This window comes from Diceros bicornis, chromosome 3 (assembly GCF_020826845.1).
Source record: "Diceros bicornis minor isolate mBicDic1 chromosome 3, mDicBic1.mat.cur, whole genome shotgun sequence".
Taxonomy (NCBI): domain Eukaryota; kingdom Metazoa; phylum Chordata; class Mammalia; order Perissodactyla; family Rhinocerotidae; genus Diceros; species Diceros bicornis.
In genome coordinates this window covers 99,078,295-100,231,727 of record NC_080742.1, presented here as the reverse complement: position 1 = coordinate 100,231,727, position 1,153,433 = coordinate 99,078,295, and the positions used below count along the sequence as shown (strand labels likewise).

At 45.3% G+C, this 1,153,433-nt stretch overlaps 4 protein-coding genes across 10 annotated transcripts; 1 reads left to right on the top strand and 3 right to left on the bottom strand.

Moving 5' to 3' along the window:
• Positions 1–79,776: 79,776 nt before the first annotated feature.
• Positions 79,777–94,857, bottom strand: INSIG1 (insulin induced gene 1). 2 transcript variants are annotated; one of them, XM_058533943.1, is made up of 6 exons: positions 94,785–94,857; positions 93,667–94,104; positions 90,773–90,897; positions 89,403–89,569; positions 88,945–89,044; positions 79,777–81,760 (listed from the first exon to the last, which is right to left on the bottom strand). In XM_058533943.1, exons 2-6 carry the CDS (start codon positions 94,076–94,078, stop codon positions 81,731–81,733), a joined length of 834 nt encoding a protein of 277 aa, XP_058389926.1. In that variant the 5' UTR covers positions 94,079–94,104; positions 94,785–94,857; the 3' UTR covers positions 79,777–81,730. The 2 variants fall into 2 exon arrangements, with proteins under 2 accessions (XP_058389926.1, XP_058389918.1); XM_058533935.1 differs by lacking the exon at positions 94,785–94,857 and adding an exon at positions 94,207–94,512.
• Positions 94,858–229,991: 135,134 nt separating this feature from the next.
• On the bottom strand, positions 229,992–244,584 carry HTR5A (5-hydroxytryptamine receptor 5A). Its single transcript, XM_058533925.1, has 2 exons — positions 243,668–244,584; positions 229,992–231,890 (listed from the first exon to the last, which is right to left on the bottom strand). The coding sequence occupies exons 1-2, from the start codon at positions 244,571–244,573 to the stop codon at positions 231,558–231,560; spliced, it is 1,239 nt and encodes a 412-aa protein (XP_058389908.1). The 5' UTR covers positions 244,574–244,584; the 3' UTR covers positions 229,992–231,557.
• Positions 244,585–280,802: 36,218 nt separating this feature from the next.
• Positions 280,803–336,098, top strand: PAXIP1 (PAX interacting protein 1). Of its 4 annotated transcripts, none has more exons than XM_058533897.1 (21): positions 280,803–280,932; positions 284,625–284,759; positions 289,201–289,244; positions 291,839–291,902; positions 299,593–299,706; positions 304,416–305,051; positions 311,051–311,714; positions 312,209–312,303; positions 316,629–316,724; positions 317,695–317,832; positions 318,501–318,622; positions 319,079–319,263; positions 320,401–320,444; positions 322,760–322,830; positions 324,514–324,616; positions 325,759–325,927; positions 333,166–333,266; positions 334,442–334,576; positions 334,669–334,744; positions 334,838–334,898; positions 335,634–336,098. In XM_058533897.1, exons 1-21 carry the CDS (start codon positions 280,852–280,854, stop codon positions 335,647–335,649), a joined length of 3,150 nt encoding a protein of 1,049 aa, XP_058389880.1. In that variant the 5' UTR covers positions 280,803–280,851; the 3' UTR covers positions 335,650–336,098. The 4 variants fall into 4 exon arrangements, with proteins under 4 accessions (XP_058389880.1, XP_058389888.1, XP_058389896.1 ...); XM_058533913.1 differs by lacking the exon at positions 280,803–280,932 and adding an exon at positions 284,843–284,936 and having other exon boundaries at positions 284,707–284,759; XM_058533905.1 differs by lacking the exons at positions 289,201–289,244; positions 291,839–291,902.
• Positions 336,099–363,460: 27,362 nt separating this feature from the next.
• On the bottom strand, positions 363,461–880,738 carry DPP6 (dipeptidyl peptidase like 6). 3 transcript variants are annotated; one of them, XM_058533884.1, is made up of 26 exons: positions 879,647–880,738; positions 749,756–749,870; positions 727,506–727,604; positions 670,584–670,678; positions 649,712–649,786; positions 584,866–584,918; positions 550,647–550,728; positions 505,073–505,193; positions 472,633–472,787; positions 469,906–470,003; positions 450,425–450,548; positions 448,561–448,599; positions 442,743–442,850; positions 440,493–440,584; positions 439,851–439,898; positions 437,859–437,977; positions 401,179–401,226; positions 389,730–389,828; positions 385,002–385,071; positions 382,103–382,297; positions 375,150–375,204; positions 370,691–370,802; positions 368,750–368,808; positions 367,817–367,889; positions 367,642–367,715; positions 363,461–365,358 (listed from the first exon to the last, which is right to left on the bottom strand). In XM_058533884.1, the coding sequence occupies exons 1-26, from the start codon at positions 879,701–879,703 to the stop codon at positions 365,212–365,214; spliced, it is 2,412 nt and encodes an 803-aa protein (XP_058389867.1). In that variant the 5' UTR covers positions 879,704–880,738; the 3' UTR covers positions 363,461–365,211. The 3 variants fall into 3 exon arrangements, with proteins under 3 accessions (XP_058389867.1, XP_058389874.1, XP_058389878.1); XM_058533891.1 differs by lacking the exons at positions 363,461–365,358; positions 367,642–367,715; positions 367,817–367,889; ... (13 more) ...; positions 469,906–470,003; positions 584,866–584,918 and having other exon boundaries at positions 472,731–472,787; XM_058533895.1 differs by lacking the exons at positions 363,461–365,358; positions 367,642–367,715; positions 367,817–367,889; ... (16 more) ...; positions 550,647–550,728; positions 584,866–584,918 and adding an exon at positions 640,864–641,118.
• Between the last annotated feature and the right edge of the window lie 272,695 nt (positions 880,739–1,153,433).

The window sequence follows — 1,153,433 nt, the reverse complement described above, 5'->3', positions numbered from 1 at the left end:
CATCTCGGGCAAGTGGGAAGAGGACATGTACAGACTTCATAACAGCCCCTCCCAGAGGGCGAGCTGAGGGGCTCCAGGCAACTCTCCCCGGCACCCAAAGTCAGAGGGACTGCATCAGCCCCAGACTTGCCACCTGGAAGACGAAAGAGCTGAGCACAGTTCACAAAATGGCCCGGGCCCAAGAGAAGCTGAGGCAGGATGGCAGTACTGACCGCTGGGGAGAATGTGCTGGTCGGTGGGGCTTCCAAAGACGCCAAGGGCCCAGTCAGGCCTTGGCGTACCCCAGGCCTGGGTATGCTGAGCAAGGAGATGCCCCGTCCAGACCCCCTTCAAGGAAGGGCCTGCTGCCCAGCTGCTGGGGGGGCAGCTGGCACACACTCCCAGTCGTCACCTCTCCCGGGGTTGGCCTCAGCTGTATATCCTTCCCAAGGTGACGGATGGTGGCAGGGTACGGAAGCCCACCCCGTGGCACCTCTGACTGGACACACAGCCCCAGAGCCCCCCACGGGGCAGCTGGGCTCGGTCAGGCTGCTTCAGCTCAGTGCCCGCCTCCCAGTCCTGCTTCCAGGCCTGTCCCCAGGCTGGAGCCATAATGAGTACCCCACCCTGCAAACTCCGTCTCAGCGCCACAGCCCCGGGGCCACGGCTCTGGCCGTAAAGAAGAGGCTGGTTGATGAAGGCAAATGCTGGTGGGAGGGTGGACAGGGTCAGGGGATGTGTAGCAGAGAGCAGAGACGGAAAATGCCCGGGGGTGTGGGGTGGGCAGGCTGGCCTGAGCAGCAGGGCTGGTCCTCAGCAGCAGGGAGTAGGGCGGGGGTCAGCACCTAGGGAGCCTGGCAGACCGAGGGGCTTGTTTCTAAACAGAACAACGATAAGCAGGGAGGGGGTGGGTCAGGGGTTAAGGGAGGGGCCAGAGGCAGCAGGAACAGTTAACTTCAGGAGAGGACTTTCTGACTTAGAGAAACTCAGCTCTGTAATAGGCCCAATAAGCGATTGATAATAAAAACATGTTCTTTTGCCACCAGGGCACCTGTCAACAGCATTGACAGATGGGTACTATCTGTTTAGCCCACGTTGGTTCATAGAAGGAGGCTGGGAGCAGGGAGGAGAGTCCTGAGTGGGGGCTGGAGGAAGGACTGCCAGAAGCCTTTCCTCTCCTGAGCATGCATATAAGTATCTTAATGAGCCTTCATATGCAAAGAGAATCTATGTATCAATAAGAGGAAAACAGACAACTGATAGAAAAGTCTGAGGAAAGGAAAGGATATGCACAGGTAATTTCACACAAGAGGAAGTAGAACCCAAGCCAACATGTGGAAAGATGACTCCTCTCTGCCACAGTAATCACGGACACACGATGAGGAGACGTTGTTTTTCATCCAACTGACCGATAATCGCTGAGGAGAGCCACAGTGCATTTGCTGATAGGAAGGCATTGATGTTAGTTTGTTAGACGTGGTAACAGGATAGTAGTTACGTTGCTAAAAAGTCTTTCTCTATTAGAAATGCATACAGACGTACATACGTAAAACGCCTCAATGTCTGAGGTTTGTACTAAAGATATTCCAACCAAAACAATGGCGGAGGAGAGAGACGGAATGCAATTAGTAAAAAGGTGAAAATGGGTAAAGCTGGTGATGAGCATATTTTGGTTCATTGTTCTATTCTCTGGACTTTGGTGTATATTTGAGATTTTCCTTAATAAGAGTTTAAAAAAAGAAAAAGGAACCCCACGCGCGTCTGGTGAGAATGTGGGCACCAGGTTCTCTCATACAGTCTGGGGCATGGGACTCGTGGTTTTGGGAGAGTGATCTGGCGATTTTAACAATCTAAGTAAAAACATAGGTCCCCTTCGAGACAGAACCCCACTACAGATAGCTTATCCAGTAGAAACAGAGGCACCGGTACCTGAGGATACGCCCACAAGGAGGTTCAGTGGATGCTGCAAAGATGCAGTGTTGCACACTCGGTGGTGTGTCCACAGACACGTGAAGGACGGATGGGCTGGATGTGGCTGACCTGGAGGGATGGTGGCGTGTGGCTCACTCAGATGGCAGCTGTAATGTGAACACTCAGCTGTCATGGGCTGAACTGTCCCCCCAAATCCATACATGAGAGTCCTGACCCCCAGCACCTCAGAATGTGACTGTATTTGGAAGTAGGGCCTTTAAAGACATAATTAAGTTACAATGGGGTCTTTAGGGTGGGCCCTAATCCGCTATGATTGGTGTCTTTATACTAAGAGACCAGGACGCAGACTCACACAGAGGGACGACCGCGTGAGCACATGGGGAGAAGACAACGTCTGCAAGGCAAAGAGAGAGGCGTCCGAGGACACCAACCCCGCCCGCCCCTGGATCTGAGACTTCCAGCCTCCAGCCTGTGAGAGGATACTCTGTTGTTTAAGGCGGCCATTTGTGATACTTTGTTACAGCAACCCTACCAAACTGGTACACTAGCCCCATTTTATTACAAATAAACGACAGCAAAAGTCCCCTCCCGTGTGTGCAGACACACGTGTGTATCATGTGTGTCAGTGGAGAGCGGGCAGCAGCTACAAACCAGGTTCCTGCTGCTGGGCACCCTGGAGGGGAGGGGTCTTATGGGACAGTCACCTCTCCTTACATTTTGTGCACTGCCTCACACTGAGCACGTGTTACCTCTGTCATTGAAAAAACAAATGACGATTGTCTGAGGATCAAAAAGAAAAAAAATTGAGAGAGACAGAGACATAAAAGAAAAAGGTTCTGGACCACATGTCAGGAGACTGGGTTCAACTGAGGTTGCAAATTCCCAGGAATTCTGCACAAAACTGCCTTTAAAAAATACCATTTAGTGGGTATAGGCAGTGGCAATTTGGAGGAGAAGGTGAAATGTCCTGTTTCTTCTGTTGATGCTTCTTTCAGACACAGAGTGAATCTCCGCCGGTCGCTGTGGGACCACGACCACGTTCTTCATAAGCTGGTTTGCTCACAAAATCACCATCTTTTGTCTTTCAGTAAAGAAGGACATTTTCTGGTAGTTTGATAGAGAATCTCAAGGTCGCAGACTTCAGAGGAATGCGGTTCTAACTCAGACCTTGGGACAGATTCGCACTCCTCTTGGTCTTGAAGCCCTGTGCACCAACCGCATCTGGAAGTTTCTGGGTTCCCCTCCTGCTGGCAGGAATCCTAACCCGCCATGTTCCCAGCCCGTCCAGAGGGGCCCGCAGGCAGAGGAGGGCTGGGCACCCTCTCCTCCCTGGGAGGAGTGACAGGGCCCGAAGGCAAACACCTCCGTCCTTTGTGTGGTATCCGCTGCCCACTTCCCTCTGCTCACGCGCCTTAATAGGACACCATGACTCTTCGTTATGAAATGCTCCCAGTGCACAATTGTTTGAAATCATTCTATGAGACTAGAGACCCAGACACAATACAAAGCCACCATGTGCTAAACACTGACATAAAAGTTTTATTAATCAAAATGTTTCAGTGTCTTTAGAAACACAAACATTTTGGGGGTGGGTAGGGAGAAGATGCTGTATTTTCCTTTATTTCTAAGCCTTTCTATCTAGTTTTGGACTCAGCTGCACCCGTGATTGATTGGTTATTCTCCAGAACTAATTAGGCAGTTGATTTGGCCTCAGTTTTGTCATTTCCAAGTCAGGCATAGATTAGTACCCGTGGTTGCTGTGAAAAGGAACGTCAGGAGAAGGCTGGTTACTGTCATCCTCGTGATCACAGGAATGCAAGCTCCAGGTAGACTTGTCTGTCTTCTTCACTGCTGTATTCCCCGTGCCCGGAGTAGAGAAGGTCCCTGGAACGTTTGTCTTTTGAATGAATGAATGAATACTGAATACGCTAACCAGACTGAGTTCTTTAGAAAGTGTATGTGCTGTATTGTTCATCTGCTCATCTATTCAGTCAGTGAGGGGAGAGACTGCCCCCAGCACCCAGCACGGTGCCGGCACACGGTAGACAACATCTGTTGAATGAACGAACATGGTAAATCAAAGTTAGACCCCTGCCTTCAGCTGGCCCCTGCCCCGGTGGGTGCCCCGGCATCCTGACGACGACACAGAGGGACACGTGTGCTCGGGGCCACACCTGAGGCTTCCTTCTTACAACCTTGCTTGGAGATGAGGCTGCCTCGGGAGGCAGACCAGCTCCTGATGCCCATGCCCTCTCGCCCTCAGGGACTTCTCATGGGCACCGCCCTCTGGCCCAAACACCCCCCTCTCACCTTCTCTGACTTGACTCACACGCCCTCCCCTGGGGGCTCTCCTGTGCCTCCAGACCAGCGGCCTGGGGTGCGCACGGGTCACAGCCTTCGATCCCTTGGTGCGCGTGCACATCGGGGTCTGCCATGGGTGCTGAGGTTCTCAGTGTGGGGACAGTGCCTGGGCCAGCTCGGGCCCAGCCCTCGCAGCACGCTTTCGCAAGGGCGGAGCATCCCTCTCTGCAGACACCATATCTTCCAGGGACAATGTGTGACAGCGAACTGAGGATTGGATATGGCCCGGGAAGGCCTGGCTTTCCGCTGGCAGCCCCTCCGCCTGCCAGCCGCGGTCTCCACAGGGCCACACGATGAACTTCTCCTGGTGTCCAGGAGAGGATGAAGGATGCACTGGGGGATTCCAGGCTGTGAGGACCTAAGAAGCGTGCGTGCGTCCATCTGCCTTGTTCCAGAAACTTCTCACGTCTGTGCAGTCGCAACCCACTTGTAGCTTTCCAAAACCTGATTGCGGGTCTCACCCAAGTCCTGCAACACCGACGGGTATTATCACCCTACTTGATGGGCGAGGAGGGTCCAGAAGGGACAAATGACTTGGTCAAGTCCCAAAACTTGCTGGTGGTAAAGTCAGACTTGGACCCCAGCTCCTCTTTCCTCATCTGGGGCCTTTGATCTCTGGGGAAGGTCCCTGGGGGCGCCCGTTCTTGTGGTAACACTCATGACCACGGTGATAATAATAGTCACAGGGCTAACTTTTACTGATCCCGGAGCTACTTCTGCTGCTTGTATTATCTCATTTAATCCTCACAGCAGCCTCATAAGGTTGGTACTGTTATTATCACACTCCCATTTCACAGACGAGAAACTGAGACTTAGAGAGGTCGAGCAGCTCACGTGTGTCGCCCTGTCTGCGAGAGGGTGTGTCGCCCTGTCTGCGAGAGGCAGGTCAGCCCCCACCCCCTGGGCTCCAGCACCGCGGTTCAGACGGGCAGGGGTGATCATGGGGCTGACGGTTGGGTTTTAGGGCATGTGTTTAAGACTGTGGAATAAGGGAGAGGGACCAAAGCACCCCCTAACATCTGCATGGAGGTGCCCGTGGTGGGGGATATGGAGGGTCTTGGCAGCGGTGGGCAGATAGGCCCCACTTTGGGGTTGAAGGCTGTTCAGGGTCCCTGATGGCCTTCTTCACCGCCCTTCTCGGGGCAGCTAGTCCGAGTCTCCATGGGAGTCTTGGGCTTCGAGAAGGCGGGGAAGCAGGGTCACAGCAGGGCCCTGACAGGAGTCACACTGAGAGAAGCTGGGGCCGGCAGGCCCAAGGCGGCGCTGGGGGCTCCTGTGCAGGGAGGAGATGGAGACCCAGGACACCCAGCTGACTTCTTGGTCTTGACTGAAGAGGCAGAGAGCTAATGGGGACTCCTGGCTGGGGACATGGGGGCGACTCAGGGGTCTCTGGGGAATCCAGGATTTGATGTGGCCGGCAGAACAGTGCCCCCAAGATGTCTACAGCCTGATCCCCAGAACCTGTGGACATGTTACCTTACATGGCAAAGGGGACTTTGCAGGAGTGACTAAGGACTTTGGAAGGGGGAGTGCCCTGGATTATCGGGGCACATCTAGTCACAAGGGTCCTCGGAGGTGCAGAGACTTTCCCGGCTGGAGTCAGAGGGAGATGTGACCATGGAAGAAGGTCAGAGGGATGCAGCGTTGCTGGCTTTGAAGATGGAGGAAGGGCCACTAGCCAAGGAGAGTGGGCGCCTCTAGAAGCTGGACAAGGCAAGGCAAGGAACAGGGTCTCCCCTGGAGCCTCCAGAAGGAGCCAGCACTTGACTTTAGTCCAGGCAGACCCATGTCGGACTCCTGACCTGCAGAACTGTAAGATAATAAATGTGTGTTGTTTCAAGCCACTGAGTTTGTGGTGATTTGTCACAGCAGGAACAGGAAACTATATAATATGGAACAGAGAGTAAAGCCCGGATCTGTTTCCTCTGCGCCTTCCCCCAGTTGCCATGGTTTGGAGAAGCCGAGGTTGCATCACTAATCACTGCATCACTAATCACCTAAGAGAGGAAGGGAATCAGGTGAGAAATCTCACCTCTCCTAAGGCAACATAACTTGGAAAAATGACTAGCCTTCCTCCGGAACAGGGGAGCACAGGCAGCTGGTTACGCATCCAAGTCTCTCCAGCCCATAGATCCAGGCGTGGGTTCAAGGAGAGATGCTATGTGAGCAATTTCCCCTATGTGGGCAGTTCTGGGGACTCACTGGCCCAGGTGACGGGGGGTTGAGGGACACTCAGTGCTCTGTGACTTCCAGCAAGTTGTGCATTCTCTCTGGGCCTCTAGAGTGGGAAACCAACTTCACACGGCTGTAGGGGCGCAAGTGCAGCCACTGGGGTCCCCGGGAAGGCCCGCAGGGTGGGTTGAGTGCAGTTGGGATGTCAGAGCCCCATCTGTTTCTGAGGGGGCCCGGGCATCCAACCAAGGCTGAGCAAACACAGGTGCGGGATCTGAAATTGTGGCCGAATCAAAGGAGCCTGACACACCTCATCCAGGTCCAAGATCTGGAGATTTGGAGCCCAGAGACGAGCAGAGCAGAGCAAATCTCAGCGGCTGTGAGAATCCTTCCAACGCTTGTGGAGCCCTCTGGTTTCTCCAAAAGACCAGCTCTCAAGAGCACCAGGCTTATGGGATTCGACTGGGAGACAAGAAATCCTTGTTAGAGGAGGCTGTTTCCAAGACAAAGAATCACCCACACACACGTGTGCACACACACTTACACACACACAAACACAGACACACACACTCCCACCATCCTGACACCATCTCGAACCACCAAGCTGCCAGAACCTTGGCTCGCTCAGGAGCTGTGACCCCAAGGCTGCGAGCAGCAGAGTTTCTTTCTTGATCTTTTCAAATTAAGCACCTGTGTTCTTAGGAGTCTGATTTCCCACTCGGCTCCTGGCGCCCTGGGTTAGGCGCAGAGCACACCCAAGTCAGGTCAGAGTCTGGGAGGGAGGGACGATGTGATACAACACTGAACACAGCCCAGATGCACAGCTTGGCAGACTCCTGCCTGTGCGCCACGTACCCTCCACGGGTCAAGATGTGCTTGTTCCCAGCAGTGCTGCGGAGTGCCCTGCCCTCTGCAGTCAGTGCCCACCCAGCAGAGCCAGTGCTCTGACTTCTGCCCCCTAGATCATTTTTGGGTCGGGCTGTCCTCAGACGCGGCAGTAGGCAGTCTTCCGGGGTTTGAGTGCAGGGAAATGGGGAAATCCTTCCCCCACCCCAAATAATTTCCTACATGGTGCCACTATGCCTGGAGGTTCACTGTTAGAGGCTCATTCCTTTGGGATGAGCTTTCCTTTACTCCTAGGAGGTTCAGCAGATCCAGAGCACGTACCCTAAGTGTACACAGCTGTGGGGTCCTGTGGGGAGCTGGGTCCACGCACGGAGAAGGGAGGGAGCTGAAGGAGCCAGGAGAGCCACCGGGAGGGGAGGTGGAGAGCCAGAAGCAAACCTCTCCCACTCCAGACTGACCACCTCCACCCTGTGGGCCAGAGTCCCCGCCCCCAGCCCCCAGCCCTTCTCTGCTGCGCTGGGGCTCCACGCAGAGGCCTCCGCTGCTCTGGTCCCCGCCTCTCCCTGGATCAGTTCTGGGCCTGATTCCTCAACTGCCTGCTGGAGAAAACAGCAGCTGCTTTCGCGGATTGTTCTGGGGAAGCCTGGAGAGGCGAGGCTCCGGCAGGCCCTGTGGGTGGTGTCTCAGCGCCCCAACCAGGCGCCTGGGGCCGGGGACAGAGGGTGCGGGGGCATCTGTCTGACCAGCCATCCTAGAGTGCCCAGAGAATTCCGTAAGAGGTCAGGTTCCCCTGCCCCCTGGGCACCGACCCCTCCTCCCTCCTCTGCTCCCTCCCCGCCGCCTCCAGTCCGGAGCCAGGAGCCAGCCAGAGCCAGCGTGCTCGCCTGACTGCCTGCTCTCCGCCCTGGTCCCTGCGCCAGGGAGCTCTGAGACCGTATGAAGTTATGTGCTTGAGGAGCTGACAGCAGCCTCTGGGCTCAACTTTTGATCCGCCTGTATGCCGACAGCTTCAAAACAGAGCGGGCTCCGATCTCCTGTTCCCCTAGTTGGTGGTGGCAGCTCTCCTGCAGGGGTGTGGCAGGGGTGTAAACGCAGACATGTAAGCAGAGAAGAACCAGGCTGGTGCTGTCTGTCACGTCCAGTGCCGTTCCACCCGCGGGAGGCGGCCTCCTCTCCCCTCAGCCCCTCCTTCCCTCTGCCTCCCCTCTCCTAGGCCCCCACCCATCCCTTTCTGGATGCTAGTGACTCAGGCTCAGGGAGGGGGTGTCTGTCGGGCATAAGTGTAGGTGAGGGGCTCCTTAGGGACTCCTGTAGGTGGGCATTCAGTGGTGGCCTCTGGGGCCTGCGATGGTCGGAGGGCCGCGCCCTTTGATTTCAGGGCAAGTACTCGTTGTGTCCACAATTTAGGGGTTTCTCCCGTGTCCTCGGTAGTACGAAGGAGGACAAGGACTGCCATCTACAGTCTGCTGGTCTCCTGAAGGGCCTGAGGAGGGTCTCGGCTGAGCCTGTAGTGGGAGTGAGGAGGAAAGACGGACCGCGACAGACGGAGGTTGGAAGTCTGAGATCAAGGTGTCAGCAGGGTGGTTTCCTCTCTTCTTGGCTTATGGACAGCAGTCGTCTCCCTGTGTCCTCACATGGTCGTCCCTCTGTGCGCGTCTGTGTCCTCATCTCCTCTTCTCATAAGGACACCGGTCAGATTGGGTCGGGGCCCACCCACATAACCTCACTCTACCTTAAGCGCCTCTTTAAAGGCCCCATCTTCAGATAAGGTCACATTCCGAGGTCCTGGGGGTTAGGGTTCAACATACGAATTTGGGGGGCACAATTCAACCCATAACACATCCCTCTTAGGTGCTTTTTCCAACCCGTAGAGACTACTAGATTATGTCCATGGTATCAGGCAGGAGAAGATACAAAAATGACTACAACACAATCTTTCTCTTTAAGGGACTTACAATCTATTATGCAATCACATGTGTTTCCGGAACACTGACAGGAAGTCACAGGAGAGGTAAAAACAGTGCTATCTTTGGTTGTGTCCATGGAGAAGGGAGCAATTAATTAGATTTTGTGACTGGGGAAGTAGGCAGTCTTCTCAGAAGAAGTGCATTCGTTCTGGACCTTGAGGAGAGCAAGTTTGTGCAGGTGGGGGCATCGGGGAGGATATTTTGATCGAGGGGAACTGCTTCAGTGAAGGTACAAGTTTGAAAATCTCCTGGTGGCCAGGGAATCATGGGTGAGGAGAGCCAGGGAGGGGGCTCAGAGGGTTTTGTTCAAGGTGGGTCTCAGAGGGCTGTGAGCATTGGACCAGGACTGAATTCTCCAGGCCACGGGGGCACAAGCAGAGGAATTCATGATTTAGCTGATCACCATGCTGGGACCCCGGTAGCAGATTTGGGGAGCGGGAAGTAAGCCAAAACAGCCCCTCCTGGGTTGGAGAATGTGACCAGTGGTCAACTGTCCTTCAAGGACACTGGCTGGGGCCCAGGATGCAGGCTGGTGTCCCCATCTGACGGATGGACCCCAGCTGAAGCTGCCATGCTCGAGCCCAATGCCCGTCCCGGAGAAGGAAGTGGCACAGGACAGAGCAGGAGCCCACAGGCCTGGAACCATAACCATCATTATTAGCTTAAAAAATGTTTTGTTTCTTTGAGGAAGAAAAGAAGGAAGAACAGAGCAAAGGCATTTGGACTTTATTCTGCAGGCAATGGGAACAGTTGAAATTTTGAGCAGGAGGTTATATCATGAAATTCTGGGGAAATTTCTCCCAGGGCTCCGTAAGCTGGATGGATATGAAAAAAAATGGAGGCAGAAAAACCTCGTCACAGGTTTTTATTATTTCTCTTAAATTCAGTTTTGCTTCATCTCTTCGAAGAATTCTCCTCTTCTGTTTTAACACTGTGCTTAAAACACGACTTGAATAACCCTCCGTCCTCAGAGCTGTCATTTTCAGCCGTGAGAGGCTGGGATTCTCTGCTTGTGGGCAGCAGGGGGCGGGCAGGAGGGGTGGACAGTGAGGCTGCAGAACCAGGCAGGCCCAGCCTCCACCCCGTCTCGGGGTGTGTTAATCTGGCTCCCAGCATGGTGCCAACTTTTCCCTGAGACTTCCCGTCCCTCCTCCTCTCACTCCAGGGGGAGTGAGGCCTGATTTAGACTTCTGAAGTCATGCAAAGAATTCCTGAATGCGGGAGGCTACTCCAGGCTGGATTAAAAACCCACTTTCATGCCAGCTGGGTTTCTGACAGAAATGCCACAAGCTGGCACCTGGCAGTGCTACTGAGCTGGCCAAGTCGGAAAACTTTGATTTTTCACAGCTCACACAGTGGAGCCTTCAGCGTTTCACAGACTTCCCACGTGACCTGCATTTTTGAAAGGGGATCGTGGGGAAAGTCATACTACCTCTCGTATGACTAGGAACTAATGGTGTCATTTCAAGTCCCAGGGATGTTTGAAGTGAGCAGCATCGAGTCTTCCTAAAAGTCTCAGCTCAAGTTGAGTTGAGCCAGGCTCATTTCCCTTAAATCAGTCAATTGTGTTAATGCGGATTCTTACGCATAAAGCACACACTCGAGGGGGCGGGCAGCCCATGGCAGGGGTTGGGGGGTGGGGAGAGCATGGGGCTGGAGTCAGGCCTGCGTTCAAATCCCGCTCCAGAGACTCGGCCTGTGTGACCGTAAACAAACAAATCACTCCCCACTGTGAGACTCATCCAGAAGATGGGGTGATCTCAGGGCCTCCCTGGGGTTTGTGGGCACTGAAGGAAGAGCATGCAGACATCCAGCCACGGCTGTCTGTGACAGACGCATCAACCCATGAAGGGACACGGCTTAGGAGATGAATTCTCAGTAGGAAATGCGTCACGGTCACGTGATGGGCACCGACTGGTGGGCGGGAGGCGGACGGAGCCCCCACCTTCCTTCAGCTCTGCTCCATCAGCAAGGTGAGCCATGCTCTCTAGACAATGAAGTTTCTGTGCGTCCCACTCTGTGGCCGAGTCGGCTAACCGTCCCCAGCATCCAGTCTCCCTTTCTTCCGTTTAGCGATGGAACCTTGCAGACAAGTGTCATCTGGACACTTGACCAGACAGATGCTGCAGCCAGGGGGCCGGTGTGGGAGCTCTGCCAGCGAGAAGAGCAGACACCGTCACCTCCAGGGCCCGTCTTCACAAAGGCAGCTGCTGGCCCCAGACTGTCCTGCTCCTCCTTCCCCTACCTGGAGCAAGGACGAGTGCCCGCACGTGTGGACGACACCCCAGGGCACAGCACGCAGAGAACCAGGCAGAGGCGCCTAGACCCCACAACCTCCGGGGCACAGCTGCTGCTCCCCGTGGACCCCATGCCCCTGGGCTGCTGGGCGGGAGGGAGGTGCGCCTGCACCCGAGCGCACAGCCTGGACAAACACACCCAGTCAGGAAGGCTCCACTGCTCAGCATTTATCTCCGTAATGCACAGTGACGTGGTGCGTCCCGTGTCCCAGGCACTTGGCAAACGTTACTCCTTTCCCTCTCACAGCAAACACTTGAGCTCAGTACCATCCCCATCCCCCGCGCAGGAGGAAACTGAGGCACACGTGGATGAAACAGTTTGTCTAAGGACACAGCTGGAAGTGGCTAAAGCAGGACGCGAACCCAGGCCGCCGGGCTCCTGACCAGCAGGCAGATCTTCCCTGAGCGCCTGTCGGGGGCCAGGCACCCCGCGAGGCTCTCATAGCACAAGTGACGTCCTCTAGCATCACCACTGGGGAGAGCCGGGCTGCCCGGGTGACAGCAGGAGAGGATGTGCCCTCGGAGGGAGAGCTGGGACATCACGGAGGAAGAGGAAGACTTGCCAGCCATCCAGAGGGGCCTCCTCCGGAATTCCCGCCCTCAGATGTGCGCTGTCACCTGTCTCGGCCGTCACTCTGCCCCATCTCAGCCCTTCTGGTAGCCGCCTGGGCTCTACTGCCTAAGGGGGAAATTGTCAGATGTTAGCAAGAAGTGTAACATTGAGACTTCTTCCTCGGTGTAAGAGAACTGAACATAGAGAGCTGTGGAGAGAAAGGCATTTGCAACAAGGAGAAAAAATTATGTTTATCTCCTCTTGGAAAACTCTAGAGCCCTCAGGCCCCAACTGCAAGGAGTCAAAGAGCTCAAGGGGTGTGCTGGGGTCTCTGGCAGGCAGGTAAGGTGGGGACAGAGGATTTGGGAGCAGTGGGAGAAACGCTGCGACACACGATTAGGAGGGCAGCTGGGACTCAGGACGGAGCAACCTCGAGGCAGGGTCCCGGTGATCAGAGTGCGACACGGTGAGTCTGGAGTCCTAAGACCCAGTCCTGGCCCAGGTCCACCAGCCACGTGACACTTGGTGGGTCACAGCCTCCCTAAGCTTCAGTTTTGGCATCTGTAAACGAAGGGGCTGGATCATATGCTCCTGCAGGTCCCCCGGAGTTCTCACTTGTGATTCTGTCTCCTCAAGCTCGTGTGACACAAGGGCTTGTCCCTTCCTGCCCTCTCCTCACCTCCCGGCCCCTTTGGATGGCTTCACAGTCTCCCAACTTCTCCAATGCTCAGTGTATTCGGTTCCCAGGTAACAAAGTGCCACAAACTGGATGGCTTAAAACCACAGACATTTATTGTCTCAACTATAGAGACTTGGAAGGAGAATCTGTCCCAGGCCTCCCTCCCAGCTTCGGAGTTGCCAGCATTCCTTAGCTCGTTCTGCACCTCTCTAATCTCTGTCTCTGTCACCACGTGGCCTGCTCCCTGAGGGTCTGTGTCCCAAATTCTCTCTTTTAAAAGGACACCAATCATATTGGATAAGGGCCCAGCCTACTCCAGTGTGAGCTCATCTTAGGTAACCACATCTGCAATGACCCTATTTCTAGATAAGGGCACGTTCTGAGGTCCTGGCGGTTTGGGCAGCAGCATATCATTTTGGGGACACAATTCAGCTCATAACACTCAGTTTCATCACATTTAAAGTGTGAGAACTATAGGAGCCGGCCCGGTGGCGCAGTGGTTAAGTGCGTGCGCTCCGCTTGGGCAGCCTGGGGTTCGAAGGTTCGGATCCCAGGCGCACACTGACGCACCGCTTGTCAAGCCATGCGGTGGTGGCATCCCATATAAAGTGGAAGAAGATGGGCACGGATGTTAGCCCAGGGCCAATCTTCCTCAGCAAAAAGGGGAGGATTGGCATCAGATGTTAGTTCAGGGCTAGTCTTCCTCACAAAAAAAAAAAAGAAAGAAAAAGAAAACTACCAGTTCAATGAGTTGTGCAGATCTTTCAAATGCTAACACATTTCATACAATATCAAAAAAAAAAAAAAAGTGAGAACTATTCTCTGCCTCACAGGGTTTTGGAGAGGATTAAATGAAGTCCTCTGCCCCAGGGTCCGGCATATAGTAACTGCTGAATAAACACTGTCTATTAGTACTGGCTTCTTGTGCAAAGTTTTATGAGGTTCTTCACTGAATTAACAGGGGGGTCAGGGCTACAGACACGGCTGGATCAGGCCGTGGAGACCAAGATTTCCTGCTTAAATTTGGACTAAGTCCTGGTCAGGTGCCAGGGTTAAAAAAGAACTAACCCTCAAAACCCGTGTTGACTCCATTTCCAGTAACCCCCCAGGGAGGCACACGCAGTGGAGACAGAGCGAGTTCTCAGCAGGGCTTGCGGCGAAGGTCTGCAGCTTGCTCAGAGGCGACCTGATTCCTGCTGTTGGCTGGTTCCCTGGTGCACATGCTCCCATCCTGGCCAACTTCCAGCCACAACACTGAAGGCTCGGAACAAGGAGCTACAAAGAAACATGCGCAGAAGGAATCTCCCAGCTCCTGCTCCGTCCCTGGGTACTCTCACCACCTGGCTCCTTCTGGGCCCCAACTTCACGATCAGCAACTGCACCGCTGTGATGTTTCCCTCTGTGGTTCCGCCAAGCCCCTTCCTGTGCCTTCAGGGTGCATGAGTGCAGTCGAGGGCGTCTGGCTTAAAGAAACTGCCCTGGGGATGCTGATTCGCCTCCCTTCGCCCACCTCCTCCCTCGGCGGGTGAGCCCCACTCTGGTGTTGACTGAGCTACTCCTCCGGCTGAGGCACACACTGTGGGAGCAGAGAATGATAGCAGCAACGACAGGTCACAAGGCCCAGGCCTCCAGAGTGTCCACTGGCCAGAAAAGCCAGGTAACAACCCCGGCCGTGCAGGCAGAGGGCGGTTAAGTGTTGACTCCAGGGTAACAAGCTCAGAGGGGCAGGGAGGGGCCCCCAGGGTGGCAAGGGCAGGACTCGGGGAACAGAGGCATCCTTTCACCATTAGACCCCCATCTAAAGGTATTTCCCAAGCTGGTGTTCGTTGTTGAGACAGTTCATCTAACACAGAGACTGCATCATTTAAATGAAATGACTTCTCCCCAATTTTCACCACCAACATCAATGGGAGCTTCTGGGCAGCCCGAGAACACCAGTGTTACCACAGTGAGGTGATGTTGTTTTAGCCAGAAGCAAGGACGCCTGCTCTTTGTGGGCCCGTCGGAGCAGCGCGAGTGCAGGACCCCCAGGCCCGGCATCCTGAAGGAGGAGCTGTGAGTGCACGAGGCGCGCCAGCGGACCAATCAGTCCCAACGGAGGCCTAGCTCGGTGCCCTGGGTGTCCGGGAGACAGAGGAAGGTGGTCCCAAAGGAGTGGGTGGGGACACATTTCCTGCATCTCGTGTGTGAAGTCTCCGGGGTCCTGGGAAGCAGACATGGAGGACTTGAAACACCGCAGACTTGGAGTCGGAGGCCTCTTCCCTGTCTCAGCGCCTGCTAGCCACGTGATCTTGGACAAATTGCTCAATTTGTCCACGCCTCGGCTGCCACATCTGTAAAACAGGTCTAATAACAATTGACCAGCTGATCCCACAGGGCTGCTGTGATGAGGCAGGAATGGCAAAGTACTTTGAAAACAATGGAATAGAAACGTGCCGTCTTGGTCCAGTCTTGGTCCAAGGCACCACTTAGTCTCCTCAGCCCCACAGCTTGGGGCCAGTCGCTGTGGCCCGCCCTCCTCCCTCACCCGCACCCTCAGCTCTGCCTCTCCCATCTGGCCTGCAGCCTCCCTGTGCTCCTCGCCCCAGCTCCTTCCCGCCCTCTTCTGGATTATTTCAGGAGCTGCCTTCCACCAGGCTGTCCTCCACCTCCATCCACGCAATCATTCTTGGCAGAATTTTCTTCCTAAAACAAAACGTGGACAGTATAATTTCCCTAATCAGAAACCTCTCTGGTGTCCTCTTGCTCAGAGCATAGGATCCCAGCCCATGGCAAGCTGTCCACAAACTACCTCTGAGCCTCGTACGCCCTGCCCGCCCTCTGGCCTCCTCGCAGCTCCGTGAACGTGCTGGGATCTCCATGACCCTGTGCCTGTGTAACTGCTGTTCCTTCTCACCAATGCCCTTCCTTACCTTATCCACCTCTCCAAGCTCCAACTCAGCCCTAAAGATCCGGCGGGAAAGGCAGGTCCTCGACGTAGCCTTCCCACCCACCTCGGGCACCACGCCCTCTGCCAGCACTTGTCCAACGGCCTCGTGACCTGCCTGTCTCTACCTCCGTGTGATCTGTGAGCTCCTCCAGGGCAAAGCCATGTGTGGCTCCTCTCCCTATTGCCGCCAGCACTCAGCACTCAGCACTCACGCACGGCAGGTGCGCAGTAGACGAGCTGCCGCGGGAGTGAGAGCCCAAAGCCGGAGCCTGATACACAACTGGCAGATGGGGCCACAGGGAAACTGCGCTCCCCGAGTGTGCCCGCCATGTTGTGAGTGCTCGAGACCCACGATCTTGTCTCACACCACAACATCCCGTTGTGCATAACCACAGTTTGCAGATAAGGAAGCGGAAGCTCAGGAACACGAACAAGGCTGCCTGCCTCACGGCTGGCGGGGGCAGGACTCACACTTGGCGAACTCCACAGCCCGTGCACGTTCCTCTCACGGGGCTGGTGCAGCTTGCCCTGGGCTCTCCTAGAAGTTGCAGGTTCCCTTATAGAGCAGATTCCCTGGTTTGAAGAAAGTGTAAGAATGAAGTAAATGAGAACTCTCAATCACAGCTCAACATCCCTGTCCCTAGTGGAAGGACTGGCTTTTTTTTAATGGTAGGGATGAAGTGAGGTGTCAGAGGGTTAGGTAAGAGGTCTGTTTCTCCCCTCGTTCTGCATCTGACAATGTCCCTAAGCGGCTCACTGAACACCTAACGTGTGTGCGGAGAGTCGCATTATGATAACACCCTGTTGGCCTTTTGGCAGCCAGGTGACCTACAGTTACGGACGAAGCCAGGAAGCGTTCACCCCAGTGCTCACCTACATGTTAAGACGGATATTAAAAGCACAGCCACGGGGGACCCCCTTACAGAAGGGTTTGCATCAATCTCACCTGCCCCGGGGGCAGCAGGGCCCCTCAGCGGGGGCCCCAGGCCCTCTGCCAGGCGAGCTATTGCACAGGCCCCCTCGCTGCCTCACTGCAGCCAGCTCCGTGCACGACACTGCCACAACGTTCCTAAGCAAGGATCATTTTCCTCCTCAAGCTCAAACCAAATATTGTCAATTCGGAACGGTGGTGGGAGGAACAAAGGAGTCAGGGAAGCGGCCGCACCGTGTCTGGGGAGCAAGGAGAGACGATGCCATCTTGACCCCTTTGTCCACACCGCAGATGAGCCCTCTCCGGAGCTGGCTTTCTGAGGTGGGAACAGGAGGCACTCGCGAGCTGATTTCCTGGAGCCAAACCACTCTCAGCAGAAAATAGCATTTGCCGAGGGTAATGCCAGCTCCCGGAGCCCACCCGAGCCTCCCCGCCAGACAGTGCCATTCCCAGCCACATGGAAAAGAAACCCTGCGTCATTGTTTCCAGAAGACGACTTCAGAAAGACGACCTGCCTGTGAGCGCCACAGAAAGGGTGGGCGAGAAATCGTGCCCGCCAGGCCCGCATCGGCCCCCGGAGACTCTGGGCAGGAGGCAGACCCTCTGCTGCTCCTTGGCTTCTCCATTCTCTCCCCATTTTCTCTCCTCCCCTGTGTTCCTTGAGAAGATGACAGTTGACACAGAGACCAGACACAGTCTTGATGCTGGTGTGTCGAGCGGGAGGTGAGACTTGGCCTGTTGATCCTCCGGCGTGGTCCATCACGAGGGAACGAGAAAGAGGCCGCCACCCTCAAGGGCTGCCAGGACTTCCGTCCCTGAGAGAAGCCACCGGGGACTTCTTCAGGGGGATGATCCCAGGATGACCTGGAGAGCATCTGAAGATGGACTGTGCCTCCCCAAAAGCAAGTCTGGAGGTATATTTCAAACTCAGTCCGTACAAAAATTGTGTTTCCCTCATTGTCACAGATACACTGCAAAATGGCTGCCTCCTGCTAGAAACATCAGCCCTCACTGTCGCTGGTGAAGTGTGACGAGGAGGCCCCTGGGTGGCTCCGTGGGTGACTTCTGAGTTTCTGAGTAAAGCAGTTCATTTGATGTCTAAGGAAATGTGATCCTGTGCTGCCAGGGTGATGGGCACAAAGTGGAGATTCTAGAGAAAGCATCATTAATTTAAAATTGAATTTTAAATTACTTTTCCAAGCTTCCAAAGTCCAGCCCATTTCCTGAAGCAACCCAGAACTGTTTTTTTTCATACTTTTTATGGAAAACAAATGCATTTATTTTATACTCTTCCTTCTGAATAGGGCTGGATGGTTCTTTCTTTTCTTTTTTTTTTTTTTCAACTTTCTACATTTGTTTATTTAAAATTTTTTTTTTTTATTTTTACACTTGTTTCCAATGTTTAGGACAGAAATTCCAAAAACCTTACAGAATTACGGAGTGCCCCAATATCCTATTTTGAGAGCATTTAGACAGAGGGCTGACTTTCCAAACCCATCATCCACAGCTCCATTTCTGAGCTCCTCTTCACCCCTGGAGAACCCCACACGCGGCCCACTCTTCCCTCTGGAGAACCCCTGCCCTCCCTCACACTGGCCTCATCTTCATCACCTGGACCCCCCCAGAGACTTCGAGGAGGAGGGCTCCCTTCCCCACAGGAACTGGTTCCCAGTGGCGCCATTTCAGCCGTCATTCAGCGAAGGGTTTGGGGACGGGCCCCGGGGCTTCCTAGATGTCACCATGTTAACAACTGTTTCGGTCCTGCCTAAAACATCATGGTTCTTTAACGACATCCATTTGCCACCAGGTTTAGTTTGAAAATGGCGCCGCAGAGAGCCATGTGGGTTTCCGAATGACTTGCAGATTTTCCCGAGGCCCCACTCCTCCTGCTTTGCCCCCCTGCATGTCTGACTCTAGGCTGTTGGCATGCTGGTTTCTTGGGCCTCACTGGCTCTGTTTTCTCTGTTATATTTTCTGCAGCTTTGGAACCTGTGGCTGTGAAGGAGGAGGCATTATTAATCCTGTGTCCCAGGCTGTGCATATTGGAAGTCGCTCTCCGACATTTTAAAGGCTCCAGCGGCCGTGGGCCCTTCACAGAGGCAGGACTGTGAGCGCTGGGCCGGGACAGGAACTCTCAGCCCAGCCAGCAGTAAGTCGCACACTGCTCCCTCACACAGAGATGTCACACTCGTTTTTTAATGAAATTGGAAAATATAAGCTTTATGCTTTTCACTTTGCAATATTTTCCAAGAGCTACCGTTCCGTCAGTTTTTATATTTAAGGGTTTTCCCACTCAAACATACACAATTTGTGAGGATACTCTCACTGTTCTCAAGAAACGATGTTGAATTCATTTTAATTTGAATGTCACTACCATTTAGTCACTTCCATTGATTAGAGGACCCCCGCCCCACTGCACACCGTGCACAGAGCTGTGTTCCGATTTTAGTGAGAAGTTCGTCGGTCTCTGTCTGCATCTCTGTCTGTATCCTGAAGCCAGTTCACGCTGAGGATGCTGCACACTCCACAACTGGATCCCTAAGCTTGCGGCCAAGGTGTTTCTGCGGGGTTTCCTTCTTATTTCACGGCAGAAACAGAACTGAAGGAGCTTCGCAGAGAGAAATGAGGGCTTGGGTCTCCCTCACTCAGCTCAGAGAGCAGGTCGCTCCAGCTGCTAACGTGGTAGGGGTGACAGCCTCACATGTGACAATCCCAGGACACATGTGCTGCCTTCTACGTGACGTATGGCACCTTGACTTGCAGCACGCACCCCCTGACCACCAAAGAAAGAAGCTGAGCACCACACCTGGACTCTTCCAGACCTGGTGGAAGGTGCTCTGCGGCTCCGGGTGAAATGCCCCCACAGGCTGGGCCCCCCAGCACTCCCGTGTGAGCATCTGCCTGTCTGCTGGCTCCCAGGAATGGGGGGAACCAGAGCAGTGACAACACACGAGTGGAAGACAGGGGTGGACAGAGGCCCCTCCACGTGGGCAGGGCTCCTGGATTATTTGTTCTCTTTGAATAAGTCACAGCCAGTAGGTGGCCTCCAGGACGTATCTCTACTCACATAAGGAGGATCAAGCCAAGGTAAGGTGCAGGGGCCCCCCCCATCATGGAGGGGGCCCTCGCCCTGCAGCCTCTGGGCTGTCATTCCCACTTGCCCCGCCCATGCACTCCTGCCCTTCTCCACCTGCTCTGTGCAAGGGAGGAATTATTTGGACACAACCAATGGGCACCTTTGACCTTTGGCTCTAGTTGGGTTTTGGCAGTGGGGAGGACCGATGGGCAGCCAGAGGTGGGGAGGAGAGGGAGGCAGGCATTGTCCTGCTCCTTGCCTGCAGGGTCACTGTGGGCTGGCTGCCTAGGCCACATGGTCTCTCCCTCCAGGTTCACATGGCTGTCCCTTCCTTAGACCACGGGGTGGTGACCACTCCGTGTCATTACCAGCTCAGGAGTCTATATTTCACCTAGGTTCCCTGTACCATGTCCACACCTGCACAGCCTCCTCCAATCGCCCGTGTTATTCGCCATCTCTCTCCCCTTGGGAACATGATGATACTTCTGATCACTAACTTAAAGTCCTTCATAGGCGACTCACTGTCTTTAGGATGAAGCCCCGCATCTTTCACGGGTGTTCTTCCTGCTTTTCTAAGTGGTCCTCACTGAGGCCAGTCCACTCCATCCACAAGTCAGGATGCACTTCCTGGCGGTGTGCCCACAGGCTGAGCCCTGTCTCCTCCCAGCCTTCCCCAGGCTGCTCCTCTGCTGGAACTGCCCTGTCCCCACCCTGGATCACCCTAGGTAGCTCCTTTGGTGACCTGAGTCTCGGCTCACACGTCCCATTCAGGTGGAATCCTGCCCTGATCTCAGATCAGGCGGCTGCTCGCGGAGTCCTCCCGGCTTCCACCTAGCGTCTGAAGTTCACATTCCTGGAAGCAAGCCTCCTCCCCATCCCCACAGCGCAGACAGCTCAGGGCTACCCTGCTGCAGAGGGTACCCAGTGCATGAGCTCGCTTCTGGAAACGCTCTACGTGTGTGGGCTGGCTTGTTCCACTAAGGAGAAGCGGTGTCACAGCAGGTCCCCTCTGCCAGGGTGACATCTGGACTCAAGGTGCTCTCGGCATAGAAGCGGATGTTGGCAGGCTTTGGCATCAAGAAACCGGATTTAAATTCTGGCTCCAGACCTTTCTGTCTGGTGACCTTCAACCAATGATCTGACCTCTTGGGCTTCAGTTTCTTCGCTGTAAAATGGGGAAGGGGTTACCCTGAAGTGTTGGGGGGCACCCTGATGCTCGCACCCGGCTCCCACCTGGCCCAGCAAGGAGGCAGCGTGGCCTCAAGGCCCTGGAGTGTGGCTCACTGCCACTCACTCCGCAACCTGGGCCACTCCTGATCCTGGTCCTCCCTGGGGCTTAGCGCATCCCGTCCGCGGGAGGAGGGCCGCTACAGCAGCCTGCTCAGCTGCCGCTGGCAAGTACTGAATACAACACGAGGCAATCTGTAACCAGGAAGAACTGGGGACACTGGTTAATGGGCGTCACCCCCTCAGACCCTGGCTGCAGGCCATCTTTGGCCTCCTCAAGTCACCAAGACAGGGAGCAGCCGAATGGCTGGTTCAGGGGAACCACCAAGACACTGATGCTGGAGATCATGTGAGGGGCGATGGCGGGCTTGGAGGAAGGGGGAACAGGTGAGCCTGAATACAGTCTTCACAGTGTGCCATTCGGGAGGAGGTTTTCCCTGGTGAACGCCCGGCCTCTCGCAAGCCCTTGGAAGGACCCTGCCCCTACGAAGCTTTCCTGGCCTTCCTGGAACTCCTCCTGCACCAGCCCGGGACCGCAATATTCACAGCTATGCACCAACCTGAACCATCTTTCATTGTCTCCTGTGGGTAGGTTGTTTTCGTAACTAGACCATCAAATTTGCACGCAGGACTCACTGCACAAACTTGTGGGTTGGTGAAATCTATAAGAGTGAGAGACAAACTGAGGGGAATAGTCCCGAGTATCAGAGAACTCACTAGACCACTGAGACCCTCAGTTTCTTCTTTTGAGACTAAGAGGTTGGAGGAATGTATAATTTTTTATTGCCAAGGCAGTGTAGGGGGCACGCCCTAGTGCTGGACCTTATGCTCCCCTCTGATCTGAATTTCCCCCCACTAGGGCTGGTCATCATTTCTTATGTTGTTCAATCTTACAGTTCAGATAGGCTCCACCTAGCATCCCTCACCCAACCACGGCCCCAGGAGCCTCAGACCACAGGCTTCTCCATGGCCACAACTGTATCCCCAACAAGGACACCTTGCTCTGTAGACACCGGGCGACTGAAGGAAAGAGAGCAGATGGACCAGAATTTAACTGACTACTCCAGCACCACAACCCCAGAGAACCTGCACTCCAATGAAGGCGTATCCGTAGCCCATCTTCACATACAAATGTCAAATATTTTGAGCTAAAAGGGACCTTAAAATAAGCTAATTTAAAACACCCGTTGACAAACCAGAAAACTTAACAGGCTTTGACTGACTACAGCCCAATGGTCTGCCCCCAGTCCAGCCCTCTTTTCTCCATGCCTGATGAAAGTCTGTGTGTTCTGGTCTAAGCGACGAGAACCTTCCGCCCCAGGTTGCATGCTTTTGCGCGAGTATGCCTTGAAGCGAGCTCAATTTAATGACAACAAACAGCTGCCTTGTACACTGCTTAAGACTGTTTAAAGCACCTTCCATTTCTCCATTGGGACTGTCTCAGTCACCCCCTGGAGCTGGCGGTAGCAGCCTCCTTCTATGGACGAGAAAACAGCCTGCCTACAAGAGCACATGGAGAGAGGCGAATTGCCCCCAGCCTTCCATACCTCCGTATTGGCAGAGTCAGGACTCCAACCAGATGCCCCTCGCCCAATCCTGGGCTCCTCCTGACACAGCACCCCGAGTTCTACAGGACACCCCTGTGCTGGTGGTGTTGGATTAACCTTGATCCACGCACGACATGCAGCTTGTCCCCCAAAAGACCCACAGTGTGCAGTCTCATAGGATGGAAGGTAGGGGAGAGAGGGCTGCTAGAGTCAAGATGAGTGGCCCCCCAGCCTCAAAGCCTTGGCCTCGGCTCGTGGTAGCCGCTGGTCCCCAACAGTAGAGCCAACACTCCCATCGACCATGACCTGATCCTACCCAACCCCTCCATACATCTGCTTCCTCCTCTAGAAAGTGGGGACAACGAAACCCACCCTCCTCATAGATTCGTCATGAGGATTAAATGAGTTAATACATGTAACATGTAAGAACAGTGCCGGGGCCACCATACCCGCTGCCGGAATAAATTATCATGGCATCACATCATTTCTTCAGACATGCATTCATTCGGCATTTATGCTGTGCACATCAAGCCTCATCTTTCCTACAATTCAGTTGATGCTAAAGTCGATGCTCAGGGAGTCATGAGCATGAAGGTGCTGGCAGAAAAGAGAAGAGCATCTGCCCTCCCGAGGCTGGAGGCCGCAGCAAACTCCTCGGGAGGCAGCAGCCTGTGGTTTGGGGCTGGCTCCCAGGTGAACTCCAGGCCCTGACTCCATGGGTCACTTACGGGGATGCAAAAGTGCAGTGCCCACGCGGGTGGGTCTACGTGGTGGGTCTGCCTGCTTCCCATCCGCAACCCCCACCCCCCATGGCAGCACACAGAGGCTGGAATCCTGAGTTTTCTGGGTTGGGGGTCACCTGTCCATGTTCTAATCCACATCTCTTCCCTCCATATGGCAACGAAGCTTCTTTTTTCCCCCCGTTTATGGAGTTTCAGGTGGGAAAAAGATGTTTTGAATCGATGCTACTGTAAGTCATGTCTTCTTGGGACACAACTTCCAGGCAAAGGGGTTTAAATCAGTAAAGAGCCCCCTTTCTCCCCATCGAGGGAGAGGTGGCCAGAGATGCATTCACTGCACTCATTAAGCACCTACTGCACGCAGGCCTGTGGAAGGCCCTTCTGCGTGGGCATACAGAAACAAAGGCACAGCCTCAGGATGTCACCTTTGCAGGGAGAGGCCAGGAAACACAATCTCCTGGCACAGTGGGGTTCATGTTGTGACAGGCCTCAGTTCTGGGTGCTACGGGAATCCAGAGGAGGGACACCCTTCCCATTCCGGAACCAGGAGGAGATTGGGGAACAGTGCCAGGAAGGGCTTCCTCGGCGGGCAGGCAAGCTTTGGTTTATAATACAGACTCCGAGAGTCTTCGAGCTTTGGGGGAAGCTGGTCACCTAGGTCCTCCTGGCAGGAACTAGCTAGCAGGGGCAGGTGGCAGAGACCCCAAAGCTAAGGTCTCACCCTCTGGTGAGAACCACCCAAAGAGCTTTCAAACACTCCTAGGTGGCCCGCACGCACAGCTAGGGTTGAGAGCCATTGAGCCTTGTCCACAGAGCTGTGCATCCCGGGTCTTGTTTGAGCTGCAGCCCTGCTGGGTGCATGGGGTAGAGGATGGTTTTCCCACTTCGTAGAGGAGGAAGCCGATTCGGGGAGGCCAAGTGGCTTGCCAAACGTCACAGACGTGACAAGAGAGGCATGGAGTCAAGTTTGCAGGCCCAGGGCCTGCCCCTCTGCTGGCCCAGGGCCCAGCCGTGTGCTGACCCACTCACAGCCAGAGCCTCAGCGGGGCTGTGCCAAGTGTGTGGTAGTCGGGTTCTCCGGAACCCCTCACTTTCCAGGGGGTCACAGAGCCCTGAGTCACAACCCCCCCGTGGGAACTGCAAGTGTCTGAGCTGCTGTGCTCAGTCCAGCTCCATATGGATTCCAGCTCAAAACGGCCCAGGCGGGGGGGTGGCGGGTGATGTCAAGTGGGGCAAAGGCCCTGAGGGTGTGGGGGCACATCGGGACCTGCCGAGGAAGAAGGAAGCCACAAAGAGCCCCCCTGCTCCTACACCCTTGCTCCTCAGGAGCACCAAAACCCCCGTGCCGGGTTGCTGTTCTGCTTCTGCTGTCCCCTGGTGGCCTCGTGGTCCTCTCTCAGAGCCGCCCAGGGCCATCGTGAGGCCTGAGAGGAGCAGAGGCGCAGAGCCACTGAGGAGACATGATGCAAGCAGAATCCCGGGGAGGAGGCGGCCGTGTGATGACAAGCGGGTCCTGGAACACTGCGTCCCCAAGCCGAGGAATGCCCAGGGTGCACGGCTGCCACCAGAAGCTAGGAAGAGGCAGGGAAGGCCCTGCCCACACCCTGACTCTGAGCGTCCAGCTTCCAGACCTGCGAGGGAATAAATTCCTGCTGTCTTAAGCCCCCCAGTTTGTGGGACTTTGTTACAGCAGCCCCAGGAGACTGAGGGAGACAGGTAAAGTGACAACTGGATGGCACACCGGCCCAGAAAGAAGGCAGGGCTCTAGGACGGGGGGAAGACTGTCCAGTCCCCCTCCAGCAACCCCACAGCGTGTGAGGAGGCTGTGCATGAAGATAGAAGGGTGGGGGAGACCCTTAGAGGTGAGCTAGTCCACGCCCCGCTCCACAGACAGGACACAGCCCAGAGAGCGGATCAGGACAGAAGGGGGCTGGGCCACAGCCCACAGCTAGGGGTTTCTTCCTGGGAAGCAGGGGGGTGTGTGCCCCTCAGAAGAGAGGCCTGGTCATCTTGGACCTCCCAGCCCCAGTTGGTGTCTGGGACACAGAAGGGCTCGGGATAATTTGGTGGCTGTTTACCGTCCCTAGACTGGCCAGCACTCACGCGATGCCCCTTCCTACCTCCAACCTGGGCAAGAGGCACCTTCAGCCTCTTAGGAACATTCTGGAGGCCAGCCAGAGCTTTTAGCACAGCGCCAGGGTGCTCCCTCCTGGAGTGAAACCAACTTCTCAGCCAAATGGAGGGAAGGCCTCTGCCTCTGCGGTGGGGCAGGTGCAGCTCAGGACAAAATACGCTTTTATTTTCATGAAGCCTCACAACTTGTCCGCTGAGTCTGGCCCAGCCAAGAGCACCCCACAGCATGGCTCAGAAAGCCACACTCGCCACCTGCCCCCTAAGCCTGCCCACTTGCTGTTTCAGTCTCACCCGCCCTGGTTTGTTTCAACTGCAGAAACGCCTCTGTTTTAATTTGGCTCCATTTGGTCATTACTTAAATAAGTTGCTCCCCTCACATAAAGTCATTTTCTAGGCAGCCCATCCCCCACATAAGGGCTAAGTCGGAACAGGCAGGGTCTCCACGCAGGCCAAGCAGTGGGGCTGAAACAAAATGAGTTTGCACCATGAGAGAGTGGGGTGAACTCGGCAGGACCAGCCAGAAGCCACTGGAGACGTGGTCCTCCACTTCACAGAGGAGGCCACTGAGGCCTAAAGAGCTACAAAGACTTGCTCAAGGTCACACTGAAGGTCACAAGGTAGTGACAGAGCCCGTGTCAGGGGTCAGCGTGTCCCGCTCCCTCGGTCCCGCTCTTCTTCCCTTCCTCCTCCAGCAACTTCACGGCCTACCCCCTCTCGCCTCATCAGGTTCATCCGGTTCGGGGCCCAGCCTCCAGCGCTAGCCCTGAGGACCTCCACATCGCTCCGGGCACCCCAGGATGGAAAACAGGCCTCCCAAGGCCCCGGGGCCGGGTCCCAACGCCGCCCCGCTAGTCGCGGCTGCCTGTGCGCCCCTGTCTCCCTCCCGGACTGCGGATTACGAGCTACAGACTCCGCGACTCTGCTGTTGAAAGCGATCCCAGGATGCGGGGGGCGGGAGAGGGAGGTATTCTTAGCTCACCGCTTCTTCCTGCCTTCAGCCCGCCCCCTCCATCCCGGAAACTCAATTCCAAGGTGGAGGAGGGAGGAAAAAGATCACATCCTCGCCTCAGGACACTGTCCTCTGAGGCCTGCCGCCTGAGGTTCCCGCCCGATCACCCGGCGAGAGCCCGGAGGCGCGCCCCGTACCCCCACCCACTCCGCGCCCCGCACACTCCACTCGGCCGCCCTTGACCATGAACTGGGACCAGGAGCAGCTCTCAGCCACCTAGAGCTCCTGTCTCTGCGGTCGGGTGGGTGGGGCGGGGGCGCCCAGCGGAGGGAGGCCTGGCGCGCTCGGGGATGGGGGAGGGGCTGGCCGGCAGCAGCAGCCCAGCCCCCACCCTCCACGCCACCCCCGCCCCGGGACCGGCAGGCCCTGTGGCAGCGGAGGCACTGGGCGGGGCTGTGAGAGAGAAACGACCCCAGACGCTCACCGGCGCGGCGCTCAGGGCGCGCCACAGTGCTGACTGCAGTCTTTCTGGAACCGGAGCAATCTTCTTTTTTCCTCTGAGAGCCAGGCTCGCCGCCCGCTCCTTGCACACACACACACACACACACACACACCCGTAAACACACGTGCACACAGAGACGCACTTGCACACACTCACGCGCCCCTCCGCACTGCACAGGGCCCGCGGAGATCCGGCACAGGACGCAGGGAGGGTGGGTCTGCAGGTCTGGGGGCAACTCAGAGGCCAGAGGGGCCGGGGGCCGCCGAGAGCAGGGCCAGAGCCATTTCCAATTACGCGAAGGGACCCGAAGGAATAGACCCGGGCTGAAGACTGTGGAGCTGAGGAGGTGGCAGCAAGGAGGCCATCCCGGAGCCGCGGGGAGGGGGCGGGAAAAGAGGGTGCCCTCGGGGACAAGGGGGCCGTAGGACCGGCCAGGCTGGCCTTTGCCCGCCTGGCGTCAGGGTGAGGGCAGCCGGGCGCAGGGCGCGGGCGGGCGGGGTCCCCAGGGCGGCGGACCGCGCCTCTGCTCCCCACCCCCTCCGTGGGGCTGCGCGCTACTGTATGTACGCCCGGCTTTGCCCAGATCCCCTCGGAGGCGGAAGATGGAAGTCGGCTTTTGTCTGACCCGGTCAGACAGAGCCGTTTTGTGGGATAAAGGCTTAACGCTCGGTGAACACGCAGAAAAAGCGCAGCGCTGGCCCTCTGACAAGCCCATTGTCTGGGGCCCGAGCCCGGCAGTTTGGTCTGAAAGCTCCAAGTTCATGACATTTCAAAGAGAAATGATACTGGGGGCGGGAGGGGGGGGGGAAAGGGTGGGCAAGAGAATCAAAATCCGAAAACATGGAGATAACAGTATTTGACTCCTTCGCCAGGGTGCTCCTCAGCTCCCCTGCACACCCGTTCAGAGCAGTCTCCTTCCTCGGGACATAGGGGATGGGGGGCCAGGCTGACATAGTCGGGATCACCAGGGGCTGCCGTTCGCAGGTGAAGGTGTGGAAAGATGCCCAAATAAGCAATGTGGAAGCTTCCAGGACTCTTAGCAGAGTACCAGCAGCCATCAGCACAAGCCCCCATTGTCTGTGCTGCCCTGCAAGATAAGAATTTGCCAAAAGGACTGTGGGTGACAAAATGAGTTTATTTTAAAGAGCTAGAGGTTTTTGCTTTCTTTCATTTTTATTATTGTTATTACCATATCCTTAAAAAAATATTTTCTGAGCCAGGGAGCAAAGGGGCTTCCATTTTTAGTGTTTAATTTGTTTGATGTGCCTCTGCAAAAGCAAATAATTCAGGAGAGAAAGCCGAGGAGTCAGGAAATGGAATGTGTTTTGTCTCCAGGAAGTTTCCCTTGAGTGATTTCGTTTGCTTTCTGTCTGGCAGAGCAGGCTCTGCGCTTGGACCTCCAGCATGCTGGGCTAGGCTGGCAGCCCGCGGTCCGCTCCCCACCTTAGGGCACCGGGCCTCTGTACCCCTCAGCCCGCTGGCCGGGTAAACCATCCTGCCGAAGAACAAACCAGGGCCTTGCAGAATCATCCTAATGCGGGGAGAAAATAGGATTAGGCCAAAGTGTCAGCAAGGTAAGTCGGATTAACGGCAAGGTTCAATACGTTTTGGCATTCTTTGCAATTTTTAATTGTACAAAGGTATAAGTTTCCCTTCCCTGGTTTTATTTAAAGAGGCTGTTTGTTTGTGCCCAAGAGGTAAATGATGAGCGATAAGGCTCTGTGTGGAATTGGAAATGTATAACCTTGCAGAGTGACATTCCGCCCTGTGAAGTGTGACTCGCTGGGGCAGATGCAGGCAGAGCGCCGGTGTGTTCTTTGTTAACGGCTCTTGCCCCCTGGCGTCCCTTTGACGGAAAGACACCCCACGTGCCGCTGCAGAGGCGTCTGCCAACCGGCTCCTTCCCCCCAGGCAACCAGGGAGATGACTGCAAGGAGATTCATTTTTTAAATACACAAAGTCGGTGTTTAAAAACTTATGAACAGGGACCATAGATCATTAAACCACGGAAGGAAAGAATTTGATGGCAAAAACCTGTTGTTTATACCGTTGAACAAAATACATATCTGTATAGCATTTTGCCACAAGCCAATTTAGATTTGTTAGTCAGATTTGTTAATCAGGCTCACGGGTGTCATAAATTAACAAAACTTCTTTGGGGTGAGGCGAGGGAGCATTTACACTTGTTTAAGCTTGCAAATCGTTTAGCAATGAACTTGGGGGGCAGAGGGCTGCGATTCCCTGGACAGCCAAAGCCGGTTCAGGGGCCATTGGGAAGGTATTGAACCTGACTGTCTGGCATTTCTGAAGGTCCTTTCCAGGATGAGCTACAGACAGAAAGCCAGAGGGGACAGAATCAATCCAAAAGATTGTTGAGGTTCTGGCTGAGAGTGAAACGTGTGTTTGCAGAAGCTCAAGGCCAAAGGAAAAGAAAGTTATGCTCCATCAAAGTTTCCCGCTTTGGGGGAGGGCTGGGAGAGAGGACGGCCGGGATTTCAGCTTCCGTTGCAGGCTCTGCAGGTAGTAAGGTGGTAGGGCACGGACTTGGAATGTCATTTCCGTAGATGGAGACAGGTGTCCCCAAAAGAACTGTGCAGTCAGGACTCTGGGCAAGTTGTGACAGGTGTATGTCCGAGAGGCTTCTGTCAGCTAACAGAGGTAGATTGTTGTCTTCCTCTTGCAGGAATGGAAAGAGAAGCTTGCCCCATCTGAGTGCTGGCTCTGCCCACATTGTTTGACTGCTCTCTGAGAGCTCCCGCAGCTAAGCTGGAGAATTCCTGGGTGGTGTCTTTCTATGGTGTTCTCTGGGTGATGCATTTGAGTAAACTCAAGAAGAAGTCTATAATTCCATTTTGATTAATCTGGTGAAAGGAGAGTCAGGGTTTTGTTTACTTTTAAAATTTCTTCCTCTTTCCTTATTTAACATAGATATGTGTGTATATAAGAAGTAATGGACTTTTGCCAGACCAAATCTCGCTGATTCCATGTTTTAATGGCTTGGTTTGCGAATTCATGCACGAGTGCCTCTTTAAAAACTAATCAATAATCTAGCTCACTGCTCAGGCTGCAGAGTTCTGGAACCTGCTATTTTCTCTTAGGTGGGATAAGACCCGTCAACTCTTTGGTCTAAACTCTGCTCTGGTTACTCAGTACATACACTTTTAAAGTTATTTATTTCCATTAGACGGCTGACAGTTGTAAAGGCCTGTAAAGTTCTCCTCCTCTCTCCATCTTTAAGCTACAGAATATTAGAGGAGTTTTCCTTTACTCAAGCCCATGTCTATTCACGAGGTTCTCGTTTTCCCAGGTGTCGGCATCAGTACCTGAAGCTTGGACAGATGCTGTGTGCCAGGAGAGGGTGGGACCGAGCACACCTGGTTCCTGTCCACCTGCACCCCACCCTGCTCCTCTGGCTCATTTTGCTGGAACCCTGGGCTTAATGTGATGTGGAGGGGTCCCCAGACTGGGGCGCACTGAACAAATGTCCCAATAGAAGAGAAGGACGGAAGACACGACCGTGGGGAGGGGAGTTGACCAAATGTGTAGAAAACATCAAGATGGACATTCATCCGCACGCCTTTATTTGGGCCTGGGATGTATGTCCCTGTGCTGATGTCCCCAGGCTTGTTCAAGACTAGCAGATGTATTTATTAAAGGGACACTGTCCTTGTCTCTATTAATAGCGTTGTTTGTTTAGCTTGAAATTAAAGGTAAAGGTGAACCAGCCTCTGAGGCGAGAGAGGATACACTGAAAGTCATTGAACAGAAGCAGACCGAGCGGCAACTCTCTTCTCCCCGTGTAGGCGGGCGGCAGCGGGAGGAAGGGAGTGGGCTTTTCTTCAGTAAATCCAGGGGACCCTGGAGAAACCCAGGGGCCAGGCCTTTTCCTTCAGGCCATTTAGTCTGCACCCGCTACCTCCCCATCTCCAACCCCCAGACACTGCAAATAATAACCACCTCCACAGAGGCGGGTGGGCCCTCAACCACTGTATCTGTGCCTCTATTGGCCTTGCGACTGGAAGCCTCCGGCTGGCAGGGTGGTGGTCTGTGCCCCCGGACCCAAGCTCGAATGATCCGGGGCTTGGGGTCTGGACATGACCTGGGCGGCGGCTGCACCAAGGGGCAGGGGAAGCTGAGCTCTTCCGGGAGCTGAGCGCTGGCTGATTACCGAGGGGCCGGGGGTTCCAGGCGGCAAGTCAGCCCTCATCTGCAAAGGCCCTCTCGGGGCTGCCCTCCTCCCATGCCCTGAGTCAGGCCTGAGCCTGCGCTCCTGGCCCTAGGGTGGTTCTGCTTTTTTGAGGGGGAGAAGGGGAGGTTTGGAGACATACAGTGCACTGGCAGAGCGTTCGGGAAATATTAGGAGACGCTGATACACGCGTCTCGGCAAGAATTCAGCCCCAGAGCCAAGGAGGCCAGTTAAGCCAAATTTTAGGGAAGCCCAGCCAGGTGCATGCTGAGACAAGAAAGGACATCTTGTTAGGTCTGTGGGGCTGGCACTTTGGGGTGGCCCCCACATTAGACACCTCCTTCCTTTGCAAGCTTGAAGGATGGGCATTGAGCACACAAGAGGCTCAGGCCGTCCAATGAGCCATGTGATTCCAGTTCCTGCTCCCCACTGCCAGCATGTTGAGAGGAAATGAGATAAAATCCCCACTCAATCCCAAACCCCTTTATCAGGTGGGGGACCCCAATTAGAAAGGGAGAATTGGGAAGCCCTGGAAACCCACTTTAGTGATGAGAGATGGAGGTGGGCAAATTCGTTTCCAATTGACTGCTGTAAAAATAGGTTTGGAGGAGAACAAAGCGAAAACTGCCAATAAATGTATGTATTTATGTAATGTCTGTCTTTTCTACACACAGCTTTATTAGACATCTTAAAACCCCTGAATTGATCAGAGTCCAAAAGCTGTCTCTTGGCCAAGTTCACACACATCGGTTCCCTCCCTAGGCATCTCCATGCATTTTATTTATCCTTCAGTTTATTCAAACTTATTTTTGAACCACATGAAGGCGGTTTTATTTGGCTAATAAAGATTGTGTTTAACTCATTGAGTATGCATTGTAAAAGTTTCGCAGTCAAATGCCAGCCCGAATTCCAAATTGGGAAGTTAAATATTTGTTTTTAATTTTCTGGCTAAAAAATGTTAACTAACAGAAATGATTCTTTCTGCTCTAATGTGCTTGCATAAACGGGGTTGTTATTAGACCGTTCCCCTAAAACAACATTTGCTTCCTGTCCTGACAGATTGTGTTCGGAAACTCCACCCTTAGAAGAAATGTTAATATGTATAAATAAAAAACAAGTGCTCGACCTTCGAGTGTTCGTGTCGAAAGGCTCGTAGGAGGCAGGACAATGAGAACATAGCATTCAGGTTATAGTTTGAGTAGCTTCATTATAGACAAGTTTAAGCGAAAGAATGTATTTTTGTGGGAAATTGTAAAAGAGCTTGCTTTACAGAAAATATTGGCAGGAAAGGCCCCTTAATGGTTGTCCTTTTCAATATGATAATTGAAGACTGAATAAATTATTTAAAATTTGGAATTTTGTAAAGAATTGCAAGGTTTAGTTTGCCAAATATTTTAGTTTTGTTGCATGACTTTGCATTTACCTATTTATACAGGCCACTTTCTTAAATTCAGCAAATTGCTCTTTTCTTCACGGAGTGCAACTAAATGACAGAGAATACGAATAAGTTTGGAAATCACCTCACACGTAACCCCCACATCATTGGGAATGGAACCAGAGAAAACCATGCCTTCTCTGGGGAGGTGTATTTCCAGGTAAATCAAATCCAGTTCAAACTAAGACTCTCGTAGGATGGTGAAAATGAACCTCCTGAGCATACACCAAGTTGGGGTCCATTACAAAGAATCAGTATTCCAACAGTCCTCACATCTGACTTTTTAAAAAAGTGTGCTTTTTTGGGAATAAAAACTTGGGGAGATGAGAAACACATAACAACCAAGTAATAATTGTTTCTTAACTAATATGCCATTTCCTTCCTCTGTGCTTTATCCTCTAGTATCTATAGGGAGCAAAGATGCCTCCTGCCTTCGTTTGGATCTCCAACAGCGACCAGCACCAGAGAACAACGGAAGCTCACTTCCGTTTCTTGTGGAATGCACACTGCGGACCCTCTCTTCCCCTAAACTTGGTGTTAATTCCCACAAGGAAATGCCCGCTGCACCTCCTAGAGAGGCTTGAACCGCCTACATCTCTCTTCAGCTAGGTGGGGTTTGTATGAGGTCTGCCCTTTATGGCATCCACACGCCTCCTGCATGAGACATGTGCATAGAAGTCGGCCATATATAATCAGAGCTACACAGGTTTTAGTGGGTCAAACACAACCATCCAATGTCCCTTGGCAGCCTGACTCCACAAACCCTGTTCTGCCTCCTCCTCCTTCCTGTGGGAACCCTAGAAGAAAAGGAAAGAGAGACACAGCTTTCTGGTTTCTGAGGTGGGCAGGGAGGGAGGGATTCTAGGGGGCAAGTCATTTCCTTTCACCAAACTCAGGCATTTAGCAGGACACCAGGTAATTTGTTCAACCACATAATCTGTAGCCAACACCATCTTAAGTCTATCAGAAGAAACTTCTCGATGCGTTTCCCACCTCCTTACCTGTCTCTGAGCTCCAGAACAGAGTGGGGAGCCCTCACTGCCACACTGCTAAGGCAGGCTTCCCTCTCCCGGCATTGAGTTTCCTGGATCATTTTGCGTCTCCTCCCGGATCTGCGGGATGCTTCCCTGGAGACTCAGCAAGTCCTCCCTACTCCCACTCCTGTCCCGGTGGGGATGAACACAGAAAGACATGGCCCAGCAGGAAGGGATAAGGGGGTATTTTCCTTTTAAAAATTTTACTTAATGCTTCCTCTTAAAAACAGCGAGAGGGTGGGCAGCGATCTTACCTATTAGCTCTCCACTCCAGTAGCCATCCCCTTAGCTAGAAGAGCCCCTGTATTTTAAAAGGTGACCTTACCGCCCCCCCCCCCACCTTCCCACACTGTCTGAGCTGCTGAGAGAATTGGCTGAAGCAAGCTGCGTTTGCCGCCAGCACGCGGACCTGGGTGTGCGCCTGCTGGTGTGTGCGCGGGGACGGTGTGCTGCATCTCCGGACTGAGACCCATTTCTCCGTTCGCAGCAGCCCCGGCGGACTGCTGAGGGTGGAGGAGGTCGAAGGGGAACCTGGTCCAAGGGAAAGAAGAGAGACAATTAGGACTTGTCGGGGTGCCTGCTCTTTCCCACCTTCCCTAAGTGACCTTTACGCCGGTCGCGGCGAACAAGTAAACAATATTGATTAGGTTCTTCACTCGGTTCCACGGAGCCGCGCTCGGCTGTGCAAAATGAACCATTAGTGGACGCTCTTGACCGAGCGCGCTGGCGGCCTCTCCCCATTCACACGTCCCCGCGTAATGAATTCGTCCATTTAGAAACATTACAAGGAATATTGGAGATTGACTGCCAGAGGAAGTGACACTTGACCCTTGCATCCTGCGCCCTGGAGGGGACAGCCGCCAGATTTCAAAATAGCAGTCCCTAAGCAGCGCTGCCCTCAGAGCCTCTCCGGGTCCCGTTCCCTCTCCAGGTCCCCTTTCTCGCCCCTCCCGCCTTGCACGCCGCGTTCCCTGCGCGACACCTTCTCGCAGCCGCGTTTCAATCAAACTCACTGGGATGGCACCGAGCAGGCGCCAGGGACAAGAAACACGGCGCGGACGACAATGAGCGAACAAGCCGAGCCGCGCGCTCCAGCGCCCCTACTCACACGCACTCTGCTCACCGGGACTCCCACCCGGCTCGCGCCGGCCGCGAAAAAAGCTGAGGCCACAGGGTCGCCCCCAGGAAGCAGGGACGCCCCCGCTCCCGTGCCCCTTGCTCCAGTCTGGGTGGCTCTGGGGCCCTTTCTCTTGGGAAGCCGGGGGTTGGGGGCCTGGGAGGGGACAGAAGGGACGTCGCTCCCTAACCGCCACATTCCCGGGTTCGATTCCGGTGGGGCCTGGCGCGAATAGGACACCGAGAGGGAGGGAGGGAAGAGAGAAAGGGAAGGAGAGAGGAGACAGGGAGGGAAGAAGGGCCTCGGCGCCCCAGACGCCCTGCGCCCTGGGCGAGGCCGGGGAGGCTCTACGCGGATTTGGGGCACCTGGGACAATCACAACCATAATCAGGGTGCCAAACTGGGCTTCTTAATTTTGGGGTCGGAGCGGGCGGGTGTGGCTGAAGCGCGGAGCCCCGGACTCGGGATCGGTTGCTCTCGCGCAGGCAGCGTGGACGCGCCAAGGTCGCTCGGCACGGAAGTCCGGCTGCGCCTTTTGTTCTGGCCAGTGGCCATAATTTAACATAAAATGCTTATTAGAATTACTGCTGCTGCAACACGAGTTTCTCCTTGTTTTGCCACCAACTAACAGGATTAGCCAACAGGAGCGAGATTTCAAATTAACCATAAAAATTACAAATTGCAATTCATTTAGCTGCCCATTTACTACATTAAAAAAACATAAATAAATGAATTTGTGTATTCGGAGGGTTGAAATGCCGGCGAGGAGGCGTGAGCAATTGAACTCAGGCCTCCGGACCTGAGAGTCAGGGCTCTGGCACCAGGACAGGCCGACCGGGAATGTGGATGGTCCTCCGAGGGACAACGAGGCAGTTTGGGCTCACGAGGTCATTCAGGGGACTTAGGACGAGGAAGGACGCCACTGAGCCCGAGCGTTTTTAGCATCTGAGTTGTTCTCTAGGAAGGGGCTGTGTGGGGAAGGGGTGAGGGGCGCAGAGGGGTGGTCCAGGGGAGAGGGCTGGGCCCAAACTGAGCTCTTCAGAAGCAAAGTTAGGGAAAACCAGCAAACGTGATTTGCAAAATTCCAGGGTGGGAGTGATTCTCATTTGGTGCCTGAGTGTAAGGAATGAGATGCTAGTGAACTTTGTACTGCGTGCGTTCGGAAGTGGACATGCCCTGGCCAAATTGTTAATTCCTGTCCGTTTGCACCTCGGGCCTTTTTCAGGGAGCAGGCCATTCCTCTGGCGTTGCCGGGTAGATGTGTGGAGCCGAGGTGGCCTTTAAAATCCAATTTCTGCTTTAGCTATTACTGAAGTTTTTCTCATTACAGATGCTCAGAATGCTAAAGTTTTGTCTGAGCGGTACACTCGGCAGGAGGTCTGATTTATCGGGGACACGATGGGTCGGGTGGGTGAGCACAGAGGGATTCTGTCTTTGCCGGGGGAGGCGGACCGGACAGGAGTTCTCCGTCTTTCCCCCTTGGCCAAACGACTCTCAGAGGGAAACCCTCACCACGCCTCGCTCCCGCCTGGTTGTTTTTCTGTTTAGTTCGGGAGATTTCGTTCCTAAACCAAATAGTCCTCGGTAGGGGACGCAGCTTTCCCCCTGCAGCAGGGACCAGGCCTCCCCAGGGGAGGGCGTTGCCCCCACCGAGGCAGAGGGCGCGCTGGGAGGTCGGCCCTGCGGGCTGCGCTGGGTGGGGAACCCGGAGCTTCCGTGCCCAGGAAGAAGGGACCCCGAAAGTTGGCCTGCGCCCGATGGCCTTCTTCTCGACCACGTGGGCACTTGCCCATCCGGGCACTTCCCGGAATAAGGGGCGTGCGCGCCCCGGGCGCCCGGGAGAGGAGGACGGGTCAGGGACCACCGGCTGCGCGGGCCTACTCGAGTCGCCGGTCGGACCTGGGGGCGTCGGGACCCGAGCTGGAACGCGTTCAGTGGGGTCCCCACTCCAGTGCCCCTGTTGTCCCAAGATCGAAGAAAGAGCGCTAGATTCCCCTGGTCGCCTGCAAGACGCGCACCCTAGTTCTTTCTGGACGCACATTCTCGGGCACCTTCCCACCCCTGCCGCCACTCCTGCCCTAAACTCTTGGCCGAGTCCAGGGGCGGACGTGCCTTCTCCCTAGAATGTTCTCGAATAAATCGGAACAAGTAGTCAGATTCCACCCGAGCCCAGGCCTTCCACGAGTAACGCTGGAGTAAGGAAGGCCGAGGGAGGGGGACGAGAGGCGAGGCTGACGCTTGGGGGTGCCCAGGGGACCCTGCGTGAGGCTGGCGCCGCTGTTCCACCCTATCTGACCTTTCTCCCTCTCCTGAACCTGCTCAAGGGTTGGGTGGGCCCGCAGAGAGGGTTCCACCAGCGCGAGGAGGCCGAGAAGCAGGAGCGCAGGCTTTTCCAGAAGCTCCGCGGAGCTGTGGGGCGGTTGGCATTGCGGCGGTCGAGGCCTTGGCGCCTTTGATGGCTCCCAGGAAAACGTGGACCGGGCGCCGGGGTGGTGCGCCCCGCATCGGGCGGAGCGATGCGCCCTCGTCCCGTAGGTTCCCCAGCTGTCCCCCGTCTGCCGACCTCCACGTCCCAGGAGAGAGGGACGCGCCCAGCCTGAACCGCGCCCAGTGCCCTGCGCTCGCTCTGGAAAAGGGAGCGAGGCGGCCGAGCGGGCCACGAAATTGTTTTCCTGTTCTCCTGGCGCGCGTTATCATCCTCGCACACCGAGCCAGAAGACACAAGTGGGAGTCTGCTCTTTAACTCTCTGCAAACAACCGCCGACCAGATTCTGTTTCCTTTTCCTGCCCTTCGCCTCCGCTGGCTATGACCCACTTCCCTGGTGCAGGAAGCAGGCAGACGCCTTTGTTCGGCTGACAAAGGCAGGAAAGCGTGCCAAGCAGGATCGTCGCAGGTTGGATGGGGCCCCCCTCCCCTCCGCAGGTTTCGGGGCTGCTGGGCTGAACCCTCGCGGATGGGTTGGGGGCAACTCCTCAGATCCTGACAGAGTTCTTTTGGCGCCTCCAACTGTTCTCTTGAGCCTGCCAGGATCCCTGCAGAATCCTAGCAAAAATACCTCACCCGTGCAAAACAGGGCCTTCAGCCGGGGCTGAGGGGTCTGAGAATCGCTGCTGTGGCCACAGGAGGAGTGGGCTTCCCAGCCACCAGGCGGAGGGGGGGCAGTGGTTGGGGACAGTGGAACCACCGCCGCGTGTATAACAATGACCAACGTTCACGGAGGGCTTGGGGGCCAGGTGGCACTTGAGCATTCCACGTGGATTCTTGTATCTAATCCTTCCAAGCACTCAATAAAATAAGTACATTCGTTATCTCCATTGGACCTATGAGGAAACAGAGGCAAAAGAGGTTTCATAACTTTTCCAAGGTCACACAACTAGTGAGTGGCAGGAATATGACCAAGATCTGCCTCTAGAACTGCTACACCCTAAAGACCCCCATGTGGAGCCTGCTCTGTGCCCACCCTGCAGACACCCACATGGGCCTGCTCTGTGCCCACCCTGCAGACCCCCACATGGGCCTGCTCTGTGCCCACCCTGCAGACCCCCACATGGAGCTTGCTCTGCCCCCCCTGCAGAGCCCCACATGGGCCTGCTCTGTGCCCACCCTGCAGACCCCCACATGGGCCTGCTCTGTGCCCACCCTGCAGACCCCCACATGGGCCTGCTCTGTGCCCGCCCTGCCGACTCCCACATGGAGCTTGCTCTGCCCCCCCTGCAGAGCCCCACATGGGCCTGCTCTGTGCCCACTCTGCAGACCCCCACATGGGCCTGCTCTGTGCCCACCCTGCAGACCCCCACAGGGGCCTGCTCTGTGCCCACCCTGCAGACTCCCACATGGAGCTTGTTCTGCCCCCCCTGCAGAGTCCCACATGGGCCTGCTCTGTGCCCACCCTGCAGACCCCCACAGGGGCCTGCTCTGTGCCCACCCTGCAGACCCCCCACATGGAGCTTGCTCTGCCCCCCCTGCAGACCCCCACATGGAGCTTGCTCTGCCCCCCCTGCAGACTCCCACAGGGGCCTGCTCTGTGCCTTTGGTCTCAAGTTACTTGCCTGTAAAATGAAGAAGATCAGCTGCCTCTACTTACTTCATCCTGGAGTGCAGCCCGGACTAAAGGGGCTGAGTGAGGACTCTAAAGAGCATCAGTGTCTTAACCTCCGAGATCTGCCCGCAGTGGGCTCAAAGGGTGTGTTTTGCCTCCTTGCTTGTCATGCGACCTGAATGACCGAGTACGTGCTGGGCTCCTATGGCTGTGGTTGCTGTGGTTCACCCCTCGGAGCCATGGGACCGCTGCCAGGAGAACTTGGTACTGTGATGAATTTGAAACTGTCGAAGTGATCAAAGAATGTCTGCCAGCGTTTCACAACTATTCGGTGAGTCACGGAGCCGAGAGGAAGAGAGGGACGGAGACAGAGTCCCACGGGAGAACGACACTGGAATCACAGGGGTTTCTGCGTGTCAGCAATCAACACATCTTATGAAGCACCTGCTCTGGGCCGTGTCTTGCACTCGGTGCTCTGGGGGACATGTGATGTGTTGGCTCTGTGGCCCCCAAAGCTGCTCCAGAGTTTGTTCTTTACTCAGAGAAGGGGCCCCCGAGCATAGCTTTCTAGTCACAGCTTAACACAAACGCAGCTCCAACAGGCCTTTCTAGAACTTTCCACACTACATAAAAGAGCCCACTTATGTCTCCCTACCCCCTTGGACTGTCAACATGGCCTGGACGGCTTCCCTCATCTCCACATCTGGATCACTGCCACGTGTGCTGGGCTGGGCTGCACCTCTTGGGCTGCAGTGTGTCCCACACGAGTGAGTGAACCCCAAGGGAGAGACACATGGACAAAACAGTCACCCTCTGGAACGTTCTGTGGAAGACTGATCCTTTACAAACCTGGGGGGTTCTGAGCACAGCACCGCCCAGTGCAGCTCCTCTGGTCCCCCCACCTGCCCTACCTCAGTCCTGACCCCTTGGGACCACACCCACTGTCACTGGTCTGAGGCACAAGAATCTCCCCACCTCCCACCACTCCAACGGTGCCGTGCATCCTCTATGGAAGCAAAAAGTCTCGCCCCGGTGGATGTCATGGAGAAGAGGTGGGCTGTCAAGAAATGAGTGCAGAGCAGAAGTGGAGGCAATGCTTTCCCGGGCCTCACTTTGGGCCAGAAGTGGCTGTACACACATCTCCATTTTCTAGATTGGGAAGTGAGATCCTAGAAAGGTTAAATGATCAACTCTCAGGATGCCAACCCAGGGCCTGGAAGAGGGGCCCATTAGCTTGTCCTCATAACTGCCACTGGGACGGCACCCCTCCGAGCCAGGCATCACACTCGACCCTTCATGAAGGCAGCCCACCCGAGCCTGGAATATCTGTCCTCTTCCCATTCTGCCCATTTTACAGGTAGGAACACCGAGGCATCATGAGGTCTGCGGACTTGCCCAAGGTCACACTGCCTGGTAAGTGGTGGAGCCTTGATTTGTCACCGGACCGTCTGGCCCTGCACACTGCCACCTCTCACAAAGATGCCTGTCCTGAGGAGGAGCCACCATCCAACATGGACAGATGGGGAGACACTAGGGAAGGGGGGAAGGAAGGTCCAGCCACGCACCTGGCTGCTAGGACCCGGCCTTTAATCCTCAGAGCCTCCCGGTGTGGTCCCTGAGGGTGGATGTGATGAAGGACACCTCGAATCTTCCCAGATGAAAGGGCGCAGCTGGCCCGCTCCACATGCTTCCCGCCCAGGAGCCTCTACCGGGAGGGAGTCCAGATGCTGACCCTGCTCCTGCTCCCCCTCGTCCAAAGCTTTGATCTAATGAGTCTTAATCCCTGCTGGTGACCTGGCCTCCATCCATCTGCTTCTGTCCACTATCCGGGCAGCACACCAGCCTCTTTGGGATTCTTTTGCCTAAACACCTGTTCCCACCAGCGGCTCTTGTTCTCTGGCCTTCCCACAGAGTGGCATAGACACAGCTGGAATGAGGCTGTCACTGCCCGCTAAGTAAACGTCCCCAAACCATCAAGGAAAAGTATCTTTAAGACACTGCAATGAAAAGCCAGGAGGTGGGTTTAATAAGAGAGAAGATGATTTCCTCCAAAGTGGGTGAAATAATATTAAAAGTTGAGGTGCTTTCTCATTAGACGTCTAGAAAACATAGCTCTCTAAGAAAACAAAGGGTTTTGCTGTAGTTCATTCCAAGATGTTGCAACCCAAACAACCACCAGCGAAGACTCAGGAGCCTGCCTGGGCCGTGGCTTTGCTGCCCTGCGGATCTGGTCTAGAGCCCTGCCCTTCTGCTCACTAGCTGTGCGGCCTTGCGCAAGTCTCGCAACCTCTCTTAGCCTGTTCTCCAGCCTTCAAGTTGGGGCAGTAATCGTCATCAGAGGGTTGCTGTGACGAAACATGAGATAACGTAAATGAAATGCTTAGGATGCGACACCTGTCGCTGCCGCTTTCCTCCTGGCCGCTCTTTGGGCTCAGGAAAGCCCACGCACCAACAGATCAACAGATCGGGGTGCCGGGCGGGGTGTAGGGAGGGGAGGAGAGGAAGCGCCGGGGAGGAGAAGCCGCAGGACGCTGGTTGGGAGAAATGCGCGCCCTGGCCTCACTGAGCTCTCCCTCAGGCAGACACTCGGTCCGGTGTCCACTCCTGTCGGCCTCCCCGGATGTTGACGGAGCCCGGGGACGTCTCGCCGCCTCGGGAGCCCCGCTTCCGCGCCCCCACCCCCGCCCGCCCCGCGCGTGCCTCTGCTCTCCCCGCCAGCCCGGGGGGCGGGGCGCGCGCCCTGGCGCCTCCGCTCAGAGGCCGGCGGCTCCGCGTTCTCGTCGCCTGGGCTGAGCACAGCCTCCCGCCGTCCCGGGGACGAGCCCCGGGCGCCCGCCCCACCCGCCCGGCTTGACGACGGCACCCCCCGTCGCCTGTGCAACAAAACTGCACTTACGTTCGGGTTCCAGGTTCCAAAGCTTCCGAGACTGCAGGGGATGGAGAAACCGTGATGAGGTTCGGGGTAATCACGGGCTTCAAATGAGTCCTCCTTTACCCAGAACCGCGTACACGGGCGAGTCCTGCTTTACCCAGAACCGCGTACACGGGCGAGTCCTCCTTTACCCAGAACCGCCTACACGGGCGCGTCTTCCTTTACCCAGAACCGCGGAGATGGGCGAGTCCTGCTTTACCCAGAACCGCGTACACGGGCGAGTCCTCCTTTACCCAGAACCGCGTACACGGGCGAGTCCTCCTTTACCCAGAACCGCGTACACGGGCGAGTCCTCCTTTACCCAGAACCGCCTACACGGGCGCGTCTTCCTTTACCCAGAACCGCGGAGATGGGCGAGTCCTGCTTTACCCAGAACCGCCTACACGGGCGCGTCTTCCTTTACCCAGAACCGCGGAGATGGGCGAGTCCTGCTTTACCCAGAACCGCGTACACGGGCGAGTCCTCCTTTACCCAGAACCGCGTACACGGGCGAGTCCTCCTTTACCCAGAACCGCGTACACGGGCGAGTCCTCCTTTACCCAGAACCGCCTACACGGGCGCGTCTTCCTTTACCCAGAACCGCGGAGATGGGCGAGTCCTGCTTTACCCAGAACCGCGTACACGGGCGAGTCCTCCTTTACCCAGAACCGCGTACACGGGCGAGTCCTCCTTTACCCAGAACCGCGTACACGGGCGAGTCCTCCTTTACCCAGAACCGCGTACACGGGCGAGTCCTCCTTTACCCAGAACCGCGTACACGGGCGAGTCCTGCTTTACCCAGAACCGCGTACACGGGCGAGTCCTCCTTTACCCAGAACCGCCTACACGGGCGCGTCTTCCTTTACCCAGAACCGCGGAGATGGGCGAGTTCTCCTTTATCCAGAACCGCGTAGATGGGCGAGTTCTCTTTTATTCAGAACCACGTAGACGGATGCAGCGGGTTTCTGAACTGGCCCGTCTGACTGGCGGAGAGACGGGCAGGTGTGAAAGTCCCTCTCAAGCGCCTTCTCAGCGGACCCTCTGGAGGCGACGTCTCCGTGGGCGAGGCAGAGGTGGGGGGCCTCTAATCCCAGGGTCACACGCCCCCCCCCCCCCCGTCAGCTCTGACTCGCCTGTTCCCTGCCTGTGGACCCCGTGCAGTCTGACTATCCCCTAAAAGAAACGAGAACCCACTGGCGTGTCCCTGGCCTTCCTGCTTCTGGGGTCACACTCACCGAGTCTCCAACCGCCCTTCCTGGAAACTCCAACCACCCTTCCTGGAAAAAAACCCTCTCGACGTTGACTCCATCTAGAGTTGTGAGATTAGAGTTTAAGTTAAAAAGGGCCCAGCTGGCTGCAGGGGAAGCACCGGCAGGGCTGGGTCCCCAGAGCAAGGAACCTTTGAAGCATGTGGCCAGCACCTTATCACCTTGCGGGTGGCAAATGGATTTTCATTCAGAGAAAATCGAGCCCCTTGAGAGGGTACCTAATGCAAGAAGACGGGGGACAGAGTGCTGAAGTCTGGTCTGTGTGTGACACGTGGAGCAGCTTCCTAGTTAGGGGTGTCCTCCTGAGGCACAGGAGACGAGAGCAGTGGTGGTCAGAGCCCACCTAGGGCCTCCTCCCCTCCTGTCCCTCTCCTCCAGGGAGCGTCCCCACAACAGAAGGCAAGTGGACAGCTGCTAACTCTTCGTTCCGTTCAACATCCCATGAGGTTGTTTGAGTAGAAACATGGTCTATAAATGCAGTGTTTCTTGAGGTCCCTGGAGGTGCCCCTCGGGGTCTCCCTGGCACCTGGGGGCTGTGTGCCCAGCAGGCCTCCCACACACAGCTGGTCCACTTCTGATGATTCTCCGGGAGCGTGTGCTTCCTGAGGGCAGGGCTGCCTCTCAGTCATGTCTGGTGAGAGACCGAATGAGGCGTGGATTGGAGAAGCATCCAAGACCCTGGAAGAAGCACATCTGATTTCTGTGATCACCTGTGCCATCCACGCGTGCATCCTTTGTTTTTTGACTTGGGACAGCTCAGATGGACTCTGGGTGACCGCTGTTTCTGCTCCTTCCTTGAGGGGCCTGCAGTCTTTCCTGGAGACCATCAGCACTGCCTTGCTCATTTCAGCATCCGGAACTATCTGAAGTTCTGCAAGAAGACTGTGCTCTGCAGGACTCATCACATGTCTGATTTATAGGGGCATGCCCGGTGGATGCTTTAATAATTAACAATAACCCAGCTCTCGCCGATTTAAGTCATGAATCCATTCAGAGTCGCTTGGAGAAGACGGACAAGCAAAGACTAAGGAAGAGAGGAGGGTGGGGTAGAAACGGGGGAGAGGCGGGGCAGGGTGAGCTGCTCAGCGCTGGGCAGCTTGAATGCTCCTGTGGGCTCTCAGCTGTAGGGCACTCCCCGGGCTGCCTGGCCCTGGCCCTGGGGTGGTGAAGGCAGAGGACTGTTGCCCCTGGGTGCTGGGCAGATGGAGGAGGCCTGGCTCTGGGTTGGCTGGTTCACATCTCGGAGGCTGCTCCCGCAGGGCCCTTTGCATCTTTAAGAAATGGCTAGCCCCAGACGGGCTGTCTCTCCCCAGCCAGAAAGGTTTCTAAGATGTCACACATCATAATATACAGAAGAAAAAAAATACACACACACACACACACACACACACTACACACAGTTCTGGAACGTCCATTATTACTCTTGTCGAGACCTGCTTCTGGGCAGGGCTGCAGAGCCACCGCGTCGCTATTGTTGCAGACTGTGCCTGTGGACTCGAGAGCTCTGCCCACCCCGTGGAGGGAGGGCACGCAGGGCCCAGGAGAGCTGCTGCCAGGGGATCGAGGGCAGGCCAGGGCCGGGAGTGAGAGCTGTGTTGGTGGCTTTTGCCTTATTTGCAAAGCTCTGCTCACACGTGAGTGTCCCAGCTTCACGGAAGTGCTCCATGTCCACAGTTCAGAGACCACGGGGGTCCTTGCATGTCACCCTGGTGCCCGAGGACATGACATTGCTACCCATCTGCTGCTGCCCACTGCTCGGCCCCTCCTCCTGGCGCTGGCTTAGAGCAGGGAAGAGCGGGAGCCGCGTGACCTTGAAGGGGAACGCAGCTTCGAGATGTGCCAGGCTCCCTTCCGGGGGGCAGCAGGGTCTGGCTGCACATCTGTCTTGAAATATGTGGATGAAAGGAGTGGCTGTCCATTCAGTGACAGCACAGCCTTGAGGCCGGGAGGAGGGGACCAGGCACGCCATGTCTCCCAGCCCTGGTCCCTCCGCGACCTGACTGTGGTGGGCTTCAGAAGGGACAGGAACCCAAGGGTGGGAGAGGACGAGGGGGGTGCAGAGAGGGGTGCAGGATGGCCCCACCCCACCCAGCCTCTTCCTGGCCACTCTCCCTTCCTTCCTTTTCCTTCTTCCTGACTCGCCGTCTCCTCCCTCCTTTCTCCTTCCCTTTAGACGGCAGGAGCTATGGGCAGAGGTGAGTTTGGCAAGGTGTGCATTTCTTTGTCTTTTGTACATCTCAGGGCCTGCAGATCTTTATGAAAATGATTGAAGTTGTCACTCAAGCCAACATGCACGTAGGTCTCCCTGTGCCCAATTACTCCTCCCCCCCGAAGTGAAGTGCCTCTTCAGAGTACCAAGGAGCTTTCCACTTGTACAAACCTCAGTGTCAGTGTTTCCCAAATGCTGTTCCTCGGAATATTAATTTCTCTAGATCTTAATGTTGTATGTCCTGCAGAAAGAAAAGGGCAAGTTTCCATGGTGGAAGTAGTTGGGGCATACCACCATCGATGGCCTCCTCCTGGAGGTTGAGATGCTCACGTACACGTATTAAAGGCTCTGAGAAGTCCTGCAGTAAATAAACCTGTGTGGTTTCATTTACCCAGGCATTTTCCCTGGAATACTCCCCCTGTAGCACCTGCTGATACCTTAGCATCTGGTGTTCTGGAACACTTTGGGAGAATGCTGTTTACAACATGGAGCGGAAGTGGTCTGGGAGCAAGTCAACAGTGCGTATGGTTCCCACTTTTGTGACCTAATAACCGAGCAGGGAAAGGTTTGAAAAGCTGTAATCAGGGCCAACTTCTGGGGGATAAAGAAGTGGAGACAGTTTGTCTTCAACGCCACAGCCTTCCCTTTCGTCCACTTCTTCTCTGTCAGTGTCCCCTCTCCCTGACCTCCTCAGATACCCCGTGTTCTGATTCTGCCCAGCTTTCCTCTCCTTCAAATTATCTTTCACGACTGGGATGAAAATCTTGTTTATACTAATGTGTGAATGACTAACCAGCTGGTATCATTTAAACTTGGTGTGAGCAGGAGGCTTGTGCAGACTGCCCACAGGGCCTGGGATGTCTGCCTTTCAGCAGAGAACCATCCTCCTATTTGCCTCAAGTCAAAGCTATGCTCTCTAATGATAGAATTTCAGACACTAGAAAGTTGGTTAGAAGTGTTATCTATTTGTGGAGGCATGCATTCATTCAGCAAGTGTGATTAAGATCCTACTCTGAGGGGACCAGGTCCTCTTCCAGGTGAAGAATGTACACTGGTGAGCAAGACAGACAAGGCCCCTGGGGCTTAATTTCCAGTGGAGGAGACAAAGAAAACCAAGATAAAGAAGTGAAGTACGTTTAATCTCAGCAGAGGGTGGTTCTAGGCTAAGAGAGAAATGAACTCCAGGAAAACAGCGGCCCCTAGAGTGTGAAGAATGTTGGAGAGAGAGAGACCAGGGATGCTCAGGTCAGGGCTCGGCAGGCGTTTTCTGCAAAGGGCCAGATGGTAGTCAGCGTGCCTTTGTGGCCACAGACGGCCTCCGCCTGCACGTTCCTCTCTGTTTTCTGACAGCCCTCTAGATGGGCGCACCGTAGTCGCTGGCCCTGGGTCACCCTTGGCCCAGATCCCCCGCTCAATGATGGAGGTTTGTCCACTGAGGTTACTGTTTTTAGAGAAAGCTTCTGCTTTCCTTCAAAAAGAAACAAAATAAAAATGTAAAAAGTCTACTCAAGCCCAGCGGTGCTGGCCCGCTGGGTTGAGGGGATGGAGGAGGGAGGTTCCTAGTGGCAGTTGTGATGGTGAATGTTATGTGTCCACTAGGCCAGGCTCTCATCCCCAGTCAAACACCAGGCTGGATGTTGCCGTGGGGGTATTCTGTAGATGTGATTAATATTTAGTTGGTAGACTTTGAGGAAGCAGATTGCTCTCTTTCCATAATGTGGGTGGGCCTCATCCAATCAGTTGAAGGCCTTAAAAGCAAAAATTGAGGTTTCCAGATAGGAAGGAATTCTGCCTCAAGACTATAACGTAGACGTCCTGCCTCAATTTCCAGCCTGTTGCCCCGTGGAACTTGGACTCAAGACTGCAACACCAACTCAACTCGAATTTCCAGCCTGCCGGCCTCATGACTTCGGATTTGCCAGCCCCCACAGTCGAGTGTGACAAGTCCTTAAATTTTTCTCTCCCTCCCTCTCCCTCCCTCCCTCCCTCCTTCCCTCTCCCTCTCTCTCACGCACACACACCCCCCTTATGGTTCTGTGTCTCTGGAGAACCCTGACTAACATAGCAGTTTAGAACACAGTTATTAACCCAAGTTACCTATTCATGCATCGTCTGGGCAGCTGGACCTTCCCCAGGATGGCTGGAACGCTGTGTGGTGTCTCTCTGGCTCTGATCTCCCGGGAGAGAGGAAAGAGGACGCTCCTCTGGGAGGGAGCGGGGCCAGGCAGCTGCGGCATCCTGGGCAGGGTTTCTCCCGTGCTTCCAGGACCTCTGTTGAAAAACCAGCATCCAGTGAAGACCTCTCCCCTCCGTTCTCTCCCCTGCCCCCGACCCACAGGGCCACAGGAGGTTGTCCGGCCCAGCCGAGGCCCACAGCCACCTGCACCCCAGGGCCTCCTGCCTCAGCTGTCAGGATGAGGGGCATGGGGACAGGGCTCCTGTGTGTCCCCCTGCAAGATCCTTTCCCTCTCTCCTGGGCCTCCTTGTGGTCTGTGCGCAGCTCCCGACTCCAATCCTGACCCCATAGTCTGTTGTATGGGGAACCTGAAGGCTGCTCCTCTGAGCCCCAAGTTCGAGTGCAGACAGGCCTGAGTCCACTTTTCTGAACTGTGTCCTCTGGCAGTGGAGAAGTAGAATCACGAAGGAGGCCTGCGGAGGCTCCTGTCCAGTGTGGCAGAGACAGTAGTTGTCCCTCTGGACACAGTCTCCTTCCCTTTAACCACAGACCTGCTGTCGTGTTGTTGGGGACGTGGCTGCTTCGCCGATCTCTGCAATTAGCTGAGGTTGGGGGGCTGAGTGTGGGACGCTGGGTAGTGAGTGGAGGGATGGCCCTCTTCCCATCCTCCTGTGGCTGGTGGTGGGCCTCTTGCACTGTGGGACAAAGGTGACACCTAGGACAAGCCGGGTGGCATGTGGGACGTGCCTGGGCACCGGGCAGCCTGGGGAGCAGGTGCGCCTGGCCCCATCACCACCAGCCTCGACTTCTACGTGAGAGACAGACACGTCTTGCGTTAAACTCTTCTGCATTCTGGGCACTCGCCTGGGGAACCCTGCCCGAATGGGCACCAGCTGATGTCCAGGTGTCTGCGCGCGCTGGGCAGGGACGCGGTGCTGGCCCGCTGGGTTGAGGCAGGATCTGGGGCAGCGGAGGTGTGCGGGGCAGCGAGGACACAGGAAGAGCTCATCAGGAGGGGGCCTGCCGGGGGTGTCCATGTATTCCCATAGCCCCCATCTTTCCTTTTGTGGCCTGGTAGCCGTGGCTGGTAGATAAAGGGGCTTCAGAGGCCCTGCCTTCCCAGCAGGTGAGAGGAAGCTGGGGGCTGCTCTGGGTCCCCACACGGGGCCTCTGACCAGGAGCAAATGTCCCTTGGGATTCTTGCCTCTCTGCCCTACCCTCAGTGTCCTAGGAGGCAGCATGGGTGCAAGAGGAAGCTGAGTGTGAGAGGAGAGTGTGCCTGTGTGTGCGTGTGCGTGGATGTGTGCACGTGTGTGGATGTGTGCGTGTGTGTGTGCACATGTGTGCATACGTGTGTGTGTGCATGTGTGTGCTTTGACCGGGCCTTCCTGCACCAAAAGAGAGAGTCTGTTGAATTCAGCAAGAGAACCAATCCATTTGGTGGGGATACAAGAAGTCAGACCCTTTCTCTGCATGGCCTCACTAGTCAGATGGTATTAGTTTATGTCCACAGAGCTGGGACTGGCGCCTGGCACGGTGGTCCTGGGGCCGAGAGGGACAGAGTAATTGACCACGTGAAAAACACTTGTGATTGGTTCTCCTCATAGCTGAGCAGCAGTGAGCGCCTCGTGGAATTATTATATAGAGGGAATGAATTTTAAAAATTGATGCTTCCCCATGTTCTTCTCTTCATCACATGCGTTCTTGAAAAAATATCACCCTCAAAAGGCAATCTTAAATATTTAACAGGATCATTCTTGATTAAAATCTCATAAAAGGTGGGGGTTGCCTTCCACATAAAATACACGCCACTTAACCCCAGGAGGGAAAGTTCCAGAGGGTGTTTGAGCGCTCCCACGTGGGCCCTCCTTTTGTTCATCTTCTCCGGGTGTTCCACCCCCACCTCCATCCCACAAGTTCAAGACACTTCTGTCATTTCCCTTCCCTTGGGAGGTCCACACTCGACTCCAAGGAGGGGGATCCGTCTCCTGGGGTGCCAGAGTTTCACCCCGTCTCCCCTGTGAGCAGCTGACGAGATCGCATTTACCAAATGGTTTGGTTAGGATGAGGGGTACAGCCAATTGTCCCCCAGTTCCACTGTTCCCAGCCCCTGTGCAGGCCCAGCGTCTGGCCAGCCAAGCAGAAACACGGTGGGGGCCTCCCCGGGGGGGCGAACATGCTACTCAGCTCCTGGTCATTTCCAAAGGTGAGGACTCAGAGGTATGCTGGACGTCTGAGCACCTCTGGGCAAGATCGCATTTGCTCTGAGAAAATCCCTTTTGAGACAGAATCTGCATTTGAGTCTAAATAAAGCACTATTTACATAGTATTCAGTGATGTCTTGTCCAGTAGGTTAATTGCATCAATGTTTGGGTGGTGGGGTGTTTCTGCTAGTTTCATTGCTTTTAAATTGTTAAAAGCATTGAAATGACTGGGGCCTCCAACGCTTTAAACCAGTTCCTCCCAGGGCCCAGGAGAGCCCTTGCAGCTTAAAAAATGGAACAGAGACAAATTAAATGATAATATTGCACCTGCTCCGATCTGTCGTTTAGACTCTTTTAATGAAAAAACGATGAACAACTTCGCCTTTCTGCTGTGTTGGAAGCTGGAACAAACCTCACAGTTGTTCAGGTTAAAAATAAAAAGCCGTAAGTCCCCTGCCAGCAGAGGCTTCCTTCCACCCCAAGGGGGTGGTTGGGCCCCCTTCCAGGCAGGGCTGCCCCTGCTCCCCCGGACACTGGAAGGCTCCCGGCCTCCGCAGTGTGGCTGCCCTTTCAAAGGCTCCTCCGTGCTCAGGGTGATGACATCGCGTGCGCGGTGGGGGTCTATCCCACGAGGTCAGTCGTGTCTGTGTCCCTGCAGAGGGCAGAGGAGCAGGCTGCAGCTGCCTCACTATAAGAACACACCCAGAAGCTTCGCGTGTCACCCCAGTGGCCCTCGTATGCTTGCATGATTCTGCTTGGCTGCAAGGGAGGCTGAGGGTGAGGTCCTTCACAGGGTGTCCCAGGTGCAACCCAGTGTTCTAGAAGGTTCTAAGAGGAAGAAAGTCTTCTGGGGGGTAAGGAGTGGTCTCTGCCACAGCCACTGGGGTGTCAGGCAGTGACACTGAACAGGGCAGGCACAGAGAGGAGCCCCTCTGAGGGACGTCTCTGCCTCTCAGCCACACCCCAACCTCGGGTCAAGGCCCGGGCAGTGGGACCCTTTGCCAGTGCGGAGGGGAGGTCCCCATGACAGGCTGCGCCAGCCCGAGGCTGCAGGATACCCTCCGGGCCCAGGCTCTCCCTCTGGTGTCTCAACCCGGCCTCCCTCGGGCTGGCCTTCCAGGAGGTCTCTACCAGCCCTTCCTTCATCTGTCACCGTCCTGCCACACCTCCGGGGACCAACTCCGAGCCTGGAGTCCATGGGCCAGTGATGAAGGCCTTGAACAGGGCAGGGTGCCTCGGCTGCCTGGGGCTGCGCACCGAGCTGGTAAACAATGGAAATCCCTCGTCTCCCGTTCTGGAGGCCAGAAATCTGGGGTCAGGTGTGGGCAGGGCCAGGCCCCCCCCCGACCGAAGGCTCCAGGGAGGGATCTGTTCCCACTTCTCTCCCGGCGTCCTGTGGTCCCTTGATGTGGCAGCGGAGCTCCAAACTTCGCATGGCGTTCTCCTGTGAGTGTCGGGGGCCGCAGCTCCCATTTTTCTGAGGACACCGGTCCCACTGGATTAGGGGCCCACCTACTCCAGTGTGACCTCCTCCGAACCTGACTAATCACATTGCAGCGACCGTATTTGCAAATAAGGTCACATTCTGAGGTTCGGGGGTTAGGACAGCAGCCCATCATTTTTGGGGGAGGAAATTCAAGCCACAACAAGGGCTATATCCAGGTTGGGGTGAGAGGTGAGCAGGAGGGGAACCCACGGGGCTTAACTGTGTTGCAAGGCTTCATTTCTCAATAGGGTGGGGACAACTCGAGTCTGTATGTATTATTTATTAAGACAATCAGGTAAACAACAGAAAAGGTATAAGCCCCCAAGGACAGACCAGAAGAAAGAATCGTCCCCAGAGTGGCAGGGGGCCGCCCCGCCCTGGAGCCCAGGTAAGCCAGCGCGGAGACAGACTCAGGACGCGGAGGACACCGGCACCTGAGCCCCTAGAGGAAGCGGCGGGCAGGAGGCCAGGGGCGAGGGTCTGCCCAGGCCGGGCAGGAGTCAGGCCGGGATGAGGGGGCAGGAGAGGAGCTCGCAGGCAGAGGACAGGCCGAGAAAGATGACCCTGTGCATCCTCTGACCCGCGTGTTCGGGATCTGGGTTCAGACCAGAAGTGGGTGCCAGTGAAACCAAGCAGTTCTGACGTCAGGAAGGCGAGTGTCACCGTCGGGAGAAGCAAAAGGCTGCGCAGGAAAATAGATGTTTTTATAACACACGAAGTGCTCGGCTCCAAGCAGTATTCACACAGTCGTAATCTTGTAAACACTCAACACCAGGTTAAGAAAAATTATCATGACACGTTGGAAGGAAGGGGAGACAAAATGTGTGGAAGGAGAGAGAATGAGAGAGCTAAACCTCTGGTTTCCACGGGAGGAGCCCAGAAATGGTGGTTTATTCACATTATTTATCAACATGAGGAAGACTCTAGGAACAGCAGCTAACAGAGCTGTGAATGGCGCCTGAGAGCAGAAATACCAAATGGGGTTTGAGGGGTGGCGGCCTGCTACTATGCATTTTAAGCCAGCTGAACTGTGTTACTTTTAAAATTATTCTTTTTTTTTTAATTTTTTTTATTGTGAAATTTTTGTTGTAGATTATTGTTTGTAAGTCACCATATAAATGCCTCCCTTCACCCCTTGTGCCCACCCCCCACCCCCATTGCCCCTGGTAACCACCAAACAGTTTTCTCTGTCCATGTGTTGATTTATCTTCCACATATGAGTGAAATCATGCAGTGCTTGTCTTTCTCTTTCTGGCTTATTTCGCTTAACATAATACCCGTCAGGTCCATCCATGTTGTTGCAAATGGGCTGATTTTGTCTTTTTTTATGGCTGAGTAGTATTCCATGGTATATATGTACCACATCTTCTTTATCCAGTCATCAGTCGAGGGACACTTGAGTTGCTTGCATGTCTTGGCTATAGTGAATAATGCTGCGATGAACATAGGGGTGTGTAAGCCTCTTTGGATTGTTGATTTCGGGTTTGTTGGGTAGATACCCAGTAGTGGGATAGCCGGATCATAAGGTATTTCTATTTTTAATTTTTTGAGGAATCTCCATACTGTTTTCCATAGAGGCTGCACCAGTTTGCATTCCCACCAGCAGTGGATTAGGGTTCCCATTTCTCCACAGCCTCTCCAGCATTGGTTGCTTTTTGTCTTGGTGATTATAGCCATTCTAATGGGTGTAAGATAATATCTTAGTGTGGTTTTGATTTGCATTTCCCTGATGATTAGTGATGTTGAACATCTTTTCATGTGCCTATTGGCCATCTGTATATCTTCTTTGGAGAAGTGTCTGTTCATTTCCTCCACCCATTTTTTGATCGGGTTTTTTTGTGTGTGTGAGGAGATCAGCCCTGTGCTAACATCTGCCAATCCTGCTCTTTTTTTTTTTGCTGAGGAAGACTGGCCCTGGGCTAACATCCATGCCCATCCTCCTCTACTTTATATGGGATGCTGCCACAGCATGGCTTGCCAAGCAGTGTGTCAGTGTGCACCTGGGATTCGAACCGACGAACCCCGGGCCCACACAGCGGAACACGCACACCTAACCTCTTGCACCACCGGGCCGCCCCCGGGTTGTTTGTTTTTTTGTTGTTCAGTTGTGTGAGTTCTTTATATATTATGGCGATTAATCCCTTGTCAGATATATGGTTTGCAAATATTTTTTCCCAGCTGGTGAGTTGCCTGTTCATTTTTGATCCTGGTTTCATTTGCCTTGTAGAAGCTCTTTAATCTGATGAAGTCCCACTTGTTTATTTTTTCTTTTAAAACTATTACTATTTTGATAAAATAAAACATAAAATCCTTGGGTCCTTTGACAGTTTTAAAAAGGTGGATGTATCAGACCGGGCGCCCGTTGTGCAGCTTGGGGTGGGAGCCTGAGGACCCAGACACGGAGGGCTGGAGCAGGACCCTGCTGCGTAATGCCATTTGGGGCTGATTCATCCTTTATGGTGGGGACTGTCCAGTGCATTGTGGGAGCCTGTGCCACCAGGTGCCAACAGCATGTGCCTGGTCGGGTCGCCCTAGGCCCACGCAGGCCCCTCACCCACGCTTGAGACCCCAACCAGATGCCTGGCTCAGCGGCACTGTGTTCCCGAGGGTCCCCTCTTGGGGAAGGGGGGGGCGTTGGCCACCCTGGTGGGGCAGGAAGGGGAGATGTCTGGGGCGAGGAGATGCCCCAAAAGCACACCCTGCGATCACCTCTCCCGTCTCCGCGGCTTAGCTCTGGTCTTCATTTTGCCACAAACGCCAGGGTGCTGGGCCTTGAGGGGCTGCCCACACAGCCGCGCCTATGGCCAGAAACCCACTCTGGACACCTTGGGATCTATACTTGGAGTGATGTCTCTCTGACACCGGTTATGCCTGCGGCGAGGGGCGTGGCAGCCAGCAAGGCCTGCCTGGGGCAACATGGCCTGCAGAGGCCTCGAGGGGCGCCTGTGCCCTGCGGCCTGCAGGCAGGGTTTGGGGACTCTTGTTCCTTTTCTCCGAGAGCTCTTTCTGCTCTCAGCAGCTTCTACGGCCCCTGCATGGCTGAGACCACCCTTTCGTGTCAGGCTCGGCCAGGCTCTGTCGCTCTCTCCAGCACGCGGGTCTGTCCTTGGCTAGGAAGGGCAGAGCCTGGATTGACAGGGCGGCCACGGGAGGGGAACGCCATCACATCTGAGGGCTGGAGCGGGCGGCGTCACTCCCCTCAGGCATCGAGCTCAGGGCTCCGCCCCCCCCCCCCCCCCCCCCGTTGTTTGCATTCGGGACGAATTCCAGCCTTTTCTCTGTTTTCCCCTTACTAATATGATTTCCAGCTGTTTACCCCATGAATGAAAAAAAAAAGTGTCTTTTTCTTCACCAATGTGTCTGCTCCAAAGCGACTCATTTAAGAATTCCTCTGGCAGAGGCCGCAGCATCTGTTCTCGGCTCTACCTGGGCCCCGAGGGCAAAGCTCTTACCTCGCTGGCCTCAGATCATCAAGCAGAAGCGTCTTCTTTCCCTTCCCAGGTTTCGACAGCAGGCAGGAGCAGCTGGGAATTAATAGAGGCCTCCTTTCCCCACCAGGTCAAACAGATGAATCTGGCAGCCGGGGAAACCTGAAGGCAGGTGTGCCCACCTGGCCAGAGCCCTGGCCCACCTCCCCTTGTACCTGAGCGCCCCCGAATTGACTCAGCCGGGTCAAGTTCCTCAATGTAAGCAGGAATCCACTTTCCTCCTGCAACGCTGGGGGTTGGGGAGGGGCAGGGGCGGGGGGGGGGCTGAGTCCTCTCTCTCCCCAGGTCTGGAGCCCCTGGAAACCCACCCAGGGAGAGGCGATGGGTTCTACACGGGTATGAGAGGCCACTTAAAAAAACAACAGACTGTAAGGTGGCTGGGGATGGGGTCTGGGTGGATCCGGTGGCTATTTCTACTGCATTATTAACGCGACCTTCTGGTGGCTTACATTTTGGCCACTTATGTGTCATCCCTTTCTCAAACCTTCATTTTCAGAAATCTGGAAAACAGGCCCCGAGTCCCAGTCCCCATAACCTCAGTGAATAAAGTGCCAAAAGCTCTATCCAGTTTATATGCAGCTTAAGAAAGAGAACAGATTACGTACAACATTTTTCCAGCATCAAAATTCCCACTGAGATTTGCCTTTTGAAAACCATCTATGGACCCCAATGTCTCTCTAAGGAGGGAGTGGCGGGGGAGTACGCAGGTCCTGCAGTGGCCACCAGGGGGCGCGGGCGCTATTCAGGGAAAACATCACACAAAGGCCTGCGCCCCGGTCCCAGGTCCAGCAGGAGATGTCCAGTATTCTCTCGACGCGCGGCGCGCCCTGGGCTCGGGGGACGTGCGTCTGCGGGAGGTGTGGGCCTGGTTCAGCCCTGTTCACTCCAGGCGGGGGCGCAGGGGCGGGGAGTAATGGGGAGTCCTGGACAGCAGCATCCTTCTCCAGTACAGCCACGTGGTGTCACGGGACGCACAAAACACACTGACCAAAAACCTCAGTCAGGGGAGAATTTCCGGCGGCCTTGGGAATGTTTTAGAAACAAGGTCAGGCCCCTCTGCGACCGGGTCCCCGCAGTAGTGAGAAGCAGTTTTCAGAGAAGTGACACCGAGGTGGTTCCTGTGGTGGGCCTGTGTCCTCAAAGCTCTACGTCTGCTCAGGGGAAGGTAGGAGAAAGGCTCAGCCTCCAGCGGCGTGGATCTTTCTGGAACACCGGATCTGAGGAGTCCTTGGTCAAGCAGGCTCCCCTCCCCTTCCCCAGGTGTCTGGTGGGGGTGGGGGAGGCAGCTGGTGAGGCCTAGCCTGGGGGGCACTGGCTGTGGAGTGGGCTTTGCCAGGCAGATATGGTGGAGAGGCCGGGGCCCTGTTCTCCAGTCCCTGTGACTTTGCCCCCAGGGACGTTGGGCATGTCTCGGGACATTTTGGTTGGGGGAGAGGAGGTGCTGCTGGCATCTAGTGAGGAGAGGCCAGGGATGCTGCCAAACACCCCTCAGCACAGAGGGCAGCCCACAGCAGTTATCCGTCCAAATGTCACTAGTGCTGAGGTTCGGAGGCCCCGATCTAGAGGGACACAGACAGGTGACGAGGAAATGTGCTGACAGTGGGTCCCCAGGGGCTGGGGAGCACAGAGGACACATTTTAGATGTGTCTCCCTCCCCCCTTGGCTCTGGGACACTGGATTTGCGGTTTTCTCTCACCATCTGGACTCTGGAATAGTATCAGCCTTACAAAGGAAGGGAATTCTGAGACGTGCTACAACATGGAGAAACCTTGAAGACATTGTGCTGTGTGAAATGAGCCAGTCACAAAAGGACAAACGCTGTGTGATTCCACCAATGTGAGGACCTGAGGTAATCAAATCCATAGAGAGAGAGAGTAGGGTGGTGGGAGCCAGGGGCTGGGGGAGAGATATGGGGAGTTCGTATTGAATGGGGCAGAGTTTCAGTTGGGAAGATGAAAACGTTGTGGAGATGGTGGTGGTGGCGGCTGCACAACAGTGTGAATGTACTTAATGCCACTGAACTGTGCACTTAGAGATGGTTAAAATGGCAAATTTTATTCTACCACAATAAAAAAGAAACAGTAAAGAAAGTGCTGGTGAGAGAGCGCTACTTGCCAGAGCGTCTGACGACAGAACGGCCACCATGGAGGGCAGTGGGTCTCCGTCCCTGTCAGGAAGCTGAAGGAGACTCTGCACAGTTGTGGTGTTGGACACAAACCTCCAAAGTTCCCGTCTCTGACGCTCACTGGTTCTGCGCTCCTGGGTCTTCACACAGGACCTCGAGCCGAGCTGGTCAAACGAGCCAGCCACAGGCCTGGGCCAGTCTGTATGGCCATCAGGCTCAGGGGAGACAGCCCGAGGCCCAGGACTGTCAAGTTTGCCTTGGTGCACCCCAGGGCCCTGGAAGTGGACGGGGTTCTGAGTGGGAGCCGAACTCAGGCTTTGGGACAGGGTCTGGCCGGGCCTCTCTCCTCCTAACCTAGAAACCACTGTGCCTGCTCCTGCCCTGGTCCCAGTCTCCACTCCACCTCTGCCCCCTCCCACCATGCCTCGTCCTGCCCTCACCCCTGATGGAAAGGGCTATGGGCAGTCCCCTCTCTGGGGACAAGGATTTCCAGGCAGACGAGATGTTTTTAAGGTGCCCTTCTCTGGCCCCGCATATTGTCTCCTAAATGGGTTGAAGTCGTTAGGCATTTGGTTTAAAACTGCCTGGTGCAGTAGATTAGAACAGAGCAGTATGAGTGTCAGCCCCATGGCAGTGTTGACATCCGGGCATGGGACAGGGTCTGAGCGGTGGGTTCTGAAAGGCAGTGGGGGGCTCGCTTGAACTTGGACAGCCTAGCCCCGAATGTCTGGCCCCCCAACGGCACAGGCTGGCTGGCCCCGCTGCTGGCCCCACTCAGAGTGAGTTAGGGCTTCCAGCAGCTCCCATGGGAAGTGGGGTCTGGAGAGGGCCTCTCGGGGTCAGCCCGGGAAAGACTCACGAGGTCTCAGCTGAGGAAAGGCCTCCTCTTCTCCAGGACCCGAAGGCTGTTGGAACCTCTCACATCTCGCCCGCCGTGGGAGACAGCACAGTCTTCACCTCCGCTTCACACACGCAGCCCCTTCTCCCCCCTGCATCTTGGAAGGCGGAGGGTGATGCTCAAGTTCGAGGGTTCTTTTCCACAGGGACATCTCCATAAAGAAAGGTCTGCTCAGTAGAGGAAAAAGAACTTCCTTCCAGCTCTACCTCTGAAATTCAAATTTAAAAAAACTCAGATGAATAAAACGCCCATGCATATCTGACAGCACCAGGACTTCCAGAGCACAACCTTAGCAGGTTCTGTTCTCTCAGTGAGATAAGCCTTTCCTTGACAGCCTACAGGGGTCGGAAGCCACGCTGAACCCGCAACACTCCGTTACTGAGCCAACAAAGCCACAGCCCCCTGGGCCGGATGGCAGGGGCCACGTGATATGACTGCGGAGCCACTGAGTCCCCAGAACCACAGAGGGGACTGGGTAGCCCTAGACATGAGTTCCCTTGGCTGTTGTAATTTAGCCATAAATATACTTCCTGGAGAGAGAGAGGGAGAGTGAGGGAGACAGAGAGAGGCCGAGAGGGGGAGAGAGAGAGAGGGAGAGGAGGAGGAGAGGAAGAAGAGGAGAGAAAAGAGAGAGAGAGAAACAGACGAGAAAGGGAGAAGAGAGAGAATTTGTAAAAGAAGAAGAAAAAAAACAGAATGGGAAGGTGTATTGGCTTCCCAGGGCTGCCATGGCCAATTACAACCACAAACTGGTGGCTTAAAACAACAGGAGTATTCTTTCACAGTTCTGGAAGCCAGAAGTAAAAAATGCAGATATCGGCAGGGTTGGTTCCTTCTCGGGGGCTCAGAGGAAGAGCTTGTTCCAGCCTCTCTCAGCTTCTGTGCTGCAGCCGTCCTGGGTGCTCCGTGGCCTGCAGCTGCCTCCCTCTAGTCTCCAACCCGCCGTCACACGGCCATCTCCTCAGCGTGTCTGTCTCTTCATGTGGCATTCCCCTGTCTGTGTGTCTCTCTCCTCTTCTTATCAGGTCACCAGTCATGTTGCGTTAAGGACCCCCCTACTCTGGATGACCTCATCTTAACTAACTCCATCTGCAATGACCCTGTTTCCACATAAGGTCACTTTCTGAGGTACCAGGGGTCAGGACTTCAACATATCTTTAGGGGAAAGTAATTCAACCCACAATAGGAGAGAGAGGAAGAGAAGGAGCATGGGAAGGAAAGGAAAGACGATCACGGGAGGAAGAGGGATGCTTCAGGTGTGCATGTCAGGGAAGGACTTTCCAGGGTGTATCCGGGAGATATGGCCCAGTTCCGGGGCCCTGCCCTCTGGGGAGCCCAGCCAGTTGCTGAGTGAGCAGGACTGGCAGCTGGTGGGGCCCATCCCGACTCCCCTCGTGCCCGGCCAGCCCACCTGGGGCTCCCTGGGAGCCACACACGTGTCCAAACACAGCCCAGGCCAAGCAAGATGAGAAACATTGCAGATTGGCTTCCACCACCCATGCCCTTACGTCACCTCTGCCACCACAAACAAACAGGAGCCAGATGGCCCTGAGGCCAAACGCGTGGCTCTGTCCTGTCCAAATACGACACCGCAGCATGAGGAGCGTGGAGCAGCCAGCAGACGCTCCCGCGCTCCTCTTCCTGAGCACGCCCCCAGCGCTAACACACAGGACACACTTTCAGGTCTCCTCCTCTGCCCTGTGCAGCTTGCTGGTCAGACGCCCGGCTCATGGGTTTAACCCAGTTGTGCCGCTTGCTAGCAGTGCGACCTGGCTCTGGTTGAGCTTCCTTCCTCGGCGAGGTGGGGAAAGAATACCACACCCTCGGGCAGTGTGGAGAATTCCAAGGGAGAGTGTGGGCAGCATGCCAGCCTCACCGCCTCGGAGCTGTCCCCCCACCGCCCTCGTCAAGGCAGCGCTCACCACGCTGGCCTTCCCGTTGCCTGAGTGGACGTGCGGCGGCAGAGGGGCTTGGGAAGGGCGGCAGGCCCTCTGCTGCAGTTTGATGACTGCTTTGGAAACAGGCAGCGGTTGCTCCTGTATGCCCCAGTCTTCCTGGAGCTCTGGTGGTTTGCTCAGCTCTGCGGTGGATGACAGATAGGGAGAGGCAGTTGGCCCCGGGCGGTGTCCATTTGTAGGAACGTTATGGGCCTCCAGCTCCTTTAAGCACATTGTAACTCCTGCTTGTATTATTTGTCTGTTTTTAAAAAAATTTTTACTTTTTAAATTTAAAATTTTATTTTAAAATTTTATAAATTTAAAAAAATGATTTGAAAATTTTAGAAATGTGTCCAGAACTGTGAAGGGTCTGAGATTTTATTTTACTTGCAAGCTCACAAGTTACCCTGCCCCAGTTCCACGGATGCAGGCAAAGATACGAGACTCCCGGGTCAGAGACAAAGGACAGTTGATTACTCACAACAGTAGCAGTAACCAGAGTATCTAAATTTTTCTTGTCTAAGATCTCCAAGCACCAGTTCCCACAGGACGACACCTGTGCTCACACTGAGTTGCGTTACAGGAGAACCTTGAGCTTAGGGAGCCTGAAGCCTTTCTCCGGAGGGGGACCCTTTCTCTCTGTCCCAAAGCTGTTGTGTACACAGACATCCTTGACAAGTTATCCTGGGACAAAAGCAGTGTCTCTGCTCTCAAGATGTGCAGACACTTGAGAGACCCACAGGGAATTGTCTCTCAACAAAATATTAACTCATTTGCTGCTGTTATTACTTACAAACCAACCACCTGGTGAAGGGGTGATGCCATTTGTCAACATTCAGAGACGAGTGAAGACTGGGAAAATGCAGGCATTGAGAGCCGGGCTTTGCAGAGGAGGATGCATCACAACCCCACTTTAAGATGACAGTCCAGTGGAGATTTCCTGAAGCCGGCTGCATATGGAATCAGGAGGCCTCCACAGAATATTCCTTGTCTCTCGCAGACCCCTGGAATCTGCCATGTGCTACCCACCACTCTCACGATCTGCCCATCCCCTGCCTCCAGCCAGACGCCCACCTGCTCAGGCTCAGATCACCCAAAGGAGGAGGCTCTGGTCCTGCACAGGCTGCTTCTCAGGAGGCCGTGTGGTGAGACGATGTGGGCCAGCGTCAACTTCCATTCCTTCTGCTAGTGCCGGCCCGAATGATCTCAGCAGCCACAGCCCTGCTCCATGTCCTCGGTATGTACCCCCTGGACTTGTGCTGGAGCACCTGACTGCTGTTGTAAACATTTTCCAGTGAAAGCAAACATCCATCTCCGATGTAATAGTTAACGTTCAATACAGTATTCCAACACATGATAATTCCTCTCTTGGCTTCTGCGGGGCTGTGTTCTGGATCTCTCCTTGCCTCTCTGGTGTTCTTCTATGTCTCCTTAGAACTCACCTTTTCCTCTCCCCTGTCTGCTGCGGGTCTTACCCAGTGCCTTCCTTTGTCCCTTCATCGGAGTTCTCGCTCTCAGAGATCCAGCCACGTGCGTCTCGTGGGTTAGCAGGCCAGCCCTGACCTCGCTCTGCTCTCCAGCCCCATCATCACCATCTGTCATCTTCTCTCCCTCGACCCTCCTGCTACTGAGCTCTATTTCCACTCTAAACCCAGCACTGCTGGCAGTGGCACCCCCTTTCCTCCCAGCTTCCAGGCTGAAACTTAACGGGTGGAGCAATGTTTGACAGCAGTAGTAAGCGTTTAGTAAACATGCATGGACTAAGTGAAACCCCCAACTCAAGTTGGAGTTTGGAATTGTGCTGTGTGAAATCTGTTCTTGAGGATCTCTATGCGTCTGCTGCCCTCTGAAGCCCAGGGCAGTGCCTGGTCCTCACCTGTCTCGAACATGCGTCCCCAGGCAGGGTGAGCAGATATCTTTTGTAGCCAGGAGTCTTGGTCGCAAACAAAGGAAACCACCCTGCTTAGCTTAAGCAGAAAATGAATGCACTGGAAGGGTGAGGGGGTCAGGAAGACTGGAGAACCAGGCCAAGAAAACACGTGGGACCTAGGGAGTCAGTGCCAGATCCCAGAGGAACAGGGAAGGGAGTCCAGGTGCCAGGCACATCGCTGGTCCCCACTGCACGCCGTCATTGGTGTTGTGTCCCTTTTCGCCTCTCTATCCCAGTGGTTGAAGTCACGTGGGTCCAGCGACCTCTGCCTTCCGCCGCGGCCTCCCCCAGCACTCGGTCTTTGCCTCTTTCTCCTCTAATTCCCGTCGCACCTACAGGCAGAGCCACGAGTGTGCTCTGATTGCCCATTGGGTTGTTTCTTTACATAAAGCATCAATTTCTTAAGACAGATCTTACAGTTCCTAGTATTCCTACCCCAGGCTGGGCAGATGCTGCTGCTCCCGTCCCTGTTAAAGGTGTTCATTAACCGCACTGTGATGGTGTGGTTGACACTGGGAGCCTGTCTCTAGGTGAGGCAACGATGGCTCACTACCCACTGAAATCCGTCTTCCCTTCCTCCGTAATAGTAAAAGTGCAGCTGGGTCAGGCCGCCCCATTTCCCAGCCTCACTTACAGCTGGTCTGGCACGTCTAAATTCTGCCTGGACTCTGAGTAGAAGCATTCAGCAGTCAGCTCAGGGGCCATAACAAAGCACCCCCTGGGAGGCTTCAATAACAGAAACTTACTTTCTCACACTTCTAGAAGCAGGAGGTCCAGGATCAAGGTGTCGTCAGCAGGGTTTGTTTCCCCTGAGGCCTCTCTCCTTGGCATGTAGATGGCGTCTTCTCCCTGTGTCCTCACACGGTCGTCCCTCTGTGCATGTCTGTGTCCTCATCTCGTCTTCTTATAAGGACATCAGTCAGATTGGATCAAGGCCCACTCACATGACTGCATTTTATCTTAATTACTTTTTTTAAGGCCCCCTTCTGCAAATACAATCCCATTCTGAGGTCCTAGGGGTCAGGACTTCAATACGTGACTTTAGGGAGGACATAATTTAGCCCACCACAAAGCAATATGTGCAATTTCCATTTGCCTTGCTTAAGAGGAAATCTTTTGTCCTGGATTCCACTTGTGGCCCCTTCCCACTGGCTAGAATGGCAATGACTGGGCAGCCTCAGATGCCACGTGGCCAAGGTGGCAGAGGCTCCATCCACTGGCCCCTGAGTGACCGCATGGGCCGCACCGTCCACCAGCTGGGCAGCTGCCTCACCTCTGCCTGTTGCATGAGCGAGAAGTCTCTTCTTTGCTCTCTGACCCACATTTTTACCGAGATCTCTCGTTGGAGGGGCTCTTCCTACCCTAATGAAAACACCAGGTGCAGATTAAATGGGGGAAAATGTTACCAGACAAAGGCAGTCCAGGGTAACTGAATTCATTACCCGCTCCTCTCTGTATACGTTGGGAAAGGTAGATGATAAGGTAATGGCGATGATGTCCCCAAACCATCTCAGTGTCCAGTGAAGCCGGGACATAAATGGAAGTGGCAGGAGAACATCAGACAGGAGGAGATGGGTGACAGCAGCAATTCCTAGAACATTGCGAGCCTCTTGAGAAATGGGCTCCACGTGAAGTTTTGTTTTCTCTTTTGCCACTTATTATGACTTCAAAATATGTTAATACATAAAAATATATGCAACATACAAGCAATAAAACACAATCAAATGAGGGAACCCCTGGACACCAACTTCTCAAGCTAAGAAATAAAGCATTGCCAGTAGCTTGCATAAATCTGCATCCCAGCCCTACACTCTCCCCAGAGGTACCCATTACCATTACAGTGGAGTTATTTGATCCACTGTACATCCGGATTATGAGGGCCGACTGTTCCTGAAGACCATCAGTATAACAAAGTTAATTTGTAGCAGGGACAATTTTAGATTAACAACGTAGCTATTAAAAATGCTCACCCAAGACTTTGGTGAGTGCTGGGGGGTGGGGGTGGAGATACACAAAGGTTTTGAATCAGAAGTTTGTGCATCTTTATTTATGAACTTTTGGCTTCTAGGAAAGTTTATTCATTGTGCCTAAATTACTTCTCTAATACTTCTAATTACTTCTGTTGTTTTTCTGCAGTGCTGTCAAATCTTTTCTCTTTTCTTCTTGGTGCTACTCTAGAGAGATAAAAGGTGAAGATGAATTCTTGTTTCTATACTACTGCTACTGATATTAATGATTATAATTATAATTTTAGAGATGCAAAAAGTGAGTAACTCTATTATTATAATCTTTGAAATTTAATGTCAACTAAGGGGAAAACAGAATTCTCTTTGGACTTGGCTTACCTTCTCTGATTGTGTGTCCGTTAATATCTGCAAGTGCTTTACAGTTGTGAACAATTTAAAATCCATCACCATAACAGATTCTCACAACCGCCTCTGTCGTAAGTAGTGTGAATATTTGTTGTTCTCTTAGTTTTACACATGAAGAAACTAAACTCTGAGAAATTAGATGGTGGGTCCTAACGTGGTGAGAATGAGAGATTGGACTCAAAATCAAGTCTTCTGAATAAATATAATGTGCTCTTTTTCTGTGATTTCCCCATGGCTTTGATCCTTGCAAGCAGTTGGTCAGTAACCAGCATTCTGATATTCTGGAGGGGATCGTAGTTACAACCGTGTATTGGTGTCTTGTGGCTGCTGTAACAAATTGCCACAAACTTAGTGGTTTAAAAACAACAGAAGTGGGCTGGCCCAGTGGTGTAGTGGTTAAGTTCTCGCACTCTGCTTCGGCGGCCTGGGGTTCACGGGTTTGGATCCTGGGCGTGGACCTACACGCTGTTCATCAAGCCATGCTCTCGTGGCGTCCCGCATACAAAATAGAGGAAGATGGGCACAGATCTTGGCTCAGGGGCACTCTTCCTCACCAAAAAGAGGAAGATTGGCAACAGATGTGAGCTAAGGGCCAATCTTCCTTACAAAAACACACAGCAGTTTATTCTTTCATAGTTCCAAGGCCAAAAGTCTGAAATCCATATCACTGGATGGAATTCAGGGTGTCGGCAGGACTGTGCTCCCTCCAGAGGCTTTGGGAGAATCTGTTCCTTGTCTCTTCCAGTTTCTGGTGGCTGCCGCCATTCCTGGCTTGTGGCCGCATCACTCCAGTCTTCGGGACCAGCGTCTTCCAATCTCTCTCTGCCGTCTTCACAGTGCTTCTCCTCTGTGTGTGTCTGTATGAGATCTCCCTCTGTGTCCTTCTTATAAGGATACATGTGATTGCATTTGGGCCTGCCCAGGATAGTCTCTCCATTGGAAGATCCTTAACTTAATCACATTTGCAAAGACCCTTTTTTTGCCATATCGGGTAACACACACGGGTTCTAGAGATTAAGATGTGGATAACTTTTGGGGTGGCATTTTTTCAGCCTAACACATGGTGAATCAATTTTTTAAAACAAATTATAAATTTTTAATGACAGTAATAACCCTTAACATCTGTTTTGAAAGTTTGGATTATTTAAAAATTCACATTCCATATTGGGGAGATAAAAGAATACTTTATTTAAATTACAAGCCAACCAACGCAAGGACTCTGAAAGAAAGTACTTCTGGATTGGCCTTTGCCAGGGCACAGCCTGGAGAGCCGTGAGAGCGGTGCTCACTGCCACGTCGTTACGGGCGTTAGTGCTTTGCCGCTGGCCCAGCTTCCTCGCTACTATCCCTAGAGCCGCTCTCGGCTGAGGGCCGCACACCTGTACAGGTGCGGCACGTGCCTGGAGCCCCAGCTCCCAGCCTAGACGCGCTTCCGGGTGTGGTCTGGGTGGGCGTCTGCTCCTCTGGGCCTGGTCAGCCCCGGCATCCTGTCTCTGGCAAAGGATCCGGAACACGCGCTCAGAGGAATCATGCAATGATTCCTCCTCACCTGGCTTGGGCCCGCCCTGGCTATCCAGGGCAGAGGAGGTTGGCCTATGGGCTCGGAACCAAAACGGGTCCAGGAGGCGGGGAGGGGGCTGGGAGGCGGGACCAAGAGTGAATGATTGGAAGGTGGGGTTAGGGGCGGGGCTGGGGCAGGGCTAGGAGGAGTGGCCGGGGGCGGGACCAGATGTGGGGCTGGGGGTATGGTTAGGGAATGGGGGCGTGTCTTGGAGGCGGGGCTAAGAGGCTGGTCCAAGGCATGATTGGGCGTTTGGGACTGGGAGGCAGGTGCGGGGTCCTCGGTCAGGTTGGGTGAAGGTCTGGTGGGGGTCGGGGGAGGGGCTGGGGTTTGTTCCACAGTTTTCCACCCTCACTAGCACAGGCAATGTTTTGTGGTCATTAGCAGGTTTCCAGAGTCCCCGTCTCTGGCGCCACCGCTGTGAGACCACTGCCCCTCCACGTCCGGGTCGCGCGGTTGCCCCTACTTGTGATGACCTGGGCCAGTTTTTAGCTTCTGCCCAGTAAAATGGGGAAGAGAGGAACTTTGGGCTCTAACTCTACAGAGTAAGTCAGAAATAAAATATTTAATTCTATAGGAACGTAAATATGTGTAACAAAGACTCCAGAAATAACAGGACGAATTATCGTTGAAATATGAACATTCTTTTACAAACATGAAATGTGCATGCTTTCCACCTTATTGTGATGTTTGCAACCCTCCCAGTCTGAGGGCCTGCGTGCACCTGCTGTGTTGGCACCCGTGTCATGAGAGAAGATGCAACATCTCTTCTGAAAGGGCCCAGAGACCCCACTAGGGGCTCAACTTTCTTGGGCGGGGAGCGGGGTACAGGAGGGCAGTATGGCCGTACCCCTACCGTACCCCTAGGAAGGCGGAACTCTTGACCGGGTCCCCTGTCTCCTCCCCACTCCATCCCCCAGATGTTTAATGGCCCCTTCACTCCACACACAAGACAGAGAGGGTTTCTGGGGAGGAAGTTCCCTGTGGGCAGGCGCAGTTATGGTCCTGGAATAAGAGAGATGAGTCTTCCTAACCCTCTGCTCACGTTTGCCGTCATGTTTCTGCACCCACCCTCAAAAGCGGGACAGAAGTGGATGAGTGTAGGCGGGAGCAGGGCACCAATATTCCTGGGGAGATGCCCCGAGGTGGCTTCTTGCGGGCTCCTGTGTTTGATAGGCTTATTCGAGGAGCTACGAAGATATAACAACTGCAGGAACCCTCTGTGGAAGACCCTCCCAATAGGGCCTGATCTTGAATTTGTTTCCGAGTAGCTTGGAGGGCTTTGCTTAGATTTGGTCTAAGGACGTATTAGCCTGAGCCGAGCTAACTGGCCCCCAGCAGACTGGGGTGCAGGCGCCCCAGGGGAGAAAGTGGCTCGTTGTGTCACCAGGGCTGTGTCATTAGAACCCAGCCGTAACTCGGTTCCAGCTCGTTCAACATGTCCATCCCCGTCCAGTTCTCAGGAACTTGACCTTCGAGGTTTTCAAAGCAAGGACAGAACTCATCTTATGATGATGTACCTAAATAAAAAAACAAAAAAACAGGGGCTGGCCTGATGGCACAGTGGTTAAGTGTGCGCACTCTGCTTTGGTGGCCCAGGGTTCGCAGGTTCGGATCCTGGGCGTTCACCGACCCACCGCTTGTCAAGCCACGCTGTGGCGGCGTCCCATATAAAGGAGAGGAGGATGGGCACAGATGTTAGCACAGGGCCAATCTTCCTCGGCAAAAAAGGGGAGGATTGGCATTGGATGTTAGCTCAGGGCTGATCTTCCTTACACACACACACACACACACACACACACACACACAAACAAGACACACTAACCACCCCTGGATATAATTCTGAGTGAATCAGGGATTACGGGGTTGATTTCAATTCTTTGACAGTAGCCAAGTAACTGGAAATCACCCAGGCTCTGAGGCCAGAGGGCGCAGCTCTGGGTAGAGTCCCAAATCTGGCACAGGCAGCTGACCAGTGCTCTTATTTTCTACACGTCTTTTCTCTGTTAATATAAACAGTGAAGTCGACCAGGCATTAAATCTCGATTATTGGTCCCTGAACCTCAGGGCACAGGGATCCCTTCACTTGGGTTGGTCTAGGTCCTGAAAGGCTGTTTTTAAGAGAATATGATTTAGAGAGAAAATGCAGTCCCAAGAGGCATTTCCATCACATTGGAGTGTGAGTGGGTCCTTTAAAGCATCTAAACCAGATACTCCCTTGTTCTCTTTGCTCAGTTTGTTCTATAGGGGCCCCCAAATTTCATCTATGTTGAAAATCTGTTGAGACACATAACTACTCTTTTTTTCAACCTGTGGTTAAGACTCGGACGGCCTGGATCCCAGCGCTGCCATTTGATGTGTTACCTTGAGCAAGTTACTTAACCTCTCTGTGCCCTGTTTCCTCATCTTAGAATGGGAATAGTCCCCACTTCATCGGGTTATTATGATGATTAAATGAGATAATATAGACAAAGTGCTAACACAGGGGCCAGCACACGTGCAGGCCTCGGTAAAGGACTGCTCTGGTTGAGCTGATTACCATCATCTTCAGTGAGTAGGGACACCTGGGTGGCTCTGGCTTCCGTGCTGGCCACCTCTGCCATCACTTGGAATGATCTGTGGCTTTGGATAAGGCTTTCATCATCAGTACCTTCAACATGCTTATCTATTAGGTTCTAGAACAAGCACCACTCTTCGCTGGGCAAGGTTGATTCCGTAACAGCACATGGCTGAGAATCTACAGCACAGTGTATGGATAAGGCTCCATTCTTCAGAACAGTCAGGGGAAGGTGCCCCAGGAGGGCAGATGAGAGGGTGCTTCCTCCTGCTTAATTCCAAGCTCTCGGTTCAGATCCAGTTTTTCTTTGGTCTGTTTACGCCATTTCACCTTCAACTAAAAACTTAAGCCAACAGAAACATCCTACTGCTTCGTGCCTCCACTCACTTGTCCACTGATTCAGCAAACGTTTATAAATTGTTTATGTTAAGTAATATTAAAAAATAATAATGATGTATTTATATGGCTGAAAGGCCCACCCTAGTGATTCTTCTTAAAACTAAGAACAGTCTCCTCCAAAGGAGAATGGAAATGTCTACCTCCAGAGACAGACAGCTTCACGCAACTTTTAAGCGGTCTATTTTGTATTATCTTTCTTATAATTGGCTTCTGTAAACAAGGCTCAGGAACCCAGAGAGAGCCATCCGTAACCAGGGTGCTACATTAGCCGTCGTTTATCACTCCAGCACAGGTGCTTTAGAGGGTGAAGGGGGAGCTATTAATAATTGTGCTAAGATAACAGGCACAAACTGGCCGGCCCAGGCGAGCCAGGATGGATGGTTGCCGTGTGCAGAAAAGACAGACTTAACATTAGCGATGTACGCATAGGCTCTTGAAGTGAGAAATAGTAACAACTGAAGCACAAACAACCTGCAGAAAAATGGGCCAAGGAGATGATGAGAAAATTCACAAGAGAAATAGAAGTGGTTAATAAACAAACTGAAAGATTCTCAGTCTTACTAGTGATCAGAGAAATGCAAGATAAAGACGAGGAACCGTTTTCATCCATTAATTGACAAATATTTTCAAGGTAAAGCTGTTCGGCGTCCGCCTGGGTGGGAGATGTTCAATCGCGGGAGTGTAAATGGGTACAATGTATTCCAGGGGAGATTTCACAGGACACGCATATGCTATAAATCCAGAAGTGTTACTTCTCCAGCTCTAGCAATAGAAATAGTCAGGCGGATAGACAAGGATGAATGGACGAGTGTGTCTGCCTGACCACTGTTTATGATGGTGAACAGCCGGAGACAACCCGAGTGCTCTCTAGGAGGGACGTTTAAACAGTTTAAAGTCTATTGTATGAAAGAGTATGCAGCTATTAAAAAGACCCAGGTTGCCCCGGGAGGAATGCAGGAAATGGTCTGCACCAGACACACTTCAGGTGCCTCTCTCAGGTCTCTCCGCCTCACCTTCTCTCAGACCCGTGGCCGTGAGCCCGGCTCCCGCCACTTGGAGGCTGAGTCCCACTGGCCCGGGAGGCCCCGTTGCCCGAGGCTGGCCAGCCACGCCTGGAGTCTCCGGCTCCTCCTGCCTTTTCTGGGCTCAGACAAACCGCCAAGTCAGAGGACACGGGCTCCGGTTCCCGCAGCCAGAGTGCCCAGGTGACACAGCGCAGAGTGTGGGGCTGTAACTCCCTCGCAGCAGACTGCGGTTCATGGAGGAGCCGAGAGCAGGCAGCGAGGTTTCTTCCCTCCTGCTCTCCAATGGACTGTCCCCAGACATGGCTTTTCCACCCAGCTGGCCCGGAGGTGTCCCACGTGGCTGAACGCCACAGCCTGTGGTGAAGCCTGGTCAGCCCTGCGTCGGCTCCATTGGCTCTACCGGCTTCCGCGCGTCCTCGCTCCTGCTGCCCTGGGGTTGCCCTTCCCAGGGCAGCATTAGCACCCATGTCTCCCTCGGGCTTTGTTTTCTTGGGAATGCAGACTAAACCACCTTCTCAATGAGATTTCTATTCCAACCCTCCTCCTTAAAATTGCAACCCACCTTCCCTCCCACACTCTTAACTCTCCTGACTCGGCTCTCCTTTTCTGTCCTGTAGCGCCTATCATCTCCTGATCTACTATACCATTCATCTGTTTATTAGTCCAGCATCTCCCTCTAGAAAAGCTAGAAAAAGTGCTTTGAGAAGGCAGGGATCTTTGTTTTGCTCACCAATATATCTGAAGTTCCTACAACAGTTTCTGGAAACATGCTAGGCACTTAAATAGTCTTGGAATAAATGGATGAATAAATTTCTATGATTGACACGAAAGATATTCATGACAGGTTATTGAGTAAAAAGCATAGTTTTCAACATCCTACATTCATGGATTGGAAGACTTAATATTGTTAAGATGTCAATACTACTCAAAGTAATTTACAAATTCAACTCAATCTCTATCAAAATCCCAATGGTGTTTTTTGCAGAAATTGAAAAAAAAATCATCCTAAAATCTAAATGGAATCTCAAGGGACCCCAAATAGCCAAAAAATGTTTGAAAAAGAACCAAGTCGGAGGACTCACACCTCCTGATTTCAAAACATATTACAAAGCAATGGTAATCAAAACAATCTGGTATTGGCATAAGGACAGATAAATAGATCAATGGAATAGAAGCGAGAGCCCAGAAATAAACCCTTGTGTATATGGTCAAATGATCTTCACAAGGGTGCCAAGACCACTCATGGGGAAAGGACCATCTCTTCAACAAATGGTGCTGGGAAAACTAGATATCCACATGCAAAAGAATGAAGCTGGACCATTATCTCACGCCATATACAAAAAATTAACTCAAAATGGGTTAAATATCTAAGCATAAGACCCAACACTGTAAAACTCCTAGAAGAAAACATAAGGGAAAAGCTTCATGACATTGGACTTGGCAATGATTTCTTGGATATGACACTAAAAACACAGGCAACAAAAGCAAAAATAGACAAATAGGACTACGTCAAACTTAAAAACTTTTGTACGTGAAAGAACGCAGACTGAAAAGGCAACCTAAGAATGGGAAAAATATTTGCAAATCATATATTAGATAAGGGGATAAAATCCAGAATATATAAAAACTCCTACAATTCAACCACAAAAAATTAACCAGATTGAACAACAGGCAAAGGATGTAAACAGACATTTTTCCAAAGATGGTATGCAAATGGCCAATGAGCAAATGGAAAGATGCTCAACATCACTAAAATCAGAGAAATGCAAATCAAAACCACAGTGAGATATCACCTCACGCTGATTAGGGTGGCTCCTATCAAAAAAACAGAAAATAACAAGAGTTGGCAAGAATGTGGAGAAGTTGGAACCTTTGTGCACTGTTGGTAGAAATGTAAAATGGTGCAACTGCTGTGGAAAACAGGATGGTGGTGCCTCAAAAAAATTAAAAGTAGAACTATCATATGATCTAGTAGTTCCACTTCTAGGTATGTACTCAAAAGAATTGAAAGCAGGGTCTCAAAGAGATTTTTGCACACCATGTTCATAGCAGCATTGTTCACAATGGCCAAGAGGTGGAAGGAACCCAAGTGTCCGTTGGTGGATGAATGGATAAACAAAATGTGGTACATACATACAATGGAATATTATTCAGCCTTAAAAAGGAAGGAAATCCTGTCACAAGCTACAATGTGGATGAACCTTGATGACATTATGCTGAGTGAAATAAGCCAGTCACAAGGACAAATACTGCATGATTCCACTTATATGAGATTCCTAGAATCATCAAATTCATCAAGACAGAAAGTCAAATGGTAGTTGTCTGGGGCTGTGGAGGGGAATGAGAGTTAGTGTTTAATGGGACAGAGCTTCAGTTTGGGAAGACAGAAAAGTTCTGGGGATGGATAGTGGTGATGGCTGCACAACAATGTGAATGTACTTAAACTACTGAACTGTACACTTAAAAATGGTTAAGATGGTAAATTTTATAAGTGGCTTTTACCATAATAACATAAAGCATAGTTTTTGACATTTTTTACCATTTTATTGTATATATTATTCTGACTTTCTGTGTGTATCACAAAAGACCTGGGGGCCAGCCCCATGGCCTAGCAGTTAAGTTCGGTGCGCTCCGCTTCACCAGCCCAGGTTCATGGGTTTGGATCTCAGGTGTGGACCTACACCACCCATCAGCCATGTTGTGGCGGCAACCCACATACAAAATAGAGAAAGATGGGCACAGATGTTGGCTCAGTGTGAATCTTCCTCAAGCAAAAAGAGGAAGCTTTGTAACAGATGTTAGCTCAGTCAGGGTGAATCTTCCTGAGGAAAAAAAGAAAACAACTGTAAGTATACACATCACATTGCATTTACTCCTGGAAAGTGGGAGGAGAGAATTCCAATTTTTATTTTATTCATTTCTATACTATGTGGCATTTTTGGAAGGAATGGATATTACTGTTGAACTTTTAAAAACCACGAAAATAAGGTTAAATATTTTAACAGTTTACATAGGTAGTTAGGAAGATAGATGATAGCCGGTTAGCTAAGCAGTTAAAGATAAGTGCGTGCTCACAATGCTGAAGCTCAGTCCACTTCTTCATCTTAAGAAGAATAGTTATTTTTACTTCTCCAAGTACTCAATCTTTGTGCTTATGTTTCAGGTGTGTAATCCCAAAAATCAGAAGTAGGGTCCTGTAAAGTGAGCTATAAAATTCTCCTTGTGGGCTCCTATGTGGAAGCAAAGCAGGGTAGAGCAAGTAAAAAGAGTAAAGAGATGATGATGATGATGATGATGATGATGATGATGATGATGATGATGGTGATGATGATGTGATGATGATGATGATGATGATGGTGATGGTGATGGTGATGGTGATGACGATGGTGATGATGTTGGTGGTGGTGGTGATAATGATGACGGTGATTATGATGGTGACGATCATGTTGATGATGGTGATGATGATGACGATGGCGATGATGATGGCGATGATGATGGTGGTGATGATGATGGTGATGATGGCAATGATGGTGATGATGATGATGGTGATGGTGACGATGATTATAATTAACATTTGTTGAGCTTATATTCTTGCCAGGCAATCACATCCCCATGAGGTAGGTACTATTATTATCCCCATTTTACAGGTAAGGGAGGTGGGACACTGAGAAGTCACCAGCTATGCAGAGGCAGAGCTCTGGACTTGAGCCTGGTCTTAGGAACCAATGTCCCAGTTCTGCCTTTCCCTGCAGGATCTGCTGTGGAGAAAGCAGAAGTCAGCTGGGCACAGCAGAGCAGAGCTTATGGGACATGAACACCTTCAGGCAGAGGGAACAGACCTCATGGGCCTGTACCAGGGGGCAGGCTTGGGCTTATAGCACCAGGAAGCTCCAGGAGAAGTCCTCAGAACCCAGGAGGGCGGTGGGAAGTGCAAGGGCCTCCCCACAATCATAGGTTCCTTGCCATCAGTAAAGTCAGCACTTTAGTTCCTGGGGTGGGGAACATGCTGGCGAGAGGGGCAGTGCTGTCCTCCAGGAGGGCATGGGCTGCTGGGGGAGGCCCAGTGATGTGAATTGGGGCACACGGTGCTCACAACAGGAGCACAACAAGGATAGTCCCTCCCTTTTTATCACAACAGGGTGCCCCAGTGCAGGGGAAGGAGAGCAATGGGGAGTCCAGGAGACAGCACAGTACCTGCACGCTTGGCCACACTGGCTGCCAGGGGTCACCAGGAGCAGTGCCTGGCCCAGAGGTCAGTGCTGGGGTTCACCAGTGGGAGGAATGGGTTGGGCACCTGGAGGTGCTTAAACTGGACACAGGAGTTGGGAGTGGCTGGAGAGGTGGACCCAGGGCTGCAGTGGACGCAGGCTTGGCACATCCAGTCTCCCCTCTGCGATCAGCAACTCAGCTGTGAAGTGGAGATGGGGAAGGGAAGGCCATGAATTCCAGCCCTGTATTTCTGTGTGCAGAGCGTCTTTGGGACCCCTGGGAAGGGAAAGCTGTAGGGTCACAGGACAGGTGATGTGCCTACCAAACCTGGGTTGATCCTGGGGTGAGGTCCCCCAGGGGAGGCCTCCTCTGTCGGGGGCTTGCACTGTTCTGTTTTCTGGAGTCAGTTGCCCTGAGAATCAGCTGCAGATAAGAGATTAACTGACCTTCACAGCAGGAGAATTTGACACTGGGTGTTGAAATTCTACCCGGTTACTGCTGATTTTAATCTGAGACAATTATGTTTACTCGAAGACTTGAAAAATGTCCCCAGTTAAGCAGAGCCTTTCAGTATCTGGCTTCCCCGCCCTGGCTCTTTGTTCCCTGTGATCTGCAGGGCACCACCTTCCATCCACTTCTCATACAGAGCAACACTGCATCTCTCCCCCTGCCAGAGAAATGAGGTGGTTCCACATAAGAGAATTTCCCAAATAACAGAAATCTAGAATAATGAATGCTACAGCAAATATTCATTTTCAACTACCTAGAATATAGCATGGATGTCCTACCCTAGGAGAGCACGGATAATTTGGATTAGATTTCAATATACTTGTACAGGAAAGAAAGGAGTTTGGCCATAGCTTTAAAAACTCCAGAAGTTCAGATGAAATGGGGGAATAAGTAGAATATTCTCTTATGTTCCTGGAGAAGTAAAGTTGTAGGAAACAAACAACCACAGAGATTTATTGTCCCCCGGCGCTGGAGGCCAGAGTCTGCAGTCAGGGGAGGCAGGACCGCGCTCCCTCTGAAGGGGAGGGCAGGATGTGCCCCAGGCCCCCATCCTGCTTCTGGCAGCCTCGGACGTTCCCGTTGCTTGGTGTGCAGACCCATCATCCGGTCCTCGTCTTCACGGCATCCTCCTTGTGCATCTCCACACTGTCTGCCCTCTGCATGTGTGTCCACGTGTCCCCTCTGACAAGGACGCCAGTCCCATCCGATCAGGGCCCACCCTAATGACCTCATCTTAACTTGGTTAAATCTGCAAAGAGCCTTTTTCTGGAAAAAGTCACATTCTGAGGTGTTGGGGCTAGGGCTCCCACAGATCTGCTTTTGGGGACACAATTTAGCCCATAATACAGGGTGAAGAACAGTGAGATCCCCGGAGAAACAGCTCCATGTGGAAGGAGCCTTTGGAGTAAAAACAGGAGGCAACACTATTTGGAAAAAAGAAGGCTTTCTCTATTTCTCTTCCTTCTCACTTCATGGAGAGCAAGGCCCTCAGATAGATAGTCATCATCTGGTGCTCTTACCTGACAAGCCAGTCCCAAGTTCAGCTGCTAGATTTAAACTACAGGCTATTTTGAGTTAGAAATTGGTTTCATAATGCCTGGCCCCTGAATGTTGGACAACCTACCTACCTGTCTTCTTTCCTTTCTTTCTAAATTTTGTTTGAATACCTATTATGGAGAAGGATTGGGGTTACTTCAATGAAACAGAAACCGTGTCCCAAAACAGCTGTAAGTCTCCAGAAGCATTGCCCAGAGCCCCTGGGGGAGCTGGTGGACTTGGACACACGCCATCAGGGCAGGAATCTATTTCGCTCCTCGTGCACACAGCATAATTTCTGGCACACTTTGAGCATTCAGTAATGTTTTTTCTAATCTTTTAAACAACCAATTTTACAATTGGGAATATAGTCATGTGTTGCTTAACGATGGGGATATGTTCTGAGAAATTCCTTGTTAGGCGATTTCGTCATTGTGCAAACATCATAGCGTGTCCTTACACAAACCTAGATGGTATGGCCTACTATGTACCTGGGCTCTGTGGTACTAATCTTACAGGACCACCGTCGTATATGTGGTCCGTCGTTGACCGAAATGTCGTTATGCAGTGCATGACTGTAGTTGTAGACGGATCTCAGGAAACGCAATAATTTCATTTCCGAAACATCTTTGGATAGGGGTCTTCCATGCGCCCAGATTTCTGAAAGGACTAGAAGCTTGTTTCTAATCCTGTGAGGTGTAATATGTGCAGAGTCTCTGGCCTTTGGATTTGGGAAGCTTTGAAATGATCTTTCCAATGATTTGTTGGCACGTTGACCTTTCTTCGGACGGCTTCGCAGCCAGCTGGGTGTTTGAGGAAGACATGAATAGTGATGTGTGATAGAACAGGAGAAGGTAAGGCCCAGAACTGGTACCACAGGTCGGTCATGTGGAGGGCTGTTGATTGGACACAGCATCTCTGAACGCGGGCTCACACCCTCTCCGGGGCTGGCAAGAACCTGGAGTCGGGAAGCAATTCATTAGGAGCACAGGCTGACTCGAGAGGGTCCTGTCAAGCTGCTCTCCTCACCTTGGACTCTTTCTCAGAGCTATCGTTCGCACTTGCCCTGCCCTCGATGGGTCTGCAACTAACGTGACTGACGTGAAGTTAGGGGAAAGGACGATGCCAGCTGTTCACACTGGCATGGGTCAGTAGGCCCCTGGGCGTGAGAGGAAACGAGGATGAAAGAGTCAGATGGCAAATGAGCAGTCTGAAGGGCAGCACTGATCCGTCACGTGTCAAAGTAAGCAGCACTCGACCCTGAAGACCGAGGCTCTGCGGGCACAGACGTGCACCCGAGAAGGGCAGTGGGCACTTAGGGGCTGGCCCAGGGCTCTAACGACAGTACTGAGTCAGCGACCAGTGCCACCCCGGGGGCTGATCCCTACAGCCCTGCCAGGCTTGGCGAGCAGATGCTGGCACCAGGGCCACGAGGCCAGCGGGGGTGCACGGCCCAGTGCCATCCACCTCGTGCCTGGGAAAAGCAGTGCAAAGGGCCGGAGCAGCCCACTTACATGGAGGCTGTGCGCAGCGACAGGACACTCTGGGACAGGGAAGCTCGTTCGGGGGCGGTCAGGAAGACCAACTCTGCACCAAGAGCGTCCGCTCCGCCTGAAGGAGCCCTCCCTGAACCTCTCCTTGGACCTCTCATCGTACGAGTGAGTCTCCAACCGGAGCTTCTTGTTCCCAGCAGACTGGCTCACACGTGGGAAGGGCCCAAGGGCCAGGCAGCAAATGTGGCGGTGGAGAGTCCGTGAGCCTGAGTCTGTGTGCCCACCGCCCGTCAGGGAACAGGCGCTCAGAACGTTTGTTGAACGGCTGACGCACGCCTGGGTGAAGGAATTCATTTATTCAACGTTCCTCCCACAGGCTTGTGGAGTGTGAGCCAGAGCCCAAGGTGCCAGACAGGGTGACAGGCCCAGGGATGACTCCGCCCCTCTCGGGCTCACCGCTGAAGGACAAGTGCAGTCACAACTGAAATGGCCGCGGGGACAGGGCTTGCGGCCCTAGGAACTTCACGGAGGTTCCACGTGATGGGGAAAGCAAGAAAATGACCCTTTGGCTGAGGTCTGAAAGATGAATAAGAATAAACTGTACAATTTTAAATGGAAAACTTGCCTGAGAGAAGCCACGAAAGAGAAGAGCTAGATTCCAACAAGAAAATCGCCTCCGGGGACTGAGTTGTGTGGGGTTTTAACTTCGTCTTCCTTATGTTCCCGAACTTGAGAATGTGCATCTCAACGGAACAAAACAAGAACCAGCAAAAAGGGTGTCGCAGCCCTGAGAAAAATTCGGTGTCCCTTAAATGAGACGAGCAACGGAATAGTGCTTTTCATGTTACACCACCACCTGTCTTCAGAATCACAAATCCAGACCCACGGCCACGCCCGTGCACGACCTCGGCACAGTCACTCTCTCCAGAGTAGGCAGGGGGGGCAGCAGAGGCGCTGCGCCAGGCACTCCTGGGTGTGTTGATAAATGCTCTTCAGGTGTGAGTCTTACCAAGCTTTACACAGAAAATCCACAGAGGGGATTTTAGGGGAATTAGGGGAATTAGGGGAATTAGGACCTAGATATATTTCATGCATCTTTCATTGCATATTTTGGCTGCATTCAGGGATCCATGAAGTCTCTCTTGTGGCTAATTTCTTGCTTCTCGGCCCGCCTCCTCTCCATGAGCAAGCATGACAGTAGGTTGGCGGGGAGTGGGCCAGCTTCTTATTGTATAAGATATATGTTGAAGCTGAATTTTAATATCTTTATTAATATTTTACAATTTTAACACTTTTTAAAGAGTATACCCATACTCTAAGGCTTTATCTGCTAAATAGTTACATTATTACAGAGATCATCTGAAACCTTCAGAAAGTGAACCTTCTTAGCAAAAAGTCTATTTTAACACATTTAGTAGAAAAGGCAGGTTTAGATCTAAATTGATTCCCTTCTCTTGTCTCTTTATCACCAAGACAAAGGAAATGTCTATAATTCAAGGGTAGGATAGCACCAGGGCACCAAATAATGTGATTATATCTGATTCAAGCCTTTAGACTAAGATGGCAGGTGACTTTGAAAATTGGCTAAATCAACACGGCACCCTTGTCCACTGGATTCCCTATTTACTGCGCCTGGTCCACACACGTGAAAGGAGGCAGTGAGGAAATGTCTTGTGGATTACATACCTTAGCTTTCATGAAATGGGACAATTCAGTTACTTGCTCACCGACCAGAAAAATTCCGGGAAACATTCCACTCCCCAAGCGTATTCTGAAACCCAGATGTAGACTAGTTCAAGGTGGGCATTACTCTGTTAGATCCACATGAATTGGATTAACCTCAGGCAAAATCTTCGTCTCTGTGGTGAGGGAAAGGTTTGCATCATCAGCTCCACCAGTTTTTCCACACATGGCCAGTTTTATCTTAAATGAAGTAGATATTACTCCTATCAGCTTGGAGTGTGTTGTAAAATGTATTGCGCTGCGGGTGAGGCCTTTCTCTACTGTCACTGAAATGCTATTTCACAAGGAAAATGACATTTTACAAAAGCTGTGTTCAACGCGGCAGAAGTGTGGGGGAGCTCTGGGCACCTTTCCGATTCGAGGGGCTTTGGGCTGCTTTCTGGGAGACCTGCACGCGGGGCGCAGCGAGTGCACGGGACAGGGGACCAGAGCCGGAACCCGGCTGGGCCAGGCTGCTCTCGCTGCGTCCCCGAGGAAGAGGCCGCCCTCCTTCCCGGTCAGTATCGCCCAGAGAGGTGGGGGGCCCGCCGGGGGGCGACCCCACAGCGCTTCCAGAGCAACTCTGCAGGCATTTCAGGAGGGCGACCCTGGGCCTCGGGCTAGGTGGCGTGGCCAAAATCCCTACACTCCAGAGTGACCGGTACTCCAAGTCGGGCAGGGAGGCTACTCGAGGTGCCAAATTACGCAGCGCAAGTTACTTCTTAGAAAGAATTAAGTCCCTTCCCGCTTTCTTGGCTGCTCCCTTCACACGTTCTTATCTCAGCCCAGCACTGTTCGCCGGGGCTGCTGTCTGACCCAGGATGAGAGCCTCTGAGGCCGCTTGGGACCCTTGTCCACGACCTTGAACCCAGCATCCAGCCCTGGGCAAGGTGCGTGGAGTGACCAGACGCAGCAGGCGGCATGCTGGAGGCAGAGACGACGCCTTTCCGGAGTCACCGGGGGCCACCTTCCATCCAGCAGGCCCCGAGGAAGGGACGCCCCGGGGAAGGGGCGCCCCGGCGAGGCCGCTGCTCTGCCAGGGTGGTCACTCGGGGCCCCGCCCACACCCTGAAACTTACTCGGGGCCCCGCCCCCAGGCCGGCCGTTACTCGGGGCCCCTCTCCCAGGGCCCCGCCCCCAGGCCGGCTGTTACTCCGGGCCCCTCCCCCAGGCCGGCTGTTACTCGGGGCCCCTCCCCCAGGCCGGCTGTTACTCCGGGCCCCTCAGCTATGCTTTCTGTTACTCAGGGCCCCTCCCCCAGGCTGGTTGTGACATGGCCAGGATGCTCTACCCTTCTCCTGGGCTCTGTTTGCAGGGAGCAAGGCTCCCGCTTATCTTAGACCGGAGAGAAGGGGAGCTACCTCACTCCAAGACAGAGGACCGCATTCCCGGGAAGACACAGCGACACCCCCCTCCCAGTGTCAGTGGGGAGGGAAGGGTGGGAGGTTAAACGTGGCTTCTCCTACACTTCATTTGCCACTATAAGGAAAAAATATACTCAAGTGATATTTTCCCAAGAGGTTGTATTGAAATGCAGTAAAATTTGAAGAGCTATAAAATATTTTTCCATTCCAAATTCTAACATCATACATAGAGAAGCCCCCATTTTAAAAAATAAAAACCCATAAATTCAATGGTTGGTTTTGAACCTTTAATAAAAGTAAAAAAATGAATGCAAAAAGAACACAATGTTGAAAACTTGGTATGAATGTGAATCTCACTACATGTTCAAATCTGGTATAGGGCAAATTTGTTCATACTATTTTACATTTTTACAAACTCGAATCACTTTGGTTCATGTACTTGCTATAAAGTATTGGCAAAAAAATTCTTCAGATTCACATTTTTTGGCTACATTACTTCTAACAGATACAGATTTACTTCCAGTTTAAGAGAAAAAATACTTATTGTTTGTGCATGATCAAGTATATTTTAAAGATTCAATTACTGCTTTCATCTAATAACTTCTGGCTTTTCATAAAATGCTGACATCATTGAAAAATCTTTTCACAAAGCTAGTCATTTGTTTTCATTTTCAGAAAATGTGTAAAGGATCATTGCAAAATTCAGAATGATCCCATTTTCTTTTGAACAAAACTCCTCTAAAACAAATTAGTTACAGTAACCTAAAATTTACTCCAAGATATTTTCCTCAAAACAAAATAAAACCACCGCAACGAGGATCATCACAGGGACGCAGGCGAGTGCACGTCCACAGCTACAGGCCACTCAGTCCAAGGTCCTGTCCTGCCAGCAGCTGACTGGGACTCAAAGGAGTCTTTTCGTCAAGACACTTTCACAGAATTTAAAACAAACCAAAAATATTTAAATTGCAAAATACAAAAAGGTAAATTTGTAAGTAAAAATTACAAGTTTACTAAACCCACAAAACTGGAGTATTTCAAAGGACCAGGGCTCAGTGGAGGGCATGACAACAAAGTAACTTCACAACAGAAGGAAATTATTGCTGACTTTTGCCTCCTCCATGCAGCGCTGAAATGAATGGTAACCCTCTCTTAACATCTCATACGTTAAAAAAAAATAAATATTTAAGAGAATACAAGGCTCAGATTGGTTTTCATATACATTGCACTTGAAGTTTAAGACCCAATACTTGCAAATTAGGTCCAGTATGGTCTATGCCATTAAATGACTACATTGTGCTCACCAATATCTTTGAGTATTTAGAAACACCAAATGTTTAGTGTAGTGACATACGCACTCATCTTTTTACAAGGCAATCACAGATTGCAAATTCCATAGGGCTGTGGAAAAAAAAGTCATCTCTCTTCTTTGGAGTATCAAAGGAATGACACAGTTTGGCTCACTAAGACTGAAACACGGCAGACAGGTAGCCACTCTTAGATGATTATGGATCTGGGTAAAACTTCATAAATACTGAGGTGAAAATGCCAATACACCACAGCTCAGCACTATGACTTTTCATTGCCTTTGCCGTCAGTAAGATTGTCTACACAAAATCCCCCGGGAGGAGTGAAGAGCGCAGTTGCGCACCAGGAGACGCGCGTGTAGCCGCGTGAGTGTGAAGCACCTTGGTGCTGCACCCGCATGAGCACAGCCTCCTCATGCTCCCACCACAGCTGCTGCTTTTCTTTCACACAACCCTATTTTTAAAAATGTTTTGGATAAATATTCTTCCTATTTTACCACACTTCATCTTTGTTAAGCACCATCAACCTATCCCCTGTGGGCACTGATACAAAACCAAGAGCTGGTAATTAGGCTTTAGTTCAAGGCTTTGAAATATGGCAACTTGCTTTAATAACATAAATGAAATTGAATACTCGGGAAACTGGCCCCTGCCTGAGCTCTGCCGCCTGGGGCCCGTGTCTCCAGAGCAGACGCAGGCACGGTGCAGTCGAGCGGGGTAACGGTCAGGATAAGCAGTCACTCTTTCCCTTGGCTCTTCTAAAACAGGTGAATTTTTTTTCCGGGTGTCACTTGTACAGTCAGCCCAATCTAAATAGATTACTGAGGAAAAAAAATAATCTTTGTCACAATCCAATATCACAGAGTTTCTTCCCAAATCTTGTTATTCTTCAGAATCGGTGGGTCTGAAGACTCAATCACTATGCGGCTTTTCAGGAACTCCCTATGTGTAGAGAGAGAAAAAGAGCGAGAAAATCAGCACCAGAGATGTGTACACATTTTAATCAGCAATTAAGTGGACCCTAAAAGGTGAAAGATGAAAACTTCCTTTGACGGGGTCAGGTGATGGAGACAAGGCCTGTGGAACACGCTGGGGCAGAAGACAAGCTCTGCCAACCCACTGGGATCTCCTCAACCCGGACCAGGAGCCAGACGGGTCACCTAGAAAACCAGGGTCCCCCTCTCTCCAGCCCGACATAAAAGCTGCTCTGTAAGTGGGGGCTGCTGCTGGGTGCGGCTGCACCAGCATCTAGAGAAAGGACACGCTTGGTTGTATCGAGCACAGTGATGCCGACGGGGGGACGGGTGCTCCAAAAGGCTCTCACTGACTGCAATGTAGGGACATGCACTCTTCGGTGCAAAAATCAGTCTGTTTATCTGAGAAGGGGAGGTTTCTGCCATAAACCTTTATTCACGTCTGGTTTCTCCATCATAACTTCCCCTACCAGCAGTTTGGTGAGACAGGTATTTGAAAGAGGTCACACTTCCCAATGCTGAGTAACAACTCTGCCTTAAATTGTCTGGAAACCCTTTCTCAATGCTTCCTCACGGGACCCTCACAGAAACCCTGAGGCGGGTCCTGCAGCTCTTGCTGCTCTGCAGGTGCCGCCTGGTAAATTCTCAACACAGGATGGATGTTTCATTGAAGAACGAGCAGAGAGAAGATCAAATGACTTTCCCGAGGTCGCAAAGCTCCTGGAGGGCAGAAGAGGGACCTCAGTGAACATTTCCTACCCTGGAACCCAGTCTCTTTCCACTTATTTCCCCCATTTAGGCAACTGTGCTTTAAGATGAAGAAACTGAACTGAAGAGCTATCACCCACAAAACCACAGACCATCTCCGGTAACCAGGTGTGTAAGCAGCACTGAGAGGCGGGAGGCACCTGGGAGCCCGGGTGTGCTAACTCCTCCCCGGGACACAGTCTCGTAAAACTTGGTAACATGAAAGCGTTACGAACCGTCCAGTATGAGCCAGAGGAAGACACCAAACAAACCTCAACTAGAGAAAGTGGAGAGCCCTCGCCCCACACCTAGGAGTACGGTGGGCTCACTGAGGTGCCAATAAACTCGGAGAAAACGGAGCCCTGGAGCCCAGGGGAGCCTAATGAGGTCTGGCATCCATGCAAGAACACAAGTGACCACAGGCCCAGCGGCATAGTGGTTAGGTTCGTGTGCTCTGCTTCAGCAGCCCAGGCTCAGACCTACATGCCACTCATCAAGCCATGCTGTGGTGGCATCCCACAAACAAAATAGAGGAATATGGGCACAGATGTTAGCTCAGGTCCGATCTTTCTCACCAAAAGAAAAAAAAAAAGAAAAGAAAACAAGGGACCACAGCCCTGAGGAACAATAGCCTGAGACGGACACAACATCTGGTGTATTGATAGCCACTAGAGCTTCCCGAGAGCAGCATAGTTTACGTGGCAAGACAGTGTCCTGCAGCAAATCCAGGACAGCAGCACAAATTTATCAAAATCTACTTAGAGGCTGATGGACAGATGTGAGCTCTGTGTCAAGGGCAGGCTGGCACACTCACGAGAAGCACGGTTCACATTCCTCTCCGCACCCACCCTGGCAGCTTGTTCCCCTGTCCAAGCTCCAATTCCCCCTCTTTACAATGGGCTATTAACTTCTTACTCCCAACTGTGGTTATGAGGACTAAATCAGCTAACAATGAGAATGTTTACACAATACCTTGTGTATGGCAAGTGCTAATTAAGGACAGTCCTCAAACACATTCATATTGTTGTTGTGCTCATTAGTAGCTGAACTGGGTCAATCACACACAGGAACAGCAAATCCCATTCTACAACCAGGCCTTGGGGGCCGGGCTGTGGGGGGGGGGGGGTGAGGAGGGGTTGGGGGAGGGCAGAGCCACGCCCGTCGCTGCAGCAGTTGAAACTACTTTTTTTGATAAAAGACTTTACCCAACAAATAGCAACAAATACAAATTCTGTAAAATGAAGCTGTGGACTCGTTACTTTCTTTTAAAGCTCCAGGCTGACCACAAAGACCACCTGGAAAAAGCTACTTGAATCATTTAACCGTGAGCAAAGCCAACACGCAGCTTCCGGCACAGCCATCCTTGCAAGTAATTACATTCTTGTTAGGAGAGGGAACCCTGGGAAACAGCAGAAGAGGCGTTTCAGGAGACCTGAGACGCAGCGTGGGAGACTGAGGCAGGAGGAGGATTCGAGGGTGCTGGGAAAACATCTGCAGTGTGGGACGCGAACCTCGGGTGACAGTGGACTCAGCCAGACGTGGTCACAGTGCTAACTGAGCACCCCACCTCGGCTCTCTGCACCTTCAGATTTCCATCTTCTTCACTCTAGTCACATCCTGTCACAAAGGCTTACTTGGTGAAGGTGTCAACGGTAAACCATGAGTTGGTTCTTAGACTCGGCCCCTAGAATACCAAGCCCATGCCTTTTGCACCTGAGCAGCACGCATGCAAGGACCGTGGGGAAGGTTGCTCTGGCAGGCAAGACAGCCCAGGAACACAAGCTTCAGTGGGCACAGCCTGAGAATGGAACAGGCAGGAGTGACTAACCCCTTGCTAAGAGACTGAGCAACTTCCTGGGTTTTAAGGATAGAAATGAGTTTTTGAATTTTGAACTGAGTAAGCCTGTTTTTACAAATAAGAAAGCTGTTAAGTTTTTTTCATTTCTTTGAGGAAAGAAAATAATTAAGGATACAGGCTTAAGTATTTAACTCCCTCTATGAAAAAGAAAATGTTTAACTTTCTCTTTTTAAAGAAGCCATTGTAGTTATCTCTCTTCGACAGAAACAGAAAGATACGACTTTATGTCACAGCCTAAACTGTCAAGACTCCACAAAGCCTGCTAAGAGAATCAACGCTTCCTAAAGTTGCCGATTCTGGGTCACAAACACTTGCAGCAGAGGGCACACTTTCCCATCTGTTACGATGCATGGAGCCCAGTGCTCCCCTGGCTGCAGGCTCTCTGGCTCACTTGGCAGTTTCCACAGCCCTGGGCCCTGGGCCCTGCTCTGCAGAATCCGGGGTTTGAGCAAGGGTGGCCAAGGGCCTTGATCTGGTGGGTAGATGGGGCCGCCGGCCGCGCCTGCAGATCCATTCACTGCATGGCTCGCTGCCGCCCACTATGACTATTTCCTGCTGCTGCTTACGGGGGCGGGGGGGAAGCCCCCAAAACAAAAGGTCCCCTGAAAAACTAAAGTTAGGCAGGGACAGTCAATGTTATTTATGGAGAGACAGTTTTGTAAAACAAACCTTATTACAAACGTATTTTTCATTCTTCAGCCCTAACCTAATCTGAAGCAAATATAATTTCCTAAACTTTCAATTCTAGTCTCATGAAAAATACCATTTTGGCTTCACGAACTTATCTTTTTGCTGCTGTAGAAGCAAGTGTTTTAGAACCTACGGAAACGGCATGAAGGGCAGCATCCCTACTCCAGGCCCACGTGGAGGGAGCACTGCCAGGGGGAGGAGTGGGCTGCAAGGTTCTGAAGTGACCTGAATTGGACAGAGTTGGAGAATGGTGGACTTTCCCACGATGCACTACTTTTACAAGACTCGACTGCTTTCAGGAGAGATTCATTTACAGATACTTTGAGGGATGGAAGACAAGAGGAACAAAAGCAAAGAGACCAGCTGGACAGACCCAAGGAGGGGAGGGGGGACGGAGGGACGAGGGTCTGCGAGCTCTTGGAGGACCTGATCCCACTTCCCTCGTCATCCGCAGTGGAACGCCAGTTTTGCTCCCAGTAAGCTGACAGCGTTGTTCAGAGAACAGGGAGGTCAGAAGCAGAGCCAGGTTCCTAGCTGTGGCGAAGGCAGAGGGGGAAGGATGGGAGACCCCCAGGGACCTCCAGGAGAACAGTCTCAGAACACCTGCAGGGTGAGTCTTCCTACCGATGGCACACACATCATCCGCTACACGTGACCACTAGCAAGTTCCCACACACAGCTGGTGTGTTTTGATGACAGAAGTAATGTTTTTATTATAAAAAATTTTTCTTAAATGCAGAGCAGAAAAAAAACCCTAAAAACCACCTGCAGTTCTACTTCCCAGAAACAGCCACTTTTAATTCCTTTCCACATCCCACTCGCCTCCATTTCCCAGCACATGTTAAGTTCTTACTACAGAGGAGTGAGTGCTACACGCCCACTTCTCTCTGCCAATCAGATTGACCTCTCCTTTAAAACTATTTAAAACATGGTTTGTCGCTCTCAGGCCTTTGCAAACTCACTCACGTTATTATAATAGAAGCTACACTCCATTCAGTCACTCGCCTGACTTCTCAGGGCAGAAATACAGCTATGGACAGAACTGACAATAGTTTCACACGTATTCACACATGTCACTGCGCTCTCTACTGGGCTGGCAAGTCTTGAGGACAGGGACCACACTTTCTTCTTCCCTTGGAGCAGCTTGCAGCCACTTGCTACCACCAGTCCATTCCGTGAACACACACTGGGGACGCAGGGGAGGTGGAACTGCTGGAACCAGCTGTGACTGTTGCTTGGGCCGTGGAGGGAATGCCTGCTTCAAGTGAACTAAGCTTCACACCCCTGAGAAGTCTGCTGATTCTCCCTCTAGCTGGGATCCAGGGGTTAAGGATTCAAATTCTCATGGATGGAAAATACAGGAGGTGGGGCTGGGCTTAGAGACCTGAGAAGGTGTTTCATTTGGACGACCTCAGAGGGAAGGTGATGACCCTCTCCTCCAGTTCCCTGGTACAACGAAAATGTCCAAATATAAGTTTTCCCCCAATTTTAAAGAGTAAAAAGGAAGAAAAGAAAGTTGAAGTAAGGATAATTACAATTATGCCAACCGTCCTGTTTTAAGTTATCTTTAAAATTTTTACTATAAGGATCTAAGGAGCACAGCAAGAATTATACAATAAAACTATCTGCAAGAGGTATTATTTTCAAAAGGTATGATTTGTGCAACTCTTTTAAAATAAGTTTCCTCCAACTATTTCTAGATGTTTAGAACTTGTGCACACTGTGAAGTTTCTACTTCTGCTAAATAAAAAGTGTTTCCTAACACTGGTTCAAAAAAACCATCAACGTGAACGCATAACAGCATCAGTCCATCATCCCCAAAATTAACTAACGCACTCAATGTTGTTCAAATTTTAATTTTATGAATAGTCACCCTGGTTGAGGAAAATTTTTTCCCAAAAGCTTTCTTAGGAATTCTCACCTAAAGGGTACTGAAATAAAAGTCTCAAAGCAATCGTGGGGTTGCTTGGTTCTCCCTGGAAAAGTGAGGAGGTGGGTAGAGGGGAGGAGCCATGTGGGAGGAAGCAGCCCCGAGTTCTGTGTGCGACTGCCTGAGCAGACTGTTAGTATGAAAAAGCACAGTCCTCGGGTTCTCGTTAGGGGACATGAGAAGCCAAGTTTTCTCAGTAGAGTCTTGTTGTTTTGGATGGAGGCAGATCCACAGAGAATTACAAAGCGGTGAAGAGAAGGATGACAGACTCAGGAACCACTGGAACACGTTCTAAATTCTATTTTTCTGAAACTACTTCTATTTTTGTGAGACAGCCAAGCAGCCTTGAAATTCTGCTCTCACAAGTAAGCATCACCTAGCACAAGTAATGTCCTGTTTTAAAAATAGCATGAGGAGGGCCGGCCCCGTGGCTTGGCAGTCAAGTGCGCGCATTCCGCTGCTGGCGGCCCGGGTTCACATCCCAGGCGCGCACTGATGCACCGCTTCTCCAGCCATGCTGAGGCCGCGTGCCACATACAGCAACTAGAAGGATGTGCAGCTATGACATACAACTATCTACTGGGGATAAGGGGGAAAAAAATAAATAAATAAAATTATTAAAAAAAAAAATAGCATGAGGGACCAAGATAAGTTTTCTGAGAAAGCCCCTGAGTTTATCTGAGAGCAATGAACGGCCCTTGTAAGACTCCAATTTCCTTTTTTTTTTTTTTTTTTTTGTGAGATCAGCCCTGAGCTAACATCTGCCAATCCTCCTCTTTTTTTTTTTTTTTTGCTGAGGAAGACGGCCCTGGGCTAACATCGGTGCCCATCTTCCTCCACTTTATATGGGACGCCGCCACAGCATGGCTTACCAAGCAGTGCGTCGGTGCGCGCCCGGGATCCGAACCAGCAAACCCCGGGCCGCCGCAGCGGAGCGCGCGCACTTAACCGCTTGCGCCACCGGGCCGGCCCCAAGACTCCAATTTCCTTTTTGTAGCTCATTTTATTTAAGCCCTCAAGTCAAAGCCAACTCGAAATAACATTTAAATGTCCACATTTAATTTTCTTTTTATTATTATTATTATTTTTTTTGTGAGGAAGATGGGCCCTGGGCTAACATCCATGCCCATCCTCCTTCACTTTATATGGGACGCCGCCACAGCATGGCTTGCCAAGTGGTGCGTCAGTGCGCGCCCGGGAACTGAACCAGCGAACCCCAGCAAACCCCTGGCTGCCGCAGCGGAGCACGCACACTTAACCGCTTGTGCCACCGGGCCAGCCCCTAATTTTCTTTTATTAAAGTGCTCAAATTTAACTACTGAAAAGAACTGCTCAAACTATCCTTGACTGCGTCTGCTCTCTGGCTCCCGGGAACCAGCTCCACGCTGTGGGAGTGCACACTTCTCTCTCTTTCAGAGAGGACAGGGCAGTGCTCAGTCCCTCACCCAGCGGTGCTGAGCGGCCTGCCCTGCGCCAGGTCCCCCTGCCCTGCAAGGGCTGTGCCCCTCCACCAGGCGCAAGCTCCATTTACCTCTCCCACATCGCCTGCACCCCCGTGAAAGAGGGAAGAGACTCACTGTAAACCACTCATTTTCGCTATCTCAGGAACCCTTTCTCCACCAGTGACCACAGCAGCATGTGAGTTCGGAGAAGCCACTGAGCGCGTCTGTGGCCCGAGTGGCTGCACAGAGCTCTAGCTAATTCCTGTCCAGCTCTGACACGGAGTTTACAAATCTCTAAATCTTTATAACTTAGCAAAGAACTACCTGGGTACTGTCACCTACTTTTTTTAATGTACACTTTTCTCAATAATGGTTGCTCGTGAGCCTCAACTAGACAGACAGCAACACAAATTACAACATATTATGTAAAGCGATTCTCTCAGGCTGATAACCACAGCATCAGGAGTGAAGATGCCGTCACGTACCATAGCCAGCTGGCGTCCTATGTTTCCCACTGTCACACCTCCTGAGAAGAATATGCACGGGAGCCAGGAGCGGATGTAGAGGAAATCTGGGGACGTATACCTAGAGAAAGAGAGAAGGAAGGAAACTCGTGGCTGAGAGTCAGCCTCCCCGAGTCCAGTTCCCCTCTGGGCGAGATCTGCAGTGGGATACAGGATGTACGCTGAGCGCTGGGGGGTTAACAGCTGAGGGCGATGTTTGACTGCTGCTGCGTGGTCTTCCTCTACGTTAAATCACGGCTGGTGCGTTTTTAACATGTAAATCAACGATAAGCAGCATTTTTGAGAATCTCATGCCTGCATCTACGCCATGCGTATATGAAGGCCAAAGAAAACATGACATCTCAGCTCAGGGGGTGTTTTTTTAATGAAAGTTAAGCAACAGCTTCTGGATGGAGCCGATATTTGAGAGACATGCTTACTGATAGACACCATTGTAGACCAGCAGCTGAGTGATCAGAGTGGCGAGGAAGGCGATGGTGATCCCAAGTCCGAGGCCACTTCTGGAACGGTCAAACGTCCACCACAGGCCCAAAGAGAGGGCTGCTAAAGTCAAGGAGAGCTGAACATTATTGGCAAAATCCAATTTCTGGTGATGCAAAAGTTAAGGAAAAGTTTAACGATTTTTTAATATGATCAAAAACAAAAAAAAAAAACGCCCAGGGGCTGCAGTGTGTTACTCTTACGCACCACATAATTCTCCATGCACAACCCACACCCAGGGAGCTGCAGACAGGAGTGGCTGGAGACAAGGTCTCTGTATCCAGAGTTTCAAGAGGATCTGAAACTTCCCTGATCATGGGGTCAAAAACAACTTTACGAGCGAACTTTCTAAAAGCCATCCATAAAATTCTGCTGGTATTTCGACCAAAAAACAACATATTTTGGTAGTGAGTCATCTACGGTCTTGCTCTTATTTCTTGTTTTCATTCGTAATGTGAACTGAGCAAGCATACTCCTTCCCACGTCTGCATGAAGACACCTCGTCAGAATGGCATTCGCCATGACATACTATCACAGTTTGTGCAGACACAGCCGGCTTTCATCACAACACTGCTTATCAACCGGTGACAAAATGAACTTGTTAGAGCTGAGAGATCTTCTGATACCCTTTCTGACATTCTTATCACTAAACAGGAGTAGAACAGACTCAACAATCAGTAACTCTAGAAACATCTTTCTGTCAGATTTTAAAATATGATTTCATTGTGCTAAAGAAACTTACTCTTTTGAGACTTTATAAACTATGGCCCATCTTCCTGAAAAATGCACTTCTGCACAGACACACAACACATCCAGTGCAATGCATTCCACCCGTGGACACCAGAGGTCCAGGGAGCTTCTGTCAAGAACCTGTGCGAGAGGACACCACTTTGGACTGACCCTTCTAGGAGAAGCAGCTCCAAGAAGAGCGACCCTCTCACCTCTCACCACTTCTGGGCCACAGGAACCAGGTCTTCCCAATGGAAGGATGTAAGGTAGAAAGAGAAAAGGGAATTTACAAGGTGAACTCTGAGGAATCAAAACGATCCTCTCTGACAAAGAAGAGACTAAATGAGTGCACTGTGCTTCTGGTATTATTCTGTTTCCTGAAATGAACTGGAAGGACTCTAGGAACCATTTCAAAAACTCCCACTACATGTAAACTAAGCAATGCACTTTAAAATAAAATACACGGAAGAAGATTGCTCAAGGAACCTATGAGATAACATTTACTCATTAAAAGGAACGAAACACCTCAACACATAACCTAAGACAACGCTTTGGACACAGCGCATTCAGCGAAGGATACAGCACTGGCGTGGTTGATACCCACAAACACGGCTACACAGCGCATGACACTGGCCCACTCCCTCTTGAACTTGTGGGGCTCTCCGAGGTGACTGTCGATGCAGGGGTAGAGTAAGCCGACGACAGCTGTTAAGGAAAGAAAAGATGACAGTATTCGAATATACCAGCTTAAACTGATAGGATTTCTATACAGCAATTATTAGTATCATGCTCAAACCAGTCCTTTTCCTAGAATATTTATCTGCTATAGCATAATATCTAAATTGAGACTAATTTTATATTTTTGTTTTCCTTGAGTAATAAACAAAAAAATCACACTGTTTTGAGAAGATTAAAATAAAATTGCTGTTCCTCGGTTTAGTTAAACATAGAAGTGGACTGAGCAAGAGGTTAATTGCCCACACAGGCCTCAAGTGCAGGACACAAAAAGGCCTGCAGAGTTGGCCTTCTACTCCCTCAGTGTTATTTCCATTTCACCATGAACAGGTAACTTCCGAGAATACCCCTGAGGCCACAAGTCCCATCACAAGGTCTGACATTCCTCCCACCGACCTGCACCGGACGTTGGGCATGTTTATGTTGATCTGACTTTGATGTCTGGGTCATAAGGGCCACACACTCAGAGGTACAGCACCGTGTAGACCCTGAGCATGCGTTCTGCATCATCCCTGGGGGCGGGTGCTTCCAACAGACCACCACACTGCTTCTGTTCTTCTTCACCTGTTCCTGGGAGCCCAGGCCCTGAACTGTGGGGAGACCAGGGGACCAGGCACAGAACACAGGGCCTCTGCTCCCTGCCGGCCCTGATGGGATCCAACTCCTCATGTTTGTTTCCTCATGTGTAAAGTGATGAGGATTATGTAACTACAAGCCAGAGGAGCAGCTCCCTGTGGTCTGGAACACAGGAACACAGTTAGGAAGTTTTCACAAACACAGGGGGGAAGGTGTGGCATTTCAGGAGAGAAGAAAATGGAAAAGGAACAGGCAGGAAGAACAGGGCATGTGGTGACTAGTGGGGATACAGACCCACAGTACCGACCCCGGGACCCAAGGTTCACCACATAAAGTCCCCAGGTACCGAGGCTGGAAAGCCACACAGTTGTCCCACCCGGGTGTTCTATGAAAGACGTCACCATTTTAGGTTCTTGAACAGAGAAACAAGAAACACAGTTTTAGCTAAACATTCAAATGAAAGATTTTCAGTTTCAATTTCATATTACATTTTATCAAGTTCTAACTCTAAAATGGAACCCAAACAGCTCTATAATTTACTTCACTATAACTTAATCTTACCTTTTAAGGTGAAAAGCTAAATAGGTGAAAAGGCACTATGGAATTTTTCCCTTATGCTCTTGGCTGATGGTAAAAAAAAAAAAAAAAAAAAGAGTAGGGTACGAAAAATTGTGTTTCAGATATTCCTGGAATTCCTTGAAGCTTCAATTACAAATAAAGCCTAAACTGTTCCATTTTTAAGATCAAGTTTTTGATTCAAAGAAAGAAACTACTGCGCCAAATGTGTATGAAAAATGGAATTTTGCATCTAGATCTATTTCTCAAAAAGGATTTTTAATAGTATAGCCAGATATTTAAAGTGTTTAAAAGAACAAAGTAGGACCCTATCTTTCTGAGAACAAAGATGAAAAGTCTACCCACTGCTTCCTAACTACAGTATGGCTCTGATGACTGTCCTAGCTGGAACCAGGCTCTCCATCACAAGCCTCACGCCTTCCTGCTGTTTTAAGTGAGTCTGCCGAGAAGGTGACGTGTTTCCACAGTATAGGGGAGACACCCAGACTCCAGGGAGGCTGTGTGCAGAGCTATGAACAGTGGCCCTGCCACTTACTGGCTGCGGCCCCTTGGACACAGGCACTCAGTCTCCCTGTGATCCCCATCTGTAAAATGGAGCTGTAGCAGAGCAGTGCTGCAAGGACGAAAGGAAGCAAAGCACATAAAATGCGACGTGGGCATCACAGTGCACACGTGTCAGCTACAGAGCCAACGGCAGGGCACTCCTGCGACCCTGCCATCACCCACACACGCCTGTTCTGCCCTCTGTCCCACTCCCCCTGCGCTTCAGCAGCTGGTGGACTTGGAGGCTGCAGGAGCAGTGGACACGTTTGTTAATCCGTGAATGACGTGTGACTAGAGCAGCACTAAGTGATCTTCTAGGCCAAGAGCAATTCAGCGTTTTAATAAAACCAGCTAAATAACCAAGAAATTCTACTAAAAACAGGCAGTCCACCTGCCCACAGTTTAGACTGACCCAGAGTCATGTTTTGCGGCATCTCCGTGACTAGTTACGGGAACTCACACCTAAACCCTGAACGAGGGGTAAACCCTGAACGAGGGGTTACTGTTTCCTCAGCAGCTCTGGGGGAAAGGTCTGGCTTTGGCCACGTCCACTTGGCCATCCTGCAAAAGGAAGTGGGAGAGGCTGCTCCCTGGCAACGCCTCTGCCCACTGTGCCCACGTGACAGGTTTGTTTTCAGTCACCCAGCAGCGTAGCATGTTCTCGCGGGCAACCAATAGCAGTGCAGTCCCGCGGCTCACCAGTTCTGCAGGTGGCCAATCCGGGGGCCACTCGCTCGGGATGACAGCTGTGGGGCTCCCCTAACACTGTCCCCACTGCCAGGTCAGTAAGGGGGAAGGGCCTCGGCAGCCTGGCACAAGCCCGGAACAGCCAATTATCTCCCCACCTCATCTCCATCACTGAGCTTTCTCCAAGCTCCAGAGACTAGCATCCGGGGGTTCAATATCCTCTCCACCCCCTTCCCCACTAAATACAAGGACTGGAGACGCACACTTGTCCTCTGTGGATGTTCCATTTTCAAACAAATGTTTCTCATAGGCTGAAGAGCGTTTTTAACCAAACAGCCATCTTTTCTTTCTACTCACCAGCTGCTGTGCCACAACAGGGAGGAACCCACCAGGCTGAGGAGAAGATGGTGGCAATCACTTCCTCAGGGAATAGGGTGACATTCCTCTGGACCTGCAGCAGGTTGAGCACCAGGGCTAGGACCACCCCGACCGAGAAAAGCACCAGGCTCCTCTGCACCAAGTGGTGATGCCAGCTGTTAGTGTGGCCGCTGCTGCCACCACGGCCCCCCACACCAGGGCTCCGCAGCCCACGAGAGGCGTCAGTGTCCAGGGCACGGGGGGCCATCAGCCGAGAAGGGCCGGACGCGGAGGAGTTGATCATTTCCCCCACTTTGGCCGCCAGCCCTCCGGCACCGGCTCTCGGGTGGCTTCTGTGCCTCAGGCGGTCAGCACAGGAACAGCTCCAGAAGTTCTCGTCCAATCTGGGCATCAGTCACCAGAGTCAGGCAGACTTTCCTAGAAGAAAAAAGGGGTCGGAGAGGAGGAATCGCCATCAAGTTCATTTCCAAGCGACACGGCAGGTCTGGAAGAGCCCGTCAGAAGGAAGGCTATGCTCACATCCATCACCAGCTCGTGCAGGAAAACTCCCTAGTCCCTTGGGGATTCAGCCGGACAGGGCAGCCCACACCGCAGTACCACGGGGATGGACTGGCAAGGGCACCCACGGAGGAAGCGAGGGCTGCGATCAGGGACAGCCAGGTGTTAGGTCGCCCGAGCGTTGCAGAGCCCTCTGAGCTCCCCACCCGCCAAGTGCTCCTCCGCATAAACCCTGAAGTGCTGGTCCCGTCCAGTCCAAAAGTTTTGCAGACTCCGCCCGTTCGCAGGAAGCAGAGGCTAGCGGGGCGGCAGGACAAGTTACTGGGCTCCTACCGGATGGAGGGAACCACAGACGAGCCCACTGGGGTCAGGGGTGCCGGCCCCGGCCCGGGGCTGGGGTCGGGGAGTACGCCGAGGCCCGAGGGTCGGGGTGGGAGCCGCAGCTCGCGATCAAGGCCGTCTGCCCCACTTCCGGGAGGGGAGGCTGCGGGGTGGGGGGCGCCCGGCCCTCGACATCCCACCCTCGACACTCCCGGCCGCACCCTGGCCGCTGCCCCTTCCACCTCGGCCCCCCGGCCGCTCCGCCGCGCCGCACGCACCTATCCAGGGGCGCCCGCCCGCGGGCTCGCCGGGAGAGGAGGTCGCGGATAAGGGTCGCAGCCCGCGGCGCCCAGTGCGCGGAGAGACTTATAAAGCGGGCGGCGGGGCGCAGGGTCACGTGACCCCGGCCCGTCCGCCCGCCCCGCCCACGCGCCCGGGGGCGTGGCCTCCGCGCGCCCCGCCCCGCCCGCGCGCCCGTGCGCTCGCTGTCTGGTGAGGCGGCCGCGGCCAATCGGGGGCGGGCGGCCCATATGACGTCAGCACACGCCACCGCCGCCCCGCGCCCGGCGCCGGCTCGGGAGCGCGGACGGACGGACGGCGGGCGGACGGGGCCGCGGGGAGCGAGGGCGCCCCGGGCGCGGGGTCGGGGGCGGACGGGGTTTGGGGGGCGGACCCGGGGACAGGGCTGGAGGCACGGACCGGGCTGGGGAGGGAAGAGCGGGCGCTCCGGGCCTCCCCGCTCCGCGGCCCCGGTGCGGCCTCCTGCCGGCTCCCCGCTGCCCGGCCCGATGCATCGCGCGCCGATTCCGACGGGAAGGCGGGAGAGCCGTTTTCAGATCCACGCAGCCGCCGGCCGCTGGGCATCCCTCGCGTGAACAAACTGGACTCTAGATCCTCGCCCACACCTGGCCGATTGATAAGCCTCCCTCCTAACCTGCTGCCCTCCGCGCGTCGTCGTCGGGTGACCGCGCTCTGCACCTGCCGAGTCCCCTCGTGATGCTCTGACCTCCATTCAGTGTCCGGCTTCCTGACGCTCCCGGTGGTCACCCCCCCTGCTAATTGAAAGCGAGTTCATGCACGCGGTGACCAGGAGGCACCCGGCAGGCAGTAAGGGCGCAGAGATAGTAGTTTATTGTGTGAGTGCAAGGATGTTCAAGGTACTTCTTTGTTTACCAGCTACCAAAGTGATTCAGAAACCTTTTTGACACAAAATCCTTTGTGGAAATATAAGTGATGAAAATTTCATTCACATGATAATTTCTTCCTGTCCCTAATTGTCTTTCCTCACATTTGGAAAGCAAATCATCAAAACCACTCGGGAAAAAATAAAATATTGTTTTACCTTGTTGAGGAGTAATGTATTCATATCGTGTTTGCCATATCACACCACCTAAATAGGAGGACAGGCCTCGTGCCAATTGAAAACCCACGTCTTATTGAGCAAGATGGTGTTATTTAACACGTTCCTCAACAACGGAGAAAGAGGTTGTGGTCTTTTGTACTGTCTGCTGATGCGTGGAGATTGAGAGAGGAAGTTTGTGCTCTAAATAGCAAATCTCATGGCCAAGAGACCCTACAGGCTTGGGCACCGTGAAATACCATTGTGGGTGGCATCTTCAACATCAAGCTTTGTGGCTATATGCCAGAAAGTTAAAAAAAAAGAAAACCTCAAACATCTGCCTGAGGTATCAGTATTTCTCAAAGTTCATTTATTTGGGGGGATTCACGTGAGTTTGTGATAATAGCACAGGAGAGTTCAGGGAAAAGTAGGCTGACAGTGGCTGTGTTCATACTCCTTGACTGTCAGAAGTGGTTCACTGGGAAACTTGAGAGGCACTGTGTAAAGACATTGCCGTTTGTTAGCTTGTTGCTGCTGCCCCAGGGTGAGTACTGGTTTCTCTTTTCTGCCACCGCTTACTTACGGGCCACACAGCCTGTTTGTGGTGTGGATCGTACACCCAGCCATGATGCCAACCTGGCTCTAACTTAACCTAATCTTTTTTACTTCTATGAGAGGATAAATTTTAAAAAGTGTCATCATTGTGGATTAAAACTGAAAATTGCTCTCAAACGCTTCTGTTCAATCAAGACAGCATTTGCTAATGATGTGACTTATTTTCCTTTCTTGAGCATGACCCAGACAACGTGGGAGTGGATGGGATGGAGGGGTTCCCTCTGTACCTCTCCCTGTGGGTCGGGCAGAGTCAGGCTCTCACGCTCTGTACAGGCCTCTATGAGCCCTGTTCTCTGTATGCTTTGTTCCCAAAGGCTCAAAGCAGTTCTGATTTCAAGAAATATCGTAATCTGGGTCTTGGCCCTTAGCTCCACTCCACCTTGCCTAAGTGCATGAAGATATATGTATTTATACCATCACAGTAACACTGGAACTTTGTAATAGCAAAAAAATAAAAAACTGCCCAACTGTCAACCAATGGAAAACTCATTAGATAAATGATGGCACCTCTGTACCATGGGATGCTGTATAATTGAGTTATTGCTTTTTCAACCATCAGAAGCCTGTGCTGTGTCTTCCCAACCCCACCATCAGCCTCAAGTCCCATACACACAGGTTGAGAAGCATTGGTATAAATCAAGCTTTAACCTCATGGAGATGCACCTACATCATAGCCTTGACCCTGAAATGTAGGCGTGTCGTGGATTGAATTAGGAAACGCCAGCAAATGCAGGAAGCTTCTGTTTAGCACATCAGCTTTCAAAAACTGGTTTATTCAGGTGGGTGAGGCCCAGCAAGCAGAGTGGCAGCTCTTCGCTTATCTGCCTGGCCGCTGTGCACAGAGATTCCTTACAGCACAGAAATCAGTACATCTGCCTGCTGGGATCTAAGATGGTTTTCTTTACCTTTTTTCTCCTGCCATTCTGCCTAGCCATGCAGACTATCCCAGTATCTCTTTCAGCTGTAGTACCCTTTATGTACAAGCACAGACCTTACAAAAATATTTTATGAGTTCCTGTCTTGTCTCTCCTGCGTGAAAGGGGGCTGTCAATTCTGTTAGCTAATTGGTGTGGTAAGGTCTGTTCATTTGGTTACTCTGTTCTCTCTACCCAAGCCGAGACTAACACAGCCCAGCCTCTCTGACTCTGTCCCCTCTCGCATCTGTACTGAGACTGAACCGGGGGGAGCACAGAAGCCCTGTGGACCTGTGGGAAGGTGGGAGGGATGCCTGTGGGCTGCGTTCTGTCCATCCAGGGTACCATTTAGTTCTTAATTGTGCCACTTTATATTAATCGTTATAGATGTTCTATTATGCAAGGAAAGCTTGCTATTGCTTACAAACTAAACACAGTGCTATCCCTTCTCCCCAAAGCACTGAGTAAGGACACGACACCTCTGTAGTTCTTCTGGACCAGAAGAATCATGGGATGGTGGGGTATCCTAAGGACTTTGAGACGTCATGTAGTGAGCAATCTACTGCCTTTAGTCTGTATTCCTAGTACGCTTTTTATTATAACATTAACAACCATTGATAATAAATATTTTAAAAAATAGGATAGAACGCTAAGCCTATTATTTTTAATAGAAAAATATCACATGCTCATTGTAAAACAGTCAGGAAATATGGAAAAATATATTTTAAAACAAATCCATAATGCCACCACCTAGAGATACTGTAACATTTTAGGGTGTGTATTTCCAGATATTTTTCCTATACATAAATGTGCATTTTAAAAAAAGCACAAGTAGGATCCTACTTCACATGGAGTGAAACCAGGTCTTCAGAGATCATAAATATCTTTCAAAGTCAGTCAGTATAGACTACATCACCATTTTTTAACAGCTTTTTTGAGATATAATTCACAAACACTGCAATTACCCCATTTAAAGTGTACAATTCAAGGGCTTTTAATATATTCACAGAGTTGCCCAACTATCACCACAGTCAATTTTAGAACATTTTCATCAGCCCAAAAAGAAACCCGGGGTGCTTTAGCGGTCATCCTCCTTACCCACCCGGCACCCCACCCTCCAGGCCTCTACTCCTCAGCCCAGGCAACCACTGATCTACTTGGTGTCTCTATACATTTTCCTGTCCCGGAGTTTCATGTGAATGGGATTATATACTATGTGGTCTTTTGTGATTGGCTTCTCTCACTTAGCATAATGTTTCAAAGTTCATCCACCTTGTTTCGTGTATCAGTACTTCATTCCTTTTTATGGCTGATTGATATCCCATTATATGGAAATACCACGTTTCGTTTATCCATTCACCTGTTGATGGACAATTGCGTTGTTTTCACTTTTTGGCTGTGCTGAATCATGCTGCAATAAGCTCTTGAGTGTTTGTGTGTGAGCAAAGGTTTTGACTTCTCTTGGGTGGGACTGCTGCTCACATGGTAACTCTGTGTCTACTTGCTTGTGGAACTGCTGGACTCTTTTCCGAAGCAGCTGCTCCGTTTTATGTTCCCATCAGCAGTGTGTGAGGGTTCTGATGTCTCCACAGCCTTGCCAACGCTTGTTGCTATCTGACTTTTTGGTTCCAGTCATGCCAGTTTATGTGAACTGGTTATGTCGCTGTTTTGATAGCAGGGTGATATTGATACCGGCTCAACGCAAGGTTGACATAAGGGAAGCCATATTGTAAGAAAGAAACCCTATTGTAACGTTGAATGACCTCCGATTAGCCCAGACATGCTCTGTGGATTTTATGGCCCCTGCCAGCTACAACAAGTCAATAACTTTGTTCTTTTGAGTTCCTTAGGAATGTGATGACCCCAGGCACAGAGTCTTTGCTGATAGCCCTCATCAATGACAACTGACAGATCAGGGTAGAGGGCGTTGCTCTGCTCTCTGATGCATATCCAGTAAAACAAAAGACTATCAGGAACTAAGACTAGATATCTGCCCCAACCCGGAGATCAGATTGATGCCCCCACCAGGAGACTAGCTGCCTCCCCCACCCAGAGACCAGCCCCCTTTATAACTGGCCTGTGGTCTTTGTTCTGTAAGATGGTTGTTTCGGACATTAGACGGCCATCTTCCCTCTTGTTAGCAAGCTGTAATGAAAAGTCCTTTCTTTCCTACCACCTTGCCTCTTGACTATTGGCGTGTCTTGCGGTGGGCAGACAAACCCCTCTTTGGGCAGTAACATTATTCCTGTACATTGGGGAGTCTTAGCTCACTTGCTGGGACTTCCCTGCTAAGTGTCATCCCAATGAGAGTGAGGGAGAGAGGTGAGTGAGCCATGAAGGAGGAGATGTAAGGCAGTGCCTAGTCGACCTGGCTGCGGCCATGCAAGGAAACATGTCACACAAGATGTCTTCCTTGCAGGCTGTGGAGACCCACCATGTCTTGTGTTAAAAAAGAAATAACAAGCCCCAAAACTTGCGCCCCACCACAACAGCAAACCAAGACTTAAGTAAGGTTTCTTCCAGGAACGTGAACTTTAAGCAGTCAATCGGAAACATCCTGAGTCGCCCTAGTGAGGTAATCTGAATGATAATGAAGCCAAGTCCCTGAGCGTTACCGTAAATATTCAATAAGATTACCTTTCCACTTTGTTATGAAAAGAAGTTAATCTTGTCAATTTGCTATTTTCTTGTTTAACCTGAGGAGTGACTCAAGGGTCACAAGGATTTGTGGGCTTGTTTTACAGGAGAAAGAGAATGCCTTCAAGGATCACCAAATGACCTGCGCCCAACTGTGTTGACCCCAGAAGTCAGGTTGCCCGAGGGCTTATCTGGAGTGAAAGAAACATGGATTACTCCTTTGTTTCTCTGAAACTCCTGCCAAGCCCCTTAGCTCTATAAAACCCCCTGCTTTCTTCTCTTGTGAAGGTGGATTTGAGAGAACCTATCGTCTGCCTTCTCGTTTTGGCCAATTTGAATAAACCTTTCTCCATCTCCAAGCACCAAGAAGTCTCAGTGATTGGCTTATTGCGATTGGGCACACAAACTTGAGATTAAGAGGTTTCAGTATCAGTAAAACCCCTGCTGTTTCCTTCACCCCAAAAGGAGAGGACCTGGCCTGAAACAATTCTTTCTTTTCTTTTGCTAGTAGATCCCTTGCCCCGCCCTCCTTCCTATAAAATCTTCCATTTTACAACCCCTCAGAGCGTCCTTTTAGTTCCTAGATGGGATGCTGCCCCATTCATGAATCATCTAATAAAGCCAATTATATCTTCAAATTTACTCCGCTGAATTTTTTTTAACATTTACAAGAACAGCCCTTTGGGAGAAAGAAAAAAAATGTATCTTTGGACTCTCTGTCTCCCTTCTCTAGTTGGTCAAGTTTGCTCCATGGTCATTGCTCCTCTGCTGTCCTGGTTCTATTCCTCAGCCCTTCAGTGCTGCTGCTGGACAGCTGAATTCCACAGCCAACAGCGAGCACAGCCTCAGATTCTGAAGTGGTAGGAAGAGCCCAGAGCTGCTTCTGTAGGTCCAGTTGGGTCAGATTGTCCATTCCTGTGTCAGTCACTCAAAAGGGGAGTAGAAGAGTCATGAAGAGCTGAGAGACCAACCCTTTGATGTGGAAGGTTATTGGTGAATCAGACACAAAGACCCCTGCAAATGGCGGCTGGAGCCATTGAAGAATGGGCCAAAGCCAAGTGCAGAGGATGATAAATCGATGAGCCTTGGACAGCCCTGGGAGTGGAGAGGAGGAAGAGAGGCTGCAAAGGGCACTGGAATGGAAGGTCCAAAAAATAGGAAGAAGGAATGCAGTCAAGAAATCCAGGGAGATGTGCTCCAGGATGGAGAGTCAGCAGCAGCCAAAGAGACAAACTCATATCTGAAGGCCATAGTGATGTGGGGCCAGTGGGAATCTCAGGGAGAGTTGGGGCAGCATGGAGGAGTCAGGCTGCTGTAACACAAGGAGACATGGAGGCAAGGAAAGTGATGCCGCAGGTGTAGACAGGAGGGAAGAGATCATGGAGGCTGGAGAAGAACATGATATGGAGGGAGTTTTCTCTTGTTTTACAACTGGGAGACACACAGAACAAATTTAATGCTGATGGAAGATTCCAGGAGAAAGAGATTGAAAAAGAGGAAGAAAGTGTGGATAATTCCCTGAAGAGCAATTCCCTGCGGAGGCTGGGCAGGTGTTTGGGATGAGAGGCTGAGTAAGGATTGCCTGTAATGACCAGGAGGGCCGCCTCTCCTGAGGAAATGATGGAAGGCAGATAGATGGGTGAGTGGGGGTGGGCTGGAGGGCGTTGCCCTTAGGTTTCAGTTTTTGCTGAAGAAGGAGGAGAGGCATCAGTTCAGAGTGAGGGAGGAGCTGATGAGAATCACAGCAGTGTGCGTTTTCATGTGGAGAACCTGGTTGAGGTTTGTGATGTGACTCCACAAGGGGCTGCAGGGGGTGTGATTTTTCCTTTGTACCACCATTTGGGAGCATCCAGAACTGGGTTTTTCCAGATGGAACAAAGAAAGAACAATGGGGCAAGGAAAGTTAGGCTATTGACTGGTGGTTGATGGGGCCATGGAATCCCAGCAGGGTGAGAAGGAAGTAGAAGCAGGAGGATGCAACAGGGAGGGGACAGCCAGTGCCTCCTGGAGTTCTCTTGGGGAAGAAGAACTGGTGTACAGAGAGCACTGTGAACTCTAGGTGTTAGCTCCACCATGGCAGGGGTCTTTGTCTTGTTCACTGACACAAGCCAAGCACCCCCCAATTGGTTACTGGACACACAATCAGGAGCAGAAGAGACTGGTCACACAGGAAGATTTATGAATGCATAGTTTCAGAGGGACTGCAGCCGCAGGTGATGACAACGTCCATGGGGTGCCCCTAGGATTGGGTGGCTGAAGTGGTGTGGAGCGAGTCATCAAGGCTATGGAAGTCAGGGGACAGAGAGGCTGGGGTTTGGATGGGTCATTCTAGTGTAGGACAAAGTTGCTTAGGCTGATGGCAGGTTGGGGATGTGGAGGTGGACTGTATACCAGGTGCCTGAGTGAAGACAGTGACTGGAGGATGATAGATGGGTGTGGCAAAGAGGGTGTACTGGGTTGGGAAATGTCCCCCCAGATCCGTGTCTATTCTGGAACCTCAGAATACAACCTTATTTGGAAATTGGGTCAGTGCCGATGTGATTAGTCAAGATGAGATCATACTGGAGTAGGATGGCCCTTAATCCAGGATGACTGGTGTCCTTACAAGAAGAGGGAGAGACACAGGAGAAGGCCATGTGACAACGGAGGCAGAGATTGGAGTGATGCAGCTGTAAGCCAAGGGATGCCAAGGATGGCCAGCAGCCACCAGAAGCTGCAAGGGGAGAGGAAGGTTCTCCCCGAGAGCCTTCAGAGGGAGCATGGCCCTGCCGACACCTTGATTTCAGACTCCTGGCCTCCAAAGCTGTGAGACAATAAATGTCTATTGTTTTAAGCCACCCAGCTTGCGGTGCTTTGTTATGGCAGCCACAGGAAACTGATACAGAGGGATAGACGCCGGGGTCTGTGGGACAATGAGGCGTTCCCACTGCAGAGGACCACAGGGCAGGTGTCCATGGAGAGCCAGATTTTGTCAAGGCCTGGAGGTGTGAGAGAGTGTGGGGAAGAGGGCGAGACTGTCTGCGTTACTGAGAATGGGATTCCTAGAAGGGAGAATAGCCAGGAGGGAGGATGCAGAGTCAGAGAAGATGAGGGAGGGAGGGGAGTAGACAGGATCTGAAGCCCGGGGGCTGTTTTCTCGGGTGAACTGGTGGCACCTCAAAGCCCTGTTTTCCTTGGTTATCACTGAATATCTCCTCTGTTAAATCTTCACAAACACCTGAAAGATAAGGGTCATCTGTTATCTAGCAAGTGAAGAAATTGAGTCCTGAGTTAAGAAATTTGCTCAAAGCTGTTGCACGCAACGAGTGCCAGAGCAGGGATTCGAATCCAGGTTTGTCTTGAGTCTGAAGCTGCTGCCCTCCCTCCTCATTCCTGGCCCCTTCCCTCCATTGCTTTCAAACCCTCATTGAGCATCTGCTGTATACACTGTGCGAGCCACACAGAGGCAGCCCAAGCTTCCCCATATGTCCTGTAGGAGCTCGCAGCTGGGAGAGAATGTCATTGTGTGAGTTTCCTAGGGCCATAGTTAGCAAATTGTCACAAGCTTAGAGGCTTAAAACAACACAGATTTCTTATCTTCGTGTTCTGGAGGTCAGAAGTCTGAAATGGTTTTCCCTGAGTTAACATCAAGGTGTCAGCAGGCTGCATTCCTTCTGGAGGCTCCAGGGGAGAATCCACTTCCCTGCCTTTCCAGGCTTGCACAGACCACCCATATTCCTTGGCTCATGGCCCCTCCCGAGTATCAGTCCGACCTCTGCTTCTGTCCTCACATTTCCTTCCCTGACTCGGCTGCCTCATCTCTCACTTCTAAGGACCCTTGTGGTTGCACAGGACCCACCTGGATAATCCAGGATAATCCTCCCATCTCAAGATCCCTGACTTAATCCCACGTGCAAAGTCCCGTTGCCGTGTCAGGCGATGTGTTCACAGGTTCCCCGGGACTAGGATGCGGACAAATGTGGGGAGGGCTGTTGTTCTGCCCACCAGAGTCGTGAAGACATCACTCCAGTGCGTCCTGGGAGGTTTCTCACAGAAGCTCTACCGAATGCTGTGGACCAGCTAAACTTCTATCTAAGATCGGTTATCTTTCACCTCCCCCGTATAGCAGCTTCAGTTGTTCCTGATAAATATAATGTGTTCAAGTTCATGTTTAATTTCAAGCTTTTTGTTGTTGTTTGTTTTTGGTTTTTTTGTGAGGAAGATTAGCCCTGAGCTAACATCTGTGCCCATCCTCCTCTACTTCATATGGGATGCCGCCACAGCCCCGCTTGACAAGCGGTACATCGGTACGCACCTGGGGTCCAAACTTGTGAACCCTCAGGCTGCTGAAGCAGAGTGCGCACACTTAACTGCTATGCCACCAGGCCGGCCCCTGTTGTTGTTGGATTTTTTTTACATTTTGCCATGAGATAGACAACAAGGCTCTGCATGGATAAAATATTTTCATGGTCACTTGCCATCTCCTAACAGAGAATTATAAAGATTTTATTATAACTATATACACTATAAGAAAGATTATAAAGGAACATTTAAGTTACGATGACCTATAAGCCACCTCAGGAGCTGCAGTGCTCTAGCCGTGGACTGAAATAGAGTGCGCATGGGAGGGTGCTGTGTCACGCTCATGGTGGTGTGACCCATGTGCCTGCATGCTGCACATTTGGGCAGTGGTCTACAGCTGATGGTCTGGCTGAGCGGAGGTGCTGCTGTCAACCTGTATGCTAAATGTTAGCAGAACTGAGTTTCTTTTCTAGAAACATTTTGCACAGCCCTGGGGTGCCTCGTGCTACAGGCATGGGGCATCCCATGAGCTCAGGGGCCCCAGGCTTGGAGCGTCCCGTGAGCTCAGGGGCCCCAGATGCGGAGGGTCCCATGAGCTCAAGAGTCACGCTCACACTGCTTGCTTTGGAAGATAACCAGACTGGCCCCAGCTTAGAAATCTGGATGGGCTGTGACCAGGGACCAGCACTACCTGTGCTGGGAGCCAGGCTGCAGTGTGATGGTGGCTCCTGTCGGTAGGATTGGAGGAGGGCCTTGATTTGGGAGCTGTGGTTGGCCATGCCTCCCCTCACCTCAGTCCCCACGACAAAGGGGGCCAGCTGGTGGGGGCTGTGACCTACCAGGATGAGCCACACCACCTGGAAAGTCTCAGAGAGCACAGAGCCAATGTGCCCTGCCTCAAGGCCCTTCAGGTTCAGGATCTGGGAAGGAGAAACAGGTCATGGTGTCTTCTACTTGGCTGAGCACAGGAGACAGGGATGGGGGCAGAGAACCCAATCCTCAGAACTGAAGGTGGAAAGATCTGGCTTCCACCTATCACCTCAGAAGTGAGCCAAGGGTCGTAAGCTGGAAACCGTGGTCTGAGAATCTTGTAGGACTGTAGAATGTTTGTAATTTCCCTTTGTTTGGTGATGTTTTTAATCCCTTGTCCGTTTCCCTGTGGTTATTGGCACCGAAGTCTTTACAACAAAAAAGGGGCATTCATTGTGTGCTCCTGCTCAAGATTAACGAGAGAGGGAAAGTGGAAAAACCACATTCTGTTTTACAGCCAGGCTCAGGGTGAGGTGGGGGGACAGGGGACAGGACTCTGAGAGATAAAGTAGGTGATGGCAGCAATGCAAAGAGAGATAGAGACTGCCTGGGACACCAGACTGCCCCGTGGCGTGACAGTGGAAGGTGCCTGCAGTTCCTCAGGGAGGCAGAAGGGGCAGGTGAGGTTCCCAGCGGGGTCTGGGTGGATGGTGCAGCCATTGAGCTCCTGATGGTGGATCCTGAAGGGAGAGCAGGAGGGGCTGTGGGATGGGGGTTGGGGGGGAGAAGCAATGAGTTTCTGTTAGACACGCACGTGTGAGGTGCTGTGGAACACCAAGTGGGTAATGGTGGGAAGGGTGTTGGATAACGAGGAGTCAGGACCATAGCAGATTTCAACAACAGCAGGCACGCAAGATGGAGGCAGCAAAGAAGACAGACCAATGGCCAACAAGCACAGGAAAAGAGGGTCAGCATCACCGATCATTAGGGAAGTGCAAGTCAAACACTGTGAGATGCCACCTCACACCCAGTAGGGTGGGTGAAGATGTCGAGAAATTGGAACACTGTGCTCCGTTGGTGGGACTGTAAATGGTGCAGCCACTATGGGAAACAGAAGAGCAATTCGTCAAAAAGTTAAATGTAGAATTACAATACAGTTCAGCAACTCCCCTTCCAGGTATGTATCTGAAAGAAGTGAAAGCAGGGATTTGAACAGATATTTGTACACTCATGTTCACGGCAGCACTATTCACAACAGCCAAAAGGTGGAAGCAACCTGAGTGTCCATCGGCGGATGAATAGGTAAACAAAACGTGGTATGTACGTCAAGAGAATATTTATTCAGCCTTAAAAGGGAAGGAAATTCTGACGTGCTACGACGCGGATGAAACTTGAGGACATTGTGGAATAAGCCAGTCACAAAAAGACCAATACTGTGTGATTCCACTCTGTGGGACGCTGCTAGAGGAATAAGATTTATAGAGACAGGAAGTAGGACAGTGGGTGCCAGGGGAGGGGAAGGGGAGTCAGTATTTAATGGGGACAGAGCTTCAGTTTGGGAAGATGAAAAAGTTCTGGAGATGGACGGTGGTGATGGTTGTACAACAATATGAATGTGCTTAATACCACTGAACTGTACACTTAAAATGGTTAAAATAGTAAATTTTATGTTATGTATATTTTACCACAATAAAGAAATCTGGAAAAAACAAGATGGAAGAAGGCAGAAATGACTGTGGCCTGGTTCTTCTGTTTGCATTTGATTACCCTCGGGCCTGTATTCCTTAGCCCCTGGGGTTACAGTGAAGGAGAGAGAAATAAAGGAGGAGGGGCCCATCACCCTAGATCCTTAGCACAATGCGCCGCAGCATTGTCAGTGAGAGTGTGGCCTTTACTACGTTTCTTTTCCTCTTTTGTTCCTTTTCTTAATCTTCGTGGGCCTGTCTCCCACACTCTCCCAATGCTTGACTTCTGGACTTGAATTATCTCTGCGCACCGATTATTGCCATCTGCTGAAAGGTCAGCTGTGCTACAGGAATGCTCTCAGGGCACCTGGGGACTGCACAACTTCTCAGGCCATCCTCTGGGCTGGGTTCTCTAAGGACAGTTCCTGGAATCCATTATCACCTGTGCTGCCCATTTGCTCTCACCCTTCCGAGCAACCGTTCTCTGCCCTTCCCTGCCCTGTCTGGTCCCCGCATGCTGCCCCCAGCCCATGCATCTCCCCGACACCCTCTGTAGCTGACTGCAGGTGGGGTGTGGCCAGTGGGGGCGCTGGCAGAGATGGAGGGTGAGGGGAGGGAGGCTGGGGTGCCTGTTCCTGCTCCCTCCTTGCCCACAACTGCTGCCCTCAGGTGGCCCCTCCAGCTCCATGGGCCCGGAGGTGGGAATGACATCCCTCTGCTGCTGCCATTGGATGCCTCACCGTCCCTTGTTTGTACCCGTCACCCTGGCCACTCCTCAAAGAATCTTTTCATCAAAATTTCTTTCTTTAAAGGATCCAGGGGAACTTTGTTTCCTGTTGGGGCCTGATGGAATCACCATCACCTCTTCTTGTCGTACTCCCAGCAAGAGGCTTCCAGAAATTTCTGAGAGGACACCAAGCTCGGTTGGCATCAGTTCAGGTTATCAGTGATGACATCAAAGCTCCTGAAAACTGTCCCCAAGGCCTAACTGATACCACTGTGGGTGCACAGGCTTCCCAGAAGAAGTTGTGACGTGGCCACTTGAATCAGGATCCCTAGTGGGCCATTACTGTGCACCGTGAGTTAGGGGGCTAGGATACACAGAAGCTGAGCCTTCCAATAATATTAAGAAAGCCCCAGGCACGATAACAACTTGTCTTTTTACTGTGATTGTATTAGTAACTACCATGGGATTATCGAGAGTAGGCTTAGTAGAAATCAAGGTGTCAGCAGGGCCAGCTACCTCTGAAAGTCTAGTGGAGAGTCCTTCCTGCCTCTTCCAGCTGCTGGTGGCGGCCGGCATCCTCTGCTTGTAGCTGCATCGCCCCAGTCTCTGCCCTGTTGTCACACGGCCATCTTCCTTCTGTGTGTCTGCATCCTCACCTGGAGTTCTTTCCGCACGTCTCTCTTCTCCTCTTCTTGTAAGGACGCCAGTCATGTTGGATTCAGGGCCCACCCTACTCCGGTAGGACCTCATCTTAAGTAATTAGACCTACCACAACCCTATTTCCAAATACGTCCACATCATGGGTATGTGAGTTAGGACTTCAACGCACCCTCGGGAGAACACAATTCCACCGACAAGAGCACCCCTCTGTTGACAGCAGGTGAGACTGCAGGTGGGCGGTGGCGGGGGTTCTCCAGCTGTCATCGCAAGAGCGTCTTTTCCAGCTGAGGCCGGATGTCGGATTTGTCCAGAGCGGGCATTTTAGCCACACTCTAAAGACATTGTGAACGATCGGGCTTGAGTGTACCTAATTTAGAGAGTGTATTTATTAATAGTCTTAAAAACACTCTAGGAATTTCATTGGAATAAAGAATTTAATAAAGAATTTAAGGATATGAGAAGTAGAAAACGCCCCAGCAGGTTGTCTTACGATTGTTCGTGAGTTTTTAATTCCATAAGTAACTCATGTTCACAGAGGAAAGTCAGGGAAGTGAAAACAAAAAGTGAAAATCACCTATAATCCCAAAGTCAGGGATCATTGTGGTTAGCATTTTGGTGTATACACAACCAGATCCTTTTCTGTGTATAATTACGCATGTAAATTATGGACACATTTTTACAATTACGACTATCCTATACATAATATTTGGCATCCTGTTTCTCAGCTTACCCCTGCCCCTAAGAATCCAGGGTAAACATCCTTCCCGGATAAGAAACATACCTTCACAGCAACATGATTACCAGCTACATAGGGGTGTGTGTGTTCGTGTGTGTGTGTGTGTGTGTGTGTGTGTGTGTGTGTCTGACAGATTTCCTAGCCTATCCTATCCTTGGACATTTATAGATAGCCTCATATTTTTCAACATCATAAACAAAGCTTCAACTAATATCTTCATAGCTCAATACTTATACACATCTTTATTCTTTTTCCTTAGGATAAATTCCAGCATTGTGCTCTGATAAAATAATTCAAGTACACACTCAGCCCAATGTGTGCAGTTCCTGATCACGGGTTACCCTTCAGTCAGATTCCTGACTCTGGAATTACTATTCCTGTCAGCCCATGTCCCCGGCGCAGCGCTCCTCCGGCTCCTTGGAGGTGAGCATGCTGTAATTAGTGATAATCTCACCACTCATCTTCATCTGCTGTCCGTCACTCCGGGGACAAATGGCTACTGTTCTGCTTTTCATTCACAATGATTTCCTGCTTCCCTGTATTTTTTATAAATCGGAGCCGAGCTTAAATCAAACTGCGGTTTAACAAGAAACACTTGCCCTGCTTATACTTTTCAATATTTAGTTGCAGTTTAAAACAAGACCATGTATAAAGCTCATGGCTGTTAATGAACGGGACAGGTGCACTTCACTGGTGTTAGACTTAGTTTGCTTGTGCTCCGTATTTAATTTTATTGAATAACAAACAACTAAAGCCAGCTAATGGAATGCTTCTTTGCAATGAGTAAAATCTTTGGAATTGTAATTTCGCCATTATAATTGCTATTGGACTAATTTCCTCCTCAGATGCGGGGGTGTTGGGTATAAAGTCTCTACACCTTAATAGTTGAGAAAAGAGATGAGCCTTCACCTTCCCCATACTGTTCTCCATTGCTGCTCTCTGACCAGAGGGAAAAGAACCACGAGGAGTCTGGGTGTGTGGACGCCCTGTGACCTCACGGAGGGAGCAGATGGCCTAAGCAGGAGCGGACCACCTCCGGAGTGACCTGTGGCTGTGCCTGTGGTCTATGTCAGCTTACCTAAGCCACCCATTCAGCAGCGGAAAACAATGAAACCTTTTACGACTGCTAAGCTGCCTGCAAAGTTTTCTTGCTGGTGAGAAGAACACGGATTGGGAGGAGAGGAGAACTTCCCCTGATTGGCCGAGTTCACCTGATCCGGCCCGGATCTCTGACCACAAGAGGCGAAAGGGTTTTTCTCTTGATTTCTGGAGGATTCAGTACAGAATGTGCACGGCCAGCTGCTGATGCGAGCTCTATGCTTCTGTGCACATCATGCACACACGTGGGCGCCTGTGCATCTGTCCACTGCTCCCTGCGTTCTGTGGGTCTCGCGGAGTGTATTTTGAAGCTCTGTTAAGAGGCTCATACACATGTATGATTGTTAGGACTTTGTGATAAATTGACCCTTTTATTATTATGAAATGTCCCTCTTTATTTCTGGTAATTCTTTGTCTTCTGTTGTCTTTGATCTGATGTTAATACAGCGACTACAGCCTCCATAAACCGCTTGCGTGGTGTGCCTTCTCCATCTTTTGCTTGTCTGTGTATTTTTATTTAAAGTGTGTCTCTTGTAGACAGAATATCATTGGGGCTCATATTTTTAAATCCGCTCTGAATATCTCTGCCTTTTCTTTGGAGAGTTTAATCCTCTACATTTATTGTAATTGTTGACATGATTTGAGGTCTTTCGTTTTGCTATTTGACTTCTGTTTGTCTCTGTTTGTGTGTGTATTGTTCCTCTTTTCTTCCTTTCCTGTCATTAGAATTGGTTGGTTTTTAGAATTCCATTTTAATTTATTGATTGTCTTTTGAAACTCTATCTTTTTTGCATTTTTTTCAGCGGTTGCTCTAGGGATTGCAATATACATCCTTCACTTGTCAGTGTCTATTTAGAGCTAATATTGTATCATTTCACATAAATGTAAAAACTTTGCAACTGTAAAAAATCTGTGTACCACCCGACCTATTTATGCTACGGTTTTCATGTGTGTTACATCTACATAGATATAAAGCCCATAATATGTTGTAACTTTTTAGTTTAATGGCCACACATGTTATAAAGAAGAGGAAGCTCGCACGCCTATGGCCTATGAGCAAACGCAAAGCCCTGTCCTGGATTTTGCCTTGCTGCCTTGCCCTGTGGCCCCTCGGCCCCTCTCACCTCGAGTCCGCCACAGCAGTTTGTACCTGGTACCCTGAGAGCTGTGGTCAGGGCTGGGGGACCTGTTACAGAGCCTGTGATGCCCACACTGTCGGGGCTCAGTCGAGAGCTGCAAAGAGGGGCCCTGCCTCCCCATCGATCTGCATTTGTGAAGCTGAAAGTGATGTGGTTGATCCAAACTCGTTCTGAAATGTGTGCTGTAGGAAAAGCATCTGAAACGGAGCATTGTTTATAAGGCCGGAGAATGATTTTACATTCCCGCAGTCAATAAATTTTGTTCTCAAACCAGGGTCACACGTGCCTTTGATTCTCCAGCAAGGTGCTAAGGATGCCACTCGCTCTACGAGTCATGTCAGAAGACAAAGCCCAGCAACCTGAAAGCAAATGGAAAGATGAAGTGTTAGAGGCCTGGGAGGAATAGGCCAGCCCCGAGGACAGCCCTTAATAATGTAGCAGATGGTGAGGGCATTTTTCTCACTGAAGAGAACAGCAGAGATGCCTTTACTGTGAAGTGGGGTACAGCCCTCCCAACAGAGAAGCCAGGCTGCTCAGCAGGGCTCCTCGAGTCGTTTCGACATAAAACGTTCATTTGTATCTCTGCAAAGCTGTCAGCTTGCTGAGCTCCGTTCTGCGCGTAACTAAGCAGTGCCGGGAGAGGCGTGGGGCTACGCTAAGGGTTTCTCCAGATTCCCGCTCTTGGGCAGCTCAGCCCCACCGCTGGGGGCACTCCCTCCCAGCCCCAGGGTGGGGGTGCGGGGGCTCTGCTGAATTGACCACAGCTGTCGCTTCCTGTTTCCTGGGCAGACGATCAAGCCTTGCCTGGATCCCACTGAGGCGTCTGACACAGGAGAGCTGCCTCAATGCTCTGACTTCCCTACTCAGCTTTTTTCCACACCCCCTGTTCTTCGTGAAGAGGCCCGTGAGGGACTCCGTCCCACCTCTCCTGAGAGACCAGGTTTTTCCAGCAACGTCTCTCTCTCTTGCACCTTCAAAGTCTTAAGGAAATTTAGTGAAGTCTTCTTCCTTCAAGAGGCTTTTCAAAGTCTCCTTCTTATGTATCGATAAGTGACCAGTTGTTATTTTAATTTAAATCAGCCTATTTAGGAAGGATAACATGAGTTCCTCTTTTTAAAAAAATGCCTACACCAATGCCATTCTTAGAGAATCATTTAATAGTTGCTCAATTTTGTTTTTGTGCATAACAATATACCTCTTTTGATGGCAGTTGATTTTTCATTGCATGATAAAGGCACAGGAGTAGGACACCCAGCATCTGCACCAACTCTTTATCAAGTCCCATCTGATGCACTGCTTCTCAAACTCACGTGCATACAGATCCCAGGGGATCCTGTGAAAATGCAGACTCTGGTGCTTGGGTCTGGGTGGGCCCGAGACTATGCCTAGCAAGCCCCCAGGTGATGCTGACAGGCAGCCCCAGACCACACTGCAGCCACCTGGGAGCAGTGTCCAGGAACTGGCGCCTTCAACCACTCCCCATCCACTTGGGGACACTGAGGATTTTCTAAGTGTTTTTTTCTTATTAGAGTCTTAATATGGAGTGGTATGGAGTGACTCTTGGTATGGAGTGAGGCAACATGTCATGACTATATTTGTTATATACTTGATTGTTTTCTCAATACATAACACCAATGCTAACAGATCATGCTGATAGAAAAGTATTTCAGCTTGATTTTGTTACTAACGATCCAGTCTCTGACCTGCACAGCAATGATCTTAACCAACAAGAAGTCTGTGGTTTTCATGGGGGTGAAAACGGTTGATTATAAACGGCAGTGAAAAGGACATCATCCAACCACGTGTATGTAAATAGACGTTTGGCGCGAGCAATGTTTCTGTGAGACCTACCAGATCTCAAACTTGAGCCTGCAATGGAATACCACAGTGGGGTGGAGGATAGGGGGTGGGGAGGGAGTGTGAAAATGCAGATTGCAGGGCCCCACCCTCAGCCTGTCCAATCAGGGGTCTGCAGCGAGATTCTGGAATTTGCATTTCTAAAAGTCCCAGAAGGTGCTAAAACGCTTGCCTGGATCACACCCTGAGAACCCCATCTTAGACCATTCATTCCGGCACATTATCTTGTGTGGCGCTTTGCGTAATTATTCTGTAATCTCCCACGCATAGGCTCTAGGTGCTATTTTGGATAGTGAATATTGTATTATGGCTTGTATTGCTAGTTTATTTAAAATATTCCTATTTCCATAGGATTTCTCAAAAAGATCTCTATATTTTTATTAATGGGTTTCAGACATGAGATCCTCGCAGAGGGAGTAGAATGGCACGTTTAACTTAGCAAACCCCTCATTTCCCCCTTTTAGCAGAGCAGGAACTTGGAAGAGCAAGACTTATCTCTACTCAGCTGCTCCCTTGAATATGTCCAAGAGCCATCTGTAGTGTGTTATTCTTACTTACTAGAACACTCTACGTGTCCATAACTAAGGAAGCGTGTGTGAGTTTGACTGTACAGGCGGTGTGGTGTTGGGGCAGTTCAGCGTCTGAATAGGAGGTTCGGAGTCCCGGTTCTGACTCAGCCACTCCTCGTGTGCCCTGGAATAAGTCATCAACCCCTTCTTTGAACTTCTGTTTCCTCAAACACAGGAAGACAATAAAAAAATCACCAGACGATGTTGAAGACCATTCCCAGCTCCAAGAGTCTGATTCTCTTACTCCCATTCCTGGCTTTGGCTGTTTTAAGCATTTTTGCATAAACTCCTAGAAAAAAGATATAAGACTATATATAAATATAAATGAATAAATATATAATTAAAACACTGAAAAATTTAAATAAAGTTAGAAACATTTTTATAACCTTGTGCTTGAGCAATAGACATACCGTTTAAGTCCTCACGTGCTGAATTTGAAGTCTGCGGAGGCCGGATTCCCAGGCTGTATTATCCACTCCCCAGTCTTTCCATGGAATTGTTTTGACCACATTAGACAGATCAGGTGCAGATACTGGCTCCCACACTCCCCCGTGTGTACTGTGCACTCACGCGCTTTGGGCAAGGGAGTTCATCTGGCAGCCTCCAAGTTCTCATGAGAACTCATCTCTGTCTCAGAAGGGTCCTGCGCCCAGGGAGGGGCAGTGCAGACTGTACGGACAGCCTGGGGAGCCTGGCGAAAGATCGGTGCCCCCTAAACCCTGCAGTGGCCTGCTGCAGCCCCCACTCTCCACTCTGCCTTCTCTCAAAGTAAAAACGGAGCTGCAGAAATAAAAGCTGGTCTACGCAAAAAAGCAGATTCACTGTATCAAATTCGACTGCTTCATAGGCATCTGATGGTTCAAAGCAAAGCCAGAGGGCAGCATCTTGTGTGTGTCCGGCAGGAGGTACCTCTCCTACCCTCTCTCTGGTCATGACCTGCGGCTACTGCGTCAAAGCGTTTGTTTGGTTCCATGTTATCAATTGACTTTGTGTGTCTCTTTCCCAAGGTGGGAGAGCTTCGACACATCCAGTTACAGAAAGGATGCCTTCCTGGAGTTTGGCCACAGAGTCCTCTCCTTGGCGATTCCAGTGTGCTGCTGAAAGGTGGTCTGCACCGTGATGCCTTTGAATGTCCAGGGGGGAATTCATCTGGGGGTAGACATGGATGTCTGCACTTCCCACAGCTTCTTATTTCTTTTTGTAAAGATAAGGTAGTAAATCTTTTAAGTTGAAGCTCTTTAAACCAGTGACATTCAAACTTCATTGTTCCTTCACATCACCCGGGGACCTTGTCAACCTGCAGACTCTCATCAGGCAGATCCGGGGTGGGCCCAGATTCTGCATTCTAGCAAGCTCCCGGGCAATGCTGGTGCTGCTGGTCCGTGGACCACACTTTGAGTAGCAAGGCTTTAAGAGAAAGCTCATCATAATCTTTTGCATTTTCTTTTTAATTATCTTCTGCTGTGTGAATCTGAGAACTATTTTGGTAGGGATAAACTCTTGAATAAAAGTATTCATCCAAAAATATACATTATGCTGTTTTCCCTCAGCCTCGTCTTTTCCCTGGATCTCTTCCCTTCAGACCTTAGAAAAACAAGTTGGGAGAGGATAAAAAAAATCCTTATCTGCAATTTATTTCCTTGTGAATTAGGATGTGAGGAGAGCCCGTGAATCACATATCATGTTTACATATTGAATGTAATCAAATAACAAATCAACGAATAATCAGGAACCTCCTTCAGGCCGGGTTCTGTCAGGTGTTCAGGGTGCAGACACATCCCAGCTCCTGCTCTTAATGAGCTCCTTTAGTGGAAGCACATTAGGAAACAGATAATTGTCACAAGGTATTAAACATTATGGTAGAGGTGTGCCCAGTTTGCTATGTGCTGTAATATATTCCTAGGTAAAAATTAAGATTTAATTTGTATTTATTTATTTATTTTGCTGAGGAAGATTCACCCTGAGCTTACATCTGTTGCCAATCTTCCTCTATTTTATATGTGGGTCACCGCTACAGCATGGCTGACGAGTGATGTAGGTCCATGCCCAGGATCCAAACCCATGAACCTGGGCTGCTGAAGCAGAGCGAGCCAAGCTCAACCACTACGCCATGGCGCCAGCCCCTAATTTGTGTTTACCAAAGTTGTCTTTCTAGAAGTGAGACTAGGAGAATTGTGCCACGATCGAAGGCTCAGCTCAGCTGTCATACCGTGGTCCTCTCAGAAGAGATGGTGTTTCTCTCTCCTTGATGTCCTGCCACACTTCTCTGATTCTTGTGCACTTATTGACTAGCGCTAGTGGTATGTGGGTCCCTCCCTATTAAACTATAAACCCTGTGAAAGCAGCGTTTGTGTCTCAGCCATCTGTGGGCTCCCCACAAAACATGGCACGAGGAGGTGCTCAAAAGTCCCCATTGGTGACGGCTACGACGCCTGGAGCTTGGAGTCGCCTTGCTCTGAACCAGTGTCAAGTGGGACCAGTTGGACCACAAGAAGGAGGAGTTTCCCTCCTCCTCTTTCCTTGTGGTCTTTGGGCCCAGGGTTCAAGACCCAAGGACGTGTTCATGGAGAGACACCTCAGAATTAAGTGCCTTCTGGGTGGAGAGGGCTTTGGCTGGGGGTGATGCGTTGTTGGCAGGGAAGAGTTGGCTGAATTCTCGGGATGGAAACTTCTGGGGACTGCTGGGGTGATGTCTGATGTCAATGGCTGAGTTGCAACACTGATGTTATTGACATTTTAAAGAAGTGGACTCTCTTCTTAACTTTCATTGAGTAAAACAAAATATTGATTGATTTCCAAAAGCTTTAGCTGTTCCAGAACCTACTGTTCTGAACCTGGCTGTTCCAGGTGTTGGCACAAGATCAGCTTACGTCGTCTCAATTCTACACTGACTTTCACAAATTTCAAAGCCCGTTTTTACTGAGAGGAGAAGAGAGAGAAATCAAAGTGGAAAACAGTCACTGTTAAACTTGAAATGGTCTGTTTGGGAAAGAAAAAAAGCTTTCTCAAACTTCCTGGTGCCGGTTTTTAGGTTTCAAGTTTTTTTTTTTTTTTTTTTTTTCACTTCCAGCCAACTAAAGGTTCTTTCCAGGGCTGAATTCATTAATTTTCTTTGAGAAATATCTCAGCCAAGGGTTTAGATTTTTTTAAGTACATTCAGGAAACATTTCTTCAGTGAAATACTACACTGAAGCCTGTTACCTAAGTCACCCGCGTATCCAGGTTCTCCAGCCTGGTCCTGTTACCTAAGTCACCCGCGTATCCAGGCTCTCCAGCCTGGTCCTGTTACCTAAGTCACCCGCGTATCCAGGCTCTCCAGCCTGGTCCTGTTTTCTTCACTTGGCCAATAGCTAATCCAGACCTTACATGAATGCAGGAGATGCCGCCTGCTATCAGGGACCCCTCCCCAAAGTTTCTGTCCATTCCCGAGGAAGACGCACTTGTCCTAGGAGCCCTCCTGCGGGGCTTGTCCCCCTAGAAAGGCCTCGGGCTCCGGCCCACGGCACCCCGCCGCTGCACTCGGTGCCCGTGCCTGACCTCTCCCGTTTCCCCTGTAGAGGAAGAAGAGAATTCCTCTGTCCTCTGGGCCCTTCTGGCTGGGCTACAAATTAAATTGATGTGACACAGAATAACAGGAGAAAGTCAAACAAAGCTTTATAACACGTACACCTGGGAGAAACCCAGGAAAACTGAGCCACTCACCAGAATGGCTGAGGTCACCACCTTAAATACCACCTCTGACTAAAGACAAAGGAGGGTGTTGGGGGTAGTGGTTTGGGGAGGAAGGGAGAGGAAGGCAATCACATGGAGATGGAAGCACAAATGGGCCGACTATAGACAATGTGACCTGAGAGACACATTTCACATTACATTACAGTTATCATATGGCATTAGCTCCTTCCTGGAACAGGCCCTTCTATTTTAAGTTCTTTTAGGCAGTTGCAGGGGAGGTCAAAGTTTCTTTCAGAGTCTTTTGTTCTTAAAAATAATCAAGCCAAAGAGATACCTTTTGGGGTGGCCAATCTGATCCCCCCCACGCCCAAACACCACTGACTCAGGCTGTACGAGGTAGGACGTTTTTACGGAAGGTGTGTGGGAAGCCCGCCCGCCTCCTGGCTTCGTCTCCACTTGTGCTCACGCATGCTCACTTGGGTCTCTCTGCTCTCCCAGCCGGCTGACTGGCAGTGCCCCTCTGCTGAGACACACTCAGATTTGGCAGCTCTTCTGCGACGTCTCTCTCCTCGGCATCCTCCACAGCATCTGTCATTTAGCTCTCCAACAGAAGCATTATAAAAAATGGCTTTATTTCTTATCAATACTGTATATCTACACATTCCCACCCCCAATAGGCTGTCCCCTTGAGGACGGAAATTCCATCCTATTAATCTGTTGGTGGACTAGTTGGGAATGAATTCAGTGGCAAGTGGGAGTGCGCCACACTCTAGTGATAGAAATCAATACGATTTATTGATTGATTTATCACATGACATGAGGTCCGCAGGCAGGGGGTCCAGGATCCGTCAGTCCAGCTGCTCAACAACGCTGTCGGGGGCCCAGCGCTTCCTTTCTGAGCTGCCCTCGGGGTCCCAGCGTGAACAGGATGGCGCCTGATACTGCGGGGCACACTCAAGTGGGTGGTTGAGGAGAATTAAACAAAGGGGTGATTTATTATTTAAAAAGGGTGGGAGGGGTTCAGGGAAACCAATCCGGGCTGGAGAAACATTCCGGGAGCTGTTCGCACCCCCAGCCCGAGGGGGCAAAGTGAGGGGTGATAGGCAGAATTTGGAGAGAGCTGTAGCTGAGGCTGCAGCTGTTGGAGGCCCCCCGAAAAGGAGCTGTGTTTTCAGAAGAGAAACACAGCTCCTGCTGGCACAGACAGGAAGGAGCCAGAGACTAACCTCATTTTCCTCCCTCTGCCCTCCCGTTGGTGTCTCCCACCTTCCTCTTTGAATGAACTCGACTGGAAACCAGAGGATGAGGAAGCCCACTGATGCGATAATCCATAAAGGCCAGTGTCTTAGGGCACAGAGCCAAGTGGAGGCGAGTGGACAGTGGATCTATAGTGGCAATGGAGTACACCCAGCCTTCTGCTGTCCTTAGAGTGTGAACTTTCTGACTGATACTTGTCAGTCACCTCATGGTTTCAAAGAGGCTGCAGAACTCTGGGCATCACGCACATGTTCCAGGCAGTGATAATTGGGAAAAGCAAAGAGACAAAGGCCTATGTCAACTACGTTTGGCCCCTTGTACCAGGACAGCAAAAGATTTCCTGGAAACCCCACCAGCATGCTTCCACTTACATCATAAGAGCCAGAAATAGGTCCATAGCTTTTCCTCTTAAGGCTATAACATGGGAGGCCATCAATTCCCAGAGAAGTTCCCAATGTTAGGCCATCTATCAAGGGGCTAAGAATTGGAAAATCTATCAAGTGTGCTTGAGGAAGTGGGTCATAAACAAACTATAAATCAATAAACACAAGATACAGTGTTGTGTTTGTGGTACTGAATTAGACACCACAAAGATTTCCAAAATGAAAAACAGAAACAATTTATGATCTTAAAATAACAATCTAAACTGGATTTTACAGAGAGAAAGTTGTAGTATATCATCCTTATTATTCCATATAATCTGGTGGGGAGACAATTTGCAGATTTGAGCAGATTTTACTCTAGAACAGAAGGACTGGGAGCAGAAACCTGTGCACGGCCTCTCCCTCTTCATCGGTTAAGTCAGCAAGGGCCTGCGCCTGCCTCTTTGGGCTGCTGCCACGGGGAAGCGAGCACGGAACAGGCGGCTGCCGTGGCCGGCAGGGAGCTCACACCTTGTTTCACACAAACGCTGAGCTGGTTCCACGACGGGGCGTGAGGAGCAGCAGTAAACCCACAGGTGCGCAGGAGGGTGGAGAAGGGGCCGTCACTGGAGGAGGAGCGAGGGGCTGTGCCCGAGGTTCTCCGTGGGACTCGAGAGCAGCGGAGAAGAGAGGGTGCCCGACACCGCGGGGAGCCAGGACAACGGCCTGGCGGCCGAGGCACAGGCTGCCTTGCATTTGCACGAGGCCTTGTGAGCACCGGGATTGCATGCAGGGTGAACGGGGTGGTGGTGAGGACACCCCAGCTCGGTCATTGTCAGTTCCTTATTCCTGAGCTTGAACTGTCTTTTCCTGGCCAACCACAGACTACTGGTCAGGCGGGAGTCCTTGACTCTTTCTCTGCCTCATTTACATGCACAACATCACTCCCCAAGTTAGCAACTTCTCTCACCAAATCAGCAACCTCTTGCTTCCGCGGTGAGTCCTAAGGGGTGTGTGTGTGCGTGTGCATGTGTGTGTGCATATAGGTATGTGCACGTGTGGATGTATGTTGTGTGTGTGTGCACGTATCTGTGTTCACACATGTATATGCGTATGTTGCATGTGTACACGTGAGTGTATGTACACGTGTACACACACATGTATATGTGTGCGCATGTGTATATGTGTACCCACACAGGTAGTATATATGTATGTGTACACACATGCGTAGATGCATCGCACACATGCACACATGTGGGCACGTGTGTATGCATGTACACATGTGTATATGTGTGGGAGCACAACGTGCGTGTAAGTGTACGTGTCCCTGGAGGGAGACTGTCTGGGTTAGGAATTGTACCCAAGTGTAGAGTGGCTAGAAATGAGTGATTTCTAGGATCTCTGTGGCACCCTGATTTTCTTGTGACACTGACACTAATCCGCTCAGTCCAGGGGAGCAGGACCCCCGATCAGCCTCCCCTCACCCTGCACCGCAGCACCCCCATTGTGCTCGAGGCCGCTTCTCCATCCTCCCAGCTTCGCAGTGTTCCTTGTCTTACCCGTGACCTGCCGCTTCACCCTGCTGGCAAGTCCTCTGGGCTGCGCACAGCTGTGTCTCTCGAGTTGGGTCCAGGCACGGCCAACATGTTTCTTGAATAACTCAAGAGCACTGATCACCGTGTTCAGCCCTTCTAGCATACTTTCTCCTTTAAACCACTCCCTGACCTTAGGAAACAGGCAGATGTAGTTGAGGATACAGGCTCAGCAAGGTTAAGTGATTTGCCCTAGGCCACACAGCAGGCCTTGAATCGAGATTTTCTGACTCCAAATTCAGAGCTCATTCCATTACACTCCGCTAGTTTTACTGATCGCAGTACAAGCAAGACTTTAGGACAGCTTGGTCACCCTTCATGATGTCAACTTCAGAGGATGGGCACGGCTCCCAAACACAGCCCTGACAGCCACAGAGGCTGGATCCGTGTGCCCCGCTGAGTTAGGCTTACAGCAACGTTGAGACCATGTTGCTGGCTGCTCCACAGCCAGGCGGCCAGTCAGCACCACCAGCTTCACGAGGCGGGAACCGGGTGCGGAGCCCCTTGCAAAGTTCGTCATCCTCTTCCCTCTGCTAGCTTGGCTTTGATCCTCAGATTGGGGTAGGTCGGCGACAGTGCCTTCCTACCCCTCCTCCCATGTCTTTACACTGAACTCACTTCAATAAGGAAAACAGCTGTGGGAAATTAGCAGACGACAGGCACACGACCCCCCAAGGGTGTGTTCCCACACACAGGCCGGCAGCCCGAGAACAGTGAGGCAAAGACAGGGCAGCCAACAAAGGATGCTGAGGGGGGGCAGACACTCCGCCTGTGTGCACACCCGGGGCGGGGGCGGGTGGCAGGGTGTCGGGGGTGCCTCAGATGAGACACCACGGGATTTACCATCTCCCTCATCCAGAAGCCCACAGAGAAGGGAGGCTAACAGTAAACTGTTTTAAATATAAGGAAATTTGTTTAAGTTTGAGATGTTTCCTAAAGTTAGTGGTTTGGGGAGGTGATCTGGGCTGAGGCTGAGGGAAGGCGGGGACAGATGAGCACATCTGTGGGCAAAATGGTGCTGGCAGGCGGGTTCGTGGGTCTTCCGGTCTCTGCCTATCACTCACAGACGTGAGAATCAGCATGTTTCCTCTTTTTTGTGGGAGGAGGGAGTTGCATCCAATTCGTTAGGATGTGCAGAAAAATGTCTACACTGAGAAGGTCACATGAAAACGGAGCACTTCTTTTCCTCCTGAGGGAGGAAAGATTTGCCAATTAAAGTTCTTAGTCATAAGCAGCAGAAAACAACCCTGGTTAATCGAGGCAGAAAAGGAGTTTCTTAAGGGCTGTGTCTGGCTCACAGAATGCAGGTGGTGAGGGGCGGAGGAGCAGCCTCAGAGGCTTCCCGGGCGGGAATGATGCTGGGGAAAGAGACACCTTAGGATCCACCCAGGGCATCTGCACTGCTAACACAGACGGGACCTCCAACTGGACCTCCACTGCCGCCACCGGCCCTGCCACCGCCTCTGCCCGTGGAGAGTGGGTGTTACCGTCTGTCACTAGGACATCTGAGCTGTCCCCATTTCTGGGAGTCGCTGGCTTCAAGTGGGTGGGCATGCAGCTTGGCTCATGCTGTGCACTCTGCCAGCACCGGGCTGGGAAGGGAGTGTTGGGCGCCCTAGTCTTCCGCAGCTGTGTTTTGAAACTGTCTCACAAGTGGGGAGATTTCCCAAACACTGGGAAGCATTTCAGATTTCAGGCCAAAAAAGAGTGACAAATGTCCATGATGGCAGCAAAGCTCTCTGATAGTCCAGGAGAAGCTGAGAAATGCTGGTGCTCAGGAGCCAGGACAACTCACGAAGGAGGTCATCCGTATTTTCCTGGAAGTGACACAGGAGTAGGCAGTTAGGGAACACAACTTGACCCCAGCAACGGTCCGGGGAAGCACTTCATAATCAAGTTTTCCCACGTTATCGTCCTCGTGAAGCAAAGGGAAACCCCGTGTAATACTGAGGAATACGCACTGAACGCAGAGCGCACCAGACTGCAATACTGTAGGCGGGTGCTGTGGGAGTTGTCCAGGGCCGCGTAACAAATACCACAAACCTGTGGTTGAAGACAGCACAATGTCCTCTCGCACAGCTCTGGAAGCCAGAAGTCTGAAGTCGAGGCCTCGGCAGGGCTGGGTCCTTCTGAGGCTCTGAGGGAGGACCAGGCCAGGCCTCTCTCCTGGCTCCCGGTGTGGCTGCCGTCCTTGGCCTGTAGCTGTGTCCATCTAATCTCCGCCTCCACCGTGACGGGCCCCTCCCTATGCGCCTGTGTCTTCGTATGGCGTGCTCCCGTCTCTGCGTGGAAAACAGGTTCTCTGCTTCCAAAATACAATGATGGGACCGGCAGAGGCGAGACATTCCCATCCCAAAAGGCAGAAGTTGAAAAAAATCAAGTGGTCACAGGTCTTGAGAAAAGCCGAAACCCCACAGGGCGAGTTCCGTTAGGTTTCAGGGCCTGAGGATGATGAAGGCTCTCTGCTCTGTCCCATGTCCTCTGGACCCCTGCTGGCAGCTACAGCCCCCAGCCTCTGAGCCACCCTTGGGGTCATTCTTCCCTTTTCTTGAAGGACGACATGTGTTTGCAGCCGAGTAGCTTGCAGCCCATTTCCTGCCTATAGGATCCCAGAAGTGAAGTGTTCTCATTTTGCAACAGAATCGTTAGATGTTGTCTAACAGAGCAGAATACGATCAGCTCCTACTGGCGGTTCAAGAATCAGCTCACGTCGTATGTCCAGTCAGGCCTTCGTGGATGGCGCACTGTGTGCCCCTCCTTCTCAGTGCATGTTAGGAGAGGGGCTGTCAGGCGGTAACAGTCGTCTGGAACAGAGCAAGCCCAGCACACGTGATCCTCTCCTGACTGTGGCTCACACTGGCTGGAGTGTCACTTGCCTTTCTTGCCTTCTCAGCTGGTGTGTGAGTCCCCACGGCAAAGCTCTCACCTTCTTTCTAGTCTGTGTGCCGGGTGTGGTGCCTTTCTCCTGGGGGGCCCAAACCACACACTTGATTTGAGCAAGATGCTCGTGAGCACCATGGAAGCCTGAAGTTTCATGAGCACCATGGAAGCCAGGACGTGGTTTCCCAGGGCTCAATTTCAGAGAACTGCAGAAGGGGCACAGTCTGAGGGGCGACAGAGCTTCCTGTGTGGACACATTATAAACAGGAGATTGGCGGGGTCTCTCCTCTGGTGAGGAAGGACTGTAGGCTCCTGACTAGGAAGAGGGAGAGATGTCAGTGAGGAAAGGAGGTTTTCGTCACACAGACTCCTAATATTTTACGGTCACACCCCCTGACTGCTGGCAGTGACTCGGTCATCCTCAGGAAAAGATGAGGATAATCTCAATTCAGGCTCTGAGCAAGAGGGTACATGTCCTTCTGATTTCCCTCCTGTAGATATGTGTCTCTAAGACTTAGGACGGAGTGGACAGTGGAGGGGAAGGATGGCTGACATCTGTCCTGAGTGTGCTGTATTGGTCAGGGCGAGGCAGAGTTGCTGAAAAAAGAGAGCAGGGTGGTGTTTCTGTCTCACACAACAGCATCCGGGGGAGTGGTCCAGGTCGGGGGGCTCTGGTCCTCACCGTCTTTCAGGAACTCAGTTTCCTTCCAGGCCACTGATCTGCCCCCAGCAGTGCTACAGTGCTCTGTGTGTGCCAAGCTGGGCCTCGGCCACACTGGAATCCAGCCCGCCAGAAGGGGGAAGACGGCGCAGCAAGCCCGATGTCCTAGGGGTGTGGGTGGACGGTTTGGGGCTCACTCACGTGCTGAGACCCTCCTGGCTGCCTTGCTGGTCATGCAGTAGGTGCAACACTTGATTGTTCCTCTATCAAAACAGAGCCAATGCCAACCCTCAACAATACAGAGCCGGCAGTCTCCTCCAGACAGACGCTCTCCAAGTAGGAGCCGCCTCCACCAGTGACTCTGAGGCTCCCTGCACGCTCTCTTGGGCAGCAGTGGCAGTCGTGACCCACCCTTGCCCTGCTGTACACCTGAACAGCAGAGGTTTGAGCCGGGAGGGACATGGGGAGAATGCAGGGGACCTGGGAGTGAGCTGCAGACAGGGGTCACTGGGTGATTCCATTCACCCTACACACACTTCAGCGACGCTTCCTTTAGGTCAGAGAAGGGTCCTTGGGACCAGGAGGGGTTTACGGGAAAACTCCTATGTCAGTGAGTCTGCACTAGAACTGAAGGCGGTGCTTTTGGTACAAGGAACGCAAACAAAGTTATGGATGGACAAGGGAGCTGCAGGGTCCCCCCGCGGCCCTAGCCTGACAGTCTAGACGAGCTCTTTGGCTCGGATGTTTCAGCTCACCACCCTCTAATAAGATTAATGGTGTGGGAACAGATGCCATATACCCTGAGAAAAGATTATGATCACTCTGATGAGAGCCGGGTCCACCTGTATCACCAAGTGAGAGACCTCTTTGCTGTGCGGGGAATCTGGCACCTGCTATAGCCCCATGACACCTTGGGCAACAGAAGGACATCTGTCTCCATTTGTCCCCAAGCGACCCCATCCATCCCTCTGCCTCCAGCACAGGTGGGATGCCCTGGTTGGCATTGACACAGTGAAGGAAAATAGAATAGTGACCTGGAAAACTGGGACTTGGGACATTTTCCTTATAATTATACATATATGTAACATATTCTGTATATATGTCTATATCCATCTATCTGCCCATCCATCTGTAAGTGTGTGTATACATATATGGGTAGACACACACGCGCAGAGAAAGGTCTAGAAGAATATTAATATAAATTCAGGCTGTATTTCTTGGAGTGAATTTAAAGAACACTTCCACAAACTTTTTAAAAATATATAACAAGTGTTTCAACTGCTTACAATGTCGTTGCATTACTTTTGTAATCAGAAAAAAACACTTATGGTATAAACAAAAGTTTAAGATGAAATATTCACGTAATTGACATGAACATTTTTCAGCTTGAATTATCCAAATTCTTTGCTCAACTGGATCTATACCCTGGGCAGGGCCAGTCTTATACTGAGACTTGAAGGAATCAAAGGAGTCTACTTATTCGAAAGTAGTTTCCACCACTGGACCTGTTACCTGCCTGAAATTCACAGCATTAGGGACCATCTTTTGGATTAAGGCACAGTGTCTCTAAAAGATCCCTAATAAAAAGGAAAACTGTTGCCTGCCATAAAGGATGGCTCTCTAGTGAAGCCTCTGGGGAGACTTGAGGCAAGTCAGTGTGATCAAGTCAGAGCAGGGGTGTGCTCATGCCATGGGAGGGACGTGTGGAGGGAGGGGACAGGCCCGGGGACAGCCACAGAAGCACATGATGGCCACGGGGCCTCAGGCAGAGAGAAGACGCTTTAAGGGTGAGGATCCAGAAAGAGGCCTCAAGGGGCACCAGACGGACAAGCCTCACGAGCTGGCCCACACGTAGATGGCCCAGTCCCAAGGCTGCAGACCCAATGTTGAGACAGTCGGGCTGGACCCCGTTGAGTCAAATCTACACAGCCTGGGTGGATCCTTGCTAGGACCTACTGGGGAAGACGGTAGAGCTTTTCTTGAACAGCACAGCTGGATTATTCTGCGCCCACGCAGTTGCTGGATGGCTCAACTTGTTCTTCCAGCCTCGCCCAGGCCCTGTGGCCAGATTCTTTTTCTGTGGTTTAGCCTCTTGGCAGCTCCTCCTGGATTGCTTTCAGATCAGTGGTGCTATTCCCTGCCTCATGGCTGGTCAAGTCTCCAGGAGAACTTTGGCACAATTTATAATATTTTTGCTCTTCTAAACTTACTCTTGTCTACTCTGCTCAGATTGGCTTATGCCTGCTTCCTCCAAAGTTTCAGGGGTGGTTTTAAGTCCTGTCGGGGTATTAAGGGTTAGCCTGGATGTACTGGCTTTTACTCTGTCATCATTGCCACGGAGGCATGTTCAAGTTCTCAGTCTCCCGTGCCAATGAAAACACAGAGACTGTACATTAGATATTTCAGAGTGTGCTCAGATTAATCCCAGGGTCCTATCTTTTTACCCCAGGACTTTTTCTGTACCTTTTCCTGCATTTCCAATTATTTTGGTTAATCATTTTCTTTTATTTGTACGAATCCAGAAGCGTGGGAGTCCCTTGGCATGGCTTAACCTGGTCTGTAGAAGCCACTGGTGCAATGGCTGAGGATGATAATTTGAGGCAAGTGTTTTCTAAATTCGCCAGGTTTCCTTTTTTACACTTAAAATCCTAAGCTTGAGGAAGTTTGGGACTTTTCTGTCACTTAGGTCAAAACTAAGCAATTAATTTTTCAGTGGTTCCAGGGCCTTGCATCTTTGTTTTTTCCTTTAATTCTTTGATGTTTTATCAGTAGGAAAAGGTAGCATCTGGAAACATATGGAGCACATTAACATGCGACCCAGGGACCCCCTGAAACAGTGGGTAGTGGCGAAGCCACAAGAGAAGCAACATCAGACGCCAGACCGACCCCTGCCTGCAGACACAAGTCTTGCCTGTGTTGGTAGACGGCCTTTCAACAACAACAACAACAACAACAAAATCTAACCTTCTAGGTTGTCAGCAGCAGAGAGAGAAGCAGTGAGTCCCCTCTGCCTGACCCTGAATGATTCCGCTTCCACCTGGACGTCTCAGCGCTCGTTTCCGCCTCTCGGTTACACACGTACTTCTCTGTAGAGCTCTTGTCACTTTTTACCCAAACGTGCGGTGGGTTGGATAGTGAAACAAGATGCAAAGGAGGGTTACTATCCTGTCTTCCCCACTAAACGGCAAGCCGCGCAACGCTGAGCACAGTTGCTTACCTGGAGCATCGTGACGCCCAGGCGGATGACCAGTGCAGGTCTCCATGGCCCTCAGCCTCGTCGCCCTTGCTCCTGCTGCTTTCAGCCCCGGCCCTCTAGGGAGAGTTCTTTTTTGCTGACCATTCAGGGACTTTTGTCCTGGAGAACCAGTGTCTCAGTCAGCTTGGGCTGCCCTAACAGAAAGCACTGAACAGGAGGCTTACAGAACAGATATTTATTCCTCACTGTTCTGGAGGCTGGAAGTCTGAGATCAGGGTGCCAGCATGTCCAGGTTCTGGTGAGAACCCTCTTCCTGACTTGTAGATGGCCACCTTCTCACTGTATCCTCACATGGCAGAGACAGAGAGAGAGAGATGTGGGGTGAATGGGGAGGGCCCATCCTTGTGACCTCATCTAACCTTGATCACCTCCCAAAGGCCCATCTCCATATACCATCACATTGGGTTGTGGCTTCAACAGACAAACACAAACATTCAGTCCATAACAACCAGGCAAATGGACTAGAGCTGCATGTCTAATATGGCAGCTGCATGTGGCTTTTGGGTGCTTGAAATGTGGCCAGTCCAAACTGAGATGAGCGTAGAGTGTAAAATGTACACGGGATTTCAAGGACCTAGTGTGAAAAAAAATAATATAAAATCATGTAAGTAATCTAAATGTTTTTTATTATACAGTGAGAGAATATTTTGGATCTATTGGGTAAATAGCACATAATACTAAAATTGATTTCACCTATTTCTTTTTACTTTTTTAAACATGTCTATGAGAAAATTGAAACTTCCCCATGCAGCTGGTGATGTATTTCTGTTGGACGGTGCTGGGAAAGTGGGAGAGGCAGAGAGAGTGAAGAGAGGGGTCTAGGTCTGGACAGGGGGAGCTGTGGGCTCCACTGTGACCTGCTCAAGGGCACGGCAGTGGGCACAGTCGAGTCATGAAGGCCTGCTGCTGTAGGTTAGAAAGAAATCTAACTTCCGAGAGCTGTAAAGAAGAGATTGGAATTCCTTTTACATTATGTTTGGGTTCTGGACTTCGGGTTTTTCAATGCGACTTTAGGCAGAGAATGGGCCATCTGGACCCCACATTTTATCTGGTTTATGTAGAGTGCCTTTAAGGCCTCAGTCAAAACAGTATCCACGTGGTTGTTTATGCCCGATCACAGGTGCAGGTGTCATGGAACTTAGCAGGAAAACAGAAGACATCATGAAAGTGAAGACACAACACAATGGAGAATAAATAGTCCCTCTAGGCATAGAATTCTCTCAATTAGTTAATTGACGCTTCCTGTAGATCCTATTACAGAAATAAAGGGAAGGAACTCAAAGTGAGATACAACCACATGGATGGGTTTTGTGCTAATGCTGTGGACAGTTGGACTTCTGTCTAAATGTCTCTGAGCCTTCGCTGCGCCTGGGCCGTTCGGACAGATTGCAAACAGTTAGACACAGTTGTGCCTGGGGGCTAGGAAGGAGATCAGGGGTCATGAATGTGCCGCTGCAGCCCATTTCATCGCCCTTCACATGTGAGCGGTTGCAAACTCTTCCAGAACACCTGACTTCATCTCGCTTCTTTTCTTCCTTCCCCTCCCTCCCCTCCTCCTCCCCCTTCTCCTCCTGCTCCTTCCTCTTCTTCTTCTTCTTTTAAGATGAGGAAGATGGAAAACTGAGGAATAGTGATTAGGCAGAGAGAATGCAAAACAGAAATGAGCGAGTAGGGGAAGCAGTCTTACAATGCTATTCCACCATAAGTTCGGTTCCAGTTCAGTAAACAAGGCTGAAATAAAACCACTTGAGATATTATTTCTTATGAATTAAAAACCCCTCCTAATCGGTAGTAGTTTTTCATCATCTGAGGCGAGCAGGTGGAGAGCAGAGGAAGGGGACTGTCCTTTGGGGTGAAAGGGAGGCCCACACGGGTTGAGTATCCACTGAGCACAGCCCTGTGCAAGGAGCTCAGGCCCCGAGGTCAAGCAAGCTCCTATCAACCCTAAGGGGAAGGTACTGCTGTCCTCACATCCAGACGAGGAACTGAGAGTTCGAGAGGGTCAGTAGCTTCCCGAAGAACTAAGAGTTCAAGAGGGTCAGTAGCTTCCCGAGGCCACCCTGCTGCTTGGTGGTGAGGCCGGGCTTCCCACTGGCCTCTGTCCAACTTCCCAGACCTCTGCCTGCCTGCGCCCAGGCTGCCGTGGGCTCACTTGCTCTTGGGAGCTGCTGGTGGTGTTGTGCTGGTGCCACAATGTTGCCACATTGTTGCTAGTAAACGGTAACAAGGGTTAAATCAGCCAGGGCCACAAACCACTGCCAGAGGCTGCGTGAGGCTCGCTCTGGGTAGAGGAGGTGGTGGGGCTCCCACTCAGGCCGACCTTCTGACAGGACTAGGGAGGGTAATGAGGAACAATGGGGACTGGGGGAAAAAAGGCACAGTCAGGAGGCACCTGGCGTGGCTGGGTGGATGCAGGAGATGTGCCTGGAAAGTTAGGGGGCAGGTTGTGAGGACCTTGAATCGTGTCAGGAGGCAATTTTTGGTAAGCAGGGGAGAGCCAGCGAAAGTTTGGAACGATGGTAAATATGAACAGAGCATGTGGGTCAGTTATTTGTCAGGACACAGAATGTGGACCCCAGGGATCAGCTAATCCAATCCCCCTATGCCTCAAAGAAATCCAGAGGCTAAATGCATCGCTCGAGGTCACACAGCCAGGAAAGGGCTGAGGGACCCTCCACGGCCTTCATTTCTAGTGCAGGAATGGCCCTCTGGGTCCTGTCCGGGACAACGGCCGCCAGCCACATGGGCTCTTTAGATTTACACTAATTAAAGGGTAATGAAATAGACAATTCAGTTCCTGAATCACCCTAGCCACATTTCAAGTGCTCAGTCCACATGTGGCTCGTCAGTGGCTGCTGCCCTGGACATGGTAGATCTACTACATTCCTGTCATTGCAGAAATTCTGTTGGACAGGCCTCCCTCCACCATGGCCGCTCCGCCTTCCAGCATTTCAGGCTGTTGTCTGCACCCAGGACCCTCGTATGAATTTCTCCCCAGCTCCCAGCCCTGCCCCTGGCACTGGGCCAGTGTCCACGAAGGGTCTGGCCCGCACGTCTGAGGCCATTTTAGGGTCCTTTCAGTTCCATCCTCCCCTCTTCCCTGCAGTGGCTTGTGACCTTGGCAACAGTCTCGCCCCCAGTTCTGGCCAGAAATCTCTGAGGCTTGCCGCTGGAGGGAGGAGTGGGCCCGGGCTGATGGGGGCACCACTTTGGCCTGGCATGTTCCACCCCATAGCCTGCGGCCCGCACGGGAAGGAGGGCCAGGTGAGGAAGGAGCCCAGCGAGCAGGCAGGAGTTGGACTTGTCTGGGATTTTTGAAATTGTCCTATGGCAACCCTCCAGAGTTGTGACTACCCCAGAGCTCATCCTCCATGGAAACGTCTGGAATGCTTGTCTCCGCATTCCTCAACCCGTTGTCCCAGTAATGGTGATATTTCAAGCATTTCGAACATTGTTTTAGGGAAATACAGCATTTCCTGCTCGTTTAGCTGTGTCAAGTCTTTTATTTGTCTTATTCTCTTTGCTCAGCAGGTGGCATTTTTGTTCAGTGATTTTATTCGTACCTGTCTGTGTTTATCGACTACGACATATTAATCACGCAAATTAGGGTATTACTAATGAAGGAAAAATTAATTCTGCTACTGCTCTGGGTTCGCTGTGACAGCTTTGTTACCGCCTCTCATCCCTGTCCTGTCAGTGGCTTACCAGCAGCCACAGCGAACGGACACGTTACTGCTCGTGCAGGGTAAAGGCTGGGGATCGAAGCACAACGGTGACACTCCTGCCCAAGGCTGCTGGTGAAAGCGTTATTGGAGAGCGCACACCTTTAGATCTTTAGGACGGTATTGCCAAAACCTCTCTTCCTCCCACTGTGTTAACAGTTCGTCGTTGGAGGGAACTTCCTCCATCTTTCAGTGTCTCCTAGTGAAGCCCACTCAGTACAAACGCAAGCCCACTGCACCAGTGCGTGTTCGCCTTCTAGGATTTCCGAGTCCCAGCCTTGTTTTCCAAACGCTATTTGCAGAGCGAACATGTGACTCATTCTTCCTCCGCAAGGGCTCCTTTGCCTCCCGGCTCTGCTCTTGATGCAGGAGCTGGGCGCAACCAGCCTTCTGAGCTGTGGGTGTTTGTCCTCCTGACCCTGGAGATCTGCAGATAATTTTTAAATGTGCCCAATGCCCGTGTTCCCTCATTGCCCCTTTGTTAGCCCCGATTTCCAGGGCTGAGAGTGAGTGGCTTATTCCTATTTGCTTTCAGTTGTGTAATGCTCCCCTACTCTGGTGAGCCAAGTGTGGAAACAGAATGTTTTTTGGAAACTTGGCTGTCACCGGGTGCAAAGGAGGAACACCCCCTCCGGAAGGTTGTGCCATTCTGGAAAGTCACACCATCTTTTGTCATGAGACTTGGCTGACCCTGAGAAAAGCAATGGTCGGCTCTGCTCTCCCCGCCCTGCAAATCCACAGTGAATTGGGAACACCGAGTGCCAGTGCTGAGTGCCGAGTGCCCAGGGTGCCGTGGGGGAGGGCATAGACGCTGGGGAGACCTTGGAACAGTGGTGTGTTTGCTGCAGGTTGTCTCTTGGTTTGGGGGCAGGATTAGCGCCTGGGCTTCTCTGAGCCTGCAGCTGGGTCACCCTGGCTCCACCCTGAGGCCACAGAAGGAAGGAGAATAAGACAGGCTACGCCTCCCAGACTGGAATCCCTCCCTCTCTCTCCTTTCGATATTTTTCATGACTTCTACTACCCTTCCCTCTAAGGCAGCCAGAGCCCTCGTCCTCACCGCGATGTCCCACCTGCACAGTCTCATGATCCTTCCTTTCCTGTGGGCACCCCACCCACTCTCCTCTAAAACTACTTGTCCTGTGCCGCTTCCCTCCAGGTGCACAGTGGCGGGGGAGAGACTTCTTCCAGCCTCCTAGATCCTATCACGAATGAGACCCTTGACCCCAGACCTGGGGCACTTGACATGGGAGCTGCACTAGTTGGCCAGGGCGACCTTAACAAATTACCACCTACAGAGCGGCTGAAACCCCATAAACTACCGCTTCACAGCTCTGGAGGCTGGAAGTCCAAGATCAAGGGGTCATCGGGGCTGGTTCCTTCCGAGGCTGAGAGGGACAATCTGTTCCAGGCCTCTCCACCAGCTGCTGGTGGCTGCTGGCAATCTTGGCTGTTCCTTGGCTGGTAGATGGCATTTCCCTGAGTCTACACGTTGTCTTCCCTCTGTGCACATCCCTTCCTCTTCACATGACAGTCTTTTTATGAGGACAGCAGTTGTATTGGATTAGGAATCTACGTGACTTGACTCTCTTGACTCTCTTCTTGACTAAATACATCTTCAATGACCCTATTTCCAGATAAGGTCACATTCTGAGGTTCTGGGAGTTTGGACTTCAACGTAGGAACTCTGAGGGGGGACACAATTCAACTCATAACAGGAGGAAAGACCATACTCGGTAGAAGAACCCAGTGCTGGGAAGCCCAGAGTCTCTAACCATGACTGCCCACAACCCAGCCCATAACCGACACCTGGAGTGGACTCCCTTGAACGTGGGTTGTGTATCCAGGTCCTACATCTCTCAAGATGACTCTGCCTCCTGTTGGCGAACATGGTGGTCGTCGGGGTCTGCAGACACCGAGTGCCCGCCTCCCCACCGCACTCTGATGACCTGGCGGCAGGTCTGGAGGCCTGGGCAAAGGGCGCCCCTTGCAGCTTAGCTTCCCGGGAGGGCTTTGAGGAACATAAGAGACCCTGAAGGACACAGCGAGGTACAGCACCACCTAAAAAAATCATACACAATCATTTTACCTCTGGTTGTACCTGGGGGAAGACATGTATTCATGAGAATTTTTTCAGGTGTAAATAAAAGAACTCCAACTCAAATAATGTTGGTTGGAGGGGAAATTTCTTGGAAGATTAATGTAACTCCAGGAAAGGCAGGGCTACAACTGCCCTCAGAGACAGCAGGAATAACGTCCCAGAGGCCAGAGCTCTCTTCCCGCTGTGTCTACTCCTCCATCCACCTGTCTCCCATGCTTGGCCTGACTCTCTGACTGCCTTTTCTACATGGCAGGAAACAAGGCCACTCACGTCTCCCTGCTTTGCCATGAAGAAGGGGACAAAACCGGCTCTCTGTGACAAGTTCTAACACTTGGGGAGGGCTCTGATTGGTCCAGCTTGTGTCTGGTCAACCCTGGACCAGGGAATTTTTCCTGAGGGAGGAGGTACTACCACTGGCCAGCCATGACAGATGCCCAGCCTTGGCCGGCCAGCGATTGCCAGAGCTGGAGTGGGGTCTTTCAGCTCCTTGGAGCCAAGTGGTTGACTTGTTTCCAGGGAGAAGAGGTGTGTGCTTCAGGGGAGACGGGGGAGCAGTGCTTTCACTGGCCCCCAAGTGTTAGATCACTCCCAGCAACAAGGCAAGGCCCAAGGGGAGGGGCCATTCCCGGGTTGTTTGTATTCTCCTTAGCACCTCGCAAGGCACTGAGCACACGGAACCCGATAAGCATCTTACTCAGCAGGTTTTGGACTTCTGCCAGGACATGGCCTTTGGGTGCTCTGGACTTGTGGGGAAGAGGTGTCTTCGGGAACCCTGGCTCTGTCACTTCTGGCTGTAGGGATTTGGGCACTAGAGAATCAAGCTTGAAGGCTTTACAGGGTTTCTGGGCAGATTAAAATGATATAACACCTGTTAGGGGCTGAACTGTGCCCCCCCACCCCAAATTCACATGTTGAAGTCCTGACCCCAGGACCTTAGATGTGACTGTATTTGGAACTGGGGCCTTTAAAGAGGTGATTAAAGTTAAAAGAGGCCATATGGCTGGGCCCTGATCCAATCTGACTGGTGTCTTTATAAGAAGAGAAGACAAGGCCACAGACACTCACAGAGGGATGATCATGTGAGGACACAGGGAGAAGGTGGCCATCTGCAAACCAAGGAGAGAGGCCTCAGGAGGAACCAGCCCTGCTGACACCTTGATCTCGGACTTCCAGCCTCCAGGACTGTGAGGAAATAAGTGTCTGCTGTTGAAGCCTCCCGCCAGGGAACGTGGTGACGACCACCCCAGCAAACAAATGCGCCACTCGAAGGCCCAGCCTGACGTCTGCACACAGTAGGCATTGGTTGATCTTCACGAATGTGCCAGCATCTCAGGGCGCTTGTGTCCCGGCGTCATCCTTGCACACGAACATTTCAGAGATAAGCTGTCAGCTCCGTGAGAGCAGCAGCTCCGCGGAGGCCTCCTCCAGCCCTACCTCTCACCACTCCTTCAAACTGGGGCTAGAGTGCATTTATTACCCTCTGGTTCCCAGACTGGATTTTGTCCTCTCAGGGAAGCTGTCCCGCCCCACGGCAGCCCCAGAAGCCGGGGTTAGTTATCCTCGGTGGCCTCTTGTCCTCATGGCCTCACTGGTCTGCGGCCTCTCTTTTCTGGTCTGTCTCCCCACGAGGTGATAAGGCGCTGCCTCGCTGACCTCTGCACCTTCAGGGCCCCGCACACAAGAGGCTTGGAACGCACTCATGGAGTGGACGAAGGGATGGCGCCCCCCACCAGATAGCAGAGGAGCCCGCATCAGACGAGCCCAGAATCCGCCACTGGGAAGGAGTGGGACCCTGGGCCCATCAGCCGCCCTGCGGGCCTCAGAGTCCTCCACCTAGACCAGGTGTTAGAGGAGGGCTTCTGGAGCGCCCAAGAAACTCTGAGGCGTTGTGATCCTAAAGCTCCAGCACCCCGACCAGACGAGGGGAGAGCTGATAAACAAGTGCTAAGCGGGGAGCAGCCCGATGAAAGGTTCCTGGTGGCTGGGGAAAGTTCGGCATGAGGGGCAGGACTTGAAGGAGCTCCTCCAGGCCGGGGCAGGGGTGGGGCAGCCACGTGGGTTTCCCAGCTAGCCTCTCCTAGGGCCTGACGCTACTGTCATGAGGATCGTAGCATCCCAGAATATGACATCTGGAAGGGACACACAGCTGGGGAGACGGGCCAGAGGGGAGAAATGGCCTTTGATACACAGGGACAGAAGCCAGGCCTCCCTCCTTGCCACCTGCCCGTGGGATCTTGGGCGGTGCGGAGGTTGGGCCCACGGGGCTGGGCTTTGGTGTCCCCTCACTCAGGGCCCCTCCCCAAGCGGGTGCTGTCCTGCAGTGGCTCCATCCTCCCATCCTCCTCTGCGCTCCTTCCCCATTTCCTGAATCCCGGCGCTGGCTCACACAGGTGGACAGACTCGAGTGTGTGCAGGCTTTAGTGGGCTGGTAAAAACCATTACCTGTGCATCACGGCTGCAGCAGTTGTCAGAGACTGAAGAGCTGGGCCTCTCCGGGAGGCATCAGAGTGACACCTGTATTCTATTCCCGTGATTGGCCCCTCGCCTCCTGCCTTCCTTTCCAGGTGGCACCTCAGAGTATGCGCAGCGGTAAAGGACGACCCGTTTGCTAAGTGTGCCTGGGTGGCCTCAGGCTGGGCCAGGTAGCTGCGAAGTCATGAGGAGATTCATCATCTTCCATCTTGAGTGGCAGGAAGGAGAGAGGCCCGGGCTGGGAAGGAGGTGGACAGGCAGGGCTGCGGGGCTCCTTCTAGCCCCTTCCCTGCCTGTGGTAATCAAATCCCCCGTCGGGGCTGAAAAACTCGTGCAGGTGAAAAGCCTGCGTTTGACTTTCAGAGCCCTGACTTGGAAGAGCACGATTCTTTTGTTGTTTGCCCTTGAGGTCCTCAAATTTTTTGACGTGCTTCTCGTTAAAATTCTTGACATAGGTTGAACCGCACATCATGACACCTCTTGAATAAGAATAGTTAATGGACGGTCACACCCACCGGCATCACCCCGTTCTTCACAAAGTATCGCCAAGATGCTGCACGCCCCTTCCAGGCGGAGACCTCGCCCGCTTCCTCCGGCGCCGTCTTGGCACCGCATGCGGGGGCGGGCAGGCGGATGGATGGAAACTTCCTAGATCGAGAGGCATCGGCCCGTGACTTGTCAATCCATTGTTCCGGTCTGCCAAAACAAAAGCAGTTCTCGAAGAGCAGACTCCGAGCGCCAAGGTTCCCGTCCTGGGGTGGACGGGAGCCCAAAGCTGAATGGGGCCGGGTGTTGACCAGCCCTCACAGGCCCGTGAGGGAGGCTGTTACCCCGTTTACAGAGGAGAGTCTGAAGCACGGTGTGGGTGAGGAACTGGACCCACGTCACGTGGCAGTGCTGACACTTGACCCGGGCCCGGAGTCTGGCCTGTGACGCACACCCATGGGAATAGCACGGGTGCTCCTTTACATAGCACATCTCGAGAATTTACAAGTATGTCGCAGCTTCTGGCGGGGTGTGTCTGTGTGTCTGTATGCATTGATCTTTGAGTTTTCAAGAGTCAAACACAGAACCAGAGATCTTTGAATAAGAAGGTAACAAATCCACCGTTTTCTTGGATCTGTTAAAAAGCAAAAAGCAGAGACTTTGCTGGCTCCGCCGCCTGTGGAAGCAATCCCTTCACGTCCGGCCTCAGGTCTTCCCGGCCTTCCTCCTCCTCGCCTGCCCCCATCCCAGGCCTGCTAAACCTGCAAGTGTTTTTATACCATGGCGGGTACTTTTCCATCTTCCTGTCTCAGCTCGTGGTCAGTCCTCCATCGCCTGGAATGCCTTGTCCTTCCTTCACTTGTTAAAAATCTCGTGCGTCCTTTTGACAGAATCCAAATGCCACTCATCTGTATTTCTGACTGCCAGCGGCCCGTGCTCCTGCCCTGTGTGCCGGCCCCTCACCGCCAGGCCCACGGTCAGCTGCCACGCTCCTCGCCGTGGTCTCGTCTCTTCTGAGGCTTTACTGCCATCTTCACACTGTCCCCAGCCCCCACCTCTGCCCAGAGCTCCAGCCTTGAGTATCTCACTAGCCGCTGGGCGTCTCAGCCCCATGTGCAGTACGCACGCCTCTCGCACTTTACACGTGCACAACGGAATGTGGATTTTTCCCCATATTGTGCCTTCCCTGGGTTTTCACATCCGAATAAATGGCACCCCACTTTGCCCAGTCGTCACCTGGAAAGCGTCCTTGATTCTTCCATGCCCCTCACCCCGCATATCCAAACCAATCAGCAAGGCTGTCTCTTTCCTCAAACACATTCCAGATCAGCTGCTTCTCCTGACCTGAACCCACACTCCCTCCGCCTCTCGCCTGGAGCTGTGGCAGCCTCTCAGGGGCTCCCTCTTTAGCTCTTTTCTGACCCTCAGTTTTGCACAGAGCAGCCAGGGTGAGCTTTTCAAACATAAGTCAGATGCTGACATGGCCCTGCCCTAAGCCCTCTGACATCCTGCCCCCCAGGATAAATCCCAAAGCCCTCAGCGTGGTAGACAGCCCCTCAGACTCGGGAAGGTCAGTGCTGCCTTTCTCCTGCCTCTGGCCGTGTTTTCCCCCGTCATTTAGTTCTCGCTCAGAGGTCCTTTCCTCCAATGGCCTTCTCTTCCCCTCTCTGCTCACTAGCCTGATTCACATCACTAATTACCGCCTGCAACTGTGCTGCATGATTTATCTAACCTCATTTTAACTGTCTTACTTCCTCCATGAATGTAAACTCTTGGATAGCGAGGACTCTGTTGTCATCGCTGGAGTATTCCCGGATTCCGGAAGGATGTGTGGGACACAGAGGCCTGTAGCAGACATCTACAGAAGGATGAAGGCCGTTTCCCTTCGTGGAGGCGCCATCAGTGCCCTGAGTCAGGAGCCTGCCCTCAGTCTCCTCTGCCCCGGCATCAACAATGCTTGTTAAGTACACGAGAACAGATCAATAAGAGTATCCCCTTTAACGTTTTTCAAAGGAGCATTGCACAGAGATCTTTTTAATTAGATTCTTGTTGTCCAAGCCACTCCCTTTGGCTTTATAAATTAATGTGCTTTCTTAATGCTCAATATCAAGATTGGCTTTTAAGTTTTAAGAGCACATTAGGTCTTTGAAGCTAGTAAATTTCAGTCACGTGAGAAAGATCCGTATTTGTGAGGAAGCTCCTGGCCCACTGCACGGCCTCAGGTGTGCAGACCTGGCTGGGACTTCCCAAACGAGAAAAGAGCAATGATGGTGTGCAATCACTGGCATTCCCCCCTCCCTCCTCTCTCACTTCTTCAACCAGCAGGTGTCAGAGGCCCCTGTGTACCTCCCAGGTGGTAGGAACATGGGAGGCAAGACTCAGCCCCTGCCTCCAAGGCCTTGCTCTGCAGAGACCGGCGATGACTGTATGCTGATGGAGGCAGGCCGAGGAAGCTGTGGGCGCGGGCCAGGGCTGGCCTATCCTCTTGGGAGGGTGTCGGGGAGCTCCAGGACTTTCTGGATCAGCGATGCTTTCAGGGATCAAGGAGTTGACGTGAGAGAGAAATGGCATTCTGGGCAGAAGGCAGAGCAGGTGCCAGACACAAAGACGGGGGATGGGGGCGCTTTCTGGGAGGGGAGAGCAGCGATAGGCTGAGCTGCAGGGCGCCCGGCAGGCGGCGGCAGGATTTTCAGCAGGAGGGAAAATGGTAACATTAGCAAGTTCTAGAGAGGACTTCGTGGCAAATAGCCTGCAGGCGGCAGACGGGGCCAGCTGGGCTCTTGTGTAGTCTGGGTGAGGAGGGGAGGAAGCTGTACCACGCACGGAGGGGACAGCATGGCAGCTCCCGGGAGGCTGGACGTGACGTGGGGACCTGGTGACCAGCTGGATATGGGTGAGTGAGGGGGCAGGTCTGGGATAACCGACCCCTGGGCTGAGGAACCAGGGGCAGGGTGGTGCCGTCCAGTGAGGTCAGCAGCGTAGGCAAGGATCATGTCTGGAGGGGAGAGAGATTAGTTTAAGGTTTTTTTTTTAAATTGTGGTAAAATATACATAATATAAAATTTACCAACTTAACTACTTTTAAGGGTCCAGTCCAGTGGTATTAAGTACATTCACACTGTTGTGCAGCCATTACCACCATCCATCTCCAGAACTTTCTCATCTTCCCAAACTGAAACTCTGTCACCGTTGAACACTAGCTCCCCATCTCCCTCTCTGTCCCCTGGCACCCACCATCCTTTCTGTTTCTTTGAATTTGACTGCTCTAGGGACCTCATATGTGTGGAATTATACAGTATTTGGCTTATTTCACTTAGCATAATGTCCTCAAGTTCCATCCATGTTGTAGTGTGTGTCAGGATTGCTTCCTTTTTAAGGCTGAATATTATTCCACTGTATGTATGTACCACATTTTGTCTATCCATTCATCCATCAATGGGCACTTGGGTTGTTACCACCTCTTGGCTGTTATGACTAATGCTGCCAGGAACGTGGGTGTACAAATATCTGCTTGAGACCTCGCTTTCAATTCTTCTGTGTACGTACCCAGAAGTGGGAATGCAGGATCATATGGTAGTTCTATTTTTAATTTTTTGAGGAGCAATATTGAGTGAGATGCTGGGGTGGGGGTGGCTAAGCTGAGAGGTGGTGTGGGGGCCACTAGGGTGAGAGGTGGGTGGGCCGCTGGGAGCCTATAAATAGAGAAGTGGCTCTGATGAGGTGAAAGTCAGAATTGGTGTCTTCAGGGATAGGGGAGTTCGAGGGGATGACAAGGCTGGGTGTGACCACACCTGTAGCAGACACGGCCATAGTCGCACATCGCTGCAGGTGGGGCAGAAACAGACGCCGGAGATTGTTTGTCTCCTTCAAATGGTGCGTCTCTCGTGTTCTCCAGATGGATGGCGTGACGTTGAGTGTGCAGAAACCGCGTAGTGCTGAGCAAGTCACTTCTCTCTGTTCTCCTTTTCTTACCCATTTGTGGGTTCACAGTAACTGCCATGCCCACCCCACAAAGCCATTGAGAGAAACAAATGAGATATATTTGAAAAAGCTTTACGTTTGTAAAGTGCTTTCATCTCAAGTTATCCTACTTATATAAAAGATGCCAAATAAATAACTGATGAATCGAATCAAGAGGAAATATACAAGGAAATTCTAAGGAACTGCCACCAGTGGATCTCCTCCCCTAACTACTTCCAGATTTCCCTATACCCCCAGCATCACCCCTGATTTTCTGTCCTTCTCCCCATAATTGACTGAGAGAGGAGGGAAAGGCAAAATTCTAAATCTGTTAGAATAAGCTATGCTTGTGTGGGAGATCAAGATTTGGCCACCCTGAAATATATCTCTTTACCTTGATTGTTTTCTCTGATGGACATTTGACCTCCCCCACCAACTGCCTAAAGAATTTGACATAATAAATCCTTCCTGGAACAGATCTTCTATCTGATGGCTGTAACATAATGTAAAATAGATGTTACAATAGAAAAGACACCAACAAGCCCATCTTATCCGAAGTTCTGCCTCTCTGGCCACATTCTCTGGATGGCCCTGCGAGGAGCTGCCAGACAAACATTTACATTTATAAGGGAAATCTCCATTTGTAAAGGTATCTCCCTCTCTGTATTGGGAAGAGGGAGGGGATGGCCTCATTTCTAGAAACTTATCCTTGTGGAAGGTGAGGCCTTAAATCTGCGTAATAACCTTACTCTTGTTTACAGTGCTTTAGTGGTAATCTCCTGTAACTGACTCCCCCGCGACCCTCAACTTCCTCCTTTCTCATTGGCTGAACATGGTATTTAAGACGAGAATTTCTGCTATTGTGTTGAGAAACGCAGTGTCCCTGCTTTCTCCCATGTATACATGTTATTAAACTTGGTATTATTTTCTCCTGCTAACCTGTCTTGTTAATTATTTGGCCAGTCATAAGAACCTTAAGGGAAGGGGCAGAGGGTGATTCTCACTCTTCCCCCACACTTGCAAGCAAAGAACTCCAACTAGCAGCAGCAGCATGAGAAAGATAGAAGATGGTCTCTCTCACAGTCGAGAAGCCTGGAAACATAAGGTCCACAGCTGGAATAGTGTCTCTCAGCTCAGGGAACTTGGTTCCTTCTTAGTCCACTGTTCCACCGTGCTTGGCTTCCACTCCCAAGTTTACTTCATGGTCCAATAGAGCTGCCAGAGTGCCAGCTGTTAGGTTCACGTTCCAGCCAGGAGGAAGATAGGACAAGGAAGAGTATGCCTTTAAGAACATTTCCTGGGAGGTTTGCAGGCCACTTCTACTTTCATCTAATTGGCCCGAACTTGGACATAGCCACAATTCACTGCAGGAGAGGCTGGGAGAGGAAATCTTTATTCCAGGTGGCCACAGAAAGAGCTGAAAATCATGTCTTTCCTTATGGAGGAAGACAGGCAGAATAGATATTAGAGACTGTTGCCCAAAAGAGAGACTGGAAGAATGGCATCCTAGAATGATAAACGGTGCTGGCCGGCCCTATGGCTTAGCGGTTAAGTGCATGCGCTCCACTGTTGGCGGCCCGGGTTCGGATCCCGGGCCCGCACCGACGCACCGCTTGTCCAGCCAAGCTGAGGCCGTGTCCCACATACAGCAACTAGAAGGATGTGCAGCTATGACATACAACTATCTACTGAGGCTTTGGGTGAAAAAAATAAAATAAATAAAATAAAAAAAAATGATAAACGGTGACTGAAATTTGCTGTTGCTTCAAATTCCTTTTGGAAAGAGATGGGGTGATAAGGATAGTGATGGACCATGAGCCCTAAAAGGATTAGCCTGTCTGAGCTAATTCATGCCCTGGAAAATCACTCCCATGCGTGGGAAAGAAGGGCAATACTCTGATGCCTGGTCTCTGCATTTTAATCCATAGCCAAGCACAAAGCCTCCTCTGATGTTTGTGATGGGCGTGAGTCAGTCCCAAGGGTCAGCCAGAGCCATTCCTCCAGTGACGCTCCTAAGAATGTTCCCCGAGTGTGTTCCGCCACAGCACGACCTGCCGGCTCATCCTGCACACGTCAGTCCCGTGTAAGCTATCGTCCCGGCTTAATGATTAATCTCGTCACATTTGTTCTCCAAAGTGTCCTGGTGTAGACAGGAACCGCCTGCACCAGCAGTGCCTGCAAGTCCCGCTGAAGACGTAGATGTCTGGTTCCATCTCAGATGCAGTCATCAGAACCTCTGGGTGCAGGGTCTGGAATGTTGTATGTTAAACAGACAGGCGATCAAGTTTGAGAGCCAATGATCTACCGCCACGTCTGCTGTAGACACATAACTCAAATCAGACGTGTATTTGACGGTGGGAAGGAGCGAAGTCTAGAGGTTGAGGGACAGAAGTGGCATCTCCTGCCTTTTATTCCGGTGTTTCCTCCTTACAGCTACGTTTCTGGAGAGATTTGGGCTTGAGCCCAGTTTCAGAGCCATCCAGGGCCGTCAGGCGGAGCTGAGGATGCCCACTCCACAGCCACCCGTGGGGTCGTTGTAAAAGTCAAATGAGGGACCAGCTGCAAAGGATTTCGTGATTAAAAGGCAGTTCAGGCCGATGGCTCGTTTTCCATGATTACCATTTCCGTGCTCTTGAGTGTGGCTGTGCTTTTGCATATTTAATTTTTTCTTTAAGGATCTAATTTAGACAAGGAAATCACCCAGGCATTCCCGTGGGTGTGTAGTGGTGCTGCGTTTGGTTTAATATGCATTTCTCTGATGAGTAAGACAGGGAGCACCTGGTACAGGTAGAGGCCTATTACTCCAGGTTCAGTGACAGGCTCCGGGGTCTCGGGGCTGAGAAACCAATCCACCCGACACCTGGCCTTTCCTGGCTTCGTTACTGGGTCGGACGTTCTCTCTAATTATTCTCCATCTAACACTGCCAAGACTCTTCGAGGGAGCCGATCTGGACACGGGGTTTGCACCTGAGAGACCTGTGCGGGCTGTGGTTGTGTAAACTGGGTTTGGGGCTCTGTCTGTGGCCAGAAACCTGCCCTGCTCACCTGCTGAGCAGAGTCCCTGCCAACATCTCACGTTTTCTTGTTGTAGAAAGAGCATAGATGTTACTGGGGACTCAGTCACGTGAAGCGGTGACATTGTGAGGCTGTTTTAGCAGCAGAAGCCAACGAACATGGATCTGTCTGGTGTCCAGTTGAAAGCTGCTTGAAGAAAGCTTTTTTTCTCCCCCCATTTAGTGAAATGTCCAGGAAGTGTTTGGTTGACAGGCCAGAAAGTTCTAGTAGGAAATCACTTGTGTCAGAGAACAGCCAGGGCCTTTCCTAGACGAGCCTTCTGGTTACACATCTGGAAGGATTTCCATCAGGCCCGTCGCCTTACACCGAATTCGTGAAGATTCAGACACCAATTGATCTGAAGTTGTCTTTATCACTTTTGATGACGTAAGATTTGCCGAGGAAGAGTCTAAATTACCCGGCAGACAATGTTTTTTCAAGTCCTTTAACAGCACTTTTTAAAGCACTGAACTGAAATGTTAGTTGATTAAAGGCCCAGGGCCTTGGACGTGGCCTGACGACAGGGCCTGGGAACTGTGGGCGGGGCCTGAGTCTTCACCCAGGCTCTGCCACTTGCCGGCACTCGGTCTCTTGATCCCCTAGAGCTGTTTGCTCACCTGTGGGGGAGGGGGGGCAGTTACTTCAAAGGCGTCCTCAGGACTGAACTGTGTAAAGGGCCGTGATCAACGTTTAAAGATACTGCCTCTGCTTCCCTCCCAGGCCTGTTTGTCTGCTCTGGGGAAGCGTGGAAGGACATTATGGATTTCTGCCATCAATGATTTAAATGGTATTATTGTGCTGAGTTGATAAAGAAGTGGCAAGAAACAAATATGTCTTCAACAGACAAGAGCTTCAAGGCAAACATTGCCCTAAATCATTGAGACTGCCAAGGATAGGAATGAACGCAGAGCACCCAAATGTGGGGCATGACACAGAATGATCCACCGAGGGCGGCCTCTTGTCCTCACCCACGTTCCTCTCTGTCTCAGGAGCCCAATTGTGCTGAGTTACCTCACATGCACTATACTCCATTTTGTCTAGGAGAGAATGTTCTAGACTGAAGTTGTTTAGGATGTGTGCCATGTAGGATTGCCAAGATAGCCAGAGTTGAACTGCTTTCATGAAAATTGATGGCGTTGACCCTCACAGGGGATTCCTCCACGATCAGACAGACAGCATATGGGTGGCTGCGTTACTCAGCTGGTAGGCTCATCCTGAGGAGAGCGAGGGGGCTGCATGTGTTGTCTTTTGCTGCCTTAATGAAATACTACACATTTAATGCCTTCAAACAACAGAAGTTAATTATCTTCCAGTTCTGTAGTTCAGAAGTCCAATGCAGGCCTCGCTGGGCTAAAGCTAAGGTGTTGGCTTGGTGGGCTCCTTCTGGGGACCCTAGTGGAGAATCCACTTGCTGGCCTTTTCCACCCACATTCTTTGTCTCGTGGTCTCTTCCATCTTCAAAGCCAGGGTAGCATCTCCTGACCCTGCTTCTATCATCGTACTTCTTCTGCCTTTCTCTTGTGCTTTTAAGGACCCTTTCAGTTCTCCCTACTTGAGGTCGTCTGATTGGCAACCTTAATTCCATGTATGTCATTAATTCCTCTTTACCATATAACCTAAGATATTCACAGGTGCAGGAGTCAGGACGTGGACGACTCGAGGCCATTATTCTGCCAACCACAGGGAACAACTTTTTTTGTGATGCCATTTGGGTTTCTGCTGGTCAAGACGATGCAACCCCAGTGGCCAGCCAGGAACGACGGTGTATGTCCTTCTCTTTGAGGCTCTGGTCAAGCATTGCATTCCTTGCTCTGGAGATACCCCCAGTGATTCGCCTATTGTTAAATCTCAGGAATTCCACACTTCGCAGTGGATGAGGTCACTTTTCTTTGCTGAGGGCCTCGTCTGAGCAAATGACCCCAGTATCAGTGATGGATACCCAAGGCCAGGCTGTGGTTTCCCCAGAAGATTGACCTTAAGGGTAGAAATGCACACAGATTGAGCCGCATCCAGATTGCAATCTGGGAACACGCTGTTCAGTCTGTCAGCGTGTCTCGTGGTGTGCGAGCTAGGCCACTAGCATCTGAATCCCCAGGGGTGCTTGGTCAACAGACAGAGCCCTGCTCCCTGTCCCAGCCCTGCAGAGTCAGAGTCTCTGATTGGTGGGGCTGGGGAAGCTGCAATTTTTCACCATCTTCCCTCCTGATTCTTTTGCATGATGGAGTTTAAGAGCCACCAGCATATGGACAGAGCCACAGCCAGTCAGCAAGGCAGACGGCTTGTTCAATAGTGAGCAGAAGACACCTCGGAAGCCATATTGGTCTGTGTCCTTCAGAAAGCTCTTCCAGATATGATGTTATCTCCACTTCTCCTGGCACAACATTGACTTGACATGAGGGTGACACCTCACAAATTCCTGAACTTTGGATTGAGGTTAATATGGAACCAATTTAAAAGCAACGATGTGTAGTAATCTACGGTGTATAACAAACAATGGGCTCACAATGTGGTTTTTATAATGAGGGCTTGGGATGGAATTAGCTGTTCTTGGAGCCACTAAGGGATTGACCACATGCAAGAAGTCCCTTCTTCTTCCTAAATATCCTTGCAGAGACTTCGTATTTTCTTTCTTTTGTTTGGAGATATGATTTTTTCTAACCTTTATCACTCAAGATTCACAGGCATTTCCCATGTCAATGAAAACCTGTCCTCAACGTAATTCATGACACATAGTATAGCATCATATGAGTGCACCATAATTGACCTAACATCCCCCTTTCCTTGGGTCTTTAGGTAAAACTACATATTCTTCCTGACCAAGGCTTTTTGGTAACCACACATGGAACAAGGTCTGTAGTCAATTATGCTGAGTTATCTCACGTGCACTATACTCCATTTTGTCTAGGAGAGAATGTTCTAGACTGACATTGTTTAGGATGTGTGCCATGTAGGATTGCCAAGATAGCCAGTTGACCTGTTTTCATGAAGATCGGTGGCACTGACCCTCATAGGGGATTCCTCCACGATCAGACAGACAAGCATGTGTGGCTGCGTTACTCAGGTCGTAGGTTGAACAGAACTCCCACATCCGATCACCATGAGATTCCCTCACGTGAGGAGCAGAATCGAGAGGGCCTACGAGGAGAGGTGGCGTCGTGGAATCTGAGGGCTGAGTGGAAATGGTTTGTAGCAGAGGTGGGCAAACTTCTGGAAAGGGCCTAGTCAATATCTTAGGCTCTTCTCTGCTTTTTCGTCAGTACGGGGTCGGAGCTGCAGGGCCACCTGAGTGGGAGATCTGCAGTCCACCTCAAGGTGATGCTCACTGTTCTTTCTTTATTATTTTTTATTTTTTAATTTAAAAAATTAAGATATAATTGACATGTAACATTGTATTTGTTTTAGGTGTGCAACATAATGATTTGATATATATATATATTGTGAAATGATCACCACAGTAAATCTAGTTAACATCCATCACCACACAGTTATGAATTTTATTTCTCTTGTGATGAGGACTTTTAGGATCTACTCTCTTAGCAACTTTCAAATATACAACACGGTATTGTTAACTACAGTCGCCATGCTGTAGATAGCATCCCCAGGACCTATTTATCTTGTAAGTGGAAGTTTGTACCTTTTGACTCCTTCACCCATTTTGCACCCCCGCCCCACCCCAGCATCCCCGCTGTGCTCAGTTGCTGGTTGGGAGAAGCCGTGGGAAGCGTGGGCCGGCACACGTGGCGGTGGATTTTTCCAGACTGCAGCACGGGGCACTGGGATTAGGCTCCTGTAGTTGGAGGTGTGCGAGGGTCAATTTTTGGCCTCCAGGCTCGCTGTTCAGAGCAGAACCCGAATCCCTCTCCTGGGTGCCTGGGTTTTCCACGGTCTCATCACCTGAGCTTCCACCACACAGAGGCTGGGCGACCCCAGCCCTCACATCCCTCCACCTGTGCTCAGAACACTGTCGCTGGCTCCCTTTCCCCCACACGGTCAACTTCCTCAGTTCTAACTTTGGGTTGGATCTAGGTACCTTTGGTTAAAAGAAACTCTCTCCCCAGATAGCTCAAGTACACAGAACCTGGTACGAGGAAGGGGATTCTCTAGGAACCCAAGGCGGGAGGCTGGCCTTGTTCTGGGTGGGGCCTAGCGCCTGGGACACTCTGAGGGAGATCAGGGCAGCTCCCCTTCGTTCCCCGAGTCTCTCCCTCCCTCTCTCTCTGACTCTCTCTGTCTCTTTGTTTCTGTCTATGTCTCTCTGTCTCCATCTCTCTCTGTCTCTGACTCTCTCTGTCTCCATCTCTCTCTGTGTCTGTCTTTCTCTGTCTCTGCTCTCCTCTGTGTCTGTGTTTGACTCCCTTCAAGCTCTGCAGACCCATTCCCTCTGGTCAGCTGCCAGCTGCCACATGGTGGCTTCCCCAGGACGGGGCACTCAGAGCCTGAACCTGCCCCCTTCCCGAATGATCTTCCAGGCAATGCCCGGCCTGCAGCAGGTGTCCACGCTGGGCCAGATCAGTTGGTCTGCCCGGCACAGCTCCCAGTGCCTATGCAGCAGACATGGCCTTTCCATCACCCTCGAGCACAGGCCAGCCCCTCCTCATGAAGCCTTCAGTGAGAAAGTACCTGCTTCTGAAACCCCACACCTCTTCTTTCTCCCCCCGCCTTAGCTGCTCATTAGCTCATGTATTAAAAAGCATGGCGAAAAATAAATAAATAAATAAAATTATAAAGGGCCGGCCCCATGGCTTAGCGGTTAAGTGCGCGCACTCTGCTGCTGGCGGCCCAGGTTCGGATCCCGGGCACGCACCGACGTACCGCTTCTCCAGCCATGCTGAGGCCGCGTCCCACATACAGCAACTAGAAGCATGTGCAGCTATGACATACAACTATCTACTGGGGCTTTGGAGGAAAAGATAAATAAATAAATAAAAAGCATAGCGATGGGGTTCCGGCCTGGGTGTCCCTCACAGCCCCTGGCTGTGCAGCCCAGCGTCCTTCCTCATCCATGCAGTGATGGGGCCAGCCAGCCCGGAGGCCGGGACTCGGCACTTCTTTCCTCCTTGGAGTTTCCCTGCTGCGGAAGCAGTGTTCAACTCTGGAACCTTCTATGCACTCCACCCCCGTCCCCAGTGGCGGTTCAGTGGGAAGATTAAGTTAGTCTGGTTTGTTCTGTAGCCTGTAAATATTGACTGGTCCTTCTGTTTCAGAAAGTCTTCTTTTTTAAAAAAAGGAAATGCATAACACTTTTTTATTGAAAAAAAAATGCCACAAGAAAATAGAGGTGGGCCTTGAGGGCCCCCCTGCAGTGCCTTCAGCTTATTGCTGCAGAAAAGCGGCAAGTCAGCATCTCTCGCTGAATTAAAACAGAAGATGAGGTGTTTTATTAAACATTCAAGAACTGTTTCTCCATAGGTCGTATGTACGTGCTCGTGGACAGCGTGGGAAAGGCACGCAGAAAACACAGCGAGAGGAGGTCCCCTGTCCTCCCAGCCACCGGTCCCCTCCCCAGCGGTACTTCTGCTCCTAATTTCCGGAATATTCTTCCAGAGGTGGAATGAGGTCTTCCTAACATTTTTCAGGTGATGTTTATCCATGGCCACGCTTGATTTCTTCTGGGCTTATTTCTGCACACCCTTCCAGGGTTGTTAGAGAGCATCTGAGGGGCGGCTTGGCCCTGGGCTTTGATCCGACTGTCTAATTGCCTTTACTAATCATGCCAAGATCAAGGGATAAAAATAGCCTCTAGGGTCGGGGGTGAGTGAGCCCCCTGACGCAGGGGGGGAGGCGGGGAGGGCTGAGGTCTCACCGACTCCTAGTGGCAACCTGAAACCATCGCTCTAATTAAATAAACCAGCCTTAGCCACTAGAGCTATGCAAACATCTTGACATAGGGCTTAGATTATTTACTTAGAGAGCAGTGGAGAGAAAATAGGAAGACACTTCCTGGAAAAAATTTCAAACTGTTTTCCCAAGTGCTCTGTTCCCAGGCAAAATGAAAAGTCTCACTCTCTCCCGCCTCCCCTCGGGTCTCTCTGTCTCTGTCTCTCTGTCTCCCTCCTCCCCTCTCCCTCCCCTCTCTCAGTGTTTCTCTTAAAACAAAATGTGTGTGTGAATTGATTTTTTTATTGTGGTAACATTGGTTTATAACACTATATAAACTTCAGGTGTACATCATTATACTTCTATTTCTGCGTACATTACATCATGGTCACCACCCAAAGACTAATTACAATCCATCACCACACACATGCGCCTAATCATCCCTTTCTCTCTCCTTCCTCCCCCATTCCCCTCTGGTAACCACCAATCCAATCTCTGTCTCTATGTGTGTGTTTGTTATTGTTTTTATCTTCTACTTATGAGTGAGATCATACAGTATTTGACTTTCTCCCTCTGAGTTATTTCGCTTAACATAATACCCTCAATGTCCATCCATGTTGTCACAAATGGCTGGATTTCATCGTTTCTTATGGCTGAGTAGTATTCCACTATGTATATATACCACATCTTTATCCATTCATCCCTTGATGGGCACTTAGGTTGCTTCCGAGTCTTGGCTATTGTGAATAATGCTGTAGTGAACACAGGGGTGCATGTATCTTTACGCACTGGTGTTTTCATGTTCTTTGGATCAATATCCAGCAGTGGAATAGCTGGATCATGTGGTAGTTCTATTCTTAATTTTTTGAGGACTCTCCATACTGTTTTCCATAGTGGCTGCACCAGTTTGCACTCCCACCAGCAGTGTATGAGAGTTCCCTTCTCTCCACATCCTCTCCAACACTTGTTGTTTCCTGTCTTGTTAATTATAGCCATTCTGACGGGCGTGAGGTGATATGTCGTTGTACTTTTCATTTGCATTTCCCTGATAGTTAATGATGAACATGTTTTCATGTGCCTGTTGGCCATCTGTATATCTTCTTTGGAGAAAGGTCTGTTCAGGTCTTTGGCCCATTTTTTATTTTTTATTTTTATTTTATTTATTTATTTATTTTTTATAATTTTATTTATTTATTTATTTTTACCCCAAAGCCCCAGTAGATAGTTGTATGTCATGGCTGCACATCCTTCTAGTTGCTGTATGTGGGACGCGGACTCAGCATGGCGGGAGAAGCAGTGCGACAGTGCGCGCCCGGGATCTGAACCTGGGCCGCCAGCAGCAGAGCGCGCACTTAACCGCTAAGCCACGGGGCCGGCCCTGGCCCATTTTTTAAATTGGGCTGTTAGTTTTTTTGTTGTTGAGATGTATGAGTTCTTTATGTATTTTGGAGATTCACCCCTTATCTGATATATGGTTTGCAAATATCTTCTCCCAATTGTTAGGTTGTCTTTTTGTTTTGCTGAATGACAAGCTTCTGGTTTGATTATTGGCCAGAGCTTCTCTTCATTTTGGAATACTCTCCTGGTCACCAATCCATGTCCTGTAAAACCTGGCTTGAGGCTCACCCCCTGCAGGAAGGCTTTCAGGATTATTCTCGTGTCTTTCAGATGAATTTGTCATTGTTTCTCTCAGCCCTTAGGCAGTCAGTCTGGAATATGTTATTTTGTACTTGCAGATAAATCTCTTTATGACTCATTTTAGATGAGTTCATATGTGTATATTTCAGCTTTCCAAGTAGATTGTGTGTTATATCAGGTCAGAAATGATGTCTTCCATTTCTTTCCTATTTCCTCAAACTGAGCTTATGATGCTACCTGTCAGATAGGCACCTTCCCCAGCAACCTGTGCAGGTAAACGGTGTCATCATCTCCCAGCCTCCCAGGCTTAAAACTCGCGAGCTAGAAGCACCGAGTTATCCCTACTAGGATAACTTGTCTTCTTTGTCCCCGACATCCAGTCAAATCCTGCAGTCAGAAATCTTCTCCATCCAGCCGCCCCTGGTCCCCCTCTTTCCTTGGTCCAGGTTGCTAGACAACAACAACCCCTGGCCCGAGGCCCTGGGCTGGGCCGACTGATGTGGAGAAATGTTTGTCAGGTGGATGCCTTCCTCCCTTACATCCAGCCCTGCGAGAACCTCAGTGAAGCTTGCTGACTGCTGTAAGAGTGAGCGTCTGCTCACGTGTTTTCTGGAGCATCCCCCTACTCCGAGGTGCAGAGGGTGGCTCTTCTCAACCCGCACGGATTTGCAAATACTCTGGCCACTCCATTCAAACTTTGTCCCCTGCCATTCTGTGGAGGCATTCCAGAGCCTAGCTCCCCTGCCTGTGAGCTTTCCAGATTCCCAAATCCGAGGCAGGTTCCAATGGTGGTCTCTGTGTGAACAGCAGAATGTGCAAATGTGCATGAGTGGTCCCCGGGATGTGGAGACCTGAAGGTCCCAGGATGGAGCGGAAACCCTTGCCTGAGGATGTGATCGCTTCCTTCACTCCGAGGGTGTGCCATCTCCATTGGGATGCTGGTCGTGCCTTGAATGTTCTACATTGGAGGTGAGGTGGGGGCTGGAGTGGGGAGAGCGGCTGTGCCCCCACCTCCTCCCAGGGGACGGTGGGGCGGTTCTGATTTATGTTGCTAATCACCTACTCATCTGTCTGGATTCTTCACAATGTTCTTCCTCCTCTAGACATTGTGTGTCTAGGAATATATAGGCAAATTGTTTATTTTGGTATTTGGATGGATTTTGCAAAAAAGTTTCCAGAAATCTTTAGGGTCTACAGTTGAATTCAGTAAATATTTACTCACCACCTGCTGCATGACGGGGGTTGTGAGAGGTGTCCAGGAAACAAACATGAGTAAGAGAATGGCCTGCTTCAAAGTGTCCGGGTTCAGCAAGGAGAAGGAACAACCTCGTTTGTCCACAAAGATGGATTTATTATCAATATTTATTTTGCCAATATTTAGCGAAGCTTGTTGTAAATATGAACTAACTGTATTCAGATGATAACATGCCGCACAGAAAGAAGCCAAGCAACAGGCCAACACCACCGCGGCCAAAGGAATTAACCCGAGTCGCTTTGAACACAGGACCTCGACCACACCCTTCAGCCACAGATGGAAACTGCAAACAAGCCTTGAACTCGCCATGTCGGGGGGTGTGCACGGTGGCAGATGGGCAGCAATTCTGAAGGCATTTTCTGTGTATTGCAGGACTGAGCAAATGAGAATGTTTATCAGCGCTGCTGGAAGCCAGTGCTCTCTCTCTCAGAGAAAGGAAACACCGTGCTTTACTTTCTCATGTTCTCCAAGGCACTCACAGTCTTCTCATCTACACGTCATTTACTCAGTTATCCTCTTTGCCGTTTGTCTGTCTGCCCACCAGGGACAGGGAGCTTTGCCTCCTTTCTTCATGAGGAGTTCACTGATGATATCCGAGAGCGGGTTGGTAGGTGTGTGCATATGTGATGAATAATGGGAGGTAGTGGGAGACCTGTAGATCAGGACCAGATCATGGAGAGCGTTTGTTGGAGAGATGTAAAACACCAGGATTTCAGCCTGGAGGCAACGAGACGCCACTGGAAATTTTGAAGGGGCTGCGAGGGTGCACGGAGGTTTGCATGAAGCAGTGCATGGAGGGTTGATGCGGTTGAGGCCGGGTCTGTCTGCGAGGGGCCTGAGGCAGAGGTCAGGCTGAGGGACTCGGTAATCCAGGGAACCTGTTACAAGTGACAGGAACCCCATTCTAAGCAATAAAGGCAGTAAAATGTCCAGGACGTCCTTGGCTTCGGGCGTGGCTATGCCCAGGGCCGGCTCACCTGGCAGCTGGGTGGATAGGGTCACACGAAAGCGAGTGGGCATGTGCAAGGCCTCTTGAGGCCCATGCTTGGACAGAACTAGATCACGGTCACTTCTGTCACATTCTGTTGACCAAGGCAAACCACAAAACCAGCCCAGATCCACGGGGTGGGGAAACAGACTCACCTGGTGATGGAGGAGCCGTGGAGGCCACCACACAGGCTGAGGGCAGAGGGCAGGGAGGTGGGAGGTCATTCTTGCAAACTCCTGGGTTTGAGGCCCGCTTGGGTCTGAGCAGTGCAGTCACAGCAGGACGTGTCACCAACCGAGGCCAGCCCTCCCATCTCTCTCGTGGTCTCTTCCTCCCAGCCTCCCTCGGGGGAGGAGACAGCGCAGCTTCCTGAACTGGTCGGAGGCTGTTTCTGTAATTAGGTTGGGTACGCTCACAGGCATATCACAGACGTGATTTTTTTTTTTTTTGAGGTCCCCTGGAAAGCCTGCCCACCTGCAAAAATCTCTCCCTTTCTTTACGAATGGGGGTCACTGGCGCCCTGAATTCTGCCATCACAATCCAGGACGAACTTTCCCATTTGCAGGAGGTCCATGAGGACTAGGGCATTTACGCCACTTGGCCAAGCTTACCCAGCCTTGGAGTGACATGACTCGCTGTGGACTGAGGAGGTGTTGAGAAGCAGGCCCTGGAGGAAGCACACACACCACGGAGGAGGGTGGGGGGCCCCATTCTGGTCCATTCCTGCCCTTGCTAGTTAGAAGCGGTGGTCAGAGTTAGAAGAAGCCGGTGTAGCACTGTGAAGCGTCCTAGCCCCTGGGCATGCTGCCGTTTAATGCTCCGGGCACTACAGGCCTGCAGAGTAACAGGATTCACACCCCTGAAATCTGCAGGGAAACACCGCGACTAGAAGTTTCAGAAAAGGTGAGGAAGGCTGTGAACTCACGGTTTGGAGCTGATATCGTCCCCTTCGGCTCTCGGGGAGGAAGACAGGCTGGGGCGGCTGGTCGGAAAGCCACCCTTGATCTCCCAGGACTGGGCGTAGGGGGCTCGAGCCTGGCTCTGCAATCCTTGGCGTTCCTTGGCTTGGGGCTTCCTAACTCCAATCTCTGTGTGTCTTCACATGGCCTTCTTCTCTCTGTGTCTCAAATTTCCCTCTCTCTTCTCTTATAAGGACACCAGGCATTGGACTTGGGGCCCCCCTAAACCCAGATCCTTAACTTGATGACACCTGCAAAGACTCTATTCTCAAATAAGGTCACATTCACAGGGGCTGGGGTGAGGAGTTGGACATAGCTTTTAGACGGCACTACGGGCACACTTCAGAGATGTTGCGGGTTCGGTTCCAGACCACCACAATACAGTGAATATAGCAATAAAGAGAGTCACATGAATTTCCTGGTGCACATAAAAGTTATGTTTACATTATACTGTAATCTATAAAGTGCGCACTAGCCTTATGTCTGAAAAAACAATGTACATACCTTGGTTAAAAATACTTTATTGCTAGAAAAATGCTAACCATCTTCTGAGCCTTCAGCAAGTCGTAATCTTTTTGCTGGTGGAGGGTCTTGTAAAAAACGCGGCCTGTAAAGCGAAGCGCAATCAAACGCCGTGTGCCTGTGTTCCACCCCTGCCCCGGTCTTGGGCGCATGGTCTTGATTATCCAGCCCTTCGGGGGAGGTAAATGGGGCTGAGTCTATTCTTTGACTCGAGCTGTTTGGGCCTCATGGATGAAAAGACCCCAGTCCTGCCTTCAGGGGGCTTTCAGTCTTTCTGCCTCACTGCCCCCCCCCAAGCCTGAGGGTCCGGGGAGGGACGTTCAGTGTGTGCGAGGAGAGGGAGGAGCATGTACAGCGGCCTGAATCTGTGTGGACTCCTGCAAATGAAAACAACACTGAGTTGCCTTCAGGTGGACCAACACGTATTATTAAGGACCTACTGTGTGCATCAAGTTCAGGGCTTTTCCTACCCCAGTGAACTAAGACCAGGCGGGGAACTGGCATTTGAGCAAACTTCACATGTGGAAGTGTTACCGGAGGCCCTCGTGCTGTGTGTAGAATGTTTTATGCACTAAACAGGTAGACTGAGGGCGCCTCTGGAACGGAATAGCTAGGAAAGCTTAGAATAGACTAAAATTTTGAAAATTTAAGCTCATTTTAATATTTTGCCTAGAGTAGAAACCCTCTTAGAGAGTTTTTGGCTGGTTGGTTAATTGAAAAAGTTGAAAGCTAGAAATGATTTTTAAAAAGATATATAAACATCTTGTTTAAATTTCAAACATAAAAATGGACATTTTCACCTTTATTTTTTTTAGTGTAGGGCTGAGGGCTTTTCTTGGAATATGGGTCCCCTGATGGGAATTCTCAGCCCTTCCCGTACGAACCACACCTGTGTACGCAGCCTGGGGTTTCCAGTTGTTTCTCTCTAATGGGATGACTGTCCTGAGAGGAGTATAAGGACTAAATCCTGGGGGAGGGACAAAAGATGCTCACTGACAAAGGCACAAGGGAGCTTTCTAAGATTCTGGAATGTTCTCTGTCTTAAACCACATGGTAGTTACAGGATCAGAATTCATCAAGCTGTACAATTAAGATTAGTTTTATGCATTTTATACCTCAATAAGAAATTTTTAGAGATAAAGTGGATTGAAAATTAAAGACATGATGTAATCTTAGGGTGGAATTCTAAATTTTTGTGATTTTTCCCATCTTTTACAAGTGTCTTTCCTGCACCTAATACAATGGCATTTTTTTCCTTAGGCATGCTCTTTATGGACTTTTTCCAAAGTAGTTCAACTTAGTTTCCATAGAAACGAAACTCTTTTTCTTTTTGTGTTCCAATTGCATCTGTTACCGTGTCGTTTAATTAAATTACATATTGCAATAAGTTTCAGGAACAAACACGACTAACTCTGGGGAAGTGTGTCAGGAGCAGAGTGAAGGGACATGCCAGCCCGGACCCTGGTACCCAGCATCCCACTGGCCCCAGTCAGCAGGCTCTGCGGGAAGAGAAGGTTGTGAACTCTGCCAGTCAAGAGAAGCTCAACGGAAAATGAAGAACCACTTAGGGAAGGCTTCAGACTGCAAATAATCAACCCCGAACTTCTCAATTCTGTTAATCTGGATCGTTATTTTATTTTATTTTAATTTTGCAAAGCAGCGTTTGTGGAAGGCACCAATTTTTCATCCTGTGTGGACCGAGAACACAGAGGCTGCCCACCCCATCTGGGCCTTCCTGTTAAGCCGGCATACGGCATCCTCTGAGTCACCTCCTTTACTCACTTGTTAAGTGGGAATGAGAGCACTGCCACCACAGGGGGCCGTGGTGAGGATTCGGTAATAAAACAGACTTCACCTGCGGCACGGGCTCAGCGTCGCCCTGAGAAACCTCGTTGGCCTCAGGGAGGTCACCACTCCTCCGGCAGCCTGTGGGGAGGACGAGGGACTCCGTATCATGTCACTGCCCTCCCCCCCTCCTGTGGCCTTGGTACCGAGGATTTTCCCAGGATTGCGCTTCAAGCCACCCATGTGACAAACCAGATTGGAGAAGGATGAGAGGGAATGAAGACCATCGCAGAGCAGACCAGGGGCAAGGCAGGCACTGAGCGCGGCTCCCGAGCCGGCGGCCGGAGTGGTTCACCTTCCAGAGGCTTCTCCACAGGCCCAAAGAGAGGCTGTCCCAGTGCCGTCAATGATGCCTTCACTAAAAATATATATGGAGAGACACAGCTATGGTATAAGGTATGTTAGGGGCTGAATTACGTCTCCCCCAAAGTCATACGTTGACGTCCTAACCCCTAACCCCTCGGAATGCAACCTTATTAGAAATAAGGTCATTGCAGATGTAATTAGTTAAGCTGGGTCATACCGGTGTGGTGGCCCTCAACCCATCATTTCCGGCGTCCTTATGTAAGGGGAAGTTTGGACACAGACACGCACACAGGGAGAACGCCACGTGAAGATGAACATGGCCGTCTACACCCCAAGGAGAGAGGCCCCAGGAGGACCCTCCCTGCCCACACCCTGATCTCGGGGCTTCCCGCCTTCAGGCTGTGATACCACTGGTTCCTGTCCTCTGGGACCCCAGGGTGCCATGCTTAGTGGAGGCAGCCCCAGCCGACCAACAGAGGTGTGGTCCACCTTGAAAGACTAAAGAGCGGTCCCTGCCCGTCCCTTAATCAGTGAATCCAGAAAGTGAGCTGGTCATTTGCCCGAAGGACACTCGAGAGGGAAAAAGAAACAGTCCATCCACAAGGAGACCTGCAGCTTCTGTGTTCCGCAGGAGGCGAAGACGAGGGCACTTAGCCCACTGGGAAAATCATCTGATTACACCGAGGTTTTAAATCAAGTGAGAATTTCACAGTATTTCTCATATCAAGGGCCTGGGGATGTGACTGTGGAGACGGGGCCTTTAAAGAGGTGTTGAAGGTAAAGTGAGGTCATGTGGGTGGGCCTGACCCAACGTGACTGGTGTCCTTATCAGAAGAGGAGATGAGGACACAGACGTGCACAGAGGGACGACCATGTGAAGACACAGGAGATACGGCTGGCCGCACCCCATGAGAGAGGCCTCAGGAGGAACCAGCCCTGCCCACACCTTTATCTCAGGCTTCCAGCCTCCACGACTGTGAGGAAGTAAATTTCTGTCATTTAAGCTGCCCAGTCTGTGGTGTTTTAGCAGCCCCAGCAGACACACACACACACACACACACACACACACACACACCCCACAGCCCGTATGTGGAGGTAGAACCACCTGTGACAGAAAATCACTGGACCAGGACATCAAAGACTGCTGTTAAAATGCAAATGTGGCTTGAGAGGATGTGAGCTAGTGAGTGTCAGTAACCAGTAATCTGGCAGCGCAGCTCAGAGAGTAAGAGCCTGGACTCTGGAGCCAGACTGCCTGTGTGACCATGAGCAAATGTCTTAACCTCTCTGTGCTTCCTCTGTAAACGGGGGGAAATAATAGTGCGTACTTTGTGGTGTTATGGGGATCAAATGAGTTAATATTTGTAAAGGGTTTAGAATAGTGCCTGGAAAGTGGAAAGTATGATGTGTTTGCTGTTTTCTCTCTCACCTGAGGGGCCCAGGTGACAGGTGACAAGGAACACAGGATACTGGTTTGCTGGAGGGGACACAGAGCAACGATCCTGAGCACAGTACTCTCGGGACCGCATGCTCTCAGAAGTTACTGAGGACCCAATAAGCATTTGCTCATGTGGCTGTACCTGTTGATATTTGCCATGTTAGCAATTGCCAATCAGAAATTTACCATATTAGAAAACAAAGCCAAAAGCATTTAAAAATATTTATTAATTCATTTAAAAATAAATAGTAATAATAAACTCTTTATATTTTAACACAAATATCATATAACCAATAGCTGTATTTTCCGAAACAAAAAGAAAATCTACTCTAGATTAGAGAAGAGAAGCACTGTTTCTAGGGAAAAGTGGCATTATTTTACATTTTTGCAAATCTCTTTACTGTCTGGCTTAATAGAGGATACTGGATTTTCCTATCCGCTTCAGCCATCCATCTGTTGTGATGTGTAGTTTTGGTTGAAGACAGTAAAGGAACTCTTGTTGCACACAGACCTGTAGCCGGGCAGGAAGGACCTTGTGGGTCCCCGTGAGGGTCTCGGGGGCTCCGGGGAGATACTTTTCAAGGTGCTCAGGCAGAGCCCCGGGGGGTGGGGGTGACGGCCGCTGGCTGAGGAGGTGGGCTCCCCATCCTTCAACCATAAGGGCTCTGTCTCTGTGAGGCTCACCCCTTGGGCTTCCAGGCTGTGTGATGTAGGGCAGGGGCTGATGCAGCGAAGTTAAGGCCTGGGCGGGGCTCCCTAGGGGAGCCACTAGGGCCCTGGGAGTTGAGGGGCGCAGGGCCCCCAGGTGTTCCCAGGTCAGCAAGGCAGGCTGCTGCCACCCGGTTGGTGGAGTGCCATGTCAGCCAAGGTGCCCCCACACCCAGACTCTGGGAGACACCACTGGCAGCAGCACGGAGGCCCATGGGACAAAGGCAGCTGGCGGCCAGTGCATCCAGGGGGCAGCTGGCCCCAGGGACACGGCACACCTGCTCCCCCAGGGGCCTCCAAGCCACTACACCTGAGCAAACCCACCCCTTGGAGCCAGGCCCACACTCCGAAGTCAGGGGGTCCCACGGCAGGAGCGTGGCCAGCAGGGAGGCTCTGATGGGGCAGGCTGGTGGCTCTTGGCCAAGCAGAGAGCAGGTGGGAGAAGGAGACCTGGGGAGATGTGAGAACCTGCCTCTTGGGCCCGTGGTCTTGGTGGGAGCAGACCATCTACGGTGAGATTGAGATTCACACCCTGGCCATTCCGGCGCCTCTCCATCTGGCATTCCCAAGCCAGCTCCCACCTCAGAGCCTTTGCCCTGGCCGGGGCCCCGGCTGGACACCTTCCCTGGACCACCCGCCAGCCCCGTCCTTCCTCAGGGGCCGTCCTGAGTCCCACGGAGCCACCCTACCTCCAGCGTCTGCATCGTCCATGGACACTGCCCTATTTGACTGACCTGTGCTCACTTCTTGTTTACTTGCTGTCTGTCCACCCCAAGGCCGTGGGTTCAGTTCCCTGCAGTGTCCTCGGGCCCAGACAAAGCTGCCAGGGGGAGGCGCAGCGTGCCTGTGTCCACGGCGAAGCCCCCCTCTCCCTGGAGCCCTCTGCTGGTCTCGGCCACCTGGGCCTGGGCGCTGCCTTTGCACAAACGCGGGTGCCCGAGACGGTTGCAATCCACATCTCCTCTGTGTCCATGCAGATCTGATTCTGAGCACCCCTCCTCCACCAATACACACGCTCCCACAGGGCTCTGGAAAATTCCGTCTCAGCCCTCACGGGGCTCTCTCCAGGCCGCTGCAGCTGTGGGCCTGATTTAGGAAGCCTCTCCCTTGTTCTTCAGGCCTGAGCGCTCACTGCCTTCACCCACCTTCACCCACTGACCCTGACCCCTGACTCCCTTCCTCCTCTTTCTCCTCCCTCCCCTAGAAGCCTCTCCTTACTCCAAGCAGCTTCTGTCAGGCCCGCTGAGCCCCCTAAGTCTGGACCCGATGGCTGTCACGGTTCTTGAGGCCGAGCGTTGGAACTAGTGCAAACAGTAGGTGCCACTCCTCAGGGAGCGTAGGGGCTGCACCTGCGCTGTGCTATGTCCTCACACCCCCCCACCGCATCCGCACACCCGTCCTGAGGGCTGTGTGCTGGTATCCCAGGGGCCCTGAGGGGTGGGCGCTCACGCAGCGTCCCGGCTATCAAGGAGCGAGCAGGGATTTGATCCAGGCTGACCCAACTCCCACCCTGGGCTCTTCACCTCGACCCGCAGCCCTACCAGGTCCCTTGCGTGCCCGGTCGGCAGTGAGAGCCTGATGCGCCCGACTCCCGGTGCACACGGGGCCTTGGGCTGGTCTCCCAGGCAGCTTTGAGTCCCGTGCACCAACATCCGGTGCTCACGGCTGAAGACCAAACGCTGTGGAAAGTTCGAGGTCTATGTCAGACCCCTCGATGCGGTTCAGCCATCTGAGAACCCTGAAGCTCAGGCTGATCAATCCTTTGGAGGCCAGGAGATGTCTCAGGGGCACCTTCTGCAGAGCCAGGGTCAGAGGCCGTGTAAGCTGAGGGCTTCAGACCAGTGAGCCCAGCAACAGCTCCTGGGGCTGCTGCCTCGCCTTGCGCATCAGGCAGGGCTCCCCTGAGAACCAGGACCGTGGGATATAAATATATATGTGCACTGAAGGAACTGGCCCACACAATTACCGAGGCTAACGAGTCCCACGATCTGACGTCTGCAGGCTGGAGACCCAGGGAGCCGACGGTGTGAGATCCAATCCGAGTGCCAAGAAGACCGGTGTCCCAGCTCCAAGAGAGTCGGGGGGACAGAATTCTCCCTCACCGCCTTCCATTCTGTTCAGGCCTCCAACAGATTAGATGAGGCCCACCCACCCTGGGGAGGGCAGTCAGCTCTGCTCAGTCCACAGATTCAAATGTTAATCTCATCTGGAAACACCCTCTCAGACACACCCAGAATGATGTCTGACCAAGCGTCTTGGCGCTTATGGCCCATCCGGGTTGACACATAAATTAACAGTTTCACCTGGGAGAGCTGCCCAGGTGTCTCCCTTCCCTGCTCAGGGCAGAGCGTGCTCAGCGTCTGTGGCTATTTCAGCGCAGCACGAGGGAAACACGGCCGTCCTGGGCAGCGGCAGCCCGCTCCCAGCCCCGCTCTGTCCTCAGTGTAAGTGATGGGTTTGGACCGGCCGCCTTCCAGCTCCCCACCCCCAAGGCAGCCCCTCCGGCCCCTCCAAGTGTTGCACCGCACCGGCAGCGCTGGCCCCGGGGCAGTGCCTGGGCGGGTGTTGGGTCTGATCTCCTTCAGGCTGAGAGGCATTGCAGGGACCATCCACTCGCTCTAGCAGGCCCCATGGGAACCAGAACCCTTGTCTCCTTGGTCCCAATTTTAAAGTCATCTGATTGTTTTCATAATGTTTGCCAGAAATTTCTTCCAAGCAGCACTGGCTGAAATCAGTGTGAACATTTTTTTGGTCCATCCAAATGGAAAAACCGTGCTTTAGCTTCCAGGTTTCAGCACTCACAAGCCTTAGGCAACTGGCCTACACTGTCCTTCTAACTATGCAACAACAGAGCCATCACATGTCAGGGCTGAAGGGACCTCGGACCACGCAGGAAACCGAGGCCCAAGGAGGAGAACTGAAACTGTGAAGACCCATTCCAAGCCAGAGCGCAGATGAATTATTCCCTCCGACCAAACCCACTCTTTCCTAGGCTGCGGGATAAAGGTCGGAAGAGAGATAAACTCTGAGCAGATACCAATGTTAGTCGAGGTAAACATCAAGCTTTATTGACTTAAGAGGCAAATATTGATGGAACTTAAATACCAAATCAATATTTACCTCAAGGGACAAAATAGCCTGAAATTGAAGTTGGGATATGTGTGCTTAAACACCTCTGCAAGTTCCCTGTGTCTTCATCAGGAATGTCTGGCCATTTCAGTAACTCACTCAAACTGGAGGACATGGCGATGCTAGATTCCAAGAGGCTCCAAGACCGAGTGCTGGCGGGAAGTTCCAAGTCACGAGGGAGATCATTAACAGGACCGTAGGGTCAGCATGTGAAAACTGCACAGTCATCACAGCCATGTAGTTAGCTATGAACAGTTACACAAACGAATTGCTTATGCCCTTTGCTGAGAGTTCACTTGAGAGAAAATAAAATTGCAGCCAGAAATGCACCAAGTGCATACTTGCTGGCCTGGTCTTGTCAGGGACAACCGGGTGCGTGTGTTCAGTGTGCAAAGCATCGCCTGGCCCTTCAGCATGCGTGGTTCTCCTGGCAGCGCTGCGGACTGGGGGAGACGAGGCCCGGCAGCATGTCACTCGCTCCCCAGGCTTCTAGACCATGGAGAAGTGACCTCCGCTGGGACAAGCGATGTTGATTGCTTAGGAAGAGGCGCTGCAGCAGGTGTCAAGGTTTAGGAAAAGATTATCAGGGAGAAGAAGCCAAAGTTAAATTTGGGCAATTCTACCCACTAACGCTCCCCTGCTGTGATTTGGGGAAAAGGAGGCATTTTTCAGTTTTGAAGGGATGGGCCCGTCTGCCAGCACCCCCTGGGAGTGTATCTGCCAACCCCCTTCCTGGGGCAGATAAAGACCCTGCAGCCCAGGAAGCTGTCTTCAAGGTCACGGGCAGTTTTCTGCTCTAAGTGTAGCGTGTTTCTCCCAGACTGGTGATTTCCAACCTGGCTCCACATTCGTCAGCTGGACACCGTCAAAGAATCCTGAGGCTGCCGTCCGCCCCGGTCCCTTCTATCTGAAAATCAGCCCGTGGGTTCTGGGCACCAGCATCAGCATCTCAGCACTCCCCGGGTGCTACGGTGCGGCCTCGGTCGAGAATGAGGCCCCACGCTCAGTCTCTGTTATTATGGGACTGGCTGGGGCAGGGGCGATTTTTCAGTGCCCATTAGCTTTATTTGTGAAGTGTTTTGTTGAAGGTCCTGAAATTCAAAGGGTCTTGAGCTACAACCTGTCAGACTGAGAGTTGTCTGGAGACTTCTGGAAGGTTCCTGGGATCAGGACTTGGGTTCCTTTCAGGGTGCTGGGGTGTGAGGCTGCTCCTCACGGGGGGTCACCCCGAGCCATGTGCCGTTCCGGGCAGACCAGGTTAAAGTGAGCGTGTTGGAAGCCACGTCTGCCTTGGTTGTGCTTTTCAGCTCCGCGCTCACCAAGAGCCGAACCCATTAAGTTCGGTTACAAAACCTCTGCCCTAGAGTGGGCTTCCCAGGAGCCTGACCAGAGACGGTCACCGTGGGAGACAAGAGATGCAGAGGGCATCTCTGGGGCAGCGACAGGGAACGGGGTGGCTGAGAGTCGGCCATCCCTTCAGACAGTACGTTTCTGAGATCAGGAACCATATTCCTCCGGGGCACAGTGGTGCTTAACTGACTTTTTTATTTATTTTTTTTGTGAGGAAGATCAGCCCTGTGCTAACATCTGCCAATCCTCCTCTTTTTGCTGAGGAAGACTGGCCCTGAGCTAACATCTGTGGCCATCTTCCTCTACTTTATATGGGACGCTGCCACAGCATGGCTTGCCAAGCAGTGCGTCCGTGCGTGCCCGTGATCCAAACCTGCGAACCCCGGGCCGCCGCAGCAGAGCTCGTACACATAACCTCTTGCGCCACTGGGTGGGCCCTGAGGGGCTTTTTAGTTTTTTAAGCTGTTTAGTGCTTTTCCACTTTTCTACACTTTCCTAGTAGTGTGACGAGAAAGCCGGAGTCCGACAGCACAACAGGGACCCAGGAGAACTGCAAGAGACTGCAGGAAGAGGTGTGGTGGTGGGAAGGGGCTGGGAGCCACGGACCCCCCCCCCACCCCGCCAAGGGGCATTCCCACTCAGAGAATGACGACAAAGAAGAGCTAGGGAGAGGTGACCAAAGACGCACGAAGAGGGGATCAACACACAGGAAAATGTCATGGGCTGATTTTCTGAGAGAGATCGCATTGCATCAGTCAGAGTGCTTCCTAGGGTTCAGCACCTGGACCCTGCGCCTCAGGCACGTGTGTCCCCGTCTCAGAAGAAGAGAGAAGATGCAGGCTCTTTGGGGTCAGGGGCCAAAGTGTGGTGTCTGTGTGTAGGGTGTGTGTGTATGTGATGTGTTCGTGCACGTACATGTGTGTATATGGTGTGTGTATGGTATATGTGCATGTGTGGTATGTGTCTGTGGTACGTGTGTGTCTATATGTGGTGTGCACATGTGTGTTTGGTATGTGTGCATGTGTGTGTGGGGGGGTGTGCGTGTGTGCACATGTGGTAAGTGTCTATGTGGTACGTGTGTGTGGTGTGAGTATGTGGGGCGCACACGTGTGTGTGGTGTGTGTGTGTGTGATACGTGTGTGCACAATAGGAAAGTGCACACCGAGGGAAGCTTTAGGCCCAGGACGCCGGCCTCCGCGAATCCCTCCATCTGACGCTGCACAGACACTGCCGGCGCCCCGCACGGGCAGGGCAGGGTTTTAGGCGGGTTGGGAGGTGGATAAGTCTGGTCCCCACCCTGTCCAGGGAGGGTGAGGAAGCTCTGACTGTGACCGGCAGCGTACAGTGACGGCTGCTCGGTGCCCCCAGCCTGGCCGAGTGGCCCAGACTGCAGGGACCCCGGGGCTGTTTGGTCGTGAGCGGAGCCCCAGGCAGCACGTTGCTGTGGGAGGGCGACAGGTGGCTTTAGTTCTGCTCTTCAGCGTGTGTGGCTGTGAGAGCCCTGGTGCCCAATCATCCAGGCCTGCATTAAAACCCCATCTCCACCACGCACCAGCAGTTAGATCTTGCGCAAGCACCTTCATTTTCTCACCCACAAAGTGGGACTAGCGAGAGAGGGTGCCCCTGGGGGTGGGGATGAAGATGAGCTGCACATGCAGCCCTGCTGTGCTGTGAGGACTCAGGCAACGCGGGCCACGCGTGCTGTCGTCAGCACTGATGATCAGCGACAGAGAACTGCTGCCAGCTTCCGTTGCCCTGTTTGAAGGATCGGGGTAGTACCCGTGACCTCTCAGGTTTTCCTGCTCCCCTGTACTGTGACTACCAACTGGTCAGACCCGTTTCCAGTTGCCATGGTGATGAGGTTGCTATGGGGACACTGCAAGTAAAGCTACTTAGATGTCTTTTCTGGGGGTGGGCCAGGCCCCTCCTGCCCATGTGTGTGCATGCGCTCACAGAGGAGCGCTCACAGAATTAGGGCTTACTCCTGGAGGAGGAGGATGGGGGGGGGGCTCTTCGCTCTTCTCCCCACACCTGAGCTCAGGCTTTCTGGTCTGTGAGCGAGCTCTGATGCAGCCTGCCTTCAGAAGTTCGTTATAGAGTCAACGAGACGACATATTTGAGGCCCTCGGTTCAAGGCTTGTTCAGAGGCGTTCCATAAACGTGATGCGGTTACCGTCGTCGTGGCAGAAGGCGGCTTCCCCCAGGGCTGTCCTGTGCCCGTCTTCTGCTTCCTCCACGGCTGGGGGCGTCCCAAGACCCTCACCATGCCCAAGCTCTCAGAGCTTAGTGCACAGCAGGTGCCCTTGCAGCTGCCAACTACTAACTACGGATGCAGGCCCCCGACCTACCGGCTCAGCGTCTGCAGGGTGCAGCCTGGCACCTGTACCACAGACTAAAACTGAAAATACATTAATTCATTTAAAAATGAAAATAAACCCATTACATGTTAATGTAAATAACACACTTGTATGAAAAATAACAATATTCCAAAACAAAAAAAAACCAGCAAGAAGAGTAGTATTGTTTATATTGCTCAAGTCTCCTTAACGTCTGGATTCCCCGTCTGCGGCCGCGCTCTGTCTGCTGCAATACCACTCGTCATGTAGCCGCTGGAAATCCACTCACGAGAAAATGAGGGCGAAAAGGGCACATGTCTTCATCTTATGAAAATAGCTTTGACCCCACAGCCCTCTGAGAAGGCCTTGCAGCCCCGAAGGGGCCCGGACCACACTATGAGAGCTGTTCAATAGTAAGGCTTTCACGTGTGTTGAATAAGATCTGTTTATAAATATTTGCTTCACTTGCAACATTTGGCTCTTGATGAACTTACCTGACATTTGTTGAGCTCTGACTGTGTCCCAGGCAGCGAGGCACAGTGGGGGCAGCGTCCTCACAGAGCCTCCATCTGGTGGAGGCCGGACGTCGAGGAGGCCAACAGAGCGAACATATAATGCAGTATTAGGCAGTGAGAAATCCTATGGAGAAAAACACAAGGCAGAAAGTAGAAACTGAGGGGTGCGTGTTATTTTTAGATGGAGTGTTGAAGGAGGCCTGTCTGCGGAAGCGATGCTGGAGGAGTCGGGGGAAGAGCCTGACGCAGGAACCAGCCTGGCCCGTGTGGGGACCACCAGGAGCTGAGTCGGGGACGCACATCTGAGGAGGCGACCGCAGAGAAGCCTTTGGATGTTACTCCAGGCGAGATAGAAGCTGTGTTAGTCAGCTCGGGCTGCATAACAACATACCACAGACAGGGCAGCTTAAATGACAGAAATGCATCTTCTCGAAGTTCTAGAGGCCGGAAGTCCAACATCAGGGTTCTGGCTGATTAGGTTTCTGGTGAGGACTCTCTTCCTGGCTTGCAGACAGTCACCTTCTCGCTGTGCCCTCACATGCCTTTCCTCAGTGCATGTGCATGGAAAGAAAGAGACAGCAGCCTCTCTGGGGTGTCTTCTACAAGGACATTAATCCTATCAGATCAGGCCCACTCTGATGACCTTGTTAACCTCGGCTACTTCCTTACTCCAAATACAGCCACACTGGGGATGTGAATTTCAGGGGGACACATACATTCAGTCCATGACAGAAGCCAAAGAAGAGTTTGGGGCTAGAGAATGATATAATCTGATTTGTATTTTTAAAAATGATCCTTCCGGACATGGGAACCTATGGGAAGTAGGAGACAGGAGCGGAGGCAGGGGGACCAGTCAGGAGGGTTTGCTACAGACCAGGCCAGAGGTGTCAGATCCAGGACGAGGATGGTGACAGTGGAGGAAGGGAAATTAGTTGGTTTTGAAATTAGTGCTGATGGGACTTGCTAATGCATCAGATATGGAGGGTGAAGGAGAGAGGACAAAGCAAAATGGCTCCTCGGTTTGAGTCTGAGCAACTGGTTAAATGGTGATGCTTTTATTTTTTTTATTTTTTATTTATTTTTTTTGTGAGGAAGATCAGCCCTGAGCTAACCTCCATGCTAATCCTCCTCTTTTTGCTGAGGAAGACCGGCTCTGAGCTAACATCTATTGCCAATCCTCCTCCTTTTTCTCCCCAAAGCCCCAGTAGATAGTTGTATGTCATAGTTGCACATCCTTCTAGTTGCTGTATGTGGGACGCGGCCTCAGCATGGCCAGAGAAGCGGTGCGTCGGTGCGAGCCCGGGATCGGAACCCGGGACGCCAGTAGCGGAGCGCGCGCACTTAACCGCTAAGCCACGGGGCCGGCCACGGTGATGCTTTTATTTTTATTTTTATTTATTTATTTATTTATTTTTGTGAGGAAGATCAGCCTTGAGCTAACATCTATTGCCAATCCTCCTCCTTTTTCTCCCCAAATCCCCAGTAGATAGTTGTACGTCATAGTTGCAAATCCTTCTAGTTGCTGTATGTGGGACATGGCCACAGCATGGCTGGACAAGCAGTGCATCAGTGTGTGCCCGGGATCCGAACCCGGGCCACCAGCAGCAGAGCACGTGCACTTAACCGCTAAGCCACAGGGCTGGCCCCTATGATGATGCTTTTACAAACAGGGCTGCCCCATGTGTTCCTATGTTCTTAGACATGTGGTCCAGTGTGTTCGTCGGATAGATACATATTTATAGGAAGATCATAGGACTAGAGTATGCACATTGAAAACAGAGAGGCATTGCTAAGTTGCTGTACTGAGTTAATAGTGTACCCTCAAAATTCATGTCCACCTGAGGCCTCTGAACGTGACCTTATTTGGAAATAGGGTCTTTGCAGATGTAATCAAGTTAAAACGAGGTCATACTGGATTAGGGTGGGCCCTGAATCCAATGACTTGTGTCCTTATAAGGAGAGAGACACAGAGATACACAGGGAAGGAGGCTGTGTGAGGATGGAGGCAGGGAATGGGGAGAGGCTTCTGCAAGCCAAGGAACGCCAACGATTGCCAGCTACCAGGCGCTGGAAGAGGCAGAAAGGATCCTTCCCAGAACCTTCAGCAGCATGACCCTGCAACATCTTGATCTTGGGCTTCTGGCCTCTAGAACTATGAGGGAACAAATTCCTGTGCTTTAAGCACCCCCATTTTGGCACTTTGTCACAGCAGCCCCAGGAGGCTAATGCAGTGGTCCTCCCCAAAGCCAGGGTACGAATCCCACAGGCTTCCCTGCCAATACTAGCTAGAGGCACTTTAAACCGCTGCTAATATAGTTTGCATCCACTGATTATGAGTGAGATTGAGCAACTTTTCCTATATTTATTCGACAAAAGTTTTATTATTTTCTTCTGGAAATTTCCTGTTCATATCTTTTGCCCATTTTTCTTTTGGGTTGTTTGTTTATTAATTTGTAAGCACTTCTTATATATTCATCCTCACTCCACGATTACAATATACTTTCCTCTACAGGATTTTAACCTTTGTAGTTTGTAATTTATGTTTAGCTTTAATCAATCTGGAACTGATTTTTGGGCATGGTGTGAAATAGTTCTCTATTTTATTTTCTGAATGGATAACCAGTGTTTCTAATACCATTTATTGAAATGGTGGATCATAATCTCATTGGGTGACTGGCAACAAAAATCAAAGGGCATTAATGTATTTAATTTTTTCTAGACCACGGATTCCTCTTCTCTATCCTGATCAACTAAGTAAAAACTGGTCTAAGAACATACTATATCATGTCCTTCTTTTGGGCCTCCTTCTGGCAAAACACTGTACTGCGCGAGAAAGAAGCAGAGCTGTGTATCCGGAACGGTGAAAGACAAGTAGGTGTCTTCCACCCGATGCTTGTAAACACTCTTAGGTTAAAGAGCTCCTGGTCCCAGAAAGTGGGAAATGCTGAGCTGATCTCACTAAGAGACAGGCCCAACCCCAGTTCTGAATGGTCTGGCGTCGACACCTACCCCCAATCCATCACCATGAGGGGATGGGAGAGTAGCCTCACGGCATCGTGGTGTCAGCTGGACGTCAGCTCGTGCTCCCGTTCCACCCCTGACCAGCTGGAGACCTACGTGGGTCACAGGTCTCTTTGGGCCTAGTTGTCTCGCTTGTAAAGTGGGGACAAGTATAACAATAATAACACCAACAGCTACTATTATGGGATTGTTGTCAGAGTCAGTGTGACAGCACGTGGAAGCACTTAGCACAGTGTCTGGGGTTACTTCACTCTTGTCGTTTCTTGTTTTGTGTTTTTAAATTTTCTCCTTTTTTCTTTGATTAGGAATTAATCAGCTTTTTATTATAAATTCAGCTGTTATTCTATTTTATAACTCATTTTTTCTATTATTTTTATTGCTTCTTTTTTCTGCTTTACTTCAGTATATTGTTCTTTTTCCCACTTTTTGAGCAAGAGGATGAATTTATTTTTTGCTGATGTAAATATTTAAGTCAATGAGCATGCTTTGTTTGTATTCTGTAAATTCTATCTAGTATTTTCATTATTATTGTTTCCCAGAAATTCTGTAATTTCACTTTGTACTTCCCTCTGACTCAAAAATTGATTAACAGGGAATTGTAAAATTTCTAGGTGAAAGCCTTTTTTGGTTTTGTGATTTTATCAACTTCTAATTTTATTACACTGGGGTTAGAAAATATTTTCTACACTTTTCTCCTTTTTGAAATTATTGGAAGTTATTTGGTGGTTTATAACTTGGACAGTTTTTGTGAATGACGCTAAAGCAACAGGAATGGTAAGTGTCTGGGTTAATATAATAGACTCTTTCTGCTCCTAAATTCTGTAAAATACGTGGGACCGTTGAAAGCAAATATTCTATCGTTTCTGGCTTTATTCACTAGGCAGATGTACACATGGGACAGCTGTAACATAACCACGGGACAATGAAGGGCCGAGGTGGTTGTAAGGCTTCTACGGTTTCCTGAGACAGTAAACTAGGAACTGTGAGAGGATGTGCAGTGTTCGGTAAGTATATTGTAATCCCTTGAGGAACCAATAAAATAAAACACTAAGATATAACCAAGAAGACAATAGATCGTTTAAAATGCAATACACACTAAAAATGTATTTCAATAACCCAGAGAAGGCAGGAAAGACTCACACACCAGGAGGGAGCAAACAGAATCTCCCCTAAATCACACGTATCTGCCTATTTTCCTTGTATCTTCTGTAATTTCTGCTTCTTGAAAGTTTCTTCTACAACATGTAGTGTATTCATATTCAGAACATTGCATCTTTGTTGTAAATTATAATGCTAAAGGGCTCAAAGTGCCTTAGTGTTATCTCATTTAATGTTCTTTGCCTGAAAAACTACCTTGTCTCATATTAAGACTGAGACTTCTGCCTTTTTTTTTTTTGATATGCCTTTGCCGACACTTTGATTTTTAGCCTTTTTAAGTAACTGTTTTGGCTACAATCATAGAGTTGGATTTGCCTCCTGATGGTAGTAGCCAGCCCCCAAGATGGCCTCAGGGATCCTCATCTCTTGGTCTTCTCCCCCTTGTGTCCCCTCCTACATCACCCCAGAGCTGGTCTGCGCAACCAGTAGAAGATGGCGGAAATGATGGCGTATGCCTCCCAAGGCCAGGTTATAAAATCACTGCAGCTGCTGCCCTGGGCTCTGGATTGCTCATTCTGGGGCAAGCGAGATGCCACGTCAGTGAAGACACTCCAGTAAAGCTGTGGAGTGGCTCACAGGGAGGGAAGCCCCCTTGCCAACCAAGTTGGGCGCCACCTTGAAAGTCAGTGCTCCAGGCCCAGCTGAGCCTTCAGATGAGACTTTATACCAGCCAGCACTTGACTGCAGCCTCACAGAGAGCCTGAGCAGAACCATCCAACCAACCCTCTCCTGAACACCTGACCCTCAGAAGCCATGAGATGTAATACATAGTTATTGCTGGGCTCAGCCACTAAGTTTGGAGGTGATTTGTTACACAACAATAAATATTTAATATGAATCCAATTTGAAAAATCTTTTTTATTTTAATAGATGAGTTAAGTCTTTTAACATTTATTGGTATGATGAATGTGTTTGATCCTAATTCTAATATGTTATCTTTCCTACTATGAACAACAGGAGTGGGCTTCTCTCCTCCTCCTTCTTCCTTCCTGCTTCTCCATACCCTAGTATTAATCAAAGCTATCTTCCTTAGTAGTTGTTACTTTGTAATAATGTAATATTGAATATTTAAATTATTGTATATACTATTATAATAGTCATATTGAATTATTATATTTGCCTACTTAATTCTTTAGTTGGTTCATCGGCCTAAACATTATCTTTTGCCTCCCAGCCATTCCGATGGAGGACTAGGGAGTGGTTTTGTGTTTCACGTTAGTTTAGGTTCCCTTCTCCCCTTGATTTCCGTTGGCTCCGTGGTTCCTGCATGGTCAAGGCAGAAAACACTTACATTCCACTCTTTCACTGTCCCCCTCTCTGTTTCTGGCTCAGACATGCAGTTAAATATGTTCCATTTGCTCAAACGTGTTCGTCACTGATCCTTTGCCCACTTTCCCAGCTCTCTCTGGGTTGGTTACAGCTCCTTCTCTAACAGTTTCCTCAAGAAGGATTCATGTGCAAATATTCCCTGAAGCTCTTCATATGCAAAATGATTTGCCTGTAAACTTTATATGTCAAGACAGCCGGACTGGATGGGAAACCCCTCACCCCGCTGCACTCTGCTGTTGGAGTGACGAAGACTGATTTCTTTTTTTTTTTTTGTGGGGAAGATCAGCCCTGTGCTAACATCTGCCAATCCTCTTCTTTTGCTGAGGAAGACTGCCCCTGGGCTAACATCCGTGCCCATCTTCCTCCACTTTATATGGGACACCACCACAGCATGGCTTGCCAAGCAGTGCATTGGTGCGCACCCGGGACCCAAACTGGCGAACCCCGGGCCGCCGCAGCGGAGCGCGTGGACTTAATTGCTTGCGCCACCAGGCCGGCCCCCTGATTTCTTTTCTTTATCTTTTTGTCTGGATGCCTAAAGGACTTTTCCCTTGTATTTAAACCCCACAAGCACATGGTCTGCGTGAGCACTGGGCTAGGGTGCTGGGGAGAGCTTTTCTGCAGACACAGTATCATTGCAGCATCTTCTTTCTTTTCCTTCTCCGGAAATTAATAACATTTGTATATGAAAAGAAAAAAACCCTGAAAAAACGGAATTTTACATATTTGTTAATCAACCCACTAGGCTTACAGCTTGCTCCATACATTTGTGTTCCTGAAAGGTCCCGGCATTTAGAACTCAGCCTGTAGTTTTAAAGTCGAGGACGAGAAGATGTGGTCTGCTGGCTGGAAGGCTGGAGGAGGGCATGATGTGATCGCCGGTGTCGGCCGGCCTGCAGCCAGAGAGTGGCCACACAGAACCTTTCTGGTGGACCCTTTGCCCTCGACCCCTGGAGAGCAAGAGCTATTTCCCCCCGCTTGTGTCTGGGCTGGTCCTGAAACCTTCTCTGGGGTGGGAAGGGCTCTGTGTGACTTCCTCCTTCAATGACCAGAGCTGTTTTCCCACACTGGGAACCTCCTCTTGGAGGCCAGCACCTCTGTGCAGTCTGACTACCCGAGACCACCATGTTGGGAGGGCGCCCAAGTCAGCCAAAGGGAAAGAGGGGTGTGTCCAGCCACTCCCCCAAGGTTCCAACCCACCTGCTGAGGCCCCAGGTACGTGAGTGAGCATATTAGTGTGCTGTGGCCATGGAAACAAACTGCCACAAACAAGGCTCCAGTGTGATGTTGAAGGACATGTCGCCTCCATTTGCCTTATTGCTGAGCCAAGATCCTAAGGCTTGTTTAATTATCCAGGGGAAAGCACCTTAATTTGACTTGCTATTTACTATTGATTAGGACCCAGACTTTGTGAAGTTACATGTTAATTTGCAGATTTTTTTGTCAGTAGAGATGCAAATGATTTCTGTCTGCTTGAGAAGATGACCCTAAAGGTTGCAGTTTTATTTCCCGGTAGGACAGTGGCCACTTATGCATCCAACTTAGAAGACATCTTAGCATGCCTGCTGAGCCTCACCACATATAACTCTGTCCCTCCGTTGCTCTTTGAACCAACTTTACCGTTTTACTGGTTCCCAGGCGAATGACTTCAACAATCTTTGACATGTGTTCATTCCATATTTGTATTAGAATCTTGATTTTTGACTTTTTAAGATTGTACTTGGCCATGTAGACTGGGTGTGTATTTTACCATTACAGCACATCTCAATTCAGATGCTAAACTTTCAACCACTAAGGGACATGCAGTCCTTCCGGAACAAGAAAGGCGCATTTAAAGCAAAAATAGCTTACGCTGCTTCCGTCTTTCAAGTTGAGTTGATAGAAATGAAGAATTCGGTTCAGCCTTGCTGGCCGCCTTCAGGTGCTGGCTCCCGCGCACAGAGGGACCGAGCCGTGTGCGGGTGTGACACCCAGTGGCCACGCCTGGTAGTGCAGAGTCCTGCCCAGGATGTGAAACCTTCCTGAAACCAGGGTGTGAACAGTTGTTGCTTGAATTTCTGTGAACATTTTTAGGGAGGAGGGAAGAGATGCCCATAGAAGAAGAGCGGGAGAAAGTAGGGGTGTTGTGTGTGTTCACTCCAGTTCCGGTTCTCCAAATCACTGTAGAGACTGCTGGTGGGCGGTGTTTGCAAGGATATCTCGTACTCTTAGCCACCTGCTTACGGGTGACCTGCTGGACCCCCGGAAGGCAATGAGCAACACCCAAGCGTAACAGTAGGATTGTGGAGATGGGGGTCGTCTTAGTATGCTCGGGCTGCCCTAACAAAACACCACAGTCCGAGTGGCTGAAACAACAGAAAAGCACCTTCTCACAGTTCTGGAGGCTGGAAGTCCAGGATCCAGGTGCCGGCAGGGTTGGTCCTGGGGAGACCTGCCTTCCTGGGTTGCAGATGGTGTCTTCCCGCTGTGTGTTCACATGGCCTTCTCTCCGTGTGGTTCGGGGAGAACGTGCTCTGATGTCTCTTCTTATGAGGGTCCCCCCTTAGGACCTCATTTTACCTTATTACCTCTTTAAAGGCCCATCTCCAAATACAGCCACACTGGGGGTCAGGGCTTCAACATATGAATTTGGGGGGACAGAGTTCAGTCCCTCACAGTGGCAGTTCCCCAGTTCACAGCTAGCTACTGAGATTCTGACTTGCTCCGGCTCACACAGAGCCGGGGACGGCCCAGGCCGCTGGCCCCCAGCCCTGTTCTCCAGGGACTCTCAGCCCTTTTCCTCAGTCCCCGCCCCCGACACATGCTTTCAGTGGCCCCGCTCCCCATCTCTGCTTCTCCAAATCTGTCCCCTTTCTCTTTTCAAGCTTGGGTTTCTTCTCCCTCAGTCTGGGGAGCAAAATGTCACATTTATTACTGACTTTAACTAGTCCTGCCTTTTACAAACCCAGTTCATGATCACAATACGAGACGATAAAGAAAGGGGACAGCAAGTTGCTTACTTTTCGGTTATATTTACTTGTCTCGCAATAAAATAAAATCTTAAAACAATCGGAGCAGAACTCGTTCAAAATGCAGATTTTCAGAGCCCACCCCAGAACTACTGAGTCAGAACCTGGGAGGGGGCCCAGTAATCAGGTTTGAACAAACCCCCAGGGGATACTGAGGCACACTCAAGTTTGTGAACTCAGCCTCCCTAGAGATCAAACTCATACCCCCAGCTGAACTGCCACCAGGGTCTTTACCTTCAATGGCCTCTTCGGGAGGTAACTGGACACTGAGAAATAGGTGAGGCACGCCCAGTAGCCACTCGTTGGCTTCCTGTCTTGGCTGCAGCACTGCAATGTCAGGAAGCGCAGAGCCGGTGTGGGGCCTCCTGGCAAGCCCCTGACTCCCCGGGAAACTGTCCTGGTCAGGCCAGACCCAGAGCCTCGCGTGTCCAGAAACATGGTTATGTCGGCACTGGTGGGGGCTCTGTCTCTCGGACACAACTCAGGTGAGCCAAGCATAGGAGACAGATGGACAACAGGTAATGCCAGTGAGTGTCTTATGCTGCAGTGAGAAATAGCAGAAACTCAAAGTCCTTAGAAAAACCAGCCCGCCCTAAGGGCAGGCCAGGGCATCGGGAAGCAGTCGAGGGCGGCTGGAGTCAGGGCGTGGGAGTTACGTGAATTGAACGGGGCAGATATGCCCAGGCTCGGGGAGAAGCCGAGAGGAGGAAAGTTGGGGGTCTGAGGAAGAAGGATGACTCTGTGTCTGTTTGGACACTTTATCCTTTTCAGAGACGTGGGTTTTAAAGCCAAAGTCACATTTCCCTTTGCTCTAGAAAAGTGCATAAGTAACTGAGTTTACGTTAAGAAAACAAGCAAGCGCTTCACCTGACACTGTTTGTGGCCGGCAGCAGCATTGCTCTGCTCCAGGAATGTCCGTGGCGGACTGGTGCCAAGACCCAGCGCAGACATCCCCTAAATCAACCCCGTCCTCTCAAGGCTTCAGAAGGACGTCAGTGGGTCGGGACGCCTGGCAGAGAAGGGCCATGTGCTCCAATGAGTAAGAGAGAGACATGAGCTCCTGGCCCAAAAGGGACACCAAGGTGGGGAGTACATGTGAGCAGGGGTTCCCCCAGACCTTCTGGAAGCTGAAGGAAGGCCCCGCGCCCAGCCTGGCACCCGGCTGAGCATTCTGTGTGGCTGGTCTGGGAAGGTGCTGGGCCCCGGAGCATGCAGCTCCTGAGAGGCAGGGGGCACAGTGCGGGGCGATGGACGCAGTCCTATCCATCACCCTCAGGCTCCCCGAGGTGTCAGGACGGTGGAGCCTCTCTCAGGTGGGCAGCACTGTGATCAGGAAGCGCTTGGACCAGCCAGGCGGGCCCTCCCAGCCCACAGTCCCATTACACAGGGTTGGCCCAATGGGGTTCAAATTCTTGGGGTCCAATTAGCACTTGGGCAGTGATGGATGTGCTTGTCTCTACAGCCCCTCATTGTTATGCCCCAGAACCGCCCCTTCTGGTCCGAGCACTCCCTCCTCCCGAGGCACGCCGTGGCCTGGACGAGGGACCTGTGCTGGGGCAATGGTGGGCAGGAGGGCGGCAGGGGCAGCTCTGGCCTGCCTCAGAGGCCCAACTGTCGGCTCCTTCCCAATACGCCACAACTGGTGATCTGAGCAATGCGCCTGGTCCAACAGAGTGACCGTCTGTGGGGTTTCTCAGGAGCGCTGGGAGGGAGGTCTCCTCTGGATGACTGGACTCGCTGCTGGTAAAGTGGGCGGGGGCTTGGGCCATTCTAATCAGCACCAGAAGAAATGCGGTACCACCGCTTGGTCCCAGGCTGGGCCCTGATGAGCAAGCAGAGGCCACAGGGGCCTAGCGTCCAGGCCCAGGCGTGGAAGGGAGGCGGAGGGAGGGAGCAGGCCCGGGCTCCTGGGCCCCTCGCCCAGCATCATCTCCTAGGTCTCTTCTGGGCTCCTCCTTTTCTCTGCGTTCCAATTTAGGGCGGAATAATCGGGAGAGGCCTTTCCATTATGCATGGAGGACAGGCCGCTCGTGGAACCCTGCAACACGCTGCTTCCCGAGGAAAAGCCGGAGCACACGCTTCCTCGACCGGAGGTGGCCTCCGCTGCGGGCTCCTGTGTGGGACGGTCCAGCCAGACCCCTCCTCAAGGGTCCTGGCTTGGAAAGTTGCTGTCCCCCCAGTGGTTGATCTGCGGCCTCTGGTTTCAGAGGGTGGAGCACACCTCCCACTCCCACGTCGGCGGGGCCGCTCACGGGAGAGCACGATGCTGGCGGGAAATGTGGCTGGGTTTTCAGGACAACTGATGTTTACTGAGGACCTGCCACCCCCAACGAAGAGGAGCATGTGGCCCAGCTTGGCCTCGGTCTGAAGATACTGATTTTAGTGACACAGAGTGTGAAATAAGGGGTTTCAGAGCTGCATGGAGTCAGGTAGGAACCTGTCTGCAGACTGCTGGGGCCGGCGGGCCAGCCGCTTCTGTCTCCTTCTCCACCCTGCAGGGCAGTGGGGTGGGCGGCAGGGTCGGGAAGGTTCCTGCAGCAGGATGCACTGGAACTTTTGGGCAGACCGAGCAGGGACAAAGGCTCGAGTGTGATCATGGACAGACCAGGATGCTAGCTGCCGTTTACAAAGCTCTATACAAGTGTCTCAGCCTAGTGAGGGGAGGGGAGGGGACACGGGGCTGGCTGGGGGGGTCCAGAGTCCCAGCTGTTAACCATTATATCAAGAACCACACAGGTAAAGATAGTCATTATGGAAAATGTAGAAAAGCACAAAGAAAATTAAAATCATATATCCTCTTAATTCTTCTATGGGAAATGGAGGCTAAATGGGGAATGAAGAACTCGCCCTACCTGAAGAGAGTCTGGCCTACACCCTGGGCCCCTGGGAGGTGGCCTCCAGGCCGGGAGTGTCCTGCCTGATAGGAGCGTCTTTGTTGGCCTGGGGGTTTGGCCATCGGGCAGTCTATGGATGAGATTTGCCATGGGGGCTCGCAGGGCCATGGCCCTGAAACTGAGCCCCAGGCCTTCAGGCTCAGGTCTTTGGTCATTTCCACCCTCACACACGTCTGCCTTCCTCCAGCCAGTCTGTCCTAAACTTCCCTGATCATAAGAAGTGACACCATCCTATTTATCACCCTGGAAGTAGGGGCTGACACGTGGGGCTCACCCCAGGCGGTGTGATCTAGTTGGTGTGGACGGAGCATGGACGTCAAAATTTGAAATTCTCCCCGGGTGATTCTAACGCATAGATTTGAGAACTCCTGGCCTCCGGTACACCCAACTCTGCAGTAAGGTCGTCCCCAAATCAACCGAGGCCCTGGAATAGTCCCTGAAGGCCTTGTTGATGTTGCTCGGCAGGCAGACGCCCCCTCCCCCTCCCCAACCTGGGCTGCTTCGTTGACAAGCGCGGCTGCTGTCACGGCCCTGGCGCAGACCCTGGGCCTCTGGCCTGGACGCCTGCCACAGCGTCTCCGCCGATCTGCCGCAAACCTCATTGTCTCATCCTTCTCTCAAAGTTCTTCAGTGACTTCCCACCCTCTACAGGACAGAAAGTTCTCGCTTCCCAGTGGGTGACAATCAGCAATCTCCATGTCAACCTCTGACCCCTCGCTGGCTTCATGGCAATGGCTACAATACTAACACTCGTTAAACGTTACCATATGGCAGACACAGAGAGAAATGCCTCGCCTTTGTACTGTCCCTGAGTCTCTACTGAGGTTGGTAGGTCAGCATGACATATTACAGATGAGGAAGGCAAAGCTCAGAGAGGTTGAGCATCGTGCTCAAAGTCACACAGCAAGTGGCAGGACTAGGTGCAACCCCCAGCTGCCTCACCCAGAACTTGAGTAGTCACCCACGATGCTTGCGCTCTCCCCCATTCTGAATCCTAAGCTCTGGCCATATCGAACCCTGGTCTTGCATGCCTCTCTGTTTTTATTTTGCTTCCTGTGTGTGTTTTCGCACTTGCTGCTTCCTCTGTTTCTATGGGCCTCGCCGTCTTGATGACCTGGAGAGCTCCTCCTTGAACTTCAATGCTCAACCTTGTGTTACCTCCTGGATGAGCCTTCCTTGCCTCAGACCACTGACCCTCTGTCCTTCCCCCGCCCCCATACAAACTGCCACTGCAGAGTCACGGCTCTCACTGCCTCTCCTGTTCCCTGAGCTCCCTTCTTTACCCTTGTGAAGCCCATGCCCTACCACGGTGCCCGGCGCAAAAGAGGAGGAGGGAAGAGTGCTCCAACAGGCCCGCTTGACTAAAGACTGGACACTGCTGCTCACCCGCCGGCTCTCATCCCACACCCTTTGTCACCGCAGTATATTTGATTACAAATCTACAACTCCTAGAAGTGCCCAGAGTTTACAGCCGTCAGGTTGAGTTAACCTGCACACCTGGGTGAGTTGGTATAACTTCATAGCCCAGTAGCAGAGGTAACCCCAAAGCGGTTCTAGACCCTGCAGGGGGCTAACCAGTCATATCCAACTGAGCAGTCTTGCCAGGCATCCCTTTCTTGGTTGATATATGAATCTCTATTCCTTAAATACGACTTGGACCAGCTCTTTTATCTTCCTGCTAGTTCTCTCTTTACAGTATTGACCTTTTTTTGACCCATGCTATCAAGTCTATTTGAGAATTTCGAATTAATAGCAATTCCTTAATTCATGTTTGTTAACTGTGATGAAAATATGAATGGATGTGTTATTTCTGGCCAGTGTGGTTACATCCGCCCCCAGGGCTGAGGAGAGACTACAGTAGTGACAGGACCCCCTGCACTGAGAACCACGCTGGGACGAGTCACTCTCAGGAGTCTGACTGGAGTTCCCCGTGGCCTCAGAAAACCATGCAGACAGTTTCTTTTCTAGAACACTCAAGAGACGACACGGCCACAGACCACCCGCCTCCTGCTCCAGGGGGCCGTGTGGGGGCTCCTGACACATCCCTCGTGGCTCCTTGACGTGCTGAGAGGTGAGGGGAAGTCTTTTCCCGTGGGGGGCATGGGATCAAGACCAAAAACTAGAAGAGAGAGATGGCTGTCACAAGATGCCATGAGCCCATGCTCCTCCAAGGAGCCCTTCTAGATGTTTCCCTCACTCAGCTCTGCTCTGATGCTGTGTTGGGGGTGTTAGTCTACCTTTGTGGAAAGGGGGCTGCTTTGAGTATGTCTCCCCTACCTGGGCACAGGTACCGACTTCGTCCCATTTTCAGATCAGCCCCTTTGCCAGATGTTTGCCAGTCGGGCCCTCTCTCCCCCAGGGAGGCTGGGCTTGCATTAGCGCCCAAAGTCCACGACCCCTCCACTTCAGTACCCCAACTCCCACACTGATCTTCTTTGGGGTTCCTCCGCAAAGTGGGAAGTGAACATTTACTGCTGCACCTTCCCGCCAGGAGCCCCTTCTGCCAGGCTCCTGGGGGTCATTGACTGAACAAGCATACGCATCTCCCAAGAACTAACAAATTTCATGCACAGTGCACTATAAACCCATTTTTTAAATAAAGACACGTTTTTCTGAAGGAAATAGCATTTTCCTAAAGGAAACAGTCTGCAGAGATGTGAACAGGCCCACAGCACAGACACCCCTGGCTAATTATGCAGAGCTACTTGGCAACTCCATAGGGTCTTTATTTCCGGAGAAAAATAAAGTCCATGAAAGTGATTTTCCCAAAGGCAAGGTCTGAACTCAAAGATAAACTAAAGACTCCACATCTGGATGGAAAAGTACTGGCAGCTATCAAAGAGCAACATTCCAGCCCCACCTCGCCTCTGGTTGTCAGCTGTCAAGATTTTAGGAGCAATCTCGGGGTTTGGCCTCAGCCAGCTCGTGGCCTCTATAAGCTTTAATAAACATACTAAGTGTGTTCCTGGCTCTGTTCTCAGCTCAGGGCACACGACAGCGGGCTGTAAAGGCACAGCCCTTTCCTTGGCAGAGCAAATACACAGCACAGTGACTAAACTAGGGATGATCCGCCTCACAGAGGGAAGCCCAGCCTGTGAGGAAGCTGGGTTCTCACGTCAGCACAGGAAGCAATGATCACGAGGGCCGGGGTCGCCCTGTGCTGTGGGCTGGATGTCTGTGTCCTCAGAATTCATATGTGGGAACCCAGCCCCACTGTGAGGTAGGCCTTGGGGAGGTGACTAGGTCATGAGGGTGGGGCCCCCATGAATGGGATTAGTGCCCTTATAAAAGGGACCCCAGAGAGCTCCCTCACTGCTTCCACCATGTGAGGACAAGGCAGAAAACCAGCCTTCTAGGAAGCAGGTCCTCACCAGATGCTGAATCTGCCAGAGCCACGGTCTTGGATCTCCCCACCTCCAGAACTGTGAGAAATAAATGTTTGCTGTTCATAAGCCACCCAGTCTGTGGTATTTTGTTATGCAGCCCACATGAACTAAGACACCCTGGAAAACCTCTGAACTCGTCCATGCAGTACTGTCCAGTAGAGTCCCCCATTAGCCCACCAGGCAGTTCTTATTATTTTTTTTTTTTGAGGAAGACCAGCCCTGAGCTAACATCCAATGCCAATCCTCCTCTTTTTTGCTGAGGAAGATTGGCCCTGAGCTAACATCCGTGCCCATCTTCCTCTACTTTATATGGGACGCTGCCACAGCATAGCTTGACAATCGGTACATTGGTGCGCACCCGGGATCCGAACCTGCAAACCCCGGACCGCCAAAGTGGAGCGCACGCACTTAACTGCTGTGCCACCGGGCCGGTCCCCCACCAGGCAGTTCCTTACTCCCCTGCAGTGACTGAGTGGTATTTAAACAGCCCCTGTTGCTGAACGTATATGCTGTTTTTAGCCCTCAGAATTTAACCAATGTTTCCCTTAGGGTATGAATAGAAGATCTTTAATCCGTTATCAACCAGGTCCTACCTAAAAAGTCAGTGTAACCTATTGAAGAGCCCAGTTTAGCGAAGTGGTAATTCATTGATTTATACAGATGGGGAAGAATTCCCTATGGCTCCCTTTTAATTGATGTGCTATAGGCCAGGGACTTGAACATATATTGTGTGTCAGTACAGGTCATCATCCTTCAACTCTGACGGCCAGTAGTAGCCTGTATGACTTAGGGAACAGCTTGTGTAACAAAGGGAAGATGACAGTGTTTTCATGATTTCTTCCAGGTGAGAGTTGGGCACAAGCCACCCAAGGCTGAGGCGGGATCCCAGGCTGGGCCTCAGATTCGTGCGTCTGGTGGCTTTGCTCCTTTTCATGTGCACGCACAGTCTGAGAGGGCCGCACCCTCACGCCATCCAGGGATGGCGATTATCTGACACTCCTGACAGTCTTCCATCCTTTGCCCATTGAAGACATCGCCACTGCATAACGTCTGTCGTCCCACTCGCCCAGATGGGGCTAAGGATTCCTTCTCCGTGGGAGACACCCCTACCGGCTGAGGGGAATGGCCCCAAGGCTGAAATCTAGTTGTCCCTCCTGGGCTAACGATCCCTGAAGCTCCCTTAGGCGACCATTATCCAGTATATTAGTTTTCCCAGAGTTGCTGTAACAATGTACCACAAACTGAGGGGCTTAAAACAGAAACCTACTCTCTCACAGTTCTGGAATCCAAAAGTCCAAAATCCAGGTGTTGGCAGGCTTGGCTCCTTCTGGAGGCCCAAGAGAGAGCTTGGTCCCTGCCTCTCTCCCGACTTCCGGTGGCTCCCAGCAATCCTTGGTGTTGGTTGGCTGTGGGTGCATCGCTCCAGTCTGCCTCCATCGTCACACGGCCTTCTTCTCTGTGTGCCTTCTTCCTTTCTCTTCTCTTACAAAGACTTGTCATTGGATTCAGGGGTCATCCTAATCCAGGATGATCTTATCTAGAGATCTTTAACTTACAGGTCTGCAAAGACCCTTTTTCTAAATAAGGTCATTTTCCCAGGTTCTGGGTGGGCACCATCCAACCTACTACACCCAGTCAGTGCAGATGATGCTACAGTGACTCCCTTGTCCTTGCCTCCCTGTGGATCAGATATTGCTGCAATTGTCCTATGTAACAGGCCCCCCTTAAACACAGTGCTACCCCGACAAGAACTTAATTTTCTTTCTTACAGGTGTGCAGTCAGAGGGGGATCTGCTGGGTGTGGCTGGATTGGTGGGCTTGGCTCTGGGCTGTGGGTTGGGTTCAGGTCTGCCCCACATATCTGTTCACTTTCCTTGGATCAGTGTCTATGCAGGCCATGTTCTTCTTCTAATGAATGGTTGGAGCATAAGTGGTGAAGATGGAATACACAAGCACATTTGAGGCCTCTGCTTTTGTCCTGTTTTCCATGTTCCATGGGCCACCGGCAAGTCACCTGGATGAGCCCAACATCGATGGGGTGGGGAAGTACACTCCATCCACAATGGAAGGGAGCAGCCAGGCTACATGGAACAGGGCGTGGATATAGAATTCTATTGCAGGGGAGTGAAGAATGGGACTGGCCATCCAGCCTACCAGAGGGTACACTCATGAGTGTCTCTGCCAGGTCAGAGGGTATGTGCAGCCCTAGTCGGACTAGAAGTGCCAAACTATGCTCCAGAATGACGTCCCCAGCCACACTTCCACCAGCACTTCAGGGGAGCCCGATATCGCCGCAGGCCAACCAACACTTGGCATTTCCGGATCTCTAGCTTTTGCCAATTAAATGAGTGTAAAGTGATATCACAATGTTTTAGTTTGTGTTTCTCTGATTACTAGTGGCCTGCAGCTTTCTTTATTTGCTCGATGCCTCTTTGGCTGTCCCCCTTTTCATATTAGCCTGGTCAGACCCTTCACCCGTTTTTCTGTTGGGATTGCCATCCTTTCCTTGTTGGTGCAGGAATTCTTTTTAATCATTGGTCAGTTGTGGAAATATCTTCCTCCGTTCTTTCTGTCTGCTGTGACTGTGCCCATGGTGTCCTTCGTTGAAGAGAGACCCCTACTTTTGATGTAATCAAATGCACATTCTGTGTGTGTGTGTACCTTACGGTTTTTGATTTAGCAGTTTTGTTTAAGAAGGCCTTCCCTACCTTCAGGGTCCCAGAAATATTCTCCTGAACTTTCTGCTATGAGCTTTATCGTCTTACCTCCACATGTAGCTCTTTCATTCATCTAGTCCACCTTCATATGTCGGCTGAGGTAGGGATCCAGTTTTAATTTTTCTCTGGGAGTGTCAATTTTAATTCATGACGTTACTTACACTTTAATTTCTCAATTTATTTCAAGGGAGGGATTTTTTTCTTCTAGTAAGATGCAGTTATTATTTTTCTCTGGAAAAAGACTTGTACAGTTTGCACAGAAAATCAGAGCTCTCATAGCTGGTAGCTGCAATTTCTTGCAAAAATATAAGAGTGTCTACTGGTGACCTGGCTATGACACAATAAATGAGTTTAAAAAATTGATTTCTAGCTTAGTAGTTGGAGGAATCATTAAACTTGACATTTTGCTCTCTTTGAAGTTGGAGCCTTCATAACAACTAAAAATAACTCCAATTTACTTTCTATCCTGGGTCCTGGAAGGGTGATTTCATGGCCTATATACAAAACATATTGGGAATGACACATTCCCAACTCTAACTGTTTTTGCACAGCTAGAGTTTTATCACAATAACAAGTGGGGATGTAGAATTACTTCCTTTTCCTTTTGTGTCTTAGTTTCACTGCTTTCAGTAAAAACACTGATTTCTATTTTTTTCTCTGCCTCTCTTCTCTCTTGGACTCACACACCAACCTCCTCCATTTTCTCTCTCATAATTTGCAGCTAATTGTGAAAAATGGAGAAATTTGAGTAAGCAAATATCTGAGTAAGTAGACTTTTCTCTTTTATTTTACTGAATTTAATTGGAGTATAACACAGGAGCAGAAAAATATGAATCAAAAGTTTACAGTTCAATGAATTTCACAAAGTGAACACATCATATAACCAGCTCCCAGAACAAGAAACAAAAATTGCTGACATCTCAGAAGCTGCCTCGGCCTCTTTCTGTAATTCCCTCCCCAGGGGTACTGCTGTCCCGACTTTCAGCAGCACAATTAGCGCTGCCTGATTTGTGAACTTCATCTAAGTAGAGTCATAGAATGGGCACCTTGTTGTACTCGGCTCCTTTTGCATAACATGCTTGTGGCAGTCATCCCTGTTGTGTTGTGTATCAGTATTTCATCCATTTGCATTGCTGTATAGTTGTCCATTTCATAGATATACCACAATTTATTTATCCATCCTATTGTTACAAATATTGATTCATTTCCTGTTTGGGGCTCTTGGGATGGTGCTGCTGTGAAATTCTTGTGTGTGTGTTTTGTTGAATTTGTGTGCATTTTTCTGTTGGGAAGATACCTAGGAGTGGAAATGCTGGGAGAGAGGGTATGTGTATGTCCTGCTAAACAATTTTCCAAAGGGATTGAACCAGTTTACACCCGCCAGCAGTGTATCTGTGTTCTAAATTCTCCACGTCTTTGCTGATACTGGTTTTGTCTGTCTTTTTCATTTTGTCATTCGACTTGGTGTGAAATGGTATCTCACTGTGGTTTTAATTTGCATTTCTCTGATAACTAATGAAGTCGAGCACTTTTTCATAGTGTATTGGCCATTTGGATATACTCTTCTGCGACATTCCTATTTTCCTATTATTTATTGGTTCATCTGTCATTTCCTTATTGATTTATAGGTTGTTAAAAAATTTTTTTTTTCTGTATCAGCCCTTTATGTCTCACAAATATCTCCCCTCACTCTGTGGCTTGCCTTCATTATCTCCTAATGGTATCTTTTATGACTAGACGTTCCTAATTTTAATGTAGTTAAAGTCATCATCTTTTGTCTTGATGGTTAGTACTTTGTGGGTCTTGTTTAAGGAACATACGCCTAGTCCAACAACATAAAGGTGTTCTCCTAGGTTTTCTTCTAAAAACCTTACTATTTCACCTGTCATATTTAGATCTACAATCCTTCTAGAGTTGATTTTTTAAGTGTGTGTTGTGTAAAGTAGGTGTCAGGATTGATTTTGGTTTTTTGGTTGGATGTCTATTTGACCCAGCATCATTTATTGAAAAGACCATCTTTTCTCCACTGCACTGTAGTGTCACCTTTGTCACAAACAAGTGACCATATATGTCTACATCTGTGGCAGATAGTCTTCCAAGATGGTCACTCTGTATGTCACGATGCTCCACCTATCGAGAGGTGGAGATTATCTCCCCGATTCCCTCTCTGTGAATCAGAGCAGGCCTTATGACCCATCTTGACAATAGAACATGGTGGGTGTAGCCGTGCCAGTTCTGGGCCCTGCCCTGAGACACCTGGCAGCTTCCACGTTCATGCTAGGAGAGGCCAGCTGCTGTGCGAGGAGTCTGAATACAGAGTCCAGAAGCAGATGGCTTCAGCGGTCTGTCACTGCATGGCAAATTTCCCCACTAGTCATTTGGGTCAGGAATTCAATCCACTCCAAAGGAAGGATCCACTGGGAGTGACACACCCACAGGGACTGCACTAAGTGCACCACATGCATCTTTCCCATTTATCCTCTCAACCACCTTCCGAAGAAAAAGCTTTTATTTCTAGTACTTTACAGAGGAAGAATCAAGTCTCAGAGGAGATAAATGGCTTGCTCAAGGTCACCCAGAGAGCGAGGGGAAGTCCGGGATTGGAAGCAGGCTGTCTCTGACGTGTGATGAACGACTTGAGGGCCCCAGGCCCCGGGAGGGTCACGTCATCCCTGGAGTCTGGTTCTGTTTTTCCTTTTTCCATCTGCTGGCTCCAGCAGCTTTGGCCATATGGTGACGTCAACTCCTGTGCAGGTTCATTTTCTTCTCAGGAAGGGGTGTTAAAACGCTGGTTGTTGCAAACCACAGGGGCAAAGGGAAGGGAGACACCTGAGGCAACAGGGGCCGGCGCAGAAGCTCAGAGAAAGGGCACGTGGCGAGCTCTCCGCAGATACACAGTGTGCTGAAGAGAATGAAGGTGAAAGTCTTCTCAGTCCGGAGACAACTAGATCATGCGGCTGATTAGGGTGTGACAGAATTAGGAGTAAGGACCCAGGCTCACGACCCTTTAGTCCAGGCTCTTTTCGCTGCTCATGGAGGCTGTCTGCAATCGCCAAGACCCCCAAGAGCCAGTCTGGAACGAGATTGCCCGGCCTGCAAGGGGAACAGCACAGCCCGCCAGCCATGCTCCTAACAAGGAAGCCAGTCCAGCCTGGGTCCTTCCAGCTGCTCAGCACTGGCAGCCACAGGGGTGAAAATTGTGCCATCACCCTGTGTGCAGATTTCGTCCTTTAAGATCCATCTTCCAGGACTCTTGACCTGGGAATCCAAGGGTCTGGGATATATTTGGAAAACTGCCATATTTTAATTATTTGTTTGAACCTTATGAAATTTTGTAGGTCAAATGGTTAAATGTCAGGAATTTCATTTGGTTCAAATTAATGCTAAGAACATTAGTGGTGGCAAGGGTGCCTGCAAGGCATGAGACGGGTGGCAGAGAGTGAGCAAGCAAGTGGGTTGACAGGTCAATGGTCTCAGCGGGCTTGATGGATGGCTGGAGTGTAGTGCCTGGGCAAGTGGGTGGGAAGGAAAAAGATGGTGTCAGAGCTGCGAAGCTGGAGCTGGGACTTCAGAGAGAGTGGGCTGGCGCCAACGGGATGGAGGGCCTGAACTGAGCATCGGTGGTGAGGTGGGAGGAGAGGGGACAGGGAGACGTCCCCCAAACACGCTTGTGCTGGCTTCAACCAGTGGGACTTGGTGGTTTTTAAATACACACGAGGTGGATACTGTTAACATCCCCATTGTACTGAGCCTGAGGAAGCAGGTTTGTGGAGGTTTAAGAAGCTTGCCTAAGTGGACAAAATCAGATTTAAAATCAGGTCCATATGCCTCAAAAATGCATGCTTCTCCCACTATGCTATCTTGTCAAAAGAATGTGAAAAGTTAATACAAATTTAAGCTAATGTGATTTACACTGCTGTCTAGAAGCTATTTTTACCTTTCCACATTCTGTATTTCCTTCACAATTGGGCTCAAACAAGACTTGCCTCATGGAGGGCGCCCTCGACTGACCTTCCCTGCCTGAAAATATTGAGGCAAGTAAATACGGCACTGCCTTTCCAGGAACTTTCCGTTGTTAGCTTCAACTCTCTCTGAAGGCACCGCCTTGCTCCTTCCTTGTATTTCCCATCGTACTCAGGGCAGGGCTGAGCTACAACCAAGCACTGGGTTAAACTCCGAGGTCGGTGGAGGTGCAAACATGAGACCCAGCTTGACCAAGAGGGAGGAGCCCCATTCAGAGCTCAGAGCTCAGCCCTCCAGGGTCTTGAGTGAAGGCAGGAAGAAGCCCAGAGGGCTTGTCCTGGCCCCGAGGTCTCCTTGCCCAGGGCGGTCATGCTGGCTGCAGGCCCACCCCCGCCGCCTCTGGAGGAAGAGTGGAGCTGGTCTGTGCCGTGGCTGGGCGCTGGCTCCTGAGGAGGGGATCTCCTCAGAGGCCTGCGCGTTTCTGCCTGGGAGGGACAGGTACTGACCCTGACGAGAGGCATCTCCACCGTCACTGGCGGTTTGCTTCTCACGCCTCCAGGAAGGCCAAGTGTGTCATCTTCTGATTCTTTGGCACCTGTTGAGCGATGACCCTTTCGGACACCTTGGCCCTGAGAGCTCTCAGCATTCTGCGTGTCTCGGGATCTTTGGGGGCTGGTGTGTGGATCTCTTGATTTTTACTTCAAGCTGCAGGTGGGAGAGCAGGCAGGATGAGCTTAAGAAGGGGCGGCTCAGAGAGGGAGCAGCCCACACTTGTCTCCTCCCCTAGAAGGGCCAGTCAATTTTAGGGTCAAGTCCTCATTATGGATCCCTCCTCGGTGTCCGTGGTTACGCTGCGACGCTCCTGAAGGATGCCCATTCTCCGTAAAGAACATATGCTCAATGGTGTGTGAAAATGCCCCAGAATGCAGTTGGGAAGCCAATTCTTAGAATCCCATGGACTGGATTCCCAATTCCCAAGCGTGGTTTTCCAGACCGGCCACTTGTCCCTTCTAGGGACCCTCCTCCCCCTGACGCGTGGAACGTTGAGAGATTGTCCACACCGTGCCCTCTCCGTCCTCCCTCCTGCCTCCCCTCAGCCCGCCCCAGGCGACAGCAGCACGAGGACCACCACACGGTCCTGTGGGGAAACCCAACCCCTGCTTCACGTGAGCTCTCCACAGGTGGGCAGCTACTCCTCCCAAAACTCAGGGTGGCAAATGTTTCATATATTCTACAGCATAATGGATCTGGACTGCCACTTCTATCTTTCTATAATATAAAGCATCACATTGCTACACTTCAAGGATAAATGTTATAGTTAGTTATTCAGTCGTGACTGAATTAGTTTGAAAAGATGTGTAGATGTTCACTAAATATCAATGAAAGTTGCCATTAGATTTTAAATATCAGTGATTTCTTTAGTTATCAATTACTTATCCTTTTTTGTTTTGTAAAGAGAACATATTTAGAATCTTTAATAGTACTTTGTTACCTTCCATTCTTAAACTATTCATACATTTTACACGATTTTGAAACTAAAAATGTCCCGGAACATGTATAAATGTTACAATGTCAAACCCCCCCTCACAGCCACTTCCAGTCTACTTATCCTGCTCTCCATGTTGTCCTCATGGCTCTCCTTGGTGGGGACCTCCTCCTCTGGTTTTGTTAGTAAAGTTTTCTTGGCACACAGCCCGTCCATTTGTCCCACTTGTCTGTAACCCACGGAATTCCAACCTGAGCCACCAGCTGGCTGGCTGCTTCTCGCCTATACAGAAGTCTTACTGGTTATGTCTTGAATCTTTTAAAGTCTCTTTCTTTCATGTTTGTTTCATTTATTTATTTTGAGACTTTAGTACATTCTCAAGAATGTACTAAAAAAAAATCTTTTTTTAATGACCGGGCTTACTTGACCACTGCTCTGTGTTTGGCTATATTAGCATTTACAGGAAAACTTACCTAGCTTCTTCTTGTGGCTAGCAGGGATATCTAAAGTTCCACCTCTTGTGAAGTGAGGTTGGTCCTCCTCTTTGGCTAATTGATCATTTGGAGCCCCCTATGGAACCTTCTTTACCTGATTATTTTATGTGACATCCAGTGCTCGTCTGTCCCCCTCTCCTAGGCTAGTTATTGCCTTCTATGGGAGTAACTCACAGTTTCTTGTGTGTATTTGCTGCTTAAACAGATGGAAACATATAGATGCCTATACTTCATAAATTGACATATAATAGAAAAAACAAAACACTCACATAAATAAACTTGCTCCCCTCACTAACATCAACACAGACTTACTACATGCACCCTACAGCACCACCCGGTTCCTTACTCTGCACCGCTTCAACGTGTGGTGGACCTTTAAGTCACTATAACTAACTGACATGTCTGTTTGTTGTATTATTTATTGTTTGTCACCTTATTTATTGTTTGTCTGCCCTAGACCAGATGTCAGCCCTGTGAGAGCACCTCAGCACCATGTCCCGGGGCCAGGAGAAGTGACTGGCACAAGATTGGGTTCTGTAAGTATTTCTTAAATAAGTAAGTGAATAGGAAATCCAGGTGGAGACCCGGAGAAGTCTAGACGTGTTCTGGGTGCTTGTGGGTGGAGGTGCAATGCCCTGGAGGTGCAGGAAGGTGAACTTGTGAGGCCCGTGGGCACAGCATGCACAGGTGCTCAGGTTACCCACTCACCGGACACTCAATCCGGTGTCCCATGTGCTGTGGGACATCAGGGAGGCTCTCACCCAGGCCAGGCCCCAGACACAGAGCAAGAGGAGCAGCCTGGGGCACACAGGGAGGACAGCCACGACAAGGGAAGGCCAATGTGGGAGTCTAGGCTTCAGGCCGGGGAGGTGGCTGCCCTGCCTACATGGAAATTCTCCACACCTGAAAATCAGAGAAATATGCATGGGGTTTCCCCACCAAGGGCATGCGAGTTCAGGACTATAGTGGCTCTGGGAGGCCAAGCTGGCTCCTTCCTGACTCTTGTTCTCACTGCTTTGGGGTTGCAGCAGGCCAAGTCCTATGGAACCCCAGAGCGCCGGTACTTTGCTTTTCTGTTCTCTTTCTGTGTTGTCTGTCTCACCTGGCCCTGCCCAGGACTTCGGAGTTGGCGCCCAGGAACCAGACCTCTCCTGTCTTTCTTGGTGACATGCCTCTAGGGGAGTTCAGTGGGAACCTCTGGTTATAAGCATCTGCCTTAATTATCGTGGGCCTCTACCTGTGCCAGGGGCTGCGGCTTGCATGATGTACAAGTCTGGAAATGACAGGGAAATAAGAGGTCTTATGGGGATGAGGGCTGGTCCAGACAGGGCTGGAAGCATCGCCACCTGCCCTTTGTCCACTCTACACGCCGCCTGAAGTTGGTGCAATTACTGTGCATTAGATTATAACCCGCAGGGATTTATGGGCGGGTCAGGGAGACGCACTCCAAATGACACCTGGTCTAATCAACTCTTTTGCTTTATGTTATTTCAAATCGGGCTCTGGTTCCAAATCTCGATATGACCCACAGGCAGGAATTACAACTCCCCACCCTTCACAGCGGCATGGGCCAATGTCGACATGTAATTGCTTGCCTCTTGCCCATTATTTCCAATAATAGATTGAGGGCTGGTGGCTCTCCAGCCTGGACATTTCTGATGATGTCAGGGGTGCCTAGGAGTTGATGACTTAATTTTCTCAGAAACTGCAACATCATCTGTCACTGCCCAAGACAATGAAAATCACAGCGGCAGCGCTGTCACTTCCGATTTGGGGAAGGCGGGTGAGGCCGGATGCCTCCGGGTCGGTCTGGATCAGTGTGAGGGGAGGGGAGAAAGACAGGACAGTGCCTGAGACCTGGGAACTGTCCCACATCCCGGTGAAAAGTCTCCTTGTCGGAACGTGGCGCAAACCCCTGCAGCGTCCACCCCAGGAGGAGAAACGGCACTGCTGGGCACTACTGTGCTCTAGGAAGAAAAGAGTGATGGTTTAAAGTCTATTCCCTCACTAGAATACACTCTCCAAGAGGGCAGGGCCGCGGGAGGCTTGGACCCAGAAAGCAGAGAAGAACTTACCGAGTCATGAATCCTCCTAGGACGTTGTTGCAGCCTCTGAAGCAGGAAAGAGGAATCCCAGGGAAGGGCGAGGCCCGGGGCTGGGGCGGAGTCCATGAGAGCTGCGAGCTGGACTCCTGGTGGCTGTGGCCAGCTGAGCGCATCATCAGGTGCCTGAGGCCTGGATGCTGGGGCCACCCTTCGTCAGTGATCCAGGATGCCGAGGGAAGTCGTCGTAGCCCTGGACAGGCGGACTAGGAAGCGGAACTACGGATACCATGAGAACCTCAGGTGGGACATGAGACAGTTCTCAGTGGCTGGGCGGTGTCATCTGGTCTACACCATCCACACACGGATGCAACAATCTCCTGTAAGGTTGGGTGGTGTAGCCGGTTGAAGTGTTTCCCCTGATATGTAAGTTGAGACTATTTAGATGGCAAATGACAGCAACTGAACTCAAACCCACAAGTGGAAAGACCCTGTGGCTCACACCTGGAGGGTCCGAGGGCGGGGCTGGCTTCAGGCAGGTGTGGCTCCACGGGCTTACATCATGTCCTAGATGCATCTCGTTTTTTGGCCCTGCTGCCTCCTTGTGTTAGCTTCACTCCTGGGCAGACTTGCTCCCCAGGGCGGGGAAGTTGGCCACTGGGAGAGCCAAGCCTAAATCCTTCTACCTTGGGATCCAAGAGGGAGAGAGTCCCTCCCCGTCCCAGGAGCCACACTTACACAGCAAGCGAGACTCTGTGGGCCATCTTGGATCACATGCCACCTCTGGGCCAGTCACGTGCTGGGGGTGGGGCGCTGATTGCCATCCCGGGTGACAAATGCTGAGGGGACCTGAGAGCTTGCTCTCCCAGGACCGTATCATGTGGAGAAGAAACGATACCCCTGTCCCTCAGGGTCCCTGCAGCAGCAACAGCACACTTCAAAAGAAGACATTCAAGAAAACTTAACAAGCACAGTCTTTGCAAAGTGAGGGCTGGGTTGAGGGGGCCCAAAAGGGGCAGGAAATACCCCAGGATGGACAACAGCAGGAAGCTGGCTCACCTTAGGCCTGATGGTCAGGGGCAAGGAGTGGCGCCAGACCCCAGCAGGACCGAGGCCAGCCCCTGCCACGCAGAGACCCAGAAGGATGGGCCACCTTTCTTGTCCCTTTAGGGTCCATCATCATCGCCCACCGGCCGCACTAACGGGAACGCAGAGGGAGAGGGGGCCCAGGTTACACCCCAGCCAGCCTGCCTGTCAGGTGCAGCTCAGACACTAACGTCTGTGTGATGCGAGGAGCCGGGGCAGCGGGCAGACAGCGGGCCTGGGGGCAGATGGAGACGGCTCTGCAGAGCGCCCCAAAAGAAGTGGGGCTGGGAGGACAAGACACACCTGTTCAGGGTGACTGGCTGCTCTGGGTGGAGTCTGGAGAGCATAGCTCTTACAAGAGTCTACGATTCCAGGAACTGAGAGGGGTGGGAGTTAGGAACAGGTTAGACAGATGAACTCAGTAAAAGCCAAAGACAAGGAATTTCCAAAATGAGCTAAAGATGAGAATAGTCTCGTCACAAATCAGACGGGTTAAGAGCTGATGCGTGAGGACTGAAGTTCACTCATTCCAAGCCAGGCCTTCCAACAGAAACCAAAGAGAAGTGAAGTCTTGCTCCAGGTGTGTTGTGTTGAGGGACCAAAGCCGGGCAGGATAAAAGGAGGGGCTCCGGGGTATCTCAGACGAATTGTGAATTCATACAAGGAAAATGACCAAAATGCCTAGTAATTCAGATTGTGAGAATTACAATATAGCTTCCTAAATTTTAATTTAACTATTTTAACTATAAAATATAGTTTTACACTTGTTAGATTGCATAAATAAAAAAATTATACCACCAAAAGTTGGTGAGTTATGGCAGAACTGGCACGCTTAAGTATAATGTGTATAGTAATATATTTTGGGAGGAAAACAATTTATTATATAATAGTCCATGAAATGTCCAAATAATTTGACATAATAATCCCTCTCCTGGAACTTTAGACCAAGGAAACAATTCAAAGTGATAATTACAATGATGGCAGAAAAATATTTGGTATATTACGTATGAAAAAAGCAAATAGAAATTTTATTTTGTACTGGGAATACAACTAGGAAAAAGGAAATGTATGCAGTAGGCTTAACTTACTAATTTGAGAGATTATAGTAATACATTTCTTCATAATGTACGATCCTTTTCTTCTTGGAATAAACCCCACTTTGTCGTGGTGTGTTATCCTTTCAATGCAGTACAGGATTTTACTTCCTAATATTCTACTCAGTACTTCCGTATCCTCATTACCAACTGAGATTAATCACTAGTTTTCCTTTTTAAAAAAGTCTCTGTCACGTTTGGCAGTAATATTAAGCTTCAAAAGAAGAATTAAGATATTTCCCATCTCTCTCTATTGTCTGGAACAATTTGAAAGGCAAAAGAGTTCCGTATTCTTCAAAGATTTGAAATAATTTGCCCATTAAATTATCAGGGCCTGGTGTTTCCTTGGAGGGGTCCATCCGGTGGAGGATGCATTAGGGGCCCAGAGGCCCCATTCCATTGCTGGCGGGCGGGGCATATTGGGATGGCAGTTCCAACTCTTAATAATCTATTTCTGTGTGAGACTCAAGAAATTTCATGAAAAATAGTACTTAAGGCTGGTTGCTAAAGTGTAAACCCTTTAAAAAAGAGTTACAGCTTTAAAAAATCATCCATTTGGTTTTTATCTACCATGTGCGTTAGCGAACTTGAAGGAAGAGAACTGAAGGATCACTGCGGCCCTGTGGCCCAGAGCAGCCCAGCAGACAGAGGGGGAGTCCCATCTCCTGGGCACAGAGGACTCACTCGCCTGCACATAATTCACTGCATTGGGTCTTCCTTCAGTGTCTCAACTCACCCAGTAGCTACTCCTAGTCATCTTCTGACGGCCACTGTAAATGTTCAGTCTCCCACACTTGGCTCTCCTCTGTGTACAGCGCGATATTGCACCACTGCTCCTTGTTATTGGAGATTTTAAGCTAAATTGTGCTCCTCAGTGGAACACCGTGTTCCTGTCTTTCCCCGCCTGGCCGTCTGTGCCCTTTTCTCCTGCAATAATTAAATCATAACAGAACTGAACAAATGAGTTCGGGCCCTGGGCGTAATGTGCAGACAACAGAATGACAATAATGTAAGAGCTTTCTTGTGAGGCTGAGGGGCAGCAAGAGGTCCACGGTCCCCAGACTGAGCCTTCCACTCGGTTCCCGTTGCCTCGTCCCACTGGCTCTTTGCAGAACCACACGAGGGCCATAGCGCGTTAGCTGAGACAGACGGTCACACGAGGCAGACTCTACATCCTCTCAGCCTGCTCCTGTTTCCAGGTAGCTTTCACTTTATGTGCTCATTTCCTGGGATGTTAGAGCACGAAGAGAGGGCATGCTTCTGAGATGTTCTCACACCCATCCACCATTCGTTCAGGGTTCTTTTCATTAATATCTGTGGAGCCCTTTGCGTCAGGCCTCAGGCTAGGCACTGAGAATTAAAGGTGACTAAAGCACTGCTATGCCTTCAGGTGGGGACCCAGACAAATAAAGAGACAAATACAGACACTGGGGCACAGCTCTGTGCAGGGGACCTGACCAGACCCAAGAGGGACGCGTGTCTGTGCATGCGTGTGTGCATGTGCACGTGTGCTTGTGTGTGAGGGCATGCACATGTATGTGAGAGTGTGCATGTGTGAGAGTGCGTGTGTGCATGTGCTTGTGTATGAATGTGCGTGTGTGTGTGAGGGCATGTGTGCACATCTGTGAGAGACAGAAGCCTACCCAGAGGGGATTATGTCTGAGCTGAGTTCTCCAGGAGAACTGAGACTCTCCAACAGAGGAAAGGGCATTCCGGGCACAGGCAGAGGGCTGTGGAGACCTGACAGGAGAGAAGGAACGGCACTTTGGGGAGCCACCTGGAGATCTGTAGATCTGGAGCTTCGCCTTCCAGGTGCGGATGTGAGCCCTGGTCACAAGGATGGACCTTGAGGGCATTATGCCAAGTGAAATAAGTCAGACAGAGAAAGACAAATACTGTAATATTGTATGATGATACTTATATCTGGAAGACTCAACATCTGTGCGTGTACTGCTCAAATCTCCCTGTCAGGACCAAGGCACTTACTTCCTAAGCTGCTAGGAGTGTTGCCTGCTGCTCCTGTCCTCAGAAATTGCACTTGGCATAAGGAAGTTGCTTCACCCAAGAGTAACCCTCTCCCTGAGGACAGCCCCTCACCGATGACTGGTCGGTACGGGGGTACAAAGGCTCTGCCTGCTTGCCTCAACTGGTCACATCTGTGAAGGGCCATCCCAGTTTCAGAGCTCTCCATGGACTGGCTGAGGTCTCGACTCCAGTTTAATCCTCCCTCTGCCAGTCCGGTTGTGTTCTGTTGATCTCTTCCATTGACTGATAGCAGTCCCTCACCCTCTCAAAAGTTTTGATCCCAAGAGCACACTCTAATAAATTTTCTGCATGCAAATCTTCATCTCAGAATGTTTCCAGGGGAACCTGGTCTACAATACCATCATAAAGTGTCATTTCTCCCTAACTTAATTTATAAAGTTAGGGTAATTCCAATAATCATAATGATATAATTTTTGAGATTAGCTTAATGAAGGACAGTAGGCAGCATTTGCCCTACCAGACGTTAAAACTTAAGATAAAGTTTCCATGATTAAATTAGATCCATGGAATAGCTCAATAGAACATAACAGAAAATGCAGAAGCAGATCCATGTTCATACAGTAGTTTAGTATAGAAGAGGCGGCTCCTCAAATTAGTGGGAAAAATAGATTGTCCAATAAATGGTTGTTAAATGTGTTAGTTATCTCTTGCTGCATAACAACTAATCCCAAAAGTTAGCATCTTAAATCCACAATGTTTACTTATTATCTCCCACAGTTTCTGTGGGTCAGGAGTCCACCAACGACTTCCCCGAGTGGTTCGGACTCAGTTCTCTCGTGAGGCTGGGTCAAGCTCCGGGCCGGGGCTACAGCTATCTGAGAGCAGGCCTGGAGGACCTGCTTCCAGGTGCTCACTCACATGCGCGCCGATCTGAAGGCTGCTGCCGGCAGGAGGCCTCAGTTCCTCGCCACGTGACCTCTCCACAGGCTACTGGAGTGTCCTCACAACATGGCGGCTGGTGTCCCCCAGAACATTGATCCCAGAGAGCCGGGCAGAAGCTGCATCTCTCTAATGACCTGGTCTCAGAAGTGACACACCATTCTTTCCGCCAATTAGAAGTGAGTCACTCAGTCTGACCTACAGTGAAGAGGACAGGAGTTATAGCCTCCACCTTTTGAAGGGGGGAGTGGTAAAGAATTTGTGGAGATATTTTCAAGCAACCACAATGGAGAAATGGGTAGATATCTGCAAAACAATTAAGTCAGGTTTGCATCTCACACCTGATTCCAGGATAAATTCCAAATGGATTAAAACCTAAGTGCAAAAATAAAATCTTTAAGTACTAGAAGAATCAGCAATATTAATATGCATCAATAGAATAAATAACCTTATAGATTAGAATACCCCACCCTGCACACACACATGCATGCACACACACAAAGACGGAATTCTTTATGTGCTGATGTGGAAAGAGCACCACAGTATATTAAGAAGAGGAAAAAAAAGTTAAGGTGCACACTAGTATAAATTATATGCTACTAATTTTGTAATGTGGTAGAGAGAGGATATATATGACAGCTGAGGGCATAAAACCTGAGGGATGTGTTCATTTACAAAGTTAGCTTGGTTTTATCAAGAGTGAGACGTGTCTCTGTCCACTTCGTCTGTCAATCACTACTTGTGTCCTATGTCACTTTTATTTCTGGACAAGCAGATTGACATTAGAATTATTTCTCTTTAAGAGGCATTTCGCCTCCCCCTTGAGACCCTCCCAGCTATCTCCAGAATGAAGGGTTAATTAAGAAATGTGTTCATATCTGTGTCTCTGGAGTTCAGACATTGCTGCAATGCCAAATGCCATGGGCTCAACAGAAGCAGTTAGATTATATTTGTGTGGAGCAGATGTTCCTGAATAAAGGAAAGGGCAGAAAATGAAGGAACAGTGACGCAGACAAACAGGTGGCTCCTGAATTGTGCTGGGGGAGGTTTACCAGCCATCACCCCCGCCCCAAATAAAGCCCCAGCAGGTGCTGCTGTCTGCCTCGGCCTGGTCTCGTCCCACCTTGGCAGATGTGAGCAAACCGTGCACAGACGCTGGACCCCACACTGCCGGGCCGGGAGCCGCAGCCTCTGCCTCTCTCCCCTGGCAGGGCTGACGGTCAGCTTCACGTTGTCGCTGGACCCACATAAACATCTCTTCATGGAGCCCTGAGAGCACGGGCTCAGGTTCAGAGCTGTCATTAAAGGTGGGAACAGGCACGTCGTCCCGGGACCTGCGATTCGAGTCTGATGTTGGTGAAATCATGAAAAGTTGGCTTGAGGACTTTCTTTCCCGGTGCCGTGATGGAGCACAAGTCGATACAAAGACAGACCCGTGACTCAATAGAAAATGGGGAAAGGATAAGGAAAATTCACAGACAGGCAAATGAAAAGGCCCTAATTCCAGTGCTGGTCTTTGGGCTGTGACTCGAGCTTGCTGTCAGTGTACCGGCTCTCAGCTGCACAGCTTCAGGGTCAACAGTGGGGGCCTTGAGGTGTTTCCCCTTTAAAGTGAGCACGAGGTTAAACTCTCTCAGCAGAGGGTGCTGGAGGCACACTGTGGGACGAAGCAGCTCGGCAGCAGTGCTGGGCGTGGTCCAGGGTTGGCTGTGCGGGTTTGAGGAACTCTGGGGAGCTGGACCCCACCGTGGTCTGAACCACGGTCCTTCTGCAACGTGGCAGGCTTGGTCTGGTGATAACCTTTCCACAGCCCTCTCCACAGAAAACCTGTGTGCCACCCCTACTCCACCAGCGCCCCCGCACACCCATACCATGCTCACTGCTGCCTGCTCCCACCTGCCCTCTGGAGGGTGGCCTACTGCATGCCCAGCCGCTCAGACCAGACTGGAGGCAGTGGGTCTTCACGTAACAGGACAGCTCCCAGGGGGCTGTGTGGGTGGTGCCCAGGAGCTGGGCCCCAGGGCTCACCAAAGAACCCTGCAGCCTCAGAGAGACGCAGCGCAGAGGAGCCAGTGCCAAGATGTGAGCCTCTCAGGGGGCAAGATATGTGGACACGTGGCAGAGCAGCCTCTAATGCTTTGGAACTACATAAGATGCCTGGACTTTAAGCCAAAAAAATTAGTAATAAACAATTAACAGTAATAACAGTAAAACAAGCATCCATATGCCATGCAGGACTTTTAGCTACCCAGATTGAAGAAATGTTAACATTATACCATATTTGCTTCAGGTATTTGTAATAAACACGTGTGTTCTATTAACATAAGGTATAGTTTTGGGTTTAATAGTTCGCAAAAATACCAGCACAACGAGAGTAACTTCCTGTGACTTGTTTGCCTCCCTCTCCACATTGGGTTTAAGGTTTAGTCATATTCTCCAACATAGAGCAAGTTCATGCATTTTAATCTCTATGATGTGTTCTCTTCTATGACTATCCCACAATTTATTTATCCATTCCCCCACTGACAGAGTTTTCCAGTTTTTCACTATTACCAGATGATGTTACATTCTCGTACCCAAGGAACACTCTTATCTGTGTTCTCACACACAAGTAGAAGAGTTTCTTTATGAAATCCATGTCGTGGGTGCCAGCCACAGCTGGAGATCTCTGGGAACAGACTCTGAGGTGGAGAGGAGTGTGCAAGTGTTCATGGGCTGTGCCCACGGAATCAATCCTTGTAGGAGAGCGAGGGAAGCGGGGGTGGACAGAGGGACAAGGGGGCTGCAAGGAAGTCTCCACAAAGGGTCAGCAGAAGTGGCCGTGCCCTAGAGTTGGTAGCATTTTTACAAAGGGACCGTACTTCTGGCGTTAGAGAATTCTCAATAAAGACTGTTGAGTTGAGCCTATTCTGGGCCATCTGGCCAGATCCCAAGGCATACGCTTCCTCCCCCACCCTCACCTGGTGGACGATGGCACCTTCTCCTAGGAGAGTGGGGACAAGTCTGTTTTAGTTTCCCCAGCACCACGTAGATGCCCTCTAGAATTTTAATTGCTCCCTCAGGATTGAGCAGCAGCTCCCAGAAATGTCACTGAGTCCTGAATAGCCAAAAAATTTAGGGATGTTGTCAATTTACTTTCCAGTGGTGAGAAAAGCCCTCTACTCTTTAGGGGAAAGCAAAAATAGACTGGTTTCATAGGGTAAGCAAGCCCAAAGAGAAGGCAGACCAAGGATGGGACAATAATAGACACAGTCTGCAGTCTCTCACTAAATACAGCACTGAATCAAGAACATGGAATTTGAGTCTAGAACTCTCTAGTTACTGCTTTATATAAACGCCAAGGCATCCTGGACCGGGCAGTGCTCCTGCTGAGTTGTCGGAGCCGTAGGTCACGCATAGTGAGAGGACAAGGCAGTCGGTGAGGCACTCGCACAGCTGCGAAATGAGGAGAGCTTTTTAGACTGGAGTCTCTATCTGCGCGTGGAATAAAGCAATTGCTCCATTAACAGGGGTTACTGTCAAAGGTAACCCGAGGTACCAGGCACAGCCCACCTGGTCGCTGCCCACGCTGCTTTTATAGGGCGGAGCCTCCTTTGCGTAGAGATGTGTCCCTGCCCTTTCAGCCTGATCCTCTCACCCGAGGTGCTCACCCTCCTCCAGACCTAGTAAGAGATAGACTCAGATCAGTGTGTCCTTTGGACCCAAAGCTCTGTCGCCGGCTTCCTGTGCTTACTACCAATCACAAAGCAGGAAGACCGCAAGGCTGGAACCCAGGTCTAACTGGTCATCAGAACCCCATTTTCCTTCCGCAAAATGGAACCAGCGCTGCCACCCCTACCTCACAAGTTCTGCTGAAATGAGAGTGTAGAAGGGAAGTGTAATGTACTTTGAAACCATAAAACATCTTGTAAATACCCTACAATGGTCTTATAAATCAATTCTTTGCTAATTCAGACTGGGGGCTTGGAGCGTGGTCAACAAGGGGAACTCATTCACAGGGAAGTGGAGGAAGCCCATCCGGATGGTGAAACTCACACGCTGTGACCAGAGAACACAGGAACCGATGCCAGACGATGGCCCAGGTGAGTAGCCACGGCTTAGGGGTCCAGCGAAGAAGGTGTCCAGCAAACGACGGCCTCAGAGCCAGCAGGATCCTGAGCCAAACTCATGCCCACTGCCTCTGGGAAAAATGTGTTTAAGCTGAAAGTGGAGCGAGCCCTTCCTAGAGAGCCAGTCTTCCTGGGTTGTTTCCAAAAGCCAAAATTCCTCAGGAATTGGGTGTGAACAGGTGGTCTTGGCCAGAAGCTGAGCCCGGAACTTCCCTACCCCCAGACTAGAAAAATTCTTCCCTGACAGAGGGAGAAACTCCAAGAAGAGGGGGTAGAAATAGGAGGAATGCACCTCGCAGATTCCTGCCTGAGCCCCAGGACGCAGACAGGTAGCAGGCATGGCTGGTGGTGCAGCTAGTCATTGAGGCTTTCGTCTGGCTGCGTATTAGAATCACCTGGGAGGAGCTATATAAAAATCAGTGTCCAAGCTGCTGGGACAATGGGATATCCACACGCAAAAATAAGCGGGACCCGTACATACCTCACAACATTACAAAAATTAACTACAAATGGATCAATGACCTAAAAACAAGCTAAAACTATGAAACTCTTAGAAGAAAACAGGGGTAAATCTTCATGACCTTGGATTTGATAACAGATTCTTAGATATGACACCAAAAGCACAAATGATGAAAGAAAAAAAAAAGATAAATTGGATGTCATCAAAATTTAAAACTTTTGTGTAGCAAAGGACATTATCAAGAAAGTGAAAAGACAACCTACAGAATGGGAGAAAATATTTGCAAATTGTATATCTGAAAAGGGCCTAATATGCAGAATATATAAAGAACTTGATAAATAAATGGCAAGCAATATGATATATAGGAGCATATGAGGAAGCCATTTGGTATAAAACTAATTTGGCCCAACTTTGTTTTTCCAAAAGGGCCTGTGGCCTTTGAACATGCATTGTATATCTGCTTTAAGCAATTAACATGTCCTAAAGACAAGAACAAATGCCATTAAGATAAGGATGCAACTTCCCACACATTGGCATTTCCTTAAGGATAAGCATTTCTCCCTGGGCTAGGATTTGATTGCTGCACTCATCCTGTGACCAACCAACTCGAGACAACAGACCTGCTACCTGCTGTGCCCATCAAGACAGCAGACCTGCTACCTACTGTGTCCATCAATTGCTGTGCTGACAGGGCAATCTTGTGACTATTGTAAAAGGGACATTGCAATCATATGTGATACATGCTCCTTGACAGTATATAACCACTCTGCACACCCCACTTCTTTGGTGCCCTTCCTTCCTTGGGGAAGGAAGGCCCCAGGCTATATGGTCCTCAAATTTGGCTCATAATAAACTCACCCCAATTTTGACTTATAGATTGGTTATGGATTATTTGCATCAACAAACACTTACAACTCAACAACAAAAAAGACAAACAACCCCCTTAAAAAATGGACAAAGGGCTTCAAGAGACATTTCTCCAAAGAAGATATACAAATGGCCAATAAGCAAATGAAAGGATGCTCCACAACCTGAGTCATTAGGGAAATGCAAATCAAAACCACAATGAGATACCACTTCTCACTGGGATGGTTGGAATTAAAAAAAAGGAAAGAAAGAAAAAAACTAGAAAATAACAAATATTGATGAGGATGTGGAGAAATAGGAATACTTGCACATTGCTGGTGGGAATGTAAAATGGTTCCTCCTTGTGGAAACAGTTTGACTGTTCCTCAAAAAGTTAAACGTAAGATTACCACATGACCTAGCAATTCCACTCCTGGGTATATGCCCCAAAGAACTGAAAACAGGGACTCAAGCAAATACTTGTAACCAAATCATCATAGCAACACCATTCACAATGGCCAAAAGATGGAAACAACCCAAGTGTCCATCAACAGACAAATGGGTAAACAAATTACAGTATGCACATACTCTGGAATATTATTCAGCCATAAAAAGGAATGAAGTACTGACACATGCTACATCCTGGATGAACGTCAAAAACAGGATGCTAAGTGAAAGAACTAAACACAAAAGGTCACATAGTGTCTGATTCCATTTGTATGAGACGTGCAGGATAGCTAAATCCACAGTAGCAAGAAGAAGATTGGTTTCTAGGGGCTGGAGGGAGGAGAAATGGGGATTAACCACTTAATGGGCACAGGGTTTTATTTTGGGGATGATAAATAAGTGGCAAGCAATAGGGCATATTGGAGTATATGAGGAAGCCATTTGGTGTAAAACTAATTTGGCCTAAGCTTGTTTTTCCAAAAGGTCCTGACTGTGGCATTTGAACATGCAATGTATATCTGCTTTAAGTATTTACTATGTCACAAAGACAAGAATAAATGCCCTTAAGATAAGGATGCAACTTCCCCCACATTGGCATTTCCTTAAGGATGAGCATTTCTCCCTAGGCTAGGATTTGATTGCTGTACTTACCCTGTGACCACCCAGCTCGAGACAACAGACCTGCTACCTCCTGTTTCTATCAATCGCTGTGCTCACAGAACAATCTCGTGACTATTGTAAAAGGGACATGCAATCATGTGTGATACATGCTCTTTGAAGGTATATAACCACTCTGTACACCCCACTTTGGTGCCCTTCCTTCCTTGGGGAAGGAAGGTCCTGGGCTATATGGTCCTCAAATTTGGCTCACCCCAATTTTGATCTATAGATTGATTATGGATTATTTGCGTCAACGGGGAGATGAAAATGTTTTGGAACTAGATGAGGGTGTTGCTTGCACTAGGTGTTGCTAAGTTGTTTGCTTCAAAACGGTTAATTTTATGTTATGCGAATTTCACCTCAATAAAAAGAAATCAACACCCAAGACCAGATGAATTCAGACAGAGAAGCAAGACCAGGCACCAGTATTTTTTAAAAAGTCCTCTAGGTGAGGTGAAATTGTAGCTACAGCTGAGAGCTGCAGATCCAGGTAGAAAGGAACGTGGATTCCGTGCCCCAAGTGTGTCACAGGAGGAGGAAGAGCTGCTGCTCACCCAGGATACAGTGTCTCACCCATCACCACCTGGACCCTGGTGAGGCCCAGTGGGCAGGCTCATGCCCCACCCTAAGGTGCTGGGTAAGATTCCAGAATCATACTGTAGCTTGGCAGTCGAAGGGAGCTACCAACCCAGAGGAAGGAGGATTTGAAATGTAATTAAAGTGATATTTCTAGTGTATCTGAGTGCGTGGCCTGGGCTTAAATGCTATATGTCCTCGCACATTTTAATTCTATACATGCTCAGTCATACCATAAAACTACCGCAGGGTGCTGCGAGGGGAGGAGGAGTCTGGCTCCCATTTATTCATTCAACATGTACTGATTGAGCGTCTATTAAGCGCCTGGCCCTGCTCTGAGCTCTGGAGCTACCACAGTGAACCAGCAGGTCACAGCCCTGTGCGCACTCTAGGGGGAGCACCACTCCACCTTTGTCCGTCTTCTGCCCCCAGCCCACGTGACCAGGGCGCCTGTGTTTAGCTTAAGGAGCCTCTTGCTATCTTTGTTTCCCTCCCATAGATGAGATAACCCCAGACAGATCATTACGGTTTCGTTGCCCCAGGCCGGAACCAGGTTTCAGCAATCCTCTGTTTGCATTTCTAGTCTCACAGGGTAATCCTAGTTCTTCAAATCCTTTCTAAACCAGCTTTCTTGGTTCTCTGCTGGTTCATTCGCTAGAGTTAAATAAAAATGTGACATACTTATTTTACGTGATATTTATTTAAACAATTTAACAATTGTGCTTTTACAGTCTGGTCACCTTAAGTGAGAAATCTTACCATAACCAATTAACATCTGTAAGAAGCTTCTCCTCAGTGAATGAGTCAACACCATTCTTAATATCATCCCATTATTCTCAACACAAAAAGAGGCCAAATTTTAAGAGTCTTTAAAAACTTAGTTCTTGTTGCCAAAGGAACAGCTACATTGAAATGCAATTGAAAATTTAACTTTAATTAAGCCCCTTTCTCCCAGCACCGTTTCTGTCGTGTTCAGTGACCATTTTCAGCCACCTGAGGAATAAATTAACTGAGAGTTAGTAGCAGGTACTGTCAATCACCCACCCCACGGGGGGCCTTGCTTCCTCTTCCCTACAGGTCCCGTTTGATCAGGAATCCAGCTTCGGCCTCGGAAGAGGCCCATCTCAGCACCCCTGGGAGGGGCAGCTGGCTAGTCTAAGAGTAAGTCCTCCCACAGGCTAGATCGTCAGGATGGGCGTTTGATGGATTTCAGCCAACAACAAGGGATGACAGGCTTGTAGAGGAAATTTCATTCTTCTCTGTTTCCTTGGAAATTCCTCTCTTTCCAAAAAAACTACCATACCTTAAAGACAAAAAAAAAAAAAGTGGTTTTTCCATTGTACACAAAAGACTCTGAAACCACATTAATGTCGAACTTACTCTATGTTTGTAGTAGTTGCATAATACAAAAAAGTTACCATGCTCATCCCATAATGCCCAGACATTAACTTGAACCCTACTGTTGATAGTTTCCAGATTTCTGGCGTCACTTCCAGTTAAACAGTTCAGGGATTTAAGGGCGGTCAGAGAGCTCTAGTTCCTGATCTTCACGTGCACCCACGTGTCATCATTTCACTGCATGTTCTTCTCCCAGAAGCCACGATCTTTCTGTCAAATGACTGCATATTCACAGAAACAGTCCCTGACTCTAGAAGATCAGATGCCATGGTAGGCACTCCCACAGGTTCCCAGCCGTCCGTATGTGTACCAGAGAATGTTTTAAACCACCGCTTCACAAAACAGAGTTTCAAGGTTGCCTTTCATCCTTTTCTTCTGAAGGAGGCTGTCTGGTTTGTTGCTGTTCTTACTGCAGAGCCCGCCCTCAGCAGCGGCTCCTCAGTGAGCGCGATCCAGGCGGTTTCTGCTGCTGTGATGGCCCACAGTCCTGCCGTCTAGGGAGACGATGTTTCCAGGTGGGGCTATCCCTGCCTCTCCTGTGAGCTCAAGTTGGTACAAAGCCCTTCCTTTCTGCTACCTGCTGGCTTGAGTCTACACCTCATCCCACAGCCTGGTCCCAGCACCCAGCCTGAGTAAGCAGCATTGAGGATTGTCCCTTGTCTCAGACTTCACTTCCTAAGGACCAGTGAACTCACCCGGCTGCCTATGGACCTGCTGGCTCTTCCAGGATGGCCCCATTCTCCATTTCCTAGGGAAGGTCACCCTCCAGAGGCCACCACAGCAAAGAACGCATTTGAGGGCTCGCGGACATTAACTACGCGTTCACTGTCTTCAAGTTCACTGTGGATTCTGATGACCCTGCAGCTCAGGTGAGAAATGACTTGCCAGAGGCCATGAGTCAGCCCAGAGCTGAGATTCCAGGCCCTGCCTGTCTGCCCTCAAGCCTGTACCATCTCTGACACATTTGTATCTCTAAGACAGCCCTCTAGAACAGGGGCTGGCAAATTTTTTCTAAAGGGCCAGATAGTAAATATTTAAGGTTTTGTGGACCAAGGGGCAAAACTGAGGCTAGGGGAGGTACCCAGGGAACCATTTAAAATGTGAATGTTTACAAACATAAAAGCCGTTCTTGGCTCATAGCCCAGTGACGAGCTGCATGCTCCGGAGGGTCCCCTTCAGATAGTGGGTGTGACAGATCTGATCACTGTCTCCAGGCCCCCTCTAACCTTTGGTCTTGGGGTTAGGTAGTTACCAGGGGCTGGGGGTGGGGGAAATGGGGAGATGTTGATCAAAGGTACAAACTTCCAATTGTAAGATTAATAAGTTCTGGGGGTCTAATGCACAGCATGGTGAATCCGGCTAATAATACTGTATTATATACTTGAAAGTTGCCAAGAGAGTATATCTTAAATGTTCTCACCACAAAAAAGAAATGGTAATTATGCGACAGGATGGAGCTGTTAGCTAACCTATGGTGGTAATCACTTATGACATTTAAGTCATCCACAACATATAAGTATATCAAATCAACATGTTGTACACCTTAAACTTACACAACATAACATGCCAACTGTATCTCAATAAAGCTGGGAAAAAATTTAAAAAGAATAGTAGTCATGGTCACTCTTATAATTCAAAAAATATAAGAGTTACTGGTTTATACATCAGATGTTAAATTGAAATCTTATCTTTAAAACAGTATTGAAGGGCAGGCCCCATGGCTTAGCGGTTAAGTGCGCACATTCTGCTGCTAGCGGCCTGGGTTCGGATCCTGGGTGTGCCCCGATGCACTGCTTCTTTGGCCATGCTGAGGCTGCGTCCCACATACAGCAACTAGAAGGATGTGCAACTATGACATACAACTACCTACTGGGGCTTTGGGGGGAAAAATAAATAAATAAAATTATAAAAAAAAACAGTATTGAAACATTCAAGAGACCATATTTATAATTTAATAAATTTATAGGAATAAATTTCCCAAATTTATTCCTATATTATTCCTTTCCTTTGCATTTGGGAAAAGGATACCAAATATGAAATTTACAAATGTGGTTTGCAACATTTAAAGGGGTTAACTAAGATTGTAAATGAGATTAGTGTTATTCAAAAGCCTATTAAACAATTGCTAAAATTTGCTAGACTCATGTAGAGAACAAACATTTATAAGCTGCTCTAAAAGGAAGAGCTAGATTTAATTCATTAACTTAATAAGTGGAATATTAATTGTTTTTTAAAAGGTAAACTTCTGAACAGCATTATTAGGGCACAAATGTTGCCCTAGAGAGCACGCCGAAACTCACCTTTAAACTGGTGGTGTCACTAACCCCATCCTACAAGCGGGGGACAGAGCCAGAGGTCTCTCAGACCAGGGTCAGGGACCTGCTGGCGGCAGAGCCAGAATGCAAACCCGGACCCGCAAACTCCAAAACCTCTGCTCTCCCCAACGCGCCGCCGTAGTGCTGTGCCAGACTGCTGCTGGTGGCCCTGGACATCCCCGGAAGTGTAAGGTCAGCAGGGAAACTGGGACAATGCTGAAAGAAGAGCGACAGAGTAGGTGGAAATAGTCCCCAGCTCCAGACAGCCACTCCTTCAGCGGGGCCTGGCGCTCAGCCGGTCCTGTCTTCTCTAAAAGCGCCCAGCAGGCACACGGCAACAGAAAGCGGAGAAAACTACTGCTGTAAACAGCAAGGAAAGGCTGAGGATGCTTTTCCTGAATGGGTGGAGTAATGCCCCAGGTACACTGTGAAGTGAATGTGGAGGATGAGGGAGGGAGAGCATCTCTATGCCTGTTGGCTAGAAAACACATGAAGGGTCTCTAGACAGACACAAGCCATTCAGCGTTAGTTGCCTCTGGGAAGAGAAACTGGGGGATTTTTAAAAATCAGATACGCTTTTATATCCCATGAATTTTAAACCATTCAAAAGTATTAGCAATTCTAATGACAATAAATAAAATGTAAACCTGCAATGCTGAAATAAAGGGTACATAGGTCAGAAGTGGAGGGAATGCAAGGAAAAGACAGATCCCCTCAGCCCCTCCAGCCCAACAGTCTCTGAATCATCACTGGGCACCCGGCTGGCTGGTGTGGGGGGAAGAAATGTGACGGGAGCCTGTGCGGGAGCTCGTCACAGAGGAAGGGCTGGGCAGGCAGCTGCTGGGTACGGGGTCTCCCTCCTGCCTTCCAATAAGCAGAATAAGACCAAATCAACAATTCCTAAGAGTTCAGGAGAAAAAAGTCTTTAACTTCTTATATCTAATCAATAGCAAAGTCATATGTCTCCCATGCACCCTTGGTTTGTGTGTGTTATGAGGAATAACTCCAATCTCCCTTTCAGGGGAAAGGCTGTCTGGTTACAAGAGCAGGGTGCTGTTGTTGATAAAATCATTCATAGTATCGATTAGGTAAAGGGAAAAACCTATTTCCAGAATGCACTTGCACCCAACGTTCTCAGTCCTCATACTAGACTGTCAATCCTGGGTAAAATGTTTCTGAGAGTTTGTCCACTGGCCCCCACCTGCCAAATGTAGAGCCTCTGTCCTTCCTCTGACCGTCTCTCATGCTTTCTGGGCATCCAAAAAAGGGATGATGTGCTTGGCCTCTGCAGAGGTTGCTCCTCAGCCGTTTCTCCTGCCGCCTTACCATTTCCTGACTGTCCTTGTAGCTGTCGTGGACACGTGGACTCTCCTCGAGGCTGGCCTGGCTGCCACAGGGCTGCCACAGTTATTGGGCCTTGAGCTCTGGCTCCCCTTGAGGCATCAGGTCTCTCCACCATTGATTTAATGTGGACGGCCGTCATTATCCGCATCTGTATTACCAACATTTCATTGATGACTGCCCAAGGCTCTGTCTAAGACACGGTGAGATTTGCTATCCTAGACCCCAAAAGAAAGAGACCAAGAGAGAGGGAGGAGGGGGGGGAGGGGGAGGGAGAGCGGAGGAGGAGGAGGAGGTGGAGGAGGAGGAGAGAGGGAAGAAGGAAGGAAGGAAGGAAAGAAAAAGGAAGGAAGGAAAAGCATTAAACGTAACTGGGATTGTATCATATGACTTAGCGAGTTGATCAAAATTAATACTTTGTCATTTGGTTATCATTCATTAATAAGTTTTCTTCATCAACGGGGCAGTTCAGTAGCTGCCTTTAAACATTTTTGTCCTGTCAATGCAAATAATCAATAACCCATCTGTAGATAAGAAAGATAGAGTGATATTTATGGAGATGAGGAGTAGCCCTGAAGCTCTCTCTGTCACAGGGAAGAAAGCACTCTGGGGAAGCATGGTTATATACTGTTTCAGGACAAAGAACATACATTAAGCATGACAGGAATACAATTTTTTCCCAAAGTCACAAGGAGATGTTTTGCCAAAATTTAACATGTACACCGCAGGTCAATTTGACCTTGGTTCTCTGGGAAGAAAAGCTTATCTTCCAAGAACTACTGGTATCAGCGTCGAGCGAAGGAGACATCCACCCCTGTCTTTAAAGAGGGCGTTCTCTGCTTCGGGAAGGTGTCTAGAGCAGATGGACAGCGCATGTTCGGTGGGCCGTTAAGTCAGGCTGCTCTGGGAAAAACAAGTTTTAGGCCAAATCAGATTTAAACCAGAATGGCTTCCCCGTATACCTCAATATGCGAAGACTTCTTATTATTCTTATTATGTTCATGAGTCCTATAACAAAACTTTCATTTTTGGGTAACTTTAATAACATTTGTTAGCATGTTTTCCCCCAGGACTTTAAAATACGTGAAAACTTTGCCCAAAGATCATTCACTGTACGTGAATTAAAGTTTAAAGTTGTGTCTCTGACTTCAAATGAATCAACTGAAGACAGATTAGATGAGTTAAAAAGGAAGACATTAAAAAGGTTTAAAATGAAGGTTTCAAACTCAACTGAATTATCGAGTATAAACTCCAGCACCACTTGACGGCAGGGCAAACGGCTGCCTTCTTAGAATCTTGGTGTAATTTTGTATTTCTATAATTAATCAGCTTCAAAATAACCTGGGATAGAAACAAAGTGTTAAAACACCATGATCCAGTATTTATATTCATGAATTCGAGACTATTCCAAAGGACAGGTCCCGTCTTGTAAATGGAAGTCCTGTTAACACTTTTTTTACTCTGAAGTCATGAATATTACAGTGCTTTTAAAAAAAAGTCTTGGCCAAAAGTAATTTGCAACCAACTAGAGCTAAATAATTGTCTTTCCCCCCAGTTTTATCTACTAAGACTCCTCTATAACATGAGTCCTTCCCGCCCACGGCTGGTTTGCAGGCTCCCTGGCTGCTCTGTACTGCAGGCCAGTCCTCCGCACACCCTCCGTCTGGACGCCCTCTGCCTCCCTCACTCTGGGAGCCTGGCACAAATCTGTCTTCATCCTCTCTGTTTCTATCTCTCCACCCATAGAAATCACTCCTTCCTCAATTGCCATCCTTTTCCTCCTGGCTGGGTTTATTTTATTTTATTTTTTTGAGGGTGGGGGGCATTGATTTATAAGCTCTTGTGTTCCACAACCAATGATACCTGCTTAAGCACTTGTTAGATTTAACTAGAATTCATTGCTATGCCTTTTCCAGGTGATTCCAGGCTCATATCCTCATTCAAATATTTGGAGATGAACGATGCGCTGGATGTGAGCGAGATGGAGGGAGCAGAGGCCACCTCTTTTAGAGAACTCACTGTCTACTGGGATTAGCATTATGAGAGAGAGAGAGAGGCGCAGAGGAGGAGCCCCGAGGGGGCCTGCACTGGTGTGCTGTGGTCATCTCTGAGCAGGTGACTCCCCAGCGGTCTGGGGGACGCAAACCCTTTATAAGGCCTCGCGTGCAGCCTGGCGTGTTCTCATCGCTGTAGAGCGGAGGACCAGAGAGCATTTCCTCACCCGTGTGTCCCAGATGCTGACTGGTCCACAGACAGGCTTGGGGGAGGGGCGGGGTGGGCTGGGAGGTCCTGTGTCAGCGCATTTAGGCCAGGGTTTCTCAACCTCAGCACTGTGGACCTTTTGGGCCCAGTACTCCCCCGTTGTGGGGCGTCTTGTGCATTGCAGGGTGTCAGCAGCAGCCCTGACCACTCCCCATTAGATGTCAGTAGCACCCCTGCCCCTCGTGGCACCGACTTTAACAATAAAAACTCTCCAGACATTCCAAATGTCCCCTGGGGGTGGGAGGCTGGCATTCCCCTAGAGAGTCTTAGAGATTCACAATTTTGGCTTCTCAGAGTCTTAACAAGGTCCTTTTGCTCAGCGTCTCCGAAACTTATTTAGCTATAAACCCTTAACGTTCAGATAACATCTATTCACATTCCTTGGAATTAGGGTTTTATGAAACACATCTTGAAAAAGCTTGGCTTGAGAAATATTCCACCCGTAAGGGTCATGATGGAGGCTCATGCTGATGGACAGTCTTGTGAAGTGTTACATGGAGAACGTCAATCAGAGACTCTGCTGAAGCACACGTGACCAGGAGCATGGCTCGTCTATCTAAGCTTGTTTTCCTTCAAACGCTGTTTCTTCCAATCGCTTTCTGCTTCTGGAGGTGAATGTTAAAGCAGAGATACACCCTAGAGACCAAAGACATGGGCATCCAGGCGATTTTCCTTATCTCCTTCGGGTGGACACTGTGGGAGGAAGAATTCTTGCAAAGTCCTAGTGGGACCCAATCCCGCACCCTACACCCCGATGCTCCCCTCTGACTGCAAACTGCCTTGGGGCACTTCCTTCTCCTTTTTCCTCTTCTAAGGCTTCAACTCGCGCCTTAAAGGCTGTATTCCAAGTAGATAAAAATGTCCTGGGGAGACTCCCCTCCCCACCTCAACCCTGCAAACAGCCTCGTGTCTGCTAAGGGGAGCATGGCTGAAATTATTTGTTAACATTATCTTTCTTTTCTGGGCAAAATCCTCCACATGTCCTCACACCAGTGAGTCTCAGCTGGACTTTTATGTGAAGTGTCAGAAGACTCTCTTTTCTCCTTGTGGAGCTCACGCCCAGGCAAGAAGAGATTTGGGGTTGACAAGTTGTTCTATGCAGTAAAATGTACTTTTTCTGCCCTAAACAAAGCATCAGGGAAACCAGACGTATCTGCTTGAATATTTATGGTCTCACAGCCTCTTCCATTAATAATTCATCATGCATAGTAACATCTACCCATCAACAATTCTGCACAGGCAAGGAGGGGGACAGAAAAGCCCCCTCCCCTCGCCCTGGAAGTCCCTGGACCCGAAGCAGACAGATGGGGAGCCACATGCCTTGTTTGGATCGCTCTGTGAAAGATAATAAAACACACTCTGTTGGAATTTTCTACAACCAGCCTTTATTACTTTAATAAATCACAGAGGGCAATCATCAGGAAAAAAGCATTGCTGTTCCAGCCAAACGTCTAAGAGGAACATTTGGCTTCTTTTGTCATTATGGGGCCAAATATTGTCGCTAAATTAGTCTATTTTAAATACATGAGGAAGCTTTCTGCCTCATGCAAGTTAGCTTTGTCTCCAGCTCCTATAGGTCTCAAAATTACAAACATCTTTGTTTCTGATTATAAATTATATTCATTGTAAGAGTGTCAGAAAATATTTTAAAAGTTAAGGGAAAAACTCACCTGTAATCCTAACACGGAGAGAAAAGCACCGTTTATGTCTTGCTTTATAACCGCTAGGATATACAAACCTATACCTATTGTGGGAGATCAAGATTTGGCCACCCTGAAATATATCTCTTCACCTTGATTGTTTTCTCTGAGGGCCATTTGACCTCCCCCACTACCTGCCTAAAGAATTTGACATAGTAACTCCTTCCTGGAACAGATCTTCTATCTGATGGCTGTAATATAATGTAAAATAGATGTTACAATAGAAAAGGCATCAACAAGCCCATCTTATGTCTCTCTGGCCACATTCTCTGGATGGCCCTGCAAGGAGTTGTCAGAAAAACATTTACATTTATAAGGGAAATCTCCATTTGTAAAGGTATCTCCCTCTCTGTATTGGGAAGAGGGGAGATGGCCTCATTTCTAGAGACTTATCAATGTGGAAGGTGAGGCCTTAAATCTGCATAATAACCTTACTCTTGTTTACTGTGCTTTAGTCGTAATCTCCTGTAACTGACCTCCCCCCCCAACATCCTCCTTTGTCATTGGCTGAACATGGTATTTAAGACAAGAATTTTCGCTATTGTGTTGAGAAACGCAGTGTCCCTGCTTTCTCCCATGTATACATGTTATTAAACTTGGTATTATTTTCTCCTGCTAACCTGTCTTGTTAATTATTTGGCCAGCCATAAGAACCTTAAGGGAAAGGGCAGAGGGAGATTCTCCCTCTCTCCCGACACTATAAACATGTACCTAAAGACAAAAGTAGTATTGGACTCTAAGTTCTTGTAAATGTCTTCCAGTAGAAATACATTGTAACCCTCATTTCCCATAATTTACACACACACAATGTAATGGCCTCATGACCTTCCATGGTACATATTATTCTGTAACATCTTACCAAATTCCCTACTGATTAATATTAATGCTGCTTCTACTTTTTTCTATTATCAGGAAAACACTGTGATGAGCACTCCTGTGTTGCCATGTCTTGTGACTGATTTCCTTTTCCTTTTCTTCCTCCATCCTCCATCCTGATAGGAGACATCTGTGTCCACAGACCTGACCTTCTTGTCACACCGCTTCACTCCAGTGAGTGCAGAGCAGTAGGTGATGGTATCTTTGATCATTCTACCTGGAGTTCATGGGTTTTCCTCCAGCGTGAGGACACAGGGGCAGAGGCAGTAAGAATGGACAGCAGGAGAGCTATGCCCAGACCCACTCCCTGTGGGGCTGGTGTCCTGCTCAAAGAAACAGTTGAGAAATTAGTCAGAGTCACCCTGCAGGAAACTCTGGGGAGGCATTTTTTGAATTGAGGATTTGAGGGCTTTGGAGCCTAGCCCATAAGCATTGGATCTTGATGTTATAATAAAATAGGTTTTCCTGAAGTTGATGGCTATCCAGATTGTTTTCTCAGGGACTTACAACAAAGAGAGCGTCAGAGCATTCCGTAACAGAAGTGAACAGCACAGGGTCACGTGAGCCTGAGAAAAGCCTCCAAACACGGGCGTCGCCCGCACTCCCGCCGGCCAGCACTGCCTCTTCCCGCGGCTGCCGCGCTGGGTGCGTCTGCCGTCCCCCAACGGACGCTGACCTCCCTTGACTCCTCAGTCACAACCAACTCCAGCCTGTGGGGTCACCAACACTTGTTTGAAGGCTTTACTTTCTTCCAATGTAATTCTCTTAAAAACTAGATCATACTACTGCTTCTGGAGTCCACCAGCCATGTACCTTCAGACATGGGACTCCTAAGGCAGACACATCCTGGCTTGTTATCACATTCAGGGGCTTGATCTGACCTTTGCAAAATGGGCGTCTCATTCAGCAAGTCTCCTCCCCCTCTTCCCTTCTCTCCCCAGCCCTCAACATGGGAAGCAAACAAGGCAGTTAGAATCTTAATCTCTGCATCTTAGAAATAAACGATCCTGCATTATGATGTAAAATAGTTTAAACTCCTAGGAATTAACTTCACTTGAGAACATGATTTTACTTTTCGATGCACAGCCAGACTCTTTCCAGAGAAAACATCCCACCCCGCAAAGTGAAATCCAGTCTCCGCCTCAGCAGTACTAAAAACAAATGAACAAACAAGGAAGCCAAGAAATGACTGCTTAAAGTCTTCAACCCTTCCAGGTCAGGCAAGATCAAAGTACTCAAATACAACTATCGCCTTCTCAAAAATGTCTTCTTTTTTGAATGGAAAGCTTATTTTCTGCGCTTCTGGGGACTCATCTCTAATGTAGGGTAGGAAGAGCAAGCAGAAGCTTTCCATGTTATATACATATTCAAGGCATTTGTTAAATAGCGTCAAATGGAACTCTAAAAGTATTCAGGCACTTTTCACCCCCACCAGCTGGGACTGTGGGTGCTCATAACCATCCCCTGCACTGGGCACAGTTCATTGTTGCCAGTGTGTTACAATTTTAACCTTGCTGATTCTTTTCTTAACTAAAAGATTGAATAATATTTTAATAATACAGTTATTATTATTTATAATAAATGACAGCTATGTTATTATTGGTGATATGTAACTTTTTTGAGCTGCCTAGATTCTCAGCTCAGTTTTCTCTTTGGATATTTCTCTTGTATAAGACATTTAACTAACACAGATGAAAACCATGACAATCTAATGTAAATTATATATTATTAAATGAAAAAATAAGATCACCATGAATCAAAAACTCAAACTCAGAAACTCAGAAGAGAAATAGAGAAATATTAAGGCATGAAGTAGGGACTAATCAAACTCAGGGAAGAAATAGAAGCAAAAGACAAAGTCAACTCAAAAATGAACACTAAATTGCAAAAATAAACAATGGAGAGGAGATATGACCAAAAGCACAATAAGGAACGTGAAGGAGAGACATGAGAAATGCCAAGGGAAAAAAGAAAATAAAAATGATCAAAGAGTTCATGATACAGAATATTAGCAAAGAAGATCCAACATACAAACAAATGGACTCCCTTAAGAAAAATAAAACCTTAGAACAGATTATTTAGAATTTAATTCAAGGAAGTTTTTCTGAAACAAAAGATGGACTGAATTTATGTATTGAAATGTCCCACTACTAGGTGCCTGGGAAAATTGATAAGTCCACTCTGAAATATAACCTAGTAAAACAAATGTTGAAGGTCAGGACACTCACAGAAGAAAGAAAATTAGGTTGGCATCAGACTTCAACAGCAACATACACAGGAATGAGCAATAGAACGACATTTCAAGAAAGTTCAGGAAAGAATACAAGTCTTTATTAAAATGTTGCAACAAGAGAACAGTTCAAGATGGCTGTTCCTCAGGAAGAAAGAAGCTTAAAGATTTTAAAGATTTAGATCAGGGTTCAGAGAATTAGTCTGTGGGCCATGTCCACCACTGATTTTTATGTGATGTACCAACTAAGAAGAGTTTTCACATTTTTAAGTGGATGGAAAAAAATCAAAAGAATACTACTTCGTGACATGTGAAAATTATGTGAAATCTAAATTTCAGTGTCCATAAGTAAAGTTTTATTAGAAGACAGCCACTCATTGATTTTTGTTCTGTCTGTGGCTGCTTCCCTGCTGTAACGGCAGAGTTAATAGTTACGACAGAGACCTTATGGCCCTCAAAGCCTAACCTATTTGCTGTCTGGCTCTTCAAAGAAAAAATATACCAACACCTGATTTAAACTGGGGAAAGTCAGTCAAAGTTCAGTTTTGTTCTGAGATTGTTCACTGTACAAATTCTCAAAAGGTAAGGGGAAACTGAGGTTCCCCGTACCTGGATGGGCTCAGATGTAGGAGGCAACCTCTGGATCCACAAGCATCTCTGCTGTGGAACAGCTAGTCTGGCTGTCTTCCGGGACAAGACTGGTCCCATCTTTCCCTTTGAGATTGTCTGCTGGAACCTGGTGCTGACCCCGTGGGCCTGCCACCCCAGTCATTTGTGTCTCAGTTTATAACCCCACCTACGGCCTCTGTCAGTTCATTTTCCTTATCAGCATTTGTGTGTTGTCTCAAAACACAACACAAAGACGCCCCCTATACCCCCGTCCAGGTCACATTCTGCCCACCCAGCACTGTCGCTCTGGCTCCACATCAGACACAGTGCTGAGCCAGTACCCGACACTGCGGCACAAAGACGCTCATGACACAGCTGTTCTCAGTTGTTACATTTTAGCTGAATATTTCTAAAGCATCCCAGACAGGGTGGGAAAACAAGGACCGTGGTGCCTGTCCTCATCGCTCCACCTCTATGTCCATTCTTCTCAATTCCCCAGTGGGAAAGGCAGGGTACAGCCTTTCTAACTTCATGCAAAAAATGTTGACTTTTGAGAGCTTTCTATGTTCCAGGCACTGAGTACATCACTAACATCATTGTGGAAGAGGAATCAGTGATACACATCTCCTCCACTGTCAGGCAGCAAGGCTCATAGCTTAGCTACATAGGCAGGAGAGTTAGCCTCTCTGACAGTGAATGGTATGTGTCTACTTGGTTAGGCCACAGTACCCAGATAATTGGCCAAATATCATACTAGATGTTTCTGTGAAGGTATTTTTTAGATGAGATTAACATTTAAATCAGTAGACTTTGAGTAAAGCAGATTACTCGCCATAATGTGGGTGGGCCTCATCCAACCAATTGAGGGCCTTAATAGAAAGAACTGACCTCTCCTGAGGAGGAAGTTCTGTCAGCAGACGGCTTTGGACTCCAGCTGCAACATCAGCTCTTCCCTGGATTTGCAGCCTGCCGGCCTGCTCTGCAGATTTTAGACTTGCTGGCCTCCACACCACATGAGCCAGTTCATTAGACTCTCTCTCTCTCGCACATGCACACGTACACGCACACACCCTATTGGTTCTGTTTCTCCGGAGAACCTTGACTAATATCCTCTCCACACAAGTGAAGAATTCAGAGTCTCCTGAGCTCTCTAGAAAGACTGAGAGGAATTTAGGAACTCGTTCCTCTCAAAGCCTTCAACACTGATAATGTCTTCTCAAAACTCCTATTCAGAGCTGAAAGGATCTATCCATTCCTACTCTTAGCAGTCTTACCTTCCAATCCTGCAGATGGATACCTCTGGTAACCGGGGAGAAGTCTGTTTGCCTAGAAACGCATGAGAATAAGACACACAAATATGTTCTTTTAAAAAGTATACCAATGACTCGTGAATTTGCATTTTGAGTAAGTAATCCTGGGTGTATTAGTCAGCTCAGGCTGCCATAACAAGTACCGCGGACTTGGTGGCTTACACAACAGAAATTTATTTTCTCACAGGTCTGGAAACCAGGGGTCTAACATCAAGGTTCCAGCTGAATCTGTTTCTGATGAGAGGTGTCTTCCTGGTTTGCAGATGGCCGCCATCCCGCTGTGTGCTCACCTGCCCTCTTCTCTGTGCACAGGGCAGACAGAACATGCTCTCCAGAGTCTCGTTTTATAAGGGCACTAATCCCATCCTGAGGGCCCCACACTTGTGACCTCATCTAACCCTAATCACCCCCAAAGGTCCCATCTCCAAACACCATCACATTGGGGGTTAGGGCTTCAACATATAAATTTGTGGTGTCCATAACACCTGAGTTTGCACCTTAGGAGAAAAGTTTGAAAGCAAAATTCATGTGGACTAGAGGATGTACATATAGATGAAGTGGAGGAAAAGGTTTACTTGGGTGAAATTTGATTTTATCTTTCCCTTGAACCAGCTCTAATAACCACTACAGAAAGTAGTTTTCAATTCATTGTTGAAATATCAGAGATTAAGTTTTTTTAACCCTTTTTTAAAGTCGGTTTATCTTGTTTTAAAGAATGTGCAGATGTGACTAGTTCAAAAACAACAAACCCATCATTTTTAAAACAAAGATTCTGTGTGCTAAAAATCTCTAGTTAATTAAGAGTCCCATGAGTTCTGCACACTCTGTGAATAGGACCCGTGGGAAGCTGTTTGGTAGAAGAATAGGCCCATGAGCCATGTCATAATCTCTAATTAGGACCTCAGCTAGCACGTATGCCTTCCATTTTTGGAGAAAATTATCTAAGGTCCAGTGCTTTGGGCATAAACAACATTGGTTGTTGCCCTTGGACCTGCAGGAGACTCAGAAAATAGGAGAAATTTGGCTCCAACAGCCACCAAGCAGTAGGAGTTTAGCTCACTTTATCTTATCCCAGGACTGAACTGGCTTCCCGTAGCCATGAGGAATATAAAATTATAGTTCCTTGAGACCAAAATGAATTTCTAGACTCATTCATACTGGTGTTGGCACAGTCTGAGGGCAAACACTCGCATTTTATTAACGATGGCAACAGCAGGGCTCTCATGGTGACTTGGTCGGAAGGGACGCTGGCTGTTTGCAGGATCTGCTTCTACGCCTCTAACTTTGTTCCTTCTGTACTTGGCAACGTGGGGATGAGTTATCAGGCTACTCAGAATATGTGAAGAGAAGTAACTATGATGGCAAGCACCCTTTATACTTTCGGAAAAGCAATTACTCCTCCTAGACATTCTTATAAGTCTTCTGAAGCACTTTCAGGTTTTATTACAACAATTATTTTATTATCTGGTTTTCCTATAAGCTGCCTCAAAATTTTCCAAGGAGCAAGGAAGGAAATGATTTTGTTGCAAACTGAACACTTCAATTAAAGCACAGAGGCACAGCTAGGATGGGAAGCGGTGACCAAAATATGGTTATTATTTTTTAAAGTAGTCGGTTTACACCAGGGAGAAAATACCAGTTCATGCTAGTTCTTCTCTTCCCAAGGCATTTAGATCAGAAAGCTACTTTATTTTGTATACGGAGAGAGGAGATATGCAATTTTCAGAACCTCAGCACCTCAGAAATGTTCCCACTGGGGTTTTGGCCACACGGAGCAGAGAACAATCCCAGTATTTGTGAGGCGATAACTAAACCAGCCAGCTTGAGGGCCCCTTGTTAGCCCGGGAGGGAGGAGGTAGAAAACCATCTGAACCACACAGTGTCTAGTTTCTGCTATTAAGTCTTCTAGAGAATGTTTGCACTTGATGAAAGGGTCCTATTGTTACATAAGTTTGAAAGCCAGTCATTTCAGCTATTGATCTTCTGTGTTGCAGAGTCACACCAAAATCATCTCCGAAAAACAAGTCCCCCGCCCTAGGAAAGGGGACCCCCTCACTTGATCATCCTGCTACTCAGCCTGGACTTTAAGAAAAAGCCAGGTTGGGGACTGTGGGTCAGATAAAACTTTGTATTAAGTGTATTCTTCGCTTCATGCTCCCCTCAAATTCATCCACAGTTGACTTCAGGGTGAAATTGTGGGGTTTTTTAATGGCTTCTCTTTTTCTATTTGGATAAACAAGCAAAGCTCTGGCTTCCTTTCCCAATCCAAGCCTTTGGGGGAAGTTCTCTCTAAGCATCGAGGCTTCATTATCTTCCAAGGCCAGAGTCAAAATTCCCTCAAGCTGTCCCCAAAGGATGAATTCTCAACATTTCGGCTTCTTCCGCCCCTGATGGAAGCCCTCAGGCCCAGCGGCCCAGCGTGGTCAGTGCAGAGGGGTCACGACCAGTGGCAAGGAGGATTTACATCATCACATTTCAGGTAATCCAGGCACTCTCCATCACACTGGGAGATGCTACAGCCAGCACCTCCTGAGCAGAAATTACCCCGTTGACGTCTAAAGGAATCCAGTCTGGCCTCTCTGTCCACTAAGCCACGTGTTAAATCCCACATTCTGCTCCTTGGACATTGACCATGACGGCTTTGGGACTGTAAAGTGCTTTCCAGAAGTGGTCCCAGGAGTAGACATTGATCCTAGGCAGGTTTGCTTGGCCTGAGGCCAGACCGTCCTTTACCGGCACTTCAGGTGACTGGGCTAGTGCCCTGCCCACGTCCCTGCCCACCTGCGTCCACCTCAAGCTGCAGTCCACAGTCCAGGGGCACACCTGCAGCTTCCCCGCTGAAGTCTGCATCTCTCACTGCTCTGCCTGCTTTCATCCCCCAGGGGAGGGGTCAGCATATAATGCTCAGGTTGCCGTGAACCCTGAGGGACAGTCATGGACAATGATCCCAACTTCCCTGTCTCGTATTGGGTTTAATTTTGAGGCACATTCTGCCACAGTTCCCCAGAGGGTCCCCAGAGAAACAAATCCGTTTGCCCACATGGGTAACCTGCTCATTAATGTACCCTTTTTAGGGCTGTCTCCCTGCCCAGTCTCATTTCTCCTCCATCAATTGTGGCTCCTGGGATCACGTCCCAAAAATTCATGGCAGCCAAGCTCTTGTCTCAGTGTGGGAGATGATTGGTCAAGCCAGGCATGATAACCATAGTTCTTGTGATAGTAGTTGGCTTAGTGATAGGCACGCGATCGCCATCTGGCCAATCAAGGGAAGTGGGCTGGGCAGTGGGAGGAGCCTTGGGGAAAGTTTTTCTCACTTCCAAAGGTGCTATGATGTGATGTGACTCTTGGGGTTGCTGCAGCCATCTTGGCATCTCAAGGGGAAGCAGTTTCAGGGTTAAGCACAGACTGAGAATGTGTAAAAGAACCAAGTTCAACTTTGTATCCCAGCCTTAGAGAAGGGCCGAAGCTTGCTTACTTAACCACTGAGGAGGGGAGACAGCAGAATCACCACTATTTCAAACACCAGAAGTCACAGAAACTGGTACAGTGTTGGAGAATGGAAAGATTCAGGTTGAGGAAGAGGGGATAACACTTGGTAAATTTGCTTCAAGTTCCATTACATCTGGAGTGGGCAAGTACTTTTATAAATCCTCATGATTTTCCACAATTATTTAAAACATATCTCACAAATCTCGATGTCTTCACAAGTAAAGATTTGCAGTTGAGTGGATAAATGTGGTAGGCAGAATAATGGTCTCCCAAAGATGTGCAGCTCCTGATCTCCAGAACCTGTGAATATGCTCCGTATACAGCGAGGGAAAAGTAAGGTTGTGGATGGAATTAAGGTCGTCAATCAGCAGGTGGGGAGCTCATCCTGGATTCTCTGTTTGGGCCCAGTGTAATCAGTGGATCCTTAACTGTGGAAGAGGGAGGCAGAAGAAGAGAGTCAGAGGGAGATGTGACTAGGGAAGGTCAGACAGATGTCCATTGCTGGCTTTGGAGATGGAGGAAGGGCCGAGGAATGTGGGTGGCTTCTAGAAGCTGGAAAATGCCAGAAAGGGATTGTCCCCTAGAGCCTGCAGAAAGGAATGCAGCCTGCAGAAACCTTGATTTTCCTCTAGTGAGGCCCATGCTGGCCTTCTGACCTCCAGAACTGTAAAATCATACATTTGTGGGGTTTTTTAAATTGAGGTATAACTGACAGATAACATTATATTCGTTTCAGGTATACAGCACAATAATTTGATATTTGTGTATATTGTGAAACGATCCCCACAATAAATCTAGTTAACATCCTTACCACACACATGTACAAAATTTTTTTTTCTTGCTATGAGAACTTTTAAGACCAACTCTCTTAGCAACTTTCAAATATTCAATACAGTATTAACTATATCACCATGCTGCATATCACATCCCCAGGACCTGTTTATTTTATAACTGGAAGTTTGTAGTTTCTTACCCCCTTCACCCATTATGCACACACACACACCCCGCCCCCCCCATCCCCACCCCCGCCTCTGGTAACCACATAAATTTGTATTGTTTTAAGCCACCGAGTTTGTTGTAATTTGTTACGGCAGCAATAGAAAACTAAACAGTACATGTGTTCCATAGTAAAATAACCGGAAATCCTGTTTTTACATCAAATAGAGGAAACCAGAAAAGCCGTCTGGTGGCACAGACTGGACTGTCGCTGCATTAATACGTCTTGAGGCCTTTGTCCCAAACTGAGTGGTCATCTCTCCAGAGTTTTGTTTGGTTCACTGGGTTGTAAATTTAGCCTCTTCCACAGCGTAAACACAGACTCCAAATACTTCCAGGGCCGAGTTACTTGCCTCACCGCCTCACCTTAACTGAAGGCGACCCCTCCTCAAGGAAGGGCTGTGTTTCTGAGTCATGCTCTCCTTTCTCAAAGAGGGGCTGATTTTCTTCTCTCTCCGTGGATGGAAGGAATGAAACCGGGATTCTCGTGCCCGAGGCCCAACCTCCTTTCACATTTGTGTTGAGAGATCCTATACTTTCCTCAGTATTAAGTCAACGTTTGAGTGTTGTTATTTGTAGCCAAAAGCATGGTTACTGAAGTGCCCCTTTCACAGCTCCTGGCTCAACAGAGCTCCAGCTTTCTCGGGCCATGATTCACTTTCCTTTCAGCAGTCACTTTCTTTTGCCATGAATTCTTATGCAGTTCACATAAGCATAGGAAACTTTTAACTGTCCCGTAGATAAACCCAGGAGAAAGTCACGGCACCAGCCATAGACGCCAGAATAGCCCAGGCCCTCTCCTGGTGGGTCTGCCTCCATCGGGACCTCCTTTGAGCAGAGGGCCTCTGCGAGGGTCTCGTTTTCAGCTGTTACTGGTGGCCCTCTGACTCCTTGCTCAGCACCCACGTTCCACAGCAAGCCAGCCCCTGGCTGCTGTGGACACAGCCGCAGACCCCCTCAAGGAGGACTCACTGCCCAGCAGCCAGGAACGCAGTCAGAGCAAGTCCAGGGCCCTCCTTAGCTCCTGAGGTCGCAGTCAACCCTGGGCAGCCTGCGTCAGCTGACTGGGCCAGGTTCAGGAATAAAGGCTGAGCCATGTTGGCCCAACGGGGCAGCTGTCATCCCTTCTTGCAAAACCGAGATGACGCGGGGCGTGCCGGTCGTCCTGCAAACACGCTGTCCCTGTTCCATCAAGAAGGACGGCTGGGCTCCCTCCTTGTTACAGGCCAGGTCTGCACTGACCACCCACCAACCCTAGTCTCACAGGGACCCCGGGCCAGAGTCACAGGGCCTTCATGGGTCAGAGTCACAGGGCCTTCATGGGCCAGAGTCACAGGGCCTTCATGGGCCAGAGTCACAGGGCCTTCATGGGCCAGAGTCACAGGGCCTTCATGGGCCAGAGTCACAGGGCCTTCATGGGTCAGGTGTCCAGCTGTAACAAGAACTCAGTAGCAGCCGAACGGCCATCCCCCCTTTAAAGAGGAGTGTACTTAGGACTTCAATACGTCTTTTGAGGGGACGTGACTGAACTCACAACACTGCTCGTCAGGGAACTCGCCACATTTGAAAGAGAAGTGCCCATTTTGAAAGGCTCACCCTGTGTGAGGGCATGAGGAGGCAGGGCCGCGCGGCGGGGAGTTAGGGACCTGCCGCAGCCCTGCTCCTTCCACGCCTAGTTCTTGGACAGCACAGCTCACCCCAGGCCCATTGGGGCAGCCTTTGCCTTCCTGGCCCACATGTGGAGCACTGATGGAACTTGGTGTGGCCCTTTATGCCCTCTGTGGTTCCCTTTGCAAGCACTAAGTATTGAAATACCTGCCACCACCAGGGGAGCACTGCCTCCTAACTGATGGGATGGAGACAAACTTCAGAGGCTCCCTTTAACAGTAAGCTGCAATAACGAGAGATCTTTTGGGAGTGAAGCAAAGTCTCACTCCTTGATAGAGACATCTGCGGTGCGTAGCCATTGGGTTTGTTTTAAGATGTCACACTAGCTCCAGCTGCTCGGGTTCTTCAGCTCACAGTTACTGAAGGCTCAGCTCTGAAGTCAGACTAGTTCTGCCTCAAAGAGATTCATCAATTGTAATCATGACTCAGGATTCACAAGCCCTCCAAGTGTTTTTAAAAGTCCCTGCCACCTCAAGTGAGGGTGTGGCTGCGTAATGTCACTGTAGAAAGAAAAGCAAAGATCATCAGAATGTAGGGGGAGAAAAAGACATCAGCCAGGGCTCCAGAAAGGTGAGCTTAAGGTTCGTCAGAGCCTGAAAGTCACTGGCTTCATAGAAATGAGAGACTTGACCACTTGACAGCATCAAGCAAGGGAAGAATAAGGACACTGGAAAGTCTGCACTGGTCCAGTTCCTGGGAAGGAGTTAGGAGACTTTTCCTGATCAGCTCTCTGACTGGAGGGTATTCGTCTCTAATCCAGTAGAGGAGCGGGCGCAGAGGAAGGAGCGGGCGCAGAGGGAGGAGCGGGCGCAGAGGGAGGAGCGGGCGCAGAGGGAGGAGCGCGGGGAGCAGATGCAAGCATGCTGCAGCTCCCTAGGGCTTAGCTCAGACTGCTTCTGCCAGCCTTCCCTGCCTGTCACAGCTCTTGAAATAACTGCTAAGTGTGAAAGGCAGTTGAGATTCACAGCTGCTGTACAGGACATTCAGGAACGATTTGAGAATTTTTTATGTTATTAACACCTATCATTGCAATAACTCACAAAACTGGTGGTAGAACTTTCTTTCTGTCTACTAAAAAGCTAAACCTTAATTCCTAAAAGCTTTTGCCTCTGAAAATCGCCTTCCCCTTCAGCACCTTCAGCACGAGTTTTCTCAGACACCTAATCTCTTGCAATGAACAGACTAGAGTGAGTGTGGCTTCATGTACATCGGTTCTGATTATTAAATACAAAAAGTCACATGATCGGGGTCAGGCATGAATCAGGTGACGTGAGTGAAAACGTTTCTAGGTTCTGATTGGCTCCAGTGTGTTCACATGACCCTCAACGAGGGACCGTGTGAGCAAAACAAAGGACAATGGTGGTATTTACTAAATTTAGGAAGCCTTTAACTGGATCATTGAATGCAGCTGCCTGACTTACATTAAAGAGTGAAAAACCATAACCTTTTTGTCAATATATTCTGTTTCTAGGATCCGGCCTGGTGGCACAGTGGTTAAGTTGGTGTGCTCTGCTTTGGCAGCCCGGGTTCTCAGGTTTGGATCCCAGGCACAGATACACCATTCATCAGCCACGCTGTGGCCGTGACCCACACAGAAAACGGGAAGATTGGCCACAGATGTTAGCTTAGGGCCAATCTTCCTCAGAAGAAAGGAAGGAAGGAAGGAAGGAAGGAAGGGAGGGAGGAAAGGGAAGAGAACGGAAGGGAAGGGAAGGAGGGAGGGAGGGAGGGAGAGAGAGAGAAAGAGAGAAAGAGGAAGGAAGGAAGGAAGGGAGGAAGGAGAAAAAATTCTGTCTCTAAACCGATCTGAAATTCCTCAAATATTATTAAAGTACAGTGAATGTCATTTAATAACCATGGGCCGCGGGATCCTGTCTCTCAACTTCGTGAGCAACAAAATTCTCTTCATTTGTAGCTACATCCAGTTTCTAGGAAATCATCTAAGTGGAAATGAAAAACGTGGTTTATTTTCATGTGACTTATAAGCAAAAATAAACTCTAAGTTATAAAAGTGGGTGCCTTTACCATTTGAACATTCTTTTCTAAGGTGACTGATACATTTGGCCCTCAAATTAAAGAAGGAATACATACATATTCTTAGACAGGAAATGATATTTAATTCACCCAATAGGATTTGTGTCTTTATCTTTTGGGGCAAAAAACAGAAGTTTCTACAGTGGGTGTTTGGGGCAAGGAGCCACTCAGAGAGACAGGCGTCTGTCTTATACTGTGTCACTCTGGGAAAGCCTAGAATGACTGGTGTTTGCGTGATGCTCCTTAAAGCAGTAAGGGAAAGTGACAAGGACACCAAATTATTTGGGAAAGTGCTGGTCACAGAAAAGAAAACTCTGAAGAAAAACCTTGACTTCTAGTTCCTACTGTGAGAGCTGCCCAAGATGGGGACCCTGTCATCTCTTGGGCATTCTAAATAAAGGGAAGGTGGCTACAGGTTTGCTTGGTTTTAGATCCTGTGTTTCTTCCTCTGCTTCTTCTAGGAAAGATTTAAGGCAGAGGATGAAAACCTGTGTTAATTAAGAAAGCTCCGCCCAGGAGAGAGATGCTCGCTGGAGGATTTGTGCAGCACCATAGCCAGAACTCTGTCCTGAGGCCAGAAGACCAGTGAGCAGCCCAGCTGAAGGTTTTGGGCTCTGACTCTGCAGAGGCGGTGAGACAAGGTGGCTAGGTTAGGGAGTGGTGCGGAATGAACGGATTAAAATCCAATAAAAGGCATCCCCTGTTCTAGGATAGGATGACTCAGCATCATAAAGATGACAGTCTTCAAGTTAATTTAGGCATTTAATGCAATCCTAATAAAAAGGCCGACAACATTTTATCTGGAGCTAGACAAGTTGATAGTAAAGTTCAACGGGAAAGTAGCGTTTCACAAGATTAGGAAAGCTGTGACAATGAACAGTACTGCAATACCCACCAGGTATCGTAACAGATCGAAAGCCTCCATGGGTAAAACATCAGTGCACGAAGGGACAAACAGCCAAGCAGAAGAGCGTGCAAAAACCCAGAAGAGAGAGCAGTACGTGTTAGAGAGCAGAGTTAGAGACCAGGGTTGTGGGTATTGAAGCTACTGCTGTAAAGACAGCTCCTGTGCGTTCTGCTTCCTGGTTGGTTTCAGGCTCACACAGCCTGGGGCCCTCTAGCTGTCTGTTAAATTGTGCAGCCTCGTACATTCTCTGTAAATCACACATACACACACACACATAGACAGGGTCATTTCCAAACTCCTGTTTTTTACCGTATTACCAGAGACACTAAGAACCCACTGGCCCACCTCTCTCTCATATTCACCTGTTGGCCTTCTTCAAAACCATGACTAATGGGATGGGGGAGCTGGGCTCTTGCTTTTGTCCCTCGAATGTGGCTGTCAGCTACCTGCCAGGTCTTCCTCCAGCGCGCTTGAGACATATCCCGAGGCACAGCTGAGTCATTACCCAGATCCTTCCCATCTTTGACCTTATCAGAACATTGGACTGGTCCCAAAATAGAGAAAGAAATTTAAGCTCATGAGACAAACTGTACACTGTCAAAAAGATTCTAAAAGACTATATATTTGGTGACATCAAAAGGCAGCCCCTTTTGTTGTAAAATAGTAAGGGAATGTGTTTATTAACGGTGTGGTTCTTGCTGATGCTAGACCAGCAGGGTGGTCATCAGCGTGGTCTGTCCTCGTTCCTGCCTGCGCCTACAGTCCAGCTGTAGGAATAAATGCGTGTCTGGGGGGAAACTCCCCCAGTCGAGGAGCAGGGAGGAGGAGAAAAGCCAAGTGGGACTGGCCGTCTTGCTCCTCTGCCCCCCACCCTTTTCAGCCTGCCTTCTCCAATCCAGGGCCAGGACCTCCATCCCTGCTTAAGGTGCCTGGTCAAGACAAAGCCGCCCGCTGCAGAGAGACAGGTAGCCTGTCTGATGCCAAAAAGGAGGCTTCAGGTTGTCTGCCTTTGTGAAGCAGACCCCTTCTCCTTTGTGAAGCAGCCCTCCTTCTCCTTCAGCTCACACTGAAACTCTGACTTGTTGCACATCGGGAATGTCGCTTGTAGGATCTGACCTGCCACTCTCGCCAGTAAGGCTAAACCGCTGGATTACTGTGCTCGGGCTGCCGTAACAAAGCACCGCAGATGGGTAGTGTAAACAAAAGAAATTTATTCTCTCACAGTCCTGGAGGCTGGAAGTCTGAGATCAAGCTGTTAGCAAGGTCGGTTCCTTCTGAGGCCTCTCTCCTTGGAATGTAGATGGCCGTCTTCTCCCTGTGTCCTCACGTGGTCACCCCTCTGTGAGTGTCTGTGTCCTCATCTCTTCTCATAAGGACATCAGTCAGATTGAATTAGGGCCCACCCTCATGACCTCACTTTATCACCTTTATAAAAGCCCTATCCCCCAGACAGGTCACATTCCGAGGCACTAGATGTTAGAACTTCAACACATGAATTCTGGGGGGACCCAACTCAGCCTGTAACACCTCCCAAGTTCAGTTTCCAGCAGAGAATATGGAAATTGGAAGACTGAAGTGACCTGTGTTAAATGCCACCACTCTCAAGGTCTGCTTGTCTGGGCATGGGGCACTTGATACTCTTCATTCCTGTTCACAGAAACATCCAGTATATGGCCAGAGGCCCCATCTCTGTGCACAAAATATGACTAGGTAAGTGTGTGGGGTGTGAGGTCTAGAAGTTAGGTGGGTTTGGGGTCTCAGCAGCTGTGGTGAGGGTCCTTCTTACCATGTGATAGGTCAAGAGGTGTAAAAGGCCTTGTAATGAGTTGTGCCTTCTCTCTGGGCCCCCCAAGGGCAGAGCCTGAGAGACAGGAAGGAGCTGATAAAGCAGAACTGGTCTGCACTCTCAGCTCCAGCCTCGTGCAGCAGAGGACCATCTTTCCTCCAGCGGCACGTCTGCAGAATGAACGATAATTTAGAGAAGCTTATTATGAGGTATCGGAGAGAATCTCAAGCCCGTCATTTCCAGAAGACGGGAAGGGCAGCACAGCACACTTCGCCAAAAGTTATGTGATCGATGTGTTAGTGGAATAGAAGTTAATCTCAAGTGTCTCCCGTTTATCAGCACTAGTGGGTGGAGTCACTTTACTGACATGTTCCACAGAAGCTGAAATAGAGGGCGTAGGAGAGGTTACCCTAGGTAGACGACTTGCTAGAAATCCTCCCACCTTCTCTAAGTGCTCCTTCTAATGAAGGTGGTTATGACAACAGGGCACAAGGAATAGGGGCTGATGTTTTTAACAGTTACTTTCTGTTTATGGTTCACGTTAATTGCTTACCTGATAAAATACTAGCAGACAAAAGTAAATGAAAGCGTTTCACAAATATTTGAATTGCACGCTAGACAGCCAAGCTTAATCAACATTTGCATCTTGTAATATTTCTTATCACATCATAAAAAACGTGGTATTGAAATGAAAGCAAAATAATTCATTAATTACCACTTCTTCCTTCTTGCAGACAGTGTTTCTTGCTGTCAGTAGCATATGTAGAGTGTCTTTTATACAATGTATATTTTAAGTGTCATCTGGGAGGTGTTAAATACATATTGAATAAAAACAGTAAAGAGATTTATTTATCTAAGGAAAATATTAATAATAACCTCAGTAGACTGAAATTAGTATTATAATAACATCTTTCTCCAACAGGTGTACAGCATCCAGGGAGAGTCAAGAAGTATTTCAAGCCACTAGACACATGTGGCGCATCTTCCTAAAACCTCACAGCACTGAAAGTTTGAAGGAAATAAACCTTTTCTTTGTTTTTAACCATAAGACAAACACTGAACGTATGGAGTAGAATGAACGTTTTCACATGGACTTTCCAATAGAACAGACTTTTAAAAACTCTACCCTTGACTCAGACGTCATACCTCCAGGTCCCCATGTCCTAGTCTCTCCTTCTCTGTGGTGGGCACTTCACGAGGTTTTGGAAGCACTTCTCTTATTATGACACTGGATGTGGTAGCATTGGGCGGTCTCTCTGGTTGCAAATTAACAATATGGGAGGTAACTTGAGTAAGTGAACAGTCTGTATTTTAAAATATTTGTGGGTTTGGCGCTTCAAGTGATATATACAGAAAGAAGGAAAATCTAAGGCTGTTTCCAAGTAAATTCCTCCATGAATCTGCTCCAATGCCTCAAGGAGAAGTCTGCATTTAGTGCATCAGTCATGACGTCACAAGCTGTGTAACATTTCCTCGTCTGCTCGCGTTCTTTGAATAAAGACCATCTTTGCAGTAAATGCAAGACTAAACTTCAAACCAAGACCTCAAGTGAACACAAATCTCCTTTTTGAAATCTTAATTGATACAATTTATTGTATACAATATAATACAGATTTTTTTGTGTATTATAACAATTCAAAGATTATTATAATACATAATTTTTTAATTCGTGCACTCAGAGAGTCAGGGACATAGCCGACCACAGGCAGTTATATTGCCCAAGATCTTTCTAAAGTTTGTATAATGGCCTGGGTTTTATATGATTGTTTAAAGGTTGCACCATCACTTAATTGTCTTTCCTCAGCAATTATATAGGGGTATACATTTGTAGAGGACGAGGTCACATTTGACCATATTTCTGCCTTTCTCATTAGTTACCAGTGTTGGCTTAATAGCAGGCATTCACATACCAATAAAAAAATAGCAATTAGCAAATTAGTCAACGATCTCCTAAAAGTGCATGTGTTCGGTGAATGTGCCTTCATAGTCCTTGGTTATGAAACTATATTTAAGAAGTCACCAACTTCATGACAATTGTTTTACTCCAATTTCATGATTCAAGGATAAAGGTCCTTGTCCAACAATATTTGAATAAATTCCATACAAATGAAACTCACAGCAAATAAGCAAGTTGGACAGATTCCACAAAACTAGTAAATTTTTCTATCGTTTGTGAACAGTTGCTTCAAAATGGAAGGAGGGGGGCCAGCCCAGTGGCATAACAGTTAAGTTCTCGTGCTCTGCTTCAGTGGCCTGGGGTCCACAGGTTCGGATCCGGGCACGGACCGCCGCACCACTCATCAAGCCATGCTCTGGCGGCATCCCATATGCAAAAATAGAGGAAGATGGGCACAGATGTTAGCTCAGGGCCACTCTTCCTCAGCAAAAAGAGGAAGATTGGCAATGGATGGTAGCTCACGGCCAAGCTTCCTCACAAAAAAAAAAAAAAAAAAGGAAGGAGTTATTTGATTTGACTTTTAGTTCCTGTTTCCAAGCTGATGGGTTGCATTTGAGAATCAACCAGCCAATGGGAACATTTGCCTCCTCTATAGTTCCGTGTGTGTGTTTGCCATAAATAAAACCAGAAAGCCAATATTCACTGATGTTGCAGATGTGGCTACGTACTTTAATATGTTTGGAGACAATATTTTGTGGCCAAATACTATTAGGGTGTACTTACCAGGACCAAAGAATGGAATATTTTAAACAGGGATTATCCCAGGAAACCTGGAATGATGGTTTCCTACCCCTGGATGATCCTTTATGAGTTCCTATTCATTCTTTTCTATCCATTCTCAACCTGCCCATGTTGGTCTTCTCCTCTCTCTCATCTGCCTGTTGACTTCTCTGGGACAAGGATGATAACCGTGTTAGAGTGCATTTTGGAGAGGAAAGGGCACTATGTAGGCAAAATCCGTGGCTGTTAGGTGCAGAGTGAGGAATAGTAGATAAATGAGGTCACCAAAACTGCCTGTGGACTCACATTCCTACCTAGGAGTGAGGCTAGTTAGTTCTGCAGAAGACCCTGGATAACTTTAAGGGTTTGTCTCTCCCACGTGGCTGCTGGGTGGGGATGGGGAACAGATTAAATTGGAAACTCCACTGAGTTATAGGAATAACTCCTTCTTATCCCGGGCCTTGTGCTCAGTGTTGCCTAGAAAAGAAGTTCTTGAAGGCGCTGTTGTAGTTCTTGTTGAAAGCTGTATAGATCAGGGGGTTGAAGAAGGAGTTGGAGTAGCCAAGCCAGAGGAAGATGCTCTTCCAGATGGCGGGGATGTCGCAAGAGAAGAGGGGGCTGATGAGTTCCGTGGTAAAGAAGGGGATCCAGCAGAGCACAAACACGCCAATGAGGATGCCCACCATTAGGGCGGCTTTCTGCTCTTTCTGTTCCCTCCATGTGTCCCCTTCCGTCTGGAAGGTGACAGTGGCATGGCGGACGGTGAAGACCATCTGGGGCTGCTGATCAGAGGGCTTCACCTGGAAAAGATGAGCAGAAGCTTCACGAAGAGCCACATCTTTATGCCTGCCAGCTATATTAAGCTGAACCTGAACACTGATGCCTGGATCCCACACATCCACTTAAGAGAAAGTCCTTGTCTGTGGGGTGCTGGCACCTGGCAGCCTGTGGGGCCCATCCTCGGCTACGAAAACGTGGTGACAGAACTGGAGGTCTGCTTACATCTTAGAAATGGAAGGAAAACAGGAGTATCCATAATAAACGTGATGAAGAGGGATTCTCAATTGCTGTCTGTTCAACAGGGAACAACGGATATAAGCAGGTTATGCAGTATATGCAACTGAGTGACAAAGATACACCAGCACTCCACAGTGTGCTAAATCCTTATTAAATACCTGTATACTCAGGACCTGACTTTCCAAAATCTTTATAACTTTCTGAGTTCATGTGAATCCTCTCCAAAATCCTCTCTAGAATTTTCTAGAACTTTTCTTCTGGTGTACGGTTCCTACTGCTGTGCTTCCAGAACATATGTTACTGTTTGGGACAGTTCCCTCCCCAGCACGTTTATCTCTTTCTGGGTTTATTCCGACTTCCTCCCCTCCTCCCACATTTTGGAAAACAGAGACTCCAAATCTTAGGTTCTCTCTACAGGGGGGCTCCCAAGTCCGCCGTAGGGCAGGTTCCCACAGAATCGGGCTCTCCGGTTTCAGGTCACTTCTCTAAGGAAGTGGAATTCCTTGGAAAGGAGGCTCTTCCCTCCGTTCGAGTCCTCTTTTAGATTCTTGGGGACTGAAATAAGGATTGTCTGACGATGAGACCGCCTAAACACGAAGAAATCGCAATGGGCATATTTACTAAGTTAGCAAATTAATTGATCCAATCAACATGCAGGAGAGTTTCCGGGTCGTTCAGTCATTCACTGGTGGGTAAGACTACGTTGACATTAAATATTATTATTCTCCACTCTAGCCTTCTGTGACCCCAGTGCCTTTGAAAAGGAGAATCACACAGCTCGCTCTCAAGTAGAAAACAAGCTTTTAGGCAATGGACTAGGTCAGAAAGCCTGTCTCGTTAATCTAACCTACTTAACCAGGTCGTGGCTACATCTATAGATTGGAGTCAAAAGGAACCGACTTATCTGTGGTACAGAATAACTGACTGTAAATAGGAACACTACCGTTAAGATAATGTTAGTTGATGTAAGAATTATCAAAGTTGTATGATAGCTTTCCTGTCATTTATTTGAAAAACCATGAAATATCAAGTATTGTACAATTAAAAAGAAGATCATAAATATTGAAACAAACAGTCCATAAAACTACAACCCTTAAAATAAGAAGGGACAACCTCTCCTTCTGTACCCCAGTCTCACTCCAGATGGAGCCACAGTGACCTTTCTTATTTTATTAGTGCACATCTGGGAACGCATTGCAGGGAATTCATTTATAGAAATACGAACACAATATTTAGCTTCATTTTTCAGCATAACGAAAACCTACCAATTTCCTTAATAAAACTCAATCCCAAAATGCCATCAGGGAAGCCATTTCCCCTCATTTTCCAAAGATGGCAATGGAAGGGGAATTCTGGTCCTGACTCTTAAATCCCCCAGAAATTCTCCTTCTTCTTAGCTCTTCTTCACTGGTAACACTGGCCAGTTAGGGTTGTGACTCCCTTGTGACCACCTCTTAATTCTCTATAGCACAGCTGGAAAGGTGGAACATTTAAACTAGACGTTAACCAAGTCACTGGGATAACAGTAGAAATAAATATGGCAATAGACAACTAGATATTCTGCCTTTTGAGATATGGCTTATTCTTGGGTACCAGCCAATCCCTCCCATGCTCACTCCCTGTCTGCCTTCCTTGTGGTCAATAGCCTTTTCAGATGGATTCCAGAAGCCCATGCTTAGTCCTTTATATACTCAAATTCCAGCTGCAAGACACGATGAGCCCCACAACAGGACTATCAACATAAGGCCAGCCTTCTATAAAGGATGAGATATACCCCCCAATATTGCACATTCTATCTATTTGTATGAGTTTTCTATTGCATAATGGAAACAGTTACAAGGTTTCCATTCTGGGGAGCCATCTTCTTTCCCAATGATTGACACTGAGAATATCCGCCTCTTTTGAGACTCTGCTGTACACTCAGATCCAGGCCTGACCTGTATCCAAAGGGGCTGCCATGTTAGAGTGGAGCACAGTAACTCCTCATTCATCTGAGAGACACAGGATCACTGTGGTTGTTTTGTTATCAGGTGTGTGACCTACATTTAACTGTAGGATTTGAATATTTCTATAAAACTTAGTCTTAGGAAAGGGAGCCCAAGCATTATAAGACAGTTTTATGGAAACCCATCACTCCAAATTGTGGTCCCTCTAAAGGAATGTTTAGTGCCCTAAGTGAAGGCCTGCTTGTGTGGGCATTTGGCAGTTGTACTATAAAACCTTGGATTCTTTCAGTATAATTTTGCTAGGTTCTTATGAAGGATGAGCTATACCCAAATATAGCACACATTCACTGTATCTGCAAGAATTTTCCACCGTGTGATAGTTCTAACATTGAGTAAAGTGTACTCTTAAAGATTTCTCCTTTATTTTATTCATAAGTTTATCCTGAGGATGATTTCTCTCACATGAATGGGGTGTTGCAGCTAAATGTGCACCTACAAGCATTGTATTCACTGGGTTCTCAGTGTGGCCGCTGGGGAGCCCGCATCCATAGGGCTCCTTTCCACCAAAGATTCTAAATTCATTTTTTAACAATTCTTTTAATGTTCTATGTGGTCTTCTTCCACCTCTCAGGATTCTACTTTGAATTCAAATTAAATGTTTTTTTCTTTTTTTAATATATTTTTTTGTGTGAGGAAGATCAGCCCTGCGCTAACATCCAATGCCAATTCTACCCTTTTTTTGCTGAGGAAGACTGGCCCTGGCCTAACATCCATGCCCATCTTCCTCTACTTTATATGGGATGCCGCCACAGCATGGCTTGATAAGCAGTGCGTAGGTGCGTGCCTGGGATCCGAACCTGTGAACCCCGGGCCACCGAAGTGGAGCGTGCGCACTTAACTGCTGCACCATGGGGTGGCCCCAAATATGTTTTTTCTAAATACTTTCTTTTTGTGGTTTGCTTTGAGTCAGGAATTTCTTATAGGTTAGTCATGAAACTCCTTGCTTCTCAGAAAATCACATTTTCTATGACCTTAATGCGAAATGTTGATCATTCTACTGCGCCCTTTTTTGGTGGGGCATTCAACACCAACTCGCTTTACAGAAGAAAGAGCATCATTGATTTACAGTGGCTCCTCTGGGACAGCAGAGGCTCCAGCTGGGAGGGGATCTTTGTTGTTTGAGGAGTTTCCAGTTTCTCATGTTTTTAAATGGTAGATTTGGTCGCTCGCCCTGTGGTTGTCTGACTTATGGACTGCTTAGCTCTTTGCACTCTGCTAATCAATGATTGCAATAAACCACTTAATCAAGTCTGGAGAATACACTCTATTAACTACTCTATCAATTACTCAACATGCTTATTAGTAGATTCACAGACAGAGAGGTAGTAGGGTAAAAAAAAGTGCACATCCAAGCCAAATTAGACTTTTCCTAATATTCTTTGTAATGCTATATCATTTATAGCACATACCTCACTATTTAAGATTCACATATAAACATTTTCTAAGTGACCAATTAGCATTATCTCTCCTAATAAATGAGTTCTTTGGGGGACATGTACCTATGTGTTAGACTTCTCATTCTTCTAAAATGGTTTCGTGCTAAATAACTATTTACTAGTTAATCATAAATCTGGCATGTTCTTTTATTTCCTCTAACCATTCTGCTTCACCTCCCTATTAATACCACAAATAAGCGATAGATTACCATCACTTGTGGGTACCGAAGTTAAGGGATGAAGACTTTTACCTTGGAAACGTTGTTTCAGGCAATTTGCAGGTTAGACCAGGCCATTGTCAGAATGGGAGATGGATGGATGAATCAGGATGTTCAAGCTAGAAATGGCCTTACACATTAAGAAAGAAGAATAAAAATGTTCCTGCAAACTTAAGAAAAGACTGATTGTTCTGTAACTCTGGTAACAGGAGCCTTGTTACTTGTTTAAACCTCTTCAGTTGATCAAGGACAATGCAGCTCTGTGAATATACACTCACAAACCAACGAATTGGTGTCAGCCCTCACTTCTGACAGTCAGCCAATTAGGTAGGACTCGGCCCAACAAACACACCTCTGAGCACCAATCAACTGATAGCAGTCTCACCGAGTAACCCCACTTTATGAGGGATGTCACCTCACTGCTCCTCTGAATGTCCTCCAGTCCCTGAACTCCATGCTGTCCTCAATCCCCATGGATGATCAGTGTTCTCCTCTGCTCGGGGAGACGGTGCCTGACAAGTGTACAGATTTCTCTTACTATAGTAAGCAGTACATTTGGCTTTATCTTTTTATTTCAGATGCTATGTGTGGTTGTATCATCCTTGGACAGTTCTGGAGAGTCCACTGAGATCACTTTGAAGACCTATCCCAGGATGCTTGGACCACAGGTGCCTTCACTGGGCCCCTAACTCGAGTTCCCTTTGGATCTGAAGCCAAGTGCATGAGTCTCAACAACTATTTGAGTTCCGACCAGCTCTGCTGGGCTCTTCTTGCTTTATGTATTCTGTTATCCTAGGATTTGTAACAGAGAGTGTCTTGTATAAGGTCATTAGGCTTAGGCCTTTGTATCAAGTAACTAGACCTTTGACTGAGAGGCACAAAATTTGGTAACTGACTCAGATCTCTGGGTAAGGCTACTAGACCATGTGGTAAATATTTCTCTGTCATTAACCTACTAATTCTACTGCTGCTTGCTTTGCTTTTGCTGTTGTTGGCAAAGTCTTGTTTCATAGGTTTTGTTTTGTCTTGGACAGCCTTTTTCCCGTTGAATGTAAAAAGGATTTTTCTATAAGGCATAGGCTTGATAAGTTTCTAATCCATCCCAAGCCAGACCTAAGGGCTAATTATCTGAGGACTGTCAGACTGGTGCCCCATTTGTGAAACAACAATTGATCAAACTTTGCTTTGGGTCCTTTACAAAAATTATGTGAGGATGCTCCCTGTCTTGTCAATTTGTGGAAGAATGTCACCTGGTTTAGTTCGTCTTCCAGCTCAGTGGTTGTTGGGTTGGTGATCACATCACCCCTTCTTAGCCTCTGGTTGGGAGTCCTGAGACATTGTTCACAGGCGCAAACTGTTGGCCAGACGGGGTGGCCTCTTCTTGTGTATCATGGTTTGTCTACATCAATCTCAACCTTTTCGTTTAGGAATTTCTATTTCCTGTTTTAAATTGCACTGTAATCCTAACTCTTGCTCTTTTCTTGACAAATGCCAAAAATTTTTTTTTTACTTAATGAGGAACTTCTGACAAGTCAAAATCAATAAATTAACAAATTTAAGAGAAGATCTAGAAAAATTAGGATATAAGCCTCAAACAGTTAGCAGTCAGCTTCTTTAACTGGTATGCTAATGCCTTAAAATTCTAACTCTAAGATAGTCTCAAAGATTTTGTAACCTTTCAAAAGCTACCGACTTGCATAGCTATAGCTTGCATATTTCTGTTCAGCTTGACCTGACCTCCTACATGAATTATCCTGTCTTCAGGGTTGTCTCGGGAAAAACAAAATTATATGGTAAAATTACCAGACAAGAAGGCAAATATCTAGAATTCATTTAAACTCTGGTCTAGAGCTAAGTTAAAGGCCATAATTAAGAATTTTCCTAAACTTCAGGGAGAAGGGCAAAAAATGGTTACAGAATTTAGAATTTTGTTAGAGTATTAAACAAAATTCTCTTGTCCTGGGATGCATATCTGTACCAACTAGTTAAATTAATTGAAATTTCCATCGGATGGGGAAAAATGTTTAAAAGTATAAGGATAAAAAAGAGAAGAGTTACATAAACCAGATGTGAAAATTTAAAATATAAAAACATAGAATATGTTACATAAAGCAATTTCAGAAGCCTTTACGTAAAGAAGAGATTGAGTAGATTCAAAATTGTAAACTAAATGAAGGTAGAAAACAGATTTCAGAAAACTTTCCAACAGTATTCTGGTGTAAACTCAATGGCTAAGTATAGAGGCTTGTCCTGTCTTTCTGTAAATGGGCTTAAACCTGAATTAGGGAATTTAATAAGAAAAAATAAAATGAAATGTGAAATTGCCAATTTAGAAAATAGCCAGTATGAGGCTAGACAGTTCCAGATATCCTTAGAAAGTAAATAAGCCAGAAATCAATACAAGATATAGCTCTCTAGATAAAACATCCCAAAGGACCTCTGTTTTCAAAGATTTGGGAGCCTAGATAAGGACCCCTGTAAATATTGCCAGCAGAAGAATCCTTGAAAGAATCAATGTCAACTCAAAATGACAACTATCTAAAATCTGTCCAGTGAAGTCACTCCAAGCGAGATACTATCACCCAACAATTTCCGTCCTTCTAAACTTCCAAGGGGAATTGTCTATAATCATAGAAGTGCAACAGTATAGCTTTCTTGCTTATACTGGTATCACTACAACTACCATCATCCCCACCATTAGAGAACAACAGATCCTTCAGCCTAAAACTGTAAAATTGTCTGAAAATGAAACAAGCTAATTGACTTTTAACAAATTTAAAAAAATTAAAAACAGAGAAAAAAGTTTCTTTAAAAAAGTGATTGGTTATAGCAGATGGTGAAAGATCATGAGACAAATCCTTGGCTACATAGGAAATTTTAAAAGGCTTGAGGGAAAGTAAACTTTAACAGAAAAATTCAAGCAGTGAAAATCTTTAACAATCCTGTGTGCCAACTTGTAACTGGTATTTCAGGATCATTACCAGAAGAATACTTCTTTAGTTTCTGTAACATACCTACAAATTTAACAGGTAGGATCTGCTTCCAGATGAAATATACTGCAGCCCTTATACATAATTGGATTATAGCTTATCTGCACAGGAAAATACCTACACTGTATATAATTCAAGGCATTACTAAAGAAATAGCAATGGTCCCAGAGTCCTCATGGACAAAAGATAACACAGACGGAAAGATTAATTGGAGTAGAATGCATAAGAGTCCAGATTGATTCTTCCTATGTTATCATGAATCTGCCTTTTTGTACAAATTTGAAAATTCTGGCTGTGTTCCAGGTGGGTTAACTAGAAAACATGGCACCAATCATAGCTCTTGCCTATTGAAGCCCACCTCTTAATTCAGTAATCAAGGCTTTACTTCCTTGCTTTGGAGAAATTACAGACATCAGTTAAATTAGCTAACACATCTTCAGAGCTTATATTAAGCCTTTAAATCTTATGTTACCATAAATAGTAAATTCTCGTTGCTAACCAAAACCACCCAACATTTTTCAACTAGTTGATTAATTATAATTCATTGTCATTTTCTCCTTCTCCTATTACTACCCGCTAGTCTGACACTCCTAATCTAGCACTGTATATTCCTTAGCCAATGAAGGAAAATCTTATGATTGTGTTTCTGAAATTGAAGAAGTGTCTTTGCACCAAACAGAACTTTATGCCCTAGTACCAAATTCCAACTTACTATTGTTTGTTGATGGGTATTATATTAAAAATAAAAAGGACAATAGAAGATTTGATTTACAATATATGCAAGAAGTAGTCCAGTCCCTCTTATAAAATCCAATTTCTTAACAAAAGCCAAATTGTTCAATGACTGAACTGTGGCCCTTTCTAGGGCATATAAAATTGCTACAATAGACAAGAAGGCATATAAACTACTAATTGGTATGTTTCCAAGTAATTTATTTCTTTAACTTTCTATCGAAACATCTTCTTCAGGTATTCTTTAAAACTGAACAACAAATATGAATTACTTGATGCCTTGATGCTATCTGAAATAATCCTAAATTGAGGTGCTACAGAGAAATGTCCAGAAGCAGAAGCATGGATGTTGAATGCTAAATCAAGAATCTTGGAACAAGATGACCACATGAAGGAGTGACCATCCTGACAATACTCCCAGACAATATACCTACAACTTTGCTGAAGTTGATCACAGCTCTTGTACAGCTCCTGGGTTCTTTATCCTGTGCTTAAATCAGGCTTTCTAATGTCATTCCAGAACCAAAGTTGACTATTCAGTAGGGCCATTAGTTAGGCCATTCCAAGGACTAAATATCTCTTTACAAAGAGTCCAAAGGGGTAAACCTCTTTCAGGAGAGATTCCTGAGGCCAGTGATCCCATCGATAGGAGTTAGACAACTCAAGGTATTCATTTTTTAAAAAATGGTTGACATAGTAAATAATGGCTACCTTGGCTGACATAGTAAATTATACAGCCTAAGTGCTGGGGGCACAACAAACCAGTTTAAATATAGTAACCCAAGCAGTCCTGCCTAATAGAATCACCTTAGGTTTTCTCTTGGCCAACGTGGGAGGTGTCTCCCCCATAGCTTACACTTTCTGTTGCACCTGGATTAACAATACAGGTAAGGCAAAACAATCTGTTTTTAAGCTAAAAGAAAAGGCAACCTCGTCATTTCAGATAGACACAGGGAATATTTGGGACCTGCTTTCTTGATCAGGACTGAAAAATCTTGGGTCATAACTGGGGAGACCTTCCAGTCTCTTATTATAATGCTTCTAGTTATACTTGTTTGTCTCAGAGTTGTTCAATGTCTGTGGTCCAGAACTTTAAATGCTTCTGCACAGTACTGTCACAACAAATGATTTAAAATCATATTGATTGAAGTGAATCTGAACATCAGACCTCCACAGGTGAAATTTCATCTTCAAGGAGAACCAACAACAGTGGTGAAGACCTGGACAATCCTTGATGGTCTCTCTTGAAGCTTTGGCTGAATGAGGACCAAGAGTGGGGGCTGAGAGCTAAGTGTTCCCACAAACTTAGCACAAGCTGAGTGTCTGTACCCAAGAACCAGTCTTAAACTTACTCTGTTGATGAGGGACAATTCATCTCGATGGACTTGCTTTTGCAAACCAACCTATCAGTGTCAGTCCCTCACTGCTGAAAGTCAGGCAACCAGGGATGGACTCATTCTAACAAACTCCCATTGGAGTGGCGACCAATCAACAGAGCTGCTCATACAGGTGATGTCAACCCACCTACACTGCAGAGAGGCTACCGTCCCTGAACTCCAGGCTTCACTAAAATGCCATCTAAGAGCAGCATTCTGCTCTGCTCAGAGAGATTGTGCCTGACTAGCATGGCTCTCCCGCACTCCAGTAAGCAATAAATGCAGCTTTGTCTTTTTACTTCAGATCTTTAGTAGTGGTCTCGTCATCCTCTAACAAGGTTAAGTCCTCTCTCTCTTGTGTTGCAGTTCCCATCTCAGCATCTGACATAGGTTAGGCTTTCAGTATACATTTGAATAAAACTCAGCAGATAAAGAAACCGGGAAGAAGTGTTGTGTTTCCCTAGGTAACACAGCTAGCTGGCAGTAGAACTGTATTTAGAAACTTTGACACCTGCTACCATGGAGAAATCAGGAAATCAGGTTTGTAATTAACCCTTCACAGTAACATGAGGACATAGACAGTCTCATATTACATGCAGACCCCTGGATCACTTAGAGGCCTTGCAAAGCCAAGGGACTATTTTCGAAAGTTATCTGGCAGAAAAAGAGAGAGAAAATGAAATAGTGCAAAAAAATATATAAAAGCACAAAGATGTCACAATGCTTTGCTTCTGCTACCTCCAAATCAGAACAGTGAGAGCCCCTCAGAGACAGAACTGTAATTGCTTTTCCCTTTTTTTTTTAAGTTTTTTGTTTTTTATTTTATTTATTTTTTCCCCCAAAGCCCCAGTAGATAGTTGTATGTCATAGCTGCACATCCTTCTAGTTGCTGTATGTGGGACGCGGCCTCAGCATGGCTGGAGAAGCGGTGTGTCGGTGTACGCCCGGGATCCGAACCCAGGCCTCCAGCAGTGGAGCGCACACACCTAACCGCTAAGCCAGGGGCCGGCCCTGCTTTTCCCTTTTAAAGTGTGTTTGGTATTGACCGTGAAGTGCATTTACCTGGATAAGCAACCTGGCAGAACGGGATCCATGGAAGGTGGGCCCTTGAAGGTGGCAGGTCCTCTGGTTCCTGACCTGGAACTGGGGCAATGCTCGCACATGTGGAAGCTCCAGGCACTTTGGTGGCACTCTTACCCATCAGCACTTGTTGCTCAGTTTAGAAATCTAACAATCAGAGCTTCCCAAATTTGGCACTATTGACATTTTGGTCTGAATAATTCTTTGCTGTGGGGGGCTGTCCTGTGCATTGTACAATGTTTAGCAGCATCCCAGGACTCTGCAAGCTAGATGCCATTAGCACCCTCCCTGCAATTCTTGATAATCAGACATGTCTCCAGACATTCCGAATGTTCCCTGGGGGACAAAATCACCCCTAGTTGAGACCATTGTTCTAGATAAAAGGACAGGTACTCTCTGACCCCCTTTCCCTTCTTTCTTCTAGAATGATGCCCTCCCCTTCCTCCCCTACCTACACCCCAGGTCCCTTTAAATTTGTCTGGTTTGGATTGTCTGGTTATGGTTGGCATTAGGTACCAACTCTAGAAAACACAGTCTTATACAGAGCTCACAGTAGGTGTCTATCTCCCTCACTAGGCAAAGGTGATGTCTTTTTCACCCCTTGCACAAGCCCATAGTATGTGCTCAGTATGCTGAATTGAATTTACTTTGTTGTCTCAGAGCCAATAACAGAAAAGGGTGGCTGTGTAGGTTTCTGATCTAACTTACATATGTGAATTAAGTTCAAGGGATCATCCTTGGCAATGAATTGGGGGAGTGCAGTCTACACAGCCAATGGATTCAGTTCTCATATAGTTCCCGAATCTTGAATCGCAGGGTCAGATATTAAGAGCTAACAAAAAGCAGGAGCGTCTGGGAGAGAGAAGAGGAGAAAAAAGCCCTCACTTTCGCTGAAGCGGTTGTCGTACGCTAAATGCCACGTGTAAAGAGCTGCGGAATTGTCTACCTTAGATTTTTAATTTCCTCCTGTAGCTTTACTCACGTTCAGGAAGGCAAACAAGTGGACATACAGCTGCACATACAGCCTGATGAGGCTGTGGGGCTAGACCCAGAAAGTAGCACAAGGCAATGGAAGCAGATAACACGTGCAGGCTCTGAGACAGGTGTAAACAACATCTTTAATCTTGCATCAGAACAGGAGGATGCTGCAAAACAGCAGTTAGTAAGCCAGGAGATACCATATTTTGCAAAAGTAGTTGCTTTAATTTGCAAGGAAAAAAATAGACTGGGTTTGAAACATTAACCTGCTTTGCCTGATGGATGGCGGTCTTCCTGCCAAGCCACATTACCATCCCTCCCTTCCCTCCTCCTTGAACACCCCCACTCTGAGTGCAGGAAGCTGCAAGTTTATCTAGTGCAGCCCAGACACCAACATCTTCAGACATTCTAAAGGATGTTATAGAGCCACAGAATTTTCCAGCCAAGTGGGACTGTGTGGAATTATGCAGTCCGAACCCATCGTTTTGTGTATAAGGAAATAATCCATCAGAGATGGTAAAGGATATTACTAGCTCTGTGATACTGAGCATGTCAGAGCAAAGTAAGTCTCTGATTCTCTGATGCTTTCTTTCTGTCTCTCAGTCTACCCCTTTACTCCCCACCACAGCCCCCCACCCCAAAACGTAAAAGTTCCCCTTTCTACAAATTTGGGGGGAGGTGTGCTGGGAATAAAGCCTGCACAAATGCCAGTAAAGTATTTTTAAGGATCGCTGTAACACCCACCTCCACAGCTTCGGATAAGGGTGAGACGCTGTTGGTCTTCCTGGAGCCCACGCGGAACTTGGCGGCCTTGTAGATCTTCCAGTACACGAAGAGCACCACGCAGAGTGGCAGGTAGAAGGCGCCCACGGTGGAGAACACTGTGTAGGAGGGCTCGCGGCTCACCTGGCACTCCTCGCTGCCCTCAGAATAGGTCTCCCCCCAGCCGAAGAGCAGCGGGGTTAGAGAGATGACCGCGGAGAGAGCCCAGGTGAGCGCGATCATCGCGTTGGAGACGCGCTTGCGGGTGTGCAGCGTGTATTCCAGGTGGCGGGTGATGGACCAGTAGCGGTCCAGCGCGATGGCCGTCACGTTCCAGATGCTGGCCGTGCAGCAGAGCACGTCGCAGGCGATCCACAGTTGGCACAGCCGCCGGCCCAGCTGCCAGCGGCGCCCCGACAGCTCATGCACCAGGCTCAGTGGCATGACCAGAGCGGCCACCAGCACGTCCGAGATGGCCATGGACGCCACCAGGTTGTGCGGAACGCGGTGGAAGGTGCGCACACGGAGAATGGTCGCCAGCACCAGCAGGTTCCAGGCGAACGTCGCTGCTACCAGAAAGCCCAGCAAGGTCAGAATGAGCACGCCGAAGACGGAGAGGAGGGGAGGGCTGGGGCGCGGGTCTTCTGTGCCGAGGCTGCGGTTGGACTCCAAAGGGGCGGGTGTGGAGAGGGAAGAGTAGGTGAGGTTCACAGGTGAATCCATCTCTGGTAAGGAGACCGGACCAGGCTGCGCGCCGAGGGGGCGTTCAGAAGGACCTAGCGTGGCCGCTGCGCCCAGAGCCACTCCGGATGTTTGCAGCCTCTGGCCAGTGGAGGGGTTTCTGGGGAGTGCCTGTGAACCTGGCCCCAACCTCCTGCCAGTGAGCATCCGTGGGAGATGGTGTAGCGGGGAGGAAGGCGCTGGGCTGCAAGCCGAGACAAGTCTGAAAACCTCAGAGGCTGGGAAAGCCAAGGCAGGCGCTGCGTCTGGCAGCCAGGGCCCGCCTAAGCTGTCATATGCCTAGGCTCTTCGCCTGGCGGAGACGGCAGTCTGGTCACCCAGAGCCGAGCATCTCCCAAGTCGGGGAGAAGCTGGGCGGCCCCAGAGCGTGTGGGTGCCAGGAGAGGGGCTGGGGCGTCAGAGTAGTTCTCTCCGCGTTGCCTGTCTCCAGACAGCGGGCTGCAGCGTCAACTCCTTGCTGGGCAAGCCAAGCAGGGACTTGCTTTCTGGGACCTGCCTTCTGCTATTCCCCCTCCTCCGCCCCACGCCGTCTGGGGCTGCGGCTCCGAAGACCGAATGCTGGCGCGCCCACCCAGACCTGTCTTATCAAACTGGGGATCCAGCCTACGTAAGGCATCAGCTGACAAGGCCGCCTCTCCCCGCCTCCCGGCTGCGAGCGCGCGGCGCTGGCGCTGTCCCTGGTGCTGCTGCCTCCCCGCCGGAGCGCGGCGCTACGCTTGGTGCTGTCCATGGTGCTGAAAAGAGTTCCTCGCGTGGAACAAGATTACCAATGAACTTTCCTTGAAATGTTCCTCTAGCTACCCCCTACCACGTCTTTCTAGCGGTAATCGGGATGCCTTGAGCGGGTTCTTAGCTTCCCATGGGTCTTGCCTTTCGTACATGTGTGCCTAGTTAAGAGTTAAAGATGATTTCTCTGGCTTTTCTTCTCCAGAAGGCTGGTTTCCTTCTTACACAACACCCAGCGCTTCCCTTAAAGGGCTGTTTTCTTTTAAGGAGAAAAGGCAAGAGAGCAGTTGCTGCTGTTCCGAGAGGTGGCTGAGATATTGGAGCTAGGACGTTTAAACTCTTTCCTCGGAATCACAGAGAAGCTGCACAGCTTCTTCAGTGGGCTATACTAAATTTGCTTCTTGTGAGGGGAAAAGTTGGATAGAAGATATTATAAAAGCTCCATCTCACATGAAAAGAGGGGTACATTTAACTCTTTCCCCACACGTATTTAACTATGCACACATCCATAGTAATTGAGAAAATATCAAAAGCTCCTACCCGGAAGTTATGATTTAAAGCACTTCACAAAGAGACACATAATATAGCAAGATAAAATAAATTAATGAAAATGAGATGACAGAAAGGAAAATAATTTGGCATTAAGCTTTTTTTTTTTTTAAAGTGCATAAAATGGGTATCATGAAATCCTGTACATTTGCAAGTGGTTGGCCACAGATTTGGTCAGAAGCTTTTTAGCTATTTTAAAATGAGAAATATGTTTTGTTGTAAGATTCAGTTTCTAACAGAGTAAAACAAGCATCAGGAGAATGCACTGTGAAGAGAGAAACTCCTCTACTGGACCCAGAGGAGAAGATGCTGTTAGGAAATCTTGATGAGAAGTTTATTCGTTAAATACAAGATTATCTACAGAGCTGCTTCACCAAACTCTCCTTAAAAACAGCTGATGGTGGCTGCCTATGTGCAGTGCTGCTCTGTGTGGCTCTAGTCAAGGGGAAGAATTGTGCTTATTTAGAGCACATCACCTTTTTGGAGTCATGGAACCAATTGGAATGAGATGTAAACTATGAATCCTCTTTCACTGGGAAAAAAAATGCTCTGAACAATCCGGCATTCAGTTTCAGGGGCCCACGACTTGGAGGAGTGGATGAGCTGCATAACCACGAGGCAGCATTGATGGTGGTATCTCTTGATACAGACCTTGAAAGGCATCCTGGGCTTACAATTGTGTCCCCCATGGCACTGCATGGCACAGCTGTCTGTACTGATAGTTAAGTGAGCAGCTGTCTATAAGGAACCAAGCCAGGGATAACTGAGGATATTTTGTGGAAATTGGAGTGTCATAAAGTTAAAAACTGAACAGAATGCTCTCACAAAGAAGAGATCCGATGGAGTATTTCCAGGAGAACCAAATTCTGTTGAGATATTCTGGCTTGTCTCTCACACAGACACGAAGGAAAAATCAGAACATTTCAGTTTTTTTATCTTAAAGCATGGCCATAATATTAGTTTGAAAAAAATATAAACAGGTATAAAACTCCCACCTTCCATAAAGCGCCTCTGAGATGCCAGCTTTGAGGACTAGAATTTCCTGGTCTGTCACCTATGGGCTGAACTGTGTTCCTCTCTCCCTGGAAAATCATATGCTGAAGTCCAAACCCCTAGTACCTCAGAATGTGACTGTATTTGGAAATAGGGTCTTTAAAGAGATGATTGAGTTAAAATCAAATCTGACTGGTGTCCTTATAGGAAGGGGAAATTGGGACACACAAAGAGACACCAGGGATTTGTGTGCACAGAAGGACGACCACATGAGGTCACAGCAAAAAGCCAACCATCTGTGAGCCAAGGAGAGAGGCCTCAGAAGAAACCAAACCTGTTGACACCTTGATCTAGGTCTTCCAGGCTCCAGAACTGTGAAATATAAAGGACATTTCTGTTGCTTAAGCCACTCAGTTTGCAGTATTTTGTTATGGCAGCCCTAGCAAACTAACACACCACTGAACAAAACATCCCTGGAAAGATACAATCAGATAACTGAATAATGTAATATGCTCTGTGGGGGTTTTACAGACATATTAACAAATTATGAGACATTTACTAAAACATGTCTTTTTAAACTGTAGTTTGTGGCCACTCTAGCAATAATTAGATGGCAGGCTCAGTTGTCTATTGAGGTTACTTACAGTTTGTGATTAAGCCCTATCATTGGCATGTAGAAAAATGTTTATTTTACATTTTCTGTAGTGGGAAGGTATGCATCTGTTTCATTCAAATAGGAGCTGATTCTTAACTACAAATTTGAAAGTAAGAAAAAATGGGAAATGCAGAGCATAACCTTATTGTACCCCACTTGCAAGGATCTGATGGGTAAGATTTTTACTACCCACCCTGACCATCACGATTTTATGAAAGCAATAAGTCATTGTCTTTCTTACTATATAAAATCTATATTATGAAACAGGCATTAAATAAGTGTCTCTATATGATCATACCTCAAAAAATGTTGTAAGGTATTGTTATCTCTATTTTATAATTGAGGAAACTGAGTATTGCAGATGAAGTAACTTGCCCCAAATCAGATGGGATTTGAAGCTGAGTGTGTCTCCAAGCCTGTGCTCATAATCAGTATGTTTTACTGTGCTAATAATGAGGATTTCATAATAGTTGCAAGCAAAGCCCTTGTCTTAATCAGCCTGGGCTGCTATAACAAAATACCATAGACAGGGTGGCTTAAACAAAAGAAATTTATTTGCTCACTGTTCTGGAGTCTGGAAGTCTGAGATCAGAGCGCCAGCATGGTCAGGTTCCGACGAGGGCTCTCTTCTTGGGTTGCAGATGGCTGCCTCCTCGCTGTGTCCTCACATGGAGCGGGGAGAGAGAGAGAGACAGAGAGAGAGAGACAGAGAGAGAGACAGAGAGAGAGAGAGGGAGAGAGACCACAGTCCTATGGGATAAGGGCCCCACTCTCTTAACTTTCATAAGATTTTGTCTCCAGATACAGTCACAGTGGGGGCTAGGGCTGCAACATATGAATTTTGGTGAGGAGGGAACACAATTCAGTCCACTGCAGCCCTAAAAGACCAATTATTGATAAGAGAAAGAGCACAACAATTCACAGAACTCAAGGTTATTCCTAACCAATTTTCCCAAAGGTGGTAGAATATAAGAATATCCAGAAGGGCCATTCCCAATGTTTACCTTCTCTATATGCTTCATGATGGCCATAAAAATCCAGGCTTGCTGTTTTGTCAAGAAGAAAACAGAAATGTATTATAGACAGAATGACTAGTATGCATTCAGGTTACAAATTAAGGGATAGTTGTCCTTACACTTTTTAAAAATTGCTTACTCCTATTGGTATATAGAAAGTCTATTTTCTTTTCCATTTAGTTTACATAAAAATAGAAAATAACCATATATCACAATATACTGAAAGCTAAAGAATGAGGGTGCTGTCAGCTGGTGGAAATCCTGCTCTTATTCAGGCTATTTTAGCTTCACACACATCATAGGACTAACACAGAATAAATGTGCTAGTCACAATCTAGATTAAATATGATGAAGTGTATTTTTTTCCTTTTTTAAAGGATGAAAAGATACAAATAGAAGTTATTTCCAGCCGAAACCCCCATGATTGCCTTACACACACCTCTGAACGTGCACCTAGTTTGGAGACCACTAACTGTGGGTTATTCTCTGGGTCCTGCGGTGTAGAACAGTGCACATGGACTTGTTTAGAGTGAGCATGTAGCAATAGTCATTGCTCCATGCATTGGGGCTCCAGGGGCAATAAATCACATGCTGCCCTCTCTCAGCTGAAGTATACCATCTTGGCCCCCAACTCCATATCTTCCTGAACCTGCAGAACTGTTCTGTGACTACAGGAACTGGTTAAACTATCCCAGCCATAGGCAGTTCATTAGGCTGAATAATTAATTTCTCAGGTCAGAAAACTTTTCTTAATTATTGTTTTCCTATCACACTCAGCAAAGAGCCTTAAATATATTAGACTCCAAAAATATTTGCTGAAAAAGCAAAATCAGAAAAAAATTTATCTGCCGAGTAAACTACTGATTTTGGTGCTTAATGTCGGCACAACTAAGGATATCTGAGTGGGAGCATTGCAATATAGAAATTAAGTTAACCTCTCTTGTGGGAACCTCAGAGCAATGGTGCTATACTTTTTTAAAGCATAGTTATTATAAAGATGGTGAAATGTTAGGAATGAATGGATGCTAACTTTTTATTGAAATCCTATAAAATAAGATTAGGACATGGTTACGGAAATTGCAGCTCTGGATAATATGGTGCTGCTCCCATAATTATTGCAACAAGGGACAAGATCAGAGTGGCGGCCAGGAGAGGCCAATTCACAGGGAGCTATGGAGATGGTTAAAAGAACACAGTGACCCTAGAGACTAGACAGATGGGCAGTTGGCAAGAGCATTGCTTAACGAATGCACTCAAAACAAATCAAGCACGGATGATGAGGAGGCTGATAGTAGGTAGTCGAATAAAAAAGCCACAATCCCCTGCCCCGTTATCAGATCTGAACCACTTCTCAGGCCCAGAACCCAGTGAATGAAGGAGAGCCAATTGTCTATGATGAACGACACTGCAACGCAGTAACAGGTGTACTCAGTAGGAATATCCTCAGTCCTTCCTCCAAAGAACCTAGAGCTATACTCACAAGGAACTGCCCATTGAGGAAAGATCCAGGCCTTTTGAGGACTGTTGGACACAAGACTCTGAACTGACGTTGATATCCAGGACTCCAAAGTGCCACTACGGTCTCCTTGTTAGAGTGTGGTGATTGGAGGCCAGCTGATAAACGGAGGCTGGTCAAAGTCCAGCTCCGAGTGGATGCACTGGGTCAGTGGACCCCCCAGTGGTTATCTGTCCAGTTCCCAAGTATATAATTGGAATGCACTTAATGGCAGTTGGCAGAACCCCATATTGGTTCCTTGACCTGTGGGGTAAAGGCTGTTATAATAGGGAAGGCCAAGAGGAAACCTCCAAAACTTGTCCCCCAACTTGGTGGCCAAGACAGAAAATAATAAAAACAATAATAATAACAGCGACCCAGCTGAGGGGAAATGGCCGAGATTATCACTTCCCTGTCTTTTCCGCATGCAATTCACCTGTTGGTCCTTATGATCCCAGCTGGATCCTGGCAGACAGCAGTGATCTACCACAAACTTAATCAAGTATTAGCACAGTTGCACAGGCTGTGCAGGACAGCTGAACTGGCATATTTGCTAGAGTGAATTAACACAGGCTCCAGTACTTGGTATGCAGCCACTGATCTGCCAACTGAGCTCTTTTCCATTCCTAGCAGACAAGACAATCAAAGCTGTTGGAATTCACATGCGACAGCCAACGGCAAACGTGTATGTTCTTGCTCCAGGGCTGTTAATTTTCCCTCTCTCTGTCATAAAATGGTCCGAAGGACCCTGGATCATCTAGATTAACGGTTTTCAAAGTGTAGTCCATAGACCCCGAGGAGCCCCTCAGACCCTTTTAGTGGGTCTGCAAGGGCAAAACTATTTTCACAATAATATTAAGAGATTGTTTGCCTTATCACTGTTGACATTTTCACTGAGGGTGCAATAGCGATGGGGAGTAAACCTGTAGGGTCCTGAGCACAAATCGGAGCAGTGGTGTGAAATCGTAGAGTGATGATTGGCATTCCTCACTGCCACGCACTCACAGGAAGAAAAGAAACACTTGCCAGTTCCACTTAAGAATGTCCTAAGGAAGCGGTAAAGTTATTAGTTATATTAAAGCTTGACCTTTGAACACACATCTTTTTTTTTTTTTTAAAGATTTTATTTATTTATTATTTTTTCCCCCAAAGCCCCAGTAGATAGTTGTATGTCATAGCTGCACATCCTTCTAGTTGCTGTATGTGGGACGTGGCCTCAGCATGGCCAGAGAAGCGGTGCGTCGGTGCGCGCCCAGGATCTGAACCCGGGCCGCCAGCAGCGGAGCGCGCGCACTTAACCGCTAAGCCACGGGGCCGGCCCTGAACACACATCTTTTTAATTCTCGTTGTAACAAATTGGAAGGTGTGCATACAGCATTTCCAATATGCACTGAAAGAAGATGGTTGTCTCGAGGAAAGGCACTTGTGTGATTGTTTAGGTTTGAGTTAAACTAGCAGCTTTTTAAAAATAAAACACCATTTTCACTTGAAAGAACACCAACAGATAAACTAGCATTATTCAGTCTTGAATATTTGGCAGATATTTTCTCAAAAATGATTAAAGTAAGCCTTCATTTCAAGGAAAACAGCTGTCAATAAGTGTTGCCCATAATAAAATTTGAACTTTCAAGTAAAAATTAGAATTTTGGAAAACTCATACCTGCCACTGTGAACTTGACAGCTTCCCAATACTTAAAGACCTTTCTGATGAGATTGGTGGTGATATTAACGAATGTGACTTTTTGATACGAATAATGAAGTGTGTCAACACCTGGAAGATCTGTATAACTCAGTGAGCTGATATTATCCTAATGATCAGTGTGTGATGCTACAAAATCACAAGTGGATAAAAGATCCATTTCACAGAGCAAAATTTTAATTTTAATCTAAAAGAGTACAAAAAGTGCATGATATGGCTTCAGATTTCACAATGCAATAAACCTTTAAGAAACTACCACTTAATTGAGTTTTGATAAACCATCACAGAAAACATCCATAATTATCTATTAAAATACTCCTCCATTTAATTATCTATTAAAGGACTCTTCCATTTTTCAGCCATATGTCATTGTGAGGCTGGATGTTCTGCATAAACTTAAACCAAAATAGCATATCACAACAGATGGAATGCAGAAACATATATGAGATTCCAGCTGTCTTGGAGAGATTTGCAAAAATATTAAACAATGCCACTCACAATTTTTTTGTTTTGGAAAATATTGTTATTTTTCATAAAGACATCATTTACATAAACATGTAATGGATTTATTCTTTTATTTTTAATGGATTAATACACAAAACTTTCTAAAATTTCTCCATTTAAACTTATATTCAAGTAATATAAATAGGTATAACCCATGTCAACAAAAGCTCCTTGGGGTATTCAATAATTTCAGAGAATATAAAGGCATTCTGAGAACAAAATGTTTGAAAACTGCTGCTCTACGTATTCCTCAGAACATCAGGTTGGTCCCCTGTGTTGATACAGAATGTCAATAGGACTGGATAAGCAATTTGTTCGTCCTTGGCAATACGTGTGTGCTGCAAAGGGTGGGAAATGAGCCCTTTGAAGATTCAGGCACCTGCTATATCAGGGAAGATGTTGGGGTCCAGTGGTCTGGGGCACCACAGGACATTCCTTCCAATGTAAAAGAAAAATAACTGCATCCGGGACTTCCCACCACTAAAAGGGAAGTATAATGCGTGGTAGGCACTTCAGATGCCACTGACAGCATATTCCACACTTGAGAATACTGCTCTGATTCACACACCTGGTGACATGGAAAGGCTGCCAGGTTTGGTTGGGGCTAAGAGCAGGAAAGTGATCTAGCAGAGGCCCTGGCTGTGGTGAAAGCAACCCTTCAGTTTGGGCCTCGAGACTTGGCAAACCTTATGGTGCTAGATGTACCTGGAATGGGAAAAGACTCCATGTAGATTTTATGGTGAACACCAGTAAAAGAGTCTCAGTATAGACTCCTAGCATTCTGGTGTAAAGTCATGCCAGCTGCACAGAAAGCATTACACCATTGGAAAGGCAGCTCGTGGCATGCCAGGGCTCCAGTGGAGGTAGAGCCCCTGAGCATGAGACATTACGTGACAATGGAACAAGATACAGCTATCGTGATCTGGATTCTTGAGACTCTTTCATGAGATTGGGTGGGGCCAGCAGCAAAACAGCATAAAATGGAAGAAGTCCCAAGCAGAGCCAGGGATGCAAGAACGCTCCACAGGCAAGTAGCCTAAACCACCCCATCATCCGTCACTGCTGTGTGAGCACCTGCCCCTCAGCTCACAGCTATGGCTGCATGACTAGCTGATGGGGTATGAGGAAAGCTGAGAGTGGTCCACAGCCGGGTCAGCTTGGTGTGTTAGTGCAAGCTGGAGGCAAGACTGCTGGTGCCTATGGACCTGCTCTGGGGTGGCCTTGAAAGAGAGTGCATCCCAATGGGCAGAGCTCTGGGTGGTGCCCCTGATCATCCATTTTGTGTGGAAAGAGAAACGGCCTGAAGTAAGAATATATAAAGACTCATGAGCAGTGTCTAAAGGCCTGGAAGGTGGAAGAGTGGGAAGAAGGAGGTCTCTGAGAGACATGTGGATGAACCAAAGGGAATATGCATTAAACGTGAACATCTTTTTTATCACTTTTAAAGTGCTCCATAGAACCAAATAGAGACACTGATGATAGAATGGCCCCGCCAGCTGGTGACAGTCAGCCTCTGTCACTGGCCACCCTGGTGCAGTACAAGAGTTGCATGGAGAAGCCATGGTGGAAGGGATGGAAGCTATGTATGGGTGAGACAGCACAGGGCCCCTCTCACCAAGCTTGATTTAGTTACTGCTGTGGCCTAATACCAACCTTCCAATAACAGAGCCCAATGCTGAACCCCCAAATTGGTACCATCCCCTGAGGAGATCAACCAACCACTTGCATAGCGTCCCAAACTGACTACATTGGAATCAGCCACCTGTGAAGGGCAGCCATTCATCTGCAAGTATGGGTGTGCCTTTCCTGCCTGCAGGGTCTCAGCCAGCACCACGATCCAAGGACTTCCAGAAGTTTTGATCCTCTGATATAGGGTTCCACACAACACCCTAAGGAACCAATGGCCCACGTTACAGTAATGGGGTATACAACCTTGGGTCCTGTCACAAACCACTTGTTTTGGGTTGAGTTCTATCTCCCTCCTCCCTTACAAAAAAGATATATTGAAGTCCTAACCCCTGGTATACATGAATGTGACCTTATTTGGAAACAGGGTCTTTGCAGATATAATCAAGTTAAGATGAGCTCATACTGGATTAAGGTGGGCCCTAAATCCAATGACTGGTGACCTCATAGAGAGAGGGAGTCTTGGAGACACAGACGCAGAGGAAAGGCAGCCACGTGGAGGCAGAGGCTGAGAGTGAGGAGATGCAGCTGTAAGCCAAGAACACCAAGGGTGGCCAGCAGCTGCAAAAGGCGAGGAAGGTTCTCCCCGAGAGCCTTCAGAGGGAGCATGGCCCTGCCAACACCTTGATTTCAGACTCCCGGACTCCAGAACTGTAAGAGGATACATTCCTGTAGTTGTAAGCCACCCAGTTTGTGGTAATTTGGTACAGCAGCCCTAGGAAACTAACACACTCCTTTACCCAGAAACTGCCGGCCTGGCAGAGTGGTGGAACAGCCTCTGAAATATGCCATGCAGATGCTGCATGCGAGATAATACTCTGCAACACTATTCTTCTACAGAGAATAGATACCATAAATCAATGGCCATTTTATGGGGCTGTGCCCTTAAGGCAGACTATATATAGGTCCAGGAACCAAGGAATGGAAGCAAGAGTGGTGGCGCATCTGGGAGATTTGTCATTGTCATGCAGCTTTAGGCTCTGTGGGTCTAGAAGTCCTGGTGCCCAGAGAGACAAACTTCCATCAGACGCCAAGCAATAGTCTCATTTAACCCATTCATGCTCCCGCCAAGAGACTAGTAGGCAAGGACCGGAGTCATCAAACTGACAAGGGTAACTTGATCATGAGGAGGTGGAGGGGCCTCTGCTATGCAGGGGGACGGAGAAGGATCAGTTTGGCAGCTAGATGATCCACTTGGGCAGCTCTTGGATCTCCCATGTCTGGCTTTAAGTGTAAAGGGATAGAGGCAGGCGCCATGGCTTGAAAAGAGCTTGGTAACCAGTGGATCGTATCCCTCAGGGGTGAGGGGCTTACCTGGTGGGGTAACCCTGACATCAAGATCGACAGAGATGTGAGCAGAGGTTCAGGGGACTAGATAGGTAGCAGAGGAGGGAGATGATAAGCATCTATAAAGTCTTGAGGCCAGCTGCCACGGGAGGGCTGTGGTTTGTCCCACCAACCAGAACCTGGATGGGAAGAACTTACGACAAGAAGCAAGTAGGGGGGCCCGGTCCCATGGGGTAGCGGTTAAGTGCACGCACTCTGCTGCTGGCAGCCCGGGTTCGGATCCTGAGTGCGCATCGACGCACCATTTGTAGAGCCATGCTGTGGCAGCGTCCCATATAGAGGAAGATGGGCACGGATGTTAGCCCAGGGCCAGTCTTCCTCAGCAAAAAGAGGAGGAGTGGCATGGATGTTAGCTCAGGGCTGATCTTCCTCACACACACACACAAAAAAAGCAGCAAGTAGGTTTGAGGGGCATAAGGAGTGGGCTGGGTGGACACTGTGGTGTTTCTCCAGCTTCCTTCCTCTGCTCCTACGTTGCCTTCCCCATATGCTGGGGTGTCTGCTGCTGACAGCTCACAGCTACATCCCTCACTGGGAATTGGGATCTGTTACAGGAAACTTCCCTGACTAAGGTCACGTCCCATCCCAGTGGGTGGCCCGCAACCAATGACTGACGGATGTGGGGAAACAGAGTCCCAGCCCCCTGCCTCAATTTGGGACAACTCCCACAAGCGACTCCTGCTCCAGAGCTCCTCACGGGGTTGGCTGAGGCCTCATTACAACACAGAGTGGTCAGCTCTTCCTCCCCAGCCCTGCTGCCCTCACTTCCCTGTGGGGGTATCCTCTAAGAGTACGTCCCAACAAACTTGCACAGGAGCCTGTCTCAAAATCTGTTCCCAGGGAACACAATCTAAGAGCAACACTTCACCCCACATTCCTTCGAGGAAAAGTATTATGTTTTTAAAGATGGGTCCTAACATCGTTGACATCTGTCACTCACTTGGCAGGTGCACATGCTCAGATGAACGGGAAGCCCAGGGTGGCCAATTTTCTGAAGCAGAAAAATCATGCTACTTATTTTTTTTTTTCTGCTGGATGCAGTTACTCACTGGCCTAAAGCTAATGGATGACTGATTGTGATGAGACTTGAAATATCTTATGCAAGAAGAGTAGAACAATTCTTACTTGTTTCAGCTTTGAAGTTTCCTGTGATGTAAGAGGCTACACATGAGTGCTCAGATTGTCATTACATTTGCAAAATTAGATCACTATCTTGGGAGACCTCTAACTGTGGGATGAGTAACATTTCCTGTAAATGAGCAAGTACCTTTTACTCAGAACAGGTGCAGAAAACACAGTTATTCTTAGTTTGCCTTTTTTCCCCTGTGCGTTCCTCAAGTTATATGAACAAAAGTGAAAGAAAACAGCAGCACATGGGGAGAGAGTGGGGAATAACCCACGTCCGTTTTCTCCTGCCTATAACAGGCAATAAACCGGTTCACCGGTTGACTGGGCATATTTCAGAAAGCTACTTTTAAAATAGGCACTTTCCCCTGTTTGGCAGTGGGGGGAAAAGCACAATGACTATGGCATTTCCTGAGGTCAAATCTGTTTTCAGTTACCAGAGCCATTAGGCTTTTTGGAGGATGGCCCTGAAACTCAAATGGCGAGTATACTGTTGAGAAGCCACGCAGAGGAACAAATTCTTCAACACAGTCCTCCTTTGCACAAATAAGGACGTTGGTTCTTGAGAACTCCCTGAAGCCCAGAGTGTACAGATGTCACCTTCTCCAAGCTTCAGGCCACTAACCACTGCAATCCCCTGGATGTGGCGGGGCGAGCAGTGTCACAGGCTTTCACTGGGCCATTCCCTCCCATCCTGGTTCCACTTCATGGATCAGGGAGTTGATGTGGATATTCTGCAACTTAGTCTCTCTTCGGACTGAGAATTCACAAACTGGGGAATAACCAGCTTGTGTCTGCATCCTCACTGGACCCAGGGTATGATGAATTGGGCTAGGATTTTATCACTTGACCTCCATAATCCCCATCTGGTGGACCACAGTGGTGTGTGGAGGCCCCAGAGATCCACATCGATGCAGATACAGTTTTGTATTAGTCAGCTCCCCCCAGCAAAGCTGAGGCAGGGACTTGGGTACAAGTAGTTTATTTGGGAGGCGATCTCAGAAAGCACATGCAGGGGAGCAGGGAGAAGGAGACAGCGAGGGAGGAAGAGCCAATACAAAGTACTTTAAGGAGCTGGCTCCCTGCACACAGCCAGGGCTCCGCCCACCTGGAGCCTCAGGGAAAATGCCCTTCGACGGCTCACCGAATGACAGCAGGCTAAACAGTCATCACTGACTCATACCCCATTGGTTGAAGTTTGCCCCAGGGGTGTCAACTTCACCCCGCCCCCCCCACTTCTGGGCAGGCTTCTGTGTGCAGACTAAGTCAGTCAGTGAAGAAAGCCCCACGGCAGAAGGTGGAGAGGCCATCAGTCAGTGTGCACGGGCTCTGTCCACCGTGCTGCGGCTGAAATCAGAACTGGATCCAAGAGCCTCTCAACAGCCAGACCTAACACTTCCTGTAGGGTCTGGTGGTTTTTCTTGCACCCTGGTGAAGGGCCATAGGGCCCTCTGAAGAGGCTGGAAGGAAGGTTTATAGTACACACGTGCGGCCACGTTGCAGGGAACTTCCTCAAAGAGGCCTACCCTGCTCCTCCATCAAAAGGCTCCAGGTCCATGAGCAGACTTGGGTCTGGGAACTGGATGAGGGGCTCTGAAACGTCACTATGGCAATTTGAGTCAAATCTCTGCCCACCAGACCTAGATGTTTTTTTCTGATGAAAGTAACACCTTACTAGGTTGCCCTTGTATTTATTCCTAAGGACCCATGACTGATTAGTCACCACCTGGGATCCCATGGGTCAAAACACTTTGATGGGCTCTCTGTCCTCATGGTCTAGTATATACATTTTGTCAACCATGTCTCTGACAAGTATTTCCCTTCTGGGGTCCTATTTTTTCAATTCAAAGCAGGGAGCCCAATTCAATCTGTCATTTTCCATTCATCTTCTCTATCTCACAGAGGACAGTCTGCAGCTTCCACAGAACTTCTTAAGGACGTCTATGCTCCCTTTAACAATGCATTTCTGATTTTTTAAAACTTTTCTATTATGGTAAATTTCAAACATACATAAAACTAAAGAGTTTAGTATAACAAACTCCCACATACCCATCATTCAACTTCAACACATTGATTCATGGCCAATCTTGCCCCTCTCTACCCCATCTGCTTTCTCTCCTCTACCCAACACACTCAGTGAGTTATTTTGAAGCAAACCCCATCATATTATTATATCCATAAGAATTTTAGCATGTATCTGTAAGATAAAAACTCTTTAAAAAACAACCACATGTGTTATCACACCTAAAAAGATTAACTCTAATTCCTTAATATCATCAAATCTCCAAGCAGTGTTCAAATTTGGCAACTCTTTAATAGTTGGGTTGTTGAAATCAGGATCCAAACAGGTCCACATATTACATCTGGTTGATATGTCTCTTGAATCTTTTTACTATACACCTCTTTAATCTAACCCCATCCCTCTTTTTTCACTCTTACATTTATTGAAGAAGCTTGGTCACGTGTCCTATACGTCAGTGCATCTCAAACTTTAAAGTTTAGGAGAATTATCTAGTAATCTTTCAAAAATACAGATTCTGACTGAGTAGGTTTGGGGCGAGCCTGAGAGTCAGCATTTCTAGCTAACTCCCATGGGCTGTCTATGCTGCTAGTCACACTTTAAATAGGAAGGCTGAAAAATCCCACATTCTTGATTCAGCTCATTGCATCTTGAATTGTATCCTTCAACACGTTCCTCTGTCACATGTATTTCTTGTAAATTATTAATTATATCTAGACGCTTGATCAGATTTGAGTTCAGATTTTTGGTAAGAATACTTTCTGGATTGTGTAATAGGAGACACACAGTAAATTGTGATAAAATTGATCAGGGTGCAGGTGTTGTTAGCCTGATCAATCCATTATAATGGTCCCCATCAGCTGTTCACTTGATAGTTTTTTTTAGTCATTAATAATCATTGCCTAGATCTATTATTTCACTTTAGTTTGCAAAATGGTGATATTCTGTCATTTCTTCTTCAATTAGTGGCTGGAATATTTTTATAAAAATATTTTTCCCTATCAGCTATTTAGTTACCTTGAAGTACAGTTAATATAGTAAAAGCAGGATAGATGTTTCATTCTTTCTCTTTATTTATTAACTAATTTCTGGCTATTGAGCACTTGAAATGTGGCTAGTCCTAATCGAGATGTCCTATATGTGTGAAATACACATCAGATTTCAAAGACTTAGTGTGAAAAAAAGAATGCAAAATATCCCATTAATTATTTTTCATGCTGACTAGAAGTTGAAGTGATAATATTTTAGATATATTGGGTTTAATTTCACCTGCTTCTTTGTACTTTTTAAAAAAAAGTAGCTACTAGAAAATTTCAAATTACATAGTGGCTCACAGGCTATTTCAGAAGACAGCTCACTTCAGAGGGTGTCAGGGAAGGTCCAACATCACCTCACTGACCCAGTCAAGGGAACTTGGGAGCCACTTCCCAGGGCCCCAGCGAGTCCTGAATCCTGGGAGGGTACACTCGCGTCAATAAATTCAGCCCAGTCCAGTCATATATTTTATCTTTCTTAGTCGGGCACCTAGAATACATTTCCACAATTCTTGTCCTCATTCCTGCCGATACAAATTACCTAGATCCTGAAACTCTGTCCCCATAAAAGTGTCTTCTCCAAGAGCAGAATTGGAGTTCTATAGAAGATCTTGTTTAAAAATAATTGAAAACCTTTTTCCTTGATAATCTCTTGGGTCTTTTCTAGATTCAAAGTCCTCCAGTCCCTAATTGACTTGGCCTTACTGGCACCAAGCTTTCCCTAACCATGCTAACTGGCAGGGACCACAGGCCTGATGCTGATTGTGTAGTAACAACCTTGAGCTGCCATCATCAATTTGGATGATGATGAAGGATTGTTCTGCAAAACTGAAGACCTAACCATAAACCAGAAGGCATGGGAACAGGCTCCTCAGACAGCGAAAACCAGCGTTTGCTGCACGCACCAACAGAGGCCCAGCCAGTGGTCGCTCTTTTGAACTGGTTTGAAAAAACTGATTAAAACCAGAAAGAAAATAAATATAGTCAGTGTCATGGCTACCACAGGCAATGTTTGAAAATTCTACCCCACCAAAATTTGGCCCACACACAGGCAAGAGGGTGGCTAAAGATCCATCTAGCAGAGTGCTTCTCAACATGCAACTCATGCCTCTTCTGATTAAAAAGGAAAGACTCATGTCCACTTCCGTTTCCCATTCTCATCCAAATACGAGCACCCTGCCCCCTTCATCAGTAAATGCGGGAGACGTGAGTTCCCGACTCTCGGACCAAAGAAAGAAGTTGGGTCTGTATCTAATGTTCTGGCCTTACTCTTGTCTCTTTTAATCTTATCCCATCTTCTCACTGTCCCACTAACTAAGACTCCCATCCTCTGAGTCAGAACAAGTAATATGCCACAATCTTAATGATCTCCTCATTTTCAGCCACAGAAGGTCCCCTTCTCTTCTAGCACGTCCAGGAGGAAACAAGCTATGTGTACATTCTTTGAGGCACATGGACCAGTGGCTAATGCTCATCTGAATAGAAAATGAAGTGAAACCATGAAAATGGGTCAAGATCTTATATTCTACCTATGAGATTTATGAGATTTCTCCAAGGTTAAGCTCAGTCATTCGGGAAAAGGATTTATTGGTATAGCTAAATAAATGCTGTATATGTTTTAAATATATTCACATATATACACGGTCTGTGCAAATATGCATAAAATATTTAAGAAATTAAACTTCAAGGTATTTCAGTTCAGTCAACAAAACTCATGTATTTCTCTCTCACATTAGCATTACAGAAATCAATTTTCACAGGGAAAACATTTGAGGTTTCCATAATTCCTTTATAGTAAGGAATTCAATGTTCTTCACCCAGAAAAAGAAATCTACGTAAATTAAAGAGATAGCATTACTATTTAGAACATAATGTCTCAAAGTTTTAAATTCCAAATGCTTCATGTTTTCCCTATTTTATACTGCGATTAATTGTAAAAGGAGGGAAATACTTTGCATAAAAAGTGTAATTTTCAGCAAAATTATATTTGATCAGAAAGCAGTACAGATACAGTCATGCATCACTTAACGATGGCGATACATTCGGGAGAAATGCATCATTAGGCGATTTCATCATTGTGTGAACATCATAAAGTATACTTCCACAAAACTAGATGGTATAGCCTACTACACACCTAGGCTGTATGATACTAATCTTATGGGACCACCATTGTATATGCAGTCCGTTGTTTTGTTTTTGTTTTTGTTTTTTTTTTTGGTGAGGAAGATCAGCCCTGAGCTAACATCCATGCTAATCCTCCTCTTTTTGCTGAGGAAGACCGGCTCTGAGCTAACATCTATTACCAATCCTCCACCTTTTTTTTTTTTATTTTTCCCCCCAAAGCCCCAGTGGATAGGTGTATGTCATAGTTGCACATCCTTCTAGTTGCTGTATGTGGGACGCGGCCTCAGCATGGCCAGAGAAGTGGTGCGTCGGTGCGCGCCCGGGATCCGAACCTGGGCCGCCAGTAGCGGAGCGCGCGCACTTAACCGCTAAGCCACGGGGCCGGCCCTGCAGTCCGTTGTTGACTGAAACATTGCTATGCAGTGCATGACTGTATATCTAAAACTAAGTTTAACAACTTTAACCAAAATGTTGTATTGGGGATAATAGTTCTGAAACAACTCCTGATGTATTTCCCTTCTCAGTAATTAAGGCTAAGCACCTTAGAGTCCCGAAATAGACAGGGGCATTCTAAGAGATCTTGTGGGTCACAATAAGGATTCCACAGAAAATGGCAGAGACTAGGGACTTCAGCAGCAGTGGCCAGAACAGGATTCCCAGGGATATGGCCAGGATAGTCATGAGGAAAGACAAGTTCCATCCCAATGCCGTGAAGCTACAAAAAAAAAAAATAATAATAAGAGACAATTGTTTTAAAATAAGTGAAAATACAACAGACACTTCGTATATGAAAATATCCAAATGGCCAATAAACATACAACAAAGTCCTCAACCTCATTAATCAAGAAAATGCAAATTAAAACTACAATGCAATACCACTACTCATCCACCAGAATGGCTAAAATGAAAAAGACTGACCATACAGCCTCTGGCAGGAGGATAAATGCCACAGCCACGTTGGAGAACTGTTTAGCAGTATCTACCAAAACTGAACATGAGGGGGCCAGCCCCATGGCATAGTGGTTAAGTTCGTGCACTCTGCTTTGGCGGCCCAGGTTCACAGATTGAGATCCCGGGCATGGACCTACACCAGTCATCAGCCATGCTGTGGCAATGACCCACATGAAAAATAGAGGAAGATTGGCACAGATGGTAGCTCAGGGCTAATCTTCCTCAAGCAAAAAAAAGAGGAAGATTAGCAACAGATGTTAGCTCAGGGCTAATCTTCCTCAGGGAGGGAGGAAAGGGGAGGAAAGGGGAGGAAGGAAAGGGGAGGAAGGAAAGGGGAGGAAGGAAAGGGGAGGAAGGAAGGGAGGAAGGGAGGAAGGAAGGAAGGAAGGAAGGAAAGAAGAAAGAAAGAAAGAAAACTGGCCAAGTGCTTACCCTACAAAGCAGCAAGTCCACTGCCAGATTATACATATACCCAATGGAAATGCGTACATCTATCCCCTAAATGAGACGTATGGAAATGCTTATAGTAGCATGTTCATAATAATGAAATACTGAAAACTGCCTAAATGCCCATCAATAATTACATGGATAAACAAACTGTGGTACATTCATCACGGAATACTATCCAGCAATATGGATGAAGAAATTGCAGCCACGTGCATAATATGAATGGATCTTGCAGACGTAATTCTGAGCAAAAGATGACAGACACAAAATACTACCTAATATGTGATTCCATTTATATAAATTTAATAACAGGAAAATGATTCTAAGGTATCAAGAATCAGGATTGTTAGCTACGCTTTGGGGGGGACAGTGACTAGAAAGGGGTGAGAGGCTGGCCATGTTCCAGTTCTTGCTGGTTACACAGGGGTGTCCACCTTGTGAAAGTCCTGGAGCTGTACACTTAGGCCTTGTGCTCATTACTAAATATCATGCTTCCTATACATAATATGCCTTACATAATACATGCTTTAACATAAATGTCGACAGTAAGAGTAGCTCAGTATCTTCTAGTTTAAAATGGTCTCTTTCAGATTAATTACCCCTCCAGCAACAACTACCTTTAGTAGAATGAAGAACTCATGATTCGTATGAAACTGTCTATTTAAAAATATTAAGAATGTCACATATTGCACCCCTTAGCAGTATTAAATTTTACCCTACTTCAACAGGTTATAATAAAAAATTTTACAAGCTTAATGCCATGTGCCTATGACAACCATCTGCTGCTTTACACATTATTTTGCAGTCATTTTTAAGTTATCATAGGGGAGGGGCTGGCCCGCTGGCATAGTGGTTGAGTTCACCCACTCCACTTCAGCAGCCCGGGGTTTGCGGCTTTGGATCCCCGGCACGGACATACACACCGCTTATCAAGCCACACTGTGGCAGGCGTCCCACATATAGAGTGGAAGAAGATGGGCATGGATGTTAGCCTAGGGCCAATCTTCCTCGGCAAAAAGAGGAGGACTGGCAATGGATGTTAGCTCAGGACTAATTTTCCTGACCAAAAAAAATATATATATATAGGGGAATCAAGAATGCAGTTGTCTACAAGTAACAGAATGCCCAATGAGCAGTGATTCCAAATGGGGATCATCACATGACAGTGGTCCAGGGTTAGAGCAGGGACATTAGATATCATCAGGGACTCAGCTCTTTCCACCTTTGCACCCCACTGTCATCTGCAGGCTGGCTTGCCACCTCATAGATGCATGTTGACTGCTACATGTCCAAGCACCTCATCCATTCACAGGAAGAAAGAAAAGGTGATAAAAGAGGGCGATATTCTGCCCAGCTCTCCCTCCTTACTTAAAATCAGGAACGCAAGTTTTCCCCCAGAACATCTCTTCAGGAGTCTTCTACTTACATTTTATTGGCAAGAATTTTATTACATGGCCAATGCTTGCCACAAAAGAAGCTATGAGATTAATATTTAGCTTTCTGATCTGTAGAGAAAGGAGAGGGCAAAGGGGATTGAGAATGACAGTTAAGCGAGCCAACTTACAATGATCACCACTATACAGGAGTGATTTTTTCCTGCTTTTAAAAAACGTAACATTATATTACGTCTTTTACTGTACCCTAGCACTCATCAATTCTAGAACTCTTGAAATCTTGACCCCTAAGAACCAAAAAGTGGTCCTGGCAAGGTGGGCTCTGTATGTCAGGGGACAGCAGCCCCCACTCACACTCATCAAAGGAGCATTTCCGTTTGCTTTTCACAGGCATGGCATCCATCCTGCAGATAAGCCCAAGGGCCTGTCCCCCAAAAGCTGAAGATGGAACCGCAGATTCATCAGCTTCAGGCAGGTGCTTCTAACCAGTCTGTTCTCAATAGATAATTAGTGTCTTTTGTTCAGGAGTCAAGAACCAACGGCATACTGGAACTCTACATTGGCTGCCACTGCCTTTGTCATTGTTGCCTTGGCTTCCCAGCCCTTTCTGCACCTAATTAAGCTTTATGTGCTGAAGGAGTTTGTAACCAATCAATACATTAAACCTGACTCTACTGTGGTTCCCAGCATTCATTGCTGCTAACCACAGCTCTTTGTCAGACTCTAAAGCTATCTCCCTGGACCAGTATGTATTTAGTTATGTTAATCTCCAGTTAGTTACTACAATGACAGCTTCCAAAGAATAGCTACTGAGCTTCTTAAGGTAAAATAAAAGTAGGGATTTCTGTAAAAAGCATTTTTTGGGGTCTTATAATGAAGTTATGAGTAAAATTATTGTTTTAAGTATTTTCCTTAGGACATAAAACTACTCTCTTTGAATGGCCCTTCCCCTAGATGTGTAAATGTCCTTTTGAAGATCGATCTGAAGCCCATTTTGGTTAATTAACGTGTTCACGGAAACCACTTCCTAACATTTTATCCAGACTGTGACATCTGGTGGCTTTAATGCAAGGCTAGCCGTGGTTCTGTTCTGGGCTCTGCTGTTGGACTGCCACGAAAACCTGGAGTCATCACTACAAGTTTTGGGCCTTGGTGACACGTATACAATAACCCTAGTAGGCTAAATGGTTAAAAGTTTTAAGAAAAATGGGTTAACCACACTGTAAAGTCTTCAATGAACTACCCTCTAGCTCAATTAGAGCTAGTTGTGGGGCAGCAGTGACTGGCTTTTCTCTCCCCAGTCTTGGCACTGTGGGAGCTGCTGACGCAAATAATCCATAATCAATCTATAAATGAAAATTGGGGTGAGTTTATTATGAGCCTTATTTGAGGACCATATAGCCCGGAGCCTTCCTTCCCCAAGGAAGGAAGGGCACCAAAGAAGTGGGATATACAGAGCAGTTGTATACCGTCAAAGAGCACGTATCACATATGATTGCAATGTCCCTTTTACAATAGTCACGAGATCGCCCTGTCGGCACAGCGAATGATGGAAACAGTAGGTAGCAGGTCTGCTGTCTCTGATGGGCACAGCAGATAGCAGGGCTGTTGTCTTGAGTTGGGTGGTCACAGGGTGAGCACAGCAATCAAATCCTAGCCTAGGGAGAAATGCTCATCCTTAAGGAAATGCCAATGTGTGGGAAGTTGCATCCTTATCTTAAGGGCATTTGTTCTTGTCTTTGGGACATGCTAAATGCTTAAAGCAGATATACAATGCATGTTCAAAGGCCACAGGCCCTTTTGGAAAAACAAGCTTATGCCAAATTAGTTTTATACCAAATGGCTTCCTCATATGCTCCAATATATCCTATTGCTTGCTATTTATTTATCACAGTTGACTGTCCCACTCTGAAACGACAATCTCATTTTAGGATAGCCGTAACAATCCTTGGGCCATCTATTCAGTTATAAACTTTGATTGGCTGCTCCTTCAGCAACATGGAGGTGACAGAGACTCTCCTCTTTACAAGCTTTAGTCCGGCTCCTCTGAGCCCTCTTTCTGACTAGTCCTGTCTTTGGCCTGCCCAGCCCAGTCTTAGCAAGATTCCTGCTAAGTCATCCCCCTACCCTTGATATCTGATCAAATTCCTCATCCCCCACCTTTGATGTCTAAGTCCTTGACCTGTCTTTAGCAAGAATCCTGCTAGGCCAGTTTAGCAAGAGTCCCCTACCCTTGACACCTCCTCTTAGTCATTTTCCATCCACTGACCCCTCACTCTGCTCATAGGCTACAAATCCCCAGCTGTCTTTGCTGTATTTGGTATCGAGCCCAATCTCTCTGTCCTATTGCAATAGTCTGAAATAAACTCTTCCTTACTGCTTTAACAACCAGCAGAGTAATTTTTTCTTTAACAGAGGTTGACTTGGCAGTTGTTAGGGTGACCAACCATCTCAAGTTTGCTCTGGCCTGAAGGGGTTCCTCAGGATGCAGGATTTTCAGTACTAAAACAAGGACGGCAAACCCGGACTGTTGGTCACCCTGGAGTTTATAACTGTAACCTATACTTGATGCCACTTTGCCCAACTCTCCCAAGCAAGTCATAAAGAGAGGTTCAGCTACAGGGAAGACATGCTAAGCTTTGGACACCTGCTTGAATTTAGCTCATGGGGAGCACTGGAAGACAAGGGTGAATACCAAGGGCTGAAGCACTCCACGTGATGTGGGGCTGCTGAGTCGTGAGTTGAAAAAGAATTTTCAGACATGAGCTGCTAGTTTGTTTGTGCACCTTTATTTTGTGTTCAGCATGGGGACAGGACCCATGGGCAGTAAAGAGCTGCAGTGTAAATGTCAGTGTGGGGCCATTATATACAATCTTAGCTATTTTAGTACTCTAAAGAAATGTCAAAGGAAAAAGTATTAGGTGATCTGGTCAAGTGAGTCCATGGGTTCTGGTTAGTCTCAAAGATTAGGGCATGGGGGCAGATGAATGAGATGTGTCCTTGCATTCCAAGGTACATATGCCTCAAGTACACGTAGGCTGGAGATTAAAGTCATTGATCACCTCCTGAGGTAAATCCCTTCGCTCCTAGCCAGAGGCGATTGAGTAAGTAGGGGTGAGACTGAGTGGAGTCTCATAAAAAAATTGTAAAAGGAGTCATAAACAAGGTTTTGACTACATCATATGGATCAGGCCCAGGAAGGCAGGAAGCTGAAAACCAGGGGACACATATGGTGATGAACAAAGAAGTTGGGCAACCTATGTCTGAGTCTTGGAAAACCCAGAGGCACAAGAGATACCACACTTGCAACTGGAGATGTTACTGCACAAAGGGCGCAATTTGCTTGCCACGAGACAAAAGCCAATAGTCAAGAAGCAAGATAGTGCCAAAGAAAGGGCAGTATATTACAGCTTGCTAGCAAGGGGGAAGATGGCCGACTGATGTCCAAAAGAACCATCTTACAGAATAAAGACTACAGGCCAGTTATATACAGGGCTGGTCTCCGGGTTGGGGAGGCATCTGGTCTTTGGGTGGGGGCAGACACCTATTCTTAGTTCCTGATAGTCTTTTCTTTTACTGGATATGCATCAGAGATCAGAGCAACGCCCTATACCCTGATCTTTCAGTTGTCATTGATGATGGCTATCAGCATAGACTTTCTGCCTGGGGGTCATCACATTCCCAAGGAACTCAAGAGAACAAAGTTACCAATTTATAGCAGCTGGGAGGGGCCATAAAATCCACAGAGCATGTCTGAGTTAGTTAATCAGAGGTCAGTCAAAGTTACAATATGGTTTCTTTTCTACAATATGGTTTCCCTTACGTCAACCTTGTGTGGAGCCAGTATCAGAGAGACTGCCTTTCTCCCACAATTTATTTTAAAAAATGTTCAAGTTTCCAGAAAAGTTGAAATAATAAAATGAGAATGTGTATATCTTAACCTAGACTCAGCAATTGTAAACAATTTTGCTACACTGTCTTTCAATACACATGTATATGTGTATGTTATATGTGATATGTATATGTATGTATATATATTTCACTCTCTCATACACACAAACACACACACTTGCCACTTAAGATATTTTAAGAGTGTTGACTTCGCAAGGCATTCCTGATATAGGACACGAATTAAAAATTAGCATAACTGTTGTGCTGAAAGAAAATTAAGACATGAAAAGGTGCTCAACATCACTTGCAAATAAGGAAATGCTATAGTTTTTTATTTTTTTATTTTCATTTTTTTGTGAGGAAGATCAGCCCTGAGCTAACATCCATGCCAATCCTCCTCTTTTTGCTGAGGAAGACTGGCCCTCAGCTAACATCCGTGCCAATCTTCCTCCACCTTATGTGGGAGGCGCCAGAGCATGGCCTGACAAGCAGAGCGTCGGTGCGTGCCCGGGATCCGAACCCGGGTTGCCAGCAGTGGAGCGCGTGCACTTAACAGCTATGCCACGGGGCCAGTCCCTAGAATGAATATCTTAACAAATGCTTAATTATGAACCAAATTATTATTGCAAGATGCAAGGTGAATACAGTCCTGTATCCACATCAAATTCTCCTGATTTAAACCTTCTTTTAGCATATTTTACTTTACTAGCTCCAACTTTTCAAAGTCTCCCATCTTAGCACTAAAGAAATGAAGAGGAAGAATAACACTGAGTCAAGCGAGACAGAAGAGAGGATTAGAAAAAGAGAGTCAAGGAAAAAAAATTGGGAAGAGAGTATGGAGAAGGAGAAAAAAGGAAAATCTTGACATGGATCAGCTGAAGACCCTGACAAACTGGATCCTCATTTAGCATTAAGAAGATATCTGATTCAGGATATAAGTAATTGTTCCTAGGATGGGTTCCAAGAAAGAACTGCCTAAAATAATATACTGGGGCAAACTGGCAAACATCGATGGATAGAGCTTCAAGTATGCTAATCTCTTATGAATCTTTATGTAAATACCACTGCTAAAGAAAGGATAAATGAAGCTGCTGCTTCTGATTCTAATGAACATGTTGTCGATAAATGGATGACACACATATATTACAAAGCCTAAAATAAAACGTAAAAGTTCAGCTTTTATGATGTTACTATACACATATCCTCCAATACACTGAAAATTTTCTGTAGGAATAGAACACGGAACTCAACACTATCTGCATATTCCTCTGATTGTTTATACTTCTATGAGAGTTCTCATCGCCAGGGCACATAGGCAAATATAGTAAGTAAATTCTCCCACTTAGAAGCATATTAGAATTATCCAGAACTCTATCAAATCATTTAATCACTGAAATGGTTGCCTGGGCAAAGTGTTCTAAAAATAAATTGCTTTTGTGTTCATTGAGGTTGTTCTTTGTTTTTTATAGTCTTATTTTCCTTTCCCATCACAGGTATGGAGTGAGTATGTGAGTAACACAGAAGCAAGATGAACACCAAAATCCTTGACATTCACCGTGATGAGTTTTTCTTACATTACAATAGAAATAGCAGAAAGTCAACACCATCCAACCAAAGCATTCTGGCTGCTGCTTTCCTGCAACTTTCTGTTTGATTCACCCTATAGCCTCCATAGTTCCTACCAGTATTACTCTTAATATTGTCTTTATCTTTCCAAGGAGTAGTGTGTTTTTAAGTGAAGAAAATGAACTGATTCACAACTGAGGAAAGAACTGCTTGTGAACCCTACTCAGGAAAGAGAGCACGCTATTAGAACTTCTACAGTTGGGTTTTTAATATCGCAAAAAGCGTGTCTTCAGAATTGACTGGGAATATAATGTTCACAAAGAGTGACAACTTAGAGTCACAGTCCCTAAATTTGTCCTAAGCTTCAAGCTCAAAATACTTGTTCATGTTATAAGACAAAAAAAAAAAAAAAGGTATTTTAACTCATTTAAGGAGCCACATACCTAATTTTTTCTTTTTCTTTGTGAGGACCACCAGCCCTGAGCTAACATCCATGCTAATCCTCCTCTTTTTACTGAGGAAGACCGGCCCTGAGCTAACACCTATTGGCAATCCTCCTCTTCCGGCCCCCCACCAAAGCCCCAGTAGATGGTTGTATGTCATAGCTGCACCTCCTTCTAGTTGCTGTTATGTGGGACACGGCCTCAGCATGGCCAGAGACGCAGTGCGGTGGTGCGCGCCCGAGATCCCAACCCGGGCCGCCAGTAGTTGAGCACGCGCACTTAACTGCTAAGCCACGGGGCCAGCCCCACATATCTAATTTTGAGACCATTTTCTCTTTGTGAACATGTTGTTTATAAAAACAGTTATCATATGTTGAAATGTCTGCCATTTTTGTAATAAAAATGGTTTTTATTAATATCGGGAAAATGTCCCTAAAATCCCTATATTTATCTTGATAGACACTGAGTTATTTTACCTTCTTTTAGATTAGTACTATTCTTTTTTTCCACGAGCTTCACTACACAATAGGCATTTATATCGGAGATACTATGAACAAATTTCACTAAGACTTTATTCATTTTCACCTGTGCTGTGCTAATAAGTCTCAAATTAAACAGCTCCATCAAGGCTCAGCAGCTGGCACTATGCCCCACTGAGTACCATACACTGAAAAATGATTATTTGGGGAGGCTTTATAATTATACTAAGATGAAAATGTTGGCAGCCAGGAGATAACATATTTTTCAAGATTTGAGAGAAAATTTAATGAAAGTGCCACAAATATATTACTTAGGATGATGGTTTGCACTTAATATGAGGCCCTTTTCTCTCTGGATTTCAAAGTCTGGACTAATTAATTAGCCCTAATTCCCCTGTTTTCCTGGTGGTCAAGCACTCAGACAGACCTCCTGAGATCATAGTTATCACAGTGAAGTAGAAAGAGTGCTGACGGGGGTCAGGAGACCTGTGAGTTAGTTAACACCTGTTGGGTGTGAGTCTTTGTTTCTTCCACTTGCGAGTTTGCGACCCTGGAAGCCCCAACCCAGAGTTGGCAAACCAAGGCCCACGGGCTGAATCTGGCCCATTGCCTGTTTTTGTAAATAAAGTCTATTTTGTAAATAAAGTTTTGTAAATAAAGCCTTGCTCTTTGGTATACATATTGTCTATGGCTGCTTTCATGCTGCAGCAGCCCAGTTAAGAAGTCAAAACAGACTTTATGGACCATAGTGCCTGAAATATTTTCTATCTGGCCTTTTACAGAAAAAGTTTGCTGACCCATGACCTAACCTCTCTGAACTTGTTTCTCCATCTATAAAATAAAAAGCAATAGCCAATAACGTAGCAACTTCATTAGAAGAGGTAAGTTTTAAATTTGCACAATGATGACTGTCTTTGATGGTGCCTTAAAACCAAAGTGAAAAATCCCTAGCAGTGATATCAATTCATTCAAAATGCATCCATCTACTCTAAATATTTATCTATCAACCACTTGACATCAGGAGTCATATTAAACAGCAAGGGGGGAATACACAGTAAGGGAGAGAAGACGTTTCAGTTAGTGGAGGGATTATGCAGGGGTGGGGTGGGGATGGGGTTTGAGATGGAGAAGTATTTTAAAATAAAGTCTTTCTGGCATTTTAAATGTAAGTATTGGGATAAAGGAAGCTCCTACATTTTGGGTTCCCTGCCCTGTTTGTACTCGTTGCCCTGAAAATGGTTCAGATGTATCATAGCAGCCATTATATCGAGTTGAGATGAACTCTCTCATACTTGGTTGGTTTAGTCATCCTTGACCCATGACAAACAGCCTCCGGTTATATAATTCATTCATAGTCATAAATAGAAGGGACCAAAGAAATTCTATCTCAAGGCATCACAGATGTTTCACGAAAGGGGGCATTTGAGCTTGGCCATAGAAGATGAGGTAAGATCTGCATAGGCATCTGTGTGGAGAGGGTCATTTCAGACGGAGAGGTCGACAGTCTGTACAAAGCCATGGAGGTGAGCAAGTTCTGGATGTGTTTAAAGCAAGTCCAGTAGTCCAGTTTGCTGGGAAGAGAGCATGAATAAAGGGGAGTGGCTGGAGATAAGCCTAGGGTGCTCCGGTTCTGGAGTATATAGGTGGGGTGTATGTCGGAGACTAATAGGAGATCATGGAGTTCTCTGATGCAAGGCTAACTGGATTGAATTTAGCTCTGTAAGCCGTGAGAAGCTACTGGAAGCTTTGGGACCAGAGCAGTAAGCATTGCCTGGCTAGCACTCTTCCGAGTATTGTGGAACTAGCAGAACTACTTTGCCTGCTATAAATGGAGCAGGGGCAGATATTTTTCAAATGGGATCAAAGGAAAGACCAGCTTCTGTTGTCTCAGTTTCAGCCTATAAATTTTTTGATAGGAATTTATAATAGATGGATTCTAATCTGTGAGAAATATTAGCGTTTTTTTCTTCATACATAGCTTTTCCTCGAAGGTCTTCAACTTACTTCTTTGTAGTGTCTTCCAAGGCTCTACTCCGTATCAACTTCCTCCGGTCAGGAATCTATTCTTAGTCCTGCTGCCCCGCCATGTTCGTTCCAGGCCCAGGTCTCTGCTCAAGCTGCGCCTCCAAATGGGAATGGGTCTCCTCTTTCTCTTCCTCTTTCTTCTGTTACCCTTCAGAGCCCTCTCAAGACTCACCTCCTCAAAGAGGCCCTCCCTAATCACCCTAGTTCCCAGGGTATCTCCCCACTCTGAATTCCATTACCCTATACTACTCACATTGGCATTTAACACGCTGCCTATAGAACGGAACTCAGTCATTCCATGGGTGCGTCTTGACTGCTAAGCAAGGCCTATTTGCGGGGCACCTAAGTGCTCAATAAATATTTGTTCAACTGAACTGAATTTCCTACAATCAGACCACTTCATTTTATTAAATATGTTAGGTTTGTGTTTAAAATTGTACCACCCAGCTTTCCTGATGTAACCTCTCGGTGGACCTGGGCTTCTCTCAGGTAGTAGTGGTCCTTTGGACTAGTGGCAATGCAGAGACACGGATAAGTGAGCTACTGTGTCCTGTTTCTGTTAGTCTCTGTCCTGAAGAGGACTGATTGCTTAAATCTATATTAGCAGGTACTTCAAAAGTGGGAAAAAGAAAAATTCAGCCATTTTGAAGATATAACCTCATTTCTGTTCACTAAAAAGTAATTAATCTTTTCTGTATATCACTACATTAAAACATAGTTATCTACAAATTGTTTATATTTATACATATATAAATACGAAAGAACAAGGCTCATTTGATTTCCACAAGCCATACAGATATTAGCCTGTGATTTTACCATGTCTTCCCCAAATGTCATCCATTTAGCCCATTGACAAGTCTGAGGAAAAACTGAATATTTTAGTAGGCCATTTATACCAGGTGATAATTTCAGAAAATCTCCTTTTCATTACAATTATTTAGCATCATTCAATACTTCATGGTTATTTTATTGTCTATAAGATCATGTGGTGGGGATGTTTCTTATAAAATCCTATGTTCTAGGATATCTTTTAATCTTAAATAAAGGATATATCCATTGAGTTATAATCTGATAGAAATTATTGAATCCCAACCCAAATCCAGTTTTTACATGTACCATGTTTTAAGACAAGTACGTTTCTGATATCTCACCTAAAATCCCTTCAATCTGTCCTATTCCTGCTACTGATCGTAAAGCAATAAGTGTAAAACTTTGAAATATTCCCTCTTGTCATAAGCTTTCCAATTATTGAAAATTAAGTAACTCCCTATAGAGGAGAAATCATTAAATATATAGTAAATAATGAGGTTAATTAATTTAACCCCTTCTAATTAGGAAACTAATTAAATCAGAAAATTAAAACTGACACAAGGTATTAAAATTGAGAAGTTCTGAACTTAGATTTAACCATCATCTCTTCATCTTCAACCAATTCCGAAAGAGGGATAGGTACTAGCTACAAAAATATAAATCAGTGGACTATTTTCAACCTATATAAAGTTAAATTTTCCATACCCTAAATATTATTTTTACAGAGTTTACCTTTTTTCTACTTCTATTATATAGGAAATTAAATCTTGTTCCTTTTAATGTTTTTTTTTAATTTTTTTAATTTATTTACTTTTCCTCCAAAGCCCCAGTAGATAGTCGTATGTCATAGTTGCACATCCTTCTAGTTGCTGTATGTGGGACGCGGCCTCAGCATGGCCGGAGAAATGGTGTGTCGGTGCGCGCCCGGGATCCGAACCTGGGCCGCCAGCAGCAGAGCGCGCGTACTTAACCACTAAGCCACGGGGCCGGCCCTCCTTTTAATTTTTTTAAAGAAAGAATTAGAGTAAGTCCAGAAAGATGGATTTAGCCCCAATTCTGCTAGTAACTGTCATCACGAGCAAGGCACTTAACAGTCTTTGGGCCTCAGTTCTCTCATTCTCAGTATATTTTATGAAAGAAGGGAGACTGACTCATGATGTCTTGGAGATGGAAACAGATCTAAACAGGAGTAATAGATCAAGAAGCCAGAATTGGGCAAGATTGTTAAAATCTTTGTCAGTGGGATGTACTGCAGAACCAGGTCCTAGCTTAGGGTCTTCATGAGTTGGTGAACTGTGTGAGATAAAACTAAGGATATATTTTGCAAAGACACCCAACTTTCTCTACAACCCTCAACTGTTGTGCCTGTCGACATTATCTCTGGATATAAATTTCCAACCTCTGGGAAAAGTCTCCAAGTAACAAGAGAATGGAGAATAAGGTTTGGCGCTTCGTGCCACTGGCAATGGTGTTTCTAAGCTTAAAATATCTAAGTAGGTATCCTGTAGAAGTTTTTGGACTCTCCATCCTTTTTACACTGTTCTCACTCTACATGCAGTTGACCAGGGCATGAGGCACTGTGGTCAAGGCCCTCCTGTGGGATCCACTCTGGGAAGGTGAACTAACATAGATTCCCAAAAGCCAGCACCAACTATCATTTTGACAAAGAGGAGATCTTTGATAGACACTTGGTCTCACCTACAGGAAAGTGAGCAGCTCAGATCTGTAGGGAGCCTCGCAGATTTCAGGGCTCTCTTGCTGGTGAGTGGAGTAGGTCAATGCCCAGGACCTGAACCCAAGAACCCTGGGCTGCCGAAGCAGAGTGTGTGGAACTTTAACCACTGGGCCATGGGGCCCAAGCCCTAAAATGTGCAACTTTTTATTTGGCAATCCCAGTATCCTCACCTCACACCTCTTATTTGTGGTTTACCTGCCTCCAAGAATTATCCCCTGCTTATCTACTCCAGCAAAAGTTTCCCCAGCCATCCTGGCACATGGGCACCTCCTCTCCAAATCTCTGTTACATTTATGATTAATTCCACTGGTGTTAGGCTTGTGCATCCAAGTATGTGTTAGTTTTTTGAGGGCAGACATATCATCTTGTTTGAAAGAAAACGTTTCTCAACGTCCCTATCAGGTTTTCATGTCCAATGTATCAGTGAGGGCTCCAACCGAAGCAGCACACTCAAACTGGATCATCTGAGGAAGCTGATTCATCTAGGGACTACTTACAAAGGCATAGGCAGGATGTATGTCTAGTGAAGGAACCTAGGCCAAAAGGAACCAGAGGAAGGAAAGATGACCAGAACCTGGAAGGAGAGAGTGTATAGAACAGGTTACTTTGCCAGCTCAAGGAAACCTGACTAGGGACCTGGGAAATAAACACTCTAAGCCCACTCTTCTCCCTCCCCACTCTGCTGGGGTTCCCCATTCACTAAATCAACTGGAAGCCAGAGTACGAGGGAGACTATTTATATAATCCAGTCAGATCAGCGTACTGGGGCAGAGAACAAGGCGAAGGATGGCGTGCAGATCTGAGGGTGGGAGTAAGATGAATGAAAGATATCCAGCATGTCCATTACAAGCCTTCAATAAATACCTGACTGCTTTTAAAAACACTATTAATCCTTTCCATGGAAAGTCAATAACCCCAAATTCAACAAATACCTGTTGAGTAGCTATGTGCAAGCACGCTACTTTGTTCTTTTTTTGGTGAGAAAGATTAGCCTTGAGCTAACATCTGTTGCCAATCCCCCTTTTTGCTGAGGAAGATTGGCCCTGGGATAACATCCGTGCCCACCTTCCTCTACTTTATATGTGGGACGCCTGCCACAGCATGGCTTGATAAGCGGTGCATAGGTCCACACCCGGGATCTGAACCTGTGATCCCCAGGCCGCCAAAGCGGTGCATGTGAACTTAACCACTATGCCACTGGGCCAGCGCCTCAAGCATGGTTTTTTAAAAATAATCTTTAAGAATTTTTTATGTTATATTGCATTCTCTAATCTTCATGTGTAGATTTTTTTTGAAAACTAAAAATGGCAGAAATTGGCAAGATGCCATCAATCCCATTTCCTTTTCCTGGATACACAGAAGACTACATTTCCCAGCCTCCCTTGCAGTTTAGGTTGGGGTCACGGGACTAGGTTCTGGCCAATGGAAGTGGTTGGACATGGAAGTATGCTGCTCTTTCTATGCCTGGCCACAGAATCTCCTGCATGATATTCTACTTGCTTTCTCCCCATCTGTATAGCTGGAAGCAAATGGCTCTCAGGTAGCAAAGCCACACAATGACAGAAGACCTGAGTGCCCACTTGGAGGAAAGCTAGCCACCAACTTGTGTACAAAAAACTTTCAATGTCTTAATCCAGGGAAATGTAGTTTTTACATCATCTTAAACCAGGTCTGTCAACAGCAGTACTACTGACATTTTGCACAGGCCACTTCTCTGTTGTGGGGACCATCCTGTGCATCGCAGGATGTTTAGCAGCAACCTGGCCTCCACCACTAGATGCCAGTAGTACCCCCTCCCTCTAGTCATGACAACCCAAGTGTCTCTAGACTTTAGGCAGTTTTGCCCCCAACGGAGCATTTGGCATAGTTGAGAACCACTGATCTAAGTCTCATGACTAATATGCTCACTGTGTGCTATGCACTGTGCTCAGAGTGAAGGGAGACAGGTATGGGACCTAGTTTCTGACCTTAAGAACATGGAACAGTATAATACATCACACACAGAGGCGTATTTTAAGATGACTGCTTCATTGCAGCATTGTAATTGTTACACTGGCAACAAATGTGTAACAAAACAGAACTGATTAACTTAAGGCATATTAAAAAACAGAGTATTATGTATCATCCATTAAATGATGTAGATCTATTATTTACTGACATGGAAGGACATTCTTATTTTGTTTAAGCGGCAACAGAAGAGTGTGTGTGGTACAATTTTTTAAGGAAAAAATATTTTTGTACGGGAAAATGTCTGGAAGGATTTCAATAGTGCTGCTTCTGGGGATAGGATTTGGGGTAATTTACTCGTGTTCCTTACTCGTGTTTTTTAGTTTTACTACATTGAATAGCTAGATGACTACTGGGGGACTACTACTGCCCTGTGGGTCAGCTGATGAAATCTTTCCCATAAAGACACAATGCCATTTGGGTTCCCAGGTTCGCCTGCGTTAAAACTCTGGCCTGTTTGTCCCTGTAATTTAAGTAGTCTCTTTCAGGAAAAGGTTAAATGTAGTCTATAATCTCAAACTAAAGGTTTATTGAACATTGATAATATCTACCTTTAGGGGGTGCATGACTAGCTGAACTGAACAGAACATGAGAACAAGACTGAGATTGTTGTGTGCAACATAAAGAGATGTGGTTTTAAAAAAGCCATTTGGAAATACTTATTTAGATAACTGCCTCGAGTTCCCACCAGCAGGTACAATTTGAGTTAAACATTCCCAATTCTACTTTTGCTTTTTCTAATTTCACACTTAATTTTATTCTAGTCTCAGGTTATCTACTTTTGCAAAATAGATAATCAGAAATGTATTACTGTATTTACCAAATTAGCATTAAACAGGCCGTTCATTCTGTGAAGGTTGATTATCAACAAAACAACTATGTTTTGAACTTACTTGTGTAGGGGAGGAAGGGCCACTCCTCTACCCGCTAGGTCCTGCTGGCTGGTTTAAGATTTAAATTGACATGAGACACTAACAGGAGAAGATCAAAGTTTAATAACGTGTATACATGGGAGAAACCCAGGAAAACTGAGTAACCTGCAAAAGTGGCTGAAGCTGCCACCTTAAATACTATCTGCAGCTAAAGACAAAGGAGGATGTTTGGGCAGTGGTTTGGGACTTCAAAGGGGAGGAAAGCAATCACATGGACATGGAAAAGCAAATAGCTGGTAAATGAATGTTTGCTGGGCCAGCTGTAGAGAATGCGACCAGAGAGAGAGAGAACTTTAATAAAAATGGGCTTAGCAAGGATCCTCCCAATCTATCATACCCAGAGTTATCTATGATGATGGCCTGTCAGGCCTTATTCTTCTTTTAGGCAGTTAGCAGGAAGGTCAAGTATCTTTCATAGTCTTTTGTCCTTAAAAATAAGCCAAAGAAACACATTTTGGGGTGGCCAATTCTGATCCCCCATAGTTGGAAGAAGTGTAAAATATTAATGCTCAGAGTGTCATATTTGGGGGTAGTACATGCATCAAAGTTAAAGAAATGCAAAGCTTCTGTTTAATGAACTGATACTGTTACTATCCTAAAGTGAGCCATCTTTCTAAGTGCCACAAAAATCAATGATAAGAAATACCTATTTATTTGTGAATAAAATACAGCAGTCTCAACATGGTATTTTTTCCTGTAATTTTGCATATGGATATCTTATAGAAATGGACCTTTGTGGAAATCATTTTTATGAGTTTTAGTGCTAATTTCTAAAAGTTGATGGCCGTCTTTAAGTCTTCTGGTGGATGGTTATTCTTCATGACTTCGGGATGTCAGTTTTGCAGACTTCCTCAGGACATCCACTATCCACATGAAATTAGACTTCATCTAAAGATGTTTACTTCTCCTTCTGGCAAAGCGGCAGTGCTGGATACACTCTCCGGAATGTTCTCTCCGTGTGCTGACCCGGCCTTCCCGATGCTGGTGCTGATGGCCCGCACGCGTCCCACACCGACCGCACAGTCCACACGTGATGGCTCACGCTTTCTGCCAGGTTGAGGAGATTTTAACCAGCAGATTTCTTAGTTCCCTAATCTGCCTTATTGACTCTCAGAAGTCACAGCAGGGTCAACTTGTCCTGCGGAATGTTACGAGTTATTTTTTAACTTATAAAACGCCCGGTTGGGGTACGCTTTGTTTTTTAACATAAAATTACATGCTTAGTTTGTATGCAACCCAGGAAGAAAAGTGCTAAACAAGTTATCTCACACAGGTCAACCAAAGGGCATGCTGACTCTGGTTCCATTCAGATCTAATTTACGACACTGACGTTTTCCTCACCCCGAAGGGAACACGATACAACGGTTAACGCTAACTACAGTGCTGGAAGTTCCCACCCCTTCAGGCAAGCTCTCCACGCCTTGACTATCTGTAAGAGAAACCTGTGGGCTTTACAATAGGGCTGGTCCACACCGTTCACGGCACAAAAGAGGGAGAAGAGAACAGGGAAAGACACGGCAGAAGCACGCCCGACAGGCTCCCGGAGCGCCTCCTTCCTCCCCGCAGGCCCTCACCGCACCTACACGCGCGCACAGACCCCACACCGGAGCCCCCGGCGCGGCCGCGCCCCGCGCGCCCCTCCACGTCCGGAGCCCGTGTGCCGTCGCAGAGCGACATGTGACAAAGGCCCGCGCAGACACGCGCCGCAGGGAGCACCGACGCGTCAGGGCGCCGCGCTGCCAGGCTTCTCTCTCTGCCCGCCCAGTTTCCGCTCACGCTCCCTGCCCAGCGGCCTCTGCCTCCCGGAGGGGCAGCCGCGGGGAGGACGCGGCCGGCCCAGACCCTTCCCCGCCCCCAGGGTCAGGTGGCGGCCGTGCTCCGGGAGAGCCGCGCCGTCGGAAGTGAACGCTGCGCGGGCCACACGGCCTCGCCTCCCGCCCCCGGGGTGACGTCAGAGGCGGGACATGTCACGGCGCGCTGTCGTCAGGGCTCTGGGGGCGGGCTCGCCCCGCCGCCCCGGCAGAAGCCGGGTCCGGGCGAGCCCCGCGAAGCCTGCCGGCCGGCGCGCGGCGTCGGTCCCGAGGCGGCCCAGCGCCCCGCCCCTCGGCCGGGACTGGGACCTGAGCTCCTCCGGCCGCCGGGCTGAGGCGTTACCTTGGGTCCCATCGGGCAGCAGCCGGCGACGCTCCGCTCCTCTGTGCCCGCGGCCCTGAGGCCCGAGACCCCCCAGCCGAAGCCCCGGAGACCCTGAGCCCCGCTCCCGCTCCCGCCGCCATCGCCTCAGCGGCTCGCCCCGCAGGCCCCGCCCCCGCCGCGCGCATGCGCCGCCCGAGCGGCCGCGCGTGGTGACGGGAGGGGCCTCGCGTTCCCTCTTTCCCGGGGCCGACCCACTGCGGCCCCGTCGAGGGGGGGGCGCGTGTCCCCGCGTCCCCGGGGGCCCCCCGTAAGGGAGCGGCGGCCCCGGGACACCCGTCTCCGCAGCGGGCTGGGCGGTGCCCGTGCCCTGGGGGCGGCGGGCCGCAGCAGAGGCGCTGGGCGGCGCCCGCGGGCGGCCGGCTCCTGGGCGCTCCCCCTCGGCGCCGGGCGGGATGGTGCGTCCCGCGGGGCGCGCGCGTCTCCCGCGCTCGGGCCGCTCGGCGCGGGCGGGGGCGCGGAGGGCGGGGGAGCGGCCCGCCTCGCAGGACCGGGCCGGGGCCGCGGGCCGCGCGGTTGGGGAGCGGGCCCTGCGGGGCGGGGCGGGCGCCGCCGCGGAGCCTTCCGGCCGCCGCGACCATGTCGGACCCGGCGCCCAGAGTTCCCGAGGAGATGTTCAAGGAGGTCAAGTACTACGCGGTGGGCGACATCGACCCGCAGGTACCGCGCCGCCCCCGCCCGCCGCGTCCCCAGCCCGGCCCCGCTCCCGCCGCGGGCGCGCGCCGGACGCAGGACGTCGGGCCCGCCGCCCGGTCCCCCCGGCCTGGCTGCGCGGAGGTTGGGCCGCCCGGCGCGGAGCAGGCCCGCGGCCGGGGCCCAAGGAGAGGCAGGGGACCGGGGCTCTGCGGGACCCGCGGCCCGGGGGGTGGGGACCTCGGGGGCCGGGGGGAGGGCCGGAGACCTGGGGGACGCTCTGCGGGACCCGCGGCGGGAGGGGGCCTGGGGGTGCGCTCAGACCCGAGAAGAGGGGCCGGCACGTGGGTGGGGGCTGCGCCCGGGCCCCTGTGGTGCACGGCGCCCCCGCGAGCCCGAGCTTGAGCCTAGCGCCGATTGTCGCCGTCCCCCGCCTGCTGGGGACCGGCGTCCTGTCGCATGGCCGTAAGCCCGCGAGCCGCCTCGGCCTGACTCCTGTCCTTCCTACTGCCCGCTCCGCTTTCGGGGCTCCCAGGACGGTAGGTCGGGGAGGTGGAGGGTGACCGGTAGGAACGGGAGCCTTGGCGGTGGAGCTCGCGTGAGGACCCCGGGTTGTGGGCTGCCGAGGGCACGGTTAGCCGGGCCCCTGGCGTGGCCGCCGCGAGGGTTCGCGTGTCTGAGCCGCGCAGCCGAGGTCCTCTTGTGTTCGGCTGAGCTTCGTATTCCTTGATCTTCCTGATTGGGAAAATTATACAGTAAATATGGAAAATGCCCTGGTAATACCGGCACACTAAATATTTAATTTTTTGTAGTTTGGGCGCGCGCCAGAGAATGTTGTGGATTTTCCTAAGCTTTTTCTGAATAATAAAGTGTTTAAATGTCAGAATGTTATCCTTCCATGGTGGGAAGGAATCTTAGTTGACTGTCTTTTTCAGGTTAATCTTCACAATATTCTCTTTCTTGACGTTGATTTGTGCAGTTCTGTCGCCTTGAGTGTCATTAGCAGTGAGGTCTGACTTTGGAGGAGAGGGCACATGGAGTGGGTGACCAGACCTGAGGCCTGGAAGAGTGGGGACTGATATTTAACAAACTTGGTTGGCATAAAAGATATTGTGGAAGTCTGGTTGGTCTTGGCCTTCTAGAAGCTTGTGCAGTGGTATTTTAGTAACTAAACTCTCTTGGATGACCCCAGGGCAATCCTTTCTCTACTATAACTTTAGGATGAAAAGACTTTTAGCTTTGAATTTGAAAATAAGTAGATGCTGAACCCAGAGTGGTAAATGAGTGCCTGTAACAGTGGTGGATTTTTCCAGCGTTGTCTTGACAGTTTCCTTTTCTGTCCCTACCTGCCATTCTTCTTTTTCCTCTGTTTCCCACGCTCCCTATTTCATTTTAGGACTTTGGCTCTTGCAGGGGTCTTGAACCAAATGTTACTTAAAACCTAGAACAAGCTGAACTGGAACCATATTTGGCCATCTATGAATCAAATCTAAGTGCTTAAAAATGTACTTGGCAAACCACTTTGATCTAAAACAGTATATTTTCTAAAAAGTTTAGAGCCAGATCATCTGATTCTCTGAATCTTATGGTTTAAGGAAGCTCACGTGGGTTTCAACATCTGCTACATGTCAGGCATTGAACTAGGTACTAGGTATAATATAAAGATAAGACCTGGGTATTATCCTTGAGGGGAGAGGGGGGACATTTTATGTATATATATATATCTATATATACACACGCACACATATATATATAGAAGACGTTATAGCACAGTGTGGCAGGTGCTGGAAGAATGAGTTTCCCTGCTGGTGTGCATAGGAGGAGGCCCCACTGAAATGTTTCAAAGTGGGTATCGTCTAAGTTGGGTCTTGAGATGAGCAGAAGTTAAGAAGAGAGTGATCCTTCAGGTGGAATGTGTGTGCTCAGGAGTGAAGGCGTTAATGTCCATTGGGATACATCAGGATGATCCAGTTTATCTGAAGCAGAGTGACATGAGATAAATCTAGTAAAATAGAGATTCAGTAGTGGAGGTTAAAAAGAAGCTAGTGGTTTTGGCATCCTCAAGTCCATGAAAACTCTCTTTTCAGTAGAGTGTAGGTAGAAGAGGCTGGGGAGCAGTGAGTTGAAGAGCGAATAGGAAGTGAAGACAGAAAGGCTGGACTGTTGTTTCAAGAAATTTGTCATTAAAAGGAAGCAGAGAAGGTGGCCTGAGAAAAGGCCAGGTCCTGGGTCTGTGTGCGCATGTACGTACATGTTACACAAGAGTAGAACACTTCATTGTTTATAGACGGAGGGAGAGAGATTGAAATCTCAAGACTCATGAAAGCAATAAGATGAGAAACACAGACTGGAAGGTAGATACAGGAAAGGGTGCCTTTTTCTGTGAGACAGGTTGAATGGATGTGTGAAGTTAAAGATGCTTGGAGGTGATTTGTGGCCAATTGTTTTTCTCATTTATTAAATGAATACTTAGCATCTCCTCCAATTCACATGTATCATTGGTCAATAAAATATTCTAAATAAAATATTCTAAAAAGGTCATCCAACTTGTGGGTAGATTTAGCTGTGTGGGTACTGCGTCACCTTCATACATGTGCTCACTCAGCTCCTCTGAGCACACACCACTCTTCTCGGGTTCTGCCCTTCCCTCCACCTGCCCCTGAAGTCTCTGTTGTGGGCATTTACCCTCCAGCTCTCTCCCACCCTGCACTCGGGGGATCTCATTCACTCTAAGAGCTTTGGCTCCCATTTCTGATAGCTGGTGACTCCCTCCATGAAGTGGGACCTGAGTCTTTTCCTAGATACCCCTGGCTGTCTCTTCCTAGGCCCTCCGTGTGGCACCCCCAGAAGGGCTCCCCGCCCTCCGCTTCTGTGTCACGTTCCTCGATGAGCAGTACTCTCGTTCCCCCAGCACATTTCGTTCCTTGCTTGTGTGCCTGCACCCCTTCCAGTCACCAGTCTGGCTGATTCTCTCACGTCTTTCTTGCTGTCCCTAGGGATATTCCTTTAGTTGGTCTCCTGTCTCCTTCACCTGGATTATTGCAGTTGTTTCTTAATAGGTCTCCTGGCTCCAGTCACGCAGCCAACCCAACCCATTCTTCTCACACTGACAGTAATCTTCCTGTAAAATCTCATCATGCCACTCTCCTGCTTAAAGCCCTCGAGTGTCTCTCCAGAAGACACTTCTGTATTTTATTTCACAATAAAATACAAACATGTTTTCATGGCACACGAGAGAGACCATCTATGGTCTGATGTGTATTTACCTGCCCAGAGTGTTGAACGTTGCTCTCTCCCCACAATACACATATTTTTGCCTGGCTAACTCCTTTAAATTCGTGAGGATTCTGCTCATATATCTCATCTTCCAGAACCTTTCCCATCCCCAAACCTTTAAGTTTGAAGCCTGGGAATGTCGTGTGTGGAGCCCAGTCTGCGCACTCGGGGTTCTGCATTCTCAGTCCTTCTGTCTTCAGGACAGAGACGCTACTGAGTACCTGGCGCACAGTAGCCGGCATACTTAACTTGGTCAGTGAACCAAGACTTGCTGCTTTTTTTGGTCCACAAATGTTTCACTGCATATGACTCAGTGTAAGGTTGTTAATTCTATGTGGAGAACATGGTGTGTTTTTATTAGAATTTTCATTGTTCACAATAATTTGTGTAAACCAAGAATGAAATGCAGTATTTTCCATTGTAATTTGTGTGCTTTTTTAAAGGTTATTCAGCTTCTCAAAGCTGGGAAAGCTAAGGAAGTGTCCTATAATGCCCTAGCCTCACACATAATTTCAGAAGACGGGGACAATCCAGAGGTTGGAGAAGCTCGGGAAGTCTTTGATTTGCCTGTCGTAAAGGTTGGTGGAAATCTAATAATTTTATGCATTTCATCATGTATCTTGAAAGCCGTTCATTGAAGTGTGAAGATAACTCTTTTCAGCCTGTTTGCTGAAGTACTGCTTTGTGTGGGGAGTGTCCAGATGAATAAAGCCCTTGGACATCTCAGTAACCTGCCTCAGCTTCCGGCCCTTGAGGTTAGATACCCCTGTAGCGAGGGTTCTGTACGTTACCAGTAACTCCAGGTCGATCATCTTACACACCTGCTAAAGGGTGACCCCATTGTATCACTGTCTGGAAGCTCTCTCAGCTGAGGACACGTGTCGTAGGAAGTGGGTGGGTTGTCTTGAAGCAGATGGGCAGTGGTGAATTCTTATAAGAAAGTGTATTTGATTCCAAAAGCAGGCTAAGTCCTGTCGAGAGGTAAGTCCTGGAACAGGGTTACTGTCCCTCCCCGTTGTGATAAGTGGTCCTCATTTCCAGCTAGACAAGTTGAAGGGAGTCCGGTCCCCCATCTGCTGTGCTATTTAACTGCTCTCTGACAAGGGCCACAGTGACCATTTATAACACTGTCCACCTGGTGGCCATCTGTATCGGTATCCAACTTGACCTGTGGGTAGTTTATTCTAGACAGTGGGGGCCTCCGCTGGTGGCTGAATTGTTCAGAGTCTGTTGATCTACATACCATGCTGCTTTGTTGTGGCTGATAGTTGAGTTGACTGCTGATAAATGTATGATTTTAAGATTTAATTTTGATCCTTTAACTTTTTCTAATCTTCTGTATTATATATTTGTTTTAAAATAGTTCTGTTCCACTACCGTTGTTTTCTCCTCTTCATGCTATTAAATGCTTTGCCTTAAAAAAAAGATCAGTATGAAAGTTATTGTGGTTTAGTAACAACAGAGGTAGGAGTTAGGAAAGATTGCCGTTAAGTCAGGCTGGGAAGCAGAGAAGCTGGCTGGCTGCTGGGAACTGTGAACTACACACCAGTATTCAGGGTCTGAACCTCTGTCTTACAGGCTTACAAACTTGATTTTTGAAAATAAACCTGAAAGCAGATCTGTCTCACGAGAAGATTCTCATAAACCAAACTCTCCAGAGACTGCTGTGTAGGTCAGAATGGCTATTAATTTGCAGCAATGAAGTGCAGTGGTCACGTTCCTGCACTAGAGTGCCAGTTTCGGCGTGGCCGGCTCGGGCTCCCTCTGCAGCAGATCCTTTGTGAAGACTAGGTATCAGCAGGCTTCCTGGCCGGTTCACCTGATGCCGTTTTGTAAGCGAGACAGGCTTGACGGGCCACAGGCTGTGGGCTTGGGCACTGCTCTCTTGGACTCTCAGTTTGCTTCTATTCTTCCTTAGCTGTAGGGGCTGGGCTCAGTCCCTTCTCCTGTCTACAAACTCTTTCTCTCAGACAATAGCCTGGAGCCTATTGTCTCATCAAAATGACTTCACATATATTGTGTAGATTTCATAGTGAACCTTAAAAAGGCAGTCTTACTACCAGATTTTGGGGGCCTAGGTCATTGTTGCCAGACTGCCTACAGCAGTGGTTCTTACATCTGGTGGCCCCAAACCCCTTTTTGTAACAAATATTTTGTAATATCCCTTTTATTATACTGAAATGACATTCGTACGTAAGATAACATCATATAATTTAAAATATATATGTATGTGTGTATGTATGTTTATATATAAATTGCCAAAACTGAAATGTAAAGGAGAAAAAAAGGAAAGTACATAATAAGTATGCATTTCAGTGTGTAAATATTTGGGCACAGCCACACCAGAGGGTCGAATAACGAAGTCAGATGCTGCTGTAGATGGAATCACGGTGAACGTGGCTGCCACACGTGCACACTGAGCCTGCTATCCCACAGGTGGAGTCACCAGCTGTGAGGTGACATTTCAGAACAGTAATCAACCCTGAAATTCTGAGCTAAACAAAGCAGTCTTCTTCCTTTTACACAGAAGTTGTATACTGGGAAAGTCAAGCTATAATAAGGCTGCATAAAAGTACCTATTACCTGGCATCTACCTACCACCATTTTGCCAGTCTAGCTTAATACATCCCATCCTGTTTTTACCCCTTTGGCTGTAGTATTCAAAACAAATCCCAGGCATACTGTTATTTCATCTGTTTCGGCGTTCCAGCCTGCCTGTAATTGCTGGAAGCACCTGTGTTGTCTGAGGCCTCAGCGTTGCCTTACTGGATGGTGAAACTGGTCCAGCAGTTTGCTTTCACTCCCGGATAGTGCTGGTAGACCCTAATGTTCTTGGTCTGAACCTGATAGTCCATAGGGGGCTGCTGCTCCTGGGAGTCTGAGCTCAGCTGATGGAGGCGGCCACCTGGTTCCCTAAGCACCTACCCCTTGGCCTTTACCTTGATATTAAATTTGACAAATGCGTATTAAAAATAAAGTATTTTTATGCATGGTGACAGTTTTTCTATCTTTTACATATTCGAATTTTATAGATGTTTAAAACTTGCTTCTTTAGGCACCAAAACCTTTAAAGTAATTTTTTTAGTGGATGTATTTTCCTCAGCGGCCTTGGGGCGTCACTGGAAATGTTAATTGTGCTCACTTGCAGTGGGTTTATTTTTATATATTGTTATTGGCCTTTGGGATAAATAGCTCCTTATATTACTGTGGTTTTCTGGTTCTCCATTTCTGCTTTATTGTTATTAGTGTGTCTTTGCTTCTCTTAACTTTGCATTATTTTATCTAGACGTATCTGAATGAGGGCTCAGGGTGATTCTGCCCTGTGTGGACTTTGATAGCTGGCCCAGCGGTCTTTCAGCGGGGATACCCATACTCACCCCTCCCCCAAGCCCCAGAGAGACGACTTCCCAGGGTGTATGCTGCATGGATGCTTGTAGAGGGTACCTTTCCCGAGAGTGTGCACGCGTCCTTACATGGCCCTTCCAAAGAACACTGCCTGAGAACACTGCTCTGGTCACAGTAGCCGCTCTCCCACAGCAGATGAGAAAAGTCATACCTGCACCCTTCCAAATGGTATTACAGTGCATCGCCCCAGGCCCTGAAAATCTGCCTGTTCGCTAGACAAAGGGAAACTAGAAATACTGGTTTCAGGAAAGCCGCCTAGTGCTCGCCTAGTGCTCAACCATGCAACCGAGGAATTCCGAGGGGCTCTGAGTGTCACTGTTGAGAATAAAGCTGCCCACGGGAAGATGTTCTGAATGCAGAAGAGTCAGAGCCAGTGTAGGTTACTGATGTGGCCAATTTCCTGAAATTTAACTGGCATTTTCCCAGGACTGTCAAAAAAATGTGAAGGTTACATTGGATAAAGTGCATGGATAGAAACACGAAGTGCTTTCTTTCAGCTTGGTGCACTTTATCCAATAAATTAGTTAAAACGTGATAAAATTATCAAATCATCATGAAATAATTATCCCAAGTAAAGCCAATCTTTATCTTGTAAGATGTTTAATATTCCTATGCTCCATTCGCAGATGATACACTTATGTAAACTTATGCTTCAAAATTGTTGATGTCACTTAAAAAATGAGGTATTTCGTTTTCTTTGGTTCTTTTAAGGTGTACATGACAAAAATAGTTTGAAGGTAGTTAGCTTGGAATGTAAGTTGCGTGAGAGCAAAGACTGCATTTCTAGTGTTCGTTGTATCCCCAGGGACGAACCATCTCTGCCACAGAATAGATTCTCAATAAATATTTGATGTATGAATTGAAGCCTTAGTAATGAGTATGTGTCTATGTTTCAGTTGGCTGAAGTTTCTGGAATTCAGCTGGCTAAATGAGGCATTGCTATATTTTTACATAGTAATTTTGTGAAGCAGAGCTATCAAGATAATGATTAATGTAATTTTCAAATTTAAATATAGAAATATAAGATAGGGTAATTTTTCAAAAATATAAATTACCCAAAAGGTAGTAATTAATCTAAGGTTTTGTAATTAATCTGAGTTTTGGAATGCATAAAAAGACTACCAGACAGTTAGAAATACTTTTTGTGGTTTATAAACAGTGTGTATCTACTTGGCATCACTGAAAAAAACTCACGAATTTAAACTTGATTGGATTCAGGATTCAAGGAAGGAACTTAGGAGGGGCTGATATACCTTGGATGAGGAGGGGGCGGGCATGGCTGTCAGATCCCTGTCCATTCAACTGTGAGACAGAATTCTAGCCAGCCTACAGGTGTAAGCAGTAATGAGTGTGTAAACCTAGAATTTAAATTTCTATACATACGAATTTTTTAAAGATCTGGTAGTGTTTCATTCTGTAATTGGGCTTTTCACCTTGGATATTAATAACTAATCTTCAACTCTTGATATTTCTGCTACTTGAAAACTCATAATTGTAGTCTGGATGCTTTATAACAGAGCCTTTGATTTTTAGGAACAACACTAGTAAAATAATGTCATTTTGATTATAAATTGAAAAAAGTTTTTTGATTTGAGTTAATGTTTTCTATTTCAGCCTTCTTGGGTGATTTTGTCCGTTCAGTGTGGAGCTCTTCTGCCGTATCCTTTTTGGGGGAAAGGAGGAGGGAAAGGATGATTCTGGGATTCAGACTGAAATGATCATTAATGAGTGAAAAGTGTGTTGTGTATATTCTCTATCCCTACTGTTTTCCATCCTGTATCAGATTTTATGTACCTGATCCTTGTCATCACCCGTGGAAGGGGGAGACCAGCTGTGTTGAATAGCTCCAGGCTCGGACCTGGAGGCACGAGTTCTGATTCTTCTGAGACTTGGCTTTATGATCTGGGGCAGTTGGCTTCTCTGGACCTCAGTGTTCTTGTCCCTGAAACAGATCATTTTTGTGTTGTCTAGTTAGATGGAATATTTCTAAAATTCTAATTCTGTATGAACCAAATCATGAACTATTTGAAGAACAGATTGGGGAAGAGACTGTCAGAACATTTTTAATTTTGTAACATGCATTGTTGTTCTTTTTGATTATGTTGGATGGGAGATTTATTAGTTCAGGGGCCGGCCCCGTGGCGTAGCGGTTAAGTGCGCACGCTCCGCTGCTGGTGGTCTGGGTTTGGAACCCCGGGCGTGCACTGATGCACCGATTGTCAGGCCATGCTGTGGCGGCGTCCCATATAAAGTGGAGGAAGATGGGCACAGATGTTAGCCCAGGACTAGTCTTCCTCAGCAAAAAAAGAGGAAGATTGGCATGGATGTTAGCTCAGGGCTCATTTTCTTCACACACAAAAAAATTTTCTTAGTTCAGTCCACATGTTGAGCACCTGCTTTGAGCTGGGTACTGAAAATAGAGGAGTTGACAAGACCTCACTTCTGCCCTCCAGGAGCTCCCTCACATGCACGTGTTCTTCGACGTTTCTTGAGTGTGACTTTAGAACCCAGGCCCACCCCTGCGCTGTGGTAGACGTCAGGTCATGAGACACTGCAGCTGCTGTTTAGTGTTCTGGGCCGCGTGGCTCCTGTTTCACCCTGCAAGTATGAAGCTTCCCTGCAGAGTCCCTCTACGCATAACTGATTTTGGAAATCACTTCTTGTTAAGGGTACCTGATACCATACAGTTATGATGTTAAAATTTTAGACCTGGGCGAGAGATGAGGTCATTCGCCCTGTTTTGTTTTGCAGCTCTGCCAGGTGGTGCCTGCAAATGCCTGTATATTACTTACAGGGAATCGATATGGATGGAGGAATCCTGTGTGAAATATTTATAGGGGATCTCAAATAAACAGAACATATCCCTTTATAAGCAGTTCTTGGAGGATGTGCAGAACTTTAGCAGCTCTAACTCAGAAGTTCTAAGATTTCTCCTCCAAAATCTAAAGAGTTAAAGGAAATTGGTTCCTGTTTTGTTTTTTTCGGAGGTTTTTTTTTTTAAAATAAGCACAGGTATAAAAGACTGGGGGTGGGAGGGGTGTTTTTGAAGATAAGAGGCTAGCGTTCCTGTTCTGGATCCTGTACTCCCCACATAAGAATTCCGTAAGAAGCTCTCTTCTTAAGCTCTTGCCAATCCCAAAGAAGCTTACAGGAACAGAAAAAGGTGCCCCCCAGACTCTGTTAGACAGCACAGTCTAGATATGCCCTTGTTATGTTTACCCAAGTCTTCGGACGTAGAAAGTCCCTAAGCTAAGATAGGAGGATGGAAACAGATCTTGGATAACGGGGCTGCAGGCGTGATGCTGGGGTCTGCAGAGCCTGCTGCAGTCAGGCGGGCTCATATCTTGATGAGGTTTCTCAGCAGGCCTGAATAGGAGACTTCCAAATTGCAATGGAATTTTCAATCTGATTCATTTTTCTTAATTTACCTATCTCAGTAGGTATACTTCTTTCCTGTAGGGAAACAGAAGTAATACTTTAACCCATGTTGAATTCTAGACACTACAAATTCTTCAAAAAAGTCATTGTTTGCTTTGCGTGGACCCTAAAGCACAGGCTCCTGGAGGTCACGTGTGCTTGTGTGGACCCACATGCCCAGAGTCTGCATGCAGTAAGCTTGCAGTAAACATTCTGAATGAGTTCTAAAAATCAGAGCTTTAGAACCGGGAAGGATCCTGAGAATTATATATTTTAACTCTTATTTTAACAAAGGAGATACTAAAGCTGAGTTGTCTTGCCAAAGTTCACAAAGTTAGTGATGGTAATAAGACTAGAACTCAAGTTCTTTTATGAAGGATTCTCTCTACTATGCAACAAAAGTAGTCACGTTAATGTTTCCTTCTAAAATAAACTTAAGACTTTTAATTTGCTTTTAATTATTTTTAATAATTGCTCTCCTGTATGAGTATGTATGTATGTGCTTATATATTTGTATATGGTTAGCTACCTCAGAGGCCCAGTATTTTCCCCTGTGAATATGTTATGCCCATTTTATTGATGATATAAATGGAGAGATTGGATTTGAAAATGTACTTTACAGAAACCCTCTCAGTTCTTTCTGTGCTATCAGCTTCTCTTTTTTCCAGTCTGCCCTTCACTCTTCTTGGGTCAGCTTAAGTCTGTCTCTTTCCTAAATGGACTGAGTGGGAAGGAGGGGGTGGGTAATGTCCAAGTGGGCAAACAGGTTATGTCTGTTAGTGAACACAGGTTGCACTAATCTTATTTCATTGGAATCTTAATAACTATAAAACAGAGTAAATGGTTTTTCTCCAGAGTCGTGTCAGATTTTTTTTGGAATCACCGCCTGCCTCTCCCAGGTAAGCATGGTTAGTTAGTCTGGGTTACTTACACATAACAGTTCTGAGTTTTCATATGATTGGATTTGTGACCTATTTGTAAACCAGTTTTAGAGAAGCTGTTTACTAAAGTGCATATTCAATATGACCTTATGACACACTTAGCATTATTTAAATATTCATGCTTATTTTTAAGATTTAAAGTTTTAATGGCTGAAAATGGTCTTTGTAATCTAAAGAATTACAAAGATTTAAAACTTGAATATGAAAAAATAGTAAAAATGAAATTAAAAGATGACAAGGAAAATTCAGTCAGAAATAAAGGCACAGAATTTTCTTAATAAATAAAAGGCTCGTACAGATCAATAAGAAAAAATAAGACCTCAGTAGATAAGGCAGAAAAATGAATTTGCAAGTTTTTGTAAAGAGGAATTACGAACAATAAGTATAACAAAACATTTGGTACACTTTATAATCAAAGACGTGGATATTTTAATAGCACTGAGATAAGAATTTTGGCTTATTGAATTTGTAACTGTGTGTCCAGTGCTGGTGGGGCTGCAGACAGGCTGCTGCTCGCTGGCAGGAGTGCACGTCAGTGCAGCACTTTTCTAGAAAACGGGAGCAGTGCCAGCAGCCTCAAAATGCTTATTCTCTTTCCCCTGCAGTTCTCTTTTTTAGAAATTTATCCCAAATTGATAGAAATAAGAGCAGATTGATGCCTAGATGTGTTCAGCACAGCATTGTTTATAAGACGGCAAAATTGAAAGATTTTGCCAATCACCCACTGTCTGAATGGTCAAGAAACCTGTTCTGTACATTTATGCAGTAGTCTGGCTACATAGCCATTTTTGAGTTCTGTTTTATGAAAATATGTAAAGACATGGGGAAGGTTTTAAGTGGAAAAGGCAGGATATGAAATATATAAGAAATACTTGAAAGGAGGGACCAAAATGTTAACAGTGGTTAATTCTGGGTAGTGAGAGAAGTGAATATTTAATATTTTTTTATCGTATTCTGTCGTCTCAACTCCCAGCTAAGAAAATTCTTAAACTATAAAAAACTATTATAAAAAATCAAGTTGGGGGCCGGCCCGGTGGCGCAAGCGGTTAAGTGCGCGCGCTCCGCTGCGGCGGCCCGGGGTTCGCTGGTTCGGATCCCGGGCGCGCACCGAAGTACTGCTTGGTAAGCCATGCTGTGGCGGCGTCCCATATAAAGTGGAGGAAGATAGGCACCGATGTTAGCCCAGGGCCGTCTTCCTCAGCAAAAAAAAAAAAAAAAGAGGAGGATTGGCGGATGTTAGCTCAGGGCTGATCTCCTCACAAAAAAAAAAAAAAAATCAAGTTGGTATTGTTTAAACTCATTTTTAAATTACCTAGAACATTTTGTTTAAAATTAGTGGTCACTGGGGGGAAACAATGCAATTTAGAGTTTACCATTTTATTTGACCTCACAGGCCTAGTCCCTTTCTGTAATTTTGGTGCTCTTGAGATGATATTTGTGAGAAAGTCTTTAGTCCCCTGTCTCTGGAAGCCTTTGAGAAAGGGGCCTCTCGAGGACATTAGGTGAGATGAAGAGGAGTTGGAGGCTAGGCCTGCTTTTTTTCTCATGCGTTTGTGATAGAGGCTTATGGAGCCAGGTAATATTTAGGTTAACATAGTTAGATTATTAGCCAGACTCAGCTTTTCATACAGATGGTATCACCAGCCTGAATTTGATCCCTTCTCTGTTCCAGCAATCAGTAAGTTGAATTATTGTTACTATGTTTTTGTTTGTGTCTCTTCTAAATTCTGGAAGTTCTTTAACGTTGTAAAATCCTCTCTTTTTGTTTTTACTACATCAATTTAATAGCCATCCTTGAAAAATTGGCTTTTTTCCCCCTCTTAAGATCAGGAATTTTGTTAATATTTGTATTTTTCAGTGTTTTTTACATCTGTGTTATAAATGTATATTTACTTGATGAGAATCTTTAAAGTTGGCTAAAATGAAAACCTTTTAATGATGGGTACTGCTGTCACATGTAATTTTTATTGTTTTCTTTATACTTCTCTGTATGTTCCAAATTTACAATAAAACATCAGAAAAGTTTTAAAAAGTAATTACTACTACTCCTTATGGATAAAGACAGTGTACTTTGGCTAAAACGTGAATTTTGCGTTTAATTATATTTGAATTGATTGGATTTCTGGGTTCAGAGATTCAGAGCCCGCCATCGAGAGGGTTCAAATTGACTGAGAAAGGGAGAGAGGAAGAGGCTGAGGGCAGGGAGTCCTGTGGATATTTTCAGGGATCAAGGTCACAGTGACATGGTGTTTAGCATACCTGACTTGAGAAAATAAATAAGAAAATCAAAAGTCTGTGAGTATAAGATGATTACAGGGTTTTAAATTAGGTAAGTAGATGTTATTAAATATTAACTATGAGTTTAGCATGAGAGAACACTTTCAGTTTTGGAGAGAAATAACTAACGGTTATATTTAACAAAGGTTATAATATATGTAATAAATTATTATGTAATACACCTAATACATAAGGTTATAGTATGCATAATACGTACTACATGATTTCTAAATCGGGTGGCACATGTATTGATGTATAAGTCAGAAAAGAAGGCTGCAGTGTGGACTGCAGGGTTAGGAAAGCCTTGATGGAGGATGTAAGATTTGAGTGGGCCTGAAAGAATGGGCAGAATTGGAGTAAAAATGGGGAAGGGAGAGAGTGTTCCAAATAGAGCAAGATGGAAGGAGAAATCAGGCAGGCCCTGAGGCTAGTTATGAGGACACTGGCATCAGAACAAGGTTGTGTATGGGGTGTAGAGGAAAAGAATGATTGGGTAGGTGGGTGGCAGAGAATAAGGAAAAGCATGAAACTTGGATGAGTTGGAACTTGATAAAGTAGCCAGCAGGATGCTTGCTTACCTTTTTTTGTTATATATTTAATTTTGGATTACAAATGTTTGCATTAGAACATTTGGAAAACACAGAAAAAAGCAAACAATTAAAATCACTTGCGATGCTGCAGGTAAAACTGGTCTGGGAGCTGTGAGCGTGACATACAGGGCAGGGTAGAAATGCGAGTTCCGACAGGAGGGAAAGTCACAATCTTGTAGACTTGGGGTGAAGCTTTGGATTTGGGTTAGCACTGTGTAAGTGAAGGTGCAACATGGCCCCTAGGAACAGATGGGAATCAGTAGGTCTCGGTGACGTGGGAATGTTGTGGTGTGGAGAAAGAGAAGCCAGCACTCACAGTGCTCCTTTGCATGCCAGGTCCTGGGGTAGGTGCTTTCACGTTGGAATCATTAGTCAAAGATGATTTCCTTGTATCAAACTAGAAGCAGTGGTAAAGTGATAGCATCCAGCATCATTGCTGGAGATGGGAAACAGAGGGGACCCTGATTTCTGGTGGAAGATGATGAAGTTGATTTGAAACACGTTGAGTTTGCGATGTTGATCAGCTGTCCAAATGTAGGGCCTTGGAGATGTGGTATAAAGGCCTGAGAATGATTAACTTCTTGCAGAGAGAGGAGCACATGGCCGGAAATAGAGCCTTGAGTAATACCATGCATACTTAAGGAGATTTGGGAAGAAAGGGAACTTGAAAATAAATAGAGATGATATTGGAGGAGTAGGATATCAGTTTTAGAAACCAAGGATGAAGTCAGACTTAGCAGTTTTGTTTTTATTGCTGGGAAGTGGCAGCGTCCCAGGTAAAGGTGTAGCGCATTAGTTTGTACCAGGTAGTTGCACGTAGCTGTGTGTGTTCCTTCAGTCCTGTTCTGTGCCCTACGAGAAGGAGGAGAACCAGGATGTGGACAGTGACACGGGACTGTTGATTGGCTCGGTGGCCATCATACAGGCTTAGGGGTCTAAGTAGGGCTCGGGTTCTGGGCTGAGAAGACACAAGCATGGCAGCAGAGGGTCGGGCAGGGGGAGAGTGGAGAGCCCATGAAAAAATCGAGGTGAGGAAGCTGTGGTAGAGACTAGCCGTCTGAATTCTCAGGGGTGGACGCGAGTCACTTGAGGATGTGGTCTGGGGGGTGGCCCAGCTGGTAGTTTTATCCAGGTGTGAAACTCATCATGGGGAGGGGTTGGAGCTGTGATCAAAAAGGTGAATTTGGCAAGACCTGTGGTGCTATTTTAAATCCTTTTAGCAAATTCATTAGGTAAAAAAATGAGGATCCAGAATCAGTGTGATTTTTATGGATCACTTAACTATGCATTATTCTCACAGTTCATCACTTATGATGATGAATTGAAATCCCCAGTGTGTAATGGGGTAAAATAAGAAAAAGCCCTGCTTTTAAGTTCCGAAAGATTATTCGAATAAGGGTGGGGAAGGTTTTACTTGATAGCAGTTCATATGAAGAAACCTTGGTTAAGAAACGTACACTGAGAGCACTGATATTTTGTTGTTGCTAAAAAATCTTAATTCAGTTTTAAGATTAACAAACATATATACAGTGTGCAGCTAAGGGACTTTGGTTCAGCTAATACCTGATGAGTATTTCCTTTGTGACAGAAACAATGCCAAAGGGTACAAATAAATTAAGATAGGATTTCTCCTCCTAGTAAATGTACAGTCTAGAAGGGGGACAGACGTGTGAACAAACGCAGTGTGTTGTAACGGCCACAAAGATAAAAGTGGGTACAAGGTGTGGAGATAATACTGGGAGGGAGCGATCACCAGTTGCGTCTCCACCTACTGGAGACTCTGGGTGTCTGCATCTCTTTCTGAACGCTGGCACACCTGCACACGCATGCACAGGCACACACCGGGCAGAACTCCACCTTTCGTAGGACTGTTTGCTTGGTGGTTCTCAGTGACCTTCTGTCTTTTCCCCGTCAGGGTGTTGATACAAGCTGGAGCTCTTTGTTGGAGTCTTCCAGAGCTGTCCCAGGGAGAGGTAGGGAAGGGAGCTTGTGCCAGCTGAAGTTGGGAAGCACAGACATCATCTGCCTTCTTCTGACCCGGTATTGATGCAGGCCGAGGCCTCTGTTGTAATGTGCTGGGTAGGTTTTGGGGAATAGGTCAAGAGTCTGATGGAGAGCCTGGCCAGGGTCATAATTTAAATCTGGAAGACTAAAAATAAAAGCCCTTGCCATTCTGTATCTCAATCAACAAATATTTCTTGACTGCCTACCCATGTGCCTTGCACTGTACTAGGTACCAGGAAAGATACTAAAGAAGCTTAAGATGTAATTCTTATGTAAGACTCTGGTCTTTAATAAGTAGGATTATAGTTCGTAATCAAGACTGGACAAGGAGAAATTCATGTGAGCTAGAACCAAGGACTGTCTTATTGGGGATGTGAGACCTCAAGGAGAAGGGCGGGCGTTTCTGATTGGTATAAAGGGAAGCATTTATTCAGTGGGGACGTAAATGCAATTGTGGTCCTCTGCTCCAAGTTCCTAGAGAATAGTGGGGGAAAAGACCAGTGAGCACACAGATACGGAGTGATGAGCATTTAGATTTTGTGCAGCATTTAGATTTTTTTGTAGAGTGGCAGCGGTAGCTGAGCTGCATCTTAGAGCCGTGGTCATTGAGGGCAGGGAAGGCCTGGAGGCAGAGAAAGCATAGCGTGGTTAGCAGGGTTGAGGAGTGTCCTTAAATATGGTGATAGGGTTAGGTGCACAGTGCGAGTGGTGCTAGTGAGCAGGAGGAGGTGGCCAGCAGCCAGATGGGCCAGGAAGGGCCTGAGACACCATTCTGAAGTTTCTGGATCATAGCCTTAAGGCATTGAGGAGACAGCCAAGCTTTACTAGCTGAGAGGATAGACTTGTAGATTAGAAAGATTGCTTTAAAAAAAAGAAAAGCACTTTCCCCCAGTTATAAAATTAATGCTCTTAAAAATTTGGAAAATACAGAAAAGTATAAAAATGAAAATAAAAATATCCCCATAATCCTGTCACCACTAGGTAGCAATTGTTAGCATTTTGGTGTGGAAAGAGCATTCTTAACTATTGATTATGCTGACACAGATTTGTTATGTTTGAAGTCATTTAACCCAAACATACATCAGTGAAGAATCTGGTTCGTGGAAGTTTTCCAAGTTGATGGGAGCTCGTTTTTTGGAGATCCTGTGTCAATTCTGGGGCTCCCCTCCTCCCTCTCTGATGGTCTTTCCACAGCAGTATGCGGCACCCTCTCGAGACCCACGTCTGTGATGCAGGCCAGATAGGGTATAGGACTGCAGTGACTGTCGTCAGTAAAGCAAAAATAATACTCAACTGACGTGTGGCCAAACCTTTGTAACAAGGGCATATCTAGATTCTGTTTTTTAATTTCATTTTTAATAAAGATTATATAATGATTCATTGGAATAATCTGAATTATCATATAATTAAATCACTCCTCTCCAAATGCTGCAGGATATAAATGTTTTTGTGAAAGCCTGTAATAAAAATAACAGTCTTCTGATACAATCTTCTGAAATGTGACGTGGACTTACTAAATTAAAGAGATATAAAATAATGATTTTTAAAGGTGATTTTATAAAATTAACGTGTTCCTGTTAGTATTCATAGAGTAATGTGGAGCGCAAAATAATTTCTAGAAATGTTTATAAAATGGATGAGAGTAGATGTGGAATGTTAGATTTTTAGCAAGCTGAATAATGGCAATTAAAAAGAAAAAAGCATGCTGTTTATCAATACTTTTAAAAAATTAACTTGAGACGAAGTCCAGAATTCTTCACTGTAATTCTCAGTAAATTATCCAGAAAAAAATTGAGTTGGTCAAATGATTTTCTTAGAATGCACACTCACACCTTTATTTTTCTCAAGCGTTTCGTCTTTCAGACTAAAATTTTATTTTTTAGACCTTATTTTTGGTAGTAACTACCCTTAGAGAAGCAGTATAGAACAGTGGGAAAATACAGTTTGGAATTAGACCTGGGTTTTAAAAGTCTGCTTTTCTGATTATTAGCTGCAGTTTTTCTGAGTTTGTTTCCTGGTCTGTAAAATGGGGCTTCAGATTCCTGCTCCACATCGCGGTCGTGAGGATTCAGAGCAGACAGAGCACTTGGCACAGTTCCTGGCACATAGTAGGCAGGCAATAAATGGTAGCTGTGTGTTATAGTGACATCAGCCATTGTATCTGGAGCCTTTATCACCTAGGCAAGCATTACATTTATTCCTTTTATGCTTGCCTTATTTCTTTTCTGTGTCAAATAATGTTTACATTTTCTCCTGAGCTTACAAACCACTGTATTTTTATCTTTTCATTTTATGCATTTCATAATTAGAATTTATTTGTTATCCATTAATGATTAAGGAGCTCCTTAAGTATGATTTTGATACTGCTGATGTATTTAAGCATTTTCAAAAATGATGCAATTGGAAGCTGGAATGGTATACTAGTTCTTTCTGCTTTTTTCCCCCTATCATTTTTGTTATAGAATGAAACAATCCTCCAATCAGTCTTTGGAGTGAGGATCTAAGTATTTTTCCTGTTCATTTGGTGACGAGGCAAAAAAAGTTATGTCTATAAAACTATTATGATAGGAATAAAAGTTTTTATTGTAATAAGCAAATAGCTACAAGCTTATCTATTCTTCCCACTAATACCCTTAGGTTATTTCATTTAATAAGGGAGAAAAGTAGATAAAGCAAAAGTGTTATTCTGTCACAATGCATTTTAATAATCAAGTAAACAAGTAGACATGCCTAGATTGAAGTGTATGATGAAAGCCTGATTTCTGATCTTCTGTCAGGTGTCATCTGGAGACAGAAGTGCCCTGTGGGCTTTGCTTACTTTCTATGGAGGGGATTGCCAGCTGAACCTCAACAAGAAATGCACACACTTGGTTGTTCCAGAACCGAAGGGGGTAAGCATTTCATGTACGTTCTCCTTTTTATATGTCATTTAACTATTTCCGATAATCAACTGTCTTTTTTGAACTTCTTTTAAACTAATTATTAGATTCCATTTACAAAAGCCGATTATATTAGTTTATATTATTTATACCCAGCTTCATTCCACAAAAGATGTGAGATAATTATAAATTTTATTTTGAGCCAGATGTGACTTATAAATACAAAGAAATAGGGGTTTATTTCATGGAGAAAATCGGAAAGTTTTTTGAATTTCTAGAGTTTCTTTTTAAGTCCAGTGCAACTTCGGGTCATTTTTATTTGTGAAAATATGTATTTTCAGTCCTCTTCACAATTTTTAAAAAGGCCTTGTACTGAGCATAATTATAAACATGCATTTGGTGAAGTTTTCAAAATAATTTCCTTCTTAATAATCTGGAATATATAAAACTACATTTATCTTGATAAGCACAGGGCTCTGTATCTCTAAGCACTGGTGGGGCCATAGGGATTTGGTTCCCCAAGCGGGGTCCCCAGGTCAGCAGCGTCAGCCTCCCCTGGGGACTTGTTAGAAGTGCAGACTGTCCAGCCTGCCCAGACCTAGTAAATCAGAACCTGATGAGGAGAGCAGGGAGCCCAGTCATCCATGTCAAGGCCTCCCAGCGATTCTGACACACAGTAATGTTTGGGAACTACTGTTCTATGGAAATCACACTTTTTTCCTCCCATGAGCAATTATTTATAACTTTAAGAATTAGGTATAGTATATTTACGATAGAAAAGTCTTTTTTTTTTTCTTTTTTTGTGAGGGAGATCAGTCCTGAGCTGACATCTGCCAATCCTCCTCTTTTTGCTGAGGAAGACAGGCCCTGGGCTAACAGCCGTGCCCATCTTCCTCCACTTTATATGGGACGCTGCCACAGCATGGCCTGACAAGTGGTGCCTTGGTGCACGCCCAGGATCTGAACCCTGGCCGCCAGCAGCGGAGCGCGTGCACTTAACTGCTACGCCACGGGGCCGGCCCCTAGAAAAGTCTTTTGACTAGTTAATTTTCCCACATATCAGTCATTACCTCTATTTTTTCTTATTGCCTTTAGTCTGAATGTACGTTGTCATTCCATTATTTCATCTGAGTGCACCGCCTCACAGCAGGGGGAGAAAGGAGTCTGCTGTGCATGGCCAAGGCCCTGGCGGGGTGGAGAGTGGAGGGCTGACACAGACCCAGCCTGCCCGAGGGTCCCCTCTGTAGACTTGTGGACACTGGGCAGAGGCAGCCTGGAAATGTGTGCTCCTGCTCATGCCCATCTCCTCACGGGAGGGTAAATTTTGAGCTGATGAGTTTGATTGTAACTTAGTAAACCACTCAATCCAAGAAGAAACTTTTCTGTGAAAATTTAAGAAGTGAATCTTGAAATCTGTATAAGTAAAAAATTACATTTTTCATAACAATTTAAGAGAGAAATAGTATGCTTTGGTTAAATAGTGTAGGGGTTCTTTTTATATCAATATTGATGTGTGGCTAAAAATAAATCATTTGATTTTAGATAGCTAGTTTGAAGGGAAATGGAATCCTGTATAACTCTTGTAACTATGAGTGAATACTTAAGAGTCAAGTGGTAATTTCAGAGGTGTTACATGAATAGAGTGGATTTGTCAAACAGACTAGCTGACTATACACAAAAATAAATGGCATCTCTTTTAATTATTTTTTTGATGAATTCCTAGAGAAAATGTGTAAATGGCATAATGAAACTACCTTTTGTGTTCTTGAATTTTAAACAAGTTTTTGTTTAAATTGAGAAGAATGGAGGAGTTTTATAACTAAATCAACAGAAAAACGAAGTATGTTTCTTAGTCATTGGGGGAAAGGGGCTGGTTTGTAGCGCTTGCGGATTTCCGGGTGTAAATACTCCCATGGGGCTGAGGGCAAAGTTGGGAAGAGATGCACGAGATCAACCAGCCCTGCTGCTGAGTACACCCCGACCCCGCCTGACTTCGCTGTTGGCTCCTGAGCTCTGTGACACTGAGTAATTTATAGTTTTGAGGATTTCAGAATTAGAATAACATAGCTGGTAAATTAGCTCAGGCAAAGGCATTTGACATTGCTTTGCTCTTAAGTCACCTTGTTTAAGCAGTAATTGTCTTTCAGTGACAAAAACTACTTATTGGTGAGAGAAAACTTGAGTGAAATATAAGGCAGTTTACTTAAGTGCTGTACTTAGATTTGCATAGGAAATAGGTCATTCCTGGAACATAGGCTGCCAGCACCCTGTACCCACGAGGAACTCAAAACTCCTCCACAGTGGGTCCCAGCTCTAAGTATGAAGTCCTCTTTTTAATATCCAGAGTGTTCAGCGACTCCGCTTCATGGCAGTGGTTTTATTTTCGGTATTTAACAGAATTAAAAAACACTTTATTTCATATTTTATTATTTCAATAAACATCTTCCTAGTTAGGAAAATAATATATAAACCATATTATATATATGTTATTTGTCCATTTGTTGTATATTTATATTATTTATTTAGTTTATAAATATTTTGATGTGTACCTGGACTTGATGTTTTCCTAAGGTCACTCTGTGGCTTTTCTGGGATGGGAAGTCCAGAAACTAAAAGTCTCTAGTCTGTGGTAGAAATTTATCATCTCTATTTACTGTGGGATGATCTATGTACATTTCCTACTTAAATATTTCAGAATAACATGATTTTTAGAATAAGGAATAAAAAATTTTATCATCAAGGGTGTGGGTAAATTGATATACTCCTATATAGGTGACGGTATAGCCTTTTTTCGAGGGAAGTATAGTTATAGATATGAAGTCCTAAGGTATTTTTCGCTCTTGAACACCAAAATCTAGGAATTTATCATATGTAAACAATTTAGGATATGTGTGTAAAGATTTACTGCAGTTTTTCATAGTAACAAAACACTAAATAAACACTAGAAATAACTAGAATAACTAAATAATAATCCCTGACACCAGGTGATTTCCTGAATTATACAGCTGTCCAAAAGAATAGGGTGCTTATGTTAAAAGTACTGTGTGCAACTATAAAATGAGTTTTGAGACTGTCGGGGAAATTTGCGTAAGTGCTGGGTATGAGATAGTATTAACACCTGTCATGGATTTCATAACATGCTGGTTTATTAGCTGGAGATGTGTAAACAAAGTCATGGAGACAATCGATAAAGCTTGACATCAGGAGGTTGCCAGTTACGGAAGCTGGGTGATGGGTGCAGGGATTTATTACGTGGCTCTCTCTACTTTGGAGTATAGTTGAAAATGTATATTAAAAAAGTTAAAACAAAAGTGCCTGTGTAAAATTGTACATGTTGACATAGGAGATTGTTCATAATATGTTAAGTGAAAAAAGCACATTATAAAAAGTATTTGTACACTGCAACAATGTGGTTCCTCCCTTCACCTTTTTAATATATGTACGTATAATTTTATAACAAAATTAAAACACTAAAAATGTAATCTTGTGGTTATGATTACCTTCATTTTTCTTTTGCTTTGCTTTTTATTTATGTGTTTGCCCATGATTAAGTTTTACTTGTATTTTGCAAAGGTTTAAGATAGAACATCCTCAGAAGTAACAGGAAGTTAAATCTCTTCTCTTGTGTGGATCTTACTCTTTCCCAAGCCATGGGTCTGTCTGTGTGGTGTGTCCATGCTCAGCACCAGGTCCCCCACAGACTCGGGGCTGAAAGTCCTCCTCGGTTCTGCTGCTGCAGGTGTAGCCCTGCCCTGACCAAACGGAAGTGCCGCCCCCATCTCCACAATAGGAATGGGTTGTAGTTTAGAGTTTGTCAGAGCATTGCTGTCATCCTAGGCTTTTAGAAGCGGATGGGGGAAATTCTCTTAGTTAACTGAACCATATTTCCGAACTCATTTATTTTAAAGCTACTTTATCGTGTTACTCTTGTTTGAAATTTTCCATTTATTTCCTTTTTTCTTTGGCACATTCTGTTCTCCACCCTTACGCTGAGCCCTCTGCCTGTCAGCGCTCCTCGCCTAGTGCTCCAGGCACACCTTTTCCACTGTGCCATCTTTTCTGCCCTCTAATCATCACCAGCCAGACCTCACCCTCCAGTGGTGCTTTCCCAGAGTGTTGAGCTCATTGGTAGACCCTTTTCTGCTCATATTCCCATGTCACTTGGCGCTGGGTTTATATTGTATTCTCACTGCGTATTTGATTTCTCTTCAGAACTAAGTTGTGAACCTCATTGGGTCAGAGACTGGTTGCGTCCTTTGTGTCTCATATGGAAGGAGCTCGATAACTCCAGATAACTGATTAAGAAGGCACTCCCATGAGAAGTCAGCCCCACTCATGACTGTCCCTGACGTCCTGAAGGTGCTTGGCCCCACAGTTAGAGTTCCGTACAAATTGTCAATAAATAAAAACTAGATTAGATGGTAGTTATTCATTTCATTCATAAGAGAATTTTCCATAGGATTCCTAGCTCTACTTTTGTGTCTAAAATATCATTTATAAAAGTTAATTTTAAACAAAATCTTATGAGACTACTATTGCAGGCATAAGACTATCCATCTAAAAGGAGTGTGAGCTTTTCCTGTGTATAAGATGACGATAACAGGTGCTGAACATTTCAAATGCATCTCTCTCCTAAAGTTCTTTTTATAATGCACAATTCTAGGAAATTTGATAAAACTTACAGCTTTGTTTCTGTGTGTGTGTTTGTGCTTTACTCGTAGGAGAAATACGAATGTGCTTTAAAGAGAGCAAGTATTAAAATTGTGACCCCTGACTGGGTCCTGGATTGCATATCCGAGAAAACCAAAAAAGATGAAGCATTTTATCATCCTCGTCTAATTATTTATGAAGAGGAGGAAGAGGAAGAAGAAGAGGAGGAAGAGGTAGAAAACGAGGAACAAGATTCCCCAAATGAGGGTAGTACAGACGAAAAATCGAGCCCTGCCAGTTCTCAAGAAGGATCTCCTTCAGGCGAGCAGCAGTTTTCACCCAAATCAAACACAGAGAAATCTAAAGGGGAATTGATGTTTGATGATTCTTCAGATTCGTCACCTGAAAAACAAGAGAGAAATTTAAACTGGACCCCAGCTGAAGTCCCACAGTTAGCTGCAGCAAAACGCAGACTGCCTCCGGGGAAGGAGCCTGGGTTAATTAACTTGTGTGCCAATGTGCCGCCCGCCCCTGGCAGCATCCTACCACCTGAGGTCCGGGCTCACTTAATGGCTTCAGGACAAAATCTGCAAAATGCTGAGAGGTCAGAAATGATAGCTACTTGGAGTCCAGCTGTGCGGACATTGAGAAACATTACTAATAATGCTGACATTCAGCAGATTAACCGACCGTCAAATGTAGCACATGTAAGTCACTCTTTAAAAAACAAAAATTTAAATATTGGATTTTAGAATTGGATGTCACAGTCTATTTCAATATAGTTTATTGTTTTCTGCTTCTTCAGAACAATTAACTTACAAGCAGTATTGTGTGAGAGCTTGTTTTATAGTCTTTTATATGTTTGTGTGTGTGTATATTTATATATTTCAGTGTCACGAATTGTGTCATAAAAGAGGGTGGCACATGCTTTTAGGTTGAGACCTAACACTGCTGAGTGGAGCCAGTGATGGGGCACTCTCCGTTGTTAAAGAAGGGTTCCCACTCTTACTTAGTTTAGACTTAGCATGGCAGCAAGAGAAGGATGAAGTTTACCAGCTGTTCCTTATTTGTTTATCATGAACTTCATGGTAGATAAATACCATAACATTAATTTATTCACTGAAGAAGCCTTAATCTCAGTTTATAGTTTTATAATTGGAGCTTGTTGATACAGAATGGACCTTAAAGGTTTTAGTAGATGTTTTTCCATGTAAGACAGAAAGAAGATAGTTGAGGTGGTATGTTGGCCACTGTTTTCATTTTTGTGGGCATTGGAGGCAAAATGGTAAGAAAAACAAGTCCCTGCCCTTGTCTTAGGTGGAGAAGATAGACAGTAGGCAGACAGATATGAACAAAAGGGCTTCTGATGGGTACAGATGTTTTAAAGACAGTAAAAAGGGGTCATATAATAGCAGGTGGGGGAAGGAGTTTCTTTTAGGTTTGGTGGTCAGGGAGGGCCTCATGAAGGAGATGACTTAAGTCAGGGTTGAATGACAAGGAGCCATGGGAAGAACTGACGGAGAGAGTTCCACGCGAAAGGAACAGCAACTATGAAGACTCAAAAGTAGGCATGAATGTGCTGTGTTCTAAGAAAAGAAAGCCAATGAGATTGAACTTAGTGAGGTGAGTGGGTGGGTGCTAGGAGAGATTTAAGAGGTCTCGTCCTAAAGGTAAGGAGCACGGAATTTCTCCCAAGGAAGCCACTGCAGGGGAGCTAGTAGGGGTGATCAAATACATATTTCTTGTTATAAATCACAGTATCACAGTTGAGTATCATAATGGTAGTGGTTTTAAAAAGTCTTTATTGGTTAGCGATACATAAAAAAATTGTTCTTCCTTCCCTCTCTCCCACGGGTTAAACAGTGAGTAATTGGTAATCAAGGTTCTGGGGATGCTGTAGGAGGATGGCATCCAGAATAAGGTAGAAGAAAACACATCCTTTAGATACTAAAGGGAAGAAAGTTTAGATGGTATGAGGCAAGAAGGGTAGAGCATTGGGCATGGGAGGGAGAGTAATCAGGGATTTGAGGAGGATAGAAGATTTTGAAATAGTTGATACAGAGATTCTGGGAAGACAGTATTGCTGGACCTGTTAGGGCCCAGTTTAGGTTGGTGACCAAAGCTTAGGATATCAACAAGAGTGAATAAAGTAGACTCTAACACGGGTGGGAGAAGGTAGAGGGGCCAGGGGTGATGGAGAACAGGCTCAGTGGAATGGACATCCTAGAAGGAAAAGCAGGGGTGGTCAGAGTGGGCAGGTGTGAATGAGCAGTTCTAGAGGTGCGGTGGCTTAGGGTGATGAAAGACGGGGGAGCAAGGTTACACAGCAGTAGCTGACAGGTCACATTCTGCCTGATACATTTAGTTTGATCCAGATTTTTTTTTTTTAATTAGATTTATTTGGCAAAGTCATGAGATTCTCCATAAAAATGGGATTTCTGGCCTATCTTGAGAAGTGGATGATGTAATAAAACACTGAGCTGGTATTTTATTTTTGCTGAGGAAGATTCACCCTGAGCTAACATATGTTGCCAATATTCCTCTGTTTCGTACGTGAGCTGCCGCCACAGCATGGCCACTGAGTAGTGTAGGTCTGTGCCCGGGAACCAAACCCGGGCCGCCCAAGCGGAGTGTGCTGAACTTAACCACTAGGCCATCAGGGCTGGCCTTGATCTGGTATTTTTAAGTCTGAACGGTAGCAGTTCTTTGTGGCTGAGCAGCAGCTGCCCCCTTTGGAATGAGGCTCCTTCTGTGTGCTCAGTTCCCACACCCCATCTGCATTACCTGTCTCACTGCACTTTTTATTACCTGCTGGGGCCCTGGTGGTAAATTTGAATTGCTACAACTGCAGCCTGGAGGGTGACTGGGAACGAGGAGAAGGTCTCTGAGACGAGGTGGTCAAAGAACAGCAGGCCGGGCTTGTCCAGATGGTGTCCATGCTCACGTAGAGTCACGGAAGCTCAGTCCTTGGGGGTCCAGGGGCATCAGCACCCAGGAAGGGGAGTGGGTGCTAAAGCCATGAAGCAAAGCCGAGCAGAGGTAATGGTCAGAAAGTCATACTGGAAGCCAGAGGACTTAGGGAGGGTGGGAAAGGCGATGTCAGGATGACACGCTGGAGGTAAGGAGTGGGGAAGAAATTAGAGGTTAGAGGCGAGGAGACTGGAAGGTGAGCCAGTTCTGGAGAGGCGACCTGGAATGTCCAGGTGGACTTGTCCGGGTGGCAGACAGGTGTGAGACGTGCACTGAAAGGATCTGTCTCACAGGGTTGGTGTGAGAATTGAATGAACTAGTGTCCAGAGCCTTCAGCAGCTCAAGGAATGTTACTTTCTTCCTTTCTTTAGTTGAGAAATTATGAATGCAAGTCATCCATTTAAAGTAGAATGGAAATGTTCTTTGCTCTTTATTTATTTGCAGTGTAGAAAGTACTGTTGATCAGTTACTGATCACTTCTACTACATTCTGTATTTTGCAAATCCAATGCATGTTGGCTTAAATCCCAAGTTTCCTAAATTTGTACTGCCATGCACCGCATAACGACGTTTTGGTCAATGATGGACTAAATATACGACAATGGTCCCATAAGATTAGTACTGTAGAGACTAGGTGTGTAGTAGGTTATACCACCTAGGTTTGTGTAAGTACACGGTATGGTGTTTGCACAAGGACGAAATCGCCTGATGATGCATTTCTCAGAACGTGTCCCCGGCGTTAAGTGACGCATGACTGTATTTGGGTATAGAGATAAAATAATCTCATTTGAAATGGAAATAAGTGATTACCCCAGGGAGTTTGGGCATATCTCTGCTTTTGAAATTGTCCTGCAGGTAAGACATCCTTAGAAGACGAACTTGATCCACTCAGCTGTGGACTCTAGAGGTGGAAAACTGGGAAGGCTCCCTCCAGCTCTAGTGAGTGAATGGATCTGGTCACTAATGAGAACAGTTGCGAAGAGATTTTCTGAGAGTTTTCCAGCAATGTAAGAACATTAGGACATTTTACTGCTAGATGTGAAGAAAATGAATTTTTGAAATGTTAGAAATATAAGACAGATTTAGTTTAAAACTAGATCCGGGGTTTGGGGAAACAGCTAACCATCAAAATCCTGTTTAAATGGCAGACTTTTAGTGGTTAGGTTAGGATCCGTGTGGTATGTGTCAATGCTTTATATATTGTGGCACTCAGTATTAAGTAATTTAAGCAAGGACTATGACAGCTATGAAGGAAAAATTCACACTTCACATTCATTAAAAATTGTTGTTTGCAGTATGGCAAATTATGTGATCAAGTAATTAAGAATCTTTTTTCTCAATTCTTTAGGGCTAACATATGTTTTCACCCTGAGGCAGATCAGAGGGTTGAAAAAGCCATCTGATGAGTACAGAAGGTGTTTTAAGAGGCATCTCAATGGCTGGTCCTCCAGGGTGCCTGCTCCCCAGCCAGGCCTGCGCCTTCAGACCCGCACTGGCCTGCCAGGTGCATGACTTTCTAGGCCAGTGTCCATCTTCATTCCCAGCTGGGGCTTTCGTCTTGAATCTCCATCTGCTCCAGGTGGCCTTCCTGTCACACCCTGGCCTGCCTCAGCCCCCTCAGATTGTGGTCACCCATACAGAAGGCAAACCCAGCCGTATCCTCCCGGCATCTCTGAGAAATGAGAGCTGAGAGGAACAGCCTCTAGCTCCAGGCACTCCTGCTGGCCCTCCTAATGTAAGCCCCCTTTGTGTGCGAAGGTCCTTCAGACCTTCCAGACCTCCCCTTTGATCTGGGGCTGGGGGTACAGGGGGAGCAGCTATGGCAAACAGCTGGCTTATCCCTGTTCATTATGGCAGACAGGTGTTTATTTCCTTATTACCTATCAAATTTACATGAACTGTTTACTCCTGAAGGTGAAAAAATAATATATGTATGAAATAAAAAAATTCAATGGTATCGAAGCCTATCAAGTGATGTTAAACTCCTTCCCACCCCTAACTCCCATTTCCCTCCAGAGGCAGCCACTGTTAGGACCAATTTCTTGTGTGTGGGCTCACGGCTGATGGACATACACACAAGCAAGTGTCCCCCTCCCCACTCTCACATGCTTTTTCATGGAAATGTTAGCATCTCAAATGCTGTTCTGCTAGTTGGGCATGGTACACGGTGGGGTTTATTTCCCCTTCCACTTTATTGGGTATCGTAATACTTTTAAGTATAGAGAAGAAACTGTTATCATGTTATTTACAGATTTGTTTAAAAATTTATTTTCTGTTTAGAGCTCAACTGAGGAGTTCTTGAAGTATTGAAAGAATCTCCTTATAGAGATGTCTTATCTATAAGGTGATTTCAAAGACAGATGTACCCAAGCTCTTGAGTTTGACTTATTTCAATTTTAAACTCAATTTTTTCGTCACTAAATCCAAAGTCTATTACCCTTGCAAATTATATAACCTTTATGTTTTGGAGTCTGTTTAAGTGGAAGATATATGTTAAAAATGTATTTGAGATTTTCGTATAACTGGTTTATGTTAAAATTAAATTTCTAGAGTTTTATTTAAATGATGAGTATGCTTTTAATAGGGGTAAGTTGTAGTGATTGAGTTTTAGTAAAATCTATTTGATTTACTGGATTCTATGACCATAAGAAGTTGGCTTCCCATTTGTGTCGTTTGAGCATGTTGGAAAGGTTCGTTGTGTCACATGTTTCTTTTGTTTTATTCAGCACTGTGTGAGGTAGTCACGTAGCCTGCAGTCTGATGCTCGGCTTGGTGCTACCTCCTAATTACTTGTCCTGCCCCTCCCACCCCTCAGCTTATGCAGAGCTCTCAGCTTACTCCTGTCATTGTAAAGCAGAAGGAACTAGAAGGGAAATAGTCTGGCCAGTAGGATTTTCTCTAGCCTGAAACATTTTTGTCCCATAAAGAGCTCCAAGTCATTTTTGAAGAAGGCTGATTTACCAGCTATACTGGTGGTTTCTCCGTTGTGAGAACGTTCACCAGTTAAGCAGACCCACAGGTGGTGTCTTTTCTGTTCCTCATGTGGAGCATGCCGGTGCACAGAGCAGGGTGAGCGCAGAGGAGGAGAGGCCGGCGGCTCTGATGGGGTCAGCTGCTGTCCGGGATAGCTTGGTCCCACTGGAGGTGCTCTTCATGTGTGCCTCTCACTGGATGCCTTTCTTTATGAGGAAACGGCAGCTGTGGAAAGGGGTCTTGGGTCAGGCTGCTGGGCACCCTCCCTGCCTGTCATTGCCCGGAGCATCCCTTGGTTAAGAGAAGGTCTGTGGAATGGACAGGAGGGAGAGGGCACCAGAGAGGCCCTGTGCATTGCAAGGTGGTGCTCCGGCTCTGGCGCCCAAGGCCCAGGAAGTAAATAGGACAGAACACCTCTGTTTTTTTTGGCTACTTTGTCACTTTGTGTTCTATAAAACACATAAGCCATATGAGTTTTTATGTTTGTCAACTTTAATTTGTTAGCTTATTCCATTTTACTTGTTTAGTTTCAAATTTTGGTAGTCTCAAAAAGTGTATTTACTTTCTTGAAGTTGGTGATGCTTAAATACAGAAGAAGAATGCAGTATTGTTTTTGAAGCTTGCAGTTGTTTGGTGCTTCCCATTTAGTTGAATATTAAAAAACCATATAGGATATACAGTTATTCTCTTAAGAGAATATTAATACTCTTGATTAAGAGACTATTAGTATGATTGATAGTGACTGTCTAATTTTTGTTTTCTAGATCTTACAGTCCCTTTCAGCACCTACAAAAAACTTAGAACAGCAGGTGAATCACAGCCAACAGGGCCATGCGAATGCCAATGCAGTGCTGTTCAGCCAAGTGAAAGTGACTCCAGAGCCACATCTGTCACAACAGCAGCATGCGCCCCAGCCCCAGACGCAGCCGCAGCAGCACCCAGTTCTACACCTTCCACCACAGCAGATCATGCAGCTCCAGCAGCAGCAGCCGCAGATTTCTCAGCAGTCTTACCCCCAGCAGCAGTCGCATCCGTTCCCACAGCAGCAGCAAGTCCATCCGCATCAGTTCCCGCAGCAGCAGCTGCAGTTTCCACAGCAGCAGCTGCATCCTCAGCAGCAGCTGCACCGCCCTCAGCAGCAGCTCCAGCCTCTGCAGCAGCAGCATGTCCTGCAGCAGCAGTTGCATCAGCTGCAGCAACAGCAGCTGCAGCAGCAACAGCTCGCACAGTTACAGCAGCAACAGCACAACCTGCTGCAGCAGCAGCAGCGCCTGCACCAGCAGCAGCAGCAAATGCAAACTCAGACAGCGCAGCACCTGAGTCAGACGCCCCAGGGACTACAGCATCAGGCTGCGCCCCTGCAGCACCAGCACCCACAGCCGCAGCCGCCACAGCACCAGCTTTTTGGGCATGACCCAGCAGTGGAGAGTTAGTGATGTGGATTTTTTCTTTCTTTCTGCCAAAAAGTCTTGTACTTACCTAAATGCTTTGCAAGTGTTTGAGGGTGGGGTAAGAATTCATATCAAAATAATTCTTACAAAATGGGGAATGTGAACCTCATAACTAACAAGGATAGAGTTATAATGATGGAGTAGTTACACCTTTGGTATTTTGGGACACCATGCCCTGAAGTGAACACGGGCTCCGTAGAATGTCGGGCTGCCACAGGGACCAGCGCAGGGTGTTCAGTGCTCGAGCAGAAACTATGTTGGTTTCATTTTTGAATCATTTAATATAGACAGTGAAGCTAGCGTATCTGTAGCACTATCCCAGATGTGCTCAGGCTACTGTCGGATACATCACGATCAAGACTGATTAAGTTCATAAATTCAAATTGAACTTGGCAAAATGAACTTCTTTATTTTTTGCACACACATGTGCATGGGGTTTTACTTTCCCTTTTCTTGTATATTCTATTCCAGTTCCAGAAGAAGGCTTCTTACTGGGATGCGTGTTTGCAGTTGCGGATTATCCAGAGCAGATGTCTGATAAGCAGCTGCTGGCCACCTGGAAAAGGGTGAGGTTGTACCTGGAAGAAATGGAACTTTGTATTAAAGGTTTCCTTTCTCGTTTGGCTGCCCTCACTGAGATACATACATGTGTGTTCTGAATGTATTATGGGCATTTTTGTTAACACTTTCTCTGTGACCTTGGTCAAATCACTTTTCTGGGCCTCAGTTTTCTAAGCTGTAAGGGGAAAATGTTGGACCTTATCATTCTTGAGGTTCTTTTCAGCTCTGAGATTCTCAGGGGCACAAATTATTTGTATATAACTGGGGGTGTGGGAGTAAGATCAGGTTTTTGGTGACCTAGGATAGGGACCATCGACTTGTATGTGCCATGTCATTTCTGTCTCTCCAAAGGCGAGTGTTAGAAAATCCTGGACTCTCCAGGTTGGAAGGGATCTCCAAGTCTTCTAGTTCAGTTGTGGGACTGTAGTCCATTTATTTATTTATTTTGCATGGTGGCCCTTTCTTTTAAGAAAGAACACTTTTTCTTGCAATGCCACAATCAAAACTGAGTCAATTTTTTTTTTAAATGAGTTTACGTATGCTTCAAATGCATCTTGAGTTGCTTCCCTGTAAGCGTTCCTGGTGTTTAAACTCCTGCTACATGCCACGCGTGCTGTAAGACCTGGGGAATAGTGATGGATAAACAAGACTGAGAAAATTGTAAACCAGTTGTAGAAACAGCCACACGCACAGATAACGGTGAGGCAGTAAGTAGGTGCAGGGAGAGCCCTGAGAAAGGACGCTGACCCCTCGGGTTGGGGGAGGGGGTGTGTGTGAAGAAAAATCTGCTGGAGGAGGTGATTCCTGAACTCCATCTTAAAGCACAAGTAGGAGTAAGAGTTAGGGGAGGGTGCCCAGGTAGAGAGCAGCATAGGCGAAGATATGTGGTTGCAGAAAAGGCTGGGGGCAGAGGGAAAGCACACATCCTCGGGGGTCCAGGAGGCAGGGGAGCAGGGGACAAAGGCCGGGCCGTGTCTTCCAAGAACTTATTTATATGGCATGTTATGGACATTGGCGTTCTCTCCCCAAAGTCTTTAAGGCATGTAGAAAAGGAGGTGATATACATCTTAAATTGTGAAATGTTGTATTAAGGGAGACCAGGGAGATGACTGTTATAGGCCAATTGGGAGATGCCAGTGAGCTGAGCTAGGGCAGTGGCCAGAGAATGGAGAGGCCTGTTTGAGAATTACAGTAGCAAAAATTTTAAAAAAATCATGGAAGTGTTAGAAAGGAATGTTTAGAAACTGTCCTATAAAAGGTAGAATAAAACTCACAGCTGTGAAAGATAGAGAAAAATTTGCTTTGATTTTGATTTTGTTTTTTTAAGTTAAAGGATTAGTCCAGCGGGTCCAACATTAAATAATAGAAGTTCAGGGGGCTGGCCCAGTGGTGTAGTGGTTAAGTTCGCGTGCTCTGCTTCCACAGCCCGGGGTTTGCGGGTTCGAATCCCAGGCGTAGACTTATGCACCACTCATCAAGCCATGCTGTGGCAGTGTCCCATATACAGAATAGAAGAAGATTGGCACAGATGTTAGCTCAAGGCCAATCTCCCTCACCAAAAAAATAGTAATAATAGTAGAAGTTTAGGACCAAAGGAAATGAAGGCAAGAAAATTATTAAAGAAAATAGCTTACAGCTGAAGCACATGTGTCCCTGGATGGAAAGGAATGATGAGCACTGTTAAGGCAGTCATGAAAGTTCAGGACGTGTGGGAGAGAGAGCTGGTTAAAGCTGGGTAACGAGGAAAAGGTTAAAAGGTCAAGAATGGGGAGAGTGTGGCTTCTCAAACGTAGCATGTGGAGCTAGAAGAGAATCAAGCAATGTCTTCAAAATTCTGAGGGAAAATAATTTCCAACCTGGAGTAACATATCTTAGTCTGTCAATCAAATGGGACTGTGGAATAAAGATATTTTCAGAGTTCCACAGTCAAAAAATGTACCTCCCACATGCTCGTTCTTAGGAAGCCACCAGACCAGCAAAGAGGAAGACATGGGAGCCAAGAATGGGGACTCTGACACAGAGATGGAAAGGAAATTCCTAGGGTGACAGCAAAGAGAAATCCCAGATATGTGTGAGAATAGGACTAGAGATAACCAGCCAAAGTTAGGACAGGAAGACAGAGTTCCAGGAGGTACAGCACAAGTTAAAAGTGGTAGTCATTGATTACTGGATGTGCTTTAACATATTAAGAAGAGATATACTAGATTCGTTTTCTATTGCTGTATAACAGATTCCCCCAAAATTTAGTGACGTCAAACAACAAACGTTTTCTCACAGTTTCTTCATGGGCTGGAAATCCTGAAGTGGCTTAGCAGGGTGGCTGTGGCGGCTTAGTAGGGTGGCTGTGGCTCAGGCTCTCTCCTGAGGTTGCAGTCAGGACGGCAGCTGGGGCTGCCTTGTCTGAAGGCTTGACTGGGCTGCAAGAGCCACTTCCAAGATGGCGCCCCCTGTGGCTGTTGGCAGGAGGCCTCAGCTCCCCCCACAGGGCCTCTCCATAGGGCTGGGGTTTTTTTTAATTTTCTTGTCTTTTTTTTTTTTTTTTTTTTTTGGTGAGGAAGACTAGCCCTGGGCTAACATCTCTGCCCATCCTCCTCTACTTTATATGGGTCCCCGCCACAGCATGGCTTGATAAGTGGTGCATAGGTCTGCGCCCTGGATTGGAACCTGTGAACCCCAGGCCACCAAAGCACAGCGTGCGAACTTAACCACTAGGCCACCGGGCTGGCCCCTCATTTTCTTGTCTTTTATTTTATTTATTTATTTTTCAATTTATTTTTTTTGTTGTGGTAACATGGGTTTATAACTTTATATAAACTTCGGGTGTATGTCCTTATATTTCAATTTCTGTGTAGATTACATCATGGTCCCCACCCAAAGACCATCTGTCCCCACACACATGTGTGAATCACCCCTTCCATCCATAGGGCTGCTTGAGCGCCCTCACAGCATGTTGCTGGCTTCCCCCGGCTGTGAGACCTGAGACAGCAGGGAGGAAGCCACCATGTCTTTCATGACTTAGTCTTGGAAGCCACACGCTGTCAGTTCCACCATATTCTGTGAGTCTAGTCCGTACTCAAGGCGAGGGAACTGAAGCTCCAGCTCTTGGAGGAGTGTCAGAATTTGTGGACATGTTTTTAAACCATCACATTACATTTCTTTGAAGAGTTTGGGAATGAAATAGCAAAAGATACATAGAACACTAAGAAAAAGACAAGTGAGAGGGAGGGAAATAAGGCGGTTGTTAACACCAGGGAAAGCAAAGTTTGTACAAGAAAGGAACTTTAGTCCTAGTGTGCCATATAAAACTAGGTGGCTGAGCTACACTGCATTAAACCCCAAAGACTGATTTAAACAAGAATTGTGATATAACCAAATTAGGAGCACTCGGAGTGTGAGTCTATATGTGTGTCAGTCCTCCATAGTAAGAGATCAGTAGATAACATCTAAAACTGGAAAACAAACAAATAGTACAAAATGTATTAGAAATGTGTTAGCGATTATCGGAGTACACAGTTAAAGACTGAATGTGGTTGCTTCAGGGGGATGGAAAACTGCTGTTTTTGTCATATGCCTTAGTAAACTGTGTTTGTGAATCTCTATGATAAACATAAAAATTAAATTAAATTGGTAAATGAAGCAGAATCATTTTGTGGGGCGTCTTTTTTGACATACAGCAGAATTCTCCCTTTTTTGGGATATGTTTTTTTTTGAATTTTGACAAATGCCACTAGTGCCATGTGACCACCACAATCAGGACAGAGATTGGTTCCCTCAGCCCAAAAAACTGAATCCATTTTTAAAAATAAGTTTTTGGTATACACTAGCTTCATTCTGATACGCTTTTTTTTTCCTTTTAGAATAATGATTCTTAACAGTGGCGATCTTGCCCCCCAGGGGACATTTGGCAGCGTCTAAAGACATTTTTGTCACAGCTGCGGAGGATGCTGTTGGCATCTCGTGGGCAGAGGTCAGGGATACCGCTGGCGTCCTCTTGTGCGTAGGGCAGCTCTCCACCACCCACAATTAGCTGGTCTGAAAGTGTCAACAGTGCCCGGATGAGAAATGCTGTTTTGGAAAGAGAACGTTCCATTTTTCTTCTCTTTCCTGCTGGAAATTCAGGTTAAATGAGTGTTGGAGTTCATTTTTATTTTATGGTGCTGGGTCGAAAAGTCCATAAATATTACTGACACATATCTTTTATACTTTGGGGAAATATACTGTATAAATATGTGATGGATTATTTTAATAGCCGTCTTATTTGAAATTATAATTCTGCTCTGTTCTCCTGAGTACTCAGAGTTGATTACGACTTTGGTCTTGTGATGTCTAGATAATCCAGGCGCATGGCGGTGCTGTGGACCCTACGTTCTCCAGTCGATGCACACACCTTCTCTGTGAGAGCCAAGTCAGTGGTATGTATGCACAGGTGAGTCAAGTAGCCTCGGCTGTGACTAGAACCAAGCCTGCCCCTTTTAGGGACCATTTTAGGAGTCTAGTGATTATTGTGTTTGGAAAGGACTTTTTACTACTTCTGAAAATAGGAAAGTTGCTTTTTACTAATTTTCATCGATCTTCGGTGGGATAGATACCTTTGTGGACACTAGGCTTTTATGTCTTTGAGCAGTGGAGAAAGAAAGAGAAATTCCCGGGTAGTGTTGAGGAAAGAGTAGACACTCCTTCCACTCAAATTCAAAGCAGCAATGAATAAATGGTGAGTGGAACCAGGATTTCCTACGATTGTAGGACTTTGTAGCAAGGGCCTGACGGGGTAAGTGCCTCACAGAGCTCCTGTGTGAGACTGCAGGGCATGAGCTTTCTCCTCATGTTATCCCCTGAAGTTTCGTTGCTTCTGTTTTCTTAAAAATGTTCTTATTTGTAGACAGACCGATGTTAATGTGTGTGTGCTAGATGACCTCCAAGAAACTCCTTTTAAAGAGTACAGCCATTTATACTGAATCTACTTTTCAACTAAAAATGTAGAAATACCAGTGAGGTGACACTGTGGTTGATTTTAGGTGGGCACTTATATTTTTTCATAACTTGTATGTGGGACCCTCTGTGTTCTTATGGGAGAATTTTAATTTTGATGATCATAAATGTTATCTCCTTTTATGATTAAAGTTACTTTTAAGGTTATTTGAAAATTTGTTGCTTTTATCCCCCATTGCAGGCTCTTGTTCTTGTGTAGATAGTAACACTTTCAGGTTGTGTTAAAATTAACTTGCTACATACACTTTGTCGTTTGTTACTTTAGTAAACTGTGTGCTAAATGTCAGGAAATTCTTTTTTGTAGGTCTTCCAATAAAGGTAGCATTATATTTATACAACTTAAAATTTTGTATTTAATCCTGCAGTTAAAAAACAAAAACAACAAATCCATAATTTATGTTTGGCAGGCGATAAGAGAAAGGAAGAGGTGTGTCACCGCACACTGGTTAAACACGGTCTTGAAGAAGAAGAAGATGGTGCCCCCTCATCGAGCCCTTCATTTCCCAGTGGCATTCCCCCCAGGAGGAAAGCCGTGTTCCCAGCACGTGAGGCAAATCGTCTGTCTGCTGTGTGACCATTCTCCTTCTCTGGGAGATAACCACACGCTGACTTCCCTCCTTCCCTGGCTTCTGAGTCAGTGTCTTATGTGTGCTTCGTCTGGCCCAGCTCATAAGTGCCCGAGCAGAATAAATATCTTATTTCCTTTTATGCCCCTATAACAATCACACTTTCCTGCACATAGTAGATATTTAATTGACTCACCAAAGTGTTTGACACTATGTAAAACCCTAAAATAAATTGGGTGTCTCTCATCAGAAGTGGCCACAGTTGGGCAGAACTTTATCAGTAGCTCTCAAATGATCTCAAAGTTGGGATCAGTAAGGAGAAGGAAGAACTGACTAATATTTATGTGCTTCATAAAATAACCTTGTTAAAATTATCTGAACGATATCACATTAACGCAAAGGTTTTCACTTATTTGGTATCTCATGTTCATTTTTCTCCCATGATGACCATGTAACATTTTTACCATTAACAAAATTCTCATCTTAACATTCTGAGAAATGATATTGCTAAATATCTCCCCTAATGCCAAAGAAGGGATGAAAATATATACGTCTACACAAAACAACTAAAGTGTGGAAGAAAGAGTTGTATTAACAGGGTTAAATTGTGCTTGTATTTTGACCTTATTTGCTCTTTTTTCCCTTAGATTATTTCTGTGACTGGATTTGTTGACAGTGACAGAGATGACCTCAAGTTAATGGCTTACCTGGCAGGTGCCAAGTACACCGGCTACCTGTGCCGCAGCAACACCGTCCTCATCTGTAAAGAGTAAGCCATATTTAATCTTAAATTTACACACAATATAATGGCTGTTTCAACAATTCTCTATTTCTTACTGTGTCATAGTTTTGTGGTGGGAGTTTGAATATGAAAATCAAAATCTGTTAAAAGAATGGCAGTGGTACTCGTGATAATGCTAGCAGAAATATCTACAAAACATTTGAATGAAATTAGATGAATTAATGAAGTTTGAATTAATTAAGTTAGGTAACAGGAATAAGGTACAAGTGGGACTAGTAGAGTGTCTCATAACCCAGGAGGAGCCTTGAAGAATACTTTAGTTACCAGCCTGGGATTGCTGTCAACTTTGCTAAGATAGCTCTGCCATTCCCAGTGTGAGAAAATGTTCTTCATTGGCGTCTGTTGAAAATAGATATAAATTTGGACAGTAGACAACTCTGACTGTGTTTAATAAATGTGTTTTCTCCTCAAAAAAAAAAAAAGACCAACTGGCTTAAAGTATGAAAAAGCCAAAGAGTGGAGGATTCCCTGCGTGAACGCCCAGTGGCTGGGCGACATCCTTCTTGGGAACTTCGAGGCACTGAGGCAAATCCAGTACAGTCGCTACACGGTGTTCAACTTGCCCGACCCATTTGCCCCCACTCAGCAGTTGGTTTTAAATCTTCTGGGTAAGTGGCTCCACGTGCTGTGCGTTTGACTTCAGTAAAATGGTCAGACGTGCTCCCCTGCCCTTTTCTTTGCCCTGACCACCAGCCCTGGCTTTAGCTCTCTCGTCAGTTTTTAATGCATTTCCTGTATCCTCTCCTCACTTCTCTCTTCTCCCTACTCTGCCCAGGCTTTTTGTTGGTTTGATATTTTTGTTTCTTTTTGTTTTAATGGACTTTTAGAGATGGAAGGAACTCTAAGAAACCTTTTCAGTCTTGTCTTCCAAGCCACTTATTTATCTAAAATGCCACCCACCCTGTGAAGCATTCCCTGCTTTCCTTCTGTTTTAAGTCAGAGTCAGTGTCTTTTCTTCTTTGTCATTGTCTTACTTTGACTGACTTGCTGTGATGAGAGGTAGGAGTGTGCATGCCTGCTACGGCTCCTTTCAGCCACACGAAACTCCTGGGAGGGTCACTGTCCCCACTGTGTATATTACACACTTAATGCTGCTACATTTGCTGATTTGAACATTACTCAAAAAAATGTCCTCTCTGCTTTAATATGTTCTCTTTTAAAGAAGCCCATTAAGTTCTGTTTTTGGATGGCTTTAATCATGAGAAAGTTCTTCATTTTGAGCTATATCTGCTTCCCTGTGACATATCTGTGGGTCTGACTTCGACTCTGAAACCATTCCGTCTTTAAGTATTTAAGCCTGGTCACCATGTGAGGAAACGTGCCTGTCCCTTCAGCCATCCTCGATATGGTGTGGTCCTTCGTGTCCGCCACCTCTCGTCATAATTGGTTTGTTAGAGGCCAGACTCTGGTTCCCAGAACTAGCTAACAGGACAGTGCAAACTGGGACAGTGAATACCTTTGCTTTAGACACAGTGTTCTGTGTTGTGTGCTGCTGGCTTTCTTAGTGTTACTTGTGTAGAAAGTGTGCAGTAAACTAAACTGCTGAGCACTTTCCCAGCAGCTGCCTGCGACTCCTCCCTCACCTGGTGCTGGGAGGCTTTTCTTTAAACTTAAGGTATAGTCCTTACATTTATCCTTATTATGTTGTCAGCTACCCACTTATGTGTCTAGGATTACCAGCCCCAAAAGAGGCTTTTCTATTTAAACAATGTATCTTTGTACAAATAATGTATTTCTCTCTTTAGATGCTTGGAGAGTTCCGTTAAAAGTGTCAGCAGAGGTGTTGATGGTACGTCAAGTTAATAACCTTACTTAATAACCTTACTTTGGCTATTACTATACTATAAAAATGCAGTAGGTATATTTATATTTGTAAATTAAAATTCTTTTAGCAATTTGTCAACATAACACCAGATGAAGGCTGTATCCTCCCACCTGTCATGAAATGTATGGTATACCTTGTGTCTGTTTTTTCTCTTGATTGGTGATATTGTCTGTCATTCATCTTTATATACATGAGGAGCATTATTTGCCTCGAAGAGCTATGTGATTGCTTAAGGAATTGGAGAAGAGAATACAGTAAGACTTCCTCTTGTTTTCATAGGGATAGAGAGGTGAGGACTGTGAACAGGCACTCGAGATCGGAGCCCTCGACCTATACTTGGTCCAGGCTCAGATGAGAAGTGAAGGAGGCCTGACCTCCTGTGACGGGGACACCGTGTCCTCAGCTCCCAGCAGGGTCCTGTCACTCTGGTTGAGGTCGCTGATGGGATGCTTTCAGGACGGACTGTTGTGGAACTGTGAATGCCGGTGGTTGTTGGTTAGGAGACAGGTTTGGGCTGCCTTCTAAGTGAGGGGCCGTCTGCATTCTCCTCTGTCAGCACGCTGGGTAGAGCATGAATTGTTTTCCTACATTACCATTGCAGTCATTTTTCACCATAGAATTTCTCTACTGTTAATTGTCTCTGTTTGCTTGTCACTGTGAGAATAGCGGTCTTTCTGTTGTTTGCTAGTGTGATTTAAAGGTTGAGGTTGATGTCCATGTCACGTGCCCCTGGGTTTTCACCACATCCCTGTCAGCTACAGAGGTCATTTAGGGTTTGTGCTCCTGTAAACAGCTGGCTGAGGAGAGCGTTCTTGTCAGGATAACCAAGTAACACCCTAAGTCTGTGTTCTGATTATTGATGATCTGACTTTCTCATTTTCCAAATCTAATCTGGAAGCCTCTGGTAATCATCCAGAGTCTTTCGGGAAGCCTCTAGGCTGCTGTCTGTTTTCTTCACGCTAATGATAATATGGTCATATATGCATTTTTTCTTTGCTTAAACTAGTAATTATGATTTTAATAAAACATGACCAGCTCTGACACATCAGCACAAGCAAATAGTCTCCTAATTCATTTGCATGAAAGAAATTTTATGGTAGCTTTTAAGATCAAGCTGGGAAGGTGATCGTCAGAGTTTCCCCTCCTGAATCACGTGGCTTAGATTCTGAAATTGTGTCAGGGGTTCCAGGTGTCAATTCCTCTTGTGTCTTTGTATCCGTAACTAAAAGCTGAAAGTCTTAATGACCGGGAGGCCAGTTTGCCCTTTTTTTAATCCCACCGTTTGTTTCTGTGGTTGCTACCAATGAGTGGTAGCTTGGAGACGTAAACGTAATCGTTGGAAATGGAGAGTTGAAGGGTTGTTTTCTTGTAAAGGTGGTAATTAGAAAAAGTCTAAACCTTCCTGCACATTGTTGTAAAGCTTGAGTTTCCATGTCTGAAAGGGCTAATGGATTTCAAGTGTTTTCTGTGGATACGCTTTTATGTATTTTGGTAGTCTATGTACAGCAGCAATACTCAGAAAATGTTAGTTGTAGTTAATGTAAATTAATAAGATCGAGAGGTAGTTGCCTCATATAGTTAACATAAACAAAATGTCTTTGGAAGAAGCTCTGTGTTCAAGATGTGAAGAGGGGGAGATGGGGAGCAGCAGCCGTGTTGGGAGTGGCCGTGGGGACACCCCACGGGGAGAGGTGCCTTCTTCTCTCCTCCCCACAGGGCTTGGCGTCTGCCCCAGGTCAGGCGCTCGAGCTGGTTCCAGCGACGTGGGTGTCGGGCTGGGAAGCTGTGGCCTTCAGCACCTTGTTTTGCTCTTAACACACTGTGATCTGATTGTCATGTTATATCTTTTGTGAACCCTCATAGGTGAAATTTGTTTCAGGAATAGTCTTTTTTTATGGGATTCAATTGCATTGAGTATGTTTTCCAAATTCCAAATTGGGATGCAAGGCAAAATATTTGAAATGAGAACTATTTTGAAAATTTCAAGGATGACATCTGTAACATAAGGTGAGGAGAGAAAGGGATGAAGACATTTTAAAGAAGTGATAGGATTTGGTAACTAAAGAAGGAAGGCGGAAAAATGACAGAGGCTCCCTGGAAAGTCGCCTCTGCTCCTGGCTTGTGTCATGCTGTCTTTCTAGGCAGATGCAAATTTGGATGTGGCGGAGAGCATGGTTCTAGTATATGATGAGATAGTTTGGTTACTGGACACATAAGTCTCTTGGAAGCTACTGTATTACTTGGGAGTTTGATTAAAGTAAATAATATTTTAATTACAGGGTGTGAGACTACCTCCTAAAATGAAACAGAATGAAGTAACTAATATCCAGCCTTCTTCCAAAAGAGCCAGGTATGAATAATCACCTTCCTTTTTTATGGTGGGTTATCTTTACAATCTGTTTTAGAAAATGGTGGCAATTGGGAAAGTTTCTAAAAATTGTCACAGTAAATAGGATTTCAAAGGATTTGCTTATTGCTTCACAGCTTTGTTGTGATACGTCTCATTTTATTGCTGGAGATAAATGGTGAATAGGCCAGTATTTTTTTCTTTGTCTTTTATTAAAAAAGCAGTGGAGTCTTTTTGTTTAAGCAAAACCTTACCAGAACTCCAGTGTGTAAAACACAGGCTGCTGTGGTGGAGTGGGTGGGAGACTAGAATCCATCTCAGGTGTGCTGAGTGAGCATCCTTGGCGTTGAGTCCGTGCTCCTGGGAGTCTGCCTGAGGAGCAGAGGAGGGTAATGCAGCATGGACCAGGTGGGAAGGGACCGAGCCCCCTTCGGAAGGGCGTGTGTACCACACGCTGCACGTCGGGTTTGGCTTGGGGCGTGCAGACTTGTACTAGTCTCATCTGGTAAAGACATGGTTGGCCAGTACTAGTCAGTGATTAGGTCCTGCTAGTCATTTAGTTAGTAAGGCACAGCAAATGCAGGAGTAAACCAAGGGAGCTTTGTTCTCTCTGCGTGATTCTAGAAAACTCTGCAGGTTAACTGCTCGCATTGTCTTTTGCAGTTACCAGTTTCTTCATCTTCTCTCTTCCCTGCTCCTCATCTTTTCCTCCTTCCATTCCCCACAGCCACACAATCTGTGAATTATCGAATTTTTTAGTAAAATCCTAAGTATGTGATTATGTCTTTTTAAGACTGTCATCAAAATGGCATAAATAAACTTTAAAAAAATTTTTACCTGGACTGTCTCAATTAAATATAAGCTAAAATAGGATTTGAAAAAATGTAAGGAAATGTAAAAGACTGATTATTAAGAAGTGTGCTTAGGTCAGGCAGCTCATTTGTTCCTTCTGGGGTGAAGTGGGCAGGAGAAGACAGGGCTGGGGCTGAGGAGAACTGTGGGCCGGGGGGCTCCCTCTCGCTGACGCGAGGATGCCCACGTGAGGACAGGTGCCTTAGGAAGGGCTGTGAAACTAGCAGATCAGTGAGGTGGGAAAGACCAGCTTCACTGTTTGCCTTTTTTTTTTAAAGCTTTTTTAAAAAAAATGTTAATTGGCAGGGGGCATTGATGAGGAAGAGAACAGTGTTCATCTGGACTGTAAGTTAACTGACTACTTCCCTTAAAGGTGCCAGATGGTCTTCTTGGGGGTGACTTTGTGTAAAAGGAGGGAAAGGAAGGACAGGTAACTCATCGCATTTTTCCTTTAAGAAAAAAAATCCTGCACACTTAAAGCTGTCATTGAAGTTTGTTGGGGCTGGCCCGGTGGCGTAGCGGTTAAGTTCGCACATTCTGCTTCAGTGGTTTGGATCCTGGGCGCAGACCTGCTCAGCCGCTCATCAAGCCATGCTGAGGCAGCGTCCCACATAGAGCGACTAGAAGGATGTACAGCCATGACATACAACTATCTTCTGGGGCTTTGGGGAGGAAAAAGGAAAAAAGGAGGAAGATTGGCAACAGATGTTAGCTCAGGGCTAATCTTCCTTAAAAAAAAAAAAGTTTATTAAAACTATTAAAATCCCTTGTTTTCTAAAGAACATTTTTAAGTCAGTAATAAAATCATCATTCTGTTTTGTATTCATTTTATAGAATTGAAGATATACCACCTCCCACTAAAAAGTTAACACCAGAATTGACCCCTTTTGTGCTTTTCACTGGATTTGAGCCTGTCCAAGTTCAACAGTATATTAAGGTGAAATTTTATTCTTTTTTTTGTGTAAGGATTTTTGGCAGTGTTCCTTTCTGTATATATCTGCTTTGGGCTAGCAGTTTACTAAACTAATATTTAATCAGGAATATCTTATAATAACAGTCTTTATAGTACGTATTTATAAACTATTTGTCATAGTATTTATAGTAATAAATAGTCATTAAATTGTTAATGACTTCTCGCCTTGTTCTGTGCTATTATTTCATACTTAGATACTTGCTTTCGTATTAAGTAGAAAAATATGATTGAGGTGAGTAGACCAAGAACCGTTTTTATAATCTTGCAAAGGTTTGCAAGGCGGCTCGAATGTCATTTTCATAAACACATCTAGCTTGAAACAGTGAAGTGCCTCTTCAAGTTCTCTGATCGAAACCACGATCTACTCAAGATTAGTTTTCTTGGGTAGGGTAGACCAAAGAGGAAGTTGTGTATTTGTACATTTAGTTGATAAATGGGAACAAAATTTTGTACTTTTGGAAACAGCACAAAGGATTATGGGATTTTGTTTTGTTATTGTTTTTTGGGGGGATGGTTAAGAGTATAAGTTGACTTATATCATGTTGGATTCATACTTTTTACTTCTAATTTTTTTTTAAGGAAAAGAAACAGTTTTAAGTGCTAGTATTATAAATTTAGTACCATTTAATTTTTTTACCTTTAAAGTTGATTATACTTATTGAGATTATTTTTTTATATGTTTATGTCTCCTGGTCAATTTTTATGCCATCATTTTTCAGAATAGAGACAGTATGTTAATGTGCCTCGTTAACACTCATTTCAGCTTAGAAAGTCTGGGCATCTTCACTTCTTAACCATGACACGAGCTGCATTGTTCTCAGGGCACTTTAGTTAGTCATAGGGATGTGTTATTGGTGTCTGATCGAGAATTCACGTTGTAATCTTGATGAGTGTGGAAATGATGACAGACAGGAATATCGTCAATTCTGTTTTTTACTTTTCTCCTACAGTGTTGTAGGTTTGATTTTGTTGTTTTACGAGTTGTACTGTTTCCATGGCTGAGAATTCTGTTCATAAATATTAGACAAGTATTCTCTGTACCACGCTGTGGTGTGGCGGCTCTGTAGACTTAGCTCTCCTCTCTGACCTCTGCTTGTGACCTCCAGAAGCTCTACATCCTTGGCGGCGAGGTCGCTGAGTCTGCGCAGAAATGCACACACCTCATCGCCAGCAAAGTGACACGCACGGTGAAGTTCCTGACAGCCATCTCTGTGGTGAAGCACATAGTGACTCCAGAGTGGCTGGAAGAGTGTTTCAAATGCCAGAAATTTATTGGTAAGTAGCAGCGTCAGTACCTTCGTTTTTAATACCAAATAAATGTTAAAATTTTTTCTTGAATTTTCTCCATTTTCACCCAACAGACATCTAGTTTATTTTTTAACTCTTTGGTAATTATCCATTTAAATTTATAAATTTATTCCATGTCCCAGTGAGTCAGTTGATTGATATCTTTGCATTTTACCATGAAGTATAAAGGGTTTAGTAATTTGGATAATATTAGGGGTAAAATAAGCTCTGTATCCCTGCTTTGTTGTTTCCATATTTTGTTTGGAAATCTGGCTGTAGAATGAGGTTCCCACATGCAGTAAAGTGTGAAGAGGAGAGAGAACAGGTCCGTGAATGTCCTGGATACCAGGCTACATAGGAGGGACGGGTGTCTGCCCCCCGTGCCTGTCTCCCATTGCTCAGAGCTTTCACCAGCACTCACACTTGGAGATGCTATAGAAAGGATAGGTTTCTTCTTAGGTTAATCAAAGTTCCTAAGTGTTTTTAGAACCTTGCCAAGTAGAGAATGAGTATAAGTTACAGATGATTTTTTTCCTCCATAGAAGCTGTTATAGCCACGTAGATTTGCACCTTTGTTAGCATAAGCAGCAGCCATGTTAGCCTTGCTGTGCAGACGTTCCCAGTCTGTCATCCTGTCTACCACATGGGACAGGAACCCAGAATCCCTACAAGCACATCCTCAGTCCTCATCTGGCCACTTGTCTGGGTGAAGCAGTGGAAGAGGCACTTGTCCTGGTCATGAGCTTCACCCCAGTCTCAGTTTTGTTTCTCATCTTTGGTCTTTATACCTGAACTGCAGTGGCACTGAAACCTGACTGCCTTGCTCTCCCTTCACATAGCAGTAATATTGATCACCAGCCTGGCATACACACTCATAGGTTTTTCTGCCACTAGTTTGCCCTGTATTTCTCCATACTTGCTCTGTTGTGTCCCCTTCGCCCGCACCCCTTAAGCAGTGGAATGATACAGCTACAAAAGGATAAGAGCAGGATGCGTGGTTGTGGGACCCGCAAGGCCAGCAGGGGCACTCCTGGTGCCCACTGGCATCGTGCTCTTCTGACCCCCTAAACTAACCTTATGTATTACTTATGGGGACAGGTCATTGTTAAGTCAGTGTTGTTAAACTAAAATATTTCAGATCCATGTCATTCTCTTGGCCACTGGTGTTTAAACGTAATTCAGTCTTTAGTGTAAATAAATAAATAAAAAGTATATATATTTTAAAGTTCATGTAGTCTTAATTTTACAGATGAGAAATTAACATCCGGAAAAGTAAACATACTTAAGTTTGCTACTTATAGCAAAGCTAGAACCAAACTTACAATTCCATGATTCTATATCTAAGTCAATAAAACATAGGAAAGAATAAATCATTAATGTGAAAATCAATGAATTGAAAAAAACTTAAGTCCTCAACTACAATAAAACATTGTTCTCATTGTTCGTGGTAGCTGTGTTCTATAACAGATGCTGAATTAGTGGGTGCTGGACCACTGCTCCTAGTGGAAATACAGGGCTTGGTTCCTGCAAGCCTCTGGTCACATTTTCATGAGCCAATCAATACGTAACGTTGTATGTATCAATAAAACCATGTTTCTGTTTGGCACCTCATTGAATATATATTCTTGATTCATTAACACTGAAGTAATGGCCAGCAGCGCTGGGACTCATCTGGGATGAAGCCCATAGGGCACGTCACAGCTCTTGTGCTCCAGAACACCAGACCGCACTTCAGCACTATACTTGGGGGCCATTTTAAACAGCAAAATCACCAACAGAAAGCACAAAAATGTGAGAAAACTTAGCACTAAATGGACCACAGAAAGGGCCCTCGTTTATAGTGCGAGAGCTGAAGCGAGAGGGCAGAGGTCACGTTGTTCCGCCCCAGCTGGGAACATGCACATCAGGCAATTCAAAATGTTTACCACTCTGCATGTCCACAGATGACTTGAAAGCACCACAGATATTGATTTTGGGGTTGCAAATAATTGTAGCAAGTAGGCAGATTCACAAATAGAAAATCCACAAATAGTGAGCATCAACTGTGTTAAGTTGTTAGTTGTATTTAGAAATTTTCTTTGGAATTGGAATTTTTTTTGTTCTTGAAAGATATTGGTGAAGTATAAAACGTAACAATGCAAGCAGAAGAAAAAACTTGTGGAAACATTACTATAAACATAAATATTAGCTCCCAATTTTGTATAAAAAGTGATAAAGTTTAGAATGAGATGGTCTGTTCTTTTATTGAAATTTGAGTTGCTTAATTTATCAAGCTTACCAGTTTGTGAAAATGATTCTTTTATCTGTTTATAAAGTTTACAATAATTCATATTTGATGGGAAGTTTTAGTTGACTGACTTTCATTTCTTTATGACGTTATTAATGATTGCTATGTTGATCTCTTAGGGTAATAAAGGGGTTTAGTGATATTATAAACATTTAATGTTCAATATGAAATATTCAAACATATTTCGTATTTGATCCCTCAAATTCCAAGATTTCTTAAGAGAATTTTTTCAGTTTATAATAATTGCCTTTCCCAGAATATCATGTAGTTGAAATCATGCAGGATGTAGCCTTTTCAGATTGGCTTCTTTCACTGAGTAATAGCATTTAAGTTTCTTCCATGTCTTTTCACAGCTTGATAGCTCATTTCTTTTTAGCACTGAGTAATACTCCACTGTCTAGATGGACCACAGTTTGTTTATCCATTCACCTACTGAGGGACATTTCGTTTCTTCCAAGTTTGGCAGTTATGAGTAGAGCTGCTGTAACCACCTGTGTGCAGCTTTTGTGTGGATGTGAGTTTTCAGTTCCTTTGGGTAAATACCGAGGACTGTGATTGCTTGATCTTATGGTGAGAGAATGTTTAGTTTTGTAGGAAACCATCACACTTTCTTCCCAGTGGGCTGTACTATTTTGCATTCTCACTGTCAGTGAAGGAGAGTTGCTGTTGCTCCACATCCGTGACAGCATTTGGTGTTGTGAGTTTTTGACCATTTTAATAGTTGTGTAGTGGTATCTTATTTTTGTTTTAGTTTTGCATTTCCCTGATGGCTTATGATGTTAAGCATCTTTTCATATGCTTATTTGCCATGTATCTATCTTCTTTGGTGACACGTCTGTTGAGATCTTTTGCCCATTTTTTAATTGGGTTGTTTTCTTACTGTTCAGTTTCAAGAGTTCTTTGTATATTTTGGATGACAGTCCTTTATCAGATGTGTCTTTTGCAAATATTTTCTCCCAGTCTGTGGCTTGTCTTCTCATTCTCTTGACATTGTCTTTCACAGAGCAGTTTTTAATTTTAATAAAGTCCAGCCTATGAGTTATTTCTTTCATGGATCATGCCTTTGGTGTTGTCTAAAAAGTCATCACCATATCCAGGGTGATCTAGGTTTTCCCCTGTGTTATCTTCTAGGAGTTTTATAGTTTTATGTTTTACATTTAGATCTGTGATCCGTTTTGCGTTAATTTTTATGAAGGGTGTAAGGTCTTTGTCTAGATTCATTTTTTTGCATGTGGATGTCTAATTGTTGAAAATTAGTCTTTGCTCCGCTGTATTGCCTTTGCTCCTTTGTCAAAGATTGGTTGACTATATTTATGTGGATCTGCTTTTGGGCTCGCTATTCTGTTCCATTGATCTGTTTGTCTGTTCTTTCACCAATAACACATGATTTTGATTCCTAGAGCTTTATATAGGAAGTCTTGAAGTCGAGTAGCATGTCTTCCAACTTTGTTCTTCTCCTTCACTATTGAATTGGCTGTTCTGGGTCTTTTACCTCTGCATATAAACTTTAGAATCGGTTTATTGATATCCACTAATGATTTATTTTTAATACATATTTAAAGACATATTGTTTTGCCAAAAGTTTACATTTTCAGATGGTTTTTGAAATTTCTCAAGAGTATTGACCTTAGGTTATTATTTGTCCAGTTAGTACCTAAAATTTTGCTTTCCAATTCGTTTCCTACTTTTATCTACGTTTTACCATTTTATGGATTTTTTTAAACCAATTTGGCTTTTGAATTGAAAAAACAATTTTTTTTCTTTTTTTTTTGGAAACAGTCACCTACTTACCGAACAGTTAGAGATATAGTACAAATTTCTTCTTTTTCCTGAACCATTAGAGAGTACGTTGCCAAAATGATGCACCATTATTCTTAAACACCTTAATGTGTGTTTCCTACAAACAAAGACGTTCTCCTGGTTGGCCATAATACAACCGTCAAGCTCAGGAATTAACGTGGATCCATTGCTACTATCCCATCCCCATACCCCACTTGCATTTGTCCTGTTGTCCCAATAATGTCCATTAAAGCACAAGGATCTAGTTCAGAATCCTGCATTGCATGTAGTCTCCTTCAGTCAGGAGTAGCTCCTCAGCCCTTCCCCGTCACTTTTGAAGATTTCAGGTTGGTTATTGTATAGACTGTTTCTCCGTCTGGGTGTGTGTGCTGTTTCCTCCTGATGGAGTCAGGCCGCATCTTTGGCAGCGCTGTCACACTCAGTGCTCTGCCCTTTCAGTGCGTCCTGCCGGGCATTGAACAGTTTGGATTTGTCGTCTTACTGCTGGTGTTCACTGTCACCCCTTGATGAACGTGATGTCTTCCAGGCTTCTCTGCTGTATGGTTATTCTTTCCTTTTGCTAATAATCAGTGGTTTATGGGGAAGTACTTTAAAACTATGCAAATATCAGCGTTCCTTATCAAAGTATTGATTTATTCATTTATTTCCTCATAGGGACCTCTTTTTAAATTTTATTCAATAGGTTACCATTACTATCATTATTGATGCTCAGATTGTCCCCAGTTTGACCAGTGAGAGCCATTCAAGCTGGCTTCTGTGTCATTTTCAACATGCCCCATCAGTTTTAAGCACTTCCTGAGCTTTTGGCACAAGAATGTTCTAGGCTTATCTTATGCTTTTTTGCGCTTGCTCTGGAATCAGCCATTTTCCCAAGGATCATATCTTTCCAATTCTAATCGAACACCACAGGGTTCATTCTAGTTTTCTCCCTTCCTGTGTTTGTAAATCCCTTCTCCAACAGTGAGAAACCTGGCTTCCAATATCCTAAATATATTTACTCATTTGATTAGTTCCACCGTTTTTAACTGCCTTCCTTGTGCAGCACGTCCTCTCTCTGCCTGGCTCTGACTCCCCATTGAGAGGATTGCCCTCCTCACTCTGCTTGGGTTCTGACACCCTACTGTGAGCCTAATAGCTTTAGAGCTGATTTGTTGAAGAAGTGGTAGGGAATATTTTTGGAATTTTTTATTTATATTTAATTTATATAGTTTGAGACACCAGTTTTACAGATAATCACTTTCTGGAATAATCATGTCCTTTGTGCTGCTCTGAAAAGTTTAATTTTCAGGTTGACTGTTTCTACAGACTCCTACCGACTTAATGTAACCCTGTGGCTCCTTTATTTATTTATTTATTCTTGCTGAGGAAGATTGGCCCTGAGCTAACATCTGTGTCAACTTTCCTCTATTTTGTATATGGGACGCTGCCACAGCGTGGCTTGATGAGTGGTACATAGGTCCCCATCCAGAATACAAACTTGTGAACCCCAGGCTGCCAAAGTGGAGCACACGATTTTAACTACTATGCCACTGGGCCAGGCCCTGTGGCTCCTTTTTTTTTTTTTTTTTTTTTTTTTTTTTGTGAGGAGATCAGCCCTGAGCTAACATCTGCCAATCCTCCTCTTTTTTTGCTGAGGAAGACGGCCCTGGGCTAACATCGGTGCCCATCTTCCTCCACTTTATATGGGACGCCGCCACAGCATGGCTTACCAAGCAGTACCTCGGTGCGCGCCCGGGATCCGAACCAGCGAACCCCGGGCCGCCGCAGCGGAGCGCGCGCACTTAACCGCTTGCGCCACCGGGCCGGCCCCTGTGGCTCCTTTTAAAGAACCAAAATGTCAGTTTCTCATCTGTGCCAGGATTTTAATTACTTTCTATTATTCTTCAGTGTCATTTTCTCTATCACAAACATTAACTACTTCTTGGTAATCCCTCACTAGTTCTTCAGAAGGCATATCAGCCTTAATTTTTGCCCTAGAAACTTAGATTTCAAATTTATCATTTCATGTGTGACAGTACTTTTTTATTCATTTTTTAATTCATCATTGTTTTATTTCTCCAATTTTTAGACATTCTTATCATCTTTCACCCAAAACAGTATAGCAGCCTTATTTATCTGCTGATTGGCTGATGGATTGATTTTGTATTTCTAGCAATGGTTAATCAGATTTCATCATTTCTTTAGTGATATGATTGCTCTTGCTCAGGGGTCAACAGACTGTGGCCCATGAGCTAAGAATGGTTTGTACATTTTCAAAGCATTGTTTTAAAAGAAGAGGAAGGAGGATATGCAACAGAAACAATCGGTGGCCCACAAATCCTACAACACGTGTCATCTGGTTGATCCTGTTCACCAACCCTGCTGTAGACTCTTCCCTGTTTCATGTTTTTGATGAATGTTTTATCAGGTTTGCGCTCTGCTGTGCTGTTTGGTTATTAGTATGAAATGAAGAAGAAATGCTTTTCTGAACATGAGACATATTCATAAGAAAATTAAAAATTTTAAGATTTTGTGATCTTTAACTTTTGACGAATTGGGTGTTTCTTAAAATGTTACTGTGAAAACCAGTCAATTAAAAATTCTCAAAAGTCTTCAAAATTTGTTGAAACTATCCATTGTAAATTGCTATACATTTTCATATACTTAAAAGGAATGTGTTTTTGGTAAATCTATAAAATCTAACTAATTGATTATCAGCTAGTTGAGTCTAATGTCCCTCAGTTCATTGTGGTGGTTACATATATGGGCTGGATGCGATGCTAGTTTTAAGCTCGTTGCTCTAGGACTGGAGTTCTTAACCAGGATCTGTGGGCTCAGGGAATTAGTGAAGTTATGGGTGAAGGGTACGGAGGGGAGGTGCCATGATGAGAGTGGAGCCATAGCTTTCAGTACGGTTTTTTCAGCAGAGTTTATGACCGCAAAAGGTTAAGAAACACTGATCTAGGAGAAAGAATGTCTGCCTGTCTTTCTTTAGTCTGGCTGTTTTCAGGGGGAAGGTAAGTGAAATATAATAGGTGAGACTTAAGTATTCAGAGGTTTTACAGGTCAGTGTGAACCATGAATAACGCATCCCTGGCTGACTGGGAGAGTTCTGGGGGTGGGTTGCCCTTTTCTGAGTGTATGCCATTCTCTTTTCCAGATGAGCAGAACTACCTTCTCCGGGATGCCGAGGCCGAGGTGCTTTTCTCCTTCAGTTTGGAAGAGTCCTTAAAAAGGGCACATGTTTCTCCACTCTTTAAGGTACACTTCAGAGGAAAAATCAGATAAGTCCACGTAGACATTATAGATCGTTCAGTTGAAGGTGACAGTGACTTAGGGGGAAGCACACATCCAGAGGAGCCGGGCTCACCCTGGCTTCCCGTTTCTTTTTGGATGTGTTACTGGAGGTCTTCCGTCAGGGAAATCCAGGTGTACCTCCAAAATACTCCTCTTTACTATAATTTAAAACAATGGATCCAAAGTTAAATCATAGATCTATTGGAGATATGCATTATAAAATACTTGGGTGTTCAAAGAGTATGTTTATGACTATCTGAATTGGTAAGAGACGTTTAAGTTGATTTTTCTGCTTTTAACAAATTTTACTTTACTTAATACTATTCTCATTAAATGTGTATTCAGCTGGAGAATAGAGAATATTCTTGAAAAATAGTAATTGAATGTGTGCCTAAATAATACAGGACTAAAGTATTTAAATATTTGTTAGACAAGATACTTAGAACAGTTTGGAATTTTTTTTTTTTGTATCAAAGAACGGCTAAGTAAATTAATAATCTGTTTTTTACACTTCTTAAGGAGCCACCTTAGGAATCAGAAATCATTTGTAATACTGAGTTAAGATTTATTTTACCTAAAATAGTCTGATTTTTCTGAATGTTTGATTTTTTTTTTCTCTGAGCAGTTTAAAACAAAATAGTATTTTATAATACACTTAGGAGCAAAGGTGTTAGAAAATTAAATCTTAACCATCAAAATCATTTCCTACTCTATTGAGTACAAATAATACAGATTACGAAGAAAAGGAATACAGGCGTTCTGCCAGTCTGCTACTTAACAAATAAACGTGGATAATATAATGCTAATTTTAGAATTTTATAGAAATTGTGAAAACGTTTATATTATTCTTGCTTATATCACAAAGTCCTTCATGTCTTTGAGGAATGTGAGTTCTAGTTACTTGTACTAATCATAGATCAGACCTAACATGGGAAAGTGCTTAGATTATTTCCAAATTTACATCCTGGATTCCTCCAGGCACACTTCACGTGGAGACTAGTGGGGGCTAGTACCTTTGTAACTTCATGAAATTAGACATTTTGTCAAAAATCGCAAGATAGAATTTATGAAAAATTATGTACTCTAAAAATTAAAAGCAATTTTAAAACATAGTACACACATTTTCATTTTATTTTTAGGCAAAATATTTTTACATCACACCTGGAATCTGCCCGAGTCTTTCAACTATGAAAGCGATTGTGGAATGTGCAGGAGGAAAAGTATTATCCAAACAGCCATCTTTCCGGAAACTTATGGAGCATAAGCAAAATAAGGTGGATGGGAGTAAAACAAGCTGTTGAGTCCCTCATGGTCACAGAGAAGATTCACTGTTCAGTAACCGATACACTCGTTTTCTCTTCCTCAGAGTTTGTCAGAAATCATTTTAATATCCTGTGAAAATGACCTTCACTTATGTCGAGAATATTTCGCCAGAGGCATAGGTACGGTTTACTGCTCTTGCAGTATGTTGAGTGTGTGCGTGCACACACAGCAGTGCGTGTTACCTGAACAGTTTTTGTTTTCATTCCTTTCAGATGTTCATAATGCAGAGTTTGTTCTAACTGGAGTGCTTACACAAACACTGGACTATGAATCATATCCTTTTTGAAAGATGCTTAGTGCAGAAACCTTCTCATCATTAACATCAGAACTGTGTGTATTCCATATCACCATATATTAGGAAATTATTGCCAGAGCTAGTGATGCAGATGCTAAGAACCCATTTGATTTGGCAGATATGCCGTGAGCATTCTGTTTTTATGCAGTGTGTACTCTGTCCATCCAGGTTTTTTCTACCATTTATGTTTATGTTTGTGAAGGCTTTTTGTGTACTACCTTTACTTTCAGAAGGAACAGTTCCTTTAAAAGTTACTTGGGTGATTTGTGGGTGTCCTCTCAGGGGCCTTTCTTCGTATCAATAGCCTGAAAGTGGCCTCATCCATTTTGCCCAGGTGTGGTTTAGAGTTGCAGGAGTTGTCAGGTGCTCTTGAAGATACAGGGATGGGTCAGTTTCCGATGGGGGAGCTCTGGGGATGTCTGCCTGTCGGGTGGAGCATGGTCATGGTAGTTGAAAGGAGAGTCAGCTATGACTGGGTCTCAGCTGTGCCCGCAGAGTGCATCAGTGGTAACTTAAACCAGCACTCGTGCCGGGGCCCACCCCGAGAGTCGGCGTGCTCGGCTGCGTAAACCCTGTGATTTGGGTGTGCAGCAAGATTGGCAGGTTTAAATGGCTAGGAAAAGTGCTGTCGTGTTCCTACTAAGTTTGGGACCCTGTATTGGATGTTGTTGTGTTGTGTTGTCTGTGGATGGAGTTTTCCTCAACAAGCCTACGTATAAATTTAACTGAGGCATCTGCACTGCGGTCTGACCGGAGTCCTGGAGTGTCGGCTGCTGGACAGAGCGGCCGATTCTCCCCTCACGTGCCCTTGTTTTCCAGCTGCTGCCGTAGGTGACAAGCGTTTTAAAGCAGGAAAACAAATATAATAAATATGCTGCATCTTATTAAGATGTGTAATTTTATTCTGAGGAAACATAAATTATGTTTTGTATTATATGACTTTAAGAGCCCACATTAGGTTTTATGATTCATTTGCCGGGTTTTTAAATGTTTTCACAACACTGTTAACAGAATTTCAGCTACAAATAAAATGGTGTAAATACAGATCTTGCTATCTCTAAATTATGGATGTTAAAGATTTGAAATGTTTTGTACTTTGATTATTTTTATTTCTTATACTCTTTTCTTTTATATTGATATCTTACCTACATTTTAAATAAATGTACTTTTGAACTTTACTTAGAACTGAGTGATCCTTTGTTATTCCATGTATTTTGCATAGTTTATATGATTTGCATCAAACTGGATCACATTTTAAGTAATTTCAAGGCAAAATACTTTCTAGTAAATTTTCTCCTAAAGAAATAGTTTCTGGAAGGCAACCATTCTCTATCAATGTAATAAATAAACTCCCAGGCAGAGGTGTATTCAAAATATTTAGCAATCGCTACAGCACAGGCACCAACTAGTCAGAACCATTAATACCACAAGAACCCGTATCCATCCTGCCTCTGTTCCAAATCGGGTTCTAATGCACGTCCTGTTGGATTGTAGGTTCAAATAATTGGAGACCACCGTCTTATCAGGTCAATAACCACTAATTATATTAATTACTAACTACGAGTATGCTAATATATTTAATATACTAACATAATTGGTATATTAATATAAGTGTATTTAATATGTTTAAGATTGATGCTGTCACGTCAAGAATTGGTCCCACATCACTGTGCTTATCAGGTATGTTCCTGAAACACTGAGTTTGCTTCCATAACAATTTCTGAAATGTCTTCCCAGAAATATTTGTGATCTCCTTGAGTAGAGTTTATTCTTTAATTGCACAATCTCTGCCATTATATTTCGAACACGGTTTCGGTGGAGCATGTGTATTACAAACGTTAACACAGGTGAATTCCCCGTCACGGGAACTCTTGGCATTCATGTGGGACCTTGGTGTTGCTTTCACAGTCAAGACATCGGTACTTGAGGTATTTCTCCCAACTCTGAGGGCCAGGACCAGTGGCGCTATTTCTACAAATGGAAAGGAAATCACACAATTTCATAGTTTTAAAGTAGGATCAATATCATCAACATTATCCATTCCCTATGTAACCTTGACCTGTGGTGGTTTCACACTGATCCATCTGATTACTGTGTGGGCACACCTTCAGTCTTACTCGACGTGACTGATTTATATTGTGTATAATCTGCAGGAAACATTTATCTGTTAAGCTCTTTAAAATACATCCCAATAGCAATTTTTTTCAGATGTACTACATGCTGGCAGTCACTTCTATTTTCAACAAACTGTACTACTTTTAAGTTCATGCTTTTGTCACTAACCAGACATAGAGGCACTTGTCTGTAGAACTGACCTTTCCCCTCATGTACCGCAGATGGAATTAGTGTTGCTATGGAATATTTTGGATTCTATAAAATCCCCTGGAAGTGCAAAAGAGTTTCATAAGTTTGAACAAAATTTTGATTGCAAAGTATTCAGAGTGCTGCCCTACTGCTTACACCCTTGAAGAAAAGTGAAGATGATGGCATCAGCAGGCCTTCCGGGTAGAGTGGAATGCATCTGTTCAGTCTTCACGGAGACAGGGCGTTTGTGTAACCAGCGTGCGAGTATGACTGATTTGATTAACCTTTCAATTAGTGTTTTTTTCAAAAGCTGCCAAGAAATAATCCTTAAAAACTCCAGGAGCTGTCTACAGCCAACTGGCTTGCACAGCTGCTAAGCATTGATTTGGTGGCTCAGAGGAAGTTACATGTGAACATGTAACAATAAAGAGTTCAAGTAAATGCTTCTTCGAGAAGTTGAATAGATTAGAAAAATTATTTCTCATGAGAAAAGGAAGTCTTTCACTTAAACCTCTTGTTTTGTCTGGCTTAAGGTTGTTTAACAGAAATATGTTATGAACCACACTAGTAATTTTAAAATTTTTGGTAGCCACAGTAAATTATTTAAAAATTAATTTTAATTTTTATAATTATTTAACAGTATATCTAAAATACTGTTTCAGCTATAAGTAATTAATATTTTTAAAAATTATTGAGATAGTTTTACCTTTTTGGGGTGTTAAGTCTAAAATCCACTGTGTATTTTACACTTAGAGCACATCTCAATTCTGACAATAAATTTTCATTGGAAATGCTTTATCTGTATTTAGATTTCATACCACTTAATAGTTTATAATTTTATTTATTTTTCCCCCAAAGCCCCAGTAGATAGTTGTATGTCATAGCTGCACATCCTTCTAGTTGCTGTATGTGGGACGTGGCCTCAGCATGGCCGGAGAAGCAGTGCGTTGGTGAGCGCCCGGGATCCGAACCTGGGCCACCAGCATGGGAGCACACGCACTTAACCACTACGACACGGGGCTGGCCCTACTTAACAGTTTAAAAAGTAGATTGACGTACCCAAGTTACTCTAAGCATCATTGTTTTCCAGTAACTGCATTGGTATCAGTTTTTAAGTTAAAATTAATTAATGTTAAATAAGGTTAAAAATTCAGCTCCTCACTTGCGCTAGGCGAATTTCAAGTGCTCAGTGACCCGGTGTAGCTGGTCACATTCAAGGAGAGTAAACGGCCGGCTGTGCTGTCTCACTTTGTTGACAAATAAGGATGACAGGAAGTGTGAGTGCCCATGGTGATGTGTGTTGTCCACCTGGATAATTCCAAGATTGCTTCTCTGTGTAGAATAATTAGTTACATTTCTCCTACTACATGATAGATCACAAAAGGTGTGGTTTTATCTGTGCAGGCGCTAGGCATTGAGAGGAGATGCAGAAGAAATAGTATGCTAGCTCCCTGGGTAGCAGTTTACAGTCTCACCAGAAGTCAAGCCACATGTCTAATCTTATAAATATCTGGTAATTTAAGAACAAATACTTGAGTAGCAATAGCCACACAACACTATTTTCTTTGAATATTGTGGCGTAGAAAAGATCAAGGCTGGTGAGAGATAATTGTACCCTCAGCTCTTGAAACCCAAGTGCTTCTCAATTCCCTGTGAAGCTGTCCCAAATTACTTAATTTTGTTGAATTAAAAAATAAGTGCAATCAAGGTCTACGTTTGTGGGAAGTCTGGCTACCTCCTGCACACCTTCCAGTGACTTGTAGCATGTCCCAAATGAGCTGCTCTCTCCCACCACCCACTCACTCGTCTTCCAAGCCTCCTTCTGTGTTCTTGTTACACTTAACAGCGTTGCAGTTGGACACGTCATCGTCAACTGTCCCCTCTCTTTCTCCCTGTCTGTGCCTTACCCAGCTTTGCTCACTCAATGACAGAAATGGTCACGTGTCTCCATCCCCGTCATCGCCAGGCTCACTTCCTTCCCTCTCGGAAATCTGAGCCAGGTTCTTAAGTTGTCCGCTCGCCTCCAGTCATCCCTGCCAGTTGCCCTCCGTACTGCTGCAAGAGCAATTTTTCTGAAATAGGATTCAGGTTGTCATGTTCCTGCTAAAAAGAAGAAAGTACCCAAGTTGTGATGTTTCAAATCTTTCTTCATGTCTTGTGACATCCCCCCCCCCCCCCGCCGGCCCCTCGTTCACGTTAGTCACGCAGGATTACTTGCTCCTCATGTTAGGATAACCCCCGTTCCTATCTGGCAAGCTTCCCCGCTTGCTAAGACCTGTAAAGCTTTCCCTGACTCATCCAGGCTTTCTTTGTTGCTTCCTCCTCTTTGCAGCCTGACCCTCTGATCCAATGTAATAAGCTGTGGAGGCACGTAGTTACTTTCTGCAACCTGTTGCTCCACGGCTGTGAGAAAGCACAAGCAACAAAAGAAAAACATAAATTGGACCACGTCAAAATTAAAAACTTGTGTGCATCAAAAGACACAACAGAGTGAGGAGACAACCCATGGAATGAGAAAAATATTTGCAAATCATGTATCTGATAAGGGGCTAATATCCAGAATAAAGAACTCTTGCAACTCAACAACAAAAAAACAACCTGGTTAAAAAATGAGTAAAGGTGGGGGCCGGCCCCATGGCTTAGCTGTTAAGTGCGCACGCTCCGCTGCTGGCAGCCCGGGTTTGGATCCCAGGCGCTCACTGACGCACTGCTTGTCCAGCCATGCTGAGGCCGCGTCCCACATACAGCAACTAGAAGGATCTGCAACTATGACATACAACTATCTACTGGGGATTTGGGGGGAAAAAGGGAAAAGAGAGGAGGATTGGCAATAGATGTTAGCTTAGAGCCGGTCTTCCTCAGCAAAGAGGAGGATTGACAGGGATGTTAGCTCAGGGCTGATCTTCCTCACAAAAAAAAAAAGGGCAAAGGACTTGAATAGACATTATTCCAAAGATGTATGAGAGGCCAAGAAGCATGTGATAAGATGTTGAGCATCACTAATCACTAGGGAAAAGCAAGTGAAAACCACTTGAAACACACTTCCACCCATTAGGATGGCTACTATCCAAAAAACATGTTGGTGAGGATGTGGAGAAATTGGAACCTTTGTGTACTTTTGTGTATTAGTGGGAATGTAAAATGATACAGCCACTGTGCAAAACAGTATGGAGGTTCCTCAAAATTTTAAAATAGAATTATCTAGTGATCCAGCAATCCCACTTCTGGGTATATACCCAAAAGAATTGAAAACAAGGTCTCCATGAGACATTGATACATCCATGTTCATAGCATTTTTTGCAATAGCCAAAAGTTGGAAGCAACCCAGGTTCCATTGATGGGTGAGTGGATAAACAAAACGTTGTATATACACACACTGGAACATTATTCAGCCTTGAAAAGGTACGAAATTCTGACACACTACAACATGGATGAACCTTGAGGACATTATGCTGAGTGAAATAAGCCAGTCACAAAAGGACAAGTGCTATGTGATTCCACTTGTGTGAGGTCTCTAGAGTCATCAAATTCAGAGGAAGAAAGTAGGCTGGTGGGTGCCAGGGTCTTGGGGAGGGGGTGGGGAGTTAGTGTTTAATGGGGACAGAGTTTCAGTTTGCAAGATGAAGAAAATTGTGGAGATGGGTGGTGGTGATGGTTGCACAACAGTGTGAATGTACTTGATGCCGCTTAGTTGTACACTTAAAAGTGGCTAATTTGGTAAATTTTATGTTATGTGTATTTCACCACAATTTAAAAAGAAAAATGAACTGAAGAACACTAGTTAAGCCTGTGAGCGAAGGAGAGGTTGGAAGAAAGATACTCCTGTGAGCTCACTGGTCTTTTGCAGGACTTTTATTGAACTCTCTTTAACCAAGTATTCAAAACCCCAAAACACATGTAGAATTAAATTATAAGCAAATGTATCTGTGTGTGTGTGTGGTTTTCTGTGACCGAAAACGTTTTTGACCCAGAAAAGATTAAAAATTTACCATGTTAAAAACAACAACGATGGATGGAGAAGCGCGTCAGGAATGACAGAATGAGGACCTCTGACTGTGCTTCTCCATAAGAGCAGCGAGAACACAGGCACGAGTGGTCAAAACCAACTTTTTGAGACCTCGGAGGGCTGGTCCATTCTGCCTGTTGAGCTGTGTAGGGTTTTGCTTTTAGGTTTCAAAGCTCTAGGGCTTCTGAGGTTACGAGATTCATATCACTCAGGCCACAGTGACATGTTGAGGGCTTTGTGGCTGGGAAAGGGAGGGCAGAGGAGGGACCCGCAGAGAGGTGTGGCTTCCTTCTCTGTTGCTCAGCCCAATCACCAGATTAGGAGAGGAAGCCCTGCCGGAATAGAGCAGTGCATGCACCCAGCACGGAGAGGGTCAGGATGCCCAAGGTTTAAGACAGAAGAACCTGTCACGTAACTACACATGGTTAGGAGTGTGGCATGTGGATTGCAAAGCTCCGTTGTGTAACTGTTAGTTGTCGTGGTGTGTGTTCTTTGGAGTGAGTGGTAGTGGTTTGGAGCTGGTTCATTGGCCCCAGGAAAGGAGGAAGGGACGGTGCCTTAGGAAGCGGGTTCTGAAGTTCAGGAAGTAAAGGTAGGTGGTATTTTCTCAGCCAAGTGAAAAGCAAGAGAAATACTCTCCAAGGAGAATTTTGTTTTTAAACAAACTGCTAGAAGAGGCAGCTTGAGTTGGGAGGGGAGAGCAAGATGGCATTAACTCAAACACACACACCCCATGTGCAGAAACTGCAGTGACTCGTGCCTGAAGAACCACGTACGACAAGGAGTGCGGATTGTCTCATCGGGTGGGTCCACACCTCCCAAGGGCAGCATGGATGTGTCGTGGAGCAGGATCTCCCGCTGGGCCCCCCGCAGCTGCTGCCACTAGCCTCACGCAGGGCAGGCACAGCGGGAGGACTCCAGCTCGTCCTCCTGGGGCTGGCACCTGCCTTACACTGACTCGCCCACAGCTCCGTGACTCCCTTCTGTTATCAGGCAAAGAAAAGGTGACTCCACTTCCCGGTCCTAGATGAGGAAAGAGGTCACGTTCTTCCCTGAGGACTCACGGTACCTACCGGAGATCAGAAAGAAAATTCGCTGCAGAAGACGGCGTTGTCTGCGGCCTCGGAAACCCACCAGCACGTTTCCTAGGATGGTGCATTTTACATCGGTACTTCTTTATTAGTTAAAATAGCACTCCTATTTATGTTCCATGTCACACAGTGTTGGTGTGATAAGCAGAATATTAACATGGATGTAAATGCAAATCTAAACGGCACCCTGTTCCTCCCTGACAATGAGCAGAAGTGTTCATCGCCACCAAGGCAGAGCGGACATCTAGCCGGGGGGTTGCATGTGTCCGGTTTTATTTGGTCAGTGGAAGCCAAAGAAGGAGATACGACGTAACTGTGGCCACCTGCTCCTCATCTTACTGCTCTGTTACCGCTGGCTTCTCACCCCTCTGCAGTGCTATGAGCACCTGGCCCGGCTGCAGCCTTGAGGGTCGGTCTCAGTCGCACCAACAGGTCCAATCCCAGACCCCAGAGGAGAGAGGCCGCGCTGGCCGAGCTTGCAGGGACGATCCAGAGAATTCTGAGAGAAAGGCCGCTGCCTTGCTGTGGGAGAGACTGGGAAGAGATGGGCTTATAAGAGGTTCTGAATGTCAGCTCCCTTTGACATTTTCTGACCTCTTTAATGAAGACTCGCAGATCCGTCTTAAGAGCGACAAGAAAATAGTGCTGCCTTGTCTCTGGATATGCGCAGTGCCCTCAGGAGAGGGCAGCTGTGCCCACTGGGTTACATCTTGAGCGTGACCTTCCAGGATTTTGGACCTAAACTCCAATAATCAGCCTCACCTCATACTAACTCACAATGAACACGACACTCTGCCTTGTGATGCAGAGCCCGCCGCCTGGTCTCGAGTCCACCTCGCCCGCCACAAGAATGACACGGCACGTTTCTGAGCAACCAGCTTCCCAACAGGTGTGCCTGGAGACACTGGCGTGCTGGGGATATTGAGGGGTGAAATTTTATATTGATACAGATTTACAACTGTTAAAACTGTCTTTGAGCACTATTTGTACATTCCCTCTACAAACCCTCCCAAGCCATCTTTTTCTTTTCTTCGGATAGGATTTTATTGCAGCACTTGACACTAGGGAGATGAAGTTGTGAATGGAGCACATAGCACCTCCGCTGAACTTCCTTTTTAGCCATCCCACTTGTCCTGATTATTTTTGAGTCGGGATTTGTTTATCATCATTGGTAAACTTTATTTTGCATGTGTTTGCAAAATATTTGGTTTTATTTCAATCTACTCCTATTTTCGGATTTTTCCTAATACAGAAATTAGGTATGATTGTCGTCATCATCATCGTCACCATCCGGTACCATGAGGCAGGAGAAAGAAGGTGATCCAGGTGTGGACTGTGCCGAGGGACACTCCTGTTCCCTAGAAGAATGTGTTCTGTGTGGAAGGTTGTCGAGAGGAGGAGTGGTGGCATGCTAATTATGCTGGCACCCGTACACACACGCGCGCACACAACCTGTCTTCCTCCAGAGAAAATGTTTGACTTTTGAAAGCCTCTGCTTGCAGATAATAAGGAACAAAGTTATTTTCTGAGTTTGGATACAATAGTATCAGGGCTTAAGAACTGGTGAGGAGATTGCACAATTCATAGCTAAACTGCTCACTTTAACAGCTCATGAAAATTAGCAACACTGTTGCTTTGGGGACCAGTGAGGCAGGAAATGAAGGCAGCCTCATGGGAGTAATACCACAAGATGAGGCGTGGAAGAGACGGTTGTGGCGTACACGCTAGTCCCACGGGTAATTATATCGTGGAGTTTCCACACAGACGGACGGGTTTACAGATGCTACTTACCTCGCAGTGAACAGCCCTGCTTAGAGTCCCTGAAGAGAAGCACCTGCAAGGACGCTGCTTGTTCTGGAGAGAAGCACCAGACAAACTGCACGGGATGATGGATTCAAAGTACCAATGAGTGGCTGCGTGAGGGCACAGCCCCTGTGAAGGGCTGCAGGGGTCCTTCTGAATGCTCCAAGATTCGGGCGATGTATGTTGTATCACAGAGAAGCCCTCAAATGAGGAAAGTTTGCCTGAAGCTGACATTACCCGATGTTTCCAAACCGGCAAATTGGTGGAGGTTGTGCAGTCGTCAGGTGTCTGGGCTGCAGGTGTTCTGGTGGAGGTTGTGCAGTCATCAGGTGTCTGGGCTGCAGGTGTTCTGGTGGAGGTTGTACAGTCATCAGGTGTCTGGGCTGCAGGTGTTCTGGTGGAGGTTGTGCAGACATCAGGTGTCTGGGCTGGCAAGTATTCTGGTGGAGGTTGTGCCATCATCAGGTGTTCTGGGCATCACCTCTCCACACAAGGCCAGGACCTCCCACTGGTACCCCCCAAGGGTTCTCTGGGATCTTGGCATCACCAGCCGGTCTGGCAATGGAATCCAGGCACGTGTTAGAGCGAGGGACACACAGCCCTGGTGAGAAGGGTGAATTCGCCCGAAAGTGATCTGGAGCGTTTGCCTTGACTGTCCAGCTCTGTTACCCCAAACAGGCCCATGAAGAGACTCCATCTCTGACGCTCACTGTGCCCAAGGGGTACACCCACTGCACCCCTGTGCAAGTCCTCGGTGAGCAAGGCATCTCCTGACCGGGGCTGCCGCCACCTCCTGGGCCTGTGTGCTTCCCACGTCCGGCTGGTCCCCGTGCCTGGCGGGGACTCCTTGTCTCTGGCTGGCTTCCTGCTGTAGCTTCAGGCCAGGACGCTAGAGGAGGTGGCCTGGTGGAATGAGATGGAATGAGGTCAAAAAGGTCACCTGGAATGGGACGGAAAGCTGGTGGCACAGCCCTTGGGATGGCACCCTCGTTTCCCAGTGGTGCGTTCAAGCCCCTCACCCCTAGTGACTCCCTTGGCTGGCCACCCTGGACGCGGCTCTTAGACTTCCAGACCTTTTGTCCTTATTTCTGTGGCTCTCTCTGCCTTCTCGTCACTAGAGCTCTGTCCTTCCAATGGCGGTACCAGTGCCGCCTGCCTCGGAGGTCCATCCGTCCCTCCCTGCACTGCGTTAGGCAGGCAATGTCTTCGCCTCGCGCTCCAGGTGCCCTCGAGCTGCCACAGGCGTGTGTCATGCCTCCCGTGGTGGCCTCCTGGGGTCTGCAGGCATGTGGGCCTCACCCTTGAGGGTACGCCAAGACCCAGGACCCAGCACCCGCCTGGCTCTTGGAGTGTCCCTGGGCTGGTGGGACCGGCCCAGAACTTTTCCTCTGCTGCCCTCTGCTGGCGGCTTTGAGAGGACAGCCTTGACAAGCAGTAAGGAGAAGCTCTCCTACCAGGACTGTGCTGAAGACCCTCACCTGCTTCCCACCTCCGTGTGCCCATGCCCCGAGGGGACTTGTTAGGGGGCTGCCGCTGGGGTGGGGCCTGAGACCCTGCATTCCTCACTGCCCCGGGCCCGCCTCACTGTGAGCGGCTCCTCGGAGCTCTGCCCTCTGCCTGCGGGGAGGGGCTGCGCTCTCCTGCCCCTGGGCGGCCTGGGGCTCCTTCTGTCCAGCCACACCGCCCCGCCCCATCTGCTGTGCTTGGTGGAGCGCCTGCCGCCCTTTGCAGGAGGCGAAACAGAGACCAGCACAGTGAGAGGAGGGCGACATCGCAGGTGCGGCTGAGGTCACACTCCCCACGCAGGCGAGTCACACGGTGACTAAAGCACACAGTGTCACAGTAGTGGAGCTTCCTGGGGACCATCTGGCCATCCATCACATTTCCCACCAACTAAAGCCCAGGAGTTCGAGTGGCCGGCCCACGGCACAGGTGTCCTGAGCTTACAACTGGGCAGGGAGGCCCCACTTTCAGGCCCTGGAACCTGTTTTTTATTTTATTTTTTTCGTGAGGAAGACCGGCTCTGAGCTAACATCTATTGCCAATCCTCCTCCTTTTTTCCCCAAAGCCCCGGTAGAGAGTTGTATGTCGTAGTTGCACATCCTTCTAGTTGCTGTATGTGGGACGCAGCCTCAGCATGGCCGGAGAAGCGGTGTGTCGGTGCGCGCCCGGGATCCAAACCTGGGCCGCCAGCAGCGGAGCGCGTGCACTTAACCGCTAAGCCACGGGGCCGGCCCCCTGGAACCTGTTTTCCCAAAGACTTTTCAGGTTGTAGTTTAAAAAACTGTTGAAATGCAAATTATCAGACATTCTTCAAGCTCTTCTGGTTAAAAAAAAAAAGAAAAGGCACAATTCTAGATGTTCTGAGTGATATCAGCTTCAGTTCGTTGGCTGACGACAGCAGGCCGAGCATGGCTCTCGGAATTTCCATCCATGGCTCACATTGTTGTCCTCTCTGACATTATTGTCTCTGTTTTACAAAGGAGGGGACTTGGGCTCTGAGAGGTTAGGATACTTGCCCCAGGCCCCACAGCGGCCAGCAGAGAGGTAGAGAGCCCATCCGACTTGGAAGCCTCTGGCCTGCATGCCGTGCTTGGCCTCTCCGCCCTCACCGCCTCTCCTCATTGGAGTCTCCCTTCCTGGGGGGCCAGGCGACCAGGCCTCCGGTCCAGGGCCCGGGGCCACCCCGGCTCCCCTGACGAGCAGCTCCTGGCGTGTCAGGTGAAGCAAGTATCAAAACACTGCTGGTGAAGGAACACGCCCGCGTGCTGATGGTCAGAACTGCGTTTGTCCACGTGGTCCTAGGAGGCGGGAGAGCACGTGCGAGTGAGCGTGGCTGCATTCCCGATGCAGGGCCAGCCTCTGATGGGTCAGCGACGGGTCAGCCACGGATCCGCACCAGTGAGCTGGCCGCCCTCCCAAGAGTCTTACTAGGGCTTTCACCTTCCGTGACTGGCAGGACATTTTGTTAAACCCGAGTAGTCATGAGTAAAGACGGCTTCCTTACGACAGATGGGGCTTCTCGGAGGTGAGGATGAGGAAAGACGACTTGGCAGATGGCAGTGCCCACTTGGAGGGAGTCGTCATGTGCTTCTTTCAGATGAGCCCCATGTAGGAGCAGCCCGTCACTGTGATGAGGACACTGCCCATCCTCCTTCCCAGGACACGAGGACTGCCCATCCTCCCCAGGACAGAAGCTCACCTCCTGAGGCTCTAGATAGAGCCATGGGCAAGTCACACAGGAACTGGCTTATCTTTGGGAGATTCGGGGAAATTGGCTGTGGTGGGGCAGGAAGGAGTTTGAGGGAGGGTCCGAGGTGGCTGGAGAGGCAGATGCATCAGCAGGCAGGGCCCCCTGATTGCACCCCACTTCTCCCTAGGCCTTGGCGGGGCCTCGTGCCGGCCTCCGTGCCCCACGGGCTCTGGCTGGCCACAGAGTCTCCTTAGTGCTGACGACCACGTGGGACTTTAGTTACAGTGGGTTACTTGAACCCACCAGGCCCCACAGGGCGCTCGTCCTCTTCCACCTACTCTCTTCCAAATAAAGCAAGCCTGTGCTTTGAGGAGGAAGAAGCAAGTCACAGAAACAAGTTCAACAGAAGGAAGTGGTAACAACACCACCAAAGACAAAAGCCACAGTGCAGGTCCGTCCTGGCTCCGTAGGTGTTCTGCTGGCTCCGTCATGCTCTTGGTCTCAGCTGACGAGAGCAGCTGTACAGAGGGAGGCCTGAGGCCATGCAGGCCGTGCTGAGTTTAAGGACGGTTTCTCATTATTGTCATCTGAGGTAGGCCAAGGACGCAGGTGTGTTGGAAAGAGTTGGTTTTGCTGCAGAACTGAAGTGGGAAACGGAGGCTCTTGTCTGGTGAGCCAGAATATGGACTTCCAGAATTCCCCGTGATGCTGCCTGCCCAGCCTGACCAGGAATCCAGGGACACGGGTGCGGACCCAGGCCCAGATGCCTGCAAACGTCCTCCCCGGGGTCCCTAGGCTTTTCTACACTGGGCATGGAGAGCGCCGTTTCTTCACAGAGCCTTTGTCAGCAGGAGAAGGGAGGGGGAGATGAGGCAGGACACGGAAGCTGTGCTGTTCTGGGTTGTCCCTCCAGCTGCCCCGAAGTCGTGGGAACGGTGGCCCTGTGGGCCTCTGCCCATCGGGGGGGCTGGGGCTGCAGTGGGAGCTGTGGGGTCCTCCCCGCTCTGGGCTCTGGGTCTCTAGGCCTGAGGGGTGTGCACGTGGGAGCCTGGGGGCCGCAGACAGGCTCGGTGAGGAGGGCGGTCGGAGGGGCAGCCCAGGGCCTGGGGCCTTTCCTGACTCCCAGTCTGTCCGGCCCCTGCTCTGTGTCACAGCTTCGTGTGCCTTCCAAAGGGCTCGACGTAGTTCTTGTTAAGTCTTCACCACAGCCCTGTGCAGCCTTCAAGGCCGATGCTCTTACCCTATTTTACTGTGGAAAATGAGACCTGGAGAGGGCGAGAGAGACTTACCAGGGACCCAAGGGCAAGGCTGGGTGGGGCGATGGCCCCGGACCCTCTCCAGGGGTCCCTCCCTTCCAGCCCGGGCTCCAGCCTCCCGGCCTCCCTCCCCAGAGCGACTCGGCCATGCCAGGTGGGAGGACACTGCAAGTCAGGCTTTGCAGATGGCAAGGTGACGCACGGAGGGAACTACCTGCGGACCGGAAGGAAACAGGTCAAAGTTCACCCCAAACCTGCCAACCCCTCCTGTCTCCTCCTGGTCTTGGAGATCATCACGGTGGCTGTTGGGGTTCGTCCGGTTTCTGTTTTTGCTTTAGGGAGTGAAAGTACCAAAAAGTGATTTGTGCCAGGGGACAAGATCAGAAGCAGACACTTTCGATTATCCTCAGTGCTAGAAAAAGTGCATGTGACCACCTCCCCGTGACTCGCCCGCTGCCCGCAGACCTGATCTTGGTGAAGTTGCGCTTTCACTGAGGCCGCGCGTCAGGCGCTGAGGGAGCCGTGGAGGACGGCTCTGCTCGCAGAGACTGGGGGGCACGTCGCGACTCAGACGTTTGGGGAGGATTATTCTCGGCAAGCCCACGTCTCCAGCTGGGAACACAGCATTTCTTCTCCTCCCCTTGGCTTTCGAGGCTTGGGAAGGCCTCACCGCGGCCCAGGCCTGAGTGTGCCGGTGCCTCGGGGGCCCCAGAGGGCCGTGTCAGCATGGGAGCAAAAGGCGAGGGTCCCAGTGTCACTTTGCTGTTTGCGAGCAGGAGCAGTCGCCCTCCATCCTCGTGATGTTCTTTGCACAGTGGAGTCATTTGTGGGTGAGTGGTTGGCTGCTGGCGAAGGTGGTGACTTGCCATCACGTTTCCAGTTATTTGTCCGTGGTTGCCCTATGTCCGGCGCACGGCTTGGTAAGGCCCCGACAAACGTAGAACAGAGCGGGCAGGCCCCCCGAGTCGCCCCTTTCTCTGTGAGGATCATGGAAACACCGTTTTTGGTGCACAAGGAGGTTTCAATCTAGCTAGGGAAGTAAAACCCACTCAGAAAGCAACTAGTGGGCAAAGCAAACATCGTTATTGCTGACGGAGTTCTTAGGAGGGGACAAAAACGCAGCTTGGCCTTCCAGGACGGTGTTGGCGCTAAGCTGCAGACGCCAGGCGGAGGGAGGGCTGCGGACTTCTCCAGCCAAGTCTGGGTTGCTGTGAGCAATCAGATTAGCATCAGCTGGTTGCTCAGAGCCACTTATCTGATAGCGAGCCTGCTCTCCTGCTTGTCGTGAAGCTGCATCTTGCGATTTTCTAAAATGAAAAGGAAGGGCCTTCAGTTGCACGTGTGGACCCCTGACAGACACAGGGGGAGTTGCCTGGGATTCGAGAGAGACCTGGGGCCACATGCCTCTCACTGCCTGGCACTGTGCTGAGGCCTGTGGGAACCTGCAGACTTGTCTCGATTTTCCTGCTCCTAATGAAGTGTTTCAGACCGGAGGAGTTTCCATTTTAGCGGGAAACCACCAGGCCTTAGGACCAGGGATGTGTGGGACCAGTGAGGCCCTTCAGACAGGTGGCTCCCTTGTGTCTTAGGGGCTCAGATGATTAGCGTTTGGGATTGTACTAGTTATCTATTGCTGTATAACAAATAACTCCAAACTTAGCAGCTTAAAACAACAGACGTTTATTATCTCAGTGTCTGAGGGTCAGGAACCTGGTTGCAGCCTAGCCGTGTGGCCCCGGCTCAGAGTCTCTCGTGAGTTTGCATTGAGCTCTCAGCCGGGGCTATGGCCATCACAAGGCTGACAGGGGCTGGGGGATCTGCTGCCAAGGTCGGTCATGTGACTGTTGGCCAGAGGCCTTCGCTCCTCCTGCCTGCCCTCAGGGCTGCTTGAGTGTCCTCACAACACCGCCACTAAGTCCCCAGAGTGAGTGATGGAGGGCGAGAGGGGGGGAGGGGAAAGGGAGGAGGAGAGAGGGAGAGATGGGGGCAGAGACAGAGACAGAGAGACAGTGATCAAGCACCCCCCCGCAGAAGCCACAGCCTTCTCTACCCTCCTCTGGGCAACCACACACCTTCAGCATTGGCCACACAGACCAATCCGTGGCCAGCCCAGCAGGAAGGACAGACGGCATGCAGAGTAGTGTGTGGCCAGAACCCCCGACGCTGCTCCTTCTGGGAGTCCATGACGGTGCTGGAGCGGCTCCCCTCAGGCCCTTGACCCTGGGTCCCTCATGGAGCACCCGTCCCAGGTGTTTGCAGCCTCACTCCCTCACCTCCTTTGGGCCTTTGTTTAAATGTCAGCCTTGCAGGGGCTTTCTCTGACGCCCCTATTTAAGATGAACGCCCCTAGCACGCTCCCCCCCATGCTTTGCTCTCCCTCCGTGCTCTCATCTTCTAATAAGTAAACTTATCTTCTGTCAGCTCCCCGCTGGGCCTCCTGGGGCAGGGGTCCACCTCAGCTCCCTCCCATCTCCATCCTGGGCTGGCCTCGCCAATCCCCCACCACTCTCTGACCAGCTGTCCTGGGTAACGAGCGTGGCTGGGGTAGGAGGTGCACACGGCACACAGTAGATCCTCGTGCATCGTCATTTTATTATAAAATCGGGCAGTAAAGGCAAAGTCTGCACATAGCAGGTGCTCGTCAGACTTGAGCTGCAGCCTTGCCCTCTCCCGACTGTGTCAATCATGCTGACACCCCGACTACCCTGGAACTTGCTCCCTCCTTTCTGCCCCACCTCTGGGGGGACGAGTCTCATCTCCCCACAACAGAGCCTTTCCAGTGGTAGCTTCGCAGAGAACCCCACACCCAACCCTCCAACAACAGGGTGAGGAGGCGACGCCCCTCCCTCACTCCTTCTGGGGAGTGAGACCCCTGTCCTTGCAGTGCTGGGCAGGAAACAAGTGGTGTCCCAAGACCTCGGGCCCCCGGGGAGGAGGACTCAGTGTGTGTGGAGCACCGAGGCCGAGGCCGCTGGAGCTGCCTGGTAGTCCCTTGCTGCTCCTCCCGACTCTCCCTCCAGCTCGTCCACATCCTTCACTCCCTTCTAATTTCCCTTTTCCTAAGGGAAAGGCAGCCTGACATTTCCCGAGGACCCTCAGTCCTCCGCTGCAGGGCCCCAGGAGGCTCCGCTGCTTCTATTCACGTAAAGGGCAGTGGGGTGCCCGGGGTGGGTAACTGGCTGCTCCTGGGCCGCTGGGCTGCGAGCTCTGGCTTCCCTCGGTGAACTGAGCCTGGCTGCGGCTCCCCTGGGGCCCCGCACTCTTCCTGGGCAGAGGAGAACGGAGGCTGAGCAGAAAGCCAAGGCCAGAGAGAGCCACCAAAGCAAGCGAGGCCGGGCTGGGGAGGAGGCTCTGTGTGAGTGTGTGAGTGTGTGTGTGTGTGTGAACATGCATGCATGTGTGTGCACAGGCATTTGTGAGTGTGTGCACTCACGTGTGAGAGGGTGTGCTTGCATGTGTGCACATGTGCACACGTGTGAGTGTGCCTGTAAGTGTGTGTGTGTGTGGAATGTGGCAGTCCGGGGTTTGGAGGCCACGGTGATGGGCTCGCAGGAGCTTGGTTTTATGTCACGATTCTCCACATCTGGCTGGGCGGGAAGGCAAATGGGCGGGTCTGCTGGTGTTCCTGGCAGGGACAGAATTGCTCCACGGCAAGATCTCCAAGGAGAAAAGTGTGTCGAGTGCAAGGCCCAACCCAACACTGCTGCTCGGGGGGCCCAGCAGACGCCCCAGGAGCACAGCAGGGCAGCACCCCAGCCTCATCCCAGCCCTGCCCCTCATGGGCCCATCTGAACCCCAGGAGAGGCGTCGGGGGAGCCAGAACAGGTGCTCTGAGGGTTCGTCCACAAAGGAGCTGGGACATGAGGGCAGGAACCCAGTGAGGGGGTGACAGAAAGGACAAGTAGGAGGACAGGAAGAACCTTGCTGTGTCGTTTCATAAGCACCGAGTGTGGGACGTCCCAGCGTTCTGAGCCATAACTCTGAAAACACAGCAGAAATGTTGGGTCTATGAAATGAGTTAATAAAGTGGCGATTTTTACAATGTTGCAAGCTAGAAAAGATGGTAAGGGGAGGAGGCTGGCCCAAACCCGCCAAGATGGAGCCCAAGGGAGGACCGGACCAGAGGCGAGGCCCGGTGAGAACAGGAGAGAACTGCAGGGCCCGAGGACGGGCAGCCCTCCGGCCCCCTCGTGCCTCGCTGCTTGGGGAGTGTGGAGTCGGCCCTGATGCCTTTCCCTGACCTGTGAGCAAACAGCAGGCCTGCGGACGGTCCCTGGCACCTCCACTGCCCTACCTGGGTGGATATCAGGAGAACCTGGGCCGTCAGAGATCGAGGAAGGTAAAGAGCCTGTGGGTGCGGGTTCTTCGAGCTCCGGGAGCTGAGGACAGGGCAGGGTGGGAGGATCCCACCAGAGACAGGAGCGGGGAGCCACATGCCAGCAGAGGCGCGGGACAGGGCAGAGGGGGCACAAGAGCGTGGGGAGTGGGGGAGGCCCCAGGAATAGAGCCCGAGGGGCCTGGAGGCCAAGGCTGGTGTGGCCACAGCCTGGGGAAGCCAGAGAGGCGGGGACCTTCCTGACCATCAGAGTCTCCCCCTTTGGGAATGGCTCTGCCTTCAGCCTTGCACATGATCAGCTGCGAGTGACTCCCAGCAGGTGCTGAACGTTGTCTGCCCGTTCCTTCCTCCGGGTCTCCCGGCTGGGCAGGCAGCCAATGACGTGACAAGGACAGCAGAGTACCAGGGCCTGGTTAGCAAGTTCTTCCAGCGTCTGAGTCCCTTCCACTGACGTGCACGTCCCTGCCCTCCATCCAGCCCTCTCAACCTTGAAAATACAGAAGGTGAACGGAAGTGCTGTCCCTCTGCTCCTCACCCCTCGGATGAAACAACACCCACGTATTTAAGTCATTTGCGTCGGCTCCCTGTGACTTCAGGAATTGCAGAGGTAGCCCCTCCCAAAAAGTGTCCAACCCTTGCACTGGGACGGACGAGCGCCCTCGGGTCTCAGGGACATTCCCAGCAACGTCCTGGCTCCACTGAACTTAGATCCTCATGGATAAAGGGGTAACAAAAATAAGATCTGCCTCCGGGGGTGTTGTGAGGATTAAAGAGCTAATATGTGTCAAGAGCACGTGTGTGCCCTGCAAAGCACAGGACGGTCCCAACAACCAAGTACTACCTGGCCCAAAGTGTCAGTGGTGCCGAGATTAAGGAACCCTGCCCTAGAGAGAGTCTAAGGAGTTGGCTCCCACTACTGTGGGGCTGGCCAGGGTGGAGTCCACAGGGTGGGCCTGCAGGCTGAGACCCGGGAAGAGCGGGTGCAGCCGTCCGAGTCCAGAGGCTGTCTGGAGGCAGAATTTCCTCTTCCTCAGGGGACGTCCATCTTGTTCTCTTAGGGCCTTCAACTGAATGGATGAGGCCCACCCACATTATGGAGGGCAATCTGCTTTACTCAAAGCCCACTGATTTAAATGCTAATCTCATCTAAAAAAAAACTTTCACAGAAACATCTAGACTGGTGTTTGACCAAATATCTGACTGTGGCCCAGCCAAGTTAACACATAAAATTAACCTTCACAGTAGCTGTTCACTTATTTCCAGGTGCCCTTCGTTCCACAGCTGGAAGTGCTCACCAGCTGATTTCAGTCCCTGAACGTGTGCTCAGAGATGAACCAGATTAGCCAGTGCCCACTTTGGAGAGCAGTGGTCATGGCCCAAAGGGACAGAACAGGGCAGGAGAGTTTCCCCATGGGGAGAGGGGATGTTCCAAAACCTGAGGGACATGGTGGCTGGGATGCCATCTGGGGTCTTGGGCAGGCAGCCATGGGATGGAACCACTCAAAGGGAGGGGCTGGGGTACGATTTGGGGCTGCAGTGGCCAGGGCTGCTGGGCCCTCCATCTCATGCTGTCCTCTAGCATTGGAAAGACAACGGACTTCATTCTGTGGGTCTCGGGTCTGCTGCTTCCTCTGCAGCCCCACCACCATCCCTGCCCTCCAGGCCTCGCTGGCCCCTCTCCAGCAGCCTCACAGGCAGCATCTGACCTGGCATGTCCCCAAAGTGTTGCTTGCCCCACCCCAGCTCCAGACTCCTCCTCATGCTGCTCTCCCGGTGGAGGCTCCCTTGCTCTGAACCTGCTATGGCCCATTCCCATCTCCTGAGACGGCGCTCCTCCACCAGCTACTTTGGACTCTCGTGATCTGAAGAAGTTCACAGTTCACAAAGCACTTCGTCCTAAATCTATGGACAATCCCATTTGGGGAACGTTATTTTTGTTTCCTGTCTGTAACCAGATTGCTCCTTGCTGGGCTCCCTCCAGGGTCCCAGTGCTGCAGACACGTGGGGCTGCCCCTGGGCGTCTGGCCTGCAGCACAGGCAGACGCGGTCAGGAGGGCAGAGCCCTGCAGAGTCCAGCAGTGCCCCGGCTGCCTCCTTCTCGGGAGCCGGGAGGACGCAGAGAGGCCCCCGCTCACATTTACTCTCGGGCAGCCCTCCTTCGCAGCTGGCACTGCCTCTCGCTGCAGTGGGGCAGGGCGAGTGGGGCAGGGCCAGCTCCCAGAGCCACAGGCCCCCTTCAGCCCACTGGGAGGGCTCCTCTTCCCTTACGGTCTTTCCATATGGTCTTCTCCTGGTCTTTCCAGCCCCAGTGATTTCTCCCTCTTCCCACACACCCAAATTATTGCTGGTAGGAAACCCTGCTCTTATGGGTTGAATTGTGTCCTCCGCCCAAAAGATATGTTGAAGTTCTAACTAGCCCCCAGTCCCTCTGGATGGGACCATTTTGGAGATCTTTACTCCCTCATTACAGATGATCAAGTTAAGACTAGGTCATTAGGGTGGGCCCGTGTCCGATGGGACTGGTGTCCTCATAAAAGGGAAATGTGGGCACAGACATGCACACAGGACAATGCCAGGTGAGGTTGGAATTCTGCTGCCACAGCCGAGGGACTACCAGGTGCTGGGAGAGAGGAGGGAACAGATCCCTTCCTGGAGCCTCCAGAGGGAGCACAGCCTGCCAACACCTGAGCACACATTTCTGGTGTTTAAGCCGCTAGGTGTGTGGTCCTTTCTTACAGCAGCCCCAGGCAACCAGCACACCTGCCATACTCTTTTACACATAACGCAACGGAAGTTCAGAGAGACAAGCAATGCACCAGGGACCCACAGCCAGTGCGCGGTGGAGCCAGCGCTCACCCCAGATCCAGTTGGCAGCCTGCAGAGCCCTCCTCCAGCCCTGCACCCCCACGGTCCACCCTGCACCCCCACCTGACCCTGCAGGCTCCCTCCCCTGCCCCGCCCCCACCCTCCTTATTCCGCTTGTCTGGTCTCCTCCTAGCTTAGAGTCAGCTCCATTGCTTCCCCCTCTGCTCTCTGTGCCTTAGACCTCCTGCCTGACCAATGGCCCCTGTTGGGGAGGGGAGGAGAGAGGATGGGGGAGAGAGAGAGAGATTGAGAGAGACAGAGAGAGGCCATTTTACCTTTCCAGGCAGAGGAGCTCAGCCCTGAAACTGTGCTGTAACCGAGACCTTATAAAAACATACCTTTGCAGCAGTGGACTAGTTCTCTGAGCATAGTGATTGAATAATTGAGGAAATATTTGCAGGGTTTGTGCTGAAGTGCCAACAGCTGTGATATTTATGAAGCCGGATGAATTATGCACAAACCAGAGCAACGCGCGGCGTGAGGCTTATTACCCCCAGAGCTTGGAGACCTCCATGCCCATTCACTGCGTTTTGCTTCCACTGTGCTCCCCAGACAGCCTGCTGTCTGTTCCTGAACTCAGTAAAATGAGTGCTCCTTCCTTTCTTCCTCCGAATCCCTGCTCTGAGCAGGGAGAGGGTCAGTGGCTGGGATTCCAAGGGCATGGAAACAAACTGCGGATGGTGGAGCAGTAGCCCCACCTCCTCCTGCAAGCCCATCCTGGCCAAGTGTCTACTCACTCTGCTTTCCTTATGAGTGATTGCTCATAGCCGAGCTGGGCACTGGGCAGGAGAGAGAGGACGATAGGCTATAGAAGAAATAAACACAATCCCTGCTCCCAGGGGGCTTGTCCTCGCTTGGGAAGAAGTCAGATTCTATTTGTGGAAGATCCTCCCAATGCCGCTGAAGGATCCACGGCCAGGATGGAAAGTGTGGTTTTGTTAACCATGCAGAACTTCTCCCTATGCTGACATCCTCTGGCCCTTCTAGAAGCTCCACCCCATTGAATTACCATATTAGTCCCAAATTAGCATGTCCACTGCAGAGAAGCTCACCACTTCTAACTGAAAGTGACTAGAGATGGGATTTTCACATCGCTCCCTAACTCCGTTTTCGGAGATGTCAGGTTGGCCATTTGAAACTGGTGACCAGACGTGTTTACACCATGGAAATAGACAAACCTCCAGATCAACACTTTCAGCAGTTTCTTTTAGAGGGGTAGTTCACCAGCACACCTCTGGGACGGTCATCAAGTCCGCTTGATGGGTTGACTGCTTCCTTCAAGCAAGCAAATATCTCAATCAGGGGATGATTATTCTGACTTTTAGACGATATTAAGATTTCTGTAAAAATGGTTATGTAGAAGCCATACATCTGCTGATGTAATCTGAGCTATAAAACTCCGACAATCAATGTGTTCAAAAGCAGAATTTGGAGGCATTATTGGGCCCATTTCTTTACTAGTCAATGAATTTGCCGTATCCTTATATATGAATATACCAAACATGTTTATTTTAAAAATACCCTCTCATCCATAAGGAATACTGCCGATGAAATCCACTTGAACCAACTACAGCAGCTATCCCGTTTCCCTGGCTTCATCAGCCTTTGGGTGAAAACGGGGTCTTGTGAGTGGAAATAACCAATGTGTCACCCACTTTGCCCACTGCCATCTTAATTTAGGACCTTCACCTTCTGAGAAGGCCCTCCCAAGTTTGTCTGGAGACAAGACCCGACATAGACGCTTGGTTGCCCACCCAGACAATGGGGCAGCACCTCCCGTCTGGAGCCCATCACCACCCAGAGTCCGGCCATGTTGATTGGCAGAACCTATAGATCCTGGGCTGCCGAGCTCGCCCCAGCTGGAGGAGTCACTGGACTGACTCCACGTGGTGTTCCCGCTGAGCTGGGGAGAATGCCCTCGGTCTCCCCAAGCCAAGCCACATTTGCTCTGTCTCCTTCAGCTCCAGCTTGATCTCCTCTCACGGACTGAGAGACCCTACTCGCTTCTCTCCAGGCCTCTGGGCAGAAGACCTCTCCTCATTCTCTTTTGCCCAAAACAAACCAACCAGCTAAGACCAAAACCCAAACCCAAACCGAACCTGTTATTCGAACTCATGGTGGTCACACCAGTCCGTCAGCTATGCACACAGACACGGGGAAACTCGGGTTCAGGATCCAGTTCCAGCGCCTCTCAGAGAGGGAGGTAGTGGTGGCAGGTCTGTAGTCCAGCACGCTTGCTGGTTCCCTTAACTTGGGCAGTTTCTACATCTCTGCTCCTTTTGTTGCCTGGTCTGCAAAATGTCAATGGTAAGACTACGTCACGGGGCTGTTGTGGATTAGCGTGTTAATTGTGTAGAGATTACACGTGTTACTCCATGTGGAATGCTTAGCACAGTGCCTGGGACAGAGCGAGCTTTCCATGAGTGTCAACCATCGTTATTGTTAATACGGCCCTTGCTATTTTTGGAGTGAATGCATGCATGCTCATCTGCCTTTTGCCTGATACAAATGCTTTGTCGCCTTGAATAACCGGTTCTTCCAAGAACATTTTGCAGCTCCAGTTAGAGGTTTCCGGGCCCCTGAGTGTGAGCTGTTGGCCTTGCGCAAGCCAGTCCTCACAGTGAGGTGTGCGAGGAAACGGAAAAACCAAGACAGGCAAGACAGAAGGGTTGTGGGGCGGGAAAGCCGGGCTGCACTCCCGGGAGCCTGGCGCTGTTCCTGGTTCTCTGCCACCCTCAGCATGGAGCTGCCACCTCACGGGCCCAGGAGCCTGCTTACCTCAGGGAACGAGGAGGAGGAGGGAGAAGACAGACAGGGTGAGTACCCGTGGCTTTTAAGCAAGTTTCCTGGGACCTGCCACTTGGCACTTCCACGTACATTCCAGTGGCCAGAGGTTAGTCACATGGACCCTCCAATCTACAAGGAGGCCGGGAACTGTCTTTGGTCTGGATGTCCACGGCCCAGCTAAAACCTGGGGTTCCAATTCTAAGGAAAGGGTGATGGGTATTGGGGTGGACATCCAGATGTCTCTGCGTGAATTTTTCTACCATCACCCTTCCCTCCATTTGCTAACCTTCCCTGACTGAGGAGGACTTTGATAAAAGGGACCAGGAGCAGCCAACCAGCTCAGACAGGGAGGAGGCTGCCGCTACGCTGGGGGTCACATGTGTCCTCAGCTTATGCCATATTTAATAGAAAGGGGGTGCCATGCGGGGGCAACCATGGGGGTCCCAGGACAATTTGGAGAAAGGAAAATGGTCACGCTTGTGTTAGTTATCTGATACTATGTAACAAATCTCTCCCAAACTTAGTGATTGAGCAGCAATAACCATTTATTGTCCCTCACAGTTTCTAGGGATTGGGAATTTGAGAGTGGCCTGGCTGGCTGATTCTGGCCACAGGCATTGGCAGGACTGACAGGGTGGAGGACTCATCCAGGGTGCTCCCTCCTCTGGCTGGAGAGGTGTCCTGCCTGTCGGCGAGAGGCCTCAGTTCCTCGCCGTGAGGGCCTCTCCGTGGGCTGTGTGCACGTCCTCACAGCCTGGCTGCTGTCCCCCGACACGAGTGTCTGACCCAGGGGACAGGGCAGAGGCTGTAATACCCTAAAGGGCGTAGCCTGGGGAGGCACGCGGTCACCTCTGCTGTAGTCTGCTGTCACAGAGGTCAGGCCGCATTCCTTCTGGAGGGACAGCACAGGGGGGGATACCAGCAGAAACAGCCCTCACAAGGCTTCAAATCTAGTGAATGGACATTCATTGACTCAAAATAAACACTCTGCGGGCGTGATGCTCTCCACGTCCTCTTGCGCTGCAGCAGGGAAGGCCTGTGGAGTGAAGCTGGGACTAAGATGAGACAAGGCGCCTGGGGCGTGAGGTCCAAGGAGATGCTCACTCGCAGGGCCGGGCAGGTGCGGGGCTGTGATGGGCATTGAACATGGCACAGCAGCTACACAGTCAGATCTGACTCTCAACCGGGGCGATCTTGTCCCCAAGGGGCATGTGACAATGTCCGGAGACATTTTTGATTGTCGTGACCGGGGGGAGGTGCTACTGGCATCTGGTAATAGAGGGCAGTGAGCTGCTGAGCACTGTACAAGGCACAGGACAGCCCCCCAAAGAGAGAGACCCACCCAAGGTGTCAGAGGGGCTGGTAAATGCTGTTATAAATGGGAAAGAATTGGTAAAGGCGTCTACACATGTTGGGGAGCAGCAGGCACGTGTGGGGTCTGTAGGGTGAGGAGTGTGGTGCCACTTGAGAAGATGAGCTGTAGGTCAATGACGGGAGGTAAGTTTGCGATGATGAGTCGGGGCCCCCGAACTGCAGGTGGTACAAGTTCCTTTTAGGGAGTTTGGACGTTGGCCCGTAGAAGGCAGGAAGCCTCTGAGAAATAGGCAGCTTTTTCATCCTGAGTGACCCTGGCATCTAGAGATAATGGAAGTTGAAGGGAGGGACTGGGGCGGCAAGACCAGTGGGAGGCCCTGTCAGAGCCTGAGCCCCGGCGGAACCTGGTGAGTGGGACAGACCCTTCTCTGTTCTGGTCTGAGACGCTGCCTGCCCAGGGGCCTGTTTTTGTAATCAGAAATAGTCCTCCAGGATTCTGAACATTTGGGGGCAAAAAGCCTGTGCCTTAGGGACATCTGCCCAGGGTCTGTGGGGCGGGAGGAGAAGATGAGCTCAGACAGAGCCATGTAATCAGCATGGTGCTTCTCAACGGTGCACGTATATGCATGTCATCGTCCTGGGGCTCTGGGGTCTGTTGTACAAGATGCCACAATGGATTCTGACAAAGTTTGTGGGCTGTGGATCCAGAGAGTGTGACTGATTCGGGGCGACTGTTTCCATATGTCATTCCCTATACTTGTGGTCACTTCAGATCCCAGTCTGGGAAACAAGAAGACACAATTCTACTGCTTCATCTGATGCTGGAAAGCCGACGCAGTAAGAGATTTCCTAGCAAAGAGGCCTGACTGAACAGGAATCAGAGCTTCCACAGATGTGTCATTTGCTCAGAACCTAGACCTTCATGCCCATTTCCACCAGCCTGGCTTCACCAATGCTGAGGAGGAGGGGAGCCCCAGAGGCACAGGCTAGACCTGGGAGGCCCGAGGCCTGGGCCCCAGAGCCTGTCATGAAAGAAAACAGCACGATGAAAAGGAAGGGACACAGGGCTAGGGCTGCCTTCCTGTGGGATTTTGGGCAGCTCCCATGCTTTCTCTGGCTTTAGATGCCCCGTGTAGGGCGACGGGGGGGATCACACGGTGAATGGCCCTTTTAGAGCTTGTGGTTTGCTGCAGGGAACTCAGGCCTTTCAGGACCAGCTGCCCATCCAGACCCTCTGGGAAGCCTTCCTGAGGTACTGGGTCCCTTCCCTTACCCTCCCTCCCTTCTCCCTACCCCCAGGGTCCCCACCTGCCCCTCAGCAAGTCTTCTCAAAAACATGTATTTTCCCTCTGGAGTGGCAGCATGAAGATAAAGACCACCTGTTATGCACCAAATGTCTGTGTCCCCAAGTTCATATGTTGAAGCTCTAACTCCTCAATGTGGCGCTATTTGGACGTGGGCCTTTGGGAGGTGATTAGGGTTAGATGAGGTCGTGAGGGTGGGGCCCCATGATGGGATTAGTTCCCTTATAAGAGGAGACACAGAGCTCTGTCTCTGTCTCTCTCTGTTGGGTGAGGACATAGTGAGAGGGTGGCCGTCTGCAAACCGGGAAGCAGGTTCTCACCAGGAACCAAATCAGTTGGCTCCTTGACTTGGACTCCAGCCTCCAGAACCGTGAGAAATAAATTCCTGTTGTTTAAGCCACCCCATCTATGGTATTTACTATGGCAGCTGGAACTGACTAACACACTACCTAAATGAGAATAAGCAGAGTCTGCTGATTCAGAGGTTGATGGGTCGGCCACCATCACCATCGCCTTGGTGATGGCAGGAACTCAAAGGCAGGCAGAGGACGGGACAGCTCCGCAGTGGGAAGAGGGGGACTCAGCTGTGCCTGACGGAGGCTGTGGGCCAGGGAAGCTGGGCTCCTGTGTGACTGGTTAGGGGAGCGTATTTAACTTTCCCCAGCTGGTCCTAAGCTGGAAGTCGGGGCAGAAATGAGGGAAGCTGGCAGATGTTGACCAAGTCCTGGCCGTCTGGGCTGATGGCTGCAGAGGTGCCTTGGCTCCCCGGGCTGGTGCTGCAGTGTGGGGCCAGAGCTCTATTTTAGATACAGGCTGGACATTGTGCTATTTTATATACGGGCTGGTCATTCTGCATTTGCATAGCCAGTCTCTCGCCAGGCTTCCTGTTCTTTCCTCTTGTGATTGCCCTAAGAACTCACACTGTGTGCTAGTGGAGGGGGCCAAGGGAGTCTCTGAAATGTCCTCCTAGCCTCTGTTGTGACTGTGGGGTTTTTAACAGGGGTTCTGGAAGGCAATCAATCATTCGTGAAATCATCGCTCTGGGACTGTAGGGTCAGGCAGGAGAGGGAGGGACATGATCCAGGCCAGTGGGGACAGAGGCCCCCACACGTGCACCGCTGTGCACGTGGCAGCCCACGTCCTAGGAGATGCCACAGAGGAACGTCCATGCGAGCACTGTGCTCCTGCGCTGGGCTCTGAGGCTCTGAGTGGCGCTCAGGAGATCCACAGCTACGTGCTGAAATGTCATCAAAACATTTGTCAAACTAATTCAAACCTGAAATAAAAAACAATACTCAAACGTGTCACACACCTCCAACTCCAACACACAGGGTCGTTCTGGGCAGGTTTGCGGCCACACAGCTGCAGGGGCCCTGGCTCGCCCACAGCGGCTTCCTCCGAGGCCGTCTGGAGTTGACCCATTTCTGCTTCCCTCGGGGGAAGCTGGAGTGGTCCCAGCGATTAGGGCCAATGTCTGTTCTCAGGGCCTGTCTTATCCTTTCATCTTATACCCAGTGTTTTCAAAAGCGGGAAATATACCTTTTGTGTAAACCATCCACTCCCCCGCTCCAGGAGGAGTGGACCCCGCAATGGGAGGTGGGTGCAGGCGCTGGCTTCCCTCCTGGTGGAGCCGCAAGAGGGCCCACGGTGACGCTGGGTTGGAGACGTGAGCAGGTCAAGCCTGGATGGCCTCTGCTGCTTCTGGCTTATTTTGTTTTATCTCCTTCTGTTCTTGACTCTTGGTCAAGATGGTGACAAGATTCAGCTGACTCAGCTGGGGTGACTGGACTAAACTCTAGCTTCTCTGAGGCAGCAGTTGTGCAGGGGTTTGGAAGGGTTTACTTGATCAATGCCTCTGCTTTCAGGCTGGGCTACGTTTATACTAGACTTACTGAATTAACAACAACAACAAATCAATGAATGAATTTCCAGCAAATGGAGGTTTTTCTAAAGTGTTCTAGGGGGCAATGCTATGACCTCAGCTGAAAGCCAGTTTCCTTTTAGTGTAGGAATATCTCCATGTCTTCACTCTAAAGCTTTCAAGATGCAACTCAGACCCATTTTCTCTGATTGATTGGGACTTTGATATATTTGATCAGTCCTATCCTTCTTACCATCAATCCTGCTGCTACCATGGATGCAGGTTTTATCTGATGCACACCAGGCTCTTGAGGACATGCATCAATCTTGCTTAGGGCCCAGTGAGGGCTTTAAAAAAACTTCTTGAAGTTTCGCACCCTCTCTAAGCTGAGATGGTGGAGGATAAGCAAGAAAAGAGCTATCCGAGTGGTAAAATAATGTTTTATTCCATGGATGAACAAACACTACCATGCCACATTCTCACTTCCCTCCTACAGACTGTGGCCAGAGCTGGCTTCCCCTCAGACCTAGTTGGCTTTGCAGTCAGTCAAGGCCACTGAAATAGCAGAAGCATGATCATGTAGCATTCAGAGTGGTCCTGTGGGTCAGCATGTTGATCCTTCTCACCAACGGGGACGGATCACCCTAAAGAAATCCTGTGATGGAGATCTTCTGAGCAAACTAACTACAACGGACGTTCAAAACTCGTGTGGATGAAACCAAAACCCCCAAATCCCAAAAAGAGACACGGACGTATTTTCTCTGCTGACAAGACGTCAAGGAGCCCCCAGCAGGACCGGAAGCTGGAGAAATCAGTACCGACATTCAGGTTGTCAACAAGCTCCAGAGGAAAAGATGGTAATCGATATATTTCGAACTAGCACTGCCCGAGAGCACAGATCAGCCAGAGTGTCGGCATGCAAATGGAACGGGGGGGGGGGGGTGGTGGGCAGGGACAGCGGCACCGTTCCTGACTCACATTCCTGTCCTTACATACAACAGAAGGAAATAGACACTAGGGACGCTGCTGCACATTCAGTCAGAGGGACTCTTACAGGCTAGTGTGGAGCATTGACGTGGCCACCTGCACGTGGCAGGGAGGGCACCGAGCCATCGCCAGGACGGGAGGCGACACCAGCACATGCCCACACTTTCCTCAAGGCTTCCTGTCACCCAAGCACGTGTGACAGACCTGGGGGTGGAGTCAACGCTTTGTCTTTTTATGTTTTGTAACCAAACATCATCTGAAAGACTTGACAACTCATCAAGGAGGAAGAGGATGGGTTGAAGGACATATGTAAACGGACAATGCGAATCTAAGCCAAACCCTGATGCAGCTGGGTGGGAGAGAGGTTTTATTTAGGATTTTTTTTTTAGTGAATCGTATTGGATGTTTTTTCCCCTCAGTGTTTTGAATTGTCTCCGCAGAGTCTGAAGACCACCTTGAGGAGAGAGCGGTTAGTTACTTCTGATCTGTTTCTTCATTCAAACAAGAGCAAAGCCTGCACATTGACTGAAGAAAACAAAGCAAAACAAAGGAAAAAACAGCACAGCAAACAACCCCATGACCAGAGACAGTGTCAGGTAAAAACCATAGAAAAATACGAATTAATTCCATAAGGTTAACCATTAGCAGAGTTACAGTAACATTTTGTACAGCCCCTTAAATGTGGAATCTCCTAATTACAGAAAGGAGCAAGCCGATCTATGAACAAGTACTGTTAAAATAATTGTGCTATAGTTGTTCCATGGCGTGGTTATATCAGACAGGATGCGATGCTGCTAATGTGGACGTGGCCCTCTACCAGAGGGTGGGTCTTAATGCTACTGCTCAACAGCTTCAATTTAAGGGCCAGTTTCTTCACTGCCATCCTTCCTTCACGCTGTTCCTTGGGGAGGGGCCGTGGGATGCACTAGTCACTCTGGGGCCAGGGGGCGGCGATGCTGCGATGGTTCCAGGCTCCGCGGAAGCCCTCGTGAGCGACGACACATCTCCACCCGGGAAGGAGCTTGTTTTGGAAGCAGAACTGCCTTCAGGACCCGAGACACACATGCTATGGAATGATAACACTTCGTGCCCCCACCCCAGCCCTCTGCGGGAGAGGGAGGCAGGGGTTCCCAGTGGTACACCGTTCTAGGAAGAGCTACGTTGTGCTTAGGGCCGGCTCGTGGTCAGTCCTCCTCCTCCTCCTCTTTCGCTGTGGCTGTCGGGAGTTTGTCCTGGATCCTGAAGCATTCCACGAAGAAGTTGATGATGGAGCGGTAGAGGTGCTGTTTGAGGGAGGTGCTGCTAAAGTAATGGCTTTCGTCTGGGTAAATCTGCAAGGAAGGCACAGAGGAGTCAGGTACCCCAGTTGGCCCTCCTGGTGGGACCGGGGGTGCACACGAGATATGGAGCCCACCATGGCCTAGGCCCACACAGGTCAGAATTCAACCAGTGGGACTGGGATGCACGTGAGATAGGGAGCCCACCACGGCCAGAATGCAGAATTCAACCAGTGGGATGGGATGCACGTGAGATAGGGAGCCCACCACATCCAGGCCCACAAAGGTCAGAATTCAACCAGTGGGACTGGGATGCACCTAAGATATGGAGCCCACCACGGCCCGGGCCAACGCGGGTCAGAATGTAACCTGTGAAATGCATTTCCTGAACCATTTCAGTGCTGGCATGAGTGCCTTTTTCTCCTGGAGGCTTTGCCAGGCGCAGTGGGCACTCAGAGAATCGATTGACTAAACTAAAAAACACTTTGTTCAACAGCCTCTGCACAGTCTCAATCCGTTTGTTTGAATCTGCAGCACAGATACACGCTCGGGGACCACAGAGGCAGCAGCCCAAGTCTCCAGGGATCAGGACTCCCCCCTAAAATGGAAAATATTCTACACTATCTCTATAACCCTCACGAGTGTGGGAAACTGCCCGCTCACATGCCAAATCCTGTAGATGTGTTTCTCTGGGGCCTCGTCACCTGTGTTTGGCTCCCTGGTGTGGCCGTGGACAGGTAACTTTCCTGGGCCTCAGTTTCCAGTTGTGTCAAGTGGAGATGATCATCATCATAGAATCTAGCTCATGAAGTTTTGTGAGAATTAAATGATATTATAATACCTATAAATCACTTAGAACAAGGCTTGGGACATAGGCAGTGCTAAAAAGATGGTAGCTAAATACTCTATTACCAAATGTAATGACACCCCCTGTACCCTAGGGGTGCTGCGCTATTTCCACACAAAGGGACCTATCCCAGCAGGGGTTCCAAGCCAAGTCTAATGACCTGGAAGCCCATGTTCTTTCCGTGACACCAGGCTGCCACCTGCATTTTGACCTCTGTCTTCCTTTTACGTCTTTGGAAGATGGGACTCACTTTAAGAGTGTTTATTAATGATATCATTGAGTTAGTACATGTACATTAAACACCAAACAGTACAAAAGGATATAGAGCAGGAAGTACATCTCCTCCTGCCTGGGGTCCCTCCCCCGGTGCCCTGATCTGGAGTTGATCATTGTGACAAATTCACTGAGTATCCGTTGAAGCAGTCGCTGTGCGCCTTGCTGATTTAACTTAGCCTACGTCTCGGGGAGTGGTCCATGTTAGCACACAGAGAGCTACCTTTTCACCTGCCACAGCTGCACCGTGTGTGCCAAATGTATTTCACAATGCCATGACAGCTGTCAAGCTTACTATGATCCAAACATTTTCAGAGGGAAGCTCAAATGTAACATTAACTCCATCCTTCCTGCCCTATTCATCAACACCTGAGCCAAACTCCCTTCTTTGCAGGAAGCTCTCCCTGACGGGCCCAGGCCACACATGACCCTCTGCAAGACAGTGATGCAGGAAGGCCAGGAGCTGGGAGACAGAGGCAGGCCGTGGTCAGTCCAGGGCTGGTGCTCTCTGAGGGAGACAGTGTGCTTGGCTGAGGAAATCTCTCACTTATCTCTGGACCTCAAATAACCATCAGAGTCATAACTGTTTTACCAAAGAAACCAGAGGTCAGGAAGGAAATGGAAGAAGTTTCCAGAAGCAGCATTGTGCATCACTGCAAGGAGCCTAGACTTGAGCTGTTGAGTCAGTACTGATGTCAACAAGGACGAGGGCGTGAGTTTGGTTCTCAGGAAGGGTAGTTCTCCCTAACTACTGTTTAGCCACAGATGATTCTGGACCATCCTGCCAGTATCTGTAAATGTGTGGTGGTGTCCAGGAGGAGGTTAGTGAGAGGAGCTCAGGACCCACTAACACCACTCTCACCAGCACTGGGACCAGAGCCCCATCTTCACACGCCAAGGACACCAGCACCTCACTGTAGGGTGGTGTGGTGGCTGGCGTGGTCTTGCTCATTGCTCGGAGTGGAGGTGGGAGTGGGTGGTGGTGGTGGAGCTCTAAAGGGGTTTAAACACAGCCCAAGTGCAGAACCGAGCTATCGCTAATTCGTAGAAGTAAGCACGTGCTAATTTGTCTGATCCAACGTGCCCCCACCCATCTCCCATAGCCGTCACACAGGTGTGCTGCGGAGATGGGGTGTACTGAACACAGTCAGCGCCTTCTCCATGAAAGGACTGTCTCTCTCCAAGTGTGAAACAGAGTGCACGGGCATATACCGTACCTGTAAGCTGTAATTAGCCTTTCCCTTAATTAGCTGTGTGATGAGTTCTGCGGTGTGCTGGAAATGGATTTTTTCTGTTACAAAAAAAAGAGGAAAGTGTTTGTCAAAACCCATAACACCAGCAAGGGTGAACCTTTCAGCAGACACGTGGTGAATGGATGCCCTTAGTCCTCACCATCGGCGGTTGCGTGAATGATCAGAAACTGCTGTTCCTCCAGCGCTGACACTCGGTGGGCCACCTTGGTCATCTGCGCGGGCAGGGGCAAGAGGAGAGAGTTAGCAGGCCATGTGCAGAGCAAGGTCTTCTTACTGGAAACCTGACTGAGAAGGTGGGTGCAGTGTTTTGCAAACAGGAAGTTCCAGGAGAACTGGGATGGTTTATATCTGCCATGAATGCACAGCACATCTTGGCAGCCTCGGCTCTCCCTTACAGTAACTCCTACTAGGAAGGGAAGGGGTGGGAGAGAAGAAGGGAGAAGAGGAAAAAGAGTTCCTCTCGCTGCAGGTAGCCTCCGAGGGCCATCACGTCACCTGGTGCTGCTGGGAGATGATGTTCTGGCCACACAGTTCTGCTGCCCTTGCCAAAGTTTTGACTTTGAAGCCACAGTCCTGCCCTGCAGAACTCTGGCCTCCTCACTGCGCCCAGCTGAAGAAATACTGTGTGACTTCCACACTGACTCAACTGACAGGCTCTGACCTAGTCGGTGGTATCAGAGGGGTTTTCCGTTCCCCCATCAATAGCTTATTCTCCCAAAGTAGAGCCAGCCTTGGGTAGTGGGGAGCCAGCAGTCATCCACACCCAACGTCTATGGACCCTGGCACAGGCACCTCCATCCAAAGCTTTCTCAACTCTCTTCCTCGTCCCTCAAGTTCTAGGACGGGAAATCAGCCTGACCCGAGAGAGGTCACAGTCACCTCAGTTCACATATGGTGGAAGGATGGATCCAAAGCTTTTCTTAGAGTGGGCTTGGTGGTGGAGAGGGAGAGAGGGTGGCCCTGGGAAGGGAGGGTGGGTTAGAGCTGGGCTGGGGGTTGGAGGGTGGGAGAGAGGAATTTGGGGAAGAGATTGGCAGATGTCATCCAATTCCCCAGTTGTGCCCAAACGTACCTCATACGCTCTGTTGTCAAGTCCATGGAGGCCCAAGTACCTCTCGGAAAATGCAGATGCTGGACACAAGCAGAGGGAGGGAGGGTTACCGCGGTCGGTGCAGAGCTCCCTGGACTCTGCAGACGCCCTTGGCACGGGGCTGGAGGCCTGGAAGGTGGGCTCACTTCCACTCGCACAGAAAAGGTTTGTTTTTAAAAAACTGTCTCAACGTCTTGGGCCCTTACACGGGTAATCCGAGAGTACCATAGTGACATTTAAATTATTAGTGTTGGTGGTTGGTTGGGTTTGTAGCAGTACAGCAAAACCTTAATTAAGCAAAACCTAATAAATCTAAATCCTAAATAAACAGGATACCCCTCACTTCGTTTCAACCTATAGGAAAAGGGAACAAATACTAGAGAGCAAATTTCCATCAGGATTTACTTATTTTTTAAAAAGTCTAAGCATGTCGTTGTTCTATCCCAAACCCTGGCTCCAGGTCCAAGTTCTGGATGAGGACCCGGGGGCTGCCCTGTCAGGAAAGTCAGGATGGAAAGAGCTCCAAACAGCTTCCACAGGTTTCAGGGAATCCATAGTTAAGTGGAAGAGACAATGTGGAGGATTTCCCTTTTGGGCACTGTGACAAAACCAAGTGTGGGGATGGTAGCATTTATGTGCATTCAAATCAGGCAAATTTGAAATAGCATGATTAAAAAAATTAAGAAAGTCTCACTGAGTTTGAAAAATATGAAATATGCTACATGTATTCCCATTGGAAAATTAATTTTAATTGTTAAAATTTTCACTTAGGAGAGTTCTCATATGATTATAAGTTGAAATTTGCATTAGAGCTCTTTGTAAAGATTAGCACATCTGTTTTGAGCCCTTTGGCTGCAGGAACCAGTGGGCTGCTGGACCCCACCGTGGTCCCTGGATCGCTCCATGGGGTCCACTGGTGCTGAGATGGGGCATGTGGGAGGGTGCAGCCAGGGAGGCAGGACTTGTCCTCTGAACCAGAGGGAACACAGGCCTCCAGCACAGCTCCCGCAGACCAGGGACAAGAAGCCATCTGGGTTTCCTGTCCCACTAGTCAGCCTTGCTCTTGTGGGGCAGTGGGGTGAACAGCCCAGCCTCCCTGTGGCCCTGACCTGAGTGTGAGTTCTCAGAACCCACATAAAAGACCGCTCTGCACATTTAAAAAAGAGGTTAGTGTCACAGAGCCATTCACATTCAGAGAAAAGGGGCTGGCTGACCAGAGGGAGGAGAAGGTAGAGAGCCTTGAACCCCCAAAAGTGACAATAGAGCCACGTCTGTGCCCAGGCAGAGGTCTAGTTCCCACGCCTGGGAGGTCTGATCTCCATCTGGTCCCTGCAGCAATTCATCCTGACACCCCGTCCCCCATCTCTGGCTCCTGTCCATGAGAAAGCCGCTCCCTCCAAGGAATGGTGCTGGCCAGGGAGGAAGATAGGCAGAGCGCAGAGCAGAGCTGAGCCATCAGATCCCCCAGTTCCCACCAAGTCGCTCCCCATCCCTTCTCACTTAACCCCTGCCCACCAAACACCCCCAGGCCCCAGACACAGACCCAGTGAAGGGCCCCTGCCAGGTTCTGGCAGCCTTGGGGGACTGCAGCACACCTCCTTCCCTTCTGCTCGCAGGGGAGGGTTTTCCAACTCCTGCTACTGTAAGCGGAACCACTAGTTGTTTTAGCCCTGGTCTTGTGTGTTGGGGATGTGACTTACAGATATCAGTGGATTGACCACTTTCATCCAAACAAGTGACTTGAAACCCTCCCCTCTCCTTCCCCAGGTTCTCTCTATGACGTGTCACCTGTTAGCCACACAACCCCGTGGTAGTTTATCATCGACTCTGGGCGCCAGAAGGGAGGGAGGCAGGTGGAATGCAGTGCCGAAGGGGAGGGCAGTGGGGCCATGCTGGGGCCCAGTGCTTTGTCAAAGCCATTACCGTAGAGCTTGAAGTCTGTTATTGGAGAGAGGGCAGAGCCACAGGCGAAAATCTGACCTTGGTTTTCAGCCTTCGCCGGGAGGAGGTAAGTGCTCAGGTACCCACCATAATCCTGGGAGAGGGAGAAGGAAGAGAGAAGTGGGAGTAAATGTCAAGAATTCAGTCATGAAAACAACCTCAGACATAATAGGATCAGTGACTCAAGCAACCATTTTCATGTTGTTTTTTTAATTTTTAACTTAAAATTTTTTTAAGGGGAATAAAAAGATGCAATGCAAATACCTCTCCAACTAATTATGTGATGCGAGTCTTCCCTTCTTTGGGACCTGTTTCAAGGGCTATGAAGACGAAATGTGATAGTGAATTGGAAGTGCCATTGTAGACTATGAAACACTGTGTAAGTGTAAGGTTGTTATCAAGTAGCTTCCAAATCAGCATTTTTGTACAGCGTTTCTTGCTGCCTTCCTTGTCTACAAGCAAAGCCAATCATTTTATGTGATTTTGAGGGAGGGCCAACGAGGAAGGAGTGTCAAAGGGCGCCCGTACTGATCTGCCATGACGCTCGGCTTAGGGGTCTCCAGGAGACAGACAAGCACACGTGTCCTGTACGTGGGTAATTCCTTACATGTATTGCCCTTGCCCTGGGATTGACATGAAGACCCCTACTTCAATGTGGGCCTCCCAGAGAGCGTAAATGTTATATCATTATCTGCCACGGCTGCCTTCAAAGCTGCTTGGTTCAGATGTGCTCCAGGCTCCCGAAAGACCCAAAGGGAATGGAACACGGATGGGACGTTTTGATGAGCAAAGGTGGGCAGGGACAGGAGCAAAGGCTCAAGAGAACCAGGGTACGGCCTGGGGACTGTTAGAGGGTGTGTGTTCATGTGTGTGTGTGAGCATGTGTGAGCATCTGCGTGTCAGCGTGTGAGCATGTGTGTGTGTAGCGTGTGTGAGAACATGTGTGTGTGTGAGCGTCTGTGAGCACGTGTGTGATGGGAGTGGGAGGGCGGAGTGTGGGGAACCCAGGCACCTGATGGAGACTGTGTGAAGCCCAGGCCTTGCCAAACTCACTGCAGAATTAACCGTTTATGACCTATATGTTTGTTACATTACGTTATAACAGTGTTCCTTCAAAACAGGAATATCTTGTCTTAATGACAATAAAAGAGTCTTTTTCGTTTCTGGCTAATAATATTTCTTGTCAATGGGATCTACAAGTCTTCACAAGTCATTCTGCAGTTTGTTTTAAAAAAAGTGCTGCGGGGCTGGCCTGGTGGCACAGCAGTTAAGTTCATGCGTTCTGCTTCGGCAGCCTGGGGTTCACTGGTTTGGATACTGGGAGAGGACCTATTCACTGCTCATTTAGCCATGCTGAGGCGGCGTCCCACATAGAAGAACTAGAAGGACCTACAACTAGGATATACAACTACGTACTGGGGCTTTGGGGAGAAAAAAGAAAAAGAGGAAGATTGGCAACAGATGTTAGAGCAGGGCAAACCTTCCTAAAAAAATAAGTGTTGACTGATGACACCAAATACTGGCAGGGATGTGGAGCAACAGAAACTCCGATTCATTGCTGGTGGGAACACAAAATGGGGCAGCCACTATGGGCAGCAGTTCGGTGATTCCTTACAAAAGTAAACATACTTCTACCATACGATCCAGCAATCATGCTCCTTGGCATTCACCCAATGGAGTTGAAAATTTATATCCACACAAAAACCTGCACATGGATGGTTATGGCAGCTTTATTCATAATTGTCAAAACTTGGAAGCAACCAAGATGTCCTTCAGTCAGTGAATGGACAAATAAACTGTGGTACATCCATACAATGGAGTATTACTCAGCACTAAAAAGAAATGAGCTATCAAGACATGAAAAGATTTGGAGGAAACTTAAATGCATATTACTAAGTGAACAAAGTCAATCTGAAAAGGCTACACACTGCATGATTCCAATGCTATGACATTCTGGAAAAGGCAAAACCATGGAGACAGAGAAAAGATCAGTGGTTGTCAGGGGTTGGGGGGAGGGAGGGATGAATAGGTATAGAACAGAGGATCTTTAGTGAAAATACTCAGTTTGATACCATAATGATGGATACATGTCATTATACATTTGTCCAAACCCACAGAATGTACAACAGCAAGAGTGACCCTCATGGAAACTATGGACTCTTGGTGATGATGATGTGTCAGTTCATCAGTCGTAACAAATGTAACATCTGGTGGGGGATGTTGATGAGGGAGGCCCTGTCTGTGGGGGGAAAAGGGAATTTTCTGTACTTTGCTCTCAATTTTGCTGTGAACCTAAAACTGCTCTGAAAAATAGTCTTTAAAAAAAAGCATTGATGGGGCCGGCCCGGTGGCGCAAGCGGTTAAGTGCGCGTGCTCCGCTGCGGCGGCCCGGGGTTCGCTGGTTCAGATCCGGGGCGCGCACTGGTCCACCGCTTGTTAAGCCATGCTGTGGCGGCGTCCCATATAAAGGAGAGGAGGATGGGCACGGATGTTAGCCCAGGGCCAATCTTCCTCAGCAAAAAAGAGGAGGATTGGCATTGGATGTTAGCTCAGGGCTGGTCATCCTCACACACAAAAAAAATAAAAAAAATAAAAATAAATAAAAATAAAAAAAAGCGTTGAAGACATTTTTCCTAGGGAAGCTTATGGTCTACTAGGGCTTCAACGAGAGCAATGTTCCGCACGGGAGCTCTGCAACCTACAGGCCAGAACCTGCAGAGCGCAGCCCACAGGTGTCCCTCCCCCTGCTCCCCCAGGACGCCTGTGGAGCAGCCACAGCTCCATGGGGCCTCTGCAGCTCCAGGAGGTCCTGGGCTTCATGATGAAGGGGGCATGGAGCCCGGGCTGTACCCAGACACATTTAGGTAGACGTAAGAAGGAAACAGAGAGGAGAACCTGCAGAATGTCAATCAGCTAAAAGAATTGATGGCTTATTTCCTCCGAGGGGGAATGCAATTGTGGAGTCCACAAAACCTCTATCTAGGGCACAGTACTGAAGGGGCAGGGTACCTAGTGAGGCAGAATGGCTCGAGGAAGGTACCTGGCAAAGAGCACTGAGCACACTCCCTTCGGCCGTCTCAGGGACAGGGGCATGTGAGCTGTGTTCTGGAGGGTGTACGGGGCCCCCTTTCCACACAGCACACTCGCTGCCCACGCCACTGAATCAACCACTCTTGAGAAAGCCTGTCTGCTACGAGGTGACTCCAACACCTCTGTGTCCAGAGTGAATTGTGAAAGGCCCAGGGGTGGGCTATGTTTGGTGCCCCGCCTTGGGAATGCAGCCAGAGAAGGGAGGCCAAGCTCTCAGAAATGGCATCCCCTGTGTTTGGGGAGGAGCGAAGACTGGACAGAGTTACCCAGGCCGAGGCACCCTGCCTGCATCTGGCAGTCAGTCTCTTGGGCAGTAACTTTCCCGTGTGAGTGGGGATGGGTGATAAGTGTTGACATCCTAAGTGACGCTTATAACCTATCCAACTGACTCTGAGCCCCTCACAGGCAGTGACTGGGCCTCCACCAGTACAGAACGAGCCTCTAGGTCCATGCGTCCAGGCTCTGGTCTGTCCCTGAGCCAAGGAGAGAAGCTACTGGGCTGTCCCCTATAAAGCAGGTGCGGAGCGGGTGTGGGAGGGCTCCAGGATGCTGTTTCTGGGGTCACCCCACAGGGTGGCGCCATACCTCAAATGCTCCCATCCATCACTGGGCTCAGAGGTTCTGGAGGCGATGCTGTACGAAGTATTCCTGTGGTTACCTGCTCAAGCCTCCATCTGCGGGGAGGTCACTGTGAGGCACCACGTGGGGCCCGTGCTGGGAGTCATTCTCCCAGACGGAAGACGGGTCTGTGTCTATCCATCTGTGTTCTCGCTTTCTTGGGATTAAGAGGCCACAGGTCCAGGCCATCTAAGAATGGGGGTGCCTTGTGCCCGGGTGACACTAGGTGGCCCTCCACGGACCTGACCCCCAGCCATGGGCCTCCACGAGACCAGGCTACCACCTTCGGATGGGCCACCCCATGGGAGCGTCTCTGGTTTGATAGTTCAGAGCGTGAACCTCCCACTCCCTTCCTTCCGTCCAAGTGAACCTGGTAAGTGAATGTAGCTGCTGCACAGAAGGACACAGAAGTCGAGGTCCCGCCTTCCCTTCTCTCCTGGGGCCACACTGAGCACATGGCAGGCTTACGGAAGGAAAGGAATTAGGAACCTGAGAGAGCGCTCCCACAGGATCTGGCTTCTTTCTTCCTTTCCTTCCAGATAATGTAAAAGAAACACTGATCAATGAGCTGCTCAGACGAGGGCTCCCTTTGCTGGAGTCACTAAGCATCAACCTCTCGCTCTTAAGAGAATAATTGCTCCCACACCACCAGACCAGAGACATTCCCAGTAAATCAGGATCAGGTCAGCGCTCTTCTACAGGGGGTGTTCAGACAGAAGCCAGCCCGGCTCACCTTCCCAAACACAGCCACACGCGTTTTGTCAACGTACTGCTCTTTCAGCATCGTCCTGCAAGGGCAGAGGAGAGAGAGGAGTCAGCGCACAGCACGGCGGCGTTGTGTATCCCTGTGGCCCAGAGCAGAGCTTTCCAACCATTTCAAGCATAAAAGCCCCTATTTAAACGGAAGGAAATAGTGGAATTCTGATATAATTGCTTATGGCTTCTATTTATTTAGTGCACAGGCAGTACGCCCACATTACACTCAAGGCGCCCTCCCAATAACTCTGTAGAATGTCCAAGGGTGTGAAGCTTGCCGGTTGAGAACCATGAATGCAAAGCAGCCGAGGCTGTTCTGGAGACTTTCAGGCCCGCTGGGGTCCCTGTCCTCCTGTTGCCATCTGCCCCTCGCTTGGACCATGTGACTCCCAACCACCCCAGAGTCTGGAAGGGTCCTTCTGGGTCAGCAGGGAGAAAAGACGCTCTGGTTCTGTGTGGGGTGCCGGGTGCCCACTCCTCATGCAGTGTCCTCTGTCCCCGATTCCTGGGAGGCGGTCCCTGTCTTGGGCCTGTTTGGTGGCAGAATCACCCCTGCCTTATGTTTCCCGCCTTGGATGCGGCCAGCTCGATGCCCCAGACCCTTGCCAGTATCTCCCCCGCCCTCCCCAGGGGTCCCTGTTTCCCGACAGAGTGACAGGAATCTTTCTGGTTTCAGACCCTAACTCAGCAGCAGGAGTCCTGCCACCTGCTGGCAGAGGACTGGCTGCTTTCTGCATCTCTACACATTGCCTCTTTCCCGATGCCCACGGCCACCAGAGGCCCCTTCCCTCCCACTGCCCCATCAGTCCTGCTTCCATCTCATCCTTGGTGATTATTTTCTTGTTTCTGTTTACTAGGTGGTGCTGGCTGGCTGGAGCCACCCCATCACCGATAACCGCCCTTCTCAGGCTGAAGGGAGTACAAACTCCGGGTACTGGGCCCCCAGAGCCAACTCTTCCAGGATCCCATGTCCCAGGACATGGCCAGTCCTTCCCGGTTAGACCAGTGCTTTGACTGCTCATGTCAGCAGTAAACGGACACAAGTCCTGGGGGTGGGAGGGCCCAGCTTGGAGCAGCAATTTCCTTGGCTTCTCACGATTATAAAAATTCAGGTGACTTTGCATCTTCATTATGTTATGGTTTATTTCACTATGAGGGTTTCCTCAGATTACTTGTCTAAAATTGATGATCCATGCATGTTTACTTTAGGGCTTGGTTTAGGTTGCATTCCATTTTAGAATATTAGTCGAGAGCAAGGAAAGTGGGAAACCACCTCCTCCATCTCCTCCTGCTCCTCCATCATCAGCCTCGTCATCCATCTATTGAGTATGTGCCATTTGTAAGGCTCTGTGCTAGGTCGTGGGGACAAATGTTGACTAATTTATAGGCTTTGCTTTCAAGAAGCTTCCACTCCCACTGAGTCAGGATATCTTGTGTCCAGTTCCTGCTTAGCTACTAAGGAGCTGTGGGACGTCCAGACATGTCACTTACATGTCCCAGGTCTCAGTTCTGGGGAGAAAAGTAAGAGGCTCCAGAGGTTGAGGGGGGACTAGGCTCAGTGGCAGGTTAAGTGCAGGACTGTATCAAACAAATTGAGCGTAAATCTGCATCCTAAAGGGTGCCTCCCTCAGAGGCATTCCCAGATGCAGGCAATCGGATGTGCTGCCCAGGCTGCAGAGACTGCCCATCCCTGGAGAAAATATGCCATGATAGCAAGATTTGTGGGTCTCGCTTGTGAAGAGCTGGATCACCTGACCACCCATGGTGATGCCCATCTGTCAACAGGTCACGCTCTACACACAGAACTGGCACCTGGGTTAAATGCCTCTCTCTTACAAACGAACAGGACCAAATTTCATCAGACATCTAAGAAATCTTCCACATGAGAGAGCCCAAACTAAAACCCACCAATAAAAAAACAGAAAAATTAAGGAAGCCAGAGGAAACAGAGATAATGCAATAAACAGAAGAAAACTTTGAGAAAACTATCATTAATATATTTAGAAGGACAAACAAAAGTGGACCAATAAAACAAAAATAGTATGCTCTTGCATGAAGAAAGAGGACCAGCAATTTTAAAGTGTCATATCTGAAAATAAACATTCTGCAGAAAGGCTGGAAAATAGGAAAGAAAAACTATGTGGAGAATAAATCCAGAAGCACCAAAATCAGCATAATAAAAGTTCCAGAAAGAAAGAACAGAGAAAAGAAAAATTATCAACACATTATACCAAAAACTTTCTAGGACCAAAGGACAATTATTCCCCAGATTGAAAAGGCCCACACCAAGGGCTGAAAGTTCAGAATGCCGCGGATTAAAAAGGTCCTTCTTCTGAGAGGGAGAAAGGAACAGGCCATATACAAAGATCAGCAAAAAGAGTAACGTAGTTTTTCTCATCAACAACAGTGGATGGTGGGAGATTCCAAGGCCTTCTAGATAGGTTACTTTCTACGTAGATTTTATGCCTAGATAAACAGTAATATCAAACATGCAGATAAAACAAAGACATTTTTAGACATTTTCTAGATATATGAAGGAAGAAATAAATAAAAAGGAAGACATCTATCTACTGCTCCTTAGCACGTGACCCAGGGAGTGGGTTGTGCATGTGCAAAGCGTCCAACAGAGCAAAGCCATGAAAGGACACTCAGAGTTGATCCTGGAGACAACCGGCCCAGATGGAGTGGGAAAGAGGGCAATAGCTCAAGAAAAGAGAACCGGAATTGATAGATTACTACGTCTCAGCAGAAAAAAATACTAATAAGAGCACGAGTGGAATGCGGGAACAACTGGGAAATATTATGAGCAGATACATAGAAAGTTACTCTGGTAAAAGACAAGCAACTTCCAGGCTGACACAGGCCTACAGACCACACAGATGCTCTTGGCACCTTCAGAATCTGGGAACTTCACAGCCAGAGGCTGGATTTGGCAAGAAGGGGAGAGCCAACAGGAGAAATGTGGTCAGTAAGTTTGTCCTGCTCTGCGCCATGGGGCAGGCACAGCAGGAGTCCAGTGGGAAGGAGGAGTGGTCAGGGCACTGGTCCCCAGCTCCCTCCCTGCACAGCTCCTGTCAGGTGCTCTCTCCCCATGATGGGCTTCCTCTTAGGGTCCTGCTGTCGCCAGCCCCAGAATACTCCAGCATCCTCTGGAGCTCCCTAACCTTGCCCATACTTTTGTAAACATGCACTTTATTCATCTCTCCTCATACTACCCAGTTTGAATGTTTCCTGCCAGGACTCTGACCCATAAAACTTGCTACATTGCCATTGCCATCTACATAACCAGAATTATAGCCCTGAAAAATAAAAGTTGACCTTGCCATATCCTTGCTAAAAAAAACCTCTTGTGGACCTCCGCCACTTATAGAGCAAGCAGCAACTCCTTAAGATGATGTGGGATGTGTCTCACAATCTAGCCTTGTCCTACCTCTCCATGCATCATCTAGCCCCCCATGGTCCGCCCTACTTCTCCATCCATCATCTATCCCTCCATGGTCCGCCCTACTTCTCCATCCATCATCTATCCCTCCATGGTCCGCCCTACCTCTCCATCCATCATCTATCCCCCCACGGCCCACTCTACTTCTCCATCCATCATCTATCCCTCCAAGGTCCACCGTACCTCTCCATCCATCATCTAGCCCTCCATGGTCCACCCTACCTTTCCACGCATCTCCTACCCTCTCCATGGTCCACCCCACCTCTCCAAACATCTCCTGCCCACTCCGTGGCCCACCCACACTGTGATGCTCCGTGTGCCCTGCGCGGGCCTGTGTCTTTGCATTACCTTAAGGCTTTGCTCACAATATTTTCTCTGCTTGGAATGTGCATCTCCTATTTTCTGCCTGGCAAATCCCTATTAATCCTTTGAGGTCTTGGCCCAAGGCCACCTCCTCCCAGAAGCCTTTCCAGGCAGGGCTGTTCGCTTCTGTAGCCTGTGCTCTGAGTGCCAGTGTGGCTTCACCTGTGCCCAAACTGTCCGCTCTTCCCTTACGCAGCGAGGGGACTTTGCTCATGTCAGCTGTGATAGGAAGTGAGACACGGTGGGCTCCAGGACAAAAGCATGAAGTGTAGGAAGACGGGAGAACTGTGAAGGCGCAGGCGAGCTTTGAGGAGTTAGCGTGATGGCCGACTTCGTGGTTTCTTACACTGATAAAACTGGGCTATTTCTTTCTGACTACTGAATATACAGACACAGATCCCACCTAAATAAAGCTTAGTAGAGTTCTCGATGGCTTGAAACATTTGGGTCCCAGCTTCCTAAGAAAGCCTGCCTGTTTTATGAGGGCTGTAAGGTTTGGATGGTTTATGTCTCTTGTAAGCCTCAGTGGCCTAACAGTTGACATTATTTACTGTTTTTCTGGAACAGCTTCTGCCTTGTTTTTGAACAGATGGCCAGATCAACTCCTTATTTTTAGAAAACACTGTGAGTGTGAAACAGCCTTTTGCCCTCCTGTCCCTGTGCTTGGAGGGGGGCAGCTAGACGCAGCCAAGAGCCTGCAGGGGAGCGGGCTGCGGGCGTGCCTGAAGGACGCTGTGTCCTTCGCCTGGGGCCTCGGCGGGCCGGCCGGAGAGGCCTCTGAGCTTCCCTGGGAGGAGTCAGACCAGGGTGGGCGAGGACAGGAGAGAGCAGCAGGCAAGTGCAAACGGATCAGAGGAGAGACATGGAGGGAGGCAGGCGTTGCAGTCATCTCTGCAGGACAAGCCCCCCACGGTTGCTGACGTAAGGTCACTCCCTCTTCTGAGCCCAGCCTGGGTCCCTTTAGTTTTCCTGAGAAGTCTTCTGTAGTGGACACTGCTGGTTGCTGACCCACACCCACCCGCTTCTCCTCCTTCCCAGGAGAGCCCCAGCGTGTTGTTATCTACCCTTCCTTCCTCTGCCTGGAGGAGGCGGACACCACCCCCAGGCCAGGGTAGGCCACGGTGGACCCACTAGGTCTCAGGGTGAGCACTTCTCTTGCCAGTGATGGGTTCTGGGTTCTGCAGTGGGCAGGGAGATGTAAGGAGAAGTTTGCTGGGTGCTTCTGGGGAGGCTCCTCCCTTCCTTTCTGGAAGTTTCTGAAAGTGGCTCCTGCCCCAGCCTGCCAGAGGTGAATGAAGAAGCATGGAGCGAAGTACTCGTGGCAGCCGCCCTTGAGCATGAGGAGAATTGTCTCAGGATGAGGCCATTGCGGTTGGCTGAGCAGAGTGATGGAGAGAGCCTGGGTCCTTGGTGGCACTGCAGGGTCTCTGGATCAATCAACCCTGAGGCCTGCCATCCCTCTGGATTTCCAAAGCCAATAGAGTTCCTTATTTTTAAAGCACATTTGACATTGTGTGCGTGTGTTGTTAACTTCCAGCCAAGAGCATCCTAACAGATACACCTTCCCAGACTGTTGGTCTTCAGAGATTCCTCTTCTGTATTTTCTGTCTGTTATACATACAGGGCTCTGGACATACTGCTTGTCTCTCTTCAACCAGCTCGCAGCTCCCTTGAGGAGAGGGGCCATTCATTCCCTCACTCATTGTTTCATCCACTTAAAAATTATTTACTGAGGGGCTGGCCTGGTGGCATAGCGGTTAAGTGCATGCGCTCCGCTTTGGCGGCCTGAAGGTTCGCAGGTTCAGATCCTGGGCATGCACTGATGCATTGCTTGTCAGGCCATGCTGTGGTGGCATCCCATATAAAGTAGAGGAAGATGGGCACAGATGTTAGCCCAGGGCCAATCTTCCTCAGCAAAAAGAGGAGGATTGGCATCGGATGTTAGCTCAGGGCTGATCTTCCTCCCACACAAAAAACAGTTATTTACTGAGAGCACACCATGTGCCAGTCATCTTTTTAAAAACAAGAGAGAAAACGTTTTGAAAAGTCAGTAGAGTGAAATCTTGTAAACCTGCGAAGCACACAGGCATGATAATAGGTGAGATGAGACGCCAAGCCTGCTGACAGTTCTTCAGTCAACAAGTAGTTATGAATCTGGGCGCTGCATTCTACCTTCTCCAGATGCCCGGGGGCCAGCGTCACACTCCCTTATTCATGATGAAGATGACAGTCATCACCATTTGAGTCCCTGTGTGTTTCCCGGCCCTTCTCATTCCACGTCCGGGAGTCTGGAGACTCGGTTGAGTTGTTCCTGCAGCGCCTCTCAGTGGTGAAATCACGTTTAGCGCTGCCGTCCACACGCCGTAAGACTGTGCAACTATATTTCTACACAGTGTGCCCGAGGCCAGCTGTGGCCTGGCACGGGTTCTTGATGTCTTTTTTTCCAAGGCAACAATAAAACTCAATAAATAGTTTTGAGTGTTTGTCCCTTGGTGCTCAGCCTCTTTTTGTAACATTCTGTTCTGTAATACTCTATTGGTCTCTGTAACACTCTATTCTCTGTCTACACTCTGTAATACTCCAACCCTCTATTGGTCTTGCTACTCAGTGACAGGGACGTGAAGGAATGATGAGACAAAAATGTGCCACTCTTCAGGGCTGAGCAGAGTTTTCTGACCAACCACCCGGCTGTGCACAGGGGTCCTCTTCTCCATGCCCACTCATGTTCTCTTTCTCTTTCTGTCCTTCCTTCCCTCCCTCCTCTCTCTCCCCCTTGTGATGAATGGCAAAGACGTGTGTGGACGCTGGCCAGCGTCTGTGATCACGGGGAGGCCACGAAGACCCACCTCACAGTCTCTGCACCTTGTTTTAATCAACTATACAGGCAAGCTACCTAGCTATGGGAAAACTAGCATAAAAGTTGTCGAGAGAACATTACTAGTAGTTTCCCTGAAATTCACTTTGGATTTGCAGGCAGAGGTTTGTAAGTATGAGCAAATTGCATGCAAAATGTGTGCAGTGACAAGAAACATACACCTGGAGAGGACCGCGGTGCAGCCCAGTTAGGAAATGTGACCTCCCCTGCCTTTCCCGTGTCAGTGGTGCCCACTGGGAGGGGTCCTCACCGCACAGCCTCCATCTGGTCCTTCTCCTCCAGGGAGCCCAGCCTTCTCCTCACTTCGTGCAGGAGCTTGGTTCCTTGGAAGCCGCTGCCTCGGCCGTCACACTTCACCACCACGGCTCCGTGGCTGCTCACCATCACCGTTTCCCAGGTCACCTCAAACTTCTCAGCCACGCTCTGGCTCCCCGGGGTGCCATCCCTGGAAAAGACAGTCCATGGCCTCGGCATGCTGCGTGGGGCAGCGGGTAGTCTAACAGACACCGGGTCCTGAGGATTCTCTCCTGAAGGACTCTACCCACCCCAGGGGGGTGCCCGTGACCCCTGCCTGCCATGTCCTGCCTCCATCCCCCAGGTTCTGCTGCCCAGGGTGGGTAAGCTGGCATTATCCACACACCTGAAGGGGAATGAAGGAAGGGGTGCTCAGAGGGCCATCCCGAAGCACAAGGGCACCAGCAAAGAGAGTCACCGAAGGGCAATTACTTGGTGAGAGAAACTCAAAAAGTTGTCCCAGCTTCTCCTTTTGCCTTGCCTTCCCAACACCGTGTGACCCTTTCCTGGGCTCTAGACCTCTCAGGCTGCCCCCCTCGGCCTGTCAAGTGAGTGACAAGAGCGTGTCTGCTCCTTTTAGCAGAACTCCTGGTTTGAAGAAATGATCTCTCTTTTTGGTTAAATCAGAAGAAACAGCACATGGGCTGATCTGGGTGGCCTTTCCCGTTTGCTTATCCTCAGAAGATGAAGCAGCCTGTTCCCTCAGAGGCAGGGGATCAGCCAGGCTCTTAGCTGGGCAGTCATATTGTGCCCGTGTCTTCCCTGCTCCTCACTCAGGGTCATCACTCTGCCAGCTAAAACCATCCAAGGCGGTGTATTTACACCACGGAAATGGGCCAATGCTACTAAAAGGGCCCCTTTAAATGGAGGCTCAGTTGCTAAGAGCGCCAGCACACTCACAGGCATGAGGGAGGCTTCTAAATTATTTTTCCTTTTGATGGGGACGGGATGAGCAGGAGGGAAGGCCAGAGCCGGGTCCAGCCTCTCTCTCAGTAACAGCAACAGATGACAATGCCCATTCTGAGAGCCGGCCAACTGAAGACGCACTGGCTGGTCCTTCCTCCAAGGAGGTGACAGCTACCACCACCCTTGCCATCTTGACTTTCTGCCAAAGGCTGAGGGTGTGCAGGTGAGGGGTGTGTGTGTGTGTGTGTGTGTGTGTGTGTGTATGTATGTAACTCAGGAATACTGCATCTGCAGGGTAGAGGAGAAGGACCACTGTGACGGTATGATACTGATATATGGGAAGTGTGTGTTTTGTTTTCTTTCGGATTTTTTGTTTTAAACAGGCACTGCTCAATAAAGTTTCTGTGGTTTCTTGAGGTCCCCAAACTGCACTGCTGTCACGTTTGAAGTCATAGCACAAAGCCCTACAAGCTACTACGGCGGCTACACGGCAGCCCGTCGTGCACGTGGTCCGTTTGGGCAGGTCCTGCCTGAAGTCACAGAATCGGGTCGCCTTGACCGGGCTCTGCCTCCTGTGCTTCTGAAAGGAAAGCGAGCTGTGTTATCAACGGGGCAGGCTTTTGGGATTTCCCTTAAGATTACTGAAGAAACCAGCGTTTAGGACAGAAAGCTGTCATTAGCATCTTTGAGAAAGTGACGAAAATCTGGTTTAATCAGGGAGAAAGGGGGCAGTATGGGAGAAGTGTGTGTGAGTATGTGTGGGTGTGGTGTGTGTGAGTGTGTGAGGGTGTGTGTCAGTGTGGGTGTGGTTGTTGGCAAAGTGCTAACCCTGTCCAGATAGTGGGGTTAACTGCAACATGGAATCAGATGTTGGAATCTAAGCCGCGGGGCGTCCTTATGATGGAGCCTTTCTGTGACTGAGGGACTGAGCCCCCAAGACGGGGCTGGACATGATGAGCAGGGTTAATCCAGTTATTTGACATTGACTCAGGTGGGTTATCTCACCACCACCCCTAAAACAGCCCCAGTGCAGGCCTCTGCCCTATCCTGACCCCCGTCAAGTAAACGTGGGGGTGGCTCCCCCAGAGGCCAGAAGAGCTCAGTATTTTTCTCATGCTCCGTGGGCCTTGAAAGGACAGACAGGGAGGTGGAGAGTATGTGTTAATTCACCTGGGTGGTGCCTGCCTTTGAGAGTGCTTCCGGGCACAGTGCACGGTCTGAGCGCAGGTTAACCTTCATGTACCCCTCAGTGCAGGTGGTTGGCATCTGAAGTACCCTCGTGAGAGCACGCTCACACACGCGGGGTGGGAGCCCTAATCAGGATGTGACACCTTCAGAGGTGTGGAGAGAGCGCTTAAGAGGTTGTTCTCGAGATCTAAACCAGAGGGCTGGTTAATTAACACAAGGAGTCTCTGAAAGCATTCTTTGCTGCCAGCGAGTAGTGTTCAAGGCAGTTTCGAAGCTGGCAATGCTGCTTAGCTCAGGCACCCTGGCACAAGGAGGGGCAGCCAGCTGGCCCAGCAGGGCAGGCGCCGAGGCCATGCTGCCTCTGTTTCCTGGGGGCTCCGGGCCCCAGGTGAGCCTCGGAGCGCCTGTCGTGCACGCTCACCTGACTTCCCCAATCAGCCTCCATGCCTGTTTCCGAGCCGTTTACCAGCCACTGGGGCACGATCCCTGGACTCTGACTGAAGACCTGCTTCACTGGAACAAATCACCCCAAAGTGATGAGGGGATGCACAGCCCCCGCTTTCCTTTAATGTCTGGGAGTCTCCGATAGTTATCAAAAGAACCTGACATTTGCTGACAGACTAAATTGTCTTAAGAATTTAGTTTGAAACAACATCGCTTCACCTGCTTGTCATTTTCTTAAGAGTTCAACATTCCTTTTTCACGGTGTTATTGAGTCCCCAAGCGAGCACCCCGAGAAAGAAAGAGGCGACCGTACTTACACCACCAGGAGCAAGGGGTAGTGGGCAGTGTCGGTGAAGGTGGCGGGCTTGAGGATCTGAATGGGCAAGTCTAGGCAGAAAACGAACACAGAGCAGCATGTTAGGGGGCGACAGCGACCAGGAAGGAAGGGGCGAGGATGAGCGCTGGCCTCGATGTGTCTGACCCAGAGGGCGTGGGGGGAAGGGCACTCTGGACGGGGCACAGGCAGGTCTGCACAGATGGTGACTCTGGCTTGCTGAGTGACCTTGGGCAGCTTACTCAACATTTTTGAGACTTAGTTTCTCCATCTGAAGCTTAGATTCAATCTTGCAGAGTATGTTGCAAAACAGACAAGACTGGATCACCAGGAGCGCTTGCTAACAGCAGAATTCCAGGCGGGGAGAAATGGACCCCGAGGGCAGCTTGTCTCTCTGCCAGGTGGCACTGCTGCAACATACATTAAGTGGGGATGGATACTGGGGAGCTGTGGGGACAGGGTGAGGAAGAGACGGGGGGGCGGGGGGGGGGCCAGGGCAGCAGCCCGGAGGGAGATGCTGAGAGCCCCAGGGACCCTCCGTGCAAAGCGGGGGGCTACGCCCGCCTCAGTGTCTGCAGGCTGGCGTTGGGCAGGTCTGACTGCCTGCAGAGCCACACTCAAGGACAGCGGGGGCGCTGGTGCAGCCCTCGGTCCTGCAGCACCAAGCTCGTTTGGATCTGGTCCTTGGCAGCATTGGATCCAGTCAGGGAGGGAGGGGGCAGTTTCCCTCACCGGTTTCTTCTGTCCTCCCTAAAACAAACCTTCCTGCCCAAGTTAGAAGTGGTTTATTGATGTTAACTATGACCAGATTAGCAATTAAATTGGAATAAGTGGCTTTTTCAGGACAATTACTATAGATACACCCCAGGCTGAGGGGCTGGCCTAGCAGCCTGTTCTGACCAGGGTCTCATTACTGATTCTGGCTGAATGTTAATGGCTTGCAAATTGGATCAATGGCCCAGGGACCTGCAGAAAGGCAGACGTTGGACTTTATCGTTGAAATATCCATAAAACATGGTCTGGGCTGCTCTCTGCCACTGATAAGCCCACGGGCAGACCTTGGCCATGACTGGCTGAATACATTTCCAGAGAGCCCTTAGCAAAGCCTCAGCCTTTCTCTAAGGAAAACCTTAGCCTCTGGTAGCATTAAATGAAAAAACAAAACATAACAAAACAAAAACAGGTGGGTGTGGTGACACCTTCCAGGTCTTCTGCCACCGCACGGGGGTGGCGTTCAGACACTGGTCCCTGCACACAGCTGCGCCTGCACCTTCATTTACCTGTCAAGTAAAACCTCATCCCGGAAAGAAATCTCACGTGCAAGGCAGGGAAGCGGATTCTTTGTTTCTAAAGGTCTTTTTCTGCATTTTTGAGGAGAGGAGGCATTCACCCATTAGTCTCTAACACTTGGGAAACACTGCTGTGATAGCAGTGTACAGAGTGGATGGGAGAGGAGGGCACAGCTTAGGAGATGAGAAGGACTCTTGTAAAGGACTACCATCTGGCCTCAAAGCAAGAGATGTGAGAAAACTGTGAGGGAGAGTTCTGGAAAATTTACTGACTGGGGAATGGGGGAACTTGAAGTCTGGCCACGGAGCTCCACCTGGCTGGCTTCATGGCATGTGACCTGTGCAGGCACGCAGGGCCCTGTGCAAGGGCCCTCTGCTGGGCTTAATGCTCTGCTGTTGTAACAAACTGTGAATGAAGCACCCCACGCTCTCATTTTGCACGAGTCCCTGCAAACTATGGAGACTATCCTGAGGTCTGTAGACAGACACAAAGATACAGGGGGACTGGAACAAACATGTGGAAGTTGCTTGCTTGTTTATTCACCCACCATCCATCCATTCATCCATCATCCATCCATCCATCCATCCATCCATCCATCCATCCATCATCCATCCATCCATCCATCCCCCATCCATCCAGCATCAATCTAAAGTAATCTTGTTTTCTTGCCTTTTGTTTCTTCCTTATAAAAGGACAGCACAAAAAGAAATATCCAGTTATATTGAGGGTTCTCATTAATTTGAATCTGCTCTGAGTAACTGGACTTCAGGTTCTGTATGGAAGATTGAACCAGTCAAGGATGCCATCCATGTGGGCAGCCCAGATTTTCCTTTGACCTATTTCCTTGGAATATAAAGTTTTATCAATTGGGCTTTCTATACCAGAATACCACTGGATTCTCCAGAGTAACTCTCTATGTAGAAAATACCTCAACAGGGAAAGGCGTGTGGGACTTAAGACAAACAACCTGTTACTCAGTTGAATCCATCAAGAGCTGCCATCGTCCTCAATGCACACACCTCACGTCAGTACAGGTTTCCGCTTCCTGCCTGCTACCTGTGGATTTCAGGCCAGTCTGACTGGGGGTCGCTTGTCTTTGTCCTTGGGGACACCATACACAAGCTCCCAAGGTACAGGTTCACTGTATCTTCTTGCTAGTGTCTCATCCTTTTCTCTCATCATTCTCTATTAGAGTTGGGATTCCTACGGTTCTTGTGTGTCCTCATATTCTGCCTGGACTTGTGGCCTTTCTGCCACCTCATCAGGATTCCCCTGAGCCTTGATGGCTGGCATCTGTGGATGTCCCATTTTCTCCGTGTCTCCTTCTTTTCGCTTTATAGCTTCTCTCCCACTCACGAATGGATGTGCCTGTTGACTCCACCTACGGAGTTTTAGGTTTCCTGGACACCCAGAGCTACCCATGGTCCCAAGGCTGAGTGCATCTAATGGAAATCCAAGAGAAACTCAAACTCCAGAGAGATGGAATGGCCCTTGAACCTGTGGGAAGTGACATCTCCACTGGGCATAACCACATTTCTTGGCCAAGGCAAATCGTCACAGCCTCTATTTATGGTTTTCCTAAGTTTATTTCTTCTCCCACCTTTAGACTCTTCCTTATTCATTTGCTTCATCATCCCCTTCATCAGAGCGATCACATTTAGGGTGTTTTAAAAGTGGAGGGCAGATTTGAAGCACATCATATTTCCCGACTTTTCTGACTTTGAGGTGAATATGTATCCCTTCATGTATCTCTAGCAATGTTTAGAAAAGTTCCAATATAGTGTGACCCTGTATGGCCCAATGATAGGACCAGGACATTTTGGGGGAGCGGCCTCTGGTTGGACTGAAGGCGATGGAGAGTGAGGGGTCCCTCTGTCTCGGCTGATACCCTGGGACTCTCCTGCAGGCTGGAATTCCCGGTCAGCCTCCTGACTCACCCACAATGAATGACGCTGATTCTTGCCTAAGAGCCGGCTCACGTCGCTCCCTCCTCTGGACTGCACCCTCTCCTCTTCTTTGCCAACCTAAAGCCGACTCCAGGGACCCCCATTCAAGTCCCACCTTCCTTGGAAACTTCAAGTGACCCTGTCCTTTCTTACACTCTCCTCTGAACTCCTGGGCCATCTGCTTTCTGCCAAAGGATACCGCTTTACCACAAACACTGTGGGTTGGGCTGATTTCGTTTCATGGGCAGGAGCCTTGGTTCCTGCACCTAGGAGCTCACAGTCTTAGGGGGCTGTGTCTTCTCTAACAAGGGGTGCTCAATAATATTCCAGGCCCACTGAACCAGGTGACAAGCCACTGTCCCATCAAAGGGAAAGGGTAGACAAAGCTTTCAGAGATGGTCTAGGGCACAAACACAGGCCCCAGGGCCCTTCAGCTCAGGCATTACTAATCACTTTCAGCCTCTTTCCCACTGACCCCTGGCGACCTTCGACTCCTCTTTAACAAACCGGCTCCAGCAGCTGCTCTCACTCAGTCAGAGTTGGCCCGGGACCAGAAACCGATTTACCAGCCTCCAAGACTGATGGGTAGATGGCATCTGAATGAATAACCTGAAGATAACGTGGAGGTTTGAATCTAAGTTAGATTTAAGAGAGTGTTATCCTCAAAAGCAGGACAGTCTGGAGAGGGACAGAGTTCTGGGGGAAAGACGGTGAAGTTTGTTTTGGGCATTTTGCATTTGAGCTTTCCACGGGTAAACATCTAGCGGGCAGTAAGGGCTCTGGGGCAGGCTGGGTGGACTGGGAACCATAGGCTGAAAGGTGAGCGTTAAGAACTCTGCTTCCTTCCTGGAGATGTGAGTCCATTTCCAGCCAACGGTCTGGGTTTTTTAGTGCCTGGCAGTGCCTAGCACACAGTAAGTGCTCATAAAAGCTTATTGAACGACTGAATGGACAGCTCCAGAGAGAGAGGGGCACAGAGAAAGGCAGGGTGCTGGACGTTCCTCAGGCTGTGACAACACACAAATCCCTCAAGCATTTCTCCGGTTGCAAGGATGCCCTCACCAGCCCACGATCAACATTTAGAGGGAAGATGAGGAAGTAGTAGAAATATCCAATGCATAGAAGAGGAACTTCCAGAGGGAGGACGTTTTCCCCGGACGGTGTCATGACACGCTCCCCCAAGAGGAGAGAACTTCCGTCTGGGACCGTATTTAAGTCGTCAGCCTCTTGAGGAGAGAAACCATTGCCTCACATTTTTGTCAGTCACCAGAGTGAGACTCTTGGTTCTGAGCACAGTGAGCTCTGTGCAGGACCCACAGCCCCGGCTCTGCCCCGGCTGGAATGCATTTCCAGCTGCGAGCCCAGGAGACCTGGCGCTGGGGACGCCTTCCCTGCTCGGCGACCAGCCGCTGACGTTGGCCTGTTGCAGAGCTCGTACTCATTTTTCTTTCGAGAGGGGAAGATGCAGCACTTACTATAATCGTCAATCTGGATTTTCCTGTACTCCACTTTAGGCATCTGTCGGTCGTTTACGGCCTTCTGTACGTGTTCGTTTGTTTCTAGGTCAAAAATTTCTGAAAGAGAGGAAAAAATATCACACTCAGATTCGGCAACCGTTTATTGAAGCCATGGGTTTTCAAGTGTCCACCACTAACTCCTACCCCGGTCCCGGAGGTGATTATTATTTCTATTGCACGGACCAGGAAGCCGAGACGTTACCTAACTTGCTCGTGTTACACGACGGGGTGGAAGCAGGAACTTGGGGGGATGGAAGATTCTTCCCCCTGTATTAGGCGACTCCCTGCCCCATGGATTTCCCTCTCCACGGCATTTCTTACTACACATATAGGTTTGGGTATGTTTCATCTCAAGACTGCAGATTTGGGGAAACCAACATCATATGGTTGGACATCATCTGTTAGGACAAATGGTTTTCCAAATATAGTGGCCACAATAACCAAGCAAGGGAAGGAGAGTGAAAGCTGGAGTGTGATCTTTATTAAAATGTCACAGGAAAAATGGACTCCGATTTCTTACCTTATTCCTAATGTTGTCTAGCTTTGGAGACCTTAATCTGGATGATCAGATTAGCTGACAGTGAAGCCACAGGAGCAGCAGTTTGCAATGCGGTAGGACCAGCCCTTGTCCCTCCAAACTAGAGAGAGGCAGGTCAACTCTGCGCCCACGCCTTACATGCGCGGCGTCTTCATTTCTCAGGTTGTAACAACACACAGATGTCCTCACTGTGCATTTCTCCAGTTGCAAGGACGCTCCCTCATCAGCCCACATCGTTACTCTCCTACTGAAACGGCCTTTCCATCTCACCTCACCATCCGACATGTAACAAAACCCATTCAGCTTCTTTTCTCCTTTCTCACCTTGAGCCTACATATGGGGACAACTTGTGGTTCATTATGAAAGGACATTTTATCTTCAAGGAACTCTACCTTTCGCTTGTGACATCACTGTGAAACATTCGTGAATATTGTAAAAAGGAAACTTCTGTCATGTGCAGTTACAACGAACGTGGAGCCGTCCTCCCACAATGACTCCCTGTAAGAACAACAGGCCCTCCACAGGACTCCACAAAGGCACGTGAGGGTTAAACCACGGCTCATAACAAGGAGTCTCCAGCACGCGGCTGTCAACATCGCTCCAGGATCCAGGGGTGGTTTCTGAGCAGGACCGGCAACCTTCCTTAGGAGGCCAGAGGAAGTGCAAGTTCCCAGGGCTTGTGATGAGCCAATAAACAAGACAAAAAATGTTTTACAAGTTGTTGGACACACATTTGAATATTGATCTTGGACAAAAAGGTGAGCAGAGAAAGGGTGAGACTAATTTTCAAATAGGTAGAGTTTAAAAAAATCTGAAGTTGGACCACCACCACGAATGATTCTGAACACCACATAGCATGCAAGAAATGGCATCCTTTGTGGATGGTGGGAAAGGAGAGCTGTGTCTGGAAGGGTGTACACTGAGGTCCACGTAGACTTGACCTTAACTCTGACAGCCGGAGACGTGGCCCGGGAGATGGCACATACTGCCTCATGGTCACGTATGCAAGTTAGGGAAGGAACACGACCCCAGGGTGGCATGCACACCCCACTGCCTGCTCCACACCCATGGCCTGTACTCTAATGGAGCAGAGAGAGCACTTGTTTTTGCCAAGTCCAAATGCCCTCAGCCGCTTAACACAGTGTTCCAGGCAGACACAATCAATTGAGAGGAGTTGGTTTATGAGATATTAACTATTTACTATTCGTGTTCTAGTCACATCTATAAGGTGGCAGACTAGAAGGGAGCTCCATAGGATAAGGAAAACAGCAGCATTTTTCAAGTTCTATGCTACCTCAGGGCCTTTGCACTTGCTGTTCTCTGTTTGGAACTTTCTTTGCTGGCTCCTTCTCCTCCATCAAATCAAATGTCACCTCCTCAAAGAGAAGCCTTGATCATCCATCTCAGGTACCCCCCTCCAGATATGCTTAACACCAACTGTAACAGTTTTGTTTGTTGACCCGGCATCCCCCCTCCTCCCCCCGCCACGGCATCAGAGTTCAGTCCCATCCCAGAGATAAAATGTACTGGTTGCAGTAACCTGAGTAGATCTGTTTATGGAAATCCAATTCACACCCTGGAAATGACGCATCCCCATGGTGGCTAAGTCTGGTTTTTGACCCAAGTCTTTCTCCCTGTTCCCACGTGGCCCCTTTTCCATGGCCCCAAGAAGGTCTCTGATGGAGAAGAAACTAGAGAGGACTGAGAGGGCCTCCTGGCAGTTTCAGAAAGCCCAAAGGCTCTCAAAGGCTCCTGGCGCTCAGGACTCTTGAGAGTTGAAGCAACTGAGACCTGACTGTCAACCCCTGCGCCCTGCATAACTCAAACCAGGAAGAAACCAAAGCACGCTTTCACCAAACTGAAAAGTCTGCGGTGCCTGAAGGACTAATGATACACACAAGTTAGTATTTAGTTAATACTGGGATCACAATGAAATTCACGGATGCTACGCAAACCCAAGCTAATTGTCGGAGCCAGCGCATGGATCTTACAGGGTCATCCAGAAGCCGCAACCCCGGAGAACATGCAGTCTTTACCTTTCTACCTGCCTACGAGGTAAGCCCAGGTGGAGACAGGTAAGGGCCTGGGAGTGTGAGAATGGGGGTCAAACTGGAGAAATGGAGACTCACAAAGGTGAGTGGGATTAGCAGGAGCTCAGGTAGACTGTCTTTATTGACAAGAACAAGGACGGGTCCGTCGCTATCAGAGAAGCAGCAGCATGCTGCTCCAGCGGGGGAAGTCTGCTGGTGGAAGGCCACCCTGACCACCAAATTTCAAATGAAGGAACTGGAACAGAGCCTCTCACGGTTTATTATAATATGTTCTTCTCTCCAGATGCATGCATTTGAATTCGATATTTCTGGCATCACTCAGCAATCTCAAACGCTGATCCTGAAGGAGAAATTTCATCCTCAGGTTGCAGTGTGGTTTGTTGCCTGACGAGCTAAGCTTGCCAGGAGCTAACGGGAACAGACTTGCCACTGCAACACCCATTACCAATTCCTGGACCTCGGAGCTCCGGCTTCGCGGGGGAGCGCACAACGCTCTGATCATGCACTGACTCCACAGACGGCATTTGAATAGCTCGTCCCTCCGTTTTGAAATCCCACCCTTCACAGAAAGGCACCAAAGCAACAGACTATTAAATGTAGTTAAATATTAGATTTCTCATTTAATGATTGCCCACACAACTGGTTTTATCAGCAGAGAGCTGGCTGTCCCACAGGGGAGCTGAGTTAAGCCATTTTATTTGTTCCTATAATTACATTCAGAGAAGGCAGGAGCTCAGCAGAGGGCTGAAGATAAGATGGGCACATTCCCGAAGGGCCTTCTTTTGACTTTGGGGCCATGGGGACCTTCAGTCTGGGGCATACAAATGGCCACTCCTTAATTAAATGTGAGCCCCCTCTAATATTTGGTGGAATTAGCTATTATCAGATCTGGACACAGTGAGACCGCGGGAACAGATGCCTGCTCAGGAGGGCTGCCTCCCTGGCTGTGCCCCAGCAGGCAGATGCAGCGTGGCCGGTGGGCTGTTCCGAGACCCTGTCAGTTCAGGGCATTGGTGGAATCGCCACTTGGCTGAATTTGGGGAAATCAGTGACCAGCATCTAAAGGAAGCCAAGAGGCAACTGACCTAAAGGAGACAAGAGCAGCCTGCTCCCTCTTCTCACATTTCTGCAGGAGGCAGAAGCGCAGGATTGTGTGGGCGGGCACAGAGATTGCGCCCAGTATCTGCAGCGCTGTCCGGATGCGCGGGTCTGACTGCCCTGCCTGCGTTTTCAATGCCTTTTGTAGTCCAGGTCTTTCCTGGCGTATTTCTGGTTGCTTCGTCCTGTGCACCTTCCCCCACGGTGTCAGGACCCCCGTCCTCCCACGCTCCTAGACTGCGGCATTCAGATGCTGCTGCCCTGCCAGTGCTGCGCCGCTCAGACCAGATCCGGCCCTGACGCTGGCCCTGATCTTTTAGACGCCCCCCTCAGCTGGAGATCTCTTTTCTCCAAAGGCCGAACGTCGAGTTGTTAAAGAATCAACGTCACACAGTTTGGGTAATAACTGTTCTCTGTGCTGAATCTATCTTTGTCTCCAGCTGGATTTTAAGCACCTTGAAGGCAGGGGCATGGAAGTGAATTTGCCTTCAGTCCCTCACTGGTGCTGGGCGGTGAACGGGGTTACCGAGGAGGAGCTGTGCGTTGGTGGACTGACACGGCCCCTCCCCTCGACTGACTCGGTGCCCACCGAGGAGCGGGGGCAGCGGGGGCAGCGGGGCCACCGCGCCATGGGAGCTGCCCCGGCGGCGGTGGAGCCAGCCGTCCTCCCGCGTTCCCTGGGAGAGAGGAGGGGCCACGGCTGCACCCCTGAGGGGTGGAAAGCACCGCCCGCTTTGCTCGCTCTTCACTCCCCTTTAGCTAAAAGCCCGCTCACCCACCAAACGTGCTGTATTTTGGTCTAGAATGAGCCCCCTGTAAACCTGATCATCACTCCATCCCTCCAGAAAGGCTGCCTGTGTGGGGAGCCCTGGGGACCCCAAAGACTTTCCAAACACGCAGACAACTGAGGGCTTGATGGAACCCATCATTCCATTCTTGCTGTCATCTCCTGGCACCCCCATCTCCCCTCCCACCTGCATGCCACGTGCCTGATAGAAGCGGTGACACCCCCTGGGTGGTTACTCCCGAGAAGATAGGGGAGGGCAGGGGTGTTTCCCAGGCAGAGAGGATACAACAAGAAAGGGGCAGGCACCACTCAGTGGGTCTGGTATCATCTCATCTAAGAGCTGCCTTGATGCCAGCTGGCAGCAGGAGTTGGTTTTGCTTCTTTATAAAGACCCAACTGAAGAAAGTAGGAGGGAGAGAAACCTGTATCTGAGTGTTGGCAAAGGGGCGGTCCCCGGGCCGCCTAGTAATTTGGAGTAAGTGAATGCGCCGTCAAGATGCTGTGGGGGCTGCCCGTGAACACACATCACACCCTCACTCAGCCACCCCCAGCATTTCCTCCTGCAGCGCGGGAGCTGCCCTGGAAGGCGCACAGCAGCCCCAGCTCTCTCACACCCCGCCCGGCTTGGTGCCGCATCGCTGAGTCGCACCCCATTCGTATTTACAGTGACACCAGCGGTGTGCGAACTGTGACTTGCTGGTTTTTCTCTCCTGGCTCCCCAGTTGTTTGAATACCCAGGCACCCAATGAGTGCACTCTGGTCCCAACCATAATGAGTTCTTAAGGAAACAGCTTTTAAATAATTCAGAGTCACATCTGTGAACACCCCGCAGGCTCTGTTTGTAGATAAGATTTTCTAAAGGGAAAGAAGTCAAATATTCCCAGGGCAGCTCTGGGGTCGGGGGGGGAGGGAGGAGGAAGGACAAAGGATTCTGAAACAGTAATTTCAAATTTCAGAGCAGGCTGGAATAGATGAAACCATCGGCCCACCCTCAGAGCCAGACCCCTAACCTTCCAGGGCCACTCTCGCTGACGTGCAGTGTTCCCAGGGCTTCTATGTGTTCCCAGGGCTGCTTCTGTCACTGTCACATGCGCAGGCCACACATCAGCCAGAGTCAAGGCTTTCCAGAGTTTGCCCGAAGGCCGCCTCCCCCAGAGGCCGCTCACCTTCCCGCCACTCCGCCGCAGGCACATGGCCCCCACTTCCCCGTCTCCATTCAGCATGCCGGTCGGCACTGCCTCCCTGACTTAGGAGGCTGCGCTGCCACTCTGCTCGCCCTGCTCAAAAGCAGCGTAGGTTCAAAGGCCGTTAGGGACTCAGCGCCCCGTCAGGTTAAACCGGGGTTGATATTTGGAGCCGTGATCAGAGATGCTGTGGTTGTGGCGCATTCCTTAGGCGACAATGACACAAAGGCCTCCAGCTCCCGGGTCCCGGGGTCTGGGGGTGAGGCCTCCAGGGTCAAGAGCATGTGCTTGGGGGTCAGATGAACCAAAGCTCCCATCCTGGACGTGGCGATGATCTCACCTGAGTTGCTGTTAGGAGGCATGTGCCTGATACTGTGTGCGAAGCCTCAGGCAGGCTGGCCCACGGTATTAAACGGTCGCTCGATTATGTTACAAGTAATGGATGTCCAGCCAGGCAATGATGATGGGGGATTAAATGGCCAGCATTAGAAAGCGAAGTTCAAGGGCTCAGTCCTTCCAAGCCGCAAATACTACCCCAGCCTGCTCACCCAGGCTGAGCAGAGTGCACCTCAGAACGGGGATCCTCTCCTCCTGCTGCCCTGTGATTTCTCCTAGATGTTTATTATCACATTTTCCATCCTCCTTCTTTGTGTCTTTATGTCCTAGGTGGATTCTAAGCTCTTTAGCATAGGATCAGGTCTCAAGCTTTATGCCCCTACAACCACCAGCTCCCCTCCGTTTGGTCCCCTCTCCTCTCGGTTCCATGCTATGACACCTCTCTTCTCGGCATCCCATGCCCCCATACTGGGCCTTGGTGCTCACAGCACAGTCAGAGAGCCTTCCTTGGTGGAGTCACCTCCTCCTATGGACTCTCCGCCCTGAGCACACCTGTCTTCACTCCTTGTCCTTCTGGAGAGCCCCTTCATGGATTGGTACAAGAGAAGGATCTGATAAGCTAGCTCAGATCATACAAAAATGACCAGGAATTACCCACTCGATAACTCTTTCAGAGACTGGCAGAGGTAGCCGGTTGCCTCCCAGATTCCTTCTCCTTTTTCCTCACTGGGGTGGTGATTGCCAGCACTCATCAATGTTTCTCTCTCCTTCCTGGGTACACGGCTCCTCTTGCATCTGGGTGGGCCCATGCGCGGGAGTTCTGGCCGATGGAAATGATGCATGCCACTACTAGGCCTCAACACAAAAAATCCCACATCTTCCCGTTTTCTCTCTTCCTGTCATGTGGCTGGAAGCAGAGCCTTGAAGATGATGGGGCCACACTCCAGAAGGCACCTGCAACCCCAGGTTCCTCCCAGGAGAGCAACAACGAGCATATGACCTGGACTTTGTGAGTGAGATAGAAACCCTTGTTCTGTTAAGTGTTGTGAGCTGAATTGTGTCCCCTTGAAAAATGCTGAAGTCCTAACTCCCAGTACCTGTGAGCGTGACCTTGTTTGGAAAGAAGGTCTTTGCAGAGGAAATCAAGTTAAACTGAGGTCATCAGGGTGAGCCCTAATCCAATATGGCGGGTGTCCTTATAAAAAGGGGAAATTTGGACACAGACATGAAGACAGGGAGAATGCCATGTGAAGATGAAGAGATGAGGTGAGGTGTCTACAAGCCAAGGAAGGCCAAAGATGGCCAGCAGTCTCCAGAAGCTGGGAGAGAGGCCTGAAACAGATTCTCCCTCACAGCCTCAGAAGGAACGAACCCTGCCCTCCCCAGAAGCCCTGGGAACACCTTGGTCTTGGACTTCCAGCCTCCAGAACTGTGAGACCATGAATTTCTGCTGTTTAAGCTCTTTTGTGATGGTAGCCCTAGGAAGCTCATAAACGAGGCTGCTGAGATTTTGGTGGTGAAGTTACAGTGGCAAGGAGTCCAGATAAAAGACATTTCCCAGCATTCTCTGCAGCTGGGCTGGGACACACGGCTAAGTTGTGACCAATAAGACAAAACAGACATGTTGGCCCTTGTAGGAAGACAGCCTGAAGGAACTCTCAGTTATCGCAATCCGCCTTTATACTTCAGCCTTTCTCCTGTCTTCCAGCCCAGAATGCAGACATGACAGCCATGTTCCATCATGGAGCAACCCCGAGGGTAAAAGCCACAAGCTAGAGATGGCTGGCCAGGAAGATGGGAGGGATCTGACAGCTGTGAAGACACTGCAGCAGCCTCTGAACTTCAGAGAAATGTTTTCCATCGAGTTCAGGCAACTGCTATTTTGAGTATTCTGTTACACGCAGACAAATGCAATCCTAACTGATACAAGAGAGTTTCATATTTTAAAAGAAGCCTTCGTGCAGATATGATGTCCCAACCCACGGGAATGAATAAGCAAGGACGGCATTTCAGGCGCCGTGCTGAGCGAGGCAGAGTGGGCGTTCAGGGAGGTCTCCCTGGTCCCCCTCACACTGCCGTGTCTGCATATAAATCAGACCCTGAACAAGGTAATACCCCTATTCTCCTCTCGGGGGGCAGGTGCTACAACCAGCTCAGCCACTTTTAATCTAACTTAATTCTTTGTCTAACTTAATTTGGTGGCTTAAGTCATTATTCTGAAAAATTTTGAACTATACTAAGAGTTATAAATGCAGAAACAGGCAGAGTCAGAATGAAATATCCCAGAGTTTGAATTAAGCTACAGGAAAACCAGAGCTCAAATACAACAATATACACAGGCTGGTAAAATAAATGTGATAGAAAAGAATTCGACACATCACCACAGGACACGGATGATCCAGTTTCCGACTAGTCAGCGCTTTGCTGAGATACAGTGCAACGGTGTCACCCTCAGGTTGGTTGTTTAATTTCACATGGAGAGGAACAGACACCAACACGCAATGCCAGCTTCACCCCCTGTGCATGATGCTTTTATTTCTTTTTGCACTGGGTCCTGTCTCTTTGCCTCTGGGAATCAGTCATAAGAGTGAGAGTCCATCTGCACAGGGCAAATGCTTCCTAAAGAGACCTCTGTATTTAGGGCGCTCCGCAGAGAATACGGGTGACCACCTACACTCTCTGGTCTGTTGGTATTGATTGAGTTGATTGGTTAATGCAGCTAACCAACCAAACAGTGAAAAGAAGTGGTCGTTTGGCTTCCCCGTAGAACTAGTAAAATATCTCAGAAGGCTGAGAGCATTAGTACACTGCACTTGCTGGAGGGCATTTGGTAAGTCCTTACCTTAACTCTCTTTTAAAGCATTGTACCCCCCCACCCATATGTTATCTTATTTTATAAATAGAATAAATAAAATATGTTATTAATGTCATTAAGAATATCTAAGATACAAATCTGCTTCATTTTCATTCGCACATGAGCCTTAGGAAATCTGTGGTGACTCTGGGCTCATGGAACATTTTCATGGTCTTGGTTTTCAGCATCCCTAAAGGCCTGAATGTGGTTGAAAGGCAAAATGCATTCTCACACAGTAGGCACTGTACTGACCCTTGACTCGGAGAGATTAGTAACAGCATCCCCCAAAGAGCAAGTGAAAGGATTTAAGTGAACGGCTTCCTTAAGAGGAGCCACACCTACTTGTTTTTTTGTTTTTAAGCATAGAGATAGTTTTGTGTTTTTATCAGACCATAGCTTAAAAAAACCCCTTCTTATTTTGAAATCATTGTAGATTCACAGGAAGTTTAAAAAATAGTGCAGAGTTCTGTGCACCCTCCCCCAGCGTCCCCCCAGAGTGACATCTTCTATTATCACAGTGCAGTGTCTATACCAGGACAGTGACATTCGGGCAATGCTGGTGACCACACATCTTATTCAGTTTTCATCAGACCATAGATTTTTTTTTTTTTTTGGTGAGATCAGCCCTGTGCTAACATCTGCCAATCCTCCTCTTTTTTTTGCTGGGGAATACTGCCCCTGGGCTAACATCCGTGCCCATCTTCCTCCACTTTATATGGGACGCCGCCATGGCATGGCTTGCCAAGCAGTGAGTCGGTACGCGCCTGGGATCCGAACCAGCGAACCCCGGGCCGCCGCAGCAGAGCGCATGCACTTAACCGCTTGCGCCACTGGGCTGGCCCCAGACCATAGATTTTTTAAGAAGGGAAAAACTTCATAAAATATCAGGAAATTATCTGTGTACTCTTAAGTTTGAACAAATATTCAAAATGAATAATACATATTATCTTAAGAAAAAAAAGATGCCTCAGTTGAGGCTCTGTGAAATATTTCCATTTTTTAAAGTGAAAATTGTAGCTAAAGAGATTAAAGGATGCACACCTTTTAAAAGAGGACTGTTCAGCTGGGCTGTGTGTGCAGACTTCACAGATGCCATGCCTTGGGGTGGAAGTTCCAGCCGCTGTGGGCAGGCCTCCTTGAGGGCTCTCCACGCCCTCTGCCCATTGGAGTGGGCGGCATGTGGGCAGGTGGGGGTGAGGGGCACGGTGCAGCCCAGGCAATCGCTCCTCAATCCTTCGAGGACCCTTCCCCTATGGGACATAGGGCCAGACCCCCAAACCTCACAGGGTCCTAGAATGCCCACCAGCTGTGCTGAAGATGAAGCCTGGGGCCAGGTACATCTCCTCACCCGGAAAACCAACCCTCCTCTGGGAGGACGATAGGGAGGACCTCGTGGCTCTCTCTCGGAGTTTGCTCCTCTCCATAGCTATGCAAGTATTTTGAGTGGCTTTTGTATCCATTCTGACATCCAATTTTTTTTGCATTTAAATTATTTATTTATTTCTGATTTTATTACTTATCTTTTAATTTCGAATTTCTAATAATTATTTGATAGTATCGTAGAATACTATCATTTGGGATTTTTTCTAAATACTGTCTCTTTTAAACCTACTTTATCTACTTTTGAACACTTGAACCACTTTTTAACCAGTGTCTATGCCATTGGAGATCTCCCCTCCGACACTTTCCCCTTTACCAGCTCTCCTGGGTGACGGAAACCCTCCCAGTGAGACAGGCATTGCGGTCACTTATACCTTGAGATTCAAAGGAGATGCCAAGTCACTCCTGTCACTAGGCCACGAGGAAATCATAGAGACTGCCATAAGGTCTGACTTTCTGGAAGAAGGAGGGTCCAGAGCAAGGTCCTGCAGGGAGGGTGGCACCAGGGTGGTGCCACAGTGGGAAGAAAGGCACAGGATTCCTTGGGGACAGGGCAGAGCACGGGCGAGAGAGGAGGAACCAAGGGCAGGTTCTCTACTTTTCAGCTCTGCTGAGGGTCGGCCTGGGCCTGTGTATATCGTTTCTGATCCTCCACATAGATATGTGTGTACACATGTCAACCTGCGGGGTCCCTTCAAGCAAAAAAGAGCTACGAGTCCCTCAAGAGTCTCTGGAAAGTTTTATCTGTGCAGTGGCATGGACGCGAAGCCTTTCCGTGCCACGAAGGTGCCCCCAGACCCACAAAGACAGATGAGCTTCACAGCGCCCTTCCAGTCTTGGCGCCCAGGGGGAGGTTCTAAGAGGAGGGGAGAGGGGCAGGGCCCTAGGCTGTGCACGTTCACCCGGCCGTGGACTCTGCTCAGTGTCGCAGACAAGGCCCTGGGTGCCCACAATGCCCTCCAGGACTCGGCGTCTGTGTGGGTTGTGGTACCCTCTGGCTGGCTGACTCTGACCTTCCCTTCCACCACACGTAATCAATATTGGCGATCTGCAGGGTTCCTTCTGAACAGCTGGGACATGACCCATCTCTGTCTCCAATAGAAAATGCAGCTGGATTATTTCATAAAGCTTTTCTCTCAAGTCTCAGGAAGATTTAAGAAAAGACCAAGAAGCACTTACTTGTCTTATCCGTTGTGTTGTGCACGGTCACCGTGGGGACTCCAGGACCTGCATTGGGCAGAGAAGCCAGAAAAGAAACACACAGAAGGCTGTTAGTTTACTCGAGAACAGAAGAGAATCCAAGCGTTCGTTGCAATCTGCACCTTGTGGACTCTGGAGAACCTGCTCCAGGGAAGAGTCATCAGCAACGGGGTGGGGGCCAGGCCTGGGGGCCTTGAAAGGCACGTCTGTCTAACCTTGTCCCCACGTGACTTATGATGAACCCGGTTAAAAGTAGATACTTGTAGATTACGGCAATGACATAAAGCATCATTTCACAAAGCATTACATTTGGTCTATATCCTCATAACCTCATTTTCACTATCCAGACACAGACCCCACGTTGTCCTCGTCGAGTTCTGGTAAATCACTCACGTCTCGGTCCTAAGTCACCTTTCCGAAGCCGTCTTGGCTGGCTCCTCCCTGCACTGGGCTCCTGCAACCCTTTGTAAAAACTTACTAACGTAACAGGATTGTTTTGCAAACGTTCAACTGTTTTCCGTTTTCCCTGGAATCCCGTTAGCTTGCAGCTGTCCAGCTCCAAGGCTGTCCGGAAGCTTCGAGCCCTGGGAGCGAGAAGGAAGCTACAACTCAGGGCAAAGCAGGCCCTGGGCAGCTGTAGGTCAAGTCCGCAGGTCGACGTTTTTTTCCTCTTTAGCAAAAGGAGAGCTCAGAAAGAAAAAAGGCCGCTCTAGATTATTTTTTTGTATCATTGTGAAAGTAATGAAGAGGCAGGCGTGGTGATCTCTCTAACCTCCTCTCTGACCCTCCCCTGCTCTCTCGCTCTTCCAGAGAGCTGGCCTTCCCGCAGGTTCTGAAGGACCCCAAGCTTGTTCCCACCGGGCCTATTGTTCTCTCTGCCTGAAATCTCTGTCCCCAGACACAGGCACGGCTTGTCTCTCTCTTCATTTAAGTCTCTGCACAAATGCCTTTTCCAACCACCCAATTGAAAAGAACACCCCTCCTCGCCCACGCATCAGCCTCTACCCTCACCTGCTCTCCTCTTCTTTACAGCCCAGGGCCCAAGAGGATGCAGCGGAAAAACAAAGGGATCCACAGGACCCCTGAGAGGCACGATGGGGCTGGTTCAGCCAGGCAGCAACCCGGGCCCCACGTAAGCTAAGAGACAGACCGTGGGTCACGCCAGCCACGGACCTCAGAACCTGTCCACTGCCCAGGGCTGGACCCAGACACTACGCAGTGCACATCCAAAGTCCAGGATGCCCAGGGGGCCTTACATCCCCACCGTATGCCCCCTCCCCACTCACCCACAGATGGGATTGCCTGAATAAAATGCAGATATCCAGTTACATTTGAATTTCAGATAAACAATATATTTCCTTTTAGTATAAATATGTCCCATGCAGTATTTGGGACTTACTGCTAAAAAATTATTTGTTGTCTTCCTGAAATCCAGTGTAACCGGGCGTCCTGTATTTTTATTTGCTAACTCTGGCACCCTCTCCCCAGGGAAGGGGAGAGGGCAGCAGTGATCCGAGAGTCTATGCATTTAAACTTAAAGAGACAGCACTTACTGAAAGGGGCTTAAACATTGGCTGTGGGTTTAAATTATTGAATCAAACTAAGTTTCCTGGCTCGAAGATCCGTTTCCCCCATGGGAGCTCATGTGGAAGAACAGTTATTGAGAAATAAAGAGCCTACATCTATTCTCTCTGCACATTTCAGGGTGAGTAAATTTGCAACCAGAGCATATTCTACATTCTTATGAATAATGTGCACAATTATTATTTATTTAGTGCCTGCTATGTAAAGGCGCTCTACTGGATGTTGAGTATGAGTCACGTCTAATCCCCACAGCAGCTCTGCAAAGCAGCTGTTTCTCACCATCTTTCACAGATGAGAGCACACAGGTTTCGAGAGCTGGAAGTCTTTTGTCTCATCCATACAGTAAGAAAGTCGTCGAGCCTGGATTAGTCCCTTCTCATTTTTAAATTCATGAACTTGATACATGTTTCTAAAAACATCCAAACACTAAAGAAAGGAATAAAGTGACAAGTAAAAGATCCTTCTCAACCCCACTTCCCAGGAGCAACCTAAAGGTTTCTAAAATGTCCTAAAATGTTTCTCTGCATACATGTGGTTATATTTACATACAAGCAAATATTTTAAACATACAGATTAAAAATTAGAAATATTTGCATGTAAATCTGCAGCTTTATCAAATCTTAACATTACATCATATTGCCTTAGTTTTTTTAAATAAAACATGACACACAGATTTGAGGTCACCTGTGTACCCTTTCCTACTCTCAGTCTGTTCCCTTCCCAGAGGTAACTATTATCTTGAAGTTATTATTTATCATTTCCCTGAATATTTAAAAGATATTTTCGCCACATGGTATATATTCATAATAACATGGATGCCACATATGGTATAATATAGCACATCTCAATAACATATTTTTTATAATCCTAACATCTAGGCTGACAATAGGAGGATGAGGCCAGATGCACAAGCAGGCACAGCCACTTGGGAGAACAATTTAGCAATAGCTACAAAACTTGTGCCATACAACCAGACAGTTCTTTCCTGCGATACATCTCAGAGAGACCCCTGCACATGTACACATGTACGTAGTAGTAGGTTGTTCTTAACATCAACTGCATCTCAGTAATAAATAGCCATTAGCAGGAGACGGGATGACTTAAATGCAGAATAGCCACACAGGGGAAGATCATAGAGCATACGGAATGAATGAACAGATATATATCTACCGACATAGACAAATATGAAAAATACAATGTTGCGTGAAAAGATCAAGTGGCAGAATGGTTGCATGAAAAGTTGCATGAAAAGATCAAGTGGCAGAATGGTAACTACTGTAACATACAATTATATAAATAATTTTAAAAAGCTGTAAAACTTCACTTTAACAGCTGTATAGTATTCCATTATATGGATATACCATAATTTATTTGATCCATTCCCTACTGATGGATATTTAGGCTGTTTCCTTTTGTTTTTTTATTACGATAAACAGTGTTGCAGAAATCCCTCTTACACATATCTTTGCATGCCGGTAAGACTGTGTCTGTTGGTTAAGCTAGTTACTAGCACTGCAATTGCTGTGTTAAAAAGGTTTAATAGTGGCTTTCACTAAACAAGCTTGTGGTTTCAAACACAAAACCCCCAAATCTCAGTGCTTTAAAACAACAAAAGTTTATTTCTTGCTAATGTTTCATCCTGGTCATCAGGTCAGCTGCAGCCCCGCTGGCTCCACTCCATGAAACGTCTTCATTCTAGGATGTGGGCTGAAAGGGCAGCCCTCATCTGGAACACACTGCGCTTGTGGCAAAATGAAACGAACACGGAGCTTGCAGAAATACACGATGGCTCCTGAAGCGTCCTGGCCCTGCTGGAGGTCACGTCTGCTCGCCGGCCTTTGGCGAACCGAGCTGGGAAGAACCTCTCCTGAGGAGGTGCTGCAAGTCACATGGCAATGGGAGGGAGTCCCCTGGGGTGGGGGAGACCCTGGGAACAACAACAGTCTACCATATAAGGCCGAAACATGTGAATTCCAATAAATATTCTCATTGCCCTCCAACTGAGGGTGCATGGAGGTCTATGTTATAACTTTAAAAACTTTTTTTTTTTTTTTTTTTTTTACCACTCTAATGGGCAAATATTGTAGCTTGGTATTACTTTGATTTACAACTTTTCAAATTTTGAGTGAAGTTGGGCATCTTTCATGTTTATTTGACATTTGCATTTCGTGCGTGTGTGCGTGCGTGTGTGACCACAAACGGCCCTCTCCCATGCTCTGCCCACTTTAATTGCACTGTTGCTTGTTCTTATGTTATTTAGGAATTTAGCTCTTTCTCATACTCCTGCAGATTTTTCTCCCGTGTTCTTTCTAATTTGTCACTCAAAAGAGTGCACTAAGTACTAACGGTAGCAATTGTCACGCTGAATTGCAATTTTTAAAAATGTATCTGCTCTTATCAGGTTTCCACCGCACTCCAGGAAGACAGAAGACACACACACACACACACACACTCACACACCAACACACACACTGGAATTATTGTGCCGAATCTGTGTCACCCCGGTGCCTATTCAGAATCTGGGAGATGGCGTTGTATACATAATGTTTGCTGAGTGGATTAACGGCTAATGAGTGAAGACCTCCTGAGCATATATTGGCCATGACATATCAAGGCAGCAAATTTAAATTCGGCTAAGGAAGGATCTCTTAAGACCATCCTCCACGCCCCTGAGTTTTATAATTCAGGTTATTGCCTCCCTGTAGATACTTAGGGCTGCCTCCGCCCATTCCTCTAACTCCCCGGGGCAGCTGTCTCCACTTACAGGAGCTGAACTGTGTTCTTTTTTTTTGAGAGCCACATCACAACCTTGCCACCTTCACCACTACTTTAACATAGAATATTCTTCAGGATAGCCAAATAGAAACGACACGAATAAAAACTACATTTGAAGAGGACACTACACAAAAGTTAAAAAGCAGCTCCCATGTATAATGTAAATCTACTGATTATAACCTAATCCCATGCAACCATCCAGACCCCGTTCAAAGGTCAGACCCTCTTTGGGGAGGTGGGCGGGCGCTCTGGCTCCGAGGCCATCTGTGGTCCAGGAGCCGGCCTCTCCCCCTCAATTGCCATCACGCAGCTTCTCTGGTCTAGATCCAGCACTCTGTCTACGTGCATTTTAAGATCACCCACTGGTTTCGAGATTTCTATGATGGTTAGGCTCCTGAAAATTGGCAGATGATTTAGGAAAACACCTAAATCAAGACAAATTTTCTCATAAGAAATAAAGAAAAAGCAGGAGATTCCTAATTTGGAATGAGATATTTGGACTTTTTGATACTCTGACCAGACCTGGGTCAGTGTTTACCTAAGATTTCTCTAAGAAAAGAAGGGACGTGCAAACACATTCACAGCACGCGCAAGATTTGGAGGGGCCTGCAACATTGAAAGGGGAGCTTTCTCAACTCATTTAAATAATTAAGAATATTTTTACCAATAAGTCTTAAAATGGGCTTCACCACTGAGATTTTAAATTGATTTTCTTTACTTTTCTTCCTCTTATTCCAAACATCTTATGCACGTCCAGCCAACAACTGATTAAATGAGTTGTTTTGTACAGTAGAAAGCTTTTGCTATTTTGTGGCTGCTGCCTATAGGACACTCGCTTCTATCTTCTGTGCATAGACTATTGTGGGTAACACCTGGAAAGTCTTGCTTTTTGCTCGATAGGCGGCCAGAACCTTAGAGGACTCTTGCTATTCTTCTGCTGACTCCTATTCATAGTTTCTTTTTACTTTGCGTGCAATTCAACAAACATATATTGGGATTCTACCACATGCAAGGCACAGTGCCAGGTCCAGGGGACACAGAAAGAAGCAGACAAAGTGTTTGCTGTCAGGGAGCTCAGAGTCTATTAGGGATGACAGACATGCACAAAAATATGCTTTGATGCCATGTGCTAAGTACAATCACCAGAAGAAGGGGCGTAGTTCAGAGGTCGGCACGTCGGCTGCTGTAAGTAAGGACGTGGTCAGGAGCCACGTTCTAGTGCCAGCTCTGCCATCAGCTACTTTGTGCTTCCAGCTAAGCAACTCTTCTTCTCTGGGTCTCAGCTCTAGAATATAGGGTTGCTAAGATCTATTCTTAGTAAGAGTAACAGAGGCTGCAGCATAAACAATGGCAGCCACCGCTTTTGGGTTCCTAGAATATGCTAGACCCCAAGCTTGCTGCAGAGGCCTCACCTCACCACACCAGCACCCTGGGAAACAGGCACACCCTCTTCTAGAGACCAGAATTCTCTGACCAGAACCTCCCGCTGGAATGTAAATATGTACAAGTGGGAGATGAGATGTTTCTACAGCTGTTACTGAGAAGGAGGGTCTATTCTCAGCCTGAAGTGGAAGGCAAGGAGGAACAGGAAGAAAGTTAGGATGAAAAAGCAGGTCGCTTCTCTGTTCCTTCTCAGCTAACCCTTCCAGTATCTGTATGTTTTTGTCTAGTCTTAGGATATAGTCTCGAATGAAAGCATATAATTATATTTCACTGTCAATTAGGCCAAATATTAAACATCTGTTTCCATATGTGTTTACTGACATACTCATGCATACGTTCCTATATTCATGTGAGCATGCACATATGAACACACGTGTAGACACAAAAATATTTATTATGATTCTCTTTGTTCTGTCATAATATTTCTTAAGTCCTTGGTGGGGAAGCCTGTCTCATAGCCTGTGCGTCCTTGGAGCACGCAGTAAGAGCTGGCGATCAGACCTGAATGCAGAGCTGTGTGCTCACCGACAGCAGAACACGAATCACATTTGCTTGGCCTTTGCTTACGAAGAGATGACCGCAATCAAAACAACACTCGGCCTTTTAAAACTTTGGTTAGTGACAGAGACTACTTTGGCTCAAGTCAAATATCTGACTTGCAAATTTATATTGTTCCTGAGGGGGATAATCAACAAATTGAAGCAAGTGAATTCACAACCAGCACATAGGTAGTTTTGGTCAATTGTCCCCCTGCAGCCAGAGGGGGAAAATTCTAATTACAAAAAGAAAAGCTTTGAATTACACAACAGACTTGCAAATAGAAAATATTTATTTTTGCGTCTCTGGTTTCTAATCCCATTCATTTCAGAACACTAATTTACACCTGCTTGACTGGATAGAGAAAAGTGACAATTACAGATGAAAATGAAGTAATTAAAATGGACACAAAACTGGAAAAGAAAAAAGTCATCAGAATAAATAAAAAAAACTCATCGAGACAGTGCTTGTCCTCATTCCTCTCATCTGTGTCCTCGGAGGATGTTTACGTGACACATAATTTCCAACCAGAAGCTAAACTCGCGGTATGTAACCAATGGAGACGCGGGTGGTCTCGCCGCCACCCCCTGCACGTCTCTTAAGCACTGATGAATGGTGTCAAAGCACAGCTGCCAGCAGGGTGAGCAAGAGGAAGGCTCTGGCCAACGCAGACAATCAGCCACGGCTCTGCTGAGCGCGGACTCCATCCAGATCTCTTTATTTGCCAGTTCATGCATTATGCATGCCTCATGCACAAAGTTTATACATTGAGGTGATATTATCACACTAATAAACAGGCAGCTAGCCAAGCTACAAGAACTACTGCAGATAATTAAAATATTTGTTCCAAAGACAGTATTTCCTAGTCAACACTGCAGACAGATTTCCTTGCTGTTTAATTTCAAGACCTTGTTATTGCTGATGTCAAATCTTGGATTTTAGGGTTCCCCCTGCCATGCCCCACAGCACTAAGTTTGGCTTCAGTCCAATTTCATGTGTCCAGGGAACTTGCAAGTGATCATATTTCCCATGCAGTAGCCTAAGCAGCATCACTCAGTGGGGTTCATAGAAATTGGTGGGTTGTTTTCATGCTTACAAATGATAGTGAAGAATGTCACGTTAACTTTTTAAAGTCAAGTGTAACCTCAATTACGAGTGACACTTAGGGTTCATGACAGGCATTTTTAATAAGAGAAACCATCCCAATCACAAGAAAATTAATGTATGTTCTTGAAGTTCAGCCAGTGTCTTTGGGAGGCTGATTCATAAAAGCTTTAGGTTTTAGGAACCACCCGCGTTTAAGCCATAGCATCACTTTCATGCGTCATCTGCATTGACCTGGTGGAAGTTTTTTAGATGTTCAGCATAATTCACAGAATTCAAAGTATGAAAGAAGGAGCTTAGTTTTATTGGTTTTGTGAGATTAGGCAAACTACAGGAAAAATAACGCAACATATACCAGCTGTTTCATTTGTCCCAGTGCACGGCCGAGCTAGGATCTGGACAGGGTCTCTCACTCCTCTCCCAGGCTCTTCTCAGCACCCCTCCCGAAGCTCCTGGGATCCCCTCTCTCTCAGCCTTGTGATAACACTTCTCATCATCTGCCTACATTACGACGCCAGAAGCTCTTTGGTGATTTTCAACCAAAGCAACTAAGTTCTAATTTGAAATTCAATGCTATACTTACGTCTTATTTCTTCAACTATACTTGGAGGCTTACGAGGTCCAGGCGGTCCCTGCGTACTTCTGCCTTCGTGTTGACCTTCAGTCTGTACTACCGCAGAGGTGCCTGCCCGTCTTCTTCCTCCCCCTTACAGTTAGTCCACTGAATGAAAGCAGGCTCCTGACTGGGCCACCTGCCAGATGTGTGTCCTGAGGGCAGAGACCTCAGTTCTCAGTGTCTGTGAGGTGGGCATGATGCCACCTGCCTGTCAGGTAGTGTAGTGACTGGGAGCTGACCCCCCAAAGTCCTAACACTTGGAGGGCGCTATTTGAGGTACAAAGTTCTCTATTTTTCTTTTTGGACTGAAGGATACAGAACAGGCAGATGACATCTTTTAAACGGAAGTAGTTCCACACTCTGCTCTCTCAGTCCCCACGTTCGATTCCTCACCAGGTCCTCTCAATTGTGCCTGCTAAAGCATCTCCAGCCACCTCTCGTCTCCCTGGTAACTTCTCAGTGCTGCTTTCCTCACCTCTCTGCCCAAGAACTCCCACACAACTCTGACCATGGCACTCTTCTCATTCAGCCCTTTCAGTTGTTCTCTCTTGCCCGTAGGATCAAGTTGAAACCCTTGGCAGGAAATATAAGACCTTCACAGCCTAATCTTCCACCACTTTCCAGCACACACCTTGGGCTCCAGACATTCTGAACTTATCCTTTCGCAGAGGAGCTGTGCCGTTTCATAACTCTGTAGCTGCTATTCCTTCTTCCTAAGATGCCCTACCCTCCCGCTAACCTCTGCACAGTCTTCCAGACTCAGTCCAAATGTCTCCTCTCTGATGTTGTCTCCGACTATTCCCTTCTTTGTCACATCACTGTAATAATAATAATAAAAATAAAAATAGCAACAACAACAACAGTAGTTTATGATTATACCATGCTTGTAATGTGCCAGGCAGTGTTCTAAGAGTTTTGCACATATTAACTCATTTAGTCCTTAAAATAGCCCTACGAAGTAGGTACTATATCCCCATTTCACAGATGAGTAAACGGAGGCACAGATTGTCTGTGGTGATGCAGGACTGACACCAGGCAGTTTGGCCACACACTCTGTCCTCTCACCTTGTGCTCTACGCCCCTCAGTTTGGTCGCTCATGGATGTACATTTCTTTACTGTAAAGCACAGTAAGCCTCAGTGTTCGCCTTAGTGGCACCACTGGCTGGCTGAGTGGAGTTGAGCAAGTTACTTTAATTGGCTGGTCCTCAGTTTCTTCACCCATGAAACGGCAGTAACACTACCACTCACTGAAGAGTCGTTCTGAGGATTAGATGATGACACACACAAGATGCCCCTCGTCAACTCTCGATAGGCGTGCCTATTATTGTTATTTGTTACTATTATTATCTAGTCAAGGAGCTACTGACACCCATTCACCCACACTCTTTTGCCTGGGGTTCCTTGGGCGAATGGCCACGTTGGTGGGATGGTTGGTGAAGGTTAGAGAAAGACCCCATCAAGAAGGAGAGACTGGAACTCCCATGAGACAGGAGACTTCTTTTGAGAAATCCTGTACAGGATGAAAACCTTGTTTTTAGTCACTGTGCCACCTGCACCACTGCAGCACTGACGCTCCCGTCCCCTTGTCCCCGCAGCACCTGGCTGAGGGGGCGTGCGCTGTTGTCTTCAGAACTGGATCCACATTATATGAGATGTTTCAGAGGCACAGCCCACCCAGCTGGGTCACATACAAAGAGGCACCTCTGTTCTCCGAATGTACGCAGGAAGCCTCTGACTATTCAGACCTGCTAGTCCCTTAAGGCTGGTGTGAGAGGTCCCTCCCCGGAGCTGTCCTTGTCTTCTCCACTTCCGTCTGCTCTCTCGGAGGCTCTGAGCTGCCGACTTGCATCTTTCAATTTGCTGTCCTTGTCCTATCCTGATAACTGGATTAATAAGTATCTGAGGCAGGACACTGTTGTGAGCATCTTGCATAAAAATAGCCTCAGAATATCTACTTAAATAAGCCAAACACAACTGCTGTGCTGTTACACGTAGGCTCTCGGTACAATTGATTTTTATTTCCTTCAAGTAGACTTTTCTTATGACTTAACCTTTTTGCCCTCCTCCACCCCATTTCTTTAATCTGCAAAATGAGGCGATAGAACTGGATCAGAGATTTTCAAAGGGAGCTCCCGGGAGCCTCTTGAGGGCTGATATTTCCATATTGGGCATCCCAGTAAGTTTCCTTTTGAAGAAAGGGCTCTGTGGTTTAAGACACGTTGGAAAACATTTGGATTAGAGGATCTTTCAACTTTCTTCTGCTGTAACGTTCTATGAATCTAAAAACATTCATAACACTTCTCTAGGTAGAAGTAAGTCCTTAGTTCTCTGAATTATTTATTAATTGTTTTATTGCTTTTCTTATACTTATGACTTTCTCCTTGAATTATTGTCTTCATGACCATGTATCATTTCAGCCAACTAAACCCCAAGACCCTGGAGGGCAAGGATCGCTCTAGCGTGGCCCACTTGGCCCAGGGTGCCTGTAAATGGAGGACGCTAACTAAACATTTTTTAAAATAAATGAACAAATTCTAAAAGCGTAAGATCTGGGGGATCTTGGGGGAGTGTGAATATACAGTCAGGTACTGTGTGACATTTCTGTCAGCTACAGGACGCACGTGTGGTGGTGCTCCCATACGATTAGTACCATAGAGCCCAGGTGTGTAGTGGGCTGTACCGCCTGGGTTTGTGTAAGGATACTCGATGATGTTCGCACAACGACGAGATCACCTAACAATGCATTTCTCAGACTATATCCCTGTTTTTAAGCGATGCATGACTACACCAGTCTTACTTTCTTTGCTTTGGGATGGAAGTGGTAGAAAAAGAAGGGAGGAAAAAAAATAAATCAACACAGATGCTGGGACTTGGGTAATCACTGTTCTGGAAAACTTCACCAACACTGGGGAGAGAAGGGAAAGAAATGACTAGTAATACTCTTACAAATATAGATTAAATTTTGTGTGTGTCAGTGTGTGCATTGCATGGATGCATGCGTGTGCACACACGTGTGGATGTAACGTGTGCGTGTATGTGCATGATGCGTGTGAGTGTGCACTCTCGTGTGTGTGCATGCATGTACGAGTGTACGCATGGGCACACGTGCATATGAATGTATGTGCATGTCGTCCACAGAGGTGCCCACACTGCCCAGGGCTCCTTTTTACTAAAACTCATCGTTTAAAAATTTTCTTTTGTTAAAATAAAATCTCTTCTCTCCAATTTCCTCAATTTTTGACATGTCAGTGAGCAATTAAGAATAATTTAAAGAAATTAATGATGTATAACAGCACGATGACATATTTTATAACACGTACATGAATGCTCTGTGGAGAAGAAGTAGAAACATAATTTGAACAGCCACACAAGTGACACTTCTAATTTTTTCCTGCTTTAAATGCTGTGTTGTGAAAGTGTGACAGAACAGATCTCTCTCAAACACCAGCCTCCTAATCGCACACTGTTTTTATCGAACGCTCAGTTCCCCATGTGGGCTGGGACGGGGTGAAGGAATCTGCACGCTTCAGAGGGAACTACTGCCAGAAGAGAGAGAAGAAAGCAAGTCAACCAAAGGCACGATTTCCTTCAGCTGGGGGCTCCTCTCTAAGGAGGGGGTCCATCTTAGAAGTGAATGCTCAAGACCAGAGACCCTTCCGACAGGCCAGTGTAGGTGGCAGAAATGAAGCTCAGAGTAATTAAATCAAGAGTGGGGCCCGGAGGTCAGACCCTAGGCTGGCTGTGGTGCATCAGGGGTGAAGGAAGCCTCAGGAGCCTCTGGAGAAGCGTGCCTGAAGGCCACAGCGTCTTTCAAGGTGCTCATCACACCCCTCACGGCTGGGACACAAACTACTTTAAATCCCAGGGCACTGGGAATCACTTCTACCTTCAGCTGTAGCTTTCCTAAACAAGACAGCATCAGTAGGCATATTGGATAAATGTCATGTTTACTATTTTTCTTCGATTTGAAGACACAATCGACTGCAAGATGAGTCACTGATTTAGTAAGATTTTACCGAGATTGTAAGATCCATTCTGATTTCAGAAAAGTTAAAAATGTGAGAAGTATGTCTTGGAAGCAAGATGAACTCCAGAATGGCCTCATCTTAATTAATTACACATGCAACGACCCTAACTCCAAAGAAACTCACATTCTGAAGCACTGGGGGTTAGGACTTCAACATATTTTCGGAGGGACACAATTCAACCTATAACGGGGACCTAGAAGTAGGTCTTAGTTTGCTGTCAGAAAAGCCACACATGGTACGCGCTGACCCTGTTTGCATGTCACTCCCACCCTCCCTTCTCCAAAGAAACTTTCCCACAAGTATCTTACTTAGGCTACATTTCCAGACCCTCCCCCCTACCCCAGGCCAATGAAGTACAGTGCAGAAGGGGGTCACTATCAGAACAAACTCACTCTGGGCGGGCGGCCCTGCAGCAGGGTATCCTGGACTCAGTCCCCTCAGGATCTTGCTCAGGTTGCAGACAATGGCTCCAAGTCACATAAAAATCACATAAAAGAACAAAAGGGCTCTCCAGGTCCCAGGCCCACAAATGATGATCATTTATGCAAAGAATAAATTACACTTTACTTCTTAGCCCTGAACATCATGATGCCAGAGGAACAGAATAGACAGGGGTTAGTTAAGAGTATAAACTTCCATGGGCTGGCCCTGTGGTGTAGTGGTTAAGTTCATGCTCTCCGCTTCGGTGGCCCTGGATTCACAGGTTCGGATCCCGGGTGTGGAACTACATCATTCGTCAGCCATGCTGTGGCAGCAACCCACATACAAAATAGAGGAGGAATGGCACAGATGTTAGCTCAGGGCTAATCTTCCTCAAGGGAAAAAAAAATGTAAACTTGGTCTCCTCATGTGTACACTGTGGACAGCTATGGCATTTGCAAGGACTAAATGAAGGAGATGTTCTCCGTAGTTCTTGGCCTTTGCAAGAGCGAAATAGGTGGGAACTGTTATTAATAATTATTAATAATGTAAATATTCCTCAGTAGCACCTGGGAATCCTAGGGATACAGAAGACTGATGCTATACTTAAGATCTAGAGGGGGCATGGTGTTTGCCCACCCAGGCAAAAGGGTCCCAGGGAAGATTCATCTTCTAGTTGATTCTTCATTTTGGAAACGATTGTGATGGTCTATCTCAGCAGTGAGTGCTCTGAAGACAGACTCCTTCTCATTCTCTGCATGAAGATGTGCTCTGTCCCATGCACACCTTCCAGACCATCCAGGATAGTCTAGACCCCAGCCCAGATCTTTAACATCTACTTCAGCTAGCCATGAAGGCCACCATCAACTGTTTCTTGTACCCAGAAAGTAAATAAAAATCCTTTGTCCACAGACATGTTCCATAAGAAACTTTGGTCATTTTAACCTAATTTTTGCACAGAATGGAAACTTAATAGCCATTATTAACTGACCGCTATGTAAATTTATGTTGCCAGTCATCAGAAACACAGGGTGAAATTTTCCCCACTACAGAGAATAGGCGAGAATGACTGAAGGCCCCACCTGTGAGACACTGAGTCAGAGCTAGGGGGAACAACAGCAATAACAGCAACACCATCATCGTCATCATCATCATCAACCACAACACCATCAACAGCAGCAGCAGATAACAGCAACATCATCAACATCAACAGACAACACCATCATTATCAACATCAATAGACAACACATCATCATCAACATCAATAGACAACACCATCATCATCAACATCAATAGACAACACCATCATCATCAACATCAATAGACAACACCATCATCATCGACATCAATAGACAACACCACCACCACCAATAGACAACACATCATCATCAACATCAAGAGACAACACCATCATCATCAACATCAAGAGACAACACCATCATCATCAACATCAATAGACAACACCATCATCATTGACATCAATAGACAACACCACCACCACCGACATCAACAGATAACACCATCACCATCAACATCAACAGACAACAGCATCTTCATCAACAGCATCATCACCAAAACATGAACAACAGCAACATCAGCATCACCAACCAACAGGTCCCGCTGTAAGTGCTTTATAAATAATAAATAATTTAATCTTGATCACAACCCTACAAAGCAGGTACTATTATTACCTCGATTTTATAGATGAGGCAGCCAAGGCACAAGGAGGTCACTTCCTCTTGCTTGCTCGATGAAGGACCACCTGCCTTTTTTCCTCTCCATTTTTACCAGTTACTGAACACTCTCTTTCCTGGCTACCTAGAGCACTTATAGTGTTTCCCAAACACTTTGCCACGTTCTGCCTTTTCTTGTTTTCCAGATGGATGTATGTCTTTGTCTCTTCAACAGGAAGCTCCTAGAACACAGGACCTGTGGCATTCTCTCTCTCAGTTCATGCCTATCACACGGGTCGACAGCCTGTCTCTAACAGAGGCTCCCCTCTGGTCCCCTTGCCAGTTTCATAATGTTGCTAATTTTACTAGACTTTGGGCTACATGAGGGTGGGCCTCTCTCCGTCTTGCTCATGTCGGCATACCCAGCATTCAGCCTCAGGTCTGCAAATAGAGGGCATCAAAGAAAGACTGACTGAATTGGACAGTTCAGTCCTTTGTGGCCCCACTGGGTGGTCTGACACACTCAGTTGAGGCGGCGTGATTTCTACACCAGAGGAGACGCTGGACACCAGGCAATCACCAGGACCTCCTGGACCCCGCAGCGCTCTAGGAAGAGAGGAACAAATACGCAGTGCGGCAGCGCCCTCTTGTGTCCAGGGCGTCACAAGGGCTCAGTACCCTCAGGTCTGGGAAGAGATTGTTGAAGAAAGCAATCAGTAAAAATGTTAGTTTTCCCTGTGCACGAGAGAGTCAAGTGGCACCTGCAGGATGCAGAGGTGGAAAAAGTAAGGATTCTAGTCCTGGCTCTGCCCTAACTAGCCACGTGCCTTTGGGCAAGATGTATAAAGTGTCTTAATATTCTCATCCGTAAAATGGGTGGGGCTCTGCCAGTGGGAAGGGGGAGGGTGAATGACCGTATTGGACTCCTAGAGCAGCTTCCAGGTTCTAAACTGATGAATTTTTGTTAGGGGGAGCCTCACCATGTGTCTGTAACTTCCCTCAGGTCAAGGACGGTGCCTTATTTAAATGCATATTGTGGGTTCCGGCAAAGTTCCTACAAACAAGTGGAGAATTCCTCCAGGTTCTCCCAGCCCCCTGCAGACATCTTTGTAACGGCACTGACGACATTAAACGACATTTCTGTCAGTGTCCTCCCCATCTCAAACATGAGTCCCTCAAGGCAGGAACTCTGTCTAAGTCTTTGGTCCCCCGCACCTAGCAGCACACACAGCTGCTCCACCACTAACCTGCACGGGTGAGGGTAGGGGAAGGGCAGCACCTGTCTTAGGGAGATCAGGCAGGTGGTGAAGGGGCTTCTCCCTGAGATTGTAATGACTCTACTGAGAAATAAATCAGGCAGGATTTTGCTTTTTCCATGAGATGGATTGCATTTTACTTTTCAAAGCCTCATAATAAATTATTTCATGTAGGTTTAATTTGTGATAAAGAAGAGGCATAAACACTTTCATATTTTTGGATGAAAATGTCAAAATCTCATGCTAGCAGTTTGCTTTACACAGCTAAGTTCCCCAGTGCTCTCTTTCTCTGAGAAAACAGAGGTCCACTTTCTGATGATAAATAGCACGAGATGGGACTCGGGTGTGGGTCTGACTGTCCCGTCGATGAGCTGCAGGGGACACGGCAGTGACCAGTGTCTCCCATACTTTACAAGCTTTCTTCTCATTAACAGGAAGCTTGATTAAAACTAATGAAATGCACTCACTCATACTAAATGGAAAAAGACTCGTCTGAATTTGTGAGAAGTCTGATTTCAAGAGTCTTTTAAAAAAGAAACAATGTTCTGCAACTTTCAGAGACCCTCAGCTAAACTGCTACCTGCTGGAATGAGACTATGAATCATGAAATCAGTGCAGGAGTGCAGAGATGTGTCCAGAGCAGTTTTCTTGGGCAGAATCAACATCCCTTCACCAGCCTTTCTTTGTTGTTTTGTTTTTTTCAAGAAAGGTTTTTTCGTTTTAAATTTCCACTCAGCTCTGCCTAAATTCTCAGTAACTCTAATCAGGGGCGCCTGGATTGGTGAGGTTTACTCCTTAGCACTAGGGCATTTATGGTCAACCAGTGATGGAAGAAAGCTTCAAAATATCCACCAAACCCCCTGAGTCTCATGATTCTGGTTCCTGATTGTGGTTTGAAAAGCACGTGATGGAAGGCAATGAGGAGCATCCTTGTCGGCGACGGCCACAGAGGACTCTCCTTTCATCCTGTTGTCTCCCTTTCTGGACGGATGGAGAGTTCTGTGGTCCTTTTTATAAGGTGAGAGCTGGGGGTGTGTGGCAGCTTCTGAGCAGGAAGGAGAGTGCCCGCTCACTGTGGGGATAATATGTGAACGGCGCGTTGAAGGCAAGAGGCACTGACGGGGTCTGGGGTGTGAAGTCCTGGAGAGGTTTCATGGCCACCACCATGCCTAGGGAAAGGGCACAGTCACTCTCGCATGGTAACTGAAGTAAACGTCCAGTTAGTCTACCCAAAGGATCTTAGTAGATGATTATAAAATGAAGGACCTCCTACTGGAGACATGAACTGGGCACCAGAACTCTTGGGTCCTCTTTGCTGGTGGGTGAAAACACAACCAACTCCTCTCCACGGGTGTCGCATGGTGTGCATTGGAGGTGTCTTTAAGCCATGACCGTACACGGAGTGCAAATAAGCTGTGAGCAGCAACCTTGCATTGGCTGAACAAAATGCCATGAAGCCTGAGTGTAAAATCATGCAACTGACTGGCTTTCAAACGGGCCCAGAGAATCTGAGTTGATGGGAAATTAGTACTAATTTAGATCAGAGATCTCTCTCTCCCTCTCGTCTCTCCCTCTCTTTCTCTATTTTTGATGGAGAAACTACATGTTCAAGGTAAAACAAAAGATGACGTTTAAGCCTTTGAAGCGTCAGTCAGTAAGCATATGCTGCGATTGGTGCGTTTAGTTGTTGGCCTGACTAACAGGCTCCATATGCACAGAGGGTGTTCTGCACGCTTCTGGATGTCAGAGCGGCTATGGCTAACTGACTTAGGGGTGAAACTCCATTAGGTTGGCTCATGGAGGAGAATGTGGATGCTGCTTAGATGTAAAAAACAACATAGAAAACAATCCACTTTATAGACGAGGAAACCGAGGCCCAGAAAGGCTGGATGCTGGGCTGTGGGCATCATGATGGGGCTCTCACTCACACCTGTGTCCTGCCTCTCACCAGTACTACACCAGGACAGATCCAGAGGAAAGAGCACAGCTCCACGCCCACCCCACCTGTGCGTTGCCAGGCTGCGTTTCCTGTCAATCACCAATCTGCTCAGATTTCCCCGTCCTGCCTCACAGCACCCCTGCCTCATTAAGCCTGCATAACTGATATTTCCACCAACCTCTGAATCTGTTTAATGCCTCTGAGTCTCAGTTTTGACTCTGCCCTTTGTTCAGAATGCTCTGGTTTGTTTCATGGCAAAGTTCTTTTCCTTCAAGAAGTGACCTTGTTGGTGAAGCTTCCCACTAGACAAAATCTTCTACGGGTGTGTTCATAAAATCAAGCTGATATTATTCATGATTATCTTACATTGTAATTTTTATACATATGGATTTCCTTCAATCAATCTTTCCAAACGGATTTTCCACTTTTCTCCTCATTGGACCAAATGAACAAATGTAGTCCACACTAAAGAGACTGTGTTTATGAGCCTGGTTTCTGCTCTTGCCTCTTCTGGAACTAGTGGCAAGTGCTCACTGAGAAGGACCTTAGTGGGAGCGGTCATGGGTGAGCCTGTGGGGCGGGGGGGGTGCCAGAAAAACAGGGGGCGGGCATCGAATGGGCAGTAGGGAAAAGGAAGTAGCCAATGCCGATTTTCAAGACCATAGAAAGAGAGACAGGGAAAGTGTTTCAAGGCATAGCAGGAAGAGTCTTTTTTATCATTAAGACAATGTAATAATGTCTTAGGAAATATTTATGACGCTGGTGTGACTCAGAGAATCTTAAATGAAGAGTAGAACTGTGACAGCTTAAAAGATCTGGAAGGACCCTCAGGCGGTGGGGAGGAACAAGAACAGGAACACAGACGTGAGTAGGTATGAAGAGTTTTGAAATGTCAACAGCAAACAGGACGCGCTATGGAGTTTGCACAGAGAGTGGTGGGAGACGCTTCTGGAAGGCTGACATTAAATCACGGACAGCCCTCAATGCCACTCGTGGAGCAGAGGTTGTATTTGGTGGTCATGAGGGGCCACGGGAGGCTTTTGGGCAGGACGGAGGAAACATCTTGCCTATCGAAGTGTAGCCTGTAGTTCCTTCTAGAATTACTAACCCAACTGCAGGAAACTCAGAGCTCCCATTTGCCAGTGCTTGATGCTCTTAGTTATGATGCCAGCCTCGCCCACAACTGCCTGCAATGACCAGACTGCTGTCATTGCTAGTGGGCCAATATTACTCGTGGGCCAGCTCCCAATTTGCTCAGATCCAGTCCCTTTCCCACCAAGATCTTCCTCTGTTTTTCCTACTGTATACCTTGTGGCAGATACATTGCGTGTTTAAGTAATATAAACATAAGTGTGAATAAGAATGAGATATTTACAAATGTGATTATCTGCATTGTTGTTTGAGGTGACTGATGGCCACCAGGATAACATGACTTGCAAAGTGGCGACACTATATTGAGTGTTCAGGGCAATGAAAATAGTTGAAAGTCGGGTTGGTAAACTAAAAAAAAATTTCTGAGTTGCATAGGCTAAGAATTGACTTTAAAAGTGAAGTGTCAATATACCACAATTTTAAGATTCATGACCATTTAAAAACAGATGTTTGTAACCTGTTTCTCTGGAAAGTAGATTGGAAGGGGGCATACAGACACTCACATGGATCAAACAGCCTAGGGGAAGCATTTTAGATTTTCTCCCTAAACTATAACTGTGACATTCTAGTATAATTATATTCAGAAAAAAATATATTGACTATTAGAACATGCACACATGTTATCTGGTCAGTGTTTAACATATCCCAGGAGAATATACCACAGAAGACAAAAGTCTTGAACAGAAAGCAATAATCTAGGCAATGCATTCTCTATCTGACTTCTCATTTTCTTTAGAAAACTTTTAAAATGTTTATAGAATAAGACTTTGCCACTGGCTAATAGCTGTGTGCTTGAGGAAAGGGGGCACATCTGCCACCGAGACGCTGGGTGATTATTACCTTTCAGTTCTTTGACTGGCTTTGCTAAGCACACGGTTTATTTATTTTTAAAAAATTTGCATAATTTTTAAAAAGATTTTACAGCTGTTTCAAACTGATAGGGAGGTTGCAAGTACAACCTCAAGGACTGGTTTACCCCTGAAGCACATGAGGTTGAACTGCTGACCTGCTGCCCGTCTTCCTCAAAGGCTCTGGGGTCGTGCGTTTCCTACAGACGAGGCCAGAGCATCACCACTGAACGCAGAAATTCACACTGATGTACTGCCGCGCTCTGATCCTCAGACCCCATTTGGGTTTGGCTAATTGTCCCTATAATGTCCTTTATAGCAAAGGATCCAGTTCGGAAGTACAGCACTGCATTCAGAAAACTGGGGACTCACACCTCCTACCGCCAGGCCGAGTCCCATACCGCATAGGTGTTCATTCTGGTTCTCTCCCTTCACACGCTTGTAACCTTCATCTCCAACAGTGAGAAACCTGCCTCTCCTTATCCTGAATACTCTTACTGAGTTGATCCTCCCCCAGACGTAGATTTTCCATCACTCTACTGCCACCTCCCCCTTGAAGACACCCTTCTCTTCCTGCTTGGGCTCCCACACCCCACGCCAGGCCACCCTTTCGGGTGCACGCCCTCCCTACAATCCTCACACGACAGGGGCCTCCCTGCGTGGACACGCTCCTGACCCTGCCCAGGTTCTGACACCCCACCCCAGGCGCTCGCTTGTCACCTGGCTTGGGCACAGTCACCCACGAGAGGCCCCTTGTCTGTGCAGATGCCTGCTTTGTCCTACCCCAGCTAAAGGCTTTAGGACTGAATTAATTATGAAGGGAACGGAGGGGAGGGGAGAGGAGGAAAGAAAGAGAAAAGGACCAGGAAGGATGAGAAAGAGCTGATTTAAAATTTTAACATCCAGTGGATATCTTAAAGTGAATGTGTGTTTCTGGAAGGGAGTAGATTTCAGTGTGGCTTTTATATTATCTATCTCCATAATATCTGATTTAAAATAGTATATATTATCATTCTAAGTGGAAACAAGTAATAAAAACTTAAAATACTTGCCAACATACCTTAAAATATATACTAAAAAGCATGTCCAATATGATAGACGTTCTTCTGTGTGCATGGATTCGCTACATTCTGTCCACTGTGTCTCCCTCTGTGTGGGAAGACAGCTACAAGGTGTAAAATCGGTAGCTTTTCCAAATGTGCTAGAGCGCTGTATCCTCATTCACCAGCTGCCTCACATTATCCTATACCTTCTTCTGGGGAAAAAATTAATGGAAGTGAAAGTAACATTTAGCCAGATGCCTCTGTTCAGTTTTCTTTGAATGTGACTATTTTAAGCACATGGATGACCCTACTTTATCTCCACTAAGAGAAAAAGCTGCTGACTTACTGGCCCCACATTTCCTGAAGAAAGCACTTTGTAATGAGTTTTGCTCCTTTTTGAAAATTCATTTTTCAAATCTACCCCCCTCCCCCGCCATTTTGCTTTTGTTGTTGTTGTTGTTGGATAACATTGAAGAAGGCAGCTGGTGTTCACGTTTGACTTTTAACCCCATTGCATGGCATTCCTCTTCATTTCCCCACTGGGAGATTCTCAAGAAGCCTTCGGGTGTCGGGGGAGAATGGGCACGCTCCTCCTTGGAAATCTCTCTTACTCCAAAATAACCACGAAGTGATGAGAGATAATTGGGAAGATAATAAGGAAACTGGTCCAGGGAGGCAGTATTTCAAAGAAAAAGGTCAACCATGCTAACATTCTCAGGGAATATGTTTTAAATGTGGCATATTGACCAAGAATATACGTCTAATTTAATTTCTAGAAGGGAAGAAGACTGGTTTAGGAAGACAGAGACTTTTTTTAAAGCTAAGCCAACACTTAATCCTTTTCTCGACAATAGTTACTAGACACTTTTTCTATCCGTAAAAATCTTAGTTTCTCTTTGTAGGTATCAGATATTTATTAAACTCCTACACTATGCTAAATGCAGAATGTATAGGATTGGGATCATCCACGAATTATACGATTACTTACAGCTCCCATTCTTATAATTATCACGAGTTTACATGCATGGAATATGGGTAACGTCCAAACTGGAAGCCTCTTGTTGCTGAGTCCTTTACAGTGATTCACTGTTAGAATGTAGACCTCCTGGTGGTAGGACAAGTGGCTCAAACCACTGTCTTCATCTTTATTCACACCCAAATGTGAGCTATCCCATTTCTGAAACTATATAACTGGTGTTCGTGAAACCAACAGAGCTCATGAGAATAAACGTGTACCTTGGATCTTTATTTTCCTTAATAAATCATCCAGCTTCACTTCTTTTGTTCTTTCTCCATGTACAATATGCCAAGAACATAAAACTCTCAATGACCAGCCATTGTATTAACCAGGAAACAAATGAGAAGAAGGGCATCCCAGAAACACCAGCTTGGGAGTCAGGTGGTATGGGGTCTGGTGCTGACACTACTGTTAATGAGCTGTGTGGCTTGGCGACGTCATTTTAAAGCTCTGTGCCTTGGTTTCCTCGACAATGAGGCAATGAAGTGGAGTTCACAGTCACCACAATCCTTTTGTGGTGACACTCTTTCTTCCTCACATGGACCAATGTTCATGTCAACGACAGAAGGCACTGACAATGCCAAAGAGCTTCCTGAAGCATCAAAGAAAGATTAATTTACAGCTAGTAGAATAAGTGATAAATATCCTTACATCTTTTAAGACAATTTGATATGGTATAATGGGAAGAATTTATTAATATGAACACTACCTTACTCAACCATGCTGGAGAGCTAGGATTTATGTTTAAGTAGATTCAAAATATCCTTATAGATCAGTATAAAAAGTACTGTGGATTCATGAGTGTCTAGGGTTGGATCCTTGAGACTTAAACAAATCCACTTCTCTTATGGCTCCCTCTGGCTACTTAAGCTTTGATTATTTCACAATAACCAAGTGGGTAGTTTATAAGTGGGACTGAGAAATAAGAAATTCCCTTTGGCAATCAATGTATTGCTGTGAGTAGATGTCACAAACCGTGGGCCAGATGTGGCCTGCAAATGTTTTATTTAGCCAAAAGGAATATGTTTCAAATTTCAGTTAGTTTACAACGTTTGGAAATCAGATTTTTACATAAAAATATGGATTTCGAACTTCTGTTGAACTACGGGAAGATCCAGAAATCTAACAGTTTCTGAATGGTGACAGTTGACTGGAGCTGAGTGGCAGCTGTGCTCTTCAGACAGAGGAGGTTCTCTCTAGGGTCCTAAATGCCCCACCACCCCCATTATAATACACAAAGTGGGGTTCACTCATTTACATCCCATTCCTTGCCCCAGTAAGCATTTGTGTTTGTAACCTTTCCTTAAATAGTGCGGAATGGGAGGAGAAGAAATGCATGGCTACAGAAGCATCTGTTTTCTCTTATTCCTTTTACTCTCCATCAGCATCAATAATTAAGTTTGGAATTGATTCTTTTAATGTTTTCTTATCTAAAATGGAAACTTTTGTTAAGAGCTAGCTTGACATTTCCACCCTAATACTTGTAATTCATCTATGTTAGGCAATAAGATAATGTTCCCTAGTTCTAAAAAAATGTCACCTTCTATTGAAACATGGGTAGAAGAGATGGATAGATATTTTACCATTGATCAAAATATGCCAGCAGTATTTGTTTAAGGTGAGGATTCCCAGGAGCAATGCTTCCTTATCTACATCCAAAAAACAAACTTTTTACCAATAACCACTAAGAGGAAAGACAAAATTGACTTTGTTCTGAGTGTCTTTTCAAAAAAATGATCTAGATTATGAAATCAGGCTCTGATACTTCAAAGAACTGAAGTCCAATCCTATCCAAGACATTATGAGCCGGGGTGAAGGCAGCAAAGCACCACTTATCCCAGACGGCCCAGGCGTGAGGTCCTAAGGTGCGCGGGCTGCTGGCGAGTCTACGTAAGAGATGTCACACCCCATCGTTGGCTGACAATCATCAAGTTTTCAAAAAAGACCATTCAATAAAGTTTGCCTAATACTAACTGTAGACTTCACAGATCCAGTAGTTTTTGGTGATGCACCAGATGTTTGGAGAAGGTGCCAAACCTGCCTGGATCCCAGACGTTCCCTAAAGTTGCTCTATTCAGTCAGTAATGTAAAAGAACAATCAGAGGCTCTTACGTTGGCAAGAATCTTAGGTCATCCAGTACAAAAAGTCCAAAGGGATCCTCCTAAGACATCTCTATCATGGGTTACCTAGTTTCTGCCCAGAGAACTCCTGGAACGGGAGCTTCTACAATCACTGTGTGTACGTATATCATACACCCAGTTATAACCATATAATGATGCTTACAACTCTTCATGCCTTTCCCTTATAGCATGCTGAAACATGGTCCCCTGAAACTTTACCCACAGGCCCCAGCGCTTCCTTCCAAAGCAGTAGAGAAGAAACACATAAAGTCTGCCAAAAAGGTCTATATTTGCTTGGAAAATTCATTTAGACCAATTTATTCCACATTCAATATATGATTTAAAATTGCATACTGCATTATTTTTATTGCTTTTGACCCTCTTTGTTTACAACATTTCTGTTTTAAAAAAACTAAATCAATGACCATACTTTCACATCCTGTAAGCATACTTTTATGAATGACAGCAGGAAATAATGTTTTAAAGAATAGTTTGGCTTTCCACATCATGCAAGGTAGCTTTTTAGCACCCTAGAAAGGGCACATGAATTGGCTTCTTTTCTAGGTAGTTCTAGGGTATAACTGTGACTTTAAACTCAGTCTATATTGTCCCTCGAGTGTAGTATTTTGGTGTAGATTTTATTCCTTCAACAATATATTTATTCACTGATGACCCACTATGCACCAGGCATTGTCCTAGGCACTGGGATCAAAGCGGGGGGTAAAACAAAGTTCCCACACTCATTGAGATGACTGACATCCTAGTGGGCAAGACGGGCATTGAAAAACCCACAGGAATATCAATGGCAGGAGTGAGACGAGCTCTGGGGAGAACTGAAGCAGCGCCAAGGTGGGAGGGCACTGGGGGAGCCTCTGTGAGCAGAGATACACAGGAAGTGAGGGAGGGATGCTTTCATGGGCTCCGATCCCTAAGGGCGTGGACTGGGTCTCCCCGCCTCCTGAATACAGAGGGTGCACATCACCACCCCGGCACATTGCTAGGGCTTGGTGAAAGTTCACGTATCAACTCAACAAATACTCAGTCTATGATAAGGCTGCTGTGCAAATGCCAATGAAACAGGGCCTTTCTTTAGGGAGCTTAGTGCCTACAAGTGAGAGACACAAGAGATAATCGCGTAAAAGAGGCAAAAATGCTCTCAGAGCCCGAGGGAGGAGAAAGAGAGTGTGTGATTAGAGAAAGTTCATGGGGTTGGATCTTGGAGGTTGTGTAAGACATTTAACAGGTCGAGAAGGGGTAAGTAGAGAGTTTTACAGGTATTGAAATAATATTAGGAAAACTTAAGCCATTTATTCCAGCAATGGCTTTTAAACAGAAGGGCAGCAGTGGTTCTGCAATGGTTTGGTTTGAACTTCATGAACGTTGAAGCTGATTAATAAAAGCCTGTAACTTTTATCTACATTCCCTAATTTATAATTTACATATATTGTATTCATCAAAACAATCTCATTGTCTTCTCTGATTGGACTGAAAAGCACAGGCTATACTTTTGAACTAATAAAATATTTTAATGCTAATAAGACATCATTTTTATCTGTTTTATATGTTTCTTTAACATTTCACTTGAAAACTGGTTGTGCTGCTAACTAACAGTGTTTGAAAAGCTCTGACCTAGGAAAAGTGTTCATCGGCGAGAGAGGCAGGATGCGGCCAGACTGTGGACAGCCTTGAAAGCGCATGGAAGGAGCCGTTTAATGTCTGTCAGTCAACTGGTCAGTCCTTCCCCTTTCATCTGTTGTCTGTCCGCCCTGGATCTTGTGTCAAAAAGGATTTAAGGCAGATAAGAAAGATATAATGCCAGATAAAAATAAAGTAAGCTCGAAATGAGTAGGTGAGAAAAGCAGAACAATGTAAAAATAAGGACAAAAAAATATAAGAGAAATCCAGGAAAAAGGGTAGAATATGACATGCGTGCTATAAAGACCTACCCAGGTGGGCTACAAATTCCTCTCTACGCTTCCTAGCAGCCAACACAAAGGGTGGGAATGGGATTCACAGCCCATGAGTTAAAACAGACACCTGTTTTGGAGATGAACTCCTTATGAGGTATATGATTTGCAAGTACTTTCTCCCATTCCGTAGGTTGCCCTTTCACTCTGTTGATTGTGTCCTTTGCTGTGCAGAAGTTTTTTAGGTTGATGTAGTCCCACTTGCCTATTTTTGTTTTTGTTGCCTGTGCTTTTGGTGTCAAATCCAAGAAACCATTGCCAAGACGGACATCATGAAGCTTCTCCTCCATGTGTTCTTCTTGGTGTCTTAAAGTTTCAGATCTCACATTTAAGTCTTTAATCCATTCTGAGTTGACTTTTGTGTGTGGTGGCAGAAAGGCATCCAGTTTCGTTCTTTTGCACATGGAGATGCAGTTTTCCCATTTGCTGAGGGCCTGTCCTTCCCCATCCATAGTTAATGGGGTATATTCCCACACTTTAGTGCTTGGACCCCATTTTCTCTCATGTCTCTCCCACTCCAATTCCTACCAACAGATTTGCACTTCCCAGAACTTGTTGAAATCATCTAGAATTTTTTCTAATTTTTTAAACACTTTTATTTTGGGAATCTTTATTAAAGATTGCATTAAATTTTATCCAGTAATGGTTTATAATTTTTTAAAAGTTTATTAGTTTCTTCACTCATTGTTGCTTATTTCTCATGTCTTCCTTTTTCTTTGGTCAGCTGCTTCCTTTTAACTGCATTCGTGTGCACTCCAGGGCAGATGTACGAGAGGTAAATTTTACATATTTAATATCCCCAAGTTCCTTTTTCTGCCCATTTTATGAACAGGAGCTTAGTGGGTACAGGGCTGAAATTTAAAAATAGTTTCCATCAGCAGCATTTTATGGACGTTGATGCACTGCTTCCTGGGCTGTTTTGAAGCTGAGAAGTCTCACACTAATCTGAGTATTTAAAATAAAAAAAGAAAAGGAAAAAGAAAGAAAAGAAAAAAAACTCTATTTTTTTCTCCCTATGATCTTATGTAATTTCTAACTTTTGAATTGTCAAACTTCATTAGGAGGAACTTAACTTTAGGTCTTTTCCAAAATTCTTGTAAGACATGCAATAGTTCTTTTCTCTCTAATGATTCCAACCAAGCTCAGTGGAAATTTTCCCCATTATAGCTTCGTTTTTTTCCCCTTTATTCTCCCAAATCTCTCCTTCTAGAACCTCTACAAGGCAGATTGCATTTCTTGGGTCTGTCATCTCTCAAGCTTTCTCTGATTTTTCGTCTTTGTCTGGTTGTATGGCCTTCTGGGAATTCCTTCTGCTGGGTCTTCCGGGTTACTATTTGGTGGCGTTCTGTTAATAATTTTGACCAAAGATATTTCTGAGAGTGAAGGGAGGAGCCACTAGAAATGACTCGCTGGCCTTTACTGATCTCACCAGGTATTGTCTCAGGGCTTTCTTGGGGAACCTGGGGCTTACAGTTACCCCGTCTATTCAGTTTTTCTTCTGAACTTTAAAAAACATTGCTAAATATTCCGTCTAGTCTCCTTCAGTCAGTTGACGTCTTTTTGCAGCCCCTGTTCTCATGTTGTAGATGTGGCATCTGCTGAATCTCTCAGAGGACATTTACCGGCAGACTTACTGCTGTAAGTAGAGGCGACCTTTCGGATGTCTCTCCTGGGGTTCCTTTTTCTGGTGCTCAGTCTGAGGCCTCTCCTTCACGGTTCTTCTGGGCCTCGGTGATCTCCGGTTGGGTCTGCCACGTGGAGGTGAGGGTCCAGGTCAGCGGCGCGTCTCCCCAGCCAGCACAGATGCAGGGTCCCTGCGGCGGAGGGGTGCAGCAGTGAGCACCATTCAGAAGTGAAGCCGCTGTGCTCGGGCTCCTTGTCTCTGAGGCCGTGGGAGGCACAGCCCCACTTCCTGCTCCGGCCGCCGTCCACTCTGGAGTCTTCCACAGCCACGTGTCCTCTTCATTTGTTCTGAGGGCAGATACGTTGGCCCACAGCTGTGCGAGCAGGGGTGGGTGTCTCCCCTGCCCCTTAAACAGGTACCATCACAGTCCACGACATGCTCCAGCTGCAGCCTCTGCCACCGCTCATCTGAGGGGTATCTCAGAATTCAGAATTTCCAAAAAACCAACTTTTATTTTTATTTTTTTGGTGATCATATCTTTGACCAACTGTGCTACATATCCTAGTCTTTGCCTTTCACTTTCAGTGTGATCCATTTATATTTACTTCTCAAAAATTCTTCAATGTTCTGGTCTGCTGGTGGCCCCCTTCCCGGTGGCCCAATGGTACCATTTATTTTTTATTTTTATGTTTCTTCTACTATTTTACTTAGAAAAGAGAGAAATGTGTGTGCTCAGGAAGCCATTCTGAAAACACACAATCTTTAGGAAACATGATCTGGTGGTCAGCAGCAAAATGGACTGGCTGTGGGATCTTGAAGGCCAGCTGGCCAGTAATGGACTCTTTCCCTGGAGTCAGGGGGATGGGAATGAAGGGCGTGGAGGGTTCTAGAGCACTATGTATTGCACTGCATGGTGTTACTTATTTTTGATGGACATTTCAAGTAGAACTCTGTCAGGACATGACACCAGGCACTAGCATGGGTCAGACACTGTCCGGTGACAGGGAGGGTGGCAGGTGGGAAAGTGAGAAGGCCCTTTCCCACGGGAGACGTTTGTCTGGTTGTCATGGGGGAGCAATACAGCTCCTCCTGAGGGTTTGCTTAGGGTCTGGTGGCATTTACTGATGAGTTTAGCGTCTTCCAAAATATTCATGTAAATTATACTAATGCTACAGCCTGCCTTGAGAATCTCTCCTTGTTCTCGGCACCTGCAGCCTCAGAGCGAACAGGTCCGCATGTCTGAGAGAGTGAACAGATGTTCTTACTCACAACACACTAGCAATGCTCCAAGGAGTCTCCAGCCTGGTTCCAAACACTCACTTGGACAAACCCAGAATGACAAAGGGCACCCAGGTTAATGCCTTGGGAGCTTGGTAGAAGAGCCATCTAGAGGATTAGGCAGCTTGCAGAACCAAATCGTTTGTCTTCCCCTTTAAAGCAGATCCTGTTGTTGGAAACTGATAGCACCCTACACCTTTGAAGCTAATAATACAGTTTTGTCAATGAGAAGGCAGATCATTTATTATTTTTCTAGTGCTGGGGCTACTCTTTTACAGTTAGGTGTGAGTTATTTGAAATAATTTCACTAGAGGCAGGATATTTAATGCCTACATTGGGTCAGGGTGTAAGAGGGTTCGCCTGCTTAGATGCACACTGGAGTGAGTGTGAACCAGTATTACCCCTGGCCCCTTCGGAGGGATCTGGAGCTTTCTTCTTCCCAGTCCACAGAGCTGGCCTTCAATCAGAAGCCCTGGGCAACAGCCTTCCCTCAGGAGAATTTCTGCAGGGCGTTAAGATTAGTAGCCATTTCTACTCCTTCCAGTCCCTGAGTCTCCACGCGTGTCTCTTCATGATGCACGTTTCTGTTTTCTGAAACAATTCGCTGTCACTTTTATCCCAACTGACCACAGTGCTTTAGGAACTTAGTCCCCTTTAAGAGAAATCTGCTGCACGTCATTCTGCAGGACAAGCTGAGTTCAGGATGGATCTCAAACCCCCAAATATGTCCCATCTCAGGCAATATGGAGCTTAAATTTCATCATTAAGGATGTATTGATTTCTTTCAGGACTTGGCACCAAATGTGATAGATGTGTGGCACGTGGGCACCACCTCCTCTCTCACTGCCACTTGCGGCAGGCATAACCAATCAATCGCTCACGACATTCTTTCTTGCTGAGCATCAACTTGGCCTCAGAATCCTTCTCATCCACTGTGCCACAGCTAGCAACTTCCAACCAAGTGGAGCTGGCCTGTGAGACTGACAGCTATTTTTCATCCCTGCCTTATTCATTGTTCTCTTATGACTAAAACTCAGGAGGACCAATATAACCCCGTAGCATCTGAGTGTGCATTTCCTCCCAATAAACTCTGCTTCCTGAGGGCAGGATGTAGCCAGGGCAGCTGGCAGCACTGGGCGTCTGAAGGAATAAAGTCAAGAGAGGAAGATGGCTCAGAAAGGGGAAATATCAAGTGCCAAAGAGAACTTCAGAAAGTGCGGTTACTTCGTAACTCTGCCAAGTGCCAGCTGTGAGGGCCCCTTAGGCACCTGCACCCATGAAGTCACCAGGTGCTTCATCTCCATGCCTAACAGATGGCTGACTTAATGTTCTGTGACTCGGGCAACCATGGTCACTTCTGGATCCTTCTACCCCGTTAGTGTAAGCGCAGACCCGGCGCTTGGACTACCAGCCTGGAGAGGTATAAGAACGTTCTTTCACGTTTGGAAACTCTGAGTTAGGGATGTTAACTATCTCTAGCCTCTGCCCCAACTTTTGGATGCTGAGTTAGTAGCAAGTGGACATCTAAGACATTCTTAGTTGATAACCAACATGATGATAATGATGATGACAACTGTGATCGTAACAACATAGTTAACACATTAAGCATTTACTATGTATCAGGTACCATGCTAAGCACTCTGGATGTATTACCTTGATTAATCCTCACAACAGCCTTATGAGAGAGGTACTGTTATTCCTCTGACTGTCAGGAGGAGGAAATGGAGGAGTCAGCAAGACTGCCCAACACACCCAAGTCACAGAGCTGCTCAAGGCAAGAGCCCAGATTCTCCTCTACTGCTGGAGTCTGATTCCATACTCTGCTGCTCTCCAGCAGCTCTGTTACTGTGACTTCTCTCTCCCCAGGATGACGGCCATGATGGGGACGAGAGAGGGTCTCAGGAAGAGAGACCCTCAGAGGGTCTTCTTACTCAGTAAGAAGAGTAATCAGGATAGACTCACTCATTTTATTTTAAGCTTAGGTCATAATATTTTGTTTCAATTCAACTTCAAGATGGAGAAGCTTGTCTTGATAACCTAGGCTGCTGAATCTATGACTAGATACATCTTCACGTCTAGGAGGTGGCTCCCTAATCACAATTTAACACTGAAAGAGGGTGAGAGACCAGAACTGTAGCAGGATTCATTGTCACAGATTATTCCTTTCCCTGATCAGAATAGGAATAAAAGCTATATTTCTATCTTTGGTTCTAAGAAAAAGAAGTTTATTTATTTGTTTTTAAAAATATAAAAAATGTATCAGTATGAAGTAGCAAGTGCCTGACTCATACATGGATCCTGTTTCCCTGGTGGAGTTTAGATGTTTCTTAGAAACAGGATTGGTTGAGTCCTTTTGACAAACGTGAAGGAAAATGAATTGTGTTCTTGGGATTCAGTTTGAAGAGAAAAATGCAGTTCTGTAGATAGAGGCTTTGATTGTGAAACTCAAATTACGTAAATTGGGCGCTCTCATTCAGTTATTTAGTGGCTCTCAGGGCTGAATTTAGTTGGGAAGAGAAAGCCCTACACAACTTCATAGCTCGATGTAACTTGAGAATTCATGTTGCCTTGTGGCATGGAAGAAGAATTTCTGGAGAAACCCTACTCTGGAACTGCTCTTCGCCCTCTAACATGGCAGTTTTCTTCCAAAAACATGGTCTGGATCATGTCACTTCCCTCAACGGCCCCTGTCACTCCTTCTAGAACGTGGTAAAGCCATTAAGAATAGTCTCTGGCACAAAGTCTAACGTGGCTGCCCTTAATTTTGTGTCCCTGAGAAAAACAATAGTGTTTCTTTCTTCTCTTTTTTATACAAGAAGCCCATATGGGTTTCAGAAGGGAGGTGTTGGAGGTTGAGTTGTGTCCCCCTAAAGCTATGTTGCAGTCCTGACCCGTAGTACCTGTGAATGTGACCTTACTTTGAAATAAGGTCTTTGAAAATGTCATCAAGTTAAGATGAGGCCATACTGGATTAAGGTGGGTCCTAATCTAGCAACTGGCATCCTTATAAGGAGAGGGGAATTTGGACAGTGAGACACAGGGGTGAAGGCCACGTGCCTATGGAGGCCGAGACTCGGGGTACGCATCCACAAGCCAAGGAATGACACGGATTGTGCCAGCCACCAGAAGCTGAGAGACACACGGAACAGACTCTCCCTCAATCCTCCGGGAGGAACCAACCCTGCCAACAGCTCGCTTTTAGACTTCTGGCTTCCAGAACTGTGAGAGAATACATTTTCATTGCTTTAGGCCCGCCAGTTTGTGGTAATTAGTTACGGCAGCCCCAGGAAACTAATACAGAAGGTGAGTACTTTTTTCCTTAAAGATGAGACTGGGCTTATCCGAGACTCAAAGGTGGATGCCTCAGCTCTGTGAGTGAGGCAGCCAGGCTTCTGATCTGGGCATCCCTGGACAGCTGAGGAATTGAGTTCCCATCCCAGACATCGGTCTGAGGGTGAATCCACCGCCATGTCCACGCTGCCTGGGCAAGCTCACCACTGCCAGCTCATCCCTCCTGGGAAGGGATGAAAATCAGCCTTTCATGAAAAGACCTTTGGAGAATGTCCAGGAGCTTTCAGGCAGTCAAAGACCAACACACGGAAATGTGAAATATTGTGTTCCGTGTAGGGACCTCTAAGTAGATTTATTTGTTGCTTGACTATAAATTGCAAGGAATCAGAAATGGGAATATAAACATCAAATATTAGGTATTTCTATTATTACCCATTTTACAGGGTTATCGAGAAGACAAATTAAGTGTGTAAACCAAAAGCTTATTGGTATATCCTGGAAAATCATTAAAAAATGTTACATCATAATACAGTATTTTGGATGCAGCTGGCTTCATTGCCAGACCCTGGAGATCTGTAAAGAAACCTAAACCTCTCTATATTAAATATGTAGGTGCATTTCCAGAAGCCTCTACTGAATGTGGTTTACAGGTGTCCCTCATGCAAGCACCCTGTGATCGTCTGAAACCCGTGCCTTTTAGATTAAATATTGACACAGAGAGATGGGATCCAGCTAGGTAAGGAGCAGATATGAGCATTACTAACATTTCTCAGTCTTTACTTAGCTATTCTATTTTAATCTACTTTTAATATAACTATGTGCAAAGGTATAACAATAATTGATGCATTTTAAGTTGTTACATACTTGATAAAAATTAAGAATTTAAGAATTATAAGGAAATATAGAAATAGCAAACTGAGAAACCACAGAAGAAATGTCAATGAAAAATTAGAGGAGAAAGCACATGATGATAAGACTAAATAATCTTTACAAGGAGGAAGATGGACAAAACATACTGGAGAAGAATGACTGGACATTAGGAGAAGAACAATATGCCAAAGCACTAATTAAATAGAAGTCCTGATCACAGACAATTGATGAGAGATAATCAGCTCTGATGAAGTTACAACGCCGAGCACTGTAATGTAAGTTAAGCAGACAAGTCCATATCAGATAAACTTACCAAAAACTATCGTAATGGAAAGCCCACCGAAAATTAGGAAGAATGACCGAGTTTATGCGGGGCTGTCACAATTTCATGATGTGATAGCTGCCAGTGTGCTGCCCAGCCCTTAGGAGCTAAGGTGGTGTGCTGCCTGTGTCTGCTCCGATTGGGCATCTGACCCGGCTGGGTGGTGTCCACTCTGTCCTAGTTATTAAATCTTTTGACTATAATCTCTGCCTGTGCCCAAACTGAACCATTTGTAGTTCCCTGTGCGAAGGGCCGCACACTTCTGAATGTGGGAGCACTCATGATTCTCTTTCCTTAATTCACCAAAGAGAATCCTCTAATTGCCATTAGATTTTCCCTCAGCGTGAAAAGGAAGGATTTTTGTTGCTGTGGTTCCAGTTGCATCTGAGAGGCTAAGTTATCTACATAACAGAGTGCTGCTGGAGGAGGGGAAAGGAAGGAAAGTCTCGAAGGCTAGGGGTGGAGAAGGTATTTTGGTCAAAGACTTTCAAGAGTCTCTCAGAGTAGCTTTGGGGTGTGAAAGAAAGAAAGAGGAGAGGAGGTTTAATAAATGCTGCTGTGGGCTACACATTTGGGTCTACTTTACCATCTGCTGAGAAACGTGCAGAAAAATGAAATTATTTAAAATGATTTTTGGTTGTTAAATTGGACTTCTTAAATGCATGTATCCGCTAGATTGGTTGTGGTTCACAGGCTGCAGTGGAATTCTGCCACATGATCTTAGAATGTTCCTTGTGCTCTTTCTCATGCTGCACCTTCCCCTCTGGACTGCTTTCCACATTCTAAATCCTACCCCTGCATTTATTTGAAATGCCACCTCATCTGTGAAGTTTTCCTTGATTCTTCTTCCCCCAAAAATGCCCCAAACAATCAAACCGGGTGTAATCATTTCTCTTTTGAAATTTCATAATGATCGCTCTTTTCATCCCTTATGCATTATCATCAAGGCCTGTGGTGTGAACTGGGGCTGCTCAGACGTCCTTATCACAGGAGAAGCCTTCGGCTTTCAGGGCCTGCTACGTTGGTTATCTCCTGTAACTTGGTCCAGGTCCCAAGAGCTGGCTGCTGTTGTCGCCTCATCCATTTTGTTGTCTGTAAATTTATGTCTTCTTAGAAAACCTCTTTTTAAAAATGAAGTTTTGATTAGGTTTTGGAGGAGAGAGTAATTTGAGCATTTAAGTTACTTTAGCCAGAAAACAGGTTATTATAGAAAAGTTTTTAAGGAGCAATTTTGTAGTGAAGAGGGCTAGTTTATGCTTACCTTAAGATGAAGCAACAGGCTAAATATTTAAATAGATTTTAAATGACTCAGAAAATCCTGGGGTGACAACTGCATGATCAATTAAGACTTCAGTTTCTTAATATGGAGCAGGGGTTGGAGATTAGATTAGACAATCTCTGAGATCCATTCTTATCCTTCAGATTCTATGAATCTGTTTGATTATTGGTGGAGATCCAGGTCTTGGTGGGGAGGGACATCCCGTCCCTTCTGAAGCTGGGATCATGCTGGTCTCAGTGGGCGGAGTTGGCCGTGTCTGACCTCATGGGGCTGTACTTGTTCTTTGCTTCTGTTTTCCTCCACAGTGACAACTGAGGAGCCATCTCTTCACACTAAACATTCGCAGACCACAATACAAGCAACCTTAGAAAAGGAAAATGTTCCCAAACTGGCTAGGACGTAAACATAAAATCAAATGCTATTCCCCTCTAAGGATGGAGAGCCAGCAGGCAGACTGGAAATTTGCACACGAACAACTGTTCATTGATCTCCAAACACACTGTCCAAATGGCCTCCCAGGCAGCTGCCACTTTTACGTCCACCATACGGGACGTGGGAACTTCCTTGCCTGAATCCAGGGCCATAGGTCTCCTGGGAGAGCTTTTTCAATTTCATCCCAGGGTTGGTGCCCTGTGGAAACCGAACAACAAAAGGCTGCCAGTCGTTAGAATGAGGCCATCCAGACTACACTCTGGTTTGAGAAGATCCCGCAGAACTCAGCAGGGAGCTTCTGACCTCCAAAGGGAAGCAGAGAAACAAACTGTTAACGAGTAAGATGCTGGATTCCGTGCGAGATCACTACATGGAGAGAGCATTAGCGAGAGTCAGGAAGAACCTAGGAACTAGAAATCCGAATTGTCACTGCCAGGCCGGTCAAAACCACAGACCTTGAAGGCCCTCCAGCTCACTCTCTGCCTTATGTCTAAGCCCATTTCTGGCAAATACCTGCCCTCTTTCAAAGATCATCCGTGATGAAGGTTCTATCACCTTAATCAACACATTCTTGTGTGTGATGTTCTTCTTTAAATCCATTTGAATACTTCCCTTCTGTATCATATCATGACCTTCTGTGTTTTAAAGCCATTTCCTCCTTCTATAGAAAAGATTTCAGATCTCTGACTACGTAGACTTTTGTCTCCTGTCAGACTTTTGTCTCCGGCTCCTAGTGGGTCTGCCTGCCACATTTTGCCAGTCTCTATGCCCTATAAATCTCCACGTTTTTCTGAGTTGTAATTTCATGAAGATCCTTCCATGGCTGATAGGTCTCACTGGCCTAGGAACCAGGAGACCTTGATGCTGGTCCTCTGTGCATCACTGACTCAGCAGGAGTCGGAGAATTCACCTAACTTCCTGCATCAGGTTTGTCACCTGATAAATGAAGTGGGTGGATTAGCTCTCAGGTTCTTTCCTCCTATAGCATCCTGTGACTTCGGATGCTCAGTGGTCTGCTTCCTAGGAAGCACAGGAAAGAAGAGTTTGGTAAGAAGATCTTCGAGGGGACTGGGGGGCTAATGTTGCATTTCAGAAGCCCCCCCCCCGATGTGTCTCCCGAGTATCTTGGAAGACTGCCTGGGGCTGAGCTTGTGGTGATCAAGGGGCTGAGTCTACCCGTTCTGTGGCTTTTCAAGATTTTAGAAGACGACATTGATAAAAAGAGGACGAGGTCATGCACTGTGGAGCAGCTGGCAAGGGCCGTATCAAAGACATCACTCTCGGAACAATTCTTCATTCTCCATCCGTGACTTGCAGGAGTGAGTTGCTCCTGGTCTCAGTCAGTCTCCACCTGTAGCGTATTTTCATTCTCTGAGGTGAACTCAGTAGCTCTTCTCTGAGGGGTATTTTGTAATGACCATGTTTATTATCACTTACTTTTTCATGAGTTCATATCTTATCTTTCCAAGATATGAGGACAAGATGCAAAGATATTTCTTTGTATACACAATGGGACATGGCCTACTGTTTTGTGTATGCTGATTGGTGTGATCAAGAACTTTCTGAAGTTTGGGATAAATTATCCACGAATTGGTTCATAGGAAAACAATTCTTTCCCCTGTCTGTGACTTCTTTTATATAACCTCAATCCTTATGCTAAAGAAGTTGATCTCCAAAATTGTTTTATTACCTTTCTAGATGGTCTGGGTTCATCATTGTGTAAGATACTTACCCCAAATACCTCACAGGACTTTTTATTGTGGAAAATATAGATGGACTTGGGGATTAACTGGCACAGCGTGTAGAAAACACTCTGATAAGCGGCAAGCCTTCATCAAGTGTAAAATATCAGTACTGCACCAGACCGAGGGGTGACCCAGTAACCCTGCTCCCGTCCCCCAGTGTCATGGGTTGGGCAGGATCCTTACCTGTTCTGGAATAGGCTCCTCCTGTCTCCGGCTCTGCTTCCTGCGAGTGTGCCTGCCCGCGGATCTCAGCGCGGACCAGGGGCAGGTCTGCAACGCTGGCAGGAACTTACCTTCGCACTTGAGCAGGAAGAAGTCCGTGCTACGGCTGAAGGAGGCACTGAAGTAGGTGCAGTTGTCCACCAGGTCGCAGGACAGGCACTGCCTGTTGAAGTTGCCCACGGTGTTGGCGCTGGAGGAGCAAGGATCACAGGGCGTGAACTGAGGTGGGGGGAAACAGCCACAGCGGTCAAGATCCAGATCCCCAGCTCCGTATTTCAAGCTGCCTTATTTCTCTCCCACACAAGGGGTTCTGGAGCCCCTGACACTCACCACTGGGCCTCTCTCCCTTCCGTCTCCCTGCTGGAGAGCCCATGAACACCCGGCTCTCTTTTTCCCCTGCTGTGAAGCCTTCCCTGGCCAGAAGACCCCTCCCACTGGTAAGAGCCCTCAGCACTCTCGCTTTATGGGCTGGTGTATGCCTGGTCATCTATGCTTTATTCAGGCCCCGTGCAGGTCCCTGATGTGTGGAGAGGACAGCGTTTGATGTTATTATATAGTACTTTATATCCATGTCTCATCTCTCTGAGGAGATGATCAGCTCTTTGAGGACAGTAGACGTGTTTTCTGTATCTTTGAACTTCTCAGAGGACCTAACACTGGTGAACCACAAGGCAGCAGCTCCAGAAACAGGCTGAATTGATTTCTGGATGCTTCCAAAGCCAATTCTCTCGACAGAGTGAGATGATGAGGTACCACTTCTCACTCAGTGGAGCTGGGAGAGCAGGAATCGATTTGAAGATGTCACCCGGGACCACTCTGACTAAGTATAATTTCATGTCAAGAAGGCCTAAAAGGTGTTTCTAAAAGTTAAAAGATACCAAGCTATCTTTGAATACACCTGGAAGAAGATCCTGTCTGAGCATTTTGTGCGGGAAGGGTCCGCTCTAACCATAGTTTCCAATATGCACCCTGTCTATGGGAGTGAGGATATTTCGAGGGAGAGAGAAGACAGCCTTCTAAGCACATTAGTTAGAGGACAGGGTGGCAGTCTGCCTTGATCACCTTTTATTAATCTGGTGACAGGACTGATCTGAGTTATTCTGGTAGACAGGCCGCGATGAGAAGTCTACAGAGAGAAGCGAGTCTACTACTACGTGGATTCGCAGGAGTTTTCTCCAGCTCCAGAAGGACCTCTCATGCTGGCCCGTATGCTCTGGGCATGTGGCCCAATGGAGGAGAGGGGAGACAGTCGTCCACCTGACAGGGCTTCTCCAGCGTCCCAGCAGTGGGGGAGGGGGAGAACAGGCTACGAGTCACCCGCTCAAGCCCCCAGGTCTACACCGCATGGTGTCTTCTGGAGTGGCCAGTGTGCACGTAGGCAGTAGCCAGCTGCTACCTTCCTTCTAGTGTGGGAAATGTTGAGGAGGTAACAGACTGCCCCGTTTCCCCTCTGCTGTGCTGGCAGAAAGTTCTCAGGGCGAATCCCACTTCAGAACCAAAACTTTCTCTGATGAGAATAGTAACTGGGGCAGTTGACAGGATTTATGCTAAAGAGGGACAGGTTCTGGAAAAAACCTCCTCCTTCTCCCAGGATTCAGAGGTCACCCTTCCTGTGCCTTCTTTGAGATTACGAAACTCGACCAACGTCACACAGCAAGCTAGCCGTGACACGGAGATGGCAGAACCAGCCTCCTGCCCCCAGTCCACCGGCACAGTCCCAAACCAGGCTTTCCCTCCTGTAACAACCCAGCTGAGAATAATCCCTCCAAGTCAGTAATTGAATAAAGGTGGAAAGGAAAGACTGTTACAAGTCCCCCAGTTACCAAGAGGAGAAAATAAGTGAGGGGGAAATTCAATTAGACAAAAGCAGAAAAATAAAATCAAGCTTCAAATTTGGTGGCCTCCGCATTTTTGTTATTTCTCTTCAGACTTTATAGCTACTCATCTGTGGTGGGGGTTCTTCTTTGCTGCCTCCTAACGTACCGCTGAAAGGTGCAGTTGTGCCACACCCCGCCACCCTCCCGAGGGGGAGCCGCCACGTGCAGGGGAGGAGGCCCACATACCTGTAGAGCTGGCGTCTCCTCGGCAGGTCTTCCGTGCTGAGGAAGTAGCTGCAAAGACCAGCAGGTGCACAGGAGTTAGCAGGCTCCAGGCAGGTTTGCATTTCACATACCAGGCTCTCCCTGCACGGACACTTCTCGGGGACTCCCACCCTTCAGCGGCCTATAGCGAGCAATTCTCCCGCTCAGGTCCAGCTACACATGCGGTGGGGCTGGAGGCAGCCACACTCCCACACCCACGTGCTGAGGGACACGCCAGCACAGACCTCTGCTGGCCCCTGGTGTCTCCTGCATCGGCCTGCAGGGCTCTGCTATCGGGCAAGGGATGGTGGTGTACACCTGGATCTGGAGGCGGGAATTTCTTTACAAGGTTATTAACCTTCTGGAGGGCAAGGACCGAGAACCCGTAACACAAATACAGGCATAGAGCCTGGATCAACAACTCCTGTTGGCCAATTTTCACCTGGGACCCCGAATGTGGAAGAAACCTCGAGACGCTAAGAGAGATAGACGAGGTCCCCTGTGCCATAGTCTGCGCTCAGCGGGTATATAATTTGACTGAAAAATAACGGATGTGTCCCGGTCAGCAGTGAGATGGGCCCTGGGGCTGTAAGTTGCCAGCTACGTGGTCTGATTCTCACTTACATCTTATTCCGCTTCTCGTCGTAGGACAGGATCTTGGTCACGTCCCAGTCCCCGGAGGTGATGGACTGTATGTTGTCATTGCTGCTGTTGGGCTGGAACACACAGACAGGACATGGAGGAGAGAGAGAGCTGGAGCCTGGCTTTGCTTCTTAATCCCGGAGCCCCTCAGACAGGAGGCAGCGAGGGGTGGTGAGCCTCTCTGGGCGGGGGGGCGGGGGGGGTTCCGTCTGCCCCACCTCACCTGGTCCTCTCCTCTGAGGCTGGCTGAGATCCAGCCTCTTCCACAAGGCCTCGCTGAACACCCCCAGGCCACAGCCCTCTTCCCTTCTCTGAATTTGAGCAATGGGGAGAATCACATAGTCCACGTCTGTGGTACTTATCAACTGGTACCTCGATCGCCAGTTACTTCCACCACAACACGTGCATCAGAAGAGAACCAATGCTTCATTGCTGCTGATACTGTTCCTTTACTCCACTAATTAGTGAAGTTATTATAGGGAGATGAGGAAGGAGGAAAGAAAAATATGGGGAAGTGGATGAAACAGGGCAAGGATATGGGGAGAAAAAGCATGAAGGACGGAAGGAAACATTCTGGCTCTTCTGTCATTCTCTGCCATCGTTTACAAGGACGGTTTGAAACCCTTTTATTGAGTGTTGCACGTTGCACACACACTGCCTCTCCCTAAGTGCCTCCCGGAGTAGAATAATTAAGACAATAAATCAGAACAGAAGGAGAGAGACACGACTGTTTCGACAGGAACGATGATTTGAAATAGGGTGTGGAGACGCCAAGGTGTGAGCCACAGGCTGGCTGTTCTGGACAGCAGGTGCCCCAGGAGGCGGGTGCTAATCGAATGGTGATTCAATTGGGTGAAGGGCCCAAGACAAACAGTGTGGGGACTTGGGGACCACAGAAATAGAAGTCTTGGGAGAAGGGAGAGCCTGTGGGGAGCAGGGGATTCTAGAAGGCAGCAGGGACCCGAGGGGCTCCTGGGAGGTTGGTGCCCTTCTGGGCAGCAGTGAGGGACTTGCTTCCAGCTGGAACTCTTCACAGGGTACTCAGCAAATGCTGGTCACGTGGATGAATTCAGAGATGGGGCTGAGTGAAAACCCAGGAACATCTTCAAATCTTGATTAAAGTGATCCAAAATGAGAAAACATAGGAATCTGGGGCTACAGCATGAAGACCACAGGAATAAACAGATGAACACGAGCCAGTCTGCAGACAGTCTGTAAGTTGTGTAATGAATGTGTTGACAACTACAGTATCTGTGGCTGAGCCTCTGAGTAAACATGATCCCCATCACAGAGTCATAGCCCAGTCTCTGGTCCTGTTCCATCAAAGCTGCTCTTACGTTGGACATTCTTGGAATTTTTCCTTTGAATTGCGTTTTGGGGTATATATTATAAATATGAGACTTCTACTTTACATCCACAGAACATTTTTGATCACTTTTTTTAAATCAAATTTTATTCACCTGCTCTTATCCCAAATAATTTCAGACTGCTTCACAAATGGAATCTACATACCAAGGATGAGGGTTGTAATCATGGAAATGCCAAACTCCCTCTCTTCCTTCTTCCTAAGGGCAGAGACCTCCGAAAGTCTAGTGCTGGGGTAGCATCCCTCGAGTAGGTGGGCGGGCTCCCTGGGGTGACTGCTTTGCAGGAGGAGACAGAGTTCACTGGGCTGTCTTAAGCTGTGAAATTCTCTGCTCAGTGGCGTTCAGCTCTTAACCCACCAGACCCCAGAATCAGGTCAGTGACAGTTGGTAGCAGCGTCGTAATAGGATAACATCTGCATTTGGCTAAAAGTGGAAGTGGGATGCCTTGGGAGGCTGGTCCATGGGGGAGCCATGAGTGCACTGGGCCCCGGCCTCGAGGAGAGTGTACGGGGTCACCCCAGCAGACAGGGAGGAAAGGCTGACGAGCACAGGATGGTCACACAAAGTAGTCGACACAAGCCCTCGGCTCATACCCAACAGTGGATGCCGGTTTCCTCTGATATTGTGAGAAGCGTCATTCGTATTTTTGAGCGATAATAGAAAGGGCAAACGCGACTGCTACCCTGATCAGAACCTTGGACTTTATGAATGCCCCATTCTGCCCCACCTTGGGGAACCTACCTTCTAGTTAAGTACCCAGGGTTTGCTCTGGGGACCTTGAAGATGACAAGTGCACTCAGAGCGCTCAGCCACTAGGGGCCGTCACCAACACAGCAAAACAGTTTTGGAAACCAGCAGGATTTACCTGGGACGAAGACACGGTGATGTGATAAAATTTTCCTTGTCCTCCCTGCGGGATGGCTCTGACGAAGAAAAACTTTCGGCCATCCTTGGAGAACACCGGTTCTTCATTCTGTGGACGAAAGCAATCCATGAAGTCTACAAAAAGCTTCCTTTTGGGTTGAAGAGGTTGAACCAGGATAAATTACATTTTGAGATACATTTTCTATGTAATTTCTAATGAGAGATGCGGTTGAGAGAATAAACGCTGTGTGGGGCCTTTTCTTTCCTTGGGAACCATGAGTCAAACCTTCAGATTTCGAAGAGGAATAATGAGGGATTCAGAGGCGACAGCCTGAGCAGAGGCAGATGAAAAGGCATCCCTCAGTTTATAAAGCACCAGCGAAGGGATGGGGCCTGTGTGTGCCCCCCTGCTCAGCAGAGAGCAGGCGCTCAGCCCTCAGACAGCGCGGTGCAGGGCTTCCCCTTCCCTGCGGCCTGCTGAAACCAAGGAGTAGTGCACGATTTCTCCAGGGGCATTTGCTATACATCATGAAGAACACAATTCTGAACAATCACAAACCTGATTTTGCCTAAAAAAAAAAAATGAAATCTATTCTTTTAATCCTGGCTTTTGTTCTTTTATTTAATAGAATCCATCTCACACTGAATAGCCCACCAAGAAGATAAGAAAAAAAAAAAAAAAAAGAAAGAAACAGCGAACAAGCACAGACTGTATACATCTTAAAATGTAGGTGAGCGACAACGGTCCTCCCGGGAACTCGCTGTGCTCGTTACATAGCTCCCAACTAGAGGGGAGTTCCACTCGGGCTTGCACCAGATGCACGTGTTTGCTTGCATCTACTGTCGTTTTTGCCTGGAAACAAAATCAGCATTCCCAGTTTTTCCTGGGGGAAGGAATTCCAGGCTGGATTCAAAGCCAAGACCTGCAGCGAGTGGCCGCCATCTCAGCCCGGCTCCCCAAAGTTGAGCAGCCCCTGCTCAGCCCCAGCCAGCCCCCGGGAAGGGCGAAAAGGGATTTTGCTACGGCGGCATCTCAGCCTCTCTGAAGCTCCAGTTTGCAAGTTTCCACCCGTGAACACCAATTAGTTGGCTCCGATATACATTTTCTGATTCAAGGAGCTCCACGCTAAGGCAGGATGAGAACAAATGGTAAATAAACCCCAGCTGGCATAAGGAAAACGCATTTCCCTGCTGTGAATGAGTACATGCAAATATGATATGCCCAGAGAAATAAATCAACATGTGATTAAAATGACATTTAATCTTCATGAATATTTGCAATAAAATGAAACCTTTAATCTGCAAATATTTATTTTTCTATTTAGAGTTGGAAGCATGGTATTTAAATGTAGAGGAAATGGAAAAACCAGCAGTAAATTTAGCTTTTAAAATGCACTTCTATTTGCCAACTGCAGGACAGATACTGCAATGTTGCCTCAGTTTTCTGGGGAAATGTTTGCACCTTTGGCAGAGAAAAATACTCTGAATAAATATAATAAATAATTAATTCTGGCCAGAAGCACTGTTTTAATACTGAGAAGGCCTCAATCACTTTAACGCCATTTTTACATTGAGCCATGGAACATTCCACGGTAGGCAGGCAGAGCACCAGTCTTTGAGCCTCTCTGCGACTTGGTTTCTCGTGTAATCAATATATTTTTAGTGAAAAAGTGTAATGATTTTTGACTAGGAGACCTGGATTTTAATCGTGGTTCTGACTCTCATGGATTTGGGGGAAAGTGTTTCTAGTCTCTTGGGATAACAGAGAATTTATCATACAATACGCCTGGTTTCCCCACTCCCATTCAGAGCAGATTTGTGAAGAAGGAGTCCTTTTTATTGGTGAGAGATTCTTTGTGACTTATTTGTAGCATTCTGCCAATTCTTTCCATGGTTCAGATACACTCACATTGTCCAATCATCCAGCCTGAATTTTGAAATCACAAAACCAAAATTCTGGTTAAGGAAGACAGACTGTCGGAAACTGACCTATGCGACTGCCTCTTCAACCATGACGATAGGTTCCAGGGTTCTACATCAAATGGCGATGGTCCTGGTGCAGGGCCCCCAGTGGATTTGCATCAGGACCAACTTTGCAAGGTCATGGGGTGTGATGGGGTATACTTTTGGTGGGGGAACTGCCTATTTCTGGAATATTCCTAGAGGAGAGGGGACTTGGTGGGTCTCCATCCATGGGACACATGTACACATGGCCTCTTCTTGTTGGCTCAGGGAGTCTCTGTGGGGATCCATGTTGGGGCCTCAGAAGGAGATGGGAGGAAAAGACAGGGGGGTGGAGGCTCAGATGGATGGCCCCAGCATCACTCCAGCTCACCCTCACTTCCCTGGCAACGAGTAATCAGAGGACTGGTTGATCTAAGCGGATTGGGTCTCCCCGAGGTTAGTAGGATTTCCCAGACTCCAGTCTTCTCCTCAAATGACACTGCACCCTGGGCCAGCTGGGTCGAGCATCTGTGAATCCTTTGAGGTGGATGGGCCTGCAGTGGCAGTCAACAGCTTCACTGGCACCAGACAGCGAACTTAAAAAAGTTCCTAACTCGCTCTCCAGGACCTCCGGTATCTTGAAGGATGTGGAGACAGTATGGATTATTTTTGAAAAATACAGTCCATGAATTCCTTTATGAAAAATCTCTTCAAAAGGAATGTCACGAGAAATTGTTGACACCAGATTTTCCTCCTGACCATGGAGTTCAAGGGAACAGAAGCTAGAGGCACACACTGAGAGGGTGGGATTGCGCCCACCTAGTGGGGGTGGCTGGGAACTGGGGCTGGTAGTTGGATCTGACCAGGAAAAGCACTATCTGAGAGGAATCAATTCCTTTATAGGACATAACATCTTCAACTCCAGAGAGCAGTATGTATTTTTCAATGGCTGTTTTTAATGTTAGCTATTTGCTTAGTAAATGCTTTAAAGTTCACATTTTTAAAGTGTAAGGATTATACTTTTACTTTATGCTACTTTTTAAGTGCTGACTTGATTTTGCTTGTAAAGATCTGGTTTCCCAAATCACATCCACGCTGTCTGTCCAGTGCTTTGCTGGGGTTCTCACGTGGGCAACGAGATGCGTGGTCAGTAAATACAGAAAAGTCTCGGTGATGACGTGTGTGTGGTCCCTCTGCAGAGCTGACGAAGAGGCGTGCAAAAGGGGACAGCGCCACGGCATCCAAATTACTGACCGCCAGCCAGGCGCTGGGCTCCCGTGTGAGTGCCCCTGACGGGGATACAGGGAAGTGGCTTGACCCCTCTGACCCTGGCCTGCCAACAGCCCCCCGTAAAGAAACAAGCCTGGTGGGGCCAGCCCGGTGGCTTAGCGGTTAAGTGCGCGCACTCCGCTACTGGCGGCCAGGGTTCGGATCCCGGGCGCGCACTGAAGCACCACTTGTCGGGCCATGCTGAGGCCGCGTCCCACATACAGCAACTAGCAGGATGTGCAGCTACGACATACAACTATCTACTGGGCCTTTGGGGAGAAAAAGGGGGAAAAAAAAGGGGAGAAGGATTGGCAATGATGTTAGCTCAGGGCCGGTCTTCCTCAGCAAAAAGAGGAGGATGGGCATGGATGTTAGCTCAGGGCTGATCTTCCTCACAAAAAAAAAAAAGAAAAGAAAAGAAAAAAGAAACAAGCCTGGGCTGCTTTGGCAAGTTCATCCCTCACCTCTTCCCACTCAGTACAAATTCTGCACACGACATAACGCCCAGTCCCAGCCCTGCCACCTCCGTGTCCCACGCTGTTTTCTCTGCTCCCAGCCCCGCCAACGGCTAACATTTAAACACATTTTCTGAGCATATTTTAGGATTATTCTCGTTTGCCACACTTTGGAATTCATGTGCACCTTCATCTCCCTTTCTACACTTGACACTTTTGAGAACTGCTGCTCTAGCGGATTCATTTCTTTAAAAGTTGAGGTGAAGTTCACATAACACAAAATAAAACATTTTAATAAAAGTGAACAATTCAGTGGCATTTAGCACATCCACAATGTTGTGCAACCACCATCTCTATCTAGTTCCAAAATATTTCCATCACCCCCAAAAAACCCCGTATCCAGTAAGCTGTTACTCCCCATTCCTCTCTCCCCCTAGCCCTTGACAACCACCAAATAGCTTTCTGTGAATTCATCTATTCTGGATATTTCACTTAAATAGAATTGTACAATGGGTGGCCTTTTGTGTCTGGCTCCTTTCACTTAGCAGCATATCCACAATGGCCAAAAGGTAGAAACAAACCAAATGTCCATCAACAGATGAACAAATTATCATATATCCATACAGTGGAATATTATTCAGCCATGAAAAGGAAGGATCTTCTCACACATGCTACAACATATGCTCAGTGGAAGTAGCTGATTCATTTCTGAAACCCACAAAGCCTAGCATGGTGCCTGGTATGATCCATAAATACTAGTTGAACGGATGACTATATAGGTAACAGTTATTTTTTCTGGTCCTTTCATTTCAATCTCTTTGGCATTTTGTTTGATATAAAAGGAGCACCGTAATATTACTTTTGATATTTGTGCTTATATCGTTCATTGGTCCAGGTGGCATTCAAGAGCTTCCCGGCATAATTCTTGCATAATCCCAGCATAACTTCCCAGCTACTATTGTAGGTTTCCCAAGCCCTCTCTCATTCTTGATATTTCTTATCTTGGACTTGGCACCCAAACTGGTAGACAGGAAAACAGAAGTGGCCATTGGGGCCATTCCCCCTCTGGAGAAGATGGCATGGAGCAGAAAAAGGACGCATTTAAAAGGAATAGTGTTCCTTTACGAGGCTGCCACCCCAAGATAATTGACAGAAGGCTGGGACACATTGCTAATTCCACAGATTAAAGAAGTGTACGCCAGTCAGAGTTGCTGGAACGCTCTTGGAGAGCCGTTGTTGAGAGTTGTACGGTCCAACTTCAGTTAATTACCATAAACGGAATCCATCACATCAGTAAAGAAGCACACCTGCGCCCTCTCCACCATAAATCTTGAGACTCAAATCTGGTGTGATTTTTCCCACAGAATTTTCAGACAATTTCCATCCCATTAGGTAGTATAAGAAGGAAGTAAGTGTTGAAAACTTTCTCAACTGTTCTTTCTAATGTCAGGGTGTGGAATGAGACAAAAAGAACTGAAGGAAGAAAATACCCGTGCTGAGAGTTTTATTTTTGAAGTAAGTTTAATTTTTTTTTTTTTTTGGTCACAGAGTGAGTTATTGTAGGCCTCTCCTGAGATCTTCTAATCTCAAGCCCTTGGAGCCCATTTGACGTGCATTTCTTCTCTGAGTTAGGGACGGCGAACCCAGGGATGGTTTTGAAGTCAGTTCCGAAGAAGGTTCATGCTGAATCACAGCGGAGTCTACTTCAGATGAGACATCATGAAACCACGCTGAGAAAAACAGGAGTCTCAGCCACATTTTCGTTTTCTTTTACCATAGTAGGTTCTATCCAGGCAAGTTTTATGGACTCATCATTTTTAATTTACTGAACGGACATCATCTAACTGAGAACTGAAGTCTTACCAAACACTGTATGTTCTCAAGAGCAGTGATTCTCAGGCCACCTTCCGTGGAGCTCTCCGACTCTCCAGCAGTGCTCAGGGGCCATGGAGGGGAGCAAGGGCCAGACAGCGCTGAGCAGCCTGCCCAGCTCACTAGAGCCACACACATTATGTGCCTCCTTGGGGATTCCCGTAGGATTTAATGTGAGAAGCTGTTCTGTTGTTGTAAAGGCTCTGAAAGCCACCATGGCAGTGGTTCTGGTGGCGGGTGTAGGCGCAGAATGTGGGAACTCGAATGTAGAATAGTTACCTGTCTGTGGAGCCAGGCTTCACTTTCATCCTCGTGTTTCTGAAATGAAATAAAAGCATTAGAGAAAGGATTTTTTGCGTGTATTGTGTCTGTGACCAACAGTGCAGAAACAGTTTGATTCCCCTCCATGGCAGCTGCGTGAGCACAGACAGCGCTGTGGCTCAGAAAGGAGCCCATCCCCGGCTCTCCTCTTCGACTTGTACTATGGCTCAGAGCTGAACACAAACGTCCCTGAACAGGAAAAATGTCACTCTCCCCAGCAACGAGGACAAATCCATGGCAGGTAGGAATCCTTTGGAAGACAGTACACTTCTACCATTTGATGTTCATTTCTGACCACACACATGTCCATCAGATGGTCACCACTGACCAGGCACATGTCCATTAGATGGTCAGCTCTGACCAGACACGTGCTCATTAAAAGGCAAACCTCAGATGCTACATTGTTTTAGGAATTCTTGTGTGTGTGCGTGCGGCCGTGAGCAAGAGTGTGTGGACGTGTAATAAATTTCCAGTTCACAGCTTTGAGAAACAATCCTGGTAGACCACAACATTAAAAGTGGTTAAAATGTATATGAAAAGTAGACCTCACAGAACCATGGAGAAAGACACATAATGGAAGACAAAACCAAGCCAACGGCCAAACACCAAGATGTAGCTATTCAGCACAGGCGGCCCCCAAGGTGCAGTGGAGCTGTCCCTGGTGCTGATCTGGCCTCCAGCCGCCCGAGGGCAGCGGCTCTTTTACCTGCGGACTATTGGCAGTGGAGTTTCTGTTGCTGGAACTCATAAGATCAGGGCACAGGTAAGAGAAGACGTAGAATATGAGCAATTCCCAGCTTCCTAGCTGTGTGTTCACTCTTTCCTTCCACCCTCTCGAGCAAGCCCATCAGAATAAGCTGGAATCTGCTCTAAGTCATGCTAACAGATAAGGCAAATCACTAACCCACCTGAGAACATCAGTCTCAGTAACAGCTCCCTGCCACTCACCTCAAAACCATATTCAGGCAGCAGCGTGAGGGCTACAGTTTCAGGGCCTGCCAAGTCACAGCAGAGCTGCTTTGCAAGGCTTTTCCCTCCTCAGAGGGGAAATAAAAATTTAGAGTCAAAGAAGAGTTTCTGAAAGACCTACCTGGATTTATTAATTGACTTTGATTTTTTTTTTTTACCCCACACTAGGAGATCTGCCTCTTGTGGCTAGACCTAGAAGTGTGGAAGATGGAGCCCGCAGGGTGGAGGGTGGGCCACTGCGGGACCTGGAGGCAATGGGTGGGTTGCTCACTCACTTTGCACGGTTGCCAGGCCTTTCTTCACGTTTTCACTCTTTCTTTGCTCCCTCTGTGCATTTCACTTTCATTTTGTCTTCCCTACCTTCTCCTCCTCTACACATCAAGTCAGCCCGAGGCCCCCAGGAACATTGCCCCAGGGGGCCCCAGGGGGCCGACTGGCTATGGTCCGGCGGAGGACAGAGCTGCTGAAATGGAGCACGGCAGGTTGCAGAGCAGGCTCCACCCGGGTCCTGGGGCCTAGGGCAGTCCCTTCCCCTCTCTGAGCATTAACTGGAAAATGAAGAGAAAGCTCCTTGATGAAACAGCAGTGGGCATGGATAAAGGGAAATAACGTCTATGAACTGCGGAGGGCAGATGGTGTGAGGCACAGAATGGATTAGCCCTGAGTTTTGTAGCAGTTGTTAGTTCATCCACAAGGTGGCACCAAAACAGAGACCTGGACGCATGTTGCCACCTTGACTAGCAAGTAGCTAAGCGGTGGTTTGTCTACAGTGACCAAATCCAAACGGCTCGAAGGTGACCTTGATGCCGCCTTGGGTGCTTCCTGCCTTTGGTTCTTGCCCCCCGCCCCGTACCTTTGTGCAGACCCCAGTGGTGGCGTCGCAGAGAGTGAGGATGGACACGTTCTGCGCCCTGCTCAGCCAGTTCACGGCGACCTTGGTGCTGGTGGCCCATTTCACCATTGTGATGTAGTACTCCCTGAGAACACACAAACGCACAGAATTAGCAGGTTTGCAGGACCCACGGGAGCCAGGAGCTGGGCACATCCCAGCCCTGGACGCCGGGGCCAAGGACTAGGGGGTGTGGGGGATGATGGAGACGTCCCGCGAGGCTCTGAAATGGGATTTCTCAGGAACGTTCACAGACAATGAACTCCGATGGGAGCTGGGTCACTAACACGCTGGAATAAGCCACACAGAACTGTGTTCTTGTTGAGCGATTCCCTCAGGGTTGTATGTAAAGAGCACGTGGCCAGCAGCCAGCTGTTCCGTCCACCGAGGGTGATGCGTTTGGGTTCTGCTTCGCGGGTTTTACAAGCCACGCTGTGGCTGACACTGTCCCACTGACGATTTTCATTTCACAGCCCAGGGCAAATGCACTTCATGCTACCGGAAGCAGCGAGGAGGTCCCATGGGAGGCAGAGAGAGCAAGAACCAGGAAGGGCTGGGAGAGCGCGGCACCCAAAGTGTGTAAAATGCTATAAAAACACCCCAGGCCACGCTGAGAAAGGCTCTATTCTCCTTTTCCCTCTCCTGGAAGGACAAAATACCCAGGGATGTTCTCTGGCCAATTAGGGAAACTGGTTCACGGCTCTGGCCATCAGGCGGGCTTGGTCTGATGTCCTCGATGTCATTCGCCTGCTTTTACCCAAACCTGAAAGTACCACAGTGTCTGCACCACCCTATACCGAGCACAAGGGGTACTGGGGCTCCTGGTAATTAATTCAATTACCCAGGGCCCTCCAAAAATGGGCTTTTTAGGTGGAAAATGTACATTTAAGAGGAAGAAGGAAATGTCAAAAAAGTGCACAGAAAGAATATCCTCAGATGAATTCCAAGAATGTTCCAGAGGCCAGTGAACATGTGTTCCATTGCCTACCCCATCTCTATCTATAATGAGATCTATTGTTCAGAATGATTACCCTGTGGTCTTACAAGATCCTTTATCACCGAAGACGGCAGCACATTCACCAGACAGTTCCTAGCAAGCTGGGAAGGGGCCTGAGTACATTTAATAATTATTTTCAACAGAAACCTAAATAGCCAGGTGCTTTGAACTAAGTGTCAGTTAACCAGGAGATTAAACTGCTGTGTCCCCTATTTCTCCAGTCTGCCTGCTAATCGAAGTTTTTAATAACTTAACCTAAGTCAAGAGCGTGCAGTCAACAGGACGGTGAAGTTCTCTGACTTGGCTGGAGGGCAGGCCCGGGAACGGCTCATCGAAGTCCCTGTGAATCTACCGAGGGCATGGTGGTGAGTCATAATCCAATTTTTATGATTTTCAACCTTCCCAAATTCTGTGATTTCTGGCACATGGCTGTTCCTGTTCATACCATCTGCTTAGCGAGCCCGCAGGCCCCAGGGAACCTGGGTCCGTGTGTTTACAGGCTCTGCTTTCTCACTGCATCCTCTCATGGCTCCTACCCTGAAAAGTAACACTTCCTCTTAGCAGTGTCCTCTGTGGATCCTGCTTTGCTGTCTGTTTCACTGCCCGAGGCTTGGAGCCGCATGTATAACGTGGGATTTTCTCATCTCCCTGAACATTTGTAGGCATAGAAATATTTATCTAGCTTTTGTTCTTAAAAGTCACTCAGGGTCTGTGCCCAGACCTTGCTTCACGTGAAATACCTTTTATTTCTGAATTTTGTCATAACTCGTCGTTGGGTCCCTGCTGGACAGATGTTGAAGGGAGACCCATAGCTTGAAGGGCCATGTGGATGGACACGAGCTGACTCCTGTCTTCTTGGACTAGGGGACCTGTTTGATGCAGATGTTCACGTCGAGAGTGTGGTGTGTGAAGGCACAGTGAAAGCTGCACTTACTCTGTCAGCAAACGTATCTCATCCAGATGAAATCAGACAAAACTCAGATCTCCTGGAATGACTATTTTTTCCATGGCCTCCATACTAATTAGGGAGGACCCTATTCTTGTTTCCATTTGTCGGAAAGATTCTAGTTTTTATGGTGTTCTTTTGCACAGGCTTCGTATAGACCAGGTATGAAAGAAAAAATTATTCTGACCCATGTTAAAATTGTAAGGCTGACTTTCTTCAGGACCATCGTGGTAGGTGTGGAGACCACTGCAGCGGGGTTTGCAGTGGCAGAGAGATCGGGCTGAACTCTGAACACAACAAGAAAAAGTGGGAATTTATAGCTAAGGAGCAGATGGGGTCAATGGATGGAAATTCCTAAGAGGAAGCATCAGAGGTGAGGGGGGTTCTGGTTATATTCACCTGACAGGATTCTGCTGAAGGCAGGCCAGTGATCAGAGCTCACCTGGGGTTGGTGGGGCTGAGAAAGGTGATCAGATGTCGAGGTGGCAGATCCTGGCTAAAGTGCCTTAGCAGGATTCTTGCTACAATTGGGTGATGCAAAGATGCACACGGAAGCCCAGGTGTCGAGACCTCGTTGGGAAGAGGGTTTAGAGGAGCCTGACTAAAGTTTGGTCAAAGAGAGAGAGACTCTTTGTCAAGACTATACACTGTTATCAACTTTCCCATTTTCTAATTTGGTCTGAGAAACATTATAACTGGAAATAAGTAGACGAATGCAAACTTTCCCTTTTTGGTAATAAGCTCCTTAGTGAGACCTTTGGAACAAATCACACAAGAAACATGACTGAGCCGCGGACTGTTGGACAGCGTGGGGGTGGGGCTGGGGTGTGCGCCATCAACGGCAATCGCATGGCCAACAGAACCATTTTATTGTTCATGTTTAAAGTCCTCGGCCACAAAATATGGAAGTGCGGTGGCAAGCCTGCTCCATGGGGCTGGAGGAGTCGAGAACATTACTCTGGAGAGGCGTGTTACTTCCTGAAGTGCAGCCACATGCCCAGTTAAAGTGAGAGCTACTGTCGCTCTCTCTCTCTTTTATTTTTCTTTCCTAATGTGTAATATGAGGCATGTTGTACAAAGGAAAAAAATAATTGTACTACCCATGAGGACAGTTGAATGTGGACCTTTGCCCAGCTCTGTGGACCCTTGCTGGGGTGTGAACATCACCCTGGATGAAGTGGCGGGATGCAGCTTCCCTCCGAGGTCTGTGAGAGCTCTGGTTCCACAACTCATTTTATCTGGAACTCAAATCCTCAGTTCCTTCATCTGTGTGACAGGAATTTCAAAAAGAACTGATGGCACCATCAGAGATTTTTATGGTGATGAAATATAGTGAGAAATGTTTTTTAAAACTCTTGAAACAATAAAAATTATTTAGGACTCTATAAAGATTACATAATGCACCTCCACATAAGTAGGCAATGCTCCTTCACGGTGAGGGCGTCACATGCGTCTTCCGGATGTGCCGTGGTTCCTCAGAACACTCTCGAACCTTCCACCTGAGTCATCTTCTGAACTTTACATTGGTCTCGTGACCTACACAGTGACATCTTGTCTCTGATAACATTTCCCAGTTCCATAAATTGTATCAATGATTAGGCTTGGTGCCAAATATGTTTTGGTTATTTAAAAAAATCAAGTCAACTTGCGAAGATAAAGCATTGCCAAGAATGGGGTGGTTTTAAAGGAGTCCCAGAAGCATTTGGTGATGAGGTATGAAGCCTCACAAAGTGGTGACACTTTGGACGGAATGACATTCTTTTGCTACGTAAGGTTTTGTAGTCACACCGTATGTTAATGGAAAGGAAAATAAAACATGTACCCACTTAATGAAGCATTCCCCAAGCAGAATAAGAAAAGTTCTCCTAGTTCCTAATATATTTTCCATTTTTCCTAATTTCAAAGCTGTTAGCTTAATGGTTACATGCAGGAGAAATGGAGTAGACTCTGATTGTATGGTTTGAGTCAAGAACTGAGGCGGTGCCTGTGTCGAGTTATTGTTGATTATTTAGGAGAAGTGACTATTGGGCTGTCACATATGGCACAGACATATGGGCACATCAGGCGGAGACTCCACAAACATAAAGACAGATTTCCAGCACACAGTGGTGTCTGGTGAGCAAATCTGAGGTAGCCTGTACCAACTTTGTGTTAACGTTCCTATAAAGACACAAAAAAGTATTGTGAAAAGTCACAATACCACCAAAAATGAATGCCGAAAATCTGCAACTGCAACATAGATGGAGACGGGAGAAACCAAACAGCGGGTTGCTCGAGTTTTCTCAGCCGCATGAGACGAGCCACAGGAGAGCAGAAGGAAAATGTTTTTCATCATGTTATCCTTGTTCAGAAATGCTGGGCTTGCAATAGCCAGAAATTTGGGAAGCTAAACCTTTACCACACGGGTTACAGAAGATGGGTTACAGAAGATCGTCATTTTACATGTACACCAATTGACTTGAAATGTCAAAAAAAAAATTCTAAAGAAGGCAGAAGAAAAATCTCAACTCGAGGCACACCAGACGGACATGGGTTAGACGATGTCTTCCTGATTCCTCTGAGAAGGGTTTGACTGGCACCCAAAAGCTCAGAGAGAGGAATCAAAGGTAACCCTCACGTCCCATCTGTTGCCAAATATCAGGTGCGGGTGGTCTGTCTTATGAGTTAGAGAACCATGAAGGTCATACAAACAGTGCAGGTGAAGGGAAGGGAAATTATGCCAAAAACACAGAAGAAGAACAGAACCCTAAAAACACAGGATGAGATGAAAGAGGTGAGATAAGGGGACTGCAAAGAATGAAAATGGAAAATTAGAGGAGTTTGACTCAGAGAAATTGAGGAAAATTTGGGAAGCTCTCCCAAGATGCAGAGGAAGGTACCACAGAGGTGAAGTGGAGGAAGGTGGATTGTCTGCACACCAGGGAATGTAAGTGCTTCTTATGGAGAAACCAGAGTTATGGGAAGAGAAGCAATCACATCAGACATAGAGAAAGAGACATCAACATGAGGAAAAAAAGACCGAAAAATGCAGATTAAAAGGATTTTCCATGTTCCAGGGAAATTAATAAAACACCTAAATATGTTCTGATAGAATCTTCAAGTCTAAGGAAAGAGAAATTCCACAACAATCCAAGAATAGGAAATAAGTTTTGACCAAGGATCAAACTTTAGGCTGATATCAAATTTCTCTGCCGTGCTAACAGCATTTAACATTGCAATGTGTTTCTAGCAACCAGTATCTTCTTGTTCAAAGCCTGCCTTCATCTTGAATACCCCCATACTGAAGGCAATTCAAAATGAAAAGAAGGCTCAAGGTGTGAGGAGATGATCTCTACAGTCAATTCACCCACAGCTGGTCCTGAGCTACCATCAATGTGACTATAAATTTGAATGCAAATATCAAAAGTAAAAGTATCAATAGATCACAAGTGATGAAACAGAAAGATACCATTTAAGAAAAAAGAATTCAGACACGCCACGTTCTTGGAACAGGAGACTGAACACGGTAAACTTTTCAAAATAACAATCAATATGGGAAGAACAGAACTCATTATGTTTAATCCTCACAAGGGCAGAGACGCATCCACCGTATTCGCGTCTACATCTCCAGCACCTTGCACAGAGCTTCACACATGGTAAATACTCAATATCTGTCAAAGGAATGGACTAATTCTAATAGAAAGACCAACGGGTTTCTTTTCTGAGGGGGGACATCTAATAAAATAATTCTAAAGTTCACATATAAGAAGAAATGGACAAAAATGGCCAAGATTGTTCTAAAAAGGAACACTAACGAGCAGGGATTTATAGAAAAAGTTGCTAATGATAGAGCACAGCTGTAGACGTGTTACTGATGTAACAATCGGCAGATCTACAAGCAGAGGGGCAGCCTTAAAGCACAACGGTTTACAGAGAACAGAACAGTTTACATAAGAATTTAATATTTAATAAAATAATCAAGGTCTGAGTGGAATTTTTCACCAAATCAAACAAAAACAGCTTTTAATTAGAACATACATAAACCAACTGAATATACAATTTTTTTTTCTGTCCTTCTGAAAAAAAAGCAACAAGAATCTTTGACTCAGCTGAGAAAAGTTTTTCATCTCATTAAAACTACACTTGAGTGCTAACGGCTCTGAGGGTCTGAATTCTCTTGGGGGCTTTGCTTGGAGAAGCTTCTATGATTTCTGAGTTTTGTAGAATGGGGCCTTTGTAAGGTTGTCCTCAGGCAGGTGTCCATACAGTTGGGGCCAGCCTGGAGGCCCAGCTGACTTGTGTCCACTGGCTGTCTCCCCACAAGGGTCTCCTCCCAGGATAATGGCACTTTCAGAGCGTTTTAGCTGAATTTCCTCAGCAGAGGCGCTGTGGGGGCTGGGACGTGTGCATTTACATGGGGCAGGGATTTCCATATTGGGAAAGTAGCTCACAGGCAAGGAAGCAGCAGGAACCCCTGCACCCACCTTGTCCAGCTAAGAAGTCCCAGGGCTGAAGCAGGAGCAGACAGCCTGCTTTCCCTTGTGGGGTTCTCGGGCACCTCTGCCCCCACAGAGAATAATGAAAATAGCGAGGAGAATAGACTTCCCGGACCCTGCATCCTCCACGAAGGCCACGTGTATCTTTCCTTCCGGTAACCTTTTCCAGCACCCACGATTTGTGCCATCTTGTCTCAGATCATCGTGTACAGCCAACTCTTCTTTATAGGTCTGTGTTAGCCGGGCTGGGAGCTCCTCAAGGCAAGGAGCAAAGGGCATGCCTCTTACTAGTCATGATCCACTGCCAAGGCCTGGGTACCTGCAGAAGAAATCTACGAAATGCTTACGACTTGAGTCATATTGTCTCTGAAGGGGAGAAAGGGAAGCATGGACCAGAGGGAGAATCTAGAGGGACATTACAATGGGAAAAAATCTCAGCGCAAAGGCAGTAAACGGGAATTAGAGTTGGTTGTGCCATTGGGAGGTGTCGATGCCACCAACTACGAAGTCTAGCAGAGGAAGAATGCGACTCATGAGCAACAGGAATAGATGCGGTTATATGGCCTGTGTGCCCAGAGCGCGTGTGAGCCCCGCCGACCTGTGGCTTCTGCCATGGAGCCTGTTCATTCGCATCAGTGCCAAATCCCATGCCCTGCCGCCTGAACGAAGCGAGTACAGAGACGGGGAGCCCATCCCTGGGTCTTGTGTATGCCGGCCCGGGTCTGCACCCATCTGGGCAGCGTGCACTCCCTGTTGTCACCCTCACTCAGGGAGGTTGGGCCTGCCCAGAGAAAGCAGTGACCAGCAAAGACGATACTGGGTTTCTGCGGCAAAGTCAGCCAAAGCCTGAGTCGCCAGAGGAGAAGGAAGGAGCAGAACAGTCTCCGCACCCAAGCTTTAATTATCAAAGTCAGTGGTCCTCGAAGTGTGGTCCCCAGACCAGCAGCACCCGGGAAGTGTTGGAAATACACATTCTCAGGCCTCACCCCAGACCCAATGAATCAAAATGGGGTGGGGCCAGGCAATCGCCCGTTTAACGAGGCCCGCAGGTGATTCCAATGATGCTCAGGCTGAGAACCACCAATCTAGGTGAGACCTGTAATACGCTGTGAGCAGATGGTACGAGAACAACTCCAGGCGCCATTTAACTGTAGATGTCTCTCTATTTCTGCCTTTACTCAATGTTCTCTGAGTGAATCACTGTATTGGTAGGCAGATAAGGTGCTTTAGAATAAAGAGAGTTTGGTAGCAGTTAAAGGAGAGGCGAAAATAGGATTTGAAGCAGAATAATTTAAGAAGGTGAGATGGAGCTGGGTTTTGAAAAACACAAGGATTGATCCAACGTCAAGAGAAAGTGAGATGCTGAAGCATTGTGATAATTACAAAAAATCGATAATCATATTTTGAGAATCGTAGAAATTGCATTTTAAAAAGAACATGACACCAAATTATTAACAGGAAGCAAAGACTCCTAAAAGAAATGCCAATTTTCTCTTTATTCTAAAGCACTTTTTCTGCCCACAAATACATTTCTTCATTCATAGGGCACTTAGTCAGGGCTTAGTGTGCAGTAGACACGGTTCCAGGTGCTGGTAACAGAGAGGGCCAAACTCCCGTCATAGCGGAGCTCACAGCTTGTGGGGAGACAGACAGACAGACCACTGATTTCAGCTGAGGGTGAAGACGGCACTAACTGAAGGAGGCCGGGTCTGCCTGCTGGGGAGCACGTGGGAGGAGCACTTGTTGACAAGTGCAGCTTGGCTATGAAGACTGTACAACATTCCCATGAATCTCCAGCCAAAGGGACCTCCAAATCCAAACACAGCAGCTCTTCCTGGTGAGCATTGTATGAATTTTTTATTAGTCCATTTGTTTGCCATGAAACATTAATAGAGCATCATCTCTCTCACAGAGATTAATGTGCGGTGTCACTTCTTGGTATTCCAAATTCTGGCAAAGGTTCTGACAGTTGTGTGGCAATAAAGGGCAAGAAAACAAAAGGTCAGTTTATCTAGTGAAATAAAGAGCCTGCAATTAACTCTGGCATTTTCCAGCAATGTTTATTCCATGGATTAAGCTGGAGCAAAAAAAAAAAATTACTTTGAGAGAGAATTTTTAAAAAAATGATGTTCTTTAATAGAAGTCACCTTTAAGCAAACTGAAATGACACCGAATATCAAATGCTCCCCATGATAAAGCGTATGGCTCCACGTCTGAGCATGCCCTCACAGCTGTCACTTAATTGTATAAAAATATCTGCAGGCAGATTGCACTTTGTAAAATATAAAAATGATGTGACTGTAAGACAAATTACTATTTGATGTATATTTTTATAATTTCACTTTCAATGTAGGCATAGACCTTTTCCTTCCATCTTAGAGGCTGGCTATAATGCAGGGCCAACTGTCAGGATGAGGGAGAAGGAAATGACAGGGAGTGTCACCTTAGGAACTGTGGAGTCCTTATTCAAAAATTTATATGCTTTGAACATGAACAGATCCCTTAAATAGGATAGGTGGAGGCAAATCTCATGTCACCCCTTCTCTAGCCCTTCATTTTCACACACTCAGCACCCATCCATCTATTTGTCCATCAGTCTGTCCATCTGTCCATCCACTATCATCCATCCATCCATCCATCATTCACCCATCTATCCATCATCCATACATCATCCATCATCAATCCACCCACCCATCCACCCATCCATCCATCATCCATCCATCTATCCATCCACCCACCAATTCATCTATCATCTACCTATTCATCATCCATTCATCCATCCACCCATCCACCATCCATCCATCCGTAATTCATCATCCATCATCCATCCACCCACTCATCAACCCACCTATCTCTCAATCCTCCATCCATCCATCCATCCATCCTTCCATCCCTCATCCACCCACCCACATACTTGACCTGTCCACTCAATATGGATTAAGCCCTGATACTCCTGGTGTCATTTGAGGATGTGCTGGATGTCTTCCATGTGCCTCTGCAGGTTCCCTCCATCTTTTCCACTCTGCTTTGTGCTCGGGGAGGGGGAAGCTCACCTGTACAGACAGCATCAGGGGGCTCTGGCTGCACCACGGAAGCACCAGTAGGAGAACAAAGGGTGGGAGAGAGGGAAAGTGGGTATTTATTTCCACGACTCCCTCCATGCAGTCCTCCCATCGACCCAAGTTCCCAGGCCCTGTTGGTGGCTTGCTCCACATGGCCCTCTGTCCCTAGGATCCAGTTACTGCTCCTGCCCTTGCCCTTTCAGGCCTGGGATGACCTGGCTCCTGGGCACTGCACATTCCTTGTGGGTGTCCTCCCCCAAGCAACTCTTTGTAAATTTTGCCTTGGGTGAACACTCTTGGAATTAATCCCTTTGCTTCCTGCTGGGACACTGACAGATACAGAGAGGGGCCACAAATCCCCTTGACCACAGCTGCCCTTTCTCAAGGTTGCTTCACTCATGGAAATGTCACCTTGAGGTGAAGGCAATCACTGAGACTTTAACATGCCAGCACAACGTATTGAGCCATTATGGACTTAGAGTCAGAAAGGTCCTGAGATGCCAAAGGTCTCTCCTTTTACAGATGAGGAACCCGAAGAATGACTTCTGGGCTTACACACGTCAATGACCACCCCGACCCTCAGCCAGTGCCTCGCTGACCCACTGGTTGGCACTATCTCCATGACAGCATTTTCTCAACTAGCTGTGCCTAAGATGGGCCAGTCTTACGCTGACAAAGCAATGCCCTGATCATCTTGGCCACACCAAGCTCCCAAAGGCCTGTAGCCACCTGCTCAATGTTAAGAGCTGCTCAGGTTTTTCTGTCTACAACTGGTACCTCTCTGAGGACCAGGGACTGGTGCAGTGTCCCCACATCCCTCCCCTTTCAGCTTCTGGCTTTGGTTCTAACACATACTCCTCAGCTCCCACCACCTTCACCCTCACCTTGTTGTGGCTAGGGGACGGCCACCTTAGTCTAAACCTCTGCTGTCCTCCCACTTCAAACATACCTTACAATGCCCAGCCAACCTCGAGTTAAGCCATGTCAATATAGCTGACCAAGTGCTCACAATTGCCCACTGCTCTGTCTTGGCCAAACTTTCGTCAGGCTCCTCTCATTCCTTCAGGTTCCCTGAGTTCTGTTCACCCACAAGCCTGAGCACGCACCCCCAAAAAGTGGAATGTGTCCCCTTACAGCTTCTCCTGGGAGCTGGCTGAGCACAGCAAGGCACTTCCTCTGTGCCCCCACTGGCCATTTCCTCTGCTTGCCCAGTTCCCCTCCAAAATTCTGCTCCTCTCTGCTTGCCTCCCTCTTCACCCTATAAAAGGAAACTGCTTTCCGTCTGACTTGGAGATGCTCACAGATTTCTGAGATGGGAGTGTTGTCCCTATTACAACGGTCTTTCTTTCAAATTGAAGTCTCTCCCTATCAAAGTTCAGAATTTTTTTTTGGACAGAGTCACACTTCAGTGTGTGGTCGTCTCAGGTAAAAGCCGTCGGCCCTGAGGAGCAACTCAGTCGTCAATGCTGTAGGCAGCACGTGGGCCTCTGGCCCTCAAATGACAACCAGGCGGTGGCCGCTGCCTTCCACGTGTAAGGACTCTTCACACACACAAAGCTCATGAGAAGGAAGTGACGGTGTCGGGCGGCACTCTGGCAGATTTCAGGCAACGACAAAGAACCAAGGGGAGGGGTTGGTCAGTTGGAGGAGATTTGTAATTCAGCTCAAAAGACACGGTGAGGCAGCTATTCTCCGACTAGTCACGAGATCCAGGGAGGAGGGGAGAAGAGATTTGTCCAAAGGCTCAGCAGCAGGGATAGGAACAATTCCATCCCCGGGAAGCCCCACCTGGCTGACGTAGTAATTCCACCCTCTAGTCAGTATCTCGGGGCGGGATGGTGCCCTGAAGCTCCTCGGGTTCCCCGTTTGCGGCGCCTGGCGGAATGTCTGACAGAGAGTAGGCCCTCAGATGCTGGCACTGATGATGGGAATACAGGGCACACAGCTGGGAGGTGGGAAAGGGTCTGCTTACAGAGACCCTGGAGCCAGGGGGAGCTAGAGTGGACACAGCAGAAACAAATGGGACAAGGGACACCAGATGTGGAAGCCTGGACTCCAGGCCTGGCCCTGTAATGAATCAGGTGTGACTTTGTACAAGTCACTTGCCCTCTGTGAGCCTCCCCCTCCACCTCTGTAAATTGCAGAGAAAGTAGAAGGGCAAAAAGGAAAACTCTCAGAGCCCCGCCAGCAACAGAGTCCTCGAAATAGGAAGCCCTCAAGAAGAGGGGAACAAGGGACTGACCTGCTCGTGGGTGGCAGGTGTGAGTCCCATTGGTTTACAACTCAATGCATGCCTGACACATGTAAATGATGCTGGGTAAATTTTGCCAAATCTCATTCTCCTGCAGGTGCCATCAAATCCATGTACTAGATTTTTTAGCTGTGGCCCATGGGACAAACCGTATCTGTCACTTATGCCCTGTGAGTTTACCATCATCTGGCTCACCCAGCCTTGTGACATGGCCTTGGAAACCTTGTGCAGGGTGTTGCTGACATCTCAGATGTCAACACCATTTTGCCGGCTGAAAGAGCTTGCGGGCTAACAGAGGCGTCCTATTTACAGGGACGGGGAAGGCAGCATCACATTTTATTTTTCTGATGTCTCTTGCTATGCATAAGCCCGCCAAACGGCTAACGGTCCCTTGCATGTCTATTTAGAATGTCTTCAGAACCATCTGGCTGCCCTTTCAAACATGGTCACAACAATGTAGAACATGCTTTCTTCGCCAGAACCTTACGTATCTGGACATCCAGGACTCTGACTTCCAGTCTTCTAAAGCACTGGACATTTCTATTGATGAGAACAGAGAGACTCGTAATCAACAGGAAGGTCGTGAATTCCCTTCTCAGTGCATCAATAGAATAACGATCTGTCATTTCTCCAGCCTCGAGCATCTACATTTCTGTGCCCACCACGAGTAGCTTCTGCCCCAATGGATAACAAAGACCATACCCTGATCTGATACTGTAAACACAAGAGATGTCTGGTTGAGCCAAGCCCCTCGAATGATGCTCCTTAATATTAATTCATTGAAATCTAGGTATCCAGGTCATTACTTTAACACATGAGATAGAAATAGAGAGAGGTCTGGCTCTGAGGGCAGTGGAGAGCACGTATGCAATTGCAATTTATACTCAGAACACTTCCAGAGAAATTTGGAAGTCAAATTCAGATAAAACAGTCAATCTTCCCAGAGTCATTAACATAAAGACAAAGACTAGATTACGAATGTTAGCAGGATGGCAGGTTCAGGGATGGAGGTGGGGGGCACTATTAGTAATTTGAAAATGAGATTGTTCTTCCATCCCAGGTGAAAACTATTGCTACCAAGGAGGCTGCTCTGCTGTGGCCAGATTTTGGAATCACCTGAGGAGCTTTTAAAAACCCCCAATGCCCAGGCCACACCCCTGATGAAGGAAACCAGGAAGGAGAGGTGTTTTGTAATTGAAGCCCCCAATTTAGCTTCATGCCATAAAATGAATCATGAAAAGTGCAAAGTGAAACATGGTAGGTGTGAAAGCTCTTGAACAATGACGTGAGCAGTGGGTGTGGTGTCAGGGGTCTTGTGTTCAAGTCCTGGTTCCATCCCATTAAAAATGCAACCATGGACAAGTCAGGTGATGGTGGTGGTGGTGGTGGCAGTGACGGTGTTGGAAGTGGTGAGGGTGATGATGGTGGTGATAGAGGTGATGGTGGTGGTGAAGGTGGTGATGGAGGTGATGGCAGTGATGGTGGTGGTGGTGGCGGCGGTGGTGGCAGTGGTGGTGATGGAAGTGATGGTGACGGTGGTGATGGAGGTGATGGTGATGGAGGTGGTGATGGTGGTGGTGGCAGTGGCAGTGGTGGTGATGGAGGTGATGGTGACGCTGGTGATGGAGGTGATGGTGATGGTGGTGGTGGTGGTGGTGGCAGTGGCAGTGGTGGTGATGGAGGTGATGGTGACGGTGGTGATGGTGATGGAGGTGGTGATGGTGGTGGTGGTGGCGGTGGCAGTGGTGGTGATGGAGGTGATGGTGATGGTGGTGATGGAGGTGATGGTGATGGTGGTGGTGGTGGTGGTGGCAGTGGCAGTGGTGGTGATGGAGGTGATGGTGACGGTGGTGATGGTGATGGAGGTGGTGATGGTGGTGGTGGTGGCGGTGGCAGTGGTGGTGATGAGGGTGATGGTGACGGTGGTGATGGTGGTGGTGGTGGTGATGGTGGTGGTGGTGGCGGTGGCGGTGGTGGTGGTGATGGAGGTGATGGTGATGGTGGTGATTGTAGTGGTGGTGGTAGTAGAGTGTTGGTAGCAGTGGGACACAGGTCATTAGGAATGAGGACCCTGTTTTTCTGTGACGTTTCCATTGTTCTGATGACCTCTGTCTTCAGTAAATGATTCAATACACCAATCTCCCAGCAAGTCCATATATTGTACAGATTGGACAGAAGAAGGCTGGACAGAAGAAGGCTGTGTTTCATATCTGGGTCAGAATGGGGTGTGTCACGGGCAGCGCACGTGGAGGAGGAATGTGGAGGCAGAGGAGGCCAGAATGCAAGTTTCCTGGGAATATGCAGAAATCTAGAGTCACCGTGGACATTTAGAAGCAGTGAGATGCACACACACACATCAGTATGCTAGGTCTTTACACAGTGCTGAGTGAAAAGAAGAGGAACCAGCATCTAAACACACACATAGACACACAGACACACACACACACACACTTATAAATATATGCATGTCACAGTGCCATTTATATAAAGTAAGCATGGACACACACATAATAATACATGTTTTACATACATTAACAGGGAAAAAGGGGTATGTAAATGAATTTAGATCGGTGCCTATGAGGTTGGGGGACACGGGAGTAGGGAATAAAGAACAAATAAATAAACAGAAGGGCAGGAGGGTGTGCCATGAACTGGGCAGATCTAAATCCTTGGTACTGGAGATTGAAATGAATAAACCGAAGTAAAATAAGAGAAGATAAAAGCGACAGGCCTTTGGGCCTTTTATAGGCCACGGAAGGGGGTGGGGAGGATCCATCCCTGGGCCCAGGCGCATGGGGACACAGCACTGCCTCTTTCTCGGGCACTGTGGTCCCGGGACGGCCCGTGGCTGCGGGCGTCGGGAGGAGCCCGAGGGCCGGCAGCTGCACTACACTGGGCGGGATGTTTGGAGGAGGACAAACACATCAGCACAGTGCAACGCGTCTTCAAAATGATCCTGCCAGGCATCCGCCGCATCTTAATTCAACACCCAGCCCACAGCTCTGGAGAGGCCCGGCGAAACCAGCAAAAAACAACGGCGTCTGTGTTATCAGCGCGGCTGGCTTGTGTGTGAAATTGTAAAATCGCGTGTGTGTGAAGGGCGGCGCATAATGATTTCCATTTGGTTCCTCCACCCACAGGACACACAGGCTGCGTCTGTACCTCCTGAACAGGTTCAGCAACTCTTCTCAGCATCGCCGCCCGCCCTCAGCTCAGGGTCACTGGGGGTCACCGTGCTTAGCCATCTTTAATGTGAACGTTTTCCGAGATGGCCTCACGTTTTGCTCTGGGAGTGATGTGCCGGCAGGGGCTGCTCTTGAAGCAGCTCCTCGCACTCGCCTCGTGCAGCTGCTACACTTCATTATGGCCGTTGACCACGAGCTGTCGTGTTTTCTGGAAGGTGAGTCACCTGATGGGAGAGGCCATCCAAGGGCCTGACACAGTGATGGCACGTACCGATGATCAATAAGTGTTTGCAAGTGGAAGGATGTGGGAGCCCGGACAATTTTCCCCATGTCTGAGAACCCTTGGAGGGAAGTCAGGCTGGTTAATAAACAACAGAGGAAATTGGAAACGAGTGGTATAGAGAGTAGATAGGGGATAGATGAAGTGTTTTATTTCTTCTTCTTGAAGGCTGCTAGCCAGCCTGCTGAAAGTGACCGGTGGACGTCTAGAATTCTCTGCATGTTCCTGTGGAGGCTGTGCAGGGAGCTAGTGGTTAAGGGTGGATCCTGGCACCATCCTTTATGCTCTGTGTGGATTCAGACACATCCGCTAACCTCTATATTCCTCAGTCTCTGCGTCTGTAGAATAGGACCCATGTCACAGAGCTGTGTGACGCTTCAGTGAACCGTGTGCGAAAGCCCTCAGCAGTGCCGTTCCCAGGGGTCGCCCCTGGACACAGCCACCATCCTGTAAGACATGTAAAGCCCACGTCCTCACTCCCAGAGAGATAGGCAGAGAGAAAAACAAGAGTGAAAACAAGATAGTGAGTTTAGAAGCCTGGTTTGGAAGGAGGAAAGAAGAATAGAAACGCCCTGGGGGCACAGTTTTACAATGCAACACACAACACACAACTGATGATGCCTCTGGGCCCCACACACCGTCCCCGGTCCCACCCCTACTTATCTGCTTCTCTTAAACAGGATCCTGGAATATGCCTTCCTCTGCATCCCAACACCGCCAAACCCTGCCTGTGCCTCAAAATCCTCCTCCCCACCCTCCTCCACCAAAGCGATTTCTCCATCCTTCTGCAAAACTCTTAGAAGAATTGATACCTATTTTGAAGCACTTAATTTTTTTAAAATCATACATTTCTTTGTCTGGTTGTCGTCGATTCCTTCCTAGATTTTTGAGGGCATTATTTAGGTCTCATTCCTTTTTATATCACTCCACAAAGTAGGTGTCTTATTTTTACCTTTTCTTCCTTTAGCAGTGAAGGAAACCAGAATATGTCACCCCAAAATATGCCTCCGACATAAAAATTATTTTAAGCTGAAGGCAATTAACAAGCAGCAAACCCAGAAAAACTCCCCCTTCTCTGCCTAAAGGAGGAAATAAATTCTCTTCTTACTGAAGACAGACTCTCCTCAGCCCAGAGACGGCACCAGGGGAATCTGCAATCAAAACTCTCTCTATTAGTTTCCTCTTGTATACAGTGTCCCCCCTTATCCACGGGGAATACATTCCAAGACCTCAGCAGATGCCTGAAACCGCGGACAGTACCAAACCCTATATATATACACTATGTTTTTTCCTATACATACATACCTAGGATAAAGTTTAATTTATAGATAAGGAACAGTAGGAGATTAACAACAATAACTAATAATAAAGTTGCCCTTGGGGCCGTTATTAAGTAAAATAGGGGTTACTTGGACACAAGCACAGCGATACCATGACAGTCGATCTGATACCTCAGAAGGATACTAAGTGACTAATGGGTGGGTGGTGTACATGGTGTGGATCCCCTAGACAAAGGGATGAGTCACGTCCTGGGCTGGATGCAACAGGATGGTGTGAGAAGGTCCGAGGACAGGTCAGAGTTGAGTTCAAAGGTGAGAGTTAATAGCCTATAGGTAGTATTTACAGCCATCAGACGGGATGATCATATGAGCTATGCTATGTGCAATATCTCATTTAATTTCCACAACCACCCATGAGAGTAAACACTTTATTATTAATATTTTTCCCATTTTACAGATGAGAAAACTGAAGCAGGAGAGGTGGAGTAACTTGCCCAAGACCACAGAGCTAGGACTTGAACCAGGCAGTTGGCTTGAGAACCTTCACTCTAAACCAGTGTTTCTCAATCTGGGGACATCTGGCAACGACTGGAGACTGACTGTTACAACTCGGGGGGTGGGGTACTACTGACATCCAACGGTGGAGGCCAGGGATGCTGCTCAACACCCTCCACGCACAGGACGCCCCCACAGCAAAGAATCATCAGGCCCAAAGAGCCGACAAGTGCCAAGGGCGAGAGAGCCTGCTCCAAGCCATGACACTGGCACCCTCCAGACCGGGTTGGCCTCCTCTTCCACACCCCTTCTCACACCTGCAGTTGTTCAACTTGCTTGTATTGTTTTGTTCAAGATCTATCTGCCCACCTGTCGCACCAACATTGTAAACTCTGTTTCATTCACCACCAAATTCTCAGTGCTCCGTCTAATGGCTGTCAACACTAAATGCTCAATATCCACTCACATTTAGTCCGTGATTTCTGACACATCTGTGCTCACTTTTGAGAAATCTCGAGGATGTGTGACAGAGAAGGAGCATGAGAAAGCGTGACACTTACATATTGCAGATTTATATTGCGTGTGGAAAGCGTTATTGCACTTAGCCTGGGAAATCAGAGCAAGCGGAGAGCCTGAGACCAGCATCCGAGCTTCAAGCCCTGACTGAGGCTAATTTTTCATTGTCCTTGAAGCTAATCAAGCCTGCGGAAACAGCATCACCAAATTGACTAAACGAGATTTTCAATTAACTCAAACAGATGGCTTAAATTTTCCAGGTGACTTTCCATATTAATTCAGTGAGTTTGCTGGAGCAGGCCTCAGGAGGCTTGGCAGGGATGGGGGTTGAAAGGAAAACAATGAAATATATGCATCTTCAGGAGAGAAGACAAAGCAATAATCTGAGCGTTCCTTCTATCCCAGCAAAAAGATCATCAGCCAAATCGATTTGACGCCCCTGACCAGCGCAGAGTAAGGGCCCACGCCCAAGGAGGGCTCATCGGAGAGGCAGGCCTTGGGACTGGCTACAAGAGGGAGGAGATCTATCCAGGTCAGGGAGGGGGGCAGTGAGGAGCCCTTACAGAGCACTGGAATTCTGTGCTTGGTCTGTGTGCCTGAGGACCTTACAGCATTTTTAATTTCACTGAAAAGGAAGAGTTGAAAGAACCTCGGTGGAATTCTGCAGAGGCCTCTGGCTTCTGGGGTGTGGGCAGATGGGTCTCGCCAAGGACAGCAGTAGAAGCCACTGCAAGAGAAGACCACACCATTCACAAAAGACCAGCGGAACCAAGTGCCCGAGCACCCAGCCCCGACGACAGGCGAGAGTTACGGCAAAATTTGGGTTGAGTATCTGCTGAGTCTCCGAATGAACCCTTCTTAGCTTAACGGTCCATTTATAGACTTACAGGGATCTATAAGTGAGTGGATCCTGGTGTCAATACAATTCCATCTTCTTTTTTGAGTCTCCCATCAATATTTTCAACAGAGAGAGGTTTAATGATGATTTAAGTGGGCTCTGGAAGTACAATCAGTGCCCAGGCTTCTTGAACTTTGGGAAAAAATGAAACTGATATTCAGACCACTTCACTTAGATGGATCCTACTCAGTTGTTCTGATTAAAAACAGAAATATACCGGGGCCGGCCCAGTGGCATAGTGGTTAAAGTTCATGCACTCCACTTTGGTGGCCCAAGGTTCACAGGTTTGGATCCCAGGCGCAGACTTATGCACCACTCATCAAGCCGTGCTGTGGCGGGCATCTCACATATAAAGTAGAGGAAGCTGGGCATGGATGTTAGCCCAGGGCCAATCTTCCTCAGCAAAAAGAGGCGGATTGGCAACAGATGTTAGCTCAGGGCTAATCTTCCTCACCAAAAAAAAAAAAAAAACCCAGAAAACAAAAAAACAGAAATCTACCTAAACCAGATGTTAATAATAATAGGACAGTTATCTTTGTCAAATAATCCACCAACTGCATGGTTGTTTTCTTACCAACTGGGGGGTTCGGCTTACTGGAACAGGATTCACCATCAGTTCCTGGGGCTGGCAAAGTACAGTCATGCTCTAGAATAATGCTCTAAAAATGGGGCATCATTTACAGAAAGTCCGATTACATGGATTTTCTCTGAAAGATGGCATGGATTCATCCAATGGATGCTCTCCCATGTCTGCTGTGTGTGAGGCAGTGTGGCCCCTACAGGAGATGTGCGGCTGACCGGACATGGCCCCTTCCCAGAGGACCCAGGCCTCCCGGGGAGGAGAAGCTGCTCCTGACTCCAGGTAAGAAATAGTAGTGCTGATTTGACTGGTGTACCTTTCCCAGAAAATCGAATCATAAAGCAGCAAGGAAAACTTTAGAAAATGTACCTTTTTCTTGGATGCTTAAATTATCAGTAAAATAAATCAGAGCCTGAAGAGACCATGTAAATGAACATTCATCTTATTTGTTTTTAACATAATAGAGAGAAAGAAGCAAACCTCATTCGTGGATCATCGGGTGGCATCATCTCCAGATCATGGGTGGGTCCATTTAAGCCAATGACGTGGAGGGAAATACTGGGGTTTTCACATCCGGCCTGGGAAGTGAAAGGGGACAGAGATGTGAGTGAGCCACCTCCTGCCCGGACGGTGCCTTGGCTGCAAAGTCTTCCCCAGAAGAGTCACAAGCAGGACTCCGGGAACTTTGGAGCTCAGCACAGAGGAGAAAACTTGTGGAGAGCAGATCATTCATGTGTAGAACCTTACAAAGGACAAGAGACAACGGGGCCAATTCCTCTTCTTCCCCAGGAAGCCTACTCCCTTCTCATTCCTCCCAACTCTCCTGTCTCTCAGCTCCAGGCGAGCACTACTCCACTGGCTTAACTACCTGGGAGGGGAAAGGAAACTAGACAAGGAGAGGGAGAGACATCCCTGGATGTGATGCTAGGAAGTGGAGAGCTGAAGGGTGAGCAAATGGCAGAGAACATTAGTGAATGTTGGCCACGGCTCGGCGGTGGGGAAAAATGAAGTCCTTTGAAATAGTTCTGCTTTGCTGCTCACCCCTCTCCTTCCTCTTCTCGGGGAACAAGGACCATCAGCCTGGAAGCGGGTAGGGAAAGATGCGGCATTTCCTGTCAGCAGGACTGCTGCATCTGACTGATGCCCTCTCTTATTCTGCACCTGGCAGAGGGAGATATTGGGGTTCACAGAGGAAATCAGCCGCACGACAGGCAGAAGTCAGGCGGGTTCACAACTCATGCCTCTCATCTGGGGTAGGGTGTTACAGGGCCAGGTGCGTCTGAATTCTGTTAGCCAGAATATGTTGACTTTCTAGTAAAACATGAAACCCCAAATCCTGAGTGATCTAGGGTTCCATAATTCCAATTTCAGAGCACCTGTCCCAGAGTCCACTGTAAGATCTGGATTTCAGGTCATCACTTCTAGATTGGGGGAACTCCCATGAAAGGGGTTCACCAGGAAACCATTCCTTCTCTGGGTGGTCAGAGGAAAGTCAGACTGCTCCTGGCTGAAGCGTGTCTGTGTCCGTGTCCATGTGTGTGTGTGTGTGTTGGAGACAGAGACAGGTTGAAAGATTCAGGATGAGTCCAGTGCACTTGACTGAACTGTGTTTCCAACTAAAACTCTGGATCCTTCTACATAATACAGAGTTAAGTCTAAGCAAGACTAACTGAAAAAGGAGGGAAAGAATCTGTCACAAGGCACATCCATGTTATGTGTTGACATCTAGATGCTCTAGGATAAAACGGCAGTGACAAGGGCTGTGGCCTCAGAGGCATCACACTCCTCCACTTGGCGCCTCCTTGGATATTGGCCACACCAATTAAAGAGCTGCAGAGAAGGGGTCTGCATCACCAGGTGTTGTGGACTGAACATTTGTGTCCTTAAAATTCATATACTGAAACGCTAATTCCCAATGTGATGGTATTTGGAGGTGAGGCCTTTAGGAGGTGATTAGGGTTAGATGAGGTCATGAGGGTGGGGCCCCCATGATGGGATTAGTGCCCTTATAAGAAGAGGAAGAGACACTAGAACTCCCTCTCTGATACATGAGGACACAGAGAAAAGGTGGCTGTCGGCAAGCCAGGAAGAGAGTCCTTTCCAGAACCTGACCATGCCAGTACCTGCAGACTTCTAGCCTCCACAACTATGAGAAATAAATGTCTGTTGTTTAAGCCACCCAGTCTGCGGGGTTTGTCATGCAGCACCGGCTGACTGAGACACCAGGGGTTTCCTTTCTCTGGCCTGGGACTCTGGGACCCTTGCTGATCTCACTCGTTCATTATTGCTCCTCTTGGTGCAAACTGTAGGCAGGCACATCTTGTATTTGGTACACAAGGTGTGTAGTAGCAGCTCTCAGAACCTCTCATGGCTTGGGAAGCTGAAGGTCAGTGCTCACTGGCAGAGGCTGGAGGTATCCTTTAGAGGCCATCCTGGGCAGGGAGTGAGCACTCTGTCACCAGGCCAGCGCGGGTAGTGAAGTGCTCACATTATCTGGCCCAGGGGCCTTGGGGCAGTCTAGTGAAGCCAGCGGGCAGCAGGGCAGCTACCCATGTGTGCCCATGAGAGCTTTGTCCATTCTCTCGGACATCAGCTCTCTCTAATTGAGCTGTCCGTAGAGGTTTGGCGTCAGGTCCTTGCTTCACGCCAGGATGCTGTGATTTGCTAACAAAGTGAGGTTTGCATGTTTGCCCCCCCTCCTCACCCCACTGAGCTCTTGCTGTTCTGCTGGCTCTTTGTGCCAACAACTTGGTCTAGGAAGCAATTAGACACGTTACGGGTCAGAACGTGGTCAAGCACCAAACAACCCGGCCCAGGCCCAGGGGCCCAGGGGCAGATAGGTCCCGCTGACCTCCCAGAAGCCCAGTTCTAAAGAAGGAATCCGAGGAGAGAGCGCCCTGAGTGGGCAGGGTGAGTTTTTGTCGGCACAGAATCACAAGTGGAGGTAATGTATTTATTTTGGTTCCGATGAAGCTTAAACAAATAATTAACATTAGTTCAATTATTTAAAATAAAGTAAACCTGCCAACAAATTCAACTCAACAAAGATGGGAATTTAATGCAATGTAATGGGAAGTAATTGATCTTGCCTCTGTTGACTGCATTGCTCATAACGTGTCTGATTATCACAGCTCCACATTCAGAGTTGGCTGGGTGGGGAGCTAATGAACAATGCAGAGACTCTGTTCTGCCCTTTCTTCTCCCTACCTTGGGGTAGTGGTAGGGCTTCACCGTGGGGTAGATGGAGCCCGTGTAGGTCGGGAGCTCCATGATGGGCACACGGGAGTCATTGATGGTGGCATAGGCGAGCCTTGTGCCATCCGGAGACCACCAGTGGGCGATGTGGGTCTTCAAAATCTCCTCTAAGGGAAAACAAACAAAATAGAGAGATGTGAGCAGGCAACAAATGGTGTGGAAACCAGCAACAAGCAGGCACAGCTGTGAGCTGGCCAGGACGTAAATGAATCCCCTTGGGGACATTTATCTTCTACAGCCTTCAAGAAGTCGTCACTGTGCCCTGAATATGCCTTCATTCCAGGGCGAGGTGGCTCAAGAAATGCCTGATGCTGACCCCCAAATCCCACACAGTAAAACCCAATAAATCAAGGCCCAACTGAACAGATGCTAGGGGTCTGGAAACCATTTTTTTTTTCTTTTGGCACAAATTTGAGCAGTAAAAGTCTAACAAGTGCTTTTTGAATTGAATTATTATTGTACTGTTGTAGGTTATTATTTTAAGATGATTTGGACAACAGAACTAGAGGAAATCAGTTCACATGGAAGCAGGGAACACCCAGGTGGAACCGAGTGCATAAAGCAAGCCGTGTCAGAGGCTGAATCCCAGAGAACCCCAGCTCAACCTGCGGGAGCTGCCTGGGGATTCACGCCTGCCTGCAGACTCCCTCGTGCACAGCTGTGCGGAAGGACAAAGTGTTCAAAGGCCCAGCATGCTCCTTAGTCTTAAAGAAGGATGCAATTTCTCTGGGCGGCAGAAAAACAAAATGGCCTCATCTTCAATGCAACCAAAATGGAAACAGCTATTCTCTTAGGTTTCCACCAGAAACACCCATCATTCCACCCCATCCCACAAACATCTTGTCTAATTAGAGTTTTAACTATGGATAAGTTTTATAGGATCTGATATCTATTCCAGAAAGAATAATTCTACTCTATTTTTTAAAAAAACCGAGAGAAGACACTTCCCAAGTGTAACAAGTCAGAGAACCAGGGACCAGAGGCTCTATCTCAGTGCTAAACAGCTCTTAGGTCAAGGGATTCTTTCTTGCACATGGTCTATAGGTACTGTACACTGAGTCCCTCTAGATTTGTTTCTAAGATATTGATCAATATAATTCTATAATCACATAGTACGAGTCCCACTCAACTGGTGGTTATTAGATGTAGACCATAAACCGGCTCCATGTGCCTGTAGCGGTAGGAAGGCAATTGAGGGATCTGAAATCGTGCTGAGAAAACAAGACGAGTGCATGTAACATAACGAGGAAGAACATAAATTAGAATAAAGCCAAGGGAGGGGGCCCACAGAAGGAAAGGATCGTAGAGAGGGAAGAAGCAAGGTGGGAAGACACGGAGCTGGGCCAGCACTGACGGTGGGTGGGTGACCATCAGTGGGGATCAGAGGGCCGCGGGATGGAGAAGAGGGCTCAGGGCCACGTCGGTGAGGGCCTGGCTGCTGCGGGCTATGAAGGCATTCCACACCAAGATCGGGGACTTCCGGAAAGTGGGACTCGCTGCAATTCCTTCTCCTGGGGTGGGTGCCAGAGGCAGACTCTGGGTTGGGGGAGGCTGACTGATGGTGCAGTTTGTCCCTCCATCCCTGGCTCCACTGGCCCCATTTCTTAGTGGGAGGAACCCTGACGTCTTGTGGGACCTGCAGAGGCAATAATGCTAGGAGTTATGCACTTCATTAAGAGCAGTTCTCCTCCTAAATAATTCTTCCCTGCCCTTTCGAGTGCTCTCCTCCAGACCTGCCAGCAGCCTGCGGAGACCCCTACCCAATGCGACACGGTTTTGCTGCTGGACTCCATCACCAGACAGAGAGTCTCATCCAACACGAAGCCTGCGGCGTATCTGACTTTCCACCATGCAGCTCAGGTATGGAACACAGCTGCTCAGTGGAAAATGGATGAAAGGGCCCCAAATCTTGGGTTCTAGTCCTCCACCTCAGAGGCTCTGAACAAGTACCCATCTGTCAACTGAGGGGCACAGTAGCCCCCCAACATCCCCTGCACCCCCAGCATTCTGTGATCTCATGGCACCCCGTGAAACGACTCAGAAACTTTTCCAGAGCCTCTAAAAACCCAAAGGTCTGCTGAGGTGAAAAAAAAGAAAACAGCCAACTCTCCAGGGCTTGTAATTTTCCAGTGTCTTCAGCAGCCAGCAAAGTGACTTTCAGGTGCGAGTTTGGAATGAGGTGATTCAGAAATGACTTTCTGCAGAAGCACCTGATTCATCTGGTCGGCTCACACGGAGCGGTGAGTAATAGACTCAAGCAGATGGTCTGTTGGAAAAATAAGCACCATTTGCAATGCAATTTTCGGGTGATTCTGCTCAATCAATTCTGCGCTGCAGGGCTGGGAGGGAGGGACCAGTCTGGGTGCCAGTGGAACCGCTGTGAGAGAGCGGAATTCAAGGGGCAGAGGGAGAAGGCAGCCGAGTCTACCGATGTCATCGGAGAGGAGCCCAGCAGCGGTCTTCACAGCACATTAATTCACGGCCAACTCAGGAAAATTCCAAAGAGAAAAACAGCTGGCTGCAACAAAGGCTTCCTAGAGGAAGAAGCGCTGGACAGAAACAACAACACAACCCCTGCAGAGGCAACGCATCTGTTTCTTCTCTTTGAAACCAGAGCAATCTCCTGAAAGAGAGGGATGACAATCCACACTCTTGTGCAAAGTCACACCCCCTTCATTCTCAGACAGGCTCCAGACACTTGGTGAGGGGTGACCAGGCGAGGAGGCATGGCTCGCTTCTCGTTTCCACCCATCTTTGTGGATGTCTCATTTCTAGGCTTGCCCTCAGACCTAAAGGAAACACTGATGCTTCCAGCACAGGGCAGGTGGTCACACACGCAGGGATGAGAGAGAGAGGAAATATGCGGTCAAGGCTAGGTCTGAAGCTGGGTTGAGAATAATATATTTCTCTCAATTCCATCAGCAAGTGCCAGAGTATTTCCACTCAGCTCAAGTCACTGTTCAGAGAATTCAGATGCAGAAAAAAGATGACTTCAGACTATAAAATGTGCTGCTTGGAAGGGAACTCAGAGACCATACAGTTGAGGGATGACAAACGTCTGGTGTGTGTGTTGGCAAATGTTAGTTCCTTTCAAGTCCATCCCCCAGTGAGATGGGAGCAAATAAAAAGAAATTCTGCCATGCCAAAGGCCGGGCCATACAAAACTAGGTAGCTTTAGTTTATTTTCCCCAAATGCCCTTTTTATTTTTCTCTGCATTAGTTGCACATTAAAGAGATAATTAAGTAAAAGAAACTAAGGGGAAAAGGACCAGGCAGATGAAATCTTGACATTTTTGTGTTAATTACGAACGTCCCTATTCTGTAAACGTTTTCTTCAGGATCTCCAGCTTAATGAGGCAGTTGGCTTAAATGCCACGAACGAAATGTAGTTTAGGAATAGAGTTTTGCAGTGAAAAAAAGCCTATTTCATCAACTCAATTAACTGCATGAACCTTTGCGTTGGAACATAAGGGGAAACTTGCCTTTCTGAGCAAGTACAATTAACTTGTAAAAACCGGAGGATATATCTTTCCTTCACCTTCCCTGTCCCATCCAGGGACCATTCCAGAATCAAACACAAAAGATACATTTGGGGACATTCACTAGTCCTGACTGCCTCTCCCTTGAAGAGGCGGAAAGTTTTATCCACACAGTTTAAGCTCATAGGAGGATCCGGGCCAATTTTCCTCATTTCTTGTCACTGTGTCTTAAGGAAGCCAACTCCACTATTTGAGTGTTATTCACTTGTGCCAAACAATGTTAAGGGCATATCCGGTAGGACAAAGTCCCTTTGGGCTCAAGGTGATAAAGGCCAGTCTAGAAAAGAAGAGGAATTCTCGCATTTGCCAGATTGTTTGGCAGATGCAGAATAAGAGGGGGCCACCGATACCATTCCACAATAGCCGCCTGGTATCACTCAGGTCGGCCTCAGAGAAGCACGTGGGACCAGTGTGTGTTTTCAGTACAGATGCCCGGGCCCCACTCCACCCACTCCAGGCAGGACAATTAGTATTTGTTGGGGTCAGGGGGAGGGCAGAGGCCCCTTTCCTGCAAAAGCTCTATGGGTGACTTTGGTGTACATTCTGGCTAAGAACGACTGACTACACAAATATGCCATATGTGATCAAATGAGCATTGTATTTTGGAATTGTACACATAAGGCTTTATCAGCATATATGAAATACGCTCCCAAATTATTTGGGGGGTAGTAAACTTTCCTGAATAGAAGAATGATAGGTTCCCCTCAAACGTTTTTTATGGGTTGAATTGTGTCCCCCTAAGAGATGTGTTGAAATCCTAATCTCTCGTACCTGAGAATGTGACCTTATTTGGAAACAGGGTCATTGCAGATTTAATTAAGATGTCAATTAAGACGAAGTCATACTGGAGCAGGGTGGGCCCCTAATGCAACACGACAGGTGTCCTTATAAGGAGAGGAAAAGAGACACAGAGACAGACAGGGGACAATGTCATGTGATGGCAAAGGCAGAGACTGGAGTGATACGCCCACAAGCCGAGGAGCAGAAGCTGGAGGAGACAAGGAAGAATTCTTCCCAGAGTCTCAGGGGAGAACGGCCTGTGACTCCTTGATTCCAGACTTTCAACCTCTAGAACAGAAACAATAAATTTCTGTTCTTTAAAGCCATCCACTTAGTGCTGTTTTGTTACAGGAGCCACAGGAAACTCACACGAGGTCACGACTAGCCTGGGTGCCCAAGAGTGCGCTGCACACGGGGAGGACACAGATGCCCGAGTCAGGGGCTCCGAGAGTCAGTTGAAGTCTGCCCGAAAGTCGGCGTAGTGGGATCTCTAAGCCAGACCTGACCAGGGTGGGTGGGACGCTGCTGGCCTAACCTAACAACAGTTGGGGCTAGCCCTAGGGCCCCTCGTCCCCTAGCACACACGTGCACGCATGTGTGACACCGAGTGTGCTGGGCTGAGCCCCCGTGCCTCTGGCTCTGACGTTTCCAACCCCCAGCGGGCTGATGCAGCCAGCTTCCTCGGCTTTCATCCAACATGCTGGACACTTGTGACTGGGGTCCTTCCTGAACCCCAGTCAGATTTAAGTACATTTTTTTGGTTTAACAAATATACATATAGCGCTTAATATGCGCCAGACACTCTTCCAAGTACTTTACACATAACAACTCATTTAATCTTCCCTTCAGCCCTCCTATCATTAGATAAATTGGTCCTCTTTAGATTTAATCACCTGCAATAAGAAGCCTAAGTTTGAGCTGCCCTTCCAGACCCGGCATGTCTTCTCCGAGCTCTCCCTGCACAGTCTGCCCGGAAGAGGTCCTCGCGACAACCAAGGAGCAGCAACAGTGGCGGCAGTCAGAGTAACCCGCGTTTACTAAACGCGACAGTGTGCCGGGCTCGGCGCTCAGGACCACACGTGTTTCTGCTCATTCAGCCCTCGGACGGCCCCGTCCTCCTGGCCGCGGATGGATTCCTCTCTTGGTCCACGTTACTGAGGCCCGATGTGTCTCTCACTGTGTCTGCTCACAATGTGGCAGGGAAACCTAACATCCCGTCCTTGTCTAGATGTCGACGAGTAAATGTGCACCTGATGTCATCCTCCATTCTACAGCGTTCAAAGTTGTCACGTCTTCACTTAGCTTTGCTATTCACGGATACGTATAACAACCTACATTCAGCCCCCTTGTACAGCGGAGGAATTGGAGGTTGAGAGAAATTGAGTTTATTGAACAAAGACTGAGTACTCAATACACACAAAACCCTAGGCCACAGTGTAGTAGAGACAAAGTTTATAATCTAGCAAACAGAATACAACTGCCACCAACAGTCGTAATGGGAGCGATCAGTGCAGAGACCACAGAGGACGGTGGGGTCGGAGGACATGAGAGAAGGCTCTCACGGGGAGGTGGAATGCTAGCTGTTCCTCGATATCCACACTCCGTTCTTCTTGAGGAAAAGAACCAGTGAGTCACAGCTGGGCACATGGCCTTCTGGACTCAAACGCTTCCCCGCTTCCCGTGAAGTCAGGTGTGGCATGTGATCGGCTCCTGCCGACAGGCTATGACAGAAGGTGTGAGCAACGCCCAGGGCCTGCCTTTAGAGAAGGGCGTGACCACCACTGCCTCTTCCCCTTCTGCTGGCTGGAGCGCAGACACGGAGTGAGACTCTACCCCGTGCAGGTGACCAACACCACAGCATGGACCTAGGAGGTCATGGCAAGTTAGGAAGTCCCTGAGGTCCTCAGTGTCAGATGGAGCTGAAGGCCAATGTCACTCCCAAGTGGAGGACAGGGTGCCACTGTGGGGGTCTGCAAAGGACCCATGCCCGGGAAAGGACATTTCCCCCGTCTGTGTTCTGACAGCTTTCTAACAAAGCCTCTACTTTGCTCCTAAATGAGAGCTAAGGCCTTGTCTGCAATTCCCCGGGGAGCAGCTGCGGAGCCAGATGTGAATGCCTGACACTGGGGATGCACAGGTCTGGTGAGGGTCACTGCAGACTGGAGGGGCGTGGGGTAGAGAGGGCGGCGCAGAGAGTCATGAAAGGCACCCGGGGCCAGGAACTGAAGCACGCTTGACATCTCCCTGACAGCTGCATCCGGGGTTCCTCGGATGGACAGACCAAGCATGGGACTGAAGTCTGGCTAAAAAGAATTCCCACGGCAGATTGGGGGCACACACTTGAGACAGAAAGGGAGACGAGAGGCTTTCCAGTGCCTTAGGGGACTAGAACTTGCTGGTGTGTTCTTTTTTTTTTTTTTCTTAATTATTACCATTTTAAATTTGGCTTTCCATTAGTAAATCAATAATGACATTTATTATTATTTTTTAAATTTTTATTTATTTATTTATTTTCCCCCAAAGCCCCAGTAGATAGTTGTATGTCATAGCTGCACATCCTTCTAGTTGCTGCATGTGGGACATGGCCTCAGCATGGCCAGAGAAGCGGTGCATCAGTGCGTGCCTGGGATCTGAACCCCAGCCGCCAGCAGCGGAGCATGCACACTTAACCATCCCGGGCCGCCAGCAGCGGAGCGCGCGCACTTAACCTCTAAGCCACAGGACCGGCCCTGCTGGTGTGTTCTTGAAGAGTTCTCTGAGCACCCATGTTCCTGCCTCGTGTTCCTGGGTGAGGCAAGGTGAGGGTGGGAGGCCAACAGTCGTTTTCATCAGGAGCGCGCGGGCTAAACCCCCGCGTCCAATCCTACCCCGCACATGCACCTCCATGCCTGTGTGCAGCTGGGGATGCAGAGGGCAAGGAGACACATTGGCTGCGTCTCTGCCTTCCCCCAGCAGCACAGCCATTCTGAGTGGCCAGAGCTCACAGACAGCCACGAGGCCGGCTGGCAAGACTAAGAATTCTCGTTCTCCTCTTTTAAATCGATCGCATGCCATTTCTACACTTTAGTTATTTCCCGTGCTTTCAATGCTTCAGCTCAGCGTTGGGGCAGGCCGGCCACACCATGAATATCCCGCTGCCTGGATTCTCTGTCAGGAATGAGACATTCAGGGAGCAGCTCGTGTTTTCTTAGAGACAGAATGTAAAGTTGCAGACTGCCTCCAAAAGCAGAAAAATAAGATGTTCCTGAATTTATAATTGCCGCAGAGATGGCTACACCATTGCTTAAAGCAAGAGGCTCACAGGAGGCTTCTGTGTCTATGGTTTCAAACTTCCAGGGCTTATGAGCTCAACCAATTACTATTTTGTTGTTTTTCCTGAGTTCCATAGTAAAAGTAAGTGTGTGGGCTACGATGCCCAGTTTGATCCATGAATTTAACTACCTGGGTGGACTAATTTGGGGAAGGTCTCAGAGTACGCAGCTGCCTGGAGTACACAAACAACCTCTTGATAGTATTTTGGGTATTGATGCTCTTTTTCTTGGGAAGTCATTTATACCTTAGCATGAACTGCTCTACTAAGCTTGACATCTTGCTGAGTGTGGCAGACTGTATTTTCCAAATAGGCCGGGGTGATATTTCTTGTCCCACATGCTCTTCCAGGACTTGACACTCTCACCACTAAGAGCTGAGGTCAATGTCCCTTCCCCTTGAACTGGGGCAGTCCTTGCAGCAGTCTGAACCAACAGAATGTGCTGGAAGTGATGCCATGTAACTTTTAAGACTGGGTCACAGAGGGTGGTATACTTCCCCCTGCCTCTCTTGCTTGGGAAGCTCCCCCTTGAGACTACCTGCCACGCTGTGGGGAAGCCTGGGCCAAATGCAGAGGCCACATGTGGGTGTTCTGGCCGACACAGCTCAGGTCTCAGCGGGCATCCAGCATCCACCGCGGGACACGTGACAAGCCAGCCATCGGAGGCCCAGCACCAGCCTTGCAGGCTCCCCAGCTGGCGCAGAGGAGAACAGCTATCCCGCTGAGCGCTGGCACTGCTTTAAGCCATTTATTTGGGTCACAGAATCAACTTCTTTGGTTAAGAAAAGTTTTGAACAGAAAGATGGCAAAGGAAAGAGGAGAACTGAGCCAGAGTCTTAGGCTCTGATACTTACGTGAGCCTCTTGCCTTGGCTTTTCCCCACTTTCCTCTTCATTCTTACCGCAGGGTCTTGAGGAGGCTTCCAGAACTTATGCCCGATGCCTTCCATTTACCTGCCCCACGCCCAGGCAGTGTGTCAGAGATGTTCTCTTGTTTCTCACTCCTGTGCTCACTGATTCACTCATTCAGCCATCCACCCCCTCACTCGCCCAGTGGATACGCCAACACCCAGGAAAGCAGACAGGGAACATGCCGTTTGGCTAGATGCACAGAGACGCTGGCTCAGGGTCTCACAATGAATCAGAGAACAGGAACTCCTGAGGATGCACCTCAGAGCAACGCTGTCAGTCTGAACGAGAGTATAGCTCTGAAGTAAGGGGTCCCAGCTCCGCCTTGGCTGGGAGTCAGACCAGTGAGAGAAGGTGGAGACCTTGCCAAGAGCTGCGTTCCATACGGAGGGGGAAGGGGGCAGAGACAGTGGTCTCTGGTCTCCGGCCCTGGGGTCGTCCCTCCCCTCCCAGGGCCTCCTATCAACACCCGGCCCCTCGTGCAGGGCCGGAGGGACAAGCTGTTCCTGGGAAGGAGTCTCCAGGCTGGAGAGTGTGGCTTCATTTTCTCAGTAGAAGAAGCATCAACTCTCTCTCCTCACCCGGTCCCTCGCTCTAAGTCACCTGCTGACTGAAGGAGGCATTTAACTACAAGTGGGTCCTCATCAGTGAGATAATCAAGTGATAATCAGCATATGCAAAGATGAAGACAGCAGTGGGCCGGAGTGCGTGCTTCCTGGGGAGAAGAGCCGATCTGCCTGCAGAGCTCGAGAACTGGCTGTGGCAGAGGGAACCAGGGAACCGGGCGGGGCGCGTGGATCATGTGTGGCCGGAGACGACAAAGTCTCAGTGCCCCCACCCCCTTCTCGGGCCAAATCTTACATTCATAACCGAGTGTTCTTTTTCTAAAGAGTGTCCCCCAAATTACATAAGATTCAGGCCCCAGAAAATCAGGATCTGTCCCAGTAGAGAGAAAAGTGACTTCTGGAGAAAAACCCACACAAATTAGCGTCACCTAGGAAAACGTCTGGTTTCCACCTGCTGCTTTTCGAGGCGGCATGCTGTCCTGGGGACACCTGGGCTCCAGCTCTGACCTCCCCTCCAGGCTTCTTGCCCTGGACCGTGAAATGAGGGGGTTGGCGTACGTCACTTTTTCTCAACCCTTCTGAACTTGAGCACCCTTTCTTACAGAAAAAAAAGTCAGACATTACATTTTAATTAAGTTTGAAATCTTCAACGTCTTTTTAAAAATAATTTGTATTCATTCATCCCAACAGCATCTGCATATATTGGACAAATACTTAAATGTACTGTGACATACACCGCATTTGGTCCTAGTATATCTGTGTGCGGCCATGGATTCTCAGGCTTCCCGACAGCGCCGTGGCCTCTTTCCCCACCCTGACCGCGTGGGGCGTGACTTCGATGTTGACTGAGCTTCCTCTGAGCAGATTCTAGAATGTGGACTGAGCTTCCTCTGAGCAGATTCTAGAATGTGGACTGAGCTTCCTCTGAGCAGATTCTAGAATGTGGACTGAGCTTCCTCTGAGCACATTCTAGAATGTTGACTGAGCTTCCTCTGAGCACATTCTAGAATGCCTGTCACCAGATGGAACATCATACTGTTTCCTGAGCTCTTGAAAAACCACCAACTACCAGCAGAGGGTTGCCAAGGCTGCATGCAGGACACTGCCTTTGCTAGAAATCAGTGTGAGTTTAAACAGCCTGAAGCTCAGTCTGGCCACAGGGGGCGCCACTCGGGGGAAGGGGGATGCAGAGAGAGCACGGCGCTTGGAGGACATGTGCTCAGGTCGTGCTCAGCACCTGTTCCTCGGCCCCTCCTGACCTCTCTCAGCATCTGCTGATCTGCACACTGTCCCCCCCACAGAGTGGGGCGACCTTCAAATGACGTACAGCCTCCAGTGAACTGGAAAGCCCTAAACACCCCGGTGTTCATGAGTGTGATCATGAGCCCTCGTTTAGTGTCAACATTCCTTGTTTTCATGCCTGGGATTTTCCATCTCAATGACTACATCCCAACGACAAGCACTGAGATGCATGCTCTGGAGGATAGAAAAGACAGGAAATTGGCTTCTGCTGTAGGATCTGACCAAGGAGGGGGAGAAAAGTCTCACCATGGATGAGGGAAAACAACATTCAAACCAAAATGTCTGGTGTCCCACGTCCTCAGAGTAGGCGGCCGCGGTAAGATGGCACTGTTGTTGCAAGGTGACTGCGTACGTTTAAAAATCACGCAAGACCCTAAGAAACGAAGGCCTGTTGGTCCCTTTCCCATTCTGCATTGCATTTGAGTGGGAGGGAGAGGCGCAGGAGAGGGGAGGGAACGAGCTCGCACTGAGCAGTAGGCGTTGGCTGGTGCTGTTGCAGACACCGTGCAAATCCCTCCGGGGCAGTCATGTTCACGTCCAATGGGGACGAAAGAGGCTGCGTCTGTTCCTTGGGGGGAGGAGAAGTGGACAGGGGAAGGACGATGTTGACAGGGCCGACCTCACTCTCCTTGGTTCATCTCCAATTGCTCACTAAGGAGCATGTGCTAAATCAATATCACAAAGTGCTGAGGCCCAGGTGGAGGCCAGTGCGGGAAGTGACCGGGACCATCCTAGAAGGCTTCCTGGAGCGGGATCTGGAAGGAGAGTGACTGAAGGCTTATGGGAGCAGTGTGAGGAGCATCTTGCCCTACAAGGTTGGGTGTGCGTGCTCAGGAGGATGGACTCTGGAACTAGATGTTCGAGATTCAAATTCTCACACAGCCACCCACAGGCTGTGTGACCTTTGGCAAGTGACTTAGCCTCTTGGTGCCTCAGTTCCCTCATCTGTAAAATGGACTGATAACGGTATCTACCTCATTGGGTTGTTGTTGTAAGAATTGTACTAGTTATTCTACGTAAACGCACTAATGCCTGTGCTCTGTAAGTGCCGTAAAACATCTATCATTATCATGGAACTGCACGTCAGCCTGGGGCTTTGGTGAGAGATAGTCAGGGGCCCCCGTGGGAGAGTGGAAGAAGCTCAAATGGAAGTCGGGGCCAGGACCAGACGGACGTGGATGCCAAGAGTGAGTCACCGCCGAGCCGTGTGGCCTTGCGCCCGGTGAGCCCGGCAAGCCCAGCACCCGGTAACAGAATGACCTCGCCATCAGGGGAAACCTGGTTACTGATCACCCTCATTGGTCCTGGTAACTGGAGAAGAGAAAGCGAGCAAGTGGCTCACCCTTCCCTAGGGGTCCAGGCGGGTTATCGCTGCCTCCCCGGGAACAAGAGCCGCAGGGGATACCAGACCATCAGGGCCAAGGAGGGTTTTCGGCTTTTTCACTGTTCATTTTGTAAAGCATCTGCAAAAATTAATGTATCTTCTGCAGCAAAACAACCCAAACATACAACCCTTACTCAAGTCCTCACCACTCTTCTTTTTTATAATAAAAACCTTGGAGAGGGTAGTAATACTGGGAAGGCAGGGCTGATCCAAAGCAAATGGTGATGACAACAAGGTGACCGCGTTCTGACACCCCTGATGGGTCACTGTTACCTCACTGTGACCCCTTCCTCGAACCCCAGGCCTGGGCAACACGGTCATTCTTTCCTTCTTCCTATCAGAACTCACAGGCAAGATGTTCCCATGCCTGTGTGTGTGTCTTTCAGTAAGTTTTCACTTAATCCTCAAAACAACTGCTCCAGGTAGGTACTAGGTACTATTGTTTTCTTTATTTTTTCCCTTGTGGAAATTGAAGGAAAAAAAAAGTTTAAATAATTTGCTCAAATCACACAGCTAGTATGTGAAAGGAGCACATCCATGGAAAATACTGAAAGAGATGACATTTATCTTTGGTATCTTCCCATCTCCAGTCTGCTTTCTTACCTTCTCTCCCACCACAACCCCAGAGCCTGTGCACACCCCTGAAAAGGAATGAAAATGAGCTTCGCTGTGGGCACTTCCAGAAGATCTCAAAACCCATGGAATACTATTCTCTCTAAGGCCAACCGCCGGGTGGTGAGGCCGCCTGGAGATAGCGGCCACGTGGGCCCTGAGACTGCCCAGAAATTGTTTTAAATTCAGCTCCTGAAATGTGTTCAATTTACAAAAAGAGAATGTTCCACCATAATACTCTTACTGACTTTGATATTAATTTAATAATCTATATAGTGATTGGTTTAGCGTCTTAGGTAAAATGTATTACCAACTCTATAATGATTTTTAATGTCCTTAGACAGTTATATTTTTCTTCCCGGTGTTTTGCCAAAGCTATAACCAGCCTGTTAATCTCCACAGGAAAGTCAAAAGTGGTTGAGACTCTGCCACTGGAATTTCAACTGGATGGCGACTTAACTACCAACTGAGATTTGCCACAGTTTGTATCTACGAAGGGTTTCTTCAAAGTGCTGACTCCACTCTGTCCTCTCCCGAAAGCTAGAATTTTTCACTACAAAGCAAAATTATAGCCTTGAAATTATATATACCATTTCTTTTATATGTTGGCTTTAGCTTTAAAATTATACGATGAGAATAATATTTCCTCTCAGGATGCACTGCAGAAAAGCTCATTATAATAGATATTTTCAAGAAAATCCTAACAGAGCAATAGTCACCTTAATCAGTCTGAGATACTCTGCATAATTATTTCTTAATATCAGTGAAAACATATTTTAAAAATAATGGATATCAAAAACAATGTGTATCAGGAAATTAGGTCTCAAGTTTTTGGTAAAAATAATGGATATCAAAAACAATGTGTATCAGACAGGAAATTAGGTCTCAAGTTTTTGGTTTTTTTTTAAAGGGGAGGGTTAATAACTGTAAATTATACACAGAACTCAGAACAGTTTCTAACCCAACTGCATCAAGTTATTAATTATCCTTGGCTCTATTGCTCGAAGAACAAGAGTCTGCCTTTCGACTTGTACAGATGCATCCTGACTACGGGGAAACAGCTCAAGAATTCTGTGTGAATCAGGAGGGATAGAGGATCAGTCACAGGAGGTCGCCACGCTGTTTCTAGGATGCAGATGGAGAAGTAGCATGATGGAAGACGGCAGAGCAAGACAAATCCCTGAGCTCAGGGCGAAGCCATTCCCGACAGCCCACCCCTGTCCCCACCTGCTTCTGTCCTCTGAATTTCCTGGGATTACTGCCACAGCCCGGAACTGAAGCAGCTCCGTGGAGTGTGCATTAGGCTAAAGAGGTGAGGTCACCTGTTCCAGGTGGCACATTAGCTTTATTCTGCTCCAAGCCCAGATCGTGTCCCTCAGTTGGACTGCTCTTTCTCAAGCACAGGCTGTGCTTACGAAGGGGAGAGAATGCATGAGAGGCGATGGCGCAGTGGAAACCCACCCCGACCCTTCCTCTAGAAGCAGCTGCAGTGGTGCCGTCTACTGCTTGAGGGGAAAGCGCCATGGACTTAACACGAGGATGACAGTGGTAAATCAACAGATATCTGCTGGGGCCTACTCGTACACTCAGTGCCAGCCCTGGCACAGTGAGTGGGCTCTGCTTTCAGGTAAATAATGGATTCAGATTACCTTTGATTACTGAATAATGACACGAGTTCCATAAACTATCCATTTATTCCTGGTTTGTAATGTTAGCAACTCAACAATTTAGGACTAAATTTCAGTTCGACAGGTGTTCAGAAGAAGATAAAGTAAGATTTGGAGTCTGGTCAGGACTGGGAGGCAGAGGTGAATGCCTTGGCTGAGCAGGGGAGGCAGGCTGTCTCCAGGGGCGATGCTACCTTGGAGTCCCCCAGCTCCTTTGGACACAGTCAGTCCCTACGTGACCAGAGCTACTCACATCCATCAAGAAACTCAGCCCCAGGGTGGAGGGCAAACTGCCCAGCACGGTGCATGGCACATAGCAGGTACTCAATAGATGGGCTGAACTGAATTAAACCAAGAGGAACAGAAGCAAAGGCAGAAATCCACTCACCGAGGTCACATCTACCATCTTTTCCCCTGCCTTTGACGTGGTGCCTAATAACCCGAGACTCACCTCTGGGCCCACAGCTGCATCACGCCCACAGATCCCTCTGGCTCTCTAGGCCCAGATTGCACCATCTGTGTCTTGGGACATCTGTATTCCACCCTCCCTCCAATTATCCTGGAGGAACTGTCCCTGTTTCCAGCCAAGGCCAACCCTCCACTTGTGCCCTGGATCCTGCTCAAGGTTACCACCCCAGTGATTATCTACTTGTACCGTCGACTGTCTCTCATAGCATCGGTTTCTCCCCTTCTCTTGGATGGCTCCCATCAGCACACACATGTTGTAACACCTGCCCTCTTATAACAGTAACAGCAACAACAACCACCTCTCTGATCACGCATTTCTACCACTGCCTTCTCTCCTTCCCCCCATTACAGCGAACTCCTCCGCCCCCTCTGCAGGCCCTCGTCTTCTCCTTGGGGCAAGAGTATAAATGGGCCCATATACCACATACCCAAATATTGAAAGGTCATACACGAAGGCGACAAACTGTCCACTAAAGAGTGTTCTATTGTCCTACTTTGAGAACTCCAACTTTGAACCTGGTCTTCCAGCTCATTACGGTGGTGTAGTTTCCAGACCCCTCAGAGTCTAACGTCGGCCTGACTCCCATCTCAGCTCCTTCCTGCACCAGGTGAACACAGCTGGGACTGCCCACCCACACTCCCTGCAACTGGCTGCCCCTTGGCCACTCCTTGGGCCTGGGGCCACTCACACCAGCAGCAGGGTCCACCCTTGGGAGGACAAAGAGAGAAGAGACCTGAATTCAGCTTGGGGCCAATTGGGCAGGAATTTCTGGGGTTTAATTTCTGGAGTATGGTCTGGATAGTGGGATGGGCACTGGCTCTGTTTCCCTTGGTGCCACGGACTCTTTGCCCCATGAAGAGGGGGCGCAGGTGGATGTGGGTCAGGGCAGGGCCAGACAGGGCCCAGAGCATGGTGGCGGAAGTCTGGGGGGATTACTCCTTTCCGGAAGAGAGACTGACTAGGGCAGACTCATTCACAGGCTACTGCAGCCACCTGAGTGACCACTGTTGTGGGGAGTGCAGGGGTACAGGGTATGTGGTAGTGGTACTGTGAGGTCACCCCTGTTAGAACGTCTACCATATGTGGCCCTTTGGTGGCCAAAGCCCTCAAAATGTAGCCTCAGCCCATCATCTTGGCATGACTCATGGTCCCGTGAGCATTTCTGTTTCTTTCTCTTGGGTTTACACTGTCTCCTCTACCCAGGATACCTTTTAAATACCCAGGTCTCCCCTATCCTGTGGCCCAGATAAAAATCCACCAACTCTTGTTTTCAAGACAGAAGAGACTTCAGAAATCAGCTAGCTCAACATATTTCACAGATGAGAAAACTGAGGCTCAGAGAAGCCCACAGGTGCCCCCAGGTTCACACAGACCCCATGGGCCTGGCCCAGGCCTCCCGACTCTCCGCCATGTCTCTCCCTCACAGTCTCCTTCAATCTGGATTTGCTCATCATCATCTCATTTGAAATCTGAATGCCTTACTGAAAACAAGTCTTTCCCTTCTCTTCTCCATCCCTGCTCTGTTAAAATTTAGTGAGTTCACTTGAACAAACCCTAATTGCTCAGCCTTTCTCCATCCTGGGCTGTGCTAGGTGCTGGAGATAAAATAAATAAGACACAGTCCTTCGCCTCAAGGAGCCCAGAGCTGTGTTGGTGAGATGGGCGTTTTAAAGATGATTTCAAGAGGATGTGGTCTGTGCAGTGTGAGGGCTTGCTTGGGGAGCAGGGCATGCACAGAGGATGTGCCCTATTTAAAGACTTGGCTTAAATGAAGACATCCCATCTCCGCTGGTGAGACCTGCCCAGCTGGGTAAAAAACATGGCGCAAGGGGAAAGGCTGAGGGTGAGAAATGACCGGAAGGTGCCAGAAACACACTCCTGCCCCTCTGAGGCCCTGCCCTGGGTGTGGTTCTCTCCTCCTCTGCAGCCAGCATCGCCCAGGGAGCAGCCCATTCACGTGGGAGAGAGAAGAGCCTTCCGTCTTCCCACCTGCTCAGCGCTCGGCTGCGTCTCCTCCTGTCTTCACTTGCTTTCCGCATGCCCCGCTGCTCAGACCCACGGCACCATCAGGTCTGTCGTCACAGAGAAGCGGGTGCTTAGGAGCAGGCAGCTCTTGGCATGGGTCCGGCCTGAGAGGTGGTCCCAGCGGAGAGAAAACTAATCTGCGTCCACATTTCAGCAGGCTGCAATTCCCCCTCCTATTCTAGGAGGACTCCCCGCGGAGGGAGGAAGGAACTCTGGCACGGCCTCCCCAAAGGCTGTTCAAATACAGACAAGCTTCCCTTTCACCATCCTGCACTTGGGCGGAGTCATCCTCTGTAATGATCACTGTCAGCTGCCACCATGGTCTTTGACCGTGACCCACTGTCACAGACACACACACACTGGGACCACAGGCTTGTGAAACATGACCCATTCTTGTCATTTCTTATACGTTCTGATATTTTCTATCCCATACCAGTTTACCCCTTTTCATTCAAGTTTCTATCCTCATCAATACCACCCTATTTCATTAAATTGATTTCACGACTGGTGCATAATCTGCAGTTTGAAAGACACAGGCAATCTGGAAATAAACCAAGTCCAGCAAACCTGCCCTTACTGACCCCACCCTCACCCCCATCGCCATGACTCTGCAGTGAGAGTCATTCCACCCAGGGCACTAACTAGTGGGTCCTAAACAAGTCTCCCATCTCCCATTCCTCACCTCTGAGATGGAAAGAGCAAAGCCTGGCCCTTGCTTCCCTCTATATGGGGGGAACTCAAGTGACACAAAGTGCAGAAAGGTGTCTGCAAAGTATCAAAGTCACTGGAACCCCAGGCTTCCCCCTTCCCACGGCACACAGGGGTCTCTGCACGGCATGCTGCACGATGCCCCATGGGGGGATGGTGCCAGTTTATCAAGCCATTCCTATGGCGTCATCCGGTGTTGAGAATGTTGTGGATGTGAGCTCTGGGGTCCATTCCCTCCAGGCTCTAGCCCACATGGAGCAGGGTGTGGGCAGGGACAGGAGATAACATTGTCGAGACACAAGGAGAAGGGCTCTGGGCTGTGCCTGGATGGAAGAACCCCACATTCCACCTGAGCACTTTGTTGAATTCATCCCCCCTCCTGTAGGGCCGACTGGGACCCCGTCTCACCCCTTTTTATGGCTCCTCTACACCACTGCCACCACCAGGCGGCTGTCTCTTTCCTCCCTCCTTGAGAAAGCGGAAAGGATGAGGCGTTGGGTCCCAGGTCTCGCCTTACATAAGCAAACCAAATGGACACTACCGTCAGCTTATGGCTCACCATTACAATCAATCAATAAATCAGAATGACTACAAACAGATCCGCCTGGAGCTGTGACACTCAGTACAGCAGTGATTACTACTGATAGTATCTATCATCCCTATGGCTTGTGAGGCACTTCACTTTCCATTATACATTTTCCCATACGTTACACAGATGTCACCAGAGTGTCAACTGGTAACCAGCACTGTCCCCAACTTCCTGATGCTGCTAGAACACTGTTTCCCCTACTCTACAGGTAGAGACGAAGGCTTGCTTCTCTGAAGATCTTGGGCACTCACACCTTGTCAGAAGAGAGAAACTATTCTATGTTTTACGAACATATGACGTTTTCTAACGGCGACGACACAAGTACCGATAGCTCCAATCTGCTGAGCGCCTAAGAAGTGACCGGCAGTGCTCGATGCTGCACGTGATCATGGTTTTCACCAAGGCTCCACAAGGCAGACACAGCTATCCACATCCCACAGGCAGGGAGACTGAGGCTTCTGCCCGGGAGTTAATTCACTCCAGTTCATACACTTGGTGAGTGGGAGAGGCGGTCCAGGGCTGCCGGACTCCATGACCCTTTCTCCCCCCACGATGCCACATTTCACTGGATGCCCAACTTCCACCTCTGCACAACTGCGGGTCTGCAGTGTTGCAAGAGCCTACGATTTTAGGTCCTATTTATGGAGTAAAATGAGAACATCTACACTATAAGGCAGACAGCCCTGGAAGGGAGATGAAGTGGTACAGGGCCAATTACAAGACGCTCTTCAGTGAAACACGGTAAGATGAACTGCCTTCAGTGGAGCAGACGGGCCCTGCGATGGTGCTGATGGGGGTCACTCTGAGGGCGCTCATGGCGTCTCCACTGTTTTCTGCAAAGCCAGGACGTTCTTTACCTTCCCCGCTGCCTTCTTTCAATGCTTTCCTTCCCAGATAACCTTGCGTGATGATAATTATCATCTATAAACGGAGCAGAACGTGCGACGTCCCGCTGGGCCCTGAGAATAAGCAGGGGCAGGAGACATAATTCCATTTATAAGGGAACGTCCTCTCGAGTTAGAGAAGGAATCAGATGGTTTGTTTCCCATCCTCTGGGGGAGTTCGTTTCCAAGATAAAGAGGGTATATTTTGGGTGTGTTTTGTAGGATCAGCTCTTTCTCCGGTTCTTTGAATGAATCTTCTGCTCGATGTTGTGCAATAGTTGGCAGAAAATTTTAACTTCTTTTTATAGCGAGAAAAGCAACAGTCACAGTGAATTCTCCCTTTGCCAAATCCAGACAGCATAGAAAAGTTTAAAATCGAGCAAACCATTGCTATGCTCTGTTTTCTCCTAATGCTTTGTGGCTAAGTGTGGTCCAAAGCAAAGGGTCAGAAGTCATCCTGGCTGCTACCATCACTCTATGAATAAAATAATCAGGTAGAAATTTCCAGAAGCCTGAGAAGCATTTGCTAGTACTTCTGGTTGGGATCCCAAAACAGACCAGCATAATTGAGCTTGGGGGGCGGATCTCACAAGGGAGGGACTCTGTCAACAAGCTCCCAGCTGGAGCAGGCTCCCAGTGACACGAAGAGAGGGCAGCCTCCACCCGGGGCTGCGTCCTCACCGCTAACTCGAGAGCTCCGCTTTGTCCCATGGGGAGGGCTTTATCCTCCTGGTTCAAGAACTGGGTGCCTCGTTGGGCTTCCTGGGGGATTCTAAATTGTAGAGTGGACAGCCTTTTGGTGATTTTCTGAAATTGTGCCTTTGGAAATCAGAGGGGAGGTGCCTTCCCATGAAGAGAGGACCTAGCTCAGCCATGTCCTCCCGGATCCTCCTCAGACACTGACGTGCCGGAATGTTCTCTGGCTTCTCTCACAGACCCTCACTCATGTGTGCCCTGAGCTCATCCTTCTCCCAATCTGGTTTCTTCTTCTTTCCTTGAAAAATGCGGCAGGAACAATAGTCACAACAGCCCACACCCTGTCTTTGGTACTAAGATGCCCTGTGTCCTCTGAGCTTCACCACAACCTAGTGGGATGGGCAAGGGCAGGTGTTCTCAGCCAGGTACATCATCTGTCCCACTAGTCACCGAACAGTCACAGTATGCCAGACACTGCCACCTTTCTACTGTAAGCCTAGCAACCTGCTGGTCTGCTTCTGTTGTCCCACTTCACACAGGAGAAAGCTGAAGCCCAGGGATGTGGACAACTTGTTCAAAGGAAGAGCTGGAGGCTGGATTCCACTCCAGGTGCGATGTGGTGCCCACCCCAGCTCTGAGGAGGGGCGGAGTGGAGATCTCCTTGAGGAGACAGTCATTTACCCAGGATCACAGGACGGGGGAGGGCTGAGCCCTGCTCAGTCTCTTAATTCCGGGTTCACTGCTCTTTCCGAGACACCGCAGGGCCTGGCCAACCGAGAACCAGACCACAGCCGATTTCCTGTTGTGCTTCATGCAGTCTGGCGGCTCGGGCTGTGGTTCAACATTTGGAGACTCCATCTGCCTGAGTAACATCCATACTGCAGACTGTCATCTTTTAATGAGGCGAGATGCAGATAAAACAGAGAGCAGACAGTGAGACGGGCTCAGGTTCGTTCCTAAATAAAACGTCCCCGTGGGTTCTGACTGTTGATGAGCGCCTGCTCTGACACCCCCACTGCTATATATATATAAGAAAAAACCAAAGCGCCCTGAGAAATCTGGGTCCTGGAAAATTGCAAAAGACATAAATAACATGCCTGATAGATGTGTATTGGGAAATAAATGGCCTCATTCTAAATACAGAGAATCTTATTTATCCTCGCTTGCATCTGCCGCCTTTTCCTGCCACTAAAAATTTTATCCGAGGTGCCGAGAGCAGAATTAAATGGGGGTTAAAAAAGAAATCGGCAACCGGCACGCCAGGAGGCAAAGGGAGCTTTTACCTCGCAAGGCTCGCAGCCTCTCTCGCTAATCAGTGCCATGTGATCTGCATATTACACACCGCGAGCGTCTCATTACCATCAGAGATCTGCCAACTCCAGCAAATCAGGCCCCGGAGCACGGCGACCACGCGCCCCGACGCGCCTCGGCTCGCCAGCAGGGGGCAGCGCCCCTCCGGAGCCCTCCGTGAGGAAGAGACGAGGCCCGGGTTGATGTTCTGTCCCATTGCCGGGATCGCTCAAACAGATTTCCATTAGCACCTTGCTGGCTGCTAATTTGCAGCTTTTCCAAGCACTCTGATAGACTGCCTTAATTCTCCCTTTCTCTTTTTTCACACTGGTTGGGGGGGTGGGGTAGGGTGGGGTGGGATGGGGCGAGGGGGTGGGGGGACAACAAACGCTTTTCTCTGGGGCTGGAGACTTTTAAGCAGGACATTTTCAGGCAGCTGCTTTTGTGGAGTGGGCATCCCCAGCCTTTGATGGTGCCCAGTCCACCGACACGTGTGGATGACTCGTTGCAAGTCCCTCTGCCACACAAAGGCCACTCGGCCACACTGCATCCAGGGGGGCACGAAGGGCAGTGTTTTAAGATTCCAGCAACCCCAAAAGGAGACAGTGACATTGAGACCTGAACTTGAGGTCTTCAAACTTTTGTAAAAGCAGGTATTTCAGCAGCTCACCTGAAATCCACCTTTCTCTCTGTCTCCTTCTCTCTCTGTTTCTCTGTCTCTGTCTCTCTCAGACACACGTGCACACACACTCGCTCCTCATCTCTAGCTGAGTTGTCATCTGTTTGAGTATCACCTGCTTTGGGAGACCTCAGTGCAGCAAAATCAGTTCCTTTTTCCCGTTCCGGCATCATCTGAATCGGAGTCAATAAGGCTCCTTATGCTGGAAAGGCCGCCTCCCCGACAGCCTGAAAGGTCGCTTCTACATGGCATTCAATTCCCCTTTCAGCTTTATTTTCCCTTAATGATGATTTTTCCAGACTGGGTTAAATGCTACAATGAAACAAAAGTAATTATAGAAAACCCTAGCACAGAAAGAGAGCCCGCATCCCCAGCGCCCTGGAGATAAAACGGGAAAGCCAGAGCTAGGAGGGCAATTGAACAAATCGCGGCTGTCAGGAAGACCACTGCCTGGACCCGCACTTCTGCAGATTTCAGCCATAACCACTTGTGACTATTTCTCGCTCATTTCTGGCTTTATTTTCTTTCACTGTGCATGGCCATTGAAGTATGGTATGTTATGCTCTCTGAAGAGTCCAAGGAAACCTTAATTTGGCTTAGGAATAAAGAGGAATTCTGGCATGCTAAATGTTTGGGGAGGAGTTGCCAACTGCTGAGGTCTGTCCCTCTGTCCCTTGGCTCTGGAGGCTCTCGAGGCTCCCAACATCCCTTCCAGGGCCCCCTCAATGCCAAGGCAGGTGGAGAGGCCAGAGGCCAGAGGGCTGGATGTCTGACAGAACGGGAGCGGCCACACTGCCCACTGGGCAGTGGGAGGGTACTGCCCGACCCACGTCCACCTTCCACGCCCTGGCACATGGGAGGGAAAGCTTCACGCATCAGAGCTAGAAGGGGAGGCCTGGAATATTCCTGTCTTTCTAGGGTGTGTCACATCCCCAGTGATGTGATGATGTAGGGGACAGCCCCAAATTTTCTAATCATCACTCTTTCCCTAGCTGTTTTATAAGTCTCCATATCAGGACAAGCTTACGTAGGGTCACATCTTACAGGATCCCAAATCTGAGACTGAAAGAGAGAAATTGTAAAAGAGATTTAGAACTATGTACTGGTAATATCTTGAGAGACGGAAATTTGGAAAAAAAAATTGTTTAAAGACATCACTCTTGAATTCATGGATTAATGGTTTCTTGGTTTTCTGATTTTCATGTTTCTATGGTCTCATATCAAAATATATCACTCTGCCAAAAGTGTCTAAATTGTGTTGAAGACTTGTACCATGTAATTAGGATTTGATTAAATACCATCTTGCATTATATAAAGTTCTTGAAGGCAGGTCCAGATCATAAAGCATCTTTGCTTCCCTTGAGGACCCATAGGAGGATTTGGTGCAGAATAAATCCACGAATGTGTACCTGGCTGATGCAGGGAAGAACTTGTTTCACACAGTTGGTCTTAGCTTCCCAGTTGGACTGCCATCTGTGGATTCCCTGAGGGAAGGGGCCATATCCTTCACCTCTCTCGTCTCCCTCCCTTTCTTCCACCTTATAAAGGCACATGTGGTCAGGCACTGTGTTCTCAGAGTGACTAGTCTGTGCTGGGCACATAGTAGAGACGTGACATGTATTCCTCAGTAAATGGGGGCTGCGTGGGCCAGTGCCAAGTCTTGGAATATCTTCCTTAAGGAATAGGTCTTGTTACATGCAGGTTTCTCGTATTCCTCATGTCTGTCTAGAGATGTGGGCACAGGGATTTGGAGGGAGGCCACCTAGTGGTGGGTGAGAATTAATCTTTAATGGAAACGGTGTGATGGGGAGAAAGGGAGGTGAAAGTGTGATTAAGATAGTCTGAGCCGGACACAGAAAAGAACTGAAAACACAGGGTGCTGCGGAGAGAGTTGATCTAGAACCCTCCAGGAGGCCTGGCAGTTTCGAGGGCTAGGCAAGCCTGCTTCCTTCAAGAAGTGACACAGCAACCTCCTGGCTGGGCACCTTCTCAGGAACATCTATTTAAAATCCCAACACTTTACAGCTCAGTGTCCACACAGTTGCTTGGTTTTTCTTTTAATAAAGCAAGTGCCAGATGCACTTATTCCTGCAAAAAGAACAAGGTGCTGGATGGATTTTTTTCCAATAAGAGCTGAAAGGTCACCTCCTCTTTGGGGACAGCCAGCACTCGGTAGTTCCCAGGCTCAGGTGCTCATTTTCCATCGAATGGATGGGCTTTGGCCTTGCGTGGATGCCCTGTGCACCTGGGAGGGGCTGACCCATCAGCTGAGCCGAGAGGGAGCAGACGCTCTGCCTCCCCGGGGACTGCTGGGCCCCTGGGCTCTGGGACGGACTCAAGGGGCTCAGAATCACAAGCTTGTGCAGTTGGAGACACCAGGCCTGTGTGTCTGACCTCTGCCCAGTGCAGGAATCGCTTTAGGATAGCCTGACACAACGGCAGTGACCTCCCTCTGCTCGACCTTCCCAGGACAGCCTCTTCCATCGTGGGAGGCTCAGTAAGAACGTGAAAGTGACCTGAAACCTAATCCTCGACTCCTCTTCCACTCACTGTTCCTAGTTCATAGACTCCGTGACAAGCTTAAGTCTTCTCCACGATTCTGAGCTCAGGTTGCTCTGACGAGGGGAAGCTGAGCTGTCATTTCACCCACCTGCACCTTCCCAAGGGCAGCGCTTAGCACAGAGAAAAATTATACTAATAATGCAAATTTTATGGAAAGAAAGGAAAAAGGGGGTAAAAGAGAGAGAGGCAGGCCAATTCCTTTAGAGCAGATGGTTTCACCAGGGGGTGGGGAGAAGGTGTATCAGAATCACCGGATAAACTTCTTCCCAATACACAAACGTCCCGTGTGTGTGTGTGTGTGTGTGTGTGTGTGTGAGAGGGGAGAGGAGCAGGAGATAAAGAGACACCCACGTGCTGTGCCCCCCCCTCTGTTTTCAGTTGGGGAGCTTTGCTCCAGCACACCCACTAAGTAAAAGTGAGGATAGGTAAATACTCCATTGTGAAGTCGTCTGGCGTGAATACAGACTTCAGGCCGTCATGCTGTGCACTCACGACACTGACAAATATGAAATAAATATGAAAACGTTAGCGATAGAAGGGAGTCTAGAGTTACCTAGTCCATCTCAGCAATGTTTTCAGAATAAGGAAAAGCAACTAGGGCTCACGTTTAATAGCAAAAGAGCAAAGGCTGGAATCTGGCATCTGAGTCTCAAATGAAATTGTTTCAAGTACGTACAAGCATGGAGCCTGTGTTCCTTCAAGCATCTGCCGTTTGCATTTTAGCAGAACTGTATTAACAAAACTCTCAACAATAGGGTAAATGGTCTAAGGTCCTCAAGTGATTTAAGAGGACAGAGAAGACTAAAAGGAATTGGAGTTCCCAAGGGCATCAAGGACTTCAGCTACAAATTTCATTAAGACTCTGTAACAAAGAGATAAAGATGTGTTTGTCTTGATCTCACAATCGATGCACAATTAAAAAGCTTTAACAATATAACCATTGAACATTATATATTATTTATCACAGTCTCTCAGGATTAGGTAATTAATGGTGAGAGACATTTCTCAAGACCAGTGGGAATTCTTCCCAAACTTTTAGAGAACGTTTTCCCCTCAGATTTCTCTTATTTCTGATTTCACAAGTCCGAGCAGATCTTCTCTTCACGTTGCATTAAAATAATCAGTCATCTTTCTAAAATGCTAACAAAGCCTAAAGTGGATTTTCAAATGCAACTTCAGCTTCTGACTCTGAGAACCAGGCGTCTGTGGTGAACCTGTCACAGTGCCACACACGGCCAGGCTCAAAGGAGCCTGACCGTCCGGGGGTCTCTGCCCTGCAGTCGAGGGCTGCTCATTGGAAACACGTCCATTGATTTGCAGGCTCCAAGGAGATGCCAAGAAGAAGGGAGCTGACCACAAGGTGGTATGTGACATTTAGCGACATTCCCATGGAAGCAATCACGTAAGATAGCCATTCTAATCACTCCTCGTGGCTATTAGCCATTAAGTATGAACGTGAGTTTGCAATGAGAAAAAGTTACAGAGCCCAGCTGTTTCTTGGAATATCATGCCTTGGTTACAACATGGATGGCCTGATGCTGGGACGCGTCATTTCTATTTGCAGGAATTCAGGCAATGCACCCCTCACACAACATCCTCCCCCACGGCACCCCCCAGGGTCCAGGGCGGCGGCAGCAGCAGCATTCCAACCAGACTGGCCCCATGGCACTCCTTCGGCTTCCCCTGATCTCTCGCTGCTTTCTGAACCTGATCCCGAACCTTCTCCTCGATTCTGAGGGATCCCCAACATCCCCACAGTACATTCCTCTTCTGCTGTGGTCCCCAGACTTGAGGTCTGTTATTTGCAAGAGCGCTGCCCAGATGTGGAACCGTTGGTGTTGCTTCTTCAACATGGCTGGTTCTCCCTGCTTCTGCACAGTTGCTGGCATGGTACTTCCTGGGCCCTGGTGACAAGGTCTGGATGATGAGTTGTAAGCAAAAGTGCCCACCAGTGTCATTTCCAGGCCAAGCATGTAACTGCCAGTGTGTGTCCCTCCAGAACACTCCACTAGTGTGCTGGGCTGGCCATGCCTGAGAGGAGGGCGGCCCTAGCAGCCTGGGACCCTGAGTGACCACGGGAGACCCCACCCCATCCCCACCCTGATATGGGGGGGCATGTGGGGTCACGGGGAAAGATTCTTTTTGTTGTTTTGAATTATGGAGGTGGTGTTTTTGTTTGCTTTGTTTGTTTTCTTTTTCACAGCCTGACCCAGCCTATCCCTTCCCGCCTGCCTTATCTGATCTGGCAAGATGGCGGGCTGCAAAGCGGAAGCCAGAGCTCTGCCCATAGAGCAAATTTCTAATACTTGTTCTCACCAAAGCTGTTGTCACCCAGCAGGGCCCCTTGCTGCTGTCCCAGATGTCACAGGCTTCCTTCTAAATATTCCAAAAGCAGAATATTGTTCCTTCTTCAGCGTGCACTGCTGCCTCACCTCCACTTCGGTCAGATAATCTTTTCCTTGGAGAATTGTTGGAATAACACCCCGAGATCGACTAGGACAACTCCTCCATCCCCACAACCCAATGGGCCGTTTATCACATAGTTTAAATTGCAACTCTTGGCTTGAGTGTTCCAGGGTGCTGGAGTAACAATATTAGTTGGTTAATCTTTACTAATTAGTTAAAGATTAATGTCGACAATGCTCCTGACTCCTGACAATGCTAGATGAACAAGTGAAGCGGGCGCCAGCTATTTTACAGTTTTGGGAAACGACAAGGTGAAGTAACAGCAGTTGGAACAGCAGTACTTGCCGTTTACAGGCACCAGGCCTGCCTCTAAGAGCCGACGCTGTCTAAGCTCATTTAATTTCCATTATGACCTGAGGGAACACGGATTGCCGTTATCTTTGTTTCGCAGACAAGCAAATAGAGACAGAGTTAAACACTCATCTGAGTTCATGTAGCTTCTTGGTGGTGCAGCTATGATTCAAAGGCAGTTACAGGCCCTGCAAAGACCCTGCTCCTTACCGCAGCCACTCGCCCTTACGCGAGAGAGCTTTGTAAAGCCGATCACACGCTTCTGGCAGTTTACTGATAGAGATTTCCTGGTCTGACCAAAGATGTCCCATCATGTAAATCTGAGAAGTAACCGACACTAAGTTCAAAGATCTATAAATCTATGGTTCGAATGATAACATTCAGACTTGAACATGATTCCAAGTCCACTGAACTACTGGCCAGATAACTTCTTGAAAACTACCCGTCCCATTGGAATGACGTATGACAGGTGGGTAAATTCACTTCCATCTACTACGTGGGTGCAGTTTGCTAGCAAATGAAGGGCCCTAACCAGGTACTTCAGAGACAGCTGGCATGTGAAGAACCCAATCAAGAATCTGCACTCCAGAGTGGCTCCATAAGCATTTCAAAATAGCGTTATCTAAATGTATGTCAGGGGATGTAAAAACAGTGTAAGAGGCATTAGAAACACTTTCTCACTGATAAAAAGATGGTGTGCATGCAAACATCCTCCAGCTACCTCTAACAGTCCAAGGCGAGGGCTATTCACTAGGAGACTGTGGAGTCTTCTGCATCAAGGAAGTGCAAATTGGCCGGTCTGCTTACGGCATGCACAAAGTGGGCACTGGACACCCTGAACATCGATGAACCATACAGCATGCACGGCCCACCAAATATTTAATGAACCATGAATTTAAATTAAAGCCGATACGCACATTCCACAGGAAATATTATTTAATAATTTTGTTTTGCTTTCATGGAATTTAGAAAGTTTGGGGTGATCTGGATAAACAGGGAAGAGCCCTTTTCTTTCAGTGGATATATTTCCTGTGGGAATCGTCCCACGGATCTCCAGAAATGCTTTCATTGTAATACTGTTTCTTCCCATGAAAGCCATTCCCCCCCTCAACTCCTTGCCTGCTTGAATAATCAAAATTGTAAGGCATAGAATTACACCAAAAACATAAACCATCAAGTAGCTCAGCTTTATCCAGCTGGGGCCCACCTGACGTTTTGCTGATGTCTCTCAGAGCATCTCGTTGCAATAAAAACCTGCGAGGTCATTAGTGCCGACTCCGTAAAAGATGCTTTAAGAGACCGTGTAAAGAATTGCAAAACAGGCCTTAGTCTTATCCTGGCTTTGCAGCCTCCGGACAGAAGTTTGAACACGAAGGGTAAGGACCACATGACTGGGCTCAGGGGTTAAATGGGCAGCACTGAATGAGTCCAGCTTAGCAAAGCTCTCGCCCTTTCACATCAGGCCTGACTACAATGTGAACATGTTTCTAGAACATTCTAAGCTCAAACTTAGGACTCACAGAACATACCCCCAACTGCAGCAGCTCTGGGAAGAGGGCCTCTTGGGCGGGCCTAGCCACATCCCCACCTCCTCCACACTAGCTCCCGAGTGAACGACACCAGTCAGCACGGGGACCGGTGAAGAGGAATCTGAGGGGCTCCCAGATAGGTGGACAGAGCACCATCGGGGCCTTGGAGAGGGCTGTGACCCCAGGGAGGAGGTGGGCTCAGGAGTACCAGGGGCTGCAGGAAATGGGAGGATGCTAGGAAGACAAGGGGACAACAGAACGCATTACTGTCCTCACGTGCTTTTCCCTCTGGTTGCTGTCAATCAGCCACTGCCTGACTGAATGGGTCCTAAAACTAAGCGAGAGGAGCTGACGCCAGAGAAGCTCGCTGAGAGCCTTATTAAACATCATTCCTGCTGACTTCCGCGGGGCAAGGCTGCCCGGCCAAGATTTGATCACAATTTCCAAGTACCTTTAAGCTCTGGACTAGTTCAGGTTAGAATTCAGCCCTGGGGTCTCATCCATGCTAAACTAGATATTAAATCAATACCCTTCAGGCCACTTTCTCAACTCTCTCTGTCATCCCTGCCTCATGACTCCAGGCCGCGCACCATAAATATATTCTCGAGTTCACAGCCCCACCCTGCCTCCGCCACCGCTGTCTCAGAGGAGTTGAGGAGACAGGATTCATGTGTATGTGGGGAAAGAAGTGGTTCTCAAATGACCCCAACACATTCCAGCTTTCCACTGGGGTGTCAGCCGTTTCATGACATTGACAAATTACTGAATAATGGTATTTATTTCTGATGATGCATATGACTGCTTTGGCAATAGAGGTACGGATGTCTTATAGTTCAGTTGAAACATTAAATGACTTGAAGTCTCATTACTGGAAAATTATAGGCCCAACATTCTGTTCTGTACCACTGAACCTCATGTGTATGATAACATGTGTATGAAAATGGAAATAACATAAACAAATAGCAGCAACTGGAAAATACAACCAACTCTGTAAACCGGTAACAAAGAGCCTTTCATAAAAATGTGGACAATTCCAACTCTGTGCCCATACGCCTACGTATTAGGAGCTGTGCAGAATGGGTAAGCCCTGCATGAAAGTGTGAATTCTTAACACAACCCTCATTTAGAGTTCTCAAAAAACTCTTAGTAACATCTTAATTTTAGTTTCTGGATAACCAACTTTAGTAAACCTTAAAACAGGCGTAAGACACTATGAAGCAGTTTTTAATCTTATATTAAAGTAAAAATTCTGTGGAATTGCATGACATTTGCCCAGAAGAATAAAATAAAGATATGCATTTTGCTTATCAAAATCAGTCTGTGGCCACCACGAGCTGGGGAGCCGAGAGAACCGGTGAGACACAGGCACAGGGTTGACAGCCAGTGCTGAGGGAGCATCTAGCATGTGGGTGCTTCAGTTAGCAGGATTTTCCTCTGGAGGATGCGTGACCCTTTGGTCAAGGATGGAGATTCCTGGCAGCTCCCGTGTCTCCTACCTCTTCTCTCCCTCAGCCCTCAATATTCTGAAACGTTCAATATGTTTAAGATCCTTTTGGGAAACAAAACAAATCAATACGGCATTTTGCTGCCAACAGGGCTGCAGACTGCAGGCGTGTTTCCTCTTTACATAGTTTCTCCTCAGAACTAACAGTTCCAAGCGAGTCAGACCCTCTGCAAACACTTTCAGAGTATTTTTCCTCCCGATCTCCCCCGCCCCCCTTTTTAACGGAGCGTCTGGCAGTGAAACAGTTAAGTCACAGATTAGAAAAAGTCCATCTTCGCCTTTTACCTTCCCATTAGTAAAAAAGGCACTCGGATTCCCCCGGGCTCTCACGCCCCCCACTTGGGAAATCTAAGCATCAGCATATACGACCTTCCAGGGAACAGCACTAAGCAGATTAAGCTGCCACATCAACTGTGATTGATTTAAAATACTTGGGGCTCTGTTATCACAGCAACACAATTTTGTGTAAATGCCTTAAAGAAAAATTTCCTTTCAATGGATTTGCTAAAGCAAAAGCTTAACTTGAATTGCAAAGCAATCAGCTTTTATTTTATTAGAAAGATACTGAAAAAGATATTTTAAATCTCCTGGTCGAGGTGTTTTTGAGATTAGTCCTAGAGCCTGTCTAGGCTCTTAGAGACAGCACCCCACGCCCTTTCTCTTTGGGGGTCTTCAGCTTGTAATTACACTGACCTCTCTGAACCCGGAGCCAGCCGCTCACAGGGCTCTCTGTGCACAGATCAGCGTGAGTACAGTGGACACCGGCCAGTGTCCACTTCATTCCAGCGACATCCTCATGTGGGGCCAATAAAACCTCAAGGTTGATTCTCCTGGGGCTCAGAAGGCAACTCAGAAACTGGAATCTTGGGTGCTCTGAGCAGCGGCAGCCACGTTAGAATAAACAGGGGCTTCCAGGGTGACCACACTGGGCAGGTGCCCACGTGGCCGCACGTCTGTTAGAAAACAAGCTTCAGACATGGGGATAGTGGTGGCCTCTGGGAACTTTCTGGGATGATGGAATGTTCTATGTCTTGATGGGGCTACAACAGTACATGTTTGTCAAACTCATCAAACTGTGTCCTTATAATTGTGCATTTTATTGTATATGACTTCTATCTCAATTAAAACAATTTTAGAAATCAAGTCATAGAACTCTGTGCCTCAATGACTTCACTGACTTACGATGGGAGGTAACACTAAGCTTACCTAACTATCTGCTGTAAATTTTATGATACATAAAGCCCTGGCAATGCAGAATTCCAGCTTGATGAATGCACGGCACTGGAGAAAATTATTTCCTGGGCTTGATAATGCCCAGAGTATCCCTTGATCCCTTGACCCAGCCCAGCATGGTGAATTATCACTGTGACCATGTGGTCTCGGGAGGTAGGCTGAGAAGAGTGTAAGCTGTTTATCAGCCCAATACCGGGATGTAAGCATCCTGATTCAGATCTGGATTTTGAGAAAGGGACTGTCCTGGACTTGAACCATGACAATGCCCAATGTATCTTCCTTAACCTGTGTGAACTTGGGCTGATTACTAAACCTCACCATGCCTCATCTGTGAAATGTTAATAGTAGTACTCATCTCAGAATGTTGTTATGAGGGTGCTATGGACTGAATGGTTGTGTCCCCCCAAAATTCATGCTGAAGCCTAAATCCCCAATCTGATGGTGTTTGGAGGTGGGGCCTTTGGGAGGTGATGAGGTCATGAGCCTCCATGATGGGATTAGTGCCCTTCTAAGGAGATGAAGAGACCAGAGCTTGCTCTCTCTCTGCCATGTGAGGACACAGGGTGAAGGCAGCCATCTGCAAGCCAGGAAGAGAACTCTCACTAGACACCAGATCTGCTGGCACTTTGATCTCGGCCTTCCCAGCCTCCAGAACCGTGAGAAATAAATGTTTGTTGTTGAAGCCGCCCCGTCTGCGGTGTTCCATTACAGCAGCCTGAACTGACTATGACAGGGAGTTCAACGAGGTAACAGGTAATCCAGTGCTCAGCACATGCCTGGCCCCTAACAGCAATCAATACACGATTGTGATTGTGATGACGAAGGTCTCATTAACATGGAGACGGATTAATTTCTGGTTATTTAACAATGCATCCAGCTGGAGGCCTCGGGCACCGAGGAGAAGGAGGGGTAGAAAATGCCCAATGAGGTGGCTGCACTTGGGGCAGCCAGTGACTCCACGGGCTTCTTTAGCAAGCTTTAATCCACGGCTTCTTCTCCACCTCCACCCTTGCCCGCCCCCAGGCCAAACAAGGCGCTCTGCTTCTTGAGGGCAGTCAAGAACTCTGAGCGTTCGCAATCCCGAGTGTGCCCAGAAGACACCTCCTGGCACAACAAACCTCCCAGGGCGGCCACCTGCCCTTCAGGGAGGAGCTTGCTTTCTGGAAAGCTCTGCACACCTGGTCACCAGGTGCGTGCTCAACACTTCAGGCTCCTGCTGACAGCCTGATGCTCCCTGAAGCTCCATCGGTATCCTTCTAATTTAGCAGAACCTCAGAAACTGGAGTTTAATTTGTAAAGTCAAAGGAGAAAAGACCACTACCAACCCCACTCTAGCAGCAGCAGCAGCGACCACAGTGACAACAAACCCCTGCTCCTCGCCCACCACGGCGTGGCTCACCTTCGTACAGCCAGTCGCTAAGGCCGTTGTAAATCACACCTTCCTTCCCAGTGGAGACCACGCGGATGGCCTGCTTCCCAACGTGGGCGCAGTAGTAGATGTTGTTCTCGAAGATAAAGATCTAATTTGGGAAGAGAAAAAACATGGTGTTAACCAAGGAAGTGGTTATAAACAGGGTGTTCTTAAAAAATCTGAAACCAGGAATGTGGTTTGCATTTTCCTGTTGCATTTATTTGATAGAACAGAGGCAGTCTCAGGATCATTTGGGGTTCACCCACCTCCAATCTAATCGATATTGAAGGTTCATCAGAGGCTCAAACTCCACACAGTGCACCCAATGCTATCATTTACCATGATTGGACAATTTGTCTGACACTTTTGGGTATTTTAACACCAGACTGCATGACTATTTTAGCAATCGTATTTTTCCTAGCAATTAAGATTGGTGGGCTGGGAAACTGGAAATCGGGGATTTATTCACTCAACATTCATTAAAAATTATTTAGTGGGCTCTTAACCTGCTCTGTGCCAATCACAGGGGAGCACAGTGATAAATGAGGTGGGACCCATAATGTGCTTTCACTCTACTTACAGTCTGGTAAAACAGACAAACTTTAACAGGAAAGTGTTCTGAGGGGGACAGGTAGAGCTCTGGGAACATATGTCAGGGCTCCCTAACTTAGGCCAAAGGACAGGGAAGGATTCTCTGAGAAAGTGATCGAAATTTTTTTTTATTGTAGTAAAATATACATGACAAAATTTACCATTTAACCATTTTTAAGGGCACAGTTCAATGGCATTAAGTACATTCACACTGTTGTGCAACCATCACCACCACCCATCTCCAGAACTCTTTTCATCTCCCCAAACTGAAACTCTGTCTCCATTAAACACTAACTCCCCACCCTGTTCCAGCAGCTGCTGGCTGCCCCCATTCTCCTTTCTGTCTCTATGGATTTGATCACTCTAGGTCCTCATATAAGTGGAATCGTACAAATATTTTTATTTTTGTGACTGGCTTATTTCACTTGGCATAATGTCCTCAGGGTGCATCCATGTTGTGGCATGTCAGGATTTGGAGAAAATTATTTTTAAGCCGAGACCTGAGTGATGAGTGGGACGACGAAAGAGGCTGAGAAGGTCGATTACACAGAAGAAACAGCTGACAGAAAACCAGGGGCACGTGTGGGCATGGGGTGTTGGTGGGGCTGGACAAAGCCCCCTATGAACTGTCCTGTCGGGAGCAAGAAGGAGGGGCAGGGTGGGAGCCAGAGGGGCAGCAGGCCCAGCCCCCGGAGGGTCTGTCTGCCGTGTTACAGAATCCCACAGCAGTAGGAAGCCCTGGACCGAGGCTCGAGAAGGGCAGCAACACGGCGAGATGCGAGTCTTCTGAAGCTGAGCCCAAGGCTGTGGTGACGAGAAGGGAGCAAGACCGTGGTGGTGGGGCGAGCCAGGCGGGAGTCAGCCCCAGTCATCTGAGTGCTGACGATGGAGCCGGGAGACAGGTAGAAGGACCCACGGACCGTGACGAATGGACTGAAGTCTGGGGAAGTGGTGGGATGAGGCAAAGTCATTCTCAGGCTGTTCTCTGGGGCAGCTGGGTGATGGTGACACCTTTGCAGAGTTGGGGTGCACTGGAGGAGATTACAGTTCTGGCCTTGGGTCAACTACAGATTCTCTGGGGAGGGGGAGGAGGACGTCTAAGTCACCAGCTCTTGAATTCTGATGCACATTAGAATGATCTGGGGAGCCTTTAAAAGTCCTACTGCCAGGTCCAACAGCACAGCCCGACGATCAGAATCTAGGGGTGGGATCCTGGCACCAGCACTTTTAAGAAACACCCAGGTGGTCCAATGTGCAACCAAACTTATGAACCAGTGGCCCAGGAAAAATCTAATGTCTCCTGAAGCTCTTAAAGTATAAATTAGCCTATAAAATATTTGTGTTCTCAAGGCAATGATCAATTCTGCCCTGTGTTTTCTGTATCCAAATCCTGTGCCTTCCATTCCAACAGATACCTCAGAACACGGTGCTGGTCATACTGTGTGAATACCCGATGTCTCCGGAAGCCGAGCTACGCGGACCAAGAACAGGACTCGAATCAGTTTTGTTTTTTTTAAAAGACATTGTAGAAAAAATATTGTCAGTGTCATTTAAGAGACCACTGAGAGAGGGTATTTTGCACAGGATAGGAAATAGTGTAAATATTGACAATTTAAATTGGAAATGCAGAAAGGGCAGTTTCCACAGATCGTTCTCACGGAAGGATGGACCAGAAAGGACTGTTGAAAGTATGAGCTTTCTGCTCAGGCCTCCTGGCTCTTCAAGTATTCACTTCAATCAGACATGAGCTGGAAAACTTCCAGACGCAAGTACACACCCTAATTTGATTTCAGGAGCTGTTCTATGAGTTTGCCTAAGGGTGAGGCGTATTACTAAATTTTAACCTCTTTTATGCGTTCTAAGCCTACAATAAATTTTTGAAAAAATCAGACTGTAGCTAATTAATACTCTGAGTAAGTAAAATTTGCTGTGATAGATACCAAATCCCTTTTCACCTTGGCTTTATTTTTAATGGAAGGAAAACGAAAAGAAACAAGTTATGAGGAAGAGAGCTTTGGCTTTGAAGACGTTTTACATTTTCCTTTTGACACCTGGGTAAGATATCTGAGTGAAAGGTGACGGAAGGTACCGAGTGCCCTCTGTGGTTATGTGATGCCGAGTGCCGGAGGGCGGGAAGTCCTGGGTGCTGGGCCTGGGCGTGATCAGGCTGGGTTCTTCACTTGCCATCACTGCTGTGCACACAGTGGCACTGAGCAGGCTCACCGTCACAGTTTCTGCTTCCTGTAGGCGCGCGTCCCCTCCCCAGGTGTGCAGCCGCCATCCGCATGAGACCATGCACCACTGCCCTGACCCCTCGCCCCACCCCCTAACTCGTGAACACAGCCTCTCCTCTCCTACCGCGAACTTCTTACACCTCTGCTTAGCCTAATGCACAGGGAATAGGTGTCCCTGCTTCCCATCACTCCCTTCCCAATTTATCTCATGCAGCAGAGTCCAGATCAGTCTTTCCTAAAACACCCATTTTATTATGTCTCTCTCTTACTGGAAACCTGAAATGGCTTTCCATGAACTATGGAACAGAGTTTGAGTGTCTGGTCTGGGGTTCAAGGCCCTCCGTGACCCACGTCTGACTATGCCCCCAGCTCTTCCTGGCCTGCAGTAGTAACTGAGGTCCAACAACGCAGGGACACGAGGATCTGGGGGCAGTCACTGGCCCTAAGGAGTTCACATTTACAAATGGGTGTGCGGATTCCAGGCAGCTCAGTCTGCTCCCCGCCACACCAGGGAGTCCACATCATGTGCTGTGGGCCAGCTGCTGGACTTCTGCATGCCTCAGTTTCTTCATCTGTCAGTAGAGATAGCAACAGAACCTCATCTTAGGGTGGATATGAAGAGCGAGTGAGGTGACAAATTCAGAGCACTCGGAACAGTGCCTGGCACAAGGAAGGGCTCAATAATGTACCTGCCATTGTTGTTGTTCCTATCATCATAATAAATACTCATTCCATCTGGAGGGATCAGCAGAGGCTTCATGGAGGAGGTGACATTTGAGGTAGACCATAAAGGATAAATGCTTTTTAAATTTTGATCAAGTCCAATGTATCTATTTTTTTCTTTCGTAGCTTGTGCTTTTGGTGTCATATCTACAAATCCATTGTCAAATGGCATCTACCCCTATGTTTCCTTCTAAGATTTTCATAGTTTTAGCTCTTATATTTAGGCCTTTGTTCTATTTTTTTTGTGTGTGAGGAAGATCAGCTCTGAGCTAACATCCAATGCCAATCCTCCTCTTTTTGCTGAGGAAGATTGTCCCTGGGCTAACATCCATGCCCATCCTCCTCCACTTTATATGGGACGCCGCCACAGCATGGCTTGACAAGTGGTGCGTGCCTGGGATCTGAACCTGCGAACTCTGGGCCGTCGAAGCGGAGCACATGCACTTAACTGCTATGCCACCAAGCCGGCCTCCCCTTGTTCTATTTTGGGTTAATTTTTGTATATGTTGGCCAGACACTTTTCAAATGCTTTGCAAACATTAATTCAATCTTTGAAATAACGCCGTGGGACAGGTACTAGTTCTCTTGTTTTGTCGATGAAGAAACGAGCACAGAGAGGTTAAGTAACCTGCCCACAAGCTAGCTGGTAGGCGGTGGAGCTGGGATTCAAACCAGGTGGCCCGGGGAAGTGAGGTACCCCACCCAAGGCCACAGGTAACAGGAGGAGGCACCGGCTGGAACTCAGGCAGAGTCTGTGCCCTCGCCTAGTGTGGCGTGTTGCCTCTTGAGAGTGATTTGTCAAATAGACAAAAGGTGTGATTTTTAACCAGAAATGTATTAGGAACCAGGGACACCTTTTTGAGTCTCAGTGACTCCTCTCACATTCCCTCTGGCCACCTCTTTTTCATTCAGAAGGAACTTCATGCCAGAAACTCACACTCCTGAGACCTGCACAGAAGAACACGGGTGGGCAGGGCAGATGTCACAGTGTCATTGTCATCAGGACCCTTCCAGCAGATGCAACAGCCAGGGCAGCAGCCACCTCCTCTCTGCCCTCTTGCCTGGGTTTACTCAGGTGAGCCCTGGGTCTACACTGCTGACCATCCGGACTACTGGTCTCGAGGCTCTTCTAGCTCCAAACTCCTATGGGGCGAGGATCCTGTTCCCAGGATCAGCTCTTGGAGTCTGTTCGGGTCAAGGGCTGCCCGCCTCTATCCCTGGATGGCCGTTCCCGCTGGGCGTGTCCAGGCCATGGCTGCATCTGTGCAAATTCTGCACGTTGACCGCTGCCCCGGGCCGAGGCCACTGTGTCAGTCAGCAAAAGGCTGCTGAACAAATGAAGCCCCTCAGACCGCTGCAGCCGGGAGCCCTGCTCCGCACCTGCCCTTGGTGCTTTCTTCCAGAAAGCTTTTAAGTGTGTATGCTCAGTTCCCCCGCATAATCAGGCAGACATAAGCACAGGAACATAAAGAGGTGTGTTCGTCATCCGCACACAGTAGCTTCCCAGCATCACAAGAATGCGACGGGGACGCAGGGTTTTCTAGTGAGAGGGAAGGACAGTCTCCACCTCCTGCATACCCCATAATCCCTGACGCCTCCTTCTGGAAGCTTCTTGTCCTGAGAAGCACCCAGGTGTGTTCCCTCTTATTACCTTCTCTCTTCTCCTTACCTGAAATGCTCTGTTTTCCCTGGTGCCCACCTAAATCTTACCCTTCAAGGCTCTGCTGGGCTCCTGTCCTTGTAGAAGGAGGCCCCGGTGATCTCTCTCTGCCACACCCCTACTGCTCTCATATGCGCTTTCTTTCCTCCCCAACAGTCTCAGCTGCTGCACATCAAGGCCTTTGAAAGCAGGAGAAAAAGCTCCAGGGAGAGAAGAGAAGGGAGATTGGAGGTGGGGGCAGGATGACACCTGCTCTTCAGTCACCCCAGGGCCAGAGGCAGAGGCCTCTAGGGAAAGCTGGAGGGACTTCACTCAAAGCAAAGTGAGGTCTCTTCAGAAGTGACAAAAATCAGCACAGACTTGGGGAGAGTCCGTTTCCCATTTTCTGCCCAGAACTCGGCCGTGGCAACTGGGGGGGACGCTGACAGAGAAGCGGCAGTGCGTGCTGGGCCCTGAGGGGGCAGAGAAGCCGCGGCCAGAGGGACAAGCTCCAACGAGGGGCCCTGTCCAGCGCCTGCCGGGCGCCGACCAGCAGACGACTTGTCCCTTTACAAAGATCCACCAATCTCTGAAGACCTCACCAGTAAAGGCTGTGAAGAAAGGGGTGTGAGTGTGTGTCTGCGTGTGTGCAAACTAGTGAGGTCCTGTGTCAGGAGTGCGTTCTCCAGCAGTTCTTTATATTGATTTCCCTCCTTGTACTCGTGACCTGATCCAACATAGGGACATCCGGGTTATACACACTTGGTACCCCATGCTTCTCCGGGTTCATTCTGTCTTCTCAGCCAACCAGACCCAGATTTGATGGGAGCTGGGCCCGTGTCATGTTTTCTGTTTTCCTGCCTGTCTCCCCTCCACTCCTGTGGCCACATTACCTCTGTGTATAATTAGACTAGTTAATTTTTTAATGCAAGAAATTTGAATTAATTTCATGAGAACTTGAGGAACGGAAGGTTTCCTGGCATCCTGGCCTGTACTCACTCTGGAGCCCCGATTCCAAGCAGAGCATCGTTGTTCCAGAGAGCCCGGGGTGTGACCCAGACAACAGATGGATAAGATCCGTAAGGCACAAGCCCACACGTGCCTCCAGTGTACCCTTTGTACTTTAGTATGGGAGAACAAGAGAGAGATGTTAGTGATGCCAGAAGGCTGTCACTCCCTAATTCACATCCCAAAAGGGAAACTTCTGGAAAGTAGAATTTCTGGAATTTTTCAAAGATCAAAGGGATGGAGTCTAAGTCCTGAGATGTTAGAAAACATAGGAAGAGTGACTTCAGAGGAGTAAGTGATGAAGAATTTTCTGGATGCGGCTAAAAGGCAGAGAGATAGGAGGTCTTTAAGTAGAGGAGCCTAAATCCACAAGCGAGCTTTACAGAGGACTGAGGTGCAGCCCGGGGAACGTCATATTTATCAAGTGGGTAAATGGAAAGGAGGTCCTGAGGTTTCATTTGATATCAACTCCCACACCAAAGTTCCTCATATCTGACAGGCCGCAGGGTGCCATTGCGAGGCACCCTGGGTGCCTCCCAGGTGCGAGGCACCAGGGCTACTGAGTCCAGACTTGTCTCATAATTCAAGTTCTTACAACAGCCTGTCACACTGCCACTCCGTCTCCATCACATCAGCAAGTGCTCCAACGAAAAGGTGGAAAATCATCCTAGTGCATTATTCTTTCTTGTCTCAAAACTGTCTTGAAATTAACGTAGGCTTCAACACATATCAGCGGAGCAAATCTTCCTTTCTATAAAACGTTACTCCATTATTCCTCCTCTTCCGCCCCTACAGGAGGCTCTGAAGATCTTTGCATGGGATTTGAAGCCACCGCCTACCTCTCCCAAGTTGTTTCCCATCTCAGATTTCTTCTTGCCAGGCTCATCTCTTTGCTGTTTCCCAAATAAGCCCCGCTGGGCGTGCCCATACTCATCCTCTCAGCCCGGCCAAATCTTCTTGCACAACAAGGTGTGGCAGAAGCTTCTCCTCTTCTTTCTTAGCGCCTGCCCTGGGGCTCTCACTTGCCCCGCCCTCACTGCTCTCAGAACTGCATCAGCACTTTCTGTCTTCACGGTTCGTTTAGTCTTCCCTGCCCTGTAGAGCTTCCTCCTCTTCAGTATCGTATGTCTTCCTCTACAGTTCCCCTTACATTCCAGTAGGGTGGGGATGTGTCTCCGAATTCTTTCTTTCTCCTCCGCATCCTTAATACAACTATGTATATGGCAGTGCTCAATAAGCAAGTAAATGTCTTAGTTTTCAAACAACCAGTTGGCAGATGTCTATTTCTTACAAAATTTGCTTTGATTTTATTTTGATTCACCAAGACCAATTCCTTCCTTCATTTCCAGGCATTTTATTCTTTCTGCTCTCCTTGCAATGGAAGGTGGGAACAGCACACACTTACAGCCGTGTCAGCATGCCCCTTGCCCTGAACCACACACTGATGCTAAATAGAGATTTCATGAAATACAAACCAAATGGATTGGAAATATAAAGTATATTTCACTTGGGCAAGTTTTTACAAACACATCACATTTTTATTAGTCTGATTCTTTATGAGCACTTTTGGCTAAAGATGGTTCATACATTCACGGGTATAGTAAATTTTGTGCAAGTTAAATTAATTGGAATTCTCTGAGGAATGCAAACTTTCAATTGAACAGATTTTCTGGGTGAATTTTCTAATTAGGGAAAAGATCTTTTCAATTTCAGTCTTTATTAGGGAAATATTTCCATATTTTTCTAGTTTCCTAATTTATTAAAGAGAATGAGATATACAACATGGAATTATTGTTGACGAAGGACTTAGTACTGCCTAAGATCATCAATATAAATATATATTTTCATATTGATGAACTATTGGTGCAGTTGTAGAAAAGGGATGGGATTAAATCTATATCCATTCCCTTAAGCTGTTTTCCTTGATGTTCTGTGTGTTATTATTGCTCTTTTCCATGTAAGTAGTATACAGGAAAACTATCCCAATATTTAGTATATGGGTTAGCTGGGTTTTGACTAATTGAGGCTTTATTTGACTTTTCTGGGAATCTGAAAAGCTAATACAACTTCAGGTAACTCACTCACTGGGTAGAAATCAATGTCTGTCCATCTGTGTGTGTGTGTGTGTGTGTGTGTGTGTGTGTGCGCGCGCGTGTGTGTATTAGGTGCTCATTTATACCCTCAATATTTCTAAAACTGATTCGAAGTAGAAGACAATAAAAGCACATATCCACATGTCAGAGGGTGGTTACAATAAAGCTCAAAGAGACATGCATGGCTGAAGAGGAAGCTAGTTATCTCAGGAATAAGGGACAAGATCATTATCATAATTGGGCACAACTTAGCTTTTAGTTCTGGAAAATCAAGGCCCAAAGGGACCATACTGAATAGCTCAGTGCTTGACAAAGAGATAGCAACACTCTCAGGGTGGAATGATAAAGTAGAAAGAATACTGGCCTTGAAATCGAAACCTAAATTCTAGTTGAGACCACTAGCTGTCCAGCTCTGAGCAAGTTACTTACCCTTGTTGAATCTCTGGTTCTTCACTATAAAATAAGGGGTTGGACTGGATGATCTCTAAGATTTCCTCCATCTTTAACACTGTTGAATCCAGAAGTCTCATGAATATTTAATCAGGAAAAGACATTTAGCAAATTAATTAGTGATGCTACTATCACACTTGTATTCAAAAGGAGAACTATTTATTATGAAGGGGAAATTCAACATTCATAGTGAACCTGATATGTTACTATCAAGGGGGAATATAGATTTTTGATATATCAATAAAACCTCAATTATCATATTACCCTAGGTTTCTTTAATTGACAGAGTATATATATTTACTAATTGCTTTTCCCCTTGCTTTCTGCTTCTTCTCTTGAGTTATCCCATTTCCTGACCAAGTGTGATTTTACTAACATTTCCTTAGTAAATAAGGATGAAAGCCCCTATTGTACATGACATGACATTTAATTTATAGGGTGAAACACAAGCAGTTTGGATGGTCATGGCAGTGACCACCACTTACCATCGGTCCAGCAGTGATCACAAGGGGTTATGTATTCCCCAAGCAAACTGGATAATCTTTGCTGTGGGCCACCCTAACCCACAGGAAACTCTACACAAGGCAACTCATGTCACTGGAGCACTGCACACAAATAAAACATGTCACCGAACACGGAAATCCTGTCTCTAAATCTTGCAACCTGGTCAATATATCTTTTAGGAGACTCTGGTAAAGAAGCAAAATGACCAGAGAGGTCAGTATGACCTTGGGAGGCTGGCACTGATCAGGCCTGGGTCTGTATATGGCTTTCATTTCCAGGTGCACTATAAATGCCACCTCCAGTGCCTTGAATAAGGTTCCATCAACAGGTCACATAATAGCAAGTTAGAACTACCAACTGTGGTTAATGGATTGAGAAAAATCCTTCTGTATTCAGAACCTAATGGCTAGTTCCCTCTGCATGAAATTTGACCTTCAGTTAATTTTCTGTTTCTATGGCCTGGACGCGCAGTGAGGGTAGAATATCGCCTCTAACGGTGGGTGACACTATTGATGACATGTTGCATCTGGATGAGGAGAACTGTGAATACTGGGTGGAAGCCACACTGGGACTCCCCTGAGTGCATGACTTCTGTCTCTGGGCACTTCCTATGGGGCCCTGGAAGCTATGCCCATGGCTCTGGAGGGCCACAAGGTAGGGTGGATTCCACACCCACCCACGGGGGTCCTGCTTGCTGAGCTGTCACCCGGCAGTGGGGCCAGGGCATGAGAGGGCTACTGTGTGTTGCTGGGTAGATGCCTGGGTGGAATCCCGCAGGAGAGACACTGCCCTGCTGGCAAACTGTTCCTGTCCTATATCCTTCAGAGCTGAGCTGATGCCAAGTGCCACGTGGTCTCTTGTGGACTCACCACTCAGAATGTTTGCTGGACGGATACCAGACCCCCATGGGTGTTTCAGAGCAGCCATCAGGCTCCTAGAACAGCCCACATTCCCTCAGTTCACGTCAGGAGAAACTGGATGATGGTGGGCATTCCAAGCCTCTACTAGAGTGAAGTTATTGTGGAGTAATTAAAAGGAGGGAGATAAACCAACACCAAAACGAGAGTGGAACAGTACTGGGTTTTTTGGAAAAGCAAACTGGCTGGCTTGAGATCACACAGTCTGTTTGGCTGAGGATGAGGTGGGCAACAGCGCAGTAAAAGCCACCACACTGACTACACGTATTCACTGTGATTGTAGAATATACGGAAAAAAGCAAAAATGTTATCACCTACAAACCACACACATACACAAAATAGGACTATTAAAATAGACTCTGTTGTATTTTATTCCCTTCCAGATGTGTGTGTGCGTGTGTTGGTGAGTGGGGTGTAAAACCTAGTTTTTAATCAAATTAAGATCATATAACATATATAGTTTTGCATACTGTTTTAAAATTTATAGCAGGAATGCTTTTCCATGTCATTAAGTGTCTCTGAGACGTGCCTCCTAGGAGATATACCTTAGTTTATTTAATCATCCCCTATTGTTTGACATCTATTCTTTTTGGTTTTTATTACAATAAAAATGCTATTGTGTGCATCTTTGTACAAAAATCTTTGCCTGTATCTCCATCTCCCTACGATAAATTCCAACGAGTGGCAATCATGAATCATGTTCACTGTGCAATTAAAAAAACGGGTAAAGGACAGGAACAGGTATATCAAAGAACCACAGAAAGTACTGAAAAATACAGAAGTGTTTGTACTCACTAATAACACAAAGAAACCTTATTACAGTGGCAACATTTTGGTTACCAAATTAGCAAAGACTGAACAACAATGATACTCAACGTTGTTAGGAATGCAGTGTGCTTTCCTGATGGGACCAGAGACTGATAGAACACTTACAAAAAGCAGTCAGCAAACCTTATCAAAAGAGACATTTCTTATGTAGATTATGTGAGAAAGACTGCTGGAAATAAACTATAATTGGCCTTTTCAAATCATATCTACAGAAACTGGTGACAGTGAAAAGTGTTACTTGTGAACTAAAAGGTAACAATATATGTATAGCCAGGTGTTTATACGTCCTTTCCCTTGTAAACGCCCTAAAGTTGTGGGAATCATTCTCAGCTTACTCAATGCTCAATTTCAGGAACTGACCACTCAATATGTAGATTATATAAATTCTTTACTTGCCCTATCTTGCTCTGTTGTTCCTTGTATTTTGGCCATTCCACTGCTCAACTGGGCAAGGAAGTGAGCTTCCATTATTCTAGTTTGTAACCATATCCGGAAAATGGACTGATGCAGGGGATGGCAAAGCTGTAGATCAATGAGAGGCTTCAAGACTCGTGGAGATTCTTATCTAATTTGGTAGCATCACCATCAACCCCACTAATTCCGATTTGCCAGGTAGGGTGCTAAGCACTTGCTATGCAAGATCTCATCTAATCTGTGCAGTGACTGTAACTCTGAGTTTATTCTGTGTGAATATTTCATACATCCCTGTTAATCTGTCAGCCTGAAATTCAGACACTTGGTTCTTATGTTGGTTCCTGCCCAGGCAGCTGTGGGACATGGCAAAAATCACTTAGTTGCTCTGTCTTTGGATTTCCTCACCCATAAAATACAGATAATCTCACCTGCCATGCCTGCCCCGTGGTGTATTGGGGGGATGAGAGGAGATAACTCATGGGAGAAAGTCTTGAACGTTACAAAGCACATCTGAAGGTAACATATGATTAGCATAATGAGCATCATCAGCTCAGCCGATCCTCACAACGAAGACACTGGTCTGGTTACGGGTTCTTGTAGCTTCTCACTTTCACACTTCTCCCTCTGCCCTTCCCTTCAAAATATTATATCAAATTTCCACTCCAGCAAATTAGTACAGGATTTAATACCAAAGGGCAGAGTTCAGTGCCAAGAAACAGGAAGTCTTGTAGATAATCTGAAACTACTCTTCTTCCCCGAGAGTACTCACGTTTTTCATCCTTTCAAAACGTCAACCCAAATCAAGATGGAATGTCTGAAACACCACAATGAAGACCCTCCATCAATGCAGACTTCAAGTGTTCAAGGAAAAGCTTTCTCTTCAAAGTCACCCACCCAGAAAAATCTGTCAGGATCTTTCTCACCTGCCAAACCCACAGTTGAACCTGGAGAGTCTGATGTGTTATTTTTTCAAAGCTGAAGAAAAAGTCTCAGAATAAAATTATGCTCCCACACATTTGATAGCACATGTTCCCTGTCCACCATGACGCTATTTAATGCAACATGGAAGCCAAGGAGCTTCACAGCTGACTAAAGAGACGTAACGGTCTTCATGGATCCAGGAACTCAGAGCAGTGGTTGTAGCACGGGAAGTAGCTAGCATTACGCCCTGCCTGAAAATGTGTGCAAGCGCCTTACACACCCCACGTCACTGTGCGTCTCTGAGGCCACGGGGCTGCCCCATGGATGGCCTGGCCAGGCTTCCTGAAATTCTCCAGGTTGGGCAGTGCTGGGAGGAAAAGCACAAAGTGCTGTAAGGCTATAACGACAGATGACGAGGCGCCTACATCTGGTGTGGGCGGTGGGGTCTTCTCTGAGAATGACTGCTGGGTTGAGATATGAAGCGTGAACAGAGGCTGACCAGGTGGAGCGGGTGAACAGAGAGCATTCCAGGAGAGAGAGGTATCCACTGAGGCCTTGGGCAGATAGGAGATATTCAGCAAGGAATGAAGGAGGCCAGAGTGGCCAGGTCAAGGCAGACAGTGTGGAGGGTGAGGCTGGAGAAGATGTGGGTCCTACAGGCCACATTAATGACTGCGCTTTCTTCTAAGAACAATGTGAACCCTGAAGGGCTTTGGTGGTCACTGTGGTTGTTGGAAGATTTAAGTCAGGAAGTGAGAAGACGGGTGTTGTGTTTTCCACGACCACCCCCTTGCTGTGTAGGAGCAGGGGCCGGGGAGTGGATAAGGGGCCTCAGCTGGATGGTCCAGCCGAGGGACAATGGTGGCCTGGGTCCAGTGTTGGCCATGGGAATGCAGAGACGTGGGTCAATTCCCCAGGCGTGAAGCTGCATTGGACACAGGCTAAGGGAGAGGCAGGTGTGAAGGATGAGTCTTGGATCCTGACACGTGCAAGTGGGTGGGCCGTGGTGCCCACTGGAAATCTCTGGGGGCAGGTCATGGGGGAAAACATGAACCCACCATAGACACGGAAAATGTGACAATCCAAGTGGACATGACCACTGGGCTGCTGGTCTTTGGAGAGGTCTCTCTCAGGCTGTGGGTGGGATGAGCAGGAGTTATTCTTATTACGGAAAAAGCTCGTCTACCCTGGCTGAGCTTGAGCCATTGTGGAATCAGCCTTTGCCCACCATCGCCTCCCACTGCTTCCTCCCTTTCCTCTTTAGCTGGCACTGCTGCTCATGCCTGAGATCATGTGCTATCCACGGCAGCACCTTGACAGGGCCATCTGGGCCAGGGCCCACACCTTGTTCCTCAGGCATCCCGGTTCTCTTCTCCACCGGATCGGCATTCCCTTAACACCTTGTCTCATTTGTCACTGGGAAATGTCACGAAATAATTCACCATACGGTATCAGTGTTAACCACTGAGCAAGTTGCTTTGCTTTAAATGACTCAGGGTGGGAAGGACACTGAAGCCACACAAAGGACCTCTAACAGGGTTTTAGGCAGCACGGCAAACTGCTCAGGAGGGGACCTCCAGCCCGTCCCTGCGGAGACCACGCCCTTTGCCGGAGTTGAAAGCAATGGTCGGATGTTCCATGATCACTAGCACAGCGACATCTGCTCTGCAGCAATACGCTTACTCTACCAACACCACTGGGTTACCCGACTCAGGGGAGTAAGTGCTTCTGTTCTACGTCTGGACGTTTTAGGCAACCACGTAGAGGTGAGCTCCACCTTCCGTTGGCCTAGTTTGAAGCTGTCCCTCCCCATGTTGTGCAGCTTGGGGGCTGACTGTGAGAGCCACTTTCTGCCCTGGCCACTGGCACAGGCACATGGCCCAGGCCTGAGTGGTCCAAGGACCCTACCCCAGCTATGGTGATGCTCAGTGGTGGGCATGTGACACACACTGACCATTCAAGGTTCTCTCTCAGCACCTTCCTGATGGAGCTTCGAGTCTGACAGCTTCTTGCCTCTGGGTCCTGGTGCTGGAAGGAAACAGACCTGAGAGTCCCAGGGGCTGTCTTCCTGACCCCATGTAAGATGTCTGTTTGCAGTAGGAGAGAGTGAATGAACATCCAGAAAGAAGGAGAGCTGAAGAGAGATGAAGGAAAAGGGAAAGCAAGATAGGCAGAAGGGGAGACACGTGCACACCTGAGGATGTTGCTGCAGCCCCTGAATACAGCTCTGCCTGAAGCCAAACCTGCCTCTACCCTTCTTGGTATGTAAGACACTCTCTTTTCATTTATTCCAGTTTAAGTTGGAATTCTGCCCCTTATAACTGAAAAATCCTGGTGAACATATACACTTCTATTGCTACAGCTACCATGTTTTCAGGGCCAGCCTTCTCCCCTCCTTCCTCTCCCTGAGCTCTTCCTTGTACTGGGTGTTGTGAATAACGAGGCAGTCTTTGTCCTTGAGGAGCTCCTGGCCGAGTACTGGAGGTTTTGGCCAGAGCAATCAGGCAAGAAAAATAAATACAAATATCCAAATTGTCAAGGAAGAAGTGAAACTCCTGCTGTTGCAGATGACATGATTTTATATATAGAAAACCTAAAGAATCCATTGGAAAACTATTAGAAATAATCAAGAACTACAGCAAATTTGCAGGATACAAAATCAAGTTACAAAAATTAGTTGCATTTCGGGGCCAGCCTGGTGGCACAAGCAGTTAAGTGCGTGCGCTCCGCTGCAGCGGCCCGGGGCTCGCTGGTTCGGATCCCGGGCGCGCACCGATGCACTACTTGGCAAGCCATGCTGTGGTGGCGTCCCATATAAAGTGGGGGAAGATAGGCATGGATGTTAGCCCAGGGCCAGTCTTCCTCAGCAAAAAAAGAAGAGTATTGGCAGATGTTAGCACAGGGCTGATCTTCCTCACACACGCACACAAAAAAATTAGTTGCATTTCTATACTCTAATAGCAAACTAACAGAAAGAGAACTCGAGAATACAAGCCCATTTACAACTGCAACAAAAAAAATAAAATACCTAGGAATAAATTTAATCAATGAGGTGAAAGACCTAAGCAATGAAAACTATAAGACATTATTGAAAGAAATTGATGATGACATAAAGAAATGGCATGATATTCCATGCACATGGATTGGAAGAATAAACGCAGTTAAAATGTTCAGACTTCCTAAAGAAATATACAGATTGAATGCAATCCCAGTCAGAATCCCAACGACATTCTTCACAGAAATAGAACAAAGAATCCTAAAGTTCATGTGGGGCAACAAAAGACCCCAAATAGCTAAAGCAATCCTGAGGAAAAAGAACAAAGCTACAGAAATAGAACAAAGAATCCTAAAGTTCATATGGGGCAACAAAAGACCCCAAATAGCTAAAGAAATCCCGAGAAAAAAGAACAAAGCTGGAGGCATCACAGTCCCTGACTTTAAAATATACTACAAAGGCCTGTAGCATATTTTGTTTTACTGTAGTAATTTATTTTGTATTTTGTATTACTATAGTAATCAAAACAGCATGGTACTGGTACAAAAACAGACACATAGATCAATGGAACAGAATTGAAACCCCAGAAATAAAACCACACATCTATGGACAGCTAATCTTTGACAAAGGAGCCAAGAACATACAATGGAGAAAGGAAAGTCTCTTCAATAAATAAGGTTGGGAAAACTTGACAGCCACACGCAAAATAATGAAAGTAGACCATTGTCTTTCACCTTACACAAAAATTAATTCAAAATGGATTAAAAACTTGAAGGTAAGATGTGAAACCATAAAATTCCTCGAAGAAAATATAAGCAGTACACTCTTTGACAAGGTCTTTGAAGGATCTTTTCAAATAGCATGTCTACTCAGGCAAAGGAAACAAAAGAAAAAATAAAAAAACTGGACTTCCTCAGACCAAAGAGCTTCTGCAAGGCAAAGGAAACCAGGAACAAAACGAAAAGACAACTCACCAACTGCGGAGAAAATATTTGAAAATCATATATCCCACAAAGGGTTAATCTCCAAAAGATATAAAGAACTCATACAACTCAACAACAAAAAAACAAACAACCCAATCAAAAAATGGGCAGAGGATATGAACAGACATTCTTCCAAAGAAGATATACAGATGGCCAACAGACACATGAAAAGATGTTCAACATCACTAATTATTAGGGAAATGCAAATCCAAACTACGAGATATCACCTTATACCTGTTAGAATGGCTATAATCACCAAGACAAAAAAGAACAAACGTTGGAGAGGGTGTGGAGAAAAGGGAACCCTCATATACTGCTGGTGGGAATACAAACTGGTGTAGCCACTATGGAAAACAATATGGAGATTTCTCAAAAAATTAAAAATAGAGATACCATACTACCCAGCTATCCCACTACTGGGTATTTACCCAACGAACTTGAAATCAACAATTCAAAGAGACTTATGCACCCCTATGTTCACTGCAGCATTATTCACAATAGCCAAGATGTGGAAGCAACCCAAGTGCCCATCAACTGGTGAATGGATAAAGAAGATGTGGTATATATATATACGAGGGAATACTACTCAGCCATAAAAAAGACAAAATCGTCCCATTTGCAACATGGATTGACCGTGAGGGTATGATGTTAAGTGAAATAAGCCAGACCGAGAAAGACAAACACTGCATGATTTCACTCATGTGTGGAAGATAAACAAAAGCATGACAAAGAGAACAGATTACTGGTTACCAGAGGGGAAGGGGGTTGGGAGGTGGGCCCAAGGGATAAAGGGGCACATATATATATGGTGACTGACAAATAATAATGTACAACTGAAATTGCACAATGTTCTAAACTGTTACGACCTCAATAAAAGAAAAGACTCCTATATGCATATAAAATTATGGCAGACAATGAACGCCAGTTCACATGCTGCATTCAACAATCAGTATTCTGGTTTCTGGAGGAGATCCACCCCGACATTTTCCAAGGAATAACTTTGAGGGTTTGATTTTTTTCTGGCCCACTGAAGGAGGCGTCTGATGCAATCCAGAGATCCATGAACCTCTCATAGGTTCACAGTCACAGAGACGAGGGTAAATGAACAGAAGCAACGATGGGAAGGCACATGGTCTGGTGGGTGAAGCAGTGATGTGGCCATCAGAGACCATTCCAGCAACTCCCTGAGCTTCCTACTAGCTCGCTGTGCCACTGGGCTGGCAGCTTGGCCTGCATGACGCCACCCTAGCAAGTGATGAAGTATTTTCTGCTCTCAAACTCCCAAAATGCCCACTGAAAAGGATGGTAACCTTTCACAATCAACACACATGGAAAAATTGCTTGGAACCCAACTGGGTGACATTGGGTTGCGCTCAGAGAAAAGGTATGGGCTCAAAGCTGACCAAAGCACTGAACTGTAGACTCTGTGGTTATCAGCACAAGGGGCCACTGGTGAGAGGCAGAAGGAGAAAGGAAGCCCATCCTGTGGGTGAACATACAAAGTAAGACAGAAAGAAGACACTAATAGCTGTGCCTAGCTCAACGACTCTCCAGTGCAAGTGGATTCACCAGCCAGATGGTCTGCTCGGGGAATCAAAGACGATCATGTTGTGAAGGAAATGGAGACTGTAGCTCAACAGAAACCCACCTAGCATCTCTGGGTTATTTCAGCATGGTGGAGGCAGAGACACACAGGTAAGGAGGTTTCCGAGGTCGGATGACATTGAATGGCGAGGTGCCAGGGTAAATGGTCATGGACGTATCTGAGCAGTGGGTAAGTGCTGGACCTCGCTCTCCCCCTGGGAGGTCCCTGAGCACCTATTCACCCGCAGAACCTGGGAGCGGAGAGGCAATGTGAATGTCTGATGGGGGCGCCTGCCTGCCCGGAGGAAGTGGACGCTCTCATCCTGTTTGGGGTCAGCATGTTTGATGTTAACGCAGAACGGTCTCATTGAGACTTCACTTGAAGAACAGAAACATATTTTGGAACACGGCCTTTGAATAAGCCTGAGTCAGCTGAAGCAAATCATGAGACCACAACAGATTCCTTGAGCATCATTCTTTTACTTCTTTTGGCTTCGAGAATTCTTGGCTCAGCTTGAGCCTGAAGGCCCTGATGCCTTCTCTTGTCATTCACTGCATGATCTCTCCTTCCAAAACGCTGCCGCCCTGTTGCTCTCTGAACCGTGCGTGTAGCACTTATCAAAAACTCCCTGTTAGGGGCTGGCCTGGTGTCATAGTGGTTAAGTTTGCACACTCTGCTTTGGTGGCCTGGGGTTTGTGGGTTCGGATCCCAGGCACAGACCTACACAAGGCTCATCAAAGCCATGTTGTCACAGTGTCCCACGTACAAAATAGAGGAAGATGGGCATGGATGTTAGCTCTGGCCAATCTTCCTCAGCAAAAAGAGGAAGATTGGCAACGGATGTTAGCTCATGGCCAGTCTTCCTCAAAGAAACAAAACAAAACCCTCCCTATTACTAAACTCTCTATTTATGCTGTCACCCCACAAATTATAATCTCCAAGAAAATGGAGACCTGACTTTGTGTTTCTATTTATGCCCACATCAGACCCTTGCAGATACTTGGTGCTAAATATTTGTTGATTAATAGAATCATATGAACAATTCCCAAAACAGTAACTACTCTTCACTGAGGGCCCAATAGCATGCCACATGTTAATATAGGCTTTGTATATACTTATTTTTATTTTATTTTCATGTAGTATTTACTGTTGGCCGAACATTGTTCTAAGCACTGTCAAATATTAATTTACTTAATCCTCTGAGATAGGTATTATTTGGAATTCTTTTTCCCATTTTAGGGTGAGGAAAACAAGGACACTTGACCAAGATGACGCCTCTCACGAGCTGAAGGGCCAGGATTTGGACCTAGGCAGTGTGACTCCAGAGCCCATGATCTGTGGCCTCTCCTAGTCCCCACACCTTGGAAAGGCTCAGGAAAGTTCAGATTTGACCCAAGGTCACAGTGCCAGTAAGTGGTGGAATTACGCCCGTGATTATCAAAGGATGGTCCAGGGCGGGCAGCACCAGCAGCACCTGGGAACTGGTTAGAAATGCTCATTCTCAGGCCCACCCCAGCCCTCCAGGGATTCTGATGCACGCTGGAACTGGAGAACCACTGCGTTAGGCCTTGCTGCCTCTTCCAGCTGAAAATAATGAACGACAATTCTGAGCAACTCTACCAATGAGCGTGGCTGGACCACTGGGCCTTGATGGGAGTGGGTCTGAAGGAAAACACACATACAGAGAACTGAAACTCTCTGAAAGCATTGAGTGAATTGACAAATATATTGACTAGTTGAAAACAGTCTGAGGCACTCTCTCATCCCACAGATCTTTTTATACTGCAGTTAAATTCAACCTCATCGGTTGCCAAAGGTAGTCTTCTGACTCCAAAGAAGTGAATCAATTTTCTGACATCTTCCTAAGGGGATGGAAAATTCCACCTCTTTCTTGGTAAGTTTCTGGGTCTTTTTGTATACAGTCTGAATGTGAATGGCTCTGGTTGCCAGCGAGGTGGCAGTAATTGCTATTCGGATCTCCCCGGGGATCACCTGAGTCATACCAAGTGTTTGATGTGCAAGAGTGTTCGTCTGAGGGCACACTGAGCCACCAACACCCTTCCCAGACAATGCCAGCTCATCCTGCCCGGACACCTTCCCTCTGATGTTGCTGGGTGACTGTTCTCAGAACTCTGTTCTTTTCCAAGGTGCCCACCTTCTCCTCAGCCCACCTTCTCCTCAGCAGCAGAGGCTCGTTATCTAGTCTGCAGATTATTCAAGGCCTTTGAAGCTTCTGTTCCTCTGGCCCTTTATCTCCCAGCTTGTTACTGCTCATTAGCACCTCCCCAGAGGGTAGGCAGGGAAATTAAAGAGAGTCTAGCTCAGAAGTCCCTGTGTTTGGCATTTATGCTCATGAGACTTTCGAGGTGAAACAGCCGGGACTGGCTCCAGGCTAAACTGTGGAGCTCTCAAAAATGATTTCTGCTACCTTTCGACCCCCACCAGTGAGCTTCTCTTTTCTATTATTTATACACCAAGACAATGAAAGATAAATGGACCAAGAATAAAACCAGAGAATTCACAAGGAACATGCCATGGGTATTAATTTATGGAAAATAATCAACTTACTATCAAATACATGTTAATTTAATCAACTACAGGATATAATTAAATATATGCTGATTTAAATAGCTATACAATTGAATTATATTAGCAAAGAATTTTTTTAAATCATAGAATTAGCATTTTTTTTAAATGATAAAGCCCGATAGTGATGAGTATGCAATAAGAATGAATGATTGAGCACACAGAAAACAACTTGTAAATATGTAGCAAGAGCCTTAAAAAAGTGTCATTTTTTGACTCAGTAATTCCACTTCAGGAACATTTTGGGCCCAAAGGTGTTCTACTGCATCCATTGTAATATAGAATATTTTAAACAGTCTAGACGTCCAACAGGAAAACGGTTAATTAAATTTTTAATTTAATAGTGGTAAATGATAAATCTGTTCAATGAAATATTATGTTAACTATTAAAAATTATGTTTACAAGTATTGAATTATATAAAATGCTAGCTATCATAATAAGCAAAAATGTTGGGATATGAATCTAATGATTATAATTGTATAAATAGTACATCTACTGTTGGAAACAAGACTAAGAAAACCTACTAAAACATTGATAGTTATTATCTACTGACACTGGGCCTATTGGTACTATTAGAAGTTTGTTTTCTATTTTCTGTATTTTTTACTTCTATGTTATGTATTATTTTTACAATGGGAGAATAAATAAACAATAAATATTAACCAACTGTCTAAAATGGGCCTGGCATCAGCATGCGGAATTGGGGATACAGTAATGAAGACGACCATCCTACCCTAGGGGTGTCCCGCGCCCCGGGAAAGGACCTGGAAACAGTGTTGACCACACAGGTGGGTGCAGCAGAGCCATGGGAAGGTGAGCTCCAGCCCGGAGTCACAGAAACCATCACGGAGAGGCATGCTTTTACCATCAACACCACCCCTCTCACCTGAACACTTGTTGTTTCTCCCGGTGCTGCCTCTGTCTGAAAACGAGTCCCTAGATCAATGGATAACTGATATTAAAAGCAATAAATAACATTCCAGAGACAGAAAGAAGACACAGTGACAACCTCGGGGCCTGGGGCGATGGAGCATGGCTCCTCCACGATGACCAGATCTCCCTGGGCACCTGCGGCACCTCTGCATCTTCCCACCACAGGGCTTGCAGGAGGAAGTCCTTGGGACAGCGGTGTCCTGTCCCCAGTGCCCAGGGCTCGGGCTGGCGGGACCAGAGGGGGCAACCCTGAGCCTGTGCCAGGCAGCCCTGCCCTCCCTCTCCACGCACACGTGGTGATCGGTGTGCCTGGAGCCTGTTCTGGACGAACGGTCTGACTCTGGCCATGAGGTGCAGCCCGTGTCTGGAGGCCCCCGGCTGAGGGAAGCTTTGCGAGGGCAGGGGAAACGCAGCAGCAGCTTCTGGGGGGCACGTCGTGGTGTGTCGGGCCATGGGGACCCGGCCACTTCATCTCCCCAGGGAGACTCAAAGCCGGCTCCACCACTCACTTGATACACATCTTGGGTAACCTGCTAGACACCCCGAGATTTGTCCTCCATTAGGGGACCTCTCCTCATCAGGTGAGGAGAGCACTTGGGAGGATCCTTGGTTCCTGAAGGACCACATCCCATGTTCATCTTCCCTTTAATTCCTAAATACTATCATCAGAAGCCTTCAGTGGAGCCACTAGTTCCAACATCCACTTTGTGAGACTCAGTGACGAGAGTCGGAGTCAGGAACCTTCTAGAACCCAGAGTTTTCTTTGCACTCCCTGAGGGTGGGACCCTGCTGTCTCTCCTGGGGCCCTCAGGCCAGCCTCGGCCCTTCTCACTGCAGTGCCTTCCTGCCTGTCTGAGATGCAGACCCGGCTTCCGACTCCCAAGTCGCTCTGGATTGGCCGCAGGGACGCAGACTCCCGACGCCAGGTCCAGGTTGTTCCAACATAATCTGCCAGGTGGTGGGTCCTCTGGTTGCTCACACCACCACACTGGCCACAGGTCTTTTATTAAACAAACGTCAGTAGGGCTTTACGAATGTTGTTAATTACACCCACGTATGAGCCCATGGGTGGGTGCTGCCTTGATCCCCAGGTTGGAGGAAAACGAGGCAGAGAGGTTTAGTGATGTCCTCGACGTGACAAGCTCAGAGAGCTGCGGTTTGGCCTAGGCTGTCTGGCTCCAGGGTGTGGCTCTGCGGCCGCCAGGCGAGGCTGCTCCCTCTGCCGCGGGCGTAGCACACTCTGTAATTGCTGTTAAAGAAACATCTGCCTGAGCCTCTGAGGCTTTACTTCACAGATAGCCTGGGGCCCCTATACTTGATCATCCAAATGGGGCACATGTGAGTGTGAGTGTGAAAGGAGGCACGATCTGTAACTTCCCCAGGACGACAGGCGTGAACCTGGACTGCCCTGCCCAGCCCAGGGCTGTAAATACTGGGACTCATGGTCCTGGACCGTCCTTCCCCCCACTCCACCTGGGTGAGCCTAAACCCTCAATCACCCCAGGGGTGGGGTGCACTGCTCCTTAGTCACTCCACCGCCAGGTGCCTGGCCAGCTGAGCACTGTGTCGATACACCAGGCCGGGAGCCCACTAGAACAGCAGCTTCCCTCATTCAGGCTGATCGCCGGGCGAAGCTCATGAAACCTGCTCTGTGTGCGGCCAATCAGACTGGGCTCTAGGATTTCGTGGCAGCACCCTGCACGGAGTACCTGGGGTCAGTGCCAGCGCCCCCACGGGTCTGCCTCCTCCCAGGTGCCCTCCTTGGACCAGTCACACAGGAGTCAAGACTGAAGGGGCCAGATACCGGGCTTCCGGGGTACATGTCTGAGCGAAGTTTGCTTGTTTGTTCAGTAAAGACACCTGCCGTCGGCCCATGTTGTCCCAGGACCCAGCAAGGGTGCCTCCACAGGGTGTCTGTAGGAACTCACTCACCATAGGCCACGTATCCTGGGGTCAGTCACTTAGAGCCAGGCCAGCGACCTCCTGGTGCCTGGCAGATGCCCCATCCACCTAGCACCCTGCCCCTGCCTCGAGGTCTCTATTGCTTCCTCTTCTCTAACACCTGTCTCGTCAGCTCGGGCTCTTACAACAGAACACCACAGGTTGGGCGGCTTACACAGCAAACATTTACATCTCACAGTTCTGGAGGCTGCAAGTCTGAGACCAGGGGGCCAGCATGTTTGGGTTCTGGTGAGAACCCTCCTCCTGGCTCACAGATGGTCACCTTCTCTCGGTGTTCCCACAAAGGCATCTCCCTGGGACCTCTTTTATAAGGCACTAATCCCATTTTTGGGGTCTCCGCCCTCATGACCTAATCACCTCCCAAAGGCCCCACCTCCAGATGCCATCACACTGGGATCAGGGTTTCAAGACACGGATTTCGGGGGTACACAAACACTTGCTGTGCAAAGACCAGGTCTGCCCACCTCCTGCGGGAAGCCTTCCACGACTATCTTCATCTCGCTTCCTCTAGTTCACAAGACACTGGATCACTACTGTGTGATGTGGTGGATCACTTAGCACAATTCTCCTGTCTTAGAAAACAGCAGTGTAGGACTCTCTAGTTTCTAAAATTCTGTAAGAACTTTCTTAGATTATGCCATGTGCATATGTCTCGTCCAAATATTACTCTCCTTCAGGCCGTGGTCACGTCTTCACTTCTTTTCTTTATCTGGTACAAACAGTGGCATGGCTCCGGGCAAACATGGGGCTTATGATATTAGCTTGACTTGTCTGAGTTCTTCGTTTCCAACCTACCAGCCCTTTCAGCTCCGGCCGCAGCTGAACTTCCGCAGGAGGCCAGAGCAGCAGGCTCTGCAGACCGCCTTGGGCCTCGGGCAGCCCTCGTCTCATCCTCCGACGGGACACCTCACGATCACTATCGCCACTATCGCCACTCGCATTCAGAGAGCCCAAGGCAGCACAGAATCCTCGCCTCCAGCTCCTCAGGCTCCTTTCATTTCACACACTTCACTCCTATCTCTCTTCAACTGTCACTCACTGACCACAGACCAGGGCTTATTTTAATGACAAAACAGAAGATATAAGCTTTTGAAACGTTGTCCAACGTGGCAACTCTAGTTTTTAGGCACATTGGGAGCAGGCAGGGAACAGGTAGATTAACTGACTCACAAGATGAGAAGAGGGAGTTGGACAGGGATCATGCGCGTGCGTGTGCGTGCACGTGCTTGGGAAAGGCAGGAGGTGAGGCTAACTCGGGGGCCGAGGCCTGGGGAGAGCGAGGTGAGGCAGGGGCACCAATGCCCCTCGAGAGCGGTCGGCAGGGTGAGCAGGCACCCTGTCTGCCTGGGACTGCCCCAGAGTTAGCACTGGGTGTCCTGGGAGTCCCTCAGTCCAGGAGAAACCGGGCCAGCTGGTCACCCTGGGTTCAGGTGACTCATGAATGGCAGGAAGGACTCAGCTGACCTTCATTATTTATATAGTGAGTTGAAAAGTCCTGGGAAGATCATTGTGGAAAATTATGTATATAAATCCCAAATTCCCATATCTTCTTATACGGATTTACACATTCACACACACACCTTACCTATTATGATGACACTCGGGAGGGTGTTTTAGGAGAGTCCCTCTGATTTTGCTCAGGCTTAACAAGAACCTTCCAGGCCCTTCTAGACTCATAAGGAGCCAGATGACTGTGATGTGTCACATGACAGGGAGCTTGCAGCTGGAGCTGGGGGAGGAGGGGTGGCCAGGAGAGGCTCTAGTTATCTGATGTCACACGTCAGGTTTTTACACCAATGGACTGACTTCTCTTAAAGGAGGATGTGGTGGTAACTGCTGTGGGAGCTTGGCCTGTTGGAACCCCAGCGCTCTGCCTGGTTCAGAAGAGGCTACCAACTCTGCGAGCCCCACCGGCCAGGGGCCTCCTACCTGTCTGGGAGGCTGGCTCTGCTGAATGAGGACATCTTTGAGCTCAGCAGGGAGCATGTGAGGAAATATTTTAATATGCAGCCAACCTTCTGCTGTGAGCTTGGTAATTAGCACTTCTGGAAAATCAGTGCACTCCAAAATTTTAGCAAAACGGAAACGCTAATTCATAAAGTAAAATTTTAAACTCCTTATAATATCAGGAGACATTCAAGCTGCATAACATCACTTGGTGTTATGGAAACGTGACCGGGAGGAGACTCAGGAGAACCATCATTGGCGAGGGTCTTCCTGCACGGCCACTTTGCTGCCCCTTATTGGGAACATGCTGTCACAACGGCAAGGTAATGGCTATACTACCATTCACACTAATCTTAGAGGATACCGCCTTATAAAAATTCCTTTTAGGGGAGCCAAATTACCACCCTTTAATCTGTAAAAAACACCTCTTGAAAGGCAGAACGTAACTGTCAGCAGAAAATAAAGAAGAGAGAGGACAGTTCCCAAATAAAAGTATCATGGGAGAACAGGACGGTGAGTAGAGGTGCTCCCAGTGTCCTGAGCCTTTAGTGGACGAGGTGAGTGCATCGCTAGTTAGAATCTGCAGCCACACCTAAATCACGTAAATTATAACTGGAAAACCCCATTCTCAAAGCCCTGGAGAATGACCCTTCTACTTCTTGGTACTTCTTGAGCCCAGACACCTATTAAGTGATTTCTCTCCAAACGCTGGAAAATGTTTTATGCACAAGAGGATATGACCTCAAGAAAAAGGCAGCCACCATATGAGGACAGGAAACCCCCAATCTGGACTATAAGAAACAGCCATGGTTTACTGGGCTCCTACTGCGTACTCTGTGTGACCACTGCTACGGGATTTAATTACATATTACCTCAGATCCTTCCAATAATCATGCAGGGTAGCTTACTCATCCTCAGCGTATGGATGAGGAAATCGACTCGGAGAGTCAAGATCAAAAAAGCCAGTAGGGTTGTCTGGCTCCAAAGTCTATGTTTTTCCATTTTGTAACGTTCTCATTGTTTGAGCAAAAAGTATTATATCTTGGGCCCGGCCCCGTGGCCGAGTGGTTCAAGTTCCATGCACTCCACTTTGGTGCCCGGGATTTGGATCCCGGGCGCGGACCTACTCCACTCACCAGCCACGCTGTGGCGGTGTCCCACGTGCAAAGCGGAGGAAGACTGGCACAGATGTTAGCTCAGGGCTAATCTTCCTCAGCAAAAAAATAAAATAAAAATTATATCTTTGGCCCAGGTTCAAGATATTATTAGATTTCTTCTTTCACATCAGTGGCCAAGGAAGGAAGCTAACATTTACTACAACAAGTAAGGCTGCCTATGAGTTGTTTCAGGAACCTTTACAGCATCCCTGGAAGGTCTTTCTGCCCTATTTACAGATGAGGAAACCAAGGCTCAGAGGGTTCATAAAAGTCATGCACTCCTGTGAGTGGCAGGGCTGGGTTTCCGTCCAGCTCTGGCTGGTTCTAAACCCTGGGTTCTTCCCACTGTAGGACTGCCCCCCAGGGGCTCATCAACCACCAACCACCTTCATGATTTGTTGCTATTTTTGAGTACCACTGGTACCATTATTGATTTATTTTTTCTATCAATTCCCCTTTTATGGAAACAAGTTTCAGTTATAAGGGAAATTTTGTTTATCACTACTGTACACGGAACAGTAGTATTCTCAGTGAAGAGATGGTAAGCAGAAAAGAAACACCAAAAGTACAAAACATAATTACTAATTCCACCCGGCTCTACTTAAAGCTCTAAGGCTTACGTCTTTTTGTTAAAAAGGGAGAGCAGCAGGTATTAGGAGTTGTCGAAGACCTTCTCCTGGTCTGTAAGCCAAAGTTTGAAAGAGAACTGAAAATGGAACAATTTCCTTCCTATGTACTTCAGTCTTCCTTAATACTCTCTCCACGTAGCACCTGAAATCATGTGCCAGAGCATGCACATCACTTTGTTCCATAACATTAAGGAACTCCTGGGTGGTGTGGAGAAAAACAATCTTAGGAAAGTGTTTGAGTTGCATCAAAACATGTTGCTTGTCACAGGCGATCCTGGGGAAGCAATCATTGCTGCCTAACAAAGATGGTGTATTTTGAAACAAAAACCTGAAAAATGTTCTGGTTTTACTAACCTTGCCTAATCCACCTAGTGCGAACAGTGCCGGACGGCGGAGCCCCCGGGCACACTTCCTGCAGCAGGTGGTCCCTAAGGCAGTGGGTTGCCTGGACACAGAAGGCGCTCAAATACTGTTGAATGAATGGGGCTCATGACCATTACCGTGAGGGGGAAGAGATCAGAGCTAGAAGGATGTGCAGCTATGACATACAACTATCTACTGGGGCTTTGGGGGGAAAAAAAGGAGGAGGATTGGCAATAGATGTTAGCTCAGAGACGGCCTTCCTCAGCAAAAAGAGGAGGAGTAGCACGGATGTTAGCTCAGGGCTGACCTTCCTCACAAAAAAAAAAAAAAGAAAAATCATTGGAAAATTGATTCATAAGATGGCACAGGGCAAAACAGGCGTGAAAAATAAAAGGAGCAGTCAGTGCTGTGACCATATGTCAACTGCCATACAGGTTCAGCACAACATCTGCTCGGTAACTTGATATCATTGCTTTTAAGTTGGTTGGTTTTATAGATTTGTTGAAGTTAATTGGTAAATTATGTTTGGCTTTATAAGTTACATAAGTTTATACAAGTTTTATGTTTGTATCTATTTAAGTACCATTTTAATAAAGGGATTTAAGTCAAAGTCAATAACGTAGTTTACCCTATTAGTAGATCAATTTTACTTATGAACACAGATGCAAAAATCATAAAGAAAATACTAGTTTTAAAAATGCAGCAAAAAAAATATATGTACATAAGAAAGTTGGATTTATCCAATTGAACCTATTCTAGTCCTGTAAGACTGGTTTTCTTTTTTTTTTATAATTTTATTTATTTATTTTTTCTCCCAAAGCCCCAGTAGATAGTTGTATGTCATAGCTGCACATCCTTCTAGTTGCTGTATGTGGGACGCGGCCTCAGCATGGCCGGAGAAACGGTGCGTGGGTGCACGCCCGGGATCCGAACCCGGGCCGCCAGCAGCGGAGCACGTGCACTTAACTGCTAAGCCACGAGGCCGGCCCAAGACTGGTTTTCTATTGATCAATACATATACCTCATTGACAGATTAAAGGAGAAAAACCTCACGATCATCTTGATAGAAGCAGAAAACACACTGAATTCAAAACCTATCCAAGACAAAGAAAAATAGAACGCAAGCCACAATAGCAACAACAAAAACAAAACAAAAGAGCAAACAAAACCTCAGAGCAAACTAGAAACAGAAATGACCTTCCTGAAGCTGACTGAGGCCCCTGCAGCGACCTCACGCTAACTGGAGAACATCTGAGAGCATCTCTGTTATGGACAGATACGAGACAAGGACTGGATCCCCACGCTTGCCATTCTATTCACCACCCACCATAGGGTTGGTGGTCCTAGAGAGATGAGTACGATAGGAGTATGGGATGAAAAAGGGAGAAATAAATTTGTCAATATTTGGAGAGGATGTGATGGTCCAAATCCATGATCCAAAAGAAACTGAAGATAAATTATTGGAATTAAATGAGTTTAGCAAGGCTGCTGGATACCAAATCAATATAAAAAGTCAACTGCAATTCTCTTCACCAGCGAATATAAATTAGAAAAATTATATTTTTATAAAATGAAACATAAAAAATAGTTCCAAAAATATCCTAGACCTAGGAATAAATTTAAACCAAACATTTGCAAGCAATTTAAAGAGAAAATTATAAAACTTTAGTGAAAGACATTTTTTGAAAAAATGAATAAATTGGCAACTATTCCATGTATTGGAAAGCTCAACAGCTGAAGTTTATAAATTCTCCCTCCACTGGCATGTAAATTTAAGGCAATTCCAACTAATCTCCCAAAAATGTTTTTAAAAGAACTGAACAAACTTATTTAAACTCTGTGTATGTGTGTGTCTGCACACACACACACACACACACACGCGAAGTGCCCAAGATCACCAAGACGTTCCTCAAAAACACGGTCAGGGGACTAGATGTACCAATGTCCATCTACTACAATAGATATACTAACGCCTATTGTCTAATAGGTCTAATGTCAGACCTACCACAAGCTATGGTAATTAAGAATGTATGGTTCTGTTTCACTGATAGACAGAAGACCAGTGGAACATAACAGAGCGTCTGAAACCAAACCCCCACATGAAGAGCTGATAAAGCACAGAGGTAGCCCTAAAGATCAGTAAGGAAGGAAAGACTTTTTCAATAAATGGTTCTGGGACAATCGTTTATTGCTATACAAAAATAATCGTAAGTATGCTTCACACCCTATCCCAAGATCAATTTCAGATGGGTTAAGGAAATGAAATTACAAAAATTTTAGAAGATATTGTAGGAGAATATTTTTATGCCCTCAGGGAAGGGAAGAATTTCTTTAAAAAGACATAAAAATGCAATCCATAAACAAATAAATTTGATTTCATTGAAAGTAACATCTTTTTCTACCAAAGTATATCAAAAGGAGAGTGAAAAGACAAGCTATAAAATGAGAGAAAATATTGGCAATACTAAAATGGACAAATAATTATAATTCAAAATATTATAAAGAAATTGTATACATTAACAAGAAAGGGACAAACAACCCAAAAGAAAAATAAGTAAAAGACATGAACTGATAGAAAGATATTAACCTTATTGGTAATCAACTATATGCAAATTAAAACCTGCAGAAACTTTGCCACATGTGCACCAGGAGGCGTGAGCAAAAATGTACACAGCAATTCTGTAACAAATTTAAAAACTAACTGGATATAAACTCCGTATCCATGGACAAGAGACTGGATAAACGGATTGTGATATATTTGTATAAGAGTCTACCATATAGTATTGAAAAAGATTCAATTATAGCTACAGGTATCAATAGTCATAAACATCACAGGTGAGCGCAGAAATCAAGTAAAGGAGTATATAGATGTACACTAACAGTTATAGAAAGTTAAAAACGTAAATGATATACTGTTTAGGGATTCATAAGTATGTGGTTAAACTGTTTTTAAAAAGCAGCAGGGAAGCATAAAGCAAATTAGGCGCAGTGGTCGGATGGGACACAAAGGGATGGGACTCAGTCTACTGCTATCTTCGTCATGGTCCATGCTGAGTTGAGGATATATTAGTGTTCATTTTATTATTCTTTATACTTCATGTATATTCTTTTATCTTTAAAAAGTTGTTCATTAAGATATAAAAATACATCTGAAACAAAAAATAGTTAAATGTAGAAAACTAAAAAAAAATATGTTTAAGTCACCCCTTGGGGAAGGGGACACATACAATTTTCTGTGTTTAGTCCTCCTCTAAAAGAGCTCCGCACATCACCTAAATGTGAGTATGTCATGCTGGACTCATGATCCAGTTTCTCACAGGAGGAACATTTTATTCCCGTTGGGCTTTAGTGTCTGCTCTGGGGCTCTGAAAGCTCTTTTATGGAACCTGCAAAGATTTCAGATGGAAATATCACAGTTAGGTCAATATTTCATTTCCTTTAAGGACGCTAGCAGAGAGAAAGATAAGTGTGTTAGATGAATTACACCAGAGGCTGTATCAGGAGACAGCCAGTTTCTAGATATTGCAAACAAAGTTCTTATGGATTGTCTTGAATACAAATATCATCATTCACAGTAATAACAACACTTTGTATTTGCAGGACATTCAAAAGATTTTCAAAGACTTTTCATGGACATGAACTCATTTGGTCTTGAGATAAGTCATTCTAGCTTTTCAGCTGAGGACGCTGAGCCCAGATGTACAGTTTGGGGCAAAGAAAGAAGCAGAGGTGGGTTTCAGTTCCGATAACATCCCTAACAGGTCATCTGGGGAAAATTATTTACATTTTCTGAACAGCTATTTTCTCGCTGCTGAATGGAGATCTGGTGAACAAAATGCCTAGCCTGGTGACTGGGGCAGCGGAAGCCCGAAATCAAGTGTTGCCATCATTGTTAGTTATCACGTCCCAGCCTAGACAGCCACGTAGTGATGACTCAGTCTCTGAAACCCAGTGCTTGGGCCAGTCCAGGCTGTCTGTTTAGTATACTTTATTGCTTCTAGGTTTGATCAGAGAAAATCACACAAAAATGGATTAATATTACATAAAACATCTACCAGTGTGGGCAATGACTCCTCACCCAGGGTTAGAGGAAAAAGAAAACGAAACAATTTTGTAACATCCTGATCTTAACTTTGATTTGAATGGATTGGCCAGGACCAACGTCAACTGCAGAGCAGCTGGCCCACGCCTGGACGTGCCTGTTCACCTCACTGACTACGGCTGCCTCTTGGAAGTGATGGTTTCACCAGAAATGTTCTGATGACTGGCGATTTTATATGTACACACTCCTTTGTTATAGGCCTGGTGATTAAAAACAATCTCACAGAGTCTTTGTTTTGTCATGAAGTCGGAATTGTGACCATGAGGCTGCAGAGTTTATTGAAGAGGCCATCCAGTCCCCATTCTGCCTGCCAGCATCTAAACCTGTGATGCTCAAATCTGGCTGCACATGAGAAGCACCTGAGGAGTTTAAAATCCACCAATGCCCAAGCCTCACCCTGGCCCAAAGACACCAGAATGGGCGTGGAGCCAAGGCACTAGTCCATATAGAAGTTAATGTAGCTGAGTTAAGAACCATTAGTCTCAACAATCATCTATACCATAACCTTTTTGTTTCACTAAATGTGCACAAGGCTGTTGAACCCTTGGCCAATAAAATTTTAGGGTTATTGGAAGAAAGGATTTACAGACTTTGCTACCTCATTGGGAAATTACAAATATGCTGGCACATTTCTTGATGGCACAGGAGGTAAGTGGCAGGCCTACCAGCTGCTTGACAGGCTGGCTTTGTTATGACACAGATTTAGGGTTCAGATATGATTCAGCAGGGATTCGGGGAGAAGGCTAATGCTATGTAACAACGAGATGTGCTATAACTAGGTTTGACTGTGTTTCATCAGTCTAGAATAGATAGTTCACTTTTCCGTTGACTGGCTGATTTATGCTTTTATTATTTTGTGCCTTTTGGTAGATTTTTGGAGTCAACTACTCTTGTAAGGCAGTAACACAGGAAATTTAAAAGACAGAAGTCACTAAGCAAGTCCGTCATGAACCTTGTCCTGTGATTAGACTTACGGGAAATAGGGAGCAGTTACTTCTGAGGACATTTCGATGACTCAATTTCCATTAAATATTCTCATTTCTCAGCTAATTTAAAAAATACGAGCTTGTATGGCTAGGGACAAAATTAGTTAAATAAATACATGTACATGCAATTATAATTTTTTAAATCTGGAAGTTTACTGGAATTTCACTGAGCCTGAGCTTGAACTTGAACATGATGTCATGGGTAATTATGACTCATTTGGAGGCCAAGAAGGTTAAGATTTAAGGGAGGTATGTCACAGGTTATGGCCCAAGATGGAAGGCCAGCTACAATAGGTGAAAATACAGAAAAAATATGACAGATGTGCCTTAGGTTTATGCTTACATCAGAAAAGGTCATTGATTTTCACCTTGGGTAAACAATATGCCTTAATTGATTGGGTCCCTCGTTCAGCCTTTGAATACTTAGTCAATGTTACTAACAGTCAAGTCTATACTACGGGGCTGAGAATACACTAGGGAATAAGAGAAAGTTCTTAAGGAACTTACAGTCTGCTGGGGAAGAAAAATAAGACAATAGGACATAACCGCACAATGTGATAAGTGTGGCAATGATGGTAACGGCACAGCAGTAGGAGAGCAGGCAGAAGGGTCTCTAGCCCACTCTCGGCTGTGGGGTGAGACTCTGGGAGAATTCCTGAAAGTAGGGAGGGCTAAGCTGAGACTTGAAAGGCAGGGTGGCTTCAACCAGGCAAAGGAGTTGGGTGAGGGGTGGGATTAAGTGTGGTTCTGCACTGAAGGGACAGCAAGTACAAAGGCATTGAGCTGAGAGAGGGTCTGGGACATTTGGGGAACTGGACACAGTTCATAATGGCCAGTCCTCAGCCTGGGGAGTTAGGCAGCTGCAGATGTCAGGGAGAGCACATCAGGAAGGCTTTTGCTCAGCGTGTTAAGGGGTTTGGGCTTTATCCTAAAGGCACTGCAACAGTGGAAGGATTTTACATAGGAAAGTGGACATGGTCACTCAGTTGCAGAATGGAGAACATTCTGGAGCAAGAACAGTTCAGGGAGGGAGACCAGGCAGGCAGCTATTACAGGAATCCAGATGTGAAGTGATGGTGGGAATGGAGAGGAGAGGATGGGTTTTAACAACACCAAGAAAATAGAATTCACAGGACTTGTTGATGGATCAAGACAGGGATGAGGAAGGCAAAAGACTCAAGAATGCCAGGTTTCTGACTTGGGCAACTGAAGAGATGGGGTTGCCATTCACTGATTTGGGATTATTGCCAGGAGAGCCACAGAAAGTTGGCGGAAACAATGGTGAGTTCAGATTGTGGATAAGCTGAGTCTGGTGTTGCTGAGAAGCCCAGCGGAGTACACAGCAGTCATTGCTCACGGCGGGAACGGACCCAGGAGAGATCTGGGCTGGAGGCGCAGATCTGTAGACTCAGAGGGCAAAGTCAAATGAGAGTGTTGGCCTGGACTTGGCTTACCAACATGCATAATTTACACTAATTAAATCAGGCCCAACTGAGGAAATTAAAACATAATGCCAGCTGTTAATGGCCATTGAAGCCATTGTAGGAAAAACTAAAACCATCTAGATAAATGATTAGGTTTCCAAATTGAAGAACAAACAGAAAAATCAATTCACTAATTTGCTAGTTGTTCTTTATAGTAGAAATAGCCGAACTAGATTTTAGTCATGATCTACACGAAAATAAACACAGTCTAAAATAAATACAACTGGATCTGTTTTTAAACGGACTCATCAATTATCTAAGCTCCCTTGTATCCTTGTTCTATCATAAGTAGACAGCTGTCTTCCCCAGGAGTCAGGGAAGTAAAATAAAACCTCATGGATCACGGGAGCAACCATGTCAAAGGGCAGAAAGACAATGGTAGCAAGAAAGGTTCTTTTAAAAAGTGAAGTATTATGACTTTTCAGTATCTATAATTGATTTGCTATAATCAAGAAGAGCTAACAAAATGCTATAAAGGAGGAGTCCTGTGAAGTCCATTTTGAAGAAAAGGCAGGAGGAATCATTTGCAAATAACTGATTAGAAGCCCCTAAAATGTCTCCAAAAGTTCTTGAAAGCATCTTGTTTCAAGCAGGTTGAATACTTCCTGTTCTGTGCCCCAGTCTGTCTCCATGCTGTCTACCAATCCAGACGCAATGACCGGAGGCCGAGGGAGGATTGCACAGCAGTGAGGCCTGCCCGCTCCCGCTGATATTAGACAGAACGGGACCACCCGGTGTCCTGGTGGGATAAGGACAGGGGTGGTTTCATCCTGTGAATTCCTGTGGAAAACCAAGGAGTTCTGACCCTCTGGTCAGAATGCTCAGTTCGCCTGTTCTTGACAAGTTTTAGTAGTGAAATCTCACATCTTTGTTTTGAGATCTTTCATAGCATGACAAACACTTTAAGCAAAAAACGTCTGACTCAAAAATCCAGAATTCCTTTCATGGTGTTGCTTATAATCTGAACTGCTGAGTTAATTCAGCATCAGACAAGTTGTTAAACCTTAAAATTTTTAGATTAGCTTAACATCAAGTTTTTCCCATTGCCATGGATTTTGGACCTTATGCCCATAAATCTGACATTTAATTTTACTTTCTCTTCTGGATATCATTCATTTGACAAAGATCTGTTGAGAACCTGCACTCTGCTCAATACGGAGCAACGGGCCATGGAAGATCAAACTGTGATGGAAAACATTCTCTGTCCTTGAACAGCTTACATTTGGTCTGGGAAATAAAGTTATTCAAAAGTGAAATAGTTGAATAATAAAACAAGGAAGCCTATGATTAACTGCTCCAATAAGTGGGACTGACAATGTAATGCAGTTTAGAGGAAGAAAAAGTCATGGTTATTCTACATAGACTAGGAGATGGAGCCATTACTTGATATTCTCCAATTGTGAACCATTTTCGGAATTATGATAAAGAGGTGTTCCCTCCACTCAAATGGGAGAAGTCCACGAAGCAGGCTATAAAAGCCCATTACCGGCACTAAGGAGAATTCTTAGCAGCACAAACAGTGTAGATCATCTGAGGCTACTGGAAAAGACTCCAAATTTCCAGAACCTGCTCTCTCCACATAATAGGAAAGATGGGTTTGCCCATGGCTGCAAATGTAACTGTGGCCTCCACTACACATCCTAATGTCTAAAAAGGTTATTTTAATTTATAACTGCCTTGTTACATTACCTAAGGAATCCATCATTAAATGCACTCTTTCTTAATGTAGAACTCTGGTCCTGCTTTTAAATTCTGTTTGATAGATTATCCTGAAATTCTCTAACCTAATATTGCCACGGCTGATGTGGGCACCCTTCTAAATTATATTTTTCATAAGAAATAAAACACTGCTTCCATCACAATTGCATGAGGGAAGCTCTGATGAGGAAGAGAACATGGCTTATCCTCACAGACCAACGTGCACACGACTAGGACAGGCCCAGTTTTCAACCTTAAACTCCCCTTTTTCTTAATTTTGCTTTGGCTTACAAGTGAGTTCTGGAAAATATCTCTGAAGGGTCTGCAGCAGAGCCGGGGAGAAAGGATACATTTGCACAGTGCTTTGAAACCAACGGAATTAAAGGCACTTCATCCCTGAGGACTGGTTTATTCACGTTTGTACCCCCAAAAAGCACTGCACTTCACCCTCTATGGGGCTTGAGCACATGTCTATTGAGTGGAATTCCTAAACCTCATAGTTGGCAATAAATTTTCTTTTCTTTTCAATTTTTAATGAGTATATAATGTTGTTGTATCCAAGAAACTTTTAGAAGTGGGAAAAGTGCCCATAATGTGGCCAGGCCAAATAATTCTCTTTCCCCATATGTAAACATACACCAATCTGCTTATTTTAGTCCTAAAATTATTTAATAGATGACATATTTCCCATGTTCATATATAGTCTACCTTATAATTTTTAATGGTTGTATAATAGCCCATCCTGTCAACGTACCATACTTTACCAAATTGCTCTCCTAATAACGTAGGATAATTACAGCCTTTAAAAGTTATTATTACAGGTAACAGCGTTATGATGGTGTTTGGCTATATCACTTGTGGCTTCTCTTTAAAGGGGATTTCTGTGCTACAGTGTGAGAATGTCTTTATGACTCTTACTATGAATTTTTGTACTGTTTTAAGAATGAATTTTCTCTTATGCCCCTACTGTATATTCATACAGCATGACAAAAGTCAAAAAAATAAACTCCACAATTTACTATTAACATTGTTTCCCTCACTTCCTTTATAATCCCACGAATTAGGAAGTTACTTTTGCATTTTGAAATCCCCATTTCTTCAGAGAGCCTGCTGGTCTAAGGAAAAAGCCCCGAAAACCACTTCCTAATTCTCCTCATTCTTTAACTATGACCCCCAGGTAGCTCTGCTCTCCTGCCCCATCCATGCAGGTTCAAAAGCTCAGCTTATTTACTTGAGTACCAGTGAATGTTAAAGTGATTGAGTCCCACAGAGCCAGGAAGTGATAACATATTGTGTTAAATTTGAAAGGCATCCTTGATGAGCTGGTAAGTCACTCACTAACCCGCTCCATCCATTATTTGAGGATACATAAGGCGATTTCCATGCCGGCGATATTAATTGCTTGGCTACTGTCATGGACTTCAGTGCCCATGATGAATGTTTTTACAATGAATACCAAATTAACCCAAACTGATTAGAGGCTTTTATAAGTTATTAATGGGATGTCACTTCAGTCTGGTCCTCTCCATGTATGCGACATTTCATTAAATAATCTCCTCTTGCTGGAAAGATCAATCTTTCTCCCCTCATTGGACTTGTCAACGTCGATCAAACGCTCCCTGCCCCCTTTGTTACTTGGAACTGGGTGAGCAATAACGCCCTTGGGGTTGGCTGTGACCTAAGGGAGGCAGCTCGTCCCATTTCTGCTCAGTTCCCTGGTGGCTGCCCAGTAAGGAGAGAGAACCGCTGACCAGCTGGCGGTCCCAGGACTGGGTGATCTGCTTTCCCAGGGGGCTGAGAGAAGGAAGCAGGAGGACATCCAGGCTTTTTTTTAGTTTTTTTTTCTCCCAGCTTTATTGAGAGATAATTGACACACAACACTGTGTGAGTTTAAGGTGTACCATGTGCTGGTTTGATACTCTTCTCTTTTGCAGAACGATTACCCCCATGGGATTAGCTAACACTTCCATCCCATCACGTGGTTACCATTTCATAAGTCAGACAGAGAAAGACAAATACTGTATGATATCACTTATATGTGGAATCTAAAAAAGCTGAACTCATAGAAACCGAGAGTAGAGTGGTGGTCATGAAGGGCTGGGGGGAGGGGGAAATGAGAAGATATTGGTCAAAGGCACAAACTTCCAGATAGAAGACAAACACATTTTGGGGATCTATTGCCCAGGCTTCTCATAAGGAACATATTCTTTCTGTTCAAGGGATAATTTCTGGGGTGGCATCAGAGCAGGGGAATCGCTGTCACCTGGTAATGGCCTTCTTTAAAGAGACAGACACTTACAAACCTACGCAGAGCTAAAGGTTTAGAGGAATAAGAATTGACGGTATGTTTTCTGAACATCATCCCTTAACCCTCACGAGTTGGAGAAGAGTCAGAGAAGAGATTGAGCATTTTGGACACACACCCAGATCCCCGTGTATATCCTGCATCTCCCTGCTTTATCAAGTGCAGCCTAACTCACTTCCGACACATACCAAACTTTCATTTGATGAAATTCTTATTTTTTTCTCATTCTCTACATTTTGGTTAAGCCAAGTAATAATCTTAATAGCAACAACAACAATAAAAGCCATCATTTATCGAGTACTTTCTTTATACTAGGTTCTTTAGTATACACACTTTAAATAGATTAACTTAATCCGTACAGTGACCCCTACAAGATACGCACAATTATCTTACAGATGGGGAAACTAAGGCTTTGAGAGATTAAGCATCTTAATCAAGATCACGCCTTTAGTAAGTGCCAGAACCAAGGTCTGAATGTGGCCCTTTTGACTCCAAAGCTTTTGTTATTAATGGCCCTTGAAAAACAGAAGAAACTAAATAAAACGTTCTTTCCCTTCTGAGGCTCAAAATCAGGACCTTCGGATTCTGAGACTGAGGAGGTGGCCATGACACCTTGACGGGGTTTCTAGATCGGGGCTTCTAGGTTTAAAGTCGGGTCAGTTCCTGGGTTCCCGCTGTCTCGCTCCTGGCGTGGTGGCCGGTGTCCTGGCTGCACCGGCTGGCTCAGTGCTGCAGAGAGCCCCACCCACACTGCCTCCCAGTCTGCACTCTGTATCACACTGAGGGCGGATGGTCCTCCCCACGCTGCCAACCTTTTCATAGAAGCCCACGCCTGAGAGACGCACGAAGCAAATGCACTTCCCCCCTAAAGATCTATTGTCTATCTGCCCTTTATTCCATTTAACAAAGTGGTTGGTGTTTCAAGAACAATCTCTCCATCTAGTATCTTATGTCGAGTTATTGACATTTTGGTAGCATGATTTTTTACAACGTCAATGGACTACTTTTAAAAATTCCTTTTCTTTAAAGAGAAACCCAAATGCCGTGAAGTGACCCAGTGTGGGAGCAAGAAACTTTCAGCTCTGGTTTTTCTGAGTCCCTCACTGACTCACAGAAAAACCTGTGAAAACACTTCTTTGGGAGGGGAGTGTGAGCCGATTCTCGAGAACGGGCGAAGTAAGACTCTCACTCTCTTTTGCCGTTGACATGTTAGAAAGAAAACTAACCTCCTTCAATGAAATGGTGCTGTTAAGTAGACGGAAAAACAGCACTGAGACAGAAGGACTCAAAGGAAGTCGATTTTTAAAGTTTAGTTTCCTTAGAATGGACTCAGTCCTTCGAGACCACAGCTGTCACGTCACACGCCTCAGAAAGTGTACAGACACTAAGGTGTGGGATGGCCCAGGGCTCATGGAAAGGTGCCCCGTCAGGTAACTCAGAGAACGCAGGTGTGAAAGGTTCCCATGAGGAAGGAAAGCCCGATGGACGTGTGGGCTGGAGAGACTCAACCACAACAGGTGATCTGGCCAGTCCCTGAAGGAGGCCCAGACTTCAAGGTCTTGGCTGAGACTTTTTGCTGAGAGCTGAACTGGTCTGAGGGGAACAATATTAGGTGAGCAGGGCATGACCGCTGAGTTGATGAGGCCTTCGGGAGGGCCTTGTCCCAGGCGGCATCATACTATCAAGAGTGGAGGATCCAAGAGTCTTGGTTAAAAACAAGATCAGCACACATGGAGGGCAGTCACCCACTCCTGCAGCTCCTGCTGTGGACAGGACACCTCGCTCGGGTGGAGTGCACGGAGATGCGGCAGGAAGGGTTGAGGAACATTTCCGCGGGTGACCGTGCAAGAGGGCAGAGCAACACGAAGCAGTCGCTGTTGCTGAGAGCTAGTAAACACAGTGATAGATACGTCTCCCACGAGAAGCTGAAGTCAGTGAGTAAGGAACCATGCCTCTCCTCTGCGTCCCCAGAACCTGGCAGAAGGCCTGGAACACAGGAAGTGTTTCCGAGGAATTCATTGAAACAGTAAATGAAAGAGTGAACGAATGAATGTCGAAATTGCATACACAAAAGGACTGGTCCTCCGGGTCCTTTCCGTTGAGCTGGCTGACTGGCCACAGCAATCCTTGATCAAATCTGTCACTCCAGAGAGTCCTAGGAGTTGGGCGAATGTTTGAGAGTCCAGACTGCCCTGCCCCTGAGACCCTGTCAGGAGAGCTGCTATCTGAACCATTTATTGATAAGTTATCTATCCTTGACTTTCCCTGGAAAAGTATCCTCAGGTCTAACAAGCCACATGATCAAGGCAATTCTTCATAAACTCCAGCTGAAATCCCCCCATTTTGGTAAACATAGTTCATTTTATTCTCTTGTCTTCAGGGAGACACAGAACAGCCGCTGGCTGTTGTCCGTCCCACAGCCTTCCATGCCCTGGGAGATTATGGGTAAATTGGTTCCTCTTCTAAGCGGGAAAGCGGAGCCTGTGGGCATTCCTCAGTTTTCTTCCCTCGGGGTTGTCATCACCCCCACCCCACCACGGCTCCCAGAAGACAGCTCCGGCCCCAGCAGCTCTCTAGCCAACTACTCTCCTTGCTCTTCATTTTTCACGTTCTGAAGCTGCCTCTGCACTGAAGACTTCCCAATGCACTTATTAAACATCTCTTTCCAAGCTGGTCATTTATCACCATCACAGTAGCAGGCCAACCAGAGAGAGACCATGCTCTTTGTCTCCGATCTTCTGAGTGTACCAGCAAAGATTCCAGCCCTGAATTCTTAATGTTGTCTAATGCTGTGCAGTCGTATTTGCCAAAATTTCCATAGCACTTGGTTCCCAAGGAAAACATGGATATGCAGCAAACTGACATAAGTTCCCTATGCTTGCATATTAACCTGCTAAGGCACCCTGAAGAGGCTGTCCCTCCAGGTGTGTTGCGTGCCGTAAGTGCAACGAAGGCCACTGCAGCTGCCCTCAAAGTGTGTTTGTTTTTCTTAAATGTCACTAGCAGAGAAGACATATAAGGAAATGAACGGATATCTCCAAACAGACAATTTAATCATATGCTAGGTTAGCAGAGACAAAACCTCACGTAAATAGACAAACACGCCTGGGGGGCAGGGCTTCATAAACTGATCAAAGAAAAGAAACTCAGAGGAGTTCTCAATTTAGGCAGAGGTTCATCTGCTGAAGATAAATGGAGAAAGACAGTATGGAGAGAAATTTTGAAATAGCATGTTTTTCATGTAAATCTTTATATACACTGACTTCATGAAGCCTGAGAGAAGGGGAAGCATGGGGAGGCAGCTGGTCAACCTTTTACATGTGTTTTCTCATTTAATCCTGTTTAGTCGAGCCAGATCCATTTTCCTCCTTCTAGGCTCAGTAGATAATGTCAAATTCTGGAAACAACTTGGTTCTCCGTCATGAACAACTAAGACCATGACCATCACCATTTCAGAAACAAATTTCTGGCAGGATGGAGGCCTCTCCAGGTTCAAGCTTTTCCCTGTCCTTTAACAACGCATGGGCCGGGCAGGCTGTATTTATTACCTACGATGTGATCTGAAGGTCTAACAAAATGTACTCTGTAAGGTATGAGCCACTCCTTGGAGGCCACGTAGAGGCACTGGAGAAAATGCCTATAGCCCTCTCCTGGGGCCGTGTCATCCTCCTGTGATCTATGGGTTCCCGAACCAGAGGTATCGCAAAATCACTCACACAAGGAGGGGATGATGCTCGGAAGCTCTCTGGTGAACTTTAGCTGCAGCTGTGTTCTCTGTTCCTGGAGGAGAATTACTCATTTCAGTTTGACTCATTATAATTAGAGTAGATTTCCTTTGGGGAGCAATGTTTACTTTTTAAAATAAAATGGCAGCGAGGGAGTTGTGAGTGCTTGCACGGCCTCCTCGGGGGCTGTGGATTTCCCCTGCAGTGACCGCATGCACCCAGAGTACCTGTCAGCAGGAGGCTGCTCCCAGGGTCAGGCTTTCCCCGGTTGAGGACGGCTAGCAGAGCATATGATCCTCTAAAACAAGGGTCAGCAAACCCAGCCTGCAGGCCAAAGGACCTGTTTTTGTAAATAAAGTTTTATTGGAATACAGCAATGTCCCTTTGTTTCTATATTGCCTACAGCTGCCTTCTCTCTGCAACAGTGAAGTAGAGTAGTGGCGACCGGGACCGTGTGGGCCTGTGCAGCCTAAAACATGTACTACCTGGCCCCTTATGGAAAAAGTGTGCTGACTCCTGCTCCATCACGTAGGATGCTCTCTCAATGATGAGTTATATTGCCTAGTATATTCACTACAAGACCTGTATAATAAAAATCCCAAAGTTTAAAAAAGTTTAAAAACTCAAAAATTCCATGAGCACATTAGTACTTTTGGTACTAAGCCCATATATTAGCAATTACTACTTAACATTCGTTTCCTTGAAGCAGAAAGGAAGTTGCACTTCCCTCACTGTTAGTAAGATCCTCGACATACGCATAGACTCTGGCTATCTGCCTCCCTCCACCTGCTTCATGCTCAAGTGGTTAAGGACCACAAGAATATATTAACTATTTAATTAATCAGTCCATTCATGCATTCATTCTTTACCTCAACAGACACTTACTGAGTGCCACGTGCTGTGCGGGGCACTCAGAACCCAAAGATGAAGAGTGCTGACTGCTGAGGCAGAGGCCGCCCAACCGAGCAGAGACTCAACGTGCAGCAAGGAACAGGATGAGACAGGAGTTTGCACGGGGTGACTTGGGAGCCCGGAGAGGGCCACCTAGCAGTGAGGGGAGGGGAGCCAGGGAGCTTTCTCAGAGAAGCTGACATCTGTCTAATTCTGTTGCTAGTTATTCTTTAAGAGATTACATATGATAACTTCTGCAATCACCTAACCCTCCCCTGTCCACTGGGGAGTGACATGAGAGTGAAGTCAGTTGTCCCAGAGGCAGCAGTGGCTTCAGGCAGTGAAGGGGCAGGCCTAAGGAGGAAGGAGTCTGGAGAGTGACCAACCGGAACGCCATCTGCCTCCAGATTCCAGGCACAATTCTGAAGGGCGTGCACGTGCATGCGCACACACCTCCTCCTCCAGACTCCAGGCATAATTCTGAAGCGTGTGCACATGTGGGCACACACACACCTCCTCCTCCAGACTCCAGGTATAATTCTGAAGCACACGCATGTGTGTGAACACACATACCTCCTCCTCCAAATTCCAGGTATAATTCTGAAGTGCGTGCACGTGCGTGCAACCCCCCCCCCCGACTCCAGGCATAATTCTGAAGGGTGTGCCCGTGCGTGTGCACACACACACCTCCTCCTCCAGACATAATTCTGAAGCGTGTGCACAAGCATGCACACACACCTCCTCCTCCAGATTCCAGGTATAATTCTGAAGCACGTGCCCGTGCGTGTGCACACACACACCTCCTCCTCCAGATTCAGGCATAATTCTGAAGCGTGTGCACGTGCGTGTGCACACACACCTCTTCCTTTGGCAATTGTGGGCTAATTTTTCTCTAAATCGCAAGCCCTGTCCAGAAGGCAGGACTAGGCTGCGCAACCTCTGTTATAGTGTCTGGCCTCTCACATGTGCCAAGGTGACGTGTGAGTCTACAAGCTGAGTGATAATCCCTGGGCGACAAGGAAGGAGGCAGCAGGTCTGGTGGAAAGAGGCCTTGACCAGTGCTCAAGTCACGATGTCCTCTTCCTGAGGACTATAAAGAGGCTGGACAATGACGACTCGGTAAGGTTGCCCATTCCCGGTGCTCTCCCGGAGTGGTGGGATGAGGCCAGGGTGTGATCCTCCCGAAGGATCCGTGGGGAACAGGGATAGCCCTCTGTGGAAGGCTTTAGTCATTGACTTTCTGAGGGATCTGAAGTCAACTATTAGAGATCCAGTCACATGAGCCTTGAACACTTAGGTCCTCTACAATCTCCTACAAAATTGCAGGTTTTCTTTGTGTGAGAGTTGTGTGAGAGTTGGCACCTTTGAGGAAAGACAGATTTTGTGTCCTCATGACTGAGTTGACTGATTGTGGCCCCTCTGCCCAGTCAGCTTGCAATGTCCTCCCAACCTCCTATCACACTCTCATTTTCATTGGTTAAATGTGCTTTTCAAAATATCTGATTGTCCAGTGTGTAGCATCAGAGACACTTCACTAATAGCTAATATAGTTTTGTGGCCTATATCCTCCTGTTTCTTTAAATCAATTCAAGGCAATGGTTTTAATATACAACCAGGAAAATATAATTGTACTATTGGGAAAAATAAGACGATTTCAATTCCTAAGACAGTGGACAGCCTATCCAACACAATCTTGCCCCGAACTTTTTATGTTTTGTTTTTTGAGGAAGATAGCCCTGAGCTAACACCTGTTGCCAATCCTCCTCTTTTTGCTGAGGAAGACTGGTGCTGGGCTAACATCCGTGCCCATCTTCCTCCACTCTATATGGGACGCCACCACAGCATGGCTTAACAAGCGGTGTGTCGGTGCACACCCGGGATCCGAACCTGCGAACCCCGGGCCGCTGAAGTGGAGCGGGCAAATTTAACCACTGCACCACCACGCTGGGCCCCCAGATTTTTTAAAATGATCATTTTCTGTGCCGTTTTAGGGAAGAGAGTTTTTAAAATGCAGCTTTAGTTAACCAGCTTAAACACGCAGAAGAAAATGGTGACGTGAACACAGCAAAAACATTACTTGATCTTCAAACTGTGGGACTTTCTGCAAAGTGTGATGTAATCTCTTGAAATTAAGCTAAATAGAACTGATAAATATCATCTGGTTTTAGATAAATGCAAGGCGAGAGCTGAACAAACCTGAGGGATCCCCTTACCCAAGCTGTCACTCACTAGCTGGGCCCACTGACTGCGGCCTGACACCACTGAGCGGCCCAGCATCAGCTAGTTCGTGAACACCCCCGGTGAGAACCTTCGTCTTACAACCGTTTATTCAGAGCCTTTTTACTACACCATCCTTGCTATTCACAGTTTCTCCAAACACCTTAGTTTTGCCAATATGTGTGGGAATCCATGAAGATGTCTGATGTAAAGCCAAGAGGCTACATGAGCTGTGGGGAATCATGCATGGTGATGCTCCTTACAGGGAGCCTAGGCCCCGCGCAGCCAGCAGATCTACTTTCTTCCTAAAACTCTCTGAAGAAAAGAGCCCGAGTTCCAAGAACAAAACGAAGGAAACTTTCAGTGTTCCACGGTTCTGATAACTCCCACTGGCTGCCCTTCTGATGAGGTTTATCTCTGAGTTCACAGTAGGTCTGTGGTCTACACACAGCGACAGTTAGAGACCGCTGTAGGAGATCGGATATGGGAACCAAAGCATACGCCATTCCAATGTCAAGAGAAATCTCTACTGAAAAAGAAGTGCCCATTTTACATACGCAGACACTCTGGTGGACTTACCCAAAATTTAATTTACACACACACAGAGACTGAGTACAAGGAGATATATTCATCCCATAAAATGCAAACTTCATCAAAATCAAAACATGGTTACTGAACTTGATTTCCTTACCAGCTGTTGGCCCGTGGGGCCCCATCCTGCATACTGAAGTTTTGCATTGCTGACTTCTGGTGGATCTAGACTTTGAGGATCCCTGAAAGAAAAAACAACAACAAAGCAAATGGTGGGAAACAAGAATTTAAGATGCTATAATTTTATCCTCCAGCTATACCTTCCTCCTTTCTCCTCCCATTGCATCAATTTCAGGAGCTTGGGTTATTAAATAATATGTCTCATTCAGCCTCCATTAGATTTCTTCAGACGTCTGTAATTTACATGAAGCTGAAATAGCTCCATCATTGCCTAACCAAAATAGTAAATATTCATCAAGAGAGAACAGGCAGAGAGGTCTGTAGATCAATTTTTAAAGTCTCCAGAACGGTCAAAATTAAAAACGGAAATGCATAGCTATGCAGTAATAAATCCCCATAACTTACATCTCCATCTGTGGCTTTCCTAGCAGATAAGTTTTCTCTAAGCATAATGCCAGTCATTCTGACCCTCTAAAACCAGTGGCCTCAGAACAGATTCCACCCTTAGGTTTGTGTTGATAGGCAGGAAGGGAGGGAGGGGGAGAGAGAGAGAAGAAGGAGTAAGGGAAAGATTGAAAGATTTTTTTTCCTTTCAAACATCACTTACATTTTTCATTCTTCATTTATTGATATGCAAAATACCACGCTAACAAAATCCTGCATATGTACTAGGTAAAGGTCATAATGAATAAAAGTCATAATGAAAAAACCTAACACTTTTATAAGTATTAAATATTTCAGTATATTTTGTAGCTACCACTGTCTACAATGTGTAGAAAAGACTGATTTTCCTATTTCTTTCAGATGACGCCACTCCCCATGAAGAATTATATCTGTGTTCTGCTGAATAGAGCAGACTCCGTCAGGTGAGCACCCTATCTCTTGGCTATAATGTTTCTTATGCTGAAGACATAGCTGTGAATGCGCTCATTCATCCATAGAGAGAATATGGTTGAATGGTCTTTGGAAAAGGAAGACGCTGAATTTTAGGAGCTGCTTGAACAAAGGAGATGAGGCAAGAAGGGAAGGGAGGTGAAGTGGGTTGACTCACTAGGAAATTCTAAAGTAATTGCTAAATAATATTACCATGACAAAACAAAATACACTTAAGGGTAAAAAGTGTTGGAGAAGGCAAGCTAGTCTGCAATGCCCTGGGGTAGTTGTAGATGGTGTCCCTGGATCTGGAGAAACCAGGAAAGCCTGAAGATAGGGTAATAAGGTAGCAAGTAAGGGCTGACAGTGGTAATAGGAATCAGCCGGGAAGGCCGATGCGAGGCAGTCAGAAAAGTAAGGGAGGTCTTAATAGCCCAGGTTCCAAGTGAATTTTGACAAACCCTCCCACTTCTATGGTTTTAATGTTTCAAAGTATTTTCATAAACATGAGTGATTTCCACTTTAACCTTGTGTGCAGAAAGTCTTTCTAAGGATGACTCAAAATCTAGAAGTGATAAAATGAAAGAGTAATAAAATTGACTACATAAAAATTTAAAAATTTTTGCATGACAAAAACATCACAAACAAAAGACAACTTACAAACTGGGAGAAAATATTCATAACATATACCATGGACAAATGGCTAATATCCCTAAAATATAAAGAACTCTAAAATACTGAGGTTACAAAAGACCAAAAAAAAAAAAAAAACAGAAATATGAGAAAAACACATAAATGGACAATTCACAAAAGATATAAAAATGGTCCTCAAATGTATTAAAAAGTACTCAAACATGCAAAATTAGAAAAATACAAATTGAAACTACATTGAACTATCATTTCTCACCTATGAAACTGGCCCCAAAGAAAGAAAGAAAGAAAGAAAAGCATGATGCATTGTGCTGGTGAGGCCATGGGGAAACAGGCATTCTCATACTTTGCTGGTGGAGATGCAAATTGGTACAATCCTTTCAGAGGGAAACTTGGCAATACCCAATAAAATGCACACTTAACTTTTGACATAGAACACTTCCTGGAAGATACACCTCCAACAATACAAAAATACCTATACAGAAGGTTATATTCATTGCAGCATTGTAATTACAAAATATTGGAAACAATATGCGGTTGAATAAACTGTGGTACACTCATATAGCAGAGTATGGTACCGCTGTGAAAAAGAACGAAGATCTCTATAAACTGATATGGAGTTATGCAAAGCCCAATAGAGAATCCACAGTACATGATCCATCACATAAGAAAGAGATATAAGAAAATATACATGTATCTCCTCATTTGTGAAAAAAAGAAATACAGGAAGCATAAATCAGAGGCCAGAGATTGGTTGTGTATAGGGGGCAGGGGCAAAGAAGGAGGGATTGGGAAATGGGGTCACCGGGATGAGGAGAGAGGAGCACATTTCTGGTATATTTAATGGTATAACAGTCTGTCTTAGACCATAGTAGGGTTTCACAACCTCTTTACACACTCCAAAAATAAAACAAACAATGGAAAACAACCAGGATGTGGGGGAATCCAAAATGGAATAGAAACGCTAAGAACAGAACAGAACCATATTACAGATGAAGTGCAAAACCACACTGAAGCGGTGGGGAAGAAAAGAACCGACATAAGCAACTTAGGAAAAAGCATCTTGACTGGATGCCATGAATATGAAGACAAAAGGAACATTATGAAGACAAAAGGAACCACTGTAATGTCGTGAGTCCATGTGTTTCTCACAGGGATGTGGGTTAGCAATCTGAAACTACTTTACATATATACTAGAATCAGACTACTGTAAAATATATAAATATCTTGGAGATAATGAGAGCTAGGTTTCTCACCGTTGGAGAAAAAAGCTATAAGGAGAAAGGGAAGACTAAAAGAAACTGTGTGATGCTGGGTTGGAATCAGAGGTTATCAGTCTAAACTCACGGTTTTTAATGTATACACAGATAGATCCAAAATACAGACATGTGTGTCCCCACAGACTAGTATACGTGCATATATATCTCTGCTCTGTTCAGAGAGAGGCCCAGTAACAATGAGCACACCCAGTGCCCACATCTTGGTCTCTAAACACCATCTTCCAAAAAAGGTAAATAGGACTCCTTGGAGAAGTAACTGTATCCAGGCTGGAGAAGGAAAAAATACAGGGTGAGTCTGGAAGTAAGGACATACTCAATCAAGATAAAGTCTTGTTGAAAGAATGCAGAAGCTAATGCAAAGAGGTTTCTCATGAACAAAGCCAGAAAAATTTGAGCAACAAAATAATTAATGACAGTATCAGATTAACTCATAGAATAAAATAAATATCCAAGAGTCCATATTAGTATAAATAAGTAATCAAATAAATAAACAAACGGGGGAGGAGAGCCAGCTCTTCTTCACAATAGAATCCAGTTAATAAATATAGAAGGAAGGAAGGAAGGAAAGAGCATATCCCATGGACTAACACCACAGCAATGAATTTTGCAGACAAGATCCACTAAAATTAGTGGGTGGAAGTTTGAAGAGAAACAGAATTTTCATAGTCTCGAAGGATCTCCCCCAAGATACTTATCAATCACAAAGGGAACAATGGCAACTTTGCAGTGGAGAAACGAGGCAGACAGCAGCTTAACCAAGAGAGGAAGGTCAGCGGCACCAGAAATTAGACACAATAACATCATGAACCCTTCGGGGTGACGCCCTGAGAAGGACAAAGCATCATATATGTGGTATTTTTGCCAAAAATGCATAACTTCACTCCAATCATGAGAAAACTTCAGACAAACCCAAATTGAGGCACACTTCACAAAATAGCTAACCAGAAATCTTCAGGAGGGTCAAGGTCATGAAAGACAAGGAAAGACTGAGGAAATGTTTCAGATGGAAGAGGACTGAGAATAAATAACATCTAAAGGAATCTGGGATCCTGAGGCAGAAAAAAGACATTAGTAGAAAAATGGGTAAAATTCAAATAAGGCCTGTAGTTGAATTAATAATATTGTACCAATGTTAATTTCCTGTTCTTGATCATTCTACTGTGGTTATAAAATACACTAACAGCAGGAGAAGTGGGGTGAGGACTATAAGAGAATTCTTTGTACTATTTTTGCAACTTTTCTTTGTCTAAAATACTTCAAAATAAAAAGCTAAAAAAATCCAAAGAATTTTAATAGCTTATCTCATTGGTTATACAAATTATTACAGAAAGGAAAGAAAAGTTAGAAAATTTCCCTTGCAACATACTGTGATCTTGATATTGAATTGAAAAAAAATTACTTTCACGTCTAGCACAGCCTAGGCACTCAATACATGCATTTGAATAAACAAACAAATGAATAAGTATTGGTGGGTTATGGCGGTGGTGCTAAGTAAAAGTCCTTTTGCAAGTTTAAGACAAACCTAATGAATTCACCTGGCCTGGGCTTATTTAGAATTTTCCAATCACAGAGGACAGGCTAGGAGACCAGAAAGAAATGTTTAAATTCCATAGCTTTACTTAATACTGAAATTCACTCTGTTACATTACGATTTCCAGCAGGTGTCTGGGATATTCGGGAACAGCAGGAGATTAACTTCTCTTTAACAAGTGTAAATTCCCATGAATGCTAACCGGAAAAGGAATCTCCAAATGGATAATGTGCTCAGAAGACCGTAGGGGCACCAGGGCAGATACGCCATGTCACACACACCTTCCAACTTGATTACCTTTACTCCTCTGTGCCCGGAGACCTCTACTCCCTCTCTGAAGCTAAAACACACTTCCCTCCCCTCGTCGCCAACACATCAGACAAGTCTCTACAGCACAGAGGCAGCAAAGCAATAGGAAACACCGCGGGCTAGAGATCCCAAGTCTGGCACCCGAGCTCCAGCATCACGACACACTGATCACATGGTCAGTGCAACTCTCTGAGGAGCCCTGGTTCCTTCTCCCGAGGAATGGGGAATAACCACACTTGCCCCCACCGAATGGCCACGAAAATCAAGAGGAACAATGAATAGTCCACGCTAAAGAAGTAATTGTTTTTATTTCTTTCTAGCTAGTGAATCTCTGTCTCTCTAAGGTAAACCACGGGCTCCAAGATGCCAGAAGTGAGTTGTCTCCTGGATTTGGCGCCATCTGTCTGAAGAAAAACTCCAAAGTGTACCTCACACAGGGGAGGAAGCTGGGATGTGGCGGGAAGGACTCCAAGAGGCTGTAAATTTAATTCTGAATTCTGCTGCTAACTAGCAGTAGGGCTGGGGGTAACAGAGAAACTTAATGTTTGTTTCCTTGTGTGTAAAATGGGAATAATAATGCTTGTCTCATAGGGTCGGACTCAGTAATACACTGTATAGGAGAAAACAGAACTTACCTAGTAAATATTCGATAAAAGCCCGTTTATTCACTGGTAAATGTAAATATTTAGGTCGACCATGCACCACTATCTACACGTAACTTTACAAAAGGTCCAATAATGTATCAGATATAAGAACGAATTTACTCTATGAACTCGGCAACCAAACAAATGGCTTAAATTCCTGTATTACACGGGAGCTTGGGTTTAGGGGCCTCAGCCCTCCGCCACGCCCTCCTCATTTGTTTCTATGAAATAAACCTGTATTTTTGCATTGCAATGAGATGGTATCAGATTCTTATGCTCTCAGGTTAAAAGTGGATTTCAGGGTGATCTCTTCCAACTTCCCCTCCACGTGGGGGTCTCTTCTCCAATGACTGACTTGATGGTCACTCATCCTCTGCTTAAACCCCCCATTGAATGGCTTCCCTGGCACAGTCCTTTCTCTGCCCCAGCCTATTAAACGCTCAACTTGGGTTTGTGCTCAATCCACCGCCTCATAGAAATACTTAGACCACTGGGAACTACCAGAGCAACACACAGAGCGAAATGTAGTCTCTAACCTCAGCTGGATACTAACCCGTCTCATCATTACAACCAAGTCTTGGTTAGTGACGTTCTTCTCAGTGACGATTCCAATCTTTCCTGCTCTTTTCACACTCTCTTTTATCTACTGCCCCCCTTCCTCTGAGCAGATGACCACACATGGCAGACAGGAAGGGCACTATTCTGATCACCTTCCAGGAAGAACTTGCTGTTCAGCTGCAAGGTGCACTGATGGCTCCCAGCTGTTCACGTCATCAGAGCTGGCTTCCGCTGCAAGCCCAGGTCACGCTCTTGTGGGGCAGCCCCCTGCCAACAACTGAGCATGGCGAGGATCCTGGAGGCTATGTCCACCAGTGCGGCGCCCTCTACCAGGCAATCTTTGCTCTGAGCTTCCTGTTGGATTGTCCCAGGTGGTCAAATCTGCATGAGTCTGAGGCCACTCCTGCTTCCTTCCCCCTTTCTCTTCTCAGCTGTCACATTGGCACAGTGGCCTGAAGCCTTTCCCTTCAGTCCTGCTTGCTCCCTCTCTTGTCTTTCACAGGCATCAGTCGCAATAATCCTTCTGCACATTCAGCCTTTGCTTCTGGGAACACTCAGCTGGCACCCAGGCTCCCTGCCACTGAGGCAGCTGTGCTCCCTCCACCCACACACGTGGGTACCTGTCCATCCTGCCTCGGTCTCAGAGCACGAGGCATCCCTTTTCCTGTCTAGGCTGGCTCCTCCCTTTCTACCTCCTTTTCCATTCCAGCCTAGAACCACCAAATCCCTTCCTTTCCCCTTACCTTCTTGGTAAATTTTTATTAGTTATTAATTTTTAATTAATAAACTTTATTTTCCAGAGCAGTTTTAGGTTTACAGAAAAACTGAGCAGAAACTAGAGTTCCCATAGACCCCTTCTGCCCTGCCCTCAGTTTCTTGAATTATTAGCATCTTGCATTGGTGTGGTATATATGTTACAATTGATGCATCAATATCGATACACTATTATTAACTAAATTTTATAGTTTACATTAGAATTCACTCTTTGCCTTGTATGTTCTATGGGTTTTGACAAATGCACAATCTCATGTATCCGTCATTACAGAATCATACAGAAGGGTTTCACTGCCCTACAAATGCTCTGGGTTCCATCTGTTCATCCCTCCTCCCTCTCCTCCAAGCCCTGGCAACCACTGATCTTTTTACTGTCTCCACAGTTTGTCTTTTCCAGAATGTCATAGAGTTGGAATCATACTGTGTGTAGCCTTTTCAGATTGGCTTCTTTCACTTAGCAATGTACATTTAAGGTTCCTCCATGTGTTTTCAGGGCTTAAACTTTTATGTAGCTTCAGCCTCCTCCAGGATTTGCTCAGTCTGCTCTTTCTATCTGCATCCCCTCTCTTTGTTCTTACTCCTTCCCCAAGGCTACTCTCCCATCTAAGTACAAAACTAGTGAAACAAAGGAAGGAACAAAAAACACCTTATCTGACACAGCTTCTCCATCCCTACTTGTCTTCTCACCCAGACTTAAGTAAGTAGATCACATGCAATGGCCATTTTCTGACCTTCCATCCCAACCTCAATCCATTGGAATGTGCATCCATCCCATTGTGAAGCTGAAACTGCTGTCCTGAGATCTTTCATTACCATTGAATTGCCAAATTGTCCCTCCGTGGGCTCTTCTTCCTCTGCCTACTCTTTAGAAGAGAGTGTCCTGGGCTCCCAATAACAGCACTCACTCCTCTCATCCCATACACCCCCACCCCAGGTGATCTCCTTCAGCATCATGCTCAACTACAATTCCTATTCTTAGGAGCTCCAAAACCACATCCCTAGCCCACGTCTCTACCTAAACTTCAGAAGGAGTACAGGACATCTCCTGGTCGACACCCCACCAGTCCTCAACCTCAACATGTGTGAAACCGAGCCCTCTCTGTGCCCTTTCTCCAGCGGTGGCACTGCAACCAACCCAGTCATGAAAGCTAGAGACCTGCTGCAGGCCTCTTAGAGATCAACTAGCCTAAGCCATGTGTTGCAGGTCAAATTGTGTCCCCCAGAAAGATATGTTTAAGTCCCAACTCCCAGGACCTGAGAATATGAACTCGTTTTCAAATAGGGTCTTTGCAGATGTAATCAAGTTAAAATAAGGTCATTCTCAAATGGAGGTGGGGCCCTAATCCAATCACTGGTGTCTTTATAAGAAGGGAAGACACACAGAACAGACGCAAAGGGAAAATGCCATGTGATGACAGAGGCAGAGATTGGAGAGATGTATCCACAAGCCAGGAACACCAAGGACTGACTGCGTCCACCAGAAGCTGGAAGAGGCAAGGAAAGATGCTCCCCTACAAGGCTTCAGAGACAGCAGGGTCTTCTGACACCTGGATTTCAGACTCCTGGCCTCCAGAAGTGCAAGAGAATGAATTTCCGTTGTTTCAAGCCACCCAGTTTGTGGTAACTTGTTACTGAACCCCCAGGAAACTAATCTGCCCTTCATTTCTCAGATAAACAGGAGGCCCAAAGTGGATAAGTGATTAGTGCTCGAGGACACAGAGCCAATTAGCTTTTCTTTGAAGACTAATCTCCTGCTTTGGTCAAAGTGGAAAAAAAAATCTCCAACTGACTTAAGGAACAAAATAGAAAAAGGAAACCCCGAGGGAGTTTTGTCTGCTAAGCTCTTGCTGGGTCCACCTCATAGCAGTTCCTGTGGAGCAGGCCCTTCCGTCAGAGGGGGAGGCCTGGGTGCCACCTTCCCACATGGAGGACCACGAGTAGCGCTCTCTGCCATAAGCCCAAGACCTGGTCCATTGTCATCAAATGACTTTCCACCATGGACTGGATTATTCTGAAATTCTTAGGTGTGTGTGTGGGGGGAGGGGGGTGAGAGAGAGAGAGAGAATGAGAGAAAGAAGGAATGAGAAAGAGAATGCATGAAGGTATGTATTTATTTATTTTGGGATTAGTGCTCTCCCCCCATTTTTCTGTCTTTCTTTTTATTTATTCATTTATTTTAAAGAATCCATGGCAGGCTCTGTGATGAATCATCTCCAGAGTGGAGATGGATTGGTAAAAAAAATGATTAAGGAAGAATAAAATTATCTGGACTTACTATATCTCAAAACAATCATGCAATCCATTCTGATTTTGCTTATTTGAGCAATAAACAAAACAGGGTATAAATCATGTTGAATTTTGAAGAGTAAATTAGTATAGCAAAGTTTACTCATTTATCTTCCTAAGCTAGTTTAAGGAATTGAAAAGCTTCCCCCAAAAAGAGAGGACTTGGAAAAGAAAAGCAAAAAATTGCTTTTCTGGCTCCTAACCTTTTATGGGGAAAGACATCAAAAAATAGTATTTTCAATGTCAAATAATATGTGTTTTCTGAGTCTCCCTATGTGCTTAGCATGGTGGGTAATATAAAAATATATGATACACTCCCAGTCCTAGAAGAGTGTCTGACACATTGTAGATGCCCATAAATATTGACTGAATAAGGAATAAATGGACAGATGGATGAATAAGTGGGATCCAGTCTAATCAGTAATTGCTGCTTGGTTAGAGTTGGTAAGACCTTAAACTCATACAGCACTTAAGGATTTGTGTTATCATTTTTTATGTATATCTTAAATTACACAATTAAATTCTTGAGGGCAGGAATCCTCATAGGCAGAAATCCTTCCTGAGTGGCCAACATTCTAGTGCACATCCTACTGTGAATGTTAAGATGTTTCTGGATCTATGCTGTATCAGAATTTCCTTTCCTGGTGAAAGATCTGGATATAGAAGTTCTGAGGCAGAGATTCTCTACTTACTGAGTGATGGGGGTGGTTTGTTCTGAAATATTTGTCACATATCCCCTGTCCAATTCACAGGACACTTTAACATACAAGATCACAAATATAAGTACTAAATAAAGTCACATGGAAAGATTTTCTAAATAAAAGGGGACTTGTGTCTTATTTGTCACTGTATACCCAGTGTCTAGACCCGTGCCGATAAATCTGTTAAAGGAGAAATGAGAGAGCAGTGGAGAGGGGTCTGGAGTGTTAGCTGAATGACACAGAGTATTTTGGGGATGATGAAACGTTCTAAAATTGAATGTGGTGATGGTTGCACAACTCTGGGAATACACCAAAACCCATTAAATTGTACAATTTAAATGGATCAATTGCATGGTATGTGAATTACATCTCAATAAAGCTGCTAAAGGGAGGAGGAGAAGGAGGAGGGGGAGGAGGACAGGGGAGGAGGGGAAGGGGGGAGGAGGGGAAGGGGGGAGGAGGGGAAGGGGGGAGGAGGGGAAGGGGGAGGAGGGGAAGGGGGGAGGAGGGGAAGGGGGAGGAGGGGAAGGGGGGAGGAGGGGAAGGAGGAAAGGGGGGGAGGAGGGGAAGGGGGAGGGGAAGGAGGAGCCCTCACTGTGGCTGCCGCCAGGGGATTAAGCCTCATCTGCAGACTCCAGGTTCAAGGTTATTTCTGTTCTGCCACATCACCTCCTAATGACCTAGTGTCAGCCTTCACACTCTTAATGCTTCCTCAGGATGCTCCTTGAGTTGGAATTCCCACCCTTTCTACCTGGAAACGGTGGACAATCTCCATGGAGACAGGCGGCAAGCCTGTCTTGCCGACAGCTCCCATGCTGTCCTACTGGACGGAACTGGAGAAGGGTCTGCCGGACTAAGGTGCCCACCCCCTTTCCTTTCGCACCACACCCAGACATCAGTAGTGTTTTCTTAACCAGGGAGCTCTCCTCAAAAGTAGGTATAGAAGGAGCCGGCCCTAGGCAAAGGTAACCGGCTCTCAGCTTGGTCTCCAGTCCTCCGGAAAGCCCACCCCTCCGCTGCTCAGAGAAGGTCCCACCCCGCACTCCATGGTGATACCCAGGACTGCTCACTCTACGCAGCTTTGTATAACCCAGAACTTTCCATCCTCTTTTCTCCTCCACCACAACATATCTCTCCTTGGTGCCGTTCCTCCAGGCCGTGCTCTCTAAGAGGAGACATCTAGTCAACGTGATAAACACACATCACAAGCTCTCAGGCTATTTGGAAGCAATGCCTTCCCTCTGTGCTGTTCTGAGGATGGAAGAATGTGGCCTGTGGCCTCTGGACTCAGACATGGGCGTGAATCCTAGGGTCTCCACTTACAATCTGTGTGGCCTTTGGGCAAATCAATGAACCTTTCTGAGCCTCCATTTTCTTTTCTCTGAGATGGGGTGGTCCCTCACGGGGTTACTGTGAGGTTTAATGAGGAGAAGATTATGAAAGCTGAGCACAGCACCTGGGGCCTGGAAATCAGTTCAGCAGTGTTACTGCTGTGATGTTACTGCTGCTCAAGAGGGAGGAGGCGGGAGATCGGGAAAGGGAGAAGAAATGCATACAATCCATTTCTTCAAGGATTTTCCAAAATAAGAGGGTCTATGTTGTGTAAAGCACACAGCGATGTCACGCACCTCAGGACTCAGGTGAGCTGCAGGTGGGACGACAGTGTGGACGCCCTCCAGGTTCAGGGAACAATGCGTTATGCCAGCCTGGGCACCTGGGTTGACTCCTCTCTAACGATTAGTGTAACCCTTGCCTTTCTTGCAGTTAAAATAAATATATTTGTTTACCTTCTTATAGGTTTTTACACCATACAGCATTAAAAACAAGTTTTTGATCATTTCAAGGGCTTTTTGTTCCTGCTCTTTAGTAAAATTCTGTTACAGAACAAAACAACTTAAGGAGGCTGCCCTGAAATACACGCTGAGAGGAAGTCCGTGATTTCTTCTCAGCACGTCAGGAGCAAAGCGAGGCACTAGCCTTGGAGATGGGGGAAAAGGGGAGTTTTTGAGAGGACAGGGAGAAGCTCTTTAAGAAGTGGATAGATGTTAATGTAGCCAATTCAGAAAGGTGCTTCTTTCCCTCTCTTCCCGCTCAGAGGGTTTATTTCCTCTCAGTCCTTTCCTGGCATCTTTTCACTTTCTCCACCAATTCACTGGTATTGGCTCTGACTTTGGGGGAATCTGCTCTCACTGGCCTAGAGACAAATTCTCTAAACAAATTCTCATCTCTTAACTCAAGATGTGGTTTCAGTAAACACAAATGGTGTAAAAGACAATTCACTGGTATCGGCTCTGACTTTGGGGGAATCTGCTCTCACTGGCCTAGAGACAAATTCTCGAAACAAATTCTCATCTCTTAACTCAAGATGTGGTTTCAGTAAACACAAATGGTGTAAAAGACAAGTGATCAAAAGCTTAACGCTCTACAGATATTTGAAAGCTTTCTTCTGCAGTTTAGAAGGCAAGTTGGCATCAGTGACAAGCCCTGGGCAGTTGATGAGTTAAAACAGGCTTACACAGGCACTGTGTGATGGAGAAGCGAGTCCTGAATGGGAATCATGACTGGTCCGGGCGCCGCTCCTCACTAAGTTGGGATTTGGCCGAGCCACTTGTCGCATCTTATAAAGGAGGAAGCTCAGCGGTCAATATCCTTTCTGTACCTCACAGTATTTGAGAATGAAACATGCATCGTGTGTGGAATTTCTCTGAAGAGCATACACAGCTCTATAAAGTCTTGGAATAAGATGGGATTCATAAACAATAACGTCTCTTCAAATTTCTGACGTTTAGCAATTAATCAAACAATAGGTAGACTGACAGACTGCCAAAAATTCAGCAGAACGAAAAGAATAGTGTTAAAACCAGAGGGGACTCTTACAGTGACCCTGCTTCATTATAAACTCTCATGAATCCACACGGTCCCCACTCTCTTGCTTTCACTAGCAAGCATCATCACAGACATGGAGGAAAGGCACATTTTCAGTTTCCTTTTCCTATGCTTAAAACATTTATTTCTACTGTTTCTCAAAGGTAGTCATAAACAATTTCTATTTTTCTATTCAATCATCTCTTCCGACAAGAGTTGGGAAAGTAGCCCCGCTGGATATTCAGTAGAAACGGTAGACAGTTTGGAGATTTGCTGTTAGTGGTTTAGGCGGGAAGAAAGGATACCAGTTAAACACAGGCCACACATATCTGGATGGCAGGCTACTGGTCTTACTTCTCAGGGAGGAACTTTGAATATTTCTTAATTTAAGCCTGCGGAAAGCTGGGATAAGATTGCCTTTCACACAATGAGAACAGGGCTCTGGTAGACAACCCTCTCTGAGTATGACCTTCAAGAAGGTCTATATCTGAATTTCAGGACAAAGGTGTAGTCAAAAAATGCATATTTAATATAACTATTATATTCAAAATATAAACTGCAGAGAGAAAACTCAGTAAAATATTTTTGGCCTGTATGGCAAAGGGGGTTTTCCAAATGTGGCCACTGCAATATTTCTGGTCCCAGATGCTTTTTCAAAACCTTGGTGCTCCCTCCTAAGATGGAGTTTATTTCCTTGAAACTGGGTGGGGCTTTTTGACCTCATCAGTGAGCAGAATGCAGCAGAAGTGCCTCTGCGACACTCCTGGGGCTAAGTCACAAAGGCAATAAGACACTCCTCCAAGGCCTCTTTATTGAGAAACTCGTCTGTGGAACCCAGCTGCCATGTTGCAAGGGAGCCCAAGCCACTGGAGAGACCACACAGAGGCATTTCAGCTGAGGTCTCAGCTGACAGCCACCATCAACCACCAGGCATGGGAGGCAGTGAGCCTTTGATGAGTCCAGCCCCCAGGCTCCAAGCTGTCCCAGCTGCACAGAGTAGAGCAGAGATGAGCTGATTCTGTTCAGCCCCACGCAAATTGCAGATTTATGAGCAAAATAAGTGCTGTCAGTTTTAAACCACTAAGTTTTGGGGTAATTTGATATCCAGTCAGGTAACTAGAGCATCCAGCATGACTCCATGGAAAATCAGAAGATAGTATTGCATGGGGTGTGCTTTAAGATGGTTGGGACAAAATGGTCTTCATGGCGTCATGTGAAAGGAGCAGACATTGTACTTGTATGTACAAAAGGAAAGCCACTCTCCCTATGTTCTCCATCAAGCTCCCACTAGCCCAGTGAACCCTTCTAACTGGGCAGAGAAGATGAGGAAAGGCAAGAACTCCCAAAATCCCAAGATTTCTCCCCACAAGGATGAGCTACAGTGTCCTGCTTGGGAGGTGGGATGTCAGCAGCCTCCCTCTGGAGATGCCCACCAGCCCCTCTCAACTGACACCTCTCTCTCCCCTTCATTTGTGCCCCCGGGTTCTCTCTCTCTCACTCTCCCTCTAAACACCTCTTGTTACTTTTTCTTATCTTTTCTATCTATATGTTAGACACTGATACCTGAGTTGTCAGATATTTGGGAGAAGTCACTGGCATCATTTGCAGTGGGGATGATAAAACCTACCATTTGGTTCTGAGGATAAATTAGATTATTTATGGAAGGCTCTATCAGCATTTTGTTCAGCAGCCTACCAGACTGGTGTGCAGGAATGAGTCATGCATGCATTGAGTGAGCTGGTTAGTGTTTCTCTAACTAGTCCAGAGACCACCTGCATCATGATTACTGAGAAAGTTGCTTAAAAAGGCAGATTCCTGGTCTCCACCCCAGGGGTACTGTGCAAAGAGAGCGAGTTGTTGCCTTTTCTCTCTTTTGTCCTCAATAACATCCCTTCCTTGTACCCAATCGCTGACCCTGGCCTGCTAGCATCAAGACTCCATTTCTCAGCCTCCCTTGCCGTTGGGTGAGGCCCTGCACTAAATTCGGTTAGGTGAGAACGGTATGTGCAGCTTCTAGGAAGTGGCCTAAAATGGAAGGGGCATGCCCTCCTTCTCTTTGCTCTTTCCTGTTAGCTGAAAATTCTATGTGATGGCTAGATCTAGAGCATCCACTAAGGAGCACGAGGTGGAGGCCGTCAGCCTGGGGGAGCAATGTGGCAGGCTTGGGTCCCTGACTCTATGGGCATCAGGCCGGGCATCCATCTCTGGACTTTTACATGTGCAAGAACAAGTTCTAGTTTGTAAAAACCATGGCTATTTTGGGTTTTCTGTACTCCAAAATCTAACCAAATCATACCTAATATACCTAATTCTGGATAGATTGTAGAAATATGAATTTTTATAAGCTCTCTAGATGTTTTAAAAATAAAGCAAAGATTGAGAACTGTCCCAGCTAAATGCCCAGCATCTCATCTCAATGAATGGCACTCTGATGTCATGGGCCGTCCATAGATCTCTGAATGAACCCCCGGGAATGCTGGGTGACCATGGAACCTCCGTGTAGCCCTGAGGACCTGACCACATATAGGTTCTACATGCAGGTAGGGGGCGGGCCTCCTGGGGTCTGTGTGCTGTGGTCTCTGATGAACACTCTTTCCGACCGAGAGCTGGGTCTGTTATCTGAAGACACCAATGAGGCCCTTCACAGAATTATTTTAAAACAATTTAACTGTGTCTATTGATAATTTAAAAAACCCCACAAACTTCATGGTAATAAATTTGACCAAAGAACAACCCGGAGAAACAAGACAACAATAAATCTCTGACAGCTCAGATAGGGAATGAAAAGCGATAAATTAGAAGCACAACAGTACTGAACAGTAGAGAGGGAAAACATCATTGGAGCAAAAACAATTCAGATTCTATAGCTAATGAGCAAAGCAGGACCCAGGCGAAGATGCTGAGTTCTGGTTACCTTGCCCCTACTCTCTCTCTCTCCAGCATCCTGGCACTGGATATAATTACCAGCTCATGTGTTTGAAGCCTGCACAGAAATTTCTTTTTTACTGTAAGATTCCACTCCTAATTCCCAAGACTGCATCCTGAGTCATGCCGTCTCCTCTTTCACTGATGACAGATTTGCTCCTTAAGCTGCTCTGTCATCCCTTTCGATTTCTAAGGCATAATTTAGAACTTTCGTATTGCTTTTATCTAATCTAGGTGCTTATTTTTAGAATCAGGCCTGGAACAATCTTGTTATTCAAAGTCGAGTTTTGTATGAGGATACTCTGGGAAAAGGTTTCCAGCTCTCAGACAATCGTCAAGCCACCTGGGGCTTCGGGGCAGGTGCAGAACAAGGCAGGCCGAAGCCTTCAGGGATAATCCTGGTCCAAGAGTTCTTTCTGCCACCTTCAGTTTAGTCATCCCATCCTTTCCTTCTAGGCTGCCCATCTGTAAATCGCGGAGGCCCGACCAGAGGTGTGCTGTGAATCATTAACGGTGCTCGGTAATTTGGAGAGAAGACTCAGTCCTCATAGAAAGGAATCCAGCAGCCTGTCCACAGTCATGCCAATTTGGGCGACACCTGGCACAATTAGGACCACGCAGGGCTGCACTGACTTTTCCCTGACTCAGTTGGCCTGCCTGGGGGTCGTGCGCCACCATAAAGCCCACACGGCTCCAGGCTGTTTGGCCTGTGGGAAGGGGAGGTCTCCCTGAGATGCTGTGTGACCTGGGGAGTGAACTTCAACTAGGAAAAGCAGAGTAGATTCTCACAGGGATTAGACACAGTAGCTTAAAAATTATATTTATTTAACTCCTTCACATGCTTCTAAGTTTCTGGACTGGTCCTCTAAATCTTCATCTTTTCTCCATTTTCCATACCTCATCCTTCCTTCCCACTTTTCCTCTCTCTCTCCAACACCCTCCCTGCATCCCCCGGCTGTCTCTCTCTGTTGTATTTTCTGGAAAAAGTTCTCACCTTTGTCTTTAAACCTTTCTATTGACTTTTCATTTCTATCATATTTTTCACCTCTAAGAGTTTTTGTTCTGAAATTTAAAAAATATTGTTCTGTTTGTCTCATGAGAGTAACCTATTCTTTCTCTGAGGATGTTAATAAGAGGTTTTGTCCCATTTTCTTCTTCTTGCACAATCTCTATTTTCTCCAAACAGCTTGCAGCTGTCTGCTGGTTTGATTTCTATCTTTCATGTGAGAAGACTTCTTCAGACAAATGGTGATGCCTCATTTTGTGTTCACATCCAGAAATTTGGGGCTGACGAGCTGATGGGCGTTCTGAAGAGCAGGAGAAGCGTTTGCCTGGCCCGTTCCGTCCTTGAGGGGGGGATCTCCTGGAAAAGATCCCTCAGTGCCCGGCCAGGGGGGTGAGGCGTGGCTGCCGCACGTCTGAGAAGAGGGAAAGCAGAGGGAGTCTCGCACACATCCCCTCATCCCTGTTTCAGCCCTAACCTGCTCCTGCTCTTCCTCTATCCGAGGCCCTCTTCTATCCTCTCCGGGAAATAAACCCCCGGTCTTCTGAGGAGTCAGCCAGGGAGAGTTGGGGTTCTGATGGCTTCTTAATTTTCAAACAATCCTTGTTTTTCTTCCATATTTCCTTTATCAACCTTCGAGAAGCACCTGGAGGGGCCCATTCTGAAGCCTTCTAATCAGAGAAGATTTAATCCATCAGGTGGGAAACCACAACAACCAGGAGAATCACTACGTGGTGGTGGTCTTAACTGAGCAGAGCCCGCGCCTCGTGTGCCAAGGACGGTTCAGGGGTCCTCCAGGAGAAACCTGGTCGGTTCCTGGCACAGGACTTGTCTGTCTAATGTCTGGGCTGCAGTATTTCCCACTCCTCCTTTGCTTTCCAACTTCGCAGTGTTGTTGCTCATGTCCCTCCCCCCTCCACTCCTCATGGGTTTATGCCGTAGATTTTATTTTCTGTTGTACTGGTGGCGGCTGGAGGGTAGCTAAAAGCAGTGAAAGTAGCTCTGCTATGTCTACCTGGAAGTTTTCATTCATTCTTTCAAAAGCTACTTGTTGAGTCATAAGTGTCAAGCATTGTGACAGGCTCAAAGGTGGGCGGTTATCCAGAGAACTCACTAATGATGTGTACGTGTAGCCTTGTCACGCGCTACAAGCTCAGGGGGCCCTGAGAGCCAGAGCAGAGGAAGTTGACCTATTAGGGAAGGTCGAGGAAGGCTTCCTTGGAGAAGCAACAATCGAGGGGAGATATGAATAATGAGTAACAGTCAACAAAGCTATGATTCCTGGAGGTGTGTGTGGGTGGAGGAGGGGAGACGGGGGAGAAGAGTCTTCAAGGCAGAGGATGAGCTGGTGGGAGGGCCATGGGGCGGGGGCAGTGTAGCCAGGACAAGGCTGAAGGCAGCACAGCTGGAATAGAGAAGGAAACGGGTCAGAAGGGGACGATGCCTCAGATTGGAGATTGCTTCTCAACGTGGATATACGACAGAGCATGCAAAGCTTTACAACACGGGCACCTGATGGTCACCCCGCAGCCAGTTGTGCTTTAGGGACCACGGGACGCAGAGAGGATGTGGTGCTTTCCCGCTCCTTTCCATCTACTTCCTTCTCATCAAGGTGCAAAGGAGCCTCATAGCCTCATCTGCACAGCCTTCCCCGATGCTTACAAAGTACAAAAACCTCTCGGTCTCTTATACCTTTTGTATTTACATTTGCATCTGTCTCACTACTGGCATTTTATTACGTGTGCCCTCCTGTTTCAGTTTTGTTTGCATTTATACGTGGTCAAAAGTAGAGAATAAGCTCTTTGCAGGCAAAGGTTTATTTATTCTGTACTCTATAGTACTAGGCATAGGCTGATGCTAACTATTAATGCATTTCAGCAACGGTTGAGAGCTTCGCTTCTTAAAGTCTGAAAATAGTCCAGGAGTACAGAGGCTATAAATATGTTTCTCACGTTCTTCATTATTATTCTTACTTTAAGTATAACACATCTCTATTCACAGAATTCATAAAGCTTCTTTATATGATAATTGGTCTCTCTATTTATGTGGTTTCTCCAATCATATAGGAAACTTGAGAATTGGAAAGACTTCCTTTTTTCTGTAATCCATAGTACTGCTGTTTTCATATCAGGTATCCTCTGTGAATACATGTGCATTATTCTGACTAAGGACAAATAATAAATTAACTAGTCACTGTTAATCTCCTAAACCCTCGCATGGGAAGTGAGAAGTATGATTTCTGTATGCTCCTCTCCACGTGCACACACGATCAACACACTTTCCACAAGACTAAGAGATTTGCTGCTTCCCACACTGTGCAAAACTTCCTTCGAATTCACAAAAAATAATCCTGAGGAATGATTGAAGAGTGATGTTAGAAACTGGCAGAAGTTGGAGACCCAATGCCATTCAAAATGGCAGCAAAGTAACATCCGGGCCAACAAAACTGTGTTTATCACTTATCTCTGGGCCTCGTTGTATGGGAAGTGTTTCTTCAACAAAGACTATATGGAGATGAAGCACACACAGCCTCACAAGGATGGAGAGAAACACTGCTCACCTGTGCTCAGCAACTGGTCATTCCCTACAATTAATATTGATGTTTGTTAATTCTAATATAACCAAAGTCTACCAACACTTCCTATCTCATTTCTGAACACATTTTGTCAGACCATCTCCCAGGACACTACTGTTAATCATTTAAGACCTTAGCCCTATTACTCTAAATCCTTTGAAAACACTTTCTCTTTTTATAACTTTAATTCTGTGCTTACTTCTTTAGCACAGAAATCTTTCCCTTGGTCATTTCAGAGGCCATGTTGACATACGTGGAACCAGTGGGAATGCTGTCGATGGCTTGTTACTGACGTGCAGAGGGCAGCAGAGCCTCAGCCCCACCACCAGACTGCCTGGGCGTGATTCTGGCTCTGCCATTGACTAGCTCTGCCACCTTACCCTCCCCATGCCTGGGTTTTTAATATATAAAAGGGGTTAATAATAGTCTCTACATCATAGGCATATTGTAAGCATTCGATGAGGGATATATGAAAAGCCCTTAGAACAGAGTCTGAGAAACCACTATATAAGTGCTAGCCATTTTTTGGTTGTGATTGAGTAAAATTTCTGGGGTCAAGAAATAACTTTTTGAAAACATGGCTCTTTAAATAATTCAACCTGTTGGTAGAAAAAAAAGAAAAACACCTTGAAAATAATCTGGATGTATCTTTACATCAAGATTCCTAACCATTTCCCCTTATCTAAACGCCTTTTCACATTCTGCAGATCACTTTTATAGATCTGTAGGAATCTGTTAGAACTCACAGATTTCCTAAGCAGATCTCGTTGATAAAGCATCTATTCCAGCACCTCTGTCTGATTCCATTTAGTGAGGAATCCTTTAAATTGGATGGAAAATTTTTGCCACTTCCTTTCTTTATGAAAATATTTCATGAATGATGCCACTTTTAGAGACCACTATATCGGTAGCAATGGCCTTTATTTTTAAAGGAGTCTTCTCACAAGTCTGGCTCCTCATGACAAACGTATGATTTGAAATTATATTCAGGTTGACTTCAACTGGGAGGGAAAAGAAAGCACGGGAGTTAAATTAGGAATTTTTCTTTTTAGAGACATTCTCCCCTCACCCCCGTAAATACACACACACACACACGATCATTTCTCTCCAAGGACTGGGAAAACATTCTTTACCCAAGAGTGAATTCTCTGCATTATGGCAAAAAGTATTTTTTCCATTCCAATGCTATTTGGTGAGTGGGATTAATTTGGTAACAAATCAGTAATAGACAATTTGGCATAACTGAAGTCATTTGTGTGTGTGTGTCCATGTGAAGATAATAAGGGCATCTAGGAACTCAAAATAATGATAAGATCACTTTCACAGATGACCTTTGTCTCTATGGGTCCAAAAATCATGCCAAATAGCACCAGATGCCAAAGAACCATGTGACCCGGGTTAATGCCGTGTTGTTGATATAATGGGCATCTTGTTGCAAACAAGGAGTTGAAAGTGGCAGAGGGCACGTGAAAATAAACATTTCCCAGGACTAAAAGTTGCAGTGTTTAGCATCTATGAAACACTGGGGATCAAAAGGTGGAAGTCAAACTTGATAACTATCTACAACATTAACCTCATCATCAGCAACAGTGAGACCTATACTTAGTGGTTATCACTGGGTGGTGAGGCTCAATGGTTTTCTCTTTCTCTTCCTTTTATATTTTTAAATTGACTTTGATTATATGAATATTTATATATTATATAAAAGTATATGTTCCATATACTTTCTTTAATGAACATATATTACTAGGTTAATAAGGAAATAGTAAGACTTACATCCTTTCCCAACTATTCGCCAGAACCATCCAGTGTATTTTATAAAGACAGCTGAAATAAACTGAACTAAGCCAATTAGTGAAAGAAATCAGACAAGGCATTTGGCAATATCGGGCTGTCCTCCAGGAAGGCCGGCTCCCGAGCATCCTTCTTGGAGAAGTCGCTATAGGGGGGCCTGGCCCTCAGCTCTGTGCTGTTACAAGCGTCCATGTTTTCAGTGCACGGATTTATATCTATCTCTCAGGAATGGCTGCACCTTAGCCAAACTCATAAGAATTGATATGTAACTGAGAGGGGTAATTTGTTAATTTTTGATGAGAAATAGAACAGGCCAGTTGACCAGAGTGCTCACGTTAATGAACCAGTTAAGCTAAATTGTAATCAGAAGGTACCTGCTGAGCTGGACGGATGGAGTTAAGGGAGTGAGAGGTGGAATTCAAACAGGGACGCCCACCCTGGTGGGCAGCTGGCTTGAATCGCCCCCACACAGCGAGGACAGCTTTTCCTCTGGCGAGTGCGGGTGGACACTGCCTGTATTTTGCCTCTCTGGGCTTCTCTCGTCTGTGTATTGACCTCTCTGTTCACTCGGTCTTCTTGAAAAGGATTCAACACAACAGGTCAGATTTCTATCTCCTACAAAATAATCATGACCGAGTTCCCTCCCTGGACTGAGCTCTCGGCACTGCCAGGTTCTCCAGCCACATAATTTCAGATGAACACTTGGACCTCGCCCACAGGGACGACGGCAATCAGTGCCATTGGATTTCACTAACTCTTCAAGGATAACAACCTTTCCCCCTTTTCCTCAGGGGGGGATGGGGGGATGGTTGCTTTTAAGCTCGTGTATGCTCAACGCACATAAGAAAGAATTTTAACGCAAAACCAAGAAAATACACTCATGTAATCTTTGTCTTTCCAAAGTCATATGATGACTCTGACAACCCTTTGAGCATCTTGAGCTGTCACCTTTAGCTCCATTTTAGGAACAAGGAGACGAAGGTCAGGGCCCAAGGTCACTAGGAGGGCATGTCAGCAGGAGAGCCCAGCTCCACGACCTTCAACCCAGGTTCAGCAAGATCATCTCCACCGAGAGGCACAGCTCTCTCCTCCTCATAGCACAGAAACCCTCAGGGTGACTTTCTACCAAGAAAGTTCACTTCACTACTTCCAAGCCACCAAGAGCCTCTCTTCCAGGCTGTTCATGTTATCTTGATAGTTGATGGGCTGTTTTGTTTGACAAGTTGGGACGGTACACAGTGGCCTGGAGCTGTGGTCCCTGAGGGGTGGTCTGAGACCATTAGTGACACACAGAGTCCTCTAGTATTGTCCCATTTGGCCTCTTAGAATATTTACATTTAATATGTAATGATGTATAATTCTATTTTGATGGGGTCAATTATTTGCTTCAGGTATCTCTTGTTTGTCATATCAAAACAGGAAAACAGCACCAGTGTTAACTGTTACTCTCCTTTTGATGTCAAACAGAATACAAACTGCAGTGGTGTCTCACGAGGTCACTGTTCCCAGACAGGATGCGCAGACACACGCAGCTAGTAGAGGCACCAAAGTCACCACCCCCAGCTTATCCAAGAATGCTGATCACTGGGTCATCCCACCTCACAACTATTCAATGCAGTCCTCACTAAGTGCTTCAACGTGCAGTCAGCACTAGGAGGGAAAAACCCACATAAAATGAACGGGGTGGCACTCAGTTCACAATCTGGCCAGCGTCTCTTGTTAGACTGAAATGCAGTGGGAAGCCATGTCACAAAGAGAGCATTACGCGTGGAGCTGAAATCATGGCCAACCACTAGCTGGGTGACCCTGAGCAGGTTACTTCAACCGTGCGTCTCAGTTTTCTCATCTCTGAAGTGGGGATGTGACCCACATCCCATCATTGTTAGGAGTATAAAGTAAGTTAAGATACATTAAAGTCTCAGTATCAAACACATAGTAAGTGCTCACTCAATGCCTACAATGCATTTGTGTGTTTATTCACTCATTCACTCCTTCATAAATGAAATAAGGAGATAGGAGAGTATAAAGAAATTTGGGCCTATGCTGGAGCTGAAATGACAGGGTTTTTAAAGACATGCATAGAGGCACAGAGATGTCAAAAACATGGAAGGTGGAGTAAGGGTGTGGTCCTGCCTGGAGCAATGGGTGTGTGCTGGGAAGGAAGATTTGGATGAAATGGTATGGAGGGCGCGTGGATAGACCCCCAGAAGCTGGATGGTGTTGAGATGTCATGTAGCCAGCAGCAGAGAATTACCATGGCTTCTGGAGCGGGGAGAGAAGTAAAGAAAAGGTACTGAGGCCAGCCCTTGTGGGCTCCACTGGAAGGAGACAGATCCGAGGCCGAGGTAGCAGCTGACCCGGCAAAGGATGCGAAGACACTCACTGGGTCACTGGGGTGGTGGCCTCGTTCATGGGTCTCCCCACAGGGCGTTTGCAGTTAGCGTCAGTTCTGGCTGAGGAATCCTAGTTCTGCTACCACCCATCATTAAATGCGGGGCTCACATCAGCCCTGGATGTGGACTTTTTTCCTCCGTTAAGAAATGTCACCTTCCACTCAAGGTTGTGCTGTTTGTGGGGGAGCTGGGGGAAGTGTTTGTTAGCACACTCTGAAAGCCACTCCAAGCATTTCAAAAGGTCAACAGAGATTTACATCAGGGCCACAATGTGGTGAATCAGAGTTAAGATGTACAGAGATGTAAAAAACTTGACCTTTGCATTAGTAATTAGGAACTGGTTGTCCAAACTTCTCTGTCTATGAAAAAGGTTAACTGCCTCAAGGGTTCTAGTGCTCCAACCCTCCCCCAGCAGTGTGGGCTCCTTCATCCACCTTGTGGGATGCAGAAAAGGCAGAGCTCCAGGCTGAGGTTAGGTTATTTTCCAGTCCAGACAGGCAGAAGCATTAGCTTTATGTGGCTTCTTCTTAATCTGGGCACCGTGGCCACGGCAGTATGTTGACCTCGCTCCTGAGGATCTGACAGCGTGGCACACGGTGCGGCTGACTGCACTGAGTCCTGGGGCACCAGACAGCCTCACCTGAACAACAACTGTGTCATCTCCTCTGAAGACTGTGTCTTGGGTTCTGGCCCTTGCCTTGGAATTGGGCCTTCTCAGTGAGGAAATGCCACAGCTTATATTCTTTTGTACTACCCATTGTTAGTAGTTCCAGAAATACTTATTAGTGAAATATACAGCCTGGATTGGCCGTACTTTGCAAACCAGTCTCCTCCCAGTGAAGGCCAACACTGCCTGCCTGTCTTCTTCATCATGTTGTAGTCAAGATGCAATCAAAGAAGGGATACGAAAGTCTACAAAAGCCTAAAATGCCCTCCCCGCAAAAGCCGCTTCATGGCCTTTGCTAGTGCTGCAAACCGAATGTCAGAAGACAGCCACGCCACTGTCCAGCTGTGGAAGGCTCTGTGCTCTCCCTTTAAGCCTTGAGGCAGCAGACAGACCCAGTGCAGGGCCAAGTCGCCCGGACATGCACGTTTTTGGATCTGGTCCTTCCTTGGTCCTTCCTCCAAGACGGGTGATTCTTGAAAAGAAATCCCTCCTCCAAAATCTGGCCAAGAAGCAAGGGATGCTCGAGGGACTGGAGCTTTCTTACCTGCTCCTGAGGTTTATACCCAGGGCTACACATGAACCGCCTCTTCGGGAAGTTTCTGCTCTGTCTCCCGTCTCTTATTTCCTATTTGGCCTGCCACTTACTTCCCCAACTAACCTGTCATTTAGAGAGTGCTCCAAAGAGAATAACTGTGGGGCCGAGAAACACGCAGTCAGGTTAGAGTGCTCCGCTTGAGTGCTCGCATCGGGACAGGGAGAGGAGACCCAGCCGGGGCTTGAGCCCTGGGATAGGAACCTGTGCAGCAAATGCTGCCAGCCATGTGCAGGGGTGGGGGAGGGACAGGGGGTCAAAAACCCCAGCCTGACAGGGTATTGAGTTACAAAGGGGGCCGGGGTCTAAACAGTACAGCCACAGTCACTTAGGATCATGATTCGCCAGTTTCTTATCAAGTTACACATACATTTACTGTACGACCCCGCAATTCTACGTCTAGGTATCTATTGAGGAGAAGTGAAAACATATGCCCACATGAAATCTGTATGCAAACGTTCACAGCAGTTTTATCCAGAAATGTCCCAAGCTGGAAACAACTCAACTGTCAAATGGTGAACGCATAAACAAATTATGGTATATCCGTGCAACGGACCACTCCTCAGCAGTCAAAAGGAGCTACAGACACAAGCAATAACATGGGTGAAACTTGAAGGCAGTTATGCTAACGAAGAAGCCAGCCACTCAAGACAAGGTGAGTGTGACTCCATTTATAAGACGTTCTAGAAAAGGCAAAACCATAGCGACGGACGCCAGCCAATGATTGCCTGGGACAACCACGGGGTGGAGGAGGGGCATGGTGGAATATTTTGGGGTGATGGAAATGTTCTCTATCTTGGTTTGTGGAGGTGCTTCTGTGATTGCACCCGCTAGTCAAAACTTATTATTTAAAAAGCATGAATTTTATTATAAGTAAATTATGCTGCAATGAGCTGTAATTTCTTTGACGTGGCTGGTGCATGCTTGTCCCTCCACCAGCCTCCCTGCCCCACGGTCTAGACGGCTGCCCCTCCCAGTCCCTGGGTGGCTGCTTTCCTGGTCAAGGCTTCCCTCGACGTTCAGTCTAAGCCAACGTCCCCAGTGCAAATAATTCAGGGGGTTTTGTGTCCAGCCCTCTGTAGGGACAGTCTGGAGCACGGAGAAGAGGTGAAGGTGATGTAAAAACAAAACAACATAGATGAGTCAGCAAGGGATACAAGTGGCCCTTCCACTGTCCATCCCGCGGCTAGCACAGTCCTGGCACGTGCTGGGGGCTCCATTATTCTGTAGCCGGAATGGACGCACAGAACACTGCAAACGTCAGGCAGGCTCAGCCATGCAGGGGTGTTAGCCAAATGCACTAGGGCATTTCTCTTTAGAAAAAGGTCTAGGAACAAGAAGAGAGCTGACATCAGGGATGGAGACAAGTCCTTCTCAGGTGATTGGCTCTCAGGCCCAATTGAAAGGGCTTAACATACGTACCTCTAATTTTGGGTGACTTATCAGCCCTGTGATTCTTCAACAGAAGCTCGTGTGCAGTGCAGAGCCCCAAATGCACAAATCAGAGGAGGCGACTGCATGCCGATCCCACTAGGTGGAGCCCAAGTCAAGCTCCAGTTCGGGCAGGCCCAGACAGGAGAAAAAGAAGCCTCTCTCTGGGGGTGAATTCAGGTGACAACAGAGCAGGCTCTCCCTCATCTCCTTGGTGCAGACTTCAATACTATGGAGGCTTTACTGAGTGTCACTAAATAAATCTCCAAGAACACTGTTAATCTGAGACCTGCCACTATTTCTCTGAGGCTGTGAGAGGACAAGGAAGCTAATGTTTCAGGGGAAAATTTTGTCACTTGTTTCCAGAGACAGAAGACTTGTTTCTCAGCTCCAACTACAATCCCGGGCATCAGTCAGGGGTGACAGCCAGTGAAGGAGGGGGCAGGGCCAGTCGACCGCAGACCCAAGCTAAAATCACCTGAGTAACTTCAAAAACTCTATCACTTGTTTCGGAGTGGGGCCCAGGCATGCATCTGCTTATCAGTCAACAGTGCTTAATTACTTAATTAATTTCCTCCAACCATCAATTGACACCTACGGAATACCTACTGTGTCGGGAATAATTCAAGGGATATGAACGTGCACTTTAGGACCAGTGAGGAGCCTGACAAAATGAGGAATCATGCACACTTTCACTTCCTTTTCAAATGAATTTATTTGTTTGAGAATCTGTTAGACGTGCTAGGAGAGTCCTTGAGGACAGCAAATGATTCAATGGGACAGAATGGTTGGAACCGGCTCTTTTGCGTGTGGCTGATGGCTTTTCTCCCGCTGCCTAACCTAGACCTGTCGTTGGAGACCTTCAGGTGGGAAAGAGCGCGCCATCTGCAGTGCAACGTCTGCCACGGGTTTCCTTGTGCAGTCATGTCACATCCTGTGCAACAGCCACCAGGGTCACGGACACGGTCCAAGCCCCTCCCAGTGAAACCCCTCTCTCTGATGCCTCAGAATGCAGGAGAGCAAGGAGTCCGGCAGCAAATACACATTGAAAACATTTCTAAACATTCTGCTCAGAAAAATTATACATCTACAACAAGGCAACTAGCAATTTAATGCAAGAACAAATTACAGTGTGAAATGAGAAGCGTGCTTACTCGAGGAACTCGGGTAGCTGGAGGCGGATTTTTGGAGGAAGGGGTTTTGACATTGGGGCTTGAAGGATCAGAAGGATTTGGATACAAGATGCACAGTGAGCAGCAAGTGTCTGGAGTATGTGTAGGGGTGGGGTGAGGTGAAGAATGGATTGAGCAAAGTTGTGGACGCCCAGAAGCATGTCTGTTTGGGAGCAGCAATTGGACATCGTTGATGTGTCATTCACAGAAGCAGGACTGGCACGTATAAGGCATCACATGCATCTTCCTTCCCTCCTTCACTGCAGGCAAAACTCATCGATGAGGGCGTTCTTCCCCACAGAGCCGGACACGGCTTTACACTACTTCACAACTCAGAGCTCCAGGAAGCCATTACAATTGATCAGAGTTGGCACTGAGGATGAAATTTATTTTCTGTCTCAAATGTAGGGAAATTGTGGGGAAGGGTGATTAATAAGATTTGGCCATATATGGTCGATGGTTGCACCATGAATAGAGTCTGTAGTGCTTTCCACACATCAAAGTAGGTACTTAAATGCCCCATCTCATTATTCTATAGTATTTCATATAATCTTTACATGAAACCTATGAGTCAGGCATTTTATTTCCATTATACAGAGAGTAATTGTGTCCAGAGAAGCAACTTTTCCATGCTTACATAGGTAGAGAGGCTGACAGGGAATTTCTTCACAGATCCACTTGACTCTAAAGTCCATGTTCTTTTGGTAATGTCTGCCAAGAGTTTGGACTTCAGAGGGAGAAAGGGTGAGAAGGAAGGAGGCCTAGAGGGGAAGGGAGAAGAAGGAGCCGCAGCTGAGACCAAGTCCCACATGTCGATCTCTGAGCTGTCCACAGTCCTGAAAATGTGTGACCACAAATAACAGTAGGCTTCTCCTCACCCAGGGCCAGGGTGCAGACACATAAAGCGCCATTTTAAGACTATCTCTTTCTTCTACATTTTGGCTTCAGATTGGTACTTCCCCAGGGTGTACAAACAATCCTATTCATGCAGCTCTGGCAGCTGTGAAGGTAGCTTGCTCTGCAAAGCCAAAGTGTGTCTGTGTGGAAGGTCCAGCAGCAGGGTCCCTGAGGATTCATGTGAAAAGAAATGGCTGGGAAGGAAATGTGGTAAGCCACAGAGGTGCCGACACTGGCGCTGCCCTTGTGAACTCACTACTTTGAATCTTCTCATTGCACCAGGCTCAACTCACAATGGGACACAGGCTGCCAAAGATTTCATTAGAGGGACATGGGATATAAACACTTGAAATCTGTCTTCATTTTCCAAGAGTACAGCAGCTACCCATGATCACAATTAGTGTGGTTCCTGCATTGACTGAGTACTCCCACATTCCATGACTTCATTACTCCCCACCAGGCCTCCTAATTGAATCCATGCTCCTAATCTTCCCTTTCCTTCAGTCTACTCTATACACAAGCATAAAACTAATTGAAGCCTGCCATTTTTCATCACAGCTCTCTTCTGCTCAAAGTGTTCAGTGTGTTCTTATTGTAAGGACCCAGCACACCGGGGTGGTGTTTAGGTCCTCTACACTCCAGGCTCATCCTAAAACTCACCCAACCCTTTCTCTATCCATGCAGAATCCCATGTGAACACCTCTGCTCCAGCCTGGCCTGGTACCCCACTAATTCCAGGAAGATGCTGGCTCATTGCAAAGGTCAAGCCTGCTTAATGATTTACCCAACCTGGAATAGCTCCTCTCTGTCTCCATCTTTAAAAAAAAAAGAAGACAGAAAACCACTTACTTACCTATAAGGCTCAGCTCAAGTCAGACTCCCTTTATGAGATCCTTTTATGACATCCCTGATGCCCACAACTCTCTCTTCTTTTGTGTTCAGTGTTTAAAATATTCATTTGGGGCACTTAATTATATATTGTTATATAAGTCCGTGTCTTTCCTTTTCAACAGGATTTTGAACTTCTTAAGGATAGCAATCACGGTTTTGTTGTTCAATACAGCATTTCAATATATATTTGTTGACCTATGTTGTCTTTTCTGCTTCCATTGGAGGCAAAACAAGAATGCCTTAAAAGTTAATTGCATTAGGTCAGATTGAGATGAGATAAAAAAGAATTTATCAAGCATTGAGAATTGTAGATAGTTGAGGCTTTAGACATCTCTTTGAAGAGAGAAATTAAAATCACATGGGGATTATAATTACCTGAGTGTCACAGAACAAACCTTAGCTTTGAAAAATTACTAAAGGGAATTTTATTACTGTAGGGATATATCATTCTTCTCCTTATAACAGAAAGGATTTGAGCTGACTAGAAAGTAAAGTCTGATAATACTTAATTATGAGACTACAAACGTATATTGGGTACTTTCTACAACATTAAGAAATAACATTCCCAAGCTCTCACTAGAAGCAAAGTTCTCTGCTGTGCATTTGGCATGTATCATTCCAATTAATTCTTTTAAATTTTTTCCCCCCCAAAGCCCCAGTAGATAGTTGTACGTCATAGCTGCACATCCTCCTAGTTGCTGCATGTGGGATGCGGCCTCAGCATGGCCAGAGAAGCGGTGCGTCGGTGCGCGCCTGGGATCTGAACCCGGGCCGCCAGCAGCGGAGCGCGTGCACTTAACCACTAAGCCACAGGGCCGGCCCCCAATTAATTCTTATAATGTGCCTATGAGGTAGACACTTTTTTTTTTTTTTTTTTTTTTTTTTTTTGTGAGGAGATCAGCCCTGAGCTAACATCCGCCAATCCTCCTCTTTTTTTGCTGAGGAAGACGGCCCTGGACTAACATCTGTGCCTATCTTCCTCCACTTTATATGGGACGCCGCCACAGCATGGCTTACCAAGCAGTGCGTCGGTGCGCGCCCGGGATCCGAACCAGCGAACCCCGGGCCGCCGCAGCGGAGCGCGCGCACTTAACCGCTTGCGCCACCGGGCCGGCCCTGAGGTAGACACTTTTACTATCATTTTTTTAAAACTATGAGAACTAACTAACATCTGTAGAAGTACAGCAACTCTCAAGGTCACACACAAAAATCAGTGGCAGCCTGGGGTCAAATCCAAGTCTATGTGACTACACAGCTTAAGTTCTTAACTCCTGCATCACGACGGTAGGCAAGGCGCTGGGTGCTGTGTGTCTATTATCAGCCTAGATACCTATTTTCTAAATAAATGGACTGCTCCTCTGCATCCCAGCCTATAAAGCTAGAGAGTAATTCTGGGCAGAAGGAATCTATGTCTCAGTTTATTATTTTCACAGACATAGAACGTGACTTCATAAGTCAACCAGAATTTCAAAGGAATACAATTTTTGTACAATTTTGTTTGGTGCCCGAAAAATACCAGTAAATATGCAAAGTCAGGCAACAATATCCACAGAAAATGGCCTGGCATGTAAACAAAAATACCTATGAACACTTCTCAGTTTCTGTTCTATTATTACTCTGTTTGCCAAACCCTAAAATGCCAACGCTACCTAATTAAGGGGTATGCCAAATTTTTCTTAAAATTGATATCCATTATGGAAGGATTGATTTTCTCTAGCCCATATGATTTTCAGAATGATCCTAATAGATATGGGAAATTATAATCATATAGAAATATGATTTTTTTTAAAAACACTCAAGTTGAAGGGAAAACTAATTCAAGAAAAAAGTCATGTCAGGAAAATGTCACGAAGCAGTCATGTCTACAAAAAACTTCTATGAAAACACACAGTGGACCCTTAATAGAGAACATTTAGCTGCCTATAATCTCTATTACAAAGGATTACCTTATTTTGTTGAAATTCTGATATAAAAACTTAGTGAAACATTTTATGTTAAAAATAACTAGCTTTAATTCTGGTTTAATAAACACATTTGTAGAAAAGATTCATGTCTTTTAAGAATACCTTTTTTGAAAATTTAGTATGTGAAAGTCAAACAAACCTACCCTTAGGCTGTAGATCTTTGAATAGATGAAAATTCAGCTGTCTTGGGATTCTCATTATAACTCCAGCCATTACAGCCAAAAGGATTCTACCTGGCTCCAGCTACAGAGGCCACAACTGTAGGAGGAAGCTAAAGCAGGGGACAGGAGGGCTTCTTTCTGGCTCGTGAGAGAGACAGAAAAGAGGGTATTTCTGTTGTTAGTGAGGTGGAGTTGATTCTGACTCCTAGAGACCCTGTGCACAGCAGAGCAGAACCCTGCCCTGTCTTTTTGCACAATCCTCTCACCTTCCAGCGCCGTATCAGACATGCTCCGCTGCTATTCATAGGGTGTTGATGGCCAATTTTTTCGTAAGTGGGTGGCCAGGTCCTTCTTCTTAGTCTGTCTTGGAAGCTCTGCTGAAACCTGTCCACCACGGGTGACTCTGCTGGTATTTGAAATACCAGTGGCACAGCTTTCAGCATCACAGCAACATGCAGCCGCCACAGTATGACAACTGACAGCCAGGTGGTGTGGTTCCCTGATTGGGAAATCTTAACCACTAGACCGCCAAGGTTGGCTAAAAGAGGATATACCCTCCCCAAATTCTTCTGCCATTGGCAAAAAGGAAGGAAACCAGAACTCAGACCGCATTGAAAAATTAATTCAGCCATTCTCTGTGACTCATTGGAAAGCCTGAAGCTAATAAAAAAAATCAAGTTATAAATGACAAATAATCCCATCCTGCAGGTTGAATGGTCTCTGGTATGAAGTGAAGAATTTAGGGGAGAGAGTGATGAAAGGAGAGGTGAGAATTTGTGAAAAAGATATAAATCTGTGTCTTCAGAAGTATTAAGAAAAGCTTAGTTTTTTTGTACTATGAGTAATGTAAATTTAAATTTTTAACAGAGCCTTATTTTTATTTTAAAAGACAACTGTGCTTTCTTCTCTACCCCAAACCCACCTATAGCATAAGCCTTAAAAGGCGGGACTGTGTTCTCCTCCTGCCTGCTGGGGGAGAATTTGCACCACTGACTATGCGAGAAGTCAGTAAGCTCCTTCCGGAGGTTGAAGTTGCAAAAACTCAAGGCCTAAGGGTTCCTCCAGTTCAGAAATCCACTGTCTCATTGACACAAATATTTTGACAATATTGGAAATTAATTAATTGATTCATTTTCCATAAACAATCTCATGACAGAGAAGAGTTGGGTGATTGAGTAACGCCATTTTGGGAGATGCTGTGCCAGTTTACACGGTGATGGGCTGGGCCATAGACTTCCTCACCCACCAGAGGTCATTTCCAGTAAATGTAACACGTGACCTGCTACATCTTTCAATCATACAAGAGTTCTCAGAACAGAAAGAAATTAGCACCACTAAAAATCTGATATTTATGGCTATAACATAACGCAAGGGGACTGTTTTAATAGGATGGGGCTCGGAGTCAGCCAGGCTTGCGCTGGGATTGCGGCCCTACTGTATATGAGTTATGTGATGTTGGGCAGTTAGTTAACCTCTCAGAGCTCCCTCTGTGAAATGGGGGTAAGAATGCTTTTCTTGCAGGGCTGTTGTGCTGGGGTAAATGTGCATGAATGTCAACCAATAAACGATGGCAATTATTACTATGATTATTTTAAAAATTCCAAAAGCAGCTCATTATATGTTGGCATCCTCTATGGGGGGATTATCATCATCACCATGAGCACTGAAACTAAGTCTTCAACACAGACCCCCTCATCCTTAGGTTTGCAGCTAGGCTGGCAAACTCTTGTGCCAGGTTCTCAGAATCTATTCTCCTTGTTCTGACTGGTGCGGTAAAATGTGAGTGCAGGGTGTTAGGCGTAAAATGCTTTTAGAGTTTTGAGTTTACAAATTTATGGAAGGTGGAATAAAATATCCATCACCTACAATAAATTCTATTGTTCCCGGGGGGGTAGATAAATCTCAAGGCATAATTACGCTCCTGCCTGCCGTGACCTTTGAAGATGCATATCTGCTTGAAAAATAATAGAATAATTCCTCCCTAGTGAAAAACATTCAAGTTTCTATTTGAAATATGCTTTAAATAAAACAATGCCTATGGATACTTTATTTATACTACCGTGGGTCGTCTTCAGTTTCGTTGGGCTTGATTTTCCTAATAGTCTAAGAGAAACTATTAATCACATTTTGCTGCATATCTACACGCATCTTTCATTTATCTGAAGTCCTAAGGAAATGATTTTCCCCATGTTTGTTTTCCAAGAATATGACCATATTCTATCTAAACTCAGTAGAAAATGGACAGTGGCCGTTGCATACATTCGTGCTGTGATTAACGCTCTGCTATGAAACAATATTTTTTAGCAACTCCTGCTGTTTGTTTAAATTTGCTTGGGAAAATTAGGATGGCTCCCCCTAAATATTCACAGGAACCTACACAACATTGCCAGCAGCACAATCCAATTTCTTTGAACATTTCCTAAGCACCAAACCTTTTCAAAATACTGTGAAAGAAATCATGGAAGGTATGAAGGAGAAGGAGGAGGTGAGGAACAAGAAGGCTGGGGGGAGCTGTTACAGGAGGATGGGGGAGGGGAGGAAATAATGAGGAAGAAGGAGGAGGAGGGACGAGAAAGAAAGAATAAAAATGAAAACAACGAAAAGCCATCCTTGCCCCAGGTTCCTGGTTCTGTAACTGTTTTTCTGTGTGTCCAGCTCAACCAATGGCTTCGCCCAACCATAACCATGTCTTACTGCCTTTGGAATCCACAGAAGAGCTACTGACACTGCACCCCCATGTTGTGTGAGCACATCTACCCAGCACTGAAAACCCTACAAAATCATGCTCGTTCTCATGACTTTCCTTCCCACACACACTTTTGGGTCCCAAATCATGCATTTTTGAGAGACCGGGTGAGCTTAGAGGTGCCACCCTCCCTATTATGTATATAACCAGGAACCCTCCTGGGAGTCCTTGGTGGCCCGAGACAGGGCTGCACCTGGTTGCAAAGCACAGTTCAAGGGAAAAATACTTGCTCTGCAGGACCTAGAGGGTAAGTCTGGGGAACCAGAGCAAGAGGTGGGCGGAGTTGTTCTAGAAGGGGAGCTTCACAAATGGGCAAGTGCTGGACTCAACCGACCCCCTGACCCTTGGTGTGGTGACCTAGGGAAGAGTCACAGAGGTCCCACAATATCAGGACCCTTTGCTGCCAAAAGTCAAAATGCCCCGTTTCCTGCACAAAGAATTAAGCAACTAGTCAGTGTTCCAGGCTTCGCTTTGGTCTGCAGATTTCTAATTAAGAAAATGAAAGAACAGTCTTACCCATGAGGAATTTTGCTCAGGACATAATATCCAGTATAGGAGTGTTGATATATCTGAAACAGACAAAAAAAAAAAAAAAAAGAAGAAGAAAAGCGAGCATTGAGACAAAGGCTGTGACTATGATATTTTTCAAATCCCTGTGAATCCTAATAAGCATCAGTGGACCAAAAGTAGTTAATCAGGAGACCTGGAGGCAAAGCCTTTTATTTACTTAGGAAGTTAATTTGCATATCCTGTTTATTTTATTTCCGTCATTTGCACATGGTTTACAGGGCAGCCAAGAGGCTTGATGTCATCTCCGTGGCTACCTGGTTTGTGATTAGATCAGGGGCATAGATTTCCAGCTCCACTAAATGTAGCACAGAACTAACGAGGACACTGTGGTCATCAGAGGCTGTCAGACAGTCAGCTAGACCCAGTGGGACAGTAAGACCCTTGTACTGCAGGAGTTTCCTGTAAATTATGGCAGATTCCATTGTGTATCTTCAGTGAGTGGCAATACTGAAGCCAAGATAGGCTTAAATGGGCAAAGTCCTGTCCCTCTGTACAATTTGATGTGCGCCTTTTAGTTTCAGAGAGTGGTTAATAAACTAAGAACTCACTGCAAGAGGGGAGCGTGCTTTCAAAACTAAGGTAACAAACAAAACAAAACAGTATTTCTAAACTCCTATAACCCCCAAATCTCAGGTGTACCTTTTAAACTCCTGAGCCAGGAGATTACTTCCCAACCCATAAACGCAATGAATAGAACTCGAGTGACACCCAAAAGAAGGGAGAGCATGGCAGTTCGCGAAATCTTGGCATCTTTCATCTCCAGCTTTCTGGATCAAGACCCTCCTCGGCGTATGGAATGTGATGGGTTACTCTGTAGGGTTGAAGTGAGAACCCTGTTTCACTTCCCTTTCCTTTACCTATGAAACTTCTGAGAGCTGGCACCCTGTGTGGGTAAATGTTCAGTAACTGGCATTTCAAACCACCTTTCTAAAGACAATAGGTGAGGGGCGTGCAGGGCAAGGAAGATAGATCTAACGTAAAGCGTGTGCAAGAGAGGAATGCACTTGGGGGACTCATGATGGAAATGAGCCTTCAAAAGAAAACAGGTAGGATTTTGCTAATATCATGGACTTCCTGCTTAGTCTGGGCCCCTGAATTAACTTCTAGAAAATCACAGTGGATTAGAGTTATTTGGAGGAAAAGAACCCAGATATAAAAATAAGCAAGAGCACTTAAGTTCCAATAATTTTGCGCTTCCTGAGAACCTGACATTCCTGAACCAGAAATATGGGGCCTGGGGTGGCCTACTGTAGGGCAGTGGATGGGCATCTGACTCAGAAATTAGTCCTGAAGTTGTGAAGAAATAGCCACTAAGGAACAAAATCATGAGGAGAACTTCACGGAGCTGCCACGGCCGTCTAATAAGAAACCCATGAGCCTACCTCAGTTCATTATTCCTGAAGTGATGGGGACACTGCTCCCCCAGGAGAAGAAAGAAGGGCCTGTGTACCACCTCCCGCGTCCTAAGTAGATTACTGCTCAGAGAGAGCCCATCAGAGGACCTGCACTTGGACTAAACAGGGCCTCTGAGCTGGACTGGCTTCCTCCGATGCAAGGGCAGAGGGAAGATGGATCCGCCTCATTTCTCCACGTTATGGTATATGGTGCTATGTTGTACAGTGTTTCTAAATTCTCCTTCCAAAAGTACCTTTTCATACTATTTATCTCACTTTATTTTCACAGTAACCCCAGGCAGGCAAAAGATTACCTTTGTTTCTTAAGATAGGCAACTGACGTACCTCAAGGGCAGAGGAGGAGGGAGGAAAGACAATGGGGAGAGGGAGTAGAGGCAAAAAGAAGGAGGGGTGAGGAGTGAGGGGTGGTGCCTAATCTGTATCCTTGAGTGTTGGCATACTTAGTGACTCAAATGAAGGGAACATGGCAGAAATGATGGCGTTAGACTTCTGACACCAGGTTATAAAAGGTACTCTGGCTTCCTTCTTGCTCTCTTTCAGATCACTGGCTCTGGAGGAAGACAGCCACCATGTTGTGAGGACACTCAAGCAGCAGGTCCACGTGGTGAGGGGTCCAGGTTCCACCCCGTTAGATCACCAATAGCCAGCAAGGAACTGAGGCCTCTTGCCACCAGCCACATGAGGGAGCTTGGAAGTGGGTTCTTCATTCCCAGTCAAGCCTTCAGATGGTGCAGCCCTGGATGACACCTGGATGGCAACCTCATGAGAGACCCTGAGCCAGAGCCACTCAGACAAGATGGTCCTAAATTCCTGACCCACAGTCACGGCAAGATAATAAATGTTGGTTGTCTTAAGCCACTAAGTTTTGGGTAGTTTCTTACACAGCAATATGTAAATCATATATCTGGTTTAAATCCAGAGAAAAAGATAATTATTAAATCAGATGTGGATAGAACTCTTCTGAGTTACTGGGTTCCCTCCCTATAAACTTCCAGCAACTTCTAAAAGAAACAGACAAACAAAGTCCTTATAAAAACAGTGTCAGTAGAAAAGAGGTGAGGGGCTGGGGATGACCACTCCCCCAACCAAAACCCTCAGAGGAAGCCTTTGAAATGACTGCGCAGAACAGTTCAAAGCACTGGAGATGATGATGATGTGGAGGCTGATGAAACTAATGGTGACAGTGGCTAGCATTTATGGAGCTCGTACTACATATTAGGTAGTATGCCAACTCCTTAGCATACATGAACTCATTCAGTCTCATTGAGGTAGGCATTATTATCCCCCCCTTTTTTTTTTGTGAGGAAGATCAGCCCTGAGCTAACATCCATGCCAATCCTCCTCATTTTGCTGAGGAAGACTGGCCCTGGGCTAACATTTGTGCCCATCTTCCTCCACTTTTATATGGGATGCTGCCACAGCATGGCTTAACAAGCGGTGCATTGATGCGTGCCCGGGGTTCTGGACCCGGGCTGCCAGCAGCCGAGTGTGTGCACTCAACTGCTATGCCACGGGGCTGGCCCCTATTATTCCATTTTTAATATAGGAAAATTGAATCTTAAGGAATTTAAGTCAAACCCAAGCAAGACTTGATCTGAGGTCTGTCTCTCTCTAAACACTACATTGGAGATAGCCTGAACAAAGAGTGTATTTCTTAACTCAAGTTATAAGTCCAAGTTGGTTGCTGTCAGCTGAAAAATCCAGGATACCAACAGATACAATAAATAAGCCAAGTAAAGACACGTACTGTCTTTCTTGGTTGAAGGGCTATTTCTTTAATCCATCTGGAAACAGTGATTTCAATTCATTCCCTGGTTATGCCATTCACAAACAGACACCTAGACTTACATCTTCGCACACCTCTTTAAACATACTGCTAAGTGACTCTGAAATTCAGCTCCGTGAATATCTTCCAAGTGGAACCAATGAGAAAAAGGAAGACCAAATTAACATAACCTTCTAAGGACAATGGTAAGAAGATGAGAGAACTATCTATGTTCATTTTTATGCCTGTACTTTGAGGCAAAAAGGAAAAAACAGCATGTATGGATGGGAAATGTAATCAAATATCTTGAAAACTGAATCACTAATTAGAAAGATTCAAACAAAAATGAGAGTCAAGAAGTAGAGGCAGACAAAAGTCTGAGATGCTGGATCTTCCAAGTCTGTATGTGAAAGAAGCCTCCAGAGTAAACTGTTAATGCAAATGGAAAACCTTGAAAATGGAAGTGCAATTATGACTCAAGAGTTATTCTCAAAAAAGTGGGGAAGAGGGAGGAAGAGGAGACGATTTTCTCATTGCTCCAAGATGAAGCAATCAAATACCATTCTCTTCCACAAAATCTCCCCTCAACTGGAGCCAAAGGACCTGAGGCACAAAGGAAACAACTCCTTCAAGAGCACAGATTCTAAGAGTTTGCTTTTACACAAGGCTTTATCGTGAAGGATGTGAAAAAAGCTCCATCTCACTGAAAGAATTTGTTCCTTAGAGAGAGAAAAGCTTTCTGCTCTTTCTGTTTTTTGTAGTCTCTATTTATCTGTTGTATTTATGTTTCCTTCTTTAAAATAGACTTTAAATCCTTCTGATCATGGAAAAAGAGGACAAAGTTGGAAGTTAGACTGCATCCAGTTATTTTTCTAAGAGCGCCCTTCTAGAAGTTCATGAATATGAGTTACTTTGGTTTCTTCCTAAACCATCAAATTTCCCTTGGAAAATGAATACATGAAAACTTGCTACCCAAAACACCATTCACAAGATGAGAAAACAACTTCAGTAAATTATTTTTTTAATATATCATGCAAAATAGTTGATATTGGCATTCAATAATTGGGGGAAAAACAGTCAGTCAAGTGTTTGTCCTGGGCTAAGTTCATGTTTGGTCGGCTTCTTACATTTCTGAAATGTCCCTCTGCTCACAGCTTTCTTTCTTATCCTCTCTCCTCCATCACTCCCACTGAACCACATTTTTTATTTCTCTACGGCCTTTCCTACCTCAGCCCCATCCCGCAGATTCATGCAGCCTCACTTTACATCCTCTTCCTCCAGGAAATCATCCGCTCTTGTAGTTTTAAATCATTATTACCTAAATATTGGTAACACTCACAGGTCTAGCTCCTCATCTGTAGACCAGTACACCAGACTTCCACCTAGACATCTCCATCTCATGCCTCTCGGGCACCAAAAACTCAACATTCTCCAAAATAAACTCTTCAACAACTCTTAAAACCTAGTTCTTCTTTGATATTTCCTATTTCAGTTAGTGGCTCCATCATCCACTCAGTAAACTGAGCTGAAAACCTAATTTTCCTTGACGCCATCCTTCGCCTCCTTCCTCTTTCTATTCCAATTCAATGTATCCTCAAATAGTGCTGAAATAACTTCTTAAGTCCTTCTCAAATCCATCACCCACTCTTCATCCCCATAGCCAGTGCCTGACTTCAGACCTCCTCTCCATCCTTCCTCTCCTACAGAAAGAAGCTACCATATTCCTTTCCAAAACCAATCCTGAGGTCTCGACCCCATTCCCTTTTGCTTCCGGTTGAACTTTATCAACTCTTCCAGCACAAAATCCCCTGTCTTATATTTTTCACCACTCTCTCTGCCTTCATTGTTCCTTCTCCCAAATCTTTAGAATATGACTCAAATTTCCTGCATTAAAAAAAATATCCCTGCCATATTCGCCTTGAACTCTTCCTTCTTTTTAACTATCATGTCACTTCATAAGAAAAGTTTACACTGCTTCACTTTCTATTCACTTCTAACCCACTGCAATATACTCCCAATATTCTCAAACTTCAATCTCCAAGTGATTTTCCGGCTGCCATATATAACGCCGTCTTTTTAATTTCCAGTCTGCTCAATCTCTCCGCAGTATGAGATGACAGTGATAGGAATCCTTCTCCTTTCTTCATTCCATGACAGGTCACTGTCCTCATTCTTCTCCCTTCCTCCTTCCAGCCTCTTTGCTTTTCTTTTCTGTGGCTGAAGACCCCTTGATTGGATGCAGGCACCAACCCGCCATCCTTGGAGGTCTTTTCTTGCTGGTCTACACCCGTGGTCTGGCAGATCCCATTCATTTCTGCTTTTTTACATGGCTTCTTACTGAATTCACATTTTTATGCTTGACCTATCTTCTGAGTTCTAGGATCATATTTTTAGGTTGTGCTGGGCCTTTCTGCATGGATGGTTTTACCCAAAACTTGTACCCCAAATTCAATATTTTGAAAACAAAATAAACTGTTTTCCCACTAAAGAATTCTATCTTCTGTTCTTCCATTTAGCTGGTCTCTCAGTAGAAAAACATTGGAATTAGCTTCAACCATTCCTGTTCCTTACCTTCCTTATGTCCATGTACAATTGGTTTCCAAGTCTCACTGGACATTGTAACTTTGGAACATTCCTTACATTCCTACCATGTGTCTACTCCCAGGAACACTGCCCTGGTTTGGGATGCCTGAGTGATCCCAGGACCTTCCAGTTTACTGGCCAGCTTTCCGCCAGGGCTCCTCTTCCTCCTTCCCATTGCCACCAGAGCTCCCTTCTTAACAATGTGCCAAATTGGGTGTAGGGGTGGGGGGTTGGAGCAGATTTGGAGGAGGACACAACTACCGCTGTGTAGCTACTACCGCTATTACGTGGTTTTAGAGTAAGCATGCCTTTGATTCTCAGCCTGCTACTCGCTTGATGGGTGAACTTGGGCAAATTACTCAACCTCTCCTACATAAATAGAGGTAAGAGCTATGAGTATTCACTCAGGAAATTTAAACCCTGCGAAAGGAATAAAGAATGCTTTTGTTTAAATTTTGAGGAGAATTACATGATCTAGCTACTAGCATTGTACAGAATCCTTGAAATTCTTTCCTCTTTATTCCTTTGGGCTCTAGGAAAACAGGAATCTCACTGAGAAGAGCAGAATTGGAGCCGACCTATTTCGAGGGATGGTAGAGGTGAGAAAACCTCTGAGATTGCTGCCTTTTGGACTGGGTGCCTGGTCAGCACAATCACTCTATTCATTAGAGTGTCCCAGTAATGGGATGGAGAGTCCCCTGAAGTGCTGAGCTCCCCAGCACTGAGGGAATCCAAGTAGAGGCTAGAGAGCTGTTGTGAGGGATTCTCTGGAATGGGTGTGCACATTACCAAGCAGATCGCTCCAGGGGACACTCACTATCCCTTCCTTATTTGACCCTATATTCTATTCATAGAGGAAATGAAACATATCAGAGGGTGTAGATGAGCTCAGAGTAAGATTCTCCCAAGCTAGGCTCAAGGACACCATGGCTGGCACATGTGGTTAAAGAAATAAGACACGGTAACGTGAACAGAGAAAGACTAAGACAGGAAAAAGACAGATCAGGCAGGGAAAAGAAAGGGAAATTTGGAAATCAGATGGGAAAAAAAGAAAAAGAAGGAAAATTATCTGCACGAGATGTCAGGGATAATGAGTGAAGAAAAATACAAACCTGAAGGAGAGAAATAAAAACTCTAAAGAGAAGCTGGAAAATGTGAGATTTCTTGGCTTTAAAGTTGGAGAAAATAAAGTATTTACTCAGAGGATCTGTCTCCTCACAATTTTAAAGGCTTTGATACCAAAAGAGAAGGAAATTCCGTTAGGTTCTAGCTGGCATGGTGATTACCTGGTTCTGCTGGGAATTAGCTCAGTGGCCAGTCTCCTAGGAGAGAGAAAGCAATCTGCCTGCAAAATTCAAGCCAAGGTTTCGTGGACCATGACAGACACTTCCTGAAGGTAATGCCCTGTAAATGTTCCTTTTGTCCCCTCAGAACCTTTTTAAAAACAGCTTTACTGAAGTGTAATTGATATACAAAGCACAGCACACATTTAATGTGCACAATTTGATGAGTTTGGACGTATGCAAACATCTGTGATACCATCATCACAATCAAGGTAACAGACACCCAACATCTCCCAAAGTTACCTTGTGTCCCTGATAACCTTTAAGAGGGCAGTGAAGACCAAACCATTAAGTCTGAACCCCAGGTACCCCCCTTTCAGTCGATATGGGGAGAGGTGAGGTGAGGAAACATACGCCCCATTTTTTCAAAAATACTTCATAAATTGCCACATTTATAAGGTGTGTTCCTAAGTCTTGGTCTTGACACATTCTTCTAAAAACTCTGCACTCCTGGTTTTAGTAGTTAATTCCAGCCATTATCATGATCTCCCCAATCACTCAGCAGCTGCTGTGCTTCTGGGAAGCCCTTGAAGACTCGCTCTGTGGAATGACTAATTATCAGGTGGGTCTACAGTGCAGAGGAGACTCCCTCAAATATTCCACCTAGGTCCTTCTTTGAATAATTAAAATCAATAAGCACATCTTCAATAATGTGGCTGAGACAAGAGCTAACCAGTTTGTAAGATCTTTCTGGGAAGAGATGATGACTATCTTGTCTAGAAACTCTTTCCCTTAACATTTGGACAAATGGGTCCAGTTGAGGGTGGCACTTTTTTCTGGGAGTAAAACCAATAAGCCAAAATACCCTAGAGAAGATGACCAGGTTGGCTAGAGTCTGGAAAGGAAGCCACCTGAGACACACCTGGAGCAACAGCAGGTGGCCTGCCCAGAAGAGAGAAGACTAAGGGGAGATGGAGAGGTGTCTTTAAGGTTTTAGAGAGCTCCTGGAGAAAGTGTGAGCAGGCCTGTTCTCATTTGCTCCAAGGGTAGGAATAATGTGGACAAGTACACATTATAAGGAAATAGATTTCAGACCAATGATGCTAACTTTTGGTAATTAAAGCTATCTGACGATGAAAAGGCTTACTGGCCCCTTTTAATAAAAGTATGGAAACCGAATTTGCTGGATCATCAAGGAGAACCCAGAGAGTGATGAGATTAAACCTGGTGACCATTAAAATTCCTTTCCATTCAGAGAATTCCTCAAGTCCCCACTGAGGATCGTGCCCCTCTGCCTTCCCCTCTCTCTGCCCTGGCTCGGTGCATAGGTTTAACTGCGTCTCGGTATATGCCCTAGCTGCCTAAACCTGGATCACTGAGTTCAAGTATTAGCATGTCAGATTTGACAAGCTCCTGACAGTGACAGAAGTTATTTATGTCCCTCTCACACGCGGAATCCACACTCCTCCTTTCCTAAGATCCTGCAGAAATCTCACGTCATGGCAGAGTCAGTCTCTGCTTGGTTTTTAATCTCCTGTTTCATTAACGTCTTTCAGTGGGCACAATCCAATGACCCAAGATCTTGCTGAAATATCCACTTCCTGCCTGGTCTCTGTCCCTGCTCTTATCGCTCATGGTCCAGTGAATTATAAGTCTTGATGTTGAAGTTGAACGATGATGGAAAATTTCCTGAATGAATCAGTCCTTCTTAGTGAGGCGTCTTCTCTCAAGCAGAAGGTCACGGTCACCCCTACCTTCTAATGACTGTGTTTGGCACACATTTCCGTACACCCTGCCAATTTATTTTATAGCATTTTCATGAAGTTAAATCTCTTGCTGTAATGACTTAAAAAGAAACATTTTCTAGAGGAGCTCAAATGACTAGGTACAAATTGAAATATTTAGTAGAAAGTAAAGATGTTTAGCTCCTGTGATATAAGATGAATATTAGGAAATGGCTCTATATAAACTAAATGTTCTTCATTTTCCCCCTGGTTGCACGCCTTTCCTTCCCCACTATATGGAACTTACAATTTACTGTGACAATCTAGGCAAGAGTTAAAATGTGGGAGACATATAGTTGTCAGTTTCAAAATATAAAAGTAATTTTCAAATCCTCAGGATTAAGTATTTATATCTCAACTCCTTCCTTCCTCCTGGAATAACTGGTCTTCCAAAAAACTTTCTGGAAGTAGAGAGTAGAGATGGTGATTTCCTCTTGAACCCATTGTGTCTTCAAATGTCTTCTTCTGCTCTCCATACCACACCCAACCCTAAGATACTTTAATTCATTCTTTTGTGACCAATCCCCATTCATCTAACTTATTAAGAGAGTGTTTCTTTCATCCTCTGTGTCCTTCACGTATAATGCTCTTCAGTGATGAGTTACTATGCAAACATCTGAATATAAAAACAATATGACTAAAAACAAGGATGCATGTAAATAAAGTAAACGTCTCATATTTCAGAGATGAACACGAAAAGTTCAGTTGTGATTCTAATCATGTTTCCAAATACCCATTCCAAGAGCATCTCTGACATCCAGAAATAGCTGAGTGATTTTTTCTATCATATCCTCCAGTCTTCACTTGGACATTTCAATTCAAGTAGCACGTCCATGTGTCTCAGGCTCATCTTCTGGAAACAAATGAAATCAGTTGTAGTGTTGCTAGGAAGAAATTCAGAGGAAGCGATCCATGAGAACTTCCTTCCTAACTAATTTCAAGGACACACACCAGTGTGCCCCGACTTCTTCCTGAGCTCTGTCACATCCCTGTCCTCTAGTTGGCCAGCCACTAAGAAACAGATGCCTGATTTTCATGTTAGTCCTGGGAGCGACTTCCTCCTTCACCGACTTTTCTATTTTGTTGTCTTGCCAGGCCTTTCTGACTCATTCCTGATTTTGCTTGAGAACATAACATTTTCTTTTTTCTTGCTGTTTACTGTCTTCTTTTTCTTGCCTGCATACACTACCTGTAGGCCCAGCCTTGTGGAGATGCAAGATAAAAATAAATTAAACTTCCTTACATTGTGTAAGTCTTTAGAATTTACAAAACATTTTTCTATATTCTTTAACTTGAGCCTCACAACACCTGCTCCTGTGGCTGGAGCAGCTTCCCCTTGCTCATCTTTTAAAATAAGAAACAGAGGCTCAGAAATGCAAACTGATTGGTATAAGGTCACACAATGTCGAAGGAAGCGAACTGGGAGGTTAATGTCTTTCCACGTGTAGCTTAAAATTGTTTTCACTATAACATGCTGGCAAGAAAGCTTCTTCTACCCTAAACCACATTTTCTTTACCAGCCAGAAATACTACTGATAGATCCATTTTCAAGAGAACAATATTAAAACGAAACTAACTCTGAGAAGATTAGCAATAGAGCCACAGTTAGCTAACCCACTGAAAAGGATTAGTTTTCAGCCAATTGAAATCAAGTCCTCAGAGAATGGCACAGACTCCAAAATAGGTCCTGGGGGACAGGGCGAAACATGGAAAGAAAGGAGGACAAGTGAGAGAGGCGACGGGAAGCACAGTATGCTGACCGTCAGCCACCGCAGGGCTGGGCTGTCTGCACTACACGCCTTGCAGAGTTCCTGTTCATAGCAGCTCACGGGCTTCTGCGCGGCCTCTCCTAGCACACTGAGCGACCCTGACCCCTGGTCTCTCATGACGCTGAAGGTCAAGCACATTGCACTCACTTCCAAGAACAGACAAAGAAGATGGTGCACGAACATCTTGTTCTCTTCTCCGATTGATGGGCACTGATGGAATGGCACTTAATTATAATAATATAGAGAGAAAAACACCCACATGCCCCTCCTTTATAAGAAGGGATATTGGAAATATCTATACATTTTCAGGCACACAGGCTGTGTCTAAACCAGGCCTCCACCAAAGGCCAGTAATCAGAACTCTGGTCAACTCCTCCTCCCTCTCCCCATTCCTCCCCCTCCTCCCTCTCTTCCCACCTCCTCCTCTCCTCCTCTTCCTCACCCTCCTCCTCATCTTTCCTTTTTGTTTTTCTTTAAATCTTTGTGTTTGTGTGTGTGACCACATGATGCTCAGTAGCTGGTTCTTTGATTTTTGACAAGTCAGTTCCATTCTACTGACATTCAAATTTATATTTCCAATCCTTAATGTTTTGTCACCTGCTTAACATCTCCACCTGGATGCTCTGCCCCACTTGTACGTCTAAGGGCCAGTACTCATCTATCCTCAGTCTTGCCCCTGAATTTCCCATTTACGTGGGCAGCAGGAACCCTCCTGTGGTCGCTCATGTAGGAGTGAGGTTTGGACCCTTATTCTCCATCCCAGGGCTGACCACTCACCAGGATGATCCCTCTGTCACTGAAGCTTTCACTTTCCCTTCCTTTTGACTCCCTCTGAAAAGAACCCAGTACAGGCCCCTTCTCTCAATAGCTTTCTAAATTGTTGCCATCTGTCCGACATATTCTTATACATCACTTCCTTTCATCTTCACTTGGACTTCGGCAAGTCCCCTTGGCCTCTCGAGTCATGCTCAGACTCTTTAACGGGACGCTCAAAACCTCCCTACTGGACCTCAGTCTGCCTGTCTTTCCAGTTTTAGCTGCTACTGCTCGGCTCTCTAGAAGTGGCTCCCTTGGCCAGTTCTCTTCATCTGCCCTCTGCTTCCTTTAGGTCAAGCTCTCTGCTTTACCTGGAATGCATCACCTTCTTCTGTGCCTGTCTACATCCAACCCATCCTTTAAGGTCTAGCTAAACGCTCCTCCTCTAGAAAGTGTGTTTATATCCCAGAAATTCTTTCTCCCTTCTCTCTGCTCCTATAGCCACGGATGGACTGTTATTATTTTTTTTATCACATTTGTTACTACAATTATGTATGCACGTGTCTTACCACCAAGCACCGGGCAAGACTGAGTGCACTAAGAGTCCATACAATTTTATACTCAGACAAGCTCAGCTTCTCAAAAGCACCTTGCCTACACCTCTGCGCCACCCACTTCCTTCATTCCCCTGAGATAAGATGTAGGGGGGAGGGGAAGGACAACATCAGTTTCACAATAAATATGCGGCAAGGGAAGGTCAACAAAGCCCACCTTCAGGACAAGCTTTTGGTGCTCAGACAGGATCCCCACCAGGACTTCTCCAGCATGGAGGAAGGCTGCGCAGAACTCAGTCTCATGGGCTCATGAGGCAGCTGAGCTGTGAACCGAGGGCCAAGGGCCACAGTGTTTGGGCACTTGCTGAGAGGCAGCTTTGTGCTTAGATGGGGTAAGTGGCTGCCCTGGGCCACCACAAGCAGTGGCAGAGTGTGCAGTAGGCTGGTGAAGCCACATCGCACGTCTTGAAGAGAACCTCTGAACACGCAGAAGCCGGGAGGCTTCTCAAGGGCACAGAGTCGATTGCTCCTCATGGTCTCATGGGGAAGGCAGTACTGGTTTTATAAACGGATAGATAACGTCACAGAAGGCATTGGTTTTGCAAAGATGTTCTTGTTAAAAATACTCAGCAACACCAATTTTTCTTTAAAATTATGAGGTCTATATTTGTAACATTCTTTGGTAATATGGGCTCGTCAATAACATTAACTGACACATTTGATACACAGTTAGTGGGCATCTACTGTATGCAGTATGGTCGGGAAAGTGTCAATCTTGGGGCATGGAATCAATGTGATGGGTGATTTTTTTAAAAAGAAATAGAATGGGAAAAAGAAAATGTTCGAGTATACAGCACATAGTAAGAGCATTATTTTGCGAAATGTTCTTTCAGGTCCGTATGTGTATTTGGACACCAGGTCATGATGTAAAATGTACTCCTTACTGTCCTACTACGTGTCACGATCAGAAGGGTTTGAGCTACTGTTGTTTGGCAGGAGTTCTCCCGGTGTTATGGGTTGAATCATGTCCCTCTCCCCCAAATTCATATGTTGAACTCCTAGCCAGCCCCACTCCTGTACCTTAGAAGTGACCTTATTTGGAAATTGTGTCTTTACAGAGGTAATCTAGCTAAAATGAGGTCACTAGGGTGGGCACTCCTCCAATAAGACTGGTTTACTTAACAAAAGAGGAAATTTGGACAAAGAGATAGACATGCGTGGAGGGAAGATGATGTGAAGTGACACAGGGAGAGCCATGTGAAGACAGAGGACTGGGTGACGCATCAACAAGCCAAGGGGTGCCCAAGATTGCGGGCCACCACCAGAAGCTGGAGGAGGCAGGGAAGGATTCTCCCTACAGCTCTCATCCTCTTGGCCACCTCCTTCTGGAATAATCAAGCCACGTGAGCAACAGGCTAGGACTTGTGTCCTCAGTGCTGGGAGTGACTCCAGAAAATCCAGTGGTCTTATTGCACTGTGCACACCACATTTGGAGGTCTGGAATATTCTGCAACAATCGCATGCTGAAGTAGAAGCTACAGGTAAACTGAGGCAATTAGGTACAAGCAGGGGCCTCCCTACATTTCCAGGATAACTAAATCTGCCATCTGTGATTATCATCACAACCAGCCTCTCTGATGTCTTCTTGATCTGTATTTACCACATATAATGCCATTGTTACTATATCATTTACCACCCAAACAGGCACAGAGAAAGTGGAGCGAACAATAATTATGTTGGGAAAACAGGCAAAAACTGTTTGTCTGGAACAATCCATTCCAGACAATAATATTTCTTCAAATTAAAAGAAGAAATTCCACAAGGAACTGGTAAATGAGTCTAAAGACAAAATGAACGAGGGTGGGGAAATGTGTTGAGCACTTCTTTAAGAAGGAACCACAAAGCACTGAGATTGTGAGAGCACCGTCTTTGCACAGCGAGGTCCTTACACTCCACGGCACCTGCTCTTTCCCAGCCCTGACATGGATGTCCCATGTCAGTGCCAACAGCACTGTTTGCTGGCAGGTGTTACAAGTCTAGCCTGAGGTGAGCGGAGAGGGCTCTGGAGCGGAGAGGGAAGGTGGCTGATAGATGAACAGCGAGCATCCAGCGGAAAGAGAAAACTTGGCGACGGGGGCTGGAAAGACCATTTTTCATCAGTCAGAAGAGCTAAGGTTTAGAAAGCGCATACTGAAACAAACGTTGAAAAACTGGTTACACATGGGGTTATATCAATTTACAAAAATCTCAGAGGGTTTTAATTCCACACCATAAAAATAGCATAGACACATTCTCAGCAGGCTCCCAAATCATGCCATAGTTGCTAGAGAAGCTTAAAAGATCAAATACACAACTTCCCAGACAGGAAGGAAAAGTAGATGGAAACAATTTTTTAAAAATTCAGGTCCAGGGTTGAATATCCTCTGGAAAAAAAGAACTTTTGAAAATGTGGTGGTAGGTGGGGTGAGGTTTCAATTTTCAGTTCTAAAAATAGATTTTATTTTCATCTATGAATGTCCCTACCTTTTTCACAGTCTTAGAATATTTCAAAGCATAGGGCATTCTAAAGAAAAGGACAGGCGATCTTAAAATGGCACTTATTTGATTTAATGCGAGTTGTCTGTCATTGTGGATGGGGAAGAATCCACCGAAATGACACGGGGAAGTAAGATCTGGTATTTGGCTCAATCCTGCGTGTGAAGACACAACTATGCAAATGAAGGTTTGGAACTAAGCATAAACAAATGGAGGAGAGCGCTCTCTCTAATTGCTGATGGGGCAATAATTACTGCTTTTAACACTGTAGAGAAGATTCTACAGGCAATGTGAAAGGAGAAAAAAACTCATTCAGAGTAAACGCATCCTTGAAATTATTCTTGCAAGGAGGAGGGGAAAAATGCAGCCTACTTGCGTCATTAAGATTGTTTCTGAGCCTCCCATCCTAATTGGAAATTCTGTGTGGCAAAACTTTGTGTTCTACACAAAAGGGCCCTAAATAGATCTTCTGGTTTTGACAATTCTAAAAACATTTGAGGAATCACAGCATGTTTTGCCTTTGATATGAATTTTAAACCAGGGTTAGAACAAAGGGAGATGGCATTTTAACGCATGGTGTTCAGACGCCGCATGATTATGACGAGACTGACATCAAAAAGTGATCAGTCAAGACTGACTACATTTGCCGTACGCTGAGGTCCTTTACTGCGCATTCAAGGAAGAATCCTTCCATATTTGGACTGGGTTGCTGAATTCGGTATAGCTTTTCCCTGAGCTAAAAATACTGATGCTAATTAGCTGGCACGGCTCCTCAGGGCTCAGCAGATGGCAGCCTGAGGCTGTTTTAAGAGCTGGGAACTGGAGCAGAGCTTTTCAAGGTGTGGTCCACAGACCACTTACTTGCACTGGAATCATCCACTATGCTTGTTAAAAATGCAGGTTCCTGGGTCCCCCCCAGATTCACTGCAGCAGAATTTTTGAGGCTTAGAATCTGCATTTTGACGAAGCTGGGAAGATGCTTTAACAAGCGGTCCTAGGCGAGCACACCAACGTGTGAGAACCACTGTCCAAGGTACCTGGTTTGCAAACCTGGCTCCACTTAGAATTACCTGGAGCCTTTTAAAAAGTACTGACGCTCTGCAGCCGGCCCAGCAGCATAGCGGTTAAATTCACGAGCTCCGCTTTGGCGGGCCGGCGTTCTCAGGTTTAGATCTGGGGCACAGACCAACGCACCACTTGTCAAGCCATGCTGTGGAGGCATCCCATATAAAGCGGAGGAAGATGGGCACGGGTGTTAGTCCAGGGCTGGTCTTCCTCAGAAAAAAGAGGAGGATTGGCAACAGATGTTAGCTCAGGGCCACGCTTCCTCACCAAAAAAAAAAAAAAAAAAAAGTACTGATGCTCAGGCCCCATGATAAGAGAATCTAATTTACTAGATTATTGTCAAGATATTTTAGTGCACAGTGGGGACATGCGACCCATTCGTCTAAGTATAACTCTCAATGTTATTGTATATCCACATATCTACATGCATAAACACACACAAAATGAAGAACTGAACCTGTCGCCGTGGGCTCTCTGCTGAGATCATAACTCTATTTGTTTTCATACATGATCAAAAGATATAAGTAGCACCTCAAACCTGGATTTCACTGAAATTATTGCTTAGGACAAGGCGGCGAGAAGTAACAGTATTAGGCTCAAGCTGATTTGAAGACAACAGTAAATAGATAGCAGGTGGTGGATGATATGCTTTTGGATCCTGAACATGCAGCACAAATACCCCCGGTACGAGAACTCCTGGGGTCAGGATGAGCAGCACTGACAGGTTAACCTCTCAGCGGCGTCACTCACGGCTGTACAACCTTTGGCAAATTACAACAGCCTCGGTTTCCTCGCGTATGTAAAGGGCAAAAAAACAGAGCCCAGCTTATGTGATTGAAGCTAACGTGGGATAACGCAGTGAAGCATTTACTAGGGAGCAGACTAACTGAGTTCTCAACAGCTGTATGAGCAGCACGTGGAAGTCGCCCCCTCGGGGAGTCTGGAGGCAGGGTGGCAGCCCCGTTCTTTAGTGAGAGCACAGCTCTGAGCACATCATCAATGCTTTGGGTTTCAGTTTCCACATCAGCAAAGTGTAAGAGTTATATAAAAATATTCTGAGAGCCAAATCAGACGACGTCTAAGGTTCCTTTCAGCACTATGATTCTGAAATTCTAAAGGAATCAGCAGTGCAACGATACAAAGGGAGAACCATGTGCGAGAAGAAACCATTGTGAGGACGCGGGAAGGAAACAGAATTTAACTCCTTGTAAAGAGGCTGGTCGCCCTGAGACCTCAGTCTGGACATCTCCATTCAGCCCCTCAGTGAAGCCTGTTCTCACCCCAAGGAATCTCCGCTGAGCGCCCTCAGGGAACGGAAAGGCGACCGGCCCTGCAAAAGCCCATCGGGGCCAAGGAAACAGTGCTGGCCTCTTCATCTGTGAGAAAAGTGAATGTGCTCTTTCCCATAGGCTACAGTTCCAGAATGATCCAGCTCTGGAAGCTTCTAGCAGCTCTCCTACAGCCTTCAGAGAGAAAGAGCTGGAGAGAGCAGCCAACACCAGGCCCCATAAACAGGAAGAGAGACGCTGAGTCCTGCTCGCGTGACGTGAGTCCTGAGTCTGTGGCTCCCATCGCCTGCCCTTCGACTGGTCAGTTAGCCTGTCTCTCTCTCTTCTCTACTTAAGTCACTAGGATCCAGGTCTCTCTGCCACGAGAAAAGGCATGACAGGTGCCAACGACCTGAAGAGCCTTTTCCTCCTCGGTTTTCAAGCACTCTTAACCTTCCTCTCCTCCCCCAACTGTCCTCTGTTAGCCTGGACCTGGAGAACGATTCACTACTTCCTGAGAGGAGGGCTATGGAGCGGGCCTTCACTATTTCGTACACTAATAAATACTCAAGAAGCCAATACCCTTTATATTTATCTATTCATTTATCCGCTGATGCATACACCTGTCCACCCACCTAACAAACGTTCTCTGAGCAGTCGCCAGCAGGCAGGTGAGTGGCGGGTGGGTAAGTCTACTGCCACCTGTCACAGATGGTCAGAGAGAAACCAGAGCCCAGTGACCGACTCCAGTGTGGATCAGCAAGTCTCCCCTCAGAGGACCTGTCATTCCTGACTGTCTGTACAACAGATTCCCACAATCAGACTGCAAGACTCTGAAGTTTCACTGTTATTCCTAAGACAGAGATGGTGGCAGGATTAGAACATCGAACACCACAATTTCAGGATCCTTGACCACACAAGGCAACAATTACCAATAATAAATTGCGTAGTCCCAAAGAAGACGCCTCTGTTTCCAGCATGGGCCATGGGGTGGAGTGAGATCCACGCAGGAATAATCAAGAGCTTGCCTCCTGCCCCTCTGTCCTCACCGCTGGTTTTGTTCTCTGTTCCAGACACAAAGTGCTGGATCCTCTGTACAAATCCCCAGGCTTGGTAAGTGTGCACTTCATGTCATGGGCTAAATTGGTAAGCCTCCTTAAAATCCAAACCAGACACATTCTACCAGAGACACAGCAATGTGCAGCAAACCCATAACAGGTATTAGGTGTTGGGAGTTATGGCATGACATCAGCAGCCACCTGGAGATACGAGGATCATTCCATGATCTCACACTTGCTGCTGTGTTTTCTTTGCTAAAAGTGATAGATTTTTAACTTTATGAAGTAATATTTTTAGCAAGATAAAATTAGGGAATTTATGGGTTTGCTTCCTTTGAACGTGATGGAATCTTTAATGTAGTGTCCATTCTAGAATGTTCTCTGTCACTGCAGTTGCCTCAAGGTGCACGATTACTGCTCCTCAGGTAGATAGAGACTGAGTTTCATCTGTTTGCACTTATTTTCTTCTCTTATTTGTATTTACTCTGTTTAAACCTAGTTCTCGATAACAGAATCTTAGGTTTGGAGGAAGTGATTGTCTGGCACCCCCTGGGGACTCACTCACACCCAAGAGTTACAAACAAGCAAATTTTCTCCACTTCCATCTCCTTCCCTCCCAAATCGTCAATCCACTGTGCTGGGCATTTTCAGACTCCTAAGGCTGTTTTGGATCCCATCGTTTTTCAACTCAAAAATACAGACTTTGGAACTTTCCTAAGCTCACAATTTCATGGGCAATTGTGAGCTGTTTACAGCAGACAGTAGCCAATTTTGTAAAGACACTCAGAGCATTAGATTCAGCTGTTAGAAATACAGATCCCTAAGTCTTACCCCAGACCTGTCGATTCAGAGACTCTAGGGGGACAAACTGAGAATTGCCTTCTTCAACAACCACCCAAGAAGTTTTTTATGCTCATAAACATTTAGAGCCACGGGTTGACAGGATACCAAGCTGGACTAGTATCTGGAGGCTTTGTTGAGAGACTCTTGGTACAAACCTGAGGCTTCCAGACAGAGCTACTCCTGGTGATGGGAACAGTTGGCATCCTGTGAAACATGTGAGGTCCCCATGGCACAGGGACAGGTGCACTTTACAGTGGGGTGATTGGCACTGAGAAAGCCAAATCCAGCGCCTCTGGGTGGGGCTGTGTCTAAAGCATCCCAGGAACCTGGCAGTGTACTTGTCTTTTTAAAATCTCCTTGCGGGGCTGGCCTGGTAGCATAGTGGTTAAGTTCAGCATGCTCCGCCTCAGTAGCCCGGGTTTGGATCCTGGGCGTGGACATACACCACTCATCAAGCCATGCTGTGGTGGCGTACCGCATACAAAAAATAGAGGAAAGATTGGCATGGATGTTAGCTCAGGGCCAAGCTTCCTCAAGCAAAAAGAGGAAGATTGGCAATAGATGTTAGCTCAGGGGGGATCTTCCTCACCAGAAAAAAAAAAAAAGAGAGAGAGAAAAGAAAAAAATCTCCTTGGGAAGAAGATTCTCTTAAAACTGAAAGGGGAAACACTATGTTAAGTGAAATAAGCCAGACGCAGAAGGACAAATAGTATTTGATTCCGCTTATATGAGGTGGCTAGAATAGGCAGATCCATAGATACTGAAAACAGAATAGTGGTTACCAGGGGCTGGAGGGATGGAGAAAAGGGGAGTTACTATTTAATGGGTATAGAGTTTATGTTGCAGATGATGAAAAAGTTTTGGGTACAGATAGTGGTGATGGGTACACAACATTGTGAGTATGCTTAATGCCACTGAATTACACACAGACGAATGGTTAAAATGATAAATATGATGTTATATATATTTACCACAATAACAAAAAACTGGAGGGAGAAAATGGATTATAATATTTTTAAATTCATTATGTAATTAATAATAGTCATTTAGAAAGAAATTTGAATGCAATTTATGATGAGTAATAAATCTAAGAAAGGGGTTTTATTATTTGTAGGAGTAGGTATATGAGGCATGATTTGGTGGACTCCAAAGGTCTTTTTTTTTTTTTACTGTTAGTGATTGCACATGTATTAGCCATTCACAGAATATGTATAACTGCTAAAATTGTGGTGCTAAGAGGCCATTAAGGATTATCTGCCCTCTTCTCGTTTCACAAGTGAGGAAGCTATTTGGCTCCGGTCTCTGGTCCCAGAAATCTATTAATGATAAAGATGGGCAAAAACCTCGGCCTCCTGATGTCCAGTCCAATATGGCTCAGGGCAAACTCTCCTGTACAGGACAATGGAGATGCCCAGGGGAAATGCACACTTTAAATTCTGACCAGCGATCTCCTGTCAAAGCGGGACATTTAGCTGACCACAGTACCAAAGGCAAACCCCACTGCATGAAAACCCTCCACCCACCGGCTCCACACGTATTTGCCCAGGTAAGCCACACCACCACCCATGAGGGAAGTGAATTATTATCCTCACGTCACCATAAGGAAATTGAGTCTTAAGGAGTTTGACTTGTGCAAAGTCTGTACATTGACCTGGAGACTGGAGACGACAACAGTGGACACACTTCACCCAGTTTTCAGTTTTTGGTCAAGGGCATGTCCTCAATAAACGGCTAGTAGAAACGACTTGGAGTAGTTAAGGCTCTCCTCCTTCCCTCTGCTCTGGAGCTAATAAAAGTGCTCTGGGCGGTTAATGCTGATATCTCAGGAGCTTCAATTAAATGAAACATTAACATTTTACATCTGGTCCCAGGAGACTTTAACTTGAAGTTTCTACTGATTGTTTTGCTGCTCACATTAATTTAAGTACATGCAATAAAAGAACCCCAAATAGTTCAGAATAAAGTGTTTTTCAAGGAAGGTTAGGACAACTTTGTCAGAGGAAAGAAAACAGAGCTATAAAACCAATAAACCATTCAAAACAAGGCGGCGGACTGTCTTGAGTGTACACGTTTCACTCCCACCTGAGGTCTGCCTGGAAAAGCGCCACCACGTTGGCCAGAGAAGAAAAAGTGCAGACGGAATGGAACACCACTCTCCTCCCTCTTTCCTTTTAAACATCATTGGCTAATTCTGTTGTTGTTTAGTTAAGACTCAGACTCCAGCTCTTCCCATAATTAAACTGACTCACAAAACAGGAAAACTATAAACAAACAGAACAAAACCAGTTGAGGAAGCTGAGCAACACAAGCGAAGCCTGTGTCAGCCCTGTTCATGTGAAGAGAGGGGGAGGAGCGAGGAGAATGCAGGAGGAGAGGCCACACAGACTCGGTGGATCAAGCAGGGGGACCAGCAGAAAGAAGAGACAATGGGAAAAGGGAGAAAAGAGAAGGGGGGGGCAGTGCAGATGGAGGAGTGCTGGCAATGGGCAAGGTGGGATGGAGAGGTGGCAGGGATGGGTGAGGTGGGACAGAGAGGTGCCAGGGATGAGCATGGTGGAATGGAGGAGTGCTGGGGATGGAGAAGGCAAATGGAGAGGTGCGAGGGATGGGCACGGTGAGATGGAGAGGTGCCTGGGATGGGTGAGGTGGGACGGAGAGGTGCCAGGGATGAGTAAGGTGGAATGGAGGAGTGCCGGGGATGGAGAAGGCAAATGGAGAGGTGCCAGGGTTGGGCAAGGTGGGATGGAGAGGTGCCCGGGATGGGGGAGGTGGATGGAGAGGGAGGCAGGAGGGTGTCAGCAGCTGCAGAGTAGCTTTGAAGAGGCCAGGTTAAAAGAAAGTAAGTGAAAAAATCAGAAAAGGTTTCCTAGCGAGTCCACTGCACCTGGAGCCTGGATGTGGGGCGTGACTGGCCCTTTGCTCCTTTCCTTCTACTAAGGCGGGTCCTGCAGCCTCAGCATGTGTTTGATGTGCTAGATTAAGGTAGAAGGTTTGGGGGAGGGGCTGCCCAGTCTTCATAATTTTAGGACTGATACATTTTATGATCAATTAGAGGCTTAATTTGGCAGGGAGCACCGAAAACAATGAGTCAGCAATATAAGGTTCTAGCCCGAGTTTTGCCGTGAGTTAGCCTTGCCACCTTAAACCAGCCTCTGATGATTGCGGCCACTTGCTTCCTCTATCAAACAAGGGTCACAACAACTGCAATCTTTAACTCCCGGGTTTATTGGCAGCGCAAAACAAAACAACATTCAAATACAATTTAAAAAGTAAGTATCACTACACACCTATCAGAACCTATCAGAACGGCTAAAATACAAAATCATGACAGCACGGAATGCTAGTGAGGATGTGGAGAAACTGAGTCACTCTTACATTGTTGGTGGGGAACCTACAATGGTGCCTCCTCTCTGGAAAACAATGGCAATTTCTCAAAAAATAAATCATCCAATTACCATAGGATCCAGCAACTGAATTCTTAGACGTTTATCCCAGAGAAATGAAAACTTATGTTCACGCAAACCTGTACATGAATGTTCACAGCAGTTTTATTTGTAACAGCCAAAAACTGGAACAACCCAGATGTCCATCAATGGATGAAACAGTTTCTAACGAAACTGTTAGATCCACACCATGGAACACTGCTCAGCCATTGAGAGGAACAAAGTATTGACACACGAGACCACTTGGATGGATCTAAGGGAATTATGCCAAGTGGAAAATGCCAATCTTAAAAGGCTACATACTCTGTGATTCTGTTTATAAAACATTCCTGAAATGACGAAATGACAGAGATGGACAATAGATTAATGGTTGCCAAGGGTTAGGAAGGGTTAAAGGGAAGGAGGCAGCTGTGGTATAAAAGGGTCCTCGTGATGGAACTGTTCTGTATCTTAACTGTGGTGATGTCATGTGAATCTACACACATGGTGAGACCGCACAGAACTAAGCACACACGTGCATATACACACACACACACACACACACAAGTACCAGTAAAACTGGGGACACCCGAATAAGATCAATGTCAATGTCCTGGTTGTGATATTACACTAGACTTTTGCAAGATGTCACCATTAGGGGAAAGTGGGCCAAATATATAAGGAATCTCTCTGTTTTATTTCTTATAACTGCATGTGAATCTACAATTATCTCAGTGGCGGTCTTAGCAGAAGTGGCATTGTTAGAAACAAGGGCGCCTGTTATTGGTGAAGAACGGCTAAATGAGTGGTAGTAAAAATTAACTTCTCTGAGATGTTTGTGAAAGATACGGAAGCAAGAAAAATTTCTAGAACTAAGAGACAGAGCATCTCTCATGAATACCCAAGAGGTCCAGGTGGTAATTTGGGGGGAGGGGGATGGGCCACAAACATTTACTGAGTCCCTATTTTGTGTAAAGTGCTCCTCTCAACATTGGGCATCATAACATAAGAATCTTTCTGCCCTCATCCAGCTCCCAAGCTGGTGAAGGGAAGAGATGTGTGTGTAAAAAGCAACATCATTTATCTGAGCTAATGCATGTCTCCTATCAAAAAGATTCTGCCTTTATCTAGCCAGGGTGGAGGTGAACTATGCATTGTAACAACATTTACAAGACATCCGAGAGCCAGAAGTCAGGAAGTAACAAATAGTGTTGGCCACCACAGCTATCGTTAGGCCTTCTGCATAGTTAACTGCATGAAACCGTCTATAATCCAATAATGGATACAAATTCATCTCAGGCAAGTTACCAGAGAGCTCTAGTACAGTAAGTGAATTTAACTGGCAGCCAGCTTGGATTTAAAATATCATTTAGATTCAGAGTTTGAAGGAAGTGAAGAAAAGATGATTCGGCATCAGTTTCTTACAAAGGTGAGAGGTTGGGAGTTGGAAATTACAATCCAATAAGAAAAAGCCCAATGCCACATAAGCTGCTGGGATTTAAACTAAGAAAGGACACATCAGATGGGTGAATAAGAGAGAAAACTCAGTGTGAACTCCAGGAAAAAGAGACTCTAATAGAATTTTCCAGAGAAGGGCAAATGGAAGCAAGTGAGTGTGTGCACACACAGATACACACGTACAACACTGCACAGATACACATAATATAAAAAACATGATTAGAATAGATTTTACTTAGGTTTCAATAGAAAACTTGATGTAATGCTAATGCAAGATCTTAATACCAAAGATCAAAAGTTGCTTAGAGAGGCAATATGCCATGGAAGACCCCAGAGAAGAGATTTTCAGTTGACTAGGAGACATTTGCTCCAAGAAACGACAAACTTACTGTCAGAAGTTGGTAACCGCAATGGTAGAGGATTCCATTTTCAGCCCAACTTGCCCACTCCCTCCTCTCTGAAGCCATCCTTTCCTTGTGCCCCACATAACACCGGGTATATCACCCCCCCTGGGTCTTTATCCCTTTCCTTCTCCTCGGCTGAAATGCCTTCCCATCTAGATTTGTGGACTGGATAAATTCTCCTCCCTTCTCAAGTCTCAATTTCAAGTCTGTCTGTTGGGTGAAGCCCTCTGGAATCACGTGAACCTACAGTGCCTTTGTTGACTCTAAAGGGTAACAGTTAATATTGGCACCACTCATTTCATACTCAACTAATAGAATTCTCATCTTTCCAGTTGGACCAGGTGCCAGTAAAATCAGGGACAGGACTTTTTTCTTTCTCTTCCAGGGGCAGAGATTGTCCATTTTGTTCACTAGTGTGTACCTAGCATCTAACATATCACCTACAATATGAATGTTGCTCGATTAATATCTATTAAGCAAAGGAATAAATGAATGAATAGATCAACTTGAGTTCTCTATGGCTATATCTGATGTGGAAGACAAAGGCCAAGACAGACGCTTTTGTTTCCAAAGAGAACATAAAAAGCAGTAATAATTTCTGGAAAATTGACAGGGTGAAAGGAATCAATGGATCTACTGAAAGTAAAGAATGATTCCAGAACAGGAATATGTAACTTACAATACATTACATGGAGGATTGTATTAGTTATAATAATTACATGGAGATTACATAAAACAGACTGTAGAGATGAAGTAGGAATGACTTGGGAAGACAAGGGCAGGCAGTAAGACCAGGAAAGAGGCTGTGGACATGGGTCAGGAAGACAAGGAAGTATGTCCTGTGCCAACTGTGAACAGATTGCCATGCCGTGTGCTGAAGTGTGTGTGAGTGTGGGCATACCTGTGTGCATGCACACGTGTGTGCATGTGTGTACATGTCTGAATGCATGTGAGTGTGTGCACACATGTGTGGTCATAGTGAGTGACTTAGAAACACTAGAAGAGGTACCAGAGGTGCTTGAAAGTACAGGAGAATATATTATATCACAAGTACAGGAGAGAAAACAAATACATTTTTATAAAAAAACAAAAGCGCCGAATTTAGATCAAAACCAAGTGGCTACAAAGTACACCTCTTAGTGAGCAGACTTGTAAGCTTGCATCCCAGATGTGATGCTTTTCTTGAGGAAATGCTCTGTGCAGAACGAGTAAGAGTGCACCAACAGATGGGGAAAGTCACATGCGGGGCTCACTTACAGGGACAGTTCAAAGAAAAATGATGTCACCGGGTTCCCAAAAGGTGGTAATGAAGCAGACAGAGACCACCCTCCCATTAAATGCACGTAGATACAACATCAGGAAACTTTTTGAACATATGTGATACATAAACCTTGAAATAAGAGAAATCTCTAGATGCCAGAAATGATCAAATTCATGATGAGAACACCGAGTCCCACCTTAAGCCTGGGCAGCTGTTGGGGGTGTCAGACCTGAATACAGGCTTAGGGTTGAGGTGTGAGGTTTTAATGCCCTCACGGGGGCAGGGTGGGTACTTGGGGCCCTGATGGAGTCACGAGCTGAAACCGTGGACCCCTTAATAAAGCCAGTATCTAAACATGGATTAACTTTCCTTGAAAATAGGACTAGAAAATTCTATCTACCAGGCCTGAAAAGACGCAATACAGTTTTCTGTCAAGCCAGGGCTCTGGGTAGGGTGGGGTGGGATTGAGGGTTTCCCTATGAGAACCTGGAACCATAAGCTGTTGCCAGAGCATGTATGGAGTCTATATTTGCACCCTCTGGTTGTCAGGGAATCTCCAAGGATAAATTAACATGAACACAGTCTAGGAAAGTTAAAACTCCTGTGGCACCAGCAAAGTCACACACAAACCACTTTATAGGGTCACCTTGACAACGAAGACCACATGGCCAAACCACTCTCACTTGAGAAGAGCTCACAATAAAAAATTATAAATTATAAAAAAAAAAATCCTGAAGGTGAGTGGAACAAATGAAAGTATCTGCACCCTCCACCCAAAAATTTTTAAAGAATCAAACAGTATTTCTAGAAATTACAAAATATATATCCTCTGAAATAAAAAATTTAAAGGACCCATTATGCAACAGATTAAACACAACTGAAATGAAATTAATGAGCTGGAATATATATTAGAGCGATGTGCGCACAATATAGCATAGAGAGATAATGAGATAGAAATAAACATTAAAGGATACATGAGATAAAATAAGAAGGTCCGATGCACATAGAAGGCATTCCGGGAAGAAAGAAAAGAATACAAGGTATTTTATTTGAATAAAGAGGAGATGGTAAGAATTTGTTTAGACTTAAAACATGGTTCCTCAAGTGAAGAAGCATAACCAGTCAGAAGCAGTCTAAATAAAAATAAATCCCCACGTACACATAAATCATAGCGAAAATGCAAGACGTGCGTAAAAGGATCAGGAAAAAAGACAGATTTCCTACAGAAGAGCAAGAGTTAGACTGTAAGCAGAATTACTATCTGCGACAGAGAGGCTAGAAGAAAACGGATTCTCATCTTCAAAAATGGAAGAAGAAAACAACCTAAAATTTTAGCTAAATTATTGTCTATATGATGGCCAGACAGAGAAGTGAAGTAGCTTATTGTCACAGACATTCACTGAGATGACAACTGAAGGAGGCTGAACTCAGAAAAGAGCGAGATGCAGCTGCCAATGGTGAGCAAGAATGACCGAACACGTTGGTCAGGCCAAGCAGGCTGTAAGGAGCAATGGCGATCACGATGGCCAATTGGAGGCGGTCACACAAGACTGAATTCAAATGCTAGGTGGTAATAACATGAAATGGGTGCAGGGATGATTGGAGAGAAAACAGCAATAAAGAACATTTGATCAATCCTAGAAAATGCAATCAAGGAGGACCAGGGCAACAAAGAAAAACATGGTATGTAGAAAAACAAAACGCGATTTTAGGAATAGTTGACATTCATCAATAATCATTGTAATCAAGCCAGGGAACAATTTTTGAGCCCTACTTTGATGGTTAGAAATTCATCATTGTTATGAAACTTGATCAAGCAGTAGACCTTCAAAGTCTCAAGTGTACCTAAAATTTATCTCAAACAGAGGACACACTCAGAATTGCAATAAATTAGGAATCAATAACAGAAAGCTAAGGGTAAAACAAGCATATATTTGGAAACTAAATAATATGAGTAAAAAATTTTAAAATATGAAATATTTAGAACTGAATGGCAATAAATACTCCATATCAAGATTTGTGGACGCAGCTAAAATAACAGGAAAATTCACACTCATTCTCTCATAGAAAAAGAGAGGATTGAAATTAGCACTAAGATTTCATCTCAGAATTTTAAAAATAGAGTTAAGAGCAAAGAGAGTGGAAAGAAGGAAACAGTACAATCAGAGTAGAAATTAATGAGAGAGATAGAAACAGAAAATATAAACCAAAGCACAGGTCTTTGAAAATTATGCAAATATGCAAAATTAAGTCAAAATCAATCAAGATCAAAACAGAAAAGGAATGAACAATATTAGGAGTGAAAACAAGGTGTAACTCCATTACAGAAATATCGTATGAAAAGATATGGACAACTTATAATAATTTTGAAAACTTAAATGTAATTGATGATTTTCTAAACAAATATTAGAACTTACTCAGCAAGAAAGATACCCGAATAGAACTATAACCATTAACGGAACTGAAATAGTAGATTAAAAGGAATTAATGAACCATAACAGCAGCGAGCCCTGATGAACTAAATACCTTCTTGCTTATATAACTGATGGAAAATAAAAATAAAGAGAGAAAAAGCCCCTCAAAACATAACCAGCAATGAATATTTAAAAATAAATTCATATCCAAATAAGGTATCTCAGGAATGCAACACTAATTAGTTTAACATTGGGAATTTTATTTACTGATAGATTCAACAAAAAGAAAAAAATGTGACCAGCTTTTATGTATAAAATCATAAATCCTTTGAAAATCCAACACCTATTTATAATTCAAAAATAAAGACATGAAAACTAGGGATAGAAGAGATCTTTATTAATCTCCTAAAGGGCAGCTACCAAAAGCACACAGGAAATCACACTTAGTGATGAAATGATGGAAATGTTCACTTTAGTTAGGAAGAGAACTAGAAAGCACGATCTCACGGTTCTAGACTGACAGTGGACTGAAAGTAGCCGCCAGCGCAGTAAGGCAACAACCAACCAACAAACAACACGTGTAAGGTGGAGGAAAAACAACTGTCATTGTGCAGACGTCTACAGAGAATACCCGAGAGAAGCCACCAAATGGAACTTAAATGAAACTGGTAACATTACTATACACAAGATGCACGTTAAAGAGTCATTAGCATTTCTATTCATTGGTAACAATCTTTTAAAGTGTGATTAAAAAGAAAGAACTAATTTACACTATTTAAAAACTACATAGAAATAATTATTCTAAAATATATTTAAGACATTCATGGTGAATATTATAAAATAGTATTGGAAGACTTAAAATACCTATCCATGATTGCTATATACCACATTCCAGGGGGGGATAATTCAACATTATAAGTTGTCAATTCTCTCCAAATTAATATCTTAATTCAATATAATTTCAATAAAAATACCAATAGGGATTTTAATGAAACTTGCAAGCTGATCCCTGATTCCTAAGGAAGAGTAATGGGCCAAAAATAGCCAAGACAACTTTTAAAAGGAAGAATTAAAAGAAGAGACTGACCAGATCAGGTACAAAGATCAATCATAAAGCTAGTAAGTGAAATGTTTGGAATTGTGCAAGGACAGATAAATAGGGCAGAAGTGAAAGAAAAAACTAAACCTTCACACATGGCATTGGTAAATAACCATTATTGAAATAAAAACTACCAGGAAATGATGGAACAATTTAACGAATTATGATAAAAAATGGACTATTCACGTGGGAGAAATATAAAGTTAGATCCTTTCTTCACAGTATAAATAAAAATACATCACAAAAGATTATAGACATAAACAAAATGTATAGTTTTTAGAGGAAAGATATATTGAATTTTAAAATTTTAAATAAACTTTTAAATTGAAGAATAACACATGCATAAAAAGTGCACAAATCATGTATACATTGCATCACTGGGTGCAATGAGCATGCAAATCGAGAAAGGGCACTTTACCAGATACTATGAAACTCCCTGTGCCCCTCTCATTCATTTCATTCTAACCCTAAGGTAACCCCCCTCCCCTGACTTTTATTTCCATACAGTAGTTTGAGAGAGTTTTTTTAAACTTTGTATAAATGGAACCATTATGGTATTATTCTTTTGTGTCTGACTTCTATTCCTTATTATTATTATTACTATTATTATTTTTTTTGGTGAGGAAGATTGGCCCTGAGCTAACATCTGTTGCCAATCTTCCTCTTTTTGCTTGAGGAAGATGGTCCCTAGCTACCATCCGAGCCAATCTTCCTCCACTTTGTGTATGGGATGTTGCCACAGCCTGGCTTGATGAGCAGTGTGTAGGTCCACGCACAGGATCTGAACTTGTGAACCCTGGGCCGCTGAAGCAGAGTGTGCGAACTTAACCACTACACCACCAGGCCGGCCCTCCTTAACATTATTTTTATGAGAAAAGATGAAAAAGGAAAAACAAAATAAAAGCAGAACAGAGCACGCAGAGCTCTGGAAGAATGTGTGTGGTCTCACATACATGTAAGTGTCCCAGACAGGGGATAGAGAGAGAACAGGATAGAAGAAATATGACAGAGATCATGGCTGAGTGAGGGACAACAACAGATCCGTTAAGTTCACGGAGCTCCAAACAGGTCAAACACATGGAAAATCACACCTGTGCACATCGTATGCAAACTGCTGAAAAGCAAAGACAAAGATAGCATCCTGAATGCCCCCGAAGAAACAGAACCATGCACACAGGGGGACAACATAAGAAGGGTGACGGAGCTCTCAGAAGCTAGGTGAGCCAGAAGACAAGGAAATGCTGCACTTCAGCACTGAAAGAAAAAACCTATCCACCTGGAATTCTTTATTCAGCAGAAATATCCTTAAAAAACTAAAGTGAAATACAGACTTCTTCAGATAAACAAAAGCTGAGAGAATTCATTGCCCACAGACCAGCATTACAATGTTCAAAGAAATTCTTCAGGCAGAAAGAAAATGATGCCAGAGGAAATTTGTTTCTATAAAAAAGATTAGGAATTAATAAACAGGTGAGTGAACATAAAGCTATTTTTTCTTTCTTTCTTTTTTTTCTTTGTTGAGGAAGATTGGCCCTGAGCTAACATCTGTGCCAATCTTCCTCTATTTTGTATGTGGGACGTTGCCACAGCATGGCTTGATGAGCAGTGTGTAGGTCCGTGCCCGGGATCTGAACCTGTGAACCCCGGGCCACTGAAGTGGAACACGCAAATCCAACCACTACACCACCGAGCCAGCCTCTATTTTTTCTTATTTTCATCATTTTTGAGAATAGTTCATCTTCCAAACTAAAAATAATAAAGCATTGTGGGGTTTATAAAATGTAGAAATAAAATGTATGACAAAATATCAGAAAACGTGGTTTAACAGAAATGGAAGAATATTGTTTTAAGGTTTTTATACTTTATGTAAAGTGGTATAATATTTGAAGATAAGCTGTGATAATGAGTCAAATAATGAAAGATGTTAATTGTAAACCCTACAGCAACCAGGAAAAAGCAAAATGAAGAGCTTTAGTTCATAATCCAATAGTGGAGAAAAAGTAGAATAATAAAAAACTCAAATAACCAAAAGAGGAGAGGAAAAATTGAAAAATCAGATGGGATACATAGGAAAAAAATAGTAAGATGGTAAACCAAATCATGTTGATGATGACATTAAATGTAATGGTCTACACCAGCGGTCAGCGCACTTTTTCTGTGAAGGGACAAACAATTGCTTTAGGTTTTACATGCTATGCAGTCTCTGCTGTGACTACTTTTGTAATGCAAACCAGTCTTACAAACAAATGCCCACAGCATTGTTTATGAATGTATTATAAATAAAGTTTTATTTACAAAAACAAGCAGTGATTCCTTGTCTAAATATTCTGTTTAAAAGGCAGAGATTGTCAAATTAAAAACAAACAAAAGCAAAAAAGCAAGCCTAACTATACATTATCTACCAGAAACAGACTTTAAATATAAAGATATGGAGAGATTAAAAGAAAAAAGTTGGAAAAATCACACCATGAAAATACTAATTGAAAGATACTCTAGTGGCCATAGTATTAATATAGTAATAGCAAACAAAACAGACTGTAGAACAAGCAATAGTAACAGAGATAAGGGACTATGACCAGGGACATTTCATAACGATGAAAGGGTTAATTCCTCAAGAAGATATAAAAATCCTGAACGTGTATGTACCTAAAGAGAGAGCTTCAATATTTGTTAAGCACCACTTGACAGACTTGGAAAGAGAACTAGACAAAGCTACAAATACACTGGAGATTTCAACACTCCTCACTCAGTAATTGACTGAAAAAGTTGACAAAGCACATCAGCAATTAAATAGAAGACGTGAACCATGATACCAACTAATTTAACCTAATTGACGTACTTTAAGCAGGCCATCAGCAGCATCAGAATACATCTGTTTCCAGGGCCCAGTTACAACCCCGGGATGGACGGTGTTTGTTGAATCTGAGTGTTCTGGACGTGGATGTTTATCAATAATGCTGTCTGTACTTTTCCGTACATTTAAAATATTTCATGATTAAACAACAACAACAAACCAAATATTCTATTACCTTAAAAAAAAAAGTGCAAGCTTTGAAAGTGGATAGACCTGGGTCTATGACTTGGTCTCCCAAATTACCAGCTGAGTGGCCTTGGACATTTCATTGAATTTCTCCCTGCTTTCCTCATCTTCAAACAAGGATAAATTGTAAGAGCTACCACATAGGTTTCTTGTGAAGATTAAATTAGAAAATGTCCACAAAGTTTTAACACCGTGCCTGGCATATATCAAGCACTTCAAAGTACTAATTATTATTATTTTATGAAATCGCCTTTGGGACAGGATAAAAAAATCAATGAAAAAGGAATATGATTCAAAAAAGTTAACATTTCCCAAAAGAGCTGGCAAGCTGGAGTAAGCTATGAGAAGCAGGGTAGCTTTAGTTGGGTCTAGAGTCTGTTCATGAGATAGTTTTGCAAAGAAAATGTTTGACTCTACAGAGAAAAGCAGAATTGAAATGCTGCAGCAGAGACCAACACTTGCCTCAGTGAGGCACTGAGGGAACATTTTTGAGCCCAGACTCCATCATTTTACTCTGTTTTTATGTGCCCTGATGAAGGAAGGATTGGGATCCAGTAGTGGTCCATGCTTGAACTGGCTGAAAAAGAAGGCAAGGATTCTTGGCTCAGATTTGCACTAATGTTCATTTAATCACCTAAGCCACATTTTCATTTTATTTTTTTAATAGACTTTACTTTTTAGCGTAGTTTTAGATTCATAGCAAAATTGAGAGGAAAGTATAGAGAGTTCCCGTATACTCCCTGTCCCCACACGTGCACAGTGTCATCTTCCACTATCAACAACCCAAACCAGATGGTACATTTGTTACAACTGATGAATCTACATGGACACATCATAGTCACCCAAAGTACATAATTTACACTGGGGTTCACTCTTGGTGATGTACATTCTGTGGATCTAGACAATGGTAGAATGGCATGTAGCCACCATTACAGTATCATACAGAGTAGTTTCACTGCCCTAAAAATCCTCTGTGCTCTGCCGGTTCACCCCTCCACCCCCTAACCCCTGGCAACCACTGATCATTTTACTGTCTCCATAGTTTTGCCTTTTTCAGAATGTCATAGAGTTGGAATCATGCAGTATGGAGCCTTTTCAGATTGGCTTCTTTCACTTAGTAATATGCATTTAAGTTTCCTCCATACCTTCTCATGGCTTGATAGCTTATTTCTTTTTAGGGCTCAATAACATTCCACTATCTGGATGTACCACCATTTTCTTCCTATATAAAATGAGGATAACATCTTCAACCTTGTCAACTTCATATCAGTATTTTGTGAAGTAAAAGAAGTAAACAATATGAGAGCACTTTGTGCTTCAAATCAGAATGACAGTCCTTAGCAGACCTATGGGACTGCCATCTGTACGCATTGTGGGGCCTCCATGTGTCCCTGATCTTACACCACAGAGAGTGCAGACAGCTGAGTTCTCCATCAAGGCATCACTGTGGTTTTTCCCTGATTTCAGCTACACTGATCTGCAAGCATGCATTGCTGTATAAAGACATCAGCAGCAAAATTAACACTGTGCACATTCATGGTGCTTATCACCTCTAGAATAAGGTACAGCTACCACCCAGCTCTGCCTCTCAGAGAGCCCAAACCCGCTGCTGCAGGGTCTCTTCTAGAGGTAAAAGGCAGGCTGTAACCAGAGCATCTGCACCGCTAAACTCCTTTATTCCAGGGTCCACAGTAATGCTAGTAATTAGCACTAAGTTGGTGGTTTCATGATGAGGTCCCTAAGTATGATAGGCCACATAGCACTTTATAAAATTAAGATTAACAATGACATGAAGCACTATAAAAAATAAAGACCCTATAGAATTCTCTGAGCATCTTTGCTCACTTAAAGATGCATACAGATTGTGCTAGCCTATTCACAGTCACTGCAGGGCTGAGTTGAGTTCCAGAACGTAAATAAGGAAGCAGCGCATCTGACCTGTTGTTAGGTTCCTTTCCTGAATTACAAAGAGGGATTTGGCACGACTTTACTAGAATTGTATTAGATGGTTTTCAGGCGATAACTATAGCCTTTTGTCTGTGCAAGTTGCTGTAATCTATTTATAATGTCATTAATTTCACACACCGGGGTTTTCCTATTGGAATCAGTGACACCACCAGGCACTAACTCGATGGCCAGTTGGAAACTGAGTGACGATCTGGCTTCATGTTGCCATGTTCAGGATCTGTGCCATGGCTAAAGAGTGTGAATAAATAACATCAGCTGGTTCTGCAGGGTTTACATCTAGAAGTTCGGTGTTAGACTGTTTCAGTCAGTATGTTTCTTTTTTACTTTATAAAGTGGTTTTTACCTTATGCAGTGTTGACTAAGCTATGTTTCTTGGTATAAAATAAAAGAGTTGAAATTTAAGTGTACTTGTGAAATGCATGCACAATCTCATCTATGAATAGATAATATTGGCCTGTAATTTGGTCCTGATTTTGGTAAACAAACATCTTATTGTTTTCATAGAAGTCTAAACAGAAGACAGTTACTAAATTTGCTATTTTTTCTTGACTATGGGTTATGGGTTGAATTGAGCCACCCCTTAAAAAAAAGATATGTTGAAGCCCTAAACCCATAGTATTTCAGGAGGTGACTCTATTTGAAGACAAGAACTTTACAGGAGTAATCACATTAAACAGGGTAGACCCTAATACAATATGACTGGTGTCCTTATAAAAAGGAAAAATTTGGACAAAAAGATTTGGGACACAGGGAGAACACCATGTGAAGCTGAAGGCAGAGACTGGGGTGATGCTTCTACAAGCCAAAACACAACAAAGATTGCCAGAAAACCACCAGAAACTAGGAGAGAGGCCTGGAACAGATTCTCCCTCTCAGCCTCAGAAGGAACCAACCCTGCTGACACCTTGATCTTGGACTTTCAGCCTCCAGAACTGTGAGACAGTACATTTCTGTGCTTTAGACCACCCAATCCATGGAGCTTTGTTACAGCAGCCCTGGGAAACTAATGCAGGACTCAGTCGTAACTCATTAGGTGGTGAGCAATGAGAGAGGACACCCATGCTTCTGTTGCCTCTCTCGCACACTGTGCTCATGTCACACCAGCTTTCAAGACCTTCAACAGGCCCTGTTTTCTTGCCTCATGGTCTTGACACATATTCTTCCCTCTGCCTCGAAGGACTAAGAAGTTCTAGGCTGCTTCTTCACTACTTTTAGAATTTCATGATAGTGGGCACTTCATTAGATAATCACCTTATAGTGACATTAGCCAATTATTAGCTAATAAATTCACAAATACTTTATTCACAGCCTTTTACTACCTCCTATTTTAAATCATCCTAAAATAAAACAAGTGGACCAATAAAAATAATTCCTTATGCTTTCAGAAATCTGAAGAAATAGAGTTTATCTTAAATAAAACTGGATGCTGTTATTTTCCTAAAGTTGTTCAGATTTGCCTCGTTTGTCTATTTGTGAAGAGTCACTGGTTGGCACTCTTAGGCTCTTTACAAAACAGCTAATCTGTGAGTGTTGATGCTGTTCCTTCAATGTTCTCCAAGTAGGCACCGTCACTGTTGTCGCCTCAACTCTTCCTTCAAAGCCTGCCTCAATATCCATTTTTTTTCTAGACGTTTCCCCCATATTAATCAACATCATGCCAGGCTTTCTCTTGCTTTCCATTTCCTTAACACCTTCACATATAGTGGATATAAAGACACTGTGGACATCCTTTAAGGTTTTGTGAAAATCATGCTTGTTCAGTCATGCACCGCATAACATTTCAGTCAACGACAGACTGCATATGCGACGGTGCTCCCATAAGATTAGTACCATATAGCCTGGGTGTGTAGTAGGCTGTACCATCTAGGTTTGGTAAGTCTACTCTATGATATTCCCACAACTACGAAATCACCTAATGACACATTTCTCAGAACGGATTCCTGTTGTTAAGCGACGCATGACTGTATCTCACTATAATCAACAGTAGTGATGGCAGCCGGGCACTGACGATGCTCCACACCATCGGCTACGTGCAAATTCTGTGCCTTCAGGAGTCAGCTCCTCTCCTTCTGCATCTTCAGAGCACCCAGCGCAGCACTCAGCAGGTAGGAGATACTCGGCCATTTTTCACTGACAGCATGAAGAAAAACTGGAACAGTTATACTTCAGTGGTTTTTGTAATTTGGGTCAAATGCCCTTTTCCTTTTCATGACCAAAATGAATACCTGATCCTGGGACAAGTAAGTCCCGAAGCATTCTAAATGTGAGATAAGAGTTTTTATGTGCAGAGAAAAATGCTCCAAAGTGCAAACTCCACTCGGTGTCAGCACAGATAAGGCATAAGAGAGTGAAGTAAATAAAGGCCATCCTTGCCTCTGCCTGCCTTCCTTTCCCCTCTGCTGAAGAAACTGAGGAAGACAAGAGCTTTTCTACTTAGCAAACGAGTGCTATTGTTATCATCTCCTCTGGAATATTATGGAAAGTGCCACCTAGCAGAGATTTTTTTTTAACTCACTGTAACAGTGGAAAAGAGTATTGTTAGCCAGCAGCACAATTATCATGATTGACATTTACGAAAAGTGTATATAGTCAATAATCCTAGAATGGGTGGTCTTTAATAAATGACCTGATTCACTCTCCTTACAGGTGAATCAAACCCGGGGAGTTCCAATAACTTTCTCAAGGTCAAACCGGAAAGTAGCAGTGCAGGGGGGACACGGTTTCGAGTCGAGGACTCTGTCTCCATAGCACAGCTGGGTTTGGGAATGCCAGGAAGGAAGTAAAAGGAGAAGGAAGGAGTGAACAAGAGACAGGAGGGGGAAGACAGCAGCAGGGAAAGAAAGAAAATTGAGGAGAGCGAGTGGAGCAGGCAAGGGGAAGCAATGAGAATATGAGCAGAGGGATATTAAGGCAACACCTTGAATTCATGTTTGTTTTAGTAACATTCCAAATTACACGGCTATTTTTAAATTCATCAACATCAAATAAAAACTTGAACATCCATACCACAAGAAGTCAGTTATACAATTGAGGGTTGAAAAAACACAAAGTCCACAAAAATGCAAATGTTATGCCCTTATAAGCACGTCCTGCCCCTGACCTGGGTCTGGGAGCCCAGCTTGAGCAGTCCACAGGGTTTTGGGTCTCAATTCACGTGGCCTATCTAGAGATGGAAAAGATCTGATGTCCAGGCAGGGTCTTGATCTGGTCTAGGTCAGATGTAGAGTCCCACTTGAAATCCACAGAGCCACTTCATCCAATTTCGTTAGTCTGAAACCTACCATTGATAGTTTCCTATAGGTTCAATATTGTGGTAGGTTCCATGGGCAAGGGCAGAGGGAATAAAAAAGACAATACATTCTATTCCTTTAGGATACTTAAAGTTGGAGATCAGATATGCATATTAAGGAACTGAAATAAAAATGCAATATTGGGTATGATTTCATGTCACAGAATCAGAGGCAGCGAACACTATAGGAATTCAATGTCACAGACTGTATTGGCCAGAGATGACCTGGGGCAAGAAGGACAATTATTGCTACCTAAGGGGAAGCAAACTAACTAACTTACTTTTATTCATTCATTCATTCATTCATTCAGTATTTACTTAGCTTACACAGTGGGGCAAAACACTGAGGAGAATACAATAATGAATAAGATACACTCCCTACCTTCAAGGAGCTTAAGTCTAGCGAGAGATATGGACGGACAACCCCCCCCCCCAGACACACACAATTTCCCCCAGCTGCCTGACACATGGCACGTTTTCTTGTTGAAAGCTCCTCACGGTTCTTCTGCGTATGTGGGGGCTGCTTTAAGATGGCGGATCCCACATGTTCTGTAATTAGGATGTTATTAGCTACTAAATTGTTCTCAGTACAATTCCAGTAGATGATATACTGTGAACAACACTGCCTAACTCACTAGCTGAATCATTTGTGTGCAGGACTTCGGTCCATGATTAAACAGCAAGGGGGTTTGCTTTTCCTCTGTTTGAGCCCCCCTACCCCCAGTGCCTAGAACAGAGCTGCACACACTAAGGGTGCTGAGGTCTGGCTGACTGAGTCCTTGGGTGCAGCTGGGAGCAAAGGCCCATTCTTCTGGGCACTGCGTCCATTTTTTTGTTTGCCATTTAGACACACACCAGCGGTAACCAGTGTTCAAGAGAGGATGTGTGACTTTTTTTTGTTATCGTGTACGCCCTAAGATTCTGAACAGTTTGCTAGAGTTGACAATCACTGGTCTGACATCTAAGTGAGATCAATTCATAATCTGAAAAGCACAGGGAATGAGCACAATCTAATTTTTTAAGTAAAATCCCATATATTTGGTTTTTCAAAGATTCATAGAAAAGAAAATATGACCTGTGATCCTAGGAAGGGAAACTTCATGCATCAAGAATTATTAACAATGCAAAAATGTATCATTATTCAATCAAGATTTGTGCTGTCCTGCTGTCCTCCTACCAAGTAAATCAGAATCTCTCTGGACAGGAGCTGTTAATACCTGATCCTAACAGAGTGCAGTCAACTACATTCATGCCCGACATCAATACAGCCATTGGCATAGGAATGCTGGTTAATTTGCAGTATCTGTAACACCTGTCAGGTGCCCTCATGCTGCATCACACCCTGCTGACAATAATATTACACAATTAATAAGGGGCCTGGAAAAGCTAATTGCATACGCTGCTCCCTCCCATTGCCACTCATTTCCAGCCTAGGACTCCTCCTTGCACTGCTTTAGACTGAAGCCTGAATATCGTCAGTGAGGATGAGAGAGATGCGTTTCTTCTCTTACTTTGGCACCCTTTGGTTAGCCTGTCACAGGGGCACTGCTGAGGAAATTAGTCACACTCCTCGCCCTGGAGGGTGAAGGTTTCCCCTCCTCCCTTGCTCATTTCAGGAAGCTGTGTATAGGGTGGTTTGTGGGGTAAGGATGGGCTGAGGGAAGGCAGCTAGCTGCTTGAGTCACTGTGTGTTTTGTTAAAGACGAAGCGCTCAGATGCCATTCAGTGCACTGCACCTGGAGCACATGCACTGCGGCCACACTGGCCTCCTCGTCCCTCTGAGGGGCAGCGCTGATTCCAGCAGCGGGGCTGGCACTGGCTGCCCCCCTGCCTCGAAGGCCCTTCCCCAGATCCCTCGGGCCCACTCCCACGTCCTCTGTCTGTCACCTTCATGTTCCTTTCGGGCACTTATCCCCCCGACACGTGATGAACCTCATGTATTTATTGACGGTCTCCTCCCAGAATGTAGACCCACGGGAGCCAGGACTGTCTCCTTTGCTCACTTCTGTATTCCCAGTGCTGACAGAGTGCCTGGTACATATCCTGGGCTTAATAAATAGTCATTGAATAAATGAATGTGTACTGACAAGGATCGGACGTAAACCAAATGGGCTAAAGTTTTGTTTTGTCACTGTGTTATTTTTGGTAACGTCTTAAACCAATCTTTCCTTCTGCTTTTTCTTCCACTCTTTCCCCGCTCCACGTCGTAAAAAGCAGTGTTTTTAAACACAACAGACACGTGCACGTTTCTCGGGCCACCACTCTCATCACTGCTGTCTGGTGGGGAGCACCGACTGTGGCCATCTGCCCTGTGGAGGCCGCTGACCGAGGCCCCTTGGACAACATTAGTGGGTCCTGTTCTCAGGACTGTGAGCGGGTCTGCAGGTGCGGCTGAAGGCCCGTAGAGCCAGGTGCCTCCAGAAGATCGGGGAGCCGACATCTGTCCATCTCTGCTAGAATCCCAATCTTTCTTTGCAGACAGGCACCACCGTCTGCAATCTTATCAGGACCTTCCTGCGCCAGCAAAGAGCATAGATGTGGGAGTCGGGAGTTCTCACCCTACTCCCCCCAGACCCGCTCTGTGACTCAGAACACAGAAGGCTGGTTATCATTCCTTGAACCTAGCATTTCATCCCCAGGCTCAAGCCTTTCGGAATCTGTCCATCACAGGATGGCCTTTTCCCCCTAAAGAAGCGCAGCCAGGGCCCGCAGCTGGTGATGGATTTGGCAGCTGGGATCTCCTCCGCTGGATCAGGGCCCGAGGCTGTTTATATTTAGATGGTGGAAATGCTATTGAAACAGCAAGGCCCTTAATCTCAGCAGCTTCACTCCCAGCATGCAGCAGGCAGACAACGTGATCTGCACACTCCCTCTGCTGTGTGCCCTTTGTTCCCTGGCTCCTTCCAGACTTTCGATTATCTCACTGTCTTCCCAAAGAGAGGCCCTGAGAAATAACTAACGACAGGAGGTCCTCCCTGGTATTATCATTATCACCACCATGATTATCTGTGACATTGGCACCACCACAATTAGCGGAGTTGTCGTCATCGTCCTTGTTATTGCTGTTTTCTCTTTTTTCATCTTTATCGTCATCACCATCATCACTGCCACAATTGTCTTCACTGTCGTCAACTGCCATCATTATGGCTACACCCACGATTCAACTCTGAGTCTTAACCCTGATCTCTAGCAAGAGCTCCCTTCCTGTACCAAAAACCTTTCTGCAATTTAAAAACTCACCATGGGCATATGTGATGCTGAATTAGCATCAGAGGGGAGAACGTGGCTGCCCTTCCGGTCTCTAGTCATTGCCTCTACTCTCCCTTCCCCAGTGGTCTTTGTGGCATTGTTGTCTTTGCGGCACTGTTGTCTTTGCACCTCTGGTCTATAACCTCAATGCCAACAAGGGCCAAGATGCTCAATGGAAGGCACAACTAACCAAATTTTAATTGTGCTTCCTAGTCTCAGCTTGTTTCCTTCACTGCCATATCCCAGGGCCCAGAACATTCCATGTACACATTTCTTGGGTCACCACTCCCAACACTGTCGTCTAATGGGTGACACTGATTATGGTTATCTTCCTCCTTTGGAGCCCATCTTGATGGCCTGGGACACAGCAGATGGTCAACAAACACTTATTAACAGAACGGATTTTTGGTTTGAGTGAAAAATAGTGTCTATCTTATTAGTAAATAAAGGCATACTTACCAAACTTGGCTCTTCCATTTCAAACGAAAACACATAATGGAATATACTCTTTGTTTACAATAAATTTGAATGCTGTGATACTGATAAGTTCTAAAAAGACATTGATGTTCAAGCTTGCATGAGATACAAAAGCACAAAAAAAAAGCTTTGGAAAATGACAAGAATGCAATTTTTGATCAAATAAAATAGAATTGAACCTAGAATTCTACTCCCAGACTCATGGTCTTGGAACCTGGCCATCGCAGGATGGTTTTGCTTCCTGGTGGCTTTGCTACATCTCTACCCCATGCGCTGTCTTGTAAGAGGAGTGGCTGGAGGCACGCCACTGCACATCATGGATCGTTTGGCCAAACAAGTGACAATCCCAGCTATCACTGCATGACCACCTGCATTGCTCTGCACATCTTATTTTTATGAGCCGATGATCCCCGAGAGCTGAAAAGGCTGTGTTTTTCCCAATCCGGGGGGTAGGGACAGGGAGGGGAACTGAGAGAAACATGACCCTCCTTGGTCCTGGTCTTCCTCCTCTGCCCACCCCACCCCACCCACAGTCATGAAACCAAAAACCTCAGTTTATACAAAAAGACAAGATGATTAGATAGGATGAGATTTACATGAAGAATGTAAACTCACTCATTTGTTCACTAACTTACTCAATTAATTACTTCAATCATTAATTCAGATATTTAACAAGGTGAATCAAGGGTGACCAAGCTGTTAGGAGTCCGGACACTTGTTCTAAGGTGCTTGTTCAGCTGGGCAAGGGAAATACTAAGGATATAAGGGAACTGTTTTCAAACACTTGAAGGTCGTCAAGCGACAGTGGAGAAGAAATTGTATCCAGTGTTGCTCTGAAACTGGACTGTCTAATACGGTAGCCACTAGCTATGTTAGCTAATTAAATTTCAGCTAATTACAATTAAATAAAATTATAAATTGAGTTCCTCAGTCACACCAGCCACATTTCAAGTGCTCCATAGCCACATGTGGGCAATGGCCACCGTCTTGGGCAGTGCAGATATAGAGCATTTCCATCACTGCGGAGTGTCCTGTTGGCCACTGCTGTGTCAAAGGTGGAACAGGATTCAGCAGGTGGGAAGTTCTAAAAAGTAGACTTAAATCAATCCAAAGAAGAACCTGGCAAAAATCAGAACTATCAAGCCTCAGGAGAGGGTGGGCTACAGGGAAAGAACTCGGTGTCAACAGAACTAAGGAATGAGAGACAGGCAAATTCTCTCCCAGAGAAGTTGTACTGCACAGTGACTTAGATACCTGCCAACATCCCTTCAGTCTCAAAATTCTATGATTCTATTAACCATAGAATATGTTAAAATCAGCACATGAAGAAGCACTCATTCATGTTGAGAAAGGTAAAGAAAGAGAGAGTAAGAAGACACATGCTTACTAGGCATCAGTTAGTGATCATAATGCAAGTAGAAGAAATTCTGGGACTAATCAAAATTCTTAAATGATATTCCCAACAGCAACAAAAGCTGATATCAACATCTCGCCTAAACCCACCAGTCAATGAAAATAAAGTAAAAATTAAAGAAAAATAACCAACAAACCTAGGAACAAACACTCAGGGGATAGCTAAAAGAAAGATCTGGGCAGGTGATTCATATGGGCAGAGTTTTTTGCATCTAGATTCTGTTTTCCATTGGTAAATGGCTTTGAGAGAATAGATGAATCTATCACAGTGTAACAAGCCTCCTGCTCATTAATGGAGAAAATGTTTGTCCACCAAGTTACCAGGTAACTGTGTGCATGTCAGAATCCAATAAATAAGGAGTATTCACTAGCTGTAGACATAAAGTCCATACAATTATTTTCAAATTACAATTAAAATTTGATTTAATTTATAAAACCATGCTTTGGGAATATATACATGACTAATTCAGTGATGTCCATGGATATTTGATTTCAAGAGAAAAGCTATTTCTTTTATTTAGCTGAACGTTATTAAAACTTCCTGAGTCTGAGGCAGACGATTAAGAATAACCTGTTGGATGACATTCTAGAATAAATCATAAGCTAATAAAGAAGGCAAGAAAAGCCTCAATAATGAGAAACCTGAGATAAGGATTACTTCAAGCTGTAATAGAGAGGAAAAAAATTAATCTGACAGTACTGGAGACCTAAGGAGTATGTTATATTCTGAAGGAAGATCTATTAAACTAACATCACCTTGCCCCTCAGAGGAATCATTAAGGAATCTAGGAGAACCAGTCTCCTTCCCATGACCAGGAATTAAAATATTGCCAGGAATTCCACTGCCAGTATCTTTTAGAACAAGCCATTATAACCCGTGAAAGATCCCTCCCTTCTTAGTGGGACACTCCTGGGTGCACCAGCCATCAGGGTAGGATGAAGAGAAGCAGCTTTTGCCGAGCTTGACGAGAACGTGTGTCTTCTCCAGCAGGGTTTAACGAGTGAGCCTGTGCTAGAAGCAGAAGCTGCGAGGGCTCTCGCTCTGTGGTTCCCTGACCTGAGACCTGTCTGCAGCTGTTCTCCATTATCATCCGGGGGAGCACGTGCGATTGAAAAAAACTATTGGCCAAAGTCTTGTCCCCACTACATACACATGACGGCTGATGAGAGCTGCCCATGGACCGCAGCCACATGTCTGCAATCCTACCTCCTTGGATTCTGCTTCAAGCCTTTGGCCAGTTCCTCACACAGAACGTTTGAGACAGATCAGCCCCATACATGTGAGCAGGCAAGATCATGTTGGATCTGTCGGCTACTGTGACACATCCACACAAAGCAGTGAAGAGGAAGAGGCACAGTGACGGAATGGAAAAATAAGCCTGGGGTAAAGAGATGGGCTACAGTCTTGCTTTTACCACCAATGAGTCATGGACTTCGGGTGAGTCAACTTCATTCTCCAGACTTCACTTTCCTCATCTGTAAAGTGGGGAACAGGCTGGACCATCTTAGAAAGGTCCATTGCAGCTCTATGATTCTATGATGCTGTTTTGGCTAAGGGGATAGGATATTTGGGATCAAGAAAGAAAAACCAGTGTGCTCTCCATGGAGGAGTATTATTTCACATTGTGTCTCCAGGCATAGGTACGATATTTTGAATGAAGGAGTGCCATGATTAGAACCATATTAGTTAGGCAACATCACCCCAACAGCATGTGGGAGATGCATACAGGGAAGGATTAGCTGGGGGGCTGTGGCATTGGCCTCAGCAAGAGGTTACAAGAGTCCAGACAAAGGCAATAGCAGTGGAGACAGAGAGAAAAAAACACGGTTCCAAGTCACTGGGGCAAATCCTTCAATTTGGTTCAATTCAGGAACAAAGCAGCCACGTAATGCATTGGTCAGACAAGACCGAGTAAGCCGATGGCCTATGATTTATAGGAAGAGGCCATCTGGATGCGGCAGAACTGCCTTCAGCCTGTGATGTGTGCTTGCTGACTCTGCAGGGGTCAATGGTGATGCGTTGGTGATAAATACAACAAGAATCCCCACTCCGGTAGTCAGAGTCAGATCCTCAGCCATCCTGCACTGCCTTTTGTGGTAGAATAAAGGCCATGATTTAGGAAGAATTTACGGAACTGTTTCCCATTTTTCCCCTTCTTGCTCCTATAGCATTCATTGGTTCTTTCAATTATTCAACCAATATTTGCTGATCATTTATTATCTGCCGGTGCAAAGAGAAACAGGGAACCGTTCACACCCTTGAACTCTCAGCTGAGTGATGGGGGGGAGACAGGCGCGTTAGCAGTTTGTTGAGTTCCACGCGATGCCCAGGCATCTGGGAAAGCATCCATAAAGAAGTTAAATTTCTGAGCAGAGGAGCTCACTAGTTGGACAAGGTCAAGAAGGAGATCCAGGCAGAAGAAACAGCACGCGCAGTCACTCGGGATTCATTTAACTGCAGTATGGAAACCCTGTGGGCAGTGGCCTAGACAAATAGGGGTTACTTTCTCTAGCATAGCAAGTCCGAGGATGGTGGTTGAGAGCATCAGCTGACGGTGCCATCCCGGCCAGGGCTCTGTATCTTGCTCTGACATCTTCCCCATGGGTTTCAGTCTTTGTGCTTGTTCCACATATCTGACGTCACAGCCTCATTGAAGGCAGGGATGGTGGAGGAGGGAGGCCCCCCCTTTGTCTGAGGTCCTCTAGCAAACGTCTCCCTTACGTCTATTAGGCCACAACCGTGACACGTGGCTCCTCGTACCTGCAGCGGGACTGGGAAAGTGAGTGTCCAGTAGGGGCAAGGGAAGGTGACATGAGCTGAGGCTGGTAAGAAGGAGACAGCCATCCTGAGAAAAGTAGAAAGTTCAGCATGGCATTTTACCCTGTGACTTTGCATTGTCCTTCCACTCAGGAGCCACTCAGTTTTCTCTCTAAGATGGCAGCATCAAGGATCAACCCCAAACACATCAGCCCAGCCTGAACTTCCCTTCTTGCCGACTCAACTCCACAGTTTCTCCTTCATACGCTGGCTGCTCCAGGCGGACAATATATCGATAAATCTCCTCACTTCCCACGCTCCCTGTGCGCATCCCACCTCTGAGCCTTTGCTCTCGAGAGTTCTGGCGTCTGGAATGCCTTCTCCTCTCTTCTCTCCCGCTCTGACAACTGAAGTCACACCCACGTTTCCAGTCCCTCATGCCCTGCCTCCAGCTTCCCGCACAGCCCCAACCCCAGAGACCCTCCTTTGGAATGACCGCTCCCCGGCATCCTGTCACGACACTTCGCTCCCCTCAGCCTGTCTCTCTTGTTCTTTGTGGGTTACTCTCCCCAGTCTCATCAGACTTTCTAAAGACAGAGACTCTGCTATTGTGCAGAGTGGTACAGTCTATAAAGGCCTGTTGGATTTTTATATCAAAGTTAAGGACTCAGTAACCACATCCTCCATAGCTTAAACTGGTTTCATAAACTTCACCAAAACAGCAAATAAGTTCTTAGCAAAAATACTGTAAGTGCCTACACAGCGAAGGCAATAATGTTCCAACAAAAGCCTAAGATTTTCTCCATGTTTGGATGTAAAAAATACTCTCCTCTTTAAAGCCACTCTCAAAAGGTTACATACTGTTTGTTGCCATTTATATGACATTCTAGAAAAGGCCAAACGATAGGGACAGAACACAGATCAGTGGTTGCCAGAGGCTGGGGCTGGGAGGAGGGCCTGACTCCCAAGGTGCAGCACGAGGGAGTTTTTCTGGGGTGGTGGGACTCTTACATGTTCAGTTTTTCTGGTGGTGATGGTTACACAAGTCTATACAGGTCTTAAAACTCATAGAACTGTACACCAAAAAAGTTATAAAAAAAGAGAAAGAAAAATTCAATATTTCATCACGTTACATACAATATACTTTACATTGACATCAAGAAGACATTTAAGATGGGTTGAGGAATATCATAATGATTGTCCACCAAAGGCCGCATTTCTGCATGCATTCTGAGCTGAATAATTGTAGAGACCAGCTGCAAAGCATTCTTAAATATTTATGACATTAAAAGCTTCCTTAGCATGAAGCCTTTAAAAGATATTTCAGCAGAAAATGCCTCTTACATGCACAGTTTAACAAAAGTGCGTTTGATTTAAGAAATTAAAATCGTGGAGGCTGAAGTTGTTCACCGCCACAACAGGCTTCCTGAACCACGTGGTCAAACATTCCGTCCACAGTGCTCACAGAACAGGAAAGGCCTGAGAGGTCCCTAGAGACGCATGGAGGTGGAGGGGGTGCCCTTCCATTCGTGAACTGAATGTGTATTCACGGAGGATCTGTTATGAGATAGCTGGGGTGCAAGGCGACATTCCAGGATCGTCAAGTCCAGCAGGGGTGAACACTGATCAGCCCGCAACTGAAAATCTGTCAGGTGCTGGTGGAGTCAGGGAGGGCTTCCCACTGGAGGGGCGTGAAAGGTGTGGAGAACTTGCAGGTGCTGGAGGAGGCAGCGTTGCAGGCAGAGGGAACAGCAAGGCAAAGGCCCAAAGGGGAGAGAGCTGTTACGAAGGAGCTGGGCCAGCCTGGACATCACAGAGGGAGACGTGTGGAACCAAATGAGGGCCTCTCCCTGAGGGAACTGCAAGGGAGGCCAGCAGGAGGAGGAGAGGGGAACCAAAGAGCTGTCCCCGGGGCAGTGGGATAACCGGATTGGTACTGTAGAAAGGTCCCCCTGAAGGCAAGTTGGAGAACAGACTGAAGGTGTGCAGTGGGGAGGCAGTCTGAGGCAAAGAGGCTGGTTGGGAGGCGAATGTGGTTCTCTGGGAAACAAACCAAGGTGGGCTGACCCAGGTAGGGGCAAGGGGGAAGAGAGAAGTGGACACAGTCAAAGTCAGGGGGCACAGTGACGATGCCTGCTGCCTGCATCCAGGGGCCTGGAAACAGGGGATGATGGTGCTTTTCCTGATGCACTGATGTGCAGAACACAGAAAGTGAGACCAACTTGGGAGTGAAGTTGATGAGTTCAGTTTGCACATACCGTGTCTGAGGTCCCTAGAGGCTCCCAGGAGGCAGCAGAACATATGACCTGGAGCCCAGGTGAGAGACCTGGACCAGATGTGATTGGGGGTCCCTGTTGCATGGAACAGCATGCCTCAAACTTCAATGCACATACAAGTCACGTCCAGACCGCCCTAACGTGCAGCTTCTGATTCACTAAGGTTTAGGCGGGGGCCTGAGATGCAGGATTTCTAACAAGCTCCTGCTGATACTTCTGCCAGTCAGTGGACCATGTTTGTTGGGGTGGTGAAGCCTGTGCAGCAATTACGGTGACAAATAAGGTTGCCCAGGGCGAGTATGTCTCATGAGAAGGAGAGACGACTTTGGCCAGGACTCCTAGGAAATCCAAGCGAGTCTGTGCACTGGACAGCCTCCTAACCCACCAGGCGAGGGAGAAGCGCCTGGGGATGCGGGACCAGGAAAGTGAAAGGAAGAGGCAGCGGGGAGCAGCCTCAAGTTCTGCAAAGGGCAAGTCAGGTGAGGCTGGAGGAGGGTGGTGCTGTGGACTGAACGTTTGTGTCCCGACAAATTCATATACTGAAGCCCTAACCCCCAGTGTGAGTGCATTTGGAGATGGGGCCTCTAAGGAAGTAATGGGTTAAATGAGGTCATAAGGGTGAGGCCCTGATTTGACAGGACTAGTGTTCTTCTAAGAAGAGACACCAGAGAGCTGCTCTTTCTCTGGACACACACGCCGAGGAAAGGCAGGTGAGAGCACAGCAAGATGGCGGCCGTCCACATGCCAGGAAGAGAGCTCTCACCAGGAATGGAATCTGCTGGCACCTCGGCCTGGACTTCCAGCCTCTAGAACCGTGAGAAAATTAATTCCTCTTCTTTAAACCCCTCAGTCTGCAGTATTTTGTTATAGCAGCCCAAGCCGACTACCACAGATGCTGGTACCACGAAGGGGAGCGCTGCTGTAACAAATACCTGAAAATGAGGAAGCGGCTCTGGAACTGGGGAACGGACGGAGGCTGGAGGAGTTCTGAGAGGCGTGCTAGAAAAAGTCCGGATTGTGGGCAAGGGACTATTGGTAGAAATATGGACCTTAAAGACCATTCCAATGAGATCTCAGATGGAAATGAGGACCGTGCCATTGGAAACTGGAGGAGAGGCCATCCTTGCGATTTTACAAAGTGGCAAAAAATTTGCTTGAATTGTGTTCTAGTCGTTTGTGGAAGACAGAACTTGTGAGCCATGAAATTGGATATTCGGCTGAGGAGATTTAAGCAGAATGTTGACGGTGTGGCCTGGGTCGTCCTGACTGCTTCTCATAGTGAGAGGAGAGAGATGAATTGAAGAAGGAATTGTTAAGCAAAAAGGAACCAGAACTTACAGATTTGAAAGATTCTCAGCCTCTCCATATTGCGAAGAATGAGACAGCTTGTTCTGAAGAGAACACTAAAGGTGTCCTGAAGAACCATGTGATAAGGAGATTAGCACAGGTGCGAACCACGAATTTAATCAGCCACTTCAGCAGAAGCCAGGAATAGAGATGGGGTTATACCAACAGAAACACGGCCACCTGGGACTAAAGATGACAGAAAAAACCAGGGTGGAATGAAAGAAGGTGTACCAGACTTCTCAGCTTCTACACGACCCTAGAGCTATTAGGCTGCAAACCTTCTCCAACCTTTAAAAAAAAGGCAAGAATGACCCTGAAGGCAATTCAGAGACGATCAGAGCTGCCACTCCCACCACAAGGTGGGGCCACCTCTCCAGCTTTGCAGACCAGTTTCCCCAGAATAGTGTCTCCGAGGCAGGGCCACCCTTGCTGAGAGCCGCGAGGGTGACATTGCTGCCCCAGTGGGCCCAGAAGGAGGCGCACTGAGCCAAAGAGGATTATCCCTGAGCCTTCAGATCTAATGGAACTTGCCTTGCTGGTCTTGGGCCCCATTACCCCTTCCTTCTTTCTGACTTCTTGTATGTGGACTGGGAATGCCCATCCTACACCTGTCCCACCACTGTGTTTTGGAAGCACTTAACTCGTCTGGTCTCACAGGGTCACAGCAGGAGAGGAACAGATGAACGTACCTGAGTCTCACCCACATCCAATTTAGATGATGTTCACATGAGACTTTGGACTTGACTTTACAGTAGATGCTGGAGGGAGGTAAGACTTCTGGGGCTGTTTGGATGGGATGAATGTATTTTGCATATGAGAAGGACATGCGTTTTGGGGGACCAAAGGTGGAATGCCATCCACTGAATGTTGTGCCCCACCTAAAATTATATGTTGAAGCCCTAATCGAATGTGCTGTATTTGAAGGCGGGGCCTTTAAGGAAGTAATTAAGGTTAAATGAGGTCATAAGAGTAGTCCTTAACATGATAGGAGTACTGTGCTTATATGGAGACACCAGAGAGCTCTCTCACTAGCTCCGTGCCCAGGCACTGAGGAAAGGCCATGTGAGGACACAGAGAGAAGGCAGCATCTACAAACCAGGAAGAGAGGTCTCACCAGACAACAAATTGGCTGGAATCTTGATCTTGGGCTTCCCAGCCTCCAGAACTGTGAGAAAATAAATTTTTGTGGTTAAGCCACCCAGTCTGTGGTACTTTGTTATGCAGCCCAAGCTGACTAATACAGGTGGGCACCAAAGAATTCAGTGGCAGCAAGATCGTTGGTCAAATGGGTGAGCTTCGCTGCAGTGGTGGGGGCCGAGTTCAGAGTGGGCTCTGGGGCAGCTGATGACAGTGTTAGGAGCAAGGGCCTCACAGAGAGGAAGACCTTGAGTCAATCATAGCCCTCCAACCACAGCACTGGAGAAACTGTGCCATCTCTGTTTCCTAACCTGTACAATGGGATAACAATAGTACCTTCCCCCAGGTTGTCGGGGTGACTGAGCACTCAGCATGGTGTGAGGCACACAGAAGAGAGTGAGTGGGCAGGGTGATCCAGATGCTTTCTATTTTAGAAGTTTGGCTAAGAAGGGAACAAGAGGCGAGGTTACGTATAGACTGAGAGAGAATTTTTGTTGATCTTTGTTTAGTTTTGAGATGGGAAAGACCTGAGTAAACTTAAATGCCTAATGTATGGTGGCAGCTGAGATGGAGAAGATGAAGATACAGGAGCCAGGAAGCCTTGAGATCCAAAGCACAGCAGAGGGGCTAAGGAAATCCAGAGAAGGAGGAAAGGATGGGTGTGGGCAGCGCAGGTGAGCTGGGGGCTCTCCTCTTCCTCCCATCTGCTCGGCTCTGCCCTCTCAGCTCCCTCTTCACCAGTTCTGCTGCAGGGAGGGGAACAAGAGAGGGACACTTTATCCTCTTCTAGAAACCCAGTGCATCGGCTAGATTGAGCCCATCGCAATAATCTCGTAAATTTATTTCTGCCCCTGTCGGTCCTTCGTTCACAGAAATGTGTGTCCAGCTGTGAACGAGTAATTACACGCTGGGCATAAGCACTGCTCACTGAGACACTGAGCACTCTCTGCAAACACCCTTTCTGCTGATTTCCTCTGGCTTCTAGGGTTTTCTGGGCATCACTACATCTTCACTCATCCTAAACCTTTGATTCTCAAAGCAAGCACTTTATCAGACCCTTTTAACCAGGAATACCGGCATAGGTGATGGCAGGTAACCCTCCGGAGGTGGCAGAACGAATCTCCACATTTGCATTCATTCACAGCAGGGGGACGTGGACGAGGCAGCTGTCCTTGAGGAAGGCAAGGTGGCGGTAGCCCCAGGGCCACCTCCCCGTATCCCAGGGAGCAGCCCTGAAGCGGACGACCTGATCCTGCCTATGGGCAGCAACGCACTGGGCACCTCAGGAAGACATTCTCCAAAGTCCTGGTTTCAGACAGAGCATGAAAAGGCAGTTAGAAGGGTGGTGGTGGCCTCCTAAGTCACCTCAGGACATTCTGGTGATACAGGAGATTCTAAAATGAGGTGACATGCACAGCCAGGTACACCAAGTCAGCCCCACTTCCCCTCCAGCGGCACTCATTCTGCTGGTGTCAGGCTAGAAGTCCTTCTGCGCCTCTGTAGGATGGACTGTCGTTACTCTCTGCTGCATGATAAATGTGGCTGCTGAGAGATATGCCTGCTTCAAAGGGCATGAGAGGCTCAGAAAGCTCTGCTGTCAACAAGAGTTGGAGCTGATAAGCTCTCACCCTCTACATCGGATCTGGTGGAAAGGTTTGGGAGCCCAGGAGAGCCCCTAACTACCCTGGTCCCTGCTCGCTTCTCCTCTGGTGAAACTTGGTTTTTTCTTCCCGTTTCTGAGGCCGCTGGGTGCACCCAGGGCATTCATGGGCTCAGGTGCTGATGCACCTGAGAAGGAGGCAGGCAGGACCGCAAGCCCGGCAGGGCTGGCGTGCATGATGTGTGACCTACCAGTTTGCTTTTTCCTTCTCGTCCCCTCTTCTCACGGCTCCCCAACACAAACCTTCTCCTCTAGGCAGTTCCATCTCCTCATTGCCCTGTTCCCCCTCCACCGTCCCCCAAACGCCATGATAAAACTGAATGAGCCACGCCTTCTTCAGCTCTTCTTCCATCACCTAGTTCTCATCCAGGACTCTTTCTCAGGCTCCCTTTCTGTAGAACACGCTGCCCTTGCCCCTCAAGGTGTCAGCTAACGCAGGCTTTGTGTTCTTCTTCATTGTTGTATCCATAGGGTCATGGTGGTAACTCACCCTCCTTACTGTGACTCCACCCACCTCATCTCCCCATGTTCTACCCAGAGGCACGCTCGTGGTTTGGAAGCAGTCCTCACGTTCTCATTTCCTAACTCTTTCTAGGTTTTCACTCCAAGGTCCTCTCTTCTCTCAGGGGTTCAGAGGGAATGCACATCTAAACATGTGTGAACTGGCACTAAGGACCAGCCTCCTGTCTTCTTGCCTGCTCCTCCGCTCCTCGTGTCAGGCTGGACCAACACTCATCATCCACTTTGGGCTCCCTGATGACCCTCAGCAGACGATGTGACTGATACTTAAGTCACACGTTTGCCAACAGCATCCTCTTACCTGGCTTGTAAGAACACCCTGTGATCTCTGAAGTTAGCAAAACTATTGGTTAATTCAGGGCAGGGACAATCAAGTAAAACTCATCATTGTGACATTATGTAGATTAAACTATTGGATGATTTCACTAATTCTTTCTTATTTCCTCATCCAAGAACTCGTAATCAGACCTAACTATCTACCAAATCTACTCTGAATTTCAGTCCCTTCATATTTCTTTATTCTGATATTAAGAAAATGTAAGGTTTCCTTCGTTTGATGTTTAATTATCTCTGGTAGCTGTCATGGCAGCCAAAAAAAAAATTCAGAACCTCTCAAAGCTCTGAATGCATAGGCTAGGTGGAGAGCTAGAACATGGAATGATGGCCGGTTCACGCTCCTTCCACGGAAAAGGAGGACTATTTTTCCAGTTTATAATTTCTTAATTATACAACAGATTGTAGTGCTGTTGGAAGAATAACACTGCACACTCCTCCTCTCCAGCTCCCAGCTTTAGTGGAAACTATTTACTCCCTCCTTCACATGCACACACGCACAAGCACACAGACACGTACACACACATGCACACACACACACACACACACACGGGAAATCCTGCAAACACAAACACTTTGGTGTCTGTAAGTTGGCACCACTGTCCACTAGAGGAAAGTCACTGAAAGGCCCAGGGCAGCAACCCAATTTAGGAGTCATTCAAGCAACTCATCACTTCTGCTCATTAATTTCTACAGATTCAAAATCTGTGGTTATTGACTTGGCCTGGAGTCCCATCACAGCAGAGGCATCGGTAAAACTTGCCAAGCCTTGATGTTCACGCGCTACCACAGGACAGGGCAACACTGAAGACTTCCTCTCTCATGTTCAGGCTTTTTGCTACAATCACACTCGGGAATAAAACGACCCAGTAAGATGGAAAAAGACTGTTAGAAAATTAAAACCTATTGTTTAATAAAACACAAAATTCCAAAGCACTTGCTATATCATGCACAGAGCATATCAGGGAGCTTTTTGAATTATACAGCTTACTTATTGTGGAAAACACACAGTACGGGTGGGAATACAATAAACTCTTGAAAATTACATTCCAGAAAGTCTATCTATCATAAAAATAATAATTTTAGTTGCCTAGATGAAAAGCAAAAGCATGTTCTAACCTGTTCCTAGAAGCAGATTGTCTGATTTGACCCTGAACTGAAACGAGCTACGTGTCATATTATTGGTAATACTCTGGATGGCATCTTCATTTAACATTTTGTGAAATCATTTTCTTTGACAACAGTTGGAGTCCAAAATCACAAAAGGAATTGGCCCTAACTTATAACAATGATTAATTCCTCTGAGTTTTTAGTAACATAAAAGTGTTCCCTTCACCAAGTAGAGATAATGATCCCTGGTAAAAGTCTCTAAGTCCTAATTATTATTCAGAAGGCCCCAGAAGCTCAGTCTGTATTAATCAGCTTTGAGTCTCTGCATATAATTGCTGTTAATGAGCTCACCCACAATAATGGACTGCTAAATTACAACTGAAGAACAAATCTTTCAGGAAGAATTTGAGTCATTTTTTTCCCTTACTACATTACAATGATGGCCATTCATAATAAAAGCAATTAAGTGTTCTCTATTTAATATCGCACTGTGTCACTCAGCAAACCCAGTTTTCTCCTCATTTACATTTCTTCATTTCTTTTATTACTAATTACACAACTTCACTGGTTAATTTAGATTACTGAGAGACCCTCCACAAGCTGGTGGTCTTTCAGAATCACCGGTATTATCTCGTCACTGCTGCCGGGGAGGCTGAGGCGGCAGCCACCCCCTTCAATGTTCTCTCTTCACAGACGCTCAGTGTCTGCTTGGATATCAATTCCTTACCGTCCCTTGCTTCTCAAACCTTCCGCTGTGTCCTCTAAAACACCTGCCTTTTGATTAGCAACCACTTCTGTCTTCAGCCTCTTCCTAGAATGCTGTCCCTTCCATCTCCTTCATGGACGCCGGGCTCTCGCCAGGTCACAATGTCCCCTCTTCAATGGAGGTTCTTTTACAGCCTTCCCCCCTGCCATGTACCAAAGGGCTGGAAGGTGGAGTGGAAGGGTCCTTCCCCTGCCTGTCAATAAATCCATCATCCTCTCTCTCAAGCACCATCCAGCATCCTCCAGGTCACACCCCCTCATCCTGCAGCACATCTCATCTGACACCTGTCAGCTGCTTGACCCTCTCACCTGTCTTCATTCTCCATTGACCTCATCACCACGAGAAAATGACGCACCATCTCACAGGTATTTTCTGACAACCACAGTCTATCCTTCTACCACCTTTGCTCAAATTTCCCCACTGCTTCAGATTTCTGACCCAACTAAAGACTCCACCACTTTCTACCTATGGCCCTCGCGGCTTCACTTCCCTCCATGACCAGGTGAGTTTCCATGGTCCCTCATGCCAACCACTCCTTTGAAAACACCCTTAACTCCTAATTTCACTCACCTGCCAAATTCCAGTCCTGGATGATAGCAAACATTGGCCTGCGTGCTGGGAGCAGGGCAGGGAAATACTCCCGGGGAGCAGCAGGCCCCTGACTGTCTGGTTTCACTGCATCCTCCACAGTAACACCCGACGAGCCTGCCCATCCCCCAGCAGTTAAAGGGGAGGCTTGCTCTCCAGTGACTGAGGCTACCAGTTCATACTTTTCTCCCCTCAGACCACATGCCCTTAGACTCCCCTCTCCTCTGTCATCACTCTCAACAAGAGCTTGGCTCACAATTTGTTGGGAAAAATAAAAGAATGCATCAAAAGAAGCTCAATAAAAGAATGCATCAGACGAAGCTCGATGATCCTTCCGCCACTATGCCTACAGACAAACAAGTCTCCTACGTCTTCAGTTATCTCTTCCTTCCTTCCTTCCACCATGAGGAAGTGTCCTTTCTCTGTAGTCGGAACATTCCAGAGATGGCACAGTGAGTTCAAAGGCCCTGAGGTCAGAGGGGGAGTGGCATGTTAGAGCCACAGACAGAAGGCCACTGTGGCTGGACAGCGCAGGCAGAGCCGTGTGTGGTGAGGGGCCAGGACACGCAGGCCATAGACCTCTGTATGGATGGCATTCCATGAGGCTGTTGTGAGAGCCGGGAAGAGGAGCTGACGTGATCTCACTGACACGTCTAAGAGATCCTGTGGCCGCGCTGGGGAGCCCAGGCTGGACGGGGGCACGAGGAGAAGCAGAGAGACCAATGAGGAGGCTCCCCGGGAAGCGTCCAGTGTGGAGGGGCGGGCAGGGGACGGGGCGGGGGGCAGGTCACGGCACTCAGCCTTCACCTGTCACGACCATGCAGGCCCAGTCCCGTGTGCGTGGCCTCATTAGGGCTCTTCTCCTACCTGTAGCAACGACAAAAAAGCCTCTTTCTGCTGCACTCCATGATTCAAACAAATATTTCAAGCACCCTACAGAAACTAAACTTGAAAGTATTAATCGTTAAACTTTTTGACCCATGGAGTGCTTCAGGTAAGTTAAATCCTCTATTTCTGCTACTGCAGAGCAACACACACACATACACATGTACACACACAGAGTTATCTTAATGAGAGCTGCTTTTTGTTGACAAAAGAACCATTGTTTGAACCACATGTGTCCTATGCCCAATTCTGTGCTTTCAAATTTAGCTCCAAAACCTGAATAGAAAGGCACATAAAAATAAACAACGACGAAACAAAATTTTGTGGATGAGTTTTGAACCAGTTTTGTGTTAAAACAACACAACAAAAAACAACAAACCAAAAACTCCAAGAACCTATAATTTCAAAAAGAAACAAAAAGCAACCGCCACCATCAAACTTGCAGAAAAGGCATAATTCACGCTCCTCTCATGGTGTTGCTCAGGTCCGTGAGCCCAGACAGTGAGTTCTCGCGGCGCGGGAATCCACGTCGGCACTGTCCAACGTGCCGTACACCGGCTCAGCCTTGACATGGTTTCCCGAGAACTGGGACCAACTGCTGGATTTTCTCAACCTGGTGGATCCACGTGCAAAGTGCTCCTCGATGTGCTATGTGAAAACGCACGTGTCAAACTCTAGTGACAATTTTCAATACTCTAATAGAGAAAAGTCACGGATAACCAGGCCCTAAATGGTTAAAGTGCAAACTACCAGGGTGCTAACAAAACAATGGGGGACATTTCTTTAAAAGTCTGCTGCTAAAGGAAAGAAGGTTGGAATTGAGGCACCAGATTTAATCACAGAATAAAGGGGTGGTGGTGGTCTGGGGTGCACTTCCAGGCAGAACCAGGGCAGCTTCCTCTCCTGGGGGGCTATTCCTGTCTGACCCCGAGGGGAGGTGGGAGAACTCACAGGAGGCGAGTCTCTTGCCATCCTAGCAACTGCAGGAACAGCAGCAGCCAGCTGCAGAGACGCCCCTGACCAAGCCTCTGCTCTTCAGTCTGACCCATGGTCACTGCGGATGGAGATGGAGAGCTCTCTGCAATGCTGATACATGGGAATGTGCAAGGGATCCTTCCAGCAAGAACCACTGGGATCAGCTGGTTCCCAGAGGCGGGCCCAGAAAAGGCTCTCAGACAATGCTGAAAGATCTAGTTCAATACCCAAGAATTAAGAAGCACATCTCTCCTAGTTGCTACTGGGCAAAGATTTCATCAGTTCTTCTAAGGAGGAAGGGATGGTAGTAAACATCAGAACCACATATAACAATAGCTATATGAGTTACAGTACAGGAACTCACACTCAGAAGCCCATGAATTGATTTGTAAGAGTTATAATTCAGTCCATAAGTAGGGATTCAATAATTTATAGCCTATCTCTTACATTCATCAAGTCTCAAGTTATTTTTAAAAATTAACTCTTGTAGATACAGACAAATGGCTAAGTCTACCAGACAGTGCATTGAAGATTCTGGAATTCACCTGAGGTTCACCTTACCAAACGTGCTTCATCAGGTCTATTCACATTTGAGTGTCTTGCAAGCTTTACATGAATTACAAAGTTCACAGTCCCTTAGATGGCAAAATGGCCTACATCAAACTCACACAAGAGCAGGAAAGAGTAGAAATTTATCAACCGTGAAAACTGGGTCAAATTCCTGCCATGAAAAGCTCAGCTTCAAATTACCTTTCTCAGGTGTGAGCTGGATACCTTTCTCCATCTGTAAGGGGGGAAGGAGAGGGAATAAGCACACAGGAACTGCACACTACTTACTCCCTTTTCTCCACTGAGGAAGAAGGTGCTGGAAAGCTAAGGGACCATTCAACTTCCTGTTCTGTCACCAGCATTTACCATCCACTTTTCAGAAAAACAAGGATGAGGGAAGGTCTGTGACTTAGTTAAAAGTTTTAAGTGCTGGAGACTCAAGAAAAATGCCACTGTCTGCCTCCATGTGAAGGGAAAACGCCTGAGGCTGCTTAAGCCCCACAAATCAGTTTCCAGAGCTTCTGTGCCATGGCCTGCAGGCTGGGGTTACAGAAGACGGCTGAGAGACATAAAACCTGATACCAATGATGCCTGGGTGTGAATGTGAACGTTCTTCATAGGAACCACCATCTGTATTTAGAATTATCAATTATTTGATTAACTTCCCCAACTAGTAAGTGGCTTCAGCCTTAATTACTAATATATAATCCTCAGAAATCAAAAAGAACATAATATTTCTTTGTACACTTTCCTTTTTTAGCACAAAATGTAAAAAAGCTGTTTAAGAAATGTACCAGTAAACACAGTGAAATATATCCACATTTAATGGCTTAATGATATCTCATTGTATTCTAATTTTATTGCTTAAATTTGAGATTCTGGAAGCAGTTAGTACAAAAAAAAGGGTAAGTTTTCACTTGGGTTCCTAAGAGAATCATAGTAATACTGCACTTCCACGGATTTACGCAGCGCCTTTATTCCACCGAGCGTGAAAATATAAGAATAAAAATAAAACAATAACAAGAAATTACATAGATTGAGAATCCACTATATATCAAGATCTGGGTTAGTCATCTTCTAACATGATTCATTTAATTTGCACAGTAACAGACAGGTAAGTTATCATCCACATTGGTTTTCATAATATCCCCGAGCCACTAATGAACAACACATTATATCCATTTCTCCTTTAGAAGAGCTACAGTGGTTTGGCGCCCCCCCCCACCCCGGGGCATCAGCAAGTCACTTGCAGAGGAGTGACGAGCACTTGGTTTTCCTGCTCCCAGTCCAGCACTCTCTCTTGAGACTGGCTATAATCACACCTCCTGGCTTCTCCAAATTCTTGGAAATTTGGGGGGATCGTGTAGGGAAGAAATGAGCTCTAAGCAGACATATTACATCCTTTTAGCAGACCATAGGATTGTTAAGTACCTTATAAATATGAGGGACCGTACTTTCTTATACTGGGCTCTATAGGCAGCTTCTGAAATGGCTCCCAACAACCCCCCCTGCTGGTATTCACAACCTTGCAGAATCCCCTCCCCTTACCAGTGGGCTGGACCTAGTGACTTGTTCCTAAGAAACAGAATATAGTAAGAGTGAGGGGATGTCACGGCTGACATTAAGTCATAAACGCTGTGACTGCCATCTTGTTGATCCTCTCTTGGCTCTGCTTGCTTACTGCTCTGATGAATCACACTGCCATGTTTGGAGCTGTTCTGTGGAGGACCCCATGGTGGAAGGAACTGAGGATAGTCTCTGGCCAATAGCCAGCGAGAAACCCAACAGCCACAAGGAACTGAACCCTGTCAACAGCCACATGGGCAAGCTTGGAAGCAGATCCTTCCCCAGTTAGGTCTTCAGATGAGACTGCAGCTCAGATGACACCTGGATTGCTGCCTGTGAGAGACCCTGAGTCAGAGGTTCCAGCTAACCTGAGCCCAAACTTCTGATTCACAGAGACTGTGAGATAATCAACATTAGTTGCCCTTAGCCACTAAGTTTTAGAGTAATTTGTTATGCAGCAACAGCTAACTAAAAAAAGATTAGGTGATATACATAAACCCATTTTGCTAATTCCGTGACTATGTGATTGACTTGAGTTTTATTTAGACCAGATTTTGGACAAGATTTTATTTGGATTGGAACAATGTTCCACTGGCTTTAAGAACAATTACCCCAATTAACTCTTTTAAACATCACAATGAAATTCTTCACAGATATTAAGTGGCTCTTTCAGAAAATATTCTCTAAAGAAGACTATTTTCCAGATATCATTTCTCTTTCCTCTTTGAAAGTCATAAAATATGTTAATGTTTTGAAATGATCTAAGATATCATATTTTAAACTCTTTTTCCTCCTCCCAAAGAGTTTGGAAACTTTTCACATTTGTCAAATATTTCTCAGGGTGAAGATATATGGCTGCTCTAATTAGATAAGTTTGTTTTAAGGCAATTTTCCCCTATTAGTTTAGTTAATATAGCTTTCAAATTAAAAATAAAAAATTACTATTCCCCCAATGTCTAGCTTAGTTTCAAAAGAACCCTTCAGAAGCTGTACGTAACATTGAGAAATGTTATGAAGTTCTATATATAAAACAAACAAAATAACACTCATTTAGGAAAGACTGGCTCTTTGGAGGAGTGGTCTTTTGAGAAGAAATGAGATGGTGTAAATAAACACATTTTGCAAACTGTAAGACTGGTACCGCATAAATAAAAACATGATATTGTTTATTATTTTCCACATTCCAGACACAAAATTTATGGACTTGTAGGTATCTGAGGCCTGACAAAATGTGCTTGGGATTACTCTCTCCAAATCTAATTGATAACTTTTTCACACTTTTAAAAAGAGTACTTTTGAGACCGTCAACAAAACATAGGGTTGACATAGTTAAAATTAGGTAATTTGCGGATGTTCAAGGACGTGAGCCAAGTTGTAGATTTAGTAACGTCAGAAGAGTTGTAGGAAAAGAAGTATGCTAATTGGCATGGTCCTACATTCATGGAATAAACATGGAATGTTACTAAGGTGTTTCACACATTAGGTCTCTTCATTACATGATTTTATCTTTTTGTGTATTTGATGGAATTTCAAGGACTTAGAGTGTGTAAAGCCACTGTGAATCTTGTCCCAGTGCTAGAGTTGAGAGAGAAGAAAATGCCATAAACATATTTGTTCAGCACCAAATATACAAAGATGGTCCCATGCTGGGTCCCGAGGGCTGGGGGTAGGTAGGAGATAAAATGACCTTGCTTCTCTTTGAGTAGCTGACAATATAAAAATGGGCAAATAAAACCAGTTTATGTCAAACAATTGGGAAATGATGCAGCATTGCAATTAGTCTGAATAAATGAGAGGAAGAGATATACAGTAAATACTATAAAATTAAACTTAAAAATCTCCCCTTTAACTCTTACCGTCCTCAAGATACTGCCTTACTATTTGTATCCAAACTCCTGGACTGTCTGTTCTTGTCTGCTCATTCTCTCACCACCCATTCTGCAGGGACAGCCCTTATCCACCACTTGGACTGGAGACATTGCCGAGATGGTCAATTACATGCAGGTTGCAACCAACGTCAGGCTGGTGCAATTGGATAGGGCCTTCTACCTGGCCCTGGACACAGCCACGGAGCCCCTCTGTGCTCAAACATATGCAACCTAGACGTGTGGGGTTGCTGACGCTCATTGGGCCACAGTTCACTGATGGAGGACAGAAGCTGAGGGATAAATGCTTCTTCTTTTAGTCCCCCAGGCAGAGATCTCTGAGATGTACAAGGCTCAAGAGATGGTCCAAAAGGCACCCAGAACAAGTTGGTCATGATGACAACCAGTCCAACAACACTTCCTGGTATCAGCATTCCCCCTGGGGCTTAGAGGAAAGGTCCAGGATAGAAATATAAACTGGACTTCACATCACGGGGATGGTATTTCAAGCTACAAGGAAGAATAAGATCCCCTGGAGAGAAAGTGAGACTGAGATGAGGTTAAGGGACTGAAGCTGGGGCACCCCAACCTTTAGAGGGCCACCGTGAGGAGTGCTCCCTTCTCTTAGGAACATTTTCTTGCCTTTTTATACATAATAAGCTGTTTTCTTGGTTTTTCTCCTGTTTGGCATCCCTTTTCTTGCTCCTTAGAAGATTTATCCTTTATAACCTTTATAATTCGTGGAATTTCCTCAAGACTCAGTCTTATGCCTTCTTTACTTTTCTTACAATTGTTCCCACAGGTGACTTCATCCACACCCATGGTTTTATTTTCCTCCTTTAAGGCTTTCTCCATTGCAGACATTGCTTATGAGATTCACACGCATCTTCCCGGTCACTTACTTGGAATCTCTTGCTAAATGTCCCAGAGTCACCTGAAACTCAACAATTCCAAGACCAACCCATGAACAGCTCAAGATCCCTCTGCCCTCCTCTTAGCTTCAAACCTGATGGCTGTCCCTCTCTTCTTTCTAGCCACGCTGGGTTTCTCTATACTTTCTATTCGCATGCGTACTGCTGCCGTAAGGACTTTTTAAGATTCCAGCTGAAGTTTCATTTCCTCACGGAAGCCTTCCTGGATCTACCTAACTAGGCCAAATCCCTTAGTTTTACGCTCTTGGCAGTCTGATTCTCAGTGGCACTGTTCAAATGCTCATTTGATTATACTGTAAGCTCCATGAGGTAAGGTAGCATATCTCTTTTGCACAAAATAGTGCCTTAGATTTTTTTAATAAAAGAATAAATGGAGATATCACTATGGACTAGAATAAGCTTGAAATATTCCTGAGGAATGAGCCTGTATCCAAGCCTTGGAGAGGAATATTGGAGAGAAACAGAGACTAAGACTGTTGGAGCATTTACTGTTTTTGTGTGTCAAGTCCTTCACATGTGCTGCCACAGGCCGTCCTCACAGCAGCACCGTTAGAGATGCACTGAGCCTTTATCACAGACGAGAAGCCAGGTTCAGGGGAGTCAACTGATGCTCAACTCAGTGATGCTGGTATGCACTTGAACCTAGGATTATCGACTTCCAAGTCCACCGTCTTTGTCAGCGAAGAGAAACAGCAAGGTTGGAAGGATGGTAATTTTCCTGACGCAATGTGAATGTTTGGACTTCTTATGTGGAACAACAACCCAATACACTGAAATTTTATTGCAAATGAAACATTTATTCTAATAAATGAGAGATGCCCAGTAATTGGACAGTTGGTTTATATGAAAATATTTTTTATGACAGTCTTTTTAAGAAAAAGTTGAGTTAGTTCATAAACAAGATACCCTAGCTGCCTTTGAAATATACAAATAAGAATGTGATAAGCATGGAGCCAAGAAAAATTCTAGTTTCCTTACAGTTGGATGGGAATCATATATTCCAATACGCATTTGGGAAATACTGTATAACCCTCATGAGAATGTGAAAAAGCTCCAAAAAAATCCTGCAGTCAAGAAAATTTTTAAACTTTTTTTTTCTAGAGAATACCCAGGGATAATTTTACTGACGCTAAGACAGCTTAGGAAGTTCTGCTTATTCCACGTCTCCCAGAATTACAGACCTAGCCTCTTCCCTTGAAGACGGGTATTCTAAAATTATCCACATCTTAGTTTATCCACTTAGGAAGTTCTTCCTCACATCCAGCTCCAAGTTCTCCTGCAGAATCCAAGCTCTTTCCCCTGTAATTCTTCCTCCAGAAGAACAGAACAGTCGCTTGGATAGTCATAACCACAGTAACTGCTCAGTACTTGAAACTATTAAGGGTTACTTTGATTCAAGTTAAAAGTATCCATTTCTATAGATTTTTTTACATAGCACGTATTTCAACACTTTAATCATTTTTAGAGTTCTTTGAATCCATTCCAAATTTCCTACATTTTCTCTCAGTTGAGAAAACAAACTGAACACAGTCCTACTCCAAAGGCCAAGGGTTATTTAAAGGTTCCTATTTATAGCCAGTGTTCTATATGGTGAAGACTCATATTTAGCAAAACATTCTTTACCAAAACAGTCATAGGTTGTAACAGGATCCCAGGGCACACTTCCAAAAGGAGCATTGAGAAAGAGAAGGAGACTACTGGGGAATTCTACCATGCACAGAACCCAAGAGTCATCAATTCGATCACCCTGTTCCAAATCAGCAGATGTGAGAATCTCTTCTACAACATTCTGGAGAACAAATAGAAAACTTTGTTTTGAAGGCTTCTAGGAGCAGGAAGCTCATTATCAAACAAGGTAATTCATTGCATTGTTGGGGTGCTCCATTATTAAAAGATTCTCTAGTAAGATGACCTGAAATATGTCTTTCTCTGCTTTTCTCACTCAAGCTGTGTCTCCTGTAGCATCCCAGAACAAATCCATTACCCCTTCCTATGGAAGTCCTTCAAATACCTGCTGAGTTTTTTCTCTTATTCAGGTGTGGAGATTACACTTTTGGTAGTTTCCAAGGGTGATGAAAGGAGCTGAAATACTCTATGATCCATGAACATCATGCCCATGTGCTTGAAGCTTACAGAGGCGAGTGTAGGGCTGGGTGTAGTATATGCAGACTCCCACAGCTAAAAGTCACCTTTTAGTATATCAAATTCACTAACTTCTCCCAATAAAATAGATAAAGATCACCATTTGTTCCAAAGAATTTGGATGAAGAAAATGAAAACTTTTATATAATGGATATGAAAAAAACAAAATAGAAAACTGAAGATAGAGTTTTTAAAAAGGTCTACATTTAGAGGAATAGAATTGAAATCTCCAATAAATAATCCAGCTGTCAAATTACTTTTAAAAGAAATTTTAAAAATTCTAGAATTGGACTTGCATCTCCATGCAAACCAATCCCCCAGCTTCTCTGATGGGATGTAACTCAACAAGCTGGGCCATTTCGTGCTGGGGGAAGATGCTCTCAAACTCACCAAGGAGCTCTTCAGACCTGAATTACAACACAGGTACCATTATATCTCACAGAAGCTTCACAGAACTCCAATTAAAATAGTCTCAGAAGAACTAGAAAGGCAGTGAAATTCTATATTTTATTTGCCAGAGAACCAAGTTCCACAAATGCACATTTCTAAAATTGCTAATCTCGTATAAACTGAACATCTGCTTCACTTATAACAAATAAATTTAACCTTCTAGCTCATTTAAAATTAAAGAGCCAAAATGAATTTTAAAATATGAGCATGTTAAAAGAAAAAAAAAAAAAGAAAAAAAGATTCAGTTTTAGGCTGCCAGTAAAGCCCAGGGTGAGATTTTATAGAAAATTCTGGTGAAAATTTATGGGAGACTCATATATGAAGCGCTAAAAACAGGGATTTATAGAATGAAAGTGATAGTTCAACTCTTCTCTAGAATACGATGATGGCTAGGAGATAAACATTTTATTTAGTATAGAGAGAACTTGGCAGTTGCTTTTTGTTCTTAGGATAAAATTTATGGCGTGATTGAGAAAATGGCAAGAAAAATAATTGCACAAAAGGATAAGATAAATCACTATAAAAAGAATTTCTCACTATCTCCCCAAGAAAATCCTATGAAATAGCCCCTAAAAGGAGTGATTTTTTTTTTCTGCCAAAGGGATTTTTATACCTTTCTTCTCTCCTAGGTGGCAGTGTGGCATAAAAAGAGACTATTCCAGGACCCACCAACTATTTCAGGATTGAAAGATTCAAGGAAAAATACTTAATAAGATATCAGAATAGAGAATTCTTTCATAGACAGAAAAAATTGGTACTCACTGGTTCCACGTTATAGGAAAAAAGAGCATACTCTTTATCTGGAGATATTTCATATCTGACGGCTCTTAATGATTCCTAAAAGAAAAAAAACAAAGAATTTTAAAATATTACATATAACATAATTCAGAATCTTGTAGTGCAACTGTGCCTGCTGATGCTGTTTCAAAATTTGCTAATAAAATTAGTATGCAGCAAACTTGCTGAAGTCTATTGAAAATGGCTATATCCTCTCTTCGTTAATTGAATAATATTCAGTTAATTGATGCTTTTTCATATTTTATTTGTATTTTTTAAATGTCAACAAAACCATACTTATTGTATCTACTGAAACAAATCAATAGAAATAAAAAAAAAAACAAATAACCTTTCCCAAGACTCCCAACCTCTATCTTCTTCTTTTTTTTTTTGGTGAAGAAGATTGGCCCTGAGCTAACATCTGTTGCCAATCTTCCTCTTTTTTCCTTTTTTCCTTGCTTGAGGAAGATTGTTGCAGAGCTAACATCTGTGCCAATCTTCTTCTATTTTGTATATGGGATGCCACCACAGCATGACTTGATAAGTGATGTGTAGGTCGATACCCGGGATCCGAACCTATGAACTGCAGGCCGCAAAAGCGGAGTGCGTGAACTTAACCACTATGCCACTGGGCCGGCCCCGATCTCTCTCTATCTTTAAACACAGTCTCCTTTGCTTATTTTATACTTAGAATTTTATATTAAGGAGATTTGTTCCTAAAATGGAATCACATTCTACACATTATTTTGCAACTTGCTTTTTCAACCATCATGGACACTGACCCACAAGTCAGTGGGTAGAGGACTAACTGTCACTTTTTCCTTCAAATTTCTTCACAGTACACAGGTAATTTTACATAAATGAAATCATCAAAAATGCTGTTTCCCTTCACCTTGCCCCACTTTCTCTGTTGCACTCACTCTACTGCACAGACCCCCATACCCACTCAAAAGGGCCCTCTATTGTCAACTGGGTGTGTTTCACTCTACAAATGATCATACAACCACATGCAAGCACACAGATGTATAACCCAGCTAAAAATGACGTCACCTTACACATCTCTCACCTTAGTTTTCTCGTGCAACAGTAACTTAAGGGAATGACTAAAGCAATTGGTTTAGCTTGAATTAGTTATCTTTAAAGCTCGCATAATTTTCTATGGTGCAGACATACTTTAATTTACTCAGTCTTTACTAAAGGGTAATTACAGTTGATTCTTATTATTCATAGTAGCTATGTTCTAGAAAGTCTCCACAAACACTGAATTAGTGAATACTGAACCATGCTGTTTCTATGGGAAATTCAGGGCTCGGTTCCTGTGAGCCTCTGGTTTTTTTCAACCACTCAATACATAACCTTGTCTTACATGTGTTTCTGTTTAAAGACATCTTCTTGAATAAGTGTTGTTGATTAATTAACACTGAACTCACGGGTAACAGCACTATAACTCGTGCCTGAATGAAGCTCATCTAACACGTTTTCTCTGTAAGGCACAGCACAGCTTTTTGTGCTGAGGCACACCAGACAGCACCTTGGCATTATTCTTGGGGGGTCTTTTAAACAGCATAATCACCAACAAAAAGCACAAAAATGTGAAAAACGTGGCACAACGTGGACCACAAAAAGAACACCTGTTTACAGTATGAGCTGATGCCAGAAGGCAGTGGATAACTCAAATTTTTTGACACTATGCACATGTCTGAGGATGACTGAAAAGGTATTAATTTGGGAGTCACAAATAACCTTTAGCACACAGGCAAATCTGCAAATATGGAAGCTGTGAATGATGAGGACACACTGTGATGTGTTTCCAGTCTGCTGTTACTATGCACAATATTATAACAAACATCCTCGTCCATGTATCTTTATTGGTGTGTGTGTGGTTATTTTAATTTTTTTATCGACTAGGTATCTAAGGGTGGGATTGATGATTTACAAGTTTTTAAAAAATTTAAGTAGACATTGCCAAATTGCTTTTCAAAACTGTTTTTGGAATTAACACTCCCACTACCAATGTATGAATGCATCCTTTCTTCCCTTCTCTGGCAGCAGTAGTATTAACTGTATTTTCTTCCATTTTGACCCTCTGAAGGGTGTAAAGCGGTACCTCGTTGATAGTTTAGTTTACGTTTCCCTGCTAATGGGTACATTTGATCCTCATTGGATGTGTTTTAGGCAATGTGGATTTTATCTTTAGAAAACTGTCTATTCATAGCTCCTTCAAAGTGTTTTCCATGCTCCGACTTTTCTCCTATTCTTTCTTAAGCTCATTCCTATCATGTTTTCACTCCCACTGGACCAAAACTCCTCTTCTCGAGGTTACCAGAGACTCACTCTGCTACATGCCATGATAATTTCTCAGCTCTCATCTTACTTGGCACAATTGTCACTTTCTCCTCCCCCAAACCCTGTCTTCACCTGGCTTCCAGGACACACACTCACCTGGCTTCCTCCTCCTTCCCTCGCTGCTTCTTTTCATGACCTTTTGCTGCTTCCCTTCGTTTCTCTGATTCCATCTCCTCTCCCCCCATCTCCTGTTCCCTTCTTCCTCATCCCAGCTATAGCAACTCCATTCACTCACCTGCTTGAGCCAAACTCTTAGCTGTCTTTTCTCTTTCTCTCTGTCTTACACTCTTTACATCCAGTTGATCAGAAAATGCTGTTGGTCTGTCGTCAAAGTATATTCAGAACCAAGCTCTTTCTTCCCTACTGCCACCATGCTAGTCTAAGGCATGGGCCCTTTTTCTTGACTATTGCAATCACTTCCAGCTGCGTCCGCAGGTTCTGTCCTCGCCCCACTGCAGTCTATTCTAGCCACGTGGTCAGGGCAGTCTTTTAAATATATAAATCATGAATTGCTCCTTGCTTGAAGCCCTCCTACAGCTTCCATCACATCCACAGTAAAAGCCAAAGTTTTGACTGAGCACTAGCCCTACCTGGCCCCGTTAGCTCTTGGTCCCATCTCCTACGACGCCGCAGTCTCCTTCACTCCAGCCAAACCAGTGTCTACACCTTCCCAGAGCAAGCCGGGCACACGCGTCTCACGGTCTTTGTGACTGCTCTTCTCTCTGCCTGAAACGCTCTGGACTTTCATCCTTTTCAGCTTGTCTCAAAAGTCACCTATTAAGTGAGGCCTTCCATGTCCTTCAATGGCCATGATATCCAGAAGTTTTAACCAGCTGGCCTCTAATTTCTCATAACCCACTTCTCTTATTTCCCTAGGCCTAATCATTATCTAAAATAATACATATTTTACTTATATAAATTTACTTATTTATCTTATTTATTGCCTGGTCCCCTCACTAGAATGTAAGCTCTTTGAAAGGAGGGTTTTTTTTTTTTTAATCTTTAATTTTTCTCAGCCATGTTTTTAGCATACAGGTCTTGCCTATATTTTGTTTAATTTATCACTAAGTACTTAGTATTATTAATGTTTTGTATATATAAAATATACATGTATATTATAATTTCAATTCCAATAGTTTATTGCTAACATACAGAAATATAATTGATTTTGGTAGCTTAACCTTATGTTCTGCAACCTTGCTAAATTTCATTAACTGTTCTAATGGGTATTTTTGTTTTGTAGATTCCTTAGAATTTTCTACATAATCATATTTTCTGTGGATCAAGACAGTTTTTTTTCTCTTCCTTTCCTAACTGGATGCTTTTTGCTTCTTTTTATAGCCTCATTACACTCTAGAGAACTGCCAGTATAAGGCTGAGTAGAGGTCACAAGAGTGGACACCTCGCCTTTTTCCTGATCTCAGGGAGAAGGCGTACACTCTTCACTATCTAGTGTCTTAGTGGTAGAAGTTTTTGTAGATACCTTTTACCAGGTTAAAGATGTTCCTGTCTATTTAAAGTTTGCTCAGAGTTTTTATAATTAATGCTGAATTTCGTAATGAATGTTGAATTTTTCAAACGCTTTTTCTGCCTTTATTGAGAGGATTATGGTGTTTTGCTTTTTTTAGTCTGTCAGTATGGTAAATTACCTTGTTTGATTTTCAAATGTTAAACCAAACTTGCATTCCTGGGATAAACTTTATGTGGCCGTGATGTATTACATTTTTGCTAGACTCAACTTGCTAATATTTCATTGAAGACTTTTGCTCCTGTGTCATAAGCGAAACTGCTCTGTGGCTTTCTTTTCTGGTAATATCTTTGTTTGGTTTTTATTTCAAGATACTGCTGGCCTAATAAATGACTTGGGAAGTATTTCCTCCTCTTCTATTTGTTTTATGAGTTTGTGTAGAATTGGTATTATTTTTTCCTTAAATGTTTGGTAGAATTCACCAGTGAAGCCATTTGCACCTTGAGTTTTCTATATGTTGAGATTTTTAACTATTAATTTGACTTTGATGTCAATACAGGACTATTCAAGTTACCTATTTCATTTTCAGTGAACTGTGAAAATTTGTGTCTTTCAAAGATCTATTCATTTCATTTATGCTGTCCAATCTATTGACATCAGGCTCTTCTAAATATTTTCTATTATCCTTTTAATATCTGTAGTGCCGGCCCCTCCTCTGTTCATGATATTGGTTCATGATTTTGTTCTTTATCTTTGTTCTTGATCAATTTTATTGACTTTTTCCAAAAACCAGCTTTGGTTTTATTCTTTCTATTACTTTTTTCTTTTCTATGTGGTTGATTTCTTCTCTTTATTACTTTCCTGGTTAGTAATTAGGTTTAATTTCTCTTCTTTTCTTTTTTTCCTAGTTTCTTAAGGTGAAAGCTTAGATCTAATAAGAGCACTTAAAGCCCTAAATTTCCATTTAGGTACTGCCTAGCTGTGTACCATAAATCTTGATGTTATGTATTTTTATTTCCCTTCATTTCAAAATATTATCTAATTTCCATTTGATTTCTTCTTTGGCTGGTTTGTCATTTAGAAGTATGTTGTTTAATTTCCAATCCTCAGGATATAGTCCAGATATTTCTCTGCTATGGATTTCTAGTTTAATTTTGTATGTGTTGGAGAACACACTTTGTATAATTTCCAAACTTTGAAATATATTGAGACTTGCTTAACGGCCCAGACTATGATCTGTCTTGGTGAACAGTCCATATGCACTCAGAAAGAACCCGTAGGTGCTGTTGATGAGTGGTGTAAGCTACAAACATCAATTAGGTCTGTTGGTTAATAGTGTTTTCAAGACTTCTACATTCTTACCAATCTTTTTTCTACATGTTCTATCAATTACTCAGAGAGGACTGTTGGAATCTCCAACTGTAATTGTGGATTTGTCCATCTCTGCTTTGGGTTCAACCAATTATTGCTTCACATGTTGTAGCTCTACTGCCAGTAGCATACACCTTCAGGATTCTTATGTCTTCTTAGTGCACTGACTGCTTTATCATCATGAAATGCTCCTTTTTATTTCCAGTAATATTCCTTGTTCTGTAGTTAACTTTGTCTGATATTAAAACAGCCATTCAAGCTTTACTTTCGTTGTGTTTGGATCGTATATCTTTTTACATCCATTTATTTTTGACCTATGCCTTTATATTTAAAGTCGAAATCACAAGTGGCTTATAAGTGGGTCTTGCTTTTTAAAACTGATCTTAAAATCCTCTAGGAGTAATAAGAGGAGTTTGTGGACCTAAGGAATACGTGGCCATGAGGAAAATCTGTCTTTTATCCTGCAGTTATTTTTCACCCCATATTGTATCACATTTCTAACTCTGTGTGTCATGTTCAAGAAAGTTATAACATGTTCCAAAGATTTTATATGTACATGTTTGTGTTTTTTGTGTCAATGTTTAGGAGAAAAGTTTCAGAAGTTTTACATAAGGTTACATTAAGGGGAGCTGGACATATTTCACCACACTCATCAGACCCTTTTATAAAAAGACGGGTGTATTTTTTCAGGACTAGTTAATTCGTTTTCCATAAGTTTCCACCAGAAGCCTAGCCACACGTTGACCATATTTATCATTCCTGGTACTTATCATTCTATTATGTGGATCCAACTTTTTATCTGATATAGTGTCAGGTGAAGAGTCTGCTGTCATTGTTATGTTTGTTCTTCTATATATAATATGCCTCTTTCCTTTGGCTGCCATTAAGGTGTTCTAGTTCTCACTGGTTTTCAAAACTTGATTATCATGTGCTTTGCTGTGGTTTTCTTGTTTATTATGCATAGGGTTTATTGAGTTTTTGTATCAAATTTAAAAAAATTCAGTCATTATTTTTCAAAAATTTGTTTTGTCTTCTTTTCTCTCTTCTCTTTCCAGGGCTTAAAAATAGGTATATTAGTTCATTTTATATTGTCCAATAAGTCATTGAGGCTCCATTCAAGTTTTTAAAGTCTTTTTTCCTCTCTGTTCTTCACTTTGGATAGATTCTATTGCTATTAGTTAAAGTTTAGGTTTTTTTTTTTCCTTCTGTGGTGTCTAATCTGCTGTTAATCTAGAGATTTTTAAATTTTTAAATTTTCTTTTTCATCTCTAGAAATTTTATTTGGACATTTTACAGTCTTCAGTTTCTCTTATCATTATGCTCATGGTTTCCTTTATATCCTTGAGCATTTAGAACATATTTATCTTAGCAGTTTTAATGTTTTTTCTGCTAACTCTATTATCACTGTTATTTGTGGGTCTGTTTCTATTAACTGATTTTTCTCTTCATTATGCATCATATTTTCCTTCTTCCTTGTATAAATAGTAATTTTCAAAAAAACTGACACCAGATATTTAGAATTTTCTCTTGCTGCGTCTTGGATTTTTTGTGTTCCTTCAAAAAATGTTGGATTTCTTATGACAGACAGTTAATTATTTATGGATTAATTTGATTCTTTCAAGGTTTGTTTTTAAGAGTTTTAAAGGCTGTTCTTCAACAGCCATAATTTTAGGGCTAATTAAGCCTCACTCCTAAGAGGTTGCTCTTCTGAAATCTCTATTTAATATCTCATGACAAGGAGAAACTTAAGTGATTTCTGGCAATGTACGAGCTCTGGGAATTTTCCTCTTATAAGGTCCCGTAATTGTTCTTTACTTGGAAATTTATTTTGTCCTGCCTTGTAGCGTTTCACTCTTTAGAAATAAAGATCAGTAATTAACCAAAGTCTCAAAAGGAACCCTACGCAAATTTCTCAAGTATTATCTAGTTAGCTTCCTCCTCTTGGGTACCGTGTCTCGTAAATTGTCACCGTCTTTTCATCCCCCCAAACTCTGATCTGTCTCCTTAACTCAGCAAGACTGAAGGACTTGCGATTTCCACCTTGTGCTGAAGTCTAGCAATAACATTCATGCAGAAAGCTCAAGCGATGGTTGGGCTCATTTAATTTGTTTTCCTTTTCTCAGGGATCATAGGTGTGAACTGCCTGCTTGCCAATGTATGAAAAATTTCTTTTTCCCTATATTTTGTCCTGATTAACAGTTGTTTATGTTAGGAGGATAATTCTGATCATATTATACTCTCACGGCCAGGACCAAATGTCCAGATAAGAATTTTAGTTTGTTTTGTCACACCTGTATTCCCAGTGCCTAACAGTGACTGGCACATAAGAAATGCTCCATAAATGTTTGCTGAATAAATGAATAAATATATCCTCAGTTGTTTACAAGAGTGGCAATAATGTTAGCATTATGAAGATAATACCAACAGAAACCAGCAAAAAGAATGTAACTTTCTACTCTTAGAAATCACTGTAGGTCACATTCCTTGATGGAGGGTCAGCTGCTAACGATACCAACTGGGACAGTAGGAATTTCATTAGGCTCTTTGAGAAGCTTGTCACTGCCATGCTTAGGTATGGTTCCATACATATTCTGACCATCCCAGTCCCCACGCCCCCTGTGGTTGTGGAAAATATAGGCTGTACACTCACCTTTTCACCAGGTGCAAACAATGTATACAAAAACCACCTAGCACTTTCCTAAACATTTGCTCCAAGACTATTTGAATCAAAGATAAATTTCCCAAGCAAAGCAGACCTTGTTTTTGGGTTTGCCTGAGGGCTATTCCTGCAATACTTCTGTCCATTTTCTATTAGATTATTTGTCTTCTTCTGATCAATTTGGAAGAACTCTTTGTAGACTGTAGATATTAGCCTTTCATCTGTTACCTAGATGCAAATATTGCCCACTATTTATCTATGGGTTTTGCTTGTTTTAATTTTAAAATTGAAAATTTTAATATGGTAAGTTAAATAGGGCTATCTTTTCATATAGCTTCTGGATTTCATATTTTTAAAAATTTCTCTCCTTTGTGCCAAACCAAATGATGGATTCTTTTAATATTTAATCCTTTAATCCAACTGGAATTTAATTTTATATATTTGTGAAATGAGACATTATTTCCTTGTAGATAAAGAGTTAGTTATGCCAGCACTGTTTTCTAATTATGTCATCATTTCCCCCGTGTTTTTCATATATCAAATACTCATTTATATTGGAACACACTTCTGAATTCTTTATTCCTTCACTGCTTTCTATGCTATTCCTATGCAAAACTTGATGATTTTAAGCTTGCACATGGATTCAAAGAGCCTGTGATTCATATTCTGCTTACACTGTTTACTGTGTGAAATTTAGAAAATTTCTTATCTTCTCTGCCTCTGTAAAATGGAGATAATATCTGTACCTACCCCATGGTTGATGTGAAAGTTCAATGAAGTAATTACAATGCCTGGTGCATAGCAAGTACTCAAAAGTGTAAGCTATTATTGTTACTGAGTTGAGTACAATGTCTTTATTATTTGTTGATATCAGGTAAAGGAGTTCACATTACTATACATTTTCAAACTTTTTGTGGCTACATTTAGGTGTTTATTCTTAATATGACAATTAAGATATTTTTTAAAATGTTCAATACTAGCTGTTTTTCAAAGTTCTAATTAAGACCATATTAAAATTTGATATCAATTTTAAGAGAATTAACATTTTTAATATTGTCTTCTTATCTGAGATGTAATATATCTTTAAGTTTTTTCAAATCTTCAATGAGATTATAGTTTTCTTTACTCTAAGCCTTATGCTGTTCTTAGATTTATTCTAGGTCTCTTTATAGTTTTTGTTCTTATGGTGAATGGAATATTTTCTCCATTTCCACTTCTAGGTACTTATGTTAATGAAGAGAAAAGTTATTGATTTATTTATATATTTCTCATATTCAGCCATATTAAGACATTTTCTTATTAATTACAATATATTTTTTAACTAGTGTCTTTTAGGTTTTCTAAGGATGGAATTCTATTAACAGAAAAAGAGATACTATTGTTTCTTTTATTTTCTAGTTCCTATTCCAATCATTTAGTTTGCTTGTATACTGCATTTTCCGCTATCTCCAAGAACATATTAAATATTAATGGTGCTGGTGAGTATTCCTGCCTGATACCTGAGTATAATTATAATGGCTTTATTGTTTGCCATTTAGAATGGTTTTCACTGCTAGTTGGTTCTTGGTAAATAGGGCTTTATATCATATTTAAACAGTTTTTCATTCTTATCTTACTTAGAATTTTTTTTTTTAAGTAAAGTCTGTCTTTATTCACTTTTTTTTTTTTTTGTGAGGAAGATCAGCCCTGAGCTAACATCCATGCCAATCCTCCTCTTTTTGCTGAGGAAGACTGGCCCTGGGCTAACATCCGTGCCCATCTTCCTCCACTTTATATGGGACGCCACCACAGCATGGCTTGACAAGCGGTGCGTTGGTGCGCGCCCAGGATCTGAACCCGGGCTGCCAGCAGCGGAGCACGCACACTTAACCGCTACGCCACAGGACTAGCCCCTCACTTAGAATTTTTATTAGGAGTTGCTGATAAACTTTATCAGATGCCCTTTCAGCATCTTGTGATAAAATCATGAAGATTTTTCTGTTATTTTGTAGTTGTAATGAATTTTATTGATTGACTTCCTGGTATTTAATGCTGTTGTCATGATTACATCTCACTTGTTCAGATCATATTATGATTTTCATACATGACTGAACTCTACTTGTCAATATTTTATTTATAAGCTTTGCATTTATACTCACTAATGAGATTGATTTATATTTTGCATTATTCGGGGCAATTTAGTTATAATCAATAACACAATTTTTTAATAACATTATTGTGACTTTGAAAAATATTGGTCTACATGTATGATGATCCCATATATATAAAATTTTAGGTATGTTTCTGGTGAGACATGTATCTAAAGGGTTGGTTTCTTGTTTTCATGTAATAGACAAATATGTATGTGATTATAAATGCAGAGAAAGAAAGGTGGCTATTAGTGGGAGAGAGAGATATAAAATGATAGAATGCTCCAAATTGTCAAGTAGTAGAAGGAAAATGAAGAGTAGAAAGCACAAATATATCCGTAGGCTCTCCTGTGAAAACAATCTCCTCATAAAGGAAAAAAAGAACTAAATATACAAGATTAGGAATGATAAAACAAAAGCCAAACACTGAAAGATGAAATGAGTTATAGGAGGACCCTCCGTGCAGCTCCACGGGAACATACATCAAACGTAAAATACGCGGACGATCGTAATCTCTCCCTGCCCAGTCAGTTTGGAAGAATGGAACGCGTGGACCTGGTCGCACTCGTGAGCACGTAGCCACAGGCCGCATCTGGGCCCTTAATTCACCTAAACATCGTTTAATTTGGAATCAGGCAGACCCAGGCACCGCTCCCAGCACTCATTGTGAGAGACAGAGAAAACTTGAAAATGCAGCTGCTACTGAAGGGAGTGAAAGGATGATTAAAGACCTTCCACTGAAAAAAGTTTCCAGATGGTTTCACAAGCTGGGTTCTCTCTAACCTTGAAAATAGATAATTCCAGGGCACTCAGTTGCATCAGCATTTTTTGCATTAAGGCTAACCTGACTCAATATTTTGCATCTCTAATCTTTATTTTAGGGCCACATGCAGTGGCCTGCAGGAGTAATCTTGGGAAATGTAACAGGTATGAACAAGACATTTGAAGCTGTGTCACCCTCAATTGTGGGATGCTCGCTTCGATCCTGTCTGAACACTGTGGGAGCAAAGGCTGCAGCTGGATCCTTTATGCAATCTAGAAATACTTTAGTTTGGACTTAGACAAAGCTGAGTTCGGTTCCTAAGACCTTCGGCTACCAGCTATGTGAGAGTGGGCTCAGGAAAAGCCAGAGGCACACCTCAGAGATACACAGGATCGGTTCCAGACCACCGCAATAAAGCGAATATTGCAATAAAGCGAGTCACAGGAAATTTTTGGTTTCCCAGTGCATATAAAAGCTTTGTTTACACTATACTGTAGTCTATTAAGTGTGCAATAGCATTATGTCTAAAAAAAAACAGTGTGCATACCTTAATTAAAAAATACCTTACTGCCAAAAAATGCTAATCGTCATCGGAGCCTTCAGCGAATTGTAGTCTTTTTGCTGGTGGAGGGTCTTGCCTCAATGTTGATGGCTGCTGACTGACCAGGGTGGTGGCTGCTGAAGGCTGGGGTGGCTGTGGCAATTTCTAAAAATACGACAACAATGAAGTTTGCTGCATCGGTTGACTCTTCTTTCACTAATGATTTCTCTGTAGCATGCGATGCTGTTGGATAGCATTTTGCCCATAGTAGAACGTCTTTCAAAATTGAAGTCAATTCTCTCAAACCCTGCCACGGATTTATCAACCAAGTTTATATAGCATTCTAAATCCTTTGTCATCATTTCAACAATCTTTACAATTGTTTGTAGATAACATCTCAAGAAACCACTTCCTTTGCTCATCCATAAGAAGCAACTCCTCATCTGTTAAAGTTTGATCATGAGATTGTAGCAGTTCTGTCACATCATCAGGCTCCACTTGTAATTCTAGTTCTCTTGTTATTTCCACCACATCTGTAGTTACTTCCTCCCCTGAAGCCTTGAGCCCCTCAAAGTCATCCATGAAGGTTGGAATCAACTTCTTCCAAACTCCTGTTAAAGCTGATATTTTGGTCTCTTCCCATGAATCATGAATGTTCTTAATGACATCTAGAATGGTGAATCCTTTCCAGAAGGTTTTCAATTTACTTTGTCTTGATCCATTAGAGGAATCACTATCTATGGTAGCTGTAGCCTTACGAAATGTATTTCTTAAATAATAAGTCTTGAAAATAGAAATTACTCCTCAATCTATGGGCTGCAGAATGGATGTTGTGTTAGCAGGCATGAAATCAACATTAATCTCGCTGCACATCTCCATCAGAGCTCTTGGCTGGTCAGGTACATTGTCAATGAGGAGTAATATTTTGAAAGGAATATTTTTTTCTGAGCAGTAGGTCTCAACAGTGGGCTTAAAATATTCAGTAAACTGTGTTGTAAACAGATATGTTGTCATCCACGGTTTGTTGTTCCATTTATAGAGCACAGGGAGAATAGATTTAGCATAATTCTTAAGGACCCTAGGATTTTCAGAATGGTAAAAGAGCATTGGCTTCAACTTAAAGTCACCAGCTACATTAGCCCCTAACAAGACAGTCAGTCAATCCTTCAAAGCTTTGAAGCCAGGCATTGACTTCTCTTCTCCAGCTATGAAAGTCCTAGATGGCATCTTCCTCCAATATAAGGCTATTTCATCTACATTGAAACTCTGCTGTTTAGTGTAGCCACCTTCATTAACGATCTTAGCTAGATCTTCTGGATAACTTGCTGTAGCTTCTACATCAGCACTTGCTGCTTCACCTTGCACTTTTATGTTATGGAGACGGCTTCTTTCCTTAAGCCTCATGAACCAACCTCTGCTGGCTTCCAACTTTTCTTCTGCAGCTTCCTCACCTCTCTCAGCTTCAAAGAATTAAAGAGTTAGGGCCTTGCTCTGGATTAGGCTGGATTAACACAGCAATGTTGTGGCTGGTTAGATCTTCTGTCCAGACCACCAAAACTTTCTCCCTATCAGCAATAAGGCTGTTTCACTTTCTTATCATTTGTGAGTTCACTGGAGTAGCACTTTTAATTTCCTTCAAGAACTCTTCCTTTGTATTCACAACTTGGCTAACTGTTTGATACAAGAGGCCTAGCTTTTGTCCTATCTCACCTTTTGACATGCCTTCCTCACTAAGCTTAATCATTTCTAGCTTTTAATTTAAAATGAGAGACGTGCGACTCTTCCTTTCACTCGAACACTTAGAGGCCATTGTAGGGTTATTAACTGGCCTAATTTCAATGTTCTTGTGTCTCAGGGAATAGGGAGGCCCAGGAGAGGGAGAGAGATGGGAGAACAGCCAGTCGGTGGAGCAGTCAGAACACACACAACATTTGTTAAGTTCACAGTCTTATGTGGGCGCAGTTTGTGGCATCCCAAAACAATTACAACGATAACGTCAAAGATTAACAAATATAATAATAACGAAAAAGTTTGAAATATTGTGAGAATTACCAAAATGCGGCACAGAGATATGAAGTGAGCAAATGCTGTTGGAAAAATGGTGCCGATAGACTTGCTTGATGCAGGGTTGCCACAAACCTTCAATTTGTGAAAAATGCAATGTGTGTGAAGTGCAATAAAGCCAAGCACAATAAAATGAGATCTGCCTGTATTTTAACCTCATAAACTTCAGTTTTGTCATTTGTAAAGTAAGAATAACAAAGTACTGCTGCTTACAGGATTCCTAAGGATTTCTATTAAATGAAATAATGTTTGTACAGTGTTAGGATAGTTCTGGTCTCATCGTAAGCACTCAAATATCAATTATGAGTTAATTCATCCTGTGTCCACCTTGCAGCATCCTCCTCCTCAAAGTAGCCTCGGTTTTCCACTCCATACCTCATTACTTCCCTGGCTTCAGGTCCCCGAGATGGAAAACCCTAGACAACAGATGCTTGCCTCAATCTCACCCGCCAGCACACAGAATGTAGCCATTGTTCTCAGTTCTACTTCCATGATGTGACTTGAACCCAGTCCCCTCCATGTTTTCCCAGTGGCTGCCTTCACTCAGGACCTCGTTCATCTTCACCTGGACCTGAAGCAGCCCCTCTGGGCTCCTTGACTATAATCTTTTCCTTCTCCAAATCCCCTTTCATATTGGTCTAGAGTTATTTTCCTGAAGCACACAGACTTGTCCTCAAAAATCCTATCCATTCCAGTTTCCTGCAGAGTAAAGACAGACCACAAAGTAAGGTTCTTGACGACTTGCTCTCCGTCTATTCCCTGGGCCTTTAGCCACAACATTCCAACCCCTCCTGACAACTCTCACTAGGACAAGATGACTCGCCACACTGCCCACAAAACGTTCATTACTTCACCCGTTCACTCTGCCAGGGTGCCATTTCCCCCGTGTCCAGACTGTAGTCACCTGTCAGGGCTGCTGAAACGCTGCCTCTTCAAACCCTTATCTGTCGCTGACATCGATGCTCTCTCCCTCCTCACCTTGTTCTCATCACATATGGGGCCTCTACTGCAGAATATATTTCATTCAAATAGTTACTTCTTTTAGATCTAGGCTAAAAGCTACCTAAGAGTCAAAACTGTGTTTTATTACTCCTTGTACCCACCCACTCCAAGGCCTTGCTCAGAGAGGACATCATTAATGTCCAATGAGAGAGTATGGCTGTGATGGAAGAGTTACATCAGACTCCCCTTAACCTACAGAGAAGAGCGGGTTTGGGGACAGAAAGATTAAGCCACTTCTTTCTTTTCAGGTCCTTTGAAGACACAAGTGTAAAATATTCTACTCAACGACTGAAAAAAGAGCCTATGAAATAAATATTAGACTAAAAATAGGTAAAAATGACTTTTGTTTTCTGTTCTATCTTTTAATAAGAGAAGTAGGAAAAGAAAAGGGAGAAAGAGAGAAAAGGAGAAAAGAAAGAAAAAGGAACAGAAAGAGATCCTCTGCCACACATGGGGAAGAAGAAGAAAGACCCCGAGGGACAAAGGACGGACAGACGACCCAGACACAGAGACAAACTCAGAATACGCAGACACTGTGGGCGCCACGGCTTCTCACAGTCTTCTTGCAAAGAAGTCGCCTTGTTATGCCCTCCTCCTGTTCCCGGCCTGAGGGTGAAACGCAGAGGCGAGTCTGGGTAGACGTGAGCAGGGTGCCGCTGCGCACTGGCTAGCTGCTCCCTGCTCCACCAGCCCAATTCTGCTACCTGCGAGAAGATCAGGGCTCGGGGCTGCCAGATCTTCCTCAAGAGAAGCCAGAGATCTGGATTTCGAGTTTGTGAAAAACCAGGTCTGGCAGCATGGGCCAGTGAGCGCAGGGGGCAGGGTGACAGGAAGGAAACGGAGGCAGAGTCCGCGGCCCCACCTGGCGGGCGGGAGGCGGCGCGCACCTGGGGGGCCCTGCGTCCCGGGCCGTCGCCCCCGGGCTCCAGGGAGACAGGCGGGAAGCTGCGCAGGAAGAGGCGCTCCTTCCTCCCAGCTGGCGAGAACCCGCGCACATGAGGCGCTTCACGGAAATTGAATGCAACAACGAGGGCAGGTGAAAATTGATAGTCAAGTCAAATACACCGGATGAAGTGAAAAAAAAAACACGGGTCCCAAGTTCTAATCTCAACCAAATTCTGGCGTTCCTCTGCCAAAAAGGCCCAATATTTCTCTCCTTGATTCTGGAGTTCGTCTAATAATACATGTAATTATGTCCCCCTCTGTGAAGAGTCAGAATTCATTAATTTTTAAAGACAGATAAAAATTCACCTCTATAGTCTAATGATTATCTAAAATCAAAGGGGAGCATAAATTAAAGAAACAAAAGACTTTTTATTAAAACGTTAATTTAGTAATTTAAATAAGTAATTAAAACAAGTAGATTAGTAATTAAAACAAGACAAAAAATGAGAAAACATGATAGCAGCATAACAACAGGATGCTTTTTTTATTTACTTGTTTCTCTTCCAAGCATTTCCAGGAAACTTCTACAGCTCTTACATATTCATGGTTGGAGGAAATCTAATCTCTTTTTAACATGAGGCTGAATTTCTAGAAATCTGATTAAAATTATTGAATAAATGGCATTGAAACAGCAATTATGGAAATCATCTCACTGGAAAATAACATACAAAATTTTACCACCCAAGATGAACGATTTTCCTAGTTCAGTGTTCACTTTCTAGCCTTTTCAACACACACAGAGGACGGGGAGAGTCGTTAACTGAAGTGTAAGTGTAATAGCGTATTCTTCTGTGTTAATTTAACATCATAAATATTTTTCATATCACTATATAGCCTCCATGACTATTATTTTAATGGCTACATCATATCTCATCTATTTTTATTTACTTATCTTATTTCTCTAGCATCAGGTATTTTTACTTTTTTTTTTTTTTTTACTTTTTAGGTTACTTATGAAAAATTCCCTGGAATGAGTTAGAATGCATAAATATTTTTATTAATCTTGAGTGTATTGCCAAGATACACTCTTTCCAAATACCTGGGACCACTTAAGTGATAAATGAATGACTGTATCACTCTTCCCACTGCTTGTCACCACTGTTATTTCAATAAAAAGGGGGTATAAAGAGTGAAGGTCACGGGTCAATACAGTGAATCATCCTGAAGGGGTCTGTTAGATCAACAGTGCTATACGTGGAGATCAAGCCAAAGTTCTCTTTGTGGATCTTCCTGGTTTCCTCATCTGAGAAAAGAAAAGTTTGGATGACAAATCTCCAAAGACTATTCTGGCTTTCAATATCTAAATCTCCAGCAGAGGCTAAACACTTTGTCCTTGTGAGAATTTTTGCTCTATCATGTTTTAGAAGAATTAGAAAGATAATGCTAAGCTTCCGTAAGAATTACAGCCCCCATGAAATCTATTTAATTAAGCTCAGCAAAATTTACTAAGTTCATTTTAAATGTACTTCTACTGGAAAGAAAGAGAGAGAGGGAAGCAGAGAGAGAGAGAGAGAAAGAGAGGGAGGTTGGGAAGGAAGAAAGAAGTCAGGTTCTACTCAGTAGAGAAAAGATTCATGAGATTTTCCAGGAACCAGGCAGCCATTGTCCAAACATCCATGAGATGTATTTGTAACATTTCACTTTTCAGGGAAAAAATGGGATACGTAATATAACAAAGGCCTTTTTATAATTTGTTAATTTGTTGTCAAGAGTCTTACAGGAGCACAAAAATAAAATACATTGACATTTAAATAATTCTAAAAATAAGAGTAAAATATAATGTCCTGGAATTGCTGGTATATCAAATATGTAATTCAAGTGAAAGTTAGTTTAAGTTTGAGTTTTTCTTTATTTTTAGCAATCTGAGAGAGTGCTCCTGGCTATAAATTACCAGCTTCGAAGACCCTGCCTTGCTTTGGGAAGCAGCCTGGACTCGATTCCCACAGAGAAGGAGTCCATACTCAAGTGGCACCAATTCTACCCTCTGCTGCTGCTGGCTTGGTCATCCTCTGTGTCTTCCTGCTTAGAACCACCTCACCCATCTGGCCTGAGCCCTGAGCTGCCCGGCTGTCCAGTCCAGCCTAACACTCTGGAACACGTGGCTCATGCCCACATTTCAGCAGGCTACATACATCTCTCACTTAGTCCTTACCAGGCTCCTGAGAGGTAGGACGGAGGCGCACAGGGCTTATACGACTCTCCTGAGGGCCTGTCACTACTGAGCAGAGTGCAGTTCCATCGTGGGGAGGCAGGTCCTGAGGTTGCACCCTAGTGCTGAACCGCCCCCAAACCTCTCACCACTCTGACACTCCTGGGAGACCGCCCGCCTCTGTTTTGTCCTTTACACTCATCCGTAAAATACACAGTTATGAAGCACCTACTAAGTGCAGGTCACTGTGCTAAGCACTGTGGAGCAGACATAATTAAGTCAAAGGCAGAACCTGCCTCCAGTGAGCTTTGGAGCTGAAGAGCAGACGTTATGGGAGAGGAGCTCTTTCAGAGACAATGCGCTTGTGATTTCATTCTCTGTAGAAATCTGAAGGAATACCTCAAAATATTAAAAATAAAGAAAAGGGACCAAGATATTTTGATAAATGATTCCTAAAAATGAATTATTATATACCATCAAATATGATGTGCTATCAAATAAGGATCTGAAAATATCCCAATATCAAAAACATTAATATAAAAAATAAGAGAATTCAAGAAAAAGTGTGAACGATGATGTAATCACCATAGAATGTTAAATGTAGACATGAACTCACAATTTCAAGTGTTTGTGGTATTCTGAAATATTTCGTGATCTGATTTCTACCATTTGGAGGTATGATAAGGGACGACTGAATTAAAACTTTTGGTCAAAGGAAGCTGTTTGGGGCAAGTGAGACACATCCAGCTAAGCCCAGCCTGGCACAAGCTCTGCATTCGCATAATCATCAATTATCTTAAAAGCTTTTCTGTTGGATCGGGTAGTGTTTGCATTCATTTGTATCCCCTTCCATTGATCCATCCGGGAAAGAGCGGGTCATGGGAAGCCAGGGAGCCAGGAGGAAGCTGAAGGCAAATGGGCTTGGATACCCTAACGTGACCTTGTGTGTGAAGGGTCTGTTCTTAGTGGCTGGAGAAAGAGAATGAGGTTAGAGGTCAAGGTCATAGGTTAATATTTTACAATTCTGCTGACCTCAGCATTTGCTGCTTCATTTCCATTTCTCCACTAGTTTCAGTTTGTTTCATAGACCAACCTAAGATTTCAGTTGTCCTCACATGTAGCACAGTTCTTTTCCGCAGGTTGCCTTTATCATTTAAACAATCTTAAAGCTTCTGGGTTTCAAACAAGAAGAGACCACCTGGTGAGTCATCAGAAAGGAAGAGGACAGAATGCCCAGGGGCCACTGTTTCATGTTCCTGCTCTCTCCAGCCCACTCGCATCCTCCCGGGCGCAGAGGACCCTACAAACCCTGGACCCTCAGAACACTGCGCTTCACTTTCTCAATACTTGCTCGTGAAAACACAGAGAGCAGACAGATACTCCACGGCTGGACCTCACAGAGGCCCGTGTTGTAGGCTGGCGGAAGAAACGTTAGGTTCAACTTGGAGATGGAACAATGGAAGCACAAGAAGTTTAAATGACTAACCGGCTCAACAGAACTTCCATCCGGAGCTTCTGCATTCTAAATTATGATGCAGGAGCCTAAATGACATTTCCTCTTTTTACTTCTCTTGAGGTCTGTTTAGAGGAGCATTTAAACGTAGCTTTGAGATAAGAATAAACTAGGCACCATCCTGTATAGTATTGGTCAGGCTGTACACATTTGGTGCTCAATAAATGTTTTTAATATGTTTTAAATAATTTAATTGAATAAATGACATTTTAAGAAGAAAAAGATTGCATTATATGGAATAAGCCTGCCAATTTGCAAGAGGAGGTCTTGCTTTTTTCTTTACCTAACATGATTTCTGAAGTCATCTTATTACTTGGCTAAAGCAACTTCAGTTAAAATATATGATGTGTCACAAGTTATTGATTTGAGGAAGAGAAGGCAGTTTCCATTCTTGTATTTCATTACTAGGTGCAGGTGTATGTACAGCAGCCTGCTCTCACTAACTGACATCCTCACAGGAAATATCGACAACATTCTGACACTGAAATGTACTTACCCTCAGCCACAGTCTGATCATTTTCTCCTCTCGATTAATATTAGAAAAACATTTCTGCAACTTCAGGATTTTTAAGTAGGTTGAATCAGATTTTCTTAGGGGAGTAATTCTACCAAAGATGATTTTTTAATGCAAAAATGCAGTTACAGTCATTCTTCTTGCGTCTTACTTTGCAGGACACTATTTAATTCAATAAGGCTATCATTTTGGGAACTACACCATAATACAACCTTGCCTGCCTCCCTTACACCAGCAAACAGTCCACGCAAAGGGCAGGATCCATTTAATACTAAATCTCAATAAACTTTTTTTAAAAGAAAAAAGTATCTTTACACCCCCCAAAAAAGGAAATGAAAGAATTCAAATAGCAAGTTAAATGTTCCTGAGGAGGGAAAAGAAGGTAGAGCAGCATTTCTATGGGTCCAGAGATGGGGTGGCGTGAAGATGGACCATCCATTCTTGTCCGTGGGATGGAGGCTCCAGGGACCCCCCGGAATCTTCACCCAGTCATCAAGGAGCTGCAGGGCTCTGAAAAGCTCACTCACTAACTTGGCTCAGGGTTCTTCGCTGTAAAACCAGGGAACTGCCTAATTTTTTCCACAGTCTCCTCCAATCCCTAGATTCTAGGATTCTAGGATTCCGGTGTTTCACACCAGAGGTGTGTTATGATCGTTCTGATCCAGAACTCGCCTTAGTTTTTTCCTTTGATTTCCCAGTGTATTGGACAAGAAAATGACCAACTCCCTAAAGTTGGAGCTTTATACCTTCTAATAACGAGCAAGAGTATATTGTAAAAAAAAAAAAGTTAATTCTCTTTAAATTGATTTTTAGTACATAACTCAGTCAATGTTTTTAATAAATATCTTTAACTGTACATGAACTCCAAATCTTGTCATTTAAATCTTTGGGAAAACAGGTTTTCCCAGATTATAAAGCAGTGGCATTCATATCAACTCAGTACTTGTTTTAAAGCATAAACATCACTTACTGTCATTAGAGTAAGTACAGTCAGTGCCTAAGTTAATATTCCCTGCACATGTGGAGATGAGTATTTTTAAAAACCGAGATTGAGCAAGTTCTCCCGAAGTCTTCCCTGTGCGTTATTGCAATTGTTCTGTAAATGTGGAAAGCCTTAGGACTTTATCTTTCAATTATATATGATATGCAACACTTGTTTCCAACACCTGCAGAGAAATTTCCCCTACACGGAAAGAAACTTTGCTTTCATCTCATTAAATTAGTGTGGTTTCAATTTCACATTATCTTTAGTTGCTCAGCCCATACCGGGAGTATTACAAGTTTATTGCTTCTGCCGGCTATACTAAAAGTTGAAACCTCAAGTCATTTTCTGCTTTATTGGCTTGCAGGTGGGAAAACTGAAATTATCCTGGTCATTACAGAGAGTACTTACAATTTTTTTGCCTTCTATTAACACCGTAGAAATATTTGTTTCAACGTTCTGCAGTATCACATTTCCTTTCTGTTCTCTGTAGATGAATTCTTTATCTGTAAGAGAAAAAATAAAAAAGAAACATGAAAATCAAGGAAGTCATCTAGGCTTTTGATGGACACTCATGTAAAATGAATTGACCTCTTCCAAAAATATATATATTCTGAGTTGCATCCAAGTGTCCTTTAAATACAGTGAAATATATACATCTGTTCTCAATATAACCTCATGTGAAGCTTCTCTCTGAATCTTTACACACTGACATATAAAGCACAAGCATATACACCCATAAAATCTTTAGAACATTCTAGAACTTTCTTGGGTAGGACACACAGAGTCAACACACAGAGCAGATTAAGAAACTTGCTACCATAAAGGGTGGAAGACACTGGTACTAAAGGGACCGATTTCTTTTATCTGAAACTTTGGGGTGAAATCTGTATATGTACAGATGCATACACCTACATCCATATCCTGCAAAACGGTTTCCATTTTGTCCACCAGTTTCCTTTGCTACTCCTAGAGGAATTGGCAGTTTCGCTGTCATGAATATGTTTGAGTCTATATATTGTATCCTCAGTGACACTGGACCTTTGTATAATCAAAAGAGATTTGGAATATCCCCTTAGAACATTAATAAAACACAGTGAATAATAAGCATGGAGAGGTACATATGTAGGCGTATAAGTGTATGTGTACCCCTACTGCGAATGAAATGGTCAACTTTCTGAAAGACAAAGTTGGTGGAAAGGCAGGGCACACAGTGAGGAGAAGGAAAAATACTATCTTTCTGAGCAAAAGTGGTAACACCGAGCCAGTCTGACGGTAAAGGCATGTCATACTATAATCAGCTCGTGAAGGAAAAACACTGAGCAGACTGGATGAATCCAAATGGTGTTATCACTTCTGTTCTTTCTTTATCCTACTTCATAGATTGATGTTCTTGTTCTCATTGCTCTCTTCTACTTGCTTTGGCATAATTTTCTTTTCTTTTTCTAGTTTGTAAAGGTGGAAGATAAGATCTTTGCTTTGATTTTTCATCTTTTCTAATAAAACTATTAAAGCTAAAAATTTCCCTCTATGGATGCTGTGAGCTACATGCCACAAGTTTTGATGTGCTGAACTACATTATTATTCAGTTCAAATTATTGCTAATTTTCCCTGTAATGTCTGCTTGGCCCACTGATTATTTAGAAATGTGTTGTTTAACTTGCAAACATGTAAAGTTATTCTGGCCCTCTTATTTTTATAGATTTTTAATTTAAATTCACTGGATCCATGAATACTCTGTACATGGCTTCAGTCTTTTGAAACTCATGAAGACATTTTTAATGCCCATAATATGGTCTATCCTCGTAAACATTCTATATGCACATTTAACGAAATTATAGATATGGCTGGGTTTGGTCTATCATTTGGTTTTTTCTTTGTTTTCTACTTGTCTCCTCTACTTCTTGTTGGACTCTTTCTTGTTTTCTAGCTTTCATTTTATTGTTCGAATATTTTTTAGAATTTTAATTTCCTTATTTTTAGCTGTATTTCTTTGCATATTTTTTAGGGGTTGTCTTAGAGATCATAATATATACTCTTAGCTTTTCACGGTCTGTAAAGAGTTAATAATGTACCACATCACATGAAATATAGAAGTATGTCAAGTTTTCAGGCCTATATCCAGTCCCATGCTGTTATAATTGTTGTACATGGTTTGTAAAGAAATTAAGAAGAAAATGTCAAAAAAGAAAATTGCCTTTTGCATTTGCCCACTACTTATCATTTCTGATGCTTTTTATTCTTTCTCAATGATACGAGTTTCCATCAGGTATCATTTTCCTGCTTCTTGAAGAACTTTCTTTAGCATTTTTGGTTGTATGGATCTGTTGGCAACCAATTCTTTTCACTTGGTTTTATCTGAAAATGTCTGCAGTTAACCTTCACTCTTGAAGGATATTTTCATTTAATATAGATTTCTAGGTTGATAGTTTTTTTTTTTTTCCTTTTAGCATTTTGGAATTCTGGTCCACTCTCTTCTGGTCACCATGGTTTCTAATGAGAATCAACTATTAATTGAATTGTTATTTCCCTGCATTTTTCTTTTCTTGTTTTCAAGATTTATTTGCTGTCTTCGGTTTTTAACAGTTTGACTACAATGCACTTTAGATTGGGCTTCTTTGTGTTTATTTTGTTTGATGTTTGCTGAGCATCTTGTATCTGTAAATTTATGTCTTCATCAAATTTAGCCTTTAAATTTGCAAATATTTTTTCTACCTGTTTATCCACCTCCTCTCATTCTGGTATTACAATTGCACATGTATTGGGCAGCTGGATTTTATCTAACAGTCTCTGATGCTCTGTTCATTTAAAGATTTTTTTTCTCTCCATTCACCTAGAATAATTCCTATTGATCTATTATCAAGGCCACTTTGCCTTTCCTTTGTCACAATTATTTGACATCAAGTTCATCCAGTGAATTTTTAAATTTCAGAATTTTTATTCTTGTTTCAGAATTTCCATCTGGCTCTTTTTATTGCTTCTATTTTTCTGCTGAGATTTCCCATTTCTCTGCTGAGATTTTCCTTCACTGAAAACATGCTTGTGTTAATTCATTGAAGATAATTATAAGAGTTCTTTTAAAATCATTGTCTATCAGTTCTGAAATCTGTTTCATGTCAGGGTCAGACTCAATTAATTTTCTTTTATGTTCAGAGTGTGTTCCATTTATTTTTGGTTCTTTGCATGTCAGGTAATTTTGCATTGTATCCTAGATATTATGGATGTTAATTCTGGACATTCTGGGTTTTGTTGTTATTCTCCAGTGAGTGTTGTTGGCTTTGCTGTAGCAGGTCATTCTCTTTGTTAGGCGTGGACTGTCAACTTCGTTCCGGGGGCAGCAGCTTCACTCTCAGTTCTGATACCTTATCTTCAGCTGACCTGCTCTGATTCTCTCCATACACGTGCGGTGCACGGCCAGTCAGAGACACAGGAAGGCAGTGACTGGGGATTCCCTCTCTGGATCTTTTCCTCTGGGTTCTCCCCACTTTTTCAGCATTCCTATTTTCCTGCCTTCTTGGTCCTGGTTCCTCAGGCAAGAGAGACTGTGTATTTTTGTGGCCCATTGCTGCTGCCGCTGTGCGTGCCATGAGACTGAACTTAGGTGCTGGCTAAGGCTTTGGAGATGAGGTCTTACTCACTAACACCCTGTCTTGCCTCCTCCTAGAGGCACATGCTCCCCACCAGTCTGCCTGATTCTGTTCACTCTCCAGTCTCTTCATGTAGGGGCTTCGTTTTTCACTGTGCTCATGTTTTATAGCTGTTTTCTGCAGGAGTTGGGGATCATCTTGGGTGTTGGTCCATCACACCTAGAATCAGAAGTCTAGTTATATTTTTAATCTCTGCTATAGCTCTACATCCCTCTCCTCACTTTAAATATTTTTATTTGTATTTTATCCACATTTTTATTGTCATTTACACAAGAAAAAAATGTCTACTTTATTTGGCCTTTTCAAATAACACATTTTGGCTTTCTTAATTCTATTGTATCTTTACTTTCAGTTTTATTAATTTCTGCTCTACTTTATCTCATTTCCCTTCTTCTCTTAACCTTTAAGTTTGACACTTAGCTTATTAATTTCAGAATTTCTTTTCTAATATAATCACAACTGGTGCTATAAATTTCCTTAATTACTTCTTTGAGTCCACAAGTTTTAATGGGTAGTATTTTCATTACTGCTTAGTTCTATGCATTTTTAGATTCTGTCATGACTTCTTCAACCTATGAGTTATGTAGAATTTTTAATTTGCAAAGGTATGGGAAATACTCTTATTATCTTTCTGTTATTGACTTGTAACTTGCCTACATTGTGGTCAGAAAAACCTGTATTAATAATTCTTTGAAATTTGTTGGGTCTGGTTCGTGGCCTGCTGCATGGTCCGTTTTTGTAGAAGGTTTCCTGAGAGAATGTGTATCCTCTAACTCTAAGATGCAGAGTTCTACACAAGTCAGTTAGACTCACCATGTTGGTTGTATTATTTTTTTTTAATTAATTAATTAATTTTTTTTTTTCCCTCAAAGCCCCAGTAGATAGTTGTATGTCATAGCTGCACATCCTTCTAGTTGCTGTACCTGGAACGCGGCCTCCGCATGGCGGGAGAAGCGGTGCGTCGGTGCGCGCCTGGGATCCGAACCCGGGCCGCCAGCAGTGGAGTGCGCGCACTTAACAGCTAAGCCACGGGGCCGGCCACATGGTTGTATTATTAAGCTGCCTCTTTCTTACCTAGATTTTGTCTGCTTGACCTTTAAGTAAGAACATTATGTTAAAATGTTCCAGTATAAGGATGGATTGGTTAATTCTCTCCTGTAGATCCCCCAAATTTTGTTTCACATATTATGTGACTGTTTTATTAGGTTTATGCAAATTTAGAATTTTTCATATCTTCCTGGTGATTTGCAATTTTTATTATTTAACTACATTTTCTATCCCTAACAATGCTTTTTAAAACGATTTCTCATTTGTAGAATAGGTAAAATAATAGTATATACTTTATATTGCTCATGTGAAGACTCAATGTGATAATATATGTAATAAATGTAATGTGCTTAAAACAATGCCTGGCTCGAGGCAAGCTCTCAGTGTGCGTCAGCTGCTGTTACTGTCTCAGTAGAGAATGTGGATTCCTCTGTCTCTCACCTTCAATATCCTATCCCTCGCCTATGCATCCTTCCTCTTGAAGGCTTCTGGAATCGTCTCTGCTCTTCACTCCCAGTGTCCTGCTCTGGTTTTGCCATCACCGTGGGCTCCTGCAGTGGCCTCCTAATGGGACTCTCTCTTAGTTCCATTCTCTATGCAGACCACTCTAAAGAGATGCCACATGCTCCTTCTAGCCTTTTTCTTTTTCTTTTTTTAAATTTTTTTCTGGCTTCTTTGGCAGAGACTACTTTGGCCAAACTCCTTAGCCTGACATTCAGGGTCCTTCACGACCTGGCCTGGGGTTCTCTTCCCATTTTAATTTTTTGCCGTCCCCCACTAAGCATCCTCAACACCGTCGTGCGTTTCCTGCCTCTCTGCTTCCTCACGCTGCAGCCGTGCCTGCAATGCCCGTCTCCCACTCCTGCCAGGTAAAATCTTCCTGGGCCCAGCAGGAAGGTCTCTCCTTTGTGGAGTTTTTATGCCTCTGCCCGGCAGAATGAATCCCGCCCCACGTTTGCTCCAGACTCCGTTCATCCTGTTTCACACCCATCACATTGCGTTAGAGTCATTTGTCTGTGACAACTCTGTCTCCTCCACTAGAGTGTGTGACTCTTAAGGGACGAGGCCACATATTCTTGATTTCCTGTCTCTAACACCTAGCATAATGACTGATAGGAAATTAGGTGCTAAAAACTGTATGACGAATTTACCAAATTAATACCATCACAAGTCAGATTCACCAAATATCCAGCCTACATGTGAAACAATAAGCAGAACCACTTGAGGAAGACTGACTGCTCCAGGCCGACGAGGTCATATCAGAGGCGAAGTACAGGAAGTGGGGGTGGATATGGAGGTTTTCTCAAATATACCCTCTGTGCCTCTTCATGAACGTCTGTTCCAGATCTTTCACCCCCATCACTGCAGTGCAGTAAGGTGTTACGGGGGGGGGGGGGGGGCCGGGGGAGTGTGAAGTGCATTTGAATGCTCTGGGGATTGAGAGATAAAACTGGAAAGCAGTGCTCAGTGGGGAGTCTAAGAAACACAGAGTGGGAGGTTCTTAGGGAAAGATTCCCCAAAGAAGATTTTGCACAGCACCACCCACTGCTGGCTATTTTTCATATGCCAAGTATCCAGTGCTCTGCATTTAACATAAATCATGAATTTAATTGTTCTGTGCACTTAAGTAATTCTTCAAAGCTAAAGAAATCAAAGAAATAGAAATAAATTGCATTGATAAATAGCACCAGGAAGATGACTATTTTTCATTTTGTTTCCCCAAATTGTGATATAAAGATATATAGCAATGTAACAATTATTTTTCTTACTCTTCCAAAAATAAGAGAGAATTCCAGTCATTTATTCCAAGTATCACATATTGGCAGACTTTTTGTGTTGCTTATTTTTGCTTGACAATAAGGTATTTTTTAGAATGCTTTCAAAGGTGTCACTCATGAAGAAAAATTTTAAAATGTATGGCATTTTATTGTACTATAGATTTCTCAAAAATTGAGATAATTTAATTCTCATTGCCAAGTCTAATTTATATATGTTGTTGGGTTTTGAAGAGTATATTAATCCTTGATTATATAAATATCACAAAGAATCACTGCATAGCAATAGATCTTAATTTCTGAAACAAATAGTGCACATATAAGTGGAGTAAATTTGATTTTTCTCATGATTCTCTTCTTTTAATTTTAAGTAACTGCTAATAGAAACTAACAATGTTCTATTCCATTTATTGTCTATTTATTTTTTTCTCAGATTTAATCTACTCGTATCCATGTATGTTCTGACAACACATAGTATACATTTACTAAGAAATATATCAGCATATATTTCCTAAAAGAGTCAACATCCATATGATGGTCATAAAATATGAAAACTGATCTGTAATCCCTAGCACCCACACTGTAGTCTGGAGATACCATTTCCCACCAAATGAAATTGATACCGGCTCAAGACAAGGTTGACATAAGGGAAGCCATATTGTAGAAAAGAAGCCCTACTGTAACTTTGAATGACCTCTGTCTAACTAACGCAGCTGGATACACATCCTCCAGGAGATCTAATGGCTCTGTAGATTTTACGACTCCTGATCGTGCATGTACCTCCCAGCTGTGATAAAATGATGCTTTTGTTCTTTTGAGTTCCTTAGGAGTGTGAGGCCCCGGAACAGAGAGTCTATGCTGAGAGCCATCATCAATGACAACAGAAAGATCTGGTGTGGCGACTCCCAGTCTGTAACACCAGAGGGTTAACATTCCTAACCCCCTCTCCTATAACCCAGTGGCCTATATAACTGCTGTAAGATTTTGTGCCCCCTTAAGATGGTTCTTTGAGACATTAGTCGGCCATCTTCCCTCTTGCTAGCAAGCTGTAACAAAAAGCCCTTTTTCTCCCACCACCTTGCCTCTTGACTATTGGCATGTCTTGCGGCGAGCAGAACACCCCCCTTGGGCAGTAACAAAACTGGGATTCCTTCTGCAAATGGCTGATTCCAAGTGTGGGACAGGAACTCTATTATAGACCAAGGAAGCTATCCAAGTCTATTAGGACCACACCAGAATGACTCAGAAACCAACTTGAAGAGGCTCCCACTGGCAAGGACAGGCTGTTTAGAGCATCACTAAGAATGAGTGCGACAGATGGAAGCTCATCAACTTGGTATAAGGTCATAAAATTAAAATGATACTTAAAAAAGAAACAACTAATTCAATTGACCATCACTGAAGGATGCTTATTAATCAACATATTATTTAAAAAACTGGTGAATAAAAACAATAAGAAAATTTCCCTTCTTTCTTATACACACTGTATCATTGGATAATGAAATTATAGATAAGGGGAAACTTCACCTTATAAAAGTATTCCAGTTACTGAATGCAAAAGCTAGATGGAATTACAATATCACCATTTTGCAGCTCCTAATGAGTAAAAGCATTGATCACCAGGGCTGCTAACATCACAGAATGAGACACAACCAGCGTCAACTGCCTCCTCAAGGAAGAATGCAACACTGTTGATGAAGAAGTGCTGTGAAAACAAATGAACCCAAATCTAATCAAGCCACTAGACCCAACTAGAATTTACAGGAAATATAGAGGACAGAGGAACATTTTAACCAACATCTTAAAGATACAAATAGGAGACTCTGAGAAACCACAGGGAAAATGACCTGATTTCTTCAATAAATAACAACATTTATATGACAACTGGAAACTTAAATAAAATAGGATAATTATTCCTATTACTAGGATAATTAATGCTATTGAGAAATTCTTATTTTTGGTTTGGGGTTTATTTTTTTCTTTTTGTGTGATATGGTGGTTATGTCTTTGTATTTAACAAGATAACAAGTCCTTATCTTTTAGGGAGGTACGTAGTGAAACATATAAGGATAAATGATATGGGATCTGGGGTGTGCTTCTAAATAACACAGGAGGAGGAGAAAAAGTCAGGATATAGATGAAACAAGATTGGCCAATAGGAAATAATTGTTGAAGCTGGGTTATAGATACATGGGAGTTTATATACCAATATTTCTACTATTGTTTAAAATTTTCTATAATAAGTTAAAGTTGATTTTAAAGTTCAAGTAGTTTTAAAAAAAATCATGCCGCTATAATGAGAATAAAGCTATGTTGGTTCATTCCTACATTTTATCTCTTGTGGGGCTTTTGCAGTAACTTGTGCTTATAGAATTAATCTGATGTTTGGTTGCAGGCAGTTAGTGGCTGTGTTTTCATCACATTTCTCCAGTAACCACTGGACCATAAACTAAAATTCTGAAATCTTTCCCTCCAAAGTCAGGAGCCCGGGGTGTGAAATTGCGGCAATCAATGACAGTCTTCAATCCAGGTGTAGGTACACTGCCTCTGGCCAAAAGGGACTTTTCCTTTGGCTTCCAAAGAGTAATCTCTGTGTGGTGCGTTATATGAAGAGACAGCAATAATTAGAAAGCTGATACTAGGAATTATGCTTATTTTAGGAAATATAAGCCAAATGCAAATATTTTTAGTTGGACTATATTGATAAACTAGAATGTGGTGCCAATATGTAGTCATTAGACACATGTTCCTATTAATATTAAAAATTAAATAAAATTAAGAATTTCGTTCATTATTTGTACGAGGAATATTTCAAGTGCTCAGTGGCCTCCTATGGCTGAGAGGTGCTGTACTGGAGGCTGCAGGTATGGAACATTTCCATCACTGCAGAAAGTTCTTTTGGACAGCACTATCTAGAAGGTTATAATAAGTGATAATATTTCATTCCCAAAGAATCAAATTAATTTACCCCATAGTCTATCTTTAATCTGGAAAAATCACTCTTCTCAGGCCATGGCCATCAAAGAGAAAACCAAAGGATGTCCTCAAAAGGTTGTCGGCAGACTTTCAGATTCCTCTTGCCATTTATGTGTCTCCACTCTTATAGACAAGAAAGGCGACAGTTGTGGGGGAAAAATCTTTAAATAGTTAAAAAATATTTCCAGAATATCTCAAATGTCACAATACCTTAAAAATGAATATGAGGTTTTGTGGTATCCAGAGTTCCCGTAATCATTATCAGAATTAGTGGACTAAAATGTAGGAGTCTAAGTGAGAAGAAAATGGCAAAGGGACTTGTTTCTAAAAAACAAGTTGTGTTGAAACTCAAGATATTTCCAAACTAATAATAATAAAAAAGTACCCAACATGATAAGTATGACCTATCATTTGAAATTATGAGAACTGCACACAGAGCTACAGCATAACAGGGAAACATCAGTATAGACAGAGATGGTGAGGAAACACACCAAACAAACGATGTGCACCTCACTACAAGTAGAGAAGAACTTATTTTCATGAGAATGTGCTTAGAGAAGGAGGGAGTTTCCAAGGAGAGAAATGGTGGGCATAAGAAGCAAAACTCAAAGGAAAAAAAACAACCAATGGACATTTTATTCATTCAAAAATATATTTACAAGGTGTGTAAATATTTACAATATTTACTCTGCTAGACCTCTGGAATGCACCATGAATTAGCCATGTTCCCTCACTGAAGGATACTTACAATTAAAACTGAAATCAGATGGTAATTACTGCATGCTGGCTGTAGTTAAGTTCCATATTAATCACAGCATTGTACTATAAGACAGGATTCCAAGAAATTAAGTAATTCTGTTAATGTTATGAGGAAGTAAGATTTTCTGTATAAGAGAAATAGATCCACATTTAAAATCATTAAGTTCAGTTAAAAGTTAAAACCCTGTAATGTTAAATTTATATCAGAAATAGCAATAGGAACATGTTTGCTTATTTTGTAAAGTCTATATTTGCCAGTCCCACAGAAAGGGACTAGTTGCATGATTCTAGATGCTCAGGTTTTGGTTTCTAAGTACCACTCTCACTAAAAAGAACACGGGATCTTTGAAGAAATGGGTGTTTCTAGATCTGAGGCACAGAAAGTACAGTACGAACCTGGAATACCTTATTGGCAAGAAAGCAAGGAAGTGTTCAGTGAGTAACGGGGACATGTCCACAGGATCACAGTAGATCGTAAACATGGCCCCAGTTCTTCACCCCATCCTGTCCACAGCATTTGTGTCTAACTTTGCCAGGTCCTTTCTCTTGACTCTGGGCTCAGACACATGACTTGAATTGGTCAGTGGAACTTGATAAGAACTTGCACGGTCCAATAAACCCTCTCCTGGCTTCTGCTGCTGTGTGAGACAAACATGTCTGGCCTAGTCTTTCGGCCCCAGGGGGAGAACAAAGACGTGTGGAGAGAGCCAAGTTGCCAGAGTCACCAAAGGGGGCCATTCTGAATCAGCCAATAGTCAGCTGGTTATCCAGCCCTGTGAGCACATCAGCCAACTGATAAGAGCAGCTGCCTACCAGCTGACAACCAGATGTGTGAAAGATAGACATGTATTTTGTATGTCACTGAGGGTGTGTGGTTGCTTATTACACAGCACTCTCGTGGCCCTAGATAACCGCTACAAACACAGAAGAACCAGCTGCGAGGGCTCTCAGTGGCTAAAGTTGGGAAAATTTGAACATCAAAAGAACAATGCTGTAATTGATTAACCCACATTAAATATATAAAACAATTCATGAGTCCATAAAGGTATTCACAAAAGAAGGAGAACTCACTTTCCACAGTTGGAGGTAAGTATTACACCCACTCCTTACTCTGAAAACTGGTAATTAAAAATGAATAATTAGGGATTCATCCTGCTTTTTCAGTAGTTCAGGGACACCAGAGAGCCTCTTTATGAGGCAGAACTCCTTTCAGAAGACTGCCAGCTCATAAACATAGAAGGAATGATGATGAATCTAGAAAATCACCATTTTGCAGCACCTATTGAAATACCTGATTCAGGTAAGGATCATCAAAGGATGTTAAACTCATTTGGAGAAAAGTTGAAGGGATATTTTCCTGGTACCAAAATATGACCCCAAAGAAAACATGCTAGTCTCAATGGGAAAAACCCATGTTCATAACGGAGGATGTGGTGGTCATCATGTTAGCCCACTAATCAACCCTAGAGTTCCTAACAGCGGGACAACTGGACATCAGAGACAAACATATGAGACCATTCCATGAGGAAACAATCAGACAGATGCAGGATGTCAGAAAGTCTACAACACAATGGCTAATACAGGGAAATAATTTATATCACAGAAGAAAGGAGATTTTCTACATTAACAAGAAATGTAAGAGACATAATCAATTATAATTATGATCCTTAATTTGATCCAAGAGGGGAAAAAAAGCCATAGAATATATTTTGAGAATGAATGAGGAAATTTGAATACGGCTTGGGAATTCAATGATATTAAGGAATCGTAGTCATTTTTTTTAGATATGATAATGTTGTTATGAATATATGGGAGGATATTTTTTTGGAGATGCGTGTTTTAGTATTTAGGGAGGAAGGAAAATGATACAATTTATGTTTAAATATTTTCAGCAAAAAAATGATAGAGGACACAAAAATGGTAAAAGTGTTGAAATTAATTGGTGGTTATATGGGTGTTCACTTACTATCTTTTCTACTTTTCTGTAATTTTAAAATTTTTCATAAAAAAGGAGGCAGAAAATAAACGACCCATCCCATGAGCCGCAGGAACATACGATGGAGCTGGGTGGACGTAAGAGCTGCTGCCCACAGAACAGGGACTGCTCGGAGAGGCTGGATCTGCGAGGAACTGTCACTTGGAGGAGCCTGAGATGCTGCTCCTTGGATTATTCGGAGAGGTGATCTCCAAGGGGTGAGTTTTGAGAGGACCCTGGAAGACGGTGGAATTCAGAAAGATGAATGTGGGAAAGACGCTTTTAGGCAGAAAGTGGACCGTGAGCTCTAAGAGAGCAGCCCTCGTGTGGAAGTAAAAAAGTGCAGGAAACGGGAGGTACAGAGTGGAGCCCAGTGTGCACACCTCTCATAACACTGACGCGAAGGTGAGGAAGCTCCCGCCGTTCTCGAGCAGATGTCTGGAAACTTCTGAGCAGGGCTGCAGTTTAACGTGTGTGTTTAGATCTGAAGGAGCCAAAGGGTTCCAAAAATTTTTTTTAATTTTTTGTACTCTGCATTTTCTTTCTTCTTGTTTACATCACAAAAATTTTCAGAGAGAGGCAATGCTGTCTCAAAGAGGTACAATGGTTCCTGTCTTTCAAAAGACCAGGCTTTTCTAGGGGCCGACCCAGTGGCATAGTGGTTAAGTTTGCATGCTTCACTTTGGCAACCCAGGGTTCACAGGTTCCGATCCTTGGCACAGACCTACACTGCTCATCAAGCTGTGCTGTGGCAGCATCCCATACACAAAAAATAGAAGATGATGGGCACGGATGTCCCCATGGCTCATGGCCAATCTTCCTCACCAAAAAAACCCCCAAAAAACAAAAACAAAAGCCAGGCTTTTCTAAGTACATTCCTTAAATGCTAACAGCACTCATGGGCCCCGCCAGGGAGCACTTAACCAAGACAGAGAATGTTGACATTCCTGAGACCAGATCCTGAGCCCTCCGGAATTCCCAGCATCACTCTCACCACTGAGTGAGATGTGGACGCAGATTCCTGGCTGGTTAATTTGCTTCCTCTGGGTCCAGGGCCTCACTCAGGGACTTGATCCAAACCAGTATCAGCAACCTTACATGTGTGGCAGGACAGCCTGACGGGGAAGGAGGCCGCTGTATCTTATTTTCCTGTGGGGTCTTGAGAAGGAGAATAAATTAGAAAGACTGCAAGTCATGTTTCCTTCCCCTTTCAGTGCACCCAGGATGTTGTGTTCCCTAAGTCTGAGGGTATTAAGAGGCATTTTCTTCGGAAAACCTAAATTCTTGGAAACGAAGAGCTGGATTGTCTGGGGCTGAAATGGTAAGTACATGTGGACAGATGGAGGGTGGCAGGTTATTAAATTCTGTGGGCTTCACATTGTGAAAAAATGACACCACAATGCCTGCTTTCACAACCTGGGTAATTACACAGACAAGTACCTTCAAACAAATAATCACGTCAGCTTGGAAATTACTGGGAAAGTAGCTACCTTCCAAAGATGATGTTAGTGGCTTTAAATTCCAGTTCTCATCATAAGATCTGAGATTGTCCAATTTTGTCTTTGATTAATGGACTGCCCAAAGAGTTTTAAAAATCTTTTCAACTTCCTTCCTTCTTATGGGGAACCATTTTTATGTGCCTCAACAGAGTCATGATCAGACTTTTAGAAGCTTATTATACTGAAACCCCACTAAAAAGCAACAAAGCCTTTTCTCTGTATTTCACCTTGTCAACAACATGCCTGTGTGGCTAAAAAAACTGTTTGTAGAATTAGGACTTGTTTTTCACAATTCTTTTTTTCACTTGAATCTATCATATAAGAAAATACTATACAGGTAAGGAACTTTCAAAGAGAAAGATTTAGGTGAATGAAGAAAAAAGAAAGATCAGCAGAGAAGTCCTTTGCTAATAACACATTTTTAAGAATATTTATGATCAGTTGTTATAAAAATCTAAGTTTCCTTAAAGGGTCTTTAGAGTGATACAGTATAATGGTTCTATTATGTAGTAAACCTCGCTTAGATCACATCAGTTTTATCAAAGGTGTCAAACAATTTTAAAAGACCTTGAATTGTCCAAAAGACCTTGTCCAAAAGACCTTGTCCAAAAGACCTTGGACAAAAAGCCCGCTGGGTATCCTTTCAGTAGAGTGTTAGGCACGGTGTAATACACCCATCTGAGCTTTTTGATTCTTTAGATGCCCCCTCCTGTCATAGTCTTTGAGCTATTCTCTGACTCCGTAAGTTGTAGAAAACTGATAGTAACGCGAAGCACTCTTGCCAGAGAGATGCAATGAATTTCATCTGGTGGAGATGCGACTGATCCCTCTACCGCACCCGAACCCCATGGAGAAAGCCAATTTTGCAGCAAATTCATTTCAGTATTTCTGATTGCCTACATATGTCTGTTTTTTAATTCTTCTCTTTAGATCTCACTAGTTCTCTCCTTAATTCATGAGCTAAATAAAATCTTTGACACACATGTATTTTATATTAACAGGAAATCATGAGCCTCACGATTTTTACCTTTAAAAAAATTCTTCCTAAATAAAAGTTAGTTATTTGCAAGATATGGACAAAATTTCACAAATGCGCTATGAAAAAAGTCACTAAGCCACTTGACAAGTAATTTTGGCTACCAGCTTGTGTAGAAATGAACCAACTTATAGATTAAACATATGTTTTTTAGAATACCAAATTTTATCAAAATCAGTTATTCTTCAAAAGTCCTGAACCATTGGTGGATTCTGAAATTCATGGGTCAGTGAAAGATATTGCTTATGTCACTCCAATGCCATAGCTTATTGGTAATTAGTAATTACTTCCCAAGAAAGCAATATCATGCATGGGTCCATGGGCTGTCACTTTAATCACAATGCTAAGAGTTGAGTTGACGCTGAACTCTCAACATACTTTCATCAACAGGCATTTGATGACTATAGCTATTTTCCAGTACCAACATACAAGATACACCTTTTAGAATAACCTAGTTGTCAGCAGGCATTGTGCTACGGCAGCAGACTATTGCAGAAAGTGAACTCAGGTTTTACGTCAGTATTGTTCATCCTCAATGATTATTATGAACAAATTAGCAAATAAAAGAACCTAGAGGTCTAGTTGAAATGACCACCTTACTGTCTCTATGCTTCCATGAGAAAAATCACCTTCTACTGACGAAGACTAATGCATGGGCCAGAAGACAGAAACTTGACAGGAGGATTCCTTCACACGAAACTCTAATGAAAAGTGCTGGGGCAGTAGATTGATTGCTGGAAAAAGCTTGGTCTAGGAGTCTGGAAATCTGGCTTCTATTTCAGGCTCTGCCACAGACTGGATATGACAGAGGTATGCAGTGAAACTCGGGAAGCAGTGTCCTTAAAGGGATAGAGCATGTGATTCCCCTATCCTTTTTTCATATCTCCCAGCAGGAATGCTTTTATAATGGCTGGAGCTAGAGGAGCTGCCTTGGACCTTTAGGTGATCTTGGAGATGGAATATAAAAGCAAAATAGACAAAGCGTAAATCCTACCTCTTGACTTTCATGTGAAAGAGAAATAAATTTGACAGACTAATAAGTTTCTATCTTGTTTAAACCAGTATTATTTTCATTTTTCTGTTGCTCAGAGATGAATCTAATCCTAATAAAGAGATATGATCTAATTTCTGGATTTGGAGTCAGGAGACTTTGGTTCTAATCCCACTGCAGTGTTCTCCTGAGTCAGGTTACTTGATCTCTGTCTTTCATTTCAATACTAAAATGCCTTATTTTTCTGAAAGGGTAACTGTGCCGATTAATTGACATCAGCCATTTGGAGGCATTTTGAAAGTAAGAAAAAAGAGAAAAATAATTTGTATAAATATAAGATGCTACCTCCACCAGCAACACTCAGATCCCTAAAATGGAGAAATGGTTATGTCTTTCCATTAAACATTCACCTATTATTTTATTTGTAAAGGAAAGAAATGTTATGAATCATATTCTGGAAGAATTTTGGGTGAGATCTGTAAAAAAGCTTGCCTCTGCACGACTCTCGTCCTTCTGACTTAAAAGCAAATAAAATAATCCAAAATGTAAGCAGCAGGCAGGCTGATATCTTATATGGAATGAAGAAAATCATTACATGAAAAAATTCTATTCTTTGAGATGGAAAATCAGAGAAACACATGATTAGAGGTTCTTTCACTCTCCCAGGGAAAGTAGGCAGGTACCCTTAGAAGGAATCATTCGCTCCTTCAGACCTGCTCATTTACGTCTGTCAAGCCTCGAAGACCCTGATCATATAGCGGATACTGGTGGAATGTTTCTTCCAGAGAAGGTTTGGCATGAGTAACAAATACAAGATGTCAAAGGCAGATCTCTCCCCTGGGTGGGTGGCTGCCGGTCCACCTGCTTAGGCAGAACATGAAGCCTAATTTGATGGCTCAAGGGCTGTTGCGCCAAGGAGCTACAGCCCACCAGAGCGCTCCCACCTGCCCAGGCTCCCCCTCAAGGTGAGGAGCCTTGGAAGTTTACCAAATGGCGTCCTTGTTATGTATCCACCTCTGTCTTCTGACTCTGCTCTGAGCAGAGCATTTCCCTTCTGGCGTTGACCTGCAGAGGGTTTGCTGGGATCATTAGAGAACATCTAGGCTGTTAGAGAGCCAGAACCAATCAATCTGGAAGTCGAGGGTGGCCGGGTTATGACCCTGAGCTCCAAGTGGTTGGCGCACTGGTCACATGCTAGTCATTAACGCATTGTGTAATCTCAGGCAAGGAAGCCTTTGTGTTTATTTCACAGTGAAGTGGGAACCTCTCTCTGATGGTAGACTGATGACCTGAAGTACTAGAAAGTTCCCACCTTTACACGAGCTACTGTGAAACCTTAGACAGGTTATTTGACTTTTCTGTGCCTCAATATTCCCACCTGACAAATATGGGGAGATGGATGACACTGTCTTATACGACATTAGAATAATGTCCAAGTTCAACTATTAAGTACTAGTAAGTGTTAAGATCTACTACACTCTTAGCAGAAAACAGCCAGCATGTGGGAATTGCAGCCTCCCTATGAAAATTCACAGGACTTCTAGGGAGGCCGTGTATGTGGGACCTGATAACACGGTAACCTGGAGATCACGGACTGCTGCAGTCCTTCTATTTCACGTATTCCTAATACGACTGTGTAATTTATCATCTAAATTAGGACACTTGAAAGTAAGGGGCTGCTTTAATAACCACACAGAGCAGGCGACATAATCTGGGTGTATGAACACTGGTTCTTTCCCAAATTGAGCATTGTTGTTCACTAATTAATAATGCTAGCTAGCATTGGCAGAAACAAATTTTCATATTTACCCAACGTTTTTAAAATTAAAAATCCTGACAATTTAATGGATATAAGTTTCACTCTGATGTATTCGAAATAAGAGGATGACTAACTGGAACTGTCAGGACTGTGAATCTGACGATTATATTCCATGTATGCCATTGATAAAGATTCCAAAATTTAAGAAGCAACAAATCAACTTTCTCAAAAAAGAACGAATTGATCTGCACTGCCATTTAACAACCCTACAATCAGCCTCAGCTAATCTTTAGTTTCTATTACCGTAGTCATCCACAAATCAATGAACGGTGTTCCAGGTCTCCTGAGGTGAAAGATAGTGTTTTTACAGTGGAGTAGCATTCATTTCAATGGTACACATCTCCATCAAAGGCAACGCAACAATCTCGGGTCAGTAACGGGTTCTGTCCTCCTAGCTGATGGGAACGTTCAGCTCAATTTACGGCTATGGGTAGAGCTCATAAAGGTCAGCGCTGCCTCTCATTTCTTTGAGCCCCCTCCTGAGCAGTGGAGGCACAGGCAAACGATGCTGGGAACTGTGCCCTGCAGGGGGTATCTGTTTACTCCATCAGGGAATGGATCTCTAAGTGCCCAGTTCCATTGCTTTCTCTTCTCCCTGTTTTGCTTGTCTGGCTTTTGGTACACGCCGGGGCCGTGACTTAGACATGAGCCCTGTCGTGTGGGGAAAGGAATCGGCCAACAACCAGCTACCCACAGCCTGAAAGGCAAGGCTTTCTTCCCTGCTTTCAGCACCATGGAACCGCAAAGGAAAGTTCCCCAAACAGTATTGTTGTACGTTACTTATTCTACAGAACAGATAACGCCAACTAGAGCAACATCAGTAACTCTCATGAGTGTGCACACACATGTGCACACACACACCCCTACCTAACTATCGCCAAGCTATCTGACTTTATGAACAACAGACCCTCCTTCCAAACCCCGTCCTGGGTTTGCCTATTCGATTCATTCATTCACCAACTATTTTTTTTTTTTTTTTTTTTTTTTTTTGCTGAGGAAGACGGCCCTGGGCCAACATCGGTGCCCATCTTCCTCCACTTTACACGGGACGCCGCCACAGCATGGCCCACCAAGCAGTGCGTCGGTGCGCGCCCGGGATCCGAACCAGCGAACCCCGGGCCGCCGCAGCGGAGCGCGCGCACTCAACCGCTTGCGCCACCGGGCCGGCCCCCACCAACTATTTTTAAGGCACTCTCTGGGGTAGATGCTGCACAAGTGTTAACATCAGACTGGCTGCTAGCTCCCACCCCCAGCACCATGGTTGAGCACGTCTGCCTCCAGACTCAAGGAAAATGCCTACGGTACCTGTTAGATGTGGATATGATTCAGTCCCTCTCCCTTTAGTGGCATCACACTATTATTCCAACTTAGAACATCAAGTGATTACTGACTAGGGGTGTGCCTCTCATGTCAGGCACTGCTGGAGGAGCTAAGGAGACCAGGCGATGACCTTGGTCCACACTCGACACTTTCTCCACTGTCCCCCAAGCCCCTGGTTCATGTTTTTCTTTCTCTGACACCTGCCTCATGGTCATTCTCCTTTGAAGGGAGAGACCATGTTATGTTATGAAGTGTTTTCATATAGCCAACACATAACAAATGTTTCAAAAGAAAAAATTATGATAGAGAAAAGACTGGAAGCATGTGAGTGAAACTGGAAAATTAGGTTTGACATTTTGGTGCTGTGGAACAACCAAAAACATATTGTCATAACAAAAAAACACACTAAAGTGCTAAAACAAACTACACCAAAGAGACATCTGAGCCCTGTGTCCTTTTAGCAATGCCACCAATTATTGTTCAAATAGGGGAGCAAACTTTGCAAGTTTGACAATTTATTTTCTGCTTACGTTTCTCTTCTATTTTGCTATCTACTTAAGCCATTAACAAGTAAATATTTCAATTTTGTTTTTACTTTCGAGTTTCATGCATCTTACATTTCTCATAATAGTCTCTGTCCTAATCATTACTCCATATGCTAAATCAAAGCATAAGGTCTTATCAAGTGAATAAATAATTGTTCTTCCCCAAATAGATTTGCCTGGTTGTTTCTCCCTCTTACAAGAATCAGCTATAGTATTCACGACACACACCCTTAATGACTGTAAGTCACACTTCCTTGAATCTCTTCATGTGGTACATCCTCCTAGACCATCAATGTCTTGCTCCCCTGGCTCTTAACTTGAGTTCATCCTTCTCCTTCTAGCAGCACACAGTTTTCTCAGTGCCTTCTCGGGTTGATAAGCTCATCTTATCTCAAGTCTTACGGACTTTATGCATCTAGGAATGCTTTCAACGCTTTCATACTTTTCTCTGAACCAACAACCGCCAGAGCTTTGTGTAGGTGTGGAAGAACTACTTCTGGTCATCAGGAAAACAATCCTATAGGAAATCTCATTATGGACTAGTCTCTTGAAGTAAAATTAAACAAAACTGCTGCCATGAGAGAGCTTGGCAAAAAAAAAAAACAAATCCCCAAGAGTCAGTCTAAAGTTGACTGGAATATCACCAGACCTGAGAAAGAGTGACTATTTGTATAGAAAAGAGAGAAAAGGAAATGGTGAAGCTAGTAGGTTTAATGTACATCATGGACCAAATCTGGTAAAATTTACTTAGCACCAGTGACAATGTGGGAAAATTTGCACTGTGGAATTTTATTTATTTATTTATTTATTTATTTTCTAGAGCTGCAAGATGTAATAAGTTTATTTTTTTAATTTTTTAAATTTATTTTTATTTATTTTTTTTATTTTTTATTGCGATAACATTGGTTTATAACATTGTATAAATTTCAGGTGTACATCATTATACTTCTATTTCTGCATAGATTATACTAGAGCCAGAAGAAATATTGGTGCTATCTTCATATGTTCAGCTTGTCTATTGAACTAATAAAGAAACTCAGATTCAGAAAGAATAAATGCCTGTGCACGGCAAAGGACTAGAACCTGGTTCTCCTGCCACTTCATCATGTGGCCTCTCATCTTGTAGAGAATGCATGAAAAGGAGGACAAGACGGAAATTATTCAATGAGGAAATAGAACAAACCTGCTTCTCCAGTCGTATAGTATTGCAGGGGATGGTGGCTAACCTCCGGAAGGGCCACACAAGAGTCCCCAAAGTAAATTTTATGTCAGACCATTCTAAAACACTTTCTAAATCAGATAGTCTCTCCAGCCACATTAGCCACATGATGTAGTAACAGACTAACAAAGAGAAACAATTCTATTTGAATTGAAGGAAGAGAATTATGTATCATTTGTTATTTAGTATGTACAGGATTTTTTTTTCTTTAGGCCTAATTTCCCAGGTGGTGGTGTCAAAATGGAATTGAAACAACATTGTCTCCTTGGGTAATCCACTATTTTTGCCGATTTCTGGAAACATTAAGAATTCTTGAGACACATACGGCAATTCTTCAAAACATTAAATGTAGACTTACTACACGGTCCTGCTATTCCACTTCTGGGCATCTACCCAAAAGGAGTGAAGGAAGGGGCTCAAACAGACATTTGTACACTCATGTTCACAGTAGCATTATTCACAGCAGCCAAAATGTGGAAGCAATCCAAGTTTCTACTGACAGATGAATGGATTAAAAAAAAGTCACACACCCACACAATGGGATATTATTCAGCCTTGAAAAGGAAGGAAATTCTGACACATGCTACAACATGGATGACCCTTGAGGACATCATGCTAAGTGAAATAAGGGCAAATATTGTATGGTTCCACTTATGTGAGGTCCCTAGAGTGGTCAGATTCATAGAGACAGAAAATAGGATGGTGGTTGCCAGGGGCTGGGAGAGGGGAATGGGGAATTAGTGTTTAATGGGACAGAGTTTCAGTTTGAGAAGATGAAAAAGTTGTGGAGATGGATGGTGGTGATGGTTGCACAACAATGTGAAGGTACTGAACGCCTCTAATCTGTATAGTTAAAAACGGTTAAAATGGTAAACTTTATATTATATGTATTTTACAAAAATTGATAAAACAGAATTCCTGGGACAGAAAAAGAGGTTTGATGTAGAGTATGGGAAAAAGAGAAAGGGTCTGAAAACGTGCAGAGCTGTATATTTAACTTCTAACTTTCATTCAGACCCAAGGCTTTGGAAATCATGGGTTCTGAAAAAAAATTCAGTGTGAAATTACTTATGCTAGTTTAAGAATGATCTCTGGGTTCATGTAAGGATATATCTGATCCTTACACCACCTCTCTCTCTGAATCACTGCTGGGTGGCATGTGCCCGGGTCAGTCTGTTGTTCCTGGATGACTCCGAGGTGTGAGAGGAAGGAAAATGTCCCCACACAGAGTCACGTTGGGGTGGTGACAACCTAGGCCCAGGCACCACTGAAGGTTTTTGGTGGGACCAGTACAGGGCTTTGGGCTGTATGAAATTCCTACCCATGCCAGAGCTGATGGAAATGCAGAACCATCATTGTTCCTCTCCTAGAGTTCCTGGCTTGGGTTAATTAATCCTTAAGCTCCCCCGTGAAGGATGGAAATAGAGTAAGAGATTATCATCGATTCACCTCAAATCTTCTTTTTTGTCTCAAGATTTGTCCCACACCAGTAAAAGATTAATTGAGCTCATTAAAAAAACAAAAACCAAAAGTCTAAACTCTTCCAAGAGGGAAGTTTGGGACAATTAACCTTATCTTGACGGCTTTCTGGTAGAGCCCCTCCTCCCACATTTGACCAGCTACACAGGGCAGTAGGCAGTGTAGATTCCCATGGAGGTGGTTCTGTTGCGAGTTCCTATGGACACTACTTATTAACAAAAAGCAGTAGAATGAATTTTAAAAAGTTCAGTAGCACAAAATAGAAGACATAGAAAATCATTCTATTTACCGCAAAAATGGCTCTAGAAGACACTTAAAGGAATTCTGTAATTGGATGGATTAGGGCCTTTGGGCTGAAGAGAAGGAAGAAGAAAATGATGAATGAACTAGTGGAGGTCAATACCTGTGGAGAGTGCTGGAAGGACACTCTTATGACATTTTTCATAAAACACACTGTATTTTCACACTCGCTGTTTAGGTACAGTCACTCCAAAAACTGCAAAACAGACGGTGGTTGTTCCTCTTCCTACAGGTAATGAATTCATCATATATTCTACGGTCTCACACTATTGCCACTAAAGTATGTCACCTTGTGTATAATCTAATGACTGACATCTAAGAACTATTTTTGTCCTCAAAAAAATTATCAATCAAGAGATGAGACTGTGTTCAGCCAACGGTCTGCAAACCATAGGGTGTTCAGAACGAAGTCATTTGTTCTCAACAAGAACTGGTCACTTCAGAAGAAGATCTCACTCCCTGTCCATCACAGGTGATTTCTGTTCTGTAATGTAGGATTTGAGATTTTCCTTGCAGACAGAGGGACTGGGCAGTAATGGTCTGACGATGATCATCTTCTGTAGAAAGAACTATCCTCATCTTCTTCTTCATCTTCTCCACAAAGATGGTCCTCTTCCACAAATGGGAATAACTCATTGCAACCTAATGAGGATTCAGTTGTTATTTTTAGCTTATATGTCTCTTTTCTTCACTGAAAGCAAGGAGCCCTAACATTCAAAGCTTTAGTGATGTGGCCTTATGCCAGGAAGTTACCAAGTGTGAAGGAAAAACTACTATTAGAATTATCAATGATTCTATCATGAAAAATAATATAAAATCCTTTAAATTACTTTAACATTACACAGAGAAGTACATGGGGGCACTTTAGTTCACCAGAAATAGAGAAAAACATAGTAATTTCTGTGATAGGATTATCTGGAAGCCAATATAGATTTCACAATGCTGTTATAAAGACTCTGTCTCACAGATTTAAAGCTTTTTCCTTTAACTGGGCAATCAAAGTTAAAACACACTTATGTTTAAAAGTTTACACAATTTAGAAGAAAAATGTATAATGTTTATGAATTGAGTGCCATGATTTTATAGAAAAAAATCCCAGAGCTTTCTGCCAGTGACCACAATGACTTTTAACTTTTATCGTTAGTCACTGGACCAATTTTGTCTAAGAGGAGTCCAGTTCCATGAAGGATCATGGAACTGATTATGTGACAGTTTACGGCAAGTGTTAGTGTAGCACACATCTAGAGGACTGTGTTCCATTAATCATTTAAATGTTTTAACAAATTCTACTAGGATCCTTTACAGCACGAGGAAAATTATATTGCCAACTAATTTTGAATAAATCTATTTCATTTGAAAATATAAAAGCTGTTAAAACAACACTACGCTAGGACCGTAATAGGTTGTCTATAAAAAGTTAGGAAAATGGAATTTTCGTATGGCTTACAATTTGGTTACATCAGGATATAACAACTTTACAGGACACATCGTGCGTTTACTAGTCTGTTCTAGAATTTTGTTACATTTTACCCCTTTTGACAATTACTACAATAATTTCCTTTTTTCCCAGTCTTTTAGATCCTAATCTCATTTGCCTCCAGAGCCAGAAAGATGAGTGTTTAAACTGGCTCTGGACCTGACTACGTGTATGACTTTGAGTAAGTCACTTAACCTCTCTGAATGAGCGGTGGTATTACCTACCTCACTGGGCAGTTACAACCATGAAAATAGATAACGCATGCAAGGTGTTTGGTGCAAGTGTCTAAAATCTGGTTATTGTATTACTATCCTAGCACAAATTTACTTTAGATTGAGGTAACTAAACCCACCTGAGCAGCTAGGCCCTCTTTTATCATTTCTTCAACTATCATCTACCCCTTTCTTTCTCTTGGGTTTACACTTAGGAGTGGAATTGCTGGGTCAAATAGTAACTCTATTTTGTGTGCTGTGTGTGTGTGAGGAAGATCAGCCCTGAGCTAACATCCGATGCCAATCCTCCTCTTTTTGCTGAGGAAGACTGGCCCTGGGCTAACATCCGTGCCCATCTTCCTCTACTTTATAAGGGATGCCGCCACAGCATGGCTTGACAGGCGGTGCGTCAGTCTGCACCGGGGATCGAACCTGCAAACCCCGGGCCCCGGAAGCGGAGCCTGCAAACTTAACCACTATGCCACCGGGCCAGCCCCAGCAACTCTATTTTTAATTGTCTGAGGAACTACCAAACTGTTTTTCAAAGTGGGTAAACCATCTTACATTCCTACCAGCAGTGGATGAGGGTTCTGACTTCTCCCCCATCATTACGAACACTCTATTAACTGACTTTTTGATTCTAGCCGCTCTAGTGGGTGTGAAGTGGTACCTCACTGTGGTTTTGATTTGCATTTCCCTGACGACTAATGATATCGGGCATCTTTTCATGTGTTTATTAGCCTTTGTATATCTTCCTTGGAGAAATGCCTATTGAGATCCTTTACCCATTTTTTATTTTATTTTATTTTATTTTATTCTATTCTATTCTATTCTTTTATCTTATCCTATTCTATTCTATTCTGTTCTGTTCTGTTCTACTCTATTTTATTTTATTTTTTTTTGTGAGGAAGATCAGCCCTGAGCTAACATCCATGCCAATCCTCCTATTTTTGCTGATGAAGACTGCCCCTGAGCTAACATCCATGCCAATCTTCCTCCACTTTATATGGGACGCCGCCACAGCGTGGCCTCACAAACCGTGCGTCGGTGCGTGCCCGGGATCCAAACCTGGTATGCCAGCAGCAGAGCGCACGCACTTAACTGCTACGCCATGTGGCCGGCCCCTTTACACTTTTTTTAATTGGGTTGTCTTTTTAATGTTGAGTTGTAAGAGTTCTTATACATTCTAGAAATAAGTTCCCTATCAGATATATGATTTGCTAATATTTTCCCCTATTCTGTGGTTTGCCTTTTCACTTCTTGATGCTATCCTTTGAAGTATAAAAGCTTTTAATTTTGATGAAGTCCAATTTAACTATTTTTTTCTTTTGTTCCTCACTCTTCTGGTGCCATATTTAAGAATCCTTTGCCAAAGCCAATGTCTTGAAGATTTACCCCTCTGTTTTTTTCTGAGTTTAATAGTTTTAACTCTTACATTTAGGTCTTTGATCCATTTTGAGATAATTTTTGTATATGGTATGAGGTAAGGGTTCAACTTCACTCTTTTGCATATGGCTATCTAGTTGTCCCAGAACCATTTGTCAAAAAGATATTACCACTCATTTTTATGCTGCTTTACTGTATTTTCAGCATTTTCACATGCATGATCTTATGGAATTTTACTCTGTGACACAGAAGACCAGTGCAATCATCTCCCTCTAAGGCTGACAGGGTTGGAAAGTGTAATTACTGCCTTTTCCTTCTGAGCTTCAACCAGGTAACATTTCCCAGGTTCCTCTAGGGTTAAGGGGCTTTGTGCTTGAATTCTAGCACAAGTTGGGGCATAAGTGATGTATACCACTTTGATTGGGCCTTTTCCTCCTAGCTTCCCAAGTAGACTAAATTTCCCAGCCTCATTGGCAGTTAGATGGAGTCATGTGACTGACTCCCACCCAATGGGAAATACAGGTAGAAGAGATGTACACCTCTTTCAGGTCCAGCCCCTAAAAACCTTCTGTGAGAAACTCTCCATTCTCTACCTGAGTCTATATCATCAAGACAAAGAGTATCCAGTGGAGGAACCTGAGCTCTTACAGATACCACAGCCACTAGAGGAAGAAACCTCAGTCACTGAAAGACCCCATGGAGTAACCCTTATGGCCAGCCCAATCCATATTAACTGCAATGTAAGGAAGAAATAAAACTATCCAAATCGTCAATGTGCCTAGGCAGAGATGGAGAATTCAGGTACAAGACAAGATGGAACTGGGTTCCTAACATAGATGTTAGGGAATTCACAAAAGGGGTGGTCATGGAGAAATGACCCAAGCTATGAAACAAGAGCTAGAGTAGCTTTTCATAGTGTCAAGTCCTGGGTAGAGAAGGAGCAGAGACATACAGACTATGACACTACATGAACAGCAGCTCAGACAAGTTAATCGCCCTTTGCTTACTAAGAAGATAAATAACAGAATCAGGGCTAAAAACTCTCTTCCCAGACTTGTAATCTGAGGCTCTTGCAATTAAACTGAATAGGGAGATAATAGCTACATTCTCCAAGGTTTGAAGAACCATCAAAAAAGAATTAGATTGATTCTGAGTTGCTTCAAAAGAAATAATTAGACCTAAGGATAGAAAATTCTAGGGATAAATTTTAGATTAATATTATAAAGAACTATCTAACAATCATTGCTGGCTTCCTCAGTGAGAGCACTGAACTACACTGAGTGGACATGTTCAGACAGATATTGGTGGACTGGAGGCCAGGGGCTGCAGAGAGATTTCTCTATTGGACGGGCTGTTGATGAGATGACACTGAATCCCCTTGTAGTCCTGCTGCGCTTGCTGTCCCCACACATAGCTGACTAATGTCCATGGCAGAGTCTTGGCTCAGAATGCCCCCAAACCCCTGCTGATATAGGCTCCTAAATCACTTTAACATCTGATTTAAGCATCACTTCCTCTCCAAAGCCTTTGAAGACTAACACTTCTCTGTATGTGTCACCTTCACTTTGAGTTTAAACGTATTATGATTTTTTGAATCTCTTCATTTGACTATACTTTCTAAATATTCTCCAGTTGCACTGAGGTTCGTTTTTTTAAACTTCCCTGTCATTTCATAAATACCAAGGGCCTTTAATCACTCAACCTAAAGCGCTTTTTATCATGAAGGGCATACAGTTGGTCCTTAATACACTGAATGGTCATTAAAGAAAAGAGTGCCTTAGGAGATTAAATAATATATTTTGTTCACTTGGAAGCCAATTTCTAAATCTGCTGGAGACTTTGGCAAACCCAAAATGCCCCAGGCTTATGAGTGTATAGAATAAAATTTTTAGGCTGTCAGAGGAACTTTCTAGGGAAATTGTCCCCAACCCGGTTAATCTATTACTGGTAGAAAGGGAAAATGTATGAGTACATATTAATTATCCACCTAAAAAGTGCAGAAAGAAATGTTTGATAATGCTTCTCCATGGCCATCCCATGACCACAGAAAGCAGCTTCTAGGAAGGGGGGTGAGAAGCATCTCACTTCTTCTCTCCTAAATACTAACCTTAATTTCAAGAGAGAAAAGAAAAACATTTTTCTCTTTTAGGTGTTATGGGTCATCATCCATTATATGCTTTTAGCATTCTATACATAAAAGAATGAAAGAAAAATTGCTTTTAAATAGGTTGTTTGGAGGAATTTAGCTAAATACTGAGTATCACATTAACCTGATACATTAAATAAGGAAACAAGACAGCATGCATTTTACTATTCAAAGGATATTCCCTCTCAAAGCATTAGCCATTTCAGCATTGCAGAATAAATGTGCCAATGTGATTCTTTTTCAGGTAACTGTATTGTTATAAAATATATTATCAAACACTAAAAATGTCAGAAATACAAATTTCAATCTACTCAACCCTCACCGCCCCAACCCCCAACAGAAACACACTGCTCCTAGTAGTACAGAAAGTCTTCCCTGAAAATTCTTGAAAGCATTGACGGAGAACAAGCATTCTTTTGAGTATCATCAAATATCATGCGTCAGAGTTGAGAAACAGGTCATTTTGAACACAAAGGAGAAAACAATTACATGCAAAATCCTGTGGGAGGAGGAGCTATTTCCAGAATGGCAGAGTAAAGACCCCCAAAAATCTGCTCCTTCCTAAAAGCAACGAGATTGCAAAAATTGTCAAAATCAACTTTTCCAAACTTTGGCAATTAACCAATGGCTTCCAACAATCTGAGGTGCATTTATTAAGGAAAAATGGCTGAATCTTGGTCAGAATGATAAGCTTTGTGGTCTTTTAACTTGCCCTAGTCCCATCTCTCTCTCCTCAGCTCCATGGTAGTCTTGAAAATCAACAGCTTCACAATCACAGTAGCATTATAATCATCAGCTTGGAAACTACTGGAGAGGGAAGAGAGCTTTATAGCTCTCCAAAAACCCCATTCCTAGAGGACCATCATCCAGCAGTTTCCTGGAAACCTGTACTGACAGGGTTTGTCTTTATTTGATCTGACTCAGAGGTTGCTCACTGCAAAAGCCTTTTCCTTGGGGCATTTGTCAAAAACAATCAGTGACAACTGTTTAACATAGCAGCTGCATGCAGTGATGACAACAGCTGGAGTAAATGAGAAGTTGATCAAAAAACCTAAAAGAAGGGGCCGGTCCCATGGCTTAGCGGTTAAGTGTGCGCACTCTGCTGCTGGCGGCCTGGGTTCGGATTCTGGGCACGCACCGACGCACCGCTTTTCCGGCCATGCTGAGGCCGCGCCCCACGTACAGCAACCAGAAGGATGTGAAACCATGATGTACAACTATCTACTGGGGCTTTGGGGGGGAGAAAAAAAAAAAAAAAGGAACAAAGCATTTGGATTCAAACCCATTAAAAAACAAAACAAAACAAAACAAAAAACCTAAAAGGAAAAACTAGGGAATGAGATGTCCGTGAGGGCTTTGAGAAACTTAAACATATCTTGGGAATCTAGAAGGCTATTTTCATGTGCAGGGCTATATGCATGCCTAGGAAACATCTGAGAATGCCCTAATCTCTCACCTCTGGCTGACCTTGAGACTCTGAGAAAGCAGGAAATGAAAGCTATGGCAGAGTTGTAAATTGCCGGGCTAAGTATTGAAGTTGTGCCCTAACACTCAAACAGAGCTTGTGGGCAAATCCTGGGAAATTTATTGGTTCAGGGTATTTAAGGAAATCTCTGTCAGGTCATTATCTGACCAGTAAGCTAACCCAGTAGAGACTTTGGTGGCCACACATGAAAAGAATGCAGACTTTATTGAGTTAGGTCAAGAAAGCCAATAAACATATAAATGTCCACCCAACAGCAACAAGACCTGAGGAGAAGAGTAATTTGATTTCCAGTGTTGCCACACTACATTATTTAAAATGTCCAGTATTTAACAAAAAATCATGAGAGACACGCAAAAAAAACCAGAAAAGTATGGCTCATACACAAGAAAAAAACAGCAGTTAATAAAAACTATTCGTGAGGAAGTCTAGACATTAGATATATTTTTTAAAAACCTTTAAATTAGCTATTATAAATATGTTCAAAGAACGAAACCAAACCACATCTAAAGAACTACAGGAAAGAATGAGGGCTATGTCTCACCAAATAGAGAATATCAATAAAGAGAGAGAAATTACTTAAAATGAACCAAATAGAAATTCTAGAGTTGGAAAATACAATAACTAAAATGAAAACTTCACTAGAGGGGTACAAAATAATATCTAATCTAGCAGAAAGAAGCCATGATATAGAGAATATCAATAAAGAGAGAGAAATTACTTAAAATGAACCAAATAGAAATTCTAGAGTTGGAAAATACAATAACTAAAATGAAAACTTCACTAGAGGGGTACAAAATAATATCTAATCTAGCAGAAAGAAGCCATGAACTTGATGATAATTGAGATTATGCAGTCTGAGCAAGGGAAAGAAAAATCAATGAAGAAAAATTAACAGAACTTCAGAGACCCATGGGACATCATCAAGTGTATCAACATATGCACAATGGGAGTATAAAAGTGGAGGTGAGAGAGAAAAGGGCAGAAATAATATTTGAAGAAATAATGGCAAAAAACAGAAGAGAAAGGAAGCCTTTTCGGTTCATTCTATAAGGTCAGCATTACCTTGATACAAAAAACAAATAAAAGCATCACAAGAAAACTACAGACTGATATCCCTTATGAATACAGATGCAAAAATCCTCAACAAAATGTTAGCAAACCAAATCCAGAAACCTAAAGAGAATTATACACCATGACAAAGTGGAATTTATCCCAAAATACAAGGTTGGTTCAACATAGGAAATCAATCAACGAGATGCACCATACCAATAGAATAAAGGACAGAAGTGCACGGTCTTTTCCATAGGTGCAGCAATGGCATTTGACAAAACCCATCACGCTTACATCACAAAAACACTGAACACACTAGGAAGAAAAGGGAACTTCCTCAACCTCATAAAGGGCACCTGTGAAAAACCCACAACTAACATCATAAGTAATGGTGAAAGAGTGATAGGTTTTCCCTAAAGGTCAGAAACCAGACAGGGATGTCTACTCTCACTACTTTATTCAACATTGTACTGGAGGTACTAGCCAGGGCAATTAGACAAGAAAAATAAATAAAAGGCAGCCAGATTGGAAAGGAATTTCTAGTGGTAGAAGATATGAATATACTAAAAACCATTGGTTTATATATTTTACAAAGTAATAAGTCAAACATACACCTGTACACCAATGCTTGTAGCACCACTATTCACAAGAGTCAAAAGGTGGAGACAACCAAAATGTTCATCAACAGAAAATGGATCAACAAATTGTGGTGTGCACACACAATGGAATAGTACTCAGCCCTTGAAAAGGAATGAAATTCTGATATGTGCCACAACATGAATGAATCCTGAAAACATTATGCTAAGTGAAATAAGTTAGACACAAAAGGACAAATATTGTTTGATTCCACTTACATTAGCCACCTAAAATAGTGAAAGTCAAAGAACAGAATGTAGAAAAGAGATTACCAGAGGCTGGGTGAGGGGGAACAGGGAGTTACTGTTTAATGGGTACGGAGTTTTTGTTTGGGATGATAAAAACAAGTTCTGAAAATGAATAGTGGTGATGGTTGCATAACATTTTGAATACACTTAATGCCACTGAATTGTACAACAAAAATGGCTAAAACGGTAAAATTTATGTTACGTATATCTTGCCAAAATTAAAAAATGTCTTGCAGTGAAAAAAAACAGCAAACTTTTAAAAGGGCAAAAACAGTGAGGAGAAATAACCAGTACCAGTTTTTAAAAATAAAAAATGAAAGTTAGAGGGCAGGCTAAAGAAAAAATAAACTGTACATAAACACTATGCTCAGATTGGTAAATTTGTTTCTCACAGGGGTACGGATTAGAAATTCTGAAACTTCTGTACGTGAATACTGAGGTTGAACAAATAAGTTAATGGATGGCAGGAGTCAAGCTTCTTACTGTTAATAAGGAAATTACAGATAAACAAGTGAAGGCTAGAATGTTCCATGTAGAGACATCAATATAAACTCATGTTTAGCTTATTATAGATATGGGTGGAGATATAGAGATACGTGTATATACACAGGTTAGTATACACACATATGTCCTCACTTGGGCAGCAGTGAGGGCCTAGAAGCAACGATATCCCGGTACTAATGAGCACAGATTTGTATCTAACACCATCCTTCAACAGAAGGAACCAGAGCTCCTTGGAGAAACGGCTAATTCTAGGGCTGGGGAAGGGAATATATAAGGTAAACCTGGAGCATCTTGTAGTATCAGAAAGTAAAGAAGTGCTAAAAGGAAGGAAGGAGAGAAAGGAAAAGAAAATCCCCCAATGGTGGAGGCACGTCCGGTGGTATAGAAGTCAGCTGAAAGAGCGCCCAATGCACAAAGCTGCAATCATTTGAGAGAAAAAAGCAGTATTGGATTATAATAGAATGTATACTATAAACATCTGTAAGTCGATATTAATATAAATAAATGATTCAGTAAATAGATAAATGGTGGAGAATAGACAAATCCATGCAGAAGAATTCTAAATAATTTATACGATACTCTGCTCTCAAGAAGGTAGAACATGACCTTCTGCTCCTTACATGTGGGCTGTGCATAGGGACTTCCTTCCAGAAAGTACAGTATGGACAAAGGGGGAACAAGAAACTTTACAGAGACACCTGACACACACTCCCTCAGCCAGGTGACCAAGGGTAAGGCCAGCATCATAAATCATGTTGACAGCACGTGCCCCGGATGCGATGGGATGAGAACGGCACTTCACTCCTGTGGTCTTCCTCCCCAAACCCTATAACCCCAGTCTAATGACGAAAAACAAATCAGAAAAATTGCAATTTGAGAACATTCTACAAGAGACCTGACCACTATTTCTCAAAATACCTGACTTTGACTCCTGTCAAGGTCATCAAAACAAGGAACGTCTGAGAAATTATCGCAGCAAGAGGAGCGTAAGGAGACACGATGAGGGAATGTAACGTGATTACCTAAATGGGGCCCTGACACAAAAAGGACATTAGGTAAAAATGAAGGAAATCTGAATTAATATGGACTTTAGTTAATAATGATGTACCACATCGGTTCATTAATTGTGATAAATGTGATAAATCCTAATGCAAGATGACAGTAACAGGGGAGATCTGAGTTGGAGCTCTCACACAGACTTAACGATGTTTAGATTTTTCAGATGCCGTGATCCAGAAGGTAGGGAACAGAAGACGTGCCTGGTAGACACGAGAGAGTCCTCTGGTTCTAACTCGGCAGTAACAAAATGGAACAGTTCTTCTCAGTTCAATTCACCAAATATTTATGGTCCTTAGTTTCCCAGACTACAAAGTCTCTGTCAATACGGAAACCTCGACTCCATGGTCCAGGTATGCACGTCCACGTCCCAGGCAACGCATGACTGAGGATCTAAAACCACAAACTTTTACATGTTTCAAAAACTCATCTAATTTTAATAGAGTTCCACAGCAAAAAAATAAAAATTTATATTGTATATTTTTTATTTACTGTTTTGTCTTTTTAACCAAAAGCTGCATAAAGTTTTAAAATATAAACTTGGATATTTTTAGTTAAGAAAGGCTATTTTTAGAGGCAGTATTTAATTTTCATTTTCAGAAATATGGTATTGAGGGGTTGTAATGATCTGTTGGACAAAAGAAAAGGATGAGACAAGAATAATATTTCATAAAAATTAGGTCCCATATGTTGACCCTTTGACTTATCTATTCCTATACTCATCTCTCTTCCAAATCACACCTGACTTCATTTAAAAAAATAATTATTGAGGCTCTTGGCTTTGGCAGAAAGCAGTGCTCCTGCTCAAATGATTGTATGTCACATCGCTAATGTCATTATAAATGACAGACGCTAAATTTACACTCAAGGGAACGTTCTATATTAATAAACGAATTAATAGCTCAGTGATCAAGAAATCACACACCCAGTTAACAAGCCAGATCGTATCTGTCTTCACGCTTATTTGCTACACATATACAATACATACACCTGCAGCAAGGTCATGAATCTCTCGAAGTGCTGGCCTTACAATCAATTCTGTAGCTAGACTGAAAATAGCACCGTTACAGTGATTTTCATGTGTATCCTTAGCCACTGGGGGGCACTGTTTCACAAAATCCTTTAAGCACTATTGAGGTTTTAAAAGTACAGTCATGTGCTGATAACGATGATTCCGTCAACGACGGACCATACATACAGCAGTGGTCCCATAAGATTAGTACCACATAGCTTGTGGGGGGAATAGGCTGTACCATCTAGGTTTTTGTGAGGACACACTACGATGTTCACACGACGACGAAATCACCTAACAAGGCATTTCTCAGAATGTATCCCTATCATTAAGTGCCACATGACCGTCATTAAAAATAATAGTAAGTACAGGTCCACTGAAGACCTATTTCTGAAGTCATCAATGTTGGTGAGGAGGGATAATTCAGAAAAACTAATATTTTATTGTTCATATAATTTATCCATAAATCAGGAGCATTGGGTTTTAATCTCCGTCCACTTGGGGACTGATGTGTAAACGCAGCAAGTCTCAAAACATCTGCAAGCCTCAGTGTCCTTACCAAAAAAATCAAACATCCGTGGAACCTTTTCATAACATATTTGGAATATTTTCACAAAATATTATTCTGATCTTAAATGGTGTGGCTGTTTCACAGGTTTCTTGAAATGCTTCTTTATTGGGAAGTTTCTGTTGTTGGCGTTGCCCAAATGCTTTTAGCTGAAGCTGAACAGTCACATCAGATTCCAAATTCTTTTATCATCATTTATAACGGCCAAGCTTGTGTGTCTACAAAGCACTTCCAGACAAGTGGCCTCATGTTGCCTCAGACAATTACCTGAGAAGAGCATTGTTACAGGTACATTTTAGAGATGAAGAAACTGATGGAGAGTCTCGACAGTCAGTATGGAGCCCAGGAAGGGAATTTAGTGACTTCAAAGTGTGCGCTCCTCCCATTTGGCTAGGATGCTCTGCTTCCTCGTCGGTCACTGGCCTGGCACACAGAAGATGCTCAGGGAATGTTTGTTGAATAAACAAACACACAAATATAAGGAAAAACACAGAAAAGGAGAAGCTTGTGACTTTGCCCACTTGGCTGAGGGAATGCTAGCATTAGGCGCAGTACCATATCGAGAAATGCATCTCCAGCTCACGGATTCGCAATTTTCCCTGCTAGAGAAGAACCGGAGGATGCAAGGATAAATGGAATTCTTGGGGAATCCAGGATCCCACACCAGCAGAATAACCCACGGTCACAGCCATTCTCTGCTGACCACACAGAAACTTTGAACGACAGGTTCGAGTTTCCTGATTATGAGCATTAAAGCCTTAATGACTCTCAAACTTTAAAGACTCTAATGAAAATGTTACACAAGCCTGTGTCTTTTTGCATGTTGTCTTTTTCTCTCCCCTGCTGCAAAGTTATAGTCCTCAAACAGAGGGTTGATCACGTGGTTCCCAGGCTCGGATATCCTTGAGGGACCCCAAACTTCACAGAATAAAATTCGAAGTCCTTAGCCCCCCCTCTCAGGCCTGCCACATTCAGAGCACAACCTGTGTGTGCAGTAAAGCTGGCGCCACAGGCCCTTCCCCCACTCAATGCCACACTGAGTCATACAGGAGGTGACATGGACTAGGTGCCCACTAGGGCACTTCTGTCTGCCTCCACTCAAGCTGTCCTGTTCTGTTTGGAACACTGCTTTCCCCTCCCCCGCCTTTCTCCCACCTCTCACTTCAGCTCCAGCCCAAATGAGACAGCGTTCCTAAATCTTCTTTAGTCCAAATGTCCTCTATACTTTGGGGAACCTTTCCCCATTGACCGTCTCCAGCACTCGATGTCTAGTTGTGTAATGCCCTGGAAGGCTTGTCTGCTTCCTACACTCATACTAGGGCACACTCAGAGTTGAGCACACGCACCATAGAAAACATACCCAAGGAGTTCAGGTTGGATGTCAGGCAGATGACTTTTTACAAGGTAGCTTGGCTCATTTAAGTAAGTTTGAGTTTATTTTTAGGTTTTTTGAAACACAATGTGACTTTCAGAATGAATTCCACAGCTATTTCTGGGAGAATGTACGTGGTTATGATTCAAGTCGTGTGAAATGCTCCCAGAGAACACTCCTGCAGCGATGTGTCATGTGGATAGACTGTGGCATTGGCATTATTTTTTGTTTTTGTTGTTGTTGTTGTTTTTAATATTCTATACATTTCAAGTTTGGAGAGTCAGAAGGCTCAGTATGCTATAGGCATGTCGTTTTTCATCATTGGAAGAAAAATCCCCAAAGAGTAGAGGCTGGGTAGACAACAGCACCATCTTGACCCACCATCCAGCTGTCTTCCACTGGGGGTAGAAACGCAGGGAGGAGAGGGAATACGAATTTGCTCCTTTTCCTAAACCTGAGATCACAGAGTGGGAAGGGGAGCTTAGAGTGAGTGCTGCCATGAAGCTTGTTAGCATCTCCAGAAGATACTGGACGTAACAGGGGACGGGGGCTACAGCTAGGCTGAACTTATCCATGGTACTGGGAGGATTAAGCAGTTATTGTTTACACAATGAGTGCCCCGGTTAGGCTCTCAAATCCAGCTTGTACTGTTGTAAAAGCTCCTGATTATTGTCTCTGCCTTCAGATTCTCCCCCTTCCAGCACCATCTACACCCTGTTTCAGGGCACTGACCGTTTAGCTCGGCTTTCCCCTCAACAAAAATGTCTTAGGGTGGTCTTCCTGTGAACTACAAAATAGAATTCAGTCTCCTCACCTGACATGCACTAGAACGTAACTTGGCTCCAAAATCAACTCAGAAACTTTATCTCCCACTGTTTCCTTTTACAGAAAGGTACCAGGTGGGATTTATTTTAAAGATAAAATTCACATAGCAAAAGTCATCATTGTAACCATTTTAAAGTATACAATTCAGTGTTTTTTGGTGTAGTCACAAAGTTGTGCAACTGTCACCACTATCTGGAGGACACTCCATGGTCCTCTCTGTGCCTAAGCTATCTGTACAGTGTGGGTTATGCTGAACTCCTTGCTTTCCTCTGCAGTCCAGAACTGTGGAACATGCCGGGCAAGTGCCTGCGTGGCCAGCACCGATGCATCCCTGAGCACCTAGTCTCTAATGAGGTCCCCCAGTGGACAATATTTCACCCAGGTTGTCACAACCTGTTGTTGGGGGAATTAGGTGTGTCCTGTGTGACTCCACTGGGAGAGGACTCTGGAAGCTGGTGCCAGGTTCTCCTGGACCTTGCTCATGAGCCTTTTCCCTTTGATGATTTTATTTTGCATCCTTTCGCTGTAATAAGTCATAGCTGTAAGTTTACCCGTAGGCTGAATCCCAGGAGTCCTCCTAGGAGTCATCAAACCAGATGGCTGTCTTGGGGTCCCAAACACACGTACTGAAATATTGGCAGATGAAGTGATGTGGCGTGTGGGATTTCTTTCAAAATAGTTGGGGGGAGGGGGAGTTTGTAGGGTATGGTTGACACAAGGATTAACCGCCGTTTGTTAATTGTTAAAGCTAAGGGGAGGGGACATATGGATCTGTTTTACCATTCTCTAATCTTATACATGACTGAAATTTTTTATTAAAAATAAAAATAAATGAAAGGGTGTGGTGTTCTAAAAAACTAATGCGACACTTTAAAAATAAATTTTAAGCTAAAAAGATGAAAAATGAATGAAGAGACTCTGAAGGGATGGCCAGTTAACACCACTCCACCCCAACACTGAGCTGCTGGCTCCACACTAGTGACATGCACTTTGTGACGACTGTGGACATACACGTACAGGTCCACAACTTTCCTCACAGCAGTTAAGTCAAACAGGATACTAAGATGGAAATGAGAGCCCAGCTGTTTTGGGGAATGGGCCACTGTGAAGCTCCCTGACACTCCATGGTCCTAAAAGGCAGGGGAGCAATGCTCCAATGAGTGTGTGCAACACCATGAGGGCTCGCTCTGTATCGACAAAATGTGTTACCATTGAGGTTACTGAAACACTTGTGCACCTTTTCTCCTCTAACCTCCTGTGGGGGACAGGATGCCCGCTCAAAATCCATTCTGCCTCCTCTTCTTTACCATCAGAATCCCAATTTTGCCTAGAGACTCAATACGTCCAGTTAAAAATACCCGCTTCCCTCACTTCCGTGCAAGAAGAGAGGGCAGTTGCACGGCCAAGTCTAGGGCAGAAGGCTACTGTGAGTATTCTGCAAAGCCGTTACTTTCCAACAAATGTTACAGACAAAGCTGTTACAAACCAACAAACTGGCATCTAGTGGATGGAAGCCAGGGCTGCTGCTAAATATCCTGCAGGGCACAGGACAGCCCCCACACAAAGAATTGTCTGGTCCAAATGTCAGCAGTGCTGAGGCTGATCTAGAAGCAGCCGGGATTCTTGGTGACGTTTTTTGGGCAGTAACCATAAACTGCCATAGATCATCTATCGCTGGTGTCTTGTATGTGAAGAAAATCTATTTCTCAGGTGGGTAAGCCACTTATTCGGGTTTCTATTACCTTCAGCCAAAATCAGTCCAAGTGAGCCACACTCCTTGCATTCTTTTTGAGTTCTCAACTCCTTCTGACCTTGAGTATTCAGAGGGCTGTGTTCTGATCTTACGATAATCTCACTTAAGTTGCATTTCAGTTTGGACATTTTCTGTAACTATATACAGAGCAGGCAGTGGCCTCTGTATTATTCTCTGCCATGCTTCCGTTTCACACCTTTCGTGACCACAGAGCTCCTTCCAGATATATCATATCCTTTTTCTTATTATCCTGAGAGAGACACAATCTGTCCCCTCCCCATCACCCTGCTGTGAAGGAAGATCTCTGTGACCTCATGGAGTGGGCTGGCTGGTTTCAGGCATTAAGATAAGACAGGGAGTCCAGCTGTCAGGGACAATATAAGGAGGTAAGTAATGGAAAAGAAAAAAGCATGCCTAATCCTAATCCCAGCAGATAAATACTGCTAACACTTCGTTTTAGTCTCTTCCAGGTTTTCTTCCCTAAGTATATGTAGTAAATGTAGATTCTTTTTAAGAAAAATGGGCATATTTTAGCTATTTTCAAATTTTTTCATTCAATACTATATTGTGAACATCTTTCTGTGAGTGATGATCTTAGAAAGCTCTATTCCCATTCCTATTCTCGAGGATGGAACTACTCATCCTCCCTCCCTCTCTCAGTCTCAACTCCAGGTTAAAAAAGTCTCTCAAAAGATACAGCTCAAATCAGAAGGTGCTCTAATTGGACAGGTTATCCCAGCGTTTTTAGTTTCTTCATCTGTAAAAGGAGAGGCTGGACTACGAGATCACAAGGGTTCTTGGTTCTTCCAGGTTTTGAGCTTTGAAAAATACCATCTGCCAACTACATGTGGCTTCACAAGGGAGGAAGTTTGTCTTTAGCTCTTCATCTCCAGCGCCCAGAACAGTGCCTGACACATAGGAGGGCCTCCACACAATGCTGAATGAGTGAGTGAGTGAATGAATGAATGAACTAGAGTGCTACTTCCTTGAAAATGGGGGATAAATTTTTTCATTTACATTCTTTAACTATAAACAATAAAAACATATCCAAAATTCTTTATCAATAATCATGGAGGGTTGATCTACTTTGGGCATTTAAAGAAAATTGGGTGTCAAGTGTACCTTTCCAAATTTTGAAGTGACATTGAGGAAGACTTCTGACCTGTCCCTAGCACGCTTTTGAGTTATTGGAGGAGCCGGTGTTAGGCCCATCTTGTTTGCTCCACAGCACCACTGGGTGATAATGACAGATCGGATCTAAATAGGGTCTCTCCCCTCTTTGTTGAAGAGGCCCCCTCCCATAACAGAGAGTCAGAGACCCACTGTTGCCATGGGCTTCAATGAGCTTGACTTTCATGTTGTGTCTTCCATGTGTGTGTACCATTCTCAATGCTCAGGGGACATTTACCTTGAAGAATCACCCTCTAGTAAAAATGCTGAAAATTATGGGATAAACATATGATACCTGGTAATGGGATATTTTCATATAGTAAAAACCTTAAATCTCTGGGCTCCCTATATCCCCGTTTTGAGTCGGGTTAATTATATTAAGTGAAGTCTCATAGCTTTAATGTTCATAACATCTTCATGCTACTTTTCAAAAATTAATTCATTCCTTCTAGACAGGAGATTTGCAGGCTCAGATTCTGATAAAAAGGATTATATTTAGTGCATTTAAGAGGTCCACTTACATTTGTATTTTTCCTGAAATAAATTAAGTTTGCTAGTATTTACTCCAGAGAAAAAAATTTAAAAAACACATTGTGGGTATATCATTAAAAATTAAGATATATAATATCTGTGAACTCTCCAAATCTTAAGAGATTCTTCCTTATGGAAATTTAAGACTTTGCCCAGTACATCGTCTATTACAAATATGTACTCTGGACAGGGTATTCCCTATTGTTGAGTCACGGCAGAGGAGATATACTCTCTTCCAGTGGTATTTATTTAATGTTCATTAACAAGGGCCTGCAGAACGCAGCTCCCATGATCCCTGCTAAAGGTACTGCTGGCCCAAATGCTCAGTGATTTTTTTCTCCTCTTCCCCTTTCTGCATCCAGATGTACGCATAGCTGTTTGTGGATACGACTCACCATCCCTGTTGGATTCTGAGCTTATTAAATGGAGCAGCCCTGCTTAAGCCATCCTTCTGTCCCTCACTGTGCCCTGCAAAAGACCTTGTAAGAAGAAAGTGATTCATAAAAACAAATATATACATCCATATCCTAGCCCATAGCTACACTTCGGTTTCATCATGCAAGAGAGAAAACAGGGCAGATCTCACCAGTCAGAGACCACCATGGGTCCCTCTGCTCAGGGGAGTAGCCTGCAGAGGCCCTCGCAGTCTGACCCCAACCACGCTTATGGCCTCGTCTCCTACATTCTCCTGAATATTCCGGCTAAAGACAAACCAACATTCAGATCAGTTTCTAGATGTGCCACAACTCTTTTCCTATCCCTTTTTTCCTGCAGTGTCAACAAAATTCCCTACTCCCTCCTTATACTACCAAATATTTTTACTTGACAAAGCCCAGTTACGTTCAAATGTCACCCCCATGGGACTCTCCCCGAGCTCCCAAGGCAAGAAGCTGTCATTTCTATATACTCTCCCTCCATTCCGTGTCTAGGGAAAGTACTCGTGGTTCCTCGTGTCATTTAACTATCTCAACGCCCCACCAATCTGCAAGTGTCTAAGGGCACAGACTATGTCTTATTTTCCTTCGTACCATTTTTTCAATTACTGACCAAATGAACAAATGAATGAAATTGACTGCTTTGCAGTAGGCAGAATGGTGGAAAAACACTGGATTGGGAATCATGAGGCCTGATATATAAACTTGGATAAATTATGCAGCCTCTATCGGCCTCACTCTTTCCATTTAAGTAATGTAGGAACTCTATCAGGTTCTTGGCTTATCTCACATTCTACAATTCCCCGGAGAAGTCTAGCAGCTCCACGTTAGAAAGGATCTACAAAAGTGGGTGGGTCTTACAGATTCATGACGTATCTTGCTCCCTCATAAAACAACCCCTTGCTAGTGTCTATATACAGAGGCTTATCAGTCACAGTACCACCCACGTACAATTCCAGAAATGGGACTTCTGGCCCTGAAATCTTTTAAAAATTAAAAATCATCACACAGTTCAAAAAAGCCAAAGAACAAGGCAATTTAGTATAAATAAACTACTTCAGGCATTTTTATTTCTTAAAACTAGTAAGATTCCATATCATGATATTGTGTTTTCATTTATGTAAGATGACTACCATCATGCTATAACTGCTTTAATCTCTCCAGGCGCTCAGAAGATAAAGGAAATCCATTTCAGAACAAAATTAATCCAAGTGTTTTAGCTCTGTCTTCTACATCTTGAAGTGAAATGATGGGCCATCAAGCCTCCATTGCTTGTTATCAAGTTAAATGAAATTTCCCTAGAGGTCTTCAATGGGAACACCTGTCAGGGGTGCCCAGGTCACAGAACCGGGGCAAGTTACGGGTCTATGCTTATAGATGACACCACAAGTATGCACCGAGAATTCGATGCATGTCATTATTTTGTTCTCTTGTAAAATGACCCTTACCCAACCTACAATTCATTCACTAAAGTCAGCCTGACCCAAAAGCACCATGGGAGATTGAAAATGTTACTGAAACTGAGCCTCAAGAAAATCTGGTTCTACCTCAGATCTGGCTCCTGCAACATTTCTGGGGGTCATCATCCTCAGGTAGAATGACTTCTCTGAAAGATCCCACATAAAACTCTGTACTGACTGCCAGGCTGATTCCATTTACCCTAGTAATATAAGAAGCACTATGTTCTAACGAATCTCAGGTTAACCTGCAAACTGGGGTCACTGGGCCTTGACTAAGAAGACACATGTGGGAATTTCATGGATTTTAACTGGCTGGTGAAAGTCCATTTGCCTGATCTGGGCCATGTCTTATTTCTTGGCTGGTCTCAAATGAGTCTCAACCCCTAGGTAAGATTTTACAGCTGATCTTCAGAACAAAGCCTCAGATGCAGAAGGAAAAGGGAAAATGAGAACAAGAGCTTCATCCTGCTTAAAGGACCGCCTCCTTGTAGCATGGTGTAGTGTCTACATCATAGATTTGGAGAAAGACAAACCTGAAGTCACGTCTCCTCTGCTGTGACACTAGCCATGTGACTCAGATGATTCATCAGCCTCTCCAAGCCTCAGTTTCCTCATATGTAAAATGCAGACACCACCAGCCACAAAGGATTGCTGCGAATATCAAATGAGCTAGTGTATGTATAACACCTGGGGCAGTGTCTGGCCAGCACAAGGAACGAGTGGAAGAGGAGGATGAGAACAAGAATGAGGGCAGGGGAAGACAGCAGAGCAGAGGCAAGACGGAGGAGGCCTCCCGTGCACACGCTGGTCCACACAGGATCTTCATTCCTTTGACATTCCTATAAAGTCAACATACACTGTGGGCACTTGTCTCATCTCTTCTTTGTTGTTGGGATCTTATATTGCTACTGGATGTTTGCATCGACTTGCCCCAAATCCTTTCTGGAAAAAAATGGTGTGAATTCATTAATTTCATTCTACACATTCATTAACTAACACTTCCTGGGCACCACACTGGGTGTAGGGATACAGTCCCCAGCATAATCAAGCAAATTAAAAAAAAACGGATGCTTTATATGGTAACATTGATAACATGCCTTATGTTCTACACACAGGTACAAACCACGTCTTGTATTTCTTTGTGACCTCAAATCCCCTAAGCAACCAGAGTTCCAGGCAGATGCTTGATAATATTTATGACGTGAATGAAAGATGCCCTAAGGATCCTGCTTTACCTATTTACGTTGTTTTATGTAGCTGGGTCCATGGAGAACTTAGTCTTGCTTGGTGCCAAGATAGAATCCTTGAGCTACTGAGATTGGAAAGAAATTACTTCAAGAGATTAAGTTACTTCCCCAGAAGGAATGTCCTGAAAGGGCACCGCAGCAGAAGATTCGCTAAGGTCATGAGCAGGCAGAGAAAGGGAGCTGGCCAAATGCTGCTTGGAAGCCCCAAATTACAACCCCTGCTCAGGCCCAGGGCATTCCCCTAGTACCTGGAGTAAACATCCCACGATCACAGTCAATGGTGTTCGTTGAAAATTTGAGCTCCCAAATAAAAACTATACCACGACCTTGCTCTGCAGCCCGGTTCCTTTTCTCCTGTCCATCTAGTCCGTGAGCAGGGGGTGGGATGACGGAAGCTAGAAGAGCTCTTGTCCTGCTCTTGAACTCTGTCCAGAGCTGATTCGAAAGAGGCAGGAGGCAAAGATCTGGACAAATTTGAAGCTTTAAAGGCAAAAAAAAAAGATGGTGGGAAGAGTACAGGAGAAAACGGGCTTACCTGAGAGTAAAAGTGGAGTGGAAAAATGGAAACCTCTTTTAGCCTTCAACATGTTGTGTCTGTTCTTAGGCATTTAGTAAATTCTAGGCCTATCCGTGGGATTCAGGCAATCAGGAAGAAAGGCTTTAATAGCTTAAAGAAGAACTGCAGGGAAGTGCTGATGTGGTCATTGTTTCTAATGTCCATCAGCTGGTAAATTAGTAGACTCATTTTATTTGCAATCCATTTGTTTGTTTAACCTTACTTGTTTGGGGATCTTAACCCAAAATTCAGTTTTAAAAACCCAACAATTTGGCTTACGGATGAACAATCAACCTAGGCGTTTTATGTTCAGTAAAAACCTATTTCACTGAGGACTCATGGAGAAGAAAGCTGGAAAAGAGGACATCCTGTGCAAGACTCGTATTACACCATGTTGCCATTTACCTCTCCAATCTCAGCCAAAATGGTGCATTCTCCCTAGTGGCCGCAGCACATCCTTTCTCTGCATATTGTGTGTGCCTATTCACATGCAGATTGCATGTAAGGGTTTACAGCATAGTTTGACGTGGGTCTCATTTCTGAGGCAATTTAAACATGATAGCAAATAAATAAAATGACTTTCGAGATGCATTCCTGATCTCTGGCTATCACTCTATAAACGATGCTTCCAGGGGTGAGACCCAGGCAGCAAACGGGCAGGATCTGTATAAATTTGCCCATTAGAATTCCTGACTTAGAACTTTATCAACTCCCAAGTAGCTGGCATGGATTTACCGCAAATGTACCAGCAAAATGTTAGACTGGAAACAAAAACCAAAACTCATTTAGGTCCTAAAAATAATTATCCAGCAACATTATTATTCTTTTCAGGTTTATCTGTTTGTTTCTTAGGCATTTGTCTTTGCAGGTCACAAGTGTATTAAGGAAAGCATTTGGTGCCCAGGGGTGTTTGAGATGGGGCCGAGAAACTAACCGAAAGATGAGTCAAACAGCAAAAGCAAGTAAACAACTGCTGGTGGAAAAAGCAAAGCTCACACTGCACCTGCTGCCCCACGGAGCCGCAGGAGGCCGCGTGGAGCCGTGGACAGAGCCCTCCCTTCTGCCCCGGCACTCCTGCTGCGACCCGCAGGGTGCCAGGCTCGCAAGAGACCAAAACAAGGGGCGGGGTGGGGGGCTGTGTGCGCTGGACGTAGCAATGGGCCACGCTAATGAGCTGGGCTGATCCCAGGGGAGAAGAAACCACCCGGGGGACATTGTCTCGTCCTTCAGACACTTCCAGACTCCCACTGCCCATAAAGAGTCAACCTCACAATGACTAAATGAACGCCCTTGTAGTTCGTAAACGTAAACTTTCCACTGAACTTCGGGAAAGTTGTCAGAATCCTCAGAAGGTGTTTTCAGAATAGGTCAGACAGAACTCTTAAAAAGACTAGTTCTGCCACTCGCTAGCTGTGTGGCCCAGGGCAAGTGACTTAACCCCTCTGAACCTAAATACCCTTATCTGTAAAACGGGTGTTAATAGGAAGCTTTCTGCTACTTTTTAGTTTCTGAGGTTTGTTCTATTTCCCTTTACTTTTGGTGGGGATGAAAGCCCGTCTAAGAACCCAATCTGGGAGAAGTTAAAAAAATTAACTCACTTGTTGGTTCCTTGCCTTGCAAAGGGTAACATAGGTGTGTCTTTAATTAGGAAAAACTCTTTAATTTGGCTTTTGGCTGTTGTTGAGAAAGGCTGAATAGCGCACAAGGCAAGAGCACAGAAGAGAGGATTTTGAGCACAGTTCCACCAATCTGCACAATGCAGCTGCATCAACAAGTTGTTTCCTGTCTCCTCTAGAGGGAGGAGACTGCAAAGGAGCCCACAATAGTCAGAGAAGAGGGGGATGAGTAAAGGGCCTGGACAGAGAAGGGAAGACCACGACCCCAGACACAGTCCATGCAGGGACCCCAGAGCAGGGGCCAGGAACAGCAGATGGGAAGTTGATCCTTACTTGGGGTTTTGGATCTAAAAGCCCAGCACCCGCTCACTGTCAAAAAAATCCAGATGCCAACATGTCTATTCCCATAAACTTTCCCTATTTCTACTCCAAAAAGATATGAGACACAAAAAAAAAGATGAATTCCATATTGACCATTTGTAAACCACCAGATGTTAGATAGATCTACCCCAGTACTCAGAACAGCCTCCTTCTGGAAGAGACTCAGCTTGCCAAGAGAACACAGGACACTGGTTATTAGACCTGCCCAGAAGGCCCCCAAAACACTCAAAATGTGACCATGAGATTCACACTAAGTTTGAAGGCAACTCCGATTCATTCCCACATCCCTCTGCCCGAACTCTGTCCCTGTCGGCAACAGTGGGCGCAGTGGGGACGAGTTCAAAGGTTCTGTGACTGAAGCAACAGCAGCAAAGCCAGGCCGCATGGTTTGGGGAAGACCTCCTAAACAAGAAAAGAGGGCAGCCAACAAAAAATTCTCTGAGGCAAGAATGTCCAGGGGCTTTCAGAAGAGGGAGGTGTGATCCTCATTTCTAAGTCGCTTCATCTTCTGGGATGTGTCGTAATTCTCCTCCCTGACCCTCTAACTCTTCATAAAAGTCTGTCATTAAGCAGTTTTGCGTTCATGCATTTGGGAGAATAGAGGAGTGACCGTGTCCATGCAAAGAACAAAGTGGAGATGAGAGAGACCTGTTACCACGGCATCACGATGGTGCACAGGACAGAGTGCAGGAGGGAGGCGGGTTAGTCTGTGCAGAGACCAGGAAACAGAACACAAAATGTTGAAAAAGCCACTGGACTTTCCACAGGTCATGGGTTCATGTTTATGCTTCTGGTTGACCCTTACGGCTGAAAGGTTTGTGGATACTAGGCCATGTGGAGATGGTGACATCCCACGTCCCTCATCGCGTGGCTTTGAGAGATTAATTGCAGAGGTGCATGTAAACAACTGAGCACGGTGTCTGGCACATTTTGCACATAATCACATTTTGCATATAAAAAATTAGGAGGGGGTGAACACATCTAGCATGAGGAGCTATCTCCACCATCTACTAGATTCTCCTTCTTAAAGCAGGAAAATAGAATCGGAGGTGTATTTATTGTTATAAACATACATATAATTTCTTAAAACGCCAAGAGCTACAACAAATAAAGAACCTGGTTATCCTCCAATCAACCAGAAATTCAGTTACCCTGAGCCCTTTTCCATGAATACTCAATTTGCCCAATCGCTGACTCATTCATTCAGTCAATTAATATTTATGGAGACTTTATTACATGCCAGACACTCTGGTCTAGGAGGGAAATAGAAGGGTCACTACGTCGCACTTACGGCCCTAGGAGGTGCTGTCAAGGGCAAGACAGAGACGTAAACAAACACCTGAACATCAAATTAGATCTGCTGCGGGTACAGGATGGATGGGTCCTGGGGGTTATACTCAATTATGGGACAGATCAAGAGATTCTTTCTTTTTTTTTTTTTTTGGTGAGGAAGATTAGCCCTGAGCTAACATCTGTTGCCAATCCTCCTCTTTTTGCTGAAGAAGATTGGCCCTGGGCTAACATCTGTGCCCATCTTCCTCTACTTTATATGGGACGCCACCACAGCATGGTTTGATAAGCAGTGCGCAGGTCTGCGCCTGGGATCTCAACCTGCGAATCCCTGGCCGCCAAAGCAGAGCATGCAAACTTAACCACTATGTCTCCGGACCAGCTCCAAGTGATTCATTTTTTATTAATTAAGAAGGTGATCAATGTTTGCAAAGACATCAGTGATAATGAGCCTCTCTTGGCTGACATGGTTAAGGACTCTGTGGGATAATTTAATTGAAACAATAAATGATAATATCAGCGCTCATGGGAGGGTCACTGTACTCAGGGATGCGGTGTCTCTAATGAGTAGAACTTCCCGATTTGCTTTAAAAAGACCACTCCAGAAAGAGCAGAGAGGAATCTCCCCCATGGGCTCCCCGGCTGCATCGACTGGGGCTTACATAACTTCACAAGCTCTCTGAATCTGGACGAAAGGAAAAGAAAGGCAGACTTGGGCGCCCCGGTCTGTGGGCGGCTGGGGAGAGAGTGTCTTCCCTTCCTGGACAGCACTGCCGGCAGACAACCCGCCTGTGCCTGGATCGAGCCTGCAAGGAAGACCTGCTGTGGTAACGTGCCCAAGGCGACTCTTGTTCGTCTGGGCAACTGGATGGGAATGTGGAGGAGGTGAGTGTTGAGGGGGACCCTCAGGAAAAGTCCTTACAAGCCTTGGAGCCCTGCAACAACCACGTAACATCCTGTATAACGTCTCTCCACCTCACTGAGGAGGAAAAATAACAAGGGAATCACGCTTTAGATCCCTTTTCTCAGGAAACAAAAATGCATATGTGCACACATACATACATATAAATGTATATATATATTTGCCTGGATCCCAAAGGAAATAAAAAAATCTGTCCCTTTGTAACATAAACGAAGTGGAAATGGGATCTCGTTTTTGGCAAGGGTCTGCATTAGGTTCAACAAGGATGGAGGTTGTAGCTAAATTTCCAAGAAGCCGTGGCTGGCCGCTGTCTCCGCCTACGGACACTCCTCTATAGCTGCTGCTGAAGCAGGTCCTGCCTTGCAAAGTGTGCTGTGTCCCCGAGGCCGGGGACCCTAAGGTGATCCAGTTGATGCTCTGATCGAAGTTTTATAGAGTTCCGTCACAACCTGGAGAAATGAGCAACTAATTCCCCTTGAGAAAATCCAGAGAAAATTTATTTTGGATCAAGCCATAAAGGATGATTGAGTTCCTGAAGCAGAGAGGTTTGAATAAAAGGATTTTTAGAAAAAGAGAAGAACAGAGATATAGGCACTAAGCTACCACGGAACCTGAGAGGGCCAGGGACGTGCTCATAGAAGGCTGTAGTCCGGAGAGCAGGCAGGAGGCAGTGGGAGGCGAGGAAACCAGGGAGCCAGAGGAGGCAGGAATGCCCTGGAATCTCTACAGTCAGCTTGGTGACCTTGAAAAAGCGATTTAATTTCTTTGAGTCAGAGTTTCCTCATTTCTAAAGTAAAGATAAAAACTCCTACCTCCCTGGGTTTTAGTGAAGATAAAAGGAAGTAACTTAGGTACTTAATTTAGCTACTATTACTATTTCTGTTACTCTTGCTATTATTGCTTCTCCTGCCCCCAGAACTAAATGCTACTGTCTTTCGATTGTTCCTGCAGGTAACTCCAATGGGAAACTTTTGAAGGACGTGAAGCAGATAATAGATTTAGCTCAGATACTAGAAATGTGGAAGATGCATTAAGAAGGAGGCAGGAGATGTGGACAGGTGGCTGTTGAAACAGGCTCAGTAATGAGAGCAACGGCGTGGATGGTTTTTACTGCATGAACATAGCCTAAGACGTAAGTGCTCTCCTAATGCCAGAAAACTGGGGTGCTCTCTTCCGGAGGAAAGGTGGAATCTTGAAAACGACAACAAAAGAGAGAGAAAATAAATTGCTAGTTTACACAAATGTGTACTATAATTACATTTTATCTATTTTAAGGGCTTTAATAAGGCACAATGATGTTCTTCCATGTGTATTTTATGTAACAACTTCAAATGATTACTACGATTCTCTCCTTCTACTCATGGATCCATTGGAGAACATGTTTACTCTTTGAAACCTATGCTTTCTGGGCATTTCCCTGAAGTTACTGTGGTCAATTGGTATAGGCTGCAGCAAACGACCTCTAGGAACTTTTTCACTCTCTATAGTTCTAAGACTTAATGATTTTGATTGAAAAATGTGACCTTCAAAAAGCAGCAGGAATACCCAAACCATTTTATACTCGAATTCCCCCTCTATCTAACCCCACGAGCTTTATAAAAAAAATCCATTTGGTTTTTCAGAATAATAAGAGAAGAGGAAAAATCAAATACGGAAATCAAGTTGCTTTGAGCCCTGTACACTATCTCCAATTTCATCTTCTAAAACATATACTTTTCCAGTATCAACCAGCCAGCTGATATTTTCCTACATTCAAAGGAAGCAATTTTCTCCAATTTTATAGTCTCTCCAGCGTTGCATCTGAGAGACACAGAGGGCTCTCCGTTCACAAGTGGCTGGATTAATGGAACTGAGCGTAAACAAACACAGGCGGTCGAGAGACTCTGGAGCCAGCCACAGTAGTCTTCCACCAACTTCTACCAACTAAAGTTGAACACGCCACAGGGAAGAGGAGGGAGCAGGCTGAGAGGCCAAGCCCTGCCAGGAGCCAGCAGACAAGCTAATCAGGCCCCGCGAGCAGCTTCTGCCAATCAGCCTGGCCTGCCTGCATCCTAAAGACACTGGAAGAGGAGAGCGGGTCCCCCGAAGGGTGCAGATGACCTCGGCTTGCTTAGAGCACAGGGCATGGCACCCACCAGATCATGGCCAAGGTTCAGTTCAGGCTGCCTTCGTAAGAGGTGAATCTGCAAAGGCAAACATGTTTATTGAAAGTGTGTGCCGCCCAGGAGTCTCCCCAGGTGTGGGGGCATCATGTTACGTGTGCAGAGTGACCGATTCCATGGACACAGAGGAGACTGTTTCTGTGTTGTTCACAGTGCAGTGAGAGGAAGGCGGAAAGCTGTTCCTATACAAGCTGTTCCTCTTTCTGGAATTCACCTTTCCCCATTATAGTCAGAAACAGGATTCGTAAAGGGTATTTGCCTTATAAATTAGTCTAGTTAGGAGAACTCCAAACCCAAACAGGAGTTAGACTGTCTGCATGACTTGCAGAAAACATGTTCCTGGGGCTGTGGGGAGGATGGGTGTGTGGCCACCGTGGGACAATTTCTCACTGATGTAGTCTCCACCTGCCATTACAAAATCGGCAGAGCACTGCCTCTCCTAAATCTTTTCTCCCATGTCTTCTCTGATGGTGCATCATTGAGGCTTCCCTCTTGCCTCTTCGGACCTTCCAGGACCCGCCTCTCTTCCCCTCAGGGGACTTTAAGTAGCTCCCCAATGACATACACTTTCCACATTTCTCCATGGGGCTCTGACCCTCACCCAGCTTCATGCCCAGTTCTCAGTACTTAAGAACATTTTCACTTGGTATCTTTTATTAGCTTCTACTCGGAACTCATTATTTAATCAGTAGATGCTGGCTTTCTCTCAATGAAATCTCTGTTCTAGTTAACCAGGCTCGAAATCTCCCTGTCATCCTTGACTGTGCTTCTCCCTAGCCCTCATCTCTACTCCGCCAGCACATCCTGTTCATCTGTCATTCACGACGACTTTGTGTATCTGCCACTTTGTTTCCATTCACAGCCTAAACTTTCAGTCTCTGCAGACTGACCAAATTCAGGCATGCTTATGTAATGAGAGCCTATTGAGACCTGAAAATGACAATGGACACCCATATTTATTTACACGGAAATATGTTTATGATATATGTTATAAACTTTTTCTCACTTAATATACTTGCTATTATCCCACATATTAAATTATCAGAAAGAATGAGTATGACAATTTAATAGTGTTTTTTTTCTAGCTGGTGGCCTTACAAGTGATTTTTATTACCTTTCAAATTGTGTTCATCTCTGTTTTCTAACTTACTATAATAAATATGTAATGCATATATAATAAAAATAGTTGATATGATGTAAAAGCCTAAGCTCTCCCATGTCATTCCACTAGACTAACACCTTTAGTTCCAACAGGTCAAACTCAACTCGGCAGTTTTTCTACATTCTACCCCATTCTCATTTCCCCACCCTCATCTGCCAAAGACCCGCATAATCTGGCCCCACTTTCCACTCTGGTCTCATCTATTGCTCTTCTCCTCCTGGCTTGACATTGCGTGTGGGTATGCCACGCAGGTTCCTGCATTGAGGCTGTGTAGTTGCTGTTCCGTGTTGCCTGGAATGCTTTTCCACCAGAGAGCCTAACTGCATGATTCTCACATTCAGATCTCTGCTTAAAATCACTTCATCAGAAAAGATTCCCAGCCATTCTAGGTGAAATAGCATGCCCATAAGTTTCCTTATCTTTAAAACTAGGTTGTTTAAGTATCAAACGAGAAATGTTCAAGAAGCGCTAGCAGATGGCCACATGCCAGGCACTTTGCTAGGTGGTGAGGAGACCACGGTAAATAAACAGACGTGAATCCTACCCTCGTGGAGTCTACATATGGAAGGAAAGACAGACATCAAACAAATTACTTTACTTAATGTATGTAACAAAAGGTTAAGTACAGGATTTATGAGAGCCTAAAACTAAAAGAGTTAAGGCAGTAGAGAAAAGCCTGCTTGGGGAGTGAGAATTAGGGAGAGATCTAAAAGAAAATGATAATTTGTAGGGGTGGCAATGAGGATAATTTGTAGGGGTAGCAGAGATGATAAGGAGACATAGAGAAGAGAGAATGTTCTGGGCAGAAGGAACATCCTATGTGAGAACCACCATAAAGAAAAAAGATGAACTTTAGAAGCAATCAAAAGAAGTTCAAGTTGGCTCAGACTAAAAGAAAATGCGGGAGACGCCAAAGGACAGGACAGGAAAAGTCAGCAGAAGACTGACAGCGAGTCTGAGAAACGGAAGGTCACGGGCCAGGACTGTGTGTCTCATCTTAAGAGCAGAGGGAAGTCAGGGGAAGTTCTGTGATGGAGAGATGGGGGAGGACAGTTTAGTACAGGACATGGGAATTTGGGGTGACCATAAGAATCCTCGTGGACATGGAAATTAGACAGTGAGGCACACACAGCTCACTGTACAAGGAGACAACTCAGAAGAGCATTCGAGGTGGAGGTACAGCATTGAAACTAGCTGTGGACAAGGAGGGTGTTTTGTTTTTTGTTTTTTGGGGAGTAGATCAAGAGCTCGGATTTGGAGATGTCAGGGTTGAGGTTGCCGTGTCTGAGACACCTGAGAACTCCAGGAGAGAGGTCTGGCTGGAGACGTGAATTTTAGGCGTCATCAGGGGATGGAGAGTATTTAAACTCCCAAGACTAGATGAAAACACCGAGGGGTGACTGCAGACGTGAAAAGGGGAGGACCAAAACTGAGCCCCGGGGCCCGCCAACATCAAGAGTCAAGGAGAAGAGCAAGAAGCAGCAAGGAGCCTGAGAAGGAGGCACCCGTGAGGTCGAAACAAAACCAAGAGGATGCGATGACCTCTAGGTCAAGCAAGAAAGTTTACCCAGGTGGAGGGAGTTATCAATTGTCAAATGCTGCTGATGGTTAGAAGACGAAGTCTGAGAAGTGACCATGGGATTTAGCGACCTGGAGGTTATGGGTGACCTTAACAAGAGGCGTTTCAGAGACTGCTGGGGGTGAAACCCTAACTGAGTGGGTTTAGAGAGGATGGGAGAAGAGGAAGCGGAGATGTCACAGAGAGACAACTCTTTCAGGCTGCAAAGGGGAACAGAGAAATCAGACAGTGCCTGGCAGGGAGTGTGGAATCAAGATAAGTTGTGTGTGTGTGTGTGTGTGTGTTTAAGGCAAGAGGAATACGAGCATATCTGTTTGATGAAGGGAATAATCTAACACAGAGCAAAATAAACGAACATGTAGAGGAGGAGAGAGTTGCTGCAATCAGTCCTCAAGTAGGTGAAGTGAGTTCACCTGTGACATCTGTAGATTGAGCACAGAGGGGTCATCTGTGGTTATAGGCTGAGGGAGGGGGCAGATCACATGGAAGGTGCAGACGCTGGCAGATAAGCAGATGTGATGGCGGGAACAGGCTCAGCTGAGAAGCAGGATGGGAAGGAGGTTTGGAAGGTTGAGGAGAGAGGAGAAGTTTTGAAATTGTTCATCATCTCAGAGTTGGAAAGAGTGACTAGACAAGGAGAGCCCGGGAAGATTGGTCCGTGTCAACAAACAGACTTAAGGGTCTGAAGTAGCCAAAAGACCTCATCACAGGAGCCACCTCATATGGAATCCCGGCACAGCACATTAAGGGATCCAGAAGGTTGAGCAGTGCAATGTGGTTGCTGTATAACACATAAAATACTTTCCTCAACTAAGCAAGTATGTGGAGAGACTGCACAGTGGCCAACTTCAGGCAGTGTTTGCCTCTTCTCTGTAAGAGGGAGCTCAGCGGGAGCCTCCGGATGGTGTCAGTTCTTTTGCTCTACACACCTCATCTGGCTGGCCCCAGTGCTTGACACAAATACGTGATGGAAGTGTATGAGGGCCTTAGGATATCAGAGAATTTAAAGGCTGTTATACCAATCATTTTCAGAAAAGGTAGAATAAAAAAAATTAAGTCTCTGGTATAAAAATTGGTGAGGAGAAATTTAACTCCAATCCAACACATTTCCTTCTGATAAATCAAGTGTATTAGTTCTAGACTATTAACTTCAGTATTAGACCCAAGATACGTTTGTTAACTTTAGTGGTTCATGTACACTAAAAAAAAATCAAGTCTCTTTCTGTGGGGGGAATTACACTATTTTTCTTTATCACTTGGGTATTTTTTTAGTTCGACATAAGCATCATGGGAATAAGGGATGCTACAATAGAGAATTTAAGGGATGGCAATAATTCTGAAATATTCACAACCTATAGTCTGGGTTAAAACACACGGTGTAGCTGGTGAGGTTGTGAAATAAATTGGCTGGAGACAGGAGACCTGCATTCTATCCAATGTAGCACACTTTATAAAAACCAGAGACATAGCTTCAAGTCCAAATTTTGCTACTTACTGTGTGATATTGGTCAAGTCATTTAAACACCCTAGGCCTCAGTTTCCTCATCTCTAAAATGGGAATAATGGTGGTTGTGAGAATTAAATGATTTAATATGTTTAAAGCACTTAGCCTAGAGCTTAAGACATGGGAAACCCCCAGTAGATGATGATGATGATAATGATGTTATGATGATGATGTGATGTGATGATGTTACGATGATGATGGTAGTGATGGTGATGATATGATGGTGATGGTGATAATGTGATGATGATGATGATGGTGATACTGATGATGGTGATGATGATGACAAAGAAGAAGAGGAGGATGAGGAGCAGACAGAGGACAAAGGAGGAGAAGAAGGTAGATGTGGTGGTGATGGTGGTGGTAGATGGTGATGGTGGTGGGTGGTGACTCCCAAGTCTACCACTAAGAAACAGTTCCATGGACAAATCACTTGCCCTCTCTGGGTCCAGTGACTGCCTGCTACACTGTAGGCACTCGATAAACACTAATTGAATGAATGAATGTTCAGATAATTTCTAAAGCTCATCTCAGCTCTACAACATGTGATAACCCTATAAATGTGTAGGAATCTTTCCCTGGATCTTAACACTTAGACTGTGGTATAAAAAAATGAATGAATTCTTTATGGTATTTGTAAAAAATCAATTATAAAGTCTCAGCTACTTGCAAAGTTATTTCATTCACTTTAAGCTATTACATCTTTAGGAAGCAGGAAGAAAGGGAATGATTAGGAAGAGGAACAAGTGAAAGGAACAGTAGGAGGGCAGCTGAAAGCAGTGTAGGGAGAAAACCACTATGATATTCCCTGACCCTCGGGATGGTGCCTGGTCTTCAGAGAGATCGGACCACCTGGTTACCTTGTAGAAAACCTCACCCTCAATGTGTACATTTACAAAGGAAGAATCCTCCTGACAAAGCTCCTCAACCTAGAAGGTTTGGTTTATTTAGAACCGCAGGTGGTCTTTCTGAATAGATCTAACCTGCCAAAACAGGCAGGCTGGGCATTTTCTGCTGGGCACGAGGCCACTTCTCAATTGCTTGTATTAACTCCCAACTTTGCAAATATAGAGAAATTCTGGCTCATTTCCTCTGGCCAGTGAGCCAGCACATCTGCAGTATGAATTAGCTCATGAGACACAAACTACTTACAACAGTAACTGACACAGCTTCCTGTAGAAACTCAGGTGCTCTTGTGCCTCCAGATCTCTGCTTATGCTTTTTTTTTTGTTGCCTATAGAACACTGATTTAGGCCAAGCCTGAAACTATGGGCATCCTAATAAAAATAGATAGCTATATTAAGTTAGCATTCCATGGAGTCTTTGCAGGGCCTCCTCCAACTTGCTCTGAACCCTACAGCTCTAGTTTGGTGTTCCTGGTTTTGTTTCTGGCCTCTTGTTTATTCCTAGATTCTGCCTCTCCATCAGTTTTCCTTCCTCCCTCCCCTCCTCTCCCCCAAACCCTTCCCCCCGGCTTCCTTCCCCCCTTTCCTTCTTCTTTCCTATCCCTGGACATCATCTCTCAGCTCACCCTTGGGTCTCCCAACCAGGGTTCAGTACAGACTAACATTTCAGACTTACATTTTTCCAGGGGTCTATTCTCTACCTTTTACAGTTAGCAAACTCCTGGCCATCCTTTAAGACCAAGTTTATGCACCATCTTTGAAATGCCTTCTCAGGAAGAATGAGAAAATCAGATTCCTCCCCTATGTATTTTGTGTCAGGATTACCATTGGTCACTCATTGTTTCATCTCCAGACCACGATTTCACACTCCTTAAGAAGAGAGTAATCATCTTTTATTCCTCAGATCATGCCCAGAGCATGCTGTTGGTGCTCACCTCCTGCCTGTGCAACAAGTAAACGCAAGCAGAGAACCGAGTCTTCCTTAAAACAAAAGGTAAAATTATTTCCTCAGGCAAACAGAAAGACCTTGGCTCTATCTATGTTCTGAACTTCTGCATGGCCTCCACTGGTATTCACAATACACTGCTCTCACTTCTCCCCAGTTCCCTTTTATGAAACATATTCCCTCCAAGATCCATCTACTTCCTCCATTTTTAAATAAGCTAATCTAAGGATCAGAAATTAATACTGAAGCCATAACAGAGGACAAAGGAGAAGCTACTGCCCCCGTAGGAGACTAAAGGCAAAGAGTCATTGCTCATTGATTTTTGAGACTTTGTGAGGCATGAGATGCATTTCAGAAGCAGTTTGACAGCAAGAAAACATGGTGACACTACGTCACTCAACAAAACAGCAGGGGAAAGAGCACTAAATGGGAAGTCAGGAGGCAGGCTTCCAGCTACAGTTGTGCCATTAACTAGCTCTGTGACCTCAGAAAACTCACTTAACCTCTCTGAGCCTCACTTATTATAAAAGCCAGGGTTTTAACTAGACCTCTAGCATTCCACTATAAGGGTTCCTGACTTGAGGATTAATTTTCAAGTGGATCCCACTGAGGCTAAGACTAAATGCAAGCAACATCCATGGAGATGACACAGGAGGTGCTACGACTAGACTGATCAAGGGGGATGCGACAGAGCGTGCAGAGGATGGAGGAACAGTCATCTCCATCCTTTCTCTCGTGACTGCACTCTAAAATTAATTCAGACCCAACGAAAGGAAACAGATTACGTCCTGGACCAAAAAATGAGTTATGAACATACTGCCTTTTGCCTCTGATTCTATTTTGTTTTGTTGTTTAAAACAATCCCCCCAAACAAGAAAAGTAGATTTCATCCAGATTAAAGTTCAAGATGGAAAATGAATTTATCTGCATCTGTGCACTGGGCTCCACTGTCTTGTTCATTTGGTGGCATTCTAGAAAAATTCTTTTAATTCCTTTTGGTCCCTCTGTCTAGTGAGGAGTGAAGGCAAGGAGAATATAAGGAGAAATAAAGAACATGGAGAAGGCAGGAGAGCTCAGCTGTGTCTCTCCCCGTTCCTGTTGCCTAGCAACATCTCACATCCCCGTCTGAGAAATAATGAATCGGGGAGGTGACACAGAGGACCCATTTCTCATGAAGGAGCAGCTCGATTCCACCAGATACCCATTTTCTTAGAATGATAATAAGATGATTATGACAGCGAGAGCTCTGTGGATCCACTTTTGCAGCCACAGAGAGAATGGGAGAGGCAAACCATGGGAAAGTGGCCGGGAGCGGGAAGCGTTTCTCGTGTGCAACCAGGACTCGGGACTCACCGCTTATCCACTTAGCCTCGGGGTCGTGAACTTTGAAATCCTCACTGAAGAGGTCTTCCACAGTGACCTTCTTCTTCTGAGACAGACTGTTATCTTCCGCTAGAAAAGAATGAGACAAATAGTTAAACTTTTTATTTTTTGGTAAAAAGAGAGGGACCATAAAACATTATAATTGCCATTCTGAAATACTATATATAGTAAAACATGTAATTTCTATAAATAAATGCTGAACAAGACCAGTCATGCTTTCTGTGTTTAATTAAACCATCAAAAACCATGGGAAGGGGATCCTGAGTCAGTAAAAGGGCATCATTTCGCCCCCTCCACTTGCAACACATAAGTGATCATATTTCCTAGGTATGGAGGTAAATAACCGTTTCAGGAAGGATTTATGTGCAGTACGGTGGGACTGGTCAAGAGAGGGAGCAACTAATGTCCAGAATGGATCTCAACTCTATAATGTCATCAATCGGTCATTAAGCATTTATTAAATGCCAACTATTGGCACACGTTGGGTGCTGGGAATTAAAAGACAACTAACGTACTCCTCAGATATTTATCCCCATACACCTCATGTGTCCCTGGCTGTCTCTGGGTTGGAGATTAGTTCTTGTACAGACAGGATCACACCCCAAATGTCTGTGTGCAATCTGCCAGATTCTGCCTGCCTCATCTTGATCACGCCACTTGGGAGGAAGTGCCTGAGATAAGCCTTGAAGGCACTAAACTAACATCCCTCCCAAGAGGAGGCATTTAGTTAATGGCACTGGCGGGTGAGATTTTGAGAAACCTGGCAGCTTTTATCCTATTTCCTGAGGTCGAAGCTTCTGGGGTTTTAGATCTGTCTCAGAAAAGGCTCTCTGCATTAGAGGCACAAAAATCCATTTCTCTACTTTGAGAAGACAAAGGCCCGTCTGCGTCTGACCTGTGAGCCTAAGCTAACAGATTAAACACACAAAGGCATTCATCCAATCACCATCAATTCCGTTACACTAATAAGACACTCTTTCTCTTAACCATTTCTGATGCACATCATCTTTGCCTCTTTTAATTTTCTGTTTCAAAATCTGTGGCAGGTTGGGAAAACAACAAGAATTTCTGTTAGATTACATAATGAAATAAGAATAAATAATCTCTGAATGAAACCCCAAAGCTTCTTCCAGGATTCTAGTGCACAGATTTCATTACACCTCCTATGGTTTCTTTCTTTTGGCCTCTCTGGATGTTATAGATTACCGAAGTCGTCAGAAAAGTCACGTGATACTTTGTGCACTGATTGATTTCTTGAATATCAACTAGGATTAATGTGTGTAAAAGTCTTTTGAAAATTACAGAATGATGTGCTTCAAGGTGGCCTTCTTGGTAGACCTGAGTGTATGTGGAGCTCTCCCAAGTGCTAAACAAAACATGTTAAAGCAAACCAAGTTCTTCCCTCAAGGACCTTTCTATCTGCAATGGAAGCAGCCCCAGAAAAAGACACAGGGCTGCAAACACGATGCATTTCACTGTGGAGAGCAGACAATAAATGAAAATTTTAAAGATCACTAGACAGATCCAATAAAGTTATATTGTGATGTAGTATTAGGAAGTATACTTGCAACTAGTAAATAAATAAGTCCTGGGGATCTAATGCGAAGCATAGTGATTATAAACAACAATACTGTATTATAAACATCAAACTTATGAAGAGACTAGATCTTAATTATTACCACCACAAAAAAGAAATGGTAATTATATGACATAAGAGAGGTGCTAGATAATGCTGCAAAGGCAACCATGTTGCAGTACATGTGTATCAAATCCACATGTGCACCTTAAACTTACACAATGTTACATGTTAAATGTTTCAATAAAAATACAATAAATAAAATAAAAACAAACAAAAAAGAAGTATAAAAATTTCTGAGACACTCAAGGATATAATTAGAAAATAAATAATCATATTAAAACTTAAATTTTATCTAACTAAACTTCACTATTCAAGGATGATTCTAGCTCCATCTTTTGAGGTATCCATGTGTCTAATAAGAAAAGTATGGAAGACTGCGTTTAAAGAAACTTTGGGTAAAAGATGGAAAGGTAATATATTCACTTTCTGAATTTTTTTCTTTTTCACAGTTGACTGTTCTATTCATCCTAAAATGTTTTATTTTTAAAAAACCTGTTACTTTATTTGCTTTTTAGAAGATATTTCAAAAACACATAAGACTTTTTAAATAGGGCGAGTTTGTGGTGGAGGCGTTATGATATACACTATAAAAAGTGCTCGGTTCCAGCCAGGACACTTGACTCTGTCCATAATCAGCTCTGCTTCCTTAGGACGCTCACTGCTGGCCTCTCTGGACCTCGAGGTCTTGTTCACATATTCAACTACCATCTAAGTCACTGATTTATAGTTTGATTCATTCCAAACATCCTTTGAGGTGGTGACAAGCACGAGTGATGGCCATGTTCCAGGAACCATGCTGATCCCTGAAGAACCACAGTTGCAAGACCTTACAACTGACTTTAAGAAGCTCACAGAACAGTGGGAGCCGAAGTTGAAAGAAGAAGCACATTGCAACAGCACTGAGAGCAGTGGGACCTGCTGGGCTAACATTTAAGGATACTAGGGAAGAAAAAAGTGGGAGGAATTCCAGAAAGAATTCCTTGAGGAAAGGAACTGCTAGCCAAGATACAAGAGACAGAAGAACATTCAAGCCAGGAAGGATTTCAAGGGCATGAAGGTGTCCATGAACGCAGCATCTCCAGGAAATTGTGAGTGTGTTGGTGTTGGCACAGTAGAGAATGTGAGTTGGAAATGTCTAGAGATAAAGGTAGATTTTCTCATTATATTTGATAGTCTGAAATTTCATTAGAAAATGTCCACTTGTGGATTTTCTTTAAAATTCCTGCTTACCAGTCAGTAATATTTTCAGTCTAAGAATTACCTCTCTCCACATGAGGAATATTACCAGTAATGATCTCATTCAACATTGTTTCTCCATCATCCTATTCCCTCCCTCCAGAATGCCCACTGGACCTGTGCAGGAGCCTCCAAGTCCAACCTCCACATCCCTAGCTTTTTCTTTCATGTTTTCCACATTTTTACGTCTTTGGGAGCATTTTCATGATTTCTTCGCTTAAATCTTCTACTTTATCCGTTTTATCTCGAGCATGTCTAGAATGCTCTTTTATCCCGCTACTGAGTTTTAAGATTTTACACAGTTATATTTTAATTTCTAATATTCCTAATTAGCTCTTTTTCAAGGTCATCTACTCTTATAGTCACAAGCTCCTTTTTCACATTGGTACATTTTTTTTTTTTTTTGGTGAGGAAGATTAGGTCTGAGCTAACATCCGATGCCAAACCTCCTCTCTTTTTTGCTGAGGAAGATTGGCCCTGGGCTAACGTCCATGCCCATCATCCTCTACTTTTTATATGGGACGCCACCACAGCATGGCTTGACAAGTGGCGTGTCGGTGTGTGCCTGGGATCCAAACCTGCGAACCCCAGGCCGCCGAAGTGGAGCGCGCACACTTAACCGCTGTGCCACCAGGCGGCCCCTACATTGGTATTTTTTGGAAAAACCTAAAATGTCATTTTCTGTTTTCCCTATTGATTTATATTTCTTTGGATGTAAGTCCTCACGTGTGTTAAGCTGGTGTCCTGCTTTCTAGACGAGTAGTTTCTGCGGGTCCTTGTGATTCTTGGTTGTAAGCTTCTCCCTCGTGAGTGTCCTGGGTCATGAGAGACTCTTGGTGCTGGGGTCACAACAATGTCCTGGGCAGTCTGAGGCTCGGTCTGAGTAACGGCTCTCACCAGGCCTTGTGTGGCCATTTGGACTGGAGCCCTTTGCCCTACATGGGCGATGTGACTTGGGACCGTCTGACCATGAACCCAGTTTTAAGGCAGGGGCACTTGTCCAGCCCCTGACCTCTCACAGACACCAGTATCCCAGCCCCTCCTGCTGGGCCTGACTTCAGTCTCTCTCCCTTGAGGGTGGCAGCGATTTGGCCTCACTTGCTGCTGTAGGTTTCTATCTAGTCCTTCTTTCAAGGACACTTTTCTATTCCACTTATACGAAGAACTCCCTTTCTTGTTCTGGAGTGCATCTATGTTTCTATTATTTGTTCTTCTCTTGTTTCTACATGCTTAAAGTCAAAAGGGAAAGATTTCTGTGCTCAATCTGCTGTCTTAAACTGGAAGTCAACATAAAGATGGAGATACAAGAAGGGGCTGGTGGCTTTCACAGTTTGGATTTCATCCTAAAGGCAATTCAGAGACAATTGAAAAGTCAAGTTTCCTTCAGCCCTTTAGCAGTATAAGCACATAGCACTTGTAATTACCTTGGCATCTCAATCAGCTCACCGGCCTGCAAATGCATCCCATCATCTGCAGTGATAGAGTTACTCTCTAGATGAGTCAGAACACAGTGCAAATCGCTAAGGCTCCTTTCCTTTCCTAAGATACTTGTTAAATAGTTATGCTGTTAAATAGTACAATTAAAGGAGAACGCTTTGGAACCTCTTCTCTACAGACTTTTAAAACTAGAAATAAATTCCAGTACCCTAAAATGGATTAATCTGTAGCATAACCTCTTGAGGTGATTTCAATCACTGCAAATAGATGTTAGCTATTGACAAGCCCAATCTGGTAACAAAGAAAATCCACCCAGGTTTGTCAGAAGCCTCTTGTAAGGTTCTGCTTTTATTAGCAGCTGGGTAACTGACAACTCTAAATGCTGTACAGTCTTCAGAGGACACTGACATTTATTACCTCTTGATCCTACAAGAAGGAGGAAGGAAAGCCATTTTATGGAAGGTAAACCTGAGCAACTGAGAGGTTAAATGGCTTCTCCAAAGGTGCGTGGGAGTCAGTAAGGCTAACACTAACCGTAGTTGAGGAGAACCTGAATGTTGACATTATTCACAGAATCTGGCTTGTTCACAACCTATTCCAGAAGTGCGATGCTACTAAAATCTCAACTATAGAAAATATCAGGCAGGTAATGCTAATGATGATACTAATAAAATATTATGTTCTACAGGAAAAAAAATTATCTCTAAATAAAGAAACGATTAAAAAACATTTTTATGAACAAATTTCCTTAATTAGAAAAAACAGCGTCTGAATCAGATCAATGAGGAACACAGGCTACAATGACTGGCACACAGCAAGCGTTCCCCTCGAGGTGGGTAATGTGGCAGGCGTCAAGAGCTCAGCATTTTCAAAATTCAAAGGAGACAAAGAGTGGGGTGGGCGAGTCAGATACAGCTTCCTAGAGGAGACAGACCCCAACCTGAGGCTCAGAGCAAAAGCACTCTTCACACTGAGAAGAAGTCACTGGGCACATTTGTAGTTATTTCTATAGAAGTTGATAATATTTATTTGCTTCCCTACAAATACTCAGAAGAACATGTGGAAATCAAAGAAATTGTCCATTTTTCAATGTCTGCACCATTAATTCACAAGTTCCAACGATATAGCTTTTGCTTAAAAGTAAATCACTGAAGAATGTTCCATTAATGATGAACCTAACATGGACAGCTGCTTAGTAAAAAGAAAAAGCTCAATGGAAACACGGGAAACATTTCCCTTCACGCTGCCTGCATGTTAATTGAGTGAGTGCTCTGTGTCAGGCGCTGCTAGACGCTGGAACCAATACTTCCAATTAGAGTTGTTTTATTTTTTTAATAAAAGAAGTCAACCAATGATATCTGTTGCAGGTGCTACCCATATTTCCTTGGTAGATTCTTTTCATAATGAAAGAATAAATTTAGTCATGCTTCACAATCAACAGCTTAGGAATAAAGAAATTTAAACCAGGGAGCATGTCTACAAATTGCAATATGAACTTTGGGGATTTTTCACCTAATCCTGAACTAAACTGTCTAGCTGTGGCAGGTCGTTGGCCATCAGAAGGAAACATCTCATACATAAGCAAAAATTCTAGAGACAGAAGGAAACAGCAGCTGCTAAGTCAAGGGAGTACTCCTTCCCTTTACAAAGAGGGAGATTGACTTCAAAATACAGCAAAAGAAATTTCTCTGGAGAAATCTCTCTGGAATAGTCCAGTCCTGAAGGTGAGAAACTAACTCTGGTTGGGTAAGAATTATATTAACCACAATATCTGGAGTGCTGGTAGAGGAACTACAAGAAAATCCTCAGCCAAGACCTCTTTTAGGATGTACTTCTTTTTGACTTGCCTAAAGTTGATCATGCTTTCCTTTCTGCTACTAAGAGTGAGCACTGAACTGATTATTTGGTTTCAAGTCTGTTTTCTATACTAGCTTGATTTTTCCCCTTTTCTTTTTAAGATAGGAATTGTGACTTCCTCATCTCTAGAAGGAGCCTGGCACATGTACATGTTCAATCAATGTCTGTTGAGTAAGGAAAGCATTTTTAAAAATCTACACCTTTGCTTTCACTTTTTGCTTATTCTTTGTACTAAAGTTTTGTATTACTAAAATATATTATTTATGATTATACCCCAAATTTATGTCAATGAAAAGTCTCATAGATACTGATTTATCTTAAAGGCTTTTTCTTATAAGTGCACATGTCTTCTGAACCATCTAAGAAAACTAGTAGCATAATATCAAAATTAGTCACATTATTTATTTTACTCAAATGCTGGAAACTGAGTCATCAGCATTATTCAACACATCGACAAATTAAGAAGTTCTAGTTTTTGTGCTTTTGGAAAGCTTCTAAATCAAATACATCTAAGGTATTCATCTTTTTGTCATGCCCCTGCCCCATTCTTTAGATCTAGAAAATAAATTGAAACCTTAAAATATATTTATCGACCTGTTTCCTTTAGTGAGTTATAATCACTGGGCACCTGTGACGCTAACATCCATGCCAATCCTCCTCTTTTTGCTGAGGAAGACTGGCCCTGGGCTAACATCTGTGCCCATCTTCCTCCACTTTATGTGGGACACCGCCACAGCATGGCCTGACAAGCGGTGCCTCGGTGCGCACCTGGGATCCGAACCGGGCTGCCAGCAGCGGAGCGCGCGCGCTCAACCGCAGCACCACGGGGCCGGATCCTAATTTTTCCCTCTTTTTGACATCTTTATTGAGATAAAATTCACATACCATAAAATTCACCCATTTACAATATACAGCTCAATGGTTTTAGTATATTCACTGAGTTGTGCAACCATCACTATGATCCAAGTTTAGAACAACCTCATTACCCCCAAAAGAAATTCCATAACCATTAACAGTCACTTCCTGTTCCCATCCCTCTCTTCCCAGTCCTAGGCAACCCGAAATCTACTTCCTCTCTCTACACATTTGGCTACTCTGGATATTCCGTATAGATGGAATTACATAATAGGTGGTCTTTTCTGACTGGCTTATTTCACTTAGTGTAATGTTTTCAAGGTTCATCGATGTTATAGTATATATAATATGTATCAGCACTTTATTCCTTTTTATGATGAATAACATTTCAAAGCTAATGATTTTGAGCATCTTCTCATATGGTTATTGACTACTTGTGTACATTCTTTGGAGAAATGTCTTCCCTTATCCGGATTGTAAAAGATGCTAAAATTGAGAGTCGCTGTCAGGAGAGAAAAAGCAGCAGATGTGGCTCAACCACCTTTTGCCAATACTTCTGAATGATCAAAGGTCAGAGTATTCAGTCACTTAAAAGGCTCTTTGAAGAGCTTAATTGTGTGACTCATAGATCCTGTCAGCTATCTCGGCAGAAGCCAAACAGAAAGATGGGAGCATCGAGGAAAATCCTGTGGAGGAGCCTCTTGTCTAATGGAATGAATTCCCATGGCATACATGGGAGACCCACAGGTTCTTAAGAATTTTATATCTGCAGAAACATTGCCAACTTGGACTAAAAGGGACAGAGAGTATAAAATAAAAGAAGAAAATTCTCAGACAAGAAAAATGCTAATAAAACTACTCAGCTGTGAACTCAGGCTACCTTTCATAAGGAACAAGGATGACCCCTCTAGGGTTGAAAGCCCCAAAGCATTATTCCCAAGCCGTTAAAACTAATGCAGTTTGCCCAACTGAATTTAGAAATTACTTGGAACTGGTGACTCCTTTTTTTCCTTCAGTTTTCTCCGTTTTTGAACAGAAATGTCTATAACTGTTATCCTATGCCTGTCTCACCATTGTATTGAGGAGCTGACACCTATTTCTTTAGTTTCACAGGTCCATGATAGAGAAGAATTGTGCTCCAGGATGGAGCATATCCAGAGTCTTACCCATAACTCATTTAGATGATGATATTTGGGACTTCTGAGCTGATGAGATTTTGGACTTTGAGTTGATGCTGTAATAGGTTGAGACTTCTGGGGACCTTAGGATGGAGCGAATGTACCTTGTATGTGTAATGGATGTAAATCTTTGGGTGCCAGGCTGTGTAGGCAAAATAATGCCCCCCAAAGATGTCTACGTGTATTATGGACTAAAATGTGTTCCCCTCAAATTCAAGTGTCGAAGCCCTAACCCCCAATGTGACTATATTTAGAAACAGGACCTTAAAGGAAGTAAAGTTAATTGAGGTCATAAAGGTGGCACCTTAATTGCATAGAACTGGTATCCTTGTAAGAAGACAGCAAGAGACACACAAGCTTGCTCGATCTTTCTCTCTCTCTCCATACATGCACACAGAGAAAAAGCAATGTGAGACACAGTGAGAAGGTGCCATCTGCAAGCCAGGAAGAGAGTTCTCACTAGAAATCAACCCTGCTCGCACTTGATCTTGGGCTTAAAGACTCAAGAACTGTGAGAAAATAAATTTCTGTTGTTTAAGCCACTCTTTCTGCCGTATTTTGTTATGCCAGCCCAACCAGACTAATACGACTGGTATTTTCAAACTTTCATTTCTGATTTTTTGTTGCTCGTACATAGAAACACAATTCATATTTGCATATAGACCTTGTATTATGTAACCTTTCTAAATTTACTTATAGGTTTTATTAGCATATTCTAAATAGGCATTCATTTTGTCTACAATAAAGACAGTTTACTTCTTCATTTCAAATAGAAATAATCCATTAGAATTTCTAAGAAAACTGGTTTGTTTAAGAAAGTCAAGGTCCAAAGAACAATAAACTAACTGTAGGTATTGATGGATTTTAAGAAACCAGAGTCCACTTGACTGAATGCCTTAAGGTAAATTGTTTAGTGACATAGGACTACAATTTTTCTCTCACTCTGGCTTTCTCCACATGGTCAGGTTCTACAATAGATATATGTGTAAAGTCTAAAATTGTCAATGCTTTAAATAAATTTTCTATTTTAAATCACCTTGTTATTATTTGGTGGGAGATTTTATTAAAGCAAGAAAAGACATTGTAAATATTACCCAAAGCTGAGAGCAAGAATTGGAAGTACGGTGGTGGGATTCAGGAGAAGGTTGTTTAGGCGTGCTAACTTCCCCACCTTATCCAGCGAGACATCAAGAGATACCATCTAAGAGCAGTGGAACAAGAAGTGGAAATATAAAGAAACTGTCATATAAAATTGTGAAAGAAGTCTTTAGAGGAATTAAAAATAACTTCATAGACTTTATAACTCAGAGTGAAGAAAAGGAAGGGGGAGGAAATGTAAATGAGCTAAATTTTTCACTTTCACAGGAGGTAGTCTGTGAACATTGATATCTAAGCATAACATGAAGAATTAGGGGAATAACGACCATGAGAACTAAAATCAGAAATGGTAAAAAGTAACAATATCTAGGGACTGGCTATAGAATTGATAGTATGAGAAAAGTACTGTTATTATTATTATGATTTTAATTTTGGTTGTTAATTTCTTTTTCTCCTGTTTATTTTTCTATTTAAACATATCACTTGGGCAATAAATATTAATAAAGTCATATTTATGACCAAAATTCTGGTCATAAGCGTATACTCACACCCGAATTTAGTGTCTGAGCTAGCACGCATCCTCATGATGCACTGACACCAAGGTCAGCTCATTCAATCTTCCCAATGACCACAGGGTCTGCTATATGAACAGGGTGAGAAGTGGCGTGTGAAGCAATCCTCTGCCCAGCGCACACTAGAGTAGGCAGGTGACACCCAACACACCTGTGTCACAACAGCAAACACTGTACATGCACACTTTATGGGGTAAATCAGTTTCAGGAATCATCATCATCTGTCACACAAAATGTACACTTTTAATTTGAATTTTATTGTCTTTGTTGATTGATCTGTATTTAACTTGGCTCTTTCTCTTAATTTTATATGAACTGTAAGTGGAATTTATATCTGTTTAATGCATGTAAGTAAAATAAAAAGAATTACGTCAACGCGAGAGATAGGTATTGTCTTGTCCTCTCAAATTTTGAATAACAGCAATATACGCCTTAATGTGAAGGAATTTCAGTTCCTCTTCTGGTGGGAGAGATGATAGAAAACCACATCTTGAATCTGGGAGGAGTCCAGAGAAGTGAGCGAGGAGCCCGGTGTGGGTTCCCACTGCGAGTGGGCAGGGAGAAGCAGAGAGGCGAGCACATGGCACAGTCATCATCTCGTTCCTGGTCCCCAAAGCGCCCGGCACAGCTCTCTCGAGTTCTGATGTCTCCACAAACCCACACTTACCTCTGCCTGTAAGCTATGGCCACTGTAGAATTGGAGAAGGCATTTTGTTTCTCTCTCTATTAGTTTCCTGCGGCTGCTGTAACAAATGACCACAAATTTGGTGGCTTAAGACAACAGCAACTTATTCTCTCACAGTTCTGGAGACCAGAAGTCCAAAATCAGTTTCACTAGGTCAAAATCAGAGTGTCAGCAGGGCTGCCCTCCCTCAGCAGTTCTAGGGGAGAATCTCTTCTTTGCCTCTCCCAGTTTCTGGTGGCTCTGGGCGTTCCTGGCTTGTGGCGGCATCACTCTAATCTCTGGCTCTCTGGTCACATTGCCTTCTCCCCTCTGTCTGTGTCAAATCTCCCTCTGCCTCCTTCTTATAAAGATACACATGATTGCATTCAGGATGCACCGGTTAACCCAGGAAAAGCACCCCATCTCAAGATGCCTAACACAACCACATCTGTGAAGACTGCTTTCTTGCCAAATCAGGTAACATTCACAGGTTCTAGGCATTAGGACATGAATATCTTTTGGGGAGCCATTTTTTCACCACCACATCCCTCAAGACCTTTTCTCCCATTTCCGACTAACTCACCACTTTATAAGGCATCCTCTGAAAATGCAGTAATCATACATTTACTGAATTTTTTTTTTTCCGGTGAGGAAGATCAGCTCTGAGCTAACATCCATTGCCAATCTTCCTCTTTTTGCTGAGGAAGATTGTCCCTGAGCTAACATCTGTGCCAGTCTTCCTCTATTTTTTGTATGTGGGATGCCACCACAGCATGGTTTGATGAGCGGTGTATCGGTCTGCTCCCAGGATCTGAGCCCACGAACCCTGGGCTGAGGAAGCAGAACATGTGAACTTAACCACTACACCACCGGGCTGGCCCCTGAATTTTTAAAAAAGACATACAAAAAGAATCTGGATAAGGGAAAAACAAGGGGGAAAAAAGATGGATTAAATCTGACGTTCTGTAAATTATTACTTAACCCAATTTCTGGTGATTTTAATGATAAATGACTGTTCAAGCCAGGTTGAAGGTAAGAGTTCTGCCTCAAAGAGAAGGTGGACAATTCCAGCCTGGAACCTCATCCTTCTCAGTCCCCTGACCTCCCGAGGTCACTGTGGACAACTTCTCTCTAGTTCTCTGATATTATTATGTCACTGATTTCTGTGTTCCTGTCCCTGACCTGGTAACTAGACTTAGATCCCTGAACTGCTGCCTTTGGTTCCTGACTGGCCAGAGTCTTCCCTAAAACAGCAAGTACTAAATCTGCCAGCCCCTTGTAACAAATGGTCCCTAAGGCTCCCAAAATTCACTTGAAATTTACTAAGAGGCTCTCATCTAATCCAGGCAATAGACTCCAGTGAAAACCAGGGTAAGATTTACTCCGTTTCATGGTTTATATACAACTACACCTTTAAAATAAAATGCATAATGTAGCAATGCTTTGAAAAGTGCCCCTTTATGGATAAATATGTAGGCACATTTGCCTCAGCTTAGAGTCTTAACGCAAGCATGAATAATAAGCATCTACCGCCATCCTTTAGATAAATGGCTCTTTAGTGTAAGGATTCAATAAATAAGCAAGATGCACCTAAAAATCCTTCTAGAACTAATGGTGAAAAGTCAAAAGAGAGACTTAGGATTCTCCTAGGGATCCACTTCTCAATACTTTGGAGGTTTGCTACTAACCTTACGGTTAGTAGCAGTGTAAATTAATTCTTTCTTTTATGAGAGCCTGTCAGAACGCCCTCTTTTCAGATTTGTTTCAATTTAAAGAAAGGTGCAAACTCAGTGTTCAAGTTCAAGGGATATAGATCGTGTTCCTAAAGTATTTCATTAATCAAGGGGTCTAGCTTGTTATGGCAGACACTAGGCTGCCTCCCCAAGAGCCACTGTACCCCTCCAACTTGGCAGACCTGACTCCTGTGAAACACTTGCTTTTTCAAGGCCCCTTACAGCTAAGGGTGGCCATGCAATAGAGTTACAGCAGATAAGTTATCTTCTGGCTAGTTTCAGGCAAAGATGGAGATAAGTGAGGCAAGTTCTATGATTTTCTCCTCCTTCCTGTGAGGGTATGAGATGTGATGTGTGAAGCTGTTGTAGCCACTTTGCCAACATGCTAATGATGGCAGCAGAGAAAGGTGGTCTTTGAGCCACTGAATCATCCTGGGACTGGCTATACCTAGACTTCTTGTTTTGTGAAACAATATAAACACCTACAGTTTGAATTATTTTAGTTAGGTATTCTGTTACCTATGGACAAAAGTACTCTAACTGATACATGTAACATCTTGGTTTTGGATAAAATGCTTGAGTTGATCCCTAAAATGGTGCATGGATAGGCTGACCAGGTTCATGAGCTTCCTGAAATGTACCCACACTTTTATGAGTACATATCTGCCCTTTTTTTCCCCTTCCAATGATGACTTATAGTTTTATCAGATTCTAAAAATAGTTATGACATAAATTGTTACAGACAGTAGGAGCCATTAGAGTACAATCTGGCATTCCAGATTCTCCCAATCTGCCACCACCCCATCTCTTCAGCCTTAACTCCTGACACTCAGTATGTCCCTCCTGGCTTCCAGGCCAGGCATCTTCTGTCCAGTGAGCAGCCCACGGCTATTATGGCTCATCGTGACCTTCCCTCTCGCATTTCCTTCCATCTCTACCGGGTCTATCTTTCAAAGTCCTCTTGCTCCATGAAACCTTCCGCAAATGCTTCCTGTCCTCACCAGTCTCTCCCATGTTATGGACTGTCATGATAAATATTATCTGTGCTACCCATTTACAGCACTCAGTCTCAATTAGCATTAACAAATTAACTTCAATCATAAATAACAGTCGCAAGAGTAGCAGCAGCAGCAAAAGCAAATCTCTACTTCATGACCAGAGTATACATCATCTGACCAATCAGTCAGCTGGCAGGTGTGTGTGAACAGACACAAAGGAATCTAGAAACACAACCACAGATGCCCAAGTGCAAATGAACAATACCAGAGACCTATCAAGTAACCTCTGTCCTATGATAGGACCCTTGATCACAGTCATTGATAATAGATGGACTATGACAAGATTGAATTTGGAGGATGAGTTTAACGTAGGAAGGAGAGTAGAGAGAAAATACCTAGAAGAGATGAGCAAACCCCCTATTTCTACAAGAAACAATAGGGTATATGTTACAGGTTATGATATACACAAAAGTTATTAATTACTGTTAAACTACCTTGCAATTTTCACTGGGATTATATGAGATCTCATGATGAGATAATCCATCATAGATTAAAAATTGGGCATCAATACAACCTAAATACAACAACGAATCTCACACACTATATTGAACAAAAGAACCAGGTGTAAAAGAATACATACTACATGATTACATTAATAATGTAAGTGTAAGAAGTATAAAAGCATGCAAAACTATTCTGTGGTCTTAGAAATTAGGTTACCCTTGGGGGGATTAGCGATGAGAAAGAGCATGAGGGGAGCTTTTGGAATGCTGTCTGTATTCTGTTTTTCGATCTGGGTGCTGGCTGCAGGGGCCTGTTCAGTTTTAAAATTCACCAAATAATATAATATTTTATATATATAATGAATAATATATATTATACATGTTTTTAATTAATGTTTTAAAGTCATTTGTTCCAGAATTTTAAAAAGATAAGCTTAAAACAATGAGATACCATTATACACCTATTGGAACGGCCAAAATCCAGAACGCTGACAACACCAAATACTACCAAAGATGGAGAGCAAGAGAAACTCTCATTCACTGGTGGTGGGAAAGCAAAGTGGTGCAGCCACTTTGGAAGACAGTTGGGCAGTTTCTTACAAAACTAAACATGCTGTTATCACACGATCCAGCCATCTTGCTCCTTGGCACTTATGCAAAGGAGTTGAAAATTTATGTTCTCACAAAAACCTGCACACAGATATTTATAGCAACTTTGTTCATAATTGCCAAAACTTGGAAGCAACCAAGACGTTCTTCAGTAGATGAATGGATAAATAAACTGTGGTATATCCAGACAATGGAATATTATTCAGTGTTAAAAAAAAAAGTGCTATTAAGCCATGAAAAGACATGGAGGAAACTTAAAGGCATATTGTTAAGTGAAAGCGAATCTAAAAAGGCTACATACTGTATCATTCCAACTATATGACATTCTGGAAAAGGCAAAACTATGGAGATAATAAAAAGATCAGTGGTTGCTAGGTGTTATGGATGTGGGAGGGATGAATAGGCAGAGCACAGAGGATTTTTAGGGCAGTGAAACTACTCTGTATGGTACTATAATGGTGGATACATGCCATTATACATTTGTCCAAATCTATAGAATGTACATCACCAAGAGTGAACCCTAATGTGAACTATGGACTTCGGGTGATAATGATGTGTCTATGCAGGTTCATCAATTGTAACAAATGTACCACTCTTCGAGCGAGATATAGATAATGGGGGAGGCTGGGCATGAGTGGGGAAGGGGATATATGAGAAATATCTGTACTTTCCTCTCAGTTTTGCTGTGAACCTAAAACCGGTCTGAAAAATACAGTCTACTTAAAAAATTCATGGATATTTTATTACAGAACTTGCTTTGTTAACTAGCAGTAACAACTCTTAAGTGGAGGGATTCTCTCAAGTGTAATTTTAATATAGCTTTTTCCACATAACACATTTCATCTTGTGTGGACTCGAGTGTAAATTTAGAACACGTGATTAAATTTCTGACTTGCACGTACCTACACTCATCTATAAGAGGATCCGATTTACGAGCTGTAACTGCCAATTCGCTAGATTTCTCCTCTTCTCAGTAAAGTCTATTGAGTCCAATTGAAAATAAGAAAAAGATAAGCTGAGAGTTAGCAATGCAGTTACAGACATTAACCTTAAATCAGTGATGAAAGTCAATTCCATAAAAATAATCTCTCTGTTATGCTCCTACCCAAAAGACCAGCGAGTCTTACGTTCTGATAACCTCTGCTTGGTCTTAATCCAAAGTCTACTTTCCATATGACTTTAAAATATCCAAGGCTTTTCATTTATATACCACCTGAAAGCATTCTAGTGTTTTCCATCACAAACCACTGTCTATCTTCTCTAATGTGAAAAATACATAAAAGTCAAATGTCAGGGATATTTTAACGCAAATATAATCCTGCTGGATTTTTCAGCTCCCACAACAAATAACTGTGGCACTAGAGAATACCAGAGTCCTTTTCATCAGAATGCAAGAACTATAGCTGCCAAGAAAAGGCGTATGCTGTGTGTGACCTATCGTCGACACATTTAATATCTGAAAATTAAAAAGGTAACTTTGAGTCTATTGTTCCAAAGAGAAATTTAGAAAAGAGCATAGACTAGCAAGGGAGAGATGAATGACAAATTGAAAAGGACAAATTCTCATTTGGTTAATCCCTTTAGAACCAAGATTGCCTTAAACGATTCTAATTTGATTTTTGAACATAAATTGTGCATAACTGGTGATAATTAAACTGCACTACAGAACAAGGTACATGTCATTCAGAAAGATTACCACGAAGCCCTTCATGATCCTGAGGCATCACAGGGCATTCCATCACGATTCTTTGCATAACAAGTTGGAAAGGGACCCACTCATACTTGGAAACATACTCACCAAAAGACTGAATCCAACCAGTTCAGAGTGGATTTTTTGGGTAAGTAGAAAATAGGTATTGTAATCTGAGTTTCAACAAACCAGAATACAAGACTAGAACCAGGCAGTACTGGAAAACATTATTTCTTTGAAAGTACATACTATGAGTTCTAAGTCCGTCTATCACAATGGAAGCCAGGCTGGGGGGAAAGCCGATGCTGTGGGAATGTGGGGATGTGGACCATGAACACATGTCCAGGATATTATTATTACTAGGACACTCACTCTTTGAGACTAAACTTCGTCCCTCATCCAGTGGAAGCCACTCCTGCCCTCAATTATGTTCACAGTCTGTTAGGTCAATGATTTAGTTATCTGCACAACTCAATAGGCCTCTAAACAAGCCCTGCCTATGACTTCTGCTTTGTTTTTGCTTAACGATTACACTACTGTGAAATTCTCCTTGTGCACGTCTGTGCACATTGTGCATGTTTTAAGTGGACTCTAAGCTCTCATGGAAAGCATCTGTATCTTCTTTTCCCATATTCCACCCAGCACTTAGCTCCACGCTCTCAGCCCCTAACAGGGATCATTAATGTCTGATTACTGGACAGGCACTATTGGTTGATGGAGATGCTCTGCATGTTAGTGAATTGAGAAAGCTCCAGAGCTCATGGCAGGTTGAATGATCTGACACCCTCCTCTGCCTGACAGAATTTTGAATGTCAAACAAAAGCCACTGCTGCACCCCAAGAGAGTGGATGCAGACAGCCTGGAATGGGAGGGGGCAGCAGTAGGAAATCTGCCACTGAACCAGCATGTGTGATAGTTGTAAACACACAGCCCCTGAGCAGAACAACCTGGAGAAAGAAATACTAGCTATGGAAGCCCAACAGAACCAGAGAGTTAGGGAAGGCTCAGCCACATTTTCATTTGAACAGAAGAATAAAAGAAATTCCGCTCTTCAAAGCCTTTTCTGGAATTCAGGGATTCACTAGAGCCCCACCGCTAGCAGATGCCTCTGGCTTGTTGTTGCCCCTGACAACTGGCTGTCAGCATTCAGAGATGTAACGGTTTACAGTGACTGCATTCTCCACTTTATTGCAGGAGGGATGCTGCCGTGATTCCTCCTGCTGCACAATGACTGACTGTAAAATACTTTCAGGATCAGCAGCTGCACTGGGGAGAACAGGAATTAACGTGTTTTCCCTGCACAGCGGAGAAGACCAAGGGACCAAGTGTTGAGTTGGGCACATGGAGGAAAGGGCCCCAGGACCTGGTGCTTAGCCTTAAGTTCCTCAGTCACGACATTCACCATCCAGCCTTGTTGCTGTGGTGGGAAAGGAGCTCCAGGTAGCCATTTATTTCACTTAGAAGTGGTGACTACAAGAGCACTCAGATTCTGGGTGACGTGAACACTCACGGGTACCTCGGGAGGGTGGGAGTAACTGCAAACTACCTAAGACATCCTTGCTTTCTAAGTCCCAACATGAGTGTTGGACAACCGCAAAATCAAATCTTCAATAATCACTTTCTCACATAAAGCACAGTTCTGTTAAAAAAAAGGCAAAGGTAGGAACAGATGTTCCACAAATCCTGAAGGAGACCTGATTTTCTTTATATTAATTAAAAATATGCTTTTGCTAAAGTCCCCAGCTAAGTTAAATCATCATTAGCACAATCACAGAATAGGACAAGTATTTGTCTTTACTAATCCTCCCCAGTCCTTCTCAACTCCACTCATTTAGATTTCAACAGTTGAACCGATTTTTCCCTGTTCAATAGATGCATTGTATTGACTCCTGAGTCCAAATGTTCCAGGTAACTCTGGTCTATTCATAAACTCACTCAAGGAGACGGCAACATTCTCGTTTTCAGAATTGCTACAGAAACCCCTTCAACGTGAGGCAAGTGTTCATGGCACTTTAGTACATAAATGGCCAGATTAAATCTTTTTTTCTTGTACAACTTTCCCATCATTGTTTAAATTAACATCCAACTGAGATAAATTTCACATATCATAAAGTTCACCTTTCTAATGTGAATTCAGTAGTTTTTAATGTATTAACAGAGTTGTACATCCATCACCACTATCAAATTCCAGAATATTTTCATCACCCCAAAAAGAGATCTCATTATGATATGTCACTGTAGGTTCATCAACTGTAATAAATGTACCACTCTGGTGGAGGTGTTGATAATGGGGATGCTGTGCACGTGTGGGGGCAGGGAGTAGATGGGAAATCTCTGTACCTTCCTCTCAATTTTGCTGTAACTCTAAAACTGCTCTAAAATGTAATGTCTTAAACTAAAAAAAAAAAAGGAAATCTCATACCTATTAGCAGCCACTTCCTACTCTGCCCACCTCCAGCCCCTGGCAACCACTAATCTACTTCCTATCTCTACAGATTTGCCTATTCTGGAATCATACAATATGTGGCCTTTAGTGTCACTTTTCTTTCACTTAACGTAATGTTTGCAAGTTTTATGTATATTGTAGTATGCATCCGTGTTTCATTCCCTTTTGTAGCTGAATAATATTCCATTGTATGGCTATAACACATCTGTTTATCTATTCACCAGGGGAAGGACATTTGGGTTGTTTCCACTTTTTGGCCATTATGAATAATGCTCACATGGACATTGGTATACAAGTTTCTGTATGAACATATGTTTTCAATTTTCCTGGATTATATCCAGGAGGGAATTACTGGGTCATATGGTAACTCTACGTTTAACTATATGAAGAACTACCAAAATGTTTTCCATAAAGGCTGCACAATTTTACATTCCTACTAGTACTGTATGAAGGTTCCAATTTTTCCATATCCTCACCAATACTTGTACTTTTCCTTTAAAAATATATAACAGTCATCCTAGTGGCTGGGAAGTGGTATCTCACTGTGGTTTTGATTTGTATTTCCCTCATGACTAATAATGGTGAGCATCTTTTCTTATGCTTATTGGCCATTTGTATTTCTTTGGAGAAATGTTCAAATCTTTTGTCCATTTTTAAATTAAATTGTTTCTTGGTTTTGAGTTGTAAGAGTTCTTTATATAATCTGGATACTAGACCTTTACTGAATATATGATTTGCAAATATTTTCTCCCATTCTGTGGGTTGTCTTTTCACTTTCTTGATAGTGTCTTTTGATGCACAAAGTTTTTAAGTTTGATGAAGTTCAATTTATCTATTTTTCCTTTGGTTGCTTGTGCTTTTGGTGTCATATCTAAGAAATAGTTGCCTAATCCAAGGTCACAAAGATTTACCCCTGTTTTCTTCTAAGAGTTTTATAGTTTTAGCTCTTATATTTAGGTTGTTGATCCACATTGAGTTAATTTTTGTACATTGTATGAGGTAGGAGTCCAACTTTGTTCTTTTGCATGTGGATACACAGTTGCACAAGCACCATTTGTTGTAAGGACTATTCTTTCCCCATTGAATGGTCTTAGCACCCTTGTCAAAAATGAATTGACGGGGCCGGCCCCAAGGCTTAGCGGTTAAGTGCACGCGCTCCGCTACTGGCGGCCCGGGTTCGGATCCTGGGCGCGCACCAACGTACCGCTTCTCCGGCCATGCTGAGGCCACGTCCCACATACAGCAACCAGAAGGATGTGCAACTATGACACACAACTACCTACTGGGGCTTTGGGGGGTGGGGAAGGAGGAGGATTGGCAACAGATGTTAGCTCAGAGCCGGTCTTCCTCAAAAAAAAAAAATGAATTGACGATAGCCATATAGGTTTATTTATGAACTCTCAATTCTATTCCATTGATCCATATGTCTATATTTATGATAGTACTACAATATTTTGATTACTATAGCTTTAGAGGAAATTATAAAATCAGGAGATGTAAGTCCTTAAAGTGTCCTTTTTTCAGATTATTTTGGCTAGTCTGAGTCCTTTGCATTTTCTTATAAATTTTAGAGTTAGTTTATCAATTTCTTCAATAAAAGCAACTGGAATTTTGATAGAGACTGGGTCGAATCTTAGACAAAGTTGGAGGTATTGCCGTGTTAACAATATTACATCTTCCAATCCATGAACATGGGATAACTTTCCATTTACTTAGGTCTTCTTTAATTTATTTCAATTATGTTTGGTAGTTTTCAGTGTACAAGTCTTATAACTTCTTTTGTTAAATTGATTCCTAAGGATTTTATTCTTTTTGAAACTATTTTAAGTGGAATCATTTCTTTTTTTTTTTTTTTTTTTTTGCTGAGGAAGATTCGCCCTGAGCTAACATCTGTCACAAATCTTCCTCTTTTTTTTGTACTTGAGCCACCGCCACAGCATGGCCACTGACAGATAAGTGGTGTAGGTCCACGCCTGGGAACCAAACCTGGGCTGCCAAAGGGGAGCATGCCAAACTTACCCACTAGGCCACCAGGGCTGGCCCTGGAATCACTTCTTAATTTCAGTTTTGAATTGTTCATTTCTAGTGTATAGAAATACAAATGATTTTTGTTTAATGATCTTGTATCTTCCAACATTGCTGAACTCCATTTATCAGTTATAACAGGTTTTGTGTGTGTGTGTGTTTGTGCATTCCTTAAGATTATTATACACAAGATCATGTCATCTATGAATACAAATAGTTTTACTTCTTTCTTTCCTATCTGGATGTCTTTTTTTCCTTGCCTAATTGCCTTGGCTAGAACCTCCAATACAATGCTAAATAGAAATAGTGAGAATGAACATCCTTGTCTTATTCCTGATCTCAGGGGGAATGCTTTCAGTATTTCACCATTAAGTATAATATTAGCTGTGGGTTTTTCACAGATGCTGTTTATCAGGTTGGGGAAGTTTCTTTCTCTTCTTTTTGCTTGTTGAGTGCTTTACCATGAAAGAATTTTGGATTTTGTCAAATGATTATTCTGTGTCTATTGAGATAATCATGTTTTTCTCCCTTTATTCTATTAATATGTGTATATTACACTGATTTTTCATATATTAAACCAAATTTTCTTTCTTGGGATAAATCCCATTTTGTCATGGTGTATAATCCTTTTTATATGTTGCTGAATTAAGTTTGCTAGAATTTTCTGGAGATTTTTACATCTATATTTATAAGAGATATTGGTCTGTAGTTTTCCTTTCTTGTGATATCTTTATCCAGTTTTGGTTTCAGGGTATAGATTACTCTTTTTTCATTTAAGTTTTGTGATAGTGGTCTAAACATACGTCATAATTTTCCTGCCCTTTTTGTACGTATGAAAAAATTTTTTTACATTGCGTTTATTTTCCATCTTAAGGTCTAATACCTGTGCAGTCTATAGAGGACTGGAACTATTTTTCTTTTATCCACACAAATAGGCACCTGGTACAACAATCAGATTGGATAAAATAGTTACACACCGTTTAATACGGCCATAATGTTTTCCTATGATAACTCCTATATGGTTATCTTATAGGCAAAGGCTTTCTTCTCTCCCTAATCTCACCATTCTCTGGCTACTAATTTTACCACTCTGTTAAAGCCCCTTTACATACTACCTTCCCCATGAACTTTCTCATAAAGGACCTCTTTCTCCTCCAAGCTCCTATGCACTTATTTTTGAAACATTCAATAGTGCATGTACATGTTTTTGTTGATGATTTTTGTGTTTTTTGTTCCCTGAGAGATTTCGACTCTGTTTATACTTTTAATTCATCAGTAGTACTTAATAAGTACCTTGTCTTGAGTTCACACTCAATATACGTTGTTTTAATAATTTTATTAATTCATCCTTGATATAATACCCAGGAATGCCAAGAGATATATAAAATTATTTATAATGCCACTGTCTTCAAGCTCATCAAGTATGAATGAGTAATTGTGAATTTTAATACATGCCAAGGTTTCCACCTAGTCAACAATTACATAGACAAATTCAAAGCACATAAAAAGGATCTTTTTCACTGAAGGCATATTATATCATCTTACCATATGGCACAATAAGAATTAGAACCTGGGAAAAATAAATTATGTAAGAGGTCGTTATTTAGAAAACAATGCAAGGGAAAATTATGCTCTTTTTCCCTTGCAGTGACTTGCTTTTCCAAGAATAACTGCAAGTACCTGGTGTCAGCAGTATGACCGAGGTGACGATCAGGGAGCAGATGACCAGAATCACAAGCAGTGCGATCGCTATTCCTTTCCAGTTTCTTTGTGGAGGATTGCTCCCCACCAGCTCCTGAAAACAACACCATGAAAGAGAAACCCAGTGAGTGAAGCAGGGAAATAAAATAAGCCAAATAAGTACATTTCCTTTAAATTAAGAACCAAGACACAAACAGCGAGCCACGAGCAGTGAGCAAGGCATATTCTCATCCTGGAAGCTGTAATTACCTCCTTTCTCTACCTGTCTGCCTCAGCGTCCACAAGCCTCAGGCTCTCTTCCCTGTACCATGGCAAAACCTCACCTCAAGAAAGACTCTGATGTCATATTATGTTTACAGCTTTTGTGTGAACCTAATGTTTCTCCACCCATAAGCTAGGTTCTACAGCAGAGGCTAACTGCGGAGTTTCTCGTCATTCCACCCAACCTACTAGCCCCCATCGAATCAAACCCACGTAGGATTAATTCTTCCAGTCCAAGCCCTCTCTCATTTTTCTTTTTATTTACATCCAAACTGTTCACTCCTATTTCAGGCTACCAAATTCAAACATTTATTTAGCACATATCATGTGCCCATTTTAATCAACCTCAGCCCACCGCTTATATCTTGAGCCTGTTCTTCCTTCCATAGTTCCTCACACAGGCTTCAAGATTTCCCAGGTCTGTCTTCACTGGGTAACTCACTTATCCCTGTTCTAGGTTTTAGTGCCCTCTAGGTAACCATATCCGCATTGTTTCAGGGGTTGGTGTTGGGGGCTGAGGGGGATCTTGGAGACACTGCTAAAAGCTGAATAAATCTAGGAAATTAATCAGGCATATTGGCTGCTGAACCCAAATTTTCAGTTCCTTTCAAATTAGGGTGATCACACAATTTTTATTCCAATCGGGATCCTTTGAGAGACAAAGGGGGTAATATTAATAATGATTAATAAATATAATAATTCATGTTAATAATAATTATTAATTATACAAGAGCAACTGGGACTCTCCAGGGCAAATAAAACATACTGTCACATTGCAAATGGACTAGAGCTACTTCTGCCTATACACAGATCACAAAATAGCCTCTCTTATAGTGCCCACCATTACAACTCATCTTAACTCCAAGTCAAGGCGGAGTGGAACGGAGATGACCTCAAAGAGTAGAAAGCTCAATAGATAAACATATCTTCACCCAAGACTGAAAGTTCATTAGAATGTATCACATTGTTGCGAATCAAAATAAAGAGAATACTCAACCCTGGGATGGCAAATAATTAATATTTGACATTCACATATTTAATATTGGCTAAGTTATCAAATTAAGAAAAATTCTGAGGGCCAATAGAGTCTTAGCAGGAAAGAGTTCTACAGTTGTTTAGAAATTTCTATCAGTCTTCTTATTTGACATCCAGAATTTATCTATTGAGAAGTAGCTTTTTAGCACTTAAAAAGGGAGACTAAACATAAGCATGAAATTACGACAAAAAGTTACACTGAGTCAATCTCATCTCCTATTGGATGAGGTTTTCTGTGTGAGAAGATCACTGGCAAATGACAGGAAGTGATCAGATTTGGCTGACTCAGCAGACTTTCACTTCATCCAAGTTTACAAAGAACATAAGCCCTTCTCATCAAATTTGTGAATCGCATAAATCTTGAAGCAGACTATTCATATGATCATCACAGTGTATACAATCTTTCACAGACCCTAGTGGACATTTCTGGAACACTGTTCAGGTTAGGTCCCAGGGTAACCATCAAAACCAGAATGTTTTAATACTCAAGACCAAATCTTATTCAAGATCCAGAATGATAAAATTAATGTTATTGTCTTCATCAGGTCAAACAAGTGATATCTTTTGAATCTTGTTTCTAAAAAGAATAATCTAGAATTCTAATTCTGCTTTAAACACATCTATTATATTCACTGGCTGAAGTTTATATGCACAAAAAAAGACTAGGATTTTTGCTTTGCATCAATTTCTTGACCAGCTAGTAGTATAACCTATTTACTTGTGTGATTGAACAAATGTTGCAGTGACAGAAGTCCTTCTGACACTCCCAGTGTGCCGCTCCCTGACCCAAACCCATCCACAATATGATGTCCAGGTCTAGGCTGGATATTGTCAGGTGTAATGATACAGAGTGTGTCTACAAGGACGACCAGAAGATGGAGACGCATGCAAAACTCATCATGTGAAGTCAGGTTGAAGGAAGCGTTCAGCCTCAAAACCCAAATATTGAGAGTCTTCATCTATTTGGATTATCACATGGAAGAGAGAGAAGCCTTATTCTGCAGAAAGTAGAGCTCCAGAAGGTAGAGTTAGAACCAAAAGGAAATTTCAGAGGCAGAATTGTGTATCACTAAAACTTCAGAATTTCTAACCATTAGTATTGCCTAAGAATAGAATGGGCTGCTTCACTAGGAAGTGAGCAGAGTGGATGAACCTCTAACAAGGATCCTGTTGGGAGGGCCAGTCCTCCAGGGAGGAAGGCGGAAATAAATGATCCTAAAAATGCCTAATATAGCATAAGTTCTACGGATACATATAGGATGGAAAAGAGAGGTAAAACTGTGAAGTTGCCACTGCAGGGGGAAAAATGAATGAGAGTCAAGATACGCCCGGAAAGGGGACAAAGGCTCTGCTTCCTCATGCTCACTGGACTCAGAAAAGAGTCTGCACAGAAAACCAATTCAGTACATACATTGAATGGGAGAATGCACAATAGATAACCAAACAGGCATTGATAGCATAGCCCACTTAAGTGAAGTGATTCTGGATCATTTATGCCATTTTTTTAGAGTTCAGATTCATTATATTGCCTTTCTGGCAATAGCTTTACATTTAAAAAGCAGAGTAATTTTATCCATAGGAAAACAGACATTAAAAATTCCATTTTCATTTGACAAATTTCTTTTGTTTTTTGCTGAGGAAAATTCGCCCTAAGCTAACATTCATGCCAATCTTCCTCTGTTTTTTAAGTATGTGGGCTGCCAGCACAGCATGGCCATTAACAGAGCAGTGTAGGTCCACTCCTGGGAACTGAACCTGGGCCGCCGAAGCGGAGTGTGCTGAACATAACCACTAGGCCACCAGGGCTGGCCCACCAAATTTCATTTTTCACAATACAGGTGAATTTTTTTTTACTACACAAACAATATTGTAACGACAATAATAGGAAACAAATTAAAGAGGAAAAAAAATCATGAACAATCTTGCTAATCCAAGGAAATATAACTTTTCATTTTTTTCCATCTTTCTTTCTAGTCATGGTCTATATGCACATTTAATTTTTACATAGGTATAACCAGAGCATAGATATGGCTTTTGAGTTAGAATGCAGGTTAATATGTGCTTCTTTGAACATCTAATTTGGCTCCCCAAATTTAGACTTCCTCATCTTAACTTGCAGAAGTTGAATTATCAAAAAATTGAGTAGAACTGACCCTGCTTCCCATGAAGGATAAGAGAAGTTAACAAATTATTCCCTGAAATGTTGAGCTTCAGTAGTGCATTTCTCAGTGGAATTATATGTTTTTGTCTAGAATGGTACAAATGAGGCTATAAGATGTTCCCTGTTCTGTTTGGTATCACACGCATACCTCGGAGAGCCAATAAAATGGAAAAGCATGTTTGCAATTAACCATTTGGTTTTAAAGGTGAACAAATCTTCCTTCCGTCCCTCCATCCGTTTGTCCATCCATCCATCCATCCATCCATCCATCCATCCATCCATCACATATTGAGCCAGGGCTGACTCTGCCAGGTCTGTTCTGAGAACCTTGGGTATAGTAGTGAACAAACTGTTATCAACCCAACAAGTTGAATGGCTTTCACTTTTCCATATTCCTTTCTTGTATTCTAGTGCAGGGACAGGGACAAACAATAAACAGATAAACCTACTAAGAGAAGAAGAATAAAACAAGACAAGGGGGTCCTGCGGGCTGTTTGTAAATAAGGAAGTCAGAGAGATTTCCTAGTAAGTGACATTTGAGCAAAAACTAAAAGTGCAGCTGGGAGCAAGCACATCAGGCTGCTATGGACTGAACTGTGTCACCCCTGAACTCATATGTTGAAGCTCCAGCCCTAATGTGATGGTATTTGGAGACGGGTCTTTGGGAGGTAATCAGGGTTAGATGAGGTCCTGAGGGTGGGGCCCCCATGATGGGACTAGTGCCCTTATAAGAAGAGACAGGGAGAGCTTGCGTCCTTTCTCTCTGCCCACGTGTGTTGAGGAAAGGCCGTGTGATGACACAGTGAGAAGGTAGCCGTCTGCAACCCAAGGAGAGAGGCCTCACCAGACACCACAGCCTGCACCTTGACCCTAGACTTCAGTCTCCAGACTGTGGGACATAAATCTCTGCTGTTTAAGCCCCCAGTCTACGTATTTTGTTATGGCAGCCCCAGACAGAGTGAGACAGGGGCTAGGTGTCTTCCTAGGCCTCAGTTTACTGGTCCTGGGGCTCAGGACACATTTATGTATCCCTCTTGCATTTGAGCCCTCTCTGAGCCTCTTGGTTTCTATTCTCAAGAAAAAAGCCCTTTGCACATCACTAGGAAGCAAGTCTACCTGTTTCTCTCTACCTCTAAAGCAAGTGTAGGTTCTTCCCTACTCTTTGCTCACAGCTTATTGCTCCTGGAGCAAGTTATTCCCTTCTACGTTCTCCATCCCCACAACTTTGCACATAATCTTTCTGTTTCCTGGTATTCCTCTCTCTTCATTTTATCAGGGAAATCCCTTTGTACTCTTTAGTTGTCAGCTAAAATATCATCTCTGACATCCGGGAAAGCCTTGCCTGGTTTCACAGGCAGAGTTCATTATTCTCTCATCTGGACACAATTGCAACACTTTGTAAACGCTTTTCTGTAGCATTATTGCACTATTAAATTATGTATTTAATGCCTGTGTCATCACAGGCTTCGAGCTACTTGAGGACAGCTGCCGTGACATGTTTGTGTTCCCAATGCCTGGTATAAAACCTGGGACGCCACAGCTGAGTGGGACTATGCTGAGTGGATGAATGAGTGGATGAATGCCTTTATAAGAAGTAACTTCATTATTTGCTGGCCCTTCTGGCAGAAAAGCAATTGTTGATTGACGCAGAAAGCAAAGTGTTAATACAACGGTTGCATTAGCGATGTCATAAATAGCAATCAGTCCTAAGATGTAATGCACTCTGACATCTATAGTTGGCAATCCTTGTCCCAAGTGACATAATTGTTGCTCATGCTTATTTTTAACTCAGGCAAAAAGAAAACAAACTCAACTAAATGAATAAAAAACCAACTAAACCTTTTCCTAGGGTGTTTGGTTGTTTTGAATACAAAAGTCATCTTCTCTGAATGCTATCATCTTAGTAATTTGTGATTGAAGCTTGATATTTTATACGCCAATGGCACAACTGAAATGGAAGAAATACAGATTAAAATAATAAGTTAAAGACACCACCATGTTCTGTGAATGGACTCAGGAATGACCATTGCATGCTATCTCCCCAGAGTTACAGCCACATCATCCGTGCATTTACATCAGGTAATGCATCCACGCCCTCTCTTTTCTCTGTTAAATCTGATGCATCTTATCCTGGCCTGAGCTTCCTCTCTCTCCCAGAAGGCCCCTTGCTATCTTTATCATACCTCATGCCTTATGATGAGGAGCAGAGATTCAAATGAAAACTCTCTGGGGATAATTTCAAAAATTAGAGAAACTGAAGGCTGCAAGGGTGGAAAAGAGAAACAACAGGGTGGGAGACAAAAGGGACCTACTGCTCAGGTGTTAGGACTACATGCAAATGTGTTTGAAAGCATAGTGTAGTCTATAACATTTATAGAAGCAGAGACATTGCTCTACTACTTATTGCTATCACTACCAAATAATGTTTCAATAACATTTGACACGCATTATGGAAAGAACTCAAAAGCACATTAAATTTCCTGTACTTTATAAAGAAAGTAAAGGATACGGAGATGACCTTCCTTTTGTCCACTTCTTGTTGTATCCTAAGCTCTAACGAGGGGAAATCAGAATTTTAATTTTTGCTGCGTCCCCACAGCAGCGTGATCCAGGTCGCAGCTGCGTGACTCCACAGTAAAGCAATGCATCCCTCAGGCAGCAAATAGCCACCTTGAACGTTCCCAGCACACATCATATGGCACGCTTGTTTTTTGCACTGGAAGTGCAGCCTCACACAGCTAACGGGACAGAAGGAGTAAAATCCAGCAGAAAATGAGACTGTAGTAAAGTAAGGCCTCTTCCTAGGAAGCATCACTAGTGTCAAAGATCAGAGCGTGAGAAGCTGCAGATGCAGGAGGGGTCAGGGTGGTGGGAGGAGGGCAGAACAGCAAAGGTCCAGGTCTTGCCAGCCACGCTTGGGACAGCTGCCCATTTTGCATTTTATTTCCCTTTGCTAAAAGCAGAGGGGTCAACCAGATGGCCCTCTCACTAGGGAAGGAGGAAGTGAATTCAACTATTTTTCTCAGAATAATCCATCTTAAAGCTAATCAATCTCCTCCTCTATCAGGCAGCTTTCAGAAGTCTATTAAGACTAGAAGACTCTCTGGCTCCCAAAACTGAAAGAGGTCTTCTCCAGGATATAACTAGATCCAAGTCTCGGTAACTGATAGGTTTAAAAAATTTCCAGAGGATGTATGTGAATCAGCAGCTAGCTGGGCGTCACAATTTAGGCTGGAAGTGAGGACACAAGCCAGTGCGATCTGAGAGGGCAGAACGCCACTCACCATCAACAGGGTGTTGTGTTTTCTCAGCAGGGAGATTGTCCCACTCGCTGAGATCCTCCCCTCCCCATGACTGCTGATTTGTGACTCTCCTCCCCCGTGAGGCACTTTGGGGTGCTTTGGCTAGTTGTAAGTGTGAGGGATGGGGGAGGGCTGTGGCCACAAGATACTAACTAATGCTGATTTCATGTCCATGAGGCTGTAATTGATCACAGGGTGGGCTGTGCAGCCATTTCTGAAAAACCAAAGCAACCAATGTTGTGTGTGGGTAAGGGGGATGGAGTCTTAACCTTCAAAAACCTTCTGTTGATTTCACCAATTAGGAATTAAAATTGGTTCACAGGCCCTACTTTTGAGGACCGACAGTTAATTATGAATCATCATTATCTTAGTGATGAGGACTAAGGACTATCTAAGTGATGAGGACTACTCTCCAGGACTCTCAGGCACACTCTCAGGGACCCCCTTCCCCCTACTCTTCCCACCATGTCCCTCGTGTTTATGACGGATGTCCCCCTACTCAGGGTCCCCAGGGCTCTCCACCACTCATTCCATAGTTGCCTTAAGGACTGATCTGGGATCTACTCTCCTTTTCTCCCATACATATGGAAACTCTTTTACATAACATGACTTTATATCACTGCCTTAGGGCACAGCACTTTGAAATCATATCCACCACCATTACTAAGGCAGCTGTCAGCCCTCCACCTGCAGTTCAGCAAAACTATGTTTGCAGAGGGAGCTCCTGTTCCATCACTCCTTCTAGAAAAAAAAAATAGGCAAATTATTGGCTGTAATTATCTATCTTTTAAAATTTATTCATTATATTTTATCGGCAAATTCAACACCAGAGGTCAAATTATTTTAGGCTCTTTAGTTGACGGTGTCTGATAGCCTCTTTTACAAAATTAATTCAAAATGTAAGTTATTCTTACCTTCAGAGCTCAGTCTAACTTGGATCTATTTTGATATGTTTTATAGGTATCATGTTATTCCATAAATCACCAAAAGCAACTGTGCTGTGCCCTGATCATAGTCGGAAGAAATTTCATAATATATCATGACCGAGAAAAATCTCTTTCAGCGAAAATAAGGCTATGGAAGTAAGCTGCAGAACTTAAAATGGAGCATTTGTATCTTTCGCATTTCTGTGTGTGATAACAATGTCTTAAAAGCATCGTCAGAGGATGGCTGTCTTTGCATAGACTCACTGAAACCCACAGACAATTCTGAGACAGGTTTTCTATACTAGGCAGCGTTTTGGCAAGCTCAACACGTCACTTCGCAATGGAAAAAATCTCCCAGGACTCTCAATAAATATTAACAACAACAACAAAAAAAAGTCTCAAAGGCAAGAACCACCAGCACTTGAACGACAGCGACTACAATAATTTGAGCTCATCTTTTCTTAAGGGCTTGCTACTCTAACATAATCCTCTGGCGTGGTATCCGTGACTTTTGAAAAGTGCCCTGGTCTAAATGATCTCCCCTGCCTTCCCTCCTTCCCCACCCCGACGGGGTCCAGAGACACATTCTACCCTTTGAGCCTCTCCTCTCCTCTCCTCTGCAGCCACAAGTAATTGGCTCAACCTGGGTCAGAAGTCTGCCCCAGGACATTAGGTGTGGGATTAAAATATTCCAATTTATTCTTGCCTATTGTCATGACACATGAGGCTGGAAGGGGGGGGGCTGTCTACTTCCATGTAGCACATGGATTCCGAAGGAGAGACAGCAGGTTCACAGACGAGAAGAATGAATTAGAGAGACAAGAAGCAAAGACAGAGGAGTCCCTACTGGTTTTCCATTTATTAATTTTCCTCCTGAGGCCTGAACGAATGTTTCCCTTGGATTTAATAAGACACTTCTGTTTCTTTATGAAATATTTTATTCCATTTTACTTAAGCTAGTTTGAGTGGATTCCTGACACTTGAGAACAAAGGAGCTGAATACACGGCATGTAAATATACCCAGTCCTGCAGCCCAATATCCTGTTGGTGGTTTGTTTCTAAGAAGCCATTCCACCTTTGCTAATAAGGCCACATGCTCCAGTGTTTGTGGTACATTCTGGCCAAACCTACACTCGAAAACCAGGTGAAAATTTTAACTACTCGCTTTATAATTTCAAAATAACTAATTTGCTAATTTGACGTACAATTTTCTTTGAAAAGACTGGTTTTTCCAGCAGTATGTGTAGTTACTTTTTCAGGGAAACTGTGAGTGAAATTTAGCAATTACCTTAACAGACCCTCAAGAACCCACACCTGTCATCATCTATCAGCGTTGGAGCACAGCCTCCTCTGTGACAGGAGGGGTCCTTCAAGCTGAGGCGAATGCCAGCCAAGAGAGTTGGCAGAGCAGAAGGTTCACAAGAGTCTCAAAGAGGATGGGCTGTTCCTGAGTCATTCGCTATTTTAGGCATCAAATTACTCAAAAAGAAAGCTCTAGTATTTTTAAACTCTAGCTGGCCTAGAATGGGATCTACTCAGAAGATCCATATTTTTCAACTATTTTTGTAATCCACAGTGGTCTGATACTGGCATTTTCATATAGTGCAGTCTAATAGAAAGACATATAGCTTCAGGAAAATTATTAGCCACAGGGTTGCAACCGATTAGCAATCTTAATTCCATCTGCAACTTTAATCCCCTTGCCAGGTAACCTAGCATAGTCAGGTTCTGGAGATTAGGCTGTGGACATCTTTGGTGGGGGTCATTATTTTGCCTACCACAGTGGCATATTCCATGTAATGGAATGTTATACATCAACAAAAATAACAACCTGCTACTACAGGTGTAGCATGGATAAATCTCATAAATACAATGTTAAGTAAAATGGGTCAGAAGCTAAAGAATAGATGATGAATTATTCCATTTATATAAAGTTCAACAATGGGCAACACTACACGATAAGTACAGGGTTCATGCTCAAGTCTGTGAAGACAAGCAAGAAAGGAATGTCCATCAAGTCCAGGATGTTGCATGACTTAGTGGGGAGAGAGGAGTTGCCATTGGAAAGGGGGAGGCAGGGTGCAGGAGCTTTGGGGGCGCTGACAGCGCTCTCTTCTTGACCGGGGCGGAGGTTAGAGTGCTGTTTCAGGCTGTTCTAGTCTGTTAAGCTACATGCTTGCATGTTCTACAGCTCTTGCACTGTGATATTACACAATGGCAAAGGCTCACCATGCACAGTGTGCAACAACTTTGTGACAGCCCACATTGCCGAGAGCGGTGAAGTAAAGAGACACTTCCTGTGCTCACACCTGGTAGGCAAGAGACGTCAGGCCAATGGAGTGACACCTGAGAAAAGTGCAGTGCACAGCAAGACAGGGTGTCGTGAGGGGGGACAAAGAGGGAGGACTGCCAGTTTTGATTGGGGGCCAAGAGGGCAGGCAAGGCTCTCTGAGGAAGTGAGATTTAATTTCCGAGTTGAAAGATGGGCAGGAACTAGCCAGGTGAGCAGCTGGGAAGGTTTTCCAGGCAGAGGAAGCCCAGGATGGTGGGCACATGCCTGGTGCTCAATGCAGCTTAGTGACCGGGTGCGGTGTCACACGACGAAGTTGGAGGGAAGGCACAGACAAAACCAGGCCAGCTTTGTAGACAACGCCACGTATTTTGTGTTTAACCCAAAATGCAATGGGAAGTCAGTGAAGGATGCTGTAAGCCACCTGTAATAAATTTTAGAAGAAGGCAGGCATTAATTAATTACTCAGTTTGTTTACTGACATCAGAAAAAGTACACTGAGAAAGACCGGGATTGGTTACTTCTCCCACTATGCCTTAAAATGTGTCAAATACCAGGTCGAGGTGGAATCAAATACCCTAAAAAGTAAAATATTCACATAGCAACTATTAAAATTTTCTGATAAAATAAACTGTACAAACCTGACCACAGGATCCCCCAGTATGTTGCACAGTCTATTGTCTAAATGTATTTTCTTTCTAATATTTATTCACCGTGAAAAGCTCTGACATAAATTTCTTTTATGTATCATGGACCATTTACTATAAGTAGAAGGTAGCAACAAATTACAAAATCAATGGTGCATATATCTCACGATGGTAAAACAGCTTTCTAATCATGGTATTTCCATATTCAGGAGGACAACAAATGACTTTCAGATGGCAAGAACAAGTTTTAAATAACATTTAGCAACTGACACACAGCCATCAATATTCACCATGTCCGCCTGTTGGGTGCAGTCCGCCTGTTGGGTACACATCCTCATTTCTGTTTTACTGGCTGATTTACTTAATCTTCCTTATTGGTGGCTCTTATCTTTGCACAAAGCTGCTAAAAGCACAGCAAAGATAAGAGTTGGCCCAAGGAACCTAAGAGTAGAGCAAAGCAGAAGCAGGACTCCGAGTGGTCCCCACCTCATGGGTGAAGCTCCACTGAGGCTGATCCCACAGTGAAATTCATGGAGAAGGGTCAGCCCTGGTACCGCCTGGGGGCGTGCTTCATGGACACACTCAATCGGGTTGGTGAAATCGCTCTCTCTCTCTGCCTCTCTGTCTCTGTTTCTCTCTCGATGCCCCTCTACCATTCTCTCTCACAAACAGTTAATACCCCCAAATCCAGGATTTAAACGAAATTCTCTCTCATCTGGGACAGCCACGAACACAAACGCAGCAGCAACAACAAGAAGTTTCAGAGTGTATGCAAGCTCTGATCAGGAATGCTGAGGAGACGCAAATATCCAGAGGGGGATGCAGGCATTTCCGTGATGAGTTACTTTGCAGACCAGGAGATCAAGCACTTTGACAGAAAATGCTAAAGGTCTAAGTGACACCCCAGCACAGCACAGGGGAACAGCTTGGAACAACAGGTGGGAGAGAGAAGAAACGTGAAGGAAAGGATTTAAAATGTACTGAGGGAAAATGGAAGAGTACATCAGATACCGGGAGAGTGCGAGGCACACTGTGACACAAAGACACAAGAGAAGCCACAGTCTGGATCTGCCGGGTGGGACAAATGGCCAACATGTCAGCGGACCTGTGGGGCCTACATCTGCAGGCCATGTTCTGCCTCTGAATTAGGAAGAAAAGGGAAGGGTAGCCGATGGTCACGTTTTTACAGCAGCTATTCACACGGCACATTCACAAATCATTTCTACCTGAAACTATTAAAACAAATTCTGCACTTTAGGTGGGAAAATTTTAGTTACCTGGAAGTTGCATATGTCAGGAACGAGACAGGCAAGTTCACACCTTAAACTAAATTCAGATTGTTAATTTTTTACTTCACTTTTATCAGTCCAGTTTGACTCATTTTTTACACTCTAATGTCTTTAAATATTGTAGTTAAAAAAGAAAACTTAAGGACGCCTTTATTGCTCTTACAGATAAAAAAGATTTTAAAAAATATAATCACAGTTTATGTTATATCGAGGAGACGTGAGGCATGCATTTTAACCATGGTGTGTACGAATGAAAGGAAAAATAGCAATATTTGTTTCACTTAGGCTATTATGTAACAGATGAAGAGAACCTGTAGGGAGCCTAAAGGAAAGCAAACACTGAGGATTTTGTTGGGAAATTGGATCTACAAGGAAATGTCAAGGTAATTAGTCTACTCATCTGAAGAAAAACGGCCCAGGCCAGAACTTAATTACTGCCTCCAAACACAGTAATCCAAGATTTTTGGACAAAAGAAAGAATAATTATCTAGTCCCTAGGACAGAAGGAGAAAACCAGTTGACATAACAAGGAAGATTATTTGAAGTAACTTAGTGTATTTCTCAAAATGATGCTAACAAACTGCGCTAGAGCCTTGGGTGCTTATGCTAAAATGCAGATTCCGGGCCCTCCGAAACCTACTGAACTGAAGTTTCTGGGGGTAGGAGCGGAGAACACCCACGTTTTACCACCTGCCCAGGTGATGTTCATAAATATAAAGTATGAGAACCACTATCTACAAGACCTTCTCACCATATACCCATGTCTGGATAAATCAGTTTAGCAAATTCTCTCAGGGTTGGTTTAAGCAAGACCGCTGCTCTGAGACAGGGCGTAGAGCTTTACCAGGCAGCCCGGGGCTCCAATCCCACGGGATGCAGGGCCACCCGCGTCTCCACCAGACCTCCCCTTCCTCTCTGATCTGCTTTCACCCACTCGCCTTCCAAGGGAAAGCTCACAGGCGCCTGTGCTGGGTCTTCTCCCTTTGCCCCTTCCCAGCCTTCATTCTGCCCCCCTCTCTGCCCTGCTCGTATCTTGGGAGGCTGGCCCCTGACCCCACAAACAGCATCCCCCCACATCCTTGCCAGTGGCTTTAGGTTGGCACTGGCAGGAGATGGTTGGGAAGGAAGAGAAAGGTCCAGGGATTTCTTTCCCGGCCCCTCCCTGCTCTGCCCAGGTTGCTGGCACAGGTGGCTTCCTTCCATGACTACATCCCATGGGGGGCAACCCTTTGCCCCTTCAGGCTTATTTAAGGCAGTGTCAGTTCCAGGTTGCTGCTGTTCTCTGGGGGCTCACCTCTCTGATTGCTCCCTTAACCCTACCCACACTCTGCAAATAGTCCCTCCTGACCATCTCTTGAAACTCCTGAGCTGGATTAGGTTTCCTGCCACGACCCTGACTGTCATAGTGCCCAGGAAGTGTACTACGCCTGGAATGAGATACACAGCATTTATCTATGACACCCAACTAGCCCTCAGCATAGACCGACTGGTCTCTTTCCAATTAAACACGAAGTTCCTTTAGGGAACCTCGTACTATAGTGCCACATACAGTGTTTTATATAGATCCTAAATTAATATTTGCTTTATGATTCATTAGAATGCATTTTCTTTGATCCCTTAAAATAACAAAGCCAGGAGGTCTTGCTTAAACTGCAATTGTCTTGTGCAGTGGAAAGAAGAGTACATACACAACACTGAGCAACGATCATACATTTGCACTTTCTCAAGTCTAAGCCTTTGAGGATGCATTGTTGCAAGGACTTAGTCACACCCTCCAAAGTTGAAGACACTGGTTTATTTGAAGCTCATAAGAGACCTTCTATTTTCCTTATTGGTATTTCTTTCTGGCTGGTTGGAAAACTTAATTGTTTTTTAGACAACTAGTGTTAATTGAAGAGGTTGCAAGGAAAGCTGATCTTCCTGGTCAGAACATTAGAATGTCGAGGTGCAAATGGTTTCTACCTATTACAACTCTCAGTGGGGTTGTCCACCTATGAATGATCTCCAGACCACGAATCTGCACTCTCTACAATGCCTTACAATGACATGAAAAGAAGGGCTTGTGATGGCAATTTTTCAACTGCAACATTCTACCCATTGGCATATTATAGAATAGTTTGGAAACGTGCCCTTGCAGGAATAAAACTCTGGCTGGCACTCTACCGTGTCAGTGCCAAACCCTGCCCCTCGACTGGCTTCATTTAACTACAGTATCAGCACAGCTTTCACCAGAGCAGGGCTCACCAGGTGCAATTCCCCTCCCCAGAAACTGTGTCACCAGTAACACGGTTACCAAGCACAGAACTCACGGTATTTTATGCCCACTCCCGTGTCTTCATGTTTCAGCAAAACTCAAAGTTTAAAAACCAAGCTAAGCATACATAAGCTTTGTGGGCAGCGCCCACTGGTAAGTAAATAAATAAATAACACCACTAACAAAACTCAAACGGGTTATAAAATCCATTGCAGCTGCTCAAAGGCTCTTCTTCTAAACATGACGGAGCATACGAAAAAGAGCACCTTCTTTCCCAACTGAAAAGGGAATATGTAGATGTTATACCCCAAGCCGCAGGTCCGTGCTAAGAAAGGAGACTATTCCTATTAAAGGACTATCTCATTCTCCCATGTTAGCCCGTTTTTTTGCAAACTGTTGAGAGAAACATCAAGCAACAGATTTCAAGTTTCTTAGAGCCATAAATATTTGCACTAATAAACTGGGACTATGGTTATTAAGTGATGGCAACATCAACATTCACACCAGAACGTATGAATATTGCATTCTTGTAAAACAGTAGCATCGTATAAGCAATTTTCAAGAGAATCATCAAAATAACACCAATTACAAAAGACCAGCTAGCTTAGTACATGGAATTCACTAGAACCTAACTACTTAAAACTAGCTTTATTTAATATTACTGCAGATTAACTGAAGAAAAGATAAACCGCTTTGACTAACATTTCAGCTATTCACTTCTTTGAATTATTTGGACAACAGAAACTGCTTTACGTAGAGCACATGCCTATTATTACCCCCGTTTTCCCTTCCAAGGGAAGCGGAGGGTGGAAGGGCCAAGGGTCTGGGCCAGACGAGATCTGGTTTCTGGTCCGGACTGAGATCAGGGCACAGGAGTGGATGGGTCTAGCCTGCAACTGCAGAGCACAGAGCTAAGTGGAGCTGGAGGGTGTCCGGGATCATGGGGCAGATTCTAGGAGAAGTGGAAGTTTCTTAATATCAATTCCAAGGAATTGGGTTTAAAAAAAAGGAGAAGAAAAACAGAGCCTGACGTTACGTGTTGAATTCAGAGTCTATCTGAGAACGTTGGAGATGGTGGCCTTGGAGAGTTGCCTGAGTGATTTCTGCAAGGCAGGGCTGCCTTCTGTGGGCCCATGGAAGAGGGCGGGAGGGGAGCTGGGGACCCAGGCTGGCTGCAGGAACCCTGAGAGGAACCACAGGCTCCCCTGTCTCATTCCCATGAGCTGCCTGTGACCTCGTGCAACTACGTCTTCAGAGTATGCCCTGGTATTTCCCCTCCGATTCCCGTGGCTCCGAGCAAACACCCTCGGTAGCTGTTCTCAGAGCACCACAGTTCTCTGAGCGTAGGTCTTTGCTCCTGCCCTTCTCCAGACCTCGGCAACTTTTCTTTCTCATCTCCACATGGCCAAATCCCGCCTATTCATCACAGTCCCTGCCCCTCCCTACCCCATCTATCTTCATCCCTGGACTAAAGCAACCTTTCTCTCCTCTTATTTCTAGCAGGATTTTATCGGTACTTTCCTCACGGGACATGACTCTTCATCTCCCAATGTGGCCACTGTTGTACATCTCATCTCTCCTCCTGAGTGCTAGTGACCATAACCACCTTGACGACAGGACCTCATTATGACCCATCACCATAGGACCAGAGCCTAGTAGTGTTTTCCCATATTGACAGACAATATGTGTTTCCTGAATGGAGAAGATCTAAGTCCACTCGGGGAAAGAAGCCCTCAGATAACCCTGGGCCTTGCCAATGCAGACGTAGCTGGGTTTGCCTCTGCTCTGTGCTCTAGCTAAGTGACTGTCTTAGTCAGCTTGGGCTGCTGTAACAAAATACCACAGACTGGGCAGCTTAAACAACAGAAACTTATTTCTCACAGTTCTGGAAGCTGGAAGTCTGAGAGCAGGGCGCCAGCAGGGCCGGGTTCTAGGTTAACGCCCTCTTCCTGCTTCACAGACAGCCGTCTTCTCGCCCTGTCCTCTCACGGCGGGAAGAGCAAGCTAGCACTCTGGCCTCTTCTTATAAGGTCGCTAATTACCCCCAAAGGCCCCACCTCCAAATGCCGTCACTTTGGGGATTAGATTTCAGCATGCCCGAACATTCAGCCCCTAACAGTGACTGTACATTAAATTCTGATGCTCAGCTGTCTCGTCGGTACGTTGGGGATAACATCCACCTTGCAACACTGAAGCAATGGTTAAAGCTGACATGTAGATGGTGGTGTCTAGTAGAATCAGAGTGCAGGGTGGTGTCAGTGAGGAGTGCCTGTTAGCACACGTTACCCTGTGACAATAACACCAAAGTGCACGTCTGCTGTACTGTCGTAGACAACAAAGTGAACATCAAACAGGCATTTCTCTAGCCCTGGCGCCTTCTGCGGGACCCGCATCATTAAGCCAGCCCAGTGCCGGAGTGCTGTCTGCTCACAGGTCCAGAGGTGAGAGGCAGCAGCCTGCTGCAGAGTCTCAGGCTGTCGGAATAGCCTGAGGCCTGGAGGAGGGGGAAGCAGCCCAGAACCCTGAGTTCTGACAGCAGCCCCAGGAAAAGAAACTTCCAGCACCCAGAGCAGGGAAGGTGTATGGAAACTTGCTGGCTGACTCTGATGCTGGGCCGTGATGCCCTCCGCTTCAGAACTGTCAGAAAGGACAGCCTGTATTCCAGAAACCAGACCAACAGCGCCAGGCCAGAATCCCTTCTGTGCTGGTGGCGACAATAATAACACCAGGTCTGCTGACATAACACACAAGGCCAACTGAATGTCTGTAACAGGCCCTGACTGACATTTGCTGATATGATCTGAGACATCTGGGGCTTCTCTTCATCTGAGGGAGAGAGAGGGATTCTCCAGAAGACAGTGGCCTTGCTGCACCTGTCTCAGTGCCCCCCAACTTCCAGGAGGAAGTCTGTGTGCTCAGTACCAACAATTTGTCGTCTTTCGATCTGGGAAGCAGCTTTGAGACCATGGAACTTGTTCCTATATATTCAACTAGGACAACTCCACATCTTCCTGGTAATATTCAGGTAAACAGCATCTGTGGTACAACACAGTTGTAAACCCACCTAGTTTGTTTCACTGCTTCGTGAAGTCAAGTCTCCTGAATGTGTTACACGGCTGTCCCTTAAAAATGATGCTCTCTAGTAGTATATTCTATTGTTGGAACACGCCAACATTTAAGGAATAGAGCCCCTCTGACCTCTCAATACATAAAAACTGTTTCCTCCCATTGAGAGGGGCATGTGAACAGCTGGGCCTCGGAAGAAGCAGGTGGGAGGCCCTGCCGGCCACTCCCTCGCTGTCTACCAGATTGCCAGAGAAGGCCTTAATTTGTTCATATTTGGATTCCACTGACCGGCTTAAATGGATTTCACAGAACTCATTTTGTTTGATCAAAACAACGGGAAGACAAATTAGCCTTATTTTACAGAGTAAGAAGCTGAAGCTCAGAGAGGTTAAGTGCCTTGCCCAAGGTCACACAGACGTGAAGTAGCAGGATGGCACTGGAAGCCAGGTCTTCGGGTTATAAATCAGATGCTTTTAGGACCACATCATTTTGGGAAATAGGCTAGATATTTTTGAGAATTTGTTCCAGCTTTAAAATGTAATGTTCCTCTGAATACTCAATCACTCATTCTGCATTAGTAAAATGTCTAATTTGTTTTAGGTGTTATGCTAAAGGGGACATTGTTAATAAATAAAAATTTAGACCAATTGCTCTATCTCTAGAAACCAATAGTTCCAGCTGATTTCTGACTTTTCAAAGTTTCTTTACAATAATATTGAAGCATTTGATGAACTTCTATGAATAATTCATACTTCCCAGTTTTCAACAAAAATCTTTCAACAGAACTTATGCCAAATTCTTAACTGTGTCTTTCATCTGCCAAATCACTCTTATCTTATTCAAACTTCGGAACACAGAGCTATAAATTTATCTAGGTTTCTTTTAAATGAAGTTACTTGGCTGTAGCATTAATTTGAAGTATAAAATGCTGATAATTTAGACTAAAAGATACGGCAATGGATTTAGAGCTTCCATACCACACACACCTAAGGTTTGCTTTATGAATGTTCTGCTGGGTGGATCTTGTGCAAGGCAATGCAAATCAACTCTTTAGGGGTGAACTTTAAAAAATTCGCTACCCCTGGTTATCCCATTTATTCAAACACTGAATGAATGGCTGGTGCCTGAAGGCCGCTGTTTAAGGCCCTACAATGTCTACGGAAGCAACAGACAAGTGGCTTCCTTCTTTGAACAGCTTACAATTGAAGACGCAAGACACACATATATGAATCACCCAAGAGAAACAAAAGATAAACTAGCACTGATATTAGTGTGAGCTAGAGAATAAAAATAGGCTTTACATCTATTCTGTTATTGATTAAAAAACAAGTCTAAATATCAAATTTAAATATTTACAATACTTTTGGTAAGATTAATGTGTGATATTAGGTTAGTTTGTGCAACATGCTTAACCAAGTTAGCCTCCTCTGAAGGTTGATGGTAGTTTTCAAATCACTGGACTTTTGAGTACAATATTATTCAACTCCTAAAGAGATTTTACTTCTAAGAAAGAAAAAAAAAACCCACAGAACAAAGAGGACATTATACATGAATAGCTCAACTATACATAAACTTAAGAGAGAAAGTTTAAATTTATCTCCCAAAAACTATTGTCAAAAGCACGTGAATTTCACTTAATCTCAAGCTTTTTCAAAACTATTTCATGAATATAAAACAATATAAAATGCACTTATCCCTAATTTTAGGATATTAATAATAAAGACAATAATGCTTATGTCTATCTCCACACAATTCATTTAGGGGAGGGAGGTAGAGAAAAAAACAACAAATGAAAACAGGATCATAAACTAGACAAGGATGCCCACTGTCACCACTCCTATTTAACATAGTATTGGAAGTCCTAGCCAGAGCACTCAGGCAAGAGAAAGAAGTAAAAGGGATCCAAATTGGAAAGGAAGAAGTGAAACTGTCACTATTTGCAGATGACATGATTTTATATATAGAAAACCCTAAAGAATCCACCAGAAAACTTTTAGAAGTAATAAACGAATACGGTAAAGTTGCAGGATACAAAATCAACATACAAAAATCAGTTGCATTTCTGTACACTAACAACGAAGTAGCAGAAAGAGAAATTAAGAATACCATCCCATTTACAATTGCAACAAAAAGAATAAAATACCTAGGAATAAACTTAACCAAAGAGGTGAAAGATCAGTACACCGAAAACTATAAAACATTTCTGAAAGAAATTGAAGAAGACACAAAGAAATGGAAAGATATTCCGTGCTCTTGGATTGGAAGAATTAACATAGTTAAGATGTCCATACTTCCTAAAGCCATCTATAGATTCAATGCAATCCCTATCAAAGTTCCAACAACATTTTTCACAGAAATAGAACAAAGAATCCTAAAATTTATATGGAACAACAAAAGACCCCGAATAGCTAAAGGAATCCTGAGAAAAAAGAACAAAGCTGGAGGTATCACACTCCCTGATTTCAAAATATACTACAAAGCTATAGTAACCAAAATAGCATGGTACTGGCACAAAAACAGACACACAGATCAATGGAATAGAATCGAAAGCCCAGAAATAAACCCACAGGTCTATGGACAGCTAATCTTTGACAAAAAAGCCAAGAACATACAATAGGGAAAAGAAAGTCTCTTCAACAAATGGTGTTGGGAAAACTGGATAGCCACATGCAAAAAAATGAAAGTAGACCCTTACCTTACACCATACACAAAAATTAACTCCAAATGGATTAAAGACTTGAATGTAAGACCTGAAACTATGAAACTTCTAGAAGAAAACATCGGCAGTACGCTCTTCGACATCGGTCTTAGCAACATCTTTTCAAACACCACATCTGACCGGGCAAGAGAAACAATAGAAAAAATAAACAAATGGGACTACATCAAACTAAAAAGCTTCTGCACAGCAAAGGAAACCATCAACAAAACGAAAAGACAACCTAACAATTGGGAGAAGATATTTGCAAACCATACATCTGATAAGGGCATAATCTCCAAAATATATAAAGAACTCATGCATCTCAACAACAAAACAACTACCAACCCAATTAAAAAATGGGCAAAAGACCTGAACAGACATTTCTCCAAAGAAGATATACAGATGGCCAACAGACACATGAAAAGATGTTCAAAATCACTAACTATCAGGGAAATGCAAATCAAAACTACAATGAGATATCACCTCACGCCCGTCAGAATGGCTATAATTAACAAGACAGGAAACAACATGTGTTGGAGAGGATGTGGAGAGAAGGGAACTCTCATACACTGCTGGTGGGAGTGCAAACTGGTGCAGCCACTATGGAAAACAGTATGGAGATTCCTCAAAAAATCAAGGATAGAACTACCATATGATCCAGCTATTCCACTGCTGGGTATTTATCCAAAGAACTTGAAAACACCAATTTGCAAAGGTACATGCACCCCGGTGTTCATTGCAGCGTTATTCACAATAGCCAAGACTTGGAGGCAACCTAAGTGCCCATCAAGGGACGAATGGATAAAGAAGCTGTGGTATATATACACAATGGAATACTACTCAGCCATAAGAAACGATGAAATCCACCCATTTGTGACAACATGGATGGACATTGAGGGTATAATGCAAAGTGAAATAAGTCAGAGGGAGAAGGTCAAATAGCATATGATTTCCTTCATTAAGTAGTAGATAATAACAACAATAAACAAACACATAGGGACAGAGATTGGATTGGTGGTTACCAGAGGGGAAGGGGGGAGGGAGGAGGGTGAAAGGGATAATTCAGTACATGTGTGTGGTGATGGGTTGTAATTAGTATTTTGGTGGTGAACATGATGTAATCTATGCAGAAATAGAAGTACAATGATGTACACCTGAAACTTTTACAATGTTATAAACCAATGTTACTGCAACAAACAAAAAATTAAAAAAAAAAAAAAAAGAAAACAGGATCATAAAATAATATTGCTCACAACATTAAAATAGTAATGATCTTGGTTGCTATTTTCGTGTGCATAGAGACTTTACCAAAATAATATCTGATTAAAATAAACCTCCTAGTGTTGAACCATGAATAAAGAGCGTTATTAGAGGAAGTGGTAATTTTTTTGGTCGGAAAATCTCACATATTACTCTCTTCACAAACATATTCAACTCCTAGCATAGGAAACAAATGATTCTCTTGGAATTTTGTGTTCAATGATCTATTCACACAAATTTGTTTTGAGTATTCACGACTCCATTTTCCTACAGAATATCAAATAACCCACCTGACCGATGCTTTCCCAAAGCCATCATCTCTCAGTGGTTTTATGTTATTCCAACACTTCCTCTCTCAGTGACCCAGCAGCCGGAGCAGCAAGTCCTTAACCCTGCGACACTCTGCATTCGTGTGCCCTAGTCCAAAGCAGCGAGGGCTGTGCCTTAACTATTCAAGGACCACACATCACAGAAACCTGCCAACCATATGTCCTAACCCTAACCTTCCAAAGGGCTGAGATATGCCCCTATCAATAGCACCATGGCCAGGGCTGGGCCGGTGGTGCAGTGGTTACGTTCGCGTGCTCCGCTTCGGTGGCCCAGGGTTTGCGGGTTTGGATCCTGGATACGGACCTACTTACCACCCATCTAGCCATGCTGAGGTGGTGTCCCACGTAGAGCAACTAGAAGGATGTACAGCTATGACATACAACTATCTGCTGGGGCTTTGGTGAGAAAAAAGGAAAAAAGGAGAAAGATTGGCAACAGATGTTAGCTCAGAGCCAATCTTCCTGGAAAAAAAAAAAAAGTACAGCTTCTATAATAATTAAAAAAAAAAACAAGGACGAGTACCCCTAATACAGGATTTTCTGCACATATGTGTCTCCACTGAAGAACTGTCAACTCCTCTGAAGTCATTTCATGTCATATCCATCACCATCACTCACCTAACTCCCACAAAATTATTGTATTTAGTAGGTCCTCAACCAAATAAATAACTAAAAATTTGTGTTGTAAAAGTTCTCTTCTGAATATAGACCCCGGTGGTCCTGTAACTGGATGATTTTCCATCCTCTACTCAATACTACAATTAAAAAAACCATAATGTTAAATTCTTAAATATATTTTATTGTACCAAAGTGTTTGGACAAGTCTCTGGCTTAAACAGTCTACTATTGGCAAATTCTATGCTGGATGAAGAGATAATAGGACAACTCTAATGACCGTCTTGGAAAGATGACATGGAAAATCCAACCTAGCAAAACAAATCCAGCACCCGATGTTCTCTATAGCAGCAAGGAAGTTGAATGCAATTCTAAAATAGCATCTAAGTTTTTTGTAGCAAAATCTCCTCTTTTGTTTTAGCTGTGTAACACTCAAACTTAATGTCAATCAGTGCTTAAAAACATACAGAATTGTTTTCAAACAAATCTATAAACAAAGAGGAGGAAGAGGCTCAGCCATCCTGGGGCCACCACTCTCCAGGATATGTCAACTAGCCAGCAAGCCCACATCAAGACAGAGCTAATGTCTCCCCAACACGTGAGAGACCTGCCCTTGAGCACACACAGAGGCAGTGTTTAGAGTTGTGTGGCCAAGCTCCAGAGGGGAAGTACGTTCAGAGCTGCACCAAGTGCCTCTGTACGGAAGACACTAAGCATAAAATGGTTATGCTTCAATATTCACAGCTATTTTTACCAGTTCAAAGTTACTTTAGGACTTTCCAATTTCTGCTCAGTGTTGTCCCCCACAGGGTTTAATATGAAAAATAAAAACTGTACTTAATCCATTTCTGGAAGGTACCCAAGGTGTATCATTGTAATCTGTTAAAATCCATACCTGATCCTTTGGTAAGACCATGAGTCAACCCTAAGACAACTCAATGACTGGTTTCCAGGGCGGGCAGGAAGGTTGCTCCTGAATGAGTCTGTCCATCTTTTTAAGGAAAGGATAAGGTATCCATCCAACACGTTAAGCTGGATTCATCCACATTTAATTACACAATGAGGAAATAATTTGTGCATAAAATTTTATGGGCATCCAAGATGATGATAAATCAACAAGAATGCAATAACTATGTCAAAGCAAATTACTCCTTATGACCTTCACCTCAGACCAAAAGGATGTCTCAAACTTGGAGGGCTCTGGAAGAGATTACAGAGATGACCTAACACAAAGCCTTCATTTTACAAATGAGAAGACTGAGGGGGAAAAAAATTTTTTTTAAGTGCCAGGAGATTTACCTAAGGTCACACAGTTGTCTAGTAGCAACTGCTAGATCTAGGATCTGACTATCCCACTTCCTAATACAGTTCTCTGCTCACTGATAAGCACTTTACCATCATGTACCAAGATTACAGAGCAGAATTCCATGTGAGATGGGCATTTACATAGGCCAGCACAGAACTGCACTTCACTGTCATAAACATTTACACCTGTGGTGGGTAGGCTATTGCCCTCCCAGAGATGTCCATCCTAATTCCTGGAACCTGTGAACATGTTATATTACATGGCAAAGGGGAATTAGAGCAGCAGATAGAATTAATGTTCCTAATCAGTTGACCTTAAAGTAGGAAGATTATCCTGGATTATTTGAGGGGCCCAATGTAATCACAAGAGTCCTTAAATATGGAAGAGGAGGGAGAAGAGTTGGTGTCAGAGTGATGCGATATTAGATAGACTCAGCCAGCCGCTGTTGGCTTTGAAGATGGAAGGGGCCATGAGCCAAGGAATGCCGCAGCCTCTGGAAGCTGGAAAAGGCAAGAAAATAGATTCTCCCCTAGAGCCTCCAGAATGAACCAGCCCTGCCGACACCTCAATTTGAGCCAAGGGAAACCCACTGCAGTCTTCTGAGCTTCAGAAGGTAAGATAATGAATTTGTATTATTGTAAGCCACTAAATTTCTGGTAACTTTTTTAGCAGCAATAAGAAACTAAGGTGCCACCTATTGGATTTTCTTTGAAAATTTCATTTTTATGGACCAGAACTCCAATGTGGAAAAGAGATCTGTGTGTGTGAGTTGAGATAAACACCATGTCTCTAAAGTGGAGAGGTTTCCAGGCCAATGGTACCCTTGCACTATGTCTTTCCAGTGGCGTGCAGAGACGGGAGATGATAGCAGAGAATGTTATTATTTTTACCATCTGGTTGGGAGAAGTTAAAAATTTTTATATATGTGTCCACATTGGTGGGAGAATGGCAATTGTTTTCTTTCCATAAAAAGTGCACTGAAAACAAAAGAGCATAACAAACCCTATGAAGAGTCAATGGCAGTAAGGGAAGAGAGAATTCTCTACATTTCTTTGACATTTATTTCCTAGATATACCTCTTATTTTTTCTATCACTGAAGGTATTTGTGTGAAGTTTGGAAAATTTCATCAGCACCTTTGAATAACCTGACTGATTTGCTTCCCGGATTTTTGAAGAGAAAATAAACTCGCTCTCAATAGTTCTTTCCATACTTGGCTTTACACAATATCATCAAAAGCTTCAGCCGTGCTGCAAAATGCAGCTCATTTATGAAAGTGATTAAGGGAGGCACCTCACAATTTTCCACTTCATTAATCATCACTGAGATGCATTTTGTCAATAAAATGGTTCTTTGACAACACTGTTTTGTTGTATTCACTTTTTCTAATTCTCTATTTTGGTATTCAGAGACACCTACGTGTTTTACTAATAAAGAATCACAGGTGACAAAGACTCCTCCTCGCCAAGCTCTAACCAGGCCTCTGAGCCTCTTCTCCACCAGATGGCCTCCACCTTGGTTTATAAAGAACAAACGCTAACACAGTTTCTAACAGATCAGGGCTGCATCTTTAGGAGGACCCTAGCCCCCTGTAAAGCACTTGCCTGAGAAAACTCAGGGCTGCCAAGGGAACTGCCTGTTGGTTCCAGCCAACACCTGAGGATGGGCCACTGTCTCCCAGCGTCCGGGGGAGGGCGGGAGCCTAACCGCGATAATTGCCAGCAGACACAGCTAGCCTGATCTCACTGACACTGACCAAGCCTTTGTGGGTTTCCCCTTCCCCGACTCTGCCAAGGCCCTGCTCACTTCCCCTCTACTCCCCCACCCCCCCAAAAGAGCCAGTCACTTCTGCACAAATCAAAGCTGAGTTCAGTTCACGCTGGCCTCTTTCCCCTGTTTCAATTCTTATTACTGATTAAAATCTGCCCTTACCACTTTAACTAGTGTCTAGCTTTGTTTATCTTTGACACAGGTTAGCAAAGAGGGCACAGCTTTTCTATATTCAAACTAATGACAACTATACAACCTTAGGAGGTGATAGTTCCACAGACTAAGAACCAGCAGCAGTAATGTCTCATCTTGAGAAGTAAAATATCTCCTGGTCATTAAAACCAAAACACATTGAAAGTCTTGAACAAAACTGTGAAGTAGCTGGGCTCTCACTGCAAGCCTGCCGGGGGAGCCCTGCTCGGGACCCACCCTGCTTGGCTGAACGTCATTGACCTCCAACTCTCTAGTACTAAATTTGCTGTGCTCCTGAGGTTACCAATCCTAACTTAGCCAAAGCCCATCCACTCACACCCACCATCCACCCCCATCTACCCCCCCAGCCATTCCCCTGACGTCGTCCACCCCCATCCATCCCCATCATCACCCCCATCGTCCAATCCATCCATCCATCCCCATCATCACCCCCATCATCCAATCCATCCATCCATCCCAAATGTTCTGATTAGACCTGGTACTGACAGGTGAAACTTTTTTGAAGAGAATCATTGCCTTTATTACCAAACCCTACTAACTTCACTGGTGGAAAAGACAAACGTCTTAGACCAGAGTGGACACTTACTTCTTGTGCCTGTATAAAAGGGGCCCAAAGCAGATAAAATATTCCACCCTCCCCGATTTACTGACATGGGCAGCTACTCTGGTGTGCTCCGTCTTCTCCCTTGCCCCTTAGGATCCGCTTTACTCCTTTCTCTGCCTGCTCTTTGCCTCAAAGGCTGACCTTGATGGGCAGCCTCAATCTGATTTCCTTGTGCTCTGGGTTTTAGCTCAGTGTGGCCAGTGGGAGGCTCTAACAGGAGATCAGAAAGTGGGGTATTTATGCCCACAGTTCCTGTCCAGTGGCCTTCCTCTCAGCCACACCAGTTTGCTGGGTTCCAGCAACTGCTCCAGCCAAGGGTGGACAGTGGCCTCCCACTGTTGCTCCCTCAGAATCTTTCACCACCTTTTATTGCTTTTTCCTAACCCTGCCCATTTCTTTCTAAGTTGTATCTTCAAACACCTGTTTTGAAATGTGCCATCTATTTCCTGGAGTTGAGACTGATACAACTACTTATTTCAATCATTAAACAAGTATTTCCTGAGTCCCTACTACGTCCTGGGCACTGGAGCCATTACAATAAACAAGACACACCAGTACTGTAATTAAATAGCCAGTTTCATTTCTCCTAATGCTTTGTTTGACAAAACTGACTAGATTGGCCAAAAGTTTTTGGCATCATTTGGATTTATTAGTTTACAGCCCATACAGAACAAAGTCTTGAGACAACCTGATGAATCGATAATCGAGTCCAATTCCCTCTTTTTACAGGTATAGAAACTGACATTCTAAGATGTGAAGTGACTTGTCTAAAGCCATGTAGACTACAAGGGCCAGAGCGAGAACATCAGCCATGCAACAGTAGCTGTAAGGTTCTGAGTTCTGCACTGTGCCAGCCCCGAGGCAGGGTCTGCAATTCTTACACTGTGCTGAAAGTTAGACTTTGTTATGTCCACTTCCAGATGTGAGAACTGAGCTGTTAGGTAAGGTGCCTGATGTCACACATCTCGTAACGGGGAAAACCAGACTTCAACTCCTGGGCTGCCTAGTTCCAGAGCCCCTGACGTCTTACACAAACTGCTTTAGAATTCCGAGGCTCTTCCCTCTACACCGGGACAACACTTGCCCATGTTACAGACTGTAGTTTCCTTTTAGCTTTTGGCTCTAACCACTTCCAAGAGAAGGAAAGAAAAAGGAGGATGAGCCCAGAGCAGAACCAGGGGTGTGTCAGGTCTGGGGGGAGGTGCCCAGCAGCCCCCTCCTGCACTGAGACCCTACATGCAACCCTGAGAGCAGTGAGAATGTTCTCTGCCAAGACTTGTTCTTACCTAGGGCCACCCCGCTACCAAGTAGGGAAGAGAGGTGAAAAAATGCAAACACACCAGAACGAAGCTGGGAGCTATACTTAAAAAAAGAGTAAATCAAGGGTGAATTTAACTCCTGGAAGGATAACTGATCCGTAAATAAAGCATATCCACTGTGTCTAAAAGATAAGCTTCACCTCTTCATTTCATGGCGATGCAGACGTATGGGTGCACGGCCATTCTCACACACACATAAGGAGTTGGCATTTTACAAAGGTTAACCTTCCCGCTTACTGATATGTACAAGCCCAACATTCATTCAAACGACAAGGCATTGTACCTTGATTGTTTTTCCTTTAATATTCTAATGACAAAAGCCCATGGATGAAGCCATAAGCTTTTCTGAAGATGATTATTAACTCTTGGAAACTTTAATTCTTACATTCCATTGCAGCGGTCACTGCTACAACTACACTAATGCCTGAGGGATGTGAGTTCTTGACTGCAATTATTGATATTGTTTCCATTAGCCCACAGCAATGTGCCTGAAACACGGCAGACATTCTGACACAGCAGACCTTGAGGGTCTGCCATGGTTGACCCTCCTGCCTGGTGGCATTTGAACATACTTGGCCTCAAACATTAGACCCTCACTTTTCTAGAAGGGTCCATGGTGCTTACTTGTTCATAAGTTGACGGCAGAGCTGCTTGTCTTACAGATTCTCAATCTCATGTTCCTATGGGAGTTGTCTCTCAGATATAAAAGTGATTAAAAATTACAGAAAAGTAACATTTAATATAAATTTTCCCAAGGGAGGTAGAAGAGATATAAACAGGTGGTAAAGTATGAGAAGTAAGGAGCAGGGAGAGGGATGGTTTCCTTATGAAGTCATGGTATTTCTAAAATGACCTCTAGAACTCCCAGATAAAGCTGTGTTTCAGGCATATTTGACATCAAGTATCCCAGCCTTAGCCAGCCCTGGTGATCTAGTGGTTAAGATTCGGCACTCTCACCGCCATAGCCCAGGTTGGCGTCCCGGTCAGGGAACCTCACCACCCGGCTGTCAGATGTCACACTGTGGTAGCTGTGTGTTGCTGTGATGCTGAAAGCTATGCCACTGGTATTTCAAAACCAGCAGGGTCGCCCACGGAGGACAGGTTTCAGTGGAGCTTCCAGACTAAGACAGACTAGGAAAAGGACATGGCCACACACTTCTGAAAAAACTGGCCATGAAAACCCTGTGAATAGCAGTGGAGCACTGTCTGATATAGTGCAGGAAGGTGAGAGGATGGCGCAAAAAGACCGGGCAGGGTTCCGCTCTGCTGTGCACAGGGTCGCTAGGAGTCTGAATCGACTCGACAGCACTAACAACAACAAACCCCGGCCTCCCCTCGCTGCAGCCAATTGTTATTTCATTATGTAGTGTCATTTAATCTTTCCCACTCTCTTCACAAAATCTGCTCTCAAGAAAAGAATCCAAGAAACTCTCATTCAATTGACAAATGGATTAAACATTTATTAAACACCTATTGTAAATAAGGTCCTGTGTGGGCTGATTTAGGAGACACGAAGATTAATAAAACATAGTCTTTGGCATCCAAAATTTACAATCCAGTAAAAAGAACTAAATGAATAATACTAACAGAACAAAAAGATGCTACAAAATCTAAATCTTAAGGCAGGCGAGGTGCGGCAGGCTATTCTGACCTGATCTCCACTGGTGGTGGAGTTGGGAAGGCTTCATGCAGAAAGTGGAAATTTAAGCAAAGCCTTGGAAGGAGTAGATTTCTGCAGGCTCTGTCATGGCATGCTGGAGGCGGAGATTTTTACTGGCTGAAAAATATGCAGAGGCAAAGAAGCATGCAAACGCATGCCCTGTTCACTACAGAGTACATGTCCCAGTGTGGCGGGCTACAGACTGTGAGGGGGGCAGTAACTGGTAATCAAAGTGACCTCATGAGCAAGGGTTTTGGCCATGGGGACCATTAAAAGGTTCTGAGGTGAGAAGCAATACCATCCCATCAATGCACTAGTATTAGCCCTTAGACAGAAGGTGAAGAATGATGAGGAAAGCAAAAGAGAGATGGCTTCTCCACTGGTTGAAAGAGCTTAGGCAAGAGGTGATGAGAGGCGTGAAGACGGGGAAGAGGAAATGCAGATGGAAAATGTGTGCAGCCACCATTCACAGGACCAGGTACATGTGTAGGGGGTGAAGGACAGGAAGGAGATAAGACAAAGGCAATGTCTAACTTGGGACAGTGTAAAGATGGTGAGGCCACCGCCCAAGGCAGGGAATAAAGAAGGTGAAACCTGCCTTCTCCTTCCTTATATCTGGGCATGGGGTGGGAGGTGGGGAGGACGGACCAAAGGTAGAAGTCATCGATTCAGGTTGGAGCATGTGACACTGCAGGCACTTAGGGTACTTCCATGGGTGGAGCTTGTGGGAGTGGCCTGTACACAGATAGGATTTTCAACTAGCAAAGGTTGAGGCATTATTTTTCTAGAAGTTTATGCATTCTAATACCTCCATGTATGGTACCTGGACTAGCAGCACGTGGGGCCTTCACCCCAGATCTACTGAAACAGAATCTACATTTCAACAAGATCCCTGGGTGAGCTGTACGCAGGTGAAAGTTGGAAAAGCATTATAACCACAAAGACAGAAAAAATTCTAATTAAAGAATTCCAGGGCCGGCCACGTGGCTTAGTGGTTAAGTGCGCATGCTCCGCTACTGGCGGCCCAGGTTCAGATGCCGGACACGCGCTGACACACCGCTTCTCCGGCCATGCTGAGGCCGCGTCCCATACACAGCAACTGGAAGGATATGCAGCTATGACATACAACTATCTACTTGGGCTTTGGGGGAAAAAAAGGAGGAGGATTGGCAATAAGTGTTAGCTCAGAGTTGGTCTTCATTAGCAAAAAGAGGAGGATTAGCATGGATATTAGCTCAGGGCTGATCTTCCTCACACACACACACAAAAAAACAGAATTCCAGGTGTCACTGAGCCAGTTTGGAAGACAACTGGTGGAGAGAGGCTCTCTGAGATCATCCTAAAATCGAGGAGCCTGGGCACCTTGCCTTACTTCATTCACATCCTTGGCAACAGGCTTTATATTCTGAAGACATATGTAGAAAATGATCATTTAGATCAGTCTGCATCATAACTCGACCTGGCTCATAACTGACTTTTTTTTTTTCCTGAGGAAGATTGGCCCTAAGCTAATATCTGTTGCCAATCTTCCTTTCTTTTTACTTGAGGAAGATTAGCCCTGAGCTAACATCCGTGCCGATCTTCCTCTATTTTGTATGTGGGTCACTGCCACAGTGTGGCTGACAAGTGGTGTAGGTCCTTGCCTGGGATCTGAACCCATGAACCCAGGGTGCCAAAAGCGTGAACTTAACCACTACGCCATGGGGTCGGCCCCTCATAATTGACTTTTAATCTATAACTGACAAGGTCTTGGTAAGCAAGCTGATACTGTAAATGTAATTTTTAGGAGCCTGCTGAATCCACTTGAGAAATGAATCACTCAAGAGATTTTGCATATTAATTGCTTACATACAGAAAGAGATGGCGAACCATACACTTTCCAGAAGCTCTATCCGGAAACATTTCCTGAGGTCAATTGAGGCTACTGTTTGTACTTGAAAGCAGGAAAACTGCATTTCTATCATCCAGTTGGACTCTTATTTATTCAAACTAGTAAAGAGTAACTACAACGACAGGCTAGAATATAGCAACAAAATAACCATGGGGATGTTTCTCCCAAAAGAGTTATAAAACTCCAAAATGAGGGCTGAGAGGAGAAGCTATACGTTACAGTTCTTGGCTGTGCTTCATCCAAAATCACTGCAGTTTTTGGATGCTGCAGAGAAGATGTCAAACTCAACACACAAGATAAATATCTCTAATGGGGAAAACGGCTCAGCATTTCCAATACTGAAAACATGCTTTTCTGGCCTAGCCAGGGAATGGAACATTCTAGATGACAGAGGGTTGCCCAACACCACCATTAATGGATTTATAATTCTAAAAGAGTTCAACTACTAGGTTCAACCTTGACAATAAAATCATACTGAGTTTAATTTAATCTTCTTTCACTGATTCACAAGGGAACCAAGATTGCTCAGGGACCTACGGGCACCTTGTGACGAGGATTTTAATGCCACGTTAGTCTCCCATCTATATTTGTGCCTCATATCTCACAACCTAGACAATTTGCAATATCAGATCAGTTCTCCAGATGGCAAAGTTACAATACACTTACACCAAATTTAAGCACGCTTGAGGAATGTGAATTAACTTCAGCCAAAGACAGATAGTGTTCAAAGTTTTGAATATATTATATGCAACAGATTTACCTTCTTAATTCTGAGTAATGATCATTAAGAAATCTTTGTTCATACCTACCACATGAAGAGTGTTCTAGAACCTTGTCCTTGAGTGATTTACCTAGGGTATAACTCATCTAGAGAGATACATCTTCCACACGCCAAAATAGCATACACTGCCTAATCAGTATAGATAATGTGTGCTAAAGAGTTTCGTTTGATGGAGGGTGTGTCAAGAAGGCCCATAGTGAAGGAGGGGTTTATCTGTGTGTAGGAGGAGGAGTGGAGAGGTGGGATGTGGTCAAGTGATGGTGTGAGAAAAGGCTCTGGGGTAGCCAGCCTCCGAGATGGCCCTAATGATCCACACCTCTTGGTATTCACTCACTTGTGTAGTTCCCTTCCAAATTAAATCAGCACTGTCTCTGTGTGGTCTATAGAGTATGGTGGACATGACAGTATGTGACTTCTGAGGCTGGATTATAAAAGCCATCACAGCATCTGCTTGGGCCCTTTGGATCATTCCCTGTGGAAGAAGCCAGCCACCACGCCACGAGAACTCTCAAGTAGCCCTGTGGAGAGGCCCATGTGGAGAGGAACAGAGGCTCCCAGCCAATAGCCAGCACTAATGTGCCAGCTGTGTGAGGGAGTTGGAAGTGGATCCTCCAGCACCAGTCCAGCCCTCAGATGAGACTGCAACCCCAGCCACCATCTGACTGCAACCTTACGAGAGAGGTCCAGTCGGAACCAAGTAGGCAAGCTACCCCCAAGTTCCTGACCCACAGAAACTGTGAGACATCATAAAGAACTAATGTTGTTTTAAGGTGATTTGTTTTGCTGCAATAGAAGACTAATCCAGCCTCTGAAGAATGACTAAGACTTGGTATATAATGTATAGGTTATTTGGAACAGAGGATTTGTAAAAGGAAGTAGAGAGAGAGATGATGGAAAGACATGTTAGGGGAATGGAATCCAGCTTAAGATGCTTTGACTATGAAGATAGAGAATTTTGATTTTACCTTATAGAATACTGAGAACCACTGAAGAATTTACAATGGTGATTAAGTAAAGGAAGGCTTTGGGGAGATTGATACAAACTACATATCTTGAAAGGAAGCGTTTCCTTTTAAATTTTAATTAAATTATACCTCATAATCAATATGAGAGAGGAAACTCAAAAGTTGAACATCATCTCTTTCTGATAGAAAGGCTCTTCTCTCTCTTTTTTCAGGTGCATCCGAATTTTGTTAGTCTGAGTAGTAACATTCCTGAGCTGAATTCATGTTAGCCTGAATTATCCTCTTAAAAAATTGGAAGCCAATATTCCAATGATGGCAAATCAAAGGGCAGAGTTTGAAAACGTCTCGTTGGCAAGTTGTGGGATGTGGTAACTCAGTGGAGTTTAAAGATATCAGGTAGAGGGATCAGAACATTTTGCTCTCAATAGAAATGATGGACACAATGGCTTTAAAAACCTAGGCAATTTACAAATTGTATGCTTCATTTATTCTCATTGATATCTTTCTTTAAAGTTCTGTACTATCGTAATGCTGAAAGAACATGTTCTGCAAAGCATTCTGTGACTGTTAGAAGAATCCCGCATTAACCTTCATGAGAAAGCAGGTTATTTTTATTTGGCTCACTAGCCTGCATTGTTGGCGGAAAAAAAAGAAAACTTGCTTCATACTCGTTTTGATTTTCACTTAGTTTTCAATTATTTTAAATAATTGGTTATTTAATTTTTCAAGAAGTTGCAAAGAAAGCATTTGACTTACATAACCTTATTCATGCTTCTAAACGTCCAATGATAAACAACGAAAAAATTAAAAAGAGGAACATTACTATTTGAAGCCCTTATTTATAAAAGCTGTTGTGTTTTTAATACAAAATAAATATCTAAAACTAAAAACACTTAAAATGCAGCTTCAGTTAAATGGATTCAAATAATATCCCCTATTTTTTCTCTGGAAAAGTCAAAATAGCACATGAATAAAAGGCGGTGCCACTGAACAAAAATTACCATAAACCACTGACTGTAAGCAGCGGTACTCTCTTTGTATTTCGGCTTTCTAACTCAGCACAGATTATCTTTCCATCGGAAAGCTTCCCGCAATATGCAACAGGCTCCATAGAAACAGATCTGTGATCTCCGAATAACTGAATGAAAAGCTGGTAGGTACAGAAACATCAGAATCACTGTTTAGGGAAATGAGTCTCTGGAGGAAAAGCTGGCGTGACTAGGTTTATTTAAACTAAGTAGAAGAGATGGAAAGGGAATTTAATGACAGCCCAAGTGATGGGATGACAGGGCGGGCAGCTGTTTATATATATAATCTATATCAAGGCCGGATCTAGAGCAGTGCTTCTCAAACCTTGAGATTCATGATGACCAACTGAGGATCCTGTGAAACTGTGGGTTCTGATTCTGGAGGTCTCAGGTAGAACCAGAGAGTCTGCATTTCTAATAAATTCCCAGGTGAGGCCAAAGTTTCTCAGACTCCACTTTGAATATTCTAAAATGGTGACCTGCAGAATTCAGATTAGGAAGATATTTATGGGGAGGATTTGTGAGACACTGGACCAGGTTATGTAGAATTTTTGGGCAGAAAGCACCTCAGGAGCACCAAGCAGGCTGTGCCGTGAGCATGTGTGATGCCTTCATCTGCTCAGATAGGCACCCTTAGCCGCGAGAAACCCAGCCACAACCAGCTGAAGCCTCAAGTGGGGAAAGTCATCCTGATTAGGCAGCACTGAATAAGTGGAGCACAGAAATGCAAAAGGTAGAAGATTTCTCATGTGAAAAAGGAAAAAAGATGTTGTTTCTCTTTCTCTGGAGCTGTAGGCAATTGGGAGATAAAGCTTTTCCTGAGACAACCGAACACCCACTGTTATGGACTGAATTGTGTCCCCAAAACTCATATGTTGAAGCCCTAACCCCCAAGGTGACTGTATTTAGAGACAGGGCTTTTAAGGAGGTAATGGAGGTTGGATGAGGTCATGAGTGTGATCCAATCTCACCGGCATCCTCATAAGAAAAGGAGAGACACCAGGAATTAGTGCACACAGAGAAAAGGCCATGTGAGGAGAGGCAACTGTCTACAAGCCCAGAAGAGAGGCCTCACCAGAAACCACCCCCACTGGCACCTTGATCTGGGACTTCCAGCCTCCAGACTCAGAGAAAAAAATTCTCTTGTTTGAGCCACCCAGTCTGTGCTGTTCTGTTTCAGCAGTCTGAGCTGACTAACACACTTGCTTTCCTAAGAGTGAAAAGGGTGAACTAGATGAATTCTTGAGCCCAGCCTACCGTGGGATGTTCTCACTCTAAGAGTCTAAGCTATGAGTATTACTAACCCCTGAACTGCAAGGTTACAATTATTCAAATGCAGATGATTTAGAATAAGTTTGTTCCCACACGAGCAATGGAACCAGGTGTTTCAAAATTAAGACTGGCCTATAAACAAAATAAAAAAAATAAGCAAAGAAGTATTATTCAGCCCGGAGGAAAACAGAGTTCATAAATGTCTTCATGTAAACAGTTGACTTTGGCTTGTGTGGTTGAACTTCTGGAGGGCTAGTCATCATACAGATCCAGGTTAGCAACCGATATTCAGGCAGAATCATTACACATTTCCTGGAGAAATGAAAACCCATTACAGCTTTTAAAATTGAAGAGGACAAATGCAATGAGAGTTATTAAAAGCTGGAAAAAGTATTTAAGGATGCTATTACATGTCCATCTCCATGACATTTCTGCTAAACATCGAGTGTTCTCTTCATAAAGGTTGTAACCATAGAAGTGGTTTTACTAAAGGTAGACAGGGACGTCCTCTGTGACTGTTCAAAGACACATCCATTCCTAGAAATAACTGATTTGATGGGAAATTTTCACAGGGTTGGGGCAGAAGACATTCTCAGGTCAAAATGACTTCAGGCAAGTCTTGTAGATACATATGTTTTAAAATAAAAGTTCATATTTTCTCAGGGAACCAAATGTGCAGTTATTTCTTTATAAAAAGAAAGAATTGCGACAATCAGTGTGTTTTTCCATGTGTTAAAGAATGATTTTAAATGCTTTTTAATCTAGCAAATGAATCAGGCTCTAAGGGAAAACACCAAACCATGTTCTAAAAGGAAGGAAATAAAATATCTCACACTGTAGAACTTTAATGCTTATTAGCAGTAAAATTAAAAATCCACTGCAGTAATAGTGCAGAATCCATTTTGCTCTTAACATCCATTAATTAAAGATCCTTAAGTGAAAAATAATGTTTGGCTATTTAATTATAACCAGCACCACCTCTTAACCCTATCTCCAGAGATCAACACTTTAGGAAGATATAGGAAAAAAGTATAGTATATCACAATATTGGTAACCCAAAGACATGCACCATCAAACGTGTGCATAGAACCAGAAGAATCTCAGTATTTCATATGCTTCAATGATGGAACAAAAAAGCATTTATATCCAGTAAAATCCTGAATCTGAAGTATTTTAATCCAAGTAGACATTTAAACCAACTTTCACTTGTTTATTAGCAGAGTTAGAAGGAAATTCTATAAACCTCATTATTGCTTCCTCCAGAAACCACTCATCCTACCTGTCAGGAAATGCACGTATCTAAACTAGACCCTTCAAGCCACAGCTTTAGCACATTTCCTCTTGAAATATCATCGCTAAGACATGGTGTTAGGCAAATCTAAAATCGTGTGATCTTTGTTCACACATAGCATTTTGGACAGTGCCTTATCATATTTTCTCTTTAAAGAGGCTCTCTTGTCCTCTTTAAGGGATGGATTTGCAAAGAGACAGGTACAACTCATTAAATTCTAAGATTTCTGAATTTATTTCACCCAAGTGATATATCTTCCTTCCTTTATTAGCATCACGAACGTGACCAGAAAAAGAACTGTAACTGTGCTGAAATGTGATCTTCTTATACTTTTTTCTATCTTTCCCAGCACAAAAAAAAAAAAAAAAAAAAAAAAAAAATGCCTTTCACTATCAGCACCTTGGAGAGCGACCAGGCTTCAGACATGGAGGATGTGGTTTATCCGGCATGAGACAAACCTCCCAGCTGGTACTGTTACAGAACCACAGTATGTTGAAGCCAGCGCCATAGGTCAAGGATCAAAACCTGGTACCATAGATCTTGGTTCCTAAATGCCATTCTCAAATAAAAGGGACCTACACTCTTTGGAGAAACAGCTGATTCTAGGGCCAGAGCAAGGGAAATACATAATGAGCCTGGAGCATCTTATAGAACCAGGAAAAAAGTGCTCAAATATCAAAAGTCTGGACATGCCAAAGCAACACAGGAACCAACCTGAAAGAGCTCCTAGTCGCCAAGGCTGGGAAAATTGGAGCAGTGGCATAAACAGCATGGAATTAGACTATAACCAAAAATACACAATAAACATATAAGAGTTCACACTTGTATTAGTTTGCTAGAGCTGCCACAACAAACACCACAGATTGGGTGGCTTGAATGACAAAAATTTCTTTCCTCAAAGTTCTGAAAGCTAGAAGTCTAAGATCAAGGTGTCAGCAGGGTTGGCTCCTTCTGAGGCTACTCTCCTTGGAGTGTAGATGGCCATCTTCTCACTGTGTCCTCACATGGTCATCCCTCTGTGTGTGTCTGTGTCCTAATCTCCTCTTCTTTTATTTTTCATGAGGAAGATTAGCCCTGAGCTAACATTTGTTGCCAATCCTCCTCTTTTTGCTGAGGAAGACTGGCCCTGGGCTAACACTCATGCCCATCTTCCTCTACTTTATATGTGGGATGCCGCCACAGCATAGCTTGATAAGCTGTGCGTAGGTCTGTGCCTGGGATCTGAACCTGCGAACCCCGGGACGCCGAAGCTGAGTGTGCAAACTTAACCACTACACCACCAGGCTGGCCCCCTAATCTCCTCTTCTGATAAGGATACCAGTCCTATTGGGTTTAGGCCTCCCCATATGACCACTTATTTTAACTTAATTACTTCTTTAATGACCCTATCTCCAAATACAGTCACATTCTGAGGTACAGGAGGTTAGGACTCCAACACATAAATTTGGGAAGGGCACAATTCGGTCCATAACAATACAGATGTAAATAAGTGACTTGAGGTCAGGAAAAACAATGAAAGACTGAGAAACTGTCACAGACCAGAGGACACTGGGGAGACATGACAACAAGATGCAGTGTGGTACTCAGGACTGGATCCTGGAACAGAATGAGGCCGTTAATGGAAAAGCTAGGGAAGTCCAAGTAAAGTCGGAGTTCAGTTAACGGCAATTTACCAATGGCAGTTTTGTAGGTTTGAGGAATGTGCCATGGAAGTAAGCTGGTAACAACGGGGAAACTAGGGGAGGGGTACACAAGCACCCTCTGTACTATTTTTGCAACTTTCCTGAACATCTAAAATTATTCAAAACTAAAAAAAGATTCTAGGGGCCGGCCCGGTGGAGCAAGCAGTTAAGTGCGCGCCTCCACTGTGGCGACCTCTGGTTCACCGGTTGGGATCCCAGGCGTGCACCAATGCACTGCTTGGCAAGCCATGCTGTGGCGGCATCCCATATAAAGTGGAGGAAGATGGGCACGGATGTTAGCCCATGGGCAGTCTTCGTCAGCAAAAAAAGAGGAGGATTGGCAGATGTTAGTTCAGGGCTGGTCTTCTCACAAAAAAAAAAAAATATATATATATATGATTCTATTAAAAAGATTAAAGAAACAAACCCCAAACCACACAAACCTGGTACTAGGATTTGGCTCAAGGAAATCAGGAACAAACCTGCTTTTCCAACCTCGATCTAATAAGGACCTAAGCGGGTGATGGGTGACCTCGGCCTACGGCCCCCTTGACACTGAAACACTGTATTTATACAGTGAACATATAGGTACAGTCTTTATTTTAAAAAGAAATTTGGGGGACAGCCCGGTGGTGTAGCAGTTGGGTTCGCACGCTCCGCTTCAGTGGCCAGAGGTTCACAGGTTGTCAAGCTGTGCTGTGGTGGCGTCCCATATAAAGTAGAGGAAGACAGACACGGATGTTAGCCCAGGGCCAATCTTCCTCAGTAAAAAGAGGAGGATTGGCATCATATGTTAGCTCAGGGCTGATCTTCCTCACAAAAAAAAAAAGAAAGAAATTTGCTTTGTCCCATTTTCTTGAAACACATGACTTTCTTAATCCATCTTTTGTTTTCCTACTAAGAAGATAAACATTACTAAATACTATTACTACCATGGTAATAGTAAATACTATTACTACTAGTTCTAAGAGCAATAATAGCAAACACTCCTTGAGCACTCAGTGTGTGGCAGGTTTGTTTAAAGTACTTTATATATATTAACTCATTTACTTCTCACAACCTACGAGTTAGGTACCATTACTAGCCCCAATTTACAGACAGGAAACTAAGAGACGGAGGTTAAATATCTTTTGCAAGGTTGCTTAGATACAGCCAGTAAGGGGCAGAGCCAACACTCGAAACCAAGCAGCCCTTATAGAGAGTTATCTTCAACCTAACAAATTCAATAGTGTGATGATTAACAGGTGCTCAGTATCCAGACTGGACACACTATAGGAAGTCCTGGGCACTGTGGCAGCCTAGAATTCACACACCCCTCAAAGAGGCATAACTAATAATCAACTCCTACGGAATGAAGACTTAGAGTCTAGATCTTATTTTATCTCAAAAGAAGCTGTCAGGGGCCGGCCCGGTGGCGCAAGCGGTTAAGTGCACGCGCTCCGCTGCGGCGGCCCGGGGTTCGCTGGTTTGGATCCCGGGCGCGCACCGAAGTACTGCTTGGTAAGCCATGCTGTGGCGGCGTCCCATATAAAGTGGAGGAAGATAGGCACCGATGTTAGCCCAGGGCCGTCTTCCTCAGCGAAAAAAAAAAGAGGAGGATTGGCGGATGTTAGCTCAGGGCTGATCTCCTCACAAAAAAAAAAAAAAAAAAAAAAGAAGCTGTCAGTTTTCCTTTGTCCATGAAATTTCCCAATTGTTAAATTGAGGTTCAAAAGAAAAACCAACCACACGGGCCAATCACACCAAAAATATCTCCCAGGATCCACCCCTTTCTGGTGTCTTGTCAGAGAAGCACTGCCAAGAAGATGCAGATGCTCTTGTACACAAGAGCGAGTACAGTTAAGCACATCCTGGCAAAAGCGTGGAGGGAAAAGCTCCATCCACATCACAGGCATCAAAACTAACACCATAAAAGATTATATGTAGGTATTTGGCTGGACACTGAAAAGATACAAGGTGAGTGAGTCTTCCTCTCAAATGAGATGTGTCTTCCTCTCAAAATTTTTTCAATCAGATAGGAACAGTCAAGATATAACATGCATAAAATGATTTTTTGTTTTTTGGTGATGAAGATTAGCCCTGAGCTAATATCTGCGCCCATCTTCCTCTACTTTGTATGTGGGACACCCCCACAGTATGCCTTGATGAGCAGTGCGCAGGTCCACAGCCGGGACTGGAACCGGCGAACCCCGGGCCGCCAAAGCAGAGCAGATGAACCCAACCGCTACACCACTGGGCTGGCCCCCATAAAATGATTTTTAAGAAATGAAGTGTGATGGACCAAATAATTGTTGTAGAAAAGAAGAGTTATAAGCCATTTGGAAAAGGGAACACTTGGAGAAGTCTTCTCAAAGGATCTTAAACCGGAAATTTAAATGTGGGTAGGAATTCTAGTTGGAGGAGAAGGTTGGCAGAAAAGCCATAAATGTCAGTATCAGAGGCCTGAGATTGCGTCTACCATACATACAGAGAGTCTGTTATCTGCCTGGAGGGAGTAGAGAAAATTAATGAGATGTACAACACCAGATGAAGACTCAGGATCTCAAAGATGAGAGGCTGGGATAATAATGGCTGATTTGTGCACTGACAGAAAAGGAGATGTTTGCCCGAGCTATTAGTGGATGACCAAGTGATGCCGACGAGGAGTGTGCTAATGCATTATGGTTGCACAATTCCTTCTTTTTCCCAGGAACAGACGTGTGTTCATGCCCGAAGAGACCACATCAGGTGTTCTATATACTCTGTCCTGACATCCTTCTTGCTCTTTCTTTGCCATGAGCTGAAACAGAAGTGTCTTGTGAAAAGGTACTAAGAGATAACAATGACTCATTCTGACTCAGAATAACCTACTTTTTTGTGTGTGTGTGAGGAGGACTAGCCCTCAGCTAACATTCGATGCCAATCCTCCCCTTTTTTTCTTGAGGAAGATTGGCCCTGAGCTAACATCCGTGCCCACCTTCCTCTACTTTATATGGGACGCCGCCACAGCATGGCTTAACAAGCAGTGCGTCGGTGCGTGCCCGGGATCCGAACCTGTGAACCCCGGGCCGCCGAAGCAGTGTGCACGCACTTAACCGCTTGCACCACAGGGCCAGCCCCAGAATAACCTACTTTTAATCTACCAGCATATAATCTACTTTCTATGCCAGTAGGTCTGGAATGGGACCTGAGAATCTGCCTTTCTAACAAGGTCCCAAGTGATGTCGATGGTGTGGTCTGAAGACCACCATTTGAGAACCATTAGCCTAGAGGTTACTGCTGATCCACGACCGTCATGGGGCAGCTGTCTGCTTGAACTGTTAGTGTGCAATGCTAAGTCAAAGTGTATGTGCGTGTCTGTGTGTGTGTGTATGTCCACTGTCTATTCTTCACCTTCCCCACAGGTTGTTTTGCTAGCCAGCTCTCAGAGTCATGAAATAATTGAAGAAAAGATTGGCCCCCAAACCACAACAAAACTATGAAGTATGTTTAATAAAAGAAAATGTTTATCTGCTTTTAAAACCTTATAGAAACTACACTGTAGACTTATCTTTTCAAAATTTGAAGGTTGACTGGTGAAGTTCTCACTCAGAATACCTAGAATAATAATATGTGACATTTCACAAGAATCTTCTCCAAGGGCTTCCATGTGTCGTATAGACTTCACAGCATGCCTTCTGGTTTCCCTCTGGCTAGTATTAAGATAAGATTTATTTATACCTATTTCTTAGAAAACTCAACGTACCAGTAGCTCAGTTAACTTCAGCCTAAAAGTCATTCCCATTACGCACCATATTGCAAATAATTCTTCCTCCTCTGTAGCAGTATTCACCATGGGCTTCCTTAAACTACCGCGTTCCTCTGTGTATAGGAATATGAGTCCGTTCACAAAGTACAAATCTTCACATTACTTTCCAGAAGTATTCTGGTAGGTAAATAAAAAACATTTTCACATTCATTTTGAAAAGCAGGAAAGGTGAACTGAGTTGTACAAAGCCAGCGTGTGGATCCCAGGGTCATATTGTGTGTCCCCCATGTCCTGTTCAGGTTCCCTTCTCCATCCACCCTCGTGAGCAGTGCTGCTCAGAGCCCTCAGACCGCCCAGCTCTAGTCAGACATCGCGTGATTAAAACGAGCCTGAGAAACCCAAGAGGAACCATCCCCCCACCCTTCACCTTACTCACGTATTGCAATTTGCATCTAATATATTCCTTTCTCAGTCAGTTTAGAAAATATTTCTGTTTTTTAAGAGATGACAAGCAAGGGGAAAAAGCATCTCCTAAAGGAATGTATAATACTTTTATATTGATGAAGGAAATATCTCTATTTTCATTTGTAGCTAGAAGCAAAATGTACCAATCAAAAAATGCACTTCTCAAAATGTTATTCAAAACTGAACATCTTTACCTAGTATTGGGAAACATTATCCAAAAACAAGCCGTGGGGGCTTCTATTTAATATTGTTTCCTTTTTCATTGGATCTTGATCAGAGGATCTGGAGTGAGAGCTATGCAATTTAACAGCTAGGGTATCCTGGGCGAGCAAGTAAACTCTCCAAGTCACAGAGTGCTCATCGGTAAATTTGGGGTAATAATGGTTCCTCCTTTATAGGGTTGGTTCTGAAAACAAAATGAGAACACATACATCTATACATACATCTATACATATATGAATACATACATGCCTACACATATATGTATACATACATGTATATGTATATACATATAAGTGTGTATACAAACATATATATATATACACACACACACACACACACAGGCACAGTGCCTGGCATACAGGTGCAAAATAAATATTTGCTATTACTATTAAGCTTATTTTTAAATATAATTTTTAATGGATGTCTTTTTGAGTTTTTATTATCTAAAAAAAAGCTACCATAAACATATTGGTACACATTTTAGTGTATTGGGTCCCTACAAAATATTACTTACCTAGAACAAATTTCTAGACGTGGAATTTCTGGGTCAAAGCACATGACCATTTTTAATGCTCTTGCAATATAAGGCCACCTGACTCTCAGGAACACTTACGTCCAATAGACAGCCTCGCCATATGTTGGGAGAGGTGCCCGTTTTATCGTATTACTACTAGAATTGGAAATCATCTATTTTTAAAATATTTACTAATTTTATAAGCAAAGTATCTCCTTTCAGTCTTAATTTGAATTTCCTTGATTACTGGGGGAGCTGAACATCTCTGGTTGACCTAGCACTCTTTCGTATTTTCTCTTTGTTCATCTGTTCACGTCCGAGTCCCTTTATGTTATTGGCCTTCATAATTTTCTTCTTATTTCATCTGAGCACTCCTGTAGCTCAAATATATTAACCCTTTTTTCTGTTTGTTGTAAACATTTTCCCCAGGCTCTTTTTTCCTTTTCTGATTTCCCATGTGGTCCTCTATAAAGCCCCTCTTTTTGTCCTTACGCAGCATTTACTCGTCTTTCCTTTACGATTTCTTCCATTGGTTTGAGCACAAAAAGTCCCTACTCGGTTTGCACAGCTTCTGATCATTACTCTTATTTACAAGGTACACGCTGCTAATATCAGCCTGATTATAGCTTTGATGTCATGCTTTCTGAGCACCGATTACAGCCTTCTGCAGGGGGAGGAGTGGAGCTATGACTAGATAGTGACTTGGATTCCAGTTCTGTCTGGATCCAACGAGAGGGATCACCCATAGCTCCAACTCCGTCGCTGAAAACTCGCCTTCCTCTCCGAAATCAGTAATTTGTTAATAAAAACTGTGATAGGTTAAGGTCAGAGGGTGTATTTCGTGAAGGAGGATGGTGAATAACTTCCATACCATATTCTCCCATGGCACTTTGGAAAATAAGATGGATTTTTTTTTTTTTTTAACAAAAGACAAAGGTGAATGTGAGTTTAATGAGTTTAAAGTCTCTGTCCTTCTGAACACTTCAGCTCCAAATATTCTACAGAAGGAAACGAAATGCTTCCTAAGAAAGAGGGGTAAGGGGGGGTGGGTGGATATTTACAATGAAATAAAGAGCATTTGTGCCCCACGCTGCTGAGAACCACTGCCCAAGGCCAGAAGTAGGCAACAGAGGAATCAAACTCAAGGGTCTGGATCAGAGGATCCTTCGCTGTCTGCTCCCGCACTCCCCAATACGCGGACTGTAACCACAGGAGCAGAACCTGCAAAGTGCTGCCTCCTCACACGGGCCGTCCCCTCACAGACCTCAAGCGGGCTCAGCTAACAACCTCTCCTTTCTGCCTCCCGGAGGTATTGCTCTATCTGCTCCCTCCTTTCCACGCCCAGGCTTTGGAAATGCTTGTGAACCCCTGCAGCAGGTGGGGACGGGAGGAAAAAACACGCAGACAGGTTCACTGGCGCCCTCCACACCTCGCACTTCCTTCATAGCTGCCACTCTGAATCCTTCTGATTCTCCAGAACCCACGAAGCATCCGTGACAACTCCAGCCCTCACCGGGTCTCATTCTTCTAAACTCCTAAAGCACTCTAAATTTTCACAAATCTAGATAGTCAGTGGTAGTCAACGTTCTGCATTCTCTCTCTGATGACATTATATGGGAGGGACCACGCGTTACATCACGGGTACTCTGTCTGACAGAAAGATGCAGGACGCACTGCAGGCCACCCGTAAAGACCCACTGACGGACCTCGATGCTGGAGTTTTACTATAGAGATGAACTTAGAGTCCCATGAACTATGTTGTGGGTGAAACATTGTTATGACAATCAAGAGAAGGGCATGTCATTTTTATGATGCTCTTATGCAATGCATGGACAGTATCAGGCATTTTCAGGTGTGTTATCTGACTCAATTCTACAAACAATCCTGATAGTTAGCTATTAGTGTCTCTGTTTTACACATAATAAAACTCAGTAATTCTATAACTATGGACAAATGCCTAAACCCTTCTGAGCCTAAGAACTAGAGTTGTTATTTGAACAAGACTTATGTGCCTTTAAAGTTTCTACCCTTCACTTATGTCCCATCTAAGTCTTTCCTTCCATTATTTAAGGCTCTTTCCTTTCATTCAGCCTCTTCCCTTCCCAATAACAGTCTTGGGAAAGCATCTGTGAGTCTGTATTTTTAATCCCAGATTCTAAAAGGCAACTATTGGCTCAGCAGAAAGGACCTCGGCTTTTCTCAAGATCAAAAAGATTCATTAGTCAATAATCTGGAGTTGCAGTGAACAAAGTTAAGCAACGGGATCCTAGATATTAGTTTCCCAAATTGTAATTATTTTAAAATGTCTCCTTTTCTTCTTTGAGGCATCCTCGAATTTTCTTCTTTAGAATTGGACACAGTATAACTCAGTGTATTGTTTTCAAAGGGGGCGACCAGTACCACCTTTGAATTAACTTTGCAATACATTTTACATAATGTCCAAAGCTTAACAAATATTTCTTAACTAGGATAATAAGGGTAAGATTAGGAAAAGAACTGAGTTAATGTCAAGAGTAATTTATGGCTCTTTCCTGTTATAAAATGGCATATAATTAATAATTAAAAATTTACAAAATACATAGAAAGTTTTTATTTCAAAACAGTTCTCTCTCTCTAAAGATGTATTTTGTGTAGGTATGTGTGATTCCTTGCTTGCCCATCTAGCTGATAGTTAGTTTTTTATTTTAAACCAACCCCATGGCATATACTAATGGAAGAATTAAACTGGATAAAATCATTCCTTGGATGGCTCCAAAGAAAAAGAGTAATGTAGTCGGACACAGGGTGTGGTGAGCAGCCTCTAAGACGGCCTCAGTTCCCCCACCTCCTGGTATTCACACCTTCTGCAGACTCCCCATATTGTACCTGGCCTGTGGGACCAATAGAATACCAACAAAGGATGGTAAACTAATTTCAAGATTAAGTTATAAAAGACACCGTGGTTTCTGTTTTAGTTGGACACTCTTTTGGATCACTCGCTCTGGGGGCAGCCAGCCTGGTGAGTGAGCTTGGACGTAGACCCTCCAGCTCCAGTCCACTGTTGAGACCATGTGGCCCTGGCCCACAGCTCAACTGTGACCTCATGAGAATGTCTGAGCTGCCTCTACATTCCTGACTCTCAAAAACTGGGAGATGCAACATGCCTGCCTTTTCAAGTTGCTAAGCTTTGGGGTAATTTGTTAGGCAGCAATAGGTAACCAATACATGGAGGAAAATGATTTCAGAATCTGACCAAATAGAGTTCCAGTTTAGAACTGTCTTCCTAGAAAAGAGTATGTTTTAGGCTTCAAGTCCTCAGTCAAGGACAATTAGGGATTGAGTGCCTTGTGAAGACCTCCAGACTCAACTGGCTACTTTTCAACCAAATTTACTAAGTTCAGTTGTGATAAAGTCTCGCTATATCAGATATGAATTGCCCAATACTAGTTTCTGGTTTCATAATATTAGGGTTTGGGGGAGGGTTTTTGGTAAGTGGTTGGTGTTGGGAATTGGTTGTGCATTTCTTCAGCATTCCAGTTTAATCCGCCTTCTTGTCTGTGCATACTAACCAGGAATAGTGATTACCAGGCTGCTTATATAGTGCTCTTGGGGTGTGGGCAGGTAATTATTATTAAACATAAATAAGACTTTCAAACTGTGCTGGGAGCTGCATGATTCAGGCAAGTGAGATCTCTATCCCTTGCCACCTTCACTTCCCTGGGAGGCATTTGCCCTCACTTGAACACATCCATCTCCAGTTGACAGGAAATACAGGGCAGGCAGTCACTTCCCCTCTCTGAGTTTGCTTCCCGATCTTTAAATTGCACAAGCATGCCAGACGACTTCCAAAATCCTTTCTAGCTCCAACAGAATACGAGTCGATGAAAGCTGCTTTCTGCAGATACTTGTAATTAAGGCATCCCCATCCTCCTCCGGAATTCGGTTACAGGAAGAAATTCTCTTAGTGATGTGCTTTGAAGACTCACAGACAAGCCAGCATAGAATGAGTTCCTTTAGAGAAGCCTCTCTTTTCTACATTGATTCTTGTAAAATAGAGTCAACAGGAGGCAAAATGAATATTCATTTAGCCTCCCAGATAAATCAATAAACACAAAGTATAAAACCCCACTTCCCTACCACTTATCCAGCTCTCAACCTGCTTGCCTTGCACCACGCCTGCCAGCGCCCCTGGGGTGCACAAGGCTGCAGCCTCAGTGGAGACACTCTGACCCCCAGTACTCATTCCCTCCCTCCCCCATCCTCGAGCACGCAGCACTGGGCACCCGACTGCTCATCAACCCGGGAGGGTGTCTATTTCCAGCTGAGTTCTATCAATATGCAGAAGTGATGAGTCCAGGGAGCTCTTTGCAACGAAGAAATGCTCAGGAGTGTACAGAAAGAAATAAATCAAGCTCGATGAAATGAAGGGATAAAAATTCAACCTAAAATCTGGAGCATCACACCTCATTGCAAATGCATCTCCATCAAACAGAAGCCCAAAGCTCCTATCTGTAAAATCCAGGGAGCTTTTCCACTTCTTACTCTCCTTGACCACCTCTTATGGTTGAAACTCCCGCCTGCCCTGGGAATGGATTTGCTGTATCTTCTCCTCTTCCATTGCTGGCTCTGATTGTCTGTTGTCAGCCCTCTTCTCATTCAAAATTCTTTTCCTAAATGATCTCCTTTGGGCTCATAATTTCAGCGATTACATAACAAGAATCTTTGGTCCAAACACACTCCAAATTCATTTAAACACACTTCCAAGAGCTTGAATTTCCTCTCCAGCATCCTTTCTACGTGTCTGCCTCACCTGCGTTTAAAACACTGCTAGGAGTCATGCCCTCTTTCAAGGGACCTCCATTTCACCTCCAGGAAGACTTCCAACAATGGCTGATGTCTCTGATAATTGTCTTCATCAAACCTACCTCCCTTTGCCTCGGCAGGGGAGAACCAGATGGCATCGACCCCACTGAGGGTACCTGAACTGTGATTTTTCCAGGGCTAGTAGGGCACGGTCTGAACTGCTCAGTCACGCCACTCACTGGCCTCCGTGACTCCCCCCCGTTACTTCCAAACAAGTTTCAACATTCACATGCCTCTGCAAGCTCCCCAGGATGTCTTCCTCTAGCAAGACTTGACACTACTCCCATATACACACCCTACACTCCCTCCAAGCTGCACCGCTCAGCCTTCTCCAAACATGCCCACGATTCTCTGCGTTTGCCCTTGGCATTCTCTCTTCCCAGAAGGACTTTTTCAACATATATATAAATATATGTAATAACTTATTAAATTATATATGTAACTTACTAAATTATATCTATCATTCAAGGCTAGTTAAAATTCAATCTCTTCCATGAAGCACCCCCCACCCTCCCCTTGGATAGAAGTTACATCCGTCCTGAAGCCATCTGGAGTGCACACCCCGAAGCCTGGCAGAACAGAAGGCAGTCGGTACCTGAGGCTTCCTTCCTCCCACCCCCCCATGCCTCCTAGAGTGTCAGTCCCCCGGCAGCACCTATCACATCCAACCACGTTGTTCGTGTGCAAAGACAGACTCATTTCCCATGGCAACATGAACACACTTCTTTGCCCAGAGTAAGCCCTCAACAGAAATGCTGAAAACAATTACCCAGTATTTGTTGACTGCAGCAAAAGCGTAAACAAACTAACCCCTGGCATTTGAGTTTGGGTCCATCCAAGTTCTAATACAGATACTTCTTCATTGCATCTTTCCGATATTTCTGGGAAGTTAATAAGGAAGATCTGATTATCCTCATTTCACAGAAGATAATGGAGTCCTTGAAAAATTACATGACTTAGTATAACTATACAAAATTAAAGAAAGTGTTACAGAAATAATCCAGATGTCTAGATTCTGGAGCCATGTCACCACACGGTCGTGTTTGAATGTGAAGGTCGTGTTTAAATCAGTGACACAAATAAAGCCACAATGGGTGTGGTTGCCTGGGAAGTAAACTTTCCTTGGGAAAGAGAATTCCTCCTCTACTTCCTTCAAGAAAGAAAAGTAATGGCTTTTTAGAAATAGTATGGTTTCTCCTGACTTTCCAGAATCCAAAGAGTCATTGTTGCCTTGTTCTCGCTCACTTAATACACTTCTGAAAGGACCGACATTGGGTTGAAGTTGTAAATATTCCATTCACTGTTAATTATTAAAGCAGCTATATTCAATTAACAAAGCCCGGTCATAGCAGCTGACATCAAGCCAGGTTGTTTAGAGACAAGACTCCTCAAGGATCTGGTTGAAATATTTTACCCTGGAGAAACAATATCTTTCCTTCTAAAGAGACTGCTTCTAAAATTTCTTTTCCTAAGCAATCAAGTGTGCCATATAAAAATGACGTGCAGTGTGCCTGAGTCTTGCTGTTTTTAAGAAGGGACCTTATGAGACAGAAGTGATAAATGAACAAGGTCTGCAAAACGGAATTTTCTCCCCAAGAGAATTATGCCTCTGTGACCCCAGAATTTGATCCCCCAGGAGATGAGTGACATGTGGATGCACCGATGCACCTAATTTTCTGCTTGTTGTGGGTGTTTCACTTCACAAAATGAAAACAGCACAGCCAGAACAGGGAAAGAATGAGAGAAATGAAGGTTGCCCATTCATGTGAAATGGAGAAAAAATTATGATCATAAAATTGAAAGGAAAAAAGAAATATGATGATAAGAGATGATATTTTTCTTCCTATGATCACTTTGGTGCCTAAACACAAGAGTGCTCAGAAGGGTCAGGAAGTCTTTGAAGTGCAAATGAAAAAAGGAGGTACTATCACTGCATCCACTCATTAGTGCACCTAGAAGGTAAGTTTGGCAGTGGGATGGTGTAGCACGCCAATTCTGGAGTTAAATTCATCTGGGACTGAATCCAGGTTCTGTTATTAATTAGTTGAAAGAGCTTAGGCAAGCTATTTAAATGATCTGCACCTCAGTTTCTTCACTTTTTAAGATGGGGTTAATAATGACTACCTCATGGAGGTATTGGGAAGATTAATAAGTTACATACATAAAATGTCTGGTGTGATGCCGGGCAGATCACAGGCAATCAATGTATTGTTTCAATACGTTGTCATTACCACCCTCAGTGTCACACCTGACACATTACACATATCCAGGGCAAGTGCACTGATTTTTACTAACCATTTTGTCATCCCCAGAATTACCATGTTTTATAGCATCACAATTGTTGGATATAAATTTAGAAATGTACAATCAGAGAAAGATTAAGTTGAAATGAATATTCTCCTGGAAAACTGTTCTATTTAAAAGACTGGCTACAAAGCCCAAAGGCACCAACGCCCAAAAATATTTGGCGACCTGGAAGGAGAAAGTGTTGTTTATTAGAAAAGATGTCTTTGCCGCTCTCCCGGCCCCCTCAGACAGCACAAAGCAAATGAGCGTACCGTGCACCTGCCGGTCAGCTTTGTCATCTGCATCTCAGGAGCATTTAAAGACAAACAAATACGTTCAAACTTATCCCAAACTCAGCAACATCAACATCTCCATCAGCATTTCGGCAGCTTCCCCATCAGAAGAGAATTAGTCTGGGTGTTAGCAGCACGCAGTGGTGACAGAGGATTTATTATGGGTCATTCGCTTATCATTTCTTCCACTGAAATCACATCGCACACAACATGGGTAATATTTTATTCAGTATTGCAGGTGCTGCTTCATAACAAGACATTACTTTTAGGGGGAAAACATCATTTTCCATCAATTTGATGATTCTAGGATTCTCTCTCCTTTTCTAATGAAGTTTATGGATGAGGAATTAAAACTGAAATGTGATTCTTTCATTCCTTTCTCGCCTGACTGTCCACTCTATTATCGTTTTCATAAGATGCAGGCTAAAATTTCACATCATGCAAATTTTTCATCATTCTGGTAGGCCACTCTTTACTAGTGTTCAGTTGATGCTCGTTGCTAGACTGTCATGAAAAGAATCATCAGAAATGGCTTCATTTTGTTCTAAAATAATTAGATGACTCTAAAAGCAGGTCGCACTTCATGCCTATTTCCTGTACATTTAGTCGTTTATTACGATGTCCTGCCTCAGCACAAAAGAACATCTTCTGCGTGTGCTCCGCTAACAAGTGGAAACTGTGTGTCACGGCACAGCTAGGAAACCAAGTTTATGCCCCTTTGGTTACATGACGTCATTCAATCTCCACTACAGTCCATCAAGGCTTGCATTTTTATCCTTGCACCAATACGAGCATCACACAGTGTCCCCAGCACCAGGAAAGTGCTAGCTGGTCAATTTTTCTCCCCAAAGTTACAAGATAAAGAGGAGCATTCTCTTTCCTTCTCTTCCTGTGGCACTTCCTTCCTTCTCCCACAGCAGCAGGCCCCCCCGGACGGTCTGGAATAAGAGCGTCTTCCACGCTCCTAGCACGGCAGTCACAAACGCAGGCTCGGGGATGGATAGACTTGGAATCCCAGTTCTGCCGCTTGCTGGCTTGCCGCCTGGAGCCTGTCACTGTGCCTCTCTGAGCCTCAGTTCCGCATCTGCAGAGCGGGATAATGATGACACTTCCCCAGGTGCACGAGGATTAAGAATACAACAAACATGAATTGTTTAGTAAAGTGCCATGTATATAGTAAGCACACAGTCATAGCCAGCATTGTTTGTATTCGTGCTACTTCAATGACTAGAGAGTCAAATCAGGTCAATTGAAAAAAAAAATTAGTTTAAGTAGATTCTCACGTAAAAATTATAAGAACTTTTGAAAAAGCAATCAGTGTAAAACCTAAAGTTATTGGGTCCTAAAGGAGAATAAAAATGGAACAGTTTCAAAGCTCTCCCACAGCCTGCGCCCCTCCCCCAAGCCCCAAGTCAGTCCTGTGGACAAGAAAACAAGAGTCCCAATGACAATTATAAGCAACTCGCTATTTACACAACACTCCCGCGGAGTAACCTCTACATGTATTTACTGCATCATAAACACTGCTTGGTCCACACACCAGCCTCAGTTTGCACTAGAAGCTTCCAAGGCAAGTGCCATTTCACAAACTCTAATTGTTTCTACTGACGGGCTTTTCGCTAAGATTGGGATTGGTTTCCTGGCAGAAGGTTCTCCATTTGGGGCAGCTAAAATTTTAAGACCGAAAATGCCCCATCTAAATCCCTCAGCCATCTAGACTCTTGGCCCCTCAAGAGACTAGACTGTCTTCCACTTAGTATTTTTCAATAAGTCTAGTCCACATACTTAGACACTATAGAAAATGACAAGTATTTGAAGGAAGAAAAATGATTAGGTTTTAAATGGAAATTAAAAGCATTAAACTGACTCTAATTCTCGAGCTTGAACTTTAGATTTATTTTCTTCTGATGAAGAGAGGAAGACAACACTCTCATCTCCTGAACTGTCCTGTAAGTAGCTCGTGACCCACAGCTGGGGCCTCCTGGGGACCCAGACTCTGGCTCCAGCCCGATCTCTCATGGACAATGCTTTGTCCCAGGACTTCCGGGAGGGCCTGCTGCCTTGGAACTTTGCAGATTGTCTGCAATTCCTTCTTCCCTCCATTCTCTGACTCTACACAATTATAACCTGGGCCTCCTGGGGCCTTCTCTAATCCACATACAGTAAAACATCAATTAACCAGAAAGCTCTGGGAATGAAAGCTGCAGTTAATTTAATTTTCTAATTAACTGAGGACTAACAAGAAACACTGTTTAGTTTCAAGTCTCCATTGAAAATCTTTCTACAGTGCATTAGTCCAACCTTTCCCCTCAGTGAAGTCAAATAAACAAAATCCATCTTGGACTACTGAAGGGACCGCCCCGAAGCCCAAGGCCGCCCTCACTGAACACGAGTCTGGCCAGAGAGGATGAGAAAGGAGGTGAGTCCACTCTCCACCCACAGGAAACAGCTCACAGGGGCTGCTTCATTGTCACTCGCTTCTTTTTGGAAGTAGAGTTAATAAAAGAAAGAAAAAGTTAACCAATGGAGGTTTCTGCTCGCTTGAGTTCTGGTTAAATTACTCACACATCTACTTCTTAATTGAATACCTATTGAAAAAGCACATTTTCTGATACGGGATCTCAAGCACTTTCATGAACAACCAGTCTTCTTTCTTCTGTTAATATAATAATACTAGCAGGGCCACTGTCATTACGAGGAGACACCCCTGGCTCCTCTTAGAACACTGGCCACTGGAAGCCTGGTCATACTAAGGTGGCCCCTATACCAGAGGGTCGTGTTAAATCTTGTGCTTCATTCAGAAAACCCCTAACTCGAGTCACCAGCCTGCCTTCAGCAGCACCCACACTTACCCTCACCATTTTTAAGAATCAACACTTTTTCTTATAAATAGGCTCTAGCCGAGATGCGCAAGGGGGCCCGTGAGCACCTAGAGACGGGGGCTTGGTCAGGGGCGGGTGAATTTGCCCAGGTGAGAGACAATGAAAGTCCGAGGGAAGGCGAAGAATTACAGACGTTTCTTGCCTGAATGAGTTTAGTGGTGGTCATGGTCCCTGCATTATGAATTCAGGAGAAACAGGTGTTAGAAGGACTACGGTTTGAGATGCACTGAATTTGAGTCTGGGAGCACACGCATCCAGAGAACAGTCTGCATGGAATGAGCAACACCCAGAAGGCACTTAGAAGAGTCTGGAACTGGGGACACACCTTTGGCACGTATGAACCTAGAGGTGCTGCCTAAGGCTGTGCAGACTGGAGAGGCCGGGATGGAGAAAGCATAGGTGGCCCAGTAGAGATCACTGAGACACAATCAGCTGACCGGCCAGTGGGAAGCTGAAAGCCCACACTGCCCAGCGCGCTGTGTGAAACACAAGGAGTTCTGAGACCCGGCTCCTGCTCTTGAGGATTTTATAATGGAGTAGACAATACCCGTGACACTTTGCATGAAACAACAGGATATGTGTGAACTAGGATGCACAAACAGGATCGTGAAAAGGGTAGGCAACCTTCACAGAGCGCCCCACACAGCCAGCGCACCAACAGCTTTGTGGGCATCTCCCCATTGAATCTGGGTGGGCCTCTCGCCCCCGTTTTACTGACAAGGACACTGAAGCGTAGAGAGGTTAGGCAACCTGCTGAAGTCACGAAGTTAGAAAGGGGGCACCATTCTTCTGATTGTATGTAACTCCATGATAGGCTGTGTGCTCGACTCTGGGCCCTGCAGGTGAGGGTGCAGAGCAGTCTGGGAGGGGCCGTGTTCACGGTGGGTGTTAAAGAACCGACAGGAAGGGATTCGAGGTTTTCTACTGAAAAGGAAGGCAAGGGGAGGATGAGTGGTCCCAGGGAAGATGGGGGCTGAGGACAGCGGAAGCCCCGTTCCCTCGTTAGCGCCTCTTGCAGTGCCATATCCCGCTTGGAATTTGCTCCGGTGACTTCCTAGGGCAGTCTTGCCTCTAGACATGATCCCCTCTGATGCTGTCTAGAGTCTTACAATTTATTGAGACAGGTATTCAAAACACAGGCAGATCTTGTTGCTTCTTTGCTTGAAACTCTCCAGCGCCTTCCAGCTTCACTCAGAGTAAAACCCACAGCCTGACTCTGGCCTGCAGGTGCTCTGGAAGCACTCTGCCCCAGGTGACCACACGGCCACCCTCCCCTCATTTAGGTGAGTTGCCTGCCCTCATCTCCCCGGGGATATTGCACTCCATCATGCTTTAACCCCCACTCTATTTTTCTTTATGTCTCTACCTGACATAGTTGTATTCACTTGTTTATTATCATCTTCTCCACTTGGGTCTAAGCACCTATGGTGTAACTGGCATAAGGTAGATGCTCAATAAACTATTTCTTGAATTAACGAATAGATGGATAAATGAAAGCAAGACTCCAGCATCTTTCCATAGTAACATCACTTGACTAACAACAAAAGCTCTCATGGAGAGTGTGCATTTGAATGGATACCTTCTGGTATGTAGTAAAAAAATTAGACTAGTTTAGAATCATGCATTGTAAACATACATATTTGCAATAGCAGTCATTCTTACAAGGCTACTTATAATGTCACTGTCTAGAAATTAGGTCAAATTGTGTTTATTTGGCTTTTGTAACAACCACCCATCCAGCTTCAAAGCTTAGATATTTAATCCTTTCAGAAAAATCAACTTGCTACATATGAAAGTTATCATGAGAATTTTGATTAAATGGAACCCAATCTAAGTCTAAGAATAAACTTTCCAATTATATTTTGGGGAACATGAGAATGTAAGAAAAATCAATGTACTATGTCATACATCTTCAAGATATTATCTATCTCAAAAATTTGAAAGTAAAAACCCCCTCTTATTCTCTGACTTAGTTTTCTAAATATTTAGGCACACCATCATACAAATACTATAAAATATATTATTGTTTGGCATTAATTCCAACACACAAAAGATTAATTTTCAAGTGCAAAGAGACAATGAAATAATCAAAGGCTACTTCATGAAATTATTAGAGCACTGATCTCTGCAGTAAAAGAGAATTTAAGTAAAACTTTCTTGAAATTGTAAGCAAATACTGAGATGAAGTCATCTCAGTTTTATTAATTTCTAACTTATTAATTTCATCTTGAAATGAAAACATCTAAATTTCAAGGCACGATCACACTGTGAGAAGGTAGCACCATCCATTTAACCTCCTCATCTGATAACTGCATGAGGTCCCTGGGTGTTGCGGGGAGGAGCCAATGTTGCCCATGACTTTCAAAACTCTGTTTTTCCCTCATTGCTCTGGAATTGCTGAAATCAGCAAGAATGCTCTCCTAAATAATTTATCGACATTTCTACATAAATTAGATCCTTAAGGTGAGGGTGCTGTGAACTTGTGGAGGCTGAGTGCTCACTACTGGCACGATAATCCATCAACGTGAACGACAGTTTTCCAAACCAGCTTAAATGATGGCAGGCTTACTGCCTGGAAAGAATTCAAGTGCCCCAGGGGGCTGAAATGGGCTCCTGGAATGTCACTTGCAGTAGGGAGCATGTTTGAGAAGGAAACAAATCACCAAGAAATAAGACGGAAGCCTTTGACAAATGGAAAACTATATTAAATTATCCGAGTTCTATGATCTTAACTTTACTTAAATGTCAACAGATGTATGTTTTCTTCACCTGGAATCAACTTCTCATTTCCATTACTAGTCATAAGCCCACATTTCCCTTAAGAGCCTATTCAAAACTCCACCCCAAGTCACCATCGGGGTAACTGCTCGCTCTGGGTTCACATTAGATATGGGCCAGGAAGCAGAGAAGTACCCTGGCCTGGGTGGAAAAAGGTCTTCTCAGACAGTACGTGGCAGGGGTAACAGACACGTTCTCTGTCTCTCAGCTACCCTCTCCCTTGAAGAATGGGGGAAAATGGATTATATCTGTGGTCCCAAGCCTGGATTATCATCTGTGTCAAAAATAAAAACCCCTGGGTCCCATCTCCAGAAGGAATGACTCCAGTGTCTTGGGGGAGACCCAGACATGTTTTAAGTGCTCCAAGTAATTTTAATGATCATCTAAATTTGGAAACTACTGGATTTGAAGATGACCATTGTCTTCAAAGTCTCAAAAGAACTCTTCTGAGAATATAAACATAGCAGGACAAGTTTTAGGGAATAATTTAGCATTACAACTCATTCGTTCAACAAATATTTTTTGAGCGTCTGCTGCAGGCTGTGCACTATTCTAGGTGCTGAGCACGTAACAGTCGGAAAAAAGGCAGGCAATTCCTGCCCTCATGGAGCTTACCTTCCAGCATCAGAGGGTGATAAGAGTGATGGAAAAAATTAGCGGTAAAGAAAGATAGATGTACAAAGAGCCATATGTGGTCAGTCATGGGCTCCTTGTGGTGACTGACGGAAGAGGGAGTAAAGAACATCAGTCCTGAATGTCCCAGTGCCAATGACAGTAACATGAGTGACAAGGGGCTGTGAGTGCTGGGTTGGGGGAAGCAAGGAAAACACTTGAGGGAGCACACTCTTTCCTCCTGCCATGATAACATGGGGGCTGGCAAAGGAGCTGTCCCAGCTCATATTACAAAATAAATGGTAGGGAGCTCTGTGCCAAAAACAAGCTACAAACCCTGAGTTTTGGGTTGACCACGCATCCTCCCTGAGATGCTGTTTCCATGGGCACTTGGAGCAAAGAAAGTCACCATGGACCTGGACCCACTCACTTGACTAGCTACTCTTCTTTTAGTCCTTGGACTAGATGTTTCTGCTTCTGTGAAGCTGTCCTTAACTCTCTCAAGACTCGATAGAAAGCCCTCCCTGTATGCTCTCAACATCCCATCCTCATCTTGTAGCAATTGTGATGTTGCGTTAGAATATGATGGTCTTGACTCCCTTCCCTCCTAGTCTCTCAGCTCCTCAAGGGCAAGGAGTGTGTGTAACACTGTGTTCCTGAACTTCCCATGGGAGCCAGCATGCACTAAGCAATCCACAGACGTGTGTCAAAATGAATGATTGCCTTCTTCTGCCTCTTCGTGAATGATGCAGGTCCCTTTAAGAATTTGGGGTTCAAAGACCAATGTGTGTGCTCACCCTGCACAAACTCCAATCCTTAAATCTTCCTCTATTTGGTCATCTGCTAGTTCCACCCCCATCGCCAGGCTCTCTGCACTGGAATTTCCGGGGCTCACTCACAAGCAAGCTGCTATTTCTTTTCTCTTGGGGGGCGGCTTCAATCAGCACTGCAGGAGCTCTGTGGATATGCCAATGAATGGCACGTATTTTGAGCCAATGCTACTTTGATTCTCTAATGTTTTCTCTGATTAGGTGAGGTTTTTCATCTCTTCTCCTGAGTTAATCTACCTCTTATGTATTAAACAGAGTGATCTGGTGAAATTCTGGAGTGCCCTTTGTTTTAGAAAAGTTGCCCTCTTCTTTACCTTGGTGGGCTTGGAAGGTTTATGTAACTTCTGTACTCATCTGTGAAGGCGGAAGTAATGCTATCATGGCCATAATGTCCAGTGAGATCTGCATCTGTTGGGAACAATGGGCAAGTGTTCCCATGGAGGACAGACAGACAACTGTGAAGTGGAAGCATGGTAGAACATGACTTCTCCCGTGATGGTGATACTCCCAATCAGTACGGGGCACTGGAAACACCAGGGGATCGTAAATTATTGCAATGAAGGAAAAGCGACACATACACATCTAAACTCGCAGAATACCCATCGTAGAGTTTAGATAAGTGATGTGATCCTGTTTGCCACATCAGGAAACACAGGGCAGAGGCAGCAATAGAATCATCCAAGATTCAGCGAGCCGTCCAGTCCATCTCTTTAAAAACATCTCAGAAGGCCACAGAAACCGAAAAAGGAATCTTGGCACTAGCAACGTTTTTCATGAATATACCCTGTAATTCTGCAAAGTGGATGGGCTTTCTGGAAGAATGATACCATGAAGACCAGCCTACAATCAGGAAAAATAACAAAAAACGTGATTCTGTGGTGTTTCCTGCTTTCTACTTGAAAGCACCCCTCCATTTCATCAAAGCTGCTGGTGTTCAAAGGTTGCGAGAGACCACCCTTCTGTCTGCCTACCCCTCAGGGCCCCATTTATTGGGTAATCAAACACCATTCTTTTTGTTTTCTTTAGGAACGCCCACTGACACCAGTTTATAGGTAAGATTCCACTATTGTTCCAATGAATTCATCTGTACACAGGTGCCGTCAACAGGGGGCTAACCTCTACTGATTAATCCCAGCTGGGCAGAGTCATAATTCTGGGTGTGTCCTGGCCTGTGCCAGCCAGGATGTCATCTGAACTTCACAACAACCCACGAGGTGATATTTAGCATCTCAATTGACAGATGCGGGAATTTTGTCTCATAGAGATGTTTTAAACAGCTTTCTCAAACATGTGGCAATTGGTGGTGGAATCCGATCTGGAACTCAAGTCCCAGTCCTGTCAGCTTTGCCTCCTTTCCCCAAAGAACCGCACAGTCATCGACAGGGGCCAGAGTGGCGTCAGAGCATGCATCTCATGTGGAGTGAGGTCTTCATGGTAGAAGGCGGGGAGCTCAGTGTTTGAAGGAAAATGCCTAGTTAAAAAAGGAACAACTTCGTCATGAGCCAGAGTGTTAACTCAGAGTGTTACCAGTTTTCCTTTTCTTGGAAATAAAATTCAATTAACATGCTCATCTGATTCTCACTGATTTTCCCTAAAAATGAATGATAATTTAGGGCGAGAGAGTGAGCTGCTGTGGTATAGACTGAGATTTTTCATCTTGTTCTCACTGGCCTCTGAGCTAGTCTCATTGCCTCAACCAGACTCTGCCCTTCCTTTCTCCATCCCTCAGTATCCAGTTCCCACCCACTCTCCCAAATCCTTTTCAGCATTCAGGTGTCTGCCCAAGTTCAGTCTCCCCTAGCAAGTCTTTTCTGAATCTTTCCGGATCCCAGGGACCTCCTCCTCCGAGAGGCACAAATCTGCCATCTGTGTGACATAATGTTATGCCTTAAATTGTCCTCTACCATCCAGGTCTCTGTGCCTTGTTTCCTGATGTGAATTATAATCTCCCCAAAGGGCAAGGGATGCCACCTTCTCCATCACTAGGGAGCACAGTCTTTGCCTTTACAAAGACCCGAATTTGAGTCCCGGAACCATACACCTATGCTCTTATTCAGCTCTCTGGCCTCAACTGTAAAATGAGGACAGTTACGCATGCTTGTGAGGATTAGAAGATATACGTGTACAAAGTCCCGAGTGGAGTGTCTGGTGTAAAACAGCTGCTCCATGCTCACTATCGAGAAAGACTGGAGGCCCATCATCCTGCCATGCTCGGTGGGCCCAGGCTCTCAGCAAGGAGGTTTAAGAATGCTTTCATGGATCCAATGGATGGGTCTCATTTTAAATAGCTCACTAACACATTTTTTCAACTGTTGAGTCATAAATCAGTTGCAGACAAAAAGCTCCATTGTATTTTCGCGCATAATTATGGACAGTGCACATTCCTTCTGGATATTAAAACTGACTAGAAGTCATTATGTTTTACACAGGAATAATCAGCATGCCCTATAAGGCAATCCTCAGGAAACATTTTAGTATCAAATAATGTTTTAAAAATAGATGCAAACTAAAATGCGAGTGTGTCCATGAGGATCCAAAAGAAAAATGAAGAGTATGAGGCTGCAAAGTGTGGGACAGGAAATTAGGGTATTTTGTGACTCTGTAAGATTCAGTTCAGAAAGTACAGGAAATAGTACAGGAATCCCAAGTATTTGCTCATGTGCCTTTTCAACTTCAGCCCGAGGATGGAGTCCTAGTTTTCTGACTGTTCACTCTGGGCCCTGCCAGAAGCGGTCCCATGTTACTAACAGCTGTAGTCTGAATTATGTCCCACTTGTCACAAGTTCACTCGGATACACTGAATCTGATGGGCTAATAGTTCTCCCTCCGATGTGGTTTGGCAGGTTTGAGGTTTTCAGGAGGAATACTGAAATATATGTCACCAACCACACATGGAAAAGGAAGGGAAAATGTAATGAAAATAGGTCAGTTGAGTTTACTCTCTACTAATGAATAAAGGAAAAAAATGCCCAAAAAGCAATTAGCACTGAGTTGAGCCCACAGCAAGAGTTTGTTAGCGATTGTTGTACTTATTATGCTATTGCTATCCTATTGATTGGAAAGTGATACAAGACAAACCCTTGAACTTGGGAGAATGAAAATTCCCAGCGAAGCAGCCATATCTGCTAGGCTGCCTCAACAGCTGATTGATACCTTGACAACGACCCTCTAAACTTTGCACACCATTGGTCAGTTATCCTCATTTCGAAAGTGAGAAACTTGAAATACAGGGAGGCCATCGTTTGCCCAAGGACACTCCACAGCACCAGAGCCAGACCCAGAGCGAGCCTCCTGAGGCCCAGGCTCTGGCTGCAAATCACCCCAGGCTCTGCCTTCTTGACGATGGTGGGTTCCCGCGTGCAAGTTCCATCTAGCGTTGCACTGCACGACTCCGAGACGAGGTTGCCTTCGGGATTCATCTTCAAAGATTTACCGAAGGATGAATTTGTCTACATTGTAATGGATTATTTTTTCTTTACTTTTTAAACACACACACCACACTTAAATAAATCACCTTGTGAAATGACACTGTGTGTGTGTGTGTGTGTGTGTGTGTGTGTGTAAGGGTTTCTACTACTTTAAAAAAAACTTTGAAAACTGTTGATCTTCTTAACTTCTTACTTAATGTATTTTCGACAAGGATATTTTCAACTTATGTTGAGTTTATCAGGACGTAACCCCATCGTAAGTCGAGGAAGATCTGTACACACAAGTCCATACACATGCGTGTGTATACTAGTTGTTCTATAAAACATCTTTGTCATTGTGAGTCACTGTCAGAATTTTGAGACACTGACAGCACTAACTGTTAGCCCCCTCCCTTCCTTTAAAATACTTATGCATGCAAAGGGAGTAAAGACACAAGCAGGAGAATCAGACTGGGGACTGCGTGTAGGACAGCCTTGAGTGGCGAGGGTTCTCAGGTTTGCTTTTAGACCAAGAGTCTGGAAGCATTGTGTGTGAAAGTAAGATGTAAACCCTGCTGGAAACTTTAAGATACAATCCCCACTAGAAGCTTTAAGATGCAATCCTCACTAGAAGCTTTCATATTTGGTACTCCACGCCCACCTTTAACACACCACCTGTGACATGCCCACAGCATCAGTATTCCTCCCCCGAGGTTCCTTCAGACAAAGAAGCTCCATCACCGGGGCTGGGTGAGGCTTGGACCCTGAGATGAGCGGGTGCAGATGGCTCTGCCATAGAGCCAGCAGTGTGAACAGCGGTGTGATTTCTGGGAGCCTTCACCCTCCCTGCCCACCTCCACCTCTGAAAGATGGTGGTCACAAGATCTACCCCACCCACTCATGGGGTGGAAGCTAGGATAAAACACACTTTCCTAGAAAACACAGTGCCAGATGTGCCCAGAAGTTGAGACACGGCGCCAGGCAGGGACTGAGCCAGGGCAATGGCCCCAGGTGCGTCCTGCACAGGACACAGCAAGAGAGGAAGCTGCAGGAACAGCCCACCATTCCCCGCCAGACCCCTCCGACGATGACTGGAGATTTACGGCACAGAGAAAGGGAAAATCATGAATGGATGCTCCCTCTGCACTCCTAGAAAGCAATGAAACACACCCATCACCAGAGAAAAGGGGGTTTTAGAGGAGACAGGTAATATTATCAGGACCCAGCCTGGCATGTTCCCACAATCGGCTTCACCTGGTGTCTCCTCCCACCTGCCGCCACACTTCTCATTTTGAAGAACCAAAAAGCTAGGGAAAAGTTCAATACACAGTACGATGCACACCTGCATATACTTCATGTAGACATCACCATTTGTTAACACTTTGCTGCACTTATGCTCTCGCTCGCTCTCTATACATAATCTGCACACACACGTGTATACACACACACACAAACTCTTTGCTAGACCATTTGCAAGTCACTTGCAAACAACACCCCAAATTCTTCATCATGAATTTCCTAAAAGGATCTTCTACACTATCACAACCTGTACGGTCATTCCCACATGATAACACCTAAAATATTTAACATTAATATAGAGCTCCATTCAAACTCCCTAATTTTCCCAAAATGACTTTTATATCTCTTTCTTTTTATCAAGGAATCAGTCAAGGTTAATGTTTTGTATTTGTTATTTCTATTTTATTTCTTTTAATTTAATTTATCCTCCCCCCTCTACTTCACCACTTTTTAGTTTCTTTGTTTTGTTTTTCATAATGATATTAGGTTTTATTTTGTTTTGATGAATCCAGGCCAATCGTTTTCTACAAAGTCCCACAATCTGGATCCATCAGATTATTTTCTCAAGATTGGATCCACTGGGACATTTTTGGCACTAACATTACATGAGGAATGCCGTGGGCTGCTTACTGCATCATACCCCAAAGCACATATTTTGCTCTAACATTGGCAATACTGAGTTTGACCATTTGGTTATGTGGTGTTCATTAGAAAGATAACTTTATTTTTTTATTTTTAATTAATAAGAATCTGTGGGCTGATACTTCAAGATTTTGTGGATATCTTATTTCCCAACAACCTGTCACTTAATGCTTTTAGCATTCATTGGTGATTTTTGCCTGGATCAACTATGACATTGGGAATTGCAAAATTATAATTTTCTAAAACCATAATGCTTTCTATATTTATTAGGGAACATTTTTCTGAAAAAGAGAGTTTTCCATTCTCTTTACACTTATATTTTTTTAGGTAAATTCTTAAAGTGAAATTTTAGATTTAAAAATTCATTGTTGCAACCCAGGCAGTTCTTTGTTCTGGGGTCTCTGTAACCTTTAGCTGGGGTGCTGTTTGGAACCACATTGTCACATCAACACGTTTTTCAAAACCGCCTTAAATCCATCTATTACTTTTTGATGGTAGTTTGATGGTACATCTATTTTTACACAACTACCTCCCATTTCTTTACTTACCTCTGAAATGATACAACAGTTTATTCCACTTTGTTGCTTTCATGTGCTGAATAAAATATATATAGAGAAACTACCTGGCAATGGGTAGAAAATGATGTATAAAATCTTGCAGCTTTGAAAAAATGACTAACATTCATTCAAAAATATTTGAGTGGCCTCATCATTTAGCTGGGTCCTGGGGATGAAAGAGTAAAGAAGACATAGCTTCTACCCTCAAAAAGACCTTACCATGCCCTATTCTGTATACTAAGAAGTTTATTTAAATTAAGAGCCACTTCTACTATGTCTAGAAGATAAAGCTCCTAGGATCCCAACATGGAATTCAGACATGGTTTCCCTTTTTACAACAACCAACAACGGGGTTGATATCCGCACTCAGCCTTCTGCTGTAAGAGGCTCTGCTCTGACTCACCTGGCAATCCAATGCAGGTGCCCAGGTGGCTAAGGTGGTCTGGTCGACAAGTAACAACTCCTTCAAATGTATGTTCTAGAAGTTATATTGAATAGTGATTGAGAGTCTGGACTCTAAATTGGGGGACTTGGGTTTTTGTCCTAGCTCAGTCATTAACTATTTGAGTGAACCTCAACAACTCTGGGCCTCAGTTGTTCATATACAAAATGTGGGGAGAAATACCTCTCTCATAGGATTGTTATGAGAATTCTGAGTAAACACAATAACACTGCTTATAACTCTTCTTAGCACATAATACATATTCAATAACTATTAGTTGTTGTCATTATGATTACAATTATTATTATTAATTTGACTTTTTGTCACCAAAAGTGACAAAAGATGATAGAGTAAGACTCCCCAAACAATACAGGAGTCCCTCCCCAGGTGAGGAATACACTATAGAATTATTGACTTTCTCAAAAAGCAAATTGCTAGAAAACTCTACTATTCCAAGTGTACTACACAATAAGAGGAGAAAATCCTCCAGTTAGGATCCAAATTACAACATATTAATACAGAGGATTAGAGCCTATTATATGGGCATAAGTTCTTTGAATTAATGAGGCCCAAGCTGCAAGCTATTACCAACAGAGATGAGTTTTATGGGCCAGTGGGCAGACAGACCAGCTCCAGGGAGAGCCACGAGGTCAGAAGCAGGTGGGCTCCTGGTGGATACCTAAAACTACCAAGTGCAGGTCAATTAACCACCAGGGGTCATTGTACGCAGAAAGAACTGAGTCAAAGTTCTTCTATAGGACACAAATGTATTTCTTACATGCGTCACATACCCACGGCATTGCTACACACAATTTTAGCAGAACTGCAAAAATTTAAATCCCATAATGTTTAGTGTTGATCCACTGAGAAAAATAACCTGTTTCACTTTTAACCACATGATAATTAATGAGAAAGTAGGTATTTCAAAATATCAGAAATAGTTGTTAAAACATAGGGGTGGTGAAACAGTATTTATTGACGGTCTGAAATTTTATATGCTAGTGCTGCCTTGTATGTTTAATTATTTCCTTCTAAAAGTATTTTTTAAGTAAAGCCAAAGTATAGAAGAACCACAAACAACCTCAGCCCTTCCAGCACGATTGAGCTTGGTCCCACGTTGGCACCAGTAATGGCCACCATCTGCTTCCGTCCACAGCCGGCAGCCCTCACTGCACATCGAAATCTCCACGTGTCCAGCAAATCGCCTGATGCTGGCAGGCTCCCGAAAGCACCATATGAGCGAAAAAGCTGTCCAACGTGCACTTGATGGTTGAGCGCAAACGCACACGGCTTCCGGGAGGGCCGGAGGGACCGAGGCAGCTCTGGTTGGGGGGCTGGGGGGGTGCCAACCACACCTGGGACTGACCTGGCTGCCCTCCTCAAGGCGGGCAGTCAGGTGAGTGTGTCTGTCCGTAAATGGGAAGGTAGTTGACTCTTCCTTACTCTAATGCAGCATCCACTTAGGAAAAGGCAGGTACTTGTTTAAAAATTTGGTGGGAGTTGGAGAACACGTGGGCCTTGGGAAGCGACCTGAATCATTTGGAGAACAAAAGGTTGTCTTAGCTCAGGCTGCCATAACAAAATGCCTTAGACATTTATTTCTCACAGCTCTGGGGCTGGGAAGTCCGAGGTCCAGGTGCCAGCAGATTTGGTTCTTGGTGAGAGCTCTCCTCCTGGCTTGCAGATGGTGCCTGGAGAGAGTGAGCTCTGGTCTCTCTTCCTTTTCTTATAAAGACGCTAATTCCATCATGGGGGCCCCACCCTCATGACCTCATCTAACACTAATTATCTCCCAAGGGACCCATGTCCAAACACCACCACACTGGGGGTCAGGGCTCCAACATAAATTTTGGGGGACATAAACATTCAGTCCATAACAAGGCTTATACCAAAAGTATCGTAAATAAAGGCCAATTGATAGGAATCATGGCCCATAAAGCCTTCTCGTGTCCTGCTCAACTCTTTACTCCCTACTCTCTGCCCAGTTCTTTATCCCCTGGCCCTGTGGTCTTTCCCGCCCTTGGGCTGTGCCAAGCTTACCAACACCGAGGTGCCCCAGAATTTGCTCCTCCCTCTGCTCAGAATGTGTCTCCCAGCACTTTTCATAACTTGCTCCCCATTTCATGCCAATCTCTGCTCAAATGACCTCTTCCAAGCAGCATTTCTGGAACATCCATCCAACTGTTCACCCTCTTATGCCCAATACTCTTACACTCTATTTTTCTTTAGAGCACTCACTACCAGAAGATGGGTTTATCGTTTACAAGTTCATCTGCCACCCACATTCACTTAGGGCCAGGGCCCTATTGTTCACTGCTGTGTCCACAGGGCCTTCAACGTATCTGGCATGCAATAAGGACTTAATAAACACTTGTTGAAAGAATTCATTAAAATTAAAATGTGGCCCCCTCTCTCAAAATGTGAGAGGGAAAGACAAAAGGACTAGTCAACCCTGCCGAGAACTCTTGTGTGGTCTGTACTTGTCACTGAAACGGCAATTGCCACAAGAAATATTATAGGGAAAATGCACCTTTTTCTTAAAATGACTCATAGCGACAATGACGACTGCCACACCACAAGGAGAGCCAACACTTAGTAAGCCATCCTCTGCCATTTGCCAGGTAAGTGCTTCATAAACCTTAGTTCATGTGGTCCACGAACAACATTATGAAGTATTTACTATTATTACCCTAATTTTATAAACATGAAACTAAAGAGGTCAAATAACTTCTCCAAGGTCACATAGCTGGTAGTTGCAGGGCCAGGTTTCCAACTAATGTTTGTCTGAATCCAAAACCTGTGGTTTCTTCATGTGCCCTCATTAGAAGCGTGACAGATTTAGTCACATTTCTGGAAGTGCAGAGAATCCCCTGCATGAAAATAGGCTTGTTTCCAGAATTTCTGCTTATGTCAATCAGTTAAAATCAGCACATACAGCCTTTAACGGGAGGCAATTCTGACACACGCTACAACACGGATGAACCTTGAGGACATTACGCTAAGTGAAATAAACCAGACACAAAAGGACAAATATTGTATAATTCCACTTACGTGACATCCTTAGAGTCGTCAAATTCAGAGACAGAAAGTAGATTGGAGGTTGCCAGGGGCTGGAGGAGGGGAATGGGGAGTTAGTGTTTAATGAGGACAGAGTTTCAGTTTGGGAAAATGAAAAAATTCTGGAGATGGATGGGGATAATGGTTGCACAACAATGCAAATGTATTTAATGCCACAGAACTGTAAACTTAAAAATGGCTAAAATGGTAAATTTTGTTATATATATTTTTCCACAATAAAAAAAATATTTTAATGAGCATATACAGAAATGTCGAAAAATTTATGATCCAGTTGCAAATTCCACAGGGCTCCAAACTGAGCACAAATGGTGTCCCTTTACAACGACAAGCAATTGATGAGGAAGGAGAAGGCGTCTGTGAAACACACGTGATATTCCATGAGTCCATTTGTCATCTGATGGGATCCTCAACACAGCCTTCTGAAGCCAACATGATGACCTCGACTTTATAGAAAGACATGGGGCTCCACACCTCAATCATCAATCAAATAAAAACAGTAAAATCAAGTTCACAGTTACTTTTACGCTTTCTTGAAGGCTGAAGACGAAGGAGGCGGTGGAGGTGTACAGACAAGGAAGCTTTTTCTTCTGGCTCTTTGCTTTCTTTTTTGTTGTTGTTTTGTGAGGAGGATCAGCCCTGGGCTCACATCTGCCAATCCTCCTCTTTCTGCTGAGGAAGACTGGCCCTGGGCTAGCATCCGTGCCCATCCTCCTCCACTTTATGTGGGAGGCGCCACAGCACGGGCCCGACCAGCGGTGCAGCAGTGCGCGCCCGGGATCCCAACCCGGCCGCCCGCAGCCACTTAACCGCTACGCCACCGGCCAGCGCCGGCTCTTCGTTTCCTAAGCTTCCTCCCTTTAGGTGCACAACTAATACTATCATTAACTTTATTAATCACACGAAAAATCAACTTCTCTGCTGATCCTTAGAATACAAAAAAGGTGAAAGAACGAGAGGGAGAAGGAAAATGAGAGAGTAAATGGATGGTGCAGAGAAGAAAGGGAAGACTTCCTTGAGGGCGAACAGAGAGGGTGACGAGAGTGAACCCCATTTCCAGCGTCACCTGAAGTGGCCCTGCCAACGCAGGCAAGTGGGATTTCTTTCTGGAACAGCTCAGCCTGGGAGGCAGGGGGAGGTGTCTGTCACCATCTAAGTAGTGCATCCGGAATAAACACATCTTTGAGTGACGCATTCCCACGGTGGTAGCCTCTGCCTCACGCATGCCTGACCTCCAGCGTCACATGGTCACCAAGCTCGGTCGCCGAGCACCAAGTCTTCACCTAACAGAACCTGCACCGTCTACCATAATCTGTGCAGCGCCTTCTCATTCCTATTGTAATTTCTCCTTTCTAGATTTAGCCATCTCCTTATGCTTTTGTCTGTAAATTAAATTTTGACCACTTCAATGAAAGTCTTAATGGCAACTCCTTTTTCTTCCCTAGGAAGGAATTTTTTTTTTTTAAATTGGGGTCATATTGGCTTATAACACTGTGTAAATTTGAGTTGTACATCACTTTATTTCAGTTTCTGTATAGACTGCATCGTGTTCACCACCAACAGTCCAGTTTTTATCCGTCACCATACATCTGTGCCCCTTTACCCCTTTTGCCCTCTCCACATTCAAAAAACAAAAACACAACCCCACCCAATGGAAGAAAATATTTGCAAATCATATATCCAACAAGCGGTCAAATTTCCAAAATATATAAAGAAAGTAATTTTTTAGAAAGCACCTTTGGACATCCTTAGCATCTTGGCTCCATGCCCAATAGGTAAATCAACGGGGTCAACACTGTCTCTGCCTAGTCAGGGGAACGGGCTGGAAAAATAATGCATAACCACGCCATACATTAGGTCAGTCCAATGTTTTCCAAGCCACGCCGTGGGGGGATGGCGGGCGTGTGTGGCCCCGTGGTGGGGAGCAGTGTGTGCTGACCAAGTGACCGTGTGCTTGCCTTGCCTTTCAGAAAGCCATTGTTCTAGAATAATCTCTCCCCCAATAAGGCATCCTCAGGTTCCTTTTAAAACCACCCCAGGAAGATGTCTCAGATTGCTCTGCTTTATGCTTTCACCCACAATCGGGGAGCACCAGCCTTCAAAGTCCAGGACACCTGAAATGATTTCTGCCTAAAGAATATGACCCGACAATGTAAAAGCAAACAGCAGCCTCCACACAGGCTGGCCCCAGGCACATCTCAAGTCAGTGACTTTGACTGGGCTCACCCCAAACTCTCCCTCTATAGCTCTCCCTTCCCTGTGTGTACTCATCTCAGCTGAAGCATCTAGTACTTTGGGGTGCACTCATCTTTCTTCCCTTTACACCCTTCCCGACACACTGCCCAGTTAAAGCCTGTTTTCGGGAAGGACCTCATAACTTCATCCACACTGCAACAGCACCAGGGGCCAGCACCTGTGGCCCTGGACAGATATGTACATCTCCCCGAACCACGAATTTCACAGCCAAGGATGAACCTGCAACCAGTAGCATCTCAGTGTGTCAGGGGAGAGTCTTGATTTTGCAGATTTGTGTTTGGCTCCTCTGTTTGCTTTTCTGTCACCCCTGAAGTCACATGGCTTAGGTATCTTCCCAGGTGTAGACCTGGCTGTCTCCTGCCCTGCTCCTCCTTTATACCGAGACAGGAAACCTGTCCCAAAATCCCACTCACAACTCAGGAACCCCCGAGGGACTCTGTCTACAGGGCTTCCTCTAACTCACAGGCCCGCCACCCAGGACACTTGGACTCAGGGCCAGCCTGCACCTCAGCCTTCGCAGGTGAGCACATAAAATATTCATCTGTTCCCACTTTCTCTCTCTTCAGATGCCTGAGCCTACTCAGGAGAACGGGCAGAAATACCATTCTGATAACAGAATGAGGCGATCCTTTTTGATTCCAGCTTTTCATTTGAAGTTGAAAGAGCATTTCTTTCAGCAGACAGGTGCAACCTCCCCTGAATTGGGAGCAGCCCTCTGACTCAGACAAGCAGAGAATTCTAAAACTGCACCGGGAGAGCGGCCCACTCAGGTGAGCGTGTTCAAGCTGCTGTATTATTCAAATCTGAAAGATGTTTCGGTACTTGGTGGGATAAGAAACTAGTTGTGCTGAAGTAATCAGATTTCTGCACTCAGTTTCTTAAAGAACAACTTCTAGCGGAGTGTGTTTACTGACATTAAGAATAGATGAAACACTGTCAGAAAAATTTGGCAAGTATTTTATCTGGTTCTGAGGTAACAGTACTGGAAAGAATTTATGTCTAACATTTCTCCAAAGACACAGAAGGGTTCCAAGTGAGTCACCTTCAAAAGTTCAAATGCTTTTTTGTGAGCTATCATCCAATTTTAATTAATTGGCTAAAGATGCTGAACTAACATTTTTCAAAAGAGATGAGGGATACGGGAAAGGATAAGCACAAATTTAGACGGACAAAGGGTGTGAATCCAGCAAAGAACGGTAACGTTAAGTGTCGACGACTCAGGAGTCTCCTGCTGGCTCTACCTTGTCATAAGATCTGACTCAGCCTGAGACTGGGCAGAGAAAGCAATTAACTACCTGGGTTGATGTGACAAGCATGAGACCATCTGCACTCCCATCCAGCACCCCATCCCAAAATCAATCCCTCCCATAGGCCTGCCTGTGTGCCTTCATGAAAGAGTCTTAGACTGCATGTATCTGCTACATATTAGTATCTTACCATGAGTGTATGTACTGGATTATAACAGTTAGGCACCCGGGTGAATACACGCTGGGCATCTTCGAGAGGAGTAAGGGAAGCTAGGAGGTATGATTGTGAAATCAGGCCAGGAAAGTCAGGCAGGATGTAGTCTTTGAAAGGGAGATGACTCATGGTGGCTCAGAGCTGGGCTGAGAGCAGAGAGGCTGCCTGGGAAACGCGAGATCACGGGCAGCACCACCAGTTCCTAACTCCCAAATGTGGCTGAGGACTGATTCAAGTAACACTTGACAGACAATCAATGACAAATTTTAGCTACAAAAGTGAAAGAAAAACACTCCACCAATAGATTAATTAGTAAACTTAAATGCCTATGAAGCTTATTGACATTGTGTAGATATGGACCTTCTACAAGGGGTTAATGGATCGTCTGCACACCTGGCTGCCCAGATGTTCCCACTGCAGCCACATGTCAGAGGACGGTTTGTTTGCTGAGCCTTGCCCCCAGAGTTTCTGATTCAGTAAATTTGGGATAGGACCCTGAGAATATGCATTTCCAAACAGTTCCCAAGTGATGCTGATGCTGCTGGTCTGGGGACCACATTTTGAGAACCACTGGTCTAGCTACTCAACATGGAGTGAGAATGGTGAGTTAGGCTGCTCCTCATTTCTCCCAATTCCTTTATCAGAAAATAAGACACAGTTTACTGACGAGGTGTATGGTTTGGGCAGTGAGATTATCCATTATCCAATACCACTACCCAATAGCTTTCAAAATTTTATTTACATTCCACAGTAAAAAATAAATTTTACATGACAACCTGATTACATACACACACAACTGAAATAAAGGTTTCGGGAGATCTCTGCTATGTACTCTGATATTTTCTAATTTTTTCTTCTACTCTATTTCGTTAAAAAACTATTGGGTGTGCTCCTCTCTGACTTTCTTTTACATGGTATTCTAGCAATAATTTTTTGGAAAAGTCAAGAAAACAAAACTATATCATAAAAACATACTTGCGCCTTTTAGATTCAATAAGAAATTAATATTTAAGAAGCACATATGCGTGTAACAACTGTTGGCAGAGATTTTTACAAGTTCATGCTTTTCAAATTGTTAGAAGCAATCAAATTAGAAATGCAAGAAATTTGAATGCAGAAATAATTTGTCAGAGTCTCTTGAGAAAGCCCAGCTAGTAGACTTGAAATAAAAAAGAAAAGATTTTTCCTACTTGGTAAATTATGCACTCCAACATTACACGTATTACAGGCACAACATATTTTTCTTTTTATCGTGATGTGACTCAGTGTCAATGTCAATAAAGACTGAGCGAGAGTGGACCTGAGGCTGATGCTGGGACCCCTTTTAGTGAGGAGCTGGCCAGGTCCACATCTGTCACTGCCTGCCACCTTAGCAGTAACCCTGGGAAACCAGTGATCGGTTCCATTGTGTGAAACAATTATTGATTATGTCAGTTCTTAGTTCTCAGTTACTTCCATGGATCTCGGGGAAGCTCATCCTTTCAGGTGATGTGTCCCCTTCTAGGAAAGAAGAGTCCTCTCTTGTAACAGGACAATGTTGATAACACGTCCTTCCATCACACAGAAGAGTGTCTCAAAGACCAAATAAAATCAGAAAGTTTCTCATGCACGTTCAAACTCCTTCTTGTAAATTAATCTGACAGTCTCATCACACAACTCTGTCACTCAAGATAGTTCTGAGAAATTTTTAAGGCTTCACAGGGAGTCGATTATTTTAAGACAGGCAAAACTGAATATCTTGATGATTAGGAAGTAACATCTGCCTTTAGTGCTTTCAACTTTTTTTTTTTACCCTTTAATTATTTTAGTGGGTTCTACTCCACCCAATTCCTCAATCTCATACTCATGGAGCCTGTTGATTAAGACATTCTGATGAGGTCATTCACCCTAAGGCAGTGGCCCCCATTAGAATTGCTCGGTAGAATTACCTGGAGGAGCTTTTAAATTACCAATGTACGAATTCTGGCCCAGACCAATTAGATAAGAACCTCTGTGGATGGGAACTGACACCTGCATTTTTTCCATGATTTTACTGTACATCCAAAGTTAACAACCGTGCTCTGTCGACGACACCATCAGAGGTAACATATTCTAACAAAAAGGCTAAGGCATAGAATCAACCTCCAGTTGTAGAATGATTTCTCCAGCAGGGAGGAGATGGGAGAGGCATTTGGGTAGAGGTGCATAGGATCTTTTCTGGCGTTCCCAAATCATGGTACATTTGCCACAGTGGATTTCACTAGCTAGTCAAGACAGCTCTCGTATTCCTCGCACTTTTTCCTTCTCTTCCTAACTTGTGGTCAGGCGACGAGAATCCGCAGGTCCCTCGGCGAGAACACACAACCTGAGCTGCATTACCATTTTGCTCAGAGCCAGGCTCTGGTTCGGCTTCTGAGCTGTGACAAGATAGCAGCCCCAGGTGCTGGCACAGGAGTCTATGAAAATTGTCAGGAACACAGCAGTATGCACGCTTACCCCGGAAGACAGAGAAAAGGCTCTCTTTCCCTCTTCTAAGAGGAGCAGTGAACACGGACAGCGAGGCCAGGCATAGCAATCAGGGAATCTGTGCTGTGAATTCTATGCAAGTCAGTGGACTCCAAGCATAAATGGGCCATGCTCTGTTCCAATTTAATTTGAACTTCATAGTTACGTGTTCTCATTCTATTAGATCTACTTACACATTACAGGTGATTGAGCGCTCCCCAGAAACTATGACACAACAGAGTGGGCCCTCTGGGGATCTTCGTTTCTTAGCTTTGACCAAATGTATGTGTTGATCACACCTTGCCTTACGAATTTTATATTCTCTGCTAAATCTGTGTGTCATAGTCCCGTTCTTTGGTTGGTTCTGGTACTATAGTTTGCTTCGTTCCTCTTTTCCTTTTTGGGGGATCCTGACTGTCTAGCTTGGCAAATTCCAGTAATGCTCTGGTATTGGCATGCCCTTTAATTCCATGTGGTTCAACAGGAATCTGTGGTGTACTTAATTCCTGAATTAATCTATTTCTTGAAACAATGGCGAGTCAAGTTGCCTTCTCTCAGCCTGACACCGTGTTAAATGAACAGGCCATTCACTTAGCCAGGCAAACCAGTGATTTGGTATTGCAAATGAAGCATGAGGGCAACCACAACTCCAGGTCTTTTTTTCTTTGTTTTGCTAGCAAGTACTCTCAAGATCTCTGTGCTCGGGGGTTTTCAAAATTGTTTTCTTCTTTTTTTTAAACCTACATGAAAGATTACATTTATCCTTGGTAAATTTTACCTTGCTGATTTTGATTTTCATCCACATGCATGCTATAATGCAAACAAGCAACACAGTTTCACAGGTTTCATGACGTCCTCACAAAGAAAGGCAGGAAGAAACCCAAAAAGTCTTTCATCTCACCTCGACCTTCCAGAAAGATTCCAGAAACAATGAGGAACAGACACACTTCATTTGGTGTCTTAAAGCAGATGACATGGTGGTGCCCTGTTACTCAGCTGGTTATCATTATGCAAAATAAATATTAGATCCTGCAATGGCAACTTGCACCCCATCAGATAACTCAGTACAAGAGGCACAATCCAACGTTCTCAATAAGCCACTGGCCCATGGTGTCCAGCACCTCATACATGTGAACTCCCATCACGCTCAATAAAAATTCCATGCACGACAGAAGGCAGATCCAGCCCAGGCCATCAGTGATGAATTCCTGGTAGAAGAGGACAATAATTATGCTGCTTCCTGTTAATTTGAAGCCCGAAACTCTCTACTTATTTATGCCATATAATTTAATTTTTCTGAATACAGTCATAAATCACACATGCTGGTCACTCAGAAAACAACTCATTGTTACTCCTAGCTAATTTTAAACAGGGCAATCATTTTCTAATGTGCTTTCAGCTTCTTTATATGGAGCTGAACAAACTGACATGTCACGTAAAGAGTTTTGCTGGAAGGCACCAAATCAAGGTATTTTCAGAGGTATGAATACATTGAGTGCACTATTCTATTTAGGTCCATTCTAGGTTATTTTTCAGGTCTTATGTGTCTTCGTCTTTGAAAAATCATCTCATACTGGTTTGGGGCAGGTTGGTCTCAGAAATAAGGATACATATTCCACCCAGGGCCTGAAATTGGTGCTGTGAAAAGAAGAAACTGAGGAAAGTCATTTAAGATTTTTGGATCAAAGTATAGAGACTTGAGAGACAAAGAGGGCTTGGAACTGAGGGTCTGGAGACGGCCTCATTTCCTCAAGAATCCCATGGATATTGGCCCCTTGAAAGCCCCCTATTCAGAGTGTTATCTGGGGCACCCAGATATTATTTCAAGATTAAGTAAAGCTAACATACCACACTGTTCCAACAGCTAAATGGCAGCTTGAAAGCAGACTCACAGCAGCTTCAATTCTTCAAGAAATAGGAAAGAGAGGATCCTTATTGGCGTAGTAAAATGAGCCAACGTCTAAATCTTACGTCTCAAAGCCAAGAAACATTCAGAAAAGCCAGTTTTCCTCTGCACAAGCCCTCTCCAGCCAGTTGTTATATCATTTCAACCTGCCCAAGGAAAACGTTCCTATCCTCTGCACCTGCCTGCAGCTTTCTAGACTTTCTAGTTTTAAGGCCAATATTTATATCCTCCAGGAAGACTTCCTTGATTAATGAAAACGTTTAGCTCCCCCTGGTGCTTTAGTGCCTATTTCTCTGAGTTACACTTGGCTGTGGTCACTTGCCAAGGTTGGGAATGCAGGCTCTGGACTAGGATTCCCAGGTTCGGGTCCAGGCTCTACCACTTCCTAGTTACAAGTTAATATCTCGGGGCCAACGCTTCTGTAAAACAGTTCCTAAAAATAAGTGCTCACTAAATGTCACCTGCCACTATTATGATCAATAACCAAAGCAGTAGACTCTATATATGAAATTTTTTTGTTGTTTATTTCAAGAAACGTTCCATGGTTGTAGGAATGTGGGCTATAAATGTGCAGGATGTAAATATGTCCTTGGTAACTAATTCTAGGCAGGAAAAGATATGACTTGTTCTATTATTCTGAGCATATAATGCTTATTTGGCATCACCATTTTTAGGAAACTTTCTCTGAATTTATCCCAGCCTCCCTCTCAACAATCCACATGTCTGGGGAAAGTGCGTTCCATACTTTATCCCACAGAGTTCTGCTCCTCCCCACGTATTGTACTTCATGTATTTATTTATTATGAATTCATTCATCCCTTCACCAAATACTCTAGAGGGCTCACTTACTATGCCAGGCGTTGTTCTAGGCGCTTGGAAGACCTCAGTGGAAACAAGCGAACAGGAAAAGACACGACTCCCTGCTCTCCAGGAGCCTGTGGGCTAGTGGGGGCAGACAGGGAGTGAATGACACACTCAGGTGTAGGTTTGCAGACAAAGAGTGCTCTGACGAGTGAGGCGGGTAAGAGGGTCAGGAGTGTGGAGGAGGAGGGGGAGGGAACAGTGGTGAGTGCGGGCCAGGGAGGGCTCTTGGAGAAGCAATATTTGAGCAAAGACTTGAAGGGGGGAGTTCTTTCCACAAGTGGGTTTCCCTTGTCGACCATTCTCAGGAGGCTGTGAGCCCCGCAGGGCAAGAACAGGGGCTTTTCTCTGTCTCTGCAACATTAGCCCAGGGCCACAGGCCTCAGCAAACAGGACAGGTGAACTGAATGAATGCCTGTTTAAGGTTCCCCACTGCTTACGCTACGCACTGAGATGGACCGCCTCAAACAGCCAGCACTGTTAAGGGCTTGTCTGCGAGAACATCAACATTTCCTTCCGCCACCGCCCTGCCTGCCTTCCCCCTTGTCTATGCAGGCTTTCTGGTTATGTCTACCGGGACGTGCAACGTATCCTCTGAGTTCACCTGGCTACCAAAGGTCTTTCTGCTCAGCTCTGTGTTAAAAAACATATTGTTTCTTGAACTATAACAACAATATTAGTAAACAGTATATCAAACATACTCTAATAGTAATTGAGGCCATATGTGGTGGCGAAAAATAGAAAAAAATAAGTGCACTCTTCAAGGAGTCACCTCCAGGTAACCGCCCTGGCACACCTAGTGACACTCCCTGGCCACACCCGCCTGCCTCCTGCCATCACTTCCCTTTCCATCTGCTTCTTTTACTTGTGGTCCTTGTTTCCTGGCTTTCCTTGCAACACACCTCACATAACACGTATCTCCACTGCCTCAGAAACACACACACACACACACACACACACACATATGGCATGAATAATTTATAAATTGAGATGGTTAGAAAAATATGCACAACAAAGTACAAAGCTTACTGAAGATTTGATCCAGTCCTAGGGACTGTGTCAGGTCTGCAGAATTAATGGGGCCACTGCAAGATCCTGATCCCCCATGGGGTCCAGGGACCTTTTCCCTTCACCCTGGCCCAGGCTGCCCAGCTCAAGTCAGCCAGCTGACACACCTCACACTATACAGAGAGTTGAGTTGACTTGCAAACACTTACTGTCCTAAAGTTAAGAAAGTTAAGGGAGAAGGGGTGACATGGTCCCGACCGATTACCTTTAAAATAAGAAAAGTCAAAGTTCATCATCTTTATCGAGTTGTTCAATAGAAGCCTGTCTCTATGTGAGGGACACCACTGCCATAATTAAAGAGTAACAAGGAAGGACTTGCGGTAAACATATCTTTTCTAAAGCTGCTTTGGTAACTCCAATCTCTCCTGCCATTCTTTAGAAACGGAACTCTTTCAAATCAGGTAATGAAAATCTAATAGTCCACCTGCCATGAGATGCCCCAAGCCTGAATGCATTACAGAGAAAAGGAGTTTATTTTCTGCCATTTTCAAGAGAGGATATAAAAAGGCAACATTTATTGACCTTACCAAAGACTTTGATGCAATTAACGGCAATTTGGCTGGAATAAAACTGCATGCAATTGACCTTACTTCATTAGTTTGAAGATTATTTTACAAATGGAGAGCAAAGTGCTGCAATTTAACAGATGAACTGCGATTGCTGATTAAATGAATCTTATTTCAATTCCGACAAACCTGGACTACTTCTAAGGATAATGCATTAATGAAAGATGCACTATACATGTTTGGTATAAGATAGAAGAGAATGGATGTGTTTTTTTAATTTTAATTTTAGATGAATTACTTTCTACTTTAACCTCTTGCTTTACATATTAAGGTCAGATATTCATTGTTCACTGTTCATTTAAAATATACCATGAGGATGATAAAATGCACTGTTAGAATTCTTTCATTTTAACAATAATTTTTCCATTAAATGATAGGTTTGAGTAAAACTTTTGTCCAATAAACTTTTATTTATTTTATGAACTCTTCAAATACAAGGTAATATTGTCTAGATGGTGATACCTGAAGCTTCATGAAATTTGACCTGCTAATGTAGTAGCATCAAATTTCAACAAAATTTGCTAATCAACTTCCAATTTTTTAATTCTTTCTGTTTCATATTATTTTATTATTTTTATTCCTTATTTTATGCATCCTGAATTTTACATTAATTCAACCAAAATGACCTTCAGTAAGATATGATGCAGTGAGGAAACATTTGCAGGAATATGTGCATATCTGACTTCAGAGAAGGTTTTTCTTTCGTCTTAAAAGTTGTAATTTACAAGATGATTGAGAAGCCTAAGGAATTTAGTTACATTTAAATTCTTAGATTTAGTTAGAATGGTCTGCCCACTGAAAGAATTGGTCTAATAAGTTATTATTTTTAAAGTAACCAGAAAAGACTAAAGTTCCTCACACAAATCATCAGTCAACAAATCAACAAGTAGTAAAGCATTTATTTTGTCAATGTTTGGCCAACTACTGTGAGGATAAGGAACAAATCCAAAATGTCCTCTTATCATAATGAAAAGTAAAATTACAAAACCGTATAAAATAAAACACCAAGTTTTAAATTTGGACTAAGAAAATGCAAAGTCAATATAAAATTAGACTTAATTGTATTTCCATTTCACTAATATAAACAAATAGAAAGTGAATAGAATAGAAATGAAATAGAAAAAACAGAAAATGAAAAGAAAAGAATAAAAGCATTTATATTAGCATCAACAATCCCCAAATACTTAGGAATCAACCTCATAAAAAAGTACAAGATCTCTGGGGCCGGCCCGGTGGCGCAAGCGGTTAAGTGCGCGCGCTCCGCTGCGGCGGCCCGGGGTTCGCTGGTTCGGATCCCGGGCGCGCACCGACGCACTGCTTGGCAAGCCATGCTGTGGCGGCGTCCCATATAAAGTGGAGGAAGATGGGCACAGATGTTAGCCCAGGGCCGTCTTCCTCAGCAAAAAGAGGGGAGGATTGGCGGATGTTAGCTCAGGGCTGATCTCCTCACAAAAAAAAAAAAAAAAAAAAAAAAAGTACAAGATCTCTACACAGAAACCTTTAACATGTTATTAAGAGAAATTAAAGATCAAAATAAATGGAGAGGTACATCACATTCATGGATTGGGAAATTTCATATCATAAATATGTAAATTCTCATCAATTTCATCTTCTATAGATAGAATGCAATCTCAACCAAGGTCCCAACTGCTGTGTGTGGGGGGTGGGGAGTGGGATGGGTAGTGGTGTAGATATGTGTGTGTAATTTGACAAGCTTATTCTAAAATTTTATGAAAATGTAAAGGGCAAAGAATAGTAAATACAATCTTGGAGATGATATCTTTAAAGGTGTAGTAATTTGAATAGTGTGATTTCAGTCTAAGGATAAACAAATAGAGCAGTGGAACAGATAGTCCAGAAATAGATCCACATATCTCCCAACTTTTAATAAACATGCTACAGCACTGCTGTGGGGAAATGATGGTGTTTTCACTACATAGTGCTGGAATAATTCAATACCTATGTGGAAATAAATGAATCATGACCCCTACGTCACATCATACTCAAAAATACATTCTGGATCAATCACAGACCTAAACGTTGAAGGTAAAATAATAAAGCTCCCAGACAATAACAAAGGAAAACATTTTCATGTCCTTGAATAAAGCAAAGATTTCATTAAACAAAAACAAAACACTAAACAAAAAGCAAAGATTAATAAATCAGACTTCATCAAAATTTTAAAAGTCTGTTCTTCAAAAGACGCTTTTGTGAAAAACACTGTGAGAAGGCAAGCTACAGAGAGAGAGAGAGGATATTTGCAATCATGTATCTAATGAAGGTCTCATATCCAAAATATATAACTAACTTTTACAAATCAACAAGTGGGAGGGGGACTCAGACAACCCAAAGAACAGAAATAGGCAAAAAACTTGAATAGGCACCTAAGGAAAGAAACTACCCAAAATGGACAGCAAACACATGAAAAAGTGCTCCAGCTCATTAGTCATCAGAAAAATGGAAATTAAAATGACAATGAGATCCCATTACACTCCTACCAGAATGTCAAAAACAACCACAACCACAACCACAACACAGCCTGAAGAATTCCAAGGGTTGGTGAGGAGGGCATGTGAAGGAAATGGTGTTCTCTACACTGCTGATGGGAGTGTAAACTGGAACAGCTAATTTGGCAATCTCTGGCAGAATCATACCCATAGCTTGCAATCCTCAATGTAAGTCCACATGTTTACGCACTGAAATAACATACAAGGACATTTGTAGCATTGTGCAGAAGAACCAAATCAGGAGATAACATGAATATCCATCAACAGAAGAAGGAATAAATGGTGCTGTGTTCATACGATGAAAACCCTTACAGAAACGCAAAAGAGTGGGCTTCTGCTACACGTGAGAGCACTCCTCCGACGTGACTTTGAGCAAATTAAATTTGACACAAAAGAATATATGTTGCATGATTCCACTTATATAGAGTTCAAAAGCAAGCAAAAACAAATGGATGGTGAAAGATGTTAGAATGGTGTTTCCTTTGGGAGGAGAAGAGACATGCAATGAACCCTGATTTAGGATCATGGGGATATGATTTGCAGGATGTGTTGGAAAGGCGTAACTTGGAATCTGGAGCGCAAGTTCCCAAGTTGTTGCAGTGGGCAGGGCCCAGGAGGAAGAATGTCTGGATGGGGGTGAGGACACTGCTTCACTCACGGGGCTGTTGTATTAAATGGCAAAATGCACAGAAAACACCCAGCAGTGCCCGTCAGAAGACATATTCAAGAAGTGTTAGCTATTAAAATTATCACTATTAGACTGGAAACTGTGGAAATGAAAAGGAAAGAAACTTGGGAAGACGTTTTGTTAGAAAAGGCAATGTTCTTAGTGATTAGATATGGAAGACAGTGCAGGGCAGGGTCCAGAGGGTTTCCAGACAGGACAAGAAGGGCACGAGACTTCCACAGGTGTGACCTCAGCGGTTCACTTCCTCCTGCTCTGTTGATTTCATTGAGCCAGGGCTGGTGCAGAGATACATGGACTGCGGCTTACCGCTTTTAATCCCCCCTGCCTCGCACAGCACTGGACACACGGCTAAGGCTTAATAAATATACGATGATGGGAATAATCCCCACCCTCACAGACTCCAGCGGGAATTCCCCTTGGACGCTAATAGGCAGAAGAGAATGGAAAGAAATCCTAACATGGAATTTATTTTCTAGGAAAGACTTTTCTTTGGAAAGGCCTTCAGCAACAGTATATTGTATTGTTCTGTGAACCACAGAGATTTGCCCGTCATTTTCATATCAAGCTAGCAATCCTCCAGCTTAATGTTAACTGCAGGCTTCCTGCCCCTAAATCAGCATTAGTGTCAGCGTTGTCTTCCGTTTGCACATCTATTGTTGATTTGCTGCAGAGAACCCTCTCTTATTTGACTAGAGTTCACGTCTAAGAGGTTAGATGTCTGGTATGTCTTTGTCTTTTACATTAAAGACCCTGCGACCAGACCTAGGGTTCATCAAAAGACCTGTCCACTTGCTAGAAGAAAGGCACAGGAAAAAATGTAAAATTCCTCCTTCCATCACTCAACTGTCACGGAGAACTCCCTAATCAGATTGGAATAATGGGCTGGCTCCTTGACGCTGGAGATCAACTCAGCATGCCCACCCGCTCCAAATGCCCTTAAGCTTTCCAGAGGGTCACTGCTCTGGCTTGACGTACTGGCACAGCTGCTTGAATGCAGGTGTATCTCTCCTTCTACATCAATTCAAAAATTCACAGTAAGTCTAGTCCAAACTCTCGTTATAAGAAAATAAAAGCAGTTCAACCAGGAAGAAAAAAGAAACTTGACTAAAAGGTTCACCAAATATACTATTAGGCAAATTCGGCCTGTTTTCTTTAAACAGTGCTTCTCAAACTTGATGTGTATCCAGACCACCTCGGGACCCTGTTAAGATGCAGACTCGGATGCAGCAGGTTGAGGTGGGTGTGGGGGCTGAGCTTGTGCGGGTCTGAAGTTCCCAGGGGTGCTGAGCCACTGATCCAGGGACCAGGGCTAAGGGCACACATCTGGGTGCCCTGGTCCCTTCAGGGACTCGTGTTGCCGACGTATATGTGAAGTTTATGTTTCTAAGGAGGACATTAGAGGAGGCAGAAGGACGCTGTTCAGTCCTCTGGTTCTTGAAACAAAAACAAACAATGGTACTTAAATCCCTAAATCAGTCCATGAACACCCACATTTCCAAGGACAAAGGAAGGTGGCCCGCGGCAGCTGCTCTGTAAGTGTTTATTTCTCCTCCACTGGAGTTCCGACTGGGTCAGACTGCAAAAGCAGCTCTGCGGGAAGGGAGGGCAGCGGTCGGCCAGGGGTGACCAGAGAACGCGGGGGTCAGCAGGCCAGCCCTGTGGCCGGGTGCACGGCACAGACGCCATCACTCCCACCCTCCAGCAGGCCTGGCCCACACCACTTCGGCCCAGGGCACCCTGCCAGGGCCCCAGGGGAGGCGAGGTGCCACCCAGCACCCCTGTTACTGAGACAACTGGTGCTCGGTTTTAGCAAAGATGGTACACCCAGTGGTGGAGCAAACACAGGCTCTGCAGTCACATCTGGGTCCAAATCCCAACGCTGCCACTCAACATCTGTCTGGGCGTAAGTTAGCCTCTTTACTAAAAAACTTAACTCTTTACTCAACTGTCTCGTCCTTAAAATGGCCCCATTTACCATGGTTACCTCACAGGCTGGCTGAGCACTGAGAGCACACACCCGGGGCTCACCCACACCCTGCCTGGATGCAGTTATTGTCAAGGCTCTGAATGGGCAGGCAGGGTTTCCTCCAGGTGCAGGATGGGGCTGGGCCAGGAAGGACGGGGAGGCTGGGTGGATTATTATTATTATTATCATTATTCCACTCCTCTGTCTTCCTGCTATTAGCAGGGATCTGTTAATGAAAATTCATGCCCAGGTGCTAATAAACAGGGGGCTGCTCCAGGGCTCTGAGCTGGAGACCAGGCCCCCAAGAGGGGAGGGGGCTGCCGATGAGCCCCACTTCTCTGTGAAAAGACCTGCTAATAACTTTCAGTCCCTATCCTCAAGACAGGGTCAGCACGTGGAGCCACCTCCCCACTTAGAGTCCTGGGCAGGAGAGTGAGACAGCTGCGGGGTGTGGGAAGGGAATGTGAGGTCCTTCTCCTGCAGGTCGCAGCTCCTGGATCCCACTCTCTGCAGCCAAATGCTTCCTGGGGCATGCCTGCTCCGGCCCGGACCCCTGAACTTCAGAGCAGTGAGCCCACCCACTCTGAATCTCTTGGGGAAGCCTGCTCCATGTTATCTAGGGGCAGTCTCAGGGGTCTCGTCTGTACCCCTGGAGCCCTGGCTGGTAGTTTTGTCACCAGGTTCATCTGTCTGACTCACTTCATCCTCACCAACAGGTTGGCCTGTCCTTTCATATTGCATTTATGATAAGTATTCAACACCTGCTCGTCACGCGGAAATGAATGCAGCTCTTGCCTGCTTCCCGACTCAAAGGGCTGTCCATGTAAGAAATCCATAAATAAGTCTTAAAAGTTATTTTTTTACTCTACTTCCAGAATAAATAGCCGAAATTCTAATTCTGACCTTTACTAACACACGTTTTATCCAGCACTTATGTTTTAAGAGGGAGGAACCTCTGCAGAGGGCTTTGGAAGTGCTAATGCCATGTGAGGTATCATTGGGACGTGCACGCTGCCTCTGACCAATATACCTGTAAGTCCCACATGCTCAACGTCTTATGAGAAGTTTATTTTTTCCCCAAAACCATATCTTTCACAACAATCTCCTGGAGACAATCCATAAACACAACTCCACTTTTACCATGGCACTGACAAGTCACAGCATAGCACACCAAGCCAAGTACACCAAGTTTATAAAGGCAACTATGTCTGTGAATCAGGTGTTTGTGGGCTTAACTGAAAACCTCAACATCTCTTTACTTGACATCAAAAAAGGAGCAAACGTAAAAACCACAAGTCATCTCCTTCCTTGTGGCCTCGGTTTCACGGCACGTTTCCCAGGACGCTTCCACTGGCGGCTCTTCACCTCTCTGCTCTTCCATCCTCCACCAACTTAGAAGATGGTATTAAGGAGGTATATTCACTTGTACTGAACAGAATACTTGACTGAAACAACTAACACTCTTAACACCATCTTCTAACTATCATTCATTAGACAATAACATTTCTTAAAACCCTGAAAAAATATGGCAGAGAGCAGGTAACCCGCATTGTCAACGACAATGTAAGAACTAGTTGTATCTGTTAACCTTGTCATAATCCCTTTACTTTGTGTAACCTTAGGGCCATCCAGTCAAGTGGCGAGAGAAACAAGAGAGCGGATTCCAGAGAATGACCACATTAACTGCTAGAGAAAAGGAACAGGAGATGACTGGGTAGTGGGCAGAGGGGAATGCTTCCAGAAATTGCTATGGCAACCTTTAACAAATCGTTAAGAATATGTTTCCTTTTTTTAAATCTCCACTCTGCAATTTTTAGAAATATTGTCACAAGTAGTTATTTTGGAGAACTTCCAATTATGCCAGACAATTCTGTGATGGAGAAGAGTGAGGATAATGAAATGAACAGATCCTGGCACAAAAGTCTTCATGAAATGAAGACACTGTGCAAGTCTCTCATCTTCTATATTCAATGAGTAGAAAATGATTTTTCATTTGCTTTGGGTTTGTTTCAATGATACTATCCTTTAAATAATTGGCTATTTCACCACTTATATTCTACTTTAATCATAGAGGATGTTCAGTGAGGATGAAAAATAATATTGGAAACCTGAGGCCTAGGAAGTACAGTTTCAGATTTAATTAAGATGTTCATTTCTTTAGGGATTTTGATTAAAACCTGCAATGCTTTTTAAAAAGAATGTTAGTCCAATTATTTATAGGCATATAATTGAACTATTGGTAGGTCTGCCACTTAAATAAGGAAAACCCCTCTACTTGAAGAATAGCATCCTATGACTTTGAGATCACTTTAAAAAATTAATACGAGCTTCTTTGACTTTCAGCAGCTCACAAAGGAAGATGATTTCATTGCACAACTTCAGGTGCGTTACTTGTTTACACTTAAGCTGCCAGGAGAACTCCGAGGCATCAGAACATGTGGGTGCCCTGAGAGACAGCGGCTCGTGAAACCTCCTCTGCCTTTGGCTGTATTTACACAGCTCTTCAAACTCTAAAAAGACCACACCCCCAATTACCAGTCCTACCAAATAGCAAGTGAGTTTGAGGTTTTCAAAGGAAGCTCAGCTTTTAGCCAAGCCCATTTGCCTCAGGGGCTTAATCATATGCGTGTTTCTCCAGGACTGCCAGGATTTATTGCTGAGGGTGGTTTACCCCACAAGTTGGCTCTCCTCTTGCTGACAATTAAAGGAGGAGCCATTGGGGAAAAAAGGAAACCACTTAGTCATAAACACCCTATTCTTGTGTTAACACGCTCTTTTCTCTAATAGGCTCATAGTCTACAAACACCTGTTATCATTGTTAGTAAAATCCCCATTCTTCTCATATTGTTCTCAGTTTGGCAACAATTGAATGGGACAAAATAAAAATGGTAATTTATTTCTAGCAATGTTCATGTAGAAGAGATGGGCATATTTATATGTATACAGACTAAACACCAAAACACTAATTAAGTAAATTTAGCTTTCCCTTTAATCAGAATTCCAGGTAATTAGCTGTCAGCTAAAATAAATTACAGTTTATTCCATTTTTATATCATGCTTTGGTCAAATAAAGATTATGTTTTAATGGCCAGATTTAGTTGCTAATTTTTCATGCATATGAAAGGATTTGCAAATATTATCAGTGAAATCTTTTAATGTTCTGAAAACTAATTTCTGCCTAAAATATCACTCTTTAAACAGTTTTATCCAAGGCTAGGGATTATCTGTCAGATGTTTCTCCTTTAATACACAACAATTCAGACTTTTAAAATCCCAGATCAAGAGTTTACAGTCTCTGTGAATGTGTCCTCAACCGAAGTCAAGACTGAAGGATCATGTGAACCTTAAAGAGCATGTCCTCTGTCCTCTATGACTTGAGCAGGAGAAATAATTCAGATTCATTGAGTTTGGTCAAAGGCAACACTCTGACATGGAGTAACATCACAAAGACTCGTGTGTGTTTGTGTACGTGTGTGTGCGCGCGCGCAATGATGCCTTTGTGATTTAAATGGGCTTTGCTTAAGTGAAGGGTGCTTCCTGTGTTATCTTTCTTATAACAATCTCAAAGGAAGAGCTACAGGGAAGGGGGGAGAGTGGAAAACCTAGGTGACAGTTCACTGAGATTAGTAGATTTTCGGTTACTTGAAACCCCGGAGTCAATATTTAACATACCATTGCTTTAAGGTATCCCCAAGAAACACTTGTTGCTTTGCATTAAAATAACTGACCATATGAGGCACAGAGATGCCTCTAAAGCCTCAGTAGTGACTTTCCAGCATACCTGGGCCTGCACTCGACGCTCTGGGTGATGCGATTAATGACAAAGTGGCTCAGTTGTCATGTCACTCAGGTCCCTCAGGACACAAGAGCTCCCCGATTGGAAGAGTGAGTGAGAGAATACCTGCAAAGTAGGTATGAGATGCTGGAAAAGTCCTCTGTTTGGTCTCCACTCCGAGTGTGAAGACCCCAGTAGCCTTTCCTTTACCCTGGGGATCTGAGCCAATGTCTGGGAAAGAGTGAGATACACTTGCAAATAATTTCATCACGAGGAAATTCAGAGAGACTGATAGATAGGGAGTGTATGGAATTCTGATTCTCAATTGCGATGCATCTTCCAACGTGTTGGAAAGTGGGGAGGAAGGCTTTTTGCCTCTCTCAGAAGATCCAGGTGGGGACAGGTAATGGAAGAGAGCAGCCCTCCCCGCAACGTGATCAACATATTTCCACTTCAATTAAAAAGTCTGTCTATTTTAACTCATAGAAATTTCTTGTGACATTGAGAGGGTACTTTGCACAAAAAGAAATGACCTATAGAGGGAGCAGGCAGAAGGATTTGTTCTGATGATCAGAAAATCCTTTCTCCTTCAGCAGTTAGAAATGGCAGGAAAGGAAGCACGGAGCAGGACACACAGAGCCCCTGATTTAGGAACCAGAAGTGAAGTGACTCATCGACGCATTTGGCTGGCAATAGCTTCCATGGATGCATATTTCAGAGTCCACATGGGATAGAAAGGACAGCTGGTGGCAAGAAAACATGTCTGTGGGGCAGAAGAAGGAACAGCAAAGCCCAAGCAGGGTGGGAAATGGTGACAATTCCCAGGACACGCGTGGCAAATCCACCTCTATCAGCGCAACTGAGGTGACAGAATCCAAGACGGACCAGAGACAGTTGACCAGAGGCCACTTTATAAGATTTCTCATTTATGTTTCTGTGGGTGCCGGATATTATGCACTTGAAACGTATTCTCTTATTTAATCTCTACAATAGCCCTTTGAGGTTATTATTCATCTTTTACAAATGAGGAAAAGGAGACAGAGAGGCGCTGAGGATTCAGTGCGAGGCTGTGCAGCTCCTGAGTCACAAAGCTGGGGTTTGACCTCAGATCGTTCTTATGTGACGCCTGAGTCCTTTACCGTGTACCACGCCGCGATAGCTAGGGCCGGTACTCATTTTCAAATCTTTTGCTCATAGGAAATTAACCTGAGGCATTTACAACTCCATGTATTATTGAGAGAAAGTAGATAAAAAGGGGGAGTTAGAAACCAATGTGGAGGTGGTCTTGAGAACAGACAGGTATGGGGGTGGGATTTTGCCAAGGTTCATGGCCTTAATACAAATGACTGGGGTTAAGGGAGAAGAGAAGATGGGGCCAAGGACAGAGCAGTGTCTCTCCTCCTACATTCCACCCGTCTTATCTCTTCCATGTCATGATTCTTTTAAAAAGGCGTTAGAAAAGAGAAGCAAAGCGACTTATTTATCAAATCTTTCCCTGCGGGGACAGGTCCACTGACAGATGAGATAACAACCTCACATGTACACTGGTGTGACCTCAGACTTGACGCTGAGTTACAGAGCTGGCTGAGACTTGCGTTGTCTCAAAATCAAGACATGATTGGCTGTCCGTTTCAGTGCCGTGGAAGGAAGCTGCCTGGGCACTTCTGAAGATGCTGTGGGTACACGTGCTTGGAGCCACACAGACTTTGTTTGGAACTTGCCTCCACTCTTTAGTAGCTGTGTGCCCTTGGGGAATTTGCATCCTCTGTCTGAGCCCCGGTTTTCTCATCTGTAAAATCGGACGCTGCCAAGTGCGTGGTGTAACGATTAAATGAAGTAATGGCACAAGGCCTTGCATGCAGGCAATACTGAAGCAGTAGTTTTCTTCCTCTTTTCAGGGCATTCAAACCTGTTTAATTTTAGCAATTACATTCCCTTTGCGCCGAGGCAAATATACTTTAAGTCATTTTCAGCAAAGCTGAACAGTTGTGTCTCAGTAGCAAGGTGAGTTTTGAAGAGCATGCTCCAAGTAAAAACACATCATTATTGTCCACTTGATGCCCTTTGCCCCTCCCAGTTTCTTTACTAAGTCAATTATTGGCTATCCTATTACAAGCACATTGATCATTTCGATGTCCGCCTTATCCTAAGAGTCCAACAGTGACCGGTTTGCCATTTCAGCAGCAGTAACGTCACTAGCCTACTGCCTCAACTCTTAAGAAGTGGATGGTAATTCTGCCGTCATTTGGGTCTCACATTTGGAAGGAAAGAAGTGGTCTGATTCATTGATGGTTCTCTTAAATCAAAATATTCACCGTTCAGTTCTTGACTGAAAGGTACAGAAGCCGTGGCGTATTAACATCAATTTCTGAATAATAAACATCGACTGTTCTGTCAACTCCCAGATCTACTGGTTTGCCTCCAGGAAAAGAGTGCTTGAAGCGCTAAGTCTTTCAGTTATTCCCACAGCCCTTCCTCTGAGAGGAATCCACCACAGGTCAGAGCCCATGTTGTCCTCACCTCAGTTTTGGACGAGGTGAAGCTTCCAGAGGACACTTCTGTGTGTGTTGTTCTGCAAGCTGGGTACTTTTCCAAATTACAAAGCACTAAGAGGCAGGCTGGACAGAATCCACTGACTGAAAGTTAAACGTACACACCTCAAGACTAAACATAAGGGACAAGAGATTGAATAAGAAACAGCATGTTTTGCTACTTCAAAGTGATAATGCTGCTTCCAGGAAAGAATGAAGATCTCACATCCGTACTTCTTTTGGCAGGAGGTGAGAAGGCAAGAAGTGAATCCTGACCCTGGGGTGCATGGTTTCTCTCTATTCTACCTGCCTCTGGCTTTTTTCATCAGGTTTTGGAAGAGAGAGTGTCAGAAAGGCACCTACAATTGTGGGTTTCATTTCTAAAACCTGAATGAAGGGAATACTCAAAATGATCCATTTCCCTGAGTTCTATATAACCACCTCCTCCATCTGGACCACAGTCACCAAACAAGGTGAGAAGGACAGAGCCAGAAAACCTGCCCCTGAACAGATGCTGATATCCCCATGCCAAAGGAAAGGTATGAAAAAATTCATCTCCACCTTATAATGTCTTCACTATTTAATCCCATTACTTAAAAAATCTATTTGATATATTTTATAAACATAGTTTGTGTTTTCTAAATACCAAAAGGAGGATAGAGTAATTTATTAGAATTTAGATTAAATGATATTTAAGTGTGATTTATTTGTAGTAATAAAATAGTTTAAAAAACTAGTGTCTATGCCAACAGCCATGAATTCATTCATTAGAGAATGCAATCTATATGTTTATATAACAAGAAATTGAAAGAATATAATAAGGAAAGAAGGCCTCGAGGAAAGTATTCTATGAAAGGTTGTAAACACACACCCTCAGCCCCCAGGAGCAGAGCCATCTCTCTACAGTGGACGTGGGCTTTGTGGTCAGATTTCAGGCCCACGTCTGCCACTTCCTACCTAGAAGACCTCAAGTAAGAAATGTGAACCGCCTAAGCGTCACTTTTCTCAGTGGTAAAGTGGTATAGTAATAGTGACGAAGATGATTACTGTATTAATTGAGATAATTGTATGTAAAACACTTTGTGAACTCACTGGCCCCTCTACATGATCAATACGTGTCAGCCATTGCTGCTATCACCCATACTTCTCTATTCGATACCTGGAAATGAAAGGAAACATTTTTTAAAACAGAGTTTTAAACAAAAAGATCACATGACGACAGTTTAGGTCTCCAATTTTTAAAAACACAAGAAAATATACTGCATTAAAATCAAAGGGATAAATTTTTCACCACTGCCAGTGAAACCAGGAACCCTGAATGAAGGTCAAGAGAACTGAGGACATTTCTGCAGGCTGGCTCTATGACAGCATGTAGAAGCTGGAGACAGAAGAGAACTGAAGGGACCCAAGAAGGCATTTGTGGCTGAGCTGACTGGGAGTGTTTAGGGATTCCTGATTTATTTCATCATTAAACTGCTCATTCATTGTAATTGTTCACAGAATATAAATAGCTTTAGTGATTACAGAGTATCAATTTCTGTCCCATTAAGGCATTAAGACTTTTTTGTAATTCTCTATTTAAAACAGATTAATTAAAATCTATAGCATGTCTTTTTACAGTTGCCAAATCTAGCATTTGATCTTTGCATGTCAATCTTGATCAACCAAGATGGCTTGAAATAAAATTTGATGTTGTGCGTGTAATGGTCAACCACATTAAACTGTTGACCACACAACAGAAAGACAATTGTAACAGGAGCATCTCAAGGAATTTAAAGCATACATCCTTTGCACAAAAGACTGGCTGCTTCTATTTTAACTTACCAGAAATTCCTAGCCAACTGCAATGCAAACATTAAGAATTGTGTGTCACAGGCTCAGAGTGAAAGGATGGAAGACAATACTCCAAGCTAATGGCAAACAAAAGAAAGCAGGTGTTGCCATACTCATATCAGATAAAGTAGACTTCAAGATAAAACAGGTTAAGAAAGACAAAGAAGGGAAATATATAATGATAAAAGGGACACTCCATCAAAAAGACATATCACTTATAAATATATATGCCCCCAACATAGGGGCACCAATGTACATAAAGCAACTATTAACAAACCTAAAAGGAGACATCAACAACAACACGATAATAGTAGGGGATCTTAACACCCCACTTACAACAATGGATAGATCATCCAGACAAAAAGTCAATAAAGAAATAGTAGACTTAAATGAAAAACTGGACGAGATGGACCTAGTAGACATATACAGAGCACTCCATCCAAAAACAGCTGACTACACATTCTTCTCAAACGTGCATGGAACATTCTCTAGGATAGACCATATGTTGGAAAACAAAGCAAGCCTCAATAAATTTAAGAAGATTGAAATCATAACAAGCATCTTTTCAGACCATAAGGCTATGAAACTGGAAATGAACCATGAAAAAAAAACTGGGAAAGTGACAAAAATGTGGAGATTAAACAACATGCTACTGAACAACCAATGGATCATTGATGAAATTAAAGGAGAAATCAAAAACTATCTGGAAACAAATGAAAATGATAATATGCCATATCAAACCATATGGGATTCAGCAAAAGTGGTCCTGAGAGGGAAACTCATAGCGATACAAGCCCACCTTAACAAACAAGAAAAAACCCAAATAGGCAACCTTAAATTACACCTAACAGAACTAGAAAAAGAAGAACAAAGCCCAAAGCCAGCAGAAGGAGAGAAATAATAAAAATCAGAGCAGAAATAAAAGAAACTGAGACCAAAAAAACAGTAGAAAGGATTAATGAAACAAAGAGTTGGTTCTTCGAGAAGATAAACAAAATCGACAAACCCTTAGCCAGGCTTACTAAGAAAAAAAGAGAAAAGGCTCAAGTAAATAAAATTAGAAATGAAAGAGGAGAAATTACAATGGATACCACAGAAATACAGAGGATTATAAGAGAATACTATGAGAAATTATATGCCAACAAATTGGACAATCTAGAAGAAATGGATAAATTCTTAGACTTATACAACCTCCCAAAATTGAACCAAGAAGAAATGGAGAATCTGAATAGACCAATAACAAGTAAAGAGATTGAAATAGTAATCAAAAATCTCCCAAAAAATAAAAGTCCAGGACCAGATGGCTTCTCCAGTGAATTTTACCAAACATTCAAAGAAGATTTAATACTCATCCTTCTCAAACTATTCCAAAAAATAGAGGAAGATGGAACACTTCCTAAATCATTCTACGAGACCAACATCACCCTGATACCAAAACCAGACAAAGACAATACAAAGAAAGAAAATTACAGGCCAATATCGCTGATGAACATTGATGCAAAAATCCTCAACAAAATATTGGCAAACCAAATACAACAATACATTAAAAAGATCATACACCATGATCAAGTGGGATTTATACCAGGGACGCAGGGATGGTTCAACATCCGCAAATCAATCAACGTGATACATCACATCAACAAAACAAATAAAAACCACATGATCATCTCAATAAACACAGAGAAGGCATTTGACAAGATACAACATCCATTTATGATAAAAACTCTAAATAAAATGAGAATAGAAGGAAAGTACCTCAACATAATAAAGGCCATATATGACAAACCCACAACCAACATCATACTCAACAGGGAAAGACTGAAAGCCATTCCTCTGAGAACAGGAATGAGGCAGGGCTGCCCACTCTCACCACTCCTGTTCAACATAGTACTGGAGGTTTTGGCCAGAGCAATTAGGCAAGAAAAAGGAATAAAAGGAATCCAAATAGGTAACGAAGAAGTGAAACTCTCACTATTTGCAGACGACATGATTGTATATACAGAAAACCCTAAAGAATCTGTTGGAAAACTGTTAGAAACAATCAACAACTACAGCAAAGTTGCAGGGTACAAAATCAATCTACAAAAATCAGTTGCATTTCTGTATGCTAATAATGAACTAACAGAAAGAGAGCTCAAAAAGATAATACCATTTACAATTGCATCAAAAAGAATAAAATACCTAGGAATAAATCTTACCAAGGAGGTGAAGGACCTATACAATGAGAACTACAAGACATTATTGAAAGAAATCCATGACGACATAAAGAAATGGAAAGATATCCCATGCACGTGGATTGGAAGAATAAACATAGTTAAAATGTCTATATTACCTAAAGCAATCTACAGATTCAATGCAATCCCAATCAGAATCCCAATGACATTCTTCACAGAAATAGAAAAAAGAATACTAAAATTTATATGGGGCAACAAAAGACCCCGAATAGCTAAAGAAATCCTGAGAAAAAAGAACAAAGCAGGAGGCATCACAATCCCTGACTTCAAAACATACTACAAAGCAATAGTAATCAAAACAGCATGGTACTGGTACAAAAACAGACACACAGATCAATGGAACAGAATTGAAAGCCCAGAAATAAAACCACACATATAAGGACAGCTAATTTTCGACAAAGGTGCTAAGAACACGCAATGGAGAAAGGAAAGTCTCTTCAATAAATGGTGTTGGGAAAACTGGACAGCCACATGCAAAAGAATGAAAGTGGACCATGTGCTATCACCATTCACAAAAATTAACTCAAAATGGATCAAAGACCTGAAGGTGAGACCTGAAACTATAAAACTCATAGAAGAAAATATAGGCAACACACTATTTGACATTGGTTTTAAAGGAATCTTTTCGGATGACATGCCTACCCAGACTAGGGAAACTAAAGAAAAAATAAACAAGTGGGAATTGATCAGATTAAAGAGTTTTTATAAGACAAATGAAACCAGAATCAAGATGAACAGACAACCAACCAGCTGGGAGAGAATATTTGCAAAACATACATCTGACAAGGGGTTGATCTCCATAATATATAAAGAACTCACACAACTGAACAACAAAAAAACAAACAACCTGATCAAAAAATGGGCAGAGGAAATGAAGAGACACTTCTCCAAGGAAGATATACAGATGGCCAATAGGCACATGAAAAGATGTTCAACATCACTAATCATCAGGAAAATACAAATCAAAACAACACTAAGATACCACCTCACGCCCGTTAGAATGGCTATAATCACCAAGACAAAAAACAACAAATGTTGGAGAGGATGTGGAGAAACAGGAACTCTCATACACAGCTGGTGGGAATGCAAATTGGTGCAGCCTCTATGGAAAACGGTATGGAGATTCCTCAAAGAATTAAAAATAGAGATGCCCTATGATCCAGCCATCCCACTACTGGGAATCTATCCAACGAACCTGAAATCAACAATCCAAAGAGGCTTATGCACCCCTATGTTCATTGCAGCATTATTCACCATAGCCAAGAAGTGGAAGCAACCTAAGTGTCCCTCGACTGACGACTGGATTAAGAAAATGTGGTATATATATACAATGGAATACTACTCAGCCATAAAAAAAGACAAAATCGTCCGATTTGCAACAACATGGATGGGCCTGGAGCGTATTACGTTAAGTGAAATAAGCCAGAAAAAGAAAGACAAACACTGTATGATCTCACTCATATGTGGAATATAAACCAACACATGGACAGAGAAAAGTGGACTGTGGTTACCAGGGGCAGTGGGCACAAGGGGTGAAGGGAGTCATATATATGGTGATGGACAAACAAAAATGTACAACCCAAAATTTCACAATGTTAGAAACCATTAAAACGTCAATTAAAAAAAAAAAAAAAAAGAATTGTGTGTCAAAGCAACCACCCATTGGATGGGGACTGAATTTAAGATGATCTATTTGTATTAATTGCTTGACAAATTTTTGCTGAATTCAAATGGACAGTTATGCAGAACCTGCCCTCTGACTGCAAGAAGCTTCTTGGGAACTTGTGGGAAGGGAGGTTTTCTATCCTGTGGGATCTTTACGAAAGGCCACTTAGGAAACATCAGTCCCACCAAGAGAGCTGCGAAGCCCCCTCCACATCGGGACAGGCGGCCAGCCATCACTTCTTCCCCACTCCACATTCCCACCAACCAAACTGCTGTATTAAAAATAAATCAGCCTGACGCCCTGCTCTACCGCCCATCATCCGTGTCCCCTGCTCTCCCTCCTTTCCCTGTAAATAATGAATCAGTAGCATTTTCAATGCATAACACGTGCTGCTGAATAGATCTCAACCAAGAAAAAGCAGCAGAATGTTTTATTAAATCACATTTTTGTACAGCCTGTGCATGTTTATTATGTGGGCAGTGACCACCAAGGACCGACCCCACACAGCCCAACAATCAAGCACTTTGTTTAAAAGGAGACAAATAATCTGGCCTGTTCACATCCAGTCTGGTGCAAGTTTAGAAACCCGGAGTTTAAATAGCAACTTTGGATGCTTATTCACGTCGGGGAGACAAGTTGGCACTGGTCCTTTGCCAGAACAGTGAGGCCAGGCTCAATGAAAAAGAGAAATGGACGGATGCTGAAATGGATGAGGGCAGGGCTGTGCCGCTGCAGCAAAGGAGTCCCCAAACGTTTGCTTTCAGAACATGCTCAGAAGAAAAAAAAAGGCAAGTGAGAGGGGGGAGGAGCAACATTACGAACAAGTGTGAAAGGGGACATTGTGTGGGGAGCGTGGGTGTTCCACTAGATTCAATGAGGATTCTGTTCCTTAAAGGGCCCAGCCGTTTGTAAGAGGCTGATGATGCCTGATGCTAAAGGAAGAAAGAACACGACAAATCCGAGCATATTCACTCGAAAGTATACCCTTAAAGATAGGTACAGACGTTAGCATTGGCCCAGAGTTAAATATCCAGACTCTGACAGTTCACTGGTTCTTCTGACTCCTTTTCTTTTTGCTTTGGCTTGAATCATTCAGATACGGTAAGTGTCCACCATCTTCATTTCATTGTGTATGTTCAGATTTTAAATTTCTCTGAGTTGTGTTATTTCTAGGTTTTTCTGAGATCATTTCTTTTTTCTTGAGCTTTACAAGGTTGTATCATCCCACAGATATTTGCCTCCATAACTGAGAAGAAGCCCGTCAGAGCACAGCGTTCTGCACAGGCTCAAAAAAGGCCCTTCAGAGAATGTATCAGAGGGGCCCAGGGACATCCATGTTCTCAGAAAAAGAGTCTCAGGCCAGGGGGAGAGTCACATATGGAAAGAGAGTTCCAGTGGAATAAGACTGTGCTTCTAGAACTCTTCAAACAATTTAAGTGACTTCTAACTGTCATCTACCTTTCTCTGTGACATCTTGGCAAAGAATCTCGTCTTCTGAAGGAAACAACTTGAATCCAGAATAAAAATAAGCAAAATGCCATATGGAAAATATCTACCAGAGGGCAAGACAAATATGCACTTCGCAAGAAACGCAGTCAACGGAGGAGCCGTCGAGGCTCACCTATTACGGGCAGCCTGACACGCTGGACAGAGAGTAGGACACGTTTATGGTCAAAATGGCACAGTCTCAGGGCCACCAGACAAGAGGCCCCAACAACAAGGGGGGGGGCGGGGAAGCACCAAAATAAAACACCTTAACAGCCGGTGCTTAAAATTCTACCCCATCCGCTTCCTCCCCGGCACATGAACTTTGTCCTCATTGAAACGTGAACACTGCTAAAAGGGGTGACTTTCTCCATCTTGTATGCTTTGTGGAGTGGTTTCATGGGCTCCTATCCTGAGCACAGGGTTTGATGAGACCTGCCTGGGGAGAAATCTGGAGGGTGCTGGGTGTCTTTCTGGGTGTGGAGGTACACAGGATGTGCCCCTGGGTGCTGCCAGGACTCAGGAATGCTGGGCTGCTGCTGAGCTGGACACCAACCTACTTCATCATTAGCCACGGAGCCTGGCAGGGATGTATCTACTGTGTGGACAGCACTGTGCCAACGAGTCTAGATTTTAGAAGATGTTTTCTAAAAGTTCAGATCCTGGGCATATGCCACTATCATTAAAGAACTGGCACATTTTTTTCCTCTCATTACAATATTGAAAACCACGCAATGGTTTGCAATTAAAACTTCTACCTGGGTTTATTTTAACTTTATGTTCGCAAAAAGAATAGGAATACGCTGGGAGAGGATCAAGGAGGTGATGAGCAGACGTGTGAATACCATCCTGGCTGGGGCACTCTGGACAAACTGGGATCCCATTTCTGGAAGACAGTGGATCCAGCGGCTCAGCCGCACAGTGCGACATCTCTCACAGCCAGTTTTCCCTCCTCTGCCCCCGGCAAGCGTCAGCGCGGGTTCCACTTTGACATGAAGAGAACTGATGAGCCAAATACCAGGAGTGATCTATCTTTCCGTACCTGGGATATTTTTGTTTTAATAAGACTTATTTTAAGGAATTGGCTCACAGAATTGGAGGGGCTGACAAATCTGAAACCTGACTGGCAGGCTGGAAATTCAGGCAAGATTTGACGTTGTTGTCTTGATTTTGAAATATGCAGGGAAGGCCAGAGGAAACTCAGGTAGGAGTAAAGGTTGAGGTCTTTTTCTTTTTTGGTGAGGAAGGTTGTCCCTGAGCTAACATCTATGCCAATCTTCCTCTATTTCGTATGTGGAACGCCACCACAGCATGGCTTGACAAGTGGTGTGTTGGTCCATGCCTGGGATCTGAACTCTCGAACTCCCTGTAGCAACCAAATGACTGTTCCTCTCAGCCTTCCTATACCACTTCCAGCTGGTGACATCCTAGCAGTGGAAGCTACAGAGGCATCTTCTTTAGTGCCCATCAGTTCAAGGGGGCAGATCATATCCAGCCCTCCATGGGGTGGTCCTGTCCTCACAGATCCACCGTCTCTGCCTTCTACTGCTTTCTGCATCTTTAATTGAGGTCCTCCTCACCTCCTTTCCATGTATCAAAATCCTACACAGGCTCTCAGATTCCATACTTCCCTGACTCATCCGGCCCACGGGATTTTTTTTTCTTTTCCACAACTCTGATGATCTTGGCATTTAGTTTGAATCACATACATTTTGGAATTAACCATACATTTTATCTTGAATCGTACTCCAAAATGTGGAGTGGGTGTTGTGTTTGACAGCTCCCAGAGATCTTGTCGCCCACGCAGGCCTGTTGTGGTGTGCAATGGGACTCCGACACTGAGCCTGAAGGACTATCCGGATTTCCTGAGAAGCCCGGACAGTCAGTGTCCCAGAGCTCCCGCCATTCCCTCAGCCAAGAGCAGCAGCTGTAGCAGCAGCATCCTCAGCCATCTCTCCTGCCTCCGGATGGCTGTGGCACTCGCTGCTGCCCCACTCATTCCACACTTGTCACTGAAGCAATGTGGGCAAGGGCCCTCCAGGCAGAACTGAAAAGGCATCCAGTCCCAGCTCTGCCACTTTGTCATTTTAGACAAGACACTTCAAATCTTTTGGATGCAATTCCAACTAAAGGGGCTGGGTTGCAGATCATTTTGACTTCCTCCTAGGTCCCTAAGTCTGTACTACTAGAGAGCTTTAGAATGTTAGCTCTCTTTTACATGAGCATACAGGTGTGGGCTCTCCTGAGACGGAAGAACACATGCCATGTTTTATTACATCCCACAGAGCACCTAACTAACAGCCATCTACACTGTAAACTGTGTACATGTTATTAACATCCTGGTTGGTACTTTCCCACAAATACCTGTAGAGTTCCAAATCAGAATACAAAACACGAACCACTTTCAAGAAGCCTGCATTCCAGGATAGCTTGAAATCCTTAAAATGCAGTGTGGCGAACAGCACTCAGATTGTTGCAATGCTAGTGCACTGTACTTGGATTATGGTATCTAATTCCAAGTTATTAGCCTCTTGGATTTATTTCGTATTCTTAGTCTACTCCAGTAATTGTTTATTAAGATGTGGAACATTTCCCTTCAAGGGCACTACTTGGATTCTGAGTGTCACAGTTTACGGCCTGTATCTGCACGGTGTTTATAGGTTGATAATGTGTGCTATGTCCAACAAATCATCTTAATGGTCATTTATACAACCCGTAAGTGGCAAAGTATCGATATTTGTTAGGTGAAATGATAAGTACTTACAATTCAAGTATGTGGCATTGGAGATTTTTTTTTAAAGCAATACTCTCACTTGATATGTTGAATCAACAATGTAGGAGATAAGGAAAGCATGTGTCTTGTATCCTGCATTCACTGGGATAAGCTGTAACAGAAGTGTTATAATAATACCCATTGCTTTTTACTAATGCAATTCATGTGGCAATGTTACCTAGCCAGTGCATGAAATTATCTGCTGCTTTTCACCAACTTCTCCTTCATGTAGCTCTTACCCTTCCTTTATGCATCGCAGATTCTTGAATATTTTCTATGTTTAATTATTGAAAAAAACGAAATAATCATTTCAAGCTCAAGAACAGGATTTACTGTCACATGAAACTAGAAGTAACAAAAGTTTAAAGAAACACTCTGACGCAGAGAGAAGCAGGAGTGACTTGAAGGACCACATACAGCGATATCTGCAACTCTGCAGTCTGCTGTGGAATCATGTAGCTATGACCAGCGGCTTTTGTGGAGCAGCTACTAAACCCCAGACATCGCGGCTTTTCCACCCAGCCGGTGAGCCTCTGAGCTGGGATCTGAATCAAGGACAGATCTAAAGTCTCCAATCTTCCCATGATACACTCTGCTGAGAGTTTTATATTGCAGACAACAGATACAAGGTTTCTGTCTGAGACCCAGGGGCCTGAATTACTATTATTGACTAAAACATCCACCCTCCGTAAAGCCATGCAAGAGGCACCTTCCCTATCCACCAGACCTTACATAAGCTCTGAAACCTTGCCTCCTCCAAATATTTTCTAAGTAAAAGGGGTAGAGAATTACCTATGGCTTCTGTCTCCGTTAATCTCCTCCTTTCTCCCTTCCCCCATAATATACACATGTTTCTCGGGTTTACACTAAAATAAAATGCTTTTACCTAATTTAACTTAAGTAGCTTCATCCATTCCTTCTTCAACACACTGACTGGCTTTCTTCTAGGAGCTGTTACTGTGTGAGGTGCTATGGTCCTTTCCCTCACACCACCTACAGTCCAGCGGACAAGAGACCCGGGACAGTAACAGACAAGGATGTGTGTGATGACGCAGGGAGCCCGGGAACTGAGAACACAGGGCAGTTTAGAGCCGCCCGCTCCCCGGAGCTACACGAGGAAGGGATGATGCCTTTCGGGGTGGAGCCCAAGCATCTTGCTGAGACACGCATTAAACAAATGTTTGTGATTGATTCTGATGACTTCTTCTACCTAGATACTGACCAGCAGCTAATCCTCTTTTCCTTCAAGTTGTCAACCTCCTTCCTTAGATCTTCACTCTTTAAAATAAGGAAAATATCTGCTTTAGTCTGGGGTTGGCATTGGAGTTATTCTAGCCTTCCTCTAAATCGCAGCAAGCAATTCTATCTTCATTGGATAGAGTCATAAAATGCAGTACATCTCCTTGACCCCAGACTCCAATGAGAACCCAGGAGGAACATCTGAGGAACATCTAACACAACCTCGGCCCCTCTTTTCTGTTTCCCGTTACTCCAAGTTTCCACTGAATTGCGAGAGAAGGTTCATCTTGGTCTGAGGATGCTGCGGGCATAACGTATATTGGCAAATGCAAACAGAGGCTTTGCAAATTGGTGAAATACTATCTGCAAATGTTCTAGCCAAGTTTATAACCCCCCAAACAGCAGTTATCTGCAGAAAAAAGGGAAGCATCTAGTAAAAAGTCTCTGCAACTTCATGAAACAGCATTTAATTATCCCACCCCCCATTTCAAAAATAATACGAGTCACCCTAAAGCATTTGGAAAGGAAGAAAAAGTATAAAGGAAAAAATTAAATAAATACCATTTATTTTAACACTTTGAGACAAAAACTGATAAAAATGGCTGTATCTCTCCAATCTTTTTTCTAAGGGCTGTGTGATGCGTTGTTAATTTAGCTACCTAAATATTAGTTGAGGCCACTCTCCCTTTGAAGATTTAAAGTACAGTTGGACTTCGCCACCCGGCCCGACACGTGTGCGGAGTCCAACACCCTTATTGGTACTTCCTCAGTTTGTCAGGGTCCCTTCTGGCTCAGTGCTCCATGTCACCACAATCCCATCAGCCACGGACTTGCCTCAAACAAGACGTAGAGTGTCGTCTTTTCCTTGTCTTCCCCCAAATCACTCACACGAGGCTCGTGGGGAATAGCATTCTCCACTGAAGGCTCACGTCTTAGAGAGGTTTATCCCGAAGACATAAAATTTAATATCACCCAGCCTCTGCTTCAAAGTTCTTGTCTATCTGCTCACCAGGAATTTTTCCTTGAATATCTTTCTCTACTTTTCCACGTCATTTCTCTGCCCCTCACTCACTCAACAATTCAGTCACATCTCCCTGCTCCTCTGACTTTTGGACTCCTCCTTTAGGATACTCTAAGAAACTCGCCTCACCTCATTTTATCTTTGGGAGAAGTTAAGCTCTGAAACTGCCTGGGCTCCAGGCCCACCCGGCATCTCCGTTCTTGGAGAATTACTTTCACCAGCACTGGGAAATGGCTCAGGGGTCTCCTCCCTGTCAGTGGAGGTGGCAATCAAGGAACTGTCTTGATAAGAGTTATGCCACTATCTTCCCTTCTCCGCTTCCCCTACAACCTAACCCCAGCAGATGCAGGAACAATTAGTGTAATTTTTTGTATTATTTTTAGCCCCTTAAACACACACACACATACACACGCCTATGCATGCACACACACAATTGACATAATACTGTCTTTATATTTTGTAATATTTTCTTAATATAGTAGAAGCATTTCCATATATCCTTAAGTACTTTTATTGGACATAATTTTTCCATGGCTGCATAGGATATGCTACCCTCTATTTTTTTCTTGTTGTTGTTGTTGATGATGAAGATTCACCCTGAGCTAACATGTGTTGCCAATCTTCCTCTACTTTGTATGTGCGTCGCCAAGACAGCATGGCTGATGAGTGGCATAGGTCCATGCCCTGGATCCGAACCCGTGAAGCTGAGCCGCAGAAGCAGAGTGCACCAAACTCAACCACTACACCATGGGGCCGGCCTGTTACACTTTATTTTAACCATGTCCGATTCTTAAACATTTAGGTTACATCCACCATGGATGTTATCCTCCCTCAAAGATAAGGGAGAATGTTGCCCTTTCTTTAGGGTCTTTATACATATAAATGATGCAGTGATGAATACTCTTGCTTACATATAAAATGCTGGCACATAAGCAGTTATTTCCTAAACTTAAATATATAGAAATGGAATTGCTGGTCAATGGAATCTTAATGTTAACCTGGTCAATAAGAAGTCTATTTGTGCATAGCTAGGTTCTGGATTGATTTTGTTGGATTTCTTTTGAAGATATAGAATCCCTTGGCAAAGCCTACCATTAATATCACAGAAGAATATGCTGTGATGAAGATTCAGAAAAGATTCCCCAGTTTAGTAACATTTTACTCCAGGCTTAAAGAAGATAGGTTGAAAATCATTTGTTAGCTAATTAGCAACTGTAGAAATGAAATTAAATAAATAAAATAAAGCTTGAAATAAAAGCCTTTATTGAAGACCAAACAATCATTCAACATTTTTGTGACTTTCAAATTATGGGTGACAAGACAAAGCAAAATAGCATAGATATAATCTTTGTTGTTATTGTTAAATAACATAGTATCTGGATTTGCATATGGGGTAATTTTGATAGTATTCTGAATTATCTGTAAATGATTTTAAAAGGTATTTCTCCATTTTCCATTTAGCTTTAATCTACATCTGCCTCTAAAGGATTGTCTAAAATCATGCATCCGGTTAAACATGGTGGGCCTCATTTTTCTCATGTCTGTGATGAGGGATCCACTCTAAGCTCTGACAGCTTCTGCTTCTCTAACTTACCAACAATGCCCCACCTCACTTACCACCTGTCAAGTTCCAAACTGGTTCATCCATGTGCAGTTAAGGATGAACTTTACCCAAAGAGAGGTCTGGCATTTGCCCTTAGCTCCTGGAATATAATCTCCAAGCCCTTGGAACGTCCTGCCTGATAAGAAGGTCTGTTTCCATGGGGGTCTTGGGCCACACCAAGTAGTCTACGTTAACAATACAATTTAGGGTGGGTCTTTGGCTCATTGGTATCAGCTTGACCTCTGGAAGGGCTGCAGACCGAGGACAGCCATGTGGGTGGTCAACCATGTCTACATGCTCACGCCCCAAGAAAACCTCTGAACACCGAGGCTTGGCTGAGCATCCCTGGTTGGCAACACTGTGTGTGTACTGTTGCTAGGAGAAGTGAGCATTGTCCACAACTCCATGGGAAGAGAACAACTGGAAGCCCCACACCTAGAACCCTCCTGGATTCTGCCCATGTGTCTCCTCCCCTGGCTGATTGTAATCTATGTCTTCTCACTGCAATTAAACCCACAATTAACCATTGTGGGTTTAAGGCTTTCTGGGTTCTGTGAATTACTGAACCTGAGGGTGGTCTGGGAGACCCCTGAACTTGCAGTTGACAGCAGAGGGAGAGTGGTCTTGGAGACTTCCAAATGTTGCAGTCTGGTCTCAGGTGTGTTTGTTCCAGCATCACAATGATAGGAACAAGTGGCAGCTGTTATTATGGGCATCGACATCACCTATCCTTCTCATCTTTGCAGCCCACTGCTTCCCGCTCTAAACTTTCTATCCTACGGGGTATGGGATGAGGCAAGCATCCCTGGAAGAGGAATCAGAATATCTAGAGCTCAGGAAAAGCTAACACCCGAAGAGAATCTTTGATAAGGTTTTTCTCCCCCTCTATCCTATTTTTTTAACAAGTAACAAAATACAAACTCTACACAAACTCAGTCAGTGCACACTCTGAAGATGAGGCTTTGATAATATGCCTGTGACCAGAATAATTTAAATTAGTGCACAATAGAATGACAAAGCTGAAATTACTCCTCCTCGCTAAAATTATTTTGTATTTATTCTATTAAGTTATAAAAATGACTTATGGAAACAGTCTACTAACATCTACTGAAATCTGACTTCTAACCACAACAGATGATACTAGGGAATTTGAATTCAGTTACTTCCTCTTTCATTTTATAGCAGTTTATCCATAAAAGTGAGCATTTTTAAAAGGCTTGATAGAAATCATCACAAAATACAATTTAATTCTAATGAATGATCTTAATTAAAATTACATAAAGTTGGATGTTGAATAAATGGCCAAATATCAAACTGAATGTTATTTTGGATCCTAAATTCTTGAGTCGAATAAGGAAGTTTCGTTTTTCTGATTCCAATTTTCACAATGATTTAAAGCACTCTTTATATCCCTGGTGGATGTTATAATAAAGAAAAACCAATATTCTCTACAGAAAGCAACATATGTGCCATAGAGATTAACCAACTTTCCCCCATTTTTGGGCAGCCAATATCTTTAGAGTCGTCAGAGAGAGAAATCAATGCTTTAAACCATCTAAATGGAGTTCAGCTTTGAAACTGTATAAAGCATTAATCTATACTACTAGCCGTTCATGATTTAAGCACTAGAATTACAGAAAAGTAACTGTCACAACGTTGCTGTACTGGCAAGAACAGTCCAGAGGTTTTAAAATTGGGAATATTTTCCAGAAATTGATAGAAAATAAATGTGTTTGTCTTTCACATTAAAGACTGCCTAGAACTCAAATATTGAAGTCTAATACACTCAATTGAAAAAAAAAAAAACTGAAAAATACGTGTATTTCCTCAGAGTCAAACATGCCATCTCTCTCCAAACTGGGTTATATTTATAAGATAGATTTTCCTCAAAGACACTAGAAAATAAGGAAAAACAAATATGCTTAAAGCAGAATTATTAAAACAGCAAAAAGGGAACATTTGCAATCATTATATGGTGGCACAGAGCTCTCTTCCCTAATGAGACAGAGGTTGGCTGCAATAGCATCCATCATAGGCTTTCCGATGTCAGGCATTTCCTCCTGCAGGAACAGAGCAGCTGTTCCTGGGACACAGAGCCAGCCCCTAGCCGTTCCTGCAATTCTCCAGTGCCGGAGACTCAGATAAGCATCTCACTTCCAAGGCCAGAGTTTTCTACTATTTCCAATTATGGTGCTGCCAATGTGCTGTCAGGGACACTGGGAGGGTGACTTCGAATGGGAAAGGGCCAAATACACATTCTCAAAAATGTATTTGAGATAAACAAATTATTCATAGAACTTGACAATGGAAGATTTCATTTTGCTTCTCCTCGGAAAAACCCCAGAATCCCAAAATGTTTGCACTCTCTAAACTTGGATCCGTGGAAAAGCAACTGTACCTCTTCATTTCTCAGATTCCATTGGTCCTAGAGCTTCAAACTTCAACAGGCTCCTACCTAGGTTCAGACAGTTTCTTCTCAGTGGACACACACACAAAGACCCCTAACCTTTACTGCTCACAGGTTTACCCACGGGCCAGCAGCAACCTCATCACCAGCGAGTTAGGTAGAAATGCAGAATCCCAGGACCTGCACCAAACCCACTGGATCAGAACCTGCATTTTTACAAAATCTCCAGGTGATCCATATGCACATAAAAGTTTGAAGAGCACTAGGTTAAGACATAACGAAGAGCACATTTTTGATCCCTTCATCGGTTACTTTCTGTGATCCTTGGCCACAAACCCCGTCACACAGTAGGTGAAAATATGTAAGATATCATACATTTAGTCCATTCTCAAATAAACATATATGCAAATGTGGGTATTCAGATATGTATACCATAATAAAAAATCCTAGATTTTGCCAGGCACGTGTATAGTAACCCTATTTTAGGATGCTCAAAGAGTATGTTTTATGGACCCTGAGAAAGCGGCTCTATTCTTCAGTCAGCTGTTAATTTCACACTAGACTCTATATTTAACCACACCTGCTGAGGTAATGATCATACCGTGTGTGATACTCTGTCCACATTGAAAGCTGACAGGTACAGACGCTCTGGGTGTGCTGCAGACTGGTGGAGCACACAAGAATGGCGATTGATGGCTGTTCTCCCCTGTGGACATCTTCCAAAGCTGGATCCACCTCATTCAACAGCAACTCCCTCCTGCTCCATTTCTTGTAAAATTAGCTTCCCTACAGATTAGAGTGACTGTTCTGGATGAAGAGAGAATTCAAGGGCCACAAAATCAAAAGCCTGAGAGGTTCATTTACAAAAGTGAGTTCTTTCTTCTCAGATACCCTCTTCTGGTCTACCAGTTATCCATCTGCCTATTAGTGGAGCTCAGGTGGAATCCCTCGGGGCTTGGCAGAGACCTTTGCTACCTTGCCAGCAGGTAGGTCACGGAAAAAAAATCAATCTTCTATTCTTCTCACAAAAAGCCACACAGACAGCCCGTGTGTACTAAGTACTGCCAATTGAGGTAATGATAGATGAATGATTTTCCAAAATCATACCTCTGTGTGCAGTTCCAAATACCACTCACTCTTTATACAGGCTCCATAGAAAGCCATTTATCTTTGGAGTCTAAGATCCCTGAAGGGGTGGGAAATAATGCAGCTACAGTACATATACTCAGAGCAGGAAACTGTTATGTTAGCTGGAGATCAACCACCATCAACAATGGGGGCAATCTGTTCAACTTCTCAGGGATCTCCGGGAATCCTTGTGTCAAAGACAACACCAAGAAGGTCTTCGTGATCTTGAAGGAAGGCCATCACGGGGACTAGTGAATGCAGAAGCTACCTGTGGCTAATTATACTGAAGATAACAATTACTAAGGCTAGAAGTGGGAAGAGTCACCAAACTGCCCCACCCCTGCCTCAGTCTTTAAGTCATAACCCCTCATTCCCAGATTGATTTGGCCGAGGTCACACAGCGTGTTATGGCAGAACAAGGGCTAAAATGTGCAGAATACTGCAGTGACTTCTCACCTGAGTACCTGCTAGTTCACTTCCCCATGGGGGGACAGAGAAAAAAAAAAAAATATATATATATATATTCAAAAAGAGGAAGGAATTTTCAACAATGGGGAAAACATGTGCAAATTCATAATGGTGTAAGAGAGCAGAGGGACCCAGAGTGAATCTCATACATCTCTCAGAATTACAAGATTCAATACGGGTCCCTCTGCTCTTTCACACCACTATGCATTTGTGCACATTTCGCCCATTGTTGAAAATTCCTTCATTTTTGTTCATCTCTGATGTATGGAGTAGACTCAGCTCATTCACCAAGATTCAAATATCGGTTCTTTGTCAAAATTTCCCTGATGCTCCCCACCCCAAGGAAGAGGCATGCTCTCTTTTCTGTGCCCCACAGGGCCCTGGTCTGACTCGTCACATAACACTAATCCCTCTCCAGTAGAATGATTTGTTTCCCCAGCTCCCCCTCCTGTACCACTCCATGCTGTGAGTGCCTTATTGTCAGGGGTCAACACTCATCTTTTTCTTTTTTTTCACCCAATACCAGTGTCTAGAATTGTGCTGGTCAATATAACAGCCACAAACCATATGTGGCTATTTCAATTTTAATTAATAAGAACTAAATAAAATTAAAAATTCCATTTCTCAGTCACTCTAGCCACATTTTAAGAACTCAATAGCAACATGCACCAGTGGCTACCATATTGGACAGTGCAGGTACAGAACAATTCTATCATCGCATTACTTTCCACTGGACCATGCTGATACAGAAAATACTGTACCTGGCGCACAGCAAAGATGTGTTGAAATCAGGAATAAAACAAACGTGTACACCAAAGTTTTAATGGGGAACATTTAAGCAAATTCAGAAACAAACAAAACATCAGTGGCCTACCATCCATTCTTCCCTAAGAGATAGCTAAGGTTAAAACCAGTGGTTTCGATACCTCATTCAAAATTGTTATAGAAAAAAAAATTGCAATAAGTGTTAGAAAGATGCAAGATCCTACTAACAGGGCTGTTCACATTTAGAAATACTTATTTTCAGTTTCTAAACAACCCTGGCTGTGCTCATAGGAAGTTAGAAAAACTTCTTGAGTTGAATTAGGAAAAATAACCTAATGGGTGATTCCAGACCTTATCAATGTCCGTGAAGTGACACAGCCGCCTTCTCAAGGTTTTGGATCTGGCCTTGCCCCTACTGTGTCTCTGTCACAGGGTGGCCATAGGATCCCCTTCTGTTCTCTAGGGAAATGGGGCTGATGGCAGGGAAGCAGTGGATGTGTTATAAACCTGGTTCCTGCCACTGATGAGCATATAAACCTGGGAGTTAGGTAAACCCTTTATTTCTGTGGGCTTCACTTTTTCTCATTTCAGAAGGAACTTAATGATCACTAAGGCTTCTTTCTGCTTTAATTCTTTTATAGTTCCTTGACAGTAACCGGAAATCAATAGGATTCCCAAGTCTTCCGCTGCTATTTTAGACCATTCCAGGCAGAGCGGCAAAGAGTATTTTCAGGGCCCCATCCCTATCGAATTAATTGTTTCCCTGTCTCTGTTTCTCCTTTCTTTCTACATCACCAGATAAATCCATCTTCCCAAAATCACTTCAGTGAACATTCTGCTAATTGAATATGAATCCCTTCCATGCCCTTCAATGTCGTAAGAATTTACTTCCAATCTGGGATGTAATATTATGATTATTCCAGGTCTCAGTTCTTCGTGAGCCTTTTATTGTTTTGTTCTCGCCTGTCATCACCTCACTTGGATTCATCAGCTCTCATGGACTATTTCTCTGGGAGCTCACATCCACCAAAAGCAACGCCTGCTCACACAGATTGCTTTCTGACCCTGATCGTACATAATACTCTGAGTGAGGGCAAAGGGACACGGCGATCTGAGGAAACAATTTGTCCCTTTTCTTTTAGTCTCTGACAATTGGCGCTCTATGGTTCTGAGACTGTGACCTACCTCAGCTCATGGACCTCTCGAAGATTGTTTCAGCAAACGTGAACAATAACCACATCTATCAGAGGGGTCCCAGGAAACAAACTCAACAGCACTCCTGTTTTAAAAGCATTAGAGAGTCAGGTTTTACTCATAGTAACGCGTACTTCCATCGAAGGCAGAACAGAAATGTAATAGCCTGGGCAAATGAGATTTCTTTTGCAAATTATCACAAGGCTTGTAATATCTGTGTTTTTTCTTTGCTGTTCTGGCAAACCAAATTACATATCCAGTGTAAATGGTAATAGTTAAGGGACAAGCTCATAATAGAGGAAAGAAATGCATACATTTCATACCCTATTATTTCTTTGACTTTTTCGATTTCCCCATCATATGGGGTGGATGTGAGTACAGGAAATGAAGTACTAACAGAACTAATTAGTTCTGAATTCCAGTTCTTGAGCAAAGTTTTTTTACCTTCATTTTTCTTATAAGAACTATAGTCAACACTACTCCTCAAATAAAAATAGAAATTGTCATAGATATCAGATTGTGAGATAGTAAAAGGGGACCTCAAAATTAATTTCACCAAAATCTTGATTTCCAATCGTTGCTATTGTAAAATACTGTTGACCACACGACTTATTGCCCAAACCAGGACACTGTTGAGAATAAAGGGGAATGTTATTAAAACTCAAGCCAGGACAATCGGCATAAACCAGGACTGTCCTAAGCAAATGGGGATATATGGTCACCTTATCTATAAAGCACTTTTTTTGAACATATTATTTGCTTTTTATTCTCATAATTCTAATAACTATTGATTCTTCTATTTTCTCCTGATACCCATCACCCAAGTTTCTGCTGTAAATTCTCAACATTGCCTAGAAGCCTAAAACTTCTTTTTTTCCAGAAGCATCCATCTTCATACAGACTCCAACAATGATCTGCTGTAACCAGACCCAAGCAAAATATTAAGATTGAACCAAAAAGACCTAGATCCATGTATTTCTCATCTCTCTAAAAATACTGTGAAACTCTTGGAAACAGGAACTTCTCTGACACGTGCTTTTCTGCATCCTTAGCTGTGCCTACCCTCTCAGGACCCATTGGATACTGGATACAATCACTTCCCTTTCCTCATTCCTTCCTTGTGGGAAATCAGGAGAGTATTTTATTTGTCATATACCTCAGGAAAAGATTTGAATCAGTGCTGAAAAGCCAACTCTCCAAAGAAAATCATGACGGGAAAACGAAGTGTTATTATTTCTATGCAACAACGACACAAATTATATGGTGATAATTATAGTAGCCTGTGAATGCTGTACAGTGTTCCTAGATTTACAGGCTAAAATTAACAATAAAATAAAATGCCAGAAATATAGTTTTTTTTTTTTTTTTTGGTGAGGAAGATTTGCCCTGAGCTAACATCTGTGCCAATCTTTCTCTATTTTTTTGTATGTGGGACATTGTCACATCATGGCTTGATGAGCGGTGTGTAGGTCTGTGCCTGGGATCAGAACCCGCAAACCCCGAGCCACTGATGCGGAGCGTGCAAACTTAACCACTATGCCGCTGGGCCAGCCCATATACATTCTTGATAAACATATAAGATAGAGCAAACATGAGCCTTTCTGGATCTGGACAAAGTCTCCTATGACAACAAGAGATACCAATGAATCCACTGGTGTCAGGTAGAGTTCTCAAATGTTTAAATTGTGTATCTGGGGCCTTGGGTTTAATTTTCTCATAATTATATCTGAATCCTTGCTTCATCAAAATACAGATTTTTGAGCTCTGAATTTTATCCTCCAGGGATGACTTAAGAATATGAAACACTAGACTCACATGAATTAGGACCCACCAAAGATAGGACCACATCATGTTTCCGGATAGGGACAATAGTTGCGTGAGAGTGACGTCACCATAAATCGAACCCAAGGCTGGAATGCCACAGACGTCTCTGGCACAGGGTCCTACATACTTTGATGAGCTGAACTGGAACAATTCACTTTGTTTCAGTCCCTACGTTCATTTCATTACAGGTCTTTGGAGAGTTAATTGATCGATTTTTGCCAAATCTCAAGGATATGAGATAGTGAGGTTTCATTTTTTCCTTGAAGCATGGAGGTAAGGTCATCCGTATCTGAGATAGCCTTCACCAATGGAGCATCGGCTTAGAAGCCTTTATGTAGGAAAAATAACTTGAAATCCATTTTTTTCAATAAAAGCGTCTGGCTTAGGGTTCAATTAAAATGATGCATGCCTGTTATTTGGCAGTTCCTGACAATAAAACCTCCAAACAGGTAAGATATTCAGGTAACAGAAGGGCATGATTTATATTTGTTCTTTAAATCCATTAAAAATGTGCCCTTGGCCTAAACATTTAGGGATGTGTGTATGACGGAAAATATAAGTGTCTTTCCTCTGATTATTAATAATATTTATTGAATACCAACAGTCTTGGTGCAGTTCTCAATAAATCACGAAAGCACCATCCAAATCTTTAGTTTATAATGAAAATAAAGCAAACAGGACCAACTGACTCATTCTGGACCATCAGAGGAAACACCTAATTAAGAAATACTGCTCTATTTCTTTGGGAATGGAATTTCCATCACAGAAGAGAGACTCCAGCTAAACTCCTGTCGATTTTAAAAGTTATTCCTAGGGCAGTACATATAGAGATCCTGTAAGGAAGAATAATGAGAACTCAGTTTGTATTTGAAATAAAGCTATAAAGTAAGTCCTAGAGGCAACGGCGGGCAGTGGGGGCTCAAGATTATCCAGGCCAGGCATGACCATTCCAGAGAGGAAAATATTTTTTGTTGTAAACAGGTTCCCTGAAAAATATTATTTGCTCTATGGGCTCTAAATCCCTCCTAAGTGGAATGGCTGGTGATATAATGGGAAGTGCAACAGGCAGGGGGTGAAAACCCAACCCGAGCCCGCCTCCACCACTGACCAGCTACCGCGGGCCTGGGCGTGTTCTCTCACTGACTTCCACCTCTTCATGTGGAAAATAGAGATGGTACATCCCACCCCAAGAGTTTGGGAGGAGCAAATAAACGCCTGCCTGTGAGAGGCTCAGCACCCCGTAAATTTCCCCACATTGTCGGTTAGCTTCATGGTTTCTACGCCATGTTAAAACTCAGAACATCCGTAAAAGACACGACCTCTTGTGCCTGGGTGAAAAAAGTGCCTGTCAGACCAGAAAATACTCATAAAACTGACAGAGAGTATGGTGGCCTGGGGTAATGACCAAGACGTGGGTATGATGAATCAGGGTTATGTCTGATAGAACCCGGAAGGGAAGATCATACACTGGTATATCTGCGGTCAGAGGAAAAGAAAGTTGGAGCTTAGTTCTGAAACGGACCAATGAGAAGCAAAGGAAAAAGGCAAATGGAAGGACAGCCAGGATGAAGCTGTACCTCTACTGAAGGGCTAAAAAGGAGAACGATTCACTAGCAACAAAACACTTACAAATTATTTGAAACACAGTTAAACCAAGCAAAGAGGGACGGGAGGATTAAGGATAGGGACAGATATCTTCCCAAATAACTTGCTGTACAAGTGGAAGGGAACTGTGATCAGGAAGCATTAAGCAAGACTTGTTAAAGTAAGCATAATTTAATCAATCTGTAGGATATCTCCCAATAGGAAAGAATATGTCCTATTTCTTCCATGGAACCCACCTAATCCCCCTTTCAAGGCTCTGTCCTGATTGAAGAAAAGGTACGTTGCACTCAGTTTTTCCTCTTGCCCTCACTCCTCTTAACTGTAAATGGAAAATATGAGTATGTGTATATATTATGTGCATTTGTTATACCAGAGTTTTTGTAAAGTTCTCACCTGTAATTATCTCACTTGTACCTCTCAACAGCCTTGACCCATACCAAACCCATCAGACCCTGGTATAATGAAATCAAATTGGTTTTTATCTATTTCAAATTTCAACCAGCTCAGATCAAAATATTATGAACTTGTGGGTATCAGCTAAAAAGGAGACTTAGAAATATCCAGGAAATTCTACTGAAACTAAAAACAGCATGCCTAACTCTCCTTCCAAAGGCCTAAGGTTCACAGAAAAAAAGACAGGGGAGCTAACACCGAAATCAGTAACAACGGCAAGCTCAAACTGCTCAGAAACCAGGGTAATATTATTCTTGGAGTTCTCCCGTCAAGAGAGACCATTCTATCCACTTACATAAGAGATGGCAAATGGGTCAATAAAACTTCACGGCTGGGGGACCAAAAGCAGCAAGTGCTTGAAAGAAGTTAGTTGATGATGAAAATAGACATGTACCTTTTGTGTAGAGCTTGACAAAATCATCCATCACCAGGATCAGAGCTTGCCCCAAACACGGGCCAAATGCCAAATGGCAGCTGTATCCCGCATGCACGCAACCAACCAAATGCTCTATATGCAGCTTTCATTTCCCTCAGCCTTTTGTGCAAAACAGCTTCCTTCCTTTCTTCCCTTTACAATGCAAACTGCAGAGCTTTAGCTTTAGGCCAACTATGCCAATTTAAAGAACTATACACAAACTCCAAAAGAGACATTCAAATTAGAGCCATGTTGGAAAAGTGAATCTTGGAAAGGAAACAATATCCTTACCGTTTATTGTCATGCTTACAACAGCCCTTCACGCTTAAACTACTTTATAAACTTTTTCAAGATGTGTATGGAATGGCATTTCATTTCGTTTTGAATTTTCTTCATTATTCCATTTATTTTCCTGAACAGAGCTAACGGGCCCATTCTTCTCTGCGAGCAGGCCAGCTTCCACGATGAACTATCTGGTTGATAAACCAGAAGGTATGATCACAGTAATACTATCTCACTTTGTATGGTTCTGTAGTTCATAATGAACTTTAACATACATTACCTGATTTGATTTTTGTGCATGGCTGTTGAAACCAGGTTGATAAAGTCACAGTCATGTGACATAAGTCTAGGCATTTGAAATAAGCATATTTAGCTAACCGGAGCCTGTTTTATATTTCAAACATCTTGAAGACAAGGACTGTAATGTTTACTGCCTATAAAACTCCTCTCAGTATTTGATAGTTTTCTCTTCATGGTAGACATCCAATAAATGCTACTATCTTCTGAGTACACCTGGCATCAAGAGGTTTGTTAGCCTGTGAAATTTTCTGTCCTATCCTATACTGCTGTGTTTTCATGAATCTACTCCAATTCCCCTGTCACAGAAAACTGTTAAGTTCCCTCAAGACAGAGGTTAGATTTCACACTGTTTGGAATATTTTATGTTGCCTAACACAGCTGAAAAATGAACTATTAAGCATGATTCTCTTCATGGCACAGCATATCACCAGGTACAAAGTTTTGGACCAAATGAAAATTGTCTTGCTTCTGTTGTTGACCCTTCTACTCATACGGTTTGCCTGTTATGGTGTCAGAGCATGATGCCAGTGTAGGTTAGAAACGCAGAGTTAGTCAGACTATGCTTATTCTGCCCAAAGAAGAAGAACTGAGGGGAAAACAAGCTGCTCTGCTTCTCCACATTTCAAATGCATTTCCTTCTATAAACACAAATATGCACAGCATCGTAACATGATAGGAGTACTTGAAGTCACTTCCCATGGTTACATTTTACAATTCAGAATGGGGGATCATAGTGCCTCTGTCCCAAGACCAGGTGACAGATCTGCAGATGGACTCGTGACTTTAGCCAGGCCAGGCAGAGTCCTTCCATGAGCTTTTCCTGGCTGGGGATGGTGGCGAGTGGAGAGCTCTCTCCCAGGGATTGAGCTAGGGGGTGTGGTTGTGGAAGCTGCTGGCAGCCAGCTTCTCTACAGGAGGGAAAAGAGGATCTGTGGGAGAACAGCTGCTGCTCTCCCTGAGGCTTGAGGGCTCAGCCCTCTGCATTTCCATATCATCAACTTCAGCATCTTTCCAATAAATCTCACTTTTGCTCAAAACAAACAAAAGTCCACAGGCCAGTGTCTGCAGAGGAGGGAAGAACAATTATTGAACCTCCTCTATATGGCCATCTCCCATTTCTAATCTTCACCAATCCCCAGTGAGCAGATAATGAAGTAACTGAAAAAATCCCTCAGCAGGTTCAAATCCCTCTCCCAACGTCCTCCTCAAATAGCTGAGGTTGCTGCTGTCGGGGGAAGAGGGAGAATCTCCCTCTGCCCTTTCCCTTAAGGTTCTTATGGCTGGCCAAATAATCAACAAGACAGGTTAGCAGGAGAAAATAATACCAAGTTTAATAACATGTATACATAGGAGAAACTCAGAAATGAGCAACTCGCCCCCTCTGTCTAAGCTGCTTGCTTAAGTATTGCAGCTAAAGGCGAGGAACGTGTTGGGGGTGGGTAGTGGCCTGGGACTTCAGAGGGCAGGAGGACAATTCTTTTCAGGGTCATCTATAGATAATGTGGCCAGGGAGAGACAGAGTTTTTGATAAAAGAGGCTTGGTGCCTTTGCTATTGTAACCTCTATCCTACACTATCTTTATAGCCATCATGATAGAAGATCTGTTCCAGGAAGGAGCCACCATGTCAAATTCTTTAGGCAGTTAGTGGGGGAGGTCAAATGTCCTTCAGAGAAAACAATCAAGGTAAAGAGATATATTTCAGGGTGGCCAAATCTTGATCTCCCACACTGCCTTATCCCAGAGCCAGTATTCATCCTAAGGAGGGTAGAAAGGGATATAGAGAAAGCAGGTTTTATAAAATCACAACACATTTTCTTTTGTAAATGCTAATCCAGGCTACAAGTGTAAATTCTACCAATGCGGAGAACAATGCCTAGCACATAATCAAAACTTGCTAAATTCAATATTCTTCTATTTCCTCTGGATCCTTTGTGTCCAGAAGCATGTTTGACACGTAGTAGATACCCAGTAAATATTTATATTGAATGAATACTACCTTTTTCTCAGTTCTCAGTAAATATTTATATGAAAAGAATACTATCTTTTCTGAAACTTTAGAAAATTACATTTGCCAATGTAAGTTCAAACAGAAGCAAAATAGGCTAAGTGTTCCCTTCATAATATGGACCATAGATACAGTTTCTATTACCTGGAGATGAATCCTTCATTTTACTGTAGAATTGAAGCTATGAGAGGATATGAGGTCCTTTATGTGAAACCAAGTGCAGACAGAGCTGCTATCTAAAATGCTAGACATGAGCCGCATATGGAGACTCAACACTGAAACAGAGTCTGAATTTTAGTCTGAATTGAGAAGTGCTATGGGTGTAAAATACACATGCAATTTCTAAGACTTAGTATGGACACAAAAGAATGTTGGTTCTGATATTGGTTGCATGTTCAAATGAAAACATTTTGGATATATTGGGTTAAGTAAAATATGTTATAAAATCAATTCCATTTATTTCTTATTAATTTTTTAATGTGGCTACTAAAAAATTTAAAATTGTATATGTTGTAGCTGGTGTTACATTTTTATTAGCACTGGTGTCAAATATTACACAAAATTACAATAGTATTAATACTATTCTAGACATTAAAATTATACAGAGAAAAATCAGGAGTTTTATTCTTGTCTTTGCAAATACAAATTTCACCTGCATTAGAGCAAAAACAATCTAAGGGCAAAAAACTGACTGCTATATTTCAATCCTTACATCAAAACAGTCTTTGTATTTTTACATGAAATAAATAATCATCAGGTACAATGTTTGTTTAAAAAAAATCAGTAAGACTGTTGAAATTCATGATGACAAGTGCTCTAAAAAGACCGCATTTAGGCAAATCCTCAGGTATCTATACTTTATTACTTTCCTCTGACATGACGGCCTCCTTCCCCAGCAGCCAGCCTTAGGAACCAAAGGAAGATCAGCACACAGTCCCAAAGTGACATCTGTTCAGCCAGAGAGGCGAGGGAGGTCAAGATGGATGGAAGGCTAGAGGTGCATGTGATCCGCATATCTTCCACATCAATGATTCTACCCACCGACAAGAAACTAAGAGACAACACACGCAACTAAGCTAAAGCTATTTTTTTGCCTCTAACATATACGCTCACGTGTGGCTGTGGACAAGTGATACTCGATTGTTACTACACTCCACTTTCCGAGCCCAGGAAGAAATAAAATAGCAAATCCTGATGAACAAAGGGACAAAAATACATGTCTCCATTCCCACCTTGCAGGTATAACTTACTGTCAGTGATTTCTACTTATGCTGCAATAGGCCTGAACGGGGGAATCTTCAACCTGCTTAACAGAAATCAGTCAAGGGATTTATCTTTCCAAGAAGTTTTATCAGTGTACAAATCGTTTTCAAAGACCCTTCAGTGAAGCGTTCCCGAGCTTTTTGATCTAGTAGTTAGGGGGCTGGAAGAGAGGTATGGAGTTCAGAACAGACTGGGGTTGATATGGATGTAATTGATCTGTGGCTTAATAATTTTTTCCCCCAAATCACTCTCATTATCTTTAAACTAATTACATCTCTTTACAGGATAAGGTAAGAAAAAAATTGACATTCCTAAATATGGAAAGAGTGAGCAAACGAAGGCTGAATAATGAGTCCGACCATCATAAAAACTCGCACACACATTTCTAAATAAAACTACATAATACACAATCTCTGTGAATATTTTCAATGCCAATGGAAAGGTGATTCGAAGCTAGAAGTGAGGATTCTCCCACAGGGGAAATTTCATAAAATTTTACTTTTTGAAAATTTAAAATCTGATGTTTTTTCTAAATTCTCTGTATACTCCTAAAATTCAAGACATTGAACCAGCTCAGACGCTACTACAGAATTAAAAGGTATTTTGAGTTTCTTGCATGAAATTAAGATCTGAGTGAAAAACACACATAAGGTTAGCATTTCCTTTCCTTAGTACTCATTTGATGAGAACGTTTTCTGCAAGCCACCATGAGCCTCAGGAAGGCACAAGTCAACCCCTTGGTTCACAGTGATCCTTATTTTCGTTAGTGTTTTTCTTGGATTCAATTACTGTCCGTTACTTTAAGTATAATTTCCCCATTCAAGCAATGACAACACAATTATACAAATCTGAAATTTTCAACAGAGATATTACAGCATAGAAATAAACTAATAAAAAATTCTAATCATATATCCATTCATTACAAGGACCATAATTCTTCAGAAACCAAATCCAGTAATCTTAAAACCTGGATACACTGTAAGATTTTAATAAATTTAAAATACAGAGCCTACTTTGCACGCAAAGTTACACACATTAGCCGCCTGACAACTCCAGGTTCATAACAGTATCACTACTGAACTAAGTCAGATATATGCATCTAAGTTGTAAATACGTTTCTGACAACTAATAAACCACAACTAAGCTTCAAGTACCTTATCATAACTATTCAGCCACACACCTAAGTGAATTTAATAGAGTCACAAACTGCAGACTAATTGCTTCAAGTGCAGCTTATTATGTGTGCAATTTCAAGCACCAAGCAGCAGTTAAGGAAACGCAAACTACTTCACTCAATGCAGCAAACACCCTTTATATGAAGTCAACTTTCGCACCTGCTTGGCAGCTTCTCTCCTACAGCCAGACTGTTGGGGGGCCATGGAGACAGTAAAAACTTTCACCAAACTCATGTCATATCATCAGGTATCTACTTCTTTACCCCCCAACAACATCCAGAGCTATTATAAATCAAGCACTTGCTCCATGTGGAAACCAAGGTTACCCAAATGGCCCCAATGCTGCCTAGCTGGTAAGTGCCAGCACTGGAATTTAAACTCAGACTCATCTGAATCCAAAGCTGGTACTCCTTCTCCTAAACCAGAATGCCCCCTGCCTTGGCTCTAGAAACCACGCTCATACAAAAGTTCACAAAGTTGGCCAATCCACATTCAGCAGAGGGCAAACAGGGCAAACGTTCCAGATCTTCTCATTCTGTTAATCTTGAACCACTTTCTTTCTTTCTTCCCTTAAAGAACTTCTCCCACCTGAGCTTTAGAGATTCATCCAAATGTTCAAGTCAACTTTCTCTGCATCTGGGAGAAGGTGGTGCAATTTGGATCTTATCCTCTTTTTATTTCAGCAAACCACTTCAGTGGATGAACAAGACTTGCTGCTTCTGCTTTAACGACAAAGGGCTCTGGGGAGGCATCCTGCCCATTTTCAACAGGTCTTCTTTTCTCATCAATTGGTTTTCCTGTTTATCTACCCAGTCGGTAAGTGAAAGAATATTTACTTACTTTACAAATATGGGTCCTGGCAAGACTGAATGTTGATGCACGGTCTGTGGCAAACAGTTGATGCTTCTATGGGGGAGAAACAGCTTCAGGTGGGACAGGCGTGGGCAGAATTTGGGGAAAAGAAAAGTGGCAATGTCACCTCAAGCATCAGGGAAGGGACGGTGAGTGGTTATAGAGGAGCTGGATTTTATTTTCCTCTAGGGCTCTGAAAATTTGATCCACTTGCTGAATGAATAAAACCACAGATCTCTTAACTTTGTGGATCATTCACTGGAGGAGGTTTAGAGAGGAGGATACAACTCATTCATTCACTGATTCATTTTGCACATAGATTGCATCGTGCTTAGTGTTGGAGATACCTAAGGCATGTGTCCCTCAGAAGCTCATAGCTGTATGTCAAGGGAAGGTAACATAGGTACCATATTCAAGTCTTGAGATGTTCAAGTAGAAGGGGCCCTTAGTCAAGCTTGCCCGTTGTGGAGGAAGAGCACCGTTGAGCACCACATGGTCATCATGCTTGTCCTGGAGTGGTCCTAGCGATGCAAAGACAGCGGGAAAGGCAGCCGCGACGTGAAGAGCATGTGCTGACACTCAGCTCAAGCTGCCGCGTAGGGTGCTAAGTCCACAGACCCCGAGTTTGCCTTTTAGAGCGACCCAGAAAATAAAAACGATCAAAATCCTCTCTCTTCTTCTAATAATATTTAACAGCTCCTTAAATATTGATTAAAAACATCATCATGACATACTTTATTTCCTCTTAGCCATACAGTTGCATTCCTTTAATCACTCAACATGGCTCACAGATCCTTTATCTACCACTTCTGGGGTATCATACCTATTTCTTCCTGACCACTTGCACCCAGGCCCACCCCATTCCCTCCTATAGGCATTGAGTGCCTCCACTGTACCTAGCACAGCACCCAGAAGTGACAGTTATTTAGGCAATACTTGTGTAAGGTTTCAGCACTGAGCACATTCTATTGATTTGTCTTAAGACTGTGCTAGCTTGCTGGAAGACCACATGAAGGGGACAGAGACACTCAACCTGGAGTCTACAGACAGATATGACAGCATCTGTGACCCTCACATAACTGAGAAGTTACACGATTTTTCCTGGTGAGCAGGTCCATGGATATCATCAGATCCTCAAAAGGGATCTGTAATCCAAGAGAAATGATGAACACACTATTCAGTTTAAGCTTGTGAACTAATAAAATTTCCAGGTGTTTCAATATCTGAACTCCTGCTGGGCCGAATCCTTGATTTGTACAGGTGACACGCCCAGACTCCTCTTCTACTCCCGTCTTCCCACATCTGCTGTATAACAACCACCTTTGAAGTTATTCGAGTGTAAGACGAGATTGAAAATTACCTACTGCATACTTCCAAAGCATGCAGAATTTATTAATTGTTGTTTACTTTTAAAAATTAAGAAGAAAAACATTGGCTACCCCCTAGTTTTTCTTTGTTTGAAAAGTAACTTATTAAATAACTAATTATTTAAATATGAAAAGTTGCTACGAAAAACCTAATGCCTCTAGGGATACTGCAATAAAAGAAGAAATAGCTAGTCTATCCATAAGTCATGAAGACAAATTGCAGTAAACCTCTCAATGCCTGAAGCATATATAAAAGGCATATACTGATCTCCAAAGAAGGATTTTTTAATGCATCTATAATGCTTAACTCATTTACGTCCTTTACAGTTTCTAGCTAATATCAGTTTTTGTGTTAGCCTTCTTAGTATATTATTTTTACCATGTCTCACCTGGGATTGCCTGACTTGGAGCAAAAAAAAAAGGATTTGTGTTCTGAATCTGCAATTTGCCAGCTGTGTGATTTTGGTAATTTACTCAACCCCTCTGAGCCTTATTGCCTCCTGTTTAAATCAGACGGCTGGATTAGACGTCCGGTTCGTATACTGTGCTCCAAACTGCTCTGGGGCTCTGCTGACCTGACTAGGGAAGCGCTTTTCCCTTTCACGTGTCAGAGTTGGCTTATTTCCTTTGGGGAAAAGGTTTCTGTCACTAAAACAAAAGTCCAAAAATCACTGGGCAAGATGGTCTATAAAATGCCTTAAAAGTCAAACATTATATGATTTTATAGAACAACCCCTCTTAGAATGGACACACAAGCCCTCACCAAATGCTGAAAAGAAGATCCATTCAAATATCATTGTTATGTCAACACATGTAGTAAGTCTCATTAAACAGCAGTTGGAAATCTCCATGCTGAGAACAGTATCCTGTGCTTAATAAATGTTTCCTTCACAGCAACACAGTGATGGGCTTTATCCCCAGACGTGGAATCAGACCAGATTTGCCCAAGGTCCCTCAGTTAGTAGGTGGAAGAGGTAGGATCAGAAGTCGCAGGCATCCATGCCAATGGACACATATTCTACCAACTCCCTAAAAGAGGGCTACTGGCAAAGGAAAGTACCTGCCGCCCCTGCCCTGTAACGAGCAGGTAAAATTAATAACATGCAACAAGGGAGCTTTGAGACATTAAGGCTTTATAATTTTTAATGATAAAACAGTTTTTACCCACCAAAGTTCTCATACTGATTATTCTCATTCTTTAACTGTGCACCATGTAACTTGGTATTGGGAGAATGGAGTGTTTATTTTTCTTTTAAACTCAGAGCCAGAAATTCTAATGGTCTTGAGTCTTCTTAAAAATTTCCCAGGCTATTTCAATAAATACCACATAAATATATATACCACAATGCCTTGTTGCTTCGAAGTACACTTGAATTTTCTTTGGGACATCACAAACCCTTTCAGCTCTCTGAAAACCAGAAGCTTCCAGGGCCCTTTTTAGTCCATCCAGACACATCTAGATTAAATAAACACACTCACAAAGTGAAACTTTTATGTCCAAGTCTCTCTTCCAGTTACATATGTTCCCCAAATTCCTGTTCTTTTAAGCAAGAATCTATCATGTTAAGCTCAGATTTCTTCCTTTTCTTCCAAAATTTTACTAACCCTTTGCTGCTTTCCACTGTAATACTTTCCATGTCCTCGTGGCTTTGAAACCCTCTCATGTAACATTTTCCTGTTGTCCCAAATCGCCTCCATGCCCTCACAGAACATTCTACCTCCCAAAGCAGGCTCTCAGCTGACCCTTAGGTTTGGATGACGCAGCTGGGAATTTTGCTGCTCTCAACCTCGAGCTGCCCCATCAGTTCTCCTTTTCCCCTGCTCCACCTCTCTTCTCACTGTCACCTATTTATCAGAATAAAAGCCTTCCTCTGATCCAACATCTGTCTAATAAGTGGATGGGGTACTAGGCAGGCTATTAAAAATTAAAAATATGTTTACTTCCCTCTCCCATTCAGAGACCTGATTTAAGACACATAGTGTCATAATTTAAGAATTCCCCAAGTGAATGCTTCAACAACCTCAAATATTCTAACAAGAATAAAAATCGCCTCTTCAAAATAGAGAAGTAAAATGATTTCCTTAATTTTAAAATGCACGTCACCACCATGCAAGGGCATCTCTGTTGCATATTAATTTCTAAAAAAGAAAAAAAAGGGTATATATTTTGAATTCTTTGGTTTTGATGTTCCTTTTGCTCTGGGAAACCTATTTAAAGGGTTGGCTCTATCCTTCCAAGAGCATGAATTCCCATTCTCATCAAGGGGAATCCTATGAGCACATCAGCAGACAGACTTGGACCTTTTAAAATGTTTTGAAAGAGCCCCCCCTCACCACCACCCTGGTTTTCCCATTTTAATCAGCAGATTGCATTGGGGCTTTTGGTCCCTCTCCCACCTCCACACACACAGGCACGCACACAGACAGTTTTTGGAAGCCTGTGTTCCAAATTAACAACCTAGCAGCTTGAGATGATGCTCAAAGTCACATGCAGTTTCAGAAGGGGAAAGCAGTTTTTCTTGAGTTCTGGCAGGGGAAGTTAAATCTCTTTAAAAATTGATCAGACGCTAGTAAGGGAACAATATATAAATTGTCGCAGAAAATTCTATTATCAAGACTTTCTTATATCACTAATGGGTTTTGTAAAGCTGTTAGTGGAGGGCTGTATTCCTGATCCTATGGCATCCTCGCCACCACTGCTAAAAACAGACGGGCACCAGTATCGAAGTGGGCCCACGGCACTGACTCAATGTCTGTGCTTTGGCAATTTTTCCTAAGAAGGGATTGCTGCAAATTTCAGCTCCGTTACCATAAAATCCTCCTGGAATTGGAAGCCGGAAGCAGCAAGAGTGTCTGCTCTTTGGTACTTGCCTGATACAAGACCGGCTCTAATACAGATGCGGAATTAACAGGAACTTATTAATGCACACAACCTATCAGTGATTTAAGGGGTGCCAAGATTGTCTTCACTGTGACTTCTCCTTAATTTTCCACTAATGATTGTGACTAAATTCCACATTTTTTCTTCCATAAGCTCTGCCATAACTTTGTACCCCAAATTTCCACCCTTAATAATTCCATTGGGTTTCACCACCAACAGTTATTGTTAAAATTATGAATGCTCTCAAGGAAAATAATGCATTACACAGCTCTTATACATTTTTTTTATAATTTTATTTTTTTTCCCCCCAAAGCCCCAGTAGATAGTTGTAGGTCATAGCTGCACATCCTTCTAGTTGCTGTATGTGGGACGCGGCCTCAGCATGGCCGGAGAAGCAGTGCCTTGGTGCGCGCCTGGGATCCGAACCCAGGCCGCCAGCAGCGGAGCACGTGCACTTAACTGCTAAGCCACGGGGCCAGCCCTCTTATACATTTTTTTAGTGATGGATTTGTCTCAGTCACTCAGCAAGGCCTAGGTGGAACAGCACACGTGAAGGTTTTGATAGAAGGAGTCAACACCGAACAAATATTGGTATGTTACCAGTACTAGTGGTGACTAAAGGCCTCCCTGGGACATGGCAAGGAAGAGTCCTGAGAAGCAAGCAACAAACGGACGGAGGAGGAGCTCTGAGAGTGAGCTTTACGGGTTGGATCACTTTACCTGGGTTATTTTTCTTGAATCTTCTCCATCACCCTTTTCATTGATTTCCCACTTCAAGGAACACAGGCTACCCAGGTCAGGAAGGACCTGAGGTCAGCCTCATGAAGGATGACAACAAACAGGATGTAGGCTGAAATTCCACCCAATTCACATGGTTATCTACTCCTATGCTTTAAGGCCACAAGATAACCAAACCCAAAACTTGAAATGAAAACATTTTAGTTATTTTGGCTTTCCAAACAATGTCTGAAATGAGAATACACAACCTCCACTGGTCTGATATTTTTAAAGCAAGGACTTCAAACAACCATAGATCTCTAAATGCTTACACAGAATCGCTTCTCCCCAAATTATATTCTTTTCCTCAATTTTCAGAACTCTAGATCAACAGACTCATTCTGCCCTCTCTTTCTCAACGAGAGAGAGTGAAAGATGTCTATTGCAAGACCAAATCAGTTAATGCCAAACACAGGCACGGCTCATTTCCATAAGAGATAATAATGCTACAATTCTCGATGAGGCAGAAAGATGGTGACTGTTCATTACTCTAGGTGATTAGCATCTTAACATCTTTCACAGGCACGCTGGAGCTGAAGATGTTTTGGTGAAGGTTAACGGAAAGCATTCTCCAACCCTCAGTCTCCCAGGTTTTCTCCGTGGAGCATTTGAAGGTCTTAGCCAAGCTTTCCATGGTAACTCCAGTATGGAAAATGATGGGCAGGATTAAGTTCAATGGAATGTCTGTATAACACAATAAAACTTGATGCACAGAGAAGCATTTTTCAGAAAGAAAAGTCAGCTGCCTTCCACTGTTTTGAATTTGGGCTGTGCCTACAGCCAGTCTGAGATTGTTTGGGCTTTCATTTATCTATTAAGTGGCACTTGCCCATTGAGTTCCTTTAATATATCATGTGACTTGGACCCCAGAAGATTGGGAACTACCTGTAGACACCAGAGCACAATAGATGATGGCTTCAAGCTACTTGCTTGCTTCACTGCCATGTTATTCTCTCTGGTGATGACACAAACCTCCCTCCTCTGAGGAGAGGACCATGCCAGCCACTCTCTTTCCTCTCCCCATAGACTTCACGCTGCTCCCTCTCCTTCTCCCCCTGTCCAGGACCCACCCTGGAGATCTCAGGCCAGGAGCTCTTGTTCTGTAGATGCTCTCTCTCGGATACCCATGACTTCTGAGTTCCCCTCTCAAATCCCCCACACATCAACTCTTTCTGCAGCCAAAGTTCTTCTCTTCCTCCCTGCTCTGGCAGCTCACGAGTCCTAGATGTATTTCTACACAATCCTAAGAACCTCTCATCCCAATTCTTCTCCCAGTTTCTTCCAGTGCCCTTTTTAGCCAGAGAGTCTTAGATAACTTAGACCAGGGGCAGAACAGACTTTAATTTCTCCTAGTACAATTGCTGCGTCACTCGCCATTTCTTTTTGAATCACCAAAGGACCATCTCTCCCCCTGGGAGACTCATAAATAAGTCATGTTTGCACTTCCTAATACTGAATCTTGTTTTTCTGGGTTTCCTTCTACTTCTTCTTCTTTTTTTTAATACTATATTTACCTTCACTGCGGATGCCTTACATTGCCTTTTCTTCTTAACACAATTACATAAAAAATTTAACTCTCATGAAGGTGAAAGCCAGATCCTCTCCTTCAGAATCTAATTTCACTACTGAAAGAAGCAACAGGATCTAATGCCAACAGCACTGGACAGGGAATGTCGGAAGTCATCACCTACGTGCCCTTGGGAAGACCGACCCTCTCTCAGAATTCCAAGCTCCATGCGTTTAAAAATTTTTTTTTATTTATTTTTTTCCCCCAAAGCCCCAGTAGATAGTTGTATGTCATAGTTGCACAGCCTTCTAATTGCTGTACGTGGGACGCAGCCTCAGCATGGCCGGAGAAGCAGTGCATCGGTGCGTGCCCGGGATCCGAACCCGGGCCGCCAGCAGCAGAGCGCATGCACTTAACCGCTAAGCCACGGGGCCGGCCCCGCTCCATGCATTTTAATGTCCACTTTATAGAATGTGTTGTTTACAAAATTCTGTTCACTTCAGAAGCTCTTCTGTAATGGCATTATTACAAAGGCTCAGATAAATAATAACCTATCATCAACACGAGCTCCTGGGGTCCATAATTTCATAGGAGAATAGACACACTGGGGCTATATATTAGGACTTGTGCAGCTCAGAGAAAACTAAGAAGCCACAAAAAATAAATGTTACACACACGAGGTACTATCAGACCAGCTGGTTTTCAGATCTACAGACGTTACAGAAGTGACTGAACCTAACATACAGCAAAAGATACAAGTCAGCCAATAGAACACAAAATATTTCCATAAGAAAAGAGGCTTTTTGGATATCTTTTAAGGAAAGGCATATTCTCACTTATTGGTGAGATTCCTGAGCCCAAGAGGGTGGACTAGGTCACAGGGTGCACTTGTGAGGGCTTTTCCAGCTCTGATTTTGTGCTGCATGAGGCCTGCACGTGTGTGTGCACGTGTGTGTGCATACATGTCCACACATACACAGACACAGAATCTGCCACTAAAAACTTATCCCTGCTCAATATTGGAGCAAAAATGTGTCATGGCTCATTGGAAGCATCGAGAATTCATCTTTCTGCCTGATCTTACTCTCAACAGCATTACTGACCACTGCTTTTCAACTTCCAGCCCTTTGAAATGAGGACAATATATTTTAAAATAAACTTGTGCTTTTATTTATTTTACGAGGAAAAAAATCCCTTAATTTGGTTCTCTAAGGAAAGATTTAGTTTGTTTGTGAGAATAAACTATATTTAAACCAAATTAGCGTTAGCTTTTCCTACTTCACCTACTAGGCTTGACTCCGGGCACACGGCGAAGCAGTGTGCAGGCCAGGGTGGATCTGGTTTGTACTGAGGAGCCTCTGGATCATCTGATTGGCCTTGGAGCCTAAGGATGAATTTAATTCATTCAGCTGAAAAGCTATATTGTTTCTAAACATCTTTGGGCTGTTAACACTTCATTTTAAAATAAATTTTAACATCTCCAAAGAGAACGAGAAGTGGTCTTGTAGAAGTCAATTCTTCCTGTTGGTTATTCCAATGTGTTCACACAGGATCCTTTAAAAAAAAAAAATACTCTTTCTACATATTTATCTATTTTTAGTACATATTTTAACAAGTAAATTCAAAAAAAATCAGCAAGCTCTAATTCATAGGTAAAATCACTTGATTTTATCTTTTCCTTTTCTCATTAATTTGCAGTAATCTTCGGCATACAGAAGTGATTTCCAGCTGCCACCCACATGCCTGGCTCCCACCTACAAGGCAGGTAGGGACCTGTACCACGTCTCTGTTAGCTGCTAAGAACTAAGTGGTGGTCTATTGCAATAACCAACAATTTCTTTAAAGAGTGTTGGATATAAGCATCAGGCTACATTAAATCCCAATCCTCAGATTAATGCCTCACAATATAAGATGTACGGTGCCACTCCCACGGAGTTTCAATTACAAAATAAGCCTTGGTGATTTTGATGCAGCCATGAAGTTAATCAGTACAAGTAAAGAGTCCCAACTTAAAATCCAAACCAAACCACAAACCAGCATCTCTCTGTCTTTCTCTCTCTCTCTACTAAAGAAAAAAGAATTGGAACATATTCCTGTCTTGGTCCCCCTACAAATTCCTACCAGCCTGGGTATGGGGTTATCCCCAAAGCTTCATTAGCAACAAGAAAAGATGAAATAAAGAACTGGATAGCTCACTAAGAGCTCTACAGTCTAAACACACAGAAAAATAGTTTAAAAATTGATACAGAATAGAGGAAGGAGAAACAGTCTTTACGAACTAAGTATTTTATTGACTGAACTAAGTATTTTATTTATCTCTGTGTTTTGAGCTACTTGTTAAGATTTTACCCAACGTCCCCCAAGGTATATTTATTTTAGATGTGAGATCTTGGTCCTCCATCCTGTTTGCTTCTCCTGCTGTTGACCCTCTCTATGTTCAACTTCACTGGGAGGGGGTGGGGAGGGAGCTCTGCATTTTTCTGGGGCAAGAAGTTGCCCCTCTGAGACGGAGGAAAGCGGCTTTCCCAACTGATATCCCACCTGCTTCCCCTGCCACAGACACCTCTGGGCTTCAGTGTTTGCCAGTTGAAGTCTTCCGCGACTGAAGCAGGTTCAAGTACGAGGATTTCCAATGATTCAAAGGTCTAAAATCAAACCAGCACTTATACATCCTCCAAAACCCACACCCTAATTAACTGTTTCCACGCTCCTGGCAGGTGGAGGTATCAGGCAAAATGAGAGCAAAATTGAGCAGGAGCCAGGGATCTTCTTTTACATAACACAGATGGGGCTTTTGAGCGCTGCCCTTGGGTTTAGACCTATGAAGAGCAGTGTGTTCTTTCCATAATTATTACCTCTGTCCCATGGTCAGAAATGCTACCTGAGTCCTGGCTGGATCCTGTAAGCCCACGGCACGTTTATTTTATAGCTAGTGAGGGTGGAGAACCGTCACAAAAGGAAGCCCAGTTGGGCACAGGATGCTAATGTAGGGTGGACATTATTTCTTTATTGACCAAATTATCTGTAGAACTGTTTAAAAGGAGGAGGGCTTGTTTGCCTCTTGGGAACCTCAGTGTTCACACTGCACTGAGCATTAACCCTCACACGAGCTTGCCCGCTGGATACAAGAATTCTTAGATTTCTGTATTTACAAAATCTTCTTCCCAGAAGAAATAAAACTGTATTTAAGTTCTGATGATGATGATACTAATAAAATGGTCTCTTTTTTTAATCAAAAAATGGGCTTTGATGAAATGACCAAAAAAATGCAGCTCGCACTAAATACAGATCCAAAGTTGTCTTCACACGATCTCTGAATAGTGGATGATGAATTGTCACACAATGTCCCCAAAGAGGCTCTTGCTTTCCTTAACTCTAGAGGGGTCTCCTTTGTTGGCCCTAATCCCAGCAAGTGAGAGCCAACAACACCCCTAAAATAAATAGGGAAAATCAGCTTATGCTGTTGACTTACCAAGCTCAAGCAAACTGCTTTGCAAATCTACTGGTGTCCCCCAGGATCTATTTTAATGATCTGCCTGAGGAGAACTAAGCAGTGATTAAAAGATAAGAACCCTCCAGATCTTCTGAGAAGGGAATTACAATATCTACATGAGTGGTAAAACACAGCTTGCCGGTTCCCTTTACTCCCAGAGACTCGGAGCCTCTGCAGATGGTGGGCCTCTTCAGGGCAGGGCCAGTGGCTGCCGCTGCCACATGGGGACACCAGCGCAGTCCCGCCATCCTCGGCCAGCCAGCCCCCTAAGACCTGCTACTTCTCAGCTGGGGCCCCCACTTGACCCTGACTCTGCATCCTTCGGCTTTTCTAGCAGGGAGAGTCCGCACTCTCTGTCTGCCCAGGTTGAGCAGCAGCAATCTGTTCATACCTTCAGAAATACTTAGGAAAAGAGGAGGAAAAGGGACACAGGTATCAAAGGAAAGTCCTTCAAACACAGCACACATGTCTCCTTTTGACTTGTGTTAGAACCATAGCAAAGTCCTGTTGGAGGGTCAGAATAAGCTGAATTTTGAGTGGGGGGGCTACCCACCTCCTCCATTCCTCCCCCCCAAAATTACAAAGTAGTTGGACACCTTCACCCCTGAGACGTGCTAAATTAGGCGGCTCCGACAAGAGGCCTTTGTCCCAAGGTCCCTGCACATCCAGTTTACCTCGCCAGATGCTCCCTGAGCCTATGCATTATTGACAGACAGGGGATCTTTTAAAAAGAGAAGTAGGGGGAGAGGAGCAAGGCAGACCTGGCTGCACCCACCCAGCACTTTATCCACCTCCCAGCTTTGTGGCTCAGTCAGCACAAACACAAAATCATTCAAGAAACACATATCTCCTCTCTCTCTCTCTCCCCCCCCCCTCCCTCTCCCCCCCTCTCTCCCTCTCTCCCTCTCTACCACACACACACACACAGAGACACACACAGGCAAACGCACACTCACAGACACGCGCACGCACAGGCACACTCCAGAAGGCAGCATTACCTGTTCCTGCTGTTGCACGGATTTCCCTGAAGCATTCGGCTCCTTGGCCGTAGTCATGATCTCTGTCCAGGGCGCACAGGGGCAGGTGCGATCCGACGGTGAGTTTAGAGCAACGGGAGTCCAGTCGGCGGGGAGGACTGTGATTTAGTCCATACTTCCGAAATCACACGGCTATTTTGGGGAGGGTGGGGGAGGGATAGTGGGGAGACCAGCCCAGTTCTCTCTTTAAGTGCCAAGAGCAGAGAGCGGAGCCGAAGAGGAAAGATGCTGCGGCTTAGTGGGTCTTCTCCAATTAGCAACAGCCTCTGCAATCGCCACAGAAACAATGATAACTGCTTAGCAACCGGCAACTGGCGGCGCGGTGCAGGAAGGGGACCCGAGTGATGCGCGCTGCTCCCGCCCGCCCGCCTGCCTCCCGCGGCGCACGGCGCATGCTCGGGCCGCGGTCGGCTGGGGAGGGGGCTCCGGGGGAGGGGACCCAGGCCGGGGCGCGCCGGCAAAGCCCGGGAACTTGTCGCCGCCCTGCCCGGGTGGCCGAACCTGCGCCCCCAGCAGCACTCGCCGGCTGGTCACACCAGGGCGGGGGCGCTAAGGGGCCACGCGAGGGATGGTCTTTGTTTTCCCTTCTGCCAAGTGCCGGGTGCGTTAGAGAAGGAAGCTGCTCTGTGGGCACCAAAGAACGGCTCCTTTTCTGTGTGCCCGGTGGGTTTGCAGGAATGGTAGATGTGGAAATCTTGGCCTTGATTTTCCTTAAAATTCAGAAAACTTATTATGATCCATCTTTTAACTCCAAAGCTCTCCTGTGTCTCTCTGAAAATCAACCAGGATCTGAAGGGTGTCTGTCGGTTGAAAGAAAAGAGAAAAAAGCCTGCGGGGTGACCTTATAGGAAGGCAAGGCTCCCTGCTGAGTCCTGAGCTCAAGGAGAAAGCCGGACAGAGGTGGCTTTCCTGCCTCCCTGCCTGATGTCCCTGCTGCCTTGCGCTGCCCGCGGGCGCTACTGCACCTCCCGGCCCTCGACCCCTGGGGACGCAAGTTGGTGGGCAGAGGATGCGGTGTGTGCACAGCTATCAGCTCTGAGTGGAGCTTGATTAGCCACCAGTTTGCAGGCAGGAATGTCCATGGCCTTCCAGAAACGCGGACCAACTCAACACCCAGAGTCCTGCCGCCGCTCTGTGCGTGAAGGTCCTCTGTTAATACTTCTCTGACGCCTCCTAGTCTTGAAGCTCCGCCTCCACTCCGAGGGTTTCAGGCCACCGGCATTGGCTCCCAGGGGAGAGGTAGCCACCACCCCCCCCCACCACCCCCACCCCCGTTCCCCCTCCCTCTGGCCCGGCACTAATAAGAATGAGGGAAGAATAAGAACCTTGGGGCCTTCACACCTCTATAAAGCCCTGGGTAGTTCCCTGCAAAGAGAAGGCAAAGTAGATGGGTTTCCATTTAAAAGGTGTTTAATAGCAGACTTCCCCTCTTTGAGCTCTCCCAGTGCCCCCACCCCCGGTCACTTTACAAAACAAACACTAGAAAATCCAGGGCACCGTGTCCTTTAGAGTTGACAGATGAGTCCAGACGGTGGCAGAGTTGCCTGGCCACCTCTCCCACAGCCTGGACTTAATTCTGGTCTAAGTGCTCACTTGGCACAGAGTCCAAGGGGTCAGGATGGGCAGCTGGGAGCGGGCCTGGTTTGTCAAGAGCACAAACAGGAATCCATGTAAAGTCTGGTCACACAGTCAGGCTCTGCTTTGTGTTTGCTGGCTGTGTTTAGACTACTTAGCAGTACGGGAAGTTTCCGGGGTGGGAACAGCAGTGGCGTGGGTCCCTGTCTAATTCATCATGGTGGCCCCGCTACCAGAGTGCCTGGAGCATAGGTTATGATCAGTGTTCGCTGGGGGGGGGGCGGTGCCAGGCCAATCAACCCCCCTGGGGAGTCTTCATACAGTTACAAGCTTGTAAGCGAAAGGTGAAGCCATGGCAACATGAGTCCTCTAAGCAAACCTGCCATGGGGGCCCCAGCAGCAAAGTCTTGGAAAGGAGGCCAGGGCAGTGAGATGAGTGGCCCCTCTTCCCTCACACGCCTGGACCACAGCAGCCTGGGAGGACTTCGGTGACAGCTGAGATTGATACTGGCTCAAGAGAAGGTTGACATAAGGGAAGCCATGTTGTAGAAATGAAACCATACTGTAACTTGGAATGACCTCTGACAAACTAACCAAGCTGGATATGCACCCTCCAGGAAATCTAACTGCTATGTTGATTTTACAACCCCTGCCTATGCATATACCTCCCAGCTGCAATAAGATGATAACTTGTTCTTTTGAGTTCCTTAGGAATGTAATGACCCCAAACAGAGAATCTATGCTAATAGCCATCATCAATGAAAACCAAAAAATCTGGGTTGGCGACTCTCAGTCTGTAACACTAGAATGTCAACATTCCTAACCCCCTCCCCTGTAACCCACCGGCCTATATAACTGCTGTAAGACTTTGTGCCCCTTAAGATGGTTCTTTCAGACATGAGTAGGCCATCTTCCCCTTGCTAGCAAGCTGTAACAAAAAGTCCTTTCTTTCCTACCTCCTTGCCTCTTGACTATTGGCATGTCTTGAGGCGAGCAGAGGCCCCACATTGGGCGGTAACAAGATCAGCAGCCCCTGCTGCAAAACATCCTGTCACGATTTCAGCCTCATTCCCGAGCATCTCAGAATTGCTCTGTCCTCCAGAGTTTCCTCTTAAATTAAAACCCCATCTTAAACCACCATCTCTTAACATCTCCGAAGGATGCACTGCTAACCCGCAGAGGTCAGGAGCACCACCAGGACTGATACTGGGGACAGGGATAACAGCGGGAGAAGGGGGAGAAGTTTCCAGGGCCCGTGGTCTGACCGAGTTGGTGGTACCCCAGGGGTGCCCAGTTAGCTGTGTGTGGTGGGGAACAACATGAAACCCTTCAGGGACTTCACTTTTACTTCTCAGCAAAGACCTTAAATATTATTTTACGTCTAAAATGAATACCGATATAATGCAAAGTTCACACGCATTTGCAAGATTATTCCCGATACGTCAAAGGAGTCTCCTGCTGGCATCAGATCATAACTTGGGTGCTTGCCCACGAGCCCCCAGGCCCTCCACACCCCTCATCGATAAACTCTGTCTTCAAGAGCCACTGGGTGGAAAATTTTGCGAGTGACTGTGGAGGGCCAGGCACGGCTGTGCCACTCAGCACCCTTCCGTGTGATTTTCTGGCACCAGGTCCCCGGGTGGCCAACTGTTCGGCATGCTACTTGACTCTGCTGCTTTTAAAAGAGAAAGGGCAAGGTTTCCTGCCCAACGTGGCAGCACGGATAAACATGGAGGCCCTTATGCTGAGTGAAGTAAGTCACAGAAGGACAAATACTGCCTGGTCCCACTCATATGAGGAATCTAAGAGTCAAACTCATGGAAGCACAGAGTAGAATGGTTGCCAGGGGCTGTGGGGAGGAGGGAGAAATGTGGGGTGGTTGTTCAATGGGTATAAAATTTCCAATACACAAGATGAAAATGTTCTAGAGATCTATACAGCATTGTGCTTATAGTTAACAATACTGTACTGTACACTTAAAAACTTGGTAAGAGGCTAGATCTCACGTTAAGTGTTCTTATCACAATAAAATTTTAGAGGAAGTGAAATGGCTGCCTTTTATCCATATTTTAAAATTAACCCCTCAGAGGATAAACACCATGCTCAAGTTTATCCTTCAAGCCAAACACGTGTGAATGTTGCTACAGACACGGGGAGACCTGTCTCCAGTGAGAGACCAGAACTGCGTGCTCCCGGGCACTATCTCAGAACTAACTGAACGTGCTCAGCACGACCACCATCAGAGAAAAGGTTAACAACTGGCAAATACAGGACATGCTATCCCCCATGATTGTGCAGACCGAAAAAAGAGAGAATTTGTAGAAAATTTACAGAAAGCATTATATATAAATATTATGGTTTTCAATAACTGTAGACTGCAGGAAATGGACTCAGAGAAGAGTTACCAATGACTCCAGCAGGGACAGGAGTGCAGCAGAAAGTATGTCATCTGCACTCCTTCCCCTTTCCTTACTCCATGAATATCTAATTGATATCATAGGTACTTAGCACAAGGGAAAGTCAGTGCTCACCTGCCCCTGAGGATAATGACAAAATAGTGGCCCCCTGTATCACGCTAAGAGCAATACACGGGTCCCCGGGCTCTCCGGGAGGCAGGCACTGCTCTCTCCCCCACTTTACAAAAGCAAATGGATATTTAGAGAATTTAAATATGAAACCCATGGTTACCCAGCCCGCAATCAGCCAAACCAGAACTTACACCTCAGCAGCTCAGGCCCTGACCACCACACTGCACTGTCTTGAAATGCCTGAATATTTTGATAGAATATGGAAAATATTTAACTGGTCTATGTGCCAGAAATGACACTGAGCATTAATTAATCCTTAAAAATCTCTTAGATACATATTGTATTAGTTTGCTAGGGCTACCATAACAAAGTACCATAGACTGGGTGACCAACACACAGAAACTGATTGTCCCACAATTCTGGAGGCTGGAAGTCCAAGATTATGGTGTTGCTTCCTTCTGAGACCTCTCTCCTTGGCTTGTAGACAGCTGTCTTCTCCCCATGTCCTCACATGGTCGTCCCTCTGTGCGTGTTTGTGTTCTAACCTACTCTTCTTCTAAGGAAATCAGTCAGATTAGATTAGAGACCCCCCCCCATGACCTCATTTTACCTTAATCACCTCTTTAAAGACCCCGTCTCCAAATGCAGTCACATTCTGAGGTACTGGGGGGCAAGACTTCAACATATGAATTTGGAGGGGGACACAACTCAGCCCATAACACTTATTATTAGCCCCATTTTACTTATGAGGAAATTGAGGCTTGAAATGATTAAGTAACTCTTTTGAAGTCATATAGTCAGTAGTAAATGGCAGAGCTGGCATTCAGATCCAGTTCTGCTTGATCAAAACCGTTGCTACACACCACTTCTGCACACACAAACACATGCATACACATGCAAGCACAGACATGCACACACACACACACACACTTACTGTGTCGCTTTAAACACTTGCCAAGTGCTTGGGCAGGAAGGAGTTCCTTCCCTAAATTCCCCAAACAAGAGTAAGTCTCCTCCATAACTCACAACAGAGAAAGGAGAGTCTCTTCAATAAATGGTGTTGGGAAAACTGGACAGCCACATGCAAAAGAATGAAAGTAGATCATTATCCTACACCATACACAAAAATTAACTCAAAATGGATTAAAGACTTGAATGTAAAACCTGAAACCATATAACTCCTAGAAAACAGGCAGTATGCTCTTCGACATCGGTGTTAGTAACATCTTTTTGAATATCATGTGTCTTCAGGCAAGGGAAACAATAACAACAAAATAAACAAATGGGACTATATTAGACTAAAAAGCTTCTGCACAGCAAAGGAAACCATTGACAAAACGAAAAGACAACCTACCAATGGGGAGAAGATATTTGCAAATCATATATCCAATAAGGGGTTAATATCCAAAATATATAAAGAACTCATAAAACTCAACAGCAAAGAAATGAAAAATCCGATCAAAAAATGGACAGAGAATACGAACAGACATTTTTCCAAAGAAGATACACAGATGGCCAACAGGCACATGAAAAGATGTTCAACATCACTAATTATTAGGGAAATGCAAATCAAAACCCCAATGAGATACCATCTCACACCTGTCAGAATGGCTATTATTAAAAAGACAAGAAATAACAAGTGTTGGAGAGGATGTGGAGAAAAAGGAACCCTCATACACTATTGGTGGGAATGTAAACTTTCCATGTATTCACTGTGTAAAATAGTATGGAGATTTCTTAAAAAATTAAAAATAGAACTACCATATGATCCAGCTATTCCACTGCTGGGTATTTATCCAAAGAACATGAAATCACTAATTCAAAAAGATATATGCACCTCTATGTTCATTGCAGCATTATTCACAATAGCCAAGAGGCAGAAGCAACCCAAGTGCCCAGCGAGAGACGAATGGATAAAGAAGATGTGGTGTATATATACAATGGAATACTACTCATCCATAAAAAAGATGAAATCATGCCATTTGTAACAACATAGATGGACCTTGAGGGTACTGTTTTAAGTGAAATAAGTCAGACAGAGAAAGACAATTACCTTATGACTTCACTCATATATGGAAGATAAACAAACACACAGATATAGAGGACAGACTGGTGGTTACCAGAGGGGAAGGGGGTGGGGGGAGGGCAAAAGGAGTAAAGGGCACATGGGTACAGTGATGGATGGCAACAAGGCTTTTGGTGGTCAACACGATGCAGTCTATACAGAAGTCAAAATATAATGATGTACACCTGAAATTTACATACTGTTATAAACAAATGTGATTTCTTTTTTTTTTTTAAAGATTTTTTATTTATTTATTTTTTCCCCCAAAGCCCCAGCAGATAGTTGTATGTCATAGCTGCACATCCCTCTAGTTGCTGTATGTGGGACGCGGCCTCAGCATGGCCGGAGAGGCGGTGCGTCGGTGCACGCCCGGGATCCGAACCCGGGCTGCCAGCAGCGGAGCGCGTGCACTTAACCGCTAAGCCACCGGGCCGGCCCCAAATGTGATTTCAATAAAAGAAAAAGTAAGGCTCCTGACTATCCCAGCTTCTGCTGAGCAATACGCAGCTAAAAGGGTCTGCTAAGGCCTTACTGGGCGAGTCCCTCCCTTTGGGGTCTAGGAGTGATCTCATTTGATGGAGCACAAGTGCTTCCAAGCAGCGTCTCAGTCTCTCCCAGTAAGTGCTCCTCCTGCCAGGGCTGGGAGAGACGCGTCTGCCAGTGGACGGACCTTCATTCTGCTGCTGTGGACTTGCTGGGAGCCGAGACATTGAGCAAGGACTATACCAGTGCCTGATTCTCAGTCAAGACAGCGCTTCACGGCTCGCCAGAGCGCGGCAGCTGGAGCCCGGCAGAGGACGGGGCAGGCCCGTCTCCAACGAGGACACCACCAGCTGCTTTTGCCATGTGATTCCCCTCACATCCCCACTGGCACCATTGCCCAGTTCTGTTAGAAATCCCGCAGATACCTGCCATCAGCCTGGCTGAATGGAGCTGAGGCACTGTCAGTCCTCTGCAGGTGCCCCTGGTAGATGCTGGTTCACGTGGGCGCACTGATTCAGCCCTGAGCCTTCTCTCCCCTCCAGGTGTGTCCCACTAGGGCGGCCGGCACAGGCTCAGCTAATTAGGTTTGTTTGTAGACGTGTGGGCCTGATCCCTCCCCAGCTTGATGCGATTGCTCACTCCCCTGATTTCCACTCGCCTTGCCCTGAGTAACCAATCAGCTAAAACAACTTTGCTTCAAGAACTTCAGTCAGAAAGTGTGTATCAAGCACCTACTATGAGCAGACAGCAAAATCCCCTACAAGAAGCAGGCAAGCAAGCTGACTTGCTGCTGTAACGTAGAGATCAAAACGTCTTGAGAGTAGTGTCCACGAAGATTTTGAACTGTGTAGCATTTACCATCTGCAAGAGAAGCCACTTCTAACTTAGAATTCCCAGAAAATCAAAAAGAATATGGGCAGCAAGGTAAGATTCCCTGGAGAGTCAGGCCAGGATCCAAAGAAGCAAGTTGAAAAGAAAAAAAAATATATATATATACAAACACTGAGACTTGCCAACGGGGAGGAGAATGTGGATAAGTTTCCTGAACTGAAGACCGGGGTTCCATGTCGACCACCACGTGCCCACAGTCATCTCTAATGTTTTGTCCAGAAGTCTTAACCTCCAATGGAGCGGCCATCCCTTTGCTTTCAGGGGTTAGTTTGTTTGGGTTTTGGCTTTACCCTGAGAGCCCATTACTTAAATGCTGCTATCCCTGGAAATTACAAGAGCCCGTGTGATCAGTTCACGCCTGGGTGAGAGTACTGGGCGGCCCAACCACAGAGGCAGCACCCTGAGGGACGAGCTCTGGGAAGAAAGAGGATGGGGTCCAGGAAGAGCAATAGGAAGCATCGAGAAGCTGAGTTGCCCAGACGGCCTGTGAGCCCCTCTATCGGCTGGTGAACCTCACCTAGGGGATAGGACGCCCCGTGGCGTCAGAACTGCTGTGAAGCCTGGATCATTCTTCTCCTCAGCTTGTGTACCTCACCTCCTCTGTGTCCACTAATCTAAATTTGGTGCAACATTTCTCGTTCAACAAGAACATCTCAAGAGCCATGGCAAGTTGGGGCAGGGGGAAATGCAGAGGATTTCAGAGATGAGAACGTAGAACTGAACCAGGCTCAACAATCAAGGCTGAACAACTGGGTCCATTTTGGCCATACTTTGAATCATAGCTGGTGGAGTTAACGGGGCCCAAGGGCTCCCCAGCCCCCAGGCTTCGAGCCAGAAGCGTTTCTTCTCGGAGCATCAATCAGAAGAGCCACGTGGACCACAGCCCTGCCCTCTGGTGTGCTGTGAACTGGGAGGGGCGGCTGCTCCAGAGTTTCCAAAGCCCAGCTAGCCCAGCAGCTCACACGTCTGTGCTTCAAGCACCGTTTGTAGAGCCACAGACATCATGGGTCTTCTTGGCTTAAGAGTATCACTGGTAAGTCTCTGGAACCATAGGTGGGAAAGGGGAGAGGATCAGTGCCCAGGGATTTGGGGTTTGTTTCATTTTCATTCTTGTTTCCTTCATTTTCAAATTGTTTATTTATTTGTAAGAAAAACAGGAAGAATATGGAGGTGCAATGAGGCCACAGGCACGTCTCTTCTGTGTAGAGGCTGCCGGCTGTCCCTCAGTATCCATTCTCCCATCTCTTCCTAATAACAGAATGCTGTGAATAAAGAACACATGCCCGCCTCCCGTGAACTAGGCATGGCCACCTGAGTACACTGGCAAACAGGCTTCTCTAGAGAAACAGAACCAGTGTGTGTGTGTGTGTACATACGTATATATACATGTATATATATATATATAGAGAGAGAGAGATTTATTTTGAATAATTGGCTCATTGGGTTGGGGGAATTTGCAAATCTGAAATCTGCAAGGTGAGCCCCTAGGCTGCAAACTCAGGGAAGAGTTGATGTTGTAGTTCAAGTCTGAAGGCAATCTGGAGGCAAAATTCCCTCTTCCTTGGGAAAGGTTTGTTGTTTTTCTCTTAAGGCCTTCAACTGATTGGATGAGGCTCACCCATATTACGGAGGTTAATCTCCTTTACTCAAGATCAACTAATTTAAATGTTAATCACATTAAAAAAAAACCAAAAACCTCCATAGCAACATCTAGTTTGACCATAACTGGATACCATGGCCCAGCTATGTTGACACATAAAATAACTATGACAGGCTATAAGCAGAAGTGACTCCTAGCAGTATCTGTCAGGGTGAATACTCTCAGTTTACTCTCCCTCTCCTCCCTCCCTTTTCCCATCTTTCTACCTGGAATACTTGCTGCAGTCTTGAACCATGAGACCAAGACCTTTCATGGGAGAAAACAGACGGAGCCTAGATCCCTGAGGATCTCATGAAGAGATGCCATAGCTCCTGGGCTGCTCCCCTCCAAACTTTATATGCAGGAAAGAGAAACCAGTTTCTCTCTTATGTAAGTCACTGTTACTGTAGCTATTCTGCACCACCACGCTGAACTCAAATTAACACAGTACAAATTCCTCTTCTGTCTTGTCTTTGTTTTCTCCTGACAGTTGTGTTAAAAGTGTCCCCCTAAAATGACAGGTGATAATATTAGGAAGAAACAGCTGATCTGTCCCATTAGGCCTACTAAATTGATGCTGAGTTCTTGATGTAGCAAGTGGGTGAGCATCTAAATAGAGTCCAGACACTATGGCCCACGGGCCAGACCTGACCACTTTCTGTTGTTTTACGTAAAGTTTTATTGGCACGCAGCTGTGCCCATTCACTTACAGATGGTCTAAGAGCTGCTTCTGCACTACAACGGCAGAGCTGGCGCTTGTGACAAAGGCCATGTGGCCTGTAAAGTATACAATATTTACTATCTGGTCCTCTGCAGAGATCATTCACCAACCCCTGGTCTAGAGTGACTCTGTTCCGTGTCCACTAAAGGCGTGTCGAGTCACTCAGGATCACAAATTCAACAGGAAAAACTCTTCCAGTATCAAGATAGACCCGCACCTGCAAAAAGGAAAGACAACAGGAGAAAACCCTAACATGTTTTACAATCAGCCTAGCAGACGAACCTCTCAGAAATACAAATATTTGTACTAATTACAACAGCTCGCCTCCCACACTGCCTGTCAGAGTGATCTCACTTCTATACGGTAGACTGAGGCTCACTAAGGGGCCTCCGTCATGTGCTTCTGTGGACGTCCTCACAGCCGCCTCTCCAAATACATGACACCTCCTTGGATGGGGTTCAGTGCCCTGAGAGCAGGACTCTCCTAAGGGTTTGGCAAACGCTAAAATCATTCAAACGGCTTGCCTAATCCACACCTCCACCACTTACAGTGAGGGCTCAAGCGTATTTGTTTGGATAAATGAATAATGTGGTGCAAAGGAATTCAATTACAAGTCACATATGAAAGTTTTTTCATCTTTTCTCTTCCTAAAAGACAGTTCCCTAGCTGATCACAAACCTTTACAAGATAAAGTAATGAATGCTAATCACTCTTCCTGGGGACCAAGGCCACAGGAGGGTTGGCCTGAGCCAATGTGACCAACTGCCTGGGAAGCCAAGGGCTGTGTTTACTGAGAAACTACTGTGTGCTTGGTATATAAGTCAGGAGATCTGCTCTCATGGCCTCACAGTCTAATAGGAGAGGGAAACTTGTAACAAATAAATGCCTTTGGTCCTGCCTTAGGAAGTCCAAGGAGAAAGATGTGGTGGTGGGTGGGTGGAGATTGGAAGAAACCTGGGTGCCCATCTTTGTGGGAGGGGCTACAGAGAGTGCATTGCATGCACACCATGCAACTCTGGGCAGTGAGCAGAAGCAACAGATCACATGTACACGGAGCAGCGTGGATGGATCGTAAACCCAGTGCTTAAGGAAGAAAAGCAGAAGCACACACACCTATATATGTAAATATGTGTGGACACAGAAGACATGTATGCCTAAACTTAAACCTTTCACAAATAAAAAATGCATTCACACAAAATGTGTGTTTTGCAAAAATACATACAAACCAAAAGCTACTCACCAAACATGGTGTTTGCTGACGCTACGGAGGGAAAGGGGAATAAATTAAGAGTAAATTAAGGAAAAAGGAAGGGAAGGAAGAAGGAAGAAAGGGGGTGGTCCCTTTCTTGGACCACTGATGACACTGTGCCATAAGTCCACTCTGTGAATCTGTTTCCTTGCCTGTACAAAAAGGTAGAGAGTGCCAAACACAGTGTAGTCGGAGCCCTCTGGAGTCCTGCTTTATCACTATACTATCTTATTTAACCCTCCCAACAATCCCAAGCAAGAACTGCTTTAATTCTTGATTTACAGCTAAGGAAAGTGGGCCTTAGGAAGAAAGGGTCATTTGCGCAAGGTCACACAGATAGTGGCGTGGTTGATGGGCCTGGGCGTGCATCCTTATGGAAGCCTGCCTCTCTGCTCTGTGTAGGAGCCCCCACTTCTAAATTAGATATTCCCTAAATTCTCTTCCAGCTGGATAATTCTATTTTGTGAGTCCAGATAGATATTCCAAGGTTGATAATCAAATTTCTGAAATTTGCTGTTATGCAAAAGGGTTTTTAAACCAACTCACGTTTGTGTTCACACCCCGGCTTTTAGATGGCAGCCTAGTTCAACTGGGAGAGGAACCAAATGCAATACCGACGGTGTGACATGTAGAAAAGCTCCTTTTAAAGTTTTCATGTTTCATCCCAACGTAGCTTAATTCCATCCAAGTTGCTTCGCCTTTCATGTCTCCCCCGAACGATGTCGCGTCTTTAAATACGGCCGCAGAATAAGAGCACTGGTGCCGGGGCAGGCCGGCCACGGGAGCTGGCCGCTTACGGCTCAGCTCTGCCTGCTCCTCCCCCTCCTCCCACGCCAGGACAACCTTGGCAAGAGCAGCCTGACAGATGCCTTGTTTATGGTTTCTAATGGCCTCAGCTGAAATTTCTGGGGCTGTTTGCGTGGCCCTAGTTTGGTGCCAGCTGTGGAACAAGCTCTCGTGTTGTTTGGGTAACACATGGCGTGGTGGGGACACATATTTCCATTGTCACATTGTCCTCAAGGTGTTTCAAGGAAGTTTTCCTCAAAGGAGCCCCGTGGATCATCCTCCGGCACGGCTTTCACATCCTCTCTGGTTTCCCAGAAGCTCTGCTCACCTCCCTGCCTCTGGCCTGGGCCCAGGTGTCTAGGGTCGGGAAGAGTTTTCATACCCACACAGGAGAACATGTTTTACGTAAAATGTTCCCCTAAACGTTTAAGTTTTCATGCTTCATTTTCAACACCAAATAAATGAATAAGCAGATCCATGCAGAAAATTCCCAGAGAAGGATCAGTCATTGGAATCCCTATTGTCCAACTTTGCAAAACACATCTGAATTGGCTTTGGGGATGAGTGTAAATGATAGCATAAATGACACAAACGGGCCACTTAAAATTGGAGATACATATAAACAATGGCAGTCTAAGACACTTGGTATTTTCTCTTGGAAGGCATGATCAAAGCAAGGGCATTAACAGAGGAGAGTCAAGGAAACCATGTCTTCCACCAAAGCACTAGCACTAGCTCCAACCTGAACCCCTTCCATCTGGGGAGCTCCTATTCATCCTCCAACGCCCAGTTCAAATGCCACCTCCTGACTCCCCATAGACTTGATCCCTTGCTTCACTGTTCTCCCATCATACTTTTCTGTCCCATGTTTGTGTGAAGTCCTTGTTACATCACAGCATCACCGTCTACCTCCCTGCCTGGCTTCCTAGCCCCATTGTGGGTTTCTCCAGGTCTGGGCCTAGGCAAGATGAAGTGCTGACTATCAGTGAAAGGAACGGTCTTTGAGGTCAGAGTGATTTCTTGTTTGCAAGACCCAGGTCTGTTACTTGCTGGCTATGTGCAGGCTACTGAGTCCAAGTTTCAGCTGGTAGATGGACACAACAGTAGACAGCTTGTAGAATGGTGTCTGAATTAAATCAGAGAAACTCTGCACACCAATGGACACAGAGCAGGGGCTCAATAAACGGCTCTTCTTACTGGACTGAGATCTCCTTAAGGGATATCTTCTTCTCTGCGTCTCCAGGGCTTAGCACACAAAAAACAACAGAACGATGGGTGTGTTAGGGAGAGAACTGGAAAACTTGAATGTCACCTTGACTGGAATCAAGAGAACAAGAGTCTCTCTCCACATGATGCAGTAAGTGAGGTCAGAATTGGGTCATTCAATTTAGGCGACTCATTGTCAGCAAAGAAACTCAGGCAGAATCACATGCACAGAGTCCCTCACCGAGCCTCACAGGGTGGCATGGTCACAGTTTATGAACAACCAAGAGACGGAAACGTGACATGGAAAACATGTATATAAGCTACCCCGGGAGGATGCAACAAAATCCAGGGAAGGGAATGTAGGATGGAATGACTCAGCCAGATGTTTTCAAATTGTGCTAGAGCAACCCTCTCTCGAGCTGCCAAGATGACAGAGTTGAGAGAAGAGGCTTCCCTAGGACTCGGGGCTCTGTCCCCACCCCACCCCCATTTCAGCATCCAGCCAGGGCACCCCCACTTGTGCCTCCTTGACAGAAGCTGCGTGTCATTAGAACAAAGGGCTCTGCAGCTTCAAACCCTTGGGAGCCAGGGAGTCCACCCCTGCAGATGACCACCTTTCAAAGGAGAGAGGATGAAAAGGGAGGAACAATGACCACTAAAGAGAAGAAAAATTCTTACATTTTAGAAATCAAAGATGAAACACAGGAGGAAGACATATTTCATCAATTCATCAGACAGGCATAAAAGGTTACAGGTGCCTTATTATGTCTTTTTTAAGAGTCTCTTTTGCTGAAAATTAGAACTAAGTGAAAGTCCTTAAGAATTAGAGCCCAGCCTATGAAATCATAATGAAAAGAGAAAATCTCCTATGTGAAAAAGTGAGTGAGAGATGAGGCACTGCATGGTCAGATCTCCACCGACCCCCACAAGAAGCAGAAAAGGTAAATCCTCGGTGGGGACACAAAAACACCCCGATGGAGACAACTGCCCTCCTCAGATTTATATTATGACATTAACTTATACTGTCACTTATCATGTCAACCTGCATTAAAAGAGAGAGCATAGAATAAAATAGAAAATAGAAGTGGATGGAACTCTTAGTAAGGGTATCGTCATTTTGCGAAACTTTGGTGAAATGGGGTCACTTGTGAAATGTTAGAAAGCTGCTGCTCTAAGTTCTATAAGAAGTCAAAAGAGAAACTGTGCCTGCCCATGATTTCCTTTTATTCCAAAATATCTCTCTCCCTGTCTGAGAATGCTCTGAACCCTTCGCTTCTCCAGGAAGCCTTCAGAAGCTGACACCAAAACCAGCTCCCTAAGCAGTCTCAGGCTCCAACACTCAATAACTTCCCATTTTCAACATATCCATTTACAAAATATGCCACTATGCCAAATCAACCCAAGTTATAGGAAAAAAAACATGTGATAGGAAAAAAGCACTCCTAAAATGAATTAGTACTCATAATGAATTATGTCTCTTACAAAGACTCTCAGATGAATGCTAGCAAAGAAAGATTGTCCTTGTGCTGAACGTACTACACCAGGAAATTAGCCCAGTTTGAGCCATATCTCAGAAAGGATGCAAGATCGAAAACTACAAAACGCTTACTGATTTCTCAAAGCCCATCCTGAGTAGGATGACAGGCAGAAAAGAACACAATCAATATGGTAAAATTTGTAGGGGACCAGAAAGGATGCAGTTTTAAAATATGTTCTTCGTCAAGACTTCAACATCACAATTACGTTTTTATCCTTTGTGGTTGGTATCATTCATAGGACTATCAATAACAGATATAGTTGACATAAGGTATGGGACAATCCATATCTACATTGACTTATTATTGAGAATCTGTCAATGGATCACATTAACAAACCTACCCTACCTGAAGGACTAGTGTGAAGATAATAGTTTTTAGACTCTGGACTATCTTCTTCCTGTACTCTACTCGTCAGTTTTCAGAGACCCTCCTCATCCTTCAGATGAAGTATGGTCTTCTGATGTGTATAGATTTTTGCTCTACCTCTGAAAAGGAATGGACTCAATACCCTCATTGATACTGGAGTATTCAGGATGGACTATGTTTTCCTTCTCTGGAGGGTTTATGTTCTAATAGAGAATACCTAAACGTCCATCACTAGGTTCATTCTGGATGGTAAGCTGCCTTTGGGTATTCCTCTTAGAACAAGACAAGAACATGATGCCATTGGTGACTGGACCACGGCCTGTGCCCTGACCCAAGACAGCCAATCTATAGCCATCAGTCCCATGTGAAGAGGGTAGTCACGCCCATCTGATTCTCCCTTTCAGGGACTTGAATTCAGGAAAATCAAGAGTCTGTTCGTGGTCAGACTGAAGCTGGAGGCCAGGCTGTGATGAAACAGCTACAGTGAAGCAGCTCGGATGGCAGGTACAGCGCGGAGGTAGAAAGAGTAAAAGTACAAATGAGCCTGGAGATCTGCTGGCAGAAAGAAGGAAGCAAGGCCTTATTGCTAGGAGGGACGAGGGACGAGTAGCTGGGCCCTGGAGTGGCCTTGGTTCTGGGAGACTTCCTAGTTCTCATTTCAGGAAGGAGGAGACGTATCCTTACAATAATCTGTTTCATCCAGAGATAATTGAATGTTACTTTCGTTTTTGCAGTCAGAAGAACCAAACTAAACCAACCCTCACCTGTATCTTGGATTTTGTGCAAACGCAGAGGCCTTTTTTTCAAGCCCAAGTTGGTTTCCAAGTTCACGTCTGGTGGTAGTGATGCAAATAAAAAATCGCCATACAGGCTAACACTCAAGGATGCCGAGGTTAGTCTCCACCTGGATGACCCTCTCATTTTGAGGTCAAATGGAATTCACCCAGGATTTTTTTTGAGGGGGTGGGGTGGGGAATGATTGCAAACTAGTTTAGGTTCCCAAACCCAACATCATTTTTCCAGTTGCTGCGAGTTTTGACTCCACTCAAAAACAAGAGATTATGATTAGATCCCTGAATGGCCACCTATTTTTGTGTGTCTCTCTCATTTAATTCCCATTTATTGAGCATCTACTGTATGCAAGGTCCTATTTAGACTCTGGGAAACATAGATACAAAAAGCACAGTCCCCGGCTTTGAAGGACTCCCAGTCTAGTGGGAAGGAGGACAGGGAAACACACAGAATATCTCCAGATGAGTGCTAAGGCAAGTGTGTGCAGAGGAAGAGCAATGGACCTGTGATTCTAGAAAGGCTTTTGTAAGAAGTCCCATTGGAATAGTAGGGGCAGGTGGACTAGTGGAGAAAGGACAGGTAAGTCATGTTCAAATGAAGGGTAACAGTAATGTGCAAGAAGCTTCTTTCGAGGGGTTGTAAGGAATTCAGTGTGCTGGATGCGGTGTGTGTGAGGTGGCATGGAGCAGGGAAGGCTCAGATCACCAAGGATCTTGTTCATTAAGGGTACGAACTCCACCCTGCGGACAATTGAAAAAATTTAGGCAATAAAATGTCATGAGCAGACCTGCCATTTAGAAAGGTCTCATTTCAGACTGCGGAAAATGAACCCAGACAGAGGTACCAGTTTAGGAAGTTTCTGGAGAAGTCCAAGCAAGAAATAAGAAGTGCCTGAAGTGAAATGGTAGGGAGGGATAGGAGAGAAAAGTTAAAATTGCATATCAAGGGAGAATTGAAAGGACATGTGGACCAATTAAGATTTGATCCATTTTATTTGGGTAAATTTGGCTACAGCAACACAAATTAATTCTCTGGAAGGCCCAGAACAAGGTCGTCAACATTATGAATATTTGTCACTTATTTTCACCTTTCATTCGAACTTCTCCCTGGCACCAAACTGTGCCCATGTGGAACTAACTAATAAGCGATTTTGTAATGATGGGGATAAATTGCAATGCTCACACCTCATTTATTTTTCAACATCCTCTCCATCTGGTCATTCTACCAAGCCTTATGTTTTCTCCTACTCTTGTATTTCAACCTGAGGGTTCCTTGATTCCTTATTTTGATTAACTTAGTCGGTATGGCTCATGGGCAAGACTGGATCAGGATTCAGGACCTCTAGATTCAGTACCTGCTGTAGACTGACTGTTGTGTCCCCCCAACATTCATATGTTAAAATCTAACCCCAGTGTGATGGTGTTAGGAGTTGGGCCTTTGGGAGGTGATTAGGTCATGAGGGTAGAGCCCACCTGAATGGGATCAGTGCCCTTATAACAGAGACCCTGAGAGTGCTCTCTCCCCTTCCGCCCTGTGAGGACACAGCGAGAAGACAGCCATCTGTGAACCAGGAGGCGGGCCCTCACCAGACACTGAATCTTCTGGTGCTTTGATCTTGGACTTCCAGCCTTCGGAAATGGGAGAAATACATTTCTGTTGTTTACAAGCCACCCAGTCTGTGGTACAGTAGTCCCCCTTATCCATGGTTTCACTTTCTGTGGTTTCAATTGCCCGCGGTCAACCTCAGTCTGAAAATATTAAATGGAAAATTCCGGAAATAATTCATAAATTTTAAACTGTGAGCTATTCTGAGTGGCGGGATGAAATCTCGTTCCGTCCCACTCCGTCCCACTCCGTCCCGCCTGGGAGTGACTCATCCCTTTGTCCAGTGGATCCCCACTGTATGCACCACCTGCCCATTCATCACTCAGCAGCTGTCTCGGTTATCAGATCACTGTCCTGGTATCGCAGTGCTTGTGTGCAACCAACCCTTATTTTCCTTAATAATGGCCCCAAAGTGCAAGAGTAGTGATGCTGGCGATTCGGACATGCCGAAGAGAAGCCGTAAAGTGCTTCAAGTGAAAAGGTGAAAGTTCTCACCTTAATAAGGAAAGAAAAAAAATCGTATGCCGAGGTTGCTAAGATCTGTGGTAAGAACTAATCTTTTATCCATGAAATTGTGAAGAAGGAAAAAGAAATTCATGCTAGTTTTGCTGTTGTACCTCAAACTGCAAAAGCTATGGCCACAGTGTGTGATAAGTGCTTAGCACAGGAAAAGCAGAGTGTGTCTAGGGTTCGGTACTACCTGCTGTTCAGCCATCCACTGGGGGTCTTGGAATGTATCTCCCGTGGATAAGGGGGCGCTGCTGTAGTTTTGCTACAGCCACCCAAAAAGACTAAGTACCCTATGCAGTGCACAACTCCAGGGTCCCAGTTCACATTGTGACCCTGGAGTGGGGTTGTTGGGCAAAAGTAAGTACATAAAAATCCAATGTCAATTATGCTCTCTGGAGTTGATCAAAGAAGGTGGTGCTCCCTGGGCGTTAGTGTGGGGTCTGCTACCAGCATCGGCCGTGGGACATGGAGCAGGTCACCACCACCCTCTAGGCTCTAGTTTTGTTACTGCATCCTGGCCCCGCAGGGGCAGGGGCCTGCCAGGATCATCCCCTGCTATACTTGTGCCACCTTACCTGGTCCTTAACACGCAGCAGGTGTTCCCTAAATATCTGTGGCCACTGAAGAAATGGGAGGATTGAACTAGCTCAGTGGGTCCCAGTACTTCTGACTTTCTCTCTGAGTTAGGTACCGTTGATGCTCTGCGAGCAGCAGGTCTAGAGATGTAAGTTGGATGGAAGGACTCTCTGTAATTGGCTTGGTCACCTTTAGCCTGTGTTTGCAACGCATCCTACACTAAGAGTTTCTTCATCCTACAGCCAGGAGTTGGGAGCTGGGGTGTGGAGGATTTCTTAGGTCTATGAAATATTTTTCTGCCTTAGTTGGCAGAAACTTACTACTTCCTATTTCTCACCTGAGATGTTCTTGTTGCAATCTACCTCTCTGCTGTCACTTCCCCTTCTCTAAGTTCACTTTCTCTCATAGTGGGTTTTTCTTTCTTTCATCAGCTTCCGTTTAGCATCATCTTCTGCCCTGAAATGCCTTTTTCTGCAACTCTGCAACCCTCCCTTTTCAAGCAGATCTGCACTCCTGACACGTTTTATTGACTGAACTTAACAAGCACGGAAAGAGCGTGAGACAATAGCTTGTCACTCTCAGAGTGGCAGAGCCGGGTAACACTACACTAAGTTTTAAAATCAATCTTTCCTGAAACTTATATTTGTGTCACTGTCTGGTCTGTGATTTTCATGTTCTATATATGGCTTTCCCTGTCATTTCACTCTATGATGCGGAGCTAGATGTCTTCCAGTGTCCATTAGAATGCCCACCCCATGAGGGCAGGCATTTGAGTCTGCTTTATCCACTCACACATCACAAGTGCTTAAAACAGTGCCTGACATACAGTAGGTGCTCAATAAATCCCTGTAGAAACCTTCGTTGTTACAGAGGCTTTCCTTTCTGCCACCTGCAGGGAGAAAAACATGGAGGGAAGCATCATACACATGAAATTGCTTTCTGTGATCATGACTTCCCTGTAGAGAACAGCTTATAACTGCCTTTACGTATGATGTCATTATTATTCAAACCTACCTTGAGGAGTGGGCAAGGCACGGGTCAGCTCCCCTGTCATGCGGAATAGTTGTTGAGGACCGCAGATGCACAGGGAGTTTGTGTTCCTGGTCTAAGGTCACCCGGTGAGTCAGCGGCAGAGCACGGCCGGCCCTCATTCTTTTACTCTGAGTCCTCTGGTCATTGCTGCCCTCCCTACAATGAGAAACTGGTGGACTCTGTGCCACTCTCACACATCTGCCTCACTAGCAGAGGGGTGATGTGGGGTGGACATAGCTAGCGGCATCCCCATATCCCATGCCCAGTTCCAAATCCTTCACCTGGTCTTGCCTTGACTGTCTTGACCCCCAAAGTCTTTTCCTTAGCCTGCCCCCCACCTCTTCTTGTCCACCTTCCTCATCTCCGGGCAGAAGGTTCACACAGCAGACCTCATTGGGCTCAGTTGCTAGATTGCATTGAGGAATGAACAAGGAACAATCCCCCCCCACCACCACAACAACACACCCTCTTGATGAGTCTAAGAAACAAACTCCTGAAGTCAGAGGAATGTTCTCATGGCCCCATAGACCATGAGTTCAGGGAGGTGTGTGGCATGGAGGAGGACCAGATCTTGGTGGAGCTGCACAGTGGCTGGGTACCGCTCAACAGGGGTGTTGGGTGAAGACCCCTTACATGCCTCTGGGTGGGAGTGGCTTCACCCCATTTTTATTAGACTGACTTTCTGTAGAGGAAAGTCTCTACTGTGGTGTTGGTCAAATCCTCCAAAACTATTCAGACGCCTTCAAGATGGATCCTTCCCTGGCACCTTCAATATCCTCAGTCATTTGGGGAGAAAAACAGCAGGAACATCTCTGGACAACCTTCCCTACAGAATGCAGGGCCCCATCCTCCTCCCCGATTCACGGTTCATCTTGCTGTTCCTGCTCTGCCAGACGCTGCTGTTGAATTAGGAAAGGTGGGACGTGACAAGAGCCCCTTCTGCTGGCCCGCTGGGGAGTCCGGTCCTCAGAAGTGTGGCTGAGCTGCCGTCTCCGCCAGCCGAGCAGATGGACTCTGCGGGAAGCAGACGGTGCGCCCTATCCCTCTCCTGCTCCTCAGCTCCTGTGTTTATTGCTTTTTTTTCTCCTTACGACACAATTCTTGGAAAATAGATGACAATGGCAGAGGATAGGCCCACATGAGATTAGTCCAGCTGCATAACAACCTGACATTTACCTAAAGCAGATGACATAAAGTATTAACTTTGGAGACTTTTTGCACTGAGTTGTCCAAACATAAGACAGTCTACCCTGCCATGAAGAATGAAATCCTCCTCTGCATTTACAAATGCAAGATCATCTGCTCTGAAACTTAAAACACCTGTGGGGCAACAAAGTTTGATTTTTTTTTTTTTTTTTTTGTTCTCCTTCCTTCTGTGGTCATTTTAAACATTTCAGAAACTAACCCACTGAGGAGACCTGGCACTCACAACCTGCAGCATCTCCCTTTCCAAGTAAGCTTTCATGCCTCCTGCATTTGCAAGATCCATCTTGCTGTTGAGAATCTCAGACTTTCTCAGAAGACAAACACTGTGTGTGTTTTATTTCCCTAACGTCGAGAAATCCCAGGAGCGGGGCTGGTGGTGGCATGGACCATGGGATATCGGCCTTGGGGAGGAGCATCAGGAGAGGAGAGCTGCTTCTGGATACTGTGGCCGGACAGTCCCCAAGGCCACAGTGATCCTCCACCAGGAGGCACAGATGGCCGGGGGAGAGGGACAGTGCCATGTGAAGTCTGGGCTCGAAGGGCAGCTGGCCACTTGGGGAGCCTCGCTTTCTTAAAGTTCAGATCTTCTCAGTAATTCCCTTGTCTGGAGGAGAATGTGCTTTTCAAAGTCACTCAAATGATGAAGGCCATCTCCTTGCAAGGCCATCAGATGGACAAGTGACCCTGCTCCCTTTACCTAAGTGAGCTTCTGTTGCACTGTCTGGTCTGACCGTTCCACGGTAGCCTGAGGCACTTGTGGCCTACATGGCCCCAAGGACCCCAAGGCTCAGTCTCTGTCCTAAAAATGCAGCCCCTGGGTTGAGTATCACAAACCATTTTACTCACGGCTGCAGTGAGGTGCACAAAGAAGATGAAATTGCCCAAGGCTGTTGACGGAGCTGGAGGCTGACTTAAGACAGGACCCGGGGATCGCTTCCTCTTTTCCCCATCGCTAGACAAATCCGTCTCCCGCCTCACTGAATCCTCCTGCCCACTCTGTAAAATGTACGTGTTCTTTGCGGTTCCATGGTTTTGGAAAATTGAATCTATTTTTTTCCAATGTAGGGCACACAAACTGTGAAATTTTTAGCATACTGATCAAAAGCATATACACTTGAAAAAACAATATTGAGGAATTAGTTCTATTTTCTTAGAGGTATATTTTAGCGTGGCAGGGAAAAGCAGATGATAAATGGTTCTTGAGGATGTCACAATGAACGAGTTTACGGAAGTGTCCCCTCATCTTTCTTATCACCAGTCAGTTTGTCAGAATGAGAAACATGCCAGACTTTTCTTGCAAAAAGTTAAATTGTTATCTCTTTACAGACTCTGTCTTTTCTATATTCTAAACACATCAGTACTCTGCATATGTTTCATAAATGCACAGCAGTAATAATCAAGCTTAAAAAACTAAAGATGCCTCTGTGTTGTGAGATCAATACCTTTTCTCATGGAAAACAGAAGAACCTATTGTGCTTCTCATAATTTATAATATTCCTTATGTTGCCATCTCCTCACTTTTTTTAACCATTTCCTCACAGAAAGTTACTGTAGCTGTGTTTTTAAATTATGGATTTGCCATTTTAACCAGTTTTAAGTGTATAATGCAGTGGCAGTAAGTACATTCACAATGTTGTGCAACCATCACCACTATCTATACCCAAAACTTTTTCATCACTCCAAACAGAAACTCTGTAACTTTTAAACTAAGTCCCTATTTCCCCTCTCCCCAGTCCCTGGTAGCCTCTAACTACTTTCTCTTTCTATGAATTTGCCTATTCTAAATATTTCACACAAGTGGAATCATATATTATGTGTCCTTTCTGTCTGGCTTATTTCACTTAGTATAATTTTTTCAAGGATTATCCATGTTGTAGAATGTATCAGAACTTCATTACTTTTATATGGCTCAGTAATATCCCATTGTATGTATAGATCACATTTTATTTACTCATTCATCAATTGATTGACATTTGGGTTGTTTCCACCTTTTGGCTGTTGTGAATAATGCTGCAATGAACATTGGCAAATAAGTATCTGAGTCCCTGGTTTCAATTCTTTTCAGTACTTGAGCTGTTTTTCATTTCATAAATACAATTAATTGGTCAAAATTTGCACGACTCATCCCTCTTCTTATGTTTTGCAAATTGGCTCATAGTCCTGGTAGAATCCAGTAACAATTATCCCATTGATCTTTAAATCAGCAAAGACCCACCTACAACAGGCACAAGGAAATAATTCTTGCTTTGTTTATCTAACATGAATGTCATGAGGATCAAATGAGGCAAGGTTTAGAAAACACTTTGAAATGCGAAAAGATCTATATAGCACAAAATATTATTTTTGAATTCTAATAGAGCTGTTTTCATGACATGCATCTGCAAAGGACTGATGACTCAGGTCCAGAAGCATCGGTTTCCTTGTCCTCATGGTGTTAGAATAACAGGCCAACAACAAACATCCCCCAGACAGTGCAATATCCAGTTCACTACATGTAGATGGCGGGCTGATGTCTGCTCATCATGCTCTCAAACACTTCAGGTTGCATGGAGCTCAGGCTGAGTCTTACTTGACCATCTGAGCTTTTATCTGGCAGGACATCAGGATCATCAGGGACGCTCAAGTTCTATCTATACAGGACTGCTTCCCAGGGATCCTCCTTGTTCTTGGAATTCCTACAGTACCTTGTGCTACATGAACTCTGTAATAAAGACTATGTATGCTTTCTGTTATTATTATTGTTTGCTCTGAATGGAGAATAAGCTCCCTGAACAAGGGGCCATGCCTAGCCTATTGCTGTGTATCCCAGGGAGCCTTAAATATGGCTTTGCCCTTATAGGTGCTCAATAAGTTCCTGTTGTTGATGATGATGATGGTGACGATGGTGATGGCTAGTCCTTACTAACAAATATCAAGTTCCAGGCATTCTTATAGTTCCTACATATTAACTCACTATTCTTAAAATAACCTTATGAAGTAGATAATTATTATCCTCATTTCACAGACGGGTAAACAGAGGCAGAGAAAGTTGAACTCACTTGCTCCAGATTACACAGCTGTGTCAAGTCCAGGATCCAGAGGAGGCAACTCTGGATCCTGTTGCAGAGTCCATGCTTGGAACACCTACTCGATCCTGCCTCTCCAGTGAGTGATCTAGGGCAGTGCCAGTGGGACTCCAGTATTCAGAAGGTGAGCAGAGTACGTTACTAGGGCCAATGGGGTATGCAGAAATGAGCCTGGTCCCCGTTCAGAGAGGGCTTACCGTGACCATCACTGCGTGCTTCCCGAGGGGGTGGGGCTGGAGAAAGGATGTAGATATTCTGACCCTGTAGGTGTGTACAAGTATTGCCCCTAGGATCAAGCGAGACGTCAGGTGTGTTCTGATTCTGACCTGAACAGGATGTCCAGGCAAGTTCTGCCGTTCGGGTGTGGCTCTAGAGTCACCATCTCCCATTAACCTCCTGTTATAAATCCACCGTTTATGATTGCTTCTAAACCCCTTACAAACCACCCTACGCTTATCTGCCCAAACACACGTTACAGCTTTTCGTTTGTTTGTTTGTTTTGTTTTCTAGTGAAAGGCTGGGAGAATGGTCTTCATGCTGATGCCTGACTACCATAAATAAACCACTGCATGTGAATTCTCTAAAGTAAGCATACAACTTGAGAGCAACTCCAAGGAAGCCGCCCCTGAGAAACGCCACGGGCAGCAGCCTTCCTCAGCGAGGCGCCCGGGCTGCTCCTCGCAGTTCCAGTTTTGAGTGTAAGGCGAGAGCTGTGCCCAAGGTGAGGTGTGCACTCTCCATAGCATGCCACTTCCTCCGGGAGTGTGGAGGACAGGGGAAGGAAAAGCCTGGAAGGAGGAGATAGAACTGTAAAAACTGCATGCGAGAGATGCAAACCAATACCAGGCTGCCTCTGCCTGTCACCCACGTGCTGTTTGAGTCTTTTATGTGGACCGCTGGGGACACCTGTACAGGGGGACGACCCCAAGAACAGCTTCGGGGAAAGCACTGGTATTAGATGGATGACTGCGCACCATTAGCTGGCAGGAGCCACCACTGAATGCAAGCTACCGCTCTATACCTGCTTGATGCAGTCACAGACAGAACAGGATACAGAGAGAAAGAAGGTAACATACTTGTTTAGAACATGCCAGACCCTGTTCCAGGCTCCCCACTGATGCTCGTATTGACAGGACCCTCATGTGGAGTCTCTTAGGTGGGGTGACTCTTCATGTGACAGGTGAAGAAACTGAGACATAGAAAGGTCAAGTCACTGAGATAAAGCCACAGAGACCCATGTCTCAAGTCAGTGTTTCACCCAAACTCCACCTGTACCCTCTTTCCTGTGCTTGACACCGAGGATCTAGAGAAGCTCTTTCTGGCAAGCATGAGGGTGGTTTGCATTCTTCTCAGGTGGCAGGATGCAGCCTACTGCATCGGAGAAAGTTCAAACTCCTAAATATGTGGTACGTCTATAAAAAAGGGGCCAGTTATATAAATAAGTTCTGGTGCTAAAATCCACCTGTGTGGCCCATTGCAAAGCAGGTCCTATCCTCACTGCACACTTATTCCAGAGGTCTTAGATTGAGAAGCAAATGCATTTCAAATACCACTTAGCATGACATCCTAACATCTGGTAGTAATTCTCTTAGGTACTCAATGGTGCTAAATCTTTGGACTTCTGTGGCAATATTTGATTTTTTGAAGATTAGTCACAAGTTACGTAAATTTACAATGAACAATGCTGGTGTTAAGTTGTATAATACAGTTTTGGTCTATCAACCAGTGACAATAGGTAAGAGATCCAAGTGTGACTCATAAAGGATTCTGAACACAGTTCCCAGGAGGAAAGGTCACAGCAGTACTAATCTTATGGGACCTGCAGTCTGTGGTACATGCAGTCTGTCGTTGACAAACATTGTTATGCCGCGCATGACTATATATGTCGACCACGTACTAGCTGTGTACCTTTAGTCAAGTTTCTTAACCTGCCTCAGTTTCCTCATCAGTAAAAATGGGATAATAATTGCCCTTGCCCCATGGGGTGGCTGTGAGGATTACATGATAATATTTGTAAAGTGCTTAAAACAGGGCTTGGCGCATAGTGAGCAGTCAATTAATGTTGACTCCTACATTGCCTCATTGGAACAAGGAGATGTAAGGAAATAGAGAGATGCCAATACTATGATTTTGCTGGGGATGATTTTTAGCCTGCAAATATGTAACTATTGGGGTGGTAATGAACCCACTCATTACTATTATTAATTAAATCCCAATGTAAATCAAATTAATAACTCATGAATTACTAATAGGCATAATCATGACTATCATTTATTGACAGCTCCAAGAGCCCACGCTCCCTCCCTCATCCCCAGTCCTACAGCAGCCCTGCACAGGTGTCACTGTTTCTCAAGTAAAGAAACTGAGTCTCAGCGGGCTGTGACCTGCTAAGCCCATAGACGGAGTAAGTGAAGAGCAGAGCACCAGCCCAGGTCCGCTGTCCCCAAGGCCATGTGCTTCCTGCACTCAGGCCACCAGCAGGCCTGTATTTCAGGCTCGTTAGTGGTGTGGGTTTGAAGACAAGCTTCCCCAGAAAATCCACTAATTGAGTCATTAGCTCACGTCTTTGTGAAGCCCAAAGGAATAAATTTACAACTTACATTTGCATGTAGCCTAACACTCAGGAGCTCTGTGGTAGGAACCTTTAAAAAAGACGAATACCAAAAGCGCAGTAAGAGTGATAAATAAGTTGTGTACAGTCACGACAGGCCTGTTACACTTCCATGGGTTTCAGTGGGATTCCTCCTGCTGTTGGCCCATCTGAACGCAGTTATGGGGGATAAACAATTGTTTTACCTTTATCTATGCAAAATGTAACTTTTCCTTCAAAATATCCTGCTGACTAGTCTTAACATTTATTGAAAGTTATAAAATGTTCTAAGCTTTGAATAGGATATGAGCATTATTATTCAAAATAATGGCCTAATACGCTTATTATCTCACTAGGAAACAACATGATCTACTCAGGTTTTTAGAATTACTTTTTCAAAGTATCATCCCCTGTGTGGTTGTTGCATGTTATATTCTTTATTTGAAGCTAAATCCATCTGAGACAAATGGTCTAAGAGCGAGACCAAATCATAGGAATTGCCAACGTGCTTGTCAACAAGCAAGTCCTTTAAACAAAGTGTTCCACCCCTGATGTGAAGAAGTTGTGTTTCCATTCAGTACCTTCCGTCATTCAGGGGAGACATCAATATCCTTTTCTCAGAGTTTATCTTGGATTCAACAATCAAACTAATGAGACTCTGCAATCTAAACACAATTATCATCAGTGCCACAGTAAGAAAGGCTCCCGTGAATACAACACTGCTGTGTTTTTTTTGTTAAATCCACATTCACGGCATGCTGCTCTAAATAGTGCTGTATTTATATATGTCTGTCCAATAAGTGAGGCCCTTCAAAGTTGTCACCTCAGAAAGCAAGATTCTTATCCCCATGATATGCCACTGAGGGCAACTCAAGAACATCCCCACTAGGTCAGTTTGGGGACCACAAAAGAAAATCAGTCACAAAATTTTATAATTACATATCTCATTTTTTTTAACCCTACACAAAGCTATCTAAATTGATCAACCACGGTATTCTCCATACGTGCCTCCAAATGATTATATCTTCATACACACACCACATACACATACGCCACAAACAGACATACACACACACAATACATACCACACACACACAACACACACAACCACATAACACACACACACACAAACCACACACATATATACACCACACACCACACATTCTACATTCACGTATGCATACCACACATACACAAACATACACACCACTACACACACATACCATACACACCCAAACAACACACACACGTGCACACACCACACACACATGCACACAGGTCTTTCCTTAAAGGACTGTGATTTGATGTCATTAAAGATTTTCAAAAAATGTAGGGAAGGTGTTCAAACACTTCCAAATGTGTTTGGAGCAACAGCCCTTAATAGGGTAGGTGTATGACTTCCTGGGCAGCCCCTTTCAAGGTGAAAACACGTATCTGGATGAATAGGTTCCATGATGACTGATAAAAAGTCCCATCACCTTACGGTCCAGTGTTTTCACTTGTCCTTATGTCTCACGGGAGGAAGCAGATGCAAGTGCTCTATCCCTGATAAACAGGACCATCCACGCCTATCCATGATGTACGTCGGTGAAGATGCAGGGTTTGTGATCATAGCAGTTTGAGTCCCACTGTTCCAGAGTTGTCTTCAGGCTGCTTATGAAAACCAGGCAGTAAGCACATTCTTCAAAGAGGGCATCTGATCTAACAGCACACGAGAGTCATTCAGAATTTTCTGGAGTGTGAAAACTGTTTCTTAAAGTGTTCAGAATTAATTGTATTTTACTTAGTCTGCAGGTTGGTAAATGGCCCTGGTATTCCAGAGCTTGTGGTCCCTACACGTGGAGTCAGGTCTCCTCTCCTACCTCTTGCCATTTTCGCTGCTAGTCAGAGCGGCTCACTGTTTCTCCCGCCCATGTCTAGAGAGCCGGCTGTCTACATCTCTCCCAGGGAACGGAACAAAGTGGTCATTTAATTCAGTTACACAGAGGCTCTGGCTTTTTGTCCCCGAGTCGGCTGAGCCATATCCCGCACCTGCACAGCGGGAGTCATCAGCACCCTTCTTTACTGCTGTTCAGTAAACGGGGAGGAGACTCGTTGGTCAGGGCAGCGATGCGTGTCCTCTAGCATATTCCGTGCCAGCAAGGCTGTGCCAGTGTGCACTGACAAAGCAAACACGTCAACAGACTGCCCCAGGACGAGGCAGAACTGCTGGACATGGACAGAGATGACTTCTGTGCACTTTTCCGCCTTTTCCATTTCACTTTTTAAACTTTTCTTTGCGGTCATTCAAGGACACGCGTAGAGTGGAGAAAAATCTGAGCTGCCTGATGCGCACATTCCCACCTGAGCTCCAAAAAGGCAACGCTCTGCCTTGTCTCACATCTCATGCTGTAAACGAGGAACCTTTCCGTGGTCTTTTTAGTGCCACATTTTTCACATTTTTGTGCTTTTTGGTGATGATTTTGCTGTTTAAAATGGCCCCTATACATAATCTGAAGCGCTTTCTAGTGTTTGTTGCTAAGTATCAGAAGACTGTGATGTGCCTTATGGAGAAAATAATGTTAGAGGCACGAGTTGCAGTGCTGTTGACCGTGAGCTCAGTGTTAACAAATAAATAATATTCAATAAGGTGTCTTTAAACAGAAGCCACATAAAAGAAGGTTGTGTATTGATCAGTTGATGAAAATATTGTGATCAGAGGCTCACAGGAACCTAACCCTGTATTTCTGCTAAGCTAGTGGTTCAGTACCCACTAATTGAGTGTTCATGGCGACTTTAGGGAACGTAACTACTGCAGACTGAACCGCCTGTATCTCTAGGGCTCTGTCACGATTCTGTCTTCCCCCTCACCTAAAGCTGAGTGGAGTTCCATTGTACTCCAGCATTCTTTACCCCAGAGGTCAGAACAATACTCTCAGGTCCAATTTAACTCTTGACCTCATCAATACTATTTCCTAATCAATACTATCCTGGCTGTGGAAAGAAAAATTTCCTCAGCTTTACCTACACAATCCCCACTGTGACATTAAAGAACATTTTACTATTGAGAGACATAAGGGACATTAACATCAAGTAGACCCGAATTTGAATTCAAGATTTGCCATTTTAAACTAAGTGATCTTGGGAAAAATCAGCTAGCAATTTTAAGTCAAAGTTGCCCTGTTTCTAAAATTGGAATAACAAATACCCATGGGGTTTTCATATGTATTTCCAAGATAACACCCATTAGTTTGAGACAAAATAGGTACACCATAAATAGAAGTGTTTCGCTGTTTCAGCAAAACCATCATCATCACCATCTATAGTTTAGCTGGAAGTGCTCATCACATACTTCCATACCGATGCCTGTTCTAGGTTAAACAGATACCTCCTAGGCACTAGCAAGGTCTTACAAATCTCAAATACAAGAGCCACAGGAGAAGAGCCTGGATTCTGAAGAGTTTTCAAACTTCCTTCTGAATTCTGAGCTATTAGATGTGGAGAGCACTGGGGCAAGGTGAGGGGAGGAAGAAAGGCCGTAACTGCAGACCAAATCATGCACAAGGAACATGGGAGCAGACTAACTGGCTTGATCATTGTTAGAAATTTTAACATTTACTATGAATGAGCAATTAATTTTGTTACAGTTGTAGCAATTCCCAAAACAAATGGCTCAGGGCAGAATGGTCCAAATCAATATACCTTCTAGAAACAAATCAGGAAATTTACTTGTGTGAGAACCACAGTAGAGTCTGTCCTCAGAGATCTCCATTTCTGGAGACCAGCTGCTGGCATTGGACGTGAAAGTGCACCAGGGGCAGGTGTGCATGGGGACAGTCAAGGGAACGCAAGGCATACAGGCAGAGCGTGTTCAGCATCTACTGTAGTCTTTGATCCCGACTCTAGGATGTACACATTTGTCAGAAATGTGTGCAGTGGCCTGTGATTATGCTAGAGCATGGTAGGACTGATGGAGGTGAAGGGTTGTATATTTAAAAAAAGGTTCAGTTTTAATGTTTAAAAATTATTCCTGACATTTTGTAATGAAATAGAAGAAAAACAGTGACTTCAGAACTCACTAGGTTTCAAATTATACTCATGATTTCCCAGAGCCAGGTTTGGAACCTAATGTACGTGTAGGCAGTGAAATGCTTTCAAAAGAAGGCAAGTAAAAAATCAAGACAGATTTGCAGATTTTGGTAACTAGTGTCTGAGGACATAAAAAATACCTTAGTTTGCATGTCTGAATTTAACTTACTAAAGAAATAAATCTTCTTATTTGTGTGGCGGAATCCCAATTTAGTAAATGCTAAACTTTGGGGCACAACACTTCTGGAGGCCAAGAGGTCAACGACTCCCCCTGTCAGCAGGCCAGAGCTGTCAGTGGCCATGTAGACGGTCAAGGGGTGAGCGGATGGGCCTAAACACTTAGAAGCAGCTGACTTGTACCCAGTTCCAGTTTGAAATGCCTCCTATACATCCTGTTGTGGGGGAACTGGCTGCCATATTTGCATGTGTAATAATTTTATTGGTATTGCTATGACTTGAGAATAGCATTATGGCAGAGGAACTGTGGAATCCCATCAAAATGCTTATCGGAACTTGGAATAAGGTTTCCATCTTACAATGAGGAGCTGTGGATAGAGGTAAGGGACCGAGACAGGACTGTAGAATTCTACAGTTGAAAAGGTCCTTGGAGCTGAGTTAATCCTGACCTGTACGTTTCCGACTGAGGACCCTGAGTTCTCAGCACTTCTCTGAACCGGTAAGAGAGCAAGTGCAGAAACTACCCTGCCTCCTGAAGCAGTGTTCTCTATCATCATATGGCACAGCCAACTCCTAACAAGACACTCTTGATATCTGGCTTTCTGGAAAAGAGCCGTCAAGGCAGGGACAAACGTTTATAGGGAGACACCTAGAACCGTTTCACGTGGAGTGTAGTTTTTCTCCTAATTGTTAGTGCTGCTGTAACTATGTCTTTCTACTTATGCCAATCGGACTATGTCCTGACTACATGTCAAGAAAAATCATTCTAAGGAACCATTTCCCCCCAATCTTTTATACATAAAAAAACAACCGAAGTGTATACTTTACTTTGAAATTGTAGTTTAAAATATTCTGCTTATTAATAAGAGAGGACACAATCAAATAATTCACAGAATGTGAAGACAATTATGTGTTCTCTTTTCTTTTTGTAATCTTACGTAATGAGGTCCATTGTTACAAACAATTATCCACCGGTAAGAGGATATTTTGCTTTAGTATAAAAAGTGCACTGCCCCAAAATATGGGGAACTGCTGCTTGACAATTTTAAAGCTAATGGTCATCATAACAGGGAGAGAAAGGCATGTCTTGTTGTGCAGAATGCACGCTCGCTGGTGTGGCTGGCTGTGACACGTCATGTTTTGTCATTAACTTCATTGTCTGTGGGGGGACGGCTCCTCTGGCCCTGATCCACCACATCTGGTGCTCCCCTTTCTCTGTCCTGCTTCCTTCACTGTGTTCTCGGACATCACACAGCTGGTTGGCAGAGAAGCTGAGCCAAACAAAGAGGGTGGACACTCCAGTAATGGGAATTCCAAATCGACTGGACTCAAATCGCTACAGATCAAAAGATTCTGGGGACAAAGGGAGAGTGAGAGATGAGCAGCAACAAATATTTATTGTGTCCACAGATCACTGGAACTCTTCTATACTCTAGTTAAGTGAGGTTAAATATACCTAGAGTCCTCTGTGAGAAAATGGTAAAACAGCCTCTGGTAGGACCAAAATGAAACGAATGAATTTGCTTGAGCACATGTGAATCTCTGTGCTTCTGGCTTGAGGAACATGATCTTGCAAAGCAGAATTTCTGGGCACTCCATACAGCAGAAAATTCCACACACCTGAGGACAGGATGGGTTCCAGGATTTGTGTGGGGAGAGAAGAGGCTAGTGATGAGAGTAGGCTGGATGCAGCATAAGGACGCCACAGGAACGCCCGCCAGCTCGTCCTTCCATCACCTCTATTACCAACAGGGTGCCAACAGGCCCTCATTGTTACGGTCACCTCTCGTCCACCTGTGTTTCTTTCTCTGACTCCCTTTTCTAAGGACTTCAAACACCTATGTACGTTTCCCCTCAATAACACTCCCAATGGGCTCCCCCTGCACTGCTTACCCACTATTCAAAGATCTCAACGGGATTTTTGAAATGGACTTCAATGAAATTCTGGAGATCCCAAAATTTCTAAAATTGAATTCCAAGTAAGAAATGGACAATTTGGCTGTGTGCTTAGCAATGAAACTTTAGGTGAAATTTCAGTAGCCAGCACACTACTGATAAAACCACCTTCATATAATTTTTACCCAGGCAGTGTACAAAATGCTTCCCTTTGGATTAATGTCCTTTTCAATTATACTAATAAAGTGTATGGAACTAAATTCACAGCTGTCCCAGAAGGGCCATAGGAAGTAACAGAGGTGTGTTCTCTGTAGTCTGAGGTAATGCACTAAGTGAAGCGTGTTTTTCACTTTGATGAACATTCCAATTAATTAAAAGTAAATATTAGGAGAGAGCCCTATGAAAATGGATGGAGTGTGCAGGCCTATTTTAGCAGAAGATGTGGAACGCTTATGTAGATGTTTAGTTCAGTTCAAGGTGCTGCACTGGCCTGGGGATTTGCAGGTGAATAAGTCAGGCTCCTAGTTCTCAAGAAGCCAATCATCTAGCCAGGGAGACAGACATATAGATTATATCAAGATACTAGATGGAGAAGGAATTTTGAGAACTTTTTATTTCAAGCCAGGAAACTCACCACAGTGGTCCTTCGATATAACCTAAGGGTTTTGGTTACAGACTTTATCCAAAGAATCTCGCTAATATAAGTTGATCTTCTGTAAGGCACGTCTACGGCAGGGAACCTGGGGATCGAAATACCTCCAAGCCTCATTGAATCGTATGGTCCTCCTCCATTTGATTTTCTTCCTTCAGGACATGTTGACTTTACTTTCAGATCCAACATTTGAGACAACATTTTTGTGTCACTTTATGGGAGTGGCAGCCTGATGTCTTGTGTCTAGCGTTGACCCTCTGACTTTCTCTGTGACCCTCTCACAACCGCTGAGGAAGGTCCGTCCTCTGTCTCAGTCATCACGGTGGTGCTGCCGGCCCGCTGAGCAGGTGCGCTCCTCGTAAATAGAAAAGCCTGTCTGATTTCTCTCCAGCACCCAAGATAAGAGGGAGGAATTATGCTGTCAAAACGATAAGGGTCTCCCGTCCATCCTGGGGCCGTCTCCTGAACCTTCCCCTATCCTGCCTCTTGCTCTCCTCGCTAGTCCTGCATCCTAAGTAACAGCCAATCACATGCAAGTCAACCCCTGCCCATCCAATTTCAACATTTTCCTGCTTGCCACGGCCATTGGTACCACTCTCATCTCTGCCCCTCCTGGTTGGCTACCCCAGAAAGAGCAGGCCTGGCTCTGTTGCGTGGATTGACATGTAAGTGGGGTGTTGCTGAATCTTTAAACTCAGTAGAGGCAAAATAAATTGACAATAGTCAATTTACATAGACTATTTCTGGAGCTTACGTTTTTGAGCTGTCTGTCTTCCCTCTGTTTAGCAAAGACGTGAAGTCTTCTGAGTTGGAGTAATAGAAACAACATCCCGGGGCCCTGGGAAATTCCCATGAAAGTGCCTGCAGTGTTGAACACGAACCCAGGCTTTAATCACAGCTCATTACTATTGCAATATATATTTTTCACTTAATTTAATAAACTGCTTTTCTTTTGGAAATGGAGATTTTCAATAAAAGGAGAGTTGGTCCACACGGGCTGGAGCGCTGTTGTGGGTAGTAACAGAGACACACGTGCTGGAGGATTGAAAGCCTTACAGACTGTGAGCCTTGGCATCGGGCTGAGCTCTGGATCCAGGATGGAATTCCCCAAGAGGCACACCTGGAGTGGGGGCACCTGTACCCTTGTTTTCACAGAGCAAAACCATCCCTTCCCCTGCAGCAGCACCCCTTTACCTGACTCCCCCTTTTGGTGTTTTACTACAAACTTAGTCACATTAAGGCTGGGTCATAGCCTCTTCCTCCCTCAGGGAAAAACCTCACATGCCTCTGGTCCTGAACATACTGGGCATTTCAGTCCAAAACCAGGGCCGCCTCTGGGGGACTGGGCAACTGGTCAAGTCACGCACCCTCAGGTGCTTGGAAGAATTGGAGTGGACGGCTCTCAGGCCCTTCCCAGCTCCTAGATTCTGTGACTCTGAGTCGTCACTCCACAGCCTACACATATTGTATTTTCATTTTCTTTCGGAGAGTGATTCTTTCCCTTCTATCCATTCAAGATGGTTTTTCCTATATTACCAGTTCATAAACAGTAATGATCAGATTTTCTAAATTGATGTAAGACCTTATTCCTGCATAGCAACCTAGCATAATCAGATTGACAACAAGAGCGCATGCTTCAAAATTAGATGACAACACTCAGTCTTTAACTCAATAACAACATGATTAAATAAACTTAATGCTTATATAACAAGGTGAATATGGAAAACTAACAATGTAAGAAAAAACCATGTTCCTCTTTCAACATGTTGAATTTAATCTTCCCCTTTTAATTTGAAGGGAAAATGAGAATTAGTTAATCATGAAAAGAAGCATGAAATGAAAGTCTTTGTGGTAGCCCACAGCTTAAAATATATCCAAATAATGGCTGTTAGGAAAGTCATTCTTTCTACTTACTAATAAGAAACATATTTCTTTTGTATTACTTCTCATTATTTAGGGTTTAACACCGGAAGAAGGAAGTCATTTTTATAGCCTCAATTTTATACCAGATGCCTAGGAATTGTGAAAGAGCAGACATATTTTGCTGCTTTTCTTAACCATCACATTTCCTTAATTGCAATGCAGATTTCTAATTTGTACCTCTGGGATTTTGCAAAGCATTCAAATACAAAAATGTCAAAATTTCTGGGAACTACTAAGTTTGTTTAAAAAAGAATGAGCAATAGAACAATACAGATTTGAATAGGTTGTATAGATCTTAAGGTAACTTTGTCCAAACTCCTTCTGTTAAAGAAAAGAAAATCGAATCCCAGAGAAATTGTGGAAGTTGCCTATGACCACAAAGATAGTTAATAGCCACATCATAACAGCAAATTCACCAGCAAATGAGCATGGAGCACAGCAAAGAACTAGAACCCACTGGGTACAGACTTGTTCCCCTGGTTTCTAGGTGCCTACACCTGCTCCGACGGCACAATCTGATTCTACACAGTAATGTGACCCAGGAAGGGGCAGGGCAAGGGACAATGACTGAGCACCTACTATGTGCCCAGCATTGTACTGGGCGCTTCACAAACTCAGCTTTATTCAATCATCCCAAGAACTCTAAAGGCTGACCACTGAGATGTGTTCAGTGTAGGGCGAAAGTCACAAGCCTCAGAGTCAGACAGCCTGGGTGGAAATGGCAGCCTCTCCACTTACCAACTGTGTGGTTTTAGCTGTTACTTAACTCTCTGATCTTCAGTTTTCCCATTTGTAGAATGAGGATAGCAACATTATCTTAGTGGAGTGTTTTTGAGAATTAAATCAATAACTTATACAAAGTCTTTGAGAACACAAGGAATATCATAGGGGATTTAAAACTGACAGTTACCATCCCAGTATTACAGATTTTAAACAAGACTCATATAGTAGGAGAGTTGCTCAGAGGCCTGTTAGAGAGAGGAGGGTGAGTCTGACCCCAGTCTGACCGTGTCCGAGGCCCCCCTTTTCATCTGCTAATCTGCCTTGTCCAGTGATGTGACCCAACCCTGTGTCAAAACAATAACAAAGAAGGCAATTTTATAAGTTCTAATATAGCTCATTCACATCACTGGGTCCAGCGTTGTGAGTTTAAAATCAGATTATTGAGATAATAATTGGTTTCAACAGAAAGTTTCTTCATAAAATACAGAAGCATTTTGTGGAACATACACTGTTTAGAGCATAGTGTATCATTGTAGGAAAAATCATGGGGGGCCAAGGGGAAGCTGGTTTCTCCACACCCCTCTTCCCACAGTTCCCCTAGTCTGAACCCCACAATTCAGTCCTCGATGCTGCACGTCTAATTTAGCACCTTCGTGTAGATATTCCTTGTCTCCCTAACACGTTGAGGCGACATCAAGGGCAATGACAATCACTATATTCCTCTAGAACATAGCAAGAGCTGGGAATTTTTTAGAACCAAACACTTTCAGGCTTGGAAGGGATTTTAGAGTTGATAACTGAATCCAGTGGCTTTCAAATATTTTCTTCTCAGGACCTCTTGACACTTTTAGAAGTTATCGAGAACCTCAAAGAGCTTTTTGTTTATATATTTCTTATATCTAAAATAAGAACTTTTAAATATATTTATTCATTAATTTCTTTAAAATAAAAACCTATTATATGTTAATATAACTAACATATTTTATGAAAAGTAACTATATCTTCCAAAACAAAAAATAAATTAGTAGAATGGCATTATTTTAAATTTTTGCAATTCTCAATAATATCTGCCTTTATAAAAGAAAGCTGTGGCCAGTCCCAGTAGCCTGGTGGTTAAGTTTGGTGTGCTCTGCTTTGGCAGCCCGGGTTTGGTTCCCAGGCACAGACCTACACCACTCGACTGTCAGTGGCCATGCTATGGTGGTGGCTCACACACAAAAAGAAGAACATTGACAGTGGATGTTAGCTCAGGGCAAATCTTCCTCAGCAAAAAGAAAGAAAGAAATAAAGAAAGCAAGAAAGGAAGAAGGGAAGATGGAGGGAAGGAGGGAAGAAAGGAAGGAAGGAAGGAAGGAAGGAAGGAAGGAAGGAAGGGAAAGAAAGGATGTTATAAACCAATGTTACTGCAATAAACAAAAAATTAAAAAAAAAAAGAAAGAGAAAGAAAGGAAGGAGAGAAGGAGGGAAGAAAGAAAGAAAGGAAAGAAGGAAGGAAGGAGGGAAAGAGAGAAGAAGGGAGGGAGGGAGGGAGAAAGGAAAGCAAGCAAGCAATCAAGCTGGATTCTGTCATCTACTTTTGCCCTCAATTTGTTGCAATGTATTCTTTTGGTTTAAATATATGAAGGAAATCTGGCCTCTCACATATACGTAGTTGGAAAAGGGAGGGAATGGTTTAATTGCCTTCTTAGATAATTGCAGACACTATTCTTTGATACTACATCAAACCTTGACAAGGTTATTGCAACATGGACTCTGAAACTAAATTAATGAATTTTTAATATTCATGAAAGAATGAAAGTATAAAAGGCAAATAAAATCTTGGTATTGTTATGAAAATAATTTTGACTTTCCAGACCTCCTACAAAATGTCATGGGTACCCCCAGAGACCTCAGAGACACTTTCAGAACTTTTGGTTGAATCCTTTCATTTAACAAATGTGAAATCAGTCTCAGTCATGCTGAATGACTTGTGCAAACTCAGTGTGAGTTGTTCTGAACATCAAACCTAGTCAGTACTGTTGGTTAACCAAAGGAATTGCAGTCAAAGACATCTTTGACCAGGTGCCTGGATAGAACAATAATCTTCCTTGTCCCGTCTTTCAGAGCCTGAGCCTTGGTGAGTAAGACTTTGACTCTTCCACATTCCTCCAAAGGACAGATTGATTTCAAGGACCTCTCCATATTGAAGGCATCCCTGAGATTGCTTCATTTGTGCTTTACACATCCATTCATTCATTCAACCAGCATGCCTTGAGTTGCCCTATTGAGGGGCTCAAAGTCTTCTGCAGCTTTAGGGAATCACCTGCAGATGCTCAGGGAGGATGAGAGTATCATCTCTCCTGAACCTCATCCCATCCAGCTCCCCACAGGCATGGAGTGGGAGGTGGGGGCACAGGTCTGTCACTTCCCTTCGTGGTTTGGCAGTGACAGAGACTTACCTCACGTGTGGCCACCCACATCATCTCTAGACCATGCCACTGTATACCATGCACTTTCAGGGACCTTTGTTTCTGCCCTTTATCTTGTCTTTATTTTGCTGGTTAAACAAGACCAAAATGAAGGCCAAACAATCAAAGTAATAATGAAAAGCCAGACTGAGAAAGTTTGAAGTTTGAGAGAATATTCACTTGTACATATTTTTTAAAAAGAAATACAATAAAACCCAAGTAATACGCCATAATAAAATCAAATATTTTCTTTTCCTTATCTCCTTTTTCTGATCCAAAAAAGTCCTCTGGCCAAAACAGTGATTTGAAGCGTATTTTCTGTAAGTGAGCTGCATTATCACATAAGGTTTTTTTGACACTTGCTAATACAATCTTTGGTATAGTAATATTGACTATTATGACTGAACAAATTTACCAAAACTTATAACACAATTGTCTACATCTGTATTTCTTGACTTTACATTATGTGGGGGGATATTAAATGGTGCATTTCTGTAAAATAAATTCAAGTAACTTCTCTTTCTTATTAGAAAACACACCAAGGACTTGAGTGGCACAAGACACAGCAGGGACATGTCCTAAGGGGCCTTCTTTTTGCTCAAAAATCTGAAAAGGCAGCACTATATTTCATTTCAGTTAAACATCATCATCATCTTAATCATCAACACCATCGTCATCTTCATCATCACCATCACATCGCCATCACATCATCATAATCATGTCATCACCATCATATCATCACAATCATCACCACATCATGACCATCATCACCACCATGATTGTCATCACCATCATCTTCATCATGATCACCATCATCACAGTGACCAGTTCAGGCCCCCTCACTCTATGCCAGGCAGCATGCTAAACTTTTGATAATAAAATTTTCATCTTCACAATAACCCTACTAGATAGATTTTATTATTTCTCATTTTTCAAATGGAAATAGGCTTAAGGAGATAGATAACTTGTCCAAAGTAACAGCGAATTAGAGGTTAAACAAGGATTAAACCCAGATCTTTGTGACTTTGAAGCCGATGTTCTTAACCACCATGTAACACCAAAGAACTCTGCATTCAGACTTAAAGGGTGCCTCCCTGTCCTACCACAAAATAAGATTTCAGAGTTTGAAAACTGTGTTATGAATTTTATGCATGTCATGTTTTGGTTTCTTCATTAGTAAATGCATTATACATAATGAGACTTAGGGATACTTGAACTCAGTGCAAATATATGCAAATAAAATGCGTATCTCACAGGCCTTGAAAAGGCCAGTTTTCAGCACAACATAACCTTAATGAACCTAAATTTTGTCAAAGAGCAGGGCCTCTTGGGAGCTCTAGTTGACCATGAGAGTTATTTTCTTTATATTTGTAGCATACCACCTTCATACAGTCCCCACAGACCTCCAAAGAAAGAGCATAACGGGGGACTGTTTGGAAAGCCATAAGTTCTTGGTCTGAGGCTAACACAGGGGAGGCATTGTAGGAGGAAGTGCAGAAATAGACATGTAGACAGGAATTAATGAAGCACCCACGTACAGTGGAAACCCATTGTCAAAATGCCATGCGATCTCATACCTCAGTATCCGTTTCCTCCCATCCAACCTTCTAGAGCTGCAAGCTTGTGGGAGGCTGATCTAGCTTCTACCACTGAGGTGGTGATTACTCAGACTTTTCCCCCAAACAGCTATGGAATTAAAAATTTCCTCATATATAAAAAGAACCGAACCTGTTCTGACCAGCTTTCTAAACTTGACCTCGAAGGTGAAGACTTTATCCTGGTAAGAGAAGAACATACTGATTTGCTCATGAGCTGACCTTCTTCCTTCCTTTGAGTAGACTCATTCTGTGTCACGTTACGGTTTCTGTGAAATCTTTTTCCTCCTTTTTTCCAGTTATTTTATTCTTCCAATTACCTTTCTCCTGTGATAGACAATAACCATTAGAAAGGCAGAGGAATAGGTTTCTTAGTCTAGACTTTCTGTTGGTTATCAACATCATGATAATTTTCCTTAAACAAGTCCCTGTGTTTGCCTGACTCCTTCTCAAGCTGGAAACAGAGATTTGATAGAAGTGAAGTGCTGGGGAGTCAACGGTGCTGCTGTTCCTGGCTACACCTCCTCACTGGTGAGCAGATTCTTGGACTAGGCTATTTAAGGGGTAATTTTTCCCACTGTTGTAACCTAACCAAACAGAATCTTTCATAAACTACTATTTCTCTCTTTTTTCTTTTTTTGAGGAAGATTGGCCCTGAGCTAACATCTGTTGCCAATCTTCCTCCTTTTTCCTTTTTTCTCCCCAAAGCCCCAGTAGATAGTTGTATGTCATAGTTGCACATCCTTCTAGTTGCTCTATGTGGGACACCGCCTCAGCGTGGCTTGATGAGTGGTGTGTCAGTCCACACCCAGGATCCGAACTGGCAAACCCTGGGCCGCCGAGGTGGAGCACGCGAACTTAACTGCTATGCCACGGGGCCAGCCCCAACCACTATTTCTCTCTGCTCACTGATTTTAGCCTGTGTCAGTGGGTGAAAAATAGTTAAACCATAAAGATATCTTGAGAAGTTAGTTGGGCTCCAAGAAAATAACTGAAAGATATTTAGTCCCAAATCAGAAAAATTGCATCATTGCCAACAAATGTGAATTTTTAAAAACTTTTTATTTTATTTTTTAATTTTTTAAAATTTTTTTGTGAGGAAGATTAGCCCTGAGCTAACATCCAATGGCAATCCTCCTCTTTTTGCTGAGGAAGATTGGCCCTGGGCTAACATCCAGTCCCATCTTCCTCTATCTTATATGAGACCCCACCACAGCACGGCTTGACAAGCGGTGCTTCGGTGCGCGCCCAGGATCCGAACCTGTGAACCCTGGGCCGCCAAAGCTGAAGGTGTGCACTTAACTGCTACACCACCGGGATGGCCCCCAAATCTGACTTTTGACCCCCAATAAAATACTTGCTCTGATTGTGTCTTATGTCAGCTTAACCTATAGCTGTTTTTTTTTTTCCTTTGAGCTTCACTTGACACTTTTTTAACATATTTAAAATAGAGCCTTTGACTTCCCTCTTCCTGTCCCAAAATGACTTGAATTTGTTTGCTAGAGCTGCCATAACAACACACCGCAGACTGGGTGACTTAAATATAAGAAATTTATTTTCTCATAGCTCTGGAGGCTGGAAGTCAAAGATCAAAGTATCACAAGTTTGGTGTCTTCTGAGGTCTCTCTCCTTGGCTTGCTGGTGGCCACCTTCTCACTATGTCCTCACATGGTCTTTTCTCTGTAAGCGAGCACTTGTGGTGTCATTGTCCAAATTTCTTCTTCTTATGAGAACATCATTCTGATTGGACGAGGGCCCACTTAATTAGGGCCTTATTTAACTTAACCACCTCTTTAAAGGCCCAATCTCCAAAGTCACATTTTGAGGCGCTGGGGTTAGGACATCAATTTTGTGTGTGTGTGTGTGAGGAAGATTAGCCCTGAGCTTACATATGTTGCCAATTCTCCTCTTTTTTGCTGTAGAAGACTGGCCCTGGGCTAACATCCGTGCCCCTCTTCCTCTACTTTATATGGGACACCGCCACAGCATGGCTTGACAAGCGGTGCGTTGGTCTGAGCCCAGATCTGAATCCACGAACCCTGAGCCGCTGAAGTGCTGCAGTGCGAGAATTTAACTGCTGTGCCACGGGGCCGGCCCCAGGACTTCAATTTTGAAGGGACACAATTGAGCCCATAACACTACTCTTCTCTCAGTCATCCACATCTAAGTAAAGTGGATCTCCATCCACTCAGCTGTTGGGGGGAGAGGGAGCTTAAGCAATCCTCGATTTACACTTTCCTTCATATTTCACATCCAATCGATGGGTACGTTCTGTGGGCTTGAACTTCAAAACATATCCTGAATCCAACTCTCTTTCCCTTGCTCCCTCCCTCCCTTCTTTCCTCCCTCCCTTCCGTCCTTCCTTCCTTCCTTCCATCCTCCCTCCCTCTCTCCTCCTTTGACTACACTTAGATCTACTCCCCTGGTCCAAGCCACCATCACCTCTCCCCTACCTGGTCTTGGTGATTCCACTTTCACCCACTAAAGACTATTCTCCAAATACTAACAAAATGATCTTTTAAAAAATGTGAATCAGATCATGACCCGCTCCTGCTCATAAGGATCCAGTGGCTTCTCATGGAACTTAGAATAAGACCCTGACTCCTTACAGGAATGCCAGTCCAATATGGGGTGTGGCCCCTGCTGGTCCGACGTCCTCGCACACTGTTTCCCTCTCCCCCACCCACTGCACAACACCGGCATAGACCTTTGGGCTGCCTCCAGACATCTCGGGATCTTCACATTTGATGTGTCCTCTGCCTGGACCAACTCTTCCAGACCTGTTCCCCGCTCCACATCGGCCACATCAGTATTCAATGTCGATTCCTTAGAGAAGACACCTCCGGCTGCCCTCTCTGAAACAGCCACTTTCCCACACAAACCCTTTACTCCCTCTGCCCTTATTTTGTTTCATTGACTCGCAGGCCCTTATTTCTACCTGAAATTGTTCATTTCCTGACTTTGTGGTCTTCTAGGATGTAAAGTCCTCGGGGAAGATATTTTGCCATCCGTGTTCACAGCCCGTCCTCAGCTGTGCACAGTGTCTGGCACTCGGCAGGAACTCAGTAAACATGGTTGAATGAGAATGCACAGGATGGACTGGAGGAGACAGATACGGCATGTACTCTGTAGACGGCATTCCCTCAGTGCGTACTGCACACTTCATGTAAGCCCGCGCTTCCAAACACCTCCTTTATTAGGACGCTCCTCAGTGTTTCCCACGGCCACTCGGGCTTCTGCTCACATCTACCTATTGCACCGACCTTACTTCCCATTTGTCCCTGAGCAGATCTCCCCTCCATCCCTCTCCCCTCCCCCTGCCACCCTCACCTCCACTCCCCAGACTGTGCTTAGAGCATCTCTTCAAGAATTGCCTCCTGTCAGAAAACTCCCCTGACTGCCTCTGTGATCCTCCCTCTCCAAGACACCTATGCATTCAGTTCGGCACTTAGTAATTCAGTATTTCTTGTTTATCCATATCTTATTCTGAATAAGATCGTAAACTCCTCAGAGGGACGACCTACGTGCCATCAGTTCTGTTAAAATGCTTGTTTTGGAAATGTGGCTTTGTTTCGATGCAATTGATATATCTGGGGACAATCTGAGCAGAACACTAATTTCTTCGTGTTTCCATGTGACTTCGTCTGTGAGAGGCACTAGGTGAATGCAGAACACTGGTGCAGCTGAATCAAGCCTGCAGGAATACACACAACGCACAGGCACACACTTGCAAACGTCGCCGGCTACCTCAGTCCTCCGCCTGATCTGACCACACCCATCCATACCTGTGTCACAACTTCCTGCCTGATTTCAGATAATCCTCCTTCCACCTCTCCACCATCACTCACAAGCTACAACCCTTCCAGCACTTGCTTCCTCAGGCAAACTCCAGGTCTTTTTCAAGGTAAAGTCACATATATACCATAGCTTGTATGTAGTTCTTAACCATTTAACACATGTAAAACTGTGCTACCATTTCACTAGGTTCTTGTCTTTTCTTCACATATTGCTGACAAAATATTTGAGTGTTTTGTCCATAGCTCCATTTTCCCCATAAAACCTGCGGTTTTTATTCTGTGATTTCGCATAATGTGGTGATTTTTAGGAATGCACGTTTTGTTGCAGCAGAATATCTGTACATTTCTTCACTATGTGCCCCTATCCTATGTACTTTGAGGGACTGAGCATCATCAAACATTTTTTATTGAATATTTACTAATTTAGATTAAAAACGCACTTAAATATGATTCTATTCATTTTGCATTCTCCTATTCCATATACCTGTAGTCTTTGCTATTTCTTGTAGAGCGTGATAAAAAAACTTGAAATAATGGGTAAAATGCATACATTCCTATAACCCAGTCTACCTCCCTAACCTGCCCTCCTTCTGCTGGATCTTGATTACTGCTCAAGTCCCATGACGAATTAGCTTTGTGATTTTTGGTGGGAGCATAAATCTTGCTGAGCCTCCATCCTCTCATCTCTCAAACAGGTGTGATAAAAACAGAAGCTGCATTGTTATGAGCATAAAACAAGATACGCATTAAAGCAATTTAACATCTAATTTGTTGTTTCATTGCACTTCACTAACACATGACCTGACGTACTTAGAAGCTGGAGGAGTCATCTGGACAGGTGCCGAAGCTGTCCGAGATAGCTCTTGACCGCAATTCATCCCCTCTTCCTAACCCCTTTCCAACCCATTCTTGCTCGAAGTTCCATTTTTGCCCAATAATATGCGTAATTTTCAGTGATGCCTTTGACCCCTCAGTCTTTAAGACTATTGCACTAGGAAATGACAACTAGAAATGGTGTGAAGTGGTCTGCCCTTTAATATTTGTTCTCGGGAACAAAGGAGAGAAAAGGCTAAGCTTCAAGAAAACAAAAGGACCAGGTTGATGTCAAGGATCCCTTCTTACCAACGACAGCCATACAAGGTCATGACAGCTTTTCCATTTACTCCATTAACTTATACAAGCCATTGTCCCTGCATGACCGTCTTACTCAAATGGTTGAAATTGTCACCTCATACCTTATTTGACTTCTTCCCCACTTTGCCAGGTGTTGAATTTGAGTATTTCAAATGGGAAATATGACTTCTGAGGACAGACAGAGTGCATCCATGTCACAACAGGCATGTAACCCCGGGGACAGATGAGACAATGCTTCCGGGGAGGGGTGTGGTGGGAGGGAAGGGCCTGGCCAGGTGCCAATAGAGAAGATGCATTAGAAAGGGCAAGAATATCGGCAGGTATATTCTGTTAAAGAAATAAGAGGAATATTTCACACCCTCACTCTTAAGCCTGGCATTTTCTAAACACACTTGACCTCCTAAAGTGAAGCTGAGAAGGAAATATGGGGGCAATTCAAGGCTGGAACCCTTCCTAACACCTCACCAGAACTTCAGGCTGACATCGGAAACGCACAAAGCCTTGCTACACTAGGTGATTGATCTGGGGTTCACAAGTGTGAATCAACAGCAACACTGAGAACCTAGATTCTAACTTTGTCTTCTTTCCACAATGATGACTCTAACAGGGGGCTTACCATGATGGGATGGCCACAGTTTCTTTCTGTTATTTGGTTGTGGCCTGAGCAGATAGAAGAAATAAGTACAAGAGCAAGGAAAGGCAAAACCACTGGTGCCAAACCAAAAATCTGTAATGACTCACTTTATAATTTGGAGGATATAGACATGTGGGTGAGCTCTGGTTCTAAAATCCTTCAAGATCTTTGGAGGGAATGTGTTTTCAAACACCATGCAGTCATGCAGACCGATCGTTTTCCATTATAACACCCAGCTTTCGTTCCGTCCCACAACTGTGATGAATCATGCCAAGCTTCGGAGCTGCCCTCCACGGAGCAGGGGAACGTGGCTTGTGCCAAGGACCCCGCACGGTGCGCTTACCGAGCAGGTCAATGTTTTGCAAACGATAGTTTATGAAACCTTTCTATTAATCAAGATAAATTATAACCACTATTGGACTTTGTAAAAAGTAGCCCAATAATTTATTCCATAAATTGGGCCTCATAATTCATCAGGAAGTGATTTCTCTTCTTGTAGTCAGACTTTAATTATACTGTGTTAGAGTTTACAGCAGAATGTATCTTGACTTTATCAAGTCCTAGATTTCAGACACTGTTACAGTTTTGCTTGATCCTTATGAAAATAACACTGTAGGTTATAAAGCATTTCGTGCTTCTTACAGTATGTTTTCATATATTTCTCTCCTGCAGTCCTGAGGAGAACTGGTAAAGAGAGCAGATAATACTATTCTCATTTTACAGGAGGTGAAAAAACATAGAGAAGTTAAGAGGTGAATAAAATAATACTGCCAGCTTTTGTCAGATACAGAAACCACGTGTTCTAGTTCATTTGACAATTGTTTTTTCATGTTATTTTAAGTGTTTACTATATCATGTTATCTCAAGTGTAAAAGCATCACGAAACCAAAGAATTTTCAAGTACTGTGGCATAAAAATTCTGGAAACATCTAGTTTCTCTTCTATGATGGGATTGACCAACCATGCGCTAGTTGGGGAGGATAGGCTGACGGCAGAAAGAAAAAGGACGGGAGGAGACACTGTTCTTCCCCGAGGACTGGAGAAAGTCAGAGATGAGGCTCCTTCGCCTGACCCCAGAGCTGCCTGATGCGGGGTAAACGCCTGCCCCTGCTGCCGTCCACAGTGCTGCCAGCTGCTGTGTCCACTGCCTCCCTTCCACCAGTTCTGGGAGGTGCTCCACCTCTCCCAATCTCACGTTTCACTGGCTCTCTCTCTCCCCACTTTGGGGCTGTAATTCATCTAAGCCTGCCGTTTCGCCAACCTTCCAGTAGTTCTAATTGTCTAACTATCTGCTCTGGCATAACCATAAAACCTTTTAGCGTTTCACACTGCCCCCGGGAAAACGGATTTCAGTTTCCGGGATCTGACCTTCAGCTCTCCTTTCCTAACGTGGAGGCGGGAGCTCACTGAGGCTGCAGCTGCGCCACCTCGTCGTCATCTCCTCCCGTCCTGACGCCCCAGCAGTCCTCTCCCACCCGCACAGCCTAGGTGCCCCGAGCAAACTGCGAGCGTATTCCCGTGTTGACCACATCAGGAATTCTCATACCTCTTTCGTTTTTGGTCCATACTGTTCTCTTAGTCACTCTCCTTCTCTTTAGATTTGCAATGATCTGTTTGCTTTTCCTTCATACTGTATTCCTCCTACACTTATTCCTCTCTCATTGGCTTCCAACGTCCTTGTGCTCCTACCTTTGAATCTTTCCATAGATCCTTGCCTCAGACACACTCTAGTCCTCACACTCAGTGAAATGTGTGATTTATGTTCTTTCTTCCATTGAAGCGTTCAGTTTTGTTTTAATTCCCAACCTGGTGAAAGCGTGACTAACTTTCCCCTCCGCTCTCTCCTCTTAGGTCTTCTCATCGTGCCCTCACACTAACACACCTCAAGGCAAGCCCTGCATCCGTCCTTGGAATCACTCACTAAACCAAGAATCCACGCCCGCCCCCCACAAAATGGCCACAGGAAGCATCTCATGTAATTAAGGCTGTGCACTCACATCCACGGAACCCATGCTTCCTCGCTTCAACTTTTCTTAGAAACTCAGTTACAGCCGCCACTTGTTCCCCTGAGACAGTCGCCATCAATGCACAGATTGTCAATTGTAAAATAAATCTTAAATAAACAAAATAAACCCCCCTCTAATTAAACCTACAATACATATAGTTGCAATGGGATTCTTTAGATTTGGCTTTGGGATAGCAAAAAGCAAACGACAATTGAAGAGAAATTGTCAACTTCAGGAGAGGTCAGGATGCAGATATGGCCTTGATGGGCACAATGGTTAGACTGGGCAGAGCTAAGGGCAAAAATTCTGTCATCTCGGGCAATTTCCTTAAACTCTCCAAACCCCAATATCTTCAACTATGGAAAGAGCATAATAATAGCTGCCAGGAAGGATTGAGGGAATGAATGAATTAGATGATATATTAAAATACCTGGGACATTGTTCCTCTTTATAGAGAGCCCATTATCATCATCATTTTTATTTTCAATATGGCTTACAGTATATAATTCTAGTCAGATATATATAATCCTATAATATTGCAAATATTTTTCCAAATAATGATAAACATCAAATCACTTCTAACTGTAAAACAGTATGCAAAGGCAAGATTTAAAGAAATATTACACCGAAGGTTAGTGGGCAGGTAGACCACATCAAGCATTGTTTAATTAATTTGCGTTAGCTTCCAGCTTCAAGGACCTTCTCTGCTTGCTCTGACCTGCAGGTGGGAACATCCTCCTGCTCATCTACATCACCCCCACTCACTTTTGCTTATTTCAGTCTACTCCAGGTGTTTATCAGAGTGAAGGCATGAAGGGGCATGTTAACGCTACGCCTCTCTCAGCACAGTCTCCCCAAGGGGAACATGATACACTCCTCCCCTTTGTTTTCTAGTCAACTAACTCATCTGCAAAGAAAAACGAGACTGTTTCTTGGCAGAGAATGGCTGCTCTGAAAATGATGCTGGTACCGCTTTGTCACTCACTCCCATCTTCCTTGAAATTTATTCTATATGCATGGATTTACTTTGCACAGAGTGTTTGAGAGTATTTTACTAATTACTCCAAACAGCCCCGTCCAACTGGCTCCCCCAGTTTTCCCTTAATGGTCTTTCAACCTGGCTTCTTCCTAGAGATTTTCTAAATTTTTATTTTATTTTGATTTTGGCAGATTAAAATTCTCTTAAACCAAAGGGCCATCTTTTAGATGAGCTATCAGGTAGCCTTCTCCCAGGAGTTAATATTTTTAGAATGATGTCTGGGGGCAACTGTGTCTCCAGAACAGTCCTGACAGCAGTTTCAGTCGACTCTGCCCAGGGACAGTGAAGTTGGCAAAGCCATTCACTCTGATTTTAGACGAGTTAATCTCACCTTTACAACCAGCTTGGACATTCTTGGGGCGTAAATCTAAGTCTTTCATGTAATTTTTGCTTTTTAAATCTGGTATAAACCCTCAATACTAAAAATTCTCCTGCTTTGATGAGATAGCAACAATTGATCAGAAATAGTTTCAGCGAAATTTGTTCACATGTTATTGACAAGAACAGTGGTGTGTGTGGGGGAGGTGGAAGGGGTTAGTGGGGGCGAAGTCTGTCCAGGTGTGGGAAATAAGACAGCACATGTCTAGAGAGAATTTAAAGCATCACAGATGAGACTAAGGGTCAGTAGGCTTCGTATAGACCGTAGACCAGCAATTCTAAACAAGCGAGGGATCAATGTTCCTCCTGCCCCGGCAGGCTGCTCTCTCGCCTCTATCCCTAGCCGTGAACATTCGCCACTGAAGGGAAGGAATTTTATCAAAGATTAGCTTTATCTCAAACATTCTTCCTCCATTTCCACCACACACACACACACACACACACACACACACACGACACTGTGAAATACAAGGACCTTCATTTTCAATTTAACTAGAATAAATAAATCTGCTCACCCTATTATGGCTGATACCCAATGAAATCCATTAGCTGGGCATTTCCATTTTTACCCAAGAGTAAGTCCCTCTGCGGCCATAGGCCCAGGCCAGACTATACATTGCAAGCTTTGGTTTACACACATTTTACTTGGCAAGCATTCTTGTTCTTGCTGGAACCACACTATCTCCACCTTGTACCCCTATGAAACCTGCAGATTTCCTGTCGAGCCTGCCTGAAAGGGGGTCAGTCAGCTCCGTAATGGCCTCGCCTTCGCTCTTTCCTCGTGTGCCCTTTCTTCCGCCGTTCCCAGAGCATCTCCTGCTCCAAAGCTCATCACCTTCCCAACCATCTGTAGCTTTTCCTATGAAACCAATAGCTCTTGTGAAACATCAGCTGATTTTGGCAGATCCCTTACACCTTTCTCTGGCTTTCTCCTTCCCTGCAGGAAGGCTTTCTCTAGCTCGACTTTATTGTTAAGGGAAGAGAAACTAACAAGTAGCAGCATTCCTGCAATAAGCCAGATGCATGAATATTTTCTCATTTACTCTGAAGAACGCCTGTGTAGTTATTCCCATCTACAAATGGAGAAACTGAGGCTCAGACTGGTAATGTGATGTCCACCAATTCGCCTGGTTTGCAAGCCTCATCTTGTTGAATCTCAGTACCTCCGATGTCACCTCTCAGTCCTCCTCGATCTGGTTCTTTAAATGTCCAAGCTTCAGAACTGTAGACCTGCTGTGTAACTGGATCCCTCCAGGCAACGCTCTCCCTCCCACTCTCTCCTTTGCTTTCCATTCTGCCTCTTCTTGCCTTTTCTCCCTTAACTTTTCTCCCTTCCTTCATCCTGACACAGACTCTTTTCAGTTGAGAGACCAATTTTTCTTTTTGCCAGGTAGAAGGCACCAGGGAAGACTGCATTTAGAGACAGACAAGACATTTTTTCCATTATTAAATAAAGCTGTCTGGATTCATCTTTGGGAAAGGCATTTCTTTCTAACTAGGTAGAAACATCCGTTTTTCTGTAGTTCCCACACAAGATCAGTAAGAGAGAAGAAATCTATTTGTCTCCCACTTGAATTCACAGGCAGAGAATGAAGCCAACAGGCCTTTCTCAAAGGCTTGGAAGATAACTCTCTGGGCAACCCCGTTAGCCTGACTCCAGCGAGCACACCCACACACCCTCGCAATGCAGACCCACTTCCAAATGTCAACACGGGCAAACGGGTCTGAGTTTCTCTAGGGGAGACTGCATGAGCACTAAAGCTCTTAATCCAGACTACAGTAATCCCGTAGAGGATACAAGACAAAATTCTAGGGGTCCACAAACCTTCTGAAATCATTTGCAAAATTTTGTGTGTATGCATATTGTCATAAGTGAATGTATCTGCGGACAGCTCTGTGGCATTCAGTATGTTTTCCAGGAGCTATGACCCACAGAAGGCTCTGAAGCGGTGGACCAATGCCTGGAATCACGCAAAAGCTGCCCCGCCCCCACTGCTAGGACAAATACAAAACAAAATCCTTGAAACACAGACAGAAAATCTTATACAAGCTGAAGAAAATATTCAGGAAAGAATCAGGATTCTTTGATATTTAAATTTCCTCAAATATCTCAGAGAGAAAGAAAGAACACCGGATGCTTGGGAAATAATTATTTGTGCAGTTTCTCTGTTGTCAGGTAATCTTTTAAAAAGCAATTTGATGATCTCCCTGGCTAATAGTTTCTCTGGGTTAATTAATAGGTTAATGGATATTTTTCATTCTCTATCAAATTAAAGCTGCTTTCCTAAAGAAAGTTTGATTTGGTTTCCAAAAATAAATATTATGCTTATCTTTGACACACAAAGAAATGGCCTCTGCTAACATGTTTAAAGAGAAAAAGCCTCATTTCTCATTCAGCTATTTACCCTGAACTCACATGCTTTCCTAGATACACACCAACACTGTATGTCAGAATCTGAGATAGTAACTAAAACAGGTAATGATCACGGTCAGCTTCACCGCCAGACTTCAACATCCTTAGGACCCCAGATTCATATCTATGAATCTTAGCGCAATGATGCTATTCATAGTTAGACTCTAGGATCTGAGTAACCCAGTGTTATTACCCATATGCTTAGACAACGGAGGCAAATATCAAGACATGCTCCCTTTTTTCCATTCGGGTGAAATTTAGACACAGGAAAACGCACAGTCTTTAAGTATACAATTCATTGAGTTTTGATAAATGTATACATTTATTTGGGTGTATACAGTCAAATGTATATAATGAAATTAAGATACAGGACATTTCCATCATCCCTCAAATCTCCTTTGTTTCCCCTTCCAGGTCACTTCCACCTCCACTCTCCCAGAGGCAATCACTGTTCTGATTTCTCTCACTCTTGGACTTCTTATACACTGAATTACGATAATGTACTTTCTCGTCTGGCTTCATCCATCCAGACATGAGATTCATGTCTGAGATTCACCCTCATTGCAGTGTACACTGGAAGTGCAGTCTTCTTTCTTGCTCACAATAGTTCATTGTGTGACTATAGCACAGTGTATTTACACTATTTTGTTGAAGGATATCTGGGTTCTTTCCAGTTTGGGGGTACTATGAATAGGACTGCTATAAACATTCCTGTACGAGTCTTTTTGTGGGTTTATGTGTTCATCGCTGTTGGGTAAATACCTAGAAGTGCAATAGACTGCAGCTGGGAGCTACATACTAAGCTTTATAAGAAACTTTCAAACAGTTATCCAAAGTAGCCACACCTATTGTACGTGGGAGCATCAACCACGTATCCGAGTTTGTGTCATTTCACATCCTTGCCAGCATCTGGCGTTGTCAATCTTTCTGATTATAGCCACTCTAGTGGGTTGTGAAATCGTATCTCAACATGGCATTAACTGGCATTTCCAAATGACCAATGAGCTTGAGCACCATTTCATGTGCTTATTGAACACCTGTATATCTTCTTTTGTAAAGTGCCTATTCAAATTTCTTGTCCATTTTTGATTATTGATTTGTAGACATTTCCATATATTGCAGATACAAGCCCTTTGTCAGATATATAGAATTGAATATATTTTTTCAATCTTTGACTGAACTATTCCTTTTCTTAACATCTTTTGATGAGCAGAAATTTTTATTTTGATGAAGTCCAACTGATCATTTTTTAATAGTAGGTGTGTTTTGATTCCTACCTATGAAATCTTTACCAAGAACAAAGTTATGATATTTCCCATTATTTTCTTCTGGATGCTTCACCATTTTAGCTTTTATGGTTAGGAATATGATCCATCTAAAATTGATTATTGTTAATGATAAGAGTGAAGGGTTAAAGTTCATTTTCCCCCATAATTTTATCCAGGCCTTCCCACCTCCCCCAAAATCAGTTGGTTGTAAATGTATGTGTCTAATTCTAGACTCTCCACAAATAGGCTCCATTGTTTATTTGTCTCTCCTTATGCTAATACCACACTCTATTGCTGTAACTTGATAGTAAATCTTGAAAGCAGGTGGTGGGAGTCCTTAAAATATGTACTTTTTTTCAAGTTTGTTTTAGCTATTCTAGGTCCTTGGAATTCCTATGTAAATTTTAGAGTCAGCTTGTCAGTTTCTACTACCTGGTTGGAATTTTCATTGAGCTTATATTAAACCCATAAATCAATCTGGAGAGAACTGGCATTTTAACATTATCGATTCTCATCATTTATATAAGTTATCTCTATTATTAGTCAGTTTTCTATTTTATTATTTTTTCTGTATTACTTCCATCTTTCTACTTACTTGAGGTTCATTTTGCATCTTTTTTTCTGATTTCTTGAAGGAGATTTAGATTATTGATTTTATCTTCTTTTTCTAATATAAACCTTTAAAGCTATAAATTTCCCACCAAGCACTACTTTAGCTGCATACCAAGAGCTTTGACATATGTGTTTTTATTGTCATTTAGCTTAAAATATTTATGAACTTACCCCTGTACTTTCTTTGCCCCTTGGGTTAAGAGAATATTATTTATTTTCTAAACACGTTGTACTTTTTCTAAATATCTTACTGTTTTCAATTTCTAATTTAATTATCTTGTCGTCAAAGAATATACTCTGTAAAATTTAATCTTTTGATTTTTTTTTTAGATGTATAATGGCTCCACACAATGTGAGTTCTACTTGTACTTCAAAAGAATGTATATTCTGTGGTTGTTGGGCTATGTTTTATAAATACCAATTAGATCAAGATGATTAACAATGTACTTTAAATCTACATATTTACTGAAATTATGCCTAATTGTGCTATTAACTACTGAGAGGGCATGTTAAAATCTCCAACAGTTTGTGGACTTAACCACTGATTCCTTTAGATTTGTCAGTTTTTTGCTTCATGTATTTCAAAGCTTTGTTACTGGATACATGCTTGTTTATTATGTTTATGCCTTTCTGATAGTTAACAATTTTATTATTATCAAATATCTGTCTTTGTCTTCAACAATATTTCTTGTCTTGAAGTCTAACTAGTCTGATATTAATATGGCTATAGCCACTTTTTTATGTTTATTGTTTTCATGGCATATCTTTTACCATTCTTTCATGTTCACCAAATTTGTGTTCTGTATTTGCCCCTTTGTATTCGTATTGATAGTACATAGTTAGGTCTGGATTTTTTTAAATACAATATGATAATATCTATCTTTTAATTGAGGTGTTTAATCCGTTTGCATTTGATATAATTACTGATAAGTTTAGTTTTAAGTTTACCATATTGGTATATTTCTGTGTGTCCTGTTTACTCTTTGTTTCCTTCTTCTCTACTTTCTTTGGAGTTGATCATATATTTTTAGTATTCCACTTTTAATGCCCTTATTGGTTTTTTAGGTATACCTCTTTGTATTATTTTTTGTTTGTTCCTTTAGGGATTACAATGTGCATCCTTACCTTACCATAGTCTACATAAAGTCAATATTACAACAATTCACATAAACTTAAGACATTTATAACAACTTAACTCCATTTAACTCCATATCCTTTATGCTACTATTGTCATACATTTTACAGCCAGTCATCTTTCAAAGAAATCAAGAGACAAAACACAAATAATATTTTATATTTACTCACATATTTACTATTTCTGGTGTTCTTCATTTCATCCTACAATTCTGTGGTCTGATTTTCCTCAAACCTGAAGGCTTCCTTTAATCTATCATGTAGTGTAGGTCTGCTGGCTCTTAATTCTCTAAGTTTTCACTTATCTGAAAATGTCTCTATTTTATCATCATTGTAGAAGGATATTTTTGTTCAATACAAAATTCAGGGTTAAGCAGTTTTTTTCTTTTCTTTCACCACTCTAAAATGTTATTCTATCATCTTCTGAAGAGAAATCGACTGTTAATTGGATCATTGTTTCTCTCTACATAATGTGTCTTTTTCCTTTAGCTGCTTTGAAGATTTCTCTCTTAGATGTTAAGTAATTTGGTCATCATGGGTATAGGAGTGGTTCTCTTTGTTTTTTTACCTCTTGGGGTTTCCTGAACTTCTTAAATCAGTATTTTAATTTTTTCACCAAATATTGGAAAATTTAAGTCACTACTTTCAAAATATTTATTTCTCTCTTATGTCCTTTTGAGACTCAAATTACAAGTATTTTTGACCATTTGGATATTTTGCTGCTGGTCACTGAGACACAGTTCATTATGTTTTTCCCCTCTTTACATCTGTTCTTGAGGCAGGATAATGCTACTAATCTGCCTTCAAATTGACTAGCTTTTTCTTCTATCATTCTCAATCTGTTACTAAGTCCACCCACTGAATTTTTATTTCACGTATATATTTTCAGTTCTAGAAATTTTTTTATATTTTTAATTTCTCTGTTGCAATTCTCCCTTTGTTCACTCACTATGACAATGTTTTCCTTCAATTTATTGAATTTATTTATAATAACTGCTTTAAAGTCCTTGTCTGAAAAGTCCAATGTCAAAGTCATCTCAGGGCTTACTTCTATTGACTGCTATTTTCCTTGATCATGGGTCACATACAACTCTAGTAATTGTTTTTAAATTTTTATGCTGGATACTGTGGATGAAATATTTCAGGAATTCTAGATAGTGTCTTCTTAACTTTTAAGTGTGTTTAGTTTTATTCTGGCAGCAGGAAAATTACCAATGGATCTTTTTGGTCATATCAGGTTTAATATTTTCTTTGTTAGACATGAACTTAAGTCCATGGTGAGGTCCTTCTTCTAGGGTATGGCTTTTACTTCTAAGGCATAGACTTTCTGAGGTTTCAATTAAAGCCTGAGATGCTCAGTGAGGTCTCTCCCTTCTGGCTGGACTAGAACCCCAATATCTCCAGCAGTACATGACTTGTCATAACTTCACTTATTCCCAGCCCTGCAGCGGGTGACCGCTGCTAGGCGATGTGCGTGGGCATCCTCGCCTTCAGCCAAGAACCTGCGGTGAGTCCTCACCAGCACTTCTGGAAACCCCTCTGCATAGTTTCCTCTTCTTTGGTACCCTCTCTACAAATTCCAGCTGCTTCTCAGCTGAGAATTCCAATCTCTTCTTCCTTCTCAGGTCAGTGAGGCCACAGTTCTGCTGGAGGTCCACTTTCCTGCCCTCAGCAGGAATGTGCTCCAGACAGAGATGGGGCAGGCGTGAGCCTCACCCTCCTACTTCCTATCTCCCAAGGATTATGGCATTTTACTGCCTGTTGTTCAATACCTTAAAACAGTTGCCCTGCACATTTTACCAGTTTTCTAGTTGTTTATGCCAGGAGGGAATGTTTGGTGCTAGTTACTCTATCATAGCTAGAAGAAAACTTCCTTTATGCAAAAGACCATGTGAATATATATTAGCACACATGCCTCTTAAAGCTAGTGTTATCAGACATTAAATACTGCAAAGTCAGTAGTCAACCAACCTGGTCTCTGCTCACACTATGAGTTATTTATGAAGCACTGTGGATGCACCTGGAACCTCACGAAGCCTGAGTGAAGTCAAGATGCCTGCTCCAGGGTGCTTACATGTTGATGTCAGACAAGTCAGAAAGAGTAGGTGGCAAGACTGGGTAAGATTTCAAAGGTTTCGGTCTGGGCAGATGCAGAAAAGACAGGCCCCTTTGTTGATTCGGAGAACTTCTCAAAGAGGGAAATGGCAGCAGATTCTAAGGAATGAAACACAAATACTGAAAAGTCTGAACCTCTGAATAGCTACTTATTTTGTTCAATTTATTGTCTTCCCCTCTTCAAGTTAAAAGAGACTAAGTAACCAAATACAAAGAATTTAATGAACATCTATTAGGAACAAAGTCCTGTGTAAATTCTGGAAGATATGGAATTGGAAGCATGGAATGTGTGTGGGGAGGGGGCAAGGGAGGGTCCACTGCTGTGTTTTAGAGAAACGAAACAAGTGGCTCCTTTCTTTAGTTCTCAGATAGACTTTTTCAGTCAGCAGGTTTTTATTTTAACTTAAAACCTAACATGAGAGGCAGGTTAAATATATATTTTTCCTTTTGGGTTAAATAACATAGAATATACAATAATCACATGTTGGGTAGTATGATATTGAGTCAAAAAGTAATAGAGTATTGAGGAGGAATGAATTAATGGGTATAAAGATGATTGAGGAAGGCTTTTTGGAGTAGATGGGAGTGATGTGAGATCTTTAAGAATACTGATGATATGGATAAAACAGGGAAAGGCAAGAAGGCACTCCTATTAATTACATTTTAAAAGAAAACATAATTATCAGTATGTTTTTCTCCAATGGGCAAAAAGACAACTTATGTATATACAAGCTCATTGAATTACCTGCTATTTTCTAATATGTTTTCTTTGAGCTCCACCAATGGTGCAAAACAGTATGAGCTTATTATAAAGAAGGAAATTTTAACTCATATCTTTATCAGTGAAACCTCCCAGTCTTCTAACAACAAGTGAAGTAATGAACTGAGAATGAGCTGACCTGTTATTCTTAGGTTGAAGTCTTTAAAGTTGCAGCCTTGTACCCAAAGGTCTGTTGGACCAGGCCCAGTACCTCATGGCAGTACCAAATATATGACATCATTTCAAGGTGGAAATGTTGCCCAATTCAAATGAATCGAATGGTCAAACCTCACTGTCCATCACGCGTAAAATCCATTAACAGTAATTAAACAACTGTCATTGTTGATTTGTTAATAAGAAAATATTGAAATAAACATTATACAAATTAGCAAGACTTGATGAAATGAAGTTAGTCCCTGAAGAAATCAGGTGGAAAACTGAATATGAATATCAGGCCTGATCCTTTGCCCATGTAGCTATATGCTAAATGTTGGATCACAGGGAATATTTGTAGGAAACAACATCAACCAATTATTATTAGGGATGCAGGACTTTGAACATCTCTAACTTATGCTACATTGTTTACGATTCCACAGGAAACAGATATTTCTAATCTTCTAGCAATTATTTCACTGTGTGCCATCTTGCCTTGTAGGGGGCAAAGGATGAAGGCCGGAGATCTTAGTGGTCATTTTCTATTCCTGTTCTTAATATAGAAGGAAAACTCATCCAAAGGCAAAAGCCTGTGGATTATATTCAGATGAAATCAGCACGCACAGTCAGGCAGGGCTGGCCAATTAAAGCAAGAGTAGATTATTTCATCCCCACTGCTTCATGTATGGAATAAATGCCTTTTAAAGAGTGCCTTCAGTGATAACAATGAGAATCGACGTAGGGAGTGTCTTAAAATATTACTTGAATTACATCACGGGACAGAAACTCAGCTAAATATAAAGATGAAAATATCAAAGAGTTGATCCTTTTCCTTTTAAGATCTACAAGATATATTAACACTAAATAGAGTTCTGGAATATTTTGCACGATAGCAAAATGCATGTATAAAGAAGAAATTAAGAGCTATGACACTAGAAAGGCAGGTTTTAGCAGGGCAGCGTTGTCATTTCTCCTGAAAACACAGGGCCTCAATCCCATATGGGACATCAGATGCTCTCTAGGGGATACAACTGGCCTATGGGAACATTTCTCAAGCTCAGTCCTATGCGAGGATGAGTCTGAGGATCCTTCTTGGAAATAGGCAGAGGAACGGGCTCCAACTGCCTCCCTCCCAAAAGAAACCCATTTAGAACATTCCTGCAGAGCTTGTTAGCAAAGACCTGGCCAGACCTCCTGCACGTATTCTATTTACCAGCCCAATCATCCAGAGAAATGCACAGCTTATCTTATCTTTTAAATGTAACCACAGTAGCTTTCAATACTGACAATAAAGGTAAGAATTGTGTGCTGCTCAAATCAAAGAGATAAATGAATGTGAGTGAGGTGATCTCTATTTTAGTCCTAATCCGCTGTTAACTACAATATGGCATTGGGGAAATCCTTTAATATCTCTGGGCCTCGGGTTTTTAATTTGCAAGATGGGGATAATAACATTTGTCCTGTGCACTTCAAAGTATTTTGGTAAGGATTCAGAGAGAGAGAAAAAAAATGATGTGACATGAAATATTGAAGATATTAAAAGCATAATAATAGGAGAATCTATACACATATAGGTGTAAATACAAATGGAGCACAGGGGCTCACAGCACGGTTCTGGGGCCAGCGAGCCTGGCTTCAGATCCTAGCTCTGCCCCTCAGTAGCCATGAGCAGTGGGCACCTTCCTTTGCCTTCGTTTGCTCCCCTGAGTCATGGTAGTAATCGTGGCATTTCCTGATTAGGCTGTTGTAAGGCTTAAATCAGATATGCTACCTGACTCAGAGTTAGGGCTTAATAAATGTTAGCCAGTTATTGCTACTGTCAACTCATATTGTCCTCTATTTAATTTAAAAAGAGAAAAATTTCACACCTTTGAATTGTCGAGGTTTCGGAGTAAATCATACTCTTTATTACATGTCAACAACATTTCAGAAATCAGGATTCAGACCTCAGGAAAAGTACACATCTTCATATTTGATAAGAAATGATATTCTTGGACTCAGCTGTCAAACAACCTGAACACGATAACAGAGCAAATGAAAATGTTATTTATAATCCCAAATACCAAACTGTTCCCCACAGTGACAAGATCAATACTGCAACTCAGAGCTTTTCCCTCCCTGACAGATGGTGCTATTTAAAACACCAAAGAACATCTCTTCAGTGAGGAAAAGGATCCCTTAGACCTACGATGACCTCATGAAGTTTTGCCTCCCACCTAGAGGGGAAAGGCCATCGGGAGTGTCCCCGGGGTTCTCTCCGACATGGGCTTTTACAGGCTGGTGCCCACTCATCGTTTACCCGACTAGCGGGACCTCTCAGACACGCCCTCGTCCTCTCTCGCCCACCACACTCTGTTTTAATAGCCACATCTCTGATCGGCTTCCCTGCCCTTCACTGAACCTATGGGCTCCCGGGGCCCTCCTGAACGTGGATATGACATTTATAAAGCACTATTTCCGTGCATGTTGAGAGATCCTCTCCTCCGGACCCAGTGCTCTTGTTTTCTCCTATGATTCCTGTAATGGGAGCGTGCGCCCCTGAGCACTCAGGAGCAGGGGCACAGAGCCTGCGCCGTCCGCTCGGCCGGGGCTACACTGACCCCTATTGTACGATGAGAGGTCTGTCCGCAGCCACTGAGCTGCAGAAAGAAGAAAGAACAGAGAAAAGAAGAGCGAAGGTGGGAGTTTCAAGATAAAAATGATCTGTCTGAATCCCCGGTAACAAATGAGTGGAGAGGCTGAGCCCAGACAGGGCAGTAGGTTGGGGCCCAGACGAGGTCAGAAGGTGACTGCGCACCTGGCTACAGATCCACCGTCACCAACACAGCCCTTTTGCGAGCCCAGCGGGGCCCAGAAGAAGTGCCTGCAGCATTATGTAAACCTGACACTGAGCGAGAACCACACGGAAGGTTACAATGGCGTACCCCACGTTTGGAATTTAATTTCAAGGGCTTTTTCTATCAAGAGTTGAATTGACCACTAGAAACTGTTAACAGTGGCTACCTTAAAGTGGTTTTGTTCATTTTCCCCTTCTGATAAACTTGTTTGTGTTATACCATGCAAACTAAGATACTAAGACAGCATTCAAGATGTCCTAGAAAACTCTCAGACATGGGCTCTGAGAGCCAGCCGTGTAGAAAGCAGGTGTCAAGGGAGGTAGGAAGAACCGCGGCTCCAAACTAGACCCCTCCCAGGTCCTGGCTGCATCATAAATTCTGCCACCAGCTTCAGATGTAGACTCATGTCAGGGTGCATAACCCTGTGCCCCTCCTTCCTCCCACTTGCAATATTTTAAGTCATCGCCAGTCATTTGACCCTCAGCGGGAATGAATCTGAAATTTTACAAGCACAGTTTGGAAGGAGAGGAAAGTGGATGAGACCAGGCAGGTGTCGGGAGCACGCAGGGATGTGCAGAGGAGACCCCACACTGAGCTAGGGAGGGCTGAGGAACTCTCTAGGGAAGGGTGGGGTCCCGTTTCCTTCCTTTCTTCCTGCCATCTTCTCTGCCATAGGGCCTTTGTGTAAACGCAAGAAAGTGACAACAGAATAGAAAGCAAGTTATCAGTGATGCCAGCCACTCCAGTGTTACCACCAGTGTAGACGTCAGGGACACACACACAGCCACACATTTCTTCCCTTCTGGGTAGATGCTGAGGCCTTCCGTGAATCCATATAAAGGACGGAGGAGCCGAAAATGCAGGCTAACTGTGAGTTCTTCACCAGTCAGAGTAATGGCTTCATGAGAAAGAAAAGACTATATCTGCCCCAAAATTTCTCTGATCTTCTAAAAGACGAAAGTGAATCTCTCATTAAGGACTAAGAAATTATTCTAGGAATTTAAACTACTTTGAGGTTGTTGGTACAAATCTCAATTTTTGCTGCATAAAATTATACGGGAAATTGTTTACTTCAGCTGTCTGGCTCTTTAGATTTAAAATAAATTGAAATGGTAAGTAATATTAAGGACGAAGTGCCTATCTCTGCCTATATCAGCATGCGGATAGAATATATAACACAACATAAGGGTGTTCACAACGTGCCAAACACCAGTTCATGTGATTTAATGGTTTATTAAATCACTCCATTTCACAACAACCCTGTGAGTTTGGTATTTTTATTAAACCCATTTTAAAGATAAGAAAACTGAGAGGAGGAAGAGATAGTAGTTGCCCAAGTCATACATCTCATATGTGAAATGGCAAAATTTGAACCCAGGCAGTTTGACTTCAAAGCCCACACCGTCCGTCACCACTTAAGAGTTGGTCTCTATAGGGAGGAAAGAAAAAAAGCCAGAAAAGAATTCTCTAGCTTTTGGCAGAGCAAATGTGGCAAAGCATGTAGGTGGAAGTAACCCACATGGAAAAGGGATTTTTAAAACCTTGTGTAGTTATTTGGCAATAAAAGGGAATGAAATACTGACTCGTGTAGTACTTTAGTACAGTAGTAGTACTGACTGCTACAACACGCGTGAACCTCGAAAACATCACACTCCGTGAAAGAAGCCATATACAAAAGGCCAAGTAGGATATGATTCCATTTACACAAAATGTCCAGAATAGGCAAATCCATAGAAACAGAGAGCAGATCAGTGGTTGCCGGGGGCTGGGGAGAAGGGGTGGAGAGTGACTATTAATGGGTGCAGTTTTTTGAGGGGTGAAGCAATGTTCTAAAGTTGATTGTGGTGATGGTTGCACAGCCCTGTGAATATATTGAAGAGCACTGAATTGCACACTTCATTTAATTTTTGGTGAGCCCACCAGTATCTTTTACCAAATTCCTTAGCCAGAGTCTTCTATCACTTGCAACTAAGACCTTTAACAAGAACAATTGATAATATTTATGTTTGCAAATACTTACCTAAGTACGGTACATGGACAAACCCCCTTAATCCTCACAATAACCCCATGAGGTCAGTGTTATGATCGTGCCTGTTTTACTGGGGAGGAAAACTGAGGCACAGTGAAGAAAGTAATTTGAGGTGAAGTAATTTGCCCAAAATTGTTAGCAATGAAGTGGCAAGGTTAGGTTTTAAACCAGGTTGTCTGGATCTAAATCTGAGTTTTCTTTTTTTTTAATGGGTGAATTGTATGGTATGTAAATTATATTTCAATGAAAGTGTCACCAAAACAAAACAAAGCAAAAGCCCCTGTGTGGTGCCCCTGTCCACCCGTCATCCATCAACCACTCAGGGTTTGGAGGAGGTGACAGGGGCACTGGGATACAGGTCCTCTGTGGGCCAGATCTGTTCCAAGCACAGTGATGCTGTGAAGTGGGCTGAGCAGAGGCCAAAGCCCCAGGGGTGGCTGAGGCGACTAGCACCCAGGCCTGCTGACCGGGGGCGGGGATCCCTGATGCTGCCTGACTCATGCCATGTGCAGACACCCGGCTGGCTCATCCAGAGACCGTCTCAACTGAATCTCACAGCAGTTCCAGGAAGCCTCGTTTCCTAAATGGAAACAGAAGTCTAGAAAAGTCAGATGATTTATTGAAGATCTTTCAATCAGTAAGTTTGGGAAACAGGATTCCAAGCCACGGTCATCTGAATTTAGAAAGCTGGGGTCTGTCCACTGCTCCCCACTCCTTGTCCACCTCTCCCTGACCCGGGGCAGGCCGGCTGTCCAGCGGGGACCTCAGAATTTTCGTCCGTGAAACAAAGAGATGGACTAGATATTCTCCAGAGTGCCATGTGGTTCCAAATTACTGGCTTTTCTAGGCTCAAACGTGTCATTTTGTTCTACTCTATCAGAATTCTGAAATGATCCTTTCAATAAATTGTTTAAAATTTCATCACCTAGGAAGTGAAGGAGTGAAGGGGGTGCTCCTGTTAATGGTCCGCCTGGGCCTGGCAAGGATAACTCTCCAGAGAACTGGCTTTTTGTGCATGTGTGGGGTGGGCGTTGAATTGGATGGTTTGTCCAATAATATTTAAGCTCCTCAAAGGCAAGCACAGAGTGAGGATCAGGACCCAGGAATGGAAGCTTGGAGTAAAAGATCCTGAGAACAAGCCTGGCTGCAGGGATCCAGAAGGAGGTGCTGGTCCCGGCTGTTCCAGGATAAGTGCTTAGTCAGTTAAAAATAGAGAAAGATGTTACAGGTCACCAGTTGTCGGTGAAATTTTCTGTAAAGCACCAAGCTCAGAGCTGGATTTTTTTTTTTTTTTTTGTGAGGAAGATCAGCCCTGAGCTAACGTCTGTTGCCAATCCTTCTCTTTTTTGCAGAGGAAGATTGGCCCTGGGCTAACATATGGGACGCCACCAAACCATGGCTTGACAAGCGGTGTGTCCGTGCACGCCCAGGATCCGAACCTGAGAACCCAGGGTAGCCAAAGCGGAGTGTGCGCACTTAACCACTACGCCACTGGGCTGGCCCCTGGGTTTTGTTTTTTTTTTGTGAGGAAGATCAGCCCTGAGCTAACATCCGTGCTAATCCTCCTCTTTTTGCTGAGGATTACCGGCTCTGAGCTAACATCTATTGCCAATCCTCCTCCTTTTTTTTTAACATAATGGTGGAGTTTTACCTTTACTAAAATCTGATTACCTCCCACATCCCAGATAGCAAATACCACTTGAGGTTGCTGCCGAGAGCGCCCCGTTGCAGCTTCAGAGGCTCAAATCCCCTGAAGCTCACGCTCAAATCCTCGCCTTCGCTCCTGCTGTTTTCCCACATTGTCCAAACTTGGTTCATTGTTCCATCACTGAGCAGGGCACCTGGCACCCCCAGCCACCCGAAGTAGGCTTTGATGGCTGACAAAATTGAGTGCTAAAAAAATTCATTCTTTTTTTCTTCTCTTTCTCTTCCTAGATGAACTCCATACCCCCATAAAAATGCAGCTGAGTTTTTCTATGAGGTTTTTCTGGAGTAATCCCAACGCACGATCTTTCTTACTTTCTATATTTATGATTATCATATTTGTTCTATATGCTAGTTCTGCTCTGCATTGCTTTTAGTTTTCCTCAAGTATTGTATTAGTCTGCTAGAGCTGCTGTAACAAAGTACCACAAACTGGGTGTCTTGAACAGAAGAAAGTTATTTTCATAAAATAACTAACCTAAAAATGATATAATGTTATAAACCAATGTCACCTCAATAAAAATAAATAAATAAAAAATCAGGTTGAGTGCAAAAAGAAAAAGGTTATTTTCTTAGTTCTAGTGACTGGAAGCCCAAAATCGAGGTATCAGCAGGGTTGGTTCCCACTAAGGCTGTGAGGGAACATGTCTCAGGCCTCTCCACTAGCTTCTGGTGGTTTTCTGGCACTCTTTGGCATTTCTTGGCTTGTAGAAGCCATCTCTGTCTTCATTTTCACATGACATTCTCCCTGTGTGCAAGTCTGTGTCCAAATTTCCCCTTTCTGTAAGGACACAGTTGTATTTGACACAGTTAAGGGCCCAACCTCCTCCAGTGTAACCTCATCATAACTAATGAATCTGCAATGACCCTATTTCCAAATACACTCACACACCGCATAACAACGTTTCAGTCAACGACGGACTGGATATACAACGGTGGTCCCATTAGATGAGTACCGTAGACCCTAGGTGTGTAGTAGGCTGTACCATCCAGGTTTGTGTAAGTACACTTGATGATGTTTGCTCAATGATGACATCACTTGATGACCCATTTCTCAGAATGTATCTCTGTAGCTAAGCAACACACATTCTAAGACCATATTCTGAGGTACTGGGGGTTAGAAGTGCAACATATGAAATTTTGGTGAACATAATTCAACCCATAACAAATATGCTTAACATTTAATTAGTACAGCAGCTCCTAAGCCACAGGTGCTGTTTATCTAAATATTTTGTATCACCACAGTGGTGAATAAATTATTATTGACTCAACAAACAAATGAATGCTTGCAGAATCCTCCTCCCTCGGCAACTACATTTATCGCTACATCCTACTGCCATGTTTGCCAGCAAACATGCTTCCCTCTCTATTCCAGCTTTTCTCAAAAAAGGATTTCTGAATTGAACTCTTACAGACCTGCTCTCTATACAGATTCCCTCCCCATAATCAACAGTTTCATCCTGGGGCTTCTAAGTCAAATCATTTTAACCATGTTCCTTTCTTCAAAACAGAGAAAGTGGCAATTACTTATTTTTGACACCAGCAGGAAACCTAGTAATCTGTAATATAAATAATGAGATGAGCCTGAGAGCCTCCTGGCAGATTTTAGCACCCAAGGGTCCTTGCTTCTTCAAACTCTTATGCCATCTATTTCCATCTGCGTTCCTTCTGCCTTGTATGCCATTTATCTCAGCTGTTTTCTGCTGACTTCTCGCTTCTGCCTGCCTTCCCTATGCTTGGCAGCATTGAGCTACAAATACAGATACAGTAGGAGAAACAGCTATAGATATGCTGGTCCGAGCTGTGTGGGTAAGCTGTGTGAAGACCAGGAAATGACTGGACAATGGAATTCATGAAATACAGAAGAACAGAAGCAGGGACAACATGATCAAGTCACCCTTAAGACTGGTCCAATCTGGGTGTAATGCTCTGGTTCTGATGGTCCTTATCTTCCTCCAGGCACCAGGCCTGATCCCAAACCCTGCTCTGTGTCTAGGGTTTTGCGACCAGTAGATAATCATTCCACATCAGAAGACTACCTGCCTCAACGTCCAGGTGTGTCCACCCTCAGATTCTGTTTCTGGGCTCCACTATTTGCTGCCAGTTGCTCTTGATCTTTGGTTCTTTGCCTGCACATGTCTGGACATCATCGACCCCATTAAAGAGCATGCTTATTAAAGAGCTGGGTTTTTTTAACACCTGCCCCCTCCTCATCTCATCTCAGCCTACCCACCCCATCATCCTGTCCTACCCTGTTGGGTCCCTCCCAGCTCCTGATCTCTTTCCACCTTTTTCCCCTGTTGTGCTGCATCAGGAAAGACCACACCGTTTAAGCCTAGATGATTCTTATCACATAGCAAACCTGTAGCTTCAGCCATCTCTGTAAGAAAAATGGAAATTATGCTGCTGGGGCAGTGCCATGTTCCTCCCTGGTGGGTGGAATAGGGAGATGGCTATCTTCAAGGATGTCCATTGACCTCAAAGGCCATGAATATGCTCAAATATTCAAAACTCATAACTAAGCTACTGACAATCTTTCAGAGGCTGACTTTTGGGCAGCCCTTGGGGAGGGTGGTTTCCTCATACCTTTTAGGTTGTGAGAAGTCACTGACACACTATCTCGCATCAGTGATCGGTAAATGATCTAGAAGAAAGCGGACCAGGTGGTCTTAGGTAAAGGTAAGAGAGAAGCGAGAGGTACAGAAGGGACACGGGGTAGGAGGTGATGAGGAAGGACCAGGAAGTGTCACGGGACGAGGGGAGCAGAGGCTAACGTGTCAGGGACCGGAGTCAAGGAGGCACACCAGATTCAGAAGGGCCTCCGACATGTTCGTCTTTGAAATCATTTATTACACGTCGAGGTCCGTGTCCCCAGTCTCACGCTCTGCTGTAGGGATGCACAGACTCGCCTGGTCCACCACATCCTTCCCCCTCCTCCCACCAGATCTCAGACAGCAGCTCTCCTCCCCAAAGTGAGTTCCTGTTTTTGACGGAGGCAAGAGTCACCTCTTTCAAGGTCATGAGTGGCTCATGCAGACGTTTTTGGTTCCCTGTCTGGCATGGACTTCCGGCACTGTAAGTTCAAAAGTTATGGAAGCCAAGGCAAGGTAATTAATATATGAAACATTCAGAGAAATGGTCGTAAAATTTTATTATCTTAAATATAAGACAAAACATGAACTTTTCATCAGGTCACTTATTAACAACAGCAACGACAACACTTCTGGAACACAGAGAGCAAGCCCTCTGCCCTGGGGGAGGTGCCACATGGAAGGGGGCTGTGGTTGTGGGAGAGGAAGGGGATCTGTGGGATCATGGTGCTGTTCTGCTTGTGGGGGAAGGGATGGAGCAGAAGGGACCGGTGGGAGGAAAAAGGAGAACCACTGGGACCAGTGGAAACAGACCCTGGAGGTCTCCGGATCCTTCACTCCTTAGCACTAGCCCCTCAGGTGATTTCACTGAGCCTCAGTTTCCCCATCTGTAAGCAGGTGTCCTCCTGGCATTACTGTGAGGCAGGAAGGGAATGACGCATGGAAAGCGTCCTGGGCAGAGAAGGTGTTCAGTGAGCGCTTGTTAAAGAAAAGCTTTGTTCCACCTGGGACGTCGGTGGGTGTCCAGCAGCACAGAGCCCACTGGCTAGGAGGCGGGAAGGCTGCCCAGCATGTTGGCAAGGTGGCCAGAGGTTACCGAGAAAATCTGAATAATCCAGACAGATCTGCAAGCACTCTTTCCCTCCCCCGGCTCCCACTAAACAATGCAGACCTGCTGTGGAGAAAACCTCTGTCATAGGAAGGCAGATACACATAATTTGGTGATGTAGGGAAAAAAGAGTCTGCCTTTATATGCAAACCTCTAAATATATGTTACTTTATGTTAATTGAATTCATTAATAAACTCTGTCCTGCATTTCATGCTCTTCAGAGTGCTGGGAACAAACCGGTCTGGAAACACCTATGATAACGTACTAAGAGGGTTACGGTAGCAATGACTTAAACGAGGGAAGAATTGTATGTAGTGTTCTCACATGCACAATCTCGTTTCAAGGTCTTGACAAGCCCATGAGGGCATCAGGGTCGAACCCTACCTTGTCCTGTCCTCTGCGGCCTCCTCTCCCCACTGCCAAGGTCCCTGGCTTCCGAATGCAGTCTCTAGGCCTAATCTTGACCTTGTTTGGAAAGGACCAAGAGCTCTCTGATGCATGTTGCCTGTGCGGTTTGAGTGCTGCTGGCTTCTGGCTTCCTGGCTAGGGAGTTATGCCTGTTTCTTGAGTTGGGTGATTATCTCATGTTGACTTCCTCCAGTGCTTCTGCTTGCTGAGACCACCTCCTGTTTTGTGCTGTCAGATCCAGCAAGCCTCTTTTTTCTGACTCCTGGGCCCAACTTTATCCTGACACTGACATCTTAACCATCCAGCCTGATGCACCAAAGTGAGGACCTGTGGTCCTAGGGATGCCCCTGGGCTGCTCCAACCACATCTTTGACTGAGTGCCCAAAACGATGGAGCTCAGCGGGTCTGCAGCCTCATGGCGGGATCATCTTCATCTCTACTCTCTTGACTGCCCAGTGTTTCCCAGCAATCTCTCATGCCACAAGGAAGGGCAGAGGCCACAGATGAGGTCATGCTGGCTTTGTGTCTCCACATCAGACCCTGTTTCCAAGGTACAATTCAGTGTGGTCTGCAGTAAACCCGAGATGCTAACTAAGGTCCTGAGCATAGAGGACCCTGCCAAGAACTAGTAGGGTTCCAGTCTGTATTCAAATTTGAAGCAGGGTAGAAAATAATGAAATGGCCCGATATGCAAGAATAATCTCTCACTAGATGCAGTATTCAAATTCCTTTTCATGACGTCTTCCAAATGGCAAAAACAAGTAATTGTCAATCATCTTGCCCTGAATCGATGGGTGAGATAAAATATTTCTTTTTACCGTAATGAAAAAATATGCATTATCATGTTAAGCACAAAAATCATTTGGATTGATTTTGATGGTATGATCAGCTTTGTTTTACTTTGGTCCTGCTGTTTATAAAATACTCTATAGATTAGTGCAGCGTACTTAGTACTCATTCAATAAATGATATGGAGAGGCAAAAATGATACAAACCAGGAAAATCTATAAAGACCTCTTACTGAGTCTTTGGAAAACCACAGCCCTAGGTCTTTGTCTTTCAATGAGGAGGCTGGAGATGCACAAGGAACTGAGAGAGAGAGAAGACTGAGGGGCAGGTGGCCTTTGTGTTATTCCCAGTCCATACGTCTTAACTCACAAAGCAATGTGGGGCAAGTTCCTTCATCACTTTTAGCCTCACGCCCTCAATGGTAAAATGAGGTGATTGGACCAGAGACGTTCAAGGTCTCTTACTGCGCCGACAGGCTGTGGCCCGAGCTCAGAGCTTGGGAAGAACTTCCAGTTAGGATTTGAAAGAACGGGACCCAGGTGGGAATGGAGCTGCAGGAATCCCTTCACGATGAGGAAGCCACAGCAGTGGGGAGAAAGAAGGCAAGGGGAAACCATCTCCATGTCAGCTCTCAACAGCTGATCAAGACCTGTTTTATCTGCTCTATCTTTGTAAAAGGGAAAGTGAGAAATGGTTTATTGATTGGCACTCTTTGTAGAGCAAACCTTCACCAGCTACTTACTAAGAGTGGGACCATATCTGGTTCCTCTTGCTTTCCCACGGAACTTTTCACGTGCTTAATACACATATCAGCCCAGAATTCGTGTGCGTGTGTCTGTATGCAGTCGGGGTGGGGGGTGGCGGCAGGGAGGAGCGGGCACGCTAATGGTTCACAGATTTCTCAGGGCGCCAGTTCAGATCTTGGAACTCTTTAACTTTCCTTTATGATCTTCAATTCCTGAACCAGAAATACCTTTTCTCTAATCTCTTTATAATCCTAAAATGTATTTTTAAAAATATAAAACACTATTCAAAATACATGTTATTTTTAAAAGGCATTTTTAGTGCTAATTCAAATTCTCCTTCTGTCCCCTGTGAACCTAGGACACTATCCTGAGAGTCTTACTTAAAATGAAGGAAACAGACCCTCTCCCAATTTCCATTTCTCTCTTTCTTTCACCTGCCATACGGTCTATCTTCTATTTAAAACAGGGAGGCATCTCTGCTGCTTTACGAAAACAGAGTAATGATTTATTTGAAAGAAAAGTTGTGCTAACTATTTTTATTCCTAACTTAAAATGAAAAACATAGTAGGTTTTTACATGTCTACTTTGTAGTGGAAACTAAATAATAAGCACTTCAAAGTGGTTTGATGAGTCAAGGGCGCCTGTGACATGCAGAAAAAGGATTGACAATGATCTGACTGATTATACACTGCCTCTTCAGTGTTGGGCTTGAACTATCAATTTTTTAAACCATCAATTCGGCATCTTTCATAGGCACAAAAGTCACTCCAATTGTTTTTAAAATAGAGTGTTAGACTTAGTCTGAAGTATTCATTGGGAATTACTGCACTATACAAAACAATTGGAGAATTGTTGATCTGAAGATCCTGTTTGATTATTAATTCTATTAAGCTTGGGCTATCGAATTTATTATAACTATATCATCTTTTAAATTTGCTGTTACTAGTGAGATAAGGAAAATAATCTCCAATGATATTTCTGAATGGGAGATTGTTCATTATTATTGATTTTCATCCACTTATTTTCCTCCTGAAATTTCTAAGCAGGTTAAATCAATTGTAACTACAGTGAATGAGAACCAGCATTTAAACACGAGATAAAAGGCAGACATAGAACAACACACGGGACCTCCTAGTTTTGTCTGATGGTCCACTCACATAAATAACAGGAGTTCCCACAATCTAATCACAGGAATGACAGTGCCTGGCACTTATGCAATTCTGAATGACCACCTCACCCATACTCAGCCCCACAGCCCCTCGACCTCTCCTTGTATGGTAGGCTGAGAAAAGGCCCAGAGGGCTGAACAATAAAGGGGGCGGGGATTGGATGAAGGGTTGGTGGGGGAGGAAGACATCTCCCGGGTACCTCTGGAATGGTGCTTTAAACACTTTTTTTTTTATTGTGGTAAGATCAGATAACCTGAGATCTACCCTCTGAATAAATTCTTAAGTGTTCAGCACAGTATTGTTAACTATAGGCACAATGTTTTACAGTAGATCTCTAAGACTTACTCATCTTGCATAACTGAAGCTTTATACCTATTGAATAGCAAATTCCCATTTTCCCTCCCCCCAGATCCTGGCAACCACCATTCTATCTTCTGATTCTATGAGTTTGATTATTCTAGATTCCTTATATAGATGGAATCATACAGTATTTGTCCTGTGATTGGCTTATTTCACTTAGCATAATGTCCTCCAGGTTCATCTATATTGTAGCATGTGTCAGAATTTCCTTGGTTTTATAGGTTTGATAATATTCTATTGTATGCATGTACCACACTTTCTTTATCCATTCATCCATTAGGGACACTTGGATTGCTTCCATCTCTTGGTCATTGTGAATAATGCTCCTGTGAGCATGAGTATGCAAATATCTCTTTAAGATCCTGTTTTCAATTCTTTTGGATAAATACCCAGAAGTGGGATTGCTGAATCATATAGTAGTTCTATGTTTAATTTTTTTAGGAACCTCCATACTGCTTTCCACAGTAGCTGCACCATTTTACATTCTCACCAACAGTGCACAGGGATTTGCTTTTCCATATATTATCTTATTGGACCCTTGAAATTAGTTGCAGGGCATTGTTACCCCATCCTTCAGGTCCAAAAGAGAGATCCAAGGAGATTAAGTGACTTTCTACAAGTCAAGGACAGATTATTGGCAGTTGACAACTGAACCCAAGCCTGACCATCTTCTGGACCTACAGATCACATACCACCAAGAACAAACAAAGAAGCTCAACTATTATCCCTCTCCGCAAGTGGCCACACATGCCTTGATACATGTTAAAACAACGTTAATTATGGATTTTTGTTAGCAGAGACTACTGAGGAAGCCCATGTGGGGTCGATCCCATAACAACTTGGAAATAGGAACCTGTATTTACTGTCATATATTCTGGGATTTGGTCAAAGTTCCTATGCCTCATGGAGTGCCGTACAACGAGAGATGCTTAAATTTTCAACAAACGTGAAGACGTTAGAAAGACCTTCCTGACAAATTACTGTGTCTTTGCAGTAAGTTATTGACAAGGATGAGCATTTGTGTTGACTCCTTTGCTGATGTCTTTCTCTGCCTGTGAATTGAAGCGCTCCTTCCCTTTCTCTGCTCTTCTGTGGTCGTCTGCAAGGCCAATATTTAGTCCTTGAATTATCATTTTATATCCATCAACTGAGGTCCTGCATAAGATATAATTTCTCCAGTTTCAATTTTGCAAATGACTTCTAGCTTCATTGGCAAGATACTTTTGGGTTGTATTAGAGTTTCTTGAAGGGTATCTTGCAACACGTAATGTAATTCTTCATCTTCCCTCTTGCCTTTCTCTGGCCCCTGACTCCATCCAGCCTAAGGCTCCCATTATTCTACCTCCCCAATTCCTCTTCTTCCCACCTCTCTGGGGGTCCCATCTCCTGAGAGTCTCAGGATAGAGCACTGTGCAGCCAGGAAAGGCATTAATTAGGAAGATTTGCTTCTAGTTGTGTCTCTGTCACTCAACAGCCATTTTGCTTAATAATTTCATTTGCTCATTCATGAAAAGTGGGTAATAACAATCACCTTCCAAATGTAAGGACTATTGGGACAAAAATTGTGAGGTTCCTTTAAAACATTACTTGAGAGTATTACTGTCTCCACAGACAGAGGGTGGGCACAGGTCTGTTGGGAGACGAGGCATTCTAATGACCTGGGGAAAGGATTTTGGCTTTGAAGCCAGATAATCGTATGTTTAAATCTTGCCTTGACTAACTTGAGAGAAGTTAATAAATATCTCTCTTCTTTAAATATCAATTTGTTTATCCATATATTGGGTAGAGTGAACTCTTCCCTACACAGGTGTGACAGGAGCTGTGATTACTAGTGAGATTTTACACACACACATGCACACACACAAACACACACACAGCCTGTCACATAGACTCTCGAACCAATGAGATTTTTCTTTTCTTCTCAATTTTTTCATATGATAAAGGAAAAAACATCAATCAACATTATTTTGTTTTATTGCTGGGTAGAGGCAGTGACATTAAAACAGTGGAATTAAAAAATCTGAAATGCTGAAGAGAACTTAGATAACATATAATCCAAATACTCCATTATGAAAAAAGGTGAAGCCAAGAGAGGTAGTGTGATTTGTTCAAAATCATGTAACTATTATACATGTATATATATGATATACATATATGTATGTATATATATGTATAATATATATATTCTCTAGAAGAAACTCTCTTATTTTTTTGCAGACTACTCTCAGAAAACTGCACATATGAACACATTTTTCTTAAGATAAAAAAAGATGAAATATTTAAGAGTCATTTCTCATTCATGATATGCTCACTCAGAACCAAAATCTTTGTAAAACTGATCATATATTTCAAAGACCTCTTATATCATCAAACTGTGTTGTTGATGTTAATTTCCTCTGAATATTACTAGGAATCTTTTTTGTAGTTGATTAATTTTGGTAAATAGTGAAATCTAACTCCATACATTGGGGACAGTTATAATTTTCATTTGCAAACAAAAACTATTCAAGTTGCCATCATTAAACAAGGAATCTTGAAATGTTTATTTTCAGATTATTCACTATGTTGTTCAATGTATGTGGCAAATTTAAAAAGTTAGTTAAGTCTTAATTTAATATCATATTTTATGAAAGATGAAGCTTTGCAGTTGATTGGAGTGGTCTAGGGACCAATTCAGAAACATTTAAAGTACACAGTTTCATCAAAGTTTGGTTACATTGTCACCTTGGAGCAAGAACCTAGCAGTCATCCTGGCTACCCCCCTTTTCGTAGCCTCCAATACCTTGTTGCACGCATTTTACATCATAGGATCTCTTGGCATTGTCTCTTTCTCTCCACCTCAGCATCGCCATCATGGCCCAAGAGGTCTGTATTCCTGGCCTGGGCGCTGTGGTAAGGTCTGAGCTTCTCATTTACCTTCACACTGACGCTCCATCCATCTGTTCTCCACGCCGAAGAGAAAGGAGTTTTCTATGTAAAGATTTCATGTCATCTCCACCCTACTCTACCCCTCAACCCTTGTCCTGGGTTCCCATCGCTCTCAGGAGGATGTCAAACTCTGCAATGCGGCCCACGGGACTGGCAGGGCCACACACATCTCCCAGCCCCTCCCTTTCTCCCTTGACCCCGGTAACATGCCAACTGATCCCTCCCCACACAGGGCTTTGTCACCTCTTACAGCCTAGAATATTCTTCCCAGCCCCCTTCACCTATCTTTCACTCGTCCCTCAGATCTCAGTTTTAGCTTGGCCCCTCAGGGAAGGCTTGCTTAAATTCAGGATTGCAGGCCCTTACCAGCACCTCGCACCTGTCTTTCAGTTTCAGGACACTGGTCTTAGTTACTGTCCTACATTTGTTTATGCAGTTATGTTTGATTCTTATCTGTCTCTGTGACTACATTCATGAGTTCTATTTATGTTCACCATTGAATCCCTGGTATCTAGCACACAGTGACGCTCAAGAAATATTTTGTAAATTGTATTAATGGATGAATTAATCATTGAATGAATAGGTAGTAAGCATATTTGCTTATCATCTACTATCAATGAGCCGTGCCCTCATGAACTATGCTTCTGCTAGTGGAGAAGGTCTGCATTACGCTTTCTTTGTTCTTGGTCATCTCAGCTTGTTGACCAGGAGAAGCATCTCTTCAATGGTTAACTTGGAGCTGGGAGTTTGTCATGGGATGTGGAGCAGAGTTTGTTTATGCAAAATGTCTGATGCCTACAGAAGTGGAAACCAAGGCTCTTCTCATTAGCATTTTACTCTATCTCAGCAGTTTTCTCCTTGGGCTCCACAACCTCACTGAGTTGCTTCCAATTTCTCAAGGATTATCATTTGATCAATAATTATATAGTATAGTATTTATGGAAGGGTGTTAAGGTCCTAGATGATGAATAGCAACAACAAGCAAAACCCTTCCCGTGATCTGCAAGGTTAAAGTGTTGCTGTCCTCGCCAACCAAGCCATCACAGGATTCCCAATTGAGCACTCCTGCCTTTAACCCCAGTCTGGAGCACTGATCAACAAGGATTCAAAGGGAAGTGGGGCAGGGGCTCAGCAGGCAGATAAACAAATGCAGGAAATGATCTTCCTGAGCTGGAGAAATTTACTGAAAGATTTCTGTCTATTGCATGGTGCATTGTTTTATTTTATTTCAAGTCACTTGGTTCTTTTATCCCCAACTCAGCTTCGAAGAGCTGGAGAAGCACAAGGGACCAAGCTGGGTGTTGGCCTGTGGAGCTGGAGAGGCATGGAGGCGGTGGAATTTGAGCTTTGGAAATGTGCAAAATGCAGTTTGTGGGAGGAGCGGGAGGGTCAAGGTGACAGATCAGGAGCAAAGGCTTGGAGGTGAGAACGTGTAGAGAACAGGCAGGTCTGAGAAAGGACTAAGTGGTGCAGATACTGTGGTGGATCCACGAAGAAGGGCAAGTGCGAACACAGCGCTGGGCATTTAGGGTAGAATGCAGGGGGTCATGTGACACGTTGCAGAGGCTTTCCCATAAATATTTTCTGTCCCCAAGGTCACCAAATTAACCATAGTAAAGATTCTTCATTTTTTTCTAACTAATTTAGGGAAAATTAAATTCTCAGTTTATCATGAATTAATATGCCTTTTTTTAATAATGCAAAAGAGTTATATTTAAACTGGGGATGCTATAATATGACTATTATCTCTGAAGAGGGTTTGGCCTGCTTCCAACATTGTTCATCCACCCCTATGTTTAATTCAGAGGAGGTTAATAGCAATTCTCAGATGCCTTTGCATGGCCGGCTTCCCTGGAAGGAAGAGAAGATCTGGGAATCTCAGAGAGTAATGAATTCATTATCATAGCCATTTTAATAAAATTTTCAATAGTTATGTCACCTTTCTGTGATTTATTGTTTAAAAAACTAAGCCACTGAGTCATAAGCCTGAAAAGGTCATCGAATAGGCTGTTTAACAAAAGTAATAAAGAAAGAAAGAGAGGCTGGATGGGGGAAGGAGGGAGCCTGAGTGATAGGCAGGAACTCCTGTTTCCATGCCGGGCATCTGGCCAGCGCTCTTCAAAGTGGAGTTTCAATTGAGACCCGGACATGCTATCCACACGTATAGGAAGGCCCTACTGATCTGGAGATCACTAATTCATGACCAACCATGAGATAGGGAAGAAAGCACCCCCCACTCCCCACCTCAGCCCAGCAAAGAGCCTGTGGGTCTCTACAAAGCTAAGGCAAGACTTGTTCATGAAAGCCTTCACGCTCAACTCTGTCTGAAGGGACTCGGGCACGACTTCAGGACTTACAAACTCCTAATTTATAATACAAGGTTAGCAGGCTAGTTCTTAGAATGTGCCCAGTAGAAGACACAGATACAAAGCCAGGTGAGCTCTGAGGCAGGCACCTGACAATCCACAGTGAGACCCACATAGTCATAACAATTCCCAGCAGAATCAAGGAATGAAAGGAAACTGTTTGGTGTCCTTTGCTTAAGAAAGCAGGCAAGCAAATAATATAGTTTAGAAAGATTCCAAAAAACCAGTTTCAATGTTAAACAAAAATCTCTTAAATGGGTAAGTTTCAGTTACCGGGAAAGTTCTCCCTGCCTCAAGAATGCCAGATAAATGTGTTCATGTGCCTGTGTGTACCTATGAGCAAGTAGGTGTGTTTATCCACAATCTCAGTTAAATCAGGTTAAACTAAAGTTTCAGGGAGTAGAGAACCACGATTATATTTATTTGCTGGGCAGAGACACAGTTACTGGTAAAATCTTGCTGAAATGTCTAAATCCCACTCCTGCCTTAGTAAGTGGGTTTGGTGAAGAGAATTTTGTCTTTGTTTGGAGATCAACAGCACTGCGGAGTCTGAGGGCCATCATTCGGAACTAGTGGCTTCATTATCCTGGCCTGGGGACGAAGGTCAAGGAGGTGGCAGACGACTGGCTTCACAATACATTCAGCCCAGAACTTAAGCAGACCATTTTTCTCCTGCCATTCAACTGTCTTTTAACACTGCCTGAGAGAAAAATCTTATGAAGTAAAATTTCAGAATAATCAAAATTTAGTGTACTGAGAATTCTGCAAAATATACAGTCCCTAAATATAGACCCATCTGGGAATTCTATATATGTACATCTCTTCAATATGTGTATAGAGATGCAAATTTCTGATGCCCTAAAATCAAAGAATTCATTCATTAAATTCTAGCTCTTGCTTTTTTGGACAATCCTTTAATTTTGGCTCATCTTCTGGGAATTAGAGATGGCTACATATATTTAAAGTATGTATGTTTGCATTTTTAGCCCTGCTGCTTAATAGAAAAGTGATTTATAATGCCGGATTGGCAGAGACAGATTCTGTGGTGGTGCAGTCGAGCGCTTCCAGATGAGTTGAAAGATGGTTTCTGAGCATGAATTATGTGTCCGCATGTAAACAGGAAGACAAGGAAAATGATGAATCATCTCCTACCATCTCTTAGTGCAGAACTGCAGACTATATAATTTAAAATTTACTTCCAGCAATACTCATACAATGTGATCATACACAAAGAGCCTATCAAATACATTAGGAAACAAAAGCTGTATTAAGGTTTCCTGCAACCCAAAGAGAGCCCATGAATCATTCACATTTCCACGCATTAGGCCACCTAAAGGTGAATATATATGCAGTGCCCTTAATTCTGGGGAAAATTGATAACTTAGCTGAATAATTTGATTTAATATCAATATGCTATTTCAGTTACCTTGGAAGATAAAGTTGCCCTCTCATGTCTCTTTGGAGGTAACTTGTAAGTCTGGGCAATTTAGGATAACAGTAATTGTTGTAAGGCTGTTTGAGTCAGGTGGAGTGGGTGGGGAGGGCACCCAGTGTGTGAATTAGGAAACTAGGAGCCTTGCGATGATGGCACTGTCTGTGTCTCTTCTGCTCCCTTTGCTAGGCCAGAGGCTGGCTTCCCCAGGATCCCAACTGACCCTCAGCCCAAAGACACTTATAAACGCAAAATCCATCTCAGCACGCAGACAGGACTAGGTAATTTGTTTTCTGTTGATAAAACAGGAAAACTGATGTTGGATGGATTTTAAATGAGAAGTGCTTCACCATTCTTTGATTTATTTTGCTTCTTTTTTTATATTAATTACATCCTGGGTGCTCAGAGAAATACACTTTAATACTCAGTAAGTTACAGCAGAGTGAGAATGTATAATGAATCACCTCTAATTCATTCCTACAGATCCTCCAGATTCCCTCTGAACCCAGGTGTGTTCTGCTCATCAGCCCTAAACTCGCACTGATTAGCCAGCAGGCAGTGTGTGGACAATCTGTGCCCCTTCTCCTTTCGTCTTCCTTTGGGGTCACATCGGTGCTTTTTAGTTTCTCTATCTTGAGCTGGGCAGAAGGAAAGTGGGAATGATAAAAGACTTCAGTGGCACTCCTATCTGCATAAGGAGAGGACAAGGTGGGAATCCAGGCCCCAGAAGGTCTGGATATTCATTACCTGTGTGTATCCTTCATAGACTTCTTCTTGCTTATACCAGCTGCGATAAGTGAAGGTGGCTATAGAGGCACTCTTTTTTAAGAACAATATGTCTGTATATAGCTTATAGGTTTTTCTTTTAGAAAATGTAAATTTCCTAAAATTACCTAAATCTAATATCCTAAAAAACTGAGTATAATTCTAGTGTTCACAAACTGAATCTTATTGTCCCATGTATACATGAACATTTCAGAGACATATTACTTTCAGTTGGCAAAAGCTCTCAAATACTCAAAGTACTGAGTTTCTGTTCCATCTCATTCCATCCTGTTTGTGTGTGTTGAGGTGCCAAGTAATTAGCACTTCCACGTAAACCAACATTTGAGAATTCCAAGGACCAGTCTTACTTAAAGCGGGCTGTAGAGAGCTCCGGAGCCCAGAGTGTTGTTGGATGAAATATTCTGGCAGTCGATGGGCCAATGGAACAGTGCAGACCCCCAAGCTTTTGTCAGTTCTGGGGACGAGCACACGCTCCTCATCTAAACTTTAGGTGTGTGATTTGCCAAGAGGTATCTAAGTGCCGTTTTTACTGAATGGTAATTTCAGAGTTTTTTCTCTTTTTTAAATTCTACTTCCTTAAGGTGGGGCTGGTGTTTAAACTTGAAAAGGTTAGCATTTTTCTTCCCATTTTGTGGGAAGTGAAACTGCCTGAATGTGGAACACCCGATCAGAACTGGTATAGAGCTCACGTTTTCTCAACTGTGTCCTTGGACCCTTCCCCTGGTTCTCCTTCAGAGCGGGCTTTCACTTCCACAGCGAAGTCACTGAGTCAGAATGAATTAGCTGAAGTGTGAAGCTCGAACACGTGTGCAGTCTGTAATTTGGCACAAACAACAATAACACAAAAACTTGAGCTGTGCGGAGACGACAACGTCCGAGTCCGCATCACCCCGGGACACGGCAGTGCGGGGGACAGGTCTGTGAGAATGGGACACGCTGTCCTTCTCCCGGGGGTCGGCACCCGGGGGAGTCTGGTGCTGGCCTACTGGGTAATGAGGGAGAACTACTACCGCCTGTTCTTCAGTTTGAACACTGGCATTACCTGAGAGCTTTTAGAAATCTGCTTTTTAATAAAAGGGTCACATAAACCCTCCTTCCTTCTTCTGGATGAAAATGGATCTATAACAATCTCTGCGCCCTTCACCAGAGTCTTCTTTCTCCCTCCCCTAAGCGAGGAGTTCTGCAGCCCCCGCCCTGGTGCTTGGACCAGTGTGACCTCTGTCCCTGGAAAATGGTCCTTCCGAATACCTCAGACCTTCCAAAACACTCTCTTATTATTTTTACACGGCAACACACTTGACTCTGCGTTCTCCAATAAGAGTAACTGTCTATCGCTTTTCCAGAAAGGGATCTCGTAGGAACTAGACAGTAAGATCTGTGGTCGCCGAAAGCTGCGGGCAGACAGGGTGTAGCGGCAGTGAGGAGGGTGAATCCCGAGGCTCTTCCTTTCCTCGTTTCCCAGAGCTTTCATTCTTTTGTGTTCCCCTCCTTACAGAGTTAGCTGGGTCCCCGATGGCTCCCGCCGGGTCCCCGGTGCCGAGCATCATTGTGCTCTCCTGCCGTACAGACACTCAGAGATAAACTGGCTGCCCCTGGACATGTCCTTACAGGACCTCAAAACTGTTGTTGTTCCTGGCAGGGCTCAGAAACTGCGTCTGTTTACTGGGCCCATGACTGGTCCCTTTGTGGCCCCTGAAAAAAGCAGTCAGTATCATTAGTGTAGGACAGATGTGCTCTGTTGTCTCGTTGGCTGGTTGAAGAATTCAGTCTAATGATGAGAAAATCTCCACAAGTGCCCACCCCACACATCGCTCAGCTGTAGAGACTCAATCAATGAACCCAGCAAACCAGAGATGGCTAAGGTGCTATAGCCGGTGTTTCCTTTCAAAATGCAAACGAACTGTCCCAGCTCGGCTCAGAATGTACTGTGGTCAGCCCGCCTGAGGTGGGCGCTGTGAGGCTGCATCTCTAAGAGCTCTCAGTGAGGCCAAGACGTCCGTCTACAGACCAAGTAGCTGGGCTCTGAGGCAACACAAGGGGAGGACATTTCTCTCCAGCCTTTATCAACCTCCTGGGGCATCGAAAGAATAGACTGCAACTGGCTTTATAAACATTTGTTAGGCTGCTTCTGTATACCAGGAAATAGCTCATTTGAACCTATTTTATCCCTAATTCACAGATAGGGAAACAGAGACACAGAAAGTTTAAGTGATTTGCTACCAATGGTCATTGGAGGTGGACACATTGGTATCTGACCCTGGGAGTGTCTGACTCACAAAGCTGCACTCTTCCCTCTACCCACCAAGAAGGCCATGTAGTCGGGTATTCATGTTCTTTCAGTGAACTATCTAGTGGGCCCTGAGATGTGCCAGGCACTGGGTTAGGGCTGGTTAATACTCTACAGAAAAGTCCTTCGAGGTCATGAGAACTCACCAGCATATCATATAAGTCTTTTTCCGGAAGCCTTACATCATGAGCACATTTCTGAAATCTCCATTTCAAACAGTCTGATGTAAAATATATGCTGGCTTAATGCTTTGCTGGATAAATTGGGTTCCTGGAATTTTCAGAAAGGCTTTGGTCTTGAATCCCTGTCATTTAGGACCTAAACACATATTTGAAATGTGTTAAGTGTGCTGATAGCTTCTGGGGCTGTGTCACCATTTCAAATAAACAGTGACTTTGTTCCTCATTAGCGGTTGTGCCTGCAAAGCTTTGAGTGTTTCCAGCCACCTGTCCTTGGGGGCTTCAGTTTGTTAAGAACTGCCACTTAGAGGCACAATTTAGTTGCAGGAAAAGAAGGAAGTCAACAACCCTCAAAGACCATCTTCCAGTGTGCTCACCCCTGGTGTCTCTCTGAGACAGGAAGAGAGCTGCCTCCGTCTGGAAATGTAGCCCATTCACTGGAAAGCAGACGCCTTCTGTCTGTCTCTGTGTTTTGTTTTCCAAAGAGCCTCTCCCCCCGCCTGTGCTCATATTATCTACTACTGATTGCACTGTTTCCTCGGAGTGCCTGAAGGGTCCAGTCACCTTGTCCAGTGATTTCAACAGATTCAGCTGACTAGAGGGAGGGTGTGGGTATCAGCCAGCGGGGGATTTTCACATCTTAATTTCTGAAAGTGCTAGACAGAACACACGACTGATGGAGACGACAGAATGTTCATCACCTGGTGGCCAGGGCGGTCAGAGAAAGGCGGCTCATCTAATCTTCAGCCTTGGCCGTTGCTCCTGCGGTTGGAGGGTTGGGGCAGTGTCCTCATTCCTCTCTGCTCTCTCTGGCTTCGCACAGTCCTGAGGGAGAGAGAAGACTGTCTCATGAGTGGGAGAGGAGTACAGCCTGCAGGCATGTCCCGCCGGAGCTTGTGTAAGCAGGCAGTGGGATGGCACAACCTCAGATGTCCCTTACAGCCCTGCATGTGTGGGATCTCGCTCGTACATTTCCAAGGGCATGGAGGACGTTGAGTTGTTGGATTCTTTTGTATCCCGTTGTACTCTGCGCAATTTGTTCTGGCAGAAATTCCTCACTGAACACTCCTTCAGTCATAGAAAATAAAAAGAATGGCCTTCGACTTGGGAACACATGCCTTGGCTCAAGGGCAGAGAAATAATATGTTGCAGCCATCATTACCTGCAATACCTACAGGAATTTTGTTCTGTGGTTTGTGTTTATATATATGTCAATTTCCACTCCATCATTCTGGAATAAAAGTATACTGAATTCTCTTCCTCTGACCCTGTGCCTTCACCAGCGTGGCTCCTTTTCCACACCTGCAGGTCTGGATTATGAAACAACATCCAGGAAGCAAAGCACTATGCCTGGAATCCTGCTCCGGGTGCTAAGTACCGGGGCTGGACCTGCATCTTCCTTGACTGTCAGAGCAAGCGCCGCTCCTAGAGAGATGCAGGGGATTCCTAGGACGTATGGATGTCTGGTTCCTTCCCAACATGACAGGCTCTGATTCCTCTGTGCGTTGTGCATTTTGTAGAATGCCTTCTCAAATCTTCTTGTGTTGTCCTGGGGCTGACTTGTCCTTGGGAAGCTCGCTCAGGGATGTCTCCTGGATGAAGTCCTCCGACACACTGCCCTGAGGCCCAAGTTGATGTCCCTGCCTTTGTGCTCTCCAGTGTCTATTCTGTTCCTCCCAGTTGCACTTGCCATCTTGCATTTTAACCATTTTTGCGTGCTTTCTTCCAGCTGGCTGTGATTTTCAAGGACAAAGATTTTATTCTACTTGATGACTCAGGACAGTACATGGGAGGTCCTCAATAAATAATCTTTCCAGTGACTGAATGATTCGAACCTCTATTCACACAGTAGGTGCTCAAGAAACGTTTGTTGATTGATTGACCCCCCCCAGCTCAGAGACCTTGGTTGTTCACAAGCTCCCTCCCTATCACAAGCCCCTGTCCTACAGCATCACACACCTGTGTACTTAGAACTGAAGAGATCCTGAGCCACTAGGACCACCTGCTCTTTCCTTGGACTATTTTAACAAAGGAGGAAAGATTGGTCAGGTTGGAATTCTCAATATTAGTTATTTAAGGCAAATAGAGTCCTTGTTTTTGAGCATTCGAAGTCTCGTTCATTTTTCAGTGATCTCCCCGGAATTCCTACAAGCTAGATGTTATTATTTTCTTAGGGAATACAGCAATTGCAATAGAGATATCGGTAATGCACCTAGCATTTCTTCCAATGTATTAAAAGTAGAAAAAAATTGCAAAATATAAATGGAATGCCTAGGGAAACCATACTAAAATTGGAAAATCAGTGTCTTTTGGAACATGTGGTTGTAGGAATACAATAAGATTCATTAAAGTTTTCTTAAATTGAAGTTATCCCCATAGAGAAAAGGTGGTCACTGGAGTAGTGGTAACTGCATCCTTGGGAGACCACCACGTACAGGCTGTGTGACCGTGGCAAGTGAGCCAACCTGTCTGCACCTTGTTTCTCTGTGTAGAAGATGAAGAATAACCCACCTACCCCAGAGCACCGGGTGAGGAGGAAGTGAGAGGATGCATGAAAGGGGCAGAGCGCCGTGTGGATCCTACTAGAGGAGCTCAATAAATGTTATTCCTTCCCATTCACCCCACGGAAATTCAAAATGAGGGGGCTGCTTCAGCACGAAAGGCCTCAAGACAAGGCTGCCTCAACCCTCAGTATGCATCCTGAGGAGGGCAGGTGGGAGGTTTCAGGGTTCACGCGTCTCCATGACAAACACGGAGGAGACACAGAGTGGCTGTGGCTCTGAGAGAGGCTTGGTGACCACGGTCATCAAGACAGCCACAGGCCCTCGGATGAAAGGTTACAGTAGACCAGACCCTCCTTCTGCTTACGGAGGTGGAGAAGAGGAAAAAGTCAGGCCCTGGAACTATCCATCGTAGAGCCTGAAAGAGAACCATAAACATACTTTTCTTCCCAGATTCTGGGGAAGAAGGCGGCAAAAGCCCCACAAGCCAACAGCTAGTTTTTAAAGAGCAGAGTTTTCCCTCTTTGGCTGATCCCCGCATTACATAAACGCACCAACTAGTGAAAATTCCCTCTACTTGCTTCTGGGGCAGATGCCTCAGAAGAGAAGCGCAGAGGTGGATGTGGTGACCTTTTGATCAGAAAGTCCAATGGCTCCCTGACTCAGACGTGAAACCCTGGTGGCCATCTTTCTTTTGACACACCTATGCCCAAGTAGGGTCTGTCTGCTGACAGGTCCCCTCCTCCAGCCATCCCACCCTGGCCACATCTGGTTACATAGTGACAGACGTGAATGTCTCAATGAATGCTAACACTGGTTCTGCACTGGGACAGGGAGGACCTGAGCTTCCCTGGATCCTGCTTTCCTGGGAAAACCTATGTCCAAATGAGAAGAGGCAGTAGTGGGAGCTTTGTGACGGTATCAGGGTGCTGTGTTCCCACAGCACCTGTGCCTCTGGCAGCTGGGAGGACTCAGCTGAAACGTAAGTGGATCCAAGCATGGGCAATAACCTGGTTTAGATCCCAGCTCCACAATTTACTAGCTGGGAGACACTCTCAGCCTGTATATCTGTAAAATGAGAATATTAATATCTACTCATAAGATTGTTTTAGGTTAAAATCGGATAGCACTAATGCTTACACCTCCCATTTCTGCACAATCACTATAGTAACGGTCTTCTTCTCCCTCATAGATAACCTTCTTCTTTCTAGGCACTCAGGGTGGCCCTTCTGTCTCCTGGCTGATTAGGAACCCCAGGTCCACGCAGCCCGGCCTCCCTGGACAGAACTCCAATCTACAGTCCTTTCCTACCTCTTCCCCTGCCAGAATGCCTTTCCCCATATGCAGAATCCAGGTGTCTAGAGAGAACTTAATTAACTAATTCCTCTGAGCTGTTTTTTGCTGTCTTCCAGTTGCCAGACAGCACACTGAGGTTACATGACAGAAATCACTAACTTTACTGCTTGCTTATAACATGTCAGGCACTATTTTAAGTTCTTTACGGGCATTCATTCATAGCATCCTGCCAATGCCATGATGAGGTAGGTAATACCACTATCACCATTTTACAATTTCCTCTAAATCCTCCAGTTATTAAGAAGCACAGCCAGAACACAACTCTGCAGTCTGGCCCCAGGTCCAGGCTCCTCACTAGCAGAGTGACGGATGAGAGACTTCTGGGCAGCATGGCAGGCCACTGGCAAAGGTAGGTTTGCTCAAGGAAGACCCGTGAGGCGCCTCAGGACACGACGTCCACTGCAGTTACCTGTGGGACCTATCCTGGCTCACTGTGGACGTCGGAAGGCTTGAGGGAGAGCAGGCTTTTGAGGAACCACGCACCAGCTGGGCCAGTGAGGCATCCCTTAGTACCGACCCTTCTCAAGTACCGACCCTGTCATGAATACCTTTCTTCCACCAGCTGAGGGGGTAGAAGGTTACAGGGAAAGGGGGAGTCAATGAAATGCAGCTATTGATCTCTTCAACATCTCTCCACCATCATTTGGTTCAAAACTGGGAATAATGTTTCTTGCTATGAGGTTCTCTCAACCAAACCAGAGAGAAAGTGAAATCTGAAGCTGTAGGCACTTTCCAGGCAGCAGTCTACAGCCTCCTGGAAGTCCTGTTGTGTTAGAGACGCGTGCACTTAGGTCTAAATGCAGTGTTAATGTTTTCAATCAACGGCCAAAGGTCAATGCCATTTGACTGTCTCGTTGTCCCTCCCTTTGACAAGAAAGAAATGACAGATACAATCTCAATATTTTCATCCCAGAACTGACTGCAACCATCAGCATCACAATGATGACGGACGCACGGTGTGGAATCCCGAGCTGGCTTTCACAGATGACAAGAAGCAAAAGCCCTTCTGCACTCACAGTAAGAGGATGATCGTAATTCAAGGCAGCTTGCACTGAGCTTTCTATACGCATGAGATTGTTTGATGAGGATGGAAAATTAAGCCGTTTGTACCACTGGATTCTTTTCAATCAGATCTGAAGAAGGGTATCTGGTTTCAACTTCAACTTGCTCACAATACCTGGGAATTACTAGGGGATTTTAATTTCCCACTAGAAATACCACCACCATTTTATAACCTCTCAGATGATAATCAGATACAGAAAAGAAAGCCACACCCACCAAAGTTATTTTGCAGATCAGAAGCGCTTGGACAGAAGCTGGGGCGGCCTTTTGTAAATGGAGGCACCTAAGTGGAAAGATCAGGAGGGATATGTGGACAGGACGCTGGAGAGTGTGTGTGTATTTCTCTGAAATTTAACAATTTGCTAGATCTGGATAAATTATTTAGGCAAGGAAAGAATCTTTAAAATCTGCATATTTAACATGTTCTAAATTCTGAGTTAGGAAGTAGTGTGTAGGAGGAAGACACTTACATTCTGTTGAGACAGTTATCCAGACTGAGGCTGTTCCATTTTTTTACTTCAGTTCCAGGATCTGATTTTTTAATGGCCAAAAATGAAAACGTATTTCCCCAACCGTGCTATCTGGAGCATCCCCTCAAACTGTGATTGTTTTACAATAGGCTTCTAATGCACAATTGCCAATTAAACTGTGCATTTAACCTTTGCACAAAGCACTCCATTTTCTTTTGTTGGGGAATCAAGCTTTCAAGTCAGCCAATCGATTCCGTAAATTATGTAAGTACATAGCATTTGCTTAATATTTATTACGCTGGGCAGAGTGGAATACGACTAGAGTAGTGATAAATAGCACATCACGCTTCCAGGTGGGATGAATTAGCCGGGCTCTCTGGATATTGCAAAGACCTGGATATCTTTGGGTACCCAGGACTCTTGAAATACCGGGGAGAAACAAATACGCGGTGACGTTGGCAACCGTAATGAGCAAAGTTCAGCTCTACTTTTGTCCAAGGAAATGCTTCACGTTCTCTAGCCAACTCTTACCTAATAATAAGTTTTTTGCTTCCCTTTCTGGGTCCCTGTGAATGCCACGAGGTGTTCAAGTGGTAAAAGTTTTTGGTATTCAGAGGCCACAAGTACTAAGGGCCTCTTTTCTAAGTAAATGCCAGAGATCTGAGGCTTGCTCTGATATGTTAGTAACCACTTACGGAGGCTGATGATTTATTTTTCTTTTCTTTTTTAAATAATGAGAAACTATTAACCAATGCCTGTGTTCTGTGCCATCTCACAAGAATAAAAAATAAAAATAATTTGTGATTAGAAGAATTCAATTACATGTAAAAATCAGAATACAAATGTTCTTAAAAATAGATGCTACTTTTAAAAAAAGTATTTTTTCTTTAAAATTTTTATTCAAAAAAGATTCTTTGGGTTCTGTTTCTTCATTTACAAAATGGGAGTATGCACCGGAAGGTCTATGCTGGGTCTCACTCTGTACATGGCTCTATGTTTGTTTAAAACGAGCTTGTTTTGTAGTTAGGGTGAAAGTCACCTTTGTTCCCGTCATACCTGATGAGCTGTGTGGGTGATCAGAATTGGCCACCCCAAAATGTGTCTCTTTGGTTAAAGACAAGAGACTCTGAAAGAAACTTTGACTTTCCCTCTAACTGCCTAAAAGAATTTAAAATAAAAGGCCTGTCCCCAGAACGGGCCATCACCATAGATAACTCTGGGTATCTGTAGACTGTGAGGGTCCTTGCTAAGCCCATCCTTATCAAAGTTCTGTTTGCCATACATTTGATTTTCCATTTCCGTGTGAATTTAAAGTCCCAAACCACTACGCCCAACATCCTCCTTTGTCTTTAGCTGAAAATGGTATCTAAGGTGGCAACTTTGGCCATTCTGGCTGAGTTAGTCAGTTTTCCTGGGTTTTTCCCATGTATATATGTTATTAAACTTTGTTTTATTTTCTCCTGTTATTCTGTCTCATGTCAATTTAATTCTTAGACCAGCCAGAAGGACCTAAGGGCTGGAGGAATTATCTTCCTCCCCTACAACTGCACATTACAAATTACTATGATCCAAAGTTTTGAGATTCTGCTCTTTGGAAAATAAGAGCATCAACGTAGCTTTTGCAGCCTCATGTGTCTGGATTTAACTGTGAAAAGGCTATGGAAAACCGAGCAGGCAAACTGGTCTGATTTAGTAGCATTGACACTAAATAAAACATCTGTATATATTTGGTGTTAATATTGTATATTGTTTTTTTAAAAATCATGCAAGTTGATAAACATACTATATAAAATCTAAAAGTAGGGCCAGCCCAGTGGCATAATGGTTAGGCTCGTGTGCTCTGCTTTGGCAGCCCAGGGTTCGTGGATTCAGATCCCAGGCGCAGATCTGCATACTGCTCATCAAGCCATGCTGTGGTGGTGTCCCACATATAAAGTGGAGGAAGATTAGCACAGATGTTAGCTGAGGGCCAATCTTCCTCACCAAAAAAAAAAAAAATCTAAAAGTAAAATGTACATCCTCCAAATACCGCACCCTTTTGCTACATAGAAACAAATGACACTACATTTGCAAATTCAAAATTTCAGGAACTGCATATGATTAGGTTTTCACAGTTATAATGATCAACTGGAGTTGCTTGTATTAAGCCCTGGATCTTAAAGTACCAGCTAATCGTTGGTAACTTTTACATATGTGATGTGTGGGTTTGTTACTGTTGCTTTGCCAACAACACATTTCACATTTTCATCTTGATATTTCCCCCCTAAAATTCCTCTAATCTGAAAATACAAAGCTCCCATCTTTGAGTCTCCAATTAGATGCCACTTCAAGGAGAAGAGCGTCTCTTCCTTCCTCCTTCCTTACTCCACGGCCCCCTAAGCTGTTGCTTTCGTATATCTAAGAACGCTCTATCTATACCCCATGTCTAAGAGAAGACTGGGTACTTTACCTTTAAAGTGAAGTCATTTACATTAAAAAGTTTATTAAAGTGAAATTCACATAACATAAAATTAACCATTTTACAGTGCACAATTCAGCGTCATCTAGTGCACTCACAATGTTGTGCAACCACCACCTCCAACTAGTTCCAAAACACTTCCATCACTCTAAAATAAAACCCCTTATCACACACATTTTTCTAGGGCCCCTTACCCCCTTACCCCTTATCACAAACCATTTTTCAGTGGTTTCTGATGCACTGATGAGAAAAGAGAATGAACTGATGTTTGGATGGATTGGTGGGGCCATGGGGTGTGTGAGGAGCATAGTGAGAAGCAGGAAATTGACTTAGTCATATGAGTTGAAACACATTTGGAAAGTTTCTAACATATGTTAAAAGGTCACTTTGTGAGCTGTTAAGACGCCAAATTAGCAACGTGTCTGGGACAGGAATATGTTGGAGGATACACATTTAAGGCTTCTCCCTCCCTCCCTTCCTCTTGCTGACCTCACCTCTGTGCTGCCGGATGAGGGGCCGGGGTGGCAAGACGGGCTGAGGGACTCCAAGGGAGGCTGTGGATTTAGGCAAGAAAGAGCACGGAGGTACCCAGAGAATGAGACGGAGAGAGACGAGAATGGTGGGAGGACCTGACGTCTTGGTCTGAAAGGGTCAGAGGAAAAGAGGTGCGAGAGCCTGTGTAGGCTGGAATGTTCTTTGAGAGGGAAGAAGAGAAGAGACAAAAGATGGAATGACCAGTTGCATGAGCACTAGGACTTGAGTCAGAGAGAAGGCCTGTGTCGTGGAAGGTTGTGCCCTTGGGCTGCTTCTTGAAGCACCTTCATTCCACAATGTTCACAAATTGGACTCGAGGAAGCACTAGAGGAGAGGCATGTCCTGCGATGGCATCACTGTGCCGAGGCACGCCCACGCAAGGGGAGGAGGCCCAGCACGGTCTGGGTGACCCCAGCACAAGCTCCCGCACGCTGTGCAGCTGAGCCCACAGCCCTTCTGGTGACCACAAAGGTCAGGATGGCCAAGGACCCCCTTTGGGGGGACCAGTAATGGGGCATCTTTGTGCCCCTTCTTACAATTCCAGTTGTGGCAAAGTTAAAAAGGTTGATATGCAGCTGTAAGAAATCTGTCCGTGACAGAAGACCTCTCTGAGCCCCTGTCATCAAATGAGGGGATCCTACAGCTCTGCTCTCCTTGGATCCTGACTTTAGGATTTCAGAGACTCAGGATCTTTCCAAGGTGAAACCACGTGAGTGTATATAAATAATCTCCAGCAAAATATGCTGAGTGGAAAAGCCAATCCCCAAAGGTTACATTCAGTATGATTCCATTTATATAACATTCTTGAAATTACAAAATTATAGAAATAGAGAACAGATTAGTGGTTGCCAGTGTTAAGGAGGATGGCTGGGAGGGTGTGGTGTGGCTAGAAATGGGCAACGTGAGCAGTCCTTGTGGGACGGAAATGTCCTGTGTCTTGACTACATCAATGTCAATATCCTCCATGGTACTATATTTCTGCAAGATGGAACCAGGGAGGGAAACTGGCTAAAGGGTACACAGGCTCTTTCCATATTATTTTGTACAAGTGCATGCAAATCTACAATGATCTCAAAATAAAAACCTCAATTAAAAAAAAGGACACAACCACATTGAGGTCGTTCTCAATAACGGAGGAGTAAACACTTGGAGAAAATAATATCAGTAATGATTCATGAAGGACCAGGTGACTGTCTCAAGGTGGCATTGGGGAAGTGTGCTTATTAAAATATCAATATTAGAACAGGCACATGATCTAAGCCATAATCTGATGCGTGTGTCGGACAAAACGGAGTTCAGCCTGGGAAAGCGTTGCTCAGACATACTCAGTTTACGATTAAACAATGGTTATATCTGTATATGTTAAGAATTCCATACATATGTGACTCTATACATATATATGGTATACACACACATGCACACCTATACACACACATGCACACCCCTATACGCATATACACACACACATACACATGCACAAGGTCACTGAGCGAGTTAGTAGCGGAAGTAAACCTGGAGTCCTGGGTTTCTGCTGCTTCCAGACAAAGCCTGAGCTCTCCTACACAATAAATCACGCCACGGAAGAGAAACACACGTTTCCCCACTTAACCTTGACGATGACCTGCCGCAAGGCTGTCACTAGCCATGTGGTTTTCATTTGTCCACGGAAATCAGAGCCTGCACATCTGGGCAGCATCCTTCAAATAAGACTCATCAGGGTTTGTCATTTATTCACATCGGGGAGGGGAGGCTAATGATGATAATTAACTCTCTTTACATTAAAAGCACCCATAGGTCATTGAACAATCAATCCTTCTCAGTGTCACTCCGGGCAAGGCTGAATGCTCCCCATTCTGTTATAGGCTGGACAAACGAGCAAGGACCCTGAGTGACAGACAGGATGAAAACTCCCATGGCTCTTCCCACACGTCCCATCGAGGAGACACATGTGCTGGTGGCAGTCTAGTTCCTGACTAATGCATATTCGGTCCATTTAAAGCATCCTCCATTTAACCTCGCAGGAGACACTTCATCCATGGACTGGACTATGGAATGGTGATGACGCCCAAGCCTCTCCATACTTAACACCAATCATATTATCACTGTTCCTGGATGCCACACACCACAACCCAGGTGGCAGGGCCCTGCGGGGTGATCCGACAGGTAAATGCACATAAGAGGAACCAAACTGTACAGTTCACAAGAGACAGGATTATTAAGTGAAATCAGCATCATTCCAGGGCTCATTGTCAGGGATACAGGCTCCATGAGGGCAAGGACCATGTCCCTTGAACATTCTACCAGCTCCTCCAACATCAGCTAACTCACAATAGCAGCGACTATTTATTCAGCACTTCTGTTTCATAGGCCCTTTCCACACATCATGTCACTTTCATAAAAACACTCTAAAGTAGCTGTCACAACCTCTATTTTCTTACAGTACAGGAAACTGAGGTAGGCCAAATGTAGATGACTTGACGGGGCCACATGGTCACAGGTGTGGAGGTTTGAGCAAAACTTGGCCTACCTGTCTCTAAAGCAGGTGCTGCCTCCATTGCACCTGGGCCTCACACATCAGAGGGCAGAGTCTATTTCCAGTATCCTATGATTTCTCAGCACTCAATTCCAGCTGTTTCCTCCTGGCCCTCTCTGCTCTCTGGCCCTCACTCATGGTGCATGTGTCTACTTGGATTTGTCAATTGTTTATTGCTCACCTGGCTGCATCTGTCCTCATTATGCCTCATCCTTACTGTGGCCTTTGCAAATCCCTGGAGACAGGGACGTTTATATGACAGCTGCACAAAGCACGGTCCACATGCCCTGACGAGCTTCTGACCAGGGGTTAGGAAGCCAAAGTATGACTGTGATGGCCAGGCCTCACCACCCCACCTTAAAATGGCCTCAACACTGGACGGTGGCCCTGCCTGTGGCATTTAGAGGAAACTATTCCTCCAGTGATGGGGTTTGGGGCCTAACTTATCCTAAAAATTATTTCCATATTCCACTATCTCCTTGTATTTGTGCAACTTCAATATCAAAACAGCAGCAAAATCATACATTCTAAATGCTAACTGTAGATTTTATATGCTTGGGTGTGAGCTAACTTTATCTCATTTCCATATTGAATACTCTCAATAACTCTATTGTGAATATATTATTATCATTATAATTATTAACATTCCTATTTTCCAGAGGAGGGGAAAAATCTCAGTTTAAGTAATTTAGTCAACCTCATCAGCTAGTAAATGGTAAAATAAGAACTTGAACCCAGGTTTATCTGACTTGAATATCCTTATTCCCAGTCTTTACGATCCACTGCCCAAGTCAAAACCCTAGCCTGTGTCTACAGCGGGGGAAAAAAATTGTGGTGTGTGTGTGTACATGAGTGTGTATTAGTTGGTATTTGTGAACAAATCAAAGGCCTAGGACACAGCTCAGGGACACAGAGATAAAATTAGACCTATTACCTGCTTTCAGGAAACACGTATAAAAAACCCTGCCCTTCTGAGGGAGGGCTGCTATAATGAAGGAAGATTCCAGAGAATAGAGGGGGCATGAACTAATAAGACCCGATGTTCCAAGCTGTGGGAGCAGTGGGTGTGGAGGCCACACAAGCGTCTACATGGAGATAGTACCAACAACAGCTGGTGTTGGTGTTGGTGTTGAACATTGAAGGGTGATGGGGTCCCAGAGAAACCAGCACAGAAAGGTGCTGGGAGTGGGGTTGTGAGGGAGCACGGGTCTGGGGAGACTGCCAGGGCTTTAGTGGGGTCAGGTGTAGGGTGGCAGGGAATGGGGGAGGGGAGTTATTCTTACTGACCATATGAAATTAAAATGCTTGCATTTCCAGAGAAATATGTGAACGTGTTCACAGAAATTATCACTCTTCCAGTAAGACTTGTGTCTTAATCTTTTCGTCTATATCCCCATATTATCACTTTATTTTTTAAATATTTTCTAGCTTTATTGAGATATAATTGACATATAACACCACATGAGTCTAAGGTGTATGATGTGATAACTCGATATTTATATACAAGATGAAGTGATCATCACGATAAGGTTGGCTAACACAGCCATCACCGCACATACTCACCTTTTGTGTGTGTGTGTGGTGAGAACAACTAAGATCTACTCTCTCAGCAACCTTCAAGTACACAATGCAGGATTACATCACTTTATTTCTACTGCTTTGGTTCTCTCTATTTCAGTAAATCCACTTGTGACTGTGCTGGCGTCAGCTGAATGCAGAGTCTTCCAGGAGAGGAACAACGCCCCATTAGCCTTCCGTCCCCAGAAGACCGCAGGTGCCCGCGGCATGGTACTCGCTCAGTGAACGTTTGAGGAATGTTTGCCCATGTTATACGGTGCTGTAGAATTCCCAAATTCCACCAAACCATTAACTTATTTACACCTCCCAAACTCATGCCAAGAGAACTAGTCCTCACCTCCACTTTCAGGTAATACTAATTATAGCGAAGGTCTAAAGTACCGACTTTTTAAAAACTGGTATCTACCAGGTGTTTGATGTGGGCTGTAATCTCTACAGCAATTCTGTGACGTAAGAATTATTATAGCTATTGAAACAAAAAACAGACCCAGGAAGTTTAAGTAAGTAGATTAAGATCTTCAATTAAGTGATGGCGCTGGGACTTGAGTTTAGGTTTTTCCTATTTTAAAAGCTCTTTTCTTTCATATGTAGTTCCACTTATGTAGTTTATACTTTTCCTTTTCCATAGAACCACGACACAAGGTTTACTAACTACTATTCCTGGAGTCACCATTAGCTACTGAATCCATCTCCACCCATACCCTATACAGAGTCTATAAAGGACAGAAATGATTACTAATTGTTGCAGGGAGCCAGCTTCAATATCTCTATTGCTATCTGCTGTTTCAGTGTCCTCCTATTTAAATGAGTGTCCCAGAAGAGGCTCTGAAGGGTTTCAGAATGTAAATGTAGATGAGGCCCTAAATGTAGTGGATGTTCAGGTAGGCATAAGCCTAGTCCAGCATTCAACAGCCTTTCAGTGCCTGGAAAAATCCATATTTAAAATGAAAATCCTCTCCCCACCACCTGCAACTATAGCTCAAGCTTTCCTTTTCACTGCTGGTTATGAAATTTGACCATGTCAGAGGATCCAGCTGGAGCTGCTGGGTATTAGTCTAGGCTTCCTTCTTTAATCTTGGATGGATGCCCTTTGTTGGAGGAAGGGAAAGTCACAAAATTAAAAAAAAAAAGAAAAGGAAGCCAATTCTAAGAAGATTGCTGCAAATGTCTTATATCAAGGATCATCCAGAGGAGATTAGGAAGTTTTGCTTCCTTGAACAGCATTTGTTCGATTAACACAGAGCTTCACAGCCAGTGTCAACAGTGGATTAACGTTCCAACTGTTAACCGTCTTGCAACCTTGCGTTTTCCGGGTAGTAAAATAGTAATAGCACTGTTCTGGCTTTCTTTTAATCTCTGGCCATTCTTCCAAAGAAAACTCAGGAGAAAAAATGTGTGACACTTCAACCTAATTCAGGAGAGCTAATGAGCTCCTCTTAAGAGTTCTCACATGAGACAGAAATCACTAAGTTCTACCTGTTCTAAAATTTTCTGAGACAAAAATGCTCCAGGATGCCCTCAGTAGCTTGGGCACTGACCGTTAGCATTTGTATTAACAAAGTCCTCTCAGACCTTTTTCTCAGTGTCTCAAGTGGTTGTTAAAGGCCCAGGGGGCTTCCTATCTCCCTCCAGTGGTTCTCATACTTGGCTGCACATTAGAACCACTTGGGGACATTCAAAAATCTCAAGGCCCAGGCCACACCTCCGAATGATTAAATCAGAATCTCTGGTGTGTGGCCTGTAAGTGTAGGTGTTTGTTGGGATTTCCAGCGGCATTCTGAAAAGCCCGCCAGTGGTTCCACTGTGTAGCCCAAGTAGGGGAGACCACTGTAAGCCCACTAGCCTGCAGGGTGCCAGGCACTACACAAGGGGCTCTGCACCATCAGGACAGCTTCTCAAAAAAAGCTGCTGAGGGGGCCAGCCCCATGGCCTAGTGGTTAAGTTTGGGTGCTCCTCTTTGGCAGCCCAGGGTTTGCAGGTTTGGATCCTGGGCACTGACCTACGCACCACTCATCAAGCCAGGCTGTGGCAGTGTCCCACATGCAAAATAGAGGAAGACTGGCACAGATGTTAGCTCAGGGACAATCTTCCTTACCAAAAAAAAAAGCTGTCGTGGGCAGAGATGCCATCAGATTCATTGTTATGTCACTAACATAGGGCTAGGCTCATACGCAAGGATAAATAAATGAATGAAAAGTGTAATTCTAACTTAGCTACCAGTTAGCTTTGTCCAAAATCAATTGTTCATCAAAAAATTGAGTCCTGCCTAGTTAATAGGGCACAGTGGGAATCAAATGAGACAATGTAGAAGGAAAAAAAAAAACCTAAAGAAATTACACACGTATTCACTTCTATTTTACTAACAGCACCTGCTGAAAAAGGATGAAATATATCACAAGTCGTGACATAGAAACCGAGGTCATAAATCCACACCTACCCAATACAATCTTACGGGCTGAAAAGGCTACAAATAACCACTGACTCCTCTCTAAATGCTCCTGAGCATTTGAAACTGCTGAGGAGTCGAAATCTGGGGGAAGGGAATGGAAGAGGAGGAGGGAGACAAGGTCTTGAGTCAGGAGGCAGCAGCACCAGGCAACTTTGGATGAACCCTAGCTGACGTCTCCAGCCAGGCCTCCCCACATTCGGGCAAATCCTACAAAATTCCTTCGTAAACCAATGGCCAGGTGAGTCGATGTATGCCACAAGGATTTAGGGGGACCATAATGATGACCAGTAGAGAGTGAGAGTGTGTTCATCAGGGGCTTTATCAGGGAAAGTCAGGGAAGAGGGCTGTGGTTTCAGAAGGACAAGAAAATAAACTAAACACCAGGTCTTACCAACTCATTCCCTCTTTGTCAGGCCCTCATCTAATGTAAGACTCATTTCTGAGCTTAGATGCTGAAGGTCAAGTTACAGAACAAAGGAAAGGAGAGAGGGCTTTGGAAACCTCTGGCGACCATATGCACTGTGATGGTTAGTGTGAACTGGACTGGGCCATGGGGTGCCCAGACACTTGGGCAAACATTATTCTGGGAGTGTCTGTGAAGAGTGTTTCCAGATGAGATTAACATTTGAGTCAATAAACTGAGTAAAGCAGATTGCCCTTCCTAATGTGCCCTCATCCAATCAGTTGAAGGCCTCAAGAGAACAGAGATGCTGACTCTCCCACAAGGAAGAGGGAACTCCTCCTGCCTGATGGCTTTGAGCTGAGACATCTGTCTTTTCTGGCCTTGAACTTGACTCAAACACCAGTTCCTTCTGGGTCTCCAGCCTGCCAACTCATCTGCAGATCTTGGGACTTGTCAGTTTCCATAAACGTGTGGGCCAATTCCTTATGATAAATATTTTTCGTATATACATACACAGACATGTGCACACACGCATACACACACACATATACACATCCTATTGGTTCTGTTTCTCTGGAGAACTCTGACTAATACATGCACACATCTGACGTTCGCATAAACACAGATGAACTGGTTAAGATCTGTAACCATTTGGATGTACGATTATCTTTGTTATACGATGAGAGTTGTATAATGCTTAGACTGTTGGAGTAATTTTAAAATACAACAAGTGAAAATTACACTGAGGACTCATTTGTCCACTCTCTCACCCTCTGCACGAATTAAAGACAACAGGCAAAAGATGGCATTAAGCCACAGAACAACCCCGTCTGTGTACAAGGAAAAGGAAGAGCTCGAAAAGAGTGATGCTGCCATGTGCACACACAAAGCATGACCCATATCACACAAGGGCTCCATGCTCCCGGGCAGCCACAGTGTGAACATCTACCGCTGTCTGGTCCATACTCCAAGCCCTCAGATGTGAGCACTGATTCCATCTGTAAAACCCAAAATGGCTTTGTTCCCTGCCCAGGGTACCAGTGACGTCATCAAAGAGAGTGATTCCTCTCTCTTATTCTTATGGGGAGGGAGGCCATATGCTGGGCTGTTCCTGCTGGAATGAAATTCTAGGTCTGGGAGGTAGAGAGATGAAGTTCTCTGCCCTTTTCCATCCCAATGGTGTGGCCCTCTATGTGGATGTTATTAGGCTTAGTTAGGTCAGGATATGAACTGCAAAGCAATGACATTCTAAATTAACTGCTTGGTGACATAATCTATATTAATTGAACATTATTGATTCTTATTTAGAACAAATGGGTATCTTGGCATGGAAATACTGCTATGTCGAAAGGGCTTCGTTATAGTACCCCATTGTCAATAGATAAAGCTGACTGAACTGGGTCAGCGGGCACTGCCTCCGACTGTGCTTTGTTATGATAGCAGAGAGCCAAAGGTGGAGAGCAGGAGGCAGAGTCCAGGGAACGCTTCATTTTTTTTTTCCAGCTGGTTGCGAGCACAGATCAGGTCTCTCCTCTGATGAGGAGGAATTCTGAAGGAAGGCTTCCACCTAAACATCAGTGGGAGGAAGGAAGGCTTTTCTTCAGCTGTTTCTATTGCACCCATCTATGGTATTCAAGACTGAGCTGGGGCTGGGGTGGGAGAGGCAGCACACAAAGATACATGAATGCTTCTCGTCCAAAAAAAACTACGATCTGGTTATTCCCTGTGGATTCTCATATTTCTCTGAATAATCACTCTCTATAGTTAGAGCTTTACCTATGTTGTGCTTGATCTTAAATAAACTCTTTCCTCCTACCCAAGTGCACCACCATCATAACATCAAAGAATAAGTATTGCAATGCACCATATTAGGCTCTGCCAGGGGTTACAGAAATATACATGATATCGTTGTACCACCAAGCTCAGTAACAACACAAAGCAGTGTCTGGTTAGATGTTAAACTAGCAGTGTCAGCTATAAGTTCAGAGAGGGAAACCGCATGGAGAAGATAAGACTCAAACAGAGCCCCAAAACATAGACACTTGGAGATGGAAGACGAGAAGGAAGATTTTACTTGAATCTCAGAGAATTTCCATGCAAAAAGTCATGGAGGTGGGAATGTACAGGATTACTGAGGGAGAGAGTGGAACATTGATTAAGAGGTGTAGACCAGGAGAAAGAGTAGATTAAGTGGGAACAGTACCGGGGACCCTCTATGAGAGGACTTTCAAAGCCTGCCTGGGGAGCTGGGCCTGTATCCTGAAAGAGTACAGGTATCCTGCAGCTTTCTGATGGGCTGATACATGATGAAAGCAATGTTCTCAGATTAATCTAGGTCAAAGGCCTTGGGGAGACTTGGCTCTTGGCCACAGATCCCAAGTGCTCCCGGAAAGCAGACAGGGTGATTATCTCCACAGCTGAAAGGCAATCGTCTTCATAAAACCAACAATCAACAGAAAAATAAAGGCACTCTATGGATGCAGATGAGTATGAATAACACCAAAATTCACCGACTACATTTACTCATTCAGTAAATGAACATTTCTGAGTTCTTATTCCAGGTGAGATTATGCACTAGCTATAGCAGGTCTAAGAGTGAACAGGTCCCCACTGCTGCTGTGCAGGGACTTGCAGACTGGGGAGGAAGACCAGCTGACTGAGTCTGATGTAATAAATATGATATTTAGAGATAGGAACTGTTCTCTGTATGAAGTAAGGAAGGCTTGATCCTGCTAAGGTTACTGATGATATTTTCACAGAGGGTCTTGAAAAGTGAGTAGCTGTTTGCCAAACAGAGAAAGAGAAGAGGCCATACCAGGAGGCCACAGCTCTTGTACAAAGAACACGACACATGTAGGGAGTGATGAAAAGTGAGGTTGGAGCCCAGGATCCTGTTGGAAAATGGTAGGAATCTCAGAGATATGTTAGTGCCCTCTAGAATTTTGAAAAAGTAGGACCAGTTGGAGGTTTCTAATAAATAAAAAAAGAGTGATATAATAGAATTTATATTTTAGAAATATCACTTAGCAGCAATGCAGACAATGAACTGTGGTGATTAGAGGTGGGGAGAGCATTTCAGCTGTAACCATCCAGCATCTGGGTGAAGGTAGTACAGTCACTTCTCTGGTGCCTGGTGCAAGCTTCCTCTACCTTTAGTAGCATTTTTTATACAGTCTTCCCAAAGTGTCCAATTGGGCATCATGTTCAAAATGTGAAGAGTAAAACTTAATGCAATAGAAAAGTGTGCCAACATGTGTTGTTTACCCAACAGTCTGTGAGCTGACTGCAGTTTTCCATCTTCCTCCAGTTTGGCTCATAGAGCTACACTTGTAGATGAACATTTCTAATGTGCATTGGAAACATGGCTTTGGAAGTTATTTATATTGACTGTGCAATTGTTACAGCTGTATTTCATGGAGAAAGGGTAGTCTTTTCAAGAAATGGTATTGGAACAATTGGATATCCATATGCAAAAAAATGAACTTTAATCCATACTTAATATGATATACAGTCATGTGCCAGATAATGACGTTTCGGTCAACAACAGACCACATATACGACGGTGGTCTCGTAAGATTAATACCATATAGCTTAGGTGTGTAGTAAGCTATACCCCTAGGTTTGTGTAAGTACTGCAGGGAAGGAAGAAATTTTCCTCTACCCTTCTAGGGTCTGCTGGCTGGTTTAAGAATTAAATCGACATGAGACAGATGAACAGGAGAAAAACAAACAGAAGTTTAACAACATGTATACATGGGAAAAACCCAGGAAAACTGAGTCACTCACCAAAATGGCTGAAGCCCTCACCTTAAATACTATCCTCAGCTAAAGACAAAGATGTTGGGGGTGGGGAGAGTCAGGGACTGCACAGGGATGGAAGGCAATCCACATGTAGGTGAAAAGGAGCAAACATTTGGAAAACAAGTGTTTGTTTGGCCACACAGAAACAGAAGAACACAGAGGGGAGCCCACAAACAGGCTTTTCTAGGTTCCTCCCTGTCTACCACCTCGTTCGTGTTAGGCTAAGGTGATAGCTCGCTTCCTGAGATGGGTTTTGTTAATTTGAATTCTTTTAGGCAGTTAAGGGAGAGATAACAAGAAAAACTCAGAAAGTTTTTCATTCTGAGTCTTTTATTTCTTAAAAATAATCAGCCTAAATAATCCTTATGTTGAAGAGACATATTTTGCAGTGGCAAATTTTGTTCCCCTTCAGTACACTCTATGATGTTCACACAACTACGAAATCACCTAACAATGCATCTCTCAGAACATATCCCCACCATTAAGTGACAAATGACTGTACAAAAATTACCTGAAAATGGACAATACACCTAAATATAAGACCTAAAATTATGAAACTTCTAGAACAAAAGATAGGAGAAAACCTTTGTGACATAGTGTTAGACAAAGATTTCTTAGATATGTCACCAAAAGCAAGATCAGTAAGAGAACCAATTGGTAAATTGGACATCATCAAAATGAAAAACATTTATTTGTCAAAAGACACTGTTAAGAAAATGAAAATAAAAGCTACAATTTGGGAGAAAATATTTTGCCAGTCATGTATTTGTCAAAGGACTTGTATCCAGAATATATAGAGAACTCTCAAAATTCAATAATGAAAAAACAAAACAAAATCTCAATTATAAAACAGACAAAAGATTTGAACAGACACTTGTCCAAAGAAGATATACGGATGATAAATAAGTCCATGAAAAGATTTCAACAGCATTCCTCCTTAGGGAAGTGCAAACAAAACCATAATGAAACCTCACTAACCCCCTAGTGGAACGGCCAAAGAAAGAATCCTGAAAAAACAACGCAGACTCGCTGACTCCATTTGTATAAAGTTCTAGGAAATGCACACTAACCTATGGTGGCAGAGAGCAGATCACATGTTGTCTGCGGAGGAGTCAAGAGCAAGGATGACAGAGGGACAGGAGGGAACTCTCAGGGGCCATGATCATTCATTATCTTGACTGTGGGCTGGTTTCTGGGGGTAGATGTATGCCAAAGCTTTTCACATTGTACACTTTAAATACGTAGCTGATATATCAATAAAGCTGTTCAAAAAAGATAATAAGAATGATGTGCATATGATCCATACCTTTAATCTTGACTTTTACAGTAATTTTCTTCTATTTCTATTTCCCTCCAGTTGTTTTCTACTGACATCTTCATTTCCCTGTCTCTCTGCCTCATACCTACAAAATACATAAGCTGCCCTTGTCATAAGAAAATGATATATTGATTTTTCCAACCACACCAGCAATTACAGCACCTGGAAATGGGATGGGTTTCTGTTTTATAATGATAAACATTTTTAAAAAGTGAATCTTACCAAGGTGAGGGATGTACTGGGGCTACAGACAGTTTTTCTCTGAAGTTAAGCAGCTTCTCTGATGAGTAATCTTTTTTCCTAGACTTCATCAGAGCTGACTCAAATCGGGCACAGTGTCTCTCTTTAGCAAAAAGTTGATATTTTCCAAATATTACAAAAATTACACTTAAAAGGCTAGAAGGTTTATGTTTCAATTTTGCCCCTGAGGCCAGTCCAGACCCCCATGGTACATGCACAACTAGCAGGGACATGCTAGTGAAGGGGAGGAAGACTACCCTGTACCCACTCTGGGTCCTTTCTGGCTGGGCTACAAATTAAATTGACATGAGACTGAATAGCAAGAGAAAATCAAATAAACCTTTAAAACATGTATACATGGGAGAGACCCACTGGGTAACTTGAGTATCTTGACAAGATGGCAGAGGTTCTCAACTTAAATACTACCTTCAGCTACCTTCAGCTAAAGACAAAGGAGGAGGTTGGGGGTAGGGGGAGTCAGCTATGGGAGATTACCAGAACGCACAATAAACAAGAGTAAGAGTGAGGTTACTATGCAGATTTAAGTCCTCCCCTTCCACATTGATAAGAGTTTCTAGAGATAAGGTCATTCCCCCTTCTTCCTGGTACAGAGAGGGAGATATCTTTACAAATAGAGATTTCCCTTACAAATGTAAATGTCTCTTACAAAGGGTAACTTCTACTTTTCAGAGCTTCTTTCCCTTCTGCAGTTTCTTAAAAGTAACCAGCCCAAAATAATCCTCATGCCAGAGACACACTTTGCGGTGGCCAATCCTGATCTCCCACACTAGGATACTGAAAGTCTCACAACCTGCCTAGCAGGGAGAAATAAGTAATTTTACTTTCCTCCTATTTCAATGGTGCTGCTTCAACTTTAGAATGTAACTATAGTGACCTATCTTTTTTCCCTTTCTTTACAGAACCTAGTTGCCCCGTCATGAGGGATTTCTGCCCTGTGGGGATTGCTTCCACGTAAAGGGGAGACATCAGTTATGTGAGACCACCAATGAGAAGAATAAAGGGCTTTAAGATCTCCCATATTCATGCCTCGACCCAACACTCCAACATTCCAAGACACTTCTTATCCATGCCCCTCCATTCAACCAGCTTCCTCATATCCCCCAACCAAATTTCTCTGTTTATTAAAATGTTACCCACCATTCAAGGCTTCAATCAAAACTTAGCCCCTCTCTTTAAATATTACACAAATACGGCTCCAACAAATATCCAACTCTTGCTTCTCCATGAAAAATAAAAAAGAGTATAATATCAAATGGAAAATATATAGAAAATGGTATGTAAAATAAGAATCTATTTATTGTACATATGAACGTTGTTTTTTTCCTGTTTCTTCCGTCACCCCCAAGATTTCTAGCACACATCTGCACCCACAGGTAATGCTCAATAACAGATCTTGAAGAGAATCTAAAAGTATAATGTACTTTTTATTTACGGCAAAGTCATTCCAATCTGGTATTGAAATTTGCATGTAAATAGACACCAACAAGGCTTCCTGCAACCCACATGCATAGTTTGTTGGCTCTTCTATAGCAACAAAAGGTAAAAACTCCTAAGAACCTCTAGTTTTGCTCACCTAAATATACTGTATATAGGAAGAATGATCTCCAAGTGTTACTTACTGAACATTCTGAACAGAAAATGCTTTAATTTCTAGGTTTACTGTTTGAAATAATTCAGGTGCCTCAGCTCAGTATCTCCTGACTTCCTCCTGGTCACGGACATGGACGTGTCCACCACCTGGCCTCAGGTCATCTCAGTCACCCCCTCACTCCTCTTCCCTACTGCAGACACCGACCTCACCAGCTGGAGTGGAACACTCTTGTTTGCATAAGATTCTATAAAATTTCATGTTTTGATGCCTTGGACCACACTGTTTTCTCTGCTTGGAATCCATTTGGTCCATATGGGGATATTTGTCTTCATTTTTTAAGCATCTAATTGAAGTATCTCCCCTTTGTGGTCTTCCTTCAAACTCCTTGCCTTACAGGCACGATTAATTGCCCTGTTTGGGTATTTCAAGAGCACTTTACCTCTGTCTCTACCTGGTATGTCTCACACTGTACTGTGCCTTCTTACGCCAAATTCCTGCACTAGGCTGCAAGTTCACTGCGGACGTTATCTGTGCCTCTATCCCAATTCGCCCTGCAGTGCCTATACCATGCCTGGTGTCTGGAAACAGTCAGGGGGCTGAAATGTCTATTAGATTAATTGGTAACTAGGTATTAGCCACCTCTTGCAGGGATCAAATCTGGGGGATTTTAGAGGTGGGAGAAGTTTGTTATTTGTAGGTGGGCTCATCAAATAGAAAATAAATATTTTTGCAAGGAATAGATGATGCTATCAACAGGTTGTACAGCTGAAAAAGAAATGGAAATTCAATGTTAAAACGAAATTCAATGATAACTGCCTACTTGTAAGCTAGATACTTTATTTTACCTTTAAAATCTTTGCAAAGACAAGGCATCATGATCTAAAAGGCTCCTTTAAATCCATGTTACCTCACTCTCGGCATTCCTACAGCTGAGGACAGGAATACTTGAGCATTAAGAGACAGAAATCCACCACCATCTGTCCCCTAAAAGGCTTCAGTTAAATGCTTGGGATTTTTTTTCTGCCTTCTTTTCCTAACTGATAAATTGTAGAGTAGAAATACTCTGCTTCCTACACAAAAGGGCTATCTTACATTCAAAGGGGAATAACAAACAATGCCTGGATAATGTCTATACATAAGGGCTAATAGTCACACTGCCTAATAATGTAAATATTCCTAAAGAGGGCCAGGCAAGAACAAAAACAACAGAGAAGAGGAATCTTTTCTGATGTTTTCAGATAATATGGTAATACTAATATCAGCAATGAGGCTCAAGTACATGCAAACTGATTAAAAATAAACTTGATGAATACCTAAGTGATTCACATTCAATCATAAATTTTAATGTAGACATAAATTGGATGTAAGCTAGTTTCATTCATCCATCCATCCATCCATCTATCCATCCATCCGTCATCCTTCCATCCATCCATCCATCCACCTAACCATCCATCTATTCCTCCATTCAATGGATATTTACACACACCCATAGTCTACATGTAGCAGCTAAAGATAAACTGTGGGCTAGTGCCCACAGAAGGAGAACAGAGAAACTGGTGTTGGTTGAGGAGTGACAGGCCCTATGCTCGCACATTACATTTGTGATCTCATTTACTTCTCACAAAATCTTACAGGATAAGTAATCTTATCACTATTTTACAGATAAGGCAACTGAGATACAGTGATTAAAGAACCACTCAAACTACCTTAATAAGTCCGTTGGCCTACAGATGAGGGCTCTTTACATACTCATCGTCAAGGATAATTATCAGTCTTTTCTTTATCAAGATGTCAGTAACCATATTTAAATTGCAATGTTTTAAAAATCTTACAAGTATGTTTGCATTTCACACACTCGTCTTTCCAATCAGTGACTTGGCAACATTGCAGAAAAAGACACAATGGTCAAAGCAGAGACTCTCCATCTAGAAAATGACTCACTAAATAATGAAATATCAACAGACTCTCCAATTGAGAAGTCGGTTCATTGGGCGTCCCTGCAATTGTACCAGTTGCTCTCTGGTTATTAGCCATCAAACAAATCATCTGAGCATTTACATCTCATACGTGAATTTTTCCCCTTATAAAATATTCAGCATGTTTTCTTTTAAAATGTCTGATAATAGAAACTTTCTAGGTTCCTACATGAGCACAAGCCAACATAAGCTTCTTAAAGATTTTCTTGGTTAGGAATAGTTCTTTGAAAGACTATCCCATGAAAAACCTATTTGATCCTCTTTTTTCTTTAAGAAGTAACAGCTTTTGCCAGCACACAAGGTGAATTCATGTGCTTTTTAGATCTTTGGAAGATATAGCCCTGTTTATCCTAGTTCTGTTCTTTTAGCCCATCAGAAAGGTCCATCCATCTGTTTAATCGATAGCAAACCCAAAGAATTTGTTCTGGTTCACCAGGGGTAGGGAAAAAATCTTTAAAGAAAACCAACACTGCAGCTGAGTTCCTGAACATATTTGCAGAAAAAAATTACACAGTATGAACTAAGTGTGTACTTAAGGCCTTTTTATACTGGCACTGGATACAAGACAGAAAGACTTGCCGGCTTATTATTCCAAGATTGACATCTGATTTTCAAAAATATATTCTAGCTCAGGAACCCCTCACTTTTTGAGAAGAAAGAGCTGCTAAGTATGTCTTTGAAGTCTTGACATGACTGGATGAACTGATGGTGTTACTATCAACTCTTTTTTTTCCTCCCTTGGGAATTCCAGCCAACTTCACCCAGAACAGTAGGAAGAGGTGTGATGCTCTAACTCGCCCGGACCTCCCAGGGGCAATGCCAAGATTTCCAGGCAGCACCACTCTATCAGAGACCTCCTGCTCTAGCCAATGTTAGTTACACACTGAGTAGGTTAGTGAAAGCCCACTTTACATTGATTTTGCAAATTCTGGAAAGAGGAGGCCTTTTCCCTGCCCTCAGTTCTTAATCCCTCAATATCAATCAGATATGCATTTGAGCTTTAAGATCATAAAATATTTACTAACTTCCAGCTTTTAATGTTCATGAATAAAGAGCCAAATTAATAATTTTTGAGTGTTGGTTAAAAAGAAACTAAGAACTTTCTCCAAAGGGACAGTATTCAAGGCCAAACAAAGAGTCGTGGCTGGTTCTGCCTGATATCAAAATGCCTGGCTGCAAAATGTCTTGGTTATTTGAATCATACAGACTCTGAGAAACAAAACTGTTCAAATGTATTATATTTTGTTTCTTTGTTTTCCTCCAAGAGCTGAAAGCAGTTGATCTGGTTTGTGTGGAAAGATCTACACTAAAAAAAGCCAGAGCACAAAGAGAGATTCAAATACAAGGACAGCCTTGTTGGTCTCAACCCAGAGATACACGGGCGGAGGGGGGAAGGGGAACCTGCTGATGGACACTTACGTAATGACATCATTTACTCCACTATGTTGGGAGGCTAAGATGTCGTGTTTTCCTTCTTCAAAATGCATCTCTGCAACCCTAGGACCTCTCCCACATCACAGAACCACTAAGTAGACACCCCGAGTTGCAGGAGCAAACGTCCTGCCGAGTGGCACATGCAGCCTCCGTCGACAGTGAGCGGTAACCCTGACATCGGTAAGTGAGCACCTACTACTCGCTGGTATTTTCACAGCTGTTGCATAGATATTATCAGATTCAATCTTCAGCCCAAAACACTGAGGTAGTATGGCGAGCTTCATCTTACACAGGAGGAAATTTGGGTTCAGAAAGGTTGAAACCTGCCTAATGTCATACAGCTAGGTGTGGAAGAATCCAAATTCGAATTCTGATTTGTCTGCAATGCCAATGCCTGTTGTACTCAACTGCACTGGTGGGTCGGTCCCTTGGGGAAGGAATCACTATCCTGTCTTCCTCCCTCTTGGGAGTCACAGCATTAGAGTAGTCTTTCCCACTTCCTGACAACGCGAAGGAAACAGTTCAGTAGAATCACAAGATATCTGGAGGAGATGTACAGACCAGAAGAGGACCTACAGAAGTCCTGCCCAATCTCACTACATCACAGATGAACAAGAGACAAAGGTGCTCAGAGAGGAAGTGGCTTGTCCTGTTTCCCCCAGCCCCTGAGAGGCCAAGCTGCCGCCAGGACCCAAGAACCCGACTACTTTCTCTCCAAGACCTGAAGAATCTCAACTGAGGGTTAGAAACTGAGGCAAACCCGGGACAGGAGACCCGATATTATGATGTGGGAGCTGCCTCGAACTGCTCAGGGAAAGAATCGAAAGTCAGCAGACGTTTTAAATTGTTTTTGACGCTTGTGTTTTTACTTATGAAACATCCCACTGTATTTTCTTCTTTTATTGAAATGCATAAATGTAGGTTTGCATGTTTAAATACATAAATATGTTTGTTGAACATCAGTATAAACACTTTGTGCTATCAGAATATCTGTGGGTTTAGGCCTGGAAGTGTGTGTGCTCATTAGAAATCTTTGTGTCTGAAAAAAATGTGGACATCATAACGAAATATTCACTCACAAAACCTAACCACCTTTAAACGGGCAGACGATGGGGGTTGGACTCTTCCTTCTAGTTTTGAATGCATTAGCAAAGTTTTTGAGACTGGAAAATTGCATAGCCAAGCAACATCAGATTTAGATGTCCTCAAGCCACACACCCACTCTATATTTTTCTCTCACCTCTACTAGATTGTAATTAATTAATGAGGGGCTGTGTCTTATTAATCTTTGTCTATCTAACACCTGATTAGACCTCAGTGGCAACAAAGACAAGCTTATATTTGATGGAAAGTATTATTTTCACTAGTTTTATCCCCTTGAAACTAGAGTTCATTGCTCTTAGGACCAAAAATATCCCATTAGGAAATTAAACATTCAGATAGCCACTGGATGCTTCATCCACAGCAAGGACGTTCAAGGCCTTTCACTTGAAAAGCCATTTTGGGGGCTAAAGTCCTTTGTATCTGTGGCTCTACCACTTTCAACTCGTCATCTCTTGTCAAGACCACAGCAGTAGGAAGAACCAACACAGCCACAATGTGAACTATCGTGCTTTCACCTTTGGGAATAACTGTTAGAATCTTAGCACACAGGACGCTGGAGCCGGAAGGGACCTTCAGATGGTATCACTCCTCTCGATTCTGGTTGCCCATTATTATGACCTGGGCAGATTTCAGAAAGTACATCAATATCATGGGCCACACCACTGTGACTTGGACGTCATGGGAGCAGGGTAGAGCCCGGGCATCGACAGCTAAAAGGAAGCGTTCTGGGAGATTATATAACACCGCCGGGATAGAGAATCACACTGATTTGATCTACGCCCTTTTCCCCAGTTTTATAGGTGGGAAAACCGAGGCTTAGGCAGGTAAAGTGACCACTTTGGGCACAGCTGTGGGAACGATGGGATTGTACCAAGATTTCTCGCATCCTGCTCGTTGCTCTATTAAATCACATTGCCTTTCATGAGTGTGGCTATTCTTAAATGTGCAAACTTGGGCTGTTACATGTCATTGTAAGCTACAATATAATGTCCAGAGGGGGGAAAAATCTATTTTGTCTCCTCTGGTAAACTTGGACCAGCTTTTCTGGTACATAGATTTCTGTTGTCAAACATCAGTTGAATCAAACGGCTTCACACAGCATCCAATAAAAAGATTTACAGATTTTCTGGTGAAACGAAATACGCGTTTGGCTGTTGCATGCGTGCAGTCTAAATAGCAAAGCCATTTAAAGCAGTGATTCCAAAACTTTTCTGTTTCCCACTACTGCAGGTGGACCAGTTCTGGGTTTGTTTAAATACCTTCCCCCTTATTTCCTCTCGCTACCAGTACGAAAATATAAATATGTAGAAGCTACCAAAATCTTGGGAAGACTGTCATTGTTCTTAATGAGTGCAAATTGGTGGTATACTACAGTTTTATATCATGCCGAATCCCAAAGTCCAGATTTTGAGATTCTGTACCCATTATCTTGACCCTGGCTGCCGACCACCATGGACATGCTTCCTTCACAGTTGTCCTGAATGTGCACAGGAGTGCTCACGGGGCTGAATCACAGCACTGGGGAGCTCCACTCTGCCCTGACTTGAGAGGGACCCGACTCAGGAAGTGAGACAGACAGACTGGAGGAAGCAATCAACTGGCTCTGGCCATTTGAATGTGATGCTGCAGAGCCACTCCTCCACTAAGAGCCTTTTAAATCCTTTCTTTGAAACTGTTTTCTAATCTATCTCTGATTTTTAAAAATTTTATTAACAACTGGAGTTATTAGCATGAAATCACCATAAAAAAGGGAATGAATAATTCAGAATTGAGACTACAAAGTGATTGCATCACCCATTTAAATTCGTCATCCCTAAATAATTAAGGAATTCCTCAGATTATTTAGAATGTGCTTCCTCATCTGGACTGTGCTGTTGGCTAGTGAAGTCCTGCCTGTCTTTTTATATTGATCTGAGGCCACCTGCCAGTGAACAGGGCCAACGTGGGTGCTGTTAGTTTGCAAGGCTGTGTGCATCACGTATCTGAAAGAACAACCTCTCTCAGAGGATGCCAAGGGGCCCTGGGGTCTCCCTTCTAGAACAGCTTATTGAGGGGTTCATCTGAAGATTTGCAGTGTTGTATGCAATAAATTTTAGATCATTGGAGACAGTAATGGCTAAAATGAAGCTTGGTCTGTGAAAGAGAAAATATAAATTATCCTACATTCATCAACATAGCTCCTTGTGACTCTGATCCATTATTATACCTGATTCTCCGAGTCTGGGAGCTCGATCTGAGCACCGTTTCAATAAGACATCCTAAGAGTCCTCCAACAACTAAAGACTATGACACTCAACAAATTTAACCGTACTTTTCCAGATACAATCTAAACAGATATTTGGTGAATTTGGAGCACAAAGTAATCTGTTGTTCATCTGCTCAGGTTAAATCTCAGAGCTGGGAGGCACCACTCACTTTACTGATGGGAAATTAAGGACATTAAGCGATGTTGCCCAAGATCAAGAGACTAACCCCAGAAACCACATGGTTGGTCGTCAGACCCTCAGCCCAGGGCTGTGCAAACTCTATATGGTACTTCTGTGGAGTTTCATCATTTAAATGTTTTTAATATGCTCTTGTTTACTTAGATGAAATACCCATCTATATACTTTACATATGCTTTAATTTTGGAAGAAATTGCTTTGGTTTTACCCAGTTGAATGTAGATCCTTGCTTAAGAAGTAATTTCAAAATTATTGGCAAACTCACATTACCTGATCATTACCAGTTCAAACAAAGAGACGTTATGACTAAGTAATTGACAAAGCACATCTATAACCCCAGGCCCTTCTTAAATGACTTCGAGCATTATAAAGAGAGAAAGGCAGTTTACCTATGGTCAGAAATGCATTAGACGCACCAACTGCCTGTTATTTATTCATCTAACAAAGCGATTTCTAATGAGCAGGGTGCTAATACCAGCATAAAAAGAAATCATAGAATTAAATAACCTTAGAGTGAGATGGAAACTTACCCACAATTTTATTCCAGCTCTGCATTATATATTAAGGGGTCACTGAATGTCAGTTTCAGGGTCATCCGTCCTTTCCTGGGTCCTAAACACTCAAGAGTTTTGACTCTGATGTTGACATGCAGCATGAACACACATCCCTGAATCTCAGATAATTATTCAGGAAAGAATTCTTTACTTGTTGCTCTGAATCCCGATTCTGACAACTGAAAATAAGCAATGATTTCCAGAGGGGTTTCATCGTTCTGTGAGGAGAAGCAAAAGTGGAAATTCCAGAAGCTGCCTACCCTTAGACTGGCTTGGCGCTGATCTCCTCATCACCGAGGGTTATGGTTAGAGTCTACGGTGTGCATCAAACCTTTGAATGGCTGGTGATCACAGCTGCCTTAGTTAGTACTTTCTAATGTGTTACTAGTGCAATACAAAGCTTGAGATGTTCTCAGCTTTTTTCTCTCTAGTCACATAGGGCTTCTGATAGACTATACCATCTGAGAAAAACAGAGACTTTATTCCAGGATTCTATCTGTTAGCCATCACCTTCAACACTGTTCCCAGAGGCCAAGATCAGAACATGCTGGTTGGTACACGGGGGCCAGTAAATAGAGTTAACCCTCATATTGTGGCTCGTATGCTAAACTGTCTTTTCCAGAAAACTTTTGCTGAGCAAATACGCAAAGCAAATACCTGAACTGGCTGCTGATTGCATCTGCTTCAGGTTAGTTAAAATTAAATCCTAAACCTTTGGCAAGACATCAGATGTGCACGGCTGACTCTCCCAGTGGGAGTTTCTGAGACAGTGCAAGTATCTCGCAGCCCATCTACAGCAGGTCAGCTCTTTTTTTGTCCCCAGAAATTAAACATTTTTTCAGGAAGTTGATTGGTGTCCTTTTACTCACCCTCCAGAATTGTTTTAATCTGTTCACCCCGGGCATTCTGGACGCGTTCATGCCTGCCCGTCGCAGGTGGGAAGCGTACTCTTTGCAGCTGCCGGTTTGTCAGCGGGACTCCCCCAGGCTGATCTGAAGCAGTGTGAGGCCCGATGCCCACGCACGGGGATTCTTGCAGTCAGACACTCCCTGGCTTTTAAGGCTGCTTTCCAACAACCACAGAGTTCGCCGCTCAGCACAAAGCAACCAATAGCGGCATATGACATTCTCAGCCTCTGGGGATCCACGGGGAGCAGATATGCCCACTGCAAGCTGATAGGGGGCAGAGGGAAGACTTGGGAATGCCTCCAAAGCCGCCTCCCTGGTGAAACACTGGGGGTGTTTTCTAAACACCGGCCCCGTTTGCCTCTTCTTACTTCCCATGGGCCAGATCGAAGATCATATTCTGCTCTGAGAAAGACAGACACTAATGTTTGTTTCAGCTCAAGATGATCAGCCTGCCTAACGTTAAGGGTCCTCACTGTGCCCGGCTGGTACTTGCTTCTTGTTCTGGGCTCTGACCATGGGGAGGTGTGTGTCTGGAATACTGGAGGGCAGGGCTTTCTATCCATGATTCCTGACAAAGGTAAACGCTGATTGCTAGGTTTGGCTGCATCTACTCAGAGAAATAGAGATTTGGCCAGTATCCATTTCATCTTACGCTTGGAGAATATAGGTATTTCAGAGTGGTAGTGAGCAGTGTTCAGGATGTCAAGGGTAAATCCACGGTTGCCTCCTGAACTAGCTCAGTGCCCCATCAGAGAAAAGCAGCATGCAGACGGACAGAAGCATAGTCATCACACTCACTTCTGTCACAGCCCCACTGTTCATTGACTCAACACGTGTTTGAGTACTGACTCTACGCCAGGCACTGTGGTGGGTTCTGGGGATAAAAATGTGAGCCAGACAGGCACCAGCTCTGCACTTGTGACGTCTGCGGTCCAGTGTTGTGGTGCTTTAATCATCTGCTGTTCTGCCACCACCGAGACCAAGAGCTTCTCCAGGGCAGAGACAGGCCATCATCTTCCTAGGACCTGACCCAGCGCCCAGCGGTGTGGGGACTCTGGCAAATTCTCAGGAACTGAGGAGGGGAGACGAAGGGGAGGAAGGAATATGCACATCAACGAATCCTAAGGCTGCCTGCGTAGCACATAGGTGTCCCATCTGCCAACCAGAAGAGCAACTCCCCCGAGTGACTCTACCTTTACAGAAATTTAGCAGGAAGGATTGGGCACTTTCAGATAATTCACACCCAGGCACTTTTACAAGATGAGGAGCCTCACCTAAACTATTACTTCACCTCACCCGCACACCGTCTGATTTTCATCGTAATGGATTACAATAGCATGTCAGCACTGAGAGGCCTGCTGATATCACCTAGAAGCAGTGAATGCAGGCTGGATCTTTTGAGGATTTTCTTGTTATGGGTTGTTTTAGTATCGTGAAAGCGGTTTAGAGGCAGGGGTAAAAGGAATGAACCAAAGAGCTTGAGAAAATCAGCTTAACTAAATCAGAAGGGGGGAGGAAGGAATGAGGAAGAGAAGAGTGACAAAGACCAGGGGAGCAAGCAGGTGGGGGATTCAAGGGGGCAAATGGCAAAAAATTCACACAACTATCAAGAATCTGTGCTTGACGGGGCCGGCCCCGTGGCTTAGCGGTTAAGTGCGCGCGCTCCGCTACTGCCGGCCTGGGTTTGGATCCCAGGCGCGCACCAACGCACCGCTTCTCCGGCCATGCTGAGGCCGCGTCCCACATACGGCAACTAGAAGGATGTGCAACTATGACATAGAACTATCTACTGGGGCTTTGGGGGAAAAAAGGAGGAGGATTGGCAATAGATGTTAGCTCAGAGACGGTCTTCCTCAGCAAAAAGAGGAGGATTAGCACGGATGTTAGCTCAGGGCTGATCTTCCTCACACACACAAAAAAAAGAATCTGTGCTTGGCAAGAGCGTTCAGTCACTGGCAGCATTAGCCTTTCAGCCAGCGTCATCTCCACTCCCAGAGAGCCATCCCCAGGAAGAACACCATCTTTGAATTCAAGGAAAGCGTTTGAAGGCACGTAAGGGAAAGAGAAGTGAGGGAAGATTCTGGGAAAAGGGGAATGGGCACCCAGACACTGTTCCTGAGAGACCAGGCTGCAGGGATATGAGGAAGCTATGCAGCCCCTCATCGTATGCTTTCCGTTTTTACCCCCAAGCCACTGGCTGTGAGTTTTCTCTTCACAGGGAAGCAGAATTTTGTTGATAGTTGGGGGAATACACTGGATCACAGAGTGTGCTCAGAGACACAGTGTAAAACCTCTTGTGATCAGAGAATATCAGGGATGCCTCATTTCTGGGAGTGGGCTACTGGCTTGTCTTTCCAAAGAAAATCACCATTATCCATCTCATGTACGTAGTGCTGGTTACCAAGTGTTTTTGGCTCACCACCTCAGGGCACACGTTATATGATCATTCCTGGTCCCTTGTGATTGGAAGGAACCATGGACAGTTCTGGAAGGAAAGACTGTGCCACTTCAACATCAGCACCTCAAATTGCCATTGTAAGACGCTCCAGAGCTCTCTCCCTCTCTGGCACGGTGACGGGGGTGAGGAAGCGTAGAGCAGAGCCCCCGGTAGACCAGCCACGGACATGTGCATGAATGAGAGATGACCTTTTCTTCTGTGAGTCTCGGAGCTCTTGGAATTGTCTGTTACTGGATCATAACCTAGCCTGTCCTGGCTGTCACAACTTGTGAAGTTATTTCCTTATTTGTCTTCTCTTGAAGCAGTCAATACCTAGCCCAAAATGAATTTTTAAAGGTTTTGAGGTGTGATGGTGCTTTGCAATTTTTGCAGTGAGAAGACCAGCTTGTTCACCCCCCTGAACCCTGGCAGGATCACATCTAACAGCCTGGGCTGACGGCCCACTGGCTGAGTTATGGATCATTAAGAGGCACGTGTTCATCGACTCTCCACTCCTTCAACATTTTTAAAAAGGCACAACTTAAGTCCATATAGAGATGCAAGGGATCCAAATGAGTGTTTATAAACTAATATTACAGCACCTTATATACTAAATATCTTTATTAAGCTCTACATTTTCCACCATTAGTGTAAAGGAAAAGTCGAGGTTTGGTGCATTCAGCTCCTCCTCTGCTGAATAGAGAGGGCAGAGGACTCGGGATCTTTATATAAGGCCATCATTGAGAGGCTGTTGCTATTAGACCATTCATAATTGAGACTGTGATGCCACACTCGAAACCAACACTGGGAAATTTCTGGAACCAGAGCAGGCCAGCACAAGGAGGTACTGCAGGGGAGGGGAGGGGAGGGGTGGGGAGACGTTTTAGTGCCTCTCAAATCTTACCATATCATCGCTGTCTGGACAGTAGCACTCCCTTCTTATCTGAAAGACAGTACATTATTGTATTTGAATTGAAAACCAAGATAAAGAAATGGTCATAATCTCACGAGCTTAAAGCTCTACTGGAATTCAGAACCTCTCACAAGCAGTTTTCAGGGAGTGTGTTCCTGTATTTGGGAATGGGAAAGTATCAGATCTGTATGCAGTCTATTGATCATGTCAATACGGAAACGGAGCAAGTTAATAGTCTCAGCGCTCTTCAACTTTCCACTTGAGAGGAGTCGCAAGTTAAGGAGCACCGATGGCTACAGGAATCGGTATTGCTGACAAAATTACTCCCAGTCAAGGGATTTGAACTGGCAGGGCTTCTAGTGTTTGCCCCTTAAAGAGTCTTGTAAGTAAGACCTGTGGGGAAGGACCAAGACAAGCTGATGAATATTTAATTAATGGCTGATAAAAATAATGTGAACTTGAATTTACGTGATTTTTGAAAGGTAGGCAAGATGGATTTGTAACCCTTGAAATGGACTGTGGAGAAACTTAGTATCAGGAAAACTTTTAATCACTGCAAAATATGGGTTAGAAAATGTAGGTTTCTGATACTGCATTATGCAAGGCTTTAAAAAAAATTAGATTCTGTCATACTTCTAATATTTTTTTCCAAGTCATTCGTAGTTTTGTCATCCATGTCACTTCTAAAAAAATAGGATATTCATGGACCTCAGTATTTGGGGGAAGAAGAATAGATGCTGAAGTTTAAAAAAAAACATGACATTAACTTCAAATACTTTGTTAATAAGCCATATTTTAAAATGTATCTTGCACTTCCTTATATTTCTATATAAAAAGGTTTTTTCAATGTTTTAAATCAGAGTCCTCTGTGAGATCCCAACTCTTTATGACATTGTTGGCAAACCAAGAATTGTAATGTCATTTTTAGCTTAATTGTATCAAAAATAACATTAATGATGTATTGATTTTTAAATAAATGAAGGAGTCAATCTACACTTAATTTTTGCCTTTTTAAAATGGTATAAAGTGAATCTACTCAAAGTGATCACAAAGTGGTATGAAATACCATGGAATGGGAGATTACACAGAGAATTAACAACTATGAATGTAGTTTTCATACTTTAAAAGATGAAAGTGATATAAAACGAGGCCAGCTTCCCAGAGCAAATTGGTTATTCCTAACATGAATGAGACTTAGAATAAGCCTTTCAGCAAAACGAGGGTTTTGATTTACGGGAAAAGGAAGTGACAGGCCTTATGGGTGCTGGCTTGGTGTTAGGGGAGTGGGGAGGTCACGATTAACAAAAGCTTTATAGTCTCCCCTAGGTTACAGATAATTATAGATAATTTATCATTTGATTTCCGGGACAACATTCATGAAATAACAATCACTTGGATGAATAAGGGTTTTAGGTAGTTAAGAATTCAACTCCAGAATATCAATATCCAGGCCAATGGCTTCTAATGTAAGTAACCATTTCAAAACTCACTCTCACATCTGACTCCAGTGGCCACTTCAATATTCTTTATTCTCCATTCACTCAAACTTTACATAAACACACAACACTGCCATTTTGTCCTCTCTTTGTTCTGTATGTAATCTACAAATTCAAGTGTACAAGAAATCACACATTTCCTCATCTTCTTTACAGCAACTAGAATTTTTTTTTTTTTTTGGTGAGGAGATCAGCCCTGTGCTAACATCTGCCAATCCTCCTCTTTTTTTTTTTTTTTTTTTGCTGAGGAAGACCAGCCCTGGGCTAACATCCGTGCCCATCTTTCTCCACTTTATATGGGATGTCGCCACAGCATGGTCTGACAAGTGGTGCATCTGTGCGCGCCCGGGATCTGAACCGGCAAACCCCGGGCTACTGCAGCGGAGTGTGTGCACTTAACCACTTGCGCCACCGGGCCAGCCCCTCAAGCAACTAGAATTTGAATCCAGTGTTCTGTCTAACAGGATGACAGGCAGCTCCACCTCCGTCACCACTGGGGAATCCCCAGGCCCGCCCCGAGGTCCTGCAGGTTCATGCAGTGCCACAGGGCAGGGGAGGGGCCTTCTGCTCATTCGTCAGGGGTTCCAGGACACTATTTCACTCTGCATCATTCCTTCAGGTGTGGAAGTCCTGCTGCTTCTGTGCTGGCTTGGGACACGGACTTCTTTGGAGGGGCTGGGGGCCAAAAAGCCCAGGACCCAACCTCTGCAAGAGCACCATCCAGCCTTCCCCTTGGGTCCTGCCTCACCCCGTGGGCTACATCTTGAAGCAGTGCACAGACCCCTGCTCTAGATGGGTGTGCCAATCCCCACCCCCCACCCCCGGTCTGGGGTGATTTCTTCTCTTGTTGCTTCCAAAGACTCTCTGGCCTCCTCCTCCCAATCTGGGACCCCTGACATAACTGAAAGTGCTGTCACAGAATGACAGGAAAATCTATGAGCAAGGATCTTTCCAGGCTGTAAAACTCTCCATAAATATTAGCTGTACGTTTCAGGATAACGCCAGAGTTATGACTTCCTTCAAATATACAGGTACCTGTGTCTGAAGTCCTGTGTTCAGCAGAACTCCTCTTTACTACCAATGTCTCTCTCACAGACCGCTACAACAGAGATTTCACATAGAATTAGTGTTTTTCAGAGTGTTCCTTTTACGGTATCCATGACTTCTTAAAACCATGACACGTCTGCTAGGGATGGGTAGAGAAAGCTCATTTATTGTACTTTTCTGCCTTCCTGTGGCTTTTGGTTTTGTGGTCAGTGACTGAAGATAAGAGCCAGAGGGAAAAACGATGATGGTCAGCATGAAAGCACTTTAAAAGAGGCGTGGTGATCCTGGAGGCCTTGGGCACTTCAGGGCTTGCTCAACAATGACTTCTTCGCTTCCTGATCAAATGGTGGATGCTAACCTCTCTGTAGTAATTGCAGGATGTTGTCTATATAAAGGTTTTACCTTCAAATTAGCAATGACCTTCTGTTCTTCAAAGCTCATTGAACAGAAATGTGCAAATTCCACCTTCTGGAAGGATTAAGTATCATCAAGACTTACAATTCACTCTCAGGATCTGGACCCCAGTTGTGTTTATCCCTCTGTGTGTGCTCTGAAGTGCTGTGGTTGGTCAAGGAGAGGGACAGCTTGGTCACCGGCAGCTTGGTTTCCTGGAAAGAGCCCTGGATCAGGAGTCAGGGCCTCAGTGTTCCTGCCTCAGCTCTGAGAACTAACATTAGGGTGTGCTAACCTTCCCTCTCTGAGCCTCACTTCTCTCCACTGCCAAATGGCAGCGAAAATAATATTTTCTGTATTGTACTAAGCACTATCAGTACTATACCTAGTACTTGAGTACCAGTGTTAATCCCACCATTGCCTGGCATCACAGGCAAAGTTGGGTAAGGGGAGGGCTTTTCACTTTAAAACCAATCTGAATTATTCACATCAGAGATGATTCTTATAAAAAGTGCATAAATAAACAGATGTCCCTTTTTTGGGGAAAATCATTAGAATAATGTATTCCAATGAGTCCCAACCATGCTCACTTGAGTGTGGGGTCCTTGCTAAGGGAACTTAGGCACATCTGCAAACCATCCGCAACTCTAATCCCGCTTTACCTTCCTTAGGTTAGTTTCATCTTTTTTATTACTTTATTAGTACTTCCATTTTTTTAGATTTATGTAGGTATTTTTGCTTTTATCACTGTCTTCCTCTGAAACCTATATTTCAGGTAGCATATCACTTTAACTTCCCTTGTTTAAGCTTCCTTTCTTACCATGCCTCATTGTTGAAGCTAATGTTGGAGACTTTGCTTACATGGCATTATTGCTCTGCGTCAGTTCTCAGCTTCTCCTCTAGGGAAGACATCCATTTCTACACATCTACAGTGAGCCAGCTTCCTACATTTGATGTGTATATATCTCTGGAAAATGCTTGAAGAAAGTTTATTCTCCACTGAACACAGTAAATGGTTTCTATTGACAGATTGAGCAGGTCCCAGAATGGAAGGAAGTGTGTCACTGAGAGCCTCTCCTGCAGCTGACAGAGCCCCATCCACGCCCTGTTTGCAACATTCTGGACGGATAGTCCTGTGACAGGCAGGCCAGGGGAGCAGACATTAAGGATTTGTAGGGCAGATCCAGTTAATTGGAGAGTACCAGACACAGGTTTGGGAAACACGGGATTGGGTTAGAGCCATGTTTCTCGAATATGTGATTGTTTTACATGGTGACTCTGCATGTGCGCGAGTGCACGCGCGCGCGCGCGCGCACACACACACACACAAACAAAAGTTTCACCAAACATACTTATCCTTACCACTTTGCAAGGCATTCTGATTTTACCCTTTCTTTTCCACTCACTTCTATTTTTTTTAAAGATGGTCTCACTACACTGATTTCATGATCCATTGGGTCTCAACCAGATGTTTAGAAATCACTGGAGTACAGCATTAGTTTTCAGATGTTGATAGCAGAATTGCCTGAGTGCTCAACAAAATTACACATTCCCTACCCACATCCGCAGAGATTCTGATTCACGGACTGCGGGATGATTCACAGAATTCTGCACTTCTAACTTATTTCCCAGGGAGTGCAACTGGTTTCCAGATAGCCCTTTGGTACCAGCGCTGAGTCAGAACCTACATTTTTACTCAATCTTTTTGGTTAGGGAATATTTCTAAGAAGGAATCTCCTCACATATTTCTGAAATGTCAATTAACTTCATCTTATTCCAGGGACTCAGAATATATATTTGCCTCATCTGAAGACTCTGCCCATGGACAGAAAGCAGTTGAGGCAAAAAGCTGTGGTGAGATCAACACAAATCTCTCCTCCTACAAAAGAAACAGCCTCCACTGTAAGCTAATGATCCTCCACTGAATGGTGGGTGTATTAGTTTTCTGTTGCTGCTGTAACAAATTGCCACAAACTTAGTGGCTTAAAGCAACCTTCATTTATCATCATGTAGTTCTGTAGGTCAGAAGTCCAGCACAGTGCAGCTGGATTCTCTGTTCAAGGTCTGACGAGGTGGAGATCAAAGGGTCGGCAGGACTGTGTTTCTTTCTGGAGGCTCTGGGAAGAACCTCTTTCCAAGCTCATTCTGTTTGCAGGATCCTCTTTTGCATTCAAGGGCTCATGTGATTACATTGAGCCCACCCAGATAATCCAAGATAACCTCCCTATTTTAAGGTCCACTGGTTAGTCACCTTAATTGCATCTGCAAAGTCCCTTTTGCCATGTACCATAACATATCCATGGGTGAAACATCAGAGGACAGAGATCATAGGAACCAAAATCCTGCTACTACAGTAGGTCAGTAACATCATGTTTTGTGTTCAAGGCAGATTAAACATTAAGAATAATTCAAGCGTGAGGCATTTTAACTGGGAAATAACTCCATATTATGTTATATTAAAAATAAATAAAAATTAAATTAATGAGATTTTACACTATTGAACATCAATTCCTCCAGAAGTACCTCCACAGGCAAATGAACGACTCAAACATAGTCCTTGGTTGAAATTTCAGAGGTTGGTAGCCAGCAAGAATCCTCTGAAACTTTCTTGAATAATTTATTTCCATAGTTGGTTTTGCCAAAAGGAAGCTCAGAGATATAGTTATGTGGACAAAAGCATTCCTTAGCCACGAATGTCAACTCCCTTCACTCCTCAGCTACCACTGCTGTGCATTCCCCTTGGCTTTGCCATGGCTTAATACTGTTTTTATTTGAAAATCAAGCTCTAAGCATGTCCAGTTGACCAAGTCGCCATCAATTTCAACCTCACTTAATTAAACATTAAGCAGTGGATTGAAGACAGGACTCCAGAAGAGATGACAGGAGAGGAGAAGACAGAAGAAAAGAATACGCAAGAGAAACTGGGGAGAAGGTGTGATGAGATAACAAAGACAGTAGGGCAGAAGAGGGGAGTGGAGAGGGAGGAAGGATGAAAAGGTAAGACAGATCTCGAGAAGCAGGATGTTAACATCTTGTCTTTATCATAGGGATCCAAAATCTCCAGTAAAATATACTAAAATAAGTTGTTTAACCTTGGGGATATTGATTTATCTGCAAAAAGCCAGGTTTACAGTAATGAAGAAATGGTGATAAAAAGAAATTCTAAACAAAACATTTCCAGGCAAGTCTGTGAACGTTGGCAGGCTCACTCTTAGATGCCAACATGTGTTAGTCTTAGTTTCATAATTAGTGATGAGGTTCTGTTTCGTAATATGTGTAAATCCCCAAGATTAATTTCCAACACAGGTCTTTCCATTATAAACATGTATCATTCACTGGAGATCTGTTTCACAACAATGAGAATATACTCAACACTACTGAACTATACACTTAAAACGGCAAAGATGGTGAATTTTATACTACAATAAAAAAAAAAATGTGCTATGCACTAATCACGGATCAGCTCATTTAATTCTCCCCAACCATGCAAGGTTAGGGTTAGTATTCTTACTATTTCCATTTTCCAGTGGGGAAACTGAAACTTTGGGAAAGTCATGCAGCTAATGTGTGGTGGAGCTGGCATTCAAAACAAAACTGTGATTAAGCACCCTTGGTGGTAACCAATTTACTCTTCTCTCACCCAAAGAAAATTGTAAATAGAAAAGGAAAATAAATGTATATATATCTAAAATAATCTATGACCAAAAGGATGATAGAGAGGTGTGTGCAGGAAATTGGGCATCTTAAGCAACAAACCCAGGTCTCTAGGAAAACAAACGGTAGAAGGTCTTCAGACAAAAGGATTTATACTCAGAGTTTTAGAACTTAGATTTGCACAGGATACACAGAGCGACTGTTTACAGCTAATGTGGTAGCAGAGCCCTCCCACTCTGAAGCAGCCCTACTCCACCTGGGGGGGCATTCCTTAGTGAGCCCAAAGGAAGGGGTCAGCCTGCGTTCACTAAGATGTGAATCCTGCTTCTGTCCCCTTCGGTGATATAGACATAAAAACTGAAGTTTAGAGAAGTCAACTATTTGCTCAGAGTCACACAGCTGGTCACCGGCAAAAAGAAAAGAAGAAGAAATGGGGAATGGAAGTGAGGGAGAATGAAGAGAAGGCACAAAAGGTTGATGATGTTAGACGGAAGGGAGAGCAAACGCAGAGAAAGACCAAGGAAAGAGCTGGAACATCAGAAAGCTGAGAATGGAGGAAAAGGGGGGTAGAAAGGGGGGCTGGAGAGGAAGGTCTTTATATGAAAAAAAGAAGTGTCAACTCTATTTCTGGGGTCTGCTCAAGTAGCCTAAATACCCCTGTTGGAAAATACTCAACACTGGTCAGGGCTTACACTGACCTCTTTCCTTTATTTGACTTATTAAAAAGCCCACTAAGAACAAAATATTGTCCATATATTTCATTTGGAATTTTCTTACTCATTCTTCTACATCTCCATTCCTTAAAATAAATTATGATGACTTTTCGTTTCATCCATGCTGGCACAGTCAGAAGCAATTTTTGTTATACAAATACTGGTAATGTTACTGTTATTGGGATAAATTAACCAGGACTTCAATTAGGCCCAGAAACAAACTCTATTTGCCAAAATTCCTCTGAAAGAAATTAAAGTAGTTAGGATTTCAGATTCATTCTAACATAACCCGCCAGGAAATCCATTTACTCCTAACACTGTTTTTAAAAGCAAGAATAGCTGCTCTTTGCTACAGTTCCTTTCCCATTATGAATTTTTAACAAACAAAATAGATTTCTTGATGAAGACACACTTGTAAATAACGTCTCCTGTTAAAGCCTCCAAGCACAACAGTCTCAAAACTTCAGGAGAGCCAATCACATTTGCTGATACTGGTTTCCTGAGCTCGGGTCCAAGCTGTAGAAGTGCACTTTATCCAAGGCAAGGAGGTGCAGAGTGACCGCGTGGCTAAATAGTGTAACGTGCAGATCTATGAAGCTGACGACAACATGTACAATTCTCTCCACCTGGAATGTTCTTTATCCATTTCTTCACATGGTAGGCTGCTCGCATAGTACTTGCTTACTTAGTCTTTCTCTCATGACGTCATTTGCAATCTTACCATTTACAAACATTTTTCACCAGGGCTCGTATCACTCCTTGATATTTTCTTGTTTATATATTTGTTTGTTTACTCTTTCCTTGCATCATTTCCAAAATATGCCACAGCTGTGAGCACACAGTCGGTGCTCATTAAATATCTGTGGCATGAATGACAGAAGGAAGGAACTGGCATGGTGTCTATAGAGACATTGGAATGTGGCTCAGTTAGAGGGAGGCACATCCTTTTTAATGGGAGACAGAAGCCAAAGGAGACTTGACCTTGGGCTCTCTTCGGGTCGCATAACCTCTCTGCACTCCACTGTGTGCACTTGTAAAACGAGAATAATAGTGCTTGTCCTACTTCAATCATTATAGTAGTGAGGAAAATTAGAAAATAATTCACCAACGGTAGACATGCTCAGGAGAGAAACTGCCATCCTAGAGGTGCTGCGTTTTAAGTAATCAGGGACGACATTTACTTTCAATTATATATATACATATACACAGAGTTGGAGAGGGGAAAGGAAGGGAAGAAGAGGGAATGGTGGCGTTTTTTCCAGATGTCACAGGTTTTGGTGGCGACTCTTTTTGGAGACTATAACGGTAGATAGTGAGGCCAGACAAGACTCCAGCACCTCTCCACTTGGACCTGGACGGTCACCCAGCTCTCAGCTAAGGCGAGGCTTTGTTCTGCTTGCATGTTACAGCCCCCTTAGGCCTGGGGCTGCAGCTGGGGGATGGTAATGGGCTCCAAGCAGAGGTTGATTTATATATGAGTTCTTGAAACCAATATATAGACGAGTTCTTGGAACTCAAACGCAATTAGCCTCCTACCTATCAAGCAGGGTCTCATGAAGAATGCAGCACTGAGATATGCTGAAAACAAAAACAAATTCCTTCAGGGGTTTTTCCAGATTATGACTATAAACAACCTACTCTTTTACCTCAGCTCAGGGAGTGAAAAGCCATGGCTATATGGTCATCCAATGCATGTTTATTAAATAACCACCCTGTGCCAGGCACTGGGGCAGACAACGGAGGTAGAGCAGTGCACAAGGATAGACCAATCCCTACTCTCAGAGTTTCCAAGGGCAAGAAATCATGTAAACTACTTCCAGCTTTGTTGGGACATACATCCGGCAGCCGAGTTGTCTTAGAGCATATTGTATTTCTAAGCCATAGAAGATCATCTGGCCCTACCCTTTATTTGGCAGAGGAGAAATGAAAGCCCAAAGAAGTCAGGCAACTAGCCCAAGGTCAAAGAACCCAATTCATAACAACAAAAACTCAATTAGAAATTCACACACTCTGGGCACATGGCTCTTGCTTGAAGCCAATAAATAAATTGACTTGATTTTCTAAGCCCACACCAGCCAGCAGCAGGAAGAGAAAGAAGGAGCATGAGGTACCAAGAGAGTCGAACTATGATTACAAAGGTGTTGCCATTCATTCTTGGCATAAATCAACTACTGATGAAATATTATGAGTCCAGACATCTTGCTCAACTAATTCTCCAAGTCAGAAAGTGACTTTTGGCAATATAAATCCAGCTTCTGGAAAAAAAGGTGCTGATCCAGTGACAGAGGATGAACTTATCCATAGAGTCCTGTCTAGAAGGAAAAATTCTGGTATGTTCTACACCTGTGGCTTGCTCATTTGTATGTTTAGCCTCCTTTTCCTTCCCCTCCTCCACTATGGTCATAGTCTTTGCATCCTATTTCATTGTAGAAATCGTGAAGTTTTAGACAGGAAAAGGTCAGCCATGGGCAGCCAGGTCTTGTCAAAAACCTAGGAAGATACCTACGATAAAAAATGGTAATAAATAAGGAATCTCTATACAGGTCCTGAGTTCAAAGACCATGTCTGACCTCCTGTGATGGATAAGAGCCTGGGCAAGGTAAAGGACCCAGCCTCAGGACAGAACAAAACAGACCTACAGAAGGACTGGTCTGAGAGGCAAAGACAGTCTGAAACAGCATGTCCAAGGCATGGGTGGAGAAGAAAATCAGGATCAACAACTAAGGGGTAAAGGATAACAGACAAGACTTAGAGTAGTTTCAGGAGATGGAACCTGGAAATATCCCTCAGGGCAATGGTTTATAAGGATGGGCCGACAGCCGTTCCCACCGTCTGGATGGACCTGGGCATGGTGCTGGATCAGCAGGGACAAAGACGGCTTTCATCAGAGCCTCATTATGTTGGCTATTGAGTGTGGCTCCACTGAGCATATCAGTGCAACCTATGAAATGAAGGAGGGGTGCAGGACTCAAGGACAAAGGACATTCTGAGGAAGAGGAGATCATGGTACCATATCCCCCATTTTCACCTTGATAAAAACCTGCCTCTAGCTTTTACTTACTAGCTGTTGGAAGGTCCTTGGACAAGATACTTAGCTCCTTATAGTAAAAGTAACAGTAACAATAATAATAATAATGACAACAATAGCCAACATTAGTGAATATCTACTTTGTACTAGGCACTGTTCTAATTTATTAATTCATTTAAATTATCCAATAATCCTGTGAGTTAGATGCTATTATCACTATTTTAAAGGTAAAGAAATTGAGACAGAGAGAGAAAGTAATCCTTCTACAGTCACTTAGCTGGTAGGTATTAGCAAAGGACTTGAACTCAGTATGGCCTCATGTGGAAGTGGAGATGGAGTGACTGCCTGATTCACACCAGCTCCCTCTGTGCTCATGTGTCCTACGCCCTCTCTCTTCTGGTGATGGACTCTGCCCCACCACGCCCCTGCCATAGGATGGTCCAGTTATTCACGACCAATCTGAGCATCTCATACACTTACTATAGCACTGTTTCAAGGGGTGGGAGTAGGATCTAAGCCAAGCCAATAGGATTCTTGCCTGAGATTCTTCAAACTGGAGCTGGAGAGGAGAAGCCTTTTTCTCCTGTTTACTCAGAGACCTGAGGAAATGATTCCAGAATAGCAGGTGGTCATCTCCTCTCATTCCTTAAGTGGAGAAGCCAAGGGAGTGAGCAGGGCAGTGGGTGGAGGGGTCTTAGCTGCACCCAAGTCCTTGAATAGCAATCCCTACCATTTGACCAGTCCTGATGTCAATGGAACATAAGTCAAGTTAGATTCAATGATTAAGAGACTGTTGTCTTTAAAGACCTGCATAAAGGCCCTGAGAAGCACCTCTGTTGGAGGACCTGGGCCTCAGCCTTAGCCTGGAGACCTGCTGTTTGCTGTAACACATCAGCCTTGTTTACAATCACTGCCTCTGCCCGTGTTTTGAAGAACGGATCACAGAGTGTACTGCCCTTCCTCAGCGTAATGGAGGTGAGTGTGGCCCAGAATTACATATAGTGTATTTTCTTTTCCTTCTTTCCACTTGTGTTTTCCATGGAGGGTAGACCAGCAGGCTCTAGCGGGGGGGATCGATGTGTTTATGTGTCTGTCTGTCTCTGCGTCCCTGGGTTAGGATGGCTGGCCTGGATAAAACAGCTCATTTATTTTATTGATCCTGTGAATCTTCCCAGAGTGGGAATAATAAGGCCTTCTGGGCTGCTCCTCTCTCCCCTCTGTCTGGGTTGCTACAGTCTTCGTCTCAGGACCCCGAGCTGTTCTTCTGTCGACTCCACAACTTCCAGGGAGAGCAGAAGTTTTAATTGCAGTGGCTCTACTCCTTTCTTGAAGGCTGGTCTCCCTGGCGTTATCTTCAGCCACCTGCCTGTCTCCAGTGTCTGCCTCTGCCTCTATTGAGTCCAATAGAAAGAAACAGATTTGCTCACACGATAAAGGCTCCAAATGAGGTTGGACGGGGGCCCAGAAAGCGCTGTCAGGAGGAAAGCTGCCTGACAGGTGCGAGACCGGCCAGCCTGTCCAGGGGAAGGTGCAGCACTTGCTCCAGTGGACTCTGTGCCTTCAGCCCTGGAGCCCAGCAGGCTCCATGGAAAGTCAAGGCGGCCCCCACTGTGGGCATGAGTCTACACTCCCCTAGTCACAGGCTCTCCAGCTCTGAGCCACACATCTAACCCCACTTGAGCCTCGGTTTGCTCTTCTAAAAAATAAGGATAATAATACTTATCTCACAAGCATTTTGTAAAGATTAAAGGAAATCATGAGTGCTGAGCAGTTTATAAACAGGGAGCACTGTCTAGCAAAATGACAAAGTCACTAAATTAACTGAAAACTCTAGATTCCTCTTGCCAACTCAACACAGAGCTCATGTTGTAGAGCCTGAGTATGGAGCTAAAAGGCCCCTTGAAAACAGCTGCCGAATGCTCCCCAGGTCACAGCCCCAGAAAGGGTCTGCATTTGCTGGGATGTGGCAGATCTCACCCCAGTATGAGGTGACACCCTTCAGGATGACAGCTACTTTTGGAAGCTGTAAAATGCTTATGTAGAGTTTTAGCTCCTCAATTCTCAAGATCTGGCTTAAAATATGAAAGCACTTCCAAGTGATCATTTGCCTTGGACAAAATATATTACCTCAGCATGTAAGCTCACGTTAAGAAATGGAAATGTCAGGGGCCGGCCCGGTGGCACAAGCGGTTAAGTGCGCATGCTCCACTGTGGTGGCCAGGGGTTCGCCGGTTCGGATCCCAGGCATGCACTGACGCACAGCCTGTTAAGACATGCTGTGGTGGCGTCCCATATAAAGTAGAGGAAGATGGGCATGGATGTTAGCCCAGGGCCAGTCTTCCTCAGCAAAAGAGAGAAGGATTGGCATTGGAATTTAGCTCAGGGCTGGTCTTCCTCACCGAAGAAAAAAAAAAAAGAAATGAAAATGTCAGCTTAAAACGTTGTGAACATGGCTTTGCTCAGACCTCACCTGGCACCCACAGCCCTATATTCACACAGAAGTTTGGCACTAATTTGAGTAGCTTCCTAGAAAATGCCGTTCTCTAAGCATTAGTGTTTCTATGCAGCTAAGCTCTGAAGTTTAGGGTGATTTACTTTATGGTGATTACTTTTTATTTATCTGCCCACCCTCTCCTCAATGCCTTACATACCATCCTGTTCCCTTCGAATGATTATATGGTTTCTAGTTGTTAATTATCTGACGTGAAGGCACAGTTGACACCAAGATAAACTGTGGAAAAAGGGTGATTTCCCAGTTGGTGGTTTTCCTGAAGACGGTTTCCATACTGTGGACAGACACAGGGGTGCATGGGAAGAGAAGTCCCTCACCAAAATCCGCACATGAGCACACATGTGCTTGCAATTTAATTTTAAACTCTTGGATGGAAAATACCTCCCTCTTTGCTTCTATGCCCCAAAGGTCCATAACAGGGTTGGGTTTTGAATAGACACTTAATAGATCCTTGCTGACTAGTGTAGGAATGGGCAAGGCTGCCTTCAAAGACTGACAGGTGAGTAACTTACTTTGAACCACTACATAATGGAACGTTTATTTTATCTTATGCGAATTTGGGGACTTGGGAGTAGAAAACAGTTCTCACTTATTTGGATTTGCATGTCTGTGCTGCCCAGCTGACCCCCTGGGAGTGGATCTTGAGAAAAATCATAGAACCTCCAATGAGCTATACTTCTTCCAGGATCCCAACATTCTTCCCTTTAGGCCAATGGGTCAGAATCTATGCCAGAATAACCTGGATGGTGCTCCTGGTTAGGGGGATAGGAAGGAGACAGAATCTCAGATTTCACTGCTGTTGGAAGGGAAAGAAGAGGTGTTGAGAAGAAAAGACAGGACATCTCCCCCTTTCAGGAGACTGGAAACCATTTTACTATCTTTACAGTGACCAGATTAAATGCATGCTTGTGGAATATCTTCCAGCTTTCTTTTTCTCCAAATGTAATGAAACCTAGATTACTTTGTGGGAGATCAAAAATTGGCCTCTCTAAAATATGTCTCTTTACCTTGATTATTTTCTCTGACAGACATTGGACCTCCCCCAAATTGCCTAAAAATTTTAACATAGACCTGTTTCAGGAAGGAGCCACTATCATACGATGGCTGTAATATAATGTAAAATAGATGTTACAATAGGAAAGGCACCAACAAGCCCCTCTTATCAAAAATTCTGTCTCTCCCAGGCCACATTCTCTAGGTGGCCCTGCAAAGAGTTGCCAGACAAACATTTACATTTATAAGGGAAATCTCCATTTGTAAAGGTATCTCCCTCTCTGTACTAGGAAGAGGGGGGATGACCTCATCTCTAGAAACATATCATTGTGGAAGGGGAGGCCTTAAATCTGCATAATAACCTTACTCTGTTTACTGTGCTTTTCTGGTAATCTCCCATAACTGACTCCCTCCCCACCACCAACATCCTCCTTTGTCTTTAGCTGAAGATGGTATTTAAGATGAGAATTGCCACTGTTGTGTTGAGAAACTCAGTTTCCCTGGTTTCTCCCATGTATACATGTTATTAAACTTGGTATTATTTTCTCCTGCTAACCTGTCTTTTAATTATTTGGCCAGCCATAAGAACCTTAAGGTAAAGGGCGGAGGGGGATTCTCCCTCTTCCCCAACAACTTCATGCTTACATTTTTTCTATTGAAGTCATCCATTATTAGTTCCATTCAAAACTGTAGTGAGAAACATTGAGGAAAAGAGGAGAGACATACAGAATGGATAAGAGTCAACATACAGCAAGAACCAGACAGGCTGAGGGACCAGAAAGGGAGCGCTAAAGAAGATTATGCAACAGAAAAAGGAATAAAGAGAAATATCCAAAAGGCGAGGCTCTTGGGGATCTGGAAAACCCTTGCCCATCGTTCAAATCCACACTGAAGCTATGAAACCTTCTGTGGGGAGGCCAGTAGGTGATCCTTCCTCCATGCACACATACCTCCTTGTGATGTCTATGATGGTAAAGTAAACAAGGAAAACTATAACACATAGTTATGGTGTTCTATGTGCCTCTGTGAGATTGTGGGAGCACTGAAGAGATCAAGTATTGCTGGGACTAATACAGTGTCTGGCAAATAGATGGTGCTTCATATATGTTTAGTTGTTGAGTAAATGAATTAATGAATTGGACATGAAGGAGAATGATACAAAAGAACAAGTAGTATGGTACACAGAATCTTCATTAGAGAGAACACTCCTTTAAGTGCAATCTCAGGGCCTACTTCCCACGTCAAGACTTCTTGACCGCCAGATCTCCAGACTGACCTTTCCTTCCTGTAGCCGCCTACAGAACTGAACGTCTACACTGCTCTTTGACACTCTCCACGTACTGCCCGTGTCTCTAATGGGGAACTCCTCCCCCACCCAACAAGACCTAAACTGTGAGGGCAGGTACTTACCACCAAAATACTTTCCCTTTTTCATATAAAGCCTCACCTGTGACCTCCAGTGGGGGTAGGCATGCCAAGGCTTGTGTAAAGTGGTAGATGCCTAACCCTCAGAGTCACAATTCTAAACAATTCTGATTTTCAAGACAAGAGGCTCCCAACCAAGCCTGGCAATCTGTGAAACTTTTCACAAACACACATATCTGTGTTCCACCATTGGGGTTTTGGACTCAGTTGATCAGGGAAGGCATCCTAAGTCTGCATTCTCAAAAGCAGTTCAGGTGACCACTGGTGCTGTAGGCCACTCCTTGGTGTACCAGAAACTGCCTGCTCCTTGCCCACGTTTAATTATTTCTCCTTTTCCCCTTATGACCCCTGAATGTTCCCTGCTAGCTCCTGAGCCTCCATTCCACTCTCCTGGTTCCTTACTCTGCTAATCCTCTGACAAGGACACCTCATGTGATGAGATCCAGAGGCGGCCCCTCCAAGGGGCCTCACACACAGCCCCCTCACTCCCAGGGAAGATCTGAGCTGTGATGCAGTGATTTGGAGCCAGCTTTGCATTTCCCTCAGCACCTTGCAGGGCTCTGCACAGAGCAGCTGTCTAGTAGAGCTCCTCTGATTGACAGGTCCAAAACCTAGAAAGAAAGAAGGTCTCAAACTGGAGAACTTTAAGACGGCTGTAGACTCGAACTGTAACTAAAAGTGGGAAGAAGGGGCCAAATTCCAGTTAAGAAAGAAAGCTTCCTTAAAATATTGCAGAATGTATTGCTCTGGGGATGGCAAGGGCAGAAGAAATTTTAAGACACATGCACACAAAAAAATTGACGGAGAAAAACTACAGGAAAGGCATTAGTTGGAGCAAAACCAAGTTTCTTAAAATTGCTTATTTTGAATGAGTGTTTGATGCCTGCAGGAGGAGGCACCAATATTTTCAAACACAATTTACTTTTAGAATTTAAAAATTTCTCTTTCTGAGGAATAAAATACGCAATTTCATTTAAAAGCTTAAAAATGGCTAATGCAAGTATCACTGAACCTACTAAAATGCCTGGCACATAGTGCTCATTGTTCTCTTGCTGAGTAAATGGATAAATGAACTGGACAAGAAGAAAGAAGGTACAGAAGAAGAAATCAGCGGCTGCACGGACTCTTTAAAGGAGAGAGCATTCTTCTAAGTGCAAGTTCAGTGCTCGTCTCTCACACCAAGACTCCTTGCCCTCTGGATCTCGAGTCTGCCCACTGTAAAACCTAATGGTCATGTACTCTTGAAGACTTGCACACGCCTATTCATAGCAGCCACATTCATAATAGACAAGATATGGACACCACCCAAACATCCATCAGATGATGAGTGAATAAAAAAAATGCAGTGCTGTGTCCATACCATATAATAATACTCAGCCATAGATAGAAACGAAGTTCTGATACACACTACAACATGGATGAATCTTTAAAACATTATCCTAACTGAAAGAAGCCATTTACACAAGACCACATGTTATATCATTCCATTTATATGACATGACCGGAATAGAGAAATAGAGACAGAAAAATAATTAGACGTTGCCAGAAGCTGGGAGAGGGATGAATGAGAAGTGACTACTAATGGACCTAAGGTTTCTTTTTTGGGTGATAAAAATGCTCTAAAATTAGATTAAGGTGATTGTTGAAAAATTCTGTGAATATACTAAAAACCATGAATTGCGCCCTCTAAAAGTGTGGATATTACAGTATGTAAATTATATCTCTGTATGTAAAGCTGTAAAACAAATGTAATGGTCACTGTGAAGTTCCATATTAAGTCAAACACAACGACGATGTTTTGAATAGGATTGGGGAGATAACTGCACAGTCATTCGTTGGCTTTCTGGCACTTTTTGAAAAATCGTGAACGTGGGACAGAATGTTCAACGTCTTAATCCTTGGAGGGAGAGAGAGAGAGAACTCTTAAAGGCCTTACAACCTATCACTTATCCTGGGAAAAGAACTCCACAGATGGTCCAGGACCTGTCAGTCTGTCAGTTTGGACCATGACAGAGGCCAGACCACAGGTGCTGGGCAGAGGTTCAGCTCGGCCAGGCAGAATACGATGCTTGGTGGTGGTAGCCAAGCCAGGCAGGTGCACGGTGAAAGTGATGAGGAACATTGGGGCTATTGCAGGTGGAAGGGTCAGCAATGTCACAAAAGGTTATGGGCAGAGAAGAGGGTCCCCCCACAGGCTGGAGCCCAGGGAAGACTCCTGTGTCTGAGGGCAGCTGGCGAGAAGGTGAGCTCCAGGGCAACAGGGACAAAGCAGGGCTGCGTGAAGCAGGATGGGGCCAGAGTCTGGCCCTCCTTGCTGCACTTCTGTGGCCCCGGTATGCCTGCAGCTCCACGGAGCCGTCTGAAATCCACAGATCCTTTCTGGTGACTGATAAACCTTTCTGATCACAGCTCTCAGAGGATAAATAACCCCCCAACTCACCTACCCGCCAATCCCACTGGAAAAGAATTCACTGAAACAAGGAAGCATCACTGTACTAGCACATATGGAGATCTCGTTAAGGCATCTGCCCTCCTAACCAGGACATTTGTGAGTTACATTGGAACTACAATGCATACAAGTCTTACACATTAGTTGTGGGAAAATTTAAGATGAAAAATATGTTTGGAACAGACGTATCTCTGATACATTGTTGTGGATTATTCGGCTAAGCCAATGAACACAATTGAAAATGCTGAAGATAAGTAAACGGCACTTTAACATCAACAAGAAACGATGATAAAAACAAAAATAACTGCAACAGAAAACTATGACCAACTCAAAACACTGGCAGCACAGGGACCGCAGCTGTGAGCTTCGACTCTGCCCGCTGGCGTGGGAAGCGGGAGCACAGCGGCTTTGCTAGGCGCTCGGCGGGAGCCAGACTCTGGAATAGAAATGGGTCCTCGGGACATGGCTGCAGGGCACTAATTTTAGTCTTTATATTTGAGAGTTCAATAGCTTTTAATAACTCACTCAGCAACCTTTAGGTGTATATAAAACTAAGCATCTATGGAATCGTAGGTCATTCATTCCATAAGAACCCAGGAGTTGAACCCGTCTTTGGATTACTTTGTTGCATGTCTACAGGGAACTCCCAGTCCACAGGCAGACTGAGGACCATATCTGGTGACTCTCAGATCTACGCTAAATGCTCACTTTACACCAGTGAGGCCCTAACCCAGGTCACTTACCTCCCAGACTCTTTGCCCTTCAACCCCTTGTCTCTGAGCTTTGAGAGGATTAACCTCAGCATATTTTTGGAAGAGGTGGATGACAAAAAAGTACATATTTATAATGAAATGAAACCTTCTTCAGAATGTATTTTTAACCAGAGTATGTTTGCTAATACCCAGCATAAATGTTGAGAGGTAAAATTATATACTTTTAATTTTCAGACTGTTTTATCACTTGATTAACTCAACAGAGATCTACATTGATCTGTTCAGTTCTTTCTTTCTTCTCCTCATGGACCAGTCAGTACTCTCTAATACTCTGTTCTTTGGCTTTTCAGAGATGACCCAGAGAACAGACAACTGCCCCATCACACGACTCCTCTGGGAAGGTTTATATCAACTTAGGCTCTGGCCTTTGGCCTAGAAAATTGAATAAAATGTCCCTCTCTTAGAAAAAAGGAGTCTGAAGCCTAAAGATTTGGCATCTATTTCTACCTCTCCCAGTAGCGAAATGTGTGACTTGAAGCTTCTGGACGTCCATCTCCTCAACGTCACCAGGGGGTGGAGGGGCGTTCTCTTTCCAAAATCCCAGAGCTGGGCCTCCTGTACATGCTTGGAACAGGTGCATATGCTCTACAGCGGTACTGGATTCTTATCAGCAGCAATAATATTAACCTAAACATTAATAACCAACCCCAAAGCAGAGGAACAAACCCAACAAGGATGTGGCTTTATTTACTCTTCTTGTTTATCTCCTATGAATTTTTAGGACATGTCTATTACAATAAAAAACATTTCTTTCAGAGGGAAAATAAAGAATGTGGGTATTCCACACAGCAGTAGGGCCAGGTGTCACCTGCATCTTCTAGGGTTCACAGTCACACACGTTCCCGCCACCACAACTGCTGATGTGTTATTCCCAATGGCACACCTGACTCTCACTCAGGGAGGACGGTTCTGCATTGGCTGTGCAGTGTTTTTTTTTCTGGAGGAGCTACCAAATGTGCCCTGTTTTTTGGTTAATAAAAACATATCCTTTGGTGTCCATGGGAAACCCACCTTGTGGCCAGTTACATCATATTATCTGGTTTCAAAAAGAGAGAGAAAGGAGGTGGGGCCCTGGAGCCCTGTTGGCTGATTCCAGGCTTCCTGAGCCAGAGACTGGCTCTGAGTGAGCACCAACATCACAGCCAGGGTTGCTCCCCGCGGAAACCCTGCTCTTAAGTACCCCAGTGATGGACCCTCCCTCTGTGCTGGGGACAGTGCCTCAGTTTCTTCTCTCAGGCTCCCATCTCCCAAGAACTTAGCCTCTGTGATTTATCTTCAGATCCTTACTGATAGAACTGAGGAAAATGTGGGAGCGGAGACGCAGTAAATCCCCACCTGGTCTCCTCCTCCAGGAGGTGCTTACAGATGACAGTGTGTCCAGGACAGTCTGGGGAGCGGGAAGTGGAGGGCACTGGGTTCCAGAGTCTAGTACATAAGCAAAGACATCTTCTAGACAAACCAAGGTCACACAGTAGGTAAGGAGCAAAGAACAGAAGGCCTACAGCGAAAGGAAAACCCTAGTGCAAGGATCACCCAAGGTGGCTCTGGTCTGAAAAAGGCAAAGCAGAAGAAATAAAAACTGGAGGATATGATGCAGTGTTGTGCTGTGGCATTTTTAGGTGACTTTTGACTGTTCCCAGGCAGATTGTCCTCTATTGGTTTTAAAGCAACGAGTATTTTAACGTTGGAAAATGTAGGCACTTAATTATGTATGATCATTTTCAAAAGGATAGGAGATTCTTGAGATCAGATGATTTGCATGTTTTTGGCAGTCTCTTTGGGGGGTGGGGTGCTAAGCAGAGTATTAACAAGTCTTCTATTGAATTGATTAGGATAGTAATTTCATTGCCAAGATGATAAAGAGAGGGGAGTTTAGGATTAATTAATTGTCTGTCTTTAAGCTATTTTCCAAGTCATCTCCCTCTCTGCCTTCTGGAAATGAGTCTAACATGTTAGAAATGCCAAAGCCTCAATCTAAACCAAAGCTTGGTGGACACTGGATTTGGGTGACGACCTCTGTAAATTTTCCCGCATTCATCACCATTCATCAGTGACAGCCAACCAAATGATGGATGGAGTGTCTATGAGACAAATTCTGTCTTGGCTATTTGTACTCCAGATAACCTAAGGCACCCCTTATGCTGATCTTTCCACGACAGAGTACACAGCATAGACTAGATAGGCGCTCCTTGCTCCTTTCAAGATAGCTCGTCAGAGAAAAATCAATGACTCTTCACTCTGACTTTAGAAAACCTGAGATAGCGAACCTATTTCCACTTGTGGAAATAGGTTACCTTTTTTAGCACAATTAAATAATGCACTAAAGAACACACAATGACCTAAGAGGAGTTAATGTATATCCTTGAGGACTGTGGCTTCATTTACAGGTAATAATTTGACTAGTGACTCAGGATGCAGTAGCTCACAGAACACCAGACACAGAGCAACAAGTCCTGGGTTCAAGTCCCATTTTTGCTACTGAGTGCTCTGGCTTGGGTAACCACTGAACCTCTCCATATGTGCTTTATCATCTGATACAACCAACTAACACTGTGCTTGTGAAGATCAGTATAAATACTCCGTACAGCGCTCCCCATCTGTAGCACTTCACCATTCTTTATACCCTGTAGAGCTGTTTAAGCAGCAGTGGCGTGCACGACTTCTCCCTGACTTGTTTGTGACAAGGCTCGTGTTTGGCAAGCAGACTGGGTAAGGTAAGGAGTAGAGATTGTGTTTTTGTTGGGGGAAAGGTAGGTCTTAGTATCTCATAAATACGACATTTTGATTTAAGTCAAATTCAGATCATATTCATTTCATCTGAAAAAGCAGAGAGGATCAAAGACTGCCACATAAACATTCTGGATTTTATTTCTGACACAGGAGAAAGGCAAAGAAACACCCAGGTTGATGGTGAGGATGATGCCCCAGCTGGAAGCTATGCAGCCGGCTGACAGAGCACCCGTCCATTTGGAATTGGAGGACGGAAGGCTCCAGGGGGCTGGTCTCCAGGAGGAATAGGGGCTCTTTGAATACTATGAATTCAGCGGGAAAGAGTTATATAAAAAGGGAATGTGGAATATTACACTCCTTGTTCATTGGCAATGCAAACCTCACATAATGGTTTAACCAAAATACAGTGAAATAACTACATGGGAGTATGGTGGAAGGTGAAATTGGGTAAAAAGTAAAACAGAAGAGTTAATCTTCACCTATTATAACAAAGAGTAATAGGCAATGTCTAAATGAATAAATACAAATATTTAAGCACATTATTGGAAATATTAAAGTAGAGGCTGGAAAAAAACAGCAAGAAGAATTGAAAGTGTTGGCCTTTGGGGAGCAAGACTTGAGACGAGGAGGAGGGAGCAGAGGACTATTTTAGTCATATGAGCCTTGATCATATTTTTACGACTGCACAATTTTACAAACGTTGTGCACGTATTACTTTGAAAAAGATAAAAATGAAAAACGGTTTTAAAAGAAAAACAAACATAAAGCAGAAAACGATTAGAGAAGCAATTCCCATTCACAGAGAGCTTCTCTTCTCACATGTTTTCAGTCTCTCTCAGGCTTGCTAGAAGCAGGAACTTGGGGGAAATTGCAACTCTGTGTAAGGCTACTGGCTTTAAATTCTTTCAAGTTTTCTCACACGAGTTGGGCACAGAGAATGTGTGGAAGCTTAAATCACTGAGTTCGCATTTTCTGATTCCTTCTTTTCTTTTAGCTCAGAAAATTTAGATGAGGGTATTTCATACATGTGCAAAAATATATCTGCTCTGAAGTATTGCAACTCTGTGGTGTATTAAGTAAAAGTGTTCAGAATAACCAAAATGAGAATACCTAAAGTAAGTCTTCTTCTACCCAAGAAATAGAAAGAACGACATAAATCAAGACTTAATTATCCCAATGAGGGTTTATCTCTTAAATTTTTCTCCAAAAATTACAAAAATAACTTGTTGTTTGCCACCCATAAAGCAACATGGAGCCATATGAAGAATAGCACCAATACGTAACTCCCCCATCTACCATTGCAGCATGTTTTATAAAAGTGCTCTCTCATAAAAGCAAATTGATTAGATCACTCTAGTCTCTTTTGGCTAAATTTGACACAGATGGACTTCTTTGATATTCATGGGTCATCTGTGTTTCTGTATGTGTATGTGTATATATATATATTATATATATATATATAATATATATATATAAAACCTCTATTAAATTAAAGGTCTAAATTTGATTAAGAAACCAAACTATGCCTGGTTCTCTCAACTTATTAAGAAGTATTGATCAGGAAGGAGATTTTATTAAATAAGGGAGACACTATGTGTGAGTTTCCTGTGAATTGTATGTATATATTACATACGTGAAATTTACTTTCAATAAGGACTATGTAGCCTCCTGCCTCAATTTCTCTTCTTACCATGTGCCACCAAACAGGGCCAGCTGCATCCAATGAAGTTCAACTTCACTGGTTAGTACTCTGTCTAGTCTAAACCCCTAGTTAATAGTCTCTCTAGTCTAAACCATTAGCACTGATGATTCCTCAAGACTGCTGACAACAGTCTAAAAGAGATTAATGGTTTTGGGAGATAGTTTATCAATGTTTCCCTTATCAAAGCCACCCCTATGGTGTTCTGGACCTGGCCAACTACTTTTCGCAGGGCCCCTATTTATATAAATAATTTGAGTCATGCAAAAATCAACTTGTCAGCACTCTCTGGCAGCCCAGTCTTATAGGATCCTACGAAAGAAATATCACGCCAGCTTGCAAAAGTGAGTAGCTCACCTGTTTCCCCTCTTGGAATTGGGGCCGGCCTGGCCATGGGGCCTCAGAAGACCCCACAGGTAAAGACCCCAGAGCTCAGTGGGGCATCCAGTTGACCCACGCAGAGTATAGGTGGGTAGAAGGTTGGAGAACACCCAAAATGGGAGAACAGGCAATGGAGTCCAGACTGGGCTTGGGACCTTGCCTGGATGGGTCTACAGGCCAGGCTAGGCCCAGGCGCTGGAGAAGTAGAACTTTGGGGGAAGGCATAGCAGAGCATGGGGCCAGTTGGGGTCAAAAGGTGACAATGTCCCTGGTTTTCTAAGACAAACACTGGAAATACTCAATGAACACATTACTTTGTCAACATTTAAGTGAATATTTAAGGCCATGGCCTTCTATTCCTGGGGCTCAGAGTCTGTGATCCAATGTTCATGGGACACATAGATTATAAACAACCCAGCAATGTTGGGGCAACGACATGGATGATCATACATGATTTGAAACGTATGGATTCCTATCATACAAATTGAAGCTTACAGTTCCTGCAGTGAGTATTATATTTTTAGAAGAAATTACTGACCATATCTGCATAGGGGCTGGTCCCCTAGCACAAGGCTATAGGACCATCTTAACAACTTTCCAGCATCCTCTGACCATCAGTGCTTATGGTTTACATCTTTGGATGTAGAGCTACCTACTCCCAGGACGGAATGTGACACTGGAAGGTTAACAGTTCAGAGTTTCAGGTATTATCTCTGCAGCATGGACCTCAATTGAACTAAGAGCCTCTGGCTGGCTTGACCTGCAGGGAGGGGTGCTCACTGAACCCTTAATCTCTGACTATGGCTCTCAAGTACCCCACCCACACGAGAGTTCAAGAAAGGCACCAGCAGCTCTATCTAGCATCCTCCCAATCCTGTCCCTTATTTGGCTGTCATATACAGGTCAGGACAAGTGTCTAAAGTTGCAGGACAGGTTTTGGACCCCAACGAGGGTGGGAGACACCAGGGGGCAGAAGGCAGAAGCTATGAAGAGGAAATGGGAGGACTCCCCAGACATTTCCTGCTCTGAGGTTTTTCAAGAAGAGTCTTCCAGTCAGGATGGCATTAAGGACCTAGGAACTTGGACAAATCTGTCTATGGAGAACCCATTGGGTGGGAAGGTGGAGAAACTGGGAATGCCCAAGAGCACTGCTCCACCAGCCCAGGTCAGCCCAAGCCTTGCCGCTAGAGCCCTGTGGCTCAGCTGTCAGCAGTTCAGAAGGAAGCAGCTCTGCAGCTTAAATTGTCCCCATAACGGCATCCGTCCTTCTGCCCTGGCCCTGCAAAGGGACTGAGCCACATGTGTTGTCATCATTGTGAGCTTTATATCAGTCAAAGGAGATCCTGAGCTTGTAAGTTGGACTGGATCCAGGCTTTGGGGTATGTAGGGGTGTGTGTGTGCCTGCACACAAGCTTTCACTAAAGTTTCTTTTAAAAAGAAATCTAATACATTCTATTGTTGTTTCTTAGAGGACACTTGAAAGTTGGCAAATCACATCTCCACGGTTCAGTCACTCAAGATTTAAATAAGGGCTTAGACTAGAAAGATTCTTTGGTTCCATCTGTAGTTTTGTTATCTGAATTTAAGCAATATTCTGGTCATATTAAGGACAGGCTTTAGGGATTCAAGTGAGAGTAAATTTGGGGGACTATCTTTGTCTGTCTCTTTGGTCACCTCAGTGATGTTTTACTGAAAGCATCAGTCTGTTTTGTGAAGGATCTGAGACGGGAAGATGGGGAAGGAGAGGGTGGGCCTCGTCAGGCAGTTTAATCATCATTGTAATCATCCAGACATCTTGTTAGCCCAAACATCACACAAACACACACTGGGTATCACCTACAATCAAAATGCTTAATTGGATACATTCTACCAAGCCTTTATAGTCAGAGAAATGGCTCCAGTTCTCAGATCAAAAAGATTTCAGTGAAATGGCTAGCAAAAGATGGACAGGACAGATGAATAGTCACCCTAAGATTTTTTTCTTCTTGGTTATAGTTATGACCTGTCTCCATTGATAATGCCACCAAGATGGCCATTGCAGTAGCTAAATTCAGACTTGTCCTGCTGCCTGAAGTCAACTAATAGCCAATTTCTGCATCACTTCCTTGTTGATAGGAATTGGGGTAACAACTACATGATGCGCTAGGACTGACTGATGAATAAACTGAATTATGGTTAAAACTCTAAACGACTCAACCAAAGAAACTGTTAGTGTCACTGGGTTCAAGAGGATGTGCCAACCCCATCAGAGCCATTGTTTCTGAGCTCCCTTTCAGGCTGCACTCTGGTACAGGAGTCAGCACACTACCACCCAAGAGCCTGCTGCTTCTTTTTGTAAATGGTTTTATTGGTGCACAGCCACATCCATTCGTTTATGTGTTGTCTATGGCTGCTTCACAACACAACAGGAGAGTTGAATAATTGATACAGAGACTGCGTGGCTCACAAAGCCTAAAATATTTACTACTGGGCTCTTTAAATAAAAGTTTGCTGACTCCTGCCCTGGGGATGCTGCTGAGTACTGAGCACGGCTAAGCAGTGACAGGCGACGGTGGCAACTGGAGAACCATCAGCAGCCAGCCGAGGCCACCTTGAAAGGTCACCCATATTTACCAATGGATGTGAGATGCCTGATGTGACAAGGGGCTTTTTATCTACAAATAATAACTCTTCCCTTGTTTAAGCAACAGGGAGCTGAGATCATTTACTTTTCTTTCTACATTCCACAGAGTAAAATTTCATTTGACCCAGAAAGGAAGAGACATTCAAAGACTAAGATCTGGACCACAAAAGGTACCATTGCACTCAGTGACATTAACCCCATGCCGACTGTTAGGAGGCCACTTCGTCACGTTTTGTATTTTTTATGTACACACAGAACCTTATCTTAGCTCATCCAGCCACGGAACTTTCAGTGGAACGACACAGTGAGAGGGAAGGAACACTTGTAACTACGTCTATAATAGGAAGCTTCTCTGCTTATGATCAAACAGTGTCTTTGAGTTGACATATGGGCAGGTACCAACATTACAGCTGGGGGACCAAATCAATAGAATGCAATGACAGCATGGACAAACGGCTTGGAGATAAGGAAACACATGGACCTAATGGATGCAGTACTTCTTTGGAGCCTAACTCTTGAAAGTACTAGCACTGATTTATATTTATGGGATAAAAAAAACCACGAGGACTACTTTGGTGTGCTGTTGAGATGCCGCCCCTGCCCCTTCAGGACTGAGGTCCCTAGTGTCCCAAAAGATGGCACAGTCCGGCAACTGGCAGCTCTTAGCTGGAACCAGTGGCATGCTGGAGACAGTCCACACAGCTCCCAAGAGCCAACTGTATCTCATCTGAAGTCCACAGTCAGTAAATCGAGTAGGGGGAGGTTATAAAGACCTGGCTTCTTGCCTCAAGGAGAGACAACTCTGAAGGGTCCCCCCAGCTCCAGAGCTCCCTGTGGATCAGCTGAGACCTCCCCTGGCCCTACACTGCAGTTTGACTCTCCCTCTACCCACTCCTACCCCCTTCTCTTCCCAGAAGAATTGGTCCTAAGGGCACTCCCTAATAAAATTCCTGCATAGAAATCACTATCTCCGGACCTTAGGTTCCCAGAGATTTCCAGCTTAAGACAGACGCCAAGAAGCACTGAGATTTTTAAAAGAGAAATAAGATTAAAAAAAAGTACCTATTGGAGAACATGAAATAATCAAATATGGGGTCTGAAGGACATTTAGCAAAAATATGAGGGGAAAATTCTATTAAAATTTGAGATGATCAGATGAAATATTTATGGCGGATCATAGACCAGAAGGATATCCTCTGGAGGCAGAAACACTAGAGCCTGAGTCTCTGAAGACCAGGAAAGGTATCTGAACGGGGAGGACTCACACCGACTCAGTGGGTAAGTGTCTTCTCTCCAAGAACTTAATTAGGGAAATGAGAAGGGAGGTGAGAAGTAAGCACTGTGGATGCCTAGCAGAAATAGCCAGGAATCACCTGAACAATGAAAACAACTCCCAACATCTGCACCGCTAAGTGAGTCCAAGTGCGGTGGTGAGAAGGCTGAGGGAACCCAGAATGCCTCCCCATCTCATGCTGGCCGGCTGTTAGACACTGGTCTACTGCATGGACATGAGCAGCATCAACTGAAAACACGATCAGGTTTGGGGAAAGGATGAGGGAGGCTGTCACCCAAATTGCAGAGACAAGCTCGAGACGTGGGTGGCGGAGACGGTCAGTCAGCTGTTGGAAATATGGGTTTGGGTGATTTTCTGGGCCAGAGAGCAGATCATGGAAGTCCTGGCAGAGAAGCAGTCACCTGCACAGCACTTGTAGAGGCAGAGGAGAGGCGGCGTTGCCTCCTTTCTCTTCTTGGCCTTCAAGGGGAGGGTGAAGAGGAAGAGCTGGCAAAGGAGGGGCCTGAGGAAGGTGACCTACAGGAAAACACTTGGCGGATCTTCCCAATTTGAATCTCCAGATCCCTGAACATGTCCTCAAATTCTGTTATCTTTACAGATACATACGTAGATATTAATGGGGGCAGCTTGGGGAACTCAACCCGAGCTAGCATTCCACAAAGAGGAAGGATCATGGAGTGCCCGTCAGGTGCTCGGAACCAGGAGGACCTAGGCATCGAGGGGGCTCACAGAAGGCACCCTGGATGAAATTCTCAGCTCATTCCTGACACCACAGAGGACGCTCCTTTTTCAGGGACTTTGGACTTTGTGGGGTACAGGAGCAGCCTGGGGTGAGCAGGATGCTGTGAAGATAAGAGGAAAAGATCATAAGGCTGGCAAATGCTGGGTGTCCTGACTATGCTGTGTGCCTGCAAGGTTCAAGAGCGTGCATGGATGACACCAGAAGAAAGAGCAAAGGGCTCCAGACTTCCAGTGCTGAATCAGACTAAAGCACCTCTCTCTCCTTTCCAGGGCCAAGACTATAGGATGCCCTAATCTGAGAGCACTGCCATTCTTGTGCAAGTTAATAAAAGTGGGCTCTGACTGCCCCTCCCGGCTTCTGCAAATGTGCTTGGCGCCTTCCTCTCCTGGGACTGACTTTGCGCTCTCACACAGCACACACTTTCCATTTGCTTCTGTTTTTGGTATATCCGCCCAGAAAAAGCCGTGTCTCGACTATCCCTTGGCATCTTGGTCGCAGAGCATGGCAGATTGGTGGGCGAGTCCCTTTGCATCTCAGCAATGTTTTCATGCATCCTTGGAGACTTCCACATTTCCTTCTGAAAGCCGAGGGGAGTGGTGTCAATACCCAGGGCAAGAGAAGTGGGTCTGGTCAAACGAGAAAGACAGCTCTCAAAAATCCTATTTATTCTCTGTTGACTAACCATTTTCAGAAGAAAAGACCCACACTGAAGACGGTATGTCCAAATGTCCAGGTGGCACGTTTTTTTCTCAGGACATCAAAACAAAAGCAAAACCAAAAGCATCAATCTGGGGGCTATGTATCATGAGTCAGAATTCCACCACCAGAACTTCTCTGACAATTCTGCTGTAGAGTCAAGAGACGCAAGAAAAAGACCCATACATTGTTTCCCAATGTTTATTGGTTTTACTTTGTTAATAATTACAATAACACAAATCAAAGGCACTCCCCCCACCACCTTGTTCTTGGCAGGAAAGCACATGTGTCTGCCTGCCCGGGGGTTCCGGGGCCTGAGCTGTCCCAGCTGTGGGGGAGTATTGATCATTCACTGCCCCTCAGGACTTAGTGGTGGCATGCATTTTATTCTCCCTCCTCTTAATCCTAGAACTCCCCCCATAGCACTTGGGATTATTGATCCATCAGTGAAAAAACAAATTGTTTTCCAGTTCTCTATAATCTTTTGTTTCTTCATCCACCTGTTTTCTTCCAAATGCCTGAAGCAAGATCAAAGCTTAAATAGGCCTTTTTTTGATAATCCTGCTCTGCACGGGGCCTGAAATGCTCTCCGTGGGGGCCCTCCAAGAAGAGTGGTTGGGAATCACCAGAGCTATTTAAGATTTGCAATTCTGTTTGTAAACAGGTCAGCCCTCCCCAGATTACAGTTCTGAGGTATCATTAATCGCTCCCCACATGTTCTCCTGGTGCTGCAGGACCAGCTCCAGATGTTTTAACAGATGGAAACTGGAGGAAAGACTCGCACTGCAATTCCCCATCCAGCAGCCAGAAGGCAGAGCAGGGTTTGAAACAACAGGCCTGGTGCCAAGCTGCCTGGCGGGCTTCTGCTGTGGGGCCTCCGGCACCCTTCGGAGAGCCCGGCTGAGCGCTCTGCCCTGGGCCAGGTGCACGGCGGAGCATGCGGGTTGTGCTGGGACGTGCAGGGTTTTAGTCGGAACTGACAGCAGAAGTTCTTGTTGCCTTGTTATGAAAGGCACCACAAATGTTCTGCTGAGATAGTGCTGCTGCCCTGGGGGTTTATAGGCTACAGGGCAATGGCTGTGGGAGGGACTGGAGGCCAGTGGGACGCGCAGAGGGCCACCAGGCTATTATCCTGCTTCTGGACAGGACCATGGTGTTGCTGCGGCAGGCGTTCTACTGGAGCAGATACACCATTTCCTTATTACTCACTTTCCAAACTCACTGCAACGCCTCCTGCTTCCCAGCTGAATCCTCCATCTTGCAGTTGGTTTCCATCTCTTCACAGCAAATGACACACATGTAAACATGCTTGTGCAACCCACAGCATCACAGACGTAACCATGACAACGTGCTGACACTGTCACACGGCGCTGCTCCACACTCCTCCAGAGCCCACGGCATGTCCCGCAGCCCCCGCCTCAGTCAGCAGGGGCACTCTTGTGTGGAGCGTCAAAAAGTCATGGGAACAACTGGCATACGCTTTCCATAAGGAGGATGAGGTAGTGGAAGCGTTTTACACTCACGCCCCAAAAACAGCATGTCTCCTTTACTGACATCTGAAATTTCAAACTAAATTAAATATCATTGCTTCAAAAACTTAAAGCTGTTACAGTAATGAGCAGGCATTTTACCACCGTCAGCGATGGACGCCGCGAAGCCCGGACAGCACGGACGGCGGCACACGGCACACGGCACACTCCTACTGCTTTACCTCACTGGATTCTCCTAGCAACTTCTACGGTTGCTAATAGTGTCACTCCCTTTCCAAGAGGAGGCAAGTCTGACTTAGCACAAATTGTGTACAAGTCCGCATATAAGGAGCAGGGCCTGGCCTGAAATCCCATGCTCACAGTCACCTCATGTTCCCTCCTGCGTCTCTCCACCTTCTCATCCTCCCTAACGACGGTCTGCCCTCCCACCCCCAGCCCTACTCCCTTCAGCCCAGGTCACTGGCTGGGAACATTGGTCAGCAGATGTTGACAGCAAATTGGAAATGAGCTTCTTTGTCCAGTTCCGGTCCCCAGGTCATTGCTGGTGGCCAGAGATGGGACAGGCCCGACAGGCAGGATGTTATGGACAGAATGTGTGTTCCTCCTAAAATCCGTATGTTGAAACCCTAACCCCTAGTGTGATGGTATTAGGAGACGGGGCCTTTGGGAGATGATTAGGTTTAGAGGAGGCCATGAGGGTGAAGCCCCATGATGGAAGTAGTGTCCTTCTAAGACAAAAGAAGAGACTAGAGCGTTCTCTCTCTGCATGTGAGGACACAGGAAGAAGGCAGCCTTCTGTAAACCAGGAAGAGAGCTCTCACCAGACACCAGATCTTCCTGAATTCCCAGCCTCCAGAATTGTGAGAAATAAATGTTGTTGAAGCCAACCAGTCTATGATATTTTGTTATAGGAGGCCCAAAGGATTAAGCCTCAGGAGTAAGTCAGCCAGGGGGACCTTCCATCGCGCACCAGAGTCTGTCGATGTTCATGTTAAGGAGGTGACTTCTGCTCAGAGTTGTGGGCCAGAGCCCGGGGTCTTCAATGTCTAACTGAAAACTCATAAGGAAATGACTGCAGAACCTAGGCTATCTGAACACCTTGAGGACCTTTTCTAGCTCCTAGAAAACTTGGGGTGCCAGTCTCCAATACGACCCACATGGGAAGGGGTGCAATTGGGGTGAGTGGGGGCATATAGGGTATAACTATGAGGCTTGGATTCGTTTAGGAAAGATAAACCTGAGATAGAGATAACACTGTGTCTGTTTGCTTTTTGAAAAACTGTAAAAGTATTTCATGTTTGTCGTTAAAAAAAATCAAATTCAGAAATTAATAAAATAAAAAGTAAAAGGTCCCCCACCCAACTACAGGTAAGTAGAATAATAGTTTGATAGATTTCCTTTCAAACCTTTCCTTTATCCCTGTGTTTATGCAGGCATTCATCCTCAGAAAGAGAAAGAAAAGAGCAGGAGAGACACAGACTGACAGATGGGGTGGGGTGGGGGGTCAGAGAGGAAACAGTGACGGAGGGAAGGTGATGGGGTGAGACCACAGAGACCTCCCCTCTCACTCCTGCTCAGACCCCACAGTCACACACACAGTCTCTGGTTGCTCTGGGCAGAGCCAGCACAGCACAGTCCAGATTTAACAAGGATGGAGAGATAATGGGTGAATCTTCCTGACCTTTAGTGTAATCCCCTGGTTTTCTAGACAAGGGAAGGAAGTCGTGGCACAAACTGGGGCGAGGAACTAAAACAATCTTGAAATCTTCACGGTTTGGGTTCTTTTTCTTGTTTGAATCACCTCAGATGAGTGGAGATAAGAGAAGGCGCCCGGGGCAAATTAAGTCTGTAACCAGACTGCCAGCCCAGCTCGCCAGAGGAGGAAGCGCTCCAGGGGGAAGGAAGCAGCTTGAATCCTGGGGCAGAGACAGGGCCTCACCATCCCTTTGGGTTACTCCCTCCCTTTTCATGCTTTTTTATGGCTGCATTAGGTAGCTGCCATTTTAACCAATCTTTCTCCAATACAAGCTGCTTCGGTGGGTCTACCTGGTATATTTATATGGATGATGGAGGCCACATACACAGGTGATGTGAGGTTCTTAGATACGGGTATTCAGTTATGATCATGTATTTCCACAAACCCATACTGAGCATCTGCTTACAAAAGGCACCGGGCCAGGTGCTGTGTGAGGGGGCAGAGAGTGGACAGGTAAGTAAGACACGGGCTATGTTTCTCTTGGGGCTCCAAACCCTCTTCCAGGCTCACTGCTTGTTGGCAGAATTCATCTCCTGTGGTTGTGGGGCTGAGATCCCTGTTTTCCTGTTAGCTGTGCACCAGGACTGCTCTCAGCACCTAGAGGCTCCCCCAGTTCCATGCCATGTGGCCCCCACGGGCAGTTCCCGACAAGGACGCTAGCTTTCTTCCAGCCCATCCAGAGCACCTCTCTAACCTCCTCTTCTGGGACCAGCCAGAGAAAACTCTCTGCTTTTAAATGGTTCATGTGATTATGCCAGCCCACCCAGATTATCTCTCTGTTTGAAGGTCAGTTTATTTGGAACCTTAATTACCTCAGCAAAATCCCTCTACAGCAGCACCTAGATTAGTGCCTCCCTGAACAACTGGGAGGAGATGTGGGTGCAATAGGAACCAGGAATCATGGAGGGGGGTCTTAGACTTCTGCTTACTACAACCTGTAACTGCATCACCACGTGGGACTCAACTTTCCCTTCCTTCTAAAAGCTTTCAGTTCTGAGTATGGAAAGACTCTATCCCCATTTCACTGAGTCTTGCTGCAAACGACACTGTCATAGCTTTAGGACGGGCAATTTCTAAGCTACTGCTGTATTTTAGCTTGAGTATGCTGGTGAACAGCTGAATTCACAGTGATTCCAAATATTTAAGGTCAGAAATCATAGTGATCAGAATCATTAATGAAAAGATTGGTAAATTTAGCTACATAAAAATTAAAGATTTATGTATGTCACAAAATATCATAAATAAAACTAAAAGATATATAATAAACTGGGGGTGGGGGTTGGGGGTGACGGTAACAAATACAAAAAAAGAGATGAACCACAATAGATAGATAAACACACACACAAAGGAATAAAAAGCCTGCAGAGCAGCAGGAGAAATCACACCAAATGGCAGCGCTAAATGGACATGAAGAGGCAAGGAAAACAATGGCCAATAAACACACGAAAAAAAAATTCAATCTTACTTAGCAATCAGCCAAATGCAAAGTAATGGAGTGGACCACCCCTCAGATTGGCAACAGATAAAAAGAATGATAACACTGTGTGTTGAGGAGTGTCTGATTAGAAAAGACTCTTATCTACTGCTGGTGAGAATGTAAATTGATACAATTTTTCTAAAAGACAATTTTCCAACACATATCACATGTATTAAAAAACATATAACTCTGACCCAGCAATTCTATTTCTGAAAATCTTATCCTAAGGAAACCATTTAACAAACATGCAGAAATGTGTGTGCAAGTTACCGCTGGTAACTGGAGACTACTACCCAGTGCTTACATCTCTCAAGGGGTAGCCCAAGAAACGACTGTCAAGCAGCCATTAAGAATGATGACAATTGTGTGGTTAGTGACATGAAAACATGTTCATAATTTATTTTTACGCAAAAGGACAGGAGACAGAACAAAGTGACACTATTTTTGTAAAGATACGTATTCATATGCATAAATAGATGTACTATAGATAGATGCAGATCTCAACAGAACCACAGACGCCTAGGAAACCACAGAAAGAATATTTGCCAAACTGTGAACAGTGATTATCTGTGCATGATTAGACTATGGGTCACTTTTTTGTCTCTTTTTCTGCTTGTTTTTAATTTACTTGATTATCTGCCTTTTCTATTTTTCTTCCTTAAACATCTAGTGCTTATTCAAAAATAAAATGTTAAACGGCTTTGAAGCTTACTTGAGAGCTAAACTTACATCCCCCAGTTGCATCCGCTTAAAGACTTTCAAAGCTCCTGACAGCATTACAATTCGAGATTGTCCATGTATGACGTCGTCCACAAAGACTTAATGCCAAGGAGTCTCAATTTAGAGCTTTCAAGAACTGTGACCAGTCAACAGGGGAAGACTTACCTGGCACCCCACAAAACATTCTGCACTGGGTGCCTGTTTACTTCTAGGTGCAGCCGACTCTGCTGCTTCTGTCTCTTTTCAGGGTGCACAATGGAGAACTCTACACACAGGAAGCGCTCATGAAACTACCCCGTCCTCACCAACAGCCCACAGACATTACAACAGACGACCACTAACTCATGGGCAACTGCCCCACAACCTCCTACACTCTCTGGTATCCCACGACTGCCATGTAATACAGAATCCTAGACAAGAACATGTTTTGGAGGTTCATTTGCCTTTAGAACAGCCAGCCTTTGAGCACCGTGTGCGGCATATGGAAGGCTAGTTAGGCGTGTCAAATTCAGAACTGTGTTCACAGCCGGCAAATGAGTATTTGCCGTGATGCTGTTTGCCTGACAGCAGGGCAGTTTTAGCAACATCTATGGTTTTTTTCCCCTGCATAAGTGTTTATGTGATTTTTATTTTCACGTTTTGCTCATTTTTTGTAAAAGTGAGTAAAAAAATGCAAAATGAAAGCAGCTATTCCAATGATAAGGGGCATAGATCACATTAACTTAACTTCCACAGTTTTCTCAATTATATAAACAGACATGGCTAAAGCGATGAATCACAATGCAAGTCCACCCAAAGTTAGTCAACCATATACTTATCTGAGCAGGAAAAGAACCAAACTAAATAATGAGTAAACACTACTAATATATTGATGATGAATATTGTATCTTCTATAGGAGATGTAATGAGGGATTTGTTTGTTTTTTTTTTTTTGGTGAGGAAGAGTGTCCCTGAGCTAACATCTGTTGCCAATCTTCCTCTTTTTGCTTGAGGAAGATTGTCCCTGAGCTAAAATCTGTGCCCATCTTCCTCCAGTTTGTATGTAGGATGCCACCACAGCATAGCTTGATGAGTGGTGCATAGGTCTGAGCCTGGGATCCGAACCCTCAAACCCCCGGACTGCCGAAGCAGAGTGTGCGAACTTAACTGCTACGCCACCCGGCCAGCCATGAGGGACTTTTTTAATCCTTTGTAGCTTTCAGAACCAGCCCCCAATCTCATAACGTAGAAAGTTATTGTTTATCATTTTCACCTGCTACCTTTGTACATTTTTGGAGACTATATTATAAACTATAAACACAGGACTGTATGTACATTTGTGTTCACTGTATATATGACCATTGATTTATATACTCAGTTTGGAAACCCAAATCTCAAACCAAGTAAATTATCTAATGCCAACCAAACACCAGTTTCTTACTCATTATTCAGAAAATTATGTTAATCTCACATAAATTCAAATATCCTTTTACCAATATACTTGTGAATAAGGACCTCTATCACTTGTTTAAACCACTTAACTGAGTACGTGTGGAATGAATTAAGGATGAGGTCATTATCAATTTATCTTGTGGTAATCTTTGTACTTTACTTGGGAGTAGGGTATCTTTCACTTCTAAGCCACAAATAAGAAGAGTATTCTGAATAGACGATGCTTAATTAATTGCACAAACTTCAGCTGGAGTCCTTCAACTTCTCTCTCTGGGCCTTCAGGTTAGCTCTTTTTGATTTGCTCTGCTGCAAGCAAGCAGTTGGCATTAACTGCAGGCCGGTAAATGATATCCAAATCAACTTGTTAACATGAGTCCATTGCTAAGTTCAATCCACGGCTACTAAATGCTCTGGTCCCTTGCTGATCCTCAGCTACTCTTCTCTCAGGGTTGCTGTGATGTGAGTTCTCTTGCTGAGACCACTGAGAAATATTCTACTGAGGGTTTCTTTTCATGACATAAACTTTAAATGGCCCTGGACAGAAATGCTAATTTGGTGCAAATGCGATTGCTTCTCAGTTAGTAGCACTGTTAACACGGGCTGTGAGGGTGATTCTGGCCGTCAAGTTTATAAAGCTTCCTCGAATGGAAGCAGAAGCAATGGCAGTGTTGCAAAACACACACAGGGCAGAAAAGAATTTAGGAACATGCACCACAGACACACATTCCTTCCTTCCTTCATTCAAATAATATCTATAGGTCATGGGGATATAGCCACAAACAAAACAGAATTAAAGCTCTGATGTTTCCAGACGCTCAGGGTGAGCGAGGCAGAATTCTCAACATTTCCATCTGTAAAAGGACGGGATGCTTACTGCAGAGGAGCAAGGGCAGAAAGAGTCAGGAAGCACATTCGGTGCCTTTACAACAAGAGGCACTTGCTCAACTGAGAGGTTTAGTGAAACCCTAATTTGCTAGAAGGCAACAAGCAGACTTATTCGATAGAGAAAGAAAATAAACTACTAATTATGGCTTTCTAAAATTGAGTGTCACTGTCTCAGTACGCGGGTGCTGCAGCCAACAGCAGCCCACACGTCCACACTCCCCAGAACGTGCGGGTTTGTCTGTGGATGACCCTAGAGCCCTTCAACGCCCAGATGTGTACTCGCGAAAGTGGACTCGATTTTTACCAGTCTGTCAACAAAGACAAAAGCCAAATGGCCTCCAACTTAACCTGAGATTTACAGAAAATTCATAGAATTCTACATCTAAGAGATAATGTAATGGGGTTAATCTCTAATTTGATGTATAGAAACCTGAGAACCAGAAGGCCACAATGTTTCAAGCATCTTATTTATGTATTAACTGATTTATTTATATTCTGCCTACTTCCAAAAAGATTTTAAGGCAATTCTCCAATCATTGTGGTTAATCATTGTGTTATTATTAGAAGTGAGCCTTTTTAAAAAAATTATGGAGCCAGCCCTGATGGCCTAGTGGTCAAAGTTTGGCGCTCACCACTTCAGTAGCCCGGGTTCACTTCCTGGTGACAGAACCACACCAGTCATCTGTCAGTTGCCATGTGGTGGCGGTGGTTCACAAAGAAGACCTAGAATGACTTACAACTAGGATACATAACCATGCACTGGGGCTTTGGGGAGGAAAAAAAAAAGAGGAAGTCTGGCAACAAATGTTAGCTTAGGACGAATCTTTCCCTGCAAAAAAAAATTATGTTTCTAAAACTCCATGGATTTAGATTATGCTAGGTAAATAATCCAGGTTATTGTGTATAGGCTGGGAATTTGAAAGAAATATTAACAAGCTGAATCCCCCTGGTATTTCAAAGGATTCCTAAAATCAGCTCCTTGGGTTTGTATAAGGCAAGTGGCATGAACTATACTATAGCGAAGGGTTACCCGTGTTTATGTGACTATCTCACGTGATCCTACAGAGCAAACTTGGTGTGAATAAAATTAATCACTTTAGGATATTTGGGTTTTCTTTTATAATATGTGGGCTGATGTGTGCTAAGAGAATCAGGATTGTTTAGTCAGATCTGGCCCTTTTCTTAGAAATGCATATAAATGAAGAGCTCTTGCTGGGGTAGATAGCACATAAATGTGGGCCTCAAATTTTTAGTGGGCTCCTCAGGTGCACATTTAAGATCAGAAAAGAGTAGCGTGGAGGGCAGGTAAGAAGCACAAGTTGCAAAATCACGGCCAGGCATTGGGTTACTGCCATGGGATCTAGTCCGTATGTTGGAGGAATCTGATGTACATCTTCCCATGGGCTACTCCTGACACTTTCAACTGGGTAGGGCTCTTTGTTGCCGCTTGCTCCCAGAACTCAGGAGAAGGGTCAAGGAATGTGTAGGGAAGAACAATTGGAACCAGAAGCAGTATCTGGAAACCAGTGTAGGTATTTCATGTGAACTGGGTCTGTGCACTGAGACAGGACTTGGCTCAGGACGAGGAGACAGGATAGACAGCCTGTGGACTCTCTATCGCACGTAGATAAGAGCGCAAAGGAGCATCTTCATCTGTCTCTCCTTTGCCCAAAGGCAATGCCATTATATCTCTCTCTAAGGCCACCTGGCTGTGGGAGCTGCATAGAGGGTCATGTACGGTTGGAATAAAGAAAGGGATGTGAAGACGACTTCTTTGTGGTTGAGGTCCAGAATAAGCGGTTGGTGGGATGGCAGTGTATGAAGTTGGTGGGATTGATGGGGGTGAAAACAGTCGATGGAGCAGATGCATTTCACTGGACTCCTTAGGATATGAGGGGCCCATGAACTCACTTACAGGGTGGGGTTCCCTCCCACTGGGAAGCAAACACTCAGCCACCTTCTCCGCTGCCCCACTGCCTGAGACTCTCCCTTGAGTCTGGCCACTCCTGCTTCCTCTGCTCTCAGGACAAAGAAGGGGCTCTTTCTGTTATAGAAAAGGGCACCACATCAAGGGAACTCACAGTAATCTGGGCTGCCACTGCCATGCCAGGAGGTGCCTCAGGCCCAGGTGTTTCTTGGGACACTGACATGTTTCCTTGTCAGAGCTGAGCTGATAATGCAGATAACGCATTTGCTAAGTGATGTTGTCCATTCACTTCCCATTAGTAGCACGAGACTCCACTTCAGTCACTTGACAGGCCTGAATGTTCTCTGTGTTGAGTTGGGTTCACATCGATGGTTGCTTTGTTCAATTAACATTAAAAAATGATCGATTTAGAAAAATAATCACTCAAATTCACTGTTTGGCAGCAGAAGTCCCCCTCAAAACTCATGGTGACATCTCTCCCTTTCCAGCCTCTGTAATTTTACCTCTACAGTCATAAGACTAGGCTGTGACAATGGCTGATCCAATATGCTCGTGCCCACAGAGGATCAGTATCGATCCTCACACCGAAGAGCTCAAGTGACAATTGTGGTCCACTGTTGACAGGTTAAAGGGATCAGCCTGGCCTCTCACCTGTGGATCTGAGCCTTCCAGGTGAGCTGTGCTGGCATAGAATTGGAGGCTCGATCCAGGTCTATTATAGGGAATTACCTGACTGATCCAGGCTTTGCTCAAGCTTTGAGCATCTGGAGGTTTTCCAAATGATATCTTCATTCCAAAAAGCACCATCAATGCCATAATCAAGCATCCCCTAATTTGCTATTTCCATTCACTTGAATTAAGTGTCTTCTTTACATAAATAGTACCGGTTCCTTCTGGAGAAGTGTGTTTATTGGCACCATACGCATGAAACATCTTGGCTGTGTCTCATAAAAAGCCTGATTGGTGCGTATGCAAGCTTCTAATGAACTTCTGAGAGAGCAAGCGAAGCAGCAAAGTCCACATATTTTCTCTTCATAAAAACACCTCGTTTGCAAAGAAGAGGTATGGATTCAAAGGCAGCAGAGAGTGGAGCAGAAGCCAGACTGATTACTTATGAATATTGGTCTTCTCTTTTCTCTGAGAGAGACCCGGGCTTGGCTAGACTAACCCCTGATGCCAGGAACTGCACCAGCTAAGGCATCTGGGGCAACATGAGAACCACAGCGCATTCTAAATGGAGGTAAGGAGGCGGGAATGGCCCAACACTTTTGGAGGAAGCAGCCACGTTGATCATGCCCTGCAGAACACAGTCGTTCTCAATTTAAATCGCTAACGACATTCCACGTGATGTACATTGGCTCAGTGCCCTGTGAGAGGAGAAATGTAGGTCACGGCAGCAGGTGGCCACGACCATCCCCTGAGCTCCTTCTTCCACAGGGAAGGTGTGTGTTAACCCCAGGGCTTGGGCCTTTTCCAATACAGATAATCACATCCCACTGGCTTACCTCCCCTGCTGCTTCACCTCCCTCGGCATTTTTCTCCCTGTGTCAGAAACACCACAGACCCTTGGCAAAGAATCTGACACCAGTCAATTGGCTCTTTCCTGCTCCATGGTGTATATATTTCTCACTGTAACCTCGTCCTTCAGAGATTTCAATTACATATAGAAATACCATATTTCATCACTGGGATGGGGTTGGGGAGGACACACTGACTGGACTCACACATCACTAAGATCCCTCCGTATTCCAAGATGATGCGCTTCTAGGATGTGCTTTGTATGATAGCTGTAGCAGGAGACACACACGGTCTGAGTGTGTGAGCATTCTGAAGGGGAAGGTATGCATGGGCTGCAGAGAGAGAGATGGATCAGGACTGGGCAGAGGGCTGACTTCCAGTGGGAACTTCACTCCTGGAAGGACCTCAGAGTGATGGGAAGAGGAAGCCCCCAACCTGGACAGGCCAGAGGCAGACACAGCTGAGGTCGGAGGGTCAGCATGAAAGAAGGCCTAAGAAGCAGACTTCAAGGGGGTGGAAACAAAGACGTGTTTGGTCATTTCTCCACCCTAATAAACAACTTAGAGGACTGTAAGAAACTATCAGGAGGGAGTAAGGAGATGCATGGGTTTCATAAGCATGTCTCCCGTTGCTTCTCCTCCCAGGCTCCCGCAGCGTCTTGAGTGGATTTACCCTGTGATCAGATAGAGCAGTCCTACCACCTCTGTCTACAGGGAAATTGCATTTTCACTGAGCACAGAGTTCTGCTATTGGACTGCACTGTAATTTTCAGGGAGTGCAGTTTTATGGACCATACACACCAGTTGAATAATAATTTGTTTGCAGTCATTTTTGCAAATCTTCTATTAGGCATATATTAGCAGATTAATATTTTCCAGAACTCTGCCTAAATTATCAGTCTGCCTTGGATCTTCTTTTCATAAGGTTCTAAGGTTCTAGTAATAACATTTTAGTGTCCTTTACCCTTGTCAAGAAAACTGTCTTTGAGGAATTATGAATTAAGATTTCCAAAAGCAGTCCTCTAGGTCTGAGTGTCTGAGTAACAAGGGAGAAGCAATAATGTTCAAGGGTTTATGAGAGCATTTTGAAAGGATTTTAGGAGTTTCACAAGTGTTGTGTCTCTGAAAATGTATTGACAAAAGGATACAAAATTACTGCTACTGGTCTAAATGGAACTAAATGAAACCTATTCACCACCTTTCCAAAAATCTATAATAAGAATTCTGTAATGTGCTTAGAAGTATGTCAGATTGCAGAGAAACCAATAGGTTGTGTTTACACAAATTTCACTTGTAAAAAATGCATACTAAAAACACCAAAACCCATATTTAATTTTAATTATGTCTCCTAAGGAGAGGAGCCCTAGCTGCAATATATCCATTCAGTTAAGAAACATTTGGTGAGCACCAGGGATGGAGGACCCTGGAGATCTGCAAAGAACAATGTCGACTTAGTTCTGCCATCTTGGAACTTGCCACCTAGCCAGGGCAGACGTCAACTGTCATCAAATAACGATCCTCCTAAATAAGTGCCACTAAGAAAAAACGCAGGTCCCAATGAAAGCACGCCACAGGGAGACCAACAATACTCAAGGAGAGATCTGAAGGGTGAACTGGTATTGGGGGAATAAGAGAGAGGTAAAAGTCTGGGAAAGCAACATGTTCAAAGGTTCTGGGGTGGTAAGGAATCCAGCGTGTCCCCAGAACCGAAAGGACCAGTGTCACCGGAGTGAGTGTGCAGGTGAGAGTGCACACAGGAAGTGCACACTCACTCACAGGGAGTATGCACTGATAGGAAGTGGAAGCCAGACCATACAAGACCTCTTGATGAAGGGAATGAGCATCAGAGTCGCACACCACTTGGTTTCTGTACGTATCTGACCACATGCAGCTGTCAGCATGGAGGAGCCAGGATGTGACCTGGAATTGAATGGAATCCAGCCATGAGGACGGGAGCCAGTAGAAACAAGTAAATCTGGGAATCAGGCCCTTTTTTCACAGCATCTCCTTCCTTCTCCTTGAGCAAGCTCAAATCACATGCTGATGCTCTCCCCACTCTACGGCCCCTCTGTGAAAGCGTCCGTGAAAGAATGGGATAATATCACTGTAAAGCCATCAAGGGAATGAGCATGAGATCATAGCGCCAGAGACTTCTAGCACTAAAATTCTAATTCCTCCCAGGGTTTCTATGCTACAAAGACTAGTCTCGGCCCCAAGGCAGAAAGAATGTCCAGTGGACAAACAGCAGAGGAAGAAGCAGCCTTGTTTTCTTGTATTCTCGGAGTTCCCCTGGAGATATCTGGAAACTACACATCTCACGATTCACAGCCAAACTGCCTACTGAGGGAGGAGACGTTTCTAAACACAAAGATTGTACTGAGTTGCCCCACTGCCCAGTGTGAAACTGAATTAGCCTTTTGAACTTTCAGGCATGAGTTTCCATAAACTCTGGGTTTGGAAGCTGGTCCAGTGTGGAGTGTGTCTCGTCGCATTATCAGGCTGCTGAGCAGAGGTGTGGACCTAATTAGCAGAGGCAATGGGAGGTGGATGGAACCTGTGGGAGATCTATATGGTCCTGTGGGTACCACTGAGTTCCTTCTCTGCCTTCCTGGGACAAGGCCAAGTCTGTGCCACGAGAATGAGTCACTGAGCTTATGGAAAGGAAAGATCAAATGTGCCCCATAGATTCAAAAGCCATTACTGAAAATAACTGATTCTGTCCCAGATACAGCGGGGAACCTGCCACCTCAGATTTAGAACAGCCCCACCCTGTCATTTTTCCTGTTGAAGACCTATATTTTTTTTGCTTTATCTATTCCTTGATTAATTCCAAACTGTATAAAAACTATGGTGTTAGGAAGTTGAAGGAGAATAACTTGTCTGTGTTCTCCCAGCAGTATTATGCTTCGTGCTTGACTGGTGTCATCTTCTGTTCACTTTTAAAGAACTTTCTCACTAACCTCCTCTCTCTGGCTTGTGAGCCCCCTGAGGATGGGCGGCCCATCTTTTACTTTCTTGGAGTGCTTTTACACCTCCTAACAAAAGGCTCTGCTCCTGACAGAAAGCCCTTCAGCTCTACTCAAATACATTTTGTAGCTACTCAGTACATTGACTAACCTCTGGGAAGACGCACGTGATGGGGCAGCGTAGTTCTGGAGAAGTAGCAGGAAGAGTGAAGTCCCAGATTGACAGCTGTCTAGCCGTGTGAACCTGGGACTGTATTTCACCTCCTTGGATCCGTGAGGTATGATCAAATGACATATTTTAAAGATGAAACAAGATACTATTTTTAAGGCACCTAACACAGTCCTGGCCCAGAGCTACTTTTTTATTTTACTTTTTTGTGTATTTGTATCAGTGATAATGAGGATAAGCACTGTTATGATTATATTCTCTCTCTCTCTCTATATATATATAGGGTTCATAAACCAGAGAAAGACAGAAGATGCATGAGTCCAACACACAGTGCTGTACAATATGGTATGGGGCACAGAGGAGGGAAGGATCATTTCATACAGAGTAGGAAACCATTACAGAAGAGCTAACAGGAGCTGGGACTTGAATGATGAGCAATGTTTCAGCTATCAGAGAAGTATGGGAAAAGCATCCTGGGAAAAGAGAATCACATTGAGCAAAGAGCAAAGACATGCTAATGCACGGTATATACTGGGAGTGGTGAGCTGCGTCGTGTGGTTTACGTATAGAGGTTATTGGTGGCATGGTGAAGGATGAGGCCGGATGGCTAAGGCCATATGATGGAAGCCTCTTTGTTCCTGACTGAGGAGTATAGACTTGATCATTTAGGCAATGGAAATCCATTGAAGAAATATCCTTTTTGCTACAGAGTATGAAATGCTTTAGAAGAAAGGGTAGGAGGAGAGCTCTTATAAGACTACTGAAATGGAATGAGAACCTGGGTCAGGAGAGTGGCCATGGAAAATGAGGAGGAAGAAGAGTGAGATGAAAGAGATACTATAGAGGTGGGGATGGTGGGGATATAAGACCAGAGATATGGCGGGGAGGGAAAGGGAGAGGTAAGAAGTGCATCTACAGTTTGTAGTTGGAGATGTGGAGTGGATGGTGATGCCATTAACTGACCTACTGCAAGTCCCCAGTGGGTTAAGCCAAGCTGAGTACTGGATCTTAGGCAATAACTATAGTTTCATTTCCTTTTTAAGACATCAAAAACCTTGCTTAATGTATATAGAATATATTTAGCAAGCCAAGGGGAACACTTAGTCATATCAATGATGAGCCAGCAGTAAAACCAGTAAATCAATCAGCTGTCCAAACCAAGTTTCTCTGAAAATAAGGGCTGATGAAGATTTGGGTGTAGTGATTTCTGTGTCAATATGTATTGTGACCATGTAGAACGTCAAGACCGAGAGTTCAATGTATAGAAACTAAAAATATTTCTCCTACCTAGGTTAAATTTAGGAAGAAATGAATAAGGTTTGACTTTAATTTGTGAAATATTTCAGCTTGCCATATATTTCCTTCAAGGATATTATGTTTTATTTATTGGAACAAAAAAAAAGAAGTGTGTGTATGTAAAAATAAAAGATCCAATTTATTTTTATATTTTCAGGCCAATATTTAACTTTTCAGAGGCGTACACAATTTACGAATTGAACTCATTTCTATTGTAATTAGAATTTCTATCAAGTTTCATGAGAGTGTATCCTTTTATCCTTGACTATCTCTCCATTAGACATATCTAAGTCAGAGTCCAAAGGGCATCATTTCAAAATATCTTTTCCTTAAGTTATCTTCATTTACATAATGAACAAAGCTTCACATTTTATCTCCACAGACAACATTAGTTCTTCTAGTTGTAATTAGTAAGAGAAAAGTCCCTTACCATTCCAATTGTTGATTTAATCAAACATTCTGCTAATCCAATATTCTCAAAATAGGATTTTGATAACTTTCCTGGTGCACATTATAATTACAGAACAGAATACAGGAAGCAGCCAAAGGAGGTGACCTATTTCCAGATGGGCCTTACTAATCATGCTGAGCTTCTTAGCAATGAGGACCTCTGACACGAAACTCGCATTTTCAGCTCCTCTGTGGAGTCATAGCCAGAGAAGATGAGAAAAGGGAAAAGGCCTTGAGGTCATCCTATGCAGTTTCCTACCATGGGTTTAGTGCATCATCAGTCACAACAGATACTCCCTGAAAACAAGATGTTATGACCGTGTCAGTGTGGGCTATGCCGCATGCCACACTCCCGTCTGACAGCTTCATATTCCACATCAGCTTAAAATAGGTTCTACATCTTATAATAGATGAGTAAATTTAACTGTGCAGAATCCAGAATTCCTCAAACTTCTGTGATCATCTTTTCTCCACTTAACATCTTTGACCATCCTATGGATCTGATGGAAAATCGACATCTAACCCACCCCTTCTCAAAGATAAGGCCCAGCAAGTTCAGTCCTTTGCCCAAGTTCCCTCGGTTAGGGCTCTGGCTCCTGATTCTGAACCTGCCACCTACTGACTCCTAGCTCACTCGTTTATGTACTAAAACACGCTGCCTCATTCACGTTCATGTTGACTCCCGCTACACTGGACAAAAAGAATTATTTCTTCTATGGGCAATGTGTTCCAGAAAGACCTGAAAACATCTGTCCCAGACATTTTCCCTGGTGACTTGTTCATCAGCTGTCATTGCCTCATCTCAAGTAACCTATTCTTGCTTTATCTCATTTGTACTGTGAAGTCATACTTATATTTATATTTACACTTAAATTTATATTTACATTGGGAGTCTAAATGGTGTCCTCTCTGGACATGTCTATGTTTTCAGGTTAAAGTAGAGGAAAAACAGCGAGAGCAGAAAGGTTGAGGTTTGGATATCTGTCACTTTGGTGTGGCAGCTTTGTCTTCAAACCAGAACTCTAGATCCCAGATTTCAGCATCAAAACAAACAAAAAAAACAAAACTCCAGTCCACAATTGGGACACTAACCATCCCAGGTTATAAGGGAGCCACCAGTTGAACAGCTCAGTAGCACAGTAGAAACAGCTCTCAAGCTGAGGTACAAACTGGCTCTGACTAGCTGGAGATGTCTTCTTGTTAACGCCGCCTTCCTACTTAGCATCTTAGTTACTCTAACTCAGCGACTAGACTGGAGGAAATGTGCATTCAGATCCCTTCCAGCTTCCACAATCTCTCTCTCCCAGCCATGGCCATGTCAGATAACCACTACTCGCCAAGTTGGAAAAATTCTAAAGACAGAATGTTGAAAGAAAGAAATTTCCAGGTTTTTAGGGAGACAGAGGTAATGGGAGGGATGGATTTTTAAAGATGCATGATGAAGATAAGATGTCCTCAACAAGGGAGAGAAGAAACAAAACTCAACTGCCCCTACTTACTATGCCCTTTCCAGCCCAGAAAGGAATAAGCTGCATCTTGGGTTACTAAGCTTGAGCCAGATACTCTAGAAGATTACCATTTGGCAAATTGCTTAACACTGCATGAACGATTCTGCAGTTAAACTTGCCAGGCTCAGGGAGACCAAGCAGTAAAAGTCTGATTTGGGTCCCTGCTAAGGTTGCCTTTGGCTAAATATCCAGAGGCATGGCTGCTGTCAGATGAGCCAACTCACTTCTAATTGTAAAGTCCAATAGCCACAGTCTACAGGACGCATGGGTGACAGATCACTCAAGACACAGCTCCAGTGCCTCTTCCAGGAGGAAAAATTCGTACACTTAAATAAACTTCAGGGGTGCAATGAATCACGCACGGGGTATCGGTGTCAGCTGACCAGTGGGCAAATCACACTGAAACTTGGCTGCATGACCCTGTCATATACTACTGGGCATCTCTCTCAGGAGCAGTTCTCTGGCTCCCTTACTCCACCATCTCTGCTCCCTCCTCTCCTGTTCCCTCAAGCATACTTCAGAGCCCCTTATCTTTTCATTAATAGGAATGAGGACTTCAGCTTCTTCCTATAAAGTAGAACTGAACTAGTGCCCTTGGTAGGTCAAGTGTAGCTCAGCATGCTGCTCAGAAAGGTCAGAGCTGGAAAGCATCTTGTAAAATGAGAGTCCAACAAAGAATAGCCTCAGAAAGGGAATATCTATCTTTGTCTTGGACAGAAATAGATCCCAATCTGGCCCATGTTAGGCGACGACGCCAATGGAAGGAACAATTTCTTCCCACCCTCAGAAGTAGCTGTTTCTAGCGATGCTGCCCGTGTCTCTACTCCTCTCTCAGCACCACACCAGCACAGCCAGGGAGGCAGGGGGCAAACAGCAGTCCTCGAAAATAGAGCTTGCCTGCAGAGGGGTCACCTGTGTCCACTCCTCATGCAAGCAGCTTAGCGAGTGACACGCTGGGCACTTCCTCCAATGTGAGTAAAGCCCCTTTTATGACTCAATTTCCTCATCAAAGATTGTAATTCTATTTTTTATCTGAATCTGAAGTAAATCTAACATATTCTTGGCATAGGAAAAAATTTGTTATATCTGATATCTCTTTTCTTTTGGCAAATGTTTTCCTAAAATACCCACAAAAATCATTGGAATTAGCATTTGTCTTTGGCTTTGAGATATTGATTTAATTGCCTTAAAACAACATAACTCAGTACCTACCAAATGCCCAAATCATATCAACTGTAGTTGATGTGATTGTAAAATTAACGTTATGTGTAATTTTCAGCAATACAGAAAGCATTAAAAAAAAAGGAGTGAAATTCCAAAGGAACCTGAGAACAGGGGTACCACAGGCTGAAGGTGATGATTTTAAATCTAACCCCACACTCCCAGTCCTAGACTCCCCCAGGGAGCTGGAGGAAGAGTGAGAAGAGCTGAAGACTTTGGGAAAAATCATTTAAAGCAGCTTAGGGTTTAGAAGTGAAGAAAATCAGTATGCCTAGAGAATGAAAACAGGGTTTTTTAAATTCAAACGATCACGTCTTCAAGGGGAGCAAAATCAGCGTGTTCAGAAGGAGTCGGACTGAAGTTGGCCTCGAGAGCCAGGGGGCTTCCCCTGGGCATGCAAATCCTTTTTTTTATATCTTCAAATTTTCTTAGCCATGTTTGAAATATCATAGTTCTGCACCAAATCCATTTCAATACGTCAGCTTTTGTAACATATTATTTTCTTCCATGTCCTCCAGCCTCACCAGACACACCTCTGCATCTCCTTTGCTAGGACTGTCAGGGGCCTCTCTCTCTACCTGCGTTTTCCTCCTACATATGATTCGTCACTACTCGCCTCTGTATAGTATCTATATGTAACTACCCCATGTTTTATTTCTGCCCAGATCTTTCTCTCGGTGCCATATCCATCAAGTTAACATTGCGCCTTGGACATCTCCCAGGTACCCCAGCTCCACAGCACTGAACACTCACTCCTAGGAACCTGTCCTTCCCTCAGTCTTCTCAGTCACAGAAAATGGTGTCAATATTAAACCAACTGCTCACAACGCAAAGCGCACAGATACCATCATAAATTCCTTTTTCTTCCATCCCACCTGCAAATCAAGTCCATCAGTAAATTCTGTATTTATTTTTGCTTGTTTTGAATATGTTTTGGAACCATTTATTCCTTCTTATACTACCGCCACCCAACTTAAAACATCTCAAAGACTTCCCACGGCATTCTGAATAAAACGCTAACTCCTTATCCTCGTTTTAATCTGCTCACCCCTTCGAAGCTAATGTGTCACTGTTTGCTGTCACTCCTGCTTCAGCCACACTGGCCTTCTAACGTGTCCCAGAATGAACTGTGCACCTTCCCTTCTTGGCTCTCTGGAGACGCCTCACTCTTGAAGACTCAATCTCCCTCTCCCTCTCCCCGTCCCCTTCCTCCTGTTCCCAGCTCCTCACAAGATCGGCTCCTCCTCAGCCTTTAAACCTCAGCTGAAGCATCAGCCCAAAAGGGGTCTTCCCTAGCGGCCTTGTCAAACAGCATTTCTCCCAACTCATCACTCCACAACACAACACTGTATATTTCCTCATAATAATATCAAAAACTGAAAATGGTGCAAGAGACAAACAACAAGTAAACAAGCGAGTGAGTGAGAGGGTGAGCCTGTGAGGCCAGGCACCAAGTCAATCTCCTGGTCCCCAGCACCTGGTTCACTGACTAGCACGCAGGGGCATCCAGCATTGTTTGCTGAGGAAATCTCACTTCTGCGTTGGTCATTCTTCCATTTAACCCCAATGCATCAGCACTTACCAGTGCTGTGGGCCATAAAGAAGGAATAGAGTTAGAGTTGGGAGAAGACAACTCTCAGAAAATAAAGAAGAAATTGATCATAAAGCCTGGTTTTGTAAAATGTCATTCATTCTTGCTGGCAAAAAATGAGGTCTAACCCTAACAATTTTAAGAGCAAATGCCTCCAAATTGTTGATCAAATGCTTAAGGGAGAGTTGTAAGACTGAGCTTTAAGTGAATTTAGACTAAATGGGACAAGTTCACAGGACTGCCTCAAAGAAAGCCCTGCAGTGCACTTTGAAGGAAGAAGCCATTCTGGCCACGGGAGGGCAGAAGCACAAGGCGCGGGCAGTCCTTCACGGATGGGATTACCTGATACGGGTCAAACATGAAAGGCTTTGGGGATCGTTGAAGGCAATCCAGTCAATTGGAGTTCATATTCCTTGTTATAGGTTGTTTCCCATGAGACTCCTTTTTCCCTGTTATAAATAACCGCAGTGTGTCTCATCAGTTCAAGCTTCAGGCACTTTGATGTAGTTCTCACTGTTTGGATGGAAAAACAGTGCCTAAGGATCTGTCCCTGACTGCTGTTGCCTGCTCACTGAAGACCCACACGATGGCTGCTGGGGGTAGAAAGCAAGGAGGGTCTGATGGTCAGAGGGAGGAGGGACTGCTGGTCAGAGGGAGGAGGGACTGATGGTCAGAGGGATGAGGGACTGATGGTCAGAGGGAGGAGGGACTGATGGACAGAGGGAGGAGGGTCTGATGATCAGAGGGGGGAGGGACTGATGGTCAGAGGGAGGAGGGACTGATGGGCAGAGGGAGGAGGGTCTGATGATCAGAGGGGGGAGGGACTGATGGTCAGAGGGAGGAGGGTCTAATGGTCAGTGGAGGAGGGACTGATGGTCAGAGGGAGGAGGGACTGATAGTCAGAGGGAGGAGGGACTGATGGTCAGAAGGAGGAGGGTCTGATGGACAGAGGGGGGAGGGACTGATGGTCAGAGGGAGGAGGGATTGATGGACAGAGGGAGGAGGGTCTGATGGTCAGTGGGAGGAGGCACTGATGGTCAGAGTCCAAAATTCATGAGTAATTCTCATAACCTAAAAGAATGAATTTTAACAGTGGTAACAATAGAACTCTGTGCTAAAAGTGGATTATATCCCAGGTACCATAATCGTACTTTAAGATATTATTGCTAATGCTGATAACAAACTGCTAAAGTAGGTTTTATTATCACTTCCATCACACACATGAAGACACAAAGGCTCGTAGAGTCTAAGAAACATGCCCAACATAATTCAGCTAGTAAGTGACAGATAATTTAATCCCACACCTCTTTCCAATAACCTACATTTATTTTATATAATAGATGGGGAGGCATATGTATTAAAAGAAGTTATTTCTTTGTGTGATTTATTTTCCTTGATTATATGTGCTTTCTGATCCAGTTTGCACTTTAATAGGCTCTGGATCGTAAGAACATGGAACACTTTCCGTGTCACACTTCCATCCTCCATGTCAAGCAGCCTCCAATCAGGAAACAAACATGCAAATGCGTGAGCTGCTCTCAGCATGTCAGGGACGGTACAGTGAAGTGTGCTGTGGTGGGAATAAGCATTCCTAATCACTACTTTATAACTTTGGGCTCCCAGAAGGTAACTACCTTCAAGCCAACATACTCAGACACCCTGAGAAAAGTGACCCCAGTGTTTTCTGAAGCTGTGCCCTTCCTTAGCTTTATGTGAAAATTTCTAAAGTGTATTAAATGGAAAATAAGATAAAAAGATATTTCAGTTGCAAAGAATAGTCACATGTGGTTATTTTCAGTAATTACTAGAGTTGTGAGAAATATAGTAAGTTGAATAATCTCTGGGATGATGGCTCATTTTAAATAGCAGATAGCCAAAATAATATATGTTTATATTTGAATTTGGAATCTACACTGTAGATTAAGATAGATAGAAAAAGAAGAATTGAATTGTTTGTGTGTTGTTGTTGAGTTGACACAGCACTGGCATGTTCTGGCTAGAATGCCTGTGTTAGAAACCTAGGTCCATTATGAATGATTACAAACATCTATAGAGCTTCCACCCAAGAGCAGCAGAACACACATTCCCCTTAGGTGCACATGGTATAATCTCCAGGATAGACCATATGTTAGGCCACAAAACAAGTCTTAATACATTTTAAAAGATTAAAATCACATCTTTTCTGATCACAATGGGATGAATCTAGAAATCAATAACAGATGGAAAACTAAAAAACTTACACAAATATGTGGAAATTAAACAACAGACTCATAAATACTCACCAATGGATTAAAGAAGAAACCACAGGGAAATTAAAAATACTTCGGGCTGCGGTGGCATAGTGGTTAAGCGTGTGTGCTCCACTTTAGCAGCCCAGGGTTTGCAGGTTCAGATCCCAGGCACACACCGATGCACCACCTGTCAAGCCATGCTGTGGCGGCATCCCAGATAAAGTAGAGGAGGACGGCACAGGTGTTAGCCCAGGGCCAATCTTCCTCAGAAAAAAAGAGAAGGATTGGCATTGGATGTTAGCTCAGGGCTAATCTTCCTCACAAAAAACAAAACAAAACAAAACGAAAAATACTCCAGACTGAATGAAAATGAAAACACAATATACCAAAACTTATGGGATGCAGCAAAAGCAGTGCTTAGAGGGAAAATTATAGCTGTAAACATCTACTTTAAGAAAAAAGATCTCAGGGCCCGGCCCCGTGGCGTAGCAGTTAAGTGCACACACTCCGCTGCTGGCAGCCAGGGTTCAGATCCCAGGCGTGCACCGACGCTTGTTAGGCCATGCTGTGGCGGCATCCCACATAAAGTGGAGGAAGATGGGCACGGATGTTAGCTCAAGGCCAGTCTTCCTCAGCCAAAAAACGAGGAGCATTGGCATGAATGTCAGCTCAGGGCTGATCTTGATCAAAAAAAAAAAAAAAAAAAGTAAACAGATCTCAAATCAATAAACTAACCTCCCACCTTAAGAGGGGAGCAGGTCTTGGCTGGCTGTTTCTGATGACCACTACTGGCCCTGATGACCACCAACTTAGGTATTTCCCTTCACCCAGGACACACATTCATGGTGCACTCATTGTATGTGACATTGTGTGTGCATGTGACTATTAAATTGTCAAAAGGCATGTGACTTCCTCCAAAAAAGGTTCATGGCCTCCACTGGCCTATTGTCCCTCCATGTCCCTCCTGGATCATGGACCTTCTGGAAGGTATTCATGTTTTATAAAAATGCCAGTGATCTTCTGGAAACAATGACACCCAGATTTTACAGCGTATCTTGACACTTTCCATTCTCTGCCAAAAATCAATATGTTGTCATCTTCCTGCCATCTCAGACATGAAGTTGAAGACATTTCATATGATGCCTGATTTCAGATGTGAAGAAGGAAGAGATTTACAGTTGCTTGAAAAATCTACTTGTATTTCCTTGTTGCTTATTCTGAACCTGCCGAATCTCTGAGAAGGACCATATATCAAAGGGAGGTAACACTAGACTCACTCGCCTTACAATCATTCACAGGTTTTGTTTTTTTCTTCCTCTCTCTCAGCTTCCCACAACACCCCTGACATTTAGATAAAAGCGTCTCCTCTTTAGTCCCATTATTTCTGGCAAGTTCAATCTCATCCAGATTGCTCTTTTTCTCAGCAGGCATAATCGCAGCAGGCTTAGCCCCGAAAGAGACTGTCAGAGATATTGGTGCCACCTCTATGTCTCGGTCCCAGAATCAGTACTGAGCATTCTGGGCCACGTCATATTCCTCACTCAGAAACACCGTATGTCGCTCCATTACCTGTCTGCTCACCTGTACCTCCTACATCTTATCCGGCATTTTCCCATCTACCCCAGTGGGCAGATCAGACTTAGCAAATGATCAGTTAATTTAAGCTAATTAAGCTGCAGTCTCTAATATGAATCTCTCCTAAGCTCTAGGCATTTGATATTCATTTTTTAAAAATCATTATGTTTCATAGTAATAAGCTTTCAGGTTCCAAGTCACGTTGAACAATGAAAAAAATAAAGGTTTACAACAGAAGCTAGAGGAGAGAGAGAAAGGGATCTGCATCTCGTTTTCGGGACTGAACATTCTTCTAAGAAAGTAGCATTGAGGTAAGAATGGCTTCTGTCCAACTCTAGTCCCAAACCTAGATAGACAAAGACACCAAGGTGCCAAGTACGTCAATATAAAATATGAGGAAAAAAAGACAAGGGCTCTAGTACTTAGTCCTTAAAAAAACAATCCCTGGTTAAGAAGATGCAAAAAGATATTTCCTGGAAAGTAATATATACGCCTTGAAGGTAAAAGCAGAGAATCTTGTACATAGATCCCTCCAATAAATTATTTTGAGTAACCAAGTTGTGACATAATGTGAAATTGTAATATTTACAAATTTGTTATCATCTATGCAATAACAGTATGTCTTAATAGATCTAGTAAATGAAATACTTGGGAAATGAGTGGATCGGATTAAATTTCTGATAGTCTAAGCAAGCAATCCTCTTAACTTATATTTTTGGCTGAGCTTGTATTGATTCCCATGGGTTCTCCTCGCTGCCACAAAACGCAAAGGCTAGTGAAGAGCAGTCCTTTCGATGCCTGAGGATCCTGGGGAGCCTTGAGGTCATCAGTCTGAGGATGCCACTATCGCCTTGGATTGCAGATGAAGAATGATTAAGAATGAGGATTGAATCTGTCCTGGGTCTGGTCAGAGCTTGGAATTTGGTTATTTTTCTTCTTTCAATTCATATTATCTTATTTACTTAGAACTGTTCTCTAAGTTCACCTTCTAGGAAAAGAGACAGGCCTTAAATAATTGTGGTGTCTGATTAAACAAAAGTTTGGCTGGATTAATAAGCAAGTAAAGAAAAAGTCAAGAGAGAAGCATCAGAAATGATAGAAGGAGAGACTACTACTTTATAAAGGTGGGCTGGTCAAATATTTAAAGGGAGGTTGAGATGAAGGAGTGTTTAAATTTTAAACAGACACCAAAAAGATAATTCTTTGACATGTATTGAAGAACAAATGCCTCAGGTTTTGTTTTATTGTGAAAAGTGTGTGTTAAACTGGTTGCTTCTTTACTCAATGACTTTCTGGGAAAATTAGCAAATCTAATCATAAACGACTTGCCTCAGGTTAAATTTACTCAGAGGCCTTTGTAGAGCAGTAGAGGCCAGAAGATAAATGCCTCCTCTTCCTTCAACAAGGGGAATATTCGATTCTGAAGATTAGATTTCTGAGGCCAATCAGAAATTAAGTAGTTTGAATCAAGTATTTTACTCTTTTGCAAAACAAAATCAAATACAGCCATGCACCACATAACTATGGTCAACGACGGACCACATATGGTCAACGATGAGCCGCATACACGGTGGTCCCGTAAGATTATAACAGAGCTGAAATATTCCTGTCACCTAGTAAAGTTGTAGCCGTTGTAACACCACATAGCTGAAGAAGAGGTAAGAGAAAAGGAAACTGCGGAAGAACAAGAACCCCGAAGAAAATTCACAGTGCAGCGTTTAGCAGAAGCTTTGGCAGACCTCAACAAGCTCTTTAAAAAGTCCGAAACCGTGGACCCCAAGAACGAAATGTTTTCCTTAATAGAGAGGAGTGTTCATGATGGCTTATCTGCTTACAAACAAATCTATGATGAAAAAAAGAAACAAACCAAGCAAACCACCATAGACATATTTCTGAAAAGAGTGACACCTCCTCAAGAAAAGCCTCAGGCAGGTCCTTCAGGAGGTATTCCAGAAGAAGGTGTTATCACGGGAGATGACAGCTCTATATGTGTTATTGCCCCTGAGGACCTTCCACTGGGATAAGACGTGGAGATGGAGACAGTGATATTGACGATCCTGACCCTGCGTAGGCTTATGCTAATGCGTGTGTTTGTGTCTTAGTTTTTAAGAAAAAAGTTTAAAAATTAAAAAAAATTTAAAAATTTAAAAATAGAAACAAGTTTATAGAATAAGAACATAAAGAAAGAAAATATTTTTGTAAAGCTGTACAATGTGTTTCTGTTTTAACCTAAATGTTATTACAAAAGAGTAAAAACGTTAAAAAAAACTAAAAAGTTTATAAAGTAAAAGAGTTACAGTAATTTAGGTTAATTTATTATTGAAGAAAAAAATATTTTTTTATAAATGTAGTGTGGCCTAAGTGTCAAGTGTTTATAAAGTCTACAGAGTGCACAGTACTGTCCTGGGCCTTCACATTCACTCACCACTCACTCATTGACTCACCCAGAGTAACTTCCAGTCCTGCAAGCTCCATTCACGGTGAGTGCCCTATAAGGTGTACCTTTTTTTATCTTTTATACCATATTTTTACTGTACCTTTTCTATGTCTAGATATGTTTAGATACACAAATACTTACCATTGTGTTACAACGGCCTATAGTACTCAGTACAGTAACACTGTGTACAGGTTGGCAGCCTAGGAGCAGTAGGCTAGACCATATAGCCTATGTGTGTAGAAGGCTATACCATCAAGGTCTGTGTTTGTACACTCTGTGATGTTCGCACAGTGACACAATCGCCTAATGACGCATTGCTAAGAAAGTATCCCTGTTGATAAGTGACAAATGAATGTATGAGGGTTTTATTCAAGAGAGTAAATGTCTATCCGATTCTTTATTAAATTCTTCTTTGGAGGAGAAAATTTAAATGAAGCAGAAGACAGTGCAGACTTAAGAAGTTTAGGATCTACTTGAGTAACTAACTGAAGTGTGCCCGTCTGACTTAGCACGCCAATCACATGCCCATAACAGTGGTCACATGAAGAACTTCCGAACACCGAACGTTTTGTAAATGGTAAGAATTTGACCATTTGTTACATACGCACATATTTGGTTTTATATTTGATTTTATAACCAAGCTGTTCATAACTGGAGTGAGGTCTTTTTCTTCTGCTACAAATGTGAGCTCTCGAGTAAGGTTACCTTATGCATTGATTATTAACCTACGACTGACAACAGTTTCCCTATATAGCACTCAAGAAAGCAAAGTGTAATCCCCTACACAGATGTAGCCATTAGGATGGCTGTGTATTCACAATAACTGTCCTAGGTTTGTTTTGTCCTCATTTTACAAACGAAAAAACTGAGGCTTAGTCAGTCAACCAACCATACCTGAGGAACTCAAACGCTCCAGGTCCTACAGACCCTAAGGTCACAGCTCTCCCCACTACATTTCAGCAAGAGGCAAATGCACACTCTATGGTCCCTGTGAGCTGTCTCAATCTCAGACCTCAGGCACAGACCCTGCCTATTGACAGTCAAGATGCAGTGGCAGGTGAGCCGTGCAGCATTTTGAGTTATCTTCTTTGAGTGTCTCTGAGTTACAGCCACACACACTATTACCCCAGACCGCCTCTCTGATGAGGGCCAATAGAATGCAGTTCTCGAAAACCATAAGAGTCACAAATGTACCCTAATTGTTTATGATTCCATTTATCCTGTACAAGTACAGCCAGCAGGAGTCCTTTGTCAAAGTTCATTGTCGACTGGCTTTGAAGGTTTTAATGGCTGTAAGTGGGACCCTGTAACTAGACTGAGAATGGTGAGTGCCCTGAGTTACATGGGCTGTATCACAGGAAGTGCAGAGTTGCCTCCTTATGCCGGTGTTGCCGAGCAGCAAGGTGGACAAGTCCTTCTGCGTGTGTCTGCTGCGTTTGGGGACCCAGGATGCACCTGTCTTTAGTATCTCCTGATGACGGCAGAAGTGCTCCCAGAGCAGCCGAGAACCTACATCACAAGGCAGCCCCGGGGAGCTAGTCCTTGTTTCTCCTCTACACTCCATGAAATACCTTTGCTGGAGGAAAAGGCAAACCCCGGATCCTGGTTTGCGTCCATATCTCATAACTTCAGCATGCCAGGGAGCCTAGTGGGAGCCAGCCAGCAGCACAGGACCATGACTAACAAATAATTTCTCACCTCTCTTTCCACCAACCATTCCCGCCTCAGCCCCCGTATTTCTAGGCAAGCCTGTGTTAGAATCAGACCCACGGCTATAGGCTAGTACCCAGTACAAACGTAAGCACCCAGATGTCATAGAGTGTCCATGTAAATCAGGGCAGACATTCTGGCAGCAAAAAGGACTGCGGAAGCCTCCCGGGCACAGGTGGAAACTGAGAAGAGTGGAACTCTGAGATGGGTGCACTGAGACGGAAGATTAGTTACATCATCAATATTGAGAGTGCTGTCCCCGACTCTTCCTATCTGCTGCGGGGCACCTGGAAGTTTGGCAGCGGAGTTGGAAGGGCCTAGCTCTTGGACACACTGGAGAGGGCGTGAGACAGTGCAGTTAGGCCCACCTTCTTAGGAGGATAAAACTCGTAGAGAATCTTTGAAGTTCACTGGGAAATAACCTCTGTGCTTTAGTCCTGCTCTTTCTCCTCTGTCCTCCACCTCAATAGTTATATAAAGGTTAGCTTTCATTCTTATATGTCAGGCTCAAGATAGAGTCTTGGTGAGATGGCTTTCCATGATCTCCTTGAATCTCTGTAATTATCCCTGTGGCATAGGGACTGTCATCCCCACTTTATAGATAACAAAACTGAGACTTTTCTGAGTGTAAGTAAGTCACTCAAGATAACTCAGCTAGTACAAGACAATCCAACAGGGATGGTTCTGCCGTGGATAACCGAGAGTTTGCCATTGAAGTGGAAATCGTCTGTTATTTGTTGAGACCTGGTGGTGTGCACAGGGCTGTGCTAAATGAGGCTCTGGGTAGGAGCACCCTGTTACCGGCCAGAGAAAGAAATGATCTGAGCTCCTCTTCCAGGAGCTCAACTCTTGCAAAGTATTCTGTGAAGATAAAGTTTGTAGCAACATTTTCCAATACTTATTGAAGGATTCCTTTTACCTGTTGTCAATGAATTCCTGGCTAAAAGGCTTCATAGATTTCTTCATTCTTCTTGTTGATAAAGTAATACTTGATTTAAATTCACCAAGTGACTGATCTCTGACAGAAAGTCACCTGGGTGCCTGATGGGAACTGTGACGTAAATGTTGGTGATAGTTTCATCATCACTCTGGCTATAATATCTACCTTCCACATCATGTCAAGCCTGAATTCAGATGGCTTCAAAGATGTTGGACATTTCTAATTAGTCCATCTTTGGCAACTTTCCTGGTCTTTGTGACACATTAGAGCCAATAAGCAAGGAGAATTTTTTGGAGTAGAGGAGGGTACATTGGAAAACACAGGTTCTGTTACCCAGTCCCTGCCCATTTTGGCCTAAAGGAAATTTAAACAAAACCTTTTTAAAAACTTAGAAATATGTATGTTTCATCATTTTTTGGTCAAGGAAAAGGATCTTGCCTTACACCTAAAAATATTTTAATGATGTGAGAAAATCACCCTTAAATATACAACTTGCCTACACACCAACACAATATCAATCTGGGGGTTAGGCTCATGCTCCCATCAAGACACTGCATGTCGATTTTCTTTAGCAAAATTTAGATAAGATTTTGTGGTCCACTCTGAAGACAAAGAAAAAATAGATCAGAAGAGACATCTAATTTCATCAGCTAAATCATGCTTGCAAATAAAGGAAAAAAAATACCTCCTTGTTTTTATTTTTCTTATCCCCTCTGGCACTACCCAGACAGGAAGATAACTGAAATAAATATTTTCCATTAGCCACTGACATAAATCATGGTTCACTCTGACAGGCACCTCAACAGTATGAACACCTGTGATAATAATAACGGCTCATGTTTCCTGAACATTCACTGTGTACCAGGCACTTTTAGGAGAGCCTGACCTAGGTTTTCTCATTGGATCCTCACGACATTCTCGTGAGGCAGACACAGTTGTTACCCCTGTGCTGTAGATGAGGACACTGAGACACAGCAGGGGGAAGCAGCTGAGCTAATGGGTTGTTCTATCAATTCATCTCAATTCGCCTTGTGTGACTGAAGGCCTCCTCTTTGCCGGTTGGAACCCTGGTGGTCTGATGTGAGATCCCTGCTCAGAAAAATTATGCTCGGCTCCACCAGCGATGGCGCTGGTAACAATCACAAATCCCAACAAATGAATGTGTCCATCCCTCCAATCAAGCCCAGTGCACGGCACTTGTCCAATCCCTTCTTTCTGTATCCATCCAAAATCTATCTTTATACTTGAACTTGGAACCCCCATTCTGAATGGGCTGGATCTCCTGCAGTCTCATGAACATAGCATGTTCATTCAGGTCTTTCTCTTGGGTTTGTCCTCCCTCATCTCCACCCCCACCTCACTCTTCTCTAACTACCGTTTATCCTACAACTGCTCACCCTATGCCCTCCAGCCCACAAGGACCTATCACTTTCTCTGGTTGCTTCTCCTCTGTCCAGACCATCAGAGGCCCCAGACCCTGGAAGGTTTTGTAACTTTGAATAGAAAGGCAACTCATAGACCCTGTCCTGCAGCCACAGCCTGTCTGCTCTATGACCTCCAGACTGTGGAGCTCTCCTTACCCTTTTCCTCTTGGTGGGATGAGATTTAAAAGTGGGACCTTCTAGGAAACCCCTACACGCAAGTCAAGGCTGGCTATTCCTGTGGAAAGCCCACTCAACACTGCCAAAGCCCCACTACTCTTTGGTTCCTTCCCATATAATTATATACGTGTGAGGTCTCTCTGCTGTCAGATTGTATGCATCTTTATGATAAGGGCCTGATGAACCTTTGTGGTTTTCTCTCTGCTTTCTGCCCTTGTCTACTTGCCAATCTCTGGCTGTTATCGTTCATTCACTTTGTGGTACACACTAGGTTCAAGGGACAACAAAGATTCTTCCCTGACTGCTCAAGCAGAGTTGAGAGATTCAGTCATGGAGTTCTCTGCTTCGTGTAACTGAACCCCTCAGAGAAATACGGGTTAGATACCACGTCTCCGTGTCACCTGTAGCCTGCACAAGTCTGAGCAGAGTAAGCACTCAATAGCACAAATACGTACTTGAGTTGGATTGAATTGAACAACCTCATTGAACTGAAGATCTCGGCATGCAAAACCCCATTTGGAGAGCAACAGGATGCAAGCCTGGTCCCTCCTCTCACACACAACTCCCCACCCATCTGTAGCCTGAAAACCACAGTTGATAAAACTGCTACATTAGAAAGCCCCAGCAAAACACGGCTTCCAACGCTCCTACTTTGACTTGTGTGATTGCCTACACTTCTCTCTAGAGCTAGAGAAACCCTCCAATCAATTAAAAAAAAAGTATCAATCAATACTCAGCCAAGGTATTAAGAACTGTGTTTTACATTTTGCAGGTACCCTGCTCTGCATCACGGTTCCAATGCAGCCTCTCTTACCTTCCTCGGTGTGGACCCTCCAGGCATCTGAGGCTACGGCCTTGTAGACTACCCCTCCCCCATGAAGACACTGAGCTCTGAAGGGTCCCTTTCCTTGTTCTACCATGCGGTTAATGAATTGTTAATCAGATCAACTAATTCTTACCGTATTTCCCCCTCTAAGAAAGAATAATGTCCCACTAGAGATAAAATCTAGATATAACCAATAAAACCTTTGCAGGTAATTTTAAAAAATTATGTTACTGAAAAACATTTATGAAAAAAGACAGCATAACAGAGTATTATTAATTTTCATATTTCCATCATCCAGATTTTGACAATCGTTACTCATTTTCCGTATTAACTATCTTAAAAATTATTTCAAGTAAATAAACACAAACATTAAGATATTTTGCTTGTAAACAATTTAGTATGCACCTTTAAAAACAAATCTGTTAGGCAACTCTTAAGAATGGAGACCCCAAACCCTAGATATTTTCCTATGTAACTAATTAAAAACATTGCGCGTTAAAAAAAATGAACATAATTTCCTAATGTCATCTAACTTGCATCTAATAACGTCCCTAATTATTCAAAAATGGCTTATGGAGATTGTTTGTATCAATAAGGATTTAACCAAGGCCCTTGATGGTTGTGTGTGTTTTAATTCAGAATGTGCCCACCCCAACAGCTCCCCGGCCCCACCACACATCCCGTGCAATTTCCCACCTCCGGATTTTTCTGGCTGTTTCCTCCTGGGGTCCCTTGACTAGGTGTCTTGTACTTCCTATGAACTGGAAGTGAGACCTAGGAGCTTGATTAGATTGAGTTTAAAGACTTTGCACTTCTTCACAGGTGATGTAGGCACTTCACTGCATCACAGAATGTCTGTTTGTCCCCTTGTTAGGGATATGGAGATTGCTAACTGGGTTAAGGTAGTAAGAGTTGGCTTTCTCCAGTAGGAAGTCACCGTTCTCCCCTTGCAACCAGCAAGTGATCCCTGGGGTGATGCTTTAGCGCGATGGAAATGCCCTGACCCAGTTGTTTTATATCCACGTATGACATTTGCCTCCATTTTCCAGGCTAGGAAATGGGGGCTCAGAGAGGACTGTTGGGCTGCTTAGAGAGTTGGTGGCCGAGAGCAGGACAAGCAGAGGGCGGGCTGGTCTACAGGTGGGGCACTTGCCCATCTCTTGCCCAATCGCTGGCCCACAGAAGCCCTGTGAAGGGACACTCCTGAGTGTCCTGAAGAGTGAATGCACCTCCCTTTGGTCTCGCGAATCTGCTCAGAGCAGGCTGGCCTGCTGAACACAGAGGTAGGGAACAGGGCTGAGTTACAAGGTGCCCTTTTACAGGTCTGGGAGAATATATTTCTTTATTTTCCTTTCCCTTCCATTTCCGAGCCCTCATGAATTATTCATTTGTTATTAAATTCACCTGGATGAGATTTCAAAGGCAATGAAAACTGCTGAAGTTCAAATGAAATCAAATCACCACGAAGAGCACCAGGGGGCCTGGATACTCAGCCTGCTTTTGTGAAGGGCCCTAAAGTGGGTTTTCTGGGCCTGAGTCTGAGATGACACCAGGCATGGAAGGTCCCCAGTCAGCGTGGAGAGCACAGAGCAATCAACAGAGCCCAGAGCAGGGAGTGCCTCCTTTCCAGTGCCTGGTACTATGTGAGGTGTCCCTTCCAGGCCCGAATGCCACAGAGACACAGCCTCCAACCTTCTTCTCATACACTGTCAAGGTGAGTGCCCCCAGCCTCCACATCCATGTTTAAGGTGAATCCAGTCCCAGGGCACCCTGCTTCCTGGAATATGGAAGGCAGAGAATGTGTGGAGCTCGGTATATTCACGGCATTTATATAAGTTGATGGGTTACAGCTGGATCTTAAGGTGCATGTGGGGAAGGGGTGGAAGGTAGAAATAGAAAGGAGTCAGCCACGTGCGAAAGAACCTGTTCAGTTGTGATTAGCAATGTGGACTCCTCCTGAATATTTAGTTGTTGAAAACTATGAGTTCCGAGGCCCTCAAGACGGGATATGCTGGGGTGTTTGCTGGGGAGCCATGAAGAAGGGTGAGCACTGCTTGTAGCCAAGCCTCTGGTGGCACAGAATCAGCAATGAGTGGACCCACCAGGACTGGGAACCCCCGTTAGGTGCTCCTTTGATTAGCGTACTTTTTGATTTGGATTCTGTGGCCGACTCTCCATGTTAATGATGTTGTCAAACATGGAAGGGGCAAGGCGCCAGCACCCCAAGCCTTGCCCTCCCACCTGCCTTCTTTTATGCAAGTACTTCTGACATCTTAGATCATCTGTCAGAGAGAAGGATGGTAGGCTAGAATTTGGTCTTTCTTTGAATGTTTATCCCTATTCTTGGTGTTCTGTTTGGAATGAATTATTCACAGGTTGGAAACTACAATATGGAGAAGCAGATAAATGTACAGCATAGATCCAGAGGTGTCTGAAAGCTAAAGGATCCCTGAGGAAAGTCCCAAATGTGTCCCATGTCCATGCCACCAAATAAATTCATGGTAGCAGACTGTTTGGAGAAGTCACAGGAGGTTTGAAATATGCATACTGTGCCTTCTTAATCATCAGAACACACCTGCTGGTGTTACTACAGCGAGTTCTCTGGACATCGCACCTGACTCTGACAGGGCGTTGAAGGAAGAGCTCATTAGTCTTCCCCAGCCATACATCATGCGGGTCCAATTTTCTAGCCACTGACAAAAGATCTTCATAAAATATGACTAAATTGTCCAGGAACAAAATATCTCATGGTCTCGCCAAAAAAAATCAAGAAAGCACAACCTCTTACCCTCCCAGCCAGGTGTATTTTCTAATGGTCATCCATCAGCTGTGAGAGATGCATCTCCAAGCTGAGGGGTGGACCCAGCATGAGGGGAATGTGATTTCAGAAAAGCAAGGCAATGTGTGATCTGCAAGGCCACATGGCACATAGGTGCCAGCAGAGGGAGCAACAAGGGGGCAAATACGCTGGGCAATGAACATAGTGAAGATCCAAAAGGAAGGAGCTCGCACAGTGGAGCTTTGCAAACCCAAGAAACGGATGCAGAATGTTTAAATCCTGGCATTATACACGTTTTTTCCCCATGTAGTCAATTAGGTCCTCATGCAAATGTTCACTGAGTGAATGAGTGAAGGAATGAATGAGTGGGTAAGTAGAAGGGTGAGAACAAAAAGTGTTCAAATTCTTTATAGACAGCTCTAGAGCAATGTCCTAATTACGAAATCTAAAGGAATTTTCTGACTGCACGTTTCTTGTGTTTGTTCCAATATTAAACATCGTTGATCACTCTCTCCTCTGACACGCCTTCCTCCTTTTCTCTTACATTCTCCCTTCCAAATGTCTTGGTTCGCTTAACTCTTCTCCTTCCATTGTTTGGGATTATGCACGTGTGTGGAAAGAAAGAGAAAGGAAAGAGGGGAGGAAGGGAGAGAGGGAGGGAGGGAGAGAAGAAGAAAGAGATGAAATCACAAATATTTACTGAGCTCTAGCTAGGTACTAATACAATAATAAGGCAGTCCTTATTATGAAAGAGAGATCTCTTTGGGATCTTTCTGGGCTATGTAGAAACCTGCACAGACAGTTCTAAACACAGTGCTATGTGTTATGGTAGAAATAAGCACAGGATGCTATTGGAGCACATAGGATGAACGATTAACCTGAATTTGAAGTGCCAGAGGAAGCTTTCCAGGAAAGACCGTCTGAGCTAAGACCTGAAGGGTGGGCACGATGTTCTCACAATGCTGGCGGCGGGTAGGGGGGTGCAGCTGAGCAGTCAAACGGTGCAAAGACCCAGAGACAGAGATAGCTACAGGTACGCAAGGCATAAGAAGTGAACACACAACCAACCACAACACAAGGAGATATACCAGCAAAAGGATGAACAGAATGCTGCAGAATCACACAAGGGGAGCCTCATCTTGGGTCCTGATGCAGGGGAGGGCACAAGGTGGAAAGGAATTAAGGGCCACGGCCGGCTTCACAGAAGTTATCAGTAGCGTGTCTTGAAGACTCAGCAGGCTTTCTGTCAATCAGTGAGTGGAGACAGGAGGGAAAGTCCATTACAGAGAAAGCAGATAATCACCAGCAAAGAAACAAAGGCATTGGCTTGTCTTCTCTGTGTTGGAATTCTACTGAGTGGCTCTTGAGTTAACTGCTGTGTGTGGTGGGTGATGAGGCTGCTAAGGGACATTGGGACCAGAGAGAGAATGATCATTAAACCACCCCAGGGAATGTGAAGTTGGCTCATTCACCAAAGAGGAACCATGAAAGTCTAGTCTAATTTAGTTTCAACTTTCCCCTGAAGTCTGGACTCATCCATTTACTTGAATACTCAATAGTATCTCAAATTTTAAAATCCAAAACCTCACCCGAAACTTGGTCCTCCCACAGCATTCCCCATCTCAAAAAAATGGCAATTCCACGCTTCCAGGGGCTCAGCCAAAAACTTGACTCTCTTCTTCTCTTTTACCCCACATCTAGTCTATCAGCAAATCTTGGCAAGTCTACTTGCAGAATATATCCTCAATACATCCACTGCCCAAACCCTGGTTAAGTCAACACCCAGTCTTGCCTAGATTCCTGCAACAGCTTCCTAACCAACCTCCTTTCTCCCAGAGTAGCAGAGGGATCCTAGTAAACATTTGTCAGATTATATGCCTCTTCCTTCACATCTTCCAGCAGCCACCCAATTCACTCTGGTGAAAGCCAAATTCCTCAAACGACAACCAACAAGGCATGACTTGATGAGGATCCTCTTTGATGTTCTTGTACATCAGTCCAGGCCCCCCTCCCTCAGGGCCTTTGCACGGGCTCTTGTTTATCCTTGCTCTTCCCTCAGATTGCCCGTGGTTCATTCCCTTGCTTCATTCAGCTGTTTGGGCAAATGCCAACTTCTCAGTGTGACTTCTTTGGCCACACTTTTTATAATTTTAAGCCATTCCCCCAATACTCTCTACATTCTTTCCCTTTCTCCTTAGAATTCATCACTAGACAACGTATAATAATTTTTTCTGATTTATTATTTTTGTTTTTGTTTTTTTTTTGGTTTCTACCCATTAGAATATAAGCCCAGCGAAGGCAAGGATTTTGTTGTTCACTGCTGCACCCAAAGGAGTTAACAGAGTGTCTGGAGCCTGGCATGTATTTGGGTCTCAGTATTTGCTGATGAATGAATGGCTTATGAAGAACACCTTCAATTTTATTTCTAATATAAGTTGATATTGCTGTAATTCATAGAAAGGCATAGTAATGGGGTAGATTATCTCCCATCCTCCTCTGAGTCAAATGAGCCCCTCCCTTAAGTGGAGCAAACTTCCATTTTATTTGACTGGATTCACATTTTTACTCTGTGCAAAACGTGCTTATGTTTTGTCATTCTCCCTAAACATTCCAGATCTTTCACCTGTTTCAGTATATTAGAACAAGTGCTGATGTGATTGTTTGCAAAGCAAATCTAAAGGCTGTTTACAGTTTCTGTCCATACAACCACCCTGGCACAATTCACTTTGAGAGCACAGGAATCTGATGGGGCAAGAATGAGTTTAGATGCTTGTTTTATCTGTATGGATGGTTAGAAGTGGATGTGTTCTAGTGCGAGTGTCATTGCCATTTCCCTGCAAGGAGAGGTTAGGAAACCACGTATCACTGACGAATGAAGCAGCAATGACGGCGGCTCCCACAGCAGGGCATCCTTCTCCTCCTTCTCGAGCTGGATCGTGAAATGCAGGTGCAGTACAGACATCGACGTCCTCCTCCCCTCAGCATCATAAAGAGGGAGGGCAATTCACACTGTGGCAGGCTGAGCCACCTCTGCTGGGGCTACAGGCCCTAAGCAAGAGGCAGGAGGAGCCCCCTAGAAGTCTCTCCAGAGCACAGTGCATTAACAGGGTCTTTGTCCATGTGCATTCCTCAGAGACCCCCAGATATCAGCACCTACAATCACCTGCCTAGACTTCGGTCCTGAGTAACTGAATCTCCAGAAACTCTGTGGTGGTTTTAAAAGCATGCCCACAAAGTCTCTGATACTCTCCCTTCAAGAGGTGGAGCCTTGGGTGCAGGCTGGACTTTGTGACTTGCTTCTAATAAACAAAGAGAAGTGACCCAGTGCAACTTTGGAGACTAGATCCAAAAAGGCACCGCACTTCTGACTTGGTCGGTCTTTCTCTCCCCCTCTCCCTGACCTCTCTCTTAGATCACTTATTCTGGGAGGAGCCAGATGCCACATTAAGAGCAAGGGCTCACATAGGCACCAGCTGAGGCCTCCTGCCAACACCCATATGGGTGAGCGTGAAAGGGGATCCTGCCACCCCAGTTGGGCCTTCAGATGATGCTGGGCTGCACGCTCTTGAGAAATTGGGCCAGACCTCCAAGCTAAGCCACTTCCAAATTCCTGTTCCCCAGACACTGTGAGATGAGAAATGTTTGCTGTTTTAAACCTCTACATTTTGGGGTAATTCATTACATAGCAATAGATAACTAAGTCAATCTTCAAATAGGGATAATGGTGTGTTTTAACTGCATAATGAGCATGTTAACAATCATCTAGTATACAGAGGAGTTTCATTGAGGCATTACTGAAGTTTTATATCTCAAAGTTCACTCAGCACGTCCCATGTGTGAAGCATCGTGCTGGGCGCCCTGGAGCCACAAGTTGTTGAATTAGATGTGGTCTTGCCCTTAGAGGGCTTACAATACAGCAGGAGAGTGGAGGTGTGCCTTGCACACAGGGATTTCTGAATACATGATTGCAGCTATTGTTGCTGCTTTTGTTGTTGTTGTCTCGCCAAAATTCAGATTATGAGGAGACATCAGACAAATCATATTGATGAACATTGTACAGGAAAACTGGTCTGTACTCCTCAAAAATGTAAAGGTCATAAAAGATGAAGGAAGACAGAGGAAATGTGCCAGGTGAAAAGACATTACGGAGACATAACAACTAAACAGAGCGGTGATCCTGGGTGGATCCTGGTCCAGGGGTAACAGCAGTTACCAGTAATAGTACACCACCGAACAACTGAAATTAGAATATAGATTCTGGATTAGATAATAACATTGACTCAGTTGTAAAGATTCTGATTTTGATCATCGTACTGTGCCTCTGTAAGAAAACGTCTTTTTTATCAGAAAATTCACACTAAAGTGTTCAGGGTAAAAGGGCACGATTTCTACACCTAATTCTCAAATTGTTCAGCAATAAGATTTCACAGACACACATACAGAGAGAAAGAGAGAATAACAAACTAAATAAGAGCAGAAGGTAAACAACTGGTAATCTTGGTAAAGGATGTAAGGAAGTTCTTTGCACTATTTTTGCAATTGTTCTATAAATTTGAAATTCTCTCAAAATAAAAAGTGACAATGCAAAGGCAGGAGTGTGGGTGCACAGAGGGCTGTATCTGTGGGGAACACCTTTCCCCATGAGCACAACTCCCACTCTTTATGTTGACAGATAAATACAGTGCCCTGAAAATTGTTGAGAACCCCCAAGGCCGAGTTTCAGTCCAAGCACCGTGAGGGCTACACATCCCACGTGGAACTGGACTCGGGGTTTCTGTAAAACCCTTCCTTTCCTCAGTGTTGCTTCAGACCACGCATAAAACTGCACAAGGCTCAAGAGGCTGAGGGGTGCATGTCTACATTTCCACGTCTACATCACGTCCGGCTGATTGTCTCTTCACCCCCTAGACTGGGCTGATCATGCTTGACCTAAGCAAGAACGGTGCGGGAACACCATTCCACTACCCACGGCCACGCGGTGCGGAGGGAGAAGAGGCGGTGAGGGATGTGGGCAGGTGGTCCTCGGGTGGTACTCGACCTTTCTCTGAGGGACCACCAGTCTCTGCCGTCCCCCTCCTCCCCATGGGAACTCACCAGTGGCACAGTTCACCAATCTCTTTCCTTTAAGTAAAAAACGACAGTCATGTTGCTGGGAGGGGCTCTCAGAAATTCTTCTGACAGAAACAATTCATGCAGGGGGCCCTCTGCTGCCGCCAAATCACGGAACATCTTCTCTTCCTGCTGGGAGGACTGACAGAAACTTCTCCTCTGCAAGAATAACAGCCAGTGCTTTCAGCTAAACTGGGGAGCATACACTTTGAGAAATATGCCCCAAAGCCAGCCTCAGACTGGAATCGAAATATGCAAGGCCTTGACGGGCAGACTGAGACTTTATCTGCTAGGCCCTGAGGAATTTCTGGAGATTTCTAAGCGAGGGAGTGAGAGGATTCCTGCCCTATCCTAGCTCCTGCTGATCAGATGCTCATTCCATTTGCATTCCCTCCAGGTTGGCTCAGCTCCTCCTGGAACCCAGGGCCCCCCAATAAATACTACCGAGTGGCACAGAATTGAAGTGAAAGGAGCTACTCAAGCTGCTTCGCTCATTTCAGGCTGCGAGCTGATAGGGAAAAAGCCGGAGGAGACGCTGTAATTTATGAGAAGATGAATAAAAGCCAAATACTGCAGTTCACTTTTCCCCCTAGTTCCACCCGGGGTGTCCAGCGGCCTCGACAACTCAATTAACCTCTTTACTTCTCACCTTAAAAAAATCAAAAACAATAGCTCCCACCTCTGGAGAGGCTGTATGGACTGCTGGTTGTTTCTGGGTTTTTTTAAGTTACTGGAAAAATATACTCTTTGATACACAGGGGATCTACATTTAAAAGGAAACATTTTCCAAGGTGTATTCCTATTATGCAATACAGCTCAGAATACAAACTTTAGATTTCATAACACACTTCTCAATAGGCACATCTCACATTTCCTATTTAACTGAACACAAGAGGATTCCAACGTTTCAAGCCAATTAGCAACTGGATCCTAAAAGTTATCTGGCTCCTTTGGCCTCTGTTCATAGACAAATGGATGTGCATCTCACGTCATGGGAGCACGTGACCAGGGAGTGAGTTCACTATTTCAATTTGCAGCCCTTGTGTTAGCACAGCCTGGAGCAGAAACCCCTTCCCCACCAACATGAGGCTTTGGGCAGCATGAGGCAGGGACAGGGAGAGGCTACTTTGCTGCTCGCCCCCCCATGGCTTGCTCCAGTGGTACAACCTACACAGCATCCACTCTACCCAAGTTCATGGCCTCAGGCCCAGAAAGTCTGAGGAAGAAAGACTTCAAAAGCTGTCTTGCCTCATCTTCCTGGGCATAAAAGTAGAGGGAAAAGTAGGGAGTTGCCTTTCTTATGCGATTTACAACTAAACACTCTGGTCTCATTTATTCCCCAGCTAATAAAACACATGGAACCTTACAAACATAAGCTTAATGGAAGCATTGCGACACCTCCAAGTTGGAAAGGACCCACCCGGTATGGTGGTTCTCAACCTCTGGGTCAGAGCATTTGATAATTGGGCAGTACCCTGTAAGTAATCTGCTACTTACCCTGTAAGTAATAATGATTAAAGTCTTATCTGTAAATAATTTATTTAAAAAATAAGTCAGAGAAGATTAAGGGTTATCTCTATAATAGCATCACTCTCATCTCGCATTTCAATGTGATTTCTGAAGTGGGATGGAGTTTTAGTGGCTGCATGAGAAGTGCCTTGGGAATGAATTGCTCGTGAGGAGGCTGTCTGTCCCATGCAGTAGGACCAGCCAATAGAGTAAGGGAGAATGGGAGGATGAGAGGACAGAAGCCAGCATGTTCTGAGCATCTATACATATGCATTGGGCGCTGCCCTGGATTCTTGATATTTATTGTCTCATTGAATACCCAAAATGGTACTATGAGAAAGTTCATCCCCACTTTATTGAGGAGAATCTTGAGCGGTTTAGTGAGTTGAGCACAAAGCTGGAAAGTGACAGAGCCATGATTTGGGCCAAACTTACCTGGTTCTAAAATTCACGTTCTTTGCACGTCACTGCACTACCTCTATGGGGGCCAGGAACCCCCTCCCCGGCACCCCCAGTGACCGCACATCAGTCTCTATTTGAGCATCTTGAATGAAAGAGCAATCGCAATTCCTGGAGACATCACATTCCACTTTTTGAACAGTTCTGATAGAAATGCTGGACTCAAGCTAAAATCCACTCTTTTTACATTCTTCTCATTAGTCCCACTTAAGCTCTCTTGAATTGTTCTCGAGAAATGCAATCTCTGTTTCCATCACACAGAACCTGGTTTGTCTAGAGACAATTTCTCCGGGTAAACAGCTTTTGTTTTTTCAACTGCTCCTCATTCCAGAGATTTCCAGACTCCCCACCATCCTGGGTGACCATTGTCTAGAGCAGCACTGCCCAGTGGAGCTTTCTGAGAAGGAAATGCTCTGTGTCTGTGCTGCCTAATTCTCCAGCCACTAGGCACATACGGCTCTTGAGCATTTGAGATGTGGCTAGTGCCAGAGAAATTGAGTTTTTAATTTTATTTAATTCTGATTACTTAAAATGTAAATGTCCACATATGCTTAGTGGCTACCATATTGGAAATTACAGCTCTGGAGCTCCCCAGGAAGGTAGAAGTTTGTCTTTACAAACGTGTCTCCCAGTACTTTTCGCTGTGCTCCAGATGCGCTTGGTGGTCACTGCCTCTCTCTGACTCAGACTTTCATTGCATTAGCCTTCCTAGTGGCCACGTCACCCAGATGACACGTCTCGCACTGAGACTCAATTAAAACCTGAAAAACTTTTGCACATTTCCTGCAATGAAGTCACATCTGTCCCATTCTTACTTGACCTCCCCAGACAGCATCCTGGGGGCTTCCAAACAGGGTTTAGTTGAAGGAGGTAAGTGGTACAGGTTGAGGGGTTTACCTGAATTGTATTGACATTGCTGACTTACCTCAGTGAGCAGTGAATGGGAATTCCACATGCCATGCTGTTTTTAAGCCAATAACCCTTGCAGAAAGGAGATTGCCCAGCAGCAGTTCTCAGAACTGCCTCAGAAGAGATGGCACATAACATGTCAGGGAAGACAGCATCAATCACGGCTGGGTCACTATCTGATGGGTCAGAATGGAATGCAGCCACTGCAGCCCAAGGCCACGAATCAAGTAACCTGGACTGGAGGTGCGGTGTTAGGCGAGTGGGCAGCACAGCCCTTCTGAGAGCAGAGTCCTGGGAGATAGTCAAGTTGCCAAGCCAAGCAATGGCTGTTTCAGCTTCAGGCCATGGTGCTGGTGTAAGCTCTGTGCCATGAGAGGCTTCCCACCACTCCAAAAGCGTGGTCACAAGACTGGCCGAAAGGGCAGGTTCCAACAAAGGACATATGATTCTGACTTCTGGCACAGCACACCTGAAAAGACTCACAGAGGTACAGAGGACAGGCTTCCCAGCAGGTCTCTGCATTCGGTGAATGCCCACTGAATTTTCCAGCTGTGCTAAGTGCATTATGGGGACTCAAGGTTAGTAGAAGATCCCTGTTCTCAAGTAAGGGTGTCAATCCAGTGACAATGTGTGTGTGTGTGTGTGTATTTAGTAATCCCCAAATGTGGTATCTTTGGGTCACAGATATCATTAAGAATTGGGTACCCATTTATACTTAACCACTGAGTTCCAAAATTCACTGATTGCCAACAATTTATGTCCAGAGAACCAAGACCTGGTTAGAAAAGCACAAAAAGGCAGTAGAAAACCAGGGGGCCTTTCAAACTAAAGAGTTCTTGTTCTCCCCTGGTCTGCATTAGGGACAGACAGAAGAGAAACACCAGAGAAAAATGATCATTCACTTTTAAGAAGGCTCTCTGATGCCTATGTGCTACTTTTAGTCAGAAATCCTCCTTCAAGCTGTCCAAGCCTCCTGCATGGCTCTCTCCTCTGCTCACGTCTCTCCACATTTACTGTCAATTATCCCTGCTCTCACCCTCACTTAATATAGTAGTCATTCTCCATCCTGCAAACAGGAGCCAGATTAATCTTTTAAAAGCACATTTCAGATCCTGTCACTTTCCCATTTAAACCCTTCAGCACAGTGATGGTTAATTTTCTGCGTCAACTTGATTGGCCATGGGCTGCCCAGATTAAACATTATTTCTGGGTGTATCTGTGAAGGTGTTTCCAGACGAGATTAGCACTTCAGTTGGTGGACTGAGAAAAGTGGACTGCCCTCTCTGGTGCGGGTGGGCATGATCCAATCCGTTGAGGGACTGAATAGAACAAAACGGGTAGCGAGGAGGAATTCACCCCTTTTTTCTGCCTCATTGATGAGCTGAGACATCTCATCACATCTCATCTTCTCCTGCCCTCGGACTGAGATTCTTCACTGTTGACTTTCCTGGTTCTCAGGCCTCTGGACTCAGACTGAATTACACCACCGGCTTTCCTGGGTCTCCAGCTTGCAGACGGCAGATCCTGTTGATTCACCAGAGCTCACAAGTCACCCTTCTCTGCCTGCTGTCTCTTCCCTTATGTGTAAAGTTAATCAAGTGTGAGGGCCAGCACAGAATTAAAGCCAAGGAAAACTACACCTGCAACCTTTCCGTACACTCTGTCCACCATGCCATGTTTCCTTCCTTCCTCAGTCATGGTTCAAAGTCTCCAGTGTTCAGAACGTTTCTCCAGGTTGTCCAAACCTGCTTACCCTGGGTCTCTCTGAACTTCTGATTAGCTATGAGAGCCTCATATTTATATTCACTGCATCTTGATCTGCCTCGCATCAACTGGATTCCAACTTCTTTGGGAGAAGAAATCAGAGAATTTATGTATCTATTTCCAAACAACTAGCGAAATGCAATGTTCTCTTAAAGATACAATTAAAGCTCTGTGTTTTGTTTTGGCTTAGAAACAAATGCTAAGCATAATATGAAAGTTAGAATAGAAAGCCGTGGATCTTTTTCTTCTTTAACTTTTTGATTTTTAACTATGACATACGTTGAGGCCAGTTTCTCAATTCCTCTCTGCCTTAACTTAAGTAACTACATGATTCAACAGCAACAATATAGTTCCAGAGAATGAGAATAAGAGGTTGGGTTCAGATGAGGCAGAGACTGCCGCAGAACGTCTGGGAAGGCTTCAGAGTGGAGAGGGGGCCATTCTTGGGGATGGGAAGGAATGTGGAGATTTGGACAAAATGAAATGTAAAAGAACATTCCAAATGGAAAAATATTATCAATCCAGTGTGAACTAAGTCAGTGACTACTAAAAGCCTGTCCACAGATTGCTGGGCCTTATCGAAGTCTTCTCAATTGGTAGTAAAATTTAAAAAAGAGAGAGATAATGAGTGTTTTGTAGATGAGTTTTTTTCAATTAAAAACCATGGTATTTATTTGGAAAAAATGTTCTTGCTGCCTTTTTGATGTTAAAATGTCCTTTCTCTTATGAAATTATGGTGATACAAGATGGCAGTTTTTGTTTTGTTTTGTTTTGTTTTTTTAATTTAGCTCATTTAGGAACAAGTTGACAGTGTCAGGTTAGGTCAGCTCTCCCATCGAGTCTAGAAGGCACTGCCAGGAGACACACAGCAGCGGGTGGGGGAGGCGCTCCTGGAGGTGGGGCTTTGGATGAAGAGGCTGCAAAGGCAGAGAGGGAGGAAGCCAGATGCCAGCCTGTGAAGATTTAGACCGAGGTTTCCCTTTCACTCCAGGATTAAAGAAATGCTTTGAGAAGGGAGTAACGTGATGAATACAGAGTTTGGGAGAAATCCATAGTCACCTTAGAAGATAGCACTTTTGGATAAATCTTGTTGATACCCCACGTAAGTCAAACAAACAGCATGTTCTGTCTGTTCAATGTTATCTTTACCATTCTCCTCCTATAAAATGGAAACCCGCATCCCTCTCCATTCTCATCAAAGGGCAGAACCCAAGCTCTTGCTCTTTTGGCATCTTCTGCATCTTCAAAGAGCCCTGAATGTTGTTATAAGGCCCAGGTTAAAACTCAACTGCAGGATGCTTTCTAGCTATATGATAAGATCCAATTTCCCCACCTTCAAATGGGAGAGAATCAGGTGATATATTTTTTACAAGTACAGAAAAGCATACTATGAACTCTAAAGCAGCATCCTAATGACAACATTCTTCTTGGGACTTCTCAGAACACAGCTCATTCTCAATTCCAGCTTCCAACGTCTAGGTAAACCATGCAGTGTGTGAAGTTGAACTTCTCCCATTTCCTCCCCATCCCCTCAAACCTTTGACTGAGGGACACCATAGAAATAGCCATGCCAGTCTGGATGGATGAAGCTAACTGGCCAATAGCTAGCAACCAGTCCAGAGAAAGAAAAAAGGATGGAGGGGCTGCATGGAACCTGGATTGTCTCTAAGAGAAAGATGCCTTGGGCTTACACGGCTGGTGACAAAAGATGAAATCTACATTCCCTTCTTCTTCCTTTATTTAAAACTTGGGAAGCTAAATCCCTTGAGGTGTTCCTATGTCCATCTGTGCCTAGATCTTAGGAACCTTGAAGACAAGCAGTGCTCAGAATTTTGGGCTGTGGCTTAGGGTATTAGGAAAAAGGAAGAGAAGGGAAGGAGGATGATGGAGACTTGAGTGACTAGGAACAAGACTAAGGGTTGGGGAGAGAGGACAGGGAAGTTACTCTCCTCTGGAAGTTCCTGCTTATAGGCCTCTCTCTCCATTCCCTGGAACCTGAAGAGAGATGAACAGAGGGAGGAAGACAATTACAGGATTTTATTCAGAGCCTGCCTACCTAAGCAGCTGGGCTACTTCTCCTCAAGGAGGGCCTCCATGGCTCCATCCCTCAGAGCAGGTAGTAAAATCAGATCAGCGCAGCAGCCAAGTACATTGGAGAGATGCCCTCAAACTAACCGACCCTTAGCTGTTCCAACTAGTCAGTTACAAATACACACAAAATCCTAAACAAACGTGAGCTCTTCATCTTAATACTTTCTTCACAAGGTCTGTGGAAGCTAAATCTCATTAAGGAGTATTTTAGACGGCAGCTCAATTAGATCAACTCCTAAGCATGAGTTAGCCCTGTGACCTGGTGACAGAACCCTGGTCTCTGAGAACGGAGGTGCGGGGTGAGTGTCAGCAGGCAGCGCCCAGCACAGAGGGAAGGCCAACCATCAGCGAGCAGAGGCCTGCGTGGGCTGGCACTTCCTGCACTTCTTGTCACTTAAGGGAACACAGTGGGTGTTATTCTTTCCATTCTCCAGATGATTGTTATTGAAATTATGTGAGCTTCCCGCCCCTCCTCAGTGGAATAACTGGGATTTGAACCCAGGCTGTATTACTCCAAAAGCCATGCTCTTTTCTCCATCACAGGAAGTCAGCATTCAACACTGGATTAATTTTCCAAATTTCCCTTCCCGGGATTCAGTTTTCTCCTCTATAAATTTGGAAGTATTGAGAATATCAAAACTATCCGGACAATAAAACGACAGTGAAGATGAACGTAGAAGAGCTGTAAAAGGACTTTTGCAGAGTTCTACAATTCAAGCAGGTGCTAAGTATACATTTAATAAGATTTGTTTATTCATTCATTCATTCAGTGACAGTTGAGCTATATAGCTCTTTGGAAGGACTAGGTTCCAACTCTGACTACCACCTTCTCCCTGAGACAATTAAACCAGTTATTTTCTGTGCTGCTTAGTTTTCACCTGCAGAGTAAGGTTTGTGCTATGTGGACAGGGCCCAGAAGGGCCGAAGTTGCCCAAGCTGACTGTACAATCCGGGAGAGTCTCTGACGTGTTTTAGGGAAAGGCCATGCCTCCAGTTGATTTCTAATATGAAGCAATAGGGAGACCTGTCCAGGAGAAGGTGACCCCCAGGAAGCCTTCAGTAATAATCTTAAAAGTAAACATTCATTTCCCATTATATACACCAAATTACTCCAGGATACATAACAGGCAACCTTATTTGCTAACAAGAGCTGCCACTTTCTACAACAAACTAGAGCTATAGAAAGACATGTTCCCTCTTATAATTAGCATTTGGCATTGAAAGTCACTTTCTGAAGGTTTTGGTGTGTCTCTAAACAGCACATCTGGCAGATCTGTTCGCTTCTCTTCAGAGAGTAAGAAGTTATTATCTGCTGCTGACATATTTTGATTTTCACTCTTGCCTTACTGAATCCCACCACTGATCATGCCCAAGGCTTATCTTTTCTAGAACCCTTTGCTTGCCAGCCCATCCCATGCCATGTTGACCACTCCATGTGCCAGCTTCTAATGGCACACGTGGCAGGGACATTGTGGTTGTGGGGAGGGGGAGGGAGGCAGGGATAATGTGACTATATGTCCCCATTTTGCTATGAGTAGTCTAGCTGATGCCTGTTGTTCTGATATAATTGTGAAGAGCGCATCCACCCTTAGAAGTGTCCAATCAGGACAGTGAGGTACTTGGTTTTCCTGGAGAGAAAACCCGTGGGCGCCAGCCTAGGGGTGCTGCAAAGGCTCAAACCTTTCTAAATCCTGTGCACTTGTTGCAGTATGTAGGAAAAGAGAGCTGCAGATACTTTCTACTGCTGCCAGGCACCATTTGTCCTCTCCATGTGGACCCCACCGGATGAGACTCACAGCTCCATCCTGCTCCCTGTTTGGTCTGTTTGGACTGTATCCACAGCTGGCCTTGCTCCCGGCTTCTATGTGACTTAAGCCCAGGGGTGCACTGCCAGGAGAGCAAAGTGAAGTCAGGGTGTTCACACCCCCACTCCTTCCCTGCGGGGTCACCCCCACTGCCTGTGTTCCTCCTCCATACCACTCTCTCCTTCTGGCTTCTAAGGACCACCCCCACTCCTTCCCTGCGGGGTCACCCCCACTGCCTGTGTTCCTCCTCCATACCACTCTCTCCTTCTGGCTTCTAAGGACAGCTCCTGCACTTGTCCTGTCCACCTGGGGTGGCGACAGACCCAGGGTCCTGCACCATGCCTACACCCTACTCTCAACTTTGTATCTGGTCCCTTTCTAAATCTCTCCTTGAATTGCCCTAATCTGAGTGCCCCATCTGTTTCCCCAGGACCCTGATGATGAACTGCCTCACTGATTATTCTCCTTGCCTGGTACTTCCTCCATGTCTTATGTTGGCAGCACAACCGTTAACTCCCAGGGTCCAAATCACATGGAGCAATGTTGGAGGTGACTGTGTAGGAGTATAAAGACAAGACCAGTGGGGGGTGGGATGGAGGGCACAGGGTGGGGTGGCAGCATTGAAGGGTCAGTCAGGGCACCAAGAGCAAGTTCAGAGGGGCAGGGGACTCCTGACCCGACTGTCAGAGAGTCCTGCTGTTGTCACTTATCCACTTACGAGTGTCTGGACCCTGAATCCCCTACCCGGGTTCTCACAGTCCCATCCTATCTCAGTCTCTCTGCCCACATTGCCCAGCGCTCACTCTCCACCCCTCCGCAGGTCTCTTACTCCACCCCACTGGGTGTCGCCCCTTCCCCACCCCAGAATCAGCCACTGCTACCTTCTCCATAATCCTGCCAGTGAAAAACTCATGTTCCTCCTCACCCTCACCGGGAGCCTTCTTCCCAAGCCTACTACTTTCTCCCTTCAAAAGCCTACTCTTCATCTGTTGACTATTTAATTTTTCTCCAAGGGTTCCCAAGAGCTGTTTTTATTTAGTCAACTGGACAGTAACCACTTGAGAGCAAGGCCACGAGATGTATCTCCTTTAAAGGAACTGCTGATAACAGGTAACAGATAACAGGCGCCCAGGGAACATCTATCAGTTGGCATTTAAGGACAGCCACCCTCAAAACAGGCTCAGTAGTGATTCATGGGGGTGCTAAGGGAGGCTTTTGGAAGGAGGACAGGGCACATGGAGATGGGAAGAACCTGTTCTCATTTCCTATGGAATTCCTGTCACTGTTTTGAATTTTAAAAAAAGAAAGAAAACCATTTTTTTCCCTTATGATAATTTTGGATGGAAAATATTATAGAGTTTGTTTTATAAATCATTTTGGGTGAATTTCTTTCTCCAAAATTCAAGTCTAAAACCAAACGGCTTTCTTTGATTCTAATCCTTTTCATGTTCTTCCGTGTGTCCTGTGAAAGTGCAGTTGCTATGGCAACCACTCATTATTTTTCAGGAGTTGGCTAGATATTTTAACAAAAAAAAATCCCCCAAATCTTTCTAGCCTCCAGATAGTCTTAATTTATATCCTACACTGGTTTCTAATTTTTCCTTAACTAAGCACTTTGCTGCAGTTTTAACAAGTCTAACCAACCCACAACTTTGTCACTAAATGAACTTTGGAGAATAATTCAGCAGCTTGACTTGTCCCCCATATTGCTCATAATCTAAGAGAATTTTAAAATTTTCTTACATTTTGGAGCCTTGCTCTATCTTCAGAGTGAAAGATGTATGTAGGTTTAATGAACTCAAGAAGTTCAGTATCACATCACACTTTTTTTAAAAGTGTGGTGTGTGTGTGTCTGTGTGTGTGTGTGCACGTACGTGCAAGTTCGAGAGAGCTGCAATATAAACTAAAGAAGAAAGAATTTATTCTTTAATCATGCTATGTCTTTTTTCAGAGCATTTATCATATTCGCAGCATGGTGCTAGAAACTCTCAAGGATTCAAGAGAAGCCGGTGACATCATTTGCTATCTTTAGCACTCTTAATATCTGGCTGGAGAAAAATTAAAATATCAGTTCACCATATAGAGGAATAAGATCTACAATGAAGTCGGGAACTCATTCACATGCAAGTTACAGAAAGAGTGGCGACAAGGACAGGAGGAAGAGGTCACTGTCCGGGTTTTGTAAAAGAAGAAGAGAAGCATTCGATCTGTGGTCTGTTGAGGTTCTCCACGGGGGCATTCTACTCCCTCAGCGAAGGTTTACGGCGCACCTCTTATCTGCTCAGCAGTTCCCTTAAAGGAGACACGTCATGTGGCCTTGCTCTCAAGCGGCTACCGTCCAGTTGACTAAATAAAAACAACCCTTGGAGAAAAATTAAATACTCAGCAAAGGAGAAAGCACGTCTGAAGCGAGGAGCAGTTTCCGGTCGTCACAAGTTGTGCAGGACTCCCTGCCTTCGGATCCAAGGCCAGGGATGCCCACATCCTGCACCCTGAGCGGCGCGGGCGTCCCTCACAGCCTCCAGTGGGCTCTCTGGAGACAACCCACAGCATCCTACACCAGGGCCTCCAGTACACAACGATACCGCAAGTTTTACAAGAAGATAAATAACAGGCCGGGGACTGCACGAGCCCGTTTCTCTGGTTTCCTCGCCCAGTCCGGTCTGTCTGGTCAGCACACTGTGGCAGATCCGACTGCAGAGTCGCATGCGTCCGCACAGAGGCCCAGTCACCACACAGACACTGAAACAGTCCCCAGGGATTTCAGGTCGCCTTAGCTACACGTTAACATCCTTAGAACCAACTTTCAATGGAAGCGTGTAAAGTGTAGAGGTCTCAAAAAACTTTATTAAAAAGGCTGTTTAAAAGTATTTCATAGTGTTTCCTATAGGTTTAAAAATTATAGCACGGTAATTAATCTATATTGTAAAAATTACATATTGAAATTATTTCTTGGGGGGCAGGTGGTCTGTTGTTCTTCAGGATTTCTCTCATAGGGTCCTCTTGGGTCTTACCACACAACTTCACTATTTCTGCTTCCTTCTCCAATCCATGGTGTGTTCCCCAGTCAGCAGCAAAGGATGCGGTCTCCAAAGCCTTGTTAGGTACTGAAGGCAGAACGTGCGCCTCAACAGGCAGTGGGATCCCAGGGAGACTGCCCCCCTCACCACGCACACCATGTCATAACATAGAAGCAGCAGTGTGCACCACACTTGAACACGAGACCCGACACTGCTGAGGCTCTCACACGTGCATCCTCGCTCTGTCCACCCTGGCAATCCGTGAGCCATCTAGGGACACATCCCTTACTTCAACGGACGGTGTCCTTCTTTTTCTTTTCACACACAAATAAAACAAGCCCATCATTCCTTACCCTAACACTCGTTGGTATTCTAAGGTTCATCCGTATTACCTGCTCTTTCCTTTTCCCAGATGTCTTATGATTTCTCATCTTTCTCGTAAGCCCAGCCTTATTCTTTATATGCAGGAATAGCTTTGACTTCTTCGTTACAGCCATTAGTGCTGTAGCAGGACACCACAGGCATTTAGAGCCTGAACACTCACGTGTTGTGGTATATATACTTTACTAAAAATTATTTCCTTTTATTTCAAGTATACATTGAATCTTTAAAAAGATAGCATATGCACGTAAGTTTTATTACCTATGGATTTAAGTTAGGAAAGGGGCCTTAAAATCATGTGCCCTAGCAAGGGGCGTGTAGGCTCAGATAGGGTTGTCCATTCTAACACACGCATCTCTTGGTTTGCATTTCTTTTCAAGAAAACAGAGTGACTTGCTCAGGGCCATGCACTTAATATGACGAGCTGGAACTAGCAGCAAGCCCCCAGTTCCTGGTTTTTGAACCTCTCTCTGCCTTGGCTGGTTTCTTTTCAGCTTTAGGCCCATGGAGGAGCCACTGTATGAGGGCCTGCTACACATAGCGAGACTGTCCCCCGTAAACTGAAGGAGGGAAACCGTGCACTGGAAGGCTGATGGAAGTGAGAGGCACTGAGCAGTGTCTCCAGGACCAAGGCAGCTTCAGGATGGCCCCTGGCTGGACAAGGGCATCCCCCTCATGTCACACCCAGACCTGTGCACATGCACACCACCCTGGATGCTGGACATTTCTCTCTTCCCATTGAAATGAATATGAATACTTGACATGAACATTACTATACTTCTTTTAAAACTCACCTTCAAAACTCACTCTTTTAAAATTACGAAATAGAAAATTATATTTAGTATACAGAACAATGTTACATATACTCATGGTTTAATATGCTAACACTTGGTTGTACTTGTAACATTTTCTTTAAATAAAACTTTATGAAACAGTTGAAGCCCCATCCCCGCCGCTATCCCCATCCCTTCTCCCTCTCCAAATAACTGCAGCCTGGAGTTGGTGCGCACCTTTTCATTCTGTGTTTTTATACTTTAACTTCATATGTCGGCATCAATGCACAATAACTGTTCTGTGTGACTCAAATTTGACCTAGATGGTATCATACCACGTAGTATATAATGTTTATCATAACACAAAGGGATGTTTCTGAGATTTATCCACGGTGAATCAAAATATCTAGTTCACTCATTTAATTGCAGTATAGTACTCCATTTTGTGAATATATTACTATGTACTTATGCATTTTTCTGTTTATAAACACTATATTGTTACATTTTCTATTATTACAAATATCTATTTCTATGCATTAATTCTGACTTGTGCATGTCAGTTTGCTCTAGGGAATATATCTGGAGGGAGAACTGCTGGCTATAGTGTATAAACTACTTCAACTCTACTAGATGATTCCAAATCGCTTTCAGGAGCAGTTGTACCAACTTCTACTACCACCAACATGTGTGAATTTGCCTTTCTCCACATTATCAAAATTTTAGACACTTTAAATTTTTGAAATCTAATCTGTGCCTCATTATTTTTATTTGTATTTTTCTGACTACCAGTGAGATTGGGACTCTTTTGTGAAGTTTATTGGCCATTCTGGCTTCCAAATCTGGGGTGTGCCCATTGACAGCCTTTCTCGTCATCCCACTAGGTTGTTCGTCTATTATTTGGTGATTTCTAGAGATTGTATATATTCTGGATACTCATTCTCTACCAGGAATATGTGCAGCTATATGCTTGTCTGGACGGTGGCTTATGTTTTCTCTCCTCTTTCTTCCATGACACAGGAGAATATTCATTTTTTCCTTTATGACTTATACTTTTTTTATGTTAAGAAACCTTTCCATGCCCCAATTCTATAAAGCTGTTCTACATTTCCCCTAAAGTTTTAAAAATTTTAGTCTTTAATCCCTATGGGTTTACTTTTTGGTATAGAATGAGGAAGGAAACTATTTTATATTTTTTCTATATTGATAAATAATTTATACTTATAAATAATGATTTTTCCCCACTAGTGTGTGATAACACTTCTCTCTCATGCCAATCAGTCATACATAAGCTGGCCTTTAAGTAACACAACCCTTCTTCTCTAGTTTTCCTAAAGCATTGAATGGGAACTATGAATTATACTTCATGGGTGGTTGTAAGGATTAAGTGAATTTATGTTTGAAAATTCTTTAAAATAGTGCCTGGCACATGGGAAGAACTATGTGATGGAGTTGTCGTTGCCATTTCCACCATGTCCCTCGGTCTCTGCAGTCCATCCCCACGCCACCATAGGGTACAGCAATCACAACTATGAAGCCTTAGAAGTCTTGGCATCCAGTTAGACAGAAATGCTCTTCTTCATGGTGGTCCTGGTCTTTTATGTTTCCAGAGTATTTGTTCTTACCTTATTTCATTCATGAATTCATTTATGCAAAAATTCACAATTCACATAGTACACATCACAAAAAGATAACCTTCATCCCTCCTACTCTGTTTCCTCAGAGGCTACCATGGGTAGCCCCTGGGTCTGTTTATATAAAGTTTAGGACAGAAATATCTTATTTTTACCCATATAATCTTTGTTTTTTCTAGGACTTGCTACCTTGATTTATGATCAGCTTGTTATGTTCTGTGGAAAAAAAAATCAATTAAAACTTTTACTGAGAAAATGTGATTTTATCAAATAATTGGTATAGATTTGGCATATTTTTAAAATAATAACATATTTTTAATAAATAATAACAAATTTTCCCATCCATGAATTCCAGTTTCCCTTAGGATGCTTATCTAATACCAGGAACTTAGATCTGATGCATGTTGGGAAACGTGAAGTCAAGAACTAAAGGTGTTGTTCCTAATACTGGCATTTACATATTAGAGTGCTCACTCACCTCCACTCATGTATTCATCACGGTGTGTACTGGGCACCAATTTTGTGCAAACATAAATATGAAATGGCCCTCATCCTTGAGATTCTCGAGGGTGGTGGGCATGGCTGATATTTAAGCAAATAATCGACCCCACAAACGATAAGTGTTATCACGGAATAACCTGGAGACTGTGGGACAATGGGAGGAAGCGGAGGCTCTGAAAATATTTTCTAGGGGGCACAGATTTAAGGGACAAGGAGGTGGGTCAGCACGAGTTCACCAAAGAAAGGACATTCCAGGCAAAGGAAGAGGGGCAGGAGACCACGGAAGGTACCAGAACCGGGCAGTGGGCCTGGGAGCATTGGAGAGCAGTGCAATGCCGTGAGCTGAGCTGGGCCCAGGCTAGGAAGCTCATGCTCGCCACTGTACTCGTAATTCCACACCTGAACTCTTCCTTTTAGGGAATGAGGGATGGCAGGGGGTGTGAAGCTGAGGGGTGGCCCACCAAAGTCTCCGCGTCTGCAGATGCAGGCCAAAGGGCAGCAAAACTGGAGGCGGGGGATGGGCAGGAGGCGGTGGACACTCCCCACACTGCTCAGGGTCATCAGGCCTCACTATCGCTGCAGGGCCTGTGTGAGTGGGGGTCCCACGGCTCTCCCCTCCAAGCCCAGGGTCCCCTGAGAACAGCGCTCCTTCACAGCGCACGCCAGAGTTAGGGCTGTCTGCCTCCTGCCAGGTGTGTCCCCCCATGCTGCACGGATCAGCCCGCCGGAGAATCAAACCCGCATCCTCGGGCTCACAAACACTGCGCTGGGACAAATCCCCCACGTGAGCAAGTGCAGGTTACTGCTATTCCTACAATGGACTCAGCACAGCCTAACAACCCTTAGTGCACGGTGAAAGAAACACTATCCTTGCAAGCAAGGGCCTATCGACAAGCATTAACATCGGGGGAGGCAATGACCTGCCCTCTGCCAGCGCCTACTGTTGTGTCATAAGAATGGTGCTGGAAATGTGACCCAACCCTGCCATGTAAGCCCTGAGGCAGGGCAGATCTGTGCATTACAAACGCACAGTCAGGGAGCTTTCCATGACTTAAAGGAATCAAATCCCACTGTTATTCACAATTATTCCTTTAAGGTGCAGTGAGGTCCAGGAGGTTCTTTAAACACCCCGCTCAGCTCATCTGTGCACCTCTCCAATGGCATGCTGTTAGCATGGTCAGGGGGCCAGGCCTCTGGACAGGCTTTTCGTTTATTGAAACATAAATAGACATTATTGAGAAGCATTTGATTCTCCAAAGAGCCCCTCTCATGAAAATCCTGAAACGATGTTCAGAATTTAAGGGGAACTAAGAGAACTACAAGCTGCTACAAGCCCTACCATCTTGCCAGTTTCCCTTACGTAATCTCTCTCTCTATTGGCACAAGGAAAAATGTTTCACAGGCTGCCGCTTTTCCTTCCCAAGCCTCATTGCACCACGGCAAAGCCTCCAAACAGAATCTAATCGGTACACTCTGCCCTCTGCTGTCCACACCTAAAAAGCACATAACCCTATCTCTTCCTCCAACCCTAGGATGCATATCAAGCACGTGGATGGAAACTATAAGCTGCCAAGGGCATTACATTTGTTTGCGTAAAACAGTTGATTTTTCTGTTTTCAAAGGATTGATTTTAGGCTAATTTCATTAGCTGAATTTTTCCTTGTAATACCTAGGGAAGTTGAAGAAAGAAGAAAACTCCCTCTTCTTTCCCTAATAATCTGTCTTTCATTAACAAGAGAGAGATAACATCGTCAATCTCATTTGAAGACTTCCTAGAACATAGTTAATGTGAAGGCTTGGCATAAAATGGGACACAAACAGGACCAGGGCCATTAATGTAATGAAATATTTTCAGTGGAAACTACGTGATGTCTGAGACTTGCCTCAAGATATTAAAGGTAGTGAAATGGATGAAGCAGGATTTACCAGATAACCAGAAAGCTGGGTAATGGATATAACGAGTTCACTATATAATTCCCTCCGCTTTTATATATGTTTGGAAATTTCCATAAATTTAGTGCCCCCGAACTTAGCTTGATGAAGACCGAGCAGCAGGAGGGAAGGATGAAGCAGGGTGTGACATTCTGATGTAGGAACCAGGAGAGTGGGAGAAACATGGGTTTTGAAATCAGAAAGTTCTGGTTTTCATTGTGCTTCTGCCTCTTGCTAACTGGGAGGCCGTGGGCAGGTCACTTAATCTCTTGAGACTCAGTTTCCATATTTGTAAAATGAGGCTAATAAAACCTACCAGAGAGAGTTACTATGGAGATAAAAGAAGAGAATGTATTAAAATGCCTGGCACACAGTAGACAAATGACAGATCTTTCTTTCTGCTTTTTCCAGCAACCCCCAGATAAATCTCAATGGTGAGCAGATACAACCAATACAAATAACTCGCTTGTTAGGGATCACCCTTGCAAACCCTGATTGAGGCAGTTAGCTTGCTCTATTTCAGCCTCTCAAATTGAAACTCATCATATGATCGTTGAACCCGTATCAGCAAAAAATAACACGCACGCATGTATAAGATAAGCTACTATTTTACACTATATGCTCTTCTTGATTGTTTTTATATTAAAGCATTCCTATTCCATACCATGTCCCTATCTCAAACCTCCATTATATCAGAGAAGATGGTTTAAAGGCATTATGAAAAAATAACTATAATTAATACCACGATATTATCTTTATACACTACAGTTCATGTCCCAATCTTCAGAGAGTGGTCTGCGGACAGTTCACTTCATTAGAAATGGTTTGAGCGAACAAACACTACAAACACAGTTTCCCAAGCCCTCAATTAACAAAAATATTTGAAGAATGCTCTATGCTACTAATTTTAATTTTCTGTTACACAGAGGGCCATTCTTCTTTAAACTGGATTTCAATGAAGAAAACTCACTTGGTTATTTTCTTTAGGAGTTTTGCACGACCTCAATAATTAAATATATCATTCAGGAAAAAGTAAATCTTAGAGAAGCAAGCGTAGCAGTTGAAGGAGAATCTGAAAGCACGTGTGTTAGACTGAGACATCCACTTAGTAGCACGTCATGTACGAGATCACGTAAAACACCTAAAAGTTTTCTGGGGCATTTTCATAAACTAACAGGCATTTCATAAACTAATAGATATAATATCACAACTTTGAGGAATAAACGTATTAATTTGTCTCATTTTACAAAGGAGAAAAATGAACTGAGGCTCAAAGACGTTCCTCCACATAATCAGTTGTGGTAGAGCCAGGATTTGAACCCAGGAATTGAACTGGCGGCGCAGTTCTCTTCCTGCCTCACCTGCCCACCTGTGCGGAGTGGAAAGCACACTGCCAGGCAGCAGCAGGAGAGCCGTCACCTGCTCCCTCAGCGTGGGCTGCTGGGGGCACTTCTTTGCTGCTTCACCTAAATTCCTGATACTAGCTATCCTGATAAAGTACTACCCTTTAAGCAGGAATAAAGTAAACACTGAATTGATTAATTCATGTAACTCTATCAAACATAGAGACACTTATTTGTTATTAAATAAAGTATTATTAAAAGAAAAAAATAATCAATGGTCTGTGATGATCCAGCTCTCGATCAGGTTTAAATTTTTGAAAAACAAAATACTATCCTGAGTTCCAAATAAGTATCAAAAATATAAATAACGGGCCAAATACTTTCATAAATATCATTTGAATATTTCTAAAAGTTATACTTTTTTTCAGACTCTGGGGTCCAGATATTAACCCTTAAGAAGTGCCATAACACAGGAAAACCCAAGTAAGTTAGTCTTCTCCACTGAGTTTTCTACTGTTGTGGTTTTATTTCTAATTCAAGATACATTAAATAAACAATGATTATGCACATTTTCAGTGCAGAAGATGGAAATAATCTAGAATTTGTTTTTAGGTACTATCTCTTAAACACAGCCCCGCCCTTCACTATTTTGCAGTCTAATTCTTGACCCTAGCATGTGGACAGTGCCTTACTTACAGGACAGGCTCTGAGATGCTTAGGGTTGGCATATTTGTGACTGATTTTTTTTTCTCTCTTAAAAGAGGTGTGTCTGTGTGTGTGTGTGCGCGTGTGTGTGTGTGTGCGTGCACGCATGTGTGTGTGCCTACATGCATGCACACACACAGTATGCATTTGTGTAAGTGCAGGGGAGACCAGAAATCAGTTTTTTGACAAGTCTCATTGGTTAATTTCCAATTAAGAGACTGTAGAGCAGTGAATTAAATCCCTGGTGGCCTAATTTACTAAATTTCCAACAGTCAGCCGTCTAGTCTGAGTGCCCCCTTGGACCAAGGAGCTCCTCTGTACCACATGGCTGAATTTGGTCTCAATTCTTTATTTAATGGCATCTTCCTCTTCTGGCCTCTTCACTCCCTCTGTCTGCATGCTCCAACTGGGAGCTTGTGCACAAGGAGTATACTTCAAGAAACTCCTTAGTATGCTCCCATCTCTTCCAGTTTTGATTCACGCCATGCCTCAGGTCTTATGAATCCCCTTCATTTTCCAGTTAGTGATGTCTCCCCCTTGTTCAAGTCATGGTGACCTAGCCAACACCTGTGCTCCTAAAATCAGTCTGGCTGTGGAAACGAATGACACTCAAATGCTGAATCCACTGGGTACATTGCTGCTTTTATGACACTTGCCTGGTATGGAGCTGCCTTACCTAAAAAGCTATTTTTCCCTTGGGTTCCCTGACAGCAGTCTCCTTCTTTTCCTCTTCAGGCTGCTCCTGCTCTGCCTGATGCCTGTGAACACCTTTGAACATCCCGGGTTTGCTCACCAGCCATCTTCTCCTATTACAGTGCCCATCTTCCTGGGTAATCTCCTCAGCTCCCATAGCTTCCAATAACACCAACAGGGTAATGACATCAAAACATAAACTTCTCCCTCCCAGGTCTTTCACCACATCAGGCTCTTTATGCCCCAAACTGCTTTCTCTTGTCTCTCCCAACTGGCTCCTCCCAGCACAATCCCTTTTTCAGTGCACATCAACAACCTTGAAGACAACTCGAGTCTCCCTTTTTCCAACTGTATTAGTCAGCTCAGGCTGCTATAACAAAATACCATAGACTGGGCAGCTTAAACAACAGAAATTAATTTCCTCACAGTTTTGGAAGCTAGAAGTCCAAGATTAGGGTGCCAGCATGGTCGGGTCTGGCCAGCACTCTCTTCCTGGCTTGTAGACAGCCTGCTCCTTCAGTGTCCTCACACAACAGAGAGAGAGCACAAGCTCTCCAGTGGCTTTTCTTACAAGGGCATCAATCCCATCATGAGAGCCCCACCCTCATGACCTCACCTACCCCTAATCATCTCTGAAAGGCCCATCTTCAAATACCATCACATTGCGGGGTAGGGCTTCAACATATGAATTTGGCGGGCGGGGCGGGGGGACACAATTCAGTCCACACCACTGAGCAACCTCACCTTTCACACCTAATCTATCACCAAATTCTGTCAGTTCTACTCGAGCTCTTAAAACTCTCTTATACCCATCCCCTCCTTTCTGGTGCTACTCTGGCTATTAGGAAAATACTGAAATGGAAATGGAAAAACAGAAATCCATGCAATGTCACAACCAGAGGTAACCTCCATTTGTGGCATGTGTAGTTTCTTCCTGTCACTTCTCTACTTCATTGCTTTTGTAGGAGGCAACCGTAGCCATCAGGGCAAGATCTCTTGGCTAACTCTCCCCAAACTTCCTCTCTCCCTCAACCAAACATCCCTGGTCTATTCTCCAGGCTGAATTCAGAATTATTTTTTTTTAAAACCTAAAGAAGACTTTGTTATGTGTCTATTACAGATTTTCCAATGACTTCCCATGACCTTGAAAAAGATCCTTTAGGGTCTGAACTCCATGCAAGAGCCCCAGGACACTCTACCTATCTCTAGGACTCCTTTCCAATCATGTTGCCCCATAGACACCATTCTTCAGCCCCACCTAAGTACTGAATACTTTGAGCTCTCTTGTATGTCACTGTGCCTTTGAAGGGGCTGTTACCTCAGCCTGAAATATCTTCTCCTTCTTCCCATGATTATCTCCTATTAATCCATCAAGAATCATCACAAACACTCACATCTCCCAGGAAACTCTCCCTGACACCCTTGAGATGAAATTAAGCGTCTCCCCTCTTGTTCCCATATAACCCTTTGCACACACTATCAGATAATAATAAGATAAGGTGACATGTTCAACTTGAAGGTGAGGACTGTTTTATTGATGGAGTGTCACATACTGAATCCCTTGTACTTGTAAAGAGATTAATATAGGGGTTTTAAAACAAATGAATAAATCAACACATTCTTATTACTTACAAATTGTGGCTCTTGGCTTCTGGACTGGACAGCACAGAGGTAGAACATTCCCATCATCACAGAAAGTTCTATTGGATGGCACTGCTCTAGACTCATCCTAGGAAATACCCAACTCACTTACTTATTTGCACGTCTGTCTGTCCCACCAGAACGAGCAGCTCAAGCACTTCTGTATCCTGTGGCATCAGCCCTGCACTGGGCTGTAGCTTACAGTCAGTAAAAGTTTGTTATGTGAATAAACACAATCTCTCCCGCACAATCTCTGCTGTGGATTTCCTGTCCTGATTGGGCCGACTTCTCACCTTCCAGCACGCCATGCTCACTGTCTTTGCTCCTACTACTGTCTCCAGTGAGCCAACTCCACCACCCTCCAAGGACCTGCTCAGGGAGCCCCTTCTCTTGAGCCCTCCTACCTCTTCCTTTCATAAGGGCGGTTTCCATCCGAACCAGGTAGGTTTTAGAGGCTGGCATCTCCCTCAGCTTGGTCAGTGTGCTTGATGGCAGAGCACAAACGTGGCCACCTGGCCCTGGAGCAGACCAGCAGAGGGCTCTGCTCTGCAGGGACAAGTCCATTTAATTGCCCTGTGGCGTGATTAGAAGGAAGGTAGAAACTGGTTAGGGCTGATATTTATTTCAGTAATTACAGAAATATTAAGATTGGGCTTAGAAAAAGATGGAGGTTTCCAACATTAAAAATATGGATATTCTGGGTATGCTGAACACCAGTGGGACACAGGAGGGCTGCGTAGGAGGACAGAACACAATTCCCATTCTGAAGCCCTCAGGCAGGGGGTCAGAAGAGACCCTCCACCCTCGGGCTCTTGCCGCTTCCTGAGCAGACCTGGCCCAATCCAGGACTCAGCCGCTCCAATGTCTACGGGAGCAGGAGGGGAGGTGCCCCTGAGCAGTTCTGGGGGCTGTGTGGTGACAGGCAGGCTTACTTACCCCACCGGCCTGGTCCTAATTTGTCATTTCTCATCACGTCTTGAGCGCTAATTTGCTTACAAATATTGGTCTAGAGAGGGTAACAGGTCCAAGAGTATAACTGCTTATGTACACCTGCCCTGTGCTTCCCCAGTTAGCGAGGAGAGTGAAGAGCAGGGGACGAGCCCTGTCTCACTGCTCGTCATGTTTTCCTTGGCCCTTCCTGTTTTGTCTGACTCGTGGGAACGGGACTCCGGGGACTCAGACTGTATTTTTTTTCATTCTGTACAGTGACCAGTGATGGGAGGCCTCCCCCCTTTCTCCCAGTGCCCTCACAGCCTCTCTCTCCTTCTGTTTATTCTAATTCATTCCTGCCTTATTGGGGTTTGTTGTTAGTGGCAGTAACAGCTGCCACTCACAAAAGCAGCTTTGACTGAAGGCAAAAAGGTAAAAACAGTGAGAGATTATGTGTCCCAACAGGGCTGTGGGAACAGACGCAGGGACAATGGCACATTTGGGGTCAAGAGAGGCCAATGAGATCATCTTTTGGAGCTGATAGTATTAGAGCAGTACCTGAAAGGATGGGTAGATTTGGGGAGGAAGATATGGTAAGGAAATGGCATTCAAGCAGGTGGAAGGTTCTGGAGAACCATTTGCCCTGATGGAGCATCATCCCTGGCCAATTCCCCTCCTGTCTGCTGGGTGGGCTCATGGTGCAGGCTTGACACCGTGACTGACTCCCAGTGGCTGGGGCACGTGATCAATGCTGTCTCCATCAGAAACCCACGGAGAAATGTCACGTGTGGACTCTAGGGAAGAGCACGCCCTGTCTTCCTTTCTTATTATAAACTGTAATGACTGCGTACACCTAGACAGAGCAGTGACAACCTTCACTGTCGGCCTGAGATTAACACTAACACAGATGAAAGCAAATCTGTGAGCTGGGGAGATAAGAGTTCTGGGAACATCTGCTCCAGATATGGCAGAAGTCGTGAGTCTCCAGGTCTTAAGTTCTGGAAAACAACACATTGCCTTTGTTGCAGTGGTGCTGGGGGCTTGTTATACAGTTTGTTATTGTTTTGTGTAAATCACTTTGGAATGTGCCTGTCCCACACAACTGAGAGAGAATGAACCAGCACAAGAGTGATGGTAATGTAATGAACAAAAGAGCGAATGTCCACAGACAGGAGGACACGGGGAGGATTCGGGAACTTGATGCAGGCCAACCTGCTGATAGATAAGGTCAGCACGGAGAGCTGCAGGAGGTCAGAGCGGGAAAGCGCTGTGACGACAACACTGCAGCACTGTGGGGGAAGATGGCTGTAGGAGACACCACAGGGAAGACCAGGAGGCAGCTACGCAACAGGGGCACTGTAACTCTGAACTGGGAGGGTGACAGCAGTCACAGAGGGGACTAGAGCTGTCCCCCTAGATGGTGCCCTATCAGGTCTGCCATAACACAACTCTCAGAGTGTGCACTTGGGCACTAATAATGGGCCCCGTGCAGGCTAGGCACCGAGAGAATTTCCAGAGGAGTTAGAGACGCACGTGCTAACCATGCAGGATGAGGGAAGGTGGAGCTGTCCACACGAAAATTAAGACCCCCATGTGTATCAACGCTTCCAACGGCCCTGTCACAACAGAACGTCAAATGAAGCTCATGGAGGGCCACAGAAGGCAAACATTTTGTGAAGGGGGAGACGCTCTGGTCCTCAAAAGGTTAGTGAGATTTTGAAGCAGAGAGAGTAGAAAATGCATCTGGTTATCAACATGGCAGAATGGCCTAGCAAGGGCTGGGAAGACCCAGAGAAGTTTTTGATTATTTGTCTTCATAGAGCTTTTTAATGAAGCCAAATGGGACCATTTTGGGGACATTATTGGAAGAGGCTTTAAAATTGCCTTATTAGCACTGTATTAATATGCCTTTGTAAAAATAATGCCCTAAACGGCAAATCTTCCCCTGTCTCTTAAAGTTGATGCCCACATTAGTGACAGAAATGGAACAAAAATCTGATTTCCCCAAAACTGAACTCAAGTGTGTAGCATATAGTTTGTACTTATTCTGATTGTGCTACCCCACGTGTCAGATCACTTTTCCCCACTCCATTCAGCCCTGGGCCTTGACGGTTACAATAGCTCTTGGACTCTTTTCTTGAAGAGTAGCTCTTCCTTGGCCTTCCGTTTACTCTCAGGTTCCTCATTTCTCCTGGACACTCTGGCTCTACGACTTGACCTGGAGTCTTCCCTGGCCTGGGTGCTCTCCACCTCCTGACCTGGTTTTCCCTCACTGTCTTCTCCGTTAGTGTTTAACACTGACTTCCTACTCATTTGACACAAGGGCCAAAACTGCCACTTTCCACAGCTGCCCTGGCCAACCAACATCCAAGGCTGATGGGCCTCCAGCTATCACACACTTGCTGTGAGATTCTTCACCTTTCGGGTCCCAGTTTTGACCCAAGGGCCACTCCAAAACTCATCTTCGGTCTGTAGACAACTGTTGCCCCACTTTTACGTTGATGCTCCATTTTCATAGCTCTCATTCCTCTAACTCAGGAGTCTGCAAACTACTTCCCAGGTGATAAATCCTCCTCACTGCCTGTTTTTGTAAATAAAGTCTTGTTGGAACACAGCCATGCCTACTCGTTCACATGTTGTCTATGGATGCTTTCCTGCTACGTAGAGTTCAGTACTTGTGACAGAGACCGTGTGGCCCATAAAGCCTAAAGTATTTACTATCTGGCTCTTTCTAGAAAAAGTCTGCCAGTCCCTGGACCAGACCAACAATCTGGAAGTCAGTTTTATCTATATCTCTACTAGTTTTATTGATGATTTCCTATTTCAGAAAGCAGAGGAATGTAGACATTTTAGAAATAATCTCAAGAAATGCATATCTTTCCCCAATTTACATTGCTCTGCCTACATTCAAAACATTATTTGATATATGCTCTGTTTCAAGCACTAGGGATTCCAAAATGAATAAGACATGCCCTTCCTTGAAAGAGCTCTGAGCTAGTGGCAATGCTGGAAGTGGGAAGAAACCACCTTAGTGAGGACATTTCTTGTTCTGTGCTGACTGCACGGCATGGGGCCCCAGGGGCAAAGACGAGGGGGTTAGTCCTAACCCACGTCCAAAACTTACCTCACAGAGAAAGTGACACTCGTGCTGGTCTTGAAAGATGACTAGGCCTTTTCCAGAAATGGAAAGGAGCAGAGGGGCAGTGGATAACCCTGTGTACCAAGGCATGGAGGCAAGGCAGAGCATGGGATGTTGGAGGAACGGCCAAAGGGCCAGGCAGTTGAGATGCAGGACACACAGCAAGAGGAGTCAGACAGAGCAGCTGCAGGGGAGAGGCGGCGCTGCAAGCCAGGCCACAAAGACGCAACCCCAGTCCCAACCGAGGCAGAAATGGGTCATCCTGGAAAGCAGACTCGTCACAGCAAAACGTCCCCTGAGGCGTCCACTTAGTCATTTGACAGACTGGACTAAAAGAGTAGCAGAGGCAACGCTGCTTTTAATGGCTTGTGACATTTTGCATTTCTTTCTTTCCCAGTTAAAATCATCCTTTTCATTGTTCATCCCCAAACACGGGTTTTATCCACTGCCTGTGAAGGAATGGAAACCCCAAGGGAGAGGTAGCCGTTACTTGTTGAAAGGACACATCTCAAAAATAACCTCATTTCTTTTAAATTGACACAGCATGAAATGAGGTGCCTGGGAGGGAAATAACGAACAACGGAGAAATGTCAGCAGCTGGGGTGCCCGCAGAGGAGGCTGCTGCAGAGTTCCCTACTTCTTCGTCTTCGTGTTCGGCCTTGGGGGTCGACCGTTTCTGTCCTCGTCCCCCAACCTGACCATTTGTGGGTGAACTAATAAATAAACAGCAGGACAAGCAGAGGCAGACGGCACACGTTTTGAGTCATGACCGCATAACAAGCACAGGGCTGGATCCCAGAGACGCCTGGACGACGAGGCACGGCCCCTGTCCCTCAGAAACTCAGATTCCAGTGGAAAAGGAAGCAAAACAGGCAATTTCCTCTGAGGTGCAATAAGCACTCCCACGGCTGTGCACACAGGGTGTTCCAGGAGCCCGTCCCAGCAACACCTCGACCCAGATTAGGAGATTAGGGTGGCTTTCAGGAAGACGGGCCATAAAATGAGGTTCCCTCCCCCAAAAGCTTCCATCAAAACCGCAGAGTCTGATCTGTAAGCCAACACTCAAGGGAAGAGTAGTTCAACAAAAATATCTGTTGCTCCATATGTGCAGCACTGAACACTCTGACAGGGACACTAGCGATTGCTAGCACAGGGATAACAGTACCATTTGGCCAGGGCCACGGAGAGAGGTGTGCATGCTGCTGGTGGGGAGCACATGAAAATGGCTCCCTGCAGCCCGAGGAACTTCTCACCAGAGGCCTCCTGTGTGTCAGCTTCCAGCAGGGCTAAAATCGGGGGCAGCATCCCGCATTTCCGAACCACTCATCTGAACACAGGTCTGGCAACGGCAGTCTAGGACTGGCTTCCCAGGAACTTCCACCCCTCCCATGAGTGGTCAGCATACCCCTGTCTCCTATTCTCCTCTGGCTCCCAGGAGCCCATGTTCCCTGCTGTAGAGGCAGGAGGAAAAATAATGAGGCCAACAACTTGGCCCACTAAGGATGCCAAACCTGGTCCTAGGCATCGATACGGTGTTGTCTGGACACCTTCTTGTTGTGACAGCACAGAATACATGGAAGTTTTTTGTTTGATACCTGGCAACCATCTACTTTTATTTTATTTTCTAATTTCCCCACCACACGTTTGCAATCTATTTCGGGAAAGAAGAAAGAAACAAGAAATACAAATAAAGCCATGTATCCTCTGCTAACAGTGACCCTGCCAGAGGCTTGCTTTGCCAGTTCTGGGAACAATAGGATGACAGAAACAGGTGTGTATGTCCCGGGGTTTCACTGTCACATAATTAGCTGTGCCTTGCTTCCCAGACCCACACAGCACACAGCTTCCTAGAGCAGGATCAATCAGAAGTCTTTGCAGACGAAGGGAGCCGTCTGCAGAAAGGAGACTGGTTTAGACAGCTCTGGGTTTGGAAGGTCTTGCTGCCATTCTCTGGAGTCGGGTGGCAATAGCTAACCTGTGACAGTCCCTTTCCTGTTTAATTCATCCAGCTGTCACGTGTCTCTGCTTGACTATCTATCCGCCAAAGCACAATGCATGATACTTCAGTCTCTTACCATTTTGGCTCTCCCAATTATTTACATCAAAATCAGTTTCCTCTCTTCCTCACCCAATTCCCTTCCCCAAATGAAAAGTCACCAGGAACAGTAAGCACCAATAAACTGGCAATAATGACTGAATAACTGATCCACTACACAGGGCAGATAAGTCAAATTTAGTGACAAATATATTGCTCCTTAAAATTCTAATAAGATAGACAGTAACCCTCCAAATAGTTTAAAATAACCAGAAAACTATATGCTTTGAGAAAAATGTCAGTAAGTCCGTGTTGTGAGTTGAATTGTGTCCCTCTAAAAATGATATGCTGTCCTAACCCAGTATCTCAGACTGTGACCTTATTTGGAAAGAGGGTCATTGCAGATGTCGTTAGTTAAGATAAAGTCAGGCTGGAGTAAGGTGGGCCCTAAGTCCAATGTGACTGATGTCCTTACAAGAAGAGAGAAGATGGTCATGTGACGATGGAGGCAGAGATTGGAGTGACGCAGCCTCAAGCCAAGGAACCCCTGGGGCCACTAGAAGCTGGAAGAGGGGAGGAAGGATCCTCCCCTACAGGTTTCAGAGGAGCATGGCCCTGCGGACACCTTGATTTTGGACTTCTGGCCTCCAGAACTGCGAGATAATAAGTCTCTGTTGGTCTGAGCCACCCAGTTTGTGGTACTTTGTTACAGCAGCCCTGGGAACCCAATACAGTCAGAGATAAGCTGACTTCCTAACCTGGATATGATGCAAAGTAACCAGAAGGGTCTGCAGGAGCCAGAAGTGAAGATTTCCTCTTCCTCCTGAATCTGCCCCCAAAATACTGCCATTGCCACAAACGACACACACAAGTGAGAAATCCTGCTGTAAATACCTTTACTCAACATGCTCCTATTCACTGTGAAATTCTTAAGGCAAATAAGACAATCTTTAATCCCTAACTTTTTGACCATGACCTCTTTTCTGCACAAGTAGAGATTTAAAAAGGATAGCTTGGAAGATGCCCCAGCACAGTTTCCCCTAAGCTATGTGTTAACACGGACTCAATCTTATTTTAAAGGAAATGTAAAGCTGACAGTTATAAATATACACGCACACTACTGATGCTAAAAGAATTAGATTAAATTAGGCTCTTCATAATTGTGCTTTTAAGTGAAATATTATATTCTACTTGTCAACAGATTTTATTTGAACTCTATGAATGTGAGAATAGGCCAGTCCTGGAGCCATAAAGACTGGGAATAATGCAGGAGCTGTTGACTATTCAGAACAATCAGATGTGTTCCGACTTTTCAACACTGGACTAGAATCACTGCATAAAAGGAAATATGGTATACGCTCCTCCCTAAAAGCAAGGCTATCAGAGCTATTGGGAGCTTTTCCAAAAATGAACACAGATTTTCCCTTCTCACTCTGGCCGGGCTGCACTGAAATTTGCATCTTGCTTCTTAGTTGAGCTGGGTTAATTAGACAAGATTTTTCTTCAGTATTTCCCTGGATATGTTTCTGCTCTCGAAGTATCTTGATGCATGCCTCCTTGGGAAAGCCCTTCTCTGTAAACAAGAGCCCTTGGAAGGCACTGAGCTTTGAGTAACACTGACTCAGACGGCAAGCCCGGTGCCCAGAGATCCTAGGTCTTCCTAGAACACTCTTGAGTTTCTAAGCTACACCTACCGCGTACCAACTCCTGTAAGGTGAACAGTCAGCAGGCGAACTTAGAACTGCCGATGCACACAACCCCACCCCAAGATGTTTTAGGCAGTAGGGTGGACCATTTCCTGACCCGTGATACCTTTCCAAGGCTTTAACTGACCCAGTGAGGCAATTTCAGAGTATTTTGATCCTGCAGATTTTTGAGTTTGTAGAAAACTCTCTGAAGACTCCTTGAATACAATGCTGGCTCTGTCTGTTTCATTTTCGGGAAGCCTTAAGTTGTTCTCTCTCTCTCTTTTTTTTCCTGACTCCAGTGGTGCTGCATTCTCCGGCACATTACCTGATGAGCTACTCTAAGACTGGTGAGCTCAGGAGACCGCTGCCCACGTCAGATGAGAGATGCAACACCTTGACATTTAGTCCGTGCTGTCTTCACACCACGGGCTGAGTCCTGGGAAATCACGGAGGTATTGTGCGGTCTGGGCCACAGCAGGGACCAGACCAGAGTCTGTCTGTATGAACGCAGTCTTGGACAAGCTCTGCTTTAAAGGGTGGTGTACCATACTGCTTTGGGCTAGTCCCTATGCTGGACATTCATCTGTCTGTGTGCTTGGGTGTGTGTGTGTGTGCGTGTGTGTGTGTGTGTGATGAGAAACCTGAAATTGACTAGATAAACCCAATGTGAGTGAAAGAAATATACTGGCTTCCTTGATTTGTTCTGAGAGAAGAAATGTCACCACAAGGCTGTTTAATCTCGAAACACTCTTCTGCATTCCCTCTGTCTGCTCTCAACCACTGAGCGTCATGACACTCTCCCTGGCTGGGGCTGAGTGAAAGGACACCCCAACCTCACCAACCTTCAGAAACCACTTCAGATACGTATTAGCATTCCGAGGATTCGGATGATACACCCAGGTCTCCATCCACCTGGTTTTTGAAGCCTGAGTGAAGAGATTTATGGAAAAGTTTTAAGCGAAAAGTTGCTGATGTAATTGCTAATAGAGAGATAGGTAATTAAAAGTCAAGGGTTATGTTAAAGTGAAATTTTATGAGAAAAATAATGAGAAGTGGGTTCAAAATTTTTGTTTCCAGTACTAGCATTCTTTGTTTTTTAAAACTGTCATCAAATCCATATCTGGCCAATTTTCGACTCTGTGTTCCTAAATAGCTCCACCAACTCCACACTTTTTTTCCAGTCTGTTTTAAAGGCTGTGCTTGCCTGCGATTCCTTTTATAATAAAGTCTCAAGTTCAGTCACCCGTGTTCAACCGTGTTCATGTTTCCCCTCTGCCTCGCAGCCAGCTCCTCAGTAACACTTTCAGTGTCTTAGAGCCAGACCTATTCTGACCACTGTTGGGGAAAAGTTATTTATTGAACACTTACTGTGTATAATATTTCAAATTCTCAATCATAAAATGGACTCCAAAAGAACGAATGTTTGTAAGCCACCATTTTCTGGTTCAATTTTCAGGCATCAGGCACCAGAGGATCTCTATGCACAAGCTGGAGAGTGTGTCTACTGCTCTGTTGATGTGACCGGCTCCCAGGAATTAATCCCAGGATCAGACTGCACTTCCTCACCTGTCCTCCTCTCAGGAGGGTAGCCTGACTTAGAACCTACTGTTCCAAACCTCCACAGGCTTCCTCCTGAACGTCGGAGCAGGGGTGGAGATGGGGCACACAGCCACGCTGAGGGAAATCCTAAGGAACTCTGCCATCACCTCCCAAAACCATGCAATCCACCAGACCAGCCCTCTCACAACACACCACTCAGTTAACCTACATATCGGGGTTACGGCTAAGTTACAAATACGTGGGATTACAGTTCAACAACGAGTGGGTGTGCAATCACTGCGGGTTTCTCGCATTCCCTTCCTCTCCACACTTCCAGCCCAAGCCTTTGCCCCACGGCCCAGCAGAGTCTTTCACTCTTCCTTTCAAGAACAATTAGATCCTGTGACAGGACTTGATTCTAACACTGCACTTATTTATGGCATGCCAGGTGCTGTTCTAAGTGTTTTACATGTATTAACTTGATGTTCACAATAAAACGATAAGAAAGATACCATAATTTTTTTCCCATAATTTTATAAATGAGGAAAGTAAAGTCCAAAGATAGTTAAGTAACTTTTTAAGGCTCAACGACGAGTAAATGGTGGTCGAGTCAGTATTCAAGCTCAGGCAGTCTGAGTCCAGGGCTGGCGCACCCACCCACCGGGCACCCTGCCTGGCCACAGACCACTCTGAAGGGCCTCTGAGTCGGCACCAAACAACAATCCAGCCGTATTTACTGTAATAATGGTGTCAGGTGTGGGCATGATTGGATTATATGTGTAACACCTTTATAAGCCATAACAAGAACAGCTCATTACACAACCCTGCTGGTGTCTGTGAGTTTATTGGATAATCGGGCTGTTACTCAAGAAGAGCTCATTTAATACCAAAATCCCTTTTTCATGGGAAATTGTATATACAAGTCAAATATTTAAAAAGTGCAGCCACATTAAGGAGGGGCCAAGTTCTCTTGGCTCTGTCTCCCCCTCCTCCTTTCCATGGTGGCTCCCAGCAGGACCTCCATGACTCTGAGAAGAGCAGTCTGAAAATCTTGACTCCAAACCAAAGCCTGGGGTCTGGCTTCCGTGAGCCAGGGAAAGTGGGTGTTCACTGGCTGATGCTGCACGAATGGACATGTGTGACCTTCCTGGCTACATTCCATTTACCCCCCAAGCTTGCCTGTATGCTGCTTCTGCTTGCTGGGCTGAGCTCTGCTGTCCTCTCTGAGGTTCCCCTCTCTAGACTCCTGCCCAAATACCTAGTGGTCTCATTCCTCCTCCTCGGGCCATTTCTGTGTCCCCAATGATTGACAGGTGACTGTGCTCCCACAGTGAGAAGCTGATGTGGTGGCACCGAGATCATCCCAGGGCCCCTGAAATCATGCGCCCTGACCCCTCAGGACATAAAGGGAGGGACAGCAGAGGACCCGCTGGGTGCAGCCCCCTCCTGGGCTGCATTGCGGGTGGCCAGCAGCTCTGCAGGCGTCCAGTCCAGGGCTCACGGGGTCCTCTCAGATGCCCAGAGCCAGGCGGGGTGTGTGTGGTGGCTTTCCACATGTGCCGTACACCCCCCTCTCTCCCTGGACTTGAACCAGGGTGCTGAGCTTTGAAACCAGCACGTTAACTCACATTCCTATTCTTTATGTGCTCAGAGCAGAAAACGTGATTACTGAGTCTTTTGGCCTCAAGTGTTCGGAGGCACTTTGGCTCCTTAAATCCAGTGTCAGAGAGCTGCTGTCCACGGCTGTGTGTCTCCTTATTATCTGCTGCATTTTCTTTACCTAATTGTGTGCACTTCACCACCATTTGACAAATCCCGCACTACACACGTTTTTTAGCACGTCTTCAAATGAAGGACGCAGCCCGCCTGCAGGTTCCTGATTACCTGCTCAAAGTGCCGCCCATACTCAATCAATCGGGAGGGGCTGGGGCAACTCCTCCAGCATTTGTTGTTAACCAGCTCAGCTCAGCGTGGTGCGCATGTAAGAGTGCTCACAACATACATTTGCATTCCAATCCTGTCTGGCCACAGGAAAACGAACTTTGCAAATCTTTATTTTGCATAGTTTATTTGAGAAGTCTTGAATCAAAGTCTCATGCAGCCTTGAGCCATGCTCCAGAGGGGAGCGTCGCCAGGTCATCCTGCAGATGGGCAGAGCGAAGGTAATCCAGGAGCAAACCTAAAGATTTCAGTCTCCTGTTCCAGCCCCATCGTGAGTGAGTGCCAGATAGTTCTGATCATCTTATCATAAAAATGTACGCTGTAGGTAGATAAAGAGCCTCAGGCAGTTTCAAATAGATTACAGAATCCCGGAACATTTCTTCTGGCAGAAATGGTGCATTTTGGTCTGGGAACTGGAGTTTTCCTCTAATGACATACAGTTCAAAACCACGCTGACTTGACTTTCTACCTGCCAGATCAAGAGATGATCACAGTATCGTGGAAAAAGAAGCTGTGATCTTTTTCTTTCACTTAAATTGAGGGTTGGGTAATGCAAATTTCTAACCAAGAACAGCTTATCACATTGCAATATTTATAGGAATCGCTTCTTCTCAAAGACTTCCATTTTCCCTAAGGGGGCCTTATTTTCTACTACTTTCTCAGATAAACATAAAAAAAGTCAGCAAAAACAGTCATACATAGAAAATTTATATTTAACTCATACTTAGTTTTGAATACAGACAAAATATTACAAATGCTAAATATTACACATTTTAAGCAGGTCCTACAAAAGTAAATTCTACTGTTTCCCTAATAACTACTTTATCTTCTCGATTGTAGTCTTAAGTGGGACCATCAGGAAGAGCCTATCCAGAATCAAACAATAAATGAAATCCTGAAAAGAAGAGGATCCATTGGCAGATACTTGTAGGCAGCCACACAGGAGGTTCAGAGTTCTAATTTCAGAACTCTTTCCATTTCAAAAAAAGTTTGGAGAACAGGGTTAAAGGAACTGTGATTATTTAGATAGAAGCGAACAGAGATTTTTCAGGTAGGATCCATTCATTCACTCATTCGTTCAGCAAAGATTTATTGAATCCCTTGGATGTATCAGGCTCTGTGCTAGGCAGCTGGGTATGTCACAGAACAAATCATCCAAAGATCCTTACAGTAGTTCAGCCAATATTCTGACAGGGGGAGACAAAATTAAAACAGTCATAATAAGAAAATTATATATTTTGTTGTTAGTGCTTTTGAGTCAATTCTGACGCCTAGTGGTCCTGTGGACAGCAGAGCGGAACCCTGCCCAATCTCTGCGCCATCCTCTCACTTTCCAGCACTATATCAGACAATGTTTTGCTGCCATTCATAGGGTTTTCATGGCCAATTTTTTTGGAAGCGGGTGGCGAGGTCCTTCTTCCTCGTCTGTCTTAGTCTGGAAGCCCCGCTGTCCACCATGGGAGATCTTGCTGGTATTTGAAATACCAGTGGCATAGCTTTCAGCATCACAGGAATATGCAGTCACCACAGGATGACAACCAACAGACAGGTGGTGTGGTTCCCTGACCAGGACAAGCACCTGGGTCCTCGGCGGTGAGAATGCCAAACCTTAACCACTAAACCGCCAGGGCTGGCTGTATAATATATTAAAAGGTGATAAATGCCATGATAAAAGAAAAGCAACGTAGAGCAGGTGGGGAATGTCAGGAGTGATGGGAGGGGTGAACCGCAGTTTTAAATAGGGTGGGCAGTGTAGACTTCATTGAGAAAGTGACACTAAGGCAGACTTGAGGGACGGGGGGAGCCAGACAAGCAGATATCCAGGGAAGAAAGTTGGGGCAGATGGAACAGCCAATGTGAAGCTGTAAGGACAGAGTGGGGAGGCAGATCATGTAAGGCCTTTGGTCATTGTAGGAATCTTGGCTTCTACTCCGAGTGAAGTGAGGAGTCCTTGCAGTGTTCCCAGCATAGGGCAGTCATGGGCAGCTCTGATCTGGGGCAGGGACATCCTGAAGGGCAATTGTCGGTAGTGAGGTCAGAACACAAGGAAATGGACTTGCAGCATGATGGATTGGCATGAGGCCAAAGGAAGCATATCTTGGACAACTGTGAGAAAACTTTCCTGGGTGTCTGTTGAAGGAGGGAAACGAATCTGAGGTATTTGTAAGAGGGAGTGGTAGATACTAGGACCAGAAATGACCACTCAAGGTCCTCTCCTGCTTCAGAGACACTGGGATGCACCCCAGGAGCAGTGAAAGGCTCAAGACCAGGACTGTGCTTTTCCTATAGTTGTGATGAAATAAAAGACCTGTTGGAGCAGAGGCAGCAGGATTAGAAAGATCACAGGGAGGCAAGTGTGGGAACATTAGGATTCTGCTCAGGTGCTCTCCCTGTACCTGCGGAAACAAAAGCCTCGCTGATTGATATGATCTCATCGGAGCCTCAGGGCAGCAGTGAGGAAGCCTATCAACGACTGAGTATTCCATAAGGCCAGCGCCCAACAAGGAAACCAGATGCCCCTGCTCATCACAGCCAGCTCGTTTCTATAGAAACAATGACCCCGTCTTTATGGCATTCCCCTCTCCCTCCAAAAGATAACCAGTCATTTAGAGGCTGAATTCCCTATCCATTCAGAGGGACTAAAAATCTGGAAAGAAGGAAGAGAAATCCACGACACCCTTCCATATACAAAATGGAGAGTAAAAAGGTCATATACAGGAGGCCAATTGAGGGAGAAAGACTATTGTGCTAACGCTAGATGTTTCTGCTGACATTTCTATTATTTAGATCAAGACATGTATCCTTCAGTTTCTACATTGTAAATAACCTTGCCCTGAGTCCACTAAACGGAAGAGCAGAGCATACACCAAGGACACAGACTCAGGGACTGAGATTTTTCTCCTCACCAGGAACCTTCGCAGCCTCTCTGACTCGAAGAGTTTCCGGTCAAAGGCCAAGGAGTCTCGTTTTCAAGGCTACCCCTTGGCAACATTCTGAAGGCTGCAACATTTGCTTTCACCATTGCTACCTAGTAACCTATCTATCTACTCCTTCTCCCACTGCCCAGTCCCTCCACCCCCGACCCCCACCACACACCACGAACACAGGCACTTGACTTTCAGGAAATTGGTCTCTTCTTGTTTTTTTCTAGTCACTCAACAAACGTGCTTCCCAAAGAAAGGAATTGATGGAATTGGTAAGACTCATGCCCTTCAATGTCTGTTGCCCTTCCCAGGGGAATTTTCGTTTCAGTGTCTTTGAGAACTAGAAAGTTTTAAGTGAGATGCAGCAAGATAGAGTGAAACTTCCTGTAGAAGTTCAGAGAGTGCCGATTTTGCCCATAGATGATGATGCAATCGAGGCCCAGAAATAATGAATGGCAACTCATCCACATTAACATTTATCCCACTGGATCCATCGGCTCAGGCTAGGTTATGCTGTAGTGACATAACCTCAGTGACTTACAAACCAAAGTTTACATCGTGCTCATTGAACAGCCGCCACCTGAAATACTGCTGGTTTCCACGGCCAAAGGAAAGAGAGAGCACAGCACATCATGCACTGTGTCTTAAAGCTTCCACTTAGAAGGGCTGCACTCACTTCCACTCCATTCCAGCAGCCCAAGTAAACCGCACAGCCACACCGAACTCTAAGGGGGCAGAGGCGCACAATCCTACCGGGTGTCCACAAGACCTGGACATATTTGCAGAGCCGCGCCAACAACGCCTACACCTCCCCACACGAGAAGTCAGCCCTCTTCAAACACTTAGCTTGAGTTCCAGTTTGAAAAATCTGAACCAAACTTGACTTCCCTGCTCCATTCCTCCACCTGCACCCGCTGGCGTCTCCTGTCCACCCCTCCACCTAACCACGATCCTCACACAAGTTTGATCTGGGCCTGTATTCCTCCTGAAGGGTTAGTGTAGCTGGCCGTGTGCGCTAGGTTTGTGGAGCTGCTAACAGATGGATTCACTGGGATTCAGCCATTCACCTGCAGCACATTTCCCTCACACCTGGCAATGGAGAACATGCATTTGCAAATTGGAAAAGATGGAATGAACATGATGCAGAAGACCCAAAAACTCACTTGGGAAAATAGGTAGGTATTCTATAACGCAGCCAAGTGTCCTAGAAAATGATATCAATTCCCTCCATGAATATTCCTGAGAAGACTTGGGAAGGTAGGCGGTGAGGAAACTAATCCTTGAGGCAGCATGAAAAAAAGGAGAAGAGAGGACATGGAACCACAAGACTTCGTCTGCTTCAGAAACGTGAGGGCAGCTCTGCCTTTCCTCAGCAGCTCTGGAGATATCGAGGACCCGTGGGCAGAAGCGACAGAGGAGCACAGAACAAGAAATGTGTCTACTCATTAGAGCTGTTCACACCACACCAGGGCTGCGCTACCTTTTGAGGTTGCAAACATCCAGTAACTTGTCTTCACAAAGAGATGAGATAACCTCACCTCTCAAGACTTTTATAGACGTTTCTCACTTTTATTTGTTTTTAATCTTTAAAAAAATTATTGGATGGTATTTTTCATGAGGCGTATGAAGGGTTAGAACACAGTTTAGAAAATTAAGTGTTTTGGAGAAAACGATCAGGGAGATTGGAGGCCAGCGATTCTCTCTTACGTTTCTCCACCTTTAATTTTCACTTCTTCCTCCCTCTTCCCCTTGTACAACTTCCTTTATTCCTAGTTCTTTCAATGCTGCCTTATACCATTCTTCCTCCCTTCTGGCTGATGCCACCTTAAAACATATTATGTGTATAATATACAAAACATAATGGATATGTACAATTATATAAATATATCATGGGTAATATAACAAAGAGCCCATTGCTATATGAGAACTGCTGTACTAATTCCGGTAGTTCTGTCTTTAAAATAAATCTTCCCAAAGAGTAAAGAACAAGAGATAGAAAGGAAGGATGGGTCTTCTCAATTCCAAATTGGGGAAGATATCTCTATCCCCTATTCCACCTTTTTTTTTAAACATAAGCATGTTAAAACTGACCCAAACTTATCTAAGGTAAAAGCTGATGTCAAATGAAATCTGAGCACTATAGAAAGCTAAAAAATTGATTTTTACAATGACTGTGACACCCTGGAAAATCCCTAAGTTCCTTTTGAACTAAATAAATGTGCGTGTGTATTTTTTCCGTTTCCATTGGGCATAGTGCTAGGATAAGTTTATTGCATTCTAAATGCCTTCATGCTGTTTATCTACATATGCAGTGATGACTGAAAGCAAGTTTGTTTGTCTTTTTTAAAGGTAAAGACTGTTTTGGGAGCTGAGAACCACTCCATTTGTAGCTAGAGGAGTCTCCCTCTTTCCTGCATCCCTGCCCTGTGCTCATCTGCAGCATCCGTCCCCCTACGCCTGCTGCATGTTCTACTGTCACCTAAGATGTGCCCACTCTGGGAAGCAGTATTCACCACCTGGAATTGTACCACCTGGACCTTATGGGCCTTACTGGTTTCTGGTCTTTCTGTAAAATTAGCTACATATATTTCTCAATCATGGGGCAAAACTAAACATCTCCTGTGCTTCAACTGGATCTGGATGCTGCTGGAAAACACAGAAAGAAATAAATGGAAGAAAACAAGTAAAACTATCGGGGAAACCGGGTCAGGGCAAACCTTACCCTGCGGTGGCAAAGTTGTTTGTTTTTCTCTTTGGCAACTAGCACATCCATTTAGAACCAAAAAATATTTAAACTGTTAGATTTCATAATGTTCATGCTTTTTAAATTCAGTGATACAATTAAGTTGATTCCTCCACCCCAGAGTATACTGAGAAGAACGCAGAAGCGAAGAGAAGGCTGAGTTTGTCTGAGGTCCAGAGAACACGAGTGATTCGCCAAATATTATTCACATAATTACTTGTGTTCTCATTTGTAACATTACATGTTATCAAATTTTAAAATATTCTATTTCAGATAATTTCACAATGCTAGATCATTGTAAAGACAAATGTTCCAAAAGTTGTTAACCAGAAAGGCTGAGTTTTTTTTTAACATGTGGTTTTACACGTGGTTTGGTTTTTTTTTCACATGTGGTTATATTGTTTTTTAAATCAAACCAACGTGCTGAAAATGGAACCAAATCATGACATGGCACACGGGCACTCAATGCCCTTAACACTCAATTTATTAGGCAGAATTTAATTTTAAAGGGATTACTGTACATATTATTTTTATAGGCAATGCTCTATGAAAGAGATCAATATTATATATTGTGGAGAAGCACTCTGCATGCACTTGGTAAATGCATTGTTATCATCAGAGTAATTAAAAGGAACAGGGTCATACACAATCAGCATGTACATCTTACTCAGCATCTCCTGCCAGTAGCTTCCAAAAATTAAACTCATTAATCATTCTGACTCTAAAGGAGAAAAAGCTTTGGGTATGAAAGAAAAAAGCTCTCTTTCATGAAGAAAAAATGTCCAGAGCCACCATCTAAGGAATTCTTGTCTACATGATGATACTAGAATATTAATATCATGTGGGAAAATGAGTTGATTATTGTCAAAAATATAAATTAATATTATGTTATTCTAAAGCTTCAGACCTCCTTAAATCTACAGGTAACATATACAAGTAAATTATTTAAAAGTGGCACTGGCAGCTATAAAAAAGGCATGCCATACAAAGTAGACTTCCATGCTCATCTCAAATTGTCTGACCACTACACAGAACTCAAATCCACTGGAAGGGCATAATGTTCATTTTTCACAAGCAAATTTGGCTTTAACCACACAAATACTTTTTTTGGCTGGCTATAGAGAGCAAAGGCTTGTTAACACACTGAAATTTGTTGGCTATAATTCACAGTTGACAATTGACTCATCCAAACGAAAAGAATCAGGCTTACCCTTATTAATTTTTCAAGCCAACAGATTAGCGCTTTGTTCTGGTTTTCCCCCAGCCAAGGCAACTGTGAAGGTGAAATGAAATACATGTAGCGGTGCTTTAAAAACTACAAGGTGCAATGCAGAGACAAGGTAGTCTTGATGCTGTATTTGACTTCACCCATCATTCAGCTAGCATTGACTCCTTGTTGATGTCACTAGCCTTACTTCATCATAACATAGACAATTTCCTAATTATGACTACATTCTCTGTGCTGAAACAGTAAGCAATACTTTGTATAATTTTGTTAGAGATATAACTTCAGCCAATTCTTTATAGATATAGAATTACATTTTTTAAAGTTAAGTAATTACTCACTTTACCAAAACATTTACAGAGAGACTAATTTATGTAGCAAACACTTCCCATGGGTTTAAAATATGTTCTGAAGTATAAAAACTAAAATTTTCAGGAGGATAACTATTGTATCCAGGAGAGTGCATTGATATAAGGGGACCTCAAAGCTTATCTGGTGAAATACTTAATGTTACAAGAAAGAATCAAGATATTGAGAAAATGTAATTTGCACATGCTCACATATCTTGTATGCCATGCTAGGAGATGGAAAGAATGGTAAACTAGTAGCAGAAATGAAGAGATTAGGCAGAAAGTTATTTAGAATAAGCAGATGTAAAGAGGGAGAATGACAACGTGAGGGATATATTCCATGTGGATATCTTGTCACCACCACAGAAATAATCTAGTGTCTAGCTGCTTGACATGTGGAACAAAAGCTTGGAAGAGAGATCAAGATAGTGATTGCCAAGGTCCTTCCAATTCTCCAATTCTGTAAAACAGAAAAGCAAATTATCTTCAGAAGAAATGCTAGAAGATGTATATCTGAATAATGAAGCTACTCTAGTCATCTTCTAATACAGAAGCCACAGAATATACTCAGCCCCCTTTATCTTAATTCTAATTTATCTAATATCTAATTTCTCTAAAGAGGAAAGCATGAAAGGGAGGGAATAGAAGAGTGGAGACCACGACCTTGGAGTGCAGGTTCCCCTGTCCTCCTATATGAAGGGCAAGAGAAGGAAATGATTTACCAAAGAGCTCAACGGTCAAGTTCAGAGAGAGAGAGACAGGATGTGAATTGACATAGCATCATGGAAGACACATGGTGCAAAAGTCTGAACAGCAGGGCAGTGGTCATCAAGAGCAAAACACCAAGGAGGAATCAGACAGGCCACGATACCAAGTAATTAAGATGACACTGAGGACACTGTGTGTGCAGTTTCTGTAGTGAAGACAGTAAGAACGTAAGTCTGCCACCACGCTAGCTGAGAAAAAGAGGACTGTTGATAGCAAGTAAGTGTAATCAGTTGTGGACCTTGATTGAGAAGTTGGACAGCAAAAGAGGAAGGAAGAACAGGACAGTAGCCGGAGCTGGTGGTAGGGCCCAATGAAGAGGATCTTCGTTTCTGTTTGCAGGCAGAGAAGAAAGAACTGGTGGAGGAGAGATTAAGGGGTAATATTATTATTATTTATTTATTTATTTATTTATTTATTTATTTATTATTTTTTGTGTGTGTGAGAAGATCAGCCCTGAGCTAACATCTGCCAATCCTCCTCTTTTTTTGCTGAGGAAGACTGGCCCTGGGCTAATATCCATGCCCATCTTCCTCCACTTTATATGGGACGCCACCACAGCATGGCTTGCCAAGCAGTGCCTCGGTGCCCACCCGGGATCCGAACTAGCAAACCCCGGGCTGCCACAGCGGAGTGCGTGCACTTAACGGCTTGCGCCACTGGGCCGGCCCTAAGGGGTAATATTATTAGTAAAAGCAGTAACATATATTCGTTGTAAACATAATAGCACCAACTTTGTAGGTATTACCGTTATAAGGAGTAAGTGATTTTGCAACTCTACACGTCCTCTCAGTTAAAGCTCCAAACGACCTTGTGGGATCCCACAGCCACCTGTAGGTGAGTACATTAAGCAACGTCAAATTAGTCATGAGAACAATGAGATCAAGTAGGTAGTTGAAAGTTTCAGCCTTTTTGCTCATATATTTGGAAAATAATGTGAAATCAAACATTAAAAAAAAAAAAAACACTTTGGGGCCGGCCCTGTGGCTTGGTAGTTGGGTGCGTGTGCTCCGCTACTGGCGGCCTGGGTTCGGATCCCGGACGCGCACCGACGTACCACTTGTCCGGCCATGCTGAGGAGGCATCCCACATACAGCAACTAGAAGGATGTGCAACTATGACATACAACTATCTAGTGGGGCTTTGGGGAGGAAAAAGGGGAAAAAAGGAGGAGGATTGGCAACAGATGTTAGCTCAGGGCCAGTCTTCCTCAGCAAAAAGAGGAGGATTGGCATGGATGTTAGCTCAGGGCTGATCTTCCACACACACACATGCACAAAAACATTTAAAATTGGATCAGAAGAGAGTGACAGGGAATATAAACATGTTTGTAGAGTCAAGCTACTGAAAAAATAAGGTTGATAAATCCCAGGGGGAAATAACCAGGATGTTGACGCCATACCAAGGAAAAATCAAGATGGCGAGAAAGAAGATGGGTTGGTTGCTGAAGACATAGAGGAGGATGGAATTGCCCTATCAGGCTGATAGACATCATGAGCAGTGATTTGTTGCTCAATCCCTGTTTTGGCCAATTTTCTCTTTTAAAATCCTATTGTCATTGTATTTGTATTGTTAGGAAGTCATGTGTCACCAAAAATGAAGACTACAGGGACATGCTGGTGTGACCTCAACACGACTACTGCCCTGACAGTATCCAAGGCCTCCAAAGTCCTTTAAGAAATCAAAAAGAAACACTCAAGCAAGGGCGTGACCAAGTTCAGCATTTTAAAATTAGTCACAGTTAATTCCTATTGGAAGTTACTAAATTCCATTAAAAGTCACTTCCAGCAACATTTTCTTTAAGAGTCAACTTATTTTTAAACCTACAAAATGAATTTTAATTCAAAATAGCCATTGATTCCTCAGAGGGGTTACCCAAGTAATTTACTTTATATTTAAATAAACGTAAGACTGATGAGAAAACTCCAATAGAAAAAGCACTCTGGATTTATTTCTATTTCAAAGTTAAACTTCCCATCTTAGAACTAACCCACCCCAAACAGGCTTTTCTGTGGTGCTACACAGAGGGGAGTTCCCCTACACGTTTAGTTTGCCTGGATAGGCAATGCATTACTAGTTAATTAACCGCCATGCAACCTCCGCATTAGATTTAACTCTGCCAGACCTGGTAACTACCTTAAATTTTGTTTTGGGGGGAATTGCCCATTGTCAAGCATATTTAGGCATGTGTGCGTACACATATGCAGAGGTGAAGAACTACATTTTATTTCCCCTTTTCTGGATGGAAGGATAAGAGGCACAAAGCCCGATGGACTTTAAAGGTATGCCACTTACCATCATCTCGGTGACTAAGGTGGAAAGCTGTTTCTGTATCATGGAACAGCTTTCCCTGACTGACAAACCACAGAAGAGCAGTAAAGCCAGCAGTCTTAGTGTTGGGACTGTGCGGACAGAAAGAAGTGCTGGAGATTTCCTGTGCACTAATGCAGAGAACGCTTCAGAACCTCAGACAGCTCCCACCTCTGCTACTGCGCTCCCAAACAGCTTACATAAATGTTTTTAATGGTACAGAATAACATGCAACGTGTTCCTAATTAGTTGCATATCTTCAGGTTTAAATTTGGGTAGCAAAATGGTTACTCAAGACTCTTTAATCTTGACAAGATCTGGTATCAGAAACGCAGTTTTTATATCTACTATCTTTCTTTGACTAGTACTTCTTAAGCAAATTGCAGCCATTGTCCTGGGAGAAAAAGTGAGTTGTTTAATACGTACACGTGTCTTTTAGCAAATTTTTAGACATAGCTTTTCCAATCTTGAATAACTTTTCTGAGAAAAGAATAAAAGTTTTCAAGAAATTGATGCTACATTTACCCCTGTGTCATTGGTTTAAGCACACATTTTAAACATATATATGTTTCTACATACCTCATAAGGACACTATATACACATACACTATATTTATACCTACACCTACCCACACATGCACACTTATGTATTTTCAAGGAAAAAACAATGATGCCAGGACTTAATGAATCTAAGTTAGATATGTTGTTCAGAGCCATAACAGCAGAAACAATTTGCAAATGTTAAATCTTCGATTTGTTCCTCAGTACAACTCTTTTGCTTTTCTGAGAAACAGTTCTAGACAGATGTCAAACTGAAAAGAAGGAAATATATGCTACAAGCTAAGATGAAGAAAAAATAATAAAATAAAAAAGATGGGTGGAGACCATCTGAAACAACTCAGAAGCTATTGCCTTTCCTTTCTCCTAGCGACACCTAGCGCCTGTTGAGAAGAAATTGCACATTGTTCTCCAAATAACACCATTCGACAGTTTTAAGTCAGATTTAAGGCAAAAAGTGCATCATTTCTGTCTGCATTGCAGCTCAATTCTTTTCCCCAAGATTATTGGTAGTTTAATCCTCCAGAATTCTTCACCAATCTCAATGAAACCTCTCCCCAAAGACTTCTAGTTCCTTGAACCAGATGAGTGAAGAAATCACGCATTTCCCTCAGGACCCGGCCCAATGAACCGAGGGATGTCTCTCGGATATCTCTCTATCTAACCAGGGGAATCCGGAAATGACACAAAAGAAAATCACACACACAATCTGATACAGAGTATGTGATGTGTGTGTGTACACCCACAAACACATCTCCCACAAACTTTCGTCATCTTTATAGTCTCCACATCCTCCATTCATAAAACAAAAATGACCAGTAACAGCAACAAAACCCTAGTGACTTTTTCAGAATTGTCCCTCTGAAAGCACTCAACTCCCCCCACCCCCCGCACTTTTCTTGTACTATAAAGGAAACACCAAATGGTGAAGCGGTGTGACCCAAGGCAGGACTTTAATGACCACAACCTCTGGCTCAGTGCAGGGACATGTACCGTCCAGGGTATGTCAGGGTAGGCATCTGAGAGGCTTGTGTGAGGACCAGTGCCCTGGTGCCCCAAGGTGGGAAACTCCTCAAAGGTACACACAATGGGTTCTACAACCCAGCACACCCTGAATATCTCCAGGGGCTGTACCAGTGAAGCCAGCCTGCCTGCCTGTCTGGGAGCTTGTCTGGGATTTTTCTCTTTTCCCTGGGGAGAGAAGGTCTCAAAGAAAAACGGCAGCTTCCTGGTCCTCCCTGGCCCTCTGAGTCGCTAGAAGGGATCAATAGAAGTGGTTGAACTCATCCATCTTTGCAGCCCGGCTGATGCCCTGCCTGAGTCATCGGTTACTAAGGTGATATGCAAATCCAACCTTTGAAACCCAGGCTTCCAGCCCCGAGAAGAGTAGGAAACGGGCTCGCAGAGAAGTTTTCAGCTCACACAGTCTAAGGTAGAGTTGCTAGTCCAAGGTTAGGGCATGGGAGACAGGCAGGGCCTGACTCCCACCAGCAAAAATGATGCTGGGCCCTGGGACAGGAAGTTGGGCCTCGGATGCTAGCGCTTCTGTTTATTTATTTATTTTTCTGTAAAAGAAACCCACCACTACCAGCACTACCAGCACTGTGGGGAGAGGTGTCTTGGAGAAGTAAGAAGTGGAGGTGTGTGAGTGAAGGGACCGCGTGGGGGAGGTGAGGAGGGCACGACGGATGGATTCCAGTGACAGGTGGGAGGGGGACAAAAAGAGCCTGGGACAGTATCTTCCCAGAGTCTTAAAGCAGAAAAAAAGAAAAGAAAAATCAACTTGTAGGCACAGACAAACCGAATTCTCTCCTTAGGATCCACAGCACCATGCAGTTAACAGCAGACATCCACACATCCCTGAAACCCCCAGCCAGTTCCACATGCCAGCAGCGCAGCACCACAAACGCTGCTTTCTCAAGCCACCAACTCCTGGCCGCCGCCGCTGCGGAGAGACCCGCTCCAGAACCGCGGTGACCGAGATCCGCGCGAAGGAGTGTATTTGTGGGCGCTCCCGGGAGTGGTGGGGGAGGGGAGAGGAGGGAAGAGGGCGACCAGGACCTTTGGAGACGCGGGGCGGACGCGTCTCCCCGCGCACTCGGCCCCAGCCCCGCGCCGCCCCCCACCCACCAAGATGCTCTTACGTCCTCGTCGTCACAGTCGCTCCGCGCCTGGTACTGGAACCGGGGCCGGCCACCAGCGCCGCCGCCACGGCCGCCGCGCTCCCGGGGCGCCGCCGCCGCCTGGGCTCCGAGGGGCTTGGGCCCCGCGCCGTCCTCCTCGGGCCCCTGGCCGCCCAGGAGGTGGCTCGCCTCCGGGGGCGCCGGGAAGGACCGCGAGGTGTTGATCTTGCCCGTGAACCTCTGGTACAGCGAAGCCATCGGTCCCCGCGCGCTCTCGCTGGCTGTCTTTGGGGCGTTTTTATATTTTGCTTTCTCTCTCTCGGGTTCCCGCTCCCCACCCCCTCCAGGGGGGACAAGGGGGCAAGAAGGAGGAGGAGGAGGAAGGAAAGCCGGCAGCGGTGGCCGCTCCTCCGCGCGCCACTCTCAAGTCGCCGCTGGGCGACTGCCTGGCTCAGCCTCCTCCGCCCCCTCCCCCGGCGGCTCGCGAGGCCGGGGGTCTGGGGGTGTGTTCTCTCTCTCTTCTCTTTCCTGTTTTTTTCAACTCCTTGCCACGGCCGCGTACGGCCTAATCGAAGACATTGACACAAGGAAAAAAACAAAAAAACATAAACGGAGGGAAAATGCCTAGGCCCCAGGATTTGGCACCACCTAGAGACCGGCGAACATCCAGAGCGAATCTCCTCGCTCCCCCCGCTTCCCCGGTCCCCTGCGCGGCTCCTCCTTCCCCTCCCCACGCGGCCCCCTCCACCCAGGGTACATAATGGCGCCTGGGTGGCAGGGGGCTGGCGGCGAGGAGGGGGCGGGCGCCACGCAGGTTGTGAGTGCTGGTTGGGAGGGGGGTGGGTGCGCATTGGGGGCCCTGGGCGCTCTGGGCCCTGCCGGAGGTCGCACCCCCAGGGTGCGCAGAGAGCGCAGGAGAAGAGGCGGACAATGAGGAGGGGGAGTTGGAGGGACTAAAGGAAGGGGCAGCACCCCGAGGCGCCCATCCTCGGCGCCCGGCTGCACTCCGCGTCCACAGGCTCGCCTCGCTCGCAGCTGCAGCCTTGGCTCCCTCCGAGGCGCTCCCCCTCGTGTTTTCCTTCCAGCTTTTCTTGCTTAACTTGCACCAACAACAGCCAAGACCCCCGGGGCGTGTGGTGCGATGGGGGTGAGGGAGACCGAACAGCGGGGCTGGAAGCGAGGCCGGCTTGTAAGGCAGGGGCTCAGGGGACTTGGGTTTCTGAGGAGCCTCCTTCCTTCTCAAACCAAGCTTTTCTCCGAAAACAGATCCATTTTCCTTCACCTAGTCTCAGAAAGAGGGGAAGGAAACGGTCACGGGAGGCGAGCGACTGAAGGCCTGGTGGGAACCTTCAGAGCAACTCGACTAAACGCTCCTCCCCACACACCCCCTGATTTGTGTGCATCGAGAACTCCATTTTCATTTTCGATAAATGCAGGCAGGGGGTGAGACACTGGGATGCCGGCAACTTTTCCAAAGCTTGCTCCGCCTCCTCCCCCAAACCCCCGCGGAGAGTACGGGAGAGGGGAGAAGGGACACCAAACCGGGTGCGCTGTACAGCGTGCGCATTGGCCTCTCTTGCTGCATTAAAACGTGCTCCAGCGCCCCTGTGTGGAAAGACACAAACTGTGCCTCGTGCTCGGTTCTGACTCCACACCACAGGCTGTTCGGGTATTCTCTTCCCTTTCCTGGGGCGGATGCCTCCCTCCTTGCCTCTGGGATCCTGCCTCTCCTGCTGGAACCCGCGCCTCGTCTTTCTGGAGGATCTGGGCGCTTTTCCTCCTCGTCTCATCTCCCATCCTCCTTGCGCGGCCCCTTCCCTTTTGCAGCCCTCCAGCTGGGATGGATCTGACCCATTCTGAGCGCTAGCCGGGACTAGGACCCCCAAACTCCAGAGGGAGGGGACAGGTGCAGAGGTGCTGCTGCAACTTTGCTGCTCCTTCCATACCAGGTCAAGGTGGGCAGCTTCATCTTCACCTTCTTCCAGGACTCAGCGGGGCCCCCTGCTCTGCCGAGGTTTCTATGACCATTATCATTTAGGTTTTCAGAAAAATAGGCGAGGTCGTGGCCTCTCGGCAGGCCATACTGCGGGCCCGCCAGCTTTTGTTGGGTCTGGCCCCACGGTGATCTCCTGGCACAACTGCCCAAGGCCAGAAATCCCAGAGAGAGACCCTGCCGGGTCCTGAAATTGCCTCCTCCCTCTGCGTCCTTAACCTGGAGAGAGAAACTGGATGCCGGTGAAAGAGTCTCCCGGGAGAGGACACCTGCCAATCCCTTCCACATCCTTCCCAAGCTCTCAGCCCGGTGGGTAGTCTGGTTTTAATTAAAATTTATACCGCACCCATCCTCTGTTTAATCCTCTGTGGTTCTCCTCCACTATGAAGAAAAGTACAATCATTAAAGTAGTTAAAAACATGTTTCCTTTACAGCAACTATAAAAACAAGTAAAGCCAGACTCTGAAAAGCTGGGAGGCTCCCCGCGCAGCAAAAGGCCTGTACTGCAGAGGCAGCCGTCCCGCCCACACGGCTGGGGTGCCGAGAGCCGCGCCCGCCTCGCTTGACTTTGACGGCAGAAGCAACAATTACAAGAGCCATAAAACTAAACTTTAAAAGTCATCACATTTAGATAAATAGGAAACCTTACTCTCATCCCCCTCCCCCGCCCCAGCTGTGCCTTTGATGGGAGGAAGCTGCCCTTCAGAACACGGCTTGAAAGGAATGCTCCTGCTGCTGAGTCTGCACCCAGACCCTGACATTTCTCTAAATATAGACGCCCTGAGGGTCTTACTTATGTAATACATATGACATAAATATGAAATATGCACGTATATATTTACACAAACGGTTAGAAGGATTATATGTGTATATTTATTGTACTAATGTATTTTATTCAGAATATAGTATTTATATGGAAATAGTTTATATACATCATACACAGTACTTTATAGATGTACCTATACCAACAATAACAGATTGAATGTGGGATAAAAGGCACATGTGTCCCTCACTTCTAAAATTATATTCTCAAGTGAGCTTGAAGGTATTCAAATTACAATTTGGTCAAAGTTACTAATCCTAGTTAAATTATCCAGACAATATGATAATCAATTTCCACTTAAAATTATTTATAAAATGAAAAAAATATAAAACATAAACAAATGGGGGAAGAGCTGAGGTACATAATTTGAGTTGAGAGAATCAAATCTGAAAATTAAACAAGAGAAATGAGGGTGGGGGGGGTCAAGAAGAACAAGAGCCCCTTAGAGGCAAGTGTGGAGGGCAACGGGATCCTAGTGAAAGAACGTCGACACGCGCACCTCGGCACGCGCCCCTCGACACCCACGCCTCCGCACGCGCGCCTCGGCACACGCCCTTCGAAGCTTCTCGGGGTGTAATCTAGATTGAGGCCCTTTAACTAACTTAAAAGGAATTTGGCTACTTTCTTTCACCTTGCACATTGAACACAACTCCTTTTAAAGAATGTGTCAGACTTTGAGTGTGAATTTGTGCATGCGTGTCTGTCAGTCTGTGTGCACTCACACATCCACATTTGTCTTCAACATTGATGCACAAATTGCAATAATCTGTAGATATACTGTCAGGATTCTAAAGTCCCAAGTGCAAAAGAGTAAGCAGGTTAATATTTTAGGATGAGTGACGTAATGCAATTGCAGGGACTTGCAAGCTATGGCATTTTATGTTTATGATACATAATTCACTCATTGCCCTCAATAATCTTTTCAGAACCCCATTCCCAAAACAAGGAAGAAGATGTTCTGAAGAGCAGCAAAACTTCCCAATGGGCATTGAAATATAGGTGTAGCATTTCGGAAGGAAACAAGTCAATCACTGCCTCCACTCAGCCTGTCGTTGAACATCTTGAATACCCTACGCTGATGTAGATTTCCGTTCCTGCTTACTGGGTAAGCATGGGACACTACTTTTGAAAACATTTCATGGATTATTTCATATAAATATTTTAATTCTTCAATACTGCTTAAAAGCCATGTCCACTAACCCATTTTTCCATCTAGTTTCATGTGATTATTTCTTCCCTACTTACTAAATAAAGGTGTGAGTGTGTGTTTATTTTCTCTGGAACCAATTTATAAAACAAATATGAGAAGTCATTGGAATTAGGCAGATGCTGCAAATATGGTGGATAGTCATTTTTAAAGTGAAAATAAAAGGAACTTTTTGGTCTACTTGCAAGCTAGGCATCGTAGGAAGAACAAAAGTATATTGAGTTCAGCAGCCTAAGCATGATTTTTATTAGCAAAGAGGTTTTCTTATTTCTAGGAGAGAATTATATCCTGTAGTTTATTTTCCCTTTCCCTGGGGGGAAAAGGAGGAGGGAAGAACCCTATTTAAGATTTTTATTCTTTTCCAAACACTGATCTTCAGAGAAATGAAATGGCCAGTGTAGCACACTGACGGAAGGGCTTCCCTAAACACTGGGCATCAGGATCTTTTAGATATTATCATGCTGTACTTGTACAAATGGAGAGAAATAAAGCAAATATTTGGGTAGCTTGAGAAATACAGTGTTAAATACATAAATACAATGCATATTCTCAACCAACTCTCTCTCTCTCTCTTTCTTGAAAGAAAATTTTTTTGCAAGATGACTACCAATAAGTGTCTGGGTAGTATGAATTATTTACAAACTTGACAAACAGGAAACGTCCAGCACAAGAAAAAGAAATTGCTGTTCCCAGCTTTTAAAAACCACAAAGTTAAAGTATGAATTGAGTTAATTTTGAGCTTTCCAAATTGATACTTAAAGATTAATATGTTTTAGTGGAAAATGTTTATTTTAACCCAACAAAAAGATTTACTCTAAAATTAAGTTAAATGCTAATCTCCTAACAGCAGTTTTCTCTGCATTTTAGTACTGCCATTGTGCAACTGCCTGGTTGTTACACACAGTTCAAAACATACACACAACTAACTGCCCCAGGGGCAGGTGCACAGACACACATGGTTATATCAGCACAAGCGGTCAAGTTGATTGTCAAGTAAGTAAAACAACCATTGATTCAACTAAGTGGCTGGTGTCCACCTAGGGAGAGGACTTTATTCTTAGCCAGGTGGGGGTTTGTCAGATCCCACCCTTGCTCCCTTCAGGGATTCTCTCTCTCCATCACCTCTACCCTTGGGCATTGGACCATAACACATCTCCTCTCTCCTCCCACTTTTCCTCTTCCCTTCTTCTCGTTCTCTTTCTTTCATTCTTGTCCTTGCTCTGGATCATTATCAGTAGGTTATATATTTTTTTCTCTAAAAATTCCTTGATGCTCTCTGAATACTCATAAAATCTTACTTTCTATTACTAATGTTGCCCCAGAAATTATCCAAATAATCACTTTACCTCCTAGAGGAGGCACCAACTTCTATCTTGGTCACGTTTTCTGATTATACAGCCATGGCTTCAGCAATGATTTCCACAGCTCTTAAGATTTTTAGAGCATGGGATATAGAAGAGTCTGTTGTTTCTGTCTGTCCCTGGTGATCATTTGAACCTAACCATGTTGTTATCTGAAATGTCTTAATTCATATATCAAGTATTATCAGATTAAAAGGGAAGTGACTTCTGCTCTGAAATGCCCCTAGAGCTCCTTGCCCTTTCAAACCACGCACTTCCCGGAGTCCAGTGAATTAAGTTAAATCTGCTTCCTTTTAAAGTGACATAAATGAGCCTCTACAATTTAGTGCTTCCATTTTGTAATCAACAGAGATGATGGTTGTGTTCTGGAAGAAAGGAAAGCTTTATCTGCTCTCTCTTATGACCGATGACAAGCATTTTGAAGGACCAAGTCTGGCTCGGCCGTAGAACTGAATATGAAACAGGCTAGTGGTACAGGGCTTCCAACCCTAACCGGGGGTTTTTTGCATCATGTCACCCAAAGGGATTCTTAGGCTTTCACTTGAAAGCAACAATGAAATAGAAAAGAATAGATAGAAACAGGGTCATTCAAATGCAAGGGCTTCTTCTTTAGATGGTAGAAAACAGAGCTAATGCTGATTCATTTAATCCTGCCATGTAAATTATACTCAACTGTAGGCCAGTGGAAACAGTTACAGAAAATGCAAAAGCTGACTCCACTAAAACCACTCCAGTTATAAAGAATGGAAGGGGATATGGTGTATTTCTAGAATGTACTGCAGGACTAAAATTTAGGGATGCTGATTTAATCCACCCTAGAAAGACAAGGGTGGGCAGCCAGAAATAGCAAAAGAAAATCCGATAAGCCCGTGGATTGGCCTCCAGGTCCAAGCACAGCATAGCCCAGGGCATTCTTGCATCTTCGGCAAGACACAGAGAGGGAGGAGAGAAGAGCTCTTCCTCCAAGCGGCAAATAGAGGTGACGAGATGGATGCCTTAGGAGTCAGGGCCAGAAGCCCTCTTTGAGGCAGGCCAAGGTGGGAGAAGTGCCACCTACTTCCTGGACGTCTGCTTGGTCGAATTTGAAAAAGTCTCCTAAAAAACCGCTTCCCTCACCATCTTATCCCATGTCAAAAATTGCCAGAATTAAGACCATTCCTTTGAGTTAAGGCATTGTCTGGGATAGCAGCAATAAGAAATAATTAGCAAACAACCAAGACCTGAGTGAAAAGGAAAACAAGAAACATGGCTATGGCTGGGACGCACAGCAGGAGCACCGAGAAGACAAGGCACCATTTCAAGTGCGTCATGGGGCAGTCTGAGTAGCAGCCTCCTCTTCCAAGAGCATAATACAATTAAACACATCACCACATTTCCAAGCTCCAAGTTTCTAGGTCCCAATGACTCATCTTTGAGGTAAGCCAGTATTTCCAGCCAGTATTCAAAACGGTGATAGACTCGAATGTTGTTGGGCAAATATTCACTCACCCCACACCTGTTTCAGTGAAGTATCTTAACCTGCCCACTGACTTCCAGCTTGACTATGTGACTTGCTTTGGCCAATGGATGTGAATGGAGATGATGCAGGCAGAGGTTTTCCGGGTACTTGCATAGCCTGGCCGCCTCTTGCACGCAGGGGATGCATCATATGAGAACATGCCCCAGGTCGTTGCTGCCACTTTGGCCTGGCCCCTAGAACAAACACACTTGGAGAGACGTGAACTCCATCCACAGTCTGCAGCTTAGCCTGGCAACCACGGAGTGCAGAGCAGAGCCACCCCGCTGAGCCCAGTGCAGATCAGCTAAATCCCAGCTGCCCAGCAGAAACGTGGATCTTGGAGTAAATATTTGTTGTATAAGGCATCGAGTTTGGGATGATTTGCTATATAGTGTGCCTGTATCATTAGTTCACTAAAACAAAAACCAAATCCATGCTTGAAAAACAGTATAGCTAATGTCAGTGCTTATTGTAAGTATTTCACTTACTTATTCAGTAAATATTTGAACGCCTACTAAGTGCCAGTCACTGTGCTGGCTTCTAGGGATGAAATGACAAACTAAAATGAACATACAGATCATAGTCCACACTTCTCACGGTGCCTCAGGACTGATGCTATAACTCACATGGCCAGATTGATAATGCCTTCCTTTTCTGAATAGATGCAGTTTTCTCAATTTCTTGCTTATTTTGGTACATTTACAGCCCTGCTAGTTTTATTAGAAAAAGACTGTTAGAAACCACTAGATCACAAATGTGTTCACAATAGTGCCCTAGTTATTTATTGTAGGAGCACTAATCAGCCTTTTCAATCCACTGATGCAGCAGCTCTCAAAGAGTTGTCTCTGGACCAGCAGAGTAAGGATCATCTAGGAATTTATTAGAAATGAAAATTCTGGGCCCAGTCCCAAATCTTAATCAGAAATTCGGGGCTAGGGCCTGGCCACCTGTATTTAACAAGCCCACCAGGTGATTCTGATGCACAGACAGATTGGAGAATCATTGCACTAGAATAATGCACTAAAGCACTTTGCTAAATGGCACCAAGGTGACCTGAAAGATTGCCACAGTGTTTGCTTATTCTTGGGAAATGGCTTACCCATTTAAAGTATTGAACAAGGATTTCCAGAGGGTCAGAATTTTTCGAGAACATACAAAGGCCATCTTCCTCACTTAGATGGAGGTTATCTTAGCAGTTCATTCAAAGGCAAAGCAGAATGGAGCACGGTTATCTTTTCAGGACACCTTCACATGCTGTTTCACCCTTGGACTGAAATGTGTAAGGCTCATCTCAGGAAGACAGTGGTGGGCAAGAGGGACTCGACAAAGCAGACACCAAGGATAAGATCAAAGCCAGGATGCCATCCGGTGGACGCTTATCTAGGAGGGGCTTTGATTTTGCACCGTAGCAGAGAGCCTCTGCCATCTTGCCAGAAAATACACGATTTGGCAGATGAGCTCTGCAGAACTGCGAGGAAAAAAAAAGGCCTTACTTTCAAAAAGTGATTCCATTAAAAAATCCTCAGTGCCTCTGGTTTAGACTCAATGCTTCTTTAATTCAATAAAAAAAAAAAAATCTTGTCATGAATTAAAAATCAATGAAGTTAATAAACATATTTAAGTTGAAAACTGACCTTTATGAACTTAATTTTCCTGAATGTACTCCTTTAAGGCACATTAAAATCTTCATTATGAAATCTATTTTATCTTTTTTTCACCATCACTTGTGATTTCCTCCAAATTTCCATGGAACACACATACAAATTTAAAAATTTGTAGCTGATGCAACTACAGGGTGGCTGATGCAACTTTAGGTGGCTCAATAATTTTTCTTGAATTTCAACACATTCTCTGGACCACATGCATATGTTTTCTATTTATGGGTAACTATCAATATACATGCAATAGATCCTAAATATGAAGTATGAGGCTTAACCTGGGAAAGAAAATAAACTTCAAGCCGGCTGCTCTGTATGTTCACATTGTCTTGAGCAAATACAAGAGATATCAATGCAAACTCCTGATTCATGTATTTGTGGATATGTCAGATATGAGAAGCAGTGGGCTCTCATTAATGAAAACAAATTATATTAGGAGCAATAAAACTGAAATGAAGCCACTTATTTGCTTCATGTGGGTAATTCAATTCATTGTGCACTGTAACTCTATCAACTCCACTCTGCCCATTTCTGCACAATTTCCTCCTCATAAAGGGGAAAAATAAGTTTGTCTATACTACTCATTGCATTTCAAATCATTGTAATTTGGAACTCAAAAAAGTAATTCCCTTAACAATTACTTATATTTATACTTTGCTTGACAGGTAAACAGAAATTGCCTGTTGGCTAAATAAATCCTTTAGTCGTAGATGCCTGCAGTTTGAACAGTTTTTTTCCTCACTTACAGCAAAATCAAAATTCACTCTGCTATAATAGGATGAGGTGGATCCCCTTTGTTTCTTAGACTGCACTCTGAGTCCCTGATGGTCCCATTACCTCCGTCTCCCACACTGTACCCATAATCACCACCATTACATTTCTTTATAACCCAACAATACCCAAACTGCACCATCCTTTTCAATCTTCATGAGAAAGAATGGATAAATTAATGCTTTCAAAGGGCTTTGCAGGAGTTCTTAGTCATCTTATGGTAAAAGAAGAAGCAGTGCAAGGCTATATTTACATTTGTTTTCAGGATTCCTTTATTTCTCTCTCTAGGAGCTCTGATATCATACACAACCTCAAGTTCATCTCCAAATGAGATGTAAATGGCTGATTGTGATCTAAATGAATTCTAAGTTTCCAACTTGAGATATTCAAATCCATAAGATAAATATGTTTCTTGAGTACCTAATTTACTCAAAGAAAAACAATATAAAATTATTAACTTGGAATACACTACAGAATAGAATACAGAATTCATGAGTATGCAAAGACAAAACATAAGACTTCAAGGAAGTTACCCACTTGCACCACAGACATTCAGGCGGTATACTTGCACATGACGGGCACTTGAATGGAAAACACGGAATAGGTACTAGTCTAACATTTTATCCACTGATTATGTCTGCATTTTACTAAGTCTTCCAATCAAAACCTGTGAACTTCAGGCCTTGAACTTAACAGATAGCTACTGACTCCCGGGGAAGGCAGCCTGCTCGGATTTATCCTCACGATGAAAAACAGCCACTTGAAATGACGACATCTCACAAGCGGAGAGCATCTCAATGGTTCAGCCACACCCAGCCCTGGGTTTCTATTCCTGACTAAAGTGGAATGATGGTAAACCACTGAACCAATTGGCACAGCTACAGGGAGAGAATCAAAGCAAGTGATCCACGGACTCTTCTATCTCCCAGTGATGTCATTCATCTTTGAGGAAAAAACTCATCCTCACTAAGATTAATGCAATTTTGCTTTTTTCGAAAATCTTACTAGAGAAGGAGGTTGGAGATGCTCAGATGCTGACTAGCCCCCACCTATCCCCAGATTCTGTGACTTTTATCTTCTCATCATTTCCCTGTATGGTATTGCTCAGATCTAATGGCTCAAGGCATGATGGAAGAGTGTTACAAAATATCTGCTTATTGTTCACTGACTTAAAAAATAACCCCAGATTTGTACTGCACTGCACCCTGGGAAAGAGCTGGATACTGTTCATTAGTGCTTTGGAGAAAGCCAAAATGTTTTTTATTTTATGAAGGAAATTACGTGAAATTTTTCTGTAAGCATATTCTTGCCCGTGTTCTTCACTCTCAATGATGAGAACTGCTGGTGTGACTGACCCTTCCTTGGTTACAAAAGCTTTGCCACCATCCCTTCTCACTTTCTGCCCACCAATATAGAATTTCTATCCTCAAGTTAAGGGTGTCTACTTGGCTAAAGAGATGTAAAAAGTTTCTGGGAGGCTACTGGAAAGATTTTTTTCTTCCCGGGTAAAAGAGAGTGGTAAGAGGAGAGCCCCTCTTCCCTCTTCCTGAGCACTTCCGCTTTCAGTTTTCTTTCTGAACACAGTTGAGTGAGGAGTCAAAGGTTCAGAGCTGCTGCAGCCTCTTTGTGGCCATGAGGAGAAAGGACAATGCTTGCAATGATGCACAACCAGACCCCTAACAGCACAGAGGTGCTGAATACAACCAGAACACCCCCCACCCCCACCCCGAGACAGAAACCCCTCTGTTTTAGCCCCTTTCAGTCAGGAATTGTTATGTAGCCAAAAGTGTTCCTAAAGGACACAACTGGACCCCCGGATCTCTGTGCATGAGGAGGATTCACTAAGCACCAGTTTTCTCATCTATAACATGATGGTGTTAACAGAGGCGGATCCCATCAGCTTGACCTACAACACAGGGCTCTTGAGAGGGTCCAATAACTTATTATTATGGGGGAACCAAAGATTCTTATATATACTTAATCTTTGGAAAAATTATGGCTGCCTAGAGTTAATAATCTGTAAAACAGCATTAAGCTTTTCCACCTGTTTCCTTTTGGCTGTCTATAAGTCTGAGGGAAAATACCACTGCATTTGGACTTCTTGTTGACTTTTACACATTCCTCCAGCTAGAGTATTGGGAGGAAAACGTATTTCAACTCTCCAAGTTCTCTCATGTATGGAAGTGAAGAAATGTTCTGTGAGATATTCTCTTCCCAGGGTTGCTAAAGCCACAGAGAAGCAGTGTGGGTCCAAAACAGGACGAGTAGGGAGTGGAGAAGGGGGGAGAGAACCATTGCTTTACCAAATTTCTTAAAAAAGAAAACTCTTATGTTTATCAGCACTTTATACTCAAAGTGCTTTCAAATAGGTGACCTCATTGCCCTAAATAGGCTCCGAAGAAGCAACCTTTGACTTGGTGTCAGAAGAGCCAGTGTGGAAGCCATTCTCCCAAAGCTGCTGTGAGCAATGGGGTAACAGGCTTGCAAGCCTCCAGCCCACAGGAGGAGCAGCGCAGCTTGTGCTAAAAGACAGGCTGAGACGCGTCCAGGCACTGGTAACTGGGGTAAGGATTAAACACAAGTAAAGACATTCCAGCTCTGGTGAACACATAGAACTTTGCACTCAGAATATCTGGGAAGAAACTTATTTTCAGCACACGTATATGTTTTTATTATTTCACAGTGGGAAATTTCATTGTGGAATTGCACATGGGAGGGGTAACACCTTTGAGTCCTAACCCCGCCTGTGGAGATGCTGTTCTCTAAGAGGTGGTTAATGTGAATTTCCCTCTATGGTCATCAGCCCTGTTTGCCAAAGGCAAGGGCCAGATTATCTTATACGGAGCTGGGAGTTGGGAAAAGCAAGCAAGACAGACAGGCTCATAAAGTGCATTCCCTTCATCTTGCAGCCTGTGTCGATTGTCCGTGTGTGGTCTGTTTTTTGTTTTGATCCAGGAGAAGAAAACAACACGAGGAAAACAGACAAACACATTTCTCATAGTCTCATGGATTTCTCTTTTATTCTCATTTCTCTTTATCGCCTCTCCTCTCCAGTCCACACCAACAGCACCGTCGTGACAGCATCCCTATCATTTCACAACTCGGCAGATCCTATTCCCTCACAGCTTTTTATTGTGATACCCCTTTGATGAATTCAGTCAACTGCAAAAACAGAAGCAGCACAACAAACAACAGAAAAGACAAAGCAAAACAGAACAGTTTCTTGAACGTGCTCACGGAGAGCAACTCGGAGCTCGATATTACCACTTGAGGGCGCTGTGGGAGCTGGGAAACGCAAGCTCTGCTCAGCCTGGCTGACTAAGGGCGCCGTTTCTGCATTCAACTGATCACTCAGGAAATGAGGCAGCCTTGGGAAGACTTTTGTTTCCTATGAAAAGGAGACTGCTGCTCTACAGATGCTTTAAATGCTCTCAGAAATATTAAAGTCAAGTCCGTAAATGACCCACAACTCTGTCTTCTCATTTATTGAAGATTCAGATATTGAGGGGGGCAATAATGAGCTAAATTTCCATCCACCATGGAGGACAGATATATCATATAGGTGGGTTTGGTCTTTTTTATCCACTGGACCCTTGGTGGATGGGACACTGAACTGGCATTGATGACGTCGGGTGCAGCACGGGAGCTACTGAGAGGGAGGCGTGGACAGGATTATAAATAAGCTTTCTTTGGCCTGAATTGGCTTATTCCGCCCATCATTTTCTCTTCCTCTCCTCTCCTCCTCTTCTTCCTCCTCCTCCTCCCCCTTCTTCTTCTGGATAAAAAGAAATCCAAAGAGAAGAGGCTATGCTATGACAGCTGACACCTTTTCTGAGGAAATACAAAATAAATTGAGGACCTTGGAGAGTACCTTTATGATGGCCATGTCTGCACAAGTCTTCTTGGAAAATATGCATTTTATGATCTTTGAAAAGTTATTCATTTACTTGGGAAATGCAGCTTTACAATTTATTTTCAGTCAGATTTTAAAACATACACATTTTTATACAAACTGGCAATGGATCTCGGAAGCTAGGACATCAACAGGTCCACTGACACCCGCAAATGAACTCTGAATTTATTTGTAAACTTCCCACCCATGAAGGGTTTCGTTGACGAATAATAATAAATTCAATTGGGGAGAGTTCTATAATCTCATGTTTTACATACATCATCTTAATAATTTTAGAAGTCCTGCAGTGTAGGTATTACAGAGCTGGGATTCCAGTCCATATCTGCTGAGTGCTACAACATGCGGGAACATCCTCACTAGTCTTCTGTACACTTACTTCTGCCATTTTGATGAGTCATGCACTTAGAGCATGTCCCAGAAGTTGTGAAACTGAATTTCCATATGGCACAATCATGGCCTTACTTTAAAGCCCAGCTCAAAAGCCACTCCATCCAAGAGGTCTTCCATGATTTTTTAGAAGTTACTAATAGTCTTGCTGAATCCTCATAACATCTGTAAGTACCTGCCTTATGAAATACACCACTCTCTGCTTGTGCTATTCATTCATTTATTCATACAACACACATTACTGAACATTTAATATGGCTGGCCATGTCTTATCTCCCTCATTATAAGTTCCTCAAGAAGAAGATATGTGTTTGATTAAGGTTCATGCAAGGAATCCGTATACAGAATAGGTGTTAAAATTCGAAGAAAGTTCATTTGAGCCGCACTTATCTACAGTCTTTACAGAGGCGGTCTGCTGGAAGATACCATGTTGGAGTCTGTTAGGATGTTCTCTGATTGGTGACTAGTGAGATACCAGTGATATGAAGATGCTATATTGTTCACAACAGTGCCTTGCAGAAACTATGGACCATAACCCACTGGTAGGTCATGTTAGTTATGAAATTAGTGCAAGATTTTAAATAAGAATTTGAAAACTCTGCCACATTGTGCAGATTTTCCCCCTGCATGCACGTTGGGCTCTTCTCAGACAGAAAGGTTGTCCTGTCAGAGGCCTCCCCTGGGTCTCCTCCCACAGACCACAAGCTCCTCGAGAGGAGGGACTGCTTCCATCTCCTTCACTGTTCATAACCAGTGTCTGTCACAGTGCCTGGAACACTGGAGGTGAGCAATAAATATCTGTCAAGTGAATGAATGAGGCTAACACAACAACAACAAAATCATGGCAGGCAAGTCTTGGTTGCCTACCATATCAAAGATCCATTGAAGCAAGTTTAGATACTCTTTTCCTGAATTTATCAATGTGTATTTTGGGGAAGTGAGGGAGCAGCATTTGCTGGCTTCTAACATCCTAGATTCCCAAGGCAAATATAGAAAGACAAATAGTTTGGTATCACTCAAGCAAAACATCTGAGTATATGTGTTATCAAGTTAGGTTTCATCACAGGACTCCAATCATAAGTCATTAAGGAAATGTACTCAGTGCACCAGGGCTGGGCAGCCACTGAGCCCTCCTTTGCCTCCTAGTGGCCTTCAGGGGTGAACAGATCGTCTATCCAGAGGAAGTTTAACAAGGTGAATAGGGAACGGGCTTTCATTTGGGATTTTTATTCTGTTTCAGTGGCATGGCCATTTATCTCTAAGAGGCTAATAAAAATGTATCATAGAGAAACTAATATTGCACAATGCCACTTATAATAGATACAAAATCCCCCCAGTGTGGTTTATCTGTCCAAAATGGAATTAATATCATTGATAAGAAGCCAATGTAATATTTCCACATTATGAAATTAATTTATTTCTTATATATACTTACTGGTGTCAAATGCTTAAATTAGTTATTCACTTATTTATTCATCTATTAAGTCATTTTTAAAGACTAAGTGTTTTTAATTACAGCAACAGTGATTCTTTAAAAACAACCCTATAAATATTTGCTTGAAGAGCCACCTATGGACCTTGGAAAACTACATGTGGCTCCAGGCCAGAGCCTTTGGATAAACCTGCCATGCGGTCCTGGAAGACTTTTACTGTTGGTTTCAAACAATGATTCTGTCCCAGTGAACACTTGAGAATACTAGCCTGGAAAATGAATTCATGGAATATAAACAGACTGAAATCTTTCCTCAGAGGTACCTGCCAGGGTCAAAGTTGGTCACAGTCAGTTACCTCTCTCCTCTCTGGTTTCTGGGAAGGCTGTCTTCCTACCAAGCTCGAAGCTGCTCATGTACAGCTTACTCACTGATTATGCAACTAATACGGTTTTTCATTAAGCCTAGGGATTTCCAAATGTCTGCATCAAGACTCAAGGGTCTAAATCAATGAACTGGAAAGACTAAGAAAGATGCAAAAAACAATATTATAGTTCTGATTATTGCTCTCAAATAAATTACTTCTTGATTTCCTTTTGTCTTGGGATATAATTTCTTCCGAGATTGCTGATGACCAGGCACACACACCAAAGATGTACCTGCTGGGTCTCTAGACACCAGGGAATATACGTGATGGATGAATGGTGCAAACATCAGTGCTAGACTTGTCACATTTCTGTCACCATGCCCTCCCACTACATACAATCAGTCTTCCATGGACACTGAAGTGTAGCAAGTGACTACTGACGTGGCAATTCTGTTCAGAAATCCTATTTCCTAGTCGAAAAAGAGCTCTTGCTTGAATGAGTAGAATAGTTGCAAAAGAAGTAAGCCATTTGCTCTCTCTTTCTAGGAGGGTAAAAATGATGCCCAGGGCATGATCTGCATGTGCACCACCTGAGCGGGGGCTCTTTCTACATCTCACCTGCTCATAAGTAATGGAACCCCACAACTGGGTGACTTCACAAATGGCAGAATAAAAACCCTAACTCAGGGCCTCTAAATTGTTGTAGGCAAGACATTTGAAGCTCAGTACCTTTAGATGTCTCATTGGAGAAAGCGCAGACAACACATATTTCAGAGAATTGTTAAAAAGATTAAACAAACTTATTATATGATGTTTATTTTAACACACACACACACACACACACACAAACACGTATCTGTTGGCTTTTCATCAGTCCCCCTGGTGCCACACCACTACTGTCCTTTCACTGAGTGGTTCAGCCAATGGGCTCACATTCATGAGACAGTCTATTCATTTTTTTGTATACTTCATGTTTGCCAAGGTCTCCAACATCAAGGAGAGTTACTCTCCTATTTTCAACAATACAGTTAATAAATATATTGTACTAAAGATGTAAAAGGGGCAAATGGTACAAAATGATCTATGGAAATAATCTTTGTGGATATCTGTGGATGAGATAAGATTAAAAAGCATTCATTCTGTGCCTCTGCTATAATTTTCAGCTTCTTCATGCTTTTATGTCTTCCAGAGAGCCTTTCTAGGTGTGTTTAAATTGATAAATGCCTCTCTGGATAAAAGCACAAGGCCAGATTATCAGTACATACAGAAGCAATTTGTACATCAGAAGCTGATGTCTCAATCCCCTAGTTTTACTACCATCATTACAAGTAATTCTTGAAAGCAAAAAAAAGAATTTTTGTCCTCTGATGTGGGGCAGGAAGGAAATAAAATAAATTAGTAGCATAAGGGAGAGATCACTTCAGGCTTGTGTTACTGGTTCATTATCTGTAATGAATGAAATGATTCACACAATTTAACACTGAAAGCTAAAGTAACTATTGTGTCATTGCTATATATGAAAGGTGGTGAATTCTAGGGTGCAACGTTTTCACTTTACTTATTTATTTTCAAGTCTTAAAGTGGATCCATTACTTGACCAAGCCACAATTCTTTTCTAATGGAGCCTTTTAACTCTCTCATTCAGAGATGGCGGAGAAGAAAGAATACGTTGTCCACTGAAGCCTAATGGTTAACTAGTGAGCAATTTCTCCATAAAGGAAGGGTAAAGAGTTTACCCCCAAAAAGTAGACCCCAGGAAAGACTCTCAAGGTTGAAAACTTTAGGGCACAAAGAGGTTGCTGGATCTGGGGGATCAGGACTGGGTGGGAAGGATGCTCCAGCAGGAAACCCAGATCTAGGAACAGGTCACGTTGAAGCTGTGGACTTTGGCCATTTTGTATAAGTTTTAGCTTCAAAATGTCAGTTCTCTCAATTTGGATTGGATGGGTCTGGGATTTTGAATTCAACCAGTGATTAGGACTGACCAAATAAACTGACGGATTAACCTTCTCAATGTTCTTCTTGTTGAGTCTTTATGAAACAAAAGCAAACTTCAACTAAGTTGATGATAGAAGGGAAGGGAACAGAAACAAAAGTGAAACCGAAATGAATCTCAAGTGCCAAGATCAGTGGAGGGAGACTCGAACCATGCCCAGACATTTGCAAGGATATTGGTCCTTGGCTAGTTTCATGATTTTAGACAACGTGAAGAAGGCATTATGTGTATTGAGGATTGGGGTAAGAGTGGATTAATAATTTATATGACTAAATAGGTAAGGAGAATGTTGCACAGCATGTGAAGCTCCAGAACAAATTATATCTTGACTTAAGTCAAAAGCAGGACAAAAGAGGAACCACTGATCTCAACAGCCACACACACACACACACACACACACACACACACACACACACAGAAGGAAGGAGGGAGGGAAGGAAGAAGAAAGACCCACAAATTTGCTTCAGGGACCTTGGCTATAGAGAAAGGGATCATGACAGCAGCAGTGGCGGCAGAGGTGGCATGAAGGCACGGTGAGGTCCTGGAGCAATGAATGTGGTGTACAGTCCACTCCCTCATCTGTATGACCTCAGACAAGTCTCACGTCTTCCTTGGATTCCAGTTGTCTCAGCTATAAACTCCAAGGGTTGGAACAATGGAATGCTTGAGGTTCTTTCATGCTCTAAGCTTTACGAAATATACTATCTGCAAGAGAAACACCTTTCTTGCTTTCAAAGGATCTGACCAAGTACATCTCTGTCTTTAGACAAAAATAAAGATTGTGCAGTTTCTAGGAAGGAACAAATTTAGCTTCACAACAGTTATGTAGAAACCCCACACTTACTAAGTCATAATTTGATACAGCTGAGAATACTGTTACTAGAATTGTAGAGCTCACATCATTCATAGAAATCATCTCAGTGAACTTTCTACCAATATCACCACGGCAGACACAGTCCACTAAGTGTCTCTATGAACATGTGCTGTTTGGTGCCTATAAATGAACTCCAATTAACCAATTACATTCGAATTGCAAACGGGTCTAGAAACCATGTCATACTAGAATGAATCGAAGAAGTAGCCATTTGTAATAAATATTGCTTGTTCTTATTTGCACAGGAATAAGCACCAAATAAAAAGAGGCATTTTGAACCTGTTTGTAGGGCTATAGGTTAAGACCCTGTTGGTTTCCAAAAAGAACTGTGATCATGAATGGGCTCTTTCTTTTCTAGAAAATTAATCAACAGAGAAATACGGGCAACTGCTGGTTTAGCTTATGGAACAATTCAAGGTGACACATATAACTGTACCAAAGACATATGGAGACAAAGGGATCGTAGATACAAGGTCAACTCTTCATGGGAAAGATTTAGAGCCTTGCTGGAAATTCTGTGACACCATCATCAATATAAAGAGCAATCACTCCTCGACCAGGTTGTGAGGCCATGGTAGTCAGGAGTCCTATCGCATGTTGACTTTAAACAGGAATGTTGATGCTGAAAGAGGCCTTGGAGATGGTTCTGTTTGACCTTCATTTGGAGACAAGGAAACAGACTCAGAATGCAAGGGACTTCCCTGCAGAGTCAAATCCCAAAGCGTAGGGACTAAAAGAGAAAGATTGAAATAAAAAGAGACCAAGAGAGGCAAAGACAGAGAGAAGAAACGTTTTCTTTTTTTCTTAACTGCAGATGTCTGTACATTCTAGGGACAAAGCAGAGGGAAGTATATATGTCTTTATCTCAAAAGATAGTTTAATGAGTCTATAGCATATGATAGAGTAGTTAAAATCACATACCCTGCAGTCCTAGAGCCCCTGGATTCAGATGCGACCTCCCTCACTTGTAGGGTCTCGGGAAAATGGTTTAATGAAGGCAGGTAAATCATGACTTCCGACACAGGAAGTCCATCAAGTTGGCTGTGATTAGCAGTAGCATTCGTTAGCTTGGGCTGGCCTCAGAGGTACAGAGCTCTGATTGTTCTGCATAACTAAGTAACTGGTGGACAGAGGGTGGAGATAAATTCTAAAGAGAAAGGGAATTGAGGACCCAAATTTAGGGAAGTGAGAAAATGAGGAAAATGTCTCTGTAGCTCAGAGATTCTAGACCTTTTTTGTCTCTTTAGACACACAAGTGAGACAAAAGCTGAACCCCCAGGACAATCTGCGGAAGCCTGTGTTTCTTTTCTCAGAATCTTACATTTAAATATATAAAATAAAATATGTTGGATTACAAAGAAAATCCATTATTTTGAAATATAGTTATAAATGTACAAAAAATAAAATATATTTATACTGGTTAATGATTCACAATACAATACACTGAAACAGAGGCAGGTTAAAATAAGTTCTTGTTTTTAGAGATGTATTGGTGTAATGGCTGCTTTGGCTTATATACATTGACAACATCTAACGGTGGGGTTGTTTTTGACAAGGAAACATGCCGATCAAGCTAAATGTCCAATTTGATTTTTTCACTTTGATGATTATGAGAACGGAACTCCCGTTTTGCAAAGATACAAACTCCAACAGTGAAAGCTCCATCAAGTTTTGTGGCTGAAAGGCTACTGAGTGGAGAATTACCGGAGAGGGACCAGCCTGCTGCTGGAGCCTCTGCCGACAGCCCCAAAGCCCGTGAAGTGGAGGCAGGGCTGAAAACGACCACGATTTTGAATTAATGGTGAGAATAAACCGTATTTCGAGGTATCTTCAATTGTCATTGCAATATGAAAATATCTGATTTCTACGGGCCACAGGTACTGACCAAACCACTGTGGTTTTGCCCACAGACATACTGAAAGGAAGCTGTTTTACTAGACATTGCTAAAAATAATTATGACCTTTTTTTTCTTTCACTCAAGTTCACGGACCCCTGAGACCCCATGTTAAGAAATCTTGCTCAGAGTCTGAGATGAGAAGGAGAGGTCTGGGCCTAAGGTATAAACAAGGATTCCCTGGGACGAGGGAGACCCAGAAACTTTAGGAACAGAGGTTCCTGGTATTCAGGTTTAGGATTTTCATGTTAAAAAATTGTTTCTTTAAAACTTCAGTTGGTGAAACCTAGTACAGGGATTGTCACTGTGTGGTGGCACCTGGGGTGGGACCAGGAGGGGACTGTATTCACTCTGGGGCAGAAGGGACAGGAGGGAGCGGGAACAGCCAAGCTAGGGCATGGGGGGCGGGTGGTGGGCTGAGCTGGTGGGAGCTTCCAGTAGACAGCCTCAGACCACTGGGAGGTCAGGGGAGGGGGCTTGAGTTATGTCCTTTGTAGACAAAGGGCTCAGAGACATTCAGACATTGCAATATTTCCGAGCCAGCAAGTTGGAGACTGACAGCCGCTTCCAGAAGGGGGATGGCTGGTAACAGATGAGGCTGTGAGCGGTGCTCAGCAGGACTTCTGGGCGGGAGTTTCCAGGAGAGTGGCCGTGGGGGGAGGGGAAATCGTCATGCTAAAGCAGAGAGAATCCCCCCCAGGCATACAGGTACAGCAGTGTCCTGAGAGGAGAGGGTCAGACCCAGAGGGGCGTGTGAGAAAGGCGCCTGGACACCTTTACAAGGCCTGAAGCCAAGCAAGGTCTACAAGGTGCACAGGGGCCAGATTCCCCAGGTAACCTGGCTTGCATGCGGACGCACCACAGTATGCAACGCCCCGCGCAGTGGCAGCATCTTCTCAATGTTGGCACCGCCCTAGGCCGTGCTCAGGCGTGTCCCCGGCATGTGTAAACCTGCAGCCGTCCTGAGAGGGGCCCTCAGTGTCGGCATCACGACCTGAAGAGCCAGGGCCAGCGCAGGCCCCCTGACTCCCCGCCTGATGCTCCGCCGTCCCACAGAAGGCTCCCCATCACGTCCACCAAGCCACTGTGTATATGAAAGAAACAGAAGGAGCCGTGTCTGACATTCTGGTGGATTCGGTCGGGAAGATGTCAATAACATCTCAGAAAAACATGGCTCAGGAGCAGGGAAGTAGCCAGGGTCCAAAACTGCTATTTTTTGAGGTACACAATTTCTAATCTACCAGTGCACTGTCCCAAGGAGGAAATGGGCATGGAGTCAAATAAAAACGGTCATGCCTCTCACTTAGATTTGATTTAGAAAACATGGCAGAAAATCGATATCTGGGAGTTTTTCAGACAGAAACTCTCTAGGTCAGTATGGGTGCCACCGTGACCCCCATGGACCCCCCCCCCCAGCCAGGCTCTCACACGGGCACACGCCAGACCTCGGGACCCAGCGGGACTGGGGGCTAGAGGCAGGGTGTATGTATACATGTGTGTGCGTGTGTGTGTGTGTGTGTGCACATGTGTATACATGGTGTGGGCAGGAGCTGTGCTAAGGGCCCGACGAGCAGGAATAGCGTCCCCACACGGGGCCAGCCCCGTGGGCTCTGGAGGCACGCTGACCTCAAGCACATATTTTCCTCGGCAGTCCAGTCAGGGCGGACGGGAGAGTTAACAGAGGAAGAAGAGAGAAAGGCTGCGAGGGGGGGACAGAAGTGAGAGGACAGATCCGGAAGAGCAGGGACTCAGGAGCAGCTGTATCTGGTTTTCTCATCTCTCTCCTCAAGAGAGAAGTCAACAAGAACCAAGAAAGAAAGAAGAATCAATGCGGCTTTTGTGAAGAGGGGAAGGTTCGTCCTGAGGATCCTTGACCGAGAAATGAGACTACGTGGTGGAGACACTGACAGCTAATTCCACGGAGGTGAATGTAAGGGGGAAAATCTATGGACGTGCTTGTGTGTGTGTGTGTGTGTGTGTGTGTGTGTACATACACATTCTATCCCGGGAAAGGAGGGGTTAGTATGCATCTCACAGAGCAGAGAGGGATGCGTTATTTGAGAGACAGCATTACTTGCACAAGAGCTGGGGGCTGGGGGCTCTGGTAGGGCCTGGCTGAGATCCTACAGAGAGGCCAGGAGCAGAGACATGCCATCCACTCTGGAGTGAAATGGCTACTAGAATGTGTGTGACTTTGCTGAGACACCAGAAGTGATGCACTAAGAGTTTCGTTAAATGAAAAAGGACATTAGGGTTTGTTGGGGGACTGTGTTAAGACTGACTTGTGTCAGAGAGAGTGAGGTGAGCAACAGCATGCTGGGAGCCTCTCACTCAGCATGTTAGAAACAAACAGCATCATAGCCAACCCAGGGGCAGCCGCGGACATGCGAGGATGCACCTGGGCACCACACAGGAGCCCGTGAGAGTAGGTAAGATGCCCGCTGCAGTCTGCGGATTGCACAGCCCTGTCCCATTCGACAAAACCAAAGGCTACACACCACTGAGAGAATTGAGTAAAACGAGGCAGGCAGACAGCTGCCCTTGTCTCTGGGGTCCAGCATAGAGCTCGGAAAGAAACATTTGGCTGCATTGTCAGTTCAAGGATGCAGACAAACTTGTGTGAGGAGGAGGCTGTGTGAGGAGGAGGCTGGGAGAGGGAGCTCTTGGGGGGGCGGGGATGAAGAGGATTTATCATTTTGATCAGATAGAGAAGGGAAAAGCGATCTACCCAGGGTGAGCGAGGACAGCGGGGAGAGAAGATGAGAGAGAACCGACTCCAGGTGCGCCTGAGACCCCCGCGGAAGAAGGATGGGGTGGGGGCAAGGGCAGTGTGAGAGGACACGCAGGCAGAGACCGGAGGACAGGAGAGAGGCCCCATCAGCAGAGTACAAGCCCCCGAGGGAGCAGACGTGAGAGCAGAGAGAAGCCAGGGCCCGAGAGAAGGGAGGAGAGGAAACAGGAAGACAAAATGGAGAAGCGGAGAGAGTGCACAAGCAGCCCTCCAGGGATAAACAGTGCTGCAGGAGAGGGGAGCAGCACTGGAATCAGAAAGCTGGGTTAAATGGCAGGAGACCCAGGACGCTAAGGAGGGTCCAGATAGAGTGTAGTGAATACAGGAGGACCCGGCGTAATCTTTGAACACGAGGCAGAGCTGAGCAGGAACGAGGAACCGTGCTGGTACAAAGGGAAAGATTTGAGATTTCTGACACTTAAGAGAGGAAGAATCTTGTCAACAGGGATGGGATTTGTGCTCTATAAATGAAATACAGATGTTATTTGTCCTCAAATTGAAAGCTATAAGGTTGGGAAGGTGACAAATGATATGTTTAAAATCCTCTCTACGCTGAATAAATGATGAAGGGACAAAATCATTTAAAAGTGTAGCTTTTCCAAGAAGAAGAGTGGTGTCGGGAAAGAAATTTAATTGGGTTTCAGAAAAAGATGATTGGTTGAGATGGGATATAAAGTGACCTGTGAGACCAAATATTGAGATTTAGGCCTGTAAGAAGGCAGGATTGAGAGGTGCTATTTAGATTCAAAAGTGAAATGTGTTGGATGTAGATTTAAAGGAGGGAAGTGGACAGGCATTGCTGGCAAGATTTAGGGTCAAGAAAGAACAGAGCATGTGGACCTTCAGAGGGAGGCATTGTCCTTCCTGATCATGCTACAGCGATAGCCAAAATTATTGACAAAAACCTAAGGAATTTGGAGCATGTAGATGCAAAAATTCCTGTGGATGTGGAAAATGGTGAAAAGGAGAAAAGCCAAAGTCTTTTAAGAGCAGGACAGACTCTCTGGGAGCAGGAGTGTCCCATGGAGAATTCAGGTCCACTGATGTCCATCTCAGGATTCCCTCCCCTACACCAATGGTTTCCACATTTTTATTATGGAATCTTCTGGCTACTCTGGTTGATGCAGGAGGGAGGGAACACAGTCCCGACCATTCACTGCCTCTTCGTCTCCCTGCCCTCAGTCCCACCCCAGCCGGGACCTTCCACGGAAAGCTAGGGTTCCTAAAATGCAGAAGATGGGGTCATACACTGCTTCTCAAACTACGCATTGTTTGAAAATGATTGCGATGACAAGTAAAACCCGGGAGAATCAAGTAAGTTAATGATACATGAAAACGTGTAGAAAAAGTAAAAGTTTCATAAAAATTCAGACACTATTATTAGTTAATACACGTTCTCAAAAATTCTTCTCTATCCCTTGATGGGAAATAAGTTAGCACTGTGGGAAGGGTTATTTGCTAAGATGCTGTATTACATTTCTATTTTTAAAAAGTAATCATGCTATGTTTAATTTCCTTTAAAACTGCTTCATCACAATTAAATTTCAAAGCTTTTACTACTAATCTTTTTGTATTATTTTCCCAAACAAAACAAGGAAAGACAAAGCGAGCCCTCCTTGGAGTGGAGGAGAACAGAGCCTTGCAGTCGCTAAACTTTCTCTTTACGCCCCGGATTGTAATTTTATATGGATTTTATTTCATGTGGACACTGAAGGGCTATCTCATTTGTTTACGATGTACCATAATTAAAAGTAATCTTACAAATTAAGTAACAGGTCATTACTTAATAGACAGAATAGGCCCAGCTGAAAGATCTCAGGAAAGCTAGAACCACCTTTGGAGATCAAGTTCATAATGAGCCCTATTATTTTCTACCTGGTTCACACCATCGATTCCCTTGATGGAGACTGAGATAGGGGTAAAACATTAAGTTTCTATTGCTCTCACCTAGAGTAACCCACCCATGACACTTGAACAAGTAGTGTCCAGGAGTCATTATTGTCACAAATGGAGGAAAGGCGATGCCTTCACACCACCTCATCAAAAAACGGGTCATTTAGTGTGGACCCTCTACTGCAGCCCGATACCTCAGGGTCTAGTTGTAGTCCAGGCTCAAACCCGGTGGACGTGTTCCAGCCAGTTCCTTAGCTGCTGCAGGTCTCGTTTTCTATTTCTGCATCTGAGTCAGGGGTCCCTGAGACCACCCTAAGGCTCGATGACTCACTGGGATTCAGAGGACTCAGAAAAGCAGTTATACTCACAGTCATGACTTATTACAGCAAAAGGATACAAATTAAAGTCAGAAAAAGGAAAAGGTCCACGAGGCAGAGTCCTGGAGGAACCCAAGGTAAGCTTCCAGGCGTCCCCTGCTAGTGGAGGCGCACAGACACGCTCATTCTCCCAGAAATCAGGTTACCAATCAAGGCACCTCACCCAAGCCTTGGTGTCTGGGGTTTTCTTGGCGTTAGTCAAGCAGGCACGAGCTCCTGCATGACTGACCTCAGCTACTCAGACTCCCCCGGAGCACAGTCAGGCTGTCGTCATAAATCACATCATTAGGATAAACTCTCTGGTCATACTGGTACCAGGTGGCCCAAGTCCTCAAGCACACAACAACCCTCTTATGGGGCAGAATGTTCCAAGTGCTGGGAGCTAATTTCCCAGGAGCCAGCCAAAGGCCAGTTGTGAAGACAGGCCCTTCTTGGGAAGGTGCTGGGTTGGAGCAACTCAGGCCTACTAAGTTAACCCCTGCCTATTCAGCATCCCTCTTCCATTCCACTGTCAAAAAAAGGGTTCAGACGTTTTCAAACTTTTGTGACTGCAATCTATTATGAGAAATACATTTTATATAGCAACACAGTAAGTGTATACTAAATACAAGTATAATAGACAAAATTTTACAGTATAATAATTCATTCTACTAGCTACTATGCGTTGAGTGTTTTGGGGTTTTTTTCACTGCATTTTATTTTTTTTAAGCTGATCATGACTCACTAAATTAATTTTATGACCTTCTAATGTGTCACAACCTTCATCTGAAGAAATGAATGTGCAACAGAATTGAAAAGTTTAAAGTGCTAAAGAGCTGAAAGCCATTATTATAAGAAAGGGCAGTCCCATTCATATCTGTGTAGGACTTCGGATCATTAATTGTGACAGCTGACGGGGAGAGTATTGCATAGATAAACAAACGACACTACAGGATGAAAGGAGATTCTGGCTAAACTGTGTAAACATGGTCTAAACTGGTCAAATTGTAGTGAAAGACAACATTTTTTCCAGCAACCTCCAAACTCTTCCTGTCAATGCTCCCCCTACCCCTTAATTATCTTCTCCACTCTCCTCTCCCCAATCCAACAGACAAACACACTCAACATGGCCTCTTCTCATCTTCTGAGCTAAATTTATTCATCACCTCAAGAATTTCACTTGCTCATATCCCCTCTGAGATAGAAACTTTAAATGAAGAAAATAGGCAGGTGACCTGATTAGCACAAAGTGTTAAACACCGATAAGTCAACAGTTAGTACTCACGGATGTTAGCATTCTAAAGGAGGTGTCCTAGTATCCTGGCAAGCCTGTGGCTGACAGAGTTTGCAAGGACGTGGGAAAGGCGTGAATCCTCAAGTCCTGCCATGCGGCTTAATCTGTAGAGCTCACGGGTGATGATCTGACCCTGGAGAACTCCAGTTCATGGCCACATAACTGAGAGTTTGAAACCTTGATATTACAAAGTATCAGCCTGTAGCATGTTATACAGACTTTGGTGCCTGGCAAGAAAAGTAAGAGAGTAAAGATGGGAGCATCCAGATCTTATACTCAGAGGCAAAAAAGCCCATCTGTTGGGGCTCCATTTATAAGTTGTTGTTAGTGCTGTCAAGTCGATTCCGACTCCTAGTGACCCTGTGGACAGCAGAGTGGAACCCTACCCCATCTTTTTGTACCATCCTCTCACCTTCCAGCACTATATCAGACAATGCTCTGCTGCTATTCACAGGGTTTTCATGGCCAATTTTTTTCAGAACTGGGTGGCCAGATCCTTCTTCCTAGTCTTTCTTAGTCTGGAAGCCCCCCTGAAACCTGTCCTCCATGGGTGACCCTGCTGGTACTTGAAATATCAGTGGCATAGCTTTCAGCATCACAGCAACATGCAGCCGCCACAGTATGACAACTGACAGACAGGTGGTGTGGTTCCCTGACCAGGAAACAAACCCAGGCCTCGGTGGTGACAGTGCCAGATCTTAACCACCAGGCCACTGGGGCTGGTGCATGTATAAGACAGTGCAATTATTTACGTAAGAATCAGCCAATAAACCTCTAAACGAGAATTGCATTGTGAAATCGTAAAAGGTATGAGCTAAAACAAATTTTAGAAATTACCTAAATCAGGAGGTCCGTCAATGGAATGTGTACATGGAAGTCTGATTTCCAGTTCAGTGTTCTCCCTAATATTACAGCACCTGTCAAAGCCATCCCTTGAAACCTCAGCCTGTTTTTTCTAGTTTCCCATGTTTGGAAAGCAGTGTTCCGATAAGCCCTGGCATAATAGAAAAAATGAAACTGATCGTCTAATAAATCTGTTCTGTCTCCAACAAGCCCAGTCTTTAAGTACACACGGCAATTTATTCAATTACCGTCAATCTCTTTGCAATGTGATTTGTGGGTGACAAGAAAAATAATCCACATGAAAGTGTTTTTGATGCTGATGATGCTCACATATAAATATATCAGCTCATCAAAGTCTCTGAATTGGGCCCCTAACGACAGACACTACTTGTGGATTGACAGCTGGACCATTTGCCAGGTTTACTCTTTTAATTCAAATGATAAACACCATATTTGCTCCCATAATTCCTTCTCCTCCACACTATTTTAAAAGAAATATTTTACAGCTGAGAAGGAAATTATGCAGCCTGGTAGGATAACTTCCTCTCCTGGCAGATTGAGTGACTACAAGCACCAGAAGTCCCAGAATAATCAGAACACCAAAGGTCACAGGTAAGCACTTAAAAGTAGGAGAAAGTGAAAATCACTACAGGGAAGATGTCTGGACAGCCCTCCCTTCCAATAACAGTTTGGATGTATTTTTAACAGAGAAAGACAAATCTTTTATAATCATTTTCTCCATTTTTGAATAATTAAAAAAAATCTAAAATATTGTTGGAGGAGTCTAAGTCTTTGTAATACCACAATCTGTTATTTAAAAAATACGAAGGTAATTCTTCACATGTACCAAGTCCATTAAACCAGATGGCAAAGCCCTATAAGCTTTTGTGATGCAGATGGTTGTGAAAAAACATGCCCTTTATTATGATTTGGGGGATGCAGACTTAAGAAATGTGTGCGTGCATGCATGTGTGTGTGTATGCACTTGTGTGCATGTGTGTCTGTGTGCATGTGTGTGTGCCTGCATGTGTGTGTGTGTGTGTGTGTGCAGGACCATCTCTAGAACCCTCTCTGGGAGGTATTACTCCTCCTTGTGTTAGGTCACACAACTAGCTAGTGCCAGAGCTGGGGCCGCACCTCCATGGGAACTCTGTGGATAAAGATTCAAAAGATGCTAAGGGTGGGGCTGGCCCCCTGGCGCAGTGGTTTAAGTCTGGTGCAGTGCGCTGCACTTTGGCATCCTGGGTTCACGGGTTTTGATCCCAGACACGGACCTACACCACTCGTCAGCCATGCTGTGGCAGAGACCCACATACAAAATAGCAGAAGACTGGCACAGATGTTAGCTCAGGGCTAATCTTCCTCAAGCAAATAAAAAAGAGGAAGATTGGCAACAGATGTTGCCTCAGAGTGACTCTTCCTCACCAAAAAAAAAAATGATGTCAAGGGTAAGTGTGTGCCTCTGCCACCCCAGAGGCAGGATTGGTGCAATCCACACTAGGGAGCCTGGAATCTCTAAAGGTCCACTTGTGGAGCCCTGAGCATTAAGTGAAGCATAAAGATTGGCACACAGTGCAGCGGAATTGGAGGTAACCCTAGTTTATAAGCAGGACAACTATCTGGGGCCTCAACTTTACGAGGCTTCCCCTCCTGGGGGAGGAGGGGGATTGGTCCTGAGCTTACTCTTGGGCTGGAAGTTGAAAACAAGAGAGCTGTTAATACCACAAACCACATGTAGACCAGATGGTAGTTGGGTCCTCCCTGCCCTTCCAGGTCTGATTAAGACAAGCTCCAATCTCCCTATCTTTCCTGGTGGAAGTCCAAAATCCTCATTAAGATTTCCTTGAATTCCCAAGGAGGATATGCTCCTCTGGCCACCTCTGCCAGTGAGCTCCTCTTTCTACTTCTGTGTCTTTGCCATCGTATTCCATGTGATGCGAATGCGTGCTGAATCAGATGTGAAATTCAGCTTCCTCCTCAACCTTATGCTCCATGCATACACACAAGATAACACTCACACAAAGCAATTGTTAGTCTGCAAGACTTGGCTTAAATTTGAGGAGGGAGGGTTCTCGGCCAGAAGCGTGATATACGTCTTTCAATCACATATTAGGTGATGCTTGAAAGTCTTTTCTCCCACCTGATCACTAGGATTTTCTTCCCATTGTGCTCACCATCTTTACAGGTCTTCTCTAGAGCCTTCCCTTCTTTTCTACCTACTCCCCTCTCCTTCCTTCTCAAAGGCAAATGCACATGTTCCCTGCTTTCCACTAAGCAAGACATAACCACCTCTGTGTTGTGTAGGTCCTCAGTTTCTTACTTTCCACCTTCAAGCAACTTTTCAAATCATTTTTTCTAAAGAAAGATTATTATCTCTTTGCCAGAAAAGGTCTGGTGGCAACTGTTATTATATTTTATTATTTTTGTTTCCATACAAAACAAAGGTAAGTGGAATTACCAACATCGTGGAGTCTCCTGCATCACCTTCCACAACCATGCTTCAAGTGCATTCTCGTCTTATTCACTTGGTAAAAATATTGGCAGGAAATTTTGGTGGCTCTAAGGTTCCTCCCATTGAAAGGTGGAATCTAATTCCCCTCCCCTGGAATCTGAGCTAGCCTTAACGATTCACTGGAATGCAGCCAGTGCCATGCGGGGACTTCCAAGGTTGGACCAGAAGAAGCTTGCAGCTTCTGCCTGAGACTCAAGGAAGATTCCTTCAGGGAGCCCTGAGCCCCCACGCATGAGGACTTGAGGCTGCTGTGCAGTGAAAGCACAAGAACCCAGTCTCCAGCCATCCCTGCTGAGGCGCAGGATATCTGAGCGAAGATATTTGGGACCCTACAGACCAGCATTACCAAGGGACCTTAGGCGATGCCATATGGAGCCCAAGAATGGCCCATCCAAGCCCTGCCTGAAATACTCACCCACAAAAGGATTTAAAAAAATAAAATAGTTGTTTAAAACTGGTATATATGGGGATAGTGCTTTACGCAGCCATAGATAAGTGGAATAGAGAGGCTTAGAGTCCATGACCTGGGTCAGGAGAGAGACTGAAGCTGAATGAGCATAGCACTTTACATATAACTGTGCAAAGTTTAATTGCCTCTACTAAAGTACGAAGGAGCTGATGGAACTGGCACACCTCCAGCCTTGTTTCAACCCACTGGAAGGAAGAAAACAGTAGCCCCTCATAGTATCGCACGTCTCCAGCCGGACATAAACAGGGGATGGACAGCCCTGGTTTCAGAACACCTGGTTTCTCCTAGCTCAGTGTTTCCCATTTTCATGGGAAGATGGATGAAGGCTGGAGGGGAATCTGGAAGCACTTGATGTCCTCCCTAGAGTCCTCTCTGAGCCTCTTTTGATTGCACCTGACTCAGCAAGGGGATGAAAGTGAAGAGGAGGGAGAAAGAAGAAACTGGAGTCGCTGCCGTAAAACAGTGTGGCACAAAGGCTTCTCCTCCGGGACCTGCTGTGGGCAGCGGCTGGGCTCTGGATTAGCACAGCACTCATGAACGTGCTCATGAGTCCCAGCGGCCACCACAATGAGGACTAATGGTGACTGAGTCAAAGGAAATTATGGGAAACTTATTTAAGGCTAAATGACTCCTAAATTCTAAGATCTTGGGCTCACTTTGTGACTTCCTGCCCTCATCCATTAAAGGAGAAAATGGCAACAGCCTGATCTACCTCCCAGGCTGTTGGGAAGCTCATGGGTAATCAGTAGAAAATAACAGCAAATGCTCGCTAAATGCTGAGCATGGCTCTGAGTGAGAAGGCGCTATGAAGTTGAGTATTATCACTGTTGGTGATGGAGGTAGGGGTGGTAGAGGTACCAATCTGTGTGTTGGCTCCTACACGAGTCCCCAAGGTCCTCAGTTTGTGTTCCAGCAGCTCTCTCTCTTCTCTGCCTGGTACCTTCCTACATATCTCGGTCATCTCCTGCGTGGACCATAATCTCCTTGGTGAGAGGGCACATAGTTCTTTTCATTGTGCATTCGCAACAGTGGGGAGCATTTGTCACAGGTCTGCTCATTTGGTTAGCCATGGTCTTGTATTTTTTCCCACCACTATCTTTGTATTTCTCCCATGTCTATCCCTGTCTTAATGCCTTGTCTTCCGTCTCCTGCTGCTTTCCCCCAGACAATCCTAGATCCTCATATACTCTTCTCTTCACTCTTGCACTTGCCCCATGGCCCATGTGGTGGTTCTCTTACCCGTTTGTGGGCTGGAAGTTATCTCTACAGCGAGAATTTGAGCTCATTGAGGTCAGAGACTATTTAAACTCCCTTGTAATTTTCAGAGTCTTGACCACCACGCTGGAGAAAAGTCAGCACTAAATGAATGCTTGATAAAACGCTTGAAACATAGAATGAATGGCACGGAAGCAATGGCCAGGTAGAAGGAAAAGCTCTGGATCAGAACTGAGAAGACCTGGTCCCAACTCTGACTCTCTAACTACCTGAACAATTCCAGGTTAATTTTTTAACATTCTCGAAAACTGCCTGCAAAATGGGAGGTTTAGACTTTGTGATCTACAAGGGTTCAAAGTCATCGGTGAGCTTCTCTATCTAGTATTTATTCTCTCTCTTCTCTCTCTCTCTCCTTACTTTTCTCTTTCCTTCTCCTTATCTGTACCTTCGCCCTGTGCCACATTCAGCAGTGGGAGTTCCTACATTAGTTCTCTATGGAGAAGCTCTACTGTATTTTTATTTGAAGAAAAAAAATTAAAAACATATGGACATAGAATTCAGAATGTAAACAAAACAAGTCCTGCCTCCTGACATCTTAGACAGTAGAGCTGGTGTATGAGAGTGTACAGTGTATGTGTGTGTGTGTAAAATGTCAAGTTTCATTTGAAACCTAGGGGTGTCGATTCAGCTGCATGCCCAGGGTATGGTCAGCAAGAGATACAAAGACGAGCAATTCATGCATTCTATGGACAGGCTGGTGTGGGATTCCACATGGTCACCCAGACTCCACAATGAAAGCAGTTCCTACAGAAACCAAAGCAAATGAAGGCTACCAGGAAGAGCTCCCTGAGAGAGACCTCACGTGACCTATGGGAAGACTGAATTTAATAGAGTGTCATCTATTATTATTGGCAATGGTTGTTCAACAAGTATTTTATGAAGAGGGGAAAAACCATGAGCTCAGAAGAACTAATTTTGGGTCATTATTTGTAAGGTATTACTAAACCAATAAGAACACCATCCTCAGAATTTGGAGACAGCCACATTAACAAATGTTTCCTCTTGATACAATTCTTTAATGACTATGTTCAGTGAAGAGGGAATGTGAAAAACAACACAACTGCTTTGTCTGTGCTGCTTGCCTTGTAATAAAACATCTCCGGAGGAAGAACGATTGGCTATTGAAGCTAATTACACTGTGTGTATTAAATATGAAGCCCAGTGTTGAAAATTAAGTTAAGGAAAAAAAAAAGAAAGAAAAGAAAATGGCAGAGGCAGATAAATATTTGATAAAAGTGGGAGGGAATGAGGAAAGTCTGGCTTTAGACAGGATATTTGTTTTCCTCTTTTAAACATTACATTATTCACAAAATTAAATTTAAAAAAGATAACAAACTCTTAATAAGATGGGGCACGTTAGGAACAGCAGCACATCTAAGCTTTATAGCCAGAATACACAAAAGTTGTTAACAAATGGTGACAGCCATTTTTCTTTGCAAATTATTATTATTAAATATTTGCATCATACGTAACAAACATGATGGAAGTTTGCATTATTCATCTGTGTTAGACCCTTTTGAAATTGTTTTCTGTATTCAGTGTATTTGTTTTGCATTTTTGCCATATTTCCCCCTTCAAACTTGCTTTAAGGGCTGTCTGTGAAGCTCTGAAGACATAGGGGAAGGTGATATCTGAGAAGTTGTGAAATGGTGGTGGAAATGCCATTGGGAACGCTTTCTTATCCCCAAAGAATCCCTCTTAATTAAGAACAAACAGCACAGGAGGTGCTCGCTGCCTCTCCTGCAGGAGAAATCTGATCTGCAAGAAGCCACCTGGACTCACATTCTGCTCATGCAAATGTGCTCCGCCCTGCTTTTAATGAGTTTAAGTTCACCTTGATTTCCTGTGAGTATAAAGAGCAACAAATGCTTCTTTTAATATCACAGTCACCCTGTGCCCTTAGCACGGGAACTGCCTGGAAGGTTCTCCTCTAGCATGAGTTATGTAATGTCATGGCAACCACTCTATTGAAAAGTCCACAGACAAGCCAGGACGTGAGTGTAGAAAGCTTGTGAACTGTTCTTCCTTTTCCAAGCACAGGGACAGTTGTCTGTTCCTAGACTCCATGAAGAGCTGGCTCCTGCTCATTCAGGAGAAAAATAAAGCTGGGACTTTGAGACCAATTGTAGAGTGGATGAAATACCACCGAAGGGGCAAAAAATGGCATCGGAGGCTGCTCTTACTCCCTTTCAGTGTCCTTCTCCCACTTCTTGTACCAGCAGCCATTCTCCCCCTGCCTTATTGAACTTATAGTTACTGAGCACCCAGCATGTGCCAGGCACTGTCTGGGCTCAGTGGGTACTGCAATGGACAAGACAGATGCTCATGATCAATGCCAAGGGAAGCAATCTCCAATGGACAGAGGACAGCTGGATACCTTGAGGGGACCTTGATAGGAATGGGCATGGTGGTTGCCAATAGCCGTGCTCTGGCCACCACCTACGACACTGGCTGCCCAGCTGGTCCTGTGGGTATGCATAATAATGCCAGGGCCATAAAGATCAGGTGTTTCCTGACCACAGCCTCATTCACGTGAATTCCCTCTGGTTCTACACGCTGCCGTAGAAAAATTTTCAAGTAGCTCTTGCAATGTAACGAACACCTATCATTTATGCGGTGCTTTATGAATCTCTTTGTATTTGCCAATGCCTTATCTCATCTGATATTCTCACTAATCCTATGAAGAGTGGAAGAAAGACATAATATGAGTATCTAAGATGAGCAAATGGATGCTCAGGGTCACCCTAGGTAATGTCAAAGTTTTGGCAGGGTTTCAAGCCTTCTGATTCTTTTTAATTAATTAATTAATTTATTTATTTATTTACTTATTTTTATATTTATTTTTCCCCCAAAGCCCCAGTAGATAGTTGTATGTCATAGCTGCACATCCTTCTAGCCGCTGCATGTGGGACGCGGCCCCAGCATGGCCAGAGAAGCAGTGCGTCGGTGCGCACCCGAGATCCAAACCCGGGCCGCCAGCAGCGGAGCACGTGCACCCAACCACCAAGCCACAGGCCCGGCCCAAGCCTTCTGATTCTTAATTCGGATCTGTTATTCCTCTGCACACCAGTGACTTGGCATCACTGAGACAAAGAAAAACCACTTTCAAAACTGAATGTTTCAATTTTTATAATTTGTGTGTATCGACTTAATATTTATGGAGCACACTGGAGATACAGCAAAAAACAATAGACAAGGTCCTTCCCAACTCTAATGGGGAAACTGAAGTGATCAGCTATAATTATTTCCTTGTTTAGTGTCTCAATAGTGATACATGCTTAGAAGAAAATAAAACAGAATGAGGAATGAGCGTGACTGAGGGGTGGTGGAAAGGCTTTAGGTAGAGTGGTCAGTATAAGCCTCTCTGAGGAGGGGACTAAATTATGATGGCAAGGAGACAGCCACATGAAGATCTGTGACAGGGCATTCCAGGCACAGGAAACAGCAGGGATAAAAGCCCTATTGCAGCAACGAACTTGGCATGTTTGAGGAATAGATAGATGACCAATATAGCCTGAGCATGGAGAGTGCATGGAAGAGGGATCTTGTGAGGCCAGAGAAACACAGTGTGCACACCTTTAGATCTTGGTAAGGAATGACAGTCTATGATGTGCAAAGGGAGGCCAGACAAAGCAGGGGCATGATCTGATCAGATTTACATTTAACAAGGACCACTTTGGCTTCCTTATGGAGAATGGATTATAGGAAGGAAGAACAAAAGCAGAGGTACCTTTTGGGAGTGACTTCAGAGATCCATGTGAGACAGAATGGTAGCTAGGACTAGCAAGATGGCAGTGGTAGTGGGGGACAATGAACTGATTGGGGATATATTTTGAAGTCAGGATTGATGGGACTTGCCGATTAGATGGGATGTGAGGAAACAGAGGCACGAATTATGGCTCCAAGGTTCTTGATCTCAGCAACTGGGTGGTTGGTGGTGCACTTACTGAGACAGGAAACTATGGTAAAGGAACAATTTTGGTAGGCTTTGGGGGTGAGGACTTCTATTTTGACTGAGTGAGGATTGCAGTGGAGTGGTCAGATGGGCATTTTGAAAACTGAGTTTGAAGTTCAAATGTGAGACAAGGTTGGAGACATGAAATTGGCTATTATGACCATACAGATAGTATATAAGACCACGGACTTGGATGAGCTCATCCAGAAATCAGATATATCAGAAATGAGAAGACAGACTAGACTTGAGCTCTAAGATATTTCAACATTGGGACCAATCAAAGAAATTGAAAAGGAGTGGCCAGTGCAGTAAGAGGGGAAATCACGACGAGTGTCTCCAGATGGAGGTCAGCTGTGTCAAACACTGCTGAAAAGTACAAAAAGACCGAGACAGAAAAGACGTGAGGGCAGAGGAGGTTGTGGATCTCCACAAACCCCTGCATTGTGTTGGGTTTGAGAAGAGTAACCAACACTCAGGTACTCCTTACTGTCTCACTCATTAAGGCAAGTATGTCTGCGGGGAAACAAAATTTCTCCAAAATTTCATTTAATAAAGTTCAAGCGTCTGAATGAAAAATTGGATCATTCCAAAAGCATATTCTGAGAGCCATAATGAATGACTTTAACAAATATGCATCTTGCATGCAGGTGTCTTGAGATTATGAATTGGGTGATGTGACCTTTGATGGGATCATTAGTTACCACTCCCTCCCGGTTCTTTCAGGACCGGAACTCTGGCTCCATTATCCTTCGGAGACACAGGAGACACTTGAAGAGAGGTTTCATTGTTAGTATATTGAGGGATATAAAGTAAGAGGATGCGAGGAATTGGAAAATTGAAGCAGAATACCTAGCTTGTGTATTATTTCAACCAGAACAGTGAGGTATTGAATGTAATAGCATATCTATATATATATATAGCCATAGACAAGATTGGCCTTAAGCTAGTAGAAAATCAAAACATTACATAAAAGGCAGAGGGTGGGGGACACTTACTGGAAAAAGATATGCTCCTATCTCTAAAACCTGTTGTGATAGCTCAGAAATTTCCACAGTCCCCATCACTTTGAGATAGAGTGATCAAGGCCCCTGCTGCATTAGGGTCTCCTTATCTCAGCTATGCTTTCCAAAACACACTAAGCCAGCTTCGGTCATTAACACCTTACTGGAATTAGTTTATTAGTTCTAGAACCTGAGGGCGAGAGGCACAGGCCACAGTGAGCCTGAGAAAAATGATGGTGAGAGATTGGGAAGTTGAAGGCATCTTGATGGCAGAGGGGAGCTCAGAAAAGGAGAGTGAATAGATGGCCCTAAATCTCTCTTCCCTCACAGCTCACCTAGGATCAGATGAAGACTCAGACTTCACTTGTTTAAAGCCAAAAGAGAGTGGAGTTATTTGAAAGGGACTTGGAAGAGAGCTTATATTCTGTCTCTTTTACAGTCCTAGTGAATTTTCCAGAAGCATGGACACATGAAGGAGCAGGGCAAATTACATGCCAATCAAGACAGGAAATTGAAGTAAGAATATCAAGTAGTAATCCAGAAATGAGGAGATAAAGACAATAGGATGTGCTCTCAATTATGTCCCTGTGTGATCTTGTTACATGCAGAGGCTGATCTCTAAATCTGTGTACCTATAAAATAAGAATTTTAAAATATTTTTCAAACGTTACCATCTGATCTAGTAGAATGGTGTGAGGTTAACTCAAATAGATGTCCCTTGTTTTAACTAAGTTTGGTTTTACCTAATTTTTAACTTCTAAAAAAATCTAAAGACCTAAATTTGTTTGAATAAACCTGACGTTTCTCTGAAGAATACAAACTACACTAAAAGTTTTGTTAATTTTATTATTTATCTTGAACTTCTCCCTATAAAAGAATGTAAACATTGCAAAGCACTGAAATATATCTAAAACAGAATGAATAAAATTAAGGTAGGAGAAACCTATGGTTCTGGTCATGATAAAGTAATGAGTAATCAGACTTACCCTCCCACTATAAGCAACTATAAAACTGGACAAAATACATAAAATGTTTTTAGGTACTGGATTATGGATAGTGCAGGGCCTTGACCCTTGAGAGAAGGGGAAGGACAAGGCAGCTCCCCACCCACACCAGCTGTCTGCCGAGGGTCACTCTCGATCTGCAGCACAGAGAAGTGGACACCGTCAGTGAGCAGGGGCCTTGCTGGTGGAATAAACAGAAATCAGAGACTGAGTCTGCCGAAGCAGCGGGCATGTGTGGGGGTGGTGACTGGACCTCTGCTCCAGACATGCTCTCACAATGCCAGAAAACAAGCCTCAACAGGATAGAACTGATCAGCCAGGAAATTAACTGCCTCCCGGAACAAAACTCAAACTCTTTAAAGGAAGAGAAAAAATTCCGATTTTCAACAACATAGAATTCACGATGTGCTACAGTCAATTAAAAGTTATTATAAATACAGAGGACCAGGAAATTGACCCATAACCAGGAGGAAATAATTCCATAGAAATAGATTGAGAGATTAAGGATGAAATAACGGTACAAGAACCTTACAGCACTTATTAGAAACTGTTCAGGATTTAAAGAAAAAGATATACATAATATGGGCTCCTTTTTAATTGGGTTGTCTTTTTATTATTGAAATTTAGTCTTCTTTGTATGTTCTAGATACAAGTCTCTTGTCAGACACAGATGTGCCAAAACGTCCTCCCATTCTGTAGACTGCCTTTTCACTTCCTTGATGTGTTCACTTATGCACAAAAATTGTTAATTTTGATAAAGTCCAATTTATCTATTTTTTCCTTTGTTGTTTGTGCTTTTGGTGTCACATCTCAGAAACCATTGCTTAATCCAACGTCATATTTAATGATTTTTTTTCTTTTCAGATATTATATTTTTCAGTTCTAGAATTTCCATTTGGTTCTATTTTATAGCAGATGATGACTATATTTTCTTCTAGGAGTTTAATAGTTTTAGCTCTTACATTTAGGTGTTTGATGGTTAGTTTCTTTGGAATAAAAGTTTCCGCTTAAAAAAAAAAAGGCATATAATGGCAAGAAAATAAGCAAAGAAACTGGCTCTCTGGTTGGATCAGCCCAGCCACTAAACCTGCTCCAACATTCTTTTCTCTGAGACCCCAGGAAGGTTACCTAATGTTTCTGAGCCTGAGTTTTGCCATCTGTCAAATGGAGATGATAACATCTACTCTGTTAGTAGCTGTTTTTTGCCATTATTGTAATTCTTTCCATCATTTTGTACAGTTTCATCACAAGAACATTAACATGAGAATCACTGTTCACAGGTTTTAAGACCAGCTCTCCCACTTCCTGGTTCTGCGACATTAGGAGTGTCTGCATCTCTGGACCTCAGTTTCCTCATCTGTGAGATGGAAGGTGAGTTAGATCATTACTCAGGTCCTTTCCAGCACTAAACTGTTACTAATCTCAAGAATGCATTTGGCAAATTGTTAGGATTCACTCTTAGGGAATAATATTTTGTTTAAAATCCTGCTTTTTTGTTTGATGGGCTTGGCTACTGGCACAAACCACTGTTTCCAAACAAACATTTCTTAAGTGAGAGAGAATACTTTGGGTAGAAATAATAATACATAAAATCAGCATCTCTTGCCTTGCCACTATTTTCATAGCGAAAAGACAAATACAATTTTTACCTTTTCTGAGTCTTTCAAGTTCCTGAACTGAGGTTTACTTTGTAGGTCTCACAGCCCACTTAAAAACAATTCATTTTTGACTTCCTATTGAGAGAAGCTTCGATTTCAGCTGCCTACTGTGCTACGGAATGATCCAAAGACAGGGCCCAGAGAGTTAGTCCAAAACACTACAAATCAAGCAGTGGGGTCTCCCGATGGAAACAGCAGCTACAGAAACGCATTCTCGTTAGCATCAGGATGGGAGGCGCAGCGCATTCATTTTTCATTGCTAGAAAGTAGGACAGTCATCGGTCCCACCAGTACTCCGCCTCCCAAGTGGAAATGCTATGATGCAGTTTGCAAGCCCTGGGGACTGAGTTGGATCCAGGGAGTTATCTGTCAGATTCTTCTTCTCTGGGGAGTGGAGGGGCTATTTGTGGCCCGAGGGAAGATGACCAGATTGGCCACAGAAGTGCTGGCTGAAAGGGTATCCTGCCTTCAACGGCATTCTCGATGGCACACTGGGGACCAAGTCTAGGTGCTGTCATGCTCAAATGACTCCACTCTGCTGCCACTGAAGTTCCCACTTCCAGTTCTGACTATTTCCCACTGGGATGGGAGCCAGGCGTACCAGCATTCGAAATGCCAAATAAACAAAACCAAATACCACTCTTCAAGGGTTTTGTGCCAGGAACCAAATGGAATCGGGCACAAGTCTGGCATGGAAGCTGGTTCTAAGCACAATTTCAATCCAATTGCACAGTTGGGTTTTATAAAAATTTCCAAACTCTGGGCCACTTCAATGACCTCAATCTAAACCTCTCCAAGCCAAGCTCCCCTCATTCATCACTGAAAAAATAAAAGCCCATTTAAAAAAATGAATTAAAGAGAGAATCCATTCTGTGGTTCAATCTTTAGCTGCTCCCTGGATCGATAAAATAGAAAAATAGACGTTGAGAACAAAACCTAATCCTGCATTTTATTTTCTGGTTTAAAATAAAACAAGATATTGATATGCAAGTAGATAGGCTCATTAATTCATGAAAAATCATTTGAGGCAGCAGGCAGTAGATATTATGATAAATAAATGATTCTGGTTTAATTGATGAGTTTGGCTCTGACTTCCATTATTTCTGATCCCTGAACAGTGGTCTGGGGCAGTGAGTTTTCTGGACTCTGATGTTGCCACCTGCCAGGGCCCTCAGAGCTTCAGTTCAACTGTCGATAACTCGCCCTCCTGAGCGCTCCGGTGAAAAGTGGCACATGCACCTTTGCTGAGGCGGATTTGCTGCGTCCTGTTCCTGAGACATGAGTGAAGCAAAATCAGACCCTGGAGGAGAAGTGAAGCTGATTTGTATTCTTTCTTTAGAGGCTGTTGACTAAAGGCAAAAACCCAGCATTGCTCAAGCTGAGTTGGACTGACCTCCTCAGAGGCGAGCAGATTCAGGGCAGGAAAAATCAAACACTGAACAAACCCTGGAAGGAAGAGCAGATGATCCCTTTCCCCCGACTCCCTCCTAATTGGGAGGGACAGCGGTGGGAGTGCATCTGAGCTCAAGTACGTCTACCTGTAATTATCTGTGTGACTTCAGGCACGCGAGACGTCAACTATCTGATGTAAGATAGGTGAGCTGGGTGAAATGGCCTAATAACAAAGTTCAAGTTTTCTACAAGAGCCTGAGAACACGGTTTCATAGACTTTAGGTATTTTCCTGCTCCGGCTATGCAATTTAGCTGCATCCTTAAATCTTTTTATGGTTGAGAGGCCAATTCTGGGGTGAGAAAGCGGTAGCCACCTCTGGGGTGAGGCGGGAGAGCTACTTCATGCTGTGAGGGCTCAGAGCCCAGCAGAGCAGGAAAGACACACCATGTGCTTTTCCATCTGAAAGGACAAGGAATTAATGAGCTGGCATGGAATTATCGAAAGTGAACTGAGGCTGGGATGTAAGAGCAGAGAGCATCTCGACTCTCACGGAGTAGTCAGGACCCCTGCTTTCCATCTTAGCAGGAGGCCAGCCAGGCAGCCACGGAGCCAGGGCTAAGGGTCAGGGATGACTCACAGGGGGCCTGGAAGCCCCTGAAATTCTCCTGGAGCCTCAATGTTCAAAGGTCACCAGGCCAAGGTGAGTGCTGGTTAAACCCCATTTGTCTTCCGAGGAGGATGAGCTCACAGCGCGAAGCCCAGGGCTGGCTGGTCAGACTGGAGCTACTGAGATGCTCTCAGACCATATGCTGTTGACAGGTGGTGGCTCCCAGAGCCTGCTGGGGGCAGTTGGCTCCCAGAGGAACTGGCTTCAGCTGGGCTCGACTTGAACAAACATTACATCAGGGATAGGCAGCTCAAGTGAGGAGAAATGCAATTTAGTGTGACAAACTCAGGCCATTGGCTTCCAAAAAAGTCCTCATCGATATGTAGCAGGAGCAAAACTTGTTTGGAAATCTACCTGGTGTATGTTGAAGACAGGAAAACAGTGCAGGATCTTTCCTCTGGGAGGTGCTGACATGCAGAAGTCTTCTTGTGCATTATAAATAATATTCCTAATTACTGTACTTCCTACAGCTGCTAATCAGGGAAAGATGGCATCTTCTGGAAGGCTTTCAGAGATAAGGCGCTCAGGAGAGGTATGAACAGATTTAAGGAAGTAGAAAAATCCTATATCTTCTTAGTAATAGGAAAACCTTCCAGAAACTTTCACTTAAGTTATTTTTTTCCCCTCCAGTCAATGAAGACTAGCTTAAACCTAAGTCCACAGTCCATATGGTAACATAGCATGCTCAAAAGATGTAGTGAAAAAAATAACACTCAAATGGCAGTCAAGAAACCTGAGTTTTGGCCTCAGCTTTGTTCTAGCCCCAGGTTCTATGGGCAGCAAGTGTGGTCTGGCCAAATTGCTCTGGACTTTAGAGCTGGGAGATGAATGAGTCATTGGGCTCCTTCCTTCCTCAGGGGTGTGGCCTTTTGCAAGTCACTTAAGTTTTCTGAATCTCAGTTTTTCATCCTTAAAAAATGAGGAGATCAAGAACTGCCTCACTGTACTATCGTGATGATAAAATGTCAGTGGTAAAGTAGGCTTAACCTAAAGAAGATTCTCACTATAAGATTTCATTGCCTTCCTTAAGGTCATTAATAGGGGTGGAAACTACTCCATATGTTCACCAAACGGGGTTGTTTCTTCTGAACACCCAGGAAAACCACACTTCCTAGACCCCCTTGCACCCAGGTGGGCTGAATGCCTGGGTTCTGGCCAATGGAATGTGGCCTGAAGAGACGGCCCTCACTGCCAGACTGGCAGTAGCACGACATGCTATGTCTTCTGCCCGCACACCTGGAAGCGAAAGACCCTGAGATGTGCAAGCACAGGGGAGAGGAAAGCTTGGATGGAAGGATGGGAAGATCTGAGACGCTCCTCAGAGGGGGCGTCCAGGGGCCCCGCCCACTGGCATTTAAGCACGTGCTGTAAGAAATTTGTGTTCCTGGGTTAAGCCATTGAGATTTAGGAAGCGTTGGCTACAGAAGGAGCTGTAATTACCCTGAACAATACATTAACTAATTATGTGACCTTTGACAAATCTTAACCTCTAGCTACTGGTTCCCTCATCTATTAAATGGGACAATGACATCTGTCCGATACTCTCTCCCAGGCTTTTTGTGAGAGCAAAACAAGATAATCAATTAAAGGTTATTATCCCCGGCTGCTCATCTGAGGAATTTTTTAAACGTAGGTACCTGAGTTTTCCTGGAAGACCCACGAGTGCACTGCTTATGGTTGGAACCTCAGTGTGCACAATTTAAATGCTCCATAGGTGCCTTGGAAGCAAGCAAGCACCGAAAACCACTATCATAAATATTAAATCGCTCTGAAAAGTGACAGGAAAAAATGACAATGTCTTATACTCAGATGTGAATATGGGATTATTTTACAAGAAGACCAAACATACATCAATCTGAGTGGAAAGCGCAAAGCTCGAGAGGAGACTGCTGAGTGCTATTGCCTCCCAGTTGTTAGCTCCCCTTCGAGTCACCAGATCTCCCAACCCCACGGGGTGCCGCTCACATTCCCTCTGGTGGAGTTCACACGGAGTGGTGAGTCTAGGCTGGTGCAAAGTGGTGGCCCTGCGCCTCCGTGACCCACTGGATGACAGGACTCTGCCCAGAGTCACTTCCTAAACCTCCAGGAGTTAGGAAGAGCTGAGTATCTTCTCAGGTGAACAGCTGGAGTAAGCCTGAAAACCCAGGTCCCTTTCGGCCCCAGAGCAGTCACCCATCTGAAAAAACCAAGTTGCTCTACACTTCTGTTCTCTGCTCCAAATATCTGGCAAAGCCAGGCAGGGAAAGTGAAGGTCTCCCTGGCTCTATGTGGGGCAACCATTAATAATCATAGCAAACAATTATTGAGGGCTCCATGGCCAGATACTCTCAAGTGCTCTTCACGGATTAACGCATTTAATTTTCACTGTAGCCCCATGAAGTACGAGGTACATCTATGTCCTCCATTGTCTGGTGAGGGACTGAAGCACAGAAGGGCTAATTAACTTGGGCAACGTCCCACCAGCTGTTGGTGGTGGCACTGGGGTTTTAGCTCAGGCCACGTGGCTGCAGAGCCTGCACCAGCGACTGAATTATGTAATCGTTGGCTTTGCTGGTGGGAGAGACCACCACTGGTTGAGCCCTTTGTGTGATTTCAAAGGTAGCTGAATTTAGCACTTGAGCACACCTGTGGACATTCAGCCAGAACCACGGATAATAGAACCCGGAATAAAACCTATTTCTGTCTCCAGCCACTTCATTTCATCTCTTGTTAAAACAAAGGCCATCCTGGGGCTTACAGATAGGACCAATTCTGACTCTGACTAGGTATAATAAAAACCTTGAACCCCCACATCCTGGATCTACCCAGCCTTGAGGGAAAACACCTGAGCTGTGAGCCCACAGTTAATTATCATTTATTTGTCCTCAACAATGCGTGTGTTATTACAGGACCAAGAATGGCGCAGACACTCCTACCCCCTGCGAGCTGTGCTCCCTGTCACTGTGCCTCACCCACCGGTAGGGACCCCTTGGCACTAACACCTCAGACAGGACTTCAATTGCCAGGTTCTCCCCAGATCTGGCTTCCTCCAGCTCTGCAGCTCCTCATGCCCCACCCAGGGCCAGGCCCACCTCTAAGACCCCAAGCCTCCATGCCTGCCCACTCCACTGAGACAAGGCAGGCAGGAATCCATCGTTCCATTGAGCACAGAGCCTATTGAGTGCTGGTTGAATACATGGAGTAAACGACACATGCCTGCCCTGTTTCCACGGGTGCCAGCACTCTGGAATGCACAGAGTGAACTTGGCTACTCCTGGAAAACACACATGCAGGGCTGTTCAACTTGGAGGTGAAGTGAGAGTCCAAGGAAAATATCATCACTTGTCTCCTTTCATTCTTCCCTCCAGGTATGTAGCAAGCCACACCTCCCGCCCCAAAAATCATCCTTTCCTGGCAAGACAGCAACCTACCAGGTCCAGCCTCCTGGCAACAGCTGCTGTCTGGGATCCCCGCTCACCCCCACCCTCCCACCCCCCACCCCTCTGTGGTGCCCTCAAGCTTTCTCTCCTGAGTTCCATTCTTCTAGCCCCTTTCTAGGGTCTCCCAGCCCAAAAACTGAATTCTTGACAAGCTATTAATTAATGTTAATGACTGCATATACTTCCTTCCCAGGCAATCAATTTTCA

Coding starts and splice junctions, on each gene's coding strand:
- INSIG1 (XM_058533943.1), bottom strand. CDS start 94,078: ATGCCCAGATTGGACGAGAACTTCTGGAGCTGTTCCTGTGCTGACCGC. Junction 90,898..93,666: donor CTGTTGTGGCACAGCAGCTG/GTGAGTAGAAAG, acceptor TTTCCTTAACAG/CTGTCGTCGGCTTACTCTAC. Junction 81,761..88,944: donor TAGGACGCCAGCTGGCTATG/GTACGTGACGGC, acceptor CTCTACACATAG/GGAGTTCCTGAAAAGCCGCA.
- HTR5A (XM_058533925.1), bottom strand. CDS start 244,573: ATGCTCACTGGCAGGAGGTTGGGGCCAGGTTCACAGGCACTCCCCAGA. Junction 231,891..243,667: donor CCTTATCCGAAGCTGTGGAG/GTGGGTGTTACA, acceptor CATCTTTTCCAG/GTGAAGCCCTCTGATCAGCA.
- PAXIP1 (XM_058533897.1), top strand. CDS start 280,852: ATGTCGGACCCGGCGCCCAGAGTTCCCGAGGAGATGTTCAAGGAGGTC. Junction 319,264..320,400: donor GTTGGTTTTAAATCTTCTGG/GTAAGTGGCTCC, acceptor TTCTCTCTTTAG/ATGCTTGGAGAGTTCCGTTA. Junction 322,831..324,513: donor CCTTCTTCCAAAAGAGCCAG/GTATGAATAATC, acceptor TTCATTTTATAG/AATTGAAGATATACCACCTC.
- DPP6 (XM_058533884.1), bottom strand. CDS start 879,703: ATGACTACGGCCAAGGAGCCGAATGCTTCAGGGAAATCCGTGCAACAG. Junction 472,788..505,072: donor TAGCGACTGGCTGTACGAAG/GTGAGCCACGCC, acceptor GTTTTCCCTTAG/AGGAGATTTTGAAGACCCAC. Junction 440,585..442,742: donor TCACCGTGTCTTCGTCCCAG/GTAAATCCTGCT, acceptor TGTGTGTTCCAG/CCCAACAGCAGCAATGACAA.